Genomic DNA, 905,552 nt, shown 5'->3' with positions numbered 1-905,552 from the left:
TAGCTGGATCAATCTGTTACTTTATCCATTGTGTTTTTAATTTCAGATATGTTTTCGTATCATGGATTTCTATTTGAGTCCTTTCCAAATCTACTTATTCATTCTCTACAATCTTTTGCTCCCTGCTTATACTTTCAAGCTTTAAGTTGTTTTTTTTTGAAGATACTTTTAAAATTCCCTATCTAATAATTCCAGTGTCTAAATCTTTACGTGCTTATTGCTGTTGCTAGCTTCTTTTTTCATGCTCATACATAGAGTGCCTTGCTTCTTTGTGTGTTTTATAATTTTTTTAAGGTGAGTTCATGTTTCCTGGAACTTTAACTATGGAGATTCTCTCAGGCCCATGTCGAAGTTGTGTTGCTCCCAAGAGGATTTACATGCGCCTCTGCCAGTTGAGTATGGGAACAACCCATTCAGGATCACTTTAATTAAACTCTTCACCTGATGTTTTGTATCACACAGCTTGCTGCATTAGATACACATATATCTGGAAACATAAAGGCTCAGGAAGCAGAGGTAGGGGGTGAGGAGGAAGAAATAAAAAATTTTAAGGACTGCTGTTTTAAAATATTTTATTACAATCGGAAAAAATTTTTTAGATCTTTAAAAATAGTTGATGAAGGACCTAAGAGATGAGGGGTTCAGAGATCATGGTCCAGCCTCTATTTCCCCAAAGTTTATTCTGAACCTTCAGTAACAAAATTTCTGTGTAAAATTATCTACATATGCAGATCATTTTATTCTGCTACAGTGTAAGGGACACCATTCTCAGGAGCAAGTGGAAGATCCAGTTCTCCTCCTGAGGGCACAGTTCCTTTCTCAGGAGAAAGAAGTGAGGCAAGCATCTGCTTTTCCTTTTGTTTCCAGCTGCTGTTTAACCCTCATATGTTGCCATTTCTGTCCTCCTATAACACAAGACTGACAGCACATCTTACTCAGCAGACGATGGCAAGAATTCACTGAGGTAAATTGCAAAACTGCTGGAACAGAGCCTGACATATAGTAAATGTTCAGGAAATGCCCAGACAGCACTGTCAATGCTATTTAAACTGGAGTAAAGCTTCTGAAATTAGGGTATCCAGGTGTTTCAAAGTAGTAATGATGGTCTCATGTATTAATTTTCGTTACAATTGCATTGCATTGCATTGCACTGTTCTTTGTGTGTGACTCAGATTGCATCGAGTGTGATAATACTGGTTACCTTGTGCTACTTGAAAGTCTTTGATTATAAATGTCTTTGATTAATAAAATGGGGAAAATAAGCTTGAGTTAAATACAATTTTTTAATATGAAAGAACAAACTAATAAATGTAGCCAGGCAGATTAAAAGTTTCAAAACAGGCTCCATAGGAGAAAAAACATTAAAGTAATTCTTGATGTTGCCTCTCAGGGGGCCCTGGAGCCAGCCCTTTCCTCCTCCCAGGGGACAGTCATGAACAGGATGTCCACCACATGCCAGGACTCGAATCCTCACCACGACTCGAGGAGAGATGCTGTTACGCATTTCACAGAGGAGCTTGCAGAACAGGTCCAAAGGTAGATACATCTGGCCACCTTTAGAGCCTAGGCTTTTCCTACCAGGGTTCACTGGCCCCAAAGGAGACATCGCTGCTTATTTTACTGCACTTGGTGATTTCCTGTCCTCAGACTTGTCCTCTCTTCTCATACATGGGTGACGTGGGGTCCAGGCCTGAGCCTAGTAGGTATTCTGGCAAGTTTGGACCCTTCTGCAGGAAAGGCTACCAGAGTCTGTTGATGTAGGATTCACCCCAAGGAAAGACAGAACTGGGACAACTAGTTTGGCCAGGAACTGAGCTTTCATCATTAGAAACCAAGAGAGGAGAGAGTGTTGTTGCCACTCAGATTGGTCCTTGGTCTAATCCTCCATGGACACCTGTTCAGTGCTTATAGAAAGGGAGCTTGAACAAAATCTGAAAGGACCATCATAAAATCTGAAAGGATCCTTCATCCGAAGTCCTGTAAGAGCCGAACAACCCCCAGTAGGTCTATTACGTTCCCTTCCCTTGAAACTCAGGCATTAGACTGAGCACTGGCCTCCCCCTGGGGGAGCAGTGTCACCTTGTGTGATTCAGCACCTGTCCCTCCCCAGGTGTGAACCTCAGCTCAGTGAGCGCTTCCCCCCCAAGTCCCCAGCGGTCCTCAAGTCAGACATTTGTGTGGGTCATGACCAGTCTGCAGCAGTCCCCTGTGACCCTGCACCAGCTGCAGGGCCAGGTGCTGGGCCCTGCGACCCTGTGACAAGTCAGGCCTCAGCCACCCAGGGCCCCGGGTTGGGCATCTGTTTGCTCCCACTTGCTCATTTAGTTCTCAGCATAGCAGCTCAGGGTGAGAGGCTGTGAGGAAACAAGGTCCTTCTGGCAGGACGAGGCCAGCACCAGCTAGGGAGGGACTCCAGCTCCACAGCCCTTCATAGCATGTGGGTGCTGCATGACCGAGAATGTGCACCTGCTGGAGAGGACCAGGTCAGCATCCAGGAAAGACAAACTTACATGTTAAGCACAGGTGATGAAGATGCTAATAACTTGTGAGACAGACACAGAACTCAGAAGATGGGTTAAGTATAGCTAATTAGTTAGTTACCTGTGAGACATATTCAATATAGATAAAATAAGTAGAGCACATGCATGCTAAAGAGCAAGGATGGATGGGAAGACCAAGGAGGCACGTGAAGCTGCAAATATTCATTATACACTGTATGATACACTGGAACTCCAAATACCACAATACAGTAAAACACATTTATTTTTTTACCAAATATTTTACCAAATACCACAATACAGTAAAATGCGGCCGAGGCACCAAAACTCACTAGACATGCAAGATGTACATGAGGTACTCAATAGTCATGAGTCTTAAATTGGTCACTGTTTTTAAAATGTACCAGGTATGATAAGACACGCAGACACAGAAATGACTGTCCTGAAGGAAGGCATCTTTATACTCACAAATCCCTAGAAACAGGCATGCCAGGCCACATGCGGAAGCACCTAGGTGAGTTAGGAAGTAGAATAAGTGAGGAGAAAGCATGGGCAGGAGGCTTTATTGTAGTTTTCCTAGAAAGAAACAGGCAAGGCAGGGTAGGCAAACTGAGCAGGCAGAGGATTAGATAGTTTGAATAATTTCGGCAGGCTCTGGGCTATAGGAGCAGTCCCTCATCTTTCCAGTGCCTGGCCCTGGGGTGATTTGGGGCAGGAGGATACTGTCCCAGACTGTGGGGACCTATAGACTCTGGATTATTTGCATATCAAAGGCGGGCTCACAAGCAAAGTTGTTGGTGATTTCAAGGAATTGGCTAATGCTGGGAGCAGCAGTCCCTCCCCAGGTTTGCCAGGCCCCAAAATGTCAAAGCATCATACAATACAGAAAAGGAAAAAAACATGACTAATAACAACCACCCATTGGTGACACCAATCGGCTCCAGCCTGCCAGGCAAACTCTCCAGCGATTCTGTAGGTAACGGATGAGCACAGCTGTGGCCAGGGAAGCTCGTCCTGCATCTCTCCTCAGCAGAGTGAACGTTAACCTCAAACATCTTCACTCTGTTGAGCCACCTTGCCCATCCTCAGCTCTGGTCCTCACAACCCCACCATCAGTGGGGTGAGCCAATGTGGCAGAGAGAGAGAGACAAGGGGATTCTCCGTGGAGTTAATGAAGCTTAAGCTTCAGGGCCCTTCACTCCCTAGACCCCTAGTGTTCCAGGTGGGGAGGGAATCCAGACTGCTGCCCTGATGAACACTGCATAACTGTGTGCTCTTTGCACCCCACCAGTACCCTATCCCGTGTGTTACCCCATCTCGTCCTCCTTGCTTCAGGCTGTGTGTTTTCAAATGATTCAATACACTGTGTCTCAGCTTGGTCTGTGAGCTCTGTTCCTTGGCCTGGGAAAGCTGGCTTAGAGGTGATCACCGGTCAAGGTTGCCTTCCCCTCCCCTGGCTGCTTCACAAAAGGGAGCTCTGGGGCAAGAGACAGCCTTCAGTTTGCAATTATCCATGGCTGCCAGTACAGGTTGCAGGGCCTGAAGTCTATGCAATATGAAAGTCAGTGTGTATCTAGAATGAGAAAAAGAAGTTAAAGCAAATTATAGTAAGTCCCCTACACACAAACGAGTTCTATTCCGAAAGCGTGTTCATAAGCCCAGTTTGTTCATAAGTCAAACAAAGTTAGCCTAGATACCCAACTAACACAATCGGCTATATACTGCTACCTTTACACTTGCTTCCAGACATCCTGGGCTTGAAATAGAGATACTGTACTATTGTACTCTATATAGTATTGTACAGTAAATTACACAAAAGCACAACCACTTGTAGAGGATGCACGCACATGACAATGTATGCCAGACATGTGAACTAACACGTGATTGGACATGCGAACGCACGTTTGCACCTTTGAGAAGTTTGCAGCTTGAAGGTTCGTCTGTAGGGGACTTACTGTACTGGAGTCTTGGAGATTCTGGCTCTTTAGTTTTTGTTTTGTTTTTCAGAGCTCTTCAGTCAGTTTACCAGAAATGCGTGCATGGAGAAGCTCCCTGATCACCTCCCACTTCCTTCCCCACCTGGACACTGGGGACCTGGCCACCCCACCTGGACAATGGGGGCCTGACGCTCACGCCTGTTGCTTGCAATGGGAGAAGACAGGGAACATTCATTCTAGTCCCAGCCCTGACATGTGGAACAAGTTCACTTCCTTTCTCTGAGCCCAGTTCCCTCCTCTGTAAAAGGAGGGTATTGCTGCTCCCCAAGGTCACTTTCTACTGGTTCAGTGTAACACGCATAGGCAGCTTCCACATAGGCTCGGGAAAGGTCCCACCTGGCCCAGGAGGTGGGCCTGGGAGAGAGAAGAGCAGGTGAGCCAGCGACCCACCGAGGCCTTTCCCCACAGCTCCCACCCCTCCAAGGTGATCCCTGAGTTGCAGGCGTAAGAATCTCCTGGGAAGTTTAAAACACAGATTCCCTTAGGCATTGCCTCCCAATAGACTGAGTCAACAGATCCTATGGACCCCAGGAATATGCACGTCTAACCAACACCACAGTACGTTCTGACTCAGGTGCCAGCCAACCGTTCTTAACAGAACGCTGGCTTAAGGAAGGATGGGGGGTTGGGGGTACAAAGGAAGCTTCCTCCCCAAACCTGTCTGGGCTGTGTTACCTCAGCTCAAGTAGTGTGGGCCTACGAGGAAGGAAAGCAAGATGTCCTGAGCACCTCGGTGCACCTTTACATCATCCCATGTAATCCTCACAGCTGAGAGAGAAAGGGAGGTTCTGAGGAATAAACATAACTGGCCCTTGGTAAAGTAAAGAGCCTGGAGACAAACTCAAGTCTCCTCTGAAGCCTGTGCTCTTTCTATGTCTCAGGTGCCCTGGGAGAAATGGAGAACGTGTTTACTGAGCACCTACTATGTGCCAGGCCCTCTCCTGTACATTTCTTCATGTAGTCCTCATCTAGCCTGTATGGATGTCGCTATCCACATTTTAGAGATGGAAAATTGGGACTCAGGAAGATTGAACAACTTTCCCACGGTCAAACAGCTGGTAAGAGGCAAGCAGAGCAGATATGCAAGCCCACCACGACTGGCTCTCCCATTTCCCACGTGCTGCCCGCCCTCCAGCTCTGTCGCTTGGCTCTCTCCATCACTCGCTTGCAATTTCACTGATGCTGACAGTCTTCCCTAAGGCCGCCTGGTACAGCCTGGCAAGGAGAGAGACTACCATTTCCCACACTGTCAGTGCCCACTGCACTGCACTGCACTGCCAAAGGATGGAAGTCAGTCAGGAGACTCCACAACATCCATGATCAACCGCTTCATCAGCGAGATGCCAGTTAGCAAGCAGCCTATTGCTAACAGAGCTTCAGGGGTGGACCAAGGAGCTGCTGGACTTGAAAGCCGCATCATTCTGACCTTATGGGACTGTCATCATCTATCCTCGCACAGTGCTGACTGGGTCTGTCCCCAGCCCCTCTGTCAGGCCATCTACAAAAATTTTTGGCTTGAATGGCAATAAAGCAATAGCGATCACTCTTTACTTATCTATCATTTATCTTCCCTTCTTCTCTAAAATTCTCTCTTTAGAGAATCAGCGTTCCCTAAAACCCACATTTTATTTAGATATTCAACTCCCTGAAATGTTGACCTTATTCCCTGGGCCAGGGGTAAACCCTGATAGTCTTACCCATTAACGGTAACCCCATTCCCCTTCTGGCCATTGAGACAGAAGTGAAGTCTGCTGGGGGACTCTGAGAAAGTCTTCCTCCCTCTTATGAAGAAGATTGGAAGATACAGTCCTCCTCTTCTTTTGGATGCTCTCATATTTAAAAGATACATGGGAACTGCCATATTGCGTCTAATAGCCTAAAGGTAGAGAGGCACAACACCAAAGAAGGCAGAACATAAAGATGGAAAAACTTGGGTCTTTTATGCTTTAGTGAGCTGCTGATCACCCAACCTGGAACTGGTCTCCCTGTGGGTTTCTTATAACGTGAGATAATGTCCTTATTTGTAAGCCACTTTGTTTTTTTGTTTTGTTTTGTTTTGTTTTTTCACATATAACATTTTATTTTTAAAAATTCACAGAAAGATACAAAGTAATAGACCCATGACCGTTTCCCCATCCTCCACCAATATTAATGTTATATGTAACTGTACTATAATATCAAAACTAAGAAACTTACATTAGTACAGTACATAAAACTGATTTATATTTCACCATTGTACTCATGTGTCTCTCTGCGTGTGTAGATCTGTACAATTTTATCACACATGTAGCTTTGAGTATCCACCACCAAATCAAAATACTCAATGATACCATCACTACAAGACTTCCTTGTGCTACCCTTTTATAGCTGTACCCATGCCCTCCCCACTAATCCCAGGCAACCACTAATCTGTTTACCATGTTTACAATTTTTCATTTAAAGAATGCTGTACAAGTGGAACATATAGTAAGTATCCTTTTGAGATTGACCTTTTTTCATTTAAGCTAATTCCTTAGAGGCTCAATTAAGTTGTTTCATGTATCAATTGTTCATTTTTATTGCTGAGTAGTATAGCATGGTACAGATGTATAACACTTTGTGCATCCATTCACCCATTGAATGACATTTGGATATTTTCCAGTGTTTGATAGTTATGAATAAAGTTTCCATAAACAATTGTGTCAAATTTTCTGTTTGAAAATAAGTCTTCATTTCTCTGGGATACATGCCCAAAAATGTAATTGTTGTGTCATATGGCTATACACCTATCAAAAAGACTAAGATGAAAAATAGTAATAACAAAAAATGCTTGTGGGAATGCAGAAACCTGGTCACATATACATTTCTCTTGGGAATGTAATATGATATAACCCCTCGGGAAATAATTTAAGTGGTTCAATTGTAAGCCACTTTGAATTGAGTTTCTATTGTCGAAGCCAAAAGCATCCTAACCCATCCATCCAAACAGCCAAGGGGTCAATCTGGCTTTGGGCACAGCTTTATCCTATCTTCTTAGCTAAGCTCATATGATGTGTCAGGGCCCAGTTTCTCCCCATTTCTCAGCTCCACCTCCTCAGTACTGGCTCCAGTCTCAGGCAGGCCCTCTCCTCAAGGTGCCACTATGGCTGCAGCATGGGTGGGCTACAGGCATCCTCATTTGGGGCCAGCAGAAAAGAGCCTGTGTACCAAAGTCTGCTGTGACTAGACCCACTTGGGAAACTTGCCCGTCCCTGACCCAAACACCACAACCACAAAACGGAATAGGTTGACTGGCTTAAGACAAGATCTCAAACAGGGGTACATATTAGAACTAACCAGGGCAATTTTAAAAATGCATATTACTAAATGAAAGAAGCCAATGTCAAAAGACTATATACTGTATGATTCCAATTATATGACATTGTGGAAAAGATAAAACTATAGAGATAGTAAAAAGATCAATGGTTGTCAGGAGTTTATTGCGGGGCGGGGAGGAAGGGATGAATAGACAAAGCACAGAAGTTTTTTATTTTTATTGGGGTATAGTTGATTTGCAATGTTGTGTTAGTTTCTACTGTACAGCAAAGTGAATCAGTTATACATATACACATATCTACTCTTTTTTAGATCCTTTTCCCCACGTAGGTCATTACAGAGTATTCAGTAGAGTTCCCTGTACAATACAGTAGGTCCTTATTAGTTATCTATTTTATATATAGTAGTGTGTATATGTCAATCCCAGTCTCCCAATTTATCCCTCCCCTCGCACAGAGGGTTTTTAGGGCAGTGAAACTACTCTGTATGATACTATAATGGCTGATATATGCCATTATACATTTGTCAAAACCCAGAGAATTACAACACCAAGAGTGAACCCTAATGTTGTAATCAAGCAGAACCCTATGAGGCTTTCCCGGGGCAGGCCCTCCCCCCATATCCTCTGCTTTAGCTCCTCTCTGAAGTATGCACATTTCCTGAGTTGTTTTACAGATGTGAACCGCCCCGTCCTCAATCCCCACCAAATGGAAGACGCTAACTACTTGATGACCATGAGCACGCAGCCCCCAGGCCTCCTGGAGCCTAAGGATTGATAATGTTAACCCCTGTGACACCACCCTGTTACCTCACCATCAGCCAGTCAGAGAATTATGCATGAGTATATTATGATCACATACCCTGTGACCTCCTTCCCTCACCTGGTCTTTAAAAATGCTTTGCTGAAAACTTTCGGGAAGTTTGGGGTTTTGGGGGGGCATGAGCCACCTGTCTCCTTGCATGGCCCTGCAATAAACATTTCTCTCCTCCAAACTCCAATGTTTCAGTTTGTTTGGCCGCACTACTGGGGTGCGCGCTAGCAATGTAAACCATGGACTCTGGGTAATAATGATGTATGAATGTAGGGTCATCAGTTGTAACAAATATTCCACTCTGGGAGGAGATGTGAATAATGGGGAGGCTATGCATGAGCAGGAGCAGAGAAGGGCTAGACGGAAACTCTGTACTTTCTGCTCAGTTTTGCTGTGAACCTAAAACTGCTCTGAAAAGTGAAGTCTATTAAAAAACAAATCAAAAACCTATGCTGGGGGTCTGGGCAAGATGGCGGAAGAGTAAGACGCGGAGATCACCTGCCTTCCCACAGATACGTTAGAAATACATCAACACATGGAACTGCTCCTACAGAACACCCACTGAATGCTGGCAGAAGACCTCAGAGCTCCCAAAAGGCAAGAAACTCCCCACGTACTTGGGTAGGACAAAAGAAAAAAGAGATAACAGAGACAAAAGAATAGGGACGGGACCTGCCCCAGTGGGAGGGAGCTGTGAAGGAGGAAAGGTTTCCACACACTAGGAAGCCCCTTCGCGGGCGGAGACTGCGGGTGGCGGAGGGGGGAAGCTTCAGAGCCGCGGAGGAGAGCGCAGCAACAGGGGTGCAGAGGGCAAAGCGGAGAGATTCCCGCACAGAGGATCGGTGCCGACCAGCACTCACCAGCCCGAGAGGCTTGTCTGCTCAGCCGCCGGGGCGGGCGGGGTTGGGAGCTGAGGCTCGGGCTTCGGTCGGATCGCAGGGAGAGGACTGGGGTTGGCGGCATGAACACAGCCTGAAGGGGTTAGCGCACCACAGCTGGCTGAGAGGGAGACTGGGAAAAAGTCTTCAGCTGCCGAAGAGGCAAGAGACTTTTTCTTGCCTCTTTGTTTCGCGGTGCGCAAGGAGAGGGGATTCAGAGCGCCGCCTAAACGAGCTCCAGAGACGGGCGCGAGCTGCGGCTATCAGCGCGGACCCCAGAGACGGGCAGGAGACGCTAAGGCTGCTGCCGCCGCCACCAAGAAGCCTGTGTGCGAGCACAGGCCACTATCCACACTGCCCCTCCCGGGAGCCGGTGCAGCCCGCCACTGCCAAGCTCCCGTGATCTGGGGACAACTTTCCCGGGAGAACACACTGCGCACCTCAGGCTGGTGCAACGTCACGCCGGCCTCTGCCGCCGCAGGCTCGCCCCGCCTCCTCCGTACCGCTCCCTGCCCGCAGCCTGAGTGAGCCAGAGCCCCCGAAGCAGCTGCTCCTTTAACCCCATCCTGTGTGAGCAAAGAACAGATGCCCTCAGGCGACCTACATGCAGGGGCAGGTCCAAATCCAAAGCTGAACCCCGGGAGCTGTACGAACAAAGAAGAGAAAGGGAAATTTCTGCCAGCAGCCTCAGAAGCAGCGGATTAAAGCTCCACAAACAACTTGATGTACCTGCATCTGTTGAATACCTGAATAGACAACGAATCATCCCAAATTCATGAGGTGAACTTTGAGAGCAGGATATATTAATTTTTCCCCTTTTCCTTTTTTTGTGAGTGTATATCTGTATGCTTCTGGGTGAGATTTTGTCTGTATAGCTTTGCTTTCACCATTTGTCCTAGGGTTTGGTCTGTCCGTTTTTTTTTTTACTTAAAAAATTTTCTTAATAAATTTTTTCTTAATCATTTTTTTCTTATTTTTTATTATAATAACCTTATTTTATTTTATTCTCTTTCTTTCTCTCTTTCTATTGTTTCTCCCTTTTATTCTGAGCCGTGTGGATGAAAGGCTCTTGGTGCTCCAGCCAGGCATCAGGGCTGTGCCTCTGAGGTGGGAGAGCCAACTTCAGGACACTGGTCCACAAGAGACCTCCCAGCTCCACGTAATACCAAACGGCGAAAATCTCTCAGAGATCTCCATCTCAATATCAAGACCCAGCTTCACTTAACGACCAGCAAGCTACAGTGCTGGACACCCTATGCCAAACAACTAGCAAGACAGGAACACAGCCCCATCCATTAGCAGAGAGGCTGCCTAAAATCATAATAAGGCCACAGACACCCCAAAACGCACCACCAGACGTGGACGTGCCCACCAGAAAGACAAGATCCAGCCTCATCCACCAGAACTCAGGCACTAGTCCCCTCTACCAGGAAGCCTACACAACCCACTGAACCAACCTTAGCCACTGGGGACAGATACCAAAAACAACGGGAACTACGAATCTGCAGCCTGTGAAAAGGAGACCCCAAACACAGTAAGATAAGCAAAACGAGAAGACAAAAAAACACACAGCAGATGAAGGAGCAGGGTCAAAACACACCAGACCTAACAAATGAAGAGGAAATAGGAAGTCTACCTGAAAAAGAATTCACAATAATGATAGCAAAGATGATCCAAAATCTTGGAAATAGAATGGAGAAAATTCAAGAAACATTTAACAAGGACGTAGAAGAACTAAAGAGGAACCAAGCAATGATGAAAAACACAATAAATGAAATTAAAAATACTCTAGACAGGATCAATAGCAGAATAACTGAGGCAGAAGAATGGGTAAGTGACCTGGAAGACAAAATAGTGGAAATAACTACTGCAGAGCAGAATAAAGAAAAAAGAATGAAAAGAACTGAGGACAGTCTCAGAGACCTCTGGGACAACATTAAACACACCAACATTCGAATTATAGGGGTCCCAGAAGAAGAAGAGAAAAAGAAAGGGACTGAGAAAATATTTGAAGAGATTATAGTTGAAAACTTCCCTAATATGGGAAAGGAAATAGTTAATCAAGTCCTGGAAGCACAGAGAGTCCCATACAGGATAAATCCAAGGAGAAACACGCCAAGACACATATTAATCAAACTATCAAAAATTAAATATAAAGAAAACATATTAAAAGCAGCAAGGGAAAAACAACAAATAACACACAAGGGAATCCCCATAAGGTTAACAGCTGATCTTTCAGCAGAAACTGTGCAAGCCAGAAGGGAGTGGCAGGATATACTTAAAGTGTTGAAGGAGAAAAACCTACAACCAAGATTACTCTACCCAGCAAGGATCTCATTCAGATTTGATGGGGAAATTAAAACCTTTACAGACAAGCAAAAGCTGAGAGAGTTCAGCACCACCAAACCAGCTTTACAACAAATGCTAAAGGAACTTCTCTAGGCAAGAAACACAAGAGAAGGAAAACACCTACAATAACAAACCCAAAACATTTAAGAAAATGGGAATAGGAACATACATATCGATAATTACCTTAAATGTAAATGGATTAAATGCTCCCATCAAAAGACACAGACTGGCTGAATGGATACAAAAACAAGACCCATATATATGCTGTCTACAAGAGACCCACTTCAGACCTAGGGACACATACAGACTGAAAGTGAGGGGATGGAAAAAGATATTCCATGCAAGTGGTAATCAAAAGAAAGCTGGAGTAGCAATTCTCATATCAGACAAAATAGACTTTAAAATAAAGACTATTACAAGAGACAAAGAAGGACACTATATAATGATCAAGGGATCGATCCAAGAAGAAGGTATAACAATTGTAAATATTTATGCACCCAACATAGGAGCACCTCAATACATAAGGCAAATACTAACAGCCATAAAAGGGGAAATCGACAGTAACACAATCATAGTAGGGGACTTTAACACCCCACTTTCACCAATGGACAGATCATCCAAAATGAAAATAAATAAGGAAACACAAGCTTTAAATGATACATTAGGGCTTCCCTGGTGGCGCAGTGGTTGAGAGTCTGCCTGCCAATGCAGGGGACACGGGTTCGAGCCCTGGTCTGGGAAGATCCCACATGCCGCGGAGCAACTAGGCCCGTGAACCACAACTACTGAGCCTGCGCGTCTGGAGCCTGTGCTCCACAACAAGAGAGACCGCGATAGTGAGAGGCCCGCGCACCACGATGAAGAGTGGCCCCCACTTGCCGCAAATGGAGAAAGCCCTCGCACAGAAACGAAGACCCAACATAGCAATCAATCAATCAATAAATAAATCTTTAAAAAAAATGATACATTAAACAAGATGGACTTAATTGATATTTATAGGACATTCCACCCAAAAACAACAGAATACACATTTTTCTCAAGTGCTCATGGAACATTCTCCAGGATAGATCATATCTTGGGTCACAAATCAAGCCTTGGTAAATTTAAGAAAATTGAAATCGTATCAAGTATCTTTTCTGACCACAATGCTATGAGACTAGAAATCAATTACAGGAAAAGATCTGTAAAAAATACAAACACATGGAGGCTACACAATACACTACTTAATAACGAAGTGATCACTGAAGAAATCAAAGGGGAAATCAAAAAATACCTAGAAACAAATGACAATGGAGACACGACGACCCAAAACCTATGGGATGCAGCAAAAGCAGTTCTAAGAGGGAAGTTTATAGCAATACAAGCCTACCTCAAGAAACAGGAAACATCTCGAACAAACAACCTAACCTTGCACCTAAATCAATTAGAGAAAGAAGAACAAAAACCCCCAAAGCTAGCAGAAGGAAAGAAATCATAAAGATCAGATCAGAAATAAATGAAAAAGAAATGAAGGAGACAATAGCAAAGATCAATAAAACTAAAAGCTGGTTCTTTGAGAAGATAAACAAAATTGATAAACCATTAGCCAGACTCATTAAGAGAAAAAGAGAGAAGACTCAAATCAATAGAATTAGAGATGAAAAAGGAGAAGTAACCACTGACACTGCAGAAATACAAACGATCATGAGAGATTACTACAAGCAACTATATGCCAATAAAATGGACAACCTGGAAGAAATGGACAGATTCTTAGAAATGCACAACCTGCCGAGACTGAACCAGGAAGAAATAGAAAATATGAACAGACCAATAACAAGCACTGAAATTGAAACTGTGATTAAAAATCTTCCAACAAACAAAAGTCCAGGACCAGATGGCTTCACAGGCGAATTCTATCAAACATTTAGAGAAGAGCTAACACTTATCCTTCTCAAACTCTTCCAAAATATTGCAGAGGGAAGAACACTTCCCAACTCATTCTACGAGGCCACCATCACCCTGATACCAAAACCAGACAAAGATGTCACAAAGAAAGAAAACTACAGGCCAATATCACTGATGAACATAGATGCAAAAATCCTCAACAAAATACTAGCAAACAGAATCCAACAGCACATTAAAAGGATCATACACCATGATCAAGTGGGGTTTATCCCAGGAATGCAAGGATTCTTCAATATACACAAATCAATCAATGTGATACACCATATTAACAAATTGAAGGAGAAAAACCATATGATCATCTCAATAGATGCAGAGAAAGCTTTTGACAAAATTCAACACCCATTTATGATAAAAGTCCTGCAGAAAGTAGGCATAGAGGGAACTTTCCTCAACATAATAAAGGCCATATATGACAAACCCACAGCCAACATCATTCTCAATGGTGAAAAACTGAAACCATTTCCACTAAGATCAGGAACAACACAAGGTTGTCCACTCTCACCACTATTATTCAACATAGTTTTGGAAGTGTTAGCCACAGCAATCAGAGAAGAAAAAGTAATAAAAGGAATCCAAATCGGAAAAGAAGAAGTAAAGCTGTCACTGTTTGCAGATGACATGATACTGTACACAGAGAATCGTAAAGATGCTACCAGAAAACTACTAGAGCTAATCAATGAATTTGGTAAAGTAGCAGGATACAAAATTAATGCACAGAAATCTCTTGCATTCCTATACACTAATGATGAAAAATCTGAAAGTGAAATTAAGAAAACACTCCCATTTACCATTGCAACAAAAAGAATAAAATATCTAGGAATAAACCTACCTAAGGAGACAAAAGACCTGTATGCAGAAAATTATAAGACACTGATGAAAGAAATTAAAGATGATACAAACAGATGGAGAGATGTACCATGTTCTTGGATTGGAAGGATCAACATTGTGAAAATGACTCTACTACCCAAAGCAATCTACAGATTCAATGCAATCCCTATCAAACTACCACTGGCATTTTTCACAGAACTAGAACAAAATATTTCATAATTTGTATGGAAACACAAAAGACCCCAAATAGCCAAAGCAATCTTGAGAACGAAAAATGGAGTTGGAGGAATCAGATTCCCTGACTTCAGACTATATCACAAAGCTGCAGTAATCAAGACAGTTTGGTACTGGCACAAAAACAGAAACATAGATCAATGGAACAGGATAGAAAGCCCAGAGATAAACCCACGCACATATGGTCACCTTATCTTTGATAAAGGAGGCAAGAATATACAGTGGAGAAAAGACAGCCTCTTCAATAAGTGGTGCTGGGAAAACTGGACAGGTACATGTAAAAGTATGAAATTAGAACACTCCCTAACACCATACACAAAAATAAACTCAAAATGGATTAAAGACCTAAATGTAAGGCCAGACACTATCAAACTCTTAGAGGAAAACATAGGCAGAACACTCTATGACATAAATCACAGCAAGATCCTTTTTGACCCAGCTCCTAGAGAAATGGAAATAAAAACAAAAATAAACAAATGGGACCTAATGAAACTTAAAAGCTTTTGCACAGCAAAGGAAACCATAAACAAGACCAAAAGATAACCTTCAGAATGGGAGAAAATATTTGCAAATGAAGCAACTGACAAAGGATTAATCTCCAAGATTTACAAGCAGCTCATGCAGCTCAAGAACAAAAAAACAAACAACCCAATCCAAAAATGGGCAGAAGACCTAAATAGACATTTCTCCAAAGAAGATATACAGATTGCCAACAGACACATGAAAGAATGCTCAACATCATTAATCATTAGAGAAATGCAAATCAAAACTACAATGAGATGTCATCTCACACCGGTCAGAATGGCCATCATCAAAAAATCTACAAACAATAAATGCTGGAGAGGGTGTGGAGAAAAGGGAACCCTCTTGCACTGTTGGTGGGAATGTAAATTGATACAGCCACTATGGAGAACAGTATGGAGGTTCCTTAAAAAACTAAAAATAGAACTACCATACAACCCAGCAATTCCACTACTGGGCATATACCCTGAGAAAACCATAATTCAAAAAGAGTCATGTACCACAATGTTCATTGCAGCTCTATTTACAATAGCCAGGACATGGAAGCAACCTAAGTGTCCATCATCGGATGAATGGATAAAGAAGATGTGGCACATATATACAATGGAATATTACTCAGCCATAAAAGGAAACGAAATGGAGGTATTTGTAGTGAGGTGGATGGAGTTAGAGTCTGTCATACAGAGTGAAGTAAGTCAGAAAGAGAAAAACAAATACAGTATGCTAACACATATATATGGAATCTAAGGGGAAAAAAAAGGTCATGAAGAACCTAGTGGCAAGATGGGAATAAAGACACAGACCTACTAGAGAATGGACTTGATGATATGGGGAGGGGGAGGGGTAAGATGTGACAGGGTGAGAGAGTGGCATGGACATATATACACTACCAAATGTAAAATAGATAGCTAGTGGGAAGCAGCCGCATAGCACAGGGAGATCAGCTCTGTGCTTTGTGACCACCTAGAGGGGTGGGATAGGGAGGGTGGGAGGGAGGGAGATGCAAGAGGGAAGAGATATGGGAACATATGTATATGTATAACTGATTCACTTTGTTATAAAGCAGAAACTAACACACCATTGTAAAGCAATTATACTCCAATAAAGATGTTAAAAAACAAAACAAAACAAAAACCTATGCCCAGGCCCAACCCCTAACAATTAAACCAGACTCTCTGGGGGTGGAGTCCAGTGCTTTTTAACTCCTCAGGTGAATCAGGATTGAGAACCACTGGTAAAGCCAATCAGAACCCATCTCTGGACCTGGGAGTAGGGTCAGTTGATCTTTTGCAAAGCTAATGGCTGAGACTGGGGGGAGGGGGTGTTCTTACCAAGCAGCATGAGAAATGAATACTGAGCAGCCGCAAGCACATACCCATGAGAGATGAGGGCAACTGTCAAGGACAACGTACCCAGCTGGATTCTTATTCCATCAGCTGACAGCTCCAGAATTAAGCAAGACCGTGTCCCCCACTGTCACAATGTTGCTGACAGTCTTCTGTTTTGAATATGGAGATAAGCATCCTGACCTACAAGTATGGACTTCTTTTCCAAGAGGAAGAACAGGTCTTGAATTCCTCCATACCTCCTCCCACCCCTGCAGATCCTCTTCGGGTGAACACAGAGACTAGGAGTAATAGTCTGGGGCTCTAATAGAAAAGCAGAATAGTGTATAAATCTGATTGCCCTTTCCAGGTATACAGCTTGCAGCAATGGCTTCTTATTAACCCTATTCTAACTGAAGGTATAATAGAATTAAACCATTAGTTCTGACCTAATGAAATTCCTGCCTGTGGTTTCCAATTTCATATCACTTTCTGGGGTCCATAGATCTGCCTTAAAACAAAAAAGAAAAACCAAGACCATAAGCAGCTCCATCCAGCCTTGGAGGGCTGGGGTCAGGGATCTTGCTGCAAGGTGGCAATGAGGCTGGCAGCAGGGGATGGCGTTCCAGGCCTGCATTACTTACTAATCCCAGGATTCTTGTAATGAGACATTACACAGGAAGGCATTTTATAAACTGCCCCTATGTAGAAATAGAGCATTATTCAAAAATCTAGTATATGAAGATGTGCATTCTTTTTAAAATTTAGGGAAGTGTTTGCCACACAAAAGAATTCCTCAGTTTGCAAAAGTGTTTACCTAAGAGTCCTTTGAATGACAAGCTCTCTGCTCTTTTAAGATGATTCAGTCAACAACAGGTGTTGGGAAAATTGGATATCCTTACACAGAATAGAATGAAGTTGGACCCTTACTTTATGCCATTGTCAACGATAAACAAATCCAGACATGAGTTAAAGCGACAAAAACATTTTATTCACTTACTACTGAAAATAGGGGAAAGAGCTGAGCTCTATTCTGAATTGGCAGACGTGACTGGGCATTTTAAAGGGAGACTGGCGGCGGCAGCGGCAGTGGTGGCAGTTGGCGGCACAAGTGACAAATGACAAAGGGTTCATCAGTGTCATTGTGATTGGTCAGTGTGACTTGAGCAGCTGTGTCTGCTAACTGGCAATTACTGAAGTTAGGAGGGACTGGGAGACAGAGCCCTACCCTTCCTGATGATTACATTTCAAAGGAATGGCTCTCAGGTCCCTGAGAAAGATGCTTCTCAGTTGTAGGAGATAGTTCTACATCTCAAAGAAACAGAGGAACATTCACAATTATAAACTTCCTTTAGTAAATGCTCTAAGGAGAGGAGGTCAAGGGCCTATCTTCAGGTGTTGGCTAGAACAAACAATAAACTATTTTGACAGCCCTGAGCTTTTCCAGACAGGAACTCAAAAGAGGGCTGGGTGTCCCAGGGAAGTAGCTTTAGGTGGTTAGAAGTCACGTTCAAGTTTGGTCAAGTCTCCTAGGACAGGGGTTTGAATGGAGAGTTTTTGCCATTCTTAGCTATATACAAAAATGAACTTAAAACAGATCAAAGACCTAAACATATGAGCTAAAACTATAAAACTCTTAGGAGAAAACACTGGGCTTGGCAATGATTTCTTGGATATGACACCAAAAGCACAGGCAACAAAAGAAAAAAATAAATTGGACTACACCAAAATTGAAAACTTCTGTGCATCAAAGGACACAAATCAACAGAGTAAAAAGGCAGCCTACAGAATGGGAGAAAATATTCTCAAATTATATATTTTATATATATATATAAAGAACTCCTATAACTCAAGGGAAAAAAGTTCAATGAAAAAATGGGCAAAGGACTAGAATAGATATTTCTTCAAAAAAGATATACAAATAAACAATAAGCACATGAAAAGATGCTCAACATCACCAATCACTAGAGAAATGCAAATCAAAACCATGGTAAGATTCTAACTCACACCCATTAGGATAGCTACTATCAAAAATATAAACAAACAAGCAAACAGAAAATGTTACCGAGTAAGGGTTTGCTGACCCTCGTACACTGAAGCCAATACTATGACACCAGTTTTTTTTTTTTTTTTTTTTTTTTTTAAATTGCAAGCCTGGAAAGGCAATGAAAGGATTTTCTTTTTTATTTATTTATTTATTTATTTATTTATTTATTTATTTATTTATTTATTTATTTATTTTTGGCTGTGTTGGGTCTTCGGTTCGTGCGAGGGCTTTCTCCAGTTGCGGCAAGCGGGGGCCACTCTTCATCGCGGTGCGGGGACCGCTCTTCATCGCGGTGCGCGGGCCCCTCTCTATCGCGGCCCCCCCCGCTGCGGGGCACAGGCTCCAGACGCGCAGGCTCAGCAATTGTGGCTCACGGGCCCAGCCGCTCCGCAGCATGCGGGATCCCCCCAGACCAGGGCTCGAACCCGTGTCCCCTGCATTAGCAGGCAGACTCTCAACCACTGCGCCACCAGGGAAGCCCCTGACACCAGTTTTTGACAAAAGAAAAAGCTTTATTGTGAGAATGACTGGCAAGGAGACAGGAAACAAGGTTCAAATCTGTCTCTCTAATCCAGGATTGAGGTGAAATTTAAGGGGTTAGGGGCAGAAGCTGATTGGCTAGTCTCTAACCAGTCCATATATGTGGTAACCAAGATATTCAGGCTGCTTGGAAGCTGGATTTTCCTTATTGAAGGACTTCTAGCCTGTGGCTCTGGGGGCAACTGTTCTATTCTTTGAGTTCCATAGATCGAAGATTCTTGGTTCTGGGGTCATCCTAGAAACATGGGTCCCCCTCTTGCACTTGGGCAGTGCTATCTCTGTAAAATAGCTACAGGTTTGATTAATCAACAACCTGTTTTAAGGAAGCAAAACCAATTTAAGCTGGTCAATGTTTTATGTGTTGTTTCAATAACAAGTGGTGAGGAATTCAAGAAACTGGAACACCTGCGCTGTTGGTAGGAGTGTAAAACAGTTCAGCTACTATGGAAAACAGTATGGTGGTTCCTCAAAAAATTAAAAGTAGAACTACCATATGATCCAGTAATTTCACTTCTGGGTATGTATCCAAAAAATTGAAAGCAGGGTCTTGAAGAGGTATTTGTACACCCATGTTCATAGCAGCATTATTCATAATAGCCAAAGGGGAAGAAACCCAAGCGTCCATGACAGATAAGCAAAATGTGGTATGTATATACAATGGAATATTATTCAGCCTTAGAAAGGAAGGAAATTCTGATATATGCTACAACATGAATGAACCTAAAGGACTTTATGCTAAGTGAAATAAGCCAAGTGCAAAAGGACAAGTACTGCGTGATTCCTTTTTTATGATATACCTGGAATAGTCAAATGCATAGAAACAGAAAGTACAACCATGGTTGCAGGGGCTTAGGAGGGAGGATGTAACTGAACTGAACTTTGGTCTGCTCGCCTACCATGCAGCAAAGTCAGTTTACCGACACCGGGTTTTGGTGAAGGAAAGTACAGTGTTTATTGCAGGCACCAAGCAAGGAGAATGAGCAGCTCGTGCTCAAAAGACCTGAACTCCTGAATGGCCTTCAGGGAAGGGTTTTTTAAAGCAGCACTTGTGGTAAGGGCTGCAGGGTGCATGACTTTCTTTTGATTGATTGGTGGTGAGGTAACAGGATGATGTTTCAGGAATCTTAATCATCAGCCTTCTGGTTTCAACCAGTCTGGGATCTAGTGCTTGTACTCAGCGTGTAGTCACCATCCTCCAGCTGGGTGGGGTCTTAGTTCCTACAGAACAACCCTGCAGATATGTCAGATTGTTATGTAGGAACTAGGACTCTGTTTTATCACTGAACAATTGTTATTACTTTTCTTGCTTAACTGCTTTTCCTTTGTTTCTGTGTTCCCTCAGTCCCCAATTAGAAACTGCTTGTGCCTGCTCATTGGACCTCAGGGAAGGCCTAGGACACTAAAGCCTTTTTTCTACAAACAAGAAACGGGGGACGTGGAGGAACTTTTGTACCTGGAAAGGCCCTGCAGGATCCTGCTAGGTTTCAAGGGGAGAATGGAAAGTTGTTGTTTAATGGGTACAGAGTTTCAGTTTTGCAAGATGAAAAGGGTTCTAGAGATGGATGGGGATGGTGGTTATGCAATAATGTGAATGTGCTTAATACCACTTAAAGATGGTTAACACTGATCTCGGGTGGTCTCAGCCTATAGTGGCTTGAAGCAGGATTTCGGTTCCCTGGTCAGAGATTGAAATCAGGCTGTGGCAGTGAGAGCACTGAATCCTAGCCACGAGGACCGGTGACAAGGCCCTGGCCTGTCGGCTTTGTAGAAATGAATTCCCACAAAGAGACGGAAAGTAGTGAAACAAGTAAAGTGTTTATTAGGAGGAAAAAGGGTATGTGTGAATAGATTCACATGGGCAGACTCAGAGAGAGAGAGAGTCGTGTCCTTGTGGTAGTTGGAATCACTTATATGGGGCATTTCTTCCAGGTTTCCTCTGGCCAGTCATCTTGCTTGCCTGGCACTGGGTCCATATTTGGTTTATCTCAGGGTCCTCCCCTGTACGCACACACGTCTTAGCCAAGATGGAGTCTAGTGAAGAGGCCTATGGGTAGGTTGACATCACCTCCTATGGGTGGCGCCCCCTCCCTTTTTGACCCCCGAGGAGCCTTTCTGTGCATGCGTAGTTGGGAAGGTCTCCTTGACCTCGAGAATAGGAAATATGTGGTCTCTTTATCTTTTGTCGGGGCAGGGCTCAGCTCATCTTTCACCTTAGAGTATCTATCCACAGGGGGCAAACTCCAGCTACTCAGCCTGGGGCCCATCTATCTCCTGCCTCAAGATGATACATTTTATGTATATTTTACCACAATTAAAAGTATTTTTTAAATGATTCAAGTCACATAGTGGTTGTCAGGAATATAGTGTTATATAAATGTAAGTAAAGTCTACCTGTACCCCTACAAATCAGATTGGGGGCTGGGGAGGCATCTTAAATCTTACCTCTCTCCCTTGGTGGGAAACGGCTGCCTCACGTGCCTACACCTGGCCCTCTATACACCCCTTGGAGCCCCTTGGCAGAACGAAGGCTCTGGAACTCTGAGCAGGTTGGCCTATTAGTGAGCTGACGCTCCTCCTCTTGGACTCCTCAGTGGTAACCCACATATACAGCCTCTCTCCCCTTCTCTTTCAGAGGGTAAAGCATTTTAAGATCTCTCTTGAACACTCCCTGAAACCCAATAGGACCCTGTGGGGCTCTCCTGGATACAAAAGCCTTACCGTGTTTCTTGTTTGTAGGAAAAAATGTCTTGGCCTCCTAGACCTTCCCTGAGTTCCAAAGGGCAGATTCAAACAGTTATTAATTAGGGAAATGAGGGAATGCAGAAACAAAGGAAAGGCTGTCAAAAAACAACAGTGCAGCAATAAAGCAGAGTCCTAGTTCCTCCTCAAGACATGACAATATATCTTTGAGTTCTACAGGAGCTAAGTCTGCCACCCAGCTGGAGGATGGTAACCTCAGACTGAGCACAAGATTCCTGGAACCTCACCCTGTTACCTCACCACCGACCAATCAGAAGAAAGTCACACACGCTGCAGCCCTCACCCCAAATTTTGCCTTTAAAAACTCTTTCCCAAAAACCATTGGGGAGTTCAGGTCTTTTAAGCATGAGCCATCCATTCTCCTTGCTTGGCCCTGCAATAAAACTTTCTCTGCTCGGTACTCCGAAGTTTTAGTTTGTTTGGCCTCACTGTGCGTCAGGCACACAAACTTGGGTTCAACAATATCTTCTCTAAGAAGAACCCCCAGCATCATGGATCTTCCCCCTGGGTTCCCAGCCACCACCCAGAACACAGAGTTCAGAGCTCCTCAGGAGGCTGACGTCCTTCTCCAAGGAGGCACTGATGGGTGGGGGGACAGGCCTCTCTTTCCCTCACCAGCTCCTTCCTTCAGGCTCCCAAGACCACCGTGGCAGACTGTGCAGGCATGCCAGGCCCTGGGTCCTCTGGTCAGTGGTAAGCCAGAGTCCTGATAGTCAGAGCTCTTTTATTCATCCCAGGCCACAGTCTGGCTGGATCTACTTAATCTGGATGTTACGTTTTTTTTTTTTCTTCAAGATCAGAAGAAATCTAAACCATGTTAGGATGGGAAATAATTCCTCACATACCAAGTTGTCTTACTTTATCACTGGAGTCAATGAGCTCCCAAAATTGTGGAGAGTAGGCTTTGCTGTCTTTTTCCTGTTCTATCTGGAATAGAAAAAGAGCTACCTTCACTGGCAGCTCTGTTACTTGAGGAAAAGCTCTGAAATGATGACATTCTCCTTTCGGGAAGGGAGATTTTCCATAGGAAAAGTTTACCAGTTTCCCTCATGTGCTTTCACTTGTTCTTTAACTCAATAAGCATACCTCCTATGTACTGGACATTTATCAAATAAAATTTTCTATTTACAAAGACCTTCCAGCATCACAGCATTTCTTTTTCTTTTTTTTTTTCATGTTTATTAGATTATAATTGCTTTACAATGTTGTGTTAGTTTCTGCTGTACAGCAAAGTGAATCAGCTATATGTATACCTATATCCCCTCCCTCTTGGGCCTCCCTCCCACCCTCCCTATCCCACCCCTCTAGGTGGTCACAAAGCACTGAGCTGATCTCCCTGTGCTATATAGCTGCTTCCCACTAGCTATCTATTTTACACATAGTAGTGTATATATGTCCATGCTACTTTCTCAATTTGTCCCACCGTCCCCTTCCCGCTCTGTGCTCACAAGTATCACAGCATTTCTGATCTATAAACTGCACAGAACTTGAAATAAGAAATATTGTTGCCAAGTCTAAGCTTGCTCTGCTCGCTGCACAACAGGCCAAGAAATCGGGAGACGAGGTGTTGAGGCAAAGAATATGGCTTTATTCAGAAAGCCGGCAGACCGAGAAGATGGTGGACTAGGGCCCCCCAAAATCCATCTCATCAGGGTCTGGATGCCAGTTTCTTTTATAGAACAGAGAGGGGGAGGAGGTGAGGAAGTAAAGTAAAAAGGCCATTTATCTTGCAAAACATCTCTTCGCATGGACTGCATGGGGAGGGGATGTGTTAATTTCTTCTTTTCTGTAACCATTCACAGGTGGGCAGGGTCAGAATGTCTCTCTGTGAGCTAACAAAGGCACTTTAGTTAACAGTCAGACAGAGGGGCAGGGTTCCCTGTGGCAGGCCACTATGTATGCTTACAGCTATAGACAGTGATTATAATAACAAAAGCAATGAAAAGCAAAGGTTAAAGTAAAAGAAACAGATCCAACATGGAGTCAGAATTGGCTCTTCCCTGTTACAATATATCTAAATCCCTGTTTTGCCATTAGAGGTTAGTACAACCTCTGTGAGCCTCGTAGTCCTTTTTAAAAATGTGGTAAGACTGCCTGCCCTGCCACATTCACAAGACTGCATACAGATGAACATGGGAGTAATGACATTATTATAAAGAAAAAGATTTCTTGTTAAAGAGGAAGAAGGGAAGCAAGGTAGAAAGGCCAAGCCACCTTTTAGGGCAAAGCAGTCTAAAAACCCCATCTCAAGGCATACAGGGTATAGCATTGGCAAGGATATCTTCCCTCTGGATGCCCACCTCAGGGCTTACCCACGATGATAGCCACTAACTCAAACTGAACATCTCAATATGGTGTCTGCCCATGTCCATTTGTCCACTCTACTGCAAACTACACAGCCCCCAGCCCACCCCCACTGCCGTTTCAGGGAAGCAATTTAAGTTTCTCTTAAACAGGTGCTTGGACAAGGGGTGGACCCATTGATCCAAAGGCAGCTAGACTCTAGACTGGCTGGCCACCCACGGAGTAGCCTGGCTTCATCCACAGGAACCAAGGTAATTACCTGTCAATCAGACCATGTCCTTCAGATCTAGCCAGGAGAATACAGAACAACTGTCTATCAGTGGTGAGAAAGGAAGAGGGTGGATATGATAGGAGGGGGCTCAGGAGTCCCAGAACTGCCTCAAGACCTATGGTCTTCTGGCTCCTTACAGCTAACACTTTTCCCCTTGAAGTGGCCTGAGGCAGAGCTACCTTACAGAAATCTGGGGTTAGAAAAGCTTTGGCAAGAGGCAACTAAAAGAGCTTCACTTAAGTGAAGACCCAACCTGACTTACCTCCTCTGGCCAAGAGACATGCTTGGAATATCTGCAAGCATGGAATATCTGCACCAGAAAACACTCAACCAAAAATGGCTGAATATGAGGCACTGCATTTCTTTTTATTGGTTTTCTGCTCAAAGGAAGATGGGATATTGGAGGAGGAACAAGTCACAAGCTGGTACTACTCCAGCCCCGGAAGATAAAATCGTCACCATGAAATACTGTAAAATTCCAGGGGGTGGGGTATAATGGGAGAAGAGACCACCAGCAGGTACTTTATCCCAAAACCTTACTGTAGCATCTACACCCAACGGCCATGTTTCTGCTGAATTTGGGCTTTGACAAGAGACACCTGCTGGTATATCAGCCTACCAAATCTAGTAGAAGCTACCATTCTCTTGGTCTGAGAGGAATTCATTATAATCAATGGCCAGGAGGCACCAATCGCAGGTGAACAGCATTACCAAAAATGTAAGACTTTTGTGTGTAAGGGTGAAAATAGGAAGACAGAGGACACACATTAAACCACCATAATAAATTCTCTAAGCTAAACATTTACATTATTCCATGTGCTTATACACAAAGCTGACGTGTGTGTGTGTGTGTGTGTGAACGTATCCGCACAGACCCAGGCACAGTCTAGACCAATTTCCTTAGCTTCGTGAAGAAGAAGTATTGTAGAGGCCACGGACTATCAGTCAAATCAAGAAAGGCATAGCTACATTCAAATTAAGGATCAGAGAGAATTAATTCTGCTTTAATTTGGCTCTTTCCTTTCTGAAAGAAATAAACCCAGGAAACATTAAATAGTTGGAATTTCTTACCTGTTATTCAACAGCACCTCTGTTCCAGTATTTGAGGATTCAGCAATTTGGTATTCTTCTAATGGTTTCTCCTTTTTGGCCTCTTAGTTTCAACCCCTCCAAGCAAGGAAGATTCCATCAGGCTGCTCCCTATGGATGCTGCCAAGCATCTTGGGATCCCTGGTCCAATCAGCTATAAGGCAAGAAAGCCCCACTGGTTTCCTTATAAGGATGGATGCTGGCTATGAGGCTTAATGGCTTTTCTGGTGAAAAAGTATTCCCCTATCACAAACCCATAGAATAATTTAAGCTGTCTGGACGACGCCCGGAATAAAGAAATTAGTGAAAGTACAAAATACACCTAACCTCAATTAAAGAGAATTCTGTCCTGTGGGGCCTCCCTTCCTGGCCCCAGCTTTCCGACCTCTGCCTCGTTTTCTCTGCAGTTCCCAGTTTCCGAGGTTTCGGCCTCGGGATCCCTCATTACTCCCCTACCACTGCAATGAACTAACCACGTGGTGATCCTCCATGCCCACCCTTCCCCAAAGACTGATTCTCTAGGTCAAGGGCATGGGGAGACCCCCTGGAAGGCCTCAGGAGCTCCCCAGCGACATCAGCAACAGCAAGTGAAGCACTTGGAGGCCCACTGCTCAGTGTTTCTAGTTTGCTAGTTTAAAGAGAGGTTTTGGCCGGGTGGGGCGGGAAGGGAGGACTGTAGTAGGATGGTGAGCGGTCTGGGAGTAGCCCGGAGAGAGACAATTATACCAGTTTAATAATAAATACGTTGACTGCCTAGAGCTCTTTCAGTGTACTTCGAGCACTTTCACTTCTAATATTTTACTTTCACCCCCAGAGGCCTGTAGATCCAGAGTATCGTTAGCAAGTTTTTATTGATGAGGAAGAGGAAGAAGTTAAAGACCCACTCAGGAGTCTCCCGGATTCCTCTCCCTTTGCACTTTTATCTCCAGCACAAGTTTTCAAACTCCCCCATCCAGCCTCCAGGCCTTGGTTCTAATGTTGGTTTACACGGGTCCATAAACGCCTGTAAACAAAAGATCAAAGCAGAGTTCGCTCACGTTGATGTGGAGTGAAGACCTCAAGCAACCCTCTTTAAAAGAAAAAATATTTTTTAATTCCAGAGGGCCTGGCTCCAATTGAAGACCCCTGCGGCTCCCAGCTCTTACGTGGGTGTTTAGGGAGAGACAATGCCCCCGCGGGGCAGCCCCAGGAGGGATCCGGAGGCCTCTGCAGCTACTGCTTTCCGGCTCGGGTACTGCATCGAGGCCCCTGCCCGAGAGAAACAGGAGGACGAAGCCAGTTCACTTCACCAAAACCTCTACACGGAGTCGCTTGGTTTCAAATGCATGTCAACACCCTCCCCCCAAAAAACAAAAAAAAAACTAGGTTCTTTCATTCAAATGGAATTCGGTTTATTTTCATTTCTTGTCTTTACTAAATGAAACGAAGCCAAAGCTCCGGGTGCAGGGGACGGGGCGGGGCAGGGTTCCCGGCGGCCGCGGCCTAGTCGCCGACCTGCGCGCGGTGCAGCGCCAGCAGCGGGATCTCCTCCGGCCTCTCGGGCCGCTCCCCGGGCCACAAACAGCGCCGCCTCCACACCGCCAGCTTCTGCAGCAGCCTCCGCAGGCTCGCGGGGCCCCAGCGGCCGCGCTCCTGGGCCGCCGGCCCGGGCCGCATGTACCGGGCCTTCTTCCTGCGCGCCCCGCGGGCCGCGCCCCGCGGGAAGAGCCGCCGCCAGCACCACCAGCCCGAGCAGGAGCCGCAGTCCCCGGCCGCGCGCCGTCCCTCCGCCTCGGGCTCGGCGAACGGCGGGCCGCCCCGCTTCAGGCGCGCCATCCTCTCCAGCAGCCCGTGCCGCGCGCCGCCGCGCTGGGGGCCGCTGGACCGCGCGTCCGCCATGCCAGGCCTGGGCCTCTGCTACGTACAAGCGCGCCGGGCGGGGGCCGCGGCCCGAGGCTCGGGAACCCAAGGGCCGGGCGGCTCGGCGGAGGCCTCAAGACGCGGAAGGGCCGCTCGAGTCCTTTCTGCCGCCTCCCGGAGTGCGCCCCGCGGCCTTCCCCAGTAGGCGTTGCCAAGGAGACCCGAACGCTGACCCCACAATGCCCGGCAGAGGCCTCCGCTCCGGGTACCGAACGCAAACCCCCAGCCCCAGCAAGTGAGGAGACACCAGGATCCAGAGTCCCAAGTGATTCCTCGGTCCACCAATAAGCCAGCCGAATTCGCTGTTATCTTCAGACATGGCCTCAAACAGACCACAAGGGGCCTAGGAGGTTCCTGAGGTCCAGAGCCGCGTTTACTGTATTAGGCGTCGACCCAGAAGGTGGCTGCACAGCCTTCACCAGATCAAGGCTTGGATCTCAGTCCCACGCTTGTGTTGCCCTGGAGGCTTCCAGTATTTTGTGAACTGGTTTCAGGCGTCCTGTAGTTTTCGGCCAGCGGGGAACCAGAGTTTCAGGAAAGCTCTCAAAAAAACCTGATTTTCTTCATCTGACCTCACCTAAAAGCCTCTAGCCTTGTAGGATTATGATTGATTTTTTTTCTCAATGGATTTTTCTGATGCCAAACGTAAGATTTTTGTGGAATTTTTGAAAAACACAAATACAGAGAAGAAAACATCTTTTTTTCCTGCTTCTTTGTACACTTTTTCACACTTGTTAATTTTGTCAAATTCAAGTAAGGAAAAGCTAAAATAATAGCTACCATGTATCGTGCTTATTATGTGCTGAGCACTCTTCCTAACATTTTGTGTAATTTTTCTCGTTTATTTTGTAACCCACTGACAAGTGAGTAGGACCAGGAGTGAGTCTGCCTGAGTTTGAATTCTGGCTCCCACGGTTACTAGCTTTAACTTTGGGCAAGTTACCTAACCTCTCAGTGCCTCCAGTGCCTCAGTTTATTCATCTGTAAAATTGGTATAATAACAATCCTACCTCTCCGGGAGTTGTTGTGAGAATTAAATGAGATAAGATACATAAAACATTTAGCATACGCTAGGCAGACAGTAAGTGCACAGTGGGTCAATTATTTATACAATCCTCACAACAACTCAAGTGAAGTGGTTCCCAACTGAAAAATTCCCACTTTGCTGACTGAGAAAACTAAAGCCTGGAGAGGTAAAATCATTTACCTGAGATGACATAGCTTGTAAGTTAAGGAGACATGATTTGAACCCCAGATTCTTTGAACCCAGGATAATAAATGACTCTGCTGCTGTTGAGCTTTCAACTATTTGCCCTACCAGTATAGCATGCCTTCTTCTAGTACATTTATCCTCCAAAACACCCACAGTCAATAGTTAGGGGTCAGCATTTAATATTTGTGTAGCCTTTGGATGAAAAAAACAAAACAAAACACAAAACAGGAGGGGGGAAAAAAAACACAAACAGCTATCCAGTCCTTATTTCTAGCAATTTTTAAAATTTCCAATCACCTTGGCAGGAGCCTTTCAGTTCCCATCACCCTTGAGTACACCCTAACAGTAAGTGTCCTTTGTGTGCCCCTCACCTGGGCATGACCACACGGGGCCAACCCCCAGAAGCCATTCCCCTTTAAGAACTGCTTTATGTTTCATTTGCCTCTTCCCCAGCTCTCCATGGGTGCCTCCTTGTATTCAGGCTGTCTGTGCTTCCTGCCCCCTGAACCAAAGAGTGAGCGCAAGGTAAGTCCTGGCAGATATGGCTGGTAACAAAACAACAAGCCCCAGCTCTGACATATTGTTTATATGAACAGTGCAAGGAAGAGCAGCCAAAGATGCCAGCTTCCCACAGCCGAGCACAGTGCAGCACTGAAACAGAAGGGCCAGATGACTGCAAGGCAAATGGAGGGGCACCCTGTTGCTGAGGAGCTGACGCCAGGCTGCAGCTAGTTTACAGCCTGCAACTGTGCCCAAGCGCAGGGAGGACAAGGCAGAAAGTCTCATGCATCATGGGAACCTGAGGGGGGAGGAGAAACTATCTCACAACCACCTCCCAGAAAGATAGGAGGCAAGTAGAAAATGGTCTTGCAGTTCCTTACAAGCCTCACATGGCCTCATGCTCCAGGAAGATTATAGGCTGTTCTGCCAAGATGTGGCTTCAGCTACAACTCAAGCCTGGCCCGTGTGGCCTATGTGGATGTGTACGAGGTCCCCAGGGCACCATGACAGAGCCATTTCCCTGCACAAACCAACTCACATGCTTCCTGAATCTTTTTCTAGCTGTTATGGGCTGAATTTTGTGCCCCCGAAATCCATATGTTGAAGTCTGAACCCCTATAGAACCTCAGAATGTGACTATATTTGAAGATAGGGTCCAAATAGGTAATTAAGTTACAATGAGGTCACGAGGGTGAGCATGATCCAATATGGCTGGTGCCCTTATATGAAGATCAGAGCACAGACATGCAGAGAGGGAAGCCCACGTGAAGACACAGGAAGAAAGTGGCCTCCTACAAGCCAAGGAGAGAGGCCTCATAAGAAACCAAACCTGCCAACACCTTGATCTTGGACTTCCAGCCTCCAGAATTGTGAGAAGATAAATTTCTGTTGTTTAACCACGCAGTCTGTGGTATTTTGTTAGGTGGCCCTAGCAAACTAATACGCTGGCTGACTGGCTTTGCCTCCTATTTTATTCTGCCTCAAGCCCCCTCTTGTTCCTCGGTCACTCCACTCTCGAGACACCAGGAGGCACCTGCTTGGCACCCCCGTGTGCAGGCTTCTCCTTACACAGGTTCACTGTGTGGATGCTCTTGGTGCAGCTCCTGCCGGGCCTGTGCATCTGCCACTGCTCTCGGGGCCCCCAGTGTCCCCAGGCCACCAGGGGAGGTCTGGGCAGCCTCAAACAGAGCCTCAGGCCTGGCTCAGAGATTGGAGTCTTCAGACACTTGTCACCAGGCACAGCCACTGAGTCGTAGAAGACGCAGGGTCTAGGGTGGCCAGAGAAAATACGGGATGCCCAGTTAAATTTGAATTTCAGATAAACAACAAATAATGTTTTAGTATCAGTATATCCCAAATATTGCATAGGCATACATACACTAAAAATTATTTACCTGAAATTCAAATTTAACTGGGCTTCTGTCATTTCATTTGCTACCCTACCGGGGGTCCTGGGAGAGTCCAGGGCACTCTCCATTAAGGCACCTTGAGGGAGTTTCCCAGGTCCCTCAGCAGATCTCCTGGACCAAAAGCTGCAGCACTCTCCACGGCCCGAAGCCCCAGCAGAAGCAGGCTTCTCAGGCCCGCCTTGTCCCAACCCAGGTACCCAGAATAGCCTCAGAGACCTGGAGTCTCCGAAGTTAGGAAGAGCAAGAAGGGCCAGCAGATTTGGACAGAGTCAAACCCAGAAAAAGAGGCAGAATAGCATCGTTAAGAGCATTAGCTTTGGGGTCATACAGAGCTGATTCAGAGTTAGCAACGTGGCTCAAGTCGTGGGTGCTCTCGCAACCTCAGCTGTCTCATCAGAGCACAGGCTGCTGCTCCCACCTAACACTCGACTGTCACGAGGAGCGAACGAGACAGGTCGTGTCGGGCCCTAATGCACGGCCTGACACAAAACAAGTGCTTGAGAAATGCTAGCGCTGCTGAGGTGGAATCCTCTCCATTTCCACCTGCTTACATCTCTTGCCCTAAACTCTCCTAGCAAACACAGGTCCTCCCAACGTGAGTCCCAGCAGGGCCTTTGTTTCTGAAGGCCTGGAGCTAATGGCAAGCTCTGGGAGCTCAAACTCCTGGAAGCTTTCCCAGGAAGATTTGGGATGCAGAGATGTGGGGTATGAAACAGATGGCTTTGTTTTCTGTGGTCTGGACAGAGAAAGGTCAGTTAGCTCTGCAGGAGCGAGCACTGTGCCAGTGGGACCTGGACCATGAGAGAGTTGTCCTCGCTTCTATAGCCTAACACTCCCCTGTCTCAGACACCTGCTGACCATGCCACCAGGTACAGGTGGAGCTGCACCAGCCGAGCCCTAGGATTAGAAGATTACATCAGCGCTCAGTTCCAGCAAGGCTGAGTCCAGTGACATCAACCCTGTATATGAAAGGTGACACATTTGTAAGCAGAGACATGAAGTGGGAGAGTGAGATCACCAAGGGTGACCCCTGCCATTACCCAGATAACTGGGCCAGAAGTGGGGTATATACTGAACAAAACAGAACAGATTTTGCCTCTTCTCTGGATGGATGTTGGCCTCATTCTAGTATATAGATCTTACCAGGCGACTGTTTCAAATTTGCTTTTTATTATAAGAACCAAAGTTTTATCCAGATATTTTGAGATAAAATTTTGATGACATAAATGCATCCTAGGAAAAGCCGTATTAGGAAAGTAAATTGTGTATCCAAGGACATTGGATAATTACACCTCAAATGTTTGTATGCTATTATAGTGACTATGAGGGAACCAGATTCTCTTTCCTTTACTGTGCATGGGCAGATCCTATCATCAGTATGTCAAGGCTACTGCAATGTTAGTGCAACCTTGATGTCAGACAGGACCACCCCTTAGAAACCCCCCAAAACCATGGCCTGTGGAAATCCAAAGCATTCTCCCCAGGATTTCTACAAATCCTTTGCTTCCTAATGTTCTCCTCTCTCTGACTTTCACGAACTTCCTCCCACATAAAGCATGAAATGTTCTGAAATATGTAGACTTTCATGGAAATTTTGGATCAGGAACTGGATAACAGGCTCACAAACTGCAAATTAAAAATACAAACGACTTCCCAGAGAACGCTAAGTGTCAAGGTGTCCACTTTTGTGGAGCCTCCGTGGCCTTCCCCGACTCTCTCACTCTTCCTAGCTCTTTCCAACCCTGCCACTCTCTTCTCTGCTCTCTACTTCTCTTTTCTCTTCCTCTTACGAACTAAAAAAAAAACTATTCCTCCCTCTTGTTCAAAAGCAAAGTTTTCCCCTTTCCACTGATACCTCACCACCTGTAGATACCTGACTCGAGGATCTTACCCAGCCTCAATCAGCTTGGAATTTTCCTACAGAGAGATATCGCCACCTAAGAGAAAACCTTTTCACCACCCTACATTAAGTCCGTCTCTATTGTTACCATGTAGACCTTTGCAGGATGACTACCCTGTGAGATCACAGGTGGTGGGTGGGTGAGTGAGGGAGAAGGAGGAATACTCCTGACCCAGCAGCATCAGAATCATCACCTTTATCACCATCAGCATCACTATCATTCATTGACTCTTGCCATTTTCTGCCACGCTGTAATATAAGGGTATTATAGGCACGATCTCATTTCAGCCTCACAACAAGCCTGTGAGGTAGATAGAAACAGTATCCCATTTCACTGACGAGGACACTGATGTGTACTTTGCTGTGGAAGGACCTATGGCTGGCAGAGACAGCAGGCTATGCCAGGAAAGGCTTGTGAACTAACCCTGCCTGTGGATCGACTGAGAATTTGACTTACCCTCCCAGGTGGAAAACCAAGTACTACCAGAGCAGGGTAGAGCAGGCTGGAAGGTTTGAACCAGGCAGAGGTATGGGTTTGCTTGGGTTTTGTTTCAGTTTGTTTGTTTGTTTTTATGAGAGAAGAAGCTTTCATAGTGTTCTTGGGGGAAAACAATATACACAATTAGATGCTGTGTTGGGAAATAAGAAGGCCCTGACCCCATGGAGACAGGGAGCTGGTAGGAAAAGGACCAAGAAAAAGCTGCACTGAGTTTCTGGGAATAGAATACAGTTTTCTTAAACCAGGGTGTGCAAAGGAGCCAGGTCTGTGTGCTTCTTAATCACATGAGTCTGTTAGTGCGGGGTCGGGACCTGTTGTTTGTTAACATAATTCTGTATAGTCTTTGAGTTATTTGTGTGGCTTTTTCATTTCAATTTTTCTTTTGCTGTCTTTGTAATACTCTTTGAGATGATGCCAGCCTACTTTATTTGTTATAAGGAAGATATAAAAAGGGAGGATTTTTAAATAAATTTTTTATACAATTGTAAGGGTTACTTTCCATTTATAGTTATTACAAGATATTGGTTATATTCCCCGTTTTGTACAAGACGTCCTTGAGCTTATCTTACACCCAATAGTTTGTGCCTCGTACTTCCCCACCCCTATGTTGCCCCTCCCCCCTCCACTGCTAACCACTAGTTTGTTCTCTATATCTGTGAGTCTGTTTCTTTTTTGTTGCATTCACTAGTTGGTTGTATTTCTTAGACTCCACATATAAGCGATATTATGCAGTATTTGTCTTTCTCTATCTGACTTATTTCATTTAGCATAATGCCCTCCAAGTCCATCCATGTTGCTCCAAATGGCAAAATTTTGTTCTTTTTTATGACTAATATATATATATATATCACATCTTTATCCATTCATCTGTTGATGGACACTTAGGTTGCTTCTACATCTTGGCTATTGTAAATAATGCTGCTATTGGGATGCATGTATCTTTTCAAATTAGTGGGAATTTTTTTGGATATATACCCAGGAGTGAAATTGATGGGTCATATGGTAGTTCAATTTTTAGTTTTTTGAGAAACCTCCATGCTGTTTTTCACAGTGGCTGCTCCAATTTACATGGGGGGGGGATTTTTTTATAGTCACTAAGACAGAATTTTAAATGGAAACAGTGTAACTTATAGCCACATAAGGTAATGGCAAAGGGAATCCAGAGAGAATTTCCAAAGGAAAAGCGAAATTCAGAGGGAAAGGGTCTGAGTCACTGACGCAACCACTGTCCTCCACTCTCTGCCCTGAGCTCTGCACTCATAACTTTAAGGTCAAAACAACCAAATACAATGAGTGGACCTTGTCAACTTAAATCTACTGTAAAAGGAGAAATTTGAATCTGGACTTTGTATTAGATGGCACTAAGGAATTCTTGTGAATTTTATTTGGTGTGATAGTGGCATTACTATTTTCCAAAAAAATTAATTTGGGGTGCACATGGAAGAATTTAAGTGTGAAACACGATGTCTGGAATTTACTTTTAAATATCCAGGAAAAAAAGAGGGAGGATGGGGAGATGAAACAAGTCTGGCCAAATGTCGGTGATGGTTAAAGCTGGGGCGGTAGACACATGGGGATTGTTATGTTCCCTATTGTTATGCATATTTGGAAATTTTCAAAGAAAAAATATGGACAGGCTATAGCATAAAGAGAGTTTGTCACTGTGGCCCCTAGTGCAGTGTGATGGGGAAAATAGTCACACTTATCCATGTGATTTGAACAGAAGTTTGAAACTACCTACCTCAACTATCAGCCATTTCAGGAGCAAGTGCCTGAGTGACTGACCTAGGTTTCCACCTAATCCAACACAGTGTGCAGCCCAGAGGAAATGCCAAGAGGTAAGATGTCAGAGGAGGAGGGTGTGCCCCTCCATTTACCACAGAAGGACCACAGGCTGTGGAGGCCAAGCCAGCCTATTTGTACTTCCAGAAACCTAGAGAATGACTTTCTCATGGCACTTGGAGTTTCTAAATCACAAAATCAAAATCATTACCATAAAGTCAGGTTACTTTCTCTTGGTGTCTCAGTTTCCACACCTAAGGAAAAAAAAAATGTGAAATAACAGTTAAGATGGGGACAACCAAATTTGTTCCATTTCAAGGACAGCTGTGAGGTTCTCAGAGATAGCCAGCTGGACAATAATTTCAAACCACCCAGCTCCTTGTTGGCCTTTGGCACCAAAGACTTTGCTGCAGATGTTAAGTGGAGGATTGCAGCAGTTTGCTGTGTGGTTCTGTCAGAAACTCCTGAGGCAGCTGGGCACAAAATTCAGGTGATTCAAACAAATGGGCCGAGACCTAGATGGCTAGGAGAAGCAGCTTCGTTCCAACCTCTGCTTTGTAGGAAGAGACTCGGCCCAGGGCTGCATATATTTTGGCAAATGTTTTATTTAAGGAAACCCAAAACATTTGTTTCAGTCAACAAATTCCTTTTTAAACACTCAATAGCCTAGCAACTTCAAAAGAAGATATTTGGATGGGTGGATAATGTTGTTTCTGAAAAGAAACAAGGGCTGAAATCTCTGTGGTTTAGACACTGGCCGGTAAAATTTTAGGGCCAGGTACGTTTTGGAGACTCTCCCACCCTGTGGGGGTGAGGAGAGGTGACGGGACGTTGGGAGAGGTCGTCTCGGTAAGGCTCTCTTTTGCCCACGTGAGTCGGGTTCTCCCAGCCCTCAGAAGCAGCCTCAGCTCTGCACGTTGCTCTGTTGCCTGCACATCATCTTCAGACCTGACAGCCCACCGCAGGGAAGGCTCTGGAAGGTGGAGATGGATGCTTGTTCCCCAACCGCCACCTCTCTACGACTCCAGCCCCCAGCCCTCATATTAACTGATCTCACCTGTCCCAGGCCACAGAGCCTAGAACCCAGATTGCATCAGAGAAATTGTCTCGCCCTGGAACTGGGACAGAGGTTCTTGTCAGGTATGTGTGGGTACAGGACCTGGAAAGTCATGTCGATTCAAGGGTGAGGGTACCGTCTTTCCTAAGCTTTACATATATGTAAATGTGGAAATATCTATCTCTTCAATGTGCTCAAAACCCTTTCAGGCAAGGGTCCCATCCGTTTTCGTGGATAGGACAGGCTAAGATTTTTCAATGGACACGTGAAGCAATTTCTCAAGGTCATACAATAACTCTCCAGAAAATCGAACTGGAATTTGGGTTTCACAAATCCAAAGTCAACATATGCCCTACGAATGAGAACAGCTGTCTTCCTTGGAATGCCACACACCCATACCTTCAATTACCGAGACAACCTGAATTAAAGTGTCTGACAGTACTGTGTGCTAAGCAGCATTGTAACCTGAAAAATTTGGGGGGATTATCAAAACAGCTAGTATTCAGCAGAAAATTACCAGCCCCTGAAATCACTGTACGTGGCAGACCTTCCAAATTATGTATATTTTAGGTTACGAATGTTATCTTCAGCTCTATTTTTAGCTTCGCCCTCCTACAAAAGCATTTGTAAGAACAGAGAAAATCTCTGTGACAGAATCTATTAAGTGTGAAGTGCTTACCCGGTATCTCTGAGGCAGAAACACTACAGTTTCTCAGATTGCGCTTTTTTTTATTTTTGGAAGGTAATACAGATAGATTTTTAAATTTCTACTTCATAGTAGGCTACTTAACACTTTGTAATTGGAACATTCCTCAAGGTCTGTAAATGAAATCATTACCACGTAGTTTTTTTCAGGCATGAAATTGCTGAGAAGTCTGAAGAAATAGGATTTGGTTTCCCTCGCCATCCAAGTTTTATAACTGCAGAATGGTGTTCACAACAGAGTATCAAGCTGGTGGCTTAGCTTCTCTGAGGAGTGCATCTCATTAGTATCTCCCTGCAGTGGACAAATCACCTGGAGTCTCCCTAAGCCCCACATGACCCAGGCTGAACGCATCACCTTCCACTCCAGCAGCTTCGGCACAGAATGGGTGGAGATAGTCCATCTGAGGCGTCAAGATTCAGGGAAATGAAAACTGCAACTAGGAAGTTAACTGAGGAACAGAAAGGGGTGGGGGGGGGTGTTCCTCTGGGATATTTGCCCCAGTGGGCCCTGAGAACTGTGGCTCTTCCACCACCGTGCACCTTTCTGGAGGCCAGAGCTGCTTCCCCGGACCCGCAAGTCCCCACAGGCACCGGTCTAGGATGACTGCTTTATGCTGCATTTTGAGGATTTATTTCCTTGGAGGTTATAAAGGGAGCAACACTCAGCAGCACAGGGGAGAACACACTCCGTGAGTTTCTCCGAGCTGCCAGATGGCACTGTCACCGTCGTTTCTAACCCCTGGGCCACCCTCATGGGTCTAAGTAGGGAAGTCAGGGCCCTGATGAGGCCATAGCTCCACCACCACCCCTGCCACTGCTCACAAGGGGCATCAGAGAAACTGACCCCCAGCAGGTGGGTCAGAGGGGCAACCCCGGCACCAAGGTGCAGCCCAGGACCCCAGACCCGCGGACGCCACAGTGGACAGGCAAAGGGTTTGTTTCCAAGCCCTGGCTCTGCTACTTGCCGGGGCCAACTTTCCTCCCTTTTCTGTGCCTCAGTTTCTTCATTTGTGAGACAGAGATTATTATAGTATCATCTTCAAAAGTGTGGGAATGAAATGGGAAGCACAAAAGTACTTCACTAGGTGCAATAAAATGTGAGATAGTATCATGAATTCGTGGGGAAACTGAGGTTCACTGTAATATAGTCACACCCAGCACATGATCCTGTACGTAGGAAATACTTAATGAATATCTGAGGACCAGGAGGATGATTTTGATTATTTCAGAGTATGCTGATCTCCACCCTCCCCACCCACACAAGCAGCAGACCAGGGGATGAAAGAGAACACAGGTCAGGAAGCCCAGGGGAGGGGGCGCGTCCTCTGACCTCTCCTGGGGGCTGGAGATTCCCGGGAGTGGTCTTTGGAGGTACGTGGGAGAAAGAAGACCACGTGTCAGCCTGCTATAGGTATCGATGCTTTATTTCCTTTAAAAAACAAAAAAGTAAAAATTTAATCAAGCTTTAGTTTCCAGGCAACCGTGTTCTATTGAGTCCCATGTTTTGGCAGTTCTTTGATGCGTGAGTCATATTTATGGTGAACTGCAGCAACTCCATGCACAGGAACACAGCTTAGACCCAAACTGAGAACTTATTTGGGTTTCTTAACCTCTTCTGTGCCACGGACTCATTTGGCAGTCTGGTGAAGTCTGTGTGGACCTCTCAAGAATAATGTTTCTAGATGCATTAAAAGTAAAATATCAGTACATAGGCTTATAAAGGAAGCAAATCAAATATTTTAAAAATTTGTGATAAATAATCTATTTGCTTCATTATCAGCATATTTAATAGCAAGATAGAGCAGCAGGTCTACTCTAACTATCAAACTTGTGAAAGTGATGGGTGCAAACAGTAATTCTGGATATCCAAAACAGCCGATGTTATATAGAGCATCTGTGGGTTCTGCTGGTGACAGAGTCACAGGAATTGCTGGAGCTGCTGGGGTTTGTTGCCTACATTTATAACGGAGGGAAGTGCTGGATTTTAGTTGGAGGTTAGTAACTTCCTAAATCCATGCACCTCATGAAACGTTTCCATAATCCCCCGGTTAGGAATCCCTTCTAAGGAAGCAAGCAATTCCACGTTCTCAATAATTTAGAGAGGATTTCCCTCCCAGCACGGCAGGACCAACTCATATATTATTTATTCACTGGGTCACGAGGAGCCTCTTTTTTTAATTTTTGTAATTTCTTTAAAAAAATTTTTTTTATTGAAGTCTAGTTGGTTGGCAACGTTGTATTTGTCTAGAAGCCTCTTCTAAGCAGAGCCTCAGGAAGCCACAGTGGTGGTGGAGTGTGGCAGCATCACGGTAAGAATTAACACAGAAGACAAGAGGATGACAGCGGGAGAGGAGGAGGGGGCCGCCCAGGGAAAGACACGAGTCCAGACCCAAGAGCACCTGTAGCCCACCCCAGGGCCCACCTCACCCTGATTCTAAGCAGGGCGCTCAGAGAGGGGCTGCCTCAGGCAGGGCAGAGCCCTTTCCTTCATGCCTACAGCCAACGCAGATCAACTGCTTCAACAATGCTTCCTTTTCGCTCAGATCTGCCTTTTCATCTCCCATCCCTTTGCCCCTCCTAATGCAGACATTCAACACCTGGGCCTGAGTGACAGCCGCTGCTGTCAGGTTGGGCTTCCTCGGGTGGCTTCTCCGAGGTATCTCCCTTTCTGCCTAGAGGAACCTGCTGGGACTGTCCATTATCACTGGTCTAAGGTCCACACCTCTTTCTGGCTTTTGGGGCCCTCCATAATCTCACCCCATTTTCCCAGCCAAGTTTCTTTCTCATCAGTTCTCAGCAAGTGCCCAATCTCCTCCTGGTACACACACACACACGCATGCACACATGCACGCACACACATGCACACACACATGCACGCACACACACGCACACACACACACAGCCCTTGTCATGCTCATTACTTTGCTGATGCTGTATTCATACTCTGAACCATTCTCCTCCCACCACTCAGCCAAACCAAATTCTGCCCAGCCTACAAGACCCACCTGGAGATCCATTTCCCCAGCTGAGCAGCAGGGCTATGAGGTAACTCACATGAGACAGTCTCTCAACCCCCACTGCATGAGTTACCTCATAGCTTGGCACTGAAGTATTTCCCATTTCATGTATACTGTCTCTCCAGCAGGACTCTAAATGCCTTGAGGTTAGGGAAACATATTCTCCTATATTTTCCCTGGCCCTAATGCTGAGCATAGAAAATTCATGTCATTAGTCAAGTTACAATGAGATGGGGAAATGTTTATTTCCTTAGATCTTTTTGGGAAAGTGCTATATGTGTTTGGAAGAAATACTTTGACAAGCTCCTTGGGGCTAAGAGTGAGGCCTCCCAGGGCATTCTCAAGCAACACAAGGTGTTTGTTAAATTACTACCCATAAGATCAGAAGAGTAGTTTATGGAGCTTCTGAGAAAGAGGAAAAGCAAAGTGGGGATAGGGAATGAGACAGGGACACAGTACATTGTATTACAATGAGCCCCCTACTCCAAATCCTTCAGTAGAATTCTGTTAAAACTCACAAAATAGTTGGTACAGATAGATTTCCAGTGGAAAACAGTGAAGGGGCCAAGTTTTATATCAAGGATAATGTGACATTATATGAATGCAGCAGCCAGATGGACAGGGAAGCCTTGACTAGCATCTGGATCATATTCCAATAAATGATTGACCTACTGACCAGTGTGGACAGTTGTCACGGAAATGCTTGGGAAGGCACCCCAGCCCCAGATGCAGCTTGTCCCCCCTCCTCCATCCCCTATTATCTATCAACGACGTGTTAACATGAAAGCCAAGTGGGGCTCTGTATGTAGGATGACAGTCACAAGTCTTCATTGGATAAAACTCACTTTGCTACTTTGAGTTGGGTCTGGTTCTTCATTCACCTCCAGATTAGGTAAATCATGCATCCATTCAGTGAGCACGCCTCTGACTGCTGGCTTGGATCCAGGTTTTCAGCCCTGTGCATTCAGGGTCCAGGTGGAATTTTGCACTTACTGGTTCCATCATTTATAACTGTCCTCATTTGGGGAGGCGTGAAGTCTCAGCTAGACTGAAAATGGGAGGTACAGTCCTCTGGAGACCTCCATCTTACCAAAACTATAATCCAAGAAAAAAATACAATAGGAAAAATAAGCATTTCATTGATAAGACATGACAGATGCTAGATAAGCACTCTACATACTCAGCTCAAGTTTGTTAATTAACACAGACTTTGTTCATTACATTAAGTAAAAATATTGCAAAAGCAAGCAGGGTATGCATTACTCAGGGTTCTTTAGAGAAACAGAACCAATTAAATATCTATATAGTGATTTACTATAAGGAATTGGCCGATTGTGGAAACTGACAAGTCTTAAGATCTGCAGTCAGCGAGCTGGAGACTCAGGATTGCTGAAGGTGTAAGTTCCAGCCCAAGACTCGGACGTTTGGAGACCTGGAAGAGCCCATGTTTCAGTTCGTGTCCAAAGACAGAAAAACCTTTGAGTCTCAGATGAAGACAGGCAGGCAGGAGGAGACTCTGCTCACGCAGACTTTTGTTCTGTTCAGGCCTTCACTGGGTTGGACGGGGCTCACCCTCACGGGGGAGGGCAATCTGCTTCACTCCATCTTCGGATTCAAATGTTCACCTCATCCAAAAACACCTTCACAGACACACCCAGATAATGTTTGGGTTTTGTTTGTTTGTTTGTTTACCCAGAATAATGTTTGACCAAATGTCTGGACATCTCACGGCCCAGTCAAGTTGACACATAAAATTAACCAACACTGGGTACAACAACGTATTCCAATTATGTGAAGTAAAAACACAGGCAAACAGATCTACTCTGTAAAAGGTCAGGAGAGGGGCCGCTGTGGAGGGGCTTCTGGTTAGTGGCAATGTCTTACTTCCTGAGTTGATGTTGGTTACACAGGTATCTCATGCTGTGAACATTCATTGAGCTATACACTTGGGATTTATACCCTTTTCTGAATGTATGTTATGCTTCAACTCTACATATTTTAAAGAGGGGCTGAGTGGGAGTGGGTACTTGGTCTATTGGAAACATCCGTTGAAATGTCCTAGGAGATAATCCTGTTATAAATTCCTTCCACGAAACATGTTTTCTTGGCTAGTATCTTTCAGCCTCTCAAGATTCCTGGATTGGGAACAGAATCCTACAGCTCCTGCTTTGATTCCCTTAAATTAAAAGCCAGTTGGGTTGAGAAGCATCTCTTTTGCCTCACGTGGAGCTCCTGACAGGTAGGATGGGGCACGCCCTGGCCACGGGACCCTCACACTACTGCCAAAAACAATGGACTCCGGTCTAATCGAAGTGAGGCCACAGCTGGCAAATCTTGACAAAACTGACTGCGTTGAGGTAACATCGTGCAGTAAATTTTCTTCCATTTTTGTTCCTGTCCTGCTCTCCCTGAGTCTCCTTCTGAATATTCTCGCTTTGAAATTTCTCAGCAGAAAGAAATTGATTTAAAACCTGATTCATATCTGGCTCTGGGGAAAAGCCACAGCACAAACAAGCTTTGGATGATTTTTTGAAGATATACTGTCCAAAGAAGTTTTTTTCCTCTTAATTCTTCCAAGTGCATATTCTTTGAGACTCAAATCCAGACGCACCCAGGGAGATAAAAACTGACTGGTTAGGTTAACAAAGGCAGAGAGCCAATCTAAATTATTTAGCCTTCAAATTAAACTTCTGGCCTGAATCAAGTGCCTTGTTAAAATTCTGCAAATTGGGTTTCTCCTTTCGTTTGGTAGAATATATATTTAGGCGTCATGTCAATGACGTCTGACCTGGTATGGGGCTCTAGCTCGGCCACCCACTAGCTGACTGACCTTTGGCATATTATTTAACCTCTCTGAGGCTGTTTCCTCAAACTTGAGTGTTGTGGGATGGATTAAAAGTATACATACAGAGTGCCGAAACCATTGTAGTTACTCTGATGACTGATATATATTCATCATCATCGTCGTTATTTCAATATCCTGAGAAATTTGGTGTGGTCCTGGCCTAATGAAGTCAAGATAGTTGAGCTAAAATAAAGCATAAACTCCTTTCTTCTTCAGGAAGTTTGTAACTTTCCATTCAACGGCATTTAAATAGAATCTAAACAAGGTTCAAATCATCAATAGGTCTTGAATCTACCAGATTAGAATATTTTTGATTAGGTATGATTGTCTTCAATAAAATGGAATAAATGAAATCTATTTTAAAATATCTGTATTATGCCCGGCTTGATGCTTGTATTATATTTGATTGATCCTTTTGATGACATGAGTGGGTGGTAGGAAAGTAGTGCACTTAATTGTATTTTGATGAACTTATGGATTTTTAAATCTTGATCATCATAACTCAAAATGACAAATATAATTCAAAAATACATAATGAATGTATTTTAGAATAACTATTAACAGTGAATAAATCTTGGGGGTGGGGCATAACAATTTAACCTTCTTCCTAGCCTTAGAAAAATTAATTTCTTACATAGTAGGTTACAAAGTGTAATAATAACAGTACCAAGGCTGATTTTAACAAGCATTTTGAAAATGTGATTACTGAAGAATATAATGAGGTTTCTTTCTCTGCAGGAAGGAAAGTTTCTCCTCCTTAAATTATCATGTCAGATAAATCCAAGGCATAAGCTTAAAAGAAAATAATTATGTAATCCCTCTGCTTCATCTTATCTCCTTTTTAAGGAATATAAACTATTAGTAATATACTAGAGAGAATTTAATATGTGAGTCATAGCCTGTGAATCATAGTAACACATCAAAAGGTTCTGATTGGGAAAAACTGAATTATATTCCTATTCCCACACTAAAATAATAACTCCCTTCCCACAGGGGCTAAAAGAAATACATTGTTTTTCAGCAATGAACGTTAACTTCTTTATTTCTTCCCTATTTGATTTTTATGGGAATCTGGTCTAGGATGGCTGGCTCCTTGAAGACTTACATTATTTACGGTCTTCTTCTATCCAGGATGTAATTCACACTCGCTCGCTCTCCCTCTTGAATTTCTTTCCCTCATTTGCTGTTATTTCTACAAAGATAACAAAATACTAACAAGTAATTTTTTTGAGCTTCAAAGCATTTTCATAATTATCTCATTTGATCATCTTAGCAACTTTATAGAATAAGTGATTCCCCATGTCTAAAGACCAGGAAACTTAGGCATGAGAGGTTAAGTGACTTCCCAAGGCGAATGCCCCTTTATACCAAGTCAAGTAAATCAAGTCCCTCATCAGCTTGATGGACTACAGCCTGCACAACTGTCCCAGCAGGAAGAGGGAGCAAGGGATGGTGAGCTGCTAACGGACACAGTAAGTGCACGGAGACTTTCTTTCCTGGCAAAGAGCACAAAAACTTACAAAGACGGCTGCATAGTGCAGGAGACGAGAAGACAAGGCAGCACCCTCCCAGGCAGAGAGAGGAGCTGCCCACCTGTGCAGGTCCCCAGAGAGGGACAGCTATGCAAAGTGAGGACTCCAGTGGACACGAGAAGCTCACCTCAGCTACTCTCATGGGGTGGGCAGGACGGGTTATACCTCTTCCATCCTGCCTTCCCAATATACACACACACGTCTGCCCCACCTCACCTGCCCATCCTGGAGCAGGACACGTTCCTCTCTGCTCTCCAGCTGCAAGTTCCTAGTGCAGAACAAATCCAGCAAAGTCTCCTGAGGCCAAGGAAAGTGAAAGTTCATTTCCCGGTCATAGCATCCTTCAGCAGGCCCTGGCTTCAAACCAGCTGTGGCTTCAAGGCCGCACACAAACTAAATGTCTGAGTTGATCAGCCATTCACTCAGACTCATCATCTATTGCCTGTGAGTATATAGTGGAAGATATAGGCATGCAGTCAAAATCGTAAATAACAGTGCTCAGTGCGAAAGCAGGCTTTGTTCTGCTCCCCTCTCCTCTCCTCTCCTCTCCTTTTTGCTCTGATGGTCACCTCTGGGGCCCCTTCCCCAAACAAAGCTGCCGGTGCCTGTGTACAGGAGAGCAGAATGCTTCCTAGAAACTCGCTGGGTGGACAGAGGGGCCACACTGGCCTACAGAAGCCCTGGTCAGCTTGGCCTGGGGTCCCCAGGCCCTGGACCTCCTCCCCTCCTGTCTCACCACAGCCAGAGTCTGGCCCTTAACTGTGTCATTACCAACAGCTGCAGCCTGTTCATATCGCACTCTCAGACCGCCTCTCCTCTCTGCCCAGCTAACCCAGTCAATATCCCAGTTCCAACAACCCTATGACCCCACTGAGACCTACCATCTTAAAACCTAGAGACCCGCTCCCCCAGCTTCCTCATGTCCTCCCCTCTCTCCTTACCCACCTGCTTCTGTAACTAATCACAGTGATCACTCACTTGCTCATGGCTTCCACTTCTTTGCCCCTCTCTTAATTTGAGGCCTTATGATGAAACCATAACCGTGGTTAATCTAACTCTCCACCTGCTCTGGCCCTGCGCCTCCCAATGGCTGGACAAAAACATACAATCAATGCCACGTAGCACGACCAAAAAAACCCAAAAAACAAAAAAACCCCACAGTCACACTCTCTAGTCACCCTTTAAATTCATGATAAAGTCAGGTGAGACCAGAATGATGCCCTACAAACATACTATACTTACTAGTCTATTCCATCTCCCACTCCCAGATGATGATTTCATACCCTCTCTTTGTTCTCCAAACGTTCAACACCTCCTCCCCAACCTCCCTCTCAGCAACCTTGCTTCCTACATCACCAAGAAAATAGAAGCCATCAGAAAAAGACCTCCTCCACACTCCCCCCACCCCTGCCCTCCACCCCTCCCCCTCCCCACCCCTTCCCGTCCCCCCTCCCCACCCCTTCCCCTCCCCACTCCCCACCCCTTCCCCGCCCTTTCCCCTCCCCCCTGCACCTGCGTCTGCGCACTCAGCCTACTCCGCTATTACTATGGTGAACCGCCCCTCTCAGACCAAAACCCCGTCATGTGAGGGGGTACCACCCACCTCACCCACTCAAGGCAGTCGCTCTAGCCCATCTCTTCTCTCTCCTGCACCATCACGTTTTCTCTCTACTGAACCATTCCCATCAACGTAGAAACATTTCTCTTTTTCCCATCAATTCCCCCTCCAGCTACCAGCCTGTTTCTCTTCCTTCCTTTACAACAAAATTGCTTGAAATAATTGAACACACTGTCCTTGTGCCACCCCCGATGTCTCTCCTCTTGTCTCTCTTGAATCTACCACAACCAGGCTTTCACCCTCACCACTCCACTGAGTAGCCCTCAAGGTCACCAGCAAAGTCCTGTCGGCTATCAGCCCTCTTCCTGCTCGACCCATCCGTGAAATGTGACACAGCTGATGTTCTCTCCCTCTAGAATCTCTTTCTTCTCTTGATGTCCAGGACACCACACTCTCCTGGTTCTCCTCCTACGTTTTAGCCCCTTTTCTCAAGTCCTTTCGTTGCTTCTTTTTCACATCCATGGTCTTTAAATGTCAGCGTGCTCCAGGGCTCAGTAATGGGACCTTTTCTCTCTTGTATCTATAATCAGTTCTGAAGGACTCTTATCTAGATTTATGGCTTTAAATACTATGTGTATGATGATGATTCTCAAATTTTTATCTTCATCAAGAACCTTTCCCTCAAGCTTCATACCCACTTATCCAACTGCTACTTGAAACTCACTTGGATGTTGAAGGAGCCTCTTAATAGGCCCCAAACTGAGCTCCCGATTCACTCGCCAGCCCTTCTGGCAGTCCTCCCTGTTTCAGGTCAAGACAACTTTATTCTTCTAGTTGCTTAGTAGACCAAAGATATTCCTACGATCCTTGACTGTTTTCTTTTTTTCCCTTCGCACATCAGTTTGTTAGCAAATCTCATTGACCATACCTTCAAAGCATATCCAAAATCCAACCACTTTTCATCCCCCACTGCCACCACCCTCATTCAAATCACTATCATCCCTCGCCTGGATTATTGCAATTGTCTCCTAACAGGTCTCACTGCTTCTGTCCTTGAGTCCCTACTGTTGATCCTCAATACAGCTTCCAGAATGATCTGGTTAAATTCCATCACCCCACTGCTTAAAACCTTCCAGTGCATTCCATTTCATGGATAGAAAGCCTTAGCATGGACTACAGCCCCCACCTGACCTTGCTCCTCATCTCTTCACCCTCCTCCCCTATTGCCCCCTCCACTCACTCTGCTCCAGCCTCACTGCTCTCCTTGGCCACAAGCCAGGCATCTGCTTTAGGGCTGGTACTTTCTGCTCCCTCTGCCTGGGAAAAACACTTTCTCTAAACCTCAGTTTCTTAGTCAGTAAAATGGGAACAATGACATCTATTTCATAGGACTGTTGAAGGATTAAATGTAAAGTACTTACTATAGTGCCTGACACATTGTAGGCACTTGGAGAATGGCAATTATTTTTATTAGTAGTGAGAAAAATTATAGGAGCTACAGGTGCTCGGCCTGGAAAGAATTTCACTGGTAATTTGAAAGGGGCTTGTCTATTATCATAGGGATGCAGACAGGTTGCTTGCCATTTCCACAGAAGAAATATGCTTTAGCTACAACAGAGAAGGGTCACATTCAATCTATGAAAGATGCGCCCAGTTTTGTTTTGTTTTGTTTTAGTTGATTTACAATGTTTCAGGTGTATAGCAAAGTGATTCAGTTATACTTATATATATCTGTTCTTTTTCAGATTCTTTTCCATTATTGGTTATTACAAGATATTGAATATAGTTCCCTGTGCTATACAGTAGGTCCCTGTTGTTTATCTGTCTTATATATTGTTGTCTGTATCTGTTAATCTCAAATTCCAAATTTATCCCACCCCTCCCCTTTCCCCTTTGGTAACTGTAACTTTGTTTCTATGTCTGTGAGTCTGTTTCGTAAATAAGTTCATTTGTATCACTTTTTAATTTTTTAATTTTATTTTTTATTTTTTTATACTTTTTTGGCCCGCACTGCACAGCATGTGGGATTTTAGTTCCCTGACAAGGGATTGAAACCACGTCCCTTGCATTGGAAGTGCAGAGTCTTAACCACTAGACCACCAGGGAAGTCCCTGTGTCATTTTTTTTTAGATCCCATATATAAGTACTATCATATGATATTTGTCTTTCTCTATCTGACTTACTTCACTTGGTATGATAATCTCTAGGTCCATCCATGTTGCTGCAAATGGCATTATTTCATTCTTTTTTATGGCTAATATTCCATTGTATATCTATACCATATCTTCTTTATCCATTCATATGTCAATGGACATTTAGGTTGCTTCCATGTCTTGGCTATTGTAAATAGTGCTACAGTGAACATTGAGGTGCATGTATCTTTTCGAATTAGAGTTTTCTTCTTTTCCGAATATATGCCCAGGAGTGGGATTGCTGAATCATATGGTAGTTCTATTTTCAGTTTTTTAAGGAACCTCCATACTGTTCCTCATAGTGGCTGCACCAATTTACATTCCCACCAACAGTGTAGGAGTGTTCCCAAGATGAGTCCAGTTTTAAGAGGAAGTAACCATGGAAGTAGGCTTTTCTAGAGGGGCTGTGACATCTCATTGATACAGATTTTTTTTTTTTTAATCTAGTCAGAGACATCCTGAACCTTTCTAGTTGAGAAGTCCAAGATCGGAAAAGAGCCACGAACATGGCTCTTCCTTAGAGAGGTTGCGAACTCCACAGCAAAATGGGGCAGCTGATCAGACCTGTGTAAGCTAATAGGGGTACATTGCAATTGCAAAACATTGCAAGTCCCATACTCCATTTGTTAATTCCCTCTCTGGCCTTTTTAAAATCTGTATTTTGAGTTTTTATCTTCTCAGCTTGCATTTTTCCACCTCTCCAGGCTCACTGATGGAATTCAAGCACTTAGCTTTGAAAACTTCAGGCTCTTCTAAGGGCTGGTGAAAGACATCAAAATGAGGAGAGAAGCGTGCCCTCTTTTCTGGAAGCTGGAGAAAAGTAGATGCTCTTCTGCATCATAAACTATCCTTGCAAATATTAACTTCTAGCAAAAAAAAAAAATCTGTTATGATCCTGGGATTTCAGAAATTGTCTTGGAAATAAACTTTAGCCCCCAAATACTGATTATCTCACTGAATAATTTGTTCCTTGGTAGTAATTCTATTAAAACTGACATCTCTGTTTTCCAAACACGTGTGAGTTTCATATACTAAGCAGGAAGAGGATTATTGTCCTTCTCCACCCATATGCAAGGAGGTAAAAGAAAACTCGGGATTTCATTGAAGTTTTATTTATTTATTTATTTTTAATTTATGTATTTATTTTTAGCTGTGTTGGGTCTTCGTTTCTGTGCGAGGGCTTTCTCTAGTTGCGGCGAGCGGGGGCCACTCTTCATCACGGTGCGCGGGCCTCTCACTGTCCTGGCCTCTCATGTTGTGGAGCACAGGCTCCAGACATGCAGGCTCTGTAGTTGTGGCGCACGGGCTTAGTTGCTCCGCGGCATGTGGGATCTTCCCAGACCAGGGCTCGAATCCATGTCCCCTGCATTGGCAGGCAGATTCTCAACCACTGCACCACCAGGGAAGCCCGAAGTTTTATTTAAACAACAAGTTTGAAAATCTGTGTCTCACTTGAATTAATAGCATTAGCAGATCAGGGTGACCAGACCCTCAGCTTCACCTTATAGATCAGTGGTTCTCAGCCTTGGCTGCACCTTAGAATCACCTAGCGGTGATTAGCTGGATGAGCGATTAGTGAGTAGACTTACTAGGAAGTTTAGTCTGGCTCCAGCCTTGGCCAGTTAAAATTAAATCAGAATGTCTGGAGATGGCGTGCAGGTACCAGTGTAGTGGTAAACAAAACCCAGATGATTTTAATGTGTCTCCTGGGCTAAGAGCCAGTGCCACAGCCAAACTAACATATCCTTGTTATTGGAGCAGAGTTTTACCACTCATTGGTCAGGGCTTTCTGATTTGCCAGGACTTTCTTGACAAATAAAAGAAGGCTCCATTAGCAGAAAGAGACTATAAGATTAACCCAAACTCATGCCATTTACAACTATAGTTCCTCTTTTTATTTCCAAATAGTAAAAGCCCTTTTATTTTGGTGTTAAAATTTTGTTTAATAACATCCTATTTTTAGAAAAACAATCCTCAGATTTCTCTTTTAAACACTCCAAATTTTTTCTTTACAATGAGACCTTTGCCTGGTGGGTAAAAATTTTAAAGGTAATTTACCCTCTTCCTCCTCATAAGCAAGGAAAAAAAAATACTTTAATTTATTTAGAGGATTTACTGTCCCAGAAGCAGACGTGTCTCTAATGTGGGAGTCCTTTGGTGTCTGTGTTCCTATGTATCCTTTTTTTAAAAATTTTTATTTTGTATTAGAATAGAGTTGATTAACAACGTTGTGTTAGTTTCAGGTATACAGCAAAGTGATTCAGTTATACATATACATGTATCTATTCCTTTTTCAAATTCTTTTCCCATTTAGGTTATTACAGAATATTGAGTAGAGTTCCCTGTGCTATACAATAGGCCCTGTTGGTTATCTATTTTAAATATGTCAATCCCAAACTCCCAATCTGTCCCTCCCTCTCCCCCTTCCCCCCTGGTAACCATAAGTTCGTTCTCTAAGTCTGTGAGTCTGTTTCTGTTTTGTAAATAAGTTCTTTTGCATATTCTTTTTTTTAGATTCCACATATAAGCGATGTCATATATTTGTCTTTCTGTCTAACTTACTTCACTTAATATGATAATCTCCAGGTCCATCCATGTTGCTGCAAATCTATGTATTCTATATAGAGCTGCACTGATACTGTAGCCAACTGTCACATGTGGCTCTTTGAATTTCAATTAGTTCAAATTAGAAATTCAGTTCCTCAGGAGGACTAGCCACATTGTAAGTACTCAATAACCACCGGTGGCTAGTGGCAACGGTGTTAGGCTGCCCAGATGTCAAATGTTTCCATCATTGCAGAAAGTCCCTATTGGACAGCACTGAACTCAGGAGTGTGACTTAGTTCGTCCAGCTGTTGCAGGAAGGGGCCCAAGAGTGGACTCTTGTCCAACACTCGGAAATGAATTGTCTGAGGCCCAAGTACTGACAAAGCAAAAGACTATTGGGAAGGGTTGGCTGGGCAGAGAGCAGCAGGGTGAGGCACCTCAGAAGAACTGCTCTGCCACGTGGCTCGCAGTCTCGGGTTTTATGGTGATGGGGTTACTTTCCGGGTTGTCTCTGGCCAATCATCTTGCTTGGCCCATATTTGGTCTGACTCAGGGTCCTTCCTGGAACAACTCTCAGCCAAGATGGATTCCAACGTGAAGGATTCTGGGAGGTCAGCAGGACACAGGGGCTGGCATCTCCTCCCTCCTGCTTTTGGCCCCTCCCAAATTCTCCCTGTCAGTTTTCAGAGGCAGCGCTGTGTTCTTTATGGAGACCTGTTGTGAGGCAACTCAGGCAAGCGGTTGTTAGTGTGCCTGGCCAAGGCAGGCGGTTTCCGGCAACGGTTCCCTAACACGACCATGTATGGTTTTACTCCTGGACTTTAATGGAAAACAGAGGATCACCATCCCTACGGAAGAAGGGTCAACCTCTCCAGGCCTGGGACGTGAGGTGATGACCGAAGTGAAAGTCCTTTTCTTCTGAACAGTTGTCTTCTCCAAGTGCTAGTAATATCGTATGTGTACCAATTGAATTGAAAAACTGACCACGCTGTCGGTCGAGAGTGCAAGGTGATCAGTTTAGCTGCAAAGACTTTACCAGGAAAACAAATGTAGCCACTGACCCACTGTTCATTCCTCCCCCCTGACTGACCAGGACCTCGGCCATGAAGACGGGAGGGAGGCGCGGGTGACCGGGTTTCACCCTGACCGCAACGCACTGCGTGCTGGCGCCTAGACAGACTGACCTGAATGCCATTAGACAAGAGAACCGAATACACAGGAGTCCCTGCTCAGCCCAACATTCGTCAGAGCCGGAAAAGTCACCACCCTTGGTTTATTCCGCCGCTCTGCAGGAGGGATTCCCAAGCGGCGAAGGCCAGGCGGCCCCTTGGTTCTGCTCTGAGCTTTCCTCCCAAGGGCAGCACAGCTCTGAGGGCACGTGCTGCCCTCGGGGCCCAGAAACGCTGGCTCCAGGCTGCGGCCCACTCCCTGGGGAGGCGTCCTCCTGACCGGGGCTGCAGTTAGCCCTGTACACGGCACAGACGTCAGCCCTTTGCAGAAGCGAAATGGGAGCAGTGATACTCCCCAGTCCTTCCCGTCACGGCTATGGAGGGTTTCTGCCTCTGTCAGATGGAAAATCAGATGCATATGTGTGTTCACACACGTTACTGAGACTGTCGCATCAGCAGCTCTCTGATGACACATTTTTCCTGTGAGTTAACAGTGGGAATATACCTACATTTCCCTACTTTAAAAAGTGTGCAAATGTTCGGAGGAAAGGAGCTTGGTCCTTGGCAAACTGTTGAATGGCAGGGATTGGCGAAGAGTATTGATAAAGAGGACCGAGGTGGCTGAAGGCGGTAACATGGATAGGGAGACCCTCACTGTAAGGGAAATGCAGAGTATGTGAGCCTTTGAGACTCCAGAGGTGTGAGATCTTTGGCTTTGACCGCGAAGGAAACTAACCTCAGACGGCTCCTTCACTGAGGTAGTAATTAGCAGAGCTTGGGAGAAAAGCTGACCCTCCCAGTCAGCTTATTAAAAGAAAAACTCTGCTCAGCCCAGGAGCCCAGAGCTTGGTTCAGGATTCCAAATGTGTAATGACTGGAATGTCAAAGTCTTAACCCATCAAGGTAATAATGACAGCTCTAAAAATGTGGTGAAAGGGCAATTAAGTAAATAAATAAATAAATAAATAAATAAATAAATAAAGGAAATAAAAGGTTTCCAATTGGAAAGGAAGAAACCAAATGATCTCTTTTTGAAGATGACATAATCTTACACATAGAAAATCCTAAGAAATACAGTAATAAAGTATTAGAATTAATAAACAAATTCAGCAAGGTTGCAGACTACAGATTAATATACAAAATCTGATTAGTATGTATTCTATACAAAATCTGTTTCAATGAACAATACAAAAATGAAATTAAGAAAATTTCATTTACAATTGCATCAAAAAGAATAAAATACTTAAGGATAAATGCAACAAAATAAATTAAAAACTTATACTCTGCAAATTACAAAACTTTGTTGAGAGAAGTTAAAGAAGACCTAAATAAATAGAAAGATATCCCATGTTCATGGATTGGAAGGCTTGACACTGTTAATTTGGCAATACTCTTCAAATAAATCTATAGATTTGATGCCATGCCTGTCAAAATCCCAGCTGACTCTGTGCAGAAATCAATGTTGATCCTGTCAACTACAAATTGGCACTTGCCATGGGCACTTGCCATCTACCTCTACGAGGATTAAATCACGTGCTGCTGCAGCTGCTGACCTTCAACACCCCCTGAAGGGAGTTCACGGTGGAGAGCAGAAATGAGGCACTCTGTGCTCTGGAAAAACTGGCAGAACAGGTATTCAGATAGTTAGCTATTTCAGGAGCTGATTTTATGAGCCCAATTCTTGCATCTCCTCATATCTAGAAAAGCACTAAATTACTTCATGGTGATGTCTGCTCCTCGTGACTAGCAGAAAACTTCTACAAAATATGTGCTTGATTGCATGTACTCCCCCCTTCACAAAAATCACATGTATACTGACCTTCCCCCTACCTCTTTGGAGCAGTCTCTCAGAGCTATCTGAAATGCTGTCTCCTGGGCTATAGTCCTCATTTTGCACCAAAGAAAACTTAACTCACAACTCTCACGTTGTGCAATTTTTTTAAGTCAGCAATCCCAAAATTCACATAGAATTGCAAGGGACCCAGAATAGTTCAAACAATCTTGAAAAAGAAAAACAAAATGGAGGACTCACACTTCCCAATTTTAAAACTTAGTACTGAGCTACAGTAAGCAAGACAGTATGATACTGGCATAAGGATAGACATATAGATAAATGGAATAGAATTGAGAGTCTAGAAATAAACCCTCACTTTTATTATTATTATTATTATTATTTTGTCAGTCAACTGATTTTTGACGAGAGTGCCAAGACAGTTCTATGGGGAAAGAATAATCTTTTCAACAAGCTGCACAGGGACAACTGGATGTCCCCTTACTTACACCATACACAAAAATTAACTCAAAATGATCATAGACCTAAATGTAAGAGCTAGAAGTAGGGCTTCCCTGGTGGCGCAGTGGTTAAGAATCTGCCTGCCAATGCAGGGCACACGGGTTCGAGCCCTGGTCTGGGAAGATCCCACATGCTGCAGAGCAGCTGGGCCCGTGAGCCACAATTACTGAGCCTGCGCGTCTGGAGCCTGTGCTCCGCAACAAGAGAGGCCGTGATAGTGAGAGGCCCGCGCACCGCGATGAAGAGTGGCCCCCGCTTGCCGCAACTAGAGAAAGCCCTTGAACAGAAACAAAGACCCAACACAGCCAAAAATTAATTAATTAATTAATTAATTAATTTTAAAAAAAGAGCTAGAAGTATAAAACTCTTTGAAGAAAACATAGGAGTAAATCTTTGTGACCTTGGGTTAGGCAAAATCTTCTTAGATATGATTCTAATAGTAAAGCAACAAAAGAGAAAATATATTGGGCTTCACCAAAATTAAAAACTTTTCTGCTTCAACTGATACCAACAGGAAAATAAAATGCCAACCCACAGACTAGAGGAAAATATTGGTAAATCATGTATCTGATAAGGGATTTGCATCCAGAACATATAAAGAACTCTTACAACTTAATAATGAAAAGACAACAGAATTTTAAAATGGGCCAAAGATCTGAATAGACACATTTCTCCAAAGAAGACATACAAATGGCCAATAAGCACATGAAAAGACATTTAAAAATGTCTCATTAGCCATTAGGGAAATGCAAATTAAAACCACAAAAAGATATCACTTCACATCCTCTCAAAAAGTACAATAAAAAAGACAGATAACAAATATTGGTGAGGATGTGGAGAAATTGGGGCCCTCATACATTGCTGGTGAGAATGTAAAAATGGTGCAGCCACTTAGGAAAGCAGTTTGGCAGCTCCTCAAAATATTAAGCCAAGAGTTACCATATGACCCTGGATTCCATTCGTAGATATATACCCAAGAGAACTGAAACATGTCCACACAAATACTTGTACGTGAATGTTCATAGCAGCTTTCTTCATAAAAGCCTAAACCTGGAAAAAACTCCAAATGACTGATGAATGGTTAAACAAAATGTTTGTATATCTACACAATGGAATATTATTGGGCAATAAAAAGGAATGAAGTACTAATACATGCTACCACATGCATGAGCCTTGAAAATATTATGCTAAGTGAAAGAAGCCAGACACAAAAGATTACTATTGTTTGATTGTATTTGTTTAAAATGTTCAGAATGGGCAAATCTATAGAGACAGAAAGTAGATTGGTGGTTGCCTGCGGATTACGGAGTTGGGGAGGAAAGTGACCACTAATTTATAGGGGGAGTTCTTTGGGATGATGAAAATATTCTAAAATTGATGATGCTGATGGTTGCATAACTCTGAGTACACTAACACCATTGAGTTGTATATAAAATGGATGAATCGCAGGGTCTGTGACTTATATCTCAATAAAGCTGGTAAAAAACAAAAATAAAATATCTGGTAAGGCCTCCCTTCTGAGTGCTGGATGCCCATCAGCCCCCACTAAGTGCTAATAGACTCCCTCTTCAAGGTGTGGAGGGTGGACCTGCAGCCTCTCAGGCCCATCCCCGGCCTGTTAAATCTGAATGTGCATATTCAAACATCCCAGGTGATTCCCATGACCATTAAGGTTGGAGAGGCACTAAAAGGCTTCAGACTCAGGAAACAAAATCTAACGTGAGCTAAACATTGATAAAAATCAAGAGGATGTACTTAACTTATACTTAGCTTTTCTATTTCTTTAAATATTACTTCGTCTTTTTATTTTGTGAATCAAGGGCAGTGCTTTGAGATAGTTAAATGTTTATACTTTTATTCAGACATAACAGACTTGTTCATAACTGACCTCCACTTAACCAGTTCATCCCATTGCCCCTGTTCTCCATTCCTGTTGCAACATGCCCTACCAGTGTTGGGAGCACCTGGAACCTCTTTGTGGTGAGATTGCTCTTCTGGACCCCACTGCGTGTCTGACCCCTTCAGCTAGAAGCATCCTTGGCTGATGTAAAATGGTTGTTTGCAAACATCCAATTTTGTTACTAACAAATTTATTTATGCTAATCTCACTTATTATAACTTTATAAACTAATATATATATACCAATGACACATTAGGGTAAAAAGTTTCTATGGAGTCTAAGTGGAAAGCTTTGGAAAAACTAGATATAGATGAGTTACTTTTTTTTTTTTTTTTTTTAGTGCTATCTATGGGAAAGATACGTATCAAAATAAAAGGAAGAAATTGTGACAATCTGGAAGGATTTGGCACGCAGATTATTTAGCATCTGTCTACATTCTTGCTCCACTTAAGTAACTGAAACTGGATACTGTTTATAATGAATTATGAGTGTGGTTTACTCAAGAAATCACACAGAACTCCAATCAACTGATCCATCCTCAAAAAGAAGGCCTTACCCTGTACCAAGAGATCAGCAAAGCAGTGTCCATTTTGTGTTTTAGGTTAAAATATTTGATATAGATCTTTGTTCATTTGCTTGTTTGTTTAAAACATCACCAGTGTAAAGCAACTTCTTTTCCTTTAAAATTGAAGTATAGTTGATTTACAATGTTGTGTTAGTTTCAGGTGTATATACAGCAAAGTGATTCAGTTATATATATAATATGTATTATTTTTCAGATTCTTTTCCATTATAGGTTATTACAAGATATTAATATAGTTCCCTGTGCTATACAGTAGGTCCTTGTTGTTTATCTATTTTATATATAGTAGTCTGTATCTGTTAATCCCAAATTCCTAATTTATCCCTCCCTTCACTTTCCCCCTTGGTAACCAAAAGTTTGTTTTCTGTATCTGTGAGTCTATTTCTGTTTTGTAAACAAGTTCATTTGTATCATTTTTTTAGATTCCACATATAAACAATATCATATGATATTTGTCTTTCTCTGTCTGACTTACTTCACTTAGTATGATAATCTCCAGGTCCATCTATGTTGCTGCAAATGACATTATTTCATTCTTTTTAATGGCAGAGTCATATTCCATTGTATATATGTACCACCTCTTCTTTATCCATTCCTCTGTCATTTAGGTTGCTTCCATGTCTTGGCTATTGTAAACAGTGCTGCAATGAACCCTGGGGTGCATGTATCCTTTTGAATCATGTATTTCTCTGGATATATGCCCAGGAGTGGGATTGATGGATCATATGGAAGCTCTATTTTTAGTTTTTTAAAGAACCTCCATACTGATGTAGATCTTTTTGTTAATTCATCAACTACTGATCCTGGTCACATTAGAGGAGAGAGCTTCTACTGTAGTTATATCTACCTTAAAAGAGATTGTTAGCTGGCCCTCATGTCTTCTTGCTTTTCTCAAATTCATTTGCCTCAAGAAAGCCTTTGAGGGGCACTTCAACCTCAAAAAAATGCATCACCATTCACTGCAGGAAAGTTCTGAGGGGAAACTAGCCTTCACAGTATAGACTTTAGAGTTTTCAAAATTAATTCTGTGGTATTAGTTAAACAGAAATTCACCCATTTTCACAGAAGCTTTACTCATAATAGCTAAAAGGTGGAATCAACCTAAGTGTCCATTGATGGATGAATGGATAAACAAAGTGTGGTATATCCACACAATGGAATATTATTCAGCCTTAAAAAGGAAGCAAATCTAACACAGGCTACAAGACAGATGAACCTGGAAGACATATGCTAAATGAAATAACCCAGTCACAAAAGGACAAACACTGTATAATTCCACTTACATGTGGTATCTAAACTAGTCAAACTCATAGATATAGAACATAGAATGGTGGCCTCCAGGGTCTGGGGAAAGGGGAAATGGGGAGTTATTATTTATTGGGTATAGAGTTTCAGTTTTGCAAAGTGAAAAATTTCTGACTAACAATGTGAATATACTTAACACTAGTGAACTGTGCACGTAAAAGTGATTAAGATGGTACCTTTTATGTTATGTGTATTTTACCACAATTAAAAATAAAAATAATAAAATAAAAGAAAGTCACTTGAAAAGTATACTACCAACTTAAGGCAATCATGTCATACACGAAAACCACTAAAACTTTCCCAAAGGCTACTGACAGTTCATGATCCCTTTAAGCTCATCTTAGCTGTCTCCAGGGTCCAGGATTTTAACAACACTAAAGTTATGTTGGTGGTATCATAATTTCTCTGAAGTGAACATGAACACAAAACACTAACAACAGAATGTGCCCAACATGACTGAAAAGGGTCACATGAGGAGGGTGACAGAATCAAATATGAACAGTAGCGATAGCATAATTCAATATTTAGTTCAAATAGTGGAATATGTAGAACCAGGCAATAGTGATCATTGGAAATGACTCTCAAATATTTTGTTTTTCAGGTGGAAAATCAGAGGCCCATATGAGGAAGATTATAAAATCTTGAAAGGCTTAAAAATTATCTAAGTTAATACCATGCTCCTGGATTAAAAGATTTAATATTGTAAAGATGTCAGTTCTCCCCAGTTTATCTATGATCTTAACGTACTTAAAACCAAAATACCGAGGAGACCTTCAAGATGGCAGAGGAGTAAGACATGGAGATCACCTTCCTCCCCACAAATACATCAGAAACACATCTGCATGTGGAACAACCCCTACAGAACACCTACTGAACGCTGGCAGAAGACCTCAGACTTCCCAAAAGGCAAGAAACTCCCCACATAGCTGGCAGTGTGGCTGACAGGGTCTTGGTGCTCCGCCTGGGTGTCAGGCCTGTGCCTCTGATGTGGGAGAGCCGAGTTCAGGACATTGGTCCACCAGAGACCTCCCAGCTCCAAGTAATATCAAACAGCAAAAGCTTTCCCAGAAATCTCCATCTCAATGTTATGACCCAGATCCACTCAATGACCAGCAAGCTACAGTGCTGGACACCCTATGCCAAACAACTGGCAAGACAGGGACACAACCCCACCCATTGGCAGAGAGGCTGCCTAAAATCATAATAAGGTCACAGACACCCCAAAACACACCAACAGATGCGGTCCTGCCCACCAGAAAGACAAGATCCAGCCTCATCCGCCAGAACACAGGCACTAGTCCCCTCCACCAGGAAGCCTACACAACCCACTGAAACAACCTCACCCACTGGGGGCAGAAACCAAAAACAACGGGAACTACGAACCTGCAGCCTGTGAAAAGGAGACTCCAAACACAGTAAGTTAAGCAAAATGAGAAGGCAGAGAAGCACACAGCAGATGAAGGAGCAAGGTAAAAACCCACCAGACCAAACAAATGAAGAGGAAATAGGCGGTCTACCTGAAAAAGAATTTAGAGGAATGATAGTAAAGATGATCCAAAATCTTGGAAATAGAATGGAGAAAATTCAAGAAACATTTAACAAGGACCTAGCAGAACTAAAGAGCAAACAAACAATGATGAACAACACAATTAATGAAATTAAAAATTCTCTAGAAGGAATCAATAGCAGAATAACTGAGGCAGAAGAATGGATAAGTGACCTGGAAGATAAAATAGTGGAAATAACTACTGCAGAGCAGAATAATGAAAAAAGAATGAAAAGAATTGAGGACAGTCTTAGAGACATTTGCACCAACATTCGAATTACAGGGATCACAGAAGAAGAAGAGAAAAAGAAAGGGACAGAGAACATATTTGAAGAGATTATGGTTGAAAACTTCCCTAATATGGGAAAGGAAATAGTTAATCAAGCCCAGGAAGCGCAGAGAGTCCCATACAGGATTAATCCAAGGGGAAACATGCCAAGACACATATTAATCAAACTATCAAAAATTAAACACAAAGAAAAAATATTAAAAGCGAAAAGGGAAAAACAACAAATAACATACAAGGGAATCCCCATAAGGATAACAGCTGATCTTTCAGCAGAAACTCTGCAAGCCAGAAGGGAGTGGCAGGACATATTTAAAGTGATGAAAGGGAAAAAACTACAATGAAGATTACTCTACCCAGCAAGGATCTCATTCAGATTTGACGGAGAAACTAAAACCTTTGCAGACAAGCAAAAGCTAAGAGAATTCAGCACCACCAAACCAGCTTTACAACAAATGCTAAAGGAACTTATCTAGACAGGAAACACAAGAGAAGGAATAGACCTACAATAACAAACCCAAAACAATTAAGAAAATGGTAATAGGAACATAATCGATAATTACCTTAAATGTAAATGGATTACATTCTCCCACCAAAAGACATAGACTGGCTGAATGGATACAAAAACAAGACCTGTATATATGTTGTCTACAAGAGACCCACTTCAGACCTAGAGACACATACAGACTGAAAGTGACGGGATGGAAAAAGATATTCCATGCAAATGGAAATCAAAAGAAAGCTGGAGTAGCAATTCTCATATAAGACAAAATAAACTTTAAAATAAAGACTATTACAAGAGACAAAGAAGGACACTATATAATGATCAAGGGATCGATCCACGAAGAAGGTATAACAATTGTAAATATTTATGTACCCAACATAGGAGCACCTCAATACATAAGGCAAATGCTAACAGCCACAAAGGGCAAATCGACAGTAACACAATCATAGTAGGGGACTTTAACATCCCATTTTCACCGATGGACAGATCATCCAAAATGAAAATAAATAAGAAAACACAAGCTTTAAATGATACAATAAACAAGATGGACTTAATTGATATTTATAGGACATTCCATCCAAAAGCAACAGAATACACTTTCTTCTCAAGTGTCCATGGAACATTCTCCAGGATAGATCGTATCTTGGGTCACAAATCAAGTGTTGGTAAATTTAAGAAAATTGAAATTGTATCAAGTAACTCTTCTGACCACAATGCTATGAGACTAGATATCAATTACAGGAAAAAAATCTGTAAAAAATACAAACATGGAGGCTAAGCAATACACTACTTAATAACCAAGAGATTGCTGAAGAAATCAAAGAGGAAATCAAAAAATACCTAGAAACAAATGACAATGGAGACACGACGACCCAAAACCTATGGGATGCAGCAAAAGCCATTCTAAGAGGGAAGTTTATAGCAATACAATCCTACCTCAAAAAACAAGACACATCTCAAATAAACAACCTAACCTTACACCTAAAGCAATTAGAGAAAGAAGAACAAAAAAACCCCAAAGTTAGCAGAACAAAAGAAATCATAAAGATCAGATCAGAAATAATTGAAAAAGAAATGAAGGAAACAATAGCAAAGATCAATAAAACTAAAAGCTGGTTCTTTGAGAAGATAAACAAAATTGATAAACCATTAGCCAGACTCATCAACAAAAAAAGGGAGAAGACTCAAATCAACAGAATTAGAAATGAAAACTGCAGAAATACAAAGGATCATGAGAGTTTACTACAAGCAACTCTATGCCAATAAAATGGACAACCTGGAAGAAACGGACACATTCTTAGAAAAGCACAACCTTCTGAGACTGAACCAGGAAGAAATAGAAAATATAAAAAGACCAATTACCAGCACTGAAACTGAAACTGTGATTAATAATCTTCCAACAAACAATAGCCCAGGACCAGAAGGCTTCACAGGCGAATTCTATTAAACATTTAGAGAAGAGCTAACACCTATCCTTCTCAAACTCTTCCAAAATACAGCAGAGGGAGGAACACTCCCAAACTCATTTTATGAGGCCACCATCACCCTGATGCCAAAACCAGAGAAAGATGTCACAAAGAAAGAAAACTACAGGCCAATATCACTGATGAACATAGATGCAAAAATCCTCAACAAAATACTAGCAAACAGAATCCAACAGCACATTAAAAGGATCATACACCATGATCAAGTGGGGTTTATCCCAGGAATGCAAGGATTCTTCAATATACACAAATCAATCAATGTGATACACCATATTAACAAATTGAAGGAGAAAAACCATATGATCATCTCAATAGATGCAGAAAAAGCTTTTGACAAAATTCAACACCCATTTATGATAAAAACTCTCCAGAAAGTAGGCACAGAGGGAACTTACCTCAACATAATAAAGGCCATATATGACAAACCCACAGCCAACATCATTCTCAATGGTGAGAAATTGAAACCATTTCCACTAAGATCAGGAACAAGACAAGGTTGCCCACTCTCACCACTATTATTCAACATAGTTTTGGAAGTTTTAGCCACAGCAGTCAGAGAAGAAAAAGTAATAAAAGGAATCCAAATCAGAAAAGAAGAAGTAAAGCTGTCACTGTTTGCAGATGACATGATACTGTACACAGAGAATCCTAAAGATGCTACCAGAAAACTACTAGAGCTAATCAATGAATTTGGTAAAGTAGCAGGATACAAAATTAATGCACAGAAATCTCTTGCATTCCTATACACCAATGATGAAAAATCCAAAAGAGAAATTAAGGAAATACTCCCATTTACGATTGCAACAAAAAGAATTAAATACCTAGGAATACACCTACCTAAGTAGACAAAAGACCTGTATGCAGAAAACTATAATACACTGATGAAAGAATTTAAATATGATACAAACAGATGGAGAGATATACCATGCTCTTTGATTGGAAGAATGAACATTGTGAAAATGACTATACCGCCCGAAGCAATCTACAGATTCAATGCAGTCCCTATCAAACTACCAATGGCCTTTTTTTACAGAACTAGAACAAAAAATTTCACAATTTGTATGGAAACACAAAAGACCCCAAATAGTCAAAGCAATCTTGAGAAAGAAAAATGGCACTGGAGGAATCAGGCTCCCAGACTTCAGACTATACTACAAAGCTACAGTAATCAAGACAGTATGGTACTGGCACAAAAACAGAAATATAGATCAATGGAGCAGGATAGAAAGCCCAGAGATAAACCCACACACATATGGTCACCTTATTTTTGATAAAGGAGGCAAGAATATACAATGGAGAAAAGACAGCCTCTTCAATAAGTGGTGCTGGGAAAACTGGACAGCTACATGTAAAAGAATGAAGTTAGAACACTCCCTAACACCACACACAAAAAAAATAAACTCAAAATGGGTTAAAGACCTAAATGTAAGGCCAAACACTATAAAACTCTTAGAGGAAAACATAGGCAGAACACTCTATGACATAAATCACAGCAAGGTCCTTTTTGACCCACGTCCTAGAGAAATGGAAATAAAAACAAAAATAAACAAATGGGACCTAATGAAACGTAAAAGCTTTTGCACAGCAAAGGAAACCATAAACCAGATGAAAAGACAACCCTCAGAATGGGAGAAAATATTTGCAAATGAAGCAACTGACAAGGGATTAATCTCCACAGTGTACAAACAGCTCATGCAGGTCAATATCAAAAAAACAAACAACTCAATCCAAAAATGGGCAGAAGACCTAAATAGACATTTCTCCAAAGAAGATATACAGATTCTAATACATGAACGGATGCTCAACATCACTAATCATTAGAGAAATGCAAATCAAAACTACAATGAGGTATCACCTCACACTGGTCAGAATGGCCATCATCAAAAAATCTACAAACAATAAATGCTGGAGAGAGTGTGGAGAAAAGGGAACTGTCTTGCACTGTGGTGGGAATGTAAATTGATACAGCCACTATGGAGGGAGAAAGTACGGAGATTCCTTAAAAAACTGAAAATAGAACTACCATATGACCCAGCAACCCCACTACTGGGCATATACCCTGAGAAAACCATAATTCAAAAAGAGTCATGTACCGCAACGTTCGTTACATTTACAATAGCCAGGACATGGAAGCAACCTATGTGTCCATTGACAGATGAATGGATAAAGAAGATGTGGCACATATATGCAATGGAATATTACTCAGCCATAAAAAGAAATGAAATTAATTTATTTGTAGTGAGGTGGATGGACCTAGAGACTGTCGTATAGAGTGGAGTAAGTCAGAAAGAGAAAAACAAATACCGTATGCTAACACATATATATGGAATCTAAAGAAAAAAAATGGTTCTGAAGAACCTAGCAGCAGGAGAGGAATAAAGACGCAGATGTAGAGAATGGACTTGAGGACACAGGGAGGGGGAAGGGTAAGCTGGGACGAAGTGAGAGAGTGGCATGGACATATATACACTACCAAATATAAAATAGATAGCTAGTGGGAAGCAGCCACATAGCACAGGGAGATCAGCTCGGTGCTTTGTGACCACCTAGAGGGGTGGGATAGGGAGGGTGGGAGGGAGACACAAGACGGAGGAGATATGGGGATATATGTATATGTATAGCTGATTCACTTTGTTATAAAGGAGAAACTAACACACCATTGTAAAGCAATTATACTCTAATAAAGGTGTTAAAAAAATACCAAGCGTTTTTCATGGAAATTAATAAACTGACTTTAAATTTAGAGAGATAAGTAAAAGGCCAAGAATAGTCAAGACATCTCAGGGTGGAAGGCTTCCCTCACATTATGACAAGACTTATTACAAGTCTATAGTTAGTAAGACGGTGTGGTACAGTGCAGTGATAGACCAGTTAACCAGTGGAGTAGACTAGAGAGCCCGAAAGGCAAACACAATTACATAGATCTTCAATATAGGACAGGGATAATATAGCAGATTTGTGGCGATAGGAGTCTCTATTCAGTAAATGGAACTGAGGCAACAAAATGGTCACACACACACACACACACACACACACACACACACAGATGCACCTACACACACAAAAGAAATTAGAGCCCTACCTTTCTCCATATGCAAAAATAAGATCCAGGGTCATCAAGACTTAAATGTCAACAACACTTAAAGGAAAATATTACGTGAATGCATTTGGGGCCTTGAGATAGGGAAGGATTTCTTAAGGTACAAAGTACAAAATATTAAAAAAGGACATTGATAAATGTGACTGTATTAAAATTAATAATGTTATTCATGAAAGACATCTTAAAGAAAATAGAAAGATAAGGTACAAACTAGGAAAATATATTTGCATCAAACTAGTATTAAGGATTAGTATTGAAAATATATGAAAGAACTCCAACAAATCAATAAATTCCAGCAACAATAAAAAGGACAAACAATTCAGTAGGGAAAAAAGACATGAGCAGGAATTTCAGAGAAGAGGAAACACGTATGGCCAATAAACATATGAAGAAATGTTCAATCTCATTAACAAATGCAAAATTAAGACCACAATGTGATCAGTTTTAAGAGCATTCAAAGGACGAGAATTATGACTAACAATACTCAGTGTTAGAGAGGATGTGTATCAAAGGGTTGTGTTACTCATTGCTAGAGGGAGCATGTATTAGTAGAGGCATTTTGAGAAGTAGTTTAAGATAATCTTGTAAAGCTAAACATTTATGTGTCCTGCAACCCAACAACTGCATCTTTATAAATATACTCAAGAACACTCTTACATTTTTATACCAAGAGATATGCACAGAAATATTCCTAATAGCAAACCGTGTGAACAACCCAAGGCCCATTGTCAGGAGAATGAATAAATAACCTGTGCTTTGGTCCCACAGTGAAGTAGTAGTCCACACCAACCTCATGCAACAATATTGTCCAGTTCTTTATTACTAACAAACCACCCCAAGACTTTACTGGCTTAAAATGTAATGGCTTAAAACAGTTACTTTATTATATTTCATGATTTTGTGGATCAAGAATTCAGGCAGGGCTCAGCTCCACGTGGTACTGAGGTCACTCATTCAGCTGGTGGATGGGCTGATCTGGAGGGTCCAAGGCAGTTCCATTCACATGTGTGACAAGGTGGCAGTGGTGGCTGGAAGACTGGGTTCAGCTGGGAATGTCTACCAAAGAGCCTTCCTTTGGACTCTTCAGCACAATGGTCTCAGAGTAATGAGATGTCTTGTATGGTGGCCCAGGGCTCCCAGAGTGTTTAAAGAGACAGGAAGTGAAAGTTGCCCGTTTCTTAAGACATGGACCCCAAAATTGACATGACATCACGTTATTGGTCACAACAGGCACAGCGCCTGCCCAAATTCAAGGGAAGCGGCCACAGACTTTTCTTCTCAATGGGGGAAGGGTTAAAGAATTAGTGACCATCTTTTATCTTCTGCAAATATAGATAAATCTTTTCACTCCAAGTTACATCAAGAAGGTTGCCTGTATTTGAAAGTGAAGTGATTTTAATACTAAATCAAAATGACATTCCTTGAGTGTTACTGACATTTCTATGCTGATAAGACAGATGAGTGATTACAGGACCATTGATCAGTCACCAGTTTGTGGATGTCATAAACATAAATGACATGAAAGTAAGCTATTTGACCTTCTAAAGGTCAAGAAAACACCAAAGCCAGTTAGCAGATTTGGGCCAGAAACTGAAACCAAAGCCCAATTTGCATGCATCTTTTGACCTAGAAATCCAACTTCTGGGAGTTTATTCCAACTGTAGGGGACAAATGTTGGCTTTGTTCAGCATCCATCCTTGTGGGGACTTCCCTTGGGGAATTTTTCCTCCTCCTTTTCAACCAGGTGGTTCTGGTGAAGGCTGCCAATTATAGTGCCCACCCTGGATACAGTTGGTCCAAAGTGGGTGTCCACTCACACCCCAGGCCAGAGCACTCAGAGCCCTTTCTGAGAATTTCTACATACTGGGGTGGAGGTCAAGTATGTTCTTCCCTTTGGGGTTTATGATTTAAGATCCCTTAAAGCTGGATCTACCTCAGGGCACATCCCTGACTCATATAGGAAGATTATATAGACTCGGAGAAAAGGAGACCAAGCCCAGAGAGAAATGGACAGGACAGAAAGAATTCCTTTGAGCCCTTGGGACCAATCAGTCAACCCTGAGGCAGCTCTTCTTCTGTCCATTTATGGAAGCAAATACATTCCATTTTTGCCTCAAGCTAGTTTGAGTTGGGCTTCTGTCACTTGCAACTGAGAGATTCTTATTAATATACTAAGGAAATTATCAGAAATGCATACAAAGAATGTTCATATATTGGTATAATTGCAGAAAAAGAAAAGAGAAAAAGGAAAAGGAAAGAAAACCTAAGTACCTGGTAAGGGGGACAGTTAAACAAATTATTGTTTATCCACTGATGGAATAGTATGTAATCTTTAAAAATTGTGGTTTTTAAAAACATTCAGTGACATGGAAATGCTTAACGTGAAGTGAAAAGCAAGATACGAAACTAAAACAATAAATACTTTATGATTCTAACTTGTATGGACACACACACACACACACCCCTATCTATATGAAAGTGGAATATTTCTGGTGATTTTCATTTTATTCTTTATAGTTTGGTGTCTTGTCATAATTTTTAAATGTTAGTATATATTATCTTTATAACAAAATTTAAAATAAACAAATTTTTTTTCAAGGCAGCAATAAATGCTTGCAGTTCATTTTCACATTCACCAGTATATACATTGTTTGAACCCCAGAAGGAGTATGTGTGGCTTCACATAATCTGAGAAAACTCAGTAGAAACCGTGGCTACTTTAAGATCAGTATGATTTCTCTAAGACATTACTGATTCAGTAACAGTGGTGTCAAGTGGGGAAGACAAAGCAAAACATTATACATTTACCCACGGTGTTTCAGCAGCAAGAAATGGGACCTGAGGAAGCAAGTCAGAAGCTAGAGGTCTTCTTTCTTGTGACTGGCCAGTTACAAAGTCAGATTCCATCTGGAGGTAGCAATAGTCAGAGTCACTGAGGATATGTCAGCCTCAGAGATAAACTGTGACAACCTTCCCCTCCTCTCCCCTTCTTCCCAACTCAACCCACCCCTCCACCCTCCACTCAAAGGGACAAGACAAGATGGCTCTTCTTCAGAGGTCTCCTCTCACACAGCCTGTCCTGCCTGCTCTGGGTCTTCCTACATCCGGCTCCCTTCCCCCAGGAAGGCCCCTTCTTTTTCCCTCCCACCTGATCCCACTGCCCTCAGGAGCTTTCCCTACATCCTGCCCACATAGCTCCCTCCCTCCCGTGACAACTTCTGATAGCCTTTGGGGGACTCGGTGATGTCCCCACCCCATCGCCCTTCAAGGGCGACTCATTGTCCCAGCTGCCCTAGGCTGTGGGACTCTGCCACAGGGAGCCTCTTAGTCCAAGGTGAAAACTCCGCAAAGGGGAGGGGTGCTGTCCCCACAGGGGTGGACGCCAGACAGTCAACACTATCCACTGCAGTTAGAACAGACTCCTTGAAGTGGGATCTCTAGGTCAAAAGCTACATGCAAGTGGGCTTTGGTTTCAGTATCTAGCCCCAATTGCTAATTGACTTTGGTTTAGTCTTGACCTTTGGAAGGTCGAATAGCCTACTTCCATGCCATTTACGTCTGAGGCATCCAGAAACTGTGACTGATCAGTGGTCCTGTGATCACTCAACTGTTTTACCAGCATAATGTCCGTAATAATCAAGGCATGCCGTTTTGATTTAGTATTAACATTTCCAAGTGCATTTTCAAATATTCTCCCATCTTCTGGTGTAGCCCATATCCACTGCTGATACCTGCAGGAGTATAAAGGTCTAGAAACCTTGGCTCAATCTAAGACATCTCCGACGGCCCTTTCTAGTTCCAGAACTCCCATGGGGGGAGCCGAGGCTGTCCCTGGGCCTAGACCCCAGCTTGCCTTCTCCCTCTGCCCAGTCCAGCTCTGACCCCTCCCTTCCATCCACGCTGATCCCAAGGGCACTCCGAAGTAAGCATTCTGCTCCCCACAGAAGCCTGCCTGCGACACAGCCCTTAGCATCGGAAAGGCCGTTTTGGTCCTGGATCCTAAGTTGCCTTGTGTACTTTGTTTTCACAAGGGCATTTTTACCTCTACAGGTAGACTGTGAGTTCTTGAAAGTGGAAACTGCCTTACATTCCTTTAGCATCCATAGCACACTTCCCTCACCTTCCATCTCAGCAATCTTTGTCCTGAATTAAACTCAAATATTTGGTAAAGGGGCTTTTGAAAAAAAAAAAACCAATGTACCACATTATTTGAAAATCACAATGGGAAAAATATTATGGACACTTGTCTTAGTCTGCTCGGGCTGATATAACAAAATACCATAGACTGGGTGGCTTAAACAATAGAAATTTATTTCTCACAGGCTGGGAACTTCAAGATCAAGGTGCCAGCCAATTAGATTCCTTGCCAGTGCTCTCTTACAGATGGCTGCCTTCTTGTTGTATCCTCACATGGCAGAGAGACAGAGAGGGAGAGAATGAATCTCAAGTCTCTTCCTCTTGTTAGAAGGACATTAACGCCATCCTGAGGGCTCCACTCCCATGACTTCATCTAATCCTAATCACCTGCTAAAGGTCCCACCTCCAAATACCATCACTGGGGATTAGGGCTTCAACAAATGAACTTGGGAGAGACACAAACATTCAGTCCATAGCAACTTTTTTCTAAAAAGAATTATAGCAATGAAGGTCAAGCATCTACCTTCCTTTACATGTAAAGTCAACTGCAAAGTAGAAAAAAAATCCCCTCTTAACCGTGGTTCCTCTTTCACTGGTCTTCTCATAAAACGTCACCTTCTTCACCGTTTTAATCCTCATTATACTCTCTGGGCTGTTTCGAGTTACATAATACACATATAAAATTAGCTGAGATATCAATCCTTGGTGAATGTAGTAAATTGGGAATTCACCAATGGAAGAAACACGTGTAAATGTACTATGGCGACACCTGGTGGTAAGATATGCAATAACATCTTGAGCTTTCAGTAATGGAGGATTCCTGGTTTATTACTGAAGAAAATTACATTAAATGGAAATCTTAAGAAACATTCCACAGAGTTAGCAACCAAAAGAAGAAGTGTATTTGTGAACATGCTTGCGTGTGTGTGTACTTCCCCTTGTGCAACAAAAATAGAAAGGATCTCTCTTTCTACGAAGATGAGAGCTTGATCAAGAATGTGTCATTTATTCTGCTGCTTCTGTTCTGACCTCATACAAGAGACTGAGCCATTTTGGGGCTCGCTTTCTCATCTACAACATAGGAAAATTTAATAATCCCTACGGAGTTCACTAAACAGTATTAAGTGAAAAGTGTTTTGTGAATTGTATGAATGTTACGTTATGCTATGCAAATGTTAGCTCTCAGCCACAAGTTTTCCCTTCAAGGAATTTTAATATTGCTTAAAGACAAGACAGCATTAGTCAGGACTGGCACCTTACAACAAGTCCCTTTCACTCAGGGGTTAACTGCTTAAAATTACAATGTGCCAAATCATGAGGGTGGAACAGCAATTTCAAGGGCAGTGGTTCTCAGTCAGGGGTAATTATCCTCCAGGGGACAGTTGGCAATGTCTAGAAACATTGTGGGTTGTCACAATTGGTGGGGAAGGGGGCAGGGAAAGTCTTACCGGCATCTAGTGGGTAGAGGCCAGGGATGCTGCTAAACATCTTACAAGGCACAGGACAGCCCTCACAACAAAGAATTATCTGGCCCCAAATGTCAACAGTGCCAAGGTTGAGAAACCCTGGTTTAGGAAACAGGAGGGAGAAAGTCCAGCCTTCTCTTTCCCTCCTACTGTCCTCATCACCACCGCCACCAACTACAAAGATCGGATGGTGGATCATAAATGAGAAACTCTCCAACACACATGTGCAAGAGAGTTCACAGAGTTTGCAGGCTGAATTTTATTAAGTGGGCATTATGAAATGTTATCTACTATTTGTAATCCATCTCAACATGGACACAGTTGGTCACATTATTTCCCCTTCTTTTTACAGGAAAGTGAACCTGAGCTTTTGCTGGAGAGACATTGAGATAGACTAATGGTAACCACTAAATGCATAGTTACTTGTAGAATTAAGTCCAAATGAGAGTTAAGAGAGAGTGAGTATAATTTGTAGTGGTCACATGGTCTGACAATGTAGATATAGTACAGCTTGTTTTTTTTCAGTGGCGCAAGAACAGGGTAAGGGAGCATACCAAAAAAAGGTTTTTTTTTAACTTTTTAATTTATATTGGAGTATAGTTGATTAACAATATTGTGTTAGTTTCAGGTGTACAGCAAAGTGATTCAGTTATACATATACCTGTATCTATTCAAAAAGGTTTTTAGGGGCTTCCCTGGTGGCGCAGTGGTTGAGAATCTGCCTGCCAATGCAGGGGACACGGGTTCAAGCCCTGATCTGGGAAGATCCCACATGCGGGAAGATCCCACATGCCGCAGAGCGACTAGGCCCGTGAGCCACAATTGCTGAGCCTGCGTGTCTGGAGCCTGTGCTCCGCAACGAGAGGCCGTGATAGTGAGAGGCCCACGCACCGCGATGAAGAGTGGCCCCCACTTGCCGCAACTAGAGAAAGCCCTCGCGCGGAAACGAAGACCCAACACAGCCATAAATAAATAAATTAATTAAATAAAAATAAAAAAAGATGGGCCCATCAAATGACATTTAAAAAAAAAAAAGGTTTTTATTAAAAAAACACTTTAGTAATCATATTGGCCGTAATAGTATTAATTTTGTTGCTCTGAGATTGTTGTATGAGTAATAAAGGATAAAGCAAATGAGTGAATGGCTGATTCCTGGTTTGGAGCAGGAAATATACACATTGACCCTTGAAGTATCATCTCGTCAGATCAGATCACAATGAAGCTATGGAAGACACTAGGTCTTATAAAAAGGATGCAGGAGCCAATTGGAAGAGGCATTCACTCATCAAAGATGGGGCAATTTATGCTTCAGTATACCAAGGGATTGAAATTGCTTAAATCCCTTTCTAAAATTATATATTATATATATATATTTTAAAATGTAGCCATCATGTTTGGAGAATATTAGAGAACCAATCTTTTATCTTGAAAAACTATACCTAATGGGAAAGAATCAAGCATTTTTCCTGCCTTTCCTACATGAATTGTACCACTGGGTAATGAAATGATAAATGAAGGGAGACAACTCTTTATGAAAGTATTACAACTAATAAATGAAAAAGAAGTGATAGAATATTACCATTTTTGCAACTCCCAACAAATTAATGGATTTAGGCATTAAGCATCAGTGCTTAACTTATCATAACAAAAGGGAGTCAACCAGACATTTGTGCCTCCTGATTTTCAAGATCACATTACCACCTATGGTCTTGCCAAAGAGATTGAACCCAAGTCTCAACAGCACTCACTTTGGGGCTTCCCTGGTGGCACAGTGGATAAGAATCTGCCTGCCAGTGCAGGGGACACAGGTTCGATCCCTGGTCCAGGAAGATCCCACATGCCGTGGAGCAACTAAACCCGTGCACCACAACTAATGAGCCTGCGCTCTAGAGCCCACGAGCCACAACTACTGAAGCCCGCATGCATAGAGCCCACACTCCGCAACAAGAGAAGCCACTGCAATGAGAAGCCCGCACACTGCAATGAAGAGTAGCTCCCACTTGCCACAACTAGAGAAAGCCTGCGCACAACAATGAAGACCCGACACAGCCAAAAATAAAAATTAATTAATTAATTAAAAAATTAAAAAAAAAACACTCAGTTTGATCCAGCTGTGAAAAGGTAGGAAATCCAGAACATATTGAACTGTACTAAGAGTATGTTGTCAGCAACATCCAGACTGTAGGAAATTTCACAAGTCAAGGGACTAGGTTTTTCAACAGATAAATTGTAAGGCTGAGAAAGGGATCAAGGGGAAACTTAAGATTTACAGACTTAGAATCATATCAAAATTTTAAGAGGACAAGTATAGAGTCCCAGGGTATTTACTTGGGTGAAAGAACTACACTTGAGTTTGGATTCCTTTTTCTTTTCTTTTGTGTGTATCTATTGTAGATTTTCAGTTTGTGGTTACCATGAAGTTTTGATATAGCAGTTTATATATAAACAAGATTGTTTTAAGTTGCTGGTCTTTTAATTTCAAAAGCATTTCCAATATCCTGCATTTGTGGTCTCCTCTTCTCATGATTGCTGATTTTTTTTTTTTTTTTTTTTAGAAATTCACGTTCTTTTATTTATTTATTTATGACTGTGTTGAGTCTTCGTTTCTGTGCGAGGGCTTTCTCTAGTTGCAGCAAGTGGGGACCACTCTTCATCGCGGTGCGTGGGCCTCTCACTATCGCGGCCTCTCTTTTTGCAGAGCACAGGCTCCAGACGCGCAGGCTCAGTAATTGTGGCTCACGGGCCCAGTTGCTCCGTGGCATGTGGGATCTTCCCAGACAAGGGCTCGAACCCATGTCCCCTGCATTGGCAGGCAGATTCTCAACCACTGCACCACCAGGGAAGCCCTGATTGCTGGTTTTGATATCATATTTTTGTGTTGATGATTTCCTACCTTTACTTTATGTTTGCCTTTACCAGTGAGCTTTTCCATTCGTAATTTTCTGCTTTCTAGTAGTGGCCTTTTCTTTTCTGCTTAGAGAAGTTCCTTTTGCATTTGTTGCAAAGCTGGTTTGGTGGTGCTGAATTCTCTTAGCTTGTGCTTGTCTTTAAAGTTTTTTGTTTTTTGTTTTTTATACAGCAGGTTCTTATTAGTTATATATTTTATACATATTAGTGCATATATGTCAATCCCAATCTCCCAATTCATCCCACTACCACCACCCCCCACTTTGCCCCTTGGTGTCCATACGTTTGTTCTCTACATCTGTGTCTCTATTTCTGTCTTGCAACTGCCTAGAGACTGTCATACAGAGTGAAGTAATTCACAAAGAGAAAAACAAATATCGTATATTAACACATATATGTGGAATCTAGGAACATGGTACAGATGAACCAGTTTGCAAGTCTTTAAAGTTTTTGATTTCTCCTTCAAATCAGAATGAGAGCCTTGCTGGGTAGAGCATTCTTGGTTGTAGGTTCTTCCCTTTCATCACTTTAAATGTATCGTGCCACTCCCTTCTGGTCTGCAGAGTTTCTGCTGAGAAGTCAGCTGATAACCTTAAGGGAGTTCCTTTGTATGTTATTTGTAGTTTTTCCCTTGTTGCTTTTAATATATTTTCCTTGAGACACAAAAGACCCAAATAGCCAAAGCAATCTTGAGAAAGAAAAATGGAGCTGGAGGAATCAGGCTCCCTGACTTCAGGCTATACTACAAAGCTACAGTCACCAAAACAGTATGGTACTGGCACAAAAACAGAAATATAGATCAATGGAACACGATAGAAAGCCCAGAAATAAACCCATGCACCTATGGTCAATTACTCTATGACAAAGGAGGCAAGACTATACAATGGAGGAAAGACAGTCTCTTCAATAAATGGTGCTGGGAAAACTGGACAGCTACATGTAAAAAAAAATGAAATTAGAACATTCTTCAACACCATACACAAAAATAAACTCAAAATGTATTAAAGACCTAAATGTAAGACCCAATACTATAAAACTCTTAGAGGAAAACATAGACAGAACACTCTTTGACATAAATCACAGCAAGATCTTTTTTGACCCACCTCCTAGAGTAATGAAAATAAAAACAAAAATAAACAAATGGGACCTAATTAAACTCAAAAGCTTTTGCACAGCAAAAGAAACTTTAAGCAAAACGAAAAGACAACCCACAGAATGGGAGAAAACCTTTGCAAATGATGCAACCAACAAGGGATTAGTCTCCAAAATTTACAAACAGCTCATGCAGCTCAATATCAAAAAAAAACAAACAAGGGCTTCCCTGGTGGCACACTGGTTAAGAATCTGCCTGCGGGCTTCCCTGGTGGCGCAGTGCTTGAGAGTCTGCCTGCCAATGCAGGGGACACGGGTTCGAGCCCTGGTCTGGGAAGATCCCACATGCCACGGAGCAACTGGGCCCGTGAGCCACAATTACTGAGCCTGCGCGTCTGGAGCCCGTGCTCCACGACAAGAGAAGGCCACGATGGTGATAGGCCCGCGCACCGCGATGAAGAGTGGTCCCCACTTGCCACAACTAGAGAAAGCCCTCGCACAGAAACGAAGACCCAACACAGTCATAAAGAAAGAAAGAAAGAAAGAAAGAAAGAACGTGAATTTCTTAAAAAAAAAAAAAAAAAAAAAAAGCTTCCCATACTTCCAACAGCCAGATAGAATCACTGTTAACATTTAAAAAAAAAAAAAAAAAAGAATCTGCCTGCCAATGCAGGGGACACGGGTTCAAACCCTGGTCTGGGAAGATCCCACATGCCGAGGAGCAACTAAGCCTGTGTGCCACAACTACTGAGCCTGTGCTCTAGAACCCATGAGCCACAACTAGTGAAGCCCCTGCACCTAGAGCCCGTGCTCCACAGCAAGAGAAGCCACCACAATGAGAAGCCTGTGCACCACAACATCCGCGCACCGCAACAGAGTAGTGCCTGCTGCTGAAACTAGAGAAAGCCTGCGCACAGCAACAAAGACCCAACACAGCCAAAAATAATAAATAAATAAAAATAAATAAATAAATAAAAAACCAAAACCCAATCAAAAAATGGGCAGAAGATCTAAATAGACATTTCTCCAAAGAAGACATACAGATGGCCAAGAGGCACATGAAAAGCTGCTTAACATCACTAATCATTAGAGAAATGCAAATCAAAACTACAATGACATATCACCTCACACTGGTTAGAATGGGCATCATCAGAAAATCTACAAACAACAAATGCTGGAGAGGGTGTGGAGAAAAGGGAACCCTCTTGCACTGTCGGTGGGAATGCAAATTCATACAGCCACTATGGAGAACAGTATGGAGGTTACTTAAAAAACTAAAAATAGAACTACCATATGACCCAGCAATCCCACTACTGGGCATATACCCAGAGAAAACCATAATTCAAAAAGACACATGCTCCCCAGTGTTCACTGCAGCACTATTTACAATAGCCAGGTCATGGAAGAAACCTAAATGCCCATCGACAGACGAATGGATAAAGAAGATGTGGTACATATATACAATGGAATATTACTCGTCCATAAAAAGGAACAAAACTGGGTCATTTGTAGAGATGTGGATGGACCTAGAGTCTGTCATACAGGGTGAAGTAAGAAAGAGAAAAACAAATATCGTATAGCAATGCATATATGTGGAATCTAGAAAAATGGTACAGATGAACCTATTTGCAGGGCAGGAATAGAGATGCAGATGTAGAGAACAGACATGTAGACACAGTGGGGGAAGGGGAGGGTGGGATGAATTGGGAGAAGAGAACTGACATATATACACTACCATGCTTAAAATAGATAGCAGGTGGGAACATGCCATAAAGCACAGGGAGCTCAGCTCAGTGTTCTGCAAATGCCTAGATGGGTGGGATGGTGGGGGGAGGGAGGTCCAAGAGGGAGGGGATATATATATATACACATAGAGCTGATTCACTTCATTGTACAGCAGAAACTAACACAATATTGTAAAGCAATTTTACTCCAATTTAAAAAAATTTTTTTAATAAATAAAATAGATAACCAGCAAGAACCTACTGTATAGCACAGGGAACTCTGCTCAATATTCTGTAATAACCTAAATGGGAAAAGAATTTGAAAAAGGGTACATGTATATGTATAACTGAATCACTTTGCTGTACACCTGAAACTAACACAACATTGTTAATCAACTATGCTCCAATATAAAACAAAAGTTAAAAAAAAAAAAAAAAAAAGAACTACAGTTGACCCTTGAATAACACAGGTTTGAACTGCACAGGTCCACTTACATGCGGATTTTTTTGCAATAAGTACATATATGTACTGTAAAAGTATTTTCTCTTCCTTATGATTTTCTTAATAACATTTTCTTTTCTCTAGCTTACTTTATTGTAAGAATATAGTGTATAATACATATACCATACAAAATATGTGTTAATAGACTGTTATGTTACCAGTAAGGCTTCCAGTAAACAGTAGGCTATTAGTAGTTAGGTTTGGGGGGAGTCCAAAGTTATATGTGGATTTTTGACCCCCCAGTGGCACCACTAACCCCAGTGTTGTTCCAGGGCACTCCATAAAGAAACACAATTAAGGGATTATTTTACTGGTTACTTGAGGGAGAAGGATATGATTGGGATGGGGCACATGGAGGGTCTTCTCAGTGGCTGGCAAAATTTTATTTCTTAACCTGGGTGGTAGTTATAAGGTTGTTATAATGATTCATTAATATATGTCTTATAATTAAATATTAATACATTAACTGTTAATATAATATTGTATCAATATTAAATGTTAATAACAGATGTTAATTTAACGTAAATATTAAATTAAATATTAATATATGCCTTACAGTAATTCATTACATTATACATTCATTTTTCTGTGATTTTCTGTATCTGTGCTTTGTTTTCCAACAGAAAGTTTTAAAATAATATAAAGAAATTGCAAAGCAGAAATTTGTGGAATCTTCTCACATCAACACAAATACACAGTGGGTTTTTGTAACTTTGTTTTTACACCTAACTTTAGAGCTGTAATGTAATGATAATTACTGGAGTTAGCCACTAGGGTGTGTTATTTGTTGCCCATAGCATCTGTGTTTGCACTGAGAAAAGGGTTTTTTTTAATGTTCATGTAATGCCATGTACGTATTAGGATAAAGCAAGCAATTATTCATTGTCCTTTGATTACAATCTACATAAGTGAGTGTCAGTGCTGGCAATTTTTATTCGGAAAGTTAGATTCAACATGTAAATACAGTGTATGTACTGAAAATACTACAGCTTTCTCCTCCTTTAAAAAAAAGTCTTAGTTTACTTAATAAGTTATAATAAAGCCTCATAAACCATCATAACAAAACATTAGGACCTAACATGTGGAGAATGAAAGGTGAGACGCTTTCAGTGTGGTCTTCTAATAAGAGATGATAGCCCACTGGTAGGGGGAACAGAGACATTGAGGGCAATTCAGAAACTACTCTCAAATATGTTACCCAGCTCCAGGCGGGCGGAGAATAACACAGTGCACCAGCCATGTTTTGAGGGCCAATCAGGAATGAAGGATGGTCTTTGAAGCACCAAGGCTTAGAGCAAGGGTGAGGCCACTTGTGACTGCTAATCCAAAAACCATCCTTCTACCATTGTAAAGCAATTATACTCCAATAAAGATGTTAAAAAAAAAAAAAAAAGAACCATCTTTATGTGCAATGAGGAAAGGGCTGCTTTCCATAGGATTTTATTGATATGAGCTCAGGCTAAGCTTGACAGTCCTGTGTCTTAGGTCAGAAAGAGTGGCTCTCCTGTAACAGCGGGAGAACAGGTGATACAACCTCTTTTTGTTAATAAATCCTAGGCCTCAGCTGCTTTGTATTGCTAAGGAAATATTAATAAAAAGCTTATGAATTGTTCATAGGTTGAGAAAAAAAGATGCTTTGAACTTTAGAATTTTTCTACAAGGCTGCAATAGATAATACAACAGTAAATCTTAACCTTTAACTCTAATTGTTATTACGGCATTTGCCATACCTCTCCAGCCATCCTAAAGGTGTGATGCAGTGTCTGTGGGTGTATATGTGTACGGTATATATTTGTTAGAATGGATTAGAATTATTCATTCTGGTTCCTTTTTGAGATTTCATGTATTAGTTCATTAGAAACACCTTAAGGTCACATATCCTTCCTACTGTGATGACAGGATCTTAGTGGTGAAGAGGTGGGATGCCAATGAATAGCGAAGAAAGGGAAGTGGAAAGGATGAATGGGCAGGATCACATTGGGAGGGTCACAGATTTTAAAATTTCCACTTGGGTGGACACCGTGGCTTTTCCCAAACCCCTAGTGCTCTTTAGGGACCCCATGCCTCACCCCCAGAGCCAAAAGCCAGCCTCTCTCATGTTAGAACATCCCCAGGAGCCTCTGGAACACACTTTGTCCCAGGCTGGCCCCTGGTCTAAGTCCCCCACGGTGTTCCCAACCTCTCAGCTTCCTCCCCACCCCATCCACTGCCAGCCTCACACCGCAGATGGCTGCCTCCTGCACGCTCATCTTCTGCTGCATTATGCAGTGGTTAAGCAAATGGACTGTGGCCTCAGAGAGAACAGAGTTAGAATCCCAGTTCAGCCACTTTCATGTGACCTTGGGCAAATTATTTAACCTCTCTAAGCCTCGGTTTCCTTTGCCATTAAATAAAGATGATAAGGATAATAATATTGACTTAATATTGATTTTTTTTTTCAAAGCAAACACTCCCCTGTAACCGACTCCCAAATCAAGAAAGAGAAGAGCTGGCACCCAGCACTGCCACCCCCTCCCATTCACTGACCCCTCCCCCCAACTTCTAGATGATAGATTTATCTTGGTTTTGAACTTTATATAAATGGTAACCTACAGCATACACACTTTTACATCTGGCCTTTTCCACTCAACCTTCTAGTTCTGAGATTCACCCAAGTTGTCACATTAGCAGTAATTCTTTCGTTCTCATTCTACTGCTGATGAATAATTGGATTGTTTCCAGTTTGGACTATTACCAAGAAAGCTTCTAGGAACAGGCTGGACGTAGCCTTAAGCAGTAGAAAAGAAACATGCTGAACCTTTACTGAAATGGGATGGAACAAAGTTCTCGACTTAAATTTACACATATTGAGTTATTACTGACAGGTAATGAAGCAAAATGGAAAAGAAGACAGGGTTTTAGACAAGGCACACTTGTGATAAATTCTGGACTTTCCACTTACTAATTGTGTGACTTAAGCAGTTGCTTGACCTCTCTGAGAATCAATTTATTCATCTGCAAAATAGTAATAAAAATATCTCCCTCATTTAGAGATAGAAATGGTCATACAAGAAGGTGTCTGCAAAGGCCATGGCAGGGTGCCTAGCATGCACAAAAGTGACTCTGAAGCATTTTAGGGGCAGGAGAGGAGCACAGGTACAAAGGCAGGAGGCCCTTCTCTCCTGGATGCATCAACTCAAGGTATTTATTCAAACATATCTCCTAGAAATATTTTTATTATAAAATTAACAAAGGGCAGGGAAATTTTTAAAACTTCAAAATGTTTGACCAAGTGAAACAGATGAATGAATCTAACTGAATATCAAGTTGGTGGCATAGCCACACAAAGAAAGACTAAAACACAGTATTGACGGCACACCCCTGGCAGGGTATACTCCAAGGACGAAAAGGAGATAGGTAGGTAGATAGATAGATAGATAGATAGATAGATAGGGATAGATAGGGAAAATCATTATACTATCTTAGGAACCAAGATTTTCAGCATAAAAGAAAAGAGACAGGAATATAAAATCCAGAAAACATGAGTAAAAATCCTGTAACCCATTAATATGTACTATTATTTGGTATACAGTAGCTATCTACTAAAAAGGCCAAGAAACAATCACACCTCATGGCAATGAGCATCCCTAGTGCCCAGATTGTAAATGTCCTAATTTGAATATCAATATAAATTCATAATTTAACAAAATTTTTCTTTCCATCTCTGCCCACTGAGAGAGCCTAGATGCAATGGCACCCCAGTAACAGAGAGGCCACGTTGTTAGATACAGGAACCACTTCATGGCCAAAAATGGAACAATTTGAGTGTCAAAAGGCTAGTGGCTACAATGGATGGAAAAACAACTAAATTATAAAAATCCAAGTATTTATAATGACACTAATCATCCCCACACACACACCCAAAAAACCATTTCTTGTCTTTGGAGGTTGCTACGGTACGAACACATTTTTCTGAAAATTGCTAAATGAAGGAAAAGAGTCAAGCATTTATCCTGCCTTCATATTCAGCCTGTTTTTCAAGGTAACTAAATAGTTGATGAAGGAAAGCTCTTCTTTATAGAAGTCTGGTTAATAAATCTGGAGGGAATGGTAGGCACTAATTAAATGAGGTATTTGGGTCACAGTTATCAATAGCTACTAAAACTGTCATCTGGAAGGTTGATGAGGAGCTTTAAGATAGTGGGATCAGGTTGACAGCACCACAATCTCACTTGGCCAGTCTTTGAAAGTGAGAAATGAAGTACATGGCAGCACAATAAAGTATTCTTGCCAGCAAACCTGAATCTAACCAAGCCTCTGGTTCTACCTACCAGTTTACAGGAAACAGGAGGGTACAGGAACAAGTAAATGAACCAGCAACCATCAGTTAGCCAAATCCAACAGAGGGGAAATTCTACAGGCAAATAAACTGGTTTCTTCAAAAAATACATGTCTTGAAAAAAAATGGCAATTATTAAAATAGACTCAAAAGAGATAGCCACCAAAGGGAGTTTGTAAACCTTGTTTGGGTCCCAATTTGAAGACATCAACTGTAAAATGACATTTTTGAGACATTCAGGGAAATGTGAATATAAACTGGATTCTTATTCATGTTACTGGTAGTAATTTTATTAAACGTAATAATACCAATGAGGTTATTTTTTTCTTCTAAATGCTCTTATCTCTCAGAGATAGCTACTTTAGTATTTATGGTAAAATAATGCAATGTCTGTTTTTTTGTTTTTTTTTTCTTGGCTGCATCGTGTCTTAGTTGCGGCATACAGGATCTTTCGTTGTGGTGCATGGGCTCTTCGTTGCAGCATGCGGGCTTCTCTCTAGTTGTGGCGTGAGGGTTTTTTTTTTCTCTCTCTAGTTGTGGTGCACGAGCTCCAGAGTGCATGGGCTCTGTAGTTTGCAGCACATGGGCTCTCTAGTTGAGGTGCTCTGGCTCAGTAGTTGTGGCGTGCAGGCTTAGTCGCTCCGCGGCATGTGGGATCTTAGTTCTCTGACCAGGGAGTGAACCTGCGTCCCCTGCATTGGAAGGCAGATTCTTTACCACTGGACCACCAGGGAAATCCCTTCAATGTCTGTGATTTGCTTTAAAATATTCTAGCAGAAAAAGGGGATGGAGTGATATAAATGAAATGATAGGTCAAAGGTTGATTGTTGAAGCTAGATAAGGGATACCTGAGAGCTCATTATGTTATTCCCTCTATTTTGGGATATATTTGAAATCTTTCAAAATAAAAAAAAATTTTTAATTCTACTTAGAATTTACATTTATGTCAGTGGTGTAAACTATAGTAAATCTCATTAATTTGGAGTAGTGGCAATCAAGGCCAGACTAAATTAATTTTTAAATTATAATTCTAATTTTAGTATAATTGTATTTAATTTCAACAGACTGTATCTTTATTACTTATAAGCTGATGCAATGACTTGGACTGAGAAGTTTTAAAGAGTTTGTAAAAATATCAATTATTGCATCCAGATGTTAAATGTAAACTTTCTCATTGTCAGAGTTTCAGCAAAGGCCCCAGAGGCCAAATATCAATAGTAAACAATAAATGTCAAGTTCCGCACTTATCAATTGAGACACTGACTAGACTAGACCATCTACACCAGACTTGTGAAGGGCAAAATCCAAGCTAGTTCCACCAGCATTAGATCACCACCCTCTTCTAACCTTACGAAGAGGGCGAGGGAATTTCTTTGGTGCTGAGCTGTGTGTCCCCTCCCATTCCACTGTGGGGGAAGGGCTGAGGGTCCTCCCTTCTCACTCAAGCTTGTGGAGGGGCTCCAAAAGGCCCCTTGAGAGAGCATGGAGCTGGGGAGACGTAAAGGTGGGCATTTGAAAGGTGAGAGGCCAAGGCAGAACTGTCCCACAGAACTGTCTGTGGACAGAGTGAGGAGAATCGCTTAGAAATGAGCTGTAGAGACCTTCAAGATGGCGGAAGATTAAGACGTGGAGATCAACTTCCTCCCCAAAAATACATCAGAAATACATCTACATGTGGAACATCTCCTACAGAACACCTGCTGAACGCTGGCAGAAGACTTCAGACCTCCCAAAAGGCAAGAAACTCCCCACGTACCTGGGTAGGGCAAAAGAAAAAGGAAAAAAAAGAGACAAAAGAATAGGGACGGGACCTGCACCTCTGGGAGGGAGCTGTGAAGGAGGAAAGGTTTCCACACACTAGGAGCTCCTTCGCGGGCGGAGACTGCGGGTGGCGGAGTGGGGAGCTTCGGAGCCAAAGAGGAGAGCGCAGCAGCAGGGGTGCAGAGGGCAAAGTGGAGAGATTCCTGCACAGAGGATCGGTGCCGACCAGCACTCACCAGCCCGAGATGCTTGTCTGCTCACCCGCTGGGGCAGATGGGGGCTGGGAGCTGAGGCTCGGGCTTCAGAGGTCAGAACCCAGGGAGAGGACTGGGGTTGGCTGCGTGAACACAGCCTGAAAGGGGCCAGTGCACCACAGCTAGTTGGGAGGGAGTCCGGGGAAAAGTCTGGACATGCCTAAGAGGCAAGAGACCATTGTTTTGGGGTGCGTGAGGAGAGGGGATTCAGAGCACTGCCTAAACGAGCTCCAGAGACGGGCACGAGCCGTGGCTATCAGTGTGGACGCCAGAGATGGGCATGAAATGCTAAGGCTGCTGCTGCAGCCACCAAGAAGCCTGTGTGCAAGCACAGGGCACTATCCACACCTCCCCTCCTGGGAGCCTGTGCAGCCCACCACTGCCAGGGTCCCATGATCCAGGGACAGATTCCCCAGGAGAACGCACAGCGCACCTCAGGCTGGTGCAATGTCATGCCGGCTTCTGCTGCCACAGGTTCACCCGCATTCCATACCCCTCCCTCCCCCCGGCCAGAGCCCCCTAATCAGCTGCTCCTTTAACCCTGTCCTGTCTGAGCGAAGAAAAGATGCCATCAGGCAACCGACATGAAAAGGCAGGGCCAAATCCAAAGCTGAACCCCAGGAGCCGTGCGAACAAAGAAGAGAAAGGGAAATTTCTCCCAGCAGCATCAGGAGCAGCAGTTTAAATCTCCACAATCAACTTGATGTACCCTGCATCTGTGGAATACCTGAATAGACAACAAATCCTCCCAGAATTGAGCGGTGGACTTTGGGAGCAAGGATATATATATATATTTTTTTCCTCTTTCTCTTTTTGTGAATGTGTATGTGTATGCTTCTTTGTGTGATTTTGTCTGTATAGCTTTGCTTTTAACATTTGTCCTAGGGTTCTGTCTGTCCATTTTTGGGTATTTTGGGGTTTGTTTGTTTGTTTGTTTGTTTTGTTTTATTTTAATTTTTTTTAGTATAGTTTTTACTGCTTCTAATCATTGGTGGTTTTGTTTTTTGGTTTGGGTGCTCTCTTCTTTCTTTCTTCCTTTTTTTTCTTTTTTTAATTACTCTTTAATTTTTTAATTTTTAATAATGTTTTATTTTAATAACTATTTTATTTCATTTTATTTTTTTCTTTCTTTCTTTCATTTTTTCTCCCTTTCTTCTGAGCTGTGTGGCTGATAGGGTCTTGGTGCTCTGGCCAGGTGTCAGGCTTGTGCCTCTGAGGTGGGAGAGCTGAGTTCAGGACATTCGTCCACCAGAGACCTCCCGGCTCCACGTAATATCAAACGGCAAAAGCTCTCCCAGAAATCTCCATCTCAACACTAAGACCCAGCTCCACTCAACGACCAGCAAGCTACAGTGCTGGACACCCTATGCCAAACAACTAGCAAGACAGGAACACAACCCCACCCGTTAGAAGAGAGGCTGCCTAAAATCATAATAAGTTCACAGTCACCCCAAAACACACCACCAGATGCGGTCCTGCCCACCTGAAAGACAAGATCCAGCCTCATCCACCAGAACACAGGCACTAGTTCCCTCCACCAGGAAGCCTACACAACCCACTGAACCAACCTCACCCACTGGGGGCAGACACCAAAAACAATGGGAACTACGAACCTGCAGCCTGTGAAAAGGAGACCCCAAACACAGTAAGTTAAGCAAAATGAGAAGACAGAGAAACACACAGCAGATGAAGGAGCAAGGTAAAAACCCACCAGACCAAACAAATGAAGAGGAAATAGGCGGTCTACCTGAAAAAGAATTCAGAGGAATGATAGTAAAGATGATCCAAAATCTTGGAAATAGAATGGGGAAAATCAAAGAAATGTTTAACAAGGCCCTAGAAGACCTAAAGAGCAAACAAACAATGATGAACAACACAATAAATGAAATTTAAAATTCTCTAGAAGGAATCAATAGCAGAATAACTGAGGCAGAAGAACGGACAAGTGACCTGGAAGATAAAATAGTGGAAATAGCTACTGCAGAGCCGAATAAAGAAAAAAGAATGAGAAGAATTGAGGACAGTCTCAGAGACCTCTGGCACAACATTAAACACACCACCATTCAAATTATAGGGGTCCCAGAAGAAGAAGAGAAAAAGAAAAGGACTGAGAAAATTTGAATAGATTATGGTTGAAAACTTCCCTAATATGGGAAAGGAAATAGTTAATCAAGTCCAGGAAGCACAAAGAGTCCCATACAGGATAAATCCAAGGAGAAACAAGCCAAAACACATATTAATCAAACTATCAAAACATAAACTCGAAGAAGAAATATTAAAAGCAGCAAGGGAAAAACAACAAATAACATACAAGGGAATCCCCATAAGGTTAACAGCTGATCTTTCAGCAGAAACTCTGCAAGCCAGAAGGGAGTGGCAGGACATATTTAAAATGATGAAAGGGAAAAACCTACAACCAAGATTACTCTACCCAGCAAGGATCTCATTCAGATTTGACGGAGAAATTAAAACTTTTACAGACAAGCAAAAGCTAACAGAATTCAGTACCACAAAACCAGCTTTACAACAAATGCTAAAGGAAATTCTCTAGGCAGGAAACACAAGAGAAGGAAAACACCTACAATAACAAATCCAAAACAATTAAGAAAATGGTAATAGGAACAGACATATCAATAATAACCTTAAATGTAAATGGATTAAATGCTCCAACCAAAAGACATAGACTGCCTGAATGGATAGAAAAACAAGACCTGTATATATGCTGTCTACAAGAGACCCACTTCAGATCTAAGGACACATACAGACTGAAAGTGAGGGGATGGAAAAAGATATTCCATGCAAATGGAAATCAAAAGAAAGCTGGAGTAGCAATTCTCATATCAGACAAAATAGACTTTAAAATAAAGACTATTACAAGAGACAAAGAAGGACATGACATAATGATCAAGGGATCAATCCAAGAAGAAGATTTAACAATTGTAAATATTTATGCACCCAACATAGGAGCACCTCAATACATAAGGCAAATGCTAACAGCCAAAAAGGGGAAATCGACAGTAACACAATCATAGTAGGGGACTTTAACACCCCACTTTCACCAAAGGACAGATCATCCAAAATGAAAATAAATAAGGAAACACAAGCTTTAAATGATACATTAAACAAGGTGGACTTAATATTTATAGGACATTCCATCCAAAAACAACAGAATACACTTTCTTCTCAAGTGCTCATGGAACATTCTCCAGGATAGATCATATCTTGGGTCACAAAATCAAGCCTTGGTAAATTTAAGAAAATTGAAATAGTATCAAGTATCTTTTCCGACCACAATGCTATGAGACTAGATATCAATTACAGGAAAAAATCTGAAAAAATACAAACACATGGAGGTTAAAAAATACACTACTAAATAACCAAGAGATCACTGAAGAAATCAAAGAGGAAATCAAAAAATACCTAGAAACAAAATCACAATGAAAACACAATGACCCAAAACCTATGGGATGCAGCAAAAGCCATTCTAAGAGGGAAGTTTATAGCAATACAATCCTACCTCAAAAAACAAGACACATCTCAAATAAACAACCTAACCTTACACCTAAAGCAATTAGAGAAAGAAGAACAAAAAAAGCTCAAAGTTAGCAGAAGAAAAGAAATCATAAAGAACAGATCAGAAATAAATCAAAAAGAAATGAAGGAAACGATAGCAAAGATCAATAAAACTAAAAGTTGGTTCTTTGAGAACATAAACAAAATTGATAAACCATTAGCCAGACACATCAAGAAAAAAAGGGAGAAAACTCAACAGAATTAGAAATGAAAAAGGAGAACTAACAACTGACACTGCAGAAATACAAAGGATCATGAGAGTTTACTACAAGCAACTCTATGCCAATAAAATGGACAACCTGGAAGAAATGGACACATTCTTAGAAAAGCACAACCTTCTGAGACTGAACCAGGAAGAAATAGAAAATATAAACAGACCAATCACAAGCACTGAAACTGAGACTGTGATTAATAATCTTCCAACAAACAATAGCCCAGGACCAGAAGGCTTCACAGGCGAATTCTATCAAACATTTAGAGAAGAGCTAACACCTATCCTTCTCAAACTCTTCCAAAATATAGCAGAAGGAGGAACACTCCCAAACTCTTTCTACGAGGCCACCATCACCCTGATGCCAAAACCAGAGAAAGATGTCACAAACAAAGAAAACTACAGGCCAATATCACTGATGAACATAGATGCAAAAATCCTCAACAAAATACTAGCAAACAGAATCCAACAGCACATTAAAGGGATCATACACCATGATTAAGTGGAGTTTATCCTAGGAATGCAAGGATTCTTCAATATATGCAAATCAATCAATGTGATACCCCATATTAACAAATTGAAGGAGAAAAACCATATGATCATCTCAATAGATGCAGAAAAAGCTTTTGACAAAATTCAACACCCATTTATGATAAAAACCCTCCAGAAAGTAGGCACAGAGGGAACTTACCTCAACATAATAAAGGCCATATATGACAAACCCACAGCCAACATCGTTCTCAATGGTGAAAACCTGAAACCATTTTCATTAAGATCAGGAACAGAGCAAGGTCGCCCACTCTCACCACTTATTCAACATAGTTTCGGAAGTTTTAGCCACAGCAATCAGAGAAGGAAAAGTAATAAAAGGAATCCAAATTGGAAAAGAAGAAGTAAAGCTGTCACTGTTTGTAGATGACATGACACTATACATAGAGAATCCTAAAGATGCTACCAGAAAACTACTAGAGCTAATCAATGAATTTGGTTAAGTAGCAAGATACAAAATTAATGCACAGAAATCTCTTGCATTCCTATACACTAATGATGAAAAATCTGAAAGAGAAGTTAAGGAAACACTCCCATTTACCATTGCAACAAAAAGAATTACATTAAATAGGAATAAACCTACCTAAGTAGACAAACGACCTGTATGCAGAAAACTATAAGACACTGATGAAAGAAATTAAAGATGATACAAACAGATGGAGAGATATACCATGTTCTTGGATTGGAACAATCAACATTGTGAAAATAACTATACCACCCAAAGCAATCTACAGATTCAATGTAATCCCTACCAAACTACCAATGGCATTTTTCACAGAACTAGAAGTAAAATTTTCACAATTTGCATGGAAACACAAAAGACCCCAAATAGTCAAAGCAATCTTGAGAAAGAAAAATGGAACTGGAGGAATTAGGCTCCCTGACTTCAGACTATACTACAAAGCTACAGTAATCAAGACAGTATAGTACTGGCACAAAACCAGAAATATAGATCAATGGAACAGGATAGAAAGCCCAGAGATAAACCCGCACACATATGGTCACCTTATTTTTGATAAAGGAGGCAAGAATATACAATGGAGAAAAGACAGCCTCTTCAATAAGTGGTGCTGGGAAAACTGGACAGCTACATGTAAAAGAATGAAATTAGAACACTCTCTAACACCATACACAAAAATAAACTCAAAATGAGTTAAAGACCTAAATGTAAGGCCAGACACCATAAAACTCTTAGAGGAAAACTTAGGCAGAACACCCTATGACATAAATCACAGCAAGATCCTTTTTGACCCACATCCTAGAGAAATGGAAATGAAAACAAAAATAAACAAATGGGACTTCCCTGGTGGCACAGTGGTTGAGAATCTGCCTGCCAATGCAGGAGACACGGGTTCGAGCCCTGGTCTAGGAAGATCCCACATGCTGCGGAGCAACCAAGCCCGTGAGCCACAACTACTGCGCCTGCGCGTCTGCACCCCGTGCTCCGCAACAAGAGAGGCCGCGATAGTGAGAGGCCCGCGCACCGCGATGAAGAGTGGCCCCCGCTTGCCACAATTAGAGAAAGCTCTCGCACAGAAACGAAGACCTAACACAGCCATAAATAAATAAATAAATAAATAAATAAATTTAAAAAAAATAAAAATAAACAAATAAACAAATGGGACCTAATGAAACTTAAAAGCTTTTGCACAGCAAAGGAAACCATAAACAAGACCAAAAGGCAACCCTCAGAATGGAAGAAAATATTTGCAAATGAAGCAACTGACAAGGGATTAATCTCCAAAATTTACAAGCAGCTCATTCAGCTCAATATTAAAAAAACATGTGGATATGGGGAGGGGGTGGGGTGAGATGTGACAGGGTAAGAGAGTGTCATGGACATATATACACTACCAAATGTAAAATAGATAGCTAGTGGGAAGCAGCCACATAGCACAGGGAGATCAGCTCGGTGCTTTGTGACCACCTAGAGGGGTGGGATGGGGAGGGTGGGAGGGAGGGAGATGCAAGAGGGAAGAGATATGGGAACATATTGTATGTGTATAACTGATTCACTTTGTTATAAAGCAGAAGTTAACACACCATTGTAAGGCAATTATACTTCAATAAAGATGTTTAAAAAAAAACAAAACATAAGCTCTGTGGATACAGAAAAAAACAAACAAACAAACAAACAACCCAATCCAAAAATGGGCAGAAGACCTAAATAGACATTTCTCCAAAGAAGATATACAGATTGCCAACAAACACATGAAAGAATGCTCAACATCACTAATCATTAGAGAAATGCAAATGAAAACTACAATGAGGTATCACCTCACACCAGTCAGAATAGCCATCATCAAAAAATCTACAAACAGGGACTTCCCTGGTGGCACAGTGGTTGAGAATCTGCCTGCCAATGCAGGGAACACGGGTTCGAGCCCTGTTCTGGGAAGATCCCACATGCCGTGGAGCAACTGGGCCAGTGAGCCACAATTACTGAGCCTGCGCGTCTGGAGCCTGTGCTCCACAACAAGAGAGGCCGTGATAGTGAGAGGCCCGTGCACCGTGATGAAGAGTGGCCCCCACTTGCCACAACTAGAGAAAGCCCTCGCACAGAAACGAAGACCCAACACAGCCATAAATAAATAAAAGCTTTATTAAAAAAAAAATTTTAAAAAAAATTCTACAAACAGTAAATGCTGGAGAGGGTGTGGAGAAAAGGGAACCCTCTTGCACTGTTGGTGGGAATGTAAATTGATACAGCCACTATGGAGAACAGTATGGAGGTTCCTTAAAAAACTAAAAATAGAACTACCATACGACCCAGCAATCCCACTACTGGGCATATACCCTGAGAAAACCATAATTCAAAAAGAGTCATGTACCACAATGTTCATTGCAGCTCTATTTACAATAGCCAGGACATGAAAGCAACCTAAGTGTCCATTGACAGATGAATGGATAAAGAAGATGTGGCACATATATGCAATGGAATATTACTCAGCCATAAAAAGAAACGAAATTGATTTATTTGTAGTGAGGTGGATGGACTTAGAGTTTGTCATACAGAGTGAAGTAAGTCAGAAAGAGAAAAACAAATACTGTATGCTAACACATATATATGGAATCTAAAAAAATAAAAATAAAAATATGGTTATGAAGAACCTAGGGGCAGGACAGCAGTAAAGACACAGATGTAGAGAATGGACTTGAGGACACAGGGAGGGGGAAGGGTAAGCTGGGATGAAGTGAGAGAGTGGCATGGACTTATATATACTACGAAATGTAAAATAGATAGCTATTGGGAAGCAGCCGCATAGCACAGGGAGATCAGCTTGGTGCTTTGTGACCACCTAGAGGGGTGGGATAGGGAGGGTGGGAGGGAGACGCAAGAGGGTGGAGATATGGGGATATATGTATATGTATAGCTGATTCACTTTGTTATAAAGCAGAAACTAACACACCATTGCAAAGCAATAATACTCCAATAAAGAAGTTTAAAAAAAAAGAAATGAGCTGTACTTCCCCGATGGCAGATCAAGGGAAAATGTTTCCAGGGACCATATGTGGACCCTATGATGGGGTGGTGCCTGGAGTTATCTAAGGACTTCATCTAAGAGCACACCCAGAGGTGGGACCTCCTAGACAGGAGGTCAGAAGGTCACCTAAGAGCACCAGCTAGAGGTGGGGTCAGAAGGGCCCCCCTTGTGCACACCACCTCCACAGACAACCGTCGCTGCACCGTGGCCCATTTACAGCAGCGCCAACCACTGCTCTCTCCCCCATTCCACCCTCTCCTCGATCCAACCCAGAGGGGTCAGAAACTGCTGCTAGTTTTCCAGCCTTAAGTAGGCCCAAGCTCAGAAACGGGGGAAATTTAGAATTTAAATAAATTTCGAGTTTCAATATAACTCAATGGGATTTTAGGCTATTCAAATGACAGATGTAGAAACCAAAAAAGCTATGGGACATATTCATAGTTTCATGGACAGAATGAGTCCACAGAGTAAGGTTAATTCAAATTACCTGCTAAGTCCAGTTTTTTCAATAAACCACTTAAATACTTCTAAATTCTTGGCAATAACTTTGAGAGTGAGGAGGGAAATGGCATGCATGAGACTGAAAAATTAGGGAAGTCAAGTACTAAGGATTTTGGTTCTTTATCCTAAAAACAATTAAGAGCCACTGAAAGGTTTTAGGTGGTGGATTACAAGACAGGATTTTATATGTTGTGGCTGCAGTGGGCCACGTGGTTTAGGGTGGGGTGGGTGGGAGCTGGGCTGGTGTGGAAGCAGGAAAACCAGTTAGGAAACTGGTAATCCAGCGGAATGATAATGGTGACTCTGATGGAGATGCGGAAGATGGAAAGACATGAGCGGATATTAGACTTATTCAGATGATCATATCTACAGGACTTGTTCACGATTAGCTTCAGGGTCGGGGTAGGGGACAGTTGCGGGGAGCAAAGAGATTATTCCTCGGTTTCTGGATTGAGCACCTGGGTGGGTGTGGTGCATTTTAACAAAGAAGAACACAACAGGGGAGGTTTGGTGGGAAAGGTGATAAGCGTAGTTCTGGCAAGTTGAAGTACCTGTGAGAGATCCCGGGAAAGCTGTCAGGTAGGAGATGGAGAGCAGAGCCTGGAGTTCAGGAAACAGGGTGGGACCACAGGCTCCACCGGAAGTGGGTGGTGAGTGCAGCCTGGGAGGGCTGGACTTCCTGGGCAGGGTGAGAAGGGACAGCAGGGCCAGAGCCCCAGATAAATGAGGGGATGGTAGAGGAGATAAAGCCAACAAGAAAATTTCGAAGTACAGGCCAGAAAGCAAACAAGAGGAGTGAAAAAGAATGATGACTTCAAAGTTTAGGGAGAAATAAAACACAATGTTAGATGTTGTTGAATGGCCAATCAAAATAAAGACTTAAAAATGGCCTTTAAGAATTCTTTTTTTTTTTAATTATTTATTTAATTATTTATTTATTTTTATTTTTGGCTGTGTTGGGTCTTCGTTTCTGTGCAAGGGCTTTCTCCAGTTGCGGCAAGCGGGGGCCACTCTTCATCGCGGTGCGCGGGCCTCTCACCATCGCGGCCTCTCTTGTTGCGGAGCACAAGCTCCAGACGTGCAGGCTCAGTAGTTGTGGCTCACGGGCCTAGTTGCTCCGCGGCATGTGGGATCTTCCCAGACCAGGGCTCGAACCCGTGTCCCCTGCATTGGCAGGCAGATTCTCAACCACTGCGCCACCAGGGAAGCCCAAGAATTCTTATATTTTTGAAATATATACTGAAATATTTTGGGATAAAGGATATGATACCTGGTATTTCCTTCAACATAATCCCAGAGTGGGTCAAGCAGGTGGGAAGTTGTTACTTGTGGAAGCTGGGTGTTGAGCACATAGAAGTTCACTGCACTGCTCTTCCTACTTATACATGTGTTTGAAATTTCCCATAACAAAAACATTTATTTTCCCGTAATAAAAAGTAGCTTTTGGATTTATCATCATGGAGATCAGTAACCTCTGCATAAATAGTTTTCATGAAGGCAGAAGCCAGACCGAATGGATTAAGCACTGGAGGCAAGAAAGAGATAGAGAGTAGACAGAGAAAGATGTGGGTTTGGAAGAGGATTTTTTCTTTTTCAGAGTTGAGAGACTAGAACTTGGTTATATCCTGATATAGCTGAGCCAGGGACAGGGAAAAGTTGTTGAATACAGAAAGAGCCTGAGAGGGTAGGAGGAGATGGAATGGAAGATTCTAGATGAAGAAGCTGACTTCAACTCTTCCTCTGATACAGAAGAAAAGGAGAGGTGGGCGAGGGCGCAGGAGGCCAGAGATGAGTGGCAGGAGGCACAGGGCCTGTATCTTCCTCTCATGTAGACAGTGCGGGCGCCTACTGAGCTGGGGAGGGAAGGTGAAGGGCTCAGAGACTTAAAAACGGAAGAGAACGTTTGGGAAGGAGAGAATTCTCTAGGAAAACATTGTAGGGTAGTGTTGAGGGTCCAAATGACAGTGGTGAGCATGAAAACTGCTTTGTGGGTTTGTTTTTTTTTTCAGCAACACTCTGTAGCCTGGGTCTGAGCTCACAGAAGAAGAATGTCCCGGTTCGTCAGGTTGTCGGAGGTTGGCCAAGGATGCCAATGGAAGAAAAATTGAACACAAGAGTTTAGGACTGTCGTAGATACCTAGAGTTGCAGAACAAATTACCCCAAAATTCAGCAGTTTAAAACCGCAAGCATTTATGGTCTCACACAATAGCACGCCAGCATAAAACAGTGCCATTTCATAGACTCACCACAATTTCAAATTATTCTACTTGCTTTTGCCCGTCTCCCCTCAATAAAAGGAAGCTTCCTGAGCGAGGGGCAGGGCCTGTCTTGCTCATTGCTGTATTCTCTTGGTGTAGAGGAGCACCAGGCACATAGCAGATGATAAAAAAATCTGTGAATAAATGAGTGAGTGAATGAGTGAAACCCACCAGGGAAAATTTTAGTTTCAATTTAGTGACAAAGTTTTTTGTTTTTCTTGAGGGAGGGATGGAGTTTCCAAGGGCTAATTTATTAGTTTGCACAGACTTTCAGTGGCTCCCTAATTTTATGCTACTATTTTTTACCCTCTTCTTTTTCTTTTTCAAATATAATTAGTTTATATATTGCTGCTAGTAAAACAGTTCTCGTTTTGTGCCATTGAAAAATCACCCTCAAATACAAACACAAATATCCTATTCTGAATGCAAAAGATAAGTTCCACAAAGGATTTCTGAAAAGAAAATATCCACTTAAAATCCTCCTTTCAATTCACTTTCTATATAAAATTAGAAATGAGTCTTGGCAACAATGACAACAACAAAAAATTGGTCCCTGAATGAATACAAGCATACTTAATGGCTCCAACAAACTTTTTGAAAACCACATATCTTAAGGGAAAATCCCCTTCTGAAATATTAATATTCAAAATGTTAACCCTAGTGAAAAAAAATAGTAATACCTTACTCTTTATTAGCTCCGGGGTTTATACCCTTATGCCACCACCCCATCCCCCAGGACTGTCTGAGACAGCAGGTGGTGAGGGCCACCGAGAGGCTGAGGCTGTGTGTGGTTAGGACCAGTATCTTGGGCTCACAGTCCCAGCTCTGCTCTCTCCAGCTGTGTGATCATGAACCAGTCACTTGACCTCTCTGGGCCTCAATTGCTTCCTCTGTAAACTGAGGTGTTCTCAGGGTTGTGAAGGTCACATGAGAAGCCATTAGAACACCTGAGATGTGTGAGTTAGCTAAGATTGGCTGTTGTCTCTATTTTTACAGATTAGAAAACTGAGTCAGAAATGTTCAGAGATTTGCTTAAGGTTACACAACCAGGAGGCATCAGAGTTTGACTCATCCCCAGAATTTGCCTCCAAACTGAGTGCTCTTTCTGCCTTACTACAATTATCTCCCATTTTAACAATGAGAGTATACAGCTGTGCTTAGAAAAAGTCAAAAATAAGAATACTAAAATTATAGCATACATACAGTCAGAAACTGACAGTGAGAATAACTGTTTTTACGTTCTCGCAGTGTTCCCATCCTGTAGAGAGCAATCACTGAAGTTTTAGAGATTTAACTAAGGTTTTACCAGCAAAAAAATACCATCATACTTTTAAATTACAGCTAAATACTAGTTCTTTTAGGGACTGGAGCTTGTCTCCATTTTTTAACATCACTCCCTCTTACTTGCCTCTGGAACCAGATGCAACTCTGCAATGTGTTCCCCAAACACAGGTGATTCTCATTCACCACAGTTGTGTTCTATCAAGTCGCCAAGGCTGAGTTAGCAAATTCCTAGGGGAAATACAGGGTTCAGTTCCTGTGAGCCTCCAGTGACAACATTTTTGTCAACCGATCAATACAGAAACTTGTTTTATGCGCCCTTCTGTTTAAAGACACCCCATTTAATAGATATCTTTGATTCATTCACACTGAACTCACGGCCAACCGCACTGTAACTCATGCCTGAACCAAGCTTGTCTAATACGCATATTTTTCGCCACAAGGCACGTCACAGGCTTCTTGTGCTTAGGACACTAGACAGCACTGCAGCACTGCACTTGGGGGCCATTTTAAACAGTATAATCAACAACAAAAAGCACAAAAATGCAAAAAAATGGCATTAAAGGGACCACAAGGACTTGCCTGGTAGCGCAGTGGTTAAGAATCCACCTGCCGATGCAGGGGACACGGGTTTGACCCCTGGTCCGGGAAGATCCCACATGCCACGGAGCAACTAAGCCCGTGCACCACAACTACTGAGCAGCGCTCTAGAGCCCACGAGCCACAACTACTGAGCCCACACGTCCTAGAGCCTGCGTGCTGCAACTACTGAGCCCACGCGCCGCAACTACTGAGCCCACGCACCGCAACTACTGAAGCCCGCAAGCCTAGAGACCGTGCTCCACAACAAGAGAAACCACTGCAATGAGAAGCCCACACAATGCAACGAAGAGTAGCCCCCGCTCGCCGCAACTAGAGAAAGCTCACGTGCAGCAACGAAGACTCAACGCAGCCCAAAAAAAACGAGACTATGAAAAGGGATGCTTTTTACAGCATTAGAGCTATTACAGGACAGCCGAGTGCAGCCTTGTTCAGCCTCAGCTGGGAACGTGTGCAGTGGCAACTTGGAGTTTCAGCCACTCTGTGTATGGCTATAAACGACTGTAAAAGTGCCCCAGGTATTAATTTGGGGGTTACAAATAAATTTTAGCAAGGAGGTGAATTCACAAATATGGAATCTGCCAGTAACTATAGGAAAGACGGTACATACTTGGAGCAGAAGGAGGCCGTGTGAAAGAGCCAGAAGCACTGAGGCTGCTCTCCTGTTAAGAGGTGAGTGGACAGGTGCCCTAGTCGACCTCAGTTCTCTTGCCTGTGATGTGAGAAGCCTGGATTAAAGGGGGTCTACATTTCCTCCCAGCAATAACATCCAGTGATGCAGGTAATGATCCTCATACAGGCATGGAACATACAACTTTATGTTGACTATAAAATATATGGATTACGGAACCAACTCTCTAACTCTAGGCAAATGCTTAAATTAACCTCTCTGAACTTCATTTTCTTTATGAAATGAAAATATCTATCTTACAGAGTTGCTGGGGAAAAAAGAAATAGAATAATAAATAAAATCACAATGTATGCAAAATACCTAGAACACAGTGAGCACTAAAATGTTAATTCTTCTTTCCTGAAGATGTGTAAACCCTGCTTATTAATATAAAGTTGTTCAACTGTATGCTGGGAAAAAGGGCTATTTAATAACTTCATAATGTCAAAGAATGATCAATGAGCAATATGTTTTATCAAGAATTTATTGTCGGGCTTCCCTGGCGGCGCAGTGGTTGAGAATCTGCCTGCCAATGCAGGGGACACGGGTTCAAGACCTGGTCTGGGAAGATCCCACATGCCACGGAGCAACTAGGCCCGTGAGCCACAGCTACTGAGCCTGCGCATCTGGAGCCTGTGCTCCGCAACAAGAGAGGCCGGGACAGTGAGAGGCCCGCGCACAGCGATGAAGAGTGGCCCCCACTTGCCGCAACAGAGAGAGCCCTCGCACAGAAACGAAGACCCAACACAGCCATAAATAAATAAATAAATAAATAAAGTTAAAAAAAAAAAAAAAAAAAAAAAGAATTTATTGTCTTCTAAACTGGCAATAAAATATGCCAAGATTGTTCCTGAGTTATCTGGCAATTAGTAGATTAAATGTGGCCACCCAGCCACAGCAAGTAGTCAAAATTCTCTGCCTTACTCATTCAGTGATTCACTCATCCATGATTCCACAAATGTTTATGGACTACCTACTATGTGCTGGGCACTGTACTAGGCCCTGGAGGTAAAGCAGAAAACAAAATGGTTAAGGCCCTGCTTTCCAAGAGCTTATTATAGTCAAGTATATGTGACAGCAGACAGTAATCCAATATCTCATGAAACATCTGGTGACAGTCAGGGTTAAGAAGAAAAAGTGGGCTAAAGGGATAGGGAGCAGTGGAAGGGGGAGTGCTCCCTGAGAGAGGGTGACCAGAGATGGCCTCTTTAAGGAGCTACCTCTGAGCAAAGACCTGACGGTGGGAGGAGAGAACCAAGAGAAGATCCAGGCAGGGGAGGGAATTCTGGGCCTTGAAATCAAGAGTGAGCTTGTGCGTTGGGTAAACAACGTGGAGGCCATGGGGCCAGAGTGTGGGCTCAAGAGGGGAGAGCAGTGGATGAGACCAGCGCAGTAACAGAGGCCAGCTCGTGAAGGCCAAGGAGGCTGTACTAAGGGCTTCGGACTCCATTCTGAATACTACAGTGAGCCAGCCGGTGGTGGTTGGGAGTAGGTGAATGACTTTTCTGATCTGTTTTGAAAGAATAACTCTGGGTGTTGTGTGAAGAAAAGACCATATGAGGGTTAAGAGAGGAAGCAGAAAGACCAGCCAGGAGGCTGCCCAGTAACCTAGGCTGGAGACAGCAGGGGTCTGAATCAGGGTGGTCAGCTCACACGTAATAGAGCTGGTGCTGGATAAACCATGCTCACTACAGCCATGGGGCATGGATTATATTCACTCACAGCTGGTATGCAAGGGGAGTAGAAACCCTGCACCCAAGTTTAGCTTAAACAAATTTGAGGGAGGAAAAAAAAAAGCACAAGTTCTCAAAATCACCCCTTTTTCCACTTTCAGATTTCTTCTCCCCAGTTTAATGGAGTTCTTCTCCTCCAACCACTGTGCCCTCACCCTGCAAAACTTTAAAAAGTGCAGGACATATTTGAGACTTACTTCATGAATTTTTAAAATTTGGGTAAATTTATACTGGATGAATTTAAACTGCTTTCTAAATGTGATGTAAAAAATATTTCAAACTTTTAGAAAGCATAAAATACAATTACCTGGGACTTCCCTGGCAGTCCAGTGGTTAAGACTCCACGCATCCACTGCAGGGGGCATAGGTTCAACCCCTGTCGGGGAACTAAGATTCCACGTGCCTTGCAGCGCGACCAAAAAAAGAAAAAATTACCTGTTTGTCACCCGATGAAGTAATAATGAACTATAAAGTAGAATAGAATCCTCTTAGTTGCCTCTCCCCAGTCACATACCCCTCCCTCCCCACAAGAGGAAACCCTTGCCTGAATTTGATACCATCATTTCTAAGTGTATCTTTATGCTTTTACTAAATGTATATGCATCCCTACATAGATACTATTATTTTGCATAATTTTAAGCTTTATGTAAATGGCATCACACTTTATATATTTTTGTGCTACTTACAATTTGTTTAGCAACATCTTTGTAAAAATCATCCATGTTGATATGTTACTATATATAGATCATGTTCACTGATAATGTATATATATAATACACATTTTTTTTAACATCTTTATTGGAGTATAATTGCTTTACAGTGTTGTGTTAGTTTCTGCTGTACAACAAAGTGAATCAGCTATACGTATACATATATCCCCATATCCCCTCCCTCTTGCGTCTCCCTCCCACCCTCCCTATCCCACCCCTCTAGGTGGTCACAAAGCACCGAGCTGATCTCCCTGTGCTATGCGGCTGCTTCCCACTAGCTATCTGTTTTACATTTGGTAGTGTATATATGTCAATGCTACTTTTCACAAAGCTACCCAGCTTACCCTTCCCCCTCCCCGTGTCCTCAAGTCCATTCTCTACGTCTGCATCTTTATTCCTGTCCTGCCCCTAGGTTCATCAGAACCTTTTTTTTTTTTTTTAGATTCCACATATATGTGTTAGCATACGGTATTTGTTTTTCTCTTTCTGACTTACTTCACTCTGTATGACAGACTCTAGGTCCATCCACCTCACTACAAATAGTTCAATTTCATTTCTTTTTATGGCTAATATTCCATTGTATAAATGTGCCACATCTTCTTTATCCATTCATCCGTTGATGGACACTTAGGTTGCTTCCATGTCCTGGCTATTGTAGATAGAGCTGCAATGAACATTGTGGTACATGACTCTTTTTGAATTATGGTTTTCTCAGGGTATATGCCCAGTAGTGGGATTGCTGGGTCACACGACTTAACCATAATTAATCTATCATTCTTCTGTTCAAGAACATTTATGTTTTTCTCAGTATTTTTGCTATTACAGACATACAACTATGAATATTCTCACATATGCCCCCTTTTACACATGAATCAACGTTGAATCTAGAGTGATGCTGTTCAAAGCGTGGTTCCAAGCTCAGCAGTATCAGCATTTCCTGGGAGCTAGAAATGCAGAGTCTTGGGCCCCGCATCAGACCTACTGAATTAGAATCTGCATTTTAACTATACTCCCAGGAAATCTGTATACACAAAACAAGTCTAAGAAGTATTGGTCTAGAAGAAGTAGTACTTCTCAAACTGTCCATGATGAATCAGTTCTGTTTTCATTTTAAAATTTTCAATCTGTTGTGATATTTTGTAAAACACAAAAATCATATGCTTGGATATTTCAGCAATGTGAATGCTACACAGGTTTCTCAAAAGGTACTCTCAGTTTCTGTTCTTACCTCCATTCACACCAGTAACAATCATTTTGTGGACTGGCGGGGGGTCAGCAAACCTAGCCTCTGGACTTAGAAGTGGAATCACTGAGTCGTCTGGGGCTCTCATCCTTAACCTTTTTGGATAATCACAAGTTGTCTTCCAAAGTGATTGTATCAATACACACTCCCACCAGCAGCATATGAGAATGATGGGTGTGAAACAGTATCTCACTGATATTTTAGTTTACATTTCCCTTATTTTGGAAGACTATTTGACAGTTTGCAATAATGTTTTTCTAATGCATAATCTTCTTGTAGGTTTATCTTCATTACTCTGATTTATAATTATTTCTGAGTTATAATTACATTATTGTTGTGACTACCCGCAATAATAAGGTTCAACCATTGGAGTACGGATATTGCTAAAAATATATGTCCCTTCTGTTGCTTAAAGCAACTATCCCATTCCATTTTATTGGTTTTTCAAACATGCTTAATCCACCTATATTTTAAAATATGCACAATGTTCAGTCTTTTAGGTTGTATGGGAGTATTTAAGAGTTACACTCTAAATAAAGCATAAGCTTCTTTTTAAAAAATAAGATTCTTGCCTTATTTTACAGTAAGATTGAAAATAATAATACAAAGTAGCACTAAGCAGATACATTATTAAAGTAACGAGCTGTAATTTCCTTATAGACTATTGTATAAAATAAATAATTTTTTTTTTTTTTTTTTTTTTTTTTTTTTGGCTGCACCAGGAGGCATGCAGGATCTCAGTTCCCTGACCAGGGATTGTGAACCCGTGCCTCCTACAGTGGATGAGTGGAGTCTCAACCACTGGACCACCAGGGAATTCCCTAAATTGAATAATTTTAAAAGAGTTATGCTTTAATTTTTTGATAAGGAAATGAGAAAAGACTCCTAAACTGGTAAAATTCTGCAACATCTTAGAACTCATCCATGGGTTACCTTAGGAAGGACGTGCTTGAAAGCCATGGGCCCATAGCATGCACTCACAGAAAGCCATTCGAACGAGGTTCCATCTTGGAAGCGTTTAAGAAGCTCTACCTATTTCTTTGCTGAAACCTAGGTATGTAGAAAACCTCCTCTCTCGTTTGTGGCATCCCTTAATCCCTGTTCCCACCCCTAAGCATCCAGAATAATCAGTTTTAGACATAAATCTCAAAGTGTCACCGAGCTCCTAAAATCTTTCTGTGGCTTTCTATCACACTTTGAACAAGATCCAGACCCCCAGCTGTGGGCCCAGCCCTGTGGTCCTGGCCCTCCACCTCTCCAGCTACATTCCCTGCATACCCTGCAACCCACCTCACTTTAGCAACACCAGCCCTTCAATTCCTCCACAGTTTACTCCCACACGGGGTCCCTGCACCAGGTTTTCCTCTTTCTGCTTTTTTTCCCCCAACCAATTTTCCCAGGCTGGCCCCTTGTTATCTGTACCTTCAGAGTGACCTTCTCTTACCACACAATCAGAAGTCACCATGAGGCACTGTAATTCACAAACACATTTTAATTCTATGCAAGCCCTAATGTCTTAGTTATACTAACTTGCTTATCATCCATCTCCCCAGACCAGCAAATAAAACCCAGGAACGCAAGGAACTTGTTTGTGCTGCTCAATATTGTATACTAATTTGCAGTCCACTGCTAGGCTCAAAGCTGGCACTCAGTACGTGGTGCTACATTGATAGGGAACCATTTTTTAAGTCTCTAGGTATACTCAGTTACCTGAACGAAAGAGCACTGTGTCAGATGAATGTGGAAGAAAAAAGGCAAAGACATGGTTTCTGCCCTCAAGGCAACTGGGAGATGACAGATTCAGCGTGAGGAAACTAATAGTTCAAACTAGCAAATAATCTCCAAGTCAGCGTTCAGTCAAGAGGTACCCTGCGAGTTGAGACAATAATTTATTAACCATTTAGCTAACACTATGCACTGCTGAACACTTTACATCATTTGATTCTCACAGTAATTATAGACAGGGAATTATTATTATCCTCATTTTACAGCTTGAGAGATTAGAGAAGTTCAAAGTCAAAGAGCTGGTAACTCATGGTTACCAGAATGCCCACTCTTTACCACCTCTCAGGAAGAGAAGGGATCACTTCAAGTGAAGGTGGTCTAGGAGGCTTCATGGAAGAGGGTTGGTTGAACTTGCCCTTGAGAGCATGGCAGGATTGGAACGGTACAGCAGGAGGTGGGAACCTGCCCATTTCAGATAAACGTTTCTGATTATTGGAGGACAGACAGTGCAGAAATGTCTACATATGAAATAGGGTAGTTAAAAGAAGACTCCACCTCATTTGATTATACTACGTAAGGGTGAAATCAATCTGAGAGATTTGAATAGAAAAAGTAATCACATTTAAAAACACAAAGCTACATCACACAGGGAGATGAGCTCGGTGTTTTGTGACCACCTAGAGGGGATAGGGAGGGTGGGAGGGAGACGCAAGAGGGAGGGGATATGGGGATATGTGTATACATATAGATGATTCATTTTGTTATACAGCAGAAACTGACACAACAACGTAAAGCAATTATACTCCAATAAAGATGTTAAAAAATAAATAAATAAATACTAAAAATAAATAAATAATAAAAACACAAAGCTATAATTGAACCACTTGGGAGCTATGAGCCACAAAAACAACGTATTCTTGAAGGTCCCTACTATGGGAATGACTCCAACTCTTGAGACCGTGTCCTCTGGGTGTATTAGGTGCTACAGTGCCTTCTTGGAGAAGCTCGACAACACTGCGTCCACTCACTGCTGGAGATGGAAATCAGTTGTCGTGTTTGGCAGAAGAATAAATAAAAATCTTTGATTCAGACGGTTTATGGAGTACATTAAGTGTTCTTAGACCAGTTGAACCTCCTACTTTGCCCTAGTTTCAAAAATAATGGAACAAACAAATTAGCAAATCAACAAACAGAATGCAGTAAAACAGCATTATAAGGCCCAGGTCAACGTCTGAGCCCACTGAGACAAATACTCTACTCTGCCTCTTCAGTGAGTTTACGTAGGTAACTTGGTGAAGAACAAATGTCTTCTATCCACCTGTAATACTGCTCATCTTTTTACCTCAGGGCCTTTTACTGAATAAGAATAGCCCCATCCATAGGCGCATACAATCTAGACTCAAGTGTTTTAATTAACAAATACCCACAGTGCACACGCGTCTGTTAAAAGGATAAGAATGAGAGAAAGATTTATGGGATTACTCTTTAGCACCTAAATATTTCTAAAATTTTGTTTGTCTCGATTATTTCATAAGGAACTCAGCTTATTTGCTCCCATTTGAACCACTTTACCTCTGAAAATTTAATTATATCCAGAAAGAAGGACACTGCATGCTGGTTTATCTTATGATCAATTTGAGGAAGGTGTCTGTTTTCATATGCACACATAAACCCAATGTAAATGTATCTTGGCTTAGGTGGGAAAAAATCATTTGTTGAAAAAGGAATTATGTTGAAGCCTTTAAATACTGATGTGTTAGTAAGTTAATAAGTATTTTCTCATCAGTGTTTAATAAATTTATAGGAAATATGAGTAATATCTGTGCACTTTGAGATAACCTCAAATTCATACGGATAGATATCAGAAAAGATTGTTAAACAATAAACTGGGGGGACTCCCCTGGTAGCACAGTGGTTAAGAATCCACCTGCCAATGCAGGGGACATGGGTTCGAGCCCTGGTCCCGGAAGATCCCACATGCTGTGGAGCAACTAAGCCCACGAGCCACAACGACTAAGCCCAAGGGCCACAAATACTGAAGACTGCACGCCTATAGCCCGTGCTCTGCAGCAAGAGAAGCCACCACAATGAGAAGCCCACGCACCACAACAAAGAGTAGCCCCCGCTAGCCACAGCTAGGGAAAGCCCGCGTGCAGCAATAAAGACCCAACACAGCCAAAAATAAATAAATAAAATAAATAACTAAATAAAAATAAACTGGGGAGTTATAAAAATATGACTGAGATTTTTTTTTTAAAAAAAAAAAAGGAGAAGGGAAGAGAGGGGAGACGATGATGATGGAGAGAGCAGAAGTTCTCATACAACCCGGGGCCCCCAGGCATAGGCAGAATTCCTAGCACACAGTAACAAGAATGAACTGAGAACTCTGCTTACTCATTTTCAGAGAGGTATTTTAACCTACTTTTACAAATATGAGGCCTAAGACTATCCAAGATTTAGTTTTAACATGGGTTGAAGAAAATAACTGTTGGAGGTATAATGATTTAGTTGTATGTTTAGCAATATAGATTAACATGTGTATACAAAGCATAACTAACTTGAATAAAATTCTATCAATGTTTTTCTTATACTTAAAAAAAAAAAAGATTCATCTCAAGTGGCTTTAAGAAGCAATTTAATCCCCACTGAAAGGAGCATGAGTTCTTTGAAGAAATGGTTGATTACAGGTCTGGGGCAGGGAATGTACAAGGAAGTGCACTGAACATCAAAAAGAATGACCTTAATTGACTATAACACATTAAATAAATAAATTTTGTAAATCCAGAGATGTGAGGAGCTCTTCTTTATAGACCAACGTCAGCTAATAAATGGAGATGAATTCACAAAAATAAGAAAATCCAGGGACTTCTCAGGTGGCGCAGTGGTTAAGAATCCGCCTACCAATGCAGGGGACACGGGTTTGGGCCCTGGTCCAGGAAGATCCCACATGCCGTGGAGCAACTAAGCCTGTGCGCCACAACTATTGAGCCTGTGCTCTAGAGCCCGTGAGCCACAACTACTGAGCCCGTGTGCCACAACTACTGAAGCCCACGCTCTGCAACAAGAGAAGCCACCGCAATGAGAAGCCCGAGCACTGCAACGAAGAGTAGCCCCCGCTCACTGCAACTAGAGAAAGCCCGCGCACAGCAACGAAGACCCAACGCAGCCATAAATAAATAAATAAATCTATTTTTAAAAAAAGAATTAAAAAAATCAAGGGCATGAAAATGTTCATTAAAAAGAAAAGAAAATCCACCTTTTGGCAACCTCCGATGTATAATGGATTCAAGGCAAGGATCATCAAAAAATGCTAAAACCATTAGGTGAATAGATTTTTGGTAACAGAATATTTGCATGGATTTTTAATTACAAAAAGAAAAGTGTATTTTTACAATGGCGAGTTCTGGCAGTCTCCACCTTAACTGAGGGACCAAAGTTAGCATCACTTATAGTGGAACAATATGTGCCTCCTGATACGATGCAATTTGAAATACACAACAACAGGGAGCTCCCTGGTGGCTTAGTGGTTAGGATTCCGGACTTTGACTGCCATGGCCAAGGTTCAATCCCTGGTCAGGGAACTGAGATCCTGCAAGTCGTGAGGCCAAAAGAAAAAAAAAGAAATACACAACAACATCTAGAAGTATTCTTGCAAAGAATGTTTAACCTGAATTTAATCAAGCTTCTAGACTAGCACATGTCATTAAAAATATGTGAGCTATATATGTAATATTAAAATTTTTAGTAGCCACATTTAAAAAGTAAAAACACCACTAAAACCCACAGGTGAAATTAATATAATAACATACTTTAACCCAACACATCCAAAATATTAGTGTTTCAACATGTAATCAATATTTTAAAAATTAACATTTTACATTCTTTTCTCGTACAGAGTCTTCAAACTTCAGTGTGTATTTTTACACTTAAAGCACATTTCAATTCAGATACTAAATTTTCATTGGAAATACTTGATCTGTATTTAGATTTCATAAAATTTACAGTTGAAGCAGTAGATCTGCATACCCAAGTTGTTCCAAACCTACTTAAAATTTTTCCACTAATGAAATTGAATGAGCTTTTAAAATTTTTTTTTAATTAATTAATTTAGTTTTTTGGCCACGTGGCATGTGGGATCCCAGTTCCCCAACCAGGGATCAAACCCATGCCCCCTGCGTTGGAAGTGCAGAGTCTCAACCACTGGACTGCCAGGGAAGTCCCTGAGCTTTTAAATTTAAATTCAAATTAATTCAAATTAAATTTTAAAATCCAGTTCCTCAGTTGCATTAGCCACATTTCGGGTGCTCAGTAACCACATGTGGCTAGTGGCTACCACATTGAACAGTGCAGCCCTAGACTAAACTTCTACTTTATAGAAAACAAAGGGGATAGACAAGTTAAATGACACCGAGACAATCCAGAACGTGGGACAGTCTACAAAATAACTGTCTCAGAATTTCTAAAAAGTCAATGGCATAAAAGAGATAAGATAGGGAGACTGTTGTAGACTAAGAGAGATTAAAGAGACATAATACCAAATGCAGTGTTGGATGCTTCTTTGAAAACAAAAAATAAAAACAATGTACAATTGGGGAAGTTTCTTGAAAAATTGTGGAACTTTGAATATGTAGTACATTCTAGATGAATTATGAAATTACTGCTAATTTTCTTAGGTGTGATAATGGCATTATGATTATATAGGAGATTGCTTTATTTCTAGGAGGAATAATAATTCTAGTGGGAGAATAATTCTAGAAATGCAACTTTAACCAAATATCAAAGCTGTCAAGAAAAAAAAAATGTTTAGGCATGATGATGTCAAAATACTTACCTTCTATGCAAACTTTTTCCAGGAAGCCACTGGAGGATGTACTCCTCCGAAATGAGGGAGTAAGCCAGGAAAGAGGAAGATGAGGAATTGAGGAAGCAGGGGATTTGGCATAGGCATGAGGTGATGAGAAACCCCAGGATGATGTCTGGGAATCAGTCTTAGAAAGCAATCATAACAGACTGGACCAAGAGGAGACAAGCTCCAGGAGAGATGTCTTTAAAAAAAAAAATGACAGGCAGATCATACAATGTTTTTTACTATATTGTGGAGAGTTTTATGACTCTGTAGGCGAATTTTGAGAGAAAAATCAATGACAGGTGCATTCAGTGGTATATTGGTAAACCACCTGTTTGAAAAGGAAAAAAAAAAAAAAAGAAAGAAGCACTGATTTGTAGCATTTGTTGACGTCTATGGCATAAATAATTCCACTATAGCCAAATTTAAGTTACCAGGATGAAGTCACTGAACACAGAGTTGGCAAGAGATGTCTACAACTGGCTCTTTAGAGCTAGTAAGGGGAAAAAAAGAGCATGTAATACACATTTGTCCCAAGCGCCAAATGTCCCATGAGCCAAATGAGTATTATATGCTAAAATTTAGATAATCTCTTATGGAAAAGGAAAAGAAAAGAAAAGAAAAAAGAAAAGGAAGGAAGGAAGAGTCAATAAGAGCTAGCTTTAACAAAATTTAGCAAACAAACAAAGCAATTATTAACTCCAGGAAAAATTTTAAATTTTACAAGAAAAGAAATGAAATCATAGTACCCCACACGGCTCAGGTATGACCATTTACATTGCCATAATAACGTACATACTGAATGCTTATTTAGCTTTTTAAAATGTGACATGACCATACTGAGAGGATGAGGGGGAGGGAAAGGAGTAGAAAAGAGAGATAAATTTTCATTATCAATAGATAATGCCTAAAATTGAAAAATTAAGAAATAGGAGAATGAGCATTTTACTTAGAAATATGAAGGTAAACTACCAGAAGAATGGGCCAAAAGAGATAAAAGTCATTGCCTGTGGGGTGCAGAACTTCAGAACGAAGAGAAGTGTGGTGGAAAACAGCTGGTTTTCTTTGCAAGTCCTATAGTACCACTAGACTTAAACACATGCTCATGTGCACACCCACACGGACACACACAAATAGGAAAGAAGAGCAGGAAAATTCAGACTTCTGGTTACAGAGGGCTGATTGAACCCAATTTTTTTTATCACCCCTTCCTCCAAACCTATTGAAATGAAAAAAGGAATATAAAAATAAAAATAAATTGATACTTCTGCTGAAAAGACAGGATAATGTACCAGCAGCAGACCAGGACAGTTAGGAACTTCTGAACGATAGAGAAGCTGGAATCAGACTGATTATTAAACACAATATTCGTGATTAAAAAACAACCCCACACAAGCTTAAGAGAGAACCTCGAAAAGCGGGTTTGCCAGCACAGCCCCACCAAATCCTTAAAACGATACAACCATTTCACCCCTCACCATCCTGCTGCCTACAGATAACTATTAGCTTTCTAGCGTGGGATTACTGACACCAGACACTCTCTCCCAGATGAGAGGATGAAAGCAGGCACTCGGGGCCGTGTGCCAGGGGATTTACAGCCACCGTGAGAGAAGGAACTCTTAAAGAAGAGTTTTTCTGGCCCCAACTCAACCCACTGTGCTAAACTACCCACTCATTCAGGGCATCTGCATCCGCTACCAGACAAACAGGGAGTCTTGCAGCAGACAGCATGGTTGAAAAGCAAAGCACGATAGTAGAAATAAGACTGAACAGGCCATCACTGTCATCCTGGAAAGCCACTCCTTTAGTTCTTGCTATCAAGACCCCCGGGACTGTCCTGGACGTTGTCCTTTTCAAGACCTGACTCTTAAACTCTTTATCAGTTCATTGAGCTTCTCCACGTCTTCCCAATAAATTTCTTTCTTGTTTAAGCTAACTACAGTCAGTCTGTTGCTTGCAATGAAACAACTCTTACCATGAAAAAAAGACAGCTGAATGGCAATTAATAAACTTAATTTATGTTATTATCATATAGTTATATATTTTATATATTTATAATGTATACAATATACTATTATAATGAATAAGCTTAACAATGCTAATATAGAGAATGCATTCTTTTCAAAAGCATATGGAACATGTACAAAATGATCTCTTAGGTAGTACACACACACACACACAAATAAAAAAAATTCCCCAAGAGTAGAAATACATGGGCCACAGTGTAAAACAAAACACCTAAAAATTAATACCAAAAGCATATCCAAATTTATTTACTTGAAAAGAAAGAAAAGCTGAAATTATAGAAAATTTAGAAAAGAATGGTGATAGGAATATTACCTGTCAAAAATCTGTGACAACATATGATAAAATGATTCTCAGAGGAAATTTTATAGCCTTAAATACAACTGCTACAAATCAAGAAAGATGGAGAATATGTGAACTTAAGTAGTCGATTCAAAAAGAAAAAAGACAACAAAATAGATACCACGTTAATAGAAAAAATGTAAAATATAAAATGAAATAGAAAAAAATAGCCTTGGTCAATAATACCAAAAGTTGGTCTTTTAAGAAATAGGAAAAGAGATAATCAAAATTATTAATGAGAAAGCATATGACAATTATTTTCAAATTTTTTTTTATAATGGGAGTCAAGAAGGCCTTAAGGCCTCAGGAAGACACAAGATCAAAAGCCATAAAAGAAAACACTGACATATTGGACTCCATAAAAAAATATAATAAAACAAAATAGAAAGTTGTATGAAAAATGAAAGACTCCATAAACAAAGTTAACAAGTAAGTAAGTTTTTAGGAAATGTTTAGGAAAAGAATGACTAATAAACATTTGAAAGAATGTTCAGCCATACTAGTGATCAGGAAAGTTTAAAAGCAATCAAGACACCATTTTTCACCCATGAGATCAACAAAAATTTTTAAATACGATATTATGCAGTGTTAAGAATGTTGTGAGGAAACAAGCATTCTCATACATTGTTATAATGGGGAATGTAAATTGGCAGTAGTTTTGGAAGGCAATTTAGCAGTATGTATTAAAATTTTTAATGCACATACCCCTTTGAATCAGGCCATTTCCAGAAATCTATCCTACAGAAATACTTGAACCCGTGCACAAAGATATATGCATAAAAATGCTCATTGAAGCATTTCTTGGACTAGTGAAAAAAAATGAAACTGTCTAGGTCAATCAGAAGGAAAATGATTAAAGGATTGCTGAGCAGCCATTAAAATGAATGAGAATCTATAGATAATTACATGAAAAATTTTCCATAACATAGTGTTAAATGGTAAAAAGTAAATTGTTGAATGCAAATTACATACTGTAGCCATTTAGATATGTGTGTCATATACAGACACACTTGTATGGGGGCAGGTATGGTATAAAGAGACTTTACTTTTTAGTCTATATTCCAGGGTTGTTTTAATTAAAAAGAAGAGAAAAAAGAAAACCGTTTGGAAAGAGCCGTATTAAACTGTTAGTTGTGTTTACTTTAAATAGGGGAGAAAAAAGGGTGAAAGTGAAAAAGATTTTTGCTTTTCACTCCATAAACTATGAAAATAAAAAAATAAACAATCAAACATGCTATTTTTGTGAAATTAAAAAATTTAATATAAAGAAATAATGTATGAAAATACTTCTCAAAGACAAATGAAATGGACCCTAAGTTTACCCTAGCAATTTTTCAAAGTTACAATAAAAAATAAAGTAGGATGGCCCTGGTACTTTCCAGTTCTCCTCCCTTTACAACATTATTAGGAATCACTTCAAGAGAATTCCTCACTCCTTTATGGAATATTACTGCCTTAAATATTACTTTACAGACCAAGAGTTCAAAGCATAGTTAGCGCAAGATTTCCAGCTAAGAACCCCAAACTGGCAGGATATCGTGGGCGGGGTGACGTTTATTCTACTTTCTAATTAATATTAGAGCAGTATGTTAGAGCACTTTAATCTCCCCCAAAGTCACTTATTTTAAAAAAAAAATCACACTTTAAGTCGTAAATTGTGTGTTTTACTGGGTGTGTAGAAAGGTATTAAATGATCATGAAAGCATAAGGAATAAGAAAACACCTCACTGGCAGCTGATAGCAAACAAGCACCGCGAACCTTATCCAGCCCTTACTGTGTGTACAGCAGCATGACTCTGCACAATGACACACTCTAAAGCTTGAACATTTTCCCAGGAATATACTTTGAAATATAAAGGTACATAAACAAAGGAGGCATAATTATGGCTTTGATAGGGACATTTTCCTTACGGTGCAAAAAAAAAAAAAAAATACGGGAAAAGGAATTGTATTGACTTAAGAGGGCTGAGAAAGCGGTCAAGCCCTATCTCACACCAGACGACTGCTGTCTCCAATACGCAGATTTCACGCTAAGTCGCAGTCGTAGGGCGGAGTATACGTGGAACACTACCTAACATTCAAAAACGCGTGTCGCAGGCCTTTTTTTACTTCACCCCGCCTGCCTTCCCCGCCTGCACGGCGGGCACAAACGTCCTGACGCGTCTTCACTGACAAAGTCCTCCCTCCATTTTGTCCCCAGTCTCCTTCAGGCAAACCGAGTGGCGCTATTTTAAAGCCCCTCCCAGATGAAACCAAAGAAGGGAGTAAGCGGTGTGAGCGCTGGACCACACTTTCGCTCGGGGCGAAACGGTGGCTGGCGCTGGGTGGAGCTGCCGGGGTCGCCCAGGACTCGTCCCGGGGCGGGAAGACAAAGGACACGAAGGGGACGCGGGCCGCAAGCCAGTACGGGCCGACTTCCGGGCCGTGGGCTTGGCGCGGGCGGGGTGGGGGCTCCCGTTCCCAGGACAAAGCGGCGGCGGCGCGCACGCCCCCTCTGCGCGGCCCCGGCCGCCCCGCCGCGCGCGCCCAGCGCCTATGCACGGGAGCGAGCGCACGCGCGCGGACGGCAGTTAGAAATGGCGGTTGGGGCGAGAGGAGGGGCAGGGGCGGAAAAAGGCGCAGCCTCTAAGTGCCAAGAGTCCGGGTGCGCGGTTGCTTCACGAGTCCTCCTCCTCCTCCTCCTCCTCCTCCCCTGGTCCAGGCCCTCGGGCTGGGGAGAGCCCCGGTGGAGGAGACGGGATCCGTTCAACTGAACAAAGGAAATGGCGGCCACACCAAAGGCAACCGGCTCGGCCGGTGCTGCCGCCGCGGAGACTGGGAAACGTTCCCTAAAATGGCGGACAGCGCGAACGCAGGCGCGGGCCGGGCTGGCCAGGGCGGGGCGGGGCGTCCGCTCACGGCGGCCAGCGGCGGCGGCGGCGACGGGGCGTGGGGGAGGTGCCGACTGTTCCCATGGCGGCTGCGCCGGAGGCCGGGGAGCCCGGGAAGGGGAAGGTAATCCGGGCTGCGGCGGGGCGCGGCGGGGCGCGCGGAGCACGGGCGGGCGGCGCCTAAGGACGCGGCCTCTAGAGCTGGGAGACCCAGGCCGGGAGCACGTGTCATTAGCTTCTCTGCAATCGAACAGGTCCCCTCCTCCCATTCCCCCGACATTTTTATCTTAATTGCCATGATTTAAGTGACCCAAACTAGGAGGATGAGGGGACCGGTACCGATAGCTTACTGCAGGTCACAAGACGGATCCCTTTGGAAAGAAAGTTTTGTTGACAGGGGCCTCGTATTGTAATTTACTACCAAAGAGAGGGATTTAAAAGCTGAGGACAGGTGCCTTGTCTTTAAGGCTGTATACTTAACACTTAACAGAGTAATCGATAAATGCTGAGGAATAAGAACTTGGTTATATTCGAGTGAATTTATATCCAGAGCAGGAGGGTGATGAACAGATTGAGATTTTTTCCCGTTAACCTTGTTTTCACTCGACCACGTGGAGTATGCAGTACCATATGTAACCAATAGCTTCGCTGGCTGGCATTCATGTCTTCCTGCGCTGCCTTCCTCGCTTCACCTTCCACAGTCGTCCTTGGGGGCTACCCTGTAAAATGCATAATTCCACCTCTCTGCTTAAAACCAGTCGTAGCTGCCCATTGCTTTCAGGATAAATCCGAATTTCTCGGCCTGTGATATAAAGCTCATCACCTAACTAACCCTAACTGTTCAGGGACGTGTGACTCTTCTCATGCTTTCTTCTCCGGGTGTATTAAAGCTAAACAGGGTTATCTCCGGTCTCCCCTGAAGGGCTTTCCGACTCCTCAAGAGAGACTGAGGTGCTTCGGCTCCTATCTCCCGGACACCTTGTACATTGCTGGATCATTACAGCATTATACTGGAAGTTAATTTGTGTCTTAAGAGCAGGGAACCCAATTTTTATGTCCTCAATGCAGAGTAAATAAGTGTTAAAAAAGGCAATGGAAGAAGAAAGTTTTAAATAGTAGGCCATAGAGAGATCAACGTTGGATCAATTAGATTCACAAATATTTATTGAAGACCCACACTGTGTGCCACACTGCACCTATAGTTTTAGGATATTCTCTGCTCAGCTTGAAAATTTTGATCACTTATTCAGTGTTCTTGCTTCTCTGGGGAATTTTCCATCTAAATTTGGCCTAGATCATCAAATGGTTATGAATAGATGTTGGGTAAATTGTTTCCATATTTGTTTTCAAAAAAATTTTTGTCAATTTATACACTGTTGGTGCCTTTTCTGTTTTTAAAGTCTCACATACTATTTGGAATATGCTTACTTCAACAAAATGTACCCTTGTTTGAAACTTGCATATTTCCAGGGGCACCATAACTTCAAACACAAAATTCTAGATTGTTTTGTGAGAACACTGGGATCTTGAATGGGGCTTTCATCCTTTTTGTACCTTTGATAGGAGATAACTGCTGTCATTTTAGGGTCATGAGGGTGGCTTAACCCATTGAGAATCAAGAAATATATGAAAAAAATTTTTGACTAATACTGTATTTGAAGCCAAAGAAAACGTTTCAAAAACAAATGATTATCTGTGCCACATGTGCTGAGATGTAAAGTATGATGGATTTTGCAAAACGATTGTCTTTTAGAAAACCTCAGTGGGTGCTGTTTCCGTCGAGTGCAGTTGGTAAATGTCTGGTTGAAGCAAGTTAAAGGGAGCGTAGGTTTGTAAGTGAAGCAGCACACACAGGTAACTTTAGTTTTGCAGTGACAGGGAACAGAAAAATGGGATGGTGGCTTGCGGGGAAAGGGTGTCAAGAGGGGGATTTATTTTGTATGTTTCTAGACTGGAGATTATTAAAAGGAGGAAAAACAAGTAATGCAAATGAAAGATGGGATAACCACAGAAGCAGAGGTCTTTTGAGTGGAGAAAGTAATCAACTGCAAAGTGAGGACTAGTTTTAAATAGGAGTAGGGCCAGTTCCTCCTTTGAAACAAAAGGAAAGGCAGAATATGAGCACTGATGCAGATACATTTAACAGTGGGAAATGAAGTAGCTCTAATTTGATCTGATGTTTCCTGTAAATTATTAAATTGGCATTCTGGCTTCTAAGTTTCTTTTTGAGCTTCCCTTAATTCCATCAAGGTGTGTTGGTAAGGCTGCCTTTCTAAATCTAAGCTTAAAAATATTAGCTTACCAAAAGTCTAAAATTTTAGTTTACATTTAAAGGCTTTGTTAATAGCAGGTGAACCTTGAGTTTGCAGACTAGGAAATAAAAGAGGAATGTTAAATGCCTTTAACATTACAAACATAACTACTTCAAAGTGACTTCAGGCTTAGACTCTTTATATCCATTTCTGAAAATCAAAGTTAAGTGTACTCTCAAAACTATTATATAAACTGAAGACTTCATTACAGTATTCCATACTTGCTTTTAAGTCATCAGCAGTCTAAACTCCAACTTTACCAGGAGGTTGAAAATTCCCTACTAGTAAAGGGGAAAAAGTCTTTGTACATCCTTACCCAGTTTTGATACAAATTGCAGATCTACAGTTATGTACTCAGTTCTGTTACTCTCTATGTGTGAACCTTGGTGTTTACTAAAAAACCAAAGGGTTAAATGCTGCAGTGGGAATGACAGGCTTTCAGGGTCAGACTGACTTCCACTTCCTCTCTGCCAGCACTTACTAGCCTTCTACGTAAACCCTGAGCCTGTTTCAGAGAAAATGTCACAAAGAGGTTGTGAGAATTAAAAACAAGGGATATAAAGGGCCGGGCACTAATAGCTCCTTGGCACCTCTGAGTTATGAGATTAGACAAGCACTGGCTTCTCAGCCTTGGCGCTGACATTGACCAAGGCAGTTTTGAAGGTGATACATGCATTGTAGGACATTTAGCAGTAGCATCCTTGGCCTCTAACCCACATTGTTGGTTTTAGAAGGTACCACTTAAAAAGGATATGCTTATCTTTCAAACTAAACTGGATTATTCCATTATCTGCAATTCCAAAATTTTTATTTTCTAAAATCTCTAAAGCAGTGTTTCTCCCAGTCTGGGGGGTGGGCAGTTTCCTAAACATAAATGCCTGGGGCCTATTGAGTCAGAATCTGAGGGTGGGATTTGAAAATCTCTAAAAAGCTCAGAAAGTTACCTACCTAGCTGATTTAAACAAACAGCACCATTTCGGATGTTCAGCAAGTTTATTTTACACACTTGGCAAACAACTGGGGCTTACAATTTTATCCAAATGCCCCCCCCCCCGCAAAGTTTGCAGATTCTGGTGTATCCTGGGGTCACACTAGGGCTCCATTATGGAACGGAATCCAAATGAAAAAGCCCAGAAGCCTTGAAACAAGTGCTGTCTTTGGCAGAGATGTGCAGTGTTTGGCATGCTGCGGCCAACACTTGATGGGTCCTTTCTTTTTCTCTGCTTAAATGTGAAAGCCATCTTAACATTCTACCCTGTGGTAGAAGCTGCTGGTCTCACTCCCTTCTAAGATCTGACATTAAACACCACCACCCCATGTCAGTCTATTTAGCATCCTTCCCCCAGGGCAACGGCCTAGCTGCAGAACAGATCACACCCTCCTTCCCCTCCGGGGCCATAAATTCCACCTGGCTCTTGACCTGAGGGTGAGAAACAATCATCTTTTGCTAAATTAAACGAAAAGCCTAGAAGCAGAATTAAATCCCAACCTCTTTGTCCATGAAGATTTGTACTAAAGAGCCTTTTAACATTCAAGTCTGCAACTTAAATGAGCACCTGCTGTATTCATGAAGTAAACATGTTGGGGGGGGGGACAGGCAGAGGCAAAAAAAAAAGGAACATAATGATCCAAGAGTATGTAACTTTTGCTTTATTAGGAACCAAGTCACATTGTCTTTCCTGCAGAAGCCTGAGCCAAAGCAAACACAATACCTTCATGTTTCAACCTTTAATCTGACTTGCCCTTTACTGTCCTTTTCCCATTTCTTCCACTCTTTTTCCCTTACAGTATATTACCATCTAGGTATATCTCATCCCAAAGAATGGACAAGTGGCTTCCTTTTTAAAAGCTACATTAAATGAAAACAGTACCTTAAGTTGTTTTTTTTTTATGAATAGGAGAATGCTGTAGCAAAACATAAGCGTGACTTATAAAATTCTGTCCTGCCCTCCCAAAACCCCTAAGTACAGAGTGAGAGTGAGAAGACATTCAAGTTGAAAATGTTATGCTTAAAGTGGCAGTATTTTTTAATGAGGGAGAACAAATCCATAAATCCAATGAAGACTATATAAAGAATTAAAACCATTCATTTCAGCACTTGAAGGAACTTAAATTATCACCTAGCTGAACCCCTTCATTACAGATTGCAGGCCAGATAAAAAAATATGTCCTACAGGTTACAGAAGTTAGTGGCAGAGCTGAGAATAAAATCCAACCCTCTAGATTTCCAGCTTTTTTCATCACACCTAGGTGTGGTTACCATGTACTATCAACAAAGAAATACAATCAACAGCAACTTCATATCACAGGCAAGAAACAGACGAGATTTGTCTCAACACAAAGCATTTATTCTTACAGACACAACCGATGTGTTGTTACTAGTTAACACAGAAAATCTGCAGTCCTCCTTAAAGAAATTTAAAACAGCAGTATACTAATATTATAAGCAACATGGTTAGGACAGTTTCACTTTGCCCATCTATGCGTCTCAGGTTATTAGAAGGAAATTATGCTTTTAAATTTCAATGATAGCCAAATCCCCAAATGATTTCATACAGATATTTAAAGAGCTCATAAAATAATGTATGCCCTTACCTTATCTCCAAACCAGTTGATTAGCAAATTATAGCATAATCATGGTACCATAATCTAGGTTTAATTTACCCTACCTGCTTAGGACTTTCTGGTCAAATTCTCAGGGTTTCCATTTTAGATTCATATTATATACCAAAGCAGGATGATTAAAGATGGTTTTAATCTTTGCCAAACCACCCTAAAATAAAATATTCTCTTGTCCAATCTAAGTTTTTTTATTTTTCGTAGCCCTTTAAGCTCCTAGGAATTTTAGATGTTGAAAACATCCCCTGTGCACGGGATTCCACATTGTATGGCTCATTAGGATCTGTTGTGGCTGGCCTTGGACACTTTTTGTTAACTAGTGAGTATCTGCTTCTCTCTATGCATAAAAAACATGTTTCTCTGAAGTTTTTTTCCTAGATGAAGTATTATAACATGCAGTGTATTAGTGTTTATGCTTCCTTTTGACAGGTAGAATTAGAAGATCATGTGACGTTGGAATAGGAGGATTTATCTTGGTGACTTTAGGATGCTGGTATGTGTGCTAAGTATTCAAGAAGATCCACGACTGTAATAGGTTTATCTAGTTCCAAAGCACATGCTCTACTCAGAGCAATCTCCCACTGAGATTCCCCACCCTCACTGAAATTTATCTTACAAAATGATATTGCTGGACTACCTTTAATCTTTTAAATATGTATATATACACACACATTTTGTGTTATTTGTCAAATGAACAGATGAATGCATGACATTAGGCACTGCATTAATGCCATGTCAGGGTTTATACTTCACTTAGGAAGGTCTCAACCTTTTATCTTATCCTAATGCTCATTTCAATCCCTGCCTATGGCATAACATCTGAAAATGCTACCTTAAGAATGTGTTCACAACCACTGACAGTCATCTGTAAGCATTTAAAAATTTTGATTACAAATTTCAAATTAGTTTCTACAGGTATGTTATATCAATAATTTATTCATGTTCTCATTACTAGGTTCCATTGTAGGTATAATTATGCAAAGCTAAGAATCCAGGAAAGACTTGCCAGAGAAGGAATTAAAAACAAGATTTTATATGAAAGTACCCACCTTGATCCTGAAAGAAAACAAACCAACAGCGGCAGCAGCAGCAGCAATTGAGCAGTCTTGAGCACAGAAAACCCAGATACAACTCACTTCGGTGTGAACAAAGCCGAGATCAACTATAGAAAGCATTTTATATACCATAAGGCTTTCAACCAAGTAAATAATGTATGTGTAAGTTGTAGTCTTTTTTACATGTGTATGAATATTTACAAACTTATTCTGGCCCTGTATCTACTGTCAGTATAGCACATAGTGGACTCGTACTTAAAACAAACCTTGTGTTTAACATGCTTAGAAAAGTGTTTCCTTATAGTAAGCAGTGAGTACACCTAACGTTTGAAGAAATAAAATCTCAGTTCGATGTTAAAACTTGCCTTAAAAACAAAAATCACAACTGTATTACTGTAACCTGTTAAAAATGAGGGGATACTTTCTGATTTCGAAAGCCAGTGATGTTGTATCAGACTTAAAACTAATGGGTCATCACTTTGCAATTGTTATTTTTAGAATGTACCCATTGCTTGACCCTATTCTTCCACTTCAACAGGTGAGTCACCTCTCAGAAAGTAAAGGTGGTTTTTAGCTGCTCTAAATATTTTTTGGATGTATGCAGCGTTTTTATTTTTAAGTAGAATTTAAATATGTACATGGCACACATAAAAATATTTTCAGAAACTTGTTTGGTGCAAAGGAAAATACTGCAGAATTACACACATATTGTTCCATTAATGTAGACATTTATAATTCAATTGGCTGCCATTTAAAAAAAGCACCCAGCACCCAACTAAGTCCACAGCATTTATTCATTCATTCATCATTTTTGGTTTAATAAATATCAACATTACTTAAAACACAGGCTTAGAGACCTTTCTGGTTAAGAAATGATAAGTATGGAAGAAGACACCAGTGGATAGGATTATGGCATTATTACTGGTCCTACTGATTATCACGGTGAGCTAAACAGATCAAGGAAGAGATGTTTTGAAACTTTATTTTGTTCTGAATCCGTTTTCAGGATTGGTAGGGGCCTGCTCCAGTTCACAAGAGAGGTAGCATTTTCCCTCCCATGCTCACCTTATGGCTGTCATTATAAGGGTTAGGGTACACAAGCTATATGGTTTACCAAATGCCCTATCATGAGTGACACTGTCAAGCATATATGTTCTAAGAGATTTTTATTGATCCTAATCATCTGGCAGCCACCAAAGGAAAGACTTGGACATTAACAAGGGAAGGTTATTAGAAAAGAGAATGAAGTTTTTTCAAGATCATCTGCCTGCCGTTACTGACACAAATCAAAGCTGAGTGCAGTCTATATTATTCAAATTGATCTTAAACAATTATGTTAAAAATTCCATGTGACAGTCACTCATGTTTTAAAAGGCATGAGTTGGGGTGGGGTGGAGGAATTGATGAGTACTAATCAAATTTGATATTTAACAAGCTGTGCAGGCCACTTACGTTCTCAGCTTCAGTTTGATAACATGTAACATACGAAATCAGGCAAATGGATTAAGTAAGTCAAGTCCCTTCCAGCTCTAGCACACTATGATTACATCTTACCCTGAGTAAGAGAAAAATCTCTCGGCTGGTAAAAATTTCCAAGGCCTTCAATGATAACAAGGTTAGTTCATTTTCACAGCGGAATGACTGCATAAATTGGAGACCTGGATAAAAACAGAAATTTAAATATAATTACTTATTTGGATTACTTTTCAAATATCATTTCATAAACTTAAATCATTAGCACTTTTTCTTCTTTACCTATTAAAATGATACAAAACGCATTAATGAATTATTGGACCATTCAACATGCTCTAGGCCCTTAAAACATTGGTACCAGACCTCCACGGCCTCCACGCTGATCCTGACACTTCCACTTCTGGTCCCTCCAGTCCCATCGTCTTCCACTCTGCCACCCAACTTCAAGTTCAAACTGCCAAGTTTTGCCAGTCCCATCTCCAGTGTACCTCTGGCCACCATGAACTGAATTCATACCTCTGCTCAAATGTTTTCATTTCACTTATAATGCCCTTCTCCTACCTCCTCTCTATAACCTTCCACTCTCTTGCTCACTAACTTCTAGAATTAGGATCATCACCTTCTTTTAGGCTCTCATACTACTTTGTTTCATGTTCCACTAACAGTAGTTGGCACTTCCATTCGTCACTGACTTGTGCTACAAGAACCCTATCAATTTTTGTCTTTACATTCCCAATCAAGGGTCTGGTATAAAGCAGTCAACACATGTTAGTTTAATTACTAAATGTTCACTAGTCCCTCTCATCCAAAAGCTTACACTTTCCAAATTTAAGCTGAAAGAGTAACCTACCTTCCAAGCCCACTTGAAGCCTCCAGCTGCACTGCTTCCTTCATTATTCCATTAAATCCGAAATTTCACACTAGGTGATATAGCGGTAGGTACCAGCTAAATAGCTGATTAAAATAGAATTGTGGCAATTAGTAGGTTTAAAACTTTGCAGCTTATCATACCTACTTTAATTAACACTACCTCTAAGTGCTTTATGCAGTTCCCCCCCTTCCCTCACCCCTCCCTCTTTGTTTTTCCTTGACTACTTGCTTTACATCTCAGTAAAAGAACCTCAGGGAATTTAAAATTAACTAGCTTTTCTCTGGACTTGTGATTTCTATTGACCAAGTTTGCCAACAAGAAATTTGACTATCCCTAATACCATTATTTGATTTGCAAGCATCTCTTCAGTCTACGTACCTCTACTCCATCGCTGGTTTCCCTTTGCTTCGATTTTATAATGCGAGGAGGTCTATATAATAAATTCAGGATTCCTGTTTATGCACTTTTCAGCAAAAAGCTAGGGATCAAATAGGGTTTGAATCCTTCTATTCCTAGGTAAAAATCTGTGGTGGATGGGGATTAAGACACCCCTTTAGAAGTGATGTTAACGTAAACTACTTTGGGAAAGCAGAATACCTTAATGAGGAAAGTAGAAAAATTACTGATTGCTTTAACTGTGGTTTTTAATAGTACTCTAGAATAAAATCTTTGGGAAGCATCTTAAAATACGGTCCATTGATCATCAAATCAGGTCAGTAATAATATATAACAATATCCTCTACCACCCAAATACTGGTATCTTACACAGGTTATTTTGTGCATTAAGTTCCATATTTAAACTTTCTTTTAAGACAAGCTTTAGGGACAAAAAAGCTTAGTTTTTTAATAAAGTATTACATTTTAAAGTTCGTAATGTGAGCACTACTGATCAGTGTTGCAAACATTTGAGTCTTTTCAACCACTCTTTATTTTCTAGAGATTAAAGATGACTTTTTCCAAGTATTTTTATCTTGAGAAAGCTACCAGTGACTATAAGTACTAAATTAAAGGTTTCTATTGTTCACTAAATGTTCACATGGACTTAACGGGCAGCTATCTTTTCTACCCTTTTCTAGGAATAACTTCTACTAAGTTTTGTAAGTTGTAAAACACCTATTATATGGCCTACCCTTAGGGGATTCAAATTTGCATATACTGGTTTCTTAAAGGGTTTTCATAAAAATGTCTTCCCCCTTAGACTACAAAGACTAGTCACATGAAATGAAACATGTTCTACTATCTAAATTCTAAGTTTGCTTTAAAAACATTCTAGTTTGTTTTTTCTCAAATGAACAGAAATGGCTTTGAGTTTTTACCTTTTACTCTAAGTTGTCTGCTCTTCAAAAGTCTTTAGAGATTGCTTTTATTTGACAGTAGAACTGTATTTCACTGAGGAAACCCTGGTAGTTATATTTTCAGTCAGTACAGCACCCAAGTCCTCTCACTTCATCAAAATACATTATTCTCAAGTATGTAGTGGGGAAAACTAATTTCTTCTAAGCTTATTAAGTCTTTAAATAATTTCAGGGCAACAAGAAAGTACATGCTCTGGACTAGCATAATCAAAGTCCTTGTCTTAAATTTCACTTCCTGATTTTTCTGTACTTTGATGTAAATTTACATCACTTCATTATCCAGAAAGATCATTTTCCAAGTTATTATAAGCTAACAAAAAGTATTTGTGCGTTTAATACAGATGCAGAAAGATTCTGGGAACCCAAGGACATAGGTATCCTAGATACCTCTGTATTAGAATATTTTAAGGAAGTATTTCAACTCTACAAGTAGGGAGGGTATTGAAACAATGTCTTACATAACATTAAATAGAAGGAATTTGAACCATTAGAATAAGGATTTAACCTTAAAGGGACTTGGCTCTATTTGCATGTACTGCCTCTAACCTATGCAAGAGGACCACCAATTGCTAACATACCACCAAATACCTCACATTTCAGGTATGCAAAGGAGATACTAGAGAACCTTTCTTTCCTGTTATAAATCTATGCACCTAGTTACTAATTTCTCCCTTTCCCCTGCCTTTTTAAAGTAAGAGGAGTTCTAATTAAGGTGATCCTGGAAGCCCAGTATAACATGTGTTAAATGTACAAGCAGCAATTAATTTGGAATACCTATTGGAATCACTGGAACACATTTACTTGGACCCTTTTACTCTTCCACACAGCACATTCACATGGACAGACTAAGGAAAAGGAGATGAAATTTAAATCAGCACATTATTTTTTGCTTTATTTTTTCAAAAAAAAAAAAAAAAAAAGTAAGTTGGAACCTTTCGTTGTTCTTGACCGTGACTCTCCCATCTCCCTTAACTACAGACAACTGAAAGGATACCTTATTAACAACTACTGTAAAAAGTTATCCTGTCATTCAAGTAAGCTTCGACTGTTCTTCTGAGGTATTAACTTTATCTCACTTTCTCTGTACCTCTTTTTTCTTTCTCATGAAAGCCACGCAAGTTAAATGTCTACAGTGGCCATCTCAAAGTTCTTGATTGCTTTTGCTTTTTAAAAAAAAACAATTTTGGCTGATACTAATTTGTGGCAGTGCTTCTCAAGTGCTTGGCAAGTATAAAATGTATCTTACTAGGCAAAACTAATTTTACTTCCTGTAAGATCACGGAATGGAGTATTAGAGGACTGGCAGAAAAGAACATGCCACAACAGTTCAGTGTTCACAGGTTTTAAACACTATGCTAGCTTTCCAGGCCTGTAGTCCGTTCATAACATCCAGTTGTGCAGATACCCAAGCTGGGCATGCTCAGGAATAACCGCTGTGCCATTGGTGGAGCACTGTGATTGTAACTGAAATATTTGAACAAATTAACTGAACCTTTCCGTAAGACTTTTCTCCATTTGCCTGGACTGGTATTCCCACATCACTTTCAACTATAATAGTTTCTCATACCCACAGATCCAGTTTTGTTTAAAAGCAAAACCCCTGTTCCTTGTCAAGATGCAAGTATATGTTGATTCCTGGCATGAGAAGGAGAAAAAAATTGTAATACTCCTAAGGTGATAATTACAAATGATTACATATTAAACACACGATTAAGTTCTTGTCCCAGTAACTCACCTAACCAAACGGATTACAGATGTCCTGGCCTATCAGTTACCTGCAACATTTACTCCCCTAATACTGGATCTACAATCACAAGTGAAAGGACCAACTATCTACATAATGCCAAAAAGTTGTACTTATTCAGCTTCCCAGGTGGACAGCACATTCCCAACCTAATTGCACAATTTACAGGTGTTACATTTTTTTGAGTAATTCTGGTTAACATTATGAGTAATATTCCCACCTATTTCCAGTCTACCATTCCTCATGGACTAATTCCTTGGGCAAACTAATTGAACATATCCTATCACCCTGTATCTTTAGTCAATCGGCTAAGATGTGAAAGTATATATGCCTACTTAAGTATCTTTGTTAGCCATTTCCCTCCTACCTAAAGCTCTTATTTTCTGAGATCCAGCTATCTGCATGGTTGAAATTTACTAAATGTGACCACCAAATAAAATGGCATACCTAATCAGCGAAATATATAAAAATATGTTAAGGTAGGTTATTTCCTGTTCAAATTCACAAGTTTGTAACTTAAGATTAATGTTAAGATACTTGGGGATGCTGGTTTTTCATTTTTTTCCTACCTCAACACACTTGGGGACACATACTACCTCAATCAGTACTGTAGGTCATTTCCAAATTCTTAAGGATTTACTTTTTAAACATCAAGATTAGTAAGGATTAATAAAACAAATGTCACTTCAACAGGAGTTAGGGGGACAATGTATTTTTACTATATGTCTTGTAAACATGTACCCGTAGTACTAAGTTAAGAACTGGGGATTAGAGCAGCCTAAATAAAACTCAAGCACTGAACTGGCTAGATCTATTACGTGCATGTTTTAGCACAGAAGTTGTGGAATGACAGGGCCAAAAAAAGTCACATCTGAAAACTACCCAAGATAAAGGCTCTCTACATCACAAGGATATTGCAGTTTTACCTATTTTTTAGTTAAGGCAATTAATGATTTGAAGAAACTGTGGTTTAACCTAATAAATCCAAATTGCTGTTTAGAGATGAGGCAGTTGGTAAGCTTCTAACTCAAAGCACTAATTTAACAGTCCCTTAAAACTCATGCATAAGCAAGAGTTCCAATACATAAACTAAGCATTGCAACTTATTGCCAGGCCACTGCCATTAACATACACCCTTACTTTCATTGACTATTACTAAAATGTTAAAACCTAAACCCATTTTTATAAAGTCCAGAGCCCCAGAAATATGAACAATGACCAAGTTTAGATTCAAACCATTTCAATGTGTAAGAAGGAAATTATGGAAACTAATGATTTTAAGATGTGTTTTATGTCTAATACCAGAAAAACTACGACTTGGACTGAAGATACAAGTTTACGCCTTCCGTATTAAGTTTATTCTGGTTTAGGCTTTTAAAGCACATCAGAAATACCCTTACAGATCTTTACATGTGAAAGATGTCTATACCATTGCCTTACAAGCTATCAAAATGTTTCCTCATTTGTGCAATGGGACGGGTTATAAAAACAATTCTAGGATAAAAGCCAATTTATATTAAGTTCATAGAAAAATGTCAATTTCCACAATTGAGGCAAATACAGAACAGTCTGTCCATGAACGTAAACGCCACAGGAGGTGAAAAAGAAATACTGAGTTGCCTTTCCTCGAAAATAGTATTTTTTCAAGGAAAACTGTCTTTAAGAAGCTTTAAAATCCTGTTAGTATTCAAGACATCTAGTTCCATATTTATTTTCAGACAGGATCCTAGGCAAATGACAGCTTATCGTTTCCTAGATTTAATATGGCTTCTTATGGTCACTTCAATGTCAAATTGATTTGACTCATACTTCATTTTAAGATTTCATCTTGCTGTCTGGATATCAGGGCCAGAAGCTGGTCTCAGCCTCCTAGGTCAGAGCCAGAGCCCTCCACCAAAGGCTAGATAGGAGTAACAAGGTGTCACCTACCAGCAACAAAGAAAACTTTTTACAGTTCCAGTTACTTTATGATTTCTATCTTAAAGCACTTTCTGTTCTTTCCTGATTAACGTCTTCGTAACCAATCTAATCCAATTCTTGCCTCAGGATGATAGGTATTAAGTAACTATATGCAAAAGTTTCTAGTGAAAGCACCCCTTAAACCAACAGCAATCTCACAGGTGAGTTTTCTCAGGGTATAATTGGGACATCTGTTCAGATAATTTTTGTTTATTCAGTGTTTTGCTTGCCATTGAGGGGAGGTAGGCAAGGGAAGGGGTGAACAATAAACCAAGTTTCTCATTTACAGATCTCGTTCTGCCAAACTTGGCATCAACTTTTTTTCTCTTATTTACTATATGGTGCACTCCCTCTTCTTAATTTCTTAAATACTCTAGGATTATTTCACTTCATACAAATGCAGGTGTTACTATAATTCTGACCTTGAACCTGCTTTTTAAAACTTAACATTTTCCTGGGCAACATTTTTATCTATCCCATCTCTCTTCCCAAAATTTTCCATGCTACACAGGCATGACAGCCTACCAAATGTCACTTGGCCATCACTCTCCCACTGCGATTAGAATATGAATTCTTTAATAAGCAATTTTAAACTAGAAGGCATATCCAAGATTTTTCAATAGCACCTAAATATTTAGGACACAAACACTGATTAGCAACAAAGCTTACTCCCCCCCTCCCCATAAGTCTATACAACCCCAGTAATACTGATGTATACTGAAAAGCAGACTCATGCAAATAGTTGCTAGCAATAAGTTAATTGCTAAAAAGACAAAAGCCCCTGAGGCACTATCTTGTACTGTTAAGTATTCCTATGATAACTGTAGGGTTATAGGCCAAAAAATTCTCAACTGAACCTACACCATCGTCTGAAACTCAACTCCAGCTCATCTTTTAGCAAGAAAATTCCTAGGAGTATAAATAGTTAAAAATCTGATTTTAAATGGCTAAAACAAAAATCTAAGCAGTCAGAAATATAAACAAACCTATACTTACCAGAAGCAACCTAAAACACCAATGAAACACTAAACTGATGTCAAGTTTTAGTTCTACAGTTTGACTCCTGATTCCTCACCTCACATGAGTGAGGGTCCTTTAGAAGATTAAGTGTTCTGTGCAAACCCAATAAAATTACGATTAGGGGATCTAATGTTATCACATAACTACGGTTAAGTTAGCAGTGTTGTGTAGTAGTGACTGGCTTGCATGATGGCTTCTAAAAGCATCTGTTCCCAGAGTTTCATGTATTATATAGATGTATATATAATTATCAGTTGAGGACAGCCATTAGCATTTTGTAAAGATGATAAACTGAGTGTTAACTTCTCCCAGCCAGTACCTTTTCCCCTCGTTAAATGTTAAAAGTCATCTGGGCGGGGAGGGGAAGGGAAGCATTCAACTTTACTTCATAATTTAAAAAGTCAATTGTCAGTATACATTTAAGTTTTTAAAACCTAAATGTTCCAAGTACAGAGAATAAGCTGTCCAGAAAGCACACACTTAAATTTTCTCCTCTTGGGAGTTTCATAAAGGGATTTTGAACCTTGATGGCGAGAATCCCAAAACGAGAGTAAAATGAATTCTTTTTATTGCAAACAAACGTCTAAATTAATTTCTCCACCCACTTTCTTTAGAAAGAAAAAGAAATCAGCAGGCTAAGGAGATACCCATTCAAGAACTGACATGATTAAAAATTAAGATATAAATGGGTGACTCACAATTTCATTAGCTTACAAAGATGGTGGAGTTAACTACTACAAGCACACTAGTTATACAGTATTTTGTGGGAGAAGGGCATACAGACATAGCTAACTTCATATAGATCCCATTAGACAACTGGATTTACAACAAGTTTTTTTAATAAGAAATGGGCAAAGCCAGCTTTCTTTTCAGAATCAAAATGCAGAACAAATGGAAAAATTATGGTATTTAACCTTCACAAGTTTGAGCCTCCACAAATAATGCAACCAAGTTTTACATTTTTAACAGCCCTTCTACATACACTCCATCTTCTCTATCTTAGTTCCAAATTTTATCTTCATTCCCAAATATGCCAATTGCATTGTTATTTAAAAAGAAAGAGCCTTCCCAGTTACTGTCAAAAACTACTATTTAGCTTACCCCTCCACTACTCAGCAAACTACAGAGAGGATGGAGTGTAATACGAGCAGTACAGAGTCTTATGCAATTCATGAGGACCACTTAGTCCTTACATGAATCTGGTTGCTAACATTTCTATTATATTGTGACAATAACTCCCGACTGTTATCTCTGAGAAATGGGGGGAGTAAATTCTTAATAAAAGACACCAGGTACAAAGCAACATTTTACTTTTGTTGTGATAAAAAAAAAGTCACATTTTACAGATAAAATGTAGAACCCTGAAATACTGACACATTCTCTTATCGTGCACAATGCTGAGGTTCTCTTACGATTCACTTTAAAACTGCAATTAAAAATGTACAAAAAAGAAAAGAAAAAAAAAAAAAATCAACCCACAAAGCTTCTAAAAAAGGAACCCGCAGGCACTTCCTCTTGTGGAATGTTTAAAAAGTTAGCCTACTAAAGAAAACAGTCGACTTCTTGTGAAGGTTTTGGAGAAATATGTATCAGTTCGTTTTATTTGGGTATTCAATAATATCCTTGGTGATAATGCTGACTCCATGGCTTCTGACCCCAGAATTGCTGTAAGAGAAAATTTTTTTTTTAAAGAAAAAACATCAATAAGCCACTCAAACTGCTTTTAGGAAATGACAATCTAATTCAGAGTAATTGCTGGAGACAAATTTATACCTGTCATACCTCTGATTTATCAAGCCAGATTTAGTTGGTATTAATATCCCATTATCAATACACATTACAAAAGGAAACACATTATGACTTGGTTAGTTTATACAATTAAAGCTAGCAGTAAAAAGAACCATGTATTAAATACTATTTTATTTAAAAATATTAAGTTACAGCAAACTCCAACCTATTTTGCCTTCAAAAGATATTATGGCTACAACTGCAACACAATTCACACCTTGCCCTGTAACACTTATAAACACTTCAATCCCTGGACAAGATCTTTTTTCAAGATTGACTCTTATGAATTCAAAATACAATTAAATGTACAAAAAAGCACATAAGGAATTACTTACACCCTGCTGCCACTGGTTGTAGCCCTGAGATTGATTTTTGTAGCCACGATTGTTTCCTCGTCCTCTGAAGTTCTACAAAAAAGAAAAAAACCTTTAAGAAGAGCACAAGTTGTTAGGTTTGTATATGGGGCGGGGGAGAAGAGGAGACACAGCCACAGAAATAGATTGCCAGTCAGCCATTAACCTCTGAGCACTCTCTGCTGCATTTGCTCTCAGGTGATTAACTTACTCGCTATGAGACATCACCTGACTTGCTGCTAGTTAATGCACTTGAAAAATCAATATAAATGAAATTGACTCATTTTACCATCACTATGCATACATGCTGTGTTCCTCTTACTGAGGCTGCGCAACATATGCCTTTAACTTTCCAGACTAAATTATATAGAGAATCAGTGTCTGCAGGAATCTTAAATCATTACCTGGTTGTAGTTCCCTCTGTTAGGCATTCCACCTCTGTTGTAATTCCCTCTGTTTGAATAACCGCCTCGGCTGGGAAAAACAGGGCCACGAGGATATGGATAGCCAATTCCACCACTTCCGCCACCGCCACCACCTCTCTGTGGCATATTGCCCCTCCTATTATATCCACCACGATTCCCAGAAGCTAAAACAAGAGACGTTTCATTTAACAGTGTGTTGTTATCTTCTTTACACACGACTTAGGGTTCTTCTGGACCATTCCTTTATTTTATGAAAAAAATGTTTAACCATTCAACATAACCTAGGTGTGTTTACCATCAAATCGCATGAAGTATTTTACTATGGTTACTAAGACAGCTAGGACATGAGGATCAAAAACTTCCTATGTTAAATTCAGCAGAAAAACATACAGACCCAAACTAGAAGATTACAGATTACCACTTGTTTCAACATTGAACCAAATAAATAATACTCAAAATTAACTTGCCTCCTCCTCTGAAATTTCCACCACGCATATTGAATCCACCGCGCCCTCTATGGCCACCACCTCTGTTAAACTGGTTCTTGCCACTCTTATTTTTATTGCTCTTCTTTGAGCCTGTGTTCTGTTTCTTTTCTGGTGGAAGAGCTTTTTTGCTTTCTTCCTTATATTGCTCCAAAAGTTTTTGGGCTTCCTCCTTCTGAAGCTCAACATACGTTATTTCATCAAAGCACTCAGCTACTTCTGGCAGAGTAAAGTTTCCTACAAAACATTAAATCATATTAACCTACAAATCCACTACATACGCATTCACAATCCTAGAGCCTACAGCTCTCAAGCAGCTTAATTCCTGCAAAGCATACAATATCTATTCATGTTTTAATTACATTTCCTTAAACAAGTGAAGTACGCTCATTTACACAGAGTTAACTCCTGAAACAGTATTACTGACACAAAATTTAAGTTCACAGATATAAATCACAGAAAGATATTTAACATAACAGTAGAAATAAATTTCATGCCTTTCATTTTGAGGACTGCATGTTCCGGTAGGTCTTTTCCCTCTACTTCTGCTTTCTTCTGTGTTCTTTGCTTATAGTCTTCATCTTTTGGGCAAACTACAACAGCTTTTCGTTGGAAGCCTGCAAACAGGCACATTTTTCTCCTCTGGGCAGCAGCAGACACATTTGTCTTTTAAAAAAAAAAAAAAAAAAAGTTAAGTTTATAACCCCAAACATTAATTCTATAATTATCAGTTACTTTTTTCAATCTCAAAGCTGCAGCTTACCTGATCCAAAATGAAATTTCGCTTCTTACGGGCAGCAATCTCAATAAACTTTCCAAGACACTGTGGAGCTCTCTGCAACAGCGTGTTTAGTTTCCCAGTATCTGCCATTTGCTTCTTAAAACCTGCCACCTATTTTTAAAAGTTAAAGTTTCAAAATTTAAATATTGCCTTTTCCCACTGCTACAGAAAAGGATATTTTATCCTGTAACAACACCCAGTGCCTTCAATTCACTTTTAGCTACTAGATAATCCAAGTCCAAAAACCTTCCATAGGAAAGAGAAGGAAGCCTAGCCATTGGAAGGCAGTTTACCTTACAGGTAAAGAGCCTGCTTAAATAACCAATTTAACTGCCCAAACTCCTCTAAGATACTAACAAAATGGATAAAGACAGACAAAACGGTTACCCCGAATACCTTCTAGTCTTAAAAATGCTGAAATCATGCCCAATTTACTTACCATCATTTTATCCATTATGGTGTTTGTTCCAAGAATGTTGTATTTACCAGGATTTTCTGCTGCATGTTTAGTAACCCAGGTGGTTTTTCCAGCTCCTGGCAAACCAATCATCATAACCACCTACAATGGAAAGAATTCTTTAAATATTTTTTTTAAATGCACAAAAGCCCAGTTTACATATCTGAACTTTCACAGCCTTTTAATGGGAACAACATGTATGGCAGTTAGTAAATTAAACAGACCAGCCATCCAACTCTTCTAAATGTCATTTTTGCCAAGCAAAAGCAACCTTCAAAATTCTTTTTTTTAAAGTGACTTACTTCACAATCTTTCTTCTCTTCAGGCCCCTTTGGTCCTCTAACTCGATCCTCCAAGGGGACATTCTGGATAAAAGTATAGTCTTCAGGTATTGGAAAATATGGCTTTTCCTTCTGACCAAAATTAAACTCAACCGCACAGTTGTGGCACAGAACATGCGGGAAGAGTGGTCGTCCAGCAAGAACTTCCTTACTGATTTTGAAGGCAATGCCAAGATCTTGTCCATTCTTTGCATAGGAGAGTTCTACTTCATCACTTTCAAAGTTCTGTTAATTGGAGAAAAAATTAATGGGTTTTAATCTGCTTCTTATAACACTTCTTAAAAAAAAAAACTTCAAAATTCAAGTTAAGAGTGAAGCTTTATCCTGTAGAAAACGTATTTAGGTTATACGTTAAAGAGCTTTAATATTTGGTTATATACAACTAGAACACCTATATCCACAAGCAGAAATTAATATTGCCCTAAAAGACTAGATTTTCGGATCAACTTCACATTAAGTAGTTTTCAGTCAGAATGAATTAGTATTGAAAGCTGACAATGATATGTTAAAATACTCTTATCTACCAACTTGCTATTTATATGTAGAAATTTAACTACGACTTACAACAAAACATGTAATCACATCATTTTCATCAAACTTCTCTCCATAATCTTCAGTCTCACAGTTGCATGTTTTTATTCCTTTTAGAGAATACCCATAAGAAAATTCTTCTTCACCTAAGAAAATAATTAACTTTCATGAAATCAATTTTTCAAAACAGTTCAATGACCCACGTACTTTAACATTCCAGATGTAGGGTTCAAAACTATACTGACTTTATACTAGATATAAAGTTAATGAGAGCTAGGTGGTTATATAACTAGCTGACAAATTGCATACCATGGATAATATTCTATTTCAACCATCAGTCATAAACCAAGTAACCACAAAGAAAGAAAAGCTAAAATTTAGCCAGTGTCCATGTTACTATTATTCATCTCTAAAAACAGGCAAAAAGTTTAGAATGCCTTCTAGTCTAACTACTGAAATCAAACCCTGAACACTCATGAGTACATAGATACTCAAATGGAAACTTTACCAAGCAACATTCCACTTGTGGTTAGTGACCAGCCAATCCGAACTTCGTGTATGTCAATATCTTTTGTATATAAATGCCTTACTGGGATCTTCTCTGTAACCTGGAAGTCAAATCATAAATGATTAAACTGTAAACGAAGGAAAATAAACCACTGAACCAACGCTGGTTTATTTCATTCGGGCAATGGGCTAATTTTTCTCCAGCTACAAAGTACAGAAAGACACCAACTCTACTCTTCCCCCTAACATTCCACAAGAACTTTAACAACTGATGTAAGAGCTTTTAACTTGGAACAGAAAATGGTTAAGTACTTAGTTAATTCACGTTTAAAAGAAAACATTGAAATTACATATTCTCAATACTCAAAACCAACTAAAGTTTTCCTTTAACATGTTTTTTCTCTGGAACAAAAACAGGAGCCTAACCAAATTTATTTTCAAACCCATGGTGGGCCTTTCAAGTGCCTGATAAAAAATGAACACTCTAAATAAAAATTAGGCTGGCTCTATATGGCAACTTCTAATATAACAAACATCCTAAACTGTTACAGATCATAGATTCCAAGTCCCACAAAAACTTGAAAAATTACAAGTTCCAGTGACATCGGTAAGTGTCAGGGAAAAACTCACAAAGGTTCTTAAGGAAAAAAAAACATCACAAGATTGCATTTACCTTCATCTCAAAACAGACTTTGCCTTTCGACACACCATAGGATGCCCTTCCTCCAGCCCAAAGAAAAGCAAAACTCTCCATAGTAAGGGAAGAAGCACTGAGGCGATCTCTTGATATTTTAAAATGTAGATCACAATTATCTGCAATTATATCAAATACCATATTATTTCTTTTGATATCCAATATAAATGTATCTGCTATACAGACAAAACTTTATTAAATTTTCTCATATTTCTTAATGTTGCATACATTTTTACAGATCATGCTGTTGTTCAAATTTTCAGTTCAAGCCCCGCTCCCACCAAGTCAATTCTTGCCAAATTATGAACTAGAGCGTACACTACCTGTGCAACTAACCAATATCGAGGTTTAGTATGTGTATTTTAAGTATATAAAATAATCAAGACAACGTGACATTAATACATACCTGCTCTGCTCTTTACCTTGATTTAGAGGCAAGCAGTAGAGGATAGCAGGAAATCAAAGTGAAGCATGCCAGACCAGGTAGAATTTACCAGTGCCACAATAAAACTGAAGGGAGGCCATGATCAAGTATTTTAAAATACGAGTATGAGCTGTTGATCCTGCACTTTACAGGGGTTCTAGATCTTAAATTGTTTGCTAAAACTTGTTAAGGCAGTTTCAATCTGCAAAATTCAAACCTGGTCATCTAATGCTGTTACTACTACAGCATTTTAGGTCCCCTTTCCCCAGACTTGCCTGTTAATCAATACCAATAGGGGATTACACACTTTGGAATAATCCAAATCCAAAACGTCTTTAACCTAGCTACCTTTGGGTCACTGGCTCATTAGCATGCACCTTCTGAGTTCTCAGTCAAGGGAGCACTGAAGTTAGAAAGCTACTGCTGAAATGAAATTAAATCTACAGTTTGGAATTCTCCTTAAATTAGCTTTGCTCTTTTATTCCCGATCATCACTAACGGAATTTTCAATTCAACCAATTGTGTTTGAACCCAATAATGCACTTAAATTGATATCCCTAGGTGAGGAGCTAAAAGCCTTTTGTAATAGCATTACCTTGCCGAATCATTGCTTCAGTATCTCGCCAATATTTAAGCAACTGAATTTAACGTAAAACATTCAACTACTCTTCCATGTTCAAGTCTTAAAAAAAAAAAACCACAACACTCCACTATCTCAACTATGTGGTAAAGCGTATACAATAAGAAACCAAGACTTATGTTTACACTGCCTTTCACATCTAAATAAAAACCATATGTATTCCAAAACATGAGAATCTAAGCTTCAACTCCTTAGATCTACAGGACAAGTTGACACCTTACCTCTAAGCAATTATTTCTACCCTTTGTTCTATCACAGAAAGAATTGTACTTTCTGATCACAACACCAAACAAACGATTTTTCTTTTGTATTAGAAAAACTAGGAATCTTGACAGCCAAGGCCCATTTAGAGGTTTGCAATACTTCCTCATACTCAATTGCAACCCAACTGGGTAAAGTAGCAGTATTTACAGCGCTGCCATTGATACCATTCGCTGCTGAAGAAAGCTAGTGGCCCAGTGAGAGCCCACTGCTGCTGCCCCAGGTCTTTGGAAGAAATCAACTTAGCTTAAAGCAGCAGCTACTGAACTGGAATTGAGAACAAAAGAGCAGTTATTGAAAAAGTATTATTACAATCTTTTAGAATAGGGAATATAATGGCGTGCTAATGGGAAAGCCATTAATATTTAACTAGCCCAAAGAGCTCACTTAACATAATTCCACAAAAAAATAACATTACTTTATCGTAGAAGCCTAAATGGACAAGTTATAAGTAGTCTTACAAGTTTCCATTAGCTAGACAGTCAAATGTTGGCATTAATTTCACATTCCTACAAATGAGAACTTTAAAGCCATACCAAAAAACTTATCAAATTGTTAGAGCCTGTAAAATTATCAATACAACTACTGTACTAAATATTAAGCGCCCAGAATCTGAATATAAGCCATCATCTTCCTACTTTTATTACAACTGTTTACACGTGTTTTCTAATATTCTGTAACCAAAAACCACATTTGACAATTGGGGGAGGAACGGGGGAGAAACAGCTTCACTTACAAGTATCAAGACAAACCACTGTGTCGTCGAAGTGCTCATCTTCTTCTTCAACAGGTGGCTGAGGAGATTTGGCTCTGAAAGACAGAATTGTCTCCTGATACAGCTTTCCCCACCAAAGCATAAAGAACAGGTGACAAGTAACACTACGTTAGCATCCTCTACCTGCTATACTTGTTCTCTTCAATGTACTCAAAATAGCCACGGCCATGATCTTCTCGAGGTCTTTTAACACCTCTCTTTTTATCTCCGCCTTTCTGTTCTGTTTTGCCGTCTCCTACAATACACGACACCCCTTTATAAGAGACCACGCCGCAACACAACAAACAAAAAAACCTCTTCTGTTTTGACGCCCCAAAAAAGCTCTACTTTCCCTGTTCATTTTTTTAAGTGTTTTCAATCGACGATTCAAATGAGAATTCAAAGAAAAACCCGCTTGGAACTGGACTATAATTAGTGACGCAGTCTAAGGACATTGCTAATTTTGCCAGCCTACTCGAATATTCGAAAAAGCTAATGAAAACTTAGCGCGGCCCAGGCCCGAAGCCCACGTGTATCCCAGAGAGAGTTCAGGAAGGGGGGAGGGGCTGAAGCGCCCCGCCCGCACTCCCCTCCCCCACCCGGGCCCGCGCTCCCCGCGGCCGCATTGTACTGCTCGCCGCTGGACCCGCCCGGCCCCGCCCGCCGGAAGTGACGTCACGCAGAGCCCGGCGCGCCTTGCACAATACCGCGGCCCGGAGCCGCCACAGCGCGCCGCCGGGGCCCCGGGCCTCCCCTCCCCCCGAGACATGTGCCCGCACTGCGCGCACGCAGCGCGGCGGCGCCACCGCGGCTCCTCCCCCTCCAGCGGCAGCTGCAGTCCCCCCCCCCCCCAACCCCGGCTCTCCAACCACATAATGGAGGCGCTGCCGCCGCCGTCACATACCGAGCGGAGGCCTCACATCTAATCCGGGATTTCCCCCCCCACCCCCTCGCAGAGGCCCCCGCCCCCCCGGGGGCGCCCTCCCGCGGCGGAGCTCCCTCCTCCCCCAGCGGGGCTCCGGCAGGCCTGGGCACGGTCCCCACCCCGCGCGGGCCTCCCGCCGCGCGCAACCAACCACGCAGCACTCACCCGCCGCCGGAGCCCCGGGGCGACCGCCGCCTCCGCCGCCTTCCGCCTTCTTCTTACCTCCCGCCTGCTGCTGGCCCTGCCTCGCCCCGGGCGGCGCCACCGTCACCGCGAACAGCGACGTGGGGCCGCTGCTCTTCCCCGCGGCCTCCTTGGCGGCCCCGCGCTGCTGCTGGGGCTGTTGCTGCGGCGCCGCCGGCGGTTGAGGCTGCTGCTCCCCGTGCCCGTTCTCGTCGCCCGCGGCTTCCTCCTCGTCTCCGAGCTCATCCTCCCCTTCCTGGAAGCCCTGGTCGTCGCCGTTCTCGTCCTCCGAGGCGGCCTCCTCCTCCTCCATCGGGCCCGAGTCGGCCGCCCCCGCGGCGCCGTTCTCCTCCCCGAGCTCCATCTGGTCGCCATCCAGGGCGGCTATCCCTTCCTCCTCCTCCTCCTCTTCCTCCTCGTCGTCATCGCCGCCTGCCGCGGCCTCCTGCTCGAGGCCTGCTCCCGAGCGCCCGGCGGAATCCCCGCCCAGGTCTAGGCTGCCGTTCCCGGGCTCCATGGCGGGGCGGCCCCCGGCCTCCTCGTCGTCCAGCGCGGCCTGGAGACGCTCCATGAGCTCGGCCTTGAGGCCCTTGTCGGACAGGCGCCGCTTTTTGAGCTCCTCCTTCAGCTCCGAGACCTTCAGCTTTTTCACATTAACAGGCGAGGAACTCATGGTGAGGCCCCGATTCACCGCTAGGCGCTGTCTCAAACTCGGCTCCGCTCACTCGGCCACTGGCGGCGGCTGAGGCTGCTCCTCGGCCCGGGCGGCGGCTGCGGCTGCGGCTGGAGGTGGGTTCCTGCTGCAGAGCGGATCCGCCTGGTGTCGAACGGCGCCAATTCCTTTCACCGAGTTCGCGAGGGAGACGCGGAGACTCGCCTGGCGCGAGCGAGCACGCAACGTCCTCTCGCAGGGGCGGCGCCGCGCACGTAATATAGCCGCCCCGCCCCTGCGCCGCCTGAGCGCCCGCGCCCGCTCCGCCCCGCCCACGCCTGTTCCCCCCGCTCCCACCCGAGCCACGGGCCGGGAGCGCGGCGCCGCGCACTGCGCTTCCAACTGGGGCCGAGCTAATGGAGGAGGAGGAAACCGCCTTCAGTTAAACCGACCCACTGCAACATTTATTGGCCTTTCCAGATCTTTGGTGGCAGTACTCGTTTGCTATTTGCCTTGCCCGGAGGCTGCTTCTACCCAAATGCTTTCGGTCCTCAACTTGGCATTTTCAACTCGAATCCAACACCTTTTCTTCCATTTTATATTTGTCGTATCTATTTCTCCAGCTATTTGTTTAGAACGCCCTAAAATTTTATTTCAGTTTTGATTTGTACAACGCAAGTTGGCAATTACTCTCTACGCAGGGGATTTTCTTCCGTTTAATATTTGGTTTAATTTTCCTAAGTCCTGCCTTACGAATTGAATTTTAAACTCGGCAAGGGCCTTCCTTTTGTCTTTCCCATGACCCCTGATGCAGGGTTTGGGAGATAAAAATGCTTGCTTTTGGAGCGTGTACTCCACTCCATACTGCAAAGCGTATGCTTTACAGGCCTTGTTATGGCACTTCTAGCCAAAGAAGTCATGTAAGCCTCAGAACTGCAATTCTGTGTTTTCTTTACCTACCAAAAAGACGGATCACCTTTAAGATTTATTCTATCCAATTTAGGACCTGGTCATCCAGTTACGAAGTCCCCGTAGTTAACAATGAGGATGAGACCCAGCTAGGTCACACACTTTGATTCTATTACTTTTCCTATAGGAATACTTCTGGCCAAATTATGATGAAACCCTCATAAAAGCTCATGAAAAATAAAGGGCTGTGATTTTGTAAAAAGAAAACGATCACTCTCGAAAGAAATGTTACTTTGGTGTGTCTTAGAAGTTTAATTTTTCTCTTTACTAAGTAAGAGGTGTGTTATGTTCTTCAAGTTTTAGGTAGGAGTGCCAGAATTTAAATATGTGATAGAGGTGAACGTCTTAAACCCCAGAGAATCTGCACAGTGGCTTGCCAATGTTCCAGTCTAGTCTATCTCTGACTAAGGAGGTCAGCTATACCCACTGTTTGGTGCTTTAGCTGTCACAATAATGCTGCCCCAATTTTAATTCGAACTTTGGAAAAATAAGCATGTGAACTTTCTCCCATAGGCTAGTATGATTTAACTGATTAATAAATTTTATTTTTAAAGTTCTTTTCGAAAGCTTTTAAGAATCATGTATTTTACCATGCAGTCATATATAAAGATGAAAGTTTAACATTTGTGAAATGATTTGAGTTGAAATTAATGAATTATGTATAGTACTAGTAATTCTCAGTTCAATTTAATGAAGGTGGAAGGGATAGCACCCAAAATAGGAACTTCCTAATGGTGCCAAAAACTCACTTTAGCCCTTGGTTGTAATGTCCTTGGAGCTTATAAACAAGTGACAAACTGGAATTTGAGCTTTTCAAATTCTTTGCCCTTGTTCAAAATAGGAAGAGAACTACAGGGGGCTTAAATGTTCACAAACTGGATAATTAGTCCCCTAATGAATCAGAGTTAAATATAGTTATTATGATGGTCATTTAACTTTATGTGTCCTTAGATATGATTTACAATTTTAAGTATTAGTGATATGAAAACAATTTCTATTTAACTGGAAAAAGCCTATGAAAAATGTATATCTAAATACCGATTTATAACAATTGTTCTTAAATCAGTTGTAATTATAAACATGAAATATAACTTTAGATGGGCATGAGAAAATTCCATGGCTTTGCCTCCAAGACCTTTGTAACCTGGAGATCATCTTCAGTCTGCTCATTTTATGGCCCAGGAAGCTGAGGTCCTCCCCCCACCCCAGGGTTCTTTCATTACACTGGGCCTTCTTAGACCACATTTAACTGAGAAACAGTTTTTGTAAATGCTCAAACAGCCATCATCTTAACTGTTTGTCCTTTTTACAAACAGCTGAAATCTACCATTCAACATTTTATTTTACCACTTGAAAGTACAAATAGTGACTTCATTTTAATAATTGTTTTTTCTTCTTATACTTTTAATGCTGTTATGATAGTCCTGTTCTACGGAGACCAGTAAAAGTACAGATCACTTTCTCTAAATTGCTGAGGGACCTATAAGGAACTTGAAATCACCCCCTTTTTGAAATCCTGGAGACTACCAAGAATACAGGGTGGAAAAGGGGGAAAATTAATTCTCAGTAGCAAAAAATGATTAGTGAATTACCCATGGGTAATAGACCTATGACAGGGCATTAGAGAGTTATAGTGCTCAGAATATATAGCTAACATTTTGAGGTTGAAGCAAAGGCACATACCTGAATCTGTAGTTTGTCACATAATTCACTCAGCAAATATTTTTTAGCACCTTCTCTAAGACAGGCACTAGGAATACAGCAGTGAACTATGTAATTATGCCTTCATTCTCTTAGAGTTAGCCAATAAATAAAATAGAGACGGTAACAAGTACTGCAGGGAAATGTAAAACAGGAGAGGGGCAGGGTGTGCTGTAGCCGGGGGAGATTTTCAGTTATAAATGGGGTGGTCAGGAAAGCCTAAGAAGTAAGGTAACATTTGAGGTGGAGGGAACAAAAAGTAGGCCTGAGGGGAAAGATAGACAGGGAGATCAGGCAGGTTAGGGAGAGGAGGGGAGATACAGATTGCCAGCAGCCTTGCCAGTGGTTTTGTAAGGACTTTGGCTTTTGCCTCCAGTGAGAAGGAAGAAACTGAAGGGTTGTTAGCAGTGAAGTGACATGAACTGACAAGAATGCTAAATTCAATGGACTCAAGATGCTATTCCATTGATTCATTGTTTTTTGGTATACACAATCAATCCCAATTTAATAAAAGTAGCATGAAACACACGGAGATACATTTTCCCATCTTCTTACGAAAATATGAGAAGTCACAAGTACCTCCAAATTATTAAGTATTAAAAGTACACTTTCATATAGACTAACAGGAAAGCACAATCAGAAGGGAGGGTGTTTCAAATTCTGGTTAAAAGTACAAGGTTAAAAATCAGACAGACCTGGGTTGCAGGCCCAGCTAGACCACATAGTGGCTGTGTGATCTTGCACAATCTATTATCTCTCTATACCTGAGAGTACTCATGTTTAAAATGATACCTGCCTCATGAGGTTGTTGGGAAAATTCAGCGAGATAATGTAAACTCTGAGTACAGGGCTGGAAGCACAGTAAGAGCTCAGTATATATCAGTCTTCATTAGCTATGTCCAGCAATTTAATGAACTTAAGAAAATCTAGAGTTGGATTGTTCAATCTTATTTAGGAAATTATAACTATATATATTTTGTAAATGGTCAATGAATTGTTCATGGTGAGATGTCAGTCTGGGAAAAAGTGAAATGAAGTCTGGGCAAGAGAGTGCAGGCTTCACTGCTAGGCCTGGCACTGTCACCAGCTGTGTGACCTTTGGCAAACTGCACCATCTCCTCTGGATTTTCGTTTTCTCCTCTATAAATGAAGCAGAGCAGACTAGAAGATCTGTAGAGCCTCTCCAGGGAGAACCTTCTATGAGTTTCCTCTTTGCTGACTCTAGGCTGTCAATGGAGGAGCACTGTTGAACTTTGAAATATTGGCTATTCATATGCAGGTTTTTACTTGCTACATTCAAAACTTTGCATGAGAGTCTCAAAGCATTTTATAATTAATTAGTAGACATGAAATTTGAACTAGTGTATTACAGTTTTTGAATTTTAAATGGTACAAAATACTCCAATTTACTTTAGATTTGGATACCACAACAGGCTAAAAGGTTTAAACTAAATGGTTTCTCCAAAAGCAAACCAGAGTCCCAACGCCATGGCTTGGCTTGCTGTGCTTCCGGTTACTGCCGCAGTGTCCACACCGGCCCTGCCACCACAATCTGCTCATCTGAAAAATGCTGCCGATGTGGAGTCTGCCTGCCCAGCATCTGCCCACACACGGTTTAGTTACTGGAGCCAACCTGCTATGACAGCTGTCCCCCAGCATGCCACATTCCTCGGCCCTGTGTGCCCACCTGCTTCGTGCTCAACTCATCCCAGCCTCCCCTAGGCCTGGAGACCCTCAACCTCACAACCTTCACTCAGCCCTGCTGTGAGCCCTGCATCCCAAGCTGCCGCTGACCGATGACTGCCTCACTCAGTGCCTGGCGATAACACTGAAGCTATCTATTCAGCATTCACTTGCCTCAGTAGTTTATCAGATATTGAGGCAGACCAGACGGCCTAGATATGCACAACCTACCTTTCATCTTAATGGAAAGAAAATCAAGAATTTTTAATGGTTATTTGGCTGAGTAACCATTTGGTTCATTTGGGCAGGTGAATGTCATCTATTATCAAAAGTATTGATATCTATAAGACCTCAGACTGTTTGTTTGTTTGTTTGTTTTTTCTGGCTGCACAGCTTGTGGGATTTTAGTTTCCCGACCATGGATGGAACCCAGGCCCTCAGCAGTGAGAGCGTAAAGTCATAACCACTGGACCGCCAAGGAATTCCCCAGACTGTGTTTTGTTGGTCATGTTGCTTCCTAGATCCCATTTCTTATATTGAGTATTTTCATAGAGGAAAAATAATTTCTTGATGGGTTTTCCAATAAACTTTATTTCTGTGGCAATAAATAAATAAATAAAGTAAATGGTTACTGTTTGAATCATCTCGTCTTTGATGTTATGAATCTCTGTCTTCACATAAATTATATAGCTTCTGTAGAATAAGATGTGCCCATTAGAAAGCTGCAGGAAAACTAGAATAATGTAGTTAATAGTAAGATATCAGGGCTTTCCTGATAACTAAAATATTTACCAGGTTAAGACTAATTAACATTTACCAAAACTTATACCGAGGCAGGTTGAGCAATGAGGAGTTTATAGAAAGTGCACACTATCACACGTTACTGGTGGCTGGCCAGTATCACAGTACCTAATAAGAAAAGGTGAAGAAAATATTTAGACCATCCTGAGCCAAACAGCCAAGAATGAGATGAAAGACTAAAGGGATTATTACCTCATAAGCTCTCACCTTCTACTTGCGACATAATCATCTGTCTCGAAGTTAGTCTAAGTTCCTTGAGGACAAGGAGAGGAACTTGACTTTTCCAGCACCTGTACAGTGTCTTCCATCAACATTCACCGAGAGGGAATTCCCTGGCCATCCGGTGGTTAGGACTCCACGCTCTCACTGCCAAGGGCCCAGGTTCAATCCCTGGTCAGGGAACTAAGATCCCACAAGCCTGCAAGCTGTGTGGTGCAGCCAAAAAACAAACAAACAAACGACCCCAAAACATTCACCGAGAGCCTGGCACTGCACTGGGGAACAAGATGGGGGCTCCGAAATGAAAATATCCTCTAAAAATGTGTGAACTATACTGCAACCCTGACTTGAACTAAAGGACTCTTGGTTGTAAGAGAGAGTTATCAAAAAATCAAGCAGAGGCTGTAATAATAAGTTTTATTCAGCAGAGTCTTCTTGGCATAACACCAGCAAAATAACTAAATAAATAACAAGTAAATTTCTTTGCAAGCTCGGCTTTCCACTTAGCTATTATTATCGTGGACACCATTAGTGAACAACACCAAGGTACGTCAGTGATCCTAAACTAAACTCTTAGAACTACTGAACAGATTTTTTATGGCCCATAGATTTCATTACATGTCCAGGTCCTCCCCTCTACATTTATAGTGTACTGCACAATTGCTTCCATCTAGAAGCAGGATTGTGTTAAAAACGGATTTCATACTCATGTTTAGAGGAGCCAGGCCCAAGGCTGTGTAGTCTATTTCTCTATTTTAATGCTCCATCTTTCCTTATCCATTTCCTTGTTAGATAGTAGCAACACAAAGGTAGGGACTTCATATTCTCCGTAACTCCAGTGGTATTGCCAAGCACCAGATGCTCAACAAATTTTTTTACTTTATTTAAAAGGTTGTATTAGACTATTAAGAAAGTCTTCCAACTCCAGATATAAGTACCATGCAAAAGTATCATCCAGAATCTATCAGTTGACTAGGATCTGGAAAAGCACATAGAGATGACACATAGGAGATTATTTACCAGCGTTAACCAATACAGTTGCCACAGGGTAGCTATTTAAATTAAAATTAATTAAAATTAAATAAAATTAAAATTCAATCCCTCAGTCACATAACCACATTCCAAATGTTTCATAGCCATTGGTCTCATACTGGACAATGCAGAATAGAATGTTTCCATCATCACAGAAAGTTCTTTGGGACACTGCTGTTATAGACTGCTTTGAAAGTACAGCTTACACCAAGGGACCAACTCTAGTCTATATGTGGCTCAACAGCCAGACTATATGGAAAGCTGGCCCCAGGAATTAGAGTAAAAGTGTGTGTGTGTGTGTGTGTGTGTGTGTGTGTGTGTGTGTATCATACATTTATAGGTATATACACACAGAGTCAACTCCCAATTCATCCTTTTATCTACTTAACAAATATTTACTGAACACTTACTATGTACCAAGTAGTGTACTATGTTCAGGGAAAACAAATATGAATGACACAGTCCCAGACCTCCAGGAGCTTGCAGTTTGGACATTAATACAAGCTATAACCAGGATGCTATGGGACACTGGTACAGCTACATGGGGATCCAGCCATGTTGACCATTCGCTGAGCCACTGTCTATAGCGTTCCCATGGTATAGGTCTGTACACATGCTTGCCCACGCACAAATGTTCACACATGTGAAAACAAAACAAAACCTCACATACACCATCAAGAAGTCAGTTGTATGACATTTGCAAGTAAGCAGTAATTAGCTAAGATTATCTTATATCCTATTCATTATTCTATATACAGAGCTGCCTATCATTTGCAGACTTCTGCCAGATGATAGTTAAATAAGTCTTTCATTAAAAGCTGTCAAGAAGGGACTTCCCTGGTGGTCCAGTGGTAAAGAATCTTCCTTACAATGCAGGGGGCGCAGGTTCGATCGCTGGTCAGGGAACTAGGATCCCATATGCTGCAGAGCAACTAAGCCCGCGTGCCACAACTACTGAGCTTGCGCACCTCAACTAGAGAGCCCGAGTGCTGCAGACTACAGAGCCCATGCGCTCTGGAACCCATGCACCACAACTACAGAGCCCATGCACCCTGGAGCCTGTGCGCCACAACTAGAGAAGAGCCCGTGGGCCTCAACGAGGATCCCCACGTGCCGCAACTAAGACCCTACGCAGCCAAAAATAAATAAAATAAATAAATAAATGATAAATAAATCTTTTTTAAAAAAAAGCTGTCAAGGAAATAAGTCCTGGGGATGTAATATATAGCATGGTGACTATAGTTAATAATACTGTATTATATATTTGAAAGTTGCTAAGAGAGTAGATCTTAAAAGTTCTCATGACAAGAAAAAATTTTTTTTTTAACTACGCATGGTGATGGATGTTAGCTAGACCTATTGTGGTGATAATTTTGCATACAAATATCAAATATATAAACTAATATCGAATCATTATGCTGTACATCTGAAACTAAGATAATGTTATATGTCAGTTATATCTCAATTTTTTAAAAAGCTGTCAGGTGTTTAGGGGAAAAATCAAACTAAAAACACCTTCTGCACTGTCTTAATTGCCTAGATACTGTGTGTATACTCTGTGTCTGTATAACCTTTCCTTCTTTTCACTGCTTTCACTTTGGTCCACCCAAGCACACTTCATTTTTTTAAATTTGTTTAATTTATTTATTTATTTTTGGCTGCACTGGGTCTTTGTTGCTGTGCATGGGCTTTCTCTAGTTGTGGCGAGTGGGGGCTACTCTTTGTTGGGGTGCACGGGCTTCTCATTGCAGTGCCTTCTCTTACTGCAGAGCACGGGCTATAGGCACGTAAGCTTCAGTAGTTGTGGCACATGGACTCAGCAGTTGTGTCTCACGGGCTCAGTAGTTATAGCGCACGGGCTTAGTTGCTCCGCAGCATGTGGGATCTTCCTGGACTAGGGCTCAAACCTGTGTCCCCTGCATTGGCAGGCAGATTCTTAACTACTGTGCCACCAGGGAAGCCCCCAAGCACACTTTAGTTGGGCTATCTTTTAAGTCTGCTGTATTTTGTCCTGATTCATTTATTTGTGATATCAACTGCCAGTTATTGAGTGCCTGCTATGTACCAGCCACTGTGCTAGGCATTTTATACAAAATATCTCTAATCCTCATAGTAATCTCATAAAGTGGGAATTATTAGTCTCAATTTATATATATGGAAACTGAGAAACAGAGGGATTAAGGAACTTATCAAGTTTAGTAAGTGGTAAAGCTGAGATATCAATTCAGGGCTGCCTGACTTCCATGCCCAGACTCCTTCCTACACCAGTGATAGAGTTTCAAAGTCAGAACTGACATGTTCTAATTCCAACAAGATTTCATAGTGTATAGTATAGGAGAAAGAGACAGCCAACAGTTATATTACAAGAGTAGTATATTATGAGAGTGCTACAATAGTGGTGTGTATTCACTTTGGGAAATGGGTTATGGGGCTTCTTGGGGGAAAAGGCGCTTGAAAAGTGTGACTCTTCAAAATTGAGGAGGTTGAGAGAGAAGGAAGGACACTCCAGGCAGTAGGAACAGCCTCTGCAAATGCACAGAGGTGAGAATCATTGCTATAGCTAGAATTCAGTATGGCTGGAGTATAAAGTTTGGGGGAAGGGGGCATGAGCAAGGGTAGGGGTAAAGGTAGGGAATGGTTATATGGAACAAAGAGGCAGATTGAAAAGAACCCAGCCAAGCTAGAAGTTGGAGCTTCATCCACTGATAAAGAGGTGGGGAGTGAGGGCACTAAAGAATTTTAATCTGAGAAGCGGCATGATCGGGTCCAAATTTTAGAAAGATCATGTAAGGCAGAAGAGTATAGAAAACTCACATGCCTACAGGTTCTAGGCAGGATATATAAATGAATGAAGAGATCCAGGTGTAAGAAAAACTGCAGTCATGATGAGACACATAAGTGTCACTTGGTCTCAGGTCAGGGGCACCTTGGGAGTGATGAAGATTTCAGAGAACTAGAGCGAAGGACCCTATTTAAAGGGTCCCTATGACTCTATGACCATGTGGGAACAGGACTCAGGATTGCCAGGTTTTCCCATTTTTAAGGGACATGGGAAATCTTCATTTTTCTATGACATCCCCTGAATTTTGGAAGTGGCCAACACTATGCAGGCCAGAAAAACTACGTCTTTGTCCATCTGTTTGTAAGCCCTGGCTAGAGGGTCTTGAAGCGAGCATGGGCGAGAAGAGCAGGTAGGAGGCTATTTCAAGTGAGAAGGGATGAAGGCCACTCTGACAAGGTCAAATGGGTTTGTATCGTCTTGAGAAGGGTAAAGGAGCTGTGAAGAAAGATCACTTAAGATTCTGAGGGTTTTCTTAAATGACAGTGATGTTTATTTGGACTCTGACATGACCATGCAGTCTTGGTAAATATAACTATTGGGTTAATTTTCTAAACAGTGCTGACGTTAGAATGGAGATGGAATATTTTGTGGGAGGGGGCACAGTCTTTACTAAGGGGGAGAAGTTGTGCAATGCCTAGCTTTGGGAGCTTTGGGGACAAGTATACATAAAGCATTCAACCTCTAACCCGTTCCTTTCATCCCACTCACTCCAAAAACGGTCACAAACAGATTAAGAGACACATGAATTAAGTCATAGAACCAAAGAAAACCTTAGCAACATGTCAGGTCTGGAAACTTGTTCCAATTCCCTCTACTTATGTATACCACTGAAACAGGGTTAAACTGAATATCCAGGAGAGTTCTGAAGAATACAGGATCACAACAGGAAATTTGTAATCCAAGGGGAGGTGATGTGTGGGAGGAAAGCAGGCAGCCTTGATAGGTAGAGCTTAGCTGTCAAGTGGTAGCCCAGTTACAGGACCACGTGGAGAGACAGAGACAGAGACAGAAAATGTATGTATGAGAGTCTTTACAACTTTTTCTTTCTTAGCAAAAAGTAATGATGCTGTATTTTCTAAGGGTCATCTCCCTGAGTCACTGTCTAATTGCATCATCACATCATTTCTTAATTACTTATCATATATTACACATATAAATATTATATCATTATCTCATCCTCACAGTGATAATGAGATTGTATAAGGCTAGGACTTGCTTATTCTAATATGTTTCAGATTCAGTATAGGTGTCACCTCCTCCAAGAAAATCTTCCTGATTGCCAGCACCAACCCCCCCTCACCTTTTATTGTATTAGGTATGCCTCCCCGGAGCTTCCAAAATCTCCAGTGCTATTCTTGCCCCATGGTTTTATGATGATCTGTTTCTGTGTCTGTCTCCTACTGACTGACCTTCTCAAGGGGACACTGCTGTATGTCTAGTTCATTTTATGTTCTTAGATTAGCCTGAGAGGTAAGCATTCAGGACACGTGACGTGTGGAATAAATGAGCCTTTGTAGATAGGCATAGCTCAGCAAATGGCTATATCCCTCACAAGCCAGGTACCTTAGGCAAAGTTGCTTCCTTCTTTCAACTTCAGTCTCTTAACCTATAAAATGATAATGTCCTTACAGATGGCCAGTAGACACATGAAAAGATGCCCAACATCACTAATTATTAGAGAAATGCAAATCAAAACCACAGTGAGGTACCACCTCACACCAGTCAGAATGGCCATCATTAAAAAGTCTACAAATAACAAATGCTGGAGAGGGTGTGGAGAAAAGGGAATGCTTCTACACTGTTGCTGGGAATATAAATTGGTACAGCCACTATGGAAAACAGTATGGAAGTTCCTCAGAAAACTAAAAATAGAATTACCATATGATCCAGCAATCCCACTCTCGGGAGTATACCTAGACAAAACTATAATTCAAAAAGATACATGCACCCCTATGTTCATAGCAGCACTATTCACAATAGCCAAAACATGGAAACAACCTAAATGTCCATCGATGGAGGAGTGGATAAAGAAGATGTGGTACATTTATACAATGGAATACTACTCAGCCATAAAAAGAATGAAATAATGCCATTTGCAGCAACATGGATGGAACTAGAGATTATCATACTAAGTGAAGTAAGTCAGAAAGAGAAAGACAAATACCATATGATATCACTTATATGTGGAATCTAAAATATGACACAAATGAACCTATCTACAAAACAGAAACAGACTCATAGACATAGAGAACAGACTTGTGATTGCCAAGGCGGAGGAGGGAAGGGAGGGATGGATTGGGAGTTTGGGGCTGGTAGATGCAAACTATTACATTTAGAATGGATAAACAACAAGGTCCTAATGTATAGCACAGGGAACTATATTCAGTATCCTGTGATAAATCATAATGGAAAAGAATATAGAAAAGAATATATGTATGTGTATAACAGTCACTTTGCTGTATAGCAGAAATTAACACAACATTGTAAATCAACTATACTTCAATTAAAAATAAAATAAAATGATAATGTCCTATCTATCCCTGAGAGGTGAAAGTCACGTATGTGAAAATACTAAACTATAAAATGTCAATGTATGGTATACATGTAATTATTACTTACTTATGAAACATAGACTTTTGGGAAAAAAAGAAGGGGGAAGTTTTTATCTACCTATCTCACTCTGAAATTGAGTGGTAATAACATAGTGTTTCTTGAGTCTTTACGATTTCAGTTTGATAGCTCTAGGAATAAGATCATGGTATTGGCTGGGTTAATAAGCTACCCCTCTTCTGATTGGGCGTTGAGACCACGCTCAGTTCATCTTTCTCCTGGAGTAAAGTCATATTTAAACAAATAGTCCAGAGAGATTCTTGCCTCTTGGATGCTTATCTGTGCACAAAGTTCACAAGCACCATTCTTGCTAAAGGAAAAAGATAACCAGGTGCCTTATTCACCTTACTTCTACGGAAGCATTGTTATTATTGTAAAAAAATTAAAATATCAAAACTGATAAGGCACTAAAAAAAAGAGTGCAGTGCTTTAAAATGTGAAGACAAAGTCACTGACTGCCCATCCACTGGTGATGAATGAGCTCGCCATCCACCTGGGATGGATATTGAGGCACTGTTGGCTGAGAGCTGCACAATCTAACGGTGCACAATGGAGTTTCACCTCAGAGGCGCTTACCTTATGCATGTTTTCCCCTCCAGAAACTGAAATTCTGAACCTGGCCTTTATTACCTAAATAGTAGAGCAGGCCAGCAGTCCTACGACAGACGAGTTTGAAGCAAATTCACTCTCAAATTACGATTGATCATTTTGCCTAGGCAAGCTAATTAAGCACTTTGTAAACAGAATCTTAATTTACATTTGTCCAGGAGGAACTGAGGGAATTGACACAAATCCCCAAGTTGAGAGACAGCGGCCAGTTCTGTTTTAGGCTCACACTTTGTGTGTATCTGAAAGGTGATATGATTTTTTTCCCAACCTAGGGGAGGTGTGTTGGGGTGCAAAATGAAACTAATTTCTAGTTTTATCTTTCATCAGACCTTGAGTCAGGTTACATCTTTTACTTAAATGTGAATTCCCAGAACAGGAACTTACAAACACAAGTACAGAAAGATTTTACAATGTAAATACTAGTGGGTTTTCTATCACAGGTGTTCAAAGTTAGCGGTACTTGCCATCAGCATGATAAAAAAGAGCTGCAGGGAAGTGAATCACTCATTAACAATTCACAAGAATGGTGAATCTTTTTAAAGGCCCAGCTTAAAGCACTTGAGTGGCTTACTGCTGCCCTGCAGATAGAGCGGGGAACCCTCCCGGGCCCTCCAGGAGGTGGTTCCTGCCGCCTCTGCAGTCTTACCTCGGGTTTCTCCGTACTTCATCGGCCTGGCGGGACCCATCTGTTCCCAGGGCCAGCCTCGGTGTCCTTCCCTGTGCTGGGAAAACTCTTGGCCTGGCTAACCCCCAACTCAACTTTCAGGTCTCAACGTAATCCTGATGCCCTGACCAAGTTCTATCCTCCAGACTGAGCTTTATCCCCCATGGCGGTCGCACCTCCCTTGTCCTAACACTTGTTTGTAATACAGACCTACCTCAAAGGAGCACTGCCAATGCAAAGGGTCCGCCGAGTGGCGAGCGATGTTAGCTCCCCACCTGTCGTTACTGTCCTGCTAGTCTCCTTCCCTAGATTGTATCTGCGGGAATGCAGAACACATCCGTCCTGTTCATTCTGTAACACAGACCTCCCACAATGAGGAGAATCGGGCTGAATTATAGGTGCTCAATAAATATTTTTTGAATGAAGGAATACATAAAAATCTGTTGAATGGGGGGATGGGGAGTTATTGTTTAATGGGTACAGGGTTTATATTTGAGATGATGAAAAACTTCTGAGATGGATGGGGGTGATGGTTGTACAACATTGTGAATTGTTTTTAATGTCACTGAACACTTAAAAATGGGCAACTGGTAAATTTTATGTTATGCATATTTAACCACAATAAAACATTTTGTTGAATGAATGCATCAGTAGTTAAGTATTTTGAAGCAGGTCCTATCCATCTCTAATATTTCAATTCGATAAATATTCATAGAGTGCCTGCTACGGGTGACATAAAGGTGCACTCTTGGACTTATTTAATAGTCTGTGAAATACACTCAAAATTCAAACCAGCCACCCTTTGTATGTAAAACATGTTTTCACTAGATAGACTGGTCATATTTATCTTTGTATTCCAAGCAGCTAGCAGCACTTAATATGTGCTCAATTAATGTTTCCTAATCAAAAATAGGACGTTGACAGTAACATAGTGTTTGTTTAGGGTTTTTCCCATGACCAAATGCTTCCACCAACAGAATCTCATATTATCAGAGAGGCTCCTTCACTCTTACCCTTTCTTCTCTTTTCGCTTTCCTTCATATTCTTCATGTTAAAAGCCATCCCTTCCTGACTTTTTGTTGCCAGAATCAACACAGCTTTCTCAGTTTCTTTATCCTTGTTTTACCAACTATTTTCAACTGTTCATCTCTAGCTCTCATTCCCACATGTCCAAACAAATTTTGCTATTTTATACCTTCAACAAAGTCCAAGTCCTGGGAAAGAGTTACACTTGAGTCTGGGGTAGAAGACACATTACTGGGATAAGGACAGTTTAGCAGAAGGTAGATTGGGCTCTGTACTCTAGAATCCTGAGAACCCCCTACCCATTAAAAAATCTTTTGAGCATCCTTGAGAGTAAATATTACATATTTCACTTCAAAAAGGAATCACACATTGTTTGTACATAATCTGAAGTTTGCATGATGGTCATGTTTTCTGGTTTCCTCCATAGTTTTCCACTGAATAAATGTCAGTCTTTTTATAATGTAAGGAAGTAGATAAGAAGATACTGTATAATGAAAGGAAACATTATAAAGAGAAGGGAACATCGAAAGTATGAGGTTAATCAGAGTAATAAATAATAATCTGGTTTTCAAGGTCTAACGTCAGTGTTACCACCAGGAGCAAAGTCTTGCATAGACCCCGGCTTTCGATAACAAACAAAATGGAAAGAAGTAGAGAGATGACAATAGTCGGATTAGAAGCTAGAGACCTCATTTGACTTCCACCTACCTGATTCCTTTGACACGTGGGCAAAGTTTCCATCCTAATATTCCTAATAGATGCAATATAGCAGAGCGGTTCAGGGCACAGAATTGAGCCAGGCTGCTAGAGGTAGAACCCTTTTCCCTTTCTTACTAGCTTTATGCGGGGAAGCAAATTTTAACCTTTCCATGCCTGTTTCCTCATCTTTTTTTTTTGGCCTCACAGCTTGCAGGATCTCTCCCTGACCAGGGATTGAACCCGGGCCACAGGAGTGAAAGCCCAGAATCCTAACCACTAAGCTACCAGGGAGCTCCCAGTTTCCTCATCTATGAAATGAGAATAATAAGAGACACTTATAAAGTTGTCTTTCTTTCTTTCTTTGGCTGCACCATGCAGCATGCGGGGATCTTAGTTCCCTGACCAGGGATCGAACCCATGCCCCCTGCAACAGAAGCGCAGAGCCCTAACCACTGGATCTCCAGGGAATTCCCTCATAGAGGTTTTATGAGCATTAGATAAATTAATATTTGCAAAGCACTTAAAACAATGGTAGGCTTGTATTAAGTATTACATCAATGTTTGATAAACAAAATCACAAATATAGTTAATTCACATCTCAGCACCTTATAGCTTGCAAAACAATTTTCATGTACATAATCTCATCAAATTCTCACATTCTGAGATAGTTATTATTATCTCCTTTTTATGGATGGGGAAATAAGTTTCCCTAAGTGTTTTTTTCGTTTGTTTTTTTTCTTTAACTTAAAGGCTTTGACACAAAGTTGATCAAAAAGAAAAATGAGGGACTTCCCTGGTGGTCCAGTGATTAAGAATCTGCCTTCCAGTCCAGGGGACATGGGTTTGAGCCCTGGTCGGGGAACTGGGATCCCACATGTTGCGGGACAACTAAGCCCACGTGCTCTAGAGCCTGTGCGCCACAGCTAAAGACCTGACACAGCCAAATAAGTAAAATTAAAAAAAAAAAAAGAACAATGAGCATTTCATATCTTTTATTTCTTACCCTTTCTCCAAGGGAAAGGATCAGCTCTCTTCTTCCCTAATTCCACAGCAAAGGGAACGGTGGTTAATCACTTAATTGTTATTTGATGGCTACGACAAAAAACAGAATAGTTATCATCAAAATAAAATACAGTTTGTATTCATGATATATGGTGTATTGCATGTCTAAGGACATTATCTATTGGTAAGTCCTTCGTTGCTTAAGGGAACAATATTAATTTTGTACATATTAGTCTTAATGATGTGCATTACACTTAGGCTCCTAGGTACAGTTCAGGCTATCAGCCTGTAGAGAGAAGGTCATTGTACTTTGGATTGAGAGAACCTGCCTCTTCTTTTCCCAGTACACACCCATACCTGGAGTTATGTAAGAAGTTTATTTTCTGCTGTGCAGTTATTAGCATTTCTTACTTTTTTTAAATTTTTAAATTTTTTGGCCCCACAGTGCAGGGCTTGCGGGATCCGAGTTCCCCAACCAGAGATCAAACCCTGGCCCTGGCAGTGAAAGCACAGAGTCCTAACCACTGGGCCGCCAGGGAATTCCCAGTATCAACTATTTTAAATAGGATACTATGCATGGGCAAAATTCTCAGGGTAGCAGGATGAAGAAGAAGGGCAAGATTGCCTTCCTTCTCATGCCCTGGGTGGCCCTAGACACAGCAGAATGGTGTTAAATATACAGACTTAGGAGCTCGGAACTGGCCTGTCTGATTTTAAATCCCAGCAATACCATTTTCTAGCTGTGTGACTTTAGGCAAGACACTCAATCTCTCGCCATTTCCTCATTCACAGCATGGAGATAACGGAAGGATCTAGTGTATTGATAGTTGGAAAGATTACACAAGTTAATGAATGTTAAGACTTAGAATAGGTACACTCATGGCAAACATTCAGTAAATGTTAGCGGTGAACATTATGTTCTATTTTACTTAACATTCCTATCATCTTCTTGTCTAAGTCAATGGCTTTCAAACACTTTTGCCCATGACCCTCAGTAAGAAATACATTTTAAAGTAAGAGAGTAGCATTGACATATATACACCACCAAATGTAAAATGCATGGCTAGTGGGAAGCAGCTGCATAGCACAGGGAGATCAGCTCGGTGCTTTGTGACCACCTAGAGGGGTGGGATAGGGAGGGCAGGAGGGAGGCTCAAGAGGGAGGGGATATGGGGATATATGTATGTATATGGCTTATTCTCTTTGTTGTACAGCAGAAACTAACACAACATTGTAAAGCATTTATACTCCAGTAAAGATGTGGGGAAAAAAAGAAAAAAAAAGAAATACATTTTATATCACAATCCAGTATACTCACACATAAAAAACTAAATTGAAGTTTCACGAAACACTAATACTCTTAGTATACACATCGTACTCTATTAATTTCTATTCCTCTTTAAAGAAAAAGTACTGGTAGTAGCCTATGAAATTCATTTCACAGCCCACTAATGGGTCCGTTTGAAAAGTTCTGCTCTTTGATACCTGTAATAGGCAGAATAATGTCTCCCTCACATGTCTACAACCTAATCCTGGGAACCTGTGAATAGGTTCCTTTAGGTGGCAAAGGGAACTCTACCAATGTGATTAAGGTTACAGACTTTGAGACGGGAAGATTGGACTCTCCAGGTGGGCCCTGTCTAATCTCATGAGTCCTTAAAAAGTGGAGAATCTTTCCTGACTATGGTCAGAGAGAGATGTGATGATGGAAGGGTCAGATATGCAAAGAGAGAAGGACTCAGTGTGCCATTGCCGGATTTGAACACAGAAAAAGTGGCCATGAGCCTAGGGATGCAGGTATCCTGGAAATTGAGAAAGGCAAGGAAATAGATTCTTCCTTAGAGCCTCCAGAAACGAATGCAGCCCTATAACACCTTGATTTTAGCCAAATGAGACCCATGTCAGGCTTCTGACCTCCAGAACAGTAAGACAATAAATTTGTGTTGTTTAAGACACTAGATTTGTGATAATTTTTTAGAGCAATCATGGGAAATTAAAACACTACCTAATCCAGAAACCTTGACTTCACCTTTCACAACTCTCTCCTTCTAGCCCCACTCATTTAACAAATCACCTATTCCTTCTGCTTTTACCTTTGAATATCTCTGGAATAATCCATCTGCTTTCCCAATTTTCATGGCCACTGCCCTCATTCAGGACCTATTCATTTCTCTCTTGGGCTGTAAAACCTCCTGTTTTCCCTACTTCTGGGCCCTAACCTGTCTCACAATCCCCTCCTTCTGGCTTTCATAGTTAACTTTCTTTCTTTCTTTCTTTTTTTTTTTTTGGCTGCGCTGCATGGCTTGTGGAATCTCAGTTTCCGGACCAGGGATTGAACCCGGGCCATGGCAGTGAAAGCCTGGAATCCTAACCTCTAGGCCACCAGGGAACTCCTCATAGTTAACTTTCTAAACTACCGATATGCTTACCTCTTTGCACTTTTGATGCCTCATCATGTCTACAAAATAAAATCTGAGGTCTTTAGAGTGATATTCAAAGCTCTTCAAATGACAAATCTAAAAGGACACATTTCCCTATTACAATTTTCCCTATTCTGGCTCCTCAGAATATTATATTTATAAAGTTATTTTCCACCTCATTTTATTATAGATGGTTGTTTAACTTTTTTCTTTTTGTCTTAAAAAAATTCCTTCTTGGGAAACAAAGAAGGGAAAAGAAAGAGCCCTGCCAGTCAGCCAGCTCCTCCTGCATCCTAACTAAGACCTCAGAGTTTGTCATTTATATTATGGCTCTCCAACCACAATATGTTTTATTTTTTCAATTAGGGCATTAGTGGCATGGGGAACTGTCTTTGCTTGGGAAAAATAAACAAATTCACTAGGCAGTATAGTCTTTACTTGCATCTGTTATTTTAACAAGTCTCATTAAAAATTTGTATCCATCTATGCATTAGAAAGGTCCTGCTGGACCTAACGTTAAAATGTGAATGATAAAGAAATGCGTGATGTTGCCCCCTCCTGCCTCTGGGGCAAGAGTGTGAAGAACTTCCTTTCAGTCCCATAGGTAAGAAGGAAGCCATTTCTCCAATGGAAACCAAATTCTTCTGTCTTGACCCTGTCCCTAAGGTTTCTCTGCTACTGTGCTTTTTCCAATGCAACCCTTTGGTTTAGCCAACAAAGTCAGATCAAGTACAGGGTTAAGTTTCACCACAGCCAGAGAGAATTTCAGATTACAAACTACGCACCGTAGTAGTACGGTGTATTCATCTGCTAGGGCTGCCATAACAAATACCACAGACTGGGGGGCTAAGACAACAGAAATTTATTTTCTCAGAGTTCTGGAGGCTAGAAATCCAAGATCAGAATAGGTTTCTTCTGAGGCTTCTCTCCTCATCTTGCAGACGGCTGTCTTCTCCCTGTGTCCTCACATGTACCCCCTGCTGTCTCTGCGTGTCTGAACTCCCTCCTCTCATAAGGACACCAGTGAGATTGGATTAGGGCCCATCCTAATGGGCCTATTTTAACCTAATCACCTCTTTAATGTCCCTGTCTCCAAATACAGTCACATTCTGAGGGGCTGGAGGTTAGGATTCCAACATATGAATTTGGTGGAGGTGCACACAGTTCAGCTCATAACAAACAGCGCGGGTATTACTTCCTGACACTCAGCCTTGCATAGAGTTCTAACAAATTCCCTCTAGGTGCACCTCAAAGCCTCTGTTATGGCCCTTCTGTTTGCGTAGTACATCTCCTTTTTCTAGTCTCAAGGCTGGGCTCTACGCCACAGCCTTGACTGGTCTCTCGAGGAATCACGTCTTTTCATGTGGTGCCTCACACGCCTGCCCACGTTCTTTGGTTATAACTGCTTCACGGTCACAGCTACCCCATCATCAACTCAGCTTGCCTAGCACTGCCCTGGAATCCTGTTTTCTCTCCCTTCTTTCTGTCATTTTGACCTGGATTCTTTTGAAGGCTATCCTAAGCCCTTTTATTTGCAAAGGACTTTCTGAGATTTGTGTTCCACTCTTTCCTGCCTTTTTTCTCTATGCCTTTGTTTTCTTTAAAGCAGCTTTTAGAATTACTCAGTTCTCTGCCGTGCAGTTACTTGAATCCCACTCACCTTCACACAGCTTGAATCCAGATTCCCAGAAACATTTTCTTTCTAATCAGAAACTCATAAAGATCATTTTCAGTGAAGCAAGCAGCACTGACTTCCATTAAACATTTCAAGAATATAATTTGGGAACCCTTCCTCTTTTTCCTCCTGCTTCAATTTATAGCTCATGCTGCTTTGTTTTGTTTTGCACGTGGCATTCTTGCTTCATAGACCAGGTTCAAAATTGAGCAATATACTTGGCTACCCAGGAGTAATGTCCTAGTCCTTGGCGGTGGTCTGGGAATAGCAGTAGCTCCTCAGAAGGAGTGACTCGGTGGCAGAGCAATGCAACATCCTGGCAATGGGAACAGATTTGGGCAATCACAGGCCCAAGTTCAATGTCCTCTCTCGGGAGATTTGTGGTTTGTGCAGGTAGATGTTTAGAGGATGGGCAAGGGTTGCATTACTAATCTAGGCAGAGCCTTATTTATTTATTATTATTTTTTTAATACTTATTTATTTTCTTTCGGCTGCGTCGGGTCTTAGTTGTGGCATGCGTGATCTTCATTGAGGCACGCGGGAATCTTTCACTGTGGTGCGGGCTTCTCTCTAGCTGTGGCGTGCGGATTTTCTCTCTCTAGTTGAGGTGCGTGGGCGCAGTAGTTGTGGCGCGTTGGCTTAGTTGCACCGCGGCATGTGGGATCTTAGTTCCCCCACCAGGGATCGAACCTGCGTCCCCTGCATTGGAAGGCGGATTCTTTACCACTGGACCACCAGGGAAGTCACAGCAGAGCCTTATTTAAAAGACTTTTGTTTTTGTTTTGTGTTTTAGCCTGGCAATTGTGTGTGTGTGTGTGTGTGTGTGTGTGTGTTTTAAGTGGGCACTGAAAAGTCCCAGCCTAAGGCAGAATCACCCTAAAGGACACTAAGCGTAACTCCAATTCCAGAGTCTATCCCCTGAAAAACCAAATTCAATTTTCAGGTGCCTGAAGCATCACATTAAGCATCATCAGTGTCTGCTTTGATCTTGCTCGGTTGAGGTCTGATAAATTGCGTTCAAAGTCATACTAATATTCAGGTAAGGCTAAAATTGCTGAGGTTGGAGAGCTTGTTAACTATTGTAATTGAGGTAGACTGTGATCATTAACATAAACAGCAGTGACTCTCCTTGGTCATCTGGTTAGCAGTAAAGAGCTCTGAAGTAAGAGCGAGGGGTCTGGTTGAAACCCTAGCCCTGTCTCAGGAATTCTCTTCATCTCTCTGACAACATTTCCCTCATTTGCTAGAGGATAAGAGTATCCTCGACACTTAATTTGGATTTTTATAAAAATAACACACACACATTGTTTGAATAGTCAAGTAATACTACAAGGCTTATTACAAAAGACAGCAATTCCCTACCTATGATGGAGTGTATTTTCCAAAGATGGTCACAACGGTATCTCCTATCCTACAGTGCTCTTCTTCCAATGAGACCATGACATTCCCCCAGGGAGTGGTGTCCGTGCTTCCTGCCCTCTAACCTGGGTCGACCCTTGTGACTGCTTTGACTGGTAGAGCAGCACGGCAGAAGTGATGCTGTATTAGGGTTCTCCAGAGGAACAGACCAATAAGGGAGATATATATATTTATAATAAGTCATGTATTTATAATAAGTCATTTATTTATAATAAGTCATGTATATGACTTATTATAAATTATGGAGGCTGGGAAGCGCCTCATCTGTTGTCCAAAAAATGGAGACACAGGACAGCCAGTGGTGTAGGTGTAGTTCAAAGGCCTGAGAACCAGGAGCTCTGAGAGCAAGAGAAGTTCAGGCCATCAGGCAGAGAGCAAATTCATCTTTCCTTTGCCTTTTGTTCTATCCAGACCCTAAACGAATAGGGTGATGGCCACCCACGATGGCGAGGATAATCGACGTGACTCAGTTTACTGAATCGATTGCTAATCTCTTCCAGGAACCCCCTCAACGACACGTACAGAAATAATGTTTAACCAGGTATCTGGACATTCTGTGATCCAGTCAGATTGACTCAGAAAACTATCATAGGTGCCATGTGACATCTTGCTCTCTTGGGACACTCACCTCTGGAATCCTGAGCTGCCATATTAGCCGTCCAAGTGCCCTGAGGTCACCATGCTATGAAAAAGCCCAAATTAGCTGCCCTGGAGGGATCCTATAGCGAAGCCGAGATGACAAGAAGGCAGAGAGAGATACCTGGCCAGGCCCCGCTGCCCTAGCTGCTCCGCCCCTGCTGCTCTAGCTCCAGCTCCATTTCCTGCCTCTGATAGCACAGCTCAGGCTTCATCCGCAACTGCCCAGCAGAGCCCTTACTGAAACCCCAACCCACAGAAACCGGGAGAGAGAATGCAGAAAAGGGTCATTACTGTTTAAAGCCACCAAACATGGGGGTGATCTGTTACCCGCAGTAGTAACCAGTAGACTTCCCAACCCTTCTAATCTTTCAGTTTCAGTCTTCTGAGAGCAAACTCTTTCTGTTCTTTTAGCTGGCTCTTCTCACTGTCTATAACTCCATAAGAATTAATATGCTTATACAGCTACACACCTCAGACGTATTACAATTGGACTTTATGATTTTGGAAGATGAAGATACCATACTCTTATATTATCCCACCTTCCCTCTTCTACTTCCAGAATCACCCAAACGTAATTATATAAATGTTCATTAAGTCAATATTTTTTACCTTATTATTACTGTGCAAGTCTTATTTACTGTTGAGCCAATTTATGCATAACCATTATATTCCCTTTCTTATACTACTTAATTTCTCATTTGCTTAATTTCCCATATTATTATTACTACTTCTTTCCACATTCTCCAACTGAATTGAAAAGCCCCAGAACAATATTTTCTACATGGTCAAGCGCATCAAGTTAAGTCTACCTATTGGTGCCCCTTCTCCCCTGGATGTCATCCTGCTGGCGCCTCTGTCCCTGGGCTACATGGGTTGGGACTCCCCAGGGGCAGCTTCTGTCCTGAGGCTTTCTTCCTCCTCTCTCCTGTGATGGATTCCTTTTTTTCCTGACTCTGTATCCTACTCTTTACTGGGTTACGCCCTCATTTTGGTGGATCTTCTCCTCTAGCGGCTTCCTAAGGAAGGATGTGCAGGAACTAAAAGTGTTGAAATCTTGCTTGGCTGAAGACGTCTTTTTAAAAAATTTTTTAAACTTTATATTGGAGCATAGATGATTCACAGTGTTGTGTTAGTTTCAGACATACAGCAAAGTGCTTTAGTTATACATATTCATATATCTATTCTTTTTCAGATTCTTTTACCATGTAGGTTATTACCGAGTATTGAGTATAGTTCCGTGTTGTACAGTAAGTCCTTGTTGATTATCTATTTTACATATAGTAGTGTGCATATGCCAATCCCAACCTCCCAATTCATTCCTCCCCCCCACATTTTCCCCTTGGTAACCACAAGCCCACTCTAAGTCTGAGTCTGTTTCATTTCTGTAAACAAGTCCACCTGCATCATTGTTTTAGATTCCACATATAAGTGATATCATATGATATTTGTCTTTCTCTGTCTGACATAACTTCACTTAGTATGATAATCTCTTGGTCCATCCATGTTGCTGCAAATGGCATTATTTTGTTCTTTTTTTATGGCTGAGTAATACTCCATTGTATATGTGTACCACATCTTCTTTATCCATTCCTCCATCGATGGACATTTAGGTTGCTTCCATGTCTTGGCTATTGTAAATAGTGCTGCAGTGAACACTGGGGTGCATGTATCTTTTTTTTTTTTCTAGATTACATTTTTTTTAACGTCTTTATTGGAGTATAATTGCTTTACAATGGTGTGTTAGTTTCTGCTTTACAACAAAGTGAATCAGCTATACATATACATATATTCCCATTTCTCCTCCCTCTTGTGTCTCCCTCCCACCCTCCCTGTCCCATCCCTCTAGGTGGACACTAAGCACCAAGCTGATCTCCTTGTGCTATGCAGCTGCTTCCCACTAGCTATCTATTTTACATTTAGTAGTGTATATATGTCCATGTCACTCTCTCACTTCATCCCAGCTTCCCCTTCCCCTTCCCCGTGTCCTCAAGTCCATTCTCTACATCTGCGTCTTTATTCCTGTCCTGCCCCTAGGTTCTTCAGAACCTTTTTTTTTTTTTAGATTCCATATATATGTGTTAGCATACAGTATTTGTTTTTCTCTTTCTGACTTACTTCACTCTGTATGACAGTCTCCAGGTCTGTCCACCTCACTACAAATAACTCAATTTCATTTCTTTTTATGGCTGAGTAATATTCCATTGTGTATATGTGCCACATCTTCTTTATCCATTCATCTGTCGATGGACACTTAGGTTGCTTCCATGTCCTGGCTATTGTAAATAGTGCTGCATTGAACATTGTGGTACATGACTCTTTTTGAATTATGGTTTTCTCCGGATATATGCCCAGTAGTGGGATTGCTGGGTCATATGGTAATTCTATTTTTAGTTTTTTTTTTTTTTTTGAAATTCACGTTCTTTATTTATTTATTTATGACTGTGTTGAGTCTTCGTTTCTGCGCGAGGGCTTTCTCTAGTTGCGGCAAGTGGGACCACTCTTCATCGCGGTGCGCGGGCCTCTCACTGTCGCGGCCTCTCTTGTTGCGGAGCACAGGCTCCAGACGCGCAGGCTCAGTAATTGTGGCTCACGGGCCCAGCCGCTCCGCGGCATGTGGGATCTTCCCAGACCAGGGCTCGAACCCGTGTCCCCTGCATTGGCAGGCAGATTCTCAACCACTGCGCCACCAGGGAAGCCCTATTTTTAGTTTTTTAAGGAACCTCCATACTGTTCTCCATAGTGGCTGTACATTTCCACCAGTGGTGTAAGAGGGTTCCCTTTTCTCCACACCCTCTCCAGCATTTATTGTTTGTAGACTTTTTGATGATGTCCATTCTGACTGGTGTGAGGTGATACCTCATTGTAGTTTTGATTTGCATTTCTCTAATAATTCGTGATGTTGAGCATCTTTTCATGTGCTTTTTGGCCATCTGTATGTCTTCCTTGGAGAAATGTCTATTTAGATCTTCTGTCCATTTTTTGATTGGGTTGTATGTTTTGTTATTGAGCTGCATGAGCTGTTTGTATTTTTTGGAGATTAATCCCTTTTCAGTCGCTTCATTTGCAAATATTTTCTCCCAATCTGTTGGTTGTCTTTTTGTTTTGTTTACTGTTTTCTTTGCTGTGTGAAAGCTTTTAAGTTTCATTAGGTCCCATTTGTTTATTTTTGTTTTTATTTTCATTACTCTAGGAGTATCCAAAAAGATAGTGCTGTGATTTATGTCAAAGAGTGTTCTGCCTATGTTTTCTTCTAAGAGTTTTATAGTATCAAGTCTTACATTTCGGTCTTTAATCCATTTTAAGTTTATTTTTGTGTATGGTGTCAGAGAATGTTCTAATTTCATTCTTTTACTTGTAGCTGTCCAGTTTTCCCAGCACCACTTATTGAAGAGACTGTCTTTTCTCCATTGTTTATTCTTGCCTCCTTTGTCACAGATTAATTGACTATAGGTACATGGCTTTCTATCCTGTTCATTGATTTATGTGTCTGTTTTTGTGCCAGTACCATACAGTTTTGATTGCTGTAGCTTTGCAGTATAGTCTGAAGTCAGGGAACCTGATTCCTCCAGCTCTGTTTCTCTTTCTCAAGAATGCTTTGGTTACTCAGGATCTTTTGTGTTTCCATACAAATTTTAAGATTTTTTTGTTCTAGATCTGCAAAAAATGCCACTGGTAATTTGATAGGGATTGCCCTGAATCTGTAGATTGCCTTGGGTAGTAAAGTCATTTTGACAATATTGATTCTTCCAATCCAAGAACATGTTATATCTTTCCATCTGTTTGTGTCAGAAGATGTCTTTATTCTATACTCTCACTTGAGTAAGAGTAGGGTAAGCGCGTTTGTTAACTATTGCACAAAGTTGAGAATTCTAGGTTGAAAGATCATTTTTCCTCAATATTTTGAAGGCATTGCTCAGTTGTGTTCCAGTTTTCAATGCTGTTCTTGAGGATTCCACTGCCATTCTGATTCCAGAATCTTTATTCTGAGATTTATTTTTGTTGTTGCTGTTCTATAGAGATTTTTACTATTTGTCGTTATCTCTGGTGTTCTGAAATATTATGAAGATATGACTTAGTGTAGATCTTTTTTTCATCCATTTTCCTGGATTGGCCCTTTGAATCTAGAGGCCTGCTCTCTTATTCTGCAAAATCCTTTTCTCTTATTTCTTTAATAATTTTCTCCTCTCTATATTCTTTTTCTTAAATTCCTATTAGTTAGCTACTGGACTATCTGAATTAATCCTCTAGTTTAAAAAAATCATTTCTCTCTTATGGCCCATCTTTCTATGTTATGGGAAATTTCCTCATTTTAAAAAATTTGCTAACATTTTATCCTATCTCTCTGAGGATACCAATTAGTTTCTGAGGGTTGTTTCCCGTTTCCTGCACTGCCTTTGTTTTCTCCAAGTTTTTTTCCCTATTTGTTTGTTTGTTTTAGTTCCTGTCTTTAATGTGGGAGCCTTCACTCAAATGTCCAGGAATTCTTGCATGACCATTTGCATTAAACGTTGACGCACTAAAAAGCTGAAAGGAAACACAACTGAGGCTTGGTAATGTTGAGCTTTGCTAGAGGGTGATAGGACCGCCTCTCCCCACCAGCAATTTAGTATTTTAGCTCAACAGTTTCTCCAAGGAGGAGTCATTCTTCTACTGAGGATGAGGGTGAGGCTATTACACTCCTGGATGACAGCATTGTGGGAACAGGTGGGGGCAGGGCCTTGATGCACTGTCACATAACCCCCTCTTACTTTTAGCCCAGTGCCTCACTCCTGCTTTCCAGCATGTCAGCTAGTCCTGAGTCTGGACCTCTACAGTTCAATTCTCCAGAAATCAATCTCTGGACTCCTGGGCCTCGGGGCTGGGGCAGGGTAAGGAATAGGATTTTTCACCCGGCTATGTGGAGTAGTGGAGGGGACATGACAGGAAATCTTTTACAGATTTTTGAACCAGTTCCTCTGTTTTCCGCCCCACTCAGCAGATGCTGGTCTCTGCCAGTCCTGAGCCTTTCTGGATTCTTCAGAGCATATCAGTACCCTCCTCTGACCTAGTGCTGCTTTTCCCTTTTGATGTGAGTCACCTCCCTTCATCCAATTTCCATGTTCACAAGATGTATTGCCACATCTCATTCACTGTTATTTTCTCTTCTGTTCTCTTTGACCCTATAGGTTTATGCTATTTTCATTTCTTTTCTGTCATTTAGCAGAGCTTCAGGAGGCAGCAAAGATGAACCCTTGTATTGACTGGGCTATGTTTAATCAGCAATCTCCCTTTCTTACTTTGTAAGATTATCGTGGGTACCAAATAGGACAATATATGCAATAGTGCTTTGCAAACTCTTAAAATGTCATACAAATGTGATTTATTATCATTTGGTTCCTAAGATGCCTTGACAGATTTTTCTGTTGTGACTTTCTTCTCGCTACCTTTGACAAAATGGGCACTTTGGTAATGGTAGCCACCCATTTAGCAATAATCCTTAAAATCTTAATCAAGATGAAAATAAGTAAAATGCTCTCAGTTATATGTGTTATACAAAACGACTTGAAAATACAATACTCATTTGTAACCTGAAGGGAATGCATCGTGCTGGGAGTTCCAGCAGAAGTCTCATAGACTCAGCTCAGGGCATCTGCTCCCAGGAGCCCACCTGAAGCCCTCAGGCGAGTGGACTGCTTCTCCCTGTACCTCATGGCCCCCTGTGTACAGATTCCCTCACAGCACTTCCTGCCCTAGTGAGCTTGCTTGTTTTCTTGTTTGTTTCAGCCTCCAGGTATGGAATGTGTCTCATTCATCCCTTTATCCCCAGCACCCAGCACAGGGCCTGACATACAGAGGTTCCTGAGTGTTTGATGAAGTGAAACCCTGCAGACAAACTCATTCAAATATTACTTAGTCTTTGGGTAAATAGTTCCAAGGGTCTGACTAGATATTCCACTTTAAATATTAAGAAAGCAAAAGTCAGAAATTCTTCCTCCCTTATAAAGACAAAAAGAAAATTGTGGGTATGTCTAACAGATTGCTTCATCTCTTCATGCAATGGGAAAAGAAGGGTAGGGAAATAAACCTACCGTCCTGGCAGCACCAGACAGCCCAGACACAAGTGTTGAGCACAAAGGGGGAGGCAACGTGGATCCTGGCAGCTCTCGTGTTCCATGAAAAACACCTGCTCTGCTGGCAACCGGGAAAGAAAGACCCAGAATAGCACAGGCACACCCACTCGAAGAAACACAGGAACTCCCCTGTACTGTAGGCAAGGCGGGGATGTCAGGAGAGAGGTCTCGCAAAGCTGACTTGAAAATTTTACCCAACACCATTAAAAGGACTTGAATTTCCTCTACAATGTAGAAGAAATGAAATTCAACCCCTCTCTTTCTCAGAGTCAGCGAGGCATGCTCGGGGCTCACAAAGTGGGTATGGCAAGCCTGCGGGAAGTGTATAAGCATGCAAGTTACTCAGCTAGGACCAGCCACACACGAAGCACAGGGCCAGGAGGCCATTGAGGGAGGCTGTCGTCACCACACAGGGATGAAACTGCCACCCCTCTCTTGCAGACTCCCCACGGTGAGCACTGCACTCTCAGTTCTAGGGGAACAGGCCAAAGCTTGGAGATGAGGGTACTGGAGGCGATGAGAGCCGCAACCAAAACAAGCAAAAACAAGGAGACCACGAATAAGGAAACAAGGAGACCACGAATAAGGAAACAAGGGGACAGAGGCAAAAGCTGAGCCTGAAGACCAGCTAGTTAGCCACCCTGAATGACTCTCCCATGTCTTCTGATTCGTGTCCAAAACAGTCCCTTCAGATGTCCCTTAAGAAAAGGGTCTTGTGGTCACGGAAGTTTGGGAGATGCAGCATACAGGAAACCCCCTTAGGGATTCACAAGGAACATTGGCATCTGCAAGGCCTGGAAGTGTTCTTCATGAAAGGAAAAATAACAACAACAGCAACAACAAAATGTTTTACTTTCTTTATCTCAGGGATTCCCAAACACTCTCTTTCCAGTAAGACCTATTCACATCCTGCAGACCTAGTGCTCCATCAACCACAGAAGGAGACCGCTGTTACACCCAGGCCTTGACACTTGAATCTTGCCTTTGGCACTGTCACACCTTTCAGAATGTTATAGTGAAAGATGGGTTTAGTTATAAAATTCACTCTGTGAAGTTTTAAATCTCCTTTCCTCAAATAACATGTCACCAAGTTTCTTAAATGTTGTTTTGTTTTTCCAATTAGCTTTTCCTTTAAAAAATAAATTTTATTTTTAAGGGCAGTTTTGGGTTCACAACAAAATTGAGCAGAAAGTACAGAGAGTTCCCATATACCCTCTGCCTCACCCACCATCAACATCCCGCACCGGGGTGGTACATTTGTTACAATCAATGAACATTGACACATCATTAGCACCCAAAGTCCACAGTTTACATTACGGTCACTCTTAGTGTTGTACATTCTATGGCTTTGGACAAATGTAAAATGACATGCATCTACCGTTGTAGCATCCTACAGAGTAGTTGCACGGTTCCCCTCCTATTCATCCTTCCCTCCCCCCAAACCCTTGGCAAGCTCTGATCTTTTTACTGTCTCCGTAGTTTTGAATTTTCCAGGATGTCATAGAGTTGGAATCCTTGTAATTTTCTGTTGTTGTTAAATCTTATCATATTTCTAGGTAAAAGGACATTTTTTTTTAAAAGGGGGAAATAAAACTTCTTCTATGGCTGGAAGATCACTGGCTTATTCTGTACCTTATAACAATCTTGACACAATTGACATCTTGGACAGATAATTCTTTGTTTTGGGGGGCTGTCCTGTGTATGTTTATGTCATATGTTTAGTAGCATGCCTGGCCTCTACCCACTGTATGCCAGTACGATCACCCTCCCCAAGCTGTGACAATCAAAACTGTCTCAGATGTTACCTAATGTCCCCTGGTGGGCAAACTCACCCTAATTGAGACCCACTGACCTAAAGTGGACACCTACACTTCACCAGAAAATCTCAAAAGTATTTTATACCTGATTATTTACCTCTGGCAAGCATTTGGTCACCTATAATGTTTGGTAAGGAGAAGCAAGACTAGGTGTAAAGACCAAAGAGTTATGGAGGTTCCTCAAAAAATTAAAAATAGAACTACTGTATGATCCAGCAATTCCACTTCTGGGTATTTATCCAAAGAAAATGAGAATACTAACTCAAAAAGATATCCTGATGTTCATTGCAGCATTATTTACAGTAGCCAAGATATGGAAATAACATGTGTCTCCTGATGGATGAATGGATAAAGAAGATGTGGTATATATATATATATATATATATATATATATATATATATATACACACACACACACACACACAAAATGGAATATTATTCAGCTGTAGAAAAGAATGAAATCTTGTCATTTGCAGCAACATGGATGGACCTTGAGGATATTATGCTAAGGGAAATAAGTCAAAGACAAATACCATATGATCTAACTTACATGTGAACTCTATAAAAAACAAACTGAACACAGACAAACAAACCAAAAAACTAAGCTCATAGACAGATACAGAGAACAGATTGGTGGTTGCCAGGGATGGGAAAATGTTGTTGGCGGATGTGGGCAAAATAAGTGAAGGGGGTCGAGAGGTACAAACTTTCAGTTATAAAATAAATAAGTCATGGGGGTGTAATGTACAGCACAGTCACTATAGTTAATAACACTGTTTGCATATTTGAAAGTTGCTAAGAAAGTAGATTTTTAAAGTCCTCATCACAAGAAAAAAAATTTTTGTTAACTATGTACGGTGATGAATGTGAACTAGACTTATTATGGCGATCATTTTGCAATATATACAAATATTGAATCATTATGTTGTATACCATATAATGCTATATACCAATTATATCTCAAAAAAAAAAATCAAAGAGTTGCTGCAGAAACCTACAGTCTGACCAAGAACATGGCCTTTTTAACTCACATAACAAACTGTATGTGCCTTTGCCTGGGACAGTACATTAGTAAGTCAGATTATAAGGTCAAAGGCAAAAGAAGAGATTGTTTTCTCCCTGGAGCTGTTAAATACTTGAACTCTCATTTTTGGGTTGTTTACATGTCTTCTCTTGATTTGAAAACAGTTTGGTTCTATTCAAGTGTTCTTTTAAATGTTCATAGAGGGGAAATATTTGCTCTCTTTAAGAATTAAGATGGCCGACAAACATGTGAACAGATGCCCAACATCACTAATTATTAGAGAAATGCAAATCAAAACTACAATGAGGTATCACCTCACACTGGTCAGAATGGCCCTCAACAAAAATTCTACAAACAGTAAATGCTGAAGAGAGTGTAGAGAAAAGGGAACCCTCTTACACTGTTGGTGGGAATGTAAATTGGTACAGCCACTATGGAGAACAGTATGGAGGGTCCTTAAAAAACTAAAAACAGAGCCACCATATGACAAAACAATTCCACTCCTAAGCATACATCCAGAGAAAACCAGAATTCGAAAGGATTCATGCACCCCAATGTTCATTGCAGCACTATTTACAATAGCCAGGACATGGAAGCAACCTAAATGTCTATTGACAGAGGAATGGATAAAGATGTGGTAATATACACAATGGAATATTACTCAGCCATAGAAAGGAATGAAATAGTGCCATTTGCCGAGACGTGGATGCACCTAGAGACTGTCATACAGAGTAAAGTAAGCCAGAAAGAGAAAAACAAATATTGCATAATATCACTTATATGTGGAATCTAGAAAAATGGTACAGATGAACTTTTTTGTAAAGCAGAAATAGAGTCACAGATGTAGAGAACAAACTTATGGTTACCAAAGGGGGAAGGGGGAGTGGGATGAATTGAGAGATTGGGATTGACATATATACACTACTATGCATAAAATAGATAACTAATGAGAACCTACTGTAGAGCACAGGAAACTCTACTTAATGCTCTGTGGTGACCTAAATGTGAAGCAAATCTCAAAAAGAGTGGATATATGTATACATATAACTGATTCAGTTTGCCGCACAGCAGAAACTAACACAACATTGTAAAGCAACCGTACTCCAATAAAAATTAAAAAAAAAAAATTGGGACTTCCCTGGCGGTCCAGTGGTTAAGACTCCATGCTTCCACTGCAGTGGGCAGGAGTTTGACCCCTGGTCAGGAAACTAAGGTCCTGCAAGCCATAGAGTGTGGCCAAAAGTTAAAAAAAAAAAGAATTAAAAGCTAACACTTGGTATAACCATCTTAGACTATAAATTTAATCTGAAAAAAGTCTACTAAAAGAAAAAGAAACCTATTGGAAATTTTGGATGAGATACCTCTGGTCTAATAAAGTGTAGTCAAGGGAGCGAGGGCATACACTAAAAAGTGGACAAACATCCAAGGGGACTCTCACTGAGCCACTCATCAAAAAGCAAAAAACAACCAAATTTTTTTTTTCATGGTATCTCCTTGCTCTAAAAGTCCAAAATCCTTAACCTTTAACATGGCCTACCAGGCCCTGCATGACCTGACCCCTGCCCATCTTGCCAGCCTCTTTTCACATCCCTCCTCCCCACCCCCATCCCCATTTTTCAGTCAGATTGGACTTCACTCCACCTCAGGGCTTTTGCATATGCTATTCCCAATGCCTGGAACACACTTTCCTCCTCTCGTCCCTTTCCTGTTGCCTTGAGAATTCCTGCAGCTCCTTTAGCTCTCTGTTTAAGTGTCACTTCCTTACCCCCAGTGTTTAGGTACATCTGTTATATTCTGGTAACACCTGTACTTCCTCATCACAGTAGTTTGTGTACTTGGAATTAACTAATCATTTAGTGATAATTTATTTAATTTTTTGGTCTCCCTCACCCAACTTTAACCTCTATGTATTAGTTGTAGTGTGTTCCCAGTGGCTAACAGTACCTGGCATATAGTAGGTGTTCGTGAAGCACCTGACTGATGACTTAGGTCATTCCTCTTTGGGCTTCTGGTTTTGATTTTGGCTAAAAATGTTACAAAAATAGATTTTTTCCCTTATTAATTCAACGTGTGTCTATCTAGCTTCTGACTCCAGATTCCTAATTTTTCTCTATTTCCTTACCTTCAACTTTTGCCAAGAAACTTCCTTCAGACCAAGGACTGTGTCCCTGGCCTCGGCCCTTAATTTTTTTTCAGTCAGTACCTCTGAACATTTCCTACCGGGTTTTTGTATTCTCTTTGGCACTGGCAGCATAGTATTTCACCATGTGGATGGTTTATGTAACCATTCCCTGTTGAGAAGCACTGGTGGTGTTTCCAACTTTCTAATCATATGAAAAATGCCACAATAAAGATCCTCATACATAAATTTTTCTATATCACTGATTATTTTCTCAGGATGAATTTCTAGAAATGGAACTAAGTCAAAGGGTATGAAAATTTTTTTAAGACTAAAGGCATATTTTGTCCAGTTTTATTCCATTATAGTAAGCTTGCTTTTCATACTTCACTCAGTGTTCATGACAGTTATCCTACTGACTCTCTACCCACCCTTTACTTTTTCTCATTAGGCAGCTCCTTCATCTGCCCAATTTCCTGGATTTTTTACTGCTTCCCAGTTGGCAGCCGCGTTGCTTGATTTCCATGTCTCATTATTCTTTTTTTCTTTAATTTTATTTATTTATTGATTGATTTTTGGCTGCATTGGGTCTTTGTTGCTGCATGCAGGCTTTCTCTAGTTGCCACGAGCGGGGGCTACTCTTCATTATGGTGTGCAGGCTTCTTATTGCTGTGGCTTCTCTTGTTGCAGAACACAGGCTCTAGGTGCGCGGGCTTCAGTAGTTGCAGCAAGCGGGCTCATTCGTTGTGTCTCGCGGGCTCTAGAGCGCAGGCTCAGTAGTTGTAGTGCACAGGCTTAGTTGCTCTGCGGCATGTGGGATCTTCCTGGACCAGGGCTGGATCCCGTGTCCCTGCATTGGCAGGCAGATTCTTAACCACTGTGCCACCAGGGAAGTCCCCTCATTATTCTGATTGATTTGTTCACTGAATAAATATTTACTGAACTCCTACTATGTGCCAGAAACTGTCCTTGACAAAGTGAAGTAAACAGCTAACCAAATAATAACAGAAAGTGGTAAGTGCTCTGAAGGACTTTAACAGAATGCTAGAACAATAAGAAAGAGAATAAACCTTCTCTCCTTAGATAGCTTGTTAGCAAAGTCCTTTCTGAGAAGATGAAACCTGAAGGACAACAATAACCAATTGGTCCTTAGGGAAGTGCAAATCAAAACCACAATGAGAAACCACTTCATTGCCACTACGATGGCTACAGTAAAAATAAATGTGGGAAGGTGGATGGATAAGAAGTGTTGGCAAGGATCTGGAGAAATCAGAAACCTCATACACTCCTTGTGGGAATGCAAAATGGTACAGTTGCTGTGGAAAATAGTTTGGCATTTCCTCAAAAAGTTAAACCTAGAGTTACCATATGACCCAGTAATTCGAATCCTAGGTATATACCAAAGAGAACTGAAAACATATATTCACACACAACTTGAACACGAATGTTCATAGCAGCATTATTCATAGTAGCCAAAAAGTAGAAACAACTCAAATGTCCATCCACTGATGAATAGGAAAACAGAATATGGTCTATCCATACAATGGAGTACTATTGAGCCATAAAAAGGAATGAAACACTGACCCATGCTATGACATAGATAAACCTTGAAAACATTATGCAAAGTGAAATAAGCTAGACATAAAAGGCCACATGTTGTGATTCCATTTATATGAAATGTTCAGAAGAGGCAAATTCATAAAGACAGAAAATAGATTATCGGTTGCCGCAGGCTGGGGGAGGGGAAAATGGGAAATGACTACTTTTATTTATTTATTTATTTATTTTTTATTTTTGGCTGTGTTGGGTCTTCGTTTCTGTGCGAGGGCTTTCTATAGCTGCGGCAAGCGGGGGCCACTCTTCATCGTGGTGCGCGGGCCTCTCACTATCGCGGCCTCTCCCATTGTGGAGCACAGGCTCCAGACGCGCAGGCTCAGCAATTGTGGCTCACGGGCCTAGTTGCTCCGCGGCATGTGGGATCTTCCCAGACCAGGGCTCGAACCCGTGTCCCCTGTATTGGCAGGCAGACTCTCAACCACTGCGCCACCAGGGAAGCCTGGGAAATGACTACTTTTAATGGGCAAGGCGTTTTTCAGAAGGTGATGAAATTGTTCTGTAAGTAGATAGTGGTGATTGTTGTACAACATCGTGGATATGCTTTTAAAAACCACCAAATTGTACACTTTAAGATTGTTTAAATGATGAGTTTTATATGACAGAAATTATTTTTTATGAGGTGAAATTCACATAACATAAAATTCACCATTTTAAAGTGTACAATTCAGTAGCATTTAAAACATTTATTAAAAAAATTAAAAAAATAATAAATAATAAAAATAAACATATAAATAAATAAACAAAACATTTACAAGGAATATGAGGGAAGACTATACTCACATGTAACCCGTGGAAAGAATGTCAGCCTTTCCGTTGCCATTTCACTCACTTTTTAAAAGAACTTTCTGAGAACGATATTACAAAAGATTATTGCCAGGATCTTGATTTTGCTTACATGCAGTAAAAATTGTGAAGTTGTAATACCAGTCCATTTGGAATTATGTTATGCTGTTATGAATGAAATGATCTTTTAGATATCAAAAGTGCAGAGTGGGTCACCATCAATCAGAAACAGCACGGTATGTCCAGAGTGACAAGGGCTTTTTCACCACAGCTGAGCTGAGCATGGGTGATGCAGGAGAGTGAGGCAAATGGAAGGAACAGGAGCCAATCGAATACCAGCGTTCACAGGTGCACGTACATGGGGACTGATACTGCCTTGTACTTTCTCTTCCTTAATATGCTCAACATTTCCAATGTTACACTTTCCATTATGGTCTCCTAATTAAGTCGGTTTCTTTGCACCCAGAGACCATTCCTCTGGTGTATTCTGATGATTGACCCTTTGCTCAGATCAGTAGGAACACAATGAAAAATAAGGTTGTTCACCCTTCCATCCATCCCTCAAACCATCCATGCAGGAAAGTATTATTGAGCAACAACTATATATGAGGCACATATCATTTAATATATGGAGAAATGGCAAATGGAAAAATGGCTAGGTTGATGGCTAGAGTGAAGAGTCACCGCAGCAGCATCTGTGTGGAAATTCAATCACATGGCCGGGCAGAAAGACTTCGAAAAGCAACACTTGCACGAGCTTGGAACAAAGGCCTCCACTGTGAATTACTTGCAAAGATCATTCTCTAGGAGAAAAAAGAAACCTGACAAGATTTTTATATTTGTGTCACTTTGTTGATTTCCAATGAAATTCTTTTGGGTTTGTTGTTGTTGTTGAAACTGAGTTAAATGTCTAGGTTAATTTGGGGAGAATTGACAGAGTTTTAACATTAAATCTTTCCTACCGGGAACAGGACATGCCTCTCCATTTATTCAAGTCTTTTGTGTGCTCCAGGAGAGATTTTCAGTTTCTTTCCATATTAGACATTTTATACTCTTTGGTTGCTATTTTTTTTAAATTTATTTATTTAATTTATTTATTTTTGGCTGCATTGGGTCTTCGTTGTTGCGTGCAGGCTTTCTCTAGTTGTGGCAAGCAGGGGCTACTCTTCGTTGTGGTGTGCAGGCTTCTCATTGTGGTGGCTTCTCTTGTTGCGGAGCATGGGCTCCAGGTGCGCAGGTTTCAGTAGTTGTGGCACATGGGCTCAGTAGTTGTGGCTCGCGGGCCCAGTTGCTCCGCGGCATGTGGGATCTTCCCAGACCAGGGCTCGAACCCGTGTCCCCTGCATTGGCAGGCAGATCCCTAACCACTGCGCCACCAGGGAAGCCCTGGTTGCTATTTTGAATTGAACATTTTCCCATTATATTTTGTAACTGGCTTATAGGAAAGCTATTTTTTTTAATACTGACTTTATAACCAGTCACTTTACTAAATTCTCTTATTCTTTCCAGCAGTATTTCAGTTGACTCTCCCGGGATTTCTAACTACACAAACATAGCAACTACAAAAAAAGAGGAGAAAAGAAGAATAATCTCTTCCTTTCCAATAATTAAGCTCATTTTCCATTATCTCTTTGATTGGCTAAAACTGGCAGAACAACCTTGAATAACAGTGGTGACAGGGTACACAACTTACACATTTGTTTCAGATTTTTAAATGAATGTAGTGTTTACCACTAAGTACGATGTTAGTTGTTTATTTCAAATAGAAAAAATTGTGTCACATGAAAGAAGATTCCTTTTATTTTTTCTTTACTAATGGTTTTCCAGTTTTGTACTTATTGCAGTTCCTCTTACCAAAAGTAGTTTCCATAAAGCCCCACATATCTCATTTTGAATTAATATATATTATTTAATATACATTACTGAATTTACTAATTGGTAATCATAGTTTGCATAATTATTAGGACCTGAAAATATGAAGCCCCTTTTTAATTCATATGGTGAAAATTAAATTCAGGAAAATAAGTATTATACATAAGTGCCATGTGTAAGACATTTTATTAGATGCTTCAGAGCAGTGTTTCTCAGAGAGGGGTCCAAAATTCACTTGTGGTACTTATTTGAAGTACAAATTGAAGAACTGTACCCCAGATACATTGAAAGAGAATTTATGGGACTGGAGGCTGGGAAGCTGCATTTTTCAAGGAGATCCCCAGGTGATTTTTATGCATCTTACTGTTTAAAACCCTGCCACAGAGAATCAAAGAACAAGCAAAACATACAGGAAAAAAATAAAGAGGATGAGTATATTTGAACTTGGCATCACAGAGTGGCATAGCTCAATTCATCATGCTGTAGTGAATAAACTGGTTGTGAACCTGATGGGACAGCTCAGCCTCTGCCTACTCCAGTTACTGTTTGTCTAGGCTTAATTCTGACCATTTCCTTTAAATCACTGATTTTTCCAACAGTGCCATAGAGATTCCCATATGGAAACATAGAGGAGGATGAACTGCTGGAACTCTCTTTTTCAACTTCAAGCAGAGCAGCTCCACTTTTATCTGTTACATGTTTTAGAGTTCTGAGCAGTATTTTAAGACTGAAAGTTTGCAAATGACTGATTTATACCCTTTAGCAACATCTTAATTTTACTACAAAGTTTGATCATTTAATGTTGGTGCACGTGATTAAAATAGAAAGGCTCTATTTGAGCAAGTTTGACAAAGTCCCTTTTCTGTTTTTTCTTACTTTATATATTTGTCTCAGAAAATGAAATCTCTTCTATACCAGGGACCATGATTTTGGATATAATGTGTAAAATACTTCTACAAATCTGAGGACATTCTAATAGCTGTTTATTATTATTATTAATCAGGAATTCTCTAAAACTTGTATTTTAAAGGTTTTGGAGAGGGAGAAGAAACCAATAAGATAAATAAGGGATAATTGGGCCCAGTGAACTGGGCCCAAGACTAAGACAGGAGCTGGGGTTTCTGTCCGGGCCACTCTGATCACCTTCTGTCGGTTTTGGTGAATGTCCTCACACCCCTCTGGGTCTCAGTTCCTTCCTCGATCAATTAAAGATGCTGGAATGAGATTTCCAAGATTCCTTCCAGCACTAAAAGTTGATGACTTCTTTGCCTGTCAAAGAATTCAACATACTTAGATGAGTGCACACTGCAGTATTGCAGGCTCTCTGTCATAAACAAGAACAATTTTCTGGTTAATTATCAGGCATAGAGTAATGTCTTATACTGGTATATATTAGGACTAATTTATTCTAAAATTGATTAATTCAGCACAATAAATACTTATATGTAATTAAAAGCAAATTATTTTAAGGGACCCTAAGATAATCATTATTATTATTTTTTTTAACAAAAGCACAATAAATTAACTTCTTATGTTCTTTAAGGTAACTGGTTCATCATGACAGGGATGCCACATTAAATCAAGCCCAGTACTTCATTTCTCCACTTTAGGCTTTAGTTCTCTTCACATTTTTTTTTTTTTTTTTTTAGAATGAATGTTTTTTTTTTAAAAAATTATTTATTTATTTATTTTATGGCTGTGTTGGGTCTTCGTTTCTGTGCGAGGGCTTCCTCTAGTTGTGGCGAGCGGGGGCCACTCTTCATCGCGGTGCGTGGGCCTCTCACTATCGCGGCCTCTCTTGTTGCGGAGCACAGGCTCCAGACGCGCAGGCTCAGTAATTGTGGCTCACGGGCCCAGTTGCTCCGCGGCATGTGGGATCTTCCCAAACCAGGGCTCGAATCCGTGTCCCCTGCATTGGCAGGCAGACTCCCAACCACTGCGCCACCAGGAAAGCCCCTACATTTATTTTTCAAGACAAGTTATTTTTCCAGGTAGCACTTTCCTCTCCTCCCACAGCCTCTGCAGAGCTGAATCTTTAAATGTTTTCTTTTCAGTTGTGCTCCATGATATTTCACCAGTGCCCACTATTTATAACAGAAATGAATTAAGTTGAATCATGAACCTTTCATCTATTTAGCAAATATCCCCTGAGCACATCCTGCAGTCTTAGCAGTGTAAAGGACATTGGGGCAAGGAAGGAGAGGGGATGGCCATGGCCTTGAGAAGCTCACAGCCTTCCTGATTAAATTAAGAAGAAACCGGGGCTTCCCTGGTGGCGCAGTGGTTGAGAATCTGCCTGCTAATGCAGGGGACACGGGTTCGAGCCCTGGTCTGGGAAGATCCCACATGCCACGGAGCAGCTGGGCCCGTGAGCCACAATTGCTGAGCCTGCGCGTCTGGAGCCTGTGCCCCGCGACGGGAGGGGCCGCGATAGAGAAAGGCCCGCGCACCGCGATGAAGAGCGGTCCCCGCACCGCGATGAAGAGTGGCCCCCGCTTGCCGCAACTGGAGAAAGCCCTCGCACGAACCGAAGACCCAACACAGCCAAAAATAAAAAAATAAATAAATAAATAAATAAAATAAGAAAATCCTTTAAAAAAAAAAAAAAAAAAAAAAAGAAAGGAAAAAAGAAGAAACCATATCCAGCATATTGATGTCATGACAAGGATGATCCTTAACAAATGATTGTTTTTACTTTTCAAACAAAAATTCCTTAGCAACCGTTGTATGTGAACTATACATTTGAAAATTTAACAATATGGTACTGGCCTGAAGGAGAGCCTTAGTAACATTTCTTTGTGGTTACAGAAACAAATTCAAAGACAAGATAATGAATGGATTGAAGAATTAATAATATTTTGGTATAAGCACCACTGAAAAAGCTGTAAAGGCAAAAGCATGGAAATGACAACTGTTATACATAACTGTATTTTCCCTCACCCCCCCATCCTATTTTACTATTTTATAAAGAGAACTATTGGGGTTAGGCATCTTAGAGAAAGGAAAAAAATATGCAGATACAACATACAAAAAGAATTTTTATCTTACTTTTCTCTTCATCCCAGTTTATTCTTTGCCTAGAGATTGTAGCATAGACACTGTTCCCAGGCGGTTGGGTCCCACAGGGTTGGGCAAAATAACATACTTTAAACAATTCTTCACAGTCAGACTTTCACATTGCATTTGGATGTGCAATGCACTTTGTAAGCCCATACTTATACGTATACATGCGGTTCTCTTTGCTGTTCTTTCCCTTGTGTTAAAAGAGATACTTGATAGTGTTTTGCAGTGTTTATCCTCATCTCTCAGCTCCCTCACTTTTGCAAATTAAAGTTAGACACTGCTGCAAGGTTCTTTGGTTCCTGCTTTGTTGGGAAAGCTTTCAGTGGCAATATCTGTGATCACTGGTGTATTAAATGTCAGGCTTGGAATAATCATTCTGTCCTGGGCTGATGGTAAACTAAGGGACTTATGTTTTACTTTTCATCCTGTGCAAGGAGAATTCCCTTCAGATTCAACATACACAAGTCAAAAAAGCTCAGGCTCAACTCCAATGTGTATCCCACTCTACCTCTCCCACCCCACCCCCCAAAAATTGAATTCATAGAACCTAGGCTAAATACTACCGTTAAGAGGAAATTGCATTCACCACATTTCCACGAGAATGGCAAAGAGAACCAAGATAAATGCCAGAATACATCTTGGATCTTTTCCTACTGACGTGCCAGGTTGTGGCAGAACTTAGAAGAGCAGGAAAAGATGTCACTTCTGCTCTTCAGGATGAATTTTTTTTTCAAAATTATTTTAAAAGTATTATTTGGTTATTTCTTTTGTGCATTTGAAAACGGAAGTAAATTGAAGAATCCAGTGGACTTTGAAATTTTCCTATACATTAAAATTGTTTATAGTCTCTCTAATGTAAGCATCTAGGGATCATTTTCTTTTTTTTTTTTTTTTTCAAACATCTTTATTGAAGTATAATTGCCTTACAATAGTGTGTTAGCATCTGCTTTATAACAAAGTGAATCTGTTATACATATACAATATGTTCCCATTTCTCTTCCCTCTTGCATCTCCCTCCCTCCCACCCTCCCCATCCCACCCCTCTAGGTGGTCACAAAGCACCGAGCTGATCTCCCTGTGCTATGCGGCTGCTTCCCACTAGTTATCTATTTTACATTTGGTAGTGTATATATGTCCATGACACTCTCTTACCCTGTCACATCTCACCCCACCCCCTCCCCATATCCTCAAGTCCATTCTCTAGTAGGTCTGTGTCTTTATTCCCATCTTGCCACTAGGTTCTTCATGGCCTTTTTTTTTTTTTTCCCTTAGATTCCATATATATGTGTTAGCATACTGTATTTGTTTTTCTCTTTCTGACTTACTTCACTCTGTATGACAGACTCTAACTCCATCCACCTCATTACAAATACCTCCATTTCATTTCTTTTGATGGCTGAGTAATATTCCATTGTATATATGTGCCACATCTTCTTTATCCATTCATCTGTCGATGGACATTTAGGTTGCTTCCATGTCCTGGCTATTGTAAATAGAGCTGCAATGAACATTTTGGTACATGACTCTTTTTGACCTATGGTTTTCTCAGGGTATATGCCCAGTAGTGGGATTGCTGGGTCGTATGGTAGTTCTATTTGTAGTTTTTTAAGGAACCTCCATACTGTTCTCCATAGTGGCTGTATCAATTTACATTCCCACCAACAGTGCAAGAGTGTTCCCTTTCCTCCACACCCTCTCCAGCATTTATTGTTTCTAGATTTTTTGATGATGGCCATTCTGACGGGTGTGAGATGATATCTCATTGTAGTTTTGATTTGCATTTCTCTAATGATTAATGATGTTGAGCATTCTTTCATGTGTCTGTAGGCCATCTGTATATCTTCTTTGGAGAAATGTCTATTTAGATCTTCTGCCCATTTTTGGATTGGGTTGTTTGTTTTTTTGTTATTGAGCTGCATGAGCTGCTTGTAAATCTTGGAGATTAATCCTTTGTCAGTTGCTTCATTTGCAAATATTTTCTCCCATTCTGAGGGTTGTCTTTTGGTCTTGTTTATGGTTTCCTTTGCTGTGCAAAAGCTTTTCAGTTTCATTAGGTCCCATTTGTTTATTTGTGTTCTTATTTCCATTTCTCTGGGAGCTGGGTCAGAAAGAATCTTGCTGTGATGTATGTCATAGAGTGTTCTGCCTATGTTTTCCTCTAAGAGTTTGATAGTGTCTGCCCTTACACTTAGGTCTTTAATCCATTTTGAGTTTATTTTTGTGCATGGTGTCAGGGAGTGTTCTAATTTCATACTTTTACATGTTCCTGTCCAATTTTCCCAGCACCACTTATTGAAGAGGCTGTCTTTTCTCCACTGTATATGCTTGCCTCCTTTATCAAAGATAAGTTGACCATATGTGTGTGGGTTTATCTCTGGGCTTTCTATCCTGTTCCATTGATCTATATTTCTGTTTTTGTGCCAATACCAAACTGTCTTGATTACTGAAGCTTTGTAATATAGTCTGAAGTCAGGGAGCCTGATTCCCCCAGCTCCATTTTTCGTTCTCAAGATTGCTTTGGCTATTCGGGGTCTTTTGTGTTTCCATACAAATTGTGAAATGTTTTGTTCTAGTTCTGTGAAAAATGCCAGTGGTAGTTTGATAGGGATTGCATTGAATCTGGATCATTTTCGTATTGTAATTTAATTCCTTGGGACTCATGTACTTTTCATGTGATCTCTGAAATAAACTTCAAGAAAAAAGTATCAGCGTTCTTAAGCACGAAGTGGAGTACTAAACAACTCCGATTAAACATGCAATACGGTAGGCACTGCCGGCCAGCTGGTCATGTTTAAGAGTTGTGGTTTTCAAAATATATGTTATTAAGTTATCTGTGAAAATGATATCCGAATCTGCCTGCCCTTATTCAGGAATACAGAATTTGACACTGGAGAATAGGAGGAAGCCTATGGCCGTTGGGTTTTCGCAGCCCGCATCAAAAACACGCTCAAGGAAATAATGAGGCAGGCAGCGCGCGATGGGCCCTGCCCTCCCTGGGAACCGCGCCGCCGGACCCAGGGGACAGGCAGACACCCTCTTGACCACTCCGCGCGCGCGCGCGCACGCCACTCCCGCAGCTCCCCACGCGCACCCACGACCGCCTTCCTCGCGTGTCCCGAGGCTGCAGAACTCGCCCCACTGCTGTGGCTTTTCAGAAATACAGTTCCGTTTCTCCTTTCACACCTACGGGGATTCTTTGTTTTTTTAAAAATTATTTATTTTGTTTATTTATTTATTTATTTATTTATTTTATTTTTGGCTGCGTTGGGTCTTCGTTGCTGCACGCAGGCTTTCTCTAGTCGCGGTGAGCGGGGGGCTACTCTTCATTGCAGTATGCAGGCTTCTCATTGCGGTGGTTTCTCTTTGTTGCAGAGCACGGGCTCTAGGCACGCGGGCTTCAGTACTTGTAGCACGCAGGCTCAATAGTTGTGGCTCGTGGGCTCTAGAGCACAGGTTCAGTAGTTGTGGCTCCTGGGCTTAGTTGCTCCGCGGCATGTGGGATCTTCCCGGACCAGGGCTCGAACCCGTGTCTCCTGCATTGGCAGGCGGATTCTTAACCACTGTGCCACCAGGGAAGCCCCGACGGGGATTCTTGACAGATGATTCGGCTGTCAGATGACAGCTTGCCAATGTAACATCATTTTCTTGAACACGGTAACAATATATTTTAAAGGCATGGCATGTGTGAACACAAGTTCATCTTATATATCGGGACCAAAAGGTCGTCCATGCACATCCCGAAGTCTAAAAGCCCTGTGTACTCTGCAGCGCTCACTTGTCATACGCAGAGCTATCCTAATCTCAGGAATGTAATGGTTCTGAAACTGGGGGGACTGCATTTACTTACTGGAACTGTTTTAGGTACCCACATTAGGAGGTGCCCGGTGTGACATGTGCCTTGTGATTTTTGTTGGGTTTTCATTTAGTATTTGCTCATTTGGGGAAAAAAAGAATAAATGTTAAGAGTGCAAACTATATTTAAGGTAATAGTTACCAAAAGAGGCTTAATGAGATTTGAATTTTTGGCATGAATACTTCACAGGCTGCACATTTCCTACTATGTCATATCAAGGGCACATAATACCTGGTGGCTTTTCTTTTTGCGATGACAGTGTTTGTTGACAGATACTATTTACCTGGTATGTCGGTTATAAAGTTCCCCACCAGCCCTTCACCTATGGTTTTAGTAGCCCTTGATAATCATTTCTTAGATACTTTACTCATTAAGGGTTGCAAAATGGCAATATTTTAACTGTATCATCCCTTCTTCATTTATCTGCAGGATCTCTTCTCATTAATTGCTTGATTACCCCAAGATACAGTTCATACAGGAAAGGCAAAATGAGTGCTTGATTCTTTATTTTTATCTACCCATTTTTGGAATAAAGAGTTGCTTCCTCCACAACCTTCAAAGGTGACCGATGAGTCTAGTTTTAGAGCAGTACTATGAACCTGTGGATATTATCATACTTGATGTATCTCAGTATGCTGCAGTTATTTATTTACTTATTTATTTGATGCTCAAAATATCCCAATTTCCTGCCAGTGCTCCTGTGTCTATCTGACACCACCCTAGACATCTTTGACAGCTTCCTTGCTTCCGGTACAACAAGATGTTCCAAGGGTCAGAGGAACATATTAAATGACATCACGGGAATGTCAGCAACATTGAGAATGAGAAACTCTCCAGGACAAACTATTCAGTGTCTTCAACAATAAACTGCAAAAGGGAAAGGAAGGAGGGCGTGAAACCCATAGATGGGAAGAGACTGGAAAAACCAGATAAATGCGATGACTGGACCTTGTTTGGATCCCAATTTTTAAAAAAAAAAAAAAGCTGCGGGCTTCCCTGGTGGCGCAGTGGTTGAGAATCTGCCTGCTAGTGCAGGGGACACGGGTTCGCGCCCTGGTCTGGGAGGTTCCCGCATGCCGCGGAGCGGCTGGGCCCGTGAGTCACAATTGCTGAGCCTGCGCGTCTGGAGCCTGTGCTCCGCAGCAGGAGAGGCCGCGATAGTGGTAGGCCCGTGCACCGCGATGAAGAGTGGCCCCCGCTTGCCGCAACTGGAGAAAGCCCTAGCGCAGAAACGAAGACCCAACATAGCAATCAATCAATCAATCAATCAATAAAAAAATAAATCTTAAAAAAAAAAAAAAGTATACTTTAAAAAAAAAAAAAAAGCTGCAAAAGAGGTAATCAACAGGGACAAGGATAGCACAAGGAACTCCACTCAGTATTCTGTAATAAGCTATATGGGAAAAGAATCTGAAAAAGAATAGATATATGTCTATGTATAACAGAATCACTTTGCTGTACACCTGAAACTAACACAACATTGTAAATCAACAATACTCCAACATAAAATAAAAAATGAAATTAACACAACATTGTAAATCAACAATACTCCAACATAAAATAAAAATGAAATTAAAAAACAAAGCTATAAAAGATAATGTATGAGAAAATCAAGGAAATTTTAATGCTGGTTGGCACTCACCAATGATACTAAGGAATCTTCATTAAAACTTTTAGATGTGGTAGTATGATTGTGATTATGTTAAAAAAAAGATGATATTTTAGAGATACATACAAAAGTATTTATGGGTAAAATTTTACAATATCTGACATTTGTTTCAAAAGAATCTAGTCAGAGAGGAGAGCGAATGTAGGTGTGATGTAGGTGGAGTAATCTTGGCCATGTGTTGATAACTATTGAAGCTGGGTAATGGATACACAGGGAGGCCCTGTGTTATTCTCTCTGGTTTTATATATGTTTGAAAATTGCATAACAACAAATTTAAAATTTATTTTAAAATAGAAACCACCCTAGAAGGAAGCCGAAGAGGAACTGATGATTGTAGAACGACACCAACTCCATAAAGTCTTGCCTCATTCAGAGATGTGCTAGCCACCTGCCAGCTGCAGTAGCTGAGCAAGGGGAGAGACCAAGCAAGGAGAATGATGCTCTCCTGTGGTACTGAGGTATGCCCCGGACCTGTGCTTGGTGCTTGGTGTGCATTTAACTCCATCCTCACAAAACTTCATGAGATTGGTGGTATTACTGTAATATCTATTTTACAAATGGAAAAACTGAGGTTTGGAGAGGCTACTCACTTGATACACAGAGATAGGCTTCAAACCACTTGGTCTGTCTCTAGAGCCCATAGTAATAAGAGTAATATAAATAGCTCTTAATAGATGCCATCCCTATTCACATAAGTGAATAAGTGCTTCACATCTATACATTCATTTAATGTTCACAACAATAACCCTCTGAGGAACATATTTTCAATAGACCCTTTTCACAGATGAGAAGATTGAGATATAACAGGTGAAGTAACTGGAGGGCCACACAGCAGACCCTGTGAGACTCTGCTGCCGCTCACACCCTTAGCCGCCCGTCTACACTGAGAGCTATCTGTGCAGGGGTCCTTCCTTCCTGGTTTAACACACATCTGTTGAGTGCATGCAAGAGACTGTCTCTGTCAGAGGTACTGGGATATGGGGATGAACCTTTTGTGTGTGTGTGTGCCTTCTAGTAGCTTACAATCTCCTAGTCCCTGAGTCTCCGGGGAGCTACTTAGGAGATGATGGGGCTACAACCCAGAAGCTCATGCTACCTTGTTGACACCTCATTGTCTGAAGTTGAATTGGAAAGGGGACTGATCCAGCAGCCCCAAGAAGGTTTCTCCTGAACCTTAGAATTTCTGAGGTGAGGCTCTAAAGGAAGTTGCCTGTGAATCCTATTGCTTCACACTAGGAACCTCCACTGCTGGGGGCAGCTGGTCCCCGGCTCCCAGGACACCATGCTCACTCCTGTCCTAGAGTCTTCTCTCTCCTGCTGGGTTCTGTTCACAGCTCACCTCACCTCTGCTTTGGCTCTCGGTAACCTCCCTTCTCTGAAATCTCAACATCCTTACTGGTTGCCCTAATCAATTTTGTACTTAATTATGTACAAACCTCAGTTGTTACCTAACAGTTTTACTGTGTATATCTTGCCTCTTTGCTTCAGTTGTAAATATTTGGAAGACAGAGAGTAGGTCTTACACTTTACTGATATTCCTCCAACAAGCCCCAAACCATGGAGTGGGGCGCTCACTAACTATGATTTAAAGGGATATCTTTACAACAGTACAGTGTATGTTAGATAGCAATGCACGTAGAATGGTCAAGAACACAAGCTCTCTCTCTTACTAGTTCTGTGTCCCAAGGCAAATTATTCACATATTTTCTGCCTTCGTTTTCCTCTCTGTAAAATGGATATAGATAATAGTTTCTACTTCATGAGCGTAGGGTGCTTACCACAGTGTCTGGCACATAACAAATGTTTAATATGTTAGCAGCTGGTATTTTTACTATTATTCTAACTGCTTAGCAAAGTAAGGTTTTATTGACCAACCAGAGCACTTTTTTCCTACATGTGAAGTCATTAAATCAGAGGTTGCTTGGTATGCATGATTCAGTTGCCTGGGGAGACTGTGGAGTGTAGTGGGAGAAGAATGGGCACTAAATTCTTTGTAGAATTGGACCAGAAATCAAATCTCTCCTCTCACATTGGCTGTAAAACTTTGGCTTTTATGAGCCTTAGTTTGTTCATATGAAAAATGGAATTAGGGCTTCCCTGGTGGCGCAGTGGTTGAGAATCTGCCTGACAATGCAGGGGACACGGGTTCGAGCCCTGGTCTGGGAAGATCCCATATGCCGCAGGGCAGCTAAGCCCGTGCGCCACAACTACTGAGCCTGCAGTCTAGAGCCCGCGAACCACAACTACTGAGCCTACGAGCCACAACTGCTGAGCCTGCGTGCTGCAGCTACTGAAGCTCGCACACCTAGAGCCTGTACTCTGCAACAAGAGAAGCCCCCGCTCGCTGCAACTAGAGAAAGCCCGTGTGCAGCAACGAAGACCCAACACAGCCAAAAAGAAAATAAGTAAAATAAATAAATTTTAAAAAAATGGAATTAATAATAGGTAGCCCACTGGGTTGCTGTATGGTTCAGAAAAATGAATGTAAGGCACCTAGCCCAGAGTTTTACGCAAAATGGATCTTAAACAAACCATTCCCTTAACGTCATGAAGCCTGTAGTGTTCCTCTCTGCAGAGATTTTGTCTGCTTAGTAGATGAGGCATTTGTGGTCGTCTATTGACCCTTCTTTTCTAGAAAGTTCTAGCCCTCTAGACTAACTGTAATATTTCTGTCCCTCTGAATTCTTGCTATTTAACTGTACCACTTCCTGTTATATTCTCCCAGGAGTATACACTTAGTACATGCTAGGCATTTAATGAATTTATATTGAATGACTCAACATCCTACTTTTTATAAATGCAGATAGACCATCCCTCTTCTGTTAACACAATCTTTCCCAGTTTATCAAGCTTTCAATCTACTGTTGACTGATCTCATCTATTGCATTTTGGTGCTTCTTCATGTTGTTCAGAGGATGACCTTCACTCTAGTGCTTCTTTGTTCCACCCACCAGTAAGATTTTAGGTCAGATAGGAGAGAGGACATCCCAGGCTGGGTGAATGATGTTTTTGAAGGGATTAAGGAATGCCAAGTGAATAGTGCTTGAGGGGAACCAAGAGTACAAGGTGGAAAAAAATTCAGAGATAAGAGAGGGTGGAGACAGATTGTGGAGACATTTCATGGTCAGGCTGAAGAATTTGACTTGACATATCAGGCAGTTGGCAAAGCCAAAGGGTTGTTTGTATAAGTTATAATGATTTTTAAATTTAGTTTTATACATTAAAGAGTCAAAACTGCTATTAGACTTATAATTAAAACAGCAGTCTCCACACTACTATATATAAAATAGATAACTAATAAGAACCTACTGTATAGCACAGGGAACTCTACTCAGTACTCTGTAATGACCAATATGGGAATAGAATCTAAAAAAGAGTGGATATATGCATACGTATAACTGATTCACCTTGCTGTACAGCAGAAATTAACACAACGTTGTAAATCAACTATACTCCAATAAAAATTAATTAAAAAAATAAACAATGCAAATAATAGAGAAAAAACCCCAGCAGTCCCTTGTTTCACCTTTCCTAATCCCCTATTCCCACTCCCCAGAGGTAACCACATTGAATTCCTTTAACTGTTTCTTCTGGTTATTTGAATCTACTTGTTTTCTTTTGTGCAAGATGATCCCCAACTCTTGCTCTCCATCTTCCCAATACAGTCACATCATAATTTTTTGTTAAATCAATATTTGCAATTTATATTATTATGACTGTATAAATATAGTTCACGACTAATTAAATTTTCTTTCCTACACAGTTTTTCCTAGCGTTAGTTATTGCCTCATTGTTTTATTTACTTAATTTGCTGTGTACTTACCACTAATTGAACCCCAAACGCTTCAGCAAAGATATAAGCTGATCAAATACATTAAACAACTTATTGGATTTTTCTCAATGTGCCATGTGGAACGAAGATCACAGAAGTTAATATTTTGTAATTTTTATCATAGTATTTTCTTTAGGTTATCTTCCTCCAACACTGAAAAAATAACCAAAAGGTGAAATGATTGAGTGAACCATCATTAAGGGATACTGATTAGGGCAAATCCTCAGCTAATTAAGTTGGTAAACAAACTAGGATGGTGAGTGCAAGGAGCCTATAGAAAGAAGGCAGGAGGTTGTGGCTGCTGAGGCAGTTCCCCAAATAATGCTAACCTGAAATGATGTTCCCCTAATTTAGTGGATTCATTTCTACAGTTTACCTGTTCTTATTCACCCCTGTATCCCCAGCACGTGGGCCACTATTTGATTCCTAATGGGCAATGGATATAGAGCTCTGGGAAGTGTCCCTGACACAGAGAAACTAGTGAATATTACCTCTGAATATGTGTAACACACATCATCCACTTAGAAACTTTGTTTGCATTCTAGTTTTCTAGTGACCTTTGTAATGGAAAGAATTTGTATGCAATCGCTAATTTACCCAAATATTTTCAAATTCATTATTTTCACTTGATCCTCAAAGCATCCAAAGAATTAGACTGATTTTGAAACCTGGCTATAGTGCTTACTGGCTGTGTGCAAGTTATCTAATTTCTTTTCTCGTTTTTCTTAAAGAAATTGGGGTAGTTGTAAGGATTAAATGAGATAATCTCCAAATATATATATTAGCTATTTTTATTGAGGTAAAGCATTATTAACCTATTTGCTGATTAGACAAACCAGAACAAAGAAATGAAGTGACTTGTATTGTTTGCACAGTGTGTTAGGGCAGAGCTGGGCTTAAAGATCAGCACTGACTGTATCAGAGTACAAGTGTCAGGGAAGAGCTTGATTTATACTCTTGTTCACTGCTGCACCCCAGTGCCTAAAGTAGTATCTGGTAAATAATAGGCACTCACATATGTGATGAATATATCAACGTAAACACAAAGTTTTAGACATGGAAATGGTCTCCAAAACTTGATTAAATGAACTGATTTTTCAAATAGGGAAACTGAGGCCCAAATACTTTTAAGTGAGCCTTGGGCATGTTTTTTGTGCTTTTGTTTTTGTTTTTTTTCTTTGTGTCTACAAAGTGCTTTTTAAAAAATTGAAGTGGCTGCCAGCTTAAGCTTGGCCATCTCTGAATAGAAAACCCAATTTAGTGGCTTAAATAAGATAGAGGTTTATTTCTCTCTCATGTAAAAGAAAAACTAATGGTGGGCAACTCAAGGTGGTAACTCCAGAGTCAGCAGGATCCTAGGCACTTACCCTTCTGCTCTACCATTTTTTTTTTAAGTCTTTATTGAATTTGTTACAATATTGCTTCTGTTTTATGTTTTGGTTTTTTGGCCTCGAGGCATGTGGGATCTTAGCTCCCCAACCAGGGATCGAACACACACTCCCTTCATTGGAAGACGAAGTCTTAACCACTGGACCGCCAGGGAACTGAATTTTTAACTTCGTTTATATTTTAATTAGCTTAAATTTGAAAACAAATGCTCAGTTCAGTTATTGGAAAAATTGTTAAGTATATTTGGGATAACTTAGGTATGTGAATGTACTTTTTCAGCTATAAATTTTGTGCAATCTGAATACAGACCAAGTACTTCTGATGAAAATTTAGCATCTGAATTGAGATGTGCTGTAATGGTAGGTTCTCCAACCTACCGTTCTTTTTTGTTTGTTTGTTTTTAATTAATTAGTTTATTTATTTATTTATTTTTGGCTGAGTTGGGTCTTCGTTGCTGTGCGCGGGCTTTCTCTAGTTGCGGCGAGCAGGGGCTACTCTTCGTTGAGTTGCTCGGGCTTCTCATTGTGGTGGCTTCTCTTGTTGCAGAGCACGGGCTCTAGGCATGCGGGCTTCAGTAGTTGTGGCCAGCGGGCTCAGTAGTTGTGGCTCACGGGCTCTAGAGCGCAGGCTCAGTAGTTGTGGTGCACGGGCTTAGTTGCTCCATGGCATGTGGGATCTTCCCAGACCAGGGCTCAAACCCATGTCCCCTGCATTGGCAGGCAGATTCTTAACTACTGCACCACCAGAGAAACCCATGCTCTACCATTCTTAACACATGGCTTCCATCATATATCTATATATATTGGCCACGCCACTCGGCTTGTGGGATCCTAGTTCCCCGACGAGGGATTGAACCCGGGGTCCAGCAGTGAAAGCACTGAGTCCTAACCACTGGATGGCCAGAGAATTTCCTCCATCTTCTATATTGTGTTATGGTAAAAAGTGGCTGCTGGGGCTCCAGCCATTTGCATTCTGCCGGGAAGGAGGAAGATGGGGAGGAAGAAAGGGGCACTTTCCTGCTGAGCTGGCCCAGGAGTTTACCTGGACTTCCCACACAACTTCCCTTTTTTATCTCATTATCCACCCACAGTGAAAAGGAAAATGGAAAATGTTATTATTATTATTATTTTTAATGTGGGAGACTTGCTGCCTGGGTTGAAGCAGGGTTCTGGTTTTGTTTTGTTTTTGTAATTTATTTATTTTTGGCTGTGTTGGGTCTTCGTTGCCGTGCGCAGGCTTCCTCTAGTTGCAGCAAGCAGGGGCTACTCTTCGTTGCGGTGCATGGGCTTCTCATTGCGGTGGCTTCTCTTGTTGCGGAGCACCAGCTCTAGGCTCACGGGCTCAGTAGTTGTGACTTGCAGGCCCTATATTGCAGGCTCAGTAGTTGTGGCGCACGGGCTCAGTTGCTCCACGGCATGTGGGATCTTCCCGGACCAGGGCTTGAACCCGTGTCCCCTGCATTGGCAGGCAGATTCTTAACCACTGCGCCACCAGGGAAGCCCAGGGTTCTGTTTTTTTTAAAAAAGAAGGAAATCATTACTGGGTAGGAAGTTTCTGTCAGAGTTGTTAACACTTTAAAAATAAAAAAAAATTCACATAGAAATTTGGATTTCTCTTGTAAACATCAGAAGATGGAGCAGAGTCTTGGGCCAAGGAGAAGAGCAGGTTCAGCTGGATTGGAAGGGAGACCACATGACATGGAGGAGCCCCATGCAGCCTGGACTGAGGAGAAAGGAGGGAGTTAAAGTCCCAGAACATGATGAGTGATTTGGAGTTCGTCATTCTGGTCTGATGAAATTAGTGTTTCGAGAGGATGAGTCTAGTAATGGTGTAGAGAATGGGATAAACAGGGGGAAGGTAGAAAGAATCTGTAGGGAGCTATTGCAGAGATCCAGGCATGAAGTGATGAGGATGTAGACCGACAATAGCAACAGAAATTCAGTGTAAGCTACACACATAACTTAAAATGTTCTCTTGGCCACATTTTTTTTTTTTTTTTGGCCGCATGGTGAGGCTTGTGGGATCTTAGCTCCCTGACCAGGGATTGAACCCCGGGCCCTCAGCAGTCAAAGTTCGGAGTCCTAACCACTGGACCGCCAGGGAATTCCCTCCCCCTGTTTTTTTGCTTCTTTTAAAATTTTTATTGGAGTATAGTTCCCCCTTCTTTTTTGATCTGAAAAATACCTACTTACCTTTCAAGTCTCCATCCAGAGGTCATCTCTGTGAGATTTACCCCAGGTCTCTCAGGCCTTTTGCCCCATCTTATTTTATGCTTTCACAGATCTGTAATAGTCTTGAGGTAGAGAACCATCCTAATTGTCTCTGAATCCCTAGTACATAGCACAGGACCTTATAGGTTCTTTTTTTTTTTTTTTTTTTTTAACACACTGTAACTTTTTTTTTTTTTTAATTTATTTATTGACTGATTGCTATGTTGGGTCTTCATTTCTGTGCTAGGACTTTCTCTAGTTGCGGCAAGTGGGGGCCACTCTTCATCGCGGTGCGCGGGCCTCTCATTATCGCGGCCTCTCTTGTTGCGGAGCACAGGTTCCAGATGCGCAGGCTCAGTAATTGTGGCTCACGGGCCTAGTTGCTCCACGGCATATGGGATCTTCCCAGACCAGGGCTCGAACCCGTGTCCCCTCCATTAGCAGGCAGATTCTCAACCACTGCGCCACCAGGGAAGCCCACCTTATAGGTTCTTAATAAAGGTTATTGAATGAAGACGACCTTCAGTTTAGCCTAGACCTTGCTTCTCTATTGGCACCTTAGTCTGCTACATTTTAAAAGGATATGTTCAGCTTTCTTAATTCAATTTTTGCTTTGTCTATTTTAATATCATTGGACACATGTCCTTTCCAAATAGCATAGTTCAAGGATGGCTTCTAACTTTATGCTTCCATGCATAAAATCTGCCTGGTGCAGTTTTGTATAAAACTTTCATCTTTTTTAGACTTAACCTCAGTTCACACTGCTGCACTAAATAATACATTTGAAATTAATGTGTGCCTTTTTGACTGTTGCCTTGTATGAGGACAAATCCCAGCTTATAACAGTTCTTGAATGACAATCGCAAGAACTTCTCAAAATGTACAAGGTACTCATTTCAGTGTAACCTACTTGAGCAAGGGTCTGTAAAACAGACTGACAGCATGACAAGACACACCTTCACTTCCCAGGTGATGAGGGATAGATTCCATTAGGTACTTGTAACTTGGGCACAATCAACTTGACTGTGATGGAGTTACTGACCTTCAGTGCAGCCAAATCCACATTGGTTACACATTGCCATGCTTTAGATGGCAAGAAACAGAGTGAGCCTTAGATGACCTCAACTGGTAGGGAGGCAGTTTGGCAACATCTATTAAAATTTTAAGTGTGCATTCCTTTGACTCTCCAAATTCTACTTTTAGGAATTTATGATACAGAAATATTTACATAAATACATAAACATGTGTGGGAAAGGGTGGCTTTTGTATTTGTATTGTGGTTTTTTGAAAATTTGAAACAGCCCCACAGCCATTGGTATCAGATTATTGTGGTTAATAAAAAAGTCAAGGGAATTTCCTGGCTGTCCAGTGGTTAGGACTCGGCACTCTCTCTGAGGGGGCCCAGGGTTTGATCTCTGGTCAGGGAACTAAGATCCCACAAGCCATGAGCTGTGGCCAAAAAAATAATAATAAAAAATAAAGGAACTTCCCTGGTGGCACAGTGGTTAAGAATTCGCCTGCCAACGCAGGGGACACAGGTTCGAGCCTTGGTCCGGGAAGATCCCACATGCCACGGAGCAACTAAGCCCATACACCACAATTACTGAGCCTGCGCTCTAGAGCCCCTGAGCCCCAACTACTGAGCCCGTGTACCACAACTACTGAAGCCCGCGCGCCTAGAGCCCGTGCTCTGCAACAAGAGAAGCCACTGCAGTGAGAAGCCCATGCACCACAGCGCAGAGTAGCCCCCACTCACCGCAACTAGAGAAAGCCCGTGCGCAGCAAAGAAGATGCAACACAGCCACAAATAAATAAATAAATAAATAAATTTTAAAAAAATAAGTAAAATATAGTATATGCATACGATGGAATACAATGCAGCTGTTGCAAAGAATAAGATCTGGATGGATAGATAGGTAGATAATTTTATTTTTAACATGGAAAGGTGCTCATGATTTATTGCTGAATAAAGAAAGCAAGTTACAGAACATGATTTATTAAAATAAATGTGCAAGGTTATCTTTGGGATCTTAAAATGGGAAAGCATGAGTTTTCATTTACACCAACATATATTTCTTTATTGTTTGAAGTTTGTCCAATGTACCATATTTTTAATTTTAAAAGGTTTTTTTAAACATATAAGAATACCAGGAAAATAAAGAAACAAGAAAATGTCTCAGCAGCAGAAAATCCAAGCTTCATAGAGAACAGTAATTCTGAGTAATATCTTGTGGGAAACAATGGCAGCTCTAATGACATGGTCATCTTATTCTCTCCTCGGAAGGAGAAGCCTTTCGTACCTTGCTTTAGTGGCACGTCCATACTCATTTTCTCAGATTCGGTTTCTAATGCCTTCTCTCCGGTTCATATTCAAAGTTCCTCGAGATAAATGATCTGATTAGGTTGGCCAACCACTATGCAATCTGGATTACTCCTATTGGGTAGGGTTCTTATACAGGCCCCTTCATGGGCTTATATTCTCCCTTTATGGCTCACTGGCTTTGGCTAGAGTTGTCTCATGGTCAGTGGGACCAAAGTTACAGGGTTATATGACACAAAGCAAGGTCACATGCACAAAGAACACCCACATCTTAGAAGAAGAATATGAGCAAGACACAAACGTAGCATTACATGGACCATCCACTATACGCTCTCTTCGGTTTTATACAACTAAAGAGAGAGAGGCTAAGTGGAATCAACAGTCATAGTTGTTGCTCTGTCATTAGGAAAGCCAGTCAAGAACCCCTCTAAAGACATCCTTCTGAGTGGAGAGGAGGTTCATCTACACCGTGTTTCCCTGTGGGTCAGTTTGTGTTCCCCGGACTGCTGGTTTGCATCGTGCATGCATGCTTAAGATCAACAGAGTAGATATCAAAAGTGACCTTCTTTCACCACTTGAAGTTTTCTTTTCATTGAAAGATTAATGGATTGATGAAGAGGGAAAAAAGAAAAAACACTGCTAATGTTTTTGAAGGCATGACATAAGTCACAGTGTTTGTAGGGATGAAAATGCAGCTAAAATCTTTATAGAATCTGGGATTCACGTAATTCTGTACTCTTGAAATATTTCAAAGCCCAGTCTGGGCACCTATTTTTAAACCTTAAAAGGCAGGTCATTCAAACCCTCCAGAATAAGGGAAAGAAAGCAAAAGAATAGGTGCATCCCAAAAGAATGTAAAGATGAACATTTTTCTTTATCCTCTTTAATTTAAAAATAGCTTCAGACCATTAAGAATATTGTTAGTCTTTTCTTGATGGCAAAAGGGCCATCTGTCTTTGAAAACCCATATAAGATGCATATGTGTTTACAATACCTGGTAATGTCCCTATTTCCTGTGGAAGGTAGTGGCGATACGGAAGGAAAGCTATGACGTCATTCATTTTTCTACACCTCAAAGCAGGAAAACCAATTTGCCAAGGTATATCTGGTCGAACTGTTGGGTCAATGAAGTTTTATTATTATGCAAAGTCTGTCACATATTTTTTATTCTCAGTGTACCCCTCACCGTGTCTAATATGATTTTATATGAGGATTTCAGTTTATATTAAGCAAATGGATATTGAATATATCTATCTTGTACCAAGCACAGTGTTAGGCACTGGGATGCCAAAGTAAGTAAGATGTATTTCCTACCCTAAAGTTACTCATATCTAGCAGGGAAAGCAGCCCTTTTAACAACCAGCTGTAACGCAATGCAACGTGTGCTTATTAGAGATATGTGCAGCCTGTCACCTAAACCCAGGAAAGGGAGAGGTTACCTTATTTCACCTATTCCAAGGTGCACATTAACATCTCCGAAATTGAGATGCATCTTACAATTGATGGCATCTCACAGTTATTATTGGCAGGGTTTTATTTTTCCTTAATGACACACAAAACAACGGTGCATCTTACAATCAATGGCATCTTCAATGAAATACACTGTGTCCTAGGGTCACACAGAGATGAGAGAAGGTGATTCTTGAGCTGGGTCTCTGAAGAATAAGTAGGATTTTCGCTAGGTGGAAAAGCGATGTGCTATGGCAAAATCCACTGACTAAACTTTAGAGTCAGAAAATCCAAGTCCTAACTTCTAAGACTTTGGGCTATTTGTTGTTTAACAGTGAGAGTGTTGTGAGGACAACAAATAACAGCAAACCCACATTCAGTGTGTGCTGTGTGTCTGGCAATGTTCTGAAGGCTCTAAGTGTATTAACTCATTTCGTCCTCAAAGCAAGCCTGGGAGATAAGACGTTATTATTAACTCCTTTTCAAAGAGGAGGGGGGCTTCCCTGGTGGCGCAGTGGTTGAGAATCTGCCTGCCAATGCAGGGGACACGGGTTTGAGTCCTGGTCTGGGAAGATCCCACATGCCACGGAGCAACTAGGCCCGTGAGCCACAACTACTGAGCCTGCGCGACTGGAGCCTGTGCTCTGCAACAAGAGAGGCCATGATAGTGAGAGGCCCGCGCACGGCGATGAAGAGTGGCCCCTGCTTGCCGCAACTAGAGAAAGCCCTCGCACAGAAATGAAGACCCAACACAGCCAAAAATAAATAAATTAATTAATAAATTAAAATAATAATAATAATAATAAAATAATAAAAAAATAAAGAGGGGGAACCTGGAGAGGTTAAATAAATTGCACATGATTACAATGCAAATAAGTGGTGAATTAAAACCCAGTCACTGAAATGAAGCTCTCAAATGAGTGTTTATCAGAAAGTCTCTCTTCATGAAGGACAATGTGCTATACAAATGTTAGTTATTATTTATTGCAAGGAAGAGGGCTTTTCAGGTTAAGGGGACAATCTGAGCAAAAGTCACAGTCTTTTAAAACATTCAGGAATTTCTTTTGGCCAAAGGCTTTTGGGAGAGAAAAGGTTGGTATGGGCTGGAGTACCACTAGGCAGGAAGCTAGAAAGTTATATGTCAGATAATAAAGTGCATCGTAGTAGAGTATTTTGGCTTTTGGACTTTATCTATAGGCTATAGAGAAGTGTTAAATAGTTTTGAGCTGGGGAGTGACTCAATCTGTCATTTAGAAAGATGATGGCAGTGGGGAAGACGGACTCAAGTGGAGCAGGACTGAAGGCGGGGAGACCAGTTAGGAGGCTGACTCTTGTGCAGCCCAGGCAATTAAGGCCCGAACTTGGGCTGCAGCAGTTCAGATGAAGGGTAGAGGGTCAGGGTGAGAAACATGACTAGATGGAGATCCTAGTCAACCCAGATGAAGACAAGATTACTTGTCCTTAAGCAGCTTGTGGGAGGAATGGATATGTATTATAGAGGGCAGGCAAACTAGCCAATACAGGAGAACAGGGCAAGGATTTGGCATCCATGTACTGCCAGGTAAACCCAGCTGATTCACCAAGATGTCCCATAGAGATTGCTTTTTTGTTTGATTTTGTTTTGGTTTGGTTCTTAATTTGATATGCAGAGAACAATGCTCTAATCATGACCATGCATTACCTTATGTGTTCACAAGCTACCTAGAGTGGTCACGGTGATCTTGTGGCTATTAGGTGACCTGGAAGTAATGGAGTGGAGTGGCCTACATTGGTGGCAAAGACTTCAATTTCCAGAGGAGTCTGGTAAGAAGAGATTCCACTGATAGTCAAGAGTAACTGAGTGATCTTTGTGCCCAGAACACCAGGGTAGAGATTAAACAACTAAGAAAGAAGATAGATAAGCTCCTTTGGTCATCTGGGAGGTCAGAAAGTGAACACCTGAAAAAGTACTTTGAATAAAAGATAAACAAATCAAATGAAAAAATGAACAATGCAGCACAAACTGAGTGGAGAGAAGCAGTTTCCTCTGCCACATGTGGGTGTGGTATGCACTCTGGTTGGCTTAAGCTGGATGGAGGCTTGAGTGGCCTTAGTGGAAGCACTGGGTATTCCAGGCAGGGTGCTGCAGGAGTGGATTGGGGCTGAAGCAGATTCCTGACAGTTCCCTCAATTGCCTCTGGTTCAATTTTCATAATCCAAAAAAAAAAAAAAAAAAAAAGGTGTGGGTGGGGACAGACAATCTCACCAAGAATCTCTGAATTTGGGAGTGTAATATTTACAGCTCTATGATTCTATTCCTTAAGTTCTGGGCCACCACCCCACGAGCCATGGCTGGTTCCTCATTAAACTAGAGAGCCCTTCCTCCACCATCTGACCCCCACAGAGCAGTGGGATAGTATCATTCTGTGTCACCCTGAACATGTTCTCGACCTGGGATTACCCCCATGATCCTAATGGAGGTTCTAGGGATAGCAATGTGCCATTCACCACCAGGGCAGGGTGGAAGCTGGGGCAGGCAGGTCTCCCCAACCCCCCATCTCAATTTTCCAAGCAGTTCTAGGCGCTTCCTGAAGCCACCTGAGCAAAGGAGAGGGAGGGTGTAGCATTTTCTGGAAAACTTGGTCTGCCTAGCCCAGCGCTGTCTAATAGAAATATAGTTTGAGCCACACATGTCATTAAACAAAACTTAGCAGCTACATTATAAAAAGTTAAACAGGTGAAAATATTATCATTTCAACATGTAACTAATATAAAATCTTATTAATGAGGTATTCCACTTAGTTCTTTTGCACTAGTCTTGAACTTCTGGTATGTAATTTGTACTCACATCTCAATTTGGAATAGCCACATTTTAAATGCTCAGTAGCCAGATGTGGAGCCCACCCCCCTGCCCACCCCCCTGCCCAGGTCTGGACACCTACACTTGGAGCAGCAAGCAAAACAGCCAGAAACTTCTTCTCTGGTTTCCCAGGGCAGAGGCTAGAGTTTTCTCTTCTGCACAGGGGTACCTTGAAGCCCCTCATCCTCTATACTGAGGACTGCACTGCATCCCTCTCACGTAATTTGCCAAACTCTGAAAACTTTCTTAAAAGATTGAAAGGGAAAAAATGTATTTGCGTTTCCAGATTTGTGATATCCAGGCCCTTCAGCACAGGGTTCTGGGCAGGGGCCCTTCTTGCTCTGGCCTAAGGCTGGTATTGGAGGCTGGCTTGGTAACATTATCTCAACTCCTAGATCAAGCCAAGCCAAAACCCAGTTCTGCCTCTGGACATTGCAGTTGTGTGAGTCCTCTTTTCTGCTTGAGGCAGATTATGAAGGTTTTCTTTCATATACACCTGAGGGCCTAATATTTCCTTTCATGGATCTGGGGCTGGACAATCACAAATGGCCTTGTCAAAATCCCTCTGCTGTTGGTGCTATGCAAGCAAGTTACTTTCCGATTGTCAATTATCCTATAGATTTCTCTAATGGTAGGTAAACAGGTACTCACAAGTTTGTTGTATTCACAAGCCTTTTAGACAAATGTGTATGTTATGAAAATTCTTACTTCCATAGCATTCTTCACTCATTCCAATTGTATGTCAAGCCTGTAAAACATTTCCCCTGGAGCATCAGTAAAGAACAAAATCTCAGGAATATGAAAATTCCTGAACATAAAGAATATATTCCTGTTTTTTAAAATGGGATGTTTCTATACACTAACAGTGAACAATCAGAAAAGGAAAGTAAGCAAATAATTCCAATTTCAATAGCATCAAAAATATTAAAATAAACATAACCAAGGATGTGAAAGACTTATACGCTGAAAACTACAAAACATTGCTGAAAGAAATTAAAGAAGACACAAATAAATGGAAAGACATCCCATGTTCATAGATGGAAGACTTAATATTGTTAAGATGTCAATACTACCCAAAGCAATCTTCAAATTCAATGCAATTCCTATCAAAATCCCAATGGCATTTTTTCCAGAAATAGAAAAAACATCCTAAAATTCATATGGAATCTCAAGGGACCCTGAATAGCCAAAAGAGTTTTGAAAAAGAACAAGATTGGAAGACTCACACTTCCTGATTTCAAACATATTACAAAGCTACATATTACAAATCAAAACAGTGTGTTACTGACATAAAGACAAACATATAGACCAATGGAATAGAATAGAGAGCCCAGAAATAAACCTTAATATATACAGTCAAATGATTTTAACAAGGGTGGCAAGACCACTCAGGGAGAAAGGATAGTCTCTTCAACAAATGCTGTTGGGAAAACTGGATATCCATTTGCCAAAGAATGATATTGGACCATTATCTTACACTATATACAAAAATTAACTCAAAATGGATTAAAGACCCAAAATTAAACTCCTCAAAGGAACGTAGGAGAAGACTTTATGACATTGGATTTGGCAGTCATTTCTTGGGTATGACAAAAGCACAGGCAACAAAAGCAATAACAGACAAATGGAACTACATCAAACTTAAAGACTTTTGTGCATTAAAGAACACAATCAGTAGAGTAAAAAGGCAACTAACAGAATGGGAGAAAAAAATTTGTAAATTATATATCAGTTAAGGGGTTAATATCCAGAATATATAAAGAAGTACAACTCAACAACAAAAAAATCAAATAGTCCAATTTAAAAATGGGCAAAGGACTTGAATGGACATTTCTCCAAAGACGATATACAAATGGCCAACAGGCATATGAAAAGATGCTCAAAAATCACTAATCATCAGAGAAATGCAAATCAAAACCACAGTGAGCTATCACTTCACACCCACTCTGATGGCTACTATTTTTAAAAAACAAATTGAAAATTATAAGTTTTGGCAGGGATGTGGAAATTTTGGATCCTTGTGCAGTGTTGGGATTATAAAATTGTGCAAACACCATGGAAAATAGTATGACAGTTCCTCAAAAAATTACAAAAAGAACTACTATATGATCCAGCAACCTCATTTCTGGGTATATACCCAGAAGAATTGAAACCAGGGTCTCAAAGAGATATTTGCACATTTATGTTGACAACAACATTATTCACAATAATCAAGAGGTAGAAGCAACCCAAATGTCCATTGATGAATGAATGGATAAACAGTATGTGGTATGCACACACGGAATATTATTCAGCCTTTAAAAAGGAAGGAAATCTTGTCACGTGTTTTAACATGGATGAATCTTGAGGACATTACACTAAGCAAAATATGCCAGTCTCAATGTATAACTCTATTTATATGAGGTATCTAAAGTAGTCAAATTCGTAGGAACATAAAGTAGAATGGTGGTTACCAGGGACTGGAGGGAGGGGACAATGGGGAATTGCTTCATGGGTATAGAGTTTCAGTTTTGCAAGATGAAAAATGTCTGGAGATCTGCTTCACAACAATGTGAGTATACTTAACACTACTGAAATGTATTCTTAAAGTGATTAAGATGGTAAATTTCTTAAAAAAGAAATGTAGTCTGGCTCTTTTCTTTCTTAATGTGCCTGTGGTTCATTAAGATACACATCTTCCATGAACAATGTTACTTTCTATTAAGCAGTGGAGATACACATAATTATCAATTCATGGGCACGTTCTGAGATATTTTAAGGCAAAATCTGTTTATAGGTAGGAAGACAGGCTGGTGCCTTTTTTTTTTTTTTTTTGGTCCATTCATTATACACCACATGTCTTTTTTTGTAACCTAATTTCTCAGTGACATCACACTCAAAAGGGAGGGAATACACAGGAGGAGGAGACCACGAACACCAGGAGGAGGCGACCATTGAGTGACACCTTAGAGGCTGCATAACATACTAGTAGACTATTGTTTTAAAGCTATAGCTTTAGGAACTTCCCTGGTGGTCCAGTGGTAAAGAATCCACCTTCCAATGCAGGGGACGTGGGTTTGATCCCTGGTCGGGGAACTAAGATCCCACATGCCGCAGGGCAACTAAGCCCCCATGCCACAACTAGAGAGAAGCCTGCGCACCACAACAAAAGATCCCGAGTGCCACAACTAAGTCCTGACACAGCCAAATAAATAAATAATTAATTAATTAAAATAGTAAAAAAAAAAAAAAAAAAACCCTCTCAGTTAAAAAAGCTACAGCTCTGTAGCACTTGTGCTTGTCATATTCTTTACCATAGCCTTTATTAGGTACTTTAAATGACCATTTCTTGTGGTTCTTCCCATTCTACAGCTGAGTGTGTCCTGTAATTTGTTTAGGGTCACAGAGCAGTAACCATGATTAGATCTCATAGGTCTGAAACTATTAGGTGTTCTATTCCATAAGATATCTTTTTATTACTATTAAATACAAATTATCTTCTTATTTAACATTTATGGAAAAATCAAAGGTGTGCTTTATGGCACTATATAAATAACAGATTTTGGAGAAATTGTTTTCTTTTTATTTGTTATCTGTAAATTTACTCTTCTTCATATGTCACAATTAGTTTATTTGAATCAGAATCCAAACAAGATGTACACATTACATTTGGCTGTTATATCTCCTATTTATTTTCTTCTAGAGTGACCTCCTTCCCTCCTCCCTACTGATTTTTTTAATGTCATTGACTTATGGAAGAGACTAGATTAGTTGTCCTATACAATGCCTCATATTTTGGATTCGCCTGTTTGCTTCCTCTTGGTGTCCTTTAACTCGTTCTTCCATTAACTCCCCCATTTCCTACAAATGAAAGCTCAAGAAGCTTGATTAGATTCAGTTACAATTTCTTTGGTGAGACTATTTCAGAGGTGGTACAGCCATCGGTAATTTAATATGTTTCTACAGAATCAAGCAATGTTGGATTATTTCAGGAAGCATTTGGAATCTTTCCTAAAGATTCACTATGATAGGGCATAAAGAGCCCTATCCCGCCACTAGCTTCAACCTTTTTTTCTGCTCCTTGTTAATGTTGGACGGCAGTGATTACCTATTTTCATCTGAGTGCCTAGCTGATATGCAATGTGTGCTAAGAAAGAGTAGGTAGGTATCCTTCTGGTTCTGGTAAGCAACAGAAACAAACTCTGCCTAACTTAGTACTGAATTAAAAGGATATAGGATGGATTATAGAATCTGTAGGTAGGCTGAAAAAGGGACAGGCTCAGAAAAGGAACAGAAACCCCAGAAAGCTAGGCAGAAACACCCAAAACCAAGGTCACCCACAGAAACCTGCTGGATGCTCTGCTTCCATCACCAGCATCAGACCCTCCTGCCATCTGCTGCCCCTAGACACTGCTCAATGAATGAATTCTAAACCATCCCTTTGTCTTTGTGTTACTTGCTCAAGGTTAAGAGTTCCAGGCAGGAGCCACTAATTTGCCATTTTGGCTCACATGTCTATACCTTGTTCCCAGAGGATTGGAAGAGGGAATATCTGGACCCTTTGGCATCCACAGTGGGACACCTTTTCTACCCTTAAGACTCATAAAATGGAAGACAAATGCTAACAGAAAGGAGGTTTGGAAGCTGTGTAGCCAAAACCTGACAAATATCCATTGCACAAGATGAATTGGATTAATGGTTGGACCTGGTCAAAGGATAGATGAATAGGAATTACTGAGGGGAAGGTAGGTTTTCAAAAAAAACTGCAATCAAGGTTTTTGGTTAAACACCTACATCTGATGATCTATAATGGTTCTCAAATATTATCGTGCATCAGAATCACCTGGAGAGCTTGTTAAACTACAGGATGCTGGGCCCTACCTCCAGTTTCTGATTCCATAGATCTAGGATGGGGGTACAAGAGTTTTATATTTCTGACGAGAACCCACGTAATGCTGGTGCTGCTGGTCTTGGGTCCACACTCTGAGTACCACTAATCTAGCTTCCAGGTCAACAACTCTGTTATGCTCTCGTTGAGATATGTGTAAAAGTTATAATCTGTGATTCAAGCTATAGATGGATAGGTGGGTGAGATAACCTCTGAGGATTCTTCAAACATGTGAGTCTATGGTCCAGTAATATCCTGTAAATATAGTTTCTTTTCCATATACCATTCAAGTTTTCAAAGATGGCTATCGTGCTTTCCCAACTTACTTTTTTCTAAAGTCCTTAATACCATTACTATTCTTCTCATGTCACAGATTTAATTCTGTTCATCACCCTAGTCACTTTCCTATGGATTCTTTTCAGATGGCTATTGTTCCCATTAAAAGAGATACCCAGAGTTTGCAACATTCTTGATAGGGTCTGACTATTGTAGAGCAAGCACAAGAAATACCCTCCTTATTTTGTTCCCTAATTGTCTGTTAATTTCATTCAGTAGCTATATCATATTATTAGCCTGATTTGAAGGTTCTTATTCACGAAAACTACAATCCTCCCTCCCTCCTTCCCTTCTTTCCTCCCTTGCTTCCTTCTTTCTTTCCTTCCTTCCTTTTCTACTCTTCCTTTCTTTCACACTGCAATGCTTAATACCTATATCTTCTCATTGAAAAATCAATTATAGAAGCCTAAGTTTAGGATTTAACATTTATCCTTATTAAATTTCATTGTTTTAGCCTTGACCTATCACATTTGCCTATTATGATACTTTAATTTTAAATTTCCTGTTTGATATAATTATTGTGACTTGAAATTTTGTGACAGCTAAATATATGATTAGCACAATCATTCATTCATTTATTCAATAGGTATTCATATGTCCTACCATACCACAGTCACTGCTCTGGTTCTAAGCATTAATAAAATGTTGATCAGAACAGGGCCAAGGATGGAGCCCTGTTGTACCGACTCCGAGAAATACATGGGCTGCTAATCAACACTCTGAAGGATATGGTTATTTTATTCATTATCACCTCACCTAAATCTATTTTCACCTAGTTTCCCTGACTCTACTTTGTTTACAAATGTGTCTTCAGGCTTCTGACACATGCCTGATGAAATGAGATCCACACCGTCAAGCATCACACCCTTTTTCCAGACCAGGAGATTTGTGTTTCAAATAACATTGTGGGTCATGTCTTGGGTCCTTAGAACTAGATGTGCACCCTAGCTTTGCACTTACTACTTGAACCTGTGGCAAGTCACTTCAGTTCTCAAAGCCTCAGTTTCTTCATCTCCAAAGAGGACAACAAATCCAATCTTGCAAGGTTGTTATGAGGATTAGACCTAATATATTTAAAATGTCTAGTACATTGTACTTTTTGAACTTGGCGTATGAAAACAATAGTAAGAAAAGCAGGATTCCCAGTGAGGGGAAACTAGATTTTTTCAAATCCTGTATAAATTCATGAAAAGCTTTGATTCAGGAATTTGAAAATTAGAAAATTAAACAGTATATACAAAAATGATTATCAAATAATTAAAATTTTTTTTTCTGTTTTTGGCCTCGAGGCTTCCGGGATCTGAGTTCCCCAACCAGGGATCGAACCCTGGCCCTGGCAGTGAAAGCGCCGAGTCCTAACCACTGGACTGCCAGGGAATTCCCTAAAATATTTTATTATAATCTTTAAGTTCAATGCAACTAGTTTTCTATTTAGTTAAAATATACGATATGGTCATTTTGGTTATTTCCTTCATAATCTGTAGCAGAGTTTACTTTATTATCATTATTGTATTAATGTATAATAGAAGACTTTCCTAAGGGTCAGAGAAAATAAACAATTTTTATTTTCTCTGCGCTTCATATGTAAAATAAGGGCTTTATATAGAATTCTGGAAGGATTGTATGCTATGACATTTTTGGGGTTACTCAAAAAGGAAGGTTAAAAAGGCATTAATAAAAATGTATATATATTTGCATCTGGTTTTTTAAAAATAGAGAAAAACAAAAAAACAGGTAACTGTATTTAGGGAGAGATATTAGGTTGGTGGAGGACAGGGAGGGAGGGAGACTGTTTTCCACTATGAAAGCCTTTGTACCTTTTGATTTTGTGCCATGTGCATATATTACTGATTCAAAAAATAGTTAGTCCTTTTTAAGCAATGGAAAAAAGAATTTTTTTTTTGGCTGTGCCATGCCGCTTGTGGGATTTTAGTTCCCTGACCAGGGATTGAACCCTTGGCCACAGCAGTGAAAGCGCCGAGGCTTAACCGCCGGACCGCCAGGGAATTTCCAGAGAATTTTAAATTATACTATCCTTTTCACTGAGAGCTTCTTTTTATAAATTTCAAAGCTTTGAAAACAAAAAATCCAAACTAAATTCCCTGAAAAGTCCCATTCAAATCTCATAATATATATGAGTTAAACCAGTTAAATGGCCGCATTAAAGCCAATTTACTTTATAACAACTGCTAAACTCTGCCTGCTGGGCATTCAAGTGAAGAATACATTATTTCTGCAAAGATGCCTGATCCATTGCAAAAACTCTAATGAGAACATCGAAATTTTAAACATGGACACTTTTAAAATATAACGAGCAGGATAGTAAGCTTGATTTAGATGTGAAAATATTAAAATCTATTTTTTCAAAATTTTGAGTAACTATTACATTTACATATAAAATTCTTTTTGTGGTTATATACTTGATTTTTGCTGGCAAAATTGTATCATATGAACAATCAACCATTTACATAAATCCTGACTGCCTGTTTAAGGCAAATAAAACAACGGTTTTCCAAACAAGACTGTACACGAGAGAGAGAGATTTAAAATATCAACCATATCCAAGGACTGCTTAGATCATTTAGTTTTATGAAACAAAGTGAGAGCCCTTCACTTTGTAAAATTCCATGCAAAAATACTTGGAAAAATGTTTATCTTGAAGTATTAGACAGCATCATTGAAATTTTCATTGCCCTAGCAACTGCTATGAACCAGACACTATGACAGAGACTTATTTTAGGTGATTTGGGAAATGTCAAAATTCTTGCACTTCAGGAGTAAATAAATACCTGAGGGTATAATAATCTCTTGAGAAAGTCCATTAGAACCTGTGAAGTATCGGAATCAGACTATCAAAATTACATTCTACAAATATTTCTTGTAAGTATATTGTGTTGTAGAAGACATGGATTATCAGTGAACTTTCAGTGCAAGATGACTCTTTTTTTTTCATTTTGTTCAGATAACCAAAAGAAAATGATTTGTTTCTTGTAATAGTCATATAAATTTTGCTTTTAAACTACATGTTAAATTTCATGCTAAGCAAACAGTTGGAGGAAAAACTTCCCTCAATTTACCTGTTGCAATGCTACCTTCATTGTGAAGTTTCTGGCACAGTAGTAGGTGTTCAGTAAATGTAAGACCTCTTGTCTCCTTCCTCACCAACTGCAACAGCCCAGGTCTCCCAACTCCTGCCCCCAAATTAAAGGAACTATATCAAGTCCTCTTAAGAGGACAGTCCAATTGCAGACAGTGGAGAAGACCACACCAAGGGACCACTAGAGCAGGAGTAGGGGAACCAAACCTTCTTTTTCTGTTGGCATTCAGGGAAAATTCCAATTCACAAGGTGTAACCTCAGACCACCCAGAAAAGCTCTAGATGCCCTTGATCCAGAGAGCATCTAGTACATCTCCCAGAGAACATTGCAGGGGTTCTGAAATCTTCACCTGGTGGTGTCAACTCAGACCCAGTTGGATGTAGATGTGAGAGCCAACGATTTCCCCTGAAGGTGTGTGTAATGCATTGCTGCTCTTCAGTAAGCTGTGTCATGACCAAGCAGACAAAGACACACCCCTCAAAGCTAATATTCTGTTAAACAATTACCAGGACTCACTCATGGGGTTCCAGCAGATGTCTGAGCACTCCCAGGGGCAAAAGGCCCCAATCAAAAGGTATGGCAGGGCTTCCCTGGTGGCGCAGTGGTTGAGAGTCTGCCTGCCGATGCAGGGGACACGGGTTCGAGCCCTGGTCTGGGAAGATCCCACGTGCCGCGGGGCAGCTGGGCCCGTGAGCCACAATTACTGAGCCTGCGTGTCTGGAGCCTGAGCTCCCCAACAGGAGAGGCCGCGATAGTGAGAGGACCGCACACCGCGATGAAGAGTGGCCCCCGCTTGCTGCAACTGGAGAAAGCCCTCACACAGAAACGAAGACCCAACACAGCCATAAATAAATAAATAAACAAATAAATAAATAAATTAAAAAAAAAAAAAAGGTATGGCAGTTGTTCAAATGCCACATCAGGTTGCTGCAGCACCTTCTAGCCATGCAAATCGAAACTGCTTGGGTCAAACAGTTGTAGGAGCAGCTTAGTGATCCTTTAACTAGCACGTGTCTTCCAAGCTCTTTGATCTTTTCTTTTTCAGGACAGAAAGAAACTCACTCAGAATAATAAAAAAATAACGATAACTACCTTTTACTGTGTTGCTTTGTGCCAGACAGTGTATAAGTGCCTAGTATCCTACACCAACCCAATATTTCTTCACAACAACTTATAAGGAAGTATTATTTTCATTTTGCAAATGAAAAAGCAGAGGCTCAGAGGGGTTAGGTAATTTGTCCAATTTCATATAGATAACAAGTGGCAAAGATAGGATTTGAGGACTTCCCTGGTGGCACAGTGGTTAAGAATCTGCCTGCCAATGCAGGGGACACGGGTTCGATCCCTGGTCCAGGAAGATCCCACATGCCGCGGAGCAACTAAGCCCGTGAGCCACAACTACTGAGCCTGCGCGCTAGAGCTCGCGAACCACAACTACTGAAGCCCACGCGCCTACAGCCCATGTACCTAGAGCCTGTGCTCCGCAACAAAAGAAGCTGCCGCAATGAGAAGCCCGCGCACTGCAACGAAGAGTAGCCCCCACTTGTCACAACTAGAGAAAGCCCGTATGCAGCAACGAAGACCCAATGCAGCCATAAATAAATAAATAAATAAATATTGGCTAACGTTGTATTAGGGTCCCTACATCCTAGATATCTTCTTTTTTCAAAAAAATTAATTAATTAACTTTTGGCTGTGTTGGGTCTTCATTGCTGCGTGCAGGCTTCTCATTGCGGTGGCTTCTCTTGTTGCGGAGCATGGGCTCTAGGCATGCGGGCTTCAGCAGCTGTGGCTCTCTGGCTTCAGTAGTTGTGGCTCATGGCCTCCAGAGCGCAGGCTCAGCAGATACGGCACACGGGCTTAGTTGCTCCATGGCATATGGGATCTTCCCAGACCAGGGATCGAACCTGTGTCCCCTGCATTGGCAGGCAGATTCTTAACCACTGTGCTACCAGGGAAGCCCCCTAGATATCTTCTTAAAAAAAAAAAAGATAGGATTTGAACTCAGGACTGACTGGAGTTAATACCCACGCTTATTCCACTCAGTACACAGCTTTATAATTACATGTAGAGTCACAATATGCTTGGTGAGGCAAGAAGTCTCTAGCAACACAGGCTTTTGTTGTTGTTGTTAGTAAATAAGAAAACATGAAAGTACACAGCCTGTTGCCTGGCATACAGTAGGAACTCAGTAAATGTTTATTTTTTAAAAATCATTATCTTACATCCTGGAACATGTGCAGTGGAGTGGGATAGGCACACAATAGTCTTCTACAGGGCTTTAAATGGGTTCTAGGGATGACTATTATATATTTAAAAATAGCAACACTCACATGGTTCCCTATTAAGTCAGTTGGCCAAGATAAAAATAGTTTCTAAACATAGCAAGAGCAGAAATTCAATCTAAGATACCAAGTCATGGAAAGCAGTGACAGCAGTTGCAACAACAACAAGAAAAAGAAGAACATGCATAAACTGATTATGCATTTGTATAAAATTATCTATCTTCTGTTTCAGGTTCGGTACATCCTTTCTCTACAGTAGAAAATACATATATACATGCATATATCTACATGTGCAGATAAATAAACTAAGGTGATATATTCTTATTTATTTGTCTGCAATAGCATCAGTTACAAACCTATTAATTTTGAGGCTTCAGTACTTAACACATACTAATATGCATTTTCTTAAAATCTTTAGGTGGAGAAGAGAGGACAGTTGATGTTTCAAATGTTTGGGGTGCAGATGCACACATGGCTAGACTGGTAGATAACTAGAAAGGATGGGGGACAGAAGCTACGTTCATAACTATTCCCTCTGTGTTCAGTAGATTTACAATGGCAGACTTAGAAACTTGGGTTAACACTCTGTCATTGTCATTTGAAACCCTGGGAGCTGGTGTGTCAGATAAAAACTCTTGTCACTGTGCCCAGGACTCATTCCCCAGGACCAGAGTGGCTTTCAGGAGAAGGGTTGCAGCTTAGGGCCTCCTTTAGTGCCCTACTTTTAAAATGTTGTCTGGAGCACACAATTAGTTGCTAGGGTGCCCCAGCTGTAGGCATGATTATTTAGGGAAGAAACCATGAATGTGTGTCCTTAAATCATATAATCTTATTCCATGAACATGAAGAAGAGAATGACAGACGGTTATTGTATTATAACTTGAAGTAATGGCACTTCACATCAAGCAAATCTTTCCATAAGAATACAAATATAGGGGCTTCCCTGGTGGCGCAGTGGTGGAGAATCTGCCTGCCAATGCAGGGGACACGGGTTCGAGCCCTGGTCTGGGAAGATCCCACATGCCGCGGAGCAACTAAGCCCGTGAGCCACAACTACTGAGCCTGCGCGTCTGGAGCCTGTGCTCCGAAACAAGAGAGGCCACGATAGTGAGAGGCCCGCGCACCGCGATGAAGAGTGGCCCCCGCTTGCCGCAACTGGAGAGAGCCCTCGCACAGAAACGAAGACCCAACACAGCCATAAATAAATAAATTTATAAAAAAAAAAAAAAAAAAGAATACAAATATAAAAACAGATACATTTTAGGAATGCATGTTTTGAGTACAATACAAAGGATTGAAAAAAACTCACAGAAAGACTCACCATAAAATTGGTTTATAAATTTAGGAACATTAACCTTTCTCCTTTGGAAAATAGTTAGAAAGGTTTATTGGTAAAACATGATGCAAAATAGGAGAATTAGGGACAAAACCATAGGAGAGTAGCAATAGCACAGGTTTTAGGGTCAGACTACCTAAGTTCATGTCTCAGTTTGGTCAAAAGACAAGGAATCTCACTTCTCTGGGCCACAGTTTTCTAAAACATCAAGTGGGAATAATCATAGCATATACCTCATAGGATCACTGTGAGTGTTAAAGTCCTGTATGCTAGCTGTGGGCCTAGCACCATAGGATTCTGAATATTAGCTATTGTCATTTACAAAAGTAACAGAGGCAATAGGTATTACTAAGTACCTGAAAAAAGTGGATTACTATAATCAAGGACTGATAGCTCCCAAGAGCTAAGGGAAAAAAAGACAGATTTTGCTTTCTGGCAAAGAAACAATAAACATTCATCAGTGAAGACTATCCAAACTTAATAGGAGGTTATTAAATGAACCTTTAAATACAGGACATTGCATGGAATAGCAGATATTTTCAACGGCAGCTTTGCACACCACAGAAATAATTATTCAAGTGAGGCACCTTCTGTCCACTCTCTAAAAGAGTACTATATTATAACTTATGGTTGGGAACTGAGACACAATCCAAGTTCTTTGCCTTCTGATTTATACCAGTAGAGCATGGAAAATCCGGAAAAATGGACAGATGAAAGAATTTCAAATGACTGATATTTTAAGTGCATCTTTAGCAGAACAGGATCATGGTTTATTCATAATTAACTTATTTCAATTTTTGGCTCAACAAGTATTTGTTTCAGGCATTGGGCAAAGATACATGGGTTACGGAGATGAATAAAATGCATTACTCTTTTTGGCCTTATACGTTCCATGTGTGGACTAAAGAAAGAGTCACATGCTTTAGATACTTGAGGTGACAGAGGAAGCCTTATACTGATATAAAAATGAGAGTCAAATATCTCTTCTCCTCCCAAATAAAAAGGCAGTTCAGTTGATGCCACACAGAATGGAGTTGCCTACTGATAGAATCATGACAGCATTTTACTTGAGAAAGAGCTGTGAATTAACTCAAACGCTAGGATAAGTTCATGGCTAATTTATCAAATTACAAGCCATACAATGTGAGGAAATTGTTAGAGCCTGAAAAACTTTAAAATAGATTTAATTAGCCCTTCCCTTTATTCACAAATTGGCCCTGTAGATTTTGTCTAATTTCCAGAAATAGTGAAGGTATTTTGGGATTAGATTTAATTGCGCTGCGCTCCCTAACTTCTTGGCATTTCTCTAATAAAATACTTTTCTTATTGTATTGTCTTCCTCCTGTAAATTCTAAGTTTCATTAATTGAGCCAAATTATTTAGAGTATAGATCACAAAAAAGAGTTGTGGGACACAGTCCCACTTGAAACAATTTCTCAAATGGGTTAGTACATTAATTAATCCAGTGTTTCCCAAACCTTATTCAGTTACCCCGCCCCACCCTAGCCCTGCGCTGAGCGGCTTGTGGGATCTTAAGTCTCTGGGCCTTTGGCAGTGAAAGCGCAGCAGAGTCCTAACCACTGGATTGCCAGGGAATTCCAAGCTCTTTACTTCTGGCTTTTGTCATATCCCTGTTACTTCTATAATTAGATACTTAACATTTTCCTTAATTTGACATAAATTAACTAATTTAAAAAACCAAAGACCAATCTCATCTTAAGTGATGACATTTGTGAAATCATGGGTCCAAGGTACTAGACTTTTTAATACACACTAAAATAAAAACAGAACTAAGTAAAAAACAAAAACAAAACACATACACACACATATTTGAGCCACTTAAAATAGTCTTCTACTCACTTTGGGAACAAGGGATTACGAAATTAATGAAAGAATGGAAAAGGACTGTTTTAGCTTTTCTAATCCATCCCAGAATTTCACAGAGGTGAAGAGACACAGCCAAAGCTACTAACCAAGGGAAGTTAGGGGTAGAACCTCAGTCTATAGTTTAATGTTACAAGTTTAGTGCTTCCTTTATCATGTTTGGTTACAAACTGTGCCCCCAACTAGCTGAGTAGCTATTTAAATATGGGAATTCTTACCGAATAAAATAACTTTAGTCTGTGTGTAAATGGTGCCAAAGAAATTCTATCAGTAGCCAGCAGGTCAAACTCCTTACAATCACGAGAATACTTATTTTCTTATTCACCAAAGCAATAGCTGTCTTCGACTATTTAAATGTAATAAAAAAGAATATATTAATGCATGATTTTAATAGTAGGGGAAACTGTGTGTAGAGGGAGCTAAAAAGAGGTATATGGGAACTCTACTTTTTGCTTAATTTTCCTGTAAACCTAAAGCTGCTCTAAAAAATAAAGTCTATTGATAAAAGCGAAGAATGGTATTGAGGCCAGTTGTTTAAAACTAGGATTATATCTAGCTGATATCTTTCTCATTCACTTTATTTTAATAGTGATATTTTGCTATGGGGTATAAAGAAGTATTCATTGCCACGACAGCTCAAGACCAGACAGAGATGAGAGTACAACAGATTTGGACGGCATATAGGTGTACACACCCTGGATTGGATATAAAATTTGCTTTTCACATTATGAAGATAAGATAGTGATCCTATTCAACATGTTTGATCCTCAAATTCTGTTTGTGGTGTTACTAGGCAAGTGATACTGAATGGAAGAGATCATAATTCTCATCCTAAGATTTCAGAGCATAATTGGTAAAAATGTTATACTCATTTTAAAGAAATGGAGGCATAGAAGCCTAATAAATCCACAGAAATTCCAGCAGTAGATATTCCTAAATAACATTAGAGCAAAAATAGAAATAAAATTCAAGATTCTTGCGCCTGGCTATCCCATTACGCTGTTCCTTCTTAAAGTGATTATTCTTTAAAAATAACTAATGTAAAGAAAGAACACAGTCTACTGGACACTCATATCACTCACGTTTTAAAGAGAAGGCCATTAAAAAGAAGATACGCTTTAAGCCTTACTTCTGTATAGGCATAGTTATTTAAGATCATCCAGGGAGGGTTTTGTGTTTGTGGACATCAATTTTAAAAGTATTTATTACATTCTTGGTTGTATATTTTTTTCCATGAAAAACATCATCGTATGATTACGATATACACTCCCGTATGAGATGTAAGCCATAGTTAGTACTAAATTTCTAGTTAACATTCTACTTAGTTAAAGGTCTATGAATTCAAAGGCCTTGGGACCCACTCCAGGCACTGAAATAAAACAACCTAGTGAGGGACTTCCCTGGCAGGCCAGCAGTTAGGACTCCACGCTCCCAAGGCAGGGGCACAGGTTCAATCCCTGGTTGGGGAACTAAGATCTGCAAGCTGCACAGAGCGGCCTAAACAAGCAAACACACAAAAACAACCTAGTGGGCTTCCCTGGTGGCGCAGTGGTAGAATCTGCCTGCCAATGCAGGGGACACAGGTTCGAGCCCTGGCCGGGGATGATCCCACATGCCGCAGTGCAACTAAGCCCATGCTCCACAACTACTGAGTCTGAGCTCTAGAGCCCGCAAGCCACAACTACTGAGCCCACGTGCCACAGCTACTGAAGCCTGCATGCCTAGAGCCTGTGCTCTGCAACAAGAGAAGCCACTGCAATGAGAAGCCCGCGCACTGCAACGAAGAGTAGCCCCCGCTCACCGCAACTAGAGAAAGCCCGCGCACAGCAACAAAGACCCAACACAGCCAAAAATAAATAAATAAATAAATAAATAAATAAATAAATAAATAAATAAATAAATAAATTTATTAAAAAAAAAACAAACCCAGTAAATAGACTTAGTCAAATTAGTTAAATTTGTAACCGCTTATCTCCTGGAGAAAAGACACCATTAGTTCAATCCAATGACACAGTTCTCTGGTGTTCTGGATAACTAATAATCGATCACACACTGCAGATACAAACCATTGTTGGGTACGCTGAGACTATAGGAAGGGTATAGTACACACTATACATCATATGAAGGAGAAAGTAGCTTTGGTGGGTGGGTATTTGAGTTCTGTGGGCCAATAATTTAGTAAACTTTGGGACCAAGAGATTGGATGACCAAAAACCCAAAAACCCAAACCCCCAAAATTGCTAGTCTCTTTATTTTTTTTGGCCTGGCCACAAGGCCTTTGGGATCTTAGTTCCCTGACCAGGGATCAAACTTGTGCCCCGGCAGTGACAGCACCAAGTCCTAACCACTGGACCTCCAGGGAATTCCCAAAAGATTGTTAGTTTAACACTGCCAGCTCTAAAAGTATCTCAGCAAAAGGAAAGCAGCTGTCAGCTATCATGTTTGGGTACTCCCTGTTGTGCCTAACAGACCGTCCTGCACACAGGACATAAAATATTCATAAATATTTTCTGATAACTGAATGAAACTTCCTTCTCCAAGAATGGAGAGGGACGCTAAAATGAACAAGGTCACGCCTCCCACCCAGGAGTTCGCAGCTGCGTTTCTTTCACTACTTGGTGAGGAAGAATTGTGAACATGTAGGAAGAAACAAGAGGGACCAGAGGACTAAGTAAGCCCTTCCCCAGTTAACCAGCTTTCCCTTGGCTTAGCCTCCCTGCACCCACTCCCTGTATGTAATTGACTTTCCCTTCCCCTCCAAGCCTTCCTAAAAATAACTTCCTAACCTCTCTTTCCTGTCACCGCTATTCACTCCCAATCTCACACCTTCCCTTACCTTCTTGAAAATATAGCTGACTTGAAAAAGAAAAAAAAAAAGTACAAAGAAAAACCCAGCAAAACCTGTGAAGATTTAAAAATCTTTTTATGTTTGTATTGTTTTGCTTAGTGGTATTCTCTCTTGGGGAAGGGGTTGCAGATCTCTGTTCTAGGGCAGTTACTAGATAATGCGGAACTTTTTCAAGGAGTTAGCCTCCAATGCAGGGGAGTGGGCAGTCTCAACTTATTGCTATTCACAGGCATTTTATTAAGGGTAAGTGGCCATAATCACAGGCCAGGCCCACAAAGTCAAGATGAGGCACAGCACTGAGTCATTTTCTGCTCAATTCTAAAGCTGCAAACAGTATTGGAATTATCTATAATACAAAATAATAGTATGAACTTACTTTTCAGTATCTGAAATTTAAAAATCCATATGTCTCTCAAAGACAAATATCATATGATATCACTCATACGTGGAATCTAATTTTAAAAATGATACAAATGAGCTTATTTACAAAACAGAAACAGAGTTACAGATATCGAAAACAAACTTATGGTTACCAAAGGGGAAACATGGTCGGGGGAAGGAATAAATCAGGAGCTTGGGATTAACTACTATATATAAGATAGATAACCAACGAGGACCTACTGTGTAGCACAGGGAACACTACTCAATATTCTGTGATAACCTATATGAGAAGAGAATCTGGAAAAGAATGAACATAGGTATATGTATAACTGAATCACTTTGCTGTACACCTGAAACTAACACAACATTGTAAATCAACTATAATCCAATAAAATTTTTTAAAAAATCCATGTCTATATAAAACTATCTATCTCCTAGGCTTTAAAAATTTTTATTTATTTATTTATTTATGTCCTGCAAGAGCCACCTGGACTATTGTTAATCTGTATAAACTCTGGGAAGGAAAATTAATTTCAGTAGTGGCAGTATTGGAATGGCAGAGCGAAGGAAGAGCCAGGTGTGCCAGGCACAGGCTCTTACCATCTCAGAGAGTGTCAAGAGCTTTATATATCAGGAACTATGTCTGTAAAATTTTTCTAAGTTTCCAGGACGTTTATAACATCCCCATTTGTTAATTTTATTATCCTATCTCTTTCCCCATAGGTCAGTAGTGCAACCCTTAAGATTAAAAAAAAAAAATGTCTACATGGTCATACCAAGGGTGGCAGGGAAGGTGGAGCTAGAGAGATTGAGATGCTCCAGCCCCCTCACAGCCCGCCTCTTCACCTCGTTGACTGGACAACCCCTCCTTCAAGAGGCAGGAAAGCAGTCGTGTCCCAGTGGTTTGTTATAAGGAGGAAATGGAACATCCAGACTAAGGTTCTGAGGAGGCATCTCAGGAAAGGCTTTGGAGCTCAGCAGAGGAAAGCCACCTTTCCTCTCAGAGAAGAAATTTTGGGATCTTAACTCTGGTTTTCTTCATCTTTAAAAGGGAACCATATCAGTGTCTTTCTTATAAGGTTACTGGGATGATGTAAAATGCTGGGCATCGTTCCGAGAACACAGTAAATGCTCCAAATATTATCACTATTGGCCCTAGAGTCAGCAGAGAGTCACGTGGCCATCGTCTCAAGAAATCAGTCCAGAAGTCAAGGGAGAAGCAGAGGTGGCCTCCATGTCTCACCTGGTCAATCATCTCCTTACCTCCGTGTAACCTCAGATGTGGAAGCCCAAAGTCATATAGCTAATGAACAGTGGACTGAGGTTCAATCCTGGGTCCATTTACCTCCTAAGGCTACATGCTTAATTCTTCTATACAGTTCTATCTCCTAATGTAAACACGATAAGAAGTGAAAGTTAAGTTCAAAGATTTATTTTTGAAGCTGGAACTAAAAAAAATTATTCCAAAGTCAATCACCTGTATAATTCTAGCTTTTCCTCTATTTTCACACTTAAGGGGTAAGAGGTTGTATGAGAGATCATGAACATTTTTTGAATCTCTGGGTTAGCTACTACCCTTCCCCTTTCAGGTCTGATTTTCAATGAATAAAGAACAGGGACCCATCAAAAGTTGCTTAGCAATGAGTGTCCCTGAAAAGTGCTGCTTAGAACAGGAAATGCTTAAGCAATGAATTAAACAGTAACTTGTTGTGTCAATGTGTGTTCTTAAGGGAAATAGAAAGAAACATGTACTTTTGCCAGAAGTAGGGCCAGGAAGTTATTTTTCCAAATGCTTTAAGAGTTGTGGTTTCATGTAAGATTTACTTTCAAGCTGCCCCCAAATGCTGCAGTTCCAGCTTCCTGCTCTGGGTCTCCCTGAAAAGCCTGAAGGAACTCTGGCACTGAATATGCTCTTGTCCAGAGCCAAGGATTTAACACAATTCTCCCTCATTACTGAGAGACCTGAAACCTCAATTTGCAGGAAGGTGGGAAGGAAAGAAAAGGTGAGCAGATCGCTGGGGCGCGGTAGAAGAGTGGATTTCACTTCCTCTCCTGCTAGGCCTTTAGTTTAATTCTTTGTCCAGACAAGGACAACATGCATGCCATTATCTGGTTGCTTTAAAGTTCCTAAGAGTCTCTGCCAGTTGCTTTGGTTGATGTTTTGAAGCAGTAAAAAAAAAAGTGAGGGAGGAAGGTGACAAACTCCCCCCAGAATTTTTGCCCTTAACATTCCTCTCTAAATATTCAGGTTACTAAATAGAATATAACAATGATATCTTACATTTATAAAGAAGCAGTATAGCAGAGTGGCTCTGGAATCAGAACTAGATTCCTAGCCAGCTCTCTTACCAACCAGCTTTGAAACCTTAAACAGGCCATTAATGTGAATATATAGCTTTTTCATCTGTAAAACGGAGATACTATCAGCCTCATAAAGATTAAAAGAGATAATATACACAAAGTATTTAAAGAGTTATTTTTATTATTGTAACTGTAATGAAACTGTACTCTTATTCTGTTGTATTCTAATAAGTTTCTCCTTTTGAGATCACAGGGTAAGGTTACTTGCCTTATGGGTAGGGCTAGTGTAGGAGTAGTGTCTTCCTTGAAAGGCTGGACATTCTTGATGTTAATCATCCAGGGAAGGGACGCATCTTTCATTAGAAAACTGAAATTAGACCAGAGAAGTAACACCATGCCTCTCATTTTCCTGGGTCTAGAGCCCAAGGAAGCTAGATATGCTTAAGGCTGCTCATGCTTGGTAAGATTTAAAAATGGCAAGGTGGAAATCAGGAAGGGGCCACAAACTTAAGATGAAGCTCTATCATGTAAGGTAGATCACATCAGGCAGGCAGCGGAGTCTAGTAGGAACCTGCGTAAGACCTGGAGTCAGACCACCTCCCGTGGTGTAGCTGAAGCACTGGAAAAGGAAACTCTCCAAGTTGAAGCTGAATCTCAGAAAAGAAGTTGGGGTTTGACCTCTAAGTACTCCTTCCTACATGGAAGTGGGGATTCCTCGCAAGTTCTCTAAAATTTTCAAAGCTTTCAGTTACATCTATTCAGTCTCATGAAAACTCTAAGGCAAGGAGCTTGGACATTGCTATCTCCATTTTTCTAAGTTAACTAAGTTTTAAAGAGATTACATGCCTTGCCTAGGATGATGAGGTCAGTACAGGGCAATGGCTGAGGAAAATCCAGTTTAAAAAAAAATTATTCCTAGTCCAAGGAGATGTCAATGATCTCCATACTAGGACAGTAAAGGTGCTGTGAAGATTTTTTTACTGTCATTTTGCGTTATTCACACCACTCACCCTTTCCACTTTACCCACACCTTAGGTAAGTGAGTCAACCGTATTCAGAAGAAACATTTCTGTGTCCCTCATGGGCACAGAACAGATGCCTGTGAGAAGAAATTTAACACTATAAATTCAATCATGCAAAAAAGACATAACCTGTACACATCCCTCTGGCCCCACTGATTGGCAGAGTGGGCTTAAATTATCACCTGGATAACCATTTTTTTTCAGTTTGTGGAAAGTTTTCCAGAATCATTACAGACTTTTATATCTAATCAGCCAATTAGTCAATTGGAAAGTACGTATTAAGCTCATAGTTTGTGCCCCAAATTGGGATAGGTACTGTGGGTATACAAAAGGTGCATATATTAGGATCCAGTCTTCAAATCTAATAGGGGGGAGGAGTTAACAAATTTTTTTTACTCATCCAAATTTAGAAAGTGTTGTCTTAAATACGCTGTAGGAGTTCAGAGTAGAGATTAACATGGCTTGAAATAATCTAGACAATAAAAAGCTTTGTTTCTTCATAAGTCATTGAGAAGACTAAATTCTGTCCTAATTTTAAAAATGCACATTATTTTAGACATAAACATTGAAAAGCTGTTCTAGGCACTGCGGATAAATGGACAAATAAAGCACTTCCTGTCCTCAAGAGCTTACAGTTTGTTAGGGGGAAACAAGTCACTGAAAATCAATGTGATTTGGGTCTACAGTATGGCTATGGTACCTTAGAGTAACGGGTTGACAGGGAAAGCTTCAAGGAGTGCATGACCTTTAAGGAGGTCACTGACAACAGGGAGGGGACATTTGTGTGTCTGTGGGAGGGTGGATGTTAGGGCAGAGAGAGAGGAGGGAAAGTCATTCCGTAAAAAGGAAACAGAAAGCAGCACATGAAAAGGCACAGTAGCGGGCCTTAAGACTAAAGCTGGGGTCTCCCACGTTTATCTCAAAGGCCTTCATCGTCTATATGGAAAGAGGGGTCTTTAAAAAACCAATACCTAGACCATGATGACTATGAAATTTAAATATACATGAGTGCTGATGACTATTTTCCCCTATTTTTCGGCATTAAGACCTTACTGTTCACGATTGTTTTCATTTTATGTAAGTATCTATCTTCTAATATGAGCCATTTTGTGAAGATTCAATTGTTTATAGTCAATTTCAGAGAGAATGCTGATCACAGCACCATATATCTTCTACAGAAAAAATATTTTAATAAAGAATATTAGTTTTCTTTAGGGTTTACTGAGGGATTATAGAACCAGAATAATATGAGCATAAAAACTCAGTAAAACCATTAAATACCTTTTATTTTGAAGGCCTCTTAATACTTAGTTGTTTATAATCGATTTTTACATAAAATCAAGTAATTAGTACACACATGCATTTAAATAGCATCTAAATCTCGTTTAAAAAACTATATATTTGCTTGAACCATACCATTAGGCATATTACTCAAAAATCATTTTTAAAAGAAAATATTCTAGTATAGTGAACTTTTCCTTAAAATGAGACAAAAACTTAACATCATGCCACGGCTTCGAAGTTTTAGAAAAGCGAGATTTAAAACTTTCCTTCCCAGTAATTTTAACTGGAGGTCTTGTCAAATTTCACAAGAAATTTCATGTACGTAACAGTGAGCATAAGATGGGCACGTTTTTGTTGCTATGAGAACCTTCTATTTTGTATCAGAAATCGCAGCCTTGACGACGCAGTGTTTGCGCCGATTTTACACATGTTTTTCTACAGCGATTCCGCTCCTCCAGTAATAACAGTTTAATGGCTCTGGTTTCCGCCCGCGCCGGCCCAGTTTTCCGTCCCAGCTCCAGCTCTCGCCCGCCGTGCAGTCCCCGTCTCTGGGAGCCGGCGGCGAGCACTGGACGGGAGAAAACGGGGGGCCAGAGGTGGGGCAAGTCCGGCCTCCCCGCGGGGTGCGGACGGCAAGGAGAGGCGGTGGGATTGCCGGTTGGTTCTGTCACCCCGGAGCCGAGTTCTGCACCCATCTCTCCAATTGCGTTTTAAAATATGCAGTAAAAAAAATCGAGCAACGCCACATCCTACAAACTGGAGGGGAGGCGGAGAGCATTGTGTCCCCAAATGGATCATAAACAAGGGAAAGGAGGGGTTCGGAACTTTATTATTAAATACTTCCTCCACGCCAGAAAAACCAGGGCTCAGGCCTCTGTACTGAAGGAATAGGCTGAACCCCTGGCCCCGGCTCAGTGGTCGCGGGCTGCGGGTCCGGGCTTCCGGTCTCCCGGGCGCCAGAGGGTCATGGCGGGAAGGGGGAGGGCACGCGCTCCAAGCTTTCCCTCCCCCACCCACGCCCAGGGTCTTCTTCCTTCGGGATTCGGAGCCGCCTATCCTCCAGGGCCGACTAGCCGCAGGGCTGCAGGGGGCCAGGACGCCGCGACCTAGCTTAGCGACAGGGCTCTCCCCGGCGACGGCGCCGCAACAAGATGGCGGACGACAGAAGCAGGGAAGGCACAGGTAAGAGGCGCCGCGGGAGCTCAGCCGTAGCCGCCCGCCGCGATCCCGGGCCGCACCGGGGAGCTCGGGACAGGGTGGGTCACCCTATCTCTGGACCCCACCCGCAGGGAGAGAACTGCCCGAACCAGGTCCCGCCGCCCGCCCTGCAGAGGAGGCCCCCTCCCCTGTTCCTGCCGCCTCGCCTCGCCCCGCCCCTCCGCTCCCGCCAGGCAGTCATTCCGCCCCTCCCGCCCCTCCCGCTTCTCGGTTCCCGCCTGGCCCTGGTTCTGACCCCCTTCCTCGTCCCTTTTTCCGAGCCCCGAGCCTCGCTGCCAGGGCGGCTTGCGGCCGAGGCGCTGGCAGGGGAGGGCCATAATGGCGTCCTTGTTCACGGTCTCGGGGACGCCGCCTCCAATCCCTCGACCGGGCTCTGGTTGCCGCAGGCGCCACGCCGGCAGCTTCTCGGGCTGTGGGCCCCGGGGCGGGCCTGCGTGAGGACCGATCCGGCCGCCAGAGTCTGGCGGGCTCCTCCCCTGCCGCGCCGAAACCCCGCCCGGGCCAGCGGGCTGGCGTTCGCGACCACCATTTTGCCTCCGTAATGGGGACGTAGGAGGACTGCCTCGAGGGCACTGCCGCTCCCTCCGAACCTCCAGGCTCCGAAGTGCCTGCTCGGTGGCCGGCGCTATGCTACCCGCCCGGTGTCTTGTCTTAAACAAACAAACAAAAAAACAACTTTAATAAAGACGAAAGAGCAAACTCCAGAGGGAACTCGTGGAGCCTCGTGCGCTGGCCTGGTCTCTGCTGCGGTACCAGCCGGACCAGCGCGCGCGGTCGCGGCGGCAGAGGCGGGACTGGGCTTCAGGGCGCCGGGGCGCCATATCGGGGGTGGGGGAGGATTGATGTGCTTCATGAGTGGGGAAGCGAAAACCCGGTTATCCATGTTTAGTTGCAAGACCATTACGTTGTTTTAATTCGGCGGTTTGCTTAAAAACTTGATCCTTGGTTACTATCCTACGTTACTCAAAAATAATTGTTTATTTTGGTAATTGGCCAACTCATCGCAAAAACATCAAAAAAGCCATGAAACTGTAGAGGTAAACATCTTAGAAATGAAAATAATACTCCACCTTTGTTCTTTTCTTGAGTGCTTGAAACATCAACATACCATTTTTCTCAGCATGGAACAAAGATGTAATCAGGTTAACAAGTAATATTTACAAGCGTAGAAGCCAGCCCTAGATATTTAGTCACTTGTCACGGTGATCACAGAAAATCAGCGGAGAAACCCACAAAACTGCAAAAGAGCTACCTACTGATGGCAATAATACTATTCGATTTTTTTATGGTACCGTTAATCTAAAAGTCAGACTTATTTTTTACATGTTACCTTTCCTAAGATGTCCTTATAATTTTTTCGTGGTGCTTTAAAAGTATAAGGTACATCCTAAGAAAATGATTACTTTTTTTTTGTATTAGTTTTAAAACTTCTCCAGAAAACCAGATGACTTACTTTGATTTATTAAATTATTATTTACAAAAAAATGGAAGAATCATTAGAAGATAATTTTAACAAGTTAATCGTGGATTTTTAAAAAAGATGATTAGGTCAGCCTGAGGAAAAAAAAGCGCTGTATTATGCTGCAAATACAATTTTTTTTCTTCATTTAAAAAAAGTAGATTGAAAGCTGTTTTGATTTCTGTTTTCAAAAATACTTTTCTATTTAAAATAAGCTAATTCAAAGAAGAAACAATTCTGTCTATAGCCATAGAAGAAGTATGAATGTCAAAGCTGGATGTCATTCATTCAGTTGGCATGTGTTTAATGCCTACCATATGGAAGGCATTCTTATTAGGTTAGAACTTCCGAGGATACAAATACTGAAAAAAATATTTTTTTCTCCCAAGGAAGGTGAGATCAGTAAGGGAGATAAGACATGCATAAATGGGAGGGAACAGTCAGCTGGACTGAGCAACCTGTCCCCTCCTGCTTTGGGCAGCAGCCGGGTATCCCTGGGAGCTTATCAGAAAGGAAGGAGCTCAGTCCCAGCCCCTGACCTACTGAATCAGAGTCTGCATTTAAGCACACCTGCAGATGATCCACATGCTCATTAAAGTTTGAGAAGCACTGTTGTATGGTATATCTCATTTACTCCTTTTTTTTGTTTGTTTTCTTTGAATTTTATTTTATTTTTTTATACAGCAGGTTCTTAGTTATCTATTTTATACATACTAGTGTATATATGTGAATCCCAATCTCCCAATTCATCCCTCCCCCCACCCCTGCTTTTCCACCTTGGTGTCCATACGTTTGTTCTTTACATCCGTGTCTCTATTTCTGCCTGGCAAACCAGTTCATCTGTACCATTTTTCTAGATTCCACATATATGCATTAATATACGATATTTGTTTTTGTCTTTCTGACTTCACTCTGTATGACAGTCTCTAGGTCCATCCACGTCTCTACAGATAAACCAATATCGTTCCTTTTTATGGCTGAGTAATATTCTGTTGTATATATGTACCACATCTTCTTTATCCATTCGTCTGTCAATGGGCATTTAGGTTGCTTCCATGACCTGGCTATTGTAAACAGTGCTGCAGTGAACATTGGGGTGCATGTGTCTTTTTGAATTATGGTTTTCTCTGGGTATATGCCAATCGTAGGATTGCTGGGTCATATGGTAATTCTGTTTTTAGTTTTTTAAGGATCCTCCATACTGTCCATGGTGGCTGTATCAATTTACATTCCCACCAACAGAGCAAGAGGGTTCCCTTTTTTTCACACCCTCTCCAGCATTTGTTGTTTGTAGATTTTCTGATGATGCCCATTCTAACCAGCGTGAGGTGATATGTCATTGTAGTTTTGATTTACATTTCTTTTTTTTTTTGATGTTTTCTGGCTTTATTTATTTATTTAGGTTGTGTTGGGTCTTCGTTTCTGTGCGAGGGCTTTCTCTAGTTGCGGCAAGCGGGCGCCATTCTTCATCGCGGTGCACGGGCATCTCACTATCGCGGCCTCTTGTTGCGGAGCACAGGCTCCAGATGCGCAGGCTCAGTAGTTGTGGCTCACGGGCCTAGTTGTTCCGTGGCATGTGGGATCTTCCCAGACCAGAGCTCGAACCCGTGTCCCCTGCATTGGCAGGCAGATTCTCAACCACTGCGCCACCAGGGAAGCCCTTGATTTACATTTCTCTAATAATTAGTGATGTTGAGCAGCTTTTCATGTGCCTCTTTGCCATCTGTATGTCTTCTTTGGAGAAATGTCTATTTAGGTCTTCTGCACATTTTTTTGAATGGGTTGTTTGCTTTTTAAATATTGAGCTGCATGAGCTGTTTATATATTTTGGAGATTAATCCTTTGTCCGTTGATTCGTTTGCAAATATTTTCTCCCATTCTGAGGGTTGTCTTTTAGTCTTGTTTATGGTTTCCTTTGCTGTGCAGAAGCCTGTAAATTTCATTAGGTCCCATTTGTTTAGTTTTGTCTTTATTTCCATTTCTCTAGGAGGTGGTTCAAAAATGATCTTGCTGTGATTTATGTCAAAGAGTGTTCTTCCTATGTTTTCCTCTAAGAGTTTTATAGTGTCCAGTCTTACATTTAGGTCTTTAATCCATTTTGAATTTATTTTTGTGTATGGTGTTAGGAAGTGTTCTAATTTCATTCTTTTACATGTAGCTGTCCAGTTTTCCCAGCACCACTTATTGAAGAGACTGTCTTATCTCCATTGTATATCCTTGCCTCCTTTGTCATAGATTAGTTGACCATAGGTGCGTGGGTTCATCTCCGGGCTTTCTATCCTGTTCCATTGATCTATATTTCTGTTTTTGTGCCAGTACCATATTGTCTTGATTACTGTAGCTTTGTAGTATAGTCTGAAGTCAGGGAGTCTGATTCCTCCAGCTCTGTTTTTTTCCTTCAAGACTGCTTTGGCTATTCGGGGGCTTTTGTGTCTCCATACAAATTTTAAGAATTTTTGTTCTAGTTCTGTAAAAAATGCCATTGGTAATTTGATAGGGATTGCACTGAATCTGTAGATTGCTTTGGGTAGTATAGTCATTTTCACAATGTTGATTCTTCCAATCCAAGAACATGATATATCTCTCCATCTGTTTGTATCGCCTTTGATTTCTTTCATCAGTGTCTTACAGTTTTCTGCATACAGGTCTTTTGTCTCCTTAGGTAGGTTTATTCCTAGGTATTTTATTCTTTTTGTTGCAATGGTAAATGGGAGTGTTTCCTTTATTTCTTTTTCAGATTTTTCATTGTTAGTGTGTAGGAATGCCAGAGATTTCTGTGCAGTAATTTTGTATCTTGCAGTTTTACCAAATTCATTGATTAGCTCTAGAAGTTTTCTGGTGGCACTTTTAGGAATATCTGTGTGTAGTATCATGTCATCTGCAAGCAGTGACAGTTTTACTTCTTTTCCAAGTTGTATTCCTTTTATTTCTTTTTCTTCTCTGATTGCCGTGGCTAGGACTTCCAAAACTATGTTGAATAATACTGGCGAGAGTGGACATCCTTGTCTTGTTCCTGATCTTAGAGGAAATGCTTTCGGTTTTACACCACTGAGAAGGATATTTGCTGTGGGTTTGTTGTATATGGCCTTTATTATGTTGAGGTAGGTTCCCTCTATGTCCACTTTCTGGAGAGTTTTTATCATAAATGGGTGTTGAATTTTGTGAAAAGCTTTTTCTGCATCTATTGAGATGATCATATGGTTTTTAATTCTTCAATTTGTTAATATGGTGTTTCACATAGATTGTTTTGCATATATTGAACAATCCTTGCATCCCTGGGATAAATCCCACTTGATCATGGTGTATGATCCTTTAAATGTGCTGTTGGATTCTGTTTGCTAGTACTTTGTTGAGGATTTTTGCATCTATTTATCAGTGATATTGGTCCTGGACTTTTGTTTGTTGGAAGATTTTTAATCACAGTTTCAATTTCATTACTTGTGATTGGTCTGTTCATATTTTCTATTTCTTCCTGGTTCAGTCTTGGAAGGTTATACCTTTCTAAGAATTTGTCCATTTCTTCCAGGTTGTTCATTTTATTGGCATAGAGTTGCTTATAGTAGTTTCTTATGATGCTTTGTATTTCTGTGGTGTCCAATGTAACTTCTCCTTTTTCATTTCTAATTTCATTGATTTAAGTCCTGTCCCTCTTTTTCTTGATGAGTCTGGCTAAAGGTTTATCAATTTTGTTTATCTTCTCAAAGAACTAGCTTTTAGTTTTATTGATCTTTGCTATTGTTTTCTTTGTTTCTATTTCATTTGTTTCTGCAATGATCTTTATGATTTCTTTCCTTCTACTAACTTTGGGTTTTGTTTGTTCTTTCTAGTTTTTTAGGTATAAGGTTAGATGGCTTATTTGAGATTTTTCTTGTTTCTTGAGGTAGGCTTGTATTGCTGTAAACTTCCCTCTTAGAACTGCTTTTGCTGCATCCCATAGGTTTTGGATCGTTGTGTTTTGTTGTCATTTGTCTCTAGGTTTTTTTTGATTTCCCCTTTGATTTCTTCAGTGATCTCTTGGTTATTTAGTAACGTATTGTTTAGCCTCCATGTGCTTGTGTTTTTTACTTTTTTTTCTCCATGTAATTGATTTCTAATCTCATAGCATTGTGGTCTGAAAAGATGCTTGATATGATTTCAGTTTTCTTAACTTTACTGAGGGTTGATTTGTGACCTAAGATGTGATCTGTCCTGGATAATGTTCCATGTGCACTTGAGAAGAAAGTGTAATCTGCTGTTTCCAGATGGAATGTCCTATGAGTATCAATTAAATCTGTCTGGTCTGTTGTGTCGTTTAAAGCTTGTGTTTCCTTATTAATTTTGTGTTTGGATGATCTGTCCATTGGTGTAAGTGAGGTGTTAAAGTCCCCCACTATTATTGTGTTAACTGTCGATTTCCTCTTTTATAGCTGTTAGCAGTTGCCTTATGTATTGAGTTGCTCCAATGTTGGGTGCATATATATTTATAATTGTTATATCTTCTTGGATTGATCCCTTGATCATTATGTAGTGTCCTTCCTTGTCTCTTGTAACATTCTTCATTTTAAAGTCTATTTTTCTGATATGAGTATTGCTACTCCAGCTTTATTTTGATTTCCATTTGCATGGAATATCTTTTTCCATCCCCTCACTTTCAGTCTGTATGTGTCCCTAGGTCTGAAGTGGGTCTCTTGTGGACAGCATATATACGGCTCTTGTTTTTGTATCCATTCAGCGAGCCTCTGTCTTTTGGTTGGACCATTTAATCCATTCACATTTAAGGTAATTAATCGATATGTGTGTTCCTATTACCATTTTCTTAATTGTTTCGGGTTTTTTTTGTAGGTCCTTTTCTTCTCTTGTGTTTCCCACTTAGAGAAGTTCCTTTAGCATTTGTTGTAGAGCTGGTTTGGTGGTGCTGAATTCTCTTAGCTTTTGTCTTTAAAGCTTTGATTTCTCCGTCCAATGAATGAGATCCTTGCTGGGTAGAGAAATCTTGGTTGTAGTTTCTTCCCTTTCATCACTTTAAATATATCTTGCCACTCCTTTCTGGTTTGTAGAGTTTTTGTTGAGAAATCAGCTGTTAACCTTATGGGAGTTCCCTTGTATGTTATTTGTTGTTTTTCCCTTGTTGCTTTTAATAATTTTTCTTTGTCTTTAATTTTTGTCAGTTTGATTACTCTGTGTCTTGGAGTGTTTCTCCTTGGGTTTATTCTTCCTGGGACTCTCTGCGCTTCCTGGACTTGGGTGGCTATTTCCTTTTCTATGTTAGGGAAGTTTTCAACTATAATCACTTCAAATATTTTCTTGGGTCCTTTCTGTCTCTCTTCTCCTTCTGAGACCACTATAATGCGAATGTTGGTGCGTTTAATGTTGTCCCACAGGTCTTTTAGGCTTTCTTCATTTCTTTTCATACTTTTTTCTTTATTGTGTTGTGTGGCAGTGCTTTTCACCATTCTGTCTTCCAGTCACTTATCCATTCTTCTGCCTCAGTTATTCTGCCATTGATTCCTTCTAGTGTATTTTTCATTTCAGTTATTGTATTGTTCATCTCTGTTTGTTTGTTCTTTAATTCTTATAGGTCTGTGTTAAACATTTCTTGCATCTTCTCGATCTTTGCGTCCATTCTTTTTCCAAGGTCCTGGATCATCTTCACTATCATTATTCTGAATTCTTTTTCTGGAAGGTTGCCTATCTCCGCTACACTTAGTTGCTTTTCAGGGGTTTTATCTTGTTCCTTCATCTGGTACATAGTCCTCTGCCTTTTCATTTTGTCTTTCTTTTTGTGAATGTGGTTTTTGTTCCACAGGCTGCAGGATTGTAGTTCTTGCTTCTGCTGTCTGCCCTCTGGTGGATGAGGCTCTCTAAGAGGCTTGTGCAAGTTTCCTGATGGGAGGGACTGGTGGTGGGTAGAGCTGGGTGTTGCTCTGGTGGGCAAATCTCAGTAAAGCTTTAATCAGCTTGTCTGCTGATGGGTGGAACTGGGTTCCCTCCCTGTTGGTTGTTTGGCCTGAGGCGACCCGGCAGTGGAGCCTACATTCTCTTTGGTGCGGTAATGGTGGACTCCGGGAGGGCTCAAGCCAATGAGTACTTCCCAGATTTCTGCTGCCCGTGTCCTTGTCCCTGTGGTGAGCCACAGCCATCCCCCTCCCTCTGCAGGAGACCCTCCAACACTAGCAGGTGGGTCTGGTGCAGTCTTCTACGGGGTCACTGCTCTTTCCCCCTGGGTCCTGACATGCAGACTACTTGGTGTGCATCCTCCGAGAGTGGAGTCTGTGTTTTCCCCAGTCCTGTTGAAGTCCTGCAATCAAATCCCACTAACCTTCAAAGTCTGATTCTCTGGGAATTCCTCCTCCTGTTGCTGGACCCCCAGGTTGGGAGTGAACTCCAGTGGGTGGACTTTTGTGGTATATATGTCCTCCAGTCTGTGAGTCACCCACCCAGCAGTTATGGGATTTGATTTTATTGTGATTGTGCCCCTCTTACTGTCTCATTGTGGCTCCTCCTTTGTCTTTGGATGTAGGGTATTTTTTTTGGTGAGTTCCAGTGTCTTTCTGTTGATGATTGTTCAGCAGTTAGTTGTGACTCTGGTGCTCTCACAAGAGGAAGTCTCATTTACTCTTTACAACAGTTTTATGAGTTAACTAGCTGCAGTTTGAAGGACATGATGAAATAGAAGTATGTTGTCTGAGGATAAACTAGAGACTCATGTGCTGATATCATCTTTGTATACACATATTCCACTCCTATATTTGATTTTCAACACTTAAGTTTCAGAAATTACGTCTAACTAATTAATAAGAATAGACCTGGCTTTGAGGATTCACACAAGCTAACTAGACTTGTGAAGAGTGATGTGCAAACCTGAATAATGATTTATTAATTTAAATAGGGGTATGTTGATACATTGATCAGAAAGCTGACCTCTGCAATATCATATATTGTTTTATGTGTATTAAGCTTTTGGAGAGGGCAAATCTATATTTCTAAAGTTTCTTTATGAGCATGGAATCACACAAAAGAAAAAGGATAGTTTTGAAGGATATATCCATTACCTTATAAGCTCCAAGAGGGTGGGGAGATCACTTCTTTGTATTCAGTGTCTTGCAGAGTATACAGCACATGGTAGGAATTCAATAAATATTGTTGCATTCAGATCATTTGAATTAATTAAAAGTGTTTATGTTTTAATCAAAGCATTACTTACTGTTTCCCCAAAAATCTACACCTAAAAGCACATAAAACTATTGTTAGGGGTTTTTTCCTTTTTCTTTCAGGTAAGCTATATGCTTTTATTTCATCTGGCTCAACAAACATTTTTTGAGATCCATGGTATTCATTGGCATGTCTTTAAAAAACAAAAACATACATGTATTTTGAATTGTTCATATTTAATCTTGAATTTTTTTAAAGTTGTAAAGGAGGATTAAGTTTCTGGATAGCCATCACACCTAGCTCTTCTTCAACATTTAGGGATTAACCTTGATACAAGTAGTGAGAATATTGGTAAGGAAAAGTAACTAAATCTATGATGGGTTATTTTGCTCTCTTTATAAAATTTTTCTGTAAGATTATATACAGTGAAATCATGCTTATTTGTAGCATTTTTGTACTTTAACATAGTATAACTTATCTTTTTTCCTAGATTAGAAAATGTAACATAGTTATGTTAGCAAATAGAAGAATTAAAAATGTTATAATCAAGTTAAATTTTTTAAAAAGGACTTAATTTTATTTGTTTTACTGAAAGGGGAATTTTTGAAATGGGATAGGAAAAATTATTTTTGAATTTCTGTCATTTCTGTATAAGTTTCCTCAGCCAGAGCATTATTGTTTTTTGTTTTTTGTTTTTCTCTTCTGTTTTGTTTGTTTAAAATGGAGAATCAATGCAGTTGTTGATTCTTTGGATCTTTAAATCTTATTTTAATGTTTCTGTCTCCTAGAGAATTTTACGTAAGACTGGAAGGATCTTCTACTTGTGATTAAAGTCATGTCTAGGAAACAGACTGCTTAGGAATAACATAATTTTTGGCAGGCCAGTGAGCTTTGGAAGGTGTGTCAGTTTTTTTTTTTTTAAACAAGCCTCAGATACTCAAAGTTCTTTCTAGGATTTACTATTTTTGTTTGTATTAAAATATTCTTTTGACTTTGCATGCTTTGATAATATTGCTTGGTAAAGTGCTTCCAATTCCTTATCAACTCCTAGATGTCTTTGAAGTTTTACAAGTTTTTTTTGTTTTGTTTTGTGTTTTGTTTCCCCATATTGTGTCATTCCTCTCAAAACCCAACATTTGGAAATCTAAAGTAAAAAGTAGAAATTACAGGTGAATATTACTTTTTAAAGAGTGAACTGTTGATAGTACAGAGCACAGTATGGAATAGTAGAAAACGTGAGCTTTGGAGTAAGATTTGAATTTGAATTACAGCTTTCTCAAGCTGTATCTGATCTTAGCCAACATGCTAAACCTAAGGATCTTCAGGTTCCTCAAATGTAAAGTGGGAATAATTATATCTATTTCATAATATTGTTGTAATGTGGGCAGTATTTTCTTATTCATCCTTATACCCTCATCACCCCACAATGCCTGGCATTAAAGGAATGCTGAATAAATAGGGAGGAAAGTGGTTGGTGCATTCTAGGGAGTTAGTGGCTGTTTAGATTAGTAGATTCTATATGCATGACATGGAATCTAAGGGTTAAGAAAAACTTTAAGTCTTACCAATTATTGCTCACACATGATGCATTCATGCATATTTGGGGGCCATTTAATAAGTTTTCTCCGTATTTTAGACTGATTAGCATTCAGGGAGAGACTAACTGAAGAAGAAAACTAACTTATAGAAACCTAATTTGCTTCCTCTAATTCTGAATTAGTAAGTTTGGAGAGGAAATTCCCTGGTGGTCCAGGGGTTAGGACTCTGTGCTTCCACTGCTGGCATCCTGGGTTCGATCCCTGGTCAGGGAATTAAGATCCTGCAAGCTGTGTGGCGCAACCAAAAAAAAAAAAAGAAAAGTTTGGAGAAAAATTGGACTGAAATTTATTTGTACTAACCTATAAAAATTTGTCAATAAGATTTATAATTTAAAACATCAAATGGACATACCCGTTAGGATGGCTACTATAAAAAACAACAGCAACAACAAAATAATGTATTAGTGAGGATGTAGAGGAATTGAAGCCCTTGTGGACATTTAACTAGGAATGTAAAAAGTAAAATGGTGCAGCTGCTGTGGAAAATAGTATGGTGGTTCCTCAAAAAATTAGAAATTGCATTGCCATATGATCCAGCAAATCCACTTCTGGGTATATACCCCAAATAATTGAAAGCAGGAACTTGAACAGATATTTGTACACTTGTGTTCATAGCAGCATTATTAACAATAGCTGAAAGGTGGAAGCAACTCACGTGTCCATCAGTGGATGAATGGATAAAGAAAGTGTGGCATATACATAAAACTAAATATTATTCAGCCTTAGAAAGGAAAGAAATTCTGACATATACACTACATGGATGTATATGTACATGCGTATTTGAGGACATTTTGCTGAGTGAACTTATCCAGTCACAAAAAGACAAATACTGTATGATTCCACTTCTATGAGGTATCTAGAGTATTCACATTCATAGTAGAATGGTGGTTGCCAGGGGAAGGATAAAAGGGAGGTTGTTGTTTAATGGGTATGATGCCAAAAACTCGGCCTTTGTACACCAGTGCCAAATTGAATCTCGGAGACAGAGTTTTGGACAAAGTAGAAAAGAATAGCTTTGTTGCTTTGCAAGGCAAATGGGGACACAGCCGGCTTGTGCCCCTCAAAACTCTGTGTCCTTCCCCAGGAGGATTTGGTGAGGAGTTTTATAGCAGTGGTTCAAGGGTAGGGTTGCTGATAAGGATTAGGGTGTGTGAAGGGCCTGCACTCCTTTAATCTGGCCTTAGGTGATCTGATGAGTTTCTGTGGTTCCTTTAATCTGGCCTCAGGTGTTCTCTTGAAGAACTTCTCTGGTTCCTTTAATCTAGAATGAAGAATGCTAACATCTTCCATTTATTGGGGGATTTAGTTCTGTAAAGAGCTCAAAGATGTTATGTGTATCCCTTGAGGAGGAACCAAGACCCTGCTGCACCATTGTTTCTTGACTGCTCCTCCCTTGTCTCTGCATCCCCTCCCTTCCCTGATTAGCAACTGTTCAAATCTGTCCTTTGGGCCTCTGGGAAGGTTGTGGAGGCTGGAGTCTATTCCCTATGAACAAGAAATGGGGGACACAGAAAGGCTTCTGTGCCCAGGAGCCCCACAGAGTCCTGCTTGGTTTCTCTCCCCCCTTTTCTTTGATACTCCTCAATCTTGAGAACAGATGCTGGACAAGAAAAGGAATAATCATTTTGGATAGAAACAGTCATAATCTTGGCAGATGAACTTTGTTTTAGGGGGGATTCAGTTTTAATCCCCCTTTTCAGTTTTATCTTTCCCCAGATCTTTCAGGGAATGGGGTTACTGCCACTCTGGCTACTTACTGCTGAAATGGGGTGTAGTCCTGCCTAAATTTTGCGGAATGGCTACCAAATTAAAAATATTTGAGTTCCAAGTCCTGGATCCGAGTCTTGTATTGCTTAAGATCTCATTCCCTTGGTCCACCATTTTGGTGCAGCAGACCCAGTTAGAAGGAGGAGGAGTGACAACTGGAACTTCCACAATGGTCACTTAGTTTTACCTTGGATATCTGAACCATAGTTATTCCATTTTGACCTTCAAATGTGTTCTCCTCCTCAATGGCCAGAGCAGATGTACAATGCATGTCCAAATGGCCACAAAATAGGCCACTTTTTAAACTTAAACCATGTAGAAGCCAGAGTGACTTCCCCATACCTCAATACATACAGATTTTTTTTTCTTTCATCATTTCCTCTTTTGATTGCAAGTCTTTCAATAGAAAACATTGAGGATCAAAATATTTGTCCCTCGATGCTGGGGTGATTCAGCTGTTTGATCTGGGTGTAGATGATGTCCCTCGGTGCTATGCCTCCTTTATATTTGCCTAGGTAGTCCACACTGGAGGAGAACTGATCAGGTATCGTGAATAAGCTCAGGGGTATGTTAATGAGGAAACACTTTGTAGACCATACACTTTATCGTTTATACCCAGTTGTTACACAAGCATTGTACATGTGCTTTTAGCAGTAGACCCAGTTCAGCAGTGTGATGTGAAATTTATCAGAGACCTGTATTTGTCAAACGGGTCCTTCACATAAATCCTCTTGAAGATGAAGCATTTTGCAAAAGTATCAGAGTATAATAATAACTGTCTATAAATCACAGAAAGACTTAAAAAGTTATGGTTAAACATTTAGTCACAGTGATTGACAAACGAAACTTAGTTATTGCTGTGACATACAACATTTACAAATAACTAGAATAATGACTGATAAAATTTTACCAGGACATACTACATTTTTAGGAATTACTCACTTGACAGTGCTTCCCATGTAATTTAACATGTTAATTTAGTATTTCTCTGAGATGCCTCAAGGTTCCTCTGAAGCATCTAAGTTGGCTGGAGGTCAGAAGAACTTTTAGAATCTGCCAAACAATACTTATTTACTTAACCAAAGTGAAGATTTCAAAGGCAAATACAGATCACTTAAAGGCAAAGAAACTCATAAGCTGTTATCAAAATATTCCCAGAAAACTTTGGAGGGAGAAACCAAATCCGTTCTTGCCCCAGCCCACTCCCAGCAAAATCCATTTACCCAAATAGATTTAATCCAATGTTAGAAAATCCTGATCATGCACAACTCTTCTCAGTGTCCCTTTTTCACACACTTTCCATCACATTCTGCATCCATATTATTTTGTCCCTTATTTTTTTCCCCATTCAGAAACAACCAGCTCTAGGACAAAATTATTTTCTTTTCTCTTTGTACCATCCTCCTATTACCTTACTGTTCACTTTCTTTATTATGTAGCTGCATGAATGCTTGAACATACGAAATTCCTCCTGTCTTTTCGTTCCTGTGACAAAACAACTCTAGCTGGACGATAGTATGGTAATTTAGGCTACCATTCAAAGACCACCTTTCCTCATTTTCAGGAATGTATGTTGCCCAAACAGAATTACAATAGAACCTCATTCCTTTTTCTTAGTCATAGGTTTATAACTATAGGTCGACCAGTCTACCAGGATTTTCCCCAGGGGGCTATCAGATGGAATTTAAGAAGAAGCGCTTCCCATGTTTGACTGATAGAACACTCATGTGTGGACTAAGAACAAACCAAAATCCTTGCCAGCAACAGAAGCCTCGAACCAAAGAAACCAAAAACCAAACAGAAACTAAAAACCAGATAGCACAAGGCTCAAATTGGCTTCCAAGTCCCAACTTAGCCTGTGACCTCTGTCCAAGCAGTGTGCCTTCCAAATGGGATTTCCCAGAATAAAAAATCCCCCAAATGGGAACCAAGGTTCCTCTAAATGGACAGGGCCATAGGGGCCTTGGACTGCATGCCAGGGGACGTACCACATGCTGGCTGAGGTATCACGACGTCCCAGACACTACTTTTCTCCTTCCCCAAAATAATTCCTTAGAGTAGGACATTCAGGCCGTCATGGGCAGGAAGAAGAGAGGAATGTTGTTGAGATGAAGATGGCCTCAGCAGCTGCTGGGATGGTCCCTCTTCCTCCATCTGCTCCTGCCTGGGAGTTCCAGCTGCCGGGGTGGTGGAATGGGTATGACTGGGGCTCGGCCTTTCTAGGCAAGGGTCCCAGGTGATCTGGCCTTTAAAGGAATTCTCCAATCCTTTGCTCTCTTGAAAGAGGCTGATGTGGAGAAAACCTTGGAGTGTCCGATCCAACCAGGGGACCCCCCCATGGGGCTGTCCGCAGGTCAGCCCCATGTTGGGTGCCAAATTTGATGCCGAAAACTCGGCCTCCGTGCACTGGTGCTGAATCAAATCTTGGAGACAGAGAACTGGGTGAAGTTCTCTGTCTTGTCAAAGAATAGCTTTATTGCTTTGCCAGGCAAAGGGGGATACAGCTGGCTTGTGCCCTGAAAAACTGTGTGTCCCAACCCGGTGGGATTTGGTGAGGAGTTTTATAGCAGTGGTTCAAGGGTGGGTTGCTAATAATGATCAGGGTGTGTGCAGGGCCTGCATTCCTTTAATCTGGCCTCAGGTGGTCTCCTGATAAGCTTCTTGAGGTTATCAAACTGTGACCCTCTCTCTGGAACATCTTCCATTTGGTGGTGGTTTTAGTTCTGCAGAAGAGCTTAAAGATACAGTAAGTCCCCTACATACAAACAAGTTCTATTCTGAGAGAGCGTTTGTATGTCCAATTTGTAAGTCCAACAAAGTTAGCCTAGGTACCCAACTAACACAATTGGCTACGTAGTACTGTACTGTAATAGGTTCATAATACTTTCCACACAAATATATAAAAAGCAAACAAATATGAAAAATGAAGACATTTTTAACCTGACGGTACAGTACATTGAAAAGTACAGTAGTACAGTAAAACAGCTGACATACAGGCGCTGGCATTGAGTGAACAGACAAGAAGAGTTACTGACTGGAGGAGGGAGAGGAGGTGGGAGATGGTAGAGCTGAAGGATCGTCAACAATAGGAGACAGAGGGCAAGCTGCAATTTCACTCATGCCTGATGTTGATGGAGTGCACATTCGCATCTTTGAAAGTTTGCAACTTGAAGGTTCATATGTAGGGGACTTACTGTATGGTTATGTGTATCCCTTGAAGGGGAACCAGGACCCTGTCCCAAGGCTGCACTATTGTTTCTTGACTGCTCCTCCCTTGTCTCTGCATCCCCTCCCTTCCCTGATTAGCAACTGTTTGAATCTGCCCTTTGGGACTCAGGAAAGGTCATGGAGGCTGGAGTCTGTTCCCTACAAACAAGAAATGGGGAACACAGAAAGGCTTCCATGCCCAGGAGCTCCACAGCGTCCTGCTAGGTTTCAGGTATAGTGTTCAGTTTTGCAAGATAAGAGTTCTGGAGATTGTTTGCACAACAGTGTGAATATCCTTAATGCTACTGAATGGTTAAGATGGTTAAAATGGTTAAGATGGTTAATTTTTTGTTATGTCTATTTTACCATACTTAAAAAAAGTCAAATGGAAGTGTTTCATCCAAAAAAAAAATTGTCATTGTTTTTGGAAGGCACTTTGGAAATTTGTATTATTTAAAGTTTTTTATAAATTTGGAGACATTGATAAAATCTACTTGTCTGACAAATGGGGATACAAAGTAAATTGTTATGTATTGACTTGTTGGATTGTAGCCATTTAAAACCATATAAAAATTATGTGTGTAAATGTGTAAGAATGACAGGGGAAAACAGAAGATGATATCAGGGTGGTCAGATTTTTCCAGGGGCATTTATTTTTAAAGAGTCTCATACTAATGTCATTTCTACAAAATTTTAAGACCCACTTAGCAACTATTTTTATATTTTAAAATCTGAATGCTAATTATAAATTATTCTTACCCATTTGTGAAAACATATTTACCAAGTCCAATACTTGGCAATGCTTTATAAACCTCTAGTATGGATTTTTTTAGATATTAAGAGTGTAATAAAATAACTTATTTTAAAAATGTAGCATTAGGACTTCTCTGGTGGCACAGTGGTTAAGAATCTGCCTGCCAATGCAGGGGACACGGGTTCGAGCCCTGGTCTGGGAAGATCCCACATGCTGTGGAGCAACTAAGCCCATGTGCCACAACTACTGAGCCTGCGCTCTAGAGCCCGTGAGCCACAACTACGGAGCCTGCATGCCACAACTACTGAAGCCCGCGCGCCTAGAGCCCGTGCTCCACAACATGAGAATCCACTGCAATGAGAAGCCCGTGCATTGCAACAAAGAGTAGCCCCTGTTTGCCACAACCAGAGAAAGCCTGCGCGCAGCAATGAAGACCCGAGGCAGCCAAAAATAAATAAATTCATTTAAAAAAATAAAATAAAATGTAGCAATAAATTTGGAGCCTAAGACCTGGGCTTGAATTTGGATACTGCTTTTTTTCAGATTTTACTTGGGCATGTCACTTAATTTCTTTAAACTTCAGTTCAAAGAGTTCTCAGTCTAATGAGCACTTTGAAGTAGGCACTGGGCTAAATATTTTACGTGAATTATGTTATTTAATCCTTCCAACAAACCTATGTGGGAGATACCTCTTTTATCCCCTCTCTACAAATAACAGGGGCTTGGATGGTAAAGTGGAATTCCAGTTTCAGCTCCAACAGGTAAGAGCTTGGAAGTCATCACCCCTGTTGCCATAAACTGGAAGAAATACTTCGTAATTTTGGTGAATAGCTGATGGCTCTGTGGAGGCTGTGTAAATGAGAAACTTCTGGGAGCCTACAGTCTTGGGAGGTCCCTCACACTTCCTTGGGTTTTACTTCCAGGAATCCCACAAGGCTATCTGGTAAAGTGTCAAGAAAGACCTCCCTGTTGCTCTAGCAGGGAGGAGGGAGAAACTAACCATTTTGAAATCTCCAGAACATTCTTCATAGCAAAGATCTGCTCTCCAGGAGGAAAAGACCTTACCAGAGCTTTGTCTTACCTATCTTTATTTAACCAACTCCAGTGCCCTGTAGCCTTCCTGTCTCATCTAAGAGGATGGGGATAAGCTAAAAAACACTTGTGAATGTCACAATTAAGAGACCCGGGTCCATTAAAAAACTGAAATTTAATCATGAGACTATAGAATGCTTTTCTTTACTTACAACTTATCACCACATCAACGGGGCTACAGTACAATAACACTGGATTACAACTGAAAGATGTGTGAAATGCAAACTGTGTTTAAGGAGGAATTCTCAGAGGAATCTGGCACCTACAGCTACAGCAAACATTAAACACACCCTATTCCTAGTCAAATTGACATAAAGCCTCACACTAATGATCTTCTGTCTCAGTTCCTGTTACCTGATTCATCACGTGTGGTTTTTAACCAAAAGTTACAAGGCATGCTAAAAGGCAAGAAAAACAACCTTAAGAGAAAGCAAGCATCAGAACCAGACTCAGATATATTATACAGATTTTGGAATTATCAGATAAAAAATTTAAGAGCTATGACTGATATGTTAAGGGCTGTAATGGAAAAAGTAGACAAAATGCAAGAACAGATGAGTATTGTAAGCAGAGAGATGAAAACTCTAAGAAAAAGAAGGAAATGTTAGAGAGCAAATGCAGTGTAATGGAAATGAAGAATGCCTTTGATGGGCCTATCAGTAGATTCAACATGGTTGAGGAAAGAATCATGGAGCTTGAAAATGATGTCAATAGAAACTTCCCAAACTGAAATGCAGGGAGAAAAAATGAAAAGCCAAAGCAAAACCCAGAGCATCCAAGAACTGGGACAATTAAAAAAGGTGTAAAATACACATAATTGGAATTACCAGAAGGAAAGGAATCAAAGAATGGAGCACAAGAAATGTTTGAAGTAATAATGGCCAAGAATTTTCCAAAATTAATGACAGACACCAAACCAGATCCAGGAAGCTAAGGGAACACCATCAGAATAAATAGCAAAAAGCTATGCCTTGGTATATTGTATTCAAACTGCAGAAAACCAAAGATAACAAGAAAATCCTGAAAGAAGCCAGGAAAAAAAACACCTTACCTAGGCTTCTTGTCAGAAACCATGTAAAGCAGGATAGAGTGGACTGAAATATTTAAAGTGTTGAAAGACAGGTAAAGCAATGTGACCAAGGCCACTTAGCTAAGTGTTGAAGCAAGGACTCCAAAGCCAGTGCTCTTAGCCTCTATACCCCATATAGAGAAGTCAAGGGGAATTTTATATAAAAGGAAGGGAAAATTGGCCCCTGATCTCATTATCTAGAGCAGTAGTTCTCAAACTTCAGTGTACATCAGCATCACCTGGGCTAGTTAAACCATAGGCTGCTGGATGCCATTCCCAGAGTTTCTGAACCAGTTAAGTCTCGGACGGCTGAGGTGGGATTGGGGACCCGAGAATTTGCATTTCTAACAAGTTACCGTAGGATGAGGATGCTATTAAAAAAACCATTGATCTAGAATCTAGAGTAAAATTTGCCATTTTAATATATTTCCTTCCAGGTTTTTTCTAGGCAGATTTGTATTTTTTTTGTTTTACAGATTTGAGATTACCTTGTATATAGTTTTATGTCCAGCTTTTCCACTTACTATTATAAGCACTTTTTCATATCATAAGTATTTCTCAAACATTATTTTTAATACCTGGCATTCATTATATTTATGAAATATATTTAAGCTTTCCCTGACTGTTGGATGTTTACATTGTTTCCAAATTTTCTGTGCTATAAATAATGCTGCAGTGAATATTCAATGAATGCCTTGTGTCAAGAATCTTTTGACACAGCTTTGATCCCCACCCTCTATCCCCTTTGGAAAAATGATTTCATTCAATCTTGTCTTTGTTGGTTCTTACTAGTTATAATACTTAGGAGTTACAGAAGATAATCTAATTTCTAAATTCTGTGAGTACCTTGTTGTGATTCTTTTGTACTACTTACATTATTTTCTTTTAAAAATGTTTAATCAAAGATACATAATTAAAAAAAAAAAAGATACATAATTATCAGTCAGCTTATGATCAGGGTAAGATACATCTTTTTGCTTATTGTTTGTCTGTCCTTTTATAGTGGAAACTCCATGAAGTCAGAGACTTTATTTCACTTACTGTTTAATCCCTGGAATTTAGAACAATTGTAGGAGGTAGTAGTCAGCCTGTAAATATTTGTTGAAGGAATGAATAAACCAGGAGTAACACATTGAGTAAAGAAGTTTAATGTCACCCTGCATGGTCTTATTATGGGTAAATGTATTTTTCTGTTAACCTTCTAAAAATATTGAAAATAGCTCAGAGTTACCCTCATTACATTTGCAGAGGCACTCAGATTGGAAATTACATATTTAATCCAACCTCATCATTTAAACAGCTAGAATGGCACTTCCACTTCAACATGATGATTGAGCACCCCTTTATTTTTACCCTTTCTGAAACCCCACTAGAATGACAGTAAAGGAAAAAAAAAAAAGGCATAGACTTACAAAGATAAAGAGAATAGGAGAGGAGATAATAGGGGTTTGTAAAAAGACATTACTCAAGAGGTAATAAATTATTAAATTGATGGATAAGTGGCCACTAACTTAGCAGAACCAAAGAAAATAAACGTAAGCCTATAGAGGAGGGAGCCTAAAAGAAACAAACCAAGTGGAGCTGTAAAATCCTGGAAGGGCTTAGGATTGGAGGCAGCAGCCGTCTCTGATGGCCTGTGTGTGGAGTAAGGCTAAATTTGGGAGGTTTGGATGAAAGTCATAAGGCAAATGGTTGGATCTGTCATCCCTTGGAGTAACCAGCTGATAACTTCCCTTCCATCCATGCAGAAGACTGGAAGTTTACTTTAAATCAGAGAGATTTAGGACTTAGGGATACCTGGCACAGTTGATGGTAGGGGGTGACGTGTCATGATTTTTACCAACTTTGATAATAGTAGCTGAAATACTAACATTTGTATTCAATTTGATATTACCACATAGATTAAGTACTTCTGAGTAGGACCCAAGATAATAAATCTGAAAAGTGGTAGTATGTCTAATAGGATGTCAAAGAGATGGGGATTTGAAATTCTTTTAAGATCTTCATTAGTAATGAGGAAGAGGAGCTATGTACCTCTTTAATTGGTTGGTAGATTTGCATTGGTAACAACATTATAAAATAGTATAAGCACTAAAAGCTTCAAAAGAAGAGTGAAAGGGAATTTAGAGATTAAAAAACTTCAGGTGAAATCAGTAAATGAAATTTCATAGAAACTGTGCAATAATAATGAAATGAGAGGGAAACTGTTTCAAATGTGACTTCAGTTTCAGTGACTTTTTAATCTCCATTATACTTCAGCTGCCCACTCTCATGGCCAAACTGTATATTGCATCATCTAGAATTGTGCCGCCTCTGACATCTTAAATTCAGATATTTTATTCTTGAACTACCTTCTTATTCAGCACTGATTGTTTTTAAAAATAATTTTGTATAATAATTCTGTGAAATAATTTCAAATTTACAGAAAAATTATAAGAATAGTATAGATATTCCCACATTCCCTTTACCCAAATTAACTAATTTCAACATTTTGTCACATTTTTATCCCTCTCCTTATCATATACATATATTAAAAATACATATTATGTGTCTATAATATATGTATTTTTTGCTTGAAACATTTGAGAGTGTGTTACATACAATTGTGTCACTTTATTCCTTAATACTTTTGTATGTATTTCATAAGAAAAAAGATAATCTCTTATGTAAAATCTCAATGAAGTTTAACTTCGATAAACTTTTTTTTAAAAATTGAAGTATTCACAATATTGTGTTAGTTTCAGGTGTACAGAAGTAATTCAGTTTTATATATATATATATATTCAGATTATTTTTCATTGTAGGTTATTACAAGATATTGAATATAGTAGCCTGTTCTATACAATAAATCCTTGTTGCTTATCTATTTTATGTATAGTAGTTTGTATCTGTTAATCCCATACTCCTAATTTATTCCTCCCCCCTTCTCTTTCCCCTTTGGTAACCATTAGTTTGTTTTCTATGCCTGTGAGTCTGTTTCTGTTTTATATATAGATTCATTTGTATTACTTTTTAGATTCCACATATAAGTGATATTATATAATATTTATCTTTCTCTGTCTGACTGACTTCACTTAGTATAATAGTCTCTAGGCATTCTTTTTTATGGCTGAGTAATATTCCTGTGTGTGTGTGTGTGTGATTCTATTGTTAGTTTTTTAAGGAACCTGCATACTGTTTCCCATAGTGGCTGTACCAATTTACATTCCCACCAACAGTGTAGGAGGATTCCCTTTCCTTCATACCCTCTCTAGCATTTATTATCTGTAGACTTTTTGATGATAGCCATTGTGACCAGTGTGAGGTGATACCTCATTGTGGTTTTGATTTGCATTTCTTTAATAATTAGTGATGTTGAGCATCTTTTCACGTGCCTGTTGGCCATCTGTATGTCTTCTTTGGAGAAATGTCTTTTTAGATCATCTGCCCATTATTTGATTGGGTTGTTTGTTTTTTTGATAGTGAGTTGTACGAACTATTTGTATTTTTGGATATTCCCCTTGTCGATCACTTTGTTTGCAAATATTTTCTCCCAGTCCATAGGTTGTCTTTTTGTTTTGTTGATGGTTTCCTTGTGCAAAAGCTTTTAAGTTTGATTAGGTCCCATTTGTTTATTTTTGCTTCTATTTCTTTGGCCTTGGGAGACTGAGAAGAAAATATTACTAAGATTTATGTCCAAGAATGTTTTGCCTGTGTTCCCTTCCAGGAGTTTTATGGTATCATATCTTATATTTAGGTCTTTAAACCATTTTGAGTTTATTTTTGTATATGATGTGAGGGAGTGTTCTGATTTCATTGATATATAGGCAGCTGTCCAGCTTTCCCAACACCACTTGCTGAAGAGATTGTATTTTCCCCATTGTATTTTATTGCCTTCTTTGTCATATATTAATTGACTGTAGGTGTGTGGGTTTATTTCTGGGCTCTCTATTCTGTTCTATTGATCTGTATGTCTTTTTGTGCCAATAACAGGCTGTTTTGATTACTGTAGCTTTGTAGCATTGTCTGAGGTCTGGAAGGGTTATGCCTTCAGCTTTGTTCTTTTTCTTCAGGATTGCTGTGGCAATTCTGGGTCTTTTGTGGTTCCAGATACATTTTAGGATTATTTGTTCTAGTTCTGTGAAAAATGTCTTGGGTATTTTGATAGCGATTGTATTAAATCTGAAGATTGCTTTGTGTAGTATGGCCATTTTAACAATATTAATTCTTCTAATCCAAGAGCATGTGGTATCTTTCCATTCTAATTTTCAGTTTCCCTTATCAATGTTTTATAGTTTTCAGCATATAGGTCTTTCACCTCCTTGTTTAAGTTTATTCCTAGGGTTTTTTTTTTGACACAATTTTAAACGGGATTATATTTTTACTTTTTCTTTCTGGTATTTCATTGTTCGTGTAAAGAAATGTAACAAATTTCTGTTTATTAATATTCATCCTGCTCCTTGCTGAATTCATTTATTAGTTCTATAGTTTTTGTGTGGAGACTTTAGGGTCTGTGTGTAGAGTATCTTGTCATCTGCAAATAGTGACAGTTTTACCTCTTCCCTTTCGACTTGGATACCTTTTATTCTTCTTGTCTGACTGCTGTGGCTAGGATTTCCAGTACTATGTTGAATAGAAGTGGTGAGAGTGGGCACCCTTGTCTTTTTCCAGAATTTAGTGGGAAGACTTTCAGCCGTTGAGTATGATGTTAGCTGTGGGTTTGTCATGAATGGTTTTTATTATGTTGAGATATGCTACCTCTATACCCCCTTCAGTGAGAGTTTTTATCACGTATGGATGTTGAATTTTGTCAAATGCTTTTTCTGCGTGTATGGAGATGATCATGTAATTTTTGTCTTTCGTTTTGTTAATGTGGTGTTAGATACACCATTTTAATTTAATTCAGTGGTCCATATTCCAATTTTGTCAGTTGTCCCAGTTGTCAGTGATGCCTGTTATAGCATTTTCCCCTTCTAGTATAGATTTCAGTCCAGGATCACATATTGTATTTAGTGTCATGTCTCTTTAGTCCCCTTTAATCTAGAGCAGTACTTTAGTCTTTGTTATCTATCATGACATTGATAAACATTAACTGATTCAAAAAGAGTTTGGATCATCTATATCAATTCATGATCTTATATCTCTAATTCCCTCATTACCCTATTCACTGTTTCACTGATATGGCAGGGAAAATACAAGCCATAAAATAGAAACTCCCTCAATTTCCTGACACATACACATTTACCTGCATCTACTGGATTATTGCAAAAGCCTCTTAATTGTTTTAATTATTTTCATTTACTGTGTTGAAATCTGGTTATCTGGTGATGTATTCTCTGTTTAAAACCTTTTAATGTTTTCCCATTGCCTTAGGACGGTCTCAACTGTAGCAGAGCAGACTATGATGTTTTATTTCTCCAGGTTTTTCTCTAATCACAAGTCTGGTAGGTACCATCCTCCATGCGTTCTATACTTCACCGTAATGAACAGTTTGAAAGTTCCTGTAATGAAAGTACTAAGCCTGTGCATATATTGTTTTCTCATCCTGGGCTTCATTGAATAAATGGTATTGCTTAGTGGTTAAGAACATGAAATCTATAGTAACTGTTTATGAGTTCAAATTCCAGCTCTGCCACTTAAGAGCTGGGTAACTTTAGGCTAGGTACATAACTATTCTAACTTCCTCACATGTCATGTGAGGAGTATAGTAGAACCTACCTCATATGGTGGTAAAGCATGTAGCAGAGAGCTTCACATGTAGTAAGAGCTCCATACATGTTACCACTCATTACTTATTGTGTCAGGCACTATGTTGGACATTGGAGAATAGAACATATTTGGGCCTTACCCTCTTAGAGGTTATATACTGTAGAGGAGAGAACCATACTTACATAACATTTAATGATATTTGGGGTAAGTTCGAAAAGTTCTAGAAGAGGGACTCCTGACTTAATTTTTTCTTACTTCAGGGGCTTTGAGTGTGGCATTCCCTATACTGAAAAACCTACTAGTTTTCAGCTAAAGGAACTGCAGATTTAAAAGCCCAAATAAATAAAGGAGCATGGCTTATTAGAGGCATTGAATATAAGGGCCAGTGTAGCTGGAGTGGAGAGGTGAGGGTGGGTAAGACTGTAAGACTGTGAAATGAGGTTTATAAGTAGACAGAGGCCATACCTATTAGATGACCAGGTCAGGGGTGCTGACTTCTATCCAAGAGCAAGAGGAAGTCATTAAAGCCTTTTAATTAGGGAGATAATACAGTTCAGTTTGTGTTTTTAAGACGTCACTTGCCTGCACTGTGGCAGATTGGGCCAGGGCAAGAGCAGATGATGATGGCGGTATCTTGGACTAGGTGGCAGCAGAGGAAATAGACAAGGTTTTAGAGTCTGGAGATTCTAAATTTCTTTGTGACTGCATGTTGAGATTTGGAGGAGAGGGTTATGGATGAATTAACACCTCTCCATTTCAATTTCTGACTATTTCTTCTGGTCTCTACCTAAGTCCCGCCCTCAAAACTGAGTTGGGTGCCACTTTTGTGCTCCTATAGTACTGTCTGCATACTTTGCTGAGTTTTAGCACATCTGCTGTTACAGTTTACTATAGCTTGTTTGTTTCCCTTTTAAATTAAAATGTATTTGTGGTAGATGATCAATAAATATTTGATAAATGAAAGTGTGTGTTAACATAAAGCTAGATGATGAGTGAATACAGTATTTTATAAATTTATTTATTTATTTATATTTTTTATTTTTTGGCTGTGTTGGGTCTTCGTTTCTGTGCGAGGGCTTTCTCTAGTTGTGGCAAGCAGGGGCCACTCTTCATCGCGGTGCGCGGGCCTCTCACTATCATGGCCTCTCTTGTTGCGGAGCACAGGCTCCAGATGCGCAGGCTCAGTGGTTGTGGCCCACGGGCCCAGTCGCTCCACAGCATGTGGGATCTTCCCAGACCAGGGCTCGAACCCGTGTCCCCTGCATTGGCAGGCAGATTCTCAACCACTGCGCCACCAGGGAAGCCCCGGTATTTTATTTTTAAGCCAGGTGTTTTGGTGGTATATTGTTTTTGGATCAAGTCGTTTATAAAATAAGAATTCATTTAGAACTCCTTCTCCTCCCCAAAAAACAACTTAATTGGGTCTTGACTTTTTTTTTCTTTTAAACAGCATGTCTCTGGAAAAGGTATTGGCATTACTTGGGTCAAATAGAACAACAACATTATTTGTACTTCTAGTTAATTAACCTGGAATGCATTTCTTTACCTTCTTTGTTCTGTGTTTTAAGCAGTTCTCATGGTAAGGATTCCTCCTGGGGCTTATTATTTTCTCTTCATTTCTGCACGTGGGGTTTTGAGTACCTAGTTAAATATTTAAATATGTATACAGACATCTTAGCTTTAGAAAAAAAAACAGCTGCACTGTTTAAAACCTCTCTATTTTCTTAGGCAGTTTGACATATATTTTGGTTAAGACAGCTCTCTCTGTATTTATTATCATTAATTCCTTCTTTTGAAATTAAATGTTAAATTGTTTTGGTTTTTTCTTTGTATGGTTTGATTTTAACTTGGTATAATAGATAGTTTTTAGCCTTAGCGTTTCCATTGCTGAAAAACAAATACAATGTCAAATTGTTGGCTTTGGTAATGCCTAATATGGTAAGAAGGAAAAAGGAATTACTGTGTAATGATATAACTTGCCTCTGAGATTTCACCAATTAAAAAGCATTGTATTATGATATATTAATTTAGTTACATTTACTTTATAATAAAGAAGTCTGCTGTATGCTTTTGTGACCTAGAAGAGTAGGAACAACTAAGAATAATGTAAAGATATATTTTTAACAGAGTATGAAATATATAGTTTTATTTAGTATTTTAGAAAAGATGATTTACATATCTAACCTGATATAATAATTATAGTAATTACTAGTTCAAAAAATATTATTAGTGAAATACCAACAGATTCTAGTAAGGTTTATGACTTCATGAAAATTAATGCTAATAATCCTGGGTGTGAAATTAGATTTTTGCCTTTTTTCTCTTTCTTTATATGTTTCATAAATGAGTACAGTTTACCCTTGAACAATGTGAGGTTAGGGGTTAGATATTTGAATATCTGCATATAATTTATAGTTGGTCCTCCTTCCAGACGCGGTTCCCCCATGTCCACGGTTCTGCATCTCAGATTCAACCAACCATGGACCATGTAGTACTGTAGTATTTACTGTTGAAAAAAATTTGCATGTAAGTGGACCTGTGCAGTTCAAACTTCTGTTGTTCAAGGGTCAACGGTAACAGAAAACTTAATTTCTCTCAATCAAATCTATGTAACTTACTTTCCTGAGATACTAAGCAACTTCCCCCAAATTAGAAAAAATTAGACTAATAATGGATAACTTTTATTGAATATTACTGTAGTTCAGGTAGTAGCTTTCAAAACAACCTTGTGACGTTAAGATAGCATTGATACATTTTTACGGATGAGAGAAACTGAATAACTGAGCATACCTGTCCAAAAGGTTACAGAGCTAATAATTGGTGGATCTGATCTTTAAACCCAGGTAGTCTGGTACTAGAATCTGTGATCTTAACCATTATACTGTGCTGCAACCTAGAAATGGTGGCAAAACTTTTTCAAAGTAAGATGTTAATAAAGTAATTTTTTTTATTACCTAAAGCCATACTTTATTCAGATTTTCTTAATTTTTACCTAATACCCTTTTCTGTTCCAAGATCCCATCTCCGATAGTACATTACATTTAGTTGTCATGTCTCCTTACACTCCTCTTGGCCCTGGCAGTTTCTCAGACTTTCCTTGTTTTTCATGACCACTTTGACAGTTTTGAGGATTAATGGTCAGCTGTTTTGTGCAATGCCCCTCTGTTGGAATTTGTAAGATGTTTTTCTCATGATTAAACAAGGGTTATGGAATGTGGGGAGGGAGACTACAGAGGTAAAGTGCCATTTTCCTCACATCATATCCAGGGTACATACTATCAGTATAATTTATATCACTGTTGAAGTTTACCTGAATCACCTGACTTAAGGTAGTATTTGTTAGGTTTCTCCACTGTAAGACTCTTTTTTTCCCCCCTTTCCATACTCTACTATTTGGAAAGAAGTCACTATGCACAGACCATACTTAAGGAGTGGGGAGTAATGCTCTGCCTTCTTAAGGGCAGAAAATCTACATAAATTACTTGGAATTCTTCTGCACAGGAGATTTGTCTCTTCTCTCCTTTTTATTTGTTTAATCAATCATTCATTTGTGTCAGTATAGCCTCATGGATACTTATTTTTATACTTTGGGTTATAATCCACTACTACTTTATTTATCTTGTTGCTCAAATTCTTCCAGCTTTGGTCATTGGGAGCTCTTCAGTTGACTCCTGTGTCCCTTTGATGCAGTCCCATCAATGTGAGGGTTTTTTTTTTTTTAATTAAAAAAAAAAAAATTAAAGCACAACCTTACTTTCTGACAACAAGATACTCTGGGCTCGTCCTTTATATTTCTTACCCCAGTCCTAGAATCAGCCATTTCTCCAAAGAACCCTGGTTCGTTTTATTGGAGAATGGTATTAGAAACCAAGATCTAGGTTCTAGGTGTTCTCACTGCTACTGGGGTGTTGTTGCTTCTAGGTGCTCCTGGCTGACAGAGCAAGGAAATATATGTGTTTACACTAACGTGTGTGTGTGTGTGTGTGTGTATATATATACACACACACACATAGAGGTATATATATGTGTGTGTGTGTGTAACTATCAGTGTCAATATTAAGCTGAACATGAGTTCATATTAAGCTGAACATGAGTTCATATTGATATTTCCAACTCTAATCCATTATTACATGGATCATTCTAACATCCTACTATTGCTTATCAGTAAATTTCCACTCTGACAGTGAGAAACCTGGCTCCCACCATACACTATGCATTTACTTTATTGTTCAGTTTCAGCATACATGTATAGCAGTGTCAGATTGTTAATTCATATCCCCATGGGAAACAACTTTGTCAGCTGGGGGACAGTGCTTATGTGCCGTTTGTTACTTTTGTCTTTAGTCTTACAGATCCCACTCATTTCTAAAATTACTTAGGTCAGCATCTTTCCTCCCCCGTTTCCTTCAGTGAGATTGTTTCATACATTTATAGTACAGTTTCTTTTGTCACAATCTGCATCCCATCCTGGGATTGCCTCCACCTCCTAAATGTTTTTCTTTGTAATTGGCATACATTAAGGTTCATACTTTGTGTTATATAAAGTTCTGTGGCTTTTGACAAATGCAATGTCATGTATCCATTGTTATAGTATGCTACAGAATAGTTTTACCACCCTAAAAAACTCCATCACTTATTCAACCATCTCCCCCTCTCTTTCTTTGTGTTTTATTTTTTAATTTTTTCTTTTTTAATTTTACCCACTCTCTTTAAAACCCCTGACAACTGATCTTTTTCCTGCCTCAATAGTTTTGATTTTCCAGAATCTCACATTATTGAAATAATATTGTATGTAGCCTTTTTAGACTGGTTTCTTAGTAATATGCAAGGTCACTACATGTCTTTTCATGGCTTGAAAGTTTATTTCTTTTTTATTACTGAATAATATTCCAATATATGTATGTGCCACAGTTTATTTTATCTATTCACCTATTGAAAGACATCGTGGTTGCTCCCAATCCTTGGCAATTATGAGTAAAGCTTTTGTAAACATTCAAGTACAGGTTTTTGTGAGGACATAAGTTTTCAACTCATTTGGGTAAATATCAAGGTGTGTAATTGATGGATCATGTATGTAAGGCTATGTTTACCATTGTAAGAAACTACCAAACTGTCTTCCAAAGTGACTGTGCAATTTTGCATTCCCACTGGCAATGAATGACACTTCCTACTGCTCCATGTCTTTGTCAGCATTTGGTATTCTTAGTTTTTTGAATTTTAGCCATTCAAATAGGTGAGTAGTGGTGTCTCACTGTTTTTTTTTTTTTAATATCTTTATTACAGTATAACTGCTTTACAATGTTGTGTTAGTTTCTGCTGTATAACCAAGTGAATCAGCTATATGTATACATATATCCCCATATCCTCTCCCTCTTGCATCTCCCTCCCTCCCACCCTCCATCCCACCCCTCTAGGTGGTCACAAAGCACAGAGCTGATCTTCCTGTGCTATGCAGCTGCTTCCCACTGCAAGTGGCATTATTTCATTCTTTTTTTATGGCTGAGTAGTATTCCGTTGTATATATGTACCACATCTTTTTTATCCAGTCATCTTTCAATGAACATTTAGATTGTATCCATGTTTTGGCTGTTGTGAACAGTGCTGCTATGAACATAGGGGTGCATGTATCCTTTTGAATTATAGTTTTGTCTGGGTATATTCCCAGGAGTGGGATTGCTGGATCATATGGTAATTCTATTTTTAGTTTTCTGAGGAACCTCCGTACTGTTTTCCATAGTGGCTGTTCCAACTTACGTTCCCTAAGGACGCCACACAAAAACTACTAGATCTAATAAATGAATTCAGCAAAGTAGCAGGATACATTCAGAAATCTGTTAACATTCAGAAATCTGTTGCATTCCTTTACACTAACAATGAAGTATTAGAAAATCTGTTGCATTCCTTTACACTAACAGTGAAGTATTAGAAATCTGTTGCATTCCTTTACACTAACAATGAAGTATTAGAAAAAGAATGTAAAACAACAATACCTTTTAAAATTGCACCAAAAAAAACACAAAAAAGAAAAAAAAAACCTAGGAATTAACCTGACCAAGAAGGTGAAAGACTTATATGCTGAGAACTATAAAACATTAATAAAGAAAATAAAAGAGCATTCAAAGAAATGGAAAGATATCCCATGCTCTTGGATTGGAAGAATTAATATTGTTAAAATGGCAGTACTGTCATTGTTATAATTTTTAACTCTCTGATGACACATGGTATTGAGCATCTTTTCATATATATGTACATGTAGAGAGAGAGATGAAAATGCCCATTTTTGCCCATTTTGGGTTTTTTTTTCTTGTTTAGTTAATAAAATAAATTTTAGTGGACATTTTTCTGTTTGGTATTAGTCTTCCTGATTATTATTCTGGGTACATTATTGAGAGCTTGTTTACTATGAGCCAACTTCAATATTTATCTCTTTATATACATTATTATACTTAATCTTCATAACCACTCTATGAGGTATTATTCTCGCTTTATAGATAAAGAAATAGGCTAGTAGGAGGCAGGACCTGTTTGATCAAATATATAGTTAGTAATAGGCAGGGCTTATGCTATTACCTGCTATTTTAAACTTTTATATTAATGCTCCAAATTTTTAGAAAATCATGTAAATAAACATCTTGACATTTATTTAAAATCAGGAAATGAGTATCTGTAAGGAAACTATGTTTTTTTGGTCACTCTGGTTTTCATAGTGCAGAAAATAAAGAAAGCTGTTAAAATTGACCAATTAATTCAAGAAAAAAATCAGTTGAATTTTATAGAAGGCGTTTTACATTTTGTGACTGTGTGTTTTAAACCACACCAAAAAACAGAGATAGGAATAGCTGATGGGAACTGAAAACTGCAATAAGCTTTCTTCTAAACCATAAAGTACAGTTGATAGACATCTTTTTATAGATATGCCTGTGATTGCACACTGTTTTTAGGCTTGAAAAGTTTTTCATCAAGGAAAAACTTTCCTTAAAATTTGTAAAAGCTGTTTACAATAAAATAGCAAACTATGAAAAGATAGAAACCTATCCAGCTCATTTTAAAGCTAAGTTGGACCCTATTTTCCTTAAAATGCAGACCACAGCAGCAGTGGAGCACAATTTAGTATATGTTTAGTGAGTAAAAGTCTTTTAACACTACTTCCAAAATAATTTTTCAAACTTTAAATTCTTTATAAGATTTAGATAATGACAAACCCAGATGCGAGAGAGAAGGGAAAATAAAAGTAATCAGATTTAGCAAAATTTGTGAAGCAACTAGGATTACAGAAATAAAGGAATGAATTCAACATAGTCCCAGTATTAGTTAATTATTGCTGTGCAACCAATTACTTCCCCAAACTACCAGCTTCAAACAACTCACACAATTTCCAGATGTAGCTTTACTGGGGGACTCTGGCTCAGAGTGTCTCACAAATCTTGGGCTCACTTACATGACTTTTGGCAGGAGGCCTCAGTTCCTTACTGGTTGTTGGCCAGAGGCCTCAGTTTCTTGATGCATGGGAGTCTTCTTAGGCCATCTGAGTGTGCTTATAACCTGGCATCTGCCATCCCTCAGAGTGAGTCATCCAAGAGACAGATAGAAAGACAGATCAAGACAGAAGCCACAATAGCTTGTATAACCTAACCTCTGAAATGGCGTACCATTATTTTTGCCATATTCTATTGGTGACATCACTGGAATAATGGTGGAGACAGCTACACAATGGTGTGACTGCCAAGAGGTGGGGATATTTGGGAACCATCTTGGAAACTACCGTAGTCTTCCCTCTGGTCCCCAATGATTCAGATTCTTCCCACATATAGAATATTTTTACCCTCTTCCAAGATCCACCAAAGCCTCATCCCATTTTAGCATTAGGTAAAAGTCCAAAATGTTATATCTAAATCAAGCCCAGGTGTGGACGAGGTTCTATGGTACAGCTCTTCAAGTATAATTTCTGTCCATCTGTAGACTTATGAACTAAAGAAACAAGTTATTTGCCGCTTACCACCTGACATGAAATGGTGGAATGGGTAAAGGATAACCTCCATAGACACTTCTCTTTAAAAAAGGTGAAAATAGGAGGTACACAGGAGTTACTGGTCCATAAAATCCAGCAGGGCAAATTTTGGTAGGTTCTTGATTAGGACCTGGCCCTATTGACCAGAAATGATTCTAGGTGGCTTTTAGCTCAGCCCTCTGGGCTCTTGGTTATATTCTCTTGTCATCCTTAATTTTATGAGAGATGGTAAATGTTTTCAGCTAGTCAGTTTTCTAAACCTGTTTTCTGTCAATAGAATTTTTGGGAGTTAAAGACTTTTTTCATTTTGTACTGTCTTTATCCCCTTTTATTCCAAGATGGAGGTGTTTCTGCAAATATAATTCTCTTAAAATCTTCATGGGCCGCCTATGAATCTTATTGTCCATTAGATAAAAGCCACATACACAAATTTGAGATAAGCCATTTTTAAAAAAAAATATTTATTTATTTATTTATGGCTGTGTTGGGTCTTTGTTGCTGTGCGTGGGCTTTCTCTAGTTGTGGTAAGCAGGGGCTACTCTTTGTCGCGGTGCACGGGCTTCTCATTGCTGTGGCTTCTCTTGTTGCAGAGCACAGGCTCTAGGCGCATGGGCTTCAGTAGTTGTGGCACGCGGGCTTCAGTAGTCGTGGCTCGCGGACTCTAGAGCGCAGGCTCAGTAGTTGTGGTGCGTGGACTTAGTTGCTCTGTGGCATGTGAGATCTTCCCGGACCAGGGGTCGAACCCGTGTCCCCTGCATTGGCAGGCAGATTCTTTACCACTGCGCCACCAGGGAAGCCCAGAGATAAGCCATTTTTTACTTTGAGCTTCTGCTGAGAGAGCTGAGAGACATTAAGCTTCTTTCAAAACTCTATTGTTTGATTGAAAGGGTCTGTGACACCCTCAGACTCTTTAGAGGTTGTTTTGCTAGTTCGAATGGTGCCCTGAGGTCAAATATTTGATCATTCTGAGGTCTTAACAAAGGATTTTACAGCCACATAGTTTGTTTTATGTTTAGACTGTGTTTTCCTGGCAGCTCCAAATTTGATCTTTGCCCAGAAGCCATTTCTTATCTTCAGGGGCAGGGGGAGAGTGGGAGGTAGGGAGAGAGGGAGAGGGAGGGTGGGAGAGAAAGAGAGAGAAAAAAGAGAAAGAGAGAGAGAGAGAGACAGGGAGGGAGAGAGAGACTACAATAAAAGCCTAATAATGGAAGTGACATACTGTTATTTCTGCCATGTTCTATTGGTTACACAATCAACGCTGGTATAATGTGAAAGGGGACTATACATATGAGTGAAAATCAAGAGGCAGGAATCATTGGGAGCCATCTGGAGGTTGTTTACCATGTTTGTGCCTTTAAGAATTTCATAGTGTAGTGAGCGTTTATTAGTGCCTACAGGTTCTAAGCACTGTGTTAGATAGCCACATGTGCATTTGGTATTTACAGTCCTGAAAGGAACTGCTACCCCCTATTAAAGCTTAAAGAGATCAAATAAGTTGTTCAAGAACTCAATAGAGAACATAGATTTTGAACCTAAGTTTGGGAAAAAAAGACTTGGGAACCTAGGCCTTAGATAAAAGAGTAGGTAAATAGCCCATAGGATTATTGTCTTTGTATTTAAATATGAATTTTCTTCAGTATACTTATGTTCAGCAGTTGGTATTTGACTTTCGTTTCATAGGTGGACATCTCTGATCAATTATCCTTTTTTGTATTCCCTTCTCTATATAGCTCTGACCTTATCCTTCTGACTTCTTCTCACCACGTTCCGTGGAGTCCTTTGAAGCCTCAGACTTATTCTTTTTTTTTTCTGCCTTTTTACTTTTATTTATTATTATTTTTTATTGGAGTATAGCTGTTCCACAGTGTTGTTTCTGCTGTACAGTGAAGTGAATCAGCTATATGGGTACATACATTCCCTCCCTTTTGGACCTCCCTCTCACCTGCCTCCATCCCACCCATCTAGGTCATCACAGAGCACCAAGCTGAGCTCCCTATGCTGTACAGCAGGTTTTTTGGAGCCTCAGACTAATTCTAAAGTAAATAAACATCCTTCACATCTCTTACTTAAATTAACCCTGGCTTTTTTTTTTTTTTTTTTTTTTTCTGGAATACCACTTCTTTCGGGGCCATCTTGAGTAAGGGCTATTCATTCCCCTGTGTCTTTGTGTCTTCAAGTAGTAAGTTGAATCAGCCCACTTCTAGTTCCAATTCTCATTTATTGTTGTATAAAAATTCTTCTTCCTTTGAAATTTGTTCCACATTATTCAGCTTCTCTCTTTGTCACTGTCATTTATCAATTTCCCTCTTTGTTGGTCAAAGCCTTTGGCACTCTTTATCAGTTTTCTCTCCATTCCAAATTCTACTGTCATTCTGGGTAACTTAAGTGACAAGGTTCATTCATCTAACACACTAGTTTCATAATTTCTTGTTATTTTCAACTTCAGTGACCTTCTGCCCCTTTTCAACATCCTATTTTCATGGCTAAACCCTGTGAGACACTTTGAAATCTTTACTTTTTCATTATATTGGCCAGCTACAATCTCCTAGATTTCCAGTGGTGTTCTGCTTCCTTACATATAAAATACCTGCTGTTGCATCTTATCAAGACCTCTAGTTTTCTTGATTCTTCTCTCCCCTTCCCTCCTCTCAGTTTATTAATCAAACAAAACTGATTCTGGCTAATGTAAGTAGAAAAGGAATTTATTAGAAGATAGTAAAGAGTTCACAAAATCAACAGGAAAGCTGGGAAACCAGCCTGGACAAAAGCACAAGAACCAAGGAGGCTCAGCAGCCTATACCACAGCTAAAGTCATGCTATAAGGACAATCTGGTTAATGTGCCACTGCCCCGGACCACTGGTACTAAATTCTTGCTGTTATTGCTTCTGCCATTCCCATAAATAATTTAAAAATTATCTCTACATTTTTGTATTACTTCCTTAAGATTCAAAAATCCTGCACAAGAACATCTGATTGGCTGAGCCTAGGTCACATGCCTGTTCCTTTGTCACCAGAAGACTAGGAGAGGGAAGATCTATCCTTTTTGACTTACTTAGTGAGAGAGAGAACATTGTATTCTGTTAATACTATATACAAAGGGATTCTCTCCAAGCAGGAAGAATTTTTGGATTCTGGGTGTGAAAAAAAATGAAGAGGAAAAGGAGAGGAAGAAGAGGAGAAAAAAAGATGGAGAAGGGGGAAGGGGAAGGAGGAGGAAGAAAAGGAGGAGATGGCAGCATCCACAAAGTCTACTTTAGCCTAATACTGGCTTGGGGATTGGGGAAGTCTGCCTTTAAGCCATCTGATCCAACTTCAGCCTCTTTATTCTCAGTAGATGATCTTGCTTGTATTTAAAAAATGGTAGCCATCAGACCTGAACTCTCTTAACTTCTTGCCTCTACCTATAAACACACTTTCATCAGCACTCTCCTTTCCCACCTTCCTTTAGTTATCCTAATAGAAGAGCTGTTCCTACTCTTGTTCAAGGCTAATTTTCTCATTTGTATTCATGATCTCATCATGAATGAGGTACTCCAGGACCTTCCTTCATTAGTTAAGCCTTGCTCCCCTTTAGTTAAGATTATTTATTAATACCTCTTTTATGCCAGACATTGTTGAATGCCAGAAGATATAAAGATCAATTTGATATAGCTTTGAAGGACTTAGTATTTACTGGGGGAAAGACAGGCACAAACAATTGATTGCAGTGCAATGATTTAATCACAATTATTTGTGTAGTTTGTTTACTACTAATTTTCCATTAGAGTATGAGCATGTTTGTTTTGTTCTACACTGTGTCTTCAGCATCTAGTGCATGGTAGGAGCTCAATGAATGAAGAGAAGGAAGTAAGTACAGGATGCCATGGAATCACTGAGGATGTGTTCTTGGCTCAACATAGAGAATGAAGGAAGGAAGATTTGCTTTCTGCATCTAATTGGTTCCCGGTTTTATGTTTATCTTAGTTTAGTATTTAGAGTTTATTATCATTGTTAGAGTTGTTTATTGATTTGGTTGCTCTCTTCCTTTTTATATATATATATAGATATATATATTTTTTCCTTTTTCTCTTTTTGTGAGTGTGTATGTGTATGCTTCTTTGTGTGATTTTTGTCTGTATAGCTTTGCTTTTACCGTTTGTCTTAGGGTTCTGTCTGGTTTTTTTTTTTTTTTTGGTTTTTTTAAGTATAGTTTTTAGTGCTTGTTATCATTGGGGGATTTGTTTTTTGGTTTGGTTGCTCTCTTCTTTCTTTTTTTTATTACTTTTTAATTTTTCTATTTTTAATACTTTTTAAAATTTTTTAATTTTAATTATTTTATTTTATTTTATTTTCTCCCTCCCCCCCTCCCTCCCTTGCTTCCTTTCTACCTTTTCTTCTGAGCCCTGTGGCAGACAGGGTCTTGGTGTTCTGGCCAGGTGTCAGGCCTGTGCCTCTGAGATGGGAGAGCCAAGTTCAGGACGTTGGTCTACCAGAGACCTCTCGGCTCCACGTAACATCAAATGGTGAAAACTCTCCCAGAGATCTCCATCTCAACGCTAAGACGCAGCTCCACTCAATGACCAGCAAGCTACAGTGCTGGACATCCTATGCCAAACAACTAGCAAGACAGGAACACAACCCCACCCATTAGCAGAGAGGCTTCCTAAAATCATAATAAGTTCACAGACACCCCAAAACACACCACTGGACGTGGTCCTGCCCACCAGAAAGACAAGATCCAGCCTCATCCATCAGAACACAGGCACCAGTCCCCTCCACCAGGAAGCCTACACAACCCACTAAACCAACCTTAGCCACTGGGGGCAGACACCTAAAACAATGGGAACTGTGAACCTGCAGGCTGCGAAAAGGAGACCACAAACACAGTAAGTTAAGCAAAATGAGAAGACAGAGAAACACACGGCAGATGAAGAAGCAAGGTAAAAACCCACCAGACCAAACAAATGAAGAGGAAATAGGCAGTCTACCTGAAGCAGAATTCAGAGTAATGACAGTAAAGATGATCCAAAATCTTGGAAATAGAATGGAGAAAATACAAGAAACATTTAACAAGGACCTAGAAGAACTAAAGAGCAAACAAACAATGATGAACAACACAATAAATGAAATTAAAAATTCTCTAGAAGGAATCAATAGCAGAATAACTGAGGCAGAAGAATGGATAAGTGATCTGGAAGATAAAATAGTGGAAATAACTACCTCAGAGCAGAATAAAGAAAAAAAGAATGAAAAGAATTGAGGACAGTCTTAGAAACGTCTGGGACAACATTAAATGCACCAACATTCGAATTATATGGGTCCCAGAAGAAGAAGAGAAACAGAAAGGGACTGAGAAAATATTTGAATAGATTATGGTTGAAAACGTCCCTAATATGGGAAAGGAAATAGTTAATCAAGTCCAGAAAGTGCAGAGAGTCCCATACAGGATAAATCCAAGGAGAAACAAGCCAAACCACATATTAATCAAACTATCAAAACTTAAACACGAAGAAAAAATATTAAAAGCAGCAAGGGAAAAACAGCAAATAGCATGCAAGGGAGTCCCCATAAGGTTAACAGCTGATCTTTCAGCAGAAACTCTGCAAGCCAGAAGGGAGTGGCAGGACATATTTAAAGTGATGAAAGGGAAAAACCTACAACCAAGATTACTCTACCCAGCAAGGATCTCATTCAGATTCAACGGAGAAATTAAAACTTTTACAGACAAGAAAAAGCTAACAGAATTCAGCACCACAAAACCAGCTTTACAACAAATGCTAAAGGAAATTCTCTAGGCAGGAAACACAAGAGAAGGAAAACACCTACAATAACAAACCCAAAACAATTAAGAAAATGGTAATAGGAACATACATATCAATAATTACCTTAAATGTAAATGGATTAAATGCTCCCACCAAAAGACATAGACTGGCTGAATAGATAGAAAAACAAGACCTGTATATATGCTGTCTATAAGAGACCCACTTCAGACCCAGGGACACAAACAGGCTGAAAGTGAGGGGATGGAAAAAGATATTCCATGCAAATGGAAATCAAAACAAAGCTGGAGTAGCAATTCTCATATCAGACAAAGTAGACTTTAAAATAAAGACTATTACAAGAGACAAAGAAGGACACTACATAATGGTCAAGGGATCAATCCAACAAGAAGATATAACAACTGTAAATATTCATGCACCCAACATAGAACACCTCAATACATAAGGCAAATGCTAACAGCCATAAAAGGGGAAATCGACAGTAACACAATCATAGTAGGGGACTTTAACATCTCACCCTCACCAATGGACAGATAATCCAAAATGAAAATAAATAAGGAAACACAAGCTTTAAAGATACATTAAACAAGATGGACTTAATTGATATTTATAGGACATTCCATCCAAAAACAGAGGAATATACTTTCTTCTCAAGTGCCCATGGAACATTCTCCAGGATAGATCATATCTTGGGTCACAAATCAAGCCTTGGTGAAGTTAAGAAAATTGAAATCGTATCAAGTATCTTTTCTGACCATAACGCTATGAGATTAGATATCAATTTCAGGAAAAGATCTGTAAAAAATACAAACACATGGAGGCTAAACAATATACTACTTAATAACCAAGAGCTCACTGAAGAAATCAAAGAGGAAAACAAAAAAATACCTAGAAACAAATGACAGTGAAAACATAACGACCCAAAACCTATGGGATGCAACAAATGCAGTTCTAAGAGGGAAGTTTATAGCAATACAATCCTACCTCAAGAAACAAGAAACATCTCAAATAAACAACCTAACCTTACACCTAAAGCAATTAGAGAAAGAAGAACAAAAAAACCCCAAAGTTAGCAGAAGGAAAGAAATCATAAAGATCAGATCAGAAATAAATGAAACAGAAATGAAGGAAATGATAGCAAAGATCAATAATACTTAAAGCTGGTTCTTTGAGAGGATAAACAAAATTGATAAACCATTAGCCAAACTCATCAAGAAAAAAAGGAAGAAGACTCAAATCAACAGAATTGGAAATGAAAAAGGAGAAGTAACAACTGACACTGCAGAAATACAAAGGATCATGAGAGATTACTACAAGCAAGTCTATGCCAATAAAATGGACAACCTGGAAGAAATGGACAAATTCTTAGAAAAGCACAACCTTCTGAGACTGAACCAGGAAGAAATAGAAAATATAAAAACAGACCAATCACAAGCACTGAAACTGAGACTGTGATTAATAATCTTCCAACAAACAGTAGCCCAGGACCAGAAGGCTTCACAGGCGAATTCTATCAAACATTTAGAGAAGAGCTAACACCTATCCTTCTCAAACTCTTCCAAAATACAGCAGAGGGAGGAACACTCCCAAACTCATTCTACGAGGCCACCATCACCCTGATGCCGAAACCAGAGAAAGATGTCACAAACAAAGAAAACTACAGGCCAATATCACTGATGAACACAGATGCAAAAATCCTCAACAAAATACTAGCAAACAGAATCCAACAGCATATTAAAAGGATCATACACCATGATCAAGTGGGGTTTATCCCAGGAATGCAAGGATTCTTCAGTATACTCAAATGAATCAATGTGATAAACCATATTAACAAATTGAAGAATAAACAGCATATGATCATCTCAATAGATGCAGAAAAAGCTTTCAACGAAATTCAACACCCATTTATGATAAAATTCCTCCAGAAAGTAGGCATAGAAGAAACTTACCTCAACATAATAAAGGCCATATATGACAAACCCACAGCCAACTTCGTTCTCAGTGGTGAAAAACTGAAACCATTTCCTCTAGGATCAGGAACAAGACAAGGTTTCCCACTCTCACCACTCTTATTCCACATAGTTTTGGAAGTTTTAGCCACTGCATTCAGAGAAAAAAAAAAGAAATAAATGGAATCCAAATCGGAAAAGAAGAAGTAAAGCTGTCACTGTTTGCAGATGACATGATACTATACATAGAGAATCGTAAAGATGCTACCAGAAAGCTACCAGAGCTAATCAATGAATTTGATAAAGTAGCAGGAGCAAAATTAATGCACAGAAATATCTTGCATTCCTATACACTAACGATGAAAAATCTGAAAGAGAAGTTAAGGAAACACTCCCACTTACCATTGCAACAAAAAGAATAAAATACCTAGGAATAAACCTACCTAAGGAGACAAAAGACCTGTACTCAGAAAACTATAAGACACTGATGAAAGAAATTAAAGATGATACAAACAGGTGGAGAGATATACCATGTTCTTGGATTGGAAGAATCAACATTGTGAAAATGACTATACCACTCAAAGCAATCTACAGATTCAATGCAATCCCTATCAAACTATGAATGGCATTTTACACAGAACTAGAACAAAAAATTTCACAATTTGTATGGAAACACAAAAGACCCAGAATAGCCAAAGCAGTCTTGAGAAAAAGAATGGAGCTGGTGGAATCAGGCTCCTGGACTTCAGACTATACTACAAAGCTACAGTAATCAAGCCAGTATGGTACTGGCAGAAAACCAGAAATATAGATCAGTGGAACAGGATAGAAAGCCCAGAGATCAACCCATGCACATATGGCCACTTTATCTTTGATAAAGGAGGCAAGAATATACAATGGAGAAAAGACAGCCTCTTCAATAAGTGGTGCTGGGAAAACTGGACAGCTGCATGTAGAAGAATGAAATTAGAACACTCCCTACCACCACACACAAAAATGAACTCCAAATGTATTAAAGACCTAAATGTAAAGCCAGACACTGTAAAACTCTTAGAGGAAAACATAGGCAGAACACTCTATGACATAAATCACAGCAAGATCCTTTTTGACCCACCTCGTAGAGAAATGGAAATAAAAACAAAAACAAACAAATGGGACCTCATGAAACTTACAAGCTTTTGCACAGCAAAGGAAACCATAAACAAGATGAAAAGACAACCCTTAGAATGGGAGAAAATATTTGCAAATGAAGCAACTGACAAAGAATTAATCTCCAAAATTTACAAGCAGCTCATGCAGCTCAATATCAAAAAACAAACAACCCAATCCAAAAATGGGCAGAAGACCTAAATAGACATTTCTCCAACGAAGATATACAGATTGCCAACAAACACATGAAAGGATGCTCAACATCAGTAATCATTAGAGAAATGCAAACCGAAACTACAATGAGGTGTCACCTTACACCAGTCAGAATGGCCATCATCAAGAAATCTACCAACAATAAATGCTGGAGAGGGTGTGGAGTAAAGGGAACCCTCTTGTGCTGTTGTTGGTAATGTAAATTGATACAGCCACTATGGAGAACAGTATGGAGGTTCCTTAAAAAACTGAAATAGAACTACCATACGACCCAGCAATCCCACTACTGGGCATATACCCTGAGAAAACCATAATTCAAAAAGAGTCATGTACCATAATGTTCATTGCAGTTCTACTTACTGTAGCCAGGACATGGCAGCAACCTAAGTTTCCATCGACAGATGAATGGATAACGAAGATGTGACACATATAAACAATGGAATGTTACTCAGTCATAAAAGGAAACGCAGTTGAGTCATTTGTAGTGAGGTGGATGGACTGAGAGTTTGTCATACAGTGTGAAGTAAGTCAGAAAGAGAAAGACAAATACCGTATGCTAATACATATATATGGAATCTAAAAAAAAAAAAAAAAAAAGGTTCTGAAGAATGTAGGGGCAGGACAGAAATAAAGACACAGACATAGAGAATGGACTTGAGGACATGGGGAGGGGGAAGGGTAAGCTGAGACGAAGTGAGAGAGTGGCATGGACTTATATATACTACGAAATGTAAAATAGATCATGGGAAGCAGCCACATAGCACAGGGAGATCAGCTTGGTGCTTTGTGACCACCTAGAGGGGTGGGATGGGGGGGTGGGAAGGAGACACAAGAGGAAGGAGATATGGGGATATATGTATATGTATAGCTGATTCACTTTGTTATAAAGCAGAAACTAACACACCATTGTAAAGCGATTATACTCCAATAAAGATGTTATAAAAAATAAAAAATAAAATAAAGAAATAGGGCTTCCCTGGTGGTGCAGTGGTTGAGAATCTGCCTGCCAATGCAGTGGACACGGATTTGAGCCCTGGTCTGGGAAGATCCCATATGCCGTGGAGCAACTGGGCCCGTGAGCCACGATTACTGAGCCTGTGCGTCTGGAGCCTGTGCTCCGCAACAAGAGAGGCCGTGATAGTGAGAGGCCCGTGCACCGCGATGAAGAGTGGCCCCCACTTGCCACAACTAGAGAAAGCCCTCGCACAGAAACAAAGACCCAACACAGCCAAAAATAAATAAATAAATAAATTTAAAAAAATAATAATCTGTTAAAAAAATAAATAAATAAAATAAAGGAGTAGACTGAATTGGCCAGTAGTGGAGAAATCACACTAGCCTGTTTAAGAAGTGGTGGTATGAGCAAATGGCCCATAGGCAATTATAATTCATAGGGCCTTCCATCTGTAGATGGATAGAAGTTCTGATAGAAAATCAGTTTGGTTTTGGATAGGTTGAGTTTCAGGAGGTGAGATATGTAGTAGAAATATAGGACTGTCATTTGGGTGAGAGAGGGCTTAAAGTTAAAGAAATAGATGTGCTAGTCCACAACATGAAGTCTTCAGACTCTGAGAGTGTGTAATTAATGCATTAAATTCATGAAATATTTTTGTAATAATTCATATATTTGTAGTTCTTTATTTTTTGAAAACAAATTCTTCCACTAAAGGCATGACAAGTATATCATGAGAAGTTTAGTTTATCATGACATATTATAATTTAAGATTATATAAGGGGGAAATCCCTAGTGGTCCAGTGTTTAGGACCTTGTGCTTTCACTGCCAGGGCCTTGGGTTCCGTCCCTGGGTGGGGAACTAAGATCCTGCAAGGCACATGGTGTGGCAAAAAAAAAAAAAAGATTCAGTTTGACTTTGGTTTGGATCATAATCATATGAGACCCTCCCATATGGTTGCATTTTACTAAAATAAAAAGCACTAAGTCCCTTTGTATATTTTCTGTAATCCTTCCATTTTCTGTATGTTTTCTATTCAAGCTGTATTTTCCTCAGTTTAGTTTTTCTATTCATTCTAATTTTCTTTTCATTGCTTTATTCCCTACTAAGTTGTCTCTATTAAAGAATGAGAACCAACCTAATTCTGTTCTTTAAAATTTTGGGTTGGGAATTCCCTGGTGGACCAGTGGTTAGGACTGCGTGCTTTCAGTGCCTAGGGTGCCAGCGTGGCATAGCCAAAAAATAAATAATATTTTGGGTTAAGTTTTTACTGTTTTTCTTTGTTTGTTTGCTTGCTTTCTTTTTGTTGTTATGAAATGTTCCCTGAAGCTGGGTAAGCAGAAATATAATAAAATAAAACTTGCTTACAATCTTTCATGTCTGGCTAGAACCCCCATTGTAGTATGTACATGACCTGTAACTTTTAAGACCCTATGAAGGAATCATGTTAAAAATAGGCTATACTCTATTTACAATAGCCAGGACATGAAAGCAACCTAAGTGTCCATTGACAGATGAATGGATAAAGAAGATGTGGCACATATATACAGTGGAATATTACTCAGCCATAAAAAAGAAATGAAATTGAGTTATTTGTAGTGAGGTGGATAGACCTAGAGTTTGTCATACAGAGTTGAAGTAAGTCAGAAAGAGGAAAAAAATACCATGTGCCAACACATATATATGGAATCTAAAAAAAAAGACCTAGGTGCAGGACAGGAATAAAGACACAGACATAGAGAATGGACTTGAGGACATGGGGAGGGGGAAGGGTAAGCTGGGACGAAGTGAGAGAGTGGCATGGACATATATACACTACCAAATGTAAAATAGATAGCTAGTGGGAAGCAGCCACATAGCTCAGGGAGATCAGATCTGTGCTTTGTGTCCACCTAGAGGGGTGGGATAGGGAGGGAATACGCAAGAGGGAGGAGATATGGGGATGTATGTATATGTATAGCTAATTCACTTTGTTATAAAGGAGAAACTAACACACCATTGTAAAGCAATTATACTCTAATAAAGAAGTTAAAAAAAAATAGGATATAAAAGTGGTCACAGTTGGAACAGTTATCTTCAGTAGGAAACAAAAACTTAGGACCCCTAAGTCCTATTTCATTGTGCCATATATTAATGTAAAATTATACAATTTGTTGTGTCTTTTTTTTACAACTATTACAAGCATTATAAAACTTACACATGAAAACATTTCAAAGATTCAAAGCTTCCTATTATGCAGAATTACAGATATATCAATCTTAAATGCCAGCTCTTGTATATGATAATATTTATTTATAACCTAAGCAAGTTTTTAAAAACAATGAGAAGAAGAGTAATGTAGCTAAAAGAATAGAATCTTTGAAGCCATACAGACTTAGGCTTGAATCTTTAATTTCTCATTTACTAGATATTTGTCCTCAAGTCACTTATTTAACTTTTTAAGCCTCAGTAACATCATCTTTTAGGTAAGGATATTAATGCCTAATCCAGATGATTTTTGTGGGAAATAATTATAGCAGCTCACACCTAGGAAGCACTGTTGTGTGCCAGAGTCTCCATATACATTGTTCCCTTTAATCCTCACAGCAGTGTTGCAAGGTAGTTGTCGTCATCATCATCATGATCATCACCATCGCCCCCACTTTATGTATGAGGAAACGGAGCCTTAGGGAAATTTGGTAATTTGCTGTAGCTAGTATGACCTTGTGGATTCAAGCCAGTTCTCTCTGACTCCAGAGCTCTAGCTTTTAAATAAAATCATGTATATAAAACCCTTGGATCTGATATATATAGTACATGTATAAAATTTGTTCAAACCTATTCTCCATACCCATCCTGCAAATGAAGCTAAAATGTTCCATAGTTCACATTTTTGGATACAAAGTAAAGGCAATCCCCAAGTTACAAATTCCCAATGTAACAGAATAAAAATAGCTTACGTTTTTGAGTGCTTACTGTGTGCCCAACACTTTATATAAAGCATTTAATGCCCATGGTGGCTCTGTGGAATAGGTAGCTCTCATGAGCTCCATTGTACAGATTGAGGACTAGGGCACAGAGAGGTTAAGTGACTTGTGCAAGGTTACATACTACCTTGGCAAAGATGGCGTCTGAGTAGTGAGTCCAGAGTGTATGGACTACGTTATTTATAAATATTTTAAAGAATACAGTGCCTAGTATATAAGGGGTGTTCAACAAATATTTGTTGAGTAAATGAATAAACTAATGAATGAAACAAACATGGGCTCTCCTTTACCCTTTTCACTCTAAGCCTCCAGTTAGTAACTAACTTATTCTGGAAACACCATCTGAAATTATCTGAACTACTGTTTCTTTCCCATCATCTTCTTCATTCTTTCAGGAATTATATAATTGCTGTATTTAAGTTCTCAAATGTGGCTAAATATGGTGGTGTATATCTGTAGTCACAGGTGATTAGGAGAGAAAGGCTAGAAGCTTGTCTGAGCTATAGAATGCAATGCTTATTGGGTATTTGCATTAAGTTTAGCATCTATATGGTTATTCTTTTTTTTTAAAATCATTTAGTCATTCATATAACAACTTTTATTGAGCACTAAGTACCCACTATGTGTCTGCTTTGTGCTATGGCCTGGGGATATAAACGTGATGAGAACAGATGAAGCCTCTGACTTTACGGAGTTTACAGTCTAATGGGTGTCGGCGTCTGGGGCGGGGGAAACAGTCAAACAATTACAAAGTTATGGGGAAGCATAGGGCACAGTGAGGATACGTTCATCATCTCTTCTCTGGATCACTGTATGAATCTTCTAACCATTTCTTTGCTTCCAGTTGGGTTTTCCTCCTAGCAGCAAGAGTGATCTTCCTTGATTATAAATCTAGTCTGATACTCCCTACTTTATAAATCCTAACTTGATACCTATTGCCCTTAGAACAAAATCCAAATTCCTTTAATACGTCTTACTAAAAACCACCCTTAATAATGTCAAGTTTGTCCCCACCTTGCACTCTCTCTTCTAGTTACATCCAGTTATAAGGAAGTAAAGGAGCAAAAACTTGAACTTTTCCTTATGCTTTTTAGTTTCTTTTCTGAAACTGTAGTACAATTTTGTTTCTTGTTACTTTGAATTACTTTTTAAGGAAGAGAAAAATAATTGACCAAAGTTAACATAAAGGATATGATTTTTTTTTCTTTTTTGTCCTCTGAGGCATTTTATTTGCACGTATGTATTACATCCCTAGAAAAAGAATCCAAGGATTTTCCTTCCTGTGTGTTTTCGTCTTCTTCATGGTCCATGATGCCAGCTGAGGTTGTCAGTACACTGAAACCAAACTGATGGGATGGGAGCAGGTTATTCTGCCATTTTTCTAGATCTTTGAGTTGCACATCAAACCTGGGGCTGATCACACTACTTAGCCTGCCTGTGAGGTTCACGACAATTTTCCCAGCCCTGTGATCATCGATGATTTCAAATTCGCCAATGTAACCGTGCTTCATCATCACAGTTAGAAACCTGACGATGACTTTGGAGCATGACCTAATAAGAACCTGTCGTTTGCCTCTCTTTTCGGCATTGTCGATACTCTTGAGAGCATCAGCCAGGACATTCATGCGCACCATTATGGCGGCATGGAAAGATGGCGGGAAGAGCAAGGATATGATTTTTAAAAGCACAGTTAATTAGTATTAAGAATTCATGGGAAATGGAGGGTACACAACAATTGAAAAAAGTATTCCTGTTTGTTGACACTCCTAAAAATACTGCTAAGATTCTTATTTTATCAAAATAGATAAACCTTCCATCAGTATACAATATATTTAAAAATATATAAGATACTCTGACATATATTACAGTTGTTCTGTTATAAAAATGTGCTTGTTAACTAGTATTTCTGATATTATTTCATCATCTGACCATCTTGTAAAACTGCTTATTTCCACATATGGTCATTCCATATTTTGCTAAATGGGCACTGTATAAAAAGTAACATTTTTTAGAACACCTGCTGAACATGACATTTCTGTGAAATTAAATATATTCTTGCTAATATTTTCCCCAAGCTTCACAAAATTGCATATACCTTACTGAAAAGTTACATATTATATTTTAGCTTTATTTAATTTTTGAGATAACGTTTATGATATTGAATTAGATGTAACCATGAATTAAATAGACAGAGTTACTTGGATTATCAACCAAGCTTTTTTTTTTTTTTCCTGGCTGTACCACACAGGGGATCTTAGTTCTCAATCAGGGAGCAAACCCCGGCCACGACAGTGAAAGCACCAAGTGCTAACCACTGGACCGCCAGGGAATTCCCAAGCATTTTTTGACATATGTTAAAGTTATAGTTTAAACATATTCTATAGCAAGAGATTTGTTATTTCCAGAGCACATTTATGAATTATGACTTTACTTTTCTATTGATATGACTAATAAAGAGTTAAGTTTAAATGAGACTTTGTGCCTTATGAAGGAGAACTGTGTATGGATCTTTTTTTGTTTCTTTTTTAAGACCTATGTAAACACATTTTTCATTAATGGTAGCCTTGGTCAATGCAATGCTTCTTAAAAACAAAAACAAAAATAAGTGATTAGTCGACAGTACAGAACAATAAACCAAACCCTGATCCATGACCACATAAACACATTTCACAGGGAATTTTCCCATTAGTTGAAAGGGCTACATGACTTCTAAATTTTCTTTCCATTCTACATTCTGAGGTTTTTAATTGATTTTTTTTCCTCTAATGACCTAAATATGTCATCAGCCAAACACTTCATGGAAGTTTCTCAAAAATTTGCCTAAAATCTTAATCTGGTGTGTTAATAACTAATGAGCACATAATGGGCCAACTTAAGTTAAATTAGTACCAACTTACAATAATGTTACATACACACAAATTTATAGAGAGAAGTACTTTGATTACAAAGATACTTTAAAAAATTCGTGATAACACACTTGATCACATTACATTTAATTTTAATAAACTTATAGGTAAAAAAAATCTATTTCTTAAAACATAATCATTTCCTTAAGTACCTCATTTGTTATATTCTAATAATCCTAAAGATTTTTTTCCTGATAAAAGTTATTTTTCCATAAAATATTTTAAAATCAGAGACATTATTTCCATTGTTGTTTTGAAATATTGATTTGAACAATGTAAGTTGCCAAATATTTTTGGCAAACATTCACATCCATTGTTGCAAAGACACATTGTTGTACTTTCATTTAATTTGAATAGTTTAAATATATTTTTTCTGACAACAGTAAAACTTTTTAAAGCTTCCATTAGGCTGTTAACATGAAAATAGTTTAATAGCTTTCTGACTTGTTACTATGGTATTTTAGCCCTATATGATGAGGCCAGATCTTATATTTTGGCAATAATATACACAGTCTGGCTTTTTTATTTTCAAGATGAAGAATCTAAATAAATAAAAGAAGTCAGGGATACTTCAAAAAAAGATCACTAGTCAGAAAAGGGCAAGAAAAGGAAAGTGATGCTTTCGTTTTAGCTTGTCGGTTGGCTTAACTACCTGGAACCTTGGATAATAGTATTCAGAAGGAGTATTAGAATTGTTAAACCCACTTTATTCTCTAAAATATGTATGCCCTTTAATTTTATAACCAACAAGACATTTGAATTAGAATGAAGTGTATTATTTACTGTGGTGTCTACTGTATTTAAGATCTGTTTTTCTTACTTGTTTTGAAATACCATAGGTGCTATTTTCTTCTTGAGCTCTGGGTTTACTCTTTCAGGTAGCATTGTCAGCTACCAACAATATATAAAAAGAATTATACATCACAACCAAGTGGGATTTATCCCAGGTATGCAAGGCTGCTTCAACATTCAAAAGTCAGTTAATGTAATTCATCACATCAACAGACCAAAAAAGAACAATCACAAATTCATATCAATAGATGCAGAAAAAACATTTGACAAAATCCTACACCCATTCATGTTAAAAATGCTCAGTAAGCTAGGAATAGAGGGGAACTTCCTCCACTTGATAAAGAACATCTACAAAAATCTACAGCTAACATCAGACTTAATGGTGAGAAACTTGAAGCTTTCCCACTAAGAACAGGAACAAGGCAAGGATGTCCCATCTCACCACACCTTTTCAACAAGATACTGTAAGTGCTAGTGCTATGGTCTGAATTTTTGTGTCCCCCACCAGACTCACATGTTGAAATTCTAACTCCCAAAGGTGATGGTATTAGTAGTTGGGGCCTTTGGCAAGTGATTAGGTCACTCATGTGTGGGATTAGTGCTCTTATAAAAAAGATCCCACAGAGCTCCCTAGCACCTTCCACCATGTGAAGCTACAATGGTAAGTCTGCAACCTGAAAGAGAACCCTCACCGAACCATGCTGACACCCTGATTTCAGACTTTCAGCCTCCAGAATTGTGAGAAATAAGCTTCTGTTATTTATAAAATACCAAATCTGTGATACTTTGTTACAGCAGCCCAAGTAGAATAAGACAGCTAGCTAATGGAACGAAACAAGAAGAGGAAATAAAAGTTTAGATTGGGAAGGAAGAAATAAAATGGGCTGCCTTCACAAAGTTGTTAAAAATTGCATTAATTGGCATATATATATTTTTTAATATTCAATTTTAGTAACTTAAAAAAATACACACATTTATTAGAATAAGAGAAATGTTTACTTACATAATTATCTTCCCTGTGAGTGTAAGAATTATAATATCCCTTCCATCTTTTTTAATAGCAGCTTTATTAAGATATAATTCACATACCATGCAGTTCATGCTTTCGAAGTATACAATTCATTTGTTTTTAATATATTCACAGATATGTGCACCCATTACCACTATCAATTTTAGAACAATTTCATTAGAATGGTGGGTTCTTTTTTCTTTCTAACTTTGATTTTTAGGATTTTTAAAAAACCATTCTAACCATTTAAAAATGCACAGTTCAATGACATTAAGTACATTCACAGTGCTGTGCAACTATCACCACTATCCATTTCCCAAACTTTTCCTCATTCCAAGCAAAAACTTTGTACCCATTTGACAATAACTCCCCATTCCTCCCAGCTCCTGGCAAATTCCTCCCAGCTCCTTGCAACCACCATTCTACTTTCTGTTTTTATGAGTTTGACTATTCTGGGTTCCTCATATAATTGGAATCATACAGTATTTGTTCTTTTATATCTGGCTTGTATCACTTAGCATAACATCTTCAAAGTTCATCCATGTTGTAGTATGTGTCATAGTTTCATTTCAAGACTGAGTGGTATTCCACTTGTAAATATATGCCACATTTCACTTATGCATCTATCTGTCAATGGCTATTTGGGTTGTTTACACCTTTGGGCTACTGTGGATAATGCTGCTATGAACATTGGTGTACAAATACCTGCTGAGACACTGCTTTCAATTCTTTTGGATGTATACCCAGAAGTGGAATTGCTGGGTTGTATGGTAATTAGATTTTAATTTTTTGAGGAACTACTGTACTGTCTTCCACAACAGCAGCTGTACCTTTTTTTTTTTTTTTTGGCTGCACGCGGGCTTTCTCTAGTTGTGGAGAGTGGGGGCTACTCTTCATTGCGGTGCGTGGGCTTCTCATTGTGGTGGCCTCTCTTGTTGCAGAGCACAGGCTCTAGGCGTGCGGGCTTCAGTAGTTGCAGCATGTGGGCTTCAGTAGTTGTGGCTTGTGGGCTCTAGAGCGTAGGCTCAGTAGTTGTGGCGCACGGGCTTAGTTGCTCCACGGCATGTGGGATCTTCCCGGACCAGGGATCGAACCCGTGTCTCCTGCATTGGCAGACAGATTCTTAACCACTGCGCCACCAGGGAAGTCCCTAGCTGTACCATTTTATATTTCCATCAGCAATGCACAATAGTTCCAGTTTTTCCACATCCTCACCAAGACTTGTTATTTTCTGTTTTTATAATAGACATCCTAATGAGCATGAAGTATTATCTCATTGTGGTTTTGATTTGCATTTGATGACTAGTGATGTTGAGCATTTTTTCAGGTACTAATAAGCCATTTGTATAACTTCTTTTGAGAAATGGCTATTCAAAGTTTTCATATTTTTTAACTGGGTTGGTTTTTCTGTTGTTGTTTAGTTACAGGAGTTCTTTGTATATTCTGGATATTAATTCCTTATCAGATAAATGCTTTATAAATGTTTTCTCTCATTCTGTGGGTTGTCTTTTCACTCTTTTGGTAGTGTCCTTTGATTCACGTAAGTTTTAATTTTGATGATGTCCAACTTATATATTTTTGGGGTTGATATTTTTGTGATATTATAAATGGAATTTAAAAAATTCCTTTTCAGATTGTTAATTTTTATTGTATTGAAATGTGACTGATTTTTGTGTGTTGATTTTATATCCTGCAACTTTGCTGAATGTGTTTATTAGCTCTATCAGTTTTTGTTTGTTTTTTGGTTTTTTGGTTTTTTTGGCAGAGTCAGGGTTTTCTACATATAAGATTATATCATCTGTGAACAGAGATGATTTTACTTCTTCCTTTCCAACTTGGATGCCTTTTATTTCTTTTTCTTGCCCAGATCATCTGGCTAGAACATCCAATACTATGTTGAATAGAAGAGGCAAAAGAGAGCATCTTCGTCTTATTCCTGATCTTACAGGAAAAGCTTTGTCTTTCAGCATTGAAAATGATATTAGCTGTGGGTTTTTCATATAAGACCTTTATCATGTTGAGGAAGTTTCCTTCTGTTCCTAGTTTTCTGAATATTATTGTCATGAAAGGGTGTTGAATTTTGTCAAATGCTTTTTCTATATCAATTGTCCTAATCATGTGGCTTTTCTGCCTTCATTCTATTAAAGTGGTATGTAACTTTGATTGATTTTTGTATGTTGAACCAATCTTGTGTCCCTGGAATAAATCCCACTTGGTCATTATGTGTTATCCTTTTAATATATTGCTAACTTTGTCAAACACTGCATTTTACTGTCTGTCATTTTGTTATACTGCCTTAATTCTTTCCTTGCCAATTTCTTACCCAACAGATAATTCTCTTGTTATACAAATTGTTCTATAACATAGAAAAAAAATTAAACATTACCTAGTTTCATTATATGATGGAAATAAATATAATTCTGTTAATACCCAACAAAACACCAAAAAGGGAAATTGTGAATTGTCATAACCAAATGGGATATGGATTATCTCACATGCAATTATTAACTATTTAGTAAGCATTTATTGAGATTTTAGTATGTTCCAGGCAGTGTCAAAGTTGTTCTCAAGGTATTTACAAGTATGGAAGGGGAGACAGATAAGTAAACCACTGATTACAACACAGTTTGATATACTATTGTAATAGAGATGTCCATGGATGCTACATGATTACATAGGAGGGTACCTAATTGAACAAGAGGATGAGGGTAGCCTTCAGAAAGGTGTGTGTTACTCTTAAACTGCCTTGAATGATGAGTAGAATTAGCCCGGGAAAAGGAGAGGACTGTTCCATACAGAAGGACTATCGATCACAATGAGAATGAAAAAGCATATTAATGGAAAAACTACAAAGATTTTCAAAGTGGAGAATCTGTATGGGAACGTGCTGAGAAATGGCATTTTTGAGATAAAAAGGGGGCAAGGTTGTAAAGGGATTTGTGTACCTGATTAAGGAGACTGAATGTTTTTTTTTTAAAAGACGTTGGGAACCATTGAAAGATTTTAAACCAGGAAGTCATATGAGCAAAGTTTTGTTTTAGAAAGATCATCCGAGCAAAATGTGGACTATGGTTTCAAGGATGGAATGGGAATGGAGGGAAAGGAGACTGAAGGCAAAAAGACAGGAAGTGACTGTATTAATCCAGTTCAGAAGTGATGAAGGTCTAAACTTAAGCAGTGGCAGTGGAAATGGAAGGAGGGAGACAGATTTTAAAAGACTTTAATAAGTGGAATCAAAAGGTGTTGATGATCAAATAGAACTGTGCAGATGGGTTGTTGGAAACTGAATTAGTTGGGGTGATAAATTTGGAGGAAAGTGATCAGAGACTCAGTAAAAGACAGCAATGAGAAGGCGTAGCAGGTGATATGTCCTGAAGGAATGAAACTTAATGGAGAAGTAGTTTTTTAACATGAAGGTGAAACAAGAACTGCCATCAGACAAGTCCAGAACGTAGGACATTTTATAAGACATTGCATAGCCTGGTCTCTTCCACAAGCTAATTTCATAGGGGGATAGGAGACTAGGGAAGGATGAAGGACTGTTGTAGTTTAAAAGGGACCAAAAAATATGAAAACCAAATGTAGTACATAAACTTTAATTAGACTGTAAGTTGAAAAAATAACTATAAAAAAGACATTATGGTACAATTTAGAAATTTATATATTGAATAGATATTAGATGATCTTAGTGAATTTTTGTTAATTTTTAAGGATGTCATAATTATATTGAGGTTACGTAGGAGGATGTCCTTATTTTTAGGAGATGCATGTTGAAGTATTCAGGGATGAATAATTGTAATGTCTGCAATTTACTTAGAGACAGAGACATAGGGAAGAAGCAAAAAACGGCAAAATATTAGTCATAGTTTGATACAGGTGATGGGTATAGAGTTGTTTACAATATGAAGCTTTCAATTTCAGATTCAAACTTGAATTTGCAGTGTGCCCAGCAACTATTTATATAGCATTTACATTGTATTAGATATGATAAGTAATCTAGAGGTGATTTAGCATATATGGGAGGATGTGTGTAGGTTATATGCAAATACTATGCCATTTTATATAAGGAACTTGAGTGTCCTCGGATTTTGGTATCCGTGGGTCCTGGAACCAGTCTCCCTGTGGATTCAAGGGATGACTTTTTTCAATTCCTGATTAGATTTTTAAATATAAGCTCCTCAATTTTTGATAGTTTATTACCAATGGGAAACTTTATGTAAAAATGTAAAAGTATTTTTCTCAACCACTAAAAAACTTAAAACAGTTGAAATTATATTTATAATCTCAAAAATGTATCCTTTTTAAATTGAAGTGTAGTTGATTTAAAGTATTACATTAGTTTCAGGTGTACAACATAGTGATTCAGTGTTTATAGATTATACTCCATTTAAAGTTATTACAAAATAATGGCATATTTCCCTGTGCTGTATAATATATACTTGTTGCTTATTTATTTTATACATAGTAGTTTGTGTCTCTCAGTCCTATAGCCCTGTCTCACCCCTCACCCTTTCCCTCTCCCCACTGATAACCACTAGTTACTAGTTTGTTCTCTATATCTGTGAGTTTGTTTCTGTCAAAGACTCCTCCTTTAATTAATAAATATAACTTAGAAAATTTTGTGATATAATGCAAATGGTTTTTTAATCCAGTTGAACTTTCTCGTATCAGTTATTTAAAAATAATGGTGAAGATTTAATTTATAAAACATGTATGTGTTGTTAGAGCCATGAAGCAGGCGTGGCTGATACTAACAGGGCACGTCAGCTGCACAGGGGTAGAATTAGCCAATATAGGTGAAGATAAGGATTGGGGGCTGTTTCTTAGAGCCACAGGCCTCCTCAGTCCCAACACTGGATTGCATATTATGTTCCATGGGCATGTGGAACGCGAACTATTCCAGTGGCTCCATGGGTTCCTTGTCCATGGTGGGCAGTGGTGCATTTGATTTCTGGCTTCTGAAATAGGAGCCCACGTGGTAGATCACCTTCATGGCAAGTGCGGAGCAGTGGGTACCTGATAGCATTTGTTGCGCTTGCCACCTGTGTGACCAAGGGACTTGCCATCAGATCCTGTACTGCTTTGAGCCTCCTGCTAGGAAGCCCTGGAATAGTTGCGTTTTGCTGCCCAACCTCGACCTGGCCACGCTGAGAAATGAGAGGATCAGTATTTTTGGATGCCCCTGTAATCCATTCACATCATACCTGTGTCCAATGGGTGAGGATTCCTGAGTTAGAAAAGTTCCAAATGTCAATTAAAGCATTATTTATTCCTGACAGATGACAATTGGAAAAAGGAGATTCCATGATCCAGTAAATTTGGAAAATGCTGCATTAAAGTTAACAACTTTCTTTAGAATATCTCAAAGACTTTTTTTATTTTTATTTATTTTAATTTTTGGATGCGTTGGGTCTTTGTTGCTGCACACGGGCTTTCTCTAGTTCTGGCGAGCGGGGGCTACTCTTTGCTGCGGTGCACGGGCCTCCCACCACGGTGGCCTCTCCTGCTGTGGAGCACGGGCTCCAGGCACTCAGGCTTCAGTATTTGTGGTTTGTGGGCTCTAGGCTGCAGGCTCAGTAGTTGTGGCACATGGGCTTAGTTGCTCTGTGGCATGTGGGATCTTCCTGGACCAGGGATCGAACCCGTGTGCCCTGCATTGGCAGGCGGATTCTCAACCACTGCGCCACCAGGGAAGTCCCTCCCAGACATTTTTTAATAATTTATTTATTTATTTATTTATTTTTGGTTGTGTTGGGTCTTCGTTTCTGTGCGAGGGCTTCCTCTAGTTGAGGCAAGCGGGGGCCACTCTTCATCGCGGTGCGCGGGCCTTTTCACTATCGCGGCCTCTCTTGTTGCGGAGCACAGGCTCCAGACGCGCAGGCTCAGTAGTTGTGGCTCACGGGCCTAGTTGCTCCGCGGCATGTGGGATCCTCCCAGACCAGGGCTCGAACCCGCGTCCCCTGCATTAGCAGGCAGACTCTCAACCACTGCGCCACCAGGGAAGCCCCCTCCCAGACATTTTTGATCATTGAATCCTTTTATTGAGAAGCACCTTGCGGAATGAGTGTGAAACAGAACACATTTTAGAAAACTTAGAAAATACTGATAAGAGGTTGTTAAAAGTTAGTAACTGTTTTTAATATAAAAATGTAGGCACAGGAATGGAAGAATACTGCCTTAGATTTATTAGTAATACCTATTTCAGAACACAGGTCAGCATTATATTTACTGGTAAAAGACCAGTATTCTAATCTATTAATGTTTTTAAAAAGCAAGGATTATCATTATCATTTTATGAATTAAGTTTGTTTTGGTAGTTCTGGCCAGTGTCATAAGTCATGAAGGAGAAATAAGAAGTATGCATTTTGGAAAGAAGAGACAACATAAATTATCAGAAAATACAAAATAATCTACTGAAAAGGGATTATGAAAATAAAATTTTCGGGAAATAGATGGATATAAGATCAATAGCAAATTTTTAGAAATCAATATTTACCTCAACTTCTAGAATTTCCAAGGTTTCCAAAAAGATTCCTTCACATATCCACAAAATTCCTTAAATACTGAGGCGTAATCTTCTTGGAGAATTTGTGTGTGGCTTATATGAGGAAAGCCATAATACATAACATTTAACTTAGAGATTAAAAACAGGCTATATAGCTAATATGTATCTCTTAGATGTGAAAGTTATTATTATTTTTTTAATAAATTTATTTATTTATTTGGCTGTGTTTGGTCTTCGTTGCTGTGCACGGGCTTTCTGTAGTTGAGGTGAGCAGGGGGCTACTCTTCTTTGTGGTGCACGGGCTTCTCATTGCGGTGGCTTCTCTTGTTGTGGAGCACGGGCTCTAGGCATGCGGGCTTCAGTAGTTGTGGCACGTGGGCTCAGTAGTTGTGGCTCACAGGCTCTAGAGAGCAGGCTCAGTAGGTGTGGCACACGGGCTTAGTTGCTCCGTGGCACGTGGGATCTTCCCTGACCAGGGCTTGAACCCATGTCCCCTGCATTGGCAGGCGGATTCTTAACCACTACACCACCAGGGAAGTCCAAAAACTATTTTAAAATGTTAATTCTTTCTCAACATACAGCCTCATTGCAATAGCAATAAAACTCCCAATGGTGTTTTATTTGGAATTTCTAAATTTTATTTGGATTTCTAAATTTCATTCGGAAGAATACACGGGTGAGAATATTAAAGAACATTCCTAAAAGAAGGCCAATAACAGTGGTAATAAGTGAAATAGGATGGTAATGGTGTAAGACTAGAAATGCAATTCAGAATGGAATTGATAGAATAGACAATAGAACTAGTCTCCATCACATAAAGGATTATAACACATTATAAAGTAGGAGGAAAACTCAAGTGCTTAGTAAATTAAAAATTACTAAAATAAGATTAGAAATTAATCTTTCACTTTGAATCATGACAAAATAACTTTCAGATGGATTTAAGAGTAAGTGTATTTTTAAATTGTAGACGAAAATAGAATTGAGTATTCACCAAACCTATAGAAAAAGGATGATTTTCTCCCTCTTTTGGTGGTCCTTTCAAAGGATATGTTTCTAAACTTTAAAGGATGAGAAGAAATCTTAACAGATGTGACTAAAATAGAAATAAAAGATAATGTACTTTAAAAAATAATCTTTAATTTAAAAAGCAAACATCAGCTTTGTGCAATGGCAGTATTATAACCAGTGAGATTTTCCCAAGGTACTATTAAGACTAATAAGAGCCTTCCCAATATCTAACACAAATTCAACTTATTGTATTTCAGCGAGAAAATAAGACAAATGCACAAAGACGAATTGGGAAGAATGGTTCACTCAAGAATTATTGTAAAAACAAAAAAATTGGGAACTACCTAAATGTCTACAATTAGGGAGTTGGTTTAATAAATTATGATAAAGTTCTATAATGGAATATCAGACACTAAAAATGATAATGTAATAAATTTTGAGAATAAAAAGATGCTCATAGTTTATTGTTGAGTGAAAAATTAGAGGACAACATTAAGAGTAGTTAACTCTGCATGGTAGGATTTGAAGTGGTTTTTACTTAGTCTAAACTTCTTTCATTTTTTTTTTTTCTTCAGTAATGATGTGTGATTTTGGTGATCATAAAGGAGATGGAACTGTTTTCATTTTAGGAAAACAAATGAAAACAACTGACCTGGAAAATTGTTTTCAGTAATCATGACATAGGGTTAAGTCTTTATTATTTAAAGAGCTCATACAAATTGTTAAGAAAAAACAGAAAATGGCAGTGGGGATGAGCAGAGAACATGAACAGACAATTCATAACATAGAAAATAGAGGTGGTAAACAAGCATAAAGGATCATTATTTAGACTTACTTGTAAGCAAAGAGCCATAAATTTAAATAATGAGATAACATTTATTTGCTTATTAAACTAGTGGAAGTTTGCTGCCATGTTATTTATTATAATAAAGAAAAATTAACACTATCAATAAATTATTACATTCCTTTGGTACTGTTCAGAATTGAAGGTTATGTTGCAACCTGGAAAAATAAAACATTTCAGTGAAGTAGTTAGGAGAATGAATGGTAGTTATAAAAGGTTGTGTACGAAGAAAGGAAAATACAGCAAAATGTTATGTTAGTGGTTATGTTAGGGTAAAGGGAATATATTTATAATTAAAATAATTATCTAAACTCATACTTAATCTCTCCCTTTCCACTTTTTCTAGAAAAACTATTTGTTTTTCAAATAGTAAGTACAATATTCTCTCATCTAGAATATAGCAATATCCTCCTAACTGGTCTCTTTTCTTCTATCCTTGTTCCTTTCCAGGGTATTCTTAACATAATAGCCAAAGTGAATAGAAGCCAGACCATGTCACTTTGCTGCTTAGAACCCTCCAGTGGTTTCTCACCTCTTTCAAAGTACAAGACACCGTCCTTAAAGTAGCCTGCAGAGCCCTTATAGAATCTGTCCCCACCCCCAAACTCATACCTTTCTGACCTTATTTCCTACCATTCTGCTTTTCTTGTTCTCTCTGGCTAAAAACTCTTCCTGCAGATATTTACAAGGCTGGCTCTTTCTCCTCCTTCTGGTCTGTGCAGATGTCACCTTATCACTTAGGTAGGCCTTCCCAAACCACCATCCCATCCCATTCTCCCCTACCCACATTGCCAGCGCCCATGTCCCTTCCCTGCTTTATTTTTTCTAGCACCATTTGACTTACTGTGTATTTTACCAAGTGTGTATAAGCTTATGTATCTCCCCCACCACACACAAAATAGCTCCACGGAGGCAGGAATTTTTGTCTATTTTGTTCCTTGCTCTAACCGTAGCACTTAGAATAGTGTGTAGTACATAGTAGGTACTCAATCGATATTTACTGAATAAATGACGTTTTAATTGTTTCATCTAAGTAAGTTTTAGTCTCAAAACTAGTTTGAAAGTTTTTTGAGCGAGTGTAACATGTTGCTTTTGTATGCCTCCCACTCCCCAATTTCCATCCTCCTCAAGCATAGAGTAAAGCAAGACAGGTGGACACACTAGAGAAACACAATATCTGTGGCATTGGATTCCTTCTGCTTCTCAGGCTAGGATCTACCCAAACTGAGATGGAAGATAGGCTGGTGTTGGGAATGTTCTATATTTTGATCTGGGTGGTAGTTCAGCTCTATGACTATATACATATATAAAAACTCAGTAAGCTGTGTACTTGAGATCAGTGCACCTTTGGTACTTTCTTGTTTGTGTATTATGCCTCAGTAAAAAAGTTTAAAAAAAAGCTCCATTCTTTGAGATCTCTAGAGGAAGTTAAACATGCCAAATGATACATTAAGAATATTAGGATATACCATGTTCTTGGATTGGAAGAATCAACATTGTGAAAATGACTATACTACCCAAAGCAATCTACAGATTCAATGCAATCCCTATCAAATTACCAATGGCATTTTTACGGAGCTAGAACAAATCATCTTAAAATTTGTATGGAAACACAAAAGACCCCGAATAGCCAAAGCAGTCTTGAGGGAAAAAAACGGAGCTGGAGGAATCAGACTCCCTGACTTCAGACTATACTACAAAGCTACAGTAATCAAGACAATATGGTACTCGCACAAAAACAGAAACATAGATAAATGGAACAAGATAGAAAGCCCAGAGATAAACCCACGCACCTATGGTCAACTAATCTATGACAAAGGAGGCAAAGATATACAATGGAGAAAAGACAGTCTCTTCAATAAGTGGTGCTGGGAAAACTGGATAGCTACATGTAAAAGAATGAAATTAGAATACTCCCTAACACCATACACAAAAATAAACTCAAAATGGATTAGAGACCTAAATGTAAGACTGGACACTATAAAACTCTTAGAGGAAAACATAGGAAGAACACTCTTTGACATAAATCACAGCAAGATCTTGTTTGATCCACCTCCTAGAGTAATGGAAATAAAAACAAAAGTAAACAAATGGGACCTAATGAAACTTCAAAGCTTTTGCACAGCAAAGGAAACCATAAACAAGACGAAAAGACAACCCTCAGAATGGGAGAAAATATTTGCAAACGAATCAACGGACAAAGGATTAATCTCCAAAATATATAAACAGCTCATTCAGCTCAATATTAAAGAAGCAAACACCCCAATCCGAAACTGGGCAGAAGACCTAAATAGACATTTCTCCAAAGAAGACATACAGATGGCCACGAAGCACATGAAAAGATGCTCAACATCACTGATTATTAGAGAAATGGAAATCAAAACTACAATGAGGTATTACCTCTCACCAGTTAGAATGGGCATCATCAGAAAATCTACAAACAACAAATGCTGGAGAGGGTGTGGAGAAAAGGGAACCCTCTTGCACTGTTGGTGGGAATGTAAATTGATACAGCCACTATGGAGAACAGTATGGAGGTTCCTAAAAAAACTAAAAATAGAATTACCATATGATCCAGCAATCCCACTACTGGGCATATACCCAGAGAAAACCATAACTCAAAAAGACACATGCACCCCAATGTTCATTGCAGCACTATTTACAATAGCCAGGTCATGGAAGCAACCTAAATGCCCATCGACAGACGAATGGATAAAGAAGTTGTGGTACATATATACAATGGAATATTACTCAGCCATAAGAAGGAATGAAGTTGAGTTATTTGTTGAGACGTGGATGGATCTAGAGACTGTCATACAGAGTGAAGTAAGTCAGAAAGGGAAAAACAAATATCGTATCTTAACACATGTATATTCAACCTAGAAAAATGGTACAGATGAACCGGTTTGCAGGGCAGAAGTTGAGACACAGATGTAGAGAACAAACGTATGGACACCAAGGGGGGGAAAACCGCGGTGGGGGGATGGGGATGGTGGTGTGCTGAATTGTGCGATTGGGATTGACATGTATACACTGATGTGTATAAAATTGATGACTAATAAGAACCTGCAGTATTAAAAAACAAACAAAACAACTAAAAAAAAAAAGAATATTAGGAAGGGGGGAAAAAAGTAAATTGCAAACATCATAACATTTCACTCTTAAAGAGTTCGGCATGCCTCTCCTAAGCGTAAAGACATTCTCCTACATAGCCTCTACCCCGCCCAATAAAAAATATTAGGAAGGAGTTCTGCCATGTTCTTCCTTCCTAGAATTTCTAGTTATTGAAATTTTTGTTTTGAATTTAAAATTAAAATAATTTTTATTTACTTTTTCTTTTGCAGAGACAGCAGTAGCAGAATTTCACAAAAAAATCAAAGAAGCTTTTGAAGTATTTGACCATGAGTCAAATAATACAGTGGATGTGAGGTTTGGAAATGTTTTCTTCTAATTCTAAATTGCTGATACAACTTGTAAAGTAGAAGAGGGTTCATTCTCTTCTTTTTACATTCTTTGGATTTATTATGCTATTTAAAGTACTTATTTTTCTGTGCCCTGTAAAAGGTCTTTTCTGTCTGTTGCTTCGGATCAATACTGTTTCTTATTCTTCATAATCTGGTGGAAAGAATATATATCCACATTGCCTATTCTAACCTATAGACTAAATTCTGTGAATGAGGCCAACTCTACTATAGCTTTAGTACTAGACACATAGTTGGCACTCAGTGTGTATTTGTTGGGTGAATGCACAGAATTTGCTTTTAAAATACATAGGTATGGGGACTTCCCTGGTGGCAGTGGTTAAGGATCCACCTGCCATTGCAAGGGACACGGGTTCGATCCCTGGTCCAGGAAGATCCCACATGCCGCGGAGCAGCTAAGCCCGTGTGCCGCAACTACTGAAGCCCGCGTGCCTAGAGCCCATGCTCTGCAACAAGAGAAGCCACTGCAGTGAGAAGCACACGCACCACAAGGAAGAGTAGCCCCTGCTCGCCACAAGTAGAGAAAGCCCATGCACAGCAATGAAGACCCAACACAGCCAAAAATAAATAAATAAAATAAATTTTAAAGAATAAAAAAATAAAATACATAGGTATGGGATATTACAAAGAAGGATTAATAATACTTAAACATGATACACTCCTCAAGTAAAATAACCAAAAGAACCAAAAGAACATAAAAAGGTGAGAAAAAGACATGAATACTGGTAGATCTAGAATGGAGGACAGGAGACAAAGAATAGTGTGAAGAAATAAGAGGCAAAAGGTAGAGGAGATTATACCTGCATATAACAGAAGCTGTAGAATCTATGCCACATATGTACATCAAAGAAAGGCAATGATACCATTGTTCCAGGAGACCAAGCTGGATGCGGAGTGTTTGATGGGATCACAATCTCAAGAGTCAGAAACTAGTAGTACAGAGGCCAACAAAACAGTGGGAAGTGACTAAGTGCTTCCCCCCCCCCCCCCCCCCCCCCCCCCCCCCCCCCCCCGTGTGGCTTGTGGGATCTTAGTTGCCGACCAGGGATTGAACCCAGCCCCTCGGCAGTGAAAGCGCGGAGTCATAACCACTGGACTGCCAGGGAACTCCCAGGACTAAGTGCTTTAAATTTGAGCTAAACTGAATGAACAATAGGAGGTTTTATGTATGACAAATTGTAGCTACAGTCGTCCCTCGGTATCTACAAGGGATTGGTTTCAAGGCACACCCCCACTCCTCCCCAACTCACCCCCAACCCCTCACCCCTCGAGGATACCAAAATCTAGGGATGCTCAAATCCCTTTTAAAAAGTGGCATAGAATTTGCATATTACCTACCTACATCCTCCTGTATATTTTATTTTTTTATATATAAATTTATTCATTTATTTATTTGTTTGTGTATTTATTTATGGCTGCATTGGGTCTTCGTTGCTGCGTGGGGGCTTTCTCTAGTTGCGGTGAGTGGGGGCTACTCTTTGTTGCGGTGCGTGGGCCTCTCATTGTGGTGGCTTCTCTTGTTGCAGAGATCGGGCTCTAGGTGTGTGGGCTTCAGTAGTTGTGGCTCACGGGCTCTAGAGTGCAGGCTCAGTAGTTGTGGCGCACGGGCTTAGTTGCTCCGCAGCATGTGAGATCTTCCCGGACCAGGGTGCGAACCTGTGTCCCCTGCAGTGGCAGGCGGACTCTTAACCACTGCGCCACCAGGAAGTCCCTCCCGTATATTTTAAATCATCTCTGATTACTTATAATACCTAATACAGTGTAAATGCTATGTAAATAGTTGCCTGTGGCATGTGGCAAATTCAGATTTTGCTTTTGGAACTTTCTGGGGTTTTTTTCCCCAGTATTTTACGTCTGTGGATGGTTGAATCTTCGGATGTGGAACCCACGGATACGGAGGGCTGACTGTATATGTATTCCTTAGTTTCTCACACCTGAAGGTACAAGGTGCGATTGCAGGAAAGGAGAGTGATAAGTGCAGTCAGTTTCATTACTTTATAGTAACACCTTACAAAGTTTTGTTTGGTACCTCAACTATGTTTATGGGCTTTACTGCAGTGGATAAGGTAGAGAATGGAGTTAACTTCCGCCACTGCAACTGTAGTCGGCCTTGTGGGAGGTTTGGCTCCGCGGTTGTCAAGGAAGTGTGAGGGTAACGTGCAGGGCTGAGCACCGCACAGCTCCAAGTGGCGCCAGCCTCGCTGCGCGCATTGTGAATGACACTCCGTAGTGTGCGCATCCTAGCGGGAAACTGGGTGGGACAGTAGTGGTGGTTGATAGGGTTTGGGATGGGGTGCGGAGCTTGCGACTCTCGCCTGCAATTTGAATTACTAAATATATGGATGGCACGTGCCTTTACCTCAGACCTCTCACTGGAGCAGAAGGGTTCTCCTGGGGAAGGAGAGGAGAGGTATTGTCAGAGAAGTCAGGGAAAGTGCGAGAAGAACCAGGATAGCTTTATGAAAGAGAGGGGGAACAGAGAAGGGAAACCAGCATTTACTCAAGCCTTGCTCTCTGACGTCTACCTATACTTGGGTGCTAAGGGTTTTTGTGTACATTACCTCATTTTAGTCTTTTTTATTTGTACGGTAAGGGTTGGCATCTCCAGTTTTTGGAGACTAGGAGAAGGTAAATAGTTTGCTCAAGGTCACGTCAGCGTTTCTCTAATTTGGTGTCTTGCTGGGCTGTGTTGCCCCCTCCCTCCCTGCTCCCCTCCACCCCACCCTTCATGGACTTCGTGGGCTCGTCTCCTGCTCTGAGGCTTCCTGAAAGTAGCAGTGAAGAGAAACTTTCCAAATCCCTTGGAGCAGTGATGCCAGGCCTTTTTTTGATAGAAGGGCCAATTCAGGGGAAATAAACATGTTTAGGGGATGCATCTTTTACCCATTCAGAATTAAAATAATAGTACTGAGGCCCCGAGGAAAAGTGTATGTTCTTAAAATGTCTACTTTATAAAATAAAGTTACTAAGAAAATTGGCATTGTTTTTAGCACTAAAATATTAATGCTAAGCATATCTGAGTGGTAGGAACATGGATGAATGCAATTTCTAGTCTATACCCCTTCTGCTAATTTGTGTAGCACTTTAAAGTTTTCAGTGAGTGTTCTCATGCTGCAGGTATGATTCCTATCCACTCTTTATAAATCAGAAATTAAGGACCAAGAAGCACAATGACTTGCCCAAGATCGAATAATAGGCTAGCCACAGAGTTGAAACTCAAATTAGTTTCTTCTGTTTGGGGCAGCTGTGCCGCAGCCCTGGAAGAGGCCTGGGGATGCAGTGCTGAATAAGGTCTGGTCCTGCCTTGCCCAGCCTCAGCAGGCTCCTGTATTTGTAAAAACAGTTCATCTAGCTAGAATTTATTTTGGCATATGATTAAAAGTGAAGGTCTAAATAGATTTTTTTTTTTGAAATTGCTAAACAGTTCAGTTTATTTACTTCTTGAATTACTAGATCCACTTTATAATGTACTGCATTTTCTATAATTGAGTCTAATTTAGGCTATGTATTCTGATCTATTTATTGCCTTACCTCCCGATCATATACTAGGACAATCCTATATTAATTGCTATCAATTTATAGTATGCTTTACTATCTGATAGAACTAGTCTCTTTATTACTCTTCTTTTTGAACATTTTAATTAAGAATTGAAGGCAGTATTCTGTGTAGATTGAATGGTGTAAGGAAGGGTCTGAATGGAGTAAGAGTTCCAGAGACAGACATAATAGCTCGGTTTGGAAGAGACAGCTGTTTCTTGAGAGGCTTCCAGGGCATTTGGCTATTCCTGCCCTAATGTGCTTGACCCCTCAGTGATGCTGTTTCCCTTGAAGGGCAGACCGGCACCCCTTACCTCTGCTTTGCATGAATTAAAAGATTTAATTTGAAATTTTAGCACATTAGGTGGAGTGGAGGTCTGGTATTGTGACTGCCAGGCAGCCAGTGGGGTTTTTTTAAATCATTATGTAAAACATTATGAAATGGGCCCCTGCTACTTTCCTCCTGGCTCTGAGGGGCAACCCTGGGGATTGGAATCAGACTTTCTGGGTTCATTCCTAGCTTTGTGACTGTAATTTATTTATTCTTTCTGTGCCTCAGTTTTTACATTTGCCACATAGGATTGATGTAAGTAAGTAGTTCTCAAAATGGTTTGGAGACCCCTGTGTATCTGCAGGACTCTTTCAGGGGTCTGTGAAATCAAAACTATTTTCATAAAAAATCTGAGACAGTATTTGCTATTTTCATTCTCATTTTTCACAAGTGTATATTGGAGTTTTTCAAAAGCTACATGTGTGATATTGTAACAGATTGAATGCAGAACCAGATATGAGAATCCAGCTGCCTTCTGTTAAGCCAGACATTAAAGAGATTTGCAAACATGTAAAACAGTGCCATTTTTCTAATTAAATTTATTTTTTGTTTTGGAAAATATAGTTATTTTTCATAAAAATTTTATTTATGTAGGCATATAATGGGTTTATCATTATTTCTAAATGAATTAGTAAATAAATATTTTTAAACTTTGAGGTTTACTTTTTAGTATGGTAAATATAGATAAATATAACTCACACAAACAAAAGCTCTTTGTGGATCTGAATAATTTTTAAGCATGTAAAAGGGGTTCTGAGACCAAAAAGTTTGAGAACAACTGTTGTCAGTGGACATTTTTAAAGCTCTTAGAACAATATTAACTTGGAATGAATTAGTTTGGGATTTAAAGCTTAGAACAATATTAGCTAGTATTATTATTCTACTTTATATTCTTGAAGTGTACATAATTTAGGTTTGTTTTTCCTCTATTTAATCTGGATTAACAGTGTTATATTTTACTCTCATAAGAACTTTTTACTTATATCTGGGTGTTCTGTTTTGATCTTTTAAGTTCTGAAGCAGTTCATTTTATTTTCCATTTTCCTTGTTAAATAGTTTTTGAAGGTTGCATCTTGAAAAACATTGAGGCAAGTTTTCAGTAGCATTAATTAGGGGCATTTTTATTTTGCCTCATACAAAACATAGACCATAATACATTTTGACTTATATACATTTTCCTGCTCTGTGTTCAGATTTCAATCAATAAGTGTGATTGAAAATTATATTTTTGAATAGATAATATATACACATGGGGTAAAATTCTAAAGGTACAAAGAATATATAGTGATAGGTAAATCTCTTCACTTAGCTATCTGGTTCCCCTTTCTAAAGGCAAGATTTATTATAAGTTTCTCTAATTCTTCCAGAGATAGTCCATGCAAGTACAAGTGTGTGTATGTATGTATTTTTTATTGTGGTAAATATACATAATATAAAATTTACCGTTTTAACCATTTTTAAGTGTATAGTTCAGTGGTATTAAGTACATTCACATTATTTCCATCCATCTCCAGAACTTTTTTATTTTCCTAAACTGAAACTCCATACCCTTTAAACAATAACTCCCCATTCTCCCCTCTCCTAAGCTCCTGGCAACCACCATTCTACTTTCTATCTTTATGAGTTTGAGTATACTAGGTACCTCATGTAAGTGGAATCATACAGTATTTGTCCTTTTGTGTCTGGCTTGTTTGACTTAGCATAATGTCTTCAAGGTTCATCCATGTTGTAGCATGTATCAGAATTCCATCCCTTAAGGCTGAATAATATTCCACTGTGTGTATATAACACATTTTGTTTATCCATCCATCTGTCCATGGACATTTGGGTTGTTTTCACCTTTCGGCTATTTGAATAATGTTGCCGTGAACACTGATGTACAACTGTCTTTTCAAGTCCCTGCTTTTAATTCTTTGGTTGTGTAACCAGATGTAGAATTGCTAGATCATGTGGTAGTTCTATGTTTAATTTTTTGAGAAACCACTGTACTGTTTTCCACAGTGGCTGTTCCATTTTACCTTCCCACCAGCGAAGCACAAGCCTCCAGTTTCTCCACATACTTGCCAATACATTTTGTTTTTTAAAATAACCATCCCAATGGGTATAAAGTGGAATCTTGTGGTTCTGATTTGCATTTTCCTAATGATTATGATATTGAACATATTTTCATGTACTTATTGGCCATTTGTACATCTTCTTTGGAGAAATGTCTACTCAAGTCCTTTTCCCATTTTTAAACTGGATTGTTTGTTTCTTTGACATTGAGTTGCAGGATGTGTGTGTATTTTTACCATAAGTGGTGAGATATTATATAAATCACTATGCACTTTGCTTTTTTCACCTATAAATATATTTTGGTGACTATTCTTTATTAGTACATAAAGAGCTTCCTCATTTCATTGTATGGATGAACCATAATATATTGAATTAATCTACCCTTGATGGATATTTAGCTTGTTTCTAGGCTTTTGCTATAACAGTCCATGTTGCAAAGAATATCTGAGTATGCATGTCATTTTGCAAAATTGAGACTTTTTCTCTAGGATAAATTCTTGGAAATATGTCAAATTGCATGAATATTTTTGGTAGGTGTTGCTATCTTGACAATATATTCTCTCGCATCATTATACAAGCATGCCTATTTCCCCACTCCCTCTTAAAGTTTAATTATCAAACTTTAGAACTTTTGCCAATCTGCTATGTGAAAATTAGAAACTCTGTTAATTTTCATTTCCCTAATTATAGACATCTTTTTGCATGTCTAAAGACAATTTGTATTTCCCTTTGTTTGAACTGGCAGTTCATGACCTTTCTCCATTTTTCCATTTAGTGATTTATCTTTTAATACATGAAAGATCTTAGCCTTAGGCTGTGAAATGTATGCCATCTATTTTTTGACTATTCCTACTTTCATGTATTCAGAAATTTTAGAAAAATTAATCATATGACACACCTTGTGAGTATGGATTTAAGTTTTGGAAACAAACAAAAGTCATTAGAGTAGTTTTAATAGAATAAATTTACTTTACCCTGAATAAAGCTAGTTTGGTAAAAAATAAGACACACTCCACAAGGAATACCCCTAAAGTAAGGAAGCTTGAGAGTTTCCTGGTGGTCCAGTGGTTAGGATTTGGTGCTTTCACTGCCATGGCCCAGGTTCAATCCCTGGTTGGGGAACTGAGATCCTGTAAGCTGTGCAGCGCAACCGAAAAAAAAGGAGTAAGGAAGCTAATTTTTCCATGTAGCTGATAAATTTAATTTTATAGTAGCTCTAATCTTGTTCACAAACATATCTAGTTTTTTTTTTTTTAATTAATTTATTTATTTTTGGCTGTGTTGGGTCTTCGTTTCTTTTTTCTTTTTTTTTTTTCTTATTAGGCATCAATTTTATACACATCAGTGTATACATGTCAATCCCAATCGCCCAATTCAGCACACCACCATCCCCACCTCACCGCAGTTTTCCCCCCTTGGTGTCCATATGTCCATTCTCTACATCTGTGTCTCAACTTCTGCCCTGCAAACCGGCTCATCTGTACCATTTTTCTAGGTTCCACATACATGCGTTAATATACGATATTTGTTTTTCTCTTTCTGACTTACTTCACTCTGTATGACAGTCTCTAGATCCATCCACGTCTCAACAAATGACTCAATTTCGTTCCATTTTATGGCTGAGTAATATTCCATTGTATATATGTACCACATCTTCTTTATCCATTCGTCTGTTGATGGGCATTTAGGTTGCTTCCATGACCTGGCTATTGTAAATAGTGCTGCAATGAACATTCGGGTGCATGTGTCTTTTTGAATTATGGTTTTCTCTGGGTGGGTCTTCGTTTCTGTGCGAGGGCTTCCTCCAGTTGCGGCAAGCGGCGGCCACTCTTCATCGCGGTGCGCGGACCTCTCACTATCGCGACCTCTCTTGTTGCCGAGCACAGGCTCCAGACGCGCAAACTCAGTAGTTGTGGCTCATGGGCCTAGTTGCTCCGCGGCATGTGGGATCTTCCCAGACCAGGGCTCAAACCCGTGTCCCCTGCACTGGCAGGCAGATTCTCAACCACTGTGCCACCAGGGAAGCCCCATGTCTAGTTTTTTATAATCTATGTTCTTTTCATCTTTGATTCTAGCAATAAAAGTACACTAGAAGTCAGTAAAGTCCGTTGCTGGCTCTATCAGTGTTTTTTACAATAGGCCACCTCTTTTAATTTCATTTTGCTTATTTATAAAATTGAAATAATAATACCTGCATGACTTAAGCCACAAGAATATTGAGTATCAAGTGAAAAAATATGACTTTTGAAAAGTATATAAAGTTAGATCAACATATATTTTTAAACACTCAATTTTAATCAATTCCGGAACAGATTGATACTCAAGAATTTGGTGAACGAAAGTGAGGTAGGGTCCAATGCTGGTTTTAAAAGTTCTAGTCTTTCCATTTTCTCCAGCCAGATCCATCTGAGCCATTCCTAAGCTTCAGTGCTTTTGCAGAGTGACCTTATTATTAGTATTCCACACTATTTTGTGTTTATTTTATACCTGCCACATCTGTAAGAGATTCTTCCTAATATTTCCTTGTTTTTTTAGTCTTTAGGCAAACTTATGCAGTCTAGCAGCCTCAGGTATCCTTTTGCTAATGCAGAGAGTCTTTTTCACAGCTTTCATCTCAACTCAGCATGAGTCTCTGGGGGCATGCAACACCCAGTATTCATTTGTTTTACTGATAAGGAGACAGGTTTCTTAAGCAGTTGGCAAGAACCTTAAGTGTATTAGATCTTGTCTAAAATTCAATAAGATATAAGTAATAAGAACCTTTTTGTAATGATTTAGAAATAACTCTTCCTAAGAGGACTGGAGGTGCCATAAATATTACTTCTACTTCTTCACTTTTTAAAATTTATTAATTAATTTATTTTTGGCTGCGTTGGGTCTTTGTTGCTGTGCACGGGCTTCTCATTGTGGTGGCTTCTCTTGTTGTGGAGCATGGGCTCTAGGCATATGGGCTTCCGTAGTTGTGGAACATGGGCTCAGTAGTTGTGGCTCACGGGCTCTAGAGCGCAGGCTCAGTAGTTGTGGCACACGGGCTTAGTTGCTCCGCGGCATGTGGGATCTTCCTGGACCAGGGCTCGAACCCGTGTCCCCTGCCTTGGCAGGCGGATTCGTAACCACTGTGCCACCAGGGAAGTCCAACTTCTTCACTTTTAATACTATTTTTGAAGAGAAGTTAATACAGCATTTCACAATTCATTTTTATCAGGTAGTAACAAGTGTGAGCAGTGTGGAGAAATGGCATGGACAGTTTCCCCAAGCAATTATTACCCGAGAAAGCTTGGGGCCACTCAAAGAGCTTTTGAAAAACTGCATAGGTAAATGGGCCTGCATTTTGTGGAATGGAGAAGTGTATTTTAAAAGATGAATGGGATTGTTGGACCCACAGACCCCTTGATAGGGAATGAATTTTTATAATTTTATTCATACAATGATAATTCACACACATGAATAAAATAAATGATGAAATAAGACTACATGAGTAACTTGGATAAATTTCAAAAATAATGTTGAGTTTAAAATACTGCAAAAGGAAGTGAACATTATGATAACCGCATAATGTAAATTTTAAATGTACAAAGTGATAATCTATTGTTTATGAAGACAAATACATGCATGAGAGTGATAAACATTATCCTTAGAATAGTGGTTGCACCTGAAGATGGAGGGAGAGGTATGAAGAGTGGAATTTTAGTTGTTTCTGCAGTGTTTTATTGTTAGGGAACAAAATCTGAAGCAAATAAATGTGGCAAAATGTTAACTTCTGTTAAATCTTGGTATTGGATATAAGGCTGTCTGTAATTTTTTTGGGGGGGTGGGGGTGGGGGCGCACCGCGTGGCTTGTGGGATCCTAGTTCTCCAACCCGGGATTGAACCCAGGCCCTTGGCAGTGAAAGCGCAGAGCCCTAACCGCTAGACTGCCAGGGAATTCCCTGTAATATTTTTTTCTGTACTTTTCTCTGAAATAGTTCACAATTATACATAAAAATAAATATTTTTAAAGAGTGGGTTATATCTTATTTCACCGTCTCACTTTGAAGTCGCTTTGTAAAAAACTGCTTTGCTTGTAATAGTCCTTCTGATGAACTGTGATTAAAGAATCACTTAAAGAAAGTTTAAAAAAATTATCCCGAATTCTACCTCTTGAAATAACAATTATTAACGTCAGAGAACTATTATTCTAGATCTTTTTTATCCATGTGTAATAGGATAAATGGATAGAAGGGTGGGGAGTTAATAAGAAAGAAGGAAGGAGGAAAGGGAAGGAAGGAAAAAGAAAGAAATTATGGAAGAAAATAGTCTAGCATATAATTTCCATAAGGACAAGGGTTTCTGTCTGTTTTGTTCACTGCTGTATTTCATCACCTAGAACTGTGTTTGGCACATAGTAGGTCACCAATAAAACTTATTAAATAAATGAAGGAAGAGACTATTCCTATAAAAATAAGATCACAATAATCATGATCTTTAAAAATAAAAGTATTAATTTTACTTGAATGTAACACAAGAAAAAAATTAATTTAAATTGAAGAAATTGTGTAACCTCAAATGTTTGGTAGCCATGAGAGACATATTTATGTTAAATTCAGAAAAGATAACAAGAAAAACATTAAGAGGTTGTAGTCACTGTGTTTTTTAAAAAAACGACCCATTTCAAATATAAAAGTATCAGTTGACTTCCTGCTGTAGAAGATAAGGGTGTTAGTACTTTCAAAATTCCTTCTACTTTTTCTCCCTCAAGACCCCCCCACCCCAGTTTATCTTAGGTATGTTATTATTAATATTTTTACATTGACAAGGTAGAATGTTCACACTTTAGTATTCATGCAGTCTTTTAGTATATTTTTCCCACAGTTCAATGGAATTTCTGCTAACCACCATTTCCTCCTCCATCCTTGAATTCTTTGATTTATTTCTGTTGTCTAGATTCTCTTGTTTTTTGTTTTTTGTTTTTTTTCAGAAAGTGTTCATGGGTATTTTTCCCTGAGTTCTTTCATCTTTATTTTATTTTTAAAATTTTTTTTTATATTGGAGTATAGTTGATTTACAATGTTATGTTAGTCTCAGGTGTATGGCAAAGTGATTCAGTTATACATATACATATATCTATTCTTTTTCAGATTCTTTTCCCATATAGGTAATTACAGAGTATTGAGTAGAGTTCCCTGTGCTATACAGTAGGTCCTTGTTGATTATCTATTTTATATATAATAGTGTGTATATGTTAATCCCAAGAGTTCTTTCATCTTTAAAACATTTGCTTATACTTGAATACTTTGTATTTAAATGACATTTTATAAATTTATATTATTATTTTTAATGGCTGCAAGGCATTTCATAATTTTCCATTCTCCTAATTTTGGAAATTTGGGTTATTTGTGATATTATATTACCATTGTATCAAGGCTAAAATTATTCATGTGGAATTGTTCAAAGATTTTATCCCTTTCCTAGAACGCCAAAAAATAAATCCTGTAAGCCCAAGTTATTTTTTACCTTTTCCTAAAGAGGAAGATTTTTATTATTGTTGCTGGGAGATAGGGTATTTTGATCTACATAATTAAATTTTGACAGTAGGATGGTGGAGAGGGTAAATAAGAAACTGCTATGGTCTGAATGTTTGTGTTCGCCCAAGTTTCATATGTTGAAATCCTACCCCCCAGTGTGATAGTGTTTGGAGGTGGGGCCTTTGGGAGGTGATTATGTCATGAGGGTGGAGCCCTCATGATCGGGATTAGTGCCATATAAAAGAGACCAGAGAACTAGTTCATCCCTTCCACCATGTGAGGTTACAGCAAAAAGATGGCTAACTAGGAAGCAGATTCTCACCAGACACCAAATCTGCCTGAGCCATGATCTTGAACTTCCTAGCCTTCAACTGTGAGAAATAAATATATGTTGTTTATAAGCACTCAGTTTGTGGTATGTTGTTATAGAAGTCTGAACAAAGACAGAAACTCACTCTGTGAGATTGAAAGAAGAGTTTGTTAAAGATGTTAAAGGAGAAAGTAAGATTTGAGGGAGAGCAGTGGATCTTAAACAGTTACAGGATATGAAGAGAATAATCAGGAAAGGGAGTTAAAATTTGTTTTGAAAAATATTTTTGAATAGATAATATATTCAAAGTACAAAGTACAGAGAAAAGTCCCTCTAAGCCCCTTCCACCAGCCATTCAAAACCCCTACAAACTATATTAACAATGAAAGTAGTAGTACTAGTTTCTAGGGATCACCCCAGAAATATGCTATGCATATACAAGGAAATGCATATATATTAGTTTCTTGCCCCCCCACCCCGTTTTTTTTTTACTCATATGGTTACATTCATAGTATGATAATGTTCTCATGGGTTGGGGTCAAACCTGTGCTGAAGTTTATTTTTATGGCTTCTTAGTGGCATTCAGGAGTCTGGAATGGATGTAGTTCTCCAGTTAATCTTAGGCTGAGTGCATAAATGTATTGGAGGGCATCAGAAAGGGTGTGGGGTTCTACGTATCCCAGTAAACTATGTCTCAGGCTTTATAGATGGAAGTTGATTAATATGATGGCATTGTGACATAAAAATAACACTTGGGTTTGGGCTATCCTGTTCAGGGTACTTAATTGCCTGTTTTTATAAAGAAGACCCTTTTTGTATTTTATCTTTGGAGGTCAACCTTTCTTGACTCTGGATTGTAGGTATCTGTCTGTTGTACTTATTGTTATTATCTAGATCAGGTGCAGGGTTTGCTGTGTGTCTACAACAATTTGGAGCCAGAGGCTCTCTGAGTGTTGGTGGTCTCAGGGAGTGTACTTCCTGGGGCCTCTGGGCATGTAATTCCTGTGGCCTCTGGGTGTGTACCCTCTGTGGCTTCCAAGTTTGTACTTCTGTAGCCTCAACCTGTTCTCTTTAACATTGAAATAAAATATTGGTTTCCATTTAAAAACTGTCAGCATTATTAAATGTGGAAGACTTGATGCAAATGCATAACAAAGGACAGTTCATGGCAGTATCTTCATTAGCTTTGAAAGTTAGAGGGGACGCACCCAAGAAGCATTACTGTCTGCTCAGATAGCCACAGGCATGTTTGGAAATCTGGCTCCCTGTCATCATTCTGTTGGTTGCACTCTTTCAGGTTGCATGGGACCAGATAATCTTTTAAGTTTTCTTAGTTACTGAAGGGTATTGTAAGGATCTATTTGGAAATAAGTGATATAAGAAGTAATTATTTCTTATAATTATAAGGAGTAAGCGAAAAACTGACTGCAGTGCATTCAAGCGTCTTAGCTCAGTGCAGCAACATTTGTTGCTGTTAAGGGAACACAGGGCACTAGTGTTTCAGCAGTCACTTTGTGACTGCACTTCAACTCCACTTCTGGCAGCCTAACATGCTGGTGATTTGACACATACACTTCTTCTTTTTTAAATTTTTATTTTATACTGGAGTATAGTTGATTTACAATGTTGTGTTAGTTTCAGGTGCTAGTTTCAGCAAAGTGATTCAGTTATACATATACATATATCTATTCTTTTTCAGATTCTTTTCCCATATAAGTTATTACAGAATATCGAGTAGAGTTCCCTGTGCTATGCAGTAGGTCCTTGTTGATGATTTTATGTAGTGTGTATATGTTAATCCCAAACTCCTAATTTAGTGCCCACCACACCTTTCCCCTTTGTTTACTCATATACTTCCATCCCTCTCTCCAGATTCTTCTTCCTACTTTGCTACTGACTAATTTAACCTCTGCTGTGTGTCTCCTGTCCCTTTGCTTCTACTTACTCATGGCTTCTGATGCCTTCTGATTCTGCTGTTTTCTCTCTCTCTGTTATTCCTCTTCCATCTCTCTTTTCATCTGTATCTCTCTCTGTTTTTCTTCCTTTAAAACTCCCAAGGAAGAAGAGAGAAAAGTCCGCTTTGGCTATTTGTCAATATTGAGTAGAGAGTGCTTTTGTTGAGCAGTGCTCTTACAGTAGACAACTTCATAGGCCTCTCTTTTGTAGGCCTATAGAGAGAGAGATCATTATTTGGTTAAGTAGCCATCTCTGGTTAAAGCAACTGTGCCTAAGGAGGTGGATCAAATGGTATAAACCATAACAATATATACACTAAGAAACTCTCAGGAAGACTGTGGATCTGTCAGGTACCTTATTGCCTGTCTGGTATGGTGACCCCCAAATCCTGATGAGGTTGTATAAGCCTAATATTAGGCCATTCCAACCCAATTTCTAGGCCACTTGGAGCTCTGTGATAAACTCACTGGTTTCTTAACACCCCCTTTCCCTGGTAGTGCTAGGGATTCATGTCATTTTGGTTGACTGTGGTGGAGATTGGGTGGTCTAATTCTGTTTGCTCTCTTCCTGAACATGGACTAAACTATAATTCCTGTAATCTCTTGCAGATAGAGGGAGGCTGGGAATTACGACTGAGTTTTGGCCAATGGGATGTAGGTGGAATTGATGTGTGCCACTTCTAGGCCTGATCCATAAAAACCTCCACGTGTGATCTTTCAGGCTTTTTCCCCTTCTAGCTTGATACAGGCAAGCACAGTGACGTTGGAAGTCATGTATTGAAAATGATAGAACCAGAAGATAGAAGGAGCTGGGTCCCTGAACTATTTTTTTGGAGGAAAGCCACCTATTGATCAGGAAAACTCATTTTGAATTTAATATAAGCCACTTCTGTGACAATAGTATTATGCCACTGGATGTTGGTGTTTGTTATAACAGTGACCATTATCCTCACAGATTGTCCTTATTGAATTTTCTTCACAGGAACTCAAGGAAGGCTTTGGGGCCCCTAGGTATCTTACTAAGCTATGTCCTAGGCTGAATGAAGTTGGTTGATGGGGTGGCCCCTTCAGAGGGGGCTGCTGGGGTAGAGAAGAAGAGCCATCATTGTTTTGCTACTCCAGTCAAGCATGACATGAAGAATGTCTCCCTTTAAGACTTCTTCCACAAATCACAAGTTATGGATATCAGATTGTTTAAAATTGCCGCAAATTTAGTTGGAGGGCAGTAGGCGTAACTAGTGGTTCCACCTTGAACACAGAGCAAGTAACTTTGTCTAAACTGTAGTCAATTGCAGCAGTGGAATTGAGTGTTCTATGTATTCTAGATAGAGTGAATGAGAGAAAGTGCATCCATTTCATCTACAGAGATAATAAGGCAAGATGTCTAAATCTGTTCTTTCCCTGGGGGGAGGTGAGAAAGACTGGACAGGTATGGGTTCTATTCAGGTGGCTATGAAAGGGAGAAGATTCAGTTACAGTAGCAGGGTCCCAAGGAGCATGGGAATTCATTATTTTTGTCTTTGAAGGATTCAGAAACAAGTGTTAGAGGTGCCACTGTATAATGCAGAAATGAAACCAGGCCAGAAGCCAGGCCGTAAGCACTGTAATTCAAGGCAGCTCTTGGTTTATTTAAAGGCATGGTAGCCACACCAGCTCCTAACCCATTGCCTTCTTCTATTTTAGTGTTTGAATTACTGAGAAGTGGCACTCAGATGTCTACTTTTTTCTGAAAACTAGTGATGCATTTTGTAAGAGTTTCTAACCTTGAGAGCTCACTTTAGGCTTTCCTTTGCTAATTTAACTCTAGAAGTATTTATATTTTTAACTGAAAGCTTATAGTCTTGTCTCTCCTAAGTTATAAACTTACGAAAGACAAACCTATTTAATATTTGGGTTCTGTAACGTGTGCAGCATTGTCTGTCTATATACAGCAGCAGGTATGTAACTAGTTGTGAGGAGTTATTAGGAAATGCATGTGTAAAGGTGGGTTAGGGGCCAGAGAGTGAGTGATTGTTCACTGCCCTAAGGAGACTGGATTCAGTTGTGTAGGCAAGATAAATCCATAAATGTAGAGATGATAAGACTAGACTCGGGTTTTTGGAAAGGAAATTAGCTACAGGATGGTGGGTAGGTTGGCATGTGGACTGCAGCAGTAGTTCCTAGTGCTGGGTGCACATTAGAATCACCTGGGGAGCTAAAAACCTGGGAAGCTAAAAAACCACAGAAAAATGAGCAGATTTGAACCGGAGACTTGAAGAACGAACTTCAATGCTACAAAGTCTCACAGCAGCAGGTATAGACAGGGGTATATGGAGCAAGACGGATTCCCATACTGTGCTCAAAGGAGTCTTAATTAGAGCTTGGGAAAAGTTTTGGATGACCGTGTCTGTGCGGTGGCCTTACAGAGCTGTCCATAATAAGCCCCGGTTGTTAGGACTGCAAGCGAAAGAGCAGCATAGAGCTGGCGCTGAGAGCTATCCAAGCTAACGAGGCCTGGTGGCTCTCCTGAGCACATGGCCTAAAGCCAGGCAGAAACAAGGAGGTCTCCACAGGGGCAGGCATGGATAGCGTAGGTGCCTTAGCCACACTCTCACAAGTAATGGTCCCTTTCCATAACTAAGCTTTCTTTGGCGTTCACCCTGATCTCTGTATTCTGCTGAGTTATCCTCTCCCTGAGGCAGTGAACTTGGAATGCCCTAGCTGCCTAGGTTGGGGGAAGGGTACAAAGAATTATGGATGGAAAAGCCTCCATTATTATTCTAAACTACCCCACTGCACAAATGTCTCCCATATAAAACAAAAACAACAGTTAAAACTTCTACCCAGTAACCCCCACCCCAGCTTATGTTCGTTCCTTGTCTTTCTCTTCATAGCTAAGAATCTTAATAAAAAAAGGAGTTTGCTTTAGTGATAACCTTTACTCTGTTCGTTCTTCAACATGCAGTTTGTAATTTGACTTCTATCTACCAACCCCATTCCCATTCTAACTGTGTTCCCTGAGGTCACCAATTGTCTTGTCCCTTGTTTTCCATGACATCACCTTTTGTTTTCATCCAACATCTCCAACTCGACTCTTCTTCTTAGCTCTTTTTGGGGACAACTATCTCTCTATTTGGCTTATTAATGTCCACCAGAGTTTCATCTCCGTCCATCTTTTTACTTTACCCCCTTTCCTGGGAGATCTCATTCACACCCAAATTTGGAGCTTAACCTAGAAAAAATTTAAAGTCTATACACAATTCTTAGGTCAAAGGGGAAATTTTAGGACCATGAAATTGAAAACTTCTTGAAAATAACTATAATGGAAATGAGGTATGAAAATGGAAATGACATCAGAATCTATGCGATATAACCAAATCAAAACTCATTAAATGCCTATATCAAGAAAAATAAAGGCATAAAAAAATGAATAGGACATTCAAATCCAAAAGCTAGGGAAAAAGGGTAAACTGAGAGAAAGCAAAAGGGAGGAGTGAGAGAAGATAAAAACAGAATTAACGGGGCTGGAAATCAGGGAAATAGTAGGAACTAATAAATAAAATGAAAAGCTGTTTTTTAGTAAAAGGCTAAAAAAAAGATAAACCAATGGCAATTTTTGTTTAAAGGAGACACAAATGCACAGATGACTTTGTGGAAATAACCATCAAAACAGAGGAAATTTTAAAATATCATAAGAGAGTGGTTTGTACAACTTTATAAGCAAATCTGAAAATCTAGCTGAAAAAAGCAACTTTCTAGTTAAATATAATTTGTCAAAGCTTATCCTAGTCTTGTATACCTGGATTGGAACACTTAATATTGTCAAGATGGCAATACTCCCCAAATTGATCACCAGATTCAACACAATCCCTATCAAAATCCCAGCAGCCTTTTTTTTTCTTTCAGTAATTGACAGGCTGATCCTAAAATTCATATGGAATTGCAAGGGACCTAGAATAGCCAAAAACAATCTTGAAAAAGAAGTTGATCTCACACTTCTTATTTCAAAATCTACTTCAAAGCCACAGTAATGAAGACTCTGTGATACTGGCATATGGCATAAGGCTAGACATGTAGATCAGTGGAACAGAGTTGAGAGTCTAGAAATAAACCTTTACATTTATGGTCAATTGATCTTCAGCAAAGTTGGCAAGTCAATTCAATGGAGAAAGTATAGGCTTTGCAACAAATGGTGCTGGTACAACTGGATATCCACATGCAAATGAATGAAGCATACCATATACAAAACTTAACTCAAAATAGAGGAAGAAACATAAACTCTTGGAAGAAAACATAGGTGTAAATCTTTGTGACCAAGGATTAGGCAGTGGTTTCTTAGATATGACACGTGAAGCATAAGCAACCAAGGGAGAAAAAATAGGTAAGTTGGATTTTATCAGAATTCAAAACTTCTGTGCTTCAGTGGACACCATAAAGAAAACAAAAAGACAGCCACAGAATGGGAGAAAATATTTGCAAATTATATATCTGATAAGGGTCCAGCATCCAGAATATATAAGAACTCTTATATCTCAATAATAAAAATACAAATAACCCATTTATAAAGTTGGTAAAAGATTTGAATAGATATCCCTCCAAAGAACACATTTAATGGCTAATACACACAGAAATATGTGCCAAACATCATTAGTTGTTAGGCAAATGGAAGTCAAAACCACAATGAAATACTACTTCAGATCTACTAGGATAATTTTAAAAAGTAAAGTAACAAATGTTGGTGAGGATGTGGAGAAATTACAACCCTCATGCTCTCCTGGTGGGAGTCTAAAATGGTGCAGCCACTTTAGAAAACAGTTTTGTAGTTCTTCAAAAATATAAACATAGAGTTACCATATGACCCAGGAATTTCATTCCTAAGTATATACCCAAGAGAAATGAAAAAATATGTCCACATAAAAACTTGTGTATGAATGTTCATAGCAGCATTATTCATAATACTCCCAAAGTAGAAACAATTCAAATTTCCATCAACTGATGAATGGATAAAGAAATGTGGTATATCCACATAATGGACATTATTCAGCCATAAAAAGTGAGTGAAGTACTGATACATGCTACAGCATGGATGAACCTTGAAAGCATTATGCTAAGTGAAAGAAGCCAGACAAAAAAGGCCGTATATTGTATGACACTTATATGAAATGTCCATAATAGGCAAATCCATAGAGACAGACAGTAGATTAATGATGGCGAGGAGGTAGGGGGAGAGGAGAATGAGAAGTGACTGCTAACAGGTATGGGGATACTTTTGGAGGTGATGCAAATGTTCTAGGATTAGTAGTGGTAATGGCTGCTCACCAATGTGAATATACTGAAAACCACTGAATTATACACTTAAAAAAAAGTCAATTGCCGAAAATAAAAAGCAAAACAAAACAAACAAACAGAGAAACTGATCCCAGTAATGGTAGAAAATCTAAACACACTAAATTACATAGAATCAGTAGGCAAGTTTTCAAAAAGCTTTTTCACAAAAAGGCTTCAATCCAGATGGTTTCATAGAATTTTTTCAAACCTAAAAATATTTTACTCCCAATGGTACTTAATCTCTTCTGGAAAATAAGAAAAGAAGGAAAACTTCCAAATTATTTTTCTGAAGTGACTATAATATTGATACCCAAAACTTAATAAAGATTGCATTAAAAAACCCTACAAAATAATCTTACTTATGAACATCTATACAAAAATTATAAATAAAATACTTGCAACAAAATGCAATAGCATATTAAAGCAAAATGGGATTTATATCAGGAATGAAAGAATAGTTCTATGTTGGGAAGTGTATTAATGTATTTTATCATATTAGTAGACCTGAGAAGAAATAGCATAGGATCATATTTATAGACACTTAAGAGCATTTGACAGAATTCAGCACACATTCATAATTTTAAAGACATGTATATCTTTAAAATAGAGAGAGAAGGAAAGAGAAAGAGAAGAGGAGATTTATTTTAGGAATTGGCTCATGTAATTATGCAGGCCAAGAAGTTCCATGATCTGCCATCTGCAAGCTGGAGAATCAAAAAGCCAGTGGTGTAATTCATTCTGAGCCTGAAGGCCTGAGGACCAGGAGGATGGTTGTCCAAGGACAGGAGAAGACGCATGTCTCAGCTCAAGCAAAGAAAACAAATTTGCCCTTCTTCTGCTTTTTTGTTCTATTCAGGACCTCAACAGATTGAATGACACCCACTTAAGTTGGGGAGGGCAATCTTCTTTACTAGGTCTACAAATTCAAATGCTAGATTCTGGAGACACCCTGACAGATACACTCAGAAATAATGTTTTACCAGCCAGCTGGGCATCCCTTAAGCCCAATCAAGTTGACACATAAAATTAGCCATCACACTCAATGAAATAGATTTTGAGGAAATAGTTCCGTAACATGAAATATGTATATCTCAGCCTAAAATCCAGTTTCTTACTTAATGAGGACACACAATCAGCATTTCCATTAAATTCAGGAACAAAATAAGAATATCCATATTCCCCATTACTATTTAGTATTAGAGGCTTTAGCCAACAGCATAAATATTGGACACAAAATGGTAGAATGTAGAAAAGGTAGAAGAAAGAGAACTGTCTCTATTTGCAGATATGAAATCATGAAATATCCAGAAAACCCAAAAGATCAGTGGAAAAATTACTGCACAGAAAAAGAAAGTTTAATGAAGTTGTAGGAAATGAATTTAATATACAGGAAGCAAAAGATTTCAGTTATACCAATAATGACCAGTTAGGTGATATAATGAAAGGTAAGACCCATTTAAAATAGCACCAAAAAAGTTAAAATGTATAGACATAAATATAACAAAAAAATACAGGGCTACATTAGGAAAACCTGAAAAATATATAAAAATAGACTTGAACAAATGGAAAGACGTACTGTGTTTTTGGATAGGAATACTTGAAATCACAAAGATGTCAAGTAGTCCTAAATCAACTTATAAACTTAATATAAACACAGTTAAAATACCAACAAATTCTTTTCTGGAGCTAGACAAGTGAATTTAATGTTCATATGAAAAAACAGATAAGCAGAATGGCCAAGAAAATGCAGATAAAGGAGAGCAAGGAGGTAGATTTAGCTTTATTTGATATTAAAACATATTACAAATCCTTTACAATTAAAAGAGTATGGCGTAACAGACCAATGAAATAGAACAGAAAATTCAGAAATAGTCCCAAGTGCCAATGGAAAGGTAATACATGATATAGGTGACATCTCCAGTAAGTGGGGAAAAGATAGACTTAACAACTAGATAGCCATTTAAAAAAATATAAAATTAGGTCTGTACTTCAGGTTGTATACCAAGGTAAAGTCTATATGCAACAAAAATCTAAGTGTAAAACATAAAATCTTACAAGTATTAAAAAAATATGTGGATGAATTCCTTTATGAACTTGGAGTAGAGAAAATGACTCAAAATCCAGAAGTAAAAAGATTGACACATTCTGCTTAAAAGTTTTTTTCAAGCTAAAAACACATTGAAAAATCAAGAGATAAATGACAACTTGAGAGAATGTTATATTGCAAATGGCTAATATCCCTAATATGTAAAAGTGGTAACTCTTTAAAAATATCTGATTAACCAGAAATCTCCATTCTTTGCCCATAGAGAAAAAAGGAACTTAGTATGCCATTATTTTAAAATTTAATCTTTTTGATGTTTTTAAAAACATTTTATTTTGAAATTAATTTTAGAGTTACAGAAATGCAAAAATAGTACAGAGTTTTCCTGTGTATCCTTCAACCAGCTTCTTCTAATGGTCATATCTTCTATAACCATAGCAGTTATCAAAATCAAGAAATTAACATTGGTTCAAAACCATGAACTCCACCTATAGATCTTACTGATTTGTACCAGCTTTTCCACTAATCTCCTTTCTCTCTTCCAGGATCCAATGCAGAATCCTGTGTTGTATTTGGTTATTGTATCTCTTTAGGTCCTCCATTCTGTGACAGTTCTTCAATCTTTCTGTCTTTCATGACTTGATACTTGTGAAAAGTCCTGCTCAGTGATTTTGTAGAATGTCCCTCAGTTTGGGTATGTCAGATGTTTTGTCATGCATAGATTGAGGTAATGCATTTTTGGCAAGAATACCATAGAAGTGATTTTGTATTTTTCTCAGAGCACCATGGCTGGGGTACTTGATGTTGATATATCTCAGTGCTGACGTTAACCTTGCTCTCTTGGTTAAGGTAGCATCTGCCAGGTTTTCCCCACTATAAGGTTGTTATTTTCCCCTTTGTAATTAGTAAATATCCTGGGGAGATATTTCAAGACCATGCAAACATCCTGTTTCTCCTCAATATTTTCCCACTAATTTTAGCATCCATTGGTTGATCTTATCCATAACAATGATTACTGTAGTGTTTGCCCAATGGTGTTTCAGTGTTATTTCTTTTTTTTTTTTTTTTTTAATTTGGACAGGCCATGAGAATAATTCCTTTTATTTATTTATTTATTTATTTATTTTTGGCTGTGTTGGGTCTTCGGTTCGTGCGAGGGCTTTCTCTAGTTGCGGCAAGCGGGGGCCACTCTTCATCGCGGTGCGGGGACCGCTCTTCATCACGGTGCGCGGGCCTTTCACCATCGCGGCCCCTCCCGTTGCGGGGCACAGGCTCCAGACGCGCAGGCCCAGTAGTTGTGGCTCACGGGCCCAGCTGCTCCGTGGCATGTGGGATCTTCCCAGACCAGGGCTCGAACCCGTGTCCCCTGCATTAGCAGGCAGATTCTCAGCCACTGCGCCCCCAGGGAAGCCCTCAGTGTTATTTCTTAAGCTTTTTATTTGTTTGCATTGTTTGGGCAGTGAGCAGCCATTTGGCAATGTTGAATTTGGAATTATTTAGCCCTTTTACAACAATGAAAAATGTTTTAGTCAATTAATTTAGTAAACATTTATTAAACCCTTGTTATAACCAGAACATCCATGAGAAAAATGCAGAAGGCATAGTGATTCAGATCTGCATCTGAGTCTTTTTCTCTGTCACTACTTTTCATCCCAAATTACACTAACCACCATGATTTGTTCTAAGAAGGTGTTATTGCCAAGAATGCTGAGAGACAGACTCTCAGGAGTCAGAGGAGGGGGGACCAGCCTCCAGTTCTGCTCCATACTAGTCATGTTCCTATAGTGGGTCAAGTGGCTTCTCTGAGTTCCAGTTTCCTTATTTTTAAAGTGGGTATTATAATATGGATTGATGTGAGAATTAAATGAGTGAATGTATAGAAAAGTATTCATTTATTATTCAACATATATTTACTGAGTCCCTATGAGGTGTGAGCTCCTTCTGAGTGTTGAAATACAGCAGTGAAAGGCTTCTGTCCTTATGGAACTTGTATTTTAGAAAGAAGAGACAGACAGTATACAAGCAAACAGATAAATAGATATAATTTCACATAGTAATAAGTGCTATGAAGTAATTAAAACAGGATGAGGTAATAAAATGTGCTATAAATTAAAAATAGGATGATGTATTAGAGAAGGAGGGGTGATTAGGTGGGATGGAACAGTTTAAACATTCTGGTCAGGGAAAGTTTCTCTGGAGGTAATTTTTGAGTTAAGATCTTTAAGATTAGGAGACAGCCATGTGATGAACTGGGGGAGAGCAAATATGAAGGCCCTATGAAGAGAAGGGGTTTGTGTGTTGGAGAAAAGCGAAAAAAAACAATGTAGCTGTGAGGAGAGTGGTATAAGATCAAGTCAGAAAGGTCAGCAGGGGCCAAATTATGTGGAGCCTTGTAGGTCATGAAAGTGAGTTTAGATTATCAGTGCACTGGGGAGCCACTGGACGGTCTTAAGCAGAGGAAATGCATGCTGTGGTTTCCACTTTTAAAAGATTGTTCTGGCTGCCGTGAGGAGAATGGGTCGAGGTGGTTGGTAAGAGCAGCAGCCGAATGACTACCTGAGGGCTATGGCAGCAGTCCAGGCAAGAATGGTGGTCAGAGAATGATGGTGGGAGCAGGAGTATAGTAATAATTATTATTATTGTTACGGGCTGAATTGTGTTCCCCCACAAGTTATGTCTCCAGTGCCCAGCACCTCAGGATATAATCTTATTTGGAGATAAGGTCTTTAAAGAAGTGGTTAAGTTAAAATGAGTGCATTAGGGCAGGCCCTAATCTAATCTGATTTGTGGGCTTTCAAGAAGAAATTTAACACAGAGAGATGCCAGGGATGCAGGCACACAGAGGAAAGACCATGTGAGGACACAGAAAGAGGACAGGTATGTGCGAGGCAAGGAGAGAGGCCTCAGAGGAAACTAAACCAGCCAGCACCTTGATCTTGGACTTCACACCTCCAGAACTGTGAGAAAATAAATTTCTGTTCTTTAAGCCACCCAGTCATGGTATTTTGTTATGGCAGCTCTAGTAAACTAATACAGTTATGAAAATGATGACGATGATGATGATGATGTTGGTGATGGTGATTTTTTTTTAAAAATAAATTTATTTATTTATTTATTTTTGGCTGCATTGGGTCTTTGCTGCCGCGTGCGGGCTTTCTCTAGTTGTGGTGAGCGGGGGCTACTCTTCGTTGTGGCGCGTGGGCTTCTCATTGCGGTGGCTTCTCTTGTTGCAGAGCACGGGCTCTAGGTGTGCAGGCTTCAGTAGTTGTGGCACATGGGCTCAGTAGTCATGGCTCGCGGGCTCTAGAGCGCAGGCTCAGTAGTTGTGGTGCAAGGGCTTAGTTGCTTCGTGGCATGTGGGATCTTCCCGGACCAGGGCTCAAACCTGTGTCCCCTGAATTGGCAGGCGGATTCTTAACCACTGCGCCACCAGGGAAGTCTGTGATTTCTTGATAGTATTTATCACTGCCTAAAATTATCTCATACTTATTTGTGTGTGTGTGTGTGTGTGTGTGTGTGTGTGTGTGTGTGTGTGTGTACTTTCTCCTACCTGATTGTAAGTTCCATGGTTAGATCAGGGACCTAGTCTGTTTAATTCATGACAGTAACCACAGTGCTTAGGGCAGTGTCTGAGCCATAGCAGATGTAAAAGTAAAGATGTCATTAACTTATTTATTTATTGTATCTCTCTCTCTAATGTCCAGTATGTTATAGAGCCTTTTTTTTTTATGAATACGCAGTAGATCCAGAGTTCCTCATTTGGAGGCTGTGAACTGTAGCTAATAGGAAAATATAAGAAATAACAGAAGGTTTTCAGAAAGCATATTTGAGCAGTGGAAAAATGATCCTCACTTATTATAGGGAACTTTGGAGAAACAGGCCTTTTCTTTTTTTTCTTTTTTTTGGCCGTGCTGTGTAGCACACAGGATCTTAGTTCCCGACCAGGGATCGAACCTGCGCCCCATGAAGTGGAAGCTCAGAGTCTTTTTTTTTTTTTAAACTTATCATTATTATTTTATTTTATTTATTTATTTATTTTTTGGCTGTGCTGGGTCTTCGGTTCGTGCGAGGGCTTTCTCTAGTTGCGGCAAGTGGGGGCCACTCTTCATCGCGGTGCGGGGACCGCTCTTCATCGCGGTGCGCGGGCCTTTCACTATCGCGGCCCCTCCCGTTGCGGGGCACAGGCTCCAGACGCGCAGGCTCAGCAGCTGTGGCTCACGGGCCCAGCTGCTCCGTGGCATGTGGGATCTTCCCAGACCAGGGCTCGAACCCGTGTCTCCTGCATTAGCAGGCAGATTCTCAACCACTGCGCCACCAGGGAAGCCCCTTTTTTTTTTTTTAATTCAAGTATTTTATTCACAGCAAAGTGATTCAGTTATACATATATACATTCTTTTTCGTATTCTTTTCTTTTTTTTTTTTTTTTTTTCGTATTCTTTTCTATTATGGTTTATCATAGGATATTGAGTATAGTTCCCTGTGCTGTATAGTAGGACCTTGTTGTTTATCCATTCTACATATAACAGTTTGCATCCGCTAATCCCAAACTCCCAATCCATTCCTCCTCCACCCCCCTCCGCCTTGGCAACCACAAGTCTGTTCTCTATGTCTGTGAATCTGTTTCATAGATAAGTTCATTTGTGTCATATTTTAGATTCCACATATAAGTGATATCATATGGTATTTGTCTTTCTGACTCACTTTGCTTACTATGATAATCTCCGAGTCCATCCGTGTTGCTGCAAATGGCATTATTTCATTCTTTTTATGACTGAGTAGTATTCTGTTGTATAAATGTATCACATCTTCTTTATCCATTCATCTGTTGTTGGACGTTTAGGTTGTTCCCATGTCTTGGCTATTGTGAATAGTGCTGCGCGAAGTCTTAACCACTGGACTGCCAGGGAAGTCCCGAGGCCTTTCTTTGAACAGAGTAGTTCTGTTACATAAGGAGATGAGGCATTATTTCAGCTTCATGTCATGGCTTTGCCAAAATAAGCTTAGTCTGTGAAAAAATGCCTTCCACAAGGCCAAGGTCTTTGTTTTGTTTTCTGTTCTACCTGACACATAGTAGTGTTCAAAAATATTTATTGAATAAATAAAAATCATTTTCAAATCCTACTTTGTTCCTTCTTATACATTTTTGAATTGCTTTAAACATTTTCTCATACTTAGCCTAGTGTCAGCTGTTTCATAGAGGAGGTACAATATTTTGCCTATTCTTTTCTCCCTTAGAATTGCAGTTATCCTGAATCAGGTTTTCACCTTGTGGTCTTTTTGACCTTAGGCTGCCCGTAAGCTGAAGACTCACAACCTCGCTCAATGCCACTGGCTCCACCTTGTGTCAGGAACATGATACTGCACTCACCAAAACGCAGCCTACCAAGAGCCAGCCTGCCCCTGGCCAAACATTTTAAGTGGTCCAATTGCCGTATGTAAATTAAATGATGATGCCACTGTTGGACAACCTTATTGTGACTCATTTGTTGTGGAATGATTTCACCTCCATATCTACTACTCTGTGTGTAGTGCAGCTATGGAAACAAATTCTTAACCAAAGTTAAACCAGTGTTTAACCAAAAAGGCTTTTGGAGTTAGTTTGCAGTTCTTATCAATGTAAGAGAAATCTACTCTGATAAAAGAAATGTCTCTGCAGATTTTAAGGACTTTATTTTTTATAAATGTATTTATTTATTTTTTCAGCTGCGTTGGGTCTTCGTTGCTGTGCACGGGCTTTCTCTAGTTGTGGCGAGAGGGGGCTACTCTTCATTGTGGTGCGTGGGCTTCTCATTGCAGTGGCTTCTCTTGTTGTGGAGCACGGGGCTCTAGGCACATGGTCTTCAGTAGTCGTGGCTTGCGGGCTCTAGAGTGCAGGCTCAGTAGTTTCGGTGCACGGGCTTAGTTGCTCCGCGGCATGTGGGATCTTCCCGGACCAGGGCTCGGACCCGTGTCCCCTGCCTTGGCAGGTGGATTCTTAACCACTGCGCCACCAGGGAAGTCCCTCATGGAATTTAAAAAAAATTACCAACACCTCAATATTGGTAGGGCTTTCAGAGAAAATGAAAATCAGTTGTTTCACTTCAAGTCCTTAAAATCGGACTTCCCTGATAAAAGTCAATGAAATTGATTTAAAAGGAAGAAAAATTTTTTTCCAAAGGAAAAAGTTTTTTTTCTTTTTACATAGGTTGTATTCGTTTCTGGTTTGTGTATATGGTAGAACACTAAGTGAGTTGGTCCTAACCACGCTGGTTGTTCAGGAGATGCACCTGTCTAGAGATGGCAGGGCAGAAGTCACTTGACCTGTTGAATGACGTGGCTGGGACTCACAGGATCAGTGGTGTGCTGGAGTGAACTCATGTTGACTTGTACCAGCTCACAAGAACCGATGAGTAAGTTTTCAGGAATGCTGCAAGCCACTGTCAAAACCTAACTTACAAAAAATAAGTTATAGGGCTTCCCTGGTGGCGCAGTGGTTGAGAGTCTGCCTGCCAATGCAGGGGACACGGGTTCAAGCCCTGGTCTGGGAAGATCCCACATGCCGCGGAGCAGCTGGGCCCGTGAGCCACAACTACTGAGCCTGCGCGTCTGGAGCTTGTTCTCCGCAACAAGAGAGGCCGCGATGGTGAGAGGCCCGCGCGCTGCGATGAAGAGTGGCCCCCACTTGCTGCAACTGGAGAAAGTCCTCGCACGGAGACGAGGACCCAACACAGCCATAAATTAATTAATTAATTAATTTTTTTTAAAAAGATGCCTTGCTTATAAAAAAATAATAATAAGTTATATAAACTTACAAGTAAATGACACTTAAAGCAAATGTGCTCGCGTGGGCAGCACTTAGGCTAAAACTGCAGTGGTACAGAGAAGTTAGTGTGGCCCCTGCACGAGGGTGGCACACAGACTTATAAAGCATTCTATACTTTTCCAAGCTGTTCTATGTAAAATGTAAAATAAGTATTGTTATTACCAGTGAAAAATAACAAAATTAACAAATACTCAAAACTTACCACTTCCTAATTACTCTACTATGTTTTTGTCTTATTTATGCTCTGGAGATGACTTATGTCTCCTGTATGGTGAGGATACCATGTGATGGTGTGCTATTGTGCATCTCTTCCCAGCTCCGCCTTGAGTGACGTCAGATTGGCATCTTTAAACTGCCCAATAGAGATACAAATGCTCCTGATCAGGGCTTTTCCTCCTGAGGAACCAGTTGACCACATGCACACTCCTGTACACAAATGAGTTTGTTTATGCCTTCTCTCTCTCTCTCTACTCTTCCAAAAGCCTAACAGAAAGACTTCAGAAGAAATTATTAAAATTTAAAAACTGTTTTAATTTTACTTTACTACTTTGACGTCAATATGTTTTTTAAATAGTTTTTTTTTTTTTGTAAAGCTATTCTCAGTTAAAAGGCAACATGGGTTCCTGAAGTGGCCTTTATCCAGTGGTTTGTATGCCATCAGGGGCAGCCCGTGATTTCACAATAATTACTAAGAACTCTCTCTTTTTTTTTTTTTAATTTTTATTTATTTATTTATTTTTTATTTATTTATGGCTGTGTTGGGTCTTCGTTTCTGTGCGAGGGCTTTCCCCAGTTGTGGCAAGTGGGGACCACTCCTCATCGCGGTGCGCAGGCCTCTCACTATCGCGGCCTCTCCCGTTGCGGAGCACAGGCTCCAGACGCGCAGGCTCAGTAATTGTGGCTCACGGGCCTAGTTGCTCTGCGGCATGTGGGATCTTCCCAGACCAGGGCTCGAACCCGTGTCCCCTGCATTGGCAGGCAGATTCTCAATCACTGCGCCACCAGGGAAGCCCTAAATAGTTTTTTTAAAGGTGACTTTAATAATTTTAAGTACTTTAATAATTTTAATAATACTAAAATAATTTTAAAAGGTTACTTTAACATAATTTTCAATCAATTCACTTGATTCAAAATCTCATTCAGTAGAAGTTAAATAGGTTAATCAGCCTTAATATTACATATAATTCTATCAATTACTTTCTTATTTCATATTTTTATTTCATTTTCTAGTTCCTGTCTACTATCTTATTTCCTCTTACTTCTGAACTTCTTTCTTTTATTTTCATTAAGCTTTGACATTTCTATTCCTTGTCTCCTAAAACTATATTTTCACCTCTTTCAGTGTTTTCTTACGTTTTCCTTTTTAGATCTCTTCCTTTTCACACCTCTCTCTTCCTAAAAAATTAATGACCTGGTCTTTTTCTGGCCTCTATTCTTTCTTGCATTTCTCCTTTTTTCTTAGCTCACCTTTAGGAGCCTTACAACACATGGGGCTGAATGTTCACAATATGGTTTTCTTCAGAATGGCCAGGGTCTCTGTCCCACCCAGATCCATCTTGAGTTCTTCAGAGCCCACCTGACCCCTTCTGCTGCGTCCCGTGTTCTTGGCACTAGGATTATAACGTGAGAGGAGCCCAGGGGATCATTTGGTCTTTGGTGCCTCAGGACCTGCGAGAAAAAGAGAAGCTCCGAGTTACCTTTGCTTCTGCTGTCATTGCCGTTTACTGTCCTCTTGAGAACTCTATTTAGGAACCCAGTAGGCCTCTTGAAATATGATACCTCATCCGGTATCATTTGAAGAAAGAGCACACAAGAGAGGAAGGGGCTATGAGTATTTAAACATCACTCTCTTCTCCACCTCACTTGCCTTTGCATTATTTTCTTCTCCGTCGCCCTCTCTGTGGCTTTTACAGGGCAGTGCAGTAAACCAATGGCCACAGAAAGCCACCTCCCGTTGAGCTGCCTTATGGGTCAGAGGCTGATCTGACTGTTCCGCTGGGATGTGCTACTCATCTTTAGAGAGCTTGAGCCCAGAACTTGTTAGAGTCACTCACAAGGGGCAGGACAGGAATAAAGACACAGACGTAGAGAATGGACTTGAGGACACGGGAAGGGGTAAGCTGGGACGATGTGAGAGAGTGGCATGGACATATATACACTACCAGTGTAAAATAGATAGCTAGTGGGAAGCAGCCGCATAGCACAGGGAGATCAGCTCGGTGCTTTGTGACCACCTAGAGGGGTGGGATAGGGAGGGTGGGAGGGAGACCCAAGAGGGAGGGGATATGGGGATATATGTATACATATAGCTGACTCACTTTGGTATACAGCAGAAACTAACACAACATTGTAAAGCAGTTATACTCTAATAAAGATGTTAAAAAAAAAACCAAAAACAGCCCTTTTCCTGCAGCAGCAGGAACAGTTCCCCGTGCTGCCTTCTCATTGTTTGGTCGAGGGATGAAAAGGGCTCCATCCGTTTCATACGGTTTTCTTTTACCTGAAAGAATGGTAGACTGGTATCCAGCTTCACCTCTACTTGGACTTCATGAAACAGAATACTTTAGATCTATCATCTTGCTAAGTTTTCAATATTAAATTCTAAAATACTGAGGAAAAATGTTGTAACTAATATATTTTATTGTGAAACTGAGGGCGAAGACATCCTTAATGTCATAATGGCTTTTCAAGCCAAAATGGTAAAAATAGTATAACATGAAAGAACAAATTGTTTTATGAATAGTTTATACAAGGCAGAATTTCTTACTACTTTGGTTTTGATTATGAGAATGAAATGAAGTTTAAAAAACTTCAGGCTTATGGACGAATAGTAAATGGTACACTGAACCCTTGTGTACTTTCGCTTAGATTCGCCAATTTTTAACATTTTGCCACACTTGCTTTTGATTGTGTGCACTTTCTCCATATATATGTACATACATATTAATATATATGTACATGTATATATTTATATGTATGTATTTATGCATTTTATTATTATTTTCATTTTGCTGGGCTCTTTGAGAGTAAGTTGTAGGCACTGGGACCTTTTCCCTTAAATACTCCAGTGTGTATCCTCTGAGAACAAGAACATTCTCTTTTATAAGCCACAGGTTTTGTGTGTCTGTGTTTTTAAAAATAATCTTAGAGTCAGACCACTTGGGAGAACTCTAAGAAGCCATTTGGCTCCTTCCCCTGCTTCTTCCAGGTGAATTCCTAAACAGTACAAAATTGATATTTTCCAGGAGTGATGAACACAGATTCCTACATAGACCGGGCCTGTAATATAAGTGTGTGAATCAGAAGTGTAGGACAGTTCTCATGATACTTATGTATGTCCCCTCCAAACAAAGAAGCAAACCAATGCTATGCTAAACAAAACCTTATCTGAGGGCCACATTTGTTCTTTGGGTCATCAGTTTGTGATCCCTGGATCTATCTTCAAGGCTCTCATAGGGTGGCATATCCACAGCTTTCTTTAGAAGCACCTTGTTATAGTCAAGAAGTTCTCCTTTAAACCTAACTAAATGCTCAGTTGAGATTTATGAGAGACAGCAGTGCGCAGTGGTTAAGAGTATAGATTCTAGCTTGTGTATGTCTGAATCCCATTTCCACTATTTACTAGGATCTTGGGAAATTTACCTGATGTTTCTGTGGTTCCGTTTTCCTCATTTGTAAAACAATAGTACCTACCACACAGAGCTATTGTGAGGAGATATTTTTTCTCACATCTGTACAAATCATGATCGTGGTATAAGGGAGGTGAGTGAGATGTGAAGTCTGTTCTTTCTAGGAGTTTTAGAGGAGATGTCCATTCCTAAGCCAGAAAGCTAATTCATCTAGTTTTCTCACATGGTGAGAGATTTTGTTTCTGTTCTCATCCCCATTCTCTACTTAGCCCTCTTGTCAGACTTCTCCACAGCTGCCGAGATTTCCCTAGTCCTGAGGAAGTCGTTGCTTTAACATATTGGCAAGTTCTTTAACACCTTTGGGATTTAATTTCTTCATCTGTAAAATGGAGATAATGGTAGTACCTACCTCAGAGGGTGATGCGGATTAAATGAGTTAATATATGCCCTGTGCTAGAATGTGCCTGGCACAGAGGAAGTGCTGTGGAGCTATGCCATTAGGTGTGACGTGCATTCTCTTCAGTAGGCATCCTCCTCAACTGTGTATTCTGTACTTGCGGTCTGGACTTTCTCACCACTAGCACTCTTGGGGGCGGGGGGGGGGCAGTTCTCTTCCTCTCTCCTGTGTAAGTGCTGTTATTAAGATACCAGTGGTCTTCTTTTTGTCCAAATCTAAGATACTTCTTATTCTCTTAGCCTTCTGTAATATTTTTAACAGTAGAGATCATCTTGCAAATAAGGGTACTGGGCAGGGGACACTTAAGGGGGCTGTAGGAAGAAGAGAGGGTCAGATGAAGATAAGGAAGGGAACATGGGAGTGAGAGAGAGACATGGACTGATTGATGGGTTGAGACCCAGTGGTGGCAGGATTTTGCAGAGGGGTTAGGTGTGGAGTGGATGAGTGGGAAATGGAATCGACAGTTACAAGATAAGTAATTTAGAAGAAGTATTGTGATAGCAAAAGGAAGCTGAGAAATAGAATGGTTGGAGGTGGTAGGGCACCTATCAGAAATTTTTTCAGGATAAGGAAGATATGTGAATGTTTTACAGCAAAAGAGGAAGCAACTAATAAAGGAAAAGAGTGAAGATGGTGAGAGAGGCAGGTGCGTCAAGAATAAGAGCCAAGACTGGAACTAAGAAAAACTGAGAGGGGTTAGCTTTATTAGGAGGAGCACTTTTTATTCCTCCAAGGTTGAGACTGTAAGGAAGGGGGTATGTACATACTTCTAAAGTGGTGTGAGGGAAGTGCCTGGAAAGGTGGTGGTATGAACTGAATGTTTGAGTCCTTCTCAAATTCATATTCATATGTTGAGGCGCAAACCCCCAATGTGATGGCATTTGGAGGTGGGGCCTTTGGGAGGTGATTGGGTTTAGATGAGGTCATGCGAGTGGAGCCCCCATGATGGGATCAGGGCCCCCAGAAGAAGAGGGAGACCAGAGCCTGCTCTCCTCTCCTCCCACCCTGTGAGGACACAGCAAGAAGGTGGTTGTCTGCAAGCCTGGAAGAGGGCTGTCACCAGACCCCGAATCCACTGGTGCCTTGATCTCAGACTTCAAGCCTCCAGAACTATGAGCCGTAAACGTTCGTGGTTTAGGCCACCTAGTCTGTGGTGTGTTGTTAGAGCAGCCTGAGCTGACTGAGCAGGTGGTCGGAGGGCTGGTGACGGCGCCAGCCTTAGCAGTTGTCGTCTGTTCAGTGAAGGAGGTGACAGCGTTTTGTGCTGAGATTAAGGGAGTCAGTGCTTTGGAGCTTGAGGCAAGAGAGGCTTCAAAAGAGCTGTCTTGGGAGGCGTTTTCTGGGGAATCAACAGGAGATGAAAGAAAGGATTGTCAGGTGGCGTCCAGGACGCTTGATGCTGGATGGCATGAAGTTGTAGTGGGCCATGGTTGATTTGTTTTGTTTTTTGTTAATTATTTTCTTCCAGCAGTGCTTTGCAGGAACAAGAAAGTGAAAGTTAGAGCTGCTCAGGGTTCTGGATCATTAGAGCAGGCAGGATGGAAGTTAAGGGGCCCAGAATCCAGGATGGTGGTAATGGCAATTTTGAATGGTTGACTATAGAATATTGAACAACCATATGTGTAGATTAATTAATTGCTAAGCACAGCTGCGTGAGTGAGCCCAGGGGAAACCAGTGGAGGAACCGTCCAGCCAGCCCACAGAATTATGAAAAATAAGAACTCACTGTTGTTTAAGCCCCTACGTTTGGGGCAGCATGTGACCCAGCAACGGAAACCTGCAATGCTCGGCCTTGTGTTGGACAGCTGCAGCCGGAAGCCTGGGGCCAAGGGAGCCGGTGCAGTAGGAGGTCAGGCCCTCAGGGAGTGGAGCAGGAGAAGAATGGAGAGGGGTTCTGGAGGGGCACCCAGAGAATATGCAGTAGAGCAGGTGAAGCACAGGCTTTAGAGTGTGAGAGCGAGGGCCGGGCTCGCCGTCTGGAAAATGGGTGCCTGGAGAGGCAGGTCGTGGTGGTGAGTGGCAGATGAGAGCCCGTGCCTCCCCATTCACTCTTGGCAGCGGACCTTGCCTTTCCACACAGAGGCGAGGCGGGCCTTCATATCCCGCTCCCAACCACAAGCTAGGCTTACAGATATGAAGTGCATGAGAGCCTAGAGGAAAAAGATGTGTCACATTTCTGTATTTTTCTAAATCTCATCAAATTCCATTTTCCCATGTGCCAAGACCAGGCAAAGTTCAACATTAGCAGTTCGTCGGCCCCTCCTCCTCCGCTCTCATATTGTACTGGGATCCCAAGGCTAATGCAGTCTTTAGGAGAAACAAGGACAAGGAAAATCACTGTGCTGCTGAGATGTCGAGGCCGGAAGGCGGGGGTAGCATCACCTTCCTCTGTGCCAAGTTCAGCCGAAGGGATCCCGACCACAGCTTCCAGAGCCCCGGAGCACAGAGGACGAGGTTAGCTTTCCACAGGAGGCAGCGTGGGTGAGCTAGCAGACCTGTTGTTTGTGTACAGGCGAGCTCTTGAGTTTTGTATTGTTCTTTAGGCCACTGTGGACTCATCAGCCGCAGGGTCTTTGCCCTTTTCTCTTAGATCATCAGGCCTTTGTGTTTCAGGACTAGAGAGAAAGAAGTTTCTTGATGCTTAGAGGACATCATTAAGCTTTGTTTTCTGTGGTCTGCATAGGCAAAGTGTGACAATCTAGCTAGATGCACTCAGAAGAACAGAAGATGGTGATAGGTTCTTCAAAGGGAAGTAGAAAGAGGGATAGAGTAAAATTTTCTAAGACTGCAAGGAGGATCCTGCCACCCTCTCACAGGTAGCAACTTGCTGGTGGCAGGATCTCAGATCGGATGGCTGTGTGGACACAGCACTAAGCGCCTGGCCCAGCCCTTCCCACCTCCTCTGGAAGCCCACCTGCTCAGTTGACGGTGCCCTCCTCAGCCTTCTACTTTGCATTGGCTCATTCCCATTGGTATTAAAACATGGTCACCTCTTTCTGGTCTTAAATTAACAAAAAAAAAATCTTCCTTGACGCCATGTCCCCCTCCAGACATCTCTTCTTCCCCTTCACTTTATAGATCCATCTACCTCAACCCAGTGCAATCTGATTTCTCCCCCACTTTCAAGTGAAACATCCTTGATCAAAAATCAGAACTGATTTCCTTCTTTACTAAATCCAGTGGACATTTCTCAGAACTTGTCTTACTCGACCTCTCAGCAGCATTTGACACCAAAGATGACTCAATCTTTCCATCTCTTTCCTTAGCTTCCATGACACCGTGTCCTGAATTTCTGCTTAACCCCTGGCTCCTCTTCCCTGTGTCTAGCACAGGTACTAGACCATTGTGTCAGTGTAGGTACCCTGAGCTCTTCCTGGCTCGTCATCTCTTCCAGCCGGGATACTCTTCTTGGAGGAGCTCTTCTGCTCCCATGGCTTTGTTACCAGATCTGTGTTTCCAGCCCAGATTTTCCCCTGTGCATCCTTATACATGTCAAGTCTATGGTTTGCTTTTATCCCCCTTGAAAGCTAGTAAGTTAGTCTGTTACTGTTTCATAGATGTTGGCAGAAGACATGAGACCTGGGTCAGCGACAAAGGACTTCATTTAAGTGTGGTTGAGGGACTTCCCTGGTGGTCCAGTGTTTAAGACTCCACGCTTCCACTGCAGGGGGCATGGGTTCAACCCCTGGTTGGGGAACTAAAATCCCACATGCTGCCAGGTGCGGCCAATAAATAAAGAAATAAGGTTGAAAGTTTCTCAGAGCAGCACAAGGAGGGGATTGATTATGTTGCTGACACAGCACAATGTAATTCTGATTTTCTCTTTATGTACTGTACTTGTCTTTGCAAAGTGTGAATCATGATGGCAGCTATTGCCTAGAAAAGTACCATCAAAAGGAGTATTACACATATAATTTAAAATTTTCTAGTAACCATATTTTAAAGAAGTAAAAGAAAGGGCATTTTAACAATATGTTTTATTTAACTGATATGTCTAAAATATTATGATTTCAACATGTAATCAATTTAAAATTATTAATGAGATATTTTACATTTTTTTCACACTAAGTTTTTGAAGTCCGTGTATATTTTTTACTTAGAGCCCATTTCAGTCTGGATTAGTCACATTGCCAGAGCCCCATAGCCAGATGGAGGTAGTAGCTACGGTACTGCGCAGCTCAGGCCTGAAATTTCTCTTTTTCCCCATCCCACCTCCCTGAGATTTCTAACCTGCAAGGGCGTTCAGGCCTTTCCCTCCTCCCTTCCCTACCCTCCCTTTGTTTCTGTGAGTTAAGGAAGCCTTTATTCTTGTCCTGCTGAGTCTGGAGTAGAAGCAGTTCTCTGATTCGAAGAACAGAAGGCCTAGAAGGTTACGGAGGGGATAAATCTGTGAATACTTCTCAAATTATATTTTTTGTCCCTGCCTCATTAACTGTTTGTTCTAATGTATGCAATAGCCCCGTCTGATGTTACAAGAACGTTACTACATTGGTGTTAGCCAGTTTCATAGGTCATCTTTAGGGGCTTCTTGAGAGAAAATATAATCTCATAAAATATTTTTAGTGTCTAGTAGTAGCATCATGTTCAGATCCTGCCTCAATGAGGGCTGTGGGCATGAAAAGCAGTGCAGAGGTGTTGAGCCTAAGGTGCTCAGGGAGGTGTGAAATAGAGTTGGCGTGAAGACCTTACATGTTTAGCTGGCCTTCAGATCAATCAGTGAACGTCGAGAATCCTGTCTTCCACAGTTACTGACTTTAGGTTTTTCTCTTAAGTTGATACTCATCCTGCAGCCTCCTTAAGTGAAGAACTTAAAAATTCTTATTTAAAATATTTTCTCAGTAAAATAGAGAGTAAATATAACACCACCAATATTAGCCAGAATGGTAAAGAAGCTAAATGTTCTAGTTAAGTGAATATTTGTGAAATTAACATTCAAAATGTCACAACTTTTTAATCATTTTAAGTGGAAATATTTAACAATCTATTATAAATCCTCTGTCTCAGCACCCAGGGAGTACTGAATATAATTTCTACTTTCCTTAGGCCATTTGTTGAATTGAATTAAATTACCATGGGGCGGGGTGGGGAGTAGCTGATATTTACTGGGTGGCTGCTCTGCCGAAAGCTGTGCGTATGTTACGATGGCTCTTTGCCCTTAGACTGCTCCCAGTCTAGTTGTGAGTATTTCAAGGGAGATACTGGGTTTTACCTACCAGGCAGGATTATGTGCACAGGGATTAACCTGCCCAGTCTAGCAAATTGCAGGGCTGGAGTTTGAACCCTAGCAGTCTGCCACTAAAGCTCATGCTTTTAGGTTCTCTGCCACTAATGTAGACTTCACCACATTACAAATTATCATCCCCATTTTACAGATGTGGAAACTGAGGCTCAAAAGAATTAACAAACACTTAAAGCCAGTTAGTAAGTGGCTGACCTTTCTTTTTCTTATTTCTCCCTCCTTTCTTTTCCTTTTCTAGAACTTTTTGATTTTGGCCCAGGCAGGGCTTGCACTTGCCAGTCAACACAAACACTTCTTTCTTCTCTCTTGGATTCACTTGTCTGCCTTTTCCTTTCCTCAGAAAGTATCTTCCATCCTCTTGAGGCAATATTTATTGTATGCCTTTGTTTGCTCTGCTACATCTGCTCTGAAATAATTTAGAGAAATATAGCACTTGTCTTTTCAGAGTTTATATTCTAAAGCAATTGACTGCTTTTTTCCCCAGAGAGATCGGAACAATTATCAGGTCATTAGGATGCTGCCCTAGTGAAGGAGAGCTACATGATCTGATTGCAGAGGTAAGTAGGGCTAAGAAAGTTCCATTCAGCAGACTGTCTGCACGACTCCATGTTCTTGTAATTAAAAAAAAAAAAAATCCTTACCTGAAGTGAAAAATGCCCTAAACTACCAAATGTGCTCAGTGAAGACATTAGGACAGCTATATGAATTAGCAAATCAACAGGATCTGCAAGAATTAATATCAGATCTTGAAGAAATGTTTATGACCAGGTAATGCAATGGATCAAGTAAGGACCTCACTTTAGATATTACACACTTTATAATTAGTTGAAGAAAGGCTGGTAGACACAGGGGACTGACTATATGCAGAGGGAATATTGACAGGTGAAGTAATATAGTAAATAACGTCAGTTCAAAGGGGATAGAAGCAGTAGAGACTACAGAATATATTTGGGGAATTATAACTAACTTTCAGAAGCAGTAGTAAATAAAATAATAACTACCTTGACATTGAATTTTGAAAATGCTTATTTGTAATAGTGTAGATGAATTGCTGGAGGGAATTATCTCATAAAGCAGTGATGAACAGCCCAAGACCAGAGAGCTTCATGCCCTGTTTGGTTTTCCAGAAAAGTGTCCAATGTGATTTCAAGTACAGCTTTCAGTTCAACAAGGCAGAGGCCTGAAGGGGAAAAAAAACTATCTGGGCAACCACCAGGAGAAGAATCTTTTCAGAATTGCTTATCTAGGTATGTGGGTTTTGGTGGAGGCCAGGGATCAACAAAGAGGGTAAGGAGAAAGGCAAGGAAGTGTAATTTTATTTATCTCCTTCTTCCTTGCACCCAGCACAGTACTTGCTTGTTCAGTGTTACACAGAAGAGAAGGAGTTGTGACTCTGGGTGAGTCGCTTAACCTCTGTGAATATCAGTTTCTCCATAATGACACCTACTTCAGAGTTTGCTTCAAAGATAAATGAAATAATATATAAGAAGACATGTTTTGAATCCTAAAGCACATGGAAGATTAGAAAGATGGCTCTGTTGCTCCATGTTAACATTTTGATAACTAAAAAGAAGTACCAATTTTTCATTAGCATTTAAAAGTATTCAGTAAAGCAGGAAATTGTTTTTTCATTTTGGGATCCAGTAAAGGTATTATTACTGAGCAGAGGGGGAAAAAAAATCTGTTTTCCTTCATTGGTCCTCACTGTTTTAAAAAAAAGGTTTTGATCACTCCCGTAAAGTGATTATCATCAAAGCTAGAATTTGTGTTAGGGAGAGGAAAGTTGGCACTGTGGAAGACCTAGGAACTGGAAGATGAATTTACAGTGAAATCATAATTATTGTGTGTAATTGAGTAGAGTAAGGGAGCAGTAATGAAAATGTCTCTCAAAGTCAGTAGAAGAGAAACTTTAGAGCCTAATTCTTTTATGGTTTGCTTGTATGTTTTAATCTGTAGCAGGGATCAGCAAACCACAACCCCTGGGCCAAAGCCCCTGGGCCACAACCCCTGGACCAGTCCACCACCTGTTTTTGTAAATAAAGTTTTATTGGAACACAGCTAGATTCATTTACTTACATATTATCTATGGCTGTTTACTTACTACAAGAATGGAGTTAAGAGACCATATGGTTTGCAAAGCTTAAAGGATCTGGCCCTTTACAGAAAAAGTTTGCCAACTCCTGATCTATAGGTTTCTCTGGCAAAGTAGAGCAAATACCACATCTAGTGTCAAGAGATCTAGGTTCAAATCCCATAGCTACCACTTAGGGCCATGTCGCCTTTGATGAGCCACTTAATCTTTCAAAGCGTGGCTCCACATCTGCAAAAGGAATGCATCAATACCATAGTGTTTTTATGAGGATTAAATTTAATAACTGTGAGGAATCAGCTGTTACTTTGTGGGCCCTCAGTGCATATTTGGGTTTGCTTGCTCTGTAGGTGGCTCTCTACCAAAATGCCCCCATGGGTTTGGGCCGTTAACCACAGTAGGTGCTCAGGTCCCGATGTTTTATTTTGTCTTTACTGTTTTCTTAGGTACATTGACACAACTTTTGAAAATTACAGATATTTAGAACAGTTATGGACCAGTAGGGATCACTGAGCTGTCTAAGCCCATAAATGTTTTTCTGTACTTGGTCACAACACAGTTTATTCAGATTAAATTCTAGCCAGACGCTTAAAAAGCTTTGGGTGTGACTACCCTTTTTGAAGTTTCCCAAATAACTGAGAGGAAGAAAGCATGTAGATATTTGTATGATTCAAATACATTTAGAAACTCAAAGCTACATAATAGTAAACATCTAGGGGTAAGTGTCGTATTGCTAAATGCTCTGTCATAGTTTCAGAACTGAAACTGTTTCTGCCTCATTTGCTCTGAAATGAAATAATGACTATGCTTTAAAATTCTTCTGTAAAAAATTGAAATCTGTGTGTCGTTCTCTAGTTGTCATTTACTTGAATTTTAGTGTCGATGCATACTAACTTTCAGTCCTCCACTTCCTGGAGATCAACTTGAAATTTGATGTATCTCTTGAAATAGATCATTTAAAAAATCACTCAACATTGATCCCTCCACTTAATATTCTGTAGTTAGCCACTTGCCCCAAATAATCTCTGCCTGTGTGGAATATCCCAAAACCCAGCAACTGTGAGAAAGGTTAATAAAAATTTTGCCAACATACAGGTTACTAAACAATTCTTCCTTTAATATTAATTTAGAGCTATCTAGGATCTTCAGTGTGCAAGAGCTGGGAGGAGATAATGGCATTTTAGTACAAGTGGAAAGGATATTTAGAGGTCTACATCCCTTAAAGTTCAAACCTAAGTGGTATTATGGAGAATTTAAAGTAATTACAAAGGAGAACTAAAAGATGTTTGGAAAATAATACCAATGTTGGTGAGATTATTACATTGCACAGTGACTTTAAAAAAAGGTCAATTCGGGCTTCCCTGGTGGCTCAGTGGTTGAGAATCTGCCTGCTAATGCAGGGGACACGGGTTCGAGCCCTGGTCTGGGAAGATCCCACATGCCGCAGAGCAACTAGGCCCGTGAGCCACAACTACTGAGCTTGCACGTCTGGAGCCTGTGCTCCGCAACAAGAGAGGCCGCAACAATGAGAGGCCCGCGCATCGCGATGAAGAGTGGCCCCCGCTCGCCACAACTAGAGAAAGCCCTCGCACAGAAACGAAGACCCAACACAGCCATAAATAAATAAATAAATAAATAAATAATAATTAAAGGTGCTAATAATTTTTAAAAAAAGGTCAATTCATCAGGAAGTTTTAAAAATCATAAATGTCTATGTACCTAATAACAGAACTTTAGTATACAGGAAGCAGAAATGGATAGATTAGAGGGAAAAACAGACAATTCCACAGTCACAGAGGAAGATTTCAGTAACCCTCTCTAAGTAATTGATAGAACAGCTACATAAAATATCAGCAAAGATATAGAAGATACAAACAACACCATCAACCATTCTGACCTAATTGATATTTATAGAACACTACCCCCAACAACCACAAAACACATGTTCTTTCCAAGTGTACATGGGATGTTCATTAAGATTAAGTACTGGGCCATAAAACAAGTCATAACAGATTTTTAAAAATTAAAATCATACAGGATATGTTTTCTGATACCAAAAAAAAAAAAAAGAATTAAGTAGAGATCAACTGAGAATAATATCACTAGGAAATCCTCAAATACTTGGAATTAAGCAACATACTTTTTTTTTTTTAAGATTTTTTTAATGTGGACCACTTTTAAAGCAATACTGTGCTACAGTATTGCTTCTGTTTTATGTTTTGGTCCTTTGGCCCTGAGACATGTGGGATCCTAGCTCCCCGACCAGGGATCGAACCCGCATCCCCGGCATTGGAAGGTGAAGTCTTAACCACTGGACCACCAGGGAAGTCCCTAAGCAGCATACTTCTAAATAACTCACGAATCAAAGAAGAAATCACAAGGGGAATTAGAAAATATTTTTCCCTGAACAATAATGAAGATACAGTGTGTCAAACTTTGTGTCATGCAGGTAAAGCAGCACTTAGGGGACAGTTTACCACTTTAAGTGTTTATATTAGAAAAGACAAAAAGATCTAAAAGTAATTATCTAAATTCTCATCTTAAGAAACCAGAAAAAGAAGAGCAACGTAAACCCAGTATAAATAGAAGGAAGAAAATTATAAAGTGCAGAAATCAGTGAAATACAAGATGAACAGAGAAAATCACTGAAAGCAAAATACTGGTCTTTTCAAATACAACTGATAAACTTATAGCTAAGGACATCAAGATACAAATTACCAATGTCAAGATTAAAGGAAAGCACAGGGAGCTATACTCAATATCTTGTAATAACCTATAATGGAGAAGAATCTGAAAAAGTATATATATATATATATATATATATATATCTTTTCTATATACCTGAAACTAACACAACATTGTAAATCAACTATACTTCAATAAAAATTAAAAACTAATCTTTCAATTTAATTATGAAATTTCCCTTCTACCAATTCTTAATAGTATGAGATCTGTAGTCACTGATCCCTACTTCCTGAAGCAAAAGTTAAAGAGTAACTTCTGTGTAAAAAAAAAAAAAAAGATAAAGGAGGGGTTATCATTATCCTTCAAACATTTTAAGAGGATAATAAGGAAACATTATGAAAAACTTTATGCCAATAAATCTGGCAACTTAGATAACTGGACCAATTCCCTGACAGACAAAAATTACCAAAACTGACCCAAGAAAAACTGGAGAATTTGAATAGTCTCATATCAATTACCAAAATTAAATTTATAATTAAAAATTTCCCACAAAGAAAGCTAGAGATTCAGATGACTTCACTGGTGAATTCTCTCAAACATTTATGGAAGTAGTACCAATTCTATACAAAAATCTTTCTGAAAATATTATAGGAAAGAACACTTTTCCAACTCATTTTCTGAGGCTAGTATTACTCTGATACCAAAACCAGACAATCATTACAAGAAAAGAAAACTATAGACCTTATTAACATAGATGCAAAAAAATCCTTAATAAAATTTTACCAAGTCAATTTCAACAATATGTTAAAAAGGATAATACATCTTGAGCAGGTGGGGTTTATCCTAGAAATTTAAGGTTGGCTTAACATCAATCAATGTAATTTACATTAACAGGACAAAGTAGATAAACCGTATGATCATTTCAATAAATACAGAAAAAACACTGAAAAAATTCAACACCCATTGAAGATAAAAATATCCAGCAAACTAAGAATAAAAGGAAACTTCTCAACCTGGCTGAGGGCATCTGCAAAAAAACCTAAGGCTAACATCTTACTCTGTGGTGGAAGCTCAATGCTTTTTACCTAAAATCAGGAATGTCTGTGTTCATCACCCCTATTCATCATAGTACTTGAAGTCTTAGCCAGTGCAACAAGGCAAGAAACAATAAAAAATACACAGTTTGCAAAATAAGAAGTAAAACTGTCTTTATTTCAAACAACACGGTTGTTCATCTAGAAGATCCTAGGAAATTTACTAAAAGCCATTAGAACTAATATATGAATTTAGCCAGGTCACAGGCTACAAAGTCAACATAAAAAATTAATTATATTTCTATAAACTAGACATTAACAATTAGAAAAATGAAGTTAAGCAAGCAGTTCCATTTACAATAGCATAAAAAGTGAAATAATGAAATTTAACAAAGGCAAGACTTATACACTGAAAACAACAAACATTGTAGAGGGAAATTAAGATCTAAATAAATGCATAGATATACCTGTTTGTGAATTAGAAAGCTCAATATTTTTAAGACGGCAGTTCTTCTCAGATTGATTTATAGATTCAGTACATTTCCAGCCAAATCACAGCAAGCTTTTTTGAAGAAATTTACAAGCTGATTCTAAAATTTGAATGGAAAAGTGAAAGACCTAGAACAACCGAAATAATTTTGACAAGAAAGGGCAAAGTTGGACTTACTACACTACCTCATTGCAAGATTTACATGAAGCTGCAGTAATCAAGACAGTATTTTATTTGTACACATATTGTGTGGTATTGTGCACAGTGTGATATTGTGTACACTGGTCCGATTGCTGTGGTTAGGACTTCCAATATTATGTTGAATAAAAGTGGCAGGGGTAGGCATTCTTGTCTTGTTCCTGATCTTAGAAGAAATACTTTCAGCTTTTTACCATTGAGTATGATGTTGGCTGTGGGTTTGTCATATATGGCCTTTCTTATGTTGAGGTATATTCCCTCTATACCCATTTTATTGAAAGTTTGTATCATAAATGGATGTTGAATTTTGTCAAAAGCTTTTTCTGCATCTATTGAGATGATGATATGATTTTTATTCTTCAGTTTTTAAATGTGGTGTATCAAATTGCAAATTGATTGATTTGCAAATATTGAACCATCCTTGCATCCCTGGAATAAATCCCACTTGATCATGGTGTATGATCCTTTTAATGTATTGTTAATTTGGTTTGCTGACATTCTGTTGAGAATTTTTGCGTCTATGTTCATTAGTGATACTGGCCTGTAATTTTCTCTTTTTGTGGTGTCTTTGTCTGGTTATGGTATTAGGGTGATTCTGTCCTCATGGAATGTTCCTTTCTATTCAATTTTTTTGGAATAGTTTGAGAAGGATAAATGTTAACTCCTCTTTAAATGTTTTGTAGAATTCACCCATGAACCTTCTGATCCTGGACTTTTGTTTGTTGGGAGTTTTTAAATTACTGATTCGATTTCATTACTGGTAATTGGTCTGTTCATATTTTCTATTTCTTCCTGATTCAGTATTGGGAGATTGTATGTTTCTAGGTATTTATCCATTTTTTCTAGATTGTTTATTTTATTGGTGTAAAATTGTAATCTCTCATGATCATTTGTATTTCTGTGTGCAGTTGTAACTTCTCTTTCATTTCTGATTTTATTTATTTGGGCCCTCTCGTTTCTTCTTGATGAGTCTGGCTAAAGGTTTATCAATTTTGTTTATCTTTTCAAAGAACCAGCTTTTAGTTTCATTGATTTTTTTTTTTTTTTTTTTTTTAGTCTATTTCATTTATTTCTGCTCTGGTCTTTATGATTTCTTTCCTTCTACTAACTTGGGGTTTTGTTTGTTCTTCTTTCTCTAGTTGCTTTAGGTGTAAGGTTAGGTTGTTTATTTGAGATTTTTCTTGTTTCCTAAGGTAACCTTGTATCAGTATAAACTTACCTCTTAGAACTGCTTTTGCTGAGCCCATAGGTTTTGGATCATCTTCACTTTCATTTTTCTCTAGGTGTTTTTTTGTTTCCTCTTTGATTTCTTCAGTGATCCACTGGTTGTTTAGTAGCATATTGTTTAGCCTCCATATGTTTGTGTTTTTTTGCAGATTTTTTTCTTGTAATTGATTTCTAGCCTCATAGCATTGTGGTTGGAAAAGATGCTTGATATGATTTCAATTTTCGTAAATTTACCAAGGCTTGTTTTGTGGCCTAGCATGTGATCTATCCTGGAGAATGTTCCATGTGCCCTTGAAAAGAATGTATTCTGCTGCTTTTGGGTGGAAAGCTCTATAAATATCAATTAAGTCCATTTGGTCTTATGTGTTATTTAAGGTCTGTATTTCCTTATTGATTTTCTGTCTAGATGATCTGTCCATTGTTGAAAGTAGGGTGTTAATGTCCCCTACTATTGTATTACTGTTGATTTCTCTTTTTATGTCTGTTAATATTTGCTTTATATACTTAGGTGCTCCTGCGTTTGGTGAATATATATTTACAGTTGTTATATCTTCTTGTTGGGTTGATCCTTTTATCATTATATAATGTCCTTCTTTGTCTCTTGTTACAGTCTCTTCATTTTGCCTAATTCTCTTTGTTTATTTCTATGTATTAGGTAGGCCAGTTTTGTTTCCCAATCTTGGAGTAGTGGCCTTATGTAGGAGAGTCCCATGGGGCCCAGCAGCACACTCCCCTCTGGTCACCAGAGCTATATGCCCCCCTATGTGGGCTGTGTGTGCCCTTTTACTGTGGCAGGGCTGACTACTGTGGGCATGCTGGTAAGTGGGACTGGTCCCCAGCCTAGTTGGCTGCAAAGCCCTGCCTCCTGCAGTGGCTGTGGTGCTGCTGGAGGGTGGGGTAGGCTTCCTGTGTGGTTGGCTGAGCAGCCTGGTGAGGGAAGGCAACCGCTGCCGGCCCACTGGAGGGCAGGGCTTGATCCATCTGAGGCTGTCTGTATGGCCTGGGGAGGGACGTTAGGGAGGGGCTGCTGCCAGCTCACTGGTGGGTGGATAAGCCCCCAGCACGAATATGCTAGAGGGAGGATTCCAAATGGCACTTGCCGGTGCTGGTGTCATTGTGGTAGAAGAAGCTCCCAGAAATGGCTGCTGCCAGTGTCTTCATCCCTTGGAGGTCCAGCTGCTTCCTGCCTCTTTGAGAGGCTCTCCAAGATTAGCAGGTGGGTCTGACCCAGGCTTCTTTCAAACTACTGCCTCTGTGCTAGGATTCGGAGTGTGTGAGATTTTATGTGTGCCCTTTAAGAGTGGAGTCTCTGTTTCCTAAAGCCCTCCAGCTCTCTTATACACAAAGTCAGACATTCTGGGGGCTCATCTTCAGGGGTGCAGGACCCCTGAGCTAGGGAGCCCAACATGGGGCTTGAACCTTTTGCTCCTCGGGGGGAACCTCTGCAATTGTGAGTATCCTCCTGTTTGTGGGCTACCTACCTAGGGGTATGGGTTCTGGCAATACAGTGTCTCCAGCCCTCCTACCTGTCTTGTTATGGTTACTTCTTTATATCTTTAGTTGTGAAAAGTCTTTCCTGATAGTCTTCAAATAATTCTCACAGGGAGCTGCTTTGTAAGTAGTTGTAATTTTGGTGTGCCTGTGGGAAGGTGTGAGCTTAGGGTCTTCCTACTCTGCCATCTTGGCCACACCCCCAATCCATCACCTTAATATAATCCTTGTTAGTATTTCAGTGTGCTTCCTCCCATATTATTTTCCTGTACATGGTTTTAACATGACAGTAATCTTATAGTACAGTTCAGTATATACAATTTTGAACCTTGCTTTTTTCCCTAATTATATCACAACGATTTTCCATGTTATTACAAAAATTTCATTATTTAAAAAAATACATGCTGATTAAAATTGGACAAGAAAAAAGTAGGGGAGTGATCTCTCTTGTATCCATCACTCAAACACAACCAGAATATTTTACCTTTTTTACTCAATATTACATCAAGATGATTCTTCCATACTATTATCTAATTTTTAAAAAGTAACATTTTAAGAAGGAAATCCTGTGATGTACAGTAACATGAATGAAACTTGGAGATATTATGATTTGTGAAAATGCTAGTCACAAAAAAGACAAATACTTCATGATTCCACTTACATGAGGTATCTAAAGTAGTCAAACTCTTAGAAACAGAAAGTCTTCCCTGTGGTCCAGTGGCTAAGACTCCATGTTCCCAATGCAGGGGGCCCGGGTTCGATCCCTGGTCAAGGAACTAGATCCACATGTCGCAACTAAGTGTTCGTGTACCACAACTAAAGATCCCGCATGCCGCAACGAAGACCTGGCACAGTCAAATAAATTAATTAATTAAATAAATAAATATTTAAAAAACCCAGAAAGTCTGTTGTTGAAGATACATACAGAGTTTGAGTAAAATTGCTTCATAAAATATAAACACAGTGATATTTTTAAATTAACATGTTGTTATAAATGTGATTTTAAATATATCTATGGACCTAATAAAGTTTATATGGTATTTGCATATTTATTGTGCTAACCAAATCTTAACCAAATCTCAACCCAGGATAGAGCTTTTCCTCCAGTCTTATTGCAACACAATTTTAAACAATTGCTTTTGATATAAATGGGTAGGGGATTACCTTAGTGGTAATTGCTTCAATACTTACTGCCTCTGTCAAATAGGAGAGGGCTCTACTAGGAGTAGGGAGGGACACTCAGTGCCTCCGTGGAGAGAAAATGAAACTGAAGGGTGTGAAACAGTTAGTGTAGCTGGAGCCTCTTACCCTCCCCACCCCAACCCTGACCTGAGGATAAAATGGGGAAATTAATGGCTTGACAGCCACTGAACTCCCCCCATCGCTTCAAATTATAGAAACTTAGAGTTGGAAGGGACCTTACTGATTACATGGTTTAGCCACCTGTTGATTCTTAGACTCTCTGATAGCCCAGCCAAAAGATGATTCAGTCTTTTTTGATACTTCCAGTACTAAGAAAGAGACTTATAACCCAAAAGAAGTACATATCCCAGTGTTTACACAACGGTCTCTGGAATGTTTGGAGTAAATAATTTTTCTAAAGTAGGTAGCTTTAAGATTTTTTATTTGTAAAGATAATATAACTGGCAAATGCCAATGAATTTTTGTTATTATTTTATTCTATCCAAAGTAGAGAAATATTTTCTAAATTGTATTTGTGTTTTGGTTTTGAAACATGATTTATGTCCAAATTTGTATATGTGGTATTCAAGTCGAACTTGAAGTATCTCCTTATCTCCCTGTTTTTATATTTTTTACTATAAGTAGTTTTAAAAAATCATATGTGTATCTTATTTGGTGACCTGGAGCTATATGAAATGTAGGTGCTTTATAAACCATCTTAACTACTGGTATTATCTTGCTTTCTTGAAGCATGAAATAGTTCAGTTTATTGACTGATTGTATGTCACTGGGGAGAAATGAATTTTCACTGTGTTTTATTATACCTATCAGTGAGTTCAGCATTAAAATAAATAATGCTTTAATGAGAAAAGAGATGGCCTGATGATTTCACTATGGGAATGGGAGAAAGAACCCTGGGCTATGATCCCATCAGAACACCTGACCGACTTTGAGGACCAAGATAGGCACTTAACTTCCCTGTGCCCAAATTTCCTCGGAAGCAAAACAGATTAAGAAAATTGACTTTTAACAAAGTAGAGTGAGAAACAGTATTTGCTTCATGCTTTGAAACTTAGATAAATGTTGCTTTTTAAAAAATATCCCACAGTATTTACATATTTATTGAGACTTCTCTGTATTGGGCACAAGGATGCAAAGAGACTATGGACTGTCTGAAGGCACTGTGCTAGCCTTGTGGAGGTGGCCCCTTTGTGTGGCAAGGAGGCAGTGTCTTCAGGTCGCCTCTACCACCATAGTTCTTTGGAGGAGGAGAAGCCAGGTGTATCAGGGCGGACGCCTGCTGGCAGGCTATTAAGATGAATTCACTATAAATGGTACTTGAAGGCTAAGCTGAGGATCTTCCTGCAAAGAGGTTTTATTTCCTTTGCATTCATAAATGCTACTGAGGTTACTTTCTAAATTATTACCTCCTTTCAAGCTCATAAGCCTTTCTCTTAGATGAAACAGACTAGATTATAACTTACTTTGCCTCATTCATGTTTGTAGTAACAAGATATATTTGTTTTGTTTGTTTTTGTCTTTTGAAGAGGAGGGAGGTGTTTGGTGGCTGTCTATTACTCTCCCTCTCCTATCAGTCCAGGAAGCATGTAGGGGAACAGCAAAGGTGGAGACATCACTGCTGCTAATCCACATACCCTGTCGTCTAGGCAGGGATCCAGGGCTCGAGGGACAAGATATTAGCCTAGCAGTTTAATGCATTCATGTCACGTTCCATGTGACATTTTACAGATAGGAGGCAAGATCAAACTTCTGTAAAAAGTTAGGTCCATATGGTGGGTCAAGGAGGATGTGTCTAAAATTTCAGCACCAGAGATTGACTCTTTTCGGAGGAGGTATCATTGCATGATATAGAATCAGAAGTGTGTACACTATTGATTGAAATAATGATAATCATAGTAATTCAAGGTTCACAAAGAACCTTTATGTCTTATCTCATGTAAGCTTCACAACAATGTGCGTGTGTGTGTGTTTGTGTGTGTGTGTGTAAAGTTTGCTAGAGCTGCTGTAACAAAGTACCACAAACAGTGGCTTAAACAACAGAAGTTTATTGTCTCACAGTTCTGGAGGTTAGAAGTACAGAATTAAGTTGTTGGCAAGGTTGGTTCCTTCTGTTGGCTATGAGAGAAGGATCTGTTCCAGGCCTTTCTCCTTGGCTTGTAGATGGCTTGTCTTCATGTTCACATGACGTTCTCCCTGTGTGCTTGTCTCTGTGTCCAAATTTATCCTTTTTATAACAACGTCAGTCATATTTGATTAGGGCCCACCCTAATGACCTCATTTTAACTTGATTACCTCAGTGAGTACCCTCTCTCCAAATAAGTCACATTCCGAGGTACTAGGGGTTAGGACTCCAACATATGAATTTTGGGAAGATACAACTCAACCCATAACTCTACCTATCTATATATGTATATATATAATATACTATAAAGAATGGTTCAATATTTGATATATTTCTATTAAATCTTAAAGGCATTTTAATATGTGGATTTAAATAATCATTGAGCCATCATTGCATAACATTTCTAGAAAGTAGTGTTTTTGTCCTGTCTTACTCATGGCCTCGTAAAGTTAACTAGTTTGTCCTGCACCAGAAATAATAGAACCACCTCTTATCCTCCCTCTACCCACTCATTTCCAGATTGCCAAGAGTGGTATTCTACCCTACTCTTCTTGTTTCTCTTTTATGGTAGAGGAATGTACCAGATTTTTTTAAATGCCTTTTATTTTTTTAAACTTAACTTATTTATTTTATTTTTACTTTTTGGCCATGCTGCACAGCTTGTAAGATCTTAGTTCCCTGACCAGGGATTGGACCCAGACCCTCGGCAGTGAGAGCACAGAGTCCTAAGCACTGGACCACCAGGGAATTCCCTAAAATGCCTTTTAGAAAACCAATGGAATCCAAATAAAGCATAAAGTTTAGTAAGTAATAATGTGTCAGTATTGGTTCATTAGTTGTGACAATGAACCAAGTATAGTTGTCCCATAGTAAGGAAAGGGTAAACAATAGAGGAAACTGGGGCGGGGTGGGGTGGTATATGGGGAACTCTCTACTATCTTTGCAAGTTTTCTGTAAATCTAAAACTATTCAAAAATAAATTTATTTAAAGAATAAAAAACTTTTTATAATATAAAGTAGTATATAGTATATATTATACAGTTCATTAATGCTGTGTTTAGAAATATCATATAATTGTATTGTTTTTATGCCGTTGCTTGTACGTCTTTTAGTACAAAAGAACAGATTAGATGTGGCCTCTAGAGGACAGTGTTGACTCATAGAAAGATTTTCACAATCTGCCCAAGTTGAAGATGGACTTACACATTTTTTCTTCTTACTTTTTTTAACCCCCAGTCCCCTGTTTGTTCATTATCCCTCTTTAAAAAAAAAAAAAAAAAAAAAGCTAAGGAAAATGTATGCCTCATCTGCTATCCTGATTTAGTGGAGATTTGCTTTAACTTATTATTTTTGTGGAGTTTTGGGTCTACACAGATCTATCAGGCCAGAATGACCTGCAACATTTTCACCCATGTTCAGAGCACCAAGGGCTTGTGGAAGTTGTGCAGGAGCATGGCGATGGGGGGGAAGCATTATGAGGGACATAGTATGTGTTTGTGAATTCTCATGTGATGGAGAGAGTGCTGTAGAGTTGAACTCCCTTTAGAAAAACTAAAAACAGTTTGTAGATTAATGAGGATGCTCAGAAATTAAAGAGGAGCTTTGATCTTTCAAGGTCAAGACTGTTTGCTCTGCAGTGGTTTGTTGGGGGTAGGGAAAGGGAAACAAACCATTGCTCTAGCTTCTGGAACAGATTTCTGGATTAATCAGAATAGAAACTCAACATTGTAATTTAAAAATTATCCCTCCGGAGGCAGTCTCATGAGATGGACATTTTATTTTTAAGAGGCTTGTGGGGTTGGGAGTTACAGAGTGCTGCTCAAGCACATCGGAGCCATATGAACCTTAATTTGCAAAAAGCTTGCCTTGGATCTAGAGGCAGCTGAAAATAATTGTTCGCGTATTGGTGGGCTCAGAAGTTCTGAAACATGTCATTCTGTCATTAGATGGATGACATTTTTTGCTGATAGTGGAGTCCAAGGGCTTCGCTCATACTAGGTAAGAATCTAGTATAAACATTCAAAAATAGTTGTCATTTGATGGCAGTGTGTTCCACTTAGCAGCACCTATAGATTTCTTATCTTTTGCTCAAAGAATAAATCTTTAAAAATCTCCACTGTTGAACTGGGATGTGTGAGCCTTTTAATAGAATTTTTGAAAGGGAGTGGAAAATTTACAGCCCCTCATAGATAGCGTGACATGAAAGTTAAAGTCAATAGCGTATTGTCAGCCACACCATCCAAGTTGAACCTTGTGGGCATGAGTCTTCCTCATTCTCATCTAATGGTGCTGGGTACCAAAAATTCTTTCTTAGGTGTTGTCTTCTCTTAATTAGTGGTGATATAACAATGTTCCACAGGCCGTCTGGCTATTTAATAAATATTACAGTGATTCGATAGATATTTTAGTCCTTGAGATTGAGATTGGTCCCCTAACCTGGTCTCTTACCCAGTGTTCCTTATCTCGGGGAAAAACATTACTCCATCCCATTTGTGCAAGTCAGAATCCTGGGAGTTGTCCGTGACTCCTCTTTTTTTCTTATCCTTGCACTTAATAGATGCTGCGCCAGGTTTTATTGGTTTTACTTCTTTTTTTTTATTTTTTATTTTTTATTTTTATTTTTATTTTTATTTTTGGCTGTGTTGGGTCTTCGTTTCTGTGCGAGGGCTTTTCTCTAGTTGCGGCAAGTGGGGGCCACTCTTCATCGCGGTGCGCAGGCCTCTCACTATTGCGGCCTCTCTTGTTGCAGAGCACAGGCTCCAGACACGCAGGCTCAGTAGTTGTGGCTCACGGGCCTAGTTGCTCTGCGGCATGTGGGATCTTCCCAGACCAGGGCTCGAACCCGTGTCCCCTGCATTGGCAGGCAGATTCTCAACCACTGCGCCACCAGGGAAGCCCTGGTTTTACTTCTTAAATATTTCTTGAAAGCACCCACTTCTCTCTCCATGGCCACCACTCTAATCCAAGCCCTTGTCATATCTGCTTAGACTACAGCAGAAGCTGCCTCACCTACAACCAGTGTGATCTTTCAGACACACATCTATGAGACCTTCAGTGATTTAGGGTAACAGTGTCTTAGGTTAATAACCAAAGTCACTTTCAAGGATGGTAGCGCCCTGCACGTTCTGGTCCCTGTTTCTCTCTCCAGCCTCATCTGAAAATATTCTCCTCCTTGCTCCCTGTGCTCCAGCTTCCTGGCCTCCAGCGCATCCCATAGGGTCTTGTAATCTCATCTACCTGAGAGTGTCTTCCCTGCTGTCTTTGTCTGATTATCTTCTACCCTCCTTTATAAGTCACCTCAATTGTGATTTCTTCATGAATGCCTTTCCTGATGATTTGGCCCAGAAAAGTTTTCTTTATTCTCTGCTCCTTTACTTCATTGTACTTAACATAAACTTATAATTAGACACTCAGCTTTGTTGTTTGTTGATGGATATATGTCTCTACTCCCAGCATATAAATGCTGTCAGTGGGGACCATGCCCAAGGATGCTCATTATCAAATTCCCAGCACTTGGCACAGTGCTTGGAAAAAAGTAGTTGTTCAATACATTTGTTGAATGAATAAGTGGCTATTTTTTATTGAATGTTTAGGTGGAGGAAGAAGAACCCACTGGATACATTCGATTTGAAAAATTTCTTCCAGTGATGACTGAAGTACTACTGGAAAGAAGGTAAGAAAATAAGTGCAATTGTCAAGGTAAGGTAATGATTGGACTTGCACTAATTTCAAAACACTTGGCTTTTTCACTTTATATGTTATACTCAACCAATATTTATCATAGGATAGCTTCCTTCTAATTTTTCTCTATACTTCTGAACTGCTGGTTGGTATGTGCTCCGAAGTATCAGCCACTTCAGTATTAATCTAATAAGCAAAGTGTAATTAAAGGGCAAATAAGCTGCAAAAAGCATAAATCAACAACATTCTTATTATCTTCTGTTTTGAATTATCAATGATAAATAAGAATTAACCCTAATTATTTTTCTGGAGAAAGTGTAGCATTAGCTTACCATAGTTGGTTTACTGTAGAAATTTTGTTCCCAAATAAACAAAAATAACCAAAGTCACTTTCATGGATGGTAGCGCCCTGCACGTTCTGGTCCCTGTTTCTCTCCAGCATCATCTGAAAATATTCTCCTCCTCGCTCCCTGTGCTCCAGCCTCCTGGCCTCCAGCGCATCCCACAGGGTCTCAGTGCATGTAATTTCATCTACCTGGGAGTAGATAATAATGGGAACAAGTTTTGTTCGGATTATTTTCCACAATAATGAAAAAGCTAATAGATAACATCAAACATTCCAGTGATTTTTAACTAAGTATTCCTTGTGGGTGTGGAGTACTTTCAACTTTATCATCTAGATATCCAAAAATATTTCAGTGCGGGAAGTATTATTAAATATCCTAGTATGTTAGCAGCTTTTTTTTTTTTTTTAATGTGATCATTTGTTACGTAGAGACTGAGCTAAATACTGTGGCATTTACTCCTTTTATTGCATAATTAGATATAGACCAATTCCGGAAGATATCCTTCTTCGAGCTTTTGAGGTGTGTAAATTCCAGATTTTATATATATTTATATTTACATGAAAAATTCATCATGTAGAATTTATTCACCAAACAAAAAATATAATATCTATCTTTTCTTTCCCCCTAGGTGTTAGATCCAGCTAAACGTGGGTTTCTTTCTAAGGAAGAATTGATCAAGTATATGACTGAAGAAGGTGAGAGTGGTTTATTACTTACCTTATAACAGTAACTTATTTAAGTGATTAATAATTTAAAAACAATTAGGCAAAAATTGTAGGAGATACTTTAAAATCAATCATTCTAGTTAAAAGGAGTTATTTACCCTTCTTATTATTTTGGTTTTGGTCTGATTTGTAGGGGGTAAGAGGACAAAGAGTAAGTTAAGTGGAGATGGATTATTGCCTTATAGGCTTTTGTAAAGTATAATGATACTTCTATAAATTGAAGTCATTCCGTTCACTTAGAGTATTTCCAGAATAAAGGGTATGCCACCAGGAAAAAATGAACTATCAATCACTATAAATCAATGCTTGTTACTAGATAGAAGATTTGAATTGGAGTCTATAAAAATTCCTTTTTTAAAAAACTTTTCAGTTGGTGAAATTAGGGATCATACAGCCTCAAGTAAATATGAATTCACATAAAATTTTTCAGTTTTTTATGCTAATGGTACCATATATATTTGCTTTGCACTTGAACTGTGCACACATGCATGCACACACACACGCACATACATACATATATATGCACACCTATACATGCCAACATATTTCCTTTAGGAATTCTCTCTGCTTAGGCTGATGTGTAAATCTGTTTTCCCCTGAATGTCAGTAGCCTAATGGACATTCTTTTGAAGCCATTCTCATATTGGTCACTTCCCCTCTTCCTATATAAAGTTAGAGCTCTGTCTCTGTTCAGTTCACTAGTTCACAGATGAGTCCTGAATGATTCAGAGTTGCTAATCACTTGAGACAATCAGAAGTGCAGGGAATTTTGAGTCAGGAAGATTAAGACTGCATCTCCACGTGCCATTGATTGGACCATTTTTGACTTGATCCACCGTTAGGTGAGAATACAGGGGGTGAGAGTAAGAGTGGCATGATCGTCATAACTGCCATCCAAGAACTCATGACCTTGTTAAAATTATCTTAGGGGTTAACTTTGATGGAAATGTTATGTTTCAAAGCACCAGCCTAGGAATTACTTTAAGGGAAGTAAATCCTAGGTTATATTAGGCAATATGGATTTCGTCAAAACAGCCAAAACAGTTCAATGTCATTAGTATGACACTGTGTAGGTGAGGGATACTAAGCACAGCGAGAGGTAATGATACTAAAATCGGCTCCCTTTCTCAAGGAAATTTATTGGAGGAAATAAAACCAACTTATAAAACAATTCAAAATATAAGACAGTAGAAAAAAGTGAGTATCAGAAGATCAATGTGGGCTGGACCAGCCTGGAAAGCTTGGTCTGGGAAGACTTAAAGAGAAAATAGGTTTGCTAAGATGGTAGAATTACCTGGGTGGGTTATTGAGAGCAGGGGTAAAATCTTCCGCATTGTAGCACCTCCCACGCATAGTAAGCCTCAGCAAATGTTGGTTGAATTAATGAATGAGTGAGGAGGTGAATGTAGAGTGGGTGAAGGGGCTGAAGAGGGGGAGACATAGACTGATAAAAAGTATGAACAAAAACTGGGAGGTGGGAATGAGCACGATATTTCGGGAGCCTGTGAGAAGACAGGGCCCAGAGGGTCTTGTTGGCAAACGGTAGGAAATGAATATAGGTCGATTGACCGGGACTAGATTGCGGAGGCCGGGGCTCAGGAGCATTCATCCTGCAGGCAATGGAGAAGCATCGTAGGGTTCTGAGCAGGTGAATCACACAATGCAAGAGAGATTGTGGGAAGGTTAATCTGGTGCTGGTAGGTTTGTGAGATGAGCGAGAAAGAGGAGAGGCTGGGGAGACCAGTTAGGAGGCTAGTTCAGCATTTTGAAGGGCTGTATCTGGCAGTGGCAATGGGAATGGAAAGAAGGGACTGATACAATAGGACTGTCTACAGAAGGATCCACAGGTCATGATGAGTAACAGAGTGCCGGGGATTAAGATGAGAGCTGAGTCAAAAGTAACAAGGCTTTGGCCTGGACGACGGGTATTACGGTAGTGCTACTGACTGAAACAGAGGAATCAGAAACAGACTGCAGTGGATACAGAGACAGTGCAACTTTTCACAGTGTCCATAGAATATTAATCACTTTGAGAATATGCATTCTAAATGCCCAGGATGTTGTATGGTGAACATAATAAATCACATAGAATCAAGTTCCTACAAGATAGAAGTCCGCATGTGTCCAGGTATGTGTATTGTGTCAGACAGCATTTAGCAGCAGGGAAGATCTTGAAAAAAACTTCTTGAACAAATACATATTGCTACCTATGTGCCAGGCAATGTTCTAAGTGCTATTCAAATAATAACACTTAATTCTCATGACAAGCCTATGAGATAGGTAATATTATTATCATCTGCATTTTACAGACAGGAAAACTGAGACACAGAGAGGTTAAGTGACTTGCCTGGGATCTTAAAGCTAATGAGACAGTAGAGCATTTGAACCCAGGCAGTCTGGCTCCCAAGCTTGTGCTTTTAATCCTTAAGCTATTTTCCTCCCATCCTTAATCAAATACTACGTATCTCTTTCCTTGCCTGAGGAAGCAGTGACCACCTTCCGTATTTCACTGTGAGCAAAACCTTGTTCCAAGCAGTCAAGTGTGGGTCCTGGACCTCGAGTTGGACTGCTGGCATGCAGATCCAGTTCCACCACTCACTGGCTGGGGCTGCCTGCCTGGTTTCTGTGTGTGCTGGTGTCCTCAGCTGAAAGTGGGGATAATAGTTCTTACCTCTCATGAGGTGGCTGGGAGATTAACTTAGTTAATATCTGTGAAGCACTGAGATCAGTGCCTGGCACACGGTAGTTCTCGATAAATGTTTATTGTCAGTATTCTCATAAGGACTTACATGCCCAGCAAAGTTCATTGGCAGTGGATTTAGTATTTAACAATCAGGTTATAAGAAAGATTCAGAAATTTTCTTTTTAGGCATTTTAGGCATTCTTTCTTTCCTTAGGACGTAAACATGATTTCAGAAGAACTCAAGCACGTTCCCATTGTTTGGTAATACTATCATCATTGTCATAAAAATTCCCACTTGAATAATTTCTGTATTATTAACTGAGTTCCACCTTAGAAAGCGTTGTTTGTAGTGGCAGGTGACAAACTCAGAAGGTAGGTAATTCTCAGGCCTTAGTAATTTACCTGCTTGGATTAAGACTCTTTAGGGGTGAGGTGGCGATTTGGATGTTTCTGTATTTTTGTTTAATATCAGCACAAAGTTCTATCTTAAATAAATGACAGTGTTTCCAATGTTCTTCCTGAATTTGCTTTTCATCTTGGTGAAACCAATATCTAAGATGGCCTTCAGCTATTATCTGAATCCAACTAAAGCCCACAGATTTTCTATCCAACTTGTGGTTTCATTTGACAGCAGCACTGGGCCAAACTATAACAAAGAGGACTGTTTTGAAATGGCTGATGAACGCATCTGTCCCTGGGTGCAGCTGGATCACTAAATTGACCTACCCTGGTTAGAGAATATTCATAGACATTGTTATAGCTTAAACCTCTGTTATCTCTTCTTCAGCATTTCTGCATAGCAACCAGTTAATCGTTTCTTCATACCCTTACTAAATATAATGATTAGACTCCCTGTAAAACTATGACTTCAGGTTAATCCTTGGGCAATTTTAGTGGTTTTAATTTAAGTAAATAAACAACCTTATTTATGATGTTTTCATGTCCTCCTGCTGTTTTGGCTGAAACGATTGATTCTGTAGATTGCTTGAGATACGATACCTGCAAGGTAAAATAACTCCAGAATTTGCCAGGGGTCCAACAGCGTGCTCTTTGAACCTCTGGACTGTCACGATGTGCTGGCTTTATGGCCCCAGGGAGAGTAACTAGAGACACAGTGGGGGATGGTGGGGCTCCAGGGCAATTAAGTGGGCTAGTGGAAAGAGAAAGAAAAAAAAATCAGAGGACTGTAAATGATGTTTCCCTTCTTGTTCCTCCCAGGTGAGCCTTTTTCTCAGGAGGAAATGGAAGAAATGTTGTCTGCTGCAGTTGATCCAGAATCGAATTCAATTCATTTCAAGGACTATATAACAATGATGGTGATAGATGAAAATTAAACACTCTACAGACTTCATTTCTAATTGAAAGATCATTTTAAGAATTGCTTGTCCTTGTTAATTTCACATTTTATTTTATAATTCCTACATATTGCTAATTAATGCCTTGTGACAACTATTTCAAGATATTTTGTTTTTTAAAGGTGATCATAACAGTTTAAAACACAAATTTATTTAGTATGTCTAGTCCGATGGAATGACAAACTGCTAATTATTTTTAAACCATTCTTAAAATATTTAACATTATCCATGGATTGTTACTAATTTTTTACAATAAAACCCAGGTTACTTTCAAATTAATTAAGCTGACAAAATGAAGAATGATTAGAATGACCCAAAGTTTTGCATATAAAGATCTTGGGGGGGCTTCCCTGGTGGCGCAGTGGTTGAGAATCTGCCTGCCAATGCAGGGGACGCGGGTTCGAGCCCTGGTCTGGGAAGATCCCACATGCCACGGAGCGGCTAGGCCCGTGAGCCACAACTACTGAGCCTGCACGTCTGGAGCCTGTGCTCCGCAACAAGAGAGGCCGCGATAATGAGAGGCCCGCGCACCGCGATGAAGAGTGGCCCCCGCTTGCCGCAACTAGAGAAAGCCCTCGCACAGAAACGAAGACCCAACACAGCCATAAATAAACAAATAAACAAACAAACAAACAAAAAGTAAAAAAAAAAAAAAAAAAAAAGATCTTGGGTTGGGGCAGAATGACCATAAATTGAAAATGAGTAGTAATGTGATGACAGCTTCTTTTTTTTTTTTTTTTAAAGAGAGAGCTGCTCTTTTTATTTTTATTTATTTATTTATTTATTTATTTATGGCTGTGTTGGGTCTTCGTTTCTGTGCGAGGGCTTTCTCTGTTTGCGGCGAGTGGGGGCCACTCTTCATCGTGGTGCGGGGGCCCCTCATTATCGCGGCCTCTCTTGTTGCGGAGCACGGGCTCCAGACGCGCAGGCTCAGCAATTGTGGCTCACGGGCCCAGTTGCTCCGCGGCGTGTGGGATCCTCCCAGACCAGGGCTCGAACCCGTGTCCCATGCATCGGCAGGCAAACTCTCAACCACTGCGCCACCAGGGAAGCCCTGACAGCTTCTTTTTAAAACAGCAAACACTTCAGCAATCAGAATGTGGAAGGAAAGTCATTGAAACAGATATTAATAATTAATTTCTTATGAGTGCCAATTACAAATCTCATTTGAGATGATGGTAACTTAGCATAAAAATTTAAATTTGCTGATCTAGCATGTTACCTACCATTTATGGAATAGCTAAAGGAGTTGAGATAATTGAACCTTGAGAAAAGAAGACTGATTGGAAATTTGTAATGTAAGGAAGTGGCAATTCTCTTGTGGTCTTTAGAACTCTTAACCTATTCAGAATACCTGTCATGAGAATATTGTCCTGAATACTGAGTAAGAAAATTGAGAAATTTTATGGGGTGCAGGAGGTACAGCTGTTGAAAGAGCGGGATAAAGTTATCTGAGCACAAAGAATCACAGTGGAAAAGCAAAGGGGAAAGTAAGATAAAGGAAAATGAATACTCTTCCATAACCTGTATCATTCTTTCATACACACACACACAGTGATCTCTATTTAAAGATGCTTCACCACTACATGTGCCTATATATACATATAAACATTTAATGTTGCTTGTGATTCTTCCTCCTAGGCATGCAGGGGGCTGCTACTTAAGAGACTCTATCATTGTTCATTCATTCATTCATGAAACATTTGCTGAGAATTATTAGATAATGTACTAGGAACTGGAGTTGCACGGTGAATCAGTCCCTAACTAGTCGAGATCACAGTTTAGTGAGGGAGACCTGCAAGTCAATCAGCAACCACATTTCAGACAGGGCACGTTCAGGGCCTCTAGTTGCTTTCTGAGTGAAGAGGACGGTGGTAGGTTACAGAGCTTGAGGAGAATGGTAAAATTTGGCAATATCTCTTGTGGGAAATGGGAGAAAGAGTTGAGAAAGAGCCCATGTAAGAATTTCAAGAAATCCTGGAGGATTTTGTTCAGTAACTCGGGCCCAGGAGCAAAAATGATGGATTGTTGTATTGATTCGGGGTTAAGGTTTGTCATCTGAGTGAGACAGAGGCAACCAAAGGTCAAGGGAGTAGAGGAATTCACAAGAAAGCAGTTGTAACAACACTCTCTGGAGTCTGAGTATTAGAGATACATACAGGTAGAAGCGGGCTCTCAGACTGAGAGACGGAGGCAGGGCCTCAGGACCTCCAAAGGGGCAAACAGCTGTGCAGCGGGAGCGAGAGATGATGGGCTTTCCTGCCATTCCTGAGTAATTACATGCTTTGCTTGAAATTTGACTTCACTGTGTTTTTAGAGTGTTCCTTCATTCTCCTATGTTATTATTATAATTAATAATAATAGCTAACATCTGGGGACTGCTCGCTATGTGCCGGGCACTGATCTAAGTGCTTTTTATATATTAGCTGATTCAATCCTCCCAGCCACCCAGCGATATGGGTCACAGCTGTAAGGGGTTGTATTCATCAGCTTGTGCTAGGTTATGCTGTGATACCAAACAACTCAAGAGCTCAGGGCTTACTACAATAAGAGTTCTTTTTTGTTCATGTTTTGTGTCACCTGGGGTCGGCTGGGACTCTGCTTCGTGTGTCATCTTCGTGCAGCTCAACTACTTCCTGAGCAGGGTGACCATGTGTCTTGGGTTACCCAGGGTGGTCTCGGCCTACATTTGTTGTCCCAGTGTGGTTGTTAATAGATCTCCCTCTTAGAAGTGTCCTGGTTTAAGTGATTAATATGTGGTCATCCCATTTGAAAACTGGTGAATAAAAATGATGCTGAGGAATCATCATTTATAGAAGGTTTTATGAAAAATAACCACAGAAGTGTAGTAATGGGAGGCATTGCTTCCTTCTCTAGTGTCCCGAGATTATGGCAGGGCGAGAGCCAAGTGGAGGCCTGATGTGGCAGTCACTCAGCCGTGCTTGTCCGAATCACCACCCAGAGATGAACGTGAGCCACATGCCCGTAGGCCAGGGCAGGGAAGTATGAGGCAGGGGGCGTGGTGACCCCCACAGCTGTAGCAGACAGGCGGCTTATGATAGGCGACACACTGCAGCCGGAAAGGAGGGTGCCAGAGACATGAACACCCTTGAAGGTGGAAGTATACCCAGGGGCATATCATTTGGCAGCAGGGGCCAGCACCAACATGTAGCATGAAAGCGTGTGCTGGTGCCCGACACATAATGCCCAGGCACGGACTTGTTCCGAGCCCACAAGGCAGCTCTGAGTTGTCTTCCCTAAGCCCGTTACCCTGCATGACCCTGGTCATACCAGAGAAATACAGGCTGGTGAATTAGCCCCAGTCGCTTCATAAGTGGTGAGATCATATTCTTTTTCCCGGGAAGGATGCCTCAGGATTGGGTACCCCCAAGTCTCACCTTCTAGAATTCTTTCAAAAGTTCTGACTGATGTCAAACTTCACACCCCGTCTCTAGGAAATACTATCTCTTCGGTAGTCATAAGAGTTAGCTTTATGGAATATGATTCACTTTAGCACAAATTTGTTTTTATAAGGCCATGAAGAAGTACAACAGGCTTCCCACAGAAATCTCATCTTTATCTCCTAGCTGCAGAATAAATGTGGCATATTTGCAAAGGAACACTCTTCTTTATACTCTAACCATTTTGATTCATATTTTACCTCTTTTCACTCATCTTAGCCCTCAACATCCAATTTAAATCACAATGGCATTTTCCTGGCAAGAAGAGTGCTCGGTCTCCTGTGTAGATAGTTTGCTTGTCCTTACGACTCTGGGCTTCTGCAAAGCCTGCCATACCAGGCCCTGTGGAAAGACAGGTCCGTTCTCACACCTCTGGGTTGGGGAAGCTGCATGACGCAGGGTCCGGGGTGCAGGCCTGGCAGTCTGGAGATCCTTGCACCCTGATCTAGGCTTTGCTTGTGACTCACTCTGGATCAGGTGCTTCCCTCCTGTGCATCTGTCTGGAAAATAAAGAGCCCAACTCTAGTTCTTCTTCCACCTTCCAAAAGCAGGGCAGATGCAGTCCCCTTTGCAGGTACCAAATGTCCTAGTGTCCAATGGTAAGAGATTAAGAAGAATGTCTGAGACGACAGGCTGGTTGGGATTTTCACGGGCAGGATTATTTTCTGTGGAATGAGGTGCATTTAGGGCTTTCTCTCCTTTCTTCCTGCTTTCCTTTCTTTCCCCTTTCTAACTGCTTCCAGTTAAGAAAGGACCTTGTTTATATAGCCAGGTCCCTATAGAAGATCCATGTCACTCCATTGCCCCTTCTGGGCAGGTTAAACAAGCAGAGGTCCTCATGGTCACATGTGCCCTGCCTGCGCCAGGCGTGGCCGTCTCCGAGGCCTGCACCTAGTGAAAGTGTAGCTTACTAATCGCCTGCTTAGCTGCACCTGGGAGGGGTGCTTGTTAGAAATTCAGACTCCTGGGTCCCATTCCAGACCCCGAGAACAGACTCTCTGGAGGCGGGACCCAGGAACCCACATTTTCACAGATATTCCCAGGGGAGTCTTATGCATGCTCCAGTGTAAGAACCACTGTCTGGGGCAGTGTTACATTGTGAACGTGTGGGATTTGGAACTGGGCTCTGCCACTTAGTGATTAGGTGATTGGTGCACATGTTTAATACTGCTGGGTCTCTGCGTCTTATTCGTAAAGTGGAAAGAACACCTACCTTACAGGGCTGGTGTGTAAATGAGATAATGAAAGTGAAAATTCTTTAAAGATTAAAGTGTGACAGAAATGATTATTTACAGGAAAACAGCAAGGGAGGGAGAGAGGAAGGGAAGGAGCAAAAGGAGAAAGAGAGGGCGTGGGAAGGAAGGGAGAGACAGACAGGCCAACCTGCTGCCTGGGTATAGACAGTCAGAGAGTGTGGGACTGTAGGTAGATAATACTATGATCTATGGGGTGAAGGTGATGAGCCACCAGAGGTACTGGTGGAGATACCAGGAGATTTGCTATCGTCGTGTTATTAGTTATAAGCGGTCATGTTTCTTTCTAGAATGTGCAATTAGGAGATTTTAGGAGGTGGTTTGTCGTTTTTTTTTAATTGTAGTAAAACCCAGCTGGCGTAAAATTTACCATCTTAGCCATATTTAAGTGCACAGTTCAATAGTGTTAAGTATATTCACACTGTTGTAAAATAGATCTCCAGAACTTTCTCATCTTACAAATCTGAAGTACTATACCCATCAACCAACTCCCCTTTCTCCCTGCCCCCAGCTCCTGACAACCACCATTCTACTTTGTTTCTATGAGTTTGACTACTCTGGGTATCTCATATAAGTGGAATCATACAGTACTTGTCCTCCTGTGACTGGTTTACTTCACTTAGCATAATGTCCTCAAGGTTCAACCATGATGTAGCATGTGACAGAGTTTCCTTCCTTTTAAAAGCTGAATAATATTCCCTTATTTGTACATACCACATTTTGTTTATGCATTCATCCACTGGTGGACACTTGAGTTGCTTTCACCTCTTGCCTATTGTGAATAATCCTGCTGTGAATACGAGTGTGCAGGTATCTTTTTGAGACCCTACTTTCAATTCTTTTGGATATATATGGGTAAGCGAGATTGCTGGATCTTTCTTCTTTTAAAAAAAAAATTGCTATCAGTCATAGTGCTTTTAGAGCAACATGAATTATTCATCTCACCTACTGGAGAAAATGCTCTTATGCATTTGAGGAAAGGTGTTTTATTTTTCTGAAAAAAATATTCACAAAGTTGAAAACTTGGGGCCACCTCTAGTTCTTTGGAGAAAGAGATAAGATAAAGTGGCACATTCTGAAATTCAGGACATAGTTTTATATGAGTGACTGTACAAAGTGCCAAATATCTCTTGGTACTTCCCTGGTAAGTCTTCAGCTACTCAGTAAGAATTCTTGAAAGAGGCTTCTAACCATTTATCGCTGATTATGAAATTTATTAAAGTATGGATTGAGTATCACCTGACTCTAAGCATAGCTTTAAGAATGTCGAGGTTTATTTTTGTGTCCTGAACGCTTAGTTTCTGAATGTCTTGCTAATTATGATGGCTCCATTCTGAGCCTGGTTACCTGCTCAAGGCATGACACTTATTCACTTAGGCAGAGTTCATTGTTAGTGATAGTAAGGGTAAATCTATTTTCCAACCATTCTTCTTTTTTTTTTTTTTTTTTTTTTTTAGTGGGTTTTTTTTTTTTTTTTTTTTTTTTTATTTATGGCTGTGTTGGGTCTTCGTTTCTGTGCGGGGCCTTTCTCTAGTTGTGGCAAGCGGGGGCCACTCCTCATCGCGGTGCGCGGGCCTCTCACTATCGCGGCCTCTCTTGTTGCGGAGCACAGGCTACAGACGCGCAGGCTCAGCTCTTGTGGCTCACGGGCTTAGTTGCTCCGCGGCATGTGGGATCCTCCCAGACCAGGGCTCGAACCCGTGTCCCCTGCATTGGCAGGCAGACTCTCAACCACTGCGCCACCAGGGAAGCCCCAACCATTCTTCTTGATAATTTACAATATTTCTTAGTTACTTCTCATCAAATTGGATTAGACTGTCATAGTTTTTACCTTGGAGGAGAATTGTAGCTCTGCCATTTTCTTGAAGTTCACTTCTGTTTAGAGTCTTAGTATTATTTTCAATTCAAGGTTACTTTGTAGGAAACTATTTTAGCCTCTTACCAGTTTATTAGGGCTAGTTTTGTCAAAACTAGATAACACCTGTGAATCCTCCACTTACCTGACACACATAAAATTAGTAAGACCACTGCACTGAGCGAGGTGAAAGTGTGTGTGGGAGTGAAGGCACCCACATGCTGCCCTTGGGACACCTGCCTGCCTTCCTGATATGTGATTGCCTCACACACAGATCCAGTGATAATGTTAGTGTCCATCCGTATTACATGTTGGTGAGCTCTCATTCTGATTTTGAAGATAGCGTATAAATTAAAATAGAAATTCTAATTTTCTTGCTGCACCCTAATCAGTTATCTCAGTTTCAATGTAAAATGTAAAATACTCTAAAAATTATTATGGTATTTTTAAAGCAAATTGGAAAATACCAGTAAGCAAAAAGAAGAGAAAACCCAAGAATATGTATCTCTATATAACTTCTTCAGAGTATCACTATGGAAGCCATCAGTTGGAGTTCTTGGGCTATAAGGACAGAAACAAGCCTGCTTAACTGAAGCAAAAGGGGATTCACAGGCTGGTACCTTGGCTGAGGAAGGGGTGTTCACAGGGCCCACAGGAGCCAGGGGAGCCAAACTCAGGGCAGACAGGAGCCAAGCAAGATTCCGGAGGCAAAGAAGCAGGGAGCAGGACATAGCAACCATCTTATAACTGGCACAGCCTGTCAGGGACCGCTGCTACAGGGGTGGCCTTGCACTGACTCAGGTCAGGGTCCTGGGAGAGACAGCCCAGGGAGCTGAGGAGGCGGGGGTCATCCTAAGAATCATCCAACAAACGGCTACACTCAGTGAGGGGGAGAAAACACTCCAGTAAGAAGTCAGGTTGCTATTGGAGAAATAAATAAACACCATGAATATTTATTATAGGTTCACATTACACATGCTGTTATGTAATCTGCACTTTAATACCTCATGAACAATCTTTCTCTGTTACGTATAGTCACCTAAAATATAAATTTTAATCACTGAATAGTATCTAATTGTTGGGACGTACCTTAATTTATTTAACTAATTCCTTATTCCTGGTTATTTAAATAATTTTCAAATTTTCTCTGTTATAATAAATTGTTACATACATCCCGGCAGTTAAATCTTAATTTAGTTATTTGCTTAGAACATATTCCTAGAAATGGAACTGTTGGGTCAACTTTAAAGAGCTGGGAACCTTTTAAAAAGCCTATTGTTAATGTGTTTTCAGGCTCTCCCAGAGGAAGATTGTTCTCATATCCGAAACCCTCATCAGCATTTTTTTGTTTGTTTTTAATTTTGCCAATTTGATAGGCAAACAATAATCTCATTGATTTTTTGAAATTTGCATTCTGTTGATTACTTGAGCTTTCTAAAGGCTCACGACCATGTATACTAAAGAATTCAATTGGATTAGCTCAAGGAGGCACCAAATTTGAACCTCACAGATTGTTTTGTGTCAGAAAGAAGAACCCCTCTGGTCGCTGTGAAATGGATCCCACAAAGCACAGCACTACAGGCAGAATCTGAATTCAAGAGGTACTCTCTTTCATTCTGAACGATTTTCACTTGGAGGAGGTGATTGGTGAGAATGAGCCACTGTTGCACAAAACAGTTAGCAGGAGACGTCACAGATATCCAAGCAAAGAAATAGCACCTGGGGAAATAAACATGCAAATGAGAAGTGAGGAACGATCACCAAAGCAAGAACGAGGCCCCCACTGGCCATCTGCTCCACTACCCGCTTGGGATGGGAATGTGTTTCCCAGTGTAGTTCATTTGCTCATTCAGTCAACATTTATTGAATTCCCACTACATGCCAGACACTGTTCTGGGCACCAGGGGTGCCGAGATGAATAGGAGACACAGTCCTTGTCCTTGAGAGATTTCAGTCTTACGGGAGAGACAGTGAGACAAGACAAGTAATTATAGCAAGGGATAGTTGTTCAGCAATGCTAGCAAAGTGCTTTGGCATCAGCGCAGAGAGCAGCCAGCTCTGCTGGTGGCACTCACAGAGTACTTCATGGAGGAAGTGATGAGATGAACCACAAATGGTTTCTGTGCTCATATTGGCCGTATTGCTGCCTGTCCAGGGTGGGAGAGAATGTTCCGGAATGGGATGGCTCGAGGCTTCTGCTAAAATAGAATTATAGCATGGCTTAGGGTGAAAAATGGGCCTGCTTTTGCATTACAGCTGTGCCAGGTACAGGATATGTGACCTGGGAAAAGTCATTGATGTTTCTGTACCTCTGTTGCCCAGCTATGAAATGCCAGTATCCATATCTACCTTATAGGGTTATTCTGAGCATTAAGGGCTACCTGCACAGGAGTTGATAATGGTATCTACAGCACTCAGTAAATATCTGTTGAATGATGAATATAAATATTTTCTCTATATTCTAAATCTTTTAAAATTATATAATAAGTTTGGGTCCAGATACTTGTAGGATTTCTGGGAATAAGAAAAGCTGTTTTCCTAATCTAGTGACCTCAGGGATTTCATGGAAAGGATTTCCATGGATTTCATGTCATTTTAACTTCATTCATCTCATAAACATTTATTTAGTGATATTCCATGCTAGGAACTGCTCTAGTAAACAAAACAAAGTCCCTGCCCTTATGGAACTTAAATTCTCTTTGGGAAGATCAACAATAAGTCAATAGATATATCTGTCATTTGGGGATAAGCACTGTGGAGAAAAACAAAGCAAGATAAGGGATAAGAGAGTGATGGGGTATTGTTCTGGCTAGAGTGCTGTGGACATCCTCTCCAAAGAGGTGACGTGTGAACAGAGACCTGGAAGACAGGAGGGAGTACTGGGGATGAGCATTCCCTGCAGAGAGGACCTCAAGTGCCAAGCGTTTGGCAGCCTGAAGGGACAGCAAGGAGGCCCCCGAGGCTGTGGTAGCCTGAGTGAAGGGAGAGGTAGGCAGGGCCCAGGCCCTGTGTGGGCAGGGAAAAGGCCTGGATAGTTGCTAAATGTGAAGGGAAGCCATTGAGTGCTATGGAATGAGCTAGTGGGCTGTCACGTGGGAGGTTGTGTCTCAGACCTGGGTGATAATGGTAGATGTGGTGAGAAGTGGTTGGATTTGGGATCCATTTGAAAGGCAGAATCAGAAGAATTTCCTGGGCTTCCCTGGTGGCGCAGTGGTTGAGAATCTGCCTGCCAATGCAGGGGACATAGGTTCGGGCCCTGGTCTGGGAAGATCCCACATGCCGCGAAGCAACTAGGCCCGTGAGCCACAACTACTGAGCCTGCGCGTCTGGAGCCTGTGCTCCGCAACAAGAGAGGCCACGATAGTGAGAGGCCCGCGCACCGCGATGAAGAGTGGTCCCCACTTGCCGCAACTAGAGAAAGCCCTCACACAGAAACGAAGACCCAACACAGCCAAAAATAAATAAATAATTAATTAAAAAAAAAAAAAAAGAATTTCCTGGCGGATTAGATGTGAGTGGAGAAAGAAATGTCAAGGAAGACTACAAGGTTTTGGCCCGAGTGACCGGGTGCCATTAGTTAAGGTTTAGGGGGGAGATGGAGAGTGTGGCGGGGGTCATGTTAACACTGAGAGGCCAATTAAACATCCGGGTTGACTGTCCAAGCCTGGAGCCCAGGGGAGAGGCTAGGCTTGGAGCAGTCAGTAGATAGATGACGTTTAAAGCCATGGGTTGGATGGGATCCCCTAAGGAGGGAGCGTGGGTAGGGAAGACGAGGGCTCTGAGCACTGAGTCTGGGGGCAGTCCACATTTTGAGATAGGGAGGAGGAGCAAGATGAGCAAAAGAGACACAGGCGATCCCAGAGCCTGCTGTGTCCCTACCCAGCAGTGCCACTGAGGGTCTCTGTTCAGACTCTCACCCAGTTCTTCTTGTTCAGTGGTCCTTCAGATTTCCCTGAGACAAACTGGACTTACCTGGATTAGAAAATACTACAAGTATTTTACATCCAACTCAATGACAGCTCCAGTTTTTTTACTTGCTTGTGAAATCTATTAAATCTCCTTTTATCTCATTCTGAGTGAACTATCCTGATCCCCATGATTGCCTGAATTTCTTTTAAACTCTCTTGATCTTCGGTTCCAATCACCATTCTTATCCGAGTGGAAGCGGGTTGAGGCAGGGCCTGATTGGCATTGTTTTGGGGCTGCTTTAGAAATCAAAGGGGCTAGATCTCAAGGAGCCAGTGTGGTACCAAAAGTAAGCCATTAACAAAAATTTTGTGTCTAAAGGTAAGTGGGAAGAGATTGGGGGTTCTTAATTTTATAATAATTCAGGAAGGAAGGAATGGATAATATGTGACTCTCAGGTGTGACAGGCAACCATCACACTCTTGTGCCTGAAACATGACTTCGTTCTTCTAAATCAGGTCTGGCCCCAAGCCCCTACTGGCCAATCATGTTAGGAAGAGCCCGCAGTTGACCTTGTGTCACACAAGAATCTGGGCACTTACATGGTACCTCTAAAATCTAACAATTTTTGCCAAGAACATGACAATCATTGAACATCAAAACTGACTTCAATCATTGTCATCCCCACCTATCACCACCTGACAAGTCCTGTCACCTTCTCAGGAAAACTAGAATGACCCTTGTGAAAAAACCGATGGGCACCTGAGCACATTCTTCAAAAATAGGGCTTGGGACTTCCCTGGCGGTCTAGTGGTTAAGACTCCGAGTTTGCAATGCAGTGGACACGGGTTCAGTCCCTGATCAGGGAGCTAAGATCCAGCATGCCACATGGCACAGCCAATAGAAAGAAAAAAAAAAAAATAGGGCTTTTTCAACAGACTTTTAAAGGGAATATTTATTATTTATTTTTATTGAAGTATAGTTGATTTACAATGTGTTAATTTCTTCTTTACAGCAAAGTGATTCAATTTTATATATATATATATATATATTTATATATATATATACACACACACACATTCTTTTTTTATATTCTTTTCCATCACGGTTTATCACAGGATATTGAATAAAGTTACCTGTGCTGTACAGTAGGACCTTGTTGTTTATCCATTCTATATATAATAGCTTACATCTGCTAATCCCAGCCTCCCACTCGATCCCTCCCCTATCTGCCCTTCCCCTTGGCAACCACAAGTCTGTTCTCTATGTCTGTGAGTCTGTTTCTGTTTCGTAGATAGGTTCATTTGTGTCATATTTTAGATTCCACATGTAAGTGATATCATATGGTATTTGTCTTTCTCTGTCTGACTTACTTCACTTAGTATGATAACCTCTAGTTGCATCCGTGTTGCTGCACATGGCATTATCTCATTCTTTTTTATGGCTGAGCCCTATCCCACTGTATGTATGTACCACATCTTCTTTATCCATCAAGGGAATATGTTGGCGTGAGGGTTAAGACTATAGTGAAACTGTAGCAGAGAAGGCTGTGTGAAAGCCAAACCATGGAGAATGGGAAGTTCATTTCCCTCCCGACTGCCCACCAGCCAACAGCAGAGCCCCGGTAGCACATACCTCCTGACATTAGAACCTGATGGGGGTCATAGGTCTACCTCTCCTGCCTTCCCGCTTCCCAGGCCCGGAGACCACCTGCATTCTCCAGACAGGTCAGCTGTTTGTTTGTTTGTGTAAAGGCTTTGATTCTGCCACGTTTGTAAAGGAAGCCCAGTTCTCTGGGACTCAAAGCACAGTTTGCCCCCTTGAGGGAGTGGGCGGCGTGGAGGAGAGGATGAATTCTTTTTCTTTTTTTCTTTTTTAACAGCAGTAATAACAACAACAACAACCAAATAATAACTCTGTAAATTGTCGTGCTAGGCAGAGAGGATCCTCCCACTTTCAAAAAGACTCCGATACGCATGTTTTTGTGGTGGTTTATCCTGGAGAGTCAGCAGGCAAAGGTACGATGAACCCCACGTAGGATCTCCTTCCTTGGCAGCCGTCGGCTCAGGGCTGACCCTGTCTCCATCTGCTGGTATCACCTCCCCCTCATTATTCTGCAACAAATGCGAGACATCATTTCATTTCATCCATAATTTTTCAGCATGTATATTTAAAAGATAAGGATTCTTAAAAAAAAAACACAACCACAATACTATTATCACCCCTAAAGAATTATAATTGCTTAATATTATCAATTATCCAGTGTTCAAATGATCAGTTTTCCCACAAATGTGATGAGTGGCTTTTAAAAAAACAGTTTATTTGAATTAGAAGTCAAATGAGATTGATTGCATTGTGATTGGCTGGTATGTTTTTAAAGTTTCCTTTGACATTTAGTTTTCACCTCCAAACTTCTTTTTTCTTGACACTTAATTATTGAAGGAACCCAGTTGTCCTGTAGAGCTTCCCACAGCCTGGATTTTGCTGGTTGCACCCTCTGGTATACACGTAGTTGAACGTGTTCCTCTGACTTCTCCAACTGGTAAATTGGCCGTTGGATCTAGGCTTGATCAAATTCAGCTTTGATGGGGGGTGGGGCGGGTGCGGGGCAAGATGACTTTTTAGGTGTTATGTCCTTCCATCAGGAAGTACGTGGTATCTGGTTGTCTGTCTATGATGTCAGTGCTGTTATTGATGAATGCTGGGTTTATTACTACATCAGGGGCTGTGAAATGGTGATAATCTAATTCTGTCATTCTTTCTTCACTTATCAGTTGAAATTGTTCCTTAAAGAAAGATATTTCTCATCTACTGTTCAGTTACCCTGTGGTACAGTCCTATAAGAAAAGGCAGAATAAATGTTTGAATATTTTCCTTTATTTACCAATTTTCAAAATAATGATTTGGCCTCCTAGCATTCTCTAACAGTGATCAGTGTTTTTAGTATCATTGTAAACTTATGACTATTTGGTATGTTTCAATCCATTATAGTTATTTTGCTTACTGATGCTCACAGTCTTTGGTTAGTGAAAGCCTCTCAAGTTGGCTTCTGAGCACTTCCTAGGTGTATGATATAATGATGTTTTAAGTTGATCTTGTATAGTATTTAGTTTTTAATGACATGTTGTCAATCTTTAGTAACCTGAAATCAAGGCCAACAGTGGCCTTTTCTAATGATGTGTTATTAGACAATAAGTAGAGGAAGAAGAGTTTGGTTTGTGTTAGAGATTTGCAGGTCCCCTTACCTGCTTTTCTATCACAGTTCTACATAATAGTACACAGGCACAAAACTCACTGGGTAAATGGGGATCAAAGACATCTCCAGGACAGTTTATGAGCAGCCTAATAGTTTCTGATTCTAGAAGATAGATTGGAGAATGTAGCTGGAACCTGAGGCCAAAGTGTGGGCCTCTTTCTCAAATCAAGATAGGATTCATCTATGGGGTAAGCAGTGCATGTAGAACCTCTGAATCCATTGTTATGATCCGTGTAATAAATGACTTTTACATCCCAGTGGCAGAAGGATTTATTGGTTGCCTTAATTTCCTGTTTGTTGGTAGAACAAAAAATACAGGCGAGGCAGGCCCAGTACAGACTTTTCAAAAAAGTGGTATAAAGCAGTATAAGCAAAGCTCAACACATACCCTTGTCTGGGACCAATCAGATTTGTCTTCTTCATAAGGGAAGGACCACGTTAGCAGTTGGAGACAGCCAGGGTTGTTACTGTAGTACTCGACCTCCGTAACGAGGAGGAGGATTGCAGGTGTTCCTCTCCACAGGTAGGAGGGTGAAACCAGACTGAGGAGGTCTGTGGACCACCGCTTGGCTCGGAACTCCCTGGTACCAGGAGCAAGACCCGTTGAAGAAATGTGGACAGAGGAAGAGTGGCTATGTGTAGAGTGGGCTGTTAGAGGCTGGCCAGAGGGTGATGGCAAAAGAAGTCATGTTCACAGTCTAAAATCCATAAAAATAGACCTAAGGAGGGAGGGTGGGTTCGGGGATAGGACAGAGTAAAAAGAGGCAGGGGGCAGTAGACGGAATATACAGAGCCAGAGACAATAACCAATTGGTTTCAAGGGCCTTTACGGGGACATTGGAAATAAGAGGGGGTGCTTGCTTTGATGGAGAAGGTGGGGACATGAGGGAAGAGTCTGTGGATGGAGCACAAGCAAGTTTAAGTTGCTTTGGAACTACCTTTGCAACGGACTCAGCAGCAGTTTAGGTGATTAAAAAAGGACTTTCTGTTAAGAAATTTCAACACAGAAAGAATGGGGTAAATGCACCCCCATGTATCCATTACCCATTAATCTTGCTTTATCTACTTCCCCTCCACAGTTTCCCTCACCTCCACCCTCAGTCCTGCTGGATTATTTCAAAACAAATTCCAGACATCACATCTGTAAGGGCTTTGATATTACCGTTAGCAGATAAGGATCTCCTCTTTTTTCCACCATGAAACCATTATCATAACAAAAAATTTAACAATGATTCTTTAATATCATCTGATACACAACCATTGTTCAAATTTTCACAGTTGTCTCATAAATGTCTTTTTACTACTGGTTTCTTCCAATCAGGATCCAAACAAGGTCCATACACTGAGTTTGGTTGATGTGTCTTTTAGTCTTTAACACTCCTGTCCACTTTTGTTCTTGCTCTTTATTTGTTGAAAGCCCTGGCCGTTGGTTCTGTTCTATTTCCCACATTTTGGGTTTGTCTGATTGCATTTCTGTGGTGGTATTTGACATGTCCCTCTCTTCCCTGTATTTTCTATTAGACCCATTGTTATATCTAGAGGCTTGATCAAATTCAGGGTCAGTTTTGTTTTTGTTTCTGCTTTTTTGTAAATCAACTTCATCGGAGGTGGCATATTTTTATCGCCTTCGCACAGGTGGCATGTAATGTCTGAGTTGTCTCTCTTATCATCACTTGCTCAGGTTCAGTTGCTGTCAGTGTGATCCAGCCAACATAACGTTCCGCATTAACCTTTCCCTAATGCTTGCCTATAAATATGATTTAGTAGGAGTTGTGAAATGGTGATTTTTAAAAAAATTGTATCATTCTTTTTGCATTTATATGCTGCAATTACTCTATTTAGGATAATTTTCCTTCAAGGGCCATTTGGTTTCTTTGAAATGCAATATGTACAAGCAAGGAAACAGCAGTTCCCTTCATTGTTTTGTTTAATTTTTCAAAAGAAATATTTCTTGATTTCTTTTAAAAACATGCACTTTATTTTTATAATTGTGTGTGTTACAGGTGGGGCTTGAAATTGCCTGTGTTCTTAATCAGAAGTGTAAACCCCCATTTGGCACCTATGCCAGCCAAGGCTACATTGGGTAACATTCTTACCTTATTATTTTCTGGCATTTACAGTGTTTGTGTTAGCATTTACACTGCTGTTTCTGTCATGGTGAATCTGTCTTTTCTTGAATGTAGGTGGAAGTGAAGTGTTTGGGTTTGACTTGCTTTAATAAAGCTGTTGCAGTTTGATAAAACAGGTTTCAAAGATCACAGGGTTATAGGGAAAAAGATGATTTAAAATAACTATATAAATAATAGCACAGCAAGAATTCATAATAATTCTGAATATAATTCTTCCCCAACTAAACACATTAAATAATCAACTAACATACACATATATTTTTGTGTATTTTGATATTTAATATATTTAAGTTATATGTCAAAATAACATATACTGAAAAATAAGAAAATCACTCACACAACTCATTTGCAACTTGTTATTACTGTTTCTTCCACTTTAAATTTGGTCATTCAACAACACACATTGGTTACCACTGAATTTGGAGTTGTAAGCCAGGTAGAAATTTGGGTTAATTTCTGCAATAATCAGGATTAACCAGATATTTTTAAAATTCTCTTTATCTAGCTATTAAGAATTCATATGACATAGGAAATAGAACTATTTCCAAACAGTGATAACCTAACTCCAAAGAAAGATTGCATTTCTAATTCCTGGATGGACATTATCCAAATACATGGCTAAGATCCAGGCCTCGGCGTCCTGAGAGCAGTGAAGCAATAGTGGGGGTGAGTGGGCAGGGGTCAGCACTACCTACAGAGAGAAGTGGGAACCATGGGCCTAAAAGGGAGACACGAGGCACAGTCAGTAACAGTTGAAAACCGTGCTGGGAGGAAGGTGACTGGGGAGTCATTCCACCAAGTGGATATGGACACCGTGAGACCTACAGGACGCCATGCCGGGGAAGGTCAGCACCGGGAGTTTTATTGGCTTTAGGTGTTTGCAAGTTGCAAAAGTGGAGGTGGAGCCAAGAGTGAAGATGTGGAAAAGGAAATGTGTGTGCATTCGGGTAACAGACTTTACAGAGCCAAGTGGGCATCAAGCTGTTCACTGGCCCAGGCCCTCTGAGACTGCACACTGCATCCCATCATTGACCTCCTTAATCAACACGAAATCAAAGGCTGCTCCCGATCTTTACAACTCTTCTCCAAGTTCCTCCCCCACCCCTGGGCCTTCTGATCCGAGGACCTGGCCTCTTATTTCACAGAGAAAGTACACCCTTAGGCTTGCACGCTCTCCAGTCTCGCCCATCTAAGACCAAATGGCACCTTTAAGATCCGGGGCCAGAAGGTGCAGATGCCAGGCAGGGATTGTCCCAGGAGTGTCTGCTCCTTGGGTTTGGCCCCAGCACCTGCCTCCACATTGCCCTCTCCTGGTGCTCAGGTCCCTTAGTTCACGGGCCTTTGGAGTTCTCACTGTTCCCCGCTCCACCACTGCCCAAGCTCCTAAAGCAGCCCTTTAATTCCTGACACTCTCCATTACCAACCCGCGCCAGCCTGGATTCCCTCTATGTGCAATTGTGCAGCGTGCAGTCCTCTTAATCTCTAAATTTACCTTTGTTTTTACTCATCCCTACCTCCTAACCTCATTCTCAGAAGCCCTCACACTCTCTTCAAAGCCAGCGTCCTCCTATGCAGTTGTCCCCGCTCCCCGGTTGCATCAGTGCTGACCTTCCTCTATCAAATAGTCTCTTTGTCCTTTTGGCTTTATCTTTATCCACGTGCTTATTTCTCTCAGACCATAATCTTATTCAGGTCTACACCATCTTTTAAAAAACACCTTCCCTTCCCTTAGATGTGTTCCCCTCGCCCCCGCCACGTCCATGGTCCCTCTGTCTCCCTCCGGTCACCGCCCAGCAGTTTGAAAGAGTGTTCCATCCTCTCTGAGCTCACACCCGCACCTCCCTCTGTCTCTCCGGCTCCCGCAGTCTGCCTTCCGCCTTCATCACTCTACTCAAGCTGTGGTGGAGGTCACCCCTGACATAGCAGTTGCCAATACCAGTAACCTTGTTCTAGGCCTTAATCTGTTTGAATTCACTACAGCATTTCCTGCTTTTTGGATTCAAAGACATACTCATTCCAGATTCTCTCCTTTCTTGTTGATGACTACTTCTTACCTCTGACCGATGCCTCTTTTTATTACTATCCTTAAATATTTAGTGTCCCCAGGATGCTAGTCTTAGCTTTTCTTCCTTAATCCTCTCTCCACGTGGCCTCATTCATCCCTATGATCCCATTTACCACTTACAAGCCAAGAACTTCCATTCGTAAACCTGGAGATCCAACCTTTTGCTGAGGTTTTCACCAGTGAATGTCCTGCAAGTCCCTCATATGCAGCAAAACCTACAAGAGGAGGCTCTTCCTCAACTATCTTGTTTGCCCAACCTAGACCACATGCATCAGTCACTCAGGACCTGCCTCACTGTCTCTGGAGTGTCCCTTCCACTCTACTCCTGTAATACAATGTGGTTCAAGCCCTCATCATCTCCCTCCTAGATTATTGCAGTGGTCTCCTAATTCTGCCTCTAGCTCCACCAAGTCTAATCCATTCTTCATCTGCTTCAAGAAGTATCTTTCTAAACAGGTAAGGTCATGGCACACGTCTTAGTATGGGTTTTGTCAAAAGTGGCCCTGAGGGCTTCCCTGGTGGCACAGTGGTTAAGAATCCGCCTGCCAATGCAGGGGACACGGGTTCGAGCCCTGGTCCGGGAGGATCCCACATGCTGCGGAGCAACTAAGCCCGCATGCCACAACTACAGAAGCATGCGTGCCTAGAGCCCGTGCTCCACAAAAAGAGAAGCCACTGCAATGAGAAGCCTGCGCACTGCAACAAAGAGTAGCCCCCACTTGCTGCAACTAGAGAAAGCCCACGGACAGCAACGAAGACCCAATGCAGCCAAAAATAAAATTAATTAATTAAAAAAAAAAAGTGGCCCTGAGACAAGGATTCTGGTCCCTGATTTATTTGGGAGGTGATCCCAGGAAATGATACCGTGGGAATAGGGAAGTGAGATGGGAAAGGGAAGCCAGCCAGTAAGGGATGTGTTGTCAAGTCAGATACCAGTGTGAGTAACTGGAGCTGAGTACTGCTGGGGAACCAGTGGAGTCACTGTGGAATATATGCCTCAGATTTATCCCACCTGAAGGGTGAGAGAGCTGGGGTATTTATACTCCAGCTCTCATCAGGCATTGGTTGGGGTTGGGGAGAGGTGCCAATTCTGCAGCAGTTCATGGCCCTCCTGCAGTGCTTGGAGGCAGGGAGCCTGTGAAGCCCTCAGACATGGAAATCAGACCAGCTATTAAAATGGTAAGGCCCAAGGGACTATGTGAGGGGCACAGATAATGTCTCCTCATCACCCTCCTGCTTAAACCCTCCACAGGTCCCCACTGCCCAAAGACTGCCTTTCCAGCCTCCTCTCCTGCTTCCTCCCTGCAAGCCTTCCCCTCCATGCACACGGGCTCTCAGGCTCTTCCCAAAGAACACAAGAGCTCTCGTGCCTCCACCTTCATGCCTTTGCACATGTTCTTGTCTCTGTGTCACCTTTCTCTTTTAGGTTAACTGATAACACTACACTGTTAATATATATTGAGCATGTGCTATAAGCAGGTCATTTATTTATGTTAGTTTATTTAAGGTAACCCTTATAATAACTTTATACATTGACTTTTTAAAAATTACTGTCTCCATTCTACAGGTAAGGAAATTGAGGCTCAGAGAGGTTAACTAATATGCTTCTGGCACAAAGCTAGCAGCGGCAGGGCCATGTTTTGACATCCAGGATTCCTCTGCTCCAAAGTCTGTGTTGTGGGTTAACCGCTAAGATGAGCTGCCTCATGCTTCTGGACTCAGCTCAGTGGTGACCTGTCCTTACTCTTTCTATCTCCACTAGATATTCTCTCCTCGTCTTCCCATACTGTGCTGTACCTTTTTATATGTATGCGTTTTTTTTAGCAGGAGTCATTTTGTAGCTCAGTTATTTATTCATTCATCTGACTTCCCTTTTAAACTGTAAGTCCCTCATGTTTCATCTTGAATGCCTGGCCCATTGCGTACCTTGGACTAAGGCCTTCTTTAACTTTTAAAATTAAAATGAAGCTGAATTAATATTAAAATTTGACTTTTGTTTTAATATCATGTACACAAACACTGAGGAATGAAACTTCTTAAAAAAGATAGGGACCTGTTTTGACTTTTCCAGACATACTTTGCTGGGCAGGAAAGAAAGAGGTACAATTACTCTAATGGTGCACGGTTTGCATCTTCTGGAAAGTCACCTGAAATATTAGGTGGCTTTCCATCTACGCAGTGTTTCCCCCAAAGGACAGAGGCAAGACCCTTACTCAAATCAAGGGAGAGTCTATCTGTTTTCTTCTTAGTTTATGCACAGAAGACCAAAACATTAAAAAAAAAATTCTTTAAAGCTCTTGAGTCTCTGTGATTTGGAGCATGTTTTTAAAAATTGTGGTAAAAAACACATGACATAAAATTTACTGTCTTAACCATTTTTAAGTGTACAGTTGTTATATTCACATGGTTATGAAACAGATCTCCAAAACTTTTTAATCTTGCAAATCCGAAATAGTATACACCCTTTAAACAACAACTCCCCTTTCTCCCTGCTCCAGCTGCTGGTAACCACCATTCTCCTTTTGTGTCTATAAATTTGGCTACTCTAGATAACTCACATAAGTAGAATCATACAGTATTTGTCTTTTTGTGACTGGATTATTTCACTTAGCATAATGTCCTCGAGGTTTATCCATGTCGTAGCATATGTCAGAATTTCCTTCCTTTTTCAGGCTGAATAATACTCCATTGTATGTACATATATTTTGTTTATCTGTTCATCTTGGTTGCTTCCACCTTTTGTCTGTTGTAAATCATGCTGCTAACAATGCGTGCGTGCAAATGTTTCTTCAAGAGTCTGTTTTCAGACGGTTCTGGGTGTACTCTGATGCTTTCGCAAAAATGTTCCTATCAAAGGGTTTCATCTTCAAGGAATTCATGGAAAAGACTCTGACAAGTACAGGTTTCTGGTAACTGACTATACTGCTGAACTGAATGAATAAGCATTTTCAGAACTCTAATGGAAAACTGATGAATTCATAAAAGTGCTAACAAAAGATCAAGATGAAAAAAAATTAATTACGTAGGACTGAGTGAACTGATGAGGATGATTATAATTTTTGTGACTTTCTGTTTGAATTTAAAAAAAAATCCCACAAGGACTCAGAGGCAAAGAATATATACAAATCAATTTTCACTGCAAAGTAAAGGAGCTGTTACAGTGGAGGATTACTGGACTGAATGTCAATATTATGACAAAGTATGAGTGTGTTTCATGTTTGGTAATTGCAATCATTGTTGCTTTTGTTGTGGTCATCCATTTACAATGCTTGGTGTCAGTTTATTTATCTCTTGTAAAAATAAAATACAGGGGCTTCCCTGGTGGCGCAGTGGTTGGGAGTCTGCCTGCTAATGCAGGGGACACGGGTTCGAGCCCTGGTCTGGGAGGATCCCACATGCCGCGGAGCGGCTGGGCCCGTGAGCCACAATTACTGAGCATGCGCGTCTGGAGCCTGTGCTCCGCAACAGGAGAGGCCGCGGTAGTGAGAGGCCCGCGCACCGTGATGAAGAGTGGCCCCCGCTTGCCACAACTGGAGAAAGCCCTAGCACAGAAACGAAGACCCAACATAGCAATCAATCAATCAATCAATTAATCAATAAAAAATAAAAAAAATAAAAAAATAAATAAATAAAATACAGTGTGTGTGTGTGAGTTGTGGGAAAAAAAAAATAAGGAAATTTTAAATTCCTGAAAAAAAAAAAAGAGTCTGTTTTTCAGTCCTTTTAGGTATATACCCAGAAATGGGACCTCTGGATGATATGGTAGTTCTATCTGTAATTTTTTGAGGAACTGCCATACTGTTTTCCATAGTGGTTGCACCATTTTACAATCCCACCAATAGTGCACAAGGCTTCCAATTTTTTTCACATCCTTGTCAACACGTTATTTTCTGGTTTTTTGATAGTAGCCATTCTAATGAGTGTTTTGATTTGAATTTCTCTGATGATTAATGATGACCATCTTTCTGTATCCTCGTTGGCTACTTGTATATTGTCTTTTGGAGAAATGTCTATTCAAGTCCTTTGCTCATTTTAAAATTGGATTATTTGATATTTTTTGTTGTTGAGTTGTAGGAGTTCTTTATATAGTCTGGATATTAACCCCTTATCAAATATGAGATTTGCAAATATTTTCTCCCATTTTGTAGGTTGCCTTTCACTCTGTTAATTTTGATGCACAAAAGTTTTAAAATTTGATGTAGTTGTACTTATCTGTTTTTGCTTTTGTCGCCTGTCCTGGGCATGTTGATAGGACATGTTTGAGTCACGCTGACAGTGGCTTGTGGCCACAGAAAGGCAATAAGAGGAAATGTCAGTGGACGACTCCCCCTCCAGAGCCCTGCCATCTTTGCTCCTTAAAAGGCTATTGAACTGACATAGCCAGAGGTGTTTAAGGTTTCATTGTGGACTTATCCACCCTAAAATGGGAGGGAGAAAGCTTCTTACTGGGAAGAAACTTCCACCCAGGTCCAGTGTAATAGACTAGTTTACAGAGTGTTGAGGAAAAGGATACTTTTCTCTTTAATAAAAACAACAGAAAAGAACTGCATGTGCAAACTTGTAAAAACCCGACTACACAATCATATACTGAACCTGCTAATAAATATATCCTAGGAAAACAAAGACCAAAAAATACAGACTTTGCTGCTAAAAATTAACTTTATAATTTACTTTCTAGCAATAGGGGATAATGAGAAAGAGCAGCAAAGACATAAGAAAGACAGAGGGGAGACAGCCTTCCCCCTCTTTCTTCACCCTTTCCTGGGTGGGTGTTTGGCGCGCGTGCGCACTGTGCTGAGAGCACCAAGTGCGTGTGGGTGGGTTGGTGCCAGGAACTGAGGGTGACCTGCAGAGGACAGTGGTGCCCAAGCCCCTGCCCGCTTGCTGACTGCAGGGCAGAGTGACTGTAAAAGAAAAGCATGGCTCTCTCACCCCCTCGGTCTCCCATGAGTCATTTGCAGAAAAAGATGGAGCTATGAACAATTTCTTTGCAGTGCACTTGGACTTTTCTAGGGCTGCAAAAAGTAAGACTAGTGAAGGTGACATGAATCTTTTAGTTTCATGATTTCTATGGATTTTGGCTTTCTTACCTCTTGAAAGTATTTCCAGTGCCTACTTTCTTTGTCTCTCTTCTCTTCACTTTCATAAAAGACAGCTTTTCCCTTCTGACTTTGAAATTTCCTGTATAAACAATGTGCTACCTCTTGTACCTGAGCCCATTTAAGGGAACGTAACAAGAAGCCTGGAGACCTCCTGAAAGCCCTGTGGTCCACCAGCTGATTTGAAGGATTTGACTATGATTGTTTTATATGAATGATCCTTATTACTTTAATTATTTCATTTAAGGTCATCCTTAAATATTGGAGTTTAAAAGAGAAATCTGTAGCTGAGTGAGACAAAGTCAGTGCAAATTTTATATATGTGTGTTCATATGTTTAGAGAGATGTGTGAAAGCATGTGATTTTCAAACTTCTTTATACTCTTTTTTTTTACTGTGGTAAAATATACATAACACAAAATTTACCACTTTAACCACTTTATGCACACAGTTCAGTGGCGCTAGGTACATTCACAATGTTGTGCAGCCATCACCATTGCCCATCTCCAGAAGTTTATTATTCTAGACTGAAGCTCTGTACCCATGAAACAATAACTCCCTGTCCCTGCTTTATACTTTGAGTGTGATTTTTATAATAAAGGCTTATATTTTGAAAAACAGAACACATTTAACCTTGTTCCTTAAATAACGTTTGCTCATTACGCTGTGTTTCCAAGATTATTTTTTCTGTGAAGTCTCTCCCCACCCCTCCGCTGGACTTGAAAAGCTCATCACAGTGTCTTATAAGCAAGTCAGCCAAATGAGACACAATTGAAGCAAGTCAGCCAGATGAGACACAGTTGAAATGCTAGTTTTATGAGGTTTCCAGGTACTTCTCCATAAAGCTTCTGAGAAAGCTATTAAGAATGTACCTAAAAAAAAAAAAAAAAAAGGACATGAAGAACCTAGTGGCAAGATGGGAATAAAGACACAGACCTACTAGAGAATAGACTTGAGATATGGGGAGGGGGAAGGGTAAGATGTGACAGAGTGAGAGAGTGGCATGGACATATATACACTACCAAACGTAAAATAGATAGCTAGTGGGAAGCAACCGCATAGCACAGGGAGATCAGCTCGGTGCTTTGTGACCACCTAGAGGGGTGGGATAGGGAGGGTGGGAGGGAGGGAGATGCAAGAGGGAAGAGATATGGGGACATATGTATATGTATAACTGATTCACTTTGTTATAAAGCAGAAACTAACACACCATTGTAAAGCAATTATACTCCAATAAAGATGTTAAAAAAAAATGGGCATCATAATTAACACTTAACTGAAGATAGGCATTTACGTTGTTTTAAAACTCAATTAATAAAAATAAATTTCCAAAGGAAAAAAAAAAAAAAAAAAGAATGTACCTAGAGTTACTTTCTTTGATCTTTACTCAATTAGTGTCTAGGTTGTTGATCGTAGGTCATGTCTGCTACATGGACTATATCCTCGCATTACTCTGTTGTCTTCTCACTTTTTTTTTGGCCACGTGGAATGTGGGATCTTAGTTCCCCAACCAGGGATCGAGCCTGTGCCCCGTGTAATGGAAGCACAGAGTCTTAACCACTGGATCAGTGGTTAAGTCCCTCTTTTCACTTTCTTATATTTGGTTCAGTACCATTTTATAAGGCCCACTGTCTGCTCTGCAGTGTACCAGGTACCATGGGAAATATAAAAGTCAAAAATGTGATTACCACTTGGTACAATAATGCAGTTCCTTGGGGAAAAATACAATAGAAGGAGGACATTCATTTAGAACTGGCCACCAAAAACATGGTGATTTCCAGTCTAAAGTTAATATGCCACTGATGAACATACAATGTGAACATTAATATGTTCCGATATGAAGACAGAACTGAATTCTGAAATATTAGCGTACTAACGATAATAACGGTGTTAACACTTAACAGTCTGAGCATTAAGCACGTGCCAGACACCACACTAGGCACTTTACTCATGAAACTTCACAATTGGTTAGTGTTATTATCCCCATTTTACAGTGGAAAAGGCTGACACACAAAGAGCTTAAGGGCATGGTACTAAGAAGTGATGAAATGGGGATTCCAACCCAGATCTGACTCCAGGGACCAAGCTTATGTCCGTCACTGTTGTTGTTAGGCCAACCATTGGTACACCATTTCATCATATGGGATGTCTGGTTTGGAAAGAAAAGAGAATTGATTTTGCACTTTATATTTTATTTTTCATTGAAGTGAAAAAGAAAAGGGAGCAATTTATTAAAAGAGCATCCAAAAAGATGACATAAGGTTTTTTATAATATAATCCTTGGTCTCACCTGCCAAGTCCCTCATTAGTCTCCATGCCGAGTTTATTTTTAGAACTGTCTTCCTAGGCTGTCTCTAGATCCCTTCATTTATACCTTTCCCGTGGAAATCACCATGCAAAGCTCAGTGGTTGTCCAGAGGCCCATTTCCGCCATTCTTGTTCAAGAGGATATTCAGTGATGCTTGAAGAGCATGCTTGATTGTATGGTAAAATATGGTGGAGTTTTCATGTCTTAAAAATGTATTAAAGGGAGACGCTATCAATCAAGTAATTTAAATTATTATTTTAAAAAAATTATTGCCCACTCTTTATCAATGGGAAGGAGAGTTCTTCGTGGATCCTCAAGAGGGGCTGTTACATCTGGGAAGGCAGTTCTCACGAGTGATACCAGAGGTGTGCTCTTAAGTGGAGTGGTGCAGCTGGCGGGACCTGGCGGCTGGTGACAACTGATTTATCTTTCCCCAGCCATCTGCTTGCCGCCTTTGATGTGTGTATCTCATTCAGTCTTTCAGTCACTCACTCATTCATTTATTTGTTCATGAGTAAGCTCCTTCCTTGAGTGAGGCACACCAAACTGTGTAGTGGGCCTTAAAGATTAATCCACAGAGCCTGCCCTCACAGGGCTTGCTGTGTAGTGAGGGAGACAGACGTGTGAATGGGTGAATCACAACACCCATGGCCAATGCCCTGGTCGAGTGATGGTCAAAGTATGGCTGGAGCACAGAAGATAGAGCAGCAACCCTGGCTTGGGGAATCTAAAAATTAGGAGGTGACATCTGAGCTGTGTCTTAAAGGATGAGTAGGAAGTTTCCAGACAAGTGGTGGAGAGGGGAGGTTGTTTCAGGTAGAGATAGCACTTGCAAGGGCACAAACTTCCGGAGCCAGCTAGCTTAGGCCTCCTCAAACAGGTGCAAGCATCAAAAACGAGAAATCTACTAGGGGCAGAAGAAAGTGCCTGGGTTTCTTGTTTCTATTTTGTACTATAAGTACAGAATCTTTATTTATATTTTTCTAAAGCTTTCAGACACCCTGAGTATCTGGCTAAAACCTTTCTTTGTCTTAATTTATAGACACAAAGATTAATGTTGTCAAAATAGCATGAAAGCTGGTCTTGTAGAAATATTTTATCAACTAAATACATGGACGAACTGTATAATAATATCCTGGCTCTTTAGCTGTGCGCCGTGTGGTACAAACTGTTTTTGTCTCTCTTCTTGTGGCTAATACTTATAAAGGCAGCAATGATCTTATCTGACATTCAGAAATATCAATGGAAAACTTCTAAACCCTGTAAAGAAAATTGCTGTTTTTCTTCATTCTTTTCACCAGTTTTGAGAAGCTCCCAAAGATATCCAGTGTTAAGCAATTTGCAGCGAGCTTGTTGTCACTGAATCTGGCTTCCTTTTATTGGTAAATGGTAATAGCGAGACTAAAGCACATCCACTTAGTTTTTAAATATGCCTCAAGTGGGAAATAATGACTGCCGGGCAGGGGGATGGTTACTCAAGCAGATGCCGCAGTTATGGCACATGAGGATGAGCAAAATTTGAATAATTTTGAGGCTATGGGGTGGGATGCTCTTCTCCGTATTTAATTATATTGGCAAATATATTGGCAAATGAAAGATCCTAGAGTCCAAAATATCCAAGATCTGCCACGAGACATAGATGAGAAGGGAATTAGAACAAACTATGACACCTATACTGCATTTTTTGAGATTGAAATTGCAGACCAGTCTCTTCCGGGAAACCATTAGTAAATCTTGAAGGAAAGGGGCCAAGAACAATGTGAGGGCAGGTGGACTGAGCAGAGCTGGTGAGGAAGGTTGTGAGGTTTCCTGCTTCGCCTTGAAGTTCACCATCCAGCTTCCTCTGGAGAACTGGGAAAACCCTACTTACCAGCTCCCAGGGCTTTTTAGAAAGCTTCGATTGTAGCAGACATTATATAAAGAAAAGATTGTGTCTACCCGGGGACAGCTGACCAGGTCCTCAGCTGGGAGAGGGGAATGATTCACTCACTAGTGAGGAATTGGGTCCAGGTGGCAGAGAATTGGGTGCTCTCGGGTTACTGATGGCTATAAGGTGTTGGCCTCTGGAGGCCATAGATGTGATCAACCATAGATGTGATCTTTGCTGCTCCAAGTAACAGAAAGCTCAACCCATAAAAAGGAATTAATTGGCTCATATAATTGAATTGTCCAATAGTAGACAGAGCTTTGGATGCAGCTTGATCCAGGGCTCATGTCAGAATTAGTATCTTGGGTTGGTTCCATTTTTCAAACCACTTCTTCCCTCATATTCTCAAGATGGCTGAAGGCAGTTCCTGGACTTTCCCTCGCAGAGATATATCACCAGGAAACACTGTTTCCATCCCCAGTCACGGAACAATAGTCTTGGACTTTATTCTGACTTGACACACTAAGTCCTTCTCGGGGCCATCACTGATGAGCTTAGTTGTGAGGCAATGCCCCACCCCTATAACCAAAGACTTTCCACGCAGTGTATGAGCCAGAGGACGCATGCCTCTGGTTAGTGTGTAGGGATGGGAATATTGAAGTTTGCTAAAACCATTAACCTTCTAGTGACCTACTGGTAGCAAGAAGAGAAATGGGTAGGTTTACAGTCTGCTATACTAAGTGCTTCTAATTAACAAGTAGGAAAAATGAATGAAGGAATAAATGAATGAGTAAATAAATAATGTGGATTATTGACCAAGGTATAGTCATGATTGCCAGGTAAAATTATTTCTCACTTCCGATAACTTTAATAATAATGACCAGCCACAAACTTAAATGTAACATTTAAGGGCTTATTAACCCAAATTTCCTCCATTAGAAGGAAAAATACAGGAAATTGAAGAGGTGATTTCTTTTTCATACTGCAAGTGACCATTACGAGTAAGGAACTGATCCCAGTGTGTATGCTGGGGCCTTAGAGGGACCTTAGAGAGGCTGTTCACCATTTAGTTAAAGAAATATGGATGATCATAACCTAAGGAGGTAAAAATAATAAATTATCTAATTATTTTTTGAATGAATAAAAATGCACTTGGTACAAAACTCAAAATGTGTGAACGCTCAGAGGGTAAAAATGAATTCTTTCTTAGAAACTTTTCCCTCAACCACTCAGTTGCCTTTCCCCTGTGTTCACCAGTTTGGGGGAGTTTGTGTCAGTGTGTAGGCAGGTAGCATGCTTTATGCATCTTTATACATCACACTTTTTCACTAAGCAAGAGATCCTCTACATTCAGTTCATAAATATCGTGGGATCCCAGCTTTTTCCTTATTTCATTTGCCTGGTAGTTTTTTGCTCATACTTTATTTTCAACATTGCTTAAGCATTTTGTTTTGGGTGCATCTCTTGCATAGTCAAGCGATAATGGTGACATTTCCAGCAATTGCTATAATTTTCCATTTTAGATACAGAGACATCTGTCACGTAGAACATCGCATGAAAAGCTTCCAAGCTAGTTCCTGGGATGGGAAGGCCCCTAGAAGCTGATACATGAACTGTGTAATGCAATCTGGGTGGATTACAGGTAAAGAGCGATGCTGGGCATGGCCAACTTTGACTTGCAGCCCACTAAACTCCAACACAACATGGCACCTGGCTTCCTACAGAAACCAAATGGTGGACATGTTGACAGGATTGGTGTTAATCCAGCTCTAACTTGGGTTTGCCAAGCTTAGACTTCTATTTTCAAAATATTTAAGGCAAACACAAATCAAAATTAATTTTGTCAGTTACATTTTTCTTCAGTTTTGAAACCTTTATGGATTTGTATTAATTATCATGAAACCCAGACAAATATTTCATAAGCAGAATTTTCAGGAGGTTTTATGCCCCTTTTTATAAACCTCTGATAACGAAACTAGTAACATAGTAGGGGGATAGTAGGGTGTATTTTGCACAGTCTGTGTACTCTCAAACATTATCACCTGACCATAGATGTGATCTTTGCTGCTCCAAGTAACAGAAAGCTCAACCCATAAAAAGGAATTAATTGGCTCATATAATTGAATTGTCCAACAGTAGACAGAGCTTTAGATGCAGCTTGATCCAGGGCTCATGTCAGAATTAGTATCTTGGGTTGGTTCTATTTTTCAAACCACCTCTTCCCTCATATTCTCAAGATGGCTGAAGGCAGTTCCTGGACTTTTCCTCGCAGAGATATATCACCAGGAAACACTGTTTCCATCCCCAGTCACAGAACAATAGTCTTGGACTTTATTCTGACTTGACACACTAAGTCCTTCTCGGGACCATCACTGATTAGCTTAGTTGTGAGGCAGTGCCCCGCCCCTATAACCGAAGACTTTCCATGCAGTGTATGAGCTGGGTCAGGGAGAGGTACATATCTGAACATAACTAAGGATGGGAGGCTGGGAAGAAATTAGCAAATATCTCTACAGTCCCCATGCCTCTAACGGGAAGAAAATCAGCAGGTCCTGCCTTCTGGCCCCCCTGCCCCAGATACCTCTGGGAGCCACAGCTCTCAGGCTTCTCCTAGTTACTTCTTTTTTTTTTTTTTTTTTTTTTTTTTTTAATTTATTTATTTTTGGCTGCGTTGGGTCTTCGTTGTTGTGTGCGGGCTTTCTCTAGTTGCAGTGAGCGGGGGCTACTCTTCCTTGTGGTGCGCAGGCTGCTCATTGCGGTGGCTTCTCTTGTTGCGGAGCACGGGCTCTAGGCACGCGGGCTTCAGTAGTTGTGGCGCGCAGGCTCAGTAGTTGTGGCACACGGGCTTAGTTGCTCCGCGGCATGTGGGATCTTCCCAGACCAGGGCTAGAACCCGTGTCCCCTGCATTGGCAGGCAGATTCTTAACCACTGAGCCACCAGGGAAGTTCCTAGTTACTTCTTGATCTAAGTTTTTGCTTCCTTAATTCTTGATCTCCTCTCTGCGTCTCACCTTGTGTGGCTGTCTGCTTTTCTCCATATTCACCCAAACACAGAACATCACTCTTTTCCCTCAATTTGCTTTAAAGTGTTCTAACAGAGACAGCGTATGTAGCAGTCCTTAACTGAAGGTTGGAGTAATGAGAATGAGTTACTTAGTAACACATTACAGCAAACAATTTAAATTTGAATATTAGCTCATAAAAATAGCTTTATAGATGTAGTTCATACACCATAAAATTCACCCTTGTAAAGTGTACAAGTCAGTGGTTTTTAGTATATTCATGGCGTTGTTCAACCATCACTACTATCTAATTGCATATCATTTGCATCATCCCAGAAAGAAACCCTGTACCCGTTAGTGTTCCCCTTCATTTCCCCCTCCCTCCATCCCCTGGCAACCAATAGTCTGCTTTCCGCCTCTATGGATTTGCCTATTCTGGACATTTTATATAAATGGAATCATACAACATGTGGCCTTTTGTGTCTGGCTTCCTTCACTTAGCGTAAGGTTTTCAAGATTCATCCATATTGGAGTATTTATCAACCTCATTCCTTTTATGGCAGAATAATATTCCATTGTATGGATATATCGCATCTTGTTTATCCATTCATCTGTTGATGGGCACTTATGTATTTCCCACTTTTCGGTTACTATGAATAATGCTGCTATGAACGTTGGTGATAGTAGCTTGTTTTAAAGATGTCTTCACCACATCTGCTGTGGGGAATTTCTCACTGGCTCTGTCTTCTCTTTGTACCACAGCCTCCCCCCAGGTTTTGTACCTGTGCGACTGTGATGATAGATCTGCCATCACAGAGATGATGAAGTTGGCAGAGGGAGCAGCCTTTGGAATGATCAGCCAGAGTGGGTGTGAGATGTGTTAAGTGTGGGACGGCTACTAGCCGTCTAAGTGGAGATGTCAAGAAGAGAGTCGGACATAAGGGTCTGGGGTCAGGGCAGGAGTCATCAAGAAATGGAGGTACTCAGAGCCATGAGCTTGGATGAGACCACCAAGCAGGGGAGAGTAGATGGTGAAGAAGAGAGGACCGGGTTGAGACCTGCGTGCTCCATCCTGAAGAGGGCAGGGAGAAGGCAAGGAGCCGGCAGAAGTGACCAAGGGAGTGGTTGGTAAGGCGGGAGGAGCCAGAGGGAGTGTGGGGCCCTGGGAGCCACCGTGTGTCCGGGAGGAAAGGGTGACCAGCCGTGCCAAAACAGAACAGTGCCCGGCACCCAGCAAGGGCCCCATAATTAGGAGCCTGTTCTGGTTTTTATTTTTTATTTTTATTTTTTATTTATTTATTTTTTTAACATCTTTATTGAAGTATAATTTCTTTACAATGGTGTGTTAGTTTCTGCTTTAAAACAAAGTGAATCAGTTATACATACATCGTAGGCGGGAGGAAGCAGAGAGCAGAGGGCTAAAATTCCATGCATCACGACACAGAGTGAAGAGCCAGTGTCTAAAATGGGTAAATCAAGAAGTGGCAGAAATAACAGTATAAGCATCTTTTTAAAAATGGAGATAACTGCCTCAAGAAGTTCAAAATTGGCACCCCAGGGGAGAAAGGCACAGGTGGGGAGTGGGGCAGAGGAATTGTAAAAGTACCTTCGGATATTTGATTTTAAACTACTTTACATACATTTCTTTGACAGAGAAAATTTAAAGGATGCAAAAAGAGGTCTTTTGCATGTGTGCATGCACACACACACACACACACACACACACACAAAAGGTGACTTCTGAGTGGTGTTTCACCAGGTAAGCCCTGCTGTGATGGGGGCCTCCAGCCCTGGTTTGATGACTTCCTACACTCATCCTACGCAGCTAGGACATTTTACTCTTCATTCACTAAGCTCTTTTCTGGCTCAGTGAAAGAAATGCAGAGCCCCAGAAGGGTAGGAATAACACAGGCTCCGGGGAAGAACCTGGGAAGGAAGTCATTAGAAATCTCTCCTTTCTCCCAGGTGCTGTCTGCTCTGTTTACTCCCTTCTGCTGAGGGTCGGCAGAAAGTGGGGTGATGCCATCTTGCCCCCATCCCTGTCACACTGTAATCTCCCCCAGCACACCAACCTCCTGCACCACCCAGGCTCACCAAAGACGATGAGGCCTTTCTATTCCGGAAAATGAGAATTCTCAGAAGACCAACAGAAACGCATGTAGAAAATGACTGAAATTACTGGTTATCAGGAGAGATGATGACCTGAAAAAGAAAGAAGATGTGGGAGGCAAGTGGATAGGTAGAGGGCTAAGATTCTCTACTGACATGATGAGTAGCTTCTTGCTTATTTCCTGTGGCTTTTGCTCCAAATGAGAGGTTTCAGCTCCCACACGGTGAAGTGTGCAGTATAAACCCAGCATTCATCACGGGGGACTTTCAGGGGGGGAGGTCCAGAGGTGCCACTGGCATGATGAAGCGAGGTTAGGAATAGTGGGACCCAAACCAGAAAGAAACAGTAAGAAGCAGAAAGAAAACAGAAAGGCGGAAAGGGGACTGTTATGGACTGAATGTTTATGTAACCCACTCTCCCCTGTGTGATGGTATTTGCAGGTGGGGCCTTTGGGAGATGATTAGTCATGAAGGTGGAGCCCTCAGGAACGGATTACTGCCCTTATATGAGGCCAGAGAGCTAGCTTGCCCTCTTTCCACCATGTGAGGACACAAGGAGAAGTCGGCAGTCTGCGATCTGGAAGAAGTCACGAGAACCCGACGTGCCGGCACCCTGATCTCGGACTCCAGCTTCCAGAACGTGAGAAATACATGTTTATTGTTTAAGCCACCCAGTCTGTAGCATTTTTTATGGCAGCCCACACAGAGACAGGGGCTGAAAGGTAGAAGGTGGCAGAGAGGAAAGCCAAGTAAAATGGGGAAAGGGAGATGATTTTTTTTAAAAAGACGTAATAGGAAGAGAGGAGACTGGCTGAAGAACTGGGTTTGGGTGTCATTTGGGGACTGATACAATGAGTATTAGTATTAGTTTCCTGTGGCTGCCATAATAAATTACAAACTCGATGGCTCCAAACAGCAGAAATTTATTCTCTCACAGTTCTGCCATTAGTCCAAAATCAAGGTGTTAACAGAGCCACGCTCCCTCCAAAGGTTCTGGGGGGTGGGGATCCTTCCTTGCTTCTTCCAGCTTCTGGTGGCTCCAGGAGTTCCTTGGCTTGTTGCAGCATCACTCCAATCTCTGCTGCCGCCTTCACATGGCCCTCTCCCCCATTTCTCCTCTGTGTCTCTGTGTCTCAGATCCCCCACCAGTCATTGGATTTAGGGCTCACTCCATGTCCAGGATGATCTCCTCTTGAGATCCTTTACTTAATTACATCTTCAAAAGCTCTATTTCCAAATTAAGTCACATTCACAGGTGATGGGGGAGCGTTAGGTCTTGGATGTATCTCGTTGGGTGCCGAAATTCAACCTACTATAGTTACCCTTGTTTTGACTTAAGTGGGAGGGAGGATTTCTCAGGAGTATTGGACAAAATTTAAAGTTCTTTTTTTGTTTTTGTTTTGTTTGGTAAAAAAGTAAAATGAATGGATCAATAATAAGATATTAAAACTATGGAATAGGACTGAGAAAAATAGGGCAATTGAGAACGTGAAAGTTAATACAAACCTACGATAAAAGTTGACGTGTTTTTTCTGTTGTCTCATTGGATTTTGTGTGTGATAATACAAATGATATGTAGCAGGCATAGAGCAAGGAAACGAATATGATACTGACATTTCCAGGAGTCCCTGTGCTGAGTGATTTTCTCGTTATATATTTGACTCACATAAATGATTGTCTTATCTGTTCATTGATTTAACAAACTTTGAACCCTAAAGAAACACGTCAGGCCCTGTGAGAGGAACCAATAAGAATGTGACTGAACGGTGCCCTTAAAGAGTTCATGGTCTGATAGGAGAGAAGGACATTCCCACAGGAAAGGAGCCCACAGCAGACAGTCACGGGGATTTGGAGAAGATAGTGCATCCGGGTGGAGGGATCAAAGAAGGGCTTCCTGGAGGAAGTGGCATTGAAGCTGGACGTTGTAGGAGGGAGGACTGAATATGTGGTGATAGGACAGAGGCCATTCTAAGCAAAGGCAAAAACAGATGCATGGGTGAGAGGTTGCACAGCGTGTGTGTGGGGAAATAATGAGGGGCTCAGCTTGGTTGGACGTTAGAGTGTGTGGAAGAAAGTAGTTGAGATTAAGTGTGGAGAGGTTAGGTTGGGGCCGGCTCAGGGAGGGCCTTGAAGGTCACGCAAAGGAGTTTGTTGTGCAGATCCATCGTTCCCAGATTAGGAGGGAACACACAGCCCCAGGAGGGTGGTTTGAGAGTCTCCAGGAGTGGAGGTAGTTGGAAATAGCCCCTCCAAAAAGTGTCATATGTCCACTGAGCCATCCCTCCTACCCAAGGACTGATGCCCTAGAAAAAGGGGACCATTAAACCTCTGAGCAGGGGGTGATTCGTCTGCATCTCCTTGTAAGACTTACTGGGGTGGGGCAAGACCAGAGGCAGAATCCTGTGGGGACACCACCATCAACACCCTAGTTATGAGGAAATGAGTGCTGACCAAGGGGAATGGTCATGGGAAGAGAAAAGAGGAAAGCAACTGGCTCTGAGACCTCTGTGAACAGGGACTGAACTGTCAGGCTCCAGGGCTGGATTCGGTGGGAAAGCTTTCCTTGCTGACGCTCACTCTTTATTTAGGTTGAGATAATGTGTACAAGATTCTCTCAGCATCTTATCTTGTAGCATTTTAGCTGGTGAATTGCCGACTCTGAGGGTGTGTAGATCGGTGACTGAGGTGCTCGTTTGTTCTCTGATGGTGTTCTTAGACTTGAGTTGTTTTCTGTTTCACTGACATTGGGGGAGGGCAGGATGAATGTCCAAATCCTCCTTGTTTCTTTCATCTGGATGATGGAAAGATTTAAATGTTTCACCAGTCCCTTGTTGACACGCCAGCTGTAGTGAGGCCCGTGAGGTGCTGAGGGCAGGAGTGGGAGGGGTGAATGGGATGGGAGAACATGCTGGAAAGGAGACACTGCTGTGGGCTGATGTATTAGCTCAGCTTTCCACAAAGTATTCCCTTCATCCAGCTCAGGTCAAAAAATCTAGGAATCGTTCTTGCCTCCTCTTGCTCTCTCTTCCTCATTCAGTCTGCCAAATCCTACCTTCAAAACATGGCAGCCAACAAGGAGAGCCTTGAGGACATTTTGCTAAGTGAAAAAAGACAGTCACAAAAAGGCAAATACTGTGTGATTTCATGTGGATGAGGCATCTAGAGTAGTCAAATCATAGAGACAGAAGGTAGAATGGTGGTTGCCAGGAGCTGGGGGGAATAGGGAGTTAGGTGGGTACAGAGTTTCAGTTTGGGAAGACGAAAAAATTCTAGAGATAGATGGTGGTGATGGTTTTCAACATTGTGAATGCACTTAGTGCCACTGAACCTCACACTTAAAAGTGGTTAAGATGGTAAATTTTATGTTATGTATATTTTACCACATTTTATGTTATGTATATTTTACTTTTTTAAGAAAGTGCACCTACACATAGATTCCAAGAAGATAGGCAACATGGTTAGCACTGACCACCTCCACGGCTACCAGCCTGGTCCAGGCTGCCTTTATCTCTCATCTGGGCTATGGCAACAACGTTCTGCCTGGTCTCCGCTTCTGCCTTGGCCCCCAACTCTCTATTCCCAATGTGGTAGTCAGAGCGATCTGAATGAAACATAAATCAGATTGTGTCACTCCTCTGTTTGAAGACCTCCAAATGGCTCCTCATCTCACTTGGAGATGCTGGGCTAGCTCCCTGTACCGCTCTGCGGTCACTTCTTACTGTTCTTTGATCTGATTTTGCAGCCGCAGTGAGGCTTGACTCTGCTATTCCCTCAATAGGCCAAGCACCTCAGGGCCTTTGTTCCTGCCGTCTCCTCTACCCGAAGTACTCTGCCCCAGATAGCTGCATGCCTGTTCCCTCATTTCCTTCAGGTCTCAGCTCAAATTTCACCTTAGCAAGGAGCCTTCCAGGGCTACCCTATAATAGTGCCCCTTACCCCATCCCACACTGTCTGTCCTCCTTGCCCTGAACTTATCAACCCCTGCCATATTTGTTTGTTTATTCATTTATATCCAGTATGTTGCCCCACAAAAATGTAAGTTCCAGGAGGGCAGGTCTTTTTTGGTTTGGTTTGCTGCTGTTTTCCTAACACCCAGAACAGTGCCTTGACTGTCTTAGGTACTCAATAAATAACTGTTGCATGAATGAGTATGTTGAGACTTCTCACTCCTTAGGCAATGAACCAATCAGGAAAACAGAAACCACTCTAGGTATTTCAAGCAGTAAGAGACTTAATACAAGGAATAGAGGGCTTGCAAAATCTCTGGAAGAGTGGAGGTATAAAGGTGAGGGAAAAACCATCATGAGCGCTCAGGCCCACCACTAGCTTATGGAAAATCAGGAAATTTCAGAACCTGCAGGAACAATTGCCAGTGTCACATTTGCCTGCAGCACGGAGGCGGGCCTTTACTGGGGAAATGTGTGAAGGCAGAGCTCATGTTTGTGGGTCATGTTTGCCTGTTCCTGATGAGGGAGCAACGAGATTGCTTCCTTCTCCCAAATATCACACAAGCTAACCTGGAATCCTCCTGGTTGGTATGGTGGAAAATGTAGTCCCCAGGTTTCTAGCCCCTGTTAAGGGGGAATATACAAGAGTATATATGCGGCTGAAATTCCATCAAAGGCAGAATATGTCCACCTTGTTTTCTCTTCTTGCTTTCCCCCCAGTTATACTCTTTTAGTGGAAGAATTTCTCCAAGAAAGAGATCATTGAAGCAGACTGAGTGATTTCAAGGACTGAGGTCTGTCAGACTTTGTTGTCCCATGTGATAGGAATGTTCTGCCTCAAATTATCAAAAGGTAATGATTATAATCTAAAATTTATGCAGCTTGTAAATTGACTATATGTCAATAAAAAATTAAAAAGAAACTTGTAGAGCTATCTGCATCAAGCACTGTACTAAGCCTCTCATATACATCACTTAATTGAGCCCTCATGAGGTAAGCAGTATGATCCATCCCCATTTTATAGATGAGGAAAGAGGCTAAGCAACTTGCCCCAGGTTGCATAGCTAGAATTTGAGTCCAGGTCATTTGACTTTGGAGCCTGAGTTTTTAACCATTCGATCACTCCTCCCCGCCCACCCTGTGCCCCGCCCTAAGGAGCGTGAACACTAGTTCTGAGGCTCTCAGCTGTATGAAGGTGCGCGAGGAGGGAACAGTTTTGTAAGTCTGGGTAGATTTGTCAGTAACATAAAAATAAAGGCTATTCGAATGTAACGCCTGGGATTTTGAAACATGAGCTAGGAGCAGGTCTCAGGAAGCATGTCCTCTGGGTCAGGGAATCCTGGAACAGCATCGCTTGCTCACCGTAGCAAAGAGGGGGTAAGTAGAGAAGGATGGTTTGTGATTTGGAAGGCTAATCCCTTCTTTGCTACTTTAACTTCTTTTGTGATGTTGGGCATATCATTTAGCCTTCTTGTGTTTTTGGGGCATCTCACCAGTGTAAGTGAAATAACTATGCCAACGTTCCTCGTAGAAGAATAAGGGGTGAGGGGGATACTAATCACTTGGTATAAATTATTCTGAAAACCCAGCTGCTAAAGAGTAATGTTCTGTGCTGGCATAGAACTGAATATTGGACTAGAGGGTCATCCAGGTGTCACTGAAAATTCAACAGTGAAGGGCTTGCCTCCAGTAGCTAAGGGAGATGATTACACACTCTGCTGGATTTTTCAGTCACTATTTTTGCCTTGAAAGCCTGCACTTTCTTAGCTCTAATCTAAACCCATCACTCCTAAATCTTAATCTCCTAGAACGAGGTATATTCCTGTCCTTGTTCTCACCCCTGGAAATGGACTTACTGAAAACGGTCTTGTTTTACCATAGTTATTTTTATAATTACTTGTGATTGCTCACTACATTTGTCTTTTGGGCTATAAGACGTTCGGAACAGAATGCAGTGTTCAAGGTAAATTTCAAGTGACCTATTTCACATGAAAAGCACAGCACTCGGAGTACACATTCATTTCCACCATACACATGTATTAAGAGCCACACCCAGCACCGTGCTGAGTGTTAGGGACATAGAGATTAAGGATGTGTCCACTGGTCTTAAGAAGCTCATCATCTAACAGGCGTTGTGCACACAATTTTGAAATATTAAATGGATGCCCCACATCTTGAGTTGGAGCTCTGTAGTTAACAATCATGTTGCACCTTAGCACTGCACTGTGGCTGTAGAACTCTTTCGGAGTAATCCATTTAATAGAGAAAAGATGGCAACTGAAAACAGATACATGGATAGCTCATGCGTAGTTATATTGTTATACAGCTATCTGCTTAATGCTTAGTAATTAGGGGTACTGGGAGGATAAGACTGCAGTCTCAGAGAGGCTGTAGAGAATGTAAGTTGGGCTAATTGGGAGAAGCTTCCTGCAGGAGGTGGGTCTGCTTTAATATAGCAAAAGTTTATATTAATTCTGAGCCTATTATCTCTTGCTTGTTTTTTAGGGAAAACTTCTTTCTAATTGTCTACCATTGAGAATCTGGATTCAAAATCTATCTCCTTGATGTAGGAAGTTTGCCGTTTTGGGCTTGCCTTTGTGCTTTTTATTTTCTCACACTTTTGAGACTCTGCATTTTCACACGTTATTTCACTTTTTTCAGGACTGTTGGCAACACCTCTCAATTTAGCACAGCTCTGTATTTCCCTAGTCCTCGTTTACTCCTCCTTAAAGATTACTCATTAAGATGACAACTAAGGCCTCAGGCCTCCCTGCCTTAGGACTGTGGGCCACACGTCACATTTTGCAGCTCAGAACCCTGGGTTGTACTTTCAATCCATGCGCCAGGGTGCGTCTGAGAGATGAGATTTGCTAGGATTTGCTTCAGTAAAAGCTTTATCAAGGTAAATACCTGTCACCTCTTGTGGGGTCTCTTCATCTGTCAAACAAGTGGAACTCTCCAAAGGCAATCTTGTGTGCTAGGCTTGGCTTCTGTTCTGTAAGACCTAGGTGTTTATTGCCCCTCATTCTTCTGAACCACTGGAGGAATATTTTTCTTTCTTTAGTATACGTTCAGAGTTCTGGACAGGTAGTGAAGTTGGTCATATGAGAGACCCATTGAACCGAGGCTACACAGTATTTCTTCATATCCCCTCCACTAGGAACACTGAGGCCTCTGGTTTTTCTTATTGCTTCTTTAGTTGCCTGTGGCTCTGTCCTCATTGTCAGAGGCCTGAAAAAGCGCACTAGCAAGACCCAGCGTGCAGGAGGCATGAACTGATGACTGGTCTCCCTCGTGTACTCCAGGCAGCCCTGGGACTGACCTTTCACCCTGCTGCCTGCTGTTCCGTGGACAGTCAGATTAGCCAGTTAGCCAGACGGCCACGGTTTCTCTGGGCACATTATTATTATTCTCCTGGGACTTGGTTTCCTCATCCTTAATGTGGGACTGAGAAGGCTGCCTCTTGCACAGGTGGCTGCAAGGAATTAGAAACCAATAAAGGGATTGCTTAGCATATGGCTGAATGTCAAGGGCAATAGAGATGCTTAATTTCGTTTATTTAATAGTAGTTGGATGGCCACGTGAACGTTGCTGTGGAAACCATAGTTCCTGAATTCTCTGACACTTATCTGTGTTTTGCTTTTAAGTGAGGCTTTACATTTAAATCCTGTGGGTTTTTTTTTATATTAGGAAAGTAGCAGGAAGGATCACAGCTTGATCTCAATCACAACCTTTTTATAAGAAACAGTGTGGGCTGCCACTGCTTCCCCACCAAGGAGCATCTGTTGTCCAGTTACTCTCACCTGATCACTCTTTTTTTTTTCAAGGTCATGTCTCCATCCATCCATCTATCCATTCATCCATCTATCCATCCATCCATCCATCACACTGCATTTCCAACTCATGAGTTGAATGGGGCAAATGCAAGTAGATCAGAACTACTGATTTTCTAGCAGGTACAGAACGGAGAGGGTGTCTTTGGTGATGCGGATGTGTGATGGCAGATCTCGTAGAAGGTGAGATCACATGGTGAGATCAAGGGGGGTGGGGGGGCAACAGAGGGCGTGGTTGCAGTGGAAGTGGAGGCTTCAGCAGTTCAGAGGACCAGAGGCTCCTCAGGCTGGTGCCCAGGGCTCAGGCAACACATAGCTGGGAGATGACCATCTAGGGTGTGGGCGACAACAGCACTGGTTAGAAAAATTGGTCTTGATTCTAAGCTCTCATTGGAGGAACTTGTGGAATCCCACATCTCCTGCAAGTGCCTCTCTCCCTCAAGCAGGAGCCTTGTGTGGCCACCTGTCCTCCACCATGGGCTGTGAAGCCCTCCCCTGGGCTGCGTGTGCCTCTCTGCCCATCACCTCCTGCGGCTGACTGTGGAGCTCGTTCCCAGCGCCTGCTCCCAGCCACTCCTGCCCCTGCCGACGCTCGCTCACTCCCTCCTCCCAGCCACAGTGACCCTCATCTGGCAGCTCCTTACAGAGATCCTAATATCACAACTGTTTTTCTTAAGCACGTATTCTCAGTTTTTCTCATGGCCCTTCTATTCCCACCAGTGGTCAGCCAGGGTCTCTTGATGTTCTTCCCAGTGCTGGTCAATGTGAAGAGAGACTCTATGGGATTCCAGCTGGAGCTGCCGGAATTCCTGAAGTGGGCACACAGGTCAACCCTCCCTCTGGGAATTTTGCTTCAGAGGGAAAATGCAATTGGATTATTGTGGCTATATCTTTTCTAAATCAAACACATCATATTCCTCCCATTTTCCTTGTTGTCGAAAATGCTATTTCAGCTCACATGCCTGAAAATCACCCTTGACTTCTCAAGTTTCCTCCTTCCATTCGTTTGGTCTCTAAGCTTAGCTGATTGAGTGCTGATAGCCCTGAAACTAATCCCTCATTTCCATCCCATTTTACCTCTCCCATCACTTTTTTTTAACAGTTAATGCTTAATATTTATTTATTTGCCTGCATCAGGTCTTAGTTGTGGGCTCTAGAGCACACGGTAGCCCTGTGGCATGTGGGATCTTAGTTCCCCGACCGGGGATCAAACCCGCGTTCCCTGCATTGGAAGGTGGATTCTTAACCACTGGACCACCAAGGTAGTCCCTCCCATCACTTTTTAAAAACAGCTTTAGTGAGATATATTTTATATTTATATAATATATTATATTTATATGAATTTATATAATAAAATTCACCTTACACAAGTGCACTTTTTTTGATAAATTTACCGAGTAGTGCAGCCATCACCATAAATCAGTTTCAGAACATTTTCATCACTCCAGTAAGATCCCTCATGCCCACAGTTAATCCCTGTTCCTAACCCCAGCCCCAGGCAACCACTAATCTGCTTTGTGTCTCTATAGATTTGCCTTTTCTGAAAATTTCATATAAATGGAATCATAAGATATATGATTTTTCATGTCTGGTTTCTTTCACAGCCTAATGCTTTTGAGGTCCGTCCACGTTGTAGCATGGATCAACACTTCCTTCCCTTTTATTGCTAAATAATATTCCATTGTATGGATATACTACATTTCGTCTATTCCCTTCACCAATTGACGGACGTTTAGGTTGTCTCTACATTTTGGCTATTACGAATAACTCCACTGTGAACTTCTGTATGCAAGTCTTTGTGTGGGTGTATGTTTTTATTTCTCTTGGGTAGATACTTAGGAGCGGAATTGGTGGGTAATACAGTAATTTTATACTTAACTTTTTGAGAAACTGCCAAACTCTTTTCCAAAGTGGCCACATCATTTTACATCCCACCAGCAATTGTATGAGGGTTCCCGTTCCTCCATATCCTCAGCAAGAGTTGTTATTGTCTGCCTTTGTGATTATACTCATTCCAGTGAGTATGAAGTGGTATCTCATTGTGGTTTTTAATTTTCATTTCCATAATGACTAAGGATGTTAAGCATTGTTTCACGTGGCTTATTAGCCATTTATATAGCTTTGATGAAACACTGTCCACATCTTTTGTCTTTAGGTTGGTTGTTTCCTAATCATTGAATTCTAACACCTCCCATCACCTTTTACCTCCTAACTGGTATGCCTGCTTCCATGTACTTTTTTGTACAAAGTGCTACCAGATTAATGTTATGTGTGGCCTAGGCACTGTTCCTCACTTACTCGAAACCCCTCAGTGTTCTCCACTGCCTGAAGTTCAAACTCCTAAACTTGACATTCAAACTGTAACACAATGTGGTTGCATCTCTCCATACTCCCACAGGCACTCTGAGTTCTGGAAAAATAGCTCACTTGTGACCTCCCTGCCCTTTCCTTCTGGGTGTTTGTCTCATGTCTGATGTCTTTCCCACCCTCCCTAATCTCTGACCCACCCTGCAAGGCCTAGTCAAGTCACCTTCCCAAGGGTCCCCTCACTGACTCCTCCTGGGGGACTCTCCCACCTTTCTCTGACTACCCTGACTCCTTGTTTCCTTTGTCCTGCTGACCTGCTTACCTGGCCTGCCTCTAAACTGAGTGCTGTTTCAGAACTTTTAAATAAAAATGTTTCCCAGCACCCAACACATAATGATATTCTGCTCCAGCTCTGTTACAAGTTCATTGGAACAGTCATCAAATAGATAGGCAGTGGTTCTGTTTTACTTTATGTCCTGGACTTCATAGCCTTTTATTTATTTATTTTTGGCTGCATTGGGTCTTCATTGCTGCACATGGGCTTTCTCTAGTTGCAGCGAGCGGGGGCTACTCTTTGTTGTGGTGCACGAGCCTCTCATTGCGGTCGGTGGCTTCTCGTTGGAAAGCATGGGCTCTAGGCATGTGGGCTTCAGTAGTTGTGGCACATGGGCTCAGTAGTTGTGGCACACGGGCTCTAGAGCACAGTCTCAGTAGTTGTGGCGCACGGGCTTAGTTGCTCCACGGCATGTGGGATCTTCCCGGACCAGGGATCAAGCCTGTGTCCCTTGCATTGGCAGGTGGATTCTTAACCACTGCACCACCAGGGAAGTCCCTTCACAGCATTTTAAAGTCTCACCTGTCACCAACATGTGCTGCACCTCTGATCCTGCGACTGTGTGTGGCTCCTGGTTGGGGACCAAAGAAGGGCCTGTGTTTCCTTCCTGGTGCTCCGCCAGATGGATCTCTGTCTTGGGCAAGTCACCTCACCTCTAAAGGGCTCTGGGGTCCCCCTCTTATATTCCTAACTCCAAATTTAGTAAGTTGTAAAAGATAAATGTTGTATGATTATTTTTTTCTTTTTTTTGGTAAAGTGCTCTGAAGTCTTATTTTGTTGTAAAACATTTATTTTTTATTTTTTTAAATTTATTTATTTATTTATTTTTGGCTGCATTGGGTCTTTGTTGCTGCGTGTGGGCTTTTCTCTAGTTGCGGTGAGCGGGGGCTACTCTTCGTTGCGGTGCGCGAGCTTCTCATTGCGGTGGCTTCTCTTGTCGCGGATCACGGGCTCTAGGCATGCGGGCTCAGTAGTTGTGGCTCGTGGGCTCTAGAGCACAGGCTCAGTAGTTGTGGCGCTCCGCGGCATGTGGGATCCTCCCGGACCAGGGCTTGAACCCGTGTCCCCTGCATTGGCAGGCGGATTCTTAACCACTGTGCCACCAGGGAAGTCCCAAAATATTTATTTTTAGTCATCAATATTCTCTACCCATCTCTCTCTCCATCTATGGTGGGTTTTTTGTTGTTGTTGTTTGTTTTTGTATCCTGGCTTTGACTAGGGATGCAGGTACGTGTGTGTGTGTGTGTGTGTGTGTGTGTGTGTGTGTGTGTGTGTGTCTGAACAGTTATGGCCATGGATTTTCATGGGGCACCCACATCCTTTACCTTCTAGCTCCTTGTGATTACTTTTCTAAAAATTGAAACTTGCTTTAATTTCCTTTTTTTATTTTAGTAACTTTTCTTATAATAATAATGATGATGTTAAACTTCTCTCAGAAAACATAGAATTGGAAACTCCCAGAAAGAGCTGTTATACTCTTAATATTTTGATGCTAGATTCTAGTTTCTTTTTTTCTGTTGCATATATAATTTTCTTTTGGTTTCACTGAATTATCATTATACTGTACATACTTAACTTTTTAAAATACTTAGCACTATGATATCATCAACATCTTTCCATTTTTTCCAAAAAATTATTCTTTTATGAAAACATTTTTAATGGCTGCATGGTATTCCATGGTCTGACGACTGTAAGTTATTAAACCTATCCCCTACTGATACACACGTAAGTTGTTTCTCTTCCTTCACTGTTATAAACAGTGATGCATAGGATGCTGTGATCTCTTTCCAAAGCAGGCTACTTCTTGTGATAAGTGGCAGCACAGTCCATGGTCATCACATCTGGTGCCCAGTGTCAGTGGGCAAGCACTCATTGTCTGATCTTCCTCTCTGTTTTTAATAATTGGTCTTTTCTCCCCCTGCCCCCACACAAACCAAACCAAAAAAAAAAACCTCTAGCCACACAAATTTGGTTCACACCCTTTCTCTTTCTATACCTTTATTTTCTGAACTGTCTGAACTTTGGACAGGAATCAAACTTGGAATTTAGCATGAAAGGAATTCATGAGCATAAAATGATTAATGATTGAAATGATCATCCAAGAGTGGAAAGCCTTCCTTAGCTCGCAGGATAACAACCCTTCTCTTGCAGTGGCCAAGTACACAAATTAAAGTTATCAGCTTGCTGATGACTCTTTGGCAGCCCACACATGGTCATATGGTTCCCCAGAACACCAGTAGATCATATGCAAATATTGTTTGCATATTCATCAAGATACCACATGGACGGTGTAAGCTGCTTTGATTCTCTTTCAAGGAGAAATGCAGGCGCCTCTGGCACATGCACTCCACTGGCTCCGTTGGCATGTTGGTGCCTGAACCAACATGGAAATTATTCAAAAGAAAAATACTAAAGAGGAGCGAAATCTATCATAGTCTGCCCTCTGCTTAGCAATTAGAAGTTGCCAGCCTGATTTTGGTTTTTTATTTCTGATTTATACTTTTAGGCTTTCAAAAACATGGTGACATAATATATTTTAGCTATAAAATTTATTAGCTACTCACCCCTGAGGTATAAATAATGAGAAAGCTAAATTGCATTTTCTGAAAATACAAAAGTCCCACGAAACACTGCCAAAGAAGTTACATCTGTTTAATAAGTAAGCAACAAGGAATATGGAATAAGAATTTCATTCTTAGCCAGGTAATGGACCTTAACTTTTTCTTTTGCACTTTGTACTTATGAATATAGCAGGGAGATACTGTTTTTCACCCAGGGGTATCAATGGAGTAAGTAAATTTGTGTTAATAGAAGCTCTGGGTTTTTGGAAGCCAGTATGTAATTTTTTCATTCATAAAATGAATGGGGTTTTTTTTAACCTAAATCTTGAAGTAATTCCACTAACACCCTCAAATATACAAGCACACCTAATTTTACTGTGCTTCACACGTAATGTTTTTTTTTGTTTGTATTTTGTTTTTTACAAGTTGAAGGTTTGTAACCCTGCATTGTCAGATGATACATTTTTAGCAGTATTTTTATAAATTAAGGTATGTACATTTTTTAAACATGCTATTGCACACTTAATAGTCCACAGTATAGTGTAAAGGTAACTTTTATATGTACTAAGAAACCAAAACATTCGTGTGACTCACTTTATTGCAATATTTGCTTTATTGCGGTGGTCTGGAACTGAACTGACGCATGCCTACATAGATCTAGAGATTTCTATCTATCTATCAGTGAGGGCTTGGGTTGCATCACTAAAAAACTTAAGTTAGATAGAAAATAAAATTATAGCTAGTTTCTTTAAAGACTAACTCTTTAGGCTGCTAACTCACAAAATAAAAACTATAAGAATTCTGAAAACCTAAGGTCAACTTGAAAAAGCCACCATTAAGCTAAAATTAGGGAGTGCTTTATATACAATTGAATTTCCAAAAGAAAACAATTACAAGCTGGAAAACAACAACAACAAAAACCTATTTAAAGGCACTGGAGAGTGGCCAAAAGCAGGCAGAGACTGGAGGGGATTCAAGGATTCAATCCTTGAAAGAAGGGTTACATGGGTTTTTCCAGTCTGCTGGGCACAGTGGCTATAACTCAAGGTGAAAGCCAGTCTTATTGGTTAGAGGCATTACATGGTGGAGTTCAGGGCTGTAGCTGGAAAGGAAGGAGAAAAATCCCAGAAAGGAGAGAGTCAAAGTGAGGCAGCTCTAAAATCCACATTTCATTTCTCTCAAATCCTTGGCTGATATTTTTGAATTTTGCCTACGTGAAAGAGCTACAAGAAGTCCAGGAGAAAGAGCATCTAGAAGCTGAAAGAGTTGAGCAGAGATTTCAGCTGCTATCACTGCAGGGGAGCAGAGCTTGGAGTTTAAGTCCCTAGTTAGAGGGGCCTGGTAAGCACTTTAGACTTTCCACCAAAACCCCAGAAGGGCCATACTTTAGGGGTAAAGAACAAGTCCCAGGACTAAGGGCGAAAACTAAACAGAACTAACTGCTCTAACAAAGTATAAAGCCAAGCCTCTACAAGTTTAAGGTGACCTACCACTAACTTAACTGTCTACTAGAACAAAATCAGTACTTTTCAAAGGAAGATAATAGAATCTAACATCTCTATGATGTAATATCCACAATATTCAGCATACAGTTAAAATTTAGTGGATATGAAAAGAAACAGAAAGATGTGATTCAGAGTCAAGAGAAAAATCACTTAATAGAAGGGGACCCCCAAATGAGCCAGATGTTGGAATTAGCAGGCAAGAAATTTAAAGCTGTCATTATAACTATGTTCACAGGTTTAAGGAAAAAGAAGCAGAGAAAGGGAAACTATGTATGTATATATTGAAAAGTACAGTATCTGAAATGAAGAATTCATTGGATAGGCTTGACAGAGATTGGAGATAGCAGAAGTAAGGGTCAGTGAACTTAATAAAGGGTCAATTGAAAGTATCCAGTCTGAAGAATAAAGGGGTAAAGATTGAAATAATAGAGCCTCAGTAACTGGTGGGACAATTCAAATAGTGTCATAATATACATGTAATTGGAGTCCCAGAAGGAGAGAAAAGAGAGAATGGGACAGAAAAAATTCCATAAATAATGGCTGGAATTTCCCCAAACTTGGTGAAAAACTTACAGGTCAAGTTATAGGTCCTAGAAATTCAGCAAACCCTAAGCAGGATAAATAGAGACAGAACCACATCCAGGAGCATCATAGCCAAACTGCTGAAAACCAGTGGTAAAGAGAAAATCTTCAAAGCATCCAGAGAAAAAGGACACATTACACATAGGGGAATTCCCGTAAGAATTACTGCTGGCCTCTAATCAGAAGCAAGGAAGGCTTCTAATCTGAAGGCAATGAACGACATCTTTAAAGGGTGGAAAGAAAAATAACTGTCAACCGAAAACTCTGCATCCAACTGAACTATTCTTCAAGCTCAAAAGTGAAACAAAGACATTTTCAGATAAGCAGAAGCTGAGAGAATTTGTTGCCCAGAGACCCTCAGTATAAGAAATGCTAAAGGAAGTTCTTCAGTCTGAAGGGAAATGACCCAGCTGGAAAGTTGGCTCTATAGGAAAAAAATGGAGTTCCCCAAATGATAAAATTGGGTAAATATAAAAAACCACATATTTAAAATGTTCTAGTTTCACTAAAAGACAACAAATTGTTTAAAGTAAAATTGAGAAGATTGTATTATGGGTTTTACAATGTATGTAGATATAAAATACATCAAATAGTAGCACAAAGGAGGGAGGTAAAATTGAATTATACTGTTGCAAGTTTCTTACATTTTAGGTGAAGTGGTACAAAGTTAACTCTAAGTAGCCCAAGTTAAAGATGCATATTATAATCCTTACAGCTAAAAGGCCAATAGAGGGATGAAAGCGGAATACTAAAAAAAATCAATTAACAAAAAGAAGGCAGAAGAGACAGGAATGAAAAACAGAGTACACACAGAAAACAGATCGATATTAGCAACAACATGAAGCTCGAAAACCTCACGTTAAGCAACAAAAGCCAAACACGAAAGAATACACACTGCATGGACTTTATCGATAAAAAGTTCAAGATCAGGTGAAACTAATTTATGGTGATAGATATCAGAGCTGTGACTGTGTACGAGGGATGGGGATCACCTGGGAAGATGAAGGTAAGAACTTTCTGGAGTGATGGAAATATATAACTTGATTGAGGTGGTGGCTTACCTGGGAGTGTACAGTTATCAAAATTCATAGAATTGTACACTTAAAAATTGTGCGTTTCACGGTATGTAAATTTCACATCCATTTTTTAAAGCATCAAATCAAACTCTCTTGCGGGGCTTCTGGTTGTAAACTTTGATCGACAGAGGGCGCTCCGAGCTCACCAAACACGCTTTGGAGCCCCAGCTACTTTGGGATGCAAATCAGACCACCTCGGGTCTCCTCTGTCTCCAAGGTGAATCTCCCAGCTCCCCAATACTCTTTGTCGACGCCTCTCCTTCCCCACCCGCGGCTCACTGGCTCCTGCATTTCACCTGGTCACACGCTGATTTTCGGCAGATGAGCAGTGCGTAGCTAATGGCTATGCTATTTTCGCAGCATCTCCGCGGAATTCAGATGTGGATGGAAGCTGGCTGGTGTTGCCCGGGGGTGTACCTGCCCCCTAAGGTCTTCTCTTGATATGATCACTTTTAAGTGGGAAGTAGGAACGTAAAGGAAACTTCCACACTGTTTTCGACATCTACATTTTGACCTTCTTACCTCGCTTTAGTGCCTGTGAAACATTCCCACGCAAGGGCTGCGGCGGGAAGGGGTGGGTGGAGGGCAGTGCGAGGGATGCGCGGAAGGAATTTTCCCTGAGGAAAGCAGGTGTGGGGCGGCGTTGCCACAGGGCTCCAGGACCCCAGGATATTGTCTTCCTGCCCCCTCCATATCTCAGAGGGAAGCTAGAGGCTGGAAAGCCCCAGGCGTCCTTTGCGCCCTCGCATGCCCCCAGGCCCGGTCTCTCCCGGGCGCGGAGATGCCATTACACCTCACGTGATCCCCGCACGGGGCCGGTCCTTTCAAGAGGCGTCTCGCGGGGTGTTAATTAAAGGTCACAACAAAACAGACAGACCTGCGGGCTAACCAGAAGAAATGTCCTCCCGGGAGATGAAAAATGACACCCTGGAGCAGCTACGTGTGGAGCCCGGCAAATGCCGGCTTCCTGCGCTCCAGGCGCTGCGCCGGGGGCCGGAGGGGGACTGGAGAGGGCGATGACCGGGGACTCCCGGGACACGGCGGGCCCTGCACGCTGGAAGAGCAGGAAGGGGGGTGCCGAGGGGACCCCCGGCCAAGGCGAGGCCAAGGCCAGCTTGCACACACCCCCTTCCAGGCCCGCGCCGTCTGCGCCGAGCGTGTGCCGCGCGGCGAGTCCCTCAGTTTCCCTGCCTGGCGGCGGCCCTTTGCTCCCCGGGCTCGCGCGTCCCAGCCCTGGGCGGCTAGATACAGCGCACACTGGGTCGCGGGCGGGCGGGGGCGAAGGACCTGTTCTCCCGCTGCGCTTGGGAGGGTGGCCCCCAGGCCGGCCGGGCTTGGTAGAGCAATTCCAGAAAAGGTTTGCAGGGCAGGTCTAGGAGAACAAAGGCCGGGGGGGAGGACCCGGCATATTTGTGGACTTGTTTGTGACTCAATCCCTCTTACACGGCGTTTCAAAGGCAGAACTGCAAGCCTTGCCAGGAAGAGAAAGAACTTGGGGGCGGGGAGGCTCGGGCGCATTTCTGTCCGGTCGCGCTCGCTCGGCGCTGCCCCCAGCTCCAGGCTCGGGCAGTGCTGTTTCATTAGAGCCCTGGATCCGGGCCACTCACCAGCAACTTCCCCGCAACAGGCGAGATTTACGACCCCCTCCCCCGGCTCTGGGCCTCGCAATGTCAGGCAGGAGCGCCGCAACATAAAATGGATCCCGGCAGGCGCGGCGGATGCAGCCAGGCGGCGGGCTCCCCGGCGGGGCCGCTGTTCGCGAGGCTCCGCGCTGCGCCCCGGCGCACACGCGCGCCCTGACCGCAGACGCCGGCCGGGGCACCCCGCCGGCCGGGCCACGCCGCCGCCCCTCTCTGCCCTCGCGCAACTGTCAGGCAAAGCGGGACGGCGGATATTGGCTCCCCAACACGCCGAGGCTCCTCCCCGATCTGGATCTTTATATTTTGGGAGAATTTCTTTGAACTCAGTTACCAAGCTCCGCGAAGGAGACAAGTTCCCAGAGCCGGCTCGCCGGCGGAGGCGAGGCGGGGGGCTCGCCCACCTCGTATGCAGCTGCCGTGTGCCCCGATTGTACTCGTCTTTTCCCTCGTGGAGGAAAACGGACTCCTAGGCTGAGGAGAAGGCCAATTATCTGGATGTGACGGTGAAAAGAGAACGGGTGGCTGGAGAAGGCAGAAGAGGAGGAAAAGCATTATTTGAAGAGAAGAATAAACCAGGCATTCCAACCTTTCTGCAAATTAGTGCTGTTACTTCTGGGGTCCATCTGCTTTTATCCCCCCGCCCCCTTCAGTAAGAAACCTTGACTTGAGGGCCAAGAGACAGTCCCCTACAACTGGACACCCTTCTGGGTTGGAAGACCTTTTGGATGTAGCGTTGGTGGAACATTTAGACACTCTCTTCTGGAAAAGCCACCATGAATTCGGTAGCTGGGAATAAAGAGAGGCTTGCAGTCTCCACCAGGGGCAAGAAATACGGGGTAAGTTGTGATGGGTATAATGCGGAGACGCGTTACCGGACTCTTCCCGGCCAGGGTTCCCCTTTCCGGGTAATGTGCAGCCAGGGCAGGGTGGCCCCGAACTCTCCTCCCGCTGCTGAGGCGCCTCGGCTGGGCCAGCCCGGCGTGCGCGCGCGGAGGCGGGTCCGCCAGCAACGACGCCAGCGCACTCGCCTTGCCCTCGGAATTTCTGCAGCCCTCTCGTTCCTTCTCTTCCCCGCATCCCTAACTTTTGCAGCATTCCTGCACTTCCAAGCAGAGTTAAGCCGAATGGGAGGGTTTCCCACGATTTCTCTGCTGTTCTTAAGGGACCGTTTTCCTGGAGCCAGGAGAACCTTTCATTTACCTTCAGGATCCGGAGGGCCTTGCCCTGAATGAATAAAAATCCGAAAGTCATAGACCCCCCCCGCCCCCCGTCGTCCAGGATCTTAAAAGTGAGGTCCTGCTGGGATGGGTACCGGGTTCAAAAGCGCGGGGAGGTGAATCCGTGGGTTCCTCTAAAGAAACCATCGAAATTCCCTGAGCGAGTGAGTCCCTCTCCTCCAAACCAGAGGAGTCCGCCGGCTCCCGGGAACCCGTGCAGGGGTCACCCGGGCGACGGGGATTCACTTAAACACAATTAACCAGACATATGGAGGCAGATTTGGCCGCAGAGCTTAGAGCGGTCCCTAACGTGCGCCCGTGGGCGCTCGGCCGGGCCCTCGGTGGCGCGCAGGTCCCCGGGCAGGCAGGAGGGCGGCTCTGGGCAGGGGCGCGGGAGCCAGCCGCCCGGCGGCCCCTGATACCGTGTGTCTCCGCCGCAGGTGAATGAAGTCTGCTCGCCCACCAAGCCCGCGGCGCCCTTCTCCCCCGAAAGCTGGTACCGGAAAGCATACGAAGAGTCGCGCGCCGGGAGCCGCCCCACTCCCGAGGGCGCGGGCTCGGCGCTCGGCTCGTCGGGGACGCCGTCCCCCGGCTCGGGCACCTCGTCCCCGAGCTCCTTCACGGGCTCCCCGGGCCCCGCCTCCCCGGGCATTGGCACCAGCTCGCCTGGCTCCCTGGGCGGCTCGCCAGGTTTCGGCACAGGCTCCCCGGGCTCGGGCAGCGGCGGCGGCTCCTCCCCCGGATCGGACCGCGGCGTCTGGTGCGAGAATTGCAACGCCCGCCTGGTGGAGCTGAAGAGGCAGGCTCTGAAGCTGCTCCTCCCGGGGCCCTTTCCCGGCAAGGTGAGCGCCGCCGGGGACAGGGCTGGGCGGGCAGCAGCTGCGCGCCTCCCCGCGGCCGTGGATCGGGGGACCTGCGGCGCTGCGCGCTGCTAGGTTCCGGAGAAGGCGCTGGCCGAGCCGGGTCAGCTCCCGGCCTCGGGGCGACTCTGCGCGTCTCCCCCGCCAGACCTTCCCCGGGCGCAGTGCTTGGATGGTGCGTACGCGGTTCCAGGCCTCGCCGCCCACCGGGGCTGCCCAGGTTATTCTTCGTGCTGCCCTCCACTCCTCAGAGTGCCCTTTCTGTGCCCCCAGCACTCGCCCATCCATCCTGTTGGTCCCGCGCGGTGCTGCCTTCGCCCGAGACCCTCTTCCCGCGCGTCCACAGGCCTTTGCCGCGTCGCAGGCCGGGGACACGCTGACACCAGCTACTGGGATTCTTTCCTTTCCGCGCCCCCCTGCCGGGGCGACTCCTTAGATTTTTCTCCCCACCCCCAACCGTGATCATTTACAAAAATGTCGGAGGGAGTAGTAAAAGCGGGCTGATATTTAGGAGTTGGCATTTCCCATTGCCTATTTGTGGTCCTTCCTTCCCAGGGCTACCAAAACAGAAACACGTATTGGAAAGCCAGCATTTCCCCCTAACCTCTGTGTGTCTATCAGAGGAATATTAAGGGGTGAGTAGTTCTTTGAGCGGGGCTCCCTCCTGCCTGCACCAGCACTGAGCACGTTGGTTCCTCCATGGCAACCCTGCCAGCGCTGTGTGTCCCCAGAGTGTAACACAATGCAATTGTATTTGCACTGTTCGGCCTAAGTACTATCAAATGATAATATTTACTCTTTCACTTCAAAGAGTTTTTATCAGTGCTTAGAGAGAAATATCAAGAAAACAGCGTGAATTGCTGTAGAGAATTCTGACACTGTTCAGTGGCACTTTATGATTTATATTTCTGTGACTTTTGAAGTGAAATGTGATTTTGAGTAGTGGAGTTTAGGAATAGCTGCATCTGCTTGCCGTTTCTGCTTATCCAAATATACACACATTGATCTTTTCATACGCAAGGGTTAAATTAAACAAATACCCGCAGGAGTTGTAAAATTTTAAATGTGGAAAATTGCCACCAAGAGAATTGGTTTTATGAATCCCGAATTTATCTCAAGAATAATTAACTTGTAGATTGTTGTCAGTATGCCATTTTCGTAGTTTCATAATAAATCTGTCAGGACACCCCTAAAAATAAATCTCAGGGACTCTAAAAGCTTATTTCACTCTTGCATGCCATATCCTCCGATTTAACACTCTCTCCACTCACAGATTTATTTACTCTTGTGATTGTTTATCAATATTATTTGATTATCTACTACACTCAAGGAAGTATGTTAGGCACAGCAATAAATAACAGGTACACGCTGTCCTTGTCCACATGGAGCTTATATTCTAATGGAGGGTAGAGACGTTAACCACAAAATGTACAATTCATAATTTGTTTCCATTTGCGGTGAGTGCTACAGAGGAAGAGTGTGGGATGCTGTAAGTCTGTATAACCAGACTAGACCAGCTGATAAATTTTGAAGAACTTTGGTTCTTAAAGATATATTTTTGGCAATGCTAGTAAGTTGCAGCCTACCAATTTATTCTAGAACATTCTTGCAGGCCTGTTCTTACAATAGCTTCTTTGTGTTGTTGAATGCTCCTTGTGTGCAAAGGTAAAGTAAAATATACTCTTTTCATAAAAGTGGAGGGAGGAAAGGAAAGCTATAGGAAGAAGAAACAAATGTTGAAACTTAAATGCATCCATCATGTCTTGTGGAGTCATGTGACAAAGTAGATTTTTGGCTTTGTTGAAGCAGCCTGGAAAATTCATTCACAGTGCAATAGGAGGCAGCTTGATATATTTGACAATTTTATTTATGTGATGAAATAAAAGTGATGCTGGGAAACTGATTATATTATCAGAGTGATGGCTCCAAAGGAAACGCTGGGTCTGGGGAACCTCAATGCTCTACACCAATTTAAAGTGATCCAGGCACATCTAGAGAAGAGCTGTCAGTCTTGGGGACAGTCACATGGGGTCACTTTAAGTGCACACATGAATTTGCCTGGAGTTTAAGATGTGACGTAGCACAGTGAAACATGACATTTGGTGCAGGGGAGAGCATAAGACTTAGCCAGAAACAAGGGTTGTTTGGATGACCTCACTGTTAGTAATGAGGTATGGGGCCAGAATTTTAACTACCAATCCTCTGCCTGTCTCTGGGAATAATAATTTTAGGGTTTTTTTCTTTTTTAAATATTGGTACCCTCAGGTAATATTTCCATTACACCTTTAAAGTTTGCAGCATTTTTTTCTTTTTAAAGTTTGCAGCATTTTTTTCTTTTTAAAGTTTGCAGCATTTTAACCAAACAAATGTTGTGTTCTCTCAAGCACCATGGATGGAGGCCCATGTAACTACAACACAAGGCCTTTCTTCTTCCCTGAGCCAGATTTATGAGCAAACTGTGGACTTCCATAGCCCTCAGGCACAGAAGGAGTTAAGTTTCATTAGAACAAGAGAGGTCATTGTGACTCCAACATGTAGTTTGCCCTGAAGAGTAAGGGTCTGGAAGATAAAGGCATGTTTTTGAGAGGTAATTAGCAAAAATCATCTTTGTAATTCACTTAAGATGCTTAGCTGTATCTGGGGACTCTTTTCTTACATAGAGTATTACATGCTGTGAGGTGGTATTAATAGTCTCCTCGGTAGGCATTTAAAAGTCAAAGGCAGAATAGTACATCCAGGAACCTTACAATTTTAGGGGGGATTTGGTTTTAGTTCTTTCTCTACCACTGATTTATTTTGTGACAGTGAGTAAATCAGTTTTCCTCTGTATTTTAACTTTCCCATTAATACACTAAGGAAAAAATGATTCAGACTCTAGAGGATCTTTTAAATGATTAGAATGTCAGAAAAATTATTTTAGATGAGGCTTGAAAAGTGCCTCCATTCTTTAGAGAAAGAGGTGAAGGTTTATCTTTTTTTTTTTTTTGGCTGCACCACGGAACTTCCCTGACCAGGGATCAAACCCGCCCCCCCTGCAGTGGAAGCGCGGAGTCTTAACCACTGCACCACCAGGGAAATCCAAGATGTGAAGGTTTATGATTATTAACTAGACAAGAGTCTATGGGATTTATGTTTTACAGAATTTAGGGCTTTTCTTGCAAAATATTATCCACTTTCAGTTTCTGATTTCATCAGTACATTTCCCAAATATCATTTTGCCATATGAATTCTCACATCATGCCCACTGGTAGGTAGCCAGCGCTGTTGAATTCCCCCAGTTTTGTCTCTGAAACAGTCGGTTAAGGAGGGGAGGTAAAGTGCTGGCGGGCCCATGCAGGGGTGTCGGGCTGGTCCCAGGAGTTAGACAGTGGCTCTAGTGGCCTGAGGTGTGACCAGCCCGTTCCGGGCACTCTTAGTACTAGTCATGTGTCCACTGGAGAATGAGACTTCATGGCAGAAGGCTACACGGCTCGGAGGTTTCTAGCTTAGGTAACTGGGTGGGTGGGGTAATGTTAACTGAGGCAGGAAATGGGAGGAGATACAGATTTGGGGGGAGCTCATAGAGAAAGATGATAATGGATTTGGAAGAGATAGAGAATAAAGGCAGATTTAGGAATGAAGCAGACTGAGGAATGTAGAAGGGACAACTGTGAGCTCACATAACTCTTAATGATGCTCTGGACCCAACCTTTCAAATAGCAACTCACCTGAGTGAGTCAAGATTTTTGCCTGGTGACAGACTGTAAACCATTTGGATTGACTTTTATTACTTCAGTCAGTAAAAAATGTACTTATTGGGTTTATATCATTTCTTTTCTAGGGCTAGTAAGTGGAAGTGGTCAGATAAAAGGAAAGAATGTGGTTTTGTAAAGTGTTGGGGTTTTAAGTGAAATCAGTCCTTTTACCCATCGTAGTGTCCCACTGTGTAAATATAAAACCATTTCATATCCGTTGGCCAGAGCATCTTTCCTGTTTTATACACAGTCAAGGCACGAAGCCAGAAATGGGGGCCAAGGAACGAATCTCCCATTTTGGGGCTATCCTAGATCATTTCGAGATCTGTTACAGAACTTTTGAATTGACAGTGTAAGCCCTACGAAACATCAGCCCCAAAGAACTCCCTGGGGTAAGTAGAAATGTTCCAGGTTGGCAAAAGGTTATCAGACCTCTATTCATTTCCATATCAAGAAAAGAAAATCTTTTATATAAAAAACAGTACAGAACTACATTCCTAGCTGAATTTTTCCCTGGTCACATATTCTGGGTCCATTTATGCCCCAGAAATATCAGGAAGATTAGCCAGACATACTGAGAAGAGTGGCCAGGAATCACAGAGATGAAAGAAAGGAATGTGTCAGGGGGTTTAAGAACACCAAACGTAGACTCTAAATAGCCAGGGCCCAAGTAAGTCTAGACTTGGGAATATATATATATATATATATATATATATATATATATATATATATATATATATATATATATATATATATATATGTATATATATATTTTTTTCCATATTTTTTCAGTTCCAAAACAGGAGTATGAAAAAATAACTCCATTTAAAATATCCCCTAGAAGCCAATGTAAGACTCTTTATAAATAGATACTGAATTTTAGGTACTTATTAATTATGAGAAAATTCTATCGGAAATCTTTTTAAGAACACATGGCTGTTTTCAGAAAGCTTCCTTTGAATCTTTTCCATTTCGGAAATATTTTAGATAAGGGATCAGCTAATAGATAATATTGGTAGTGAAAAAGTCCGGTAGCATTTATCATTAAAACATTTCTGAAACATTTTAGGTATTATAAAAACATTCCCAGTAGAGACATATGAGCAGTAATATCTTCTTTAAGGCTTAGTAAGCTATGGCATAATCACATTTCATTCTACCAGACTTTTAATTGTGAACCAACAGGGTCAGTTTTTTTTTTTAATTAAAAAAAATTTTATTGTATATATATTTTTTATTTTTGGCTGCTTTGGGTCTTCGTTGCTGCGCTCGGGCTTTCTCTAGTTGTGGCGAGAGGGGGCTACTCTTCGTTGCAGTGCCTGCTTTTCTCGTTGCAGTGGCTTCTCTTGTTGCGGAGCATGGGCTCTAGGTGCGCGGGCTTCAGTAGTTGTGGCACGTGGGCTCAGTAGTTGTGGCACATGGGCTTAGTTGCTCTGGGCGTGTGGGATTTTCCCAGACCAGGGCTCGAACCCATGTCCCCTGCACTGGCAGGCGGATTCTTAACCACTGCGCCACCAGAGAAGTCCCATGGTCAGTTTTTATAGTGATTTAATTCACTTTGTAAAAATCCCTGGCCTGTAGTAATTTCTTCCACACTCATTGCAGATAGTATTATTGCATTAGAAATGTGATTTTTAAATGGCTGAGCCTGGTAATTTGTCAACATTTAGAAGGATTAAGTCAATAAAATAGGCAACATCAGTTGCTCTTTGGCATTATATCACAGATCAAACTGAACCATTCATCAGCTAATAATAATGGTGATGGTAATAACAATGATGATTATAAGTGGCTAACAATTATCATCCTTAGTCTGTGCTAGGCACTGTACTGATATATACACACATACATACATACATACATACATTCATAAAATCTCATGTAGCAAAATGAAGATGAACCCGATTTCTTTTCTTTACCCTGGAATTCCAGGTGATTGATATGATTCACGTCACAAAAGGAAGTATGAGTAAAGATGCAAGGAACAGAGAAATCCAAGGATGCTTCTCCCCTTCCAAAGCCATTGAGGGTATTACACTATTAGAGTGGAGACCCTTGCTTGAGGGAGAAGGTTGTGGTTATTTTTCCTGGTAACTTCACTTTCAGGATGGGGGGAAAATATGTGATGTGGTCAGGACCCTGAGCTGAGTAATTTGCTTGGCTGGAATGTATTGGAGGGGGCAAAGGAACTTCCTTATATTTATATTCACTTGGCTGAGGCTGTTGTCAGCCCTTTCTGAAAAGCCCTGCCCGAGGGACCTGCGAGGACTGTCTGAGAGGACATGTTCTTTAGCTAGACCTTCTGTGCTGCATCAGCGGGGCTGCCAGACTCCCCTCTGTTTCGTCCCCGCAGAGACTGGTGCAGAGACCACGTGCACGCTGGTGTCTGTGAGTGTTCGCAGTCTCTTTTCAGGAATACAAAACTAATTTCCTTTTTACCAGTATCTTGAGTCACAGGCTGATCATAAAATTCTTTCCTTTTTTTAAAAAAAATCTCCTGTGTGGTCTTATTGTGGCAAAGAAGCACTGTTTAGAAAGGGCTCCCATTGATCTTTCAGACTCAAATGCACCAATCAGAAATATCTTAAACGTGTATTTGTGTAGGTGCAAAAGGACTGGCGATACATCTCTATTCCTAAATTGCTTTTGAAATATTAATCAGAATAGTGAATCAGTTTGTACTCATCATCCTGCTTCCCATTGCCTTTGGGATGCTCTAGAACCCATCTAAGAAAATTGGATTTTGAATTATGGTTAGAAAGGTTGTCTGTCCACCTTTTCCAGGTTTTAAAGGAATTCACCTATGTTTTCTTTGAATATATGTAAGGTTTCCTTTCTAATAGTTAGATCTCTGATCCATTGGGAGATTATTTTGGTATATAATGAGAGGTATAGATCAATTTTATCTTTTTCTAAATGTCTATCCAGTTGTCCCCAAACCCTTTATTAAAACATTCATCTTTCCCCCATTGATTTGAAATAACCATTATCATAAACCAGATTTTCAGTACTGGGGTCTACTTCTGGACCTTCTGTTATGTCCCATTTATCTGTCTTTTCATGTACCAATTCCATACTATTTTAGTTACAGAAGCTTTGGAGCATGTTTTAGTATTTGGTAATGTTAGCTCTCTCTCTTTCCCAAACAATGCCTTTCCTTTCTAGTAGTTTCCTGGTTATTCTTCCAGACTATTTTCCCATATGAACTTTAGAATCAACTTGCCTAACTCCATAAAATTTTTAAAAATTGGGACCATGTTAAATTTATACATTAACCTGGGGGATATTTGGCATCTTTATGATGTTGACTCCTTCCCAAGAACATGGAATGTCTTTCCATTTGAACACATCTACTTTTCAGCAATTTTAAAGGTTTTTCTCATAGAGGCTTTATTTCTTGTTAAATTTTTTTTTAGGTATTAAAAATACTTTTTGTTGCTATTATAAAGGAGCTCTTATCTTACATTATCTCTTCTAATTGATAATTGTTAATATATAAGAAGGATATTATATATATCATATATATATCTTATATATATCTTATATCCTATTATTAAATTCTATTACTGTATTCATTAGTTTTTAAATTGGTACTCTTGGATTTTCAAAAGGATTTATCTTCTACAAATAGAGATAGCATCTCTCCTCTCCTTTGCTAATTTTATTCCTCTAATAGTTTTCTCTTGTTTGTTACGTTGATTTATGCCTCCAACACAATGTTAAACGGTAATGTATGGTGGGCATATGTACAGTTTTTCTCACTAAGTAAGATCTTGGATTTTGGACTGAGGTCTCTATATATTTTTAAAAGTTAAGGAAGTATCCATCAGTTCCTATGTTATTTACTGTTTTTCATCAGGAATGGGTGTTATATTTTGCCAATGTCTTTTCAGTATTTAGGAAGATGATCATATGATTTTTCTCCTTAGATCTATTAATATTGTGAATTATTATCATTGCTTTCCTAATAATGAACCATCCTTGCATTCCCATAATAAACCCTACTTGGTCACAATGTATTTTTTAAAATATGCTGCTGGATTCAGTTTGCTAATATTTTATTTATTGTTTTTGCTTTCATATTTGTATGCCATAAGCATTTTTGATTCCCACTCATGTACCAGCTACAGTACTATGCCACATTATAACCAAGATATGAAAAAGAATAAAAACTCCTGCCCCGGAGCAACTCCCAGTCTAGTATTAGAGACAGACAAAGAACCAAAGAGTTAGGGTGCAGCATATTAAATGCTGGACCATGGGCTGTGGCGGCTGATAGGAAGCAAAGAGAGGTGAGGCTCGAGCTGGCTTTGGAAGAGTGAGTAGGAGTTCAGCATGTGAGCGTGGTGAATCACCCGCATTCCAGGCAGAGGGAATGGTGAGAGCATTAGGCACAAAGAGGTTACGCGCACTCAGTGTCCTGGGGGAACGGCAGTGGAGCGTTGCCGACATAGTGCAGTGTGTGCATGGGTGAGTGACAGGCTGGGGAGGTGGCAGGGAGAGGACGAAGGGCCTCGTAGGCTAAAGGATCTGGATATTATCCTATAGGCTGGGTGGCCATTGAAGGGCTTTCAGGAAGGGAGTGAAGTGATCAGATATTCATTTAAGAAAGATTGCTCTGATAGGGAGAGAGAAACTGGATTCGAAGAGTGGTATCATGGAGTTCAGTGGAGAGGCCCCTTGCCGTGGCCTCAGTGAAAGATGGTGCAGACCTAACTAAGGCAGTAGCAGTGGGAATGAAGAGGAAGCCTGGCCCTGACAGATTTTGTACATAGAAAACCCATGGCGGATGGCAGCTGAGAAATGGGGCAGGAGCGAGAGGAGGAAGATTTCTGGCTAGGGCAAGTGTGAGGGTGCTGCAGCCGTTAATTGAGATGGAGAATACAGGCAGAGAGGGTTTTTTTGTTACGGTGGGTCTGATTTTCAAGGATGGGTGTGAATACTAAAATTGGTTTGGGTTCTCTAGAGCTTGAGGTGGAATGTTCCAGTGGGGTCCAGTGGGGCTCTAGAGTGGATTCAGAGCTGGAGCCATGGATCTGGGAAATGTCAGCATGAGGAAGGTGGTGGAATCCACAGATGAGGTGAGCTCTCCCCGGAGGATGTGTAGAGTGACAGACGGTGAAGTGTGGAGCTGTGGGACCCATTGACATTGAAGGGAGAGGCAGCCTGAGGAGCCAGGAAGACAATTCAAGGAGAGACCAGAAAAGGGGGAGGAAAATAAGAAAAAGTGGTATCATGGAAACGGAGGGAGGGGTGAGCTTGAGAAGGTAGGGGTGATGAAAGGTCAGATACCTTGGAGAGGTCAAGGAGGTAAGGACTGAGGTTTCCACTGAATCAGTAAATAGGAGGTCACTGGGGATCTTTGTTAGAAGTTTCTGGCACCCTGGAGAAAGGCAGGCAATGACAGTGTGTCCAGGAGTGATGGAGAGGTGAGGACATCTGAGGCAGCTCAAAGTTGTTGAAGACACTGAGAGGTTAAGAGAGATTCATTTTCTGAGGCTCTTATGACCTGAAAACATGAAGATCTGGGGTCAACAACTTGGGTGCAAAACTAGGCTGTATCACCGAGTGTGTGACCTTGGGCAAGTCACTTAGCCTTTCTGAACCGGGTTATTCTCACCTTTACAATGGGGGTGGGCTTCCCTGGTGGCGAGTGGTTAAGAATCTGCCTGCCAATGCAGGGGACATGGGTTCGAGCCCTGGTCCGGGAAGATCCCACATGCCGCAGAGCAACTAAGCCCATGTGCCACAACTACTGAGCCTGCGAGCCGCGAGCCACAACTACTGAGCCCATGTGCCACAACTACTGAAGCCCGCGCACCTAGACCCTGTGCTCTGCAACAAGAGGAGCCACTGCAATGAGAAGCCCGTGCACTGCAACGAAGAGGAGCCCCGGCTCGCTGCAACTAGAGAAAGCCCGCACACAGCAATGAAGACCCATCGCAGCCAGAAATAAATAAATAAAATAAATTTATACAATGGGGGTAATGTTGGGGCCCTGCCAGGGTTGTTGTGAGGAGGTGGTGAAATTGTGAGATGATATCCAACCATCACTTTCTGTTTTATTCCAATGATGCCCCACAGGAAGTTGAATTTTATGAAAATTCCTTCCTTTCCTTCTCTCTCTCTTTTCCCTTCCTTTCTTCTTTCTTCTTCTCTCTTCCTCTCTCCCTCTCTCTCTCTTTCTTTTTCCTTTGCCAGTGATCTGACACCAAAACAGAAAAGCAGTTGTCAGAGAAGGTGGAACCATTAAGCTCGTCTCCTTTCCCATTTCCTCACCTCCAAGTGAATAAAGCATCTCCTACTTATTTATTCATTTGTAGGGTGGCTCTACAGAACCAGGAGAACTCGGCTGATGAAAATAGCTACTCCTTTTAGTTGAGATGCCATGAATATGGATTGAGATTCTTTGTCACAGATGGAAATCCCCCTGTTAAGCCCTGCCCCTCTCAGAGGCCCCCCAGGGAGCACTGCAGACACTGAACTTTGCAGTTCCGCTCTGGTGAGTGTGGGAGAGCAGACGCCCCCCAGTGACTGCACATGCAGTGTGCACATCTGAGCGGCATTGGGAATTTGGGCTTATCTGCCTCCCGATCCAGTTTTTTCTTTCTCAGACAGTTTTCTTTGCAGTCATACTTTGCTGATCCTATCACATCGATTCCGCCCAGGCCCTGTGGAGAAGTCTGGAAATAAAGACACTTCCCCCGCCACCAAGCAGTATTTCCTGCACATATCCCTGCTCTCGGAGCTGGAGCTGCCCTGGGTAGAGAGTGTTCTTGTAAACGCTTGTGTAGAAAGAGTCGATATCCTCATGCTGCTCTATAGGTGAACATTTCAGAAGGCTCTGGGGTAGAGTAAGTTCTTTTGATAAGCAGAACTACATCGAAATATATCTTAAGTGTTATAGACTAACTTACAGCTGACGGGCTATTTTTATTCATCTTTTCTGCTGAATGGAGTTTAAGCTCGATGTTGTTGCTGGCCACAAAAAGTGCTTGTTAAAAGTTTTAGTTCTCCACACAGCATGTTTTTAAGATCTTTGCTAGTTTTTACACACGAAATGTTTTTATTTTTAAAGCATGAACTGCAAATAATCAGTTTAAATCTACTTTGCCACCACAGGGGTGAAACATGTAAACGTTGAATAATTCTTTATCTAATCTGAGTGATGTCTGGGATTTGCAGTTGCTAACTAAGGATTTCTTCTAAGATAACATAGGAATTTATAGGGCCCGAGATTTTTCTGTGAAGGAATTCCATCTTTTAATTAGCTGTGGTGAGCAGCTACACTTTCCCATGAAACGGAATCGTCTTATTTATAGTGGTTGCTTTCTTTAGAGTTGTAATCACTGCTTCCCTACTCCCTGCTCCATCTACCTGGTGGTTTCATGCAGCTGTAGGAGACTTACTTATTACCTGATTAGAAACCATCACCACCACCAACAGCCAAAAGCTATTGAGCTATCTAACCAAAGAATTATACAGAAAATACACAGTTGAATTCAGGCAGACGACTAGTAACTGCCATTATTTAATGAAAAATAATCACTTGCCTGGTTCGGTTGTGTGGCTTTTCGTAGAGGGATGTCTTGATCCTGAGCACGGCAGCTGAAGAGGTGGCCTTGAGTGTCTTCCCTGTGGGCCCACAGCTGTGAACTGGAGCATCGCCTGTTTCCCTTGAGCCAGGCGGTGTGGGGATAGAAGGGAGAGGAATAAGATAGATGGGAGTAGGAGGAGGAAGGACAAGAGAGAGGGTGAGAGATACAGAAATAAAAGGGTGGGTGGCTGGTAGGCATTGGAGGCTGTCCCAGATGTTGAGGTGCAGTCCCAGATATTGAGGTGCAGTCCCGCCTCTGGCACTAATTAGAACCGTGGCTTTGGGCGAGTCATCTAGCCAGCTTGTGCTTTGTTCCTCTTTTGTAAACCGAGAAGAGGGAGTTGGTGGTCTCTAAAGTCCTTCCAAGCCTGCAAGTCTTAAGGAGCCCAATCTTTGACCCCAAATTCTAGAGGGATGTGTTGACAAAGTCTTAGATGGATTTCTGGCTGAACCTGGAGGCTGAAGCTGTTCCATGGGTTGGCACACCTGTGGGAATCCCACCCCCAGCCAGCCAAGGTGTGTCCCCCCTTGTTTGCCATCCAGGTGAAGGTACTCACTGGCATTGCCATGGCTGATATTTCTGCCTTTGGAATTTGGATCGTAAATTGACTCACTAGATTCTTCCTATTTCTTAATGAAGCTGTTTACTGTCTTCTGTATTTGTAAGCAGAAATAAACTTGGGCAAACGGAAGGACAATTGATTTTATAAGAGCAATTTGGTAAGGGATGTTTGAGAAAAAGTATTGCCTTAGATATAAAGACTGCTTAGAGTTAGTCTTCCATTAAAAAAATCTGCCATATTCATTAGGAATTAGAAATAATTTGCGGGGAGTTCTCCCTGGATAGCAATGTAGAAACACCAGAACTCCAAACATTTTACTCATCATTCTTTAAAAAATTCTATATCTTAATTTTTTTGAAACCCTTTTTGCCCCCTTTGCTTTCTCCTTCTCTTTTCTGCTCCTTCAAATATCTAGACAAGACCACAGTTACTTAGACCAGTACTTACACAGCCCACGCCCATGACTTGGGTGTAATAATCCTCTCATTTGGATGCTGTGGTCTGAAAAGGAGATGGCAGGTAGCAGATGCTGAGTCAACGAGACCCATTCAGTTATTATCAATTTTATTTTTCATCTTTAGCAGTAGCCTAGGTTGCCTCTTTTTTAAAACATTTAATTAATTAATTAATTTATTTTTGGCTGCAGTGGGTCTTCGTTGCTGCACGAGGGCTCTCTGTAGTTGCGGTGAGCAGGGGTTACTCTTCGTTGCGGTGCGCAGGCTTCTCATTGCGGTGGCTTCTCTTGTTGCGGAGCACGGGCTCTAGGCACGCGGGCTTCAGTAGTTGTGACACACAGGCTTCAGTAGTTGTGGCGCACGGGCTTAGTTGCTCCACGGCATGTGGGATCCTCCCAGACCAGGGCTCGAACCCGTGTCCCCTGCATTGACCGGTAGATTCTTAACCACTGCGCCACCAGGGAAGTCCCCTAGGTTGCCTCTTTAAATTGTCTGCTTCCTGTGAAATGTTTCCCTAACTCTTCTTTCAACTACAATAATTTATATTTTTGTTGTAGTCTAAACGCAACTCAGGGAGCACAGGTATTGAAAGCAGGCTTTCATTTGGCCTTTCCCAGCCCAGAGCACATTAGGACTTGGGGGCAGACACAGTGGGAGCAGCCGGAGAGCAGAGGAGCTGCAGGCACGCCCCTTGTTTGCCTCGGATGCCTGCAGGCACGGCAGGGGAGCACTGACAGAGCGTCCTGCAGCCCAGCACACCCTCCACGTGTCTCCCTTGATTCTGTTCTCAGATACCGTATCCTTTATTTCTCCTCTTGTTCTTTCCGCCTAAGTTTGCTCATGTAATTATTTGGGAAATTTCTAGGGAGAAGTCTTTCTAACGGGCTGTGCGTGTGTGCGTGCATGTGCACACTTGGCAGGAGCCCTGCAGGAAGCCTACAAGTTGATGACACGGTAGACATCCTGTCTCAGGTTTCAGACGTTGTTAGGCCGAAGCTTTTATTGGAGGTCAAGGCAGCTAATAAAGTGGGGTGTGCAATTAAAAGGGCATTCAGCACAGAAGGACGGCTAACTGTCTCTCAGGCTGAGAGTGCAGGGAGGGTTGACAGCTGTGAGTCTGCTAATGATGGCTTTACAAGCATATTTTGCAGCCAGGGTGGTAAATGTAATACAAAGGCAGGGTTTTCATGTGCCTAATCAGCTCTCTGCTTCCTGTGAGAGGCACCCACTTGGGGAAGGAAGTTGCCGGTTGTGGGCATTTTTGTGGTGGTAGTTTGTGCTAATTGACTTTTTTAAATAGAGTACTTGCCATTATTAGCGATTCTTCATGATGCCCCTTTATGGTGGTCAGGAAGGAGATTGCAGAATGATGGCAAAGGTTTAGGAGGCTGGCCCAGGGTCACCCAGAAAACCTCGGGCTCCTGACTCTCCATCAGGTTCTAATAGGATTTATTTATGCAGTTGTTTTGCCCATGTGGATCTCCTGGACTCTGAACCCTGGGAGTACAGTCATCCTATCTTATTAATTTTACCCAGTAGACAGTAATTATTTTCTTGAATACATGAATTCTCCAAAAATTTCTGGCCTTTTGGAAAAAAATCTTACCACTGCTATGTAAGGACAGCATCACTGGGGAGGAGGGAAGGTGACAGAGGAGGTGATGCAGGCAGTGTGTAGGGGGTGGGAGGTGATGCCTGGATTCGTCCCGGGAGGTGGCAGGATGCTGTCCCACTGCCATGGCCTCCTGTTCTCTAGAAGAGTGAAATCCACAGGGATCAGAGTGCGAGCAGCGTCTACATCTGAGTGGATCTTGGTCTGGGATTTATGGGTTGGCTAGTTTGGAGGGCCTTGAATTTCTTATTAGTTAACAAGTCCTTATTTTTGCTCAGTTTAATGTGGTTGCATTCACGTCTCGTCTGGCAGAATAAGAGAAGGTGGGAACACTCACTGGTCCCAGGTATTCAGGGAGGAAACTTATTAGTACCATCGGAACTAAACTGAGAGGGCAGCTCGAGACTACTTCCCCAGACACTGGTCCCTCCGATTTAATCTCTTCCTTCATCTGATAATTGATACTGCTCAGTTGGTGCCGCACCGCCGCCGCTACTTGGTGAGATGGTGACACGTGATCACGTCCAGGATGGAGGAGGGTCTGGAGTGATAAAGGAATCTCTCCCTTTAAAGGCTTGGAACTACCTCAGTTTGACGTGAGAGGAGAAATGCAGTAGGTTAAGAACCTGGTTTTCAGTCATTCAGTGCAGAGTAACAAGGAAGCAGGGTGGATTTTTACATAGACATTAATGGTGTCCTGATAATTCTAGAAAGAAATGGAGTTGTGTTCATCACTGCATTTAAGGCACCCATTTTAGTATCTTTTTTAGTAGGATCATGGGCTTTCCAGACCCTGTTTATAATTCTCACATAGGGCAAAAGTCAATATAATATGTCAGTTTAAATGGATGCCATTATTTTTAACATTGTACACCTCCTGGAGGCTTCAGAATATCCTTTTTAATCATTAGCATTTTATAATCATAGAATAAGAGCATAGAAGGAACCTTAGAGGTTATGCAACATTACATTACTTTTGTAATTAAAAGCCCGGAGCCAGACCATCTGGGTTTGAATCTTTGCTCTGTCATTTATCAGCTCTTGAACTTGAAGGACTTACTGCTTTCTGCCTCGGTTTCCTCACTTATGTAATGGTGTTAATAGCTGCTTCATAGAGAAGTGAATAGACATTTTTCCAAAGAGGACGTACAAATGGCCAACAGGCACATGAAAAGATGCTCAACATTGCTAATCATCAGGGAAATGCAAGTCAAAACCGCAATGAGATATCACCTCATCTGTCAGAATGGCTGTCATCAAAAAGAACATAAATAACAAATGTTGGTGAGGATGTGGAGAAAAGGGAACCCTCCTGCACTGTTGGTGGGAATGTAAATTGGTGCAGCCACTGTGGAAAACAGTATGGAGGTTTCTCAAAAAACTAAAAATAGAACTATCATATGATTGAGCAATTCTCCTGGTACATTCCCAAAAAACCAAAATCACTAATTTAAAAAGATACATGCACCCCGGTGTTCATAGCAGCATTATTTACAAGAGCCAAGATATGGAAGCAACCTAAGTGTCCATCAGCAGATGAATGGATAAAGAAGATGTGGTACATATATGTGTGTGTGTATATATATATGTACACACACATATACAGACACACACACACACAATGGACTACTACTCAGCCATAAAATAGAATAAAATTTTGCCATTTGCAGCAACATGGATGGATTTGGAGGGCATTAGGCTAAGTGAAATAGGTCAGACAGATAAAGACAAATACTGTATGATATCACTTATATGTGGAATCTAAAAAATACAACAAACTAGTGAATATAATGGAAAAGAACAGACTCACAGCTATAGAGAACAAACTAGTGGTTACCAGAAGGGAGAGGGATAGGAATAGTGGATTAAGGGGTACAGATTATTAGGTATAAAACAAACTACAAGGATATATTGTACAACAATATGTAACCCATATTTTATAATAACTATAAATGGAGTATCACCTTTAAAAATTGTGAATCACTATATTGTACACCTGTAACATATAATATTGTACAGCAACTATACTTCAATAAAAGATGTATTAAAAAAAATAGAAAAATAAGATTAACCATCAAAAAAATTGCTTTGTAGGCATGTTTTGTTTAGTACATAGTAGGCATTCATTAAATGTAAGTATTCAAACTGCCATCTTAGAGAAGAGAAGAGTAAAACTTACATATCTAGACGGTGACCTCCTTTTCCAGGATTGATTCCACAAAATTAACATTCGGTTTATTCATTTTTCATTCTCTCATCATCCATCTCTCTATCCATCTATCCGTTCATCTGCCTGTCCAACATTTCTTTGGCCTTTACCATATAGGTATATGGTCCTGGACTCAGTGCTGAGGCTAGAAAGATGATTAAGACACAGTCCTGCCCTTGCGTCTCTCCCAGCCTGGTGGGTGGGGTGGGTGTGGAAACGATGTGCTGAGTGTGGAGTGAGGGGCAGACAGGGATCAGCCTCTGCTGCTTCAGGCCACTGTGCGGGACTGTTGCCACTTCCTTTTCACAGCACCCCTTTAAGGTGTGTCATGGCAGGATGTGGCGTGGAATGAGATGGTTTCCTAGAAGAGGTGACAGCTGAGTTGAGGCTAATAAGATGAGTAGGAATTGGTGAGCGAAAGAAAGCTGAGGAAGGTGAGGCATTCCAGGGGATCTCATGAAGAAAGAATAAGCCTCGAGGGTCTGCCTGACCCCTGAGAAGTGCAGTATTGCCAGACATAGTGTCCAAAAAGGGTAACCAACCACATTGCCTTCATAAGAGGTTAAATGACAACATTAGATTTATATACCAGTATTAACAGGTGATGACACCAGATAATACATCAAGATAGCAGTATAACACCCACGTTCATTACAGCATTATCCACAATGGCAATCCAAGTGTCCATCAATGGATGAATAGACACACAAATGTGGTATAGACACACAGTGGAATATATATATATATATATATATTTTTTTTAATTAATTAATTAATTTATTTATTTTTTGACTGTGTTGGGTCTTCGTTTCTGTGCAAGGGCTTTCTCTAGTTGCGGCAAGCGGGGGCCACTCTTCATCGCGTTGCGCGGGCCTCTCACTATCGTGGCCTCTCTTGTTGCGGAGCACAGGCTCCAGACGCGCAGGCTCAGTAGTTGTGGCTCACGGGCCTAGTTGCTCCTTGGCATGTGGAATCTTCCCGGACCAGGGCTCGAACCCGTGTCCCCTGCATTAGCAGGCCGATTCTCAACCACTGTGCCACCAGGGAAGCCCAATATATATATATATATTTTAAAATATTTATTTAGTTATTTAATTTTGGCTGTATTGGGTCTTTGTTGCTGCGTGCAGGCTTTCTCTAGTTGCAGCGAGCAGGGGCTACTCTTTGTTGGGGTGTGCGGGCTTCTCATTGCAGTGGCTTCTCTTGTTGTGGAGCTCGGGCTCTAGGTGCACAGGCTTCAGTACTTGTGGCGTGTGGGCTCAGTAGCTGTGGCTTGCGGGCTCTAGAGCGCAGGCTCAGTAATTGTGGCACACGGGCTTAGTTGCTCCCAGGCATGTGGGATCTTCCCGGACCAGGGCTCGAACCTGTGTCCCCTGCACCGGCAAGGGATTCTTAACCACTGTGCCACCAGGGAAGTCCCCACACAGTGGAATATTATTCAGCCTTAAAAAGGAAGGAAATTCTGACACATGCTACACCAGGGATGAGCCTTGAAGACGTTATGCTAAGTGAAGTAAGCTGGTCACAAAAGGACAAATTCCACTTATATGAGATACCTAGGGTTGTCAAGTTCATAGAGACAGAAGACTGGTTGCCAGGGCCTGGTGGGGGGAGGGGGAGAATGGAAAGTTGTTGCTTAATGAATAAGGAGTTTCAGTTTGGGAAGATGAAAAAGTCCTGCAGGTGGATAGTGGTGATGATTGCACAACCATGAAAATGTACTTGATGCCACTAAAAAATGCTTAAAATGATCAATTTTATGCATTGTGTACCACACACACACACACACACACACACACAGATAGCAGTACGAACTGTGTCACAAAATAGTGTTTTGAGGGATGAGATATCCCTGTGGACTGCCTGAGCAGGGAGATTTCATCCAGTAAGGGCTCCTGAAGGGTGAACATGATAACATTTGTCGATCTAACACTGGACGCTTCTAAGCACATTATGTGCGGTATCACACTGAGTCCTCACAACCACCCCAGGACTGGGGTGCGGTTACTGTCCCCACTTTTACAGACGAGAAAAGTCAGCGAGGTTAGGTATCTGGGTCAGCGTCCTCACCCCCTCCTTACCCCCTTCGCGGTGAGCCCTATTCGAGCCCCTCAGGGGGAGAGGGGAAGGTATTGCAGAGGCGGGCCCGGTGAGTGGCCTGTGGAGGGATGCAGGAATACCCCTCACCCTTTCTCTCTTTTCTCTTACTTCCACTTACCTTCTGAGAAGGGGACTGGCCGTGGCCAGCCAGGAGCCTGACAGCTCCTTCGTCTGCATTTGATGTGGGAGGGCGTGTGTCACGGGCAGGACCCCCGTTACCCTCTTCTGCAGGAACCAGCGCAAAGCAGTTGTTTTATTTGTGCCTGTAATCGTTTGAAAAGTTTTACGTGGGCAGTTGTCATCACTGGGTAAACACGTTAAGCTGGTAAAGAAATCTTTGTGAGGGCAGCACATTGAATGGTTCCCTGAATGATAGTTACTAATACGTTACTATAATTGCCTTGTACATTTTGCAGTAAACTCCAAAAAACATGACTTATTAGCTCTTGGGTACTTGACAGCAATATGTTCAATGGCAGCATCACTTTTCCAAATTTGCTAACACATTTTGTGTGTATCGCTTTTTCGGAGTTAGACCAAATGGACCCTTTTAAAGATCAGATGAGTTAATAAAACCTTATATTTATATAGTTGCTTTCTTCAGGTGACTGTACTGGGCCATTGCCACTTTCCCCCTTCTTTCTCACAGCTTCCCTTTAAGGAATGTCATAGCTGGATGTAGGGTAGTCTGGCTTAAATTCATTTAATAGGCAAAAGAGAGACCAAGAAGCTTTTTTTTCCCCATCGATTCAACAACAGTTTATACAGCAGCTGCTCTGTGCCAGTCACTGTTCTAGGCCTTGGACTCTTGATCAATGTCACCAGCGAGCTCAGGTCAGAGCCTAAGACTCCTGCCGTTTCCGGAGCAGTGCTGCTAGGAGTTTATGGGATTTCAGGGGTTATTGAAATACCTGCCTTTTTACAGGTGTCTGACACTTTGCAGGTTGAGGAAAGGGAATTGTACCATAGCATAACATACCTGATGACTCTGGCCACAGATGAGGTGTCACGGCCATCAGACTGTAAAGCACCTAAGCTTTTCTTGCAAAGGGCCCTTCAAACCATTCTCATGGACTCTTGCTAATTGGGAGTTTCTTTTGGGGGCCCATTGCTCATTCCTTGCTGCCTTTCCTGGTTGAGGCTTCCCACAAGAATGAAAAGCTAGAACAGTGGCTTTTGTCTTAAGCAAGGCCATAGATGGTACAGTAACTGCTTTCAGATGCTGCTGATGTGGCCCAGGTTCAATATTGTGACCCAGAGGTGAAAGGCTACATATTCTATTACAGCTGGGAGCCAATCAGCCTCCAGACTCCAGTGCATTTCAGCAGAGAAAGGAAGCAGGATAGGGTGACATAACACACTAGACAGTGGCTAGAAATAGGTATGCGAAAATCAGGAATGGAGCTTCAATTTCTAGAAATGTTTTGGTAAAGGCACCACCTATGTTAATGTTAATACAAAAATGCCAGTGATGTAATTCTATATTCCTGGAATGTAGGCTGCATATGGCTACAATCTATATTACATGTGAATGTATAGAGTGGGCATATATATGAATTACAAAGTACTGAGGTTCAGATCCCCCTTTTTTTTTTTTCTTTCCCTCCTACAGTTTTGAGAAAGGATGAAATCTTAGTTAACATTGTTTAGCTCTGAGTACAGTTCTGAAATAAGAGTCTTAGAAGGTTGAAACTCATTTCCTTTCCAAGTCTTAGGGTGCACCGTTCAGGCTCATTCACTATGGGTGGCTAGTAGGTCACCTGTGCTATGAGCATGATTATGTTGGATGACTCAGCCGAGGTGGTGACATGAACACAGAGGCCTAGAACAGGGAAGTTGGAAGAGGGAAAGTGAATAGGAGGCAGGGCTGCCTTTTTATTTTGAGGTACTAGGTGATTCTCTTTACGAATGCCAGCCAAGGGCAAGTTTCCATCGGCTGAGATCCTTTGAGATTCCATCAAGTAAAGATTTGGGAAAAAAAAAGGTACAGGATGGGGCTTTCCTGGTGGCGCAGTGGTTAAGAATCCACCTGCCAATGCAGGGGACATGGGTTTGAGCCCTTGTCCGGGAAGATCCCACATGACGCAGAGCAACTAAGCCTGCGTGCCACAATTACTGAGCCTGCGCTCTAGAGCCCACGTGCCACAACTACTGAGCCCATGTGCCTAGAGCCCGTGCTCCGCAACAAGAGAAGCCACTGTAGTGAGAAGCCTGCGCAACGCAACGAAGAGTAGCCCCCGCTCGCCACAATTAGAGAAAGCCTGCGCACAGCAACGAAGACCTAACACAGCCAAAAATAAAATAAATAAATTTATTTTTTAAAAAAGGTACAGGAATTAGAAAATATAATTTTGTGGCAAAGTGTAGAAAGTCCAGCCATGATTGGAAAATAACAAAGAGGCCATGATCCAAGTTCGAAGATCTCTTTTATTGTATTAACGTTTCCTCAAAAGCCTCTTTTTGTTTGTTCCACTTCTGATTGTTTTCTCTTCCTGTCTAGAGTTAAAGGGAGAGCCGTAAGCATGGAAGCATGATTTTAAAGTGGTGAAATTTTATCCTGAGAAATTTTATCTCAGTGTTTATTCCCTGTGAGACATTGGCATTCTTTTTCAAAATATATTTGTTTGGGGGACTTCCCTGGTAGTCCAGTGGCTAAGACTCTGCGCTCCCAAGGCAGGGCGCCCGGGTTTGATCCCTGGTCAAGGAACTACACGCCGCAACTAAGAGTTCTCATGCCACAACTAAAGATCCTGTATGCTGCAATGAAGATCCCACACACCGCAAGGAAGATCCCACGTGCCGCAAATAAGACCCGGTGCAACCAAATAAATAAATAAATAAATAAATATTTTTTAAAAAGAAAAAAAAATTTGTTTGAGAAGAAATAGTTTAAGATCTATGAAGGTCATACCAGAATTTGCTAGTAAGTAGAGTATCATATTCTATGGAAAGGGACCAGAGGGTTCAGGAAAGATGCATCCTTTGGGTCTATCATAAGATTTTGTCTCCTTCTCTTTCTGTGTCCCAGCTGGCATCCAGGATCCTCCTCCCCACTTTCCGCACGTGTTTGCTGTAGTTGGGCCTGTCTCCAGGAGCCAAAAGCTCTGGGCCTGGTGTAGTCTGCACCGACCCCTGTTAATTTCCTTGATTAAGCTGCGTGCTTTTTTTTTTTTAATTGCAGCATAGTTGATTTACAATGTTGTCTTAGTTTCTGGTGTACAGCAAACTGATTCAGATATATATATATATATATATATATATATATATTCCTTTTCATATTCTTTTCCATTATGGTTTATTACAAGATATTGAATATAGTTCCCTGTGCTATAGTAGGACCTTGTTGTTTATCGATTTTATATATAGTAGTTTGTATCTTAAGCTGCACACTCTTGATGTGAGCCTGGCAGTTGAAGGCATAGAAGGTGGGGAAAGTCCTGACAGGTGTTGTATAATAAGTCATATGTTAGCTACCGCCCCCAAAGACACCAGATAGGCATGGGGGTCCCGTTCAGCTCTTTCACGCTTGACATAAGGGCTTTAGGGACGCCTGGTATGTCAACGCATCCTTTAACTGTACTTTCAGCTGCAGTGGAACGAATATGGCTGACAGGATGGGCCAACAGTCCTCTGGGCCCTCTGGATTTCAGACGATTCTTTCTGTGACTTTTGTAGGTAATGTTTACTTCTGAATAGAACGCAGTCTGAAGCATTTAACGCTCTCTGGGACTTTTGTGAATAGGTGGTTTGCAGAGAGCTCTGCTGTAACTTTTGCATGGACACACAGGGGTGTGGCCTCTCCTATTTTTTAAAGAAAGATAACACAGTCTTTATTGATCCCTAAGGTCCTCTAAGATAACACTATCTCAATAAAAGAGTAGTGCGAAGTAACCCTATTTAGGGCTCTTTTCAGGGGCGAGGACTGTGGGGTGTCAAGCTTATGAAGAACCTGGGCTGTTAACATGACAATGCACATGGCTGACACTGATGAATGTCCTGTGAGCAGCTGGGGCAGCTTGGCAGCCTCCCAGCCTCCTTCTGGGCCCTCTGTGTGAATGCTGTCTCACTCCCTGCGACACGAAGGGGTAGGATTCATGGCCCATTGGTTTCGATTTGCTTGCCTTGGTGCAAGTGTGTGTGTGTGTGTGTGTGTGTGTGTGTGTGTGTGTGTGTGTGTGTGTGTGCGCCCCTTGCCTTCTGGTGATGGATATGTAGGCAGTGGCTGGGCCTGTTTCTCATTAGCACAGCAACCCTTCAATGAGACAGAGACACAAGCGCTCTCCAGAACCTCTGGAACCTGCAAGTTTAATGGCCTCAGGTCCTGTGCGCTTAGCTGAGAAAAGGAGACTTGCTGTGGGGAATCAGTTTTTTGTTTGGGGAGAGGGGTTACAGTAAGAGCTGGGCCAGGGGTGGGCTCGGAGTGGCTTCCACTCAGGGAGGAGACCCCCGAAGGTGAGGGCGCAGGCAGCAGGGAGAGCTGGCTCTGGCAGGGGCTGAAGGAGCGTCTACGATTTCGTCCCTGAGGGCAGTCCCACCCGGAGGTCAAATCTCACCACCTCTGCCCTGTCCCAGGAGAAAGGCTTGTGCACCAGAACGATTGCTTGAGCCACTTATTCAAATGATTCCAAGAACATTCAGGAAATTTTTAGAGCACCTACTGTGTGCTGGGCATTTCATTAGGAGCTTGGAACTTTCAGGTACAAATAACTGACTTTGATCCTGGAGTTGTTACCATGATTACGGGGCCGCATTTTAAAATAAGAGGAGCACCGTCCTTACAGCTCTGGTTTCAGTGCAAGTGCTTTTCTCTTAGTCCTTTCAGTGAGCAGATCTTGGGCTGTCCCTTTAGTCCGAAGTCTCCTGGCGCTCTTTATTCTAAGTTGTTTCTTTTCTTTTTCTTTGGCCGTGCCCTGCGCATGGGGGATCTTAGTTCCCCGACAAGGGATCAAACCCGTGCCCCCTGCATTGGGAGCATGGAGTCTTAACCACTGGACCACCAAGGAAGTCCCTAAGTTTTCTCTTTTTAAATTGTGGCAAAATGTACATGACATAAAATTTACCATCTCAACCACTTTTAAGTGTACGGTTCAGTGGCATTAAGTGTATTCACCTGTTGTTCAACCATCACCACCATCCTCTCCACATCTTTCTCATCTTTCCAGACTGAAACTCTGAACCCATCAAACAACTCCCCATCTCCCACTCCCTGCTCTACATTATTTTGAAGTAAAATAGCATTTGGAACACTCCAGAGAATGCTCTAAGGAGAGAGACCCAAATGACTTCATTAAAACTCTTACTCACATGTTCATTCCTCAAACATCTACTAAGCTCCTAATGTGTGCCTCTACAGCTTCAGAAACAAATGAGATTCAGACTTTGGTCTCAAGAGGTTTACCGACTGGTAGGGGAGAAAAGGGTGTAGATAAACAAGCCCTCAGCCGATTATGATGGCTGCGGGGCAGGTGTGGAGGGTAGAGAGGAGCAGCTGAGGCGGTGTCAGGAGGACCAAGGTGGACCCTCATCGGAGCCTTGACAACAGAGGGGGAGGAGGGCATTCCGGAGAGCGGCTGCTGTGGGAGCAGAGGCGGGGGTGCATCACGTGTGCGGGCGTGGTGGCCAGGGCGAGACGGAGGTGAGCACAGGTGCAGGGCCTTGTGGGCCTGGCCGAGGACCGGACTGCATTTTTTTGGAGGATTTTCTTTATTGTGGCATTTTATTTATTTAAAAAACTTCTAGTTTTATATTGGAGTATAGTTGATTTACAATGTTGTGTTAGTTTCAGGTATACGGCAAAATGATTCAGTTATATGTATAAATATATCCATTCTTTTTCAGATCCTTTTCCCATATAGGTTATTACAGAATATTGAGAAGAGTTCCCTGTGCTATACAGTAGGTCCTTGTTGGTTATCTAATTTATGTATAGTAGTGTGTATATGTTAATCCCAAACTCCTAATTTATCCCTCCCCCCGCTACGTTTCCCCTTTGGTAACCATAAGTTTTCAAAGTCTGTGAATCTGTTTCTGTTTTGTAAATAAGCTCATTTGTATCATTGTTTTAGATGCCACATATAAGTGATATCATATGATATTTGTATTTCCTTCTGCGTTTTAAGCAGGGGACCAGATCTGTGCTCTAGCGTAATCGCTGGCAGCAATGAGGAAAAGAATTGGAGGGATGCAAGACCTCAGTGCACCCAGCAGGAGACTGTTGTGAGATTTTAAAGGAATATCTTGCCTTTGAAACATTTGGTTTCACTGGAACTTCTGTTTTCCTATGAAATATTTTGTGGATGTCAGGTCCTCGTCATTTCTAAGTGTGGGAGGGACTCGTGTCTCTCCTGGGGTTGGACATTCAGCTTCAGATGCTGGAGGCTGTAGAGATGAGTGGCGAAGAGAGGGGATTTGTAGTCACTTTTTAAAACGTACAGATCTGCTCATGCAGTGCTGAGGAGGTGTACAGTTCATGGGCCAGTGGTTACCAGGGAAACAGTAAGAGAAGGGAAGCAGAAAGAAGCAAACCACAGAAATAGTCACACACTTGCTCACCACCAGAGCAGCGCTTGGGGTCCTCTGGAGTCAGTGCGTAGATCCTTTTCTCTATTGTGGGGAAGTGGGGTGGGGGCCATGTGCCCTCCCCTCCCCTACCCCAGCCTGTCCGACGTTGAGAGGCCAGAGAGTCCCAACAATTACTGTGCCAGCGAGGGATTTGCCAGAGCACTCAGCGTCTTTCCACAGTAAAGTTTCTTCTCTTTATCTCTTTCACACACAAATTCAAGCCCTTTTTTTCCTTTAAATCACTTTTGTGCTGTTTAACCTCTTTACCCTGATTCTTCCCCCTCCTGTCTTGCTCCTTTTATAGTAGTTTCCTGCTAATGGATCACCTGGATAAGATTGCCCCTGGCTTTGTGAGAGCGGCAATTAGTGCTCGCCCTGAGAAGGCGGTGCTCAGCAGCCTTGGTGTGGAGATGGATTGGGCCTGACTCCTTTCATCTGAAAGTAGGTTATCGATTAGCACGGATGCCAATTTACTGCACAGGCTCTTGCCAACCCCTCTTGATCTCATTATGGTGTAAATTTTCAAGATTGTATCACATTAGCTCAGGAGAATTCAGGAGAGAAACATGTAGGAGTAAAGTAAAAAAAAGAAAAAAGTCACAGGCTTCCCTGGTGGCACAGTGGTTAAGAATCTGCCTGCCAATGCAGGGGACGCGGGTTCGAGCCCTGGTCTGGGAAGATCCCACGTGCCGCGGAGCAACTAAGCCTGTGTGCCACAACTACTGAGCTTGCACTCTAGAGCCCGCGAGCCACAACTACTGAAGCCTGCGCGCCTAGAGCCCGTGCTCCGCAACAAGAGAAGCCACTGCAATGAGAAGCCCGTGCACCCCAACAAAGAGTAGCCCCTGCTCTCCGCAACTAGAGAAAGCCCGCGCACAGCAACGAAGACCCAACGCAGCCAAAAATAAATTAAAAAAAAAAAAAAAGGCAACAAGAAGATGACCATTTCTTTCGTTTTATTATAATCCAGATAAAAATAATCATGGCTTCACCTGGCGATTTTCTGAGACTGTGGTGTGTGTGTGTGTAGGTGGGTTGTTTATAAGGCATGGTGACACCCAGCGACAGGTTTTAAAGTACTTTACGTCTTTGGTCTCTTCTTTTGATTCTAGGATTGATTTTCTTGGGAAATTATGATTTTAGGGAGAAGATGAGACTGTCAGGTAGGTGTATTTGCTCTGGCAAGACTTTCCTAGTCTCAGCTTGAGACGCTGAGATGGCAGAGGAGGGCGTGCTGGCCACCGTGGGCTGGCTAATGCTGATTCTGTAGGCCAGACAGTTTGTGTGTAGGCCAGACTTTGGACAAGTAGGAATGTGAGATTGTTCTTTTCTGTTTTTAAATAGCTTTATTAAGATACCATTTACATGCCATACGACTCGCCTGTTTTAAATGTACCAATCAGTGGATTTTAGTATATTTCCAGAATTTTGGAGCCATCAAATTTTAGCATATTTCTGTCACTCCAAAAGGAAATGTGTCCATTATCAATCACTCCCCATTCTCTTCATTCCCTCAGCCATAGCATACCGCTAATCTACTTTCTGAACATTTCATATACGTGGAACCATACGACATGTGGTCTTTTGTGACTGACTTCTCTCACTTAGCACAATATCTTCAAGGTTCACCAGGTTGTAGCATTGGATCAGAACTTCATACCTTTATTGCCAGACAGCATTCCATTGTGTGGATACGCACATGTTATATGTCCATTCATCAATTGATGGATATATGGGTCATTTCCAGTTTTTCACTATTAGGAAAAATGCTGTTATGAACATTTGTGTATCAACCTTTGTGTGAACATAGGTTTTCTTTTCTCATGGGTGGATACCTAGGAGTGGAATTACTGGTTCTTATGGCAACTCTATGCTTAACATTTTGAGAAATTTTCAAACTGTTTTCCAAAGTGGCCGCACCATTTACATTCCCACCAGCAGTAGATAAGGATTCCTTTCTCCACATCCTCTCCAATAGTTGTTATTGTCTGTCTTTTTTATTCTAGTGGATATGAAGAGGTATCGCACTGTGGTTTTGGTTTGCATTTCACTGATGACTAATGAGGTTGAGCGTCTTTTCATGTGTTTATTGACCATTCATATGTTTTCTTTGGAGGAATGTTTAATCAAATCTTTTGTCCATTTTTTAATTGGGCTTTTTGTTGTTGCTATTGTTACTGAGCTGTAAGAGTCCTTTATATACTCTGGATGTAAGTCCCTTATCAGATATATAATTGGCCAGTATTTTCTCCCAATCTTTTCACTTTCTCCATGATGTCATTTGAGGCACAAAAGTTTTATTTTTGATGAAGTCCAACTTACTAATTTTTCTTTTATTGCTGTGTGTTTAGTGTCATATCTAAAGAAATCATTGCCTAACTCAAGATCATGAAGATTTATTTTTATATGTTCTTCCAAGAGTTTTATAGTTTTAGCTCCAACTTAGGTCTATGATCCTTTTTAAAAAAAAATTTATTTATTTTATTTTTGCCTGTGTTGGGTCTTTGTTGCTGCGTGCGGGCTTTCTCTAGTTGCGGTGAGCGGGGGCTACTCTTCATTGCGGTGCACAGGCTTCTCATTGTGGTGGCTTCTCTTGTTGCGGAGCACAGGCTCTAGGCACGCGGGCTTCAGTAGTTGCAGCACGTGGGCTCAGTAGTTGTGGCTCGTGGACTCTAGAGCGCAGGCTCAGTAGTTGTGGCGCACAGGCTTAGTTGCTCCACGGCATGTGGGATCTTCCCAGACCAGGGCTCGAACCCGTGTCCCCTGCATTGGCAGGCAGATTCTTAACCACTGTGCCACCAGGGAAGCCCTATGATCCATTTTGAATTAAGACCATTCACTTTTCCTGCAATAAAAAATTTTCCCAGACTCATTGAAGTTTCAACAAGATAGATTTAGAATCCCATTGTACATATTCTTTTCCATTCCTTATTTTTTAACAAAACATGCATGGTGGCCATCACATGCTGGGTAATCAGGACTGCAGAGACTGACGTGAGAGTTGGCACACGAGCAGGCAGGGGTGGAGATCCTGCCAAAGTCTCTAACACATCTTTGGAGGGGTGGGAGAACTGTCACACAAGCAACTTGGAGGTGGGAGATGGACTTCAGGACCTTAGCACTCAGCACAAGAAAGCTTGACCTCTTGACCAGCCTCAGAGGTGACAAAGCAAATGAGCCATCAAAGAGAGGCCTGGTGGCATGGCACAATTAAGTCATTGTGGTACCAGGGCAGCCTGCCAAGTGAGCTGTCAGAAGGGCAGACAGTGATCAGGTTTTTTGCTGGTGTGCTGTCATGTAGTTATTTGATAAAGCTGTCTCTCCATTCTTGCTTTCAGTGAGTTTTTTTTTTAACACCCTATCCCTCACCCTCCTGCAAAAGGTACAGGAGGTTTCTTAAGCACAGCTCTGGTTTTCTTCCCGAGTCTCCCCCAAGGATCAGATATGACTTTGGGGGGATGTGGGGGAAGGTGAGATGCTGGCCATATTTTTACCAAAAACCAAGACTAGTGACACAAGATGGAAGTCACTAGATGCAGTGACCTCATAGTATGTTCCCTCTTGCGGCATAAATCGAAAAGGCAAATTGAGTGGTAGCCTGTCAAGATGAATTTTAATATTCTGTGACTTGAGCTCCAGGCCAGGTCTCAAAACACTTCGGGCACATTGCCAGAAATAGCTTAGTCCTACAGTGAACCCGAGTGATCATGGAGAGTGATTGCGGGTTGGCCTTAGGCACTGATCTCGTCCACACACTTGAATCATCTGCACACACAAGTACACCCTGTGTGCATCTCCAGGGAAGCTGGTTCACGTTTAATGTTCTTCCAACCACCATTTGATTTTAAAATCTTGGGGGAAAGTATTGAAGATCGAATGTATTCATCTCTCCTGCATAAAAATAAGAAAAGGCCACTATTTAAAATTCTGAGTTTATGCAACAAATTAAATATGGAGCATCAGTTCTCATCACAAAATGATTTATCCATGGTTTACCTTTAGAGAGCAGTTTCTTCTTGGTGCAGTTGAGATGGACTTCTCAGGAACTCTTTTATTAGGTATGGAAGTGCGCCTGCACCTGATCTCCCAGGGGGCAGAGGCTGTGTAAGTGCATGGTGGACAGTTTTTAAGCAAATATGGCTGTTTGGTTTCTTCCTCCTAAACCTGAGAGGATTGATGGATGTTTATTACTGCTGCAGCAGATAGAGATGTATTATTGAACATGTCTCTTGTCTGCACTGAAAAAGCCTGTCCAGAGCAATAAAACGTTTCTCTGGGTATTTACATCCCAGTACAATGGGAAACCGTATGATTCTAGATTGGAATCCAAGACACTCGAGTCCACAGTTAATTTTCAGAGCCAGATTTTTTTTTTTTTTAATAATTCATCATCACTTTTAAAAAATATTTATTTATTTATTTATTTATTTATTTATTTATTTATTTATTTATGGCTGTGTTGGGTCTTCGTTTCTGTGTGAGGGCTTTCTCTAGTTGTGGCGAGCGGGGGCCACTCTTCATCGCGGTGCGCGGGCCTTTCACTATCGCGGCCTCTCTTGTTGCGGAGCACAGGCTCCAGATACGCAAGCTCAGTAATTGTGGCTCACGGGCCCAGTTGCTCCGCGGCATGTGGGATCTTCCCAGACCAGGGCTCGAACCTGTGTCCCCTGCATTGGCAGGCAGATTCTCAACCACTGCGCCACCAGGGAAGCCCCCCAGATTTTTTTATATTGCTTCTCTGGGATTAGGCAAATCATCCAATTCACATTCAAGTCAACCCACATTTTTGAGGGTCTGCTGTGTGCTAAGGCAGTGGAGATACTTAATAAGACCTGCGGTTCCAGCCTTCAAGAATAGTATAAAGAGGGGGAGAGTCTGGACAATATCCAGAGGCACAAGTTGTTTTGGGACTAAGTGACTCTAAACATCCTTTCTAGGTCGCCTCATTACTCTGAACATAAGCTTTGTTCTCAGTCAACAACACTCTGGTCTCTCTTTTCTCTCTGCAAAGCCTGAGGGGTAGCACATTCCTTATGTCACAGGAATAGGCAGTCGTCTGGCAGTTTAATGACCAACATGAAGAATTCCATTTGCCACCAGTTTACTTGTATTTCTAGCATTTATATTTTCTTCTCCCCTCCCATGTATGCTAGTTTTCTAAATAATAGCAACAACGACAAAATTCCCTCGTCAGTAAGGCACGGACTGAGATGGGCTCTGGAGATGCTGATCCCCTGGGAGCTGTGTGAAATCTCCTTTGGTAAAGCAGGGGCCCTGCTTCTCTTACCTCAGGGTAAGTGTCCTCCCACTAGCCCCCTGACTGAGTTTCTTCATTTTCTGCTTTATCCGGGTGCAGATGAAACCAGCTAAACAGCCTTGGTAAGTTATCCTCTGGGATGACCTCACTGTGTCTCTGAGGTAAGAGAAATTTCACTAACTTTATGGTTGACAGGAGTTGTTTTTAGAAAGTGACGCTGAATGGCAGTAGGAGCTGAGAGAGGGAGGTCACAGGGTCAGGAGTCAGGACACCTGGGGGGGGGGGTTCTAGTCCCACTTTCGGCTCCGAGAGCCGTGTGGTAAGTGACTTACCTCCCATGTGGTCTTCTGTAAAGTGGGAGTCTTAATACATGTCCTGGTTACCTTTTAGGCAAAAATCAAATGTGGCAGTGGAAGTGTCTACTCAATAAAGGGACATCATTGTTAACCATCATCACCGAAAGAACTACGATAGTCCTGGACAAAAGGTCCAGCACTTTTCTAACAATTTATTTCTCCACAATAAAAGATGATAAGACCTGTGGATAACTGGTGCTTTGGCTAATGAAGTGGAGTGTTTCTGTGGTCACTTGCTTTTGACCAGCCTGACAAACAGGAAAATTGATGATTCAGGTTCCTGTCTTGACCAAATACTGAACACATTCATTCGTACTTTAGGAGAATATGGATTGGAAGGCTCTTGGTATTTGAGTTTTGTGAGTGACGATGGGATGTTGGGAGGTGATGAAATGGTGGCTCAGCTTTCATGGCTTACTAGATAATATTAAACAATTATTAGAGCATTTATTAGTCACCTGATAGGGTAAGTGGGTTAAGGGCCATCTTTGCCAATAAGCAAAGGACGTGGAATTGATTAATATTCTCGAGCTTAAGAGTGAGATAATGAAAATTGTGGTTGAGGATTACTTTTCAGATCTTGGAGAAATTCAAGTTTGAAGGATGAGCATCTGAATGAGGATAGCCAACATTGCAACAGGAATCAAGGGGCAGATTTAAGACACTGTAGAACATAGATGTGGCTAGTGAGCTGGGCGAGTGGGTGGGAAGTGAGGCCACTGCAATAACAAGCAAAACCCACCCCCCTCTCTGAGAGCCTCTGCTTGTTCCAGGATCACATTTTCATACTGTCATGTTTGGGTTTGATTTACTAGCTCAATTTAGGAGAGACACTTTAACTTTCCCATTATGCTTTGCAAACTAGAGACAAGAAAGGTTTGTTTGGTTTTTTTTTTTTAATTTTTGGCTGCGTGGGTCTTTGTCTCTGCGCACGGACTTTCTCTAGTTGCGGCGAACGGGGGCTACTCTTCGTTGCGGTGCGCGGGCTTCTCACTGCGGTGGCTTCTCTTGTTGCGGAGCACGGGCTCTAGGCGCGCGAGCTTCAGTAGTTGTGGTGCACGGGCTCAGTAGTTGTGCCTCGCGGGCTCTAGAGTGCTGGCTCGGTAGTTGTGGTGCACGGGCTTAGTTGCTCCGCGGCATGTGGGATCTTCCCAGACCAGGGCTCGAACCTGTGTCCCCTGCATTGGCAGGAGGATTCTTAACCACTGTGCCACCAGGGAAGTCCCGACAAGATAGGTTTTGAGAAACTAGCTGCCAAGTAAATTCCACCAACAAAAATCTTCAAACTTTAAAATTGTGAACTCTTGTGCCTTGCGGGTGGGAATGTCATACGGTGCAGCTGCTATGGAAAATGGTATGGTGGTTCCTCAAGAATTAAACATGGAGTTACCATGTGGTCCAGCAATTCCACTTCTGGGTATGTGTCCCAAAGAATGGAAAGCAGGGACTCAAGCATATATTCACACAGCCACAATCATAGCAGCTTTATTCACAATAGTCAAAAAATGGAAGCAACCCAAGCATCCACTGATGGGTGAATCGATTATATACCACAATAATATATCTTGTTGTGATGGTAGCACAACAATGTGAATATACTTAATGCCACTGAACTGTACACTTACAATGGTTAATATGGTAAATCTTATGTATATTTTTACCACTGTAAAAATATAGTGAACTGTTATCTTGCACTGGTGATTTTTTTCTTGGAAAAAAATCTCCTGGAAAATACAGATTATAAAAGTCTCTTCTTATGTTATTCCAGCTCTGGAAAGTTAACTATGGTTGTTCTTTTCTTTTTAATGTCATTTGCTCTAAGAAAACAAAAGATAATGATGTTTCCTGAGCCAAGCACACCTTCTTAACACTTTCATAACAAAACAGCTAAGTGTAATTTAAAGTTTATCTCACTCTATTATATTGTTAAGCTGCAAAGAAGCGATGTTTACCTCAGGTTTGATACTAACAATTGGACTGTCTTTAAAAGTGTGTTTGCTGTGCCCTCGGGGCTTTGTGGACCTAAGGCTGTGGCAGTGTTTGGGTTCTAGATGTCTGCTGAGGGTTTTCTTTCTGAAGGAGCCCCTAAATTAAAGGTAATAAACCTTATCCCTCCTGTGTGACGCTCGAGAAGTTAGAACTTTGGGGGCCAGGAAGAGCATCGTCTTCTCTAGACTTGCAAGAGTGTTGAGGGGAAGTGAAAGGCAGGGTAAGGACCACTCCGCAGAAGGGGCTCGTGGGCAGCTGCTCGGATCCTAGGGCTCACTTGCCACGAACCCCTCCTCCTTTTAGGTATCATCAGAATCAAGCCATTTGGTTGCTAACTTTCCACGTAAGACTGTCTACTGGATCTTTAGCCCAGAATTACTGTGTGGTCTGGATTCTGTAGATGGGAGGGTGCGGGTCAGCAGCCTTACAGCTGCCGTTAGTGCACCCTGTAATCAGTCACAGGAACCCTGGCTCCATTGAAAACAGGCTCTCGTTTCCCCAGGAGCAACTCTGCCGATTTTGAAAACACCGGTTCCTAATTCCTGTGCCAGTACCCATTTTCCTCTTGTATATAGGATGTCTTTTCCTGTAAGTTTCCCAAAATAATTCTCTTACTTTTCTTGTCACTACAACTTCGGCACCTTTGTAAAGCGTTCTTTGATTTGAAGGAAGTGTCCATTTTCCCTTAGTCTCATGATGCCTTAGTCTTGCTATAAAAAATAAGTACCAAACATGTATAAATATAAACATTTGTTTATTTGTGATCCTGGTTTTTCCTGTGATAAGATGCCACCAAAGGGCTTCCCTGGTGGTGCAGTGGTTCAGAGTCTGCCTGCCAATGCAGGGGACGCGGGTTCGAGCCCTGGTCTGGGAAGATCCCACATGCCGCGGAGCAACTGGGCCCGTGAGCCACAATTACTGAGCCTGCGTGTCTGGAGCCTGTGCTCTGCAACGAGAGGCCGCGATAGTGAGAGGTGCGGCGCGCACACCGCGATGAAGAGTGGCCCCCGCTTGCCGCAACTGGAGAAAGCCCTCGCACAGAAACGAAGACCCAACACAGCCATAAATGGATAAATAAATAAATTAAAAAAAAAAAAAAAAAAGATGCCACCAAAATTTGGGAAGAAACTTGAGAAGTTACCTCCCAACATGGAAAGTAGTAAAGTCAACACCTAATAGATGATGTTATCCATGTGTAGAACACCTTCAAACAAACCCATCTGAAGAAATGATTGATCAGGGATGAGCTTGTACGGCCAGGATGTGCTCTCTGGAAGATATGACTGTATCATTTTTTAAATAATTAATTAATTATAATTAATTAATTAACTTTTGGCTGTGTTGGGTCTTCATTGCTGCATGATGGTGCATGGGCTTCTTGTTGCAGTGGCTTCTCTTATTGAGGAGCACAGGCTCTAGGCCTGTGGGCTTCAGTAGTTGCAGCGCACGGGCTCAGTAGTTGTGGCTCGAGGGCTCTAGAGCGCAGGCTCAGGAGTTGTGGCGCATGGGCTTAGTTGCTCCGCGGCATGTGGGATCTTCCCGGACCAGGGCTTGAACCCGTGTCTCCTGCATTGGCAGGCGGATTCTTAACCACTGTGCCGCCAGGGAAGCCCCTGTATCATTATTATGAAGAGGAATTTATAATCAACTCAATTGTATTGTAATATCTGGCCGTTAACTGATCGTGCCATGGCTGACCAAAGGAAAGGAGAACTGGGTGGTATTTGTTAGTGTGCCTTATAAACTTCCAAGGGCGAGTGTGCTTGACAACTGGTTATAATCATCCCTGGAAGTAGGGCAGATACTCAGCTGCTACCTACCAGTAAGGCTTACCTGGTTGTTTATGGCCATTGTCCTTCTTGATCCGTTGGGTATCTTTTTTTATGGGTTGAACATGCCTTCTAATTATGATCAGTCAGGGACTAGGTAGCACCAGGTGTTAAGTATTTTGACTATCACTCCTGCTAGAGGTACAATTCACTAACCAGAACTTCTGCCTCTTTAAACAATGATTAAATAAAACACTGTTGATTCATTTTTATTGTGGTAAATGTACATAACATAAAACTTATTTTAAGTGTATAATTCAGTACCGGTCATGGCCTGTTGGGAGCCAGGCCACACAAAAGGAGGTGAGCGAGCAAAGCTTCTTCTGCATTTACAGCTGCTCCCCATCGCTCACATTACCACCTGAGCTCCGCCTCCTGTCAGATCAGCAGCGGCGTTAGATTCTCATAGGAGCGCGAACCCTACTGTGAACTGCTCATGTGAGGGATCTAGGTTGCACTCTCCTTATGAGGATCTAATGCCTGATGATCTGAGGTGGAGCTGAGGTGGTCCCATCACCCCCAGATGGAACCATCTAGTTTCAGGAAAACAAGCTCAGGGCTCCCACTGATTCTGCATTATGGTGAGTTGTAAAATTATTTCATTATATATTACAATGTAATAATAATAGAAATAAAGTGCACGATAAATGTAATGTGCTTGAATCATCCTGAGACCATCTCCTGCCCCACGCCCCACCCCCAGCCGGTCCGTGGAAAAATTGTCTTCCACGAAACCGGTCCCCAGTGCCAAAAAGGTTGGGGACCGCTAGCATTAGGTACATTCACAGTGTTGTGCAACCGTGGCCACCATCCACCTCCAGAACTTTCTCATCTTCCCAAACTGAAACCCTGTACCCATTAAACAGTAACTCGGCACTACCTCTTTCCCCCAGCTGCTGATAACTTTCTGTCTCTGTGAATTTGCCTATTCTGTGTACCTCATACAATATTTGTTCTTTTGAAAACACTGTTAATTTTACAAAAAACTATTAACTTAATCACCTTAATAATTATCTTAACATTCCATTAAATTGCTGTTACTATTGTCCTCAAGACGTAATTAAAATACTATATACTAAAATAAATAGTAAATAGATAAGAGAATTAAATGTAAGAAAAAAAAATAGGAAAAAGTATAGATGATTAATCAATGGATGGAGAAATTTCTAAGCTTAAGAGAATGAAAGGCTACACCTTAAACATATACAATGTTATGTGTCAAATATGTTTCAATTAAAAAAAGAAAGACAAAAAAAAGAATGGAAGGTATGGCAAGAGAAAATAGGGACAGGTTTGACTACATAAAAATTAAACTCTGTATAGCAGGAAACAGCTGGACATTTGATCAATAAAATCAATCTGCAGAGGAAGTAAAAAATTACAACAAAGTGTTACTATACTTAATATATAATTTTTAATACAAATTGTTAATGTAAGCAGTAAGAGCCCAATAAATAAAGGGACAAAGTTAATGAACAGACTTGGCAAAGGGGAAACACAAGTGGCTAACAAATATAACAAAAATTGTTCAACCTCATTAGTAATAAAATAAATGCAAATTAAAACAACACTGAGATACCAAAAATTGACCTGGCTTAGTGAAAGTTTTAAAAAAGTGATGTTCTTTCACATAGCAACGGGTAAATTAATACAACTCATTCTAGAAAGCAGTTTGATGCGTCTTAAAATTATTCTTTGCCTATGACCTAGTACTTTCACCTCTAAGAATCTATCTTAAGGGAATAATCATAACTACAAAGATTAATGCATAGATATTTCCTCAAACATAATTTATGATTATAAAAAATTGAAAAGAAGTTGCACGTTCAGCATTATGGGAATGATTAAATAAATTATGATCAATCTGATCAAATACTATGGGGTCATTCAAAATGACATTTAAAAAATTTTCCAGTGTTTCAGGGAAAATGCTCATGATATAATTACGCTAAGTGAACGTTAAGATGTACCATGGCGTATGGAGTATGTCCTGGTCTAGACAATTAAAAACTTCTCAGGGGAAAAAAAAGTGATTGCTTGCTAAAATCTTAACAGAGAGCAATATGGATGGCTGCTAATCTCCTGTAAACTGTATTCTAAATTTTTTACAAAGGGCATATATTACTTTAAAAAATATTTAGGGACTTCCCTGGTGGTCCAGTAGCTAGGACTCCGCGATCCCAATGCAGGGGGCCGGGTTCGATCCCTGGTCAGGGAACTAGATGCCACATACATGCTGCAGCTAGGAGTTTGCATGCTGCAACTGAAGATCCCACATGCTGCAACTAAGACCTGCCACAGCCTAAATAAATAAATAAATATTTTAAAAAAAATATTTAAAATTTGGTTCATTTTGTAAAAATTTGATTCTCACATATCGTTTTCTGGGAATCTCTCTATTGTATAAACCATCCTATGAGAAAGTTACATAGTTTTCAAACTGTATCCTGCAGAGTGAGAATCTATACTGATGACTTTTGAAAATAGTGTAATCTTCCAGAAGAGAGGGAAGGATTGTGTTTATTTTAGGGGCCTGCACTGCCTACAGTAACTCTTTCCTTCAGGGAAAAGGAAGCCAAAGATAAGTCACCAGGCATGAGTTTGTGAACTGTCATCTCTGATGTACTTGAATTCTTAATGCCACTATATTCACTGCCCTCATAATCAGATATGATGCAGTCGATTTCAATTGGTTTTGTAAAAAGAAAGCTTATGCTTTACTTTTAAATAGTTTTTCCCCCTAAATTCTATATTTCTTCCCTCATTTTAGGGAAGCAATAAATAGAGCTTATTAAGAGTTTATTAAGAGCCAGGTCCAGTTCTGAGCACTTCATGTGTGTTATATCACTTACTGTTCACAACAGTCCTGTGAAGATGGTACTGTTATTATTCCTGTTGTGCAGATGAGGAAACTGAGGCACAGGGCAGTCAAGTAAGTGGAGAAACCCGTGTTCAAACCCAGGTAATCTGACTCCAGGGTCTTTCCACCGCTGTGCCGAGTCTGTTGATGATTTACATGTACTTTATGAAGGAATCAACTTGGGCATAGAGCGGCCAAGGCTGGCATTTGATGAAGCATCTAGCAAATTGACGGCAGAGAGAGATTTGGAGCAGAGATATGGCTGTGTCCATTTATCATTCGAGGAGCTGAGCTTCGTGAAGCTAGAGAATTACATCTGCACTTGAAAGTTTCTTTTTGCTTTAAAATGAACGTTTATGAGTTTTCCATGGACTTTTGAGAATACCCAAATAATACTAACATAATTGTTAAAGCAGTCCTTGCAGGATGCTGGGTAATTTGATTGTTGTAGGAAGAGAAATAAGGTAGTTTCTTCTATGTAAAGTTCTGATCTCCTCTTTTAGCCTCATTTCTGCCCCAGTTTAGCTTTGGAGATGACTGAATTCCTCATCTTCATGCTAAATGCATTTTGAAAATTCCCCCCTTGTTTTGGAATTGATTTGGAGTTTCACTTTGCATAGATGGCTTGATGCAGGAGTCCGTTATGGAAAGGGAGGCCATCCCTGGGCATGTTGCATGGGATTAGAGCTGTGTAGACTCTAGTAAAATTGTGACACTGCAAACTCCGTGTATGGAAATAACAGAATATTTCATTTTTCACTGTTGAAATTGACATTTTAGCCTGAGAGTTTTAACAAGGCTTAACTGATTCAGATGAAAAATGTTGGCCTGGGTGCCTGTATACCCAGGAAAGTAAAGATGTTTGTAATCAAGTATTGCTGTTTTCTTTTTCTTTTGAATTTTTGAATTTTATTTTATTTATCTTTCTATACAGCAGGTTTTTATTAGTTATCCATTTTATACATATGTGTATACATGTCAATCTCAATTCATCACACCACCACAACCCCCACCCCCGCTGCTTTCCCCCCTTGGTGTCCATACGTTTGTTCTCTACATCTGTGTCTCAATTTCTGCCCTGCAAACCGGTTCATCTGTACCATTTTTCTAGGTTCCACATATATGCGTTAATATACGATATTTGTCTTTCTCTTTCTGACTTACTTCAGTCTGTATGACAGTCTCTAGATTCATCCATATCTCTACAAATGACCCAATTTCGTTCCTTTTTATGGCTGAGTAATATTCCATTGTATATATGTACCACACTTCTTTATCCGTTCATCTGTTGATGGGCATTTAGGTTGCTTCCATGACCTGGCTATTGTAAAGAGTGCTGCAATGAACATTGGGGTGCATGTGTCTTTTTGAATTATGGTTTTCTCTGGGTATATGCCCAGTAGTGGGATTGCTGGGTCATATGGTAATTCTATTTTTAGCTTTTTAAGGAACCTCCATACTGTTCTCCATAGTGGCTGTATCAAGTTACATTCCCACCAACAGTGCAAGAGGGTTCCCTTTTCTCCACACCCTCTCCAGCATTTGTTGTTGGTAGATTTTCTGATGATGCCCATTCTGACTGGTGTGAGGTGATACCTCATTGTAGTTTTGATTTGTATTTCTCTAATAATTAGTGATGTTGAGCATCTTTTCATGGGCTTCTTGGCCATCTGTATGTCTTCTTTGGAGAAATGTCTATTTAGGTCTTCTGCCCATTTTTGGATTGGGTTGTTTGTTTTTTTTAATATTGAGCTGCATGAGCTGTTTATATATTTTGGAGATTAATCCTTTGTCTGTTGATTCGTTTGCAAATATTTTCTCCCATTCTGAGGGTTGTCTTTTCATCTTGTTTATGGTTTCCTTTGCTGTGCAAAAGCTTTGAAGTTTCATTAAGTCCTATTTGTTTATTTTTGTTTTTATTTCCATTACTCTAGGAGGTGGATCAAAAAAGATCTTGCTGTGGCTTATGTCAAAGAGTGTTCTTCCTATGTTTTCCTCTAAGAGTTTTATAGTGTCCGGTCTTACATTTAGGTCTCTAGTCCATTTTGAGTTTATTTTTGTGTATGGTGTTAGGGAGTGTTCTAATTTCATTCTTTTACATGTAGCTGTCCAGTTTTCCCAGCACCACTTATTGAAGAGACTGTCTTTTCTCCACTGTATATCTTTGCCTCCTTTGTCATAGATTAGTTGACCATAGGTGTGTGGGTTTATCTCTGGGCTTTCTATCTTGTTCCATTGATCTATGTTTCTGTTTTTGTGCCAGTACCATATTATCTTGATTACTGTAGCTTTGTAGTATAGTCTGAAGTCAGGGAGTCTGATTCCACCAGCTCCGTTTTTTTTCCTCAAGACTGCTTTGGCTATTCGGGATCTTTTGTGTCTCCATACAAATTTTAAGATTTTTTGTTCTAGTTTTGTAAAAAATGCCATTGGTAATTTGATAGGGATTGCATTGAATCTGTAGTAGTATGGTCATTTTTACAATGTTGATTCTACCATTCCAAGAACATGGTATATCTCTCCATCTGTTGGTATCATCTTTAATTTCTTTCATCAGTGTCTTATAGTTTTCTGCATACAGGTCTTTTGTCCCCTTAGGTAGGTTTATTCCTAGGTATTTTATTCTTTTTGTTGCAGTGGTAAATGGGAGTGTTTCCTTAATTTTTCTTTCAGATTTTTCATCATTAGTGTATAGGAAAGCAAGAGATTTCTGTGCATTAATTTTGTATTCTGCTGCTTAACCAAATTCATTGATTAGCTCTAGTAGTTTTCTGGTAGCATCTTTAGGATTCTCTATGTATAGTATCATGTCATCTGCAAACAGTGACAGTTTTACTTCTTCTTTTCCAATGTGTATTCCTTCTATTTCTTCTTCTTCTCTGATTGCCATGGCTAGGACTTCCAAAACTGTGTTGAATAATAGTGGTGAGAGTGGACATCCTTGTCTCGTTCGTGATCTTAGAGGAAATGCTTTCAGTTTTTCACCATTGAGAATGATGTTGGCTGTGGTTTTCTTGTATATGACCTTTAGTATATTGAGGTAGGTTCCCCCTATGCCCACTTTCTGGAGAGTTTTTATTATTAATGGGTGTTGAATTTTGTCAAAAGCTTTTCCTGCATCTATTGAGATGATCATATGGTTTTTGTTCTTCAGTTTGTTAATATGGTATATCACATTGATTGATTTGCATATATTGAAGAATCCTTGCATTCCTGGGATAAATCCCACCTGATCGTGGTGTATGATCCTTTTAATGTGTTGTTGGATTCTGTTTGCTAGTATTTTGTTGAGGATGTTTGCATCTATATTCATGAGTGATAACGGTCTGTAATTTTCTTTTTTTGTAGTATCTTTGTCTGGTTTTGGTACCAGGGTGATGGTGGCCTCATAGAATGAGTTTGGGAGTATTCCTTCCTCTGCAATTTTTTGGAATAGTTTAAGAAGGATGGGTGTTAGTTCTTCTCTAAATGTTTGATAGAATTCACCTGTGAAGCCATCTGGTCCTGGACTTTTGTTTGTTGGAAGATTTTTAATCACAGTTTCAATTTCATTACTTGTGATTGGTCTGTTCATATTTTCTGCTTCTTCCTGGTTCAGTCTTGGAAGGTTATACCTTTCTAAGAATTTGTCCATTTCTTCCAGGTTGTCCATTTCTTCCAGGTTGTCCATTTTATTGGCATAGAGTTGCTTGTAGCAGTCTCTTAGGATGCTTTGTATTTCTGTGGTGTCTGTTGTAACTTCTCCTTTTTCATTTCTAATTTTATTGATGTGAGTCCTCTCCCTCTTTTTCTTGATGAGTCTGGCTAATGGTTTATCAATTTTGTTTATCTTTTCAAAGAACCAGTTTTAGCTTTATTGACCTTTGCAATTGCTTTCTTTGTTTCTATTTCATTTATTTCTGCTCTGATCTTTATGATTTCTTTCCTTCTGGTAACTTTGGGTTTTGTTTGTGCTTCTTTCTCTAGTTCCTTTAGATGTAAGGTTAGATAGTTTATTTGAGATTTTTCTTGTTTCTTGAGGTAGGCTTGTATGGCTATAAACTTCCCTCTTAGAACTGCTTTTGCTGCATCCCATAGGTTTTGGATCATCGTGTTTTCATTGTCATTTGTCTCTAGGCATTTTTTGATTTCCTCTTTGATTTCTTCAGTGATCTCTTGGTTTTTTAGTAATGTATTGTTTAGCCTTGATGTGTTTGTGTTTTTTACGTTTTTTTCCCTGTACTTGATTTCTAATCTCATAGCATTGTGGTCAGAAAAGATGCTTGATATTATTTCAATTTTCTTAAATTTACCAAGGCTTGATTTCTGACCCAAGATGTGATCTGTCCTGGAGAATGTTCCATGCGCACTTGAGAAGGAAGTGTTTTTGGATGGAGTGTCCTATAAATATCAATTAAATCTATCTGGTCTATTGCATCATTTACAGCTTGTGTTTCCTTATTACTTTTCTGTTTGGATGATCTGTCCATTGGTGTAAGTGAGGTGTTAAAGTCCCCCACTATTATTGTGTTACTGTCAGTTTCCTCTTTTATAGCTGTCAGCATTTGCCTTATGTATTGAGGTGCTCCCACGTTGGGTGCATATATATTTATAATTGTTATATCTTCTTGGCTTGATCTGTTGATCATTATGTAGTGTCCTTCCTTGTGTCTTGTAACATTCTTTGTTTTAAAGTCTATTTTATCTGATATGAATATTGCTACTCCAGCTTTCTTTTGATTTCCATTTGCGTGGAATATCTTTTTCCATCCCCTCACTTTCAGTCTGCATGTGTCCCTAGGTCTGAAGTGCGTCTATTGTAGGCAGCATATGTATGGGTCCATTCACCAAGCCTGTGTCTTTTGGTTGGAGCATTCAATCCATCCACGTTTAAGGTAATTATCGATATGTATGTTCTTATGACCATTTTCTTAATTGTTTTGAGTTTGTTTTTGTAGGTCCTTTTCTTCTCTTGTGTTTCCCACTTAGAGAAGTTCCTTTAGCATTTGTTGTAGAGCTGGTTTGGTGGTACTGAATTCTCTTAGCTTTTGCTTGTCTGTAAAGCTTTTGAGTTCTCTGTTGAATCTGAATGAGATCCTTGCCGGGTAGAGTAATCTTGGTTGTAGGTTCTTCCCTTTCATCACTTTAAATATGTCATGCCACTCCCTTCTGGCTTGTAGAGTTTCTGCTGAGAAATCAGCTGTTAACCTTATGGGAGTTCCCTTGTATGTTATTTGTCATTTTTCCCTCGCTGCTTTCAATAATGTTTCTTTGTCTTTGATTTATGCCAATTTGATTACTATGTGTCTCGGCGTGTTTCTCCTTGGGTTTATCCTGTATGGGACTCGCTGCGCTTCCTGGACTTGGGTGGCTATTTCCTTTCCCATGTTAGGGAAGTTTTTGACTCTAATCTCTTCAAATATTTTCTCGGGCCCTTTCTCTCTCTCTTCTCCTTCTGGGACCCCTATAATGCGAATGTTGTTGCGTTTAATGTTGTCCCAGAGGTCTCTTAGGCTGTCTTCATTTCTTTTCATTCTTTTTTCTTTATTCTTTTCTGCAGCAGTGAATTCCACCATTCTGTCTTCCAGGTCACTTATACATTCTTCTGCCTCAGTAATTCTGCTATTGATTCCTTCTAGTGTAGTTTTCATTTCAGTTATTGTATTGGTCATCTCTGTTTGTTTGTTCTTTAATTCTTCTAGGTCTTTGTTAATCATTTCTTGCATCTTCTCGATCTTTGCCTCCATTCTTTTTCCAAGGTCCTGGTTCATCTTCACTCTCATTATTCTGAATTCTTTTTCTGGAAGGTTGCCTATCTCCACTTCATTTGTTTTTTTTCTGGGGTTTTATCTTGTTCCTTCATCTGGTACATAACCCTCTGCCTTTTCATCTTGTCTATTTTTCTGTGAATGTGGTTTTTGTTCCACAGGCTGCAAGATTGTAGTTTTTCTTGCTTCTGCTGTCTGCTCTCTGGTAGATTAGGCTATCTAAGGGGCTTGTGTAAGTTTCCTGATGGGAGGGACTGGTCAAGTATTGGTGTTTTCTTGAAGAGCGAAAATCTGCCCACAATAGAAATATCAGTAATTTCCTCACTCTGTGGGGTGTGTGTGTGTGTGTGTGTGTGTGTGTGTGTGTGTGTGTGTGTGTGTTGGGAGAGGGTTGTAGCTTTTAACAATTGACCATAGTTAGTATCTAGTCCAAACGTAATACATAAGGCTCTAAAGCACTTAGCATGTGGGGAAAAGTGAAAGAGACTCTGGTATTAAAGGCAGCTGCTGAGGAGGTCTCAGTGATTGTTGCCCTTTGTGGGATCCTCGAGGATTTTATGTAGGAGCCAATGTGATATGGGTGGGGGTGGGATTTCTTAGCAGACCACCTTTGAAAAGCCACCATTGTGTTCCTGTGTAGTTGCTGTTGATGTGTATACCCCATACGTCTCCTTTCTCCACCTACAACCTAGGCAGAAGTCTGCTATGGCATGTTGCTTTTCCTCAAGTGAACAAAAGTTGTGCCAGCAGCATCTTCAGATTATGCCTGTATTTTCCTACTGTTTACTTGGCACCCAGTTAGGGGAGTCTTCCTCTTTCTGAGGTGGGAATAACATCATTCTTTTGCCCTCCCTCCATTCACCATCATTTAATAGGGGGTGTGTAGCAGTGGTGGGGAGCAACCTTGTTCCCACCTGAGGTTGTGAGATGTGCTGGGGGGCTTACAGTCTTTGAGCTGCAAGTTTCTTGAATTCCTTAGGAAGAATTAGTCACATAAACATGAACCTGTGATATTTTTTTTAAGGATTGGGTATCTGCATTTCTACTTCTTAAATCCTTGCCTGTGATCTTCCCAGATGGATCTTATTTGCCCCCTGGGCTCCTCCTCATGGCTGAGGGAAGGAGGCCTGTGTAGGGTGTCTTGGGGAAGAGCCATTGGCTTGTCACTCTCCCTTATGGGAAATGGAGCGACTGGAGCCCTTGCTTGGAGCCTGAGCTTGTCTTCCACAGCCTTTCAGGAGGTCTTTCTGTGGAAAGAGGATCCTGGAAGTATATGCTTCCAGTCTTCTGTTGTCAGGTTTTAGGACCTTATATATTATGTTTAGAGATAGGACACAGTGATTAGATGCTGTCCCCATGGCAAGACCATGGTATTTAAACCAATAGTGATTTACCAAAACCACTATTCTCGCAGTCAGTGAGATTTAAAATATAATATTTGTGTGTGTGTTTTTTTGTCTCCTTCCCGGCAGCTACTCTGTGGCCAAATCAGAATTCTGTTGATTTCCACTTTGCAATGATTAGCATATCAGTACCTGTCTCTTAACTTAGTACTGGGGTACCTCCTACCTGGTCTCCCTAAGCCCATTTTCTTTCTGTTCCTAATGGCTTTAAATACAACTTTCCCCGTGTTTTTAAAGTATATTTTCAAGCATAGCTCTTAAAATATCACTGATTTTTCTCAAAAACCTTCTTTGGCTCTCCACTGAATGGTGAGCTCGGTGTAAATTCCTTAGACCTCCAAGTTTCCTACCCACCTGTCTAAGGTTTATTCCCTTCGTGTGTACTGTACTCTAGGCCAGTCGTTTTTCAACTTTAGCTTGCTCCAGAATCACTTGGAAGACTAGTTAAAACAGAGATTGCTGGGCCCCAGCCCCAGAGTAGGTCTAGGATGGGCCTGAGAACTTGCATTTCTTTTTTTTTTTTTTTTAAAGTTTTATTTATTTATGGCTGTGTTGGGTCTTCGTTTTCTGTGCGAGGGCTTTCTCTAGTTGCGGCAAGCAGGGGTGACTCTTCATTGCGGTGCGCGGGCCTCTCACTATCGCGGCCTCTCTTGCTGCGGAGCACAGGCTCCAGACGCGCAGGCTCAGTAGTTGTGGCTCACAGGCCTAGCCGCTCCGCGGCATGTGGGATCTTCCCAGACCAGGGCTCGAACCCGTGTCCTCTGCATTGGCAGGCAGACTCTCCACCACTGCGCCACCAGGGAAACCCCAGAACTTGCATTTCTAACAGGTTGCCAGGTGATGCTCTGAGAACCTCCGCTGTAGCCACACAAGACGGTTGTAGTTTAACAGACCTCAAAATTCTCCCTTGAATTTCTCTTTAGTGCTCTTCCTTCACTTTGAATACTGTCCTTGGCCCGTTCTACCTGTCAAAATCCTATACGTCCATCAGAACTTTTCCTAACGTCACCCTCTTACGGAAGTGATTGCCAATCCCTCTGAATGACCCAGAGCACACCCTCCTTTGACTGAGCATGATCCTATTACCTCTTTCATCAGAGCCTATCAAGTGCCATAGTTACCTATATTCCACCTTATTTTCCCCTCTTGGATGGTAAACTCTTTGAGAAGAACAAAATATAACTCCTTCAGTGTTTGGTGGAAAAACAATTTTTAAGATAAGAAACCTTACTTTTAGTTGATTCTGTTCTGCATTTAAAGATTCTGGCAAGTACTTTGAGACTCCTAAAGGGCAGGGATTATATCTTATTCGTATTTGAATCCTCTGCAGCACCTAATTCCTTGCCCATAGTAGGCCCATAACAAATATTAGTTGAATGAATAGCAAGCTTAAATACTCAAGATGTTGCAGGCCTGAGAAATCAGGAGGAAGTTCTACATAGCCTTCTTGCTTTTATGCCTGTAATCCTATTAGGAACTGTGGGTCTTCTAGGAGAACATTTATTATTTTTAATGAACTGGTGTGTGGCATAGTTTAAACCTTTTTATTATCCTTCATCCCTTAGCCTTGAATAGTATCCATCAGGCAGGAAGATCTGAGGAGGGGTGGGGCACGCTTTATCCCCAGGTTATTACTTTTCCAGAGGAGAGCACTTTGAAGAGGGCAGTGAAGACTGATCTTTTATTTTAGCTCAGTATAATTATAATAACCTTGTTCTTCAAAACACACACACACACACACACTTCAGAAGTTGCTTATGGCCAGTGATGGTGGCTGTGTGCTTACCCATTGAGAAGAAGATTAGAGAATCAGGGACAAGCAAGGGAGAAGAGGTATGTGTTTTTAAAGATTTATTTTTTAGTACTTGATTTAAAAAATTTATAAAAGTAATTCATGTTCATTACAAACAATGAAAACAGTACAAAAATAGGTAGAGCCAAAAGTTAAAGTACCACTGGGGAAGTATAGTTTTGTAATTTAAAGTGACATGTAGAGAGATTTTGACATTTTAATGCCTCAAAAGTAAAATAAATGATGTTCACAATATAGACAACAAACAGCTATAGTTTTGTTACCCAGGATAATCACTGTATGATTTTTCTGATGTTTCCAAAATTATTAGCACTGCTATACATAGCTGAATTTCACAAGTATGTTTCAGTTTCTCATTTGATTATTTCCCAGTGGTTTCCAGCCTCAGCCAGCATTCTCTCAAGCAGATGCCGTTAATCAAATTGTGGGAAAGAAAAAGCTAAGGAATGAGATCCTCTTGTGATTCCCCCCCTTTCTTTCCTTCTTCCTGCAGATTATCACTGAGTACTTACTCCATGCTGCCTCACTCAGGCACTTTGCCAGGCATCAGGGGTACAGTGGTGAGCAAAAGACCCAGTGCCTGCTTTTTTTGGAGGTTCAGATCATGATAGCAGTGTCAGTGCAGTCTCTGGAGCCAGATGGCCTGAGTTCAAGTCTCACGTCAGGCACTTACTAAGCTGTGTGTACTCAGGTTACCTGTGTCTCTGGGCCTCAATTTCCCCATCTGTAAAATGGGAATGATAAAAATACCTACCTCAAATGTTATTGTAGGGATTAAAATAAATAATACTTGTAAAATAATTAGAGCAGAGCCTAATTTTTGGTAAAAGTTCAATAAATGTAAGTTATTATTTGTAATCAAGGTGGAGGCAGACATTAAACAAATAATAAATAAATATGAAGTAATAAACTGAGATAAGCTCTGTAAAGGAAAGGTGAAGGATGAGAGAGAAAATAGCAGGGGCTTCCAGTTTAGACTGGGAGATCAAGGGAGCATAATGGGCAGTTGGGGGTGGGAAGGAGGCCTGGGAGGCAGGGGAGGAGGGGGTTGGGAGGGTGTGTGAGCTGAGGCTGGAGTCCCAGTCAGGGACAGACCATGCGGGGGCCCAAGGGCATCTTGTTCACTTCATTCATGTTAGAGATGAGGAAACTAAGGCCCAGAAAGATTATTGCTTTTCCCAGGTCACAAGACCAGTGACAGAGCTAAGGTAAGACACAGGTCTCCTTCCTCCTAGAAAACCCTTTACCCTCAAACTTTTATCACTTTCAGTTCTCACCAGATGCAAATCTAAATGTCCTTAGGCTTGTGCCTGGTAGGGTGGCAGGTCCTCATACAAAAGAGGGCAAAATATTAGTGAATTTAATATACCTCCCCCTCCCAACATGCATGCATGTATATACTTCCTTCCCTCCTTCCTTCCTTGGATGGTAGGGCTCAGAAGTGTACATTGGATGGTAGTGGGTAGCTGAGTAGGGGAGAATTCAGGCTGCTCCTTTGTTTCCATATTTAAATCATCTGATCCGTATGTCTCTACATGCATCTCTCATTCTACTCATCCATCCATCCATCTGCTTGTTCATTCATTTATTCATGCAATCCACAAATATTTATTGAAAGGCAGCTATGAGTCATGCATTTGTGCAAGGTGTATTTGATAGTCAACCAAACAAACCTGGTTTCTGCCCTCATATAGTTTATGGTCCATCAGTAATACACTTGATATGTGTTATCAATGGCTATGGGATTCAAAAAGTATGTGAGATGGTCCTGACCCCCACAAGTAATGAACAGTCTTGTTGATCCCACTGGGCTGTTTTTTTACTGGCTTATTTATTTTTAATTTCCAGGATAGGGGCAATGATAGTCCCAAATCTCATTTCTCTCCTAAATCTCATTTTCACAAATGCTCAATGAAGGATTGGGAGACTATTGTAGCAGCACATGGCAATCAACGAGGAACAGAATTTCATGAACCGTTTTTTATTTCCCTTCTGGTCTCTTGAGTCTGGTTGATCTTGTCTAGAGCCCTGGTAATCTCTGAGACAAAATATTTAAATCTTCTGCAGCTCTAGGGACTTTGAGGAAGGAATATTGTGGCTGAAATCCTAAATTTTTGGAATATAATTAATGCAAGTGTTAGCAGGTGCTGTTCAGCACAATCTCCATCCCAAGAGAATGTGTCAGTATCTTTGTATGTGGAAATGTACATGTATACTCATAAATTTCTCCAGCCTCCCAAATATGTCTTCCTTTCCCCTTTGGGCCTACCCCTTACGTTCCTCCTTCAGTCCCTGGTTACCTTAATATACATTTTTGTCTTTGTTTTCAGAAAAGGATGAAAAATTGTCACTGTAAATGACTGACAGAGGCTTGAATTATTATTGTTATTTCTTCCAGGGGATCTTGCTTTTCCATAGAAATCAAATCTTTAATCCAAAGGAATGACTCTCTAATTGTTGAATTTCAGATGTGGGCAGGACTGATTTTGGAGTAGTAGGACTTCCCAAGCATTCTTGAAATCACAATGCGTATGCATAGGCATAACACTGGTTGCATTGGTGAGGCTATAGTGCTGGGCATTTTTCAAATAGGGTGAAGACCACTGTGCTATTGCCTCTTTATTAAAGAGACATATGAGGCATTGTATCGATGCTTCTTTATTCTTATTTTGTGGAAAAGGTAACAGGGTTAAAAGGTAACGTTTTTTAGAAAAAGGTTTATTAGTCCCATACCAGGTGCCCAGTATCATCCCTACAAGAACCTGAGAAGGAGGCTTGTTATCTTCATTTTTACAGGTGAGGCAGCTAAAGACTACAGCAATTAAGGGACTTGCTCAAGGCCACATGGCTAAGAATTGGAGTTGGGCTTGAGACCGGGGCTCTTGGGTCTGGATCACCTACCTGAGTGAAATACAATCTCAGTATCACCACTGCCTCACCTCCTGATTTTCAAGTTATTACAAGTTAAGCATACAAATAGGCCAGGTCAGTTCCATTTTGAAATAACATAGCTGTTAGAATATAGATAATACTACGCTCGAAATGAAACAGTTCTGTCAACAGAGCAAGCACAGTTACCTGCCTTAAGATTTATTAGTAGAGAGGATGCAGAGATCTTTGGGTGCCAGCCAGGGTTGTTATGTTACTGGGTTCTGAATTCTTGGCGTTTTCAGATTTATCCCATTTGCCTTCTGATGTTCAGCTCTGCTTGTGGTTTCTTCCATGACCACTGGAATTCTGAATTCAGAAAGGTTATTAGCCACCTGGATAATTGCACCTTTATAACTTTTAAGACAACCACCTAGAGGCAGAGGATAACTACAATAAATGACTTGTAATTCTAGGTCTTAGATCTTTGCTTTAACATAAAACCAGCTTTCCACTTCCTGAGATTCACAGCCTGAAGAAATCAAAGCTAAACATTACCAGAAGCCATTATCTACTATTTAAAGTATGTTCTAAAATGGAAACAAGCCTCCTTTTTAGGGGCGAGTGGGGTAAGGGGATCCATTTCTAATTTTGCCATGCTTCTGTAGGGATTTCTTTAATAGGGAGAATTTTTACCCTCAGCTATTTTTCACCACAGGGGTATGATTGTATCTGAGAAGGCAGCTTGACTTTCTGCTTCAGGGAGAAACATTTTATTTCCTGTCAGGGTTTTAAAGTTGCTCTTGTTTAGGTGATTGCTGTTTTATAAGTCTGCCTGAATATTGAAAGGCAGGAGGCTTGTTGGTCTATGTTATGTTGGCCTTGGGGCACTAGAATTACAGAGCAGCTTTATTTAGGATTGCTAGGCAGGCCATATGCACTCAATTATCCCATTCTGAACGACTTGGTCCTTTGTACCACGTCTCCCCCAAGCTCTTCTGCACAGGCTGCCACTCGCTGTCATTATGCATCTTCAGTAAGACCTGGGAACTGTTGTCGGCAGGGAGAGCTCAAATTTATGTCACTGGTCCCTCTCAACACTCCCCGGCGTCCTCACTGCAGAAGGCAAGCTCTTGTGTCCCTCTACCTGTACTAAATTTACTCCAAGAAAATGATTGAAAAGTTCCCTTACACTGGAGGACACGGACTCATAGGGTTTGGTGGAAAGAGCGTGGGCTTTGAAGTCTGGCAGATTGAGGTCCAAATCCCGATCTAGTTGTCTGAGCTTGGAAAAATTACTTAACTTTTCTGAACCTCAGTTTCTCCACTTGAAAGTGGGTTGAAGTTACAAGGAAGCTGATTTTGGTGCCCATAAGAAAAATGGGCATAATGATAGTTGCTTCTTGCATGGGTTGTCATGAGGATGGTTTCTGACACAGTAGACGTTTAATACATATACATTATTTCCCCTCCGCCTACTTTTTTCATAGATTTTTACTCAGCAAATATTTATTGATCGTCCTATGGTGTTTCGAGATGGGTACCTTTGAATTTTCACCGGGAAAATGCCGTAACAGCAAGGATTTCAAGCTGTCACGAGAGACCATGGGGCAGATATTTATGGTTGTGTGTGGAATGCATTATGGGACCCCCAGTTACCACACAACTAGCATTTGTCCACGTTTAAAGATTTGAAAGATTTTCTTGCCTTTGTTTTATCTTGGGTCGGGAGGTGGACTTCTTCTGTCCAGCGCTGTTTCCACGATGCACTTCCTCCTGCCTCTCCTGGGGGTGCAGCAGGAGGGCATCTTTACCCGAGGCCCTAGCCTCCCTCTCCAACCCTGACTGTCGGCAGCCAGTGTCTTGGCATCTCTGTTGTGTCATTTATTCCTGCAAATCTGAAAATGTTCTGAATGCTTTGTGGCCACGTGCATATTCCAGTGGCCAGAGCCCAAAAGAAGCAGAGGAGGGTTGGTGCTGCTACGTGAACTTAAGTAGTTAGAGCTTATGGGTAAAGCTTTCATGGGAACTGATGTCAATGAGAGCTTCTTGGATGTAGTTGGGAACTGGGTCCAGTTCCCAAGAGGAGTGTAAATCCCCATGCTGTTCATGCCAGGGCACAAATAGCTTGCAGGGAGTCAGCAATTAGCTTGCATCTTTACACAGAGATATTTTAGGTTCATTTCGTGTATCCTTCTGCAGTCATTGTCAAGCCAGGCTTCGGTGCCAGTGAAACGGAAATGATGGGGCCTGTTTGTCCCTGGAAGGAGGGACAAACAAAAACCACAGTGGAGCTTCACGGATGATAATAATTCATATATATATATATGAAATATTCCAACTAAAGCCCTAAGTATAAATACTACTTGGAACATCACCCTAGAAACTATTAATTTCAAGCTGTAGTGAAATGCATCTTATGTGTTATAAGGATCTCTTAAATTCCTCTTGTGGCTCTGTTTCAACCTCAAAGCAAATAGTTCCCCTTAAAATTTCAAGTTTTTATCTTTTTCTTGTACAGGACTTTGTTTGGTGAGGTATTTCATAATTGTTCATTAACAGCCTTAATTGGGGTAATAAAAGGAGTCAATGTGTTTGTTCAGCATCCGCTGTAAATTCAGGCCACTAGTGTACCTACTAGCTCACAGCCTCCCTAACACACCGGATTGGGTGCACGCCAGGGTACTAAAAGCTGTTAAAAAGACCATTACTATAGGTAATTTTTTAAAATAATGCAGTTTATTGTTAGAGTATGCCAGAATTATTTCTATAATTCATAGTGATTATCATTGTGAAGGTGTGTGGAAAGCATACTAATTCCTGTTTATCCTCTAGGATAAAACAACTAAAGCACAGAACTCATACTGCTTCATTGAATCTTCTCATAAGAATCTATGGGAAATAGTGCTTGAAGTACACAATAATAATAACAATAATATGCTCAACCAGCAACACTAATTACCATAAGAATGACGTGGTCCCAAACTACATTTCCTCAATAATCAGACAACGGCTGCATTCCGTTGGGAAAGCAAAACAGCCCTGTGACGTTGCTGGTATACTAGCCAGCAAATCTTCCCGTGTAAAACTACTTCCAAGATGGTCCCAGCACCGTATCTCATTCTGAGCTAACCGAACAGAGCAGCCTTCCCAAGGAAACTTTTCTGAATCCAGACTTTGCTGTGCTCAGAGAATCAGGCGAGGCAGCCGGAGTTCGTCTCTGTTGGGCGCTCTACCATGGGCGCTCTCGTGTTTATTCAGACTCAGTGTCCTGAAGTATCAGGAGCCCCTGCTCACTCTCCAGCTCCCTGGACAGGCTGAAGGCATAACTGTGACAATCTTTTGCTCAGGTGGGGAGACACGGGGTTACTGGGTACAGAAACGGGGTGTGAAGCCTGGGACCTTCCTCGTACCTGCGCCCAGTGTGGTCCCCACTTCTTCCACTGTTGGCATCTGTCCCTGGCAATCTCCCCGCTCCACCCCTTCTTCCAACAAAGGATAACGCATTTCATGTGATATGTCTTAAATAGACTTTCCTGGTGAGCGGGGAAGGGGTGTGGGAATAGAATACAGTTGTTAAATCAAATAATGTGTGTTCTTCATGCGATAATATGTTCTTGACATTAGAAGAGCAACTTCAGGCTGGGGAGTAGCCTAAGGCGCCATTGCACAGAGTGATGTAGGCAGTTACTGATCTGGAGACTTAACCTCAGTGGCTGCTTCAAGGAATAAGACGCATCTCTGTTGAAGGAGGCCGGGAGAATCCTGCAGAGTGTCTGGACACATCGCCTCTAACCCTGGGTTGCGATGCTGCTATCGACTGCAGCTGTGCGGGTCCGTTGTGCCTCAGGTGAGACTGTCACGAGGCAGGACTGGCAAATTCCCACAAACCCTCTGACTGCAGGCCACTTCTGCTCCCTTGTGCTTTGCTCTTTTAAAAGTAAATATTATATTTCTTTTTTTAAATTTAAACAATTTAATAGTAAGATGTAACAATGTTAATGGTAATCATAATACCAAGGATAAATAAGAATATAGTAAATCCTTTTTTTTTTTTTTCTTATACAGCAGGTTGTTATTAGTCATCAATTTTATACACATCAGTGTATACATGTCAATCCCAATCGCCCAATTCAGCACACCACCATCCCCACCCCCCCACTGCGGTTTTCCCCCCCTTGGTGTCCATACGTTTATTCTCTACATCTGTGTCTCAACTTCTGCCCTGCAAACCGGTTCATCTGTACCATTTTTCTAGGTTGCACATACATGCGTTAATATACGATATTTGTTTTTCCCTTTCTGACTTACTTCACTCTGTATGACAGTCTCTAGATCCACCCACATCTCAACAAATAACTCAACTTCATTCCTTTTTATGGCTGAGTAATATTCCATTGTATATATGTACCACACTTCTTTATCCATTCGTCTGTCGATGGGCATTTAGGTTGCTTCCATGACCTGGCTATTGTCCATAGTGCTGCAATGAATATTGGGGTGCGTGTGTCTTTTTGAATTACGGTTTTCTCTGGGTATATGCCCAGTAGTGGGATTGCTGGGTCATATGGTAATTCTATTTTTAGTTTTTTAAGGAACCTCCATACTGTTCTCCATAGTGGCTGTATCAATTTACATTCCCACCAACAGTGCAAGAGGGTTCCCTTTTCTCCACACCCTATCCAGCATTTGCTGTTTGTAGATTTTCTGATGATGCCCATTCTAACTGGTGTGAGGAGATACCTGATTGTGGTTTTGATTTGCATTTCTCTAATAATTAGTGATGTTGAGCAGCTTTTCATGGGCTTCTTGGCCATCTGTATGTCTTCTTTGGAGAAATGTCTATTTAGGTCTTCTGCCCATTTTTGGATTGGGTTGTTTTGTTTTTTTAATATTGAGCTGCATGAGCTGTTTATATGTTTTGGAGATTAATCCTTTGTCCATTGATTCGTTTGCAAATATTTTCTCCCATTCTGAGGGTTGTTTTTTCATCTTGTTTATGGTTTCCTTTGCTGTGCAAAAGCTTTGCAGTTTCATTAGGTCCCATTTGTTTATTTTTGTTTTTATTTCCATTACTCTAGGAGGTGGATCAAAAAAGATCTTGCTGTGGCTTATGTCAAAGAGTGTTCTTCCTATGTTTTCCTCTAAGAGTTTTATAGTGTCCAGTCTTACATTTAGGTCTCTAGTCCATTTTGAGTTTATTTTTGTGTATGGTGTTAGGGAGTGTTCTAATTTCATTCTTTTACATGTAGCTGTCCAGTTTTCCCAGCACCACTTATTGAAGAGACTGTCTTTTCTCCATTGTATATCTTTGCCTCCTTTGTCATAGATTAGTTGACCATAGGTGCGTGGGTTTATCTCTGGGCTTTCTATCTTGTTCCATTGATCTATGTTTCTGTTGTTGTGCCAGTACCATATTGTCTTGATTACTGTAGCTTTGTAGTATAGTCTGAAGTCAGGGAGTCTGATTCCTCCAGCTCCGTTTTTTTCCCTCAAGACTGCTTTGGCTATTCAGGGTCTTTTGTGTCTCCATACAAATTTTAAGATTTTTTGTTCTAGTTTTGTAAAAAATGCCATTGGTAATTTGATAGGGATTGCATTGAATCTGTAGACTGCTTTGGGTAGTATAGTCATTTTCACAATATTGATTCTTCCAATCCAAGAACATGGTATATCTCTCCATCTGTTGGTATGATCTTTAATTTCTTTCATCAGTGTCTTATAGTTTTCTGCATACAGGTCTTTTGTCTCCCTAGGTAGGTTTATTCCTAGGTATTTTATTCTTTTTGTTGCAATGGTAAATGGGAGTGTTTCCTCAATTTCTCTTTCAGATTTTTCATCATTAGTGTATAGGAATGCAAGAGATTTCTGTGCATTAATTTTGTATCCTGTAACTTTACCAAATTCATTGATTAGCTCTAGTAGTTTTCTGGTGGCATTTTTAGGATTGTCTATGTATAGTGTCATGTCATCTTCAGACCATGACAGTTTTACTTCTTCTTTTCCAATTTGTATTCTTTTTATTTCGTTTTCTTCTCTGATTGCCATGGCTAGGACTTCCAAAACTATGTTGAATAATAGTGGTGAGAGTGGACATCCTTGTCTCGTTCGTGATCTTAGAGGAAATGGTTTCAGTTTTTCACCATTGAGAATGATGTTTGCTGTGGGTTTGTCATATATGGCCTTTATTAGGTTGAGGTAGGTTGCCTCTATGCCCACTTTCTGGAGAGTTTATATTATTAATGGGTGTTGAATTTTGTCAAAAGCTTTTTCTGCATCTATTGAGATGATCATATGGTTTTTCTTCTTCAATTTGGTAATATGCTGTATCACATTGATTGATTTGTGTATATTGAAGAATCCTTGCATCCCTGGGATAAATCCCACTTGATCATGGTGTATGATCCTTTTAATGTGTTGTTGGATTCTGTCTGCTAGTATTTTGTTGAGGATTTTTGCATCTATATTTATGAGTGATAACGGTCTGTAATTTTCTTTTTTTGTAGTATTTTTGTCTGGTTTTGTATCAGGGTGATGGTGGCCTCATAGAATGAGTTTGGGAGTGTTCCTTCCTCTGCAATTTTCTGGAAGAGTTTGAGAAGGATGGGTGTTAGTTCTTCTCTAAATGTTTGATAGAATTTATCTGTGAAGCCATCTGGTCCTGGACTTTTGTTTGTTGGAAGATTTTTAATCACAGTTTCAATTTCATTACTTGTGATTGGTCTGTTCATATTTTCTATTTCTTCCTGGTTCAGTCTTGGAAGGTTATACCTTTCTAAGAATTTGTCCATTTCTTCCAGGTTGTCCATTTTATTGGCATAGAGTTGCTTGTAGCAGTCTCTTAGGATGCTTTGTATTTCTGCAGTGTCTGTTATAACTTCTCCTTTTTCATTTCTAATTTATTGATTTGAGTCCTCTCCCTCTTTTTCTTGATGAGTCTGGCTAATGGTTTATCAATTTTGTTTATTTTCTCAAAGAACCAGTTTTAGTTTTATTGATCTTTGCTATTGTTTTCTTTGTTTCTATTTCATTGATTTCTGCTCTGATCTTTACGATTTCTTTCCTTCTGCTAACTTTGGGTTTTGTTTGTTCTTCTTTCTCTAGCTCCTTTAGGTGTAAGGTTAGATTGTTTATCTGAGATTTTTCTTGTTTCTTGAGGTAGGCTTGTATAGCTATAAACTTCCCTCTTAGAACTGCTTTTGCTGCATCCCATAGGTTTTGGATCGTCATGTTTTCAGTGTCCTTTTTCTCTAGGTATTTTTTGATTTCCTGTTTGATTTCTTCAGTGATCTCTTGGTTATTTAGTAATGTATTGTTTAGCCTCCATGTGTTTGTGTTTTTTATGTTTTTTTCCCTGTAATTCATTTCTAATCTCATAGCGTTGTGGTCAGAAAAGATGCTTGATATGACTTCAGTTTTCTTAAATTTACTGAGAATGTTCCGTGTGCACTTGAGAAGAAAGTGTAATCTGCTGTTTTTGGATGGAATGTCCTATAAATATCAATTAAATCTATCTGGTCTATTGTGTCATTTAAAGGTTCTGTTTCCTTATTTATTTTCATTTTGTATGATCTGTCCTTTGGTGTAAGTGAGGTGTTAAAGTCCCCCACTATTATTGTGTTACTGTCGATTTCCTCTTTTATAGCTGTTAGCAGTTGCCTTATGTATTGAGGTGCTCCTACATTGGGTGCATATATATTTATAATTGTTATATCTTCTTTTTGGTTTGATCCCTTGATCATTATGTAGTGTCCTTCCTTGTCTCTTGTAACATTCTTTATTTTAAAGTTTATTTTATCTGATATGAATATTGCTACTCCAGGTTTCTTTTTGATTTCCATTTGCATGGAATATCTTTTTCCATCCCCTCAGTTTCAGTCTGTATGTGTCCCTAGGTCTGAAGTGCATCTCTTGTAGACAGCATATATATGGGTCTTGTTTTTGTATCCATTCACCAAGCCTGTGTCTTTTGGTTGGAGCATTTACTCCATCCACGTTTAAGGTAATTATCGATATGTATGTTCCTATTACCATTTTCTTAATTGTTTTGGGTTTGTTTTTGTAAGTCCTTTTCTTCTCTTGTGTTTCCCACTTAGAGAAGTTCCTTTAACATTTATTGTAGAGCTGGTTTGGTGGTGCTGAATTCTCTTAGCTTTTGCTTGTCTGTAAAGCTTTTGAGTTCTCCATTGAATCTGAATGAGATCCTTGCCGGGTAGAGTAATCTTATTTGTAGGTTCTTCCCTTTCATCACTTTAAGTATATCATGCCACTCCCCTTCTGGCTTGTAGAGTTTCTGCTGAGAAATCAGCTGTTAACCTTATGGGAGTTCCCTTGTATGTTATTTGTCATTTTTCCCTTGCTGCTTTCAATAATGTTTCTTTGTCTTTGATTTTTGCCAATTTGATTACTATGTATCTCGGCGTGTTTCTTCTTGGGTTTATCCTATATGGGACTTGCTGCGCTTCCTGGACTTGGGTGGCTATTTCCTTTCCCATGTTAGGGAAGTTTTCGACTCTAATCTCTTCAAATATTTTCTCGGGCCCTTTCTCTCTCTCTTCTCCTTCTGGGACCCCTATAATGCGAATGTTTTTGCGTTTAATGTTGTCCCAGAGGTCTCTTAGGCTTTCTTCATTTCTTTTCATTCTTTTTTCTCTATTCTGTTCCACAGCAGTGAATTCCACCATTCTGTCTTCCAGGTCACTTATCCATTCTTCTGCCTCAGTTATTCTGCTATTGATTCCTTCTAGTGTATTTTTCATTTCATTTATTGTATTGTTCATCTCTGTTTGTTTGTTCTTTAATTCTTTTAGGTCTTTTTTAAACATTTATTGCATCTTCTCGATCTTTGCCTCCATTCTTTTTCCGAGGTCCTGGATCATCTTCAATCTCATTATTCTGAATTCTTTTTCTGGAAGGTTGCCTATCTCCACTTCATTTAGTTGCTTTTCTGGGGTTTTATCTTGTTCCTTCATCTGGTACATAGCCCTCTGCCTTTTCATCTTGTCTATCTTTCTGTGAATGTCTAAAAAGTAAATATTATATTTAAGTAGGAAATTAAAATCTCTCCGTTTATAAAAGTGATATCTACCTATTATAGAGAATGTGGAAAATATAGAAGGAAACCAAGTACATAAAATCATCTATAATAACACCAGACAGAGACCACAGAATTAAGAGTCCAGGTGATTTTGACTGGCTGCAATGATCAAGTCTGAATCAGCATGATGACATTTTAAAAAAATTTTTATTTTATTTTATTTTATTTTAATTTTTATTGGAGTATAGTTGCTTTACAATATTGTGTTAGTTTCTACTGTACAGCAAAGTGAATCAGCCATATGTATACATATATCCCCTCTTTTTTGGATTTCCTTCCCATTTAGGTCACCACAGAGCACAGAGTAGAGTTCTTGTGCTATACAGTAGGTTCTCATTAGTTATCTATTTTATGAATAGTATCAATAGTGATATATATGTCAATCCCAATCTCCCAATTCATCCCTCTCCCCCTTCCCCCTTGGTATCCATACATTTGTTCTCTATGTCTTTGTCTCTATTTCTGCTTTGTAAATAAGATTGTCTATACCAATTTTTTCAGCTTCCACATATATACATTAATATACGATATTTGTTTTTCTCTTTCTGACTTACTTCACTCTGTATGACAGCATGATGACATTTAATTGGGATCTCAGCCCAGCTCCTCAACGGGAGGCGCCTGTGGCCCTGAAGGCTACTGTGGTGCTGGCACGGAGAAGGGGAGAGTAGAGTGGGCTGAGCAAATGAATGAAGCAAATGAATAGAATGCATGGAATTAAGGCAGGACTCACCATAGGAAACATGATAGAATTTCTGGGGCATTCACATGGAATGAGACCATAGAATGGTCTACATTCTAATGGGTTTGGGAGCTTTTCCCTCCTCCATGCTGAGTTACTAGTTTCCACTTCCCACAGCCCACCTTCCCACAACTCCTCCAAGACAGGCACAGAAACACACACATACAGACACACCCATTTTTCACACATCACATTTTTACCATCCTTTCTGGTAAAGAAAAGCATACATTTCTGTCCTGCATTGGTCAGTTTCTCACCAGGTGCAAACACCGTCAGGTCTGCTAGAAGAGGTAAAGCAAAAAGGAGCTGCAGCAGGAGGGAGCAGCAGAGAAGGGCGTAGCCCTTCCCTTTGCTTTCTGGCTGCAAAACCATCTGGGAAACTGATGCAGAAATCATGCGAGGTGGGCTTTGCAGCTGGAGCACTGCCTTGGCGAGACCCTCTCTGGTTTCCTTTTTCAGCTGTTTTCTTTTCCCTACAGATAATTCTCTGTTAGCTAATCAAGGGCTCCTCGGATGAAGCTCCCTCTTCTATTCTCACCTCTGTGCCAGGGACATTTTCTTGGCAATGGAAACCAAAGCGATAGATTGGCAGTGGGACTCTACTTGGCTAGGGGTAAAATAACCAATGATTGCACATAATTGCAGAAAACAATTTTGAATTTTATTAATGAGGTGCTTTAAACAACATCTTTTAGCCCATTGTCCCACTTAACAGCCAATTCACTGGAGTTCAGTGAGCTGTAATTTACATTTATCTTCCCCCATTGACAGCACCAGGCCCTTGTATTCTGTAATTGACACAAGTTGGTCATTTTCAGTGGTGGTTCTCTCTCTAAGGATATAAAATAAACAGACTTGTTGGAGAGCTGCATTGATTTAGCCTTCTCCAGAGGGCCAGTTGGCTGCTTCTGCTGGAGCTTATTTTCTTTCCTGGGGAGAGGTGAGATAGGCACAGAAAGTCCTTGGGGTTAGTGTAATTGAGGAAGAGGCTGGGAGAGGTAAGGGAATATCTCTATTTACAAAATGATACTTCTTTCCTTTCTTTTGCTTCCTCCCACCCAGGGTCCAGCATCTCCAGGTTGATTTTTAGGGTACAACAGCGAGGTTTCTGGGGTAGGGATAAAGGTAACGTGGGGGGACAGTTTGCTGGAATGGCCACAGGCTACTGTTTCCCTCAGTGTCACATCGAAAAATATGACACATGTGGGTCACCACCATAGGTCACTATGAGCTTGGCTAGCCCAACTCCTTCCTTTCGATATGCTTGCAACCGAAACCTGTGACTACGTTCAAGTGCTTCATTGTGGCCATCTCCTGGATTCTGGGCACTCAGGGAATATGAAGACGAGACCAGTTGTTGCTGTTTATTTCCCAACCAGATTGTAAACCCCTTGAGGTCAAGGACCTTGTCTTCCCTGTCCTGTCTTTGGATTTTCTACAGAACCTAGAACAAAGTAGACACTTAGAGGGCGATAGCAAATGGATTAATCTAACGGAGGAGAGAAGACAAGTATAGGCATAGATGCAAAACTGGAAAAGAAAAAACACATAATGAGGCCTCCAGAAGGGTACAGAAGGGGCGTTAGGACTCACACAGTGAAGGTGCCCCTTTTGTCTGGGGCGAGCCAGGAAGGCTTCCTGGAGAGGCTGCCTGGAGGATGGGTGAGATGTTGACAGGAGAGTGGAGGCTGGGCATTGCAGGAGTAGATTCAGAGAATGTGTGTACATGGAGGAAACAATGCGAGGCGCCCCTGGCTTTGACTGAGAATTAGATATGTGCCGAGAAATAGTCGTAGGTCACAGGGGAAATGCAGGTTGGAGGCAAGTCATGGGGGTCTTGAACGTCCGCCTAAAGATGGACTTGATTCATTGACCATGAGGTTTTTAAAAGGGTTTTGAATGTCAGGTCATGTGATCATTCGTATAGCGTGGTAGAGCCTAGGGGCCTTTGTGGAAGATGGAAGGAGGGTAGCGATCTACCCCCTGGACTGTTTTCAGGCTACGCCAGGAGCCACAGGAAGGAGGGTGATCCTTAGGCAAGGCGGAGGACAGGGACCCTTAGAGAAATATCTGGAATGAAGAGCCAATAGTCTCTTGTTTGGGGCATTCTGTTTTCTTTCTCAGCAGGGTTCAGCGTGTCCTCATGTCAGTTCTGAGGACCAGGGTCAGGTCAGAATTGAAGCTGGAGGATGAAAGCATTTGCAGAGAAGGTTATCACGAGGGAGGAGGAGCTGGGCTCATGGAGCCTGGGAGCCTCTGAGGTTCACAAGGGCTCTTTTTGCCTCCGTCCTGGTGAACTCGGCAGGTTGCAGAGCAGGGCCCCGGGGCAGTTCCCAAGGCCCTTCTCAGATGCTTCTGTGCATTGCAGGAGCTAGGCTCTTCCCGAAGAGGTGCTCAGAGCAGCCAGGTCTGGAGCTTTTTTCTTCCCCGGAGAAACCTCCCAGACCTAGGAAATCCTTCCAGAAGACACATCTGCCTTCTGCAGTTTCACCCTCTATTCTTCGCCGCTGGTGACGTTCATTTCTCCTCTGGATACCACAGCCCTGTTTGGTTGTTTTTCTTTTTTTTTTTTTTTAAACATCCTTATTGGAGTATAATTGCTTTACATTGTTGTGTTAGTTTCTGCTGTACAACAAAGTGAATCAGCTATACGTATACATATATCCCCATATCTCCTCCCTCTTGCCTCTCCCTCCCTTCCTCCCCATCCCACCCCTCTAGGTGGTCACAAAGCACCAAGGTGATCTCCCTGTGCTATACGGCTGCTTCCCACTAGCCATCCATTTTACATTTGGTAGTGTATATATGTCCATGCCACTCTTTCACTTCGTCCCAGCTTACCCTTCCCCCTCCCCGTGTCCTCAAGTCCATTCTCTACGTTGGCGTCTTTATTCCTGTCCTGCTGTTTTTGAGACCAAAAATATATCCCAGGGAAATATGACAGTTTTAAAAGCTCACACCAAGGGAATGTTTGTACAGGCTTTGTGTTTTCTTGTGGTGGTGTTTCCCAGCGATGGGCCTGAAAGAAAAAGACTAGCCAACTGTTGCTAAACGCCGTATTCCCTTGTGACTGAAAAGGCCCAGCTTCCAGCCAAACCAGGGGCCGCTTGGCTGGCGTGGGATGGGAGCAGTCACCACAGGATCCCCAGATAGCTGTCTGAGCCCCTGTGTGGCCCGAGGCTCTCCCATCAGCGATGCAGTGGAAAGTACTCTCCCTGCTGAGATCCACCATCCAAAGGCGTGGAGCAATCTCCCTTCCCACCACAGCCGTCTAGCTTTCTGCCTCTTGAGGGGACCAAAAATGATCTGGCTCTGGAGTCCAGCCTTAAAACCCAAGGCAGCTGAAAGGCGTGGTAACCTGTAGAATCCCACTTCTGGTCTGAGCTGGGGCTCTTCCCTGCGTACCTGCACGGGGCCTGCTCAAGGACGCACCCCTGGTGAGGGCCTTCTCATGTGGATACACGTTGTTCGTTGCATTTTACTTTATGCTCCTTTGTATTTCTGGCAGAGTTCATGATAACTTTTCATAAAGAAAAAAATATCCTCTTTGCTTTCTCTTGTCCTCCTCTTCCCTTACTTTACCCACAAACAGCGAAAGCACTCTGTATCAGGAACTGTTTAGTTCTCTCTTGGGAGCAGTCTTTTCTTCTCTGTTTTTTAGAAAATGCAGTCTGACTTCTCGTTGGCACCAAACCACATCACTTGTGCATTTAGCACGCAGCCCTGGAGGTGGGGTACTCAGGAGAGGGCCTGAGGCCTGGGGACCAGCGGGAGGGGAGCACACCTCAGTCATGCCCCAAGGTCACTGACCCCGCGCGCGCACACACACACACACACACACACAAGATAGTCTGTCTGGGAACTTCGAGTGGAAATGGGAGATGGCTCGGCCTCTGGGGCAGTGCCTGGTAATAGTGCATGTGGGGCGTTCCATGGTGGAAGCACTCTCCCAACATCCTGTTTGGGAGAGAGGTGTGCTGTTTGTCTCCATCTTAAAGGGTGGGAATTGGGACCCAGAGAGAGTAAGTGGCTCGCTCATGATAACAGGAGGTGGTGGAGCTGGGACCGGAAAAGCTGTGTTCTTGCAGGACACCCCGCCTCGCCTCCAGCCCTGCTCTCCTCTTGTGATGGATACACATCCTTTAGGCTCCTTTCTATCTTCTGCTCCATTCCCCACAAGTCTAGGGCCCTCTCCCATTCTTCCCCGTGTTGGCTAATAGGTTGTCATGCCTGGAGTGAGTTTAGAGGGAAAAACAGATGCAGGTTTTCTCTCCCTTCCTCCCGCCGGGACACAGCGTTGCCCCAGATCCTCCTGGGTGACCTGGCTTTGTCCTTCTCGTCTGAGGCATTGAAGGGCGGCAGCCCAGTCGGCTGCATTCAGCGGTCCTGCTGGCGTGAATTCAGAATTTGCCGTAGTTTTGGAGCCAAAGTCTGCACACTTGATGTAACTTTGCATGAAGTCACCAGAGAGGTGTCGCTGGGGCAGGACCGAGCTGCGGGCTTGCACCGTCCTACTTTACCCCGTCACTATTCGCCTGGACCGCAGGGTTTCCTGATTGGGGATGGAGCCTGGGGCCACCTTGAGGTAATTGTGGCATAGTCATTATACCGGAATGCAAATCTTTCTAAAATTTGAAATCTACAATGCAGTTTCTTTCTGTCCATACAGTAAGACTCCCACAGCACTTCTGTACCCCTTCCTATGACATTGTTTTTTCTTCAGAGGGACCAGAAGCTGAAATTTTGTTAGCAGGGAAATCTGTTTCAGAGGAATGAAGGACCTGGAGATGGTACCTACACACCTGAGTTTATAATTTGGTGGATACCTGAGAGATGGGAGGGCCCTTTGAGACAGAGGCTCAGTGGCTGAGAGTCCCGGGGCCACCTGTGTTTAACACTGCCCGCTGCACACCCCAGTCTCCCCACTACTTAGACAAATCCTCGTGTTCTTGTGTGTGCAGTATCTGGACCACAGGCATCACAGAAATGCCCACACCCGGAAAACTATTCTTTCTGTAACTGATTAGAAGTCTCCCCACTACTTAGACAAATCCTCGTGTTCTTGTGTGTGCGGTATCCGGACCACAGGCATCACAGAAATGCCCACACCCGGAAAACTGTTCTCTCTGTAATTGATTAGTAGTCTCCCCAAGGTCTGAGCATGTTCCTTCTGGAGATTGATACCTCCTCTGCCTACATGCCTGACAGGTTTGCACAGCTCAGGCCTAAGTTGGAAGCACAGTTTGTTTTAGGAGCGCAGTTTCTGTTTCCTAGTCTCTGTCTCCAGGGGGTTGGCCTAGCATTGTCCATGCCTCATATGGCAGCTAATGTCCTGTATTAAGGAAAGAGAACACCTAGCAAAGGCGACTCTTTAGCCTTCTCTGTAAGGTGAAGGAGCTTAAAGAATATGGTCACAAACCCATTTTGCATTCACACCAGTATATCTCTGTTATTTCATTCTGAGCAAAGTATAATATGTTTTTCCTGCCTGGTAGAACTCTAAAAACAAGTTATATTTGAACAGAATTGACTAGCAACTTGAAAGAAATTTTAAGAGAAAAGCCTTTTCCCACCATGAATGTATGTTGCTCTTATGTCACCAAAATTATCCTATTTTTACTGAATTGACTGATACTGTTCTGTCAGGTGTTATTTTAGCTCCGCTTTCTCTAGCCTCTGAGGTCATGTGGAATAGCAGTCTTTGATATTGGTGTATATGGGTTGCTATAATATTCTGACATGAAAATTAAAAGGAAAAGTAACATTTTTATTTCTTTCACTTTCTGGTTTGATCGTGTTTTATCGTTTTTCTTCTTTTGGTGCCTCTTACCTTGATGTTTTGTTTTTGTTGTTCCACCTTCCTTTTATTCTTTTCTTAAATGATTGACATATAGCTTTAGTCCTATTTTTCCTAGAATTTTCCAGACTCTCTTATAGCTTCCAATTTGTTTCTGTCCTTCTTTCATTCTCAATTTCAACTTAATTTAAATCAGTAAATATTTTCAAAGTGCCAATCATGTTCCCGCATGACCTAAAAAAATAGGAAGATGAGTAAGATGTAGTCCTGTCCCCGTGAAGCCTGTGGTTTATCGAGGTTTTGGAAGAAGAAAGCAAGTGCATAAAAAACTGTAAGACAGACTACGGTAGGTGCTATAAGAGAAATGCTGAACAACAAAACTCAGCTCAGAAGAGGGAGGCATTCTGTCTGCTGAGCTGAATTCGGAAAGGCTTCATCAAGAGGGTGACTTTAATTCGGACCACACTGAGGCTGCCGGGATTGCCTATTTTCTTCCGCTTAAATCTTTTTCCTCAGCCCTTCCCTTTCGTTTCTCCTCCTTTTCCCAGACCAAAACTCTCCACCTGCTGTGGATACTCTACTAGTCTCAGTGTTAACTCCTTAGATAATTTGATAATGTGCTCTATACCTTCATCATTTAGAATGGCATAATTTTGGCATGCCCTAAGCTTCCTTTCAAGATATCATAATATTTATAAAAGGAGTCAGACCACAACATGATAGTTATACTACTCATTATGTTTTAAAAGAGAAATCCCATCTCCTTGAGTTCCATTTTCATTGGCATTACTTGCTTTAAAAAATGAAGTAATACGTCAAAGCCCCCAACATTGCACTGATCGCTTAGGAAGATAAACCACAGTTTCTTTTAATGGAGCTCCTTGCAAGAGCAGATGTATCTGTGACAAAGACAGGAGCAGGAGAAAGATCTCGTGCCTATGCTCACCAGTGGGGTGAACTCAGAGAGTGACAGCCCTTTACCCCACCCTGCCCCCAACCTGTCCACGAGAGCTCCTGAAGAACAAAAGGCAATTCACGTCGCAGAACATTACTTCTGTCACCATAGCACCAAACCATTAAAAATAAAACTGTCCCTCAAGGCAAAACATTTCATTTATTTTCCTTTGAATGAGTAACTTGTTTATTAAGATGAACTAAGTGGCTAAATCTAGATTGTACACAGGCAAGAAAAATTGATTTATTGTAGCCTTTCGGAGAGTGTGCTTTATGTTCTCAGGAATTATCTTTGGATTTTAAATGAAGAAAACTCGTCTAATCGGCTGGGGACCTGGTCCCCTGGAAACACCCCTAAACCAGCTCTGCAGTGGGTAATGCAGCGGCTGACCTTTGTTCTTTGGCAGATTGGTTCTTTTGGAGCAAGTCAGGGTATTGAAAGATTTAGCAAGGCTTAGCGATCTTCAGGGGAGGCTATATTCCTGCCTCAACTGTGACTACAGTTTTTTTAGCTGTTTAATATGAAAATGTTTCACTTTTGCCTTTTCTTCGTGTCTGAGACCATTATACCACTATATCCATGGCGTTTCTGAGAGGGCTGCGGCTTTGTAGTTCCTGACGCAGCCCAGAGGCATTCCCGCCAGGGGGAAGCATGTTTGTCTCTGCAGGGAGGTCCCCCACTGCTGTCTGCTCATCTGGGGACAGAGATGTGATGGCCAGTTCCCCTCTGACTGAGGCCCCATTTGCTCTAAACTGTTGGAACTCAAAAGGAGACAAAGGTGTAAATGGTTAAAAAAACAAGAAAAGCCCGCACACCCAATTTAGCAATGAAACAGGACATTTTGTGTTGCGTAGAGAGGTTTCTAATTCTGAAAAATTTCTTATCTTCTGTTTAGTTGTAATTTTTCCTTTTAACATTGCAGCACACATGTTATTTCTATATGTAATCTCATGGCATTTCTATATGTAATCCCCCGGCCCCCCAAGAATCCTGAGTTGTTGCCTGGTAAAGATTATTACCTCCATTTTCAGATGAGGAAACTGAAGCTCAGAGCAGCTTCGTGACTTGCTCAAGGCACGTGCTTAATGGTAATGATGGTGATAGCTACCCGTCATTGCACACCTGCACACACACTTCCCCACGCCTCCTTATGAATAGTTATGGCGATTGTCATTGCCCTTTTTCTGACCTCATTTGGTTATCACTACCTTGCCAATTAGGTTTCAATATCGCCCCAGTTTTACAAATGAAGACCAGAGGCATCGGAAGAATACATGAACTGCTTGAGATTAATTAACTGGTGGCAGAACTCAGACTTAGTCCAGTGTTCTTCCCCAAATCCCAATTTGGTGACACAATATTTGGGCACTCTGATTTGTCGCTTTTACACGGTACCTCTGAAGAGAGCTGACCACATAGATCCGGTGCAGGGGACAGAGGGCTGAGGCCATGGCTGGGACCCCCAGGACCCTGAGGCTCTTAAGTCCAGGGCAGTCCAGCTTTCTGCCTGTGTGTTTGTGTCTCCTGAGCAGTGAAATCAGGCCCCAGGGGCAGACTGAGCCTGTGGCTTCTCAGTGGGGTGCACGACTGCCACTTCAGGCCCCTTGGTCTGGTTTGTGTAAGGTGAGCACGCACAGGATTGGCAGCTGCTCCCCAGGGGAGCTCAGGTGAAAAGAGAAGAAACCCCAGGGCACTTTTTCTCCTCCCTGCTTACCTTTCTGCGCATCTGAAAGACTGAGAACAGATGAGGGCGAGTGAGAAAAAGCAGGGGGGTGTTGGTTATGGGGCCTGGTTATGGTTTTCACGCAGCCAGTGGGAGATCTGAGTATTGACTATCTAAGGGGGAACAGGAACGAGGTTTCCCCCTTGGCCCCATTTCCAGCCTGGGTGAGCCCAGCGGAGCTGGGTGTGCTCTGTGGTGTGCTGTGTGGGACTCCTAAAGACGGGGCTGCCTAGGAAGGGACGGTTTCATTGTGTATTTCACATGTGGGCTCTAGATAAGAATTTAATAAGCAGATAGGCATTGTACCTTGCTGTAGGGGGGCTTTAGATTTCCAAACTGATGAATTAATAAATAGGCTGAGCCTTTTTAAAAAGAAAGCTTGGGGCAGAATGAACCACCAAAAAGTGATTGGCTCTTAACTCCTGCTTTTTGTACATCTGACAAGCTTCTCTCGGCCAGACCTGGCACCCTTTTCCCAGCTCCCGCTGGCGTTTCTGCCTTTGCCATCATGATTTGCAGGAATCCTCCCGAGACCACGTGTGCCAGGAGGGAGCATTCTGCATCCACACTGTTTTCTGGGAAGGTGCCCCTTCCTGAGGGTGGCGAACGTCTGACCTTGGGTTTCTTTATGTCTGTCTGAGAGGTGAAAGCGCCGTCACCACAGGAGATATCAAACACCTACTTGTATTGGAAACCAGAGCACCAGCTGTGTCTTCTCAGTTTTCACCCCGATCGCTGCTTTTCCTGTCACTCCCCTCTTGCCAAGCAGAGCTGGTTGTGGTGGGAGAGGGCAGCGACCTCCACCCAGGATGCTGGGATGGCCCCATCTAGGTCTCAGGAGGCGTTTGGGGTTGGAGAACATTCTACTTTATTTCACTCTTCTGAACAGCTCTGATCAGCCCAGACTCTGGCGTGCTCCCTCATCTGCTTTTGCAGGAGGCCTGGTGAGGCTGGCCTTCCAGAGGCCAGGTTCTTCCCATGGAGCTTCTGGCATCTCTCCCAGCAGCACGTTGTCCATTTTGCACTGAAAGCCAGTGAACAATTTGGAGGGTTGGGACCAGAAAATAAGAATAGGAGTGTTTTCCTCCTTAAGAATTCTTTGTCTTCCCCTTGACAGTTTAGACAAACAGTAGTAATAACCACCACTATTAACTTGTACTGATCAGTTTAAGTCTTTCATATAAGCTCACCTTTCTCACAGTAACCCTTGGGGGGTGGGGTTAAAGTAAGAATTATTATTATTACTGGCTCCATTTTTCACAGATGCAGGAACTGAGGCTCAGAGCGGTTAAGTGACCAAAGGATTAGAATGCAGGTACGACTGTCTTCACATCCTCTGCCCTTTTCAGCCCTCCTCTAGCTTTGGGTGTGAGAGCCTTGTCTCCCAAGCTTGACAGGTAGTCCCGTTGCTTTGGAGTGGAGAGTGGTGGGTGGGAAGGAAGCGGGTGTACACTGTCACTGCGGGTGGTCATCTGCGTCGGCTGCGGGAGGACGAGGGTGCCTCACTGAACTGCAGGCCGAGATGCAGCGCGTCCCTCTCCAGTGAGGCGTCTAGAAGGGGTAAGATGTGACCGCGTGCCGTTCCAGTAAAGTGTGTGTGTGTGGCCGGAGGTGGGTGGCTGTGTGTGGGGGTTGAGATACCTCCTTTGGGGCATAATTGCTGTCTCTGCCAAAAAAAAAAAAAAAAAAGGTTGCGATTTTACAGCTGGTTTTCTTTAACTACCAGCAACACCAGCATTGTTTCGGAGAGCCGCAGAATTTCCAAACACAATGGAAATTCCAGGAGTGTAGGGTGTGGGTTTTGGGGCCTGGGGTGGGTGTGGACAAGCTTGGGGAGGGAAGACCACAGCCTGAGCCGTTTTGTCCTTTCCTCGGTAATGAATTTCACAGGGCTCCACCGTCCTTGATTTTGTCTGCGGGATGTTCACATTTAAGCCTGGGAAAGAAGGGGATCAGGAAGGAACAGGCCCCAGGGATTAGCAGAGGCCATAAAAACCAAACGTCAGCCAGGACAGCCCCATTTGGCGGGACCTCTAATGACTGCTTTCCTATCAGCTGGGAAAGGCACAGGCCTGAGGAGGCACACGCTGCCAGTGAAGGTCCAAAGAGACACTGGTATATGTAAGTTTGTTAATGGGAAATGAATTTTTCCTCTCCAGTCTTAAAAAACATGCAGTCTGCATCCAAATATTTTCCGAATAGCACCAATATTCACAGTAAACAGGGGAGCTAATGTCACCAGCAGGTCTTGTGAGGTCAAACCCAAGAAAGAAAAGGAATAAAGGAGCAGGACCCACAGCACCATCTTCGGAAACCGTTTCCACATTCCTGGAAGCACCGGGCAACATGTATAACAAGGCTTCCGGGGTCAGAGGTGGCCCGACTTTCTCTGAAGTTTGAAGGGAAGGGAAAAAACCTTTTCTCGATCTGCTCCTGCTGTTACTATTCCTGCTTTGCCCTCTGCATTTACGTTCCGCTTTTCAGCTGACAAACTCAGGCAGCCTTACCAAATAGCTCAGTAGCTGTGAGAGTCAGTGTTGGGTTTTCAAGGACAATCTTAAAAATGCCTTTGTTATCCTTTGAAGCACAAGGAAGTCAGGAGCCCTGGGTTCTAGGTCTGGCTGTTCTATGAGTTAATTGGAATTTATGGCCTATCAGTCAGCGTAGCCAGACATAGGTACACGAAGAGCACATACAAGGCAGGATGTGGTGAAGGCTGTGAGGACACAGAGAAGGTGAATAGTAATCCTTCCAAGTTGTGGAGAGTGTAATTCGGGAGCATCTTCTCAGTTCTCTTGTTTGTAGGAAGAGGTATGTTGGAATGGTTAAGAACTATTACATGCCAACTTAGGGAGGGGGGATAGAATCTCTTCACAAGTGGTTCTGGAATGAATAATGCTGAACACCAACATATACTCCAGAGGAATTGAATGGTTGGTTGTAGAAAATGAAACTCTGAAAGGACAAGGAGAAAATATAGGTGAATTTCTATCTGATTTCAGAGTGGGGAAACCCTATCTAAATATGACAGCAAAGGAAGGAAAATCAATGAGTTAGCAAGACTGATAGATTGAGTTACAAATTACATACACAGGCATATTCATAGGAGCACAGCAGCAGGACCTTGAAACAACCCACGTGCCTATTGAGAGGGTGATGGATAAGCTATAGAATTTTTCACACAGTGGAATTTTTATAACCAGCCAAAATTAATGACTACCATGACATACAATAATATGTGTACATTTTAACAATGTAATATTAAGGGCAAAAAAGATTGCTCACAACACAATAGCATTTAAAAAATTATTTATTTTTAAATTGAGGTATAATTGACATATAACATTATATTAGTTTCAGGCAGACAACAAAATGATAGCATTTTCACTCCAAATTTTAATATGAAACATTTCAAACACTAAAGTTGAAAGAATTTCACTCACAGTGAACACCTGTACACTCACCATCGAGTTTCTACCATTAACGTTTTACTATATTTGCTTTATCATATACAGTATCCATCCATCATTCCCTTTCATGCAGCGGTTCCCGATGGCGGTGGGGGGTGGGCCTGACTTTGCCCTCAGGGAACATTTGGCCATTCTGGAGGAGGAGTGCTATTTGCATCCAGAGGGTAGAGACCAAATGCTGCTCAACATCTTACATTGCACAGGACAGGCCCACCACAAAGAATTATCCAGCTCCGAAGTTCATGAGTGCTGAGGTTGAGAAGCCCTGCCTTAATCTATCTTATTTCTTGATGCATTTCATAGAACGTTGGCGACACCATAGGGAACATTTTCATTGCCTCAGAAAAGTCCTCTCACGGTTCCTCCCAAGCCAAGCCCCTCAGACTGCCCCGTCAAGGCAACCACTGTTCTGATTGTTTCCACCATAGATTACTTTTGTCTGCCTTAAAATTGCATATAAATGGAATCATAAAATATATATCCTTCTGTGTGAGACTTCTTTCAAGTACGTAACACAGCAGTCCTTACAGCGTTTTGTGGATCTCTGGGAGTATCTAAAGCCCTTTCAAGGGGTCTGGATGTCACAGTAATTTCATAATAGTACTGAGACTCTTTTCACCCTTTCCACCGTGGTTGACTTTTACACTGATGATGCAAAGGGGATGGGAGGAAAGCTGCTGGTGCCCGAGTGTGAATCAAGGCAGCGACACCAAACTGTACATAGTTATTGTTCTTCACCTGCACCTGTAGAAAAAGAAGCCAGTATGATCTAAGAATGCCCCCGCTGAAGCTGTAGAAATGATAAATCTTGGCCCCTGAGTACATGCCCTCTCAGCATTCAGTGACAAAATGGGAAGCACGCTTGCAGCGCCGCTGCTACATTCCACGATTGTCGCCAGGAACAGCGTGTGTACCGTTATTTGAGTTGTGAGCTGAACTAGTTTTTTTTTTTTATGAGTATCATTTTCACCTGGAAGAACAAATGGCAGACAAACTTTGGTTTAGACTTGAGTATGTGGCAGAGGGAACCTGTCACTTGAAATAACTAAACAGTGTTTGTTACTATTGATAGAACTTGAGCGTTCAGATAAAAATGAAAATTTTGGAAACTTGTGTCACCATGAGCTTGATCGCTTCCCAACACCTCAAGGCTTTTCTGATGAGATTGGTGGTGATTTTAATAAATGTGATTTTTGAAATATTGTGTCATGACATGCATCAACATTCGGGAATTCTGCATAACTCAGTGGATCCTTATTTTCCAAATGTCCTGTGTATGATGTTACATCAGATATGGGTAAAAGGTCCATTCCAAGTGTCAGTAGACCAATGAATTTTCATGTAACAGAGAACGAAAAGCTTATTGATGTGGTTTCAGGTTCCACATTACAACTAATCTTTAAGAAGCAACCACTTGTGAGGTTTTGGTTTGTATCAAAGATGAATAGCCATAATTATCTGAAAAGACTATTAAAATATGCCTCCATTTTTCAACTACATATCTGTGTGAGGCTGAATTTTCTTTATGTACTTTAACCACAAAAACTTATCACAACAGCTTGAATACAGAAGCTGATATGAGAGCTGACCTATATTCTATTAAGTCAAACATTAAAGACATTTGCAAAAATGTAAAAAAAAAAAAAAAAAAGGATGGGGCCATTCTCATTTTTGTTTTTTGCTTGGGAAAATATAATTATTTTTCTCAAAAATATGTTAATTTATAATAGGCTTATTTATTATATTTAAATAAATTAATACATATACTGGAATTTTCTTATTTTAATTTCCATTGCTATAAAATATAACCCACATAAACAAAGGCTTTGGAAGGCCCTCAGTACTTTAGAGTGTTAAGCGGTCCCGAGACCAAAAACTTTGAGCACGGCTGACTTTGCATTTACGATGTACCATGTTACTGTATCGGTCGCTTATTCCTTTTTATAGTGAGTTGTATCGCATCGTGTGAATATACCACAGGTTGTTTATTCTCCTATTGATAGACATCTGGCTCCTTCCAGATTTTGGCTATTATGAATAAAGCTGTTTGTACGCTCTTGTACAAATTGCAACCGAGCAAGTAGGCTTGTTGCCCTCTGCACAACGGAAAGGCTAAATACCAAGACAACTGTGTTTTTCAGAGAGAAAAGCGTCTATTGCAGGGCAACCAAGCAAGGGGACAGGAGGCAATGTTCAGATCTGTCTCCCCATCAGCTTTTGGGGGGGGTATTTATCGTGGAAGTAGGGAGTAAGAGGGGGAGGGGGCTTGGAAATGATTGATGGGAAGGAAGTAAGGGGAAGTTTCAAGAGTTCTTTGCGTGGGCACGACTGTCCTTCACGCCTCTTCATGGGTCACACGTGCAATTTCGGGGTGGGGGGGGTTCTGTATATTACATGCGGTGGATTTTCAGCCTGTGATGTCCAGAGTTCACTATAAGTCATTGCACCCTCAATGCACCTGTGTGATGCTCAAGCAAAGGGGCTGTCAGCAGGTTGTCTCCACATCTGCCATTTCCCTGGTCCTCTGCAGAACAAGCTTCGGGCTCTCGGTTAATCATTTTGTTTCTACGTTATGGGCCTTGAGTGTGTGAGCTATAGGGTATGGTTTCCACATCTTTTTGTGAACATGTTTTTATTTCTCTGGGGTAAATACCTAGGCATTGAATTGGACTAGTCATAGCATAGGTGTATATGTTTAGTGTGTAAGAAACTTCCACATGGTTTGCCAAAGTAGTTTACTATTTAAATCCCCACCACAATGTATGAGAGTCCAATAGCCTTTTTATAAGGTTAAAACAGCAAATCTCTCTCTCTCTCTCACACACACACGATTTCAGAATTCATGTAGATGAAATAATACTATATAAACAGGAAAGCAAGGGAGTGATGAGCACAGGATTGCAGAGGACAGCGATCCTGGTGGGGGAGGCAGGGAAATGGAATGGGGAGGACTGCACAGCCAGATGTAAGGCGTTGTCAAGCTCTGTTAAAGCACCGTTTTATAAAACAAGGAGAGTGATACCAGGTAGGGGGCTCTTTCTAATAGAAAAACACTTTCCAGAATATCAGTATCTGTGGCAGCAACGTGGCCACAGGCTTTATTTTACTGTCCAATCTCTGTGCATCTAAGTCTTCTGAAGCTCCAGATTTCTATGAAGAGCATCTCTGACCTTCTGCAGGAGGGCTAATGGAGAAGACAGGCTTCTGCTGCTTACATTGGCTGCATCAGGCGAGAGGAATGGGCCTGTTGCTCCCGCCATTTAATAATTCCTATTGGGAATCAACAACTACTTTTCTGTTGGGCTTCCCTCACTCATCTAAGTCCTGGAGTTCCTTGCTGTGGATTTTCCCCCTGGCTTTGAAGTCCTGTGCAGGTGGCTTGAGGCCAGAGAGAGTTCTCGCTTAGCTATGATCAGAGGCACCTCCCCACCTCTAGTGCATAGGGGACAGAAGGATTTAAGCCGGAGTTTATCTACCCTTAGCAAAACAGAACTAGCTTTTATGATGATGATGATGATGATTTTAGGACTTGGGATAAAAAGGCTCATAAAAATGAGAGCATAAAACAGCTTTTACTGAACAAACATTATGTTGATTTATTTGTGAGGGAAATCTGAAGCATATGGGGGTTCAGGATTAAGGAAACAGGCACTTGGCAAATTTGTTTTGTGTTTCACTGAACATGATGCGTTAAAAAAAAATAGAACAAGGGTGCTTGTTGGTGCTCTATTAGTGGTCTCACAATCATTGAGTGCTCACTGTGTGCAGGAAATAGTGCCTGGTGATTTACATCCATTATCTCACTTAATCTTCACCATCATCCAGGCACTTGGGGTGGGGGGGGGGGGTGTGTGGGCATTCCCTACTGAGCCCAGGGTCCTTATTACCTGCAGGAATTTTGGACAAAATGGGGAAGATCTGGAATCCAGGCCTTGTCCAACGGTGACAACTTTTCCTCCTAAAGTCCCCCGACAGGGAAAGAGGTGAAATGGAAACTGAGGACATGAACTTGAGGCCTGCAGATTAGCTGGGCTTCTCAGATTCCGGAGCCAACTGCACATTCTCTTTTACTTAACAAGCTCTTCCTAGCTGAGACTGAAAGCAAGATCTTCCCGACCATCAGGGAGCGCGTTTTCTGTCTTGGTCACTCTTGCCTGGGAATCTCAGCCCCGAGTTTGTATTCCTGGGGAGCGTGCATCTCTTGGAATTTTGGAAAGAAAAGGGCGTTGCAGAGTCACATGCTGCTGCGTAGTTATCATGATGATGTCATGGGTTTAAGCTTCTAATTTGCCATAAGAAAGCCCAGAGACCTGCCCTCTGCCCATAAAGGTGGCCTAAGGAAACCAGTTTGTTTCTGTTCTCCATTAGGCCCCCCACAGACATCCGGTTCCATGTCACTGGTTTGTCAGGTGGCATTTTTCAGATTCTTGAAATACAAGCAGTTTGCTCTGAATGAACTGTAGAGAATGGTAGGCTGTGAACTCAATCCCCCCTAGAGTGAGCCAGTCCTATGTCACTTTTTAACATATTCTAGGGAAACTGGTTGTTTAGTACCAGGCAACATTATTATCAAGATCCAGTTGCTGAGGGGCTTGCATTCCTGGTTGAGCTGAGCCATGGACAGGTCTGAAAGGAAGGATAGATGTCCCTGTGATGGGATGAGTCACTATTTACCTACCTGTATGGTAAAGAAAAGAAAAAACCCTTTTGTTCCACAGCCAGAGAATTTCAAGCCTGCTGAAATCAACAGCATAACACAGGCTTGCATATGACGTGGTACATAGCAGCAGGTACACCAACATGATAGGGAAGCCCAGCTGTGTCTCTGTACCCAGGCCTGAGGCTGTGGCCTCCATTCTCATCCCTCATCGCTCTCTCTTCTTTCCTTCTTACCCCGCTCATGCGGCACTTTGATGATGGTTGTGCATCTTGGATTCCTTGTGTACAAAGCCAATGCCGTCTCAGCCTGCTCTCTGCTTTGCTCCAGTGTGTGGAATTTAAAATCAATAATGACAGGAGAATAGGAAGAACACCATTAAAGTTTTAGACACATTGTTTCCTGAGTCACTAAATGTAGTAGGTTTTGTTAATTTGGGTTGTTTTCTAAAAATCCTTTTGTAGTTTATTCTTTTTAAACTCACTCTGACTGTATTTATCCATGACATAAAATTCTTAGACCTGCCTTCAGAAGCCATATGTACTAGCAGGGTCATATAAAGTGCACCTATCACTTTATAACATAGATTCTATAGCAAATTGGGTGACTGGGAAGGCATTTCTCTTCACTCTCCCTTGCTCCTTCTACCATCCTAGCAGCTCCTTCTACCATCCTAGCAGCTCCTTAGTGGGCCCTCTTTATTTTCTTGTATATTTTGTATATTGTATATTTGTATATATCGTATATTCTCTTGTATATTCACTTGTATATTTCCATAACTGAAATCACCTTTGTAGCTAAATGTTCATAAGAGCTATCCTAGGTCCATATCTTCCCATGTGTTCTGAATTAAGAAACCAAGGTCAATTTCTCCTTTTTAATTATAAAGTTTCCTTTAGTTATAATTAGGACTAGAGGAAAGAGTAATGATAATGTTAATAATGGAAACAAAACACTGGCAGTTGTTGAGTGCTTACTCTGTGCAGGAAATAATACTTGGTGATTTACATCTGTTATCTCTCTTAATCTTCACAATAATCCTAGGAGATAATGTCACCCTCCTTTTACATCTGGGACTTAGCAAAGTTTCTTTTTTCATTTTTCCCACTCAGATCTCTCTTTTATTTTATTTTTTTAACATCTTTATTGGAGTATAGTTGCTTTACAATGCTGTTAGTTTCTGCTGTATAACAAAGTGAATCAGCTATACAAATACATATAGCCCCATATCTCCTCCCTCTTGCATCTCCCTCCCACCCTCTCTATCCCACCCCTCTAGGTGGACACAAAGCACCAAGCTGATCTCCCTGTGCTATGCAGCTGCTTCCCACTAGCTATCTATTTTACATTTGGTAGTGTATATATGTCAATGCTACTCTCTCACTTTGTCCCAGCTTACCCTTCCCCTCCCTGTGTCCTCAAGTCCATTCTTTACGTCTGCGTCTTTATTCCTGTCCTGCCCCTAGGTTCATCAGTACCTTTTTTTTTTTTTTTTTTTTTTAGATTCCATACATATGTGTTAGCTTACGGTATTTGTTTTTCTCTTTCTGACTTACTACACTCTGTATGACAGACTCTAGGTCCATCCACCTCACTACAAATAACTCAATTTCGTTTCTTTTTATGGCTGAGTAATATTCCATTGTATATATGTGCCTCATCTTCTTTATCCATTCATCTGTTGATGGACACTGAGGTTGCTTCCATGTCCTGGCTATTGTAAATAGAGCTGCAATGAACATTTTGGTACATGACTCTTTTTGAATTATGGTTTTCTCAGGGTATGTGCCCAGTAGTGGGATTGCTGGGTCGTATAGTAGTTCTATTTTTAGTTTTTTAAGGAACCTCCATACTGTTCTCCATAGTAGCTGTATCAATTTACATTCCAACCAACAGTGCAAGAAGTTTCCCTTTTCTCCACACCCTCTCCAGCATTTATTGTTTCTAGATTTTTTGATGATGGCCATTCTGACTGGTGTGAGGTCAGAACTACTCACTGTAGTTTTGATTTGCATTTCACTAATGATTAGTGATGTTGAGCATCCTTTCATGTGTCTGTTGGATCTGTATATCTTCTTTAGAGAAATGTCTATTTAGGTCTTCTGCCCATTTTTGGATTGGGTTGTTTGTTTTTTTGATATTGAGCTGCATGAGCTGCTTGTAAATTTTGGAGATTAATCCTTTGTCAGTTGCTTCATTTGCAAATATTTTCTCCCATTCTGAGGGTTGTCTTTTCTTCTTGTTTATGGTTTCCTTTGCTGTGCAAAAGCTTTTAAGTTTCATTAGGTCCCATTTGTTTATCTTTGTTTTTTATTTCCATTTCTCTAGGAAGTGGGTCAAAAAGGATCTTGCTGTGATTTATGTCATAGAGTGTTCTGCCTATGTTTTCCTCTAAGAGTTTTATAGTGTCCAGTCTTACATTTAGGTCTCTAATCTAGGCTTTAAGTCCCGGCCCGGGACTTGGGTGGGGAGCTCTGCCTTGCAGTCTGTGGAGGTCTCCCAGGTCCCACTGCTACCTGGCCGCACCCACTTGTTTCTGGGAGCTAGAGGACCAGGCAGGGGAGTTTTCTCAGCACAGTGGGTGAGCATTGCTGGTAAGAAGCAGTGTTTTCTGGGCCTCCTGTGAGCAGGCCTGGGTGGGGAAACAACCCAGAGCTTTGGTGCTTCCTGGGGGTTTACAATGAAAAGAGGGAAAGGGGGAAAGGGCCCTGAGTAAAAACCTGCTGTGTTAGAACTCTGTGCCCTCTCCCAGCCTGGTGGCCCTCAGGCCCACTTGGCAGGGGGTGGCCATGGCCTCCCTGCCTTTCAGAAGGCAGAGTGGTCCTGAGAAGATAAGTGGGCTTTGCCACACTCCCGTCTGGTGAAATAGCTGTGAAGTGTCATGTGACTTTTTGGTCTCCCTTCTCTGCTCCCCACACTGCGTTTAGCTGTCTGTGGAGGGGCAACCTCTGTACGTTTCTTTGTAGAGCTGATGTATTCAAGGAAAATATTTGTATGTGTTGGAATTTAGTAAATTAGATCGTTACTCTCTTACTTTAAGGTTGTGCTTTAAAGGCCACGGTTAATTAGAGGTCGATGTCCTTTGCCATTCAAAGTGAAAATTTATATCAGTTAAATGAGATTTGGGTCCACAGAGTTTTGTTTTTGTTTTCTTTTATTTATTTTTTGCACAGCAGGTTCTTGTTAGTTATCTATTTTATACATATTAGTGTAAACATGTCCATCCCAATCTCCCGATTCATCCCACCGCCTCTCCCCCCCGCCACTTTCCCCCCTTGGTCTCCATACGTTTGTTCTCTACATCTGTGGGTCCACAGAGTTTTGACTGACTCGGTATTGTGATGTTGGAGTACCGTATAAAGATCCTGCAGTAGTCACTGTGGTAACTGGGAACCGTGTGTGCAATTTTAAGGCGTGTAAGTGAAAAACGAGGTTTATCATTTGGGTAGGTTTTTGAGTAGTTAAGAAAATGCCAATTGCCTTCCCCAAACATCACCACCACCGCTACAAGATGCTCGCACACATTATATAATTTACGTTTTGATGGGCAAGGTATGTACAGGTAAGAAACTTAAGCGTGTAAACGCTAACTTCTTATCTTGGTCCCATCATTTATTTACCAGCTGTGGGTCTTTGGGCATCTTAGTCTTAAGCTCATTCAGCCTCAACTTTTTCCAGCTATAAAACGGGAATGAGATGTTACCTGCATCACAGGCTTGTTGTTGAAATTAAAGGATATTGTATATGAAATAGCTTGGCACAATGCCTGGGACATAACTGATGCTTGATAAGTGTAATTGCTAATAAGTGAACTACAGGATTTATCATTTGAATGAACCTTGAAATGAATTCCTTTATAAATTTATAATGTTAACAATCAGCTCTGAATTATATTTGTTTTATAAGTTAGAGTTCTGGCGTAATGAGTTTTCTTAAAGAATATCTGGTTTGCTTTGTATAATGCATGATACTTGGTTTTTCCTTGTACTTTCTTATTTTTGGTAAAAAAAAAAAAATCTAAACCTAAAAGCACTAGAGGGTAGAAATACAAGTACACAATACGGAGTCCTCGAATGCTAGAGCTAGGGGGAGGGAAGAGCGAGTCTCCCTGGCTGTGAGCCCACCACAAGGGCAGGGACCCTGCCAGTTTTACTCAGAGCACATGGTAGATACCTAATAACTGTATTGCCTGATTAACCTCACGAGATCACATCGCTCAAAACTCTCATTTTGCAGATGGAAAAATGGGGTAGGGAGGCGTGAAGTGACTGCTCAGTGTTACTTAAGGCAGAGATGGGGCGGTCAGTGCTGACGATCACAAATGCTTCTGGGGCTACAGAGCAGCTGAATTCCTCGGAAATGAAGCTTGTGACGCCCTAAGCGACACCATGGCTGGCTGGATGCTTAGCTTCCTCCCTTCCGCCCTCCCTCATTCCCTACTTCCTTCTTCCTTCCTCCCATGCCATTGCCCCTGGTGGTGTGTCCTTTGCCAACACCAAGACTCGGACAAAGACAGATGTGACCTACAGGTCGGTCTCCTACCATGCGCCTCTGAAGACCATCCTTGGACTAAGCCTGTAGCAGATGTGGGCATTTAACCTCCCTTCTTTATGGACAGATGGCGCATTCATATTTCTCTGATAGCAAGTCTGCTCTCCTGCCACCAATTTCAAGGTGCCGTTGGTTCCTGGAGGCCAGCTGGATGGAGTTTTCATGATGGGGAAAGTGCTTCTCCAGCACCCAGGAAACCTTGGGTGGGTAATGGTGCCAGCGATCACTCGGCTGTGGTGAAGCCTGTTTCCCTGGCTTTGGGAAACTGTGCCCTGGTGAGTTGTGACGCTGAAGCTGGGGCCCAGGGGCCCATGAACATCAGGGACTTCCCAGTTTACTGCTTTCAGCTTTTTGGAAACAAGCACATTTCCCCCCATTCTTTGCTGGCAGACTCTTTTGCGGGCTATCTTTTGAACAGAGTGCTTTACTTTGGATTATTCCAGGGAATCTGCAAATTTCTGTGCAAATAGGAAAATCATTATTTGAAAGTTGCAAAATACCAGTCTTTTTAAATGTTCAAGAGTCACAGAGGGCAGCACTTCCTAAACTCTCTGTGGTGAAGGACCAATTTTAATAATTTCTAATATGTTGCATATTCATACATTTAGAAAATACAATAAAAATACTAGAAAAACGAAATAAGAAACCTAAAGACATATAAGCCCCCATTAAAAAAATTTTATTTATTTATTTATTTATTTGGCTGCACTGGGTCTTAGTTGCAGCACGTAGGATCTTAGCTGCAGCACGTGGGCTCTTAGTTGAGGCATGCAGGATCTAGTTCCCTGACCAGGGTTCGAACCCGGCCCCCTGCATTGGGAGTGTGGAGTCTTAGCCACTGGACCACCAGGGAAGTCCCAAGCCCCCAGTTTTTTTATGATTGGAAACAACAGATATATTTTATATTCAAATTGCTACAAAAGATCCTAAATGCTTCCCTTTAATGTTTATACTTATCTCTGGGCGTCAATAAACTGTCTGCAGACATGACTTGGAGTAGCCCTTAATGTGGAGATATGGCTTCTTATCTCAAAATTTGTTTTCCACCATTTGCTAAAAGCGTTTTATTTTCTGCCTCACTTCCCCCTTCCCCTCCCAATCCATTGATTTTACTTCCCTGATCTTAGAATGGCCCTTGTGACCAGGAAGCCCATGACACTTAGTGGAAGACGGAGGTGGGATGGGAGGAAATGCCGCTGCTTCCTGCTGCAGTTGGCTTGTTCCCCCTGAGAATGAGTTCCTGTCCTTCTTTCATCTATGCAGATATTTAGCTGAAATCCCATGGAAAATAATGATACTGCACATAGCAGAAAAGGAGCTATCCACATGAGATCAAGAAAAAAGATCATCTGATTCACTTTCCAGAAGAGCTACATTTTAGTGATTTACTAGGGAATGAATTCTTTCTTTGCACTGACTTCTATCAAAAACTTAGAGGAGGGCTTCCCTGGTGGCGCAGTGGTTGAGAATCTGCCTGCTAATGCAGGGGACACGGGTTTGAGCCCTGGTCTGGGAAGATCCCACATGCCAAGGAGCAACTGGGCCCGAGAGCCACAACTACTGAGCCTGCGCATCTGGAGCTTGTGCTCCGCAACAAGAGAGGCCGCGATAGTGAGAGGCCCGCGCACCGCGATGAAGAGTGGCCCCCGCTTGCCGCAACTAGAGAAAGCCCTTGCACAGAAACGAAGACCCAACACAGCCAAAAATAAATAAATAAATAAATAAATAATAAAAATAAAGGAATTCCTTTAAAAAAAAGTCTTTAAAAAAAAAAAAACTTAGAGGAAATGCCATAATAGGTGACTGGAGCCAATTTTGGATCCATTGATTAGGATTATGGTCAGTACGATGATCTGAATGTTTTTGTGTTTTTCCATCCAAAAGTTATCTTTCCTGACGGTGTACTTTTCTTTGCCACATAAAGAGTTCCTTCCTGTGAAAGTCACACCACTCTCCTTGATACGCAGGAATTATTCTGATGCCTAGTGTCTTCCTGAGTCCACTTTGCAGTTTCCATTACCACATTTTCTTTATTTTTCTTTCCTTGGGGGGAGGGTGAAGGCAGTGTGTTGTCATGGTAACTAGGAGAGTAGAGTTGCAACATCACCTTATTAGTACGTGTCTTAACGTCAAAATTCCTGAAAATTGTCATTTTAGGTTGGTAGAATTAGTTCTCTATTTCATAAACCCTGGAATTTGAAATCTGCATTATTTTGAGTGTGTTCAGAATAATGTGCATATATGCACATGTGCACACATGCATGCGTGTGCATAAGATTACTGTGGAGAAATACCATTCTCCTCAGACTCTTGTGTTTCTATTTAGTCTTTTCCCTTCTAGGGGAAGCTTTCAAAAGGCAAAAGGGGGCTCACAGTATATTAACTCTTCTACCGAGAACTCCATTAGGGCTAGAGGTGAGTGGGCAGCCAGCAGGGAAAAAGAGCAGCGGGGCAGTTTGGGTGAGATGGTCCTATCAGCAAGGCATGTCGGTGGAAGCAGGAACGTGTTCAGAGAAGCCAGGAGCAGAAGACGCCATCGGGGAGGAAGCTAAAAAGCTCCTGGGAGCTGCCAGGGGGAGGATGGAGGCTGCAACTTGGTGGCACAGGGAGGGTGGAGGCAGGTCAAAGTTGTCTGGGAGAGAGCCCCAGGGGACTCAGGAGAGAACCTGCTTCCTCTGCGCCCTGATGGAGCTGGAGGACTCTGGCCCGGCCCCAGGGACCTGCCCCAAGCTCACCTCCTGTGGACCCTGGATCTTCACTGTTTCCTGTTCTTGGGTCCTACAGGGCATCCAGAATATCGCTGAATTTTACTAAGCAGCTCTTCCTGGTCTCGGAATTTTTCTGTCAGAGGAATGATAATCAGTAGTGAGGATTGTCTTCCCTTGACACCAATTAGTGTCAGTATTTCCTGAGTGGCTCCGGAGGATTTGGGGGTGTCATTGCCACCGAGAGAAGCAAGGGACAGGACGTGGAATGACCGTGGAGGTCAGAGCCTGGAAGGGGCAGCTGGGAACAATGACAAAGCCTGAGGACTCCCAGGTGGAGGGGAGGCCGTCGGCAGGTTTTCTATGCTCATTTGACCAAAGGGAGCCAGCAGACCAGCTGTCATGCACAGACGCAGAATCCCAGGGCCCTTGGGGGTGGAGCAGGGCTCCCAGGTCGCTAGAGGCCACAGTCCATGGCCTTGATCAGTGCTGGCCCCAGCCTCCTTTACCTTGCAGGGTGAGGGCCTCAAGAGACGGTGACCCACGAGTGTCCTCCTGTTTGGACCTGGGGACTGCCGCAGGGCTGTGGGGACAGTGGCCACGGCAGGCTCTGGGGCCCAGGGCAGGTGCTCACGGCAGCAGTGGCAACAGGAGCTGTGTCTGATCAGTACTTGCTGTGGGAGTTGGCCCCAGAGGCCCCCCTTTGCCCGTGGCACGAGCTCCAGCCACATCCCTCAGGTGGCCTCCAGGGCTCATGTGTGACCTGGCAGCCTCAACTGCAGCCACTGGAGATGCAGGGACTTACTTGCCGTTCCTTGAATTTCCCAGGTATTCTAGAACCTCTGTGCTTTTCAACATGCCTTTCCCTCTGCCTGCCATGTCTTTCCTTGCTGAGGAATCAAAAGAGAAAAATGCCTGTGAGATTTAAAATAGCATCATGAAGTCCATGGTTATTTTTAAATAGTGCAAACATATAGATAAGAATAGAGAATCACATGTTGAATGTCCATCACCGGTTTTATCGGATCTCAGCACAGTGCCACATTTGCTTCAGGCCCCACTTTATTTTAGAGAATTAAGGTGATAAAGATGGATCTGAGGCTGTCTGCGCTCTTTCCTGCTCCTGGTCTCCTTCTTTAGAAGTGGTAGCTTTGCAAGTCGTTTGTGGTTACCCTTCCCACCTAGGGTGTTCATGTTCTAGCTGACACATATTAGCATACATAGTTATAAGTATTAAACAGTTGTATATAAAACGGTGTTTGTGTGTGGCATTCTTCAGTTTGCTTTTTCACTCAATATTGTATATTTTTTAAAATTAATTAATTAATTAATTAATTTTATTTTTGGCTGTGTTGGGTCTTCGTTTCTGTGCGAGGGCTTTCTCCAGCTGCGGCGAGCGGGGGCCACTCTTCATCGCGGTGCGCGGGCCTCTCACCATCGCGGCCTCTCTTGTTGCGGAGCACAGGCTCCAGACGCGCAGGCTCAGTAGTTGTGGCTCACGGGCCCAGTTGCTCCGCGGCATGTGGGATCTTCCCAGACCAGGGCTCGGACCTGTGTCCCCTGCATTAGCAGGCAGATTCTCAACCACTGCGCCACCAGGGAAGACCCTCAATATTGTATTTTTGAGATTTGTTCAACTTGATAGGTACACAGTATTAGCTGCTGTATAGTTTTCCATTGTGTAAATATCTGCCTTATTTAGTAATCTCTGATTTAGGGGTTTTCCCCTCTGTTACCTACATTGCTGCTGTGTGCATTCTTGTATATGTCTTCTTTTGCACCTATGTGGAAGTTTCTATTGGTATATTGAGAGAGAGAGAGATACAGAGAGACAGAAAGAGAGGGAGGGAGAGAGAGAGAGGGAGAAAGAGAGAAAGAGAAGAAGAGAAAGGAGGGAGGAATTGTCAGGTCATAGATTGTACATGTCTTCAGTTTTACTAGTTATTACCAAATTGCTTTCCAAAGTGATTGTTCCAACGACACTCCCATCCTGTTTCTCCCCTGCCAACACTTGTTGTTGTTTCTTTTTCATCAAACTTTAAATTCTTGCCAATCATATGAGTGAGAAGTGATGTGTCATTGTTGTTTTAATTAGCATTTTCCTGATTCCTGGTGAGATCATCATCATGGCATATGTTTATTAGCTATTTGGAGTTTCCCCCTCTATAAACTGCCTGTTTATCTCCTTTGCCTATTTTTCCATTAGATGCTTGTTTTGTCCTTATTGATTTAGGAGTTGTTAATATATTCTAAGTAATAATCTTTTGTTGGTTATGTGTGGCATGTTTTTTCTCCCAGTCTGTGGTCTTTTCATCATGCTTAGTCTTTTAAACTTGAATGTAGTCGCATTTACCCATATTCTCTTCTGTATTGTTTTTGCTTTTTGAGGGTCTTATCTAAGAAAATTCTTCCTTAAAAATCTTTCTATATTTTCTCCTAAAAGCTCATTTGTTTCATTCATCTGAGGAAGACAATCCGAGATATTTCAGAGTCTCTTCTTGAGAAATGCAGAATAGTATCTTGAATATTGTCATGGTCTGTAGTTGACTATGGCAGAATCAATAAAATTCATGAAAGCTCTGCGACTGTGGGAAGGGCTCCATGGGCTTCAGCCACAGTTGGGAAGGACTTTAGCTGTGAGCTGCTGGCCGAGTCCAGACCCATCCTGTGGTGCTCGGCTGAGTCAGTGAGGGAGGCAGATGCAGAGTGGGGGGACGTTTATGTCACAGTCACAAGGGAGGGTCATGGGCACGTCCAGAGGCCCACGTCTCTCCTGACCTCTCTTCTCATATTGCTGTCTTAGGTGTTCATTATGGCCAGATTCCAATCTGCATAAAAGTGTGAGAGGAGACACACACACATGTGCGCATACACATGCACCACGCTGGGATTTGCTTTGGACTTGGATGCTTCTAGTTCTTCTGTGATTACTGTTAGTGATCCCTTCTGGTCTCCCCGGTCCCTTCCACAACTTGGCAGAGAGGGGCTCAGAGTGAGGGTCGCTTCATCCATATCATGAGTCAGAGGGTAAAATCAGGATGAAATTTTTAGCTTTTGGTCACCTCAAAACTGAGCTCTGTTGTTCCTTTCTACGTATGTCAGGTTGTAGAACTTCACACCGGGGCGCATGAACCTCAGAATGATTAGAAGGAAGGAATGGTGGCTGATGAAAGACTAAGAATAGAAATTAACTCGTGATGGAGACAGTTGTCTATTTAGCAGGTGGGTCTGGATGACACGACTGAAAGTCTGCGGAAGCCAGGGCTGCCCATGGCTTCATCTGGGGTCTCTCTGAGCTGTCTGGCTTTTGTTCCTAACTGCCTATCTGTCTGTGCATCACGGTTTGTGTCCCTGAGATACCATGCAGGTGGCCTGCTGAGGAGCAGAGGCCTTGACTGTGGTCCTGCTGTCATCCCACAGTTGCGTCCCGAGACGGGGAGTTTCAGGAATGCTGGGCCTCGCTGTCACCCTTGCAGGATGGGGTGATGCTATAGGACCGAGTCCCATTTCCCAGCATGTGTATTTACGGTTCTCAGCAGAAGGTAAGCCTTTGGAAGACTCTAAATTCACACCCCTCATCCCAGCCCGCAGATTGCACACCTCTGGGAGGTTTGGAGTAACTTTGTGTAGTTTTCTGGATCCATCAGAGGTGGATTTAAGATTTACAATAGAATAAAAGACTTAAAGGTGCAGCCTTGGAATTTTGTTTTTCAGAGGTCACTCTTGAAAAATCCCTCTCAGCAAAGTTCCACATTTTATTTATTTATTTTCAGTTTTGTGACTTTGCCTTTTTATTGTAATAAAACATAAATAGCACAGATTTTACCTTGTTAACCATTTTTAGGTATAGAGTTCAATGTCATGAAGTACATTCCCATTGTTGCACAACCGTTACCACCATACGTCTTTATTTTTTTTTTTATATCTTTATTGGAGTATAATTGCTTTACAATGTAGTGTTAGTTTCTGCTGTACAACAAAGTGAATCAGCTATATGTATACATATATCCCCATATCCCCTCCCTCTTGTGTCTCCCTCCCACCCTCCCTATCCCACCCCTCTAGATGGTCACAAAGCACCGAGCTGATCTCCCTGTGCTATGTGGCAGCTTCCCACTAGCTATCTATTTTACATTTGGTAGTGTATATATGTCAGTGCTACTCTCTCACTTCATCCCAGCTTCCCCTTCACCCGCTGTGTCCTCAAGTCCGTTCTCTACGTCTGTGTCTTTATTCCTGCCCTGCCTCTAGGTTCATCAGTACCGTTTTTTTAGATTCCATATACCACATTTTATTTTTATTATTTTATTTTAATTGGGGTGTAGTTGATTTACCGTATTATGTAAGTTTTAGTTGTACAACATAGTGATTCAGAATTTTTAAAGGTTATACTCTGTTTATAGTTATTATAAAATAGTGGCTATGTTCCCTGTGCTGTACAATATATCCTTGTAACTTATTTAGTTTATACATAGTAGTTTGTATCTCTTAATCCCCTACTCTTATCTTGCCCCTTCCCCCTTCCCTCTCCCCACTGGTAACCACCACTTTGTTCTCTATATCTGTGAGTCTGTTTCTTTTTTGTGTATTCACTAGTTTGTTGAATTTTTTAGGTTCCACATATAAGTGATATCATACAGTATTTGTCCTTCTCTGTCTGACTTATTTCACTAAGCATATCGAAGTCCACCCATGTTTTTGAAAATGGCAAAATTTCCTTCTTTTTTTATGGCTGAGTAGTATTCCAGTGTGTGTGTGTGTGTGTGTGTGTGTATGTGTGTGTGTGTGTGTGTGTGTGTGTGTGTGTTTGTGGTATATCCTGGAGTGGAATTGCTCGGTCTTATGGTAGTTCTGTTTTTAGTTTTTTGAGAAACCTCCATACTGTTTTCCACAGTGGCTGCACCAATTTACATTCCCACCAACAGCGTACAAGGGTTCCCTTTTCTCCACATCCTCGTCATCACATTTGTTATTTGTGTTCTTTTTGACGATAGCCATTCTGACAGGTGTGAGGTGATATCTCATTGCGGTTTTGATATGTATTTCTCTGATGCTTAACGATGTTGAGCATCTTTTCACGTGCCTGTCGGCCATCTGTATGTCTTCTTTGGAAATATATCTATTCAGCTCTTCTGTACGTTTTAAAATTAGGTTGTTTGTAAGTCCCATCTTTTAAACATTAGCCCAGGCCACTTAGATGCTACCTGACTCAAGACTCTGCTCTTTTGAATCATCATTTCTTCCAGGGGTGGGCGATATCATTTTCCTCATCACCCTTATCTTCAGTAGCATCAACAGCAGGACTGCTGTTTAGCTGGTATACATATGTATGGCCACACTGGTTGTTAAAATACTGAAATACCATCACACACGTTGGTTAATAGCTGCTGTCCTGAGTCCACGTCCACCCCACCACCCAAGCCACTCCTGTAGGATTTCTAGGACCTCCCTACAATCAGCAACTAAAGGGTTAACACCTGATACAGCAGGAGGTCTCCAGGGCCCCGCTCATACTCAAGACTCTGGCTGGTTCATATTCTAGTAGGGAGACAGACAGCCTTACCTCCCCACACACCCTCACACATGGTCGCTGAGAAATCTATTTTGATTGATAGGTGCCCATGCCACAATAGTTATTAAACATCGTGAATATCAAAATATCATAAAACAAAATGTGGGCCCTTTTCTGTGGTTAGAGGACAAAAGGAATTTCATTGTATGCAGAGCTGTGTGCTGCCTTATTTAGAGACACTATAATAATAGATGGTGCATGAAAAACTTGCTTGTCAGGGCGGAACACACACATACACACACACACACAAACTTAAAGAAGCAGTGCATCACCATGTTGACACTGATGTAGAACACAGGTGCTGAGGGGTCAGAGAGTAAAGACACAGCCAGACTGCTCTGAACGGTTTTCTTTGTGTGATCTTTATAGTGCCGGCCACCGTGGCTGCATAGGATTTTTAGTAAATATTTAAAAATGTAATTGATTGGAGAAATATCAAGTAAGTGAATTTTCAAGGCAGGGCAGGTTGCTGGGGAGAGAAGAGAGGCGAACACTGTGGATGAGGAGAAGGGCCTGGGCAGGGGGTGCGGCTGTGGGCCATCACAGTGGTGAGGTTGGCTGGGAGGCGGGTTGTTTGTGGGAGTCATGGTCAGTGGGCCCGAGGGATGCAGAGGGCGCTGGCAGGACCCTGAAGACTGGACACTGGGTTTTGGATTTAATATGAATATCGGTAAGATTTCCATGGTGAGGAAATAACCAGCCACCCCTTAAGTGAGAGGGCGGGCTCCTTGCCCCAGAACAGTTAAAACTCACCTTTTTGGAGGAGCAAGGATGCAGAAGGAGGGGCCCTTGCCGCAGCCACATGTATCCACATCCTGCAGAAAGCTTTGCCCTCTTTTCTTTGGCTCCATGTACCTTTCTGAACTCCTTTGCACAGAGATGTCGCGGCAGATGTTCGCAGCTCACCAGCGCCCACGTTAGCCCTGGTTTGAATGCTCGGTCTCGCTGCGGGGCCGGACCGGAAGATAAGGGAAAGCATCTTCTATTAGTCACACCACCAGCGGTGCAAACGCTGCCATGAACATTCAAATGGCTTCATTATCCTCTTAACATCCTGGGTGAGTCTGAGGCTTATAGCTAAGATACATTACTTTTTTTCTTCCTGTGATAAAAATGCTGACAGTAGACTTTTTATAACCCAAATAACTGAGTGTCTTGACAAAGATGCTGAGACCTACTTGGGACCGTCAGCAGTATTACTTGGAGCGCTGGCTGGCTCTGTAGCGGAAGGAGCCTCTGCAGGGGCTGTCCCCAGAGGTCTGAGAGCCAGTGTTCACTCAGTCACCTGCCGGCCTGCAAGAGGGAAGAAGGATCTCTTAGGTTACTCAGATTCCTCTAGATTCTCATTGTGTTTCCATGACTGTCTTAGAACAGCTTTTCACATATGCAGATGCCTATGTTTGGCCAAAGACTGGACTTAGGCTTCTTCCTGAACTTGGGAATAATACCCAAATCACTCATTTTAATGATTATCAAAGAAGTGTGCTTGCTTTTGCATGCTCCACCATCATGAAAGTTGTAAGCGCCAAGAACTAAATGGTAATGAGCTTAAAATGTTCATGTGTGCTTCACAGCAGGGATCTAGGCTTAGATAACACTTTGTTGTTTTTATGGTTAAGCTCTCTCATAAAATCTTTCTTTAAGCTAACATGTGATTATCCCCCAATGTAGTTTAAACTGAACTTGATTTGTGGATTTCCTTATTTTCTCTTTTCTGTTGAGATATTTGTCAATATCTCTGACATAGCTTCTCCCGTGAAAATGAACACTAAATGACATGTCAAAGAAATCAAGTGTAAACCGGTCTGTACCCTAAGTGGAAATAAGTTGTTGGGATGTGAATAAATTTAATCTTCTATTCTCTCTCTCTCTTTTTTTTTTTCATTGAAGAAGGCTTTGTGGAGATTTAATATCTCTGGAAAAACTTTAGATTACTGTGGAGAGAGATGATTGAATTTAGGACAAAGGAAGTGATTTTGCTTTAGCTTAGTAAGCTAGGAGGGCAAGAGGAACAGTGAAGGAAGAAGCAAGGAGGCAACTATAACACAGGTGGAGCAGGATGAGTTTCAATGGCCAAACGGAAGTCCTGTCTTATAACAATGACGTGTCAGCTTCCTGCTTTGTGGATATAGGTTAACACAATTTAATTTAGATACTGAATCCACAGAACTGATCTGGGAAGCATCACTTTGTTTTGGGGTTTATACAGGACAGGTTAGAATAACAGTAACATTTGGTCTGACAGCAACATTAACTAGTATATCTGTAAATTGATACATTGAGAAACTGAAGAAATCCTATTTTCCCAACTAGTAGAAGGTCCTGTAACTTTCTGTGTTGAATATTAACCTCCAAATGTCTACCATTTTTAAAAATTGAGAAATATTTCAAATATTTAAATCTACAGGAAATGAAATTATATGATCCATGTAGCTTTCATCCATATTTGGCATTGCCATATTTGCTTCAGATGCATTTTTAATGTAATAAAACATTATTGTTGAAGGCTTCCCCTTGCATTGCCCTCTCTTCTTCCCTAGAGATAATGGAAATTAGCCTCATCTGTGCCTTCATGGATAACTACATAGCTTTGTATGTAGGAGTATCATATAGTAGCAATGTTTAATGCTGTATGTTTTGTGTATTTTAAAGTCATTCATAATGGTAGCATACTCTACGTACCCTTTGAGAACTTGCTATTTCACTTGATGAAAGCTGCAGGATTTATCTGCTGATTTAGTTTCTTTATTTTAACTGTATAACTGAATGACTATACCATAGTTCACTTAGCCATTCTTCTTTTGATGGACATGAGGTTGTTTCACTCTTACAAAAGGTGCTGTAGTAAACATCCTTGTGCATTAATACTTCACACATATCTTGCTCATGTAACATGAAGGCTCACAGGGTACGCACAACTTTAGCTTCACCAGATACTGCCAGACTGTTCTCCAAAGTGGTTTGTCTACAATCTCACCCTCACTCTATGTTTTCATACTCTAAAATTTTGCCTGTCGGATGGGAATGAAGGGTGTTTCATTGTTTTAATTTGCATTTCCCTGATTACTAGTGAGATTGCTCATCTTTTCATAGTTTTATTAGCCGTGGGATTTTTCTCTTCTAAAAATAGTCTGTTCATAGCCTTTCCTCATTTTTCTCATTGTATTACTTGTCTTTTTCATATCCATTGGTACAATTGAATTTTAGGAGGTTTGAATGTACATCTTTGTTGGTTATTGTGTCCGGGGTCCCCTGTGACCAGGAGCTCAGAGGGCTCAGAACAAAGTCTTATAGCAAAGATTTATTACAGCCAAAGGTTACAAAGAAAAACTAGCAAAGGGAAAAGGAGCATGAGGTGAAGTTCAGAGGAAGCCAGGCACAAGTTTTGAGGACTTCCATTCCTGTGGAGTCACATGGGATGTGCTTAATTCCTCCAGCACCAAATTGTGACAATAAGTGTGAAGTGTGAAGGCTCCCAGAGGGAAAGCAGATGTTCAGCATAAACCACAATGCTTGAACAAACAGGTTAGGCACAGTGAGCCACTCTTAATAGTTCTGGGAATGGTGGAACCCTCCTGAAATCCAGGTTCCCAGATGCCAGCCAAGGGCCAACCTTACAAGGAGTCCTTTTGAAGGACAATAGTCTCAGGTCTGCTATGTTAATTGTAATTTCAAATATCTTCCCCTAATCTGTGTTTATATTGTCTTTTGTCATAAAGTAGTAATATCTATTTTTTCTTCAATGGTTTGTAATTTTAATGTTGTACCTAAAAACATCCTTGCTTAGCTTATTCATAAAGGTAGTTCCTTATATATTTCTCTAATAGATTTTACATATTAATGAGATACGTAGCAACCTGGCTGAACTCTTTTATTAAGCCTAATACTTTGTGGATTCTCTTGAATTTTCTGTGTAGATAATCATATTATCTGCAGTGATGACCATTTGTCTCCTTCTTTTCTTTTTTCCTCTTGTTGATTTTTCTTGTCATACTCTTCTAGCCAGTTTCTCTAGTACCATGTTGAATGGGAGTAGTGATAGTAGGCATCCTTGTTCTAAAGTTTTTAAGGAAATGCATCTAGCATTCAACCATTAAATGTGATGTTTGTTGTGTGATGTGGGTAGATATCCTTTACCAAGGTAAGGAAACTTTTGTCCCAGTTTGCTAATATTTTTAAAATTTTGTGAATGGGAATTGAATTTTATAAAGTGGCTTTCTACATCTATTGAGGTGATTATACTTTTTATCCTTATTATTTAATGGGGGAGCAACTTTAAGATATTTTCTAATGTTAAGCTATTCTTATAGTATTTGCACTAAAGATGCTTTGGTTATCATCATTATTTTTTAAAATATATTGCTGGGTTTGACTTGCTAAAATTTGTATAGGAGTTTCACATCTGTGTACATGAGTAAATGTGGTCTATAATTTTCTTTTCTTGTACTGTTCTTACCTGGTATGGTTTCAAAGTTATAGTAGCTTTGGTGAATGAGTTGGGGAATGTTTCCTTTTTTTCTATGATCTGGAAGAGTTTGCTTAAGATTGGATTGATAAAATTTTGTAGAATTTGCCTATAAAACTATTTTGACATGGGGATTGTTGTTGTGTCAGTTTTTAACCACTCATTTAATTTTTAAAAATGATTATAGGACTGTTCAGTTTTTCTACTTATTCTTTAATTGTACACAGATTTAGAAAATTTTTTTGATTATATTGTGTATGGAATTTTAAGTCCTACTTTTTTCCTTTAATATTATGGGCATTTCCTATGTTATTAAAATTCATCAAGAAGGTGGCTTTTAAAGCATTTACTTTAGCAATGGTTTTTTTATGAATAACTTTATTTCTAGAATTTCATAAGATTACATATGTAACATACATAAGGTAGCATAGCTAGTAGTGCTAGGCACATAGTGGACACAATAATTTCTGCTAGACATTGCATCCAGAACTAACCAGGTATTGGAACTTTCCAGAGCAAAATGCTGGAATTTCCTCATGCTTTACAGAGTGAGGGTAAAGGCAATTCTACGAAAATTAACAAAAGGGGGGGGGGGTTTCCTTTTTGCAAAAGGAAAAATAACACATTCTTTTTGAATGATGACTTATCTTTGAAACACATCCTGCCCGAACTGATGAGCTCAGATTCCTAGGCATGGGCAATTTCTGTTGAAAGACATTTATAGAAATTTCCAAAGTACATATAAAGGTGGCAGATTCTTAGTTCCGGGGGAAGAGCAACCTGGGGAGGAAATTTTTCCCCTTTTATTGATTGCAGTTTATATGGCATAGCACATAACTTTTCATGGAGCTGTTTTGATGCCACACATGGGGCCAGCACCTTTGCTGCAAGTGCATTCTCAGAGAAGCTGCACATGGAACTACAAAGACAGCTGCCCTTCGCTGGGTTTATGCAATGCCCATGTCAAGTTTGGAACTTTTGGACCCTTTCAGTGCTTGGCTTAGGACATAGCAATTATATTTCTTAACAAAACAAAACACTCTTGCCATTTTGAAAGCTCTAAAAGCTTTTCTTCCATACCTTCCCCCACACCCATCAAAATTAGTTAAGTGTTCAGAGTCACTGCAGCCAGTGTCCTTCGGAGAAGAAGTCTCTGAAAACTAATGTCGAGTATCCCGATTGGAGCTGTGTGTAACCCATTTAGGTTGAAACATGGTCAGGCTTGTGAGTTCTCCTTTTTTTTTTTTTTTAAATTAATTAATTTATTTATGGCTGTGTTGGGTCTTCATTTCTGTGCGAGGGCTTTCTCTAGTTGTGGCAAGCGGGGGCCACTCTTCATCGCGGTGCGCGGGCCTCTCACTATCGCGGCCTCTCTTGTTGCGGAGCACAGGCTCCAGACGCGCAGGCTCAGTAGTTGTGGCTCACGGGCCCAGTTGCTCCGCAGCATGTGGGATCTTCCCAGACCAGGGCTCGAACCCGTGTCCCCTGCATTGGCAGGCAGACTCTCAACCACTGCGCCACCAGGGAAGCCCGAGTTCTCCTTTTAAAGAGCCCTCAGATACATACTCTTTCTCAAAAGCGCTTTCTACGGCCATGTTTTGTGTATGTTTTCTGCTCAATGCACTTACTTAGCCTTTTACAACCCACTGCCCACAGGTGAGCTGAGCCGGTGGCTTTGTGCTGTACCAGGAGCACAGAAGATGGTGCTGCCACACTTTCTTATGAAAAGCAATTTGGCTTCTTTTGAGACATTCCTGTCTTGATTAGTTTAAAAAATAATTCTTTAAGACGTATGCAGAATGATCTGCATATGTAAAAATCTAACCTTTTAATTAAAAAAAATGTTTAAGATATGGGCACATGGAAAAATTCCTTTTTTCTTTTTAACAAGATGTTACCTCTAATGTTTTCTTCTCTCTCTCTCTCTCTTTTTCCTCCAGAGTAGCAGTTTCTAAATTGTTAGACATGGTGCTTCTTTGGTTTCACATAACCCATCTCTTTATGGTACTCAAAGTTAGCGAATGGTTGAAATATTTCTTTGCGAAGTAGAAATGGGGAAGCATAAAGGATTAAATGAGTCACTTAAAGTCATCCTAAGTCTGTTTTTCTTTTTGTGTTTTTTTGGTTTTCTTTTGCTTTTTTTTTTTTTCTTTTCTCGATCTCCTGTTGCTTAAACCCTTTCCTTCTCCCCCTCCCTGTGCTAGAAAGGCCATTGAACCTGGGTGAGCCCCTTCCCAGTTGTATGACCTTGAACAAGCTGTTTGACCTCTCAAAATCTCAGCTTTCTCATCTATAAAATCTAAGATCCCATCCCTTCTAAGGGCCAGTGAATTTTTGAAAAAATTTGAGCCCTTAGGTCACCAATGCTACAGGCCAGGAATATTACCAACATTTGGGGATTTGACATGAAATCCTGATTTGCCTTGCTGTAACCTGGGTCCACGCACGTACCGCATGACATCTGTTAACTGCAAACATGAAACTGACATACGTGTTTTCATGACACTTCGAGGCAGGTGTCAGCGTTAAATCAGGAAGGCACTGTCACCTTCACCCTGTCCAATGGTCTCATTGTCCCGGTGAGGAAGCTGAGGCCCAGGCCGGCCATCCCTGGAGGCTGCAGCGCTGAGGGGAGTGGCGGTCGCTCCCCGCCAGTGCTTCTCAGCCTCCCCCATCTTAGGAGTGTTTGGTGACGTTGCTTGTTTACAGGTCACGTGTGGATGCACGGGTTAGATCGCCCACATCTGGCCAGTACGTGGTGAGTCGCAAATGCTATCTCCACTCACCTCTCAGCTAGTTGGCAGAGACTGATGAACTTTCTTTTCTTTGCCCTGAAATTCTTGTCCTGGTCGAGTGAAAGGCCTTGCCACACAGTGGCCTGGCCCAGGGCTGGAAGCGTTGCCGTGGCGGGGTCTCAGGTGACACAGGACCCAAGTCCGGGTTTGTTATCAAGGCCGTTGGTCAGAGGGTTGTCCTACTTCACACACTCTCTGGAGGCGAGTTGGCAGCTGCCCAGGCCTGGGGCCCTGGGGCCCTTGGTAGGGCTGCTGTTTTGTGCTGTGCTGTTTTCCTTGTCATTTCCTCACCACTGTCATCACCCCATCTTCTCGGAGGCTGCTGTCCCAGAAGGCAGGACCAACGCATAAAGATAAAAACCACACTAGGCCACGTGGGCCAAGTGAAACGCAACCTTTGGGGGCCAAAGTGCACGGGGAGGAGTCTCGGGGTCCCCTGGGAATGAAGGGGGCCTCACTCCCGACCTGGCTTGCTCGCCACGCTTCCTTTGCTCACTGCCGTGGGCAAACGGTGCTGTTGGGCTTGGAGCGGGATCAAAGCTCATTCCTCGCTAACCTGCAGACGTGAGCAGGTAAACAGACGGGAGCCATAAAGTAGAGAGAGACTAAAATGAAAGTTTGTCTCACTGTGATTAGCAGTTGGACCCTTTCCAAATTCCACCTGCTCTGTGTGGAGCTGCGAGGTCTCATTCCAAGTGTCTTCTCACAGCTCCTGACCCGGGGCCTTGGGTAACAATACACTGGTGTTTGCCAAGGATAACAGTGGCAGAGCTGTTATCCAGGAGCGAGGCATCGGGGGGCAGCGTGAGATCAGAGCCGGGGGGGCCGAGGGCTGGGGAGAGGACAGCGGCTGAGGCAGAGGCTGCCCCGGTGGTTGCTGACTCACCATGTGTATGGGAGGTTCCCCAGCCCTCTCTGCTCCGCTCTCCCCGTGTGTGAACCCACTTTAGCGCTTGGCATGTTGACACGCCCGCTGGCATAAAAGGTAAAAGCAAAGCTGCGTTGCAATCACAGATGCCCCTCATTTTATGCCACAGATTTGTGTCACTCAGACTTTTGCAACAGTCCTCCAGTTGCCAAACCTAAGCTGCCCCCTCTGCGGGGGGTGGAGGGCAGGTTATCGGGTGATAGAAATAGTAATGGCTCAGGAGATAGTAGACTTTAAGCTCTGCCACTGGCCAGGGGAATTTGGGGACGTCACACCTCTGTCCTGGGCCTCACTCTGCTTACCACTAAAAGAAGAGATGTTGTTGGATTGGATGATTTCTTAAGATCTTTCCCAGCTTAGGTCTGTTCATGTGTCCAACTTGGAGCATAGCCCTGATCACTGCTACCCAGTGATGGGACTCGAGGCGTAGAAAAGACCACACATGCCCTCCCCTGTCTTCTCTCCCTGGCCCCGCTGGGCTCCACTGCGTCTCTCCCTGTTGGGCAAGGACTGGGGCCCGGCCACTGGAATGTATAGGTGTTGCTGGGCAGGGGGCATTAGGGTCAGTTCCCATGAACTTAAATACCCTCATCAGATTAGGTTTCTGAATTCTGGAGAATAAGGCCTAGGAAGTAAGCTCATGGAGACTACAAAATGGGGTAGAAATGCTCTGGGCTTTGGTTGTACCTGGCCACTAAATGCAAACGTCACTTCCTGGGAACCTGGAAACAAACCTCTCATAATGTGAAGAAGCCTTTTGTGATATTGATAATAACTGAAAAAAGTTCCTTTTTCGATGAGTCTTCTCTGCTGAGTTTATCGAAGTGCAGTGCAGCTGGGGTCCAGCACGGCAGGATGGGATGCTGTTCGTTTGCTCTCTGAGGGGTTTGCTTTTTCAGGGGGGCTGGGGGTAGGGAGGCGGGAAGGTGGAATAAAGCGCTGATGGAGTTGGACTCTCCTGGTGGGCTATTTGCCTGCCCCTTGCTGAGTTTCCCATGGAGTCCAGGAGAAGCCCGGCCTCCAGAATCAGGAAACCGCGTCTGATGCTCTGTAAGTGTGCAGCACCCTCGGTCCTTTCTGTCACTGAAGAAATGTCATTCAGGTCTGTGCAGTGAAGCGATGTGGGTGTGGGTAGGGGCCACCAGGTGCTTGGAAGTTACCTCAGCTTTTCTCCCAACTTCCTGTGTAACCCAAGGCAGTCGCTTAACTTCACTGGGGTTTGGGTACCTATAAGAAAGGAAATGAGAATGTTTGACTCTCCCTAGAGAGCTGGAAAGAATATTGAATAAGAATGCTTTGATGCTTTATAAACTTTTTTTAAAAAATAAATTTATTTATTTATTTATTTATGTATTTTTTTAGCTGTGTGGGGTCTTCGTTTCTGTGTGAGGGCTTTCTCTAGTTGCGGCAAGCGGGGGCCACTCTTCATCGCGGTGCGCGGGCCTCTCACTATCGCGGCCTCTCTTGTTGCGGAGCACAGGCTCAGTAGTTGTGGCTCACGGGCCCAGTTGCTCCGTGGCATGTGAGATCTTCCCAGACCAGGGCTCGAACCCATGTCCCCTGCATTGGCAGGCAGATTCTCAACCACTGCACCACCAGGGAAGCCCTATAAACTTATTTTTAATATAAGACTTCAGTGAGGCCTATAGGAGTAACAGCGTTTGAAGCTTGTGTACGGGTTGCCTGTCACACTACCTGGTGGAATGTCCTTCCCTTGAATGGCAGGAAGAGGGAAGCTCTTCTCACCCGTCTATTACCTCCGGCCAAGTATGAATGTCACGCTGGTATCTGTGCTGCGCCTGGGCGGGATAGGTGCTCACCTCAACAAACACAGACCCAGGCTCCTGACTAGGGGTGTACATCACTTAGTCAATGGACTTCAGGTGCAGCATTTTTGCTATTAGGTTATTGGCTCAACAGCCGTCTTGTCTCCTACGTTCCTGTCTTCTATTCTCCATGGCACCTAGCCCAGGGCTGTGAACGTCCACAGATGCTTAGTGATGGCTGGTTGACGAACTGTGCAGTCTGAGCAGTTAACCCTTGAATTTCCTGATGGTTCTTTACGTGCAGAATCTGAAATCTGGGCGCTATCAGTCATCTCTGGATCTAACATTAAGATCATCTCTCTCCACAGCAGCTTGCCTTATGTTCTTTTGGTCCCTGAGAAGTGTGGCCAACATTTTTCAAATATCCTGTCTGAACTGGGGCATGAAATACTTGAGGTGGAGTACAGTATTGCCGCTGCTTCCCATGCTGGCAGACAGCTTGGTCCCGTCTGTATGTTTGTTCTTGGAGAGCCCTTCTTTTCCTCTTTGTAATGTATACATCTAAATGCACAGGGCTCAATACTATAAGAAGTATAGGAGACAGCCATCTATCAAAGTAAATGACTGAAGAAAAGACCAGGGGCTGCTAAGTTTGATTACTTGTAATTTTGCTTTGTATACAATTTTATTTCCCTGGTCGGACCTCCTTCTTTACCTCCTTGTTGACTCTTAAGAGACATCTGCCTGTGCTTCACTTCTTAATTTCTTTTCCAGGTAGTGTCCAGTGAGAGGATGATTTCCTAGTAGGGCCTCTCAGGAGTCTCACTCTGGAAGTAGAATGGACTTTTTAGAAGGATGGAAGACAGATGTTCATTTCATGTACCCACCCACCTGTCCGCAACTGATATCTCAACCAGTGTTTAGGGTTTAGTCAGAAAGAGAACTTCATCCTCATTAGTTCATGTGTACGTATGTGAAAGCCCTCAGAACCGTACCTGGCACAAAACAAAAACTGCAAGTATTCGTTGTTCTTGTTATTATTATTATTATCATCTTTTACTTCTGGTCAGGGTTCCATGTCAGGCAGCAAACAGGAGAGTCATGATAAGGGAACTTCAGAAGCCTCCCTCTGACGAACCAGCCCCTGCTTTTGGAGCCCCGGTACAGGAGGAGAGTCATGATGGCAGGGGGCGGGGAGCCCTCCTTAGTAGTGATGAGTGGCTGCGCTACTTCTTCTGACCCGTTCATTCTCCTGACCCCTTGTGCCTCTTTACCCAGGGGTTCACATCTGCAGTTGCTTGCTCCGATCTGGAGAGAAGGTGGAGGGGCTTGCATCTGAAGGTATGCCTCTGTCACACACGCTGCATCAAGCTCTAGGTTGGGTTCTGGTGTTTTAATGCTCCCTCCATACTCTCCAGGCACAACAGTGGCATGTGTGGTGAACTGACATGCTCTAGTGAGCAGTTCTCAGAGTATAAATCGAGGCCTTCGTAGAGAGATTTGCAGATACATCTCACAAACGCTGATTGAGTACTTAGTATGTGCGGGGCACTGGGACAGGCACTGGGGACAGAAAGCTGAGAGGCAGACTCTGTTGTTGCAGATTTCATCTGCATCCTGCCCTCAGGAGCTCGGGCTGATTGGTCCAGGAGCCAACAGACTTCCCAGACCCGTTGGGAGATATGTGACTTGTAAGATCCATTTCCTTAAAAAGCATAATTATTGTGGAGGACTCTCTTCCTAGAGTCGAGCATCAGTCATTTAATGTCTGGGTGATACCAAAAAATTCATTTGGAAAAAAGAGAAGCACAATTAGTTAACAGATGTCACAGTACTAAATAACTGGTTTGGCCGACTTCAATGAGCTGACTAGTTCCTTTGTCATCTTGCATCCACAGTCTGTGTGCATCTGCCCAGCTTTCTTAGGCTGAGGCTTTTCCCTCAGGATCATCGTCAGTTTTTTCCAGTATTTAGATGATTAAATTCACAGATGGCAGCTTCTAAGTTATGATGCCACTAATTAGAGAATTGTTAAGGCAGATTTATTTCTCTAAATACAAACACATGCAAAACTGAGATTTTGGCCAAAACTTTGCTAGACACAATAGTGCATTGTTTCTCTCTTCAAGATGTATTTCGTTATATCCCTGTGTTATAAAACAGCAGTGCCTGGCATTTACATTATGGTGTCTATCTCCAAAGAGCTCTAAGCTCTTGACCACAGCTTTAAACAGATACTCAGTTCCAGTTTTTTCTTCTCCTTTCTTCCATGGTCACCAGCATTCTTAGATGTGTGAATGTAGGTGAAGCGCTGCATTGCATATAGTGGATGCTCACTAATTCTGATTATTGTCTTCATCAATAATCTGACAAATGTATTAGTGTTAAACATGCATGCTCCTTGCCCCACATTACTGCATCTTTTTTTTTCTTTGGGGGCAAGTAGAGAAACTGGAGTTCATTGCAGGCTCTTCCCTGTGTCCTGTTAAAGTGTTATTCAAAGAAAATGTAAATTACTGGTCTTGGTCTCATGGCATCTAGTTTTGAATTATTGTTCTTAAAAAAAATAAAAGCACTGTCATTATTTTGTATGAAAAATCACCTCTCCAATTGATAAATAAATTATTAATTTAATAAAAGAGTTTATCAAGATTTCTGGGTTCAAAACCAATTTATAAAATTAAATCGTATTTATTTATATCTCCAATAGTTTGCTAATGAAAAGTACCCAGGAGTAAATCTAACAAATGATACATAAAATCTCTATGGAGAAAATAATAAACTTTTTTCAAAAGGCATTAAGAATTCTAAAAAATGGAGAGTCAATACCGTATTCATGATAGGATGACTCGATATTGCAAAATGTCAGTTCTCCACAAAATGAGCTAAAGATTCAGAGCAATTCCAATCAGAATTACAACAGGCTTTTGGGAGAGGAGGATGTGATACATTGATTCTCTTATTTATATGAAAAAATTGAGAGACAAAGGGAGACTCATTATAAAGCTATATAAATAGTTAAGGTAGCATGGTATCAGCATAGGGAGAAACAAATAAACCAATGAACAGAACAGAGAGCTAGAAACAGACGTGTACATGGGGAAACTTAGCTTAGGATAGACAACATTGTGGAAAAGTGGGAGAAGGAAGGATCATTCAATAAATAGTGCTGAGACAACTTGAAAATAGTACAGGAGGGTAGCAGTGAAATCAGATCCCTACCTTCACCATATACAAAAAAGTAATTCCAAGTGGATTAAAGACTGAAATGTGAAAAGCAAACTCTAAACAGTTTAGGAAAGAATATTGGAAGATATTTTATGACCTTGGGAGTAAGGAATGACCTTTTGAAGAAGACATAAAAAGCATAAACCAAAAAAAAAAAAAAAGCATAAACCATGAACTTAAAGAATGATAAATTTGACTCTATTTGACTAAAAACATCAGTTCATCAAAAGACACTCTAGAGAAAGTTAAAAAAAAACCCTACAGACTTACAGAAATTATTTGTAATATATATAACTGAAAAAAGATTAATATCCAGAATATGTAAATGCTACAAATAAATAAGAAAATGATGGATAATTCAAAAGAAAATGGGAAAAGAACTTGAACAGGCATTTCAGAGAATGGAAAAGAGGAATAGCTAATAAACATAGGAAAAGGTGCCTAACCATCAGAATTTAGAAACTCCTAATTAAAACCGTAATGCGATACCATTTTAGATCAGCCAGACTGGAAAAAATATGTCTGACGTTATTATGTGTTGGTGAGGGATGTGGGCCAGTAGGGATCTCATACATCACTAGGAGGGCTGTAACTTGGGCCAGTGGGGATCTCATACGTCCCTAGGAGGGCTGTAACTTGGGCCAGTGGGGATCTCATACGTCACTAGGAGGGCTGTAACTTGGGCCAGTGGGGATCTCATACGTCACTAGGAGGGCTGTAATTGGCACAACAACTTCAGAAAGCAATTTGTTTTTACCCCTATTATCCAAGTAATGGGCTCACAGTCCTACCATTCGACTCCCTGGCATAGACCCTGATGGGAAGAGAATGAGCTTTGGAGTCAGACAGGCCAGGACTGGGACCCCCCGTTGTATCATCTCCTAGTTGTATGACCTTGGGCATATGACTTTCTGAATTTCTTTATCTGTATGATGAGAGTAACTAGAATGTTAGGTATAATGACTGAAAAATCCTGGCACAGAGTAAACCTCACTAAATGGCAGCTATTTTTATTAATATCTAACTGAAGGGCATTCCTGTACTGCCCATTGTGGGCAGTAAAGGCAGGTTTGATTTGGGTTTGCAGGGTCTCCACGGAATGCCTAACTCTTACTCTCTGCATTTATTTCTACGCAGACCTTCTTGCCCCCCGCCAGCTCCACGCCACATGCAAGACGCAGCCATGGCATCAACCCTTAGCCAGTAGTGTGTACATTCAGACCACAAAAGGTTCTTAACGCTGGGAGGATGTTGCTTCTTTATTACCGGATGCCTTTAATGCATCTTGAAAGTTACAACCCCGGCACTGCGAAGAACAGAGGGCTGGTGTGTGGATGGAGTTGAGGCATGCCCCAGTGACCCTCTCTCAATGCAGCAGTCTCCGAGATAAATTTACTTTTTTCTGAAATCTCCTTTCTTATATTGGCATGTGCAGGGAAGCTCAACTGTAGTCACCCGTAAACTCGGGCAGGTGTGATTGCTGTGCTCAGCCGTATAGTATTAGAATCAGCTAAGAATGGATACTGCTGGTGGCATCTAAGTATCATACAAATAGAAAAAAAAAGATAAAGAGGCAATGATTCGAAGTGAGTTTCGAATTCCAAGGACTTGACAAATTCTGAGGAATTCTTAAATTGAGGCTTTCAGGTAAGAATAAATATTTTGACCACTTAAATGTTTTGGAGTGACAGGTATTTGTGAGTTATAAGAGAGATTTTTAGGGAACTTAAAGAATGAATTCAGGAGACCTGGGACCTGATGCCGGTTGTCTCTCCATTGTTGGGGGGGGGGCTTTCTTATGTTTATATCCAAGCTTTTTGTTGCACCACAAAGGTTTGAAAGCTCATCCTCATTGCCTTGAAGATACTTAAAGAGTGACAGTAAAGACAGAACTTTAGACCACTGAGAGGGAATAAGGGCATGGCCCTTTGTGTGCCCTTCCTGTCTCACGAGTTGGGCCATCCATGAAGCCATGTTTCCAGTGCCATGCTGGGACTACTGTTTGAGTTGACATGTATAAGTCAGCACACAGAAATCAGAGCCCAGGAGGCTCAGGTCTGACCTCTGAATTGGTCTGGGCCTTCTGCCCAGGTATCTCCTTTTCCTCCAGCCTCTGAATTTTAATTTCTCTTTTGTAAACACCATGTTAAAAATCCACGTGTTTCTGAGCCAACACTAGGATGACCAGGCATCTGGTTTGCCTGGGACTGAGGGTTATCCTGGACGCAGGACTTTCAGTGCTAACATCGGGAGAGCTCTGAGCAAACCAGGACTGTTGGTTGCCCAGCCAACACCTGCCTTGCACACCTGGTGCAGGTGAGCCATAGCCGTGTGTCCGTGCGTAGTGGGTTGAACAGTGGCCTGCCAAAAAAAGATCTGTCCACTGGAGCCACCGAATGTGGCCTTATTTGGAAGAAGCGTCTTTACAGATGTAATTAAGGTAAGAATCTTGAGATGAGATCATCCTGTATCAGGGTGGGCCCTAAATCCTTTCAGCGATGAGTGTCCTTTATAAGAGACAGAAAAGGAAGAGACACAGAGAATGCCATGTGAAGATGGGGACAGAGAATGGAGCGATGTGTCTGGAAGTCAAGGAACGCCAAGGATTGTCAGCAACCACCAGCAGCTAGGAGAGAGGCATGGACAGATTCTCCCTCAGAGCCCTCAGAAGGAACCAGTACCTTGCTTTCAGACTTGTGGACCCCAGAACTGTGAAAGAATGCATTCCTGTTGTTTTAAGCCAGCAAGTTTGTGGTAGTTTGTTACGGTAGCCCTAGAAAACTAATACAACGTGGGAAGTGAGTTTGGGACTTTTACTGTGGGAAGCCTGGGAGGGGGATTTCTGATGTCAGCAGCCCAGCCTCCTTGCTCCAAGTGAGGCAGGCTCAGTCTGCGGCTGTCATCTACACAGCTGTTGGGTGGGGGGCTTCTGTTCAGTAGTGCCCGACTGCACTCCTCAGTGCCCAGGGATCCCAGGGGGTGCCCTAGGGGCTGCGTTGTAGGGAGTGTGCCAGCAAAGGCTGAGCCCATGGGCTCCAGATCCTGGACCTCCTAAGCCAAAGCAACTCTGTCTTAGGTGAGCTATTTCTGCCACTTAAGAAAGAAAATAAAAGAAAAAGAACCTCATGAAATCCCTACAGGTTGCATTCTCTCTCTCTTTTCTCTTCACATGCCATTCTCGACCCCTTTCCAGGCATTACCCTTTAGGGGCTCAGCAGCTCCTACGGTCCAAGGACTCGATGATTCCGAAATGGAGGGGGCTTAGAGCAGAATCTCTGGGAGGACGGGGGTCTGAGGAATCCCCCATGCTTCAGATAAAATCCCAAGGAGCAGCTGCCCTCCCCCCTTTCCCTCTCATGACCAGTATCCTGCAAGTATTCCCATGCAAGGCTGATGTCTCAGGTTTACTGATGGCCTCTGGCAAAGCGCGGAGGGTGGGAAGGGGGTTGGGTGAAATCATTAAATACAGCGGGGTGGGGAAAAGTGGGCAGGCAGGAAAATGGTTTTAAAAGGGTTAGGGGGAAAGGGAGGCGGGGTAATAGCAAAAGGAAAAACCGTACTTACATTAGAGTGCTATAATTTTCCCCCAGTACTGCCATAGAAATCGCACTTCAGACTCTCCTCCACGCATAAATTTGAGAACAATTTACCTGTATTGTTCACGCTGTCTCATCAGCATCCTCTTCCTCGTGGATCAGTCAGCAGGACTCATTTCATACATTATCATCTGATACTGTTGAGTGTTCATTTCTTTGCACTGATTTTGCTGCCAAAATGTCCTCTTTTCAAGTCACGGACATCATTAAGTACACTTTTTATTTTACATCACTTCTCATTTTCAGAGCTCCTTTATTTCATTACTTTGTATTCAGCATTTCAGGCTTCCATCAATAGCCTTGACATAAAGGCAGGTCCCTGCTTTCTCTGTTTGGCATTAGCAATTCCTTTCCTGCATCAGAAATTTCTTTTTCTCTCTAGAAGTCCGCTGTGGAAAATAGCATACTTAATATGTCTTGATTTATTAGCAGGAAGGATGGGAATAAGAATGGGTGATGAGAGTTCCCTATAAGAGGACTCCATCTACTTCTACCCCCGGCCATTCTTCAGTGCCTTCTTGCACTCTGTTCCTTCCTGCAAAGAACAGAGGCTTGTGCGTGGGACCTGTGTACCTGGGCTATGAGGTCCAGCCCCAACTCTGCCACACGCCTGAGCTCTTAGTTAACTCGTCTTTCCATATTTTCTCCTATGGAATGGAGACTCACTGAATCTTTGGGTAATAGTGTGATTGAGGAACTACCACATGACCGTCATGAGAAGCACCCCCAGGCGGGCATGATGGTGAGTCTCAGACCAGTTGCACACGAAGCCTTCAGTTCAGGCCCTCCTCTGATTCCTTCTGTTTGGAACCTAGCTTCCTCTCAACACGTCCGACTGCCGGTTCATGTGAGGCCGCTCCTGTGCTCATGGAGCAGGGGGCCCTCTTGAAGTCACCGGAGAAGGGCAGTGGGATGTTACTTCGGATCCCGTGAATGGCACTGTGCTGGGAAATAAGAGGTCCCAGGTAGTCTCTGAGCTGTATGTGTCTCAAAAGAACTCACAGGTAGCTGGTCTTCTTACGTTTTCTCCATTGTCTCAGGCACTTATGCTCATCCGTGGACTTCCTTGGTTACCCATAAGGCTGAGGAGGCATGGCGGGGTTAGTGCCGGTGCTTCTATTCTGTCTGTGTGAAGTAGTGGCAATGTGGACCTTCATCAAAACTGACTGTTCTGGGCTTCCCTGGTGGCGCAGTGGTTGAGAATCTGCCTGCCAACGCAGGGGACACGGGTTCGAGCCCTGGTCTGGGAAGATCCCACATGCCGCGGAGCAACTAGGCCTGTGAGCCACAACTACTGAGCCTGCGCGTCTGGAGCTTGTGCTCCGCAACAAGAGAGGCCGTGATAGTGAGAGGCCCACGCACCGCGATGAAGAGTGGCCCCTGCTTGCCGCAACTGGAGAAGGCCCTTGCACAGAAACAAAGACCCAACACAGCCAAAAATAAATATAAATAAAAATTAAAAAAAAATTATAAACAAAGGTTACTCTATATTTAAAAAAAAAAAACAAAAAACAACCGACTGTTCTCATTTCTCCCCAACTAAGCAGTTCTCAACCTCCCACGTGCTTTCGTGTTAGAGTTGCTCCCCAAGCCGATGATGGTGAGGCCTTAGACCATCTGCTTTCTCTTTTCACCCACTTGGAAAAGAGAAATGCCTGGCCATTGAGAAACTTGCTGGCCATGCTGAGTCGAGAGTACCCAGGCTGGGCTATAGGCAGTCGGGGCCTGGGCAACCTGTCTCTCTCTTTAGTTTTTATCGTAGAATATGTGTGTAAAACAGTGTGTATGGTAGAAATGGAGAGTTTAAAGAAGAGTAGTGGGCTTCCCTGGTGGCGCAGTGGTTGAGAATCTGCCTGCTAATGCAGGGGACACGGGTTCGAGCCCTGGTCTGGGAAGATCCCACATGCCGCAGAGCGGCTGGGCCCGTGAGCCACAATTACTGAGCCTGCGCGTCTGGAGCCTGTGCTCCGCAACAAGAGAGGCCGTGACAGTGAGAGGCCCGCGCACCGTGATGAAGAGTGGCCCCCGCTTGCCACAACTGGAGAAAGCCCTAGCACAGAAACGAAGACCCAACATAGCAATCAATCAATCAATTAATCAATAAAAAAAAAAAAATAAATCTTAAAAAAAAAAAAAAAAAAAAAAAAAGAAGAGTAGTGAAAGAAACACTCATGGGACTTCCCCGGTGGTCCAGTGGTTAAGACTCCGTGCTTCCACCACAGGGGGCATGGGTTTGATCCCTCTTCAGGGAAGTTCTGCAGCCTAAAAAACAAAACAGAACAAAAAGAAAAAAACACTCATGTCCTTTCCAGCAAGCATAATAAATAGGATATTATAGTACTCTCGAAGCCCATATATGAAGCTCCCTCATTGTACCTTCCCCTCTCTATCCCCTGAATTTAGTGCTATCAACCCCTTGAGAGTAATATACCTTTTACCATACATTATACATTTAAATAACGCATTGTCTAGTTTTTCCTCCTTTTGAACTTTATATAAATGGAATCGTACCGTTTGCCTTTTTCTGCAACTTGCTAGTTTAAAGTTTTTTTAAAAAATTGTGTTGATTTAGTTACAGTAATTTTCTGAGAGGGAGTCATGTTCCTTATAATTTCATCTCTGGGGAATTTTTGAGTCTTGGGTTTAAACAACTTTCTTCCAGAAGGTATTTGGGTTTTATTTTTCCAGGTACTTGGATATGGCATGTCAACTAAATTTGTTTTTTTTTTTTTAAGGAACACACAGGTAGTGTGAATTCTGATTCAAACCCCAAATTTAGGTGAGACGTTCTGCATTTCATACATTCCACCTGGAGTCAAGTCTGAGAGAGGTGTGTATGTCTGTAGTTTTCTTCTGTGGGGCAGGTTTTTGTTCTAGCTCGCCCACTGAGGGTGTCATCCTTTGGGTAGCCCTGTTTTCTATGGAGTTCTCTCATTTGGATTCCTACACTTCTAAAAGTATTAGGCCTGGTATACAGCAATAAAACAGTAAAATGGATATTGCTTATCTGTTGTCACAGTGGTGCCACATGACAAGCTACCACAAAACTCAGTGGCTTAAAATAATGCTCATTTGTTCTTTTCTTTTTGAAAAAGAAGGCTTTTTTATTATCACTGACAATAAATACATTAATTATGATTTTTCTTGAGTGTTTTATTCTGAATTCTTTTCCACCAATGCTGTACATACGTAGTTGTCTATATCATCTTTTCTTTTTTAAACTGATTTTTTAAAAAAATTTATTTATTTAATTTATTTATTTTTGGCTGTGTTGGGTCTTCGTTGCTGTGCGCTGGCTTTCTCTAGTTGTGGCTAGCGGGGGCTACTGTTCGTTGTGGTGCGCAGACTTCTCATTGTGGTGGCTTCCCTTGTTGTGGAGCACGGGATCTAGGCACATGGGCTTCAGTAGTTGTGGCATGCAGGTTCAGTAGTTGTGGCTCACGGGCTCTAGAGCGCAGGCTCAGTAGTTGTGTCGCACGGGCTTAGTTGCTCCGCCGCATGTGGCATTGTTCTTGCTCCTGTGCCTGGGAAGTCGGCTAGGGCCTGCTGATCCAGCTGGGCTCAGCTCAGCCTGCTGCCCAGGGGAGCCCTGGGTGCAGTCTGCTCCACGTGGCTCTCATCCTCCATGGAGCAGGAGAGCATTTTCTTCTCATGGCTGGGGCAGAAGTAGAAGACTGCTGGGCGAAAGATGCCATGCCTCTTAAGGTCTAGGCCTTGCGTACTTCGTGTCTGCCCATATTCCATTGGCCAGAGCAGCTCACATGGCCCCCAGTGGGGTAGGAAATCTATTCTGCCTTCAGTGGAAGGAACTGCAAAATCACATGGCAGATACAGGTAAAGAATTTGGAATAACAGTTCAATTTACCAGGGATATCACTCTCCTTCATGTTTGTCAGTGTGTGTGGATCTGTGCTCATTGAGTTTTATGCTCAAAAGTTTAAATCTCTTGAGGGTTGAATTTATCACTCAAGTGTGTTCATTTTTACCCCTGAGGTGTCTCAGGTGGGATATTCCAGATAGGATGTTTCTTAAAATTAAAAAAAAGAAAAAAGAAAATCAGAGGAACACTAACTCAAATGGACCACTGCTTCCTCTTGCTTTACTGCTTCCGGAGGGTAGGGCACCTGAGAACAGAATTCATGTGGCAGCCTCAGCCCTTAAAACTTACTCCTGGGCTTCCCTGGTGGTGCAGTGGTTGAGAATCTGCCTGCCAATGCAGGGGACACGGGTTCGAGCCCTGGTCTGGGAAGATCCCACATGCCGCAGAGCAACTAGGCCCGTGAGCCACAACTACTGAGCCTGCGCGTCTGGAGCCTGTGCCCCACAACAAGAGAGGCCGCGATAGTGAGAGGCCCGCACACCGCGATGAAGAGTGGCCCCCACTTGCCGCAACTAGAGAAAGCCCTCACACGGAAACGAAGACCCAACACAGCCAAAAATGAATAAATAAAAAATAAAAATAAAGGAATTCCTTTAAAAAAAAAAAACTTACTCCTCACAGGCCAAGGGTGTCACCTGGTCTGAGGAGTACCTGAGCATTACCTGGGGCTTCTTAGGCTGGAATGGGTAGGAGAAAGTGAAACAAAACCCAAACTCACATATTTTGGGCATTGCTCTTTAAGCCACTGGTGAACCATATCATAATTCTGCAGAAAATTACTGGGATATGAATTTGTCCCATTTTTAAGATATCTAGATATTTGGCATATTTATAAAAAAGATAAATGGTGGTGGCTATTCATACATGAAAGATTCTTCACTTTATAAAAGGAGTCGGTACAAGTAAATTAAGTAGCAAATTTTTTCAAAACATTTAAAATTTTTTGTTTTAATTATTGATTTTCTTACAGCTTTTCAGAATTTTCTTTTTAATCACGTATAACAGGAAAATCTTTGCAAATCTGGAACTATTTTTCCTCTATGGTGTTCACTATATATTTTTAACTATTCCATTTAATTTTTATTTTTAAAAAATGTTTAAGGATTCATATATGGGTCATTTTACACACTTGTTAATTTCTATTACTTTTAGTCATTAGATTTTCATGTTAAGCAGGATATAGTAAATGTCCTAAAATTGGACTGTGTTTGCATATTACTTTATCTCCAGTTTTTCAAAATCTGTATAAATGTGGTTTTTTCCCCCAAATTATTGGGATTTGGCTCTATTTTCAGTCTAAGAGATTACTGCAACCTACCTTTTGGTGGGCTGGCACTTTTAGCACATTAAAGAGATCACATGATTAGTCAGAGCCTGTGATCTGAGGATCTCTGAGTGCCTTGTCTCTTTACTGAGACATGCCCAAGAAAGAGGAAGGAATTCCTAATTTCAGTGGTAATTTAGGATTTTGTTGAAAAGTAGCTGTTCCTTTTCCTCTCCCCATCTTTATTTTTCCCACCAGCTTCTGGATTTTGATAATTATCTGTTGAGTGTCCCAATCATACTATTACAGGTTTTTAAAAATGTAAAAAGAATGATAAGAGAAGGAAACAGAAAATCCACCAACAAAGTCAATTTCTGTGTCCCAAATTATTTTCTTTCACTGCACCATCCCTTCCTCCCACTCTTTTTTAGTACTGAGCATTATTCCTGGGAAGAACTTTTGTATTTTCTAGGGGTCCATCTGCTCTTACTACTTATCTCCCACCTGAAGCTATAATGTTCCATTCCAAGCATCGTAATCATTTTCACAGCAACTAAATGTGATTTCACACACAGCAGATTATGACCTCTGTGGAGAGTGAGCAGTGTAAAATTATTAACCCCTTAGGACAGGGACCCTATTTCACACTAATCTCCTTAGCAACCAGCATAAGACAGAAAAATGGACAGCATAAATGGATTGAGGATAATACAGCATCCAATTTAATAATCTGTTCTAAATGCCTCCAGAACATAATCTCAATGAGAAATTATAGCTGACAGTACTGAGCAAATTTCCCCGGAAAAGGTGGCACTCATGTGGTGAAAGGACATAGGAATGTGTACCATAAAAATGAGGATTGGGTCCATCGAAGATGAAGTCTTGCCTGACGGTGGTGGACCAGTTGGCCAGTAGGATTCCTAGAGAGACAGCATCACAAGATGGATGACAGGGTTCTCAGTCAGTTAAGTCTGAATGAGTTGATTCTAATTTATGTCTAGTTTCCTTGTGTTTTGAGCAGGAAGAGCTATACAACACATAGAACTAGATCTGTGAGTTAACACTTAGAGCCTCCCTGTAATTAACAGCAATAAGAGTAACCCAAAGGTCTTTATTTCTTGCCCAAAGACCTGTAACATCCATGACAGTTGAATACCGTGTTTTTAGTTCACTGTTGCTACTTCAAGGAAGGGGGTTTTATCAACAAGAGGAAAGTCAGTCCAGATAGGACAACTATTTTTTTATACCTGCCGTGTATAAGACGCAGACAGCTACTGTAATGGGCTCCATCGTATTTGATTATGTCTGAGATTTGTGCTACTTTTTTATATATGACTTACATAGAAAAGAAAGCTGTTGGAATTGGTGGCTAAAAGTTGCTCAGAAATGTTTCCCTCTGAAGCGACAGTAATTTTGGAATCCTCTCTGTAAATGATTGACCAAGTCAGACAACCTTCTTCATAAAATGCAATGAAATTGAATTTTGGTTTAATCATAGATATGGTTATAGGGTGGGATTTGAAAGCATCCTCTGCACCTTGAATAGAAGACTATCATTGAAAAAATTACTAACAATTTATAGGAATCCAGACATCATAGAACCCTTCTATTACCCCATTCAATTATTATTATTGTGATTTTCTACTCAGCAAGTGTATGGGCTTGAAAAAATCATCTAATAAACATTTATTAGTAGCCGCTGGATGCCTGATAGCAGAAAATTAGAAGGAACCAGATGCACTCACTTTAATTAATTGGTGTAATCAGGAGTGGTATGCAACCTCAAGGGTGAAAATTGCTAACTTAAATTGTGGCTTTGTGGCTCAAATGAGTTTTTGCAGTCTCAAAGTTTTTTTTTTTCCTCCTTGAATATTTAGAGTTTCTATGTTTTCCTTTCCCATCTAGCTGAAAAATATTCCTTCTTTTTGGAAGGTGGGAGGGTGTTCAATTAAAACTCTTTTTATGGAGTAACAGGTTCTAAATTGCCAGTTATTCTGCAGGAGAGTTGGGAGTTTAATCCCTGAGTTTTCTCAGTTCTTTCAAAAGAACAATAAAGAGAGGAATAGCATCAGGAGATGTAATGGAAATAACACAATACATGTTATTCTCCTTTTGACAATAAGTAGTACAGGTTGGAAATATAAGTATCAACCCTCTGCCTCGAAGAATCTTCTGTTTTTCCTGGCTAAATTTGCTCATTCCTTAGGGCTCTGCTTAGACATCATTTCCTCCGGAAAACCTCCCCAAACTGCCCCCCTCTACCCACAATCCTACTTCCAACTCTGTTAGGTTTCCTTACCCCTGTCTTAGTACTTAATACACTCTATTTTGGAATTGTCTGTTTATTGTCTCTATTCTCTTTTACTGTGTCTTGTCACCTTTATATCTCCAGCTTTAATACAGAGCCTGGCATTCATTTAGGTGCTCAATAAAAACCTGTATCGAATGAGTGAATGAGTGAATGGAAATAGTGTCTGTCTCACCGAGGTGGTGGGCTCTTCCGTACGGCATTCATTTCTGCATCCCCAGTGCTCCTTGGTGTATCAGTTATCTATTGCTGCACCACAAACTGCTCCAAGACTTAGCGACTTAAAATGACAGTCATTTATTCCGCCGTGATTCTGGGCTCAGCTGGGTAGTTCTGCTTTTAGCTGAGCTCCCTCCTGTGTCTGTGTTCAGCTTCCAGGTCAGCTGGGGGCTTGTGCTCTTTTATCTTCCAAAAGGCCAACCTGGGCTCGTTCAAGAGGCAACTGGGCAGGGTTCCAAGAGAGTGAGCAGAAGTGTGCGTGGTCTCTAGAGGCCTGAACTGGCATGGTGCCACTTCTGCTGTGTTTTATTGGCTAAAGAAACCACAAGTCCAGCCTAGATTTAAGGGGAGGGGAAATAGATTTCACATTTTAATGGTGGTGGCGGGGAGAGCTGCAAAGTCTCACTATAGTGGGTCAGGGATACAGGGGAGAGAATAATTGAAGACAAAAATGTCTTCAAATATTTTTGCAAGCAACCTACCACACTTGGCAGAAAGTAAGTGTTCCAAAAAAAAAAAAAATGCTTGAATTGAATTAAATCTGAAGAATATTAGATTTAACCAAATCGGGAAAATCTTTCAAAGAAGAAAACGTTTCTCTTTGGTTCCGTTCCACATCGCTTTTTTCATCCTTCTCCCACTCCCAATGGCGCTACTCCACTGTTTTTTTTTTTTAAATATATTTATTTATTTATTTATCTATCTATTTTTGCCTGTGTTGGGTCTTCGTTTCTGTGCGAGGGCTCTCTCCAGTTGCGGAGAGCGGGGGCCACTCTTCATCGCGGTGCGCGGGCCTCTTACAGTCGCGGAGCACAGGCTCCAGACGCGCAGGCTCAGTAGTTGTGGCTCACGGGCCCAGTTGCTCCGCGGCATGTGGGATCTTCCCAGACCAGGGCTCGAACTTGTGTCCCCTGCATTGGCAGGCAGATTCTCAACCACTGCACCACCAGGGAAGCCCCTCTACTCCACTGTTACAAGTACTCAGGCCTTTGTGTTGCCCGTCAGTGCCCAAGTCCTCCTAGTCAATTGACAGATTATTTGTGGGGCCCCTACGATCCTCTTGAGCACCTAGTATAAGCCAGACTCTATACTAGGAATACAGCAGTGAGCAAGTGAAACATAATTTGTCCTGTAGTGGTGAAGATATTTGAGTAGAAATTACAAGTGCGATTAGTTACAGAGACATGTAGGATTGAAGAGAACAGATAACAACTGACCTGTTGGAGACAAGATGTTTAAGGTGAGCCTGAAGGGGTCAGTTGGAGATGGCTGACCTGGGAGCATTTACAGACAGAGAAGGGGACGTGGAGAGCGGAGGGGGGGCGGGGAAGGGGAGGAGGACAGAAAGGCTGGAGCCCTGGGGCGAGGGCGGGAGGATGTGGAGAGCCCAGTCTCCCAGGCTCGCAGGCCCTAAAGGCTCTTTCCCAAGAGATAGGAGAAGCTGTTGAAGGGTTTTAAACAGGGGGGGAGATAGGACCCAATTCACTTAAAAAAAAAAAACTCTTCCTGGGCTTCGTAGAGAATAGATTAGAGGAATGCAAGACTGGATACAAAACCTACTCCCTTCTCCACCATCCAAACGCCATACCCAGCATGCCCTTGGGAAGAAAGCAGAAGGACTAAACCAAATCCTCACTAGTTATGATAATCTTGTCTGTAGTGTTTGTGCAAATACATTTTTTAAAAAAATATTTATTTACTTATTTGGCTGCGCTGGGTCTTAGTTGCAATGTGCGGGATCTTTAGTTGTGGCATGCGGGATCTAGTTCCCTGACCAGGGATCGAACCCAGGCCCCCTGCACTGGGAGTCTTAACCACTGGACCACCAGGGAAGTCCCTCGAATATATCTTTGATGTGCACTTTTAGAGTCATCCTGAAGCCAGGGCTCCACAGTGACTTCTCAGCCTGTGGGTATTGGAAGTGAGGGGACAGGGAGGGGCTGGGTGGCTTACTGTGGCTGCGTAAGTCCTCAAACAGGTTGAAGAGGCTGATCCGCCCCCCCTTTTTTTTTAACCCTTTTATTGGGGGTCACTTTTAAAACTTTGCAATGTGTCAGAACCTCTTGCTACCTTAGGGCACCTGGTTTGCAGGGTGAAGCAGATGTTGCTTGTCGTGGGCGTCTCTAAGCCCCGCTTCACCAGCTTTGCTGTGTTCTGGGAGGAGCTGACAGACCTTTGTCGATGCAGTGAACCAAGTATGTCTTGCAAGCAGATTTCCCTTTCCAGCTCCATTCAGTCCTCGGTGGGTCACAGAAGCAGTGTGTTAACCAGCCAGCTTCTGCCTGATGAGACGTTAACGGCCTCTCTCTGGCCAACAGTTCATTCACCAGGTGGCCTGAGTGCCACTCCTGTCTTGTCCCCCGCTCCTGAATGTCAACATTTGGAGTTTTCTTTAAAGCCCATGATTTCTGCTTATCAATCACGTTCAGTATCGGGTTACTTAGAGAATGGAGTTATTATCTTTAATGTTTAATAACTTTGCCACAAATATAATATAATAAAATCCAAGAAATATAATTTACAGAGGCTTTCAACTCAGACCTTACGTGTGTGTGTGTGTGTGTGTGTGTGTGTGTTTAATCTTTCTTAATCCTATCCTCAAGGCTAAGCAAAACCTTGTTTTCTCTGTCTTCTGCTTGTGCTGTCCCTTTTATTTTGTTCTTGTTTTTGCTTGACGAGGTCCTGATGGTCTGGGTCGTGCTTCCTGAGTGTGGGCAGCTGGAGTGGGAGTTGGTGGCAGAAGCGGAGCGTTGCGGCGCTGGGGTCTTTGCTCTGGTTGCAAATGAACTGTGTGCACACGTCTCCTGGGTGATTTTACTGATTCTTCCGAGCCTGAGCGGCTTCGGGGGCTTTCCAGACAGAACTTAGCTTCACAGCAGATGGATGGCTCTTAGCAGTGAAAAGATTCTTGGGGTAAAAGCGTGGCAATGAATAAGGAAGATCTCTTTCTTTTTATTTTTCTGTTTAAGAACATGCTTAAAATTGAATTTAATCATTTGGATCTGTCTTCTCAGAAGAAGCATCACTATGAATGATAGTCTTTGAATTTGCAAGTTAAAACTCTGATTTCCCACAGGCAGAGTCCCCTTGAGAAAGAAGGCAGTTAGACTGCTTTGGGTTCTTCCTTTAAGGAATATAGACCATAATGGTGGCCCTGTTTTGTATCCTGAGGGGCTGCGGACAGGAAGCCTATGACGAGGTTCACAGAACATTTAGAGCTTTCTCAGAGAAAGGAGCCATAGAAATGTAAGGCGGTACAGCTGTGTTGGAAACCTCCCACCATCTCCAGGCTCTCGTTTCACTCTCAGTCATAAAGAGAGAGGATCTGTAACAAACTCCCCCCACCCCTTACTCTGTTCTCAAGGAAAGAACCAAAGGATCAGATTCCAACTATACACGAGGATCCTTCCAACAGTTAATCCGCATGGTCTACCTCTTACATACTTGAAGGAGTAGGGTCGCTCCCCTCTCAAATTTTCCTTTTTCTGAATTGCTTCATATATCATGAGCTGACTTGTCTTCTTAAGGAGTCGGAGTTAACAAGGCTACCCTTGAACAGCATAAAACTGAATCAGGTACATAGCAGGCATTTGCTTTTTCATCTAAACGATTGAATTTCTCTTTCAGGTCTATTTATGTTGGGAATAGAGAAAGGAGATGAGGAAAAGGGTTGAAACTAGTTCTTAAAGGAAATGTTCTTAAGAAAGCCAGGTTTGAGTTCTATGGATACTCCAGTTTTTGACCGCTCTGATGTTTTCTTTCTTTTTTTTTAAAGAGATCTTTCTTTTTTTAAAAAAATTCTTTATTTTTTATTTATTTATTTTTGGCTGTGCTGGGTCTTCGCCTCTGTGCGAGGGCTCTCTCCAGTTGCGGCAAGCAGGGGCCACTCTTCATCGCGGTGCGCGGGCCTCTCACTATCGCGGCCTCTCTTGTTGTGGAGCACAGGCTCCAGACGCGCAGGCTCAGTAGTTGTGGCTCACGGGCCTAGTTGCTCCACGGCATGTGGGATCTTCCCAGACCAGGGCTCGAACCCGTGTCCCCTGCATTGGCAGGCAGATTCTTAACCACTGTGCCACCAGGGAAGCCCCTCTGATGTTTTCTTAAATATATCCTGGTCTCCTTCAACTCGTGGGGACAGATGGCAGAGAGAGCCCAAAGTAGAATGTCACACCCATCGAGACATAGATAATGAAGCATAGATGTATTAAAAACCTTTATTGGGAATGCAGGGAAATTATTCCTTTTCAAACATTAGATACGACTCCGTATATTCCAGGGAGATGTTTATACACACCATTGGTTTAACATTTTAACTGAATTAATTAGACACTTCAACAAATGGTCAATTTAGTTAGCTTCCTAATTGATTCTTAACAAAACCAAGCCAGTCAGCTGCTTGAGCCAGCTGGTCATTTGTGTGATATAGACACAGGCCTAGAGTAACAAGGTAAGTGGTAAGTCTTTACTGGAAAAGAAAATCAAACTTAAGGAAGAGTCAGAGAACTTGAACCATGGAGCCAGACCAACATCTCCTGAAATAATAAAATGAAATCATAATCCCCACTCCTCCAGGTCTCATCTGACTTCACATTAAGTGGTGTTTTCAATCCATGTTGAAAAGCACATGAAAAGATGTCGACACATTTGGATGAGTGACAGGCCATAAAGGAGGTAATGAGAGTGAACTTTCCGGAGGCAATTTGGACATTAGAGATGATGATGCTATTTAGTATTTTCCTAAGTCCTTTTTGGAAACATTACTTTTCAAGGACTTGAAGTAATTGAAAGAGAGATGTCCATTAAGTATGTTTAGAAAAAATTTTCTATCTAGTTTTGAGTATATGGATCTGCCTGAGAGACGTTTTTTTGGACTTTATTCAGAGACTGGCTTGGGTGGATTTGCTTTGACTTGATGGCTTTGGGATATAAGGAGACCTGAATGAGTGTGAAGATGTTTGGGAATTTACGTTTGCCTAAGACAGCTCTGGTTCAGACTCGAACTTGTGGAGACTTCTCTGCCTTTCCATTACTCATCTTTGTACCCCTAGTATCTAGCCTAATGTTGCTCATAAGGTATCCAATAAATCTTCAGGTTTGGTTGTTTGCCAGTCTATAGCCCTTGAGTTGAATGAATAAATTGCATTGGGCTCAATTTGCTGTTAAGACCTGTGGCTTTGGGGAAGGAAGCTTTAGGGTCCTAGAAGTTTTGATGTGTTGTCATTTTTTTTTTTTTCTTTATGGGCTGAAAAATTTACCCTAAGCTCAGAGAACAAGGAGGGTAGGTGTTGTACATGGTGCCTCCCCTTTAGGAGCAAGTGAGGAGTGTCCATGCTGCTGGCTGAAGTCTCTTCCCTCAGTTCTGTGCTGAAGAACCATCTTTGCAGTTGACATCCTGAGTCTCCATTATTACAGGCTAGTGCCATTTAATCCCAGAGGCAAGCAGAACAGTCAGAGGTGTGGGTAATAATCCAAGTGGGGGTGATAAGGGCCCAAAAGGCGATGCAGTCAGGAAGTGGGTCTGGATCTGTCCGATGTGCACCAGGGTTAGCCCTGTGGACTTCTGATTGAAGGACCTTCCCGTAGCCTCTAGACTCGGGCGCCTCTGCTGGCACAAGTCTCGATGGGATGCCTATAATGTTAGGTCAGGAACAGAGCCCTTGGTTAGCAAAGTCCACCTTATGTTTCCCTGTCCAGCTACTGGTTTTCACCTCCCCACCTTTGTTATCTCTATGTCACTTGCCCAGGATTCCATCCCCTCTTCTCCTGGAAATTCACCCCTATCGCTTTCCTCAAGGGCCCAGTCAAAACTCAGCTCTTCCAACATTCTTTTTACGGCCTCGCCTCGGTACCATGTAATTTTGTACTTATTCTGCATGTACCTTGTAAGTGTTCTTTAGTCACTTCATTTATGTTTTGACTTCTTAGCACACTTAAGTGTGTTTGTACGCCCAAGCAAGTAGAACTGACCTATGCACACTGAATTGTATGAACCACCTTACATTAACATTCAGTTTGGGGGGGGGACAGTTATTATTATTTCCATTTCCAGATGATGAAACTGAAGCTCAGAGAGGTCCGGTGACTTAACCAAGGTCACACAGTCAGCGGCAGAGTGGGATTTCAATCCTTGTCTTCTGACTCCATGGGCAGTATCCTTGCCACAGCTGCTCACTGCCTCTTAGCTTGATGGAGCAAATAAATTCTGCCTTCAAAAAAGTAGAGTCACAGGTTTTTAAAAAACAGAAGCCGGGCTTCCCTGGTGGCGCAGTGGTTGAGAATCTGCCTGCTAATGCAGGAGACACGGGTTCGAGCCCTGGTCTGGGAAGATCCCACATGCCACGGAGCAGCTGGGCCCGTGAGCCACAGCTGCTGAGCCTGCGCGTCTGGAGCCTGTGCCCCGCAACGGGAGGGGCCGCGATAGTGAAAGGCCCGCGCACCGCGATGAAGAGCGGTCCCCGCACCGCGATGAAGAGTGGCCCCCACTTGCCGCAACTAGAGAAAGCCCTCGCACGAACCGAAGACCCAGCACAGCCAAAAATAAATAAATAAATAAATAAATAAAATTAAAAAAAAAAAAAAAAAACCAGAAGCCTTCCTTAGCAGAAATATCCTTCTGAACAGTATGTCTTTTTCTAAAAGAATAATTTAACTTAGAGTAAAAGGGTAGGCTCAGCCTTCAGAAAAAAGTGTTCTCCAGGTTTGCTTGTTCCTTTGTGAGGTATTTGTCAAGGGCCTGTCCTGTTCTAGGCATCGTGCTGGCTGACGGGAATGGGAACAGTGTCAGATGAGACATGGTTCCTGCCCCTCGCAGTCTCACAGCCTAGTGGCTGGGAGGTGGGACACCAAGGTGGCGAATCTCCTGTGTGCTTGTGAACCTGGAACATTGATGCCTAATGTTGCAACTGACCGGCAGATTTGACCTTCATTCACTACACGTGAGCTTATATGATACAAAAAGTCGTTTCCAGAGTGCTTTGCTGGCTGAATGGATAAACAGATACCTACAATGGAATATTATTCAGTGTTAAAAATCATGAAAATTTGCTACGTGCTACCGCATATAGCATGAACCTTGAAGACATTATGCTAAATGCAATGTCAGACACAAAAGGACAAATATTATATGGTTCCACGTATATGATAGGCAAATTCATACAGAGAGAAAGTAGAATAGAGGTTGCCAGGGGCCAGGAAGAGGGCAATGGGGAGTTTTTGTTTAATGGGTGCAGAGGTTCAATTTGGGATGATGAAAATGTTCTGAAGATAGTGTTGATGGTTGCAAAACAATATGGAGGGCTTCCCTGGTGGCGCAGTGGTTGAGAATCTGCCTGCCGATGCAGGGGACACGGGTTCGAGCCCTGGTCTGGGAAGATCCCACATGCCGCGGAGCAACTGGGCCCATGAGCCACAACTTCTGAGCCTGCGCGTCCAGAGCCTGTGCTCCGCAACAAGAGAGGCCGCGATAGTGAGAGGCCCGCGCACCGCGATGAAGAGTGGTCCCCGCTCGCCGCAACTAGAGAAAGCCCTCGCACAGAAACGAAGACCCAACACAGCCAAAAATAAATAAATAAATAAATAAATTTATTTTAAAAAAAAACAATATGGATGTACAATCAATGCCATTGATTTGTATACCTAAAAATGGTTAAATTCGTGACGTTCATGTTAATTATATTTTACCACACACAGAAGTTAATTTTCCAGACTATTGTCATATTATACTTATATACTTATAACTTGTAAACATGTTTACGACAAGAGGAAAATGGAACTGGCTATGGTACAGTCTTGGGAACGCGGAGGAGACTCTACGTCACCAACCGGCTTTCAGAGTGCAGAAAGCATCGGATGGACAGCCTTCTTGTGATACAGGAGCTGCTTCGCTAGTATTCAGAGCAGCTCTGGCGAGGGCAGCAGCTCCGGACCAGGATCCGGGTGATTCTTTCACAGTTAATTGGGTAATGAGAAGAGCTGGTCTCAGAGAAACGAGAACATGTGTATTGGAAGGCTGCCTTTGCTTAATGTTCCACATGATCTAGGAGGCCAGATGGCGTTTTATGTGGTTTTCACAACTGTGATTTTGGATTGATTACCAAACCTGTTTGTGTTCCTAACCCAGCTCCCTGCCTCCTGCCTGGCTTTTAGCTTAACCCGCACTCTCAGAGCTGGGTTTGAACCGTGGCATTATTTTTTTCTTTTCCTTATTACTATTGCATCGGTGCCAGCCTCTACTACCCAGAGTCTAGCGTGGTAAATAAAATCCTTTTTCCAACAGGTCTGATCGAATGAATGGCTTTCACTTTGCATTTATGTTCAATTCTGGATTTATTTTTTTCTAGTTTGGATCATCTGCTTGATGTGTTATGAGAGGACAAGTTCTGATCCCATGTTGACTTTTCCTTACCCGGCTGGCTTTCCATCATCAGACGGTGTTTTCATAGGAAAGGCAAATTTATTTTATGTTTAATGTAAAAAAAAACATAATACAATCATGAAAGTAATAAAAGTTAATATTTGAATTTTCAGAACACTTTTCACATAAATAATCTCTTTCAATCCTGACAACAGTCCCGAGGAGTTGAGCAGGTATTCTCCACTTCATATGAGGAAACTGAGGCACAGAGATGTTAAGTAGTATGCCTAAGATTGCCCAGCTAATATTGGTTAGAGCTGGATCTGGAGATTATAGCTTCTGGGTCTACTTCCAGAATTCTTTCCACCGTCCCACTCTACCTACTGGAAAAGAAAATCCAATTTAGTGTAAATAATTTCGGCATTAGCCACCATTTCGAGCTACTTACCGGGTCATTGTTGTCCTTTATTAAATAAGTCATAGTGACCTTTTAAGCTTTGCAAAATCCTCTCTCATGCTCTTCGTTCTCTAGTAACTCTTGTGACAATGGTCTGCACTTGACCCACTTTAACAGACTGGCAAAGTGAGTCAGAAAATGAGCAGCGTGGGAGGAGAGAGCCTGAGACAGGGGGCTGGGCTCCAGATAGAGGACCTGCTTTGCCTCTTAAACTGGGTTCCCGCCTCCCTGTCAAGGAAACTGAGGATATCAGACATTGCAAAATCTACTTCTGTGAAGCCTTCTGGAGATTTCTAGTAGTTTTGGGGAAAACACTGTGTCCTGCTGCCCAGCTGAAATCCTGGTGTGGCTTGAGGAGGGAGTGTATCTTCTTCAGTCTTCTGCTTCTGGCACTCTGCCAATGCTTGATGCAACAGGAACTCAGTTAACTGTGTGTTGAGTAGAGCCTCAGAAGATACCAGTTTCCTCCTGTGAGGCGTTACAGTACATGGATTTGCTCAGTGAAAATTCATTTGGTTAAGATTTCAGACATAGCTCATTCATAACTTCTTCTCCCCCTACTTTTAAAGGAGGTTTCTCATGTCTTTAGTTCAAGTGCCCCCTAAAACACCACCATCATCCTTGCATTGGTAGAGGCACAGATGAATTAAAATCTCGTTGAAATGACAGTGAACTGTGATGGCTCTACTGTGAGCCCCTCCCCTGGTTTCTCTGGGCCCTCCTTCCTCCCCGCTCCTGAACTGTGCAGGAGGTGAGGCCGGGGCTCCAGGCCACAGTGCTCTGGGTTATTACAGTGATATATCTTAGAACTGAGCTTGAGCAGGGATCTTCCTGTTTCCTGCTGGAATTGATTTTCTGTCCAACTTTCATTTCCTATTGTGCATTCCTTTGGGGTCAGAGCAGCTTTGTCAGACAAAAGCAGGGCTTTCTCCTCTGGAGATGTTCCTGGATTCTCTTCAGCTGTGTGTTTATATAAATGGACAGGCAGGCAGTGCAATAAAGTGGCTGCCCAGCCAAATTCTGGCTGTACTGCCTGGTTGGATTCCGGGGGTTGGAACTCAGTAGGGTTCTAGGACTTGGCCTGGAGTCCCAGGTCGTCCTGTCCTTGCCCTGTGTCTTAACGTTGTAGGCTTTTATTCTCTGAAGCCTGCATCAGAGAGCTCTTCAGAAGAGAGGAAATGTTATATTGCTGTTATCATTTCAAATGTTTACTGGTTAAATGAATCTGGTTCAAAGCTTAACAGCCTGTTGGCTGTTAAGCTGAATCGGATCTCAAAGAAATCCCTGACGAGGGTTTTTGCCTTCCACTGCCTGATTACTTACTAATCAGTGTTAAGATGGCAACCTCCAGAGTATTCAACAGTTGTCAAGATGTGTGAAAATGGAATCCGTAGCACCATAAGATGCTAAGTAGAATCAACCCAGTTGTTTCACTTTCTGTGTCTTTAGTTTCCACTTCTGTGTTGCTCTATCCCACCCCCATGGTCTCTGCAAGTGTTCTAGGGTGTTTTAATCAGCTGGAATAGCAATGTCGTTGAAGTACCATTTTATTAACTTTACCAAAGATGAAGAATTTTGTTTGATCTGTGATTGTGACTTCCATCAGTACATCTTCAAGCAATCATTTTCCATCATATGTTTGGATTTATGCTTAGTATACTACATCAGTCCATTTGCTACTTCACCATCAAGGCCCCGTTTGTTAGTGTGTAATCATAGCAACAGGATTATATCTGTCAGCATGTTATTATCAGTAGTAGTCAGAAAAAAATCTAATATAAATTTACTGTAATGCCATAAAGGGTGCCAGTCTTTTGGGCCTAAATAATCTCTTGTTGGGAGAGCAAGCTGGTGATGTGGTAAAGGATTTGAAGGACTTGTTTTGGAATTATTTCTAAAACATGATGGTTGATAGTACACAAACATGTCCAAATGAATTGAGTCATGTGAAAGCATCCAGTTTTATTCAGCCGTAAATTGGATGTTGTATTCTCTGGATATAGGATTGAAGGAAGGTGGGTCCATAAATTTAGCAGCAAGGGAGGTAATAGCGAGCTTCTGGCTCTAATCCCCACCCTTTTTATGTGTCACACAAGCAGCAAGAAACACTGAGGATTTTCCCAGTATATCAGGGAATTGTGGTTATTTTTCTTCCAGAACATGAAGAACTATGTGGTTATTAGAGATGGGGAATGGCCATCTGCACGGTGATTAAGAAAACTAGAATAAACCAAGAGATTTGAGTTCTGTTCTCAGTTCTGCTTCTAACACGTTCAGGGACCTTGAGCAAAGTCTCTTCACCTTGCCAGACCTAAACTTCCTTATCTGTGAAAAGATATTGTCAGACTAAATATCCCTGAAGATCCTTTTCAGCTCTGACTTTGAACTCAGTACATCAACTCCCTTCATTTATTTAGTCAGTCTTAGAAGAATTAATTGGGGTTTGTTACTTGTTTGCATCTGGGTAATTACTGCTTGCACACCTGAAGAATAGAGTAGTGGTGGTTTCCAATGTTAATTTAAGGTGCAGAGAAGGAAACGTGAACCACCACCCCCCGCCCCCAAACTAAAACTAGAAGCAACTTCTCTTTTAGAGCAAGTGCTGATGGAATATACATAAAGGCACTGTAGCCAGGCTGGGCCCTTCTGCCCCCTTCGAGTTCTGAGGCTTCAGAGTGGTTCCTGGCTCTTGTACCATGAAATGACATCCTGTCCGGCTTTGTGACAAGATGTGAAGGGGGAGGAAGTGTGAGGCTGTGAAGACACTCCTACAGGTGCCGGCTTCACCACAGAGCAAATGTGATGCTTCTCAAGTTAATGACTTGGTTGAAAAGCTGTTCAGCTCCGTAGACTACCCCTTTCAAATGAGGGTCCCTGGGGAAGTTCACAGAGGAGCAGGTCACCTTACACCAAAGAAAAATTAAAAACTTTCCAGTTCCAGCAGCATAAACCAGCCACATACGCAGGGAGCAAAATTGGCCCTGGCTTTTGGAGAAAGGAAAAGCACTAATAACAAATAAGTCTGATGGGGTTTTGGAAGGATTTCAGTCTCATTCTTTTGTGATGCCAGATAGCTAAGTTTTGATCTATTCCCTCTGGGCGTGATGGAGGCTGATAGCAGAGTATCCCTGCCTCCTCCCCAATCAATCCAGGTACCAAACAAGCCCAGAGAAAGGCTCAAGAATTGATGGCAAAACTGATGAGGAGTCAGGAGGGTGTTTTATTCAGGAAGGTATATCTGACTACTGGTACAAAATGGAGCTGGTATTGTTTTATTTTATTCTTTATTTTTACTTTTTAAAAACATCTTTATTGGAGTATAATTGCTTTACAATGTTGTGTTAGTTTCTGCTGTATAACAAACTGAATCAGCTATATGTATACATATAGCCCCATATCCCCTCCCTCTTGCCTCTCTCTCCCTCCCACCCTCCCTGTCCCGCCCCTCTAGGTGGTCACAAAGCACTGAGCTGATCTCCCGGTGCTATGCGGCTGCTTCCCACTAGCTATCTATTTTACATTTGGTAGTGTATATATGTCAACATGTCAGTGCTACTCTCTCACTTCATCCCAGCTTACCCTTCCCCCTCCCCATGTCCTCAAGTCCATTCTGTATGTCTGCGTCTTTATTCCTGTCCTGCCCCTAGGTTCATCAGAACCATTTTTTTTTTTAGATTCCATATATATGTGTTAGCATACGGTATTTGTTTTTCTTTCTGACTTACTTCACTCTATATGACAGTCTCTAGGTCCATCCACCTCACTGCAAATAACTCAGTTTCGTTTCTTTTTATGGCTGAGTAATATTCCATTGTATATATGTGCCACATCTTCTTTATGCATTCATCTGTCGATGGACACTTAGGTTGCTTCCATATCCTGGCTATTGTAAATAGTGCTGCAATGAGCATTGTGGTACATGTCTCTTTTGAATTATGGTTTTCTCAGGGTGTATGCCCAGTAGTGGGATTGGAGTTGGTACCATTTTTGATTCTTCTCTTGAATCCTGAGAAATATCAATATTTGCCTTCACTGACTCTGAGGAAGAAGTATCCCTTCACTTCTTCACTCTTCTCCTCTTTGGTTTTGGATGTCCTTTTCTATTTTCTCTGGGAATCTGCTCCATCTGATTCTTTATTTGTTTATAGACAAGCCCAAGTTGAAATGAAAGTCAAGTGTCCCCTCATCCTGCAAGCCCCTCTTACTGTTGTCCTAATTCTCCACCCACTGTCCAACTTTTTGGAATGCAAAATATCCATTTTGGATATGGCAGGTATGGTGCATTTAAAAGTTGGTACTTGCCACATCTGCTGCCTCACAGCTAACTCACTCCTTAATCTTTTGCAGTTGGTTGTAAATTCCTTACACTGTCCTGAAACTGCTCTATCAAATATGGCCAACAACTTACTGGGTACCAAAGCTAATCACCAATTCCGAAGCCATTTTGTGGGCCTTCAATGTTTTTGACTTTTTTTTTCTAACAGCATCTGACACTGTTGACTCTGTTTCCATTCTGGAAAAGTTTTTCCTTCTCTGGCTTTCTCTCATAGGGCTATGATAAGTCTTAAGTCAAGTGATGTCTAGAAAGCACTTAGAAACTGCTCACATAGACTCAATAAATACTTGCTCACATAGACTCAATAAATACTAACTGCTGTTGTCATTATCCTGGACCACTGTGCTTTTATGCTGCCTGTTGTTTTTTTATTTTATTTTATTTTATTTATTTATTTATTTATTGGCTGCGTTGGGTCTTCCGTTGCTGTGTGCGGGCTTTCTCTAGTCGCAGCGAGCGGGGGCTTTTCTTCGTTGCGGTGCGAGGGCTTTTCATTGTGGTGGCTTCTCTTGTTGCGGAGCATGGGCTCTAGGCACGTGGGCTTCAGTAGTTGTGGCTCACAGTCTCTAGAGCGTAGGCTCAGTAGTTGTGGCGCACGGGCTTAGTTGCTCCGCGGCATGTGGGATCTTCCCGGACCAGGGCTCAAACCCGTGTCCCCTGCATTGGCAGGCGGATTCTTAACCACTGTGCCACCAGGGAAGCCCCTGCCTGTTTCTTTTTTGTTGATTTTATTTATTCTTTCTGCTTGTTAAATAGAGACGTCTCCCTGTGCTTTTGTTCTTAACCGTCTTCTCTCTTAAAAGGCACACAGAGTGGACTTACTATTAAATTGATGAAGTTTAAACTTCAGGGCCTCCCACTAACATGGGCCACTTCCAAGGTGTGTAGGATCCTTGTCGTAAGTTTTTTTCAGATTTTCAGTTGAGCTATTTAACTACCGTTGTTTAAGATCACTCCTCTTTACACCCAACTTTGCCCTTCCTCACACTTCTCCTGTCAGGTGGTGGTGGAGTAGCTGTGGGCATTTTGACTCGAATGAAAAAGGCAGACAATATGAAATGTTGGCAAGGATATGGAGAAACTGAATCTTCAAACACTGCTGATGGGAATGTAAAATGGTGCAGCCACTATGAAAAATACCTTGAGAGATCCTCAAAAAGTTAAACGTAGAGTTACCATATGCCCCTAAAATTCCACACCTTGGTATATATATATACCCAAGAGAAAATATGAAAAAAGGTCCTCACAAAAACTTGTGCACAAATGTTTACGGCAACATTAATCATAATAGCTAAAAAGTGGCACCAACCCAAATGTCCATCGACTAATGAATGGCTAATCAAAATGTGGTATATCCATAGAATGGAACATTATTTGGCAGTAAAAAAGAATGAAGTAATGATACATGCCACAACATGGATGGACTCTGAAAGCATCATGCTAAGTGAAAGAAGCCAGACACGGAAGACCACATATTGTATGATTCCACATTTATGAAGTGTCCAGAATAGGCAAATCTGTAGAGAAAATAAGTAGATCAGAGGTTGCCAGGGCCTGAGGTGGGGAGTGACAACTAATGGGTATGGAGTTTCTTTTAGGGGGTTGAAAGTGTTCTAAAATTGGTAATGTTTGCATAACCCTGTAAACATATTAAAAACCCAGAATTGTACTCTTTAGACAGGTGAATTGCACAGTATTTGAATTGTATCTCATTAAAGCTATTTGACAAGTATAGGAAAAAAGTATTACCGATGTGTGTCTGTACTCTAAAATTTATCCATTGCCTTCTAAATAAAGTCCAAACTCCATGGCTTGGCTTTTGAAGGCTTTTATTTATATGGAACATTTTTCTCCCTTCATCTATACATTTGTAAACCTTACGCATTATTCAAATGCCGTAGTTCGTCAAATTGGATGTGTCTTCTCCTTCTAGATAGACATTCCCTTCATCCCTCTCCTGTAGCCCTTAGCACAGTCTGCCTAGTTGTATTTATTTCTGTATTTGTTATATTATCTCCTTCTGATGGAGAGCTCTTTAAGGCCAGAGAGGGTGCCTGTTCATGTTAGCAACGGGCCCCTAATCTTGTCTGGCTGGTACATAATAAATGTTTATCACTTGATAGAATGAATGGATTATGAAATTATTAGAAGTGACCCTGGATATGACACTGTCTTTACCTATCTCTTTCACAAGGGTCTTTCAAGAACAATGAGAGATCAAACATATAAAGACATTTTTGGAAACGCTTAAAACTCTAACTGTGCAGGGTATTATTATTATCTGTAATCCTGGTAACTATTCAAATTAGTGTCAATTAACTTTTGGCGGCACTCTGAAGATTCTTCATCGTCTGCATTAGTTTGTCAGATGAGGTAATGCACTTTTTCTGGGTACAGTTGTCACTGAAGAGATTGGCAGCATTTCATAGTTGTAAACAAAACTGTCTCATGTGCGCAATCATGACAAAGAGGAAATAGGATGCCAGAAGCTCTGTGAAAACACTTCAGTCCATTTCAGCAAGAAGGAATTGTGATCTGGTAAGTAAATTAGTGTTCTGCTCTGTCCTTAGCTCCTGCTAATGAGCGGGCCCCAGAGACTCCTGGTCCTGGGGGATAAGCCCCTGGTACCCATTCAGGTTTGGTTGAAAGCTCCTTTTCTCTAGGGATCTTTGTTTAAAAGCGGAATTCTTTAAGCAAATATATTTATCAGATTAGAAATATTTCAAATATACAGAAATGCACAGAGAGTGTTATAACAAACCCACCACTCATGTTTAACAAATGCTAGCTTTTTGCTGTATTGGCTTTGTATTTTTTCTTTTTAATGAAAGACATTTCAAAGACAGTTCGTTGCATCTTTTCTTCCCCTCCCCAATCCCACTTTCCTTCTCCCTCTTCAGAAGTAACTATTCTCTTCTTCCAGGGATCTTTAACTGGTTAATCTTTCAGTCCAACTTTGATGTCAACTGTTAACTTTTGAGGCCAGAACTGTTGTTTCCAATATTGAGTCCACCTTCGAGCCCATTAAATGAGAGTTTTCCCTGAGTTGGTTTAAATCAGCCCCTGGGTAAGGGGAGGACAGTTATAGAGTGACACTTATCACCACATTCCTAGAATTCTGGGAAGAGTAAGGAAAAGCCAGTGTGGTCTTGTCTTTGAAATGTGAAAGTTAGGTAGCAGCTAGGACATTTTGGGTATGGCAGTTATAGTACATTTAACAGGCTATCAAAATGCAGAGCAGTCTAATTCAGTAGCAGTTTTGGGGAAAATGACAAGGCACTAGGTCCTGGAGAGAGGAAAATGAAATAACCTATGTGGAGATATGTGTGTGTTTACACATACACAAATGGCTTATTTATGTGTATACCTGCCTTATTCAAGAATAAACTTGAGATGTCCTTTTAAAATACATGCAGTGGAACAAAAAAAGGGATGAGGTCAGGAAATGAAGATGAAGGGAAGATGAAGATGGGAATAATAAGTTCAACTCTAAGATAAGACAAGCACATGGAATACAGGCTATTAGGGGTGAAGTTTTCTCTAGAAGCGGCCCACAAATCTGCTTCTCGGTAGACAGTGGCTTCTCGGTAGACAGTGAAAGAAGTTAAAGGGATCAGTGACACAATTAAGGGCCCTGAAGGTAAAAGCAAACCAGTTGCCCAAAGAAGAATAGCTGTTTCTAGCACAGAAGCCTGAGAGCCATTTCCCTGAGGATGTGGTCCTCACCTTTGATGGAGTGGAAAGGTGGACCAACCAGAACATTGTAGAAAAGTATGCAATGCTCTGGAGTGGTGTGTACCACATGCAGGGAGCTCAGCTGAGGTACATAGTGGTCAGTGTGCATCAGGAATGCCTGGAAACCAAGGGTTGTTTGTGCCGATCATGTTGCCATTGGCATTGTGATGGTTCATTTCATATGTCAACTTGTTGGGCCGCAGGTGCCCAGATATTTGGTCAAACATTATTCTGGTGTGTCTGTGAGAGTGGTTTTGGATGAGATTAGCATTTGAATCCATAGACTGAGTAAAGCAGATTGCTCTCCCCAGTGTGGGTGGGCCTCGTCCAATCAGTTGAAAGCCTGAATAGAATGAAAGGGCTGACCTTCATGTGAGTAAGGAGGAACTCCCACCACTCAACTGCCTTTGATCTGGGACATAATTTTTTTTTTTTCCTGCCTTCAGACTAGAAGTGAAACATTGGGTCTTCCTGGGTCTTGAGCCTACCTACTGACCTTCAAACTAGCTTCTCCCTGTATAGGAGTCGTTCTCACTGCCTGATTTTTCCTTTTCGATTATCCACTTTCCGTGATCCCACCTCAGCTCAGAAGGAGTGGTGCTCCGTGCAGGGCCAGAGAACCCCAGCACGGTGGCAGCATGGCTGGGTCTGGACAACCACATACAGGTCTGTGCTCCATAAAGCTGCTGCTGACGCCTAGGCTGGTCACCCTTTTGTCATTGTCTCCTCCTCTGGAACGGTTTTCAGTCTGCTTTCTGGGGGAGTTAGCCTTACCTGCTCCATCTGAATCACCCCCTGGCAGGATCAGCCAAGCTGGACTGGGGTGAGGCTATAGGTGTAGCAGATTGAGAGCCTCCTGGGGTGGTGGGCCGGGTGGGAGGGGACACAACGTTTTCAAGCTGTGAAGAGCCCAGCCTCCGTCTGCACAGCCAGGTCTGCCTCTAGGGTGGAGATGGCCGTCTGGGGACAGTGGGCACTGGGATCGGAGGACCCTGCCGATTAACCACTTCCTGGCTTGTCCTTTCTGCCACCTCTATCCCCACCAGGTAAATACTGCTTAGACACCCAGGTCTGATTAAAGCTACATGATGAAACTTGTACCAAGGATACAACTGATGGTCCGTGTCAGCTTGTTGGAGTTAAAAAATATATTTTAATTTGTTTAGCTCTCTGGGGAAATTATCTGAGGCTGCATGTGATTATATCAGCTTTCACATGAGCTTTCAAAAACCTGAAATTATTCAAGCCACAAAATGAGATTTTTTAATCTACGTGAATACAGAAGTCTTTTGCCCCCCCACCCACTTTTTTTTGAGGAGGGGAGATTAAAAAATGTCTAATTCATTCCTCCCCTTCTCCCCCAGGACACTATCATTAGCAGTTGTAAGAAAATGATCACACCAGTAGTACCTTGGATGGCATTTTCACATACATTTTCCCTTTTTATTTTAAACTTTATACCAACTCTTCGAGTTGTAGCAAGTATTGCTCCCCCTTTTATAGGAGAAAGTGGTCTCTGAGAGCTTACGGGATTTGCCCAAGTTCATATGGCTAATGGGTTGCAGAGTCAGGATTAGAACCCAGTTCTTTCGGCAACAAGCTCAATGCCCTTTCATCCCACCAGGCTGCCTTGAATAGTAACTGTGATAAAGTATTTATAACAGAATGGAGTTTGGGATTAAGATGGATTTATATTGTACTCCACCTGCATTAGTCAGGATAAGTTAGGCTAAGTTGTGGTAAGACAAAATTCCAGTGGTTTAACTTCTTTATACAAAGTCCTCTGTGGGTCCAGGTGACTCTCCAGGGCAGTTGTCCCCCACTTCTCCAAACTGCTTTGATCTCATGACCCCCATGTCAGCATGAAGCTTCAAGGGTGCTCCGAGGCAGGGAAAAGGGTATGGAGGAGTTGCATGTTGGCTTTTAGATGCTTCAGCCCAGAGGTAACAAAATTTAATGCCGGTTTCATGGCCCTGCCCGACTGCACAGAGGGTGAGAAACCTTGTCTTCTGTGCGTCCTGGAAGGGGAGGAAAGCCAGCAATACTGGTGACCACCAGCAATGACCGTCGCTCCATCCACAGGCCAAAAGGTCTGTCCTGTGGAGTAGGACCCCTTTGGACGAACACCCATGTCACAGATCCCGAGGAAAGCGTTCATACTACTGGAAATTACTTTGGAAGGACATCCAAGTATTTGACAGATATTTAACAGATATAAACCATGTAACCTCTCCTAAACATCTGTGCTTATTGTTCAAGGAGGGTGATTCCTGTTTTATAACACCATTTTCCTGATTAAACCTTCAATGATTCCCCATTGTCCTGAGGAAACAGTTAAAACTCCTTAACACAACTAAGGCCCATCCTGATTTGGCCCCTGTCACCTTCACCGCTCCTCATACCGTATCCAGGGTAATGGACCTCCCTTTATCTCTGCCAAGTGTGCTCACTCTCTTTACCTCCTGGCCTGTTCCGTCTGCCTTGCAGTACTTCCTTCCCCACTCACTTCCTTCTGGCTACTCCTACTCTGTATCATTTTTTTTAGGCCAGGCCTCTCCTGCCTGTGTTAAACCCCTTCCTTTTTGCTCTGTCAGCCCTTCTGTTTAGCTAGTGGATCTTTGTAATGGAGTACCCTGCTCACTTCTCTGAATCCCCAACTAGATGGCAAACTCCTTGGGGTCAGGAAGTGGGACTGGTGGCAGCACTTGCCCTTAAGAGTTTATCCTCAGCACTGGGCTTAGCTAGTACACGGAAGCAATTGACTACATATTTAATAAATAAACAAAAGAATGGACATATGAATGGATGAACGAGGCCTCACGAAAGTCTCTGGGTCTCACGTTCTTCTCCATTGTCTGTGTGGTAAGCCATAGTCAAGATGGTCACTTTTGAGCTTTGACCACTATTTCCCATGCTCTTGGGGTCAGTGCACATTGGTTTGTCTCACTTTGCCTTGTATTCCCACCGTTCTTCCTTAAAAGTGGGAGAAACATCTTATATTTCTAATATTAAATCATCTTCTGTTTTTCCTGCAAGGTTTAAATTCATGGAATAATACACAGTGGTTGGTAAAGTGTCATTAGGTACCTGAATTACTTGACTCTAATCCCCACTAGAGCTATTGTTTAAAGGACAGGTATTGTATGATTCCACTTATATGAGGTCCCTAGAGTAGTCCAGTACATAGAGACAGTAAGCAGCCCTAGTGATGGCCAGGGGCTGGGAGGAGGGGGAGAGTGAGGGGAGTTATTGTTGAATGGGTTTAGAGTTTCATTTTGGGATGATAAGTTCTGCAGATGGATGGGGGTGATGGTTGCACAACAACATGAAGGCACTTAATCCACTGAACTGTGTGGATTTTCAACACTTAAAAAGAGTTGAAATGGTAAAGTTTTTCTTTAATTTTTAATTTTTTGAATTTTATTTTATTTATCTTTTTATACAGCAGGTTCTTATTAGTCATCCATTTTATACACATCAGTGTATACATGTCAATCCCAATCTCCCAATTCATCACACCACCACCCCCAACCCCCAGCCGCTTTCCCCCCTTGGTGTCCATACGTTTGTTCTCTACAGCTGTGTCTCAATTTCTTCCCTGCAAACCGGTTCAACTGTACCATTTTTCTAGGTTCCACATATATGCGTTAATATACGATATTTGTTTTTCTCTTTCTGACTTACTTCACTCTGTATGACAGTCTCTAGATCCATCCACGTCTCCATGAATGACCCAATTTCGTGCCTTTTTATGGCTGAGTAATATTCCATTGTATGTATGTACCACACCTTCTTTATCCATTCCTCTGTCGATGGGCATTTAGGTTGCTTCCATGACCTGGCTATTGTAAATAGTGCTGCAGTGAACATTGGGGTGCATGTGTCTTTTTGAATTATGGTTTTCTCTGGGTATATGCCCAGTAGTGGGATTGCTGGGTCATATGGTAATTCTATTTTTAGATTTTTAAGGAATCTCCATACTGCTCTCCATAGTGGCTGTATCAATTTACATTCCCACCAATAGTTCAAGAGGGTTCCCTTTTCCCCACACCCTCTCCAGCATTTGTTGTTTGTAGATTTTCTGATGATGCCCATTCTGACTGGTGTGAGGTGATACCTCATTGTAGTTTTGATTTGCATTTCTCTAATAATTAGTGATGTTGAGCAGCTTTTCATTTGCTTCTTGGCCATCCGTATGTCTTCTTTAGAGAAATGTCTATTTAGGTCTTCTGAGCATTTTTGGATTGGGTTCTTTGTTTTTTTACTATTGAGCTGCATGAGCTGTTTATATATTTTGGAGATTAATCCTTTATCCATTGATTGGTTTGCAAATATTTTCTCCCATTCTGAGGGTTGTCTTTTGGTCCTGTTTATGGTTTCCTTTGCTGTGCAAAAGCTTTTATGTTTCATTAGGTCCCATTTGTTTATTTTTGTTTTTATTTCCATTACTCTAGGAGGTGGATCAAAAAAGATCTTGCTGTGATTTATGTCAAAGAGTGTTCTTCCTATGTTTTCCACTAAGAGTTTTATAGTGTCCGGTCTTACATTTTGGTTTCTAATCCATTTTGAGTTTATTTTTGTGTATGGTGTTAGGGAGTGTTCTAATTTCATTCTTTTACATGTAGCTGTCCAGTTTTCCCAGCACCACTTATTGAAGAGACTGTCTTTTCTCCATTGTATATCCTTGCCTCCTTTGTCATAGATTAGTTGACCATAGGTACGTGGGTTTATCTCTGGGCTTTCTATCCTGTTCCATTGATCTATGTTTCTGTTTTTGTGCCAGTACCATATTGTCTTGATTACTGTAGCTTTATAGTATAGTCTGAAGTCAGGGAGTCTGATTCTTCCAGCTCCATTTTTTTCCCTCAAGACTGCTTTGGCTATTCGGGGTCTTTTGTGTCTCCATACAAATTTTAAGATTTTTTGTTCTAGTTCCGTATAAAATGCCATTGGTAATTTGATAGGGATTACATTGAATCTGTAGACTGCTTTGGGTAGTATAGTCATTTTCACAATATTGATTCTTCCAATCCAAGAACATGGTATATCTCTCCATCTGTTGGTATCATCTTTAATTTCTTTCATCAGTGTCTTACAGTTTTCTGCATACAGGTCTTTTATCTCCTTAGGTAGGTTTATTCCTAGGTATTTTATTCTTCTTCTTGCAATGGTAAATGGGAATGTTTCCTTAATTTCTCTTTCAGATTTTTCATCATTAGTGTATAGGAATGCAAGAGATTTCTGTGCATTAATTTTGTATCCTGCAACTTTACCAGATTCATTGATTAGCTCTAGTAGTTTTCTGGTGGCATCTTTAGGATTCTCTATGTATAGTATCATGTCATCTGCAAACAGTGACAGTTTTACTTCTTCTTTTGCAATTTGTATTCCTTTTATTTCTTTTTCTTCTCTGATTGCCATGGCTAGGACTTCCAAAACTGTGTTGAATAATAGTAGTGAGAGTGGACATCCTTGTCTTGTTCCTGATCTTAGAGGAAATGCTTTCAGTTTTTCACCATGGAGAATGATGTTTGCTGTGGGTTTGTCATATATGGCCTTTATTATGTTGAGATAGGTTCCCTCTATGCCCACTTTCTGGAGAGTTTATATTATTAATGGGTGTTGAATTTTGTCAAAAGCTTTTTCTGCATCTATTGAGATGATCATATGGTTTTCATTCTTCAATTTTTAATGTGGTGTATCACATTGATTGATTTGCATATATTGAAGAATCCTTGCATCCCTGGGGTAAATCCCACTTGATCATGGTGTATGATCCTTTTAATATGTTGTTGGATTCTGCTTGCTAGTATTTTGTTGAGGATTTTTGCATCAATATTCATAAGTGATATTGGCCTGTAATTTTCTTTTTTTGTAGTACCTTTGTCTGGTTTTGGTATCAGGGTGATGGTGGCCTCATAGAATGAGTTTGGGAGTGTTCCTTCCTCCGCAGTTTTTTGGAAGAGTTTGAGAAGGATGGGTGTTAGCTCTTCTCTAAATGTTTGATAGAATTCACCTGTGAAGCCATCTGGTCCTGGACTTTTGCTTGTTGGAAGATTTTTTTAAAAAATAAATTTATTTATTTTTTATTTTTTTATTTTTTTAATATTTGGCTGTGTTAGGTCGTCATTGCTGTGGGCAGGCTTTCTCTAGTTTTGGTGAGCGGGGGCTACTCTTCGTTGCAGTGCATGGGCTTCTCATTGCAGTGGCTTCTCTTGTTGTGGAGCACAGGCTCTAGGCACACAGGCTTCAGTAGTTGTGGCATGTGGGCTCAGTTGTTGTGGCTTCCAGGCTCCTGAACGCAGGCTCAGTAGTTGTGGTGCACGTGCTTAGTTGCTCCACGGCATGTGGGATCTTCCCGGGCCAGGTTTCAAACCCATGTCCCTTGCATTGGCAGGCAGATTCTTAACCACTGCACCGCCAGGGAAGCCCTGCTTGTTGGAAGATTTTTAATCACGGTTTCAATTTCATTACTTGTGATTGGTCTGTTCATTTTTTCTATTTCTTCCTGGTTCAGTCTTGGAAGGTTATACCTTTCTAAGAATTTGTCCATTTCCTCCAGGTTGTCCATTTTATTGGCATAGAGTTGCTTGTAGTAGTCTCTTAGGATGCTCTGTATTTCTGCAGTGTCTGTTGTAACTTCTCCTTTTTCATTTCTAATTTTATTGAGTTGAATCCTCTCCCTCTTTTTCTTGATGAGTCTGGCTAATGGTTTATCAATTTTGTTTATCTTCTCAAAGAACAAGCTTTTAGTTTTATTGATCTTTGCTATTGTTTTCTTTGTTTCTATGTCATTTATTTCTGCTCTGATCTTTATGATTTCTTTCCTTCTGCTAACTTTGGGTTTTGTTTGTTCTTTCTCTAGTTCCTTTAGGTGTAAGGTTAGATTGTTTATTTGAGATTTTTCTTGTTTCTTGAGGTAGGCTTGTATAGCTATAAACTTCCCTCTTAGAATGGTTTTTGCTGCATCCCATAGGTTTTGGATCATCGTGTTTTCATTGTCATTTGTCTCTATGTATTTTTTGATTGCCTCTTTGATTTCCTCAGTGATGTCTTGGTTATTTAGTAACGTATTGTTTAGCCTCCATGTGTTTGTGTTTTTTATGTTTTTTTCCCTGTAATTCATTTCTAATCTCATAGTGTTGTGGTCAGAAAAGATGCTTGATATGATTTCAATTTTCTTAAATTTACTGAGGCTTGATTTGTGACCCAAGATGTGATGTATCCTGGAGAATGTTCCGTGCGCACTTGAGAAGAAAGTGTAATCTGCTGTTTTGGTATGGAATGTCCTATAAATATCAATTAAATCTATCTGGTCTATTGTGTCATGTAAAGCTTCTGTTTCCTTATTTATTTTCATTTTGGATGATCTGTCCATTGGTGTAAGTGAGGTGTTAAAGTGCCCTACTATTATTGTGTTACTGTCCATTTCCTCTTTTATAGCTGTTAGCAGTTGCCTTATGTATTGAGGTGCTCCTATGTTGGGTGCATATATATTTATAATTGTTATATCTTCTTCTTGGATTGATCCCTTGATCATTATGTAGTGTCCTTCCTTGTCTCTTGTAACATTCTTTATTTTAAAGTCTATTTTATCTGATATGAGTATCGCTACTCCAGCTTTCTTTTGATTTCCATTTGCATGGAATATCTTTTTCCGGCCCCTCACTTTCAGTCTGAATGTGTCCCTAGGTCTGAAGTGTGTCTCTTGTAGACAGCATATATATGGGTCTTGTTTTTGTTATCATTCAGCAAGCCTGTGTCTTTTGGTTGGAGCATTTAATCCATTCACATTTAAGGTAATTATCGATATGTATGTTCCTATGACCATTTTCTTAATTGTTTTGGATTTGTTTTTGTAGGACCTTTTCTTCTCTTGTGTTTCCCACTTAGAGAAGTTCCTTTAGCATTTGTTGTAGAGCTGGTTTGGTGGTGCTGAATTCTCTTAGCTTTTGCTTGTCTGTAAAGCTTTTGATTTCTCCATTGAATCTGAATGAGAACCTTGCCGGGTAGAGTAATCTTGGTTGTAGGTTCTTCCCTTTCATCACTTTAAGTATGTCATGCCACTCCTTTCTGGCTTGTAGAGTTTCTGCTGAGAAATCAGCTGTTAACCTTATGGGAGTTCCCTTGTATGTTATTTGTCGTTTTTCCCTTGCTGCTTTCAATAATTTTTCTTTGTCTTTAATTTTTGCCAATTTGATTACTATGTGTCTCGGCGTGTTTCTCCTTGTGTTTATCCTGTATGGGACTCTCTGCGCTTCCTGGACTTGGGTGACTATTTCCTTTCCCATGTTAGGGAATTTTCGACTCTAATCTCTTCAGATATTTTCTTGGGTCCTTTCTCTCTCTCTTCTCCTTCTGGGACCCCTGTAATGCGAATGTTGTTGGATTTAATGTTGTCCCAGAGGTCTCTTAGGCTGTCTTCATTTCTTTTCATTCTTTTTTCTTTATTCTGTTCTGCAGCAGTGAATTCCACCATTCTGTCTTCTAGGTCACTTATCCGTTCTTCTGCCTCAGTTAATCTGCTATTGATTCCTTCTAGTGTAGTTTTCATTTCAGTTATTGTATTGTTCATCTCTGTTTGTTTGTTCTTTAATTCTTCTCAGTCTTGGTAAACATTTCTTGCATCTTCTGATCTTTGCCTCCATTCTTTTTTTGAGGTCCTGGATCATCTTCACTATCATTATTCTGAATTCTTTTTCTGGAAGGTTGCCTATCTCCACTTCATTTAGTTGTCTTTCCTGGGTTTTATCTTGTTCCTTCATCTGGTACATAGCCCTCTGCCTTTTCATCTTGTCTATCTTTCTGTGAATGTGGTTTTTGTTCCGTAGGCTGGGGGATTGTAGTTATTCTTGCTTCTGCTGTCTGCCCTCTGGTGGATGAGGCTATCTAAGAGGCTTATGCAAGTTTCCTGATGGGAGGGACTGGTGGTGGGTAGAGCTGACTGTTGCTCTGCTGGGGAGAGCTCAGTAAAACTTTAATCCGCTTGACTGCTGGTGGGTGCGGCTGGGTTCCCTCCCTGTTGGTTGTTTGGCCTGAGGCAACCCAACACTGGAGCCTACCTGGGCTCTTTGGTGGGGCTGATGGCGGACTCTGGGAGGGCTCACACCAAAGAGTACTTCCCAAAACTTCTGCTGCCAGTGTCCTTGTCCCCATGGTGAGCCACAGCCACCCCCTGCCTCTGCAGGAGACCCTCCAACACTAGCAGGTAGGTCTGGTTCAGTCTCCCCTGTGGTTACTGCTCCTTACCCTGCGTCCCAATGCTCACACTACCTGTGTGTGCCCTTCAAGAGTGGAGTCTCTTTTTCACCCAGTTCTGTCGAAGTACTGCAATCAAATCCCACTAGGCTTCAAAGTCTGATTCTCTAGGAATTCCTCCTCCTGTTGCCAGACCCCCAGTTTGGGAAGCCTGATGTGGGGCTCAGAACCTTCACTCCAGTGGGTGGACTTCTGTGGTATAAGTGTTCTCCAGTCTGTGAGTCACCCACCCAGCATTTATGGGATTTGATTTTACTGCGCCCCTCCTACCGTCTCATTATGGCTTCTCCTTTGTCTTTGGATGTGGGGTATCTTTTTTATAAGTTCCAGTGTTTTCCTGTTGATGATTGTCCAGCAGCTAGTAGTGATTCTGGTGTTCTCGCAAGAGGGAGTGAGAGCACTTCCTTCTACTCCGCCATCTTGGTTCCAATCGAAATGGTAAATTTTTATTTTTTTATTTCTATTATTTTATCACAATAAAAATTAGATTCCCATGATAACATGTCATTAATTCCACAAATTCAAACAGAATACCAGTCTAAATACATGCTCCAAACATGACTATAGACTGTGCAGTATAATGTTACCTAATGAGACCACAGTCCGTTGCATGTCACCAGGCTAGTGTGTGATTGCACTGCAAGGACGTTTCCCAAGGCTGAGTACATTGTGGTTCCCTGGCTGCTTCTTATTTAGGAAAATTATTCCCAAAATGAGACTCATTTTGGCTCAATAGAATAATTCTCCACCTTTTCTCCCAAGATGAAAACCCAGCTCAGTGATTTCCAAACCTTTTTTGAACCATCTTTTGTTATTGTTTTCTCTGATACAATTTGCTTTAAAAAAGTTTTAAGCTATTTCCTATTCCTGCATCTATTAAGGAACAATTTATTTGTCTCCCCTCGTGCCCTTGAAAATATCTAGACACATATAACCACCCAGCAGTGTTTGTATTGGCCTGGATGACCAGTTTCTCCACATTGATTTGATATAATTGCTGCATTTGATATAATTGCTGCATTTGATATAATGCTTAAGTATGAATAAAAGTGTGATTTCCATGGGGCTTTTGACATACACAAACTAGCTCAAGGACCCCTATTATCACCTTCAAGGAAACCAGGTAATCTGCATTTCACTTGTTTCCAGCACGTTTCCTTTAAGATTGCTGGTGCCCAGATTGTCCAGCCATGGTGGAGGGGCTCCCAGAGGCCTGGTGATGGATTCCCTAGTCAGGAGTGCATATTGGATCTGTTACGTGGTGGTGATATATTATTTCAACATTTCAGGGGTGATCTGGATTTTCTGTACTCCTTGACTGGAATTTTGCTGCCATGTTGTTTTGTGCTTTACTGTTCAACAAGAGGAAAATTAATCTAGAAACCTGCTTAAAAATGGGCATACTGTATTCAATTTTATATAATTAAAAGATCTTAAATGCTAGGCCTTAATTTTCTTATCTGCAGAAGGAAGAAATTGAACTAAGATCCCTTCTAGCTCTAGAAATTCTAAAATGCCAGCTAACAAATAGCAATATTAAGGGGTCCTAATAGCCCTTACATTTTTCTCATCTGGCAGGCCCAGAGGGCTCATTGTCTGTGGGTTTTCAGGGGTTGCTGCTTTCCCTCAGGGTTGATTGATCTGTTTATTCTAAGCTAGGGGCTGGAGCTAGAAGGGAGGCCATTTGTTTGGGGCACTGCTGAGAAAAACAGCCTAATCACCTAAACATCACTTTGGGGAATGAAGTGACTCCGAAAGAGATGGAACGGGGCCTGTGATTTGATTCTGAGTGAGTACCGTGAAGGGGTGGAGGAGGCCAGGGGAGACCTGGAGAGCTATATCCTGTGGCGCTGTCATGACGGCCAGCAGAAAGGGATTTGGTTTCCTTAAACGTCCAGGGGTGGGACCCCCCATCCAGAGCTGACTCCTCTGCACGTGTCTGGTCACTTCCCTTGAGCTGCCCCAGACCCTGGTGCTGGCTCAAGGGACTGCCCCCGGGCAGGTGTGCTGGGCAGAGCAGGGCTCCGACACTGGGAATGTTAGCCTTTCTTGCCAGCAATTGGAAGGTTTTCAGATGAAAAGGAAAAAACCCCAAACAAGGAAACTTTGCTAAAGTAGAATGGCCACTGGGTTTTATCTTTCTGTCTTCAATGGCCCTGAACGATATGGGGACAGATGGGAATTTAACACTTTTAAGCAAGTTAGTGTCTCTAAGATAAAGCTTCCACTCCATCTGATTTCTGGGTTAGAGCAGTGCCAGACCTTTCTCCAGAGGCAGACTGATTGAGAAGTACAGATGAGGCAAATCTATTGTTTTTCTTCTTCGTTTATATTGCCTCTATCCCAAGGTCTAAGAATTCTGAGAAGAGAGCTAGGAGATCCTTCAGCATAGTAAGATTTAACTCTGGGTCAGGTTAGCAAATATTTATTAAGCACACACAAAAGGCAGGACACTGAAAGACAAAACAAATCAATTAAACAATATCAACACTTGTCACTGGTCAGGCGAAAAAGGCAGTACAACGAATGGCTGGCAAATACAGGTGTGAATTCCACTTAGTCTCAGCAAGATGAAGGAAGAGGAAGCTTCTGGAAGGGGAGAATTCTGCCAGCACCAATCTGAGTATCCCTCTGGGGCTTGACTTTTACCCCCGTTGCTTCTCCAAGGGGCCCTCTTTACCCTGGGAGGTGTACAGTCTGATAGATGGGCTTGCCTGCTAGTGTCTGCTTGATTCCTGAGCTGTGGGTAACAGACCAGTGCTGGAATTGTCCCAGAGCTGAGCAGTGTCATTTCTGGATGCTGACCTTTCCCAGCAGGGACCTTGCCGTGACTTCTTAAGATCATAGGGCTAAGTCAGAAAGCAACAAGCATAAATTTGGGGTCCTGGCATACACATTAGAGTCCCAGGGTGAAAGGTGGTTCTGAAAACTCCACAAACTGTGTATAACTTAATTCCCCCACCTGCTGGTGTGTCTGTCATCCCTGAGATTCAACATGGCCAGATTAGGTCCACAGGGGCTAGTGAGGCAAGATGAACAAAACAAAGTGAAGAGAAAAGAGTTCCTTAATAACAAGGACAACTTTTACTATTTGAGGTCAGCCTAAACCAAGATTGACCAAGAAAAAAAAACACTATTCCATTTTATTCCTAGAAAGAAAGACACTTTTCGTAAGTAGGAAGAATATAGGAATATGTAGATCTCGGTTCTTTTGAGGATTTATATCAACTCATATATCTTTATCCGCCGGTTAAGAAGCATCTTCAGCTTAGAGGAAAAATCTAAGGTTCACGAAGTATCATACACCGGAAGAAAAAGCTCAGGGGTTTTGGCAGTGGTGGAGAGAGACGGTATAAAACTGAGTCTGCAGTCATTCTTTTATAGGAAAAATGCATTCTGAGGTGTCAGAAGATTCAAGGAGAGGATGACTCTCTCCTTCAGAAGTTAGAAGATCCGGCAGAACTATGCTCTTCTCTGCAGGAGATAAGAGCTCTGTGAAGGTCTACAAATAGGCATTGAGAGAGGGGGGTGGATGGGAGGGCAGGCAACTGAGAGGAGCTAAAGCTGGTGGAAAAGGTCTGTAGGCTATAAGGGCCCTTAGTTAGAATGGGGCAAACCGACCAGATTTTCTGATGCCTATGGTTTTGAGTTTGATGTAATCACTCTACTACTAAGGATGTAGACCCAAGAAGATAAATTCCGTAGAGCCATGGGTATTTTTTCCTTTAAGTTATAACCGCCAGGGTGTAAACAATAGAAAGCAAAACACAAGCTGAGAGGATGTCACAGGGCTGTATGATAACATGTCCAGGTCCAGATCACTTACGCACTCAGACTTCTGGGACCTCTGTCCTCAGGCTGGACTTTCTGACTTCTGAGGCTTTTCTCAGCTGTCACCATTTAGTATAAATAACAGCCTGCTGAAGAGCCGGTGACAATGTGGCACTTTGTGGGACCACTTCTTGCTCAGCATTCCTCGTGAAGTCTCCTGTTGCTGGCCGTGTGCCAGGCCTGACAAACAGCCGTGAAAACGACTTGGCATAAAGTGATTTTTAAAAATTATTGTTGAGGCTACTTCATTATTACATCTTCTGTGCTTGGCAAAATAATTACTATGCTTTTTTTTAATCAAAAGTTAACACTGATAGAATGTTTTCCCGTATCTGGATTACGGAACGTTCCATGATTTCTGAGCTTTGTCTTCTTGTGTGCATTTCACACAATCTCTGTCCTTCCTAAAAAAAAAAACAACAAAAAAAAACACATGTCCACAAATTCCTGGGGATGAAGCCTGGTTAGAGTTGCTGGTCACTTCCCAGGATTTTTGTGAATAACTTCATTACTGTAATTCACTACTGATGGGGTCTCTGGCCCATTGCTGAAGACAGGTTGGAGAAGAAGAGACTGTACATGAAAATGCAGCCTGTGACTTTGAGAAACATGTGAGTGGAAGCATTTTGAGGCTTAGACTCATGAGTTCATGATATTTTTCTGTTGTACCTTAGGCGTGGATCCCTCAAGTGGGAATGATTTAGGAGCATGAAAAGACAATCTCAGTGTTATCATTTGGTCTATTAACACTATAGAAAATATATTTGTTCCTACCAGTCTATAAGAACTTTTCATAATAATGAAACCACATTGTATTTTTAGAAATAACTGTAGCTTAAATTTATTCAGGATGTTACTCTTCACAAAGTGCTTTTATGTATATGACTTTGACTATTATATCATGATGGTCAGCTCTGTGAGGTAAATCAGCTATTGTTATTCTTATTTGTTCCAGATGAGAAACTGGAGACTCAGAGCAGTAATGTGACGTGTACACTGCCGTGTACTTAGTGCTTAGGGCCAGAGGCAGGCAGGCTGGAACCCAAAATCCCTCTACTACCTTTTTTTTTTTAAATTAATAGATTTTTTTTAAAACCAGTTTTGGGTTTATAGAAAAAAGTGAGCAAAAAGTACAAAGGGTTCCCATATGCGGCTTCCCCAACCCCCAGCTTCCCTTATTATTAACTTCTTGCATTAGTGTGGTACACTTGTTATAACTGATGACCCAATACTGATACATTATTATTACCTGAAGTCCACAGATTACATTAGGGATCACACTTTTTGTCGTACATTCTATGAGTTTTGACAAATGTGTAACAACATGTATCCACCATTCCGGTACCATCCAGAATAATGGTTCCACTGCCCTAAAAATTCCCTGTGCTCTGCCTGTTCAGACCTGCATCCTCCCTCACTCACTCCCAGCAACCACTGATCTTTTTACTGTCTCTGTAGTTTGTCTTTTCTAGAATGTCACATAGTTGGAATCATATGGTATCCTTCTACTGCCTTTTAAAACTCTGTTTTCCCTTCATTGTTTATATCAACAAGAATAACAAAAATTTACTGTTTCTTTCTATTTGAGTTGAATTATTTTCATGAAGATGTGTACATAAAGAAGCCTCCTTTTTTCTACCACCATCTCCTATCCGTGGTCTTACCACTGGTTGGAATATAACCAGTAGATTTATCTCTTGGTTAAGATGTCCTTGCCTTATATAACAAACCTAACTGCATGTATCAAGAATTTTGCTCCTCTGGGGAAAATCAGCAAAAATCTAGTATAGCGTACCTGTGATCTACTCTCCTGTAAACCTGTTTTACAAGAGACTGTTACTGTAGCAATCGAGAAAACTGGGGTGTGGAAAGAGGAAAAGCCTTGCCCAAGTGAAGATATTAAGAGAAGAGAAAATGAAAGCCAAGTCTTCCTTATTTCCGTTTGAGATGCTGCTGAATTTAGCTGTGATTGGCCAGTGCCCCCAAAGAGACACATGGACAGGAGAGACCGTGTCAGTTAGCTCAGCCATTTAGCACAGAAGCTCTGACTATTGTGGATTTGATCCTCATAGAAGTTAACGAGTTACCTTGGAACTCACCTTTAATTCCTGGAAGCTGTGGGGACCAAGGTGGAACTATTGGGTTGTGAGAGGAACCAAGACAGTAAGTTTAGATCTCATTTCCCTCTCACCCCAAACCCAGGAATAAAACAGGCCAAACACATGTTCTACCAGAGAAAGATCAAACACATGTTTTTGTGTTTGTTGGTTAGTTTTGCCTGAAGGGATTGAGTACTAGTATTGGTTGATGGAAGAGACTACATTCTGAAGTCATTTTATAGTGGAGAGAGGAACAAGAATGCACTCAGTAACTGATGCATTTGCTTGGCATTCTTAATTATTGTGGGTTCTCTGTTGCTTGGGTGGTCATTGTTTACAGTATTTAGAGTGACAAAAAGATGAAGGTTCCTAAACATTTAAAAATCCTTCTTGCTGTTTAACAAGGACACAGTACCTTATTAAAAAGATAACCAAGGATAAGATAACTAAGGATCAGATAACCATGGATGCATCGACGGCTAATGCACTCTTCTAAGTGCTGGTGTAATAAATATGGGTGTTTTTAACCTTGTCAGTTAGGTGGCAGCATAGTCTAATAGAAAACAGCTCTAGCTTGTGGGTCAAAATTTCTCCAATTTGCTCCTAAGTCGCTTATTGATATCATATTTGGGTGACCCTGGGCAAGTCACTTGACTTCTTTTGATCTCCCTTGCCAGGTCTGTAAAATGAGAACAATCATAGTGATACTTGGCCCTGACTTAGGACAAATGAGGTAATAATACTGAGAGTTTTGTGCTGTCAGTATACAACTTTAAGCTATTATGCAGGTGTCCATAGTAAAAGCATCTTACCATTAATATTTTACGTGGCATATGTATATATTATCTAATATGTATTACATATATCCTAGTAGTGTTCAACACATATATGTGTGTATATCCACATATACATATGTGTGTGTGTGTGTATCTTATGTATGTGTCCTGTGGTTTATAGTTTTTCAAAGTTCTTTTGCAGGCATTACCCTCATTTGATCCTCCCAATAATCTCTCAGAAGGGGGATGTTTTTGCATTCATGTTATACATGTTGTGGAGGGAAGTTATGCTTCCTTAAACTTGATACAGTTACCATGATTTTGAAATAAAGGAAAAAGACCTTCGGTGTAGACAGAAGTCACAATTTTAAGTGCTTTTGTAACCAAGTTGTGAACAGGTGTGGAAAAATTTAAAGAAATTCATTAACCGAAATAAAGAAGATCAGCCTTTTGTTTTTGTTTGTTTGTTTTATAAATTTATTTATTTATTTGTTTGTTTTTGGCTGCGTTGGGTCTTCATTACTGTGCGCGGGCTTTCTCTAGTTGTGGCGAGCAGGGGCTACTCTTCATTGCAGTGTGCGGGCTTCTCATTGCGGTGGCTTCTCTTGTTGCAGAGGACAGGCTCTAGGCGTGCGGGCTTCAGTAGTTGTGGTGCGTGGGCTCAGTAGTTGTGGCTCGCGGGCTTTAGAGCACAGGCTCAGTAGTTGTGGCACACGGGCTTAGTTGCTCTGCAGCATGTGGGATCTTCCTGGACCAGGGCTCGAACCTGTGTCCCCTGCATTGGCAGGCGGATTCTTAACCACTGTGCCACCAAGGAAGTCCCAGCCTTTTGAAAAAGGTCTTTCTTGATGCAGAGACCGAACAGTGTCTTTCACTGAACCATAAATTTGTATGTTGGATGAGATTTCCCAGGAAGGTTCTCTTCGGGATGGTGTCTTTCACTCGTCCTGAAAGTGCTGCTTAAATTTGTTACTTAAGAAAGGCTCTACACAATTATTTGTGTTTTGGCCATGTAGATATCCTTTTATGTAAAGTACCTGTTCAGTTCTTTATTTTAATTGAATTATTTGCTTTTATTGATTAGTAGGAGTTATGTCTATATTATCAATACAGGTCATTTGCCAGATGTATGTATTGCTAATGTTTTTGCAATCTGTGACTTGACTATTTCTAGTGTCTTTTGATGAACTAAGTTCTGAAATTTAATAAAGCTCAGTATCAAAGTCAAAAAAAAAAAAAAAAGAAAGGCTCTAAAAGGCCCCCACTCTCTAAGGTACCACTTGTTCATGTAGTTGTGAATTTATTAGTCAATCCATCTAATCATTTGTTCATTCATTCACTCAAAAAGCATTTACTAAGCTCCTACTGTGTGCCCTCAAGGACCAAGCTGAAGTGGGAAGCAGACAGTGTAGATGGAGTTGGTCTGGATGTTGCAGAGTCAGGCTGACAGGAAGCACATTTTCAGACCTGGGATAGGTCCCATATGGTGGACAGAGTAGCTGGAAAAAAGTAAAATCAAGATATATCGTTTAGTGGGCTTCCCTGGTGGCGCAGTGGTTGAGGGTCTGCCTGCTAATGCAGGGGACACGGGTTCGAGCCCTGGTCTGGGAGGATCCCGCATGCCGCGGAGCGGCTGGGCCCGTGAGCCACGATTGCTGAGCCTGCGCGTCTGGAGCCTGTGCCCCGCGACGGGAGGGGCCGCGGTGGAGAGGGGCCCGCGCACCGCGATGAAGAGCGGTCCCCGCACCGCGATGAAGGGTGGCCCCCGCTTGCCGCAACTGGAGAAAGCCCTCGCACGAACCGAAGACCCAACACAGCCAAAAATAAATAAATAAATAAATAAATAAATAAGAAAATCCTTAAAAAAAAAAAAAAAAAAAAAAAAAGATATATCGTTTAGGACATCTGATCTTCAAGACATACACTCTTGTTCTTATAGAACGTTGAGGTGTCCTAGCTGGGTGGAAAAAGAAGTCTTTCAGTGGAAGCAATAAACAGTGATGGTGTTTCACACAAAGTTCACAAGGGTCGTAGGAAAACCCCTCTGCAAGGGGCTGGGGAGACCTGCAGAGAGACGTTCCCCACATGGTGAAACTGCAGAGGCCGCATGAGGTAGGATGGAGCCGGGTGCTCTTGGCGGGGGTTTATTCATTTCTGTCTTACCATTTCTCCTTAGCTTAGTGCCCAGCTCACTTGTCTGTCATCTCCCTTGACTTGAGACGTCTCCTGTTGACAGCCCTGCAGTTTTTGGAGTGTGCAGTATCCTGAGATACCTACCACGGGGCCAGCCACGCCTCAAGCACACCACTGCTGTGATCTTGCAGGCTTGTTAACACAAGAGGAGGATCCAAGATACCGTGTTCCTAAAGAAAAGTGATATCTATTGCCCACCTCCTCACACACATACTTGAGGTTGAATTCATCATTTCCTCATAGCAATTTTTACATATATTAAGTTGTATAGGAGGTATACAACTTATAGGAGGTAGATGGGCCCCTGGGCTGAGCAGCTGGAGTTTGTCAACCGGAGTGAAATTGGAGCTTTGTCTTGCCTAGACACTCCAAGGACAAAGTTAGTGGCAGGAACTGAGCTCTGCTGAGTAAAGAGATAAGATGACCACATCTATCACTCCTGAGGTCAGGGAGACCTCCCCAACTGCACACGTGCAGAAAGGCTCCTTGGGGGTCAAAAGGGAGGGGATGCCACCCCATAATAAGTGTTGTGAAACCTCCCAGAGGCCTCTATGCTGGAATCCATCTTGGCAAAAAGATCATACGTATATTGGGGAGGGTCCTAGGGCAGGTCAGATGTGGGAAAGAAATGAGATAATTGCCTAACGGTAAACAAAGAGCTGGAAGACCTGCCCTATATAAATGATTTAACCACCTCTTTACTGCGTTCCTCCTCATTAGGGAGGACGCCCACACCCTTGCTCTCCGGGTGGGCATCTCTGCCTTGCTTCTGTCTTAAACAAACAAACTGTTTCTCTGTGTGCTCTCCCATGTGTTATGCTGTGTCTCTGATAATAAACCTTGTACCTGTTTTTGCAGTTTTTGCCTTCTTGAGAAATTCATTTTTCAAATGGGGCAAGAGCCAGGGCAACTTTCTCTCTAGCCTCTAGACCCTGGTGTACTAGCAGCTGGGATTCCTGATTTTCACTCAGGCTACCCAGGTTCAATTTCTGGGAAGGAAACTAAGATTTCACTTCAAGCCACTGCTCACTGCCGTGTCTCCGAGAACAGAACCATATGAAATTGCCATTGTTCACCATTTTGACCCCAAAAATGGCAGTTTCATATAGTTCAACCTACTATCTGTGTTATTTAGATTGTTTATGTATATTTTTGTAGATAATGGGATGGGATCACTTCATCATTTATCCTTGAATCCATATCACTTAGCAAAGTACCTGACACATAATAGATGTTTAATAAGAAATATATTAAAAGCTGGAAAGAGGCTGAAAGTTCTCCTATACATTCTGTTGAGTAAATGACAAACTGTTTGGTTGGGTTTATTATCCAGCAAAGGAAAAGGACATTTAAGAAAATCAGAATTACATAAGTTAATCATACTCATCTGCAGATTTATACAACTCTGCACTTTATAGGTATAACCATAATATGTATAGATTTCTAGAGCATTTATGTTTTTAAAATACTAGGTAGAGGTCCTTCCTTATGACAAAATCACAAGTCCTGTTGGAAGTCATTCCAATGTGGGGGGATGAACCTGCAGTCCAGTGGAGGGAAAAAGTATCATGTTAACTATGAGCAGCCTCATTTGTTGACATGACCTTCAAACCAAGGCTTTTCCATTGAATACCACTTTGCCCTCAGCCCAGGAAATCATATAGACGAGCCTAAGAGTCCATTTCGTCCCAGGCTTTGGATTCTAAGAATATGAGCTTCAGTTCAGCCCAATGAATAGTTGAACAGCTTTCCTTGTGTCAGGCCCAGGGCTAGCTGTAGGGTGTAAGTTGTGATGGAGATTTTCCAACCAGAGCTGCCATTGCAGGCTTGACGGTGACCTCCCACTCCTCTGAGGGCTACTTGGAAACCATTGTCTCTGTTGCTGCTCCCTTGCTTATTGTCAAATGGAGAGAAAAGTGAGGGAGATGGTGAAAATGAAATCAAAGTGTATGGTAAACTGGATCTGATTCAGAGATGGGCAGGAACACAGAGCACTTCACCCCCGCTCCACCTCTCCCACCCCTGCCCCAAAGAGTATTTGTGTCTCCATAAAGATGAGAGGTACCTAATGAGATCTTTGTGAATATGAATTAAAGTGAGGTGGGTTCTTTGCAGGGTGCACATTTAGAGCAGTTGCAGTAAATCTAACTGATGTGTTTCAGATGTAAATAAAAGTCATCAGGCAGCAACAGTTTATCTCCTGACTTCACTTTTGTTGTCACAAAGGTGTTCTGTTTAGAAAGAAAATAAGCTGTTAGAATATTCCAACAGAAATATCAGGAACATGATTTAGTAGGTGAGTTATTTCGGGTTACTTGGCAAATAGCGTTTCTGGACAGTGGTAAATTTGTTTACCTCCTCATACATTCAATGAAATGGCCTTTTCTTCTTCCCACCAAGGTAGTTATGCTGTCCTCAGCCCAGAGACTCAATTTCCAACGGCTGTTGGGTTTATTCCAGGGCAGCCAAGCGCAGGTTCTGAACCATTTTCTTTTTCAATTCCTGTGGCCTCATAATGCTCAGAACTGTTGTCTTTCACAAAGAGGCCACGGAAAGCTCTGCACATGTGCCAAGGCTCTGGCTGTGGGCTTTGGCACCGGAGAGGAAGCCGGTGAGGAATGAGAGCAGCGGGCCTTCCGCGGCGCACGTCTCTCACAGAAACTAGTTCAGGGCAATCTTGTGGGTTATGTAGATCTAGCAGGCATTTCTCTGTCGCTAAGAATTATATTCATAGTTGGAAAAATCCATCCATTTATTAATAAGTGGGAAACACCGTAGATATGGAAGGTGACTTGAAAAGCTCTTTGGGCCAAATTCCAGTCCAGTTGCCCCCTTTGCAGGTGAAGGATCCAAGTGATTAGTGGGAATCCTTCTCATCTTCACGCGCATCTCTCAGCTTTTTTCTCTCGTATAGTTTTCCTTAATTCCTCTGCTTTCTCTTCCCATGCTTTATGGTCTGAAGAAGTTAAAATTGTGATGGTCGCAGCAATGTTGGGACCAGGGGCAGAACCAAGTTTTGTGAGACCTTAAGCGTTACACAGTGTGGGGGACCTTCTTTAAGAATAAGAATGCAGTTAACTAACCTAATTGTGGAAAATATTTTGCAGTATATACATGTATCAAATCATCACATTGTTATACCTTCAATTTACATAATGGTATGTATCACTTACATTTCAATGAAGCTGGAAAAAATAAAGAGAAAGAATGCAGATGACCCTGGGCATACATTGCCGGGCCCCCCATCCCCAGGGTCTGGAGAGGACCCCTGCAACTGAGGGCCCCAAAGCTGAAGCTTCCTTTAGCTTTACGGTGATTCCATTTCTGGTTAAGGTTTCTTATTTTATTCCCCCCCTCCCCCATGCTTTATGTCAATGGAACAAGTTTGAATCTCTCCATTTGACAATAAGCAAGGGAGCAGCAACAGACACAGTGGTTTCCAAGTAGCCCTCAGAGGAGTGGGAGGTCACGATCAAGCCTGCAATGGCAGCTCTGGTTGGAAAATCTCCATCACAACTTACACCCTACAGCTAGCCCTGGGCCTGACACAAGGAAAGCTGTTCAACTATTCATTGGGCTGAACTGAAGCTCATATTCTTAGAATCCAAAGCCTGGGACGAAATGGACTCTTAGGCTCGTCTATATGATTTCCTGGGCCAAGGGCAAAGTGGTATTCAGTGGAAAAGCCTTGGTTTGAAGGTCATGTCAACAAATGAGGCTGCTCATAGTTAACATGATACTTTTCCCTCCACTGGAGTGCAGGTTCTTCTCCCCAAATTGGAATGACTTCCAACAGGACTCATGATTTTGTCATAAGGAAGGACCTGTACTTAGTATTTTAAAAACATAAATGCTTTAGAAATCTATACATATCATGGTTATACCTATAAAGTGCAGAGTTCCTTTATAGAGTGGTACCATTTCAGACGATCAGGGCGTGTGGAATAAATGTAAGCGAGCCCGAACTACTCTGATTGGTTATTGCACAGGTTGTCTTAGTTGCTTTTCCTTTCTTCCTTGTTTTCCTCTTTTGTGTTCTGGATTCTCCCTCCTCCAAACATTTAGCTACAGCCTGTCTCTAGAGGTCCACATTTGCCGGAAGGTACAGCAGGGGCTCTTGACCTGGATCTCAGAGGGTTCTGAGACCCTGGAAGAGTCGAGAACTGTTGTTGCACAGCATTCACCTACCCTGGAGGCATCTAGCCTCTTATATCTTTACTTACAAGATGACTGCAAAACATCAACATGTTTGTAGCCATGTTTTCCATTAAATGCACATTCCAGTGCCTTAAGACACTACACCAGTGGGGAGAAGTGAGCATTTTATATTTTTATGAAGGTAGTTTTTTCGGTGGTAAATGGACTTTATCAGACCTCAAGAACTTGTGACTTCCAGAAAATGATAGTGGGCTAATCTGGCTTTGGGGGAATGTCTTTATCCTAGCTACAACAATAAACCCTTAGCCAGGTTGGAGGGAAGAGTGGCAGTGAACAGGACTATCTGGTCCTGTCACAGCTGTCGGGGGAGTGACAGATGAGGAAGGACAGGGAGGCCCCGAGTGAGCAGCTCTGCTGATAGGGCTCTCCTTAGCCGGGGAGGGTGTGCAGGGGAGCTGCCTGCACCTGCGGCAGGAGACCTGGCTTTACTCACTCCTGTGCCACTTGGAGCATGTCAAGATGGGGAGTCGTTCATTCCTTTTTTGGGGTCTTAGTCCTAACATTTGCAAAAATAAGGGATTCTGCTAGGACTAAGGGTCCCTTGTAGTCCTCTGTTTTGTCATCCTTCGATCTATTTATTCTTATTCATAAATATATCTGTAAAGTTGGCCAAGATAATGAGTTAGTAGTTGTAATTTTACTTTGTTAGACTTTCTCTTTTGGGTATCTTAGGTTCATTTTGTCTCTTAATTACCTGGATATGTTAAGCATACAGCGAAACTGAATGCCTTTGTGTATAAGCTGTAAGCATCTGGCCTTAATTCATGCTGTGTCTGTGGTAGAGTTCCTACAGCTCCCAGAGTGGCCAGCTGCACTGTGCCCACCACCCGACACTAAGCTCCTTCTAGCAAAGACCAGGGGATGTGGCGATACACTTAGTTGATTTATAAAGGCCCAGCTTCCACGAGAGGGGACGAGCCTGGCACTCATTGCGGTGCCGTGACCACCCTGCACCCGATCCCCACGCTGGCAGGGCCTTTCTCATCACAAGGTTGGGTGCCAGGGTATCAGGGAGTTGTCTCCCATGGGGAGCTTGTGAAGACAGGCAGGCGAGCAGCAGCTGGGAATTAGCCAGGAGATTTCATTCGTTCTGCGGTGAGAGCGGCGTCCCTATCGCAGCCTTTTCTGTGCACGCACCTTCTGTGATACGTTGTGTGTTATTATTAATATATTATAATCTATTAGAGGGTAATTTTCTCTAATTTTCTGTCATTTTGCAGTTCTGTTCAAAAGGCATGGAAATGTGGGCATCTGGATATCACTGGGAAAAAAAACAGCTGAATTCACAGGCCCTCAAAGTGGCAGTATGTTTGAAAAGCTTTAACCATGTCTGTGATTTTCCTTTTGGTGAAGGTGGGAGTAGGAGAGGAGGCGGCCACTAGTCCCTAGAGAATATTCCAGCAGCGTGTTACTCCGTGGAGACGGTTTTCATTGACTTAGTCTCAGGGTTGGGCTTCTTTCTAACTCCAGCATGGCCGGGTCCCAGAGAAGCATCTGAATTTCAGGGCTGTCAGCCCACCACCTGTCACTAACACAAGTCAGAGAGGGAAACAGTCATCGACAGTGCAATGAATTACAAAGGCAGAGACAATTTACATAAATACCCCGTTATCCTTGACTGTGGTTGTAAAGCTCCACACACTCACCCGCACTGGTTCTCTTGGGATTTGGACCACAAACAGATGAGGTACCCAGGATGAGCTGTGGGCTGCCGGGAGCAGTACCTGGGAAGAGTCTGGGGGTCCAGAACATCAGCCTAGGGTGTGACACCATTCCATCCCTTCCGTGCCTCCTTTCCAGGGGCTGGATGGCTGGAGGCCATGATGACGTCCCTCATACACTGTCATTCACTCACCATTCATTGCATTTCTCCATCACCCCGTTCCCCCCAACTCTCTCTCTCATGTATGACCTAGGGGTTCACCAAATGATATCACAGTAGATACTAATTAAATATTTGTCCAATAAACAATGGAGTGATATGTATATGATCAATAAAACCAAAGAATTTTGATATTAAGAGCCTGCATTTTTCTCTGGCTACCAGGCTCTGTGTGGTGAGCGGTCCACTCTCAGAGCACAGAGCCCCTCTGGGCGGGCCTGAGGAGGGGAGTCGGGAGTAGGGATGCTGTGCTCTCCTAGTGGACAGGTGTGGGCTGGGACCGCTCAGGTAGGGCCGGTGATGAGCAATAGCTCTCCATTGGAAGTTCCCCACAAAGAATCCCAGGCAGACGGCTTCGGAGAGGCAAGCTGGCAGGCCACCGGTGGCAGGCTGCCACACGACACGTGTGAAGATGAGCAGTGGGGACAATGGCATGGGGGGAGGGGAAGCAAGGGTGTCAGATGAAGTCTGATCTGTTCACTCATTCTCTTAGTGATTTCAAATTAAGTGATAAAACAGACATGCTCATAAACGAAGTGGGGGAAACCTCAACAAAGACAGAACGCCACGTAAGGAACAGGAGGGATTCGAGATTCTGGAGAAGCAGGCTGGAAAAATGCAGCCCGAGGTGATGGGAAACCACAGTCCTGAAATGCTGACATCCAGGAGGGAGAAGCCTCAGAGCAGGAATGCCGAAGCGCTTCAGGGCAGGTGGAAGTTTGCCATAGGATGTGGCAGTGGAAAGGGCCTGGGCACTTTGGGGTGACAGAAACATAGCTTCTCATTCTGCCGTGAGTGACAGAGAGCCTGGAATCCCGTCCTTGCCGGAGAAGTCCAGGCCCTGAGGGATGTGCACAAATGCCAAAGGTTCCTGAGAAGCACTGAGCCAAGTTGTTGGGGTCATGAAAGGTGAATTTTAGAAGAATTTTAGAAGCCAGCTTTGAGGAGCGACAGGCCCAAGTTGAGAAAAATTATAACCCTTAACATTCTTTATGTTTAAAAGAACCAATAACTCGAGGGGCTCTTAAAGAAAGCCCCCTTTCATCCAAGACTTCGACTGAAAATACAGATCTGGAAACTGATGAAGGAAATTTGAGGTAACCAAATTTGCCCAAACATTGGGTCCATCCCAAAATAAGGTGCTGTCTGTGAGACAGAGTTTCTGGGGAGCCCGAGCCTGGGCTTAGGGACTGTCCCTTGATTGATGGCTGCAGAGGAAGGACTTGATTTTTCCACAGAGGCCTGGTTGGCTGTGAGATTTTAGATCATTAACTGGATATTGGCGAGAGATGGATAGATTATCTACACTGTAATATTCACCATATACTATTAGCTAATGTATAGTAATACAATAATGCCCAAAATGTGATACTGTACACTTCTTACATAGGGAGGAAATGCAGGGATTTTTAAACTCAGATTTTGTGTTTAGACTAAAATGCACATTAGGAAATAAGGTAAAGTGTATGATTATGAGCTGGATTAAGCTGCTGGGGAATCTTCTTCTGAGGATACCCGTGAATGGGTGATTGGAAGAGTGTGTATGTAAACCGTTCTCTGAACAGTTGTAAATTCATTCAAGCAGATGACTGAAAATGACAGAAGCCCTACAGTCTCCCAAGGGCCAGGTGAAAGGTGGGTATAACATTTCAGGACAGAACAGGGGTTCTCACTATTAATGAGCATTCACTCCCTAGATCTGCATTTGCAGTTTGCAGTATGTTCTTTCTTTAGCTTCCGAATGTCAGAAGTAAGCACTTCCTCTTAAATTTTATTTTTCCCCAGAAGATTCTTTACTGAAGGAGCTTTTGTCTGGTTAACCTTCCTTTCGTGGTTAGTTTCAGCCCCTCCACCATTCTCCTGCCCTTCCCCGCCCTGCACAGCCACCCCGCTCCCACTGCTGACCGCCCCCCCCCCCCATTATTGTCCCCTGGAAGCTGCAATTCCTTTAGGTTTCACAGAGGTGATGGGGCCCTCACATCAGTCTGTTATGCTTGTCCGTGCTTCACACAAGACGGGGAGGAGTCCTGGCTGCTTTGCTAGCTTCCAGCACTGTTATTGGCTTCCACTTAGGGCTCAACAATTTGCTGTTCTTTGGGAGGGGTGTCTGGCTTTTATGCCGGCACACTGCCTCTCCTCTGCACTGGGGCTCTGTTGGTTAATGGCAGGGGTGAGAGGCAAGTTCAGAAGTGAGAGTGAACTTCTCAGGAGCATCTCCTGGAGAGACTGTGTGTTTTCAAAGTAGGTCTATTCAATAAACTCCAGAATCAGGGCACAGTGTAAGCTAGGGGTGCCAACAGGAAGCCATCACTCTGGTACAAAAGGATATATTGGGTAGCAATAATCAGAGGACTAGTGGAAAATAAGAAAGAGTCAACATGCAAGAGAAAAGCAGGACAGAGACGCTATGGATGATTTAATATAAGATTGGAATACCCCCCCAGATATTTGTACACCCACGTTCAGAGCAGCATTATTCATGATAGCCAAAAGGCAGAAACAACCCAAATGTCCATTGATAGATGAATAGATAAACAAAATGTGGTATATCCATACAATGGACTATTATTTGGCTTTAAGAAGGAAGAAAATTCTGACATGTTAGAACATGGATGAACCTTGAGGACATCATGCTAAGTGAAATAAGTCAGACACAAAAAGACAAATATTGATGATTCCACTTATATGAGGTCCCTAGAGCAGTCCAGTCCTTAGAGACAGAAATCAGAATGGTGCTTGCCAGGGGCTGTGAGGAGGGGGAGAATGAAGGAGTTATTGTTTAATGGGTGTAGGGTTTCATTTTGAGATGATGAAGAAGTTCTGGGGATGTGAACATTAATCAGTGTGAAAGTGCTTAATGCCACTGAACTATACACTAAAAGGTGATTAAAATGGTAAATGTTATATTAGGTTATGTCTATTTTACCCCATTAAAAAAAATATTGGAACTCTCCATTTTCTATTCTTAGATCCTTAACTTTTAACCTCTCCAGATCTTTAAATATCTCCCCATGAGGGTGTGTGGAGGTGGGATGGGGAATTTATTTGGGACTCAGAAGGAAGCAGGAAAGGAAAGTTGGGTGGTCTCCTGTTACCCATCCACTGAAGTACAGGAAACAACATGTGTGGGGGTTGGTGATGGCCTCTCTTGTTTTCATTTTGCAGAGGTAGTGGTAGTAGCTCCCTTTAAATTCACCTTGAATTCTGCAAGGCAGCTTTAAAATCTACATTGACATGTATCAAGGAAATCCATAGATGCTTACTAACTTAATTTGTGTTTTGCTCATTCCTTATCACCAGGAATGTTATTAAAATGTTCTTTCCTGGCCTTAACTAACACTGTTCAGTCCTTGCAGCCTGGCTGATTAATGGCAGGGTAATTGCCCTTCATTTCTTCGCCTTCAAAACAGTGCCACCTGGGTCTTTACTGCCCTCAAAGCAGATGTCTTCTGCAGAGAGTGAAATTCCTACCAGTTCAGCCCCTCCTCTTACAACACGTAGGTGAGAAGCCCCTGAAGTGTGCAGGAAGGATGCCAAAGCAAGCAACCCTGCTGGAGCCTTCGGAAGAGTGACCCCAGCCCTTTCCCAGATTAATTATCACTGCTTGAGTTGGGGCCAGTGCTCCCCAGAGGATCGGCAGAGAAGGATTGTCTTCTAGAGAGGAATATGGATGCTGCTTGACTAGGCAGAGAAACAGAAACAACCCCCAAGAACGAGGAGTGAGTTTGCAATACACAGGTAGTGTGTGGCTGTTAGTCTGTCCTCTACTGATAATGACGTTTCTGAGCAGTCCCTGTATCTGCCTCTGCCAGGCACTTTCCACAGTCTCCTTCCTGTCAGCCTCCTGTCGCCCAGCGAAGAGGTGTTCCTTCCCTTCCATTTTGTAGATGCGGAAACCAAAGTGCAAAGAGGCAAGTAACTGGACCAAGGCCGCAGGAGTTTTTGGTGTCAGAACTGGGATTTGAACCCAGATCTGTCTGACTCCAAAGCTCATGCCCCTACACAGAGTAAACACTGGGTCTAATCTGGAGTCCCCAGCATGTCCCTGTAGGTCTATGGTTTCTGTTATGCTTGAGAAACTAGGATAGAGACAGAGAGAGCTGGGCCAATGGAGTGTTTGCCCTCTCCTGCCCTGCTCACTCACGGCTACTTCTGACCATCCACCTGACCTCTGCCCTGTGTGGCCCAACTGGCCCTTCTGTACTAAACGTGAAGGCATACTTGGGCTAGCCCAGCCCACAGATGGGCCTCGCTACCCAGGGCACTGTGTGTTTGACCTCCTAGGTATTCTCTCAACCCAATCCCAGCCCTGGAGTGCCCCTTCCCCGTAGGGCCTTGCTGTGGCCTCCCCAGGCCTGGCATCCCAGGCTCCTGCATCTGGTTTACCAGTGAGTGGTTGCCACTGAGTGAGTTACCCCTCTGGTTACCGGTGAGTGAGAGGCTTGGGAAGTGATTCAGAGCTGGAATTCCCTGCTCACCTATTCCCAAAGGAAAAGAAAAATCCTCCACTGAAAAATCCTGCCCCACTCTGTGTAGCTCTTGCCTTTATACTGCAAGGAGGCTCTCTAGAAGAAGCACCATCCTCTGTTCCCAGGAAGAAGAAAGGGAAAGGAGGCTGGGGGGCCATAAAAAGAAGCACTGCTGTACAGGGGGCCAGTGGATCGATGTGTAGGACTTAGGGGCACATGGCAAGACTGTGGGTCACAGCTGTTTATGTGCGCTTCGTCCTGGATGCTGAACGATTGATCTGGCCACTTGGTGACGGTCGTATCCTTGATCTGCTCTGGGGAGGGATGCGATTTTCCTTTCTCCACGAATATGAAATCATGACCCCATGGACTGGCAGGAAATGTTCTCTCTGTAAGATGATTTACTTCTCTGTAGGCATGGGCGGTGGCAGATCTGTGGCAGTAGCGCTTGGGAGAGCTCGTGAAGGGCCCTCGGGGTTTAGTCATTTCCTAGTTTTTCCTGTTCACCCTCTGGATCAACAACATGCTTTTTGGCCTTGCTCACCTGAATGCTGCTGATACCCTGTGAGTTCTTATCTTTTCTTTTCCCAGAGTGCTCAGGGACCACAAAGCCAGCTTCATTAAACTGGAAAGACTGGCCCTTTGCTAAGTAGTCAATTTTAGATGAAACTGAAACCCGGGCTAGGATTTTTGGTTCACCTCCCAAATCACAGGAATTTATTACCTCATTACCAGTCAAATAAGCAGTTTTAAATGATCCAAGAACAGGCTGACCACTTGGAATCCCAGGTAGTCTGTTAGGTCTTTTTGCTGGTTTGTGACTTACCTCTGCTTCCAAGGGGGTCTGCTGCTGGGGCGGGGAGGCAGGAAATGAGATGCAGGAGAAAATCAGAGTGAGTGGGCATCCGGGTTTATCAAACAGAAGTAACTTTACCTGTGTGTGGAGGAGGGAGGCATTTAGAGGTTTTGTAACCAAAGATCGTTAGTCATTTAACCTGATGACCTACAAGTACTTAGGAAGTACGTGTGTGTGTTAAGAGCCATGTGTTTTTAGTCATTTAGATCCATTTCTACTTTAGGACAAAGATGATTTATCCATCTCCCACTGATGTAATGTAAGCTCCTCGATGGCTGTTTTTGTTTGTTTGTGTGTATGTTTATTTCGGTTTTCTAACCTTTGTTCTCTAATGTATTCCGAGTTACTTAGAATTGCACAGAGGAATGCAATAAATATTTGTGGAACGAATAATAAATAACTATGGATGTGTGTGTAGGTAGGTGCACCTACACGTACAGGCCAGAGTAACATCTCACCCATAAGTCATTTATCTAACAACCTTGAGTATGTAAAATAAGTGAAGAATTAGAACATAGTCCAAAGGGCCACGGAGTAGCCACGCCTGGGGGTGACAAACCTCGTGCTTGTGTTTCTCTACGCATAAGAGAGACGTTTGGTCCTTCACAGCCAGGCCTACTTTAGATAGTGTTCTTGGCCTGGAGCAGATCAGAAATGGCATATTGCAGACAGAGACAATCACAGAGAAAAAAGCAACAAAGTGATGGCTAACAGCTTGACAGGAGGAGAGGAGACAAAAAACAGACCTGTGTAATCTACGTATGGCCTCCTGGAACCAGTTGGTTTAGGGGTACACAGCCTTTTACACTTTACTATTCCATTGCACATTATGTTATATAGCATGGTATGAAATTAATGAATGTTTATAAGTAGACACTGAATCATCAAAAGCTTAAATTATGTCTCATAACTATAAGAAGACAAGGTTGTCTCTAATTCTTTAGAAAGAGTCCTTTGGAATTGTTTAACTGTTTCTTGACAAGTATATTCTTCCATTATCTATACCAGGAGGCAGAAAATTATGGCCTGCAAGCCAAATCCAGCTTGCTGCTTGCTTTTATAAATAAAGTTTTATCAAAAACAGCCATGCTCGTTCATTTACATATTGTCTATAGCAGCAGAGTTGAGTCATTGCAACAGAGACTATAGGGCCTGCAAAGCCAAAAATATTTATTGTCTAGTACTTTATAGAAAAAGTTGGCTGATCCCTGATCTACATGTTGGGTTCTTCCTGGATGTTAGTTTCTACTCATGTGTACATCTGATATATTTGCATGCATTACTGAGTGATCCATATACATGAATGTGTATGCACACACATTTCTGTGCGATAGTAGGCACAACTAAATACTAAGCACCACATTTCCTTTACTTCTAAAACATAGCTCAGTAGCTCTGTAAAAGACTTTTGAGTCCAATTAGCCATTACTCTTTCTGCTTCACTCAACTGATGGTGTGTTGTGACCTCTGACTCAAAGGGCAAAAACATTCTGGAGAGCTATAGCACTCTTAGAAACCTCACAGCACGTTAACTGCCCTCTCAATAGCTCCTGGAGTGTAGGCATATTGATCGCACTCAGCTTTTATGACAGATGTCCTTGCAGTGTGAAGGATTCCATGATTATGTATCCCAGATTACAGAGGGTCTTGGGGGATATTTAAATGGTACTGGCATTCGAGTACAATAGCAAGAAATATTGTATAGTTCATGGATTATAGAATTATAATTTTCTATAAGATATAGAAAAGATTATATCTTTTCTAGATAGAATTTGCTTTCAGATTATTCTTGTGGCCTTTGCCACTGATAATGGAGAAACTTTCTCCTGTGAAGGCAGTCATGCTGATTTATTATTCTGTGCTGATGTGGCTTTTCCACATTAATGTTAGCTTTTACTAGTTCTGACTTCAGTGTACTCCTTGCTCAGTCTAGCTAATATACTTCACTTTGTTTTATTAATTTTCGAGTACCAAGAGCCAATATTCATTATGGAAGGTAGGCTTCTAAGATTATAGACTCCTATGGGTAAAAGATTTATATGTATCATTAAAATGAGCACTAAAACATGGTTTGGATTTGGGGTGGTGAAGGGAATGCCTTTTTTATTGAGACATAATAAAATTGACGCTTTTAAAGTGTACAATTCAATAGCTTTTAGTATATTTACAAAGTTATACAGTCACCTCTTTTTTTAATACACAAGAAATTTGGTTTATTTTTGAGGAACTCTATGTAATCCATACAAAAGTGGCTGTTAGAGTTGCACTGAAATCCACACATTTATGCTTTGTTGAGATTTACCAAATGGCCTGTGTGCCATGGGATTTGCTGAGCGTGGATTCTGACAGTCCTAGGTCCCCTGAGTTGTTTTATACATCATATTGTTCGTTGCAGTTGGGCAATGGCAGAGAGAACACCAGGGCCCAGTGTCCCAGACCTTTGTCCTAACCTCAGACCCCACAGGTTTGATCAAGCTCCCTCGCTCTGGAATTCTTTTTCCCTCCATTATAGTGAAACCAGGGGAGTATCCTGAAAATGACACGCTGCTCTGGCTAAGCTTGAGTTATCCTTTGAGTTTGTATTGGGATGTAAATGGACCTACCCTGCCTTTGTCTAGCCCCATCCCTAAGTCTGTCCTGAATGACCCTGTGCAAAGAGACCAGTCATTTGTTTATTCATTCCCTCATAAGTACTTGTAGCAATCCTACACCACATGCTAGACCCTGAGAATACAGAGGGAAGATAGACAGGATCCTACACTCAAGAAGTTTATATTCCAGTGAAGAAAAGAGACATTAAATGACTAATTACCCAATTAATTCTGCAGTCACAGTTGTGATAAGTGCACCAAAAGAAAAGTACAGGGTCTTGTGATAGAAGAGTACAACATGGGGTCAGACTTAGTCTGCAGGCAGGGAAGTGTCTCTGAGGGTGTGATATTTTTCTAGCCAAGATCTGAAGGATAAATATGGCAAGAGAAGGAGGAGAGACAGAGGTAGGAGCTACATCACAGATGGCCTTGCAGGCAAAGGGAGGGTTTTGGATTCAGCTGTGGGAATTCCTGAAGCTCAAAACAAACAAACAAACAAAACAGAAAAACCACACCCTAATTGCTGTGTGTGAAGGGAGCTAGTATAGAACAGGGAGATTTATTACAGTCACCCATGTGGGAGATGATGGTGACCTCGATGACTAGGTTGGGGACAGCAGTGGATACGGAACGTGAATTTGAAACATATTTAGGAGATGGAGTCGACAGGACCTACTGCATCTCATTCTTTATTTTTTTCATTCCTACATTTAGATCCATCCTTCTTTCCCAATTCTAGCTCCTTAGATGTCCTTATTCTTTGGGCTGAGAATACACTGAATATACACTAAAAGTCATTCAATGTCCTGGAGTCAAGTGGGAGTCCTCTCAGGGGAGCTTTGGAGCTGTGTCTATAATGCTAGAGACCTTGAAATATAAAAGGGTAGGTTTTCCAGATTTTTCACTGGAAAAGCTGAGGGCTCTAGAGAAGGCAGAATCTCCAGGGACCTAGAGAAAAATCATGTGGATACAGATTAGTTCATAAACTTGCTTCCACCCAGCAAACCACATTCTCCACCTTGAAAAGTTCCTCCCTCTTTTTAGAAGCATCCAAATTACATGTGTCTTGCTTCCTTGCTGGCTGACTGTCCACCGGCTGGGAGGCAGCACAGCTGTGGGAGGCCTGAGCTCCCGGGCCTTCCATCATCTCCCTCCAGGGTTAACATGATGCTTTACTACCCGGATGTAGATTTTCTTTTCACTTCCGTTCTGGATTTTCAAATTCACAGGCTACAAAATGAGTTGGGAAGTAATCCTTTGCTTCCTCCTGAATGAAGAATAAGAATGTGTCCTCTGGAGACCACCCCAGGTGCTGTCAACTAGAAAACATCCCCAGGCCTTGTTGCACTTTGGGGGAATGCATTTGATTGCCTCTGAGCCTTTGGTGGATGGCGTAGGGATTGTGTGTGCATTAGTAGTCCTGACTGCTTAAGATTTTTCACACATTTGACCAAGTAAATAGCTTCTTTTTTTTTTCTCTAATCATTGTTTTATTTATTTTATTTATTTATTGTTGGCTGCATTGGGTCTTCGTTGCTGCGAGTGGGGTCTATTCTTCATTGCAGTGTGCAGGCTTCTCATTGCAGTGGCTTCTCTTGTCGCGGAGCATGGGCTCTAGGCACACGGGCTTCAGTAGTTGTGGTACGTGGGCTCAGTAGCTGTGGCTCGCGGGCTCTAGAGTGCAGGTTCAATAGTTGTGGCACACGGGCTTCAGTATTTGTGGTGCGTGGACTCAGTAGCTGTGGCTCGTGGGCTCTAGAGTGCAGGTTCAATAGTTGTGGCGCACGGGCTTAGTTGCTCCGTGACATGTGGGATCTTCCCGGACCAGGGCTCGAACACATGTCCCCTGCATTGGCAGGCAGATTCTTAACCACTGCTCCACCAGGGAAGCCCTGACCAAGTAAATAGCTTCTTGCCTTCAGTGGGTTTTAATTTCACAACCAGCAACCATTGCAAGATGAAGAAATTCAAGAGTCGAAGGTGTTAGAGTCATTCAGATAGAGTCATCCAAATCCTACTTAAGTTGGAGCCCAGGAGAGAAAAGTGCAGAGACAGTTGTCTTCAGTGTTTTTATATAAAATTGCTTTTTCAAAAAGTAAGTTGTCGTTTAATTGAGAGTATTGATGATATGGATTCAAGCAGGGGAGGGCATTAGAGATGGGAAAAATAGGTCTCTCATCCAAGGCTGCTCCTCAGTCTATGGTCTTTAGTCATTTTGCTTCTAACTTTCTTCTGAAGTTGATACCGTTTTACTTTATTTTGTTTTTCCCGAGGAACTGAAGGGACCATTGCACAATTTCTTAGTAATCCAAGCCATTTTACTAGGGTTGAACTCAGTGCTTTAGAGCCCTGGGAGAAAGCGATCCAGCTGAGTAAGACCTTTGTATGAGGAGATGGGGAGAGAAAGGAGACAGAAGAGAGGAGGCATCAACTTAAGTAGGATTTGGAGAAGAAGAGTCAGAGACTGAGTTTAGATTCATGTTTAATTTGGAAAGAAACAGCCATAAATATATATTCCAGGTATCTGCCTTCGCTATTATGTTGCTTGTGGCTGAATTAGGAAAATAAATTCCTTTAGTATCTTTAGTATATTAGTTGCTTGGGTGTGAATTGTTGGAAGAAAGAGTTAATACCTTTCATATGGGGATCATTTGAGATTTAAGAGTGGAGCTGGCCAATGACTTTATTGTATAAAAACTGTTAAAAATATTTAGAAAGTTCCATAAAATCTATTTCTTCCTACCATGATATGTATATTCAAGAGAATCTCCATTTGCCTCTACTTTGCCAGGATAATTAATACCCTCTACACGTGAAGGTCTGTGTCCAAATCAGCATGATGAAACCGCCTGTGAATATGAATATATAGTTTTCACAAAGTTCTTGCTAAATTCTTAAACTTTAGATTTTTGTTTGTTTGTTTGTTTTTGCTTTTAGCAGTAGGCTAGAGGTAGGAGAGCAGTCATCTTTGGAATTGACAGTAAGCACATATTCTTTGCTCAATTGATAAGGACCTCGTTCATGGCCGCTGTGAGATCTGGTTTATTGTTCTTGTCAATGCTTGACGTTTTTGACAGGCCACAAAATCTCAAGTGAGATAGATATATTTGGGCATGAGATGTTGACTTGTAATTCATGAAACTACAACATGCCGCCTGTAAAGGAGAGGAATTGGCAGAGGTGTGGTTTTGATTTACGAGGTGAAAGCCAGAGAACAAACAAGAAGACCTTTGTTGTGCTGTCACAGCTGCTGAAGATAAGTGTTAAACAGAAATCCAGAATGCTTCCTACACATCCAGAGAAGGCCGAGGGCTTCCTTGGTGGAATCGCTAGGCTGTCTTGGGGTGCAGGTGGGGCTCTGGCCCTGCCCTGCTTTAACCAGAACTACTGTGCCCTCCCTCCCTCCCTCTCTTCCTTCCTTCCTTCCTTCCTTCCTCCCTCCCTCCATCTCTCTCTTCATCCCACTCACCTTACAAAACTGCAGCCTTGGTAAAATCCTGTTCTCCACCAACGTTGCCCACGTATTTGCCCAGCTGAACCTGGGTAAAGTAAAACACAAAACCATGGTGACTGTGTTCAGTTTCTGACCGTTCACCTCAAGCAGGCTCTTGGTCCCTGCTGGCAATTGTACTGTTCGCTCTCCGCTCTCCTGTTAGACTATTTTATGCCTTCCTCTTCTTCCCAGCCTCTGACACCGCCTTCTCCATCTTCCCTCTCAGCTGAATTTCCTAGGCGCCCACCGACAGCCCACCTTCTCTCCCCTCTGGCTGATACGTTGGGTGAACTGCTTGTTCTCCACAAGGCTGCGGGCATCCTCTAGATGCCAGCCCGCTGACTGGCTCAGTGACACCCTCCAGCGGTTTCCTCTTCTTTCTATATCATGTCTTCCTTCTCTATGGGATCGTTCCTTTTAGAATACCAAAATGCTGTTATAGCTCGCAACTTAAAAAAGAAAATTAAGAGGTCTCTTGACCTCATATCCCCCACTGACTACTGTCCCATTTCTTTGATTCCCTTTGCAGCAAATTTAGTTTTAAAAAAGACTTTTTGTGCTCTGTCTTCAGTTTCTCATCTCTACGCTTTCTTGAGCTCACTCCATTCAGCCTTTAGTTGCCATTACTCAGACAAAAGCTCAAAGGTCATCAAAGAAAATAATGATAGATGGATAATACGTGAGATGTGATAGACACTAATCGTGATATGATCCTTTTGCTACATTCATTCATTCAACAAGTACTTGTTGACCACCTACTATTCCACACTGTTGTAAGTATTTTACGAATATTAATTCACATAAGCTTGTAAGGTGGGTGCTGTTATTATCCTCATTACATGGATGAGGAAACTGAGAAACAGAGAGATGAAAGAGTTTACCCTCTACGCCATACATAGTATACAGTGATGACTTTTAGCCCTCATTTTACTTGACCTACTTGCAGTGTTTACCGATTAATCATTCCCTCCTTCTTGAACTACTTGCTCCACCTCATTTTCTGAACAGCACTCTCTTTGGCTTCTCCTTTTACCTCATTATCTGTTCCTCTCAGTATCTTTTGCTGATTCCTTCTCATCTCCCCTAAATAGATCCTGGAGAGCTCAGTCATCACACCTTTTCTCTATCTACACTCACTCCCTGTGTGACCCCTCCCAGTCCCATGACTTTAAATGCTGTCTGTACACTGTTGGCCTCTGAAATGCTGTCTCTAGCCTGGGCCTAACCCCTGAACTCTAGACTTGATATTCTCCCTGACCTCATGACCTCATTTTCAACCGTTCCCCTCCTCACTCACCCAGTTCCAGCCATGCAGGCCTCCCTGCTGCTCCTAGTTATGCTAATAGTGCCCCTACCTGGGGGCCTCCGCATGTGGACCTGGCCTCTGACTGGGATGCTTTCTGGAGATACCTGCTGGGGCCCATGACCTTGCTTCCTTCAAGTCTCTGTTCAAGAGAGGCCATCTCTGTTCAAGAGAGGCCATCTCTGCCCGTCCAACCCCAAAAGTCCCTTTTTACCTGCCTTGCTTTATTGTTCTCCACGTGTCACCATGGGACATGTCATGTATTTGCTCATTATTCATTTTTCTCCAGAAGAGAGCTGCAGGCGGCAGAGCTCTGCAGAGCTTTGTTCTCCACTGTGTCGCCAATGCAGGGTGTGTAATAGGTGTGTAATAAATAGCTATTGAGTGAATGAATGAAGTCATCGCAGGAAACGTACAGACAGATGCCTTTTAGAAGTCCATGTCTTTAATTTTTTTTAAGTAAATTGATTCACATTTACAAAATGAATGAAATAATAAATGTATAAATGAGTCGTCTTTCCTCTTCCCTTAAGTTTTATGACATTTATAACTTCACCTGAAATTGTAATAAAAGATTCCAGAAGGTTTTACAGCATGTTTTCAGTTGATGATAATAGCCAGAAATAGTTTAAATAACAACATTAACAGGTTATGGTTTTCCTAAAGGACCATGAAAGTTGGACTATGTTTGTTTTCCAGCACCTATCAGAGAACCTGACACGATTAGGTACCTAGTAAGTGTTTGATAAATGAATGAAATTAGTGAATGAAGAGATGAATGAGTGAATATATTGAATGAATAGATAAATGGGGCAAAATCTACCTGTCTGCATTTGTATTGGGAAATACTACATGTTCAAGAGTTTTAAAACGTGGCCATGTATGTGTGGGAATATGCCCTCAGTCTTTCACTGCTTCTGACTTCCTGTTGATATGGAAGGCCCGAATCCAGTTCACACCATGTTTCTTAAAAATTTCTCAAATTTTATTGGAATCTATAATCAAAATTAAAATTTGTTTTTAAATGTGTTCTATGCTCTTATGCTCTCATTCCTACTTCTTTAATGTTACCTAGGAAATGCCTGGGGCAGAGTTTTGCACTCTAATCCCTTATGGGACACACAAATCACTGAATGAACATGTCTATAGCTAACTTTCCACACTTGATTCTGAGGAGACTGACTAGAGGCAGGTGTGGGGAGGGGATGAGTTTTCTTCCCACCCTTGGAAATTTTAATTCTTGAGCGTGTCTTATCTGTACTGCTTCCCCTGAACCCCCCCAAAAGAGTCATCTTACTAGTTTCCTCCAAGGAAGATGTATATTTGTGTGTGTGTGTGTGTGTGTGTGTGTGTGTGTGTGTGTGCACGCACGTAGAGTGGGGAAGACGGGCAGTGTGGCCCCCTTGCACTCTTTTTTTTTTATTTTTTTTAAAAATTAATTAATTTAATTTATTTATTTTTGGCTGCGTTAGGTCTTTGTTGCTGCATGCCGGCTTTCTCTAGTTGCAGCGAGTGGCGGCTACTCTTCATTGTGGTGTGCGGGCTTCTCATTGCGGTGGCTTCTCCTGTTGAGGAGCATGGGTTCTAGGCGCGCGGGCTTCAGTAGTTGCGGCACACCAGCTCAGTAGTTGTGGCTCACGGGCCTAGTTGCTCCGTGGCATGTGGGATCTTCCTGGGCCAGGGCTCGAACCCATGTATCCTGCACTGGCAGGCGGATTCTCAACCACTGCACCACCAGGGAAGCCCCCCTTGCACTCTTAATGCATTCCTAAATGCATTGCTCCTTCCCATTGAGGCTGTTCACATTCTTCATAAGATTGACACGTCAGAGATTTTGGTGAGATAGTTGCTGTTGTCATAAGTTTCTTACACAATTAGTTTACATACATAGACAATGTACATGAATTGACTGATTCAAATCCGTCTTTTGTAGGGCCTGTTAGTCAAAAGGCCCCCTTAAAAAATATGAAGATAAATGAATAATTTAACAGTATAGCAGATAAGTACAACTGCGCTCTGTCAAATGCTAGGCTCCCATGTGCCAGCATGAGTAGAAGCAGCAGAGAGTGCAGTCTTGGTCGCTCACCCTCTCTCTCTTTCTAATACTAACTTGGGCTTGTTGTGGTTGAGCCTATACAGAAGCATCTAGAAGGGCTCATTCAAAATAGACAGCTTCAGCTTTTGCTCAGATCTTCAAGATATGCTGCGTCAGCTCTCCCTGCCACAAAGGTCCTCTGAGAAGCCAGGAAAGATTGTAGCCCTGAAAGAGCTTCAACTTCTGTTGGTGGGGTTTGGTAGGGGTGGCGCACCCTAAGGAGGGTGCTAAGTCATGGTACAGGCCCACGGGCATGTGTGGAAATCCTCACCTGCCCGGCAGTAGCCCCTGGTCAGGACTGAGGAGATGGGAATCTGAACCGAGGCTGGCTGGCTGGTCCTCTGACTCGTGTGTATGTAAATAGTTTGCAGTAACTGGCTTCTCAGGAATGACTGTTATTAACCGAAGCTGGCAGAGAGGCTGGGTAAAGCCCTCCTGCCCCTCCTGAGCCCCCAGCCCTCCCATCCTACCACGTTCATAGCTTTTTCAGTGATTTTGCTCATCTCAGTGACTTTTCAGTTCAGACTGTCTCACTGAAGATCATTATGGAAGAAAGAAGGGTAAGAGGTATTACTGACTATTCTGTGATTGATCTATTCCACCCTGAACAAGGAAACAAATGTCTAATGATAGATGGTTAAGTTCTAGGCCTCCAAGCCCAGATCTTATAACTAGGTCTTGGAAGTTGTTGATCTGTTAGATGTTTCCAGGACTCCCCCTGCCAAGGGTGTGTGACATCATCTCTAATGTATCATGAGTGGAGACAGAAATGTCCCGTCGGGTCCTCATCCTCTCAGAGTCTCCTCCGGCCGGGGGCACTTATGGCCAAAGCCTCTGTGACTTCCATCACCAAACCCAACCGGCATGGAACCTGGCACATTGTCTGTGCTACATAATAAATGTGGTTTTCGCAGGAACAAAGAAATCTCTGGTCTTCTCTATAATTGCACCAAATTACATCTCAGAGATGACTTTTTCTTGTCATGCCATTGGTTTTCTTTCTCCAAGAGGGAAACTGCAAAGTTACCGTGATGTGAAATCTGGCCAGCGGCTTGAAGGGATTTCGTAGTCATAGCAACCTCAGCAGCACCCTCTCAAACCCGGGCAGGCGGCAGAGCCAGGGGTGACAGAGCTCCGCTGCAGCCGCCTGAACCCCGACCGGATTCACGGTTTCATGTGGTCAGGACCTTGGGGCTCACGTCAGCGTTTCCCACCACACTCTTGGAAACAGCGAGTGGTCCTGTCAGCAGTGCCCGTTGCACCAGGAAGGGCAAGGGCATGCGATCCAGATGCGAGGGAGGCCCGAGGCTGGGGGTGGCAGAGTGAGGGGTTTAAAAGCCTGGGGCCAGTGCCCGCCCTGGGTTCGCCCACCCGCACACACTGTGCTGGCCCGCTTGTCACCACCACCCAAGAGTCAGCATAGAGCCTGTGCTTTTTAGAGTTTAGTGTCTCCACACTTAAGAGAAAACGAGGTAGATGAGAGCCCAGATTAGCTTCTGGATTTAGAACACCCCCCTCGTGATCCTGCATAGATATTCCTAGGAAACCGTGTGAGAAGGAAGCAGGGAGAGGGCTCAGGCCAGGGTTTCAACCTCGGCACAACTGACGTTTGGGCCTGGATCCTTCTTTGTCATGGGAGTTTTTTCCTATGCAGTGTAAGACATTTAGCAGTATCCTTGGCCTCTACCTACAAGATGTCAGTAGCCCCCTCCCAGCTGTGACAATGAAAAATGTCCCCAGGTATTTCCAAATGTCTCCTAGGGGTCAAAATCACCAGGGGTTGAAACCACTGGATTAGGGAGAGAATTTGGTGAAAAGACATTTGCTGATACCTGTCTTGGGCTATGTCCCAAGAGCCATTTATCATTGTCTTGAATTACTGTCTAGAAAAAGGAGAGGCCTGAGGTTTTCAGAGGAGTTGCAATCCATTGGCTGGCATGGAGAGGTCTGCAGGAAATGGTCAGCTGCTCTTCAAAGGCCACAGCTAGGCTTAGATACTTGAAAGGGAGAGGTACCTCTTCCTTCTTCTCCCTCCCCATCTCCTCCTCTGTGATATTGAATCACTGAATCACCCGGGAGGCTTGTTAAAATGCACCCAGAGCTCCACTCCCCAGAGATTCTGATCCAGAGGATCTGGGAGGGGGCCCGGGATGTGCCTTGTTCTGAACTTCCCAAGTGCAAGGGCAGGGGTATGGGGATGGGGTGGGGTCTGGAGGCGACACCTTGAGAAACAAGGCCCCAGAGGGACGTCAGACACAACAAATGCTCCCAGTCCTCTGAGGACACTAAAATCTAGCATGAAAAAGAATAAGGAAAAAACAAAGACTTTAGCACAAAGCAAAAGGTGATAATCCGTAAGAAACATGAAGCTAATAGATATAGATAATAGATAATAAGGGGTAAGGGAACCCCTTACACTGAAAAGAGACTCACTCACTCACTCATTCAACAAATACTTTCTGAGTGCCTACTCTGCTTCAAGCATTGCTCTAGGCATGAGGGAGTCAGCAGTGAATAAAATAGACAAAAGTCCCTGCTCTCATTCAGTTTATATTTTGTAGGGGAGACAGTGAACAGACTTCCCAACTATAGATCACGTAGAGAGAAAGCAGAGCAGGGGGGTCAGGGAATGCTGGGGGTGGCTTGCAGCTGTAATTAGGGGGTCAGGGAGGCCTCATTTGCAAGGTGATATCTGACCACCATGAAGGTGGTAAGAGACAGTCAGGTGCATATGTGTAGGGGCACGTTTTCCATGCAGAAGGAAAAAGAAGTACAGAGTCACTGAGGTGACCGTGAACATTCCCTGTGTGATCAAGGACCAGCTCAGGCTCTTGTGGCTGGGGCAGAGTGAGTCAGGATGCAGTAGCAGGACCGGAGGTCGGAGAGCGAGAGGAGGCCAGGTCCTGCAGTGCCCAGTGCAAAGACCTTGCCTTGACTCTGACGGAAGTTGGGTGGGGCTGCGGGAGGATTTTTAGCCGAGGAACGCCAGGATCAGATTTAAGACTTACAAGGATCACCCTGGCTGCTGTCTTAAATAGACTCCAGGGGGGCAAGCGTAGAAGTTATCATTACTGTTGAAATTATGGTATGGTTTCTGCCCCCTAGGAATTTACCATGATGGTGGAGATAGAGCATGTACAACTCTAACTAACAAGGAAGTGTTTGCTAAGTGACGTGAATCACTCAGACCAGAGAAGTGTGATGGAAGTGCCTTCTGGGAGTCAGACTTCATGGACAAGTTGGGCCTTACGATGGAAAAACAAGATTTCTTTTCAGCTTAATGGGTATATGATTGACATTTAGTAAAGGGTACGCATCTGAAGTGTACAATTTAATATGTTTGGTCATATGTATATACCCATGAAACCATCACCACAGCGGTGAACATATCTATGACCTGCCCCCCCACCAAATTTTCTTGTGGTTTACAGGCAGGGTGGGAATTATCATCAGTGCAGGAAGGTAAGCAAAGGCACAGAGGCAGGGAAATGCAGGTGCTTCTATGGGACAGAGGGAAACCCACCCTGCCTGTCCTGCAGGGTCACATGGGGAACCCGGAGAAAGATGTCTGACCAGACAGCCTGAAGTAAATCACATGGGGCCGAAAATACTGGGTTGCAAGGGTTAGGTCACAGGGGGACCGGCAGAAGTGTTTAAATTTGTTGATAAAACAGAGTTTATCTGCTAAAATTTCATCTTTTAAAAACACCAGCAACAACATCAAATTTTAGGTACTTAATCTTTTTGTAGTAAGTCCAAGGGAACATAGCCAAGTAAATTTCTGCAGTGTTTCATGCATACATAATCAATTAAAGAAAAAAGAAACATTAGGCAATTTCATAATTAGATAATTAACAGATTCCTTAATAACCTTATACTAAGACAACTACTTACAGATCTAAAATAAATCCATTTGCCACCTGATGGTACATTATAGCCCACACATAAAAAATACATCTAATCTAGATAGACTTTAATAATTTAAAGGTAAGATTTTAGCGTGTCATACTAGAGTCGTGATTAGTGCTTCATATTTGTAAAGTCCAGCACATTATTTTCGTGTTCATGTTGAACATGAACTTTAAAGTTAAGGAAAACATTTTAAGTAGGTGTTATGAGTCTAGTTTCCCATCCTAAACTCTTAAACTATTTATGAATGGATCCTGTTTCCCCAGGGCCAAGAGGTACACTGGAGAGCAAGATTTTCAGGTTTGAAAGATAGGTTTGCTAATGTGAAATCCTCTTTTTCTCCATCTCCTGGGTGGAGTCTGGCAACTCCTTGGAGGCGCGGGCCAGTTGATGGCTCTGTGATTCGGCTTGAACAGTCAGCACCCGCTTTGGTGCATCACCCACTCCTGAGGGAGAAACGAGGGATACTTTTCAGCGAGAGGCATCACGGTCTCAGGTGCATGGAAATGAATGACTCTTGGCTTATTTCACCTCTGAAGAGAGAAGCCTGGGGGTCATCCAGTCCATGCTCAGGGATATCAGCTCAGGAATTCCAGGGACCCACCCTTATTTTGGTTTCTTTCAAGAAGGCCCGACTTCCTCGAATGTAAGAGGTGGTTAACTGAAGATCGCAAGTTCTCTTTACCGTCCCCGCACCTCTGAATTCCAGAAGTGCTCGCTAAATCCTCCTGGATATAAGTAAGCCCCAGGTCATTGTTGCGTCATCATCACCACCATCTGAAGTACCGAACTGCTATAAACATGGTACTGCTTTGGATACTGAGAAGTGAAACACTGATAATAACCACCACCATTACTGAGCATTCCCAAGGGCCAGGACTGTGCTAAACGTGTTGCACGTATAATCCTTACGTTACTCAATAAAATAGGGACTCTTATCAATTCCCATTTTTACATGTAAGGAGACTGAAGCTTGGATAGGTCACACAGCTACTAAGTGATGGAGCCCTGTCTGAAACCGTCCATGCTCGCTACCAAACGTTTTCAAAAGAATCGAGACATTGTCTGTGCCATCCAGTTGGAAGAGATGAGAGGCATAGACATAAAACATTTCTCTGGTCATTATGAGAAATACCTCACCTATTCTTCTGAGTAATTCATGAACATTTCTTAATCACATTAAGTTCCAATGAAAAACCTCCCTTTTCTTTTGAAGCAGATAAGTCTTATCACCTGCAACACTTTTTCACACGTTGCAGCAAGCAGCCCTATTAATTGCATCCCGCTTGCATCTGGCGCTCCCAGCAGCCTCCCGTGCTGAAGAGGATCATTCAAACTGAAGTGCACATGCGTCTCTAATGGGCCCGCATCTCTCTGCTTGTAACCCAGGGCAGGATTGCTTAGGTGGTACACAGTCACTACGGTCCAGGTTAATTTGGTTTCTCGTGTAGAACAACTTTGGTCTGACATTTAACGTTTCTTCCTTTGACATTTTTTTTTGGCCTCTCTCTGAGCTCATTATCCAGCATCTTTTACATTCATTCTTTTTTACACGCTAGGATCAGTACTTGTGTCCAATAATGATGAAAAGCCTGGGGTTCGGATGAGGCCTGGAAGGCCAGAAGGAAGTTTCACGTTCATGGAGCCGGTCTGTGGGCCACCTGTGATTCCAGGGCCTGGCCCAGCTGCTGTCACTACGGTGCTGGTTGTTTGGGCTGTCTCAGGCCTCACGGGAGCAAACTCTAATTGTAACGCACCTGGTCACCTCTTTCATGCCCCTCTTTCTCCCTGTCACTAACTTTGGAGAATGAGCCCTGCTGTGTGAAACTGAGTGAAGCACTCAGGGATTTTGAGTTTGCTCCATGTGTCAGCGAGAATGGCAGCCCGTGAGAGTGGTCACTCTTCTCTGCAAAGAGTGTTGGGATGTCATTGCTTGTGACACAGTCTTAATTTGTTCCCCGGCTTCCCTCCCAGGTTGTCATATGCCTTGTTTGTGGGTCTGGGAACTCTGAACAACAGGAGTAAAGGATACTGATGTTTGTCAATTCCTGCTGGGTAGGTTCAGCATGATGGCTGGGTGAGTAGAGTCTCATGCGAGAGAGACTCTGGGTTCCCCAACCCTTTGCATCCCCCTTGATCTTGCACGTCCCATCAAGCACGTGTGGGCAGTGAGATGCAAGATCGGGGGCTGATGAGCACGGAGGAACCAAATCTTCCTGAGGAAGAAGTTACACCCACTGGTTGGCATTTTGGGGATATCCTTAAATTTCAGATTTTAAGGTCTCCTTTCTGCCAGTGGCTAAGTGAAATTTGTTTTTTCTTCTTCTGAAATTACCAAGGTGAAACAAACCCAGTTCTTTTGAGAGACCTTTGAATCCAAATATTTGAATGTTTCACTGTGAATGAGAATATTTGTTTTCTTGGGTTGGATTCACCTGAGCTTTGCTACCTATTGTTTTGCAAACTTCCAATTTTGCAGTTTCCATTAAACACAGAGGATCATTCATATTGACACCTGGCTTTGGGGACAGAACTGCTGGGAAGAATGCTGAGATTCTTGAGAAAGAAAGGACACAGATAGGGAAGGCGGCAGGAGGTGGGGAAGGGGCGGGGGATGCAGACCCTCGTGTGGAAGGATTACAAGGCGTGTGAGGGTAAATTCCCTTGATCTTCTGGGAAACTGCCCGCGGTGGGGAACAAAACATTGCATTCTCAGAGTTCTAGCCATCATTCTGGGCCTCACGGGATAGCATTTATGGAAGAAGAAAGTTTAGGAACAAAGTGGAAAGAAACTGCCTTTGAAGAACAGCTTAAATCTTGTTAAGCTTGTCACTAGAGGCTTCTAGAATAATAAACCGGGAGCAAACATCAACAGGAATTTGCACAACACATGCTGGACGCTGACTCCAGCTGTTGCTTTCCTCACAGACCCAGAGGCTTTGCGGAAATGCACTCCAAGTACTCTTTGGGCTAAAATAATCTGGAAAAAAAATCCTGTCCTTGCAAGTGGCATGAGTGTTTATTGCCAAACAACCCATCCCTCAGAGGATGAAGTGGGACAGAAAACAGTGAGGACGCTAGTAAACAGCTTGGTTTGCCTGGGCGGTAGTTCTTGTTTTCTTGCTCGGGTTCCAGAGTCTCCACCCTCATTAGCGGCCATGCCTCGCGTGTTGAAAGCTGGCTGCTGGCTCTTGGAAAATAAGCGTGCTACCTACTTGCTGGGGGGTCTAACCCTGCTGGACCAGGTGTGTAGTATTTTTTTTTTTTTTTAAGTAAGGTTTCTTTTATTTATTTATTTATGGCTGTGTTGGGTCTTCGTTTCTGTGTGAGGGCTTTCTCTAGTTGTGGCAAGTGGGGGCCACTCTTCATCGCGGTGCGTGGGCCTCTCACTATCGCGGCCTCTCTTGTTGCGGAGCACAGGTTCCAGACACGCAGGCTCAGTAATTGTGGCTCACGGGCCCAGCTGCTCCGCGGCATGCGGGATCTTCCCAGACCAGGGCTTGAACCCGTGTCCCCTGCATTGTCAGGCAGATTCTCAACCACTGCGCCACCAGGGAAGCCCAGGTGTGTAGTATTAATCTGGAGTTTTCCTTTAGGTAAATTTCTCTTGGTTTCCTGCTGATGAGCTGGCCTGATGGTTAAAATTCTTTGCATATAAATATTGTTTTCTTGGGAACTTAGGAAAAAGAGTAATAATAGATTGTGTATTGAGGCAAGAGAATAGAGAATCTATTTTAATAGTTTAAGGAAGATTCAAATAAAAGGAGGATATCCAGATTATGGTTGACTCACATTAGGCTCTTTAGCCAGGCAGGACAAATACAATTGGAAAACTATATCAATCCTAGAGTTGAAGGAGTTTATTTCATGACAATTTCATAAGAAGCAACTAGCTCACTTAGACAAAATAAATGACAGATGGACCAAGACCAACTTCATTATTGACTGTTTTAGCTTTGGTTGAATTCTTTCCATTTATTTATCTCACAAATATTTGTTGGGCCCTTACTGTGAAGTAGACACTATTCTAGACTTGCGGGAATTAAAGATGAAAAGAATATTTCCTCTTAGGGAGCTGACAGTCTAACACACAAATAGTTCTACAAATAAAAACTACGGACAAGAAGATAGCTCTTAGAATAGGGGTGCAGGAAAGCAGGATAACGACATGATCAGATTTGCATTTTAGTTAAATCCTTTTTATTTTGTGGAGGGAGGGTTTTGAGGTCAAGGCTAGAATCAGGGAAACCATGATGATGTGAGAAACGCTGAAAGCTTTCTCATGGCAGTGGGCATGGAGAAGAGGGACAATTCAAGAGCTTTTAGGAAGGACCATCAACCACACTTGGTGATTGGATTGGAGGAAAAGGGAGGAGACAAGGAAGGTTCTAGACTTCTAACCTGGGTGCCTGAGTGGATAATGATACTGTTTACTTCGATAGTGACTATTGGAATAAGAATAGGTTTGGGGAAAATAAAATTAATTTTGAATTGTCAGTTTGAAGAGTATTTATCCGGATGATGCTTTCTAGGGGGCTGTAAGACTCAGAGTTCAGGAGAAGGGCCAGGCACGGATGGAGATGGAGAATTCCCAGTCACTGGGATACACATGGCTATGGAAGCCGTGGGTTCGGATGCCCTTGCCTGAGGAAGAGAGATTTAGTCATGATCTCTTAGAGCAGTCTGCCAGAAGACATGTGAGTCAATCTTTGAGAGCCATTAGATTACGAGAGCCCTAGGGGACATGGCAGGACACCTGTTTCCTGAAATGCCCCTAGAAGAAGTGGAAGGGCACTAAAGGGATTGGAAAACCATTTTCTGGAGTTTTCTTTGTCCTTTTGTAGCAGTCACTAAGTGGGCAGATTTAGATGTCTGCACATTAATTTCATTTATCCCTAACCTTCCTCCTAAGAACCTTTATCAGTTTCCTGAGTGTTTTCTTGAATTCCTCTTCATGGTACACGTGGGATAATAACAATTTTGTATTATTTTTGAAAGATGAGAATCTTTTGGGCACAGAACACTTACATTGAAAGTTTAGGATGAAAATGTTGCCTAAGTGCTGTTAGCCCATTTTCAAAGGTGCTGAAATAAAAATTATGACTCCAAAAATAGAGGTTTAGCCGTTCATGGATTTCCGTTATTCCCATTTGACTATTTTCTGAAGTCATGAGATGAATCGGGACTAGACAATATGAATGTGTTTGAAGCCCATGCACTAGGTAGCATGTCAGACTGCACACTTAACTCATTCCTTCTCTGAGTCCAGGTTTCTTTTGGTGCCAGCTAAACCAGAGGGCACTCCCACAGTTCTTCTTGTGTCCATGTCAGGAAAGCTCAGTAAGTGTGAGCCATCCATGATTCTGAAACCTTCTTTTCTCCCTGTTTATTACTACTCTCCTTGAAGCAGTATTCCCTTTGTTCCAGCACTTACAGAAAGCTATGTCTGTTGACCATTCCTCTTCGAAGTTTTGAGTTGCACTGAAATATTTATAGTGTGTAGACCAGCACTTAAAAGGGATTTTAGTTTCCATAAGGTGTATCTTTTGACTTACTGAAGCCTTTTGATGATAAGAACTCACATAAAGTTTCAGATCAAGAGTGGCTTAATTTAGGGAACACCTCTTTGACATCTGTCAGCAATTGAAGACTCATTAAAGCATTCATCTCCTCCTTCCTCTGGATGAGACAACAGTGGGCTCTGGGCTCTGCCACTTGCTGGCTGTCGGGGGGCCATTCCTGGTGGTGGGCTCAGCTCCGGTGCTCAAGGTGATTTTGTAGACCCCTCGGGAACCGGGAGGGGAGCGCTGAGCTGCATGGGTCTGAGTGTGTGCCGATTGGTCCCAGACTAGAGGTGGCAGCAAGGGGGCGTGGCATTTGGCAGTCCAGGAGCCAAGTGGGTTCCCTGGAGGGTGAACTCAGAGAGAACAGGAACCCATCTCATGCATCCCAAGATTCTTGGCCTGCTGTGCGGCCTGGCATATTGGAGGCCAACATGCATTGCTTGTGGCAAGTCGAGCAGCAAATAGCAGTAGGCTGAGTGAGGAAGGAACTGCTTCAAGGGAGAGCAGTGAAAACCAAGAAGAGGAGAGAAAAGGAGCCCCCAGCACCAGGCTGTTTATGTGGAGTGGATGTATCTTTTCTGCTCCAGCTGCAGATGTCAGAGTCACATCTAGATTCTACAAGGATCTAAAATAAACTATGATGTGTGGATGGGACTGATCTTATTGCTGCCTTTTTTACTGTGATGCTTCCTCCAGGTGATTGGGTTAACCAAAATATTCTAAGTAAGCAATTAATTTGAGGTTTCTTGAGACCAGATAGTTTGGGGCCTTAAAAGCATAAGCCATGGGTGGCAGATTGCTTTTGAATGCCAGTCTCTGATTTCTCACGCTGCCTCTAATTATGTAGTAGACCTGGGAATAAAAAAGTGACTTACAAAACAGCTACAGGATAAAATGCCATGTGGTCATTAAAAAAAAAATCACATTTTCAAATGACATATATTGACAAGGGAAAATTCTCATTATGTGAAAAAGCAAGAATCTTTTTTTTTTTTAATTTAAATTTTGTCACTAGATGCTCATAGATCCAATTCAGCTCTTTTTTTTTTTTTTTAAGAATTTCACTTTTTTATCTATTTATTTATTTTTTTGGCTGTGTTGGGTCTTCGTTTCTGTGTGAGGGCTTTCTCTAGTTGCGGCAAGCGGGGGCCACTCTTCATCGCAGTGGCGGGCCTCTCACTATCGCGGCCTCTCTTGTTGCGGAGCACAGGCTCCAGACGTGCAGGCTCAGTAATTGTGGCTCACGGGCAGGGCCAGTTGCTCCGCGGCACATGAGATCCTCCCAGACCAGGGCTCGAACCCGTGTCCCCTGCATTGGCAGGCAGATTCTCAACTGCTGCGCCACCAGGGAAGCCCAAGAATCTATATCTTGACACATATGGGGGCCCAAATATTTCCTTTTGAATAAATGAACATTTCGTAGATGAATGTGGCAAAAACCTTAAGTCTGGGCAAAATTATGAGTCCATTGATGAATATGGCTCTTTGGCTCTTGAAGGGGAAAATCATAGACTAGAGGTCAAGAAGTCTGGTTGTAGACCAAGGTTTTAACCCTTTTGGAGCTCAGTTTCCTTATCTGGAAACTGAGGTGATGGTCTGCTCTAGAATGGTCCCTAAGGGGCCCTTTTGGGTCCCACACATGCTGAGTTTTGATCAGGGACTCTGGACAAAGCAGCTCTCATTGAGGAGGGCGCCGCAAGCACGTCTCATGTGGTTTGCATCGCTTCGTCAGCCAGACCTGATCACCCTTGACCTCCTATTGTTTCCCATCATTTTCTATGACCGTCTTGAGTTTCCACCTCCTGAGCCACTCCTCGCTGCTGCTGTGTAAAGAGGCCTCTTGATTTATTAATCAATTAATCAGTGCACGCTGAAGAGTTGTTCAGGGTATTTAAACAGGGGAAACAAAATGCTGGAGCCCATAATCAAGATGGATCGTAATTAAGGGTGACCCTCTCACCGCTGATCTCCCTTCCCACCCACAGCTCATCAAACTCCAGTCAGCCCTGATGGGGTTTCCACCCCAAAAAAGCTCCAAAAAAAAAAAAAAAAAAAAAAACTTTAAAAAAAAAAAAAAAAAAAGCTCCAGCAAATTTCAGAAGGGAAGTTTTTCTTCCAGTGTCCTAAGGAAAATAGGCCTTGAGATAAGCTGCATCAATTACCTGCAGCAATTGTGGAATCTCAAAAGTTCAACCAGGTCCCCAGAATAGCATAGTGGCTCCGTCCATATATGCAGACACTGTCCTCTCCTGTCTCCATTTCCCTACACAGAGTCATGGAGTTGGAAGGACCTTACAATAAAGACAGGCCACGGCCTTGCGTGACAGATGCGAGGTTCAGTGAGGCTACGTAAGTTGTCCAAGGTCACACAGCTAATTGGTAGCAGAACCAGAACTAGAAACCAAATATTTTGATACCCAGTTAACACACCTAGTGCTTATTTCTCTGTGCAGTCTTGCTTTCCTATAAAAATTAAAGCAAAGTAAATGAAAGAAATCATCCTCATTAAGTTCACTTTCTTTTAGATTTCTTTTAGATATGCGCTTCTGAACGAAAGAGTTTTTAATAGTTTTAGATGAAGTTTCTGGGGAAAAGTATCTTGGACTGTTTATCAAGGAGACATTTTTCTTTTGATGGATCAGGATATCAGACACATGGGTACAGGTATGGCCAGCCTGCCATGGGGCCAATGGTAAACAGAGTGAATCTGTAGGGGTTTGCTGGGCTGCTAGAGAGGCTAGATCTCTGGTCCAGAATCTGTTTAGTTTGGTTTTCTTCCAGTGGCACTTAGCACATGGTGTTAATGAAGCTAGGATTTTCTTAGAATAGAATCTCTGTTCTGGGTCACAAGTAGTACCTCCACCTGCTGCCAACTTTCCGTAGTTCACGGGGGCCCACAACGCATTGGTCCAGAGTGACTGCACTCACCCCTGCCAGGCCCGGACGACCATTTGTATCTACTTAATGACCACATGGGACCATCCAGGTATAGCTATAATTCTTTAGTGGACACAAGGGGAAGAATCTGGAATGTTCTTATTTGACTGGCCTGGTAAGGAGGATGCTTAGAAAGCTTTTTTTTTTTTTTTTAATTCCTTAAAGTCTCCACTATAAAAATCTTACATTTGTCAAATGTGTTTGTCAACTAAAGGCTCGTCTGCCAATCTGGCTGCTCATTTTTGCTGGATGTCAATCAAACAGTCAAACTCTTTGGATACATCTAGGGCTTAACTCACAAACCAGGCATCCAAATTGCGCTTACCAGCCTTGATTGATAGGCTCTCCTTATTTTTTTGTTTGTGTGTCCTCCAGGACCCTGCTTTCTCGGCTGTGATTCACGACAAGCTCCAGGTCCCCAATACCATCCGGAAGGCATGGAATGACAGGGACAACCGCTGTGACATTTGCGCCACGCACCTGAACCAGCTGAAGCAGGAGGCCATTCAGATGGTGCTGACCCTGGAACAGGCGGCTGGCAGTGAGCACTTCGATGGCTCACCCGGCTCGCCTCCAGCCCTCTCCAACATTCCCACTCCGGTGGGGTCCCGGCATGTGGGGGGGCTCCAGCAGCCCAGGGATTGGGCCTTTGTGCCCACCTCCTATGCCTCCTCCAACTACACAGCCTTCATCACCAATAAGCATAGCAGCAAACCCAACAGCCTCGGGGTCAGCAATGGGGCGGAGAAGAAGAGTGGGTCTCCAACCCACCAGGCCAAGGTCAGCCTCCAGATGGCCACCAGCCCCAGCAATGGGAACATCCTCAACTCAGTGGCCATCCAGGCTCACCAGTACCTGGACGGCACCTGGTCCCTGTCGAGAACCAACGGGGTCACCCTCTACCCCTACCAGGTAAGTAACCTCCGAGCAAGAAAGGGCAGGGCTGGCTACAGTTAAAGCAGAGAAGTGGGCAACACTTCCTGTCTCTACTTTGTCCTCCTGGGAACACCCCAACTCAGAGCCTAATGTTTCCATGTAGCCCTGCTGAACAATGCTAAATAGAGATAAAATATATGAGGAACCAGTGATCCAAGATAGCGCTCTGTTTCCATTGTCTCTACCCTCTTAAAGAGAGGTGGACTCCCTTCCTAATCTCTCCCATCTTGATAGACCTTAACCCTTTTCTATTTGCAACCCACCTTAAATACTGTGGGATTAGGTAACCAACCACGTGTTCCCCTTTTCTTATTTTCTCTTCTCAGTTATTTAAATTAGCATGTACTCTCAAGTTTCCCTATAGAAATAAGAGAGCAGGTCTTAAATCTGCCAAGGAATCTAAAATGTTTGTCTTAATTTTGCTCGTGTGAGTTTTCTGTTGGAAGAGGGTTGGCTTTACCATATGTGTTCTCTGCGTCCCTTGAGTCACTCATGTGGGAAGCAGCAGAAAGTGTTGACTGTCGCTCTGGGGTGGAGAGGTGACCAAGGTCGTAGAGTGTATCAGCTGGGGTAGGTAATTGGGGCAGCAAGTGGTCTCGAGTTGTTTCTCGCTTGTGTCCCTGTTGTATGGGGTGTTTGGTGGGTGACCTTCCACTCTGATATCAGAACTCAGCCTCCTCCATCTAGCACGTCACCCTTTTCCGGAGGCCTCAGAGTCTTCCACCAGACCTTGTACAACCAGCCAGGAACTGGAGGAAGAGAGAGGGTGGAGGATCTCACAGGGACATGTGGGCACCCAGCCTGGAAGGGGCAAGAGTTCAGTCTCCTGGTCGCACCTTCTCTCAGGGGAGTCTGGGCAGGCCGATCTGTCCATATGCCCAGGAGAAAAAAGGAACACGTTGAGTGAACACATAGCATAGTTTTTGTTTCATGGGGCAAGGGTACTGGGAAACATAAATTGAGTTAAATGTGGCTGATAAAATTCCTGGTGAAATTTCTAGAGTGTGGAAGGGAATATAGATTGTTCCTCTTGATATCTTGAAAGAAAGTGGGGAGCATGGATCATTATCTTAAGAAGTTAGCGTTCTTGGGCTGCCAAACTTTTCATTGCTGGATGCTTTGTAGTTTATAAAATACAGACCACACATCATTTTGTTTAACCCCCCAGTAGGCCCGTGAGGTCGGCAGGGCAGATGTTAGATCTTTCTTCTACCGATGGGGATCAGGATGCTTAGAGAAATGGAATAATTACCTGTGGCCACAGAGCCGGTGCCAGGCCAACACCAGCTCTCCCCTGCCCAGGAGAACGGCTTTCCCTGCCACGGCTGCTTCCAACTTTCTTAGCTTACTCCAGAGCAATCTCTGGTCAACATCTCTTCCAGATATGGTTTCTTTTCAGACGTGGTATATACCGAGGGAGAGGACTCCTCTTTTGACTTGTGGGCGCCTGGCTGCCACTTCACCTTTGGACAGAATTTTCTGGGTTATAGATATAAATATAATGAGGAACCACTTGCACCCTGGGTGGGGCTTCATAGTCTAATGCTTGAACATAACCATCTAGGGCAGGAACAGAATAGCTTCTTTCCACTGTTGAATAATATGCTTTTTTTTTTGGTTTGTAGTTTAAAAATAGACAATTCTGAAAATTATAAAAAAAGAATACATGTCTGTTGTGAAATAAAATTTAAAAAGTATGAAACAGTTTAAGTAGGCCTTTAAAAATCAACATCACCCAGAAATAGACTACCTAACATTTGGGTGTACTTCCTCCCAGGATTTTCTACGCATGCAGTTTCTAAAATTGTGATTATATTCAATTCTCTGATCTGCTTTTCACTTAATATACTAGGTGCATTTTCCCATGCCATTATCTATTTTTCTAAAATATGATCTTTAATGGTAGCCTAATATTCCATTATATAAATACTACCCATTATATGAGTATGTCCTAATTTATATAACCAAGCATCAATTATTAGAGCTTAGGTTTTTGCTACTATAAATAAAATGCTCTGGTGCACATCCTTCTACCCAGGTCATATTTTCTACACATCCTGGGCTGTGCTAGCCACATACTCATGTTACACGGACAACTCACATTTCACCTTCCAGCGCCCCAGAGCACTTGTAACGTGTATCAGGTGCTAGTTAGAAGATTCAGCTGCTGCACAGCACTGATGAGTGAAGACAGAAGAACTTGGAACTGGTGCTTTCATATAAAATATTCAAAGTGTGGGGAAAGTTTGTGTAAGGGGGAGAGCTAAAGATGCAGCTTAAAAGGAAGATTAGGGAGTATTGGTACATTTTTATAATTTGCGTAATAATTCTTTCTGCTCCTCCTTTTTTCCCCCTACCTCAGATGAAAAAGAATTTCCTGTACAATAACAAATGTTTATTAAGCTCTACCAAGTGCCAGGCACTATGCTATGCGTTGGTGGGGGCTTCTGCCATGGTCTGGAAACCCAGGCTCCTGTCCTGTGGCCCTTAGGGTAGGAAGCAGGGGAAGGGTGCGTTTTTTTTTAAAATAAATTTATTTATTTTACTTTTGGCTGCGTTGGGTCTTCGTGGCTGCGCGCGGGCTTTCTCTAGTTGTGGCGAATGGGGGCTACTCTTCGTTGTGGTGCGCGGGCTTCTCACTGCGGTGGCTTCTCTTGTTGCAGAACACGGGCTCTAGGCGCAAGGGCTTCGGTAGTTGTGGTGCGTGCGCTCAGTAGTTGTGGCTCGTGGGCTCTAGAGCGCAGGCTCGGTAGTTGTGGCACACAGGCTTAGTTGCTCTGCGGCAGGTGGGATCTTCCTGGGCCAGGGCTCAAACCCGTGTCCTCTGCATTGGCAGGCAGATTCTTAACCAGTACGCCACCAGGGAAGTCCTGGAGGGGGCATTATAAGCCAGGGAGGTGAGTGCAAGACAGATGACCCGTCTGCTCTGAGAGCCTGCAGAAGGGCTCCCAGTCCAGCCCATGGGGCAAGGTGGGTTGATGTGGCCAAAGCCAGATACAAAGGTGATTCCCGTAAGCTACCAACTTGAGATTGCCCTGGGTAAATTGGATTGCTTCTTTCCAACTCAGAACAGGCTAATTCCTGCATTTCCCCTGAGCAGTAGTTAAAGGGATCAGAGGAAATCTCTCTGGGATCAAGAGATTTGGTGCCTGGCTGTGAACCAGTGTCCCCGTGTCATGACTATGTCTTCCTGATGCCCTAGAGGGGGGGCTCTGGGTCTGGCTAGACTGAATGGCTCCTGTTATGGACGTCTCCCGGCAGTAAATATTCTGCAGTTCACAGTCTGGCCAGCTCGGCAGAGATGGTTGACTGCTCTGAAAGCTGACCTCACTTTTCCTGCTCACCCTTACTCCCATATCCCTCCCCACAGAGCAGATGGCCCTCTGGCTGAGTGCCAGAGCTGTTCCCTGGGCAGAGAAGCATCTAGACTTTGTTGCTGCCGCTGGTGCTTCTCCACAGCCACAGACCTGGAGCCTGTAGAAGCAAGGGAGAAGAGGACGCTGCCCTTCTGCCACTTAAGTGCAGGGAGGATGACAAAAATGAGGGCAGGCTTTGCGAGAGTGAGCAGGGTAAAGCCTCTGTATGGGTGACAGAAGGGTCCCTCAAATCCCTCAAGTCCCCTGTTTCCTACACCACTGTGTAGCAGTCTTCAAAGGCTGCAATAGGAAGATTTCTTGATTCTCTTTTGCTAGATCCTTCACGTTTCTCAAATACTTCCAGAAAGAGTGGGAACCTATAAGCATTGCAGATAAATATGAATCTATCCAGAGAGGTAAGAAAAATAGTAAGTTAGGAGACATTGAGATTATATCAAAAATGGCAAACAAACCACAAAGATAATTTTTCATAGCAAGCTGATTTCACAGAAGTTGTTAAGATGGACTGTTTCAAAGAAAGACTTTCTTTTATTAACTTGCAGACATTTAACACCATCAATACATATATATGGAAAGCAGAGAATGCTCTAGAGCTTTCATTTGATCACATGAGTTTTGACTTTGAAAAGACATGTCTGGATTATTTCCTTGTAGTTCACAACAGATTAATTACCTCTTTTGAATGACAACTGCTTTTGCCTGATTTACATTTATTACAGTAAGTACGTGCAGGAAAGACTTTACATAATGCTCATAATCACAGAACGCTGGTGATTACTATAGGATGGTAATTGCCTTTTGCATCATGGTGGGAGATTTGGAGATGGTCCTGCCTAATTCAAGTCCATGGTTCCACCAACTGTTGAACCTCATTTTAGTAGCTTAACATTTTAGTCTATTTCCTTATGAGTGAAATCCCTACCTTGCAAGAAAACATGGAGAACAATTAAGAAAAAAGTATGAATGTACTTTGTAAACTGTAACGCAGGGAAACCACTATCAGCTCTCTTTCAGCTCTCTCATTGCCAGAGGAGAAACCCAAGGTTGAGAGATTGGAGGTGTCTTTTGGGTTGAGCTTCCTGATTATGTTTGATGTCTTTTGCTCATTGAGAACATAGATTCATTTTATTCTCCTGTTTCTGACAGCAACTGACATATAAAAAAATGGCTGCTCATTAGGGAAAGCTCCAATCTCAAGGAAACACTAAAGCTGTTTCTCCTGACTGGCCCTAGATTTAGGAAAAAATTCCAGGCTATAAGACCTATCCAGACCTCAAGGTTTTTGGTGGAAACCACCAGTTAATTGGCTCCAAGCTAATCTTTAACCTGAAGTATCTTAATGATAGTCAATAAATCCTTGGAGGCAATGAAAGTAGTCCAGGTAGCTTTTTGATGTCCCCCTCAATACAGGGGCATTTGAAAGGGTAGAAGAACTTTATTTTATAGGACTTTGATAAATTGAACTTGTCAAGAAAATTCGAGAAGATGTTAGATTAATACATAAGTAATAAATCCGTAATGAAGCCTTAATGTGATGAAGTATTCAATGCGCATTTCTTGATTTGAGGGAAAATGAGTTTGATAAAAATTATCCTGCTTTCTCAGACAACAACCACTGGAATCAATGTTAGAGATAATTCCAGGCTGAACTCTGTTTGAAGTCAGTGAGGGATTGTCTTAATTATATCTTTAGGAATTAATTGTGCCTAGCGAGCAAAGGCATTATTAGAGTTTGTATTGAATATTTGAAGATGCGGGCAAGAGGCAGGCAATAGTAGCACCAACCTGGAAACAGCTCCAGGTTTGCTGAACCGAGCGGTACCTAAGCCTTGCTCTTCAGAGGTCAGAAGCCATGGGAGGACTTGGTGCTGACCCTTTTATGGAGGACTTCCAGGTACCCTTGGAAGAGGAAGGTGGACTTTCGCTCACTAGTGCTCCAGTACTCAGAGGCTTTGACTGTGATGGATCTGTGGAACCTGGAAGCACGTGGGTAGTACAGCTGATGCCTGCGGGGTGAGGTGCACATGTGCTCCTTCCTCACTGAGCCACTTTTCACGAAGGAGCAGGGCAGGTGTTTGCAGTGTGTCAGGAGTGGAGGATTCCCATTCACGTTCTTTGCAGCCCTCCAGAGCTCAGCTGCCTGTTCCTGAAATATGCAAAGTGCCCTTCTTGGGCCAGCCCGAGTGCCAATTTGCTGCCCATTTGCTGCTGCTCTGTCCAGCCAGGCCAATAGCATAAGATGTCACAATCTTTTAACATCATGGGTTTTTGTTTTTTCCTGTTTATAGATGGCCAAATGAGTGTTATTTATCATCTTTATAAATTCTGACAAATGCTGAACACAAGAAAAGGAATCAGTTTGTATACTCAGTCATGGACAGAGCATTTCTCAAGAATATGGTGCTCAGGGTGAAATTCCAAAAAAGTCATAACCTCTTATAAATACGGGCAGGGCCATGGGCTGAAGGGAACACCCAAACTTCATCAGGAAATTACAAAAATGTTTTTTATCTGGTCATTTACTTGGGTGGTAGGCTGAATAAGGGCCTCTCAAAGATGTTCATGTCCTGATCCCTGGAACCTATGGATATGCTACCTTACAAAGTAAAAGAGGTTTTGCAGATATGATAAAGTTAAGGATCTTCAGATGAGGAGATCATCCTGGATTATCTGTGTGGGTCCAATGTAATCACAAGGGTCCTCAAAAAAGGGAGACAGGAGGATCAGAGTCAGAAAGAGCAGATGTAAGGACAGAAGCAGAGGTCAGAAGAGAGAAGATATAACCTTGCTGCCTTTGAAGGGGGAGGAAGGGGCTGTAAGCCAAAGAGTGAAGGCAGCCTCTAAAAAACTGGAAAAATCAAGAATCAGATCCTCCCCTAGAGCCTCCAGAAAGAAGCAGCCCTGCAAGCGCATTTTAGATGTCTGACCTCCTGAACTTTACAGAATAGAGAATAGATGTGTGCTGTTTTACGACGCAAAACTTTCAGTAATTTGCTTCAGGAACAGGAATAGGAGACTAATAAGCATCTGGTAGCTGAAAAGCTTGGTAGGAGAAGCTAATGAGGTATGCAGACCAAGGAGCTGCTGTGGAAACCTGCAGGATGGCCAAGAACGTGGCCTCTTCATCGCACACAACAAACTACGTTACCCGGTGGATCAGACAGTACATTAGCAAGTCAGATTATTTCATTTGGGTGCCTCCACAGAATGAGAGGTTACTCATACTGCGCAGATGGTTTTCAATTGTCTCAGATTTCCCTATTGTTATAGCATCATAATAACAAGCATATCACAGGCACTCTCCATCGGGTAGCTAGTAATTACCGTTATGTAAGTATCTCATATGTTGAAACTGCAGAAAACATTGGAAGCCAGGGGTGGGAGCATTGTGGAGAGACTTGACTGGAATATCTGTAGAAGGAAGCTCATCTTCTCTGTAGGGTCTGCTGACCAGATTGTAGGGGTTTCATAGAACTGCCCCAGTATTCCTTCTTATGTCATCTGGTGTTTCGAGGGTTCACATGAATTTGAAAGCACCTTGAACATTGCAGAGCAGAAGGTAAGTGTTAGTTGCTCTCGTTTTTTAATTTGGTAGGCAGAAGACAGCCACTGGAGATTTCAGAGCAGGAGAATGGAAAGATTTCCTTGCTTGACAGCAGGAATTCTCAAACTTGGCTGCACACTAGAATTGCTTGGAAGCTTTAAAGAAGAATACCAGCGTCTAAGCCATACTCCAGACCAATTAAATCAGAATATCTCGGGCGGGACCCAGGCTTTGTTTTAACTGCCATGGCAAAGAACCACAGCTTTAAAGAACAATTTATCTGGCAGTGGTGTAATAAGTGTAAGGAAGGGAACAATGAAGATGGATAGATAGATAGATAGATAGATAGATAGATAGACAGAAAGATAGTATATCAGTTTCCTAGGGCTGCCATAATAAAATTACCACAAACTAAGTGGCTTAAAATAACAAAAATTTATTGTTTCATAGTTCTGGAGCCTAGAAGTCCACAACTGAGGTGTTGGGAGGGCCGCGGTCCTCTGAAGTCTCAATGGGAAAATTCTTCCTTGTCTTTTCCAGCAGGTGTTCTTTGGCTTGTGGCTATGTCACTCCAGTCTCTGCCTCTGTCTTCACAAGGTCTTCTCCTCTGTCCCTTCCCTCTTATTAAAAGGACACTGGTCATTGAATTTAGGACCCACTCTAAGGCAGTATGATCTCATCCCAATCTTTCACTAATTACATCTGCAGAGACCCTAATAAGGTCACATGCTGAGGCTCTGAGTGGACATGAATTGGGGGGGGGCACTAGTTCCTCTCACTACATATAGATAGATGCCACGTAGATGCCAGACAGACGGATGGGTGAAAGGTGAAGGTAGCGTTGTGGAGGTGAGCGCACCCATGCTTCTTCCTTGCTGATCCACTTCTGAAAAACGAAGGAGGTGCAGATGTTCACAGCTGGTCAGCAGTGGACCATTCCCATTCTGTTCTGTGCAGGGAGAAAAATTAAGGGAAGGGGAAAAGATGCAAAGGGCAAAGCCAAGAAAGTGAGGGAAGAGTCGTATCCACACATACCCATATCCAGATGGAGAATACGTCAAGAGTCAGGTGAAATGAAAAAAAAAAAAATCACACATGAGTTTTTTGTGTGTTTTTTTTGTGTGTGTAATAACCACCCCCTCTGCTGAACTTACATACTACCTTTAAAGTCAGCTGTGCTTTCACAGCCATAGGTGTAAATGTAAACAGTACTTCCTGGAGCGCTCCCTGGGGTAGCTCAGCTTACGCTGAGGACCTAATTTGACTAGTGCTGGAAAGGTTCTGTTCCTTTTCTACTGACCAAGCTGATCGTTTGGGTTAAGTTGGTGGAATGGTCTGTGCTTTTGTTTTTCTCCTTCAGAGATATTTCTAGGCCCTAGAAAGAGGCTAGAAATAGTGAGTAAGGTGCTATGCGGCTTAAAAGTGTTTCTTATTCTCCCCTCGGTCCTTTGCATGCGTGGGAGCTGAGGGGTGTGGGGATGTGGTACTCTCTCTCAAGCAGAGGGGGGCTGACTCACGCCTCTCCTCCAGCTCTCCGAGGCCAGGCTGGGGTGGAGGGCAGAGCTGAGGATTGCTGCGCGAGGGAAGTGAAATCATGCCGGAGAGAAGATTCCCTGGATGTGACCCTTTTTCACAGTTATCTTTGTTTTAGGCAGCATCTCACCTCCTCTCCCATTTGGCCATCCTCCCCAGCCCTGGTTTCCTCAGGCAGAATACTTGCTTTCTCTGTAGAGTTGAGGAAAGGAACCAAGCTCACTGTCCGCAGTGAGCTACCCAAGGGGGTAACAACGGCTACTGCTTTTCTTAAATGACAAAGTAAACAGATTTTTTTTTTTTAGGAACTCTGAGGCTGATACTTATCAATGAGTTTATCCAAGTCTCAAACAATGAGGGACTAGATGTTGGGTCACGCTAGATTTGCTGCTCATGCACCCGAAATAAAAGTCCAGCTTCCTTGCTTACTGTGTGACCTCGAGCAGGCGTCTTACTGTTATGTGTCTCTACCTTCTCCTCTGCAAGGTGGTCCGTTGCAGCGCTGTTATGGGGATTATATGAGATGATGTATGTGGAACACTTAGCATCGTGTCTGGCACGTTGGTGACCCCTCCGTGAAGGGACTTGAAACTTGAGGGCATCTCCTCTTGGTCAACGCAGATTCCCCAGACTCAAGACTGAATGGAATCAGGGCCCTCTTTTCCAATATAAGAACCAGTGGTGGATGAAAAAACAAGACCCAAACCATACAATGATATTAAACTCATGAAATAAATGTTACCCGGCAATGTCAGCCACCTCCACGTATTACCAGAAACCAGCTTTCCGTGTGTGCACCACATCTTACACGAGAAGGTCATAGTCTAAACAGGATGATCTCATCCCACCATTAGTGAGTAAATTGATAAAATGTTGAAAGGCCCACGGACCCATTTTTCTCCATTTTTGAAGACATTTTTAAAGGAGGAGGGGCGGCAGTATATAAACATGAATCACTTAAAATTCTACAGAGTAGTAGAGGGTAGCATTTAAATTAATTCAAAAGAGTAATATCTCATTATTTTGGAGTTAACTCCCATTGAAAGAGCACTTTGAAATAGTCCTCGGGTCTCTCATTCTTGCTTTCCTTAGTTTACACCTTTGGTAAATGTAATTGTAATACACTTGCATTCTTATTATTCACTTACATCTTTATTTATAAAATATGTTTTTCTTTTAAAATTATTACATAATTTGGAATCTTCAATAAATTGGAAACTTCAAGTCTGCTCTTTGCCTACCCCACCGCAGGCACACACCTAATTAATTTTAAATTGAGATTTTACTGTGCTAACAGTCTTCAGCGTGACAAATTAGCATGCTTCTGTCTTATGGAGTATTTGTGAAGATTAGTTAATGAGTCATATATTTCTTATGCCTAAACCATTCCCAGGGAGTAATTTAGGTGTTTAGGAAGCATATTAGTCACCATTTTTAGGACTCTGGAGACCATTTAGTGCATTGCTGCTGCACCAGTGGCCTCAAAGTGTTAACGTACCCCTTCAGAAGCTTATCTGAGTGCCTGGGAGGGACTGAGATTCTGGGGAGGAGAAAGGTACCAGGTGAAAAGCAGACATATCAGCAGCCACGTCCATATTAAAGGCTGTGACCAGGAGTTTTCTAATTACTAATCAGAGCCAGTCTGGCAGTTTCCATCACCTTAGCAAGGCTGGTTTCCCTCAGTCCCTGTGGCTCAGGCTGTGAGGAGTAGTATCAGTGCGAAGATTGAATTAGCCTGTTCATGACAGGTTCCCTTTCTGTTAAAGCAAACAGACCCCAGAGACCCTAGTGGAAGCAAGATGAGAAGGCTGCCCTTGTGAATTACAGATGACAAACTGAGGCCCAGAAGTGTCAAGTGACCCGCCCAAGGTCACGCAGCTAGAACACGCCGGAGCTGGGATTCAAAGAGTTTTCTTTGCACTGGCCCCTCCCCCCAGGGGAAGGGGCCAGCTCCCCAAATTGGTTCAACATTCCACATCCTGGGGAGAGCCACTCTGCTAACATTTCTTTGGGGCAATTCTGAGTCAACTAGGACTTGCAAGTCCACGTTCACGTTGTATTGCTCTGCACAGTACTGTAGAAATAAATGCCCTGTGTTACACATTCTCGCTGGGAGGTGGAGAGGCCGATGGGGACAAAGCTTGAGACAAAGATGGGCCAAAAACAAACAAAAAAGGCTGTGGAAGCAATGCTGCCATCTAGTGAGACATGTTTTAGCTCATCTGAGAGACAGACTGAACACGCCTAATACTGAGAATCTCATCATGAATTATATTAATTTCCTAAGATGAGTAAGAGGCCACAGGGCCCTTTCCTTGTCAACAGTGTGGTCTTAATTGAACAGAATAGTATATGTTTAAACTCAATGTCCTAACACACATTCTTTAGAAAGGACCCCGTTGGCCAAGATCTCCAGTGAAGATGGAACTCGGTTTGGGGTAGTGGACAGGGTGCCCAGGTCTGCATGGAGGTCTGGCCCACCTGCTCATTAGCTGAGTGACGTATTGCCACACAAAATATCAATATCTCCTTTTATAGTGTCTCTCTCCTAAGATTGTTTTAAGGATTAGGTTCATTCATTCTAAATTTTTTTTTTTTTTACTTCTAAGCACTGGATTTTAATGAAATTTTAGGCACACACACACACACGCACACAAAATGAGATCCCATACTGAGAAATTCTACAAAATCAGCCTGATCGACTCTTCATACAGCATGACTCTCTGCCTACCTGCAGCCTAACAGGACATTTAAAGGTGAGGTAGCCATACCTGGAACAATGCACATAAGCCTGAAAAAAAATGGTGGAACTGGTGATCAGAAGACTGAGGCATCCCTGTATCTGAGCTCAGCTTCCAGCAGTCATGACATGATGACCATCTTGAACACAGCTGTTTCGCAGGGCTCACTCTGTAGCTTCAAGATGCATTCAGAACCCATTTCAGCTAAGACTGTGTATCGGAGTTTTTGTCGAAGACAACAGTTTTCTTGTTTTCCTCGAAGGACAGATTGCACTTTTTCAACTAAATAGCCTTTTTGGTAGAATGCTTCAGTGGCGTAGGTGCTTTGAGGGATTCATTGCTGCCGTCAGGTTAGGTGGACCACTCCCTCCAGACACGCTGTTCAAAATTCAGGGCTGAGTCACCGTTTCTGAAACTGGCCATTTAGAAGCAGCAGCCACGTTGTTGAGTCCCTTAGGAGGTAAGAGAGGGACAGAGAGCAGAGAAATGAACATTCTTGTCCACAAGTAATGAATAGAAAAGATCGATGGGGGTAGCTGGTGCTTTGTGGAAAAAATGAGGAGCAGGGGACGCTGGCCTCTAACAAGGGTAGTTTCGAAGCTTTACTGTTCTAGAAAAAGGGCAGCAAATCCACTTGCTACCGAGGAGGGGACACTGATTGGTGGCTGAGAGTGTGGCTGGTTGGCTAAAAAGGGCAGGAAGTGTTTCAGCCATCGAAATGACCTTTGCTTTGGGGACCGTGGAGACGGTAGAAGTGTTTCAGCCATCGAAATGACCTTTGCTTCGGGGACCGTGGAGACGGTAGAGTGCAATGAACCACAAATCTTAATTCCATCCCCACTTCTGCCACTTGCTTCATGACCCTGGGCAGTTTCTCCATTTACAGAGCGGAAAACTGGAGCCCCATTCTACTCTCAGCTGTGTCAGCCTGTGAACAGACAGCTGAGCTTTTAACATTTCACACTCCCCTAGCGGGGTGCTCATCCTTTTTCTGGTTTGGTTTCTCTCCAAAGTTATCAAGTTCACTGTCTCTCAACTTGCAATTCAATATGCACATATTGAGCCGTATGTGCATGTTATTGATTTAGTTTCATAGTAATAAGAATAATAATTACAGCTAACACTTACTGAGTGCACACCATATGCCAGGCACGGTGCTTGCTGCTTTGTGTGTTTTCACTCAGATAAGCTTCATAACAGTCCTCTGAAGTAAGGAGATGGAGATGCTCATTTTAAAGATGAGGGAACTGAGGTACAAATTAATGTGAATAGCCAACCCCTGCACAGAGGAATCCCACACTTCTGAACTCTGAAAAATTTAGTCAACAAATGTGTTATTCAGGATGCACTTAGTCATTTGTTGGAATTAAGAAGTTTGGTAGATAGCATTTCTACAAGTTAATAATAATATAAGTTTTATATTAATAGTAAACTTGATGAGGGAGTTCTGGTTTTATCTGACTTCAATATTAAGCAAGTCCTATCCTGACAATTGTCCTTATTTAGTTCCTAATCTTCGGTCTTCATTCTCCTCACCTCACCCAGTCTCTCTTCTCTCTTTTTCTTTCTTCCTTTTTTTATTTTAAATTACACAATCACCTCTTGAGACTTCTAAGACTTAATTACTTGGGTTGAAAATTATTCATACGTTTCCCCTCATTCTACCCTTATATTTTCATTTTAACACAGTTTATTTGCGTCTCTGAGAAAGGGTGGGCAAAGGAAATAAAAGGACTTGCAGTGAAAATCAGTCAATTCTATCACTTGTTAGCAATTTATAGAAAACATTTGGCAGAAAAGGCAATGGAAACTAAAATGGACTAATTTAAAAGGAAGTCACATATTTAAACATCACAAACCTTTCAACCTCTTCAAAGTAGCTGCTAACTTCTAATTATGCAATAGGCTCAGTGGAAAATGAACCAACACGGCATTTGGGGTTAATTGGTGTAAATGTATTAATTACAGTAACTACTCATTAAATGTTTTATAAGGTATATATGTTCCTAGCATAATATCTATTGAATACACATACACTGAATACATATATATTGTAAACATGTAACACCTATTAGAACCAAGTATTTAAACTCTCTCGCATACTGTTACTTCATAGCACCCTGAATCTACACCCCTGCTTGTTATCATTAGGAAGGCACTTCTGGGGACAGGATTACAAGAAAGTGGAAAGAAGAGCAGATATGTGAAGGCACAGTGATATCGTGAGAATGGTGTGTTGCGGGCTGGCGAAGAGGCAGAGGACCGAGGTGACACTGAAAATGGGCCACGTGGGGGCTCTATTCCTATGCACTACGTACAGGGCCCTGGTAGTTAGGCAATGAGAAGCCACATGTAGATACAACTCTTTGGGTAGTAGGGTAGCAATGCTACTGCTAACAGGGAGAGAGAGGGAGGTAGGCAGACCACTGCTTTGGGAGGTGGTGAGGCCTGGAGAAAGACAGCAGCAGAGGGCTTGGGTGAGGGATGACTGATTCCACGGATGTTGTGGATAAAGCCCCAAGACCTTAAGGATGGTGGGACAAAGAAGAGGAGAGTTGAGGAGGACACCTGGGTTTCTGCGTCGGGTGCCACATGGTGGTGAGCTTTTAACTACTTCAAGGAAGGCTGAAGGGGTGAGGCCGAGGGAAGACACAAGGAAAGAGTTCAGGTCTGAACACCTGGCCTCCAGGATATCTGTGGGACCCTGGTCCAGAGGCAGATGTGAATGAGAGTCGGCAGGGTTAGAGGCAAGGCTGCATTGTGCCTAGGAGGTGGGTACAGACGAGGCTAGGCGGTAAGAGAAGCGGGAGAAGCTATTTCTTCCAGAGCCCAGGTCTTCCGGCTTTGGTTCAATGTCTTCTCCACAGTACTGTTCTGTCGTGTCAGTACCTAGACATGAAAAGCAGGGTCATTATGTTATAACCACACTGTGTTAAGTCATACATTTATTCATCCATTCAGCAAACATTTTTTGCGCCAGACACCATACTAGTTCCTGGGGATACAAAGCACAGTGCTTTAGACAGCTGAGGTAGGGCTTTGCCTGTTCTCAGTGTGTCTTGGTGTAGGAGGTCAGTGAGGGATGATGGGCTATTCTAATCAGCTGTCCTTTACCTGCACGTGTCCTTTACCTGCACGTGTGTGTGTGTGTGTGTGTGTGTGTGTGTGTGTGTGTGTGTGTGTGTGTGTGTGTAGGGGGGCAGCCAGTAGTGTTCTTTTTTTTTTATTTTTATAAATTTATTTATTTATTTTTGGCTACATTGGGTCTTGGTTGCTGTGCGCGGGCTTTCTTCGCTGCAGAGCCCGGGCTTCTCATTGCGGTGGCTTCTCTTGTTGTGGAGCACGGGCTCTAGGTGCGTGGGCTTCAGTAGTTGTGGCCCGTGGGCTCAGTAGTTGTGGCCCACGGGCTCTAGAGCGCAGGGTCAGTAGTTGTGGTGCACGGGCTTAGTTGCTCTGCGGCATGTGGGATCTTCCCGGACCAGGGCTCGAACCGTGTCCCCTGCATTGGCAGGTGGATTCTTCACCACTGCACCACCAGGGAAGCCCAGTAGTGTTCTTAAAGTGGCAGTGAGTGACTCCTGTGGCCTCGATGGTGGGCAGGCTCTATGACCCTAACTACTGGGCAGTGGGCTCAGGGGGCTCCTGACGCCCAGCTGGGCTGCAGCTATGGGGGAGAACTAGACCCTGACCACCCACAATGCAGAAGAATCTCGCCCTCCCTCTCCTCCACCCTGATCTTGGTGTCCATAAACACTGCAAGGGTCACAGGGATCCCACTAACTGGCTTCACAACCTGTATTAGCATTGTTTCCTACTTTAAACAACCTCCTTTTTAATGCTATCCGTTGATAAGATAAGTGATGAGTAACTTCATCCGCTTAACCTATGACAAAAGTCACGAATCATTTTGTCACTCCCTGATCCTGGGAGGAGAAAGACAGTTCAATTGAAGAATAGATTCAAGTCAGTATTTCCTTTCATTCAGTGTTCTGAGACACTCACAACATGCCAGGTGTCAGGGACTGGGAAGTAAAGATGAGTGAGGCTTAGAGCACAGCCCTCTGACGAAGGTCAGACTGGGGTCAGTGCCAGGGCAGAAGCACAGGCGCCATGCTGTGGGAAAACAGGGTGGGACCCAGATAGGAATTCCATCCGGGTATCTGGAAAAATGCATCTTAACATTGGTTATTTATATAGCTATGGATTAGGTGAACTGTTTATCTAAGTGAGCAGTAATCCAGAAATAAATAGTAGATGTTGTATTATTAGAGGAAGTAGAGGTATATTACCCTGTCTAGCTCTTGATTCCACCTTTAGAAATATCTCTCTGCTGCCCTTGTCTGCGTGTATTAGCAGCAGGCAGAGCTGCCCCGACACCTCCCCCCGAGTGTACCTGGGCGCTGCTGTGACCCTGGGCAGGCAGGGCAGAATGGGAAGGCACCAGAGATCAAGTCCAAGTCTCACTTTTCTCCCTCATCTGCTTCACCCAACCTCTGGTTATTCACCCAGGAAATGTTAAAAGTCCTGGGCTGCAGTTACCAACTTTGGTCTAATATGTGCTTATATTTTTGAGGCTCGAATAGGCCATTTTGAACCCTTGAGTTAAAAGGTCCTCTGGTTCCATGCCGCCCCCTTCAGACACTGAGCAGCAGATGAGTTACCGCTCTCCCTGCTGAGTCTTCCATGCTCATCTGTGTGAGACCGAAGGTGTGACATGGAAACTATGGTGACTGAGATGTTCTGGCACATGAAGTTCACGTTTAGTATTTGGTGAGAATTAATCTTACAGGACAAAGGCCCATGATCTGAACATTTTGGTATTTTTATTGTAGGATTAAAAAAAAAAACCCACTTTCTGAGAAGATTTACATTATAACGTTCTGGATCAATACTTTTTGAAGAAGTAGAAAAGTAGATAAAGTAGCTCACACTGAAAATATTTTTCCTCGACAAATAAGACTAAAGTGACTATTAGAATAATGCACTTTTAATTACTGAAGAAAAAAACAGCTACTTTAAATGCCTAGTCACATAAATGTCACAATCCTGATTTGCCCAGATTTGCTCCTTTTTCTCTCACCTTGCACATGTGATGCTGTTAGCATTTATCGCTGTGTTTGGAAACTACCAAGGTAAAGAATGTGTTAGTTAATCTGGTCCAGTGTATTTTCACCATAAACAGGAGCGTGACTGAGTCGTTCCTTCCACATCTCTCTCCCACCTCCCCTGGAGAAGAGTGAGTCTAAGTCATCATGGAAAGATGGCGCTGGGGCTGTTCTTCCTGGGGACAGGCTTACCAGCCCTCCTCACATATCCCTTTCTTCACCGTTATGAATCTAACCTTTCAATTCCATTCGTCCAAAATTGTATTTCTGTCAGGAATGCTGCTCTAAGTCTGTGTTTATTCTAGGAGGGAAGATAGCCAATGAATGGGTTGGTTCTGAACCTTGGACCTGCCCACAGAAAAGCTACCGTGGGGTGTGAAGTATGCGCCCGTCCCTATAAGTCTGTCTCTGTAAGGTGACTCTGGAACAGTGAGCATTGGGGAAGAGAGGCAATGACCCTCTTTGAGTGAGTCTTGCAGTCAGCAAGAAAGCTTAATCCAAGGGATGTCATTTCCTCTCAGATGGGGGAGGATTTCTGTTACATCTAGTGCTTAATAATTCAAGAGTTCACACTGTCCACTCTCAAAAAAGCTCATCTTCATGTATGCACACTCACACGTGCACACAAGCACACAACTCTCCTGGCAGAACTGGAATAAGTTATAATTTATCTACCTCTACTACTAGAATTGGCTGACAAAGAGCTATAGCTTATATTACATCAACATTAAAAATGAAACATTTCAAGCTCATTGTACATAACCATGTTTATCCATTGAAGGGGTATTCTAATCCTTTGTATATCTGAAGCAGTAAATTGTGTTTTGGAAGAATGCTTAAATTACTTACGATGTTTAAATTTTTTTAAAAATTGTCTTTTTATCAGTTTTTAAAATCTAAGTTATACATGCACGTAAGTTAAAGAGTTAAGTCATTTGACAAGACTTGATATGAAGGACACCAGTCCACCACTGGGAATGCAGTGGGCATTTCCTGCTTCCTGCTTCCATTAATATCTATTTCCATATCATATCATTCCCGTGTTCCTACTAACTTGATATAGTTAGTTTTAGATTACCTATTACAGCAGCTCTCAACGTGTACTCTGTGGACCATTTGAGTCCCAAGATCCTTTCATTGGGTCCATGAGTTCAAAACTATTTTTATGTAATATTCAGACATCCTTTGTCTTTTTTTTTTTTTTACTGTGTGGACATTTGCTCTGATGGTGTAAGACAACGATGCGTGATACTGCCGGCATCTGCATGAATCAAGGCAGGGGCGCCAAACTGTATTAGTCACTGTATTCTTCATCTTTTAATTACTGAAGAATTACAATTACACATTTGGAGGTTTTTTTTAAAAGTACATTTCCACTTAAGAATGTCCTTGATGAAGAAATAAAAATGATTAATTTTATTAAACCTAGAAATGTGTGTTGAAATGTGAGGTACTTCAGTGATGTGCAATGGTTGTCTCGGGGGAAAAGCACTTATGCAGTTGTCTGAGTTGCAAGCTCCTGGCCTTTTTCCCCCTGTGGAATACATTTTTACTTGAAAGAATAACTGACAGACAAATCATAGTTATTCAGACTTAAGTATTTTGCAGACATTTTCTCAAAAATGAATGCAAGAGCTTGCTGTTTAGAGGAAAACAACTGATGGGGTAGGTTTACCAGTGAAAAAATTTGAGCTGTCAGTTGAAGCCTCAATTTTGGAAAACTTGATTTTGCCACCATGAGCCTGAAAGCTTCCCAACATTTAAAGACTTCTCTGACAAGATTAGTGGTGATAATAACAAATGTGATTTTTTTTTATATTGCATAATGGAATGTATCAACATCTGGAAGATATGTATAACTCAGTAAATCACTATTTTCCAAATGACCATTGAATTATGTTACAAAATCTTGTAACATAATATCCATTCAAAGTGCAAGGTAGCCTAATGGATTTTAGTACAATAGAGTACTAAACATTTATCAATGTAATTTCAGATTGCTCATTTCAGTGAACCTTTAGGAAACCACCATTTGTCAATTTTTAGTATAGTATCAGAGAAGAATATCCACAATTATCTGAAAAGGCTATTAAAATCGTCCTCCATTTGCCAACTTTATATCTGCATGAGGTTGGATTTTCTTCATATGTTCAACTGAAACAACATACCCAGACATAATCCACAAACCAAAACAACATAAGCCAAACATTAAAGAGATTTGTGAGCTAGTGGGAAGCAGCCGCATAGCACAGGGTGATCAGCTCGGTGCCTTGTGACCACCTAGAGGGGTGGGATAGGGAGGGTGGGAGGGAGACACAAGAGGGAGGAGATATGGGGATATAAGTATACGTATAGCTGATTCACTTTGTTATACAGCAGAAACTAACACAACAATGTAAAGCAGTTATACTCCAATAAAGATGTTAAAAAAAAAAGAGATTTGTGAAAATGTAAAACAACATCAACCTTCTCATTAAATTTTTTAACAAGGGAAAATAAATATATTTCATAAAATATGTTACTTATGCCAACATATAATGAGCTTATTGTTATTTTAAAATAAATAAATGCATATATATTTTAAGTTTTAGTTTAATTTCTAAAATGGTGAATATTGATAGTTTTAAGAGAGAGCAACCTGTCTAGACTGTGCAGGTCATAAATCTGGGAAAGAAATCTTGAGAAAGATGTCATGATCATTTTAGCTGATATGTTTGAACATTTTAGGGACAGAGTTATAGAACACAGAGGAGAGTTTGGGGTTGAATTAGTGATAAATACACGGAAAACTAAGCAAATTGAAAACCAGAAATTTTGTGCAATAAAAGAAAGCTGTTTGGGATCCTCAATAATTTTGAGATTGTAAAGGGTTCCTGAAACTGACCAGTTTGAGAATCACCGACCTATTGCTTAACCACTGAGGAACATGAGGATTTAATCCTCTTTCACCACCACCCACCCCACCCCTACACCACAGATATGCTCACTTCTTGTCTTCCCATTGCTCCAACAATTTTGGTTCAATTATTATGACTATATAAAGACTATATAAAGGTATTGCTATGACATATAAAGGCTGTTTGCAGCTGACCCATATAACTGTGATTATTTTTCCTTTAAGTATGCAAGTGGGGCAAATTTTTTGATACTGTGGATCTGAAACATCTCTGTTCTTTCTTGACACTTGATTAATAATTTTTGGCTGGGTAATAGAGTTCTAGGTTGGAAGTCATTTTCCCTTGGAATTGTAAAGGCACTTCTCTAATGGCTTTTTAGCTTCCTGTGTTAATGTTGAAATCTGTATCTTGAGCACTTATATAGAACATTTCTCACCTCTCTCTGTCTTTCTCTTAAGAAGCACTTTATCCCTAGTGTTGTGAAGTTTCGCAGAGATGCATTTTGTTATGGATCTATTGTTATCCGTTGTTCTGGCACCCCGTGGGCCTTTCCATCTACAATCTCATGTTGGCCTATTCTAGGACATTTTCTTTAAATATTTCTTTGATAGTTTTCTTCCCCTCTATTTTCCTTGTTTATTTTTTCTGGAGCTCCTATTATTAGGTCTTACGGTCTGGTTTAAAAAAAAATTATGTTTGCTTTCCTATCTGCCAAACTCTTCTTCATTTTCCTGTATTTTCTGGAAGATTTCTTTAATTTGATCTTTTAACTATTTTAGTAAGGTCCTCGTTTCTGCTATCATATTTTTAATTTCCAAGAGCTTCTTTTTGTTGTTGTTACTGTTCTTCTCCAAATCTTCCTTTTTTAAATGGCATTCCATTCTTGCTTTACGGATATAATATTTTCATTCATCTCTCTGAGAATATTATTGAGAGTGAGTTTTGTTTTGTTCTGTTTTAGTTTTATTTTTCTCTATAGTGTCTCTTTCCTCAGGATGGCTTTGTTTCCTTTTCTCTTTTGTATTAGATGCTTTCCTCAAATATTTGGTGATCGTTGGCTGACTGATCTTATTTATAAAGGAGGCATAAAATAGCTGAATGGAGGAGCATGGGAGGGGATTGAGTGTGGTCTTACCTGTACAGTAACAGGTCTTACCTGTTACCTGAAGGAGACATTTTAAAATTTTTCTTCAGTTCTTTTCTTTGGAGAGTCAGAAAAGACTCTTCTTCTAGCCTGGTGGGTGCCTGTTTTCTGGGACCTGAGAAGAAGAAGACAAGGGAAATCTCAAATTCAGTATGTAAACTTTGACTTAATTGCTCTTTTCTTAGTTCCTTGCACTTAACTGTGCCTAGTGGGTTTTGGTCTAGAGACCCTGGGATTTATCATCTCAGAGAATAAACCTTTAGACTCTGCCGGGGTGGGAAGGTGCAACCACCCAGAGCAGAGGAAGGGATCTGGAGCTCTAACTACTTCTTTTTTTTTTTAAAAAACATCTTTATTGGAGTATAATTGCTTTACAATGGTGTGTTAGTTTCTGCTTTATAACAAAGTGAATCAGTTATACATATACATATGTCACCATATCTCTTCCTTCTTGTGTCTTAGACAGAGTTTAAAAACCAATCCCTTTGCCTTAGCTTCCTCATGCCTACTTCCAGCGGTACCATCAATTCCTGAGCCTTTTAAGGGTTTTGACGTGTAAACCGGGTTGTTTGCAGCTAGCTTGCCCATCACTGGCTTGGGACTCATCTTTCCTGGGTCTGCTAACTTAGTTACTACTCACCAATCTGGGTTCCAGCTTCCAAAATTATATTGCAATTGCTTCCTTTCCCATTTTCTTTGGCCTTGTATGTCCTCTCCAGAATTCTTTATTGTCATTTTATTAGGGTTTCAGGAAAGAGCAGTCCTAAGTGCATGTATTGAACCCACCATCCTTAACCAGAATATGTTTTTAATATTTAAAAAGCATAAAAAGTATCTTTAATATTTAGTATTAAAATAAAAATATCTTTAGCATTGTATTAGTAGGTGAAATTGCTAATAGTAAGAAGCATTTATTCAGACCCTACTACTTCTTGAACAAAGTTATTTATTTATTTTAAAAAATTTATCCATATCTGCAATATTATAGACCTAACAAAAGTAAGCAGTTCCATTTTGGTTCCAACATTGAACAATCATAATGTAATATCAGGTTCAAACACAAGTAGATCTGGGCACATGTATGTGTTGAAGATAAAGCAACTACTGGGGTGTTTTAAGGATACTCTGGTTTTTCAGGATGGAATTTTCTATGGTCTTGATTTACTTGACTTGGCCAATTCTTTTCCTTTCCTTTCCCAGAAACAGGTCACATTATGACATAAAAGTAAAAGTTCGGTAGTATAGCGGGGACACAATGTCAGGAAAATATGGAACTTCCTTGTTCACTGGGAAGTGAACCAGGTGCAAGTAGACTTCCTTGGACACTGCTACCTGGGAACAAGCCCTGAAGACCCAATGGTGCGCTGGAACCCATGCCTGGGCCATGGTGGGAGAATTTACACCTTAGAAATGGGCAGTGCTGCAAATCAAGATATTTTTTCCTTGTTTTAAAATCCATACCAGCACATCATGCCTAGACCTGACGTTACTCTCAGGGCAGTCTGGTGTACTCCCTGTACATAATTATGTCATTATGTACATTATAATTAGGTCATTAAGTCAACATTACAGACATTGTATTTACTTGTCATATTGTGGCCCAGGGAAGCCAGGTGATAAAGTGGGAAAAGTACAAAATTTGGAGCCAGACAGCTTGACATTTCGACCCTTCCACGGCTACTTCTAGCTCTCTGACCTTTGGCAAACTTTTCTCGGCCTCATCTTCACTTTCTGAATCTGTAAAACAGGGAAAACCAATTTCTACCTAACAAGATTGTTATAAAAATTAACAACAGTGACAGTTATTGTTCCATCTACATCCTCCCCAGCTACATCCTGCAGAAAGCCCTGGCTCTGTGGGCAGGCACCTCTGCAGCCTATTTCTGTTTCCCAGCAGGGCTGTGGCATCATTAGTTAGTATCCTCATTTTCATAACAAAATACAAACTTTACCTTTTGTTTATCTGGTCTCTAAATTTTATGAAGCTGCTTATTCAAGAATATAGGATCAGTGTACTTCAGTCCCTCAGAAGAGTATAACCTGAAGCTTTCTTCTCTCCAAGGCTCAGAATCCCGGAGAAGGAGGTTTGGTTAAGGGTCAATAATTTAAAACACTACTTACAAATTATCCAGCTATTCTAAGTTACATCTTGGAGTAAATTAAAATACTGAAGAAGATATTTACATATTTGGATCAAGTCAACTTAACCCTTTTTGTCATCACCCACTGTGAATTGTGTCTTGATCTTCTACCTTCAAGCTTGCATCAGAAATTACTACAGAAAAGCAACTATTTTAATTTTGCTCAGCATTTGCTGTGGATTTTGAGTAGGATCACTGATTATCCATTGCACGAGTCAATGTCCCTGGTTTACAATGCCCTACACAAGACCTCTGTCCTTGATACAGGCAATCACCTTTTCTGTCCCAAGGAACTGGTCTGTTTCATCCTCGTAATCCGGAGTTTTGAGACTCGCAATGTTTCCCTATTCACCTTTGCAACAGGAACATTAGGATCAAGTTTTGAAATTAATCATGAAAACAATGTAAACATTTTGTTTGGCATGGTAGATCTCTCCAGACCCTATTTTCTGCATGATCATTTCTATTTTAGTAATTTTGTTGCTTTTGTCTTTGTTTTTTTAACGACATGACAAATTCCTTTTGGAAATAGATGAATAAATAAATGAATGAGTTGTGAATGAGTGAAGGAAGGTTAGTGACAGTTTCATAAACTGTAGTGTGAGGCACAGTTACGGGAGTTGGAGGATTTTAGGCTGGACAGAAGACAGAGGCGGACATGAAAACGTCTTCAAGTGCTTGAGATGCTGTGTCTTGGAAGAGACAGTGGATGCTTTTTATTGCTCGGTAGGATAGAAAAAGAGCCAGTGCACAGACTATCCATTAATTGAGTCATTCGTTCCCAAGTTATTTCTTGTGTGCCTGCTGTCCAGGCACTGATGAAGGAAAGTTCCCTTTCCTTTTCCTGCTTTCAAATTTCTTCCATTTTAGGGAAGCAGTTTTTATCTGACTGCAAAGGAGAACTTTCTAAAAATCAGAGTTATCAAATCGTGGATATGTATGTATGTATCGAATACATCTATTGCCTTGCAAAAAGTAGGGAGCGTCCCGTCTCATCTCTGGAGGATCCTGAAAAAGGGCTGAATGACCCAGTAGACTGAAAGGTACCCCCGCATCAGGGGAGAGGATGGATTTGTTGACCTTTAAGGTTTGGCCCTGCTCTGCTTCCATGATTCTCTTTGACTTGGAGGTTTTGGTGCTAAGATTGAAGGATCAGTTTGTTTCAAAATAAGTAGGTTTTCAGGGGGTGGGGAGAGGGAAGGCAGTAAAAATGCCTTTGCAAGCCAGTTCTTTTACTCGGTGGCCCCGGGGATTCCCACAGGTACCTTAACCCTTGATAATCCAGGCTGCCGGTGGCGGCAGTGTTGGCAGCCAGGGTTCCAAGGAGCCTGTGGTTATCTCCTTACGGAGAGTCTTATCAGCTTTCAGAGCCACTGTGAGCATTGCTTTAACCATTGACAGAATCATCCTGTATCTCCCCTCTCCCAACCCCAGAAATGAGAGTGTGAGGACATCTGGGCCGATAGGAGACCCAACGCCCAAAGCCCACATTCTTTCTATGGAGAAGACGGGAGGAGGGCCTCAGGCACGTAGCTGGAGGCAGGGGTGGGTTGTGGAGAGGCGAACCCTTTACCAGGTGGGAGTCGGGTCATCGCTTTGTGTCTTCTACAGTCAAATCCAGAGGCTTGCTGTGGGAATTAGGTAGCGAGGACAAGGAACTGTGCAGTGTAAACTCCTAAAGGAAATTTGGCTCGGAAGAATTTTTTCCCCACCATGTATATTCACTCTTAAAAGAATTAGAATATTTTTGGAAATAATTTTTAACTTACAGAAAGTTTGCAAAAGTAAGTACAAAGGATACCCATATTCCCTGTACTTAGGTAACTATTGTTCACTTTTTTCTGAACCATTTCAGAGTAAGATGCCTACACATGGGCCTTTATGCCTAAATACTTCATTGTGTATTTCCCAGGAAATAGGATATTCTTTTGTGTAGCCAGAGTGCAGTTATCAACTTCGGTAAAATTAACTTTGATGAATAACTTTAATCTACCATCCATATTCCAGTATTTTCCAGTTGACCCAATAATGTCCTTTATAGTACTGTCTTCCCTCCAGTACAGCGTTTAGTGTAGATTAGTTTGCATCTAATTGTTATGTCTCTTTTTGAAGATCTTTTAACAGTGACATTATTACAGTTAATTGATTGTCTTAGTGCCTTATTCTAAATCTTTAGATAAAAACACTTCTAATCTTAGGGTATATTTCACTTACCACCATCCTTCCATTCACTTGAAAACCAAGGCAGGATTCTCTGGAGTCAAAACCCACTCCCATTCTAGAGAAAACGTGAGGTCGAAGGGAGAGGGGGTAAGGAAATTTGAGTGTGCATTTTATATGTGGTTGACTTTTCTTTATTTGATTTAAAACACACAAAAACAGATCAGGGACTTTGAGAGCATCCTCTAATTCCCCTGTTGTCGATCTGACTTATTGCCAAGAAGGTCTTTCCTTCATCTTGGAGGAGAAAATAAAAACATCATTTCAAGATTCTTTGTTTGATCTTGAGACAACACACTCTTATGAATCTAGAAACAAAAAAAAAATACCTTTACATTTACTCAGAGCCCTTATTTCAGCACGTGCACGCATTTCATGAGTCAACAGCAGCAACACATGGGATAATTAAGCATTTCTATGCATGCAGTGCTTCTGTTAGCTCAGCAAAGGGTATCGTCAGCAATTCTGGTCTCTGCCCTCCAGAACAACTTGCTTAACATGCATCAGTATGCATTATTAAATATAATAACACATCAAGTAAAAATATGACTAACGCTTGCAAGACATAACACAGACTTCGAATTATTGGGGTGATTTTTTTTAAGATGGCAACATTTAACCACAGAGAAACAGTAATTTGCCAAAACTTAGTTTAAAAAAATCAGAGATACAGTACCGACTTTTTGGTTTAAACCCTCACTTTAAAAACACCCTATATGGGGACTTCCCTGGTGGTCCAGTGGTTGAGACTTCGCCTTCCAATGTAGGGGGTGTGGGTTCGATCCCTGGCTGGGGAGCTAGGATCCCACATGCCTCGGGGCCAAAAAACCAAAGCATAAAACAGAGGCAGTGTTGTAAGAAGTTCAATAAAGACTTTAAAAATGGTCCACATTAAAAAAAAAAAAAATCTTAAAAAAAAAAACGCCCTGTACAAATGTCTTTTTTAGTATCTACTCTAAGAAACAGAGGGATGATGAAAGAGTAATAGAAGATAGCATTTTTTTTAAAGGTTACAGAAACTTAGTACATAGCTTCTTTGAGGGAAAAAGTTAAGTGGAAAAAAATTTAGCTTCTCATTTTCCCAAGGTGCAATTTTATACAGAAGAGACTTCACAGTGGTCTGTATTTAAGAGGCTGCAGGGGCTCTGAAGGCTGGTAAAGGATCTGATTGGTAACACTTTCTAACTTACCTCTGATAACTGTTGACATAGACTCTTTTTGGCTACCCGAAGTATTTTGCCTTTTCACCTGGCTTGCTTTACCTTTGCTTATTTTACTATCAGTTATAGACAGGAAAAAATTGGACTTTTACAATAACATGTAATTTTAATATTTTCTGAGTTTATAATATGTTAGATTCACAGTTATAATCCGGGGGAGGTGTGCCCACAGGGTACAAAAGCAATCATACAAATCATGAATTCTTTGAGATTATCTTTGCCAGGCTGGTCAACAATTCTCTAGACCTTTGCTGTCCAGCAGGGTAGCCGTCAGTCATATGTGGCTATTGAGCATTTTGAGATGAGGCTAGTTTGAATTGAATTGTACTGTAAGTAAAATACACATTAGTTTTCCAAGACTTAGGACAAGAAAAAACAATGTAAAATATTCCATTAGTAAGTTTTTTTTAGATTGATTACATGTTAAAATGACAATATTTTGTATACATTGGGTTAAATAAAATATATTATTTAAATTAATTTCACCTGTTCCTTTTTATGCTTTTAATATGGCTACTAGAAAATTTTGAATTACGTATGCAGCTTGCTTTTGTGGCTCCCATTATGTTTCTATTGGACACTGTAGATATGGAAAGAAAGAAAATATAGAGCAAAAAAAAAAAAAAAACCCACACAAAACCCTACTCATTCAGTGTATTTTTAGAGTACATTACTGAAGGAAAAGCTGAAATATCTAATGATCCAATTTTTTTGGGGGGGGGGTTAGATTTGGATTTCATTAAACTTCTTTAATTACATCTATTGTAAATCTGCTCTAAGGTTCCAGTTGGGAAGAGAATTGAATCTTTTTGTTTGCTTAAAATTTTTTTCTAAGAAAGTTCTGAACTCATTTCAAAAACGATTTATTTTTAAAAGCTTTGTAAAAAGCTTTCCATTTACTGAGATTGGAGGAATGATTAATATTGAGCTCTTAGGAGGCTAAAAAATTATGAAAATTATCCAGAAACTCCTGAAAGGACCTTTCTGGTCTCCAGGAGACGCATCCAGCGGGACTTAAGGGCCCTTAGAAGCCACAGATAGTCACACACTTCTGTGTTCACACCTTCCTTTCAATAAACAAAAACCTTGGGAAAGATAAAATATTTATTCCTAAGGGTCTATAACTGAATTTATGGATATAACTTGCTGGATATTATTGCCTGTGTAAACCCATGTAACTGTGCACGTAAAGCATGTTTTTATTAGTTCCTACATAAAATTTTTATGATAATGGCAAACAAAGGACTAATTTAGTTTAGCTGAGTCTGTTCTTATTACTCCAGCTTTGAATAGATAAGGAACAGTACAAATAACATCAGTCACCCAGGAAGAGGGTCGGGCCTCCCAGGGCTGGGTCTCCTGGTCAGGAAGGCTGAAGCAGGACCGCCTGTGGGGAAGCCCTCAGAAGGCCTGGCTGGGAACCTGGTAAAGTGAGGCCAGTGGAGGCTTCCATTGGCTTTCAAGCCTGTTGTTGAGCAGTTATACTCCGAATTGGTAACTGTGGAGTATTCAAATTTAGTTTCTGAAAAGACCTGCATAACTGCTATTGAAAGAACTCCCACATACTGTATTTCAACTGGAGACTTACAGAGAAAAAAGTTCAAGTGGCTTATTGTGGGTCATCTCCCACTCTGGGATTTAAACAAAGCACAAACAGAACAAAGTTCCTTTAAACGGGGTGCCTTCATCTGAGTGCCTCCTGTCTGTGGTTTGGCAGCCTTGCTGGATAGAGAGGGAGCCCACGCCTCTTATTCCCACTACTGCCTTTTTATGTTTGACCCTTGGATGTGACAAATGATCCCCATGCTGACCTGGATTGGAGGGAAGTTTTTCTAGAATTTGAAGATAAAGCATCTTTCATAAATACTGCCTTTTCCCTCCTGATGACTAGTTAAAAATTGAGTCTGCAATCTAGAGCAAACATAATTCCTGAATCAAAATTCACGAGACAGGATTTGACACATGTAAATGTACTTAGGAGGCCAATAGCAAGAAAAAGTTTTAATCGAATGAGGCTGAAAAATGCGAGCTATATGATTGTCATAGATATGTAACACTAAAGACTATCTAAGAAATCAGCTGAGAAAGTGGGTAAGCATGGTACACATTAGGTTTACTCTGAGCTATGGTCTGTCTGAGACATTAATGAAATGATAATTTGGTAGTTAGAGGGCTGCAAAAGTTTATAGAGTCTATGTATTAGAAGTACCTACACATCAAAGACTCCTGCTTGGGAAAAGTTTTCCTCTAGACATCTGGTACTTCTCTCCCTCTGTGTAGATCTACACTGGAGCCATTCTAGACAGCTGGCTACTGTGATTGTTCTTAAAGGTCTCTATGGTAGGAAGGTGGGTCTGTAACCTCCTGCAACCCCACTTTCGGGATGTGTTCCTTTTAGGGCCAATCTAATTTGAGGTTATTTATTCTATGTATTTCCTCAGTGGACATGTTTACTGATTCTCAAATGTGTCTTTGTATATTTCAAAAGTTTCTTCTTAGCGTTCTTTCCCCCAGAGGAGTAGTTTTCATTCTTTCTCAAAGACACTGCTCGACAGAATTACTCTTCCAACAAGAGCGCTTCTGAGGTGTGTGTATGTGTGTACACACGTGTGTGCTTGTTTACTCTGGCCTCATCTTGGGCTCTGGGAAAAAAACAATCTACTAAATCTTAAGCTACTATAAAATGTCTACGTGTTGTTCTGCTCTTGCCAACTTTGTATGAACTTGCTGGTGGTAAGCCCTGTAGGAAGCCAAATAGCAGAGTTTTCAATACTTACTCCAAGAGGGTTGCTCAGAGTTGTAAAGGTATTCCAAAGGCAAGATTTATTTCCTGCCTTCCTGGAACTGACCTTCTGAAATGGGTATGTTTCTGTCCATGCTAATACGGGGTTACTGCAGCCTCTATGTATTCTCAATTTGTGTTGAAAATCGTAGTTTTGGGCCACCAGCTTCTTTCTATGATGGCCTTGCTGATTCCACACTCTGGATCTCAGAACCCGGCTCTGTTTGTATGGTTGCCCCAGACGTGGAAGCCCTGTAGACTTCAGCGTTACTTTGTGTTACGGGTAGAGTCAAGATTTGGGGAGTCGAGGAAAGATGACAAGCAGACTTAGCTGAGATGCTGATGTTTTGTTGCTTTCCCTCAAGAGGTCATTAAGAGAATAATTCAATTTTGGGAGAATTGCAACCAGACTGATTTGTTAACACAGTTTAGAGTCTTTTAACTCAGGATTGGATGAATAGCTTTTCAAGTGTGTATGAAAGACAAGAATCCCAAAAGATCAGCTCTATTTTAAATGGCAGACTCTAGGGACTCAAGGTTTGTAACAGAAGGGCAGATATGGAAGAGATGAACTCCCGGGTCCAACTCTGTGTGAGAATAAAGCACAGCACTGGCTGTCATCCCTGAGGTGTCGGGGTCTGCCAATCTGGCTGGCTCTGGGTTGCTAGCTGGGGGAATCTAGTTAGATAGGCTCACAATAAGTTAGTTGGTATTGACTTTGCTGGGCCTGACCCATATTATAAAGTTCTAACAAGTGGAAAGTATAGCTGAGCTTTGGGAAAAGCCATAGCATGTACAATGGAAGAGAAAACCAACATCTTAAATGAACAGAGGAGAAATTTGAGCAGAACCACCAAGTGAAGAAATTAGGACACTGGATGGAATGTCGCAGCCGAAACAGAAAAAAAGTAGATATTTATTTAGTAAAGACACATGAGATTGTACAACTTTGGCTTCAACTCACACAGAAAGTCTTTGTCTCTTGGCTAATGATGTTCAAAGAGAAGAGGTGCTGAGAAGATGACACGGACTTGAAGAAATCAGACAACAGCAAAGTTAATATCAGAATTTCATTTTACAACTCATGAGGCCCGGGATTTTTAAATATCCCTGAATTTGAGAATTCAGGGTTAAGGATGTAAGGGGTACCCAAACATTATTAAACTTCTAAGCATTCTCAATGTTATTTTTACTAGTGAAATACACAATGAAAGCATGCATATGTAAATAAATGTATTTTAGTAAGCATCCAAATCCCCTGGGTGAACTGATTTAGAAAACCATCAAATGCAGTTTGTCATAGGTCTGGTGACAGGATTAGGATCTGTCCTGATTGGGATTCATGATCCAGAGTTTCCCAGGAAGCAACCCTGCTGAACCGTTCTGTGAAGTCTGGACATGTAGGAACACACAGAAGTGGAAATTACCAGCCATATAGAGTGAGTGATCCTAAACTCAGAAGGGACTAGACAGAGGAACAGTTCCAGACGTCTTCACAGGATTATTTTAGGTCAGCCCACAAATGTTTGCCTACTCCTGTTCAGCTTTTCAATGAGAGACTCTGAAGCATCGGTTTAGAATCTTAAGCCGTTGTTATTTGAGGAGAAGGACAATTGAGGGTGTTTTTATTTGATATTCCTTCTGGCAGATCCCTGATTTTGGAGACTAGGTTGTAGAGAGGTTAACTGACTTCACAAAGGTCCCGCAGCCAGCTGTTTGGCTACAACCAAGCCCCTGGCTTATTGCTGAACTACAGAGCCTGGCTCTCTCTCTCTCTCTCTCTGTATGTATTTCAGGGATTTTCAGTCATTTTAGAGTTCTGTTGTCCTATTGTTAGCTTTTTGATGTGTATTTAAATAAGTGCTGCGATTGACTGGCAGTGTCACAAACCAGATGTGTGATTTTGGACAACTCAGCTCACCAGTCTGGACCACAGTGTCTTCATGTTTACACATGAAAGTTGACACAGACTCTATCTAAGGACTTTTCCAGCTCCATTGAAACATTTTTGTGAAAATTGCTTTTTGGCTGGTGTAGGATTTGGCATTTCTGCAACTGGTAAACAGAAGATGTGAGGTCAGTTCAAAGCTGGAACTGTGAAAATCTGTGCATCGCTTTGGAACAACCAGCTGACCCTTTGAGAGAATCAGCCCCTTGTTCACCATTGATGGTTTGGTACAGTACTGGGGAATGCTTTCTGTTTTGTTGTTGACATTGACATATTTGTATGTTTTTGCATAATGGCCACACAAATGTTAAATTAGGGACATGCTTTAAGTTGAAAGAGGAATACTTCTAAACGTCCCTGCTTTATATTTGATGATGACTTTAGGAACCACAGAGCACATTCAGTGCATTATCTCATTTCACCCAAGACGCAGATTCATGAGTTCCCCTCACTGGGGAAATTAGGGCTAAGAGAGGGGAAATAACTTGCTCCAGGTCCCTCATGTTGTCATCAACCAAGCCAGACCCAGAATTGGATCCTTTCGTTCAGTGCAAAGCTTACCAAGGGCCTGATGCATGGCATACCCTTTCCTAGGCACTGGGATTACACTGGCAATTCCATTTGGTCCAGCCTGTCTCCAGTCTGGGCATCTCTCCTTTGTGGCTGTGGTGTGAGCAGGATGAATCCTATAATCTAGAGCCAACCTCAACGCTGTCGGCTTCCTTGAAGGACTCCAAACAAGGACGAGCCCCTTCCCTGGTGCTGGGAGCCCTGCAGACCTGGCTCTCATGACTCCTGGGTCAGGGCTCCAGCAGCTGCCAACCTCGCCCCTTCTTTGTGCGGACTCTCTGTCTACCATCCCAGCATCCTGAGGGCTGTGTGCGTTCCTGTGTGTCTGTGTGCGTGCATGCACGTGTGTGTGTGTGTGTGTGTGTGTGTGTGTGTACACATGCCTTTGTTTGTTAAGTTCCCAGCATTGTCCCCTCAGTTTTGCTCAGAATGCAAGGTTGCTTTTGCATTTAGTGAAGTGGCTGTTCTGCAGACCTTGGTGGGTCACTTACAGCAAAGTATTGTCTCAGGTCCCTCTTGACTTTTTCTCACAAGAGCTCAAGGAAAATATGAGGAAGTAAGGTACCTACAAGGAATGCACAGTTAAAATTCCAGGCCATTAGGCACTGCTGGTTTTCTTGAAAGTTTTCCAAGCATTAGCCAAGACAGGTGAAGAACAACGGCGTGCTCTAGGAAGGGACTGCTTCCTAAAGCTGCATGACCATGTACAGACGAACACAGCAGGTCAGGCATGGATGGAAAGGCCATGATCTGTATTAGAATTAAATGCTACATCAGTTCTATAATCTAATGTTCAGTTTCTTAATCTTACTGTGTTTTCTCTTGGAAGCATAACTAATAAACAATGCCATCTGTAAAAGTTACATGAGCAAGTATTGAGATATTCAGAAATTCTAAGCCCTTTTTTTTTCAGAAGTTAGAACTATGGTTTATTTTTATTGGAAAAGGGTGAGAGAATGGCTCAATTTTGTGACATGGGTCTTTAAACTTCTTCCTTCACACATTTTATCCTCAGGCACCTCAGGGTTCTGTGTGTAGCTGAAGGTCTTGTCTGATACCGGGAAGAGCTAGGACAGGCAGTGGGACTGCAGCCTCTAAGCTTGATTCTGTCTCTCCTGGAAACCATGTTCCTAGGATCGCTTGCCTAATATTCCAGAGAATTCCAGCTCCCTAGCTGTGGCCATCACGTGCTCACACTCAAGTTGTCTGAAAGGCACTGGTCTCCTCTCCTTTTAAAAAATCTTTTTCTGTAATTTCTTTTTGTTTTTCTCTTTCTTCCCCTTTCTCCTGTTTCTCTCTTTTTTTTTCTTTGTCTCTATCCCTTGGCCTCTTTGTTTCTTGTTTGCCTTTTCTTTCCCCCTCTCCAGTCATTTATCTCACCAATATATTGAATGAAGTGTACCCTGAGATACCTTATTTTTTTTGAATAAAGCTTTGTCTCACCTGTTCATAATTTTAAAAATCAGGTGAAAATAACCTTTATCCCTCAAAACCAAACAAAACTCAAGCAATGCTAACGCAACTAAATTAAGTTTATTTTTATTTGTATGTATTTGTTAATTAATGTATTAATTGATGTATTTATTAGATATATTCCATATCCAGACACTGTGCTATGGTGGTAATACTGAAGTGAGCAAGACCCAGTCCCTCTCCTCACAGGGCTTGCTATCTAGCTGGGCAGAGAGACCAGTGACAGGCAGTTACAAAACAAAACAAATGCTCTGATACAAGGGCAGCTGTGGGGACCATAAGGAGGGGTGGCCCTGATCATCCAGGGTGGGGGAGAGTGCTCAGGGCATTCCTGGGGCACTGGCTCTTGGAAGTGTTTGGGGTGGGGTGCAATGGTAACCTTCCCCCAATAAAAGAGCAGCCCACGTGATTCAGTACATGAAAAAATCATTTAGTTCTTCCAGGTTTTCGGAGCTGACCTTGGGACTGGTTGATGAAGGTTGCTCTACTCAGTCTGAATTTGCTTAGTTGCAAATGGAAAGTGAGATCAGTTACATCAAGATTCAGACCATTTGATTTTGCTTTCATTTGATCCTAAAAATCACAAAACATTGGATAGAGCAAGCCTGTGTGCATATTGAGAAATTATTCAAATGATCCTTTTCTCTGCTCTTCATCAACTCGTTGGCTGTTAACACGTTTTCTGAATGGGGCAACCACAGTTGAAGAGCTGTACATTCTCTGGGTGATGTGATCAGTGCAAGATAAACTCAAGGATGAAAAGAAAGGAAACCCGGCGGCAATACTTCCTCCAGGGTTTTTCCCATGTGGCAGACAGAGTTAAAGCTATTATTTGGTGACAGTTGTGCCTCGTTCATAAGGTTGCTGTCAGGATTAAATATGGCAGCATATATACAAAGTTCTTAGAACAGACCCTGACTCAAAAACGGTAATGAGTACGATGATGCCCTATGAGGATGCCTGAAGTCACTTCTCAACGTTCTCTCAGGCTGAAACTAACTTCATCATGTCAGCTAGACACCTGGTATCATTGCATGTCTTTGAATGTGTCCCCAAACCACCCCACAAAACATAATTGAGCACTAAGTATTAAAAGTATTGTCAGTCAACCTATTTACATGTATCTATATGTAGAAATACTACAAGCTTGATGGTAAGACTTTATCATTTGTTTTAAGATATTCTTTAAAAGAATATTTGAGCTCTGCCTTGAGCTGCACATCTCAGAACTAATATAGATCAGTGGAACAGGATAGAAAACCCAGAGATAAACCCACGCACCTATAGTCAATTAATCTATGACAAAGGAGACAAAAATATACAATGGAGCAAAGACAACCTCTTCAATAAGTGGTGCTGGGAAAACTAGACAGCTACATGTAAAAGAATGAAATTAGAACACTCCCTAACACCATACACAAAAATAAACTCGAAATGGATTAAAGAACTAAATGTAAGGCCAGACACTATAAAACTCTTAGAGGAAAACATAGGCACAACATTCTTTGACATAAATCGCAGCAAGATCTTTTTTGACCTACCTCCTAGAGCAATGAGAATAAAAACAAAAATAAACAGCGGGACCTAATTAAACTTAAAAGCTTTTGCACAGCAAAGGAAACCATAAACAAGATGAAAAGACAACACTCAGAATGGGAGAAAATATTTGCAAACAAAGCAACTGACAAAAGATTAATCTCCAAAATATACAAACAGCTCATGCAGCTCAATATCAAAAAAACAAACAACCCAATCAAAAAATCGGTAGAAGACCTAAATAGACATTTCTCCAAAGAAGACATACAGATGGCCAACAAACACATGAAAAGATGCCCAACATCACTAATTATTAGAGAAATGCAAATCAAAACTACAGTGAGTAGTTCTGACCTCACACCAGTCAGAATGGCCATCATCAAAAAATCTACAAACAATAAATGCTGGAGAGGGTGTGGAGAAAAGGGAACCCTCCTGCATTGTTGGTGAGATTGTAAATTTATACAGCCACTGTGGAGAACAGTATGGAGGTTCCTTAAAAAACTAAAAATAGAACTACCATACGACCCAGCAATCCCACTACTGGGCATATACCCAGAGAAAACCATCATTCAAAAAGACACATGCACCCCAATGTTCATTGCAGCACTGTTTATCACAGCCAGGACATGGAAGCAACCTAAATGTCCATCGACAGACGAATGGATAAAAAGGTATGCCACATATATTCAATGGAATATTACTCAGCCATAAAAAGGAATGAAATTGGGTAATTTGTAGAGATGCAGATGGACCTAGAGACTGTCATACGGAGTGAAGTTAGTCAGAAAGAGAAAAACAAATATTGTATATTAACGCACATATGTGGAATCTGAAAAAATTGGTATAGACGATCTTATTTACAAAGCAGAAACAGAGACATAGACGTAGAAAACAAATGTATGGATACCAAGGGGGAAAAGGGTGGTGGGATGAATTGGAAGATTGGGATTGACATATATACACGATTGATACTATGTATAAAATAGATAACTAACGAGAACCTACTGTATAGCGTAGGGGACTCTACTCAATGCCCTGTGATGACCTAAATGGGAAGAAGGAAACCCAGAAAAGAAGGGATATATGTATATATGTAGAGCTGATTCACTTTGCTGTCCAGTAGAAACTAACACAATATTATAAAGCAACTATACCCCAATAAAAATTAAAAAAAAAAAAAAAAGAAATCTAAGGGAAGAATCCAAAACAGAAATGCAGCTGGCCCTTTGCTGTACCCTGCACCTCAGTCTTTTCTAAAGCATTTGGGTGGCCCTGCCCCTTTACCTTCTAGCAACACAAAGAATGAAAGAAGACAGTCATGTGCACTGAGGGGCCAGATTTAAGCCCTGATAACGGGTATCATGAAACACTGCAGCCTCTTCTGTTTGCTGACTCATCACACAGGGTGGAACCCTGATGAAGGTGAGGCTGTAAATCCAGGGTGAGGAAAAAGGCAGCTCTCCTAGGCCCCGGTAGCACCGGTGTGTGGAATTCTCTGTGGCAAGAGGTCACTGAGTCAAATGCTGTGGATGGATAATTTTATGGCCGCTAATAAAATTTATAGCCAAAGCAAGTTAAGATAATAAGGGTAATCAAACATCTAGCCGTGGGACATAAGAATCCCATCATGGCCCTTTGGTGCTGGCTGGGGGGAGGGGGTAGCTGGACAACACAGGACGACTATATCTGTGTGACTCAAGGTAGCCGCGGGGGTCTCAGAGGTGATCCGTGCCCCATGTGAGTCACGAGGGCTAGGCCAGGCCAGGGACCAGGTTCAAGTCAGGCGGCATTGCCTGTGCTCCGGGGACAGCATGCCAAGGGCTGGAGCGTTAACCGGAGCATTTAAATGCCTAAAAGTCACAGCAGCATGGGAGAGGATCTGAACCAACCCAGTTCCAGAACACTAGATTACGGAAAACATGTTAACTGACTGTTCGGGTGTGACATGGCAGGAATGAGGGAAGATGAGGAAGGATGGCGTTTGACTTGGGCACGTGTATAGAAATCAAATGAGGTTTAATCCAAGAGCCCAGTTCCGGTGGAGGCTTTCTCCAGCCCCTCCCAGCCTTCCTGGTCTCCCCTCCTTCCCGTTGCTCCCTTGTCGAGGGCTCCGGCTCACCCCATCACCTGCAGGCTTCGGGCATAGGCTGGTGGGGTCCTGTCCCTGAGACCACCCTGCAAACTCACTTTCAGAGTCCCTGGAGGACTCGGCTCCCCCCTCTGACTCGGGGCCTCGACACCCAGAGTCCTCATGACCCCCTCTAAAATGACAAAGCAGGCGCAGGCCACCTGCCGCAAGCTGAAGGGGATTAACTCTTTGGTGTTGTGGCGTTTCTCTTTTGTTCCTTTTTTTTTTTTTATTGTGGTAAAATATACAGAACGTAAAATTTCCCCTTTGATGTTTCTGAACAGAGAATCTTTTGTCCCTTAGGTGAGTTTCACAAGGAGGTCAAATCTCACCACCTCTGCTTTGTTCCAGGAGAGTGGCCTGTGCACCAGAACAATTTCCAACCCTTGAGCTACTTATTCAAGCAACTCTAGAAATATTTAGAGCACCTATTATGTGCCAGGTATTGCATTAGGAGCTCTGAACTTTCAGATACAACCAGATAATTGAGTTTGACCCTGGAGTTGTTATCATGATTACGGGGCCGCATTTTAAAATAAGAGGAGCACCGTTCTTACAGCTCTGGTTTCTATCCAAGTGCTTTTTCTTAGTCCTTTCAGTGAGCGGATCTTGGGCTGTCCCTTTAGTCAGCAGTCTTCTGGTGCTCTTTATTCTAAGTTTTGTTTTGTTTTGTTTTAATTGTGGTAAAATGTACGATATAAAATTTACCATTTTAACCATTTTTAATTTACCATTAGTTCTGTAGCATTACGTACATTCATGTGTTGTGCAACCATCACCACCATCCATCTCCAGAACTTTCCCATCTTCCCAAACTGAAACTATGTACCCGTTAAACAGTAACTCCCCGTGTCTTCCTCCCTAGGCCTCTGGCAACCGCCATTCTACCTTCTGTCTCTATGACTCTAACCACCCCAGGTGCCTCATATAAATGGAATCATACAATATTTGACCTTCTGGTTTTTTGTTTTGTTTGTTTTGTTCTGTTTCTGTTAAAATATCTTTAGATGAGATTAGTGGAACATCCATTTTATTGCTCTAGTTTTCAGTAGCTTTTCTTCAGGCAAGAAGAGCCAGCAGTAGTTAACTTGCTGCAATGTCTGCTGAGACTTCTAAGCACCTGTGTTGAGATGTGCGCTCTGCCCCTTTTACAAATCCTGCTCAGGAAAGGTGCTTACTACCCACTGCGCACGGCTCCGGAGCCACTTTGCAATGCATCACTTCAGTTCTGGGTAGGTCTGGTTTCCAGGTGGAGAACGGACAGGCAGGGTGAGATTAAAGTTGAAATGAGATCAAGTTTGCCCAGTCGCTCAGGGGCAGAAAGCACTGACACGAAAAGAGTGCAGTGGAACAACTTAGGGAGGGTTGAGGCCAGCACAGACACTGCAGGAGAGGAGATCATTCTGGTTTCGGAGACGTCCCAGTGCTTCCCTCCTGAGCGGGGCATTCCTCTTGTTTCTCTGCCTGCCAGGATCAGATGAACATAGCTCATAAAATGAAGCATTTTGGTCCCCAGAAGGAGGGATACAGAAGTAAGAGACACGCGCCCATGGCTGTTCCAAGAATCCTCTGTGCTGCTCTGTCCCTGGGTCACAAAGGGCAGCTGCTCCCCAGGGGGATCCTTCAGGGGAGGGGGAGAAGGCGGCCCCTGGCCAGATGCTGTTAGAGCCAGCCCCAGAAGTGACTCAAGTGGGGACTGACACATATTCCCGCAGTGCAAGCGAAGACTCATATACAGAAAAGGATGGAAAATTTTCTCTCCCCCCTACCCTCTGATAGGAGCAAAAACCAAATAAGTTAATGGGGGCCTATCTCAGTGAAGTGCAATTACTAGAGGAAGATGCTGTTCTGTGTACCGCCACCAGCTTTCTGTTACCCTACGACTGAAATGCAGGGTCTGCAGGGTCAGCTGTAACTGCTTATCTTTGGTTTGGGGATGCATTTGTTGATCTTGTCCTCTGCAGATTTGCTTACCTCGTTTATATTTTACATAGGCCTTTTGAAATTGTATTCTGCTGTCCTCATTCCCTAAGAGTGCAACCACTGAAAGCATAGACAATGCCAAGGGTTGACCTGTGTCCAGTCTTTTTCAGGATAACTGTGAGTTGGTTTGTGCTAACACACATCAAACATATTTATTGAGCACCACTGTTTGCAAAACATATAAAAATATTAAGTAACAGTGTAAGTAGTAATAACAATAAAGGAGATATCCCAAAACAGTGAGATACAAGTTGCCTAACAGAAAATGCTTTATGTGTTATTTTCTGGGATTTGGGGTCATAATGCCATTAAATATAAAGACTGAGTGGGATGCATTTGCTGTCCTTAGATGTCTCTGCACAGGAAATGGATACTGTTGGTGTTCCCTGCTGCCTCGGCAGAGTCCAAGGGAGGTGGCTTTCTGGGTCAATAATGCCATTTAAGATGAGCCCCCAAGCTGTCACACTCTGGAAGCTCTCAGAGTCCTTCCCATCAGTGGGGAAGTTAAAGGTCAATGGCTTATAGATTGCGATTTGCCGTGTGAAAGCAACCTTGGTTGATGACAGCCAAACATCTTTTTTGTCTTGATTCTGTGGTCAAGATCATAACTGAATTTAAGATTCGAGATTTCTTTGTGAACAAGTATATGGCTCCTCATATGGAGGTATCAGTGCAAAAATGGAAATGTGGTTGAAAGACTTGAATCTTGCCTAGGATGACAACGGAGTGAGCAGCTTTATCTGTGAGGTCTGTGAGAGGCAGCTCCCGTGCACACTGAAGACCCCACGTGGAGAAGCACACGCGTGTGCAAACACACAGGCGCCCCCCGCTCCCTGTGCCTGGTCCCTTTACTGCCATCCCGTGTTTCCTGGACCACCACCCTCGGGATGTGATGTGGTGTTTTGAAAGTCACAGATACTTGTTGCTTTAGTGAAACCATCCGGTGTAACCGAGATGGAGAGCTAGCAGCAGGTTTTAATCAGAACTAAAGCAAATGAAATCCTGTGGTGAAAATCTAGTCCCCCCAAAGTTAGTGATTGGGACCCCCTGGCAAGTTTTCAGCTGCTGCTTCTAGACTATGACATACACACATAATCAAGATAACGAATCCTTTCCCCCAGAACTTTACCCTTTTCAGATGTGTTAGATGAAGAGATTGAGGCTTTTTGAATTTTCCCACGAAGAGTCTTGTAGCTTTCACAGTATCGTGAGAGAAAAAATTAAGTCAGGACAGTCTGAAAAGCAGAGGTAAACCATAGCCCTCTACAAAGAAGGCTCTTGATTGCAGATTGTGCAGTGAAGCTAAGGTTTCCGGGAATTCCTGCCGTTTGGGCGTTTTCTCTTACAGTGGATTGCGGGGAGGGGGCCGCTAGAGCCGCCTTGAGGGGGCAGTTAAAGCGGGAATGGGGGTTGGACTGGGGGGGGGAAGGGCAGAGTGAAAATGTCGCAGAATCCAACAAATCGGGGTCCAGTCTTGGCCCCTGCTCACTAGCTGTTTTCCCCTGGGGAAGCAGCCCCAGGTTTCTGACCCTTGGTCTCTTAGAATCCAGCTTCTGCAGGACTGCCGTGAGGGCCCTGGGGGGAACCGACCACGACAGCACACCCCTTAGCCCCATCTCACCCACATCTTAGCACATCTCACGTGCTGCCCACCAGGCCTGGGAACCAAGGGTAGGGGCCGCTGCGTGACTGCAGAGGGCCTTGGGGTTCTCGGCGAGCTCATCCCCTCGCCCTTTGGAGAAGCCAAGTCTTCCAGGCAGATTCTTACAGGACAGAGCCTTCATTATAGCTAGCAGCAAAAAAGCAGGCCCTTCTTAGAGAGACTTGCTTTTGAAGTGTGGGGAGGCCGCCCGCTGGTAGGAAAGGCCACTGCCCTGAAATAAGATTCGGAACCAGGGGCAGAGTGAGTGCTGCTGAGTAGGTGGTCTGCTTCCAAGGGGTGGGGGTGGGGGTCGGCTAGGGAACACAGGGTTGGGGTAGGTGTTAGTTTTGTCACAAGGATGATCAAGGAAGGGAAGCTCCTCAGATCCCTTAAGGGCTGTAGGGTCTGCCCCACGTCGCTCCTGAGACCCCATTCTGGTGTGGAGAGCTTTGGGATGGAGGGAATTCACGGTGAGGTTTGTTTTGGGACACTGTCCAAGATGGCATCATGTACCACCGGTGCTTCATAAATGCCATTTCGTGGTGACCACAGTGTGCGTGCCCACGGCCAGGTCCCCGGTTGTTTCAGCCGTCCCCTCCAGCATGCCGCACTCCTCCGGGCGAGTGGTAGCCGGTTGAGGGGAGCCCACACCCCACGGGCTGCAGAGGAAGCCCAAAGAGAGGTGACACGGGCCCTCTGCCTGGGAGGCAGCCCCTGCCAGCGCAGGGAACGTCCTCCAGGCCATTGGCTGCTTTTGCTGCTTCCTCTCCCGTTTCTCTGATGTGGGTTCACTTTCCTTACAATGCATTGAATGAATGAGAATAAGAAAGTGTGTATTGGCAGAATTACAGCTGGATAATGCCAAGGCTTTCCAAGTCAGAGCATGAATTTAAGCAGAGCAAAGTTTCAAGTCCATGGGGCTCAAGAGCGATTGCTATTCTTCTAATAATGAAAAGTACAAATGTTTTATGTTCAAAGGTTAACAAACGGGACCCTTTCACTGGCCTTCTGGACTGTTCAGCACAGAGGGGAAACTGTTCCTGATCTTTGCCTTATTGCACTTGTATTTTCTAGGCAATTAGAAGCATTTTCCACTCAGCATTTAAGAGGTTTGAACCGGCTGGAGACCTTTTTTTTTTTTTTTTTACCCCAAACTAAAGTTGCCTTTTTTAAAAAAAAAAACTGACAGTTTTTCCTTTTTGCAAGTAGAGTGAAGTTTTAAAGTAACAGGCTTTCAAAATAGCACACTTAGACTTGCCTGCATAATTATTACATTTGTCATGGGATTAGCACTTTCCGAAAGTATATTTCTATACCAGTATCTTACTTTGCCCAGAAGTATGGTTCTTCACAGTATATTATGTGCATTTAGGCAAAATAGACCCAGCCCCATTCACTAGACTTTGCATTATAAAGGCAATTATTGCCAATAAAATGGAAGCCATTTATCTTAATGAACCAGTAGGAAAATTAAGTCTGTTGAAATGGTCTAAACCTTCCAAGAAAAAAAAAACAACCCATTGGTAATTCATGGTGGGCTATATCTATTTTTATGAGCTTCTCTAAGTCATCTCTTTGCTGACTGCCTACAGCAAACAACAACAATACGCAAATAGTGTTTTGCTTAATTTCTTATGTTCTTCATTAGCTGGTTCACTTCTCCCTTAAAAAAAATGATATCTTTGCCCCTCTTGTCTATTTGAGAGCATTTAGGGCCTTCCTAGTAAGAAACCAGCACTAGTTGGTCCAACTGGTCTGGTCTTGGGCTGCAAATAGTGTGGTTAATGGCTCCTGCTTTCCCCTCCATTTGGAGGGGAGACACAGAAGTAACTGAAACTTACAGTGTCAGGGGATAATTGTATTCCATTATATTTAATACAAACGAGGAGGTATTCTAGCTAACATGCAGGAAAACGGCCTTAGAGGAGGCCATGTCGCGTGTCACTGAATGCACGTGGGGACGTGTCCCCTCCCAGCTTCACCGCCCCCTGCCCCGCGCACGCTCTGGCCCCGACCCCAAAACAGAGGTGCTACTGGTGGTAGTCAGGAAATGCCGTGAGCCACAGGTAATGAGCTCGATATCCGTGTTCCTTGCCAGATCTCCCAGCTGATGACAGAGCCTGGCCGGGAGGGCCTGACAGAGGTGGCGCTGAATCGCTACAATGCAGACAAGCCCCCGGCCTGCAGCGTCCCCGCCTCGCAAGCCTCCTGCGTGGCCAGTGAGACCTCCGCGGGCACCTCGGTGGCCGCGTCCTTCTTCGCCAGGTAAGAGAGGTGTCCAGACCCTCGGTTCTTTCAGGTGAGCCCACCCGGTTAGCCTCTCACGTGGACCGGTTTAGCTGAAACACTGGGAAGAGTTTGGGGCTGTTCTTTGACTTCACTCTTTAAGACAGGCTTTCTCAACCTCAGCCCATTGACATCTGGGGCCAGATAACTCTCTGTTTAGGGGGACTGTCCTGTGCGTATAGCATGTTTAGCAACATCCTTGGCCTCTACTCGCCAGATTCCTGTGGCACCTTCCCCGGTTGTGACAACCCAAAATGTCTCCTGATGTTGCCAAACGTCACCTGGGTTGAGAACCTCTGCTCTGAGAATACGTGGCTCTAAAGGTGGTCTCCCCAGGAGGAGGACTTTTGTGGGTTCAGCCCCATGGCTGGTGTTTCCAGATATCTCTTCTCATTACAGAAAATGAACTGCTTAAAATTTAGCTATTAAATAGATGGCAATTTTCTTCCTTCTTGACAGACTAGCTGGATAGTTGTCAACTATCCAGCTAATTTCAGAAACTTAAAAAAAAACCCTGAGAAGCAAAAAAGAAAGGTATTTCAACAATGTTTTCTGCCTAATTTTAGCAACACGGCAGAGACAGGGCAGGAGACATAGGACAGCTGGGCAGGAAGGCACTTCAGGGATTGTCTAATTTGATCTCCTTATTTTATGAAGAAGGAAACTGAGGACCAGGAAAGTTAAACTGTGAGGTAGTTTATAGCAAAGCCAGAAATAGAAACCAGATTCCTCTGGTTTTTCCTCTGTGACTCATTCTTTACTTGATACTTGGAACTTAACCTTAGAAAACTTTTTCTGTACCTAAGATTCGTGAGCTTCTGAGTAAGCAGGGTGTAGACTAAATAGCGTCAGATGTGTGAAATCAGAAGACCCCTTGGATTTGAGTTCCAGCCCTGCCTCAGTGTCCTCATCTATAAAATGAGGATAATACCTGTTCCTCAGGGTTGCTCTGAAGATTAACATAACATGATTATAAATTATAAAGTATGTGCTATACAAATGGTAATTCACTATGGACTTAACTAGTGTGTCAGTAAGAGGGAACGTTGTTTGGCTTTTCCTGTTATCCTTAGCAATGGTAAAATCCAAAGCACAAATCTGAGGAAGGGGCTCTGATTAGCAAAGGAGCAAGTTAGAGGAGGAACAGAGGCTGACATCCTGGATTAAGACACAATAAAGGCAGCACACGGGGCTTGTTGGAAGACTGGCTTTGAGGTTCTGGTTGTACCTTGGTGCCAGGTTTATTGCCCTATGAACAATTGGGCCACCTTGCATGTATGGGAAGTAACAGGAAATATGTGTGTAGTGGCCACCTGACAACAGAGGCCATCGTGTTAGCTCTGTGTGTGCATGAATTTCTGTGTTGTCTGGGACCACTGAGCAAGCTTACTGGGAGGTCATGTCCATGCCACTCAAGGAGAGAATAAACAGATGGAACAGAATATGAGGGGATGCCACAAGCACAGAAGATCCCGGGACCTAGGTAGGCTGTTAGAGCATGTCTACAGGAGGGTGACTAAAGTGGTGAGGAGCTAGGAGGCCAGGTCCTGGCAGGCTTAGTCTGGAGAAGAGAGCCCTCAGCTGTCTCTTGGGCCATCATGTAAAAGAGGGATTTGGATGGTTGTATAGAAAACCCGAGTATGTGGGCAAAGGCTGAATAAAACCTCATGATGAAAGAGAGAGATCTCCCAGCTCAGAATGAAGGAGAACTTGCTCACAATTCAAACTGCCCCAGGAGACAGTGAGGTCCCCATCACCGAGGGAGATCAAGCTTGCATTGGGTGACTACCTGGCTTCATTGCCAGAGAGAACATTCAGTGCTCAGATGGTGGTTGATCTCCTGAAATACTGAAATGTCCAGAGATTTTTACAGATTGACTGACTTATAAAAAAACCCCAGGGCTTCCCTTGTGGCGCAGTGGTTAAGAATCCGCCTGCCAATGCAGGGGACACAGGTTTGAGCCCTGGTCCAGGAAGATCCCACATGCCACAGAGCAACTAAGCCCGTGTGCCACAACTACTGACCCCGCGTACCTAGAGCCCGTGCTCTGCAACAAGAGAAGCCACGTACCTAGAGCCCGTGCTCTGCAACAAGAGAAGCCACCGCAATAAGAAGCCCGCACACCGCAATAAAGAGTAGCCCCCGCTCACCACAACTAGAGAAAGCTCGCATGCAGCAACGAAGACCCAACACAGCCAAAAAAAAAATAAAATAAAATAAAAAATTTAAAAACAAAAAAAAACCAGAAAAAGGAGTTGAAGCAGGAAGAAATAAGAGGTGCTATGGTCCCTGATGGACAGTGTTTTGGGAGAATAGTGTTCCCTGCTGGGGGGGAAACCAACAGTGTCATCCGAGTCAGGGAGAGGGTGTCGAGATGGGATAGACCGGGAAGGCCTGAGTGCTGGACAAATGGTGTATGGAGGCCAGCTTTCACATGGGTCAGAGGAGGATTTACAAACAAGCGAACAAACATCAGGGAAAAGAATGGCGAATGACTGGCAAAGACAGTCTTCCTGAGAGTTTTGCTTGTACACCAAGGGGTAGAATGGAAACACCAGGGTGGACCCACCTGAATGGGCCAATGATGTCGGCTGGGGGAGGCCCTGCGGAGGATGTTAGCAGTAAACAAAGAACCCCTGAATTCAGAATTGCAAGGGCTTGTGGTATGAGCTTTCAAAGAGCGAGAAAGGATTCAGAGGGCTACCTAAATCCTTGTCATTGCTTTGTGGTGAATGCTGATAGCTGATAGCTGGAGCTTAGTGGGTTAAGACATTAAAAATACATAGTTTGTGTTTAGAGCGTTTACAGTGTAGAGTGAGGGGGGAAGTACCATAAGAAAAAGAATAATTCTTTAAAAACATATATATATATGTATATATATATGGACATGGGGAGGGGAAGGGTAAGCTGGGACGAAGTGAGACAGCCGCATGGACATATATACACTACCAAATGTAAAATAGTTAGCCAGTGGGAAGCAGCCGCATAGCACAGGGAGATCAGCTCGGTGCTTTGTGACAACCTAGGGGCTGGGATAGGGAGGAGGGGAGGGAGATGCAAGAGGGAAGAGATATGGAGATATATGTATATATATAGCTGATTCACTTTGTTATACAGCAGAAACTAACACACCATTGCAAAGCAATTATACTCCAAAAAAGATGTTAAAAAAAAAGTCAAAATAATAAAGTTCTGAAAAATTTGAAAAAAACCCCCCATATATATATATTTAAAGAAATCTATATGTATATTAGAGACTGAATATATATATATTCACCCCCCCACACTCACTACGCGGTTTGCCCCACTGCTCTCGTCCATAGTGGTCAGGCTGTCACGCCTCCCAGAGAGGGTGGCAGCAGACTGACAGCCTCCCGGTCACGGACGGGAACTGGGAGCAGAAGGTTGGGTGACCTGCCCAAGGTCCGCACTGTCAAGAGAGAACCAGGGTTGTACCTCACCTCTGTGGGTCCCCAAAGGCCCACCTGAGAAGTCAAAACCAGCCCAGTTACGTTGTCAGACAGTAAACTGAGGTCGCGTCAGAGGACCTTTCTGTTTCAGCTCAAGCAAAGCTGTGTGAGGTGACGGTAGGGGTGGCTTTTAAGAAGGATGGAATCTGGATCTGTTGCTGGGGCCAACATTGGAAACACATTAGTGGTTATCGTTTTCGTGGAAGGATAGGAGAGTCGTTCCACACAGGGACTTGGGGGCAGGGTCAGGTCCTCAGATCTGTGTTCACCACTTTGCAACTCGTTCTGCTTGACTGTGTGATTGAAACACATCCGTGAGTCTGCAGGGCTCTGGACTCCACATAGCTCCAAGTGAGGACAGGCTGGCCAGCCCTCAAGAGCTGTGCTGGGCGTCATTTCATTGCAGATAAGCGCAGCGCCAATTGCCAAATTTGTGGCCAACGTGGCTGACATCTACTTAACATTCAGTGTGTATCACTCACTGCACTAAGCTCTTCGTATGTAGAATCTCCCTGAATCCTCAGAGTAACCCTGGGACGTAGATCCTGCCATTTCCCCTGTTGGATGGATAGAGAAAGAAGTGTCCTGAGTCAAGTCACCAGCCCAAGGCTGCACAGCTGGGAAGTGGCAGGGTGGGGAGTCCATCCTCAGTTCCTCTCACCTGTGAGCCTTGTTGCTGTTCTCTGTGCCAAACAGGCTTTTTCCATCATAATCATGAACTAATCATCATCGCTGATAAAACCCATGAAGTAAGTGGGCCCTGCAATCAGTTTGAGAAGATAAGCAGAACAGTGACAAAACCCTGATTTGTTGAGGGCTGCAGGTGTCCACTTTTCTCTGTGATACAGGCCTTTCTTTTAAAGTGTTTACTTTTCAGAGCTATGGGTAGAGGGCTGGGTGGATCTTGTTGCATTTCAGATTCAACAGCTATAAAATAAAAATTCCAGTTCTGAATAAGCAATGACACTTTCGACCAGGGCTACCCCCAGGGTGGTTTGTGGACAGCACACACTTACTGGTCTGTGATAAGTGTGGAAATTCAGAGGAAGCATTTAGAAACTTCTGTAGCAAGTTGACAGAGTAAGTTTATGCCTATTGAATCTAAAAATCAAAAAGTAGGTCTTATAGTTTGAATGTAATTAGAAATAAAAGAAAAAAGGTGATTCCTTCATCACAGATAGTTTGAGAAGTGCTGCTTTAGAAAATGTTGAAGCCCAAATTGCTTTCCTTCTACATATCTTTCGCCAGAATTTCTTTCTTTATTTAATTAATTTATTTGGCTGCGCCGGGTCTTAGTTGGGGCATGTGGGATCTAGTTCCCTGACCAGGGATCGAACCCAGGCCCCCTACATTGGGAGCGTGGAGTCTTAACCACTGGACCACCAGTGAAATCCCTCCCTCTTTATTTCTTTAAATATCAGCATTTTGGTGGACTGCCTTTGCTTCAGAATTTCAGTACTCTGCTTTTGGAAAAACACGTTTTTTTCCCCTTTGGAAAAAAGTAGTAACAGTGAAATAGTAACAGTAATACTAAAAATATTAATAGTAATCTTAACCAAAAAAAGAGATTGGCATAACTGATCATCAAGTTGGTTAATTATCATGCTCTGAACTTTTCAAATGAGGGAATCTCCTTTGTGTGATTCCCATGTTGATATTAAGTGGTGAAGTCAGGTGTGATTAGGTTTCCCATTTGTTGACTATTCACTTTGAATAAAGATTTACTTTTTAAAAAAACTGTCATGATCTTGTTTTTTCAGTTTTATTGAGATATAACTGACATATATTACTGTATAAGTTCAAGGCATACAGCATAATGATTTGATTTATGTATATTGTGAAATGATTACCACAATAGGTTTACCCAACAGCCATCATCTCATACAGAAACGATACCAAAAAAAAAAGAAAAGAAAAAAATTTTTTTTCCCTTGTGATGAGAAGTCTTAGGATCTACGCTCTTAACAACTTTCAAACATACCATACAGCAGTGTTAACTTGAGAACTGGATGAAAGTGGTCAAAAGGTACAAACTTCCAGTTATAAGATAAGTAAGTACCAGGGATATAATGTACAACATGATGACTATAGTTGAGATTTACTTAATTATGTACTTTGTGCTTTAAAGTATGAAGTGCATGAAACCCTATAAAAACTCTTGGGTGAATCCTCAGCTTTGTAGGTTGAGGTGGTAGAATCCTCATTTTAATTTGAAGAGCTGTGAGCAAATTCTGGATTACGCATAGAATTGCCTGGAGCTCTGGTAAATAAAATGAATCTTTCAGATGATCTCCTATCTTTGCTTTGATGTTCTTTCCCAAATAACCTTACCGATAATCGTATTGTTGTTGTTTTAATTCATGGAGAAAATGAGCTTCCGGAGGATTTTAATCTACATTCAGAGCAAGTATGGGAAAAATAGTGAAAATTGCCAGCTATCACATGAGCTTTGCAAAGGCAAGTTCAAGTTTGGCAGAACTGGTGCTGCCATCTCTGTGGAGTTGGTGAACACATGGGTTTTCAGTTCTGTCTTCAGACGCCACTTCTTATTGTAATATTATTTATTTACAGCTTTTACATTTAGTTCACAACCTTTGTAAGACCATAACTTTTTACCAAATTCAAATGAAATTTTCAAGTAAAATTATATGAAGGTCATTTTTCATTATTATTTTTTCATTTCTCTATTTTCTTAATGTAAATAAATGCCTTTAAATCTGTTTTCATAGGTTTTGATTACTTCAGATTACTCATCGCCTTCAAATCCTTACTGCCTGTCCATTTGCTCACTGTTGGATCAATCACATTAGTTAGAGCTTCTCCCTTTCTTTTTGCTCTGTTCTTTTTTTTCCAGGAACAGGGTTATTTTTTATTTACTGACTCTCTTCTTGAAGATTCTGACCTTTACACAATTTTCCATTGTTGATTGAAAATACATAGCTCCCGGGTTTGGAACTTTCTGTGTAAATTTTGATGTTCACCTCAATATTGGGTTGCCCTCAGATTGATTTTGTGCGGTCCACTTGCTCTGTTTTCTCTCTCGCTCGCTGGCCAAGCTGCCCCTCATTTCCTTCTGCTAGCTTTTTGCCTTTTGCCTAAACTCATTTTTTTCTTAGGGACGTTATTATATTTCTGACTATCTCCACCTCTTGTGCAATTTCTTCCATCTTTGTTATTAGACCATTGCTTGTATCACCTGACAGGCTTCTCCAAGACCCTGTTATGCTGTTGACTCTTATGACTGATTGAACCGCCATCCCTCTGAGGCCAGAAGCTGCTGTGACATTAAACCAAGACCAGCTCAGGTCCTGAATCAGGGGCTAAGCTGAGCTGAGAGGGCCAACTCCTGGCTCCGAGGCCCTGCCCTCAGACGGGTCCCTCCATTCATCAGCCTCCTTGTGGGACCTGCTCCTAAGTGCTCTGTGTCCACGTGCCGCTGTACACACAGCTCCCACTGCTACAGAGAAGGTCCTCCTTAAAAGCCATTCCCGCATTCTCACTGACAGCCAACTCAAATAGTGCCTTTCACTGGTCACAGCAGATGCTTTTCGTATATAATCTTGTACAGTGAAGGCTTCCTTTAGTCCCTGGGCATGCTGACACATAACAGTAGGAGTTGGTTATTTGCGAGGAGCTTATTAAGTCAAAGAAGGATGGAGTGTGAAACTGCTCATGGTTCTTTTGTTCTTCCATCAGGTCCAGTTCCCTTAGGGATGCTCACATCTTCCCGTTATAAATATAACAGCAGTTATTACCAGAGAAGAACTCTCCTAAAAACACCACAGTTGGTCTCAGGTGATCTAGGGGGAGAAAAGTGGAGCTGGGTGCACAGATCCGACTCTTAAGTTGCTGATTCTCTGTGGAGAGATGGGGCAGACTTTCTGCCTCCAGTTTTACAGATTGGAAGTTAATTTCCAGTGCCATGTCTGTTACTATAGAATGATATCTCTACAAAACAAAACAAAAAACACTAGGAGCTTTTAGGAGCTCATATTGTGGAATTTCTCTTGTATGATTATTGTATTTTTCCTGTTTTGTTTGCATCCAAGTATGCACCTTTGTCTCCTTACTCCTTCTAGGGTCTCATTCTGACTTAGTGTCTATCCCTTTCCCCTTTTCTCCCATTACTCTCCTCCTTCCCCACTCCACCTCCCTGTCTGGCTCTTCCATGGCTCCCGTGGAAGTGGGGCTGCCGTTGAACCTTGTAGGGAACACCTGTGGTCAGGGCCGACATGCATAATTGTGCCATTTGCTGTTTGGCCAAAACTCTACTGGTTGAGCTGAGACGCCTCCCACTGGGCTCCATCCATCCAAAGGGACGTCTTTTTCTCAACTGCCCAAAGGTACTGTCTGGGCTCGTGTCTCACCGTCTGCTCCTGCCCCTTCCCTGGGGGCTAAACAGTGTCAGGGCAGCGATCTTTGAAGGCCTGAAGTGGAAACAAAATCCCTACCCTCTGAATTTCTTGTTTACTTATTCCTGGCAAGTCATAGCTTTACTTTTCTTAGAAAAGACTCCATGGACTTCTCAGAAAAGAAGGGACTCTTGCTCATGTATATTGATGCAGTGAAAGTTTAGGAATCATAACTATATGAATATAGTTTCGCTTGAACACACACCAGTTGCGATATGAAAGGAAAATACTAAGAAGGAGCCAAATGTATATTTAGTGCTGTCAGATTTCAGGGGCCCCAGGAAATAGTTTCAGGTGTTTGCTTCATGAAGAAGTAAACCCTTGATTGCTTATGAAAGACAGAGAAAGCACTGAAGAAAAAGTGGCCATAATTCAATGTCTACACTGTGATCCTTTGTGTTCAAAAAAGATCCTAAAACACTTTAAATATATAACCCTAACAGCCAGTACCCTACCCCGGCAACCCCAAAACCCCTGTTTTGGGGTGTGCAGACCATAATAGAAATGGCACTCATGGCTTGGCTCACGCCATTCTGAATTGGTGATCTCTGCTAAAGAAAATGGTCAGTGTTTGCTGCCCCATTCCCATCTCCCGCTGCAGGGAATGTGTAAGATAGCACATTTTCCAACTTAAGTCCTTTGTTTGACGGATGGTCAGTTGGGGTGCTGGCAATCAGCTCCCAACATCTGGGACTCATTTGTACAGCTTTGCCTCGGTTGAAAATCCAATTCATGCCTTGGTATGGATGTTTGAAGGCAAAGCAATTCCAGTGAGCCTGAAGGACCCTGGTGATTCTTGTCAAATATTCTCAGGGTTAGGCATTCTGGTTCTTACTGAACAATTTGAATGTCTTTTTTACTGATGTAGGGGTGAGGGGAGGGGAAGAAGAGTACTGTATAAAGCAAAGAGAAAGATGGAGTGGCTTGTGGTTGCATCCACAGCCTGCCACTGACATTCTGACTTTAGGCAAGTAACTTAAATCTCGCTAGCCTCAGTTTCTCCTGTTAAACAGACATCATTGTATCTACTTCATAGGATTATGGTGAGGATTAAATGAAAATGTGATAATTCTTTGTAAACATCGTCTAAATCCTAGAGGTGACGTTAAGATGGCATTTGCTATGAAAAGGATGGAATTCTACCCTCAGTGGGAAATCCAATGAATTCTCAACATTCCCTTTAGAGTGGGTGACTTGTGTTGTGCGTACCTTTACAGTGTGTTTACATGCCACTTTGTAATCCGGTCTAATGACTACCTAGGACCTCCATGGCAATTGTAAAGATCAGGCATCACGCCTCGGAGAGCAAAACTGCCATCACGGCGGGGGTGGGGGGGGGGGCGCCGAAGATCACAGCTGGCTCTTAAAGCCTTACCTGGAAAGAACCAGGTGTCACTGGTGATTGAAAACATCAGTGACCAGCAGAGAGAGAAACTCTGCCCTCTCCTGTGGAGCTCCAGTTAGCTGACTACACACTTCTAAATCTTTTGAAGGGTTTCTTTTTGTAGTTTTATAGCCCTAGAAAAACTCTCAAACAGTAAGAAAGAAAACAAAAGGAAGAAAAGGAGGAGCCATTAAGAATTCTATGACCATATAGCTTGGTGGTGACTGCAGTGTGGGAGCTGGAAGTCTGCCATGACACTGACAGTGAAAATGAACCAAAACAGTAAATAAAATAGAAGTAAAAGAGGGAAATATTCGCTCTCTTTGTTAATACCTTCATGATTTGAATTGGGGGCTGAAGAGGGAAGATACGGTGGCATGGAGTCGATTCAAAAAGAACAATGGAATGACCTGTGTCCTGAATGAGAAGATGGATGGAGAGAGGATACAATTTTGTCTACTATATATTTGATAAAGTGTTTCCTTGACTGCACTTCTGCCCCTGCCCTGTTGCAATACCTCTGTAACTTGTTCCTTTCTTCAGTACTTACTCATTTAAAAATAATAGCCTACATTTATTGAGGGTTTCCTATATACCACACACTACTCTGAGTTCTTTACATGAGTTTAAACTTCAAAAGCCCCCATGAGTTGGCCCTCTTATCATCCCATTGTTTAGACGTAGAAACTGAAGCACAGATTGGTGAGGTAACTCGATCATGGTCAGACCGCTAGAAGGAGATGAGTAGGTGCTTGAGCCAGGCTATCTGATTCCAGATCTCATGAGCCAGAATATAAGCTCCATAAGGGGGGAGATATTTGTCTCTTTATTCTTGGCTGAACCCCTAGTGCCTAAAAGAGTACCTAGGAAATGTTTGTTGAATGGATGAACAAATGCTCTTAGCTACTGAGGCAGGAGGTAGGTGGGCTCCAGGTTAGGCATTTACAATCAGCCTCCTGTTTGCACTTCGAACTAGAAATAACAACAGCAACAGGGTAAATAACCAAGCTTTGTCTCCTGAGGACACTTTAAGATAACAGTCCTGGCAGGAACAGAGAGGGACTAAGCCTTGTTTGAGTAAAGGATCAGGAGGTCATATATTCCCCAACCCTGGGGCAAGGGAGACACGGCACATGTGCAGAAAGCCTCCCTGGGGGTCAAAAAGGAGAGGGCACCTCCCCAGAATAGGTGATGCCAAGGCCGTCCCCTAGGCCTCTGGCCTGGAATCCATCTTGGAAAAAAGCTGCACATGCATGTTGGAGAGGGTCCTAAGGCAGATCAGGTGTGGAAAAAGAAACCAGATAATTGGCCAAAGGTAAACAAAGACCCGGAAGAACTGCCCTATATAGATGACTTCACTGCCTCTTTACTGCCTTCCTCCTCGTTAGGGAGGACGCCCACACCCTTGCTCTCCGGTGGGCATCTCTGCCTTGCTTCTGTCTTAAGTAAACAAACTGCTTCTCTGTGTGCTCTCCCACTTGTGCTGTGTCTCTAATAATAAACTTTGTACCTGTTTTAACAGTTTTTGCCTCCTTGAGAAACGCATTTTTCAATGGGAGCAAGGGCCAGGGGAATTTTGCTTCTAGCCTCTACCCACTGGTGGAGTAGCGGCTAGGATTCCTCGTTTTCACCCAGGCTACCCAGGTCCAGTTCCGGGGCAGGGAACTAAGATCTTACTTCAAGTCACTGCTCTCAATGCTGCCTCTCCGAGATCACTACTATGCTCTCCTGCCTCCAAACTCAAAATGGGTTGTGACAGGTGGGCATTCATGAAGTCTCAACACAAGGATGATCAGTGAGACCATAGTAGAGGAGGAACGCAGAGCTCACCACTGAAGACATAAGGGAGAAACATTTTGACCAACTACTCTATTCTTCTAATTTTGTTAGTTACTAAAATATTGCTTCCTGTCTCACTCAGGGTAAAAGTTAAAGGTTTTTCAGTGGCTTGCCAGGGTCTCTCTACAATATGCCCTCCACGCTCCTCTATCACTCTCCCTCTTGCTTGTTCTGACCCAGGCACACTGACCTCCTTGCTTTTCCTCAGAAAGTGCCAAGACCATTCCTTCCTCACAGACTTTGCTCTTTCTGTTTCCTCTACTCTTTCTCCAGGTATCTGCTTGGCTCAGCCCTTCCTTCCTTTCAGATCTTTGCTCAAATGCCACTTAATGGCAAAGCCTTCCCTGACCTCCCTACTTAATATTACAGCTATTCTGGCTTTGCATCCCTCTTCCCGCATAATACCTGTTGTCTTATGAATATCTGTTGAATGAATGAATCTCAGACTCAAAGGGAGATGGGCAGCTAAGTCTCCAGGTTGTCTTCCACTGAATTTCTTTGAGAAGCTTACATTTTTTTTCCCACTAAATTCAAACTACCTGCTTAGGAATTAAATTATTCTTTTAAATCTAGGATGTTTGGGGGAGATAACATTGTCACAAAGCATGGGAAAAGGCGTTGTTGGGAAATGGAGATTCATATGAAAATATAAGTACCTGCTTGTCTTTTCAAGAGGAGGATTTGTAGAGACGGGACAAGAGGTGCTGCCTGGGCCAGGAAACCAAAGAAAGAGTTAAAGCACAGGAAAGACTTATGAGTTGTAGGTCTAGCACAAGGAAGCAGGGCTCTCCATCTTTTCTCCTGTCTCATTGAAAAGCTGTCTTTTCCTCCCTTGAATAAACCTCTTTGCTTTCTGTCCTGTGCTTTGATTTATTATTTTAATTCTATAGCTGTCTTAGTGAAGTATGTAAAGCATTTGGGGGTAAAATCATGTGGAAGACATTACAGAAACTAAAGATGTATTATCTTATGTGGTATTGGGTAGAGGCTCAGTGTGCTGAGGGATCCTATCCCAGATGAAAACACAAATCGTGTCTGTGGCATTGTGTATTGACTAAGAAACTGACTCCTCATTGAGGGTATAGGAAGGCGGAATTTCGGAGGTACTGTTGTAATAATTTGGTGGGAAACAGGTGGAACTGAAGCATAAAGAGATCTCACTGAAGTGTCTGCTTTTCATAACTGAGAGATATCCCTGAAGGTGGGATTTTTATTTTCTTGCCTCTGAAGTGGACATAATGACTTTTTCTTTTCCTTCTGTCTGATTACTAAGGTGTAGATTTCAAGAGAACAGGAACTGTGTCTAATCCCCTTATTTCATTTAGCACTGCCTGGTACAGAGTAGGAGCTCGGTACATGAATGTTGAAAGAATGAATCAGCCATGCTTGAAAACGTAGGTCTGTCCTGCTTCTCATAAGAATGAACTACTCAAAAGAAACTGTGGGATTATATAGCCTCAGAGCTATCATCGTTCCAAGTACTAGTATTAATGATAAAAATAGTTCTGATGGATAAAAAATAAATGGAATATTTTTCATGATTGATTTCCACACAGTTAGATTCAGCAGTACACTATTTCTAATAATCATCTTTTTATTTAGCTGGTGCAAGAAGTATTTTAGCATCACACTGTAATTAGATGCCTTTCCTGGCACCTGGTGTGCTTGTTGTTCATGAAGTACCCTGGAATTCGGGAAATACAATTTCACGAGCCTCGATCATAATAGACTGTGTCATTTTCTTGGCATCCTCCAAACCGAAGCCTTAAGAGTCCATAGTTTGTCCTTTTCAACTCTAGCAAAGGAAAGAAAGGGCCTTGGCAGTGACAAAGAAAGAGAAATTCTCTCGGGGTCTGTAAAGTAATCAGCACCAGGCAAGCCACTTGAAATAAAAAAATGAGAAAACATAAACCATCACTCAAAATTTATTTCCAGTCTTTTAGGTGCTTCAAAAAATAATCGTGATTCATTTTTCTGAAATAAATCTTCATCTCTTATTATACCTGTCTAAAGTGGCAAGGGGGCACTTGGGGGGAAAGCAGAATATTCCTGAACAGAGTTTTAGGGGCACTTTCTAGTGATTAAAAAAAAACCCTAAACAGTCTTTCTTACATCACTATATATGCTCTCACCACCTACAAGTGTTTAAAAATCAAAATAAGACCTTGTTTCCACCCTCGAGGAGTTCCAAGCATCAGGTTAAAACTGAGAGAGGTGAACTTCTCTGGTGGCGCAGTGGTTGGGAATCCGCCTGCCAGTGCAGGGGACACGGGTTTGAGCCCTGGTCTGGGAAGATCCCACACGCCGCGGAGCAACTAAGCCCATGAGCCACAACTACTGAGACCGCGTGCCACAACTACTGAAGCCCACGTGCCTAGAACCCGCGCACTGCAACGAAGAGTAACCCCTGGGCGCATGCGGTCCCCGGCCGTGGGGCCTGAGTTGCCTTAGAACAGCTTGCAGACCGCTGGGAGTCTGGGCTGCTACCCTGCGTGAGTCCTCCCACAGCTTTCCCTGCTGTCTGCCCCTCTCAATTTCGCGATGCCGGTGGACCTCAGCAAGTGGTCCGGGCCTTTGAGCCTGCAGGAAGTGGACGAGAGGCCGCAGCACCCGCTGCAGGTCAGATATGGCGGGGCGGAGGTTGACGAGCTGGGCAAAGTGCTGACACCCACCCAGGTTAAGAACCGGCCCACCAGCATTGCATGGGATGGCCTTGATCCAGGTAAACTGTATACCTTGGTCCTGACAGACCCGGATGCTCCCAGCGGGAAGGACCCCAAGTACAGGGAATGGCACCATTTCCTGGTGGTCAACACGAAGGGCAACGACATCAGCAGTGGCACGGTCCTCTCCGATCATGTGGGCTCTGGGCCTCCCAAGGGCACAGGCCTTCACCGCTACATCGGGCTGGTTTACGAGCAGGACAGGCCACTGAAGTGTGATGAGCCCATTCTCAGCAACCAATCTGGAGACCACCGTGGCAAATTCAAGGTGACAAATTTCCGCAGAAGGTACGAGCTCGGGGCTCCGGGGGCCGGCACGTGTTACCAGGCCGAATGGGATGACTATGTGCCCAAGCTCTACGAGCAGCTGTCTGGGAAGTAGAGGAAAGCCAGGAGACAGACACGGTCCCAGAGTTCCCAAGCAGTGTTTCAGTTTACTGATGCATGTAGATTTCTCCCCTTCCCGCTGCCTGAGCCCTGAGCGGTCAGATTTAGGTTTAGGGTGACTTTTCCTTCTGCCTGGCCTCTGTAATTCTAGGGGGTTTACGTTTTGATCAAATTTGAACTCCGTTTTGGTGGGGGATATTTTGGTACTAGGATGGGGTCATCAAAATGTTAATATAAGAATGACAACCCAGACGTTAAAGAAGAAAAAAATTCTGGTAAAAAGACCAGGTCTGCAGTATTAGAACAGAGCATCAAAGAATCTTTAAGGGAGGTTGAAAAAAAGAAAAGGTTGATTGCCTCTGCCTTTGTGAGCCCGAGCCCAGGACTGTCTGTGACGGCATCTTCTGGCATGTGTTTTCACGGCCCTGTCTCTCACTAAGACAACCAGGGGCCAGCACGTCCGCTAGCCCCCCATGTGATACATCTCAGGCTGGTTATTGGGTGTCAGTGTCCTGCTCTGGCTCCTTTAAAGAGCAATACTGAAAAAAGCAATAGGGAGAGAGTTGCTGTTAAAGCTTGGCCATCTAGATGAGCTGCAGGGCTGAGTGCGAGGTCGTCAGAAATCCGAAAGTCTGTGCCTGTTAAATTGATCACTCTTCGGTGTAAGAAAAGTCGGTCTGGAGTTGCTGAATGTTGTGTTAATTCTGCTGTTTGCTTATAGTTGAATAAAAATAAAAACATTGCGAAGTTGAAAAAAAAAAAAGAGTAACCCCCTACTCACCGCAACTAAAGAAAGCCCGCGTGCGGCAACGAAGACCCAACGCAGCCAAAAATTAATTAATTAATTAATTTTAAAAAATTGTATAGACTTTATGTGTGGTTCATTCTCTTTTTAAAAAACAAAAACAAACAAACAAACAAACAAAAAACTGAGAGAGGTAGAGAGGGAGGGTCAAGGATTACCAAGCCGTGTGTCGTCAAGTCTGACCAGGCCGGTCAGGATGGCTGCAAAACCTCCCTTCTGCTGCTGCCTCTGCAGCCCCCTGGCTGCACACCACTGGCTTCAGGTCCCCCAGGAATTCACCAGATGCGTGTAGCTGGCTGTAGCAGGTACTGTTGGCCCCCACGCGCCCATTCCCTTCTTCTCATCATTCTCTAAACAAAACCTTGCAGCTCCCAAGGTCCAGGACTTGTGACTGCCCAAGGGTTTGTTCTGGCTGCCAGAGCCCACTGCATTCAAGCGTGGGACAGGCCAGATTGTCAGGCAGGTAGTCCTGTTGGGAGCCGCTCCCAAATAAGTCTGACAGGAGTCGGTGGATAAATACCCCAGCTCCCTTCCTCCTTGGTTGGGATAACACTGAGACAAGGTCTACCCTGTCTCCCTGATTTCCTAAGTAGGACTGAGCCCCAGTTGCCTACGTCAGCAATCTGCTTGATAACGCATCCTCTGGTCATTTCCTTCCCTCCCTGTCTTGCTTTCCCACTTCCCTACACTGCTTCCTGGAATCACCCTCCAATTAAAGCTACTGGCACTCTCATCCTTATGCAGGGATAAGGAAAGCTACTGGCACTCTCATCCTTATGCAGGGAAACCCAGCATAAGCTATTGGCAATATATCCTCATTCACTCACCCATTCATGTATCCATTCCTTCATTCATTCACCGGGCATTTGGTAAGCCCATACTGTATACCAGACATTATATTAGATGCCAAGGATGACAAAAGGGCAGCCACTGCCACCAGGGAGCTCCCCGTCCAGAAGGGCAGCCAGTCCCATTACTGGAGAGTTATAAACAGCATGGAAGTCCAGGACAGAGCAGTACAGGAGGACTCCCAGTATCACTCTCCCAGAGTCTTCTAGTTGTTTGGAAGGTAATGGTGACTTTGCAGCGTGTAGTATTATCAGAAATTGTCTTATCCATTCATTTCCTGTCTCCCCTTCTAGAATGTAAGATCCATAGAAAGAGGCACTTGTCCGTCTTGTTCCATCGTTGCAACCTCAACTCTTAGAACGGGGCTGGGGCTCAGTACATATTTGGTGAGTGTGTCTCAGGAGCTTTAGGAGTCTGCCGTGGAGAGTTCCTGCCAGCCTTCTCCTGTCCCTCCTCAGGGAGTCCTCCTGTGTCGCAGCTCACTGAATTCCACTGTGGAAGTAGTGTCTCCAGTACAGAGTGACAGCCTGTGCTCAGGGCAGGAGAGAAGGAATGAGTGCTGCCTGCACGGCACTGTGCCTTGGGGGTGGGGTCTTTCTGGTCACTTGGAACTGAGTACTTTGCCCCACCAGGCACCTGAGGTGAGTGTTTTCCTTTAACATAATGGAGGGGCATCTACTTCAGAGTCTGTTGACTCCAATGTGAATCACATCTGAAAAATACCTTGATAGCAGCATCTAGGCTGGTGTTTGACCAAACAACTGGGCGCCATAGCCTGGCCAAGTGGACCATCACACCTAGAACCAGTACTCAGTCTAACTTGAAAATACTTTCCATTCTGTGCAATTCACCAGGCTCCTACTGACACACCCTGAGGTTGCTCCTGGCTCTGGTTTCTTAGCACTGGGGCTGTGCCTGCTGGTCTTCAGGTGTGCCTCCTTCCCTCCCTCTGCCCACCTCCCATCTTTATCCTTTGCTCCTCAGGGTCCCCACCTGTGGACAGGTGTAGTTTAATCCTTGTGTCATTTGGATCAGTTGGAGTGTCCCATATCATTTATTACTGAAGATGCTGAGCATTTTGTTTTAGCTTTCACACTAAAGGTAGAGAAAATAAAAACAGATGTTATTATTCTTTACGCTTCTCCTGTGGTCCTAATCACCAACCACAGCCTCAAAGTCCTATGGTGGATTACTACTTTGCATGTTCTTTATCTCCTTTAAAGCTAGGCACATGAGGAAGATTGATTTATGGAGCCTAGATCCTGCTTAGTTGGTGGGGGGGGGGTGGGTGAGGGAAGCTGCAGTAAATTTAGACATCACTAGTGTTTCTTTACACATTCAGGAAAAAAAAATTAACTTACATCCATTGCTACAGAAGCTCATAAATTAAAAAATACCAAGTCTCTTCCCTATACACCTGGAACTTCAAAATTACAATCCATTCATTCTGTGATTGCCTCCTTCACAAAAGAGGCATGGGGGTGATGGCTCAAACAGGATTTCCCAACATAGCTTTGATATCCAAGCAATGACTCACCCATGTCTTTTGACCTTTGCTTAAAAAATATTTCCGGGTAAGGGAATTATTTACCTAAAGCATAGACTCTAAGAATTTAGTCCCATTATCTTTTTCCTCTAACCTTCCTCTTTTATTACTCTCTCTTCTTTCTCTCCCTTTCTGTCTTGAGTTTTGGTTTTGGTTTGTTATTTTACATAAATTTCAAAACAAGTCTAACAGCATCAGAAACAAAACACAGAAAAGTCTTCTTTATTTTCCATTCTGTTCTGAGCCATAAATTCCTCCATGTACTCAAATAATACACCCAAGAGGACTGGTAGAATGAATTTGATTAGCCTCTTAAATGTTTTAGCACCTGCACACCACAGCGCTTCCAAGAGTGGGGAAAAGATTTTTCCTCCTATCCCTAAGGGATGGCTTGTTACTTGGGCCGTGTAGCTGTGTATGCCACTTTACTGAGGTTAAGGTTGAGTAGCCCTGGTGGAGAAAGAAAATCCTAAATAAGTACAGGTACAGCTTCGAGGCCCCATATGTTTCTGTTTTTGTTTTTGTTTTAATTTTATTGAAGTATAGTTGATTTACAATGTGTGTGAGGCCCCATATACTTTTACTTCTTAATTTTGTTGAGAACCATGTTTACTTTTTTTGAGAAAAAAGCATAAATAAAGAAAAAAGAGAGGCTATACTGTAGATTTTCAGGAAGCCTTTAAAAATATGTCATACTGGAAGCAGTAGAAATGATTTTACACTACCCTTCCCCCAGTCCTTCACTCCTAGGTATTTTTACTGAAGAGAAGTTAAGGCATACGCTCACACAAAGACTTGTCCATGAAAGTTCACAGCAATATTATTCATAATAACCAAAAACTGGAAACAACCCAAGTGTCCAATGGATAAACAAAATGTGGCATATTCATATAATGAAATACTACTCAGAATACTCAGACTATTCATATATGCACCAACATGGATGAATCTCAAAGTAATTATAGTGAGTGAAAGAAGCCAGACTCCCCCACCAAAAACAGAAGACAACGTACAGTGTGATTTCATTTATATCCGATTATAGACAATATGAACTAATCTATAATGACAGAAAGCATATCAGTGGTTGACTAGGAATGGGGGTGGGGAGGGACAGATAACAAATGGGCAGGAGGACGCTTTTAGGGGTAATGGATGTGTCCGTTATCTCGCGATGGTTTCCCAGGTGTATACATATGAGAAATCTCACCAAATTGTCAATGTGTACAGTTGATTATATATAAATTATATCTCACTAAAGCTAAATAATTGAGTTTTCTTGGGATTAGAGACAATGTTTTGAGATAGAGAGAGAATTACCTTAGAGAGTAAACGAAGAGTTGGGATAAAGGATCATTTTCTCTGGAAGGAAAGGGTTTATAATAGGAACCCCTAAGAAGGCATGTTGAACTGGCCTGATTTAACATTTTTTTCAAGGGCTCAAGATAAGAAGTACCATGGGAAAATTTCCAACTTTGTGCACAGAACTAAGTTCTTCTAGGTAATAAAAATATCATCAAGGTAGGATGAGCAGGAGATGAAATGAGCAGAGGAGTTCTAATGAGGGCAGGAAGAAACAGTTCGGGTAAAATAATTCAAACTCTTCTATGAGATGGAAGACTCGAGAACTGATTATCACTGCGGAAGAAAACCTAAGGACTCCGTTGCCTGAAGGTTCAGTCTAAGATTACGACCAGGAAACCAACACTGACAGAATTTGTTGGACATTATCACAAGGGATATTGGAAACAAAGTGAAAGGTATTGTCTTACCTTTGGACAAAATAGAAACTTGTTTGAACCTAGAAGTTCTTATGAAGTTTTGATAAGTACACCTTAAAATACAAGAGGGAAGCAAAACCCATCGAGGGGGAGGAGGAACTTCCCGTTTGAGAATAGGCGGTTGGAAGAACTCCTCAGTCTGGAAGACATGATGTGGGAGGGAATCTGAGTAGCTCATGTAACATGTGTATAGATTATTCACTAAATCTTGAGTTAGCTCTTAAGATTGAGAAGAAGCAGCATTAGGGAAAGATAAAGCAAGCTGTCCTCCACATCCTAAGACACGGTACTGACTGAGACTATAAATCTGCAGGTCCAGATTCATTCACAGATGGTAGGCTGATGGGAAGCCGTTAGCCAGAGTTGTGGGATGGGGAGCAAATCCCCAACTTCAGATGCCGGAGAGGGTAACAACCTGCCTGTCTCATGCAGGGGGAGATGGAATTCTCAGCTCAATGCCTCAGGACTCCGGTCCAGTATCATGGCTGTTCTAATCTGTTTCTGAAGTGGTCTTTTCTACAGCATTTTAAAAAGTGGCTGCATTATCCTGAACATTTTTATCAAGTAACAAATCAGCTTTTATAAATGCATAAAGTTGGCTGAAAGCAGGCCAGGATTTCAAAGCCCCCTTTGGCACGTCTAGGTTGGGCACACATCATGGACCCTCTCCTCTGGACGCAGACTCAGGAGCAGGCTGGTGTAGAGTGACTTCTGGCATCCGATGTTTCGGATATGAACGTCAGCATAGCAGATGCTAGGCAGTTCCCCCCTGCACCTGGATTGTTTCATGCCCAAAAGGAAGGAATAAAAATCCAAATCAGTGCAGTCACTCAGAAAGAGGACGGGTGATGGCCTGGCGTTCTCTCCTTGGCTTCGTGTGGAATTGCAAAGTACCGCTTTAGGACTGCGAACTCCAGCCACCTGCTTGCTTGGATCCTGGAGAGCAATACTGCTGGTATCTGCCGCCCTACTGAAGAGGGCGCAGAGCACGGAGGTGCTGCTATCCGGTTCCTCACCGGCGAGATGCTGGGCTTGGGAAACGCGGGGAGGTTCACATTTGAAAGTGAAGACGCAGGAAGCCTGATGGCTCCCAGAGGACACCGCCGCCAGGTTTCCTTTGTAAAAGAAACGGGGCTGTATAGTTTAGAAAACACATTGTGACAGGGTGAGAGAGTGTCATGGACATATATACACTACCAAATGTAAAACAGATAGCTAGTGGGAAGCAGCCGCATAGCACAGGGAGATCAGCTCGGTGCTCTGCGACCACCTAGAGGGGTGGGATGGGGAGGGTGGGAGGGAGGGAGATGCAAGAGGGAAGAGATATGGGAACATATTGTATATGTATAACTGATTCACTTTGGTATAAAGCAGAAGCTAACATACCATTGTAAGGCAATTATACTTCAATAAAGATGTTTTAAAAAAAAAAGAAAACACATTGACTTTTTTTCAAGATGTCTGCGCCTCAACCACAGCTGAATAAAAGAGTCTTTCTCTGTTGCTGGCTTCTTGTTTGCTGTCATCCTGTAATTTTCTGATGCTCATGACCATCGGTGGTTCTCCGGCGTTCTCCTTGTCCTCCCCCCGTCTGTCTGCTGGCTCCTGGGAGCAGGGGTTCCAGCCTCCCTGGCTAACCAGCATGTGATTCTGACAGTAATGAGCCACATGGGGAGACCCCAAGAGAGGAACAAGAAGAGGTCATCCCTATATTTTTACGTGGAGATTGATAATCAAGGCTAACAATCCCGGCAGAAGGTGAACAACACATTAAACAGAGGGGAAAAGATAATAAAACATCTCCTGCTGTTTAACAGTCGTTGGGTGGAAACGTTCCCTGGAACTATCCAGCTGTTGCACTTGATGGCTCATAAAGCCTCGGTAACGTCCGTCAAGGGCCTTTTTTCTTGGTGAGGGACCATTTTTTTTCATGCAGTTATGATAGCATCTGGTTCCTGTCCCTGGAAATGCAAAGAATCCACAGGCACAGGCAGGCAGCTGCCGGGGAAGAGCCGGACTGCAGAGGCATCTGGCTCCTTTGATGGGTTTTGGGTCACTTCTGATCTAACGGGCACCATCAGAATGTAGATGCAGGTTCAGCGGGCGGTCTGAGCATCTGCTATGTTCCAGGTTATCACATTTAGTCCTCACAACTGTGAGGTAGGGATTATCACCATTTAAGAAAGAATACCATGGAAACCAGAGCCCTGGAGTCTTTGAGGAAACGTACCCAGGTCACACTGCTGCAGGTGACAGTCTGAGATGTCCATATCTGGTGGTCTTTGCTCTGTGCCACATTGCTGCAAAGATGGAAGAAGAGAGGAGTTGCTTGCTGTGTGTGCTCTGGGTACGTGTGACATAGCTCTGCACTTGCTTCTCCTACCTGGTGCTCGTGCACGTGTGTGCTGAGAAGGGGTGACACTTTCCAGAATACTCAGAGTAAACCATGGGAGTACTAAGTGACCTGCTGTTTTAGGTCAGGTTTCCCAGGAGCAGGTCCTGAAGTAAGGAGCCCTGTGCAAGTGATTTATGAAGAACGTGGTCCCCGGGGGACCTGTAAGGGGGTGAGAGAGGCCGGGAAGGGAAGAGAAAGGGGAAGCCAAAGAAAGGTACATCTTCGCACCCTCCCTCCGGCAGAGGTTGGCTTTCAGCATCAGCCTGGTTCTGCTGGGGAACTACACCTCAGAGCTGTCCTGAGCTGGGCAGCAGAGCTGGGGCTGTAATACTCCCTGACCGCCTATGAGAGTTGCAGGAGAGCAGGAAATCCTAGAGACTTCTGGCCAGCTCTCCATTCAAGCAGGCAGAGCAGGCTCCAGCAGCCCAAGGATAGGCCTTTGGAAAAGAGCATCAGGTGCCGACTGTTAGCAGCAGAAGTGCACTGAAGGGCAGCACACAAAATGCTGCAAGAGCGCTGAGGGGCCCTGGGCTCTGCACCAGCCTTGTCACCTGCACCTGCCCTTTGTCACACCCAGCTGGCAGAAGAGGAGACTGATGAGATAGGAAGACAGCAGGGAGATGAATCAGGGACCCCTGGCGTTTTCAAGCAACACCATAAGCTCTATCTCCACAAGAAAGAGTGTCGATTTTCCTGAATTCTGGGAATGGTGTTTTTTCTATCACTGAGTTCACATGTCTTTGATCAGTGAGCCACTTTCAACCCAAGTCAGCACGGAACAGAATGTTGGTTTATTTCACGCTGGATGATATAATTCACGTGGACAAGGCAGATCTCTTGGGAGTGAAGGGAAGTTGTTCCTAAGTAAACTTCCATGTTCTCTTACGAGCTGGGAAAATAAAAAGTTGGGGGTGCCCAAGACAGAGAGCCTCGCCATCTGAAACCATGCTGTGACTTGAAGTGCCGCAGATTCCAGACCCATGTGTGTCTTTCTTCAAAACCAATAGCTGCATGTGAAAAAAAAATTATATAGTATGTGAACCCATAGCAATAATATTTTAAATGAAAACAGATTTCTTCCATTTAAAAGAAATGTCAACTCTTTGTTTTGGGGTATGGGGGTTCCCCACATGTGTTCCAGCTGAACAGGAACACCAAATCCTGATGTAGTTTATAGCCGAATCTGGTTCTGTCCTTAGCGCTCTTTGTATCTGTCACAGACATCAGCATCAAGGACTCTAGACGCCAAGTACATTATGGTTTTAATGCTGTGACTGAGCAGAGACAGGAACGAATCTTCCTCCTCTTTGGGCTGTTTGAGGGCACAGAGGGTGAAATCCAAGCGTGGTAATCAGGGACTACAGTGGACCCATGCTTCTCTTATTATGTAAGCCTAGTCTTCCTGGCAACGCCAGCGTGGGGAGAACCATCAAAGGGGCATGGGTGAACAGGTAATGAATGAAAATGTTTTATGATGATAATGGAATTACAATTTTTAAGTGTACTTATTCTTTAGAGACATATACTGAAATATTTACAGAATGAAATGTTACAATGATGCAGAAGAAGAGAGAAGTGTTGGGGGGGGTATACATGGAATAAGACCGGCAATGAGTTGATAATTGTTGAAACTGGGTTTCAACACAAACTGTTCTATTTGTGTATATGTTTGAAATTTTCCATAATAAGAAGGAAAAAAGGTCATGAAACTAGTTTATACATAAGGATCCATCCAGAAGGCTCTTTGGAAGCACAGCCCTGCTGGTCCCAGAGTATACCTTGCATTCTCCCTGGTGACTATAATTATAGCATCTGCTGCAGGTCTGCTGAGGACACCTGGCACTCCTGCCACCACCCCACTCCTCCCAGGATCCCTTTCCTCCAGGCACAGGGCCCCAGCGTTACGACTCTAGTAGGCCTCCTCCCTTACTTCTTGCAAAATTAGTCTTTAAAAAAACTTTTAAAAATTGAAGTATTGTTGATTTACAATGTTGTGTTAGTTTCTGGTGTACAGTAAAGTGATTCAGTTTTATATATATATTCTTTTTCATATTCTTTTCCATTATGGTTTATTATAGGATACTGATTATAGTTCCCTGCGCTATACAGTAGGACCTTGTTGTTGTATCTATTTTATATATAGTAGTTTGTATCTGCTAATACCAAACTCCTAATTTATCCCTTCCCCACCTCTCTTCCCCTTTGGTAACCATGAATTTGTTTTCTATGTCTATGAGTCTGTTTCTGTCTTGTAAATAAGTTCATTTGTATCGTATTTTAGATTCCACATATAAGTGATACACATGGTATTTGTCTTTCTCTTTCTGACTTACTTCACTTAATATGATAATCTCTAGGTCTATCCCTGTTGCTGGAAATGGCATTATTTCATTCTTTTTTTACGGCTGAGTAATATTCCATTGTATATACATACCACATCTTCTTTATCCCTTTGTCTGTCATTGGACATTTAGGTTGTTTCCATGTCTTGACTATTGTAAATAGTGCTGCAATGAACATGCAAACTTACTCTGGACATGAGTGCCAGGGACCGAGCTAATTTGAGCAACACTGACTATTACAATTTCGTTGGCCCTCATGACATTCCCTTTTCTCAGAAAAAAAACATTAAGATAAACACTGGGTTTGTTTGCTTCTATAGAAGGAGCCCAGCTAAATTTTATAGTGCTAGTTAAGAAAAGTATAAGGATCTGTGATTTAGTCCCAGACATCTGCAGCCTTGGAACAAGAATGGCCATGTGGGCAACTAGGCCTAGAGCAGGCTCAGAAAAGGATTAGGCCTGGGATCCCAGCCTCTTGACTCCGCGGTGGATTTTTATCCCCTAAGGCCACCTCCTTTTGGTAAGTCTGGAGGTTCTAGAGTTTAATTAGAGGAACATAAAAACTGACCTCTAGGTTTAAGAGTAATTTAAAGAATAACCAAAAAAACCTATTATAAAGCAGTTAACTCTTATGTGAATGGTTTATCTCATGGAGGTGGTATCTGATACAACTGCAAATCCTGCTGTCTTCCAATTTACAAAACATCAATGTGGAACTCTAGCCCCCGCCATTTTACACAAAGACAGATCATTACTACTGTCACTAGGGAGTTCCCACAGACATTGACTGGGTTCTGGAGGAGAAAAGGAAATTCCATTATTTGGGAAGTAAATTTCATTTTCTTCCATATTTGGAGGTACAGTTTCTGACTACACCTCTGGTCTCTTTCATAAAGATATGTGTACCGTGAACGCTAACAGATTCTAGGATATAATCTGATTGATTGATTGGATGGTAATATGCTCTGCAGTTGCAACTCTCAGCTCTGTTTTATTTGCCCTTTCACCTTACGGCATGTGGGGTGGATCAGGCTGGCTCTCCTGGAGCTGGTGCATTGCTAGTAAACTCCATGCTGCCGCTGTGCTTTCGTCTCCTCTCCTCAAGGTCAGTTGGTACTGATCAGGACGAGGAGCTCATGGTTAATGTTCCAGCCCTGATGTTTTAATTCATTCTGCCCAACTTATCTTTCGTTTTGAGTATCTCCTAAGTGAATAAGAATATGCTTAGTACTGGGAGGACAGATCATAACTCTTAATAAGGACTAATCTCAGAAAGAAGGAATTAGTATAGATCTTCTGGAGGGCTGGCTGATGCTTAGAAGCCTGGAGGAGACCTGGGAGTTCTCTCAGTTACAGAAACAGCCCAGGGCTCTTCTCAGCTTGGTGTGCAGACAGATAGCTATCATTCAGATTCAGAATTGACATCACAACCTATAAAGTGTTGAATCCTCTCTTGCATTCCCAGAGCTACCTTGGATTTTAATAACTTCATGTTCTCCATTCATTGAAAAATATATTTATTGAACATCTATGGATTCCAGGTAGTGAGGTCTGCTAGGCTTTGGCTAGCTTTGTGGTTTTTAAAGCCAGAAGCACCCAACAGCTATTAAATCCTTAAAGTAATACAAAATATATGCATATTCTCAGAGTAAAAAACCTTCAATGCCTGGAACAAGGAGACTGTTCAATTTAGCACACCTGTACTTGAGGATTGATCCCTTGTTGCTGTTCTGGGTCTGCAAGTTCAGGATAACATTATGTGGATTTTTGAACCAAAATGAATACAACAGACAGTCCATCACGATAATAGAAGGATGCTGGAGCCTGCAGATGCCATCCACATCAAGGATTTTGCTTTCATTGAGCTCTGCAACCCCGTGGATTGTTGTCATATGGAAGTGATTGGGGTGAAAAGAGCCAAGATGTTTCTAAAAATCAGGGAGAACAGTTTGCAAGCCTGAGTCAAGAAACAAGCTCCATACACCACAAAGGAAATTTTCTCAATAACTTTTTTTGGAGGAGGTTTTAGATAACTTGCCTTTGAGTGACATTTGTTTATCGAGTGTCCAGTAATCACTTCCAGTGTAGCTGGAGCAGGAGGGGCTGTGTTTTCATCGCAAACCTAATTCCCATGATTCAATGTGCCGTAAAAGCTCCATTTTTACCGCCCTTTCTATGGCTGGCATACATTTGCACTTTGTACTGTTTATCAGATAACTTACTACAAGCTGGGAAGTGCATTCACTAAACACCTGGCTAGCCTCAAGCTCTTTCCATTTGACAAAACAGGAGACAGAAATTATAATGACTTTTCTATTTTAGACTGAATTATGGAATTTTGTAATTAAGATTGCTTTGAAACCCTTGGTTGAATAAAGAGGTAAAATATCCTTGATACTTTACAGCTGGGGGAGGGGTTTATCCAACAAAAGACAAAAATGTAAATTTCAAATTACAATTTGTCTCAAAGATATGCCTCTACCATAGATGCTTTTTAATCTTTTTATAGTCTACTTGATATCTTATGCAATTATTGTCAATGCTTTCTGCTAATGGATTCATTGCAAGTAGGTTTACCATACATGGAATCTACCTTTTCTTGTGTAAGCATTTTTCATTCTTATGCATGTGAGGTGTGCCCATACATGATGGATGGGCCACTTATTGATAGGAGAGAACAATGTATCAATAGGGATTGTACATGTATTTTGCCTTGGGCAGCAGCAGCATTGCAATATAAAAAAGCGTGGTTGGTGTATGTCTAGGCAGAATGCGGTGGGTTTCCTTGCTCTCCTTCCATTGAACCCCTTCCAGCAATCAACTGTTTCCTCCAGTTGGTATTTTTGGTGGCCATTTTCTCTCACTCTTCTCCGTTGCCTTTGTTTTTCCATCCGCAAATTGCTTTCTCTGTCTAGCTTGGAAGCAACAGAGTGGCTCCTCCCAAATCACTGAGTTTACAGGGCTAAAGGAGTTTGCTTGCTACCCGTGTTAGTTGCCTGGGATTAGAATTTGAACGTGAAGACTGGGAGGACGGGCACCATGCTTCTCTGAAAAGATTCTCACTGTTGCTCCAGGTGTTCTGAAAAGAGGAAATGAGTCACCTTCAGGCAGTTTTAATGCTACAAGGAGAAAGGAGTCGTGTTAACTATATAGGAAAATAATCTAATCCTCTTCTATGTGGTCCTTTCAATAAAGTTTAGGGCACTCTCCAGTGGGTCCAGTGGCTCTGAGAACAATAATGTCTGGTGAATTATTGTTCCATCTCTGCTACTATTTGATTTCCGTGCTTTGGTTAAAAAAAAAAAATTCACTTCATGGGGCTTCCCTGGTGGTGCAGTGCTTGAGAATCCGCCTGCCGATGCAGGGGACATCGGTTCGAGCCCTGGTCCAGGAAGAGTCCACATGCCGCGGAGCAGCTAAGCCCGTGCGCCACAACTACTGAAGCCCGCATGCCTAGAGCCTGTGCTCCACAACGAGAGAAGCCACCGCAATGAGAAGCCCGCGCACCACAACGAAGAGTAGCCCCCGCTCGCCGCAACTAGAGAAAGCCCACGCGCAGCAACAAAGACCCAACGCAGCCAAAAATAAATAAATTAAATAAATAAATTTATTTTTTTAAAAAGTTAAAAAAAAAATTCACTTCATTGTGACAATCTTTTGAGAAAACGAGGAGGCCAGTGGTGCTATACCTCTTGTGCAGGTGTATTCTGTGGTAGGATTTAGAATGAAAGAGTGTGAATACTGAAGGGATCTTCTCAGACTGAGGTACCTGAACACCCAGGCATAGAGAGTGGTGTGCCAGAGTCTCTGAGAAGCTGTTGGGTATGTGGCATATCTTCCTGGGGGCATTCGTTTTCCTTGAAGTCTTGGGGGTTGGGGGAGACCAACTTCTTAACTGTAAAACACAAAGAGATGTATTATGGAACACAATATGAAATTTGGATGAGTTTTTAAGATAAAGAGTGAACTTCTAAGCAATTTCTTGCTAGACTTAGACTGTTTGGAGTTATGTCTCCACCATGGGAACTAATTCACTCTGTCCATTGCCATTAGATTTACTACAGGGAAAAGTTTCTTTTTCTGTTTTTCAAAGAACCAGCTGCTTGATGTATTTTTTTCTTGGTTCTAGTATTTTTCTATTTGGTAACTCATTGTTTTCTGTTTTTAATCTTATTATTTCTTTCCTTCTGCTTTCTTTCAGTTTACTTTGTTGTTGGGATTGGGAATTTGATGCATTTGTTTTTATTGATATAAATATTTAGGCTATGAATTTTCCACTCATGATGACTTTAATGGTATTTTATAGACTGATATGTAGTGTTTTATTAACATTTTGTTTTAGAAATTCTGCAATTTTGGTTTGTATTTCCTCTTTTACCTGAGAATTATTTAATATAGATTTTAAAAATTTCCACTGGAAGAACATTTTCGTTTTATTTTTATTTTTTTTAGCATCTTTATTGGAGTATAATTGCTTTACAATGGTGTGTTAGTTTCTGCTTTATAACAAAGTGAATCAGCTATACATATACATATATCCCCATATCTCTTCCCTCTTGCATCTCCCTCCCTCCCACCCTCACTATCCCACCCCTCTAGGTGGTCACAAAGCACTGAGCTGATCTCCCTGTGCTATGCAGCTGCTTCCCACTAGCTATCGGTTTTACATTTGGTAGTGTATATATGTCCACGCCACTCTCTCACTTTGTCCCAGTTTACCCTTCCCCCTCCCCAGGTCCTCAAGTTCATTCTCTAGTAGGTCTGTGTCTTTATTCCCATCCTGCCCCTAGGTTCTTCATGACCTTTTTTTTTTTTTTTAAATTCCATGTATATGTGTTAACATACAGTATTTGTTTTTCTCTTTCTGACTTACTTCACTCTGTATGACAGACTTTAGATCCATCCACCTCACTACAAATAACTCAATTTCGTTTCTTTTTGTGGCTGAGTAATATTTCATTGTATATATGTGCCACATCTTCTTTATCCATTGGTCTGTCGATGGACACTTAGTTGCTTCCATGTCCTGGCTATTGTAAATAGAGCTGTAATGAACATTTTGGTACATGACTCTTTTTGAATTATGGTTTTCTCAGGGTATATGCTGAGTAGTGGGATTGCTGGGTCGTATGGTAGTTCTATTTGTAGTTTTTTAAGGAAACTCAATACTGTTCTCCATAGTGGCTGTATCAATTTACATTCCCACCAACAGTGCAAGAGGCTTCCCTTTTCTCTACACCCTCTCCAGCATCTATTGTTTGTAGATTTTTTGATGATGGCCATTCTGACTGGTGTGAGGTGATATCTCATTGTAGTTTTGATTTGCATTTCTCTAATGATTAATGATGTTGCTCATTCTTTCATGTGTTTGTTGGCAATCTGTATATCTTCTTTGGAGAAATGTCTGTGTAGGTCTTCTGCCCATTATTGGATTGGGTTGTTTGTTTTTTTGGTATTGAGCTGCATGGGCTGCTTGTATTTTTCAGAGATTAATCCTTTGTCCATTGCTTCATTTGCAAATATTTTCTCCCATTCTGAGGGTTGTCTTTTGGTCTTGTTTGTGGTTTCCTTTGCTGTGCAAAAGCTTTTAAGTTTCATTAGGTCCCATTTGTTTATTTTTGTTTTTATTTCCATTTCTCTAAGAGGTAGGTCAAAAAGGATATTTATAGGACATTCCATCCAAAAACAACAGAATACACTTTCTTCTCAAGTGGTCATGGAACACTCTCCAGGATAGATCATATCTTGGGTCACGAATCAAGCCTTGGTAAATTTAAGAAAATTGAAATCGTATCAAGTATCTTTTCCAACCACAATGCTATGAGACTAGATATCAGTTATAGGAAAAAATCTGTAAAAAATACAAATACATGGAGGCTAAACAATACACTACTTAATAACCAAGAGATCACTGAAGAAATCAAAGAGGAAATCAAAAAATACCTAGAAACAAATGACAATGAAAACAGGATGACCCAAAACCTATGGGATGCAGCAAAAGCAGTCCTAAGAGGGAAGTTTATAGCAATACAATCCTACTTAAGAAACAAGAAACATCTCAAATAAACAACCTAACCTTATAAGTAAAGCAAGTAGAGAAAGAAGAACAAAAAACCCCAAAGTTAGCAGAAGGAAAGAAATCATAAAATCAGATCAGAAATAAATGAAAAAGAAATGAAGGGAACAATAGCAAACATCAATAAAACTAAAAGCTGGTTCTTTGAGAAGATAAACAAAATTGATAAACCATTAGCCAGACTCATCCAGAAAAAAAGGGAGAAGACTCAAATCAACAGAATTAGAAACGAAAGAGGAGACGTAACAACTGACACTGCAGAAATACAAAGGACCATGAGAGATTACTACAAGCAACTATATGCCAATAAAATGGACAACCTGGAAGAAATGCACAAATTCTTAGAAATGCACAACCTTCTGAGACTGAACCAGGAAGAAATAGAAAATATGAACAGACCAATCACAAGCACTGAAATTGAAACTGATTAAAAACCTTCCAACAAACAAAAGCCCAGGACCAATGGCTTCACAGGCGAATTCTATCAAACACTTAGAGAAGAGCTAATACCTATCCTTCTCAAACTCTTCCAAAATATAGCAGAGGGAGGAACACTCCCCAACTCATTCTACGAGGCCACCATCACCCTGATACCAAAAACAGACAAAGATGTCACAAAGAAAGAAAACTACAGGCCAATATCACTGATGAACATAGATACAAAATTAATGCACAGAAATCTCTTGCATTCCTATACACTAATGATGAAAAATCTGAAAGAGAAATTAAGGAAACATTCACATTTACCATTGCAAGAAGAAGAATAAAATACCTAGGAATAAACCTACCTAAGGAGACAAAAGACCTGTATGCAGAAAACTGTAAGACACTGATGAAAGAAATTAAAGATGACACCAACAGATGGAGAGATATACCATGTTCTTGGATTGGAAGAATCAATATTGTGAAAATGACTATACTACCCAAAGCAGTCTACAGATTCAATGCAATCCCTATCAAATTACCAATGGCATTTTATACGGAACTAGAACAAAAAACCTTAAAATTTGTATGGAGACACAAAAGACCCCAAATAGCCAAAGCAGTCTTGAGGGAAAAAAACGGAGCTGGAGGAATCAGACTCCCTGACTTCAGACTATACTATAAAGCTACAGTAATCAAGACAATATGGTACTGGCACAAAAACAGAAACATAGATCAATGGAACAGGATAGAAACCCCAGAGATAAACCCACGTACCTATGGTCAACTAATCTATGACAAAGGAGGCAAGGATATACAATGGAGAAAAGACAGTCTCTTCAATAAGTGGTGCTGGGAAAACTGGACAGCTACATGTAAAAGAATGAAATTAGAACACTCTCTAACACCATACACAAAAATAAACTCAAAATGGATTAGAGACCTAAATGTAAGGCCAGACACTATAAAACTCTTAGAGGAAAACACAGAAAAAACACTCTATGACATAAATCACAGCAAGATCTTTTTTGTCCCACCTCCTAGACAAATGGAAATAAAAACAAAAATAAACAAATGGGACCTAATGAAACTTAAAAGGTTTTATTATTTTGTTATTTATTTCTGGTTTTATTGCATTATGATCAGATAATGTTTTTATTATTTCTACTTTATGAAACTTATTTAAGTTTTCTTTATGATTTAAGATACAGTCAAGTTTTATGAATTGCATATGAGAAGGGTGTAGTCTTTATTTTTTGAGTGCAATGTATGATATATATAAAGAAAATCTATCTCTTTTTTTAACATCTTTATTGGAGTATAATTGCTTGACATTGTTGTGTTAGTTGCTGCTCTATGGCAACGTGAATCAGCTATATGTATCCATATCCCCATATCCTCTCCCTCTTACATCTCCCTCCCACCCTCCCTACCCCACCCCTCTAGGTGGTCACAATGCAGGAGCTGATCTCCCTGTGCTTTGTGGCTGCTTCCCACTAGCTATCTATTTTACATTTGGTAGTGTATATATGTCAACGCCACTCTCTCACTTCAACTTAGCTTACCCTTCCCCCTCCCTGTATCCTCAAGTCCAATCTCTACATCTGCGTCTTTATTATCTATTTTTTAATAAAGTTATTTTGGAATAAATATAAAACATAAAATCTGCCATTTAAACTATTTTTAAATGCATAATGTAGTGGCATTAATTACATTTGCGATATTGTACAACTATCACTACTATTTGTTTCCAATACTTTTTCATCACCTCCAACAGAAACACTGTACCCATTAAGCAATAACTCTCTATCCCTCAACCCCACCCCCAGCTCATGGTAACCTCTATTCTACTTTCTATCTCTATGAATTTTCCTATTCTAGATATTTCATATAAGTGAAATCATTCAGTATTTGTCCTTTAGTCTCTGGTTCTTTCACTCAGCATACTGTTTTCAAGGTCCACCCAAGTTGTAGCATATATCAGAACTTCATTCCTTTTTATGGTCAAAAAATATTTTGTTATATGTATATACCACATTCTGTTTATCCATTCATCTGTTCACAGACACTTAGCTGTTTCCACCTTTTGGCTACTGTAAATAATGCTACAATGAACATTAGTGCACAAGTAGCTGTTTGAGTCCCTGTTTTCACTTCTTTTGGGTATATACCTAGGAGTGGAATTGCTGGCTTATATGGTAATTCTATGTTTAGCTTTTTGAGGACTTGTCCAACTGTCTTCTACAGAGGCTGCATCATTTCAAATTCCCACTAGCAAAGCATAAGGATTCCAATTTCTCCACATCTTTACCAACATATTATTTTCCATTTTGTTTGTTTTAAAAATGATAACTAGTATAGTAGGTATAAAGTGGTATCTCATTGTGGTTTTGATTTGCATTTCTCTAACCACTAGTGATGTTGAGCTTCTCTTCATATGCATATTGCCCATTTCTTTGACAAATGTCTATTCAAATCCTTTGCTCATTTTTTAAAAGATTTATTTATTATTTATTTATTTTTGGCTGCGTCAGGTCTTAGTTGAGGCACGTGGGATCTTCGTTGAGGCATGTGGGATCTTTCTTTGCAGCACGCGGGCTTCTCTCTAGTTGTGGCGTGTGGGCTTTCTCTCTCTATCTGTGGTGTGAAGGCTCCGGGCATGTGGGTTCCGTAGTTTGTGACACAAGGTCTCTCTCGTTGAGGCGCGAGGGCTCAGTAGTTGTGGTATGCAGGCTTAGTTGCCCTGTGGCATGTGGGATCTTGGCTCCCTGACCAGGGATTGAACCTGCGTCCCCTGCATTGTAAGGCAGATTCTCTACCACTGGACCACCAGGGAGGTCCCATCCTTTGCTCATTCTTTTTTCTTTTTTCTTTTTTTTTTGGCTGCATTGGGTCTTCATTGCAGTGTGCAGGCTTCTTACTGCAGTGGTTTCTCTTGTTGTGGAGCACGGGCTCTAGGGCACATGGCTTCAGTAGTTGTGGCTCATGGGCTCTAGAGCTCAGGCTCAGTAGTTGTGGCACATGGACCTAGTTGCTCTGCGGCATGTGGAATCTTCCCGGACCAGAGATCGAACCCATGTCCCCTGCATTGGCAGGCGGATTCTTAACGACTGCCCCACCAGGGAAGGCCCCTTTGCTCATTTTTCACTGTCTTTTGTTGTTGAGTTGTAGGAATTCTTTATATCATCTGGGTATTATCTAATACATGATTTACAAATATTTTCTCTCAGTGTATATATTGTTTTTTCACTTTCTTGATAGGGTCTATGATGCAAAAGCTTTTAATTTTGGTGACATACAGTGTATTTTTCTTTTGTTGCTCATGCGTTTTGTGTTAATAGCTAAGAATCCATTGCCAAATCCTATGTCATGAAGATTTACGTCTATGCTTTCTCCTAAGAGTTTTATGGTTTTAGCTCTTATAGTTAGGTTGTTTATCATTTTGAGTTCATTTTTGTTTATGGTATGAAATAGAGGTCCAAATACATTCTTTTGCATATGGATATACAGTTTTCCCAGTACACCAGAGATTTATCTTACTGATCATATTGTTTAGGTCTCCTACAGCCTTACTTAATTTTTTGTCCTCTTGAATTATATTTGGACCAAGAGTGGCAGGTTAAAGCAGTGCCAGTGTCATGCTAAGCTATATTGGAGCCTGGGGCAAAAGAAAAAATCAGTAATACTGCTCCTATCTTTATTTTAAAATTTCAAATTTTATTTATTATAGGTTGTATGCATTAATTTTTATTTTTTAAAATATTGCATTAAAATATTTTTTATTTTGGTTCCTGAGTTTTGGGCACTCCGTATAATGGTGCATCAGAGGAAAGTGCCTCACTCACCTCACCCTAGTCCCAGTCTTGGGTTAAAGGCTCCTATTATTAGTGTGTTTCTGTCTATTTCTCCTTGCAGCTCATGCAGTGTTGTTTTTTGAAAGTGGTTGCCATGTATTTGATGCAAAAGAATTCATAAACGTTATACTTTTGTTGTGCATTGTGGCTTTTAGTGCTACAGTGTCATTTGTCTTGTTTAATTCTTCTTGACCTGCATTCTACCTTGTCTCATATCAGAATCACAAACTGTAGGGGGGAACTTGAGATGCTAGCAAGTCCTCAATTTACCAGTGATGAAACTGAGGCCCAAAGACTTTGGAAGAAGTTGGAATAATTATGCCTATTAAGTTAAAAATGTTCATTGCTTTACTTCTAAGTACTGACATAGCAACAGCCTCAGTATACTTCCATGTGGAAATGGTATCATTCTGAAATTGTGTAAATCAAAATTACAGTGAATAGCCTCATTACGTGTAAGCACCACATGGGCCACAAACCCACCTGAGGTTTTAGGATGGGCAGACTCGAGTAAGCTCTGGGCTGAATGTGGTACCCTGTGAGGGAGCTGAAACTTGCACCGGTGTGAAGGATGTGAGCTGGAGGAAGGCCAATTCGTTGATTTGGACGATTCAGCCGAGTCAAATAGTTCAAAATTTTGGCTTTAACAACAAGATCCTGGGCCTCGTTTTTGAGCCCCTGGAAGTTGTATGAGAGAAGGGAATTGTTTTGCTGCACTTTACAGAGTCGAGTCTCTTACAGCCTCTACATTAATTAGCCTGGCTTCATTCAAGCAGTTCCGCAGCATTTGAGACTGGCTTCTTACTTTTCTTCTAAGTGGTTCTCGTGTCTGTGTCTTGGAGCATTCAGGGAGGTAAATCTGAAGACGGGTGGAAATAAAATATGGCTCAGTTTTGGCCTTACCAGCCCCTTCCGAATGCATTCATGCTTCTCTCTGTACGCCTTGTTATGTGAATGGGGAGAAAAAGTGCATTTTGGTACATCAGGTTTTCTTCCCTTTGTCTCCTTCTGAGGTGTTCAGAGGCATCAATAACAGATCAGGAAAGCCCTGGCTGAACAAAACTTGGTATTTTCCTTTGATACCTTCCATTGGGAGGCTTCATACAATGCACTTTGTCAGCAAGCCCCTGCTTCAGGCAAACATTGAGAAAACTATTGAGGAGGCTTCAATGGAAAGGATCTGATCTGCCCTAGAAACTGCCCTAGTTCTCTATCAGGGGAGCCACCAGCCCTAGAAGAGGAGGTTGCCCCACCCCCCAACAGTCTTTTTTTTCTTTCTCCTTTTTAATCTCCTTTCTATTGTAAGAATTGTGGGAACTCTCTTTAAATGAAAATAACTCTCAAGCTGGGCTTTGTTTTCCAACATGGATAAATGCCTAGATATCTCATATCCACTCTGTAAAACTAGAGTCTCAACTTCAGATTATAACAAACTTACTTGGGACAAATGTTTGAGTTCAAGGTGAAATAAGCACTAGATGTTGTGAGTAAGGTTTTTTAAAGCACCTAAACATTAAATACTTGTTCATCACCCTCCTGCTAGGGAACCCTCTGGCCCCTCCTCACTGGACTGTTTGTGGGTCTGCTCGAAGCTGGCTCAGTACCGTATTTGCATTGATCTCCAATCTCTTGCCATCACCCTTTGCTTGATTTTAATTGATTTTAAGTGTTTCTGAACTTCTGAAACATCAGTTACTTTTAAAAAACTAGACTATGTTACTTTCTATTTTCAGTTGCAGCTTGTATTATAAAGCAAATCCTTAAGGTGGTGACGTCAAGAGAAATAAAATACCTATTTAGCTACCTTTTCCCAATCATTGTGATAAGCCCAACTGCATACAAGTGGATAAATATTCCGGAAGTGAGAGAGCATGGGCATTGCCCAGCGCGCTCGTTCACGGAGTCTGGCAGTTCTGTTCTGGCAGGACCACTGGGGCCCAGCAGAGGCCTTGCTGCTCTTCTCCGGGGCTCCTGCCGGACATGGCTGCCCAGGCCAGGAGCCCGTACGGCCACTGTCTCCCCATCTATAAAAATGAAGGTCCTTTCTAGGTCTCAATTTCTGTAATTATCTGATCGTTTGTGTTTTAGGCTAATTATAAAATAGGCCCATTGAAAAATATTTGAAAAAGATTATAAAAAGGTTATAAAGCAAGAAGATACCCATGATCTCAGGAGCCAGAGAAAATCACTAGTGGCTTTTTAGAGTGTTTCTTCCAGTCTTTCTCCAATGCATGCAGTTATTTTGCAGAATTGGATTCATGCGTATATGCAGTATTGTATCCTTTCTCCACTAACATTATCTCTTGAACATTTGTCCGTGTCATTTCATATAAATTGAAAACTATATGAAAATATGTATGACGACTGAAAATTATTATATCATGTGGATAATATTTTATTTAATGAATACCTTATTGTTACATGTTTAGTTGTTTTGCTATGATAAATGAGGCTTTAGTGAATACCTTTGCACATAAATCTTTGTGCACATCTTCTGTTATTTCCTTAGTATATAATCCTGGTAGGAGAATCACTGGGTCAAAGTGTATCCATATTTTTAAGGCCCTTGATACATAATGCCAAACTACCCACCGGCAGTATGTACTAAGTGCCCATTTTCCTGAACCTACGCCAATATTGAATATTACCTTTGCCATTTGATAGCTTAAAATGATATCTCATTTTAAATTTTGTTCATTTTATTGCTTATTTAGTTGAATGTTTTGCGTGTCTTCATCAGCCATTTAAATTCTTCTGCTAAAATTTTTCTGTGTTTTTCATTCACCTTCCATTAGGGTGTTTGGGTGTTTCTTAGTGATTTTTAAGAACTCTATAATTCTATTATTATGAAGTATGAACTAAGTTACCAAAATATTTTAATTTTAATGAAGCTACAATAGCTGGTATCCTTTTATAATTAACCCTGTTTTCATTTCTCAACCTTTGTACCTGGAACAGAGCTATCTATACAAGGGGCTACATAAATTCTTTTTAATGAGAGAATGATTCATTATCTAAATATGTTGTTGATGTACAATGTTGGTTAGTAAAGCTAAAATGAGAATTTTTAGTCTGTTAGGAGTTATCATAAGGAACTTATTCTTTTATAATGGATTGTCCCAGAAAAGAAAGATGGAAGAGAAAAAGTAAACTATATTCATATATATGACCTCAGGCTAGCAGAACATCAGAGAGAACAAATTTTACAAATCAAAACAAAAGTAGAGCTCAGAATTTTTTCCAATTAAACAATATTTTATTAATGTAAAATGTTAACAGAATGATATAAGAAAGACTTTTACCAAATAGGGTTTTATCATTTTTTCCCTGATCATTTTTTTAAAGAAGTAAAACATCACAGAATAGTTAAAGCCCCCTGTATTCCCTTCTTCTATATCATTCCTCTTCTTCTCCAGAAGTAGCTATTCTTGCCAAATTCTGAATATGGTACTTTTTTATTTGAGCACATGTTTTATACTTTTATGACACAGGCATGTATCTGTAAGCATATGAAAGATTGTTTTACATTTTTAACCCTTTTATAAATGGATCATACTGTAAGTTTCCTATTGCAGCATTTCTTTTCTCATTTAATATTATGTTTTGGGGATACAAACATTTTATTTTATTTATTTATTTATTTTATTGGAGTATAGTTGCTTTACAATGTTGTGTTAGTTTCTGCTATACAGCAAAGTGAATCAGCCACACGTATACATATATCCCCTCTTCCTTGGATTTCCTTCCCATTTAGGTCACCAGAGAGCACTGAGTAGAGTTCCCTGTGCTATACAGTCTGTTCTCATTAGTTATCTGTTTTATACATAGTACTGTATATATGTCAATCCCAATCTCCCAATCCATCCCATCCCCTCTTCCCCCCTTGGTATCCATACATTTGTTCTCTACGTCTGTGTCTCTCTTTCTGCTTTGCAAATAAGTTCATCTATATCATTTTTCTAGATTCCACATATATACATTAATATACAGTATTTGTTTTTCTCTTTCTGACTTACTTTACTCTGTATGACAGACTCTAGGTCCATCCACCTCACTACAAATAACTCAATTTCATTCCTTTTTATGGCTGAGTAATATTCCATTATATGTATGTACCACATCTTCTTTACCCATTCCTCTGTTGATAGACATTTAGGTTGCTTCCATGTCCTTGCTATTGTAAGTGGTGCTGCAAATGAACTTTGGGATACATGTATCTTTTTGAATTATGGTTTTCTCTGGGTATATGCCCAGGAGTGGAATTGCTGGATCATATGGTAGTTCTATTTTTAGTTTTTTGAGGAGCCTCCATACTGTTCTCCATAGTGGCTGTATCAAACATTTTAATACTATTCTATCTTATGGAAATTTCACAGCTTATTTATCCACTCTCCCATTGGTGGTCATTCCAGTATTTTGCGTTTGCAAATGTTGCTTCAACGAATGCTGTTTGTGTCCACTTGTGAGTTTCTCTAGGGTAGCAATGGAATTGCTGAGTCATAGGTAGGTGCATCTCCTACTTTTCTAGAAATTAGAAAATTATTTTTCATGTTTTTAAGGTATTATATAAATGCTTGAGTCTTCCCCATGGACATTTACATAAATAGCACCAGTAAATATTTTTTGAGTGCTTACTGTGGGCCAGGAAATGTTCTAAGGGTTTTTACGTGATTCAACACATTTAATCCTCACCTCATTTTTACGCTTCACTGGTACAAAGACATCAGCTATTAGCTGACGGGAAACCTCTGAAGAAGGGAGCAACCCTACTAGAGTATTACTGTCTGCAGATCGGGAAGAAGAAACAGAATCGTTGCTTAATTTGTTCAAGGTCCACGGATCAGTGACTGATTGCAGGCTAAATCCCAGGCTCTGGATGCATCGTGCTGGCCATGCTGTCTCTGTTCAGTGTCTCTCTCTCTCCACCTGTGTGGAAAGGTATGAAGCTATATCTTCATGTGCTTTCAGTTTCTTTTAGTCTAGGGTAGACAGCTCTCAATAGAAAGGTCAAATAATTTTTTTAGGAGTAGTCATGGATATAATCATGTCAGTTTTAATTGCAGCACTTTAATCCCCATTCTAAGTACCACATTTCAGGATTAATATGTTACATCTGACGGTAACATGGTACTCAGTCTTCTGACCAGATTCTTTGCCCAAGGCCCCTCATTTACTAATGAGTAATCACTGCAATTTTCAGAGAAAATGCTACTGGTACAATCACGTTTGAATATTCATCAAATATGACGTGAGCCCAGTGAGAAGAGATGTTAAGCATCCTTCGCCTACAAATAAGGGCATGGAATTAAATCTCCCTACGCTATAATTTTCCTGGTGTTATTACTTCCATCAGTGTTTGGAACAGCTGATGATGAAACTACTCGTGGCCTTAGAGCTCAGTTGATAGGACCGTGTCATGAGTCAGGCTTACAAAATGGCTGGCTGAAACCTGCCTTCCATTTGCCTGTTACTGTTCAAGCCCGTTTTGGAAAGAGAAGGCAGAGGTGGAAGAGGAGGCTCTTCAGCAGGAGTGCGTTTCTCTTTGTACACACATCATAGACACACGGCACTGACAAACTAATTACAGCTTGAGGTTGAGCATTTCCTCTTTCTGCACTTTGTTTGCAAACAGCCCATTGTTTCCATCCTGTGTGCTGGAAAGACACAAAGACGAAGTGGGCTCATCGGTTATGTTTCTGGTTAAGTCCAGCTGTCCACGTACCACCCCTCTTCTGGTTTCGTTGTTTTCAGATTGGGTTTCTAACTCCTCTTCCATCCCTACCCAGCTATCTTTTGAATCTTTCTAAGCTGCCTTCAGAGCAGTGGTTGGAGTTCCAGGTTTATGTTATCTTACCTGTGTTCAGCCTTAGCTACTTTGGAATATTCTGAGAGTCCACAAAGCCACATGCCTTATACCTCCCTTAAGAGGGCAGTGACACCCACTCCACTGCGTGCATGGCACCTCCTCTGTATGCGAGGCGCTGTCATTCCCAGGAGGATGGGGTGAGATACAGAAGTGAATACGACCTTGCCATAAAGGACCTCAGGACTGACTGAGTCGATAAAAGAATGACTGGGTTCTTTGGGGTCACCTGAACTGTAAGAGAACTAAAGAAAGCAGCAAAGCCCGAAAGAGATGTCAGAGGGAGATAAAACCCAATCCTGCAGATCTGGGGCTGCGTTCCCGTGCTCTGTTACAGCACATAAAAGGATGAAAACCTCTGAGATCTGGATTTGTGATCCAGGTTGCAGCGTCATGTAAAATCTACGATTCAGGGTGTCTCCCCCTCCCGCTAATTCTTGTTTCTGCCTGTGACCTATGGTAGAATGAGGAAGTCAAGGAATGCCCTAGAATTAATTCTCTCCAGAGTTATCTTCAGAGTTTTCTTAAAGCAGAATGAGTTTATCATGTTCTCTCCGGGTCATTTTTCTCTCAGATCAGGAGTTAGCAAAGTATGGCCCAAGGGCCAAGTCCAGCCCAAAGCCTCCTGTCTTTGAAAATAAAATTTCGTTGTAACACAGCTACCCCATTTGTTTATTGATTGTCTGTGGCTGATTTGGCATAAAAACACTGGAGCTGAGCAGCTGGACAGAAACCATATAACTTAAAATATTTACCGCTTAGCTCTTTGCAGAAAGAGTAGCAAGAAAAAGCCTTCAGAGAATTCCAGTGTAGGAAAGCTCTTGAAAAGTCATTTGGTAAAGGAGAGTTGTGAGGAAAAGGTGTATATTTTGTAAAAGAAAGGCAGACAATATGGACAGCCTGCCTTTTCTTCCAGCGGCAGGGGGCATGGCGCCATGGCGTCCGTGTGGGAGCATCCGCACAGCTCTCAAATGATGCCACCCATTCAGAGTTATTTTGGCCATAATGGCCCAAATCCATTCAACAGACTTTTCTTGAAAACTTCTGCACTCAGAACAGAAGATACAAAGATGGAGAAGACAGAAGCGGGGCCCTGCTTCTGAGAAGAGGGGGAGGCAGACATGCAAACAAATCTTGCAAACAAAGTTACCAACGTCAAATATCCCAGAAGAGCCCTTGCAGGGAGGAGCAAGGTTGATGGGAACCCAAGGAAAGCAGCTTGCTCTGCCTGGGAGAGCTGAAGACCCAACCCTGAACTTCTAGGGTCTAGTTCCTTTCATTCTCATTAAAGAATCTGAATGGAAACCAAGAGCCTGTCCATTCACTGAGGACATGAAGCGTCCAATAGCCATCTTCCCTGTCATGGCTAAGCAGACATTCAGGAAAATGTACTCTCACCTCAATTTTCAGGCAACGTTTGGAGACCCGTTAGAAGCCTGGATTGCTGAGGGGTGATGTGCTAAAATCTGGACTGACTCTTTGGTTCTGCTTTCTCAGAGTCAGCTCAGTTTTCGCCATCTTATAACCAATCAGATTGGCTAATAATGTGTTCTGCAAGGCTAGCGCTCAGCTGACAGTGGTCAGTGGTAATTTGTTGAGAGAAGCTCACTGAGGAGGAAAGAAATTAATACCCATCTTTCATTCCAATTACCTCGAGCTGCTTGAGCCTTGACTAGAGCTGAGGGGAGCCTCCCGGGGACACTGCCCAGTGGTTCTCAGGGAAGCAGAGGGCTCCGCGTTCCATCTTCCATTTGCATCCGTGGTCTCGGTCGTGTTGGCCACGGGAGTGGTGCTCTGAGTGGAGCTCTTTCCAGACAAGGACGAGGTATTAGTGGAGATGGAATGCAGATATTCATATGATTGCACTATTGCCTCAGGAATTTGATTTTAGGTGTCTTGAAGACAGGAGATTTTAACTGGTAGTGGTGGAAGAATTTTACAGAACTCCACGGAATCTACCTTATTCCTCAGGAAAACCATTGAGAATGGAGTTACATCAAAATCTGAGCAAATGGAATGGCTTCAAGACATACTGAAAGAATGCTGTTACACAGACATGCTTATGCTTTTCCCTAGATAATATATTTTTTTAAAGTTAATCTCCAAAGTGTTTTAAAGTCAAGTTTTGTGGTAACTTCTTAAAACATATAGACTAGGCATATTTTACATTATGGAGTATTTCAGCCAGTACATCAAAGCCAGGAATGGACTCCTGCTTTGAAGGAGTAAGAGGAGGTGATGGTCATGACAGTAGACCTTCGGTAGCATCTTCACTGTGTATTCACGGTGTACCCACAGTGTAAGTGATAAGACCCAACGTTTACTGGGTGGCTTTCAAGTGTCAGTCTCTCTTCTAAGAAGTGTTTTACAGACACCATCTTCCTTTGTGCTCACAGTATCCACATGGGGAAGCTGAGGCACAGAATGTAAAGTTAGTGGCCCTAAGTCCGTTAGGGCTGCAATTTGAACTCCAGTGGACATACTTTAGAGGCTGCCCTCTCAACCTTTACCCAGTGCCTCCTGTGAAAGAATCAATGTGAATAAACTAATGAGTCACATCTACTGAGACAGGCTCTGGGGGACACAGAGAGACAACTCTTGCCCAACGCTTATGACCAGGTTGGGGAGATAAGGCTTGATACCAAACACACATAAATGGAACAGAATGGATGACTGGATAGCAAGCAATATGAGATGGGTCACATGATGCTGAGGAAGCTCCCTCTGTCCTCCACCCATGCTCCCCAATGGTGCCCTTTTCAGAAGGACCCAGAGCATTTGGATGCCATTGTAGGTCAGTAAGAGCCATATCAGTTCCTATTTATTCCTTGCACTCAACCCATTACATATATGACCATATCCAGTCCTCATGCCAACCCCATGAGATAGGGATTATTATTCCCATTTTATAGAACAGACAACTGAGGCTTAGAGAGGTTAAGCAACTTTCCAGATCTCACAGCTGAGTAGCGGTAAAGTCAGGATCCATGCAATGGTGTGGCAGACCACAAAAGCCTTCAGAGTCCCATGATATCTTGTGTGTCCCATGTATATATACTTCAGTATTGGGGTGGGTTTTATTTCTTCCTAGCTGGAATGGGCAGCTGGGGGCTAGAGTGCTCAGTAAGGTAACAGAAGCAAAGTCATAGAGCTGAAGGCATTTGCACCATCAGGAAGTTCACAGACTTCCTGGGACTATGCAATCAGTGGTTGCAGAAATTACTCTAGATCGGGCTGTTCTGGGACCTGGGAGTCCAGCACATTCTCCACTCATGTGGTGCAGCTACCATTGGCCCACCTCTGGGGACGAACAGTCTGTCTGGATCGTGATTAAAGAGAGAAGAGGAGGCAGACCCAGGACGGTGTCGTGTACTCTGAGTGTAGTGGGACTCTGTTACAGGAAACTGGGGATGGGGGTGGGAGTAGGATTCCACCATATACACACACCTCAGAGACAATCCATCTTACTCATTTCCTACCTGGGGATATTGTGCTGTGAGGTCTGTTGCCTAAGGCTTCCCCGTAATGATTTTTTTTTAAATGATTCATTCCTCAATTAGTGATGTTTTATTGCTGTACCACAGAGCTTTCAAAATCATTACCTCCCCCTCCTCAGGAACACGTGACCTGAGGTCCTCCTCTGACCACACTTAATCACGCCGTCCCACCCTTTCTAGTCTTTCCTCAAACTTGTGCCAGTTCCTGTCTCTCTGGCGCAAGTCGGATGAAAGGAGCATAAGTCAGTAGCAGGAAATAAACACCAAGAGCTAAATGCACATTCAGAAAAGTGTGCTGGTCTCTGGTTCCAAACATGCCACGGTTGATCTGTCGGAGACAGCTCTGGGTTGTCTTTAAAGCAGTGATGGGGGGTGGCTGGATGCCTCAGGAGGTGGTGGGCCAAACAGAGCCAAGCGGGTCCATTTCCTCCACCTGTGAGTGCACGCGTGTGCAGGGGTATGCATGCACATGCCCAGCCCAGGGTGTTTCTTTTTTTTTTGTGGTGCCAGTATCCAGAAGACAAATACCCAAAGTTGTGTCCTAGAGAAGACACCAATATCAAATATAGCAAATTACATCCAAAGCAGTTCACTGATCAAGGGGGCCAGGTGAGCAGAGGGCAGTGCCATGGTGCAGAGCACAAGGATGGGACTGGCTGACAGATGGGAGCCCAGCACAGGTGCATGAGACTGCCGGCCACCCAGGCACCAGGCCCACAGGTTACCTGCAGGACCGCATCTCTCCCTCCAGCATCCTATGGGCTGTGGACTGTTCTTGTCTTAGTTTCACAGGTGAGACCTAAGGAAACTGCCTGTGAAGCTGTTACCTCTTAGCCTAGACTCACACTCAGATGAGAGGGGAAAGCAGCACTGATGCTCCAGCAGGAGCACCCACGCCTAGTGCTTGGGGTTCATATAAAGGCACCGGGGGTAGAGAGATAGCATCAACCAAAGGATGGGAAGGAAACACAGAGCAGCCGTCTTTGGGTTTTCTGCCCAGTTACCTGGAGACTCGATTTTTAGTTTTTTCTAGGTTCAGTTTCCTTCAAATTTGTACAGATTGCTTTAACATATAAATATTCATAACCCCTTAGGGTCATCAACCACTTAAACATTCTTGGGGTCCTGGCAGAAAAACAATGGCACGGTCTGTAGAGTAAACAGTTTAAAAGGGGGCTGTTGATGAAGCTGTGGCAGGTGTAGAGAAACCATGAGGGATGATCCTCGAGCTGGGAAGCCCGTGCTCCTACCATGGGCAGGCCTGAGGGCAAGCAGGGGATGCTGCTAGCACCACCCAGAGAGGGAGGACCCCTGACAAGAGCTGGGACCATCAGCTGGGACACACGGCCAGCCTTCTGTGGCCCCCAAAGCCCTGTCCTCTCCCATCTCCTTCGGAGTGTCCCATCATCCTGCAGCCAGAAGGCAGTCTGTCTGTCCGTGCAGTGTGCATCAGTCCACCCCTGGCACTGAGGAGGGGGATGCTGGGAAGGGACCTAGAGGGCAAAGTGGAAGACCCCCCAGCAGGAGCATCTAATGAGAACAATAGGCCTGCTCCTCAGAAAAATACCCAAACACGCAAAATGTTGCATGTTTTCGGAGAGTTTTGCACTCCTTTCAGCCCATCTCTGGACCTCTCAGGGTGAGAGGTTTTTTTTGTTTTTTTTTTAGATGCAAAAAGTCTTTTAGGTGCTCTATTCATACCCTGTAGTCCTCACAACAGCCCTGCAAGGAAGAAAGGGCAAGAACAGAGCAGAGTTCTAGCATCAGGGGAAGAAAGCCTAGGGACAGAACTGGGTCAGGGTTTTGATGAAGCAGAACTTATGCCGACAGTTGACAGGGCAGCAAATATGGAGGAGGAAACAAAGGCTTCTCCTTTTTCTCACAGTCTCTAAGTACCTGAGTCTCTAAGTATGTCTTGTTTTCACTCAGTTTCTCTTACGTCTTTTCATCAGAGTCTTAAGAACAATTCTCTTCTTTTCTGTTCCAGTAAATGGCACCATTGCCATTCCTTTGTGTCGTTCAGAAGCCTAGGAATCATCTGTGCCTCCTCTGTGTTCCTCATCTCCTCTTCCCTCCCAGTCCAGTCCATCAGCAGCTCTTGTTGGCTCTACATTCAGAATATGTTCCAAATGTACTACTTCTTTCTCCAAGGGTAAGAGTTCTTGATGGAGATTGATGGGAATAGCTTTTTCCTAGATGGAAAAACCTTGGGCATGTGCACTCCCTGAAGCCTGTAACAGCTGAATGAACAAATGGCCAGCACATGGGTACACAGGTCAAATGTGCAGTAAGCAGGCGCTTCTTTTCTTGTTTCTACATAACAAAAGAATAAGTCAGCCCCTTTAGAAGGAAGGATCAGGTGAATAGAATACACCCCTACATTATTTCAAGGGAGCGTTTAAAGTGACGGCTATTTAAAGGAAAATTGTGGCTGGGATTTACAAGTAAGTAAAATCAACCATAGGAAGGAAGGGAAAGATATTAAACCAAAAACATTTTTCCTCTACTTGGTTTACTGAATGAAAGGCAAATGTGTAGGCAGACAATTGTGAAGATCTTGACTTAAATGCTTGATTGCCTTTTCTCATAAAGGCTTTAAAAATTCTCTGGCTCCTTAAATTATTGGCGTTCCCTTAAAGAAGAAGGCTTACCTAACCCTCAGCTTTAGTTTTGCATTCATTTAGATAATAAAGTCACTTGGGGTCTTGGGGCCAACAATGTACCACTCTGCTTAAAATGGTAAAAATGACTGGTTTTTAAAATTTTTTTATTTTCTATTGGAGTATCGCTGATTAACCATGTTCTGTTAGTTTCAGGTGTACAGCAAAGTGATTCAGTTATACATATACATGTATCTATTCTTTTTCAAATTCTTTTCCCATTTAGGTTATTACAGAATATTGAGCAGTGTTCCCTATGCTATACAGCAGGTCCTCGTTGGTTATCTATTTTAAATACAGCAGTGTGTACATGTCAATCACAAACTCCCAATCTATCCCTCCCCCCATCCTTTCCCCCTGGTAACCATAAGTTCATTCTCTAAGTCTGTGAGTCTGTTTCTGTTTTAAAATGACTGTTTTTATTCAAAAGATGTAAGACTGGAAGTTATGAAGCTTTGGAACTAGGACAGTTGTAATTATCTGAGAATTCACCTAGACACTAATATTTTGAGCATTTCATAATAAAATAAATTCTCCTAAATATGAAATATTTACACCACCTGATGGGTGGTATAAAAGAATGAAGGAAAAAGTAGTGATCAAGATGATGCAAGCTACACGGCAAAGAAAATCATCAACAAAATGAAAAGGCAACCTACTGAATGGGAGAAAATATTTGCAAATCATATATCTAATAAGAGGTTAATATCCAAAGTATATCAGGAGCTCATACAAGTCAATAGCAAAAAAACCCAAACAATCTACTGAAAAATGGGCAGAAGATCTGAATAAACATTTTTCCAAAGAAGACATACAGATGGCCAACAGGTACATGAAAAGATGCTCAACATCACTAATCATTAGGGAAATGCAAATCAAAACTACAATGAGATATCACCTCACACCTGTCAGAAGAGCTATTACCAAAAAGACAAAAAATAACAAGTATTGGCAAGGATGTGGAGAAAAAGGACCCCTTGTGCACTGTTGGCGGGAATGTAAATTGGTGCAGCCACCATGGAAAACAGTGTGGAGGTTCCTCAAAAAATTAAAAATAGAACTGCCATGTGATCTAGCAGTTCCACTCCTGGATATTTATCCAAAGAAAATGAAAACACTAACTCAAAAAGATATCTGCACCCCCATGTTCGTTGCAGCATTATGTACAATAGCCAAGATATGGAAACAATCTAAGTGTTCATTAATGGGTGAATGGATAAAGAAGATGTGGTGTATATATAAGTAGAATATTATTCAGCCATAAAAAAGAAGGAAATCTTGCTATTTGCAACCTGAGTGGACCTTAAGGGCATTATGCAAGTGAAATTAGTCAGATAAGTGAGACAAATATTGTATGATCTCACTCGTATGTGGAATCTTAAAAAAAAAACCCCAAAACTCATAGATGCAGAGAACACATTGGTGGTTGCCAGAGATAGGGATGGGGAGTAGCCAAAATGGGTGAACAGGGTCAAAAGGTAAAACAAATGATAGGGATCTAATGGACAGCATGGTGACTATAGTTATAATACTGTATTGCGTATTTGAAAGTTGCTAAGAGAATAAATTTTAAAAGTTCTCACCACAAGAAAAAAAATGTATGCATGGTGATGGACGTTAACTAGACTTATTGCAGTGGTCGTTTTGCAATATATACAAATATTGAATCACTGTTTACATCTGAAACTACTATACTATTACATATCAATTATACCTCAATTTAAAAATTTTTCAAAGGATGATGCAAGCTATTTATTCTGTGTTTTCAGTTTAATCATTAGGATGATGCTTCATGGAGCTTTGTGTGGGTGGTAATGCCTGTTGTGTGTCATTTCTTAAAACACTGGTTTTTGGTTGCTGTGAGAGTTTGAGATAAAAATCTGGTTCCTTGAGTAAAGGGTTTTCCTTTATTACTGGAACACATGTGTATTTGGTGCTGGAGTATTTGCAAACAAAAGGAGGCCTTCGTTTCCCAGTTCTTTCTCCCTCGTGTGGCTCTGAGATGGAAACCACTGGATCTGAATTCCTAAGAGGTACCACCAGGCTGATATTTTAATCAGTCTGGCCTAAAACTGATTAGCAATGGCTCTCATGCCCATGGCCCCTGCCTTTAATAATGGCTTACATCATGTGTTAGAGCCAGGTACCTTTGTGAAATGTAAGTGAGAAACAGGTAGAACACTCCTGAAGTGTTTGTCCTTTGACCTATCGAGTCACCTATACCTTTGAACTTCCCCAGGAGGAGGGGTGGGCATTGGGGATGGGTAGCACCAACCTAGAATTCTTTAAATTCCTTTCTAATGATTTGGAATTTTTGGAAACTTCCACGCCAGCTTCATTTCTGCCTTTCACCCTTCCCCATCCCGCCATCATGAGGACATTTTTATCCTCCACAAAGGATCTGCCCTGGGGAGTTAACATAAACCACCTTTCCTTGGTTACGGATAGACAACCCAGCAGAGGTGGTCCTTGGTCTGAGAAGGCGAGGGAGGGAGAGTATCTGTGTCCTTCTGTCCCCTTACCAAGACCTCACTTCTGCAGACCCCCTTCCCTGTGCTCTCCTCACAAAAGAGGTAATTACCTTCATCCAGGCTCTTTTTATAGAGCAGGTGGCAACCCATCGGGGTAGTAGTGTTTCATTCTCCTGAGAGTGGAACTTCATTGCAAAATGTCCCAGGAGTCATATGCCATTTGTACGAAAACCCAAAGAGGTTAGAGAAAAGAACAAAAAGATAAGGAAGCTTTTGCTGAAAAGAAGGGAGCTGTTTGCCAAAAGAGGGAACTCGGGTTTAGAAAGTTACTGTTTGAAATTCTTATATCTTAAAGAGACCAGGGGTTGGGCGGGGGGGAGCCCTTGTTATTGAGTTGAGTGACATTTCTCTTTATTATAAAGTTGTAAATTCTGGGGGTAGAACTGCCGATAAAGCTCAGTTATACACTATGGTTTGGTTTGGTTTTTTGCCAGCTGTGCTTTTTTAGCAGTTTGCCTTGGAGAGTTAAATTAAGGGTTTTTGCAGGGGAAATACTTCTTATTGCTTTAGCAAGTGAAACTACTTGCTAAACTAGTTATTTTTAAATATGTATATATACTTAAAATATGTATATTTTAATATATACATACATCATATATATGTAGTGTGTGTGTGTGTGTGTGTGTGTATGGTTTTGTTCTGTCTTTTAATATCAGCTGGGGTAGAAAGAGAAGGGTGTCTTTGCTGTAAGCCTTTCCCCAACTGGGTCATAAAGAAGAGTCTCTGGCTCGCTCCTTCTCCCACCAGCATGGCCCCCTAGTTTAACACCAACACCAGGTTTCAGGGTAGAAAGATCACACACACACACACACACACACACACACACACACACCACACCCATATTGTGGCACACAGAGAAGCACTGGTCCCCAGGGGAGAGTGGTAGGAAGGGATGGCCTGCCTAGACTTGAAAATGCCTTTTCTCTCATCTAAATTATACTCAAGCTCTTAACTTGGCTTTAATGTGGAGATTTTGTGGTTCACTTTTCTTCGGTGGTATCCATTAAAAAAGGGGGATTGATGGGTAACAGAATTGATTGGCATAGTCTTCGGGTATTTCGTATGTATTATTAATATTTAGTATGTATTATTAATATTTCGTATGTATTATTAACATTCCCTACCTGTAGCAAGAACTATCATGGCTTAATCAGAGTTATCCTTTACTCCAGAATTAAACCATGTTTTCTGTGGTTACCTGAATTCCAGGTGGGACTAAGCACAGCTAAGAGTATCTAGTAGCACCTTCAAGTGACTTTTGTATCAGCCAAGCCTTTTAAAAACTGGCACACAGACTTGTAAAAACTTATACTTCTCTTTATCCTTGTTTGATTGGCATTGTCACCATGCATGTTTATTTTAGTGAAATGGACAATCTACAGCCCTATTGCGACACATCCAAAACCCAGTTGACTTAAACGATTAATTAAAACTTTTTTTACTGTCTACCTGCAATGTGTATAGTACTGTGCTTCACCCTGTGAGGGGGAGATAATCTAGTCCCTGATTTTTAGGAATTCAAGATCTCATTGAAAAGAATAAAATGTGCACAATTAACTAGATGCAAAAGGTAGTCTGTGGAGACATGCCAAATGAATAGTACCAGAAGGGAATTCTATAGGCGTTCAAAGAAAGTGGAGGTCGCAGTGGATTAGAGTTGGGGAGGAGAGTCTTCAGGGGTTTGACTTAGGCCTGTAAAGAACCAAGAGGATTCAGATGAGCTAGAGGAGCTAGAAGGGTGTTTCCCACCACACACTCTGAGAGTTCAGGATTTGGGTTGCTAAACCCAGGGGACTATGGAGGGAAGGTGGGTCAGCCAGGCTTAGATCTTGTAGGCAGGGGGAGCTTCCTGAAGGATTTTAAATACTGAAAACCTGGCAGTCCTAATGGATTAGGCAGAAGGCAGATGAGCTAGGCTATTGCAGTAGTCAAGATTGGGGTGACTGAGAATTTGGTTCAGGAAGACATGAAAAGAAAGCAATGGATTCAAGTTATGGGGGAGGAATTGGCAAGGGCCAAAGAGTTCATGTTTAGAGAAGCACTGTGGTCTGAAGCATAGTGCCACTTTGATTCCACAATCTCCATCCCCAATCTCCTGAGGGACAAGATGGATTTAATTCCCCTGTTTGATAATTTCCTGCCAATTAGTGCATAATTTGAAATCTTATCTATGTAACTTTCAGATGCTCATTTCCTTCTGTATTCCCCAGCACAATTTCATATGCGGTCTCTAGCTCTCTCTTTCTTTCTTTCTCTCTCTTACATAGATATACAATATATATTTGATTTGATAACTGGCTCAAGAATTTCGAGATACATTCTGTTCCTGTTTAGCTGGAAGCATTTTCAAGGGAGCTGAAGCCCATTCTTTTACTGGCTTCTAAATTTATTGTTTATATTCTCAAGTAGGACAATGTAAAAGTGATTACTAAAGTTGAGCCTATTATTCAGCTTTTGATAGTTATTTTTTAACTCTTGCTGGCCAAAAGGCACCTATGAAGATACAGAAGTCATTAGTGTGTTGACAAACACCATTACAGTGTTTTCAATATCTATTCACATAACAAAAAGTTTTGTTTTACTGCATTGAAATGTGTTATCTCTATTAATAAAAGTGCATCCTCATTAGTGAATTCTTTTCATACAAAGCTCTGTATCTCTTAGGGCTATGTGTAGGCATTTTCTGTCTAGATATATGATATTCATATTCATGAATTAATTAATTAGTTATATCAACAAATATTTACTGAGCCTTGCCTGGCATGGTTCTAGGTGACTGAGTACAATGGGACAGTAAAAATAAGCTTCCTGCTCTCATAGATCTTACATTCTGATCAGGGGAGACAGACAATAAATAAACCAGAAAATATCTGACAGTCAAAAAGTTATGATGAAATGAGCCAGGCAAAAATCTAGAGGGAGAGCATTCCGGGCACATCTCTACTCATATAAGATGTACATAAAAGCACATGTGCCTTGCACATGGGAGGTATTATTGATGCATTTATTGAGTGAATAAATGAATGGATGAGTGCATTTATTTTCCTGCTCATAAAACTTTCACCAGTAGACTGTTGGCTCTTAGAACTTTACTGTGCTAATAAAAGTGATATTACCTTACGTAGTATTTTCCTTCCAAAGAGACTTCATGGAGAAGCGAGTGGCTGCCTTAGTAGTCCCTCTGTCTCTGGGCTCACTACACCCTCTCGCCCTCAGATAATTAAAACAAGTCAACTCTTCCTTACCTTTCAAGGCTATAGTTTCTTCAGGGAACCTTCCAGATCTCTATGGACCTATATTGAAATTAGAGTTTATGTGCCTGTCTCATTCTCTAAACCAGGCTCCTCCAGTGTGGACACAGGAAGTTATTTTCCTAATGCAACCAAGAAGTAGATGCAGGGGAACTATTTCCTTTTGAGGTGAAAGTCACCGAGCCTGGCCGTTTACTTCTGCATATATAGAACTGTGGTGTTCCCTTAGGTCTCTGCTTCCTGCCCTCATGCAAATTACCCTTTATTTAGGGAAAATAAATAAAGCATAAACAATAAGAGAACATTTGCAAACGAAGATGGTAAAGAATTGTGGAGAAATGCAGAGGGGATGAGAGTAAGAGAATCAGCTGAATGAGTGGATGTCTCTCACCATGGTCTCCTTGACTTGCTCAATAAAGACCATTGGACCAAAGAAGGCCAATATCCAGTCTTTATCTTCCTCTAGTCTTTACTATTAGAGGCAAAGACATTGTTTTGAAAGAGCAGTATGCAATGGTTTTATGATGTATCTTTTATATGATAGTTCTTATTGTTTTCAATATTTTAATTGATGTCTTCGATTTGCCTGAGAGCTTTAAATATTTTATGATCTTGAAATGGCATGTGAAGGCATCAGGGCTTATAATTGATGCCTGCCGTTTTCATTTGAGTGAGGTGGTGCCGTTACTGGAGTGATGGTCATCTGGGTGAGTGTGTCCTGTCAATGGAGGAGATGGAAGAGCTTTTTAAAATCTGCACTATAAGCACTTACTCTTGCGCTCACTTTCTTTCTTTAATTACGTAATTAATCCATCCTTAATGAGAGGGATGGAAACAAAGGGGGAAGGAAAGTAAGGCAAAAAGAAAAAAAGTTAAACATTCATAATCCCAGCAGCTACTATTATTTTTCTTTTTTTTTTTTTTTTTGGCTGCGTTGGGTCTTCGTTGCTGTGCGCAGGCTTTCTCTAGTTGTGGCGCATGGGGGCTACTTTGCGGTGTGCTGGCTTCTCATTGTGGTGGCTTCTCCTGTTGCAGAGCACAGGTTCTGGGCGCGAAACCTTCAGTAGTTGCATCACACGAGCTCAGTAGTTGTGGCACAAGGGCCCCAGAGCACGGGGGCTCAGTTGTTGTGGCACATGGGCTTCAGTAGTTGTGGCTCACGGGCTCTAGAGCGCAGGCTCAGTAGTTGAGGCACGCGGGCTTAGTTGCTCCGCGGCATGTGGGATCTTCCCGGACCAGGGCTCGAAACCGTATCCCCTGCATTGGCAGGCAGATTCTTAACCACTGCGCCGAGGGGGAAGTCCCACCAGCAGCTACTATTAATATCTCAGTGTAAGGCTCTAAATACTTTGAAAAAATATTTCCTTTTAAAATTTTACCACAGAGAAAATTACAATACCAATTTTCTCACTAACAGAGAACTTCCAGGTCAATCAATAGTTTTCAGACTATGTTCCAAGGAGTGGCAGGGGCTGCCCAGCTCAAGAGAATAGGGACCCTGCAAAGGGCCAGGGAGCCCATCTGGTTTTCCCTCCTCAGTGCAACTCTACTCTTACTGGAATATATTGTGTAAGAAACAATTATTTTGGGTAACAGGGTTTCATTGCTCATATAAATAGCACCTTGTAAAAAAGTCACATTTCCATTGAGTAGAGTACTATGTGCCCATCCAAAGTTAAAAACTCTGATAAACACCTCTGTCCATATGCCCTCCCTCCCTGGGTGTTGGGCTTTTGCTTGGCCCTGGAGCAGCCGTCCGCTGTGCCCTGCAGAGACTGTGGCCACCTCTGCCTGTTGGACTGAGCTGTGCAGACAGTTGACCTGCTGGATGGGAATCGGCTCATACCTGCTCATGTTTATCAGGGGCGCCATTGCTGGCCCCAGCTCAGCTGAGGAAGCGTTGGTTGACTAACAAGTGAGTGGGAGGAACTGCACGGTGCCAGTTGCTGAGAAGGCAGTAGGGGCACCACGAGGTATCCTGGGGTGAGCCCAGGCTGGGGGTCAGAAGGTCACTGGGTGGGTGGCAGTAATAATCAGCAAGAAGAAGGGGAGAAATGTTTACAAATCAAGTATCCGATAAGGGTCTAGTGTCTGGACTATAAAAAGAACTCTTACAACACAACAACAAAAACACAAACAACCCAGTTTTTAAGAGGGCAAAGGGTTTGAATAAACATTTCTCCAAAGATATACAAATGATCAAAAGCATATGAAAAGATGCTCGACATTGTTAGTCATTAGGGAACTGCAAACCGAAACCGCAGTGAGATACTATTTCACACCTACCACTAGGATAGCTATAATAAAAAAGACATGGTGTTTTTGTGGTGTTTTGAGTGTTGGCAAGGATGTGGAGAAATTAGAGCCTTAGACATTGCTGGGGGGAACGTAAAATGATGCAGCCACTGTGGAAAGCAGTCTGTCAGTTCCTTAGCAGATTCAACATAGAGTTGCCATTTGACCCAGCAATTTCACCTTTAGGTGTATACCCATGAGAAATGAAAACATACGTACGTTCAGAAACTTGTACACAAGTGTCCAGAGCGGCATTATTCATAAGAGCCCAAATGTCCATCAATTGATGAATAAACAAAATATTGTATATCCATACAATGAAATGTTATTCAACCATGAAAAGGAATAAAGTACAGATATATGCTAACAAGTGGGTGAACCTTGAAAACATGGTAAGTGAAATAAGCTAGACACAGAAGGTCACATGTGGTGAGATTTCCAGAATAGGCAAATCTATAGAAACAGAAAATAGATTGGTGGTTGCCCAGAACTGGGAGTGTTGGGGGAAATTGGAAATGACTCTTTTGGGGGGTAATGAAAGTGTTCTACAGTTGACTGTGGTGATGGTTTTACAGCTCTGTGAATATACTAAAAACCACTCACTTGTATACTTGACATATAACATTATATTAGTTGTAGGTGTACAACACGATGATTCAATATATGTATATATCATGAAATAATCACCACAGTAAGTCTAGTTAATATTCATCACCACACTTAGTTACAAATTTTTGCATGTGATGAAAATTTTTAAGATTTACTCTCTGTGAATATACTAAAAATCACTTACTTGTATACTTTTCGATCATGAGCTTTATGTTATGTGAATTTTAACTCAATAATAATTTAAAAATCAGTGAAAGTCAAGTTTACATTGTTTTTGGCTCCTAAGAAACTCCCTTAAATGGGCTTCTTACACTTGATTATGGAACAGTAATTAAACAGCCAGAGTATAAACAATACATACACCTCCATAAGTCAAAGGGAAAATGGAGCGTCCGTGTGGTATACCTGGGAAAAACAGACAAAAATGTTCTTCATCTGAAATAACTGATAGGAGAGGTAGAGAGAGAAATCTCAATGGGTATGGGACATGATATTTTTGAGAGTGAGCCAGTACATTTTTGGCAAAAAGGAAGCATTTAGCAGGCCACTAGTTTGTAAAACTAAACTGTAAACTGGAGCAAATTTTCAGCATTATCTTCAATTACGTAGGGTTAGTAACTTGTATTGATGCTTTCTTAATTCAGTCCTGTTTCTTTTTTTCCAAATCATTCTTCTAAATCCCGACTTAGAAGGTGCATTTTTGAAGCTCAAGACACAAGATTCATTCATTTAACAAATACCTTTCAAGCTCCTACTCTGTGTGGGGTAGTGTCCCGGGCACATCAGTGAACAAAGACAGATTCCTACCCTCACGGAGCTTAGATTCTATTGTGTGTGGACACAGCCCACAACTACACGCGTAAGTCAGTCAACCAGGCAGTAGATTAGAAGGTGATAAAAGCTGTGGAATAAAAGGAAAAGGAGCAGGTGTTAGGAGTGGGTTGGTGCAGGTGGTTGTATTACATAAAATGGCCCAGCCCCGTTGAAAGGTGAGATTTGAGCAAAGACATAAAGGAAGTGAGGGAGTTAACCAAGCAGGTGTCTGCGTGTCTCTGAGGGAAAAGCATTCCCAGCAGAGGGAACAGCAACACAAAGACTGAGAACGGGCCTATTATGTTCAAGGAAGAGCAAAGGGTCTGGATTGTCTGGAAAAGAGCCTGAATCCGAAAGGAACTAGGAGGGTCAGATGATGCAGAGCCTACCTAGGGGGCCATTGTGAGGAATTTCCCTTTTTAAAATTGAGATATAATTCACTTATCAGAATATTTACCTTTTTAAAACATACAATTCAATGGTTTTCGGCATATTCTTGGCTGTGCAACCATCACCACTAATTCCAGAACCTTTTCATCACCCCAGAAAGAAACCCTGTACCCTGCAAGCAGTCACTTCCCATTCCCCCCTCCTCCCCAGCCCCTGTCAACCACTAATCTACTTTCTGTGTCTATGGATTTGCTTTATTCTGGACATTTCCTAATAATGGAATCATACAATATGTCAGTTTCTGTGTCTGGTTTCTTTCACTTACCATAATGTTTTCAAGGCTCATCCACTTGCAGCATGTATCAGAATTTCAGTCCTTTTTATGGCCAAATAACATTCCATTGTAAGGATATGCTGCATTTTGTTTATTCATCAGTTGATGAACATCTGGGTTGGTTCCACTTTTTGGCTCTTAGGAATAATGCTGCTATGAACGTTGTGTACAGGTTTGGTGTGGGTATATGTTTTTATTTCTTTGGTATATGCCTGCGAGTGGAAGGACTTTGTTTTGTTTTGTTCTGGGTAAAATGGGAAGCCACAGCAAGGTTCTGGACATATCCGAGGATCACTCTGGCTGCCTTGTTGAGAAAAGACTGTGGCGTGAACAAAAGGGAGCCTAGTCAGAAAACTGTTAACGTTGATTTAGGTGAGGAATGATGGTGGCTCAGACCAGGTTGGGAACAGTGATGGTGGAGAAGTGGTCAGACTCTGGATGTGTTTTGAAGGTAGCCAGTATAATTTCTCTTCGAGTGAGGATATAAAGATGAATCCAAAGGTTTTTGGTTTGATCAGCTGTAAGGATGGAGTTGTCATTACGTGAGATGAAAAAGGCTTGAGCAGGAGAGCAGGAGATCAGTTTGGATATATACTGAGGTTGAGGTGTTAGACGTCTAAGAAGAGCTGTCAAGCAGGCAGTTGGATAAATGAGTCTGGAGTTCAGGAAGTAGTCTGGGCTGGAGATATAAATTTGGGAGTCATTGACATCTAGATGGTATTTAGAATCATGAAATTGAGCAAGATCACCAAGGTTCCCATTTACTTTAAGGGCAAAATAACATAAATATGGATAGAGCGTGATAATACTTTCTGTTTATTGAGTTCCAGCAATGAGCTCATGTTATAACTGAAAACACACATCATGAGAGAAGCTTCTCTAGAAATGCACATTTAATGTGGTGATGCTACAGGCACCCAGCGTGTATATAAGAAGTCATTCGCTAACGCCTTAGGGGCGTATGCATCGATATCGTGTGAAGTCTCTTTTGTTCTAATTATGCTTTCCGTTTTTTGGTTATTTTCCTGTTCTCCCACATACACCTCAGCTTATGATCGGTGTGAAGGAGTAGGAATGGTTGTGCTGTTGAGACATTACCGCCCCCAAAGTTGGTGGTAACCCTACCTAACTTGACTAATTTGCACTGTTCCCACGTAGAGAAAGTCGTCTGACAGCAGAAGGAAGAGGATGGTAAAAAGCACCTTTACATTGTTAGATCACTGACCAAATATTGAGTCCATCCATAAGAGGCAAGTAGAGTGCTGACTGGTCCAGAAACCACCTCAGGGAGGAGTAATTTCAGATCTGAGGGGGTTGAGCCTGGAGGAAACCGAGAGGAGGAAGGTAGGAGTTATACTGAAATATTTGAAAGGACCCAGACTTGTATGTTGCTCTAGATAGAACCAGGATTCGTGGGTAAGGATTGCAAATTGACAAACTTCCATTTAAATAGGAAGGAACTTTCAGATCATTAAAGCTGCAGAGCTATATGCAGGGTATTGGGTGCAGTTCAGCAGCGACTTCTTCGCCTGCTATGTAGGAGGGGGATCGTCAGTCAGGGTGCCACCAGAGGGACTCCACGCTGGGCTCGGACCTCTGAGCGCTCTGCCAACTTGTAAATCCCATGATTCTCAGGTAGCATGGCTTTAAAAAGAGAGGATGGACTTGGGAAGGGCCTCTGAGTGTTTCTACATTTCCGTGATGCAAATAGGCCCTCGTTCTTCAGAGGATTTTAGTCCAGTCTGGTATTGTTTAACCAGCGAATCTCAGGTTGAAGTGAATGGTTGGGTTGCAACAGTGCATTCCAAGAGTTAGAGCGCGTGAGTGATCGGCTGGACAGACTGAGTTAGGGCAGGTTTTTTAGAAATACACTGCACTTCTGTACATGGATTGTCCTTCATTCTGTAGAGACCTTGGGATTCTTTGTTCTATTTATCTTATGTGTTCCAAATGCTGATGTAGTTTAATCCTAACACTTTTAGAGGGTTGAGAAAAGAAATGTTTCAAGTTTGAATACAAACCCTTGGAGTCATAAAATATTCCCAGTGAAAGCAACCACAGAGGTCACGTGGTCCCATTTCCTCATTTTATAGAAGGGAGGACGCAAGGTCTACCCCAGAGCAGTTAGTTGATTCAAACCTTCTGTTCTTATTCCTGCGATAGTGATTTATCCACATTTACTTTATATTTAAGATTCGGAAACAACTACCTTATGAGAGGTACTTATAATGTGCCAGGCACTGCACATGCATTTTCTTATTTAAAATATCACCTGTAAGTGCTATCTTGGAATATTCATGCTTCAGGAAGAAGCATCTGCTTAGAACCAATGGTGGACCAAATGGCTTTTCTCTTATCTTTTCTACCATGTGGGTTTCTCCATAAATGATAACTGGCAAAGCCTCTCTTTACAGCTCTGTGGCAGTCCCTGGGCTTAGAAAATGCCCACAGCCACCAGCTCAGCTGGCACACAAACAGTTTTGGGTCCTGTTCCCATGTTTCAGTCAATCTGTCTAGAGAACAATGGAACTCCTGAAACGTTCTAATGCTCAAATGTAGTGTAAAGAGGACAACAGAAAATTTCAGGCTTCCGTGTTTGAACTACACCCCCGGTAATGGTTGGGGACTTGTCATTAAACAGGAAAACTCGATGTGTGCCCCAGCATCACTCAGTGTTCCAGTCTCCATGCTGTAGAGAGATGTAACGCTTATTCCTATTCCCAGATCTTTCACCTTTTTACATGAGGCTAATATTTGAAAATTCTTTCTTTCCCTGGAGTGTCAGACCTCCTGTCAACTCACCATAAAGACAAGGAATAGATTTCCTTTTTCAACAAGTGAGGACAGCTGTGGCCAAGTGTTGATGATTATTGTAAGAGAGGAATACAAATGTTACCATTACTGAGCGCTAAGCTTTGTTTATTTCTCCAGAATTCCCCAAGAGTCTCTAGGCTGGGAATCTTGCCCACAGACCTGATGAACGTCCTCTGCCTCTTTGAAGAGTCTCTAGTTTGATGTGACAGCGTGTGGCAGCCTTCCCTCTTACCAGCAGCATAGCGGCATCAAACCAAATTGCACTCCTCTTGGAACTGTGTGTATTTTTACTGTCCTCGCTAATGAGGCCCATAGCGAAGGAAGAGAAAAATAACAAGTGGGCAGTGCATTTGATTCTAGGAGAACTGCAAACCAAGGGTGGAGATTGTCAAGAAGGCAATTCAACGGGGAGAGACGTTTATTTTTAAATAAGAGCTTCCAATGAGTAATCCTTTGTAGCCAACATTAGAACTAGATGCCTCACTAGGTGGATGTGTATTCAGAGATGCACATCGTTTTATATGAAAATCCAGAAGGCCGAATATAAACGTCATTAACCAGGTTCTTCTCAGGGTTTAGGAGGAAACTGCCCGAGGCCACTCTGCTTTCTGTGTACATGATATATTCCATCTGCCTGAAGCCCTCCTTTGCAATGAGAAGTCCCACTGTTGGGTGAGATTGAGATGGGAAAGGGGCCAGTGGAAAACTCACTTCATTGATGGGCTGCGGAGCCCTAATTAATACGTTCCTCACTTGCCTCGTACCTGGGGTGGCTGATGATTACCACCGGTGTCCCCACCAGTGAAGGGTTCACCCAGAGGCACGTGTGGATTTCAGAGGAAGGCGTGTGCCATGAAGTCCAATTCTAAGAGACTAATGAACACACACATAGTCTCCAATGTTGGAGCCTTGGAGTCTGGGAGTGTGGTGTGATGAATCAGGGTAACAAGTGCATGGTTTGGGGGAATATGAAATTTCATCAATTCAAGTCCAAGTCATTGAAGAAAGCTTCCCCTTTGGGTACAAGAAGGCACGAGTGGCGTGTGCTAGGTTACACTCCCAGGCCTAGTTTCCTTTGGAAGGTGGGGAGCTAGGTGCCAGCCAAAGCTCTGGGTCATCTTCTTTTGTGTCCCCTCAGATCTCAGGGGGTTTCATGAGTGCCTGGGGTCTACACAAACATTGATGTTTCATGTAGAATGCAAGAGCCTGGTGGAGAGAAGCTATCTCAGAATCAGTTGTAATAAAAATAATATTTAATAATTGACGTTATAGAACATTTACTTTGTCTCAAGCAGGGCATCATTTCTTTTCATCCTCACAACTTCTATTAGTGTCCCCTTTTATAGGTGAGAAAAATGAAGCTTAGAGAGATCAGGAGAGTTATCCAAGGTCACCCAGCTGGCATTGAAATCCAGAGTCCCAGGGCTCAAGCCCTGAACTGCTCTGCCTCGTTCCAGAACTGGCTTAAGTGCCTGGAATGTCACAGTCTCTTTTTTTAAATTGAAGTATAGTTGATCTACAGTGTTGTGTGTCACAGTCTCTTTTACCACAGATACTTACACCTGTCTTGGGGGGAACAGGGCAGGTGCAAGAATAAAGTTTAAATCGCTAGCAAGAAATTTCACTAATTAATTTTGGGAGGACACGCTGAGCAAGTCTGAGCACGTTGCTACAGGTGCCATTGCAGGTGGGCACAGATTAAACACGTGCAGGGGTCACAACAGTGGAGCTACCAGAAGGTTAAAAAGGAGAAGGTAACTGGCAGAGCTGGAACATTCACTTTGCGAATTTTGTCAGGTTTGCTGTGGAAACCCCAAATTCTCATTACACAAAACAACTACCTGGAACTGAATCAGAAAGAATATTTATTTTTATCTTAGTCTGTCAAATGTTTTTCTCTTCCTTTTCAACTTTTAGTAATGTATTAGTAACATACTGATATAAAAATCTATAAGTTAGTTTCCTCATTGCATCTTTATGTTTTTGCTTATGTCTTTTCTTCATTCTAATACCTTCTCCTGAACTGAAGCTCTTCGCTGAAACGGTGCTTTGTCAAGTATAACAGTCAATAGCCTGCTTTTTATTTCTCCTGTTTTATTTCTACTTCCACTCCAAAGATTTCCAGCTCCATATCTTTTCTCTCTTTCCCTTTACCTCTGACCCCTCTGCCTGTGCTCCCTTATTAAGTGTCCATCATTCTGGGTTGTAATTTTGCTCATTCTGGGCAATATTCTGAATCTTACCTCACTAAAGAAAGTGCTAATGAGATACTCCGCATTATGCATCTGTGCTCTCCTACAGGTGCCAATAAGCTCAAAGCAGCTGACGGAACCACGTAACTGCATTCATCTGAAGCCCAGAAACAGTGAATGAAGGCACATAACCTTGGTCATCTGTCAGATGTACCTCATAACACTGTACAGACACTGAGTAACTTCTCTAGTACAGTTTAAGGATATAGATGGGTCCCTCTGCTATTCCATGTAGTTTCTGGGATGGATTCCTCTCTGAAATATTTGGCTTACAAATTGGATTGATGGAAAAGAAATTTTGTGGCACAATGAAACAGATTTTGAAGCATTGTTCAAAGGTTGGAGATTTGGAGATTGTTTTAGCAATTTGGAACTTTTTTTTCTTTTTACTGTGGGCCATTAACTAACTTTCTTCCTCTCTCCCTCCCTCCCTCCCTCCCTCCTTTCTTTCTTTTTTTCTCCCTCCCTCCCTTCCTTCCTTCCTCCCTCCCTCCCTCCCTCCCTTCCTTCCTTCCTTCCTTCCTTCCCTCCTTCATTTTTCTCCCTCTCTCTCTCTTTTCTCCAAAGAAACTTGCAACAGAGTAGATTTCTGTGACAGGAGACCCCGAGAGTTGCTTTTCTTCTCTGGATTAAGTGGGATGACAAAAAAGCAGACACCTTGGTATTTTAAGTCTGTTTTTACAACAGAAGCCGAGAAATTAAAACAATGCTGACCAAGTATCCATCAATAAAGGAATGAATGGATAAACAAAATGTGGTATACCCATACAATGGAATATTATTTGTCTATAAAAAGTCATGAAATTCTGACACATGCCCCAACGTGGATGAACCTTGAAGACATTATGTTAAGTGAAATAAGCCTACCACAAAAGGACAAATATTGTATGATTCCACTTATATGAGGTACCCAGAATAGGCAGATTCATAAAGACAGAAAGTAGAACAGTGGTTGCCAGGAGTTAATGGGTACAGAGTTTCAATTTGGGAAGATGAAAAGGTTTTGAAAGTGGATGGTGGTAATTGTTGTCCAACATTTTGAATGTGCTTCATGCTACTACAATTCACACTTCAAATGGTTAAAATGGCAAATTTCATGTTCTATACATATTTTACCACAATAAAAAATTTTATTCAAAAATTGCTGCATGTGAAGGTAGCCCGAGGAGAAAACTCTGCATCTTCTTATAAATTGGTGACCCTGTGTAGCCTTTTCTCTGGGATCACAGATACTGTGGGGGCAAGACTCTTAAGGTGGTGAATGGTGACCCTTCAGCATGAGTGGTATTGACATTTTTTCTATTGCTGTGATGAATAAATGAATAAAGGAAGGAGTTAAGATTCCATTCTGCTTTGCGTCTTGATCGACTGTCATTCTATCTTCTGGTTAAATGTGAGCATCTTTCTTTGCAGCAACCTCCCCCCAGCTGTTCTTCTTAAATATACTGGCATTTACTTAGACTTGACCTTTGCTAAAGGAGCTTTAAAGAAATCCATATACCCTGATTAAAAATAGAAGACTGTATGCCTTCTCAAGGGTTAATGTAGGCAAAGTGAAGACACCTAATTTCAGTGCCTATTTTTCCAGGCTCTTTTTGTAACACATTCCTATGGTATCCTGTCCATCCATTTGGGCTAACACTGCTTCACTGAGCATTTTGTAAAATCACTGAGAAACTCTAGAAAAAGATTCCTGCCTTTTTTTAAAGAGGGTCATATTTGGAACAAAGGAAGGAAGAAAAACATCTCTCGATTTGATAAATCTTTTCCAAGAAAGAAGTTGCGGCAAAGTATAAGACTGAGCAGACAATTCAAGGGAAAAAGAGAGAGAGAGAACATTACATACAGTACTATAAAAATGGTTCTTGTTACAGAACTTTAACATACCTAAAGTAATTTAATTCCTAGTATCTCATTAATGCTCACAACAACACAGCAAAGTAGTTATTATTTTGTTCTGAAGTTTCAGCTTTCATAAATGGCTCGCTCAAAGTCACACAAGCCACAGGAAGAAACCAAAGTCCGGCAGAGCCTGAGTTCATGTGTCCCAAAGTCTAGAGTCCCGGGCCTGAGGGCTGGGTTATTTGCAGAGGGCTGGATCCCCATAGTTAACCTTTGTGACTCTATGTATATGCAGAATGAACCCTTAATTGTAGAAAACTGAGCTGGGGGGTGGGGGGTGTTTCGAGTTCCTTGAAGTGTTTCACCAATGCAACTCATATTCTGCCACCTCTTTCTTTGTGCACTTGTAAATATGATCCCACCACGTGTTTCTGAAATGGCCTTTAACATATGAATTTGAGATTTTAAATTTGACAGATTTAATAGATTGGTAGCTTATACAAATCTAAAAGAGAAAAGTGCCAAGCTAGGACCTACTGTATGATTTGTGTGGCCCAGTGCAAAAGGAAATGTGGAGCCCCTTGTTCAAAAATGATATAAAAATTTCAAGATGGTGACAGCAGAGTATTTAACCAAGCACGGGGCCTGGAGAAGCTGCAGCCAGTTTTGCAGACCTGCTCCTTCACGTGCACGTTGGCGGCTGCTTTGGCCTTTCCTCACACTCTTACAAGTAGCCTGGTTACATGCCTTTCTCCTTGACATCATATAAAGTGAAGAGGCAAAGGAGCAGTAGTAAGTAGTCCTCAGGCCTGAATTCTGTCCTCTAACCCATATTTTTAAATTGGATGTTTGTTTGTTTTGTCTCCTCCAAACATGAAAATTTTCCATTGGTAGAGTGCCCTCTCTCTTCATTGCTTTGGTGGCAACTCTTAGGCTCTCTTAACTTAAAAAAAATCCTCTAACTATCGTTAAAAAATGAGCAAACCCACCTGACATTTGGCCACAGTTTTGACAACAGACCCCAAGAGTAGGTACACTCCCTGAAAACCCTACCAAATGTACACTCCTTCTCACAGCGTAGGGTTGTATCGGAGGATGTGAGGAGACAGGGACCTGACTGTGGCATCTGTCACAGCTCCGTCTGAGCCGTGCCACACAGCCTGGTTCCTGAAGGAACAACCTCTACAGAATGAACCACCCTTGCAGCCTGGAAGAACCTGGCGCCTCCTGGTCTGTCCATTCCTGGGATTAGATCTGAACCATAGGCCATGTCACTCCTCTGTTGTGGTCCCATCCATCCCCCGTCTGGCTTTTGATGAATGGAAGGCTTGGGTCTGGGCTGTAATGGAGACTTATAGGAGAGTGAAGCATTTTAGCTTTAAGAAAATTATTATAAGTATCTCAAGGCACTGAAGTGGTGCTCCATTTGCATTTCAGACACTAAAATCAGAGGGCAGATCTATAAGAGGTTAATTTTTTGAGTGAGTCCTTAATAACAGAGGCACCAAGATGAGATTCTGTATGCCTTCTCCTGGCTTTGCCGTTGGAAGATGCAAAATATACTGATAAGATTAAAGCTCTTCTAGTGACTCTTAAGGGAGCCTCGTGCTCTTTTATTTGCAAATGACCTCTACCCTCCATCTCAGAGGACTCCCTGGGCTCCAGCACCCTGGCTTCCCTTGCAGTGGATCCTGTGGATTTGTATGGACAGGGAAGCAGATTCTTATCTCCTACAAGTCGCCGTCAGACATGGAACAGCTAGTCCAGCTTCCACACTCTGGCAGCTAGACCTCTTTGCTGAGCCTCTAGGTAAAGACCACTTATAGATCATTATAAGTCCATCCACCATAAAGCAGTCCTTCTGAATTTTAGGCCGTTTCTTGAACAAACTTCTTGAAACAACAGCCTAAGGAGGACTAACACATCCTTTTCAACCCTCAAGAGCAGATATGAGAACGCGGCATCATTTGCTAAACTGCAGTTGCGTGTCCCTTATGAATAAACATGAATTGGATACATGATGCAAATATAGAAAAGATATTTATATCTCATGGAAGTAAATCTGATGGCTCATTTCATTTTAAAATTATCCAGTCTATGATCAAGTCCTGGGGTAGAAATCTAAGAGGTGTCAGGCCCCATGATGGACTGAAGTGACTTTGGGATAGCCCGCAAGTGTTATCTCAGCCTGTCATTTTCCAAGACAGTCAGATTCAGTACATTTTAACCATAGTGCTGCATCCTTGAAAGATTTAATTTTAGTGTTTGCTAAGTTTGTAATTTTTTTAAAGCAAAAAAAAAAAAGATTTATTTTCCATTTCTGATTCTTCTTTGGGATGTGAGTATGTAATGTCCAGGGTTATCTAAAGGAAGAAGCAAACTTTCTGCCCAGAAGGTGTCATACTATAATATGGTGTAACTTAGTTTAATATAGGCCAGAACTCTCTGTTTCTTTAGACACTGCTAATGCTATTTATATTATTCTAGGACTACTCATAATAGCTGACATTCACTGAATGCTTACAGTGTGCGTGCCACTTTGCTAAGAACTTTATACTAATTATCTTACTTAATTTTTACAGAAACATTTTGAGGCAGATACTGTTAACATCCTAATTTTACAAAGGGAAGAGACAGAGGGTCAGGGAAGTTAAGTAACACGCCCAACAACAGCTTACTAATCAGTGATTGAGCTGTGTATAAAGCCCATACTTGTAACAATTGGACTGTTGTATGTAGAGCTGTCTGACTACCTGGGGTAGTAAATCAGCTTGCTTGCCCACGATAATCAAATGTTGGTCTCTACCTTGAATATTGAACTTGGCAGGACACAGTGCTATCTGTGATTGATTTGTGATTATCTGCAATGGGTAGATCCAGGGAAAGGAAAGATGCAACTCGAGCTGCCATGCCTATATTAGATTATTCACAGACATGAGGGACTTCTTTGTGGACCACATGCCGTCTGGGCTTCTGTAGAACGCATTTTAAAAAACTATTTATTTATTTATATTTTTTAATTTTTCGCCGCATTGGGTCTTCGTTGCTGCACGCGGGCTTTCTCTAGTTGCGGCGAGCGGGAGCTACTCTTCATTGGGGTGTACAGTCTTCTCATTGCGGTGGCTTCTCTTGTTGTGGAGCACGAGTTCTAGGCACGCGGGCTTCAGTAGTTGTGGCTCGCGGGCTCTAGAGCGCAGGCTCAGTACTTGTGGTGCACGGGCTTAGTTGCTCCGCGGCATGTAGGATCTTCCCGGATCAGGGATCGAACCCGTGTCCCCTGCACTGGCAGGTGGATTCTTAAGCACTGCGCCACCAGGGAAGCCCCTAGAACACATTTTTATTACACAGTCTATATTTGTATTTCTAACCTGTCAGTGGGCTACTTAATTAATAAAGAGTAGGCAGTTTCATATTAATGTCTTATAAAAAGTAATGCCCATTTTCCATAAATTCTACTTTTGGATTTGTTTTCTTTCTCAATATTGAGTCCTTGGAAAATGGTATGTACGATGAAAAATATTTGAGTGGTTTATTGCTGTATGTGAACCTGTCTCTCAAGAATCCCAGGTGCTTGTGATTTCCCTGTTTGTGAAGTACATTGTTAACTCCAATTATAGCTGGAGAAATAAAAACAGAGCAAGTAAATGCTGTTTCAAAATATCTGTAATATTGGCAAATAAATCAGATCCTCGTAATTCTTCATTTTTACAGGAAATTCAAACACATATCCACCTCTTCAGTGATGAAGAATTTTTGCTCTTTCATTTGTTGCTTAGATTGGCATTTGTCCCATGAGAAATCACTGAACAGATTTAATTATGTTTATTCTTTCTTTTGAGACAGCGTATTTATTCTCCACCAGAATTATCCAAAGAATGAAATGAATTTCAACCAGAGATATAAGGACCTAAAAAATTTAGGTCAAAGCTAACATATAAGTCACTTTGTCTTGCTGACATCGGTCTTTTCACATTTCTCTTCTGAAAAGAAAATAACTATATATTGATATTTCAGAATTAAAAGTGGCCCACATCACTTACTGAGGTTGTTTCCTGTTACTCTGATATAAAATTTTCTATTTTCTTCATCTAGGGCATTCTGCTCATATCCAAGACAGCTGGATAGACACAGGTAACCTAAAAGTTCTGTGCTGGATTCAGAGTATGGTGACCTAACTTGGGCTAGATCATACAAGCTGGCCCAGGGGAAATGTTACTATAGCCGAGCAAGAGCCACTGGCCTCCAGGAGCTCCTTATGAAGGACAGAAAACAGGGAGCCCTAAGCAGGACAGTAGATTAAAATCTAGTAAACTGAATTCTGGGTCAGGCCTTAACTCCTGAGTAATTTTGGCTAAGTTACCAAATTTCTCTTGACCTGTTTCCTTGATTATAAAATGGAAAAAATAGACCAGAAAATCTCTAAGTTCCTGCCAAATTTAGGAGTTCAAGGATCCCATGGTACTCTGTGCCGGGGACCTTCCTGGTGTCTGCTGTCACAGGAGGGCAATGAAACAGCAATGCTGCTTCACTCTCTGCATCTTGTTGGGGGGGACATTCCCACTGAGCCCCCTGAACACAAGGGCTGAGCACTGTCAGCTCTTTCCCAGGAAGCAGTTGAAATGCTTCACAGTTCTCAGAAATGCCGCTTTGGTGGCCTCTCTAGGTTCTTGAGGTGTTTCATTGAAGGAGGATTCAGGTTCTCTAATGTTTCCTTTGCTTAAGATGATATTACAAGCTTTGTATGCTTTCTTCTGATGGGGAGAGGGAAGAGTTCAGTTCTCTTGAATACAGTTCACCTGTCAACTTAGAAAGACTTTTCAGTAACCTTAATTCCTTCTGTGTGCAACTAGGGCTGATAAGAGAACAGGGTTAAACTGGGCCATGAAAAAGCCAAGATTATCATACTTCACAATATTTAAAAAAAACAACAACAAAGGTGGAAAGCCAGAGCAAATGATAAGGCCATCATGACCACTAAAGTTTTGCACTGACTTGTGAAGCAAAGGATATTTTCCAAACTGCCTTAGGCCAATTTGGTTATCTATAATTATTTTTGGTAGATATCTTAGCTTCCCATAGTTCAAGGTAAGTGGGGCCATAGGTTTCCTCCCACAAAACATTTTCAGGTGGTATTATAAAGAAAATAAACCTTAAACTAAACTCTGCCAGAGTTACAAACATGTGTTAGCAAGCTGGCAAAAAAGTTATACAATCTATTTTGTAAACTTGATGAAGAGCCACATCATTGTCCTTTCAGGCACACACTCCTTCAGCACCTTGCATAAAAGATACACTAGAGGCAGGTGTGGTTCTTTGCTGGTGGCATGATTCATCTAGTTAAAGTTGGGCAAAAAATTCCTCCTGTAAGGATCTGAACAATGGACCAATTGGATTCTAATCTATAGGTTAATTGGGCTCGCTGGATTCTTATGTACTGTTTGTGTAAGAGCAAGATTACCTACATAATATTTCTATCCAATCCACATATTTTGAACACAACCATTTTCACCAAAGAAAACCCATTTCTAACTTGCATTATTTTAATTGTCAGTGTTTCTGCTGTTGACCAGTAACAAAGGTAGCCAAACCAATTATAGTGACTGCCTCTGGACTGTTACCTTCCAATTAAAATCTCTCAGATAATAACTTGGACTGTCACAGGCACCGACCAATCAGAACAGATTCTTGTCTTAGCTGATGCTTAATTGAGGAAGGCCCCTACTGAGCCAGAGTTGTATCAGAGAGCTGCCAAGGCAATAGGACTTGAGTAGCTAAGATCTGAGAGAGAAGGGAACTACAGAGAGTTGAGAAGATGCTTTTCTTGCTCAGGTCATCTGCTGAGAATACAGCAGACCTTTTGGCAATATCATGGGAATTTGTGTTCAGGGCTGCTAAGGTAGGCAGGACTTGAGAGGTCAAGATCCTGGAGAGAAGGAAGTTATAGAAAAGTGAGCTAGATACTCCAGTATATTTTCTTTTGAAGCATTTGACAAATATTACTGTACAGAACAAGAAACAAAGGAGCTAAGTAAAAAAACACTGAAGAGTTTTCAGTATCACAATGCTGACTAAAAAATATTGACATTCAAAGCCCACCAAGGAGAAGAGGCATGACCAGATACCCCTTTGGGATCCTTAGAGAGCTACACCTAGGAGTAGAGGTAAACCCAAAGTAGACCAAGCCATACAAAAACTCAGTAAGTCTTTGACTGGGTTATGGTGATCACCACCATTCTGCCTACCAGAGGATAAGGTCACTGAAGGAAGAGAGTATTTTCAAGAGTCTCTAAATTTTTCCATATTTTTTTTCAATAAAGAATTACCAGGCATACCAGGAAACAGGTCCAAGAGAAAAAAATAGGCAATGGGAAAAAAAAAACCCACCTATAAATGACCCACTTATTGGTGTTATCATTCATAGACTTTAAAATAACTGTGATTGGTATGTTTAAGAAAATGGGTGACATGATGAATAATTTCATCAGAAAACTGGAATTTTTAAAAACCAAATTCTGGAACTTAAAAAATGAAATAATGGATATTAAGAGCTCAATAGATGTATTTAACTGCAGATTAGATGCATTACAAGAAAGAATTTGTGAAAATGGAAAACAGATCAGTAGAAAATATTCAAGTGGATGCATGATGCACAGAGAGCAAAAAGGATGAAAATACTGAAAAGAGCATAAGAGACATATGTAACATATATTACTCTACATAGCAACATGTGATTGGAGTCCCAGAAGAGGAGAAGAAGGAATAAGGCAGGAACAGTATTTTCTGAAAATGATCAAAGACATCAAAACATGGATTCAAGAAGCCTTTCATGCCCCAACTAGGATACATGCAGAGAAAACCACAACTAGTCTCAATGTAGTAAAACTGCTGAAAACAAAACCAAAGAGAAAAATTGTGAAAGCAACCAGAAAAAAAAATTCATTAATTTCCAAGGAGCAATAAGACCAATAGCTCACTTCTCAGAAGAAACAGTGGATGCCAGAAGACAATGGAATGTCATATTAACAGGTTGAAAGAATATAACTGCCAACCTAAAATTTCACAAATCCAGCAAAAATATTCATCAAAACTTGACATGAAATAGACATTTTAACACAAACAAAACTTGAAAGAATCAATCACCAGTAGACTAACATTAAAAGAAATACTAGAAGTATTTATACATGTAGAAAGAAAATGATCCCAGAAATGCAAGGACTAGAGAGTGACAGAAAAGGTGAATATGTGCTTAAGTTGAAATATATTAAAAATATAAAATGGATTGATAGCTGGATAGAGAGATGAATAGATATGTAATAAAGCAAATATAGAAAAATATTGATTAGAGAGTCTGAATAAGAGTTATATGGGCATTCACTATATAATTCTTCCATTTTTATTTTTGAAAAATACCATTTCAGAATAAAATGTTGAGAAAAATATATGGACAAATATAAATGAATATTGATCATACAAAACAACAAAAATGAAGTCTCATGGAGTCTAAAATATATGTAGATTAAATGTATGACCAAAATAATACAAAAAGTGGAAGAGGGCTAAATGACGTTCAAGTGTTATAAGGTCACAGCAACATCTGGAAGTACTAAAAGTTATAATTTTATTGTACTATAATAAGTCAAGGACATGCATTGTAATCTCTAGAGTAACTAGTAAAATAATACATAGAAGGGGAAATAGAATGAAAAACACTTGATTAATCTAAAAGAAAGTAAGAAAGGGGAGAAAAGGGAACATAAAAGCAGGTGGACCAATAGAAAACAATTCTAAGATGTTAACTATAAACACAAACATATCAGTAAGTGAATTAAATGGAAATTGACTAAATACTCCAACTAAAAGATAATTATTATCCTACTGCATTAAAAATGAACAAAAAAAATCTAACTATATACTGCTTGTGAGAGACACTCCTTAAATAGAAGGACACAGAGAAGTTGAAAATAAAAGAATGAGAAAGGATACATCTTGTAAATACCAACCAAAATAAGCTGGTGTAATTCTACTTAAATCAGAGAAAATAGATTTTAAGGGAAGAATCATCATTAAAGATAAATAGGAACATTTTATAATAATTAAAGGATGAATCCACAAGAAAGTTACAATTCTAAATTTGTATATATCTAACAACATAGCTCCAAATGTAAAAAGCAAAGATTTGACAGAATTAAGAGGATAAATAAATCAATCCATAATCATAGTGGGAGTCTTTAACACCACTCTCTCAAGAAATAATAGAACAGGCAGACAAAAAATTCAATAAGGATAAAGAAGATCTGAACAATTACTATTAATTAATTTTACCTGATTGATGTACATAGACCATTGTACTGAATATTGACACAGTACAGGTTTTTTTCCAAGTTACCAGAATTGACCATATGCTGGCTCATAAAGCAGGTCTTGAAAAATTTCAAAGACCTAAATTTATTCAGAGTATGTTTTCTTGACCAAAGAGAAACTAAGCTAGAAATCAATGACAAAGAAAATAGAAAAATCACCAAGGGTTTGGCAAGTAAGCCATCCACGTATAAATAACCCATGGGTTGAAGAAGAAATTTCAGTGGAAGTTAGATAATATTTTGAAGTTCAATGATAATGAAAATTTGACATATGAAGTGCTAACCAATCATTCCTGAAGTGTGTATTCCTGATTAAGGCATTTTAAATGTTAAGTAACTTTCCCTATAGTGTAAATTAATACTAACTCGCATATATATCACGCTATGTATGCTGAAGGACTGTATTTTAAAGCAAATTGCTGACAGTGACAGGAATGGAGATAATTATAGTAATGCCAGTGCTTTATGTGAAATTTCCAATTTTTAAATAAAAAGCAATGCTTAAATGAAGCTATTTTGAAAACACAGTTGTTCTATCATATTATATTCATCCATCTAAAATAGTACAAAAATACAAAATATGAAAATAATGCACATGTAATTTCCAAGGTGATTTCTCAACATTCAGACATCATTTATTAAACATCAAATTCCCATCTTCTTCCATTTCCCTGTGTATCTCTTTCCCACGTGGAAGTCTTCCTGGCAGCCGAGGGAGGTAGGAGGGATGAAAACCTGGGCTGCCATACTGTATATTCTCATATTTTCAACCCGATGGCTTTAGTGTGCTCGGAGAAGCTGGAAACTGAATCAGAGACCTCAGGGGCAACCCAAGTGATGAGTCAGCCGGGATGTGAAGGTTATCACTGTTGGCTCCATGTGCTTAATTAGAAGCTAGTGGAATATTATCATCTACTCTACCGGCAAAAATCTTCACTTGAGAAGCACGTGGGTTAAGGAAGAACATGCTGAAAACAGAGTTCGTGAACCATAACTGAAAACTGTTTATCCACAGCAACCACCAGCAATAGCGAGGGTGGGAGAAAGTGCAGCCGTTGGCAGTCTTCGCACAGAGCCTGTGTGTAAGCAGCGGGTAATTTCTTTGAAGCTGTATCTGATGGCACTCAGTCCTGTTCGCTGGGCTTTCTTCCTGAACAGATAGTTTAAATCTGTGTGGATTGTCAAGTTTTCATCCTCCTAATAATATAGTCATTAATATTTGAATTTCTTTCAGCCTGAAATTTTCAATAATTTAATAGCTGCCCTCACCAGCTGCCTGTGAGGAAGGTCAGTCTTGCCCACTGCCTCGTGGTTCTGTGCTTCCGCGGGGCAGCTCTGAGAACACTGGGCCAAGAGGCAGGAGCGAGGCTGGTCTCCCCTCACTCCTCTCTCTTGCCCACCTACATTTCCTTTACTGGCTTCCATTCGTCTTTTCCTCCACCTCTTCTGGGCCCTGGGGATGTGATGTCACTAAGTCCTAGGCTGGATAGAAAGATTCCTCTTTGGTCATCAATGGGAGGGAGGTGGCATTTTAGCTCCAGAAAGAAAGGAGCCAGGCTGTTGAAGGAAGTGAATTTCACCTTTATCCTTACCCTGACTCTTGTGGAAGATACAAATCAATTAATTCACCCCATTCTTATTCAGCATCTTGCCATCCTGAGGTCCCTTCCCAACTCTTCGGAATTCCTTCTCTAATTAAGTACGGTGGTAGAAAATTCAAAGTTTTGCTTGTGTGTGTAAGGGGCGGGGGTATGTGTGTGTGTGTGTCCTTCCCTGGAGAGGGTCCTAACACTTTACAAAAATAATCTAGATTAATTCAACATCATCAGAGTATGAAGAAGTTAAATAAATCAGCCTAGATAGACTAAGTGATGTAGCCAAGGCCGCACATTGAATTTAGAAGTAAAGTCAGATTAAAGATAGAGTCCCGGGGCTTCCCTGGTGGCGCAGTGGTTGAGAGTCTGCCTGCCAATGCGGGGGACACGGGTTCGAGCCCTGGTCTGGGAAGATCCCACGTGCCGCGGAGCAACTGGGCCCGTGGGCCACAATTACTGAGCCTGCGCGTCTGGAGCCTGTGCTCTGCAACAAGAGAGGCCACGATAGTGAGAGGCCCGCGCACCGTGATGAAGAGTGGCCCCCACTTGCCACAACTGGAGAAAGCCCTCGCGCAGCAGCGAAGACCCAACACAGCCATAAATAAATAAAAATAAATAAATTAAAAAAAAAAAAAAGATAGAGTCCCTACTTCATACTGACTTTTCCTGCCATATTCCTTGGGAACTATGAGATATGAGATTATTTTCTGATTTTATTTTTTCCGGACAGGTTAACCTGGCTAAATAGCTGGGGGCACACGACTGACTCATAAATAAATAGGTAACTGTTAGTGGTATAATTTTTGGGACCCGAAAAGTTTCTGCTCACAGATTTTCTATATCTATAATTTACTTACAAATAAATCAAGGTCCCGGGAGGCAAAGACGACAGCATCGCTTCAGAAAGCATGTGTTTCTTGGAAACAGCTTATTAGTACACATGGCTTTCAGATTAACCAATTGATGTCCTGGGCCTGATGGGATGGAAAACTGCACAGAAGCCTTGTTTTGTTGGGCTTTTGCTTGTGGTGTTCAGGCTGGTAGGTCTGATGCCTGGTAAAGTGTGGAGGTGATTATGGATGCCAGGTAAACAGAGTGGAATGTGTGAAGAGGCCATTTTCCTTGGGGGAACTCTCCCTCCCTCAAGATTCTGCTGGGGCTTGGCCAGGGTGAGAGCATCACTTTCTCCTCAGCTCTTTGACCTTTCAGTGCGCACTGTTTCCGGCTGGGTGGCTGCGCGCCATTAAGTAGCCTGTAGACAGACGGCCCCCATGCTTGCTAAGAATATGGCAGTTTGGGGGACTGTGTGTCTTAGACTTCCATTCTCTAAGCCCCAGAGCAGAGCATTCAGAGGCATTCCTTCCAGTTCTGAAATTCCTTAGGATGAAGTTGTCGGTTTACCTCGGAGAACTGAAAAGGTAGAGCATTTCGCCAGGGTGCTGACCTCACACCTGTGAGCTTGACTGGCTGAGCCCTGGGAGTGACATCTGTCCCAATCTTCAGCTCTATAAAGTGATTATTTGACTTGAAGAAAGAGCATTGATCATTTGGCCCACATCCTGATTCCTAAATAAGACTCGTTTGCAATAAATGTATTGAATATCTCACATTTGAGGTCTGAGTTCTTCACACATTCTAAGCTTTCTGAGTTGGGAAAAATACATTACTCTGTAAAGTACAAAACCTGTAACCCTATATAACCCAAAGAATAGGTTGAACACTGGGTTCATTGTAAATAACATATTAAGGACACCTGGTATGATACCTGTGAACATGCTCAGTGCCTGAAGCAAATTGGCAGGAGTGTCTTCTTCTTTTGCCAATAACTTGTCAAAAACGGACTTGGAGTTCCTTCCAAACTCCCAGAAGAACATTCAAGACAAGGTAACTTATGTAGCCTTCAGACTTCACAAGGGCAAGGGCTGGCTCCTGGCCCACTTGAAAAGCCACACTGAATTAGAGAAGGAATTCCAAAGAGCTGGGAAGGGACCTCAGGATGGCAAGATACTGAATAAGAATGGGATGAATTAACTGATTTGTATCTTACAACAAGAGTCAGGATGAGAATAAAGGTGGAATTCATTTCCTTCAACAGCTCAGGCTCCTTTCTTTCTGGAGCTAAAATGCCACTTCCATCCCATGATGACCAAAGAGGAATCTTTCTATCCAGCCTAGGACTTAGTGATGTCACATCCCCAGAGCCCAGAAAGGAAGGCAGGCAATGCCAGGTCACTTACAGGTATTCTTAGAGGAAGAATGAACTACTTAGCCCAATGGAGACAGGGTGCTGAGGAGGGATTGGGCACTGCCTAATAATTAAAATAGAGACCAAGCCCATGTGATGTGCCTGCCAAGCACTTTTAGATGTTTTATCTTAGACATCCTGGCAATCCTTGAGGTCAGAACCATTATCCCCATTTCACAGATAAAACAGTAGCTTAGAGAACTTAAATAATTTACACAAGGCAATCTAGTGTAATGTGTGATGGAGGGGACTCTAAAACCACATCGAGTGGGTCCAATTCTTGGCCTTGCCACTTAGCTGTGTGATCTGGAGAAAAGCTTTTAACTTATTTATGTTTCCATTTCCCCATCTGTGGAATACAGATAATAATGTTATGTACTACACAGAGTTGTGATGAAGGTTAAATAAGCCCTTAGACTGGGCTGGCACGTGACAAGTACTGTTCAGCATCTGTTGTGGTGGTTGCTTGTTTGTAGCTGTGCTGAGAGATTTGAACCTAGATTAATTTGATGCTAAGGTTCTTTGTTGCCTGTTGTTTTATGATTTTATAAACTCAAGTGGAATAAATTTCTTCTTTCTCTGGCATCTAAAAAGAGATGATAATCCTGCTTTAGCATACAAAGGTATCATGGAGATTCACATTTATCTACAGAGCACTTTTTAAAGGGAAAATAATTGCCATACTGGGCTAGGAGTTAGAATTCACATCAGAATTAGACTTCGTGACCTGAAGTGTCAACGACTGCCTTTTTTCTAAGACTAGCCATATATTTAGAGGCATATGGAAGTCTGAAATAATCCTGTTCCTTTACCAACACACAGAGGATTGTCAAGCCTTTTGCTAAATTTGGTGCTGCTACACTTCTGTCTTTAGAACTAGCAATTGCTTCATCATGCACACATTGTTTTTCCCTGATATTTTGGTAACTCTTGCACTGCTGCGCATTCATAGGATGCCAGCTGTACATCGATACAGTTCTCTGAGCATTTGGCCATTGAGGATCCAGCTAAGGTAGCATGCACTTCAGATAAGACGAACTCCAGACCCAGGACAGATAACCACATTTTGCTTTTCTGATAAAGTCACTGTGTCTATTGTTTTATAACTACTTGATACGAAAGGTCATTGTAGCATGATTTCTTCCAACAAGAGATTTTAAATTTAATGAAAAACTAGATAAAACATATATACTTTCTTACATCTTTTCGAGAACAAGGTCGAATAAGGGGCTGTTATGTTAAAAAAAAAAAAAAGCAGCAACAATTATTCTGGAAAACCAGGACTAGTTTATATTGGACGGCAGGGTCCGTAAGGTCAAAATTAGGTTTGTCTTGTTCCAGGGGTTTTATACATATTTGTTTGATTGAATGAATGAATGAATGTATGAAAATAATAGTTACGATGATAGACATTATCTGAGTATGAGGAGAATGCCCTCTGGATAAGGAAAGAGAAGTAAAATGGCGGGGGGACTAAAGAACACAGGGCATCAGCAGGTACCAAATCCTTCCTTGTCAGGAGCAGTGTCTCCCTGAAAACCTATCTGTATTAATTGGAAAAGAACTTTATGCTGAGCTCTTTTTTAAACTACACATGCATTGTCCTAATTTATCTTTTAAAAGTTACATCTAGATTTTCATGTATCATTTTTCCTCATGCATATATCTGATTAACACACAGCTTTCATGTCTATTTGGCTGTGAATGATATGAATCAAACTTCTGATTTTTATAAGGTGCCATGATTTTCATGCTCTCTGTGGGTTGTGCCAACCACCCTGTGTGTACCACATGTCGAGTGAGTTTTTAAGATATTGGCTTTTCCCAAATTCGGCATTTACACTCTTGAAAACGCTTCCTTTTTCCCACACAGATCTAACTAAATATTAGAGATATTTGACCTTTCATTTCAAAAAATGTTTGATGTTCTGACTATTTTCAACAAAGATCTCTGTTCTCAAATCCATTCTATGGAGAGAAATCCTCAGTTCTTTTGAGAGGGATAAAAATCCTCTCTTAAGTCCACCAGACCGAAGATCAAGGCATCAGAGCCCCACTTATCTGCAGAGTGATCACTGCCCGTGAAAGAAGGCTCCATGGTGATGGGAATGCTTCAACCCTTGGATAGACCGATGGGTCTGGAGCGAGAACTTGGGAGTTTTACTCCTGGCTTTGCCGCGGGGTGGCTGTCTTGCCTTGTGAAGGTTTGAACATCAGTCTCTTCTCCTGTAAGGCTCTTGTAGTTTTCCAAGGCCGACTCAGCTGTGCTGTGGAACTTGATGTCACATGGCTCCACCTGGGCCCACCCCAGGCATTAGCCAGAGGCATTTCCTAAGATGTTCTGGAGATGATTGCCGATGGACGTCTCCTAACTGCCAGGTGCAGCCAGTGCGAGGACTTCCCAGGGAAAAGAACCTGGCCCTGCTTTGGTCATTTTCTTCTACCCCTAGAGACTACTTAATGAAACACCAATTTCCAAGCTTTCAGAGCTGTCCTGTCCCCTCCACACACTGTTTGAGCAGGGTTGGTGAGGACAGGCCAGGAAGGCAGTGCTTCAGATGTGGGGAGAGAGGAGGCCCTGGGCTTAGGTCTGTCTGGGAGCTTCCACCCACCATTACTCCCTCCGCTCCTCTGGGCATAGATGGCCCCGTGCTAGGGCTTCCTCTCCAACCCCTCCACCTGCCTACCTGTGTACTTTGCTCTCCCCTCTTTTCTCTCTGCTCTTTCCCTCCTTCCTCTCCTCGGTTCAAATTATACCTGTGACGCAATTTCATTCCTTTTTATGGCTGAGTAATATTCCATTGTATATATGTACCACGTCTTCTTTATCCATTCCTCTTTTGATGGACATTTAGGTTGCTTCCATGTCCTGGCTATTGTAAATAGTGCTGCAAGGACCATTGGGTCACTTGTAGAGACAAGGATGGACCTAGAGACTGTCGTACAGAGTGAAGTCAGTCAGAAAGAGAAAAACAAATACCGTATATTAACACATATATGTGGAATCTAGAAAAATGGTATAGATGATCTTATTTGCAAAACAGAAATAGAGACACAGATGTAGAGATCAAACGTATGGATACCAAGGGGGAAGGGGGGTGGGACGAATTGGGAGATTGGGATTGACATATATACACTACTGATACTATGTATAAAATAGATAACTAATGAGAACCTACTGTATAGCACAGGAACTCTACTCAGTGCTCTGTGGTGATCTAAATGGGAAGGAAATCCAAAAAAGAGGATGCTGATTCACTTTGCTGTACAGTAGAAACTAACACAACATTGTAAAGCAACTATACTCCAATAAAAATTAATTTAAAAAAACTCCAAATGGATTAAAGACCTAAATGTAAGGCCAGACACTATAAAACTCTTAGAGGAAAACATAGGCAGAACACTCTATGACATAAATCACAGCAAGATCCTGTTTGACCCACCTCCTAGAGAAACGGAAATAAAAACACAAATAAACAAATGGGACCTAATGAAACTTAAAAGCTTTTGCATAGCAAAGGAAGCCATAAACAAGACAAAAACACAACCCTCAGAATGGGAGAAAATATTTGCAAATGAAGCAACGGACAAAGGATTAATCTCCAAAATATACAAGCAGCTCATGCAACTCAATTTCAAAAAACCAAACAACCTAAACCCAAAATGGGCAGAAGACCTAAATAGACATTTCTCCAAAGAAGATATACAGATTGCCAACAAACACATGAAAGGATGCTCAACATCATTAATCATTAGAGAAAGGCAAATCAAAACTACAATGAGGTATCACCTCACACTGGTCAGAATGGCCATCATCAAAAAACCTACAAACAGTAAATGCTAGAGAGGGTGTGGAGAAAAGGGAACCCTCTTGCACTGTTGGTGGGAATGCAAATTGATACAGCCACTATGGAGAACAGTATGGAGGTTCCTTAAAAAACTAAAAATAGATCTACCATACGACCCAGCAATCCCACTACTGGGCATATACCCTGAGAAACCCATAATTCAAAAAGAGTCATGTACCACAATGTTCATTGCAGCACTATTTACAGTAGCCAAGACATGGAAGCAACCTAAGTGTCCATCAATAGATGAATGGATAAAGAAGATGTGGCACATACATACAATGGAGTATTAATCAGTCATAAAAAGAAATGAAATTGAGTTATTTGTAATGAGGTGGATAGACCTAGAGACTGTCACACAGAGTGAAGTAAGTCAGAAAGAGAAAAACAAATACTGTATGCTAATGCATATATATGGAATCTAAAAAAAAAAAAAAATGGTACTGATGAACCTAGTGGCAGGGCAGGAATAAAGACGCCGATGTTGAGAATGGACTTGAGGACACGGTGAGGGGGAGGGAGAAGCTGGGATGAAGTGAGAGAGTGGCATGGACATATATACACTACCAAATGTAAAACCAGTAGCTAGTGGGAAGCAGCAGCATAACACAGGGAGATCAGCTCGGTGCTCTTCAACGACCTAGAGGGGTGGGATAGGGAGGGTGGGAGGGAGATGCAAGAGGGAGGGGATTTGGGGATATATGTATACGTATAGCTGATTCATTTTGTTATAAAGCAGAAACTAACACACCATTGTAAAGCAATTATACCCCAATAAAGATGTTAAAAAAAAAGTTGTATGCATATCAACAGTAGATAATCATTGTTCAACACACTTATCTGTATAAAATTATATTGTATCTTTACTATCTTAGAATATATTAAAGAGTTGTTTCATTGTCTAATGAACTTCTAATCAAGTAAATAATCCAAAACTGCCACACAAAAAAACCAAAAAAACTTAACATTAAAAAAATAAATAAATAAATAAAATTATACCTGTGGCCTGGGCTGTCCCCATCTCATGATGTGGAGGCTTGGAAAACATGGGAGTACAAAAGACTACAGGAGGCTACAAAAGATATTGTAAACTTTAAATATCTTAGATGAACCAATCCTTAACTTCCTACTGGAAGATGAACTGCAGAATGATTTAACCTTGGAAAATTAAGCAATAACTCATAGTATTGTTTAAAAAAAAAAAAGAAAAGCAAAAAGCTATACCAGCTCCTACATGCCTGACTGCTTGAAATAGTGAGAGAGTTTTCTCATTAACAGACTCGGGATCCACACTGGTGGACAATTGAAGTTTTGAAGATGGAAAGGATTGTATACAAGGCACTATGTACCACTCTCATTACATATTATAATATTTCTTCATTCCTATGTCAAAATGTCTTTTCCAAATAACATGGATCTTGAAAATAATGACCAAATATAAACATTTGGAAAATGTGTAGATTTGTTGGCACAGCACATCAAGAAACATAAATTACTTTTTAACCATCTCTGCATTGCATCTCCAGAATATATATGCTTTGTTTCAATATGAGTGTCTTTGAATTATTAAGGATTTTCATATGTTTAGTATTTCCCACATGGAAATTCACAGGTAATTTAGATATGATTCTCTTTTTAGAGTTTTTTTTTCATTGTTTATAACAATTTGATAACCATTAAACCTTCTTCCTTGCATGTGAATACATACAGTTTTATATAAAATGTGTCGCTAGAGTTTTAGCAGCTTGGATTTCTTTTCTTTTCAATCATTTTCATTGGAATAGTATTTTCTTATAAAAGGGAATAAGGAAACCACTCTCTCCAGGGCCTACTGCAGAGACAGTGCAGCCTAATTTCTTGTGTCCCCCAAGATAGGCTTAGTCACATACCCGACATACTGTGTTTGGGGCTCAGAATCATACTTAACTGAATGCTCTTTCCTTTATTTTGCTGTCTTAAATCCTTCTGATAGCTCCATAAACTAATAAATTTTCCAAATCCTCTGGGAAACGCTTCTTAATTCCATCATCATTTGTATAGTTCCCTATCTGTCCAATAAACCAGAATTTAGCCTTAAAGTCTTCTGTCTCTTAATCTATATCTTGGCTGTATGTGTGAGTTGATTTGTTTTTCCAAATCAGTGGATGGCCTTAGGTACCATGTTGTTATTCTACTTTTTGATGTCCTCTGAGGACGGTAGGAGCATCACAGAATGTTACAGATGGGAGCTGTCTATGGGATCAGATGAACCAACGCTTTTCAAAAAACAATGTGTAACTGTAAAGCTCCAATTTCAAACGAAATCCTCAACGTATAAAACAGATAAAAGCAGAGCTACTCTGGTTGAAGGAGGCTCTGACTTTCCTCGTACCGCCCAGGTGGCGCCAGGGCTCCACAGCCTCTGATTTCCTCTAGATGAGGGAACTGAGACCTGGAGATCAAATCAGTTGCCCAGCACTTTGGTGGAAGAATAAGCTGTCATTGCTTTGAAGCTTTGACGTCACTAGAGGAGATGTGTGTGGAGACCACTGGTAGTAAAGCCCAAACAGAGCACAAGGACACCACTGCTTCACCCTGTGGCCTTGCAGGTTGGGTTCTCTGGAGGCCAACATGGAGCTGGACTTGGCCATGAAGGATGTTTACTAGAGATTAAGCCTGTAGAAATGAGGAGGACGATGCAGGATTATATAGAGGAAAATGTCAAACTGCCAAACAGGCCCAACAAAGCCTCCGTCAACCCCACAGGGAAGTTCTGGAGCATAAATGGCCATCTTGGTGACCTGTATTGGACTTAATGGCTGGACCCTTGAACCCCCATCAACCATTGAATGTGGGTCACCCTGGGAAGGCCATACTCTTGGGTAAAGTGGCTTTCTGCAGCTGAGGCAAATCCTAAAAGAGCTGACAGCTGGAGGCTGACTGCCCACAGCTGGGGCAAGAAGACCTCCCTTGAAGAAAGATCTAGAAAGCACACCTCCACATCCAGTACCCATGGCCACTAGTGTTCTGGTGAACACAAGAGATAGTGGAGAGGCAGGTGGTGGCAGCAGCTTTCCCAGCTGTCTTCCAGGCCACTGCAGACTTCTCATTAGAGTCCCAACTCCATAGTACTGAGTATGATGCTTGCTGAATAAATGTTTTGACAAATAGACCGGTCCTTAAGATAGCTTCTACTTTGTGTTTTAAGATGGAAGTCTTTTAAGATGGAATTCATTTCCATCTCTGTTTCACCAAGTTTAATGACCACATTCACCTGTTGGGGCTTAATTTGGTACAGTGGGAAATGCAGCAGATTTATGTGTGGAAAGATCTGGATTCTAGATCTCGTTTTGGAAGTTATTAGCTGTGTACTGAGAGCAAGCCATTTAACCTTTCTGAGCTATGATTCCTTGTTGTAGATGGGGTCTTGATACCAAACGAAACACTTTAAAAAGTATTCAACAGTATTTTAAATGCCCCTTAGATAGTGATCTACCTCAGAGTTGTTGTGGGCCCTTTTCCTTTAGCACTCCATCCATACATACATCCAACCATGTATTCATTCATTCATTCATTCAATTATTAGTGTCATTCCTAACTTTCAACTTATAATTCCTCCAAACTTTTTAAGCCAAGTAAATGGGAGATTCTGTTCTCTGCTAATTTAAGTGGTCCTTCTCCAGGAGATTTAGTGCAAGCTCTGTTTCCACTTCTTGCATCCCATCTCTGTAAGGACACCTCTTTGCCACTGTTGATTGCAAATGTGACAACTTTCTGAGTCCCAAACACATCAGTTTATCAAAAACCAACTCCACTATATAGTACATCCCCCTGGGTTCACCTCACTCTGGTGCTTTTTTGTCCTGTTAACCTCCTTTTTAGGTTAGCACTTGGCAAGTTTTTCTCTTCATTATTCATTAAGACCTAACTTTCTGACTAAATCCCAGACGTTATGACTTATTTAAATTTTTTTCTTTATCGTTAAGTGTATCATGCCTACAAAATAATATGTGAAACGTATTAAAGACCAATAGAGCAAACATCTGTGTAACAACCACCCAGGTTAAGAAATACTCTTATGATATATTTAACCACTTAATTAATGCACATTTACTGGGTACCTACTTTGTATCCAAAATTTGGGGATGTATAACAATGATTGAGAGATCATCGGTTTCCATTAAAACAACTCACCACCATCTACTAGGGAAGAAAGAGAGAGGCTGATAAATAATTGCAATGTATGAAGGTACTTGCAGTAAGAAATAGAAACAAAATGTGATTGGGACCATTTCCTACACCTGAGAGAGATAGAAAGGCTGCTAAGAGGATGCGGCTTTGGACTAGGCTTGAAGGGACGGTTTGTCAGGGGATGAAGAGAATTCTAGGCAAAGGCAACAGCAGTATAGTCTCAGAGTTGTGAAAAGCATGGCAATCTGGAAAGTGGCAGGTCAGTCCTTCTCACAACTCTCATTTTGTTTCTGTGACACTGCTCTCTCCCGGTTCCCCTCTTACCACTCCAGCCACGCATTTTCAGTTTGTCTTGTCACCCACCCTCCATCAGTGTTGGTGTTCTCACAGGTGTCCCATTTGGATTTCTTCTCCTTTCATTCACTCATTTACTCACTCCACACTGATGAAGAAACGAGTCTTCAGAAAGTCCAGCCTGCATCAGAATTGTTAAGATGCAGATTCCGGTCCCCAGCCGCTCAGTCAGACTCTTTGGGGTAGGTCCCAGGATCTGCAGTTTAATGCTGTTACCAGCTATTTCTAATGCAGATGATCGGGACCCTTGGAGAAACACGGTGAAGGGATTCCTTGTATGGAGAGAGGAGTGTTGTAGAGAACGTTGAGGAATTGGTCAGAGATGGTCTTGTGCTGTCTACCTTCAGGCTTATTTTCCAGCCAGCCAGCCCCTTCCTCGGTTAAGCTGCCTGCTTCAGATCCTCTCTTCCTGTTGCTTCTTCCTCCTCATATGCCACCTGTTCCTGGCCATCTGCAGAGCCCCGTGTGTCTGTCACAGCCCTGCTCCATGCCACTGCCTCCCTCGGGCGCAGTCTGTGTCTGGGCTCTGTCTGTGGAGTGCCCCCAAACAAAGGAGCATGGCACACAAAGTTGACAGTCACACTGAAAGCCCCTGCCTAGCCTCCTACCCTCTTCCTTTTGGGGGCTTCTTTCCTGAGGCAGGAAAAAAGAAACAGGAACCCCCCTAAAAACCTGGGGAAGGCGGGATCAGGGATGGCATCAGAGGCAAAGGGCGCTGTTGGTCTGATTTGCACTTCCATCACTGAGAGCATTTGAATAGTTTTAAGACATGTAAACTGTGAGACTAGACATTTTCACTGAAATATATGAATGTAGATATTAGTCTCGTGGGGATGTACGCCTGCATCTGTTTGTCTACAAGTGTTTGCTTGCAGAGTCACACACATATCCAGAACCTTGGTTCTCTTGGCTTTGTCTGCACCAAATGTGTATATGGATGTATAATTAAAGATTTTAAACACTTGGTTTTGATAGTCTGTTTTGCAGCTGCTGTGCTCAGAAAATTCCTCAGCTACTGTGTGTTAATGAGAGTTCTAGCAAGTGTTTCTCTGCTGCTTTCTTTTCGTGAAGCTCCTCTCTTTCCTCTCTCTCTCTCCCCCTCTCCCTCTCCCTCTCTCTCCCCCTCCCTCCCTGCCTGCCTCTGCTCTTCCCTCCCTCTCTCTCTCTCTGAGATAGCAGACAAGAGAGAAACTGGAGCAGCTTCCCCTGAGAAGCGTGCTTGTGTGTGCGGATTGGCAGGATCCCGTGAGTTCCTCTTCCATCAATGCAGTGTTCTTGGAGGGAAATGCAATGTTGGAGCAGGGGCTGAGCTGGACCAGGAAGGTTGCTGGAAGCTCAGGGAGGCTGGGATCCTGGTTTAGCCAAAGGCTGGAATCACAGGAATGTTTCACCAGGGTCTGCTCTGAGAATTCCCAGACCCCCATGGATTTTAGAATTTCCCAGCCTTTTCTCCTTCACCTTCGCACTCTCTTACTTCCTCCTGAGATGGCCCCAGATCTGCAAGAGACATTTGAGAGAAGCTATTTATTAACAGATGTGAAGAAATGGATTCTGCACTTGATTATTTAGCCATGATTTATCAATGATGATGGATTGGAAAGCGGTGTAAGTAACAGTTATATATGTACCTGTAGTTAGATGGTCTGTTTTAGTTGCTTTTTTTTTTTTCACTTTAACTTTTCTGGTGAATTTCCTTTTGACAAAAGTGAAAATAAAATGTATAAAGTATAGAAAAGTTAGAAGTTAGGAGGGTCCAGATTATATGAGCTTTCTCCTTTTTCAGTTGACTTGCAGAATACATCAGCTATATCAAATGAGACACACAAACTACCTACAGAGAATCTGCAAACATCCCCTGGAGGATGTGGCTAGAACAAGAAATAAATGAACTGGGGATCTGAACTGACAATCATTGCTATAATCAGACTTATTCGGAGGTGCTAAGAAATTTGACATTGGCTCATTTTAGAATCAGAGACAGAACTCACATGTGCTCTCTTCTCAAGATCATAAAAATGAAGTTAGCCCGTGGCTTTCGGAACAGGTTCTTTCTGGCTACATAAATATGAGATGGATTTTTTTCCCCTAATGTTGTTCAATGTTGATTATATTTACCTTCCATTTCAGCTCTTCTTGAGACAGAACACCTCCCATTCTAGAACGTAATGTCTGGTCACCCTAGGGCTGTATGACACTGGCATTTTGAAAGCTAGTCATTGCCAGTCAATGCCAGTCAGAGGATTTTCCATCTTTCTTTCTGATTTTCCATCTTTCTGGGCTTGATTTAAGCACGTAATTTCTAGTATTTGGTGGGCGGGGGGAGAAAACAAGTCACTTGAAGACCAAAATCAGTTCATTTCACAGGAGAAAGGAATAGCTATCTAAAAGATTAGAAATTGGAATTAAAGAATATGATTTGCCTTTTTTTCGAAATTTGAAATGAGGTTAATTTTGTATTGAAAGAGTAACAAACTTTGTTGATTTAAGAAAAGAAGCACTTCAAAGGAAACTTTTAATATCATAAATCACTTAGGTAAGAACATCAAAACAGATTGCTGGTATTTTTTTATGACCCGTTGCAACTTTTTGTTTTAGAGTCTATACAGCAGTGTTATTACAAATATGTCTGGCTTAAAACTTGGTTAAGTTATTTGGAAGTGGGATTTCTAACAAGGACACTGTAACGAGCTTTTCTGAGTGATCTTTGCCTTTCTCTCTCATCACATCCATACCCCAGGCAGGGCTGTTGCCCTTCCCACCCACTCATCCCCCTGCCTGTCTCCCAGCCCCCATCCTTCCCTCTGAGTCTTGGAACATCATGAAAGACCCTTCTAAAGATTCCCTTTAGCACTCCCTGCCCAGCTCTGGACAGAGGGTGTACTGTAATGCAACACACAGGGCTGCCAAATCTGGAATTGAATGAGCTCAGTTGATTCCTGAATATTAAATCAGTTCTGTGCGCCATTGAATGAGATCATATCTTACAAAGCTGACCCAAAGTGTTCCTAACTTTATTGATTGGCATTTAACATTCTTCAAGGGCTGCAGCACTGGGCACCTGAGGGGACCAGCCTAAAGCCAAACAAAATCCCCAAACTCTCTCGGATTCCTGCTGGTCAAATATACCTAGAGCCACGCCTTTTAAAATATGTCCTTTGTTATCAAGGGAAATCTGAGACAGAAAACACATGTTGGCAGTGTCACGTGAGTGCCGCTGCACATGAAGTGGCTGTATCACAAGGGGAAATGCTTTCGATCTTGTGCTGTTTTGTTTTGGTTTCTTGTTTATATGGATTCTGTCAGACTCGAGCATCTGGAAGAGGTTTGGAGGGGACTGAAAAACCTAAAGCAAAACATGCAGGGAAAAGGGAAATAATTTGAAAGCAAAGTCAGCCTAGAAATGGACTCATTCTCTTACCCAAATTCCATTTCCCATCCTTGGTTTTGGTTTCCTGTTAAAGCAGACACCGATCATAACCTTCCTGGTTCAGGGAGATAGAAATTCTTTCATACTGCTTTTAGATTTTGAGCAAAGGAGGGCGATCTCTCCAGAAACAGAAGAGAAAAGCCAGTGAGAAACAATCTTTTACGTGTCTGCTCACTTAGAGGCAGCAGCTACCCTCCCCGTCCCCATCCCCCTCCTGCCCAGCCCAGGCTCTCTGTGCCTCAGAAATGTCCCCTGGAACCTCATGTGTGTCCTATTAAGACAAAAAGATCAGCTGCCAAGGGCAGGGTCTTCGTGGAGGGTAAGAGTGCTTTTTAGTGGTGAGTGAGCCAGGGGGGCCAGTAACGCTCACACCTGCAAACAATCTTTGAGAGAGGCAGCTGACTGGCATCAGTAGAACTGCTGAGCAATTAAAAAAATACTGGAAGTCAAGGTGAGAGAAAGAGGAGAAAGAAAGGGAAGGAGGAGGGTTGTCTCTGAGGAGTTTCAGGCACAGTTCTGTTGAGTACCCAAAAGGTCTAAATAACACCCAATGTTAAGGTAGTCTTGAACTGATCAATACCTTGCAGATGGAACGGAACCTTCATTGTGGCCCAAGGTTCTGCTGAAAAGCTTTGCTGGAGACGCGCTGCCTGTTCTCTCACTCTGCACGGTGGCCCCTTCTCTGACAGCGCGCGGCTCTGGATCTCCATCTTCCCCGGGGACTGCTTCTGCTCTATGAGTGGGAGTTTAAGGAAGGTTCTAAAGCCAAGGATGGTCCTCAGATCTGTCACTGAGGAAAAGAGCTTCCGTTAGGGTCCTCTTCACTCTTCTTAGCAGACAGCTCGCCTGGGTCTAGTTTGTGCCTTTGGTCTGCACTGATGGGCCTTAGCTTTACACCTGTCACAGTTCTTCTCGCCTGTGAGCTCCCTCCTCCCGGGTCTCGCCTGTACTGCAGGGAGTGCCTCACGTTCCTGGGGCATTTTTCCACAGAGCCATGGCCTGTTGACACACCGTGCCCACTCTTAACCTCCTCTGCCCACCTGCTCCCTTGGAGAGACTGCAGGGGAGAAATGTGTCTGCAGTAAATGTGGAGAAGGAATCTGCCGGGTGAAAAATGTCTCTGCAAGCCTTCCTAGTAGGAGGAAGGACTTGCCTTCTGTCGCTGCCTCCCTCTAGGAGTCCACAGAAGAGCTGCGGTTGGATTACAGCTAAATTCAGTAGGACCCACAGTTACTCTGCACATTTGAGCTACTGGCCAGTAGATCACTCAGCGTCTCTAAGCTTCTCTTCTTGGTCTCTGTAAAATGCATGCACAGCTTACCTCCTCAGGTTTTGCAAGAGTTAAGTGACGATACGTGGTGCTTAGCACGGTGCCTGGTCATGTCCTTGGGAAGACGCTGTCCTCGTGTTCGGCTGGTAGCCGTGGGCCTGTCGGCCAGACACTGTCAACAGAGGACCCATGTCCTAAGTGATGGGGGGCCTGAGGAAGACAGTGTGACAGGACAGAAAGAGAACTGGGTAGGAATCAAGACCTGGGTGTTTTAGTCCCAGCTCTGTTAGGAATCGCCCTGTGACCCTGAGGAAGGTATCACCCCTTCTCCGTGCTCCGGCCCTACTGAAACACTTCCCTGTCCCTAAACAGGTCACTCTGTCACTCGCCATGCGTCAATGCATGCCGGTCCCTCAGGCAGCTGTCCTCCTCCCCTCCTGCTCTTGGCTAATTCCTTTCTTCTCTTTCCTCTGTGAGATCTACCCTGATGCCCTGTGCTGGATCAGAGCCCGCCCCCGCCCCCCCGCAATTCCAAGGCACTCCCATCGGCAAGGCTTCACCTCCCCTGCCTTCCACACTGCACTGTGACCACCTCGTCTGAAGCTGTGCATTTGGTGTCAAGACCAAGATGCTGCTCCGTAAACACCTGCGGAATGGATGCCTGAGTGAAAGAAGGATGAGTGAAGGGTCCCTGCCGTCACCGTCTCAAGTGAAGAAAAAATGAAAGAATGTAGGCGAAAGGCTTTGATGAGGAGAGACGGCCTTTAGTTTTAAGTTTGTAGGAGGCACAGTGTACCTTTAGTACTAGTGTTTCAAGTTGGTTTCTCATACTAGGATGCATAAGTTTTAGTGAAACAAAAAAACATTCTTTTTCGGTACTGTCCTCGTAGTACGGACCCATTCTTTGTCACAGAAACAGGACAAGCTTTATGTGCGCCAGAGGCTCTGATGTTTGAAACTGTGAGCAACCGAACTTCTCATTCCACAGGGAGAGATAAGGCTCTGAAAGCCCGAGCCCCTGGGGGGCAGCCCTGTGTGGCTTCACTCTCCCGGGCATGAGTGGGCGGGGCAGGTCCCAGCCGCCCAGAGGACACAGGAGGGAAATGGGGTTCTCAGAGCAGAGGTGGGGAGCGAGGAGGAAAAGGGGTCCTGGGGCACGGAAAATCAACATCGTCTACTTCCTCAGCTTCATCACGGAGGCAGCTCAGGCAAGGAAAGATCAGGGACTCTGGAGTCTGACAATCCTGAGTTTGGATTCCAGCCTCATATGTGGGTCTTTGCTGCATTTCATGAGCCCTCTCACTGGAGGTTATGGTTTCCCAGAGCAATGCTTGAACTCTGGCCCGTGATGAAACATCTCTTCTTTGGTGTTAGGTCTGTTTTTCCTTCAGAAACTGTTTTTTTATTGCATGAAGAAGAGAAAGCACGTTTAACAGGAATAGTCGTTCCCAATGGCCAGTCCTGACGCAGAGCTGTAAGATGGCCAGAGATGACATGAGATCATGTCCATGAGTGTGCTTTGTTAACAGACAACTCTGTAGGGATGTATATATTCATATATATATGGAAAAGCCCCGCTGCAGCTGCCTTTGCCATTAGAGTGAGTGCACTGTGGACCTATTATTCACCTCTTCAGGTCCAGCCCAGGAGTTGTGTAGGCTCATTTTCCCCTTTGCTCTGACCCTCGATGTCTCCACCAATGAGCCACCTGCTGCATCTTGGTGTGAGGACGGAGATGTGGGGTAACGTAATGAGCCTGCAAGGCCTTCCTATGCCTATTGGCTGCTCTAAAGGGAAGTTGAGGGAGACTGCGAAGCCACAAATCTGAGATGTCAGCTCATAAATATGTAAGCTCCTCGCTTAGGTAATAAGCTCCTTGACAGCCAAAACTGTCATTTGCACATTCTAGTCAGCTGAACACAAAGTTCCAGTTGCCAGCCTGTCCCTAGATACTGGGGACTGAAAGCTGGTGAGTGGAGAGTGGGGAAGGAGGCTGGGCTGATGGCTGCCCTCCATGGCTGCTGTCCTCGCCCCCCGCCCCACCATCGGGGGCTTTGTCTCTGGGTATTTTGACTACTAAGTGTGGGGAAGAATTCTGCACTTGGGATAGCAAGAGGGTTAAATGTATAAATGGGGACAGGATGAATAGTTGCCAGCATTTAGTTTTTGGCAGCTGTGACCGAATCTGTCCAAATTTCAATCTCTGTTGTATTATGTTTCAAACTCTACTGGGAGTTTTAATAAAAATCAAATCAGTAGTTTACGCTATGTATATCTCATTTTAAAATATAGGCCTGCAGTTCAGATTCAGGGTGGGAAGCAGCTATTTGGTACACAAACATTTACTGAGCGCCTAATATGTCATAAGCACTTTGTAAGTTTGGGGGATTCAAAAGTGGATCAAGGAGAGGTATGGTTAGGACACAAATTAATCCTAGTGTAATACACCATATGATAAGCCACAGAGTAGCTCTATTGGCAAAATACGATCAGAACATATGGAAGAAAAGGATAAATTCTCCTTTGGGTGGTAGGGAAGGAGTCCCAGGCATTAGAGCTGGGTATAGAAGGATGAGTAGGGAGGTGGCAGGGAGGGGAGGGCATTTTAGACAGGAATTGGCTGGAGTCTCCATTCATACACAGAAGCATGAAATTGCATGGGTGTCATGAAATGATCTTCATATTACATGGTTAAAACAAAATCATTTTTGGAGTCTCAAAATAGGCAGTGATTAGTAATAGATCCCATTAAATAGGGATTATAATGATGATGAACTAACAACTGGTATCAGACAAGATTCGAAATCACATCACATTTTCACAGCTGATTGGAAACAGTAGAACGTGAGTCAAGTAGTATTGATACAAGGGAGAGGATGTATAGGAATGGCCGCACCCTGTGTTTAGAACCTTGGTTCTGTGGCTGGGTGGGTGGGTGGTCTCAGACTCCTGGTTAGCTCATGATATCTGTGTATCCATTTCTAAAAATCATTGCTTGAAAAGGAAGAGCTGCTCAAGAGGGAGAACAGGAGATTGAGTCCAAACAACTTGAATTCACTTGAAAAGTCAGAAAAAGTCACTGGGAAAGTATCTATATTAAAAGTACAGGATTACCTTTCAGGTAATTCGAAGTCTTTTTACAGTTGTCGTAAGCAGCCTGCCTGTTAACCAGTTACTTTACTAAGGTACAGGCCCCAAATTCATGGTAGTGGGAAAGATACTAATGAGGCTTCTAAAACCCCAAAGAAGGTCGGGATAATGTTTTAGATGCTTTTAATAGTAAGTCAAAGCATCAGAGTGGTTACAGAAGCATTTTAGCATTGAGAGAGCCCTTAGGGATCATGTGTTTTGTTGGCTTTTAAATCTTTGAAGAATGGTGTTTTGGAAAAGGAAACTGTGCGAAGTGTCTGGGAGCAGAGTTAGTGAGAACCACCGTACTCTGACGTACTCACTCTTGGGTCCACATATGCATTCATTTGTTCATTCACATGTTCGTTCATTCACAAATGTTCATTCACAAATGTTGCCCTTGCAATGTGGGGGATAAATATTTGGATAAGATACCAGCTATACCCTCCAGGAGCTTACAGCTTTGTAAGGAGGTAAGACATGGAGGTAAAGAATACAAATGGGAAGTTATTTTTAAAATAAAATGAAAGGGAGCTATTTAAGTTCAGAAGACAGAAACTTATTTCCAAGTAAAATGGATGACTGTGCCCTGAGATAGAGAATTTGCTATATTAACCCAGACTTACTCACATTTGTTTTAAGAAGTTTTGAGCATCCAATAAGGGGGAAAAGTTAGATAAAATTAAGTGTTTGACTTCACCATATTTTTTTTTCTGGGGAAATGCAGAGCAGGATTAAAATTGAATTGTTGAATTGTCATTTGTTGACAGCCTAATAAGAATGTATTATTCAAGTACAAGAAAATTATTGATTTAATTACATTGAAAATATGATTGTGACGAATATCTATTTTTCTAAAAAAATCAAAGATTCATCAGTTAGCGATAAATGTGAGCAGTATTTAAAGGCATCTGGCCTCAGGAGAACTACCCCAGGGATAAGCCAAGGAAATGTGGACTTGGAGCCCCCTCTGGAGGAAAGAGAGAGAGCCCTCCCCTGTTGGTCTGGCAGCAAATGGTTTCTTTTCTAAAGGTCAGAAATGGAAAAAAGAAACATCTAATCAAATGACTTTGGAATTAACCTTATGAAACAGAAGTCTACAACCTTTAACTCATGAGAACCCAGTGAGGATATTTGTATCAACAGGCAACTTCAGAAACATCCCCCCCCCCCACCAAAGGCTTGCTACAACAAATGCTGGACACAGACTAATAATGAACACAATATATGAACATGATAGCTTGCAAAATCCCATTCCACAAAATATTTCATGGATTATCATCATTTAAGAAGCAAGCAAAATGTAAAAACAAACCCCCAAAAGTCTATTTATTCATTCATTCGTTCTACAGTGTTTATTGAGCACCTACTGTGTACCAGGCCCCATTATTGGCAAGAAATGAAATAAACAAAAGCCCTGCATGAAACTTACGTGGGAGCAGGAGATAATTAAGCACCAGCTCTGACCATATGCCTTTCCTTAGGGAACACAGCAGGATGAGTGAGGGTGTGGGTATAGAGTCAAAGAAGCAAAGATACTGGTGAATCTGGGAATTCTCAGGTTAGACTGTGCCAAAGCCTTTAAAAAGAAATAGATAGAACCTTATTTTAGTTCCCCTAAAGATAAAAATAATCACCTTTCCCACAGATGATGAAGAACCTGTTAATGTAACCTGACAAGCTTGTTTTGGAAGATATTTAGAAACGTAAATATATCAAAATATGCCCCAATGCATAGCCTTGCAGAACCTCTGGGCTGGAGGAATCCTTAAATATAAATCACCTCCACCTAGACCAATGTTTCCAAAGTTTTCTATTGGGAAGCATATGAGGACCATAGGGCTGCCCTATCAGGAAGACAGGAAGCCAGACTTTCTTCTTTAGTGTCATTAACTTTGGGCCACCTCTGTCCATCCATCCATCCACTTATCCATCCATCCATCCATCTATCCGTCCATCCATCCACCCATCCATCCTTACATACATGTTTATGGAATGCTCACTATGGACTAGGCAATGTTGGGAACACAATTGTAGGAAAGACAGACATGGCTCCTGACTTTATGGAACTTTTAGTATTATGAGGAAGACACAGTAATCATAGCCAATTGTAAAAAGCAGTCTGGCAAGTCACGCTTTTGGTCCAGTGCTCATCTTGACTGGGGACCACACTGGCAGGTGCCTGGCTGGTGTGAGAGACATGGCAGTCTGGTTCTGTCAGCCTTTGTGCAGCAGAGACAACTTATTTCCAGTGCATTAAGGAAAATGATACTGGCTACACCCAGTTTAAATTGTGGGCCAGTTTGAACAGCTGTGTTAGTTTGCTTAACACAGTATTTTGGGTTTGCATATGTATTGATTTTTCTAAGTGCCCCCAGGACACTGCCTTATGTGTCTTGGGGAGGGTGAAAATTCGTTGTCCTTGCACTGGTCGTTCTGTCACATGGTTGATATAAGAATCTAGTTTCAGCTGGTGGTTTTCAGGCCAAAGCAACTGCACTGACGGAGATTTCCCTGACATCTGATTTAAGGTTGTAGAAGACCCCAATTTATCGACTGACATTGCCCTCTTTTCTGACCTTTCTTTGCTATAAATAAGGCCCTCCCAGCCAACAGCACAACCAAAACTTCCATTCAAGATGCCCAGGACTTGAACACATCAGATTCAGTATCATAGAGTCAGTTGCAATAAGCCCTGGTGGGCCGTGTTCTGAGTTGACTAAGAATGTAGCAGGGCTTAAAGCCAAGGCCTCTCTTTTACTTTGCTTCTTATGATTTATATTTTAAGAAGCTTATGGGAAAGGATCTCTAAAAAGAAGCATTTAGATATAGCTTTCATATTAATATTTTATTGTAATAATAATTGTAGCAAGCAGACATTTCTTGGGTGTTTACTATGGGCCAGGAATTGTTCTAAGACATATGTTCTAAGAATATGTATATTCATTTAAATCTCACAACAACCCCGCGAGGTGGCCACTCTTGCATCCCGTTTTACAGTTGAGGAAGCTGTGGCACAGGACGGTCAAGGAACTTGAGGAAAGTTGCAGAGCTATGAGTGTCAGACAGAAGATTTGAACCCAGCCAACTTGGCTCCTCAATCTGTACTCTGGACTGTTTCTCCTTTCTGCCTCTTGAGGGAACTCTGAAATACTACAGTACTTAATGCTAAATCAATGTTTGTTGGAGCATGTATTGAATCACACGACTTCCTTTACATAAGTCTCTTCTCCACCCAGAGACTCTTTGAGGCCTGTTTAAATCATAGGCGTGAAAGAGCCTGGAATGTTGTAATATGTGTTAGCAAGTTGAGATAGTACTTTAAACTTATATGGTTGCTTAATGTAATCCTGCTCCAAATTCTGCAAAAATGGTGATCACTTAACTTAGGATTCTAATAACTAAGAGTAACCACAGCATAAGAAATTTAACTTTACCCATTTTAAATTTCACCTACCTAAAAATAATAGGCCCACTAAAGTAAACAATAGTTAAATGTGCAGTTTGACGTGGCTCAGGTTTCTTTACGGAGTTAACCAGGAAATTTGAACGAAATCCTTGTTGTATTTTGACAGATTTCTCTATTGCCTACAATTTATTTCAAAATAGTTTTTTATACCAGTTTAATTGTTAATTGTTTGATAATTGTTTTCAAAAATATTTTTTTTAACTACAAGACAAAAAAGTAACTATGAAGAATGTAATAAAGACTTTAGCTGAGAGAGATGTGAATTACTTGGGAGGAACCCACTGCATTATCTTTTTTATTATTCTATATTATTTAATTTCTTTATTATTCTTCCTGCCTTCTCCCTCCCTACCCATGCTCCACACACATACACACACACACATACACACACACACGCACGTGCATGTCCAGACCCCAACAATCCCAGGCACAGTGTTAGAGAGAGTAAGTGCAATAGGGGAATGGGAGCGGTGGAGAGCATCCTTTCTTAGCGGTCGAGTCCACGTCCTGGCAGTGGAGATGGGCATCTAGTCCTACTTCCTGTTCCCTTCCCAGGCTACTTCATAGCATAACTGCCTTGCTTGTGCAGAAGTACTCAAATAAGCAAGTACATGCATCAAAAAGTAACGCATAGGTCTTTGTTAGCAGCTTTGATGCAAAGTCACAAAAAGAATTACCCCTATAGTTTTGTTGATTTTTTTTTTTTTTTTTTTTTTGGTGCTGAACCCCAGGAACGAACCAGCCCCTATAGTCCTTTTTGTTTTTTTTTAATATCTAAACAAAATTTTTACTGTGGTAAAGTACACATAACCTTAGCCATCTTTAAGTGTGCAGTTCAGTCGTATTAAGTCCGTTCACATTGTCGTGCAGCATCATCACCACCCATCTCCAGGACTCTTTATCTTGCAAAACTGAAACTCTAGACATGAAACGGTAACTCCCCATTCCCTGCTTCCCTCAGTCCCTGGCAACCACCATTCTGCTTTCTGTCTCTATGACTTTGACTACTCTAGGTACCATATACAAGAGGAATTATACAGTATTTGTCTTTTTGTGCCTGACTTCTTTCCCTAAGCATAATGTCCTTAAGGTTCATCCATGTTGTAGCTCATGTCAGAATTTCCTTCCTTTTTGCCACCCCCTATAGTCTTAATAGGCCATGATTACTGTAGATCCTTCCTACTTTCACAAGTTGTTCTGCTCTGGAGCAATCTCTCATCTAGGCCGTCTGCTCTCGACTTTATTGAAAACAGAAGCTGCCTCCTTTCCTCTGCTTCACAGCCTTTGAATGTGCAGTCTATTGCAGTGTGCTGTTGCCATGTTTTTCAGGCATCTGCACAGACTCCCTCCCAAGTGACCTGCCAGTAAAGTAAATAGGAGAGTCGGGGCTGTGAGTTTCTACCTCTCTCCCTCTAGTGGGGCTGCTGAGGTACCAACAGTCTAAAAGATTGCCCTGGATCTGGGGCTGCCCGGCCTTGCAATAGAGGGTATGGGAGGGCAGGCATTCTGAGCCACTGCTGTGTCTGGTTCATATTTTTTTAATGCAGAGACTCCTTACCAATTGTTCTTGGAAATAACTTACTTAATGATTTCCTCATATTTCAACTATACTAAATAATTTGTTAAATAAAAAGAAATATTGATATTAAAGGGGAAAAAAGAAATTACTTCCATTAGCAAACAAAACTTCCATTCAAATTTAATTAACCAAGAAGCCCCCAAACCACAGAGTGTGTCACCCAGCATTGACAATTAATTAGCTTTGCTCTGAGAGAGCTACAGGTATTGAGCAAAGAGTTATGGATTAAAGGCTTTGTTTTCTTCGCAAACGCTGTCCATTTCTAGCCATCACACCTTGATAGCAGCTCGCTGCTTCAGGCAGCAAATTATATCTGAAGTATGTAATTTCATGTCAGTTTTTAATTTTACATGATCAAAACATGGGAAAAATGAGAATAAAGCACTGTTTCTTTGAAAATTAAGACATTGAAAGTGAACAACACAACTGCTTTTCAGTTTCTTATGCTTTTCAAGATAATTTTCTACCAAACAGCTAAGGAAGATAAATATTAAGGAAAACTAGGGAATTAGTGGTTACCCTTGGCTTTTAAATGGGCTCTCTGTTTACGGTAGATCATGCAGTTTCTTCCTTTGAACATTACATTAGCATATGTATAAATGATTTAACTAGAAACTACTGACGTTAGCATCTAAAAGGCCACATGATGTAATGAAAAGAACATTAGATTCATTAGATTCTTGAAATCAGATTATCTAGAATATGCGTATTCCTTGAAGGAATCATAATTTTAGTTGGCTATTTCTTGCAATGTAGTAGATATCCATACGTATATTATGGACAATTGTTTCTCTGCAGAAAACTCAGACACTGGCATTCCACAAGGAATGGGCTTTAATTAGCCTATGATTGTCTTTTTCTCTGTATTTATAAGCAACTGAAATAGCTAGATTGTAGATACATGGTTTTTATCAATTCCATTCAAGAAGACCAGCCAATTCTCAATTATTTATGTTCGTGAAAGACAGCAGTACTAGCAATTAACTACAGAAAACCCGAACCAACTTTTTGGGGATGGATTTTTAAACTTACAATTGCACTGACTTGGGTCTGGTGGCCTAGGTGTTTACTGTTCTATTTTTGGCTGTGTTGGGTCTTCGTTGCTGAGCCCGAGCTTTCTCTAGTTGTGGCGAGAGGGGGCTACTCTTCTTTGCGGTGCACAGGCTTCTCATTGTGGTGGCTTCTCTTGTTGCGGAGCACGGGCTTCAGTAGTTGTGGTGCACAAGCCTAGTTGCTCCGTGGCGTGTGGGATCTTCCCGGACCAGGGCTCGAACCCGTGTCCCCTGCATTGGCAGGCAGATTCTCAACCACTGCGCCACCAGCGAAGCCCTACAGTTCCTTTAGTTTATTCACTGAGCCCAATTTGCAAAGGTCTGTCTCTGGAGGAGGTTGGAAGCGCCCTGGTTTCCCTGGTACTAAGCAGGCTTGGGTTGGGCAGATCAGGCCAGGGACCTAAAGCTCTGCAGCAGGGAGCATTTGGTCAGAAGGGACTGATGGCCAGACGGTCAGTTGGCACAGGGAAAAGTGCATGAGGACCTTAGTGCAAATAAGGAAGAAAGACAAGGAGATCCATCCAGGCTGGGGTAGACGGCTTCTAAGCTGAAGTTAAGTTGGGCAAGCAGAAGCCAAGATGCAGGCGATCAGGAAGCCAGGTTAGGAGTCTGGGAAGACCAAGACCAGGGCTTGGCACAGGCTATATAGCAGGATCAGGAGCGGGGAGAATTGGAGCGCAGCTGGGGCTGAGTCCTCAAATCAGGTGCCTGGCCACTGGCACCAGGTCAGACAGCAGGCAAGGCTGTGTCCCACAGGGATGGGGCAGTGTGCTTGCCCTGTGCTTTACCCTCACGTGGCCTTATCCAGGGCATCTGTAGTCAACATCCTTCAAGCAGAGTGCCCTGGAGGCGCACCTCCAGACTTCTGTGCCCGTTCTGCTTTCTCCCTACTCGGTAAAGTTCTTAGGAGTGTTGGAGTTGGAGTCTACCGCGCCAGATCAGCAGGCAGGAAGAAAGTGTAGCCTTGCGTGAATGCGCGGAGACAAGTAATGAAATAAAGAAGCTAACAGCTATGAAGTCACGAGCTCAAGTGTATGTCACATGGCATCAAAGGCAGCTTACAAATCAGCAGTATGTTCCTTTAGACTTTTGTATTACACATCAAATGAGAATAAGTTTTGTTTTATTCGATCCTCCAGTGTCCTTGAAAGAGTGAGCTGCTCTCTCTTAAAATATGAAAGATTGATGAAGCCTGAAGCAAGTTGCATTTTTCTGAGGTCACTGATTCTCAGAGACAGAACTTCCCTGTTTCTGACGTGTTTTCCTCTAGGGCTTGACCAGAGCTGGTTGTCTCGGCAGTGTTCGGGTCTGACTTACTAGGTTTGCTGGACACACAGAAATAGAAAAAGAAGGCCCACATGTCCTCAGGCTGCCAAAAGAGTGCAGCCCCAACTTGTCAAGTCCTGGATGAGATTAAGTTCGTTAGGAGTTTGTCGGGAACCTCCTCTTGGGCCCTGGAACCTAGCCTCCTGCAGATGGCGTCTTGGCCATTAGTGAAGGCGCTCCCTCAAAGCCCCCATCACATGAAATATTAAAGGAAGCTGCCAAGATCAGCCGCGATGTCTGGTATCCCGCTGCCACGCGGCCCGAGGTGAGCAGAGCTTGGGAGACCACAGAGTACTGAGCAGCTGCTGTATAATGAGCTGAAAGGGCTTAACCCCTGGCAAGACAAGTGGAAGAGTCTTTCTTAAAATGCTCCAAATCCCAGTAGCCACTGAGGAAACTTACCTGAGCCCTGAGAAACCAGAGCATCAGAGAGACGGAGACAAAGGGCCTCGGCAGGTCATAGATTCTGCCACTGACACAGTGTTTATTTAGTGTTCCTAAAATCCAGATTTCCACAGCCAGGAAATAACACATTCATGCTTTGTACTCTTGTTTAGCCTTCCATGCCAATGGCTAATTCTTTTATTATTAAATATCTCCCGCTTTATTGGGCGTGTGAAAGTATTTCTATTTTCACATAAGGAGCTTGTCTCAGCAAACACTTTCCTAGGGACCTGACTTTCAGCAAAGGAGAAGATTTTACCTTGAATAGCGTCTGTAAAAAAAAAAAATAGTTTATGAATGGGCTCCTTTTCATCCCGTTGTTTTTGCCTTCAGTCATATTTTCATTTACCCATAACATTCTCACTTGGACCATGAAAAACCCAGAAACGAATGGATTAGCAATATTCACCAACAGTATGGTTTTCAAATTTTGCTTTTTACTTTTTTTGTACCTCTAGGCATGAGTGAATGGTGTGCAGTTCAGGAAAAGCTTCCAGCTTCTCCAAGCTTCTCTTTCTCGGCTGCTGGGGAGCCAATAGAAAGTTCTCAATAACGTTGGGTGGTGTGGACTCTTCTCATTGCCACAATTTAGGAGTAGACTCTTGAACACAGAGCAGCTGCGGGGTGACTCAGAGATGACTTGAGTGACATGCATAGCCTATGGATTGCATAGTTCTTTTGTATATAGTTGTCGTTCAATAAATATTGATTGATTGATTGAATTTCCAGAACACTGTGATGCATTCTAAGCAGCTTCCAACATTCTTTTTGTGTCTGTAGAGGGGAGACTGCATGAGGCAGTGGAGGATGGTACATAGAATGGTGCCTGGTGGTGGTAGCTATTGTATTGTAACTGTCATGCAAGGACTCCCTCCGGGTTGGGACTATAGGAACAGAGAAACCATTTTCATATAATTTGCCTTTCACATCCTAATTCTGGGCATGACCTGACTCACTCAGCTGAGACATTTTCCTCCTGTGATGTGAAGGTATGTTGCCAAGCAACCAGATCAGTAATTGGTAAATGCTTATCTATGATTTGATTTGAGTTACATACAAAAAATATGTAACTGCTTTTTCTGTCTTCATTTTTAGGCAAATGATTATCATTTGGTTTTATATTGCCCAAACAAAATAAAATAACTGCTCCTATTTATCAAATTGCATAACAGCATGAAGTGGTAGACCGACCCTGAGTCTAAAGCAGAAAACTCAAATCCTAGATCTTAGGTATGAAGATCACTAGTCCTGTGACTGTGGATAAAAATCAGGTAACTTCTGTGCCTTCATTGCTTTTTAAATCTGTAATTTGTGGTACAAACACTTTCTCTGCTTGCCTCACAGGGCTGAGTGTGATGGATGTGACAATGTGTGCAAAATGCTGTAGAAAGAGTAAAACATTCCAAGGTCTAAGCATTTCTAGAACTCCAGATACATAGTCTTGGGACTTTGTATGTTGGTGTAACTCCAAAGGCTAGATCAATTAAGAAGCCTTGAGTGGGTGCACACTTTGCAAAAAGGTACAAAGCTATGGGGCAGGAAATAAGCTGCAGAAGAAAGGAAACACGTATGGACCTTCAGTGAGTTAATAATTCAGTGATGGAGGCAACACTAATGACATTCAGAAGGAGAGACCCCACTGCAAAGCAGCATCTCATTAAGTGTTACAACATAAGACATAGACTCTCAAGACCAATTGCTGAGGCCTGAAGTAGTTGATGAGGGCAACTTGTAGAAGCTTTGATGAATGGGTAAATTTTTAAGAGAAGAATAAGGGCAAATTCATAGAGATTATCACTATGGGTTAATGCTGTGCAGTAAATTGCAAAAATCAATCCGTTTTCAAATTATAATAGTGTCTGGCTGTAGTGTTTTAACACAATATTGTTTGAGGTTAACGGTCAGCCATGTTTTATCTCCTAGCAGTAAACATTTGAAGTCATGTCATGAATTATCTTCCTACACTAATGAAATGGATCATTTACATAAAAATCAGAAAAACCCCAAGACCCATATGCTTTTCAGTCTCTGGAGACATGGAAATGACCTCAGTGACAGCCAATTAGAAAATGGAAAGGTGAAGGAGGACGCTCTTTATTCCGTTTGGAGAGTTTCCAAAATGACTAACATGCTTCATGGCAGTGCCAGAATACTTTTAAATAGGTGTTATTTCAAAGTGAACCATAACTGGTATTTTTTTCCATATAGATGGATATCTTAATTGTTTCCAGAAGCTTTGCCTCAGACCACTGGTTCTTGTCATATAGCCTCTCTATTTATAATCTGTTTTATTTTCTTCTACCCCTGTGTCACTGACCCCATGGATTTCCTGGGAGCTGCTGTGATCTGTCACGTCATTGCTCATTATCAGACAGTCTTAATCCTCAGAGCATTGAAATATTTTATCATGGCACATAAGCCATCAGAGCCCGGCCACCGTCACATTAAATTGCAGCCTGGATTGTCTTTTACCTGCTGACGGTGGCGATTTTACCACTCTCATCCCCCTCCTGGGTCAGGACCCTCTCTGGGCAGCAGATGTGGCAGTTCTGAGGGCCTTACCCTGCCCTCCTCTTGAGCAATTTTTCAGTTGATATCTCACCAATCAATCGCCCGGGTTCCATTTAGTAGAGCTTGCATGACCTCTTAATTTTTATAAACCTTTTACCCACCTATCCAAGCATCTCACAGTTGAACACCACCCTCAGACAGGATGAAATGCTCTCAGGATGTGGCCAGCAACACATGGTGCATAGAATTTTTTAAAGGATAGAGAATTCTTAAAAAACGACTGTACTGCCTGATATTCCTGCCTGGTATTCCCTAAGGAAAGTTCTATTCTTCATGAAGCTAATAATTCTTAAAATGTTGTTAGGTCAGTATATTAGTAATCCTTAGACACTAAGGGTGGTAGACCCCCAACTTAAGTCTCATGGGATGCACTTAGAATGAAGCGCTTTCCATTTAAACACTCCGTAATTCTGAAAATGCAAGGTCAAATAGTCTATCACACAAATGCAAAAAAAAAAAAGAAAAGAAAAGTCAGAAAAGCCCCGTAAGTTTCCCCTCTGATCTGTATAATGGAGACCTAAGACTCTCTCCCACCTAAACCAATTAAATTTACTAGATAATTATTTGCCTCTTTCTTTTAAATCCAGGCAGATCTGGCCAATGAGAACAAGGAACGGTCCCATGTGAAGGTCATCTCAATTCTAAACTGATTCCTGAATTCAGATGGCAGCACACTGATGTGTTAGGATAATTGTCTCCTGTATGAGATGAGTAAGGCAATGGAGAGAAAGGGTAGAGCCCAGAGCAAAAAACTGAGCTCACCAGGTTTAAATTCTTGCCAAGTTCACATCATTGCTCCTCTCCCCACAGTCCCCACAGGAGAAGTTCACATCATTGCTCCTCTCCCCACAGTCTGATACTGCTTTAGCATGGCGTCACTTTCTTTATAGGAGTTTAGTGAATATTAATTTCATCCTGCTAGAGAGGCCACCTTTTTTTCTTGAAATAAGGTTCAGAGAATTAAATGAAGCCCATGGGTATTTAAAGATGTGTGTAGGGATGAATTGCTCTAGGAAATATGTGATACTGTCCATGGTAGGAAAGAGACAAGTGAATATTACTTATAATAGCTTTTTAGGTTAATTTTTTGTTGTTTAAAATCTTATAAGACAACCCACTCATCTGTCCCTTTCCTTATGAAGAAAGAACTTGTGTAAGGCATTAATAACACAAAATACACTTCTAGCCCAAATGTCTTTTCCTTTTCAATTCTTTCATGATTGTTTCTCCTTTATGTCACTGAATAATACAATTATACGTGAATGATTTCTGTACTTCAACCTTCTCCTATCTGCGTGTCATTGAAGTACTATATAAAAAGAGCAGAAGATGCTGACTTCCAAGAAATTGGAACATATAAAATAGAGATCAAATAGTTGGTTATGATGATGTCAAAATTAAAATAAAATGTTCTTATACACTATATGGCTCTAAAATGTGATTTCTACTGATTTCTAAATTCTAGAATTCTTCTAATATATTTATTTTATATACCTGTTTTAAGAAGAAAGTAAGAGACCGTACAACATCATTCCCACCATATTCTGTTGGTCAAGGCAATTTCAGAGTTCTGCTTGAAATTGAAGGGAAGGAAAATAGATTCCACCTCTCAATGGAGAAGTGTCAATTTCATGTCATAGAAGAGCATGTGGGAGGGGATACATGTTGGTGCAGCCATCTTATAGTCTGCTATGGTGTGCAGGTTAGGTTCATTGATAAGGTATCATTTGAATGAAGATTTAAAGGAGGTAAGGGAGGGAGCCATATGCCTATCTCTATCTAGGGCAGAGCATTCCAGGCTGAAGCAAGAGCCTGTGCAAAGGCCCTGAGGCGGGAGCGTACCAGGACTATTTGGAGGCTGTTATGGCTGGAGCAGAGTAACTGAAGAAGAGAGTAGTAGGAAAGGTGGTCTGGGAGATATGAGGGAAGATATACGGAAGGCCTTATAGGCCATTGTAGTTACTTTGGCTTTTACTATGAGATGAGAAGCAAAATGGAGGGTCTTGTCTGGTTATGTTTTAAAAGAATCAGTCTGGCAACTGTGTGGAAAATAGACTGGGCCAGTTCAGTGGGAGGTGGCAGGGAAGGTAACAGAAGAAGAGAGACAAGTTAGGAGACTACTGCAGTAATCCAGGCAAGAGAGGTTAGTGGCTCAGACCAAGACAGTATCAGTAAAGGTGGTGAGAGGGGTTAGATCATAGATCTATTTCAAAGTTATGGCCAACAGATTTCCTGATGGATTGGATGTTTGGTGTCAGAAAAAAAGGAGGCAAAGATGTCTGAGCCGTTGTAAGGATGGAATTGCCATTTTCTGAAATAGGGAAAGCTAAAGGCATACAGCTTTTTAGGAAAGGATCAGGAATTTAGCTTTAGAGATGCAAGTTTAAGATACCTATTGGATATCCGAGTAGAATCGTTTTAGTGTGTTTTTGTTGTTGTTTTGTTTTATTGAGGTATAATTGGCATACAACATTATATTAGCATCAGGTGTACATCGTGATTTTTATATTTGTATAAATTGCAAAGTGATCACCACAATAAGTCTAGTTAACATCTGTCACCATAGATGTCCTGGCACCTAAAGAAGAAAGTATAAAAAAGTAGAAGGATATTGTCAGTGCTCTGATTGGTCAGGTAAGATGGGGCTGAGAACCATGACATTTATCAATGGTGGAGGTCATTCACGGCCTTGACAAGAGCTGTTTCAGAGGAGCTATGCGCCACATGCCTGACTGCAATGAGCTTATAGGCAAAGGGAGGAGATGAACTAGAGAAAGCAAGTATAGACAACACTTTCCATGAGTTTTGTTGCAAAAATGAGCAAGGAAACAGAGCAGTAGCTGGCTGGGTAAGAAGGATGAAGAGAAGGACTTGTGTTTTCTTTTTCGAGGTGGGAGAAATAATAGCATGTTTATATGCCTTTGGGAATGATGCAGTAATACAGTGAAATTTTGATGTTATAGGAAAGAGAGAGAGGGAGAGAGAGAGGGGAGTAAAGCGCTGGATTGCTGTTCTTGGGAATGTCCTTCATATACTTTAATTTCAAGGACCCTCACTTTCCTCCTCTGCAGGGTCTGTGTGGGGAGGGTAAGTGGGCATGGGTAGTAGAGATAAGAAAAAGGAAAAAAAAAAGCCAGCAGGTTACTACCTCTTCTGAGCTGCCTTTGAGTGTCACTCCTCCTCTCTGTCTCCGCATCTGGACTGGGAACCCACAGCAACTCCTTGGTCCTTCTGCCACCATCCAAAAGAATCCTAATGTGAATGGATAAACACCACCTTTCGGTTCCTAGCAGATCATCATCTTCCGCCTTCTTTCTAACTCTCCTTTGCCTATAGGCATCCTGGCTTGAAAGCAGTAAGGGGTTGCTGAGCAGAGGCGTGAGTGTCGGAAGAATGCGATGCCCACACCCACCTCTGGATGAGTCACTGTTTGTTCAGGGAGAGAATCTCACAGAATAATGAAAACTGCCAAGAGAGGCACCAGACCAGTCACTGAACAATTCCACTTCACCTTTAATTTTAGAGAGACAGCATCAGGAAGAGTGACAATGAAAGCATGAGAAAAAATTACTCCTAGTTTTTTCTTTTTGCTGTTTGGGAAAAGAAAGCATTGTGGAAATCTCCTTTTAGTGCCTTCATTTTTCATCATCCTACAGTAGAGTCACCATTAGAGGTCCCTAAGTTTGGCACATGGCATTGGGACTGTTCGGGTATCATTCCATCAAAATCTGTCATTCCTCATGCATCCCATTCCTCTGTATTTCACTCTTGTGAAATAGATGTTCACTTTTACAGCTAAGGAAAAATTAAGCTTTGAAGTGGTAATTCTATTTGCTGTATTTGTGCAGTGGCCATTTTGTAGCTCAGGGGATTTGTCAAAAGTGTGGCAATTACTGATACAAAATTAAAATTAACCAGTCCAGAGCTTAAGATTCAGATATTAAGGTGGAAGTTGGGGGGAAGAGACTGCAAACAATGCTGGTTTAATCTTTTTGGCCTGCTTTGCTTTTGACCTGTTATGCAATTGGTAAGAACACAGATGGATTGTAAGGTTTTGATGTGTAGAATGAAAGTCATGGTAGCCCATTTGTTTTAAGCAGCAGCTAAAATGTTTAATAACCTTTCGTAAGGAAATTGGAATTCTTAGAACATGAGTATAGTGTGAAAAACACCAAGAATGAACCCAGAAGTGAGTATGTTACAGTCTGTGAAATGCCTTTGCCTGATTTTCCCTTCTTCTCTATGATAAGCTTGTCATGTTTCAGGTGTTGCAGAACACTTGAACGATGGAAGATGTGATGTGAGCAATCAATGTTATTAACAATGCGGCACCTTCCCTCCCACCTTTCTGTTTGTGTCCTCTGCCACCTTTGTGGGTTCTGACTGTATCACCCCTTCCACTGGCCCGTGAACTGCATTTTGTAGTGAAAGACCACCCTACATAAAAGACTGTTTTCCACATGAGCCACACCTAGTCTCAGAACCCTACACCTTGGCTGGAGTTTATTCTGAGTGGGTGTTACGTTTCTAAAACAGTTTGATTTGTATTTCCCCGTTGCGCTGGGGTGTGTGTTTTTCTTCCACCATCACGTCCACAGCATGCCTTGAGTGGTCACCACGTGCTTCCTCCTCAGACTGGTTTGGATTTTACAAGGTGTTAGAGTTTCTAAAAAACTCATAAGGTCTCTCACACTTGAGTTTACACGAGAAGTTATGGAGTGATTAACCTAATAGGTGCTGTGTATCCCCAAAGATGGCCAGCTTTATTCATGCTTAAGCTGAGTGTTTGTGGATAACCAACAATTCTTTGTAGATCGCAGCTGCAGGACCGTGCAATGCTGTGCTGTTGCTCTGCCGTGTAAGTGATTGGGCAGCTCCCTGGGTTCACTCGGTTGCAGTCAGGGGCTACCACCAGACACTCGGAGGAAGAAGAGAGAACCGTCTAGCTGCAATCAGACCTAGGGGCTTCTTTAAGAGAAAGAACATAAAGTGACCCTAGCATATCTGATTGTATATACTTTTTCCTTTATTGTCTTTTTCTGAATTTTTCCCTCCAGGGCTGCCCAGAAGTTAAATCTTTCTTCTAAAAAGAAGAAACATCGGCCTTCCACTTCTTCCGTTGCCGAGCCACCTCTCTTTGCCACCAGCTTCAGCGGGATTCTGCAGACTTCCCCGCCCCCGGCCCCGCCCTGCCTGCTGAGGGCCGTCAACAAGGTGAAGGACACCCCAGGCCTGGGCAAGGTAGGCACCTGTGCCGTGTGCCACGCTGGCTCTGTGTATGGGGTTCTGCATCAAAGGCAAGGACGAGAATGAGGGCTCGGTTTGTTTGCTAAAACAAGAAGGTGACAGGGAGAGAAGGAGAAGAAATGAAAGTCGTTTGGAAGTACTGTAAAATTGTCTTTGGTTACATACACTAGTAGTCAATTAAGACATTCCAATTATTGGAGATGTGGTTTGATTTTGGCAGAAAGAAAAGAGCCTTGTATTGTTTGACAGAACTGTACCCAATTAAAGAAAAGACCCCATAACACAAAAGACAGAGGCAGAGGCAGGAGAGACCAAGAGACACGGTATAGGAATAAGACATGGAAGATGCTTCGTCACTTCCCTGGCACAATTTCATTGTTCCTCCCCTTCAGAGAAATCACAAGCTCTACTTTTGAACCAGATCACTGATGGGATTTCTGGGGAGCATTTTCTGTGTGCCATTCTAGCCAAGAAATGCAATTTTGAATTGTTAGAACCACTTAGAAAGAGATGGGGAACATTATGATGAGATGTAGAAACACCATCACGACACCTGGCTCAGCTATGTTTGGGGTAACTTCGTTTTTAGATGTTATCTCTTAACTGTCTCTTCTGAGATAAACGTCTGGGTGAAGTAACTTATGGTTTACTCTTCAATGGGTAAATAAGCTGTGACTTATAAAAACATTTAGTTGAAGAAAGCGGTGGCTGTCTTCTTTCTTTTACTTTCATCAGAAGGAGGATGGTACACACCACCTTGCCAGTTCCCCGCCACCGACTTAACAGGACTCATTTTCGGGAGGGTGCAAGTCTTGCTGAAGGGAGCGGCTGCTCAACTATGTGGACGAAGATTTTACTTATTTAGGTCACTGATTCCCTGTCCCCTTGACCCTCAACATGATTATTCCCGGGTTCACGGTCTCCAGTGGCCTCAGCCTCACCAGTGGTCCTTCTGGAGTTTACCCCACACCCTCTGCCCTTCTTCCTTAGTGCTTTTCTCCTTTTTCTCGATGATTTCTCCTGCCTCCTCCCATACCCTCCCACCCCCTATTTCATCACCCACTGGGAAAGTCCTAACGTGCTAAGTTACTCCTTCCAACAGAGTCTACATTTTAAGATTATGTTGAATAGAGCAATGTTTATTTTTTTTTTTAATTTGTTGTATTTTATTTATTTATTTATTTATTTTTGGCTGTGTTGGGTCTTTGTTTCTGTGTGAGGGCTTTCTCTAGTTGCGGCGAGTGGGGGCCACTCTTCATCGTGGTGCGCGGGCCTCTCACTATCGCGGCCTCTCTTGTTGCGGAGCACAGGCTCCAGACGCGCAGGCTCAGTAGTTGTGGCTCACGGGCCTAGTTGCTCCGCGGCATGTGGGACCTTCCCAGACCAGGGCTCGAACCCGCGTCCCCTGCATTGGCAGGCAGATTCTCAACCACTGCGCCACCAGGGAAACCCAAGCAATGTTTATTCTAACGGAAAGCATCCAGTCCTGGAATGTTCCATGGCATTGGGCGGGGCTTTCCCAGGCCCAGAGGTGAAGTAGGAGACCAGGCAGCCTGCGAGGGCTGCTCTAGCATCGCTGGCCGGGGAGGGAGGTGGAGGAGACCACACGAGCAGGACTCACGCAGGTGGGAGCGGCATCCCCGCGGGGGCACACACACTGCGGTCACAGTGGATGGCTGAGAGGCTGCCTTCTAAGGAGGGTGGGTACAAGTAACTGCAGGGCTTTCAAAACTACAGAAAACAATTGAACTGTGGTAAGGTACACATAACAGAAAATTTACCTTCTGAGCCATTTTTAAGTGTGCGTGGACTTTGGTTTTGCTAAGAGGAGTTTGGAACTTTGGTGCTGGAGCTGAACCGCCCTGGACACAGTGACATCGAATGTTTCCACTGCAGTCTCCTTCTTCTCTCCTGCTCTGAGTGACACCCTACTTCTCTTCTGAGTACATGTGAACCAATATTTAAGTGCTGTCGCTCTAAAGAGGTACCAGACTCTTAGCCAACCTGGAGTACTCATACACCCCACTACGGCCCTGTCTGGGACACCTCGAAGTGAACCACATAAGAAACTATCTTCCTGCATCTATAACAGTGGCCCAGTCTCTGGTTCCTAAAAGGGTTGATGCAGATACATCTTCAGGTGGGCCTGGTCCCCAAGTCTAGGGCCTTCTGTCCCTTCCTTCCCCCATCCCTACCCTCGTCCCTGGAATTCTGAGACAAAGGGATCAGGGCACCAGGCAGGGACTGAACCAGCAGAAAGACTGTTTCCAACCAGGGTGACCTGGGACTTGCACGAAAATAATCTGGAAGGCACTGGTCTAATCTTGGTTTCATGATGTACTCTATGTAGTGGCCAGTTAGAAGTATAATTATAAGTAACATAAGCAGCATAAGACCAGGTATAGCTACAATTAATATTATCATCATTCACAGACTAAAGCTTGCAAATCACACACTTATTTTTTTAACGTAAAATACTATCCCTTTCTCTCATTTGCAGTCCGATGTGCTTCTTTCAGTGGGAGAGAAAGGGTGACATTAACCAGCCAGGAATGCAGGAAGCCCAGAGTTTGTCCATGGAAGTGGGGTCACCAGACTGGGTGTCACAGAAGGTGACAGAAGGTGTGACTTCCGTCTGACGGGTGGCCTCACGGCAGCTGTCCTGCTGAGCATGGGGGTTGGGGCATTGGTGGCGAGAAAGTGACAGTGGGAGGGGGTGTGCTTTCTGGAGGGCAGTGTAGTTATATACTTTTACTTGAGGATGTGTGATTGAAACCAGAGGTCCGCGAGCACACCTCCCATCACGCCTCCTCCTGCTGAGATGTGCTTCACAGAAAGCCAGACGGCCTGGCCTTGACTCTGCCGCGGAGGCGCCAACCGTCTGAACTTGGTGGAGGCCCATTTCCCAGACTCATGCTTCTCCCACCCCGAGAGTCCACTACAACGAGGAACTGCATTCCTCTTATCCATATGGAAAAATCCCCGTAGGTTTATCTCTGTTGCATAATTTACATGTTAACATTTCAAAGAAATACAGTGGAGTTTCATATAGAACATAAAAGAACTGGCGCTATATAGAGATCATTACATTTGAAGTAGAAAACCTTGATTGAACTGCCAAAAACAACTTAATTGTTTAACCTGGGTGGGGCGGGGGGGGGGGCTCTTGAGGCAGGATGGGGAGCAAGCCCAGTGCAGCTGACGCCACCTCGCCCACCTCTTATCCTTAACCACCAAGGACATCCTCGGGAGACCTGAAGACAGGCTTTTGTGGGTTTGTTTAGAGCTCTCCTCTCATTTGTAGACAAGACAACTGAGGCCCCGAGGGAGCAGGAGATTTTCCAGTGCCTTCTGAGTCAAGCCCAGAGGTCAGGACCTGTAAGACATTTTATTCTCTTCTGTCTCACTGGGTGGCCTCTAGATATACATGACCTTTAAAAATCTGAGTGGAGACAAGAATGTAATGGGACCATAATGGTAGCAAAATAAATTGGGAACCAGTCGCCTCCATCCAGTGGAGAAGGACATGTGTCCCTTTTCAGAGTCATGGATGGGAGAGAAAGGGCAGTGACAGGCCATGGTAGACACACAGCGAGTCAGAGGTGCTCCACAGACCCCTCCCCTCGTCCCACTGCCGGTGATTTCCAGCAACAACTTCCTGCCTCCCCGCACCCCTTCCTCCACCCAGAGTCATTGCTGGCCACCAAGTGCATCTTGAGGCAAAAGCTTTTCTGGAGGCCACAGTGATGGAAGAACTTGGGATAACTTCAGTGCACTTGGAGCTGAATCACAGCACGCTCACAACACAGGAAACACCTCGGAATCCCTAGCACCTAGAGCAGTACTTGGCACACAGCAAATATTTATTGAGCACCTTCTATGTGTCAGGCCCTGTGCTGGGCACTAGGCTTGCCCTGATGGACACACAGGCAGAATGCCTGCCGCGACAGCACTTATAATCTAGTCATTATAACAGTCAGCCTTAGACATCTCACCGACTTGGACCAATATGAAGGACTATTTGACTTAAGGAAAAGTTGGAATCACAGACTTCAAAAAATTCTGCCTAACTTTCGAGTTATATAAAGAAGCTATAGTACTAAGTGGTCTTGTAGAGACATTTTTAATGAATAGATAAAGATGATTAGTGGATCAAAGCAGCTTAGTCCCTGTTTATATTTCATGGGTTTGGCTTTATGTAAATGATATTTCTAATCTGTTTGAAAATGGTTCCTTCTCCTAAGTCAGTAAAAGCTCTTCATGAAATTTGTTTGCACAATTAATTAACATCCATGTTTAAGGTTCATTTGTTAGTGTGTCAGAGATTAATGTCAGAGCTCTTAGTATTGGATTACAAGCTTCTAGAGCAAAGCATCTTATCTGTTTAACTCAGTATTTGGCTCTGCAGCCCCACCACGGGTGCATAAATGCTTTTTTTTTTTTTAAACTCTTTTTTTTTTTAATTTATTTATTTTTGGCTGTGTTGGGTCTTCGTTTCTGTGTGAGGGCTTTCTCTAGTTGTGGCAAGCGGGGGCCACTCTTCATCGCGGTGCGCGGGCCTCTCACCATCGCGGCCTCTCTTGTTGCGGAGCACAGGCTCCAGACGCGCAGGCTCAGTAGTTGTGGCTCACGGGCCTAGTTGCTCTGCGGCATGTGGGATCTTCCCAGACCAGGGCTCGAACCCGTGTCCCCTGCATTGGCAGGCAGATTCTCAACCACTGCACCACCAGGGAAGCCCCTGTAAATGCTTTTAAAGGTGAGAATGGTAATGGCCACAGTCACATTCATGATGATGACAATTTACCTTGTTAATTCTCCTCTTCTTGGCAGTATTCCTGAAGGGAAATAACATGAAGCATGAAGGGAAAAGGAGCCTTCTTTTCCTTCATAATCTCCAGGAATGCCTCAAAAAGATGGAATCATCAGCACTCAGCCTTGGTTCCCCCAGATATGTTTTGGGAATATAAGAAAACTCTTATAGGTGGGTGCTAGCAACAAGAGAAGAGATTCTATAGAATTTGAAAAGATCATAAAAATTGGATGAAACAAACATGAATAATTATGGAAAATTGAGCTGGAGACAGGTTGAGGAGGGCTTGTCCTACTCGATTCACTCGGTGAATATCTGTAGACATACTGTGTTCCAGGTACTGCAGGAGGTGCCACTGCTGGGGACAGTACACAGAAGCTGGTTGGCTGCTCTGGGCCACATGCCTGCAAAGGAAGGGGGGGTGTATATCCTGATCTCCATGAACTCTAGGCCCCTGTGAAAATGCCTGCCTGGCGTTCAGCCTCAGCCATCACTCCTGAGCTACAAATGCTGTTTCCTTCTCCTGGGGACCCCTGCTTAGCCCTAGTCTGGGTAGAAGTAGGGTTGTGTGGTATCTGTCACACTGGATCCCCATCGCCACTCATGCCCATCCGTCTGTGCATTTCCGAAGTGCCTCACTGAGATTTCTCCTCTGTAGACAGTGCAGCCCCAAGGCAGACGATTCCGCGGAGTCCTTGGAGTTGCGATTTAGAAATAGACTTGCTTGTTTGGCTAAATTATCTTTCTTATGCAATAAAGGCTGTAGCCATTATTCTACTTTCTTCACAGTCCTCAATTTCAAGTCATCTGCCTCTTATTTAGCACTACTTTTTAAACCTGGTAGCAACATATTTTGACCTCTGTTAAAACATAAAACATATATTCTCTAAATAACATCTCTCCCCGCAACACACACGTACACACACACACACACACACACTCACTCTCACTCACTACTTCGCTCATTTACCAGGTCCTATATTATCTAGGTTTAGTTTAATTCTAAACTTGCACTTATTTGGTGGTAAACTAATAGCATGGTAAAAAAATAAATGAACCATGTGCGCTTTTCAGTAGAGATTCTTTCCCTTTACAGATTTCTTAACGTTTTTAGAGCAGAAGTCATTCGATTACTAAACCCTTGTTACACTGTAAGGAAGAAGAAGCCAAGATAACTGTTCAATTTATGTTCTCATTACAAGAGGAAAACAATAAGATAGAAAAATTAGATTAAAATAAGATTTTTTTAAGGTACGAATGTAGCTCTTATTCATATGTTCAACAAGTAGAAATGGCTGATGTAGCTCTCTCTTGTTCAGGAAGTGATGCCAGGTTATACCAAGGAGAAAATTTCATGCCTTCCAGCCCACCAAGGTCCGGGTTATTTAAATAGTATGCAAATTATCAAATTCCTCATTATCATTTCTACTATTCCTCATCCTGAAGCTTTATCAGAGAGAAAAGATTTGAGTCAGTCTGTAACATTCATTTCAAGTATTCTAATGTGATGGAAAATTCTCGATCCCACTACTCACTCACCAGTGATTACTCCCCCCTTACACACGCCAGACAGTAGAAAGGAATCGTGAGCTTTCTATTTTGGTGTGCTTTGTGGGGGTAGGGAGAAATAGACTGTGTAAATAATACATGCACATTCATCAGGATAGCTGGCCTGATAGCTTTGAAAATTGAATTGTTAGCTCTTCTGGGAAATAAACTTGTGTGACCTTCCACTCCCTAATTGCAGTTCTTTTCTGTGCTCTGTTGGTTGTGGTTGAGTCGGCTAAGCTCCTGTAGTTAGAGTTCGGTTTTTTTCTCCTTCCTTTCTTTCTTATTTTGACCCTTCCTCCAACCTGCATCTCCAGAGAAAGGAGACTTAGAGAAAATGTTCTGACTCATTAATCTTTGCGGGTTTCTTCTCCCCCACCCCCCGCCATGTATGCAGAGGTGCACGCACCTGTCCTAGAGCCCGCCCCCACCCCCACCCCCCCCGCACCCCCCCCCCCCCGCCCCCGCCTCCACTGCACATGCGCAGCATGATGCTCCGCTACCGGAAACCGGAGCTCAGGAAATGCAGGTGCCGCTGCCTGGAGCGCTGCTTCTGGAACCTGACCGCGCAGCTAAGTGATGGGGAGAGAGTTTTTTCTACACACCCTGCCGTGCCACTCTTGAATTTAGCAGGCTCATTCTTGCAAAGACAGGGAAGTATTAGGAAGATGTTCTCCATTAAAGGCCACTGGACAGAAAAGTCGTGGTAAACCACGTGTAAAAGAAAGCACGGCGGCCATTGTTGTTCTTCATTATTAACATGACTGCCTTTAGGACAGCTGATCAAGTTGTATGGATATAATTTTCGGTTGGCTTCACTATTAGGTCGAGAACGAGAAGGGTAAGGAGCACATTTCAGTTTAATTACATCAGATTTCGGATAGGATGGCACATTATATATAAAATACTCATTTTCTGGTTTTCCTTGCCTGAAATATCTACACAGAGCAAACTGTATGAAAGGACTCTTGGGTAAGCAGGGAGGAAGTTTGTACCCTTTCAGTGCCAGATTACATAAAGGACACCCAAAAAATGTTGAGTATTTTAACGTAATTCTATTTAGTACTAGGCATCCTAACTGGGCATTCAGCACTGTGTAGTGCTGAATGATAGAGCTGCATGACAGAGCTGTTGTAATGAGGCAGAAACACCAAGAGCATCTAAAGGACAAGACCCTAGTGGTCCTTGGCCCTGCTTACTCCTCAGCACCTGAGTTGCCCTGGGAGGGTGACATCGGGGAGGTGCTGCTGCCTAGTGCTGGCACCCTGGCGATGTGCAAGCACCATCAACGTCCCTCACTGAGAAGTTTTCCCAAAGACCATCTTGTCCAGGCCTCCCATTGTGCATAAGAAGAAACTGAGGCCCAACAAGATGAAGTAACTTGTCAACCCATTTTTGTGGGAGAAGACAAAAATTTAAGCTTTGGGGTGTGAAAGATCATGAAAAGTCATGAAGACTTTAAGGCAGAATTTGAGTGATTCTTAAGCTTTCCCCCCATTTTGTGACTTTCAGCTTCAATTCTAAGACTCTATTTTTTTAGGTATTAAGTGGAGATGATAGGGGTGTGTGTGTGTGTATGCACACACATGCACACACTTGTGTGGAAGGAGGTGGAAGGTGATTTTTCTAAAGGAGCTTTTTAAAGGCTATAAACCTTTACTATAATTGGAGGATAGGTTTGGGGCCTCCCTGAGTACCTGTAATCCCTAATTAGCATCCTGACTTACGGAATGAAAACACGAGATAAAATGAGGGAATTCTCTCTGGAATCAATGTCACTTTCTCAATTAAACAAAGGGCAATAAGATGGATGATAATGCCAGAATAGGGCTTTTGATCATTCTTTGTCCAAAAACCACATTTTAGTCAGGCTCAGCACAATTAGACAATTACTGATGTCAAGAGTATGGGAATAGTAGGTATATTTTAAGCTAACATTTCTAACATCTTATCTTTCTGTGTCTTTCTCTTGCTAATGGCTGAAAGAGAAGTTAATCATGATTTGCTATAATTATCCCATTAAAATGGGATTGATAGTAATGTTTTATAAAAAAAAAATGGTGAGTCCAAACTGCTGAGTTAATTAGAAAGTTGTCCTTTGTGCCTCAGAGTAGGAAACGCTCTTCTTGCCTACTCAATGACGAGCATAACAAAACATTTGAATTCCTTTCTAATGCTTCACTGAACTAAAATGTATCATTATGGAGGGGGAAAATCGTTCTGATACATTCTTAAAAGCAAAACATATTTTGCTTAGATTATTAAATAGTTTCTGAAATAAAAATCCTCTAGCTCCTGACAGCCACAACATAAGACTTCCTACGTTCTCTCATATTGCTTTACAAGTTCAGTTTAGCTCTGTTCTGTGATGCTGTCTTCGTCCGTTCCAGCTACTATCACAAAAATACCATAGACTGGGTGACTGAAACAACAAACACTTATTTCTCTCAAGAAGGCTGAGCAGTCCAAGGTCAAGGTTCTGGCAGATCTGGTGTCTGATGAGAGCTCTCTTCCTGATTTGCAGACAGTCACCTTCTTGTTGTATTTCACATGGTAGAGAGCAGAGAGCACAAGCAAGCTCTCCTGTCTCTTCTTATAAGGACACTAATCCCATTCATGAGGGTGCCACCCTAATGACCTAATCACCTCCCAAAGGCCCCACCTCCAAATACCATCACCTTGTGGGTTAGGATTTCAATATATGAGTTGGAGACAGGTGAACAAACATATGGCCCACAAGCCAACCTCTAAGTTCCAGCATTGAATCTGAGTATTTGACTTTCTAGATGAAACAACAGAAATAGAACCATGGCAGTAGCATTTAGTGCTAGGGACAAAATTCCTTCCAAGTTTCTTTTCCTGTTCCCTTGGTCTTGCCTGTGTGTTCCATGCTACAGCCAACTATTCAGATAGAAATTTTGTCTATTTGCAGCTTAGTTGAGATCTCCTTACCACCAACAATGAATATTTGGTGGATTCATTAGTGGAGCAGTATACCAGCTGTAGCTAATCAAATCGTGAACTTGATCTGTTCCTTGTTTTAAGTATTTTGAGAAAACATTTTACCATATTTGTACCAGAAGGTTTTCAACGAAGGGCAAAGTTTTAAAAGCCCAATCAGTAAAATACTCCCTGCACTGTGTCATGCAAAGCAGTGGAAAGTTAAAAATCACAGGAAATGGGAAGATCAGAGAGCAGGATTGTTGGTCTGCCTTCCCCCACTCCATCCCCCATTCTATAGTACACGGTAAAAGTAGCACCCTACAGGGGCCCCAAAGGACTCCAGGGCAAATAAAACGCCATTCAGACTACCACCAGCTACACGGCTCTGGAATCAGGCTGTCTGCTCTGGTTCTAAGTGCAAGTGGCCAGAGCCTGGGCAAGAATGGCACCAACAAACTTGCTCTTGTCTAGAGGTCATGCTGTTTCTCTGCTCAGCTTCTGCTTGGCTGGTTCCTACCCATCCCAGGGATATCTGCAGAAATGCCACTTCCTTGGGGAAGATTTCCCTGGTTAGGTGCCCCATTACATGTTTTCATAGCACCCAAAGTTACTCTTCGTTGCATTCATCACCCTATAGATAACTGATCTCTATAGTTCCATATTTAATGGGTCTCTTTATTGTCTGTGAGCTTCATGAAAGCAGGGCCATGTCTCTCTTTCCCCACTTTGAATCCTACCCAGGTGCTCAGTAAATAGTAGGTGTATTAGTCAGGGCTCTCTAGAGAAGCAGAACCAACAGGATGCATGTGTGTGTGTGTGTGTGTGTGTGTGGAGAGAGAGAGCGAGAACACACAATTATGGAGGCTGGCAAGTCCAAAATGTGTGTGAAGGCTGGCAGGCTGGAGACCCGGGGGAGAGTCTGCTGGCAGAATTCCCTTTTCTTCCAGCGAGGTCAGTCTTTTTCTATTAAGACCTTCAACTGCTTGGATGAGGCCCGTTCACGTTATGGATGGTCATCTGCTTTACTCAAAGTCTGCTGATTTAAATATTATTCTCATCTAAAACATACCTTCACAGGAACATCTAGAATAATACTTGGCCAACTATCTGGGTACTGTGGCCCAGCCAAATGGACACAAAGAATTAGCCATCATACTAGGTGAATGAATGGATGGATGGAATCATGACCTGGGTCTCCATTCTGCAATGATGATCCTTCACATCTGTATAAGGCTTGTGGCTTACACTTCCTTTCATCCATATTGTCTCTCTTGATCTTTCATACAGTTCTAAGAGGTGGGCAGTAGGGGGCAGGGGGGAGTGTTAGGTCCTCCTGATGGATGAGATTCAGAGAAGGTAAGACTTTTCCCAGAGGTGTCACGGCTTTTCAGAGTGGATGGGAACACCCTACATCTTTGTTTCCAGTATTCTTTTCCTGATCTTACAACATATATTGGCCATTTCTTAGTGCCACTGAAACACCGTTCTGAGTGTTTCACAGGTATTAACTTGTTAAATCCTAATTATGAGTCTGTGGGAAGGGTCTGTTATAATTACCCCCATTTTACATTGGAGGAAGCTGAAACAGATGTGAGGAATCTGCCCGAGGTCACGTGCCTGGTCCGTCTTGGGGCTGGGATATATATACGAGCCCTGGTTCTGGGACTTGTTCTCTGGATGGCTACATGATGCCGTCTCTCTACACACTTCATATGTAGTCATTTGGCTTCAGAAAAGACCCGGTAAGCAGACGTCCCTGGCTGTCATGGGGCAGCTGCGTTTGCAGGGTGGTGAACATGGGCGAGGCAGGCACCAGGGTGTCCTCTTCTGCTGCCAGCATCCTGCCGCTGTCCTCTCCACTCATCATCTCAGAGAGCTTTGTAACTGTCACCGTGGTGTTTTATCCCTTGTATTGATAGCTCTAATGGTTTGGATTGTCTTGTGTGGCTCCTATTTCCATGCAGTAAGCAAGCCAGTGAAAGTAAACTAATATTCCAAATGATTTTTAAAAGGCCAAAGCAAACCAAAAAATGTCCTAAATTCCATGAGGGAAAAGTCCATTGTGCTTTAGCCATATTCCAGAATGACAACAACTCTAGGTCAGAGCTGGGTGGGACAGGACCCCTGGCACTGACTTAACAGTGAATCTCATGCTACACTATATTGAGCCATGTGGGTGATTGAGTCCCGTGAAAATTCTGTGTCTAGAACACTAGCTCAGTGCCGATAGAAATGTTTGAATGTCGACTTCTGTTTCAGGAGGTATGTTGTAGGTATTTATTGAGCAGTGGTCTGTGGAGACAGTGCTGGGAGAGGCAGCGCGCCCTGAACCCTTCCTGCCTGCCCTCCCTGTCTGGCTTCTGCTCTTAATTTTCTCTCATAATGGACCACTCTCTCCCCTGTGTCCACACCCACCCCCTCTTCCAGAGCTGGCTAAGTGCCTGCTTTCGTCAACATCCCATATCTATTCCCCAAGCCGGCTCCGTGGATTCTCTGACGTTTTGTACCATGTACTACCCCTAGCACAGATTCTGCTCATTAACCATTTACTGCTTTATATTGCTCTCACTGTTTTATGGGTATAATTTATCTCCTCCACTGAGTGTTTAGTCATGAGAGTGGGGATCTTGGTTTATACTGCTTTCATATCCCCACAAATGCTTAGCCATGTAACAGGCAGATAGAACTTCCTGCACTGAAAGACATTAAAGTATAGAGTATAACAGTCATTTTACGATTATTTTTCCTGCTTTTGCCTACACCATCCCTCATTCATTTATCCATCATCCATCCATGCATGTGTCTGTCCATTGGTTCATTCATAAGGCATGTATGATGTACCTGCTATGTGCTGGTCACTTTGGGAATACACAGATGAGTTCAAAATGGTCTCTGTCCTTAAGGATCCCCAAAATTGCTATTTGGAAGAGTTAAAAATCATTCTTTAGGTAGACAACTCAAACTAAAAATACCTGTTATTGTTATCATCATTCATAAGGCTGAAATTTGTACAAGATATTTGGCTTCCTGGTGAGTTTTCTCCCTTTTTCCTTTTTACTGAATACACTATCATATTCCTAAAGTATTCAGATTGCATTGTAATGACAACTGATAGTGCAGCAGGCGGGGAAGGATGTGCTTTGGTTTCGTGTTTAACACGAATGTACTACCTGCAATTTCGCTGCGATTAGTTCGTATGAATGAATCACAGTGGCGTGCAGAACGTTTGTGTTCCTACAGACTCTCTTAAAAGAACTCACGTGTCCTTTACTTACAGATAGAATTCCCCTGAAAGTATGTGATAAGGAAGTTGTACTCGTCCTCTCTGAGGTGGGCTGAAACAAGGGGCTTTGTTCAAGGTCGTAGAGAAAGCCGTCTACCATCCTGGGTTATGCTCCTCCATTGCCTCTGCATTCTCCATTCTGCTTTTATCACCGAGGGAGCCTCTTCCGACCTTTCAAAATTCCCATGTTGCCTGGTTTCTTTTGAGAATGCTCCTATTAAGATATGAGACTAACATCGATGATCGGTGAGATTCTGAAGTTATCTTGAAAAATATGTGTACTCGAAGGTGGTATAGTCTGGAGTGGGGATGAGCAGAGGGAACTAAAGGAGAATGAAAGGGGTTTGTATTAATTAGAAGTCTTTTTAGTTTCAAGCAACAGAAACTCAAACTGTCAGGAATGGGAAATGACCGGAGGGATGTTGGTGTCTATGGCCCCAGACCCGGGAAAGTCAGGAAGGCCTGGAGCTGGGTCCACTGAGGATCCAGGACACTCTTTCTCTCTCTGCCTCTCATTTGTGCTTCCTCTGCATTTTGGCTTCATTCTTCAGTTCAGACCAGCCTTGGCCCTCACACAGCTGCTGACAGCTCTAAAGCGTCATTCTCGTATAGCTCCCACCAGCAGACCCCGCAGACTCCTGTGACCCTAAGCTCAAAATTCCAGAGAAGGGCTGGAGTTGGCCCTGATTGGGTGTGGGGTGTGAAAAAGTGTCTGCTCCCATCGGAATATCAGGATTGGCGTGGCGAGGAATATGTCCAAGTAGAAGGAGATGCTGCCCCACAGGAGTGGACAAAGGAAAGCCATCCTCTGCACTTGCAGAGGATTTGCAGGAAGGTTCAGTGAGCATTTAGCAAGAAAGACTAATGTAGGGGATGACGTGCCTCAAATTCAGATGCGACCCAGTCAGTAGTTACTGAACTTTTGAAATAAGGGTTTCTTTGGGAGTTCATTTTGTGGACCACTCATTTAGCAGTTTCTAGGGAAGAGTGACACGCATATTCAAGAGAGCTTAGAGAAAACAGAAAACAGGCATAAGCTCAGAGAGTAAAGTGGGGAGATGTGCGTGGGGAAGAAAATCTAAGACCTTGGAGACCTCAGAGGAGGACCTCAGCATCTCTGCGGCAGGTGAGCCCTGACAGTCTTGTGGTTCTCTCTGAAGAGACAGAGATGCAGCCCCGAGTCAGAGCTCCAGCTTGCAGGCGGCATTGATTCCAGATGAATGGTCTCACATCTACCAGTTAATGCTGGCCACAACCTGCTTACTCCATAGAGCAAGCATTGCACAAAAATGCCCAAATTTGAGCACATTAATCTTCATGAAAATGTTTTGTTTCTCTCTTTACCCCGCTCCCACTGTGGCTCCCCACAGCCATCCCATTTCCCTAGTAGTGTGGAACTCACTGCTGGAAGGATGCACTCTCCCAAATTAACCCCATCCAGAAGTTACACTGTGAAACATACACCTGGAGGGAGGCTGTAAGTGACATCTGTCTCACTCTAGGCCATGGTCTAACTCCCAAGAAACACTCATTCAACCGACACTCCTGACTGCCTACTCAAAAGTACCAGGCATTGTGTGGAAGACACCAGCTATGTAATATGAGCAAAAACGGATAGAGGGTTTTTTTTTAATTTTAGGTTTCCAGAATTTTCCAAATATCTTGGATAGTATCAATAATATGTGTTCATATATAGTAATCTTTAGTTAGCAGAAAATCTGAACAGATTGGCAGATTTTAAATGGCCTTGAATTGGCAGTCCGAGAGAGAATCCAGATCTCTTTGCAGAGGGGTAGCCAGAAGGAAGCTCTCACCATCTTCACTTTCTCCATTGTCATCACCACCAGCAGTGCGATGAGTTAATGAAGTGGAATGCGGGGTAGTGGAAGGAACATGGACTAGAGAGGTGCATCAGAATCCCAGCTCTCTTCCTTCATTTGCTGTGTGACCTGAGGGATTTTCTTAGTCTGTTCAGGTTGCTATAACAAAATACCACAGACTGGGTAGCTTATAAATGACAGAAATTTCTTTCTCGTGGTTCTGGAGTCTGGAAGTCCAAGATCAGGGTACCAGCATGGTCCGGTGAGGGCCCTCTTCTAGGCTGCAGACTTCTCATGGTATCCTTACTTGGCAGAAGGGTCAAGGGAGCTCTCTGGGGCCTCTTTTATAAGAGCATTAATCTCATTCATGGGGGCTCCACCCTCACAACGTAGTTGCCCCCCAAAGGTCCCACCTCCTAATACCATCATCTTTGGGGGTTAGGATTTCAACATACATTTGGGGGGAACACAAACATTCAGACCATAGCAGGAAGGGTTCTCTGGGCCTTAAGCTCATTATTTGCAGAGGGGGGAAAATAATCATACTTTGTCACAGGGTAATAGCAAGTCTGCAACAACTGTGCTTGAGGAAGCAAGGCCTGCAGCTAGATTTGGACAGTGGGAGAGCCTCTTCTCGTGGCCCCGTGGAGCTCAGGGCGTGGTGGGATGTTCCAGACCAAGAAAGGTTGGGACTGAGACTCCCAGTGATCCATCGGTGTGGAAGCCTTAGGTGGGCTGTTCACGAGATGGGTATGGGAGATGTGAGTTCATACTGAGGTCTCAAATTGGGTTTAAACCTATCAGGGGAAGAGGCACAGGTGAGATACAGGCATTTTTGGGGAAAGGTCCAGATTGAGGCCAATCTCGGAGGATGTCCATCCAACCAGAAGTGAGATATTTAGTCAACAGCCCTCCAAGGTTGAGGGGGAAAGGGGGTGACATTGAGGGGAGTAACACTGGGTTTCAGGGACAAGAAATCCATCTTGGATACTAAGAAGGCCCTTGATTCTTAGAAAACTAGGGTCCTAGGGTCACAGCCAGAGCAGCGTGGAATGAATGACCCACCATCTAGATGCAGGGCCAGCGGGTGACCACCTGCAACTTCTTAGGGTCCTCTTGTGAAGGACAAGAGTGGTTCCCAGGCCCACAGGGGACTGAACCTGGATTGTGCCAACGGCTGCCCACCCCACTCCTGTCCAGCTGATCACATGGCTTCCCTTTTAAGCTCACCCTTGCCCTCAGCTGAAAATCCAAAACACTCAGCCGGGGGCTGCCTGGGGCTGCTCCAGCTCTCCAGCCTGGCCTTTCCCTGCTGTCCCCTTTGGACCCCAGGGAACGGTTTTCAGTGCTGCAAGGAGGGCGCTTCCTCTCACTTCCAGGCCTTTGGCCCTGCTCCCACATCTTCCTCCTTGGTTCTTAACTCATCTTTCTTCTTCAGGCTTGAATTTGGGCATTATTCTCCCCCAAAAGTTTCCCTTGGGCCCCCCAAGCCTCTTGCTGTCCTCACAGCACCCCGTGGGCCTCCAGTTCAGTGTTTACTTTGCTGTGTTGGGTCTGGCCCACTTCCCCCGGGAGCTCTGAAGGCAGGGACTTCATCTGACCATGTCCAGGCCCGGCCCTCCCTGCACACAGTAGGTGCTGGATAAATGTCCGTTCACTGAGGATCAGAGGGCAGGGTGCCCACCATGTTTCCTGCCAGCCCTCTCAGAACATTCAGGTTGAATAATTTCAGTCACCATTTACTTGCATAGCAACATAACGCTTGGGAAGGATGCATTTATTTGCAAGGCCAAATGCATGACATTGTCACTCACGAGACCTCAGTCCCAGTGTCTCACTTACCCAGGCTTGGAGAGAGGTGAGAAGGGGAGAGGGTTAGTTAATGCATTTTCTGTCTAGGCGATTTAGTGTCACAGAAGATGCTCTCAAATCTTTGACAGGAGTCGAGGCAGAATTCTTGTCAGATTATATAAGAAAAACGACTCATCATTCTGCTACATCCACTGGGATCTATTATGGGTTTTCTTAAAGCCTTTGTGTATGCAGGCTCATGGTACTTAAATTAAAATTTAAGGAGATCTGTTTTTACTACCAAATGGACGGTGAGTAACAAGGGTTTTTGATTTGTTCTTGGGTAAGTCTGTTTTTTTCAATCAATATTTTCAGCATTTTGGCTGCAGATTTCATGCCAAGTTATATGTTACTGACGTGCCAGGCCCCTTCAAGATGCCTCCTTGTCTGTTCACCTGACCTGGTCTCTGCCAGGGATGCTTGTCTCCCCATCACTTGCTGGCCTGGAAAAAATGCTGTTCTTCCCCCAAGGCCCAGCTCCTGCATTACCTGCCACCTGCAGCTCCTCTCCCTTGTCCCACCTCCATGCACTGTGCATGTGCCCCTGTACAGACCATGAATATGGAGGAAAGGGGCTGTATCTTGCTCACCTTTTTTTGGGGGGTGGGGTGTCTTTATTCATTTGAATACACAGATGCCTGTCACTTCAATTCATTGAGCATCTCCCATTTGCCATCTCCTTGCTTGGCAGGAGACTCAGATACCCGCAAGATGCAGATCTTGCCTTTAAAGAGCTTTCCTTCTGCTAAGGGAGGAGAGAGACTTGTTGAGCTACACATGTGATGCTGGGCCTGGCAACTTACTATTTCATTTCTTTCCTATGAAATAAAATTGTAGCTTATAGTATTACTTCATTTTAATTCTGCCATGATATTTGTTTTAAAATTTAGAGATGATCAGATGTTAATCCTCTATTCCTTTTACTATATTCTGTTCCTAATTCCATTAGAACAAAGAGGGAACTTGGATTATGTGTTGCTTTCACAGAGTACAGAGGTTTTAAACATCTCACTTCACATCATGAAGGTTCTCGGGGACCCCATAAGTTTCTGGGAACAGAGAAATGAAACTCTGACAAGCTGTCAGTCTCTCCCCTCCTGAGGAAGTCTGATGTGGGAATCTCAGGTTGTTACACCTGCTGTCAGGTGCTCTGTCTCCCCTGAAGACATCCTTCCCTCCAGCTGTAAACTCCCTCTCACCACCCCTCACTCCCTGCCCCTACAGTGTTTTCATCAGACAATGGTGACAGACAGACCCTATCTCCACCCAGGTGGCCTCTCCCAGACTCCCCTGTGCTCTGAAAAGAATAGATTCTGGACTTCAGCGTCTTGCCTTCAGAATCACAGCCCCCAAGGGGAGCCATGCTCAAGTATAATGCAGCTTGTACCCTCTTCCCGTGGGAAGCCTGGTTGATGGCAGCACAGATATGATAGAGGGTGGCCCCGATCCCTTAGGAGAAACCAAAGCACCTTAGAGAGGCGGCAAGTGCTGCCCCCAGAAGCCAGTCACCTGGTGCCCCAGATGCTGGGGACGTTTCCGGCTCGTGGGCGGCTGTGTATCATGAGGGGCGTTAGACAGACAGGAGGCAGTGCTGAAACCCCACAGCACAGAGCTATTTCCAGCTTGGTCTTGGCCTGTTAATACTGAAACAGCAATGGTGCAGGCACAGACCGACAGACAGTACAGGGGTGGTGGAGGAGGAGAGCTGGACATGTGGGGAACAGCCTGGGCAGCCGCAGATACAGAGGGAAGCCACGTGGCGAGTGGAACGCTACCCTCCCGGGAGAAGAGCAGACCTGAAACGAGAAAGGCGGGGTCATGTGCCCACACAAACCAACTGAGTGAACTGCTTGTGTAACTAAGGGGCAGGTACGTTCGCTGTGGAGAGAACCACTAGGACCAGTCTCTGTAATTCCGACTCAGCATTGATTTTTGGATCCCAGCAAAAAAGGGAACAGCATTCTCATTTCCACTGTAATGATAATCGTAGCTAATACTTACATAGTGCTAACTGCTGAATACTGTTCTAAGTGTTTTGCATACATTCATTTACATGAATGATACATACATAATACACACAATATACTTACATGTAGTAACTTATTTACATGTATGATGCACAAATGTGTGTTTACATACATTAACTGACTTACAGACATAGTACATTTATGTACTGTCTTAGTCCATTGGGGCTGCTATAACAGAATGCCATAGACTCAGTGGCTTAAACAACAAACATTTATTTCTCACAGTTGATTGATGAAGATGCTGGCAGATGTGGTGTCTGGTGAGAGCCTGCCTCCAGGTTCATAGATGACCATCTTCTCGCTGTGTCCTCACATGGTGGAAAGAGTGAGGGAGCTCTCTGGGGCCTCTTTTGTAAGGGCACGAATCCCATTCATGAGGCCACCACCCTCATGACCTAATCACCTCCCAAAGGCTACACCTCCAAACACCATCACACTGGGGGTTAGGTTTCAACATATGAATTCTGGGGGACACAAAGTTTTGGTCCATAACACATGTGTTAGCTCATGTACATACATAATACATTTACATACATTAATTTAAATCTATTTTACTGGTGACAAACAGGCACGGAGAGTCACACGCCTGAGGTCAAACAGGTTAACTCTGGCTCCAGAGTGTTAGCTCCTGCCGGCTCTGCATCAGCTTGTGCTGCCTCTCATGGTGTGATTTGGATCAATAGCATGTCTGTGTGCATCTTACCAACTATTACTAGTAGTTTCATCAGCCCACCGGCCCCTCACAACAGACCCACAGAGCATTTTACAGATGAGGCAGAAACCGAGGTTTCCTAGTCATGGAGGGATTCAGTGGGGATGTGAGGGCTTGTCCAGCTCTGCGGCCTCATCCTCCTGCAGCACGTGCTTAATACCGCCCCTCCAGCTTTTTCCCCCAGGGCTGCGGTGGTCACTGTTGCACACCTGGATGGCTGATGGGGCAACTTCAGGAGGGACCACGTCCTACTGGCAACTTAGTTCTCCAGCTCTCTCTGCCAGACTTGGCCATGAAACCACCTTCCAGCCGTGTGAGTGGCCACCGCCAAGAGCCAAGGCCAGAGATTAGGAAGGGCGGAGGATTGGGGGGCGGGGGGGGGGTGTCAGGAATCCTACAGAGAGGATGAGACGTGAGAGGGTAAATTGGTTTGTGACTTTAACCTTTTGCACCTAATATGACAGACTTCAAAAAACATAACCTGGTGGCAAAAAAATGGCAATTTTTAGGTTTTACCCTTAAAATAGGAAGATCCTCACATCGCTTAAAAGGGGTCTTTAGGGAGAAACTTACCAGAACTCTCACGGTTGGCTCTTCTGGTTGGGCACATGCTCATTAGGAAAGCCAGGCCAGGCCTCAGGATTCGAGCCTCTGTTCCCAACTTTTATGCACACCGATTCCTCTGGTGTCTGCATGACTAGTCATTTTCCCATCTGTCGACACAGGGAATCCACCTGTTAGCACAAGGCCGAGACCCCGGCTTCTCTGCTCTCTGCCTGGATGACCCATTGCTCTTGGAGAAATCCTTGAGAGGCCCCAGGAGGGCGTGAGTCCCCCTGTCTCTGCCCCTTTGTATGCACTTATCCCACTGCGTTGTCGTTCATGACTTGTCCAACTTCCCATTCGACAGTGAACTCCTTGTGACAATTTGAAAAATCATTGCCTTGGCAGTCTTTACATGGGCCACCTTCCCACCTCCCAGCACAGAAGCTGGCACTTAGTACACGTGTGTTCAGGGAATGAATGTGAGCTCCTAACAATGGATTCTGAAAGGAGCCTGTTAAAGGCAGAAATCAGCAAAATTCAAATAGTTCACATCAAATTCCATTCTCTTCCTGAAGACACCCCCTGAGTGCAATGTTGAACCCGTCCTTACTCCTTCCCACCCTCCCGGCCAGGCCCCAGCATCCTTCCCGGGACTTTTCCACAGGTTCCTGTTTTCTCTACTGGTCAACGCATCCTCCTCTTTCTGCCCCCTCTTCAGTGTGTCCTCCCAACCACAGAATTATATTCCTAAACTCCAAGTGCGATCATTACACTTAATTACACTGGATTCCATTAAACAGCTGAGCGGGTCATGCTAGGCTCTGCACAATTCAATCGCAAATACCAGTGAGGCTCCTGACTTCGCTCCTACCCCCAAACGCCACCACCCACATTGCAGCCACACTGAAGCCTCAGTGTCCCCGGGCAGACCCTTTGTGTCCTGGAGTCTTCGCACCTCTTCTCTCTGCTGGAATCCACTTCCCCCCATTCTCAGCCACACAAACTGCTAATCCTCTGGACCACCCTTCCCCAGGCAGAGTGCACTTGCACTTTCCTCCTGTCTCTGCCAGGACTTCTTCTTGGCCTCTCTCTGTTTACTACTGCTGAGACCTCCTCCAGGGCAGAAGCCGGTCATGATTGCATTTCCTACTCCCAGCTTGATGCCGGAGTTGCTTCCCCTGCCCTTTTAAATGTGAACGGCTGTGAGGAGGGGACAACATTTTGAAAGCTTGGGGTTAAGTCCTGTCTGCAGTAACTCAGAAAGATAAGAAAAGGACCACCTCAACTGTGCATCTTTACATGAGCCATCAACAAAGGCTTTTCCATTGAAACCCAGACCTCAAGATACATGCATGTCCCCTCCCATTGAGGCAGAGGTCACAGACCCCAGGGAATGGTCTCCTTTCCAGAATAACGTTATAAAGAACAAAATTTGAATACCCACAGTTTTTGGAGTTCACTGTGGTGAAATACACTAATTCAGACGTCACTGTCAGGAATGATGGACCCTCGCAAGTCATTTGCACAGTGTTCCTTAGTGTGTGTTCTTGCTAAGGTTAGAAATTAAGGTCATGACATCGGTAATGTCAACAGTATTCCACCTCTGAAATAGATCTACATGGAACATGGGAGATGATTTAATTTGCCTCTGTGGCCCTGCTTTGAAGATGCACAGAGTTAGTTCGTGCAGATTATTTTTGCATTTGCTACAGGAAGTCAGTGAGCCATTTTCACGTCATGCGTGGAATAGGTAAGTTGGCTGTGGGGCCTCTCTTCTTTTCAGCTCAGCCTTTACCCCACTTGCCTCCCCCCTTCCAGGTAGTATAATACCTGCACCCAAAGGGCCGCACGTTCCACTCCTCGAGTTCCATTCCTTCAGGGTCCTGCAAATTAATGACAAATTAGATGACAGTTGTGTGCACTGTACAAAATCTTTTCCAGAATAAGGTAGAATATGAATGAGGGAATGAATGAATGCATGAATGAATACCAAACAAATAAATGCAATTCCTTGTGCTAAGATTAAAAACAAAGAAAGGAAAAAAAGAAATTAAGGGCAAAAGTAATGATTGTATCTCTTTCCCCAAAGCAGAAGCTTTCAAATGCAACATACTGTTTTCTAAAATTTGCTTCTCTAGCCATACTCGAGCCAAGAACACAAGGTCAAAGTTAAAATGGCTGTGTGCACCCCCATATCCTGGGTCCCGAGTGTGCATAGCCCTGCCCCCCAGCCCGGGCACAGGGTCAGAAGTAGCAAATGATGATTAATCAGGTGCCTCCTGTCTTAAGACACAGTCAACGTTTACTGTCTCTGCAGACCAGACTGTAGAAATAAGCAGACCCATAAAGGCCTGCAATTACTGTTTCCCCGGAGATATTCCAGATGCTGCTGGGTAAACTGTGACAGTGGCAGCGCGCTTCCTGCCCCTGATTTATTCCATCCTGGAGGAGCTTTCCTTACATGGGCTTTTCCATAGAAGTGACTGCTCCTGGCTTTTCAGGAGCTGTTTCAAGTCTTCTTATTTGGCCACCCTTTCAGTGACTGGTGATGGACAGAGTCCTACCTTGCCAAGTGGTGCAGCGGCAGACTTGCCTTCTCCAGCCCCCTGCCGAGCCGGCGCACCCTTCTTCCCTACCATCCCCAGGAGCTGCTGAGTAGGTTTGATGGGAGAGAGACACTGGCTCAAAGGGACCTATCCCACCCCAACCAAACGCTGACATTTTATTGTGACCTCCAGTGGCGTACAGAGATGACCAGTGGCAAGAATACCACTGGTTTGGGTTGGAAGGGCTTTCTTACATTCTTCAAACCAAACCGCACTGATAATTCAGTGGTCCACCATGACAAACTCTGAAAAAACTGGCCTATTTGCTGAATGGTTCCCACTAGCTGAGCTCTGCAGAATTTGGGGATGTTGTGTAGCTGGATCTCAGGACAAAACTCTCCTTTAAATACTAAGAGTGCAAGCAGGACGGGGTTGTGCGGGAGCATGATGATGTCATCATTCCCTGTTCAAGAGTTTTCATCAAAATTAACAGTCTTGGGTTAGAATTCAAAGGGGAAAAAGGCTCTCAAAGTCTTGTTTGCAAGGCTTGAAAGCGTGTGAAACGTCACATAGTTGGAGGCATTTCCCTTGGCGTGTGCAAAGGCATGAAAGGGAACAGGGAGCTAGAGGGAGCATTTATTGATTAGTTGCTGGTCTGGGCCAGTGACATCACACTCTGGTCCTGGGGTCACAGGGTCTCGTGGGGCTTCCTTGAGGGAGTTCTTAAAAGAAACTGAAGTCATAGAGAATTTGTTTATTTTGTGTCTTCACTTGCAAGTTCTGACTCTTCACTCAGTGTCATAGCACCGGTAAAGGATATGAGAAATAATAAACAACCCCAAGGGCTTCATGATCTCCGAGTCTTAAAGCCATTCATCCAGGCTGTGCTTCTGAAGTGAGCCGATACAAGAGGAATGATTTTAAAACTGGAGATTACGTTCTGTGACTTCCCTACTCTGAGCCAGAGGAAGTTAGACATTATTACCAGGTTTAAGATGATGAAGATGATTGGTTTCGCTACATGCTCACTGGACGAAGATGAGAAATAGGTTTAAGGGGCACTAAGAGAGTTTGGTTGGGTGTGAAGAATATTCCCTAGTCAGTGAATAAATGTTGTGATAGGCCACCAGGGAAGGTATGGAGCTTCATCCCTGGGAATTGAGTTTGGATTTTGGAGCTAGAGGATTAAGCAAATGACCACTTAAGTTCTCCTTCTTTCTCTGTGTATGATTTACTTATAATTTACTCCACTGTCTATTGATTGTCTTCCCAAAGTATCCCACTGGGCCTTAAGGGAAACTTCCCCTCAAAGAAAACAGAATGAAGAATCCAGGGCTTCTTGAATGGTCAAGAGTTCTTTTTGTCTTATCTTTCCCTTGAGGCAAACCTGTGAGTTGGATAGGGACAGATGTTTTTAATTTCCACTTTATAGATGAGAAAACTGCAATTCAAGGATGTCAAGTGATAATTCCACACAGATTTGAAACTTTGGCATCATTTTTGTGTTGATTCTGCTCATCCCTCATTCAACCCATCACCAAACTCTGCTGAGTTTTCCCTTATAATGTTACCTGCATCTGTTGCTTTCTCTCCACATGCACTGTCCCCCTTTAGGGCTGTCATCACCCCATGCCTGGACCATTACATTGGTTTCCTGCATTACCTTTCAGATGCCAGTTTTGCCTCCTCCTCGATGCTTCCCTGAGTTTTGGAATCTTGGGAATATGAATTCACGTTTGTTCTGTTCATTTGGCAACTCCCATGGGTTGTGGGCACAGAGCTGAGGATGCTTGTGGCAGGAAAAGTTTCTGAGAGATTTCTTAACATACTGTGCCTTTTGTACCTCAGCGCTAACTCACAACAGTGCTCAGTATTTGCTTTCTGTCTGTGGACCTCTGTTTATGATAGACACAGAGTTGTATGAACGTGTATTTCCCCTTCAATGTTACACGGTCACTGAACGTCAGGTCACGAAAGTCAGGGAAAGCTCAAACCGAAGTTGTTTTGTTTTGTTTTCCCAGAATGAGGATTCACTGGTTTCGGTGCAGACTGGGGATTGAGGCAACATTATCCATGCTTGCAATTTCATGGTCACATTTCACAAAATTACAAGTAATTTTTAGCCTCTTAGTTACATGTAAAATTTTAAAACCTATCATGTTAAAATATATCAATTAGAATAACACTGCCTACTTTATGATCCACATTTTCATTGTTTGAAATAACAAAATTTTATTATATCCTATTCGGTCGCTTTCATGCCCCCTTCTCCAGTTGGGTTGTAAGTCTCTCAGTGACAAAGAACCATGCTTGTTTATGCGTTAGGTACTAAATAAGACACTGAGTAAGTACCCATCACGTGGAATGCCCCGTACTTACCTGTGGTCCTATAGGAGTCACGTTGCTTGATATCAGTGATGCACCAGGGCGGGGAGGTGATGGTGTTGGGACTGAATGGGGCTCCTGCTCCCAGCTCCCACCTGTGTTTATGCCACGACACTGCACCACTTCCAAGTAAACGTGTTGACTGTAAGAGATCTACTCAGCTGTAAAAAGTTATTTGATCCCTAGATCAGGGTGCAGATAAGTCCGATTTCCAGTGGATAGAGCCTCTTTGTCCTCCGAGCTCTGCCCTTCCTTCCCAGATGAGAAAGTGGTCAGAGGCGATGCAGTGTTCACTGCTCCGTGATTCCATATTCATTGGCTTCTCTTGAGAGGTGCTTGTCCATTAGCTTCACCTTCCTTTTGTCAAGCTCTCTAAACACTTCCAGTGACAGAATTAATTAAGCCTTTCTCTTGATTTTAAAAAAATAAGCAGAGACTCGGAAGAGACGTCATCCTGACACGCTGTCTGTGTGCACAGTGGAGTCTGTAGTATGGCCTCTGTCTCTCAAAGGCTCGCGTTCTGTTTGGTCATATGTTACCAGGGTGTCTTCGGTGTATTTACACGGATTCCATTGTGAGCCTCCAGATCCCACCCTGTAAGGACATTCATCCTTACTGCCCTTGACAGACATAGGAAAATTATTTCCTGGTGAGAATCAGGTGCTTGTAAGAGCCAGCCTTTCAGAGGGGAATCTACCGTCGAAAGGGCTAATCGTCCAAATGACGGGTACGCATGGCTGGCTTCCCTCTGTACGCCAACTTGATTGCGACAAAATGAGTGTGCTTCTGGCCTTAGCAATGGAGAATTCCGTGAGAATAGCATCCTCAGGGAACAGCCTTTATCTGCTAAGTATGACAAGTGTGGCAAATGCACACAAAGCCCAGATACTTTGGCTGCAAGACTAGGGGCCTGTGTCCCTGCTCCCGCAGACAGGTGACTCTTCCTCCGTTCCTGTAGGAATGGTTCGCCCTTGGGCAGGCGGGATCTATTTACCTTTTGTCATTTGGCCTGGGATGCGGCATTATCACCCTTTCACGCTTGGCTGTGGCTCCCATGGCAGGAGTCACTTTTGGAGACGGAAGGAGGTAGGTGACATTTTCCTCTTTGGACACTGAGAGTGTTGAGGTTCTGGGGTCTCATCACTTGGCTCCTGGCTTTTCATGGGGACAGAGGGGCTGCCTGACCACGTGCTCAGGTTTTAGGGTGTGGCCCTGAGAAGGAGGCTGGACACGCTTCTGTCGCTCCCCTCCGTGCTGGCACCTCAGCCATCACTAACTGCTCGGAGGACCCTCTCACGGGCCCAGACCTCAAAGACAGTCCGCCATCCGGCCTCCTCTGCACCCGTCACCATCCCCAGGACAAATGGGGATGTTGCTGTGGCAACCGTTTGGAATTCCCTTTAAACAGTCATTCTCAGACATAACCATAGAGGCAGGCAGTGGATTAGTGGATGCCCGCGGGTTAGAAGAGGGGAAATTGGGAGTCACTACTAAACAGGTATGGGGTTTCTTTAGGGGTGATCAAGTATTCTGGAATTAGATAGTGGTGATGGTTCCACAACATTGTAAATATACTTAAAAAAAAAAACCCACTTATTTCTCCTGGTTAAAAGGGAAGATTTTATGTTATGTGAATTTTATCCCAAAAAATTAAAAATAAAATTAAAAAAACTAAATATTCAGTCTCATCCTCAGAAGGAATCATCCCACGAATACTATTCCTTACTTCTCACATTCACCCCAATTCTCACATTCTATTGCCCACGTTTATTTCAAGATACATCATATACGTATATTATATGTTTGTCCTTGTTTAGCATGACCCTGTGAAATGCCCATCTGACAAACGTAATCAATTTATAAGGCCCTTTAGTGGCTCAGATGTGTTTGCCGTGAGAAAATGGCTCCACCTCCTCTGTTGGAAAGGGCGCCCCCTAACACAGAAATGGAGAAACACACCCTCACCTCTTCCTGCTCCTACTCTGAGCGCTTGGAATTCTTATAAATACACATATCAGTAAAGTTCTTGACATTTTGCCCAGTACCTGAGGAGGAATAAAACTTTTCTAACCCAAATGAAACACACACAGAATAAAATGCGAAAACAAAAAAGAAATCCCAGGAACACAGATGAAAAACAAGGGATGTGCTCTGCCACATCCCTGAGATGATTACAAGTGGGGCTCATAGATGCAAATTTTATCTAAATTAAAATATATATTTTTCACATTAAAGCCCCAACGTTTGCCTAGGCCACAATGCTTTTTAAATTAATGACAATTATTTTTCCCCTGATAATTTTTTCTGTATCATCTTATTGCTTATTTTTCTTTCAACTTATTTGATATCTCACTGACCCCTCCCCATTAAAAGGTTGGCTCTTGCTTATTGAAAAGTGGCCAAGGGAAAAAAAAGATCAAATTCTCATATAAGTTTTTTCTGAGAATGAACATTGACATGCTTTGGTTGGGGGCCAATTTTAGAACAAACCTCAGTAGTTCTTAGAGACCATTTAATTTGAGTAAGTATCCAAACAAGTTGGGGCTGAGGCTGGGGAGGTGCTCCTGGAGCACCCAGAGCAGGAGCCTGGACGGACAGCAGGTGTGGCGGGGAGGCTGGGCGCCTCACTCCAGTCGTCCTACATCAGGGCTGGGGTCTCCCTGCCAAGGTTCCGGGGCTCAGTCTGCCTTGTGGCCCACCTTTTGCCTCTCTTGTTTGTGGGCAGAGCCATCAACTTCTCTTGCCTTAGTTTTGGTGGCACTAAAGGCCAGGGGAGGTACCGTCTACACCAGCCTTGTGGGTGTAGGAAGGGTGGGGAAGGGGGAGAGGTTTGCTGTTGCTCCAAACGTGCCTTTCCCTAGTCCTTGCACATCGCCATCCTCCTTTTCAAAAAAGGGTGATGTTTGGGAAGATTATCTTTCTTGTATATTTTTCAAAGTATAAAATACTGACACGCTTTTGAACTCTGTATGGTCCAACCGCAGATACGTCAGGTTCCTGGAGTTGTGGCTGTACTCCCCCCTGCCTTCTCTAACTCCCCCTCAGAGAGTGACTTGGCTCACATCACAGGGCCTCCATCCTGTGGGTGAGGATGTTGGGGAAATGAAGATTTAAAATCCATAACATTATTAGCATTGTCAATACAATAATTTAATAAATGTTCCTGGGAGGAAACCAGGCACTGACAGAGGCTACCTTTTCTATCAATTTTCTTTTCGTGTGACATTTTCCCTGAATGGCTCTTGCTGAGTTATGGAAATGAGGCAGTTGTCGGGGAGAGTCTAGGGGCTGAACTCTTTTTTTTTTTTTAATTTATTTAATTAATTAATTTATTTTTGGCTGCATTGGGTCTTCGTTGCTGTGCGCAGGCTTTCTCTAGTTGCAGCAAGCGGGGGCTACTCTTCGTTGCGGTGTGCGCGCTTCTCATTGCGGTGGCTTCTCTTGTTGTGGAGCACGGGCTCTAAGCGTGCTGGCTTCAGTAGCTGTGGCACGTGGGCTCAGTAGTTGTGGCTCACGGGCTCTAGAGCACAGGCTCAGTAGTTGTGGCACAGAGGCTCAGTAGTTGTGGCGCACGGGCTTAGTTGCTCTGCGGCATGTGGGATCTTCCCGGACCAGCGCTCGAACCAGTGTCCCCTGCATTGGCAGGTGGGTTCTTAACCACTGTGCCACCAGGGAAGCCCCACCTGAACTCTTTCTTGCCACCACTGGTGCCCCTTCCTTGGCTTTGCCCGGGGCCTTTCATGACCTGGAGCTGAGGGAGCATCGTCTGGGCACATCCAGCCGCCTGCACACAGCGGGGAGGGTCAGGATTGCCATCAGCTTCTAAGAGTCAGTCTTTTCAGGCTCTGACATTTGAAGAGTCCGACTGGCTCTGATGTGCCCCATTTTCCCCAGTCTGAACGTTAGACAATGAAACGTAAACATTCAGCCTCTGAGACTCATAAGCACAGGTTATCACTGAGGAGGCCACAGAGGGGTTTCTAGGTAACCCAGACTTCCCTTGAAAACAGGCCTGGAGTTACCAGGTGTCCGTCTCTACGTGGAGTGTCATTGTCATTGCTGGAGTTTTTTCTCCGTCATAAGACTTTTCCCTGTTCCTCAGCTCCCCCATCCTCCCAGTAATCATATTCGCTGTCAGCTATCTTGGTGGGGATTTAGTGACTTTTTTAGGGACGAATGCCAGCCCTGAGTTCCTGCAAAAGGACCTGTGATGTAGGCCTTTGTCTGTGTGACAGCCTGATGGGAGAAGTGCCCTGAGCTACCAGCACGAGCTGATTGTCACTGTGTCGTGGCCACCTCTGAACCTGCACCCCGAGTGTCTAGGCATCAAATAGGTTTCCCTGGTGCCTTCCCAGGCCTTTTCTGCCTTGTTTCATTGATTATATAGCTAGCATTTCTTTAGAGCTTGGGAAAGGGGGTACTTTACTGCAACTCCCCTAAAAACCCATTTCCACATGAATCACCTCTGGCCTTTTTCTGTTTGGCACATTGTTTAGACAAAGAGGAGTTTGTCTGTATCACTTCCCACCAGACTCTCCTAAGTGGAAGCCTTGGATTTGGAACCTGGGATTTTTTCTGCCCTCTAAATGAATGCCTTGTTGGCTAGGTTGTTGATAAAGTGCAGTTTCTTACAATTTCGTAGCCTGAGGACTGCCTTAGCTACAGGCCGCGTTCCCTTATTGTTACTGATATGAGCTACCCTATTTCTACTTATATATTTCAGGGGATTAATTTTTGCTTCTCAGCATCATTTATGATGTGATTCACATCTAAATTTAATATAAGATTATTTACTTCCCCAAAAAGTTCATCTGCGCTTCAGAATCTTGTCTCCAAAAATGGTTTTTTAGATGATCTAATGCAAACATCTCGTTCTACAGCTGAGAAAACAGAAATCTAAAGCAAGGTTTCTTGCGAGCGGCACTGTGACATTGGGGGTGAGCTAATTCTGGCTTGTGGGAGGCTCCCCGGTGCCCTGTGAGGTGGTTAGCAGCGTCCCTGGCTTCTACCCTCTAGATGCCAAGAGCATCCCCCAAATTGTGACAAACAGAAATGTCCCCAGACATTGCTAAATGTTCTGTGGTTGGGAACCACCGGTCTAGAGGTAGACGCACAGCTAGGCTGTGACAGAGTCACGAGTAGGACCCAAGTGTCCTGACTCCCAGATCCACTCTGTCCAGGTTGGGCAACAGAATTAAGTTCTCAACCTGCCCAGAGCTCTAAGTAGTAGTCAAGAGAGCTTCCACAGCTCTCGAGGGAGAGAAGAGGGCTTAGGAGACTAAGGGACCAGGAGCAAGGAAGAGCTTTGTGGAACTCTGGGCAGATGTGTTCCCTTTAGCCAATCTCCCATCTACTAATAGAACCTGACCCAGTGACTCATTGACTCAACTTCTATGAGTGAACTGGACAACATGTCTTAGAAAATCATAAGATGTATGTCCAGAGAGAACAGATTTAGGGGAGAGAATCCAAGAGGCAGAGGAATGTTTCTCCTGACCATCCACACACCCAGAACCTGGGACCAGCCTCATGGCTGAGGCCCCGTGAGCCTCATGCAGTAGAGCCCCACGCATCCTCAGCCAGGTAGAGGTCAGCTGGGCCCTGGTCTCCATCCTCCTGTGGAAGTCCTGACTCACACAGTTTCTTTGGCATTTTTTCCTAAGGTCTAACAAGCATTCAATTTGTACAGGGTTCCATTCTTCTCCTTTAAATCTGTGTCACTTTTCTGTCCTGGCCATGGGCTTAGAGAACACATATAGCACTAGATATGAGGAGTGTGGCAGCTAATGCATGCCCTGGGGTATTGCCACTTGCTGATGGAGGCAGACAAATATAATTACCAGGGAGTTCATAGGTGAGAGATCAGAAGTTTTCATGCTGGGCCTGATTCTGGGGCCTGGTATGAACCTGGGTTTCCGCTGTATCAAGGTAAGAAAACTCCACTGCCAGGGCTCTGGATTCGAACCTTCTAATTCTCCTGTTCTGAGCTCTGTGCTTGGCTCACTGGGCTCCTTGGAGCTGGTCCCAGATGACTTTCCTCTAAACACAAGACTTCATTCGGTGGCTGTACCTACACGCAGAGCGAAAATTTCACTCAATTCTCTGAGACTTTTGTTTAAATATGCTGGAAATGCCAAAATAGAGACAGAACTTTTGCATGAAATTACTTTTGGGTAGTTAAATAGGCTCTAAGAGCATAGTTAACGAACTAAAGGGAAATAGGTTCTGGTTATGCTACCAGAGATTGTGGTTTTATTCTAATAAATCATTGCTTTGGAGAAAAGTCCTTTCTACACTTTTCCTGTCCTAGTTCTTTTTTTTATTCTTCGAATGAACAGTAGGGGTACTCTCTGTGTTTCTGAGTTCTTGCCTTCCTGGCCACCTGGTCATAATCCAAAGGGAAAAACAAACTAGACTGATTCTGTGAGCTGTACTTCATTGCCATTGGCATGTGGATCACAATGCTCCATTTTCCACCAAATAAAGGGAGAACATTCTGAAAACTTTGCACAAAGAAAAATTCATGTTTATTTCTACAGTTGAAGTTTCCTAGGGTGAAAAATAGCAGCAAATCAGATAAAAAGGAACCTCAGTTTTCACTAATACCAGTCTGTGTTTCTGAACGTTTTCTTCTTTGAGGAAGCGTTGTGTCTCATCCTGCTCAGCAAGCAGACTGTTTGATTGAGGGAAAGAGCTCACTCTCTCTGCCGCATTTCTCCAGCTGTAAAACGGGGATAAGAGCTGTACCAGCTGTCATTACACTCATGCTCTGAGCAGAACTGCTACACCCGTTGGGGAAGAACTCAGACTCTTAGGGAAGAAAGTCATCTCATAACAAAACCCCAACATGCCCACCCAGTATTTAACATTAAGTGGCCTCTTCCCACTCCACCACTTACATTCTTCCCTTTGCCATAGATGTCAAAACTAGAGTCTTCTCTCTCCTCCCCTTCCCCAAAGAGCAGCCACTGCCTGCAAACTGAGGGAAACGCAAGAGAAAAAGATACTTCCTGAGCAAACGGGTGTATCAGCAGGATCCTACTAGGAGAACGGCGTCACGCTCACTTATTTTGAAAAGAATTATGGATAAGGTGTAGAAAACTAGAAAGGCTAATACAGTAGCCCAGGGCCAGTAATAGCAGAGTGCCCATATCCCTAGGTTTGAAGAACGAAGGGAGGGAGCAGCTTTCTGAGCCAGGGAAAAGGAAGGGTGGAGAGGTCTCCTGACTTGCCTTCCTCCCTCTGGAGTGTGAGAGCGTCTGTTGATGTGGTCCAGGCAGGCCCGCCTCCCTGGCACAGAGCAGGATGGAGAACGTTGGAGAGTGCATCTGGAGGGCAAGGAGGGAAATTGGCCCAGCATGGATCAGAATAATTCTTTCAAAATAGCCCTCCTCACTTGCTGAGACTAAAAGGCTTTCACTCCTGCTACCCCTCCTTGTCCTTGGCTGGATGTGGCTTACACCTCCCACCCCCTGCCTTACTTGTCATTTTCCATCCTGTTTGTTGCCCTCATTCCTTCTTCTGCCAATACTGTAATAATGGTCGGAAAAACTAAAGGTTATTTCAGATCATCTCTTTTGCTGCTGACAGCATGAGGTTTGTTCTGCCAGTAGAGTGACACAGACCTAGGATGGGCAGTTTACTCTGAGCTTACTGCATTCACCTTTCTCAGTAGCCACTGCTTGACCAGATTCCGAGTGTGTGGGACACAGTGGCAGAGCAACAGCTTTGGCCCACTCACTAGCCAGGTTGCTGAAATGTGGATTCCACACTGCACGCCTTTTGGATGTCAACCCTTTTGATCCTCTTGAGTCACATTTAGAAAATTATTTCTCCAGATATGTTGTCAATGCCCAAGAGACCTGCAAGAGCTGATGCTACCTGGAAAGGTGTTCACAAGGCTCTCTACCTCCAGTTTTTTCCAGGGTTCAAACCTAGAGCTATTGATGAGACTTTTCCCTTGGTCAGAATAGCATTGAGTTTTGTTGCAAATACATTATTGAGCATTATAATGATAGGGAGAGATGATAGATAGATAGATAGATAGATAGATAGATAGATAGATAGATAGATAGACAGATAGACAGACAGACAGGTAAGTAGATAGAAGTATGTGTGTGTCTGTGTGTCTTTTGAAGACTGGGATCAGTTTCCTTCTGTGAGCCATCCATATTCCTGCCTTGACCTAAATTCAGACAGCTGACTGGGATTTCAGTCCTAGGGGTCTTCAGTTCCTGTAAGAGTCCACAACCACTGGCTTATTGACCCCTTTCTTCCAAGTGGAAAGCTATTAAATGAGAGGTAAGAGGCATGGACTCTGTAACCGGTTTACTTCATCTAACTGTTGAACTTGCATATGTCACTTTACCTCTTTGGGTCCCAGGTAGTTTACCTGAAAATACAGTAAGCATGAAATGGTAGTTCCTCTCCAAGTGAGAAATGTGGAATAACTTAGCCATTTTACTAGCACTGAATGTAACTGTTACTTCCAGGCAAGTACTGAGACTTGAGTGAAGACCTTTATGGCCTTTGGAAGTCAGATCTATTGGAAGGAAGAAGCGTACTAAACTTCACGTGACCGTCGTACCATCCCTAGTCCTGCCCAATGTGTCTGCAGAGTGATCAGCAGATCTTCTTAATGGAGGACAGCATGAGCTGAGAATTTACCATGAGTCCACCTAGGGAGTCATCGTATCCCTCAACCTGTCGATAAATTACACAGTAAAGATTTGAGTAATAGAGCAGAACAGTTTCAAAGGACTTGTTACAATCTATCAAGTCAATAACTTACAATTTTAGAAAATACCTGAATATAAATTTACAAAATTCTGAGCCATTTTACAAGTTATCAGGCCATGAATCTAAGTTTTAAAAGTCCCTTAATATACTTAATCATAGTTGTGCTTATTTATTTATTTATTTATTTTTTTATTTTTTCTTTGTTTGAAATACAGAATGGTTTTTATTGGAACATTCATAAATTCATTAATTTAGCAAATACATATATCTGCTATTTGCAAACCAGTGTATCTGACCTGTGGAAGGAGTTAATAACTACTATATGCTGAGTAAAACATTTACATATATTCTTTAAATACATGGGGGGTTTTTTTGAATTTTATTTTACTTTTTTTTGAATTTTATTTATTTTTTTATACAGCAGGTTCTTATTAGTCATCCATTTTATACATATTAGTGTATACATGTCAATCCCAATCTCCCAATTCATCCCACCACCACCACCACCACCCCCGCCGCTTTCGCCCCTTGGTGTCCATACGTTTGTTCTCTACATCTGTGTCTCAATTTCTGCCCTGCAAACCGGTTCATCTGTACCATTTTTGTAGATTCCACATATATGCGTTAATATACGATATTTGTTTTTCTCTTTCTGACTTACTTCACTCTGTATGACAGTCTCTAGGTCCATCCACATGTCTACAAATGACCAAAATTCGTTCTTTTTAATGGCTGAGTAATATTCCATTGTATATATGTACCACACCTTCTTTATCCATTCCTCTGTCGATGGGCATTTAGGTTGCTTCCATGACCTGGCTATTGTAAATAGTGCTGCAATGAATATTCGGGTGCATGTGTCTTTTTGAATTATGGTTTTCTCAGGGTATATGCCCAGTAGTGGGATTGCTGGATCATATGGTAATTCTATTTTTAGTTTTTTAAGGAACCTCCATACTGTTCTCCATAGTGGCTGTATCAATTTACATTCCCACCAACAGTGCAAGAGGGTTCCCTTTTCTCCACACCCTCTCTGGCATTTGTTGTTTGTAGATTTTCTGATGATGCCCATTCTGACTGGTGTGAGGTGATACCTCATTGTACTTTTGATTTCCATTTCTCTAATAATTAGTGATGTTGAGCAGCTTTTCATGTGCCTGTTGGCCATCTGTATGTCTTCTTTGGAGAAATGTCTATTTAGGACTTCTGCCCATTTTTTGATTGGGTTGTTTGTTTTTTTAATATTGTTTCCTTTGCTGTGCAAAAGCTTTTAAGATTCATTAGGTCCCATTTGTTTATTTTTGTTTTTATTTCCATTACTTTAGGAGGTGGGTCAAAAAAGGTCTTCCTGTGATTTATGTCAAAGAGTGTTCTTCCTATGTTTTCCTCTAATAGTTTTATAGTGTCCAGTCTTACATTTAGGTCTTTAATCCATTTTGAGTTTATTTTTGTGTATGGTGTTAGGGAGTGTTCTAATTTCAGTCTTTTACATGTAGCTGTCCAGTTTTCCCAGCACCACTTATTGAAGAGACTGTCTTTTCTCCATTTGTATATCCTTGCCTCCTTTGTCATGGATCAGTTGACCATAGGTGTCTGCGTTTATCTCTGGGCTTTCTATCCTGTTCCATTGATCTATATTTCTGTTTTTGTGCCAGTACCATATTGTCTTGATTACTGTAGTTTTGTAGTATAGTCAGACGTCAAGGAGTCTGATTCCTCCAGCTCCATTTTTTTTTTCCCTCAAGATTGCTTTGGCTATTCAGGGTCTTTTGTGTCGCCATACAAATTTTAAGATTTTTTGTTCTAGTTCTGTAAAAAATGCCATCGGTAATTTGCAAGGGATTGCATTGAATCTGTAGATTGCTTTGGGTAGTATAGTCATTTGCCCAATATTGATCTTCCAATCCAAGAACATGGTATATCTCTCCATCTGTTTGTGTCCTCTTTGATTTCTTTTATAAGTGTCTTATAGTTTTCTGAATACAGGTCTTTGACCTCCTTAGGTAGGTTTATTCCTAGGTATTTTATTCTATTTGTTGCAATGGTGAATGGAATTGTTTCCTTAATTTCACTTTCTGATTTTTTGTTGCTTGTTTATAGGAATGCAAGAGATTTCTGTGCATTAGTTTTGTATCCTGCAACTTTACCAAATTTATTGATTAGCTCTAGTAGTTTTCTGGTGGCATCTTTAGGATTATCTATGTATAGCATCATGTCATCTGAAAACAGTGACTGTTTCACTTCTTCCTTTCCAATTTGTATTCCTTTTATTTCTTTTTCTTCTCTGATTGCGTGGCTAGGACTTCCAAAACCATGTTGAATAATAGTGGCGAGAGTGGATATTCTTGTCTTGTTCTTGATCTTAGAGGAAATGCTTTCTGTTTTTCACCATTGAGAACGATGTTGGCTGTGGGTTTGTCGTATATGGCCTTTGTTATGTTGAGGTAGGTTCCCTCTATGCCCACTTTCTAGAGAGAGTTTATCATAAATGGGTGTAGAATTTTGTCAAAGGCTTTCTCTGCATCTATTGAGATGATAACATGGTTTTTCTTCTTCAATTTGTTAATATGGTGTATCACATTGATTGATTTGCATATATTGAAGAATCCTTGCATTCCTGGGATAAACCTCACTTGATCATGGTGTATGATACTTTTCACTTGTTGTTAGATTCTGTTTGCGAGTATTTTGTTGAGGATTTTTGCATCTGTATTCATCAGTGATATTGGTCTGTAATTTTCTTTTTATTGTAGTATCTCTCTCTGGTTTTGGTATCAGGGTGATGGTGGCCTCGTAGAATGAGTTTGGGAGTGTTCCTCCCTCTGCTATATTTTGGAAGAGTTTGAGAAGGATGGGTGTTAGCTCTTCTCTAAATGTTTGATAGAATTCGCCTGTGAAGCCATCTGGTCCTGGGGTTTTTTTTGTTGGAAGATTTTTAATCACAGTTTCAATTTCAGTGCTTGTGATTGGTCTGATCATATTTTCTATTTCTTCCTGGTTCAGTGTCCGAAGGTTGTTCATTTCTAAGAATTTGTCCATTTCTTCCAGGTTGTCCATTTTATTGGCATAGAGTTGCTTGTAGTTATCTCTCATGATCCTTTGTATTTGTGCAGTGTCAGTTGTTACTTCTCCTTTTTCATTTCTAATTCTATTGATTTGAGTCTTCTGCCTTTTTTTCTTGATGAGTTTGGCTAATGGTTTATCAATTTTGATTATCTTCTCAAAGAACCAGCTTTTAGTTTTATTGATCTTTGCTATCGTTTCCTTCATTTCTTTTTCTGATCTGATTTATTTCTGATCTGATCTTTATGATTTCTTTTCTTCTGCTAACTTTGCGGTTTTTTTGGTTCTTCTTTCTCTAATTGCTTTAGGTATAAGCTTAGGTTGTTTATTTGAGATGTTTCTTGTTTCTTAAGGTAGGATTGTATTGCTATAAACTTCCCTCTTAGAACTGCTTTTGCTGCATCCCATAGGTTTTGGGTTGTCATGTTTTCATTTTCATTTATTTCTAGGTATTTTTTAATATCCTCTTTGATTTCTTCAGTGATCTCTTGGTTATTAACTAGGGTATTGTTTAGCCTCCATGTGTTTGTATTTTTTACAGATGTTTTCCTGTAATTGATATCTAGTCTCATAGCGTTGTGGTCAGAAAAGATACTTGACATGATTTCAGTTTTCTTAAATTAACCAAGGTTTGATTTGTGACCCAAGATATGATCTATCCTAGAGAATGTTCCACGAGCACTTGAGAAGAAAGTGTGTTCCGCTGTTTTTCAATGGAATGTCCTATAAATATCAATTAAGTCCATCTTGTTTAATGTTTCATTTAAAGCTTGTGTTTCCTTATTTATTTTCATTTTGGATGATCTGTGCATTGGTGAAAGTGGGGTGTTAAAGTCCCCTGCTATGACTGTGTTACTGTCGATTTCCCCTTTTATGGCTGTTAGTATTTGCCTTATGTATTGGGGTGCTCCTATGTTGGGTGCATAAATATTTACAATAGTTATATCTTCTTCTTTGATTGATCCCTTGATCATTATGTAGTGTCCTTCTTTGTCTTTTGTAATAGTCTTTGTTTTAAAGTCTATTTTGTCTAATATGAGAATTGCTACTCCAGCTTTCTTTTGATTTCCATTTGCATGGAATTGTTGGGAGATTTTTAATCACAGTTTCAATTTCATTACTTGTGATTGGTCTGTTCATATTTCCTGTATCTTCCGGGTTCAGTCTTGGATGGTTATACTTTCTAAGAATTTGTTCATTTCTTCCAGGTTGTCCATGTTATTGGCATAGAGTTGCCTATAGTAATCTCTTATGATGCTTTGTATTTCTGCAGTGTCCATTGCAACTTCTTTTTCATTTCTAATTTTATTGATTTGAATCCTCTCCCTCTTTTTCTTAATGAGTCTGACTAAAGGTTTATCAAGTTTGTGTATCTTCTCAAAGAAACAGCTTTTAGTTTTATTAATCTTTGCTATTGTTTTCTTTGTTTCTATTTCATTTATTTCTGCTGTGATATTTATGATTTCTTTCCTTCTACTAACTTTGGGTTTTGTTTGTTCTTCTTTCTCTAGTTGCTTTAGGTGTAAGGTTAGATTATTATTATTATTATTTTTTTTTATAATTTTGTTGGTCTGTTTAGTCTTTAAATTTATTTATTTATTTATTTATGGCTGTGTTGGGTCTTCGTTTCTGTGCGAGGGCTTTCTCTAGTTGCGGCAAGCAGGGGCCACGCTTCATCGCTGTGCGCGGGCCTCTCACTGTCGTGGCCTCTCTTGTTGCGGAGCACAGGCTCCAGACGCGCAGGCTCAGTAATTGTGGCTCACGGGCCTAGCTGCTCTGTGGCATGTGGGATCTTCCCAGACCAGGGCTTGAACCCGTGTTCCCTGCATTAGCAGGCAGATTCTCAACCACTGCGCCACCAAGTAAGCCCAGGTTAGATTATTTATTTGAGATTTTTCTTGTTTCTTGAGGTAGGATTGTATTGCTATAAACTTCTCTCTTATAACTGCTTTTGCTGCATCCGATAGGTTCTGGATTGTCGTGTTTTCATTGTCATTTGTCTCTACGTATTTTTTGATTGCCTCTTTGATTTCCTCAGTGATCTCTTGGTTATTTAGTAACGTATTGTTTAGCCTCCATGGGTTTGTGTTTTTATGGGGTTTTTTTCCCCTGTAATTTATTTCTAATCTCATAGCTTTGTGGGCAGAAATGATGCTTGATATGATTTCAATTTTCTTATATTTACTGAGGCCTGATTTGTGACCCAAGATGTGATCTATCCTGGAGAATGTTCTGTGTGCACTTGAGAAGAAAATGTAATCTGCTGGTTTTGGATGGCATGTCCTATAAATATCAATTAAATCTCTCTGGTCTATTGTGTCCTTTAAAACTTGTGTTTCCTTATTAATTTTCTCTTTGGATGATCTGTCCATTGGTGTAAGTGAGGTGTTAAAGTCCCCCACTATTTTTGTGTTACTGTCGATTTCCTCTTTTATAGCTGTTAGCAGTTGCCTTATGTATTGAGGTGCTCCTATGTTGGGTGCATATATAATTATAATTGTTATATCTTCTTCTTGGATTGATCCCTTGATCATTATGTAGTGTCCTTCCTTGTCTCTTGTAACATTCTTTATTTTAAAGTCTATTTTATCTGATATGAGTATAGCTACTCCAGCTTTGTTTTGATTTCCATTTGCATGGAATATTTTTTTCCATCCCCTCATTTTCAGTCTGTATGTGTGCCTAGGTCTGAAGTGGGTCTCTTGTAGACAGCATATGTATAGGTCTTGTTTTTGAATCCATTCAGCGAGCCTGTGTCTTTTGGCTGGAGCATTTAATCCATTCATACTTAAGGTGATTATCGATATGTATGTTCCAATTACCATTTTCTTAATCGTTTTGTGTTTGTTTTTGTAGGTCCTTTTCTTCTCTTGTGTTTCCCACTTAGAGAAGTGCCTTTAGCATTTGTTGTAAAGCTGGTTTGGTGGTGCTGAATTCTCTTAGCTTTTGCTTGTCTGTAAAGCTTTAGGTTTCTCCCCTTCGAATCTGAATGAGACCCTTGCTAGCTGGAGTAATCTTGGTTGTAGGTTCTTCCCTTTCATCACTTTAAATATATGCGCCACTCCCTTCTGGCTTGTAGAGTTTCTGCTGAGAAATCAGCTGTTAACCTTATGGGAGTTCCCTTGTATGTTATATGTCATTTTTCCCTTGTTGCTTTTAATAATTTTTCTTTGTCTTTAATTTTTGTCAGTTTGATTACTATGTGTCTTGTCATGTTTCTCCTTGGGTTTTTCCTGCCTGGGACTCTCTGTGCTTCCTGGACTTGGGGGCTATTTCCTTTCTCATGTTAGGGAAGTTTTCAACTATAATCTCTTCAAATATATTCTCAGGTCCTTTGTCTCTCTCTTCTCCTTCTGGGACCCCTATAATGCAAATGTTCGTGCGTTTAATCTTGTCCCAGAGGTCTCTTAGGCTGTCTTCATTTCTTTTCATTCTTTTTTCTTTATTCTGTTCTGTGGCAGTGAATTCCAGCATTCTGTCTTCCAGGTCACTTATCCGTTCTTCTGCCTCAGTTATTCTGCTATTGATTCCTTCTGGTGTATTTTTCATTTCAGTTATTGTATTCTTCATCTCTGTGTGTTTGTTCTTTAATTCTTCTAGGTGTTTGTTCTTTAATTCTTCTAGGTCTTTGTTAAACATTTCTTGCATCTTCTCAATCTTTGCCTCCATTCTCTTTCCAAGGTCCTGGATCATCTTCACTCTGAGTATTCTGAATTCTTTTTTTGGAAGGTTGCCTATTTCCACTTCATTTAGTTGTTTTTCTGGGGTTTTATCTTGTTCCTTCATCTGGTACATAGTCCTCTGCCTTTTCATTTTGTCTGTCTTTCTGTGAATGTGGTTTTCGTCCCACAGGCTGCAGTATTGTAGTTCTTCTTGCTTCTGCTGTTGGCCCTCTGGTGGATGAGGCTACCTAAGAGGCTTGTGCAAGCTTCCTGATGAGAGGGACTGGTGGTGGGTAGAGCTGGGTGTTGCTCTGGTGGGCAGAGCTCAGTAAAACTTTAATCTGCTTGTCTCCTGATGGATGGGGCTGAGTTCCCTCCCTCCTCATTGTTTGGCCTGAGGTGATCCAGCACTGGAGGCTACGGGCTCTTTGGTGGGCTAATGGCAGACTCCTGGAGGGCTCATGTTAAGGAGCAGTTCCCAGAATTTCTGCCGCCAGTGTCCTTGTCCCTATGGTGAGCCACCCCCCCACCCCCGCCTCTGCAGAAGACCCTCCAACACTAGCAGGTAGGGCTGGTTCAGTGTCCTATGGGGTCACTGCTCCTTCCCCTGGGTCCTGATGCACACACTACTTTGTGTATGTCCTCTAAGAGTGGAGTCTCTGTTTGCCCCAGTCCTGTTAAAGTCTTGCAATCAAATCCCACTAGCTTTCAAAGTCTGATTCTCTGGGAATTCCTCCTCCCGTTGCCGGACCCCCAGGTTGGGAAGCCTGATGTGGGGCTCAGAACCTTCACCCCAGTGGGTGGACTTTTGTGGTATAATTGTTCTCCAGTTTGTGCATCACCCACCCAGCGGTTATGGCATTTGATTTTATTGTGATTGCACCCCTCTTACCATCTCATTGTGGCCTCTCCTTTGTCTTTGGATGTGGGGTATCTTTTTGGTGAGTTCCAGTGTCCTCCTGTCAATGATTGTTCAGCAGTTAGTTGTGATTCTGGTGTTCTCACAAGAGGGAGTTAGTGCACGTCCTTCTACTCCACCATCTTGAACCAGTCTCCCACCTGTGCTTTTATGAAGTGCTGAAATATGTTTTAGCATGCTGAACCACAGTAGTACAAGGAAAAAATGACTTTACGGAGTCCCACAAAACCTGCCAAGGCAAGCATAAATATATTCAGTGTGAGGTCTGTTTTGTGTACAATTTACATGCTCTAGGTTGGGCTTGATCTAAAGAGTTTGTATTAGCCCTCTTGCCTTGTCTGCCCAGGGAAGCAATTGTGGTAGAGAGGAAAATGTATACAACTTCCACCCAGAGCTGGGTTAGAATCCTGTTTCTGCTACTTATTTTCTATGAGATTTTAGGGAAGCCATTTTGCTCCTTTGAACCTATTTCTTCTATGACAATAAAAGACCTACCTTACAGGGTAGCTGGGAGATTTGGCAAAGAGCAAGGCAGAGGTAAGTCCTCAAGAGAGGCTTGTTAAATTGAAACCACTTGCAAGAGCTGACACTGAGCAAAAGGGTCAACAGCATTCTCCACCACCACCACCTCCAAAAAACCCCTACACACCCACAGTGCCCCTCAGAGAGGCCAGCAGTCAGAATGCACTTACGTCCGTATCTTTTGTAAATTCAGACACACCCCCACCTCCCAGTCAGCATAACTACCACCTCCTACCCACCCCCTAGAAACAGAAGAACAAAGAGTTTAGAATCTGGGCAGGTTGCTTTAAAAACATTTCCAACCCTGATCTAATTTGTTATTATTATTTATAGAACAGTCTTCCTCTTCCTTCCTATCGTCTTTCATTTTCCTTTGCACCTGCATCCAGAACCTTCCCAGGAAAGATTCCATTTCCAAATACTTCCGTCTCTAATTTCTAAGTCTCAAAGTAAAACCTTACTGTAGAATTAAGCTCCAACTGGGTGAAAGGCACCATCAGTGATATTGAGGATGTGAAGATAAACAAGACGCAGGCTCTACTTCAAGGCACTCATAGTCTTACAAATTTGAAAATGAGTTTTTTGCCTAGAACATAACTGCCATATGTAACTGCCAGATCTTTGTATCAGCCCTTGGGCTCAGCCACCTAAGTCTCTCTCTTAGCTGCCACCATCATGTCCTACCCAGACACCTCTACCCTACACTTAGTTTTCTGGGGGAAATTCACCATAGTCTCATTTACTCCCTTTTTATAGATGAATGTTTTTTTAACATGCATGAGAGTTTATTAAATCAGTTCATTCTAAGTAGAGTTCACTAGAGCTTTCTCTAATTTTGCCCAAGGGCCCATTGCCATCTGGTCTGTGTTATAGGTAGATAGTATTATAATGAGATCTTCTGGTACCTAAATGGGATTCAAGTCAGATCTGGGTTATATCATCCTCACTTTGAGTGCGTCAAAGCTGGACAAACTGGCTGGAAGGTTGCTGGTTTTCACCTACCCAACAAAGCAAAATTTGCATTTCCTCTGCCCCACCCAGTGAGTGTTACATGTTTTTAGTGACTGGTTTATTCTGAAACACTTCCATCAAATTCAAGCATTGTTCTGGATGAACTGTGATCCAGAAGCAGAGGATCCTTCCCTGGTGAAATTACCCTAAGTCTTCAGATTTTAATAACTGTTTTCCACATGAAATAAATATTGACCATTCTACCCAACCATACATGCTTTTTGATTCTAGAAATTGTTCAATGAAAGTGTTAAACATCATCCTCAGACATACTCACACACGTCCACACTCATGCCCATAGAGTCACACACATTGCAGAGCCAGGACCATGTTCTCCAGGAGGAAAAATGGTCTCAGAACAATTGCTGACTTCCTTTCATGTTGATTTCCTTATGAGTATAATTTTAATAAGATCCCAAATAATTGTCTGTTTGAGGGAAGAGGGAAATAAAAGAACTTATAGGAAGAGTTGGTCTGGATTTTGTTGTGGAAAGTTTATGCTTCCGTGACAGTAATAAAAGCCTGGGGGGGACTTCCCTGGTGGCGCAGTGGTTAAGAATCTACCTGCCAATGCAGGGGACACGGGTTCAAGCCCTGGTCCGGGAAGATCCCACATGCCATGGAACAACTAAGCCCATGCACCACAACTACTGAGCCTGCGCTCTAGAGCCCGCAAGCCAGAACTACTGAGCCTGCGTGCCTAGAGCCCATGCTCTGCAACAAGAGAAGCCACCGCAATGAGAAGCACGTGCACCACAACGAAGAGTAGCCCCCGCTTGCCACAATTAGAGAAAGCCCGCGTGCAGCAATGAAGACCCAATGCAGCCAAAAATAAATAAATAAAATAAATTTATATTTTAAAAAAAGCTATGGGGGAAAAAGCTACAGAACAAATAAGTATAAATGCAAGATTTGGGCTGCTTTTAGGAGAAAGTTTCTTAACCTACTGATCCTTCCTTGGGTTAGCACTTATCTTATTTCACTTTAGAACTTTTCCTCAAGGAGAAATATGGAATAGAATCAGAAGCTACTTTTATTTTGACAGCACAAAAACATTCTTTCTTTAGCTCCCAGAGTCTTTAAAACTAATAAGACTGTCATTTGCCTTGGATTTAACATTCACATCATTCGTGTTTTTGATCCACAATGGAGTTTGAAGGAAAGATTCCATGAGGATGAAGCCAACATACCTCCTGAGCAGTGGTTCTCCAAGTGTGAGGCCCAGACCAGCAGCAGCAGGAGCTTGCTAGAAATGCAGATTCTCAGGCCTGCCCCAGACTTCCTCCTGAATCAGCAACTCTGTGGGGGGTGGAGGTGTGGCCAGCAATCTGTGTTTCAACAAGTAGTTTAAGTTTGAGTAGTTTCCTGTTTTTTTTTGTTTTTTTTGAGTATCCTCTTTATTTATTTATTTTTAAAAATCAATTTCGTTTACTTTTTTTTTTTATTTGGTTGTGCCGGGTCTTCGTTGTGGCAGGCGGGCTCCTTAGTCGCCGCTCACCTGCTCCTTTGTTGTGGCATGTGAACTCTTAGTTGCGGCACGCATGTGGGATCTAGTTCCCTGACCAGGGATCGAACCCAGGCCCCCTGCATTGGGAGCTTGTAGTCTTAACCACTGTGCCACCAGGGAAGTCTCTAGTTTGCTGTTTGTAAGTAAGAAAACATGAGCTTCACCTTGCATGCTTATATGAAATCAATTCCTGGGAACGTGGTTACTGAAAACAAAAATGTGCCAAGGGAGACCGTAGCTGGTGGCCAATTGCCTCATACAAGTTTATAAAGAAATGAATCTGTGTTGTGTCCCTTGTGTGATTGATTGATAGAAACCCAGTCACTGACTGGGAGCTTGAATCAGCTGCAGGACAGAGTAATAATGTCCAATAGGTGAGCTAATACGTGATCCTGAGGGTGGAGGAGCCAAGGCTGCGGGTTCTCCTCTACTAGGGAGAAAAGAGATGTTCTTTTCTGTCAGGTAGTTCCCTAACTACCACCGACATAGTCTGTTCCATGGTAGGACAGAGCAGTCTACGTCCTGTGGATTTATGTACAACTACCGTACAACAAGCGTTCTCTTCTTAAGAGTTCTGAAGCAGATCTGTCTGGCTCTTCCCTTGAATGCAAATGTTTTGGCATACTTTGCTTTCCTAGGTAAGGAGTGTGCCTTCCTCATTGGCATTTTAATAAATATTTATTTGTTGGTTGACTGGTTCATTATTCTCCTTGTCAGGTAACATGGCTGCTTCTAGCACCAAGTTCACACGCATACAGCAGACTCCTAACTCTGCACAGAGTTGTGATCTACACAAGCCCCACAGTAGATTCATTGACAAGTGGTCAGCACGTCTAAAATGCTATGCTATTAAAGTGCTAGTTGCATAAACGCTCTCTTCCTTAACTTTTGTAACAGCCCACAGTGGAAGAAAGTTGGTGGTGGTGTTAGCACTGGTTTACAGATGGAGAAATCGTGACTGCAGAGCTGTTGTTCTGTTGCAGAGTGATGGGAACCTCCCAGTTACTTTCCTTCTCTGTCCTTCAATGGCTTCCCATTGTCCCAGTTAAGTACAAAGTTTTTAGTTTGGAAAGGAAGTCTCTCCACAATCTGACATCCACCTATTTTTCCAGTCGAGTTTCTTACCCCTCCTCCACCCTGCCCACCCTAAACAACATCAGAGTGAAATCATAAAACAATAGTCACTGAGCCCTTACTGTGTGCCAGGCTCTTTGCCAAGAGCTTCACATGCATCAGCTCATGTAATCCTCATAACAGCTTCCATGAGGTGTAGGCATTATTACCACCTCCACTTTATAGATGAGGAAACCGAGGCACAGAGAAGATGAGACACTTGACTCAAGGCCCCATAGCTACTTGCAGGTTCCAACACACCAGTCAGCCTCTGCCCACACGCTCCCTCTGCCTGGGTGCCCGCTCCCTGCCTTAGGTACCTAGCTGACCCTGACTCCTCTTCCAAGTCTCATGGATCATCATCTTCAGGAAACCTTTCCTGGCCCTGCTCCCCTAGTGGAAATGTCCCCTCCCACTGGATCCTCATGATTTCCCAGGACAAAGCTCTTTTGTACACCTGGTACACTTTTTATCTCACCTGATACACTAAGCCCTTTGAAGACAACAGCTGGTTTTTAAGCTCTGTAACCACAGAGCCTGGCATGGTACCTGGCTCAGACTGAGATGTGCTCAACAGATGCTGAAGGAATGAATGGATGGAGGCTTTCTGATTCCTGCTCTGGGTGTTTACCCACTAGACTAGTTGGGGAGTGGCCAGGAGTCTGGGAGAGTCACTGGTCATTGCTTTGTCCAGTCCGTATCCCTTGGGCAAATTTCTTCTAGCCTGAGGTTTCTAAGTCCAAACAAGGTGAACTGTGCACCATGATCTGTTGAGGGGACAGCAGCTCAGGCTCTTTGGAAATACAAAGAGGGCAGTTTGTGGGTTCACCTAGAAGGCCTAAAACAGCCCTATGTAAGCTGGAGCCCAGGAACAAAGTTTCATCATGGGGATACCTCCCAGTAACAGAGCCCTGTGGCGGTGTCCATTCTACGGAGCCAGGATCAAGCTCCCCCATGCATTCTGGTCTTTGAGGAAAAGCTGATTCCACACGATGCAAAAGGGCCTGTGGAGGGTATTTGTGGGACCTAAGTGAAATTCACTCTCATAGTTTGGCAAGCTGTAGCTTCAGACCATCCATCCCAGACATGATAAATGCTTCTGACGTTTGCTTCAGACACAGCATGCTAGGATGGCTTTTCAATTCTCAAATGCAGGAGTGCACCTTATTGATCAAGTGTCTTTCATTAAAGGTTGCTGAAGCCCCTCAGCCACAGGAGTAATGCCCCCCCCTCCTAGGCCCTCTCCCCAGGCCCAGCCTTCTGGGCAAGGAGGATTACTGTTGTTGGATTATGGGTATATACCTGAATTTGTTGGGGTTTTTTTTCAATTCTTACCATAAGCACGCTGGAGAAGACTGCAATTAGGTAAATCTCACATTTACTTGGTACTTCTCTCCCTAAACTCCATCTGATTCTTCATACACACATTTTAAGAAAATAAAGAGAAAGCATGTCCTCCAAATAATCCTCCATATTAGAATTTACCATTCTGCTTTGAACCTGTGTCCTGCTGCCAGCGAGGGCTTCCCTGCCAAGGTAGAGCCAGTTAAGGGAATTAGAGGGGGTCAGTGGTTTGCCTCTGGCCAGAGGTGATGGGAGATTTTCATTAGCATTTGCTCCTTTGCCCCCCACTGGGCTTCAATCACCCCCTCCTCTTATCAACATGTCCTTCACCTCCAGGGGCTGCCCAGGTTTATCAGATCCCATCGAGTTCTTCCAACAAGAAGGCAGCATGAGCTTGGGGCTCTTTGGAGCTAAGCCGAGAATTCAAGTTGCTTTGGTTCTAAGCCTAAAACCTGAAAGTAAAGTAATCTGAAATGGAAATGCCACCTTCTCCCTTTTCTGTTATATGTAGTCCTGACTTTCTCCACCCTCCCACCTCCACCTGTGCCTCCCTTCCTCAGCCCTGGCCTGGGCTCTGTGCATAATGTGCATTTCATACGTGTTCAGTGGAATTGGACAGATGCACTTCTGAGTAGGGAGGCCTTTCGGAGGAACTCACAGCGAAAGCATTGGAGTAATTGTGGCTAGTGTTGCTGTGATTGAACTGTCTTCATATTTTTATTGAATGAGAATGAAAGTCTCTAAGACTTATTAAGGGTCCAGGGTTTGGGGACCGAGGTACTGGCGTCACGTCTTCCTCCCGCTTCCTTCCTCCCTCTCCTTCCCCTCTTTTAGCGTGAGAAGGTCAAGAGAACGTGGAGTTGGGCATGGCAATCCACTGAGTACGTCAGGCTTCGATGAAAGTTACATTTACCCTGAATGTCAGCTAAGACTGTTCCAGATTTCAACCTCTTGGCCCTAAAGATCCCTCAGGTGCTTTTTCTCACCAGGACAAGTCCCTCCTTCTTCTCTTCCCTAGAACTAGGGTTGCAGAGTTGCAGGCTGGAGAAACAGCCCAATCCTGGAGTGTGCATTCATGCCCACGGCTTTTCCAGGAGGGGACTTTTCCAGGAGGGGACTCGGTCCCCTGCATCGACCCCGACCTCCCCTGGGGGCCTGGAGAAGGACGTCTTCTCTCCCAACACCAAGCATGCAGTCCTGTGGGCCTGGAAAAACCTCAGTGCTGAGCTTGAGGGGGTCCTGTGCTGGCTTTCCTGACATCTGTCCCCAGGGAGCACTGAGAACCCGAGCTAATGCTAGCACCCCTAGGTTCTACTCAGGTCTCATCCATACGGAGTGCTGCCAGGAATAAAATTATCATCCCCTGAGAGATGCACATACGTAACGGAACTTGGGAGCAGCATGAACAGTGTTCCTAAATGACAGTTTTATAAAGAAAATAGACTGAAGTGATGAATGCCAGAAAAATACACAGCTAATTATTAGATGATCACAGCTGTTGCCTTTTTTATTTAGATAACTACGCTGTTTATTATGGTGCTTTACTAAATTCCATGGTGGACCTGGTAGCTAGTATTTCTGGATCGTCCCCTGACAGGGTGATTTGACTTATTTTCAGAGTTCTGGGTGTTATTTATCTAGGTCAAAGGCCAGAAGCAGTGGGATAGTGAAATTCCTGGGACCAAGGAGAACCCAGTAATGAGGGACAGAAGACACTAAATCAAGTGTCGGGTTAGCAAGCTGAAGTCTTCATATTTATAATAAACTGGGCTGCAGAAAAGAAAAACAGCTTTCCCTTGGCCCTGTTGGTGGCCAAGCTGAACAGCATCTTTGGTGACAGACGAGCTGGCATCAGCAGAGGCAGCATTTCTTGAATGCTCGTGATTAACAACAGCTCTATTAGTTAGCTCTCCAGTCGTAACCCATGAGTGAGCTTTACGGTAAATGGGCCCTTTATTAACTTATTAGTGCCCAAATCCAAAATGAGTCCACCTGAAAGAATTCTAATATAAGGAGTGCCCATTGCTGCTTTTCTCAAAAATTTCTTCTCTGATCTCTTATCTTTTGAATGGGTATTTCCAAAGATAAAATAACCACAATCACCAGAAACTAACCACAATAGTTTTCCTACCCAGTATTCAGAAAAATCTCCATTTGTCACTTACCCAGGATTTACCAAAAATCAGGCATCAGAGAGAGTGGGTGGCAGTTGGAAGACCTAAGCTAACTTTGTGTCTATACAGATTGGGCGGCCTCGGGCAAGCCTTGACGCCTCAGCTCTGTAGTGTATGGTGGGATGATGCTTTCTCTCTGTAGCTCTCTCTTATGGACACAAACGATTAAGAATCTAGTGACTAGGTCTTCTGAACTCCCAGGTCAAAGGTGGTTAAAGGGAGAGCTGGGAGAGCAGAGATCATCTGCTAGATTCCTGAGGACACCGGGTCGTAGAGCACTGTCATGAATGAGGGCTCAGTGTGATGGTAACTGTTATTTATTGAGGACCTACTTTGTGCCAAGTACTTAGCATGATTATTTGCTTAATAATCTTGTAAAGCCCTCCAGATAGGGGCTATTATCTCCATTTTATTGTTGAGGAAACTGTTAAAATAATATGTTGCTAGTCACACAGCTCGTAAGAGCCGGGACGTCCTGACTTCAAAGTTCATGATCTTTCTAGATGTGGCTTGCAGGAGATTAAGTCACTTGTCCACAGATGCACATCAGTAAAAGGTACAACCAGAACTCAAACCCAGACAGTGGGTCTCCAGAACGTGTGCTCCGAAGCTCCAGGCTGTGCTCCACGTGGTCAGAGGCAGGACACGCAGACAGTGAGCGTTCTTAATATTGGAGAGGGTCAGAATCCCACATCCCACTTGACAGAGGATGCCTGTGTCTTAGGATGTAGCTTTTTTTTTTTTAATATGTATTTATTTATTTATTCAGCTGTGCCGGGTCTTAGTTGTGGCATGCGGGATCTTTTAGTTGTGGCATGCAGGCTCTTAGTTGCAGTGTGTGGGATCTAGTTCCCTGACCAGGGATCGAACCCAGGCCCCCTGCATTGGGAGCACGGAGTCTTAACCACTGGACCACCAGGGAAGTCCCAGAATATATATTTAAACAGCTTATCCATTTAAAATAAGTATCCTAGCACTGAACTAAGAGATGGGCCTTTTCTAACAGGCTGCTGTCAGAGTCTCAGTCCTTGCTGACAGACTAGCCCCTGAAATGTGCCCATCTCCCTCCCCGAATCCTGGCCAGCTTTTTTCCCAGCCTGCTAATTGGAGTAAGGGGCCCCGCTCCCAAAGGCTGCCTGGCCATGAGCCTCACGAGAAGGGCTTGTCCCCTGGCTTCGTTCTCCCTCCCTCCAGCACTGTGGTCCCCTGATGGCTGCCTGCTGACAGATGCTGGTGATGGAGGGCGTCAGGGAATCCCCCATCCCCACTCCCCGAAGCACTTCTTCGCTGAGCACCTCTCATTACGGCCCCATTTCTGGTCTCGCACGTGTTCTCCCACACTTAGCTCTATTATGCCACCACTTGTCTCCTTTCCCAGCCCGGCTGTGAATAATGTAAATCTTTCCTCTTGATAGCATCACTGCTCATTATTTTCTGTCTGGCACCACAAGAGCTTACCCACTGGTACCTCTGAGAAGCCAGCCACCCACAGTGCAAGGACAGTCCCCCCCACCCCATCTCTGTAAAGGTGGTTCAGTGCGGGCCCAGCCCCAGGTGGGAGAGGTTCAAGCCCTGCTGGCTTTGGTGGGAGGACAGCACTCTTTCTTTAGCTCCGACCCAGAACACTCTCTGTAGGAGGAGTGGGTCAGGGGCCACTGCCCTTTCACCTTTGCCAGGCAACTGGCTTTGGACAGGTCACTTGAGTACCCTCTACTGAGCGATTGATTTTATCAACACAGGGCAGGTGCTGCCCCCAAACAGGCCCAGAGTGCCCTCAGCCCCCTGAAGTCTGCCCTCTGCCCCCCAAACTCAGCACTGGTTCCAACTGCTCTGGACCTCCAGGTGAAGATAGCCCATGGTCTTCGAATATGTCATGTAGGATTATTACTGTGGTTTTATGCAAAGAAATGCACTCCAATTTTGTTCTGTAACTAACAACTCAACTGTGCCTAGAATCTCCGGAGTCCCTCAGTGTGACCCTGTGATTCTGTAATGGTAACGATGTTTCGATGGAATAATGACTTTGTAACCTAATGTTTAAAAGCTCCCTCTGTAAATGTAGGAAGCACAACCTGCTTGGTTCTCCCTGGACTTCCCAGTATCGGAGTTATTTGAGACCTCCAAGATTATTACTATTTGGAATTTGATTCCATGGTCTCCTTAAAAACTTCTGGAAGCTTTCAGGCACATGAAATCATCAAGATCTTCCTCTAGAAAAAGTAATTTCAGATTATTTCTAGAAATTTTACCAGAAACGTGTTTAAACTTTCTCCTGTTCTAAAACCCAATTTTAATTTGTTTCTTTACAAAACATCTTTGCCTGTCTCTCGTATCAGGTTAAGCAAGCACATTTGGCAAATCAAAAGGGGGAAAGAAAGTCATATTTGTGGGTTTCAGTGTGCCAGTGGTGGATTAGCAATAGAATCTTACATTATATTATAAGGAGGAAACCACTCTTTAAATAATGGCTGGAAAATCACACCCTTAATCCCTTGCAGTGTGTTTTAGAAATTGGCACTATTGTAAAAGTCTCTTACAATAGATTTGTCAGAATGTCCTAAGCATAGAAGAATATGGAAGGTTGCTGAATTTCTTGGTAGATCAGAAAAGCAAGTGTGTTGAGAAGAATACATATTGAGAAGTATATACTGTTTAAGATTCCTGTCTCTTCAGTCATCTTACTTGGAATGGTTGGAGAATTTTCCTGAAGTGGCTAATGTACCATAAGTAGACAATGTGAGTACATCTATCACGTGTGATCAAGACAGAAAAGAAAGGAATAAAATAAGGTAAATACCTCATTTAGCTTTTAGAGCCTCAGATCAAATTCTACATGGATTACTCACCTTTACAGAAGATGTAAGTAGACTGTATATTCTTTAATTTAGGCGGTGGGGGAGGAAGAAGGAGGATATTTTATTCTTTGTCTCTCTTGTCACTGTGGATGTGAATGTTCACTAAATATTTTTTTTCCTTTAATTAAAAAAATTAAGCCTTGGAGAAAGGCTTCTAATGCCATTAATTTGATGTAGAAAGTCTACTTTATACTAGTTGGTTTGAAGAATATGAATTCATTCTTTTTTTCCTCCCTTCCTTTTTTCTTTGAAGAATGATATTTTACATTTGTATGTTGCTCTAGAGTCCATCTTTATTTCTTTATTTCTTCACACCTGTCCTGCAAGGGAGGTGACACAACTGGCCCACTTTAGGGGTAAGGAAACCAAGGCCCCTGCCTTAGATGAAGAGCCACACCACGGTGGTGATGTTTGGATAAGAAACCAGTCTCCTGGCTCCTAGTTTACGGCAGGCAGTGCCCACCACACCTGGAACCTGTAAGAAAGATGTACTTTAGGTACAATGGACCCTTTTGTTATCCCTCCATGTTTTTCCCTCAAGAGCTGAATCCCATCCAAACATACGCAGAAACCAAGGAAGGCTTCCTGGGCTGCGCTGAGGGCAGCGCGGCACTGCCTCGGCCTTCCCCGTCACTGTCATCAGGCAGGGCGGGACGTCAACTCAGTCTCTCGCCTGGGCTTCGCTCTCACTCATCTGAGGCTAAATCGCCCTTGAGAGATGGGACGGTGGATATTGACATGGCTTATGTTCATCACCGGGAGTCTCAGTGTCACCACCGCTGCCACTCTGCCTCAGCGAGAGGGACACAGGACTCTGGACCGAGTCGCCAGTGCTCCCTGGCTCTGCAGCTTGGCTGTTCTGTCTCGGGAGATGGCTCCTTCGGGTCTGGAATCCCTTCTGATGGTCTCACCTGCCCTACTTGCCCCACCATTCTTCCTGCTGGCAGATTTTGGTGAACCCATCTCACATGCCTCTGTGTGCCTTGGAGAACCATTTCCAGACGTGTTTTAGGAACTTAAGAGTAGATGTAGAAGGTAAAGATAATTCTGATACTGAGGATTGCTGTGTCCTCTCTGTGTCCCACTACCCCACCATCGTCTGTAGTCTTTCTCTGACTGGTGAGGGACCCTTCGGATGGTCAGATTTGCCCCCAGCCCTCCTGGGCCATATAGTCTGAAGAGAGCCTGCGGCCGGACAGCTTGGGGGTAGAGAGACAGGCAGTGAGGAACCTTCCTGGTCCTCACCGTGCGCTTGTGCACTGAGCCTCGGGATGGGGGGCGTGGGGGGGGGAGGGAGTCTGGGTGACCACGTGGGCGGATCTGCCTGTCAGTGGGCTGCCCCGGAGGCTGTGGCAGTCGGCGCTGCTTCATGTTGATGGAGAGTCTGTCCAGTTCAGGCGCAAAGCTCTGCGAGTCTCACATATCTGCTCTCCATCAGTCCTGCCTGGCCATCCAGTAGGAGGCGCTGGAATGCTTAATGAGCAAGACAGGAAGACAAGTGCTGCCTGGAGCAACAGCTGTCTGCCACCATCCACTGAATAATTAGATAACTGCGCCAAAGCGGGGTCTCAACCAGGGAGAGCTTTGGTAGGTGAGCTGCTAAGCTAGTCCCAGAGAGTCAGGGCGTCAGGCCCACACTCCCCCACTTTGGGCCTTTCTAGCTCCTCTGCTGCTGGGCCTAAAATAGTGACCCTTGACCCTGAGAGCTGGGGAGAAGGCTATGCATGTTGACAGCTGTGGGTACCCTCTACCCAGGGCAGCAGTCAGAGGGAGGGTTGACGTACATGTTGCCAAGAACCTACCAGTGTTTGCAACAAAAGTACAAACTGCTGGCAAGAAGTCGGGAGACTTTCTTGATCACAAGTGGTATCTCCTAAGCACTTTAATTACAGAGGATTAGCAGGAAGTGGAGTGCTGGGCTCAAGGAATAATGACACAAAGAAACGAAGCAGAGAAACCCAATTTCCTTCCTTTAAGGGGAAAAAATTATCCATTTATTTAAATGAATTACAAAGGAGAGAATGGAGTGTGGCATTTCCCTCAGCCCAGAATTCAATGGATTTTTTAAAGAGCTGCGTATCTCCTTGGTCAGACCAGAAGCTGGGATCTGCAGCCTGTCTGCAGAAATTGAACTGCAGGCTCGTAACTTCATTAAGATTCAGGAGCCTTCCCCCTGGACAAATGACTCACTGATCCAGCCGCTTCTCTCCTGCTTCTCCTTGCGGGCCCTTGCCTGGCTTAGCTCATATTTTACATTCAGCACCTCTAGTTACCCAGAAATTGCGTGCAAAATTGTGAAATAGAAAAGCAGTGGGCCATGTGACTCCATCAGTTCTGCCTGGGGTTGCATCATCCTTGACTTGTAGTGTTCAGGGGCTGGGCTAGGAGGTTTGCTTACAGAAAGACCAGAGGCCCCAGACACCTACCAAAAGCTGCAGTTTGAATACATGCTCTTAGCACACCTGCTGTGTAAGTGGGGCAAATCTATAGAAATGAATGGAACTGAAATAAGATTGGAGACATTCATGGTGAACAAGAAAATTGCCAGAATGGAATGTAGACAGAAGTGATGGTTACTGTCATATACGCAGTGACTATGCGTGAGACTTGACGGGTTTTACCAACAGGAGCCTTTTAAGGCCCAGCGCTTAATACCCAGCTCCATCTGCAGTGATTCCCCCATGGCATCCTGTTTGTGAGTCCAGGGCAAGGAGTTCTAAAGCCTTATCATTCACACTGTGATTGGAAAATGCTAGGATATCGTGATTCAGACTGTGGCAATACAGGGAGGAGGAGGAGGAGGAGAAACAGGAATCAGGCACCCACCCTGTGCTCAGTACTTCACATGTCAATTCATTTCATTCCCACAACAGTCCCATGAGATAGGTGGTGTTGTCCCTAATATACAGGTGAGAAAACTGAGGCTCCGAGAAGTTTGACTATGTACAGGAGGCAATACTTGGCATAATGGAAAAAGTATGGGTTTTGGAGTCAGAGGTGGGATCAGAGCCTAGCCTTACCACCCGCAATTTCTGTAGCATCTGTTTTCTCATCTATAAAATCTGGACGCCTATGCACTGGCCTGTTGGGAGGATTAAATAAGATACCATAGATAACAGCACAGCCTTAGCACACCATAGACCCTCAGGAAAAGGCAGGTACCATTGTATGACCTCAGAGAGAAAACCAAGAGTTGCACCTTGAGGGGTCAGCCTCATCCCAACCTTCCACCATGACCCCAGCCTCCGGATCCACACCTGAATACCATTCTTAAGTGATGAGAACAAGCCCAGCCGGGACACAGTGCAGGCCCATCCGATGAGCCCAGTGCCCTAGGAATTCTTTACCTTTCAGCTTTGCCCACTGCAGATGAGTTCCCATGCCTCAGCAGACACGGCTGAAATAAGCAGGAGAATGACCTCACTCGGTATGCACAGTGTAGATTATTCTCTGAGCATTTCTGTATGTTTGAAATCCTTTATGTAAAATTTTACAATCCCTTTCCCCAAAATTGCATGACTGAGATTTCATCAGGCCTGAGCATTGATTAGACGAAGAGGGCATGACACAGAGAGGAATTTAAAAATAGCCCTGAATATAGCATCAGAATTTGCCACAGTGTATTACAAAAATCTCCTGTCTCTGTGTCTGTGTGCCCTGCTACTCTGTGTATTATGTGTCCTTTGCATCCCCAGGGCCTAGCTCAGTGCCTGGCTCATAGAGTAGGTGAAGTAGCAACGCAGTAACAAAGAGCTGGTAAGGGAGCAAATGCTGGCCATTTCCCCGGGATTTGAGCCTCTAGAACTGTGTGTGTGGCTTCAGCTTGACTTCTGCTCACCTCAGAACTCTAGGGCAAGCAGTCCATTCCCACAGGTACCCCGCTCAGCCCTGGGGTGGGGCTGAGCTGGGCTGACCACTAGAAATGTCCATGTTCAATGACTTAGGAGGTGGGTTAAAGGGGCACTGCCGCCTGTTTCCCACAGAGACACACTTTCATCCCTTGAAACGATCATTTCTCTGCACTCACTTAATGGGATCCCAAAAAACATGTTTCAAACAAGTCGTTTATCACTGTTGCCCCTTGGAACACATTTCAAATGCTGGCCATTAAAAACAGGCCGTTTCACCGGCTTCTAATGATGACACTAATAACTGTGGGGTTTTGTCTCTGAGAGTCCTGATGGGCAAGACTCAAGGAGTAAATTACGGAGCTAACTTTTATGTCCAGGGTTTATTGATCTGTGAGCTTCAAGGGAACTACGCCGGGCCCCAAAGCTTGGCAGTCCAGATTACCTTTTCATCTAAGTAATTGGGCCACCTGGGTACAGTTAATTTTCTATTTATATTAACAGGAAGACAAAGAACATGATGTGCCAGTTCTGTAATAAAGTAACAGATGTATCAAAACGTCTACCTGGTAATTATAAATAAATTGAGTTTTCCCATGACCCACTGAGGGTCATGCTGCTAATTCACTGTGCATTTTATCGTAATTCGTCGCGAGAAGATTCCACGCTGCCATGTATACTTGTGTCTCCAGAGTACGTGAAGGTGCTCCATCATAAAGTATCCAACTATCTTAATCCCTGTCATTTCCTGCTTTTGTTTCTTAACAGGTGAAAGTCATGCTTCGCATTTGTTCCACGTTGGCTCGCGATACCTCGGAATCCAGCTCTTTCTTAAAGGTGGACCCACGAAAGAAGCAGATCACCTTGTATGACCCCCTGACATGTGGAGGTCTAAACGCCTTCCAAAAGAGAGGGAACCAAGTTCCTCCTAAGATGTTTGCCTTTGATGCGGTTTTTCCACAAGATGCTTCTCAGGTGGGTACAACCCCTTCTCAGGCTCAGGCAATATTGATTAGTTTCAAGAAGCTTTAACTATTCACTAGGACCCATGAGCTGGGAGGGTATCTTCCAGAGCACTCTGAGGGGTCACTTCCACTGTCTACACAACAACTTTTGGAAGCCAATTTGAGTTCCATTGAATAGTTCAGTCCTTTTGAATCGCTGGTGTCACACCTTGGGCAGGATTGTTGTGCCAGGATTTCAACAAAACATACGCTTGGAGAGAAGGAAGAGCGAGCCAATCAGTGAATGGCAAACAGAAGCAGGAAGAGAGCAGGCAGAATTGGAAGTTTCAGGTACAGCTGCATCGAGGTGCTGGCAGCTGGTCCATTAAGACCCCACCCCTGCCTGGGCTTCTGGGTGTGAGCATGTAAGAGGGGAAAAGATGTTTCACGGAGCTGGGTTAGAATTAGGCAGGGTTTGGGACTTCCCTGGCGATCCAGTGGTTAAGACTTCGCCTTCCAATTCGATCCCTGGTCAGGGAGCTAAGATCCCACATACCTCTTGGCCAAAAAACCAAAACATAAAACAGAAGCAATATTGTAACAAATTTAATAAAGACTTTAAAAATGGTCCACATCAAAAAACAAATTAAAAAAAAAAAAAAGAATTAGGCAGGATTCTAGGGCTCCATAGAGGGCAAGTCCTACTGAGGACCTGGAGTGCTAGGCAGGGAAACTGAGGCTAATGTGCAGTCCTGTGGCCTGGGTCAGGGGAGCGGAGAGGAAGAAGAGAGGCTAGGGATAGCTGGTGTGTTAGTTAGCTATTGCTGCATTGTAAACCACCCTAAGCCTAGTGGATTGAAACAGTAAGTATTTATTATTGCTCATGAGTCTGTAGGTCAGCTGAGCATTCCTCTGCTCCTAGCTCGGCTCACCTGTGTGTCAGTGATCAGCTCTGGGTTGGGTCGGCAGCTCTACTGATCTTGGCTGGATGCTATCACATGTTTGAGGGTTGGCCAGTTTTAGGCTGGTCCAGAATGGCCTTGGCCAGGTCACCTGGTCTGTCTTCCGTGTTGTCTCTTATCAACCAGCAGGCTGTCTTGGGCTTGCTCTCATGGCAATGAGAGGATCCAAGCTTGCAGGTCTCTTGAGGTCTAGGCTCGGAATTGACACATCATCACTTCTGCTGAATGCAACTGGTCCAAATTCGAGGAGTGGGGAAGGGGCTCTGTCTCTTGATTGGAGGAGCTGCAAAGTCACATTGCAAGGGGCAAGCACACAGGGAGGGGTGGAGAATTGTGGCCATTTTTGTTAGTCTGTTTTGAGTATAATTTGGAGGCTTCTTGGGGGCCCAGGGTGCCAAGATTCCTTAACCAAGGCTCCTGGAACCAATCCCAGTAAGAACAGATGTCTACTAGAAGATTGACTTACACCATCTGGTGCAATTCATCCACAATGAATTGGTGCAAGTGGATCTTCTAGTAGATATCTATAACCCAGGTAATAGGTGTACAGTGGGCTACTTTGCCTGCATTTTGGCATCAGACACCTGCACCTTCCTGATAAATTTCCAGCACTTCCCAAGATTTAAACAAAACAGTGTGCACTCGGGTAACTAATAACCTAGAGCAGAACCTGAAGACAGGGTGCTGATGGCTACCATTTGCAGCTCTTGCTAATTTCCTCCATGCGGTATCTGAGTATAGGAAGTAGCAATGTTCACACAGACACCATAGGCACTTAGCACATATTATAGGCTCCATTCATTAGCAAGCTAAGCATGTGGTTTCCCCAAAGAGTTTTACCATGAGAAGACAAAGTACTTTATGAATAAGTTCTGTAGTTTTTCTCCTCATTACATTTTTTGTGTGTTGTACCACCCAGTGGGCTCACTAATCTAAACCTGACATTGGGTCTAATAAATGGCCTACAAGTAATTTAATTAACACAGTTAAAACTTTTCAAAAGCGAATCTCCCTAAGTTGTAAGAATTCCAAAGCAAACCCTAAATTAAGTGTGGACTATTAATGAGTTTTAGATTTATTCGGGAAAAGGGAGCCATTTTTATTGCTAGTCTTTGCTTACATTTCACACTTGGTTCCAGAGCTCATATGCTCACTCTTACAGTTGCTCTCGCTTCAGAATGCTTGCTTTTGTTACATTTCCAATATAATAAATCACATTTCTATATGAATTTGTAGTTTTCAAGAAGTTCCATATACTTTAACCCATTCGACTCTTCCTGGAATTCTGTGGTATTGAAAAGGGAGGTAGTGCTGTTTTCACATTACAGACAAGGAAACTGAGACTCAAAAATTCAGTCTCTCATTCACAGACTCTTTCCTGAGTGGACATCAGTCCTGGAGTCTTCCTATTAACCAATCCGCATCCTGCTCAGGATGGTGTTGTATCTTTGCCCTCTCGCCATTTTATCCACTATTTCCTAGCAGTGTGTCCTTGGGCAAGCCACTCCACCTCTCTGGGCCTCAGTGTCCTCATCCATAAAATGAAGACAAGATCAAAATGTGCCTCATTGGGCTGCTGATACACTGTGTGGATACACGTGAGGTGCTTAGAGCAGAGGCAGAACACAGTGAGTGCTCAACAAATGCTACCGTTTTTACTATTCTGTTGTCATTGTTAATAGTAATATCATGCTGCCGGCGTGGCCAGCCTCAGCCCCCGTGAAGGAGCGCCCTCTGAGCCTTTGAAGCAGGAAAGCAGGAAAGTGTACAGAATGCACCTCTGCTCTGAGGCCCCTGTTGTTGGCCTGTGAGGCAGCAGCAACCACCGTGGCCCAAGGCGGTCATGAACTTTGCTTTTACTCAGTCTCTAAGGACATCAGCTTCCTGAAGCTAAGCAGTGATTAGAACAGTCCTTGCTCCTCCTTATAAGCCACACTCAGTACCCTCGAGTGGCCTCGGCGGTCATCAGCTGCCCATTGCTGGGCATACCTCTGCTGGTTCTGGCTTTGGGGAGGTGTCTTAGTCCATTTTCACTGCCTTAACAAAACAGCACAGACTGGGTAGCTTATAAGCAACAGAAATTTATTTCTTACTGTCCTGGAGGTTGGAAGTCCAAGATCAAGGAGCTGGCAGATTCAGTGTCTGGTGAGGGCCCCTTCTTGATTCATAGACAGATGTCTTCTCGCTACATCCTCACACTGTGGAAGGTCCAGGGAGCACTCTGGGGCCTCTTTTATAAGGGCACTAATCCCATCCACGAGGGCTCCACCCTCATGATTAATCACCGCCCAAAGGCCCCACCTTCAAATACCATCACACTGGACATTCAGTTTCAACATATGAACTTGGTGGGGTAAGGGGAACACAAACATTCCATCATCACCAGGAAGGGTGGGCAGGAGGACTGAGTCCTGCCGGTGGGTAACAGGCTTCCTGCACACACAGCCCTGCCTGTGGAGTCCACTTGGGAAGGCTCCTGCTTCTCTAGGCTCAAGGGGAAAGACAGCAAAGGGCCTCCAGGGGCCATTGTCAGCTAACAAACACCAGATGGACATGTTGCTGACCGCTGTCTTCTCAGTGGACACTGGGCAAGAATTCTGCAAGGGGAGGCCTGCCCACCCTGCGCCCTGTGAGGCTGCCCCCATTTCTCTCTGTCCTCAGGCCCTTGGACGGGTGATTCAGTAATGTGTGCGGATTTGGTCCACACACAACCATCTTTCTCTTTGCTGACCTTGAATCTAATACAGTTTGTTTTATGTATGGCTCAAGGTGAGCTCTCAGGCTCCTAACCCCCATCTCACTTTATGTCTGAGGAAGGCAGAGTTCATTCGGTGATAACTTCTCCTGGCTCTGCAGAGGCACCGTTAGCAAATTCCATCAAGATTCCACCTCAATCTCAGGGTTTAGCTCCGGACTCTCATTGCCTAGGCCCTGGGGGTGAGACAGATCCTGTGGTCCCCACCGCAGCCTCGTCCTGCCACCCCCTTCGTTCAGGAGGAGCCCCCAGCAGAGCTGCTGAGGCCATCACCAGAACAATTGACAGTTGTTAGGACTGTGGTTTTTCAATTTCGGTTCGGGAGCGAAAATTGATTTTCGAACACTTAGGTTCATTGTGCTGTTGCAACCTGGAGCTGAATAACTACATTCAGTGCCGAGGCTGCAGTTCTCAGATGCCCACTGGGAGGCACGTTGCTCCGATGCCCGCTGAGCCCCGGGTTTGCACATCCTCTGAATGCTTCCAGATCTGACTCTGGTGCTGAGGGAGAAAGGAAGGTGCAGCACACGGTGAGTGATTCTGTCCTCCTGCTGCTGTGAAAGCCTCGGATGCTAACCAGAGAGATTTCCCAGACCCCCAAGTTGGTTCACAAGATTTATTTTCTTATCATTTGCAGAGCACTGTATTGGGTGTTAATGGGGAAATACAAAATGTTACCAAGAGACTGGCCTCTGTCTAAGGATTTAATAATCACATTGGAGATGAGACACATAACAGGCTGAAGACCACCCATTGTCACATACTGACCAATGGTGATTAATAGTATATACATTGAATGTATCTAGAGAGAAAGAAAGAAAAGGCTGGTTTTGAAAAGAGAAGGATGTAGATGGAGAAAGAGGAGAGAGTTAGGAAGACAAAGCAGACATGCATCACAAACCTCCTGCTTAGATTAGAACTGTAATGTATCCCAAGGTCACTTTCCTGAAATGGCATATCACCCTTTACCCTCTAACAAGCCTAGCCATTTCATAAGCTCTGAGTGTGTGTGTAAAGGGAGGATCTGGTTAGCAGAGGGTGAATGGAATATTTAAATACTTGCCCGGGGAGGAGGCCAGAATGGCATGAGGTCCATGAAAGCACTCTGCGTTCCCGTTCCAGCCTGTTCGTGCCTGGTCTGCAGAGACAGCAGCTGAAATGTACCACAAATTAGCAGAAGGGCGGCTTGCATTTTTTTTTTTTTTTTTTTATTATATGGTTCCATTTATATGAATGTCCAGAATAGGCAAGTATTGATATACAGAGACAGAAAGTAGATTAGTGATTGCTTAGGTCTAGGGAGAGTAACATGGGGGGAATTAGGGATGATGGCTAAAGGGTACAGGGTTTCTTTTTTTTTTTTTTTTTTTTTTTTTTTGGATGACCACAACAAAAGCAACAATGATTGCAATTACCAAACATGAAACACACTCATACTATGTCATAATATTGACATTCAGTCCAGTAATCCTCCACTGTAACAGCTCCTTTACTTTGCAGTGAAAATTGATTTGTATATTCTTTGCCTCTGAGTCCTTGTGGGATTTTTTTTTTTTTTAATTCAGACAGAAAGTCACAAAAATTATACTCATCCTCATCAGTTCACTCAGTCCCATGTAATTAATTTTTTTTTTCATCTTGATCTTTTGTTAGCACTTTTATGAGTTCATCAGTTTTTCATTAGAGTTCTGAAAATGCTTATTCATTCAGTTCAGCAGTACAGTCAGTTACCAGAAACCTGTACTTGTCAGAGTCTTTTCCATGAATTTCTTGAAGATGAAACCCTTTTATAGGAACATACTTGCAAAATCATCAGAGTACACCCAGAACTGTCTGTAAATGACAGAAGACTTAAAAATGACCATGGTTAAAGATTTGATGAAAGTTCATAATAATGCAGTTGACAAGAAAATTAGTTATTTCTGAGATATACATTTTAAAGTAATAACTAGGATTATTACTTATAACCTTATACCAGAACATATAAGATTTTTAGAAGTTTCCTGTAATGTCTGAAACATTTATATTAACATATTTCCATACATATTTCCATACAAATACAAATATAAGATTTTTAGAAATTTCATGTAATGTCTGAAACATTTATATTAACATATTTCCATACATATTTCCATACAAATACAAATATAACATTTTTAGAAATTTCATGTAATGTCTGAAACATTTATATTAACAAATTTCCATACAAATAACCCAATGAAAGTTTAGTATTAGTTGTTTTGTTTGTTTTTTTATACTGCAGGTTCTTATTAGGCATCAGTTTTATACACATCAGTGTATACATGTCAATCCCAATCGCCCAATTCAGCACACCACCATCCCCACCTCACCGCAGTTTTCCCCCCTTGGTGTCCATATGTCCATTCTCTACATCTGTGTCTCAACTTCTGCCCTGCAAACTGGCTCATCTGTACCATTTTTCTAGGTTCCACATACATGCATTAATATACGATATTTGTTTTTCTCTTTCTGACTTACTTCACTCTGTATGACAGTCTCTAGATCCATCCACGTCTCAACAAATGACTCAATTTCGTTCCTTTTTATGGCTGAGTAATATTCCATTGTATATATGTACCACAACTTCTTTATCCATTCGTCTGTTGATGGGCATTTAGGTTGCTTCCATGACCTGGCTATTGTAAATAGTGCTGCAATGAACATTCGGGTGCATGTGTCCTTTTGAATTACGGTTTTCTCTGGGTATATGCCCAGGCGGCTTGCATTTAATGTGTGTAATGCTCAGGCTTGCGAGGGGGTGGGAGGTACGAAGGGTTCTGTGCACCTCCAGAACTGCGTTAGAGCCGACCCATCTGGAAATGCCGTGGCTCTGGGACCCTGAGTCCCAGGAAAGCAGGTGCAAGTTTCCATTGTTAACAGTCGACTCACACTTTGTGTCTCCTCTTGTGTCTGCCAGGCTGAAGTGTGTGCTGGAACCGTGGCAGAGGTGATCCAGTCTGTGGTCAACGGGGCAGATGGCTGTGTGTTCTGTTTTGGCCACGCCAAGCTGGGTCAGTGAGAGCTTTACTTTTTCATGCTGCTTGCTGGATTTCCCAATCACTTTATCCATTCTTCTGTATTGTACCCAGAGTCCTCGGATGAAGGGAAAGGTGGTTTCCCGCAGGTGCTGAATTGAATAATCATGAATAACCATTTCTGCTCCTAAAATATAGATGCTCATCCTAAGTGGATTCCCAGTCATCTAGGAAAGCCTTAGAGTCCAAGAGATGCACAAAAGGAGTAGTGGGGTTGTTCCCACTCGGTCCAGGTCAGGGGCACGCCCAGAAAGCCAGCAGGAAAATTACATTACCTGAGCAGGGGTTGCTGGGGAGCAGAGAGGACCCCCCTTCCCCAGAGGACTTGGGTTCAACATAATGCCAGAGGAGAAGCCACCAAGCAAAGGCCAGACCACATTAGCACCTGTCTGGGGAGATCAGTCTGCCAGCATCCTTGCCTCCCACCACCCAGCTGTCGGGAATCCACCTGTGCTGAAGCACCTGGGAAAGGCGGCCGCCACACACCTCTGTGAGGGTTGGATGACTGAATCCCCTTGAAGTGCCTTCTTAATCCTGACCTGTGGCCATCTGCTCACCAGGTCTTACTTTACATGCTTGATAAGTTAGTAATTTGGCGAGTTCCAAAAAGTGTCCCTGGGCAGAGCTTCCAACAGCAGCTTTGCAATGATGGAGCCAGTTCTAGGCCAGATCGGAAAGCCCATTTCATCTCACTGCCACTTCGGTCTTCTTGATCTCTGATCAAAGCAGTGATCCAGATTTTAATGGAATTTGCCCATGCAAAATATACACAGCATTTAACTTGAAGAAGGATGTAAAGTGTAAGTATGTGGAGTGAATCTGTGGGGTGATGATAAAAAGAACCATATTAGTGATGGAAGACTTCTGCCTTCCCACCATGAGGAAAACAGTACAGACACTGGATAGCTTGTAATATTTGGGATCCTCCTCAAGGTCAATTGTGATTTAATCTTGTCATTAGTCGGGGCTCTCACATTCTTTATTATAGCTATTCCATCAATAGTACTTGGAAATGTCAGATGTTTAATATTTCTCTCACCTTTTCATTTCCTTTCTTCCCATTCCCCACTCCCCATGCCTTTCTTCTGCATCCTTGGCATCTATTCTTGAGACTATAGAATGAGGCCTGGACACTCAAGCTGCTTTTGCTTCTTTCCTCGCTCTCCCAGGAAAATCCTACACCATGATCGGAAAAGACGATTCCATGCAGAACCTTGGCATCATCCCCTGTGCCATCTCTTGGCTCTTCAAGCTGATAAATGAACGGAAAGAAAAGACTGGAGCCCGTTTCTCGGTGCGGATCTCAGCCGTGGAGGTGTGGGGCAAAGAAGAGAACCTTCGGGACCTGCTGTCGGAAGTGGCCACGGGCAGCCTGCAGGACGGCCAGTCTCCGGGCGTGTACCTGTGCGAGGACCCCATCTGTGGCACGCAGGTGATTGCTTCTGGGGCTTGGCCGGCTCCGAGGTGGCTCATCCCTACCTCGGCGGCTGGGGTAGTTCACCTCGTGACTCACTCAACATGTAAACGGGGGAGGCTTGCAAGTGTTTACTTTAAAGTGAACTGAAACTTTACGGCCTGCAGCTGCAGGGCCAGCTGCTCACCCAACCTAAATATTTGTACCTTGAATCTAATTGACAATGAGCAGGAACCGCAATTGTTGTAGCATTCGGGGGAAATTGAATTCACTTTCTTTACGCCCCTTTCAAAAAAAAAAAAGAAAATACAATCTTTCTTTTGTTTAGCAACAAGCGGAAATGTTTACTGCTTTGCACAAATAGCTCCAGCCATTACTGGGGTTGTTTATGGCTCTATAAACTGTGTTTCTGGCACTGGTTTACAGCCGGACTAGTAATGCTGTAGGAAAAAGTAATAACCACTTTCTAATTGGAACCATGATATAATTGCTGGAACCATGGAAGCCAAGAGAAGCTCCAGTTCGCCTTTTCAGGATGTCATGCCTGTTGTGAGTGTTTCTCCCTCGCTGTTTGACAGCAGAGGTGGGAATGACCCGGGAGGACCCTGGTCCATATCCAGAATAATCAGTTTTTCCCAGTCTTTAGCTATAGGCTCTATTTTCTAGTTTTATCAGATGCCTCCTTTTTAGGTAGGTGTTCATTTTGGTAAGCACCTGCCTCACCCCAGGTGGGACTGTTTTCTCGGGTGAGGATACCTACTCTCTTACCCCCATCTACTCACACCTGGCCATGTTCTTCCCCTGCTTAGAGCACCTCAGATTCTTCCACTTCCATTAGGAATCCTCGTGATTCGCAAGGGGCCCTACACAACCTTCCAGCATCACCTGCCACCACTCCCCTCCTGCCACTCCTCTTAAATTACATTTAGGTCCCCTAAGAAAGCAGTGACCCTCAAACTTCAATGTGCATGAGAAGCACTGGAGATCTTGTTAAAATGCAGGTTCTGGTCCCATAGGTCTGGGATTGGGCCTCTGATGACGCATTTCTAACAAGCTTCCCAATGGCGGACCACACTTTCAGTAGCAAGGCTCTAAGGCACCAACCATCCTCCCTCTTTTTACTCTGGGCCTTTGAACATCCTGTTCTCTGTGCACAGAACGCTGCTGACTCCTCTCCTCTGGCTCTTCATCTGGCTAACTCCTTATTTGTTGGGTATCAGCTAGTTGGCACTTCTTCCAGGAAGCCCTCTTAGATGTTTCTCCTGACTGTCGATTGTGATTGCCTGGTTAGTTCTCAGCAACTCCCAAAGGTCCATACCATGTCTGACTAAAATTGGCTCTTCATAGTTTTAACAGATGCATCAGGTACCATTTGGCTATGAAACCTAATTAGAATGCAAACTAAGTGGTCATACAAACATTAATCCAGTGGCTCTCAAACTTCAGTCTTCATCAGAGTCACCTGGAAGACCTGTTAAAACACAGACTGCTGGGCTCCACCTCTAGAATTTCTGATTCAGTAGGCCTGGGATAGAGCCCTCAAATGCGCATTTCTAACAAGTTCCTATGTTACGCTGACGCTGCTGGCCCAGGGACCACACTTTGAGAACCACCAGTTTGGAAGCATAAGATGTGCTCAGACCATATCTACACAGCACCTGTGATGGAATCAGTGTCACCCTACCCACTGCTCCCACTCCAAGCATTACTTAGACATTCAAATATTCTATAACCTCCATTCACTTTTATAACTCCTTTAATGAAGTTCCACAGAGGTGAAAGCTCTGGTTAACCGAGACTAAGAAAAAGAGGAAGAGACCAACATCCTCTTTACCTTCTTGTTGAAGAATCTTAAACATTCTTTGGGTTATCTTTTCTGCGATAGTAAGTATAAAACAACGAGCACCACAGAACCTCTCTTTGAAGTTTGAGGATTATGATGGTCTCAGGTTCCAAATATCGACTCTCATGGTTCAGAATTACAGGTACAGTTAGAGTCAGAAGAGAGGACTGTCAAAATTTGACCCTAAGGCACATACTGCAAATCATTTCTTTGAATAAATCAGAAATATTAGTTTACTTTTCTTCCCTCCCACCCCCAATAAAGGAGTGCTGGTCAAATGCTGATAATATTGCTCTGAGTAAGGTTTACTATAATTGCCAAGGCATCTCATAGGATTTAGACAAGTGGCCCACAGTCCTTCTTTAATCAGTTAATGAGTATGCCATGAACATGAATTTAGCAACTAAAGATAAAATAGATAGCCCTTAAATGTTATAGATGAGACATTCAAGTATCTTGGGTGTTTTCATATGTCTTTTACACTTACTTCTTATTTATAACTATGCTAGTAAATGTGGCCTAAAATTGGCTCTAATTAGATAGCTGGGAAAATTGAGAATTGAGTTAAAGCTGACTAAGTTTTTTCACTTCTTTGTGATACCAGTACTATCTGGACTAAAATCACACTTTGCAACCCACCTGCTTCTAAACACTCTAATCTTTGAAATCAAGATGCGGTCACATCCCTCATGTTTTCTTAGGTACCTGGATTGCCCAGGATGTTGGTTTGCTGGCCTCTGCGGAGGTCAGGGTGGGACACCTGCCCCCATGGATCACCCAGATACAACCATTTGCTTTTCACACCTGATACTTACAGATTCTACTTCAGTTGTAAAATGGGTGAAAATATGTTTCATCCAATAAGCATGCTCAGTGTTAATTTTCAGATATGAATAAATTAAGCTGAGAATTGCACATGGGTAGAGGCCCTGGTTCCAGAAGGACGTCCAGCCTTCGAGAATGCAGAACGGACAGCCAGGCCCGAGTGGCAGGCAAACCGCCCGCCTGCAGCTTCAGTCCTTCCCTTGTGTCTTCCAGCTGCAGAACCAGAGTGAGCTGCGGGCGCCCACCGCGGAGAAGGCCGCCTTCTTCCTGGATGCTGCCATAACCTCCCGGCGGGGCAGCCAGCAGGACTGCAATGAGGACGACCTCCGCAACTCCCACATGCTCTTCACGCTGCACATCTACCAGTACCGCATGGAGAAGAGCGGCAAGGGGGGAAGTAAGTCTGCCTCTGCCCTCGAGCCTCCTCGGCCCTCCCAGGCGAGAAGCCTCTCCTCGAGGGCAGCTGTGACCTTTTAAAATGTAGTACGATCTGACCCAGTGTGGAGTGTACCGATGTGTCATTCAAGACCGTTGTGTAGTCTGGGCTGACGTTTGCTTTTGAACAACCCAGGGGAAAGGGCTCACTCGGTAAAGGTGATTTACAGATGTAATTGCCATGGGAACATGAGAGAACAAATGTTAAAAAGAAAAACAGCTGCTTCATAGTATCTTTTTGTTCAAAAACCTTAAAGGTGCTTATCATGAAAGACCAACATGTATCTACCAAAGCACCCTGGCAATGTTACTAATCAGTAGCTTGAAGCCACTATATGGACCGGAAAGAAACAAAACCATGTCTTTTAAATAGTCTATAAATCAGACTTCTGAATAACGAACCAGATTCTGGCTGCCTCCCTGCCTCAAGTAATGCCCAACTGTGACATTTCTCTGTAAAAACCTATGCCCAGGGCATGCTCTGTGAGCAAGCTGCACTGCCGGGAACCCTAATCAATGCTTATACCGTCCGCTCTTGGCTGTTTTCAAAGCAGGCACCGACCTCGGTGCAGCGCTCCATCCTTTGTCTGCCAAGTACTATATACTCTATGCTCAGGAGCTGAGTACCAGCACTCAGCTGAGTGTCTCAGATGGGATCCTGGGCAGTGGGCAAAGTAGTCGGTGGACCTCACTGGGCTTTTCTAAGGCAAGTGTGGGCCACAGGGCTGGGCTGGCTGGACAGCAGCTTCCAGAGTCTCTCTCTGTCCACTTCTACAGGGCTTTCAAAACGTAGGCAACTGACCCCCAGTGCTCTCCAAATGATTGCCTCAAGGACACTGGATGCCAGTAAAACAAACAAAAACCCTGAGTTAGGAGACTAAGCCTGGTGCCTAGAAGTTGTGCAGCTAATTGACTAATGGGAGGCAATCAACTAACCTAATTCCAGACATGCGACCGGGACCTGTGGATGGGCTCCCCAATTTGGGCTCCTTGTTGCCCAAAGACTTGGAAACCGGTTTTCCTGGAGATAGCTCTTGGGGGCTTCTGTTCCCCCTTTCCACATGGGGGAAGTGGAAGCTCCCTCCTCCCCCCATCTCAATGCCTTTGTTGGCCCAGCCTTCTGTTATTGTTCCTACTCCTTAATTGTTGTTATTTAGTTCAGGTTTATGAGGTATAATTTAAATTCCGTAAAACTTACCCTTTTTATGTGTTGTTAAATGAATTTTGGCAAATCTATTCAGTCGTGTACCCACCACCACTATCAAGATATAGAACAAAGTCATGGCTACAGAAAAGTCCGTCTTGCCCTACTATTCAGTCCCCTCCCCAGCCCCTGGCAACCACTGATCAGATTTTTGTCCTTATATAGCCTTGCCTTCGTCCAGAACAACATGTAAATGGAATCATGTGGTCTATATGTGGCCCTTTAGTGTCTGGCTTCTTTCATTGAATATAACGCATTTGAGATGCATCCAAATTGCTGCATGGATCAGTCATTCACTTACATTGCTTGCCTCCTGCTCCTTTAGTTTTGACTGGGCCCAGAGATGCACCCCTACCCCCACCCCCAGGCCTAAAATCTCACCAGATATCCTCACTGGGGCCAGAGTTCCACTAATGCAGTCTCAGACCTGCCGCCTTGGCTACCTGCACTGATTGCTGCCCAGGAATCAAGAGGTACTGGCCCTCACTTGCACCCAGGGAGGCGTACCATCCGCAGATCAGATCGCTCTTGACAACCAGTGATGGTGATAAAGGTCTGACTGGGGATGAGCAAAATATTTTGAATGCGAGTCTCTCAGGGGAGATTGATTCTCAATGAAGGGCTCACGTCATGTACAGCACTCCTGTTTAGAATAACTTGCTTATAGAAGGAAGCAAGGGATTAGGATAGGGATGAAATGATCCAGACCTTTAAAATCTGTAACAGAATTTGATCCACAGTTCTCCTAACAATCTGGGAGCTGGCTTTAAATCCTGCCCTCACTGATTTTTCTGAGTTATGTCTTAGCAGCATGAATGTGGGAATCTGAAAAATGTTTATTTTATTCTTTTAAGCTACCAATAATAATCATAATCAAAGCCTGCAGTGAATTCTTGTACTCGCAGCAAAGGGTGGCTTTTAAAAGATCTGACTCTGGAGCCAAATGGCTTTCAAATGGCTCTGAGCAGAAAAGCTCAGGAGGGAAGGATAATCCCTCCATCTAGGTTTCTAGCCAAGTTAAAACAACTTGCTTTCAGTTTTTCACTTTCTTTCATGGTTCTGCTCTCAATTTGAAATCTGAAAGTAGGGAGGAATCTTGAAAACAAAGAAACAATTGAATTATTTCAACTATAAGAACTTAACGTATAGCTTCCACAAAAGTGTAGGTTAGGACATTCCCTAAACCCAACAATCCACCCAAGTCCTCACCTAACAAATCCTGGGCACTTATTAAATATTTAACATCAAATTCATTTTCTTCCTATTTATAAATTGTGAAAGTGAATTGCTTTTAAATAATAAATTCAGGTTAAAAGACAAGGCAGATACTATTAACGCCTTCCAAAACCTAGTGAGGTACTTTCTAACATATCTGTAAATGAGAACAAAGAAAAGGCAGGCATCCAGGCTGAGGTGGGTGTTAGCCCTGAAGGACCTGGGGGCATCACCTGCCTGCTACAGTACCTGGCTTCCGGTGAGGAAGGGAATCCAGGCCAGAATGCACACAGCCTCCTAGCCCACGGCTTGCTTGACTTCAGTGCATTTATATCTGTTTAAAATATAATGAGGAGATTTGGAGTGTTGTTTAAAGCGGAAATTTTGTTTACTTATATATAAGCAATAATCCCCGTGGACCTGGCAGCCAGAACTCAATTAAGGAAAAGTTTATTAATTAGTCACCCTGCAGGGAAACAGAGCAGAGCGAGCTGCTGGTAACTGCCCATTAGAGGCCAGTGAAGATGCTGGATTCAAAGAGGTCTCTGCTGCAAGAACTAAACACCATGTGTATATGGGCACCTGGAGCTTATACACATATATGCATTTTATAAACACACACGTACATACACATATGCACATATAAGTGGACAGACAAAAATGTTTACAACATGTCCAGGCAAGGTAGAAAAGAAAATTCTGTGTGGATGTATCACTGCTTTGCAGATAGCACTAGGTTAAGCTTAAAATATTTCCTGCTTTAAACATTTTTGGAGCATTCGTGGGGCTGATTCTTCACCTGTCATGGAGCGTTCCCCTGCTTTGCAAAGCTATATCTGTAAAGGCTTGAGATTCCCCTTGGCAATTGCAGCAATGGGGAAGGGGACCCTAAAACCATGACAATCGGGAGTTGCTCCTCATAAAGATGAGTGAATTAGGAGTCCAAAGCCAGATGCTACGAGTGATACTTCAGTGGAATACACAATACAGAAGTTCACAGTACATAATTTTCCAAGTCCTATTGATTAAGATGGTTTTTAAAAGCCTCACTTTGGTGAGTAATCTAAGCTTGCAAGCAACTATTGCCCAGGGTTAAGAATGACACTAGGTCTCTGATTTGTTCATTCACTTTACTGCCTCCAGGGGAAGTGTAGAGGCCAAGTGGGGACTGGGCTGGCTGTGTGTGCACCTGTGTACCAGCACCCGGGCGTCCATCTGTGTGTGTGCACATGAACCACCATATGAGGATGTGGACGGTCATCTCTGCCTGCACTCATCCGTTTACAAGTCTTAATCTTGGTTTTCTTTTGACCACCAACCCCTCTTTCCTATATCTTGGAATGGCTTGAATCAGCTGATGCCCTATCCAGGGCTGTGCTGTCCATAGGACCCTAGAGATCCATTATTTGGGTGGTAGATGTAGGAAAAGGGATCTAGGAAGGAGCACTGCTTCTAAACGATGCGGAACTGGGCTTCCGCTGTGCCTCATTGCAAAGCCCTGTGCAGCGAGGATGGCCACACGTGGTGGGGCTACTTTAGGGCTCTCATGTTCCCCTTGGTCAACAGTGAAATGGCAGTTTGATGGTTTTAGATTTCTGTAATACAGTTTTTAAAATATTTGGCCAGGAGGCGATTTTCCAAACCGTGCAGTGTGGAACTCCCACAGTGGTCTCTCATGGCCTTCCCACCACCTGCATCGGAGCAGCAGTTCCCAGCCTCCTCTGGAAGCCTGAAGCCCCTGCTCTACCTCTTCCAGCAGATAACCAGCTTCCTGTTTAAGGAGAAGAAAGTCAGTCCGGCTATGACCTCAGCTTCTGTCCTCTTAGCATCCAAACCTCCTTGTACCTGTACCTCTCTTTCCCTCACTCCTTTCCCATAGGTCTGCTTCCTCCCATCTCCTTGCCTTCTTTATCCTGTCCCCTTCTGCCTTTTCTGGGACCCCACCAATTGGGACCCCATCAATCGTCTTTTTGTGCTTTTATTTTCAGTCTCTCCTACCACTGAAGTCAGGGCTGGCTCATCTTGGAAGGAAGGGAAAGGAAGGAACAATAACGTCAACAATAAAAAACCTTTTCTGTACCCCACTTCCCCCTTGAGCTGCCTCCCCATAAGTCTTTCAGATTCTCCCCTCTGTGGAATACCTTTCTCCTTTAAGTCCCATAGCAGTTCGGGGGATGTTAAGCCACTGCCTTACTCACCCTATATCTCAGTCATTCTGGGCTTTCTAAGCCCCATCAGACTACAGGCTCCCTGAGGACAGAGTCCCCTGTCATCTGGCCCCCTGTCCTCCACAGCCTGGAGGTGTGCCTGCACATCAGACCTTACGTGTCACACCACATGAAAAGTGTGCTGTATATTAAACAGTGAGTGAATTTCTCAGTTACGTAGTTGCAGCTGTTTCAGAAAGAGAGAGACCATTCAATTACTTTCTGGGTAAGCAGGTGGTGTGAGTTCAGAGAAGCCCTATTATACAACACGGTCAGAAGGAGTTGATCAGTTAACGACAAAGTTAAGTTAAAAAGGGAAATCATATAAAAGGATACATTCATGTCATAAAACATTTTCAGCTTAAAGCATACAATTGTGTGTTTATTCATTGGTCTTCTGATACAGGGCTATGGCTTCCTCTTTGAGATGAGTTTTCAACTTTAGATTCTGACTTTTATAAACCACACTCATATTATTAATAGTCTGGTTTTTGCTTTCAATTTCTTCTGAGCGATTGAAGAACTTAAGAGAGGCTTGTGCAGCTAACTGGTTATAGACGTTCCCTAGATTCTTAAAACTTTTTCTACTCTGTAATTTCTCATTCACACCTGATTTAGCATCTTTTTTCAAAAATTAACTCATTTTAATCACATCTTTCCAAAGCGTTGATTTCAGTTTTTTTAAGAAATATTAGCTCTCTTTAGATAATCATATTTTATTGGTTTACATAATATTTGATTATATTTTTATTTATAATATCAAGTACAAGTGGCATAATTTGGTTTAGGAGGAAACCCAGCTGACCTGTTGATAAGTGTACGTCTCATGTTTTTGGAGCAAAAGTGCATAGACAAACTGGGAACAGCCAGCACACCTCACAAGCATACAACGTGCTGTGGGCATCAGGCAGCGTGCCTGACACAGCTGATGGAGGACCTTGGTTAACCTGGCCAAGTGGCAGGACCATGGTTCCCAAACTTTGCTGCACAAGAGAATCACCTGGGGAGATTTTCAGCTAATCCCAGTGCCTGTGTCGTACTCCAAACCAATTACATTAGAAAGCCTGGGAGTGGGAACCAGGCATCCATATTTTCTAAAGATTCCAAGGTGATTCTGATATGCAGCAAAGTTTGGGAACCACTAAGTTATAGCAAAGTGAGTTAAAAGAGTTTCTACATGCTTTATAGTTAGCTCTGGATTTTTGTCTTAGATTCAGCATCTGTTTTCTGTGAGATCTTAAGTGATTTATTTAGCATCTGTGAACCTCAGTTTCCTCATCTGTATAAAATAGTGCCAATTCTTGCACTACAGGATGGTTGTAGGAATTAAGTGATTTTAGGAGAATTTAGCATTTCCTGGCACCATGAACATGAGCTGGGAGAGACACTCAGGAGTGAATTAGTATATTGTTTCCTGTGGGAGAGTAAGGCATGTGGGTAATTTCATTTGGTCAAAGTCTAGACTTGAAATATACATATTCAAATATAAATAGTCTCAAGGCAGACTGGGTTATGTTCTAAACCTTGCAGCTGTGACCTCAGAAATCTGAAAAGTCCGTGAGGAAACTGCTTCTTACCTGCTATTAATTATCACCTATTTTGTTCATTGATTCTAGAACTACTTTCTCTCCAGCCACCTGCAGTAATGGAAATTCGTGGTCACAGCAGGTGGCCTGTGCTCACTCACTTTGTACCATTTCAGATTCAGCGCCATGTGTGAAGTTCAGAATTCTGGGACTACTGAAACTCCAGTGGATATAGAGCAAAGTTGATTTTCCATTGTTTAAAATGGGACTCTCATTTTGAGTCATGCAGGTATAATTATAGGTATTTTAAAATATTATTCTTCAGCACAGTCTAAACTGTGCCTTTTGTTCTCTGTGTTCTATTTTACTACATGCACATTATGCATTTTATTCCATTACATCAAACGGACTATTAGAGTCTGAAGGTCCAAATTGGTCCCTGTCTTTGCCCTTTAATCTGCGGAACGAATGAAATATCTGAGCTTCTTCTGTCTGTATAATTAGGTTTCAAAACAGATGATATTTTGCTTTAAAAATAACTATTTCCCTTGCACACTGCCGTGGACTGATCTTGCATGATACAAAATGGGATAAAAGAGAAGTAACATATTATGTCTTTCCTTTTAAGGATTTTTTAAAATTAATTTTATTTATTTATTTTTTTAACATCTTCATTGGAGTATAATTGCTTTACAATGGTGTGTTAGTTTCTGCTTTATAACAAAGTGAATCAGCTATACATATACATATATCCCCATATCTCCTCCCTCTTGCGTCTGCCTCCCATCCTCCCTATCCCACCCCTCTAGGTGGTCACAAACCACCGAGCTGATCTCCCTGTGTAATGTGGCAGCTTTCCACTAGCTGTTTATTTTACATTTGGTAGTGTACATATGTCCATGCCACTCTCTCACTTCATCCCAGCTTATCCTTCCCCCTCCTCATGTCCTCAAGTCCATTCTTGAGGATTCAGATGTAGATCTGCGTCTTTATTCCTGTCCTGCCCCTTGGTTCTTCATAACCATTTTTTTTTTTTAGACTCCATATATATGTGTTAGCATATGGTATTTGTTTTTCTCTTTCTGACTTACTTCACTCTGTATGACAGATTCTAGGTCCATCCACCTCACTACAAATAACTCAATTTCATTTCTTTTATGGCTGAGTGATATTCCATTGTATATATGGGCCACATCTTCTTTATCTGTTCATCTGTCGATGGACACAGGTTGCTTCCATGTCCTGGCTATTGTAAATACAGCTGCAATGAACATTGTGGTACATGACTCTTTTTGGATTATGGTTTTCTCAGGGTATATGCCCAGTGGTGGGATTGCTGGATAATATGGTAGTTCTATTTTTAGTTTCTTAAGGAACCTCCATACTGTTCTCCATAGTGGCTGTATCAATTTACATTCCCACCAACAGTGCAAGAGTGTTCCCTTTTCTCCACACCCTCTTCAGCATTTATTGTTTGTAGATTTTTTGATGATGGCCATTCTGACCGGTGTGAGGTGATACCTCATTGTAGTTTTGATCTGCATTTCTCTAATTATTAGTGATGTTGAGCATCCTTTCATGTGTTTGTTGGCAATCTGTATGTCTTCTTTGGAGAAATGTCTATTTTGGTCTTCTGCCCATTTTTGGATTGGGTTGTTTGTTTTTTTGATATTGAGCTGCATGAGCTGCTTGTAAATTTTGGAGATTAATCCTTTGTCAGTTGCTTCATTTGCAAATATTTTCTCGCATTCTGAGGGTTGTCTTTTCATCTTGTGTATGTTTTCTTTTCCTTGCTATGTTTTCCTTTAATCTTTTTTGAATTTTATTTATTTTTTATACTAATAATAAAAAACTAAACTAAAAACAGGTTTTTACTAGTTATCTATTTTATACATATTAGTATATATATGTCAATCCCAATCTCCCAATTCATCCCACCACCATCGCCCCTCCACACCCACTTCCCCCCCTTGGTGTCCATACGTGTGTTCTCTACATCTGTGTCTCTATTTCTGCCTTTCAAACCGGTTCACCTGTACCATTTTTCTAGATTCCACATATATACATTAATATACGATATTTGTTTTTCTCTTTCTGCTCTTTGTTTATTTCTGATTTTATTTCCATTTCTCTAGGAGGTGGGTCAAAAGGATCTTGCTGTGATTTATGTCATAGAGTGTTCTATTATTTTCCTCTAACAGTTTTATAGTGTCTGACCTTACAGTTAGGTCTTTAATCCATTTTGAGTTTATTTTTGTGTATGGTGTTAAGGAGTGTTCTAATTTCATTCTTTTACATGTAGCTGTCCAGTTTTCCCAACACCACTTATTGAAGAGGCTGTCTTTTCTCCATTGTGTTTTCTTGCCTCCTTTATCAAAAATAAGGTGACCATATGTGCATGGGTTTATCTCTGGGCTTTCTATCCTGTTCCATTGATCCATATTTCTGTTTTTGTGCCAGTACCATACTGTCTTGATGACTGTAGCTTTGTAGAATAGTCTGAAGTCCAGGAGCCTGATTCCTCCAGCTCCGTTTTTCTTTCTGAAGATTGCTTTGGCTATTCGGGGTCTTTTGTGTTTCTATACAAATTTTGAAATTTTTTGTTCTAGGTCTATGAAAAATGCCATTGGTAGTTTGATAGGGATTGCATTGAATCTGTAGATTGCTTTGGGTAGTATAGTCATTCTCACAATGTTGACTCCTCCAATCCAAGAACATGGTATATCTCTCCATCTGTTTGTATCATCTTTAATTTCTTTCATCAGTGTCTTATAGTTTTCTGCATACAGGTCTTTTGTCTCCTTAGTAGGTTTATTCCTAGGGATTTTATTCTTTTTGTTGCAGTGGTAAATGGGAGTGTTTCCTCAATTTCTCTTTCAGCTGTGTCATCATTAGTGTATAGGAATGCAAGAGATTTCTATGCATTAATTTTGTATCCTTCTACTTTACCACATTCATTGATTACCTCTAGTAGTTTTCTGGTAGCATCTTTAGGATTCTCTGTGTATAGTATCATATCATCTGCAAACAGTGACAGCTTTACTTCTTCTTTTCCAATTTGGATTCCTTTTATTTCTTTTTCTTCTCTGCTGTGGCTAAATCGTCCAAAGCTATGTTGAATAATAGTGGTGAGAATGTACAACCTTGTCTTCTTCCTGATCTTAGAGGAAATGGTTTCAGTTTTTCACCATTGAGAATGATGTTGGCTGAGGGTTTGTCATATATGGCCTTTATTATGTTGAGGTAAGTTCCCTCTGTGCCTACTTTCTGGCAGGTTTTTATCATAAATGGGTGTTGAACTTTGTTGAAAGCTTTCTCTGCATCTATTGAGATGATCATATGGTTTTTCTCCTTCAGTTTGTTAATATGCTGTATCACATTGATTGATTTGTGTATATTGAAGAATCCTTGCATTCCTGGGATAAACCCCACTTGATCATGGTGTATGATCCTTTTAACGTGCTGTTGGATTCTGTTTCCTAGTATTTTGTTGAGGATTTTTGCATCTTTGTTCATCAGTGATATTGACCTGTAGTTTTCTTTCTTTGTGACATCTTTGTCTGTTTTTGGTATCAGGGTGATGGTGGCCTCGTAGAATGATTTTGGGAATGTTCCTCCCTCTGCTATATTTCGGAAGAGTTTGAGAAGGATAGTTTTTAGCTGTTCTCTAAATGTTTGATAGAACTCGCCTGTGAAGCCATCTGGTCCTGGGCTTTTGTTTGTTGGAAGATTATTAATCACACTCTCAATTTAAGTGCTTGTGATTGTTCTGTTTATATTTTCTCTTTCTTCTTGGCTCAGTCTCGGAAGGTTGTGCTTTTCTAAGAATTTGCATATTGTTGCTTATAGTAATCTCTTGTGATCCTTTCTATTTCTGCAGTGTCAGTTGTTACTCCTCCTTTTTCATTTCTAATTCTATTGATTTGAGTCTTCTCGCTTTTTTTATTGATGAGTCTGGCTAATGGTTTATCAATTTTGTTTATCTTCTCAAAGAACCAGCTTTTAGTTTTATTGATCTTTGCTATTGTTTCCTTCATTTCTTTTTCATTTATTTCTGCTCTGATCTTTATGATTTCTTTCCTTCTGCTAGCTTTGGGGTTTCTTTGTTCTTCTTTCTCTGATTGCTTTAGGTGTAAGGTTAGGTTGTTTATTTGAGATGCTTCTTGTTTCTTGAGGTAGGATTATATTGCTATAAAATTCCCTCTTAGAACTGCTTTTGCTGCATCCCGTAGCTTTTGAGTTGTCGTGTTTTTATTGTCATTTGTTTCTAAGTATTTTTTGATATCTTCTTTGATTTCTTCAGTGATCTCTTGGTTATTTAGTAGTGTATTGTTTAGCCTCCATGTGTTTGTATTTTTACAGATTTTTTTTCCTGTAATTGATATCTAGTCTCATAGCATTGTCGTCAGAAAAGATACTTGATATGATTTCAATTTTCTTAAATTTACCAAGGCTTGATTTGTGACCCAAGATATGATCTATCCTGGAGAATGTTCCATGAGCACTTGAGAAGAAAGTGTATTCTGTTGTTTTTGGATGGAATGTCCTATAAATATCAATTAAGTCCATCTTGTTTAATTTATCATTTAAAGCTTGTGCTTCTTTATTTATTTTCATGTTGGATGATCTGTCCATTGGTGAAACTAGGGTGTTAAAGTCCCTTACTATTATTGTGTTACTGTCAATTTCCCCTTTTACGGCTGTTAGCATTTGCCTTGTGTATTGAGGTGCTCCTATGTTGGGTGCATAAATATTTACAATTGTTATATCTTCTTCTTGGATTGATCCCTTGATCATTATGTAGTGTCCTTTTTTGTCTCTTGTAATATTCTTTATTTTAAAGTCTATTTTGTCTGATATGAGAACTGCTACTCCAGCTTTCTTTTGATTTCCATTTGCATGGAATATTTTTTTCCATCCCCTTACTTTCAGTCTGTATGTGTCCCTAGGTCTGAAGTGGGTCTCTTGCAGACAGCATATATATGGGTCTTGTTTTGGTATCCATTCAGCCAGTATGTCTTTTGGTGGGAGCATTTAATCCATTTACATCTAAGGTAGTTATCGATATGTATGTTCCTATTACCATTTTCTTAATTGTTTTGGGTTTGTTATTGTAGGTCTTTTCCTTCTCTTGTGTTTTCTGCCTAGAGAAGTTCCTTTAACTCTTGTTGTAAAGCTGATTTGGTGGTGCTGAATTCTCTTAGCTTTTGCTTGTCTGTAAAGGTTTTAATTTCTCCATTGAATCTGAATGAGATCCTTGCTGGGTAGAGTAATCTTGGTTGTAGGTTTTTCCCTTTCATCACTTTAAATATGTCCTGCCACTCCCTTCTGGCTTGCAGAGTTTTTGCTGAAAGATCAGCTGTTAACCTTACGCGGATTCTCTTGTATGTTATTTGTTGTTTTTCCCTTGCTGCTTTTAATATTTTTTCTTTGTATTTAATTTTTGATAGTTTGATTAATATGTGTCTTGGCATGTTTCTCCTTGGATTTATCCTGTATGGGACTCTCTGCACTTTCTGGACTTGATTAACTATTTCCTTTCCCATATTAGGGAAGTTTTCAACCATAGTATCTTCAAATGTTTTCTCAGTCCCTTTCTTTTTCTCTTCTTCTTCTGGGATCCCTCTAATTAGAATGTTGGTCCATTTAATGTTGTCCCAGAGGTCTCTGAGACTGTCCTCAATTATTTTCATTCTTTTTTCTTTATTCTGCTCTGCAGTAGTTATTTCCACTATTTTATCTTCCAAGTCACTTATCCATTCTTCTGCTTCAGTTATTCTGATATTGATTCCATCTAGAGAATTTTTCATTTCATTTGTTGTGTTGTTCATCATTGTTTGTTTGCTCTTTAGTTCTTCTAGGTCCTTGTTAAACGTTTCTTGTATTTTCTCCATTCTATTTCCAAGATTTTGGATCATCTTTACTATCATTACTCTGAATTCTTTTTCAGGTAGGCTGCCTATTTCCTTTTCATTTGTTTGGTCTGGTGGGTTTTTACCTTGCTCCTTCATCTGCTGTGTATTTCTCTGTCTTCTCATTTTGCTTAACTTACTGTGTTTGGGGTCTCCTTTTTGCAGGCTGCAGGTTTGTTGTTCCCATTGTTTTTGGTGTCTGTCCCCAGTGGCTAAGGTTGGTTCAGTGGGTTGTGTAGGATTCCTGGTGGAGGGGACTAGTGCCTGTGTTCTGGTGGATGAGGCTGGATCTTGTTTTTCTGGTGGGCAGGACCGCATCCGGTTGTGTGTTTGGGGTGTCTGTGAACTTATTATGATTTTAGGTAGCCTCTCTGCTAATGGAGGGGGTTGTGTTACTGTCTTGCTAGTTGTTTGGCATAGGGTGTCCAGCACTGTAGCTTGCTGGTCGTTTAGTGGAGCTGGGTCTTAGTGTTGAAGTGGAGATCTCTGGGAGAGCTTTCGCTGTTTGATATTTCATGCATCTGGGAGGTCTCTGTTGGACCAATGTCCTCAACTCAGCTGTCCCACCTCAGAGGCACAGGCCTAATACCCGGCCAGAGCACCAAGACCCTGTCAGCCACATGGCTCAGAAGAAAAGATAGAAAAGAAAGAAAGAAAGAAAGAAAGAAAGAAAGAAAGAAAGAAAGAAAGAAAGAAAGAAAGAAAGAAAGAAAATAAATTTATTAAAATAAAAAATAAAAAAATTATTAAAAATAAAAAAATTAAAAAGTAATAAAAAAAGAAAAAAAAGATAGAAAGAAAGAAAGAAGAGAGCAACCAAACCAAAAAACAAATCTACCAATGATAACAAGTGCTAAAAATTATACCAAAAAAACCCCCAAAAAACCAGCCAGACAAAACCCTGGGACAAAGGGTAAAAGCAAAGCTATACAGATAAAATCACACAAAGAACCATACACATACACACTCACAAAAAGAGAAAAAGGAGAAATATATATATATCTATATATTTTTAAAAAAGGAAGAGAGCAACCAAATCAATAAACAAATCTACCAATGATAATAAACTCTAAATACTAAACTAAGGTAAAGATAAAACCAGAAACAAATTAGATGCAGAAAGCAAACCCCAAGTCTATAGTTACTCCCAATGTCCACCGCCTCAATTTTGGGAAGATTCAGTTGTCTCGTCAATTATTCCACAGATGCAGGGTACATCAAGTTGATTGTGGAGATTTAATCCACTGCTCCTGAGGCTGCCTGGAGAAATTTCCCTTTCTCTTCTTTGTTCGCACAGCTCCTGGGGTTCAGCTTTGTACTTGGCCCCGCCTCTGCATGTAGGTCGCCTGAGGGCATCTGTTCCCCTCCCAGACAGGACGGGGTTAAAGTAGCAGCTGATTATGGGGCTCTGGCTCACTCAGGCCGGGGAGAGGGAGGGGTACAGAATGCGGGGCAAGCGTGCAGCGGCAGGGGCCAGCGTGACGTTGCAACAGCCTGAGGTGTGCTGTGTGTTCTCCCATGGAAGTTGTCCCTGGATCACGGGACCCTGGCAGTGGCGGGCTGCACAGGCTCCCTGGAGGGGAGGTGTGGATAGTGACTTGTGCTTGCGCACAGGCTTCTTGGTGGCTGCAGCAGCAGCCTTAGCGTTTCGCACCTGTCTCTGGTGTCCGCACTGTTAGCCGCGGCTCACGCCCATCTCTGGAGCTCATTTAGGCGGTGCTCTGAATCCCCTCTCCTTGTGCACCCCGAAACAATGGTCTCTTGCCTCTTAGGCAGGTCCAGACTCTTCCCGGACTCCCTCCTGGCTAGCTGTGGTGCACTAGCCCCCTTCAGGCTGTGTTCACGCAGCCAACCCCAGTCCTCTCCCTGGGATCTGACCTCCGAAGCCGGACCCTCAGCTCCCAGCCCCCACCCACACAGGCGGGTGAGCAGACAAGCCTCTCGGGCTGGTGAGTGCTGGTCGGCACCGATCCTCTGTGATGGAATCTCTCCACTTTGCCCTCCGCACCCCTGTTACTGTGCTCTCCTCCATGGCTCCAAAGCCTCCCCTCCCCCATCTCTGCCAGTGAAGGGGTTTCCTAGCATGTGGAAACTTTTCAGCCTTCACAGCTCTCTCCCAGAGGTGCGGGTCCCATCCCTATTCTTTTGTCTCTGTTTTTTCTTTTTTCTTTTGCCCTACCCAGGTACATGGGGAGTTTCTTCCCTTTTGGGAAGTCTGAGGTCTTCTGCCAGCGTTCAGTAGGTGTTCTGTAGGAGTTGTTCCACATGTAGATGTATTTCTGATGTATTTGTTGGAAGGAAGGTGATCTCCACGTCTTACTCCTCCGCTATCTTGAAGGTCTCTCACCCTTTTAAGGATTTTTATTGAGGAATAGTTGGAGGTAAACAAAATATAACATCCTTAATGTGGAAAGTTCTTTCCCACAGGTGTACCAGGGTCACTGGAGGGCCTGCAATGAAATGTTGTGCTTTCTGTAAACCTTCATCACTGTTTTTCTCAGTACTAGATGTGGAAGTTGAGGGTGGGATGGGCAGAGACAAGGTTGGGGTCAGGACAGTGTTTCCCAGATATTTTCCTTGCTCTCCTGCATCAGCACTGTCCTGTGGACTCTGCCTGCGGATGTGTGAGCTTCCAGACACTGCCCGCATGCTCCTTGCACACCCACCAGAGCCCAGACGCACCCTCATCCCACCCCCTGCATCAGCCTTCTCAGCCAACCCCTTTTCCACCTTGTCCCAGGTGACCTGGCTTCTACAACAGCTATGTGAAGTCACCATTTCTACCTTTGCTGTTTTCCTTCCATGCAGAGGGAATAGTGGCTGTCCTAGAGCAATAGGAGGTGGGCCAGTTCTGATGGTGTGGGCTGGGTCACCCTGGAAAGGTAGGAATCCAGAGGCCTGAGAAGTAGGAGTCTGCTGCTGCCTGGGGAGTGGGGGCAGGAAAGGGAGATGATCCAGGAGCTCGAGTGATGTGCTGAGAGCCACACTCCCCTGGGCCAGTGGGGCCTGGGACAAAAAGGCAGCTCGTAGCTCCTGCTGTCCCCAGAACTGGCTGAGGCCACATGGTGTAGGATGAAGAGCACACGTCTTAAAGGTTTGAATCCTAGCTCTACCAGTGACAGCATGATCTTGGGCACATTTCCTTTTTTTTTTTTTTTAATAGCTTTAATGAGATATACTGTAGATACAATAATCCACACATACTTAAAGTATATAATTTGATAAGTTTTATCATATGTATATACCCATGCAATCAAGATGTTGAACATATTCATCACCCCCAAAAGTTTCTTTGGGACCTTTTGAAATCACTCCCTCTAGCTCCTTTTCCTTCCCCCTCCCCATACCCAGGTAACCACCACTGAACTCGGCTTCAGTTCCCATACATTAGTTTGCATTTCCTAGAATTTTATATAAATGGAATTCTATCACACAGTCTGTACTATTTTGAGTAGCTTCTTTCACTTAGCATAATTATTTTGAGATTTACTTTGTTGCATGTATCAATAGTTCATTTATTTATATTTCTAAGTAGTAATCCATTGTCTGGATGACCACAGTTTGCCTGTCTATTCATGGGCTGATGGACATTTGTTTTATTTCCAATTTGGGTATTACAAATAAAAGTACCATACACATTCATGTACAAATCTTTATATGGACATATATTTCCTTTTCTTTGGGATGAATACCTAGATGAACTGGAATAGTTGGACCATAGATGAATTTATAACTTTTTAAGAAACTGCCAAACTGTTCCCCAAGATGACTACACCATTTTATATTCCCACTAGCAGTACGTGAGCATTCCAGTTCCTCCACATCCTCACCAACACTTAGTATGGTCAGTCTTTTCAATTTTAGCCTTTTATATAATAGATATGAAGTCGTATTCACTGTGGTTTTAATTTGCATTTCATTAATGACCAGTGATGTTTAGCACCTTTTCATGTCCTCATTTGACATCCATACATCTTTGGTGAGGTGTCTTTTGCCCTTTTTAAAATTGTTTTTTGTCTTATAGTTAAGTTTTGAGAGTTCTTTATATACTCTGGTTATAAGTCCTTTATCAGGTATATGATTTGCAAATACTTTCTCCCAGTCTGTGGCTTATCTTTTTACTCTCTTAACAGTGCATTTTGAAAACTATGAATATTCAAGGTTAATGAAGTTCAATTTATCTATGTGTCTTTTATGAATCATGTTTTTAGTATCATATCTAAGAAATGTGTGCCTAACCCAAGATCAAAAATGTGTCATATTATGCTTTCTTCTTGAAGTTTTATAATTTTATATTTTACATTTAGGTCTTTGATCCATTTTTAGTTAATTTGCATATATTTTTATACATTAAAGTTTTTTTATATGGATATACCATTTGTTGTAGAAACTATCCTATCTATACTAAATTGCCTTCTCAACTTTGTCAAAAATTGTCTGTATTTATGCGGGTTTATTTCTGGACTCTCTATTCTACTCCATTGATCTATTTTTTTAATCTTTACACCCATACCACACTGTCTTGATTATGGTGGCTTTATAGTAAGTCTTAAGATACTGTTAGCCGTAACAGTATGAGAAAACCATAATTCAAAAAGAGTCATGTACCACAATGTTCGTTGCAGCACTATTTACAATAGCCAGGACATGGAAGCAACCTAAGAGTCCATCAACAGACAAATGGGTAAAGAAGATGTGACACATATATACAATGGAATATTAGCCATAAAAAGAAACGAAACTGAGTTATTTGTAGTGAGGTGGATGGACCTAGAGTCTGTCATACAGAGTGAAGTAAGTCAAGAGAAAAGAGAAAAACAAATACCGTATGCTAACACATATATATGGACTCTAAAAAAAAAAAATGGTTCTGATGAACCTAGGGGCAGGACAGGAATAAAGACACAGATGTGAAGAATGGACTTGAGGACACAGGGAGGGGGAAGGGTAATCTGGGATGAAGTGAGAGAGTAACATTGACATATATACACTACCAAATGTAAAATAGATAGCTAGGTGGAAGCAGCTGCATTGCACGGGGAAGTCTGCTCGGTGCTTTGTGACCACCTAGAGGGGTGGCATAGAGAGGATGGGAGGGAGATGCAAGAGGGAGGGGATATGGGTATATATGTATACATATAGCTGATTCACTTCGTTATACAGCAGAAACTAACAGAACATTGTAAAGCAATTATACTCCAATAAAGATGTTAAAAAAAAAAAAAGATACTGTTAGCCTTCCAACTTGGTGCTTAGTTTATAAAGTTGTTTTGGCTATTCTAGCTCCTGTGCATTTGCATATAAAGTTTAGACTCAGCTTCTGAATTGATTTTGTAGAATCACTTTCTACCAAAAAAGCCTGCTGGGATTATTCATTGGGATTTCATTGAATCTATAGATCACTTTGGAGAGAATTAACATCTTAATATTGTCTTCCAACCTATGAACACAGTTTTATCTCTCTATTTTTTCAGGTCTTTATTAATTTTTCTCAGGTGGGTTTTGTAGTTTTCAGTATTGTCAGATTTTTTGTCAGATTTATCCTTAAGTATTTAATATTTTTGATGTTACTGTAAAAGATATCTTTAAATTTCAATTTCCAGTTGTTTGTTACTGGAAATTGTATTTAGAAATTGTATTTAGAAGTTGTATTTAGAAATACAGTTGATCTCTGTCTGTTAATCTAGTATCCTGCAACCTTGCTAAACTCAATTATCAGTTCTAGTTGCTTTTTTGTGGATTCCATTAGATTTTCTACATAGATAATCATGTAATCTGCCAATTAAGACAGTTTGACTTATTTCTTTCCAATCTGGATACGTTTTATTTCTTTTCCTTGCCTATTGAACTGGCTAGAACCTCCAGTACAATGTTGAATTGAAATGGTCAGAGTGAATATCCTTGTCTTGCTCTTGATCTTGGAAGGCATTTAGTTTTCTACAATTAAGAATGCCATTAGCTGTAGGTTTTTCCTAGACACTTTTTATCAAACTAAGGATATCACCTTCGATTTATATTTTGCCAAGCATTTTTATCAGTAATGGATGCTGGAGTTTGTTAAATGCTTTGTCTGCATCTACTGAGAGAATCATTTTTCTTTTTGGTTTGTTAATATGGTAAATTATAATGATAGATCAATTTTTTTGTTAACCAACCTTGCATTCCTCGGATTAATCCCACTTACTCATGGTATAAAATGCTTTTAATATGTTCCTAGATACAATTTTATAGTATGGTTCACTAATACTTTGTTTAGAAATTTTGCATCATTGTTCATGAAGGATATTGGTCTTCAACTTTTTTTCTTGTAATATCTTTGTCTGTTTTTGGTATCAGGGTAATCCTGGCCTCATAGAATTAATTGGGAAGTTGTCTCTCCTATTAATTTTCAGGAAGAATTTGTGTAGAATTGATATTATTTCTTCCTTGAATGTGTGATAGAATTCACCAGTGCAGTTAAAGGCACTGCTTTCCCTGTGGAAAAGTTGTTAACTACAAATTCTATTTCTTTAGTGGATGTAGGGCTATTCACATTATCTATTACTTCTTGAATGAGCTTTGGTACTTTATATCTTTCAAGAAATTTGTTCATTCTTCCAAGTTGTCTAATTTACTGGTATAATGTTTCTTTATTGCGCTTTTTATATTTGTAGAAACTGTAGTGAGGCCACCTCTTTTGTTCTTGACATTGGTGATTTGTGTCTTCTCTCTTTCTTTGCTGATCAGTCATGCTAGAGATTTATCAATTTTATTGATCTTGAAGAACCAGCTTTGGATGCCATTGGTTTTAAAATTTTTTATATCATTGATTTCTGCTTTTATATTAATTATTTCCTTTCTGCTATTTAGTCTTTAATTTGCTCATCTTTTTCTAATTTACTAAAGTGGAAGCTGAGGTAATTGATTTGAGACCTCTGTTGTTTTCTGATATAGGCATTTAATGGTATAAATTCCCTCCTAAGTATTACTTTAAAGGCATCTTACTAATTTGGATATGTTGTGTTTTCATTTTCATTCACTTAAAAACACTTTCTAATTTGCATTTTGGTTTCTTCTTTGACCCTAAGTTACTTGGAGCTGTGCTGTTGAGTTTCAAAATATTTAGGGATTTTCCAGATATCTTTCTGGATTGACTTCTAATTTAGCTCTAGTGTGTCAGAAAACATAGTATGAATGATGTGAATCCTTTAAAATTTATTTAGACTTGTTTTATGTACCAGAATATGGTCTATCCTGTTAAATGTTCTGTGTGCAATTCAAAAGAATGTGTATTCTGCTGTTGTTGGGTTGAGTGTTATACAAATGTCAAGTAGAACGAATTGGTTGATAGTTGTTCAAATCTTCTATATCCTTACTGGTTTTCTGTCTACTTATTATATCAATTATTGAGAAAGGGGTATTTGAAATCTCCAACCATAATTCTGGACTTGCCTGTTTATTCTTGCAATTCTATCAGATTTTACTTCATGTATTTGAACTTCTGTTATTAGATACATAAACAATTTTATTGTTATGACCTCTTGATGAATTGTGCCCTTTATCATTATTAAATGTCTCTCTTTCCCTCTAGTAATATTTTTTGTCCTAAGTCTCTTTTGTTTGATATTGATATAGCCACCCCCAGCTTTCTTATGGCTACTGTTTGCATGGTATAGCCTTTTCCATACTTATATTTTCAACCTATTGTTTCTTTATATTTGAAGTGCACTTCTCATAGGTAGCATATAGTAGAGTCTTGCTTTTTTATCAAATCTGACAATATCTACTTTCTAATAAGGGTATTCAGACAACTTACATTTAATGGGATTCTTCATCTGGTGTGTTCCAAAGTATTATTTTTCTGTATGTTTTCTATTCAACCCATCTGTTCTTTGTTCTCCTTTTTATTTTATTTGCTTTCTTTTGAATTTATTGAACACTGTAAATGATTCTACATTATATCCTTTGTTGGCTTTTTAGTTGTAACTCTTTATTATTTAGTGATTGCTGTAGGATTTATTGTATACATCTTTAAGTTATCACAGTCTACTTTTAAGTGATATTATACCACTTCATGTCTAGAATAAGAACCTTACAAGAGAGTACTTTCATTTCTCCACTCCTAACCTTTGTGCTATTGTTGTCAAACATTTTAATTTTGCGTATGTTATAGCCCACATGTTACATTGTTGTTATTTTTGCTTTAACAGTCAATTAGCTTTTAAGGAGATTTAAATAAGAGGCGGATAGCATGTATTTATTCACATAGTTGTCATTTCCAAAGCTCTTCATTCTTTTGTGTATATCCTTTGTGATGAATTCTTTCAGCTTTTTTAAGTCTGAACAAGTCTTTATTTCCCTTTTATCTGAGAATGATATTCTGGTTGGGTGTATAATTCTAGGTTGGCAGTTTTCAATACTTTAAAAATATTGCTCCATTGTCTTCTCACTTGTATTATTTCCAAGAAATCTGCCATCATCTTATCTTTGTTCCTTTACATGTAACATAATTTTCTTCCTCTGGCTATTTTCAAGATTTTTTTCATCATCACTAGTTTTAACCCATTTGATTATTATGTGCTTTAGTGTAGTTTTCTTCATGTTTCTTGTGCTTGGGGATCATTGAACTTCTTGGATCTGTGGGTTTATAGTTTTCATTAAATTTGGGAACGTATTGATCACTATTTCTTTAAATATTTTATCTGCACCACCCTCTGTGTCTTTCCCTTCAGGAACTTCAATTGCACACATATTAAGATATGTGAAGTAGTCCTATAGCTCTTTTTTTAAATCGGTTTTTGGTTGTTTGTTTTAAAATTTTCTCTCTGTACTTCATCTTGGATCGTTTTTAATTGCTGTATTGTCAAATTCACCAATCTTTCCTTCTGCAGTGCCTAATATGCTGTTAATCCCAACCAGTGTATTTTTCATCTCACACAATGTAGTTTTTATCTCTAAAGATTCAATTTGTATCTTTTTAATACATTCCATGTCCCCATTTAACTTTTTTAATGTTTGAAATGCCATCATAACTGTTTTAATGTCCTTCTCTGTTGATTCTAATATCTATATCAGTTCTGGGTTGGTTTCAATGATCTCTTCATTATAGGTCTCATTTTCTTGCTTCTTTTTGATTGGTTATTTTTGATTGGGTGCTGGACATTTCTATATTTTTTTTAATGTTTTTAAGCTTTGTTTGGGGTTGCAGTTGTTTAGAAACAGTTTGATCCTTTATGGCCTTACTTTTAAGATTTGTTAAGGTGGAACCCAGTCAGTTCTCAGTCTAGGGCTAAGTGTTCCTGACTACTGAAGCCAGACCCTTGCCGGTACCCTACCCAGTGCCCTGTGAATCTTGAGGTTTTCTAGTCTGGCTGTTGGGAACAAGAACTATTCCTGGCCTTGTGTGAATCCTGTGCACTATTACTTCTAATCTTTTCCAGTGGTTAGTTCCCCAGCCATGGGTAGTTTCATCACTTTGTGCTGATCAGTACTAGGTTGAATACTTGAGGAGACCTACTACAAATCTCCAGAGTTCTCTCCTCTCCATCACTCTGTCCTGGAAATGTTGCTACCTTGGCCTCCCTGGACTCTCAGCTCTAGCTCCTCAGTTCAGAGAGTCTGCCAGCCTCCACCTGAGTTCCCTCTCTCTGAGCCATGGCCCGAAAACTCTCTCAGTGCAGTAAGCTGGGAAACGGCTAGTGCTCACCTCCCTTACTTCCCACCTCTCCAGGATCACTGTCTTTTGCTGTTTGATGTCTAGTGTCTTGCAAACGTTTGTTTTATACACTTTGTTCAGTTTTTGGTTGTTTCCGGTAAGAGGAAAAATCTGGTCCCTGTGACTTCATCTAGGCCAGAAGTGGAAGTTCTCATGAGCAAGTGTGTGATTTTCCCAGGGGAACTGAATGAGACTGATGTTTGTGCAGCACCTGGCACTTGGCAGATACTCAGCAAATACTTGGGTCTTCCCTGACTCTGCACCTGGTTGTTAATTCTTCCTGGTTTTACTTTGGGTTATCAACCTGATTCCTGGCTGAGCTTTACGTCACGGTCTCTATGACAGTCAACCAAAGCGAATAATCACTTATGGGCTATTTATGTTTTAATATGATCAATTTCAGAATTCTGCTACACAAAGAAGATGAAGGTAAATGTAGACATTTACCTTCTCTGTGAAATTTCATCTAATTCAGCCTACATGAATTATTCATTTATTTATAGTAGGAATATCATCAGTAGGTTTTAGAAGATCAGTGATGTGTGGTAGACAGAATTTAAGAGGACCATGCTATTTGTTACCCCTGCATGATTTTGTAGGGGTTTCCTACTAGGCCATTAACTTCAACCTTTTATTTCCTCTTTTTTCCCATCAGATTTCCCAAGGAGCTATATGAAGGACAGATGAGTGTTTGCCAGAACTTAACCACTTCTTTCTTCTCTTGTCTTCTCTCCTGTGACAGTGTCTGGAGGCCGCAGCCGCCTGCACCTCATTGATCTTGGCAGCTGTGTGAAAGCTCTTAGCAAAAATCGGGAAGGAGGCTCGGGGCTGTGCCTCTCACTGTCTGCTCTGGGCAATGTCATCCTGGCTCTCGTCAATGGCAGCAAACACATCCCATACAAGTAAGTGACTCTTCTACTCAAAGAATGGGATGAGGAAAGCATGGTGTGAGGGCTGTGTGTGGGATTCTCTGTCCAGTGACATCTGGGGAGAGTTGTACTACAGAGGTACAGTATGGACCACATTGTTAGTTCAGTGCCAGAAACCAGACTTCACTAACAATTGTGTAGTTCATGATCTTCCAAATTCAAAACCTACAGAAATACTTAAATTTACCCCAATGCTAACATTAAGCTGCTCAAGTCAGAAATAATAAGAAGTTATCTCAGTTGAGGTCTCCAATCACAATTGCCGTTGGTAGATTATTGTCACCATTGTACAGATGCTTTATAGTGATGAGAGCAAGGGGCATAAGATTGAATTACCCTTCCCTTAGGAATAGGGCTGCCATATTTAACCAATAAAAATATGGGATACACAGTTAAATTTGAATTTCAGATAAACAACAAATATTTTTTAGTATAAGCATCCCCCCAGTATTGCATGAGCTATATGGGCATTCTGTATTTTATCTGGTAGTCCTATTTAGGAGAACTTAAAAAGCTTGGGGAATTACCACCCACCATCCTATGCAGATGTTTATTTCACTTCCAAGATCCTTTTCCTCTTTCTGTTGCTGCTCCAAGAAGATGAAATTAGAACTTCTCCTATGTCTGGAATAGCCAAAGACTTGCCATATCATCTGTGCTCATGAATGACCCAGCCCTGGAGCCACCCCTCACCACCATCACCCCAACTCATCTTTGTCATTGGACAATGTGATGATGGGATGATGGGTACTCTCCTGTATTTTCAGGACCTGCCAATGTCCAGCTGCACCTTCCACTAGCTATCTGAACCTTCCTTCACATCTCATAAACTGAGGGTTATAGCTATATATCTTATCTATATCACAAGGATAAAAGGCTCAGAGTGATATGCGTGTGAAAGTTTTTTGTAAAATGTGTAACACTATAGTCAATAACCGATAATGATAATGTGGTTGAGCCTATCCCCACCTATTTAAATGGAAATAACACCTACCTTACAGAGTTGCCTTGAGGATTAAGCAAATATACAGTACATAGAATCATTTTTGTTTAATCTGTAGGATCCTACAAAATATAAATTACTGTTGTGTAGGACGGAATAGGTAAGTTGGGCAGTTTGTTCTACACTAGCTGAGGTTCAGGACGAGTCCTCGAGTTCTCCTTCCCCTCTGCCCTAAGTTGATGCCAACACTGTGACTTTATTCTCCACCAGGAAGTCCATTACTAGACTACTTTAGGAGCTTAAATAGAGATTATAGTCCTGTCTGTCTCAATTCTTGAAATTTGGACTCCTAGGATAAACCCAGAAATGGCTTTTCTACCCCTTGTGAGGATTCTTTTCTCTGAGAAAAAATTCAAGTAGAAGGTTTATATAGTTTCATTCAGTATCATTTCTGCAGTTGAATAAAATCAACTTGTTATTACAAGGAAAGAGAGAAAGAGAGGAAGGAAGGATGGAAGGAAGGAAGGGAGGGAAGGAGGGAAAGCAGGAGGGAGGAAAAGAAAGAAAGCAGAAAGAAAGAAAGAAAAAGAAAGAAAGAAAGAAAGAAAGAAAGCAAGAAAGAAAGAAAAGAAAGAAAGGAAGGAAGAAAGAAAGAAGGAAAGAAAGAAAGGAAAGAGAGAGGGAGGGAGGGAGGGAGGAAAAGAAAGAAAGAGGAAAGAAAAAAAGAAAGAAAGGAAGGAAGGAAAGGAAGGATGGAAGGAAGAAAGAAGAAAGAAAAGAAAGAAAGGAAAGGAAAGAGAGAAGAGAGGGAGGGAAAAAAAAAAAAGGTCTGCAGAGGTACTGTCAAGGTTGGAGATCTTAGAAAGGAAAGAGTTATCAGCCCTCATTGGTTTCCCTGTCCATAAAAAGGGAACCATGTCTATTAATGTAATAACTTAATAGATCATGGCGTAGACAGAATTCAAAATACCACCTTATGAGGTCACTGATTATGTATTTTACTTATATATCTCTCACATTGTTTCTTTGTGACATGCTTTTATGATTTCAATAAATATTTGTTGAATTGATGGTGGGAGGGAGGGATGAATGCAAGCATATGAAATTACTTTTACTTTAGATAAAGTAACTTCCTTTCGGTTCCAGTTGGGTTTTATTATAAACCTAAAGGGAAACATTAAGAATTGTTTTTATTAGTAGTTCAAGGTCTCTTGTTAAATTAAACATATCTAACATCAGCTAGGCACAACGACCAGCTACCTGCCCACTTGGGAGGGCTGACAAAGTGTGAAAACTCCACTCACCATTCTCTGCAGACATCTGTCTGCTTCAGTTCCCTTCCTTCCCTTCTGGCTCCGAGGGAGTGATGATCAAAGCATTTCTATGCCTGAAGTCGGCACAGACTTAACGTAAATGTGGTGTCTGTAAGACACAGGCATAGAGTTGTCCCCCACATCAGGATCCTTCTACGGATCTTGCAGAGTTGCCCACTGCTTGATGCCAGGAAACATGGTGGCCTGGCCATCCGGCCAGCTCTGTCCTCCCCAAAGCATTTGTTGGCAGTGCACTGGTACAGCCAGTTCTATCAGCCCTCAGTCCTTAATGCCCATCATTGTGTGTAAACTTTCAAAGACCCTTGCTGTAATATTGTTTCAGATTCTCAACCACAGCATATATTCAATATTTGGTTCTGCAAATACATTTGCAAAGTGATTAATCAACTATCTTGATTCTTGAAAGAAGAAACTATCTTCTTTCAAGGTACAGGAAGATAAGGCAAAGATTAACTCAAATCACCCAGCCAGCTGGTGGCAGGATCAAACCGCATCACTTTTTTTTTTTTTAATCAGTCATCAATTTTATACACATCAGTGTATACATGTCAATCCCAATCGCCCAATTCAGCACACCACCATCCCCACCCCACCGTGGTTTTCCCCCCTTGGTGTCCATACGTTTGTTCTCTACATCTGTGTCTCAACTTCTGCCCTGCAAACCAGTTCATCTGTACCATTTTTCTAGGTTCCACATACAAAACCGCATCACTTTTCACAGCCTCAGAGACCTTGGCAGTTCGTTGCCAATCCACTCCCCCCAGCCTCATCAAGCTCTGTAATATATTAGCTGCCTTTGCTCTGCACAGCATGAGGTCTTCAGCACAGCAGGATGGCCCAGATTTCTTTTATCAGTTCAGTCAGCGCTCCAAAGCCACATCACATGGCATTTGTAAGTGTACGAAACACCTTTCCCATGTTAAACCTTGTCTTTGCAGTAGGTTCCTAAGACAGGGAAGGTTTTCTGCCCTTGCAGTTTCCTCTTCTTCCTGTTCACTTACAGGAAAAGACGGAAAACCAAACTCCACATTCGCTACCTTCCCCCACCCTTCCAAAACACAAAAACCCACTCCGTTTGTCACCCTGGACACTTCTGTGCTTGGAACCTCCATCATTTGTGTTTGCTTCTGGGAAATTAACTGGAATGTGCACAGAGGGGATATAGCCTGTCCTCGTTTCTCTTCATCATCGTGCCAGACTCTGTCATGTGAGCAAGCCTGAAAGTGAGTTTGTATTCATTACCCATCCCAGGTGCTCCCACGGGCACCCTAGGTGTGCCCTCAATGGTTTTGACTTTGCAAATGATATTGCCTTTAGGTATGACAGATGCAAGTGCAGAACAGGTTCCCAGCCTCAGCCACGACATAGCACAGGCTCGCTGACCAATCCAAGTGCCATAAATCAATCCCAAATGGTGACACCATTCAGAAAAGCATTCGGGGACAGCAGGGAGACCACCAAGGGCTCCAACCCCCTAGTCAGTTCTACACTGACAGGCTGCACAAAACTCCCTAACTTTGGGGAACCTCTTGTCTAGGGGAAGCTGTCATAGTCCTAAGCATTTTGAAAGTTCATTTGCCAATTTCCTTCTGTTGCTCAGCCATTTGCTATTCCTCACCACTTCTTGGGCACTAAGGTTGTAGAAGCCTTCCCTTCGATAGTTGAGAAAAATTAGGCAGAGCTGTCGAAATGAATTCCCATGCCAAAAACAAGTGTTGCAGGCACACACCACTAGAATTGGTGCCCAGAAGGGCAACCACAAGAATCTGGCAGTGTGCACTTAGCTTTGGCTAAAGTGCTGTTATGTCCCAGCTGATCTGCAGGACTACAGTCTTTCCAGAGACTTGGAAATTCTAATGACCACCCAGTTCTCTGGAAATAGAATTTTTCGTCCCTTTTAGATGTCTAGTAAGGCGAAGCATACCCTCACACTTACTCTAAGCCTGAAACATTTTTCCTTCGTTTGTAACTGTTATTCCATTTGGATAAATAATTACTTTAATAGGTCAAATGGTCTATTTGATTATTTGCCAACAAGTTGCTGTCCTCTGTTTCTAAACAACAGATATGTTATAACGTCCTGGCTTCCATTGAACAAGAGGTCATGGAAAGTCATTCTGTGACCCCCTCGTGTTGTGTCTGTCTGAGATGCTATTCCCAAGTAGCTTGAAGCATGGTTCTGCATGAACAATCCCATGATCGAATTGGTGCTCGATGCCTTTCTTTTATGGTTTTGGTCTGTGGTTCAGCCCAAGACCAATCCTTGTGTTTTGGAATCTGTCACTGACATACTCAGGCTCAGGCAGCTGACTTCCTCGTGCCCTTCTTCTCTCTGGAGAAGCAGGTGGAGCCTGAGGCAGTTTGTTGCCATGAGCTTCAGTCTGCAAGCAAACACCACTGCAGGGGCCACTTTAGAAGCGAAGCGGTTGTTCTACAAAAGTGATAAAGATGCCTATCATCAGGATCTGGAACGGGAGCACTTTTCCTCCTAAGGCCCTAGTGAGGAGTCAGGAGCTAAGGTCACGTTTAAGAGAAAAGCAGCATCAGAGCACAGCATTTCATTCAAACCAGCAAGCATCACTAGAGACTCAAATTCAAGTTGGTGACTTGTGGAGAAATGAGAGTTTGTAAATAGAGGCAACTTTTTCAAAATGTTAACACCTCTTCTCATCCGTGCTGGAACCTGCAGGCCTAAGATTTCATAAGGCCTTTACAGGACTTGCATCTCTGAAGAATGTGGACATTCCCATGCCTTGCTTTGAGAAATATTTTCCCCCAGTAGCCATTTAGATACTGGGTTTGTCTCTGCTTTCTCAGAACTGGAAACCCACTCAGTGTCTGGGAAGCTAGGGAAAGGAGCTCATGACCAATATGAGCTACAATAATACTCAGTTCCCCTGACTCACATAGGAGACAAAAGATTTGTTCCTCGTGACTCAAATGCATATTATTTACAAAATGAAATTAAATAGATATTTTCCAGGAAAAATGCAAAGGAATATCAATTCTCCAGATTTACTTAAGATAGCATGTAATGGAGAGAAGCTCTGTGTAAGAATCTTCGTGTGTGTGTGTGTGATATGAGACACATACATATGCATATTTAGCAACCTTTAAATGTACATTAATGCTGTATTATCTCCTCCTGATTTACAGGGAGAACATCAATTTAGAACTATTTGCACAAACTCCAGATACCAGTTTATAGCATTCCCTATTTAGAAATAAAATAACCGAAGTCTCAGGTTGCCAAGCAACTGCAGCAATGATAATTCTTAGCGTTGCTGCTTCGAAAATATCCATTTTTATACATTTTAATGACTGTTAGGATGCAGAGAAAGTAAGTTCAGAAAATCACTGGGACGTAAGTCTCTTTTGTATGAGATTTTAGCATCTCTTTCCTTTCATTCTTCCCTCCTACCTCTATTTGCTTCCCTGGCCGGTGGTATCTTCACATATAATTATGAAAATTTTCAGAGATTGATAATATTTTCTTAAGAGTTGAGGCATCAACTACCAGTAAAAGAACTCTGCCAGGTTTATCACAGAAGCATGCAGGTCACTCAGGGGGAAATGAGGCTGTCTGGGAATCGGCTGGGACCACAAGCCCTGGGTTCAAGCATTGGTCCTTCCACCACTGGTTTGACACATAAACTGTGCTCATCATCCTTTTTGTTCCCAGGAGGACCCCTTTGTGCCCCCTCACAGAGCAGATTGTTAGGCCCCCAACTCAGTCACGATCCTTGGCAGCAAAGCTACGGCATATATTTTTCTTTGTCTACCACGGCTAGTCCCTCTTGGAAAACGAGCTTCTGGTTTTAGGACTGAGCAGAAATCAGGAGGTTTCTTCATTTCCCTTTTGGCTTTTCAAGAGGTTTTCTTCCTTTATGTTCAATTTCTGAGAGTCCTAATCAGACTCTCTTCTCTCCAGATTACGAACCAGTTGGCAAATAGATACAAGAGTATGGCTGGGAATTAAAATTCTCCATCTGCTGAATCCCAGCAGAGTGGAAGGAGGTCTCCTCCTATCCCCCCACAAGCATAGACCCCAGGACTCAAGAATGGGCAGAATCGGATCAGCAGAGCAATCCCTTACCCATACAGCCGCATGGCTCAAGAGGAGGGATGTGTGTGACCTACAGGGGGACAGACAGACAGACAGCATTGGGCTGTACGTGCCCATGGCCATGTTTACCAGCGCCACCAGTCAGACCTTTTTCCTCCTGTGAGAAGAAGTAAATAAAAGGGCAGAAAGAAGGATGGGAACTTTGTTCTCCTTCTTTCCAAGGGGTTAGAGATTCCTAATTTATGGACTTGCTGGGTCATAGGGAGAAGGAAAAAATCGTTTCCGTTACTTGTTTCCTGGGTTTCCAGCTCCAATCCAGGTGGTTAGCGTGTGCATGCATGAGCTCTGGGTGGGGGCTCCTCCACGGTGCAAGCGTAATGACAACAGCTCGTAGACATCGGTTCCTTACTGTGCATCCGGAGCTGCTCTGAATGCTTCCTGGGTGTTTAATTCTACTGAGAGCCTCATGGCATAGATACTGCTATGGTCGTACTCGTACTACAGATGGAGAAATTGCGACAAGAGGAGGAAGTGACTTGTCCATGTCTACACAGCTGGTAGGCAACAGGGCTACTCCACTGTCTCCTGGTATATCACCACTTCCTAACACAGTATCCGGAATGCTGTGGTGCTCAATCAATATCTGTTGAAATAACAAATGAGGCCAGACAGTGGATCTAATGTATCTGCAAAGCTTAAATGTGTGCAGTAAGTTGTAAGTGAAAGCGTTGAGTCCCAGACGTGGGACCACCTGTGGCCAGCTGTCCACTCAGGGTCATCTCCTGGCCTCACCTTTTCTGTGACAGTGAAGCTGGACTGACTGCCAGATACTTGTGACAGTGAGGAAAGTGCAATACGGAAGATGAGGACGGGAAAGAACTCTCCCTTCCAGAACCTAAGCCACTTGGCAGGGCTGAATCAGAGGAGCCCAACAGTCCCAATCCCATATTCTGGGCACCTCCAGCAGACAATCTCAGCAAATCTCAGCTATTTCACAAGTCTTCTTCTCTTTCTTAATTTCTGTCATCTTTCTCACATAAGAGCCTGGAAGTTCATGTAGCCACTTCATGTACCCCATTAATGGGAAAAGCTGCAGGATGCTCTGATGCTCTCTTAGGATACAGGACCCCCAGACAGCCCTCCTGCCTGGCCTCCAGCACGAGAAGTGTGACCATCTCCCACGCTGGAGACTGCACATGGGCACAGCCTCCCGATAAGACAGTTTCCAGCCCTCTTCCCCCTTGGTGGCAGCTTCTGTAGATGCGTTGAAGCATTCCTGAGTGGATAGATTCCTGTCAGAATAGGAGAGGTCATCACCCAGTCTGGGTCTTGAAGTTCTGCTGAGCACAAGAAAGGTAAGGAAGGGAGAGGCGAGAGGTGAGGTTGACAGCAAGGCTGTCGGGGCATGAGATAATGAGCTTCCTCCGACACCTGGCTAATGAGAGAAGCTTTGGGCATTTCCACAATCGGCAGATGAGATAGTCAATCTATCAACTGGAATTTGTGAAGTTTCTTCAGGCTGGGCTCCCAGAAAAGTATGTGAAGTCAAATATCTGCGGTTTCCGAAAGAGATGAATTGTGACACATGCCCAGGAGGTGACACTGAGCCGAGACCAGGGAGGCGTGGGTCCTCGTGCCAGGGCCACTGCCCACCTCCGAACACTCAGACGCCCTTCCTGCGCTTTTCATTCTCCACCAGCTAAATCAGAATAGCCATCTTCTTTACCTCAGAAACGTGGTAGGTACCATTGAGACAATGTCTGCGATAGCCCTTTAAAGAAACATGCTTCAAAGGCAAAAATAGGACTGTTTTAATATATTTCAAAACATTATAACCCAGACTGATCTGGCACTATCATATCTTTTTATCTGTTTCTTGATTTTAAACATATGTGTTGCTTTTGGCCAAGTGGATTGTAATTACTTTTTGTTGAAACAGAAGCTTCATGCATTTTTCAACAAGAGTTTGTGTGCCTAATGTACAGGGTCGCTGCCAGACACAGACATCTAATTTAAGAGAACACAACCCTAAGTACTCTGCACGAGGAGAGAAGTAACGGGTTCCTTAGGAAGTGAAGGGCTCCACCTGCCACCTCCCTCAGTGAGGCCATCAGGCCTGAGAGTGGGTGGAGGTTGTGGGTGAGCAAAGGGAGGTACCTCTGTACACCCACAGGTTGTGCACCCAACTGTACCCCCCGTTGTATCTGTCTGGCCCACTGACCACTGCCATTCAAATGTTTAAAGATGCAAATTTTTCATATAATATGGCCTTTGAATACAAGCCACGTCCTTCTGGTGCTCAGCCAGAGACGGTGATGTGTTCCAACCCTGACTGTGTTAGATTTCCTGAGAGAAGGGTTTTTCTTCCAAAGAGATTTTTAAGGCTGACCTTGATGATACAAATTTTACCTTACACTTGAGATCCCAAGTGATACATAAAGTTTATTATTCATGAAGCACAGTGCTATTCTGATGAGCAAGGTGAATTTTGGCCCAAAGGGCCCAGCTGAGTGAGGAGTTTAAGCACCTAATTTTGTTACAAGTCTGATGGAGGCTACCAAACATATACAGGAAATACTTTGAGAAATACCTAGTAGAATATCTGTAAGTTCTTTGATCCATTTAGTCATTCATTATCTATTAATTAAAAACTACTTATTGGACCCCTACAATACACAAGACACTGGAAATATAACAGATAAACATAGATGATCTCCACTCCTGGACAATTTACGGGGAGATAGAGACATAAACAGCCAAGTCCCACACCTGGTAATACGTAACACCGGTGCTTAACCCGCACCGTGGAAAGGGGGACCCAAGCAAGGCTGAGGGAATCAGAAATACTGTAGTAAAGGCTGTCTGGGGGGACTTCCCTGGCGGGCCAGTGGTTAAGACTTCACCTTCCGATGCGGGGGGTGCCGGTTTGATCCCTGGTTGGGGAGCTAAGATCCCACATGCCTTGTGGCCAAAAAACCAAAAACATAAAACAGAAGCAATATTGTAACAAATTCAATAAAGACTTTAAAAATGGTCCACGTCAAAAAAAAAAAATCTTAAAAAAAAAGGCTGTCTGGGCAGAGGTGGTGATTCTGAAGCTCTCCTCATCGATTCCCACCCTTTCTCCATTCTCACTCCTCTGTTTTCCAAAGTTTCCACAGTCCATCCTTAAATGCTTGAGCCATTTCACAGCTGTTCTGTCATTCCCTAGAATGATGTAGACATTGCCTGACACAAATCATGATAAACTACTGGGCCAAATGCAAGACTCCAAATCTATAGCTAATTGTTATCTTTAATGATAACTAATCATCATATCACAAGTCATGTTGCTACCAGGAGAAAACAGCCAAAGGGGGAGGGCTTTAAGTTAGTTCGGGGCCAATGCACGTAGAGCCCAAGATGCCCTCGGGTACGCACAGGGCTCCGCGATTAGTCAAGGATAGCTTGATTTAGGCACAATTAGACATTAGAAGGGATGGAGCATACAAATGAGTTGGGGCTTAATTCATTTAAAAACTGTCTTGAACATTAATAGAGCTTCAATCAGAGTATCCAACCATAAATTCTCACCTGTTTCACAACTGGTTCAGGCTTCATTGAGCATTAATAGATTTTTTTTTGCCCATGCAAATGAGGTGATAATTCATTTCATGTGTAATTGAACAATTTTCAAATAGTTATATTCATGGAGCAGTTAAGTTGTACCAAATTGTCTAATGTACCTAGCAATTTTTTAAACTAAAATAGAGCTGAATTTTATTTTTGATATAATAAAGAGAGAACTGAAGAAATAGAGATGGTTATGGTACATTTGTTAACTGCTTTGAAGAGTAGCAGACTTTAGGAGACTTTACGATATTCCTTTGGGGCAGTAACCACAATTGCTACTTATTTTTGTTTTTCCTTATCATTCTTTCTTATCCTACTCCCTACCAGCAAAATCAGTAAAAATGTTGAGGGTTTCTAGGTTTGGATGAAAGGAAGTAGTGTCAGGGCCCACAGTTTATAAGCATGCGTTTCCTAGTTCTGTGCCGCAACATGCCAATTTTACTGAGGGTTAAATACGTCTGTCCTAAAACTACTGTGTGAGCTCTTCAGACCACTTACCTTATGTCTCCCATGAACCTTGCATCCCCGAGCATGAAATCCTACGCTGAGGACTAGTTACAATTGTTGTTTGTATTGAGAGGATTTGTATGTAGTTTTCTTGAACAAAGTCCAGGGAAGGCCCTAAGGGCACATGACATACCCACTGTTTCCTTCTGAGGATTCTTTCTGGTGAAGGCAGAGAAGGCTTTAGTTTCATCTACCCTCCACACAGCTGCCAGAATGTGTTTTTAAAATGCATTTCTGATGTCACCCCCTTCTTTAAATCCGTCAATGGCTCCTTGTCAGCTACAGGTTCAAACCCTTTTATGGCCTATGAAGCTCTTTATAATTTGGGCCATGCCCACCTTTCTGATCATGGAAACTCTGTACCATCTCCTGAAGCGCCCATGCCCTCTCACACTCCCAGGCTTTGTAGATGCTACTTCTTCTGCTTACAGTGGCCTTTTCCATTCATTCATTCATTCATTCAATGAATAGTTACCAAGAACATGCTATATTCCAGGACTGGCCTGGATCTCCCTCTCTACTTAGTGAGTTTCTGCCTATTTCTCTTACATGTTTTAATTGTGAACTGTGCCATATATACAAATGTAGAAGCACACTTGCCCAATCTATAAAATAACAAGTTAAATACCTGTGTGCCCACCACCCAGGTTAGGAAATAGAACATTTCAATGCCTCGGAAGGCCCCTGTGCGCTCTTCTGTGATTGTGCTGCCCTCCCGCCTTTCCCAGAGGAGACCACTGTGCTGCAAAAATTTTGTGTTTACAATCCTTTTGCTTGACTTACAATTTTACCACCTAAATTTGTATCCCTAAAAACTATATTGTTTAGTTTTGTCTGTTTTTGAACTTTACATACATAGAATCATACTCTCCCTGGCCCTTCTATAACTTACTTTTTTCAATTAATATTTCATTTTGACATCCATATTGATGTGTGTAGCTATAGTTTATTAATTTTCATTGATGTATGAGTTTTTCATTGTGGGAGGATACCGCAGAGTATTTGTTCTTCTGTTGATGGATTTCTAAGCAATTTGAAAAACTTAACTGTCGAATTTTTGTCTAATCCATGTCTAAATCTGATGAGACGACCACATGGCTTTACTCCTTTAATTCTTTAATATGGTAAATTACATAAATCATGTTTCTAATATTAAAAATTCTGGCATTCCTTCCTGCCTCTCCTTCAAGGCTTATCTCAAATATTATCTCCTCTTTGAAGCCTTCTCTGATCTCTTTTCCTCCCTCCCAATTCTTTGCTCCAGAAAAGTTGTTTCCCTCCTCTAATCCCCTATGGCATTCTGTAGGTATTTCACTGTAGGCACTGATGTTATATTTTAATTATTTGTTTACATGCATATCTCTCCTACCACATGAGCTCATCAAGATAATGATAAAATCTTTTTCTTCAGGTTCCTTATTATTTTTGCACTAATTTGAATTAAACTAACCTGATCTAAACCCTACCTCTTAGTAGCAGAGATGAGTCAGACATCTGCCTTCAACCTTTGATGGCCTGCCTCACTACCTGGAGGGTACTGTGGGCCCCCAGACTTGCATTGTGGGCATCAGAGCCCCATTCTCAACTAGTACAAAGTGCATCTTTTTGCAGCAGTGTCAGCCATTTTGGACAGGCACTGAAGGAGAGGCACTGAAGCTATAGCCCTACTTTTTGAATCAGATATAGAGCAAAATTATATTCACTCTACTAGGTTATTTTGACAATTCATCAAGCATCTATGATGTATAAAGCATTATTCTAAGCATTAGGGCTGATGCACAAAGCTTACAGACGAGTTGGACAGAAGAAACTAGTACATAAATTAGAATGCAAGGCATAATAAAGCAGTTAAAAGCCACATGATAAAGCACATTCAAGGAAGAGGTGAGAAGTTTCAGTAAGTCATCGGTGAATATGCCTTCTCTGACGATAACAAAATAAATACTAGATATGAATATAGATTCTTATTTACTGCTACAGCCCTCCAAATGTCTAGAATTTGGCAGAAGCAAATATGCCTTAGGGTTCATCCAAGAGATTTAGTTACTCAGACTACGTCTTTATTATAATCATTTCTTGCATGGCTTTGAAGTTGGTGCCCTACGGATCTAAGTATAGGGAAGTTCCAGGAATGCATTAGAACCCTAAGGAAAGGCTGTCATTGTGACTAATTAATGTCCCCAGGTTTGGGAATGGCAGCCCATCTTTTGACAATAATGTAAATTTTGAGCTACATCTAGAAAACCTTGTACCCTGGTGCCAAGAAGGACAGTTAGGCTATGTGTGGATGGGGCTTCATCAGCTCTTGTGATTAACTTTTCACAATAAGGAAGATGGTAGTCTCTCCTTTGTAAAGTCCAGGAAGTGCCTGCAAGCCCTTCCAACTTCTGCGTAGTTTAACCTCCGCCCACTCTAGGAAAATGGACAAATTCACAGCCCAGATCTCTACCCACTGTGGCCTCCTTGACAACCAAATTCTGAAAAAGCAAACCTCCCTGCTTGATTACTTGCTGGAATAATGAAACCCATCTTGGCCCCTGCTTGATGATTTCCTTCGGAAAAGGAGAATAGCCACTTTCAAAAAACCATACAATTTGACCTTTACAAAAGCCAAAGGTTTTTGCTCACCAAGGTCATTCATTTGAGCCTATAATTTGTAAATGAAAGGAACCAAGGGACTATTCCTCTAAAAGCTTTTTGGATGAGTTGGAATCGCCCTTTGGCATTAAGTCCTCTGTTCAAGACCCATTTAAGGACCCGTTTCACATGGTCTTGGAACCATGGGTAGTGCGCAAAAGCAATAAGAGTAGCAAAGCTACCACTTTTGGAGTATTTGCTAGGTACAAGCCCAGTCTATACAATACAAATATTCTGTTTTCATCTTCACACCAACCCTAGAGGTAGATGCTATTGTTTCTCCCATTTTACAGATGAAGATCCTGAGACACAGAAATGTGAAGCAAATTGACCTCCTCCTCCTCCTTCTCCATCATCATCACCACCACCATCATCTAGTGCTTACTATGTGCCACTGCCTATACTCACTTCTTTGTATTTATTTTTTTAACTCATTTCATCTTCGTGACAACTCCATGGAGCCAGTACTACAAATTGACCAAAGGAGGTTTACTCCAAATTTCCTTTGTCACGGCAGCCAGGAGCATGCAGAAGCAGATAACAGAAATCTCTGTAGCCACATATGATTTAGCACTGTTAGTGGAGCTGGTAAGGGAAAAATTATAAACAAGCAAAGCTTGACTTCTGAGTCAAAGTTTGACTCCAAAGTTTGGCCTCACTACCACCTCTCCCCTCAATTCTGTGCCTCTTCCTCCCAATGAGTACCTCCCTCACCCACTCCACAGGTACCCTGTACCTTGGTGATGTCCAGAAATGCCCAGTGCCTGCCACTCCACCACCATCCTCCTGGTTGTACCACTGTTAAGAGCCCCCAGTGCCCTAGACCTCATTTAACTCTACACCTACATAAAAACTGATCTTCCCTGTGGCCTCTCCCTTCACACCTTGCTCCACGGTAAGATAATGTGCTCTCTTAGGTCAAATTAGAAAGGTAGTATCTAGAGACAGCAGAAGCAAGAAGAACTACAATCCTGTAGCCTGTGGAACAAAAACCACATTCACAGAAAGATAGATAAGATGAAAAGGGAGAGGGCTATGTACAAGATGAAGGAACAAGATAAAATCACAGAAAAACAACTAAATGAAATGGAGATAGGCAACCTTCCAGAAAAAGAATTCAGAATAATGATAGTGAAGATGATCCAGGACCTCGGAAAAAGAATGGAGGCAAAGATCGAGAAGATGCAAGAAATGTTTAACAAAGATCTAGAAGAATTAAAGAACAAACTAACAGACATGAACAATACAATAACTGCAATGAAAAATATACTAGAAGGAATCAAGTGCAGAATAACTGAGGGAGAAGAACGGATAAGTGACCTGGAAGACAGAATGGTGGAATTCACTGCTGCGGAACAGACTAAAGAAAAAAGAATGAAAAGAAATGAAGACAGCCTAAGAGACCTCTGGGACAACATTAAATGCAACAACATTCACATTATAGGGGTCCCAGAAGGAGAAGAGAGAGAGAAAGGACCAGAGAAAATGTTCGAAGAGATTATAGTCGAAAAATTCCCTAACGTGGGAAAGGAAATAACCACCCAAGTCCAGGAAGTGCAGAGAGTCCCATACAGGATAAACCCAAGGAGAAACACGCCGAGACACATAGCAATCAAATTGGCAAAAATTAAAGACAAAAATTATTGAAAGCAGCAAGGGAAAAACAACAAATAACATACAAGGGAACTCCTATAAGGTTAACAGCTGATTTCTCAGCAGAAACTCTACAAGCCAGAAGGGAATGGCATGATATACTTAAAGTGATGAAAGGGAAGAACCTACAACCAAGATTACTCTACCCAGCAAGGATCTCATTCAGATTTGATGGAGAAATCAAAAGCTTTACACACAAGCAAAAGCTAAGAGAATTCAGCGCCACCAAACCAGATCTACAACAAATGCTAAAGGAACTTCTCTAAGTGGGAAATACAAGACAAGAAAAGGACCTACAAAAACAAACCCCGAACAATTAAGAAAATGGTAATAGGAACATACATATCGATAATTACCTTAAACGTGAATGGATAAATGCTCCAACCAAAAGACACAGGCTTGCTGAATGGATACAAAAACAAGACCCATATATATGCTGTCTACAAGAGACCCAATTCAGACCTAGGCACACATACAGACTGAAAGTGAGGGGATGGAAAAAGATATTCCATGTAAATGGAAATCAAAACAAAGCTGGAGTAGAGATACTCATATCAGATAAAATAGACTTTAAAATAAAGAATATTACAAGAGACAAGGACGGACACTACATAATGATCAAGGGATCAATCCAAGAAGAAGATACAATAATTATAAATATATATGCACCCAACATAGGAGCACCAATACATAAGGCAACTGCTAACAGCTCTAAAAGAGGATATTGACAGTAGCACAATAATAGTGGGGGACTTTAATACCTCACACCAATGGACAGATCATCCAAACAGAAAATTAATAAGGAAACAGAAGCTTTAAAGAACACAATAGACCAGTTAGATTTAATTGATATTTATAGGACATTCCATCCAGAAACAGCAGATTACACTTTCTTCTCAAGTGCGCACGGAACATCCTCCAGGATAGATCACACCTTGGGTCACAAATCAAGCCTCAGTAAATTTAAGAAAATTGAAATCATATCAAGCATCTTTTCTGACCACAATGCTATGAGATTAGAAATCAATTACAGGGAAAAAAACGTAAAAATCACAAACACATGGAGGCTAAACAATACGTTACTAAATAACCAAGAGATCACTGAAGAAGTCAAAGAGGAAATCAAAAAATACCTAGAGAGGGCTTCCCTGGTGGCGCAGTGGTTGAGAGTCCGCCTGCCAATGCGGGGGACACGGGTTCGGGCCCTGGTCTGGGAAGATCCCACATGCCACAGAGCGGCTGGGCCAGTGAGCCACAATTGCTGACCCTGCGCGTCTGGAGCCTGTGCTCCGCGGCGAGAGGGGCCGCGATGGTGAGAGGCCCGTGCACCGCGATGAAGAGCGGTCCCCGCACCGCGATGAAGAGTGGCCCCCACTTGCCGCAACTAGAGAAAGCCCTCGCACGAACCGAAGACCCAACACAGCCAAAAATAAATAAATAAGTAAATAAAGTAGCTATAAAAAAAAAATTAAAAAAAAAAATACCTAGAGAAAAATGACAATGAAAACACGACGATCCAAAACCTATGGGATGCAGCAAAAGTACTTCTAAGAGGCAAGTTTCTAGCTATACAAGCCTACCTCAAGAAACAAACAAAATCTCAAATAAACAATCTAACGTTACACCTAAAGGAACTAGAGAAAGAAGAACAAACAAAACCCAAAGTTAGCAGAAGGAAAGAAATCACAAAGATCAGAGCAGAAGTAAATGAAATAGAAACAAAGAAAACAATAGCAAAGATCAATAAAACTAAAAGCTGGTTCTTTGAGAAGATAAACAAAATTGATAAACCATTAGCCAGACTCATCAAGAAAAAGAGGGAGAGGACTCAAATCAATAAAATTAGAAATGAAAAAGGACAAGTTACAGTGGACACCGCAGATATACAGAGCATCATGAGAGACTACTACACGCAACTCTATGCCAATAAAATGGACAACCTGGAAGAAATGGACAAATTCTTAGAAAGGTATAACCTTCCAAGACTGAACCAGGAAGAAATAGAAAATATGAACAGACCAATCACAAGTAATGAAATTGAAACTGGGATTAAAAATCTTCCAACAAAGAAAAGTCCAGGACCAGATGGCTTCACAGCTGAATTCTATCAAACATTTAGAGAAGAACTAACACCCATCCTTCTCAAACTCTTCCAAAAAATTGCAGAGGAAGGAACACTCCCAAACTCAATCTATGAGGCCACCATCACCCTGATACCAAAACCAGACAAAGATACTACAAAAAAAGAAAATTACAAACCAATATCACTGATGAACATTGATGCAAAAATCCTCAACAAAATACTAGCAAACAGAATGCAACAACACATTAAAAGGATCATACACCATGATCAAGTGGGATTTATCCCAGGAATGCAAGGATTCTTCAATATACGCAAATCAATCAATGTGATACACCATATTAACAAATTGAAGAAGAAAAACCATTTGATCATCTCAATAGATGCAGAAAAAGCTTTTGACAAAATTCAACATGCATTTATGATAAAAACTCTGCAGAAAGTGGGCATAGAGGGAACCTACCTCAACATAATAAAGGCCATATATGACAAACCCACAGCAAACATCATTCTCACTGGTGAAAAACTGAAAGCATTTCCTCTAAGATCAGGAACAAGATGAGGATGTACACTCTCGCCACTGTTATTCAACATAGTTTTGGAAGTCCTAGCCACGGCAATCAGAGAAGAAAAAGAAATAAAAGGAATACAAATTGGAAAAGAAGAAGTAAAACTGTCACTGTTTGCAGATGACATGATACTATACATAGAGAATCCTAAAGATGCCACCAGATAACTACTAAAGCTAATCAATGAATTTGGTAAAGTTGCAGGATATTAAAAATAAAAATTTATGCACAGAAATCTCTTGCATTCCTATTCACTAATGATGAAAAATCTGAAAGGGAAATTAAGGAAACACTCCTATTTACCATTGCAACAAAAAGAATAAAATACCTAGGAATAAACCTACCTAAGGAGACAAAAGACCTGTATGCAGAAAACTAGAAGACACTGATGAAAGAAATTAAAGATGATACCAACAGATGGAGAGATATACCATGTTCTTGGATTGGAAGAATCAATATTGTGAAAATCACTATACTACCCAAAGCAATCTACAGATTCAATGTAATCCCTATCAAATTACCAATGGCATTTTTTACAGCACTAGAACAAAAAATCTTAAAATTTGTATGGAGACACATAAGACCCCGAATAGCCAAAGCAGGCTTGAGGGAAAAAAATGGAGCTGGAGGAATCAGACTCCTTGACTTCAGACTATACTACAAAGCTACAGTAATCAAGACAATATGGTACTGGCACAAAAACAGAAATATAGATCAATGGAACAGGATAGAAAGCCGAGAGATAAACCCACACACCTATGGTCAACTCATCTATAACAAAGGAGGCAAGGATATACAATGGAGAAAGGACAGTCTCTTCAATAAGTGGTGCTGGGAAAACTGGACAGCTACATGAAAAAGAATAACATTAGAACACTCTCTAACACCATACACAAAAATAAACTCAGAATGGGTTAGAGGTCTAAATGTAAGACTGGGCAGTGTAAAACTCTTAGAGGAAACATAGGAAGAACACTCTTTGACATAAATCACAGCAAGATTTTTTTTTTTTTACAGCAAGATATTTTTTGATCCACCTCCTAGAGTAATGGAAATAAAAACAAAAATAAACAAATGGGACCTAATGAAACTTAAAGGCTTTTGCACAGCAAAGGAAACCATAAACAAGACGAAAAGACAACCCTCAGAATGGGAGAAAATATTTGCAAATGAATCATCGGGCAAAGGATTAATCTCCAAAATATATAAACAGCTCATGCAGCTCAATATTATAAAAAACAAACAACTCAATCCAAAAATGGGTAGAAGACCTAAATAGACGTTTCTCTAAAGAAGACATACAATAAACAAATGGGACCTAATGAAACTTAAAGGCTTTTGCACAGCAAAGGAAGCCATAAACAAGATGAAAAGACAACCCTCAGAATGGGAGGAAATATTTGCAAATGAATAATCGGACAAAGGATTAATCTCCAAAATACATAAACAGCTCATGCAGCTCAATATTAAAAAAACAAACAACTCAATCCAAAAATGGGCAGAAGACCTAAATAGACGTTTCTCCAAAGAAGACATACAGATGGCCAAGAAGCACATGAAAAGCTGCTCAACATCACTAATTACTAGAGAAATGCAAATCAAAACTACAATGAGATATCACCTCACACCAGTTAGAATGGGCATCATCAGAAAATCTACAAACAACAAATGCTGGAGAAGGTGTGGAGAAAAGGGAACCCTCTTGCACTGTTGGTGGGAATGTAAATTGATACAGCCACTATGGAGAACAGTATGGAGATTCCTTAAAGAACTAAAAATAGAATTACCATATGACCCAGCAATCCCACTACTGGGCATATACTCAGAGAAAACCATAATTCAAAAAGACACATGCACCCCAATGTTCATTGCAGCACTATTTACAATAGCCAGGTCATGGAAGCAACCTAAATGCCCATCGACAGAGGAATGGATAAAGAAGGTGTGGTACATATATACAATGGAATATTACTCAGCCATAAAAGGAACGAAATTGGGTCATTTGTAGAGACGTGGATGCATCTAGAGAGTGTCATACAGAGTGAAGTAAGTCGAAAGAGAAAAACAAATATCGTATATTAACGTATATATGTGGAACCTAGAAAATGGTACAGATGAACCAGTTTGCAGAGCAAGAATTGAGACACAGAAGTAGAGAAAAAACGTATGGACACCAAGGGGGGAAAGCGGCAGGGAGTGGTGGTGGTGGTGGGATGAATTGGGAGATTGGGATTGGCATGTATACACTGATGTGTATAAAATGGATGACTAATAAGAAAATAAATAAATAAATAAGCATTTTAAAAAATAAAATAAAAAGTCTACAAATAACAAATGCTGGAGAGGGTGTGGAGAAAAGGGAACCAAAAAAACCAAAAAAAAATGTAGTGTCTAGTAATGGTCTAACAATAGACGAGAGTTCCCTTTCTTCCCAGCCTTATCAATGCTTGTATTGTCTGGTTTAAAAAATATTTGGCCATCAGGTGGGTTCTTAATGGCATATCATTATAATTTTAATTTGCATCTTCCAGATTACTAATAAGGTTGAGTATCTTCTCATGTTTGTTAGTTATTTCTCCCCTTTTGTATAGCTCTTACTCAAATCTCTTGCCTATTTTTCTACAGAGTTGTTTATCTTTTTGTTTCTCGATTCATAGGGATTCTTTGTGAACTCTGGATTCTACTATTCTGCAAATAGTTTCTCCTCACACCATTTATTGAATTCCCACTGATCTGCAGTGCTCCTTTGGTCATATAACAAGTGTCCAAATATGTATGTGTTTGTCTCTGGGCTCCCTATCCTATGCCAATACCAGACTGTCTTAATTATTTGGGCTTTTGCAATTTTCTTTATAGTATGTTTGTTCTTCATTGTTTTAATTTCTGCTCTTTACTATTTCATTCCTTCTGCTTTATTTTGCTGTTCTTTATCTCCCATCTTAAGATGGCTACTTAGCTTTAACAATTTTCACTCTTTCTTATTCTATAAACACTTAGTTCTGTACATTACCCACTAAGTACTGCTTTGTCTATAGCCTCAAGTTCTGATAATGATGATTACTTTCACTATCATTAGTTCAAAATATTTTCTTTTTCACTATAGTAACTTTTTTGATCCATGGGTTATTTAGAATAATTTACTAATTTTCACAATTATTTGGAATCAATTTGTCCTTTTTGAGGCTTGTTTTAATCAGTGCTAGGGCAGGTACAGAGCACCTAGGGTTACTTTGACCACTATTAGAAGACTCTAACATTCTTCTTATTATTGGCCCCTTTGGAGCACTCTGTCCAATGCTCCATGTATTAGCAGGTCTTTCCCCTCTGCTTAAACATAAATTATTCCCAACCCCAGGGGACAGACTATCTCTCTTTCTCTCCAAGTCTCCTCTTTCTTTCTATATTTTGCCCTGAAAATTTTAGCTGTCTTGGCCTCCCCAAATTCTAAACTGTTTCCTCAATTCAGCAAGGTCACTGCCTGGCTCTGTTTGAGCCCCTCTGTTCTGTGGCCTGGAAGTCCTCCCTGGACAGTGAATGGGCAAGTACAGGGCCCACCTCATTTGTTTCCCTTCTCTCAAAAGTTACTTTCCTCTGTTGTCCATTGCCTGGTATCCAAAACCCCTTTTTTTCTAATATTTTGTTTGGTTTTCTAGTTATTTAAGGCTGGAGGATAAATCCAGGTCCTGTTTTTCCAACATGGCCAGAAGCAGAAATTGGTCATTCCTGATCATTTCTTTTTTTTTTTTTTTTTTGCTTAATTTATTTTATCTCCTTAAACATCTTAATTTCCTTAAACACATGAATCCACTTTTTGTTGTTTATCTGTAACCTATGTTTGAATATCTCTTTCTGCCATCTGTTGTTTCTGCTGGGTCTTTCTCATGATGCCTTGTTTCTTTGTGTGTTTATTTTTGCCCAGGGGAGACTCATTTTCGTTGGCATTTTAGTTGTGAGAATTCTTTGAGACCTTTTATAAAGATGGTTTACTTTAGCATTTGTATTTATTTCTACTTGGTGCCTGGGATTACTACCAGTTGAGGATACTCGAAATAATATTCTCAGCTTCAAACATTTTGGGCCACCCAGGTATTGAGAATTAATTAAGACTGCAAACCTACATTAATTCAGCCTTTGGTTCCAAATTCTCAGGATAATTTCTTTCTTCTTTTCTCAGTGCCATATTTCAAGACAAATTTCTTGTGTATGTGAGGGGGCAGTTGTTGTTGAGGGGGATTTTCCTATTAATATCTTCATGTTGGGCAGACTTTGGGCTTTGTCTCCTATTTTCCATGCCCTTTGAAGCCATGTAAAATGAAGCTTGAATATCACTTGGTTCGGCAAATGTCTTCAGGGTAAAAGCAAACTTCAGTGTTCTGCTTACTTCTCTTGAGTTCCCAACTTCATATATACTTTTTTGCCTAAAAATTTCTTACTCTTTTACAAGTTCAGCAATGCATTTAGTAAGATTTGTGAAAATATCTTATCCATAATGTTTAACTGTATTTGATAAGAAGGTCTTTTCAGGTACCTAGACTACCATATTGCTTTTTTGCTACTTTTCTGTATTTTTCTGTTACACATCTCTCCCTGTTCTAAATTATAAGTAATGGAACCACATAATTTACTATCCAAACTGAGACACTTTTGAGAGTGAAAAAGGGGTAACCAATACTATTAATTATCTAAAATTATATTAGTGGACCTATAAAATAGTTCTACTCAAAAATCACCCTCAAAAATACAATATTTTCTTACAAAAAATTTCATGTGCACCAAAGTAAAAAAATTAAAATTTTCTTTCTATTGTTTATCAAGACATTAAAATAAGCAGAATAATTGTTCTTGATACCGCTTTCTGTATTTTAGTCACCTTCACCAAGTCTATGTCTAATGTCATGTCAACGCTATTTTTCTTAAGACTGTTTTTTTCTAGTATTATCTTAGAGCCACAGCATTTTTCTTCAGTTATCTAACTGCCTACCCATATATTTATGTATATATGTTTGTTAACATATAAAACTATCTATGTATTTTGATAACTGCAGCTTCTATTTCCCTTGACAGAATATCACAGGCTGGTACAAAATTATTAAGAATTTATTTAACAACAACCAACTATAAATTCGTTTCAGTAAAATAAGTTTCTCAATTCAGTAAGAATATTCTGTGTTCAAGTTTCAGAAGATCTTCCTCCAAATCAATTTTGGAGCATAATTATAGAATTTTAAAATTTAATCTTTTATATTGTTTGTTTCTTGCTGTCTGATACTCATTTAGTTCCTCCCTTGCTTTTGCAGGGATGTATTTCATGTCCTCCCCGTTTGCAAGTTTTATTTTATTTAATAATTGCAACTCTTTACAGGCTTCAGAGGCTGAGATCTCTGTGTTTCAATTGTTGAACACTTGATTATGGATTTATGACTTTATCTTGAACAAAGTGCAATCAAATTTAGAAGATCTGTTTCTAAAACTCCTATACTTTTTTGTAGGACACTTAGGTAGATTCATAAAGTATGTTTTGAAGTTAAAAACTGTCTAATGTCAGCAATTTCATATCATTTAAGCTAGTTCTTTAAAGTCGCAAACATTTCTCAAATCCAGTTGATGACAGGCAGCAAGAAAACTGCTTACTCCCTGATGAAGTCGGTTTTTATTTAACATAAGCTTTATCACAACATTTTTGTAGTTCAGTTACTCCAACTCTACATGTGTAAAGTTTGCTAATTTTGACAATTATGGTTTGTATTTCTCTGGGTATAAGTAGAACTGTCTTTGAGCACAGTTACGAATTATGTGTGTGCAATAACCCATCAGTTGCCTTTCAGCACAAGTCTCTCCATTCGGTAGGAACGTTATGTCTTAAAATGTGAACTCTGTTCACTGCATGTATCAAACACATTGCAAGATGGGACCATGGAAATAAAGAGTGAAGCTCTGCCCAACTCTTCCCATCTCATTTTTTAAAGTCCTAATAATAATACTTTGTTTTTTAAAAAAAAAAGAAAAATCCAGGAGAAAATAAACCAGACAGATGCAGGATAATAGGCATAAACTGCGACTCTTCTGGGCAAACCAGGACCTATGTCCAGCCTAATTACAGCCCTACAGACCAGGGGACATGTCTCATTTGTGTTTGCAATTCCAGGGCCAGCAGAGGGCCTCCCTGTATCCTAGGTTCTTTTTTTTTTTTTTGGCCGTGCTGCGTGGAAGTGCGGAGTCTTCACCACTGGGCCGCCAGGGAAGTCTCTATCCTATGTTCTTAATACATGCTTGTTGGGTAAACTACCCAAAATAGCATATTTGTTTGCCTAAGACTTTCTGTGTATTAGTGCAAAGGAATGAGGATGGGCAGTTTCTTTATAACAAGACCCTCCAACATCCCACCACACAGGGAGCTGCTTCCTCTGCTGAGACTTAACTGCAAGCAGATGACCCTTTATTGCTATTTTGGAACATCTTTTCTACAAGCCAAATGTATTGAACTCTGCAAGCTGGCTTTTTCAGTTCTTTTAACTCATACACCCTGTGAAACCTAACGTGTTTTTGCTTTTGAGAACTTCATGCTGTCTGGTATCAATCTAAGAAGAGCCCTGGGGTCGTAACACAGACACAATTAGCAGACTGACCTGGCTTGACTTGGCCAGAGTCTTGACTGAAATGAAGGGCATATCAGTGGTTCTGACTGTTGCTCTTTGGGGGACGTGGTTGTACACATTTCTCCAGACAGGCCTGACAGTGACCTTGGTGTGAATGTCTCTTCTATGATCTACCCTTGATGACTGTGAGCTGTGCATGCCTGAGTAGGCCATGGCTTGTGTTCTAGAACACTTAGAGGGGCCGGAAGAGTCTCTCTTGCTATACATCGGTGAGACTGTGAGTCTTGTACTGAGCACTTGACACCCGTTCTAATCCAAGGCAGTGTCATCTACCTTGGTTTTATTCTGACCATAGCTCCTATGAGGTAAAAAAAAAAAAGTAATGCTTTGGAAGTTATGGAGGTAGGAAGCTGGGAGAGACTTCTTTTGATGGAGAAGTACCCACTAGATAGTTATTTAAATATTTATAGAAGGCAACTCTCTGCTGCGCACCGTGTTAGACATGATCTCTGCCCATCTTATGCAGTTCTCCAAAAAAGCAGGCATCATTAGCGGCATTTGGACCATCCATCTAACCTAACCCACCAGGAGCCTTTCATAGCACTTTGGGAAAGCACTGAGATGTTTTGAAAATTAAAAAAGTGAGGTCAGGGGGCAAAGAAGTGTCACAGGAAGTTGTGATTGATTCCTAATTTTCAAGCCTCTTGTCACCGGCAGGACTTTGAGAAAGTGCCCAGTCTGGGATCTTGCAGGGGTGACAGTGAATAGACTGAACTCAAACCACATTTATCCCATGTAAGGAATGAATAGCTATTTGTGATTGAACTTACCAACTTAAAAGATGCAGAATTTGTGCTGCAGTAGCCTTTTTTTTTTAAACAAAATAAGTATCACTAGAAAACTCAAATGTTTCTTAATTCTTTTTCAAAAAATGCATAATTCTTTCATGTTTTTCATGTCATTCCCCAATAAGATTTCATGTATGAATTATGGCCTCTGTGTAACATCTTTTCTCAGACTTGGACCAGTAATGGAAACCATTCTTAAACTTAATTTCCTTTTAATTCCTTCCAATTACTAGGCACTGGTCTTTGTGCCAAGAGCCAATCCAGTTGGTACATTTTGTGAAGAGTGTGGAATCATGTTTCTTTAAACCACATGTGATACCCAGAAGGCATTCTAACAGTTACCCTCATCAACGTCCTTAGAGTAGGTTATTCTTGATTTCAAAAGAAATTTATCCCCAGGCAGTCCATGGCACATGTGCTTAACAATAGTCTTTCTGGTTTTCCCCATCTGCTGACTGGTTAGTGGCCTGCAAGTAACAAGGACCGTATTGGATAAGTATCTTAAGCACAAAATAGCATAAGAAATCTTTGGTAACTCTTATCGGCAGGCTTATCATAGGAACACCAAATATTGGAAGGCTTTTGAACCACAGATGCCAAAGAAAAATGTTAGTTAAAATCTAAGACTGATAAAGCATTACCAAAAAATGAAATGGTGCTTTTGTACATCAAAGGACACTATCAAGAGATTGAAAAACAACCCACAGGATGGGAGAAAATATTTGCAAATCATATATCTAATTTAGGATTAATATCCAGAATATATAAAGAATTCCTACAGTTCAACAACAAAAATCCAATTCAATTCAAAAACGGGCAAGAGACTTGAATAGATATTTCTCCAAAGAAGATATTACAAATGGCCAATAAACACATGAAAAGTTGCTCTACATCATTAGTCATTAGAGAAGTGCAAATAAAACCACAATGAAATATCACTTCACATCTGTTAGAAAGGCTGTTACCAAAAAATGGAATATCAGTATTGGCAAGGATGTGGAGAAATTGGAACCTTTGTGCATTGCTGGGGGAAATGTAAAATGGTACAGCCACTGTGGAAAACAGTTTGACAGTTCCTCAAAAAGTTAAACATAGAATTGCCATGTTATCCAGCACTTCCACTCCTATTTCCATAGACAAGAGTAAAGTAAAGGTCATTCCAGGCTGAAACCTGGGATGAACACAGAAGCAGGAGAGGCACAAAAGTCCACACTTGTTCAGGGAGTAATGACTAGAGTGGGATGGCTAGAGTCCACAGTGCAGAAAGGCACCTTAGCATATTCTGAAGCTTCTTCCTCACTAGGCTGCCCAACTCCGGGTTCAAAGCCACCAGTTTGTCTTTATTGTCATCTTTTATATGGTAAGGAGGAAGCCTCCTAGACTATCAGTCAATGAAGTAACAAATGGATCAGAACTATGGTCATGCCAGTGTGCAGCCCACAGGGTGAGCACCCAAGGGCTCTCATCTCGGTGAGTAATGGACTTTGTGGCAATGGTGCTTCACTCTTGCTCCTGGAACCACTTTCAGTATCCCCCACCTGAGACTTGGAAAGGCCACTGGTTAGGAGTAGGGAGCAAGTTTGGAAGCAGAGGGCACAAATGGCTCATCCTGACCTTGACAATCAGAATCTTGTTTTAAGCTCCATGCTGCTGCCTTCAAAGAAAAGCCACTGCACAGGAAGAGATATGAGCTTGAGATCATAGGAAGGACACATTGAATCATCTAATCCATCCTCCCAAGTACTGGTCTGAATCCTTCCCGACAGGGTGATATTCTGTACCACTGGCTTCACATAATGAGCCAGCTTCATGTCACCTCTCTCTCTCTACAGCATGTCACCTCTCTCTCTACAGCACAAGGGGTGCCCACTGATATGCAGTCTGATGAGCAGAGAGAGATTAGACTTCCCTTTCTTCTGTGTGCACAAGATCAGAATACAGTCAAGTGAATGCAAATGAAATGACTGCTAGGGCTCATATTTGCCTTTTCTCTGTTTATTTTATTTTGATAGAGAAAAAACATGGAATTGGCTAAATTGAACTCTGGAGACTGGAAATAGTCATGATTGTAATGCAGTGTAATCATCAAGCCCAGACTCCTTGTCTAATGTTACTTAACTTCTTTTTGGCCTTCCCAAGGAATGTGGTAGAAGAGGGGTTCATCTGGGTTTCCAGTGTTGGAAAATAAAAGCCCCATAATTCACCTAGTACCCTCATTGCTCTGTCATCTTAGTGTTTTGCTTAGGGAGTAGGTTAAAAAAGATGAGACCCTTCCAGATGTTTCCCTGCCTTTTTTTGGTAAACACATTTCTTTTGAAAGAAGTCTAAATACATTTGCAGATTTTCAAAGCCCAGTTTCTGCACAGTTCTAATAACCCTGAAGGGTGATCACAGACTAAGCTATAGAAAGAGGCACCATCGAAATGCCACATCAAACATAAGCTTCATGTAAGTTTCTTACCTGAAGTAAACATTAAAACTCATGAAAAAGCATAGGAATGTTCTAAAACTATAAGTTAATCACTAAGGCGATATAGGAGGCTTGGGGATGGTGTAGTGGGAAGGCAGTGGGAAAGATTTGAGTTCAGGTGCTAGGCAAAAATAGGATTTTATTATATCAAGAATTCCATTTGCAACTTTCATTTTCTTTCTTCTTGAGAATTCTTTGAGAATCCACGGAGAAGGAGGGGGTGAGCAGAAATCAGGGGAAGAGCTCTGGGTTACCATGACAACATGACTCTTGACTCCATCACTGTCACCCATCAGTGCCTTTTGGATTACTGCAGAGATCTCTGACATTGGAATTAACACATGCTCCTAAACCTGAGGATGATTTAAAGCTGAAGAATAGCAAAGTTTCTAAATAGTACAATGAGCTCATCTTTACTCAAAAGATGTGTAATGCTCATAATGCAACATAATTGAGATATTTCCTTATCCCTCCCCCAGTAAAGCTGTCATAAACCACTCCAAAGGCTCTATAAAAAGTGACAAGGCTATAGAAATGTCTGTTGCAGAACATCGGTAATTAATCATAATGGTTTGGGCCAAATAAATTTTTAAAAGGAAGTAAAACTTCAGATAATGTGTAAAATGTCAGAGTAGTATTTACATTCTAAATTGCAGTAACAATATAAACATTATTATTACTCCTAATCTGGTCCTGCAGATGGATTAAAAAATGAGCATGCATCTGTACAGACCAGTCTTCAGAGTTCACTAAATGCTTAATGAACCATTAAGCACCCCTTTATAGTATCTCAAACTTCATTAGCATACTCAATTTTTGGTAGTCTGTTAATTCAGGGGAAACCTATGGACCTATAATTTTCTATTTGTCTATAGGGGCTACTGATTTGCCTTCTAAGTTATTGTTTTTGTTTTGTTTTGTTTTTCATCAAAGGGATGACATTCCTATCTCTTGATTATGCTAAACTAAGTAAAACTAAATATAGGCTCTTTCCCTTTCTGTCCCAGAGCTAATAAGTCATAAACATTGTTTGAATTACTGTGAAGAAAGATCAAAATAAAAAGCAAGATCAAAATAAAAGCATAGTTCTTGCCCTCAAGGACCTTGTTGAAAAGAGCTGCCTGGAATTAACCAAACTGTGAGGTTTGAGGGCACAGTCCTTGGACTGCCAAGTCTGCCCAAGACTTCTGACACCAACTGCAAGGAGTTAGGGTCCAACTACAAAATTAGAGGAAGAATCCAGAGAAGACTACTCTCACTTCTGACACCAACTACAAGTTTAGAGGGTTCCCAAAATCACCTTCAGGTTTGGTAATTCACTAGAAGGATTCAGAGACTCACTGAAAGTACTCACAGCTACATCTTATTATAGAGAAAGGATACAGATTAAAATCATCCAAAGGAAGAGATGCAGAGGGCAGAGTTTGGCAGGGTTCCAAACATGAAGCTTCCACTGTCTTCTCCTGTGGAGACAGAGTGTGTTACCCTCCCATTGTCGATGTGTGACAATATACAGTGAGCTTTGGTGTGCAGAGTTTTTACTGGGGCTTCATTATGTAGACATGATTGATTGATTGATTTCCAACCTGGTTGAACTTGGTCTCTAGGTTGACTAATACCACATGACCCAAAGCCCCTGACCTAAATCACATAGTTGATCTTTCTGGCATGGCCACCTCCTACCCTAAGACTATTGGGTGTGGCCCTACGATCTGCTGTGGCCAGTCCCCACCCTATACAAAGATACCCCCAGCAGATACAATACAGATTACTTCCCAGAAGCTGAGGGCAAAGGCTAGAGCTCTTTGAGCAAGGCCATATTCTTGACTACACAGGAGTGAAGACAAGTCTGAGTGAAGAGGAAGTACTAAATTATGTGGTAGGTAGAGCGGGTGCTTAGTGTGAGCTTGGATGACCAACCAAATATTTGAAGAGCAATGGAAGGAACGTGGACTATTCCCAAGCAAGAGAACATTTAAGGAGGACATGATAAATGTCTTTCAAAATGTGAAGGGCCAGTGTGTGCAAAAGGATTATTCTTACCCTGTGTGCCCCTAGAAAACAGAGTTGAGTGTCTGTGGGTTAGAAGTATAAGGAAGATATAAGTTCAGTATAAGAAAGAGCTTTCTAATAATTGAGGCTATTCAAAAATATTACACAGGCTGCCTGGGAGATGGTAAGTTTTCAGTCATTAAGAATATTCTGGCCGAAAGCAGATCACCTGTAACAGTGGCAGTCCTGTTATTAGTAAATGCAGTGACCCCTAAGAATCCTTTCAACTCTAATACTCTATGGTTCTAAAAAATTATTTTTCTATTTTTTATTTTATTCTTAATTAAGAATTTTTATTGAAGTATAAATGACACAACATTATATTAGTTTCAGGTGTACAACATAATGATTCAATCTTTGTATATATTGCAAAATGATCACCATAATAATTCTAGTTAACATCTGCCACCGTAAGTTAAAAAATGTTTTTTTCTTGTGATAAGAACTTTTAATATTTACTCTCAGCAACTTTCAAATATGCAATACAGTATTATTACTAATTATAGTCACCGTGCCATACATTACATCCCCATAACTTATTTATTTTATAACTGGAAGTTTGTACCTATCTTTCAACCTTGTACCCTAGAATCAGTGGACTTTCTATATTGTGATTCTAATTACATGAATTATCTTTAAGATGTCTTATGTTATACCTGAGTGCTACAGCCTTCAAATGGATGTACGTTTTCCTGAGCAGAACTTAGATTTAGAACACCAAGAGTAATTCACATTCTAGTAATTGAGTGATCGACGACTAGACCAGGATGGAAATTTTTTCTTGCTCTAGATAAGAAGGAATGAATTGTTAAGCAAAAGAATAATATAAGAAAGTTTTCATGAAACACATTTAATGTATATAAGTGAACCCGTATTTTTTATTTTTTTTTATTTTTTTATTTTTTTTAAACATCTTTATTGAAGTATAATTGCTTCACAGTGGTGTGTTAGTTTCTGCTTTATAACAAAGTGAATCAGCTACACATATACACGCGTTCCCATATCTCCTCCCTCCCGCATCTCCCTCCCTCCCACCCTCCCCATCCCACCCCCCCAGGCGGTCACAAAGCACCGAGCTGATCTCCATGTGCTATGCGGCTGCTTCCCACTAGCTATCTATTTTACATTTGGTAGTGTATATATGTCCATGACACTCTCTCACCCTGAGTGAACCCGTATTTTATAGCCACTTCAATAATTGCAAATGTATCTCAAGTGAGATCAAAGCAGATTAGTTAGGATTTTAACTTGAAACCTTCTGTCAGCTATAAATTCAAGTTACATTATAAACTTCGTTTGAAATATTCTGAGTCTATTCACTGTTTACAGCTGGTCTTTCTCATGAAGTGAGCTGAATTAATGTGAATTTTATCTTATTCAGATAAACAGAACACTGATATCCAAGATCAAATGGATTCATGTAGCCCAAATTTCCTTAGATTTCATCTTCCTATGTGTACAGGGGTAAATGAGTAAAGTCGTAACTCACATTTCCTTGGCCCCAACCCATCCCTATAGTTTAAACCCTCTAGTTTGTGTAAACTGTCTTTCTATCCAGATCCTTTCCGATGTCCCTCAGGGAGCTCTCGTGAATGCTCATCATGTAGTCCTGCTGGGGGCAACTCCTGCTTCACCTAGAATAGAGGCCCCTGTTGGGCACCATCACCACTCTCCTGCCTCTCATTGGGTACAGCCACCAAAGTTGTCAAGCCACCATGGTGCCAGCCCTGAATAAACAGGATGGCATGGGGAGAACACATCTCTCCCACGTGCTACCCTGCATCAGAGGCGTCCCCAAAGGGTGCTGTTTGTGCTAAGGGTTCTATAGTCTTTACTAAAGAGCTCCATGAGAGAACAGCTAGGTTAACCTTGACCCCTCTTAGGACCTCCACCAACAGGTGGTCTTCGGTTAGGTAAGGCGTGAACTCATACCAGGTAGCATATCAGTCAGATCACAAAGGCTGGTCCTTCGGCTGGCAGTGGGTGGTTCTCTGCAGGGTCCTCTTCTAAGCTGTCCTCTGATGAGTGGTCTCATCATCTCCCACGCTGCTGCATGCCAGTGCTGGCAGAGGCACCTCTAACACACGCGCCAGACGCAGGCAGCTATTTTCTCCAGTGCTTCATTCTGCAAGCCAGAGTCACTCTCATTGGAAGACCTGAGAACCGTGCTTCTCTATCAAGGTTGCCAGGATTACGCACTCTCCTTCCCAGCATCCCACAGCACAGACCTGCTTATGCCATTTGCAGTACAAATGGAGTAATATCTGAAACTGAGCAGAAAGCCCTTTAATTTCATGAACTCCTTTTGAAAATGCCATTAGGATAGCTTGGCCTGTACCAAGGTTTGGGCTGTTCTCTAGTACCAGAAACCAGAAAATTCATGTCCTAAAATGTTGGCATCCTTGAGGGGAACATTGCTGAGAAAAGGCCACTCGTGCAGAGCAGACAGCTTCCCAAGCAAGAAGGCGTGTAAAGTCTTCTCCCAAACATGTGAATGTCTGTGAAGCAATCACGAACAGGGCACCACCAATCCCTTACAAATAAATAAACACAAGGGAAGTGATTTTTCCCTTGTGGATGTATGTATTTCAGTGTCACAACTCAATAGTGTCACAAGTAAACATATTGCTTGGGACCTAGAAGACAGACAAGAGGCATGAGAGTTTGCCCTCACCCAGGGGGCCTGTGACTCAGTCTGCCCTCTGCACAATGCTCTTTCTCATGAGAGAGAAAGAACTGCACTGATGTTGCCCACCTTGGCCAGGAGCACTGGGCCATAGATGCTGGTGTCTTGGGACCCTTGTCCCCAGACCTTGGGCTGGTCTCCAGAGGACAATGGTGACCCTTCAGGCAACAGTCTAAAAGGATGTTCACAGACCAATAGGATGTGAATGTAAGGAGACAGGGTCAGTGGGAGAAAGGGTGTAGCGTAGCAAAAAACTAGGCCAAGTTCATGATTTTAGCCTACCTCTGGTCCTTCTTTTCCTTTCTGTTCTTTCTTCCTTTTCACTCTCCTCTCCCCTGGTGATCAGTGGGTGGATGCAGGGGCCTGGTGTTTGGGGGCTAAGGCTGGGAGATCAGAACTCTTAGAGCTGGCTCGATCCCTGGCAACTCTTGCCCAGCATCTCAAGCTCTCTGTTTGGGGCTCTACAATACAGTCTGGCAGTTTACAGGTAAAGTGGGTAGAAAATGCGATAGGTACTAGAATGCAATGTAGTTCCAGGGTCATATCCTTAACAATGTGAGTGATACCAACGTTTTCTTGGCATGTAAACATTGGTTGTTATCTTGATCTGAATATCTGACACCTGTAAAAATTCAGTGTATGTGGTTTCCATTCTTGAATGCCAATGGTGCATTGCTTAAAAACAAACAAGCCCTGTCTCCCTTTTCTAAAAAAGAGCATGCTTGTGTGTATGCCTGGGTGGACGCACGTGTGTATGTTTATGATTTATACGTCTGCTGCCCACAGGAATCCTTCTCTTGCAAATTGTTCTGGAGATTAATTAGTTTTCTAGATTAACCAAGCTCCTTTCCTTTCATTTTATTAAGAATTAACATAACTCATCTTGCTTTCTTCTGTGCCCTCATTGTGTTTGCATTAAAGGAGGCACATTTTTGACAACAGATGCATGTCTGTAAGTGGACATTTATGGTTCTCTCTCACAAGAAGCAGGCCTTGAGGAAGGGCCATCCCATGGTCCTGTAATTGGGTTGCCCCACTTGGCGATTCAGAGCTCACTACTTTTTTCTCCTTCAGAAGAACGTGGTCCATAGATGCCTTTTTTTCTACTTCCAGAGTTCTTCACCTCGTTTCTGGGGAAGAAATATATTTAACAGCTCTCATGAAAGGAATGGCTTTTTTCTTATGAAATTACCTGGCCAACATTGCAAATGTGTGACTTTGGACATCTCATTTCACTGGCGGCCCTGTACCAGATTACCAGTTGAGAGAGTTTCCCAGCTCTCAGGGTCAGAGAACAAGGAGCTAGAGATTCCAGACTGTCCTTTCAGAAAGGAATTTAGAATTCTGTTGGGTGTCTTGGGGACCTCAAGCTCATACATCCCTGGATGCCTGCCACGTAGGAGAATCCTAGCCAAGGAGACAGAACCACACTATAACCATCAAGGTCTGGGTGTTCTCTAGCCATCAGGGAGTTAACAGTGATGGTGGAGACACCCCGCAGCCTTGAGGGTCTTTCCTTACCATGTGCTGTTTCAGATTTGTTCTTCTGTCCTTAGCTTTAATGGATGGTATGTGTGTTTACATATGTGTCTCCCTCACTAGATAGCAGGCTTCTTGAGGTCCTCTAGGCTCTCTGCCCTGCACGTTCTCAGCATCTGCAGGGTGGCTTCCTGATGGTCGGAACTCACCAAATGCTTCTTGAGTGAGCCACTGTGGACCTACATGAGTTAACAAGTTGAAGGAGGGTGACCAACCTCACAGCCCCCTTGAGAAGGACAGGCTCTGCATCACATAGGAAATGATTGGGGCAGCTGCTGATAGCTGTGTCCTGATGGTCAAGTGATTTCTAAAGCCAGCATTTGTTCCTCTGCCTGTTTCCATGCTGCTGATTTTAAAAGCTCTCCCTTCGTGAAACATCTGAACTGAAAGAAAGACAACATAGACAACTATCAAATCAGAACAAGATTATTGAATAGTAAGGAAATTAAGACACACCTTTGTGCTCTGGTTGGTAACTCTTTGGCACTCTGTATAAAATGAAACCACCTTATGTCATTACTCTAGAGCACGGGTCAGTGGACTTTTTCTGTAAGGGACCAGATAGAAAATATTTGTGGCTTTAAGGGGCCATATGGACTCTGTCACAACTACTCACCTCTGCTGTTGTAGCATGAAAGCAGCCAGAGACAATATGTTAAAAAATTGGTGTGGCTGTGTCCCAATAAAACTTTATTTACAAATACAGGCAGTGGGCCAGATTTGGCCTACAGGCCTTAGTTTGTCAGCCCCTGTCCTAGAGTACTACATTCTCTTTCATGCTCTTGTAAAATTAATATTATTAATTAAAATTTACTCATTATGCCATTTTTTGGTGTCCTCTTGCTATGTCTAATAAAAGGTTGACTTATTTTAAAAAGTAAGACATTTTTCCAAAAGTCATTTTAAAAGGTGTGTACAGTTGGGGTGGGAGGGAGGTGGAATATGTGTGCATAGAACATGGCTGCCTGAAAGAACGGCATGGTTCTTCCCAGACCCCAGTCAGCTCTGCTCCGTCACCAGTGCTTTCCTCTCCCACCCAACCCATCTCTCCCACACGGCCCCCGAGTCTAAATCCTCATCCAGCCCGGCCCTGAGGCTCGGTGGCCAGCAGCTCTGCACTTGTGCTCTCCTCTTCCTCTAGCCTCAGTCTGCATGCAGAGAGCAAACTGAGTTTGCACTGACCACTGCCCTAGAAACTCTTTTGAACCTTTTTTAGTTTCCTCCCAAAGACCCTGAGTTAAACGTACAGTTTTCAGCCTTTAGTACCCTGTCTATTCTTTCACCTTCCCTCCCCAACTTAATTGTCTTTGTTCCAAGTTAAAGGATCATGAAGAGGTGGAAAAAACCAAAGCTTTATAGCCACCATCTTTCAGTCCCATAAGGTATGTTTTAGAGTCTAGAGAGGCCCACATGAAACAGTCTTGCTGGCAGTTTTACTGGCTTTCCAAAGGAGAGCTAAAATGCTGGTTGCCAAGCAACACACATGCCCTGGCTTCTTCCAACAATGTGGACTTAAAAAAATAAAATTGTCCTATGATTGACTCATGAATGGGCAATCATGTGGAAATACACAGGGCAAACAGTTTGATATAACAATGCTATATCTGTTTATTCTGTCTTTGGTATCTTTTCCTGAAGACTTTACAGGGTCACATGGAGAAATAAGTGGGGCGTGCCTTCAGCAGAGTGCAACTGATGAACAAAACTTATCATTAGGAACTTCATAGTACAGTCGGTCCTTGGAATCATCTGCAGATTCCATGTTGTGAATTATGTTCAAAATCCATACTTTTCTGTAGTTTGCAGACATGCTTAGTAGCAAAAACTTTGAGCCACCCAATGCACATGTTTCCAGCTGAAACTGGACAAGGCAACAGCCGCTGCCTTCTTGTTTCACTTCTCTTCATGTAAACAAGGGTCCTTTTTGCAGTCTATTTAGTGACACAATTTTTTAGTATTTCTGTGCTTTTTTTTGGTGATCTCACTGTTTAAAGTAGGCGCCTAGGTGTAGTGCTGCAGTGCTGTCTAGTGTTCTTTAGTGCAAGAAGGCTGTGATGTACCTTACAGAGAAAATGTATGTGTTAGAGAAGTTTCATTTGCTGTTGGTGTGAGTTCGGTGTTAATGAATCAACAGTATGGCCCATCCAGAAAAAGGAAGAGGAAAATTCATCGATGTACATCAGCCTACTCTGGAAAGTACTCAGGTTACGTCTAAAGTGCATAATGAAGCTGTAGAAACAGGCTGTATTTGTGGATTCACAATATGACCAGTTTTTTAAAAAAAAGCATAGTGGACAATACTATAAGGCTGAAAGCCCAAGAAATTTATGCTCATGTTACCCAGGGTCAGGGAAATGTTCAACCCTTCTCAGCTAGTGTTTTATTATATAGAAAGTACATATGATTCATTATTTATAAGAAATAGAAATTAAGGTGTCTTTAAATAGATATGCACATAAAACAAGATTATGTATTGATCCATTGATGAAATATTGTGACCAGAGGGTCTCAGGAACCTAAAACCATGTATTTCCCCTAGGAGCATGGCTCAGCATTCCCTAATTCAGTGTTCATGGAGACTTAACAAAAATAACTATCATGAATAATAAGAATTAACCATATATGATCACAACTTAACCCTAATGGAATCTATCTTCCACTTCCCATACGGAAGACAAAGTCCTAAACTCATCCAGGTGCAGTGTCTCTGCTGAGAATGTGTGCCAGGAATGGGACTTGACTTCCCCATCTGGTCGTCAGCTCTGGTGGTATCCATGATATTACTGATAGACATTTTGAAGGAATTTAAATGTTTAGAGCCAGGAGCTAGGGCTGGAGGTCTCTTCCTCCACACCCCACTTACATTTCTGTCCAAGTCAGTTCAGGCTGCTGTAACAGAATACCATAGACTGAGGGGCTTAGGTAACAGTCATTTATTTCTCACAGTTCTGGAGGCTGGGAATCCAAGATTAAGGTGCTAGCAGATTTGTGTCTGGTGAGGGCCCACTTCCTGGCTCACAGGCAGCTGTCTTCTCACTGTGTCCTCACGTGGCAGAAGGGACAAGGAAACTCTCCAGGGTCTTTTTTATAAGGGCACTAATTCCACTCATGTGGGCTCCACCCTCATGACCTAATCACCTCCCAAAGGTCCGACTTCCAGATACCATCACATGGGGCGTTAGGTTTCAACACATGAATTTGGAGGACACATAAACATTCAGTCCATAGCACTCTCCTTCCATCACTTTTATCACTGATTATTTTGCTCGAAGGGAAACCCTGATATATTTTTAAATTGCCCTGGCACTGAGCCATAGTGATCCCAGTATCCCTAAACTGACACCTTAATTGGTCCCAGAAAACTGTTGCTCTTACACCAGTCTTTCCTCCCTGAAGGCCTGATGCAGGTCACATGTGAAGTGGTTTCCTGTCTCCAAGGTCTAATCTCTGCTGACAGCGGCCTGCATGTCACACTGAGTCTCCTGAGCTGGACAGTCTCTCTCCAGAGAGCTGAGTTGGAGGGGTGGGGGGAAAAGGAGGGGATGTCTGGCTAACAGTCTGATGGGGACACAGGCGTGAGGACAAACCCCTCTCATCTGGCAAAATAAACTCAACACAGGGCATGGGAAGCAAAGAGTCTCCCTCAGCCTTTGGGATCAGGGGAGTCTCCAGAGATGAAGTGACATTTGGCAGCAGGTAAGATGATGACATAAGCAGAAGCCTCTTAAAAGCAAGGCAGGAAGAATGTTGGGACAAGTATAGGAATGGAAAAACATGAGCCATTCCTCCAGACCACTTTTTTTTTTTTTTTAACTTTGGGTTTATTTATTTATTTATTTATTTATTTATTTATTTATTTATTTATTTATGGCTGTGTTGGGTCTTCGTTTCTGTGCGAGGGCTTTCTCTAGTTGAGGCAAGTGGGGGCCACTCTTCATCGCGGTGCACGGGCCTCTCACTGTTGTGGCCTCTCTTGTTGTGGAGCATAGGCTCCAGACGCGCAGGCTCAGTAATTGTGGCTTACGGGCCTAGTTGCTCCGCAGCATGTGGGATCCTCCCAGACCAGGGCTCGAACCCGTGTCCCCTGCATTGGCAGGCAGATTCTCAACCACTGCGCCACCAGGGAAGCCCCAGACCACTTTTTAAAGAGCCTAGAAACACCATCTGTAAACTCCTGGGCCTCATTATCACCCCTCAGGGCACTGGCCCCACGCAGCACCTGCAAAGTCCCCAGAGGAGTCCCTTCTAGAAAGTTCTGCTTTCTGTTGCTGATTGAGTGAGTGCTCGGGTCTATGTCTGTGTGTCCCCAGTAATAATCAGGAATATGAATACATTTTCCCTCATCACTACCGTGTGCAGATAGGAGTTAAGAGACAATGGCAATAAAGTGGGTGCAACTCCTTGGCAAAAGAAACCTTGCATGTATTATAAACCCATAGATCTTCAATACAAGTTCATGGCTGGGGAAGTGCTCTTTGTTGTGAGGATTGCCTGGTGCAGAAACTTGCAAAGAAGGGCCGGGTGTGCAGCTAGCATGCCGAATCACCGATCACAGAGCTGTTCTCTCTCCATCCCTTCCTCTCATTTCTATTCCCAGGTCTCATTATGTGCAATGTCATATGCACACACGCAGACACACAGGAATACCCCATCACAGCCAGGACGGTGATGCCAGGGGAGGTGTTTTGCATGAATTCCATCCTTGGGGTTGGAAGCACTTGCTCAGCTGTCAACTACAAATAGCCTCGTGTAGAAGATGATGTTAATTAGTATGCCATTTAAAAAATGGGGAATAAAACCCCCACTGCCCACAACAAGCCATGTAGGGGCCTGAAGCCCTACCCTGACAGCCAAAGTGAAGCATGGCCCGCTAATGCAGCCTTAATTCACTTTGTTGGCAGAGAAAGCAAGCTCACCATGCTGCTGCGGGAGTCCCTGGGGAACGTGAACTGCCGCACTACCATGATCGCTCACATCTCGGCCGCCGCCGGGAACTACGCCGAAACTCTGTCCACCATCCAGATTGCCTCAAGAGTGTTGAGGATGAAGAAAAAGAAAACGAAGGTAAGGAGCTTGCAGGGGGTGCAGGTGGCTGAAGGAGCTTTCGTAGCCCTGCCCTGAAATTGAGTCAGAAAGAGCCAAATCAATATTTCTAATCCCCCAGCACCAGGGGCATGGTGAGCGTGGCCGGCTGCCGCTGCGCTGGCTCAGCACCCACCTCGGGGCAGGAACACCTTCTGGCCGATACAGAAGTCACTTCCCCCCCACACAGCTGGTGCTTTCCTCGGTCATCCAGCCTGGACCCCTAACAGGGAGTACTTAGTCCACTTTAGATAGTTTAAATGGATTGCTACTTTGAAAATTTTGAGAGAGACGGGAACTATTCATAGTTTATGTCTTGCCTACCTTGGTCCTTCAACTGACTGACCCCTCCTTGCTCAGGTGGCCCTACTTCCCCTGCATTTCCAGGAGGCATTTTCGGGCTGCTGGGTGTTGTCATATTAATTCAATGGTTTCTGGTTGATGCTGAGTCTGCTAGAAACCACTGGGCTCGTTTTCTCAGGCCGAGGCAAAGCCAGGGCAGTGGTGGTGTGACAAGAACGTTTGAGAAAATAATCATGATTGTGGTCACTCTGGTCCATAGCCAGCTGGTGATTTGTGGGGGGGCTTTCCCCTTCCTTTTTGTATCTTTCTTTTTTTTTTGGTCAAAAACACATGTTTCCAGTGTTCCGGGGCACAAGTTGTCACAAATGGTTTGGGTGTGCGAATTGGTGACCCCTCAGTCCTTAGGCAGTCAGATGGGACCTGGGCGGGTCACCCCGTTTCACGAGCCGCCTCTGCTTCCCCAGTGCGCCTCACAGGGCTTATCCTTCGAGTATGAGGCCACGACGTGCACAGCTTGGGTGCCTGGCCGGGCACACCCCGGGTAACAGCCCAGAAGCAGGGAGGCCCACCGGGGTCTGGAGCCAGTGGCCTCCAGCAGCTGCCCCACGAAGTCAGGGTCCCCGGGAGGGCTGTCTTGGAAGGGCGGCCCACACTGACGGTTCCCCTCTCACTCACAGTACACATCGAGCTCCTCCGGGGGAGAGAGCTCCTGTGAGGAAGGCAGAATGCGCAGGCCCACCCAGCTGAGACCCTTCCACGCCAGGGCCGCCGTGGAGTCGGACTTCGCGATCCCTCACCTGTCCAGCGACCCCGACTACTCCTCCAGCAGCGAGCAGTCCTGCGACACGGTCATCTACGTTGGGCCAAGCGGCACGGCCCTCTCTGACAAGGAGCTCACCGACAACGAGGGGCCTCCAGATTTTGTCCCTATCGTGCCAGCCCTGCAGAAGGCGGCCAGGGGTGACAGCCGGCCCACGGAGGCCGGAGAGGCCGCGGCCAGCAAGTCGGAAAGGGACTGCTTGAAGTGCAACACGTTCGCCGAGCTGCAGGAGAGGCTAGATTGCATTGACGGCAGCGAGGAGCCCAGCACATTCCCTTTCGAAGAGCTGCCGGCCCAGTTTGGGGCAGAGCAGGCAAGCAAGAGTGTCCCGCTAAGCCAAGCAGCTGGGGCAAGCCCACTCTGTGAGTCTGATGAGGAAGATGATGGGTCGGATGGCCAGCTGGCAGCTGGAGAAGGCAGTGAGCCCCCGGGCTCCGAGGTGCAGGGGAGTCGTCACTCCCCTGTCCCTGCTGCATGGCTCACCAACAGCCCCACCCCTGCCTCCCCCAGAAGCATCCCGGGCAGCAGCAGCCAGCACGGTTCTTCCCAGCTCGTGCAGAGCCCCAGCCTCCAGAGCAGCCGGGAAAGCCTGAACTCCTGTGGCTTTGTAGAAGGCAAGCCCAGGCCTATGGGCTCCCCCAGGCTGGGCATCGCCAGCCTTTCCAAGACCTCAGAGTACAAGCCGGCCAGCTCTCCTTCCCAGAGGTGCAAAGTCTACACCCAGAAGGGTGTCCCGCCTTCTCCTGCCCCCCTGCCCACCTTCAGCAAGGATGCGGGCGTGGTATCTAGTGAGTCCCTGCTGCAGCCCAAGGTACGTACCCCCCCGGTCGGAATGAGCCCCCAGGTTTTGAAGAAATCCATGTCTACTGGGAGTGAAGGGTTCCCAGAAACCCCTGTGGACGCCGAACATCAGGCAGCAACTTCTCCAGATGCCAAGAAGGAGATACTGAGCACCACGATGGTGACAGTGCAGCAGCCCCTGGAGCTGAACGGTGAGGACGAGCTGGTGTTCACGCTGGTGGAGGAGCTGACCATCAGCGGGGTCCTGGGCGGCGGCCGCCCCACCAGCATCATCAGCTTCAACAGCGACTGCTCGGTGCAGGCCTTGGCCTCGGGCTCCAGGCCCGTCAGCATCATCGGCAGCGTCAGCGAGGACCTGGAGTGCTACTCAAACGTGGCTCCTGTCTCCGAGGTCAGCATCACGCAGTTCTTGCCCCTCCCGAAACTGAACCTGGAGGAGAAGGCCCGGGAGGCAGGGAGCAGGCGTTCCTCCATCAGCTCCTGGCTGAGTGAGATGAGCACAGGCAGTGACAGCGAGCCGCCCTGCCACAGTTTCATAGCCCAGACGTGTTTCGGGCACGGGGAGGCGATGGCAGATCCTCCGGCCTCGGAGTTCGTCAGCGGCATCCAGAACACCGCTGTGGTGTGCCGAGAGAAGCCCAAGGCGGGCCCCGACAATTTGCTCATCTTGTCGGAAATGGGGGACGACTCCTTCAACAAAGCAACCCCCATCAAAGGCTGCAAGATATCCACGCTGGGCAAAGCCATGGTCACCATCTCTAATACAGCCAGCCTGAGCAACTGCGAAGGGTACATCCCCATGAAGACCAACATTACGGTTTACCCCTGCATCGCTGTGAGCCCCCGGAACATCCAAGAGCCCGAGGCGTCCCTTGCCACCGTCAGCTCAGTCCCCAAAGCAGCCCGGTCTCAGGAGAGCAAGGAAAGTGGTGCAAAGAAAGAGATGAAATTTGAGGACCCCTGGCTGAAACGAGAAGAGGAGGTAAAAAAAGAGAATGCCTGTCCCCCCGAAGCAGGGATTAGGCACGAGACTGCCACAGGCCCCCCAAAGCCTGAGGCCAGAGCAGACCAGGACAGGAAGGCCAGCCCCAGTGACGGGCTGAGCAGCAGCGGCGGTGAGGTATCTGCCTCCCCCGTGGCCGACAACTTCAGGAGGGTTGTGGATGGCTGTGAGATGGCCCTGCCCAGTGTGGCTGCCCAGAGCCCTGTGCATCTCAGCAAAAGCCTGAAGTCGAGCAGCCTTCCCAGGGCTTTTCAGAAAGCCAGCAGGCAGGAGGAACCCGACAGCCTCTTCTCTCACTGCCCTGCCGAGACCAGCGGCATCGGCCCAGCTTCCAGCACCCAGCCCTCCAAGGCCACCCTGGAGAGGAAGGTGGCGTCACCCAAGCACTGTGTCCTGGCTCGGCCCAAAGGGACTCCCCCGCTGCCCCCTGTCCGAAAGTCCAGCTTGGACCAGAAGAACCGGGCCAGCCCCCAGCACAGCGCCTGCAGCAGCAGTTCCAGCAGCCCCTTGAACCAACCGGCGCCCTTCTCGGCCAGCTTCCTGGACGAGCCCAGCGGCAAGATGAAGGATGCCGGCAGCAGCAGCAAGCTCTTCGGTGCCAAACTGGAGCAGCTGGCCAGCAGGACCAACTCTCTCGGCAGGACAACAGTCAGCCACTACGAATGCCTCTCGCTGGAGCGGGCCGAGAGCCTGTCCTCCGTGAGCTCCAGGCTGCACGCGGGGAAGGACAGCACCATGCCCCGCACGGGGAGGAGCCCGGGCCGCAGTGCCGGGGCCTCGCCCACCAACCCGGGCCCCGCGCAGCCGGCCGGGGCCTCGCCCAAGGCCAGCCAGTCCAAGATCTCCGCCGTGAGCAAGCTGCTCCTGGCCAGCCCCAAGGCCCGCAGCCTGTCCACCTCCACCACCAAGACCCTGAGCTTCTCCACCAAGTCCCTGCCGCAGGCGGTGGGCCAGAGCTCCGGGCCGCCCCCCGGCGGGAAGCACATGTCCTGGTCCACCCAATCGCTGAGCCGGAGCCGGGGCTCGGGCCTGGCGTCCAAGCTGCCGCTGCGGGCGGTGAACGGGCGCATCTCGGAGCTGCTGCAGGGCGGCGCGGGCCCCCGGGGGCCGCCGGGGCGTGCGGGGCCAGAGGCGGAGGCCCCCGTCGACGAGCGCCCGCCACCCGCCGTCCCGCTGCCCTCGCCCTACAGCAAGATCACGCCGCCGCGCAGGCCCCACCGCTGCAGCAGCGGCCACGGCAGCGACAACAGCAGCGTGCTGAGCGGGGAGCTGCCGCCCGCCATGGGCAAGACGGCGCTCTTCTACCACAGCGGCGGCAGCAGCGGCTACGAGAGCATGATGCGCGACAGCGAGGCCACCGGCAGCGCGTCGTCCGCCCAGGACTCCATGAGCGAGAACAGCAGCTCCGTGGGCGGGCGCTGCCGCAGCCTCAAAGCCCCGAAGAAGCGCGCCAACTCAGGTAGGCTCGGGCCCGGGCATCGACGGGCGGAGGGCGGGCCCCAGGGCTCGGGGATGGGCGCCCCTGTCCCCAACCGCCTGTCATCTGCTGGGGACAGAGCCATGGAGGGCTTCACTGTCACACCACAGGCAAGTGCAGACGCTGGAATGTTCCGGTCCAGATGTAGGGACTGTGGTCAATGCACATCATAAACCATTTGTTTGCCTCAAATCAAAGAAACCAACCTCAAGGGACCCATGCAGTCATGCTGTAATTCTAGATGTTATGATGTAGATCGCCCCATTCACCCACCCGATCACAGATCGTGAAATACGATGAGGAGGTTAGCCTCCCAGCATGTTCAGGAGTCATCGCGGCTGTCAGAATTTCGATGTCTTTATTTCCCAGGCGGTGTATGCGTCAGGCTTTGATCTATTTTGACGGTGCTCTACTTCAGACCCTCAGCCCTGAGCCTCAGCAGCAGACCTGGGAGCAGAACCCCCCCTTATAAGACAAGTGGAGAACAGAAATCCATTCAGTATAACATGACAGCTGTTGGGTCCTATTTTCAGGGTCAAGGGCATTCAAATGTATTGATAGCAGTTACTAAAGATAGCAATGAAGTTTACCTAAGCCAGAGCCTTTGACAAAAAAAAAAAAAAATCTGGCCTTCCCAGTACTCGGTTGTTAAACCTTATTATTACAATCTACCCAGTCTTGGTCTTCAAAGTCCAGATTATCGTGTGACGTTTGCTATGTGCTCACATGATTTTGAGTGTCACAGAGTGCTTTCACGTACTCTAATTTAGCATCTTGAATCTACCAATCCAATTTATTCTTACAATAGCTTTACTCTTTTTTTGACTTGTATTGTTTGGTTTGTTTGGCTGTTACACTGGAGTAAAGAGGAAGAAAAACTAAAATAACCACTTGGAGAGTGGACCACAGGCTCTACACATGTCCTTGCTTGCTGCTACCTCCTTTTGTAAATGCTGTTCTCGAGGGTCCCTTGTTAGGTTAGGCTGTTTGTGTAAAATCAAAGCACCAGGCTGGGTGCCAGAGATGGGATTTAATAGAGAGTGTGGAGGGCATCGGACCGCCGTGAGCAGCTGCCGTAGATCCCAGTCTCCATAATGGATATGGCAGTGGAGATATGCTCCTTGCAGGCTGGGTGACCTTGTCTCGCTTATTTATGATTATTATTAAGAAAAATGCTGGCTGTCAGACATGATCAGCATAAATCAAAAACAACTTCTTTAAGAGAAACCATAAAACTCCTCAAAGGAAATTCCTAGCTCAATGGCCTGATTTTACAATTACTAGAGACATTTGGAACTGCAGAGGAGACAGGCAGTTATCTGTTAGTGGAGGTTGCTTTAATGCTTTGGTTATTTCCTTAGTGAAAATGAACTAAAAATATACTGCCAGGAAGAGAACCTTGAGTTTTCTGAGTGCTTTGTAGTACAGGTAACAGTGGAAACAACCAAACATCATGATGGTTCACCTCTCCAGTCCCATTCCTGGAGATCCATGTCGGCGGAGAGTGTGCAGAATTCGACCTGGTGCAGTGGGATGATTGATCTAGAAAGCAGGAGACTTGGGGTCTTGGGCTGTGTGACCTTTAGGGAATAACTATACTCTCTGGGCTTCAGTATTCTCACGTCAAAGTACAATGAAGGGGTTGGTAGAGAACCACCATGGTCTCTCTGATGCTCATGTTGTAGAAGTTGGTGCAAATAATATAAAGAATATTGGTGGTAATATGACTTCCTTTCCATAAGATGATCCGTAGTCAATGGGATTTATTTTTAAGTTGTTAAATATTGATCAGGCCTCTTCTGTGCAGTTAGAGCTTGGTGATATGGAAGTTGCAAGTGTGGTTGGGGAGGAGCAGGCAGCGTAGAAGACAACGCCACTGTGAGAAGTGTGTAATCTCATTGGCGAGCAAGGATGAAGAGTGTGGAACAGGGAACAGTGAACCATGAACCAAGGTGCCTTGCCAAGTGCTGAGTGAGGTCGTGAGAGCTAAGGGTAGGAAGTATTTAGACAAAGAGGGCCCAGAACATTGAAGAAGGCTACAGGGAAACATTGGGATTGAGCCAGGCCTTAAAGGATGCTGGGACAAAGCGGGTAAAGGGCATTGTAGGCTGAGGCAGTGATGGGAGCACGAGCTTGAGGCAGTAAGAGCATGGTTTACGGATAAAGAGTGGGATTAACTCAACAAGGGGGATATTCTTCTTTTTTTTTTTTAACTTTTTTTTGGGGGTTTATTTATTTATGGCTGTGTTGGGTCTTCGTTTCTGTGCGAGGGCTTCCTCTAGTTGCGGCAAGTGGGGGCCACTCTTCATCACGGTGCGTGGGCCTCTCACTGTCGTGGCCTCTCTTGTTGCGGAGCACAGGCTCCAGACGCGCAGGCTCAGTAAATTGTGGCTCACGGGCCTAGTTGCTCCGCGGCATGTGGGATCTTCCCAGACCAGGGCTTGAACCCGTGTCCCCTGCATTGGCAGGCAGATTCTCAACCACTGCGCCACCAGGGAAGCCCCAAGGGGGATATTCTTAATGGATGTAATAACGGACAGAAGATGTAAGCCCAGATCAAGTTATTCCTTGAACATCTGGCAACTGTGATAAGAATTATTGCAGTTGGCAATGGGTAGTCATCATAGGTTCTTGGCTGAGAGTGTCATAAGGTGACAGAAGCTGTGGGCTGCTTTCTGTAGATGGATTTTCATCAATCCCTCCACTGTTCCTTGCCAGCTCCCCCGTGGTAGGTACACGAATGTGTACATGTAGCCATTAGCCATGAAGTAGAGTGAAGACAGCCAGATCGGGTGGGGAGCGAATGTCCACCCTGCCCAGAGGGCATTCAGTTGCTAAGAGGATGGAAATCGGTGATGGGCAGTCTATGGCATGGTTACATCAGCTTGGCCCCCCGAGGCCCCATCCTTTCAGTGATAGCTCTTTGGTATCACGTATCATGTGGGCTCTCCCGGACACTCTCTCTCTTCTTCCTCACGTTCCGACACTTCACCCCAAACCTGGTGTGTTACCCCCTTGGCTTCTCTCTTTTTTTTTTCCTTGTCTCTCAGGCTAGCTGGGGAAATATGAAAATTAGATCAGCACCTTGGTCTGAGTGAAGTTCATTTCCACTGTAGCAGGCCCGGGTGTGGTGTGACACAGCATCCAGAAAGCCCAGGAGAGAAGCCAGCCAGGGAGTGTGTCGGTTCTGAGATGCACCCAGGGCTTGATCTGCCTGGACATGAGCTCCTGAGAGGCCTGTTCGGCACTTGACTCAGCCTGTTGGGTCCCCAGTGCTGGGCTGGTACAGGTTACCATGAATCAGTTGGACACCATTGATTGATGGCATTTGTTGGTTGGCTGGCTGACAGTGTGGTCCTGCAAGTTAGCTGAGTTCTTTTCTATGTACTTCTCGTATCTCGCCCTGCTGGTGACCCGTGTTTTAAACATTAAGCCTATCCTCTATTTTCTTTCCCACTCTAAGCACCAAACACTGTGCCTTCCCTTCTTTGGGTGCCGAGTAAACATTACTGACTGATGGGTTGCCGGGTTCAGTTAGCAGATCCACTGCACCAAAATCTGTGACCAGTTACTCCTCCAAAGGACCTAGAGCACCATGGTTCACTCTGTCCGTACCCCTCGGTTCGTTCAGTTCTCAGGTGCAATCTTATTTTGTTTTAATGAATTCAGGAAACACAGTGGTTCCTGGCTTAATGAAAACGGGGATAAGGCAAGCAGCTTCTTGGCAGCTGTAAGATTTCTAGAGTGTTTCTAAGAGACTCTACCTAGAAACGGATGAGAAAGGGTTCCAAATGAGATAGCCTTTTTGACTGTAAGTTGGGAACTACTAGAAAAGTAATTGGCTCCCTAGGACACCGAGGAAGCCCCTTAGAGTGGAGAGTGGGTGGAGGCAGGTACGGGACTGAGAGGCCTAGGGCAAGCGTGTGAGGGGCCTGGGCTCTGCGGCCGGGCCCCTCCCCATCTCCTGTCCAGCCTGGGAAGGGTTCACTTTTCAATTCAAGCTCTCCAGCAGCCAGTGCAGCCCCATCCCCATTCACCTGGGAGGCCGCGGAGCTGGCTCGTGCTGGCCAGTAAATCCACACACGCTGATCTTTCCCCTCCTCCTCCTCACCGCGGATGCCTGTGGGTCCTCCCGGCGTTCGTGCTTTCTGCTTTTTGACTCAGTGTCTTTCTAGTGCCTGTACCCTGAGTTGGAATGAAGACGGAGGGTGACGGAGGGAAAGCTGATGAGGGCGGGTTCTCAGGGGCGGGCAGTGGGGATGGACATCAGCATGTTCCCTGAGGAGCGTTGTGAGTCCTCGGCGCTCAGAATGCCCATGTTTCCTGACATTTGACCTAAGAAGCAGCATCTTCAGACTCCGTGTGGACACTTTTTAAAAAAAAATTTTTTTGGAGTAGAGTTGCTTCACAATGTTGTGTTAGTTTCTGCTGTACAGTAAAGTGAATCAGCTATACGTATACATATGTCCCCTCTTTTTTAGATTTCCTGCCCACTTAGGTCATCACAGAGCTTTGAGTAGAGTTCCCTGTGCTATACAGTAGGTTCTCATTAGTTATCCATTTTATACATAGTGGTGTATATATGTCGAATGTGGACACTTTTATCTGCACTCAGTGATGATAAAAATGGAAGGCCCGACATCAGACTCCTCACTGGGGCCATCAGTGCTGCGGAGGATAGAGTGGGGCGTGACAGGCCGGGGGCCCCTCCTGCTGCAGGCAGGTGGCAGCCAAGCCTGGATGGGGAGGGGAGGGGGTGGGCTCAGGTCAAATCGGGGCCATTTCATGCAGCAAAGCTATTGGCATTTATCAGCTTAAGTGCTTTTTTTTTTTTTTACACACTTGACGTCTCCATGTCCAGACTGAGTGCTGGGCTGATGAGCAGGGAGTGATAGAGAAGAAAAAGGAATCCTGACCCAATGGCATCAGGATGTGTGATCCCAAACCAGACAGCTGCATCTGACGGGGCCCCGCACCGCTGTTGGCCGACTAAGGCGCTTCCCCACAGCTTCCTTACAGCGGACACTTCCCTGACCTTCCAGCAACCTTGAAGGAAGTGGTTGTTGACAGGAACTAGGCTCAGCAGAAAGCTGGAAGCATCTGCTTGCGAGGTGGAGAGGGTGGAGCATGCTGAAAATCCAAGAAATCATATTTCTGTGGGGACCCAGACAAAGGTCCTGTGGTCAGTTCTCTCGTAGTGATGACGTGGCATTTGGGCACCGTTGTTTCCTGTGCCCTTTCCAGCAGCGTGAGGGTGCTATCTCTCCCTCTGAAACTTCCTTCACAGCATTAAACTCCATCTCCTCTGGTGTGACCACATTCCCCTGCCCCTGCCCTCGGCTTTCCCCATCACACCCCAAGTAAGGCTCCCAGTGTACCTCTGGAGGAGACGAGAGGGGACGGGAGGCTCTTCAGTGGTGGGTGCAAGACCTGGATGATATCAGTTCATTCATGGAATTGATTTACCAGTGACCAAATTCAGAACGCTCAGAAAATCCAAGATAGCCGTTCACTACATGCAGGAGAAACCCCCAGACTGCAACTCACCCGACACTGGGCACTCACTTCTCACCCTGGCGGGGATTGATTGACGTGGTGAGGAAGTTGAGAAGATTGCAAAAAAGCATGGAAAGAAGGCAGTGGGAATTAGATTGCCTTCAGGGTATTTCTATTAAGCTTCGATAGCCCAGTGGAATGTCATTCTCCATTCAGGCTTCTTTACTTTTCTTTCCCCAATTGGGGTGATCTCATAGGACGTCCCGGAGTGGTTTGGAAGGAGATAGAGAGTGACGCTTATTCCTGATATTCTCCCATCTGATCACATCCTATCTGTGGTAACCAGACTCCTAGGTAGCCCCCAATGGTCCCTGCCTCCTGGTATTCACCGTTGCTTTGTCCCCTCCCATACTATACTAGGGTTGGTCTCTGTGTGCAATAGAATAAGGCGGAAGTGAGTGATGGTATGTCGCTTTCAAGATTAGGCTGTGAAAGACACGGTAGCTGCTCTTTCCTGCTCTGGGTAAACCAGCTGCTATGCCATAAGTAGCCCTGTGGAGAGGCCCACCGGGCAATGAACTGAAACTCCGGCCAACAGCCACATGAGTGAGCTTAGAAGTGGATGCTGCAGCCCTAGTCAAGCCTTCAGATGATGGCAGCACCATCTGACAGCTTGACTGCAGCTCACGAGAGACCCTGAGCCAGAACCGCCCAGTTAAATAAGCTGCTCCCAGCTCCCTGCCTCACAGGAATGTAGCTGCTGGGTTTAGGCTAATTTGTTACACGGTGATAGGTAACTGATACACCACCAATCCCATGACCCTCCTCAGTTCCTCCCCTATTTCTCACATAAACAGATCCTTAGAAGAGTCATCCCAGAAACGTCTGAACACGTGCACGCAGTGGATTAAATGACTGAGATGCCATACATGACTGACCTCGCTTTTAGAGGGGCTGTTGCTCCCTGACTTGTCCTTGGCGTCAGGGGAGGTGAGGGGGAGGACCAGTCACCCTTCCTAGGGGCTGAGTACACGTTATCCAACGGAGGGGAGAGGGCTTCCTGGCAGCCCCATCACGAGTGTTTGCAGCCTGAGGAACTCGGGCTGCCTGGTGGCCAGGCCCGGTCTCCACCTGAAAGATGCTCAGACTCTCCCTGCCTCCAAGATCTTCCCACTGATGCTCAACGTTCCTCGGCCTCCCTCCATGTTCTGCAGCAGCCCCATCTGACGGGCGCTGGAGCTGAGCCCACAAAGGCAGAGCCGCTTGCTCAGAGTCAGCTAGCCTGATCAGACTGATTTAAAAAACCCAAAACTATCAGCTGGCTTATTTCCACTGTCAAGGAGACAGAGATTTACTTTGCTTTAGTGGTTGACACTTCCTAGTTTTCTAAGTGTGTGTGAGTGTGTGCGTGCACACGCGCATGTGCTCGTGCATGCAAGCATGCACGAGATAAAGATCTGGGCCCAAAAATATGAGATTTGATATGAAATCAAGGAGCCTATAGGACAGAGTATGCTTTGTAGAGAAGATTAACTATCAAAATGTACTTAGAGTCCCTCGTCGTCTCCTGAAGGAAAGCCCACCCACCCGTACTCTGAACAGTCACGTGCTACTTGATCACCACCAGCACCTGGAGCTGCAGGTAGTGGCTTTTCACATTCCAGCTCCCTAGGGTGGTAAGAAGGTCGTCCTGTGCCTTGGCCCCCTGATTCTATACCGAAGAGTGCTGGCTCTTTTTCTCTCTGAGCTTGTGGTACTTTAAGCTTTCTTTAGCAGTCAGTGGATCTCTCAAAGTTGGAGAAAAGTACACTGTCTTTCTTTCTGGAAGGGTCATCAGGCCACGCAGGCCATGGTGACCCAGCACTCAACAGGCAGAACCCACTGGAATTAGGGGGAGGAGGATGGAGGGAGAGCGGGGCAGAGAGGCCACTAACTCCTCCGGGGTTCCCTGAGCACCACGGGGATGGTGCTGTAAGGACCAGTGCTTCCCCCAACAGTAGCCCACTAACGATGCAGCCCGTCTCCCAGGTCCTCCAGGGAAACCACCAGACTGTGCATCCTTTGCATTCTCGGCGTTCCTCGGCCTCCCTACGTGTTCTGCAGCAGCCCCATCTGACTGCTGCTGTATCATGGTGTGCAAGCTCTCTTGCTCTCCCTCACTCTCGCTGAAATCTGACTGGATGGAGTCCACTCTATTTAAAAGCAGACTCAGCCCAGACTCTAAGTGCAGGTAGCCACGGCTTCAGGCAGACTCTGCCTTCTTTCCTCGGACTCAGGAGGGACCACATATCACTCCTGAGATAAATTAGATCGGGTTCCCTTCAGCGTCAAGATAAACCGGTTGGGGTGGTGTCACGTTTCCCAACCATCCTCCTTCCAGGAGAAAGCAAGCTTCCTAGATGCCTCTTACTAGAGAGAGGAGCTGCCAGGTGGGTGTGCCTCAGCAGATGCAGCTGTTTGAGGGAACACCGCCACCTACAGGCCCAGGCTTCCCTCCCAGGGGGCCAGGCCCGCAGCCTCCCGGCGGGAGAGGGGCCAGAACCAGGGGAACAAAAATGGTAGTTGCCCGAAGCACGAGGCTAGATCCACTTCAGATGTGGGTGAAAGGATCAGGCCCCGTCCTCAGAGGCCAGGGCCTGGCTTCACTCACTCATGCCACCAGTCACCAGAAAAGGTGGTGCTTGGTGCAGGGGTGCCCCCGGCCCTGCCAGTCCTATGGTGACTGCTTTTATAATCCTCTAGAGACCTGCCTCTAAGGGCACAAATCTCATGTTATCTGTTGGGCTGCACCCCCCAGGCCCGCAAGCCTTGTAGTTGTCCAGCCTCGAGACGGAAGGAAGAGCCCAGAGACAGTGACAGAGACATCAATGGTGTTTGGACAGGGGATCTTACCCAAAGGGTCCTGGAGCTGCACCCCAGCTTGCTCAGCAGGCAGGACACGGAAGGAGTCTCCACTACTCAGGGGAGAAGGAGGCTACCATTTATAGAGGGAATTGACCATCAGGTGGGCTCATCAGGACTGATTAAGCCCTCTGATAAAGAGGATTGAATAGTCATGTGAGTGAAGCAGGGACCGGGCAAGCAGCGGATGTACAGAGAGCAAGAGAATAACCGTCTTAAATGGCTTCACCATACAGTCTACCGTACATACCCTGCACCACCCTTACGATCTTGGTCCACCCCTCTTCTGCGATATCCCTGGCGTCAGGTGTGCAGAGGTGCCCTGCAACCAAATACCACAAATGCCGTACAGACACCAGCAGCGAGAGAGTATCAAGAGCCCAAGAGGCGGGAAATCCTTGGAGTCAGGTGCTTATCCGGTCGATTTTTCATGGAAGTTCACAGGAGGACGACAACGGCATCTTGCTGTAGACCCAGCAGTCAAACTCATTTTGTAGTGAGGCCCCCATTGTCACCCAGTCCGCAGACAGATTACCTCCGCTCAGACTAGGGATGACATGTAAGATGTTTAACAGACAGATTACAGGGAAGATTGTGATCATTAAGCAAAATGCAAGCAGTGTCAGCATCCTGAGATATCACCACCCCTGCCTGTGGTCATCCTGGCCTGTAGTACCATATTGCCTGTCCACCCCGAGTCCTCACAGCCGGTGCTGAATACTGGAGAGGCGATGTGATAGAATGGTGCCTTTCCCCAGTAGGGGCCCTGGATTAATTCCCTTAGTAGTCGGGGGGGAGTGCAGGTAGAAGACAGGTACAACCTGTAGGTCCCTTTCTAATCCTATTCCCCACGAGGCAGCAAACCCAAACCACCAGGGACTTACCTGCCAGTCTCAGGACCATTTTATAACGTGTTCCCCTGGGGGTAGATCCTGTGGCCGGGGCCAAAGCGAGTTGTTGTCCTGACCGGTAGTTGGTCCTTCGGTGGGCAACTGTTGAACTCAGGTTGTGTTGACTAGTTTCCTCTGGGTTAACATGGCGTCGGCACTGGGACGATTGCTCCTGGGATGTTCACTTATAGCTCCTAGGGCTGGAGTTAGTCCCCTGGCCCACATGTTGAGAGAGCGAGTTCCCATCTCAGTTGTTGTTTAAGTAGCCCAGTCATCCTTTCCATTAGCCTGGCAGCAGCGGGGTCATAAGGCAGGTGGAAATGCCAGTGTATGTCATGTTTATCGGCCCATTCCTGAACTGCATGGCCCTTGGTCACTGTCAACGTCCATGCGGGTCCCATATGTCATGCTCAGTTGTCCTAGACGCCAGATAGGGGTTGTTTGCATTGCTGGGTGACTCGGGTAGGCCTTTTGTAACGTCTTCCACCTGTTGTAACGCACTGTAGACGGCAGATAGCTGTTGCTGCCACCACACTGTATCATTGCTCTGCCTCCTGCCAGAGCTGGGACCAGAGGCCCAAGGGCGCTCTTATTAGTTTGCCGTTGCCATGGGCCCCAACTAAACCCTTCTGGGTAACTGACCACATCCAATTCACAAGCCAGTTCCTGAGTTAATATCCCTAAGGCCTGGGCCTGTAATCGTTTAGGCATGGTAGGTCGGGGATATGCTTGTCTTACCCGACCAGATAACACCCTTGATAGGTAATCCAGGTCCTTGCATTTTGTCTGTATTCACCAGCCATCCTTGGGCAGTCAGATGAGCCACGAGCACGGGGCTGCTACTTTTAAACTGGAAGGAGACCCAGAGGTTACGAAGATAGCATTAATGTAATGGAACAGAAAGAAATCTCTCACGGTGGACAGCTGCCACGGGGCCCCACTGCGGGGTTATCCCTGCAACCTTTGGGCCCTACCATGTTAGTGGACAGTCCTCCTCTTACCCCTGCCACTTTCCACTCCCGTCCTTTTTCCCCAACATCTCAGCACTCACAGGAGTTTCCTCGGTCTCCCAACTACGCTCGCCAGTTCTTGGGCTGCACCCTGCAGGCCCACAAGCCTTGCAGTTACCCAGCCTCGAGACCGAAGGAAGAGCCCAGAGGCAGCAGCAGAGACATCAGTGGTTTACTGGTCAGAGGGATCTGATGCAAAGGGTCCTGGAACGACACCCCACCATGTGCGGCAGACGAGATATGGCAATAGTCTTCACTACTCGGGGGAGAAGGACGCTACCATTTATGGGGGGAATTGATGTCAGGTGGGCTCATTGGTTATCAGGGACTGATTAAGCCCTGTAATTAAGAGGATTGGGTAGTCATGTGAGTGAAGCAGGGACTGGTCAAGCAGGGGATTTATAGAGAACAAGAGAACAGACATCTTAAATGGCCTAACCATACAGTCTCTATGATTTCTGTGTATTTTTCATCTCCTCAAATAGATTATGAAGAAATACAATCAAAAGGATATTCATGTTCAATGAGCACCTACTATGTGCCAAGTTCTGTGATGTTTAATCATAACCCATCCTTTGGGGAAATTGTTTATTATCTGATATTTTTATTCTTTATTTTGGTGGAGAATGTGGGCAATGGATTTTTTAAACAAGGGAATACTGAGACTTTGGGCAAGTTACTGAAGTCTTTTGTACCTTAGTTTCTGCTTCTGTGAGAATTAAATTAGATACTAGGCTTGTCTGTGACAGAAAACCCCAATAACAATATAGAGATTAATTTCTCATGTAAAAGTCTGTGTAGGGGGTTTTAAGGGCAGTGAAAATACTCCGTGTGATCGTATCATGGTGGATACATATCATTGCACATTTGTCCAAACCACAGGATGTAAACACCAAGAGTGAACCCCAGTGTAAACTATGGACCCTGGGTATCCATATGGATAATGAAGTGTCAATGTAGGTTCAGTTGTAACACATGTACCACTGTGAAGGTCTCCAGAGTGTCAGGAATCCAGGTTCCTTCTCTTGTTTTTCTGTTGTTTATGATCTTCATGTCATGGACCGGCCAGCAGGCCCATATTCCATCCAGGACAAAGGCGAGAGGATGAGGAGAGCAGACCTCACCCTTTCAGGACACTTTCTAGCTGTTACACAGGGCACTTCTGCTTTTATTGCACTGGTGGAGCTTAAGTCACATGTACCACACAGGGTACACCTGGGTGGCCATGTTCCCTGCTCCAACTCGGGGTCTTCTGCAGAGGAAGAAGAGGAGGGCAGGTATTGGGGGGGCAGCTAGCAGTCTCTGTCACAGTGTGTAAGGCACGATAAGTAGGGCCTGGCATAATCAGTGCTTATTCCAGTGTTGTTAGAAGCAAATAAACTCCTCCTACCACAATACCAAACACTAGGATCTTTTCTCACTAATGGAACGTCTCTAATTTCACGGTAACACTTGTCCATGCTGAGGGTGTGGCCAGGGTGACTCTCAGTTCTAGTGTCCTCCAGCCTGTGTGTTTCAAGGGGGAGACCACAGGTGGCTCGACAGGTGAGGGGGGACATCTGAGCTTGTGGAGGTAAAAGCAAGTGCCAGGTAAGGAAGTGGATGCTGAGGCGGGTGGTGGGAGGTTGGAGGGGTTCAAACACAGCTCTGCCACAGGTTCCGACAGGGCTGTCACGCCGCCACCCCTTGCATCAAAACTACATTTAAAAGATAGAAATTCAAAACGATTAACTTTAGGCTTAATCCCCTGCCTAGGTTCCCAGAGACGGAGGCTCATCCCGGCGCTGTCCCTTGACACCCCCTCCCCTGTGAGAAAACCGGCCAACAGCGCAGGGGTCCGTTGGGTGGACGGCCCCTTGCGCAGCACCCAGAGGGGCCTCGGGGAACCTTTTGAGATCAAAGTCTATGAAATCGACGACGTGGAGCGGCTGCAGCGGCGACGAGGGGGCAGCAGCAAGGTGCGCCTCCCCCTCCCCACGCGATGGCGGTCCCCCAGCAGGTCCCCGGGCTGACGCCGCGGCCGCGCCCGAGAGGAGGGCGCAGGCCACCGAGCCTGCCAGCGGCTTCCGGCGGGAGGCGGGCCCGTGCGCCCCGCTCGGGAGAGCAGCCTGCTTCTCCGCCCGGAGACCTCTGAAGGCTCAAAGGCCGGGGGAGCTGGTGGTCTTCCAGGCTCTCCTGGCTCCAGCTTGGAGCGCCCACCGCCTTCTAAATTTGAGATATGCCAGTGATAGCCCTACCCCGTGAGGGGGCTGTCTGAGCTGAGCACCCAGCTCCCTCCCAAACTTCCCAGTGACCTGCTCCTTTTGCACTGACCATAAGCACAAGTATTCCTTTCCAGAAGAGGTTGCCTGGGCTGGATTGGAGCTGAAGGTCCTTTCTCCTCCCCCCTCCACCCCCATCTCCTTCCCATCTGTGTACTAGGAGGTCATGTGCTTCAACGCAAAGCTGAAAATTCTGGAGCATCGCCAGCAGAGAATTGCCGAGGTCCGAGCCAAGTACGAGTGGCTGATGAAGGAGCTGGAGACGACGAAACAGTATCTGATGCTGGATCCCAACAAGTGGCTCAGCGAATGTAAGGCCCGTCACTGTGACTCCTGGGTTCACCAGTTAAACAGGCCAGGCTGACAGGGACACAGACGCTGTCTGAACCCGAGGGCCTTCCATGCCCACTGGCTGGAGATGGCCTCCCTGAGCGCAGTTCCTCTCTGCGGGGGGCAGGTGGGAGGGGTGTGGGCGGCAGCAGGGCGGTGAGTATTGCTCTTGCACGATTATTTCTTATGTGTCTCAGTCCAAAGCACCTGAAAATGAGATTTTTTTCCCCCTACATGTGGTGGACGATCACCCAGACATGAAGGCTATATTACCAATCTGCTCCCCAGCCACAAAAATCACATTGCATATCTAGCCTGAAAGAGACAAGAATTTATAGAGTGCTTAATAGAGTAGAATGTGCAATCCTAGAAAAGCCTCAAAAAGAACCCAGAAAGCAAGAAAAACATTTTTGAGTGAAAAGAGTAACATTCACAGTGTTATTTCCATTTAATAGACAGCCCAGGATGACAGTAACCATCTAATAACAATTCAGAACAATTCTGCTCTCTTTGAAAGATGGATTCAATTGTTTCTTATTTACTTGTTTCTAACCATTCCATTTACCACAAAATAAAGCTCACATCTGGTCCCAACTGTTTCATTGATATGGGGGCCCAATGCTAGACGACTTAAGTCTCTGAAATAAAGTACATTACTTCCACTAAAATTCCTCTCCCTCCTTTCCTGGCCGGCACTCACCAGCTCTTCCCTCCAGGCCCTCAGCCTCCCTGTGCCTCCCTCTCTTCACGACTGTCCCCTGGAGGTCACATCACCCTCTCCCCAGCATTCCCAGGCCAGTGCCAGGAGCAGGACAGGCAGAGTCTGGGGCTTAGGTTTAAGAAACACTGGGTGAAATGATCCTGGGCAAAGAAGAAAGGACAGAATTTGCCGGTCTTCTAGCTGTGCCCTGCCACTTTCACAGTATGTCTTCAGGCGGCTTCCTTTCCATAGCACTGAGGTAATAACATCTCCCCTGAGTACCTCATGAGTGCATATGAGGATCAAAAGAACCTAAAGGGAGGACAGGGCACTGGGACCAGTCTGTGATGCATCTTACCTTGTTGAGTTGTACCATTTGTGGTGACAACCGCCGTCCTGCAGACCCACTTTGGAGGCTGGCTGTGAGACCTTGGGTAAGATGCTTAACCTCTCTGAGCCTTGATTTCCTTAACTGTCAGATGGTAGGCACATAATGGTGCCTACCTCATAAGGTTGTTGTGAGAGTGAACGAGTTACTATCAGTCGAGTGCTGGTTACGCTGCCTGCCCATGATGAAGGAGCAATGTCTGGTAGTAATTAGTGTTCGTATTATCCCAGAGTTAACAAAATAGCTATCCTCAACAGGAGACATTTCCTCAGCACCTGCTTGCATGATGCAGCAAGGTGGGTCCCTTGTTAGAAATCTGGACAGAGACATGAACTCCTGCTCTCCAGGGTATTTCCATCTAAGGCTGTGATGGGGCAGACAAGACACGAACAAGGACATTAGCTGAAGTCTGGCCGCGGCATAAACATGGAGCCTAATGCTATGTTTCTCCCACGTGTGCACACCCTTTTCCTTCTGCCATGAATCCTCAGGCACTTCGAGATCCCAGGGGTGCCCGTTCAGCAGTTCCTCTTCCTTTTTGCTGTTTTCATTAACATTTTTTGAGAGCTATTTATGCCTAAGGCAGGCTTGATAATTGTCTTCGTCTTACAAAGTCACATTTTTCCCAGGATGGGAGCAGCTTAAACGTCGGTACCATATGTAGATGCTTCCAGGAAACGATCCCTTCCTTCTTGCCTTTGTTCATGTCAGGAATCAGGGATTTTTTTGATGCTGAGAAAGGTAATGAACAGAAGGCTATGTGAAAGGAGAAACACGGATTGTTTCTTCAAGATGAATTGAAACCAAGAATGACCCCCCAAAAATCAATGAGACTGTATTCTGACTATTCCCTGGGTGTGGGTAATAGGCTGGGTGTTGGCTAGAAAGAAATGTTCTGGAATCCATTTTTTTTAATTTCCAAGGTGATCCAATAATATAGCTGATGTGGTTATGGTATGCTGAGGGGTTTTGTTTGGTTTTTAAATATTAGACTGGTATTCAGGAGCCCCAGCCTCATTCCCAGCCCCGGTCCTTATTAACTGCGTAACCCTGCGCAGGACGTCTCACTTCTCTGAGCTCAGTTAAGTCTCCTATAAAAGAAGTCAGCCTTGATTTCAACCCTTGATGTTCCTGTAGCTTATTACAGTTCTCAGACCACATCCACATTCATCGTCTCTTTTTGGTTCTACTGTTTATGGCAACTCTAGTTAGGAAAGTAGGCAGACTAGGGATTATGACTCTTCTGTTACTTTTAAGGACCCTTTGCCAGCAAAGATTAGGCATGGCCGACCTGGGATTCAAGTGCAGGTCTCCTGCCTTGGATTCCAGGGCCACCCCCACTGCCCTGCCCTCTCCATGCTGGGCCCTCTGTAGCAGCCTACCGCCCTGCCCAGTCACCACTGGACCAGGTAGTGGCCGGGGGCCAGGAGAGGGTGGCCTCAGATAATTGCCCTTGAGGAACTGAAGGAAACAGACTTTTAACTCTGTGCAGGCCTGAACATTAGGGACAACATCTGGGTCCTAAATCTCAGCTTCTGAGGACAGAATTGTAATTATTATTATTTTTAATTAAAGTATAGTTGATTTACAATGTGTTAATTTCTGCTGTACAGCAAGGTGATTCAGTGACACACACACATACATCTATATTCTTTTTTATATTTTTTCCATTATGGTTTATCACAGGATACTGAATGTAGTTCCCTGTGCTATACAGTAGGACCTTGTTGTTTTTCATCCTATATATACTAGTTTGCATCTGCTAATCCCAAATTCCCAGTCCATCCCTCCCTACCCCCCCACCCCCTTGGCAACCATGAGTCTGTTCTTTATGTCTATGAGTCTAAGAATCGTAATTATTAACATAAATTCCATCATCACCCAAGTTCCCAAAGGACCAGTGAGTATATGAAACTGTACTAGGAAGTGCCAAGAGGCAGGGTCACTGCTTAGAGAGGCAGCTGCACACAGCTGTGTGAAGGACTAACCAGAGAGCAACACACTTATCTCAGCAGGCAGAGGTGTAAACATCGTTCAGATGAGTCCCCAAAAAGGAAGGGCTTCTCCACACCTCAGCTTGAAGCTTTATTTATTTTCTAGTTAATAAAGAAAATGGTGCTGGTAGAGTCCCATGTCCTGTCATGGAGATGGTGGAGGTGGGGAGAGCTTGATGTCACTTTGTCCCTCAGTAGAGTCGCAATAAAATGTCAGGGGTCTAACGTTATCATTGAAACGAAGGGCCCCAGTATAACTACAAGTAGTAAAGTGCTCTGTTCTCGACCTGAGAGTGGCAGAGGGTTGGGCAGGAGGGTGCGGCAGCACTGCCTAAGACCCTCTGGCACAGGTGCAGGTGCAGGCGCAGGTGAAGGTGCAGGTGCAGGTGCAGGTACAGGCACAGGCGCAGGTGCAGGCGCAGGCGCAGGTGCAGGTACAGGCGCAGGTGCAGGTACAGGCGCAGGTACAGGCGCAGGTACAGGTACAGGTGCAGGTGCAGGTACAGGCACAGGTACAGGCGCAGGTGCAGGTACAGGCGCAGGTACAGGTACAGGCGCAGGTACAGGTACAGGTGCAGGTACAGGCGCAGGTACAGGTACAGGTGCAGGTGCAGCAGCCGCGGGCCGGCACGGCTGAGCCGTCCGATCACCCTTCCCCGCTGGCCGCGCGTCTCCATCGGGCTTCTCCTTCTTTGCAGTTGACTTGGAGCAGGTTCTGGAGCTGGATTCCCTGGAGTACCTGGAAGCGCTGGAGTGCGTGACGGAGCGCCTGGAGAGCCGCGTCAACTTCTGCAAGGCGCACCTCATGATGATCACCTGCTTTGACATCACCTCCCGGCGCCGCTGACGGGAGCCGCCGCCCGGCCGGCCCTCGCTCCCGATCCGCAGGCAGCCGCGCTCGGTGGGCCCTCGGTGCTGGCCGCGCTCAGTGACCACGGAAGGAGGACGAAGGTCGGTGGCAAGTCTGGAGTGAGCGTGGAGCGGAAGGCGATTTTTCTTTTGTTTTCTGTAGGAAAGGTGCAAACACCAAACACGCAGGAGAGGAGAAAATGATGGGAAACCCAAGGGACGTGGAAGCCCCCGTGAGACTGAAAAAGCACTTTGAGGAACTTTAAAGAACTTGTTTGTACATAAGAACTGCTGGCAAAAGAGACCTCACTCTTCTCCTGGTTTGTGAGAAAAGGCGAGGGTGGACGTGGGATTGCTGTGGAAAGCTGAAACAAAACAAGTTACTCCGAATGACTGATGAAGTGCCTTGCAAATCTTTGTTATTATCCAAACATTTATGTTCATACTTTCTTGTGTACAGATGGTGCTAGTCAAGATGAAAACAACAAAACGAACAAAAAAGAAAATCAAACACATTTTTGCAATGTATTTACAGCTCGTTTTCTCTTGGTGTTTTATCCTATTTCTGACTTGCTGTTTCTAAGTAAGTTGTGTTTGTAGAGCTATTTCCTAATCGGTATTGCATATGAATAAATGTTAACTGTCTGCTATGGTTCTGCTGGGAAGGCCACTCAAACAGAAGACAGAGACTTCCGGGCACAAGCCAGTGTGTTTCCAAAGAAGGTTGGAACAGCGGGTGATGCTCAATGCCAGCTCCTACGAGTGGCAGGGTCAGCGGGCAGACTCGGAGGTCGATCATGGAGCAGGTGCACGTGAGCTTGAGAGAAAAGAGAGGAGAAAGGGGTGCGTCTCTAGGGGGAAAGGAGCCTCTATGACCTGGGCCCTACTTACCCTTTGGGTGGGATGTTTGTTCCAAGTAGTTTCCCCTCCAAATCCTGAACACATATACTAGTTCCTTTACCCACGAATCCAGGGTTTTCATGGCCCTCATAACATTTTTCATATTCATTTTTTTCCCAAAGACTCTGGATTGAAACCTTGAACCAATTCAGCAGAGCCATATTTTTTTGCTCCCTAGTTTTGAAAATTTATTAGAGCAGAGGATTTTTCCCAGTTTGGAGACCTTCTTGGGCTTGTAGATGCTCAGAGACCCCAACAGTATTGGTCCAGAACAAGGATGGATGTGAGGTTGCACAACCTTTCTGTTGCCCAGGGTACTGCTTAAATGCAAGAAGTCCCAGTCCTCGTGTGAACCAAAGCCTCCATCCCAAGAAACAACTAGGCTTGGCCACTCAACCTTGACACCTGAAGGCAGAGCAAGTTTTCCTGTCATACATCACACACCTGTAGCGAGGCTGGGCACAGAGTTTCATGCATATGGATGTACAGGGCTTGACTTTGGACCTCATTCTCAAATTGAGATGTTCATCCCTGCCACAATTCCCTTAGGGACTATTATACCCATTTTAGTGATGGAAACCCAGGCACAGAGTGGTCAAGGGATTGTCTAATAACAGCTGTGGAACAGCAGGGCATTCGCCTACCTTCCAGGTCAGGGCCCACTCCCAGGCCCCTGCAGCCTGCCCACTGGTAGAGGTGCCCAGGGTTTTCCCTGTTCTTTTTGCCCTCAGATGCAGCATATCTTCATGAGCCTATTTCCAGGCAAGGCAGTCCTGGCTAACCAACTCCTCAGCCCCAGCTGCTCCCCAAGGAAAAGGAACCTTTGCATTTCTTTGACAATGCTCTTCAGGACACGTGTAGCCCAGCATAGCTCAGCTGAACTCAGTAAGTGGGGACCGTAGTCTTGTGAGCTTCACAGTACCAGTCCTTTACTGGTCAGAACAGGGCACAGATGGCCCCATTAGCTTTGTTTGGGAAGTCAGCCCCCTAGACTGGAAGCCAGTTCCGTGGATGACAAGTCTGGCTCTGTGTTTGGTTAGAGCACGCGCCTATGCAGAGGTGCACGTAGAAGCTGCACTCCCTTCTGACAGCTGCAACGGGCTACAATATGGTGAAAAGTTACTCCAGAGCGGATCATTTCCCCCTCTAGTTTAACAAGTGTGTCTGTCCCCTTGGAAGGCAGGGCTCCCACACCCTAACCTCATTCTGCAGGGCAGCCCCACGGCTCTGGGCGCACCTCTGGTCTCAGCACTTGTGTTAATGGCCTTGTTCAACAGCAGCATAATGGAAGCTTCTGGACCCCAGAGGATGCCAATCTGTTGAGTTTGTTTGGGTTTTCCATTCGGCACCTCTTCGGTTGCTGGTTTGATACACACCACTTCATGAAAAGCCTTTAACTGAGGGATTGTCACAGGTGAGTATCCTAGTCTTTGCTGGAAACAAACGCACTTGATTAGTAATCAGTGTCCTTAGCTTTTGCCCTGGCCATGTCTTTCCCACAGGTTACCTCACTGTGCTGACTTCCTTAGCAGGCCAGCACTGGGGCCTTTGTGCCTTTCCTGGAGTGAGACTAAGTGGAAACATCTACAGAAATTAAAATCTTGATCAGTGGAAACTTTCCTAGGGGAGTGGCCTTCCGCTTGCCTCCTGCCTAAACCTGCTTTATATGTTTGTAGCAACTTTATGAGATAGCCAAAGGGCTGAATGAGACCAGGAGCTCTCTTACCAAGTCAGATTGGCCTCGCAAGATGCCACACCATGGAGCTTCTCACAGGATGATTTTGGCCGTGGTGTAGGAGAACAACTTGGCATGGAGGTTGTCCACTGGCTTTTTTCCTTTTTTTTCTTTTCCTTTCTTTTCTTTTCTAACGTAAGTAAGCTACAAACATCTTAACACACCAAGTATTTGTAAACCATGTGAAGAAATCATGATTTTTATGCTATAATGTGCTTATTCCTGGTTCTACCTATAAGTTGATTGTACAGCTGGTCAGCTGTTCTGTAGCAGTTCTAATAACTGAAGAACACCTCATTCAATGGCCAGGTGTGAGGTAGGTCCAGGTCTCCTTGTGGTTTTGGTGACAGATAACCTAAGAAGGCAAAGGGAATGTCAAAGAACCCATTATTCCATTTTATTATCCACAAATGAAAGGATCAGAAAAATATTTATTTGAAATTAACATTTATACGTGGAAGCCTTAATTCTTTGTCTGAAATCTGTTCCCCTCTCCAAATAGTTTAGTGTAAGGTGGAAGCAAAACTCAGAGCCTAAAAGGGGAATAGTGATGGTGTTTCCGGGGAGTGAATCCATATTGCATTTCATGATGGTGTTTCATGTTGCCACAGAGTGAGAGTTTGCTTTATCCTGGGCTTTCAAGCCCCACCTGAGAGCTGCAACTTTTGATCTTCTTGTCCTTGAATTCCCCTCTACATCATGGGGAAGCTGTCACCAACTTTCATCTCTTCCAGATTTGAAATCGAAACATCCTGTCTGTTGTTTTATCTGCAGTTGCTATTCTGAAGGTGGGGAGCTTGAGATGCAAATGCAGAGGCTGGTCCTGTGTTGACTCAGGTGGGGCTCATACAAGGGACCCCATGCTGGGGAGAGGAGAGAGCTGGGATAAAATGCCATGCAGCCCAGAGTGGGGAATTCGGCAGGCAGGAATCTCGCCATTTGTCATAAATTAGTCTTAAGCTTGGAGTCTGTGTTCCTGGAAGGTGGTGGTGACTTCATCATAGCCACAAAACCCATCCAGGGCAGTGGTTCAAAAAGTCTGACACACACACATATATATCTTGTGCCGGTTCTCGGATTTTTGTTCATGTTGAGCAAGAGCCCTTTTTTGGGCTTCAGATTCTGATGCTGATCATGAATTTTGGTTAATCCATCAGCCTTTTAGGTGTTACTATTCAAAAGCAGCTGTCTGATCTGGGTTTCTTGGGATGGAGGCAGGGCTTGCAAGAGCCCAAGCGTTTGTTAGCCTGGCTCTACACACAGTTGCCTGTGTCATTGGCCACTGCTGATCTGTAATCAAGGCTCCCACCATAAATAATGATGTGGTGAACGTTTTTAAATCCCTATTCCAAGAAGGGTTTGGGCTGTAACAGAAATTACTAAAGATGAGTTAATTTCAAAATTGAAACCAGAAGAATTCATGAATTTATTCAGTGTTCTTTTCCTGCTGGAAGATTAGCCCCACTCCTTGAGCACATATTTAAAGATTTCCTCACTTTTAAAGGCAGTGTATTTTAAACCCTGAAACCATGGAAGTAAGAAACACGTTGAAAGCCCTGTTCTTGACAAACTGATGCTGAATAAATCATCCATTGGCGCAGGCCCTGGGGCCTGCTTGCCGCCACACAGGCAGTACGGCCCATCTTCCCCCATAGGACACGCTCTTCAACACTGTCACGCTGAAACTTGACTGCTCAAGAAAGGCCCGTGCAGCCCACTTTTCTCTATGCCCAGTGAAGCAAAACTGACACTCAGTTTCATTGACAAATGCCAGCAAATGTTCTAAAAAAAATTTTTTTTCGGGGGGGAGGCAGTAGTGGATGGACAGGTAATAGAATATAGTGTTCCTTTGGGTTATAATCTCTCTTTCTCCTCCTCCAGCAAAGATCTGTCAACATTTGTGGGTAAAAACTCACAAATTGTGTCCCTTAGCAATCTTCCCGACAAAATACATGTCTATTCCAAGCTGCTTGTCATTTCCAGGTAACAGCATAATTCCAATCCAGGAGAAGCTCATCTTCTCAGAAAAAGTGTTTGCAAAGTTTGAGAAGCTGCTTATCCATCCCCAAACAATGCCTTCTGCTTTGGGGTGGCCCTGCTCGGAAACCAGAGATGATGTCATAATATCGGACATACTTGAGGTGCTTGAGGTGGCATGAAGCCTTTAGTGCATATAATCAATATTCTCTAGATGCAGTTCCCAGCGTCCATGTGTGTAGGGCGAGTGCTGACATCCTGGCACTCACACATCTATTTTATGTAGATGTAGAAATTACCTTCGATCCTAAAGAGGCTCACTGTTTCATTCCCCATACTGCTAACCAACACCCCACATTGTCGTATTCAGTTTATGAAGAAGTTATAATTTATTTGTAAACTCAGGATGTTGTTTTGTGGCGCCTCGTGTTTTATAATTTATTTATACACCATGGTTGGAAATGCTATCCAAGTGCTATGCATCGAAGTGTAAGTTTGGTGGATCTGCCTATGGCTGTTTTTTCTCCTCACTGTAGCAAGCTCTGTTAACAGAGACACAGGCAGCGGGGAGGAAAGAGAAATAAAACAGGAGAACAGGGATTAGGATCCAATCCTCAAAGTACAGGGCTTAGTTCAAAATCTAATTTGTTTCTAAAGTAAGTAGCTGAAAAGGAAAAGATCATTTCCTTTTGAATTTGATGAGAACGGTCTTGGTAATCAGCCTCCACAGGCCTGAGTGAAAGAGGATCCAGCCTCCTCCTGCTGGTTCAACACTAAATTTCTGAAAAGTGCAGACAGTATTAGGTTCCTACATTTCCCTAAGACGTCCCACCTCCCACCCCTGCTGTTACTGAAGGGGTTTGGAAAAGGAAACTGAAGTTCCTTACCTTGGATATATATAGTACATGTTTTTTCTGGACAAACCAAAGCACTTTAGTGAGTCTTACAACCCATAATACTTAAAGCATCTTGTCCCCTCACTGGATCCCTGAGAGGCCAGGAGGGGCTGGGGTCAGTAGTCTCATTTGAGAGGCAGCTAAACCTAGGAGAAAAAGCCTTGAGCTCAGAGTAAGGAAACCAGGCTCCAGGCCTGCTTTCCTCACTCGCTATGCAACCTTGGGCAAGTCGCTTCACTTTGCTGGGCCTCGGGGTCCCCGATGGAAGGTTGGGGGTCATAATAGCTGCCCTTCTGGGAGAGTGTAAAGAGAAAATGGTATAGTTGTTGGTAAGTGCTTTGAAGAAATGAAAGCTCTGTTCAGGAGCTGGGGATAATCATTTTAGATGAAGAAACTGAAGTCAATAGCCAATGATTGGCCCAAGTTCACAGAGTAGTTTTATAGCAGAACTGGGATCTGAGTCCGGCATCTCGGACTCTTCCCATGACGTGCTGTTGCACCAGGTCTGTGTGGATATGTGGACACACACCACACCGATGTACTGACGTGTGTGTGCATGGGGGTGTATACGGATGCATGTGTACAGAAGGTATGTGACATGGTGGAAGAACATAGGACAGAAAACCTGCGTTCTAACTCCAGTTTTGACAATAGTCCTATGGCCTTGGATATATTACCCAACGTTTCTGGAACACAGTTTTCTAATCTGTAAAATTAGGACAGTGTGCTAAATGATCTTTGTGGTTCCTTCAGCTCTAGTCATGTATGTATGTGTATATAAATATGCTAATCTGTAGAAATGGGCCAATTTGAAAACTGGAGACAAGACCTGCCCAAGTGCATTCATTGTGTCAGAAACAGCGAATTCATAAACAAGTTCATAAACTCTTCCTTTAAATTCAATGGTGGTATTTAATGTCATTGTTTTAAATTCACTATTTGGATAAAAGATTGATGCCATTTTAAAAATTAACTTCATAGCTTACAAGTGTTTGCTGTTAAAAACTTTTAATAAAATTCATTTGTTAAAGTCAGAAATTCAACTATTCTGTACTTGGGTAGGTCCCAACAGCCTATTTGCAAACAGGCTGGTTTTGTGTATGGGCCTTCGCATAGCGATATAAGTTAGCTGTTGGCTTGATCATGATACATGTGAGCAGGCTACCTGGAGAACAGTGTGGAAAAGAAAGTTATAGTTCTCAAAACCTGGTGACATGACTTCATTAAGCTGTGTGCCATTTCCAGTGTGAAGACATTGTTTGCTGGCTACGATCTCTGACTTTTTGTGGCATATGAGGTGAAAAATGTTGTCAAAAAAGAATCTGGTGTTTAAAAAGAATCAAACTATGGTGGCATTAAATGTTCACTTTTCTCCTACTCAGAGTCATGAATTCCTCTATCCAGTTCATCCTTCTGAACAGAGGGGGAAACAATTCAAGGCCCGGGCGGATCCCTCTTACTAGAGCAACACCTTGGCTGAGGACTTGCTCCCAGGCCCCAGGGCCTTCCTAGGATGAGGCCTGTCTCTTCCCACTGTGGGGCTGGCCCCCAACAAGTTCAGAAGCTTGGGCGGGGGTGGGTGGATGTTGGGCTCAGTCCCAGAGCCCTGGCATTGTCCTGCATCCCTGAGAGTCACGGGGCTGGTGATCACACATGAAACGTGTCAAGAAGCTAGGTGTTGATGTGGTGATGGCTTTGTTGGACTGGTGACTCTCCCTCAGTCCAGTGCCTCTGGGGCTGGCACAGAATAAAGGCCTTCACAGTCACTGTGGATTGCTTGGGCCTGGACACACAGCCCCTTGTTACAACAGTGCTTGTCTCACCTGGATACACTCAGGTAAGAAAGCAGAAACAGGTCAAAAACTGGAAGAAGGCCTAGGGTTCCCCACTCTCAAGGACAGTCTCTTTCCCTCCCCTGAAGATACTCCCTTGGGCAGCATGAGGCACTTCCCGAGATGCTGGTACCTCGTCCGTCCAATTAACGAGTGCTCCACAGTCCGAGAGAGAATGCAGCAGCCACTCCTAGCAAATCATACTCTTTATTCCTGGCACAGCCCTGCTCTGAATCCGTATCTCCTACTCTGCTGATCTGGCCTGGACATGCACAGCTCCAGCTACCCCTTTCCTTTGTCCCCAAATGCTAGACCAGACCCTCGTGGGCTCCCTTGGGCCACTGTAGCAGAAGCCGTGAGTTCTTAAGAAGCCAGGAGCCATAGGGTTTTCTAGACATAATGCCTTCAACAGAAGAGCTGGTGGAGTGGCCACCTAACTCTGACCATCCCCTGGGAGAGGAGAGACCATAAAGGCAGCACCTAGAACTGCTTCTAACCCCTTGCTCTTCCCCGTCCCTCAAGGGAGGACTACCAAATATATGACCTTACTTGCATTTGTCTCCTAAACCATTAAACTCTCCAAATTGTTATTAACATAGCTGTTATGCTTTTCATCCTTTCCATCCCGTCTTCTGGTCTCAGGGAGGACATAAACACTCTGTCTACCACGGCACCGTGGCACAACCCTCCAGACATGGGGGCTGGAAGGACGTAAAAACCAAAGCAAGGTGACACCACCTTCCAGCAGCAGCAGCAGATTGGGCCATCCCTGCATCTGCGTGGAGAAAAATGCCGTCTTGTCTCACTTAGGGCCTGTTGCACTGTCTTGACGCTTCTGCACTCTCTTCTAGTTGAAGGCTTTGTTTCCAGAAAACCTTTATAAACATACAGAGCACTTGAGTGTAAACACACTGGCCTGTCAGCAGCCAAGTGCCCCAGCACCCATGGGTGTCTCTTGTTCTTCTATATCCCCAGCGTCTAGAACAGAGTCTGGAACATGGTACTCAAACAATACTAGTTGAATGCATGAATGAATGAATGAATGAATAAATGAAAGAATCACCTTTGGAAGAAGAGGAAACAGAAAAAACATGGGCAGGAGTCTGCAGAAATGTCAGACTTCTTTAACAAAAGAACCAAAGGTCTGCATTGCAAATGCCCCATTTGGGATTAAGTCCCTGATTCACAATGGACACCAGGCCCACACCAGGCAAACCCATGTCCTTGCTTTGCCATACACACAGACTTGACTTCTCTACCACTGAGTAGCCTTGGCCTTCAGGCCTCCTAGAGATGGAAGAGTGGTGTTCAAGCACACGGATGCCTACTCACCATTTACAAAGTCATCACGGAACAAATCTTTAGCGAGCACTTGCTTTGTCTCACACACTGCTGGGGCTGATGAACAAAACAGACACCGGCCTCCGAGAACTCAGTAAGTTGACAACACCAGCTGGCAAACCGAAACCCTAGTACAAAGAGGCAAACACAGCTCTCCTCAAAGTAGGGTGCAAGCTTCTTTTGCCAGCCTCCGACCACACCACATGCCCCTTTTCCTCTATTTGGGGCCTTGGGCCAGGCCTCACCTCCAGAAGAGTCTTCTTGGGTCCAAGGTTGGGAGGGCAAGGAGAAGGGAAGGAGGGAGAGAGAATAAGTATAGGTCACCCTGCAAGTCACTTTTTTTCTGCGATGGAAATTCACTCCCCATGGAGCCCCCCACCTGTCTGCTGGGCCTGGCCATCCCTAGTGCCACTCAGCTGGGTCCTCCAGCCCTTGCTCGTAAGCCTTCTCCCTGCATTTGCCAAGAGTTTGAGAAGAATCCAGGAGGCCGAGGGGTTTAGGAGTGAGGGGTAGACTGTCCCCCCAAGCCACCTGACCTCTCCATCAGGGGAAGTGACCTGGAGGCACCCAAGGAAGTTGCTCTGGGTACCTCCTGTGTGCTGGGAAAACAGTGTGTCATCTGTTTATTTTTCATTTGTAACTGTTAAATTGCCCTTGTTCTGCCCGTCCTTTGGGCCCCTTCCCTCCGTAGCGGTCCCAGGTCCAGACGTGTACATTAAACCACTTTGCCTGTGCTCAGAAGAAAAATTCAAAATAAAGGCTTTCCACCAGACCACAGAGCTCCACAAACCCCAAGTTCCCTGAAAAGCCAGCAAGAAAAAGGCCTTTTTTTTTTTTTAAACTGGGCTTTTGAAAAGCTGGAAGTTGAAAATAAAAATTACCTTTAATCTCACTCCAGAGAACCACTGTCATAATAGACACACACAAACACCTTTACAACTTTTGGATAATTCACAGACTTAACCCTTTTTTGGAATCTGCTTTCTTCCCCCTTAATAATTCTACCATACACATATATTTCCCCAGTCAAAAACATGTGCTCTTACAACTGATTTTAATGGCTGCAGAACATTCCATTAGGTAGATTGACCATCATTTTAGTACTACAGTTCCCTGCTATTTGACCTTAACATTGTTTCCACTTTTTTGCTATGATAAGTTACACTATAATAAACATTTTGAACATATAACTCTTTTTTGCCTCTCTGGCAAGTCCCTTAAGATAAATTCCTAGAAGTGAAATAGCTGTAACAAGAGGAATAAAACATTACAAGTCGTTTTATACACATGGAGAGTGGCCATTTTTAATCATCCACCCAGAACAGTACTTCGAGGCCTCCCCTGATGGCCCCATTTACAGTCATCTCTTCCTCTCTAAACTCCTATTTCATTGATTCACTTATTTGTTCACTCCATAAATATATATCAAGGAGTTCCAAAGTGGGACGCACTCTTGCTGTAAAATGCACCAAGTTCTTACTATATTCCTTTGCATCTAATGTAGGACAGGTGTATCTGTCCCTAAACATTAAGCTCTGGATGTGTAGCAGAGGCAAAACTTTACCTCGACTCTCTTAGGGTCTACTGCTGGGCCTTAGAATTAAATTGACATAAGACAGATTAACAGGAGAAAAGTAAACACATTTATTTAATATAAGCTTTAAGTGCCACGGGAGCCTTCATAAAAAAATGAAGACCCAAAGAAGTGGCAAAACCTAAATGCTTTTAAGCTCTGCTGAAGAAAGAGAGGCAGCTGTGGAAACGGAACTAAAATATGTCAGGAGGCTAAAGGAAGATGAGTTATTTTAACAAGTCTGTTTGTACAGATTTCTCTCAGCCTTGACTCCCTATCCCTGATGATAAGAACGTTTCTTTTCTCCTGGTATTGGGAGGGCATTTTTCATATGGGAGTTATATCTCCTGTTTTCAGGAAGAAAGGGGGAGATCAGAACATCCTTCTTGCATCTGCTGTTTTTCAAGCAACTTTAGCTCAAAATAATCCTCATGCTGAGCTGGCATGTTTTGGGCGGCAGGTTCTGCAACTCTTCCAAGAGTAGAAGATTTTTCTATGGCCCCAGGTGTCAACCACAGTGCTGGGCACAAAATAAGTATTAGGATACAGAGGGTTTGGGTCATCACTCTCAGAAAGGAACTTTTATATACATTATAAATATACATGTTTTGGGAACACTTCCCTGAGAATTCTGACATATGTCTTCACTCTTAGCCAAGAAGTCATGAAGCCTGGGTGCTGGTTTGAGAACTGCGTCCCTCAGTCAACTTTGAGGGAGTCACAGAACATCTCTGGGCTCAGATTCCTTGTCTGTGTAGAAGGGAAGCCTCATCTGTGTGGCCTGGGTCCTTCAGGCTTGTTCTGAGGATGAAAGGAGACACTATGCTGGAGGATGTCAGAATCTGCTAAGTGCTCACCAGATGTAAGGTAGTAGAGTGCTAGGCATTTGTTCTAATAATTAGAACAAAGACCCTTCCGACAGCCTTCACTTCTCCCATTGGCCTCATTCAGCACTTGTCCATTCGTTTATAAATGTCAGTGGCCTCCATCTGTTCGACGCAGACGGGCTGGCTGTCCCCCACTCCCTAAACTCTGCTCCCAGGTGGGATGATTGATGAAGGCCCAGGTGGTGGGATTCTGTTACACGTGTAACTTTCTTCCCGTGGCCGCGCCTGCTCTCCATCCTCGGGCACTCGGAGGAGACCCCGATCGAGCGGGGCAGGCAGCCGGCTCCAAGAGCCGCCAGCCCTTCCCTGAGTGGAGGGCACACAGGACCAAGTGGAAGCCCAGATCCAGGGCCTCGCGCCAAACGGACAGGCCTGGCTTGCTGGATGCAGATACCCACGTCAGGCCATGATGGTCCAGCTTATGTTTTTCAAGTCGACCACATGTCTTCAATCTCTCTTTTACTGAGAGAAATAATTTCAAAATGCCTTAGTTATTAATTCACGAGCCTCCTGGTTTGATTCAGATAATGTGATTTAAAGTGCTTATTACGGGGGCTTCTTTGGTGCGGATCAGAGTCCTTCACGTGCTGACTAGCCCTGCTGGATGGTGCCTCCAGACTTCGCCGCAGAAGCGGACTAACTACCCCGGAGGTGTTCACCGAAGCTCCCAAGCACCGCTGTTCACACTGAACGCTTTAAAGTACGGGAGCAGCCCGGGAACAGCACAGTGCGCAGGCGCTGCGCCGGGGCGGCCGGGCCACTCTGCGCACGCGCCCGCTCTCTCAAGCGGAAAGGACAGGGCCCGGCGGGGCAGGGTGTGGGGGTCGCTGCCGGGTCTGCGCTCTCGAATCTCCCGCGGTCGCCGCGCCACGGCTGACCCGGATGCGGGTGGTGATGGAGTCTGTCGAATACCAGTGCCCTGAGACCGCACTGTACTCACACGTGCCTGTCAGAGGAGAGGCAACCCCACCCTCAAGGCCTGTGCGGCCGCCGAAGAATCCGACGGCTCGCAGAAGTGACGGGCATGTAGCGCCCGGGTCCCGGCTCAGCCCGGCGGAGGGCGGGGCGTCCCAGTCCAGCCCGCGGCTCCGACGCAAGGCGAGGAGGACGGTGTGGGGGCGATGCTCGCCTCGGCGCACGCGCCAGGGATCGGCCTTCTTCCGTGTCCACCAAGGCGTGGAGCTCTTGGGGGCGGGGACCGCGAGCCCCGCGCTCTAGCGTCAGCCTCAGCGCACCCCACGTTACCCGGCAACCCACACCCGCCCCGGCGGTCCCGCTGCCCTCGGCCTGAGCAACTTCAGTGCTGGCTAATCAGACGACACCATCCTCGGGTTGCTGACCTTTCTGGAAAGTTTTAACTGTGGAGGAGAAAGGAAACGTCTTAGCTTTAGAAGCTAGGCCTGCCTTGAGGGAGTGGCAGACAGGTTGAGAGGCCTGGATCTCTAAGAAGTAGAGAGGAGGCTGGAGGTAAGAAAGGTTCCAAGGCTGAGAGGAGACCCCGGTTTTACCTTCTCCACAGCCTCTCTCAGCCCCCGAGCTCCTGCTCCCGGAGTTTCCTTTTTGGACACCTGAAAACCTATACTGACTTTACCCGCCCTCTCGCGCCTCCCCCCCGTCCCCCCTATTCCCGGGGAATATTTTCATCCATCCCGGTCCTTGTCTGTTTCACTCAGCATCGCGTGCTTTTTAATAGGCAGGGGAGGCTGTGCTGTAAAATGGCCGAGTAAGCGCCTTAGACAACGGGCACTGCACCAGCCCGGAGAAGGGAGCGACTTGAACCCTCAGGCTTCTCACACCTCTCATGAGGCCACTTAGTTTGTCTGTGTCCCACAGCAGCTGCGATCCTAAGTCACGGCAAAGGATTGGGGACTTTTCCTTTCAGGGGTTCTTGGGACGGAAGTATCTCCTTGTCCCTGATGGCACGTTTCGAGTCACTCAGGCACAGGCAGGCCGAGGGGCTTGATCCACGATGCATCTCTCTGCAGCCTCCTGAGCCATCTCAGGCTCCAGGCCAGTGACGTTCCTCTACCGGCCCCAACTCATGATTTAAGCATGGTTCAGCCCCTCCATACTCCTGCAGGACCCACGGGGTGAATCCGCATCCTTTTTCCGTATGTACACACATCCTACTGGTTTCGTTTCTCTGGAGAACCCTAATACAGGCTGCCTCCCACCGTGACTGTGGAACTCATTTTTCTCTAATAAGAGGTCCCTTTGGGAGAGCTCAATAAGAAAAAAGAAAAACCCTCATTAGGACTGTCCACAGGAGCAGTGACTGCGTGAACCCTAATTACTGCCCTTGAATTAGTCTTTTCTAGTTGCAAAGGAAGAAATCTCTAAGGTCCTTATTAAAACGTAGGAAATTTCTAAAGAATGGTAAATTGAGAATGCTTGAGTCTTTTTTTTTTTTTTTTTCCTGCATCGACAGGAACATAACAGGTCCTGAGGGCTTCTGGACCCCAACCAGTTCAGCCCAGCACGGCTGCACCCAACACGTCCCTTGGAAGGGAAGAAGCAGTAAGTAGTAACTCGTGTATAGAGCACTTTATACTATACTAAGTGGTTTCATATTTATTAGTGCCTTTGATCTTCAGCACCACCCGCTTTGAGGTAAGTATTAGCTCGCCTCTTTGGACAAGTCAGAAAGTGAGAGGTGAGGTGGGAAAAGCATGTGAAAAGAACAGAAAGGAGGACCTGGTTGTTAGTTCATTCATGCACTCATCGCACAAATATTTATTGGTTACCACAATGTGTCACATATGCTGGAAGCTGTAGAGACATCAGTGAATGAGGTAGTCATGGTCCAAATCCTTATGGAGCTTAGAGTCTAACACACATTTCTTCCACACCTGCCCCTGGCAAGGTACTGTTGGCGAAGTCCAAGTGTGAGGCAGCCCAGCTTAATGGAAGGCTTTCCAAGTCTGAAAGGTGCCCTCCTGTGAGCTTCCTTATCAGCTCTAGCTCACCTCTGCCACAGTGTTGCTCACTTTCCCTTCCGTGGCAATTGCCTATTGAATCATCTTTCTCCCCCTGTTGGCCTAGAACTCCCCAGGAGCAGGATCATTCTCCACCCAGCCCAGCACAGTATCTGGCCCACAGTTCTTAAGGCATATTTATCCACTGATGACCTATTATAAGCCAAGCACTGTGTCAGTAGCTGAGGCTGCAGAAAAGGAAGAAACCCAGGCCCTTTCCTCTAGAGATTTGGAGTCTAGTGGGGAGAAGGACAAATAAAGAAGCAATTATGTTGATGTGAAAAGATTTGAGGGGAATGAATAGATGCTCAAGCAGCACAGAGGAGGAAATGCTTGGAAAGATCAGGAAGAATGAGCAGAAAGTTTCCAAGGGCATCGGGGGGAAGGCAAAAGGGCATTTGGCATAGAGTAAGTAGCATGAGCACAGGGACATGAGGGAACAGACTGCCAGGAGCTTGGCTTGGCTGCAGGGTAGGAGGCTTCTGGTCAGCTGGAGGAAGGTGAGGCTGGAAGCCCTGTCAAAGGCCACAGGCTGGCAAGCACAGGGGCAAATAGTGGGCAAGGGCACTTGGCACTGGTGGACAGGACTGAATCATTTTTGCCCTTTAACCTCATGGTAGGAAAAAAATGCCCCTCAGACATAAAAATCACAAAATGCTTGTGTTGGAAGCGAACTCAGAAGTTACTCATTTAGTCCAGTTGTCACTGGATGCAGAGGTGATTTACCCAAGGTCACAAAGCTTATGGTAGAGATAGGACACAAGAAGTCTCCTGGTCTTTTTCACAAACATCCTATACCCTCAGGCGATGCTTGTACTTTCATATTCTCAGGAAGAGCTTTCAACAAACAGTCCCTTGTTTTTCTAAGATGCTAACCTCTCTAGCTCCATCAGAATCTTATTCTCATTTATAGAAAACTCTCAAGAACTGTCTAGTGTGTCAACAACTTATCTCAGATAATTAGGAAAAAAACCCTTTTTGCCCTGTACTTGCAACTTTTCTGGAATTTTGAGATTGTTTTTTAAAAATCTTCAAGATGGCGGAAGAGTAAGACGTGGAGATCACCTTCCTCCCCACAAATACATCAGAAATACATCTACATGTGGAACAACTCCTTCAGAACACCTACTGAACTCTGGCAGAAGACCTCAGACCTCCCAAAAGGCAAGAAACTCCCCACGTACCTGGGTAGGGCAAACGAAAAAAGAAAAAACAGAGACAAAAGAATAGGGACGGGACCTGCACCAGTGGGAGGGAGCTGTGAAGGAGGAAAGGTTTCCACACACTAGGAAACCCCTTCACTGGCGGAGCTGGGGGGTGGTTGGGGGGAAGCTTCGGAGCCACAGAGGAGAGCACAGCAACAGGGGTGCGGAGGGCAAAGTGGAGAGATTCCCGCACAGAGGATCGGTGCCGAGCAGCACTCACCAGCCCGAGAGGCTTGTCTGCTCACCCGCCGGGGCGGGCGGGGGCTGGGAGCTGAGGCTTGGGCTTCGGAGGTCGGATCGCAGGGGAGAGGACTGGGGTTGGCTGCGTGAACACAGCCTGAAGGGGCTAGTGCGCCACGGCTAGCTGGGAGGGAGTCCGGGGAAAGGTCTGGAGCTGCCGAAGAGACAAGAGACTTTTTCTTGCCTCTTTGTTTCCTGGTGCGCGAGGAGAGGAGATTAAGAGCGCCGCTTAAAGGAGCTCCAGAGACGGGAGTGAGCCGCAGCTATCAGTGCGGACCCCAGAGACTGGCATGAGACGCTAAGGCTGCTGCTGCCGCCACCAAGAAGCCTGTGTGCAAGCACAGGTCACTATCCACACCTCCCCTCCCGGGAGCCTGTGCAGCCCGCCGCTGCCAGGGTCCCGTGATCCAGGGACAACTTCCCTGGGAGAACACACGGCGCCTCAGGCTGTTGCAATGTTAGCTGGCCTCTGCTGCCGCAGGCTCGCCCAGCACTTCATACCCCTCCCTCCCCCCAGCCTGAGTGAGCCAGAGCCCCCGCATCAGCTGCTACTTTAATCCCGTCCTGTCTGAGAGAAGAACAGATGCCCTCCGGCGACCTACACGCAGAGGTGGGGCCAAATCCAAAGCTGAAACCCAGGAGCTGTGGGAACAAAGAAAAGAAAGGGACATCTCTCCCAGCACCCTCAGGAACAGCGGATTAAATCTCCACAATCAACTTGATGTACCTGCATCTGTGGAATACCTGAATAGGCAACGCATCATCCCAAATTGAGGAGGTGGACTTTGGGAGCAACGATATATATATATTTTTCCCTTTTTCTCTTTTTGTGAGTGTGTATGTGTATGCTTCTGTGTGTGATTTTCTCTGTGTAGCTTTGCTTTTACCATTTGTCATAGGGTTCTGACCGTTTTTTTTTTTTTAATAATTTTTATTCTTTTTTTCTTTTAATAACTTTATTTTATTTTATCTTCTTCTTTCTTTCTTTCTTTTTTTTTCTCCCTTTTATTCTGAGCCATGGGGATGACAGGGTCTTGATGCTCCAGCCAGGCGTCAGGGCTGTGCCTCTGAGGTGGGAGAGCCGAGTTCAGGACACTGGTCCACAAGAGACCTCCCAGCTCCATGTAATATCAAACGGCGAAAATCTCCCAGAGATCTCCATCTCAACACCAAGACCCAGCTCCACTCAATGACCAGCAAGCTACAGTGCTGGACAACCTGTGCCAAACAACTAGCAAGACAGTAACACAACCCCCTCCATTAGCAGACAGGCTGCCTAAAATCATAATAAGGCCACAGACACCCCAAAACACACCACCAAACGTGGACCTGCCCACCAGAAAGACAAGATCCAACCTCATCCACCAGAACACAGTCACCAGTCCCCTCCACCAGGAAGCCTACACAACCCACTGAACCAACCTTAGCCACTGGGGACAGACACCAAAAACAACGGGAAACTATGAACCTGCAGCCTGCGAAAAGGAGACCCCAAACACAATAAGTTAAGCAAAATGAGAAGACAGAGAAACACACAGCAGATGAAGGAGCAAGGCAAAAAACCACCAGACCTAACAAACGAAGAGGAAATAGGCAGTCTACCTGAAAAAGAATTCAGAATAATGATAGTAAAGATGATCCAAAATCTTGGAAACAGAATGGAGAAAATACAGGAAACGTTTAACAAGGACCTAGAAGAACTAAAGAGCAAACAAACAGTATGGACAACACAATCAATGAAATTAAAAATTCTCTAGAAGGAATCAATAGCAGAATAACTGAGGCAGAAGAATGGATAAGTGACCTGGAAGATGAAATAGTGGAAATAACTACTGCAGAGCAGAATAAAGAAAAAAGAATGAAAAGAATTGAGGACAGTCTCAGAGACCTCTGGGACAACACTAAACACAACAACATTTGAATTATAGGGGTCCCAGAAGAAGAAGAGAAAAAGAAAGGGACTGAGAAAATATTTGAAGAGATTATGGTTGAAAACTTCCCTAATATGGGAAAGGAAATAGTTAATCAAGTCCAGAAAGTGCAGAGAGTCCCATACAGGATAAATCCAAGGAGAAACACTCCAAGACACCTATTAATCAAACTATCAAAAATTAAATACAAAGAAAAAATATTAAAAGCAGCAAGGGAAACACAACAAATAACACACAAGGGAATCCCCATAAGGTTAACAGCTGATCTTTCAGCAGAAACTCTGCAAGCCAGAAGGGAGTGGCAGGACATATTTAAAGTGATGAAGGAGAAAAACCTACAACCAAGATTACTCTAACCAGCAAGGATCTCATTCAGATTTGATGGAGAAATTAAAACCTTTACAGACAAGCAAAAGCTAAGAGAATTCAGCACCACCAAACCAGCTTTACAACAAATGCTAAAGGAACTTATCTAGGCAGAAAACGCAAGAGAAGGAAAAGACCTACAATAACAAACCCAAAACAATTAAGAAAATGGTAATAGGAACATACATATCGATAATTACCTTAAATGTAAATGGATTAAATGCTCCCACCAAAAGAAACAGACTGGCTGAATGGATACAAAAACAAGACCCATATATATGCTGTCTACAAGAGACCCACTTCAGACCTAGGGACACATACAGACTGAAAGTAAGGGGATGGAAAAAAATATTCCATGCAAATGGAAATCAAAAGAAAGCTGGAGTAGCAACTCTCATATCAGACAAAATAGACTTTAAAACAAAGACTATTACAAGAAACAAAGAAGGACACTACATAATGATCAAGGGATCAATCCAAGAAGAAGATATAACAATTGTAAATATTTATGCACCCAACATATGAACACCTCAATACATAAGGATAATACTAACAGCCATAAAAGGAAATCAACAGGAACACAATCATAGTAGCGGACTTTAACACCCCACTTTCACCAATGGACAGATCATCCAAAATGAAAATAAATAAAGAAACACAAGCTTTAAATGATAAATTAAACAAGATGGACTTAATTGATATTTATAGGACATTCCATCCAAAAACAACACATTCTTCTCAAGTGCTCATGGAACATTCTCTAGGATAGATCATATATTGGGTCACAAATCAAGCCTTGGTAAATTTAAGAAAATTGAAATCGTATAAGTATCTTTTCCAACCATAATGCTATGAGACTAGATATCAATTACAGGAAAAAATCTGTAAAAAATACAAACACATGGAGGCTAAACAATACACTACTTAATAACCAAGAGATCACTGAAGAGATCAAAGAAGAAATCAAAAAATACCTAGAAACAAATGACAATGAAAACACGACGACCCAAAACCTATGGGATGCAGCAAAAGCAGTTCTAAGAGGGAAGTTTATAGCAATACAATCCTACCTTAAGAAACAAGAAACATCTCAAATGAACAACCTAACCTTACACCTAAAGCATTTAGAGAAAGAAGAACAAAAAAACCCCCAAAGTTAGCAGAAGGAAAGAAATCATAAAGATCATATCAGAAATAAATGAAAAAGAAATGAAGGAAACAATAGCAAAGATCAATAAAACTAAAAGCTGGTTCTTTGAGAAGATAAACAAAATTGATAAACCATTCCCCAGACTCATCAAGAAAAAAAGGGAGAAGACTCAAATCAATAGAATTAGAAATGAAAAAGGGGAAGTAACAACTGACACTGCAGAAATACAAAGGATCATGAGAGATTACTACAAGCAACTCTATGCCAATAAAATGGACAACCTGGAAGAAATGGACAAATTCTTAGAAATGCACAACCTTCCGAGACTGAACCAGGAAGAAATAGAAAATCTGAACAGACCAATCACAAGCAATGAAATTGAAACTGGTTAAAAATCTTCCAGCAAACAAAAGCCCAGGACCAGATGGTTTCACAGGTGAATTCTATCAAACATTTAGAGAAGAGCTAACACCTATCCTTCTCAAACTCTTCCAAAATATAGCAGAGGGAGGAACACTCCCAAACTCATTCTACGAGGCCACCATCACCCTGATACCAAAACCAGACAAAGATGTCACAAAGAAAGAAAACTACAGGCCAATATCACTGATGAACATAGATGCAAAAATCCTTAACAAAATACTAGCAAACAGAATCCAACAGCACACTAAAAGGATCATACACCATGATCAAGTGGGGTTTATCCCAGGAATGCAAGGATTCTTCAGTATACGCAAATCAATCAATGTGATACACCATATTAACAAAATGAAGGAGAAAAACCATATGATCATCTCAATAGATGCAGAGAAAGCTTTTGACAAAATTCAACACCCATTTATGATAAAAACCCTCCAGAAAGTAGGCATAGAGGGAACTTTCCTCAACATAATAAAGGCCATATATGACAAACCCACAGCCAACATCGTCCTCGATGGTGAAAAACTGAAACCATTTGCACTAAGATCAGGAACAAGACAAGGTTGCCCACTCTCACCACTATTATTCAACATAGTTTGGAGGTTTTAGCCACAGCAGTCAGAGAAGAAAAAGAAATAAAAGGAATCCAAATCGGAAAAGAAGAAGTAAAGCTGTCACTGTTTGCAGATGACATGATACTATACATAGAGAATCCTAAAGATGCTACCAGAAAACTATTAGAGCTAGTCAATGAATTTGGTAAAGTAGCAGGATACAAAATTAATGGACAGAAATCTCTTGCATTCCTATACACTAATGATGAAAAATCTGAAAGTGAAATTAAGAAAACACTCCCATTTACTACTGCAACAAGAAGAATAAAATATCTAGGAATAAACCTACCTAAGGAGACAAAAGACCTGTATGCAGAAAATTATATGACACTGATGAAAGAAATTAAAGATGATGCAAACAGATGGAGAGATATACCATGTTCTTGGATTGGAAGAATCAACATTGTGAAAATGACTCTACTACCCAAAGCAATCTACAGATTCAATGCAATCCCTATCAAACTACCACTGGCATTTTTCACAGAACTAGAACAAAAAATTTCATAATTTGTATGGAAACACAAAGGACCCCGAATAGCCACAGCAATCTTGAGAATGAAAAATGGAGCTGGAGGAATCAGGCTCCCTGACTTCAGACTATACTACAAAGCTACAGTAATCAAGACAGTATGGTACTGGCACAAAAACAGAAATGTAGATCAATGGAACAGGATAGAAAGCCCAGAGATAAACCCACGCACATATGGTCACCTTATCTTTGATAAAGGAGGCAAGAATACACAGTGGAGAAAAGACAGCCTCTTCAATAAGTGGTGCTGGGAAAACTGGACAGCTATATGTAAAAGAATGAAATTAGAACACTCCCTAACACCATACACAAAAATAAACTCAAAATGGATTAAAGACCTAAATGTAAGACCAGACACTATCAAACTCTTAGAGGAAAACATAGGCCGAACACTCTATGACATGAATCACAGCAAGATCGTTTTTGACCCACCTCCTAGAGAAATGGAAATAAAAACACAAACAAATGGGACCTAATGAAACTTAAAAGCTTTTGCACAACAAAGGAAACCATAAACAAGACCAAAATACAACCCTCAGAATGGGAGAAAATATTTGCAAGTGAAACAACTGACAAAGGATTAATCTGAAAAAATTACAAGCAGCTTATTCAGCTCAATATCAAAAATCAAACAACCCAATCCAAAAATGGGCAGAAGACCTAAATAGACATTTCTCCAATGAAGATATACAGATTGCCAACAAACACATGAAAGAATGCTCAACATCATTAATCATTAGAGAAATGCAAATCAAAACTACAATGAGATATCATCTCACACTGGTCAGAATGGCCATCATCAAAAAATCTACAAACAATAAATGCTAGAGAGGGTGTGGAGAAAAGGGAACCCTCTTGCACATTTGGCGGGAATGTAAATTGATACAGCCACTATGGAGAACAGTGTGGAGGTTCCTTAAAAAACTAAAAATAGGACTACCATACGACCCAGCAATCCCACTACTGGGCATATAGTCTGAGAAAACCATAATTCAGAAAGAGTCGTGTACCAAAATGTTCATTGCAGCTCTATTTGCAATAGCCAGGACATGGAAGCAACCTAAGTGTCCATCAACAGATGAATGGATAAGGAAGATGTGGCACATATATGCAATGGAATATTACTCAGCCATAAAAAGAAAGGAAATTGAGTTATTTGTAGTGAGGTGGATGGACCTAGAGTCTGTCATACAGAGTGAAGTAAGTCAGACAGAGAAAAAGAAATACCATATGCTAACACATATATATGGAATGTAAAAAAAAAGAAAAGGTCCTGAAGAACCTAGGGGCAAGACGGGAATAAAGACACAGACCTACTAGAGAATAGACTTGAGGATATGGGGAGGGGGAATGGTAAGCTGGGACAAAGTGAGAGAGTGGCATGGACATATATACACTACCAAACGTAAAATAGATAGGTAGTGGGAAGCAGCCACATGGCACAGGGAGATCAGCTCGGTGCTTTGTGACCACCTAGAGGGGTGGCATAGGGAGGGTGGGAGGGAGGGAGATTCAAGAGTGAAGAGATATGGAGACATATGTATATATATAACTGATTCACTTTGTTGTAAAGCAGAAACTAACACACCATTGTAAAGCAATTATACTCCAATAAAGATGTTAAAAAAAATCCCAATAGTAATAATGGTTAATATATTAGTTTACTAGGGCTGCAATAATAAAATACCACAGGCTTAAACAACAGAAATGTATCTTCTTACTGTTCTGGAGACTGAAGTCCAAGATCAAAGTGCTGTCAGGGTTGGTTTCCTCCAAGGGCCTCTCCCCTTGGCTTGTAGATGCCCATTCTCTTGCTGTCTCTTCACATCATCTTTTCTCTGTACACATCCCTCTGGTATTTCTTTGTATGTCCCAATTTCCTCTTCTTTTAAGGACACCAGTCAGATTGGATTAAGGCCCATCCTAATAGCTTCATTTTAAGTCAGCCACCTCTGTAAAGGCCTGGTGTCCAAATACAGTCATATTCTGAGGTACTGGGGGTTAGGATTTCAACATATGAATTTGAGGGGGAGACAGAATTCAGCCCATAATAGTTAACTTCTTCACTGTCCTGACTCCTCTCTCTTAGAGTCAAATACCCTCTATTTTCTGGGGATTAGCAATGAAGAGTCTCTAGAAGGCTCATTCCATGTCTTCAGCACCCAGGAGATGGGTACTTAGTGACTGAAAATCACATATTATTGTTTTGCCTGCTCTGTGTCTTCACTACTGGACAGTGAGCTCTGATGGGCTCTGCAGTGTCTGTTTCCCAGTAGCCAGCACAGGGCCTTGCACAAAATAGATATATTTTCACTGGGTAAGTGGGTTCAGTAGTCACATAGCAGTTAATCTGAAGTTTTTTTAAGAAAACCAGAACAGCAAAGAACTAGATAATATTTAACCTTGTGTAGTAGTTAGAAATGCATAATCTATACATAGGAAGTACAAACCCATAGAGTGAACTCCCAGAGCATGGTTTTCACATGTGCTTGAAATGTGATGAGTCCGTGTTCCCCAAAAACTCATAAAAATCCAGTAATAGCCCAATATTTAATGTATGAAAAAGCTACCTAAATCATAGGGGAATGTTGCACAATCAGTAGGGGCACAATCAATTTTCATATCTAATTCTTGTTTTTGTTTCACATTTGTGATTGTAAATGCATATGTAGCCATATGAACATCAACATCAATATGTGATTTTTATAGGAGATTCTCAAAAGGTAGGAAGCCTGTCTGTCTTACTAGCATTTTGCAAAACTCAGCACATTGCTATGTGCAGGGGCATTCAAATCATGAAATATCTCAGAAATTAGTCTATGGGTGATGCTTGTTATTTTTACAGGTTTTGCTTAGTAATTACCCACTCAAACTTTCTCACACTCTGTTATTCTAGAGGCACTGGTTTATTAAATGTGAGGAGTAAAATGCCTGCAGTAGAACTAAAACAGTCAGAGTGGTTGATGCAGCAGAGAGAGAGAGAAGAGAAGAGAAGAGAAGAAAAGAAAAAGAAGGGTGAGTAATTCCAATTCACTCATAGTGGGTCATGCTTCTTAACTCAGCTACAGGGAAATCCCAATTCATGCAAAAATAATTCTGTCTTTATTATTCCATAATCTAGGGGTGTCTATGGTGATTTGAGTCCTCCTTTTCTGAAAAGAGAAGATCAGCACACGTGTCTTAACAATACATTCCTCTTGTTCCTACTGAAATGTTATATTAGTGACCACATTTGATTGCAGTATAACCTGGCTCAGGCCCCCTGCTGGGATCTTACAGACCATTGTTAATGCGGACTCCTTCAGGGGCTGTAATTTGGGACTCAATTTGCTGTAAAATGGTCCTGAGTGTCACCTTAGTAATCGAAGATCATATGACCCGTGAAACACATTGAACTGAAAGATGGCACCTCTTGGAAATTAATGTCAAATTGTCTCCAATAGTAAAAAGGCCCTAGCCATTGTATATGAATTGAATGTTGCTGTATCTGAGATGGTAAGGGGTGAAGAGAAGGGTGCTCCACCCACATGCCTTAAGCTGGGCCTACAGGGTCTCAGAGAAGAGCCTTCCCCAATAAATATCTCAAGGCTCAGCACACAGACTGGGCAGCCCAGCAAACCGTCTGGTTGATTTTGATGGCCCTTACCTTCTTTTTAACCAAAAATACACATGTGGTTTAGCAAAGGATTTTTATTCTGATTGTACGTATAAAGGCTGTTTAAATGTCAAATCTGGCCAAACAAAAGGCAGTTTGGCTAATCACTAGGAAAATGCAAATCAAAAGCACAATGAGATACCACTTCTCACCCATTAGAATGGTTAGTATTAGGAAGGAAGGGAGGAAAGGAAGGAAGGAAGGAAGGAAATAACAAGTGTTAGTTAGCAAGAATATGAAGAAGTTGGAACCCTTGTGCATTGCAGAGAGGAATGTAAAATGGTGCAGCTACTGTGAAAAACAGTACAGCAGTTCCTCAAAAAATTAAACATAGGATTATCATATGTAATTCCACTTCTGGGTATGTACACAAAAGAATTGAAAGGAAGTACTTGAAAAGAAATCTGTATGCCAATGTTCGTAGCAGCATTATTCACAATAGCCAAAATGTTGAAACAACCCAAATGTCCATTGACTGAAAAACCAAATGTGATATATATGCAACACACACACACACACACACACACACACACACACACACACACACGCACACTGGCATGTTTGTTAGCCTTAAAAAGGAACTAAATTCTGATACATGCTACAAGACAGATGAACCTTGAAGATGTGCTAAGTGAAATAAACCAGAAACAAAAGGACAGATATTGTATGATTCTATTTATACCTAGAATGGTCAAATTCATGGAGACAGAAAGTAAAATGGTGTTTTCAGGAGGCTGCAGGGAGAGAGGAATGAAGGGTTATTGTTTAATGGGTATAGAATTTCAGTTTTGCAGATGAAAAGAGTTCTGGAGATTGGTTGCACAACAATTGGAATGTACTCAATGTCATGGAACTTTACATTTAAAAATAGTTAAAATGGTGAATTGCTTGTTATATATATTTTACTATAATTTCTTTTTTAAAGTGGTAATTTGGTTGTCAAAATATTGGAGTTGTTTATGTGGACAAAAAAATAAACGTGTGAAATCTGCCCTGGAAAAACCTAGGCATTCAGATAGCCCCCTTGTAACTGTGTTATAGGTAAGACAACTCAAGACCAGGAGACCCTGGGGAGAAGCAGGCAGAACCATAGAGATGGAGAGAAGGGGGGGTGTCTGTCTCTGTCCCTGGCATCATGTGCAGTGGTGACTTGCTCATCTTTACCTGATGGCTCTGGCTCCAGAGAAGGCCAGCCCTAGTGCCTTTGTCTATCCCAGAGGCTCTTTTGGAAACTTCAGCCAAATCAGCTCCTTTGCAACCTTATTCTACTGCAGGTACTTTTGTTGTTCCTTCTTTTCATGGTGACTCTGTTGATTCTGAATTTAGCCAAGCCAAGTGGGATGGCCTGCATAAGGGCCCTTGAATACATTGCCTTCATTCTCACATATGTCTTCCTTTCAACTCTCACCCCAGTACAAGGCACAGGCAGCAACATTCCCCCATGTGTTCTACAGCAGAGATCAGAGCCAAACTTACCCTGACAGTATTAGAACTTATAAGCCATAGCATACAGGCACTCTTAAGTGATTCTACTATAAAAAAATTTCCAATGATTTATCTGATCACTTGGAGGGACCAGATACAGTATGATAATTATCTTTTTACAAATGCGAGAGTACTTTTAATGAAGCAAAATCCCCTTGAGCGGAGATCAAGTCAATATTTTTTATCCCATTATTCAAGGTATTTTATACTTTGGCTTCAACTCTTCCCACTACACTGATATCAAAAGAGACTGAGAGGGGCTTCCCTGGTGGCGCGGTGGTTGGGAGTCTGCCTGCTAATGCAGGGGACACGGGTTCGAGCCCTGGTCTGGGGGGATCCCGAATGCCGCGGAGCGGCTGGGCCCGTGAGCCACAATTGCTGGGCCTGCGCGTCTGGAGCCTGTGCCCCGCGACGGGGGGGGCCGCGGTGGAGAGGGGCCCGCGCACCGCGATGAAGAGCGGTCCCCGCACCGCGATGAAGAGTGGCCCCCGCTTGCCGCAACTGGAGAAAGCCCTCGCGCGAACCGAAGACCCAACACAGCCAAAAATAGATAAATAAATAAATAAATAAATAAATAAATAAATAAATAAAAAAGAAAAAAAAAATCCTTAAAAGAGACTGAGAAGCTGAAAAGCTGAGCAGCACTTTGGACAGCTTCATGGGAATATGGGACAAAAACTGGGTCTAGGGCTCAACAACAGGGACCTGATAATCCCCTCTACTTTGAGTTGTGACCCCAAAGGGCTATACCCTAGGAGTAAGGGTGAACTGGGGTAGACTGAAATTCAGCACAAATCATCTCAATTCTTGAAAATAGACTAAAGTTATCTAAGATTGCTACTTTGCATAGCCAAGATAACATTTTCCAATGTCTTATTTCTATAACTTTTTATAACGATGTTAACACTCAATTAAAATATAATCAGGCATACAAAGATAAAAACAACTTGAAGGAAAACCAAAAGAAACAACATATACTTCAAACAAACAGTTACATGGAGGCCCAGATAATGGCCAGATGATCAGATACAGACTTTCAAATAAATAAGCTTAATATATTCAAAAAGAAGAAAAACAAAATTAAGAATTTGTACAGAAACTGGCTATTCTAAAACAGAACTTCTGTAACTAAGAAATAAAGTAGCACAAAGTAAGAACTAAGTAGTTAGGTTTAATAGCAGATTAGACTCAGAGAAAGAAAGAACTAATAAACTGGAAAAAAATTAAATGAAAATATTCAGGATGAAGTGACACAGTCAAAAGAACGGAAAATACAAGAGCGGGTAAGAGACAAGGGGGACACAGAAAGAAGGTCTAACATATACGGAATTGGAGTCTCTGAAGAAGCAAGATAATGAGTCAGAAGCAATAGTTGAACAGATATTTGCTGAGACTTTTCCATAACAGACAAAAGACATCAAACCACCACTGGTTTAAGGAGACCTACCAACTCCAATTAGGGTAAATGAAAAGAAATTGCAAATTGGACACGTCACAGTAACACTGCTAAAAAGGAAAAACAAAGAGCTGTATGGAGAAAGAAAACATTATCAAAGAAGCAACAATAGAACAATATATGACTTCTCAACAGAAACTATGGAAATTGAAGACAATAGAATAAAATCCTCAAGTGCTGAATGAAAGTATCTGCCACTTAGAATCCCAATGAAAATATACTTCAAAATTGAAGGTGAAATGAAGCCATTTTCAGACAAACAAGAACTGAGAGAATTCATTATCAGCAGATCCACCATTAAGAAAATACTAAAGGGAATTTTTTGCAGGAAAGTGATCCCAGATGGAAGTTCAGAAATGCAGAGAGAAATGAGCAAGAAATAGGGTAAACATGTGGAAAATCTAAGTGAACATTGATGCTATAAAACAACAATCTCATGGGATTTAAAGTATTTAAATAATACAAATACACAACAAAGATAGCATGCAAATCAGGAGAAATTAAAGAACATAAATTCTAAGATTATTGCATTGTTTGGGAGGCAAGTAAAAGTACTAGGAAATATTAGACATTGGTAAGTCAAAGACACATTTTGTAATTTTTAAGTAATCACTAAAAAATAGTATGAGGGAGAGGGCAGGCAGCAGAAGCAAGAAGAGTGACAATTCTGCAGCCTGTGGAAAGAAAACCACATTCACAGAAAGACAGACAAAATGAAAAGGCAGAGGACTTTGTACCAGATGAAGGAACAAGATAAAACCCCAGAAAAACAACTAAATGAAGTGGAGATAGGCAACCTTCCAGAAAAAGAATTCAGAATAATGAGAGTGAAGATAATCCAGGACCTCGGAAACAGAATGGAGGCAAAGATCTAGAAGATGCAAGAAATGTTTAACAAACACCTAGGAGAATTAAAGAAAAAACACCTAGAAGAATTAAAGAACAAACACACAGAGATGAACAATACAATAACTGAAATGAAAAATACACTAGAAGGAATCAATAGCAGAGTAACTGAGGCAGAAGAACAGATAAGTGACCTGGAAGACAGAATGGTGGAATTCACTGGTGCAGAACAGAATAAAGAAAAAAGAATGAAAAGAAATGAAGACAGCCTAAGAGACCTCTGGGACAATATTAAACACACCAACATTTGCATTATAGGGGTCCCAAAAGGAGAAGAGAGAGAGAAAGGACCAGAGAAAATGTTTGAAGAGATTATAGGCGAAATCTTTCCTAACATGGGAAAGGAAATAGCCACCCAAGTCCAGGAAACACAGAGTCTCCCAGGCAGGATAACCCCAAGGAGAAACATGGAAGACACATAGATATCAAATTGACAAATATTAAAGACAAAAATTATTGAAAGCAACAAGGGAAAAACAACAAATAACATACAAGGGAACTCCCAAAAGATTAACAGCTGACTTCTCAGCAGAAACTCTACAAGCCAGAAGGGAGTGGCACGATATTTTTAAAGTGATGAAAGGGAAGAACCTACAACCAAGATTACTCTACCCAGCAAGGATCTCATTCAGATTCAACGGAGAAATCAAAAGCTTTACAGACAAGCAAAAGCTAAGAGAATTCAGCACCACCAAACCAGCTCTACAACAAATGCTAAAGGAACTTCTCTAAGTGGGAAACACAAGAGAAGAAAAGGACCTACAAAACACACCCAAGGGGCTTCCCTGGTGGCGCAGTGGTTGAGAATCTGCCTGCTAATGCAGGGGACACGGGTTCGAGCCCTGGTCTGGGAAGATCCCACATGCCACGGAGCAGCTGGGCCCGTGAGCCACAACTACTGAGCCTGCGCGTCTGGAGCCTGTGCCCCGCAACGGGAGGGGCCACGATAGTGAAAGGCCCGCGCACCGCGATGAAGAGCGGTCCCCGCACCGCGATGAAGAGTGGCCCCCACTTGCCGTAACCAGAGAAAGCCCTCGCACGAACCGAAGACCCAACACAGCCAAAAATAAATAAATAAATAAATAAAGTAGCTATAAAATTAAAAACAAAACAAAACAAAAAAAAAAACACACCCAAAACAATTAAGAAAATGGTCATAGGAACATACATATAGATAATTACCTTTAACGTGAATGGATTAAATGCTCCAACCAAAAGACACAGGCTCGCTGAATGGATACAAAGACAAGACCCATACATATGCTGTCTACAAGAGACCCACTTCAGACCTAGGGACACATACAGACTGAAAGTAGGGGATGGAAAAATATATTCCATACAAATGGAAATCAAAACAAAGCTGGAGTAGCAATACTCATAGCAGATAAAATAGACTTTAAAATAAAGAATGTTACATGAGATGAGGAAGGACACTACATAGTGATCAAGGGAACAATCCAAGAAGAAGATATAACAATTATAAATATATATGCACCCAACATAAGAGCATCTCAATACATAAGGCAACTGCTAACAGCTTTAAAAGAGGAAATTGACAGTAACACAATAATAGTGGGGGACTTTAATGCCTCACTTACACCAATGCACAGATCATCCAGACAGAAAATTAATAAGGAAACACAAGCATTAAATGAGACAATAGTCCAGATAGATTTAATTAATATTTATACAACATTCCATCCGAAACCAGCAGATTACACTTTCTTCTCAAGTGGGCACGAAACATTCTACAGGATAGATCACATTTTGGGTCACAAATCCACCTCAGTAAATTTAAGGAAATTGAAATCATATCAAGCATCTTTTCTGACCACAACGCTATGAGATTAGAAATCAATTACAGGGAAGAAAACGTAAAAAACACAAACAAACACATGGAGGCTAAACAATACGTTACTAAATAACCAAGAGATCACTGAAGAAATCAAAGTGGAAATCAAAAAATACTTAGGGACAAATGACAATGAAAACATGATGATCCAAAACCTATGGGATACAGCAAAAGCAGTTCTAAGAGGGAAGTTTATAGCCATACAATCCTACCTCAAGAAACAAGAAAAATCTCAAATAAGCAATCTAACCTTACATCTAAAGGAACTACAGAAAGAAGAACAAACAAACCTCAAAGTTAGTAGAAGGAAGGAAATCATAAAGATCAGAGCAGAAATAAATGAAAAAGAAATGAAGGAAACAAAGGCAAAGATCAATAAAACGAAAAGCTGGTTCTCTGAGAAGATAAACAAAAGTGAGAAACCTTTAGCCAGACTCATCCAGAAAACGAGGGAGAGGACTCAAATCAATAAAATTAGAAATGAAAAAGGACAAGTTACAGTGGACACTGCAGAGATACAGAGCATCATGAGAGACTACTACACGCAACTCTATGCCAATAAAATGGACAACCTGGAAGAAATGGACAAATTCTTAGAAAGGGATAACCTTCCAAGACTGAACCAGGAAGAAATAGAAAATATGAACAGACCAATCACAAGTAATGAAATTGAAACTGTGATTAAAAGTCTTCCAACAAACAAAAGTCCAGGACCAGATGGCTTCACAGGTGAATTCTATCAAACATTTAGAGAAGAGCTAGCACCCATTCTTCTCAATCTCATCCAAAAAATTGCAGAAGGAACACTCCCAAACTCATTCTATGAGGCCACCATCACCCTGATACCAAAACCAGACAAAGATACTACAAAAAAAGAAAATTACAAACCAGTATCACTGATGAATATTGATGCAAAAATCCTCAACAAAATACTAGCAAACATAATGCAAACAACACATTAAAAGCATCATACACCATGATCAAGTGGGATTTATCCCAGGAATGCAAGGATTCTTCAATATACGCAAATCAATCAATGTGATACACCATATTAACAAATTGAAGAAGAAAAACCATTTGATCATCTCAATAGATGCAGAAAAAGCTTTTGACAAAATTCAACATGCATTTATGATAAAAACTCTGCAGAAAGTGGGCACAGAGGGAACCTACCTCAACATAATAAAGGCCATATATGACAAACCCACAGCAAACCTCATTCTCACTGGTGAAAAACTGAAAGCATTTCCTCTAAGATCAGGAACAAGATGAAGATGTACACCTTCGCCACTGTTATTCAACATAGTTTTGGAAGTCCTAGCCACAGTAGTCAGAGAAGAAAAAGAAATAAAAGGAATACAAATTGGAAAGGAAGAAGTAAAACTGTCACTGTTTGCAGATGATGACATGATACTATACATAGAGAATCCTAAAGAGGCCACCTGAAAACTACTAGAGCTAATCAATGAATTTGGTAAAGTTGCAGGATACAAAATTAATGCACAGGAATCTCTTGCATTCCTATACACTAACAACGAAAGATCAGAAAGAGAAATTAAGGAAACAATCCCATTCACCATTACAACAAAAATAATAAAACACCTAGGAAACGTACCTAAGGAGGTAAAGACCTGTACTCAGAAAACTGTAAGACACTAATGAAAGAAATCAAAGAAAACACAAACAGATGGAGAGATATACCATGTTCTTGGATTGGAAGAATCAATATTGTGCAAATGACTATACTACCCAAAGCAATCTACAGATACAATGCAATCCCTATCAAATTACCAGTGGCAGTTTTTATAGAACTAGAACAAAAAATCTTAAAATTTGTATGGAGACATAAAAGACCCTGAATAGCCAAAGCAGGCTTGAGGGAAAAAAAACAGAGCTGGAGGAATCAGACTCCCTGACTTCAGACTATACTACAAAGCTACAGTAATCAAGACAATATGGTACTGGCACAAAAACAGAAATATAGATCAATGGAACAGGATAGAAAGCCCAGAGAGAAACCCAGATACCTATGGTCAACTAATCAATGACAAAGGAGGCAAGGATATACAATGGAGAAAAGACAGTCTCTTCAATAAGTGGTGCTGAGAAAACTGGACAGCTACATGTAAAAGAATGAAATTAGAACACTCCTTAACACCATACACAAAAATAAACTCAAAATGGATTAGAGAATTAAATGTAAGACTGGACTCTATAAAACTCTTAGAGGAAAACATAGGAAGAACACTCTTTGACACAAATCACAGCAAGATTGTTTTTTGACCCATCTCCTAGAGTAATGGAAATAAAAACAAAAATAAACAAATGGGACCTAATGAAACTTAAAAGCTTTCGCAAGCAAAGGAAACTACAAACAAGACGAAAAGACAACCCTCAGAATGGGAGAACATATTTGCAAATGAATCAACGGACAAAGGATTAATCTCCAAACTATATAAACACCTCATTCAGCTTAATATTAAAAAAACAAACAACCCAATCAAAAAATGGGCAGAAGACCTAAATAGACATTTCTCTGAAGAAGACATACACATGGCCAAGAAACACATGGAAAGCTGCTCAACATCACTAATTATTAGAGAAATGCAAATCAAAACTACAGTGAGGTATCTCCTCACACCAGTTAGAATGGGCATCATCAGAAAATCTGATAAATGCTGGAAGTCTAAAGGGGGAAACAAACAATAAATGCTGGAGAGGGTGTGAAGAAAAGGGGACCCTCTTGCACTGTTGGTGGGAATGTAAATTGATACAGCCACTATGGAGAACAGTATGGAGGTTCCTTAAAAAACTAAAAATAGGATTACTGTATGACTCAGCAATCCCACTACTCGTCATATACCCAGAGAAAATCATAATTCAAAAAGACACATGCACCCCACAGTTCATTGCTGTACTATTTACAATAGCCAGGTCATGGAAGCAACCTAAATGCCCATCAACAGACGAATGGATAAAGAAGATGTGGTCCATACATACAATGGAATATTACTCAGCCATAAAAAGGATTGAAATTGGGTCATTTGTAGAGACGTGGATGGATCTAGAGACTGTCATAAAGAGTGAAGTAAGC

General features: G+C 42.1%; 6 protein-coding genes, 1 non-coding gene and 2 pseudogenes across 14 annotated transcripts; 6 read left to right on the top strand and 3 right to left on the bottom strand.

Moving 5' to 3' along the window:
- Positions 1 to 27,105: 27,105 nt before the first annotated feature.
- On the bottom strand, positions 27,106 to 27,570 carry C1H1orf202 (chromosome 1 C1orf202 homolog). The gene is given in 1 exon segment (XM_057530389.1): positions 27,106 to 27,570. A coding segment is annotated over 1 exon segment (465 nt).
- Positions 27,571 to 111,032: 83,462 nt separating this feature from the next.
- LOC103003127 (cytochrome c oxidase assembly protein COX20, mitochondrial) lies at positions 111,033 to 117,875 on the top strand. 3 transcript variants are annotated; one of them, XM_057532004.1, is made up of 4 exons: positions 111,033 to 111,427; positions 116,439 to 116,553; positions 116,668 to 116,727; positions 117,190 to 117,321. In XM_057532004.1, exons 1-3 carry the CDS (start codon positions 111,386 to 111,388, stop codon positions 116,694 to 116,696), a joined length of 186 nt encoding a protein of 61 aa, XP_057387987.1. In that variant the 5' UTR covers positions 111,033 to 111,385; the 3' UTR covers positions 116,697 to 116,727; positions 117,190 to 117,321. The 3 variants fall into 3 exon arrangements, with proteins under 3 accessions (XP_057387987.1, XP_057387974.1, XP_057387985.1); XM_057532002.1 differs by having other exon boundaries at positions 111,317 to 111,427; positions 116,664 to 116,727; positions 117,190 to 117,875; XM_057531991.1 differs by lacking the exon at positions 116,439 to 116,553 and having other exon boundaries at positions 111,040 to 111,427; positions 116,664 to 116,727; positions 117,190 to 117,875.
- Positions 117,876 to 127,004: 9,129 nt separating this feature from the next.
- Positions 127,005 to 136,169, bottom strand: HNRNPU (heterogeneous nuclear ribonucleoprotein U). 3 transcript variants are annotated; one of them, XM_057531976.1, is made up of 14 exons: positions 135,243 to 136,169; positions 134,297 to 134,408; positions 134,135 to 134,208; positions 132,053 to 132,192; positions 131,381 to 131,480; positions 130,906 to 131,018; positions 130,303 to 130,566; positions 129,983 to 130,102; positions 129,526 to 129,654; positions 129,260 to 129,428; positions 128,745 to 128,999; positions 128,257 to 128,441; positions 127,835 to 127,906; positions 127,005 to 127,376 (listed from the first exon to the last, which is right to left on the bottom strand). In XM_057531976.1, exons 1-14 carry the CDS (start codon positions 135,931 to 135,933, stop codon positions 127,323 to 127,325), a joined length of 2,478 nt encoding a protein of 825 aa, XP_057387959.1. In that variant the 5' UTR covers positions 135,934 to 136,169; the 3' UTR covers positions 127,005 to 127,322. The 3 variants fall into 3 exon arrangements, with proteins under 3 accessions (XP_057387959.1, XP_057387964.1, XP_057387957.1); XM_057531981.1 differs by having other exon boundaries at positions 135,300 to 136,168; XM_057531974.1 differs by lacking the exons at positions 127,005 to 127,376; positions 127,835 to 127,906; positions 128,257 to 128,441 and having other exon boundaries at positions 128,689 to 128,999; positions 135,300 to 136,168.
- Positions 136,170 to 139,100: 2,931 nt separating this feature from the next.
- LOC103001864 (keratin-associated protein 3-3-like) lies at positions 139,101 to 140,905 on the top strand (annotated as a pseudogene).
- Positions 140,906 to 218,182: 77,277 nt separating this feature from the next.
- On the top strand, positions 218,183 to 338,574 carry EFCAB2 (EF-hand calcium binding domain 2). 3 transcript variants are annotated; one of them, XM_007167172.2, is made up of 7 exons: positions 218,183 to 218,712; positions 279,923 to 280,002; positions 317,715 to 317,787; positions 333,363 to 333,442; positions 334,274 to 334,316; positions 334,426 to 334,492; positions 338,424 to 338,574. In XM_007167172.2, exons 2-7 carry the CDS (start codon positions 279,980 to 279,982, stop codon positions 338,537 to 338,539), a joined length of 402 nt encoding a protein of 133 aa, XP_007167234.2. In that variant the 5' UTR covers positions 218,183 to 218,712; positions 279,923 to 279,979; the 3' UTR covers positions 338,540 to 338,574. The 3 variants fall into 3 exon arrangements, with proteins under 3 accessions (XP_007167234.2, XP_007167233.2, XP_007167232.2); XM_007167170.3 differs by having other exon boundaries at positions 218,185 to 218,712; positions 279,923 to 280,007; XM_007167171.2 differs by lacking the exon at positions 317,715 to 317,787.
- Positions 264,763 to 265,158, bottom strand: LOC103016267 (40S ribosomal protein S15a-like; annotated as a pseudogene).
- On the top strand, positions 307,919 to 308,024 carry LOC114235971 (U6 spliceosomal RNA). The gene has a single exon (XR_003622037.1). It is a non-coding gene; the product is annotated as a U6 spliceosomal RNA (small nuclear RNA).
- Positions 338,575 to 388,521: 49,947 nt separating the features above from the next.
- Positions 388,522 to 879,385, top strand: KIF26B (kinesin family member 26B). Of its 2 annotated transcripts, XM_057557348.1 has the most exons (16): positions 388,522 to 389,490; positions 390,312 to 390,713; positions 572,133 to 572,669; positions 614,779 to 614,945; positions 660,598 to 660,762; positions 722,298 to 722,481; positions 778,484 to 778,690; positions 785,315 to 785,408; positions 786,602 to 786,864; positions 789,728 to 789,911; positions 812,450 to 812,609; positions 851,130 to 851,292; positions 852,291 to 855,696; positions 867,767 to 867,969; positions 868,433 to 868,583; positions 872,383 to 879,385. In XM_057557348.1, exons 1-16 carry the CDS (start codon positions 389,428 to 389,430, stop codon positions 872,529 to 872,531), a joined length of 6,498 nt encoding a protein of 2,165 aa, XP_057413331.1. In that variant the 5' UTR covers positions 388,522 to 389,427; the 3' UTR covers positions 872,532 to 879,385. The 2 variants fall into 2 exon arrangements, with proteins under 2 accessions (XP_057413331.1, XP_057413337.1); XM_057557354.1 differs by lacking the exon at positions 660,598 to 660,762.
- LOC103013938 (phosphatidylethanolamine-binding protein 1-like) lies at positions 628,598 to 629,945 on the top strand. Its single transcript, XM_057557357.1, has one exon. It carries the CDS (start codon positions 628,614 to 628,616, stop codon positions 629,175 to 629,177), a length of 564 nt encoding a protein of 187 aa, XP_057413340.1. The 5' UTR covers positions 628,598 to 628,613; the 3' UTR covers positions 629,178 to 629,945.
- Positions 879,386 to 905,552: the final 26,167 nt, after the last annotated feature.

Source organism: Balaenoptera acutorostrata, chromosome 1 (genome assembly GCF_949987535.1).
Source record: "Balaenoptera acutorostrata chromosome 1, mBalAcu1.1, whole genome shotgun sequence".
Taxonomy (NCBI): Eukaryota; Metazoa; Chordata; class Mammalia; order Artiodactyla; family Balaenopteridae; genus Balaenoptera; species Balaenoptera acutorostrata.
This window is presented reverse-complemented; position numbering and strand designations above follow the sequence as displayed.

Coding starts and splice junctions, on each gene's coding strand:
- LOC103003127 (XM_057531991.1), top strand. CDS start 111,196: ATGGCGGCCACACCAAAGGCAACCGGCTCGGCCGGTGCTGCCGCCGCG. Junction 111,428..116,663: donor GGGAGCCCGGGAAGGGGAAG/GTAATCCGGGCT, acceptor TCCTTTTGACAG/GTAGAATTAGAAGATCATGT. Junction 116,728..117,189: donor TTGGTGACTTTAGGATGCTG/GTATGTGTGCTA, acceptor TCTCATTACTAG/GTTCCATTGTAGGTATAATT.
- HNRNPU (XM_057531976.1), bottom strand. CDS start 135,933: ATGAGTTCCTCGCCTGTTAATGTGAAAAAGCTGAAGGTCTCGGAGCTG. Junction 131,481..132,052: donor AAGTCTGTTTTGAGATGAAG/GTAAATGCAATC, acceptor TTTGACTTCCAG/GTTACAGAGAAGATCCCAGT. Junction 130,103..130,302: donor AAGAGAAGAAAGATTGTGAA/GTAAGTCACTTT, acceptor TTTCCATTGTAG/GTGGTTATGATGATTGGTTT.
- EFCAB2 (XM_007167170.3), top strand. CDS start 218,682: ATGGCGGACGACAGAAGCAGGGAAGGCACAG. Junction 334,317..334,425: donor TCCTTCTTCGAGCTTTTGAG/GTGTGTAAATTC, acceptor CTTTCCCCCTAG/GTGTTAGATCCAGCTAAACG. Junction 334,493..338,423: donor CAAGTATATGACTGAAGAAG/GTGAGAGTGGTT, acceptor TGTTCCTCCCAG/GTGAGCCTTTTTCTCAGGAG.
- KIF26B (XM_057557348.1), top strand. CDS start 389,428: ATGAATTCGGTAGCTGGGAATAAAGAGAGGCTTGCAGTCTCCACCAGG. Junction 660,763..722,297: donor TACTACTTCTTTCTCCAAGG/GTAAGAGTTCTT, acceptor TTTTCCCTCCAG/GGCTGCCCAGAAGTTAAATC. Junction 722,482..778,483: donor ACACCCCAGGCCTGGGCAAG/GTAGGCACCTGT, acceptor GTTTCTTAACAG/GTGAAAGTCATGCTTCGCAT.
- LOC103013938 (XM_057557357.1), top strand. CDS start 628,614: ATGCCGGTGGACCTCAGCAAGTGGTCCGGGCCTTTGAGCCTGCAGGAA.